The sequence below is a fragment of the Sorex fumeus genome, unplaced genomic scaffold, assembly GCF_029834395.1.
Source record: "Sorex fumeus unplaced genomic scaffold, SorFum_2.1 ptg000048l, whole genome shotgun sequence".
Taxonomy (NCBI): Eukaryota; Metazoa; Chordata; class Mammalia; order Eulipotyphla; family Soricidae; genus Sorex; species Sorex fumeus.
Window position 1 is genome coordinate 13,086,894 of NW_026606105.1, and position 960,607 is coordinate 14,047,500.

At 43.1% G+C, this 960,607-nt stretch overlaps 1 protein-coding gene, 2 non-coding genes and 1 pseudogene across 4 annotated transcripts; 1 reads left to right on the plus strand and 3 right to left on the minus strand.

Annotated features, from left to right (window-relative positions):
* Window positions 1-54,215: 54,215 nt before the first annotated feature.
* On the minus strand, window positions 54,216-904,354 carry EXOC4 (exocyst complex component 4). Of its 2 annotated transcripts, XM_056124006.1 has the most exons (18): window positions 904,249-904,354; window positions 879,629-879,818; window positions 862,634-862,828; window positions 834,463-834,647; window positions 821,143-821,252; window positions 798,226-798,469; window positions 774,580-774,754; window positions 660,563-660,708; window positions 654,777-654,865; window positions 511,663-511,759; window positions 302,670-302,889; window positions 231,173-231,309; window positions 210,024-210,179; window positions 184,254-184,432; window positions 123,932-124,073; window positions 112,562-112,740; window positions 108,181-108,340; window positions 54,216-54,485 (listed from the first exon to the last, which is right to left on the minus strand). In XM_056124006.1, the coding sequence occupies exons 1-18, from the start codon at window positions 904,332-904,334 to the stop codon at window positions 54,248-54,250; spliced, it is 2,928 nt and encodes a 975-aa protein (XP_055979981.1). In that variant the 5' UTR covers window positions 904,335-904,354; the 3' UTR covers window positions 54,216-54,247. The 2 variants fall into 2 exon arrangements, with proteins under 2 accessions (XP_055979981.1, XP_055979982.1); XM_056124007.1 differs by lacking the exons at window positions 54,216-54,485; window positions 108,181-108,340; window positions 112,562-112,740; ... (3 more) ...; window positions 231,173-231,309; window positions 302,670-302,889 and adding an exon at window positions 475,932-476,041.
* LOC130032522 (small nucleolar RNA U3) lies at window positions 362,036-362,253 on the plus strand. The gene has a single exon (XR_008793837.1). It is a non-coding gene; the product is annotated as a small nucleolar RNA U3 (small nucleolar RNA).
* Window positions 674,333-674,436, minus strand: LOC130032537 (small nucleolar RNA U13). The gene has a single exon (XR_008793845.1). It is a non-coding gene; the product is annotated as a small nucleolar RNA U13 (small nucleolar RNA).
* Window positions 904,355-906,455: 2,101 nt separating the features above from the next.
* On the minus strand, window positions 906,456-906,618 carry LOC130032531 (uncharacterized; annotated as a pseudogene).
* Window positions 906,619-960,607: the final 53,989 nt, after the last annotated feature.

The window sequence follows — 960,607 nt, forward strand, 5'->3', positions numbered from 1 at the left end:
GTCTAGTTAGATTTTGTTTTCAGTAACTTAACATTTCTAGCAAAGCCAATTTTGCCAATATCAGTTTATGAAGAAAGATGTCTCAAGGTAGAGTGCATTTCAGACCCACGGAAGAATCCTCTTTTATTTATTTATTTTTTTATTAGTGAAACACCATGAGGTACAGTGGTAGACTTACAAACTTTCCTGCTTGGGTTTCAGTCATACAATGATCAAGTACCCATCCCTCCGCCAGTGCCCATTCTCCACCACCAATGATTCCAGTAGCCCTTCCACCCCCACACCCTCACACCCCGCCTCTGTGGCAGGGCATTCCCTTTTGCTCACTCTTTCCTTTAGGGTGTTGTAGTTTGCAATAGAGGTATGGAGTGGCTATCGTGTTCGGTCTATAGTCTACATTCAGGACGTGTCTTGCATCCCGAGCGAATCCTCCAAACATCCTTTACTTGGTGTTCCCTTCTCTATCTGAGCTGCCTTTTCCCTCAGCATGTGAGGCTGACTTCCAAGCCATGGAGCAGACTTCCTGGTACTTATGTCAACTATTCTTGGGTGTTGGACTTCCATTCTGTTACTTTATATCCCCCAGAAGAATCTTCTTTTAAAAGGTGAAAAGCATACAGGGTCTGAGAGATAGTACTGGGGCTAAGAACATGCCTGGCTTGTAGTCAACCTCAGTTTGGTCCCTAGCATCCAGAGCATCATGAGGTATAGTCCAGAAAGCTCCCAAGCACTTCTGGGGGTTGGGGGGGGGAGGGTGACCTGTACAGCCCCTAGCACTGCAAGGCCTGAGCAGCCCCCCATCCTTGAACTGAACTACCAAACAGCCAAGAATTAACAGGAACAGCTTCCACCTCCTCCCACCCTGCGTTGCTCCCCTCTCCCATTAAAAAAGGGGAAAAAAAATCAGGGTCAGAGAGAGAGCAATGGATTAAGTACAGACTTTTGTTTGGGGAAGGGGGTGTGGAGAGAAGGGAAGCACATCTGGCTATACTCAGGACTTATTCCTGGCTCTGCACTTATGGATCATTCCTGGTAGGCTCAGGGGACCATATGGGATGCTAGAGATCAAAGACGGGTTGACCTTACCCACTGTACTTTTCTCTGATCTCTAAGCACATGCTTTGCAAGCCGAGGTCTTGAATTTGATCCCTGACACTGCATCATCCCCTGACACCATCGAGAATAACCTCCCAAGCACAGAGCCAGTGGTAGTCCCTGAGTAATGCTGGGTGTGGTCCTAAAATTAAACCAAACAAAAACCAAACCAAGCAGGTCCCCTGGGCACTACCAGGAGTGATCCCTGAGCACAGAGCCAGAAGTAAGTCCTGAGCATCGCCTACTGTGTCTCAAATACTAAGGGGGTGGGGAGGAACCTGCAACAAGTCCATTTTATCCCAACTCTTTCTGGAAACTTGTCTAGAGCTTCAAGCAGGTAGCACGTGGCTCTCATCATAACACCACTGAAGAGGAGGCGGTCTCTATTTGGGACAGAAAGCCTGTCCTTTTCAACAGAATATGCTGTTGGAGGGTCAGGAAGGACTCCAAAGTGCACTGAGTGAGGAATGGAACAGCTACCTAGCTGGGAAGACCAGCCAAATCAAGCCTGGCAGTCAATGGAATGATGGGGGTAGCAGTCAGATCAACTATGTCCCTTGCTCTTTCTTTTGCAGAAGGATTAATGGTTCTCCAGGAGCTATGTGACTTGCCAACACTCAACAGAACAAGAGTTGAGACAGCTCACTGCTCATTTTTGCTCTTGCTAGTACATCGAAACGTTCCGTTGGCTGGAGTATAGAGAATCTCTAAATTATTCTTTTTCCTTTAGCATAAACAAAACAAGAATCACTTCTATTTATTCTTGCTTATCCTAAAAAAGTCCCTTCCTAGGTGCTATATATATATATATATCTGCTACAGAAAAATGTGAGTATGTATATACTATATATGTATGATGTATATGTATGTTTATTATATAGTATATAAATTATGTAATGTGGTTATATTGCATATAATGCCGTATGTTATATATTATACTGTGTTATATGTGCATAATACATGAGTATTACAGCTATAGCGATAGATATAATGAGCAGAGGTTCATTATTCCAACCATTCTCTTAATTAGAAACTGCTAGACCCATTTACAGAGGAAAAAAAACAATATTCAAAAGTGCTAAGTGAGCTTCTCAATTTCATAATTCATATCCAAAGCTAAATTCCAAGTCAGGTCTTCCAAGATCCAAAGCCCCTAATTAGAGCTACAGCTATTTGAGTCATTACTTTCCCCAATAGTATGAATCTGTTTCCAGGAAGTGGTCAGGAAGTACAATACCTGACCCTTAGGGGATTCTGAATACAGTAATGATGTGTGTGTGTGGGGGGAGGGGAGCTATATGTATAAAGGTGGGGGGACTGTGTGTAAGGGTATGTGAAAGTATGTGTGTGTGTGTGTGTGTGTGTGTGTGTGTGTGTGTGTGTGTTCACACGCACGCACGCACAGAATGATATGTGAGTAGGGAAGAAGGAATCAAGCCCGTAGATTTCTGGAATTAAGAAAGAGAAGGGAGAGGGCGAAGACAGTTTGCTGTGACAATCTAGAAGATTGTGGTGGGGGAAAGGGGTCTTTCTTGATAACTCAGCTCTTGAGCACACTGGATGGGAGGAGCTAGAGGGCACCTTCCCTGAAAGAACACCCAGGGGGAGCAATTCGAAGGGTTAGAGAGCTTAAGTTTGGAAGTGGGGGCTAACTACTAGTTCCAGTTCCTGGTAGCTTTGCCCCCAGAGTATTATATACTCTTTCCCCTAACTTTTCCACGTGGAACAGAGGTCTTCCCCAATCAGCAGTCAGCACCTTTTCCTACGGAGAATGAAAGGAAAAAGCAAGAATAAAACCTGTGTTCCCCCGCTCCTCTCTGGAAAGAAAGATGGCGGCCGCACGGGAGCCTTGTGGAAAGCAGGTTTGAGCCGGGCTCGGGGGAGCGGCGGGGACCTCATGGGAAGGGGGGCTTTGTGGGCCATCCCCCACGCCCCACCGAGGTCGCCAGCTGCCCCCCACGAGCGGCTCTCCGGCACGGCCACGACTCCAGGGCACAGAAACCAATCTCTTAACTAGCTAACTTTTAATAGAAATTCTTCCAGGCTCAATAAGTAAAATAGCAGAAATTCAAAACCACGCGGCCGCTATCGCGGCCGCGCGACATTTTATTCTTAAACCAAGTTGTAGAAAGCAAATCATTTCACAACGCTGTTTCAGCATGTCTGATTGTGGGGGGGTGGGTCGTAAACTCTAAACAATAATTGTGCATCTTCTATCGAAATAATCTATCTAGTCAAAGTAGATAGAGTATTAACTAGAACTCATCTGCCTCACAAGAATTGGGAGGGTTGGGAGGTGGGGGTCTATTGGGGTTCGGGGTTAAAAATGAGTATTGGTAAAGGGAAATGTGTTCGGTATCTACATGACTGAGACCTAAACCCGAAAGCTCTGTAACTTTTCCCACAGTGATTCAATAAATAAATAAATTATAAAAAAAAAAAACCTGTGTTCCCCCCCACCCCCACCCCCACTGGGGAACAATCACTTCACAGGAGTGTAGATCTTGAGCAAAGCAAACCCTGTGCCTCTGTGCAAATAACAAGAAGGTGACAGCCTGTAGCCTGCATGAAGATCCTCCCCCAGAACCCTATCCTGGCACCCACATCTCCCCGCTTCCCCCCAGAACCTGGCACCCTCATCCTGAACTACAAGCTTCCACACTGGGGGAAGTCAATGTCTGCCGTCTCTATGCCAACCAGTCTACAATTCTGTGTTGTAGAAGCACCAACTGACTCCAACGGGAAAAGTTTAACTTAGACATAATCTGATGCATTGCCTTCATATTTTTTATCACTTTCTTTGAAAAAAGTTATTCTTCAGATAGCATAAGTTGATTTTCTAATAACTGCCTGGTGGGTCTACAGACAGAAGCAAGTAACTACACAAATCATGAGCCATGTGGCTTCATTTCCACTGCCACAAAGACTCAGGAGGGAAAACATTGAAGCCATGAGAGAGCCCCAGGTGCACTGACCCCATATGGTGAAGAAGGTCCTTTAAAATATCAATGGGTTGGGAAAGTCAGCATAACAAGCGAGGAACTGCAGCTGGACTGATAGACACATGGGTAGGGTGTCTATCAGTCTATTAGCCTTGCACACCTGACCCAGGTTCAACCTCCAGCACCCCATATGGTCCCCTGAGCATTCTCAGTAGTGATCCCTGAGAGCAAAACTAGGAGTAATCTCTGAACACAGCCAGGCATGTCCCCCAAACAAAAACAAAAATCAAATGAGGAATTGCTCTTTGCAGATTCATTCAGATCATTCAGAAAATACTCAGATTATGACAACATCACAAATTGGACTTGTAGTATCTGATGAAGCTCATGCAGGATTTGACTGACTTGATACCCATTCCAACAGACAGTAAAGGCATTTTGGGGCAGACTCAACAATAGATATTATGGGTCAGATACTGGTTGTTGAGAACAAAGAAAAATTGCAATCTAGAAAGAGATCATCATAAAAACTCATAGACAGAGGTAGGAACACCAAGCCAATGAAAAACTGTTTGCCAAAGAATTGCAAGCATCCAGTTGTGAATTAAATCTCAACAGAGGACTAGATAAGGATTACTTAAAAATTCTAGCTCAGATTACTTTTAGTAGACAGAAAGGTCGATTTCATTAGGTAAGTCACAACAACTTAAGATCAAAATGATTAAAATGTTAAAAATTATAACCAGAGGGGAGTGCATGAAATCTTTTGGAAGAAAAGATGATGACTTAAGGATATTATGCTAGGACACTCAGAAGAATATCAAAGAAGACAGGAAGTCACATTAAAATCATCTTGAAGGTGGGAGAAAAGCGTTTGAGAGACACAAAGTTTAATAACCAAAGCATCCCACTGGTATTGAATAATAAAAACAGAAGATAGAGCAAATATAAAACAGGTGAATGAACTGTGCAAGAAATCCCACCCAAAACCCCAGGCTTCATTTATTAAAAAATATATTTTGTTTTGTTTTTGACTTGGGGGCCATACTTGATGGTGCCCAGACTTACTTCTGGCTCTGCACTCAGAGCTCACTGCTGGGGCAGTTCAGGGAATCTGATCAGGTGCGGGGATTGAACCCAGGTTAGCCACATACAAGGCAAGCTCACTCCCTGATCCCCTAGACTTCAAAAACAGCAATAGACTCCACCTAGTTAAGAATGAGATTGAGTGAGGTGCTAGGTAGAAATCAGACAGGCTCTGATGGAAAGCACAAGAAATTTTCCTTCATAGAATCACCAAGGGGCTGGAGCGATAGCACAGTGGTAGAGCAGTAGGGCATTTGCTTTGCATGCGGCTGAGCTGGCCGACCCAAGTTCAATTCCTCTTCCCCTCTTGGAGAGCCCAGCAAGCTACCAAGAGTATCTTGCCCGCATGGCAAAGCCTGGTAAGCTACCCGTGACATATTCGATATGCCAAACACAGTAACAACAAGTCGAAGGAGATGTTACTGGGGCCACTCGAGCAAATTGATGAACAGGAGGACAGTGCTATAGTGACAGTGCAGTGCAGAATCACCAATTTGGTCACTTGAAGCCCTACTCTGTAGAGTGCTCCATTTCATGCCACAGTGACACACACATACACAGTTAAAGTGTTGACCTCTTTACTCAAGAAATTTTCCTTTTGGTTGGGCCAGCAAGACAGATTTTTGAAAAGAAGTACAAGCACACAAGGAGAAAGAAGGCAACCCTCCACTGGGTTAATTTGGAATAACAGTTGGTGTATATGCCCAATGGAATACTACTCAGATATATTTTTTTTAACGATGAAATTATGCAAGGCCATCTTGTGGATGGAACTGGAAGGAATCATGCTGAGTGAAGTTAGCCAAGAGGAACGGGACAGACTCAAAATGATCTCTCTCATATGTGGGATATAAAGATGCCAATAAGGGAACAACAAAAGACCCAAAGCAACAGATTCTAAGAACCAGTCTACAGAAGGAAGCTTACCCAGGGTCTTGAGATGAGAGGGGGGAGGGGTTGAGGTGTTAGGGGAATCAGGGAAGAGGGGAAGGGGTCTTGAGACAATAGTGGAGGGAAACATACTCTGATGGGAAGAGGGGCTGCATTGAAAAGTTGTACACACAAAACCCTTCCACTAAGTTTTGCAAAATTATAAACAATGGTGACTAAAGAAAAATTAAATATATAAGAAAGCTGCAGGACTTCAGGAAGGGGCTAAGTCTTGGGCAGGCAAAGATCACTACCTTCCCTTTATCATCCTTTGAAAGGTAGGATCAGTTAAGCAGCAGTCCAGTTCAGTTCCAGTCTATGGAGATGAAACCCACATCAAATCTGTATCCCAAACCAGGGATGCTTGGAGCCTCATCTAAGTGAGGTGGGGGCTGGCTTAGGGCCACAAAGAAGGGAACAGAGTGGAGGAGGTGGGGTTTTTTAGGGAATGAGAAGAGCATAAACGCAGGAAATTCCTGGATGTGTTTGGGATTCTGAGAAGTTATTAGTATAAAAAAAAATACCTGTTCACAGGAAGTTGGGGAACGTATGTGGGTGTGGGTTGAGGGGACAGTGCTGCCTTCCTAGAAGGGAAAGGGCATGGGGGAAGGAGAGAAGAAATTATTTCATGTGTGTGGTGGGAGGTTGCTCAAGAGGGCTGAGGTTAGGCTTTGCATGATGAAAGCCTAGGGTCCATATCCTGAGCACCGACAGGAGTGACTCCTGACACAGTACCAGGGGTAGTGTTGAGTAAAGTCATCTGTGGCCCCATAGCAAAAGAAAAATAAATGAAAATCTCATGTGCAATTGGAAAGGAGAAAAGATGGACCTAGTAAGAGATTCTGACATCCATGAGGAGAATGTAGGATTTTATCACTCATGACTTGACTTATAGTCCTTTACGCTGAGAGAATGTTTTGCCATGAGCTGACCAGCAGGCTGCTTGTTCCTGCAGGAGTGTATATTTTAGGTACTACATGTTCAAAGTATTGCATCTTATGGTCAAACTTTCTCAGCTACTTTTCTCCACGGAGGGTCTCAGCCTTCTCTTGCAAACAGTGCAAGAGGCATATACAATTTATAAACATGTGTTGCCTGCCAAAAGGCTGGTCTTATAGTAACTGTACTGAAGGCCACTGCCACGCTGCTCCTCCTGAGGAACGTGTCTGTGTAGATGCAAGTTTGGAATCAAGTTAACAGCATGTGTGTTTCAGAAAGGAGGACTTGGACTCTCGAGTCAAAGAAATCAAAAGGCACAAAACCGCATTCAACAACTCTAACAGGATTGCTTTAGGCCCAGACCTGGGATCTAATCTAAGCCAGTCCTAAAGGTTACCTCCTGAGGCAACAGAGATGAGTGTGAAACTGGCAGACTTGGTGTGGTGGGTTGCTGTAAGATAACACTGTTTTGTCCTTCCTGCATAGCCTCAGGTAGTTTAGGTTTACTGGGTTGCTCCCATCACAGTGCTCCCATTCCTCTGTGTTTATTTGTAACTTCTTTCTTTGTGCTCTGTTGACTTGTAAATATTGTCTTTCTCTTCTCCTTAAGTCCGTTGCATAGTTTATTCAGAGCAATGTCCTTTTTGTATGGACACAAGAAGATAGTATATGCTATGCTTTTGAAATGTGACTCTCAGTGATATTTTCCTCTTGGGCATCTGTTATTTCACCTAAGCCTCATCTGCCCTTACTTCCTAGTACCCCCAAAATCAGGGTCCTGACTACGATGGACTGGATGGAACCAGGGCAAGTGGTAAGCTATGTGCTACCCTAGCATCGAGATGGGCCTGGCGAAAGTGCCATAATGTTTAACTATAAGTTAAGAGCTTGGTCATGGACAAATGCTGTCATGATCCAAAAGCAACGAAGAGACTAGAACCCTGCTAGGGATAGGAAAGATAAATCTGGCCTGAGCTCTGTAGTCTGAGTATGTGGCAAAATGTTTCCAGGAGAGCTGCCCCACAAGCCTCAATGTTATCTCTTACCCTGTCCATACAAAAATAACTAGTATTAAGAGGTTGATAGTTATTGGACTGAGGAAAGGAGAAAAACATCTTGAGAGGTATTTTACCCTTGGGCAGTCAGGAAGGGCTATGGATACCTCTTAGGTGGTGTTTCCTTTGAACCTGGTGGGCCCTCAGAAAGAGCTTTCTTGATTTTGCTACCTGACTGAGTGCAGTGTCAGCCCAGTGTGCTGGGGATTTGGGGAGACGAGAGTAACGGGGGAGAGATGAGAGAAAGAGCAGGGCAGCATGAAGAAGTGTGGAGAGAATAGCAAGGGACAAAGAGAGATAAGAATGTAGATGAAGAATATAGGAGCAGGCACATGGAGAGAGAGAGAGAGCAAGGCTGCGAGATGGAGCACGGAGAGATGAGTGGGAGAGACAGGAGGAGACGGGAATGAGGGGCAGCGTGAGACTAGAATGGGGGGCTCAGAGAGCCTGGGCAGGTGCGTGGGGAGAATGGAATAAATGGCATCTGATCAATCGGCCCTCGTTTTCTCTACCATCTGCCCCATAACCTGGGCTGCCCCAACTAGGCGAGTGGCCCAGGGCCCCCAGAATGCGGGCGGTGAGGAGGAGAGCCCCTAAAGAATTTTACAGGTTGCAAAGATGGCTGCCAGTTCTTCTCATCTCTCTATGAACAACCCTTGCCTCATGACATGGAGGCCCACTGCATTAAGTGGGGAATCTGTTTCTCCTCTCCTCTAACCTAGCCTTGGCCAACTCACTTATTTTGGCTGACAGAACAGCAGCAAATGTCACACGAGCAGAGACTTGAACATGCATGGGTACTGGGCTCTTGGGAACACTGTGATCACCCTCTGAAGCCCTCCCCAGACGGTTGGATAATGAGAGGTACTGGGTACGCTTCCTTGAGGTCTTGGAAAGCTGCTTCGATAGGCAGATGGAAATAAAGCCAGCTTATATTACCCAATACCTGCTGATTGTTAACAGACCCAAGAATCCTGACAGAGCCGGCCAAACCCAGATGAGATCGCTTAGCTATGTACTGCACTGCCAAAGAATCATGAGGTTGTTAATGCTTACCTTAAGTCACTAATATCTGGAATGGTTGGAAGAGCAGCAAACGTTAATGTCAATATACAGTCTCTAGATAGCCCAGGGTCTCACTCAACAAGTTAGGGACAGAAGTCAGAATGTTTATTTTCTGTCTTTCACTCAAGTGGTTCTTTTCATACTGAACTTTGCTACTGCATTATCTTCCACCATAAACAATTCTTTGATGCTATAAAGTCTGAAAAAGAAGTTGCAAATTTCTCCAATCATGAAAGTATATCAGTCATAGTTCTCCAATAAAATAGGAGAAGAGAGAGACAGAGATTGAGAGAGAGAAAGAGAGAATGTGTGTGAGAAAAAGAGAGGGGAAGTTATGTGTATAGAACTCTCTATAGAATTGCAAAATGGATTAAAGACTTAGATGTTAGACCTGAAACCATAAAACATTGGTGAAAATAGGAAAAACACCCCACAATACTGCCTTCAGTGATGTCTTTGGGGACTCAACTCCAGTAGCAAGGTAAACAAAAGCAAAAATAAATAACTGGGAATATAACAAATTAGAAAGCTTTCTACATAGCAAAAGAAACTGTCAGTAAAATGGAAAAGACAGCTTACTGAATGGGAGAAAATATTTGTGTATCTAACTAGAAGCTAATAGCTAAAGGCATAAAAAAAAGTCTCATAAAAATGCAGCAATAGTAACAAAATAAATTACCCCATCAAAAAATGGGTGAAAGAGATGAATAGATGTGTCTCCAAAGAAAACATACAGATGGCCAACAGGCACATGAAAAATGCTCATATCACTTATTATCAGGGAGCACAAATAAAAACCACAATGAAATATCACCTCACACCTGTGATAATGGCTGATATTGCAAGACCAGAAATAAGCAAGGTTGGAGAAAGAGAGGAAACCTGCATTTTTGACAGGAGCACGAACTGGTCTAGCTTCCTTGGAAATCGTTAGGAAGATCTGCCAAATACCAAAAGAAAAGACTTACCATATGATCCAGCAATATGACTAGTAGGATATCTATTTGAAGAATATAAAACCACTAATCCAAAAGAATATGTGCATATAGTTATTCCTATGCCTATTTCAGCTTTATTGATAAGAGCCAAGATATGTACACAACCCAAGTGCCAACAATGTACGAGTAATGAAGTTGTGATCTATTATAATGCAAGAGAATGCTACTCAGCTGTAAGAAAAGATGAAATCTTGCCATTTGAGGCAACATGTTTGGAGTTGGAGGATGTTATGCTAAGCAAAATAAGCAAAGAAGACAAGTATCAGATGGCCTCATTTGTAGGTGAAATAGAAAGATATAAAGCAGGAGAATAGGCTGACCCAATTAAAAACAAACCCTTGAATCAGACTTCAGAACTGAAGTTTCTAGAGAGAGAGGGAGGGGAATGGGACACAAATGGTAGAGGGGACAGCAGTGTAGGCCTGTTGGCACATTGAAGGTAGGCATGGTATCACAACTTAGCTTTGAAGAGGTGTGACAAAGTACTTCTGAAACATGGTGAAACCTATGCTACCTCAATCATGGTGATGGTACAGCGATTGCTGTTGCAATTATGATGCCCTTAAATTGGCTCACACGATTTTGGAAATAAGACAGCTCCCTAGATCTGTCGATCAGGAAGCCTGGGAGTCCACTGTGTAAATTCTAGTCTAAGAGCAGAAAAGACGCATATTCAGCTTTGTTGGTCACTGCACGAACCACCCTTTGTTGCCATGGATGATTGCATCATGGATGCTGAGTTCAGAGATCACTCTTCATTGTTTCCAGGATCTGGGGTGTTCCTTTGCCTTCCTTAAAATCTGTGATGATGCAAGCCTGTAGGAGTCTGAGATACACATTGAAATAATAACAGTCTATAATACTCAGGGAAAGAGCCATGTGGACACAGTTCTTTGGAATTATTTTCCCTTCTAATGAAACTTTGTATAGGCAAACACAAAAGGCAGTGCTCACTAGAAATGTCATGAGCTGTGTCATGTCATGAGGCCTTTGGGGAGTCACCAGAGACTGGCTATGCACACTTCTGTAGAACAAAACTCAGTAACCACCAGAAGAATGGGTCATAGGCTTGACATTTGGCCCTGCACTGCCCACAGATACCCAGGGGAACAAATCTCTCATTAAATTATTTATCTGCTCTGTAAAGAGTCTTGCAGATGCCACCTGCTCTGCATATGCGGCCCATTTTCATTACAAATAGAGGCCCAGGGCTTTTCCCAAAATTCATTAAATATTAAGGGACCCTCCAGCAGCTCTTTCTCTCTGTCAGGTTTTGATTTTTGTTCTTGACCACATCAAGTTCCTCAGGAGTCCAGCTTGACTGTGAAGTCATTCAGGAAGTGATGGATGGCTGGGAGGAGAGTCTACTGAGTGAAAATCACGTTAGGGGAAATTGGGTTTTAACCCTTTAGGAACTGAGTCGCTTTTGGACTATGGCTTAAAAAAAAAAACCAAGGTAAAGCTTCCTCTGAGTAATTGTTCTCACCCTCCTCTTTCCACCATCTTCCCGTGCCACCATCATGTTGAGCAGGAATGTCCTGGCCAACATCCTCAAGAGCATTAACACTGCTGCAGGGAGAAGCGAATGCCAGGTGCCCATCAGGCTGTGCTCCCAAGTCATGGTCCAGATGCTAAGAGTGTTGATAAAGCCCAGTCACTACACTGAATTTGAAATCACTGGTGATCACAGAGCAGAAAAAGGTGCTGTACTGGAACAATGTTGAACCAGTGTCAAGTCATCAAACCCCGACTGGATAAGCAATGCAAAAGATCTCAAAAAATGGCCACGGAACCATCTACCATCCTGTCAGTTCAGTTCACTGTACTGAAAACCTCAGCTGGCACCATGGATCATGAGAAGGCAGGAGGTAAATACACCAGAGTGAAAATCCTGGGAAAGAATATATATATATATATATATATATATATATATATATATATATATCACTGCACTATAGTACTGTGTCTCCTATTGTTCATCGATTTGCTTGAGCGGGCCCAGTAACGTCTCCATTGTGACACTTCTTGTTACTGTGTTTGGCATATCGAATATGTTACGGGTAGCTTGCCAGGCTTTGTCGTGCGGGAGAGATACTCTCAGTAGCTTGCTGGGCTCTCCGAGAGGGGCAAAGGAATCGAACGCAGGTTGACCCAGCCGGCCGCATGCAAGGCAAACACCCTACCACCACTGTGCTGTTGCTCTAGCCCATATTTCTCTCAGGATGTAATACATGGGTGCAAATAAAATGCCTCAATGGGCGGATAATGTCTCCATCATGAAATTTGTTGTTACTGTGTATGGCATATTGATTACATCATGGGTAGCTTGCCAGGCTTTGCTGTGTAGGCGAGATACTCTCAGTAGCTTGCCGGGCTCTCTGAGAGGGGTGGAGGAATCGAACTCTGGTCAGCCATGTTGGCTGTACGTAGGACAAATGCCCTACCCGCTGTGCTATTGCTCCAGCCCATATTTCTCTCAGGATGTAATACATGGGTGCAAATAAAATGCCTCAATGGGTGGATAAAAACTACGTCCCAGTAGATGGAACATTGACCTTCTTAACCTTTTTGCAGCAGATGGTTTGGGATTTGAGGTCCATTGCGGAGCACTCATCATGCCCTCCAGGTCCAAAACTCACTTCATGGTACAAACCAAAACTCTATCCATTAAGCAATTGCTCCCTTTCCTTCATCCTCACACCCCACTCTTCTTCCTTCTGTTGGAGCACATGGGACATGGGATATCAGTCCTTTTGTGCCTGACTCACTCTATCATGGCTTCAAGGCTTAGCCATGCTGTAGCACGTGCCGGAATTTTCTTCCTTTCAAGGCTGAATATGATACCTTTGGACACACATATCACATCTTATCCAGCTCTCTTTAGGTGGACACTTGAGTTGCTTGTTCCCTTTGGCTCTTGAACAGAAACTGTTATGAATGTCAATGCTCATAGATCACTTACAGGGTCTGCTTCAACTCATTTGAGTATATGCCTAGAAGTGGAACTGTTGGGTTAAGTGCTAATTCTATTTAAAAAACTTTTTTTTTAATTTTTCAGAACTGCCACGGCGGTGCATCTCCCCACCCTTTAAAAAATTACTGAAGTGCCAAGATTTTTAATACTGCTAATTATAATTTTCATGCATCCATATTCCAATACCACACCCATCACCAAGAGTGCCTGCATCCCTCCACCAGTATGCCAAGGTACCCTCACAGCTATATTGCTTCCCATTTAAATTCAGTTCTATAGACAAAATCTCCATTTTTGATATCTATTTGTTGTTCCCTTACTATGTTTCTTTATATCCCACATATGACCGAGCTTTTATTATCTTTATTATTATTTATTGTGGAGGTGATGACACCTATACACATATAGATGAGTGAAGATAAACTCCTGAAATTTCATAAAATTGTAAATTAACAATAAGTCAATAAACTCTTTCCAAAAGCTGTGTTTCTTCCTTTTAAAAACAGGTATATAAATTTAAATAATAGTATAAATAATTCTATGCTAATGCACTTTAAATTTTACATGAAGTGGACAAACCCTCCAAATAGACAATTTAGTAAGAGTGAGGAGAGGAAAACTAAGAAAATTTTAAGGGGAACTCTGAATAGGCCTATAAAAGTATAAAAGTGTGTCTTAGTCTAAAAAGGGAATTTTGGCATTATGATAGAAAATGTTATATTCTAGATAATGCTTAAGTATCTGCATTAATAAGTAAAAGATTATAATAAAAATCTCAATAGATGTAAAAAATTTTTCATTATATTTCCACTTGGTCCCAATCTCCCTGCATTCTAACCATTGCCTATTATTTTCTGGGTTGTTATTGTTACAGTAACTATCCTAATGAGAACGAAGTTGCTTCTCATTGTGATTTTGATTTGCATGTCTCTAAGGATTAGTGATGTCGAACATCTTTTCATGTGCTTAATTGGCTATTTGTATATCTTTTTTGGCAAAAAGTCTATTCAATCCCTTCTTTGACCATGTTTTAATAACCGGCTGCTTGTTTTTGTACTGTTGCGTTAGAGAAATTCCTTATATATTATGAACATTGATCTTTTATCTGATATATGACTTGTAACTATTTCTCCCGTTCCATGAAACTTCTTTGCTCTGTTGAGTATATACTTCAGAGCACAGATATTTTGCCTTTTATTTAGCCCAGTTTATTTTATTTTTATAGCACAGCAGATAGGGCGTTTGCCTTGCATCTGGCCGACCCGGGTTCAATTCAAGGAATTGAACCCGGGTCGTCCCTTTTGGAGAGTCCAGCAAGCTACCAAGAGTATCCCAGCCACATGGCAAAGCCTGGCAAGCTACCCGTGATATATCCAATATGCCAAAAACAGTAACAACAAGTCTCACAATGGAGATGTTACTGGTGCCTGCTCAAGTAAATTGATGAACAACAGGAGGACAGTGCTACAGTGTCATACGTATTTTTAGTTGCCTATATCATATCCCATGCTGGATCCCATGTCATGAGGCTATTCTTCTGTTTCTTTCTGAAATCTGATAGTTCTAGCCCTTAGGATGAGATCTTCGATCCATTCTGAGTTAATTTTATATGTCTATAAGGGCTTAACTTCAGTTTTCTGCTCATGGCCACCCAGTTTTCTCATTCTTATTTGTTGGAAGACAGACTACATTTTTAAATGCTCAAAACTCTAAGAAACAAAGATGGCTTCTAAGTAGAGAGTATATATTGTATAAGATGAGATGAATGCTAAGCAACCGTTACCGAGTACCTGACCAGTATTAATTCGATCATTGTTAAGGCCTAGGCATTGGCTAGCCTCTACTTTCCTCAGGCCCATCTCTCTCTTCCAAACTTAGATTCCTCCAGAGGTTCATGCCTACAGACTCTCTATCATCTGGCTCTCTTGTTTTCTGCCTTTTGATTGATTTTAGCCAGTGGGAGGTAGGGGATGGGATGATCGGTGATAAAATAGTAGTTGTCCCCCTCACCTCTCCTATCTCCCACATGATGCATCTTTTTTCAGGACTCTTCCCATAACTTCAGGTCTTCCCCAGCCTCTGGAACCTTTCTTGCTTTGCTTGAATCTTTCATTTCCGATAGTGGCTAGGTCCTGAACATCCCAACAACCTTGATGAGTTCCTCAGTCCCACTCATACTTCTGCAAACAGTCCCTCTATTAACTTCTCTTCAGAATCCTATCTCAGAAGGCCTGTTATTTCCTGTTGGGCTCCTAGATGACAATAATTATAATTAAACGAGTAGACAGCCATTTGAAAGGAACCGATGAAACTAATTAATCTAGGGAGGTATTTACCATGGTACTTACATCCTGTTGGGAAGTTGAAGATTGAGTGAGAAAAGCCCAAGAGTTCACAGTTCATTCTCTCTCTCTCTCTCTCTCTCTCTCTCTCTCTCTCTCTCTCTCTCTCTTGAGAGGTAATGGGAGAGGAAGGAAAAGAAATTCTGACTTTTTTTGCCCCCTAAGGGCTGAGATTCCCTAGGGAAACTATCTAAAAGACCAACATCCACTGCCTGTAGAAAGATAACTGAGAACCGACTCGTGGTCAGTCTGACCAAACTCCCTAAAGTTGGGCACAAAGTGAAGCCTCATCCATAGGCCACTCAGCCATAAAAAACATTTATAATTTAAGCAGAACAAGTAATCTCAGGGCTGGGTTACATTAAACAATAATTTATATCAGAAGTTAATGAGACAGATGGCACCGATCTGGGATCCCCAAGTATTCTATTTCTTTTCATCTTACTCCAAAGTAATTATGTCTCTCCTTGGCTCATTTTTCTTCCACATATTTGAATCCAACTAATGGACAAAGTCAATCTGCACCCAGGCCTGCCCAGCAGTGGAAACAATCTGTGTCTGGAAAGGACTTCTGTCGCCTTGCTGCCAGGGCTCAGTTAACTCTACTCAGAATTCTGGATCTAAGGGGCAAGTGCTGGGCACATAGGTCATCAGAATTACATGCAGTTCTCCCTATCCGTGCCAGCTGCCACATTGTTGATCCAATGCCTAAGACCATGTTTCTCTTGGAGCATTGTGAGCTATGGGGGGTAAGGGGATGACAATTTAGTGGTTTAGAGCCTCACTTCTAAAACAGTGGGCTGCAACCACACAGAGTCACATAACTGAATGTGGAAGGAAACATTTCTTCTAAAATAAATTTATGGGGGGTCTGGAGAGATAGCACAGTGGGTAGGGCATTTACCTTGCATGTGGCTGACCTGGGTTCGATTCCCAGCATCCCATATGGTCCCCCAAGCACCACCAGGAGTAATTCCTGAGTGCAGAGCCAGGAGTAACCCTCTTCATCGATGGGTATGACCCTAAAAGAAAAAATATTAAAAAAATAAATTTATGATTATCAGTAAATGCTTATTTTGTATACCTGGAAGAAAGATTTTTTTTTTTTTGCTTTGTGGGTCACACCCAACGATGCTCAGGGGTTACCCCTGGCTCTGCACTCAGGAATTACTCCTGGTGATGCTTGAGGGATCATATGGGATGCTGGGGATCGAACCCAGATCTGCTGCATGCAAAGTGAGTGCCCTACCCGCTGTATTATCATTCCATCGTCTGGAACAAAGATTTTTCAGAAAAAAATGGGACCATAATTGGAAAAAAATTATGCATCCCTGATTTAGAGCACTAGTCTTGTGAACATGAGGCTGTGAGTTCTATTCCTCACGTGGCCACAGATGCTGAGCACAGGGCCTCACAGCTCTGCAGTCCATGTCTGAGAGATCTGTAGTCTGTGAGCCCTGCCATAGCAAAGCTTTCTTGCCTGCCTCCTTCCCTCCCTCCCTTCCTGGCCAGGATTGGATCCAAGGTCTCACACGTTCAAGACAACTCTTCAGGCCAGCTACTCCTGAGCTACTTCTCTGGACCTGTTACAAAGGATTTCTGATTCTGTCACAGACCGGTGTGTTTGTGGCACTAAACTGTCACTTAAGCAACAGAGTGCAAGAACACAGAAGAAAAGGAGGGCAAACCCCAGCTAAGCACCACAATTGCCCCTGAAAACTGCAGCCAGCTGGAGAGATAGCCAGTAAGGCGCTTTCCTTGCACGGGGCTGACAAGATTCAATCTCTGGGTACATCTAGGGTCCCACAAGCCCCACCAGGAATGATTTCTGAGCACAGAACCAGGAGTAATCCCTGAGTACTGTCAGAGGTGCCCCTTTACCTCACCTGCCCCCCAAAATGTGGATGTCTCAGAGCCAGGAGTGTGTGTGATCCTGGTCACCACAGCACCAATGAAGAGAAGGGGAGTGGAAATCATAAAAGACAGTATTTGCTTCTGCACCTAAAATATTCCCCAACTACCTCCTAACAGCAACTTTCAGAACTGCAGGCTTACACCTCAGAATAGAATTATCAAGGCCCTGTGTGCCAACGGGTTCATATACACACCCTATATGAAGATGACAATCACAATTTACAAAGACACATGACTAATTCCTGGTCCTGCTTCATCCCAGAAATTGTATGTTAAAATTTGAGAGAAATAAATGACTATAGGTTGTCATTGAAGTTCAAAACAGAGAGTTCTTCCCTTGTACCCCATCAGCTTCTTCACATAACAACTAGGAATCTGGGTGAGAAGATGCCCAAATTTGATTTCTATCTTCCCATCCAACCATTTGTCAGATAAGCTGCCAAGTCTTCTTAGATAAATCTGAAACAATATTTTATATTTTCATTATGCTTGTTTTTAAAAATGGAAGCAAAGAGACAACGTCTTTCCACCCTGGCAATAAGCCTGAACAGGAAGAGAATTAGGTGTCAGAATCTTTAGTTGCAGGCTCATTCTTCAGCTGATGAATTAATAGGAATTTGTGGAAGAGGAGGTTGGATTGTAAAGTTAAAGCTGAATAACAATTAGGCTTTAGTGTCATTAAAATTCCACTTTCAGCTGCCACTAATTTTCTTCTTTGAAAAGACATTGGTTTTCTTGAGTAAAGAGGAAAAAGATCTATATTGTTTTACAACACTGCCCACCAAAGAGGCTGCCACTGGAGCAGAGAGGTCCTCGTTTGAATTACAGGGGGAGGGGGGAGGATGAGCAGAAGAGGGAAAGACTGGAAGAGAATCTAATGCTTGGGGGTGGGGCCTGAGAGAATTTGAAAGGTCCGAGATAGCTCAGATTGGAGTCATTCTGTTCTCAGACGAAGGAAATCAGATGATGGAGATGAAGAAGAAGTAGCATTGGTCAGTTGACTGAACCCTTGTTTTTACATGGTGAGACAGAGAGGCCAGAGTAACAGGATGGGAAAAAAGAAGAAGATGGGGGCTTGGAAAGGGAAGCTGAAGGGTGTCGTGTCAGGTCAAAGGTAAATCCACTGAACATCCACAGTGTGACTATTGGCTTGAAGCTGTCAACATTTTCACTCTTGAGATACTGGTTGGCCTTTAGAACTTTCTTGAAAGGTGAAATTCCAGACCTGCATGCTCACACTTGACCATCATCACCCTCCACTCCATCTCAAAATGCTGCATTACTTATCAGTGTCCCAGGCCTACCCCTATTCCTAATCAGTAATGGTAACTATGGAAAGAGCATACATTTCATTGGGAAGTAAGTACTCCCTGTATTAACTAAAAGCAGAAGATCATAAGCATCTCAATTGTGTGAAGAGAGGGAGAATCTGGGCTCTGTGCTATCTGAGCTACAATTCTAAACTCGCCCTATCTCGGGTGAAGAGACGTGGCAGCAAGAGAGATGTGTGGAAATCCACACCCAGAACCAGACCTCACGACTGCTTGAAAATACTGGACATGGGCCATAGAGACAGCACTGGGGTTAAAGCACTTGTCTTGCAAAGAACTGAACCTAGGTTTGATCCCTGACACCACATATGGTCCCCTGAGTAGCAGTAGGGTGGCTTGAGCTCAGAGCCAGGAATAGCCCCTGAGGACTGTCAGGTGTGACTCTAAAACCACCCCTCAGTCCATAAAACATAATGCTATAGAACATCCTTAAAGCACTGTCTTCTAAATTGTCAGCTCAAGGAAAACTGAGTCCATGTGTTTTTGATCCACTCTACTAGAATAGAGGAACAACTCCTCACCCCGCCCCCAGCCACACACACACACACACACACACCCCTCCAGGCTGCTATGAGAGGCTGAGAGAGGAAAGGAATAAGTCAGCATTCCACTTAATGGAATGTGGGGCACAGACTTCACCCTCCCTGGCCTTCCTCCTGCCTCTTCTGAGCCATTATCCCTTGGAGAGGAAAATGGCCCCTGGCTCTGTGCTCAAGTCACCCTACTGGTACTCAGCCCACAACCTCCTCACAGATCTAAAAGGGGTCACATGTTAGCAAAGGGCTGCCTCTATTTATAATTTACATACCCCAACAGAAGCTTCTGGATTCCTGCAAACTCCTGAGGGAGACAAGATAAATAAGAAATGGGGCCTGGTGTTAACCCCTGGTGTAGAAGGAGAAACCCAACTGTGTACATATTTATAAGGATGATTGGGGCCGAAATGCCGCGTCAAAGATGCTGGGGGCACCTCTCCACGTTGGGTCCTCCTGCTCAGCCCTTCCTGGACCCAGCCTTTCTCACTGTCCACCAGCAGTTCTTGGAGTAGAGGAGAGAGAGAAAGGGCATGCAGGTGGGTGTTCTTCCTTTTAAGTCCCATAATGTTCTAAACTGGAAGGGGCCCCTGCTTCATCAGCACGCAGGAAAAAACACCGCCTTGCACCTATCCTCCCAGTGCTACTTTACTTCATGTGTTATTTCATGTGTTATTAGTTCATGTGTTTCCACTGAACACCAATCTGGGACTGATGTTGGTGGGCCCCACGGGTGGATTATGCGACGAGGGGAGAAGAGAGACCGTCACTTTCTCCTAATCCACCTCTGCTACCCCAGGACCCAGGGTTAATGGGTTCTTGTCTTCCCTCGCAGAAAAGAATTTCAGAAGTAGACAAGCAGTGTAGTAAAAAAAGGATTTCATTTGGAGGTTTTTGAAAGTAGAAGGGAGAGAAAATGAGAGAGAGAGAGAGAGAAAGAGAGAGAGAGAAAGGAGAGAGAGAGAGAGAGAGAGAGAGAGAGAGAGAGAGAGAGAGAGAATGTGGGCTTCTCCAAGGGTGTAGAGAGATCCTAAACACACTCCAGCATTAGATAAGGAAACACGAAAGTCCAAATCTCAAGAGGGGAGATGCAGGCGCCACATGTACTCAGCCATGTGGGTATAAGCAGCACATGGGCTCTGGCAGCATATGAGGCTCTTTCTTTGTTCAAAGTGACTTTTAAAGGGTTTTCCCAACCTGCCCTCAGTTGGTGCTTCTACCTAGGTAAAAGCCTGTTGCTAGGGAGATTGCCAAAGCGGCGGCGGGGGTGGGGGGGAGATAGTCTTTGAAATTCCTTTCCTGGCATTTTGTTTCTGCTGTAGCTTCTGTTGGAGGGGATGGGGTATTCAGCCCTCTCTGCATCTGGATCTGCTGCTGGTGCCTGGTGGAAGTCTTATAAGGCCCTTGTTCCTATTTTCTGCAATGTTGGCTTTTTGAAACGTCAGGGCTATTAATATTATTATTATTTCCCTGGAAATTTGTTGCCATTGGGAGGAGGTCTTTCATAACCTGCCTGCCTACATCAGGATGGCACACCCTGTGTGAATGAAACCCTGCGGTCACTGTCTTTCACGCAGATGGATGTCCCATAAGCTTACCTGGGATATCCGGGCACTAGACGGGGTTCTTTTTTTATTTATACCATTTGTTTTATTTCCCAATACACTACAGATGAGTGAGGTCACCGTATGCTGTGCTTTTCCCTCTGTAAAATCACTTCTTTTATTTTTTTTTAATTTTTTTTTCCCTTTATTGTATTTTTTTTTTAAAGTTGTAGATTTACAATTTTTTGTGCTTTGGTTTCAATTATACAATGATCAGATACCCATCCCTCCACCAGTGCCCATTTTCCACCACCATGGATAATATCCCTCCCACCCCCATCCCCCCATCCCCCCTGTCTCTGTGGCAGGGCAATCCCCTGTGTTCTCTCTCTCCTTTTGGGTGTTGTGGTCTGCAAAAGAGGCATTGAGTGGCAAACATGTTCAGTCCATAGTCTACTTTCGACATGCATCTCCCCTCCTGGGAGGATCCTCCAAACATCCTTTATTTGGTGCTCCCTTCTCTATCTGAACTGCCCTTTCCTCTAGGATATCCGGCTGGCCTCTAAGTTATGGAGTAATCCTCCTGGTGCTGATCTCAGCTATTCTTGGGTATTAATCTCATACTTTGTTACTTTATATCCCCCAGATGAATGCAATCTTTCTATGTCTATCCCTCTCTTTCTGACTCATTTCGCTTAGCATGATACTTTCCATACTGTACCACTTGTATGTAAATTTCATGACTTCATCTTTTCTAAGAGCTACATAGTACTCCATTGTGTAGATGTACCAAAGTTTCTTTAACCAGTCATCTGTTCTTGGGCACTCAGGTTTCTTCCAGTTTCTGGCTATTGTAAAGAGGGCTGCAATGAACAAACAAGTGCAGATGTCACTTCGACTATACATTTTTGCCTCTCTGGGATATATTCCCAGGAGTGGTATTGCTGGGTCAAATGGGAGCTCAATTTCTAATTTTTTGAGAATCGTCCATACTGTTTTCCAGAAGGGCTGAACCAGTGGACATTCCCACCAACAGTGAAGGAGTGTCCCTTTCTCGCCACATCCACGCCAGCATCGGTTGCTTTTGTTCTTTTGAATGTGGGCTAGTCTCTGAGGTGTGAGATGGTATCTCATTGTGGTTTTGATCTGCATCTCCCTGATGATTAATGATGTAGAGCATTTTCTCATGTGCTTTTTTGCCATTCGGATTTCTTCTTTGAGAAAGTTTCTGTTCATTTCATTGCCCCATTTTTGGATGGGGTTGGATGTTTTCTTCTTGTGGAGTTTAACCAGTATTTTGTATATCCTGGATATCAACCCCTTGTCAGATGTGTATTCGGTGAATATCCTTTCCCATTCTGTAGACTGTCTTTGTATTTTGGTCACTGTTTCTTTGGAGGTGCAGAAGCTTCTTAGTTTAAGATAGTCCCATTTATCTATCTCTGTTTTCACTTGCTCGGCCAGTGGCGTGGCATCTTTGAAGATACCATTAGCTTCAATGTCATGGAGGGTTTTGCCAACTTTATCTTCAATGTACCTTATGGTTTCTGGTCTGATGTTGAGGTCTTTAATCCATTTTGATCTTACTTTTGTACATGGTGTTAGGCAGAGTTCTGAGCCTATTTTTTTGCATGTAGCCGTCCAGTGATGCCAACACAATTTATTAAAGAGGCTTTCCTTACTCCACTTCACATTACTTGCACCTTTATCAAAGATTAGATGAGCATATGATTGAGGAGAGATGTCAGTGTATTCAACCCTGTTCCATTGGTCTGCAGTTCTGCCTTTGTTCCAGTACCATGCTGTTTTAATTATTACTGCTTTGTAGTACAGTTTGAAGTTCGGGAGGTTGATTCCTCCCATTTTCTTTTTCCCAAGAATTGCTTTAGCTATTCGTGGGGGCTTATTGTTCCATATAAATTTCAGGAGTGTTTGCTCCATTTCTTTGAAGAATGTCATGGGTATCCTTATAGGGATTGCATTGAATTTATACAATGCTTTTGGTAGTATTGCCATTTTGACAATGTTAAGTCTCCCGACCCATGAGCAGGGGATATCTTTCCATTTCCTCATGTCCTCTTTTATTTCCTGAAGTAGCGTTTTGTAGTTTTCTTTGTACAGGTCCTTTACTTCCTTAGTTAAGCTGATTCCTAGGTACTTGATTTTCTGGGGCACAATTGTGAACGGGATTGTTTTTTTCATGTTCCTTTCTTCTCTCTCACTGTTTGCATATAGGAAAGCCATGGACTTTTGGGTATTGATTTTATAACCTGCAACTTTACTATACGAGTCTATTGTTTCTAGGAGTTTTTTGGTGGAAGTTATTGGGTTCTCTAAGTAGAGTATCATATCATCTGCGAATAGTGAGAGCTTGATTTCTTCCTTTCCTACCTGAATGCCCTTAATATCTTTTTCCTGCCTAATCGCTATTGCAAGTACTTCCAGTACTATATTGAACAGCAGTGGAGAGAGTGGGCATCCCTTAGACGGGGTTCTTGATATGTCTTGTATTCCCTAATATTCACAGCACTAGGAATTGGCATCTGCATTTTACAAAGCAGGAGTTTAGGAGGGTAGAGGACTTGCACAAGAGTCCTAAGCCAGGCCATGCAGCAAGGAGGTGCAACACTGGCCAGTTTTCCGATCTCAAACCTCACGTCCACGTTTTGTGACTCACATCCCACCAAAAAACTTAATCATAACCAAGTAGCATGGAAATGTGTGAGGGAAAAGAGCCGAGGTTCCATTAGCTTCCAAAAGGGAATTAAAAACAGGCTGGGGGCAGCGGAGGTTGGTCCCTGGCAACATTAATGATCCCTTAAGTTCCTTAGATTCCTCAGGTGATCCCTGAGCACTGAGCCAGGGGAAAGCCCTGAGCACAGCTGGGTGTGGCCATCCAGAGCAAACTAAATTTTTTAAAAAATGGTTTATATCCCGATATTTACTGACCTAACATCTATCACCCGCAACCTACCCTCCACCTGACTTCCTCACAAATTCTGTCCTGCCCCAGACCCCTCTACCAGCAGACACTTGCTAACTGAGTCCAGGATGTTCTCCATGCACAGCCTGTCAGCAGGGCTTAGAACACCTCAGCCAATCAGAGGGCCCTGTTTTCTTGCTGGTGACTGGCTCTCAGGGTGTCACTGAGAAATCTTTTGGCCAATAAAACCCTATGCTAGAGGGACTTCTGAGAAATGCTTCCCAGCTCTTTAAACATAAGGTTCAATAAAGTAACAAAATAGGAGACTAACACCCAAGAATAGCCGAGATACGTACCAGGAGGTTTACTCCATGGCTTGGAGGCCAGCCACACATGCTAGGGGAAAAGGCAGCTCAGATAGAGAAGGGAGCACCCAATAAAGGGTGTTGGGAGGATCCTCCCAGAATGGGAGATGCATGCTGAAAGTAGACTATAGACCAGACATGATTGCCTCTCAATGCCTCTTTTGCAAACCACAGCACCCAGAAGGAGAGAGAGAACAAAAGGAAATGCCCTGCTACAGAGGCAGGGTGGATGGGGGAAGGGGGGATGGGAGGGATACTGGGAGCACTGGAAGTGGAGAATGGGCACTGATGGAGGGATAGGTACTCGATCATTGTATAACTGAAACCCAAGTACAAAAATTTGTAAGTCTACAACTGTACCTCATGGTGTTTCACTAATAAAAATTTTAAAAAATAAATAAATAAGGTTCAGAGGCAGAACTGGTAATATTTTACACCGGACTCTCTTGACTTTAAAATGACTGGCCTTCTATCTATCTCACAGTGATTCAATAAAAAAAAATTAAAAAATATTTTTTAAAAAGTTTTGACAAATACCAAAAAAAATTGACTGGGCTTCCATTGGAGGCTGGGGGAGGGGAGAAGGAGAGGAAGGAAGGGGAGAGGAGGGGAGGGGGTCTTTTGGTTTTCTGCCCAAAGATCACCTTTCACTAATTCCCTTGGTATGAAAACCCATCTTGGAGATTTCCAATAGTTTTTGTTTTGCTCTGCTTGTTTTTATCCAGTGTGTTTCATTTGCTTTTGTCTTTGGGTAGAACCTGGAGCATATTAATCCTTTCACATGCATTTCTTTGTCTTAAGAGCTTTCTCCTCGGAAGGCATTGTAATTTCACAGAAGCCATAGGAAACTGGAGCCCGCACATTTCTGCATAAGATCAAACAGGTATCTCGTCAACAACAGGCTGGCTGCCTTGCTCCAGCTCCTGAATGTGATAATGAGATATTCTAGGCCTCTGATTTCTCCTGGGCTCTTCAAGGGTCTGCAAACTGCAGCCCTCCTCCTCCCGCTTCTCCTAATTCAGTCTCTCTTCTCCCAATCTAGCCCCCCTCTCAGGGTCCTTTCCATTCCTCTCTTTCAAATTCTCTATAACCACTGGGCTCTTACGCAACCCTTTTCCTTCACTCTGTGTCTAAAGGGCACCTCAGGTTTTTGTCCTTCAACTCAGTTCTGCCTAAGCTTGTGCGGAGCAGTAAGATATCAGAGAAAGAGAAGGTGAGTTAAATCCCTGCTCTCTGCTGGCATACACGCTACTAAAGGGAATAAGTCAGGATAGAGAAGGGGGCTGCAAGTACAAATCAGGGTCCCACTTTTCATTAACTGAGGCGGACAGGGCAGCTGGGGCTGAGGATGTGAGCGGACAAAAGGGGCAAGTCCAAAGAGGGGAGTTTGCTCCCCCCACCCAGGCTGCAGGAATTGATGTCTGCGGGCCCCAAGGGTGCCTTATAGGGGGTGGGGGGGCTAGATAGTCACTTTCTCCCTATCTGCCTCTGCCACCCGGGACCCAGGGTTACTAGGTTCTTGTCTCGCCTCGCAGAATGGAATTTCAAGAGTAGACAAACAGTGAAGTAAGTAGATTTTATTTGGAGAGTTTTTAAAGGTGTGTGTGTGTGTGTGTGTGTGTGTGTGTGTGTGTGAGAGAGAGAGAGAGAGAGAGAGAGAGAGAGAGAGAGAGAGAGAGAGAGAGTAACATACTCAAGAGAGAACTCGAGCTTCTCCGAGGGTGGAGAGAGAGCCCCTACACACATTCCAGCATTAGACACAAAAGCATGAAAGTGCACATCTCAAGAGGGAAGTTGCGGGTGACACAGGTGCTCAGACACCACATGTGCTCAGCCACGTGGGCACAAGCAGCACATGGGCTCAGGCAGCATATGCACGCCCTTCCTTTGTTCAAGGTGGCTTTTATAGGGTTTCTTCAACCTGCCCCCATGGCGGGGGAGGGGTAGGGCTTCTTCCTAGGTAAAAATCCATTGCTAAGGAGGTTACCAGGGAGGTTAGGAGTGGTGATGGTCTTCTTTGGGCTAAATCACTAAAGTTAGGGTATTCAAGGAATTTTCTTCATGGGGAGGGGTCCAATATCCTCAGGGTCTCAAGGTCTTATTAGGTCTTAGTTCCGGTTTTTCTTGTTTTCTGCAAGGTTGGCTTTTGCCATTGCCTTGGGAGGGAGGGCCTTCCCTATTCTGCCTACATCAGAATGATTGCTATTTGCAAGGTGTATCCTCCACATCTTTCCCTCCTCCCCCTTTCCTTAACTTGCTTCTTGCCTGGTCCGCTGACGCTTTCTGCGTCTTTCTAGTTTTTATTCTCTGTCTCCTGTTCAATTACTTTTAAAAGAAATACTCTTATTTCTTTTAATAAGGAAATGTTATTTCTTTATTGAGCTATCATTATTTCCATTCCCTTCAGCGCCCCTTTCCTTCCATAGTCAAGTGTTGCCTGGGATCTTGCTGGGTATGAAGCAAGGCCAGCCCTGAGAGGGAAGGGCATACTTGGTGCTGTGTGGGGATGGGGCAGGTCCAGTGAACCATGTGTTTGATTTGAACATAAGACACGCCCAAACTATCACATGGCCTGCATTCATGTTGATGTTGGTAGACTCCACGAGTGGCTCATGTGGAGTGGGGAGGAGAAAGATAGTCATTTTCTCCTCATCCGCCTCTGTCACCCGGGACCCAGGGTTACTGGGTTCTTGTTTTGCCTCCCAGAAAGGAATTTCAGGAGTAGACAAGCAGTGAAATTACAGTTTTTATTTGGGGGTTTTGAAGGGAAGGAAGGAGACAAAGTGGGAGAGAGAATGGAGAGTATTATGCTCAAGAGAGAACCTGGGCTTCTCCAAGGGTAGAAAGAGCCCCCTACAGACATCCCAGCATTAGACATGAAAGTACATATCGCAAGAGGGGAGATGTGGGTGACACATGTGCTTGACCACCTGGGAGAAAGTAGCACAAGAGCTCTGGCATCATATGCCCGCCCTCCCTTAGTTCCAGGTGACTTTTATAGGGTTTCTTCAACATTCCCCCATGTGGGGCTTCTACCTAGGTCAAAGTCGGTTGCTAAAGAGGTTGCCTAGGTGGGTTGGGAGTGGTGATGGTCTTTGAGATTCCTTTCCTGGCCTTTTGTTTCTGCCGGAGTTTCTCTGGGTTCATTGCAGGTGCCAGGTGAGGGTCTTATGAGGCCTTGGTTCCTGTTTCCTGGGGTGACGGCCTTCCCTATCTGTCTGTCTGCCCATATCAATGTGACATGGCTGCTTCCAAAGAAAAGAGAGTCCACCAAGCACAACCGTTGTTGTACGTTGCCTCTGTCCTTCTGTTAGTCAGAGCCGAAAGGCTCATTCTTGTTGAAAATCAGGACCTCTTACTGGTAGTACCTGATGTTACTGGTAACATGCGCACCATCAAAGCACTTCTTTTTATCTTCAGTTTCCTCGTTGGAAAAATGAAATGATAAACATATTGCCAAAGCCCCATGGGTGAAGCAAATAATGCAGCACGAAGCACCATTGATGCACAAGAGAGGCACTTCATAAATGCTGTCCTCTACCCACACCCCTCCACAAATTCCTTTCCGTAAAATATAACTTGAGAATCTAGTTTGACCTTAGCACAAAATAATATTTGCAAACTATGTCCCAAACTCAACTACAGGTGCAGGCTTCCAGCAAATATTTAGAGGCATATTCCAGTAGGGCCCCGTTGGTGAGTGGCGCTAAGGCCAGTGGAGACCCAATGGCTCTGAGAGAAAGAAATACCATGACTTTAGAGAGTGCAAACCACCCAGCTTTAGGGTCATCTGTGGAAATAACCCTCCCATTAGAGAGAAGTCTGTCTTTCCCAGGCAGGGTTTTGTGCTAGGAAGCCATCCTCCTCAGAGTGTGCAGTTCTCTTCCCTCCCTGGTTTTTCAGGCTCCCTTCCCATTCCTTAGCTCAGGTCCTCAGCTACTGCCACTCACCTCAGCTCTCAGCCACGTAAATCCTCTTATCAGTCATTAAGTGTGGTCTTTTATTCCTCACTCATGTGTTGTAAGTTTGTCTCTCTGATCACTTTCAAAGAATCCAAAGAAGTGGGAGAAATTTCCTCTGTACCCTGAAATAACCATAAAGTAGGAGGCAATGAAATTGGTCCAAAGAAGTTAGGGGCAGCAAATTCTTCTGGGCAAGGCAGTTGTCCTAGACTTACCACCTTCTTCCCCGCCACACAAAGCTTAAAGGTAAGATGAGGACAGTTTGTTTTTCCCCAGAGTCTAATGCTTATTTTGTTTATGGTAAGGTTTGGAGCCCGACTTAGAGAAAATAGAGAAAATAAATAGCTAAGTGAAGAAGGACCTGCAAATATCTAGAAAGAAGCAATGAACTAAACCATGAAAACAGAACAGAGGAGACTGAAGACAAGAGAAGAAACTGTATGTTGGAAAGGTGGGGAAAAGAACTGCCATCTGGCCAACTGTCTATGGAAAATTATGGAGATTGCTCAGAAAAGTAAGACTAGAATTCCCATTTAAGCCAGTGATTCCACTTATTGGCATCTATTACAAGAGTCCCAAATGATAATTCAAAAAGACATTTGCACTCCTATGTTCATCGCAGAGCTCTGCACAATCGTTGAGATCCGAAAACATCCCAAGTTGCTCAACAATAAAGGTAAAGGCCTTTATTGTTGAGCAACTTGGGATGTTTTCGGATCTCAACGATTACAATATGAGAGAGAATAAAGAAACTGGGATCTATATATATACACAATGGAATACTACTCAACTATGAGGGGGAAAAAATCATGCAATTTGCTGCTACATGAGCAGAACTGATGGGTATAATGCTGAATGATGTCAGTCAAAAGGAGAGGGACAAATACAGAATAATCCTTCTCACCTGGCTGTCCTCACCAGGGCCCCTTGGAGGAGGGTGGGTTGAGTTTCCCTCCCCACCCCCAGCAGGGCCCAGCAGCTGAAGACCTCCAGTTCCAGCCATAGCCATGCTGAGACCACTCTCCACACGTTCAGACGAGCCTCATGCATGAAGGAACCGGTCGAGGAACCCAGGTGTGTGGAACCCAGGACTGGTATCTCCAGGCCTGCTCCGATTGAGACTGGGGCCTCCTCCACCCAGATCCCCCATCTTCCAGTATGTAGGCATTACACACACCAACTGCCTCCGGCGCCGTGTAATCCCATCAACAGCCAATACACAGAGACTATAAAACCCTGCTCCAGGAAGCGTGCGGCCACGACATCTTATCTTCTAGTTCTTACTCTGGAGAACCTGGCAGGCTACCAAAAGTATCCTGCTTACACAGCTGAGTCTGGCAAACTCCCCGTGGAGTATTCAATATGCCATAAACCAGTAACAATGATGGGTCTCATTCTCCTGATCCTGATAGAGCCTCAAATGTGGCACTTTTTAAAATTAAAAAAAAATTTTTTAAAGGGATAGGACAAAGGAGACGTTACTGGGGCCTGCTCGAGGCAATCGATGAACAACAGGATGACAGTGTGACAGTGTGTGTGAATCTTTCTTATATGTGCAACATATAGATACACAATAAGGGAGTAACAAATGGTCAAATCACAGCAGACTTGAGAGTCTTCTACAGAAGGGAATTTCCAAGGAGCTGGTTGGGAAGATGAGGAGAGGAGGTGACGTAGGCCCAAAGGCAGATATGGAAGGCCTCCCCCCTCCCCACAAGGCAACGGAAAAAGCCAGCCTTGCAGAAAACAGAAAAAAAACAGAAACTAAGATATGTGAGGGCCTTAGTTTTTGTTTATCATAAGACCCTCACATATCTTCAGCAACAGACCCAGAGAAGTTTATACAGAAAGGCCAGGAAAGGATTTCAAAGAAGACCAACACAATCCCAGCCCTAACACCTTAAGCAACCTCCTTAGCATCGAACTTTAACCTACGTAGAAGCCCCACATGAGGGCAGGTTGGAGAAACCCTGTAAAAGTCACCTTGAACAAAGGAAGGGCAAGCATATGCTGCCCGAGTGTAGCCCATGTGCTGCTTGCGCACACATGGCCTAACACATGTGTTGCCCGCATCTCCCCTCTTGAGATGTGTACTTTCATGCTTTCATGTCTAATGCTGGGATGTGTGTTGGGCTCTCTCTGCCCTTGGAGAAGCCCGTGTTCTCTCTTGAGCATGTTACTCTCTACTCTTTTCCACTTCCTCTCCCTACTTCCCTCCAAAACCTCCAAATAAAATCTCTTTTACTTCACTGCTTATCTACTTCTGAAATTCCTTTCTGGGAGGCGAGACAAAAACCCAGTAACCCTGGGTCCCGGTGGGAGAGGCGAATGGAGAGATAGTGACCATCTTTCTCCTCCCTGCTTCACACGAGCCACCTGTGGGGCCCACTGACATCAGAAGGATGGATGGGAAAGAACTGGAGATGAGAATGGAGGGAATCTGACACTCTGGTGGTGGGTGTGGTGTTGGAACACTGTCTATCTAAAACTATGTTATGACTTAGTATAACATAGAGAAGGAAAGAAGGAAAAGAGAGAGAAGGAAAAAGTTTTGAGCCTAATGACTAAAAAGGCAGAAATACCACGAATAGAGTTATTCAGGAAGGAGGTCTCTGGGGGAGGAGTTGAGATATTCTTTCATTTTGCATGGACTTTGGGGTTTCTATGGGCACCCCAAGTAGAAGGGTAATGCAGGCAGTTGACCTTGGAAGAAAATGTGAATTTGAAAGAAAATAGGACATCATTCAAATGCTATTCGGGTCTCCTAAAGAGGAATCGAAAGAGCTATGCTTGGAGTATCAGGCTTCACTCAAATGAGAGAAAGAATCCAGAGTTCCGACCTCTGTCGATGGTCAAGAATCAGGGATGCTGTCTCATTTGCCAAGGCGTCAAGAATCAGATTGGTTGGACACGTAATGAGATTTGGAGACAACCGCTGGACTAGAGCCATTACCGAATGGATTCTATGGGACGTCAAAAGATCGCATGGCCACCCACCTACGAGATGGTCAGACTTCTTCGTCAAGACCCTGAACGATTGGTTTGAGGCTCTCTGTGTTCCCAGAATGAGCAAACACCATTGGGCTACACTAGCACGTGACAGGGATGAATTGAGATGTTACTGGAGCCCCCTCGAGCAAATTGATGAGTAACGGGATGTCAAGTGATCAAGTGATCATTCACCTAGACAAGAGAATTGAATATTTGAAGTTGTAAGGTTTGCTTGGATCAAATAACACTGCTCAGGACCAAATGGGCATTAGCTGATGAGATAGCAACACCCCTCAAATCAAAGATCACCCAGCTCCCACCACAGACTCCAACCTAGTAGAAGCCAGTTAATAAAGAACAGTTTCAGGATACAAGAAATAAAGAGAAATGGGAGAAAGGCTAGAGCAATAGTACAGTGTGTAGGGCCTTTGCTTCGCACATGGCTAACCTGGGTTTAATCCTTGGCATTCCAGATGGTCCCCCAAGCACCACCAGGAGTAAGTCAGAAGCACATCCAGCTGTTCCCCCTCACCTCCATTCCCCCCCCCCAACAAACCCCCTGAAGCTAAAACAAAGAGAAATAGGAGAGGGAAAAGGTACTCTGTTAATCCGTTCTGAAGTTATCCTTATCTATTCAGATGTGGGTGTGTGTGTGTGTGTGTGTGTGTGTGTGTGTGTGTGTGTGTGTGTGTATGAGTACCTTTATCAAATAAAAGATCTGACCAGTGACAAAAACGGCTCCAATCTTGCTTTTAGCAAAGTCATCCCTCTCTTCTGAAAGATGACATCATGACTATTCTGTTTGTCAAAGAGAGTCTTTGTCAACCTGGAAAAAAAAACAGGTATGTACTCAAGTGTGACCCCTGAGGATGATCTCCTTACTTTGCTCCCCTGGCCACTATAGGAAATGGAAGTTCTAAGTTTGAGGCACCACCAGGGAGTCAGAGAGCAGAGCTGAGATGATAGCTGGGCTTTCTTTGGAGAGTTAATTAGCTGGCAGCACCGGGCTCTCTGACACAGGCGACTCCAGTCATCAAAGTATTCCTAATTGAAGCAACAGGAAAAAGAGACAAATGGAAAGTGTCCTCTGGGCAGAAGGCCTTGGATGCTTTCAGCACCAGAATAAGAGGAAGTTCTTTCTTTAGAGCCCAGTAAGAAAAGCGCTGGTTATGTTCCACAGTGAAGGGTGGGAGAAGCTACCTGCTTCAGACCCTACTCCACACCACTCCTCCTCTTCTGAAGCCGGAGAAAAGTGGCTCGTATGATCCTAGAGCCAAAGCTCCCTCAGTCAAATCAAAAAGAGTTAAGTTTGAACAGGATGCCTTGTCACCATACTGACTCCCAAAGAAAATGGGAGCTATAAATACTTTAAAATTTTTTTTTCCCTTCTGGGTTATACCCAGCAGTGCTCAGGGCTTTCCCCTGGCTCTGTACTCAGGGATTGAAAGAAACAGTACTGCAGCAACTCCATTTTGGAAAGCCAGACTCCATTTTGTGCCTAAGGGTCATGAGTTTCCAACCTAGTAAGAAAAACAGGTCAGACCCCAAGGGCATGGATGTAGATGCCCAGACATCTGACCACAGAGAACAAGGATGAGTCAACTTAGCAAGTTGTGTTCACAACTGTTTCTACTCTGTACCTCCGCTTGCTCAATCAAGGTGGTGAGAATGCACCTGGCAGGGGACCCCAGACAGGTAGGCAAGTAACCGGGCATGTAAACAGGAGGGCATAGGGCTTAAAAACCTCTCTGCGAGGGCGATCGGGATTCCTAGTCTCTTAGACTTGTGAACCCTCAGCCCTAAGTCTCTAATGCTTGGGGTTCCAAGCCCAGGGAGCGGTCCCAGCTTGTGAGCCCTTGGGGCTGAGTCCCTTGTATGAGTGCTTTGGTGTGTGACGATATTAGGGTCTGTGATCCAAGGAACAAGACAGAGTCAAAAATGCGAGCAAAGTTCTTGATTTGTGCCAAGCACACGTACTGATCGACTAGCATCTTCTGCACAGAGGGCGACCCTGTCTCCCTGCAAGAGTCCCCTTTCATCCCTTTATGTGGGTTCGAACCTTCCTGCCTTGGATTGGCTCCCTCCCAGGACCCTAGGCCATGGTTTTTCTTGATTGGTTTATCCCTTCCTTGCTGCCCTCACCTGCTAACTCGGATTACCCAATTTGACTTCCTTACCCCTTTTTAGGCTATAGCCTGCCGCTTTTCCTTTTGTGGTCCTGCACCTTTATTTATTTTTCTGATTTCCCAGAACTTATGCCAGTGATTGTGTTAGCTAGGTTAAAGATAAACCCGGGTAACCTGTTCAATGTGCCTGCTTAGCATTAAAATGTTATAACGCGGAACTATGGCTAATATGGAGTCCTTACTGTTAGTTCTTCCAGCCTTCCAAATAAAAGGACCTTATAGTGTTGGGTCTGGTGTGGATATCTGCTGTGACTCCATGCTGGGTTTGGTTTTGCTTTATTTCAGGGGTTGCCTGGACATCTGGCAGGGCTCAGGAATTACTCCTGGCTTGGTGCTCAGGATCACACTTAGGCTTTCCACAAGCAGGGCTACGCGCTCCAGCCATGAGCTGTCTCTCTGACTTCATGATTTTTCAGTTTTGTTTGGCTTGGGGATTACACTTGGTGGTGCTTGGGGGCTACTTTTGGCTCTGTGCTTATGAGTGACCTCTGGTTGTGTGTGGGGGTGGGGTGGGGACCCTATGTGGTGCTGGGGATGTGCTGCATGCAAGACAAGTGTCTTCACCCTGTACTATCTCTCTGGAATCTCCAAGCGTTTTTTGTTTTTTTTGTTTTTTGTTTTTTTTGCTTTTTGGGTCACACCCGGCCATGCTCAGGGGTTACTCCTGGCTCATGCACTCAGGAATCACTCCTGGCGGTGCTCGGGGGACCGTATGGGATGCTGGGAATCGAACCTGGGTTGGCTGCATACAAGGCAAATGCCCTACCTGCTGTGCTATCGCTCCAGCCCCTCCAAGCTATTTTTGAAGGCCACATGGATGCTGCACCCAGGATATATCATTTCTGCGCCCATCTTTCCTTGGTGCTGGACACATCCCTGTGTGAGGAGCTGTCCTCAGGAGCAAGTACTGGAGCTCTGAGCTTGGGGGCAGCTTTTTTCTCTCCACCTGCTAGAAGCTGAGTCTCCCCGGGAAGCAGGACGTTGGCTCTGAGCCCTCCCTCTCCGGCTAGGCAGCAGCTCTCCTACCCACAGCAGCTAATCTGCTGCTTAAGATGCAGACTTGATTTCTTTTCACGGTGGCCTGGCCGCATTTGGTGGCTCCGATTAGGAGAGATGGCACCCTGCGTGTGAGAATTGGGTCGGGTCACACTGCTTAATGAAACGACCATGACGAATGTAAGCAGTCCACTCCAAAGGGAGCAGGAGCCGTGCAGCCGTCCTCTTTGGGGCTGGTGATTCTGCCGCTTCCACGTGGAGCACGGTCCTTTTTGATGTCATGGGTCGGGGTTGGGGGTGGGGATTAAGTCCTAATTGTGTGGCTCTGAAAGACCTCCCTGACAAGCCCACTGGCAGTCCCTCATTAGCATTGCAGCAAGCTTTCATTCCAGCCCAAAACTGATGGCTCTTCATCTGCCCCACCCATGGGAGAAAGGATGGCTCAAAGCAGGGACTTGGTGGTAGCAGACATCGGATGCTCCTTCCCCGCTGCTGTCCTGACTGCTAAGTGTGTGTCCTCATACTCAGGAGAGTCTGCTGGACAGTTCTAGGCTTGCATCACTGTTTCCACAGGTTTGACTCCATCGACCCAGACTCACAGCACCAGAATCTGCCAGCCCAGGAGTCATAAATGCACCTGAGAGCAATACCAAACCTAACTTTCACTTCCAGGTAGTTTAACTGGAAGTCAGTCTTCTTCTGGAACTTGGTATGGGGAAGGAGGCCAATGCTTACCTGCAGGAACATTTTCTTTTTTTCCTCAACCTAAACTGGCTTTTTCATACTTTGAACTGGAGCTAAGACAGTGTTGGTGATTCTTTCCAGGTGGGGGGTAGCGGGGGTGGGGAGGGATTTCCATCCCTCTGAGACTGAAGGGACCGAAGGATTCTGCTGAGAGTGGAGCCATATCCATTCCAGATCAGTGGAGTGTGGCGGCCGGCCACTGTTCAGTATACAGAACGCTATAGGGTGGGTTAGTTGGCTCTTGCTATGGGTGGACCAGAAGCTTGTGTCAGCAAAGTTCATGTATGAGCTGAGCTACCTCCTGTCTCCTCTTGGGGTGGCCTCTGGAGAATGCTTACCCACAAGAGTAGGATAAAATAGACTTGTTTTAGGAGAATGCAAGGTCACTACTGCAAGCAACAGATAGCTCTGGTTTTCCCCGTGAAGGAAGGAAGGAGACTTTCTGACAGTCTTCTGGGATTGGCTATAATAATCCCATAATCCCATGATTTTGTTCTCTTCCCCTCTCCACCCATCACCATTCTACTTATAACAGAATATTCTTTAGTTTATCTTATATCATGGTTTTGTTTTTTTTTTTTTTTTTTTTTTTTTTTTTTTTTGCTTTTTGGGTCACACCTGGCGATGCACAGGGGTTACTCCTGGCTCTGCACTCAGGAGTTACTCCTGGCGGTGCTCAGGGGACCATATGGGATGCTTGGAATCGAACCTGGGTCGGCCACGTGCAAGGCAAACGCCCTATCCGCTGTGCTATTGCTCCAGCCCCCTTATATCATGTTTTGACTCTGACCAGAGATACAGAGTTGGGATGCACAGTCTGGACTAGCAGATCTCTCTGCCCAGAATTCCCCACTGGGTTTATATTTTTGGTTTTATTTTTAGGCAATATCTGGCAGTGCTCAGGAATCACTCCTGGCAGATCTGGGGGGACCATAAAGATTTCTGGGGATTGAATCCAGATCTGCTGCATGCAGGGCAAAAACCCTACTTACTTTACTATCTCCCCAGTTCCCTACTGGGTTTTAAGAAGGGAACAGATTGCTAAGTCCCACTTGAGTCCTACTAAGTGAACCTGTCAAACCAGGCAGAGATCTCCTCAGAGAAATCACATGACAACAAATTGTGATGCAACAGGCAAAGGGTTTATTGGCTAGCTTGAGCTAGGGCCCTCATCAGGTTCACTGATACAGTGGCAGCCTTCTCAGAACAAGTGGCCCCAAGTCTTAAAAGTGAGGGGCTTCTATACCATTATATACCAGCTATAGCATTATATAACAGGGGCTTTCTGCAGACCACCCTTTTGGCTGTAGTCTGAGGGACTTTTCACTATTGTGCTTAACTGATTGATTATAAGTCGGAGTTACATAAGGGTTGCATGCCGGGGGAGAGGGGGCTTTCCTACCTGCACCTGATTGGTAGCTTTAGTTGACCTCACAATGGCTATCTCACTTGGGGATAAATCATGACTCCATTCCAGGAATCTGCACTCAATTCCAGGAATTCTGGAACTGAAACCTAGACCCAGCTTCTTCTGGCTTCTTTATGACTCTGTCATGGTGTTGCCTTTGCTTTCTCTATTTTTCAAACCTCTCTAGTGGCTGGGGTAGGGCTTTCTTCTTTGATGTAGAAACACGCATATTTTTCTATGTGGTTTCTGGTCTCTGTTTTTCTATATTTATCTTAGCTTGTTTAATTGTCACAACTCTCCTGATGCTTCAACATGGCTTGTGGTTTGTTTTTTTATTTTGATCTCAGCTTGTTTATGGATCGCTGTCCTCATTCCGAGTTCCTTCACATTCTTCCTGGAAAACAGATGGTCGCAGTAGTGGTGGGTGGCGAATTATAAGCAAATTTGAAAACAGAGGTCAGCCACAAAAAAACCATCTCCCCACAAGGGAAGGAAACAGCAACTGTTGTCGATGGTAAGTGGCATAGATCGTTGGTGGAAATCTTTGCATGACATGGCAGCACTCTGCTTTAGTGTGACCTAGCCCACTGGGTGACTCTCATGGTAGAATGGGCTGGCTTCTCTGGAAGCAAAAGTAGCTTCCCAGTAACAGTTCTCTGTTGTTAAGTCTTCCTTGGGATTATTTTAAAGACTCTGTTTGCAGCTGGACTACCAATGATCCCCCAAATAGGCTCAAACAGTTTGTGTGGAATATACAGCTTCTGAGGATCAGCAGTGCAAGAACTAATTACCTGGATGCTTTTCACTCAGGGTCTATGTGAGATTTTTCACGTAGGTGTCAGCTAGAACAGATCTGCTAGCTCCTTGGAACTTTCTCCTCTCTGCTCACACAGAGTTCCTCCATTGTGACTCATGTGACTGCTGGTAGTTTTCTCCTAGGTGAGGAGTCAGATCAACTGGCAGGATTAATCTCACCTTGGATCAGCCCCTCAGTACTTGACATACGGGCCATGGTAGGCTGATGAGGGCCACGATGCCGTTGCTGTAACATACTAGAGATGTGATCTCTCTCTCTTTCTCTCATGTGTGTGTATGTCCTTTTGGGAGAATGTTTTTATGTCTAGAATATTGGATGAGGAAATGAGGAAACCTACTACAGTAAAAGGGGATGCCTAGATCACCTTTGACCCCAGTGTTTAGAGAGTGAAGTACAGAGAAGGAAAGAAAGAAGGGAAAGAAGAGAATGGAAAGTAATGGGTAAACAGGCAGCCCTGTATATTCCTTGATATTTCTTCAACTGAGGAACTCTAGGAATGGCCCATTACTTTGTGACTTTCAGAGCTGGCCAAAGTGATGCTATGCTAATTTTAGGATTAGTGGTGGAAGAACTGACAGCATGCACTTTTCTGGTGCCCTGCACCTTCATGTGACAGTTCAGATCCCTTGCTGGAGAGGACATATATTGATGTCTCATTTGCCAAGACATCAAAAATCAGATGGGCTGGACACGTAATGAGGTTTACAGACAACCGCTGGACTAGAGCCATTACTGATTGGATTCCACGAGACATCAAAAGATCACGTGGACGCCCACCTATAAGATGGTCAGACTTCTTCGTCAAGACCCTAAATGATCGGTTTGAGGCTCTACATGTTCCTAAAACGAACAGATACTATTGGGCTACACTAGCACGCAACCGGGATGAATGGAGACGTTACTGGCACCTGCTCGAATAAATCGATTAAGTGATAGGTTTTAAGACAAGGGGAGAGAAATGACCAATTGATTTCAGCCTTAAGCTTCCTCTTGTGTTCCACATGGGCTCAGCTCCACGTTGCAAGGAACCAAAGAACAGCCCAGCTGATTCCTGCCCCAATTCTGGATCCACAGGTTATGAGGAAATACACACACACACAACACACACACACATATATGTTTTACATAACATATGTTATATGGGTGCCTGAGCCCATGTGCTGCTTGTGCCCATGTGGCCAAGCACATGTGTTACCTGCATCTCCCCTCTTGAGATGTGTACGTTCATGCTTTCATGTCTAATGCTTGGATGTGTGTAGGGGCTCTCTCCGCCCTTGGAGAAGCCCACGTTCCCCCTTGAGTATGTTTGTTTCTCTCTCTCTCTCTCTCTCTCTCTCTCTCTCTCTCTCTCTCTCTCTCTCCCTCCTCACCTTAAAAACTCCCAAATAAAATCTGTTTCACTTCAAAAATATATATGACATATATGATATACATATTTGTATGTGTGTGTATCCTCATGATTCCGTAGATCCAGAATTGGGGTAGGGATCAGCTGAAATGTATATACATACATATAATCTGTTTTAAGATCCCAGGGTACACAACCAGTACTGTAGTCACTGTCCTGTGATTATGTGTTGAGACACTGGTGCCCAGGAACCAGAGTTAGACCCTGACTTGCCTGCAATTAAATCTAGATGTGACTTTCATTGACTCCTTAGTTCCAGAGCTGAGCTGTCACCTGTGTCAACAGAATGAGGCTCCAAGGTGTCTTCTGGGTGCAGACCCAGCCAGAATGAAATAGGATCTTCTCTTGGACTCTTGGTGGAAAGAAGAGCTTATGCGTAGGACCAACAAATATATATCTGGAAAGGAAATTGCTACACTACAGGAATGCATATTTCCAAGATTTCAATGCACACTGCCAAAATGTGTTGCAGCAAAGTCATGCGAAAAGTTCTACTTCCTTCCACAGTCATTGAGAGTGTCCATTCCCTACCCTTCTGAGACATGGTATGATCAACTAGGGTAGCAATAACAATCCTGATGCCATCCACTTGTATAATCTCAGGGTCCATTTCATACCCATCACACTAGCTATGTGTCTGGAACAAAGTAGGTATGCAATGAATATTTTCCAGTAGAGACTCTGAAGGAAACAATTGCATTCTTCCAGCCCAAGCTATCTCTTTACATCTTTTATAAGATATATCGTAGAGTTGAGTGAACTGCTCTAAAAAAAAATCACCCACTCACTCCTACACCTCCAACCCTGCTTTATTTTATTTTATTATATTTTGCTTTTTTGGGTCACACCCAGCAGTGCACAGGGGTTACTCCTGGCTCTGTACTCAGGAATTACTCCTGGAAGTGCTCAGGAAACCACATGGGATGCTGGGAATTGGACCTGTGGTGCCGTGTGCAAGGTAAAAGCCCTACCCACTGTATTATCTCTCCAGCCCCCCAACCCTGCTTTAAACCTCCCCATCACACTGATGGTCACACCATATGCTTAATTAATGCCACCAAACCTAGGAACCTTTTTCCTGGTCCTTTACCATTTCTTACTTACCTCTTATCCAACTGGTGCTCAGACCCTGAGAATTCTATCCATTTGTCACCTATTCATTCATTCTAAAAAGATATGTAATGTTCAACTATTATGTGCCAGATACTGTCCTGGAAATGGAAGACTCAAAAACTAAAAGTGTCTGCCCTAACAGAATGTATATTTTAGTGAGTGAAGACAAAAACAATCATTCAAGGTTGGAGAGATAGTTCGGTGGGTGTTCACCTTGCATGCAGTTGACTTGGGTTCAATTCCTGGCATCACATATGCTCTCACAGCGTCACCAAGAGTGATCCTTAAGCACCACCAGGTATGGCCTAAAACCAAATGAAAAAAAAATCCATTCAATTAACATATCATGAAAAAGGCGATGAAGAAACATGACGCAGAGAAGGGGGCCAGGGAGGGGGTTGCCCGTTTAAACAGGTGGTCAAAGATTATTACTAGTTTGCCTGCCACCCACCCTCCAATTCATTATTCATCTTCCCCTCAGGGTAAAATTTCTTTCTTCTTCTTTTTTTTTTTTTTTTTTGCTTTTTCGGGTCACACCCGGCGATACACAGGGGTTGCACTCAGGAATTACTCCTGGCGGTGCTCAGGGGACCATATGGGATGCTGGGAATTGAATCCAGGTCGGCAGTATGAAAGGCAGCTGCCCTACACACTATGCTATCGCTCCAGCCCCATCAGGGTGAAATTTCTAAAGTCAAAACCTGATGGATGAGGGGGATGGGGGGGCGGGAGGGATACTGGGATCCATGGTGGTGGGAAACGGGCACTGGTGGAGGGATGGGTATTTGATCATTGTATGATTGAAACCCAAGCACTAAAATTTGTAAGTCTACAACTGTACCTCATGGTGTCTCACTAATAAAACTTAAAAAAAAAACCCTGATCTCACTCTCTGGCTTAAAACTCTTAGTGGTTTCCTCAAACTCCTCAGGGCAAAAATCTGAAACTCATTAAAACCTCCTACAAGCCTGAGTCCTTCTCCACACACTTTCTGACACCCCCAACACCCCCAAGTCCCCAGAAACCCATAGCTACTTTTAGTTCCTTCCCCAAGCAACGTGCTGAACTTTGAAAAGTGGGAACTCTTCTCATTTCATAAAGGAAATAGCAGGGCTATACTTTTGTTGCTGTTTTCTTTTGAATTCAAGATGCATTTTGGAGAACCTGGTTCCTTTGAAAAGAGCCATTTGTTCAGAAAGGGAAAGGTTTTGGGGAGAGGATGCAACTTTCTAATCAGTGAATTGCTAATCATGTAGATGAGCGAGACTTGGAGCTTGAATGAGTCAGGGGTTGCAGCTATACATTATTAATAAGCCATGGGCAGGTATACAGCCCCAGATATTAATAGCACAAGCTGAATGGACGTTAGACCTCGACGTGACAAGGGTACAAAGCAGTGCATCTCCAGAGAGTGAATCAGTCTGCATCAGCAATACGGATTAGGTGGAGGGGACAGAGGACCTCATCGATGAGTTCCTGTGGACACTGGGTCAGGCTGGGTTGTGAGTGGTCAGAGAAGCACCATCTCCTGGGGCCAAGTTCCCCCTTACCTGTGTCCTGCAGGTCTCGTTAGTGGCCCTGGGCCCTAAAGTGGGCTGGAATTGCAGCCTAGGTCCAGCCTTAGCAAATTCAAGGTATGGTTTCCATTAAAATTCCCAAGGTCATGGGCAATGCTCAGTCAGTGCCCAGCTGGGTTCTTGAGGAAGACAATGACCATGAATAGAGGCCCAACTGGGGTAAATAAGAGAACTAGGGTGACATTTGCAGGCAGGGTGTGAGTGAGAAGCAGGGTAGTTCAGGTATGGGTAAGTGCTTCCTTTAAAGACCAGAGTCAGTGTCACCTTCTATGGTGACTGCGGCAAATGTCCAGATATTGCCCTCTGGAGGTGAACAGAGGGCTGGTTCCTCAGCAGGAAGGAGGGCCGGATGATGAGTGAAAAGAGACACCCATGACATGGGGAAGACTTGGTGAATTTTATCACCCCCTCCCTTTTGTTTTGTGTTTTTGTTTTGTGCCACACCTGGGGGTGCTCAGGGTCTATTCCAGACTCAGGAGTGACCCCTGGCTGTTCTTCGGGAAGAGGGTAGAATATTTGGCAGCAGGATTTGAACTGGTACTGACCACATGCATGGTGATTTACCTCCTGTATTATCTCCCCAACCCCAAACATGAAAGCCCACCCCGTTTTTTAAATTTTTGAGTCACACCCAGTGGTGCTGGAGGTTGAATCTGGGCCACACAGATATGCTTGGTCTGCAGAGCTCTCACTCTGTTCAACCCATCTTTTAAAAACTTATTTTATAATAAAGCTGGGGCAATAGCTCAAGAGGCAGAGTACATGTGTGGCATGTGTGAAGTACTGGGTTCAATCTCTGATAATCTCTCTGAGTTGCTGCTAAGTGTGGTGTTGTTAGATAACACTGGGTTGTCTTTGCTGCTCCCACAGGGAGCTTAAGGTTTATTGAGTAACTAATAATCCTGCCCCCCTGTGCCTGGCTGTCCTCACCGGGGCCCCTTGGCAGGGTGGAGCTGGTTGAGTTTCCCTCCCCACCCCGAGCAGAGCTCCGGCAGCCAAAAACCTCCAGAACCAGCCACAACCATGCTGAGACCACTCTTCACATGCATGAAGGTACCAGCAGAGGAACAAAGGCATGCGGGTCCCGGGGCTAAGATCTCCAAGCCTGCTCGGATCGGGGCTGAGCATCCTTCACCCAGATCCTCCATCTTCCAGTAGGCCGGAGTCACACCCACCAACTGGCCCCCTGCGCTGTGTAATCCCATCAACGGCCAAGACCCAGAGACTATAAAGTCCAGCTCCCGGAAGCCGACATGTTACTATCTCATTCTTACTTTGGACAACCTGGCAGGCTACCAAATGTAACCTGCCCACACGGCAGAGTCTGGCAAACTCCCCGTGGCGTATTCAATATGCCCCAAACCAGTAACAATGATGGGTCCCATTCTCCTGACCCTGAAAGAGCCTCGAATGTGGCACTTTATAAAGTCTCAGGGCTAGGACGAAAGAGACGTTACTGGGGCCTGCTCGAGGCAATCGATGAGATGACCAACAGGATGACAGTGATAGTAATCCTATTTTGCTTTTCTTTTCCCTTTATATCATTTGTATGGTTATTGTATGCAATGTCCTTTTTGTATAGACACAGGAAAACAATTGATGCTATGCTATGTAACATGGCAGTTAATTGACTCTAAAATAATATTTACTCCTGGGCATCCATATTTACTTGACTTATGCCTCAGTTGCCCTTAGTTCCTAGCACTCCAAGAGCAGGGTCTTGATGAGGAACTGATGAACAACAGGCAAGCTGTGAGCTACTCTGGCGTCGAAATGGGCCAGGGCAAGTTCCATGATCCTTAACTGTAAGAGCACAGTCATGGACAAACAGTCATGACCCCCAAAAAGAGGTAACTAAATAAGGACCCTGGTGGGATTAGGAATACTAACCTAGCCTGAGGACTGTGGTCTGGAATATATAGTGAGATGGCTTCAGAAAGAATCAAACTTTAAGCTTAATATATCTCTTACTGTGCTCATTCAAAATGATATTTCTAACTAAACATTTCTAAATGACATAAGGGAAAGAGAAATGCAAGAGGGGATTATTAGTTGTGCCTCAGTTGCACTGTTGTGCCTCAGTTGCACAGTTGGACTCAATAAGCCTTAAACTCCCTGCGGGAGCAGCAAAGATAACCCAGTGTTAACCAACATGATGCCTCTTAAAATAAAATTGAAGGGGGTCAGACTGAATGACGCCATCGAGAAGGAGAGGGACAGGTATACACAATGATCTTTCCTATGAGTATGATACGAAGCAGCACAATAAGGGAATAATAAATGACTGTAACTGAAGAACTGGTCTACAGAACGGAGCTTACCAAAGCCAAGAGACTGGAGTGGGGGAGGGTTGAAGAGAGAGTGAACAGGAAACAGATCCTCTGGGTGGGGGATGGGGGGTGTTCCAATGTCCTATGCATGAAACCCTACCATTGATAGCATGATAAAATTATAAAGCATGGTGCCTTGTAGGGTGACATTGCTTTGTCCTTCTTCCACAAGAATCTTAGGTTTATCTGGTAACATCCACCACAGTGCTCCTGAGGCACTTCCATTCTATTGTGTTTATCTGTAAACAGTCTTTCCTATGCTCTCCTCCCCACCCAGTTAATCAGCTTTCCCCCTAATCAGACTCTGTTAATTTGTAAGGTTAGATTCCTCAGAAATCTATGATTTTATATGTATGAGTGCAATATTGCCTTTCTCCTCTCCTTGTGCCTTATGAACAGTTTACTTTAAAGCAATGCCCTTTTCTGTATAGATACAGGAAGAGCATTAACATTATGCTTTGCAATTTAGGATTTGATTGGCTTTGAATATTATTCACTCCCGGGCATCTGCTTTCTTGACTTAAGCCTCAGTTGCCCTTAGTTCCTAACACCCCAAAAGCAGGGTCCTGACGAGGGACTGAATGGACCCAGGGCAAGCGGTGAGCTACCCTGGCATCGAAATGGGCCAGACCAAAGTGCCATGATTCTTAACTATAAGTTAAGAGTTTGATCATAGACAAATACTGTCATGATCCAAAGGTAACAACAAGACTAGGATACTGCTAGGGGTGGGAAAGACTATCTGGCCTGAGCACTGTAGTCTGAGATCGAGATGGCCCTAGGAGAGCAATTCTATAAGTTTAAGATATTTCTTACTGTATCCATACAAAATGATTTATATTATATATGCTTAAATGCTTATATAATATAAGCATATATTATATAATATAAGCATAAGGGGCTAGAGCGATAGCACAGCTGTAAGGCATTTGCCTTACAAGCAGCAAACATAGCCGACCTGAGTTCGATTCCTCCGCCCCTCTCGGAGAGCCCAGCAAGCTACCCAGAGTATCTCGCCCGCACGGCAGAGCCTGGCAAGCTACCCATGACGTATTTGATATGCCAAACACAGTAGCAACAAGTCTCATGATGGAGACGTTACTGGGCCCGCTCGACCAAATCGATGAACAATGTGACCTATATGCTTGTAGGACAAGGAGAGAAGAAACACACCCCTGGGATCCCGCTCTAGGGTGGGTTGTCTTGCTGAGAAAGGATCTGTCCTAGGAGCAGCTTTCCCTGAGGCTAAGATTTCTACCCCTATTGATTGTGACCAAACCTATGTGTAATTATTACCCCAACCCCTCATGCTTTGGGTTTTAACTGTACTGGAAGAGTGGGCTGGGGAATCAGAAGGAAGAAGCAGGGGGTCAGAAGGATGAGAAAGAGGGATCAGAATCCAGACTCCAGAGAAGGAGGATGAAGGGGGATGAAGAAGGAGAATGAAGTAGCATGGGGGAGGAAGAAGCAGAGCAGAGGCAGAAAAGGGAGACTGGTGTAGATGGAGAGAGGATCGGAATAAACTGCAACTAATACCAACCAGCCTGGCCCTCATTTCCTTCCTCCGCCTGACCATCGCCATTGACCTCCCCGGGGTGGAAGAAATGTGAGACTACCGAACGCAGGCGGTGGGAGAGATAGAGCCACCGCCGCTGTGTGCTGTGCCCCCTTTGTGTGAGTTTACACAGTGCCTGAAATCACGATCATGACCATCCTATTGTTCGTCCATTGCCTCGAGCAGGCACCAGTAATGTCTTCTTCGTCCTAGCCCTGAGATTTTAAAAAGTAACATATTCAAGGCTCTTTTAGGGTTAGAAGAATGAGACCCATCATTGTTACTGGTATTTGGCATATTGGGTACGCCACGGGGAGTTTGCCAGACTCTGCCGTGTGGGCAGGTTACATTTGGTAGCTTGCCGGTTTGTCCAAAGTAAGAATGAGATAATAAGATGTTTTGGGGCGGGGAGGGAAACTCAACCCGCCCCTCTCCAAGGGGCCCTGGTGAGGACAGACAGGTGTGGGGGCAGGAGACTCTGCACTGTTCTCTTCCGGGAGCTGGATTTTATAGTCTCTGGATCTTGGCCATTGATGGGATTACACGGCGTGGGGTGGGGGTGGGGGGCAGTTGGAGGGTGTGACCCCTGCCTATTGGAAGATGGAGGATCTGGGTGAAGGATGCTCAGCCCCGATCCGAGCAGGCTTGGAGATCTCAGCCCCGGGACCCACTTGCCTTTGTTCCTTTGCCGGTACCTTCATGCATGTGGAGAGTGGTCTCAGCATGGTTGTGGCTGGTTCTGGAGGTCTTCAGCTGCCAGAGCTGTGCTTGGGGCGGGGAGGGACACTCAACCTGCCCCCTCCAAGGGGTCCCTGGCGAGGACAGCCAGGCGCGGGGGCAGGAGACTCTGCCTGAAATAAAAAATAAAAAAATAAAAACCAATAAAGTGCTGAATGAATGGTCTAAGAGTAAGCCCCAAACTTAACAGCATAATTAAGGGGGGACTTGAACTCCAGCTGAGACTAGAAGACTAGCAGAGACAGTTCAACTCTGCTGATAATGTACCGTGTTTGCCTTGGGGCAAATGTCTGCCCTCTGCCTTGATGGAGGGATTGGAGAGGGGGGTATGGAGGGAATACTTGGATATTCTTACATCCCTCCTGCACTCTGAGAGTCTGGGGCCTGTCAGGGCAGGGCTGGGCCATAATAGTGAACTGCATCTAGGCAGCATGGAAATGAAAATCCAGGGAAATCGTAACTGTTAATAAAACTGTAAAACCTGCGAAGTTCTATAACCACTGTGCAAAGGTTTTAATGTTTGCTTTATTGTACATGAGTGTATTGCAGCACTTTAAGCACCAAGACTCAGTACCTTGTGCTTATTAGGTCTGTAAAACTGGCAAAGGTCTGTCAGGGCTCTGTTTCCTGCTTTGAAAGGCAACGTTGGAGCTTCATCAAAACCAGGAACATTTCCTTCCAATGGGACATCTGAGAAATATAAGCAACATGAAGCTTGTTGCCGATAAGGTAGAAGAAGCAAAAAGGATTTTCTTCTTGTCTTTCCTGCATGTTGGCAAATAGGCCTGAGTTGTCAGAGGATGTAAACTCAATTGTGGGGATCGAGTGGCCCAGAACTGCCCGGTCATAGAATAGCATTGTACCAGGAAGCTTATGGAGGCAAACCTCTGGTCCACGGAGATGATTAGAACTCAGTGAAAATGTTAAGTCTGTGAATTTTAATAACAATTATAATAGATATCACTTCTCTTCATGTATTGGCTCTATATAGAAGCATTCCTATGACTAATTACAAACACTGAATATATAGGCCCAAGCATACAAATCACTAATACTACAGGAGCTAAAATAAAAGCAAGGAGGCATAGAATGAAAATAAAAGGGGATGGGCTGCCATCCCTGCTGCCCTGGTCCCAAGGACAAATGAGGACCAATGAAGCACTTGATCTTGGCAAAGTCCAGCCCGGAGCTTCTACATTTGGTTCCCGTTTCCATCACTGTGTTCACGTAGTTCTCTTTAATGATTACTTAATCCCTCTTTTAAAACTTCTGTAGGCTTTCTGCTTCTTGGTACATCTCCTGTTCTATGGATCAGTCAGGACAGGGAAGGTTATACCACAGTAACGAACAACCCTCTACCTTCAGTGGCTTAATACAAACATTAGGAACTGTGGGTGCAGCTCAAAGACAGAGCTCATGCTTCTGTTTTTATGACACCCCAGGTGGTGCTAAGAGCTTATTCCTGGCACTGGGATGAGGAATCACTCCGGGCAGTGATGGTGGGACTAAATGAGGTGCCAGGGATCAAATTAGGGTCAGCTGCATGCAAGCCAAGCACTTTACCTGCTGTACTCTCTCTAAGACCCTAAGAGTTCACACTTTGCATGGATATTCTTACGTGTAAGAGTTTGAGCTCAGACATCCCTCTCAACCTCCAAAACAAGCAAATATCCATTTCATGCCACATGTACACAAAAGTGGGTGTTTAGATATTGGGTCCAGAGCACCTCAGAGAAAGAGATACTATTTTTATTCATATAATGCTAATTAATTCCACTGTCCTCCCATTGTTCATCAATTTGCTCGAGTGGGCCTAGTAACGTCTCCATTGTGAGACTCGTTGTTACTGTGTTTGGCATATCGAATACTTCATGGGTAGCGTGCCAGGCTTTGCTGTGCGGGCGAGATACTCTTGGTAGCTTGCCAGGCTCTCCAAGAGGGGCAGAGGAATCGCAGAGGAATCGAACCCGGCTAATTAATTATATATACTTATTCTCTACCCCAACTACACACACACACACACACACACACACACTTTATGTCCCAGGCACAGAATACCTATTACATCTTCTACTTTATCCAATCGGGCTGGAGTGATAGCACAGTGGGTAGGGTGTTTGCCTTGTACGTGACCGACCCATGTTCGATTCCTCCATCCCTCTCGGAGAGCCTGGCGAGCTACTGAGAGTATCCCACCTGCATGGCAGAGCCTGGCAAGCTCCCTGTGGTGTATTCGATATGCCAAAAACAGTAACAAGTCTCAGAATGAGACATTACTGGTGCACGCTTGAGCAAATCGATGAACAACTGGAGACAATGCTACATTGCTACTTTATCCAACCACATTGATGGGTAGGAGCTATTCCTGTTCCATTTCACAGATGAGAAAACCAAGGTGTAGGGGGTTGAATAACTTGTGTGAATGTCATAAACCACTAATAAAAGGCTGAGCTTGACATTTTGACCCAGGCTCAGTGGATTATGCGAATTGAGCATTAAACTCCTCTCCTTTCCCTTCAGCCTTTGGTTGGGGTGTGGCTCACGGGTTGGCTTCTGGTTGGTTGGGTTCAATCCCTGGGCTAATATTTTGGGTTTCAAAGGTTCTATAGATATTCTGACTACGAGGCTGGGCTCATGGAGGAAAGGGCTGAGGAGGAGCTTGGGGGGAGTGAAAAAGACAACCCCAAATGCAGTGTTTGGTGTGAGTCCCACCAAGGACAGAGCCAGCCAGGGGAGGTACCAAACTTCCAAAGAAGGTTTCTGGAAGCACTTGAGTTCCTGCCCTTTGTCCACAGGATGAGGGGAGCAGAAGAGAGGAGTTCCAAATATGACCTGACATTGGCATCTTCCTGGGGCCAAGGTCTTACTCTGAGTTTCATATTCCTCTTTCAAGCAGGAGGAATTAGAACACAGAACTCCCAAAACTATTGTGAAGATTCAGTGGGAGAACCCAGTAAAGCATTTAGGCCAGCAGCTGTTGTGTACTGTGAGCTTCACAAATAGATAACCCAACAGCCAATATCACACACGCACAAAAACCAATAGCAAGAAAAAGGCACTCCTGGCTTCTACGGCACATCAAATACTCGCTTTCAGTTAGATCACCAAGGTTGGGATGGGGAGAAGGCTGGTGCCTTTTTTTTTTTTTTCTTCAATGGAGAATGGAGCATTAAGTCAGCAGAAATTATAGACCCTGTTTCTTTTATCTTTTTTTTTTTTTTTTTGCTTTTTGGGTCTCACCCGGCAATGCATAGGGGTTACTCCTGGCAGTGCTTGGGGTACCATATGGGATGTCGGGGATTGAACCTAGGTCAGCCACATGCAAGGCAAACACCCTACCCACTGTGCTGTTGCTCCAGTCCCTTCTTTTTTTTTTTAAAGATTTTTTTTTTTATTGAATCAATGTGAGATACACCTTCACAAAGCTGTTCATGACCAGGTTTCAGTGATACAGTGTTCCAACACCCATCCCTTCCATTTTCCCAGCTCCAGTGTCCCCAGTTTCCCTACCATCACCCCCACCCCCAACCTGCCTCTCTCTCCCTCTATCTCAGTCCCCCTCCCCCCTCCCTCCTCTCTCCCCCTCTCTCTCCCCCTCTCCCTCTCTCTCTCCCTTTCTAACTGAGATGGCTTGTGATGGGAATTCAACTTACCCCTGTTTGTCATTCCTCCGCAGTGGTAGGTGCCTGCATGTGCTGGAAATGAAGCTTGCAGAAGCTCTTACAAGTCACTGTACCTCCTTTGTCCAAGGTTGCCTGCTCCAGGGGTGGCAAGATGTCCTGGCCGTCTTTCTCATTACAATCAGAAGTGTTTGGTGAGAGGCTCCTCCCACCCTCCACCCCTAGCCCTTAGGTGTGTGGTAAAGCAACCCCCTCAAATCACGTGTGTCTCATCACGCTCACACCTCCTTCCATGAGCAGAGATTCTTTGCCTGGGCTCGAGGCCCTGTGCCCTTGGAGAGAAACAAACTCACAGCTTCATTACATTCTGAATAATGAGACCTGACTCGTGACAGCCCAGCCCGGGCAGGCACCGGATGGGTTGTTTGCAGGTGTAGACCTGCGACGGGCCTTTCACGCTCGCTAGCTCTTCAGAGTCGCAGGCAGGCCTGCCACCGCCGCCAAATTAGGGCAAGCACATCCAGCTGGGTGCCCTTAGCACCAAGTTCCCTTTCAGAGACTGCACGGTGTCACATCTGGTCAGAGGCTTAATAATGAGGTTCTTCTTAGAACAACGGTGCCTAATTAAGACCCAGTTGGAACTTTGGCGGAGCCCAGTGATTCTTTGTTTTCCTGTTCTCGGTACCTCATTCCCCTCCCTTCAAATTAGGTCCAATTTGCCAGACCTCTCTGGGCCTGAAGACAATGCCTCTCAGCCCAGAGGCTGCTTCATGGGATGAGCCTGCCGGCAGGACTGGGGCTTAGCATCCTTTGCGTCACCTTCTCTCCACATGGAGGGGCCTTCTTCACTGTGAGATGTTTGGGCCTCAGTGTGCCTGGTGGCAGACACAGTCTGGCATCAAAGCAAGAATACTGAGCTGGAGCTGGAGCTGTAGCACAGTGGGTAGGGCATGTGCCTTGCACGAGGCCAACCTGGGTTCGATTCCGAGTATACCACTGGTCCCCTGAACACCACCAGGAGTAATCCCTGTGCATCACCGAAAAGAAAAAAAACTACTGAGCAGAGGAAAAATCAATGGCTCCATGAATGGTGTACTGGGTGAATATCCAAGCCCTGGGAGACATAATCTGGAACACCCACCTGGGAAGGAAATTTAGAAGATTCCAGACCTCACTCCCAGAGGACATCTTCCTCCTTGGAAGGAGGGTCTGGGGAAATCAAAGGACAACAGGATGTCCCCAGAGAAAAAGGGCTGGCGGGTAAAGTCCATGTCCCCAGGGGACTATTGGCTGTGTTCACCACCACATAAACCACATCATAGTGGCCATCACAGGAAATTAGACCTTTGGGACCAAATGAAGGAAGGCATTGGTGTGAAGACACTTGTTGATATGATTTGTTAGGAAGACTTATCAGGGGTTGGTGGCCCATTCACCTTGGCTGGATTTGGTTTTTCCTTCCCTAGCCCTTAGAAATAAAAGCCAATGCCTGTCAGGCAGGAGGAAATATTCAGGCAAAATGAAAAGTGTCAGTTTTCCAATAAGTGGCTAGGGCTTCAGTGACAGAGACAGAGGGCCATGACTCCAGGTGGAGACCCCCTAAGTATGGATTATTCTCTAGGGCTCAGGCCCTGTGATTTTTTTTTGTTTGTTTTTATTTTATTGAGCTACACCTGGCAGTGCTTAGGGCTTACTTCCGGCTCTGAGTTCAGGGATTACTCTTGACAGGGCTCCCTCTACGGTGCTGGGGATCAATCCTGGGTCAGCCGTGGGCAACACCAGCACCATACCTGCTGTACAATTGCTCTACGTCCCACAGCTGTGATTGAGCAAAATTTGTCTTTTCAAAAACGAGTTTTTCTTTCAGAAGCTGGGCACACAGGCAGCACGAGGACGGTCCTCGCCCAGTTGGCAAAGATGTATGTTAATATAAAAAGGGGAAAGTTTGGGCTGGACAATAAGATGACAAGACCCTGCTGTGAGGTAGGAATAAAAATGCTGTATTAGGATTAAAGACTTGGAGAAGAAAAAAAAAATCCTGTTCTCTTGGGGTAAACAACATAATATCCAGAGTATTGTTTACGCATTAAGAGGTGTCAAGACAGGTGATAACGGAGACCTTCAAAAGTAACACAATGTGATCAAAGCCACTATCAGAAACCCTGAAAACATAACGTGCCTAGGCATACTGAGTCGCACCTTGTCCTTAGTGTTAGAGCCTCATTTGCAAGGAGTTTACTCTGAGGGGTGCTAAGCCAGGCAGGATTTTGTGAAGATTTTCTCATCGCTGGAAAAATTTTTGTATCCACAGAGGAGAGGAAAGCAGAATTTTAAGATTTGGGTTGTGTCGAACATAAAAAGGGGTAACATTTGAAGTACCCCTCGGTTCGTGATAATGAGAGGATGCTCTCTCTGGGGGCAACTACTGCCCTGGGGGCTTGTGTTTGAATGACCAGGCTGGACCCTTAATTTAACAATCCCCTTCCCTCAGGATCAGGGGCCACCTCAGGATGTTTCCTCCTGAGCTTCCCCGGATGCTGAGAGCAGTCTTGTCTGGCCCATGTGGCTTTGCAGAAGGAGGAGAAGGTGGTGCTCTGCTTTGTTCGCAGCGTCCTTTCTGATCATACCTGTTTTGTGTGCCTTTGGGCCGGCAAGTACACATTTAGGCAGTGGTCTTCATGGTTGGACATGTGTTGAGGTCTCAGTAGCTGGCCTGAGACTTTGACTAAATCCCCTGCCCCTGAAAGAAAGAGCCGGTCCTATTTACAGGGGCCCAGGGGCTTGCTTCAGTACTTCACACACATAGGCATCCTGGTTGAGGATGAGGGATATAATAGTTACCATCTACCTGAGGTAATATACCTGCCCTGAAAGCGGGAGATGTAAATCATTAACTAATATCTGTATTGAGCCTGACAAGGAAAATGTGATAACACATGGACTGTCCCCTGAAATAGATGTATAAAAAACCCATGTGAGAGCTAATAAACGGATTGCTGCTTGACCACCAGCTTTCCTCCCTCCGCGTGGTTCTTTCTCAATGGCGGCAGGAGTCCATGGTGTATGGAGGGTCAGGGCAGAGGCAACTCCACTTCCCACTCCCTCTCCTATAGGGAGTAAGTCCAGCGACCAGGGGGGATCATATTCCAGAGTGCTGAGGTCGACTGGCCAGGACCCCAACAGACATGAACTCTTGGCATGAACATCCTGCTGGGATGGACCTGAGTCCAGCTCCCATCCCCTGTCTTCAGGGCGGATAATAATGGCATCTGTTTTGTCTGGAATCTGCCCCCACTGGGCCTCGCAGCATTTGGCATGATAGGCCCAGGGGGAAGGTTAGCCGAATGAAAAATAAGCACACTATAAGACATTTTAGCTTTTCCAAGCATTTTATTTTATTTTTGCTTTTCCCAACAAGACAAAGGTTGTACAAACAGTTGACAAATTCTCAACCACCATAGCATTAAGACATGACAGTGGTGGTCTTGCTATCTAGCTCTCCTTCCCAGGTGTTCTTAAGAGAGGGGGGAGGTCCTTGACACCCCATCCCACATCCTTGTCAGTGCATAGCTTTCTTCCATGACATATCAACTGTGGGTGGCAAGAAGGCATGGAGGCCTGGGGACAGTGCTGGGGCCCAGGAGTGAGGAGGGACCACAACCCCAGGGAGAACTTGAGAAATGGGGCACAAATAGAGGACAATTGTAAAGACTGTGCCCTGGCCTCTCCCTTCAGCCGAGCATGGTGGAGCTACTCTCCAAGGCGAGAAAGACCGTCATCGAATAATCAGTCACTTTCATGTGGGATCCAATGTTCCCTACTCATCCTTTCTTTCCCCTGGAAAGTAAGGAGGGAAGATCTAGAAGAAAGTTGAATCATCCTTCATGCTTCCACTTTTCTTTCACTAACTTGATGGCTTTTGGTCTTGCATGGGAAAAAATGGCAATAAATCAACCAGCGACTTGTGTACAAGTTACTGCATACGAAGTCTGGCAGGGACTGAGATAAAGAATATTACTCTCTGGGTCCAAAGACATCCTGTCTTGTTGAAAGAGTGTAGAAAACAATAAGCCAGCTGAGAAGCCACTGATTTGACTTGGCAATAGAGAGGGAAGTCAAGGCACCTCCCCTTATATCTTGGAAAGAGACAGGGTCAAGAGAGGAAAGAAATCCTCTTGTTTATAGCACTGAACTGTAGTGAGTGGCTGCAGGAACGGAATGAAGCTTAAGCAACCATCTACTTTCCAAAAGATGGTAGAATGAGAAACAAAACATTTTTTTTTTCCTTTTGGCTTTTTGGGTCACACCCGGTGATGCTCAGGGGTTACTCCTGGCTCTGCACTGAGGAATTACTCCTGGCCGTGCTTGGGGGACCACATGGGATGCTGAGGATTGAACTCAGGTTGGCTGCATGCAAGGCAAGCGCCTTACCCACTGTACTATAGCTCCGGTCCAAGAAACCTTTGTCACTTGGGTTTTAATCAACAACCGGATACTTGCCTCGCCATCCACCTAGCGCCCTGGAACTGACTGCGTTACAGTCCGTCAAAACATTCTGAATTCTGACACCTCCCCCCCACCCCCCCACCTCACTCCCCATCAACACTTAAGCACAGAGATAAAGTCAAAATGAAAACTCTTGGCACCTTCACTTTATCCGCAGAGAAAACCAAGCCGGCTCAGAGCAGAGCAAAGAAAGGAGTGTGCTAAGAAAGAGGGTTGCCGTCACTGCCCCGCCCCCACCCACCGGCCCCCAGCATGCCCCTTTACACTGTGGTTATTTTCTTGTCCTTGGTGGCCTGCTTGATGGCGGCCTGCTCGCAGATGATCTCCTTGAGCCGCTGCAGCCTCATGTTCTGGGTGGTCTGGTCCCCCACGCCCGTCTGGCTGCGGTGCAGCAGGGTCAGCGCGTGGATGTACTCCAGCTCCGTGTACTTCACTCCCTGGTCCACCACCAGGTTCAGGAGCTCGTCGGCCGTGTTGTACAGCATCTCATAGTACTGCCTGCAGGGGAGGACAGCACAGTGGTCATCACGGAGTTCTCTCAGTCAGTCAATCCTAATTTACCACACGCTGGACCTGGTTCTGGGCCAGTGGAATATTCTAGAACACCAGAGGGGCCTGGCCCTTGTTTCCCTGGAGCACCTTAAGCTCTCTTTCCTCACGAGCCTGGGTCTAAATAGAGACCCCGGGGGGGAAGCTCCCTTCTTCTGTCTACAATCACTCAGGTTGTCCTTAGGAGAGCCAAGGAGAGAGAAGAGGAGGTCCAGGAACAAGAGGAGGAGAAATAATCACACAGGCAAGACCAATCACTTTTGTCTAAACCACTGGATCAGTCACTGGATGTTCTGTGAGATATATATAGGCTATTTTTTTTTCCCTACCACAAACTAGGAAAATCACAGTGTTGAGCTCCTAGGGTTATTGGAAGAATTAATCAGCTAATGCATTTGGAAGGGTGCCTGACCCAATTCCACATGCTTCATAAACAATGATTATTAGTAATATGATAATGAGGTAGTTATTGTATTATAGTGATTGCGGAAAGTAAGGATGAGCAAGACAAAGCTCTTGCCTCTCAGGGGCTCAAAGACAAGCAGGCAAGGTGGCGAGAAGTGGGTTCTGTTTCTGTGGACGAAGAGAATTTCAAGGTGCGATGCCTGAGTCCTCACTCTTTGGAGAGAGCTGTTACTCCCCATCCTCAGATGACAAAACTGAAGACCAGATAGGTGGGAAGTCTTGGCCCTTGTCGCAGGGAGAACAAGGCCATGCCAGGATGGGATCCAAGTCTCTCACTCCGAGGCAGGGCTCCTGCTCTACTGATTCAAAATATTATTGAAAAGAGAAGAATATGGGGCTGGAGAGATAGTACAATGGGTAGGGCATTTGTCTTGTATGCAGCCGACCTGGGTTCAATCCCCAGCACCACATATGGTCCCCTGAGTACTGCCAGGAGTGATCTCTGAGTACAGTTCCAGGAGAAAGCCCTGAGAACTACTTGGTGTGGAAACAAAACAAAACAAAACAAAACAAAAAACCCCAAAATACAAAAAAACAAAATTAGAAAATAGAAAAAAGTAAGTTTCCATGGGCTGAAAGTGATGCGTGAGAGTTCTGAAGGCCAGCAAGGGAAGGAGAAAGCATGCCAAACTGAGCGGAGAATAAAGGCTCCAGGGCCTATGTCATTCACAAAGGAAAGAACACTGTCAGGCAGGGCTTGCAAAGGAAACTTTAAGGAGGGAGGGCTGGAGCAATACTACAGTGGGGAGCGCATTTGCTTTGCATGGCGCTGACCCAGATTTGATCCCCGGCATCCCATATGGTCCCCCAAGCACCACCAGGAGTAATTTCTGAGTGCAGAGCCAGGAGTAACCCCTGAGTAATCACTAGGTGTGACCCAAAAAGCCAAAAAATTATAAATAAATAAAAGGAAAGTGCAGGAATAAAGGGCAGGGTAGAGTAATAACCCTGTGTGACTGTGCAAGCAGCATAGCTGTGGAGAGTACCGGTACAGGGTGGAGAGGACAGAAGACGGAGATGTGATAACAGGTCAGGGAAGTCAATCAAGAACTGTGGGGTGAGAACTAGGGGCTCTCCCTTCCACCCACCAGGGTCTGTGCGGCGCCATTCCAAGTTGTACATTCCAAGATAGCACAAAGTTGACTTGAGTGTCAGGGAGATAGTACAGGAGGTAAGGCACTCACTTTGCATGTGGCTGACCCCTACCCAAATCCCCGGCACCAGATATGGTCCCAGAGCACCTCCAGGGTCACTCTGGAGCACCCAGCCCGGGAGAGTCCCCAAGTACTGCTGGATGTAGTCCCCAAATGAAACTAACTAAACGAAACAAAAAGTTGGGAAGTTCAGGGTCATTGAATTCTGAGGCCACTGGCCCGGAGTGGTGGAATAAAGAGTCTATAAGAGAAACATGCATTAGAATAAATATTCAGGGCAGAACGATGAATGTTCTGGAAGGTTCAAAGGGGAGAACAATGCAACATACTCTCTCTCTCTCTCTCTCTTAACTTTTATTAGTGAAACACCAAACTTTAGATCTAGCCTAGTATTTGTGAGCAATACGGCCCCAAGGAAGACGCTGGAATAATCAGAGGGTGAGGCAAGGTATTGGTGGTAGTGACAGAGCAATTGTGTGGGTGTGGGTCCCCTCCCGGCCTTGCTGAATGATTTTTTTTTTCCTGAAAAGGGAGCAGAAGGCCAAATAAATTTGGTGATCTCTGATATAGGAGGTATTGACTTAAGACACTGGTGAACTCTAACCTCCAGAGGTGTCTGGGAACCTCATGGAGGCAAATGAAGATTTTTTTTTTTTAAGATTAAGGTTTAGAGGGCTGGAGCGATAGCACAGCAGGCAGGGTGTTTGCCTTGCATGTGGCCGACCTCCTGGGTTTGATTCCAGGCATCCCATATGGTCCCCCGAGCACCTCCAGGAGTAATTCCTGAGTGCAGAGGCAGGAGTAAGCCCTGAGCATTACCAGGTGTCACCCAAAAAGCCAAAAAAAAAAAGAAGATTAAGGTTTAGCCTAAAATTCAGGTGAACAATTTATCTACACTACATTTGTTGCAATTTAAAAAATATTTTTACAAGAGAAATTAACACTGAAAAACACATCCTTCTTCTCCTGAGGCTTCCTTCCTACACCCCAGGGTCTGTTCACTCTGGGGTTCCTTGGGTACTCGGAGGAGTGGAGCTGTCCAACAGGGGAACCACCTTAAAAACATTTAAAAAATATCTCAAGAAGAGCACAACTACAAATTTAGATTTATAACATGGAATAAAAAGGAATTGGGGCCTCGGTTCTTCCAGACCCAGAAGGTATTTGATCGTGGATTGTTCTAGCCTGGTGGCTTTCCAGGTGCGGGGTGCCTAGGGGAGTTTGGGAAAACAGAACCTGAGGCCCTCATCTGCAGAGAGCGCGATACCCAAAGGTTCTGGGACAGGGCAGAGCCTTACACCAGTCTTTCTGGAATAGAAATAGTCACAGGATAATTTCTGTTTCCTCAAGCCAAGAACCTAAGCACGTAAGGAAAGGAGAGATAAACGCAGTAAGTGATGCTTTCCGTGGAGATTCAAGCCAGAGAACGGGGCTTCTTTGATTGAGGATGTTGATATTTTCATCAGCGGTCCTAAAGAAGCAACAGTGGAACCCATCCAGCCCAGATGAAATTGGATTTCTTTTGAAAAATCTGATGAATTGTTTCCAGGGATACAGGCTGCTTTTCTACAGAGGCTACCGTTCCATGCTGGGAGCAAACAACAAAACAAAGATGTCTGGGTTTCTAGCCCCGGATCCTCCTGTGTGACTGTGATAAAGGGCAGGCACTTAAGGCCTTAATGTTTCAATAGCCTCTGCACAGTGAAGACCTTTATAAATCCCAGAGACCACTAGAGTCTTCAAGAGCTTCCGGAGAGCAGTGGCCGAGAACTGCAAAGCTAAGTTATTAAACAAAATTGACAGGTAACTGATGGTGTATTTTCTACATTTAGGGTATATGTGTATGTGTGTGTGTGCATGGGGGCGGGGGGAATTCCCATAACCAGGATGATATATTATGTCATAAAGAAACATAAATATTTAAAGACAGAATGAAATTCATTCATCTTTTAGACTTGTACCCAGTAGCCAAGACTACACGAAAGCAGCATAGCAACAGTCGGAGACGGAAGTGGAGGGAATGGCTGTCACACGGGCCCCCGAGGAGGAGGGAAGAGACCCCCGCCTCCTCCACCCGTCCATACTAAGAGAATGAGTTTCCATGATGAACGCTGACATGCTGAAATGAAACCAGGTAGCCCAGGTGGGGTAAATAATTTATCCACACTTATTGAGACTCCAGGAAAATTAAAGCCAGGTCTTTATCATCATATACTCAAAAGCACTGTCTTCTGGGGCAAGGGGTTTTAATACCAGGTGCCATTTTACTTTGCTGCCTGGACAGGCTAGGGGAATACTATATCCAACTATAAGACACTGGATTTGGACAGGCTAGGGGAATACACACTGGATTTGAACATTTCCCTTTTTTTCCTTTTTTTTTTCAGGTCACACCCAGCATTCTCAGGGGTTGCTCCTGGCTCTGCACTCAGGAATTACTCCTGGCAGTGCTGGGGATACCTTATGGGACGCTAGGTATCGAACCTGGGTTGGTTGCGTGCAAGACAAACACCCTACCCACTGTGCTATCGCTCCAGTCCCTGGATTTGGACATTTTCTGGCTCATGCCAAGGACAGCAAGTTTTTCACAGCCCAGAGTGCTTAGAGGCCAAGTGCTTAACATGGAACAGAGATGCTGTTCTGGAAATCTCTGGCTGGAACATTCGAGGTGCTCCTCCTTTCCCCTCTTCATGTGCCCCAGGTGGTTTTTATCCCTTTGCAAATGTGCCTCTGAAGAGCAGCTCCCAAAGTGTCATGAGAAGCAAGGGAGTGGGTACAGCCATGGGAAGGTGGGGTGTGATGGCACAGAGCTGGGTTACATAGTCTGTGAAAGGGCTGTGCTCACATTCTGCCTCTGCTGGAGCGATAGCACAGCAGGTAAGGTGTTTGCCTTGCATGCGGCCGGCCCGGTTGGCCCAGGTTCGATTCCTCCACCTCTCTCAGAGAGTCCAGCAAGCTACCAAGAGTATCTCGCCTGTATGGCAAAGCCTGGCAAGCTACCCATGACGTATTCGATATGCCAAACACTGTAACAACAAGTCTCACAATGGAGATGTTACTGGGCCCGCTCAGTAAATCAGTGAACAATGAGAGGACAGTGCTGTAGTGCTACAATTGCCCTCAGGATGACTTTATTCATAGACTGTTATTGTGGTTTTTTTGCTTCTTCATTTTGATGTTATTGTTTGTAACTCTTTCTGCCTCATAATTCCATCTGAAAATGTCTACACTAGGGGGGATCTGAAAGCCATTTTGGTAAGTTGGGCAGATTTTTTATTCAAAGTTTAAAAATAGCTTATCTTACATGGATTACCAAACTCCTCCATGTGTCTACAGAATATATGAATATATGGACTAAGCAGAGAGATGGGGCAGAGAAAGGGTGACATATAATTCCATCCCAAATGTAGCCCACTTTAGCATGGATTTTTTGTTCCCCCACCATGTCCTACTATGTAATGTTTTACTAATTTCTTTCTTCATAGTTGAAATATTTAAGACCAAACACAACTGGATTCATCCGTTTCTTCCAACTATAAGACTTTCCCCCTGGCATTAGACTTCCAAAAGCAAGATTTAGTTAAAAGGCAAGTATACCCGTTTAGGACTTTAGCATATTATCAGACTTCACTTTTTAAAAAGTTGCATCAGTCAATCTTCTAATCAGCACCTTGTGATAATACCTATCTCTGCAGACTCTTATTCTTTTGGGGAGGGCCATATCTGGTGATGGTCAAGGGTTACCTACCCTTGACTTTGCATCCAGGAATTACTCCTGGAACTGCTTGGGGGACCATCTGGGATGATAAGACTTGAACCTGGGTCAGCTGCATGCAAGGCAGTGCCCTGAGCACTGCACTATCCCCCTAGCTCCTCTCTTTACACTCCTAATAAACATGCAGTCTGGACACTTTAAAACCTACTTGGTGGTGAACCTCATTGGTGCTACCCTTTATTTCTCATCTTTTGAGCGTCAGTGCCCGTCCTATTTTTCTCAAAGAGCTGTTCATCCTTGTTCATAGAGGAGAAGCCTCTCATCTCTCCTTCTCCAACCCTTCCTCCCTTTGGCATGTCCAGTTTTTATTGCATCCCTGGAAGCGACTGCCAAGAGTTTGTTTTCTCTGTAAATCCCAGGGAACCAACTATTCCCACCCCAAAGCCCCTCATTCCTGTATCTGCAGGTGGTTGATAGAGTTTTGGTTTGGGGGAGAGGAATGCCCCAAAGATAGGGACTGTCCAGGATCAGTGGGGAAAGCTCAGCTAGTTGCCTCCCATTATTTATGATTCATCTGTTTCTTGGTTTTGGTGGTACTGGGAACCAAACCACGAATCACACACATGCAAAGCATGAGATGAACTACTGGTCATGCCCCCATTCCCCATCAATCTCCCTTAGGGTGGGGTTCAGAGCCCAAGATCCCTGAATGAAAAGTGTATTTTCCTGATACATAGTAATGTGTCCTGCTGGCTTAGGGATAATGTCTTGATTTCTAAGAATACTAAGAAGGCTACATTTTAGATATCTTAACATATCCAACCCTTTGAAGGAGGCGCTGTAATCTTCTATATTTCACAGAAGAGCAAACAGAGCCACAGAGAATGTGAGTGGTTGGTTGGAGGCCTCGAAAGGAAAGACTTCCAACGCTGTGCTCACTTTAAAGCCACCATACTACAGAAATATTTGAAACTGAACAGAAGAAGTCCTAATTGCAAAAAAAATGGTGTGTTAAATTCATCTGAGTTGTGCTTTAGGGAATGTGAATTAAAATCCACAGAAGAACTCAACTCTCTGCTTTCTATTGTCATGGAACAAGCCAGCATTGTGGCAATTCAAAATTGATTTATACACTCTACTGCTATCTTTGAATAACACCGGATTTCTTCTGGGAATTAAGGGCTCGAATTCAAATAATGAAGTCATTTGGTAAATCTGGCATTAGGAATCACAGGGATGGTTTTGAGCTCCTTTTACTTGTTTCCTCTCTTTACCTCTCCCTTTCTGCCCCACCAAGCTGGTCTGGAGAAGTGGTCTTTCCATTCAGAAGCTGGCTACCCTTCTCAATTCATCACTTGAGGAAGGGGAAATTGATGGCCTGAAACCTTCTTCAATGTCAAGTTTCAAAGGAAGAAAAATTAAGCCTGGAGGCAGAGAGATAGTACAGCACGTAAGGTCTTGCATGTGGCTGGCCCAGGTTCAATCCTTGGCATCCCATATGGTTCCCCAAGCCCACCAATAATGATCCCTGAATGCAGAGCCAGAAGTAAGCCCTTAGCATGGCTGGCTATGGCCCCAAAACAAGCAAACAAGACTTTACCTGTACCTAACTACTGTGTAACTTACCAAATTCTTTTTGGCCAACAGCAGTGGCATTCTTGAGTACTTTAGTAAAATCTTAGTAGTAGGTGGGTCACTAAGTTGTGTCAGGTGGAATATCTGATTTCAATTTTGTCTGCTCACTCTGTGTGTTAGGGACATGGGAAAGGGAAAGAAAGGTATACTGAAAAATACCCATATATCAGGTAATCATCTCATAATGATGGAGACATAGAACAAAAAGACTTAGAGAAGTAAACACTCAAGATATCACCAAGGGGCTGGAGCAGTAGTACAGTGGGTAGAACACTTGCCTTGCATGCAGCTGACCGGGGTTTGATCCCTAGCACTGCAAATGGTCCCAAGAGGAGGAATTCCTGAGTGCAGAGTGAGCTGTAAGCCCTGAGTACTACTGGGTATTGCCCCCAAATGAAAACAAACAAACAAAATATCAACTAAACTTAAATTCCAGTAAATCCTTTTAAAATTCCCTGTCCTCACGTAGCTGTGTGACCTTTGGCAAATGCTATTAGCTCTGAAGACTTATACTGTCCATAAAGAAAGCAAAGATGTTATAGTAGATGCTATTTAAGCATCATAATTTTTGAATTCTAAAATACTTACTGCACCTGCTAATTGGCCCCTTAAAATTGTGGGCTCCCACTCAAATGAATGGATTTGGATGTGAAATACAGAAACTGGTATATATTTATAGACCGAAAGGGATACTACTAAGCTATAGGAAAAGATGACATCCTGCAATTAATTTCCTGTAACTTGCACAGAACCAGAGGGGATTATGCTGAGTGAAGACTGAGGAACAGGGACACATAGAGAATGATCTCACTCACAGGTGAAATTGAAAGAAACATAATAAGGGAGTAACAAAGACTGATGTAAGAGACCTGTGTTGTGTTTGTTTACAGAACAGATTTTGCAAATCAATTACAAATTTTGCAAAGGGGGTGGGTGCGGTTGGAGTGTCCTAGAGACATCGCTTTGGGGGACACTGACAGTCTATTGGTGGGAGTCATATGGGAACATTGTGTGCATGAAACTCTATTACTAACAAAATTGTATATCAAAGTGTCTAAGTAGAAATGGAAGCAAGGAAATGAAAATACAACAAACAAAAACCCCAGTGGGAGCTGATTCAGCTCTTCCCCCACTGGTTGGCAAGAGGCAGTGGTGACTGATTAGCAAACATTCTGAACATGTATAAACTCAGCTAAAGGTATTTTCCAGACCCCCGCCACCCCTCCCAAACTGGGTGGTAATCCTATGTGTGTCAGAAAAGAAATTGGTTTATTAAAAAACAGAATATAATAGCTCTCATTTTTCTTCCTCATTGAAGTGCTTAGACTTTACTACAGACGTGATGGCTGATTCTAATTTGAAATTGTTGAAGTTACTGCTCTTCCCAAATACAAATGAAAAAAAAAATGAAAGTGGAGAAAAGCTAAACAATTCTTGGAAAGTTAGTGTATGAATTCGATTTTGGTTCTCTCATGGAAGATTTCCGGGGGAAGACTCCTGACAGTGTTCCCAAAGACATGATGTTCGTTCTCATCAGGACACTGGGAAAGGTGGGTCTTTGAAGAAGACCGGTGCGGTGCAGATACTTCCTCAGCTGGGGGCAACGGAAAATGAGTCACTCAAGAGGGTGAGAGATGGGCAGTGACCGCAATTGGGATTGGGCCTCCCTAGACCTCTGTGATGTGTCATTACCCACATTTTTTAAAAAATATACAGTGACAGAGGAGCTGGAGCAATAACACAGTGGATAGGACGTTTGCCTTGCATGCAGCTGACCTGGGTTTGATTCCTCCACCCCTCTCAGAGAGTCTGGCAAGCTACCGAGAGTATCTTTCCCGCAGGACAAAGCCTGGCAAGCTCCCCATGACGTATTCGATATGTCAAAACCAGTAACAACAAGTCTCACAATTTGTTGTGAGATGTTACCGGTGCCCGCTCGAGCAAATCGATGAACAACGGGATGACAGTGCTACAGTGCTACAATGATATAAGACCATGGCCTTTGACAGTGGTATGAATTGTCCTTTTTCTAAGAGAACTAGTGGTCATAGTAGTACCTATGGGCCTAATTCTAATAATCACAGGGTCCTAGCACTGGGGACAGGTATAGCTCTTTGGTCAAGATACTAGATGTTGAAGTCAGCTGTGCTCATACCTCTCAGAGACTTTTATTTTTTTTCTAATCCAAGAGCCAGAGTCTCTTTGGGGGGGAATCAGGGAGGGAGTGGTTTGGGTCACACCTGGCAATGCTCAGGGTTTACTCCTTGCTCTGCACTAAGGAATTCCTGGCAATTCCATTCTTAGGGGAATCATATGGGATGCTGGGGATGAAACCCAGGTCAGCTGTGTGCAAAGCAAGTGCCCTGCTTGCTGTACTAGCTCTCCATTCCCACTTTATTTCTTTTTAGAAAACACAGCTTCTTGCAACAAGAGAATTCCTCTAAGACCTCTCCCTTTGGGAATGATGAACCATTCCCAAACTTCAGTTACCATCACTGAAATGGGAAGAAAATTTCTTTTTATTCCCTTAGCTAGAAATTTTGCTCTGCCTGCCCTGGGGACACTGCACTTATAAACATCCATGGTTGAAATGTTCTCTTCGACAACTTAAGGATTCATATGTCACTCTCTGCTACATCAGATAATTTTTTAAATTAAGTTTTCTACAACAGGGCTAGAGGAGGAACTGCATTTTAAATTCAGTACAATTAAAACTGTGTCTCTTTGGACGGGCACTGCCTTTGGTCAAACCCCAATGTACGAATAATTATTCAGTCCATTAAGAAGTCTGCTCAATTCCTGCTCCCATTTTGAAGGTTTTTAATAAATATTGATCAGGCACATTTCTGTTTGCACTTGCCAAAGCAATTCTGATGGATTCATCTTCTGATGTTATCAAATAATGAAATATGAAAGAGTGAATAGAATTACCCTCTTGTTCTGTGATTATTTTTTATTTAGACCTCTCATTTTACTTTCATAATTATGTTTGTCTCATAGTCCTGTAAATGTTTTTTTGATTATCAAAAGGTGAGTCCAGGTTAAGGAGAGCCATGCTGTGCTGAGTATCACTTTAGAGTCCTTTTAATTTTAAAAAGTAATTTATCTAATATAAAAGGACACAATATTATGCACTTTGGTGGCCTCAAAAGTACATATTGTTTACCAATTAGCCCAGGGCTCTTAAGCTAGGAATCTTCCACACTTCTCGGATTAGCATTCTGGGAAATAACTGCTGAGATAGGATGAATAACCATGACTCAGTGGCCCTATAGTGCTCTCAGTACTAAGGAGTAATCATCAACATTTCCCGAAATGAGTCAAAGAGTGTCTTCAAAGGAAACCCTTGTAATATTACTAATGCCTAAGAAGCTCTCATAAGGCTATAAACATTAAGATAAAGAAAAGTGCAGTCCTTAGCTTCAAGAAAATTCTTTTATCTATCTTGAACAAAAAGTCCAGGTCCAGATCAAAGGTATTTAAGGAATGAAGACAAATGTTTTCATTTAAGAGAAAATGAATCTGAGAGTTGTCAATCTGCCACTATCCATTCTGCTTCCCACTGTTGGTATCAGGGGAAGGAAATGGAACTTGAAGGCCCTGGACCAGGTACAGAAACCCTTGTTTCCAAGTCCCAGACAGAGAAGGGATGGAGAATAGAAAGGGGAGCAGGGCACGTGCTTATGCCTTTATAAGATGCAGGAATCCGGGGAGAAAGGTCTGTGGGGATAGACACAGAGGGGTTGAATTTGATTGGGACTTAATGCCAACAGTGACAAGGGGCTAGACTAATTCAGAAAGCGCCCTCTGGCTCCACTCCTTGGCCCCTGATAATGTTCCTCCTCAGGCTCCTGACACTGTGAAGACAGAAGCTGAATGAGATGGGTGGTCAGTTCCCTGCTGGGGGTGCTTAAGATAGAATAGTTGGGGCTGGAGAGATAGTACAATGGATAGGGTGTTTGCCCTGCACAGGGCTGACCTGGGTTCGATCTCCAGCATCCTGTATGGTCCCCCCGAGCACTGACAGCAGTAATTCCTGAGTATGGAACCTGGAGTAAGCCCTGAGCATTGCTGGGTGAGGTCCAAAAAGAAAAAAAAGAGGGTGAGTCCACAAGTTTTGAGCCCAGAGCCAGAGGACCTTTGGGGTTTTAGTCTGGGAACCTAGCACACATCTCAATACTACTCTGAAGGATTTTGCTACCTTGTTGAGTCAAAAAAAGATTGTTCATCAAGACCCTGAACAAATGGTTTGAGGCTCTTCATGTTCCTAGAGCAAGCAGGTGCCACTGGGCTACACTAGCATGCAATAGGGACAGATGGGGACATTACTGGCGCCCGCTCGAGCAAATCGATGAGTAACCAGGATGTCAAGTGATCAAGTGATCAAAGTACCAAGAAGAGAGAAACGGCTTGTGAAGAAGATTCCCCCCTCCCCTCCCATCCCATTCAACCATTCAACAGATGATCTGAAAACTGTGACTGTCTGCAAATCAGCAGATCCCCAGGGGAGACAGCAGAGGGGGGATTTACTAAACTGTTAGGTTCTTTATGAAAGAGGAAAAAACCCTAAGGAGACTAAAGCTACAAGAGGAGCCATCAGAGAACCAAGAACAAGTGATGCAGGGAGCCTGTCAATTAGAAAAAAATAATAGACTGAATTGGAAGAAGCTAATGGAAATATGTACACTATCCAGCAGGGTTTAATTAAAGACCCCCGGATTCTGCCAAGGCTGACGGATGGCCGGGGAGAGCGTGTGAGTCTGGTGGATGACATGACCACTGTGGCTGATACATATTTCACTGTCAGGGAACCATGCATACGGTGACTCTCAAAAAAAAAAAAAACCCAGCAAAATGAGTTTATTCTGAATGGTGACCCGTGAGAGGACAGAATCCGAAAAACAAACAAAGGATAACGATACAGGCTGAGCAACAAATTCAAAAGAAAAAGCATCTGGTGACCTGCAGGGACACTGGCTTAGCACGGATCCCACTTAATACCTTAATTAATGTGCAGCAACAGTCAGAGGATGGAGGGGTGGAGGGGGGCAGGGCAAAAGTCACTGGGCACTGGGGAGGGGGGCGGGGACCGTCAAGGTGTAGTGCTAGAACGTTGCCTTTCTTCGTGCAGGGGGAAAAAAAACAGAAAAGGACTCGTTAGGGGACATACGACTTTCTGCTGCAAATCAAGGGCAAGAAAATCAGAAAAGAGCATCAAATGGGATTAAAGGAACAGAGGTTGGAGAAAAATATAGGATTAGCAGAGATTTCCTCCAATTTTTGCTCCGCTGTCAGCTTATCAATAGGGAGGTTGCCCTTTGGCAGCCTTATTTACAATTGACTCTTGCCTCAGACTCAAGTTTGTCTTTTTATTGAGCTTACTTTTCTCATTTTGAGCACTCATCTACATAAAATAGATCTATTTTTTTCAGCTGTGTTGGCAGTTATATGGACTATAACTGGGGGTGCTTGGGTATCAAAGCTGGGGGCCCGCACATGCCAGGCCTGTGCCCATTTTACACACACACACACACACACACACACACACACACACACACCACACCACACCACACACACACACACCCCACCCCCCCCCCCACACACACATGACCTGAGGTCACCTGACTGGCTAACAGCAGTTACCGGAATTTGGCTCATGGAACAATAACATTCAGTTGGCACTCAAACCCCAGTTTTGGGACACAGATGCCTCAGGGAACTCTCCTTAAAATCGATAATGCCTACGGTCACATTCATGGCAGCCCTTCCTAAACTACAAAGTGCTTTGTGCAAATGGGACCTGGCAGAAACGGGTTCCTAGTAATCCAGTTTGTGGACCAGATGACGGGGCAGGGGGTGGGATTGGAAACTGATACACACAAGACTACTTCTGGGGGCGGAGGGGAGGCTAACTTAGGGGGTACTGGAGTGAAAAAGGGACCATGTGTCAGGATCTGTTTAGTGAGACCGTGCGCACGCGCACGTGTGTGTGTGTGTGTATGTGTGTGTGTGTGCGTGTGAGACCTTAGCAGACACAGATTTTAGAGAAAGGAGGTAAGTCCATTCGTCCATGAGGAAATGTCAGGAGCTATTCCTGTCACAGCAGAACAGCCTGGACCCCCAGCCTGTGCTTCTCACACGAGCTCAAGAAGGGGCAGAAAAACGCAAGGGCCTTCACTGGGACTGTCCACAGTTGGCCTCAGCCTTTCCACGGCTCTGGGAAGCACATCAAAGGCACTTCCACTGTGATTGAGGGACTCACTGGGCTGTCAGGGTGTAGGTTATGGGCTCCAGGAACAATGACTCTCAAGGTCTAGGGATCCGAGGAGAGAGAGAGAGTGAGGGCTGGCAGCTGAGCGGGTCCCTGGGCACCCGAGCATCCTCTGAGGAGCCCATGACTCTGGGTCCTCTAAGCTGCTCCTATATCTCCAGAGAGGACTCCCTGCATGCTCGGGCCAGCTCCGAACCAAGACAAGCCTTCAACGCTCAGCTGCGAGCGAGCTGCAGTGAGCTGGAATTGCAGACATCACGCAGCAGGGTGTGGAGGAGAAGACAGCAGTGTAGACAAATGAGTCTTCAGCCTGCCCCAGTGGCGGCTGCCCGGGCCTGTCCTGGGCTTCTTCTCTCCACACCCTCTTCTCAACACTGTGACTACTGAAACAGTTCTCGCATGGGCCAGCGCAGGGTCCACATGAGCAGAGGGACACTTCTCTGAAGAGCGATGGATTATGATGCTGAACCTACGAATATTCCAGCCAGTGGCTAGGCTGGGAGTGGTCACCTTGGACCTCCTGGCCGGGAAAGAGCTGTTCCTCCTCCAGGTCCCTACATCACCCCCACAGGGTAGCCGGAGAGGGTCCTGGCCAGGTCGCGGCCACTTCGGGCTTCCCTGGCAGCTGCTGCGTGCTGGCTAGCATTTCTGATGTTTTCAGGGAAATGTTTCCGGCATGGTTGGGAAACCAACACTGCTGCTGAACATATTTTTTTGGGCAGGGGGGGAGGGTTGGCAAGCCATCTTGGGCAGAAAAATGCCAATGGGGTGCTCTGAAACAGCAGGAAGGAGTCCCACAGACGCGCCCCCTGGCAGCCTGGATGGCATGAGTTGACCGGGGCAGGGGGATGGATCTGGTAGAGAGCTCAGCTGTGTGGGTGTGAGGTTGGGAGCGCCGACCCTGGCCCTGCCTCTCTCCCTCCCTTGCCCTGCCCAACTCCTCTAGGGGAGCCCTGGAGAATCTAGTACCAAGGGTGGCTGCAGTAAATTCAATCAACAAGAAGAGGGAATGAAAACGCTGATGTTCTCCTAAAGTAACAAAATAGGAGAATAACACCCAAGAGTGGCCGAGATTAGTACCAGGAGGTTTGCTCCATGGCTTGGAGGCCAGCCACACATTCTAGGGGAAAAGGGAGCTCAGATGGAGAAGGGAGCACCAAATAAAGGGTGTTGGGAGGATCCTCCCAGGATGGGAGAAGCAAGCTGAAAGTAGACCATAGACCGAACATGATTGCCACTCAGTGCCTCTTTTGCAAACAACACCACCTAAGAGGAGAGAGAGAACAAAAGGGAATGCCCTGCCACAGAGGCAGGGTGGGATGGGGAGAATGGGGGGTGGGAGGGATACTGGGATCCGTGGTGGTGGGAAATGGGCACTGGTGGAGGGATGGGTATTTGATCATTGTATAATTGAAACCCAAGCACAAAAATTTGTAAGTCTACAACTGTACCTCATGGTGTCTCACTAATAAAATTAAAAAAAAAATGTTGATGTTCTTCTTCAGTCCCTGGGGCAGGCTGGAGGCAGCAACCCCATCCTTGTGTGCCATGAGGGAGCTGGAGATCACAATCCCGTCTCCATCTGACCAAGCTACAGTCTGTCTCCTATGGCAGGGGGGAGGGGTGGTGGTAGGCTGGAGCAGTGAGCAGAGTTCCGCAGCACAGATGACAGCCAGCAGCCCCTCGGTTCCGCAATGGGGACTGAAGTGAAGGAGGAGCGTGAGAATCATGATGGTCATCTTCTGAAAAAGGGAAGATCAGGCCATGGTGACACCAAGAGACCAAGAAGGGATCTCCTTGGCGAGATCAAGCCTTGGTCATACCATGAATTGACACCGACTTTCCACCTGTATTTCCTGAACTTATAGCCTATTGCTTAACTGGGCTTGGAGCCCCTTGGAGGATTTTCCGCACCCCCTGTCCCCCACGGGAGCTTTCTGACAGGTTAGCCAAGGAAGAATGGATTTACTAAGGTCCAGTATACAGAATCCGCAGGGAAGGAAGCTCTGCGGGAAATTAGGATGGGTCCAGGATAATCAGCATTCAGGGACGCGGGGCATCAAGGAGAGAGGAGGTGGGGGTTTCACACACCAGGACGATGACCTCACCTTTACACTGAGAATCCAAAAGGGGCTGTCCCTTTTTCAGAGGATACACTCACTGATACTGCAAGGGCGAAACTGATGCCATGACAGGTGGCAGAAATGAGAAAAATCAGGTAGGCCTCAGGTTCAGTTCCTGGAATCGAAATAGCTTCAGTTTCCCAGCAAAGAAACAAGGTGTAACTAGTGAACCTGAACCCACCTGGAAAGTTCTGGGCCCAGCCAGTGGGATCAATCGATCAAAATGAAATCAAATTTTCTTTTTGTTAAAGGTAAAGAATGAGTAGCCTATGTAACCATAAACTGTTGCTGGAAACTATTGATTTTTTTTTTTAATTTTAGACTTACAAGTTGTTGTGCTTGGGTTTCAGTTATACAATGATTGAGTACCTATCCCACCAACAGTACCATTCTCCACCCCCACCAATCCCAGTATCCCTCTCACCCCCCCATGCCCCATCCTGTGGCAGGTCACTCCCTTTTGTTCTTTCTCTCCTTTTTGGTGCTGTGGTTTGCAGAAGAGGCACTGGAAACTATTGTTTAACTGCTACCTGACCCCTGTTACCATAGTGCTTGCTTAACTTTAAAACCTAGATAAACTGCTTGCTACTTGGGAGTCGGGGTTGCTGTCAACAGACCACCCTGTGGGTGAGATAGTAGAACCCCATTAACTGGAATAAAAACTCCTACTGCTTTTGCATTATGGTGTTTGTGTCTCTGCCTGTCTCGCCATTTGGACGCCATTGTCCCGGGCACCACAATACACTCGGATGTGGATGGAGACCCTGGACGGTCCTATACCCTTCTAGGTCATGCAAAGAGAGGACCGAGAGTGCTTTTTGGATTAGGAAGTGGGCAAAAGATGGAGACATGACAAGTTTCCTCTTACCCCTGGGGTCTCCCCTGCTCCTCCCTCCAACCAACCTGCATTCCCGCTGACAGCTCTCCTGGGGCCACCATGCCCCCAAACACGTGAGTGCCCCAGTCTAGACGAAGATGGAGCAAAGCCGCTTACTGACCCTATTTGGAAAGACTGATTCAAAGATACCCTCTCCAGGATGCCCTACAAGTTTCCTAGCTGCATTTGGACTGCTTGTGGGTGTGTGTGTGTGCGGGGGGAGAGGGGTGTGGGGGTCAGCGGGAAGCAGGGGGGTGTTTGGGGAAGCCATCATGAAAGACCTCCATGTGTGATCTCCTTCCCCATTCATTTATTTCTTACCTGCATTGTGTTCCTTGGGGTCTGATGTGCTGAATAAAAGCCCGGGGGGTTGCGGTAGGATCACTGAGTGCCCCAGAGACGTGTGGGGGGAGATGCAGCTGTATTCCTGTGCATATTCAACTGACAAAACCGTGGCCTCCTTACAGCAAAAAAAGCTTTATTGTGCTTTGTAATGAAGACACAAAGCACTTAGTTGAAATTACCATCCTTTAAGGGAAGCTGCTTTATTCTCTTTCCCGAAGCTGCAGATACGAGGGGGTTCAAAGTGATTGCCAGAGAATGATTTATTCAAAGCAGTCGGGCCACACGGAGTGGGCGAGCTGAGCTGGGCCCACCTTTTGGGTCAGGGGTCCCGATGCTTCTTTTCTCCCCCCCAACTGGGTTTACGGTGAGCACTCTGATCTCTCTCCAGGTTTATTCTACTTGGGAAAGTGATGTATCGCAAGGTAAATACCATTACCTATTATGCAATCTCAATCAGCGTAGAGAAAAGCCCTCCTCAGTGCACACGCGCTCAGACCGAGGCGGCTGCCCCGCGGGAGGGCCGGAGAGCAGAATTTAAAGCCTTTCAATAAAGATCAGAACTGTTGTTGGACTGCACAAAGATACAGAGTAATTAAAAAGCTCTTCAAAGAATGGGATAAGTCCATTAAATCCAGTTAAATAATTTTTTTCAGAGGTGCCACAAGAAATGCTGCGTGCGGTTTGGTTCTCTGGCAATGAACTGGAGGGGAGGGTGGGCTATCTCATTTTCCAAATGGAACTTTATGGAGTTTTCAATAAGCCCCCTCAGCACTTATCTAAATCTTTAATTAGTTCTATAATATACTGATGATATCAAGCCTAATTAAATTTATATAGATAAGGCGCAATGAAATCCTAACCGAGTGAGCTGGAAAGCATATATTAAATAGTAAATTTAATGGTTCAAGCTGATAACTACAATTTTATATCAAAAAAATTAAATTCAATTTACATGTTGTATTCAAATTGATTTTGAGTGTGCAAATTATTGGAAAAAAATCTCTCGGATATATCGGTAAAATTGCTAATACGGCCTGTTTAAATATCAGTTATTAATGTCTCCTTTTGCAAATAAGCCACGCAATTTGCATGTTTTTACTGCAGATGGTTAAAAAAAAAGCCCGGATCTTATACTATTTTATTATTATGAATACGAAGGGATTTTTCTTTTGGAGTCCTGCATAAATGAAGGAGGCAAAGACAGGACGTCTGGTCTGAGAGTCAGAAATTCAATATAGTAGCAAGGCCAAGATGATACATATCCCTCCTGCTGACTGAAGCAGCTATGTTCCCCTCTGGGGACACCAATCACAGTGGTAAAATCCTCCCTTAGGATCAATTGGAATGGAACCATACAAACATCTGATACCATAGTGACAAGGAGGAGCAGATGTCTACTGATGTGGGGTATCGACATCCATCTGGGGAAGGAAGGGAAATGCCACGTGATGTGTATCCGAGGGTGAAGGTGCGCCACAGCTGTTCACTCTTCTCGGTTCAGTCAAGGAATGTGCTTGGAAATCTCTCAGGAACATCGCCTGAGGGGTCAAGGAGAAATCCCAGCCACCTGGACCACCCGCAGACACTGCTGGATAACAGTGCCATGCTTGGTTTCCTTGGGGCTTATGCCACCCTTGATAAAGAGCATGTCTACATCACTTTATACACAAATGTATGAGGATACTGAAGACATGAAAAATAAAATTATTTTTTGTTTGTTTTGTGTTTTTTTTTTCCTTTTGGGTCACACCCAGCGTTGCTCAGGGGTTACTCTTGGCTAACACTCAGGAATTACTCCTGGCGGTACTGGAGGGACCATATGGGATACCAGGGATCAAACCGGTGCAAGGCTAACACCCTACCTGCTGTACTGTCTCTCCGACTCCCTAAAAATAATACTGAGTCTCTGTAAACCCCAAATGAGGTGTCTAGTTGTAAAGTTCTGGGGTTAGGGAGCATGCCTAGCATCTTGCTAACCTCTGGTCTGATCCTGGGAACCCCAACAGCATCTCTGATTGTCCCCTGAGCACTGTTGGATGTAACCCTGAAGATTCCCCTGAGCATCACCTGGGGTGTCCTGGGCAACGCCTGACACTACAGGGACCCAGGCAGAGCAGACTCAGGCTTGTGTACTGAACCACCAGGCTGGTTGGCCAAGACTTGCCAGGAGGGCCCCTGTGGTGTCAACCGTCAGCTGAGACCTTCACTCAGTGACAGCATTACTCTGTGAGGTCTCCCAAGAAAGAGAGAGAAAAAAAGTCAAGGCAGCATTTACCTGGCCCAATTATTGTTTGCTTGTCCCAAAATGTATCTTTTGTTTTGGGGCCACACAATAGCTGTGCTCAGGGCTTACTCCTGTCTCTTCGTTCAAAGGTCACTCCTGGTGGTGTTCAGAAGACTATGTAGGGTACTGGGATCAAACCTGGATCAGCTGTGTGCAACACAAGTGCCTCACTTGATGTACTGTTTCTCTGGCCCCCAAGTATATCTTTATGACTCTTGGTTTCCATTGGTTGGAAAGCTGTTGATTTCTTTAATTGAAAAAGTTTCAATTTGATTTTATTTCATTTGTATTTGCTTACCAATGCTTTATGATACTACAGACTTCTCAAGAATGCAGTCACACAATTCTATGTGTAAAGTTCACTGTGTCTACCACGGAAGTTCCAGTGCCCTCCCACCAGGTCTAGGAATTATTGTTGCTGTTGTTCTTGACAGTTTTTTTTTTTTGGGGGGGGAGGGTCTGGTTAATTCTATTTTGCATGTGAATGAATTTATCTAGTAATTCCTAGTAACAGTCTTTCACTTCCTTATTTCACTTAACACCTCAAGTTCCATCAATTTTTGTTCCCAAAGCCATAATTCCACCATTTTATTCATCTATTTACTGTTTTTCTGGCCACACCTGGCAGAGCTCAGGGCATACTCCTGAAAGGCTTGGAGGACCATACCTCTGGTCCAGGAGGATGCCCGGGATTGAACCTGGATCAGATGTTGTGCAAGGCAAAGGTCCTACCCACTGTGATACTGTGTCAGTCTCAATTTCACTATTTTAAATAGCAAAGCAGTATTTTACCTTACATATATATTTCAATGGAAAGTTAGCTTTGAAATAATCACAAATTAATCACATATTTGTATATCATATACTCGTATCCTGGAAGCTACTAATAATCCAATAACTTTAGTGAAGAGCAGAGAAACTGAGTATGGAAGTTAATCAATCCAACAAGGGTGATAAAGTAATAGGACAAAGGTCTGTCAGTTAAAGTCATAAGTGATGGGGACTATGTGATCACTGGAACAGAAGGTTCTGGAAGAAATAATGAGATGAACCTGGATCAGGTAAGAAAGGACAAGTATTCAGTGAAGTTTAAATTCAAGACTAGAATGTTTGGTCTGGATAGAATATTTATTTATTTCTTAAAAATAAAGACACTCTGCTGGTGGGAATGCCAATTGGTTCAGCCCTTTTGAAAAACAGTATGGATGTTTCTCAAAAAATTAGAGACTGAGCTCCCATTTGACCCAGCAATACCATTTCTGGGAATATATCCCGGAGATGCAAAAAAGTATAGTAGAAATGACATCTGCACTTGTATGCTCATTGCTGCACTGTTTACATTAGCCAAAGTCTGGAAAAAACCCTAGTGCCCAAGAACAGATGACTGGTTAAAGAAACTTTGGTACATCTACACAATGGAATTACTATGCAGCAGTTAGAAAAGATGAAGTCATGAAATTTTCATATAAATTTGAAATATGCAATTTTCATATAAGTGAAAACAAGGAAAGTATCATGTTAAGTGAAGTGAGTCAGAAAGAGACAGACATAGAAAGATTGCACTCATCTGTGGAATATAAAGTAACAGAATGTGAGACTAATACCCAAGAATAGTAGATATAATTACCAGGAGGTTTGCTCCACGGCATGGAAGCTGACCTCACATGCTGGGGGAAAAGGCAGCTCAGATAGAGAAGGGAACACCAAGTAAAGGGTGTTTGGAGGACCCGCTTGGGATGGGAGATGCGTGCCGAAAGTAGACTATCGACCGGACACAATGGCCACTCAATACCTCTATTGCAAACCACAACACCCAAAAGGAGAGAGAGAACAAAAGAAAATGCCCAGCCACAGAGGCGGGGTGGGAGGGTAGATGAGGTAGGGGTGGTGGGAGGGATACTGGGATCACTGGTGGTGGAGAATGGGCACTGGTGGAGGGATAGGTACTAGATCATTGTATGACTGAAACATGAAAGTTCTTAAGCCTGTAACTGTACCTCACGGTGATTCACTAATAAAAAATTAAACAACAACAACAGAAACCCAAAAAATAAAGACACTCTAAGGACTGAGAGGGGAAAAAAAATCAGTTGAAGGGAAGCACTTGTCACAAAGAATGGTTAAAAGATAGAAAGTGAGAGGCATAGCTCATGGCAAAACAGCCATCAGACAGTCCAGAAAGTCTCTAGGTTTAACTGGAAGATGGAAGCTCTCAGGTAGGACTCATAGAAAGGTGACAGGAGTTTTTTGAAGGTACAAGATACCGTGCAAAATGTTCGAAGGAATAGGGCATGGTAGCAAGGTCCAGATTCGGAGGCTCTTGAGCTTTACTTTTACAGAGTACTTAAAACAAAAGCAAATGGGCTTCATCTGTTGCTAACATTTGAAAACTTGGAAACAGAATTGCCAGGATTAGACGAAGGTGAAAGGAAATAAGGTGCCAAGAATTGTCCAGATTTATTCCAAAATGGAGAATGTGGGAAAATGGGAACTTGATTTTTTTTTTAATAAAAGAAGATCACTGTAAGTATCACTGTCATCCTGTTGTTCATCGATTTCTTTGAGCAAGCACCAGTAACGTATCCATTCGTCCTAGTCCTGAGATTTTAGCTTCTACGACGGAGGCTCTTTCAGGGTCAGGGGAATGAGACCCATCATTGTTACTGGGTTTTGGCATATCGAATACGCCACGGGGAGCCTGCCAGATTCTGCCGTGTGGGCAGGATACTCTCAGTAGCAAAATAAAATATGAGCTCTTTAACAATAAAGTCTGTATTTATTCTAATGCTTTCAGGAATCCTGAATTCTCTTTATGCAGACAATCATATTATCCATGTCAACAATTCCATTTACTCCCTTTCCAGCTGTTTTTCTCTACTTTCTTTCCTTGTCTTGTGTTGTTGTTGTCCAGTGATGGTGGTTTCAGGAGTGTATGGATGCTGTGGGTCACTGGTGCCTGCACAATCTGGTTTCAGTGCTTGTACACACTTTGTGTGGTGCTTGTGCTCTTTGGTCAGCCTGCTTCCCGGGGGGTTGCACAAGCATCTTTAAAAACTGCACTTGTGGCCTGCACTTTACTGAGGACAGCTAAACCAAAAAAAATATTCATGGTTTAGAAGTGGGGGTCAACTCTAGATAGAGGAGTCACTCCAGGGGGAGGGAGACCACATTTAGCAGATGCAGTAAGATTTCATCATAGAGAAAAAGTCGGCATTAGTTCTGACTGCCTGTTCTCATCCCTGAATTTCTGTTTGGAATGTCCCAAACAGAAACAAGAGAGCAAAAACAAGAGTGAACGAGAGAAACGATTTAGAATCTCAGAGCACCTTCAAAACTGTGGCAGGACCATGCAGTGGTCAAAAAATAACATCCATATAAATATACTGTTGGCAGATAATCACAGGGTGTTTATCCCTCCCTTTAAATTTCCTTAAGATCTTCCAGTTAGGATTACTACAGTTGAGATCTGGAAATACAGTTCCTGTAAGTTTCCACAGAATAGTTTCTGGGACTCTCCCTAAATGAGCTGCCCAACACCCCGAAAGGAGGAGGTTCTTCTTGCAGAGAGCAGGTGCGGGGGAACACCTGTGTGTGGTTCTATTTCTGATCTCACACCGCATCACAGACTCATTTCCACACAAACCATCAGAGCATCCCTGTGTGTGAGCAGGCGTGTCCGTCTGTCTCTGTGTCTCACCCTGGATCTGCGCTGCTCTCTCCCACCCACTGCTACTTCTGAGTCAGGATCTCCCCTCAGATTAGAAGGAAACAGGAGTGGGGCGTGTGGATATGAGGCTCCCCCGACCCCCTCCACACACACACACACACACACACACACACACACACACACACACACACACACAGGGAGAAACATGAGCAAAGTCTCAGTGCCTTCCCAAACTGGCAGCCAGGTGATGGGGATAGACGCATATAAGTGCGGAGGCTCCTCAAACATCACGGTTCAAGTTTAAAGTCATTTTCTCATAAGGCTGATGAGAAAAGAAACCATCCGTTCCCTCCTGGGCCACTCTGTGTGGAGTTGACTTATTCCACCCCACTCCCAAACCCCATCTGTGTGTGATTTCTTGGGGGACTCTGACTTGCCACCACATCCCAGGGATGTGCAGGTGACATTTCCTGACCTGTCACATTGTCTCAGTCCAAGTCTCAGGGGGTGTGGGAGGCACTTCGGGATGGAAGGACTTCTTGTCCATGGGGGTCCCACCTTGTACCCTGAACTGCCAGAAAAAGGCCTGGTCATCTACTCCCTCAACCCCCACCCTGCTTCCCACCTCAAACAGGAGGTTGGAAAACGAACAAATGAAGGGAAATGCATCAGATTAGTAGTTTTTTTCTTAGGAGTTATTTATAACTCTGGTGATGTTTGGGTAAGCAGAAGTAGGCTCCAGCAACTGGACTCTTACTGCTGTCAATTAAGGTTGGGCAACATTGTGTTTCACTTGAAATCACAGTTTCCAGGAATCTAGTTGAGTGCAAATTTCCCGTGTTTATATGGGCACAGTGAGTACTTTGTGACTGCTAGGTAAGCAAAGATTCATCTCTCTGCATGCTCAGGGGCCTTCCCTAGGCCTCCATTAGTCAAGAAAAGATCCTGGTTCACACCTGTAGACTAGAGATCTTAAAAGACTCCCTTCCCCCGGCCCCTGCCTGGTGCTGATAGAAATGCATGCAGCTGGGCACTGTTCTGCAGTGGGTGCCACTTTGCAGAATATGGGCCAACCACTATGATCTGGGGAGATGGGAAGGTAAAGAAAAACAAGGTGAAAGGTGCGGAGAGTAAAACAGAAGGCAGAGATGAAAAACTCAGAAGCAAACAATACAATGAACGATTTGCAAGTAATTGTTCCCAAAATTTACCTGCATGATTTCCTTCTGCTCAACACGCTTAAACAATTGAAAAAAAAAGTTACAAAAATCAGAGAGGTGCACGGTCTCTACTACAAACTCATGCCCCACCATGGCTCCAAGAACAGAAAGGCAAATATCACTGCCTCGAGTCTCAACACTGTTGATAATTTCTTGGGTGGAATTATTTTATTCATTTTTTTTCCTTTTTTATCACACCTGGCGATGCTTGGGGGTTACTCCTGGCTTATGCACTCAGGAATTACTCCTGGCGGTGCTCGAGGGATCATATGGGACGCTGGAAATCGAACCTGGGTCAGCCATGTGCAAGGCAAACGCCCTACCCATTGTGCTATCGCTCCAGCCCCCTAATTTTATTCCTTAATGCCGAATCTATCCCGAAATGAATAGTCTTAAATCTATCTCTGTTCACTTGCTCCCCATGGAGAAGAGCTCAAGCTGCTTGAGAAAATCACAAATTTCATGTGTGAAAGTTCAGCCATGCCAATCCAGTGGGGAAGATGAAGACAGAGAGCACCCCCATCTGTCAGCTGCTTCTCCAATCAATACTATAGCTCTGCAGACCCGTCGAGGAACTGCTGTCTGCTCTGCCCCGTGGCCCACTTGTGGGTGGAGGAGGATGAGACCCACTGACTTTGTTTCCCATCTTGACCTCTGCCAGGTGGATGTACGGAAAGATGAGTTTAGGTACCTGTTCTCACTCCCTGTTTTGCACTTTGAAAGGAACTCCCCAGTCTGCCCTCAGCAGCTAAGAAGTGAGGGGCTGAGGATGAGATGTTACTATTAGAATAACCGGAAGCAGAACCCAGTGTGTTTTCAAGGACTCCTGGGAGGGGCCGCTTGTACATGTTTTCAGTGTGTGCGGCAGGAGTCCGATCTGGAGACTGAACTGAGAGCCAAGGCTCCAAAGGCATCCACTGAAGAAATGACAGAGACAGATCATCCACCCAGGGCTGAGAGAGGTCCCAGGGACATAAGGGGAGAAGCTACTTCTCAGCGGTGTCTCGAATGCTCACCGTCGAGTGCCCAGAGCCACAGATGTGCTCCCTCATCTCATTGCCCTCATGCAGGGTGTAGAGCATGAAGAGGACTGCAGCTCCAAGGCTGCATCTTGACGGCTATGTGTTGTCATGTGTGGAGATGAGACACTTCCTCTTCTTTGAGCCTATCCGCCGGGGAACAAAGCTCGAGGAATTCAATTATTATTGAATTATAATCCTAGAACATTTTATCCACCATCTCATGCTTTTTGATGATCTGAGGCTGATTTCTTTTATAATTCAAAGGGACGCAGGGAAGAAATAAAGTTGCCCTGGTCTCCTTCGGGGAGGAAGCGGGGTCCGCTGAAATCCCCATCAATGGCCCTCCCTGGGATCCAGCTCAGGGCAACAGGGGAACCGCTGGCAGCCTTTGATTGCGAAAACTTGGTCCAAACCACTGCTGGCTTTTCCCTCTGGTCTTTATGCTGGCAGCTTTTCATCTTGTTACTATATTCATGTTTCAAATGAGAATCGAATTCCTCTGCTCTTCCCTTTATTGGACTCACTTCTTAATAATGTCCACCAACTACCAAGCACACACAAAGCAGGCAACCAAGCCGCAGCTGCTTCCTTGTACCCTACGAGAGGGAGGGAAAGACTGACCCTGACCCCTGGCTGACACCCTCCTTCTCTTTAGACGAGATGCGGAGATTCACAGTTCCGCTCACTCCATCTGCCACTCTAAGGTGTTAATCAACGGTAGCCATTTTGGGAACAATTAACATTTAAAGGGTCAAGAAACTCAGAGGTTATGAAACTATTGAGGAGGGGTGGAGTGAGGGCGATGTAGAGGGGTGGAGGGTGAGGAGGGGGGCAGGCAGTCTGGATTCCAACCCTGGGATTGTTTCAGTCCCAAAGCAGGGAAGTTTCCAGAGGAGGCAGAAGATTCTCTGTGGAGAATCTGGGTGCTACTGAGAAAGCGACAACTTTTCTGACGAGATGGAGGGTCTCAGAATCTGAGTTAGGTGCAGTCCGAGAAGAAGCACACAGCCAGCTCTCAGGGCTCTGATGTGTTCCAGAAGCCCGAAGAAAGGAAATCATAAATCTAGATCTCAGAGGCGAATGAGGGACTAGGAAACTAGACCCTCCCCTGGGATGCTTCTGAAGGAAGACGGTCACCGGTCTGACTTATATAGAGAACAGGAATGAAAACTGGACTTGAAGGGCTTGGAAATAATTTAGTGAATTAAGAGAGAAAGAGAGGGCGGGGTAACGGTGATACTAAGATCTGGGTTCCTGCTGAGAACGGTCCTTACTCAGGACCTTCTGCCAGATCAACGAGTTGAGCAGAGGCTGGGGGAAGTGGTGTTCCATTTAGGCAGCGGGTAAATGGTTTGGGGGAGAGTTGTGGGATTCAATCTGGGCCAAGCAGACCTTAGAAGGAGGCTGGAGAGCACCCCCCCCCCGACAAAAGTTTCTACTGCCTTCAATATATTATCTTCCATTCCATTTTAGGGGTCTCTTTCCTTGGAATGGCACATTCTTGGGGTGCCTCTTTCTTTTGGGGAGGGTGCCTCTGCCTGGGAGGGTTGTGCGGGGGCAGCAGGTGCCATCAGGAAGGTTTGTTGGGGACTGAGCAGGTGGCATGTAGGCTGGGAGTGTCCCCAAGTGCCTCAACAAGGAGAGCTTTCTCCTGGGGCTTCTCCAACTGTGCCCCCAGCCTGGATTTCCCTTAAATATTTCTTTCTTTCTATTATTATTTTTATTTTTTACATTTTTAAATGAATTCCCATGAGATACAGTTACAGACTTACAAACTTTCGTGATTACGTTTCAGTCATACAATGGTAAAGTACCCATCCCTCCAACAGTGCCCATTCTCCACCACCAATGTTCCCAGTATCCTTTCCGCCAACCCCACCTCTGTGGCAGGCACAGTCCCTTTTACTCTCTCTCTCTCCCTTTGGGATGTTATGGTTTGCGATACAGGTAGTAAGTGGCCATCATGTTTGGTCCATAGTCTACTTTCATCACACATCTCCCATCCCAAGAGAGCCCTCCAAGCATCATCCCTTAAATATTTCTGAGGGTGGTTTCTTCCAGGAATACATTCTGGCTGAAAAGATTCTGAAGGGGGTGAATAAAATAGGGTTATAGGATCTACTTTCAGATCAGCACCATGTTCATCAGCCTCTTTCTTCGCATCTCTGTATCCTGCTCCTGCCTTTTCTTTTCCTTCGAAATGGTGATCAGGAGCCTGAAACTTTCCCCCAGGGTCTCCCGTCCCTTCCGGACTGAGGGGTCCCCTCGCTGATTTTTCCCTGACCTGGTATCCCTTCCTCTTCCCACCTTTCAGAAGCTGGGTGACTTCATTTGTCCACCGGCAAAGCTCCTGCCATTCTTTCTCGGTGGTGAATTTGTTTACTGAAAGTACGTGAGTGGGGTCTGTGCTCCTTTAAATCACGTGATTTAAACCTCGTCTGTGTTGTTAAAAATATGAGACATCGGGCTGGAGAGATACTACGGTGGGGAGGACACTTGCCTTACACCCCTGGCCCTGCATATGTTCCCCTTGAGTTCTACCAAGTTCTCGGAGAGACGGGCAAGCTACCGAGAGTATCCCACCCGCACTGGCAGAGCCTGGCAAGCTCCCCATGGCGTATTCGATCTGCCAAATACAGTAATGACAACAGGTCTCATTCCCCGGACCCTGAAAGAGCCTCCAATTGTTGGGAAAAGACGAGTAAGCAGCAGCTGCTTCTTACTCGTCTTCTCAGGGCTGGGAGGAATAGAGACGTTAGCGGCACCCACTTGAGTAATTCGATGATCAACGGGATGACAGTGATGATGACAGTGATGAGTTCTACCCGAGTGAGCTCTGAACAGTGCCCAGGAGTAAGCCCTTATCCCGTGTCTGTGTGTGTGTGTGTGTGTTGTGTTTATTTGACATGATGCAGGGCATTTGCAAACAATTCAGAGGATGTCCCTGTCCCGCAGTGCACAGCCAGCGAGGGGGAAGCCTTGCTTGTCCAGGTACTGAAGCAGGAGGGGCACCATGAGCGGACGTAGGAGCGGCTTCATGCTCCTTCCCCTCCAGAAACCACCTGAAATCACAGAGCACCAGAGGGTTGGGCTCTCCGTGCACAGGATGCTGAGTCCCCACTGGGACCAAGCAGGTCTCCACTTCCCCTTCACCAGCTCTCGGGGTGGGGTGTGGTGGGGTGGGGTGGGGTGGGAGGGTGGTGGCCCCAAGCAGCAGCAGGAAAGGGGGGTCAGCTGGCACTGTGCCCTGCGTGGGAAACGGCTCCAGGCTGCGGTGGTCTGGAGGGGCGCCAAGCGGTCCCATTAGCAGCAGGACGAGCGTGGCGGGGGCAGGAGCTTGGATGTGACGGGTAATGACAGCGAGAACAGGCTGGCAGCTGGGCCGGTGCCAGAGAGGCAGCCGGGGCACAGTGATGGCAGCCACAGGAGAAAGTGTGGCAGACTCCGGGCGGGGCTAAGGCGCGCTCTCTCCATCTCTCTCCATCTCTCTCTCTCTCTCTCTCTCTCTCTCTCTCTCGCTGTCTCTCTCTCCCTCTCTCTTCCCCCTCTCACTCTCTCTCCCTTCCTCTGTTTCATTCTCTCTCCCCTCCTCTTTCCCTTCTTCTCTCCCTCCCTCTTTCTCCCTCCCTCTCTCTTTCTCCCTCTTTCTCCCTCCCTCCCTCTCTCTGTTTTACTCCTTCCCTCCCTCTCTGTTTCACTCTCTCCCTCCCTCTCTCTGTTTCACTCGTCCTCTCTCACTGTCTCTCTCCCTCCCTCCCTCTTGCCCTCCCCCTTTCTTTCTTCCCTCTCCTCTTCCCTTCTCAATTTCTGTCTTTCTCCTTTCCCCTTCTCCTCAACTTTCACCTCTTCCTCCTCACTCTCTCTCTCTTCCCTGTTTGTGTCTCTTTCTCCTTTCCCCCTTCACCTTTCACCTGTTCTCCCTTCCTTGTCTCTCCTCACCTCCCCCTTCCTCTTTCTCTCTCCCCTTCCATCCTTCCCTTCTCTCCTTCCCTTCTCCTCTCCCCTCCCCTTTCTCTCTCCTTCCCTTCTCCTCTACCTCCTCATCTTTCACCCCTTCCCCTCATTATGTTCCTTCCTCTCCTCTTCCCTTCCCTCCTCTTTCTTTCTCTCTCTCTCTTTACTTTCCAGGGACTGTGGCTCCAAGCAGATTTCAGAATGTCCTTGGTGAGGGTCCCAGGCTGCCCCCAGGTTAGGGTTCCTTGGCCCCAGCCTGTGGCATCATTTCTGAAGCTCAGCGTGTTTGAGCGAGATTCATGTTTCTAGAAAGAAAAGCACTTCCTGAGAGGCGGGGCTCCGTGTGTGTCATCATCAGGGTAATAAAGAGCCACTATTTAAAGTCCCAGAGGGTTTGCTCTATGAGGGAGATCAGCTTGGAGAGTTTTAAATCAAGACTTTGTGACTAAACTCACACTGTCGGCTAATTGAAACAACCTACACAGATAGACTCCGTGGCACAGGGACGCTTACCCAAAGACAAATCTTCCACGCAAATACAAGACGCAAGAATTCCCTCACATGTCTTTAGCGGTTCTGAACTTAATGGATCTGTAATGGGGTCTTAGATTCATTTTCATGGAAGTTTCTTTCTCTTCATTAGTGGAACTACTTTAACTTCGGAAATAGCTATTTTTTTTTTATAGCAGTGCAATGTTCTATAGCTCTTTTCTATAATAAGAAAGTCTTCCAGCTGGGATGGAAGTGGGTGTCGGGTTTTGAACTAGCAAATACCTGTCTCAAGCCTCCCAAGTGGAATAGAGAAAGAGTCTATTTCTAATTATTTGCCCAAAAGATGCTTAAAAATCATCAGGCAGAGAGAAAGCATTCTCTTGCTTTGGAGGCTATTTACCAAGCTTCGTATGAGTCTTTCCTCAACCAGAGAAAGGTTTTTCCCTTGGGAGTGAGAGAGCAAGACAGTGAGTGGGAAGAGAGAGAGGGAAGAGAACCTTCTTCACTGTTCTCAACCATTACTCTTAATATTTTTTCACTTACCAGATTTAGTTAGTTTTTGAGCCACACATGGCTGTGCTTGGAATAAAACCTAGGCTTCCTGTGTGCAAAGTATACACTCAGCCCATTGAGCTCTCTGGCCTCTTACTTGATTTCAAAAAATAATTGAGATAGAAGGTCAGAGAAATCACACAGGGTGAAGAGAGCCAGTTCTAGTTCAGTCTCTGAGCACAGAGCCAGAAGAAAGCCCTGAGCACTGGTATGTTCTGGTAGATACTCAGAACTACCCGTATCCCAATAACTGAGTTATAATTCATGAAGAGAGCAGCTCGGAATGCCTTCAAGAGCGTCGAAGAAATAGCTAAGAGGACGAAGAACCTCTGGCTCTGGGCATATCTCTTCGATTCCACTGTTATTCCTGCATTAACATATGCCTCAGAGTCCGGGCCCTATGAAAACAGGATGAGAACACTATTCGGGTCTCCCAAAGAGGAATCAAAAGAGTTAGGCTTGGAGTATCATGCTTCACTCAAGTGAAAGAAAGAATCCAGAGTTCCGACCTCAGTCGATGATCAAGAATCATGGACGCTGTCTCGTTTGTCAAGGTGTCAAAAATCAGATAGGATTTGATTTGGAGACGATTTGGGGATGACCACTGGACTAGAGCCACTACCAACTGGATTCCATGGGACGTCAAAAGACCGCGTGGCTGCCTACCTACAAGATGGTCAGACTTCTTCGTCAAGACCCTGAAAGATCGGTTTGAGGCTCTTTGTGTTCCTAGAACAAGCAGATGCCATTGGGCTACACTAGCACGTGACAAGGATGAATGGAGACATTACTGGTGCCTGCTCAAGCAAATCGATGAGTCACGAGATGTCAAGTGATCAAGTGATAATCCAGTCATTTAAAATGTACCTTTCAATGGTTGGTCATTAACACAGTTCATTTCAGTACACTTTTATCTCTTCAGAAGAAGTCCTGGACCCTTTGGCTAAGGCTCCCTTGCATGCTTTGCTCCCTGTCCCCCATTCCCACCCCCCTGCCAGGCAACCACTTATCTACTTTCAGTCTCTAGATTTCCCAATTCTGGATAAATAAATGGAATCATATAGCAGGTGGTCTTTTATGATAGACACTTTTCATTTAGTGCAGTGTTCTCAAGGCTCATGCTTATTGCAGTAATGCATCATGACTTCAATTCTTTTACAGCCAAATAATCATCCATGATATGCAAAGAACATATTTATTTCTCCGTTCATCCAATGATAAATACTTGGGTTATTGTCACTTGTTGGATAATATGAATAATGTTGTTATTAACATTTGTGTACACACTTTTACATGGATATCTATTCATTACTCTTGGGATGAACTCGAAGGTGGTTTTTTTTTGACATCCTTTCTTGTCTTAGTCCTTTTTTCCCATCATGCTATGCATATTACAGAGCCTGCTCTGCTGCAGTATGTATAAGCAAATGTTGTCTCTTCATCTTTCTGTTCCAGGGATGGGTAACTCTCACATATAGTCAATGATAATTTAACATGTGAATGAGGGAATGACTCACCACCAATTTGTCATAACCACCTTGAGCAAGTGACTTCTTTAGGAAATGATTCTGATACTGAAACAGTTTAAACAATATGCTCTTGTCCTTGTCCAGGGCTACAATAACTACTAAGGAAACTCTCCATGGTAGATGGTTTGAAAGATGTATTAAGTGGGGAAGGAGTTAGCACAGCATCTTCAAGCGGGTATCAGAAACTGGGAGGTGTGTTTCAAATCACAGAGTGATGCTTCTTTTCAGCTTTCCCATTCCTGTCCCAAAGCATATCATCATGGGAGTTTCTGACGCCAGAACACCAGGAGGGAGCCCTGAACCCTGAGAGAGAGGAAGTGTTCTAAAGGTCCATGTACAGCCGGCCAAGGCTCCTCCTCCAGCAGTGAATTCTCTTCCTGTCAAATGAAGGGTTGGCTGACACTAATCCAAAACCTAAATAAGAGTTTTGGATTTTTTTCTTTTTAGGTTTCAAGTAGGACAATGTGATCTAAGGAATGTGAGTGCCAATTAAGACTCTTCTTATTGAAGTCTGAAGTTTTCTCTGCTCTTCGCTGAGGCTTCCTCCTTCCCTCCCTCTCTGGGGACTGAAAGTCAGTGTATCTGGCTCGTGTCTGGTGCTTCTCTCCTTCTATTCTCAGTGTCTGCAGGAGCGAGAGAGGGACAGAGAAGCTGGGACTTGCTTTCCTTTCCTCTTTGGCACAGTTATGAGCTAAAAGAACTCCAAGTCATACAAGTGTTCAGCTTGCCAGGAGGGTGATAAAAAGAGAACCCATTATTCTGGTCATCTCAGGATCCACTGTGAAAGTGATAAAGTGACAACAAATAAATATATTTATACTTTTACAGACTTACTTTTCTTTAGTGGTAATCACCTGGAATGTTTTATTTTTGTCATGAGCCTTATGAAGTCTTTAAAGCATCCCACATGGGGTTAAAACAATAATCTTGCTTGGAACTAACTAAACCAGAAACTCTACAGTACAAACACGCTCCTAATTTTTTTTGAGGGACAGTTTAGGGAAAGTTATAGCACCCCCATAGATAGATGTTTATATTTTGTAAGTATCTATCTGTGACATTTGGTTCTTGACATAATGACTGATCACATTATCCTTCTTCCCTCTGAATCTCAGCTAGTACAAAGTCCAGATTAGAAAGCTTCTTTTATATTTTCTCTAGTTACTGAAATACATTTTAAATAATGTCCCAGCAACATCTTTCTTTCAATAAAACATTTTAAAAAGTCCGTCTTCTGAATGTAAAATAAATGCAGCACTTTATTGGCTATGCCACTTAATTTTTACCTCGATCTTACTCATTCTACAACTGCTGCTGGGCGACATGCTCTGTCAAGTCTGTCTTCATCCTGCACCTTTCTGACTTCTTCTGCTAACAGATACTCTCCTGTCCTTCTGAACACGTCCTTCCTGGTCCAGCTTGCAATGATCCACAGAGACAATAGGTGTTGGCGTGTGACCTGGACCGCCCAATCAGAATGCTCCTTGACTCTTGGCTACAGCCATGGGCTTCTGATGGACAGCCTGTGACTGAGACTAGCTATCTGGAGTTTAGAAGAGAGGGTTTCTCTTTTTTCCCAGTTTTCCAACTACACATGTGACAGGAGTTTGGGGCAGTGATTCTGCCATGCAAGGAGACAGACAAGGCAATGATGAAGGAAAGCAGACGCACGCAGCAGCAAGAGTTGGAGGGGAGAGACGCGGTCCTGCAGGTATCTTGTGCATCCCTGGACCAAGCCAAGTCTAAAATCAATTACCTCTCAACTAGCCCAATTTCATGATCCAATACACTCCCCTTTCAGCTTAAATTAGTTTAGATTTGGTTTCTTCTTCTTGTAACACAGAGACTCCTGTCAAACACAGAGGATATTTACTTGCCAAGCAGGGAGCAGTGAATCTAAGGACAGATGTTTAGGTGCAATGGTGGCCAATTTCCAAAGATAACCCCTTCTGACCCACACCTCCTGTTGTTCATACCTCAGGGTGGTCACCAGCTACTCTCGGGCTGGGTGAGCCCAGTGACCTGCTTAACCTGAGAGGATGTGCTAGAAGGTCAGCCCTGATGGAGGCTTTAACAATGCCCAACAGTTCTACTTTCCTACTCTGGAAAGTTCACTGCCCTGAGGGAACCAACACATGGAAAAGCTGTGTGGCCTGGAGAGATCTCGGAGGGGCCACACACAGACAGAGAGGAGTAGAGTCAGGCCAGCAGCCCAGAGTCCAGCCGAATGCCACCCCTACCCCCCAACCGCCATCCTACCTGTGACCAGATAAGACAAGTCATTTGCGTCATTCCTGCCCGGATCACCATTAGACTGCAGCCCAGTGAGAGACCCCTGAAGCAGCTCAGCCGAAGAACCGCGCAGCTGAGCTCAGTCAGGAAGACTAACAATGGGTGCTGGTTTAGACCCCCAAGTTCTGGGATAATTCATCACACAGCAATAACAGACCACAGAACCAAAATGTGGAAGTGCTACGAACTGTATTTCCCCAAATATGGGCGACTAAGCCATAGGGCAGGCAAACCAGCCAGTTTTGCTTTCTCTCAGAACAATGAAATTTTCTTGACAAATATTTAAGTATTCTACATCACTGACCTAAGGAGTGGATCAAAGCTTTAATAGTAGACACCCCCAAATGGAAGACTGAGAGTTCCTTGGGAGGACCACCGATGTAAAAGCCCCAACTTGCGTTTGTATGAGATTTTACTATGGACAACTGCAACAGTCAAGCTGCTGAGTTGCAGAGAAAGAATTATTGAAAGGATACAGGCTAACCTCTAGATGGGCTGTGAAAAGTGAAGAATACTCCTGGGAATGAACCCCGCTTGGGGCCAAGTGGGATCTGGCCAGAACTGCCCTGGAATTTCCTGGGGTCTGCATCGCCTCTGTACTGCTGCCACCCGAGGTCACTGGAAGCTGTCATGAGAGCGGCTACGGTTTTGTGAGATTCTCCCATACTACCATACTTGGGGTCCCCAGGGGCTCCCCGATGAGGGGTGTGTGTTGGGAGTGGCGGGAAGGTGGCATCTGGTTGACACCGGCCTCAGAACATAGGCAGGTGAGGCCTCTGAGGCTGGATTTGCCTCGTTGGGTTAGAGGGTGAACTCTGTTTAGGTTAGGATGGAGGACAGGGCTTCTCTTCAAGAGTAGACTGGCTTGAAACCCAGAGAGGGATTAGTGGTGAGGCCAAGGAGACACATCAGCCAGATGTGTTTTTTGGCTTGTTTTTTGCTTCGTGTTTTAAAAATGACTAGATTTTCTACTAGAGAGCGAGAGTGAGTGAGCAAGAGAGAGAGAGAGAGAGACAGAGACAGAGAGACAGAGAGAGAGACAGACACACACATATACACAGAGAAAGAGACAGAGACAGAGAGATACACACAGAGAGAAAGAGAGAGAGGAGAGAGAGATTTGAGATTTGTGTTCTCCTCTCTAAATTCTTAAATGCATTTGGAAAAAAACATCCTAGCAGCTTCCTAAAAGCTCCGGGAGAATCATTTCATCTGTCCCCATGCCACTGCCCTCTGGATGTGCTCGGTAGGTGATTCTGGAACTGCAGCTTGTGCTTGGCAGTGTCCTCCACCGCCACCACCTCCAGGCTGTCTGCCGCAGCCTCCCTCCCGGACCCAGACGCCCTCCAACACAGCTGGCATGCCCCCATGCCTGTCTCGCGGCCTCTGTCAGGCCCATCCATGGCTGTGATCATCCCCAGACAGGCCTCAGGTGCTGCGCTAAAATCCTCTCTCCTAATCTTTCTGGTCTTCTTTTTGTTTATCCCGGCAGGCCTACAAAACAACATCTGTTTCCAATTTCTCTTAGGGAAGATAAAAAATGGTTACCCCTCCTTTAAGCCATTTCAACGAGGAACACCCCGTCATCACTGTTTAATAGACTCCATAAAACACTGAGGCCGTGGTATATCTTCCTGAAATACTAATGCATTCCATTGTCATACGCCATATAGCATAACAGCTAAAATGCAGATAGCCCGTCTTTGAATCATGAACCTGTCATTGACTTGTTTGTGGAGACCTTGGGTTACTTAATCTTTTAGAGACTCGATTTTCCCATTTGTAAAATGAAAATGCTAATGCGTCTAAGCACATTAGATTCTGATGAGGATTAAATAAACAATGTGTATAAGTCCCATAAGTAGAGTGCTGTGTACACAGTCTGTATGCAGTGCATAGAGTAGTTTTTGCCAATAATGTTAGCAATAAGAGATGATACAAAAATTGGCCATTTTTTTGGGTTACTATCTAGTCTTATTTGTGAAAATATGGAAATGTTCTGGAGGAATAAGAAGAGATATCTACATTCCATAAAGGGAAGAAAGGCTAATTAGATGTTTTGGTTTCCACTGAAATCATAAGGAGTCAACAATTTTTCAAAGAGATACTACACTAAATCTCTAGCATATGCACCCATAGTTTTGAAAGAGGGTAGGGCCATTAGGTTTCAGTGAAAAGCAGCATGAACCCAACAACTATCATTTAAAAAGCAATTAAAAAAAAAGCACACAAGCCAATGGTTTTACATTTAGAAGAATGATCAGCAACTAGTTCTTACTGTTCTCCTATTTGGTTCTGAACAGGAATGACAGTTCCACTAAAGAGATAAACAATGGAGAGAGAAAAATGAAATTTCGTGTTCTAAGGGCGAGCTCAATATCGGAGACAAACCACTGATATTAGAACTTATAGTGATCAGGAATGGGCAGGACAGATTAGACAGAACAGGAAAAACAATTTTCCGTATTAATTAAATGAGTTTTAAAAAGAAATGTGAGCATGCATTCAGGAGTGACCTACCCTTAGCGCCAACTGGGATAGTTATGCATGACAGTAAGTCAAGTGGCTAGCTTAGACTCCCCACTACTAAATCTGCCTGGGTGAGAACCTTTTGGAGAGAGAGACAAAGGGAAGCTCCTTCCTCATTGCATATAAGTGAGCTATGAAGCTGTCATTCAAGCAGATGTGTCCAAGTTCCATAAGAAAGGGAATCTATGGAAGGAGGAATAGGTTTTACTGGAAAACAGTATTTTCTTCCCTTTTCTATTTAATAAGAGGGAAAAAGAGCTATGAGAGGCTCTTTGGCTTGGGGTCCCATAATTTAAACATATGCCATTGGTGTGAAGGGACCTCGGTGTGCCCGCGAGCACATTATTTCCCTCTGCACAACAAACAGTAAATATTTAAGGCTCATTAGAGGAACTGGCAAAGAGCTGATGGCCAATAGCTGCAAACCTTAACTAAGGCAATCAGTTCCTTGGCAGACATATGCTTCCCTTGTTCAAATGTTAGTTATGTGTCATTATCATTTCAATACTTAACATCTCCAGAGAACTAGGAAACTGAGAAATGGAATGGGGGAGGGGGATGGAGGCCGTGGGGGGGGGGGGGTGGCAAAGTTTCTGAAAACGGCAAAATAAAAATTCTCCAATGCTACATAATTAAAGTTAACAAAAGAAACAGCTCGACTGCTGCACATGAGGGGCCGAAGAAGCCGAAACTTCCAAGGACTGATTTACCACAGCAAGTAATTACTTGATGTTTTTCACCAACATCTGAAACCTGTTATTATGTTCTCAGTGGAGCACATCAACACAAGACCGGAGCCTGGGGGAGAAACCGGGACCTGGGCTGTAATTAATTGCCGGTCGAATATATCATGAAGTCTTTTATATTGTCAATAAAATGCACGCGCCACGAAGACCCTACACCTCTCTCTCCTGGGTGTGTCCCCAAACACTACAAACTGTTTCATTAGCTTCTTCTGGATGGGTGTGTGTGTGGTGGGGGGGGAGGGGTGGGAGGGAACAGATTACTGAAAGGGGATGGAGCGTTCCTACGAATGCCGGTGGCTAAGTCAGGTCATGGACCCACGTTTGCCACCCTGCCCTGGGCCTCTAGAGAGGGCAGAGTTCTCCTCTCTGACGCCCACCTGCGTGTTTCCTACTCCAACTCCATCTCCGAGTGAGAACAATGAAAGGCGTGCAATTCCTGGGCGGAATCGAAACATGTAGATGCTGGCCAAAGGAAATCATTACTGGGCCACCGAAGCCGATATCTCTAAAGGTTAGAACACGAAGATTAAGAGTGCCTCCAGGAAAAAGTGAAATGGCTGATCTGAATAAAAACCTTTCCATCAGCTGGAAAACCACAGCGAGGCCGAGGAGATGCAGAGAACAGCAGACGTGACATTTATATTTCTGAGTACCTACATGTTTATTTTTTGAATTACTGTTTGGAGCCTTCCCAGACCTTTATAGGTCAGGCACAAGCAGTAGCCAGCTTCGAGCTGCTTGCCGCACTCTCCAGTACTTGGGAGCAAATGCGACAATCACCATCGTGACTCTTGAAAACAAACCGATCCTTCCTTCCTTCCCTCCTTCTTTCTATTCTCCCCTTCTTCCTTCCTTTCATATATACTCGAGTAGCACTGTAGCACTGTCCTCCCATTGTTCATCGATTTGCTCGAGCGGGCACCAGTTAACGTCTCCATTGTGAGATTTGTTATTACTGTTTTTGGCATATCGAATACGCCATGGGGAGCTCGCCAGGGTCTGCTATTGGGGCAGGATACTCTTGGTAGCTTGCCGGGCTCTCCGAGAGGGATGGAGGAATCGAACCTGGGTTGGCTGCGTGCAAGGCAAGTTCCCTACCTGCTGTGCTATTGCTCCAGCCCAAGCAAGTCTAGTTAACAAGGTATTAAAGCGTATCCTACATGTTATGTACATTAGCGATCCTAACAGCTTCCTGAAGTAGATGCTCATTTTCTCCCTTTTAAAGACTTCTCTTATGATCATCTCTTTGGGGACTGTGGGGACAAGGAGGAGATACGGACCTTTGGCCCCCTCTCTGGTCCCACACTGCAGGACTCTGGGGCAAGTCAGAGCTGCAAGAGTCTCTGGAGCTGATCTTGCAGTCCTGCCCTTCTTTTGCAGATGCGGTAACATGAGCCAAGAGTGCTGGAGCTGCTCAGAGTATATATACACTGACCTGACAAGGTGTTGATTTGTGTATTGGCCGCCCACGACCTACAAGAAACAGCATTTAGTTCACTTCCCTAATTTCCACAGGTGGAGCCTGACTCTGCACAATAAAGTGGCAACTACCTTGGGGAATTCGTTTTCATGAAGACTCAACCCCATCTAGGCAAGCTCTTGCAGGTGATTTTAACTTTGACTGGCTGCAGCAGGAGAACAAGAGGAAGGGAAACAAAGGAGATCGAAAATCTGGGAAGAAAAATGGCCTGGGCATTGTTGTATGAGTCTCCGAGTGCTATGCTTGGTTCATATTTCTTTGAGGTCCTTGTCAAAGAAGCATGCAAGTATCTGGGACCCACCATCAACTTCCCAAATCAGAATGTGTAAGGATGACATCAGAGAATCCCTTTCCAAACAAGTTATCTAAAACATCCTGAGACTTGAACTTTGAGGGGTAGCTGAATAAAAAGCTTACTTTTTTTTTGGCTTTTTGGGTCACACAGGTGATGCTCAGGGGTTAGTCCTGGCTCTGCACTCAGGAATCACTCCTGGCAGTACTCAGAGGATCATATGGGATGCCGAGGACCGAACTTGGGTTGGCCATGTGCAAGGCAAATACTCTGCCTGCTGTACTATCGCTCTGGCCTCAAAGAGGTTCTTCTTAAGGGTAAGAGTACAGGTATGTGCCAATATCTGGTCGGTTTCCAGAGGGTGCGAGGGTGGTCCGAGATAGCAAGATGATGACCCCAAGACAGCTACGTGGAAGGTGGGCAGGCAATCCACAAATCACACCAGGCAGCTGGTTGCCCAGCAAGACGTAACCCAGTGCATGCTAGGATGGGGGTGGGGGGCTTGCGGAGCCTGTGCTAATTAAAGTTGATTAAAATGGCTAGAGACCAGAGCTCCACGGAAATCAGGAGGGAAAAACATGCCAGGAGAAAAGAAAATGTTGGAGTGTGAAGGGTCTCATGAAAAATGAAATAGATAACAAAAAACAAAGCGAAGCAGCCCACATTATCAAACCAATGTTCTTAACTCTACATGGCTAGCGCAAGGGCAGATTTGGGGGCTGGACTGGCCTAAGCTTGCAGCCTGACTGACCGCGTGATCTGGAAATGCCCTTAGCCTCTTTAAGCTTTTGTTTTTGTTCATCTAGAAAAATAGTGGTAATAATATCTACATCTAAGATGTTCAGGGAGGATTCAGTGAACACAATCTAGGCAAAGTGTTTCTGGCATTTTATGGCATACAGTGGGTTCAGTTATATAACAGGAGTAGTCACTCTGATATTATAATGGCAATATAGCATCATCATCATCCTCGTCACTGTAAAAAAGTAACTTAGGACTCTAAATAACTGACAACACACCCATTATCATTTAGCTGCTGTCCTAAATTTGGTGAATGCAATGTGGCGTCAAAGGCTGATCTCTTTCTCGGTGACCTATTTGATTTAGCTAAGGATGCACTCTGAAGCTCATATTTAGCAATTGAACTTTGAGCCTAAATTACATTCCTGATTACCCTAGATTGCTACTGCAAAGTGGTAAGGAAAAAATAAGCAAATAAAAACTACACACACCCGGAAACCAGGGATGAGCAAATTACAATCAAGGTAACGAGTCACAAGAACTATAACTGATAATTATTACATATAAAATGTTAAATCATTGTGTTTGTTATGTACCTGAAACTCATGAGGTGCTCTTATGTCAATTATATCTCAATAAAACCGGGAAAAACATACCTGCTTAAGGAAAAGGATTTATGAAACTGAGCTTCCATATGATCTAGTAATTCCATTTCTTGGCATCTACCCCAAGGGCCCTAACAATCTTGCACTCCTGTGTTCATTGTAGCACTGTTCACAGTAGCCCCATTCCAAAATGTGGAAATATCCCATGTGTCCAAGAACAGATGACTAGATAAAGAAAATAAAGTACATGAACACAACGGACTACTACTCGGCTTTGTGAAAAGATGAAATCATGCAACTTGCCGCCATGTGGATGGATCTGGTGAGTATCATGCTGAGTGGAATTAAGCAGGAGAGGGACAGATATAGAATGAGTCTCTTATATATAAATACAAAGAAACACAGTATGGGAATAACAATACCCAAAGGCAAGAGAAACTGAGACCAGTAGGGAGTTTACCACAGCAGGAAGAGGGGAGGTGGGGTGAGGGGGGTGGGAGTAGGTTTGGGCAGTGGTAGGGCGAAGTGACATTGGTGAAAGGTGTGGTGCTGGAATGTTTTATGTCTGAAACGCTACCAAGAGTGGCTTTGTAAACTATGGTGCATAAAATAAAATTTTTAAAAAGAAAAAGACCTTTATAACAAAGTGGAGATAGAACATGCTAATAAGATATTGTAGCACTGTAGCACTGTCCTCCTGTTATTCATCAATTTGCTTGAGTGGGCACCAGTAACGTCTCTATTGTGAAACGTGGTGTTACTGTTTCTGGCATATCGAATATGCCATGAGTAGCTTGCCAGGCTCTGCCTTGCGGGCGGGATACTCTCGGTATCTCCGAGAGGAATGGAGGAATCGAACCCGGGTCGGCCGCGTGCAAGGCAAACGCCCTACCTGCTGTGCTATCGCTCTAATAAGATATTAGAGCAATAAAATATTTAAATGATGGAGACAGGTGAAGAACTTGGCATAGAGTGAACTAGTATTTCCAGTAGACAGAAAACTAAAGGGAAATAACACAGAGAGAATGTTTGTGGGCCAGGCATGGTGAGAAGGCATGGACGGAGGGGGCTTTGGCTGGGGGCTGAGCTAAGGAGGGAGATTTGGCCTTTGACCTGGTTTGTGAGGGGCTGCAGCCCTGTCTTCATGATTACAAAAAGTAACCCCACTTCCTACTTTTTAGGCATTAACATTAAACATTTTTTTTAAATTTAGAAAATAAGAAAGTTCAGTTTCCAGCTGTATTTTTATTTTTGGTTTGTTTTGGTGCACGAATTCTAGTAAATGTAATAAATTCTCTTTCTTGGGCATTAGTCACAGAAGAGACTCGGTGGCTTCACAGCACAACACAATTCTTTCCTGGCAGAAAACTGGTCTCACTGGGTGCATTAATGTAATTTCCTAGCTATGATGACTACAGAGGTAGTGTGGGGGTGTATAAACAGCATGATTTGATGGGAGATTTTGGACAAGTCACTTGTGATTTCTGTTCCTGGGGATCTTTATTGGAAATAATAACACCTGTCAACTATGCTAATCTCGGAACAACTCCAATTCCAGCACCCGTGCTACAAAAGAATGCCTGGTGCTGCCAATAAGATCAAGGCACCCCAAAGTACATGCTGACATTGTATGTATATGAGGTATGCTGACATTTATTAAACATAATCAAAAGAAATCTTAACTTAATCAAAGCCCCACACATCAGAAATGCTTAGGAGAGATCGAACATCAATGACTGCCAGGAAGCACCTTGGAAGTGCTCACAACCTAAGGGTCCTTTATGAGGGATATATAGACCAGCAGGCAGACTCAGCTGCTGTCCAAGTCCCAATTAGCCATTAGAGGTCAATTAATTGTTAGGATGAACGGAGCATGCCTCAAACACAATAAACACAGAGAAAACTCGATGAGTCGAAAGTGTAGTTGGACACAAGGTAGCAAATCAAAGACGAATCAGAAAGATGTGGCATTACTTAAATCCATCAATAAAAGGCTTTCTGACCCCTCATTTCTGAGCCACACCCAGTGGCATTCAGGGATCACTTCTGAAGATGCTGTAGGAGATTATATGTGGTGCCGAGGATTGAACCCAGGACGGCCTCAGATGAGGCTAGTGTGGTATCTGCTAATACTATCTCTCTCATCCTATTTTTAAAGATCTTTCAGAAAACTCACCAAGATTAAGCCACACACATTTCAGAAAACTCACCAAGATTAAGCCACACACATTTCTGTCTCATTGTGTCCTTCTTAACTTTCTTCTACTTCTAGACAGCAAAACTTACACAACCCATCATATTTCTCCATGTATCATGGCCCTCTAGAAAGGCGAAGGGTCAGCTTTGCATGACAGTGATTCAGTTCAAGAGCTAAGAGACTTTGCAGGGGGGCACCGTCACTAAAAGGTTTGGGGAGCAGACTAATCTCTTTCTGAAGAAGCATCACAAATCCCCACGGTTATTACTCTGGAGTTGTCCAACACCTGGTGTAAAGGTGAGGGGAAAGGGGAGCTTGCTACAGAACTAACTGTAAAGACAAGGTAAGACCAAGAGCAGAATAGAGCCGGGAAGGTGGAGGGTGGGAAGATAAAAATGTGAGTTTCTCACCCAAGGACGGTAGATAACAAGGGCCAGGAAGATTGCTCTGTAATTGGAAGCCTGCCTCATGAGCTGTGGGGGAAGGCAGCTGGAATGGAGAAGAGATCACTAAGACAATGATGGTTGGAAGGATAGGTCGGGATGGGAGATGTGTGTAGAAAGTAGATAAAGGACCCAAAGTGATGGCCTCGCAGTATCTGTGTTGCAAACCATAATGCCCCAAAGTAGAGAGAGAGAGTATGGAGGAGATTGTCTGCCATGGAGGCAGGGGGAGGGTGGGAAAGGGGGAGTATACTGGGGAGATTGGTGATGGGGAATGTGCACTGGTGGAGGGATGCATGTTTGATCATTGTAGGACTGAAACTAGAACATAGAAGCTTGTAACTGTATCTCACAGTGATTCAATTAAAAAAAAAATAGCGTTTCTCTCTTTTTTTTTAAAGGTACCTTTAATTAAGACATCCCCCAAGCCAATTTTTATTTGATGGGGCATATGTGGGGAGTTGGGGAGGTAAAGGGAACATTTCCTATTTTCAGCCAAGCCCTCCCCGCCCCCCCCCCCCACACACACACATACAGCCTACTAGCAAGGCTGACATCCCCCTCATCCAAGCAGGATTCTGGCAGTGGTGGAGTGTGTCCAGTAGATGGCAGCATGGCACCGCCAATCCTTCGCTCTACCCGCCACTCTGGTCACTGCACAGAAAACTCAATCTCTGCTAGAGAAAACTGCCCTGCTGTGCTCCCTGGTCCACAGGACTGAGAAACTACATCTCCCACATCTGCACAACACCCTAGCCATACCAGGGCTCACTCCTTGACTCAGCACAGGTCCAAGGGCTCGGCTGTTCCACTTAGTTTTTAGGTTGGCTTTGTCACCCTGTGGGGAAGGCACCTACATCAATGGTCTTCAACCACTGGTCAGTGGACTGGTACGCTGCTGCTGTCCTCGGGTGGAGAAAGGTTGAAAACCGTTGGTCATAGGTGCCAGTCCGGGGCCGGGCATGCTGGACAGAGGCTGGCCAGCAGGTGTCAAAAGGTTGAAAAACACTGGACAGGGCAATTTATCTCAAAAGGAAATCAAAAGTATCATAGAAGCCAGCTAAGCTCAGTAAACAGAAACAATAGTACAAACAGCCCAGTAAACCCTCTGACAAGGACTTTATGGCCCCGCTGGGAGATGGAACAGTTTTCACAAATTTTCTTCTACTGAATTACTTTGGGATCATTCCATTAGCTACTTTGCTGCATTAAGCAATATAAAATAAATTATTTGGAGCCTGCTCAGGGGTCAGGCTTGTAGGGTGGGTGGAAACTGAGGACAGTGGTTCTGTCACACTGCTGTGACAGAGGGATGGTCACATTACTGATTGAAGTAGAGCTGGAATGTTGAATGCCTGAAACAGATGTACTATGAACAACTTTGTAAACCCCGGTGTTTAAATAAAAAAAAATTTATATATATGTGTGTGTGTGTGTATATATATATATGAGTCCAAGTGTGAGTTCAATGGATTTAGCACCAGCTTTGCATGCAGGAGACCTGAAGTGATGAGGGGAATCACCCCCTGGTCCCCTGAACATCTCTGCAAATGACCTCTGAGCACAGAGCTGAGAGTGGGTCCCTGCCTCTCTCTCCCCCTACAACAAAGCTAGTAGTTGGGAAACGGAAATAAATGAGAAGAGGCTTGAACTGCTGGGACAGAAGAATGGTGTGTGCATTTCTGGCCAGCGCAGAGAGCAGGCCTCGTGTGCTGGCTCCCTCTGGAACACAGAGCTCCAACTCTGTTCCTTCTTCCTACAGCAGGGGAATCTCCCCTTCCTGACCCCCTTCTTAGCCACTGTACAAGTGGGCACTCCCTCAGGCACTTCTTCTCCATTCACAGTGTCTAATCCATTGCCAGCGGAAGTTCCGACATTTTCCCAAATTGGCTGCTTCCATCCGGACCTCACTCCCCAGCCTCTGTCTGACCTTTCCAGTCGCCTACTTGACTTTCTACTTGGAGATCCCAGGGGCATCCGACACTGCCCAAGCCATGGACACTCCTTCTGTAAGCCTCACTGCACCCTCTCTTCCTCTTGGCTTGTTTCCCTGGATGGCTAGATGCCCCCAGCTAGAAATCAGGGTGGGAAAGTCACCCCAGAGTTTGTTTTCTTTATCCAGGGGTCTCCATCATTCTCTTGATGCTGCTAGTCTTTCTTCCTTTCTACTTCTCAACTGTCTCCCCTCTATCCCTACCAATACTGACCTAGTTCAGGCCCAGTGCATCTCTCTCTCTCTCTCTCTCTCTCTCTCTCTCTCTGAACAATCACTTTCCAACTGGGTATACGGGCCTATAGTTTTTCTCAAATCTATCTCCTACCGTGCTGCTGCAACGTCTTCTTATAAAACAAAACTGACTAGCTTGCCCTTCCTCTGAAAACCTGGGTCCACCTACAGCATAAGGCCCCAGCGGCATAACCTCATGGCTTCATCAGCAATTATGAATGAATGTGTGATGCATGGATGGGCCTGTGCCAGGCCATGGGGATAAGCCAGAGAAGCAGAGTCCTGGCTTCACGGAACTCGTGTTTCACCCCCTGTTAGGTAAGTAAGGGTCCCATAAGCAAGTATTCTATTTCAGGGGTTAAGGGGCAGATCTTGCATGCAGCTGGCCCAGATTCAATAACCAGCACCACATGGTGCCCTGAGCACCACCAGGTACAGCCCTGGAGTTCCTGAGCAGAGCTAAGGTGGTCCAGGGAACCCCCCGGGCTTCAGGGCCTGAGCGGGGGCACATCCTCAGGACCTTGCATCGATCTGCCAGCTTGGCTGGCCGAGATCTGCTTACTTGGAGACTTGGACCCCTTGAACTCCATTTGGGAGGCCGCTCAAAAGTTATTAGTTATATGCCACGCAATTTATTCTGTTTGTGTGCACTGTTGGTACTCACACGCTCTTTCAGTATATTCACAGGGTTGTGTAACCACTGAGTCTCCTGCCCCCTTGCCAGGCTGTCTTCACTGGGCCCCCTTGAAGTGGGGGTGTTATTTCCCTCCCAGCCCCAAGCAGAGCCCCGGCATCTGAAAACCTCCAGAACCCAGCCACAGCAATCCTCAAGGCCACTCTCCACACGCTCGGACAAGCCTCACCCATGAAGGAACCGGCAGAGGAACCCAGGTATGCGAGACCCGTGGATGAGATCTCCAAGTCTGCTTGGATAGGGACTGGGCCTCCTCCACCCAGATCCCCAGTTTTCCAGTAGCTTGGCAGTCTAACGCCTTTTCTCTGTTCCAGGAACTAATCTAATTTACCACCCTAATACAAATTTTCCGTGTCTTTTTTTTTTTCTCTCTCTCTCTTTGGGTGGTGCTTGGAGGTTACTCCTGGCTCTGTACTCAGGAATTACTCCTGCTGGGGGCCGGGGGACCATATGGGATGCTGGGGATCTAACCCAGGTCGGCTACATGTAAGGCAAATACCCTACCCACTGTGCTATCACTCGAGCCCTGCCATGTCTTCTTATGCCTCCCTTGACTGCGATGATTTTTTCAGGTTTTTGATGACTTTAACAAGCTTGAGGACCACTAGTCAGCCATTTTGTAGGATTCTCCTCTACTGGAACTTGTTGGATTCCGCCCCCCCCCCCCACAATTTTCACCGCCCCCCCATTTCACATGTACATTCATCAATGTGATTTCTGCGTATTAATGTTAACATTAATGACCCGATTGAATGAAACACTATTTACTAGATTTCTCCACTATAAAGTCACTTCCCCTCCCCCATCCCATACTTGACTTTGAAAGACAGTCCCCATGGCAGCTAAGCTTGACAAGCTGGAAGTGGGGATCCCTCTCGCTGGACAGAGCAGCCTCACCATTCATTTGGGACCTGCATGGAGTTTTGTCTCCTTCTCCTCACTTATTCATACATTCAATCACGTATATAGATCCATGGGTGTTTACTTTATACTGTGCTTTGTAACCCAGTACTACTCACTTATTTTGTTGCTCAAATTGTTCCAAATTTGTTCCCTGGAAGCTCTTTCCGTTGATCCCTGTGCCACTTTCACTCATCCCTACCCAAGTGTTATATAGGGTTTTAATTTAATTCATTTGCTTTTTTAGCATTTCCTGCTTTCTGATACTAAGAAATACCCTCTATTCATTTTGTAAATTTCTGGCACTAATTCTAGAATCCACCATTTCTCCCAGGATGCCCAGTCCTCTTGACTTGAAAGTACTAGACCATTAGCTGGGCATTAAGTATGCTGGTCATTGCTAGGCTGCTACTGTTACCCAATCTTTGGGTTTCTTTATTTGTTGAGTTGTAAGGGTCCTTTACAAATTCTGGATATAAGTTCCTTATCCATTACCACATATATGATATAAAAATGTTTTATTCCATTCTATGGATTGTTTTTGTCACCTTGATTAAACTTCTTATTGAGTTAAACAAGTAAGTCCACTGTATTTTACATTTAAACATATATACAGGGGCCAGAGAACTGCACGGGGATAGGGCACTTGCCTGGCATGAGGCCAACCTTGGTTAGATCCCCAGCACCACATATGGTTTCCATAGTACTGCCAGAAGTGATCTCAGTGTGTAGAGTAAGTATTCAGTGCTCAAGGAGTAAGCCCTGAGCACTTCTCAGTGTGGTCCAACAAACAAATAATAACAAATAAACATCTGTATAGAGAATGCATTTCAGGCAAACCTTTTTTCCCTTTGGTCCTTAAATTACGAAATGTTCTTTTTCTCTCAGTGAGAGAATTCTGTTGTGGAGCAGTCATTTCTATGACTGGACACTATTCACAAGAAATTTGGTCCTTGACTGATGAAGTGGACTGTATAGGATAATTTCAAAGGTAATCCAGAGTTCCTGGAAAGGAAAGGTTAGAAACCTCGGAGCTGCGATTGTCCATCATTAAAAATCAAAGTACCCAAGTTAGTAGTATCCTCTTTCAAAGATCAGATCTGTCTTTCAGTGAGGGAAACACAAAGGTTCCTGCATCTCACACTACAGACAGTCTGATAGCCTTCTTCTTGTTGTCTTGGGTGGCTCAGACCCAGCCAGGGAATTGCAGGCTGATGCTTTTCAAGTATGCTTGAAGTTTGTTTCTACGCTAGGCAAGCTGACGAAAGAAATAAAATCTAAGCATTTTAGACCGCTTGTCACAATCATCAGTGGACAATTCTCTGTTTTGGGTTATTCGACCAGTAGCACTTGACACAGAGGAAGACATTCTCCTATGAAAACACTTTCTTCACTCTCTTGGTTTTCTTCCTACTTCACTGGCTATTCCTTTGCTGGTTCTTCACTATTCCAAGATCTATATAATGAAGTACCCAGTTCTTGGAAAGCTTCTTCTTCTCATTTCTCTCTAGTTGTGCTGATAATGAGATCTCACCTCTCAGTTCTTTTGGCTTTAAATCTCATTTATCGACTAATAAGCCCCACATTTCTATTTCCAGTCTAGGACACTTTAATGAGCTCTAGATTTGGTCATCAAGTTCTTTCTTCTGTAGCTCTACCTAGATTCCTATTTGTACCTTAAGCTCAATGTTTTCAACCCCCAGACTCCTTATAGCCCCTCCATGTTCTCTTTGTCCCCTCCCCTGCCCACACACACACTACCACCAATTTTGTCCAATCAATTTGCCTTTCCCATGGTCTGGCTCATTTTCACTGGAGTAAATAAAAATTTTGTACTTTAAAATCAGAGAACAAAATCTTTGGATTCACCGAATCCTTTTCAACTCCTCAATAAATACGGCCAACACGACTTAAAAAAATAAACCTTATGAAGATGGCTTCTCATCCACTTCACTGCAACCACCTTGGTCTGAATCACCATTATCTTTCACCTTGACCACTGCAGCAGTATTCAAACGAATTTTTCTCTTCATACCCTCACCAGCAATGCCCGCTCCCTAATTACCTATTTTCAACAGAGGAGCCAGAGTGATTCTTTTCCAGGCTAAGTCAGATAATGACCCTCTTCTGCTCCAAATATTCTACAGGCTTCCTACTTTACTCAAGGTAAAAGCAACTGTCACTAGGATGGACTGCAAAATCTCAGCTCCTCAGATTAAATCTCATGCTCTTCCTCTTCTTATTTATACAGTTCAGCCACACTGGTCTTTTTTGCTGTTCTTCAGATGCCAAGATTACTCTTCTTTCTGGTCTTGCTCTTCTTGGATCCCTTTTCCTGTATACTCTTCCCACACCAAGATATTTGCATGCTCTGAGCTTTCTCTGCCTTTAGGTCTTTCCTCATATGTTACCATGTCATTGAAGACTCCAACACACACTGTAAAACAATGGGAGACATTCCTATACACTCCCATGCCCTATTTGCCTTAGCATGCCTAGTTTTGCACCACCGTATGTCTCTTCATGTGACATAGTTTACATTTTACTGGTTTGTCTGTTTTGCCTTACAACATCAATTCTAGGAATATCTTCCTAGAATTCCTATAGGGCCTAAAGAAAACAATATACTTAGTAAACACTGGTTGAAATAACAAATGAATAAAAGATGGAGGATGCTTTCTTGTATGTTAGAACATCTCCCCTTACAGTGTCCCATCCCAATTTTGAGCTTTAATTTATCTCCAGCAGATTTAAGATACTCATCTAAAGAAGCACAAAGTGAGAGGAAAAAAATTAAATAGAGATGAGCTCTTGGAAGAAAGCAGAAAATCGAGACTACAGGAGGGACGAAGGAGAAAAGCAGCAACTGCAGCTGGAGAGCTGGATACGAAAGGGAAGATGCAGAGAGTGAAGGAAGAACAAGGAAGAAAATGGGAGGGTGGGGGGAATATGCTGTGGGAGTCATGGCTTCACTGATGCTATGCAGATGCCAGATTCACCTTAGGGACTTCAGTGCCCATTCAAACCTATGCCGCCCCCTACCCCCTTACTGGATTTCTGGGTTGATTCACAGGTTCTGTTTTGACATGACAGCTCAGGGCAAGGTGATCTCTGACAAAAGGACTTAAAAACACACTCATGAAGCCCTACCTTCTTCTAGGTGCTGTGTACTGAGTGATTTCTTGGACCAAATAGTTATCTTCTTTTTTTTTTTTTTTTTTTTTTTTTGCTTTTTGGGTCACACCTGGCATTGCACTGAGCTACTCCTGGCCCATGCAATCAGGAATTACTCCAGGAATTACTCAGGGGACCATATGGAATGCTGGGAATCAAACCCCGGATTGGCCGTGTGCAAGGCAAATGTCCTACCCGCTGTGCTATCACTCCAACCCCAATAGTTATCTTCTTGAGTGTGAAAATTAACAGTGGGACCAAGGAGACCAAAACCAGAGCAGAGATCTTAAACTCAGGGACAGGGGCTCTCTGTAACTCTTGCACAGCTATCCGTTATCTCAAACCTTTGCTAGAGTTACTCAAGATTTATCCTCATATTCAAGATCAAAGGTGTGTATGAAAAGAGATCGACTATTTAACAGTAACACGAGCAGAGGACTCGGCATACGGAGAATCACTGTGGATGCCTTATTTCATCACAGAGAGGGTGCTCTATCTCCCCACTGGCCAGGAAGGCTCTGGAAATGAGAAACTACAAGAGTCTTGCAACTTCTTGTTAAATAAGTTTCCTGACACATGGCAACTTGTGATTAATTACTGTGTTAGAAGATAACATTCCTATAGAGATTTGCTGGAAGTACAGATGCTGTCCATGCTTGATTAGACATTGCTTAAGGAATGCTGAGGCATATTGCTGCAGTCTATTATTTCTGGCTATTTTGGTATCACTGTTATATTTATTTTACATAGCTTCCCATTCGGTAGAATTGATGGAGTTCATTTCCCAAACCTGTTTCTTCAGAAAAACAAGAAACAGGAAAAAAATAAGGCTATAAGGTATGTCTGCATATGCTTGTATGTATGAGAATAAGAAAAAATGAGGGCAAAAGACAGCATGAATAGTAGGGATAAAGTATTCTTTCTGTAACAATTTCTGTTCTGCAAAGGAAGGAGCAGAAGGGAGATAACTCGGTGTCCTTTAAGCCTATTTAAAAATTGACCCGTGGGCTGGAGATGCTTGTATACAACCAATCCTGGCTAGATCCCTGGCATTGTATTTGGTCCCCCCTGAACCACTGGAAGTAACCAGTGGTTCTTGGAGCACAGAGCCAGGAGTAAGCCTTAAATACAACTGGGTGTGGCCAAACCCTAAAAAAATAAAATAAAAACTGACCTATGTCCATAAGTTAAAACTGTCCAGCTATTAGAGATAAGTGAAGGGTTGTCATTATCCAAGCCCTATCCAACACCAAAGAAATGATGCTGATTTGATGTCTATTCATTCATCATTCATTATATGTAATAAATTCTCACTCTGGGCCAGATATTAAGGAGAGAGAAAAGGACCTTGGCCTTTTAGAATTTGTAAGTCCAATACAGAGATGTCTTCTAAACTAGGATTAAAAAAAGAGACTCATTCAAAACTCTGCTTATGCCAGTTGATTTACTTTCATGACCCATCTGATTTAAAAAGTAACAACAGCAATTCATCTCTCCATTGGTCACGATTCAACTCACACCCACATCTTTGGACATCATTCACAAATCCAACTGTAGCAGCCACGACTTGCTTACCATTCAATTATTTCCTAAAAAAATACTTTGTTGGCACATGCCCATCCATGTCAACCACACTATTGCCCATCAACATTTCATTATTCAGATGCCAGTATTTTCAATCTATGTTCAGGATTCATAGAGTCTGCCAAAAACTGTATTAATTTACTTATTTCAGCTAAATAAAAAAATCATTTAAAAAGGGATGATTGAATTTAGGAATTACAGTCCTTGGAGAATTAGTAATGCTTCTCTGTGTCCCTCAGGCCTCCGTGTTCTTTACTTCCCCTTGTCAATGTTATTATGAATAGACTAATTCAATAATGAGATCATTCCCCATAAGAGCAACCAAATCAATGCAGCATCCAGTCACACCTGGTTTCCCTAATCTGAACAAGGGAGGCTTTCCACAAAACTTAGCCTAAAATGGGGATTCTAATGAACACATACACAAATGCAAACGAAGAAAATGTCAGGAAGGTAGACAGAAAAGCAGAGGAACAGCAGTAGGACAAAAGGTAGATTGGAGAAGGTAAGAAATGAAGAAACTTATTTAAGATCTTTAAAACAAAGACCTTAGCACAGAAATCGTAATACTTGTGAAAGTAATGAAATATTTCATCATCCCCTTACAAGTCTTAATAATTGTATTTCCTCATCCAGTTATTCTAACACATGATGTTTTAATAAAACAAAATTAAAAAATTTTTTGGAAAGTCTCAAGAATTGTTTCATATTTTCTTGCATTTCTAAAGGTATTAAATGAAAAAAACACAGAAGTACGAAATATTAGGTAGGAACATCTTGGAATATCAAAGCCAAGTGATTTCTAGCCATGAAGAGATTTATAAAATAATTTTCCAGAGTGTAAACAGCACTAGAACACTGAGATGCATTATGATCATTGATCTTTTTCAAAACTGTTTAAGGTTTCACCAGAACTCTGGAAGTGCCACAGATCAGATGATTTAAATGGAAAGAACGTTAAGTCCACAGGGAGAGAGAATGAAATTCTCAAATTTTAAAAAGTGCATTATAAAGAAAACCTTAACACTGAGATCAGCAAACCTTAAAAGAGAAAGTCAATGAACTATTTACAGAAATCTTCAATAACATGATGAGGTACCATCATCCCCTCTGTGAAAATGAGAGAGAATGGGTTTCAACTCGGAGACAGAAGAGATGAGGAAATAGATTCATGCAAAAATACATCCAACACATGTTAATGAGAGGAAAAGAATGGAAAAAATCCAAATGTCTGAAAACTTGCAAACGATTAAATAAGTCACGCTTCACTTATGCCATGGAATATTTGTTCAGGCTTTACACGTAGTATTTTCAGGGCACAGTAATGGATATGGGAAGGCAATTTTTTAAAAAGAATATTATTGCTAGGAGAAAGTGCAATTAAACACGTATAAGACATTAACCCAGTTTCAATTTTGTAAAATGAGAAGTCATATACAAGCACATGAAAACTCACATACAGACAGAGCACCTGTGTGGAACCAGGAGCTAATGCATCAAATACTGTAGTCCCTGGGCTGGAGCGATAGCACAGCAGGTAGGGTGTTTGCCTTGCATGCAGCCAACATGGCTGACCCGAGTTCGATTCCTCCGTCCCTCTTGGAGAGCCCGGCAAGCTACCTGTGACATCTTTGATATGCCAAAAACAGTAACATCAAGTCTCACAATTTGTTGTGAGATGTTACTGGTGCCCGCTCGATTAAATTGATGAACAATGGGAGGATAGTGCTACTGTAGTCCCTAAGCTTTATGAGCAATGTGCATATGAGTCTTTGCATTTCAGCCCACAGATTTTAGGTAATGAGCATACACTACTTTTTAAAATCAGAAAAGTTACCTATATTTTGTAATATGAACTTAGGCTCATCGGGGGGGGAAATGGCCAACCTAAGGGAAATTAAACACGCATCAGATCTTCTTTACAATCTAAGAACTCCTATCCTTTTAACTCCCCTGATCTTAATTTTTTCTTTTTGGCTTCCCAACCAGTGCTCAGGAAGGTTGGAAGCAACTCTTGGACGTACTTGGCTAACTGGCCCAGTGGTTCAGCACTAGGGCCCAGTGATGCAGTGATGTTCAGGTCCTGTGGTCCTGGGGATCACCAGGCTCCCCCGGCAGTGCTCAAGGGCTTTCAGGCTATGACTTGGATTTTTTTTATTGGATGAACCTTCCTTGTTCAATGAAAAGGAACTAGGATATTCCATACCCTTCCCAGTCCTGCTTAGAGGCCTAACCAAGGTCACATCCAACAATGCTCAGGAGGCCACCGCGCTGTCTGGGACTGAACCAGGATCAGACGCATGAAGCTAAAACATGCATCCTAACCCTTGGAGTAAGTATCTCTCTGGCGTCCCCCAAATCCATTTTCACAAGTGACTTCACAAGCTACGCCCTCTTGACCCATGGCCGGCGAATGAGCCCTTCTGCCCTCCTACCTTGCAAAGTCCAGGTCAGCCTCCCGAGACATGGTGATGTTGGTCAGGTTCTGCTGAAGGACAAAGATGTTTCGGCACATTTTCTTGATGCCCGACTCACTGATACGCCTGAAGTACTGGGCGCCGTTGATGAGGATGCAAGAGATGAGGTGCCCCAGGCCTGGGGGAGCAGCACAGGGCCACAGGGAGAAAAAAGGTGCCGGGTCAGCACTTTTCTGCATACATGTATCACCCAGATTCATCTCTTCTCATCTCCAAAAACGTCAATGACCCAAGAATGCCCTCTGACCACCCCCTCCATCCATGTCCCCCCCAACTGTTTCCAATAAGTATACATGGCCCTCAGGTTTGTTGCTGGCAACAAAACCTACAATATTTATATCACCCGTCACTGGAAAATACCTCTGATGGGACCATACAGGGCTTAGAAGATATACCAAATAGTTTTAAACTATCCAAGAACAGAGGAACTCTTGTCTTTCTCTACAGATACTTTCGGAATGGAAAAGAACACACATAAATATAATGACGAATTTGGCCTACTCCTTTTTCTACCAAGCATATGGGAGTATACTTCTGGCACAAAAGTTGAGTGGGCACCTACATAAAGAAACTGATGAAAACTGGGGTCTATTGCCAGGAATGCTAATACACCTCCACACTGACAAGAGAGTCTGTTTCTAAAGGAGTCACTGGAAGGAACATAATCAGATCTGAAACACAAAGTCAATGAAGACAATGTAGCATCTGCTCCATTCCCACGGGACAAGGACTGAATGTTTCAGGAATTTCACACCTGACTTACTCTCAGAGCCAAAGGATCGTCTTAGAGTCAATGAAATTTGGCAAAAGATAGCTTGGTGTATCAACCAAAGAAGAGGTTCCATTCAGGATACGGTAGGTAATTAAGTTCAGAACTATCTGACAAGCATGTGGATATGTATTATTTTTAAGTTGGACTTTAATTCCAAACACTTGGAATGAGGTTGGCATCTCTTCTTCAATCAGTATTCTAGCAACATTTTCCCTAAGCCTAAACTGACTAGTAACAAGCCATATTCTGATTCTATTACTTTTACCTTCTATAAAGTCAAATCCCCTCTTGGAACTATGGGTCAGATTAGTGCTGAGGACACATCCTCAGGTACATTAACTCCTTCTCTCTTAAAAATGAGAAGTGAGCAGTGAGCATCCCCTTTGTCTAGCTGAGGGCAGAAACTCTCTTTTGCTTCAGCTATGATCACACAATGTGGCTTCCATGAACTCACCAGGGAGTTCCACTACAAATCCCCCTGCATGAGGAATGAAGTCAGAAGCTCTTGGCAGAAATACACACAGGGATTTTATGTTTTTGTTTTAGGTCACACTTCACTGTGCTCAGAGCTTACTCCTGGTTTTGTGTTCAGTGATCAGTCCTGGTGGACTTTGGGGACCATATGGGTTACCAGGGATTGAACCCAGGTTGGCCATGTGCAGCTTTAGAAATAGTACAAACTCCCTACCTATTGTACTATTTCTCTGGCCCCCAACATGGACTTTACATTTAAAATTAGACAATAGGGCCATGGAGATGACTCAAAGGGCTGGAGTTCCTGCTTTGCATGCACGAGGCCCAGGTATGATTTCCCCACTACCACATGGTACTCTGTGCATGACTTGGGTTAATTACCCTTAAACATAAACCCAGGAATAACACACGAGCACCACCAGATGTGTCACCTCAACAAGACAAAAACTATTCAGTGATACAAAATCTTTGTTAGTCCAGTTTTGGCATACCTGCCCTAAACTCATAACTTAAGGTCTCGTTTCACTCTCTCAGGTATAATGTAATCTATTCTATGTGCAAGTAATTGGGTGATGTATTATTTGTTGATAATAGGGATAAGTGCATTAGATAATCTTATAATTGTTATAAAATATAATAATACAATAGTGAATTGTTATGAAACTAGTGATGAAACCAACTAAAAATTGCACTTTATAATTTCAAAGACACTGGTAAATCTAAGCAACTTGTGTGATAAAGTACTCTCTTCATCCACCGAGGGAGACTGGGAACACTGGTGCCTCCCCAGCTCCCCTCTTAGGAAACTCAGTATTTAGGATTTTTAGTTTAGAAAAATATATTGTGAAGAGAAATAAAACCTAGCATTTTAAACCACAACATCTCAAAACTTTCCTTCCTTCCTTCCTTCCTTCCTTCCTTCCTTCCTTCCTTTCTTTCTCTCTCTCCCTCCCTCCCTTCTTTCTTCCCTCACTCCCTCCCATTCCTCCCTCCCCCTCCCTCCTTCCTTCCCTCTCTCCCACTCTTTCTTTCTTTCTTTCTTTCTTTCTTTCTTTCTTTCTTTCTTTCTTTCTTTCTTTCTTTCTTTCTTTCTTTCCCCTTTTTCATTTTTTGGTTTATAGGCCACACCTAGCAGTGCTTAGGGTTTACCCCTGACTCTATACCCAGGGATCACTCCTGGCTGGGTTCAGGGAAACATATGTGGTACTGGGGATCAAACCGGGGTCAGTCATGTTCAAGGCAAAAACCCTGCCCACTATATTTGCTCAGCTCTCAAATTCATGGCTTCTTAGTTTGCATCTATTCTATGTCAGAGGATGACATAGAATAGATTCATCTGTAATTCAAGCACATCTCCTGCTCAGTAGGATTTGCTGTTAAGAAATCTCTGGGCAGAATGAGAAGGATACACTCAGGCAACACTGCAGCTTCAGAGTATGCAGTTCCCCAATTCACAATGCTGGGGAAGGAACCACTAACTAATAACTAACCTTTTCATCACTTACGCTTTCTGGCCAGAGACTTTTTGAGATATTATCCTTCAGAGCACATCTCCACCCTTGGGACATAATTTCCCGGGAAAATAGGATTCTGCTTCTGTCTGAATTTTCTAGAAATGTATTTGTTCAAGACAATTCAAGACAATTACCACAAGGGTTCGGGGATGGTGGAGGGTAGTTAAGATAGAGGAGGGTCCATTATGACAATATAAGTTAAAAATGATCACTCTGGGCAAGAACTGAGTGTTGAAAGTAGGTAAAGGGATATGCATGATAACCTTTCAGCATCCGTATTTCAAACCATAATGCCTAAATTGAGGGAGGGAGGAAGAAGGGAGAGAGAGAGAAAGTGTGTGTATGTGTGTGTGTGTGTGTGAGAGAGAGAGAGAGAGAGAGAGAGAGAGAGAGAGAGAAGAAAAGTGCTTGCCATAGAGGCAGGTGGGGGGTGGGGGTGGTTTTGGAGGGGTGGGAGGGAAACTGGGGACACTGGAGCTAGAAAATTACACTGCTGGAAGAATGGGTGTTGGAACATTATATGACTGAAACCCAATCAAGGACAGCTTTGTAATGTTCTATCTCACAATGATTCAATAAAATTTTTAAAAAAAGACAATTCAAGACAATAACTAGACCTTGATATTTTCCTCCCCATCCTGAGGTTCCATCCATCCTTTGGAAGATGAATCTTCTTAACTAACACTGAAATAATGCTGGGTTTAGTCTGTGAGACACTGCCAATAATATTAGCACCTGGGTCTTCATACGAACAAACTGAACTAGGACAAAATGGAAATAGAATTTGAAGTCCTTAATGGCGCCTGGGAGGAGGAATGAAACATGGAGTCATCTGGCCACCATGGCATGTACTGTGCCTTTCGAGGGTTGTGGTGCCGTTCACATCCTTCTTTGCCTGCCTAGCCCTAGAGGTGTGCAGAAAAAGGCCTTCCTGAAATTGTGCTTACCAGAAGTGTTAGCATTTTTTTTTCTTTTTGGGTCACACCCGGTGTTGCACAGGGGTTACTCCTGGTTCTGCACTTAGGAATGACTCCTGGCGGTGCTCGGGGGACCCTATGGGATGCTGGGAATCGAACCTGAGTTGGCCGCGTGCAAGGCAAATGCCCTACCTGCTGTGCTATTGCTCCAGCCCCAAGTGTCAGCATTTTCTGAGAGAAAACTTCCCCTTCCACCGACAATGTCAGGCCATGAGAAGTGCTTTAGAGTTCTAGTCTCATTGTTGTGTTTCTTTTATGAGCTCCACTTGAGTTAATTCATGACCCTCTCCACACATTCCCCCAACTCTCAGAAGTGGTGTGTCAGGGAGGCAGCGGGGCTGCCATCTGCCTCGTCTTGAACTAACTCTCCTACGAACCTGGAGCAGATGGCAGCCCTATTGCCGTCTACCTAGCCTTACCAGTGAGACGGGGAAGTGCGGCTTCAGTCCCAAAGGGAAAAACCACCCCAACCCAAATCCCCTTCCTTGACTCCTTTTGGTACCTCAACAGGACAGAAAAATCAGGAGAACCTGCATCATCTTCCCTCCCTCCCTCCCTCCCTCCCTCCCTCCCTCTCCGGGAAAGCAAAGACAGGGTCTGACCTTCGAATATGTACTGGAACTTGTGCTGCTGCAGACTGGCACTCATGGCCTCCTCAATGGCGCTGATGTCTTTGTTGAGCTTGACCACCAGGGGATCGTAGTCCATGCTCTCCACGTTGGCGACGATGGCATAGTTGCCCTCCTTTGCAAGAGGGATGAGATAGTGGAAACAGTGAACCCTGGGGAGGAGGGAAGAGAGAGAGAGAAAGAGAGAAGATTTATTAATGATGTTCCTGATGAACATCTGGGTGCACCTGTGGGAGAGAAAAGAGCTGTGGTCCTGAAAGTGCTTCTGTATCCCCCATCCACCCCTGCATTCACCAGAAAGGAGCTGTAGCTCTTCCGGGGGGACCGTGTGCAAGCCAGCTCCTGAAACCAGGACCTGATCCTTTGACGGGGTGGTGAGATGAGCTCTAAGATCCCTCTAGATAAGCTGTAAAGTTCCCCTGAGTAGCAAGATGGGATGCCTAGGACGGAAGTGACCATCACTGGCCACAGATATTGCTGAGTGAAAAGGGGAGGAGAAGGCACAGACCATGGGGGTTGGAGGCCCTGGAAATGAGATTCCTTTGCTTTCAATTCCCATTCACTAGCTGGGTAACTGAAGGCATGCTATTCTTTCTGCCTCAGTTTCCTCATTTGTAAAATGGGGATCATCACAACACTTGCCTCCTAGGGGCTTTGAGAAGTACACCTAGCAAGAGATTTGTACATGGCCCGCCCTGTTTTTTTTTTAAATTAAAAAATAATTGGGCTCAACATGCTGCCAAATCATCCCAGGTATATCTATCTCTGGGATGAAAACTTTGTGGCCTTCTTGGAATGAGGGTGGGAAGATTCCCCTCCCTTAGGGATAGACCCGACAGCCTTCAGACTATACCTGACCTTCTCTGGCATATAAAAGGCCCAGTTTTATAAGTTTTATATATCCTAAAGCATATGCCGCCACGTGACACCTTCTACAAATTTCACAGTACTAATAGCCTAGTAGGAGCACAGCAAATTTGATGGGGAAGGTGCATAGAAGCCCATAAAGCTCAATGAGTTAAAAAAAAAAAAAGACACAGAAGGCTCAATTAATCAGCTCAGGAAATCTTCAGACAATCACTTTTAGAGCACCATTGTGAGATATAGCAATTATCACAAATTGACCTTTATTGACTTATTTTCTGATAATCCCATTTGCCATTTTGTTGCAACAAACAGTATGAAGTCTATTTGTGTCTGCTAAGGAGAAGGTTGCAAAGTGGGTGGGAAACTAGGGACACTGATAGAGGGAAGGTCACACTGGTGGTGGGATTGGTGGTGGAACACTAAATACCTAAAACAATTGTATTATGAACAACTTTGTAAATAACAACTCTGTAAATTAAAAAAAAAATTGGGCCACATCTGGCGGTGCTCAGGGATCACTCCTAGTGATGCTCAGGGAAACATTTACAGTGGTGGGGAATTAACCTGGGGTCAGTCCTCTGTTACCTTAAGTACTATGTTAGCTCTCCAGCCCCCCAGTTCTGTTTTTAAAATTATTATCAACCTATGAATAAAAACATTTGCTAAACACCTACAATTTTGTTAGAGATTCTGCTAGGCCCTGAGAATTTAAGACACACAGATCTTCAAGGGTCCACAGCTGAGGAGGCCAAGCAAGACAAAATGACCAAAAGAGGTCAGTGTTTCAGTCAGAAGCACATGGACATGGGATGCTGTGGTAGAGTTTTAGAGGTTTCAAGAAAGGTTTACAGTAAGGAGACGATGCTTGAATCACACCAGGTGTATCTCTGTGAGCTTGGGGAAGACTGAAGGCCTGTGTCGAAATGGCCTGAGTCCATTTCAACACACACAATCCTTAGGTTCCTTTTTGTAGACAGAACTGCCAAAGGGAGAGAAGGATTAGCGACCCCATGACCTTTGTATTAAGCTATAATGAAAACAAGTTGCAGTTCAAATCAGTCTACCACACACAAAAGCCATTTTTTTTTTTTAAATAATAATCCATTGGCAGGCACTGTTCAAACAGACCATTCTGTAAGCTCACTAAAGCTTCCGCTGTGGGTGATTGGATGATCTTATAGAGGAAGGGTCACTGAGGAGAGACTGGTGATAATTCTGGGTCAGGACTTTGTCCTCCTTATTGGCATCATATAAAAAATACACATATTTCCTGAGAAAAAGGCTGCCAAAGTCTTGGGATGATGCAAACCATCATCTTTCCCTTTATGAGGCAGGCTTATTGAAAAATAATTTACACATAATAAAATTCCTGGCTTTCAGCGAACAAGTTATAAGTTTTGACAAAGAGTGGTATTCCCACCAACATAATCAAGTTATACTAAAGGATCATCTTTCCCAGAATCTCTGTGTACCCTCTGGAAGATTCCCCCCAACCCCACTTCAAGACCCTCCTAACAGATCTCTTTTCATGTCTGTGTACTTAGGGCACTACCAGAATGCTTACAAATGGGATCATGGGGCTGGAGTGATAGCACAGCAGGTAGGTCATTTGCCTTGCATGCGGCCAACCTGGGTTTGATTCCCAGCATCCCATATGGTCCCCCAAACACCGCCAGGAGTAATTCCTGAGTGCATGAGCTAAAAGTAACCCCTGTGCTTCGCTTGGTGTGACTCAAAAAGAAAAAAAAAAGGAAAAAAAGAATGGGATCATGAAGGATTGGGGCTTTCAGGCTGGCCTTCTTGCATTCTGCCTAAAGCATCGGAGATTCATCCACAACAACCAATCACAACCATCCTGTTATTCGTTGATTGCCTCCAGCAGGCCCCAGTAACGTCTCCTTCATCCTAGCCCTGAGACTTTTAAAAAAAGTGCCATATTCAAGGCTATTTCAGAGTTAAGAGAATGAGACCCTTCATTGTTACTGGTATTTGGCATATTGGGTACGCCACGGGGAGTTTGCCAGACTCTGCCGTGTGGGCAGGTTACATTCAGTAGTAGATTCATCCACATTGGGGTTTATTCCTTGTTCATGCTGAGCAGACACTGAAGCAACACAACGAAAACACTCACCATGGACATCTAGGTTGCTTCCAGCTTGGGGTGATCAATTTATTAAGCTGCTTCATGTACCAGTTTCTACCTAAATATAAACTTTCATAGCTCTTTGTTGAATACCTAGAAGACGGACTGGTAGATTCCGTGGGAAGTGGACATTTAATAAGAAGCTGTTGAACTGTTTCCCACAGGACAGGTACCCCTAAGCCCTGCTGTGTTTGCTCTCTCTTAGAGTTCCAGCTTCTCCTCGGTCTCACTGAATATAGTGTCATCAGTTTACAGATATTTTCAGTTTCAATGAGATTATTGACACAAAGTTCTAAGAACATATAAGGTATAAGTAATGACAATTTGATATGTGTAGAGAGAATGAGGATTCCCCCACCTAATTAATGCACACGTTCATCTTATGCTTTGTGTCTGAGGACACCGATGTTCTAATCTTTTTAGCAACATTTAGGGACATGACACTGATATCAGCTAAAGTCACCGACTTTAGCCCTCGCTCCTTATTGATTTCAGAGCTGAAGTGTGAACTCTCTTAACCGCCTCTTTCTATCCCCTTCCCTATTTTTCTATCATTGGAAAGTTTCCGTGAACCGTCTGAAACAGAAGCCACCTAGAAGTGGTACCGCATCTATGTCTGGATTCCTTCCCGTAAGGATGAGAGCCTACTTGTTATCAGTTTTAACAGAAAGTTCAGTCTTTCTGAGATAGACAGTAGCACCTCACTATGGTTCCCATTCGTACTTCTCGTTGACTAGGGATAAGCATATCTTCATGCACTGATTTGCCACCCATGTATCTTTGGATTTGTAACAGCGAACAGATGCCATTTGGGCTACACTAGGACGCGACAGCGAACAGATGCCATTGGGCTACACTAGGACGCGACAGGGACAAATGGAGACGTTAATGGCGCCCGCTTGAGCAAATCGACGACTAACGGGAAGTTAAGTGATTAAGTGATTAAGTGTATCTTTGGATTCACAAATTTTGCCCACTTAAAAAATGGATCATTAACTTTCTTCTTACTAATAAACAGTTCCTCATATAGTATGAAAATATTTCCTTTTTACATACAAATCTGAAGTATTTTCTCCTAGATTTTGGCTTATTTTTCTACGTTAATAATATCTTCCTGGGAATGTTCTTTGTTTTGATAGAATTGAATATATATATCCGGTCTAAATATTTTTGGAGTCTTATTTCAGAAGTATTGCCTAAACAAAGTCACAGAGATATTGATCTTTTTCTGTTTTGTTCTAAATTTTTTGTAGGTTTTGGTTTTACATGTATTTCTTTGTTTCCTAGGAACAGGAGCTTTCTTGTGGTTTGGTGCATGGGGAACCCCAGAGCAGGGATCAAGCCAGTGTCTTCCTGCATACAAAGCACGTGTTCCAGCCCGTAAAGTCCTTTCCCTACCCAGGAATGTGACAGAGTATTGGAATATTTTCATGCAAAGGGAATGTAAGTATCTTGACTATCATTCACTTCCATGACGGGTGATTATCTTAATAGCTGTTAATCAGTTAATGATTAATTTCACCAGTGAAACTCATTGTCACATCTCTGGGCTAATTACCAAAGCCTATAGTTGTTATGAAGATACCAACAGCTAGACTGGGCCTATTCCCCTCTGGATTGTGACCTTTTATGATTTAAAGAAATGAAATAAAGATGTAGGAAGAGATAAAAGTTGATTAGCCCTGAGTGAGACTCATGGCTAGGAAACGAATGGCTTCTGTGCTTGATACTTAAAACTAAGTAGCTCTTAGTGGAAAATAAAATCGAGCCCTTACTACTAAGGTCCTGTTTTCCACAATAAGCTATAGACTTATGGGCTGGAGCAATAGCACAGCAGGTAGGGCATTTGCCTTGCACCTGGGTTTGATTCCTCTGTCCCTCTCGGAGAGCCCGGCAAGCTACCGAGAGTATCCCGCCCGCATAGCAGAGCCTGGCAAGATCCCTGTGGCATATTTGATATGCCAAAAACAGTAACAACAAGTCTCACAATGGAGACGTTACTGGGCCCGCTCAAGCTAATCGATGAACAATGGGAGGACAGTGCTATAGTGCTAAGCTATAGACACCCCACCCTCAGACTTTGAGATGACCATGGATACAGGTTTGAGGGTGTGAGAGAAGGTCATTGCTTAGGAATGATACGTGGTTCCTTTTTACTACACACAGATCTGATGTCAGAGGCATGGGAGGGTTGGGGGAGGTGGGTAGAGGAAGGGCATCTTAGACTCTGGATGCCATATAATAATTCTGGTCTTAGAGAAGCCATGGAAGCCTTCAGATAGTTTCAAGGGGTGAAATACTATAGCCAGTTAAGATCTTAGGCAAGATCCTCACTTGGGGACAGTGTGGAAGGTGGACTGATGGTGGAGCCTGGAAGCAACCAGAAGTAGAGAGACTAGTTAGGAAATGGTTATGAGCAGCAGGAGGTAAGAGCTTACAAGAGCCTAAAGAGATGGTACTGAGGAGAGACAAACACTGGAGGTACTTTAATCTCTTTGTCCAAAGACTTCAAGATGTAAAAGAAATTATAAAGTCACTGGGAAATATCCAATCTGAATTAAGTTACATTTTGCCCCTCCCTCCTCCATCCCCTGCTTTTAATTCTGTCCTACGGTTGTTGTCCTTCATATGATTTTGGTGAAAATGTTGCTGATGACCCAGGTAGGATGTTTGATTTTCAGAACGTGCACATCTTGGTCCAAACTGTGACAGGCAGCTGCTTCGGAATCCGCTGATGGTGAGAGAAATCCCCTGACAGAGATGGTGTTTCTAACAACTTAGCCCAAATGCAACTAAATGTTCTCCCCAAGTTCAGAGTCGCACCATGTTGCTCCTCTTTTGGTGTGACCTTATTATTTGAACTGTGGAAAGCTACTTGATGGATAAATGGGACCTATAATGGCACAGGTGAAATGACATCTAATCAGTTAATCGCCCCATTCTCTGTGGGCGGACCCTTGAATTCCGAACCTACAGCATTTGGGACACTTAAGAGTTTGAACTCTGCCAATGGCCAAGAATAAAAGGGGCCTAGGGATATAAAATGGTTGGGGAAAACAGGGCAAGTCTGGAGCATCAGAAGTTGCCTGGACTTCCAGAAATCATTTTCTATCAAGCTCTTCCTCATTGCCTTTTGGATCTATTCTGTCTGGAGCCTCTTACTAGAGAGGTTTCTTGGGCAGAAAAGTCAGAGACAGTGTCTACATAGCCACAGCCTCACCCCAGTTCCTAGACAACATGCTCCAGTGCTAGTTGTCTTTTACAGCAGGATGTGGACGAAGCAAATGTCAGCCACTGACAATGATGATGACAATGATGGTGAGAACCATCTGAATCGAATGCTCTGGGCATCATCGCTTAGATACAGGAAGTGGACAAATGAATGAAAATAGAAGCTCCAAATTGATGCTTTTTTTTGGAGGATCAACAGGTTTTGTTTGGTGAAGTAGCCCCTACCTGGCCTTGACTTCAAGCCAGCTAATCCTTATGAATCAACCAAGTGTTTACTGAGCCAAATAAATATTTTGGTGCAGCAGGATCTGGGGTGAATGTTGAACAAGGCACCCCAATTCCTGAGTTTGGGGAGCTTAAAAATCTCCTCCAGGGTCTTGACTGCAGGGACATAGAGAGTGGCCTCTGTTCCATGAGGCACACCGTCCTATAGGAGAGGGGTGTGCTGGTAGCTCCTCTTGTCTCTCCACACAAATCTCATGTCAAGAGGCCTGAGGTGGTCCAGGGGAGGCTCATTCGCTTGACAAACAAGCACATTAAGAGCTTTTGTCCTGGGACAAGGTATCATACAGGCAGCCTTTTGATGTAGGCAGGATAGGGAAGGCCCTCTCCCAAGGCAATGTCAGAAGCCAACCTTGCAGAAAATAGGAAAAACAGGAACTAAGATCTGGTAAGACCCTCACCTATCTATAGCAACAGACCCAGAAAAGTTCCTGCAGAAACAAAGGTCAAGGAAAGGAATTTCAAAGAAGACATCACCACTCCTAACCCCCTTAGTAACCTCCATAGCAACAGACTTTGACCTAGATAGAAGCCCCACATGGGGGCAGGTTGGACAAACCCTATAAATACTTGGAACAAAGGAAGGGTGCATAAATACTGCCTGAGCGCTTGGATTACTTGCTCCCACATGGCCGAGCACATGTGTCGCCCAAGCACACGTGTTGCACAAGCACATGTGTCACCTGCATCTCCTTTCTTGAGATGTGTCCTTTCATGCTTTCATGTCTAATGCTGGGATGTGTGTAGGGGCTCTCTCCGCCCTTAGAGAAGTCTGGGTTCTTTCCTGAGCACGATACTCTCCACTGTCTCCGACTTTCTCTTCCTCCTTCCCTTCAAAACCTCCAAATAAAATCTGTTTTACTTCACTGCTTGTCTACTCCTGAAATTCTTTTCTGTGAGGCGAGAGAAGAACCTAGTGACCCTGGGTCCCGCGTGGCAGAGGCAGATCGGGAGAAGGTGACTGTCTTTCTCCTCCCGACTTCACATGAGCCACCCATGGGGCTCACCGACATAATTTTGAACCAGTTATGAGGGTACTTCCTCCTTTACATATCCTGTACTTCAAAGAGACAAAGACAAAATGGAGCCCACGCATAAAAGAGCAGCCTGCATACGGAAACCAAGTCACAGGTGATGGGGAGGAAATGCAATGAAAAAAAAAAATATATATATATATATATATATATTTAATGCTTTTGGTCCGTCATCTATCAGTAAATGTCTCAGGTCTGACAGTAATGTGCCTGGGACTGTAGAATTCGGTCTTTTCCTGTTATTCATTGTTAAAGCGAGCTTTTCCTATTTTTAAAGTCATGTTGAAAGAGCTATAGAAACGGTGTTGCAACACGGAACGGTTACTTGTAAAGTTAATAAATAATGACTAAAACATGTTCAGCGTTATTAAGAATAGTACTGCCAAGATGTGCAAGAATATAAAGGGCAGAACAGAGGTGAGGATTGAAAAGATCTTACTCAAACGTGTTGGAAATATGCTGCCTGGAATTAGGTGCACTCCAAGCGGACGAAGCAGAATGAGGAACACATTGTGCAGTCACACAATCAATAGCAGAAATTCCGGGAGCTGTGATCGTAATTAATTTGCTGTTTCCTTGTTTCTCTGTGCAACCCATGTAACAGAAGCATCGGAAGGACACTGGGTGGGGTTATTCCCCCTCCCCGCTACTTCTACTTCTGTCTACTGCAATTGTCTATTCATAGAAAACACTTGATTTATTCTGCTGTCAGCTTATAAATAAATAGAAAACAAATCTAAAAATTATCACAACATAGCATCAGAAAGCCTAGAGGAAGAGTCTTGATTTCTGGACTGCCGAATGCAAGAAATAGGGGGGAAAAATAATGCCAAGTACAATAGAACCAACTCTGCAATGCTCTATCCCTTATTCCACTCCAGATGCCCCTAAACAATAAAGAAGCAACTCACTGGACTAGATAATGAAGAATGAAAAAAGAAAGTGGTGCCTGAAAGAAGCAACTTCAACAAATCCATTAGCAATTAAGCTTTGCCTGGGCATACCAACTTCAAGTGAAGTCTAAATGAATGAACGAAGCTCCTGTTTATATTTTTAAAACCTACATCCAGTGACCATCACAAATGGAAAGAATCAACGTTAACTATCTTCCCTAATAATACAGAAAAAAAGTGTGATATTATTTGCTTTCAGATCCTAACACTTCTGATTCCAGATTTCAAGAGGATACACTGTCTACTTGACATTTCAAATGAAATGTCTCCAAACTAGAATTCTTGCTTCCTATCCCTCCTTCAACCTTCATCCTCCCTCACTCAGTCTTTCAGCCAATGGTCCCAATCCACACAGATGCTCTGGTCCCAGAGTTGGTGGTTCTCCTGGAGTCTGTCTTTTCTCTCTCTCTCACACTACTGCCTGTCCCTGTGCTCAATCTAATCTCTCAACAAACATGAGTTCGACCTTCAGAATTTCCAATGCCTTCCCTTCAGCCCATCTCTCGTGCTCATAACTGGTCTCAGCTAGTTTATTCTGCTTCCATCCATATTTTCCCCTAGAACTCCTTTTCCATAAAAATATAAGAGATCTCCCATGAATAAATGAATGAATGAATGTATGCTTTTCCTCTGCAAAAGACCCATTGTATGGCTTCTTTCATGCTTAGGATAAAATCTGAACTTGGTATGTTGAAGCCTATCATGTTTCTAGGTTGGAAGCCTGATGTTGGGGCTCTAGCCCGCCCTTCTCCTATCCTTTTGCACCCTTCCTCTGGCTCACCAGGCCACCATTCCATTGTATGCTCTCTGTGCCTCACAACTGTGAGCCCTGGTGTTATCGCTGGACATTCTGAAAGCTGCAAAAACTCTTTCCCGTTATATGCTTGTTCAGATACCTACTTCTTGTTACTTTAACTGAGCACCTCATCTGAAAAAGCAAATAAAAACCCTTAGTTCACCTTCTTTGTGCTGGAGCGATTGCACAGTGGTAGGGCGCTTGCCTTGCACAAAGCTGACCGGGGCCAACCCAGGTTTGATTCCTCTCAGAGAGCCCAGCAAGCTACGAAGAGTATCTCGACTGCATGGCAAAGCCTGGCAAGCTATCTGTGACGTATTCATATGCCAAATACAGTAACAAGTCTCACAATGGAGACATTTCTGGGCCCGCTCGAGCAAATCAATGAACAATGGGAGGACAGTGCTACAGTCCACCTTCTTATCATTTCAACCCTCTCTCTGCTCTGTCCAGTATGATGGCACTAGTCACATGGGGCCTGAAATTTGACAAATTCTAGTGCAGTATATGTATAAAATATGCAACAGGGCTCAATGGTTTAGTATAAAAATGTGAAATGTATCAATCACTTTATGTCAATTGCACACTGAAATGACAATACTCCAGGCAAGGTAGGTTAGATAAAATATACTGGTGTTTTAATTTACCTTTGTTCTTCTACTTTTCCAAACTGTGACTATTTGAGAATTTAAATGATCTATATCACTTGCATTTACAGCTCACCTCATATTTCCATTAGGTAGCACCGCTTGATTCCATTATACTATTTGATTTTCTTCGTTGCATTGATCTGAAATGATCTTTCCTGTTTACTCATTGGCTGCTCTTACCCTGCCCCTCATCAGAATGTTATTTCATAAGAACAGGGAATTTGAATGATTTTTTTATTGCTGTGACCCAATTCTCAGAACACCGCCTGGCATTAAGAAGGCATTCAATAAATATTGAGTGAATGAATGAATGAATGAATGGCTGAAGACTTCCTGGCCTATTATGCTTTCCATTAGCATAAGTGTGATAAGAGAGGCCACCAAAGCTAATGAGAATATTCTACACAGCAGGGGAAGGGATTAGAGTCCAAGAATCTGGTATCTTTGAAGCAATTTTCTTGAATTATTATTTGACTTAATCTCTTCAACTGCTTTTAAGTTCTTGAAGGAAGGGATCACGGTTCTTACATCTGCCTATTTCCTGCTACATTAGCAGATGATCTTAGTAAATACATCAATGGGCATAAAGTCACTATCATTACAAAACTACCACATTTTGAACACTTAATGTGTAATAGGTGACCTTTATTATTATTTCATTTATAAAATTGATGTTAGGAATTATTAGTAAAGCTAATGAACTGGTGTTAGATCAACCAGCAGCTGGCACCTCCATTCAAATTCTGTTTATTTGGATGTAATGCGAATTCTGAATTGTTGCCTTCACAACTGAGCAACTGCTGAAAACACTAAGAGAGAAGAAAGGACACTAAAAAAAACAAAAAGAACACTTTCAGCGTGAAATGAAAGAAAGCATCTCGAAGAACAAGGGTCTGGGGATGCGGCTCAGTGGTACTGCATGCATCTGGCAGGCCTGAAGCTGTGGATCCAATTCCCAGCACCACTCCAGGTTGAATGTGATCCCTGCATCACTGCTATTAGAGACCCCCAGGGCCACCGTGGAGTGCATGATCTCTAACCCACTGCAGCACAGTGCATGACCATTGCTAACATGGGTGTGGCCCTGGCAAACATGGCAATGGTGTCTGACTTCCCAAGAGGTCGGCAACCAAAGTGTGTATGAGCACCATGACTCAAATACGACAGTACTGTCAGCCAGCATGCAAGCATGTCAGCTGCACGCAAGCATGGCAGCATGCTATCCAGTGGGGGAGACCCTTGGTCACTGTTATGCCAACAGTCACCAAGAGAGGGTAGGGGGATGGGGAACAAAACAAAACAACAGTGCCACTCCCCAGAAAGTAACAATTGACTTGTGAACTGCGGCACATTCAAACCAATGTGTCTTTGGCCACACACATCCTACCTGACTTCCAGATGCAGGACCAGCAGGCAGCGGTCAGCCATCTCCTGAAAAGATCTGGCCAGTTCACTCAGCGTCTGCAGGATCTGCTCTGACACTGGAGGGAGGTCCATGCTCATGTGGCCTTCCTGAGCAGGAGACAGCGCTGCAGAGAGGGGAAGAACAAGATACCCGTCAGTTCATCAGATGCCCCAGTTTAGCTGTTCTAAACTGACCAACTGTGTTGTTTTGACCACGTGGGCCAATGTTAGTGTTGCTGGCATCAGACATTCAAGATACGAGAGGCTGCTTCTGTAGTCAACTAAAGATACGGATGCCCCAAATGGAATTGCAGAGTCAAATGTGACCTTAACGGTCATCTGGACCAACTGCAGCCTGTGGCTTCTGTGGATCTCCAAGGGATGCTCAGTGCCCAGCTGCACCTCATCAACATGTTTTTTGTTTTTAAAGATTTCCTGAAAGATTTGATTTGTCTTAACTTACACAACCAGCTCTGCAAACATTTTCACATGTATCAATACTTCAAATATTGAGCCTATCTCTTTAGGTTTTCTTGAAGTCTTCCCTTTTCTTGTCTAAAAGCTCCAGCTCTTCTTAAAAATGTTGGATGAAATAAATTTTCTAGCTTTCCTTATTTGCCAATTAAAATAAAAAATCCAGTTGTCCTAAACGTACCTTCAAATTGGTTGTGTTAGACCTGATACAACCAATACTATGGAATGATCTGAGTTAACAAAGAGAATGAACTTCCTTGTTCTAGAGGCTATGGAATCCCTAAATCTTTTGGGGTTATATTTCACCTTAAGTCACACAGCACTGTCAGTCCACTGGAAGTCTAAAAAGGTCTTTTTGTAAAAATTGCTAAAGACACCTTCTCTATCCCCCAAGTAACAGAGAAAATATTTAGAGAGAAAAAGGACTTGGACATATTTTCTTCGGGAAAATACTAAACAGCAAAAAAGTGAATTACATGTGTTTGTGTCTAAATACCTGCTGTTCTGCCAGTTCTCTGGAACTCCTCAAAGGTCACAGAGTCATTTGGCAACGTCATTCAATTTTTTTTTTAGTTGTCTACAATTACAGGCTTTTGAGTCCTGCCCCTCACTACATTGTTTGGTTTGGTTTTGGGTTACATTCAACAGTGCTGAGGGCTTGCTTCTGGCTCTGCACTTGGGGGTTACTCCTGGCAGTGTCCAGTGGCTTATACGCTGGGGTCAGGGACTGAACGTGATTTGGCCTCAAGCAAGAAAAGGGCCTTAATCCTTGTATTAACTCTCTGACCCCTCCACTCCTACTATTAGTTAACCAAGAGGTAGTTACTTAAACTCTGGTTGCCTCAATTTCTTCTCTAAAATGGAGAGAGCAGTGCCTACGGCGTAATCTGGGGGACAACCAAATGGGTTAAACAACAGCACAGAACACTTGCTCTGCACTAATTTAATAAACTAAAAGCGATTATGATTCTTCAGCACATGGACTGGCTAGGTTAAGAACTGAAGCTTAATTATAGGCAGTCATGAGATATTAAAAAACAAAAATTCCAGACACCTGCGGATGACTCAGTGGCAAAAAGAATGAGGCCCTGAGCTTGGTCTCCAGAGCTGCCCACCTGCGCTGAGTGTAGCTGGTCCCCAGGGCTCTGCTCTTTGGGAGCCCGAGCACTACAGTCCAGTGCGTTAAACATTTTCTCGGTTACCTGGGCTGACAGGGCTGGAGCAATAGCACAGCGGGTAGGGTTTTTGCCTTGCACACAGCCTGACCCGGGTTCGATTCCTCCGCCCCTCCTCGGAGAGCATGGCAAGCTACTGAGAGTATTCCACCCACACAGCAGAGCCTGGCAAGCTCCCGTTGGCGTCAGTGCTACAGGACAGGACAGTGCTACAGTGCTACCTGGGGTGACTGAAGGCAGCTTTAGCAACTTTTACAAAAGGCCCTTTGTAGACTTTTCAGTTGAGTGATAACACTTCCTGAGATAAGGTGAAATGCAACCCCAGGAGGTCCAGGGCTTCCAGATAAGACTCCCATGTCCAGCCCTGTATGTGCGACATCCCGGGTGAAAGGATGGGCCATCCAGTGAGCACCCAGACCAACGTGTGACCCCCGCTCCATTCCCCGAGAGTAGCCCACGCACTTAGATATGCATCCCCGGGAAGCACCACAGTCAAATCTGAGAACCGTGGGTATCACAGCAGCAACAAGAAGGGCAAGGGAAAAGGCAGAATATAATTTCTTCCACCACCAAGCTCGGTTCTCACTTCTCTCTGATCTTTGCTTTTTGGCGGGTATGCTCTTCTCCAGACTCCAGAGCTTGCAAAAGCTCAGAGCTTCCTGGATTTAGGCACATGGGACTCGAGGAGGCATGTGGATCAGCTTGGCAGCGGGGTGGGGGTGGGGGGCAGAAGGAGAGGGGGAGGGCTGGGAATTGTCAACTGCCTGTAGCAGCAACAGTGGCTGGAGTTGGGGGTTTTCAGGGCTGCAGGGATGACTGGGCATCACCCAGAGAAGGTTCTGGAGAGACAGTTCAGACCTACAAAGCCAAGTCTTCCTCTGTGGAGCAAGGTTCCAAGAACATACCAAATGTCACAGCTAACACATAACACAAGAGGACTTTTGTTCCAGAGAGTGTCAGTTTATGGAGGAGGGTGATGGAGCAGTATAATGGGTAAAGCAGGTTCCAGCCTTGGTACTGCCCAAGATGCACATTGACTCGAGGATACGCCAGAGGGGCGTGTCTGTTTCCTCTTTGTGGGATCACTAAGGGCATCTGACTGCTTTCCTGATGCTTCCTTCGACAGTGAGAGCAAGTCTAAGGAACACAGCTCCGATAGGTCTACACAAGCCACTCAAGTTCCTTAGCTGTGAGGTAGGTGACCATAGCAGGATGATTCAGGGATCAGTAAAGAGACCAAAAAACTAACCTCGAGGAAATCAGATTCGGGTGGTCTAAGGCCCATCGCTATACTAATTTCCCAAAGTCTATCAAAGTCATTCTGAACAAATTCCACCAAGGGGGTGGGGGGGAAGAAATTCTGAAGTCTCCCCTTTTTTTTATATTGAAATATACTATTTAATTTTGTGTCATAACTGAGCACTGACAAATGATGCAAGTTTAAAAATATTTTTTTAAGAGCTAGGGATTTGGCTCAAAGTTGCAGCATGCATGGCAGGTGTGGTGCACAGCTCTGAGGCTGACCCCCCCACCCTCCTCCATCCTGTCCCAGCAGCCTGAAGGTGTGATCCTGGTGGCATTCCAACAAAGCCAGATGCCAGATCCCAAGCATGGACCCTCATCAAACACTTACCACCAGCTCGAGTATCAAGGGGGAGGGACTCCCACCCCTGGCAGCTTGTGCTATCTAGGCTCAGTCCCTATATCCTGCACACACACACACACACACACACACACACACACACACACACACACCACCCCTCCACCCCGCTGTATCCCAACCAATCCAAGCACAAGTTAGTGGCCAGATAAGCAGCCAAGGTAAAACTTGGAATGGATGAGGCAAACAGTATTTAGAGTAGCAGCACGTTGTACTTTTCATCGGAGACTGTAATCTATAGCAAAAACATAACATTTTAGTAAAGCAACATGAAAAAGGATGCCCAGAGAGGCCCTTAAAAAAGCTGGCTTGTGAATTACGTAGGGCTCGCTGAAATTTACCAAGTTTCCTTAACAAGAAGGAGCTGCCTGAGCAAAGAAATGCTGAGCAAGGCAAAGACAACATGGAATAATTAACTTGCTCTTAAATGTCAAGTGGAAACCTACAAAAAGGCAACATTGGATGGAATCTGCTGGGGAGGTGGTGGTGGAGACAGACGCTCTCTGGACTTGCACTCACACACACACACACACACACACACACACACACACACACTTGCACAGTCTGGACCATGATCTTGGGGCCACCTCTTCACATACACAGAACCTAGATGCACTGGGTTGTAGAAATTTAAGTAGCTGATCATTTCATTCACATATTTCCTTTCAGAGCTGGGGCCATAAAACAGTGGGCAGAGTACTTGCCCTGAACATGGCTCACCCGTGTTTGATTCCCAGTACCCCTTATGATGCCCTGGGCACACCAGTTGTGATCCCTGAGCACAGACCCCAAACAAAAAATCAAACTAAACACAAGAAACCAACATCTTAGCTTCCACCTTTAAAAAAAAAAGCTGGAGGGCATCCCTAGCAGTGGAAGGGGATTCCGAAGGATAATTTCTAGTGATACCTGGCTGGGCACATGTGGGCTTGAGAAGTGCTGGGGGCTATTAGGGTCATCCCAGTGGTGTGGGGGGACTGCCTGTGCTATTTCTGGCCAGCTTCAGACTACTGTTCGTGTAGGGCTTTTGCTTGTGTTCCACTCCTTTGAGCCATCTCCCCATCATCCTTTGAGTTCTGTCACTGTCACTGTCCTCCCGTTGTTCATCGATTTGCTTGAGCAGGCACCAGTAACATCTCCATTGCAAGACTTGTTGTTACTGTTTTTAGCATATCGAATACATCACAGGTAGCTTGCCAGGCTTTGCCGTGCAGGCTGAATACTCTCGGTAAAAATATTTTAAAATAACGGAGATGAACACTTCAGATCATTCATGATATCCGTGCTCTTCTTCCTTATTTTTTTTTTTGTATCACCATGAGATACAGTGACAAAGCTTTCCTGATCGAGTCTCAGTCATACAGTGATTGAACACCCTTCCTTCCACCGGTGTGCATTTTCCATCACCAATGTTCCCAGTATCCCTCCTGCTATCCCCACTCATCCCACCCTCTGCCTCTATGGCAGACACCTTCCTTCTTACTCTCCCTCTACTTTTGGGCATCATGATTTGCAATACAGATACTGAGAGGCCATCATGTTTGGTCCTTAGTCTACTTTCAGCATGCATCTCCCATCCCGAGTGAGGCCTCCAACCATAATTGACCTAGTGGTCCCTTCTCCTGAGAAGCTAGCCAACTTGGTGGCAGGAGAACTGTGACCATTGGCACTACGTTGATTGTCTACACAGAAAACTGAACTGTGATTTCTGGGGAAGACACTTCTGGTGAGGGTGGAACACACATATTCTAGGTTCTCCCTTACTCTTTCCACACTAGACTCTGGGAGCCACCATACCCACTCCACTTGTAGCTAGAGGTGACTGTGGGTCACTGCTTGGTCACTGTCCCCCTAAACAGTCTGCTGTGGGCACCACGTGGTCTAACCCTGGGCTGATGACCCACTCATCTTTGGTTATGGAAAGAAATGTACAGGTGGTTTCCCTAGATTTTCTTTTCCTGCATTTTTATCTCAAACTAGTCTCTAGTGCCACTGGTGAATCTTCGTCCAAGTGCTCCTCCATCTTGCTCAGCCACTTCCCCCAGCATGGACTGCCCTTCTCTGCCTCAAGCATTTTCTCCCAATATGTGTTGAGTCTTTGCTCTAGAACTTCTGATTCTTATGACATCAAAAGAATTGCTAACACCTGCCACGATCCTACCTTCGATGAACGATTTAATGTGCCACATCTGATTTCTGCCTTCACGCCTCTATTAATAATTATGATGATCAACCCCGATGACCAGTTCTACTGAGAAATTTCTATCTTAATCTTAGAAAAGATCTCTGCTACATTCACTTGAACTGACAACCTCGGTTTTGAAACTCTTCTCCTCGGTGTCTTGGGCATCGTCTTCTGTCAGAGATCCTTCTACTTCTCTGATATTTGTTTTGTAGTTTCCTTCTTGGTTATCTTCCTTTCACCCATCCATAAATGCTGGTATGGCCAGGGTTTTTTTTTTTTTCAAATTTCCTGACTGACCTCTCTAACCATTTCGCATGTTCTTTGAGCAAGCTCATCATTTTTTATGTATTTTAATATTATCTAGCAAATGATGGCTGTTAAATTTTATCTGCTCAACCATAAAGCCCAGAAGTAGAGAGAGAGTATGGGGAATATTGTCTGCCATGGAGGCAGGGGGAAGGTGGGAAAGCGGGGAGGTATACTGAGGATATTGGTGGTGGGGAATGTGCACTGGTGGAGGGATGGGTGTTTGATCATTGTGTGATTGTAACCCAAACATGAAAGCTTGTAACTATCTCATGGTGATTCAGTAAAATAAAAAAAAATATCTGCTCAACGATTTGTAGTTTCTCTTCACTATGTGCAGTCCATAGGCATCTCAAATGCCATGTGTTCAAAACTGAACTCCTGTCTCTTCAGCATCTGCTCTTTAACCAACATTCCTTTCCACCCATGGTCTATCAACTTAGGAGTCTGCTGCAACTGGAAGACAAATCTTGGCATCTCTCCTCTCTTCGCTCCCTTGAACAGTTTTACTTCTCAAGCATTTTGTTTACCTAATTTTCCCTTTTTCCACATCTCCTGCCAATGCCCGGGCTTGGTCTTCATCTCTTTCATGGACTACTTTAATAGTCTTCTAAGTGATATCTTAGCCTCATGTCTAATCCCCAAATTAATCCCGTCTTCCATCTATAATCAACTCAATATGAGCCAGAAGCATTTTTCTGAACCATAAAACTGACGACGTTAATTTACTGTAAAAATGACATCAGTGTTTCCTGTTGCTTATATAATAAATTTGTAGTTCCTTGCAAAGTCCTTCCATGGTGTTTGGTTGCTCTCTAGCACCAGAACTTATCTGGAACTCTCGCCCTCCTTTCTAATTTAACCCCCGCTGTACCCTGGTCCTTTGATTCACCACCCTCTTAAAGCAACTCCCCTAAACAAAGCTCGCTGTTCTGTGAGTCTACAACTCTCATGGTTCTTAATCCTCTTCAAAATCATTCATGTCCTCTTCAGACCCCCCAGTCATTTCTGATTTACCAGATAGACTTGCCAGCTCTCCAGGGCGATTTCCCACCTATATCAATTCTATTAGAGTACTCATCTTATTCCTCAATCACGATCTGTTTAGCAGATTGTATATATGCCAGGTCTATGTTGAATAATATCCACCCCCCACTTTCAAAGCTGGCAGAATAGCTGCAGGCACAACAAAAGCTTAATCAATGGGTTTTTTTTTTTTTTTTTAGTTTATGTTTGTTTCTGAACTACTTCCGCCTCAGCGCTGCTCGGGGGCTGCTCTTGGCAGTGCTTGGGGCGCCATGCACTGTGAGGTGCTGAGCGCAGGGTTCCTCATGCAAAGCCTGTGCTCCAGCCCTCTGCGTCACCTCCCAGTCCCTAAACAGTGCTTTGTAAAGTTAAGCTGAACACACCGGTTAACTGGCTGACAACACACTGCAAACTCAAATAATAACACGCTAATAAAGATGAAGAGAAAGAAAGAGTGATTTGCTTTCTTTTATTGGGGAAAGGAGGTCCACCTGGTGGTATTTGAGGTTTACTCCTGGCTCTGTGCTCAGGGATCACTTCTGACAGGGTTTGGTGACCATGTGTGGTATCTGAGGATCAAACCTGGGTTGGCTGCATGCAAAGGAAGGTTGTCTACTGTACTCTCTCTCTCTCTTTCTCTCTCTCTCTTTCTCTCTCTCTCTCTCTTTCTCTCTCTCTCTCTCTGGTTCACATCTTGCCTTTCTAGTCATGACTTTCTTCTTAGTTTCCTGAACCTAGCTTAAAGACAGAGGAAAGACAGGGAAGTAGCTGGTTTACTGGGCCATCCAGGAATCTTGGTAAAACAAGGTTTAAAGCAATTCTGGTCAGTTCCCACAGATCAAGCTTTTTCTCAATAAAAAGGGCTGGATTTAGAAGTCACTTAAATTTCTTCTTTTTTCTTTTTTAAATTTTATTGAATCACTGTGAGATAGTTACAAGCTTTCATGTTTAGGTTACAATCACACAATGATCCAACACCCATTCCTCCACCAGTGCACATTCCCCACCACCAGTGACCCTAGTATACCTCCCCTTTCCCACCCCCCCCCCCCCGCCTCCATGACAGACAATATTCCCCATACTCTCTCTCTACTTTTGGGCATTATGGTTTGCAATACAGACACTGAGAGGTTATCATGTTTGGTCCCTTACCTACTTTCAGCACACATCTCCCATCCTGACCGATTCTTCCAGTCATCATTTTCTTAGTGATCCCTTCTCTATTCCAGCTGCCTTCTCCCTTCTGCTCATGAGGCAGGCTTTCAGCTATGGAGCAGTCTTCCTGTCCATGTATCTACTATCCTTATGTGTCAGCCTCATGTTATGTTGTTTTATACTCCACAAATGAGTGCAGTCCTTCTGTGTCTGTCCCTCTCTTTATGACTCATTTCACTTAGCATGATACTCTCCGTGACTATACATTTATTAGCAAATTTCATGACTTCATTTTTCCTAACAGCTACATAGTACTCCATTGTGTAGATGTACCAAAGTTTCTTTAACCAGTCATCTGTTCTATGGCACTTGGGTTGTTTCCAGATTTTGGCTATTGTGAACAGTGCTGCAATGAACATATAGGTACAGATGTCATTTCTACTATGCTTTTTGCATCCTTGGGATATATACCCAGAAGAGGTACTGTGGGGTCATATGGAAGCTCAATTTCTAGTTTTTGAAGGACTGTCCATATGGTTTTCCAGAAAGGCTGGACTAGTGGGCATTCCCCCAACAGTGAAAGAGTGTTCCTTTTCCCCCACATTCACACCAGCACTGGCTGCTTTTGTTCTTTTGAATGTGTGACAGTCTCTGTGGTGTGAAATGATATCTCATTGTTGTTTTGATTTGCATTTCCCTGATGGCTAGCGATGTGGAGCAATTTTTCATGCGCCTTTTGGCCATTTGTGTTTCGTTTTTGAGGAAATTTCTGTTCACTTCTTCTCGCCATTTTTTGATGGGGTTGGGGGTTTTCTTTCTTGTACAATTCTACTAGTGTCTTTTATATCCTGGACACTAATCCCTTATCAGATGGGTATTAGGTAAATATTCTTTCTCTTTCTGTGGGCTCTTTCTGTATTTTGGTCACTATTTCTTTTTAAGTGCAGAAGCTTCTTAGTTTGAGAAGTCACTTAAATTTCATGAGTCCACCTTGCGGGGGTCGTGATTTGAGGCCCGTCTTTTCTACTGGCATATAATCTCTGGCATATCAAATCCCCAGCCTCTCCCAAGGAAAGGCAACATTAACTGTCATGGAGAAGCAATCAGCCCAGGGCATTAGGATGTCTCAAGTGGCGACACATCCTAATATTAAGCAGACTGAAATCTGTTTAGGTCTTAAAATTAGTCAAAATTGGACTCATTCAGACCCAGAAGAGCATCTGTTTTCAAGGATGCAGCTGCTCCACTTTCAATGGCAACTTACTGTGACTTCTTTAATTGATTCATAGGAGGCTGTCCCTGCGTGCCTGCAATATTCTCTCAAATTGTTGCAATGTTAGTGGAGACTGATATCAGCTGTCAAGAAAGTGATAAATTGAAAAGGGAAGGATGGTTATCACTGCAGGAAAAGAAAGGTTAACTCGGCAGATTCCAACTTGTTAGAAAGATGGAAAAAGACAATAAAAAATGATCCCATGAGATTTTCTTACTGGAAAACATTTTAAGAGCAAATTTTGGTGCAATCATTATTTCTGACCCCTCTTCCTACTCATACAAAGAAATGACAGACGTGCAAGATGCGCTCTGCTTGAACTTGGGACAAAGATCACTGAATTTCCAACTTGGAGTTTTCCGGTTTGGAGACTGAGCTAACGGCCTCTTGTTAAACCCTAGAGCCATGTGTTAGCAGGTTTTGTTAAAATAAATAAATGAAAGAAAGAAAGAAAGGAAGGAAGAAAAAATTTCCTAAGTCTTTTTATGTCCTAACCTGACTTAAAATTTAAAAAAAAATTTACTTTAAACATTCTCTCCCCACAAAAAGTAACAAAATAGGAGATTAACACCCAAGAATAGCCGAGATAAGTACCAGGGGGTTTACTCCAGGCCAGCCGCACACACTAGGAGAAAAGGAAGCTCAGCTAGAGAAGGGAGCACCAAATAAAGGGTGTTGGGAGGATCCGCCTAGGGTGGGAGATGCATGCTGAAAGTAGACTATAGACGGAACATTATTGCCATTCAATTCCTCTTCTGCAAACCACAGCACCGAAAAGGAGAGAGAGAACGAAAGGGAATGCCCTGCCACAGAGGCAGGGTGAAATGGAAGGGAGGGAGGATGGGAGGGATACTGGGATCAGTGGTGGTGGAGAATGGGCACTGGTGGAGGGATGGGTACTCGATCATTGTATAACTGAAACCCAAGCACAAAAATTTGTAAGTCTACAACTGTACCTTATGGTGTTTCACTAATAAAAATTTTTAAAAAAGCAAAAAACAAAAAACTAACTTCTCTCTTCTCACCCTTTCGTTGTTGATGTCGTGGTTATTACAGTGATGGGGAACACCACTGTAATAATATGCATCTGACTGAGTTGTTGGCGCATTGATGGTGCCATGGGGTCAAGCACTCAGCTAAAACTGCTCGTTGAAATCCACACCATTTCAGCTGTGGTGCCCACACATGTGCTCACGGGGGGTCACAAGTTCCTGGCTATGACCGTTGTGCGTCTCTTAGTTGCATTTCAGCACCTGGGTCACTCCCCTTGTTTGTGGTGCTTCCTTACACTGGCTGGATGCAGCTGGAAGTAACTGGGGCTTCCAGACCTCAGAGCAACCAGGCCCTAGCAGGAGAGTACCAGGACAACTCCTGGAGAATGTGGGACATTAGAAGTGTGAGCCCAGGAGCGTAGGCTTACAAGGAAGGCACCGGAAGTCACTGGGCGACTTTTCTCTATGGTTTCTGCAAGACACCTAGTGGTGCTAGGGAACCACGTGGTGCTGAGGACTGAACCCAAGGAGCTCGGGCCCCTTGAGCTATCTCTACCTCCCACCCCCATGACTGATATCTTAAAAAAAATAATAAAACAGCAATGCTGATTAGGTCTGTGGCAGTAAGAACTCATGTGGCTTACAGATTCAGCAGGGGCTTGGATGGCAGAGCCTGCTATATTCCTTCTCTTGAATGCCTGTGGAATACTATAGTTTGTCATGTGACTATGAAACCTATGCCAGGAAGCAACATACGGTGGGGTGACAGGGGATATGAAACAGGCGGTGTAGCAACAAAATAGGAAACTGTCTGGAAGTACCTTGACTTTGCCTCAGTTGGAACTGGAGGGGGTCATGTGAGACAAAATAAGTCAGAAGGAGAAAGACAAATACTGGATGATCTCACTCCAGTGAGATATAACGAAACAAAGCAAGGGGATTGACAATATCCTGTGAAATGAAAACAACCGCTTTGACTCTCACTGTAGAGCAGAGGTTACTGAGGGGGGGGGGAGTCATAAAGGGCGAGAGGGGTCCAGTGGGCTATAGTGGGGGCATATGCTTTAATGGTGGGTGTGATGTGGCTACAGAATACTCCTGACACTTAGAAACTTTTAGCCTCTTAGAAGCCAAAACTACACCAATTAAGGGGGGTGGGGGGAGAAAGGCCAACAATGTCTGAGAAGTACATGGATTGAGTCCAGATCCCTGGGGTCCCACATGTGCACAAGCCCAGCAGTTCTGTTGTTTGCACCTGGTGGCTCTGTTGTCTCTGATCCCTGGCACCATGGGGGGTTTCCAGTCACACCATAGCCCTTGTGTGTGCAAGCACCACTAGAAGCAGTGGGACCCCTGATGAGCACCATAATGAAAAAGATGTAGGAGCCGCAAGGTTGCAGGTGTGAGTTCTGGGGAGCAAGCAAGTGAGCACCGTCATGACTGACCTCCCTCCCCGTCCATTACGACTTCCCTGAAAAGACTGAAACCCCTGCTTGTGTGCTTCAAGGACGAGTACAACCCTCCAGAAATGCACTGAGATGAAAGAAACGCGAACTGCAAGGCCACGAGAGCTGATGCTTGGCCCAGGGTGTGAGTTAGACAGCATGGGCAGCACCAGAGCATGTGGGTCTCAGCAATGCAGGCAGGACTTCAGAGCCCACGAGACACAAGGGTTCGTCCCCTCCTGGCCTCCGCAGGCACTCAACCCACAGACAGCACTGTCACATCTCCCACACTCACACACTCGAGTGCCAGCTACCTCCATCCTCAGCCTTGCTCATTTTCGCTCTTTCCCCGCCACTAGTTCTACATTTCACTGGTTCCCTTGGGTGAGCTGCAAACCTCTAAAAGCTAACCCTCCCCTCTGTCCCAGAGCTTTGTTACACAGCAGGCACTTAATATGTGTTTGCGAAATAAATTATTTATCTCTGCGTAAAACCAACTGGCTTCTGGAATGGATAGGGGACATTAACATGCCAAAGTATCTGCTACCTCATTTGCATTGGATCTGAATGTTCTTAGGCTAGAGATGTCCTTTTCTCCTTATCGGAGTCAATTAGCCAAATTAAAATTGCATGGCGACTCTTTCTGATGACTCTCTATCCTGAGATACATTTTTTCAACACCTAGGCGTTCTTTGTCAATAGCCCCAGCTTGGTTAAATTTGCTGTTTCCCACCTTCCAAACAATGTCTAACCTTGACTTAAGAACTCTGTCCTGTTTCCATAGAAGGATGGGCCTTATCTAAGAAGTGTGTTATGTAGGCTTTCTTTGCTTTTTATTTTGGAAACCACAGCTCTTCTCTGCCCAAATCACAACTGCTGCTTTATTCAGTCCAGAACTCCTGAGGCACTCAGGGTTAGAAGTAGCCAAGTCAATTGATTTTGGAAACCCAGTGCTGACACAAATGGTTCCTTGCCCTATAGGATTATGATGGTAAAGATGGGGATGTTATTGGGCATTTTGCAGAGGAGAGCCTGTGTCTGCACTCATGTGTATACCAGCTCTGATGCAGAACACTCTTTCTGAATCATAACCCAACCAATGGCAGGGTCTGATGGCTAATCTCTGTGTGGTGAAGAGGACAAGGCTTTTCATCTCTGCCTCCCAAGAAGACCTCTCTCAACTAGGCAAATGGGGAAGTGGGGGTAGATTAAAATAATTAGGGTAGGGTAAAATGAAAGAATTTTATTACCAGGAGTTTGGAAGGGGGTGGAGAATGGAACAACTGGAGGATGACAGGAAGATGTTTTATTTTATATTTGCTTTTCTAGGGTCTTATCACCTTACTGATAATATGATTGAGTAAGGAGTCCAGTGATACCAGCAGCAAAAACTTGACTTTCTCTTAGGTGGTAGTATTTGCTACTTAAACCAGTCCTCTTCAACCACTGGTATGCAAGGATTAAAAGGCGGAAAACAACTTCCCTACCACCCTGATTCTAATTGCTGGTCCATGGACCAATTTGCAGGAGAGGTGCTGGTGAGCAGGTGCAGAAAAGTTGAAGAACTCTCATTTATTGATCATGCATCACACTCTTTCTGTCTGTAAGTCAAAAGTCTTTGGGCTCTATCACTTCTCAGCCTCCTTTGTCACGCCTTCCTCTTTCATTCTCTGTGAAGTCTTAGGTAACCCAAACTATCATGAGCAACTCTGTGAGGCAAAGAACCTAAGCCTGTCCCCTCACTGTCCAGCCCAGTGACTCACATAGTAACATCTGTGAGGATGTTTCATTGAGAGGCAGCAACAACAACAAAAGACCCAAAGCCCCAGTTTCCTGAAGAAATTACATTTCATGGGGGCTGGGGATAGGGTGCTTGCCTAGCACGTAGCTGACTCACATTTGACCCACAGCATTCCGTATGGTATGGTCCCCTGAATCCTGCCAGGAGTGATTCCTGAGTGAAGAGCCAGAAAGTGCCCTGAAGCATCACCGGGTATGACCCAAAAACCAAAAAGCATTTCATCATTTAAGATGTGATTGCTAAGTTTCAAGATACAATTTTAAGAGCAATTTTCATCTTGATGAATCCCCTGTAGGAAATCCATTTTTCCCTGCTGCTTCCTAGAGGGGAATCATTTCATATTCCCTTAAAAAATGTGTGACTTTGGTTCTGGGGCCACACCCAGCTGGGAAACCACAAAGTGCTGGGCTTGAAGCCCAGCCTTATGAAGTTTCTTTTTCAAACCCTTGTCTTTCATTTTTTTTTTATTACCTTTACAACAAGGTTCTATGGTACATATGCACTCTGGTTATAGTGTAACCTGTGTGGTTACAAGAAAAGATGAGATTATGCAATTTACTGCTCTGGGGAAGGATCTGGAAAATCTCATGCTAAGTGAAGTCAGTCAGGAGAGGGACAGATGCAGAATGATCTTCCTCATCTGTGAGACATAAAGACCCGTAGGAAATACCATTGAGCCACGCCTTTGTGAAAAGGCCGAAAGGCAATGGAAACTGAGAACTGGTCTTCAGTAGGAAGTTTACCATGGCAGGGTCAGGAGGTAGGGGAGGCAGATACACTGGGACAATGGTGCATGGAACTAGACACTCTTGTGACAGAATTTTTTGTGCATGAAACCTTATCATTCACAGTATTATATATCAGGGTACCTAAAATAGAATTAACTGGAAAAAAAAAACCAACCCACCTCCTCTCCCCCAAAAGCAGCTCCCAGCCTTCTTTCTCTCATCTTTATGACATTGAACAGGAAGTAGAAGATGTGGACCCTGGCATGGTGCCTACTTCAAAGAGAAGGCCGTTTTTTGGATCTCAAGTGACTCTTCTTCTTTTCTGAAGCATTGTGTGTCACTTGATGTATTTCCTATAACACCAGCTGGGTTGGGAATGGCCTGGGAATAAAAGCTGTCACTCTTCCTGACATCTTTCATGGCCAGAGGTGTTTCCTTACACTCAGCAATATTGCCTATCTATAGAATCCAACCTTTAAGCTAAAGACAAATTTCAAGAATTATATATCCCTGTGTGTTTTGTGTGTGTGTTTGTGTGTGTGTGTGTGTGTGTGTGTGTGTGTTTATTTGGAGGGATGGGGCTGTGTTCATTGTATCTCCACAATCACAATGCCTTCCACCTAATGTCTCCCAAATAATTGATTAGCCTGGAACTTGATTCCATTTCAGGGTAAGAAATGAAAGCTCCAGAAAGTCTGCAAGTGTCTCCCACTCGCTGAAAAATTATTCCAAATATTGACCTGTGAGGAGAAAGCAAAAGGAGACGGCCGTAGGGAGCAAAAGCCATGAGGACCAAAGAAAAACACGAGCCAAGGTCAAAATGAGCTAGTTGTTTTCTGAGGTACCCACAGACTGGGAGATCAATGCTGTGTCCACAGCTTCCACTACCCATTGCTGTTCCCGATACAGAAAATCACCTCCACTTACTCAGGAAACACACTTGATGGTAGCAAACCCAAACAATTCAAACATCGGGCTTCAGACTCCTCCCCTCCCCCCCTCCCCCTACTATGGTGCCCAACAAACAGATGTCTGGGTCTGACACTCAGGGAACCATCCAGAATCTAGCCCTCAGTCTCTCTAGGTCCTGGGGAAAAACATTAAGATTGATTTTTCCCTTATTCAAATAATCCTCCCCGAGGCCTGGCAAAAACCTAATCATCGACAAAAAAGGCATGTGGTGTGGCCAATTCAGGGCTGCCAGATATGAAAGAGAAACGGGGAGGAGCAGGAGAAGCTAATGAAGAGCTGACGGGCCTCGGCTGAAAGGCCCTATTGTGGAACTGTATTAGATTTCCAAGGATTTGGTGTAAGCCTCCTGCGTTTCTGTAACACCCCGATTCAAAAAGCATCGCAGTGTATTCACAAGTGCTTAGCCAGAGAGTCTAGGTAAATAAGATAACTTTCCTCAGAATTTTAGAGGCAAAAATATTAGAATGCAGAGAGATAATATTCATCTGGGTTCAAACGGGCTCTTTTTTTTTTTTTTCCCTGCCCTGCGGTAAGCATTTGCAAATCTTGTCAGCTGTCTCAGGGCTGAGGGCTTATTCACAGGGTAGCTAAATGAGAGACACATTAGGTTTGACAAAAGGCGAACTGGAGCCAAACAGATGCCCCACGCCTCTCAAAATGACACTGCAAACAAGTGTCAATCCCACAAGGAAAACCAGAACTCAAGGAGTTCAAATGATATACAGGATCACTCTTCACTTTACTGCTTTTGGGGGATGGAAGTATGGGGGGAAATAAAGGTGACAAGAGGACACTGGTGGAGAGTCATGGGTGCTCTGGGTGGTGGCAGCTTGCAGTAACGTTGAAGATCAATGCCAGGAACATCAACAATAGTGTAACCAAGTTATCTAAGCTATAATAAAAAATTATGAGAAAAATTCTCACGGCCTTTCCTCCCCCCACCTATGAGTTGCCCGTTTAGGCAGTTATATCCCCAGCATTTTGGGTCTGACTTGAGAAATATTCATTGAAATTAGGTGCAACTCTTCTTTTTTAATCCATGTCTCACTGGAATGTGATGCAATTTCTGGAAGAGTAGGTTAGCAGTGCAAGATACACAGGCCCAAGTTCAAATTTGAATTTTTGCACACTCCATATGGATGACGTCTTTGCCAGCAAATCCCTCACCTGTGAAAGAAAGGTCATTCTGTCTCCTCCTCTGGGTTCTGATGATTAGATGAGAAAACACAAACAGGCCTCAAAGAGTGTAGGATAACAGTGGTTTGTCGTTCCCTGGCCACAGAGGCTTAGGTTTATTGGGTTATACCACTCACAGTGCTCCCAAGGCACTTCCAGTCCTCTGTGTTTATTTGTAACCTCTTCTCTGTGCTCTGCTTCTCCAACCAGTCAATCACCTTTATCCCCAAATCAGACTCTGTTGACTTGTAAGGTCAGATCCTTCTATGGACTCTGGGTTTTGTATCTGTAAGTGAAATATCGCTCTTCTCCTTCCCTTATGTCCTTTTGCATAATTTACTTCAGAGCAATGTCTTTTTTATATGGACACAAGAAGACAGTTAATGCTATGCTCTTGTAACTTGGGAATTAATTGACTCCGAATAATATTCACTCCTGGGCATTTGCTTTCTTGACTTAAGCCTCAGTTGCCCTTAGTTACCAGCACCCCAAAAGTAGGGTCCTGGTGAGGGACTGGATGGACTGAGCTACCCTGACATCGAAAAGGGCTGGGCCAAGTACCATAATACTAAACTACAAGTTCAGAGCATAGTCATGGACAAATTCTGTCATGATCCAAAGATCATGAATTAGGACCCTGCTAGGGTTGGGAAAGACTAATCTGGCCTGAGCACTGCAGTCTGAGATCTATAGTGAGATGTCCCCAGGAGAGCCACCTTACAGGCTTAATATACCTCTCCCTGTGTCCATACAAAATGACTAATATTAAGAAGTAGAATTAAGATGAATGTCTAAATGGTTAAGGAAAGGAGACTAAGAAAAGGAGAAATACCCCTAGGTGGTCTTTCACCCATGAACAGATCTCCTGGTCCCAGGAGATTCTTAGTCTTAGAAGAGCTTCCTTAGGAAGAAAGGGCTTTCATTATATTGATTGTGCTACCTGGGTGTAGTGGCTATCCCAATGCTTGGAGGTTGGGGTGCAAGTTTAAGGCTGCAGAGCAGGGGGAGACTAGCATGGGGGACAGGAGGAGACAGAATAAGGGGCAGTGTGAGACTGGGATGGGGTGCTTAGTGAGATTGGGCGCGTGGGGAGAATGGAATAAAAGGCAACTGATCACCAACCAGCCGGGTGGCCCTGTTCCCTCCTTTATGCATCTGCTGGCGGTGGATGCAAGTCGGGATAGGGAATTGGCTCCTGGCCACCGAACACACATGGTGGGCAAGAGAGACCGCCACCATCGCCACTGCCACTCACTTATTTATTTTGTGATTACACAAAAAAGCATTTGACATGCAAGTGCTGACTCTGTGCTCATTACTGCTACTACTATACTCCTCCTTTGCCGCAGCGAAGGAATGGCAAATGCCCAGTACCCTTCCCAGTGTGGGTCTTAGAACCATGAGACTAAAGCCAGAGAGATTGATCCAAGGGCTGATGTACACACTTTGCATGGGGAGCCTCAAGTTCAATTCCTAGTACCACATTGTCCCCTGAACACCATGCAGGAAGTGCTTCCAGTGAAAACAATGACTAGTTTTATATATTTGATGGCAAAACTCTAATAAACTTGGGGCTGAAGTGATGGTACAGCAGACAGAGCACTTGCCTTATACATGGCAGACTGGGGTTCGAGACCCAGCACCTCCCCCCAGACTCTGCCAGGAGTGATCTCTGAGCACAGAGCAAGGAGAAAGCCCTGGCCTGGCACTCGAAACAACATCTGAAAAATTGCTGTGAATATACAGGGCATTAGGCAGAGTCTTGGGTCCTTCTGATCCAATCTGTGTGGACAACTACACAGACCCACAAGCATCTTCTCTGGATGAAGAGCAAACCCTGCCCACAAGCACCCAGACTAGCACCAAGACTGGCTGTGTGGCCGGAAGTCAGAAATAGAATGAAGCTGCCTGCCCACAAAATGGGATTTTCAGGTGTAGCTCTTGCTAAGAGAATTTTTGCTTGGTTTGGACAGGGGGGTGGGGGGACACTCTCGAGCATGCAGAAGGCCATAGCTGAGGCTCCCCTTCTCTCTGAGAAGGCTGATGTGATGAACTGGAACCCCACACCTATGGGACCGACGCTCTGGGAAGATTCATAATATCCAGCCGTATTTCTGTCTTAATTTATTAGTAACACATGAATGCTGTTCACACCTCATCCCAGACTTGCCATAGAATCCCTGGAATAATTAACAGTTTATATATTACTTCCAAACCCATGTTCCTAAAAACCAGAAAGATCTATCATCTATTATTATTATTATTGTTTTTGTATGCATTAAGGGTAAGCTACTACCGACAGAGGCAATCATTTGTTTATCAGGGGATTTGATGTCAGGATATTGCCTCAAAAGATAACAAATGTCTGTGTCTGAGTCAAAGTACGTGAGTATTAGCATATTAATTATGAACCTAAGTGCCTCAGAGATAGCTCACAGGGCTGAGCATGTGCTCTGCATGCAGGAGGCCTGTGTTTCATCCCCAGCACCGTATGGTCACCCAAGCACTGCCAGGAGCGACCTCTGAGCACAGGGCCAGGAGTAGCTCCCAAGCACCAGTGTGGGTGAACCCTTCCCCAACCCTGCTCTCCAAAGTTATGACACTGATTTCTTTCCTGAGATATTTGTTAGGTATTATCTCTACTTAGGCTCGGAGAGCACTGGTTTAAGGGGCTAGAGAGACAGTACAGTGTCATAGGAATCTCAAAAAGATAAGACCACAGCAGGATTCTAGCAAGGTAGCAATGAGTGGCAACAAGCTCCAGGAGAAAAAGGGAGGAAGGGTGGCAGGTATAAAAGCTGACTCTTCATCTACAAAGGGGAGAGAATGACTTTGTCCTGAGTTGTCATCGCAGTCACCTGAGTCAGATGGCATCTTGGATAGAAAGAGGAAATGGGAGCTGGGTGGGCATGTGGGGGAAGATGCTCAGAAGAGGGTTGGGAGGAGGAATGTCAGCATTTCTCAGTTCCCAGTCAAGAGAGGAGGGATCTCTACAAGGAAGCCTATCTGCAGGGTCTAGTTCTTGATCATGTGATCATGGGTGTTCTCTCAGAGACTCAGAGGGCTAACTCCCAAAGCTTTGAGGCTTTCCAGCGATCAGGACGGCTTCACTCAAAGGGCTTGAATGGCGCTGTTGATGTTCTAAGTCAGCACTGATTTGGTGGCCACAGTTTATTCCCTGATGCCTCTTTGGGGGAGAAGAAAAGCACACAGACATTGACAGGGTGCAGGTATAGCAGTAACGATTATGAGTCATTGGGAATTTTGCACTGAAATGATAGAAATTGTTATTTTCACCTGAACACTCCCAAACTGTGTTGTAAATGATTTCAATATGCACATAAAAATCACTGACAAGTCAGGTCTTCTATTATGGCTTGAAACAGCCTGAATCGAGCTTGTTTGGGAAAGATGTATTTTATATTTACTGCCCCAGGAGCCTCATTACTTTATTTGCCTTCTTGGGAGTATGTTCCCCTTGCTAGTAAGCTGGATTGAATTTACTATAGAAAGTGAGCTGGGAAATAGCCTTGTGTCCCAGGCTGTGGTCAACTCAGCTCCATGTCCAGTTCCTTCCGGAAGCCTAAGGAGCCACATTTCCCAGTGAGAGGTGCTCCCACACAAGGAGAAAAGGGAGAAAAAAAAAGGGCTCACATTATTATCCTTCTGCAAGGCTAACAAGAGGCTCCAGGGAAGGACAAAGCAGGGATTCTGGTGGCTGCTTCCAGAAACTTCCTAAAACAGCTGCTTCCTGACTGCGAGTAGGTAAAATTACAGGTGTATCCCACACTGCCTTGTTCTTACTGCCCATTTTCTTTCTCTGCTTCTTACCCACTATTTCCTAAGCTCTTTGAGCGATTTTCAAAGCTTCCAAACCTTTCCATTGAATTTTCTATTGTTTGAAACTTCTCAAAGACTTTATTTTTTTTGATTGAGCCTTGAGGAAGATATATACCCTTCCACAGGTCACCCGAGGGGTGCTGATCTCCAAGCAGTGGAAATCCACAAATAGCTTCACTTCCACTAAGCTCAACTGCTAATAGACTGCTGTGAACCAGAGGCCTTACTGGTAACAGAAACACCTTAGATATGTGGGGAGACAGATATGATGAACACATTGATAAAGACACTCTTTTGCACGTTCTATGTAATCATTATAGACTGTGCTTACATGTTAGAGGAAAGAAAGTGCTAAAGTCACAAGGAACAGAAAATATATTTATAGCACTGTAGGGCAACACTGGCTTGTCCTTTCTCCCTTGCCACAAAGAGCTTAGGTTAATTGGGTTACACCTATCACTGTGCTCCCGAGTCACTCCCATTCCTTTGATTATCCGTAGCCCCTTTCTTTGTGCCCTGCTTCCGCAACTGGTCAATCACCTATATCCCCTAGTCAAACCCTATTAACTTGTAAGGTCAGATCCTAATAAGGATACTGAACTTGTATTCATAAGTGAGATATTGTCTTTCTCTTCTTATGTCCTTTTACTTCAGAGCAATGTCCTTTTTTGTGTAGACACAGGAAGATAGTTAATGCTATGCTTTTGTAACCTGGGAGTTAGTTGACTCAGAATAATATTCACTTCTGAGCCTCTGTTTTCTCGACGTAAGACTCAGCTGCCCTTACTTCCTAGCACCCCAAAAGCAAGGTCCCAGCGAGAGATTGCATGGACCCAGGGCAAGCTGTGAGCTACCATGGCATCGAAATGGGCCAGGCCTAAGTGCCATAATACTTAACTATAAGTTAAGAGCATGATCATGGACAGATTCTGTCATATCCAAAAAAGTAATAACTAGATTAGAACCCTGCTAGGGTTAGCAAAGACTAATCTGGCCTGAGCACTGTAGTCTGAGATCTATAGTGAGATGTCCCCAGGAGAGCCATCCTATAAACTTAATGTATCTCTTACTGTGTCCATACAAAATGACTAATATTATGAATGTTTAGATGTTTGTTGGACTAAGGAAAGGAGAAACACACCTGTAGATGGTGTTTTGCCCTTAGGCTGAATGAGATTTTGTCCCAGAAGAAGCTTCCTCTGAGGGAAGGACTTTAACTCTGTTGATTGTATGACCACACCTATGTGTAATTTCCCCAACTCCTTATAATTTGGGATATGACTAAGGCTGTTAAGAGTGGTCACGGTTCTCCAGTTGTTCATTGATTTGCTCGAGCGGGCCCAGTAACATCTCCATCATGAGATTTGTTGTTACTGTGTTTGGCATATCGAGTATGTCACGGGTAGCTTGCCAGGCTCTGCCGTGCGGGCGAGATATACTTAAGAGTGGCAAGGGAAAAATTGGGAGAAGGAGAATGAAGTAGAATCAGGGGAAGAATCAAGTAGAATCAGAGAATCCAAGAGAAGTACGAAGGAGCAGGATCCAAGAGGAGGATGAAAGGGATTGGGAAAGAGAATCAGGAAGAGGAATGGAGACAAGATTGGTATAAACTGCAACTGACACCAACCAGCCTGGCCCTCGTTTCCTTCTTCGTCCGCCCATTGCCATCAGCTGCCCCAGGGTGGGGGAAGTGGCCAGAGACCACCGAAAACGCAGATGGTGAGAAAGAGCCGCTGCAGCTGTCGTATTTATTTTTTGAATACACAGAGCACTGCACTGAGTTTATGTCTGTTTGCAAGAAAATTCTGTGTATAAGCGGTCTCGTGCAGCTGAAATTCATGTGCCTCAAGGGTCAACTGCACTCAAGAGATATTTCTGAGTTATGGTAACTCAGATATCTGGGAATATTTGAAGCAGGTAGGTATAGGATTCAGGATCACCTGAATTCCCTGGGTTGGCTGCTCCTTAATGGAGTGTGGAAATTCCCAGGGAGAGATTTCCAGAGAGGCACCTAATCTCCATTCTCTCTCAACCCTTGCACTCTCCCGCTCCCCAGCAGATCTTAATCAGAGAGGCTTCAATCTTAGCATCTGTAAGACTTGGAAGTTCAAGTTCTGCTGAAAGACTTGTTTTGCAAACCAGCTTTGAAAAAGAATTTGGTCATAAGCAAACAACTTCCTATGACATGCAATTCTCCTGGCAACGGCCACACAGGTTTAAAGTGTCAACCACTCAAATTATGGCACAGCTTCTATAGAATAAAGACGAATGGCAGGACAATCTATGGAACTAATGGAAATGGGGCTGGAAAGATAGAACAGTGGCTGAATTCCTAGCATCCCACACACCATATGGGCCCCCAAGTCAGCTAGGAGTGGTCCATGGGTGCAGAGCCAGGAGTAAGCCCTAAGCTCCGCCAGGTGTGGCCCCAAAACAAAAAAAAGCAATATTGGAAATAACATTTACTCAGAACCAGATGACCTGCTTTCTCTTATTTTAATTACATGAACACTACTATCTTCCTTTTGGTATTTACTGAGTACTGACCAAATTATGAAATGTTCTCATTTCAAATCACACATACTTATATTTTGCCTTTGCAAAATATTTATTTTTATTTTTTTTGGAAAATGTATTATAAAATCATTTTTTGTTGTTTAATTTTTCCCAAATGCCAAGAGCTTCTCTACTACTTTCTAAAGAAAGCACCCGTTTTAAAAGACGTAGACCCTCCCGTCCAAGTACAAACTAGACCCAATCCTGCTTAGCTTCCGAGATAAGATGAGATCGGGTGTGTTCAGGGTGATAGATTCTCAGTATCTGTATTGCAAACCATAATGCACAAAAGAGAGAGAGAGAGAGAGAGAGAGAGAGAGAGAGAGAGAGAGAGAGAGAGAGAGAGAGAGAGAGAGAGAGAATGGGGGACATTGTCTGCCATAGAGGCAGGGGGAAGGGATGGAGTGAGGGGATACTGGGAACACTGGTGGTGGAAAACGTGTGCTGGTGGAGGGATGAGTGTTTGGTCATTGTATGACTGAAACTCAAACATGAAACTCTGTTCTGTAACTCTTATCTCATGGTAATTCAATTTTTTAAAAAAAGATGTAGACCCTCAGCAATTTAAAAGTCTCCATGAAGTCACTACCTTTGCACTTGCTTTTACTGATTCTATAAAAGTTCTAGCTTAATACTGAATGTACCATCCCCACAAACTCCATGACTGTGAGCACACAGAGCATGCAGCAGTTGTGGGTGGAACTATTTGGATCACCTGCCTTTTGGGAACAAAATGAAAGGCATGAAATATAAAAAAGAAAATCATCATTTCCCCATAAAGGGCTAGCTTCTTTGGTTCTTAGAGTCACTTGCCAGAATGTTGAACTTAAAAAAATGAATGCTGATATATTTTCACATCTTTTACTGCTGAATAAAATTTTATTTTCAGAGACAGAGCTATGATACTGATACATTTTTGTTTGAGAAGACAAGAGTTAAGCTGAAAAAAAATGTGTGTCTAAGCACACATTTGAGATTTTTGGATAATACATGATTTGTACCCATTAATTATAAAAACAGATGCATGGTACCACGTCTTTTTCATTATAAACCCTGTCTCAGCTCTATAAATGGCTTTAGATAGCTATGTTACATTCTTTTTCCTCTTGTGCACCCATGGTGGGCTCAGGTATTCATCAGTGTATTCTGGGTGCTAACAATCATGTTTGCACTAGGTATCATTATCAAGCTTCAGTGTGGAATATCTAAAGAATTTCTTCCAGTTTCAGTATCTTGAGATAAGGAATATTTGATTTAAGCTGCTATCCTGCCTCATCTTTCATATGATCCACAATTTCTGAAGTTCAGCATTTCCTTAGCACCTTTCAAAGATGCCAGATGCCATCTGACACTTTCCTCATGACTCTTTTATGATTAGTTTTTAATCATCAATTGTCTTTCCCAGCCTTTCATTTAAAAATTTTTTAAAGAAGACAGAAACAAAAGAGAAAAAGAAGGGGTGTGTTTTCAGACTCCCTGAACTTTACTGTGTAGCCAATTCACTCCTTGCTCTTCTGAAGCCTAACAAAGCTGCACTCTAATGTTTTTATTTTTATTTATTTTTTGCTCTTTTTTTGGTCACACCCAGCTATTCACAGGGGTTAGTTACTCCTGGGTCTTTACTCAGGAATCACTCCTGGCAGGGCTGCACTTTTATGTCCTCAACTCTGGAAGGAAGTCACTGGCTAGGATGCCATTCTGGACTATCTCCTCTCCATTACTTCATACTCAATGTTCCTGATGTCTCTTCTAAGCAAGCCTATCAACATTCCTGGGTATTGTCCAACAGCACATGGTGCTGAAAAGTTCAGCTGAAAAGAAACCAAGTTCCAAGTTGGTCTCTACCAACTGTTAATGCAGTGGATATGAATCCATGATCAAGTCACTGCATCACTTTGTGCTTCAGTTTACCAGTATATAAAACCCAAAATAATTACAATTTATTTTCTGAGTTACTTAGAGGATTAAATGAGAGAGAACGGGTGGAGAATAGAATGACCTAACTTTTGATGATCACCTTGATAGGGTGATAATACTTTTAGCTGAAATGACTTGGCATTTTATGATTTACATTGTATGTAATATAATCTCTTGCCCTTCATCAAGAATTGTATTCCCTCTCATTGATTCCAGCTATGGAATCACAGTTGTATTTTCTCCAAATGTCTGAAATGTAACTTACTAAAGATGCAACATCTCGGTATGTGTGGTGTTTGCTTTCTTTGTCCTGTAAACTTCACTATAAAATGTTGATGTTCGTGAAACACTACAATTATCTTTGCTTTCCTAGCTGAATTCTTTCCTTTGTTCAGAATTAAGTACTGAATATTCCATGTCTACACTCTTTCCTTGAGAAGAAAAGTCGATCAAGAGATGCATCAAGAGGTTATTTCTCATTCCATTGTAGCATGTTGATGCTGGTGCTGTAATCTGGGTTATCTAAACTATATTCGAATGTGAGCCACTGGTGGCACACACTGGTGTAACCGAGTTTACATAAATTAGATTTCCTGGTGTCAGTGTTCAGTCTTTTATCATTTCAATCCTGTCAGTGTCACTGGGTCAGGAAAGTATCGCCCATAAATAACAGTGGTTTCCACACTTATTTGACCTACTGGCCCCTTTGTAAAAATGGTATCTCTCAGTAAATGTCTGGAAATCTACCTTTTTAAAGCAAAAAACCAGAAAGCACCCACTAGCACCTGAGGCTACTAATGCCCCTGAATCCTTCTAGCAGCTCCCTCCTCACTGAGTACAATATTGCCCACTTTGGGAAACAATATAAAGAGGTCGATAGCACACTTTTATAACAAGATAACTTGCTTCTTTCTTTTCGTTTTTCTCTTCATTTGAATGTTCTTTCTTACCTTTCTTTAGAGAGATGAAATGCCATGGAATATTTCCTACATTTTACCAATTAGTAAGGATGCTTGCTTAACTGTGGTGCTTTCCTTCTGAGTTTTGTAGAACTCAAAAGACATGCAAAGGAAGCTCTGTAGAGCTATGATTTACTTGGATGGTTTTGATTTACTAGTGGTACTTTTTTGACTTTATCTTTTTTTCCCCCCAGATGAGCTCAGAGTATCAGTAAAGATGTTGAGAACCACTTGCAAAATCATTAGAATAAATCTTGATGAAATTTACATAAGATCCCTTATTTTAATTTTCATTAGCAGTGAAAACTCTTCCTTTATTCGCAAGAACTACTAATGAGTTTAATCACTTGTGGGACATTCAGAAGCTGATTGTCCAGTGTGGGAGTTGCCTCTAAACCTTTTCAGGTCATTATGATTATAATTATAATTTTCACAGCCTTTTCTAATTCTATACCTTGAACCAAAAACAAAATTCCTGTTTTGCACTTTATTGGAACATGAGCCATGAAAGAAATAATGTTCAAGTGAGTCTATTTTTCTAGTTCTACCAGGTCTGCAAGGAGAATAATATCTAAGATGAGATTTATGTAGTTCAGATCAGATATGATTAATACAAATATCTCTATAAGTTAGGGAATATCTATTATTAATCAAAGTCTATAGACTAAGGAGGATTAGAGACAATAAAATTCAAGTAATTTGAATAGTTGCTTTTAACTGCTTATATTTAGAACTATACACCTATAAAGAGTAGGTAAAGGCACATTTTAATGAGCATCATTTAAACATGGGGCTCTGCCAGGTAGAGCTAAGTGCGCACCTAGCACAGGGCTTGGCACAGCCACTGTGTACCCAGTTGTACACAAGATACTTGGAAAGGCTTTTACAGTCTCTGACCCTGGGATGCCTGTTTCTAGTGATGAAAATGCTCTGATGGTTCTTCCTAGCTCTTGAATACCTCTCTACACTCTCCACTGTGGGACAGTTGCCGATTGTCGCTAACTCCCGTGACTGTAACAGATTTCAAAAAATCCGATTCAAGGATTACTCCTTTGGAGCTGGAGCAATGGTACAGTGCATAAGGGACTTGCCTTACACATGGCCAATCCAGGTTTGAACCCCCAACATCCTATGTGGTTCCCTGAGCACACCCAGGAGTAATTAATGAATGCAGAGCTAGGAGTAATCTTTGAACATCACTAGGTATGGCATCACCCCCACCCTTAAGAATTACTATTTAGTTTCCTCCAGAAGAAGTCCGCTTTTACTTGATTTACCACCACCTTTTCAGAAAAAAATATCACTCAGTCTCCTCCTGCAAAGAAATCAACCTTATTACTGAATGAATAAGTATCTACTTTGACAGCTCCGTAAGATAGCACTTCACTGATATCAATTAAATGTATCAATGGACAAATTCTACAGAAAACATAACTTATGAATCATGGCCTCTGCTTGGAGCCATGGTGATTCTGTGTCAGACTGCCTATGTGTCTTTTTTGTGTCCTTGGTAGGGGCTATACATGAAAGAGATCAGGAAGAAAGTGCACCAGCTGGCAAAACTAAGGAACAGAAGAGGATAACCAATGGTCAAAGATCAGAATAGGAAAAGCAATAGCCCTTTTAGTACATCCTCATTCTTTGCAATTCAAAGAACACAAAAAACAAAAAAATCAAACCAATCAAATACCAAACCCTAAAGTACAGAGAAAAATCCCTGTTTCACACTGAGTGCTCAACATTTTTTTTTTAACATAATGAATGTCTTTAAATATAAAGACCTGTCAATAATGGTTACAACATACAACCTACCAAGTATGTTTTCAAACATGCTTTGGATTTAATGAAGCAATGCTGAGAATTGAAGTCTGTTGAGATATCATTATACCTGGGTTCATAAGGTAATAAAAGAAGTGCGATGGATGGCCAAGAGGAAGAATAAAATGCTTTCTAAAGGAAAAAAATTAAGCACTTCAGTTGAACCACTGGTGGCAAAAACTTTCCATCATATAAGAAAATGGAAATCATATCTAGAGCAAACAGTCTCCAATGAGGCGATCAGAGAGTATGTGGCAAGAGAACAGAAAGGATCAAAAACATAAGGATAATGTTTCCTTTCAGTTTCACCTGAAGTCCTATGTCAGAGCTAGCGTGGGTAAGGTGTCTGTCTGCCTTGCATATGGCTAACCCAGGTTCCATAAATGGACACAGACCCAGGACTAAGTTCTGAACACCATTGGGTGTAGCCCCAAACCAAAGCCAAAAATCAAAACAAAACGATGCTGTGCTGCTGAGACAATAGTCCAGAGATCTCCACTGAGTTGACTTCATATTTTCGGGTGTGTTTTCTCTTCTGTCAAAGAGAACCAAAGCTTTGGAATTGGCTCAGAAAGTTTGATCATTGCATAATTGAAACCCAAGCACAAAAATTTGTAAGTCTACAACTGTACCTCATGGTGTCTCACCAATAAAAATTAAAAAAATAATTATAAAAATAAAAATTTAAAAAAAAAAGGTAATGGTCAGCTCTAACTTGCAATGCCTATACTGCAGGGCAGAGAGGTAGAGAAGTCAGAGTTTCTGATGGGCTGTAACAGGAAATCCTAAGGGAAAGAAAAGAAAATCAAGGAAGACAGCTGGCATCACTGCTTCCTTGGCACCCATGGAGAGAAGGTCACCCACACCCCAAAAAGCTCAGCAGGGGGTAGGACCTAACTGGAGTTGAGCTGTGAAACTCTGGTCCCCCTCAGCGTGGGAAACAGGAGTGTGTGTGCCGAGCACGGGCTGCCAACGGTGATAAAGAGCTGGCTAAACACGCTATTAGTTTTTCATTTTGTGAATTAATGTCCTTTATGGCGTGTGTATACTAGCCAGTAATGAATTGTCTCCTTGGAGCTGCCTGGGGTACTCCAGGCTGCCTCTGTGGGAATGCATACATTTTGCATGGAAATGAGCACGTCCGAGGAGGCATCCGTCCTGTCAAAGAAGTTTGTTTTCAATTTGTTTCTGCAAACATGCTACCAGAAAAAAATTCCTCCCTTCCTTCTGCTTGTCTCCCTTCTTTCCTTTCGTCCCTCCTTCTTCATCTCTCTCTTCTCTTTCTGTTTCATAAAAATCAAGGAAAAAAAGAAACAAAACCCTCTTCCCTAGAATATTAGAGGTAGGTATATCTTATTTCTCTAAAGTCTAATATCACCAGTATTTTAAACCTAACATCTCTGAAGCCTTCTATCATAATAAAGACAACCATCTCTAATAACTCTAATAACTCAAGGCTTGCATGTGAACCCAGATGATTACGTTTTTGTTTTCTATGAAACCCTGCAGAATCATGTCTTGGTTCTCAGGGCCTGACAACCACTGTTTCTTACTAGGGATGGAACAGTCAGGGCGAAGTTTCTGCTAGATTTTTTTTTGTCACACCTGGGGATGCACAGGGGTTACTCCTGGCTCTGTACTCAGGAATTACTCCTGGCAGTGCTCAGGGGACCATATGGGTTGCTGGGAATCAAACGCAGGTTGGTTGCGGGCAAAGCAAATGCCCTACCCGCTGTGCTATTGCTCCAGTCCCTCGGCTAGTTTTAACTAGTCTCTTGATGTCTAATATCCATCTAGAAGACAAGTCAGGGAAGAGCTTCCGGCCATGGTTGTTTGTTCTATTGCTCGCAATCTGGAACTAGTTTAAGCCATCACTGATAACACCAAACTAAGTTTAAAGGCCTGAGAGAAAATTGTGCTTGTCTTTTCAACTTAGCTGCCTTTCATTCTTCTTTTTTTTAATTCAATATGAAAAGGGAATTATCAGGGAGATTGCATTATATTCTGACATAAAGAGCTAAATGAGGTGCCAGGAGGTCTTAGTTCTGTACTGGTTCTTTCGCTGATTTTTCTAAGAACGTATTGGATTTATTTTCCTTCCCCAAGATTTATAGAGTCCCTCTTTTCCTAAGAACGTGAAGTTATTCCTCACATACTACCTCACATTAGCCTTGCAGATTTTAATTAAAAAGATTTCACAGGGGCATACATACATAATAAAAACAATCTCATAAAATGTATGACAGGTTGCTATTTCCACACTAACATTCTTAACATTCATCCCTTCAAGATAGGCAAAGTACTATTCCCCTCCCCATAATCTTCACTATTTCCTAGGTAATAATAATAAAAAAGACTCTTTGTTAATTTAACCATCCATCTTCATTCTTGGCTTAGGAAGATAATGGCCCCTCCAGGCCGGAAGACCCCCCCTCCAATAGATGGAACCAGGAATGAGTTTTCGGGTCACCAGTAGGACCTGTGAAAAATCTGGTCCCAGGCACAGAGCAGGCCTGATGAGGTGCATGAAGGGACAATATCCTTTCTTGCTCTGTGTCAATTTCATCCTGATTTCCCTTCCCCGGAGATCTCTCTCTTCCTCCTTTGACACTTCAATTTCATAGATTCCTCTCCAATAATTGAAGTATAAAATTAGTCTTCCCCCAAATCCTGGACTCTCAAGATTGATCCCACGGCTTGATGCCCACAACATCTATTATTGCCACTTTCTTTTCACTTCCTGTCCTGGAAGAAACACTATCCCAAGCAACATTTCTCTTGCCGCTGGGCTGTCTCCAAAGAGAAGTTCTGAAGAGTTCAAATCCCTGCGAGTTCTATTCTATAGTTTATTGATCACACCAGTACTGAGGTGACATGCATGCTTTTGTGACTCTACTGGCATTTATTAAACCCAGTATCATGTGCTCTAAAACTCAAAGGACTTCACAGATTTCTTTCTTCTTTTGTGGGACCAGGGGTGGAACCCACCTGCAAGGCAAGAGATCAACTCCTGAGCTTTCTCTTGCCACTCATTTGGTACGGGGGTGGGAGAGGGCTGAAAAGCCTCAGTGGTATCTCATGTAGGGGAATAAAGATGAGGGCCTGATTACTGGGGATGAGGGCCCAGAAGGCGCCCCTGCTCGAATCTCTGTCCTTGGAATCATCTCGCTGTCTCTGTAATGTTCACCACCCCGGCATCTCCAAAGCCACCCCGCCTTGTACAGCACATGAAAACATATTGAACTCCTCTTTGGATCACAATACATCTGTTCGAGGAGGCTGAATGAGAGATGCCAGGGGAACGTTAACTCGGAATTTCCTAACTCGAGTGCAATTAAAATCTCAGCCATAGTGCGGAATTAATGTAGTCCTCTGCATTTTAAATACATATTTTAATTAAATGACACCCATCTGTAGGATATGAGACTGCATTTTTATTGAGGATTTCAAACGATATAATCTGTTCCTAGGAAGCACAAATGGCTGGGTTCATGTTTCCAGAAACCTCCACAGAATTGTACAGGGCCTGGCATAAGCACATGTGGTGACACTCAATTTTGCTTCCATTTAAATCTGTTTAACTTGCAGGGTGAGTGTTGTGGAAACCACGTGGATGGTGGAAGGGAGGGAGGGAAAGGAACGAGCAGCTTGTAGGCAGAGAAGCAGCCAGAGGCAAGGAGAGGGGCAAGGGCAGCCCCTGGGCCCCAGCTGTGAAAGCCAGCTACGCTGACAAGAAACGGAGGCAAATGCATCATTTCTCATAGCTGTTATTTAGTTATCTTGGCCCCACATATGGGTTTGCTTTTGTGTTTGTTCCTGGTTTTGCCCTAGTTCCACATCAAAGGCTCCAGTATTCAAGAAGACAAAATCCTAGAAGCTGCAGAGGGGTCACCTGTGTTCCAGGCGTGGTGTGGGTCACCTTGCGGTGTGACCTCTGGAGACTCTTGGCTCTGGGCTCTCCTGTCCATAAACTTTGTGAAGGTAACAGAGTCCACTTGGGGCAAAGGAGGTCAGTCCTTGAGTCCCTCAGCACAGGTTTAAATCTGCCCACACCATCGCTCTCTACCCTTTCTTGGTCTCCACTTCTTCCTCCAAGTATGGAGGACAATCCTGGTGTGCCTCAGAGACCCCTCACGCCACAAGAGGTGAGACAGTCCCCGTATTGGCCAGCCTTTGCTGCCTACAGTTGGTACTCACTAAGCACCAGCGATTCCCATCAGCTCTGAGAGCTACATTGGCCTAGGTTTGGGTCTCGGCTCTGTCCCATGAGTTATTCCCTATAAGGTGTTAGGCAAGGGATCCCATCTGTTGAGCCCTTACTTTCCTCCTCTGAAAAATGGAAGCACTAATGTTGTAGTGGCTTCTTATAGCCACTGTGTCCAATTATTTCCAACATTGTGGCTTAAGATCTAGCTTCTTATATGGTGGGCACATCTGGAGTGAAATGACCCTATTTGGAGTGGTGTAATTGAATGTGGGAGCTACAAAAAATTTGTTTTTAAGTAAATTTATGATTTAAATAATAATCATAAAAGCAACGGTAAATCATAAAATTATGTTTATTTACCAATTTTAAATATATTGATTTATATATTGATTTTGGTTTATTAAAGAACTGTGACTTACAGAGTTATTGATGGTTGAGTTTTAGGCATATAATATTTCAATACCAATCCTGCCACCGGTGCAAACTTCGTGTATGTCATAGTTGGGAAAGGATGAAGAGAGAATATGGAAACACTGGTGGAGAGAAATTACATATTTTATATATCTGGGAACACATAAATACTTCTTAAGTGAAAAGGGGTTGTGACCGAACAAGGTTTTAGAAGCTCTGGTTTGAAACAGCACTGATGTATTTGCAGTTCTGGAGGGTGCAAATTTGATATGGACCAGAGGGTGTTAAAACTGAGGTCTCAGTGGTTTTGGGGGTACATCTCCTTTCTTTTCCATTTCTAGCTTCTAAAGACTGCCCGCTTCTTTGGCTCAGGACACCTTCTTCCATGCTTATACCCAGCAATGAACATACAAGTCTTTTCACACTGTCTATCTCTCTGCCACTCTCTCTCTCTCCGTAACATAAGGACCCTTGTAAATCTTAGCCCATCTGGAGAATCCAGGACTTCCTCTCTATCCTGATGTTGTACATCAGAAACATAAAATTCACCCTGAAGCCTTGTTCCGCTGGGCTGAATGCAGTCATAGGTTCATAAAGGCAAAGCCCACATTCCACCATCGAGTAATAGCCTTGACCCACTAATAGCTGGATGTTGTGATGATAAAGAAATAAGTTTTAAGTTCTGATCGTATATCTATAAAATTTACCTATTAAGAGTGAGAATATTACAACAACATAATATGTATCCCTAGTTAATCTGTTGGAAGCAATTTCAGGCAAGTTAAATCTCCTAGCATGATTATTATACTCCTAGGGGGATTAGCCTCAAAAACTCTATCAAACAGCTTGTGCAAAATATCTCAACAGTAATGAATTGTTCATAATATGACTTATGGGGCCATAATGTTATATCTCTATTAAACATGCTTGAATTATTTTTTACCAATTTTTCTTGTGTCTGTATATTTATACAAAATATGTAGGCTTGAAAATTTTTCATTATACCTTAAAAGAAAAAAAACCAAGAACTTAATTGTCAGAGTTCTACCACTTTACATGGAAGTTTTCTATTTGTTTTTGTCTTGGGGACAAACCCAGCAGTGCTCGGGGCTTACTCCTGACTTGGCACTCAGGTATCATTCCTGGTGGGCTCAGGGAATCATATAGGGTGCTGGGAGTCAAATCTGGGTTGAATGTATGCCAGGCAAATGTCCTGTCTGTTGTCCTATTGATCCAGCCCTCTTGCGTAAAAGTATTGCTGATAAAGAGAATCTACTCCTACCTCCTCTGGGCTCGGCATTCTCTGAGCCAAGATATCATTCTGGCTTTGTTATCTCACACTACTCACAAAACTGGAAAGGCATTTTGGTTAAAACAGTCTGTCCAAGGACTAGCAGGCATGGTTTGCATCCAGGTGGTCTGGGATTGATCCCCACATTGTATCTGGAACAGCCCCTGAGCACTTCCTGTATAGTGTGTGTGTGTGTGTGTGTGTGTGTGTGTGTGTGTGTTTGTGTATTGCAGTGTGTATTTAACTGTGTACTGCAGTTAAATCTTCTTCTGCTAGGGATATAAACGAAATGATTGAGGTGCCTTCCTTTCATCCTGGATAATTTTTGTTTCATATTTTGTGTTCATTTCCATTGTCTATGTCCTTGGCTGTCTGCTCCTATTTATGTGGCATTGACTGAGGCTTTATGTCCATGGAGATGGCACCTAAGAACGGTGGTCCTCATTGTAGATGATCTGTTATCAGATTGGTCTGTATTATTAGAGAACCACTGATGTCATTATCTTTGGTTTTGATTTTTTTCCTTTAGGGGTAATCACATTTCTTAAGACCTTGTCTAATCAAGAAGAGTTTTTGGTCTCTTGTCCAGAATTACATACTTGGCTACTAGCAAACTGGAAAACAAGGTGAGTCTAAACAGTCAGCAAATACACTTTGAATTAATTTCTCACATTCAACTATGACAGTCCTACAGTTCAAGAAATCTGTTTTTCATTTTTAGAGGACAAATCTTCAGTGCTCTTTTTTTATTTTGATAGGAGCAATGTTATGGTGACTAAAGTAGGGAAGAAATTCTCAGGTCTTAAAAACAGATTTTCAACAAGTTTTACTGTTTTTATTTTTTTAATCCCATTCCTCATACCTCTTTTCAGAGGAAGTGAGTGATACCATTTCATGTGTGGGGGGGTGGGGAGGGGAGTGGGACAGGGGAAAAGTGGTAGAAAAAGGGGCTTGGGCCACATCCAATGGTTCTTAGGGTTTATTCCTATGACTCAGGGAACATTCCTGGTAGTGCTTGGGGGACCATATGTAATGCTGAAGATTGAACTAGGGTGTGCTCTGTGTAAGAAACTGCCTTAACCCCTGTACTATCTTTCTGGCCCACTCTATACTCATGGATCACACATGGCAGAGCTCAGGAAACTATATGTGGTGCAAAGGATTGAACTCCAGTTGTCTGCATGCAAGTCAAATGCCCTATTCACTGTAGTATCTTTCTGTACCTAAATATTTCTGGTTTTGCTTTAGATGAGATTAATGTTATAGGTATAGATAATGCACTTTCCTTCTATCTTATTTTTACTGTGATTATTTAAGATTCATTCTAAGTGCCAAATAATGTATTCTTATTAAATATGGTTATATTACAATTTGGTTGAACTTGGGTTGTACTTAATTCAAAATGGTTAACAATCCTCAGCGTATAAACATAACAATTTATTGAATATCCTTCTTAAACTCTATGCCAGTCTCTTCCTTGGCAAATTGCAGGTCTACAGAAAACAAAGCAACCTCCTTTATAAGGAACAGGCAGACTTCAGAAGCCATAAATGATCACCATTATCTTTCTAGCCTCCATGTCTTGGGAAGAAATACCCCGAGAACAACATAAAAGATGAAGTTGGCAGCTCATCAATTTTTCACAGTCATTGACTTTGGACCTGAACAACGGAGAGCTAAGTTTGTGAGTAGAGCTCAACACCAATCTCCAATTACTGGTGTAAAACTCAGAAAGGATGCTGATTAAAGTCAAAGTTGTACAGATCAGAATTATGCCTTCTCTGGACCTCTCTCACTCTCTGGAAACCACTGTTTTATGGCAAAAAGTTGGTGGGCTATAAATCAACAAATTATTAGGCTAGTGGTGTGACCTAGAATTGCTTTTTGTTTCCGAGAAAGATTTTGAACCTGCCCTTAGTTCTTCCTTTAGCCCAACTCTAGGTTAGGTTTTTTAAATTGGCTTTCAGCCATGTTTACTGGATCTATGCCACAACATCCCTCCAATAAAACCAAGGTTGCTCTAGCTTATAACATTGGTTATAATCCTTATCACATTATTTTAGGTATAATTTCATGTCAAGCGAATATTATAGATCAAAACTAGGGGATTAGTGGGATTTTAGATAAAATTAGCAATTGGGGGTAGCGGAGTAGTTTTCCTTGAAGAGTTCTGTATCCTTAGATAGAGTCATTTAGATAGAAAGAAATTTGTATTTCTCCCACTAGAATAAACACTGGCTTATTCTATGGTTTATGTATAGAGGTGAAGGCTGATTAGTTTGTTCATTTGTTGGCTAACTGATGCAATTTACATTTTGGTAAATTTAGGTACCAGTTGGTAGAAAAAGGAAGAAGACTAAGTCTGTACTTTGATGGTGCTTCTAGTCTAGTGGAAGAAGCATAAAAAGAAATAGACAAAGGCCAAAAACTACAGTGTGAATTTTTTAGATGTATCTCTTAGGTATTATGAGAATTGACAAAACGGTTACTAATTCAGTCTGGGAAGTTTCAAAAAAATTCCTTCTGATGTTTAAATCGAATTTTAAAGGAGGAATAGGAATGAACCAGGTGCAAGGTCAGGGGGAAAATAGGTAGGAAAAAGGGCATTACAGTTAGAGGAAACAGTATGGATAAAGGTAAGGGGTGAGAAAGGGCATGGCAGGACAACTAAGGGCAGTTAATGCTCAGAAAACCGAAGACCTAGATTCTGAAGATCTTTCTTTATCACTTCAAGGATTTTGGACATCGCTCAGGGGTGAGGAGAAAGCCCAGCAGCAAATTATCTGTCATCTTTGCAAGGAGATGTAGCACTTTGTTATGGTAATTACATCACAAAAGGATGAGGAGAATAGAAATAGTAGGAGGCTATTAAGATAATCCAGATGAGAATGAGAGAAAATGTTAATTGGAACAGTGACAGTAGAGATGAAAAAGAAATGACAGATGTAGAAATATTGAAGAAGTAAAATCAGAAGAACTTCACAACAGAGATCAGAAACAGGCATTTATTATACCTAATTTATAGATGAGAAAATTGAGACTCAGCGATAAAATACACACCCCATAGCCCATAACCAGAAGTGATAATATTTCTATGAAGTAAATGCATTTAAAATTTCTAGTAGTCAATTTCTGAAATATAACACATTCATGAATCGGTCAATGAATTCTTGGGCCCAAACAGGTACTAGAGAAAATATTCAAGGGAAGAAAAGACAAGTCAAGGTAGAAGGTCAAAAAGAACATTTTCCGTAAATAAAATCTACATTTAGCGAAGGATAAAATGGGCACATAATTAAATATATTGCTTTAAATGAGGAAGTTAATGGTCAAAAAAATACTGTGGAAATCTAAAGGTAATGGGTACTGGCTAATCCTAGGAGAAATTCTTAACGGAGATAAATGTATCGCTTGGGAGAACTCTTCCTGTGCTATATAATTGTTACTGCTGGTGCTTGAAATCAGAGGGAGAAAAAAAAAGAGATGGTTGTATCTTTAGAAATAAGAAAAAGGGCTGGTTATTCCTAGACATAGATTTATCAGCCAATTCAGCTAATGTAGGAGCAATAGCCGACCTCATAGTCTCACTGGAAGCACTCTGATAATTGAATTCCGTTTGATGAAACAGTTTCTGAGTACCTGTTCTAGGCAAGGAAGGAGGCCTGGAACCAGCTTTCCTATTGAACTGGCAGTCTTTTTGACATTGTCAACATCTGTATTATCTGTATGTCTGGTAATTCCTACCTTAGTGCTTTGTTTTACACTTGAAGGAATGAAGTATGGATGGACAGAACTCGGCGCAGGCTGACTGGACAGTCAGAGTAGGTTGTTAACTAATTCACCACAAAGAAGTTGCATGTGGTGAGTAGAAAGTCAAGTGACCTCTACCATAGGTAACTGACCCCTTAGGACTTCAAATTAAATTCACAGCTATTTTCATGATTCTTGCTTCCACTCCTTCCAAGTGTATTAACGGATGCATTTCTCAGTTGTTTAGGAGTTCCAAATGACTCTATTAAAGTTGGCAGAAGCTCCACAATAATGAAGCCTTTTTGATTTTTTTCCCTAATACATGTGAAACCTTAACAAGAAACCCTTTGTCAAGGCTAGTATACAAAAGAAATCACGGAAAAAGCCATTCCTGGGGGAGGGGACAGGGGCATAGAATTACCACAGCAGCATGTAAGAATCTTAACTTTTGAATCAAGAGATCATAATAGGTTTTAATTCCTGAGATGTGTCTAAGAAAAATCTCACATTATACTGAATGAAACCTTTGCCACCAGGATTTTTTTTGGAGACTAAAGATTAAAGTTAATAAAAATTGAGCACTTTAAAGATATGGTAATGTTTAATATTAATGCATATTTATTTCTCACTTTGAAAATCGTACTATTTAGGGCACTGAACTCAATATTCCGTTCACTTTCCCAGGGCTATTCAGGACTGACTACTCAGACATATAAGAGTCTATAATTATTCTGCTTTAAAAAATAAAACTATTTATAAGACTGTAAGAACCGTAAGAAAAATCCATACGAACAATCAGCTCAATGAGACATGTTACAAGTCAATCTGTAATGAAAAAGAGAAAAGCTCTGACCTCAAGGAGATACACTTGTGTTAAAAAACTAAATTCAGTTCCTTATAAATCATGAATATAAGGACCCCTTTGAGCATGCCATTGAGAAATGCTAAAAAGAGGCATCATTTTAACTGTGCATTTCAGTCTCTAAATATAGACCTTATAAACCGAAAAAATCAAGCATGTCATCAATTGGAAAATGCAATGTTTTTTCTTATAGGAAATTGCACAGACAACCCATTTTGTAAGTCTTGAGTAGTTATAAATAGCAACACAAAACCATCTTTTCTGGGATTATTGCTTCATAATTTAACAAATGCGTTAGAAGAAAAATGGTCCCACTTCTTTGCAATTCAAGAGGTCAAGTCTTTCCCCTACACCCAGGCTTTGATTCTCCACTGGCTTTATGGCTCGCTTTGACTGACAGCATGAGTCTAGAGTGGGGGTCTGGAGTATGGGGTCCGGATGTAAGCCAGGCCTTTGCTATACCATCTTAAGTCTTTGCCTTCTTGGAGTTGTCCTGAGGCCTCTGTGCTTTGAAGCTGCCCATGATAAAGGACTCCTTGGAGAATGCAGTTGCAGGAGTGAGCTCTGGTGGGACCAGGGAAGCCTGGCTGATTCACTGAATTGTGAGGGAAACTGGGAAGGTATTACACTGTGCCAGCGAAAGGAGATACCAAGTCATGGTATACTCCAGAACTTGGCTGGGTCATGACTCATTGGAGCATCCTTCACTTTATTAGGATTAAAGATGCAGAAGAGCTTCTGTTGGGGAAAAACAATTTTAAAATATCTAATTTTGACAAAGTTAGTGTAATTATTTTAGTGAATATTTTTTTGTTGTTGCTGTTATGGCTGCTATTTTGTAGAAAATGAGGAGAGAAAAAGCTAGGCATCAATCAATGCTTAAAGCTGGAAGGGATGAAAGACAGTGTATGCTACAGAATAGGCTGTTTCTAGAGCTACTTATATTAATGATTCCGTGGGGTTAAACAGGCCTGAGTTTGAAGTAACAGGGGGCAGGGGTGAGGGGTGGATGGGTGGTATTTTCTACCATAAATACACATATTTCAAGCAGGCATTATCAATGCTGGTCAGCAAATTTTTAGGTTCTTTTCTTCCACTTCACACTGTATGAGAATTGTCAATATTATTGCTTATATGCTGCAAAATCCTATCATTTTCAAACCACTTCACTCTTAGGTCTCAATATGTAGGAAGTATCTGGAGGTTGCTAAAGTCTCAATTATACTACATTTTTAGAAAATAATGCACAGTGCTCATCTAATAAAACAACCAAAACCTCGAACCCCCCACCCCCCATCAAAATTAGCAATGCATTTGTTCACTTAACAGTTGCGTTTGGCAATAATACTGTCTATAGCAATGGCATCCTCTAAACTCCCTTAGCAACAGGATGTGGCTCAGTGGTAGGATGCTTGTCCACCTTGCATGTGTGAGGTTCTGTGTTCAATTTCCATTCCCACTTTGCCAAATAAAACATCCCCAAACCAAAATGCAAAGAAAACAAAAATGAGAACTCAAACACCTCTGCTACACAACACAATAGTGACAACAATTTTGAGCCCAGATCATCAGTACATATATACTTACTTTTTTATAAATCACATGCATATACCATGATACTAACATACACTTAAAAGAGAAATATAAATTAATAAAGAATAAACTAAACAGAGAACAAGTACTTTCTGAAATGTGTTTTTTCCCCAATTATGATGGCTTCAAAGAGATGATGGCATTATCTTAAAGCACATATGCACCTTTGGAATAGTTCATGTTAATGGCAGTGAACATGAATCTATATTCCAAATACAATTCTTGACAAGTTCAAGTTATTTCACCAGTTTGCAGTCGTATCTAATTAGATGACTGATGAAGAGCTCAACAAGGAGTGAAAATAGAAAAGTTAGCTCTGCCATTTCCTTAATGCTTTGTCTCACTCATATTTTTAATCTTTAGCTTCCCCTTAAGGCCATTTATCCAGTTTTGGGGGTGAATTTGTAAAGACTAAGGAATGTAACCCATAAATACACTTTACTAGTCCAGTAATATGTAATAAAATACTGACAATACAAGAATGGCAAAGGATTTAGAAAGTGGTGGAATCTTTGGGGTTCCCTAAGAATACCTACCACAGGGCACCTGAGATATGGTCCAAGTGGGGGCTCCCATTAATTTTTTCCTATTACATATCATCAAAAGTTATGCTGTGTGAAAAATGCCAGTTTTTAGAATTGTTAATCAATGACCTCATACTTTCTTCATAAGGGTTGTTCTCATTTGGTGAGGGGAAGAGCATGAGGTTCAAATGGAAAACAATGGATTTATCCAACAAAATAGGAAGCCTGAATTTGCAGCCAATCCTACATTTTCTAGGAGTGAAAGGACAACGCCTCGAGCTTTTCAGAGAAATGTTTTAAGCCCCAACCTAACATTTTAAACAGTGAAATATTGAAAGTTTTCCCTCTAAGATCAGAGCAAGAAAAATTCTCACATTTCCTAGCCAGCTGAAGTCCTAGACAGAGCAATTAAACAAGGGAAAGAAACTGATAGCAGTCAAATCAAAAAGGAGCTAGTAAAATAGTTTGTCACTAGCATGATCTTGTATACAGAAAATCCTTTACACACTCCTGATAGAATATATAGAATCGGTAAACTTCTGCAGAACAAAATCAACATATAAAATTCAGTTTTATTTTTCTACACTAAAAACGAACACTATGCAGAAGAAATAAAACAATCCCATTTCCAATACTGTCAAAAACAATAAAAATACTTTGAAATATTTTTAACTTAGGAAGTGAAAGATTCATAAACTGAAAACAATAATACATTGCTGATAAAAAATCAAAGAAGACACAAATAAATAGAATTAGTATCCTATGCCATGGAACAAAAGACTTACTTTGTTAAAATGTACAAATTACCCAAAGTCATCTAATATAGTCTCAGTCAAAATTTTAGTGGCATTTTCCACAGAAACTTGGGGAAAAAAATCCCTAAACTTCATATGGAACAAGAATTCCAAATAGTTAAAGCAATCTTGAGAAAGAACAAAGCTGTAGGCATCATAATTCTGATTTCAACAACATTAAGAGAATGGAACTGGCCAAAACAAAAAGGTGAACAATGAATAAGACAATACAGAAATAAACCCATGCATCTATGGACAACTAATATTTGACAGAGGAACCAGAAATCAAGAATACTCATTGAGCACAGAAACTGGCACACATAAAAAAGAACAAGAGCAACCAGTGCTGATATGGATGAAGGTAGGAAAGGAAACTTCTTCACTGGTGGTAGGAATGCCAACTGGTCCAGCCTTTTGGGAAAACAATGTGGGTATTCCTTAAGAAGCTAGAAATTGAGCTTCCATATGGTAGGATAACATTGGTTCATCCTTTCTCCCTTGTCTCAGGGAGCTTAAGTTTATTGGGTTACACCCAACCAGTGCTCCTGAGGCACTTCCATTGCTCTGTGTTGGATCCTTTAACTTCTCCTTTGTGCTCTGCTTCCCCTATCTGTTCATCACTTATATCCCCCAATCTGACCCTGTCACTTGTAAAGTCAGAACTCTTCTAACTACTCTGGGTTTTGTATCTGTAAGTGAAATATTGCTTTTCTCTTTCCTTTATGTCCTTTGCGTAGTTTACTTTAGAGCAATATCCTTTTCGTATAGACACAAGAAGACAGTTAATGATATGCTTTCGTTATTTGGGAGTTAACTGACTTCAAATAAGATTTACTTCTGGCATCTGTCATATTTACTCAACTTAAGCCTCAGTAGCCCTTAGTTCCTGTAGGGTAACACTGGTTTGCCCTTTTTGCCGTACCACAGGGAGCTTAGGTTTATTTGGTTGCACCCATTCACAGTGCTCCCAAGGCACTCCCATTCCTCTGTGTTTATCTGTAACCTCTTTCTTTGTGCTCTGCTTCCCCAAGCAGTCAATCACCTTTATCTTTTAATCAGACTCTGTTAACTTGTAAATAATGCTTTTCTCTTCTCCTTAAATCCTTTGCATAGTTAATTCAGAGTAATGTCTTTTTTGTATAGACAAGGGGAGACAGTTAATGCTATGCTTTTGTAATTTGGGACTTGATTGACTTCGAATAATATTCACTCTTGGGCATCTGTTTTCTCTACTTAAGCCTCAGTTGCCCTTACTTCCCAGGACCCCCAAAGCGGGGTCCTGACGAGGGACTAGATGGACCCAGGGCAAGCTGTGAGCTACCCTGGCATAGAAATGAACTACACTGAAGAGCCCTAATACTTAACTATAAATTAAGAGCATGTTCATGGACAAATTCTGTGATGATCCAAAAAGTAACAACTAGATTCGGATCCTGCTAGGATTAGGAAAGATTAATCTGGCGTGAGCACTGTATTCTGGTGTAGGAGAACATTGGTTTGACCTTCCTCCCTGGCCCCTGGGAGCTTGTGTTTTTTGACTGCCCCCCAACCTGTCAATTACCTTTGTCTCCCGATCAGACTCTGATATGTAAATATTGTCTTTCTCTTCTCCTTACTGTCCTTTGCATGGTTAGTTATTTCAGAGCAATTGCTTTTTGTATGGATACAGGAAGACAGTTAAAAGGGCAAGCCTGTGGTTTGGGAGTTAATTGACTCAGATAATATTACCTCCTGGTCTAATATTACATCTGCTCTCTTAACTTAAGCTTCAGTTGCCCTTACTTTCTAGATACCCAAATGCAGGGTCCCGATGAGGGACTGGATTGACCCAAGGCAAGCAATGAGCCAGCTACCCTGGCATTGAAATGTGTCTCGCCAAAGAGCCATAAGGCTTAACTATAAGTTAAGATCTGGATCATAGACAAATTCTGTCATGATCCCAAAAGTGAAAACTAGATTTGAACCTTGCTGGGGTTAGAAATGATTGATTCAGCCTGAGTACTGTAGTCTGATTTTTGATTGCCCCCCAACCTGTCAATTACCTTTGTCTCCTGATCAGACTCTGACTTGTAAATATTGTCTTTCTCTTCTCCTTACTGTCCTTTGCATGGTTAGTTATTTCAGAGCAATTGAGTCTGTAGTGAGATGTCCCCAGGAGAGTCACCGTACAAGCCTAAAAGTGTCTATTACTGTGCCATACTGAATGGTAAATATTAGGAAGTAGAATTAAAGATGTTAATCAAGTTGTTGGTCTAAGGAGAGGAGAAACACACCTTAAGGGCTGTTTTGTTCTCGTGGGCATGGGCTGCAGGTGTTTGGGAAGACTGGAAAAACATTTTGATTGAGCTTCCTTCCCATCAGGAGGCATGGTTGGGGAGGCATGGAGAGAGAAGAAAATGAGCAGATGTGGGGAGAGTGGGAGATGGTGACAGAGGGTCAAATAGATAGGAGGAGTTAGATGGAAGATTGAGACAGAGACAAGAGGACGGAAGTTTGCAGGAGAACAGAGTTAGAGGAGAAATTGCAAGTCAGAGAGAAGGCTGAGAGCTGAGAGTAAGAGTGGCTGGGGAGATTGGGAGTAGTCATGGAGAGAGTTGTAGAGCGAGTTAGAGAGAGAGTTAGAGAGAGCTGGGAGAGACGAGAGATTGAATAAACAGCAACTTATCAGCAACCAGTTTGGCCCTCCTTCTTCCTTCGTCCATCTAAGGCAACAGCCGTCCCGGGTAGGAAAGTGGCTCGAGAGTACCAAATGCGGGTGGAGAGAGAGAGAGAGAGAGAGAGAGAGAGAGAGAGAGCTGCCCAGAGAGCCCGTGAACATCTATTAATGTGTAATCCCCAGCGAAGAAGTTTACACATCTCTGAAGAGGGGTTTTCACAACCTGGGATCTGCAGTGAGATGTCCCCAGGAGAGCCACCCTACAAGATTCACGTATCTCTTACTGTGTGCATACAAAATAACTAATATTAAGAAGTAGAATTAAAATTATCACCAACTAGCCTGACCCTCGTTTCCTCCTTCGTCCACCCATGGCATTGGCCGTCCTGGGTGGGGAAGTGGCGCAAGACCACTGAACGCAGGTGACAAGAGAGAGAGTCGCGGGATTCCTATTTGCTATATGATTATGCAATTCCTACCACCCAAAAGCAGTGACAAAGGGACTTGGATGAACCCAGAGCAAGTGGTGAGCTACCCTGACATTGAAACAGGACAGGCCAAGTGCCATAAAACTTAAGTTATGAGCATGGTTGTGGACAAATTCTGTCATGACCCAAAGAGAAGTGACTGGACAACGAACCTGTTGGGGTTAGGAAGGACTAACCTGACCTGAGGACTATAGTCTGGAATATATAGTGAGATGTCCCCAGGGGAGCCACCCTTTAAGTTTAATATATCTCTTACTGTGTCCATACAAAGTAAGTGGAAAGGTTATTAAGAAGTATATTTAAGGGGGCTGGAGCAATAGTACATTTACACATTGGAATACTATGCAGGTAGCACTGTAGCACTGTCCTTTCATTGTTCATTGATTTGCTTGAGTGGGCCCAGTAATGTCTCCATTGTGAGACTTGTTGTGTTTGGCATATCGAATACGTCATAGGTATCTTGCCAGGCTTTGCCGTGCAGGCAAGATACCATTGGTAGCTTGCCAATGGTATTTTGCCAGGCTCTCCAAGAGGGGCACAGGAATCGAACTCGGGTCGCCTGGGTTGGCCACATGCAGGGCAAACGCCTTACCTGCTGTGCTATCGCTTAGGAAAAATGAAGTCATGAAATTTGCTTATAAATGGACGGATGTGGAGAGTATCTTGCTGAGTGAAATGAGTCTGAAGGAGAGGGACAAACATAGAATGACTGCACTCATTTGTGGGATGTAAAAATACATATAAGAACGGAAGGATAGCAGAAACAAGGGTCATGGGAATTGGTCCACAGTTGGAAGTCTGCTTCAAGTACCTGGGGAAAAGGTAGTTGGGATAGAGAAGCAAATCATAAGGCCCAAAAGAGGAGGAGCAGGAGGAGAGAGAGAGAGAGAGAGAGAGAGAGAGAGAGAGAGAGAGAGAGAGAGAGAGAGAATGTGTGTGTGTGTGTGTGTGAGAGAGAGAGAGAGAGAGAGAGAGAGAGAGAGAGAGAGAGAGAAGAAAAAGTGCCTGCCATAGAGACAGGCTGGGGGGAGTTGGGAGAGAAATGGGACATTGATGGTGGGAAATACACACTGGTGGAGGGATGGGTGTTGGAACACTGTATAACTGAAACCAGATCATGATAGCCTTGTAACTGTGTATCTCACGGCAATTCAATAATAAAAAAAAAAAGAATTCTTACGGGGTAAAAAAAAGTTTCTCCAATAAGTGGTACTGGAAAAACTGAATATTCACATATTGGAATATAGTGGATAGTGGATTCAAATCACACATAAAGTTAAATTCAGAATTGATTAAATAACTTAAAAGGTAAGATTTGAAACAGTAAGTCTGGATGAAAAGAACACAAGGGGAATAGTCCATGATACTGGTTTTGACAATGATTTTTTTTTGGAATATGACACTAAAATCATAAACACTGAAAGCAAAATAAATAAGTGAGACTATATTTTTGTTTGGCAAGAGGAAAATATACCCAAACTGATTGGGAGAAAAAAGTTGCATAGCATTTATCTACTGAGGAACTCATATATAAAATACCAGGAACCCATTTCAACTCAGTAACAATAAGCAAAACAATGATTTGACTTTTCATTTAAAAAGTAAAGGACTTGAATAAAAATTTCTACAGTAACTTCATATACGTTGCCAGGAAGCCCATGAAAAGGTGTTCCACATTACTAATCATCAGAGAATTAAACCCAAAACCACTCTGAGAGACCACCTACAACATGTTAAAACGATTGCTGTAAAAAAGGCCAGTAAAAGCATGCTAGCAAAACTAGGGAGAAAAGGAAATTTGGGGGCATAATTTGTGGAATTGTGGTATGGAAAATTTTGAATTCCATAAAAAATGAAAATTAGAACCTACAGTGTGATTCAGAAATTCTACCATTAGGTATTTAATTAAAGAAATGAAATCACTACCATGTAGGATATCTGCACTTGTATTTTCACTACAGCATCATTCACCTCAATTATGAGAAAACAACCTGTGTCCATTGATAAAGACAATGTAATACACAGTGGGTGTGCATACATACACATTATATATTGTGTACTGTGTACCCACAATTATAAAATATACTTTCTATATTCTGGAATATTATTCAGTCATGAAAGGAGGAAAAAAACAGGCACATGTTAGAAGTGAAAGAAAGGATTCTGAAATAGAACATTTCCATGATGGTTTAGAATGAGAAAATGAGCTTTAAGAAGTAGATAGAATGGAAGAAAAGAACTACCATGTGTCAAGAGATCATTTGTGACAAAATGGATGGACCCTGAAGACATTCAGTGAAATTAATTAGAGAAAGAGGGCTACTAAATGATGTCATTTATATAAAGAGTATTTAAAAAGTGTCAGTTGTGGAGACAGAGTAGACTGGTTACTGTCAGACATGACATGTTGGAAAAATGGAGAGAAGTTGGTCAAAGGGTAAAATCTTCCGGACAAAAGAGGAATGAACTCTGAGGGTGACTATTGTGAATAATGCTAAATTTCACATTTGAAAGCTGATGAGAATAGAGTTTAGATGTAGATAAGCTACAACAAAAAAGAAATGGGAATTGTGGTGCTATTTCCAGTGATATGTGTATCAAACTGCTCACTGTTGAATAAGCATGGAGTTTCAGTTTGGGATGATGAGAAAGTTCTGTGAATGACGATGGTGGAGATGGCTCTGAAATGAATATATTAGACACCAAAAATGGTTGAAATGACAAAAGAAACACAAATTCCATTCTTAGCTTACAATACAATCCTAGTCACATAAGAATTCCAGAGTTCCTTCAGTATTTTATTGCCCTAGAAGACTATTGATCAAGAGATACTACTGGTTGCTGGGATGTCACTGGAGCCTTAGGAGTGGCTACTAAATAAATTTTTCTCCAGCGGGCCCAGTAACATCGTGAGACTTGTTACTGTGTTTGGCATATCGAATCTGTCACGGGGAACTTGCCAGGCTTTGCCGTGCAGGCAAGATACTCTCGGTAGCCTGCCGGGCTCTCCGAGAGGGGCGGAGGAATCAAACTCAGTTTGGTCATGTTGGCTGCATGCAAGGCAAACGCCCTACCTGCTGTGCCATCGCTCCAGCACTAAATAAATAAATAAAAATAAATTTTCATGCTGTTTATTGATTTTCTTGAGCGGGCACCAGTAACGTCTCCATTCATCCCTGTCGCGTGATAGTGTAGCCCAATGGCGTAGTGGGGGCTCTTTCAGGGTCAGAGGAATGAGACCCATTATTGATACTGTTTTTGGCATATCAAATATGCCACGGGGAGCTTGCCAGGCTCTGCTGTGCAGGCCGGATACTTTCGGTAGCTTGCTGGGCTCTTGGAGAGGGCCAGAAATACAGGAGTGGATAGTAAATACTAAACACAGTTAGAGGGGCCAATGGGGGTTGGGGAATAATTAAATTAAAAGCATGAGAAAAGGAAGAAAAAAAGGCAATGCAGGAGCCTGAACATAAAAGATAAATAAGCAAGAGGTACATGGGTTTCTGAGATGCTAAAAGTTCTAGAGTTGGGTAGTCCGACAGTTTTAGTTTGGCCTTTACTAAGACCAGAATGCTTCATTATTACTTTGACATCCAAGTTTATGGAAAAAGTCCATAAAGGAGATGATGTAAGTCCCCAAGGTAAGGAGAGTTCAGAGGTTTAACCCTAAGATCCACTTGTGACTAAAGACAACCTTACCCTGGGTGTGAGTTCAAAGGCCGCAGGGATTATGAAGACTTTTAAATTTAAGTGCACTAAGCCTAATGTTCAGTGCAATATACCCAAGACCCTTTGACAGTGATGTTCAATTATCAAGTGCAACAGCCCAGCTCTCAAGTGAAGGGGAGGAGGAGGGTGCAAAAGCTGAATGCTCTCTTAGGCGTTTTTCTCTGAGTCCCACCTCGAACTAATATTGGCAGCAATATGTGCGGTGGTCTTGAGATGACCAAGAGCGAGAAATGAGCTTGGAAAACAGGACATGGCAAACTACCACACACCATGCCACTGCTAATCCCTGCCTTAATGTGCTGGGGGGAAAAGCTGATGTGGTCCTTACGGCGGTCCTCTGAGGGATGTAGGATACAGGTACCACCACTGGTGCTATCAAGGGCCTTTGTTAAAGGTCAAATCCAAGTTCATCTACTGAGTGATGCTGAAGTGGAGGAGGAGAAAAGCAGTAGGAAGGTCATGCTGATGCCTGCCTGACCACAGTGGCCCCTAGGTGGCTTGGGTCAAGTAATGAAAGTCTGGGCACACTGTGGAAGAACAGAACTTCTTCACACTGGTTTGAGGGAATGGGAGCTGGTGGGAAGAGGTTCTGCTCATGGATGGCATTTGTAGGAGCCCTCTGCCCATCAGTGACCGCACTGGATTCTGGGAGCAATACAGACACAGCAGCATATGCAAAATTCTCCTGTGGGGGCGTTTCTTGAACACCCTTCCAAGATTTCTGTGAAAAGTCAAAGTCTGTTGGCTTGAGCAGAAGTGCTAATTGGGCTTGCAGTACCTTTAAACAAATAATATCACAGAATTCTTTTTGCAGGGGGAGGAAGGGGTTCACGTTTCTTTTAGAAGCAGAGATGACATAAGTACTGAACATCTTTCTCTCTCTCTGGGTGAAGTTTGAGCAAATATTTTTTTCTCTAAAGAGCCAATCCTACAGGACATCCTTAATAATGAGTGCATGGAGACAGACACAGATGTTATCTCTGTTCTATGTCTGCAAAAAAGAATCCAATCTTATAACTGATATTTTGGTGATAAAACCCTCTCTTCATTATCTTTCTCAGTATCCTCAGATGGTTATTTAAAGATGTTCCCCAAACAGTTATTTTAAAAAGCCATCTAAAGATGCTCCCCAAAATCTTGACATCACATTTCTTGAGCAAAATTCTCAAAACTAAGCAGGTGACTCTTATGGGGGCAAAGGGGTGGGCCCAGAGTTTCCAATGAGAAAGAGGGCTCCGATATCCTGATCCTTGGGTCTTGGATTTTCTCATTTTCACCTCCTAGAGATTCCTCATTATAAAGAGAAGGGGCTCTGTTTTTTTTTTTATTTTTCATTAGTGAATCATCCTGGGGTACAGTTATAGACTTACAAACTTTCGTGCTTGCATTTCAGTCATACAATGGTTGGGTACTCAGCCCTCCACCAGTGCCCATTTTCCACCACCAATGGTCCCAGCATCCCTCCCAGCATCCCCATCCTCTGTGGCAGGGCATTCCCTTTTGTTCTCTCTCTCCTTTTGGGTGTTGTGGTTTGCAGCAGAGGTATTTAGTGGCCATCATGTTCATTCTATAGACTACTTTCAGTCCACATTTCCCATCTCAAGTGGGCCCTCCTAGACCCTTTACTTGGTGGTCCTTCCTCTATCTGAATTGCTTTTCCCCCAGCATGCGAGGCTGGCTTCTAACCTGTGGAGTAATCAAGAAGGGGTTTTGTCTGACTGAGAAAACTGCACCCTTTGCTGAGTGTGTCCAGGATAAAATCTGTAGCAAAAGGTTAACACTGACAACTATGCATTAATAAGAGATCTGGACCAAAGCTTAGATACTATGCACCCATCTTTGAAAAAAAAATATTCAGATGGAACCCATAACTAACTGACTCCTCCACCCCCCAGATGGAAAAATCATTAAAATCCTCAATAACAAGCTATATATGGAAGGAAATATTGTTTGAACTGGCATTTCTCTCTCAGATGTCAGGCTAATGACTTCATCAATTTCCTTTCAGGAAGTTTCTCATATAAAGACAGTCTTTATTTACAGAGTCCCACTTACACTGCTTATCACCCCCTTCACGAAAGGTCTCTAATATTGTAATTTCCATAATACCTTGTCTTGCCTTCTTGTGCACATCGTGCTACATAATACCTTCATCCTGGCCATCTGCAAAGTGACTTCGAAGAATGGGCTTCTAAAGAGACCGTGGATATATATATTGAAAAATAATAAAGAATGAAAGAGAACAGAGGAAACCCCCAATTGCAATTAAAATGCAATAGTTCTCCACAGCATGCCCCAATGTGAGTTAATACAGACATTTCAATAACTTTAATCTCGAAGGGGTGATTGTTTAAAAAAAAAAAAGAAAAGGAAATCAAGTTTGCGTTTCTTAAAAGACAAGAGGGAAGAAAATGACTTGTCATATCTGACTGGTTCGGAAATATAAAATCCAATTCTGAAGAAGTAGAGATAAGGGAAGGGCCGCGGAAGTGCCATCAGCTTAGCAAACACTAAATAATGAACAATGCAGAGACTGTCCAGCATGATAAAACACTCTATTAGAGGGACTGTTTTTAAATGAGTGATAATTGTGGCACATCCACAGTGAAAGGTTATTGAATTTTTATCTAGAGCACAAAGCTTTTGACAGACATGCCGAAAAGTCACCTACAAATAGTCCCTGCTTTAGATGAATTGGACCAAAGGAGTTTTCCAGACTGCAACATCTTTTTGACATTTACAGTATTTTGACTTCCTTGAAGCATCTATTCAGATATTCTTGGTTTCTAGAAAGACATGCAGTTGTTGTTGTTATTGTTGTTGTTTTACCCCCTCATCAGTTTTGGAGAACAGTTCTCATTGTTCTTGCTGTCATAAAAACTGGATTAAGCTGTTAGTTAGAAATACATCCAGGGTTGTCAAACCCATCCGGGGTTCAGTGACCAGGTCTCAAAGATTGTAGTAAAATAATTAACTGTGATCAATAAGCAATAGCAGGGTACGAAGAATGGAGATCTATCCCAATTCCATATGAAAACTGGAATTTCTTTCACATTTGTATTCTGGATAATATTAAACATGAATTATGAAGTGAATTTAAGGTAATAAAACTCCCCTAAATAATTGACTGCACAATTTTTGCTCTGCAATATATTCTTGGAGGCAGGAGAGAGAGATCTCAACAAACTGAAGTACACGCTTTACATGCAAGAGGCTTGATTTTGGTCCTCGGATCAGCACTAGGAGGGACTGCTGAGCAACCAGGGACCTAGATAACGCAGGTATAAGGCCTCCAGTTCAAACCCTGGTGATACCACATGCACAGGGGCATTCCTGAAGATACCATCATTTGGGGAAAGAGCAGAACAGTGCTGTCTCTGAGCGCGAACAGAGGCATGCTGATGGTGATCTGAGACATGTGAGTGACAGCTGATGAGGCTGTTTTTTCTAAGCACTGTGGTCTGCATGCCAAGAAGAGTCAGACTGAGTCTAGATTTGGTCACCATCTCATTTTGACCTTGGGCAAACCGCCAAATTTGCATGCTTCATCATCCTGCTTTGTAAAAGGGAGAGCACAGAGGTTGGCTTGTCAAGTATATAGCTTGAGGCGGGGATAAGGGATTAAGAATTAATGCTTACAAAGGTCCTTGAGAGCATAAAACACAATCGACCATGCTGAGTGCCATTACGGTCATCTTGGCTTTCCTTGGGGATGGTTTGCACGCACACATTTGCACATCACGCCCTTTGGCTGTGCTTTCTGGGGGCTGGCAGTCTGCAAAAGGGTCTTTATGAGCTATTGATTAATAAGTAAACTGTCTGAAAATGTCTAAGCATATCCAGTTCATAATGAGGACATTCTTTCTAAATTCAACCCACAGAGCAATGGAGATTTCTCCCTCTTCTTGGTTTTTGCTGTGAGGAACAATTACTTCTCTCCATACCCCACCAACACACACACACACACACACACATACACACACACACACACACACACACACATGCACACACACGCACAAACTGAACATCAACTTCATTTCAAGGGTAAAGACATTAAAGGGCACACAGGTTTTCTAGCAAGGAACTCATTAAGTCATGAACTCGCCATGGTTAGTGGGCTTATCTCTAGTTTTTAAGCACCCAACTCAGAGGGCTGTTCTAGATAAGAGGTTAGATTTAATAGCACAATCAGCGCTTTCAAGTACAGTTCTTCCAGGGCTTTTGTGTAAGAATCCTGTCAGTCTCCTCAGATTTCTAGTTCGAGTGTCTGTGGTTTGCTTATAGCATCTCCTGCTCTAATTCCCCACGTCTGCTCTTTCCCCTGTCAGGTTCCACATTTTCAGTAGATCATCTCAGAGAATTCTCTTTCTTCCCAACTCCTGCTGCCTCCCCTTCTTTTTTCTCAGAGGCTTCCTTCTCTCCTTCTTCTTATTTCCATTTTATAGTTTTATTTGAAGGTACAATCACTGCGAGAAATCCTTCCAGCCATTACACTTGAACATCCATGATATTATCACATTTTAATAAAACATTTCCCTTATGGGTATAAGTGTTGACGTTTTCACAGAACGAGCCAACATAATGCTTTATGGACAGACACTTAGACCTCCATAACGGCATGGAAATGCCCATAGCACTCGCCTTCTGCAGCTTCTCAACAGGGGAAATCATCTCCTTGCCCAGGGAAGCCCGGCTGTGCTCCACCAGTACTGGGCACTGGTCAAGGAGCTCTATGGATGACCAATTGCTGGACAAGAAGAGAATGGGGGCTGGGTACAAGTAGCTGAGTCCTCTCTTCAGATTTTGAAGAACTAAAAGATGTCTGAGATTCAACTCAAGCCATTCTCAGATGGGAATTCACAGGCAGAGGCGAATTTCAGATGTCACCCTATTGATCAGACATATTCCTGAGACCTCAGCTGTGCTTGGGGATTCTCTGAGAGGGAGACTCAGATTTGGCGGAGTCAGGATTTGGCTAGACAGGATCCAGTAGCACCAAATATTCACTGAGTTTGAAAAGCAATCACAGGACTGGAGATGAAAGCCAAGTCTGAAGGGGTGGAGGATGGTGAAGACTTGACAATAGGGTGAGAGAGTTATGAGTAAGAGTTCAGGGATAAGGCTCAGAGTAGGAATCCCAGGACTCCCAAACTGAGTGTCTGCTGAGTCAACCACTGTCAAGAAAGCCAAGTTCAGCCCCTTATTCTATGGTTACAGAAACCCAATCAGTATTTAGCATTGTTTCTATTTTAGAGAGGAGGAGACCTATTTAGCTCAGAAAGGCTAAATAATTCCTTAATGATGATATAATAACTTGTCTGGTTTGCCCAAAGAGTGCTCAACTTCAAAGCCAGTTTTGTAGGCCTCCCTAACTAAGGGAGAAGCGTGGCTGTCTGTGGATTAAAAGAACATAGGTACTGGAAAGGCAAAAAAGAACCATAGTTTAGGAGTCCTGGGATCTCCTTAAGGGATCATCTTAAGGGAATACAGAGTCAAAAATGTTTAAAAGGGGACAGACTCTTGGATATTCACTCTTTTAAAGATCATCAGGCAGACAGATACAGACCCCCTGGGTTGGCCTGCAGAATGCATAAAATTCAACAGTAATAACCCCTAGCATATCAGAGTGGAGAAGAGCCAGAGGGGTCCTGAGATTTCCTTCAAAACTGGAAAAATTACTGGCATTTCTATAGTTAGAGACAGCACAGTTCCAGGACTGTTCCAGGACAGATTCATCTCTGGTGAGTCTCTTGAGCCCAGATTTTGTAGTCCTGTCTCTTATTTTTTCCCCCCATGAAGATGAATTTCCATTTATTGGTGAATAAAGAAGACTACAATTAAGACTGAAAGTGAACTAAACAGCATCATTTGGATCATTTTTCTTATTTATATTTCTAGAAAACACAAGATTAGCTGCAAAAATTTGAAATCTATTTGGACATAATTTTAAATGGTGCTGAGGACTTAGGCAAAGAAGCAGAAGTGATGTCAATTAGGTAATATCAAAACACATTCAGAGTTTGGTAGTGGGTGGCAAACTTGTGAACAGGATAGAATGCTGATGGTGACACAATTCCTACAGGAAATGGAATTAACTAATGACAATGGATCTGGAAAGAAGTAACAATAGAAGGGGTAGAAGGATGAACCCACAGAATGAGAGTCAACCTTAACCACAACACACAAAAAAAATCTCGGCTAATGAGACCAAAATAAATTTAATTATGTCAGAGAAAGTATAACCTTGGGATGCTGATTAGAGGGTGCGAACAAGCAGAGTCAGGTGAAGCCATCGCTAAGAAGGAGCTGGCTGATAACAGTCTACAAATATTTGAAACTTGTAAATATGGAGGTAGGAGAGGAATTACCGCACATGCAGTTTTAATTAAGAATAATCAGATGAAACGACAGGGAAAACTCTTGCTGAGTGATTTGACAAAAGCAAAGCTGAAATAGGGCAAGGTCCCGTGATACCCTGGCTTGGAAAAACTGAATTCTCATTGGTGTCAGAGCAGAAGATCAGATAGCTAGTATGTGTATGTGTGTGTATGTGTGTATGTGTGTGTGTATGTGTGTGTGTGTGTGTGTGTGTGTGTGTGTGTGTGCGTGCATTGGTGGGGTTGCATTTACCAATCAGCCAGAAAAAAAAATAAAAACCCAAACCTCACGATACTGACTCTACACATTTCACCTTCTAGAAAAAGTAGCCAACGTATAAAACCTAGGAGAGGTCACAAAATCATATGCTGGAGGGTTGGAAGTATATGGACACCTAGACTTGTCCATCTTTATTGCCAGTGATACAGCTGGCTTGTGAGCAAACAGTTTCACACTCATTCCAACAGTTTGGCAATTGCAGCTACCTGAGGGATACTGAGGGCCCGGGACATAAGTCAGGGGTAGAGCTGAGTACACAACTAACATATTTGATACCTGAGAGTAAACTTCAGGTACCACAAAACACTCCCAGCATGTATCACAAAACACTCCCAGCAGATACCACAAAACACTCCCAGCACCACAGGTGTGGGATCTGGGGTCCCACTGCCTTGGTGGGTCTGAGCACCAAATCCTCAGGCATGCAATGCCTGGCAGAGCTTGGATGGAGTCACTCCAGTTCCCTCGACCCACCCAGCACTGCCTGAGGTGCTCCTTAACTTTTTGTGCCTTTTAAAAGTACATGGTTTGGAAAGTGGAAGGAGAATTCTCACTCATCATCAGACCTGGAGAACAGATTGGCCAATGAAGAACTGCTTAGTTGGCATGGCCTGGTTGTTGCCCCGAAGCCTGCAATGACCCACAGAAATACACTGTCTGGGGCAACCACATGAACCCCAAATGTCTAAGAATCCAAGATCTGGCAAAACAACTATAGAGCTTTCCAGGAAGGAAAAGGTAGGAAAATTAAAGAAGAAATTGGAGGTGGCGCTCTCTGAACCAGTGGCTCTCAGTCCTGTGGCTATTTATTGAGGTTGCCAGAGGAAGAGGGTTGAAAATCTGACATTCCTGCATTCTCCGTCTCTTCGAAGCACCATTGGGGATACCAGTGCAAGTCAGACTGAGAGTCTGTCCTTCAGGATGGATTGGGAAGGCCTAGGTCATGGTAAAAAGAATGAAATAAAACCTGAGGGGTGGAGGTGGGGGAACAAGTTGGGGGGAGCACTGGTATTTTCCTCCCAGCATTGGTACTGCTGATTCTGTTCATGTGCAGCCAAGTTTAAGGACTTCTACTCAAAAGGGTCATTTCTCAGGAAGCAATTTCATGTGTAAGTGGGTTTTGAGTCAACACTATGCAATAGAATCTAAAGCAAATGGCTCAAAAGACTTGATTTTTATTGACTGATTTCTACTGATACCTGTTTTTACTGGTGTGGAGATCATACTCGGTGGCCTGTGGGAATTTGGGTCACTCTGGGCTGTCTGCTTGGTGACCACTCGTACCATTCCTGGTGATAGTGCTGCCAACTAGTGCTCAAGAGGCCAGCTATTCAACAGAAAGGTCTGAAGTTGTGAAGTGGCTCGGGTCCTGGGGTACTTGGGATTAAACAGGTCCCCCTGGCAGTCCTTAGGATCCTCCAGTGCTGCAACAAGTGATCAACTGAACCATATTTAGATATGTGCCTTAACTGTTGTACTATTTCACACCCCCTGGATATGTACATTGATTATGGCTTGTTCAGCACATATGCCAACTAGGAATTAGCTGAACGACCCAATATAATATCTAAGGCTAGAAAGAAACAGCTCCTTACACACAAAATACTGTAGACTGACACAATGATAATCTATATCAATTGCATAACTGCTTATGGCAGATACCTGTCTCTAAGCTAGTTATAATCCTGTTATAAGCTCAAATACTGTTTATAATAAATGAATTCATCACATTAAGAAAATGCTACCAAATAAAGAAACTGTCAGTCAGTGGAATGCTACTCTGTGACCAAAAAGGATAAAATTAAGTTTTGGGTAACAACATGGATGAATCCTGAGGTAATGATGCTACATGAGATAACCAAGGACATGGAAGCCAAATGCCAGCCGGCTTCACTCATATGTAGGGTTGGAATAACTAAAGTGAACAGACTGCAAGAAACAATATATCTAACTTCCAGACTTGACGCAAACCATGGTGATTACTGGAGGAAAAAGGAGCAGAGGGAAGAAGGGGTGGGTAAAAGGGTATTTTTGATGGCGGGATGGTACTAGAACTTCAGTAGAGGGAGTTGTGAGTAGTATACACAAGAAGAGGTGTGAAGCTAAACCCCTAAAATTCCAAATGATTGTAAAACAATGATAAATCAATTAACAATGATAAATTACAGCAAAGATAATCCTGCGATTCTTGAGCCAATCCCAAGAATACAAACTATGAGATTTATTTCCCTTGGACTTTGAAGGGATGTTTAACTGTGTGGATTCTCATAATAAAAAGGAACTAGGAAAGAACATTTTATTACTCACTGCCCGTGCATGACAGCTCAGTAAGAGGTTCGGTAATGGGAATGGAGTTGGGGAGAGATGGGAAGGTGGGTGTCCAAGAAGTGTGCACTAGGACCCACACACAAAGTTCTTTATTTACACTCCATCCAGGAGGCTATGAATATAACTTAAGTTTCCCTAAGCTTCTAATTCTACTAGATTTTGATTGTTCTTGACTCAAAGATGGATTTTCTTGCCATAACCATTTGATACCCAAAGGTGGGGAAGTAGGGTCTAGGAAAAAATTTTTTTATGTGCATTAAAATATTTCAGAGAGAAACAAATCCACATTTAATTTATGAATAGAGCAGAAGAAAGAGTAAACTTAGACTGGAGCAAAGGGACTTGACTCAAAAAACAATTATCTCCTGAGTGGTAGAGTTGCTTAAAGAACAGAATCTATAATCAAGTCAGTTTTAGAATCTCTAATCCTGGAGATTTTTCACAGATTCCAAGACAGAGAAGACACCCCCTCCCCCAGGAAGCAAGGTAGACCAAAGAAGACTTTGAGCCGCCTCTCAAAAGTTTTAAGTAGTCTGTTTTTATTCCTTAGTGAAAAGATAACATCCAGAAGAAAATCATTAATGTTCAAATGGAAAACACTCAAACAATTTTTATGTGGGTCAGAGTCTGTCGAGAATTTCTTAACCATGATAGATAGTCTCTATGTAGGAATTTTACACAGAACAGGTATTAAAAATGGAAAGCATTACATATTGTGCCTTTACTATTTTATTTATTTTATTTTATTTTTTAAACGGGCTGGAGTGATAGCACAGTGGGTAGGGCATTTGCCTTGCATGCGGCCGACCCAGGTCTGATTCCTCTGCCCCACTCAGAGAGACCAGCAAGCTACCTTGCTGAGAGTATCCTGCCTGCACGGCAAAACCTGGCAAGCTACCTGTGATGTATTCGATACGCCAAAAACAGCAACAACAAGTCTAACGATTTGTTGTGAGATGTTACTGGTGCCCATGCGAGCAAATCGATGAACAACAGGGAGGACAGTGCTACAGTTCTACAGTGCCTTTCCAACAAGATGGATATTGTGATCTTTGGGGTAAAATATGGAGAGAGCTGGATTTTGACTTTCCAATGTACAGCAATCTTAAAACAGGCCTTGAGCCTAAAAGTATACCAACAATGGAAGCAAGGCACGGTGGTAAAGATGGAAGTGAGAGACAGCAGCAAAAGTGACAGATGTGTGGGAGAAAGTCAAAGATGGGCACTTGACTTTGATGTTCACAAGGACACCTTTGGGGGATGTATGTCATGATCCCAGGACCAGAAACAAAACCCCACCCCCCCAAAACTCTCTTTTTATTTGGGATCAAATAATCTGGGACTGCTGGCAGCCAGGGCTGCTGGTGCAGAGACATAGATACCTGGGATGGAAGCAATGCTGAGAACATTCTGCGACAGAAAGAGTAGGTGTATAAGCCTGTCTGTGCTATGATGTACTTCTGGATCCGAAAGGTCTTTGGACCTGCCAATTTTATAAATTGATGCCTTTGTTTCCATTTGATGAGCCTGTAACTTTCACTGGAAAGACCCTTCAAAGAACAGAAGAAAAGGAGCAGGGACATGGAACATGATAGAATGCCAATTGAGAGCAGTGTTTTGGGGGCAGTTGGAATTTACCTGACACCCCCACCCACCAGGATTTACTAAAGAGACACCCATGCCTTGCCTCTAAAACATCCTCTTTAGTATGACATGATGTTCCCGGTGAATGAGAAGCCTCCTGTGAGAATGGAAGGAACATTCTACTATGGAAATGATTTCCTGCAAAGATTCTTCACCCCACATCGCATTCACCACTTGTTAGTTACACTAAAGCCCAACACTTAAAATGGTTGAAGAATAAGAGAAAAAAAACTATCATATTTCCCCCCCTTGATTTGCACCCCGCCTGCTGAGTTTCCATGAGTAACAGAATAATAGCTGACATTTTCTTCATGCAGGCGAGACTCTAGATTTGGAAATGCTTTTGTCAAGGTAATTATTTCTTTTACGTTTCAAAAGAATCACGAAGGGCCATCTCTTTTCCCTTTCTAGAACCACCCTGACATGGAGCAATCAAAGTCACCCATGATCAGAGAATCCCCTGCTTTCCTCCAATTACAAACGCCAACAGGCAGCTCTCCTGGGAGTTAAACCAAGAGGTGCATGTGGGTGAGTCTGGAGTGTGGTTAGCAAAATAAACCAGGAGTGCTTGATGCTGTGTTTGAGCAAAGACAACAGAAGCACTGATTATAGTTCACTTGGGTTTTGCACCGAGTGTCAAAATGCTGACAGTTACTTAAGTCACTCACTGGGTGGAATAATCACCCTGAAGGGAACTGAGGGGGTACAACTGATGTATTGTGAAATGAAACTGAGCACACAAGACAAAGTCTTAATGGGTGTGATAGAAAATCTTTGTTAGCAGAGCAGAGATGACTTAAGACACGAATCAGACATCATCTGTGCTGGGTTTCTCAGAGACAGGAACACAATAGCAATACTGTGCAATTACCAAGTAGAGAATAATTCAGAGAGCATTTTGATTTCTTTGAAAGTGGCTGGCACCAGACTAGCATAAGTGACCCACTTTGCAGCTTGCTTTACAAGTCATATAAGATGGCATATCTTGAGGAGGCCTTCTAAAATGGCACAAGAGAGACCTGCAATGCTGTGCCATTGGAAACAAAATACTACATTAATAAATATTAGACACCCACGGCCCAGCAAACAAGAGGACCCCTTTGTTAAGATTCCAAGCAACGCTAATTAATCAACTCTGCATTAGCAAGTGTCAGTGGAAACCAGGAAGCTTCCCTTCCTTTCTCAGTGCTGTGTATTCTGCAATTAGCAAATGGGAACTGAGCTCGCTTTCTGACTTTTTCTTTGGCATTCTTTTTTTTTAAAATTTTTAAAATATTTTTCACTCATTTTATATCAGTTAAAATGGAAACACAAGCTGTATGTCCTGTTCTAAGCTGAGACACCTTCTATCCTTGTGGAGTCTTGAGAGGAAGATAAAAGCTATTTCTTTCTGCTGGAGCGATAGCACAGCGGGTAGGGCGTTTGCCTTACAAGCGGCCAACACGGCCGACCCGAGTTCGATTCCTCCGCCCCTCTCAGAGAGCCCGGCAAGCTACCGAGAGTATTCGATATGCCAGACACAGTAACAACAAAGTCTCCAATGGAGACGTTACTGGGCCCGCTCGAGCAAATCGACGATCAACAGGAGGGCCTTTACCTTTACCTTTACCTCTTTCTGCTCATGGGACCTTTTGACTCAATCATACAGTGTTATGATTCTAAGTTTAATTTGAGCTACGCTCACATGGGCCACTTCTGGCTTCTGATGTCTCACCAAGGGAAGCGAGCTGACTTCCTTGACAGAATCACCCAGTCTGAAGGGGACAGCACAAGAGCAATGCTCGGTGAACACTCTGACCATGTGGACCTCATCTCCAGAGGTCCATGAACAGAGACCCACACACTTGGAATAAAGAACCTGGTCTGGTCCCTCCATCTCCCTCCCCACCAGGCCTTCCCTCCTAGCTCCTTACTCTGGGATGAAGAAAGACTGGAGAACACTGCCTTTGTTCGACCGGCTAGCCATTCCAGGCTCTCGTGCATGTTGGCCAAGGCTTTGAGGTCGCTCACATCACGGAGGATGTCCTGTGGCGGGATTAATTTATCTCCCAGGTTCCCAATGAGAACTTCTGACTCCTTGCCAAAGGCTGCCCTGGAAAACAAAAAATCAGAAATGTGTCTGACAAAAGAGAGGGTTGGGCTATATTTCTTTTATGTTTCCTATATTTTAAAAATTCTTTCATTTATTTTATCAAATCACTGTGAGATATACAATTACAAAGTTGTTTCAGGTTAGGTTTCAGTCATACAGTGTTTCAACACCCATCCCTTCACCAGTGTATATTTCCCACCACCAATGTCTCCAGTTTTCCTCTCCCCCGCCTCCAACCCTGCCTTTATGGCTGACACCTTTCTTCTCTTCCACTACCTGCCCCCATCTTGCTTTTAAGGCATCATGGTATGCAACATTTTTCTAGAGGCACATCTAACACCATGGTTGCAAGAGTCATGGTTTGACAGCATGTTCTTTTTTCTCTAATTTTTTTGGAGTAAAATTATCATGAACCAACTTCAAATGACTCAAGGAGAGATAGCACAGTGGTAGGGTGTTTGCCTTGCACGAGGCTGGCCTGGCAAACCCGGGTTTGATTCCTCCCCGCCTCTTGGAGAGCCCGGCAAGCTACTGAGAGTATCTTGCCTGCACGGCAAAAAAGCCTGGCAAGCTACCTGTGACGTATTCGATATGCCAAACACAGTAACAACAAGTCACACAATGGTGATGTTACTGGGCCCGCTCGAGCAAATTGATGAACAACGGGAGGAGAGTGCTATACAGTGCTATAAATAATTTTTACATATGATTTTCATAAACTTCTTCATAATAATTGCTTACGTTAGACATTTCAACACCAGTCCCACCACCATTACACCTTCCCACCACCATTATTTTGATGTTTACCACCACCGCCCAAACCTGTCCCATAGGCAGAATGCTAAATAATTTATTTTGTATTGCTTGTTATGAATAGCATGAGATGTCATGCAGCTGTTCATGTCTGTGCACTCCTGGAATTCTAAAATTTTTTGAGTATTTGGGGTCCGGAGGCATCTCTGCGGCATGCTGCTCTCTTCTGAGATTCATGTGTGAATCTCTGAATCATGGCCATTAATGCACTTAAATGGCACCCAGAGGCAGTTCTTGGGCATGATTGCCAGGGAACCAGAAGGGCGGGGAGATGGGAAGAGGTCGCCCATCCCCGATTCTGTGAAGGAGTTTTCAGTCACTGGTCCAACACACCAGGGTTTTTAGCAGATTCATTCTCATACGTGAAGGATAAAAATGTTCTTGGGAGAAGAGGCTGGCATCTTCCACAGGCATCAGGGTGGGCCCGACCTCTCAAAAGAGGGTGCCTAAGGATGGCTCCATGCCTGCAACCTTGGGGGGCTTTTTCCTTGCCTCTTCTCCCACTGTGAAAGTTGACACATACCATCGGGTGTGAAATATGTTCGTGGTTTGATGCTTACTGTCATAAATAAAACAACCCAGTTAACCCAGCAGCTAGAAAATATCTTCACACATTCAAAAGCAAGATGACTCAGCCTCTTCAAGGAAGCAGGCTGGAGCTGAAATATACAACGGGCCTCACTCAGTTATTAACGTGTTCAAAAAATATCTGGGGTGAGACAGAGCAGGGGTACAAAGTTTTGCCTTGCATTTGGCTAATCCCAGATAAAATCCTTGGCACTGTCTATGATTTCCCCAGCACAGCCAGGAGTTACCCCTGAGTGCAGAGCCAGGAGTAAGCCCTGAACACTTCTCAGGGCATCTCCTCAACAGCAACAACAATAATAAATGAAAGGATCTTAAGAAATTTAATCATTTTTACTGGAAAGAGACAACAATATACATCAATGATAGCAACGGGAAAAATAAAACCAGGAGAATTTCACATCCAGAGCAGTAGTTTCCACGGGGGTTGGGGAGCTTGAAAATCAAGTTCTATGGGGTTGAAAAGAATGAAGTGGGAAGGGACACAAAGACCCTATGGCAGTGACATGGAAGAAGAAATGGACTTTCTGAAGGTTAACTGGCCATGCACCCCATGGGGGACAGAGCTGCAACTCATGTCATCAAATCGGCACAGCTCTCTGCCTTCTAGTGAGAGGGGGCTGGGATGATCCAAGATGACTGGGATGTCAGGGAGAAAAACCCAGGGAAGTGGTACACAGGTCGTGAGCAGAGCTAAAGCTGGGGAGGATGGAAGAAGCACTGGAAGTTTCTGTAAGTGCTGAGGCTTTAAGGACCCAATACTCAAGAGGGCTGGATGGATAGCACAGTGAGTAGAGCACTTATCTTACATGTGACTGACTCTGTTTGCTCTCTGGCACCCCATAAGATCCCTAGTGCTCCACCAGGAGTCCAGAGCCTGAGTCCAGAACCTGAACACTGTCAGGTGGGACTCCCAAACTAACCAAACAGATGGAAACACCAAAAAAAAAGCTCACTGCTCAAGGCTTTTCTAAGTGAGCAGCAGCCCAACTACTTACTCAGAGAACAAACTCAATTTAAATTTCAATTAACGATGATTTGTATAACAACTGCTATGGAGGCAGCTGCTGCCTCATTGACACAAAGGCACTGGGGGGTACTCAGCACTGCCGTAAGCACTTGGGTGCTGAGCACTGTTGCAAGCACTCAGGTACTGAGCACTATTGCAAGCACTTAGGGTGTAAAGAAACAACGGCTGTGAGTTCCCAGTGACTGAGAACTGCTCATGCTACCTTGAAGAGGTCTCGACAGATGACTGCCCTTTGGAAGGAAAAGTTACAGCTTAAAGAAGCGACTGAGTCAGGCGAGATACTGAGCACAAGACCCCTCGCGGGTGCAGGAGGCAGCTGCCTTACTACCTTCCCTGAGCACTGTTGGTAGGAGTAAGAGCACTGACCCCGTAGGAAGTAACACAAACTGTGGATACTGGGTGCTTCGACACATCCTTACTGTCAATAACTACAATGTAGAGAGAAGACCACATGACCCTGCAGTTGGCCATTGCTCAGATTTGACTCTGAGCAACTTTCCTGAGCCCTAAACCCTCCCCTCTGAGAATATCTCCTCACATTATCCAGATGATATTCTTAAGTGGGGAACACAACACTGGGAACCATTACTATTCTCAGGCCTGCCAAGACGGCTGGTTTCTTTAGCATACCGGGAATAGAAACCTGCAGTAGAGGAACACTAACACGGAAATAAATGAGATCTCAAGGAACAGTTGGACAAACGGAAAACTTGTTGGAGCAAAATAGCATGGGGTCTCAGAGCCTGTAGAGCGATCAGAACCCACTAGGCCATGCTTTCTTTCTTTCTTTTTCTTCAAATTTTATATATTTTATTTTCACAAAAGTAGTTCACAATAGTTCATTACAGATAATATTCAAACACCAATCCCACCACCGAGCAACTTCCCACCACAATAAGAGGGAAGTGTGTGAAGGTTGTTGTATTTCATTCTGGAGCCATTTTAGTCAGTAGATAAGAGAATACAAGCAAGCAAGTATGTTAAAACCAAACAAATGTTGTTCTACTTTTGAATAAGTAAGTGAGATAGAGTGTAAGAGGTCTCAAGGCGGGACCATGCTTTCTTAATAAGAGGGGCTAGCAGTCTGCCCAACTTCAACATAAAACACCCCCCACTCCCCAATTTCCCAGGTCCTTTTCAGATATGGTCAATGAGCCAGAAATGCACAGTAGGAGCTGGCCTTCTAAGAACGCGTGTCTGAGCTGTCCTGGTCCCCAGGACTGACCCCGTGATGGCAAAGACGGCAGCGGGAGCTTCCCTCCCAACTCCAGGCTTCTTGACCAGCAACGCCAGTGTTGAAAGCAGGGGTGTCAGGGGATCTGAGGACCCCGTGTCCTGCTTGAGACCTGAAGGGGTGATGCTTTTCAAGCTACAGGGGAGAAAATGAAGTCCCATTTGTCTGCGCTCCTGCTCTTTCAAGTTTGCGCTGCTCTGGGCGGCTAACTGTGGTTTCTGACACGATGATCTAATTAGCATAAGGGATACCGTCCTCTGGAGAACTTTCTCCAAGTTTAGTGCTCCGGGAAATCGAGTTACCATGAAAAGCAAAAACACTGTCTCCCCCGCTGATGGCACCCTGGCAGACGGTTATAATATCTTGCCCCTGGCTGCTGCTCAGTCAAGTTGCAAATATTTAGTTTTCTTAATCTGTCCTTCTCTATCAACTCTTCCAGCCCCTTAATCATCTTTGATAGATCGAACACAGCCAAGATGCCTCTGAGCAGTGTGGCTGAAAGGCAACAGGGGACGCAAGCGGCTTTGAAACCCAGGCTGGGGGCCTTTTCCACGCATGGACGTGTCACCTGGGGTACAATGTGACAATCAAGATGAATGAATTTCTGGAGAAGTAAAATCTGCTGGAGTGAGCAGTGGGGAGTGGGGAGTGTGTGTGTGTGTGTGTGTTTGGGGGGTGGGGTGGGGTGGGGAGGTGGTACTCTGAGCGCAGCAGCTGCTTCTGACCTGGACGCATTTCTCCCTCCCCTCAGCTCTGCCTCCCCCCGATGAGTGAATCCGAGACTGAGAAAAACGTCAACTGTCTCCTGTTGAATACACAGCAGACATCTCATTTGACAGGAATCTATAATCACCCACTGAAACCTGGGGCAAGCCCAGAAAGTGTGACTTCGGGGATCCCTGACTGACTGACAGCTAGAACCATTCCACACGAAACATCACTCCACTGAGGTGCTGTGTGTGGCGAAGAACCAGGGCACGGATTTCAGGTGTCACGGGGGCCACAGGGAATGGCTTTGGCTGCTTGACGACAGATTTTCCATGCCCCTGACCCGCCAAACCTTCTCATCTATGAAATAAATAATGGCGGAGATGCACTATGGAAAACTAGGCCCTTATTAGAAATGTCAGAGTAGAACATTTTTTTTTCTCTTTCTTTTTGGGTCATACCTGGCGACGCACAGGGGTTACTCCTGGCTCTGCACTCAGGAATCACCCTTGGCGGTGCTCAGGGGACCATATGGGATGCTGGGAATCAAACCTGGGTCTGGCCGCGTGCAAGGCAAGTGCCCTACCTGCTGTGCTATTGCTCCAGCCCCTAGAACATTTCTTGATGCCAGAGAAAAATGTTTGGTAGAGGATGTTTAGAGCCACACTATACAACTGCATAAAAGAAACCATTATAGAAGTCAATGTATGCCCAGTGTAGTACTAAAGAAAAGAATCATCCTATATTTATGGATACTGAAAAGAGATTGGCCAGCTATTTCTATACTAAAATGCAACTGGAACCTGCTTTTCTCCTAAGAACATAAGAATTCATTAAGAGAGAGAGAGAGAGAGAGAGAGAGAGAGAGAGAGAGAGAGAGAGAGAGAGAGAGAGAGAAACTGTACCACTGTAACACTGTCCTCCCGTTGTTCATTGATTTGCTTGAGCAGGCACCAGTGATGCCTCCATTGTGACTTTGTTGTTACTATGTTTGGCATACCGAATACGTCACAGGTAGCTTACCAGGCTTTGCCGTGCAGGTGAGATATTCTCAGTAGTTTGCTAGGCTCTCTGAGAGGGGCAGAGGAATCAAACCCAGCTCCGCCAGGCTGAATGCGTGCAAGGCAAACGCCCTACCACTGTGCTACTGCTCTAGCCCAAGAGAGAAACAAAGATTAGAATTCCTATTATACACAAAGGACTGGAGCAATAACAGAGTAGGTAGGACATTTGCCTTGCACATGGTGGAATCAGGTCTGATTCCTCCATCCCTCTCTGAGAGCCCGACCAGCTACCGAGAGTATCCTGCCCTCATGGCAGAGCCTGGCAAGCTCCCCGTGGTGTATTTGATATGCCAAAAGTCTCACAATGGAGACATTATTGGTGTCTGCTTCAGCAAATTGATGAACAATGGGATGACAGCGCTACAGTGCTACTATACATGATGAAGCCTTTCCAGTGGACCCCCAGGAAGTATAGTCTGGGAAACTGGAGGAGCTGGAATGCACAGCTACTGAGATCCAGGACTCCAGGTGGGCCCAACAGGGAATTGAGGGTTCGCCGCAGAGGGTCTCCGTGTCTGACAAAGGTCCACCTGCCTCAAGGCTGGAGCTATTTCCTCTCTCTACCTCTGAATGCTTACTGGTTCTTGATTCTCACTTTATTGTGAAAAGTAAATGATTTTAGGAAGATTAGTCCCCATTTTTGAGTGATCTGGGCAGCGGATTCATCCTTCTCTCGGAAAGGGGAAAGAGCAGATGCTCAGGAGTAAGAGATACTTTGTGATGGCTGGAAAATGATGGGACACTCACCCCCTAGATACCAGAACAAGAGCATGTGCATGCAGAGGGGAGGAAGCTGGAGAGAGAAACTATGAGGGAGGGGGAGAGAGAGGAGAGAGGATGAAGGGGGTGGTGGAAGAGAGGAGGAAGGAGGAGAAAGGAGGAGGTAGCTGAGTGCTCAGTACCCACAGGCCCGGCATGTGCACGCGGCAGCTCCGAGCGCTGAGTGAGCCATGAAAGCTGTTATGCTTCATTTTCCCACACCATTATAATCATCTTTTTAAGAACCCGATTTGACAAGAACGCATTTAAGCGAACTTTGCCAAGAGTGTAAAACCTGTTTAACTCGATTTTATCACACAATTATAACCTTTAAAGAGGTCTCTCTGACAAGAATTCATTTAGGAGAATTTTGCCAAGGACACCCCAAATTGTCTCCGCTTCGTCTGGAAACAATTCTCTTATCCACTGAAATCTTGGGAAGGTTATTCCCTGCCCCCCCACCCCCCAGAGCCCCTTCGTGTATCTGACAGACTAAGTACATGCAGGAGGGAAACATCAGCATCTCAAGGCACCGCACTGCTGTTCTGGGTTACATGTACACACAGAAACATGGCTCCCCGGCCTGCCCCATATGCCCAACCCTGGCTTCCTACTGCTCACCGCAGGATGCAAAAAATGCCTGGGATGCTCAAAACATGACAAAAACTCCGTGACTCAGGTCCTCTACAGAGCTGGCAGGGAAAGGGCAGAGCTGGCATCAGGAGAGAAGCAGAACCCCATGGATCGGGTGCACCCAGCAGGCGTGGCTGCTGGCTATGCTGTACATGCTGCTCTGGACATGGAACGACCATCTTGCTGCCTTATTTTCATACCTGCAACAGCGCATGCCCTGACCTCACTCCCATCGTGAGACCTACCCAACCCTTCTGTCCTGCGCATCAATGCCTTGGCCATGACACTCGACCGACAGCAAAGGGAGTGCGGCAGATGGGCTCTCTTGGAATTCCCCCTCTCTTGCTCTTGATCTCATGCCCCCAGAAGGGACTGGCTGATGCAGAAGGTAAAATGGCTCAAGCAGGGGCCAGTGACTAGACTGCTTGGGAGACAAGGCAGACAAGTCCAGAGTTCTCTGACCCCAGATCTTTAAGGGTGCTTGCTGTGTTTTTGTCTCTGATAACAAGGAAATATGGATCTGGGAACTTGGGAATAAGGAGAAGTACCCCATCTCCCATGAAGAAGACCTCTCCTGGAGGCTAGAGTATGGCAAATGATACACCTGGAGAAAGTCATGGGTGGCCCGGGGGTTGGTGTGGGGTCACAGAAGGATTAAAGGGTGAGGAATATTTGTCCTCCTCCTTCCACGCACATTTAGCTCCTTTGTGGCTCTTGATCCAACCACACTCCAACAAATTGTGAGTGCCTTTGAGTTCTGCTAAATGCATTTCCTTTTAGACTTCTGGTGAAAGAGAGGTATTGGTCTCTTGTTGGTTCTACAGGCTATTTTAATGCCTCCTGTCGGACACTCAGATTCTCACGGACCAATTCTTTTCTTAAATTATTTTTTAAAATTATTTATTTTAATAATTTTTAAAATGTTATACAGTAGTCCACAATAAAAAGGTAAAAAGGCCCTCCGGTTGATCGTCGATTTGCTCGAGCGGGCTCAGTAACGTCTCCATTGGAGACTTTGTTGTTACTGTGTCTGGCATATCAAATACTCTCGGTAGCTTGCCGAGCTCTCCGAGAGGGGCAGAGGAATCGAACTCGGGTCGACCATGTTGGCCGCTTGTAAGGCGAACGCCCTACCGCTGTGCTATCGCTCCAGCCCCTGTAGTCCACAATATTTCATTACATTTAATATTCAAACACCAATCCCACCACCACACCTTCCCACCACCATATATTGGGTATTTCCATCCCAAACCCCAATCCCTACCCCAAAGCAGAACTGAAATAATATATTTTGTATTGTTTGTTAGAAAAACCTCTGAAAATGCTACAAAAAAGTATCCTTAAGAGGAAAGAGGGCCATGTCACCAATTCTTTACATTGAAATCCTTCTGAGAGGTTTCTGTTTCCGTGTTGGACCTTGACCTACTATGTGCATCTGTACCCAATGCCACAGGAATTAGGAGAACTGTCTGACACCAGGGTTAACAAGTTGTTTACAGGTAGGGAAGGCGAGGCAAGCGAAAAAGTCACAACCAGCCTGAGTCTACAATCATGAAGGTTATAGAAAGGGTTGGGTTGCCTACCTAGATGCCAGCTGTGTCAGTGAGACATCCCTTTATTACTTCTGTTCCTTATCACTGCTCGATCTTCAACCCTTTCAAAACCTCCTCATTGCATCAAACAAAAACGGCAGTGGTAACATGCCGATGAGCACGTCCATCAGTTTTTCAAACATGATTTAGAAAAATGATCACAACAAAACCCTCCTAACAAGGCAGTCATAAGGTGGTCCTGTTAACTTGATGACAGTATCATTTTTCCCTCCTGGAAACAGCAAACACTCTGTCTATCTTTCCCTGCATTTCATCACTGCCATGACTGCGTGGCTGTTTGTCATGTTGAATCAGTAACTCTGCTCTTTGGAGACCTGCTTCCTTCTTTACCCATCACGTTGGATTTGCTGTTTGCTTTCTTCAACTACCGTTCTTCGCACAGTTGAAAATTAAGTGGCACCCTTGATGGGGCAGAGGCTGCCTCTGAGTGACCACAGCTGTGGATGGAGACAGACTTGGGAAGGTGTCAGAGAGAATCCTGAGGGGGTGGGGGTGGGGGTAGGTTTGGGGGTGGTGTGTACAATCCAGGTGAAGAGGGGAAATATCCGCACCTTGTTTCTTAGGTCCTTTTGGGGACTTAAAACTGGTATTCAGGGGAATTGATGTTTCTATTCAGTTGGAAATATAGGCAGTAAAATAACCAGAGGAACTTTATTAAGGTGTGTTAGAAAGTGGCCCACAGCTCTTCCTGTTGTGCCTATACATCAGTTTCCTAACTGGAACAGATCCAGATACTTAGACTCATTTATTTCTGGGGTGTTGGCACTGGGAAGGGTTTTGGTAGTGAGTGTAAATCAGTGGTCCTTGCTCTGGCGAGTCCTAAAGAGTTAGTAACTAGAGACATTCCCACAACCATCCTGTGACATACTCCACCTGTAAAAATTCTGATGAAATTGGTCTTGGTGGTGTTCAGGAATAGGTATTACCTTAAAAACTGAAATCTTTATTGATATCATTCATATACTATAAAGTTAATTCATTTTGTTAAATAATTGGCAGTTACCTTTGTATAGAGAAAGTTAACTTTGTATAGTCTTTGTATAGCCACAGTTATATAACTTTGTATATAACCACAATTACATAATCATACCATAATTTAATTTGGTACATTTTTATACTCTCAAAAAAGAATCCTTGTACCCACAGGATTCCATACTTATACCTAACTCCCACTGCCCAGAGATTAGGTAACTTTGTCTCTATCTATATGTCCCTTTTGTTGGTTTTCATCTGTGTTTCATCTTCAATCAGAGGGAACTGGATGGACAGACAGACATGCACTTGCGCATGTGCGTGCCCGCACGCGCACACATACACATACACACACACACACAGAGGCACGTGCACATGAGGGAGTGGTTTGGGCCACACCCAGTGTTGCTCAGGGGCTACTCCAGGCTTGCTGTGCTTTTCAGGGAAGACCGAAGATCAAACTCTAAGCTCCCACATGCAATGCTTGAGGTAGGGTCCTGTGAATCATCTTCATGGATCTATATGTTATCTTTTGTAACCAGCTTATTTCTATGCTTCCAAAGTTCATCCAGGTTCAAGCACTTCTTGAACTTCATACTTTATTTCTTTTTATTTTTACTAATATTCCACTGTATGAATATACCAAATATTATTTATGAATTCATTAGTTGATGGACATCTGCAGTTATTCCCATACTTTGGTTATAATGAATAAGAATACAACAAACATTTTAATATGAATCTTTGCATGGATGTCTGTTTTTATTTCCATTAGAATACCCTTGAGTAGAATTACTGAGTCATTTTAACTCTGTCTGTAACATGCGAGGCAATGTCAGACTTTTTTTGAGATGGCCCCATCGTTTTACGTTGCCGTTACTAGTATATGAAAGCTCCAATTTCTTACCTTGCTGCTACTTTGATATATTAGCCCCCAATTCAAATATTTAATTTTTAACTGGGGGGACAAGAGAAATAGTCCTGCTTTAAGTGTGTGCTTGAGTCACACAGGATGCATTGCATATAGTTGGCTCAGGAAAAATGCCGAGAGAGCTATTATTAAGACAAAGGAACCATGAGAGATCTTAGATCATGCTTAACTGAAAGGAAAGGAAAAACCCACAACATCCATTTCTGCCAGAAATTCTGCCATATTCTAAAGTCATGCTCTGGCAGGTGAGTTGTTAGTGCTGATAGAAATAAGTTGCCAGATACAGTGCACAAAGAAAACAGAATTGCTTAATGTAATCACATTCCAGAAATGCTGGAGTCCCTTGCTGTTTCAGAGATTTCCTGGAGATTAAAAGCAGAAACTTACCTCTAACGCTCCCAGGTTGGCCCATTATCTGAACAGAAAAACATATAGGCAGGCCAATAAAAGTGTTTGCAATCAATCATGATCATCTTCAAATGCCTCAATCATTTGGAATGACAGTATGAAGACTGAGTCACCACGAAGCATCCAAACTGATATTAGATAGATAAAAAAGATTCTTTCCAAGGCAAGTAATTGGCAAAATCTTTCAATTCGTTAACTATCATTCTTTCTTGTCACCATAAAGCTTTATTTCTATTTATGACTAAATCTGCGATTAATAATCAATCATCAGAAGGGAATAAAATGAAGAAATGCCAAGTATATGTGAGTGCATGTATGTATTTAAGTATACATATACTCATTTTATAGCACTGTAGCTCTGTCCTCCAGTTGTTCATCGATTTGCTCGAGTGGGCTCAGTAACGCCTCCATTGTGAGACTTGTCACTGTGTTTGGCATATTGAATACATCACGGGTAGCTTGCCAGGCTTTGCCATGTGGGCAAGATACTCTCGGTAGCTTGCTGGGCTCTCTGAGAGGGGCGCAGGAGTCGAACCCGGGTCAGCCGGGTCAGCCGTGTGCAAGGCAAATGCCCTACCTGCTGTGCTATTGCTCTAGCCCTCATTTTATAAGATATACTTATTTTATAATTATGGGAAATATATATGTAAAAAATTCCTGTTCTTTTATGACTCAGTATAAGTCATATGACAAGAAATTCTTTGCATTTTCTCTATAACTTAAAATTTTAGGTTGCTATTTGCCTCTCTTGGAAGTGTAACTCTTATAAACTTAACTTCCTTTATCTCTGATTTTAATTATTAAGGTTTAAATTTTATATAAACAGTGAAGCATTTCACTCTGCTGTTGTCAGCTGTTGTTTTCAGTGAACTGTTATTCGGGAATCCATCATGAGACAAATGAATGTTTGAGACACTGTAGCACTGTCATCCCGTTATTCATTGATTTGCTCAAGCGGGCACTAGTGACATCTCCATTCTTCCCTGTTGTGTGCTAGTGTAGCCCAATGGCATCTGCTTGCTCCAGGAACACAAAGTGAGACTTGTTGTTACTGTTTTTGGCATTTCGAATACACTATGGTAGCTTGCCAGGCTTTGCCATGCGGGTGGGATACTCTTGGTAGCTTGCTGGGCTCTCTGAGATGGATGGAGGAATTGAACCTGGATCACCCACGTGCAAGGCAAATGCCCTACTTGCTGTGCTATCGCTCCAGCCCATGTTTGAGACAATCATCGATTTGCTCAAGCGGGCCCAGTAACGTCTCCATTGGAGACTTTGTTGTTACTGTGTCTGGCATATCGAATACTCTCGGTAGCTTGCTGGGCTCTCCGAGAGGGGCGGAGGAATCAAACTCGGGTCGGCCATGTTGGCTGTGCACAAGGCAAACGCCCTACCCACTGTGCTATCGCTCCAGCCCGGGTAGGGCGTCTGCCTTGCACGCAGCCAACATGGCCGACCCGAGTTCGATTCCTCCGCCCCTCTCGGAAAGCCCGGCAAGCTACCGAGAGTATTCGATATGCCAGACACAGTAACAACAAAGTCTCCAATGGAGACGTTACTGGGCCCGCTTGAGTTTGAGACAATAAATACCATAAATGTCAACATACTTAAACAAGAAGGTGGAGTAGTACATACATTTTTAAAATAACATTTAAAATTCTACAAAATAAAATGTACAAGGTATACTACTATGCTAAATAGGACTCCCAAACCAAATGCCAATATAAATTTTGGAATTTTGATGGGGATTGCACTAAATCTGTATAGTACTTTGGGTAGGAGAGATATTTTGAACAACATGAATGGGAAAAGATATCAATACTTCAGATAAAGGACTAATATCCCAAATCTATAAAGAGCCCATGAAGCCAATAACCCCATCAAAACAGAGAGAAGAGATGACTAGACTCTTCTATGAAGATATAGGGAGGATAAATAAATAGCTGGAAAACTTGCTCATTAAATATCAGTTTAACACAAACAAAATGACAGGGAGGCATCACCACCTCACACCAGTCAGAAAAACCACATGCGAGCAAACAGAAAAACTATAAACAGCTAATGTTGGTGGGCTTGTGGTGAAAAAGGAACCCTCATTCACTGCTGGTGGAAATGTCATCTGGTACAGCCTTTATGACAAACAATATGGGGATTTCTCAAAAAGGTAGAAATGGAGCTCCCATTTGACCCAGCTAACCCATTTCTAGATATCTACCCCCCTCCCCAACACTAAAGCATTGATCCAAAGAGATACATTCACACTTATGCTCTCTATCACTATGTTCAGTAATAACTCGGATATGGAAGCAGCCCAAATGTGGATAGGGTGTTTGCCTTCCTGTCCCCCAAGTCCAACAGGCGTAAGCCCTGAGCATCGCTGAGTGTGTTCCCAAAATAAAAACATGAGTAGAGAGCATTCTGGGAAGATGGGTAGGCAACGGCCATGGAGGAGCAAGAAGCTGAAAAGGTTGAACAGGAAAGTATAATGGATGACTTCACTTGTTTGTAGGATATAAAGAACAAAGCAAGAGAAGAGATGACAGGCAAGGAAAACCATGCCTGAGCCTCGGACTTGTGATCGCCAAGGAGGTGGGTTGGGGTGGGGCTATGAGTGGACAGAAGTGTCCAGCAGACTATTAAGTGAAGGGGGTTACCCACTGTGGCGGTGGGTGTGCTTTGTGGCAATGTACCCCCAAACCACAGACACATTAGCACTGTAGCACTGTAGCACAAGTCCTCCCATTGTTCATTGATTTGCTAGAGTGGGTCCAGTCACATTGTGAAACCTGTTACTGTGTTTGGCATACTGAATACGTTCCATGTAAATCACTGCTACTTCAATAACAGTAACAACAACCAAGACACAGATCTAGAAAAGAAAGGAAGATACGAATTGGCAGTGATACTTCAACAACTGGCAGAGGATCTGGGTCTTGAACAGAAGGCAGAATCAAATAGTTTATTTCCTGCAGAGTTTAGACCTATAACCGATGCCTTTGACTTAGCAATACCCTGCCAGTGTCTCTGCAGGTTACACAAGAGAGATCTTCTACCATGCCAGGGGTCTAAGCCTTCATTCTCTGTCTCATTTTCTGAAAGGCCACATAAGTCTAAATTAGAGGAATTAATTTTTTTCAATTTATTAAGCTTCCAAGTAAATATGAATGAGATTAAATTTCCACCTACATGGGAAAAGACAATTCCATGATGTGAAATAACAAAACACCGTATTAGTGACTTTTTAATGACATGAGCACATAATTATAATTCTCTGATAGCTGTCTAAATAGACTACTAGCATTTAAGATCACATAAAAGTAGAGAAGAAATAAGGGCCTTTTTTCCTCTTCATTTACTGCCAATCTTGTGATGACGAGAGTCATATTATTTTGACAGAGCAACAAAGTGCCTAATTTCATCTTGCTGGACAGTGAGCAATGTGTTTGTAGCCAAGTTTCCAGTTAATTACCTGTCTTTTTTGTTTAATTTGGAGAGTTAAGTCAGCTTCTCATCCAATCTGGCCTGACAGGGTTCTTGACTACGACCATCTTGTTTATGGGAGGGGGGAAAGAAATATTTCAGCATGTCATTGTCTAAATTAATAGATTCATGTTTTTTATTCATCTTTACTTTCATAATTATGTTTTTAAGTCACATTAAGTATACAGACATCATAAAACAAATGTCTCCTTTGCAATGAACATTTTGTTCACGTTAACTAAAGTCTTGTTTTCCTGTGTCAGATCTCATACCTCTTAGTTCAAATTTATCTAATGATTCCTCAATAGCTGTCATTATCTGGGATCTTTTAACAGCTGCTGCTTACATTATTTTGAGAACATTTTACATTTCCAAGCGGGATTTTTCTAAAAAAGTACATATGATCCATTTTATTCATGCTATTTCTACATCTAAATATATAAATAACCCTACTAGATATCTGCCTCTCTGATAACTGCCTAACTGGAGTTGGGTGATGAAATTAAAGACTTAAAATCATCGGTTTTAAATCTAAATTTTACGTTAGGCACCGTGGCTTAGAATGCTGTTATTAGTAGGGTTTCATGCATGAAGCATTTTCCATCACCACCACACCCCCAACTACAGTGTCTGCCTCTCTCCACCACTGTCCCAATGTCACTCATCCGCATTCTGCCCCCCACCAAAGGCAAATCCAAAACCGAGCCAACTTAAACTGGAACCCACGAGCTTGCAAAGGGACTAAGGAGAGAGCTGTGAGGAGAGCGCTAAAGGTATTACCTTCTACTTAAGGTACTAAATTAAGGCCCTCCTTAAATTTATTCTTGTTTGTTTATTTGTTTTGTGGCCATACCCAGTGATGCTCAGGCCTAACTCCTGGCCTTGCACTCAGGAATTCCATTACTCCTGGCAGTGTTCTGGGGACTAAATGGGATGCCACAAATTCAACCCAGGTCGGCCATGTGCAAGGCAAACGCCCTACTCACTGTGCTATTACTCAGGCCCACTGTTTTATTCTTTTACTTAAAGAACAGCTGACTGCCAGAAACTGGAAGAAACCTGAATGCCCAAGAACAGATGACTGGTTAAAGAAACTTTGGTACATCTACACAATGGAGTACTATGTAGCTGTTAGAAAAGATGAAGTCATGAAATTTACATACAAGTGGTACAATATGGAAAGTATCATGCTAAGCGAAATGAGTCAGAAAGAGAGGGATAGACATAGAAAGATTGCATTCATCTGGGGGACATAAAGTAACAAAATATGAGATTAATACCCAAAAATAGCTGAGATCAGCACCAGGAGGATTACTCCATAGCTTAGTGGCCAGTCGGGCATTCTAGAGGAAAGGGCAGCTCAGATAGAGAAGGGAACACCAAATAAAGGGTGTTTGGAGGATCCTCCCAGGAGGGGAGATGCATGTCGAAAGTAGACTATGGACTGAACATGTTTGCCACTCAATGCCTCTTTTGCAGACCACAACACCCAAAAGGAGAGAGAGAACACAGGGGATTGCCCTGCCACAGAGGCAGGGGGGGTGGGGGGATGGGGGTGGGGGGATATTATCCATGGTGGTAGAAAATGGGCACTGGTGGAGGGATGGGTATCTGATCATTGTATAATCGAAACCCAAGCACAAAAAATTGTAAATCTACAACTGTACCTCATGGTGTTTCACTAATAAAAAAAAAAAAAAGTGGAAAAAAACAAAAAACAGCTGACCCTATTCTTAAAGTCAGTTTCATTCATTCCAAATTTACTGAGGTTCTGTGATTGTGTGAGTGTTCCTCAGAATTAAGACAAAAGTGCAAACGTGCCTTTATTCCCTCTTTTCATTAAACGCTTAATATTGAGCTCATGCCAAATACGATCTAGGAGTCACCTTGCCCTTTGAAAACATTTTGCTGTCTTTCAATCACATTGAGCTCCTAATTTTATTTTTAAAAAGTCATTTAAAAAGCTGAAGTATTATTGATGTATAATATTAAATTAGTTTCAACAAAAACCAGTCTTGGTAATCGTATCACTGATTTGATTCTCCTGACCAAATAAAAACTTATCTTCTAAATAATTCAGTAACTATAAATGGCTGCAAATGTCTTTAGTCTTGCCTCCATTTTCAGGGCTACAGCACACTGAGTCTGAAACCTACACATTTTATTTTACATTATTTTATATTTTCATTCCCTTTGTGCTGCCTTCTTTCTCTTTAAAATAATGATTATTATTTTTTTTGTTTTTTTCTTTCATTAGGCCAACAAGTCAGAGGAAAGAGAAGACAATTAGCATTGAAAAACCTACATATCTGGTTTCAATGTTTGCTCCCATTCCTCCCTTAGGTTCTAAATAATTTATCTGGATATCCTATTAAAAACTTTTAATTGAAAGGGACAGAATTCACAACTACATACCACACTAAATATACTATAGTCAACAGCAGTAACCACAAGCAAAAGTTAGAGGAGAAAACCCTATACAATACAATACGTATCTATGATATTAGCACAGAAATGATTAGACTGTCAGTCAGGGTTATGATGATCAATGAGCCTGAAGGAATATTCAGACTCCCCCAATACAAAATCCTGATGTATTTACAGGGTTCTTGATCATAGTGTAGTAATGCTAGACTTAGGTTACCTGGGATCAAATTCTCACTCTGTGACACAGTCACTCTTGGAAAGTTATATAATATCTTTAAATATAATATCTTTAGCACTGTCCTCCCATTATTCATCGATTTGCTCGAACAGGCACCAGTAACATCTCCATTGTGAGACTTCTTGTTACTGTGTTTGGCATATCGAATACGACACAGGTAGCTTGCTAGGCTCTGCTGTGCAGGTGAGATACTCTCGGTAGCTTGCCAGGCTCTCTGAGAAGGGCGGAGAAATCAAACCCGGGGTGGCCCAGTTGGCCAAGTGCAAGGTGAATGCCTTACCTGTTGTGCTATCGCTGTGGCCCTTGTGCTATCGCTCTGGCCCTATAATATCTTTAAAGTTATATAGTATATAATATCAATTTTCCCATCTTGAATGGAAACAGTACCCTGAAAATTCAAAATGCTGCTGTATAAGTTCTTACAGTGACTGTTAAATTCCACCACAAAATCTCTCCAGACACGTAATTCATTTTAGGGGGACCACACCTGGTGGTGCTCAAGGTGCCAAATAGGGTGCCAGGGATCTAGCTTGGGTTGGCCCTTGCAAGGCAAATGCACTACCTTGTACTATCACTCTGGCCCAACGCTGGATTCTTCATCATTCGACTTGAGAAGGCAGAAAGAGACCTCATTCTTCACCATTCATCTTTGACCTTCTGCTTATGTGACAACTGACTAAATATATACCAGACAGCAATACACTGGGCCATCAAGGTCAAGTTCAAAATCAATTTGTAGGTTTTACAGATTCTTGACTTGTGTTATCTGGAAACAAGTCTTGGTACCACCAATGCCATCTAACTACTGAAGGCTTTTCAGACCTGGCTATGAAGAAAGAATACTTATTCTTTGCAATACTGGGGCCCAGAGTAAACAGAGATAACATTTTCAGGGGGCAGTTTTTCTAAAACACATGGCCTCCCAACTCCGACACAACGGTGACCTATGCCCATCATTTCTCCCAGAACCTTACTCCTTCTGTTAATTATATCTGCAAAAAGCAGAAGTACCATTATCAGTGATATTCATTGATCTCAAGGGGATAAATACAAACACAGATATGACAGGTGCAAAAACAATGGACTAGAAAGCCTGCTTTTAGCATCTTTGGGAACAAAAGGATATTTCCTTTTCTATTAAAGTCCAGGCTAGGCCTATTTTTTCTCCTCTAATCATAGTTAAGCTTGGAAATAATACTTTTTTTTAGCTGAAAAATCAGAATAGGAAAGGGCCTCATTCAGCAATGAAGGGAACATAACCTTTGTTCATTGCAAAGGGCACTGGATTCTATATTCATCCAAGCGCCAAATAGCCTCAGAGCTTTAGAAAACTAATTATAGGAGGCAAGTGTGACTTTTTCATTCTCGTTGGCTCATGCCATGCTCTCTGGTACTTTACTGCATTAAATCGAGGCTCTCTGCCAACCTTCCCACACTGGAATATCAATGGAGAGTGTTATCTCTTTCTCACCTTTGTTTTCAACTTCTTAACAGAATAGCGAATGTGACCAATTCAGAGGAAAGAGTCAATCAAGTACAAAATAAGACAGACCCCCCCCACCCCAATTATTTTTTCTTCTGATAAAGCAAGTATGATTTGTTTTCAAACCATGTCTGCATGCAAAAACACAGACAATTCTCTCAGACATAAGGTTCAGCAAAAGAAACCAGATACTATGATTAACATAAAATTCGAGGTCAGAGAAAACTACACTCTTTGGTGATTAGGACAGAATAGTGGTTTCCTAGTGGTTTCCTAGAGTTCTGTATTTTCCTCTTGGAGGTGTGTATATGGGTATAATCACACAGAACATTTCATTAAGGTTCACATAACACAACCTCCGTTCACTGCAAAGGGCACTGGATTCTATATTTAAGATGATAGTTTACATGCAAGTGATATATAACATTATAAAAAGTATATATTTGGATTCAAATTTGAGTCAAAAGAAGATACAATTCAGTGAGTCATAAATTATAGAGAGCAAGGCTCTTAAATCTAAACCTTTCTACTTTAGAAGGCCGAGCTGCCATATACAGTTTCATCTCTTTGCATCAGCACTGTCTTCTGAGGAAGAGGGCTAGAAGTTCTTTGCTTAAACTCTAAGTCAAAGAAAACAGCAAATAAAACTGATTAAAAATCTCTTTGAAAGCATAAAATACAATATCACTAACTAACAAAAGACAAGGAACAAGAGGACCAAGACTTTATTTAAAGTAACCCGAGAAGACAGGGCAATCGGTTATGCTCATTTATGCTCCATAAGTTGCTACTAAACAACCATCAAGGTAACAGACGTGATTAAGTGAATGACCTGAAAGAGAAGGCATGGGCATATGCTTACCAGATCTCTTAAGTGTCTGGCAGCAGGAAAATATGATGGTGAACACAAGACCCAAGGCCCTGTGGTTTGACCTTGCCCGTCAGGTCAGTTTGATGATTTTTTACTTGGAGCTCCAATCAATCGATGCTACAATTATTCTTTCCCTCCTAATAGAAAAAAAAAGCCCGCCCTAACCCCCATCTATTCCTGATACTCCTGTAGGAAGTTGTAGGAAACAGGGATAGAAATTAAATATGAAGCTAATAGTTTATTTGGGATATCAGGGAAAATACTATCGAAGTTTTAGAGGGAAATATCTCTGTGACTGTGACATAAGCAAAGATGTCTCTGTAGGATACAAAATACCCTATCACTGAATAGATTAAAGACAACATTAAGAGAGAAAACAGGCGACTTGAAAGTAAGAGAACATGGCATAATCTAGCTATCACATGGTACTTACACTGAGATAACGGTTTACTACAAATCAGTAAGGAACTTGTATCTGGCTACTGATTAAAAATGTATGACAGATCTAAATGTTTTGAGGAGGATAGTCAAATGGTTCGTAAGTCCATAAAATGAATTAGAAGGCACTAAACTTCGTTTGGTATGAAAAAAACTGCATATAAAACCACAGTGAGGTACCACTACACATCCTACCAGGTGGCCAAACTGAAACTGATGGAATATCAAGTACAGGGGAAAGAGCGAGTGACTGGAACTCCCATACTCTGCTCCTGAAAATATAAGGTCTCACTGAGGACAACTACTTGATATTCAGCGTGTATTGAAAGAGAGCATATGCATATCCTGTGACCCAGCAATTCTATTTCTAGAAAATAACTATTAGAAATTAACATATTTAGTTACCCAGAGGCAGACTATTCATACCAGCAGTACTTGAAATTAGCAGCAATCTAGAAACTATACAGGTGTCCATTAGCAGAATGGATACAAACACGCGTGCGTGTGTGCGTGCGCGCGCGCGCACACACACACACACACACACACACACGTGTGTGTGTGTGAAAGCAAACTGCAATGTACTCACAATGGACTACAATAATGACTACAGAGCATAAAGAACCTAAACACAGTAAACACAAATAAATCTCATAACCATAATATGAAAAAACTGAAACCCATCATTGAGGTCAGTTTTTCCTCCCAGGCCCTGGCCTCTCATTGAGAAGATTTAATTCCATGATTTTATTTATATAGAATCCAGATGAAACAAACCTATGTGGCTGGACGTCAGATGAGAGTAACTTCTGGAGAAACAGGTAGTGACTAATAGTGACTAAAAGAAAGCAGAAAACTAACTGCTTGTTGCTTTTTCCTTATTTATTTATTTATTTATTTATTTTGCAGCTACTGTTCTGCCTTCTGATCCTGCTACTGATTTCATAATAAACAGTGTGAAATAGTCCTAAGCTATATTTCTGACAGGATTCCACGTCAGGCTGTTTTCACTCAGAGTGCCCCAGAGTGGGGTGGGTGAGAGCCCTCCCCGCCCCAGGGGACCCAGCCCTGGCAGTTGACCTCCACTACCCAACCACCAAGTTCCAGGTCACTTTCTGGACCACATGGCTGCAAAAACATCATAAGACACTTCCTCCCATTTTCCACGATTGTCACACCATGTTTGATGGGGTTCAGACATTAGGCAATAAATCATAGAGAAAAATTGTATGTATGTACCTCTCGTAGAGCCTGACAAGCTACCAAGAGTATTCTGCCTGCACGGGCAGAGCTTGGCAAGCTCCCCGTGGCGTATTCAATGTGCCAAAAACGTAACGATTCTCACAATGGAGACATTACTGGTGCCTGCTCAAGCAAAATTGATGAATAATGGGAGGACAGTGCTATCTATCAGTGCAATCACTACAGATTGGGTAGAACAAAGGAAAGGATAAGGGAGGTTTTTGAATTGTCAGTAAAATCCTTTAAAATTTAAATTTATTGCTCCATGACTTGGAGGCCAGCCACACATGCTAGGGGAAAAGGCAGCTCAGATAGAGAATAAATAAATAAAGGGTGTTGGGAGGATCCTCCCAGGGTGGGAGAAGCATGCTGAAAGTAGACTATAGACCTAACATGATTGCCACTCAATGCCTCTTTTGCAAACCACAGCACCCAAAAGGAGAGAGAGAACAAAAGGGTATGCCCTGCCACAGAGGCAGGGGAGGATGGGGGGGATGGGGGGTGTGAGGGATGCTGGGACCCGTGGTGGCGGAGGACGGGCGCTGGTGGAGGGATGGGTACTTGATCATTGTATAACTGAAACCCAAGCACAAAAATTTGTAAGTCTACAACTGTACCTCATGGTGTTTCACTAATAAAAAATAAATAAATAAATAGATAAAATTTAAATTCAAAGAGAAAAAAATAGAAGAAAGAGAGAACATCGAAGAACTGTGGAATAATTACTGGAGATTAAATAAAGGCAATACTTAGTTTAAGTTGTTTTTGGGCCACACCCAACTGTGTGCAGGGATCATTCCTGGCAGTGCTTAGGGGACAACAGGTGGTGCCAGGGACCGAAGTGAGGCCAGCCTTATCACTTCACTATTTCTCTGTCTTCAAATAGAAGAAATATTTGAAGTGATAATGATTAAGAATATTATCAGATCAATAGCAGATACCAAACCACAGATTTAGGAGTATGAGAGAATACCACATATAAATGCATACACATACACAAACACACATATACATCACATATATACACACATATTCTATACTTGTGTATATATTAAAATGGAATAAGTAGAGGGAAAAATCACTTCACGTATATAAGAGCTACATTGCTCTTCTTTCATAGAAGCAAGAAAAGAGGAACAAAATGATAGTGTTAAAAATAAAACCCACCAATCTAGAACCCTGTACTTCAAAAATCTTGCTTCAAAAGTGAAGAAAAATTACGTAATTTCTTTCAGAAAAATAACTAAGAGATTTTACTACCAGTGGCTCTGTCTTATTAAAAACAAAAAGGTTAAAAGTGGGGCTGCAGAGATAAGTGTGCTCCCCCAAACAAAAACAAAATGTTAAAAGAAAAAATCTTCAGGACAAAGGAGAAAATCATAGGTCAGAAACCTTGACATACAATTAAAAAACGAAGAGCATCAGAAAAAAAAATAAATATAAGAAACAGTTCACAGTCTAATTAGTACTATATACTTGCAATAAGAACTGTGACTTATTAGAATATAACAAATATAAAACACTAAGCACCCAATACTAGTAAAAACAAGAATTTTACTTTATCTTATTTTGTTGTTGTTTTTGTGTCACACCTTGCAGTGCTCGAGGGCTCCTCTGTTTTAGTGCTCGGGGATTGTTCTCGGTAGTGTTTGGGGGATCAAACCCAGACTCCATCTGTCATGCATACATATTAGCCCTTTGAGCAATCTCATTGGTCCCTTTTCTCTTATTCATAATTGATTTAGTAAGTAGGTTTGCTCAAAATAATGATAGCCACATTGCATGTAGTAACTATAGGCTATGGATAAGTAAAATGAAAGATAGCAACGTTAGTAGGATGGGAGGGAGGAATTGGAATATTTAGTTATAAAATGTATTTTACATCACGTGTACAGATGTTATTTGTTACTTGAAAGACAACTTGGGTTAATAAATGTGTATGACAAGCTCCAGGCAAACTACTTTTAGAAAGAAAAATAAAAGCATAATTTCTACTTTTAGAAAGAAAAATAAAAGCATAATTTATATGTGCTGAGGAAAATAATGGAAATCATAGAAAATAATACTGGAAAGTAGAAAATCTTTATCTATGAAATAGTGTCATTAACTGGATTGGGGGGTGGTTCAAAACAGAGACGTGGAGAAACATGAAATCACTTCCTGCCACAGGCACAGCAGATCTACAACTACATACGGAGTAATTTACAAAAATGATGGTGTTAAATTGGACTTCTTAAAAAGGAAAAAAAACCCAAAAAAAACCAAAAAACAAACAAACAAAAAAAACCCCTGTTCTATAAAATAGACTAGAAGACAACGCATTTTTGGAGAAACTCTTGAAAAATAGGTAGCAGATCAAGGATAGGTATTCAAAATATTAAAAGAATTCTTCAAACTCAACCATAAGAAAGCACAAGTAATTGAAAAACACCTGCAGACAAACGTGTATAGCAGTACCATTTACAAATGCCAAAATTTGGAAGCAACCAAGATGCCCTTCAATAGTAAATGGATAAACTGTGCTTTGTGCAGGTGATGGAATTTTAGTCAGAGATCGTTAAAAAGGAGCTAGCAAGTCACAAAAGGATGAGGATATTTCACTCTGCAAAAGAGGCTAATCTGAAAAGGATACACGCTACATGACTCTTAATAGACAAGATTCTACAAAAGGGAAAACTATAAAAATAACAGAAATAAGGAATTGTTGCAAAGGGGTTTGAGACGGGAAGGCATGCATAAATGGGAGTGAAAACTTAGAACTGAGAAACTATTATTCCAAATGATACTATAATGGAGTATATATTAGTTACACGTTTATCAAAACTCGTAAACTGTGAATACAGAGTGAGCCCTACTATAAAATGGGACTTCATTTGCTACCACTCTATCAATGTTAGATCATCAATTTAAACAATTGTTCCACACTATTTCAAGATGTAAAACACAAAGAAAATAGGGGAAAGAGTACTAAGGTGGAGACTTAACTTTTCACTGATTTTTTTTTTTGGGCAAGCCTAAATGACTTCTCCCAACAAAAAAAAAATATGTAAAGAAGTAAATTTCATACACTTCATATGGAATAATAAATAATAAATCAATAATAATAATGAATAAATAATAAATTCCATGTCTTCGTAACTAGCTATTCACTTATTATGTTTAGAGAATGTGCATGGCGAGGAAAGAAAAAAAAATACCCCAGAAATCGTGAGGCTTAAGGTTAACTTACAAATAAATTTTTGAGTATCAATATTTTGAGAAAGTTTTGTGGACACTAGAGCAAATTTTACAAGGCTGATAAGAACATGGCTATAAGGCATAGACACACCATGAACCTTGCGAGCAGCCAAACACTGTTACCTACAGCTGCAACTAACGTTCAGAGAAAGAAGGAGCCCATGGGTCCATGGTGAACTAAAATCGAAAGTGAAATGTTGGTGATGACAATTTTTATTTCTTCTTCTCTTTTCACTTTACAGAAAGAAAAAGTGGATTTGTTCTACCCGAAATTTTAATTCATTGGGCTAGAGGGATAGCACAGCAGGTAGGGCGTTTGCCTTGCACGTGGCCAACCTGAGTTCAATTCCTCTGTCCCTCTCGGAGAGCCCGGCAAGCTACCAAGAGTATCCCACCTGCACGGCAGAGCCTGACAAGCTCCCCGTGGCGTATTCGATATGCCAAAAACAGTGTCAACAAGTCTCACAATGGAGACATTACTGGTGCCCACTCAAGCAAATCGATGAACAATGGGAGGACAGTGCTACAGTGCTACAGAGCTTGCACAGGTAAAAGACAATAAAACTAAACCTAATTTGAATTTGATGAAATATTTCTTCCATTGACTCCTCTACTTTACTCAGCTCAAAAACAAAAGAGGTGAAAAGATTTTACCGTGGTAAGTGAACCATGTGAAAATAAGGCGTTTCCACAGATTTGGTTTTATTTGACCCACCAGGGGTCACTCCTGAGCACAGAGCCAGGAACAGCCCCTGGTCACTATGGTGTGGACCAAACCCCCTCCCCCACCCAAAAAACCAACACCCCCCCAATCTACTATCTGATTTGTTTAAATTAATTATACAAATGTAGAAGTCGAGTCATTAGGTTGAAAGAGATCTTTGTCTAAACAATTATAAAGCAATTAGATATATCTGAACAATATGAATTCAGTATATGAATATTATATAGAATAAACATGGACAGCACATTTTTATTTCTAGAAAGTCCAATGAACAGCTCTGAAAAACTCAAGAACATGAGAAAAAACAATGGTAAAATAGTCTGTATGGGCAGGAACTTGATGATATTAAGTATGTTTCCAAGGCATGGTACATATTAAGGCCAGTGTAACTTTGCTGAATGAATAAACGAATGAATGAATGAACCAATTATGAATTTTCCCGTAAGAGGAAGAATGGTCAATAAACGAAAAGATGTTTAACTTAATTTAGCAAGGCTTCAAATATGATCCACATGAACTTCTTCCTTCTAAAGGTTTGAACATAAGGCAAGCATGCATGGGACATGAGGTGGAGGAGGAAAACAATTTACTGGCTTTGGTTCGGTGCTGCGTGATACCTATAAATGGTTAAAAGGCTGCAAAAGAACTCTGGGAACATATTTTTTCTCCTTGTACTTAGTACAACTTGGAACTAGACCTTTTACCTTATGAAATCTTCTTCTTCTTCTCTCTTTGGCCTCAGCTGTTTGGGTTGAGCCATATTGGTCCAATTCGGCAGAGATTTCAAAAGTCTGCTAATATCGTCATCTTTTGCCCAAGAAGCACTGATGACAAGCTTCTCTTCTGATTGGACAATGCTCCTAAACACATCCAAGAGAAAAGATGCCCTTTAGCACATTGCAAATGCCCAGAGTTAGTGATTTTCATTGATCTTTCCCGTAGAACAAAGGATGCCAACTCATATGCTACTATCCAAGAGAGATAGAACAGGGGGTGAGGTGTGTGCTTTGCCATGGCTGACTGAGGTTTGATCCCCAGCACTAGACGGTACCCTGAGCACAACCAGGAGTCACTCCTGAGCACAGAGCCAAGAACAGTCCCTGAACACTGTGGTATGGACCAAACCCCTTTCACCATCCAAAAACCAACATCCCCATCCCTCAATCTACTATCTGATTTTAGGCAATAGTGTTCATTAAGAGGTCATCTTACCAGGTAACAACATTCCTTGTTGTTGAAATTTCTTTCTTCATTGTTGAGCAACTATGAAAGCTGATAATTTCCTTATCAACAGTTCCTTAGGGTCTGGTGAGACCTTTCAAGAAGGACGGTGAACAAGAAATGGGCGAACCATACAAAAATGCTATCAAATGACAACAGAAATGGTAGCTGGGAGGTGTCAAAGGTGTTACAAAAGGTCATTCACTGGTTTCTTGGCTTAAACTATCAATTAATTCCCCTTCAAGATATTCTGTGAACTACAGATACCCCTTATATTCAAGGCAAATCTATCATCACAGAAGAAACTTTCTGACCCCAAAGTCAAAGAGAAAAAGTCTTTGATTATTGCTCTCTCTTGTGAGCTTTGACTAGTGACCTCGAGTTGATAGCCTACGAATCCTTTAATAGGACCTATGGGTTAGCTATTAACACTGTGCGTGCCAGAATGAACCTGTAAATTCATCTTAAATGTTCAATTTCAACTTAATTAAAAAGCTTCTCTTTTGGTTCAACTTGTCTATCACTATAACGAATTTCAGTGGTGAAAAATATGGTCCTCAGCAATTCTCAAAGGCAGAAAAGACATTTAATTATGAAGGAAGTGCTAGTTAGTTGGGTACTACCCCTTTGAGGCTGACTAAGGATTTGCTTCTCTTTTATAGATCCATTGGCTTTCCCTCTCCCAAATATTGTTATTTTTGTATTATGCATTCTATTATTTTTGCTGTCTCCAAGTAATTTTAAAGCAACACTTTTAAGGGGCAGAATATGAGGCGAGATAGCACAGCGGGTAGGGCGTCTGCCTTGCACGCAGCCAACATGGCCGACCCGAGTTCGATTCCTCTGCCCCTCTCAGAGAGCCCGGCAAGCTACCGAGAGTATTCGATATGCCAGACACAGTTACTTATTTATTTATTTATTTATTACATTTCTTTGGCTGTCAAATGCTTGTTGCATTTTCCATCTTTCCTCCAGATACGAGTTTTCTCCTGTGGTCTAGTTTACTGTTGTATAAATTCTGCCTCCATGGGACCTGGTCTCTGAAAAAACACCCTCCTCTACATGCCCTTCCCCTCTCACCTCCACCCCCCGCCCTGCCCCTCTGTGGTTTGACAAGGTTAGTCTACAGTGGACTGCATTTACCTTTTCTGGATTGTGTGGGGTTTACTAGTTCCAAATGTTTTATGTCTTTTTCCTTCCTTATACTCAGCTTAAAAATTTCTCTCCCTAAGTCAGGTTAAGGATGTAGCTCAGCAGTACAGCATTTGCCTTGCATGTATGAGGCCCTGAGATGGACTCTTGGCACCACAAAACCAAATCAACAAAATCCTATTCTCTTCCTATGTGGGTAATGCAACTGAAAATTCTTGCATTTGTCAGTAGTGTCGATTCCAGTTTCTTTCTGGGAACTTTTTTTTCCTACTTCAGTCTGGTGGCTTATTCTCAAAGCCAGAGTCTCCTGGTTCCATTCATGAGTGAACGAGCCCTTTGCACAAGTTCGGCACAGATAACTCTCCCTGTGAAAATAACATCACTCTTTGGGAATCTGAACTCTGGATGGTAGCTTCATATTCCCTTCATCCCCCATCAATTCATAGGAAAGTTCTAATACCAAGGTGATAGTGGTAGGAAGTAGGTTCTTCAGGAAGGTCATGAGGGTTAAATCCTCATGGATGGGATTAGTGCCCTTAGGATAGCGATTCTGGGGTCAACTCCATTCCACTGGATGACAATACAATGAGAAATCTATGACTCCGAAGAGAGCCTCACCTGAGACTTCCAACTTTATGATGTTGGCTTTCCAACCCCCAAAATTCCAAGAAATAAAATTTTGCTGTTTATAAGGCCCAAGTCTGTGAGATTTCTGTATAGCAGTCTGAATGGTCCAAGAATCTCAGTAAGAGGTTGTGAAGCCTTTGTGGGCCGCTCAACTTCAAACTTCAACTTTCTCTTCAACTATAAGACCTTCATGTTTTCACCTGGGCTTTCTATGTGTTATAGGAGAAGGGGAGATAACTCAAATGAGGAAAACCTGCCATGTGCAGGGTCCCTACATCAATTCCAAGCACTACATGGTCCCCAGAGTTTACGCAGATGTAGCCCCAGGAATCCCCAAGTAGTGCTGGAAAGGCCCCACATTTTTTCTCTTTAGTCTTTGGGCCACATCCAGTGATGTCCTGGCTCTGCACTCAGGAATTCCTCCTGGTGATGCACAGAGGACCATAAGGCAGGGCAGGAATTAAATCTGGGTTGACCACATGGAAGACATGTGCCCTACCCACTATAACATTGCTCTGCACCCCCTGCCCCTGCCACCATTTTTTTTAAAAAGAATGGGACTTCCTAATTCAATTACCTCCATTCTTTGGCTCAAGTCAAAGTTTGGTCTTAAATCAATCGCAATATTGATAATTTGTTACATTCAATATTCCAACATCAATCCCCCAACCATTGCACCTTCCCCACGACCATTATTTCCACTTTTCCCAACCACCCCTCAAACCTGTTCCTAGGAGGCCCTTCACAATTTATTTTACATTGCTTGTTAGAAATAATTCGCTGATAATGATCAAAAATATTTCCTTAGAAGAAAACTGTGAAGATTGTTGTATTTCACCATGGAGCCCTTAAGCCCTTCCTGTATTTAATTATTTTTGGTGTTCTACATGACTTAGAACATTATGTCTCATTTTGACATTCTCATCTCATATTCTGATGACTCATAAATCAATACCTTTAGGGCTGCTCTCTCTTCCATTGAGAAAACCAACATATTCAAAAAACTCACCAAGAACTCTAGTAAAAGTGACTAGCAGCGTTTCAGAATAAAATGAGTCGAAAAGAGTTTCTGCTTTATCCACCTCTTTCTCTGCCACTAAACATATAGTATTCTCTACTATGGTCAACAGCCCGATGCGGCATCCAACTTATTATTCAAATTAGAAACTCAGAGTCATCCTAATCACCCATATGCACTACTGCCTGCCAATTCCTCCTCCCTAGTATCTTAGAAATCTGTCATTTCCTGTCCAGATTCACTGCCACTAAACTATATTTAGACCCTCATCATTCCTCACTTGGATCTGGCAGTAACCTTATAACTGGGCTTCTTGCCTGGAGTTTCAAGACCATCAGTTCAGCTCACCATGCCAGTCAGAAGAGTCATTTTTTCCCCCTAAATTAAAAATACAAACCCATTCTTAGAACTCATAATTACCCAGAAGCCCAAGCCCAAACTTAGCCAAGAAAGGGTATCTCCCTTTTCAGCTTCATCTCCTGCTAATGCTTTTCATCCTTTGTCTACGATTGTTCCTAGAAAAACCCAGTCTGTGTTGGCAGAACATACCCACAACGAACATTCTCAGGTTCTTTGAATCAAGAGACTGCTCTGCTTCTGTTTCCTCTCCACCTAGAAAGCCCTTTTCTCGTTCACCTTATTTCCCTCTACTAAGCAAGCATCTCGTCAGTTCTTCCCTCTCATTATTGCCTCAGTACCTTTCTACCAGGGGTGTTTAACCTCTGCCTGCACACTGGGCTCATGGGGGGGGGAGGGGAACTCTGTTGTAATGTTGTACATATACTGTGGTGTTCACACACACACACACACACACACACACACACTTTTTTTTTGGTGCTAATAATGGTACCTGGCAGTACCTGGAATTATACTTGGCATGATGCAATGGTGTCGGAATCAAACTTTCTGCCTTGTAGACAGGAAGCAGAGGCATTACCACAGAGCCACATGCCCAGTTTCCTTAGCTGGGAAAGACATCCAGGACATACCCAAGTCCAAATCAACCAGAATCTCTGGCTGGGGGGAGGGGTGTGATTTGGCAAAAAAATGTTCATGTTTCCCAGGAGATTCTAACATGCAGTCAATGATGAGACACATGACTCACATACATGGCTTTTTTTAAATTGAATCACTGTGAGATACAGTTATAAAACTTTCATGTTTGAGTTTCAGTCACACAATGATCGAACATCCATCCTTCCACCAGTCCACATTCTCCACCACCAATGTCCCCAGTATTACTCCCTGCCCTTTCCAACTCTCCCCCTGCCTCTATGGTAGACAATTTCCCCCACATTCTCTCTATACTTTTGGGCATTATGGTTTGCAATATAGATACTGAGAGGCTATCATGTTTGGTCCTTTATCTACTTTCAGCACACATCTCCCATCTCAAATGATTTTTCCAATAGTTATTGACTTAGTGATCCTTTCTCTATTCCAGCTGCCTTTTCCACCAGCTCATGGGACAGGCTTCCAACTATGAAGCAATATTCCTGGCCCTTATGTCTACTGTCCTTGGGTGTCAGTCTCATATTAATACATGGCTCTTCTTTCTCATTGGACTTAGTCTACATCCTTTCATGCTGCAATTCCATCCTGGATAACAAGTTCAGAGGGTAGAGTTTGTTTCTCATAAATTCTGTGTCCTGACTATAATACTTGGCCACTTGGAAAATCCATAAAAGCTGATCTGGAGAGAAAAGCAAGTCCATTTTGGTTATAGCAGGGTACTTATTAAACTAAAACCATTTCAATGACATTTCTTTACTTCTGCTCTGTATTTAGAGTCTTAGGGGAGTGGTCAAGCTGTTGACATTTTGACCAAATGACACTTCACTCTGCCATCCTCTGGCCACCCCTCTATGAATTCAAATCAGAATAATTTTGTCCTTCTCTGAGCAAAAAAAGTGCAACAAAGTCCCAATTCACAAAACTAATCAGCTTGGGGGGATTAGTGACAAGCCTTCTGCTTCAAGTCCACACATTCCTAGGTTATTTTTAATTGGAAAATCTCAGACTCTATGAAGATTTTGTTGATTCTGATGATCTGTAATAACAGCTCCTTTGAAAAATCAAAGAATAAATGCTCTTCCACATATTCTCCATGATTTCATAATCAGCACTTTTCCCCTATAAAATGAGCTGCACAAACTATGTTCCAGAAATGATTCTGTCTCAGTAGTTGTCTTTGTCCTGTAAGCCAGGCACAGTACTGGCATTTAAGAACAACATTTTTAATACAAGAGAATATTTAGGGACATATGGAAATTATTTTTAAAAACTTAAATTTCAGTGTCCATATGCAAAAAGAACCTGGTGATTCAATCTGCTCCATAAAGATATTAGTCCAAACCCACTTGATCTCAGCAACTAAGTCTTTGATCTCATTGATGCTAGCCTAGATCTACCCAAAGGTAGTTTGGGTCTGTAGGAGTAAGATGGTATTTGTGTGTTTGGGGATGCCACAAGTTTTTATTTCCACAAGGAGTGAAATGAAGGGCTGGAGCAATAGCACAGCAGGTAGGTCGTTTGCGGTTCAATTCCCACCATCCCATATGGTTCCCTGAGAACTGCCAAAAGTAACAAGAGTAATTCCAGAGCGCTTGAGCAGGAGTAACCCCTGTGCAATGCTGGGTGTGACACAAAAAGAAAAAAAAAAAGAATTGAAATGAAACATAACCAGAGCTATGGGATCCTCTGTTAAAGGTACTCACTTATTTATTTATTTATTTATTTTTGCTTTTTGGGTCACACCCGGCGATGCTCAGGGGTTACTCCTGGCTCATGCACTCAGGAATTACTCCTGGCAGTGCTCAGGGAACCATATGGGATGCTGGGAATCGAACCTGGGTCGGCCATGTTGGCTGCGTGCAAGGCAAACGCACTACCCGCTGTGCTATCGCTCCAGCCCGCTTTATTTTTAAAGGTACCCACTTTATTAACAGATACATTTCTTTTGAACCTTGGCCCAATTTAATCAATATCACATTTCTTCCTTTGATAATATCTGGATATTCTCTATTTATTTATATTTTGAAGTGCATAGGGTTTCTCTTGGCTCTGCATTTAGGAATTACTCTTGCTGTTGCTTGGGAAACCATATGGAATGCTGGGGATTGAACCCAGGTCATGTTCGTTCAAGGCTAGTGCTCTACCCACTGTACTATCTTTCCAGCCCAGTGCTGCTTTATTTTTAGAAAGCGATCCAAATAAACTACAATCCTGTTCTCAACAATAAACTATTAGTGAACTTTGGAATGGATACCAACCCCAAAGGCAAATCTCACCTTTAAAACGCTGACTTTGCTGAGTAACATACAATGATACCCTAATGGGAATTTTCCGTTCAAATGATAGTTTCCACCCTGCCCAACCATGTTTATTAGATGATCATTTGATGATAAACCAGATTGCCTGGGCATTCCAAACAGCTTCCATCATTGAGCACTAAACCTCCAATAATTATTCCACAAGAGGAACGGGGTTAATCACCACCACCAGAACCCTAATCTACTAATTAATTCACAGCTCAGTGGGCCACAGGCGGAGCCATCTGTGAAACTATCTGTACCCGTTCCCAGGAGGAGGGGGACACTAGGTCTACCTCTTGGAACAGGTGACAAGACTGCCTGGAGAAAGGGCCACCCTCGAGACACAGCTGAGTGAATTTCATTCAGGAAACATCTGCTGGTGTCGGTTGGCTGTGATGTGCCTTGCTACCTCTCTGGAACAGTTGGGGAGGGCCCCTGTGCCTGTCCCCAGATGCAGCCGGGGTGCTGAGTCTCATTAGGTAAACATCCAGGGGCAGGTGGGGCTAATTGAATTCCATTGCCTGGTGGCAGCCAGGGCACAGCACTCACTTGCCCAGACCTGAAGCTTTCAGATGCACTGAAAATGAGGAGCCAAGCTAGACCCCTGAACTTCGGACGAGACTGGGCCCAGGGAAGCCAATATCACCAGTGTTTGGCTGTGAATGACTGACCCCTCTCTAGGGTCCAATGCAGTGCCCAATAGCACAGGGATGAGTGCAGTAATCTGGTGCAGTGCCCAATAGCTCAGTGATCAGGGCGATGATTATGTTCTATGCTCCTCCTCACGGATAGGATTTTGCTTAGTTTACTCACTTCTGAACCTAGAGCCATAGATTAATGCTGAAGTGCTTAACGAATAACTGCTGAATGAAGCGAGTAGCAGCTTGAATGAATTAATGAATTATAGGCCTGAATGAAGCATGCAACATTAGGGAAGTAACACAAAAAATTTTTTCCTTTGCCATCTTATTAGTGAATATTAGCAATAACAATAATGCATTACTTTAAAGTAAAAACATCACCCAGCAGCAACAATCACTGATAATACTGGCTGACACTGACTTAGCAGTTACCCTGAACTCTGCACACATAAGTTCTGATACCTATGGATCCTGAGAACAATCTCATGTGGGAGGGAGGTAGATACCCCATTATTCCCATCAACAGGCGTGATATGGAGGGATGGACATTAAGGATAGACATTAAGTTGTCATGCCTGTGGCCTAGAGGTGGATAAAGATTCACCTGGATAAAGCCCAGATCAGCTGTTTTTCCATTCATGTCCCTGCCACATCTAATTTCTATGGAACCTTGCTGAACCTCTGTTTTCTCATCTGGAAAGCTGAGGAAAATCTCTTCAAAACTACCTTGGTACAATCAGCTAAAGACTATAAATAGCATGTTAGTCCTCAAGGGCCGGTGTACTGAGTGGTTATAACTGCTGATTGGTAGACCAGTCTGAGACAGGCTCTGGTCTGCAGGTGGAGAAAGGCACGAGAATGTGTCTACTGAGGTCCTGGCCCAGTGATGTTCACTTTAATGTTTCAGATTTCTATTCTATGCCAGGTTGGTATCACTCAGCATCCAGGTGACAGTGGCAGGCTATGCGAACAGGGAGAAATAAAGGGCTGGTGACTTGTTCTGCAATTCTTGGTTAGGAGAGCAGCAGATGTGTGCTGGAAAAGAAAAGTTAGTGCCTTCAGCAATAAGCAGCAGGGAAAGTTCCAGACACCTGCTGAAAGGTGGGGATAATTATGTGGGGGTGTGTGTGAGGAAGACAAAAAGATACTGGAACTTCCTTCTAGAAGCTCAGAGTTAGATGCCCCCTTCTATGTGAGAAAAATCTCACATTTGCTTGGGGCACCTTGGGAGCCGGGCACCACACACATTTCATAAACAGTCTTAAAATTAATCTATATTAAGTAAAAATTAAAATATCAGTTCTAGATAATTCACTGAGGTGGGGCTATGAGGAATGACATAACATAGTTTGAAGAGGCAAACCAGAAGATGGGCTTGCCTGGAGCCTGCCAAGAATGGCCCTGGCAGATGCCCTTGGCTTTTCCGAAGTTCAAAATCATTTAGGTTGGCAAAGGTAGCAAACCAATTTGAGGAGGCGCTCATTCCTCCCTGCCCTTGGGTTCTTGCAATTGAGTTGTCCCTATATATGCTGGTGTCTAGTCCTTGCCATTGAACACAATGGTGCCGGCGAGATTCTCTTAAATAGCTACTTGCTCAAGTCACCGTCCTTGTCAAAACCTATAGTATTTCCCCTCATATGGGAGGTTTTGGTCACTCTTCCCATTCCGACTCAAATTAAAGAGCCCAAGTGAGTCATTTACTTTCCTCTATCTTTCCCCGATTACCATACCCATCCACGCTATCCCGTGGTTTGCCTGTCCTGTTACACCTGTGTGGCAGTTCCCTTATTCACTCATCAAACCTATGCAGGGCTAACAGGACCCCTGGCTCCATGTGAGATCTGGTTCCTGCCATGCGGTGATGGCAGGTTCATTCCTCAGTTGTCCTTTCTTCGTACTGCTGTGAGATCTCATTCCTCTAGGCAAGGGTGAAAGGCAGGAAGTCCCTGGGGCCGGTTTCCTTTCTCGTAAGAACACTGCATTTGGTGGGGTTACCTTAAACTGAGGAGCTTCTGCACCTCAAAAGATACAGTGACCAGAATACAAAGACAATCTACAGAATGGGAAAGGATATTCATCCAGTACCCTTCTGATAAGGGGTTGATATCAAGGATATACAAGTCCCTGGTTGAACTCTACAACCCTAACAGAAAATGGGGAGATGAAATGAACAGAAACTTTCTCAAAGAAGAAATTCAAGTGACCAAAAGGCACATGAAAGAATACTCTTCATCTCTAATCATCAGGGAGATGCAGATCAAAACAACAATGAGATATCATCTCACACCACAGAGACTGGCCTACATCTTAAAGAACAAAGCAACTGGTGTTGGTGCAGTTGTAGGGGAGAAAGGGACTCTCCTTTACTGCTGGTGAGAATGCCGACTGGTTCAGCCCTTTTGGAAAACAGTATGGATACTTCTCAAAAAATTAGAAATTGAGCTCCCATTTGACCCAGCAATACCAATTCTGGGAATATATCCCGGAGTTGCAAAAAAGTATAATAGAAATGACATCTGCACTTATATGTTTATTGCTGCACTGTTTACAATAGCCAGAATCTGGAAAAAACCCGAGTGTCCAAGAACAGATGACTGGTTAAAGGAACTTTGGTACATCTACACAATGGAATATTATGTATTTGTCAGAAAAGATGAAGTCATGAAATTTTCATATAGGTGGAAAAACATGGAAAGTATCATGCTAAGTGAAATGAGTCATAAAGAGAGGGAGAGACAGAAAAGATTGCACTCATTTGTGGAATATAAAGTAACAGAATGGGAGACTAACACCCAAAATTAGTAGAGATAAGTACCAGGAGGATTACCCCACAGCTTAGAAGCCGGCCTCACATGCTGGGGGGAAAGACAGCTCAGATAGAGAAGGGACCACCAAGTAAGGGTGCTAGGAGGGCCCACTTGGGATGGGAGATTCATGCTGAAAGTAGACTACAGATGGAACATGATGGCCACTTAATTGCAAACCACAACACCCAAAAGGAGAGAGAACAAAAGGGAATGCCCTGCCACAGAGGTGGGGTAGGTTGGAGGGGTAGGGTGGGGGTGGTGGGAGGGATACTGAGATCATTGGTGGTGGAAAATGGGCACTGGTGGAGGGATGGGTACTGGATCATTGTATGACTGAAATGCAAGCACGAAATTTTGTTTAGTCTGTAACTATACCTCACGGTGATTCACTAATAAAACATTTAAAATAAAAAGGAAAACAAAAAAGAGCACAGCATTTGGGGCTCATGGCAATCTCTTTTGGCAGAGGGAAAGATGTTCGACTGTGATTCTCTACCAGATCCAACACAACACAGAAAAAGCGCCCCCCTGCTTCCCCAATTGCTCCACAAACCTGTGCTAAATTGGAATAGATAGACACTTTTCAAAACACAGTGATTTCCCATCCTGAAATGGGCTATTTTTAGGATGCATGAGCTCAGGGCAAAGAGGCCGAGGGACAGGGGAGAACTGGGCTTGTAGTAGGCGGCTGAGGACTGGACCAAAGTGAGGAAGAGGGGGAGCAGCTGATTAGTCCTTTGTGCTGAAAGGGGTGTGACTAATTAAGGCAAAGACTCCCAGTCCCCAGCTCCCTTTCAGGAAACCTCTCTTTACCCGAGGGGCAGAACATGACATCATTAGAGAAGTCCTTTGCTCTAGAGCGAGAGGCTTGCACGGAGGCGAGAGGCGTTTGCCCTTGCCTTTGACCTTGTCTCAGATCCCTCAACTCCGGGTGGGGGGGCTTGGGCTGTCCTGATGGACCGGAGAACAAGTGCACGCACAGCAGAGGGCATCTTAAGCTCAGGGATTTGATGGTGTCTGTGAAAGTTATCTGCTGAGAAAGAAGCGACTGCAGTGTCGCCCCGTCTCTCTCCCCCCCCCACCCCCATCCAGTCCATCATTTTGGATCATTTGAATTGTATATGGCTTTCTATTTAAGTCAGTCATGTGCTGGCAGAGAAACTAGAACATTTCCTGTTTTTCCTCTCGCTGTAATCAGGATTTGGCTGTCCAAATTAGGACTGCCCTAATTACTCCACAGCAGGTGCCAATCCGGGGGAGGGCAGTAGATGGGAAGAGAGGAAGTAAGGACACATTGGATCTTTGGATTCATGTGATGAGAAAACATTCCCCCCCCCAGTCTGTGAAACTTGATTAAGTAATAAGCATCAGGCACCATGGGGTTCTCTGTGTGTGTGTGTGTGTGTGTGTGTGTGTGTGTGTGTGTGTACACAAGTGAGTGGTGTGCACTGTTGTAAAACAATCGTAAAAATCATTTTCTATTTATTTCCCCCTTCAAAAACTTTACAGAATTACTGTTCCCAACCTTGAGATGAATCTGTCCTTGGCTTGATACTCTTGGTGATCACGGTATGTCAAGAGGCAGAAGCAATGGCTATATTCCAAGAAGGGGATAAATGGAGACAAGTTTGGCTATTTGGACAAAATGGTACACTACCAATGACAGAGACTCACTTCCTACGTGCCAGACAGACCATGTGAACAGAACTACTCCTCTCCCAACCTACACCAAACCAGTACTCCACTATGCATTACTTCCTACACCTACTTGTTCGGGAAAACCATTGTTTGAGTCATCCAACCTCTCGTCTCCAACATCAGTAATTGTCTCTCTTACCTAAAGAATTTTCCCCACAGACATACTTGGCTTTATTTTTTTCTACTTCAAATAACCCATAAAACATCCATTAGTATTGCCATTACCGGATAAAATTATTGCCATAATTCTCTAACACTACCCTCATCTTTTTGAAGGGAAGGGAACTTGACAATACCCAGCAAGCAGTACTCAGAGCTTACTCTTGGCTCTATGCTTACGGGCCAATCCTGGTGGGGCTGGGGTGACCAAATGTGGTGCTGGGAATTGAACCTGGGTCAGCCAGGTGAATGGCAAGCACCTTACCCACTGTACTCCCTCCCACTACCCTATATTTGTGTTCCCCTTTAAAAAGAAATGGTAAAATATTTGCCTCTATTTCTAATTTCTCTACTCTTGGTTTCTCTTTTAAGTCCATAACAATCTAGCTTTCACACCTTTTAGACCATGGAAACAAACCTTGTAATGATCTCCAGTGACACATTATTAAATTCATCCATCGGTCCCATCAGAATTCAGTATCCCCCAACAGCTCACAAGGTTGGTGGGCCCTCTGTTGCCACTTGGAACATACTTCAAGAGCTTTGCTTCTCTTGCTGAGTTTACTCTCACTGGCATCCCTCCTGTCCCTCAAAAATGTCACACAGGTGATGGATGCAGCTCAGTGTAGAATACCTGCCTTCCAGGTGCGATGCCCAAGGTCAGATCTTAGCATCACCCTCAACAAGTGTCATCTAGATGCTTGCCTGAGAGCCTTTCCCACTGCCACAGAACTCTTTCCAAATAGTTTCTGTAGAGGCTGGAGTGATAGTACAGTGGGTAGGGCTTGTGCCCTGCAAGTTATCAACCTGGCTTTGTTCTCGGGCATCACATATGCCCCCAAAATCCTGCAAGAGTAATCCCTCAGTACCGAGCCATGGGTAATACCTGAGCATTGCTGGGTGTGACCCAAACCCAAAACCCAAATATCAATGAATCAATCAAACAAAAAATCCAAAACAAAATAAAACAACAACAGAAACCAAATAGCTTCTCAACCTCCCAAACTTCTTTAAGCCTTTCCTCAAACCTTAATTGGACAGGGACAATGGGGAACACCCTAATTAAAATTACAGCGTCCTCTGAAAATCTGAAATCTATTTACCTTGTTCATCAGACTTTCTGCCATACTTACTACCATCTGAATTCTTTTGAATATGCTTATGTACTTACATGTTACCTATTTTCTCTTTCCTTCTTCAGTAAGATATAACCCATGCTTCCAAACCCCGACCCCCACCCAACAAAGCAGTATTTTCTCTGTTGGATTTGTATACTACAAACTCTTATGTAAGAACTCATTTGCTGATTGACAGAAATCCTAGAAACCAAGTAAACAAATTGCTTTAAGGTTGGAGTCATCAACTGCATCAACAGTTACTCAAAGACTATTTAGGCAAGTTTAATAAATTTAGTCAATGATTTTGAAGGAATGGCAACAATTCAAAGCAAAGACTCCCAGAAAACCACTGCCGGCTAATTCAGAGGTACCCTGGCAGACTGGAAAATGCCCGAAAACAAATGCTGTGATGCTTACAAAATAAAAAAGGTCAAACCCAGAAATTGACGGTCAAAATTTCCAAACAGATGACTACTGAAAGTCTCTGAACAACTAGGATGTGGAACTCACTAGAAGCTAGGAACTGTATCACAAAGTACAAATGATACAGCTTTTGTCTTTCTGAACTGAATGGAAGAAATGGTAAACTTGGCCAAAGGTCATGTCTCCTTCTTTCCAAGGGGAATCTGTAAACTATACACAAGAGTTTTATAGATGAGGCAGAGCAGGGAGCAGAGGACTTCTAAAACAATGGCCTGGAGAACCTCCATTGTTCACAGCTATCTTATACCTGCCTGCCTTGGGAATGGACCCAAGGGAACTCAGAGGTAAGGCCAGCCAATTAGGGGCCACCAGAAGAAAATGAACAAGCCTTGTGAGTTTTTTTTTTTTAAACAGAGGGCAAGTGATGGACTATGGTTGCAATAAAATGAAGGATAATAAAAATGCTTGTCATCGGGGATTGCCCTGCCACAGAGACAGGGGGGATGGGGGGTTGGGGGTGGGAGGGATATTATCCATGGTGGTGGAAAATGGGCACTGGTGGAGGGATGGGTATCTGATCATTGTATAATTGAAACCAAAGCACAAAAAATTGTAAATCTACAACTTTAAAAAAAAATAAAATAAAATAAAGGGAAAAAAAATTTAAAAAAAAATGCTTGTCATCTCCATCACTGTTCTATCAAACGAGTTGTGAGTCCTTGTGTGTGTTGGCGGGGGTAGGGTGAGGGGAGGGGGTAACTAGTTTGCTATAAATAGCTCTATGGGCCTGAACACTTTAAACAACTCTAGAAGGAAATGACTAGTATCTCCCCCTTTTCTGGATAGTGCAACTAGAGCACAGAATGCTAAGTAACTGTTCAAGGTCATATAAGCAGCAGATGGAGAAAACATTACTCATACAGGCTCTGGTGCTTGCTATGGAGTTAAGTTGCATCGTCAGAAAAACACTTGAACATAAGAAGTTTGAATAATATGTAGGTATCAATCTCAAAGATATCTCAAGAGGCAGGTCCTGCAAATTCTCAATGTGGGCCTATCAAACATATAAAAATTATTCTTCTTAAATTTAGAAAAATTAAAAATGATTTTTGGCCTAGGGGCTGATACTTGGCTGTGATCAGGGATTATTCCTGGGTCTGCATTCAGACAATAACTCCTGGCAGTATGCAAGGGACCATGTATGAGGTTAGGGATCAAACCTGGGTCATGTGTAAAGCAAACACCGTATCCCCTGTACTATCTTTTTGGCTATCTGGCTATAGGATTTTTTTAAAGAAAATATGGTTACAATAGTGTTAAGTTTAAAATATTGATGTGTTGATGAGAAAATTTAGGGCACACCACGAAAATACCCATGTATTTCCTCCCCTTTCACTCTGCCATCGCTGGTTCCATTTCCAATCCCTTCCTCCAGTCCTCAGTTTGTTAATAAATTTTGTATTCCAAGGTCAAGTTGCCAAACATTTTTGAATGGCACACACAAGAAGAAAATATTGCATGTAACATCAACAATGACATGGAATTTGGGGGAATAAACTCTTTTGATGGTTGAATGAGGATTCAAGAAAATCTCAGTAAACTGAAATGTGAGCTAAAACCAATGCTACCTTTAATGGATAAACATGAGATATTGAATGCAGGGGTAAATGGAGACGTTACTGGTGCCCGCTTGGGCAAATAGATGAGTAACAGGATGACAAGTGATCAAGTGATATATAAGCATAAAGGGTAAAGCTACATAAAACTGGGTTTTATATTGTTTATTTTATATGGCTTAGAGATCTCAGCCTGCTGGGATTGGGACTGGGCCTCCTCCACCCAGATTCCCCCATCTTCCAGTAACTAGGCGTTACACCCACCAACTAACCCCAGCACCTTGTAATCCCATTAACGGTCAAGACCAAGAGACTATAAAACCAAGCTCTTGGAAGAGAACAACGCAGAATCTCCTACCCCTGCACCTGGCTGTCCTCACCAGGGCCTCTTGGAGGGGGGTCGGTTGAGTTTCCCTCCCTGCCCCGATCAGAGCCCCAGCAGCTGAAGACCTCTGAAATCCAGCCACAGTCATACTTAAGACCACACTCCACATGCTTGGATAAGTCTCACGCATGAAGGAACCAGCAGAGGAACCCAGGTCTGCAGGACCCAGGACTGAGATTTCCAAACCTGCTCGGATCGGGACTGGGCCTCCTCCACCCAGATCCCCCATCTTCCAGTAGCTAAGCGCTGCACCTACCAACTGCCCCCTGGTGCCGTGTAATCCCATCAACGGCCAAGATCCAGAGACTATAAAACCTAGCTCCCGGAGCTCTTATTGTCTAGTTCTTGCTCTCGAAGAACTCGGCAGGCTACTGAGAGTATCCTGCCAGCGCAGCAGAATCTGGCAAGCTCCCCGTGGCGTATTTGATATGCCAAAACCCAGTAACAGTGATGGGTCTCATTCCCCTGACCCTGAAAGAGCCTCCAATGGGGCACTTGCTAAAATCTCAGGGCTAGGACGAATGGAGACATTACTGGTGCCTGCCCGAGGAAACTGATGAACAATGGGATGAAGTGACAGTGACTGAATACAAGGTAAAAAAAAATATCTCCACAAATATCCACAAAAAAATATCTCCACAAAAAAATATCTCCACAAATGTCCTCCCATTGTTCATCGATTTGCTCTAGTGGGCCCAGTAATATCCTCATTTTGAGACTTGTTGTTACTGTGTTTGGCATATTGAATACGTCACGGGTAGCTTGCCAGGTTTTGCTGTGCAGGCGAGATACTCCCAGTAGCTTGCCGGGCTCTCCGAAAGGGGCGAAGGAATCAAACCCCACTTGGCCAGGCTGGCTGCGAGCAAGGCAGATACCCTACCACTGTGCTATCGCTCTAGCCCCCTCCACAAATACAGCATAGAAAAATCTAATTTCCACTGATATTTCTTTTTCTATTTCCTATTACTATTCAGCCAGTTAATGGTCACAACTGAAAATTTATTATTTATTTATTGTTGTATTGGGTCCCAAATCCCAGGTTTCTTGCAGTTTCAAGTGGTAGACTTGCAACTCTACCACTGAACTACAACCTCGGCTCACATTGATCTTTTCCTTTTGTTGGTACTGGAGGAAGCTACAGCCAGTGATTTTTCAGGGCTTCCTCCTGGCTCTGTGCTCAGGGTCACTTCTAAGGGACTTAGGAGATCATATGCATCATCAGGGGAATCAACCTGGGTCTGACGGCATCAAGGCAAATGCCTTACCTGTTAGACTATCTCTGTAGCCCCTACTGACCTCTTCAGCACCTCTTGATCATCCCTTCCCCTCCATTTTTCCTTCTTCTCCTTGACCTCACTCACTTAATATCTCTCTCCCCTCCATCTCCACACTCCTGACTTTCCAATCTATTACACAAAATGTTTGAAAAAACTATGCCAAAAGCCTGCTACCTGAACCTGTTGCCTCTTCTTTTTTTCTATTTCCCCCACAATCAAATTTAAAAAGGCCAAGTTCCTTGAGCATGGCATTGAAGACCTTTCATTTTTGGCTCAATCTCCCATTCCCAAACCCAAGAATTCACTGTTGGCTCTTCCATAGCCTAGCTCCCTTTCTTCCTTCCTATAACTCCTTCAGTCTAAATCCCATCCAAGTCCTCTGTATCCTTCACAAGGCCTAGTTCATTTCTACCACAAAGACTTTCTTGTTCTTAAGAAATTTCTTCCTCCAAAGCATGTCATCTTTACCTCTCTTACCATATTTTCTGTCATAAAATGATGATGTTATGGATATACATGTCCAATATCTAGTTCCTGGTTTTACTTCCTATCATCTACCAAAAAAGTAGCAGTGTAGCACTGCACTGTCCTCCCACTGTTCATCGATTTGCTCAAGCGGGCATCAGTAACATCTCACAACAAATTGTGAGACTTGTTGTTATTATTTTTTGGCATGTCGAACATGCCATGGGGCTTGCCAGGCTCTACTGTGCATGTGGGATACTCTCAGTAGCTTGTTGGGCTCTCTGAGAGGGGTGGAGAATCGAACCCAGGTCGGCTGTGTAGCAAAGCAAATGCCCTACCCGCTGAGCTATCACTCCAGCCCACACAAGTTACTGTCACTGTCACTGTTCACTGTTCTCACGTTGTTCATCGATTTGCTCAAGAGGGCCCAGTAACATTGTAAGACTTGTTGTTACGGTGTTTGGCATATCAAATACATCATGGGTAGCTTGCCAGGCTTTGCCGTGAGGGCGAGATACTCTTGGTAGCTTGCCGGGCTCTCCAAGAGGGGCGGAGGAATTGCTGGAGCAATAGCCCACACAAGTAAATATAATAAAATAGATTTATATTGCTTTGAGCACTCAATTAAATGGAAATCAAAGTAACAAAGGTAAATTTAAAACAATGTTCTCAGAGTGCACATAATTGTAAAATAATAAATATTTCAATTAGGTTTTAATACCTAAAATATGCTCTTTGAACAAAGTCAGGAAAAACACATGAAATGAATCCAACTGGAAAAGAAGCGAAACTAAACTGTCATTATTTGTGCATGGCACGATAACAAAGAAAATCATAGAATCTATGAAAGAAAGCCGCTACTAATTATAAATGAATAAAATAAAATGGCAGAATAGAAAAATAACATTTCTATTAACAAAGAGTGATTTGAAAAAAGGACAAATACGAAAAGACTCTACCGGAAAATAAAATAAAATATATCATCTGATTTGCATTTGGTAGAACTGACACTAGGTACAACTGGTGTGGAGTTTGGTTTTTAAAAGTTGAAATATAATTTTCTAATATATGTTCTGGTGGTCCATAAATCCCTGTCATAAAGGACACAGGAACTTTCACCATTTTTATTTGAATATACTTTAAAGGCACGCACTTTGAATAAAAATATTCTTTCTACAGTTTAAAATCTCCCTTAGCTTCCTATATAATTTAAGCATGAGTTAAAATGGTTGTGAAACATAGAATTTTGGAATATTATAAATCTTAACACCTTTAAGCCACTATTATAACTAGCACTGTAGCACTGTCCTCCTGTTGTTCCTCATTTGCTTGAGCGGGTACCAGTAACATCTCCATTGTGAGACTTGTTACTGTTTTTGACATATCAAATATGCCACGGGGAGTTTGCCAGGCTCTGCTATGCAGGAGGGATACTCTCAGTAGCTTGCTGGGCTCTCTGAGAGGAACGGAGGAATTGAACCCACTAGGCTGCATGCAAGCAAATGCCCTACCCACTGTGCTATCGCTCCAGCCCAATATTATAAGTATATCCATTTAATCACAATAACATAGTGATTCATTACCATGTTACCACCATTTTACATTAAAAAAATAAATGTATATGAATAAATTTTTCTTCTCGAGCTCTGTATTTTTCACTTTCCTCTGTACCACTTCATTCTTCAACATAATTTGTCCCGGTGGAATATATCTTTATGCCTGAAAGTTTGTATTAGTTTTTCCTTCAATGGCCATTGTATTATTCAGTACAGCTGATGGTACAAAAGATAATTATTGATTACATGTGTGAATTTGTTATCATTTTTATAAATTATAAATGGACCAAATGAGCTAAAGATGAGTGGCAGCACATCTTTCTCTGATAAGGATCTGTTTCTGTGCTCGTGGAAGTAGTACTTAGTACTGGAACGAAAAAGGGTAAGCACTAATCTATGTTGCATTTCCCAGCTGGGTTAATCTTCCCGTAACCCTGCTTCTTGAATCTCTTACTATACAATATAAAAATTTCCAAGTCTAATTCTTCAAGATACTGGCCAGGAAGAGATATGAGAGGTAGGAGTAAGGGGTCTGCTTGCCTTACATGTAGCCAAGGCAGGTTTGATCCCTGGCATAGTATATAGTTCCCAGAGCACTGCCAGGGGTCACTCCTTAGCACAGAGACAGGGCATAGCCCCAAAGTACTGCTGGACATGTCCCCCCTACTCCCGGGTCCCCCACCCCAATAAAACATGCACTGTAATTTGATTTTACTTTTCCTATTCAAGAGGATCTCCTTCCACCTTCAAATAGGAACTCTGATGCTTTGATCAAACTTCCTTCTTTCCTCCTCCTTCTGAATATCAAGTAACTAGCTAGAGCTTCTATTCCACTCCTGAAATGCCTGTTTGTATTCTTGTCACCACCCCAAATCTCATTCAGCTTTCTAGGTCCAGCACATAAATCACCTTCTGTGAAACTTATCCTGACTCCAATCACCTTCTCTCGCTGGTCTTTTATTCCTTCTGCTCTTATCTTCTGCATTGTGCTAGCACCATATGATTTTGTACTGCACTACAGCTATCTATCCTTAATTATATATCACATACACAACGTGTTTTATTACACGTCCTTTACTTCCCTAATGGTTTCAGGTCTTGTCAACCAGACCATAATTTGTTACTATTATTAGCTTTTTGAGAGGAGTGCTATGATCTTTTCTACTAGCCCAGAGAGAGTGTTGAACTCGAGAGAAAAGGAATCAGAAAAGGAAACTAGAGATTTTCAAGTTCATAACAGTGGTTATTAATTTCCATGGATGCTGAAAACAGGACTCTCTGTCCTTTTGTGACCGTAGGAAGGCTATAGATCTAACACCAGGATTAAGACATTTGTAAGCATAGAAAGGAAATCATACCGCAAATTATTCCGAGCGACTAAGGATAGGAAATGGCTTTACTCTAAAGAGCACTGTGGCAGGAGGGGCTGACCAAGACCCAGATCTTCCTGGAGAAGGACAAGTCTGATGATCTAAATTTTCCTAAATAATTATGACTGACATCTTTTCTAAGACAGGCCTTTTTCAAGTTTTTTACAAGTAGTGACTCCTATTGAACAGTTTTTTTTTATGTGACACAGGAATACAAAGCAAATATTTACTGACAGCAAATCATAAATTTCAGAATAAATTTTTCATGACCTCCAGGTTCAGTGATATGATGCCCCCCAGGGGAACTGCAATCCACCTTTTTAACAAGCGAGGCACTTAGTGACCTTGTGGCATTCCAAAACAATGACCCTGTCCCATTATCCCTTTCTTTTTTTTTAAATTTTATTATTATTATTATTATTTATTGAATCACTTTGAGATACAGTTACAAAGCTTTCATGTATGAGTTTCAATCATACAATGATCAAATACCCATCCCTCCACCAGTGCACATTCTCTACCACCAATGTCCCCAGTATACCTCCCCTTTCCCACCCTCCCCCTGCCTCCATGGCAGACAATTTCCCCCATACTCTCTCTCTCTACTTTTGGGCATTATGGTTTGCAATACAGATACTGAGAGGTTATCATGTTTGGTCCTTTATCTTTCAGCACACATCTCCCATCCCGAACTATTCCTCCAACCATCATTGTCATAGTGATCGCCTCTCTATTCCAACTGTCTTCTCCCCCAGCTCATAAGACAGGCTGCCCAGGACAGTAGACACAAGGGCCAGAAATATTGCCCATTATCCCTTTCAATTCCTCTGTTGGTGGGACTAGTCCGGGACAATGTTTATGGCCCAAGTACTCATCACACCTTTGGCAAGGTCAATGGGGGTCCTCTTTCAATCTGGGATAGCCTTAGGCTAAGGAAGCAACATCTACAATGGGAGCCCCTCAGGTTGTTGTAGGGATGCTGCTTAGTAACTCAAATTTGACTTACTTGTAGGCCACAGTGCAGGTATCCGTGTACTCCTGGAGCTTCACGCACACCATGTTGAGGAACTGATCCGAGTAGGCGCTCAGGTCGTGCATCAGGTTCATGAGGTCCTGCACTGTCTTCTCCACGATGATGGTGCTCTAGGAAGGAATAAGGCCCACAAAAATCCATGAGCTCATGTACTCACCAGAAAGGCGTCAGGCATGGAAGGTCATGATCCCTTAAGATACTTTAGTGTTCTTGGAAACACGGGATATTAAAAAAAAAAATTAAAGCAAGAGAGAAGTAAATCTCTTACATGGAGCTGGTCTTCCAAAGACCCAAGAAAGTATTCTTTAGTGTCAGGATGTAGGTCGGGGCTTTTCAAATGGATTTTATGAAATTCTCAGCATCCCTGAGATCTCTGTTTATTTATCTTTTAAGCAAGAAAACACATATTCAGTTGGAGCCAGAGGTATGATTCCCAGGTATGATTCCCAGGTATGATTCTGGCCTTTGAGACAGGTAGTATAAGGGAAAAAATAATGACAGGAAAAATCTTCCGTGATGTGCTTTCAAAGTTTCAAAACCCTCTATCTAATGAAGAACAAAAACTTAACATTTGTATTGTGCCTTATAGCCTATAGAATGTTTTCCCATACACAGCATATGCTATCTCCCTCAAGACTCACATAATAATCATGATCATCATGAATCGTTTATTGGGTTCTCACAAGTGCAAAGTACAGTGCTAGGTCCTCTAAGTGCCTCAGCTCTTCTAATCCTCTGGACGTGCCTTATCTATCAAGTGAATCCTGTCCTCCTCATCACCACGTTTAAGGATGAATTAGGCTGAGGGAAGGAAACAAAGAGATTGCTCTAGGCCTGGCTCTCTTTCCATTATTCTGCCTCTGAACTCGGCTGTCTCTGTTTTATTTTGTCTTTGGCCTACAGTAATGTCATTTTCTCTGGAGACCAATGTATTGGTGTTGTCACTGTTTCTAGAAACACTGTCCAAATAGATTCACACCTATTATAAAACTGAATCAGAGGGGCTGAAGAGATAGCACAGTGGGTAGGGCATTTGCCTTGCACGTGGTCCACCCAGGTTTGATTCCCAGCATCCCACATGGTCCTCTGAGCACCACCGGGAGTAATTCCTGAGTGCAGAGCCAGAACTGACCCCTGTGCAATGCTGGGTGTGACACAAAAGAGCAAAAAATCAACAGCAACAACAAACTGAATCAGAGATCAGAGAAATATGCAAGGGGAAAAATATCAGCCCATCTTACCATGATGGGACCATGCAGGAAGCCAGTGTTTATCCCTGGGAAGGAAATGGAAATGGGTAACCTCCCATATCTCTTTTTTTCCAGCAGCTTGACCATCACCCTCACAAGCTGCCTCCAGTGCCAAATAATCTCATCAATGGCCATGACCCAGAGACCCAACAATTAATCTCTTGGAAGAGAATGAAGGATGATACACCACAGACATGTCTCCATGCCAGGCTGTTTCATTTGGGACAACCTGGAGTGGGGTGGGTGAGTATTCCTCCCCACCCCGATGGAGCCAGCCCTGGCAGCCAAAAACCTCCAGACTCAACTGCCGCCATGCTCACGGCCACTCTCCGCATGCTTGGGCCGACCCTCACCCATGAGTGAATCTATTCCTCCTGGGGTATAAAGCAGAAGGTAACCAATCTTAGGGGGAAAATACATTTATAAAGATTTATGTACATACACACCTACAAAGTTCAACCTTTAACAACATGATACTAATCTCTCATGGAAGGGCTTAATGTCTCCTGGGTGAAACACAACAATCTTCACACACTTGCCTCTAAGAAACCATTTTTGGATCATTTTTAGCGAATTATTTATAACAAGCAATACAAAATAAATTATTTGGTTCTGCTTTGGGGTTAGGATGAAATATGGTGGCAAGAATGTGTAATGGTGATGGGATTGGTGTTCAAATATTAAATGTAATCAAATATTGTGAACAACTCTATAAAAATAAAATTATAAAATAAAGAATAACATGTTGATATTTAACATAAAAGTTGTTTTCGCTACCTGATAAATTCATGAACAGTTTCACTGCCACGAAAAATAAACATGTATTATGTATTAAACGTGTACCTCCACTACCCAGCCGCTGCCACGCTCCAGGATTTTCTGGACGCTCGGGGCGAGACTCATGTATGACTGAAGCCCCACAGAACAAGATAAGCAGAGCTCTGGGACCTTGGACTCCAGGCTCAATGGACCCGGGGATAGAGATCATCTGCTTGCTCCCACCAACCACAGGTGACAAAGGGATTAAAATCAGGAGTCCCACCCTACACTGCCCTATCTGTTTCCACCAACTGTCAGAGACCCAGGGATTGGATTGCGCACAGAAGACCAATCCTACCCCTACCTGTACCAGATAAATACCTCAACAGCAGACCTCCACTACCTCCATCACTCTACTACTCAGCTGCTGCCATGCTCCAGGACGTGAAGTGGCTGCGCGACATATCATAACACAAATTACCCATCTTCCAGAATTGCCACACCATATCTAATAGGGTTCAAATATGGTTTGAACCATGGGAACACCTACAAAGGTGATTAGAAGCCACCCCAAAAGACTCTATCCTTCTCAGAGAGCCTTGCAAGCTACCGAGAGTATCCCGCCTGCACGGCAGAGCCTGGCAAGCTATCCGCTGTGTATTCAATATGCCAAAACCAGTAATTACAATGGGTCTCGTTCCCCTGACCCTGAAGGTGTCACCAATATCACAGCGTTGAGAAGGATGAGGAAGGAGAGGTTGATAAAATCTCAAGGCCGAACTAGGCTGCCAATTAAAATAGTCACATTAAAAAAAAAAAAGAAGCACATGCACTACAATCTAAAGCTTTGGGCTGAGTTCTCTCCACCATTATTAGCTCATGATTCTTCCAATAAGAGCAGCATTGCATTGGAGTAAATATTACACACATGCTTAGGAGCCTGAACCCTTTCGGCTAATAACTGGCTAGTTAAATATGTCTGTGCTTATACAGAATTCCATAAACTATGGAAGACTTAGCCATAAAAATTAACATTGAAGAAATTTCTTTCTGTGGCTGTGACCTAGGAAAGAGCAAAAGGTATATTATTATGTCTACAGATGACGGGTACAGGGTTTGGGCGAATCTTTTTTTATTTTTAAATTAAAAAGAAAAGGTGGGAGTGTAGTGCTTTCTGTCAAGACAACACAGGGTCAGCCTGAATTATGAGTCAGCATGTGCACGTTAATTCGAGAGGGTTTGTTTCCAGAGTTTTCTTTCCCTCTCCTCTCCAGCATCCTTCCCTCCCCACCCCCACCACCTAAATGCACCTCCAGCTCTTCTTCTGCTCCTCCAAGTAAAATAATCAGAAGGAGAAAAGGTGAAAAGGAAGGAGTACTTGCATCCTATAAGGTAAGCCCCACACGAAACCAAATTACAGTCTCTATAGAATGCCCGCAAGTTGGACTTCCTTTTTGGTATTGATTTTAAGATTAAAGCTCTGCAGCTTCTCCCTGATCCATAATCCCGTTCCTCTGTATTTGTGTGTGAGTGACAGGAATTGATTCTGCTGGCCGACATGTCCCCATGCTGCTAGGAAGAATCTAAAATGCTCATCTGGATTCAGAACACAGGACGCCCTTGCAACACGTGGACAGCCGTGAAGGGAGGAGAGTGGGGTTCAGCTATTCTAACAAAGCCCGCTGAAATTCTAAAACACTGCAGGGGAAGAGGCGCACGGGGAGATTATTTGGATTATTGAGAGAGACTGATTCATCTCCTATTGTGCTCCTGGTAATCAACTCCAGGGGCAGCTTTGGGTAGGCCCCTTCCTTTCTTATGGCTCTATTTAGCCTGCTAATAGATCCAAGGGAAATTCTATGGCTCCTCTTCCTCCCTGGCCCTTCACTCAGGTATTCTACTGCTGCACTGGTCTCCACTTAGGGAGTAATGTGATTGGTCGGCAGGTCATCTCAGCTTGTGTGATCTTCTGGACTCTATGGTGAATTTCTCCGAAGCAAGATTGGTGTCTTTTTCCTGTCATTCCTTCTCCCTTCCTCTCCCTCGATTGCCTGTTTATAATTTCTCACAGTTTTCAGGACACTTGGGATAGTAAGAGAAATGGCACAAATGGCATGAACATATTAACAAATAGAGCCATTGGCATGTTGGCCAGGACAGCACATACCAAGGGCTGCTGCAGTTCATGATCTCTGGGTGGAGTCAGTCTGGTCTCTTTCCAGCCCAGGGTTAGAATTAACCAGGATAGTGCCAACTGCATGTATTATGTCCCCTGGGAATGTTGGCTCTGGGGTAAACAGGAAGCACTGGCAGGGAATGATTAGAACACCAAGGTTCAAAGCTAATGCCTGTGCTCAGTCCCTATGAGTTGTTCTGTGATTACATACAATTTTCTAGCTTGTTGGTTGGCTTGCCTTGTCTTGGGACCCTCTGGGTAATCACTGCTAGATTCTGGTCCAGGAAAATGACACAGTAGTTGGTCAAATGATGGAAATTATTATTATTTTTTGGGGATCCCATTTTTTAAAGTATTTCTAAGATTGGTAACTGACAGATAAATGCTGAAAATATCTGATATCTAATAAGGTTCCTTCTGTTTTTATTTATTTGGTCTCCGTGGCCATGCAAATGATTTATTGACTAGTTATTAATTTTGGGATTTGTTGCCGCTGAATATAATGACTTCCGAATAAGTAACCCCCGATTTTGTTCATTATAATTTTTATTAAATGCATCACGAATGATTGCTATTTGTTTGGAAACAAGTCAGTCCTCATTTCTTGCAACTTATTACCCGGTAATAAAGTCTGATAATGACATGAAAAATGAGGAAAGGAAAATAAAATCCCAGGGTAGCTGATAAAAAAAAATAGCATAACAACAACAACAAGTTACTTTGAAAAATAAACACCTGAAATTTATTATTAAAGAGATACACCAGCAATGTGAACTGAAAAAGAGGTGTTATCAGGACTAGCTCGTTGGTTGGGCAATTGTGAAAAATTTAATGAAGAAAGATGACTGGACCTTTGAGCCTCTTGGCAATCTGGGGCTCTTCAGGAAGATACTAATGTGAGTAGCAGAGAAAATGGGCTTCCAGCTTCAGGAATGTGGACATTGCTGCCCTAATTCAAATTGTTACTTCACTGGAGAGCTTTAGGAAACTGTTCAATAGCTAGCATTCCTGTGCCTCAAAATAGGCAAAGCCGGTATCTGATGGCCCTTTTAGCTACTGAAGTAACGGAACATCATTTTTCCTGGTAAGTCTCTTCCACTGGCTGAGGCTGTGCTTGGGGAAGGTGGTTTGGTGTGACTCCCTCTAGTTCTCAGATACACTGGTGAGGGCTTGAGGACCCAATGACATGTGTGGGGCTGCACTCATACAGAAATAATAACAGTAAACGGCTCAGCACCCAGGCCTCTCCTTCCCAGTACAGGCCATTTCCTGTCATGCCATTTTTCAGGCCATTCATCAGGCCTGGGATGCTACAGGCCCTGCCTTCCTCTCGCACCGTCTCTCCACAACTCCATCAAACATGTTAAAATCTCCATCTTAATTCTTCATATTTGCTACCCAAGTGCTATTTGGGGGCTCCTAGGTCTAGCTCTGGTGGTGCTTGGGGGGCACCGCGGGCAAAGAATTGAACTCAGGGACTCCTCTACCACTTGAGCTACTTCTCCACTCCAAAACTCAGCTTTAAACAACATATGACCAATCACTGTATACACGAGTAGACATCCCTTTAAGACCTTATTTGAGAATTCCATCCACAAATGTGCATTCTGTTACTGTGCTTTCCACTTTTGGTGTATTTTTATTTTATTTTATTTTTTAGGACGAAGAGGTAATAGTATTACCACAAGATGCAAACTCTTGCAAAGGATGAGAACCTGTTTAGGAAAGGAGCAGGAAGCTTAACTAATGGATTACTTACAAATATTTATTAAGTAAATGTTTTTTGTGTGCCAAACAATAAGCTTAACAAGTGATACAAACCCTGATAAGACAAGATCCCTAACCCTCCAGTGACCACAGATAATGGCATTAAGAGGCAAGTTCACAAATAAGACCAATGAAGTGCTTTCGGGCTATGCTGGGCACACACATGTGGTCGTGCTGTAGGGGCACAGGGGAGAGAGGGGTCAATGGGCTAGGATGGAAAGGGAGGGTTAGGAAGGAGAGAGAAGTCACAACTGAGCCCACTGAAAGAAGGATGCACAGGGGGACAGAGCCGGAGGCAGAGGGAGCAGCATGAGCGGGAATTGGGGTGGAGTTCAGGGAATTGCAGCGGGTTTTCCATCACTGGAGGGAAATGGGGAGTATGTGAAGTTGAGAGCATGGGCTGTGAGGCCACCAGAAGCTAGATGGCATGGGGGCCCACTGGTGGCACAGGTCACAGAGTACTTGCATATCTTGCATATCCCTCTTTTCCTCTTCTTCTTAAAAAAAAATACAACAAATTAACCTAATATCATTGATTATGAGATGATCCACTCCAGTACAGCAGAATACCTTCAAAGGATTCTACTGCTCAGAAAAAAAAGGGAAGATAAACTTCTGGAAATTTCACTGTGCATGAAAGACAGATACACCGCCAACAGGGAAATACGTTCCAAAGTTCCTGCTTAGCAAACTAAAGAGTCAGGTAGAGTTGATAAACATGCTTATACAAAGAGAACACATGGACACATTTGTTGGGAATCAGAAAAACTCTATCCCTTCAGAACTCATTTGCTACGAAAAACTTGGGAAAATGTGGAATAAAAATTACTAATAGTATTCTTTTTTAGCAGTTAGGTAGAGACTCATTTATGATTAAATAAAACCTGTGCCTAACGGATCCCATAAGCACAGCTGGCTCTTTATGAGGTTTATTTAGGGGGTGGGGATTGTATATTCAAATCAGAACGAAATAGCAGGAGAGGGGAAAGACGTATACAACAGTTGGGCTTAATTAGGCTATGAGATCCCGGGAGACCTCTTTGTTTCTCTAGCTAATATTAGGTAAGAAAATATTTGTTGACTTCCAGGCTTCATGCTAATATAATCCTATGGCTAACTAATACACTCCGCCTAATTCTATGACTAAATGTAGAAAACAGAACCCAGAGAGGGGAAATAGATCGATGACTAGGGCTGTATTAGCCTTCCTGAGAAACAGCCTCACCACATTTGATGGGATTCAAATAGGAGGCAACCAACCTTCGAGGGAAATTTTGTATTAGTTCAGGTCTGCTTTGGGGCAGGGATTGGGATTCGGAATGGAAACACCCAAACTATGGTGGTGGGAAGGTGTGATGATGGTGGGATTGGTGTTTGAGTATGAAATGCAATCAAATATTGCGAACTACTTTATAAAATAAAAGAAATTAAAAGAAAGAGAAAAAAGAAACAGCCTTAACTACATTCCTTCATCAACACCTACACGTACTTCGAAAGCACATGAAACAGATGACACAACCACAACATTTGCAGCTACCCTACTTCTCTGGTATCAAGTACTAAGAACATACCTTAGCGTAAGTATGGTGGTGGGGAGACAGCTGTCTAGTTGTGATGACATTATTTAGCATACGAAGCACGTGATAATTCACATGAAGATGGAAATAACTGTACAAGGCTTCATGGCAGAATTGGAATAAAATAAATGGGGCAACCTAAACTGATCCTAAGGTTTGGGGAGGCCTGATTATGTGGAAAGAAACCCAGGAATTTCAAGAAAGAGATGGTAGAGGAGAAGCAGACTGGTTATTTGGAGTGGTGTTTGTGGCAGCATCATTATCACAGAAGGAGGAAGAGGAGGAGGAGGAGAAGAGGGGGAGGAGGAGGAGGAGGGAGGAAGGGAGGAGGGGGGAGGAGGGGGAAGAGGAGGAGGAGGAGGAGGTGGTGGTCAGAGAGGCCCACTTCATTTTCCTCTTTGTTTCTTTTGCTTTTTGGTTCACACCCGGTGATGCACAGGAGTTACTCCTGGCTCATGCACTCAGGAATTACTCCTGGTGGTGCTCGGGGGACCATATGGGTTACTGGGAATTGAACCCAGGTTGGCCGCGTGCAAGGCAAATGCCTTACCCGCTGTGCTCTTGCTCCAGTCCCTCATTTTCCTCTTGACAGCTGACAGGGTGAGAGTGGGGAGCAGCCTGTGGGAGGTGCTAATGCAGGCTGGGGCTTTCTCCTGTGCTTGGAGGAAGCACACAGTGCATCACTCAGCGAAGCTCAGAATTTCAACTCCAGAGAGCTGACGGCAGTCCTGGAGGAGCTCAGACTAACTCCTGCCCTGAACACCTTGATACAAGCATTGCAATTCATGTTCATCAAACCAATTCAACTGGGCACTCTCGGTGGCACACACTGATGCAATGTATTAAAAAAGGAAAAATAATGCTGCAGCCTCGAAGGGCTGAAGTACACGCTGGCATGCAGGAGGTCCAGCTTTGCTCCCTTTCTTGGCATGGTCCTTCGGGCACTGCCAGGAGAGAACTCCCTGAGTGCCAAAATCAGGAGCAGAATCTAAGTACCATGCTGGGTGCAACCCTGCAAACCAAAAAAATATAAGGGCCAGAGGATAGTTCAGTGGTTAAGGTGCTTGTTTTGCATGTAGCCTACCCTGGTTTGAACTCCAGCATAACATATGGTCTCCTGAGCACTGCCAGGAGTGAACCCTGAGCACCGTTGGCTTTGGGCTCCCCTTACCCCATCAACGAAGAAGTAAATAAAATATGGATCAGTGCAATAGCTCAGTGGTCAGGGGTACCTGCCTCATATACTGAGGGGACCGAATTGGAAACCAGGGACTATGTGATCTCTACTGATTCCCCAGGCATGACCTGGTATGTACTAGGGGCCCTCGCACTGCCAGGTTCAAGCACTGAACCATGCATCTGGCTGAGTATTACCAGGAGATGTGCCCAGATCCCCAGAACACTGCCTGGGAGGCCCTTTTCCTCACCAAAAAGGAAAAAAGAACCTAATACCTATTATACGGCTTGTCAAAGATACACACAGCTAGTTCATGAGACTTCAGAACCAAGAATCCAGGTCTCTGAACTCCCTCCGGCCAAAATGGATGATTAAAGCATCAAACAGAATAAATTATTACAGCTGATTATATGTATTGAAAAGCATGAAAAAAATCAATGCAGAGAGAAAGTTAGAAAAATAAAACCTCATCTGTTACCATTTGATGTGACTATTAAGTCCAATTCTTTTAAAATTGATAGAGAAAGAATTATGCATTTACTGTCACTCGAGTGGAAATGATTTCAGGATTACCAAATCAGGAAAGCTCTATTATCAAGAAGAATACCCACTAAGAAAGGCAGGACAAATAACTGTAAAGAAAAAGCAGAACTGCCAAAGGAAGGCTCACTCCAGGTGACCATGTGCCCTGAATTGTCTCACAGCTGTATATTCCAAACCATTCTCTCCCTGCTCAAATGGCCCAGTATGAGTTTATACTCTATGGTAACGTTAATCACACACACACCCACATTCCTTCCCTTAACCCAACCAATTTAAGATTTATGAAAAAAAAAAACCCTTTCAAAAGGATAAACAACTGGAAAGAGCATCAAATAAAATAACATGAAAAAGAACAATTGTAGATAAACTCACAAGCAAGAGATAGTCAACAGTAACCCATTCTAGTCTCTGTGATTTAGCTGATAAAGCTTAAAATCACCAAGGACCACCGTGGTTTCCTTTCTCTTCTCAGGGCTCTGCCTATAGATGCAAATAATATTTATATTATAATGCCAATGTGAATAATAGGAGGAGCTCATGTCTATAGTCATTGCCTGTGAGGAACTAGTGCCTGGTCATTATACCCTGGGCATACTCACTCAGAACGGAGTCACAGACAGGTTTTTGTGCTTTATAAGCATTAATGCACTGGAATCAGAAGAAGCAGTAGGTACATTAGTACATAGGAGGGTGTTGTTGTTTCCATCGTACCAAGGAGACCAATCAAAGAGGCATCTGAGGCCACAACTAGAAAGTGGGAGTTTCAGCCAGGATTTGAACTCAGACTGCTGGACTCTTCAGCTGTTTCTAGTAAAAACACAGTCACACTGAGTTCATTTCCCCCAGGGCCTGGAGCAGCCCAGGCCAGGTGAGGATGGACTCTGAAGGACCTTAAGAGGACACTTTCAGAAGTGGGTGTAAAGGAAGCCGTGGTGGGAACATTTTGGAGAAGGGAAGGGCAGACACGGAGACATTGATCAGTGCACAAAAGGTGAGCTGTGACTCACTAAGAGGACAGGGTGATGTCCAACGGTAATAGGGCTGGTGCCCTGCTGTCTACTGGGCAGGCCATCTGTAGGGGCCAGGCCTTGAGCACAGGTCACTCAATGTCACAGTCCACAGACCTGCTCCTACTTTTCTGATACTGACCCTGACCTCTTCCTTCACCCAGAACTGACCCCTCAGACCACAGGATCAGACGGGAGGATGGGACACAGCCATGCGGGCACAGGCTAGTAACTGAGCTGGCCTTACATTGGTCTTTTTGAAATCCTATTTCTGCACAGTTTGTCAGAAATCTCCGCCAACAACATCACCACTGCATTTTCCAACAGACTTCTTCCGGAGAACTCAGAGTCCTTTGCAAAATAGCTCAATCAATACCCCAATAGCTTGTGAGAACAGAGAGCAGGCGGCCTCCTCCCTGTGTTTCTCTTTTTTGCTGTTGCTGTTGTTAAGCAAGTCTCACACTTCGAGCAGTTTCCAGGAACAAGGATCACAGTTGGAAAGGGGTTTCTGAAAGACTCCAGAACATTAGGCTGCCCGCTGGGGGGAGTTTAGGGGATGCAGGGCCTGATCTTCCTCACTGGTTCTGCCTTTCACTCCTAGAGAAGGTTTTCTTCAAGGCACAAAGGGTCTGTACCTGTGGAGCCCCTCTCTTGATGGGGTGGTAAGGATTTAAGGCTTTGAGGCGATTGTGTTGTCCTTTCACAGATGACACATTTTAAGGCGATGCCACTGAGTGACAAACAATCAATCAGCAAATTCAGAGCAGAACCTTCCCAAGCCTTCTTCTGGCCAACAAAGGCTGAGTTCCTTCAGCCAGGGAGGTGCCAATGACCCTGGTGGGGGTCAGTTCATTAGGGAAGAATTATGAATATATAAATCAACATGTCAGAGGACGAAGACCTGGGGGAGAGGCAGACCATGCACACGTTCGTTCCACTCCGTGCCGGTTTCCGTGTCTTGGGTGGCTCCCATCAAACAATAATCCATTATGCTGACAACTTTCCCTACTGGTTGTTTCAGCGTCAGCGACTCCTGCACCTCAGAGGTGAGATTGGGAGGTCTCGAAGGAGGAGAAGGAGCAAAGAGTTGTGCTGCCAGGAAAACAGGACATATGGAGTGTGGGGAGGACACGTGGGCATGAGTGGGCACATGCCAGGGAAATATTCGTTCAAAGGTAGACACACAGCTCAGACTCTGTCCTGGGAGAGACGAGAGCATGGCAGAACTAATGGATTTTAGGAAGAGATCTTGCTTGAGACAGAAGTGGCTGCAGTAATCCTAGCCTTCCCGTTCACTCAGGAATAAAGTCGGTTACTTTCTATGGCCCATATCGGCTGAACAGTCGGTGCTGCTGGATAAAAATCAAACGGCAGACGAACGGAAGTTGTGAGCTCTGAACACTGACTGCCTTTGGGACAGAGAAGAAATTTTCTTCCCTTTCTCAGGCAATCCTCTTGAACCCTGGTGGTATCTCTTGCCTGCCCACCAAGTCAATTTGGGTCTTCAATGCACTAATTTACTTTCCCCAAGATGAGGGCAGGAGTCATTCACATTTATCTTGCCTTGATCTTAGTTATCAAAGCCTAGGTAAGGAGAAAGGCTGTGCTGAGATTACACATGATCACAAGGCGTTTAGGTGACGAAACTCAGTGGTACCCACTAAATCTGCCTGAGAGAATCAGAGATTCCCTCATGTTCTACCTAAAGAAGCAGCTTTTCTCCTGAATCTCCTGTTAGTAGTTAAAAATCAAGACATTGGGGCCACAGAGCTAACACAGTGGGCACGTAGATTGCTTGTTGCTGACTTGGGTTTGAACCCTGGCATCCCATATGAACCTGAACACCAGCAGAGTGGTCCCTGAGCACCGAGTCAGAAGTAATCTCAGAACACTGCTGGGCATGGCCCAATGACAGCAACAATAAATTAGAAAACTGAGGCACCAATGGATTTCCTTCTAAACCAGTCTCTCTGGGCTGGAGTGGGGAGGGTACTTGCCTTCCATGCGGCCAGACCGGGTTTGAGCCTCAGCACCCCATATGGTCCTGTGAGCCCCCACCCAACCAGGAGTGATCCCTGAGAAAAGAGACAGAAGCCCTGAGCATCATCAGGTATGGCCCCAAACCAACCAACAAACATAAAACCCCAATCCTTCCACCAAGAAAATGCCTTATGTTGGGAAGGATTCAGCTCATACTTACGGGTTGAATATCATCCAAATTTTAGAATCACCAATAAGGGGAAACAAATGGACCAGCATGTACCTTATCTGATATTTTATTTTACCAAGTTATGCGCCTTAAAATAAAACAGATAAATCACCACCAATACAGTCGCTTTGATAAATGTATGGTTAAGACATGAAGGTTTTTTTTTTCTTTTCTTTTTGGTTTTGTTTTGTCTTGGTTTTGGGGCATGTTCAGCTGTACTCCGGGCTACTCCTGGCTCTGTACTCAAGTATCACTCCTGGAATGGCTCAGGGACCTTATGTATTGCTGGGGAGCAAACCCAGATTGGTTGCGTGCAAGGCCGTACCCGACCTGCTGTGTTATCTCTCTAGCCTCAACGAATGTAATATTTCAACACCCCAAACAGAAGAAAAATATATCAGAAAAAAATAAAAAAGGAAAGTCCTTCCCAACTCTCCAAGTCCCCTTTCTCCACAACTCCCCAGTCTCCCCTTCTCCCCTCCGCCCCCCATACCACAGTCATCACCAGTTAATGACCTTTCTCAGTCCATTTTCAGTAAAAGGTGTCTTGGACCCACAAACCCAGCTGGTGGAATTGCCTTTAAAGATGACAGATCATCAGGGGAGATGTTTTGTATCATTACTATAGCTCATCTTACTGACTACCATGCCTCATGAAACTTAATATGGCACAGGACAATGTTCAGTTGTTGTTTCTGTTTTCAACTTCTGGGGGCTGCTTTTAAGAGAGAAGCAGTCATTCTATCAAAACAGGGATTAGTATTTATTTGAAGTTTTTTTTTTAAATATTAGGCTAAAAATGAGAAGAGAGACAGGCTTGTAGGATATAAAAAGTAGGACAAATTAAGAACACAAAGATTTGGCTGTCAGGATTTTATCTTTCAGTTAGAATTCACATTTTTAAAATGTGAAATTAATACAAACGTCAAATATGCTAAGTGGAATTAAAAAAAATTGTTCAACAGCCCTGTACTGTGGGTGACTTAGGAGGCACTTGGAGAACATGATGAGATGATATAATTTGGAAAGGAAACTCTAATGATTCATGAAATTATCACAGTTCCCATGTAACTGAAACAATAGAGCCAACCACAAAATATAGACAGAGCCTTCAAATCATTTTAATGGCTTCTCTCTCATTTTTTTTCTTTAAAATTCTCTGCTCCTTTTATCATGAAGATTTTCTTAAATGAAAAGTAGCATGTCCCTGCTGCCCATTTTCTTCTTTTATTGTTTCCCTTTTGTTCTAAAAATGAGGGTAAAATTAAGTGCTTAGATCACTGGAGATTTCCAGATGGTCAGAGAAATGAGTATTCGGCCCCTGGGCTCACACTCCCCCCAGATAGGGACCTCTATCTCTCACTTGGTCCTCATTGCTCTTGTTCAATACAAATTTGATTGAGTGTAAGTACCTTCAGTATGTGACAACCAAATTTCTGCCAAGAATGCAGAGTGAAATTGGCTTAACTGCTCTAATCACATGGGAATTTTCTATTATTCAAAACAGCACCCTTTTACTTTTCTAGCATATACATTTGAAATAGAATATTAAACATTTATACTAAATAGATGTTTAGTCTTTGCAGATGATTCTGAAATGCAATTCTTTTTCTTCTTCTCTATTTTTCTGCTTAAAATAAATATTCTCGGCCATAGCCATGCCACCGGACCCTGCGCCAGTCCCCCCCCCCCCACCCCAAGTGGCCCACCTGGTAGCAGAAAACTTCCAGAACCCAACCGAAGTCATGCTCAAGGCCACTCCCCTACATACTTGGACTGAGCCTCATCCACGAGTGAAGTCCAACAAAACCCAGGTATGTAGAACTCTGTGACTGAGAGCTCTGGATTCAACAAGGACTGGAAGTGGAGATGCTCTGCCTGTTTCTCCCTGTCTCTGGTGACCCAGCAGTCATACCTATAAGCCACCTCTGGCTGGCGCCAGATAATCTTGTCATTGGCCACCATCCAGATCACATGTCCTTCTCTCCCTGAAGGGAGCGTAATATGATGCTCACCATAGTAATGCTACTGGACCCCATGCCAGGCTGTTTCACTCGGGGCGCCCCAGAGTGGGACAGGTGATAGACCTTCCCACCACAAGGGACCCAGCCCCACCAGCTGAAACCCTCCAGAACCAACCGCCATCATGCTCAAGGCTGATCCCCACACACTTGGCTGAGCCTCAGACACGAGTGAACATATTCCTGGACCGCAAGGCTGCCATAAGACACACCCTACCAAGAGTACCGCACCACATTTGATGGGGTTCAAATAAGAGGCAACCAATCACAGAGGAAAATATATATATATATGCATATATTTACACACACACATATATATATACATACATTTCATATACATATCTATGAAAGTTCATAAAGCTCAGCCTTTAGCAACATGTTAGTGATATCCTATAGAAGGTCTTAATGGCTCCTACCCAAACAGAACAATCTTCATACTCTTTCCTCTCTGGATACTTTTTTGTAGCATTTTCAGCAGTTTTTTTTCATAACAAACAGTACAGAATATATTACTTCAGTTCTGCTTTGGGCAGGGATTGGAGGTTGAGATGGAAACATCCCAATATGGTGGTGGGAAAGTGTAATGGTGATGGGACTGGCGTTTGAATATTAAATGTTAATCAAATATTGTGAACTACCTTATAAAATAAAAAAATGAAAATATTCTCCTACCTGTCTCTGCTTATTTTGTTAATTCTTTTCTTGGTTCCATAAGCTCTTATTCGTGTGTTACACCTCCCTGGTATTCTTTCATTTATTTTCTTATGATTTTTTTTTCCTAGGGAGCATAATATGGTGAGCATCATATTATTTTATTCATTTATTTTCTTATGATTTTTCCTTTGCTAGGATTCTTTCTCTCTGAACTCTACCACGAGCAAGGGATGGATAATGAATATAAATTTTTTATTGTATTAAATAAATGCCCACTTATTGCTCACAAGGAGTCAGACACTATCAGAAGAATTAACTCACTTAGACCCCCAAAGGACCTTACGAGGGATCCCTATTACTGTCTCTCTCTGTGCAGATGCTGACACAGAGGTACAAATAGCTCTGCGACAATTCAAGGGAACACACCAGTGCTGCGTGGGGGAGAGGAAGGCAAACTCTGGAGCCCTAGCTCTGAAGTGAATGAAGAAGGAAGAAGAAGGAGAAAGAGAGGGACAGTAGAAAACAGGGAGTAAGAAAGAAACCAGTGACTAAATTTTGGGGGGGGGGGGGAAGGAGGAGGTAAGGCAGCCTAGAAGAACACATGGATCCATGGTAGACATCTGGGCTTAATGTGGGTGAGGAGAAAAGAAATGAGGAGTGGGGCTGGAGCGATAGCACAGCGGGTAGGGCATTTGCCTTACACACGGCTAACCCAGGTCCGATTCCCAGCATCCCATAGGGTCCTCCAAGTACTGCCAGGAGTGATTCCTGAGTGCAAAATCATCGTTGGGTGTGACCCCAAAAGCAAAAGCGAAAAAAAAAAAGAGAAATGTGGAGAAAAGAAATAAAAGTGGGTATGATCGCTGCAAGAAGAAAGAGTTTTACCTTCTTGAAGAAAAGTTATAACCTGTGTGGTTCAAGTACACAGGGAAGTGAAACACTGGCAGAATAGCAGAAAGTAGTCGGAGAGGTGATACGGCCATGCTCTGCAGGGGATGAGGGTCCCTATCCATAATGTTCGCTGGTTTCCATTAGGCAACACACCCGCCATGGCCAACTGCAGCCTACCACGTGATGTCCCATCCTCAAACCTTGGGATGAGAAGAGATACAGAGAAGAAACTCAGCGTCTGAGACTCTTTCTGCCACTAGCACAACAGGTGCGGATAACCGCGAGCATTCACAATAGCGAAACACAGCAACACAGAGGAAGTGGTGAGAATGAGTGTTCATTGAAAAAATCATCACAGAACCGACTTTTTAATAATGGCTGAGTTTAATAACTGACTTGCAAAGTTTCTGAAAATTTAATCACCAACTCATGATTAAATTTAGGAACCAGCTTTTAGGAACTAGTTCCTGTATGTGACAGAGCGTGACTGCCAAGCACATCTATTTTGTTAATAAGTGGATGGAGAGAGATCTGGAAACGTAGCTCTCCCAGCCCCCAAGCTCACCACAGCTGGGAAATAGAGAAAGGAAGAGGGACCTAAATGCAAAAAAAAATTTTTTTTAAAGGAAGAAGACAAACATGGCCACTTCCGTTGAATGAATGGGAAGAGGTAGAGTGTGGGCAGGAGAACGGAAGGTCAGTGACTTACTGAGTCTGTTCTACCAGGACATAGGTGAGAAGAACAGAAAACATGGTGAACTCCCTTCTCCCAACCCCTGAGGAGCACCACAGACACCACAGGTGAGTGTCATCATGCATCAGCTTACAGAGACAGGTTTTGCCTCTTTTTTTAATTCTTCTTCTTTTTTTTTCTTTTTGGGTCATACCCGGCAATGCACAGGGGTTACTCTTGGTTCTGCACTCAGGAATTACTCCTGGCAGTGCTCAGGGGAACATATGGGATGCTGAGAATTTAACCCGGGTTGGTGCATGCAAGGCAAACGCCTTACCCACTGTGCTATTGCTCCAGCCCCTATATATTTTTTTCTTTTCTTTGATTCCAGGCTCATGGGAGATAGAGAGAGAGAGAGAACAGAAAACAATTATGAACTGATAAACTTGAAGAGCACAATAATGAACTGCAATGAAAAGAAAAGATCTGTGAGTGATACAAATCCTTTTGTACAGAAACCTAGAGGTGGCACCGAGAAGTGTCTTGTGTGGAAAGCAACAGAATTTGCTCTGATGCAGACAGAAGCAAAAGGCGAGTATCACAGTGAACCAGTGATCTCTAGAGAAAGTCTGTTTGGCCCACCAAGGTCCCCCAGAGTCCTGCGCAGATGCTAGTGCAATCATGTTCTGGAAGGTGGTAGCTGTTATACTCCCCAATAAATACATTCCCATATTATCTGTTTCATGACGCAACTGTCTTTGAAATTCTTGTTACTTGAATACAAAAGGATGCTCATGCGTGCATGAGTGTTCCTATGAAAAACTTTGGATCTTCTTTGTTGCTCAAAATTCTGGGAATGTTCAAAAATTCATGAGCTCACAAAAGAATACACATTTTAAATTTTTGAGATTTAGCTCTTCATGGCACATTGCTTGGTGCTATGCAATATAGAATTTTATGTGTAATGCTTGTCAGATTGGAAGATTAGTGTAGGATCCATCTCATTACTCCAGACTGCCAAATAATGGACTGTTTCGCTAATTGACACCTGAACATATAATTATAACTGGCAACTCTACAAAGCAGAGCACCTTAGGTCAAAAAATCAGCTAGCTTCTAGATCCCGAGTGGCAAGCTGTGGATTGAGTTGGAAGTTAGTTAACACAGTTCTCACTTTTATAATTGCAAAGAGGAAGCCCAGCTGTAAGCCTCAGGTCGGCTTTGGGAAAGCCAATACTGAGAGTGAGGCCCTTTCAGTTTTATTGAATCCTTCCTTTCTGTTCCCTTGGTCCCCCTTACTCAAGCAATATGAACTTCCTGACATGAAATTTTAGCATAAAGGCAGGATTCTTCATTCTTCTTATTGTTGATGTGCTGCGGCTTGGGTAAGAAAAAAAAAAGAAAGAAAGTAAAAAGAATGTGTTGCAAGCAGAGCCTTTCTCAACTTCTTTTTCCAGAAAAATTACTTTCTGAATTGAAAGAAGGTGCTGAGCTATGAAAATGTGACTGCAATGGGGAAAGAAAAGGTATCAGATGCTTACTAAAGCCACGTGCTTCGTATACCTGAATATTTCTCTACACACCTCGGTTTGTAGAGAATACTGTTTCTATCAGATCAAGTTTCTAGACCAAAGTAATAGTCGTTAAGCAGAGGGACCTTAGACTGCCCCCAGGAAGAGCTACCCACAAAGTCCATGCCCTTCCTAGGAGATCACAGGGCAATATGAGTACTGAATTCTCTGACAAGGCCCTGGCATGCAACTGCAATTTGTCTGAAGTTTCTTGATGAAGAGTTTACAGAAAAAAAAAAAAAAGAAAAAGAAAGTTTACAGGCAAACCACCAGAAACCCAGCTTCTCCATGTAGGTTGGGGGCTCTTCACTGGGGCCTCTGATGCTCTTAGAAAGGTTTTCTAGACAAGATCTATTTTGAATTGGACCTTTGGAAAAGGTAAGCAGAAAACCTGAATCTTACTGTCACCACAGGGAAATAGAGAAGAAGGGAAAACAGTGTCCCTGCCCCAGTGGTCTGAGCAGGAGAGAGGGTGGGCCTGGTGAGAACAGGCAGACATAGCGTGAACAAGAAACTCTAACGCAGGAAGATTTATTTGACTTTTGCATAAATAGGGCAGAGTGAACAAATACATTCTCTCTCTGTCTCTCTCTTTTTCTCTCTCTCTCTCATCCTCTCTATCCTCCCCCAAGAAACAAACAATGAGAAGAGAGGCAAATCACCAAAAGCAACACCATTTTGTAAGAGGGGAAGCAAGCAGGTCAGAATGGTAAATACTTCCATGTATTCAAGGAAATGGATTCTTGGGTCCATGGGAAAAGTATCCCAGTCCCTCAGGTCCAGCTGAGGGGAAAAAGGAAGGACTGACCAATAGAAGGAAGTGTTGAAAATCTCTTTTAAGAAGGACTGGAATCCCCAAATCTGCTTCTGACACCTGTGGCTGTCAATCCTTCTACCCTTGTAAAACTCAGAATCCTCTAGAAAGAATCAAACAGAGGGTCATCAGGTTTAAGAAACAGGATGAACAATTCAAGATTGGGGATAAAATAGGGAGGAGTAAGAGACTTGATGTGTATGAAAAGACAAGCATTCCCAACCCCCTTCTATACTTTTCTGTTTGGTTTCTTGGACACCAGCTGTGAAGTTTTTCAGTGTCTAGACAACATATTAGAGAATCTCTCGATGTGGAGTCCGGAACAAGAAGAATAATCTCAAGAGATTGACCCGGGAGATTTCGCAAACCAAATGGCCCAGATGAATCTTCCTGGTACTCTAAGTCCAATGCAAACCAAGAAAGTGTTACCAGAAGAATAAATGAAAGTTGAAGAGCTCAGTTACCTTTCCTCTTGTAAACATAGGAAGGGTATCTATAAACCCAAGTCCACAAAAGAACTATTATCAAAGACAGTGGAAAGCACTTTAATTTACTTATAAAAGAAAACTGTTTTTTTCCCCCCTCTTCTAAGTTCTTGGCAATTACTCGATTACCAAATTGATGAAATAACCTCAAACTCCTGCTGGTTTAAATGGGAAGGGCATTAACACACCCGCTTTAAAGAGCCTTTGGAACCATATAGTTAGTCAGAAAGCACACAGAGTGCACAGCCCAAGTTATAATCTTCCTTTAATTAAGCAAATCAATACACATTTGCCCAGCATTCTCCGAAAAGAAACTGGTCTCTTCATATGCATGTCCAACCCAGAGGTTTCTAAAAATCCATCTCTGGCAGGTTTCAGCCCGTGATTAGAGTTGTCCAGCTTCTCCTATAGGTCAGACCATGGAAAGGGACAAAGGTGATGGTAGGGGGTGAACTGAGAAATGAATTTTCTGTTCTCACTGAAATTGGAGCAGAGGACAGGGGATTGAGAAGGAGAACTTTTCTCCTTCCCTCCTCTCACCTTTGAAAGAGGAAAAAAAAAAAGGCTTGGGTTCTTCTAGGAAAGGAATCACAAATCACAACCATCCTGTTATTCGTCGATTGCCTCGAGCAGGCCCCAGTAACGTCACCTTCATCCTAGCCCTGAGATTTTTAAGAAAGAGCTATATTCAAGGCTCTTTAGGAGAATGAGACTCATCATTGTTACTGGTATTTGGCATATTGGGTACGCCACGGGGAGTTTGCCAGACTCTGCCGTGTGGGCAGCTTACGTTCGGTAGCCTGCCAGTTTGTCCAAAGTAGGAATGAGATAATAAGATGTCAATAAGGAAAGGAATAACTATCCTTTTGCATAAAAACTCCTTTCTCTTCTTTTTTTAAAAAAATTTGAAACACCATGAGATACACAGTGACAAAGTTGTTCATGATTAGGTTTCAGTCATACAATGTTCTAATACCCTGAGTTCACCAGTGTACATTTTCCACCACCAATGTCCCCAGTTTTCCTCTCCTGCCACCCCTCCAGCCTGCCTCTATGTCAGACACTTCTCTCTCTCTCTCTCTCTCTCTCTCTCTCTCTCTCTCTCCTCTCTCTTTACACACACACACACACACACACACACACACACACACACACACACACACCTCCGACCCAATCCTTTAAGGCACTATGGTTTGCAGTACAGGTACTGAAAGGTTATCCTGTTGGTCCCTTTACCTACTTTCAGCGCTCAGTTCTTGTGTCCAGAGTGACCATTTAAACTATCTTTCTCACAGTGGTCCCTTCTCTAGGCTAACTGCCCTCCACCACCACCACTTGTGGCAAGCTTCCAACTGTGGACCATTCCTCCTCACCCTTGTGTTCACTGTCCTTGGGTATTAGTCACATATTATTATCATGATTTTTTTAAATATCCCCAAATAAGCTTAAGAAACTTCTCCCCTGAGACCTAACACCCAGTCCCCAGACCTACCACCCAATCTCTGGGGCGAAAGCTGAGTTGCCCCAGTGGGGAGAGAGGCTAGGAGCTGGGCGGGCTTACAAAGGATAGATGACAGTGATGTGAGCAGTGACAAAGCTGAATTCTCGTCCCATGAGACTTTGTTCTGGTGACGGTATCAGGGAGAAACTGACATACAGATTTATTGAATCCTTACAACAATCCTGCAGAGTATTATTACTGCCATTTGACAACAGAGAAGAACAAAAGAATTACAGAGAAGGTAGGTCACTGTCACTGTCCTCCCGTTGTTCATCGATTTGCTCAAGTGAGCCCAGTAACGTCTCCATTGTGACACTTGTTACTGTGTTTGGTATATCGAATACGTCATGCGGAGCTTGCCAAGCTTTGCCATGTGGGTGAGATACTCTCGGTAGCTTGCCGGGCTCTCCGAGAGGGGCGGAGGAATTGAACTCGGGTCGACCATGTTGGCCGCTTGCAAGGGAAACGCCCTACCCGCTGTGCTAACACTCCAGCCCAGAGAAGATACGTAATGTGGCCTAACCTGCACAGCGGGAAAGTGGCAAAGACAGACTTAATTGGGCAGCCCGACTCCACAATGGAATTGCTTGTGGTGGAGTCCAAGAGTCCAAGAAGTCCTGGCCCAGTGTCCATAGCAGTCAAACCTCCTGCTGGACAGTATTCTAGAGAGCAGCAGGTGGTGTGTGGGTGTCCAGGAGCCCAATGTTAAGTCCACTGCCTAGGACAATGCCCAGCAGTTCAACACGGCACAGACATGCGTGCCCACCTCAACTCAGGGGATTTGTGCATGAGCGGGAGGGACGGATGGGACGCATTCCAGTCGGGCATCCCTGTGTTTCTCTTCATGAGCATGACTCTTGCACACGCCTAAAAACTCAAAACTTTAGGGTACACAGAAATGCTCAGATCCAGAGATGGATCAGGACGAGGCCAACATTGGAGCCGGGGAAGAGGGATAAAAATATTGAAAGAGAACAGTGAAGAATGAAAGCAGTTATGACTGAAGTGTAATCAGGAAAGTTTCTAAGTCTGTAACTGTATCTCATGGTGATTCAGTAAAAAAATAAATAAACACACACACACAGAATGAAAGGAGTTAACAACAACAAAAAAACTGCATTGGAAGGTATCAGCAGAACAGGAAAGCAGCTAGGACCAATCCAGGCGGACAGCCTAGAGGACTCCGACCCTACTTGGTAATGATGCTGTGTGCTCAGGGCCTCTTTGTCCTGCTACCTGGAAGGTCTGTTTGTCTTTCCCTGCTTGGACCACTCCTACTCAACCTGCAATGCCCCAAACCAGCCTTCTCCGGGATGCCTTCCCTGACTAACGTTTCCACTGGGCACTCATTCCTTTGTGCTGTCACTTTGTGCTTCGAACAAACCATGACTATGACTACAGAATGACTTGTTTGCCCCTGCCACTATCTACTCTGCAGTACTGCCAGCACCCTCCCCTGCGAATAAATGAAGGCTAGTTAGTCTTGGGAACCTATAAACCCTAAGTGATCAGAGAGACAGTAGGGGAAGGACTACAGTTTCCATTCAGTCCTGCTAGTGAATTGCTCGGTGATCTTAAGACGTCTCAGAACAGCCAGTCATTTCTTTTGATCTCATATTTATTTACCTGGTTGTTGTCCAAATTTAACAAAAAGCATGCCTATACAACTTATTGTTCAGTAAGTAATAACTGATATTAATCCCATCTTCATAAATGTTAGTTGAAAAAATGTGATGTGAAAATGCTGAGAAGTGAATATACTTTTTAATAGGAAAATAAAAGCATTCACAGTGATTGATCATTTATAGAGATATTGTGAAAGAGCAACTAAAACAAGTGTGCGCATATTTCCATAAAGGAATGAATAAAAATAAGCAAGAAAATGCAAGAGATGGGAAGATAATATGGTACAATTGTATGCTGAGCTTTATCATAATTTAAAAGAACTGTTGGCATACACTGAATTTACATATAATTTTTAAGTAAATTAGATGTAAATTACTTTAGAGGGTTTCATTACAAACTACACATTTTCATCAGTTTCAAAATACATTGCCATTGAATTTCTTTAATCTTCACTTCTACTTATATGAGGTTTGCATTATTTTTTAAAGGGGATGAAAGCAAGAAATTCAGTAAAAAAATAAAAATCTTAGCAATCATGTTAATCTAGATATGGCAAATGGAACAAATCAAGATAAGTTTATTGGGTTAAATTTACCTAGGAAAATATTTATTTATAATGTCAAATGGGCTGGAGTGACAGCACAACAGTTAAGGCATTTGCCTTGCATGTGGCTGACCCAGGTTCGACTCCTCCATCCCTCTTGGAGAGCCCAGCAAGCTACCTAGAGTATCCCGCCTGCATGAATGTACATCCTTCCCTCATGGCAGAGCCTGGCAAGCTCCCCGTGGTGTATTTGATATGCCAAGAACAGTAACAAGCCTCACAATAGAGATGTTACTGGTGCCCACTCGAGCAAATCGATGAACAATGGGAGGACAGTGCAGTGCAGAATGTCAAATAGTGTTCAAATTTCAACAAAATAATCCTTCACAATTTATTTTTTCTCTTATTAAAACACTGTTACCTTGGTTTATTCACTTCAAAATAATGTTTAGGGTCATTGAGACAGCACAGGTATTAAGGCATCTGTTTAGATCTTAGGTAGAGCATATGGGCCTCTGTGCCTTGCCAAGAGTGATCCCTGAGCACAGAGCCAGGAGTAGTCCCTGAGCACTGCTGGGTATGGCTCCTCTCTCCACAAACAAAAACCAATGAAAAGAATCCTAATATATGCTTTTTAAAAACCCAGCAGAACCATATAGTTCATATAATTTCTCTGATGATTTACTCTTCCATTTCTGATGACTTGAATGAAACACGCACACTTTCCAGACATTCAGAGTAGACTCCCAGATCTTCATGCCTCCCATAACAACACTTTAAAAATTTATGATTCATCATTACTAACATCAACATTTTAATTTTTTTTTTTAGCAATAAAGCCAGACCCTGAAAGGTTTCATGGCAAGTAAAGCAGTCCGCATCCTGCAGAAATGGCTTCAAACTGGTATGCTGCCTTAAGATTTCATATCATTTTACTTACAAGGAAAATAATAGCTGGTAGATCACAATGCTTTGAATAAAAAAAAATAGCAAGAGACTCATATTGTTGTCAGTTCCTACAACTGTTATGTTTTGGCTTCTGAAAATAACATGAACCAGAAAATCAAGAAGATATGCTTTTGGAGAATAAAAGGTTTTCGGCAGAGGGCTTGTGGGTAAAAAAAAATGAGCTGATTCCTAGGTTAATTATGACCACTCTGTATGTAACTCAGAAGCTTTCCATTTTGCTGATACTCATCAACTTTTAGCACTTAATTTCCTAATCAATCAAGTGCTCAGAAAAATGCAGAGCACCACTATATCCTCTTCAACCACAAGCCAGGTGTGCAAAAAAAGACTGAATACTTTGATGAATTAAACATCTATATTTCATGATATAGATGTATTTTCCAACTCTTTGTGTGAAAATGACAGCTGTTTTTAAAGCAAAGCCTGGTCCGACTCAATGTGGTTTATCTCAGCGCACCCGGTATTGCATAGTCAGCAATTATTACTAACTTCATGAAATAACCATATGAGCAAAGCGAAAGGAGCTGTTGATATTTCTTTATCTTTTAGGCCCCACCCGGCAATGCTCAGGGTTTATTACTGGCTCTGCACCCAGGAATTACTCCTAGTGGTGCTTAGGGGACCATATGGGTGACTGCGATCAAAATCTGGTGGATCGTGTGCAAGGCAAGCGCCCTACCTGCTGGACTATCGCTCTGGCCCCTAGTATTTCATGAAATGCTAACCACTATTTCAAAATGGGGAAGGAAGAGCGTAACCATCTGGATCCAGAAAGTAAAGGGGGAAACCAGAGGCTGGAGAAAATGAGGACACACCCTACACTGGCCATGGGTAATGAATGGGGCTCAATGAATGGGCCAGGGTTTATAGGCATTAGCTGTCCAAACCTAAGAATCTGATCTGCAGCCTCATTCCAGAAAATACGCCTAGATGTCAGTATGCCACACACAAGAAGAAGCTTATGTTTCTACATCGGATGCACATCATCAACTTAGAGAAACCATGTTTTAATGACAGGAGACCTGTCTGCTGTTTCCTACTTCTCTATGTATATGAACTCGACCTTCCTGTGATCATTCGACCTTAAACACCACCTCCCACCTTTTTAAAAATCAAAGGCCAGAAGAAACAGATCTGACAATAGATTGCACTGCTAGCTGAAAACTGGCAAGTTATGAAATACTGTTTGGAGGCAAAGTTTAGGAGCCAGTTTAAGTACCCAACAGCTCTTACTAGGGTTTCTAAATTAATGGCTCCCTGCCCCTTCCCCAAAAGTTTCTTGATTCAGATGAGAATGTGGAGTAGAATATGCAGAACATGTGAATAGGTTACAAGGTCTGGTTATTAGATCCTGACCTGCCACTTCTCAGTTTTGCATAAACTTAGTCACAGGTTTCCTTGTCCATCTATCTGACTCATTTGTAGAAGATATTATATGTTCTGGACATGTATCTTTGCCAGAGTTTGTAATAAAAATACTTTGATATTGTCTTTTTATATCCTTGAAAGTCATTTTGAATGAACAGAAACGCTTACTCAAACTAAAGTCATTTTTCTTTAATTATTCCTGTTTCTATATTACTATATAGAAATATATATAATATATTATGTAACTATATGTTTCTATATTTCTATATTACTGCTAAATCTTTTTTTTGTTTGTTTTTTGAGTCACACCCAGCGATGCTCAGGGGTTACTCCTGGCTCTGCACTCAGGAATCACTCCTGGCGGTGCTTATGGGACCATATGGAATGCTGGGAATCGAACCTGGGTTGGCCGCGTGCAAGGCAAACGCTCTACCCGCTGTGCTATTGCTCCAGCCCCTGCTAAATCTTTTTATAAAAGATTTTTTTTTTTGCCTAATTCATGATACTCTGTTTTTTTTTTCAAAGATCCTTGTCACCTAGTCCAGTTGGACACCATGCTGGTCCAGTAATAATCATGAAAAGTTTTCTCCTCCCCCTCTCTGCCATGACACTTTTGTCATGTGTTGGTCTGTCTGTGACTCCATATTCTGCATCACTGATTTGCTCTTTATGCAAAAAAAAATTGTGCTGGTCTTCCCCCAACAGTCTCTGTACTTTTAATAGTCATTGATGAGAAAATATTGAGTAAGCCAAACACACCGTGACTTCTGAGATGCTTAAGTTAAATCTATAGACTTAATAATTTAGCTGCTAACATGGCTTTTCTCTATATTGACAAATAATATATGAATGAGTCTTTTTAAAAACCAGAAACTCTGCTAACCATTTCTTTAGAGGTTAATTTTTTTTATCACATAACTTTGCACTAACATAATGTAATATAATGTCACTCCTAACATAAACTTATAAATATCACTATGAAATATATATGTCTATCTAAAAGAAACCTTCTTTACTTGTAGAGATCACTAAAAATTTTTGGAATCCCTATTTACATTCAGCAGCAATGATTAAATTACCTAAAGATCTTTATTCCTGCTGTAACTAGTACTTCATTTAGTCAATCCATCCACCCATTTATCCAAGAACTAAAATACCTCAATTAATAGTGGGTCTAGGAATGAAAGTCTTTCTAACAAGCAGGTCAAAGTAAGAAAAAGCTTTGGTGTATACTTTAGACTTCATCAAAATACATCTGTAAATAACCCCTGACCAGTACTTTATCTTGTGACTTTCATTTCATCTAAACCAGTATTTCCTTAACTATCACTCCAGTCCCTCAGTTGCTTTTTAGATAAGAACAGATTGGGAGTTACAATTTGGAAGAATTAGGGTTATTTTATGAGAAATAAGGTAGCAAAGTGAGTGGTCATTGGTATTATTAGGGATGGGTCAAAGATGGACATCCCCAGCAGAGAAAAGTAAGGAACCAAGAATGTAAAAGCAAGAATGCTCTCAGTATGTCTAGGGAATGAGGACACTTGAGTCTGATCAAGAGGTCTGAATTATTTCTAGCTAAAATATAGAGAAAGACGCATAGATTGATAACATGTGTGTTATTCAGCAATACATTTAAGTAGATCCTGAGATTATGTATGCTAAAGTGCTTTTCACAGGACATCAGTAAGAGAAAATCCTGTCCTGTCCTGTCCTCCCGTTGTTCATCGATTTTCTCGAGTGGGCCCAGTAATGTCTCCATTGTCAGACTTTGTTGTTACTGTGTTTGGCATATCGAATACATCATGGGTGCCAGGCTTTGCCGTGTGGGCGAGATACTCTCAGTAGCTTGCCGGGCTCTCTGAGAGGGGCGGAGGAATCGAACTCGGTCAGCCATGTTGGCTGCGTGCAAGGCAAATGCCCTACCCACTGTGCTATCGCTCCAGCCCAAGAGAAAATAATAAATTAAAAAATTATTTAAAATTTGACCACTGGGAAGAAGAGAGGAAAAGAAAGGGGGGGAGAGAGAGAGAGAGAAAGAGAGAGAGAGGAGACAGAGACAGAGACAGAAAGTTGGTTCTGTTAAGGTCTTACATGTGTTGGCTGTAGAGTAGACGATTCCTTATTTGATCTTCTTACACTCACTAAAGTCTCTCTAAAATATTACTTTCCTTGAGAGAGAACATAAGGGAATGCCCTGCCACAGAGGCAGGATGGGATGGGGGAGATGGGGGCGTGGGAGGGATACTGGGATCATTGGTGGCGAAGAATGGGCACTGGTGGAGGGATGGGTACTCGATCATAGTATAACTGAAACCCAAGCACAAAAACTTGTAAGTCTACAACTGTATCTCATGGTGTTTCACTAATAAAAATTTAAAAAATATATATTACTTTCCTTAGTATAAAACCAAGTCTCACAATTTGTTGTGAGATGTTACTGGTGTCCGCTCAAGCAAATTGATGAACAATGGGAGGACAGTGCTACAGTGCTACAATGCAGTATAAAACCCAAGCTAGTAGACAGTAAGCTATTTGCTTGCAGTCACACAGAAGGTATGCAAGAGGAAAAGATGCGCAGTGAATTTGTTTTGTCCTCCTTCCCTCTCCCAAACTGCCAAACACCTCTCTGGAATTAAAGGCTTCACTGAAAATGGCATTTTCCAGGAACGAGGACCTGTCAGTCTGATGACCTTCCATGCTCTGTTAGGTGGACTGTGGAATATGGAGTAAGGTGATGGACAATGAGGCCCTCAAGAAACAAAGGACGCTGTTCAGCAGTAGCCAGTCGGAGGCCAGATGTTCTGCCAGCAGAGTCACTCTAAGGCATAGCTCGGAATCCCAGATAACGGCTTCCAGTTGGGCTCCTCTCAAGGACAAATGGGCACTGCCTACAGGCTTTGCTGTTTATCAAAAGAAAATATAACCATGGTGCTACTGGCCTTTGGATTTTATCTAAAAAGCCAGTATTGTGTGCACTGAACCCCATGAAATTGCCAATATTTGACCTTGTTTGACCTACAAAACAGGCAATTTCATAATGTAAGGGAAGCCTGTGAGCTAAGTTCTAAGGAATTTTCTAGTTGGCTTCTGGATCTGCTTTCTAGGAGATAAAACTATTGTCACAAATAGTATTTAAAAATGTTTCAGACTCTCCTTCTAACTCCTTTTCTCCCCCCTCTCTCGTCCTTTTCCACCCTTTCTCCCTATTCCTCTTATTCTTCTTTTCCTCTCCCCTTCTCTCTCACACACTCATTTTCTCTCTCACTCTGTCTCATACTTTTTCCCCCCACCCTTTTCATCCCCTTCTTTTCTCTTTCAACTATACATTAGAAAAAAAAAACAGGAAAATAAATGTTTCTGCATACCAAACCATGGGCAATACTGACTCATATTAAACAGTTTTCCTGGTAGATTTCATTCAGCATCTTTATCTTCACAATCCTACATTGAACACGCACACACACGCACACACAAACACACACACAAAACCACACATTCCTTTTATTTTCGAATCTTAACATTCAGAGATGATCCTCTCATATTAGGCCATTTACTCTCTAACAGGAACCTGTAAATACATTCATTTAAAAGAAAAGAAAAACAAAACCTCCAAACAACTGAGCCAACTGTAGGAACTGATCAAGGACAGCTGAAAGCAGCTTTCTAGTCCTGGTCTTCAATATGATTTCCTCCCCGTGCTAATGACTGTAAGCTACTTCCCTGTGAATACACCCATTTAGGTCTCCTAATGGCAGCTGCAAGTAGGAAATTAAAGTCAATGGCAAGCCAGGAGCCGTGGCAGCTCCAGTGTGGGTACCTGGATCCAAGAGACACTCATCCATTAACCAAACAGCAGTGCTTTCCAACCCAGCGGGAACCAGTGGCTTCCCACTGAGAGACAGAAATTAACTTTGCTAGGAGATAATTCATCTTTAGATGGTTGTCATATTCAGAAAAGCTCTCTGGGAGAGGTGGTGGGAAGAGAGGGAGAGAAACTCCTGACAACACAGCCTCGTACCAGGGACCCAGGGGGCACTGAAGATTGATGTTTTGTCTTGCTACCTTGGGGACATGTGCTGGAAAGAGAGTAGGGGCTGGTGGTGCCATTTACCTCTCTCGACTCCCTGCTTTACAAAACCAGGCCTCCATAAATGATGGCTGCAGATGTGACTACAAGGGAACAGGCCGAGGAGGCCAGTGGGATGAGACCGTGGAAGAACCAACTGGTGCCACAGGGTGCAGTGTGGCCAGGTTTGGGGAGGGAAAAAGTGTCAAGTACCCAGAAGGTGCCAAAGATGGCAGCAGACAAAGGGAAAAGACTGTCACAGAATCAGCAATTGGAGTTTGAAAAGCACCCTGGGAATGGCTACAGCAAGATGCCGTTTGATGTTCAAAACAGATGAAGCATAAGACAAGTCAAAGACGGTGGCACTATTTTGATGGGCTTGAAAACATTTTAATATCACAGCATGGACCAACTGCCTACTGGATGTAGGTATGAGACAACCCTGCAGCTTCTGAACTGAACAGAACAACAGGCAACTCAGAACCTGCATTTCTCGGGTAGCTTCGCAAAGCCAAGTCCCTCCCTTCCAGAAGCCCTCAAGATGGGAGAGTAAAATAGTCACAGGAGTGTTTTTGTCATGCTGGAGGTGACATGGAGAAAAAAGAACCCTTATGCGATGCCATGGGGAGCAGTGAGGAAAGGTATCTGGCTTGACTCTATGGAAAACAGTATGAAGGATTCCCAAAACATTAAAAATAGAAATGCCAGGGCTGGAACAATCACATAGTGGGCAGGGTGTTTCCCTTGCACGCCGCCGACCCGGGTTCGATTCCCAGCATCCCATATGATCCCCTGAGCACCACCAGAAGTAATTCCTGAGTGCAGAGCCAGGCAGGTGTGACACAAAAAGAAAAAAAAATGAAAGAAATGCCAGATGATCTTGTAATTGCACTCCAAAGCATCTATTCCCCAACACAAAAATATTAGCAAATACAGTGCAGAGAAAAGACTCTTCCCTCAAGGAACTCATAGTCTTTTTTTCCTTAAATTTTTATTAATGAAACACCATGAGGTACAGTTGTAGACTTACAAATTTTTGTGCTTGGGTTTCAGTTATACAATGATCGAATACCCATCCTTCCACCAGTGCCCATTCTCCACCACCACCAGTTCCCAGTATCCCTCCCACCCCCCTTTCCCCCATCCCACCCTACCACTGTGGCAGGACATTCCCTTTTGTTATCTCTCTCCTTTTGAGTGCTGTGATTTGCAACAGAGACACTGAATGGCAATCTACTCTCATCAGAAACTCATAGTCTTGCGGGTGAAAGAGAACAAGCAGGGACAATAAAAGGTCGGGACAAAAGAGGTGTGTCCCTACTGCCAGTAATCCAGCAGGGTCAGGCAGTGTCTGAGTTCTCCTGCCCCTTTCAATGATGACACTATCTCACATATTGACAACGGCCCTGGGATTTAAATCTGCGTGGAACTGACATCTCAAGGTGCTTTGCAATGCATGATTGTTCTACAATATATGGCTACTGGAAGGGTTCACTCAGTATTATTTCCATTTTAGAGATCGGGAAACTGAGGCTCATGGAAGCTAGGCTGCTTGGGAAAGGTAACAGGGCTGGGGAGGTGGAAGGTCTGGGATCCAGACCTGTGTCCAAGTCCAAAGGCTCTGCTCTGAGGATGTGAGGGTGATCTGGCTGTGCAGTCACCCTAACTGATCACTAATAGAACTGATTCAGCTGATCGGATGCCTCAATCCATGTGCATTAGTAACCAAACTGCCTGAGGACAGCCTTCCTGAGTCAAGGCACTATATTATTTTTTTATTGAATAGCTGTGAGATACAGTTGCAAGCTTTCATATTTGAGTTTCAGTCATACAATGATCAAACACCCATCCCTCCACCAGTGCAAATTCTTCACCATAAATGTCCCCAGTATCCCTCCCCTTTCCAACCCTCCCTCTGCCTCCATAGCAGACAATATTCCTTATATTCTCTCTTTACTTTTGGGCATTATGGTTTGCAATACAGACACTGAGAGGTTATCATGTTTGATCCTTTATCTACTTTCAGCACACATCTCCCATCCCAAATGATTTCTCTAACCATCATTGACTTAGTGATCCCTTCTCTACCCCAGCAGCCTTCTTCCCCAGCTCATGAGGCAGGCTTCCAACGATGGGGCAATATTCCCAGAAAGGCACTATTCTTATGTGGAGGCTTTGTGAGCAGACACGTTCTCCTGACAGATTCCCCCACCCCCTGCTGGGCATCCCCTTAGAAGCTCTCAACGGGCTGCTTTTACAGCCACCCAGGCAGGTTCCTTAGAATGAACCATTGTGAAGGGCAGAGCGATAGTCTAGCAGATAGGGCATTTGCCTTGCATGTGGCCAATTTGATCCCTGGCATCTCATATGGTCCCCCGAGCACCGCCAGGAGTAATTCCTGAGTGCAGAGCCTGGAGTGCTTCCTGACAACCTTCCAAAATTAGTATCTCTGATTACAGTGAGGGAAACTGAGACTCCGGGATGTTCAGGGATAAGAAACACTGATATATCCAACCTACAGCAAAGTTAAAGTCTCACAGTCAGCAACCCAGACTAAATCACTGTTTCCCACCTTCCATGTACTGTGAAAAAGCTGTTCCCCGTCTCTCTCTAAGCTGAAAGGGGAACACAGGGTTAACACACTGCACCCTCTCCCCCCTCTCCCCCCCAAAAGAAAAGCTTTTCAGAATCACCAGTGCTGTGACATCAGCATTCTGGCACTTAGCATGGAGAGAATGAATTTGGAGATCTGAAGGATAAAGACTAAACTCTGACTCCCAGGGCCCTAGAATCAAAGCCGTATGTCTCCAAAGACAGGCGTGCTAATATCCTGAGACCTGAGATAAAGACTCAATCCTGCCTTCCCACTAAGTGGAAGGCATTGAAACATGGTTCTACTACCTTCTTTTCATATTATAGAAGCTACTTTTAGAGAACCTGCAGCAGGTATAGAGGAGTGGTTGGAATCTGTAGGTGGCATTAAGTTGGTTTTCTGGTTGGGACAGATTATTCCAGGAAGGTTACTGGTTTGGGAGTGTGGACAGGAGAATGATAAATTGGTAGAAGCACTCTTGACGAAATGCCTAGGGTAAGTTGCCTCATAAAACCCAACTGTTCACTTCTCCTGGCTGAGTTAGTGGTGCCTTCTGGCTAGGAAGAGGAACCATTTCAACAGCCTAGTCGCAAGAGGGTAGCACTGGGATCTTCAGTTCTGGCAAATGAAGACCTGTGGTCACCAAAACCCACAGGAAGTGGAGATAATAAGAGCGCACAGGTCTCTAGCTGATGGTCTAAATCAAAAGGCTTCTTCCTTCCTTAATTATTGCCAACAGGCAATTTCATTCTTCCTTTCATTTTTTAATTGGGTTCTAGGGAGTAAAGGAAAGGGTGAGTGAGGAAGGAAACGCCCCAAAGAAGAAACGTGCAAAGAGGCCTACTGGAAGGGAGGCATGGAGTGGGAATTACCGGGAGGGCTCAAAAGTTTAAAGTGCCTCAGGGTCCCACACAGCCTCTCCTATATTGCTGATGGCTGCACTCGTGGTTCAAAAAAATAAAATATCTGCTGAGTGGATTATGGGAGTGGATTGAATTCCCGAGACCCCGATTACCTTTCTCTTTGCCAGTTTTTATCAGCCACGATCAGTAAGCCTGTCAGATCTGATGTAAACTTCTTCCCTCTTGCATTCCTTGTAGCTCCAGCGCATATGCGGAGCAGGATTAATTCCCTCCTATTTTTATTTTATTAAAACAACTGAGCACAGGAGGAGATTGCTTGCGCGAGACAAACACTGAGAAAGCTGGATACAAGTGAGGGCCTGCATGCGTGCGTGTGTGTGTAGTGTGCGTGGCGTGTGCATATGTATGGCGCATATGTGTGTGGCATGTGTGTGTGTGTGTGTGGTGTGGCATGTGCGTTGTGTGTGATATGTGCATGCTTGTGGCGTGTACGTGTGTGGCATGTGTGTGGTGTGTGCTTGTGTGGTATGTGTGTGTGGCGTGCGTGTGTGTGTGTGTGTGTGTGTGTGTGTGTGTCGAGGAGTCACCTGCTTCACTGACAGTCCTCTATGTGTCAGGTGTACCCATCTCTCATAGGTCTATCCAGCCCCCCGTGCAGGAAACGGGAGACTGGTGAGGCAGCATCAAGGGAGGCCAGTGTCATAGGCCACTGTTGCTCGGCCATTTTGTGGTCTCTCTACATGATGGCATGGGAGGTGCAAGGAGGTCCTCTAGCACATATATCCCCTCCCCCTGCTACTCTGACTCCTGGCAGTGACCCCCAGGTTCTGGGGAGGGCACTTCCTATGCACCTCTTCTGGGGGTTAATCTCTTCCAGTTCTCGCCGGCAAATACAAACACAGGCAAGGCCTGTGAACTCCGGAGGGTTACAGAAAGCCAGAGTGTGAGTACATCTGGGAAGTGACAACTTGAATGAATGGTTTTTTTTTGGACCTCCAGGGTTGTTGGAAGGGATGCCAAGCACCTGTGATGTTAGGTGCCAATAAAATAGAGGTGACGACTGCTCAATTCATGGATGAGGTCTTGGTCATTGATAAAATGGAGATGACAAAATGGGATGGCACCAGGATCCAGCTAGCTCTGTGAGGCAGGTGACCCAGCTGGTGACGAAGCACATCGTTATCCTTGATGTCAGGCTAAAAGAATAGCAATGTGCCAAAGAAACCCGAGATGAGCCTGATGGCCAAACACACCAAGGAAAATTGCACTTTAACGGGCTCTTTGCTATCACCCGCTAGAATTGTTTGCTGGAATTAGAACATTAGGAGCTAAAAGACAGGTAAATTACTAAATCTAGCTTCCAGTCATGTAACCCATCTCATATATTCTAGACCGTGAAGAAACGAGTAAGAACAAAGCTATCTGACTGTCATTTAAATTTGCTTCTTGTCTTTTTGAGGGATCAAACTCAGGGCCTCATAGATCCAGAGCCAACACGGGTGAGCTACATCCGGGGCCCTGTTTATTGTTCTGTGTTTATCACAAATCATTGATCTCCGGTCACCGTAAGCTCATTTTGTGTGAACACAGCAGGGCATGGGTTTTAAGTAACAGCAGATGCTGCAATTCCTTTGCCTTAGAAATAATGTGTTCCACAAAGATAACTCCAGGGCAGTTTTACTCATTCCCTAATCTCCACCCCAAAGACTAGGAGTGTGGGAAGTGGGGAGGGGGGAGGTGGGGGGAATGCCACGCTTTATGTTTTCTAAATGGGAAAGAATGTATTTTAGGAAGTCCTGATTACATTTCAATCATCTTTTTTGGGGGGGAGTGGGTTATGAGCATCTAGACAAGCAAAATGTTATCTAAGAGCAATCATTCACAAAGAGGTGGTTATGGTAATTTCTTTCCTTTTCTGAAAGGATTAAGATATTGAGTGGTCTATATAATTCAATTATCTTGAGGGCAAGCCTTCTGGTAAAAGGAAGGCATGGAGTACTGTGATCCTGAAATCAAGGATTAGAAGGAATTGGAAAGGCTCTATGGAAAAAGGATGCATAATGGATTCATTTTCATCTAAAGGTACATGCATAACAGACAACAATCCTCAGAGGCAACCAAGTTATTGATATGGTTGAATGAAGAAATACAAAGTTCATTTATTAAATTGAAGAAAAACAGAAGCCAAAGAAAGCCATGAAGGGTGCTATTATTATAGATGACAAAGTCAGGAATCAACAGTATTCTGTGTAAGCAAGACATCAAAATGTAAGGAACTTAAGAGAAAAAAAATAAATTTTTTAACTTAAGATTCTGAAAACATGAGAAAAAAGACCTGAGTATTTTAATTTGTCAAAAATCAATAGCAGATTTTATCATATTCTTAGAAAAATATAATAGCTACACCTCAAAATTCTGGGTTCAATTAATACTTGGGCAATGTACTATCAAATATCAATCATAGTATCAACAGGGCATCAAGTTAACTGGACTTACCCATTTAGAAGTTCACGTTATTTTCCCATTATCTTGTGGGATTCCCCACATATGTCCTCTATTTGTGCTAATACCTAAATTCTTAGCATTGGTTTCCATTCTAGAAATAATACTGCCCTCAGGGGCTGACTCCTGGTTCCTTTGAGCTGTTTTTGTTTGTTTGGTTTCAATTTTTACTTAGGTACCATGATTTTCATGCTGTTAGTGAAGTGTTTCAGGCAAATAATGCTTTAATACCCAAGTGTCAGTGCTTCTCCACCAGTGACTCAAAGATCCCCTCCCATGCCTCCTTGTGACCCCATTGGCAAACTCAATGCTATGGGCTGACTCTCAAAGTCTACTACCATTGGTCACTCGTTATTTCTACTATGTTTCTTTACATTTCCTGTATGAGAGAAATCATTCTGTATCTGTCCCAACCCTTCTGGCTTACTGAACTCAGCATAATACGCCCCAGATCCATCCAGATAGCAGCAAATTGCACGGTTCCATCTTTCCCTATAGTTGAGTATAGAGACCATTGTGTATAGAGACCACGGTTGCATAATGCTGTTACTGCATCTTGGGCACACACTGATGACCAACAGTTACATGAAAAAGTCACTTCATTGGTTCCTTTTTATCATTCAAGAATAGGCCAAAGGCTACTGAGTCCTTCCCTCACCATGCATCTAAAAACCAAAACACTGCTTTAAACACTTCCTACCAGATAACTACTTTCTATCTCACTGCCTAGACAATGGTTTTTTTTTTTTTTGCTTTTTTTTTTTTCCGGTATTACCCGGTGATGATCAGGGGTTATTCCTGGCTTTGCACGCAGGAATTACTCCTGGTGGTGCTCAAGGGACCATATGGGATGCTGGGAACTGAACCCAGGTTGGCCGCATGCAAGGCAAACGCCCTACCCGCTGTGCTATCACTCCAGCCCCGATAATGTTTTTGATGTTATATGACCTGAGACCCATATTTATTACTTATTATCCCTCTTCCATATTTGCTATCTCCTCTTATATTTGGCTTTTCCACTCCTAGGTAAGAACAGACAGCTCATGCAGACCTATGACCAAGTTTCTCCTTTGCCTGCTACATTCCCAGTCTAGAAAACTGCCTGCAACAGAAGAATAGAACAGTGACTCCAGAAGTAATTGATAAACCAAAAGTTAAGCATCTATGCTTCACTGACGATAGCAGACTGAATTTAATTCTAGGTATTGCCTACTTAAGAGACTTTTTCCTTGACTGCACAGAATGAAGAACAGCCAGGATGAAGAAAATTCTAGAAATTTCTTCCGATTGTGAAAAGAAAAAATATTCCTTAAGGAAATTACCAATATTTCATTTTAAAAAAAGAAAGCTAACAGAAAACAAGAGATTCTATAGAAAGCAAACATGTTCTGTCAATATTCCAGATGGCAAAACTAGAGAAGGGGGATTTCAGAGAAATGAATGCTTGCTTCAATTATGAGAACATATCTTATTTTTCAAAAAAAAAAGAAATGAAGGAAGGAAGGAAGGGAGGGAGGAAGAGAGGGAGAAAGGAAGAGTGAAAGTGAGGAAGAAAGAGAAGAAGGGAGGAAATAAAGGAAGGAAATGAGGAGGAAAAAGGGAGAAAAGGTAGGAAGGAAGGGAAGAAGGAAGGAAAGAAGAAAGGGAAGGAAGGAAAGAAGGAAGGAAGGAAAAAAGGAAGAAATGAAGGAAGGGATGAGGAAGGAAGGAGAGAAGGAAGGAAGGAAAGGAGGGAGTAAGGGAGGGAGGGAGGAAAGAAAGAAAGCAGGAAGGAAGGAAGGAAGGAAGGAAGGAAGGGAGGGAGGGAGGAAAGAAGAAGGAGGGCTGGAAGGAAGGATGGCTTGCAGGGGAGGGGGCTTCCTAAGGGAGGGCAAGCCTTCCACTAAGATAAATATTTATTCATTCATTCAACAGATGCTTGAGAGTCATTTGGAAGGAAGGAGATAAAAATGGATTTTGACTAAGGGTAGGAATGTGTGAAAGGAGACCATCCTCTTCCATGTATTTCTCAATTCTAAGCATTATATAATTCTACAAGTCTGTTCACTTACAAACAGATTATTTCCCAAGGATTATTTCATGGAACATCAGGTCCTGATAATCTTTCAATGGGAGATAATATTTAACATATACTGACATCCTCCGATGACGTGCTACTGTCAAAATAATTGCTTAATTTTCCCCAAATCCCTTTTTATCTTCGAATCGGTTCTCACAGAGGGGTGTTTCTCAAAGTGGGCAATACCACTCCAGGACTCCAGGGGGAGCTGGAATGATTCATGGGGAGGACAGCAGTAGACTCAGGTGCATTTGAGGGAGAAGCATTTTGGTTTCCAGAGTGGAGGTATTGAGAAAAATTCTCTGAAAAGTGGATGGGAGGTCAAATAAGCTTGGAGATGTCTGTCATAGATCACTACCATGGAGAACAATTTAGGAAACATTAGTCAATGCTATGGAACAAGTATTTCTCTTTAGAACAGTCTAAGATGTAAAGATGCTTGTGTTTCTAATTATGGCCAATTCTTTAGGTCCTAAATGTGGAAGTCATGAACTGTCCAGAGAAAAAGGTTTAATTGGCTGAAATTTATAAAGACAAGTAATCTACATATCAGAGGAATCGACAACATCTTGTCAGTTTAGAAAAGCACAAAAAGATTAAAAAGGAGTTCTGACACTCTATTGAAAAGCAGTTCCAAAACATATTTATATTATGAACTGTTTCTTTGAACACTATGCCCATACAAAATGAAGATATCCTTGGTTGCAAGATATTGAAAATATTAATATTTCATATGCTGAGTAGTTCAGAGATGAACAATCAAGAAAGTAGTTTGTCAAAGTGAGCCAAAATCAAATGTGATTTGTTTAGTGAAAGAAAAGGAAATCTTTGCCTTAGGTTTCATAGGTTATTAATTTGGAAAGAAAGCGAAAAAAAATAAGAAAAATGACCTGTAAAGATTCATTTGATTAACAAATGACAAAGTACCTACTATGTGCAAGCATTAGTGAGGCACTGGGGAACAAGTAAAAAATCAAGGTGTCATACCTGTTTTTAGGATTCTCACTGCTTAAGGGAATGATATGTACATAAGCTGTTCCATGAAGCACATTTTCAGAAATGTTAGCCAACACATTCATTGGAAGAGTATTTTCTCCTTAGAATAGTTAAGGACAGTAAGGTGTAGGAGCTGCTTCTGTTGACATATAGAACCAATAATTTTGAGGACTTTAGTGATCTTATTATTTTTTAAAAAATTGCACAGAGGGCTAGAGCGTTAGTGCTGGGGCTAAAGTGATTGCCTTGCATGTAGCTGGCCTCAGTTTCTTTGCTGGTACCACATCTGATCACCAAACACCACTGGAAGTAACCTCTGAAACAGGAGCACACCTGAGCACTGAAGGGTGTAACTCAAAAGCCAAAAACTAAACAGACACAAAAAAATCACAGGCTTTATTTAATATGTATCACTACTAACCTCAGCCTTGAGTTTATCTGCATCTATTAGAATGATCTGGTGGAAATTCTGTCAAAGAATTTCACAGTACCGACCACATCTCAGCACTGCCATCAATGTGTCTGGAAATACTGGGAGCATTTCCACCACAGAAACGAGCAAATACCACAAGTCAGGGCTTCGTTTATTAATCTTCCTACTCCCCTTGATCTTTTATTTTTCACTTGAATGGGGATCAAACCCAGGACTTGTCCATGTAAAACACTCAAGCCCTTAACTGAAGGTTCCTCTACCTATCCCCTCACTCAGAGAGCTGGGGCAAAGCGGTAGGGAGGGAGGGAGGAGAACATTATTATTGTAGCACTATTTTCCTGTTGCTCATTGATTTGCTCGAGTGACCCCAGTAACGTCTCCATTGTGAGACTTGTTACTGTGTTTGGCATATCAAATATGTCAAGAGCAGCTTGCCAGGCTCTGCCATGCAAGGTGAAATAGTCTCTGTAGCTTTCCAGGCTCTCCGAGAGGGGCAGAGGAATCAATCTCGGGTCAGTCTTGTTGGCCGCCTGCAAGGCAAATGCCCTACCCACAGTGCAGAACATTAGTAGGTTAATATTTTCAGTCAATAGCACAGCAGTAGGGCATTTGCCTTGCGTGCAGCCAGCCTGGCCAAGCCAGGTTCGATTCCTCCGTCCCTCTTGGAGAGCCTGGCAAGCTACCGAGAGTATTCAATATGCCAAACACAGTAACAAGAAGTCTCACAATGGAGATGTTACTGGGCCTGCTCAAGCAAATTAATGAACAATGGAAGGACAGTGTGACAGTGACAGTGTGAACAAGTATCAAATAACTATCCTATGCATGACACTGGATCGAGAAAATGCCCCGTATGCTTTTAGAGACAGTGCAGTCATTTAGAAAGTTGGTGTTAAGGTGTTAAGGTCATTCCATGATAAATACTTCCACAGCAACCCTCAGGAGTAATATTTGCAAACTAATTTCATTAATGTTAAAAAGACACAAACTGGGCTTGAGAGACAGTACATGAATCAAGGTACTCGTCTTGCATGCTGCTGACCCTGGTTGGATTGCGGGCAGTCTATAGGATTCCCTGAGTACCACTGGGAGTGATTCCTGAGCACAGAACCAGGAGGAAGCCTTTAAAATCACTGGATATGGCTCAACATCAAAAAAGAATTCAACTAGGAAAACTGCATCAAATCCTTTATGTTTGGACTTTAGGCCATGCCCAGTGGTGCTTAGGGCTTACTCAGGGCTTACTCCTGGCTCTGCGCTTGGGAATCACTCAGGGGACTGAGTGATGGGTTACCGGAGGTTGATCCCAGGTTGGCTGTATGCAAGGCAAGTACTCTGCCCCAGTACTATCTCTCTGGTCCCTCAAATCCTTTTCATGCATAAAGCCCATCTGTGGAGGAGAGACCGCTTAGAACACTGATCCTCCTACGGGCTGCTGGGGTAACATAACAGCTAGTACAGCCCTCGCTGCTCTGAGATGATCAACTGGAATCTGGGTTTGCAGGCAGTGGGTGGGGGGGTGGGGTTGCTCCTTCCCTCTGTAATGACAGTTTGCTAGAGCTTTGGATGAGAATCACCAAAAGGCCACACTTTCTGTGCAGCTTACAGAACACAGGGGGTGGGCCTGAGGCTTAAGGGCTTCTGCCCCACCAAACTGGAAGTACTCTGATAGAGCTGTCGATAAATTAGAAGAGGTTCCTACTCTCCTACTCCTCCAGAAAGCTGCACTCGCTTTTGTTCTTAGTATTTACCAGGAAAGAAACCAAAAGGCTCTCGTGACAGAGGACATCACGGTGAATGTGCTTGAGTCATCTATATTATCCATTCAACCTTACAAGGGAGGTGTAAGTCCTACTGCAATATAGTTCACAAACAAATGGATGAGGGATGAAGCCCATGAAGACCACATTATAATGATATGGGAAAATCCAACTCAAAAATGCAGCCATTGGGGCTGGAGAGATAGTACAATGGGTAGGGCATTGGCCTTGCATGCAGCAGCTGACCCAGGATTGGTTCACAGCATCCCATATGGTCCCCTGAGCACTGCCAGGAATAATTCCTGAGTGCAGAGCCAGGAGTAAGCCCTGAGCATCACTGAGTGTGGCCCAAATATACGAAGCAAAACAAAAAACCAAGCAAACAAAAATAATCCAGCCATCTTGCCACTACTGACCCCAGGGCTCATGCCTGGGGACCCCATCCTGCCCGCCTCCTATTTTTGTGAATGAAGTTCTCCTGAGCCACTCTCTGGTGTGCTCATTCACAGCTCTTCTATAGCTGGACCGCTACTATCCCACTACAAAGGCAGAGCTGAGCAGATGAAAGGAGGAGCAAGCAGCTTGCAAGGGCTACAATATTGATATGCTGACACCTTCTTACCATTTATCTTTCTTACAGAAGAAGCTGTTCTTGCACTGTCCAGATTTGCAAGGATGGAGTGATCCTAAAAGTCCGCCAGGGACAGGAAGGGATCCTTCAGGCCAAGCAAGAGTGGAACATTCTTGAAAGGGGGTCTCCAGGCCCAGATCACAGCTGTGGGGTAAAGACACTGCCGTGGCTGTGCTTACGGGAACAAGACAAACTATAGGCTTAAGGTTTCTGTCATCGGCATTTGGAGGATTCCATGAGACTGAAGAACTAAGGGGGAAGCTAGGAAGACATGAAAGATTAAATGAAAGCCTGAGGTAATGAAGCAACAGCTGACAGGGATAGAAATGGAATTCAGGAAATTCTAGTTTCAGCTTGCTTCCTGCATTGTCTGTTCTCAGATTTCCTTTCACTTATCCCTGATTTCTTTGCTTGATGACACAATGTGATGTGATGGTTGACCCTATTTCTCGTGTGTGTGTGTGTGTGTTGTATATGTGTTGTGTGTGTTTGTGTTGTGTTGTGTGTTGTTTGTGCTATGTGTGTATTTTGCGTGTGTCTGATGTGTGTCTCTGTGTGTGTATATGTGTGTGTAGGGGTGGGCAGTGGAGAGGAATAATTACAAATTCAATGCTTAGTAGGTAGGTGAGCGCCTACACTTGATACCCTTTGAAATCCCATAAGACTTACAAGCTTAGCCAGTCCACCAGATATTTCTCTCCTGCTGAAGCACGAGCAATGTTGGGACACCATGCGAGACACACACCAGATTATTGTGACTTGTGTTCATGACACAATTCTACAATGAACCTTTAACCAACACAAAGTATGGAGTTTGGTTTCAACCAAGCTCTGAACTGACTGCAACAAAGATGTGATGTGCTGGGTGGGAGGGAGACAATATGGTTGGGACATGTGGCAGGAGTGACAAGCTGGGGAACTGACATACACTGAGTGCTCCTTCCACTGAGAGGGAGAGAGCCCACTGAGTCCCATGAAAAGGTCCTCTTTCTAAGATGGCCAAATGCTGGACGGAACCCACAGTTGGCCCTGGGGGCAGAGGTCAACTTTCTGATCTCATCTTGTTCTTATCTGTCTCTGCAGGTGGCCCCACTGGGCAGTTGGTACATTTGGATTGAATAAAATGTCCCCTGAGAAGCTCATGTAAAAGATGGTCCAGACAACAGCTCGTGACTGGATCACACCAAAGCACTGAGAACTACAGGCTGTGCTGCTGTGTCTGCCCCTACTTAACAACAACCATAATAAGAGCAACATGCTAGGATAGTGGATGACCCAGATGTGGGTCCTGTGCCTTCCATGTGCCAGACCCCGGGTAGAATCTCTAGCAGACTTTGCAATCACTTCAAAAAACAAACAAACAAACAAAAAACAAGTGAAAAATTGCAGCCCTTGCAACCACCAAACCAGCATCTGCCTACTCAGCTCCCGTAGGCCAATATACCGTCTTTCAGAACAGGCGACGCCTGATGTTTTTCACTCTATTTCGTACAGAGAGAAAACACAACAAGCAATAAAAACCAAACTTCCACGAGGTAGAGGCTACTTACACATGCAAATTTCAATTTCCAGATAAAGGCTTGCATTTTCGGGCTTGAGTCAACAAAACACCCCTTTATAGTAAAAAAAAAAACAAAAACTAGAACAAGACAAAATCTATTGCAATCTCAACAGAAAATCGAGTGAGAAGAGCTGAAATTTTGGGGAGCAGTTTAGATGTGTAGTCAAGATGGGATCTGAAGGGCAGGTTAAGTTGGGTTATATAAATTGAGTGGACAGGGTTGGAGAGGTAGGGCAGGGATTAAGGTAGTGCATGACTGGCTGATTCCAGTTCACTCCAATACCATATAGTGCCCCAAGCATCATCAGGTATATCCCGAGCAGCCCCTTGCATGAAGGGGCAGAGCATCACTGCATCTTTTGGCCCTAGCATTGCATCATGAGCCCGGTTGGCCAAGAATCACTGAGACTGGGCCCTGCGCACCCTAAGAACTGCTTGGGAGGTTCCACTCTGCACAAGTACCCTAAAACGGAGTGTTGCTAAAGAGTTGGAGAGCATGTTTGGCATGCAGGAGTCCCGAGCTGGATCCCCGGCACTGCACAGTACCTCAAGCACCACTGGTATGGCCTATAAACAAAAAATCCAAATCAAAGGAAAAGACTGAGTGTAGGATGACATTGCTTTGCCTTTTCTCCCTTTCTCCACAAGGAACTTAGGTTTATCAGTTACACCCATCACAGTGCTCCTGAGGCACTTCCATTCTATTGTGTTTATCTATAGATTCTTCCCTATGCTCTCCTCCCCAACCAGTTAATCAGCTTTCCCCCTAATCAGACTCTGTTAACTTGTAAGTTTAGATTCCTCAGAAATCTATGATTTTATATGTATGAGTGAAATATTGCCTTTCTCCTCTCCTTATGCCTTATGAAGAGTTTAAAAGGCCCTCCCGTTGATCGTCGATTTGCTCGAGCGGGCCCAGTAACGTCTCCATTGGAGACTTTATTGTTACTGTGTCTGGCATATTGAATACATCACGGGGAGCTTGCCAGGCCCTGCCGTGCAGGCGAGATACTCTCGGTAGCTTGCCAGGCTCTCCGAGAGGGGCGGAGGAATCGAACCCAGGTCGGCCATGTTGGCTGCGTGCAAGGCAAACGCCCTACCGCTGTGCTATCGCTCCAGCCCATGAAGAGTTTATTTTAAAGCAATGCCCTTTTTGTATAGATACAGGAAGACCGTTAACATTATGCTTTGTAATTTAGGATTTGATTGGCTTTGCATATTATTCACTCCCGGGCATCTGCTTTCTTGACTTAAGCTTCAGTTGCCCTTAGTTCCTAACACCTCAAAAGCAGGGTCCTGACGAGGGACTGAATGGACTCAGGGCAAGCAGTGAGCTACCCTGGCATTGAAACGGGCCAGGCCAAAGTGCCACGATTTTTAACTATAAGTTAAGAGTTTGATCATAGACAAATGCTGTCATGATCCAAAAGTAACAAGGAGACTAGGATCCTGCTAGGGGTAGGAATGACTATCTGGCCTGAGCACCGTAATCTGAGATCGAGATGGCTCTAGGAGAGCAATTCTATAAGTTTAAGATATTTCTTGCTGTATCCATACAAAATGATTTATATTATATATGCTTATATCCTTGTTGGACAAGGAGAGGAGAAACACACCATGGTATTCTGCTCTAGGGTGGGTTGTCCTGCTGAGAGAGGATCTGTCCTAGGAGCGGCTTTCCCTGAGGGAAAGAATTCTACCCCTATTGATTGTGACCACACCTATGTGTAATTATTACCCCAACCCCTCATGCTTTGGGATTTAACTGTACTGTAAGAGTGGGCTGGGGGATCAGAAGGAGGAGAAAGGAGATCAGGATCAGAATCCAGATTCCAGAGGAGGAGGATGAAGGGGGATGGAGAAGGAGAATGAAGTAGCATGGGGGAGGAAGAAGCAGGGGAGGCAGAGGCAGAGAAGAGAGACTGGTGTGGATGGAATAAACTGCGACTAAGACTAACCAGCCTGGCCCTCGTTCCTTCCCTTGCCTGCCCATTGGCAACAACCTCCCCGGGGTGGGGGAAGCAGCGTGAATCTACCGAACGCAGGTGGCAGGAGAGATAGGGCCACCGCCGCCGCAGCTGTGCCCCTTTTTTGAGTTTATACAACTGAGGAATCTGGGGAAGCAAGAGTAGATGAAGTAATGCTGGTATGTCCACAGCAGAGAATCAGAAAGCTATGGCCAAGGAGACAGAGGTGGCAGGGAGCAGTAGGTCCTGCATGTCACCCATGAAAGAACATGTGGGAAGCACAGAGGCAGTGAGGAGGCCTGAGGAGGAGGTCACTGCCCACCTAAGAGGGAGTGTGGCTGAAGGATACAGATGGATCTAAGGGATGGTACGGGATGGGCATCGAGCCGTTTCTGTGGTAGGACCATGGTGGAGACGGGGGTTTTCTTCACACTCATATGAAGAAAGCATGCACAGAATCATCATGTTATAGAATAAGCACAGCCTAAATGGGAGGAAACCATAGCAGAAAAAGCCTTTCCACTTGTCGAGATGATATTTCTTATCTCGGCAAATGCCAGTTTTTTAGTTTACAAAATCTAGGCTCGTGGAAAACTGGTTTTTCATCCCCAGTCACACTGTGTGTTATCCTACCACCTAATTTCCCATTTACTTATTCTTTAATTTTAAGATATCTCTTTTTTTAGAAAAAGTGATCCAAATTGATTAAAATAAGTTAATCACTTTTTTGCAGATGACATGATCTGTCACGGTCATGGTCCTCCCGTTGTTCATCGATTTGCTCGAGCGGGCCCAGTAACGTCTCCATTGGAGACTTTGTTGTTACTGTGTCTGGCATATCGAATACGTCACGGGGAGCTTGCCAGGCTCTGTCGTGCGGCCGAGATACTCTCAGTAGCTTGCCGGGCTCTCCGAGAGGGGCGGAGGAATCGAACCCGGGTCAGCCATGTTGGCTGTGTGCAAGGCAAATGCCTTTCCGCTGTGCTATCGCTCCAGCCCAGATGACATGATAATATATATTTATTATATATGTATATATAGCATTAACAGACCACTAAAATTATTAAAAACAAAGAAAACATACAGGCTAGAAAATCAAGGTGCAAAACTTTTCTATATTACTCTATGAATAAACAATGAACATAAAAAGCAAAGAAATCAAGAAAACATCCCCTTTTACAATGGCATCACAGACATTTAAGTGCCTAAGAATAAACTTAAGAAAGAAGGTGAAAGGCTTGTACATTGAAAAGTCTGTCATAGATAAAATAGACAAAAGACATTCTATGGTCTTGGACTTTAGTAATGATAAAAAATAGCATCTAAAGTATTGTACAGTTTCAATGCTTCCCCTTTCAAAATGTCAGCAGCAGTCTTCAAGAAAACAGAATAAACATTACTAAAATTTGTATGTAACCACAAAAGATTCCAAAGATTCATCATAGAGAACAAGAGAAAAAGAAGATAGGAGACATCACGTGTCTTAACTTTAAACTATATTATAAAGCTATAAGAACCAAAACAGTGTGCTATTGGAACAGAAGTAGATACAAAACAATGAAAGAGAATTAAGAGTCCAGGTGTTTACATGTTATACCTCTAAAACTATGAACGTTTATACTTTTGTAAACCAATAAAATAAATTATAGGAAAGACTTTTACAGTAAAACATAAAACATATTTGCAAAGATATGTATGTGATAAAAGTTTATCATCTATATGTTCATCTTAATGAATAATCATGAAGCAAACGCCTACTGGAACCATAGTTTGGCAAATAAATAAAACTTTCCAGTACCTTATATGCTTTCTACCACAATCAAAACTATTTCCCTTCATTCCCAAGGCAGCCTTTATAAATAATCCTTACTTTCATTACGGTTTTTCCACTTAGATATGGATCCCTAGGCTATTTAGTGTAATTTTTCCTGTTCAGAGTGGAATTATGGTTCACATATTCTTTTTTGTCCTTTGTCTTTCATTTATCCAGGCCAGAGAAAATATGCAGCTCATTCATTTTCATTGCTGCATAGAGTTTTATTACAGGCACATATGATAATGTACTAGTCCCCTCAATGTCCCCTAAAATTTCATGCCTCTATATTTCTGTTAATGCCTTATACTTGGAGCATTATGTCTTATACTTGGAGCATTCTCCCACGACGTTTCCTCTGGGCCCAATGTGTCCCATGAAGTATATATCAATCACGATCAATACAATCCTGATTTGTTACGATGTCTGCTGCTCTAAAAGATGAACATGAAAGTAGGACTTGGATCTTCCTCAGGTATGTAACTCTGTATGACAATGACAATAGCATGCTGTGAATTGAGCACACACACATGGTGTACTGCATGCATAACCTACACTGGTAGCTGAACTGCATGCAAACCAGAGAGTGATCATTTTCAAGTGTAAACCTTGATACTTCAAAGAGACAGAGCACATGGGGTCTGCATCAATGACAGGTTAACAAGACGAACCTATTATGTGGGCACGAGGTTCATTGGTTGGAATTTTCATCTTTCCAGAAAACATTCTCTGCACAAAAATGGGTCCGGGTCCTGGTGTCGACCTTTCCCCATTGCAATCCCCAAACTCAGCAATACTCAGAGACGATTACCAGCTTGGTCTTCATTCTGTGTTGACTACCAATTCATATGCTCACTACTCTACTATCAGCAGACAAGTAGGCAAATGCTAAACCACCTTGCCAAGGAAAATACAGTGAAAATGAATTTATTAAGCGCATATATTTTTCACCAGAGCACAATCTTCAAAGCAATATGCTGCACTGTCATTATCTCATTACAGTAATTTCAACACTTGCTCCTGTTAACTTATTAAAAAACATTTTAAATCATTTTCTTCATTGCAGGCACAACAAACTATCTCATTACACAAATATGGATCAGTGCCAAATGATATGGCAAGGCATGTGATAAAGCAAAGCACAGACACAGAGAAGAGTCAGAGTTTACGGGAGCCATGCTCACAGGAATGCCGGATTGCAAAACTCGGGCCTGCCAAGTAGGAAGTGGGTTTTCAAAATGTTTTCACCATTAAGCCACAACACTGCGAACTCACTGAATCTTTCACCTTACTATAAATCTGCTAGAGGGGAAAAGATATCTTGTTATTTGGCTTAAAATTTCTCTTCCAGGGCAAAGGCTATAGATCACTTCTAGAGTATATCCTGGCATGAGTGAGGCAGATTTGATCCCTGGCACTGCAAAATTAAAGTGGTCCTACAAAACATATACTGAGAAGAGAAATCAACACCAGTTTTTCCTCTTCTATTTTTTTTCTTTTTGGGTCATACCCAGTGGTGCACAGAAGTTATTCCTGGCTTTGCACTCAGGAATTACTCATGGCAGTGCTCAGGGGACCATATGGGATGCTGGGAATTGAACCCGGGTCAGCCAAGTGCAAGGCAAATGCCCTACCCACTGTACTATCACTCCAGCCCAACAACAGTTCTTTCTATGTGTGCAGATACCATTATTTTTAAAATTCCCATGTCAAAATGTTCGGATAACTTAGTTTTTTCATTTATTTATTGGTTTTTGGGTCACACCTGGCAATGCTCAGCGGCTACTCCTGGCTCTGCACTCAGGAATTACTCCTGGTGGTCCTCGGGGTGGCGGGGGCGGGGGGGGGAGGACACAGGAGATGCTGGGGATTAAACCTGCGTCACCTGCATACAAGACAAGCACCCTACCTGCTGTACACTCTCTTTGACCCCAGATCAGTTATTTTCTACTTAATTTTTCAAACTAAAAACAAATAAATTTGAAACACAATGTCTAGAAAGGGAGTTGCAAACCATATCTCAAAATCTAGCTTCCCCATTTCTTGTGTGTATGTGGGGAGGTTGGTACTGCAGTAAAGCAATACAATAAAACAACTTTAGTGGAACACAGCCAGGACCAGTCACGGTCCTCCCGCAATTTGCTCGAGTGGGCCCAGTAACGTCTCCATTATGAGACTTGTTGTTACTGTGTTTTGGCATATCAAATACGTCACGAGTAGCTTGCCAGGCTCTGCCGTGAGGGCGAGATACTCTCGGTAGCTTGCCGGGCTCTCCGAGAGGGGCGGAGGAATCGAACTTTGGTCGGCCACGCTGGCCGCTTGTAAGGCAAATGCCCAACCGCTGTGCTATTGCTCCAGCCCCCAGGACCAGTGATTTAACTAATAAAGTTTCAAGTATTCAATGTTCCAACTGCAAACCCACCAGCAGTGCCAGCATCCATCCACCCCACCAACTTCCTAGGGCTCCCTGCTTCTCTCCAACCCCAACTCTTTAGCAAACTCACTTAAAAATTAATTACAGCTTGAGTCTTATGTTTATAATAGTGTTGACTTTTTAAAAATTTTTAAAAATTTTATTGAATCACCATGAGATAGTTACAAGCTTGCATGTTTGGGTTACAATCACACAATGATCAAACACCCATCCCTCCACCAGTGCACATTCCCCACCGCCAATATTCCTGGTATATCCCCCCTTTCCCACCCTCCCCCTGGCTCCATGGCAGACATGATTCCCCATAATCTCTCTCTACTTTTGGGCATTATGGCTTGCAATATAGACCCTGAGAGGTTATCATGTTTAGTCCTTTATCTATTCTCTGCACATATGGTGTTGACTCATTTTATTAAAAAAATATTTTTTTTTTTTGCTTTTTGGGGTCACACACACACTCAGGGGTTACTCCTGGCTCTGCACTCAGGAATCACTCCTTGCAGTACTTGGGGGACCATATGGGGTGTTGGGGATTGAACCCAAGTTGACAGTGTGCAAGGCAAATGCCCTACCCGCTGTACTACCACTCAGGTCGAATAGTGTTGACTCTTTGACCAAAGCCTTTATGTTATTGTCATTCCATCTCCTCACTCCCTACCCCTTGCCCCTACTCCCCTCACCTCCACCCTTCCTTGGCATTCTCATTTCCACAATGACCCATAGTCAAGGACCTGCCATCATCATGTGATACCTTTCATTCCTCGTCTCACTTCTCTCTATACCACAGTTGAGTAAGAACATCTGGTATTTATCTTTCTCCTTCTGACTTACTTCACATAAGATGACACGTGCACCCTTTGCCCCCAGTTTCATCCAAGCTGCAGCAAACTGCATGAATTCATCTTTTCTAACAGCTGCATAGTATTCCATTGTGCATCTATACCACAGCTGCTTCTTCACCTTGGATATGTTGTTGGATACTTGGCCTGCTTTTGCCATGGTGGTCTTTTTATCACAGGGGCAACACTGTATGTGACCCTGCCACTCACGTGACTACCTGGAAATATTCATTGTCTGATCCTTTTGAGAAAAAAAGTTTGATGACCTTTGCAAGTTAAACTAGGGCTCATGGTCCAGCAGGAGAAGCACCACCTGACTGTTTTTTCAAAATGATAGAAAGTCAGGACTCAACCAGATTAAACCAGATCCTGCGTTTTGAAAAGGACACACCCACTCCCCCCCCTTAACATGACTATTAAAATTTTTAGAAGCTCTGGAATGAAGAGCAAAATCCCGTAGGTAACATTTCATAAAGAAGACGGGATTATTACTGGACTCACAATACCTCTTGTTAGACAAGAGAAGAGAGGACTTCTGGCAAAGATTTATTTTTAAAAGAGAAAAAAGAGGAGAGACTATAAATGATGGAAAGCATTAAGCACAGTGGAAGTGAAGCGCTAGGCTGCCATCCATCTAGACCCCTGGAGAAGAAGGGGGCGTGTGAAAGCATCTGTACCCCAGATGCCCAGAATTTTGTTGCTGTTTTTCCCATAAAGGAACCATTACGGCTGGAAGCAGATTTGGGCTCCACTTTCCCTAGTGCAAAAACAACAAGTAAATAAAAAACAAATTTGCTGATTCCAACCAAGTCCATTTGCTTGTCATATTCATTTCCTTTTTAAATACCCCATTTTCCCCGTGTAACAGGAAAATTGTTTTTCCAATAAGGCAAATGGGTTATGATTTGTTCCCTGAAAATAAACACGTTACAAAATCCACTCTCAAGCTCTATTTGATCATGTGTTATTTGTGTTCCATTTGGAGCAGGCTATCTGCTGTCGTTTGAGGTTTACTTGAGCCAACACAATAAGGATCTGACAGGGATGAATATCATTTCCTATTAAAGTCACCAAGCCTGATATGTCATTGTGTTTTTACTCGACATCTTTAACTGCCCTAGGTTCTTGAGTTGGTAAGTTTTGCCATACCCAAATTAGAGACCCTTTTAGAAGGGAAAAAAAAAGAATATTTAAAAAACAGAACAAAAAACCATACACGCAAGAAATATTTTGTGATCTTTCCCTCTAACGAGTGGACAGTAACATATTTATGAAAAACACGTTAGTATCAGAACCTTCTGTGGAAAAAAAAAAAAGCAGACTTAGGAACTAGCAAGAAAGACTCCAGACAACCAATTGGGAGGCAAAGTTATTGCTACTGTGATAACTTCCAGTGGCTCAGAGAAAGTCACCTTCTGACCCTCAAACACACACGAGATTATGGGTGGAAAATAAATTTCTTTAAAGGAATCCTTTAAGAGCTCACGGGCTGGCCCAACTCTGAATTCAGAGGTGACAAGCTGACTTCTATCCTCAGAGATGATCCAGGCCTTTCACCACTCCTTACTCCCTAATGAAATCTGAAGCAAGGTGCTTGCTACCTTCTCATCTTTTTTGGTGTTTCATAAAAAAAAAAAAAAAACAGGGATTGTTACAGCTAAAGGGAAATTCTGAAGAAGGCACCCAACCCTTTGTTTGGTGATGAGAGATACAGATGCAGACAAGGGCCCTGTCCAAAAACACATCCCACATCCTAAATTGGTTGCAGATCACATAGATGCAAACTCTTGGCATGGGTCGTGGTGGTGGGAGTAAGGTGTTTTTTTTTCTTCTTTTCTTTTTTTTTCCATTTACATCCCTGTACTTCTGAATGCTCAGTCCAGTGTCTGGCAAAACACAGTCACATTCAAAACTTATTTGTTCAGCTGAACACACATCCCTGAATTCCAGGCCAGAGCCTGCCCCCATTGTACCAAGCTTGTTCCTGTTTAACAATAGATTAATCTCTCTTTTATCTGCCTGAAGAATCAGAAGTCAGATTTCAAATTATGCTTTTACACAGGTATAATTAAATCTTTAAGAGGTGGGATGGCAAAGAAATTAGAGGCTAGAGCATAACAGACATTTTACAACCTGCAGATGCCAAGAGCAGGAAAGCACCTCCCTCCCTTCCTCCCCCTATCCCCACCTCTCCCACCACAGTATAGCGGCAATTATGTTCCAGGGTGAATAATATAATTATCTAAATGAAACCAGGAACAGAGAAAAGCAAAGCATACAACATAAAAGGATTAGCTGCTTAGGCCTGGCGGTGGGGGCAAGTTCGAGGATGGATCCAGGCTGACAATTTCATAAAGTAGCCATCAATTATTTAAATCATCGTGCCTTTGCAGGCAGCAATCTGGATAGCAAGGAGGGGGAAAAAACACTTGGGAAAATTCTGAAAATCGGAAATTTAGGAGAGCGATGCTTTACCTGGCTTCCGAGTAAAACACGTTTGCCTTTCGAGAAAGGTCCAAAAGGCAAGGCAAAGTCACCTGAAGTGGGAGGAAACTGAAGATGTTATTCTGGGGGGAAGTTCTGTAGAATGAAATATTTTTTTCTCCTGTACTAGTGGAGGGACTGTCATGTCCAATGTAAACACTCAGCACATGAAAGGATACTGGCTATTAAATATCACTGCAAAGGGAGAGGGAAGAGAGGAAGAGAGGGAGAGATGGCGGGAGGGAAGGAAGGAGAAAGAGAGAGACAAAGAGACAGATAGAGAGACAGAGACAGAGGGACAGAGAGACACAGAGAGAGGCAGAGAGAGAGCAGAGAGAAAGAGAGAGAGAACTGGATGAGCATAAGGGGGTCCTGGCTTTTCTCACTGTAAGGTAAAGGTAAAGGTAAAGGCCCTCCCGTTGATCGTCGATTTGCTCGAGCGGGCCCAGTAACGTCTCCATTGGAGACTTTGTTGTTACTGTGTCTGGCATATCGAATACTCTCGGTAGCTTGCCGGGCTCTCCGAGAGGGGCGGAGGAATCGAACTCGGGTCGGCCATGTTGGCCGCTTGTAAGGCGAACGCCCTACCCGCTGTGCTATCGCTCCAGCCCTCTCCCACTGTAACCACCACTTATGGGGAAGTCATTTAAGACACTTCACTGATTGGTGAATGAGTTGAGGAAAATGGCAGCTCTACAACTCTACTGCCTTTCTATCATAGAGCATCTTGAGAAAGTTGGAGAAACTTCACACTGTGGGCTAGCCAAAGAAAACCAGTCTTTTTATTAAGTTATGACTTACAAAAAAATATTTGTCTCATGTAATTGAGTCTGGTCACAGTATTCCTTATCTGCTCGGTTCTATTTCTGTCGCGTAAGTAAACCCAGACATATGTCTATATATCTGGGGCCCTAAAGACGTAAGGAAGTCGAATTAAAATAGGCCTCAAGCTGTCACCGTTACAGCCATCCTCATTCTTTGTGCTTTGCTTTATTATACTTCAAAGATACTGTATTGTTTATAAATCCAAGGTGAGTGGCACCCTGTGTTGGATAAGTCATAAGGATGTCACTTTTGACAGCATGACATCATGTCTCTGCCACCAGGAAGGTATGAATATTATTTTTATAGTAAATACTTAATAAGTCTTAAAATAACGTAAACATCCTTTTTGCCTGCACTGTAGGAAAGTGGGGGAGATTCACACTTAAAGTTTTCGCTTTATTGTGTGTCTGGTACAGACCTTCTAACAGTTTGAAGATATCGCCGACTTTTCATTTGCTAAGATAAAAACAATGGATTCTTTCTACTTAGGTAGAAAGTCCTACAATTGGAATCCACTCACAGTGGAATCTGGAGGCAATTAGATTGGTTTTTCTCTAGTTGAGAAAGACTGAAAATAATATTCAAGCTAATTTCTGGTAATTATTTCCCCAAAACTACTCCATAAAAAGCAGACACTATAAATATATAACTAATCATATAAATATTTAACGAATGCATTTTGATATGAACTACAGCAGGATTAAAATATATATATATATATGTATATATATAGTTACCCGGGGACTAATGATATACATTCACCAATTAATCGGTCACATTATAAAAATTATAACATTATAAATCTCCCAAAGACTTTCTGTGTGTGTGTGTCTCCCACTTAAAGAGAAAGATTTCACTCTCTCTTATTTATGGACCAATGCACCAGTCCATTTCTGATCACTTGTGGCTCACAAATGTATTGTCAGCTTTCTGGGTATTTGAAAAAGTTCTTTTCTGTACTAATAACTGGTTTTTACACCTTCCACCCTGTGAAACCAGTACAGAGAAGGAGGATTTAGTAATCCACTGGGAACTGCCTCCATTCTTCCCTAAAATGGGGGACACTGTGTATATAAGGGCTGGCAAGGATGCCCTCTTATACATTCTATCTCCCAGGCAGTTGGCACAGGCCTCTACTCCCTATTCACCTTCCTGACCAGCCAGGGGTTAAGACTGACTCCAGGGGCTGAGCTGACCCAGCCATGGAGACTCAGAAGGCTGCAGACAGGAAGCTAGAGGCCCCTGGAAGGCCCTGCCCCCCATCTCCAAGTCTGCATCTCTTCTCAGAAGCTTCACACAAATGCCTTTTCTTGAAGGAGAGCTTAGCTGTTGACAAAGCAGGATTTCATTTCCCATGTGGCTAGTTCTTTTGGGCTTGGTTAACTCCTTCTATGAGAAATCCCTGGGGGAGGAACCCCAAATCCCAGAATAAATTTACTTCTTGTCAGCACTGAATGACTTGAAGAGAGAATGTTGTGTGCTCTTTTGTCCTATTAATTTCAAGTTTCCAGGAAGCTAAAAGGCCCTCGGCCTTAAAAAAAAAAATTATTCTCATGGGAAGAGCTTTTTCTTCCCATATTTGAGCAGGAAAAGAAAAATCCTTAAAATTATGACAAAATCCTACCACCCATGGGAATTCCTATCTTTTTTTTTTTTTAACAGATGAAAGACCTTGGAATCAGCTGTCTTGGTCTTTGCAATAACTGTAGCAAAAATCAAGTAAATTTTAAGAGAGAGGTGTACATGTGGATCAAGATGAGGAGATGGATTTGGGAAGGTGAGTGGTATTTTTGGGAAGGGATGCTAGGTAGTTTCTACCGTTCCTAACCATTTGTAGTTAATGCTGTGCTAACACACACACACACACACACACACACACACACACACACACACTGTGTGGCCAAGGACTCCAAACTTGTTGACGGGATGGTACCAAAATCCCTGGACTATCTCTCCAGCCCCCAAATAATTTATTTTATATTATATTTTAGATAACATGGTTACAACAGGGTTAACGTTCATGGTATAACGTCACTGCACCCCCTGCCCTAAAGTGCACAGGACCCTTCACCACGATCCCTATACTCAAACAAGTGAATATGGGTTTTTTTTTAATCGTTAGTGAATCTGTGCTTTTATTTTGCCTTTGTCTTGGGTGGAACAGTTTACTTATTATGTTCATATTTTAAATTAAGGTACTTGTCACCACGAAGCACAAACCCACTTGCCCCCATTATTTCTACACATAACTAAACATGGTATCCAACTGAGAGGAGGGCAGATGAGCATCTAAGAACCCACACATGGATCTTTACAGCAGCTTAACTTGTAATCATCCTAAATGGAAGCAACCAGGATACTCTACACTAATAGCAAATGGATAAACAGTGATGTATCCAGACCATATTCTCCATCCACCCACAGAATGGTAAAGCTGACTATTATATTATGACACATATTAACACTTGGAAAAAAAAACAAAAAAAATGAGAGAGTGAACGTGTAAAACTATCAGTGACTATTAGGGTGTGGAGAGGGATGAGAAGTGGGTGAACAGGTAAATCACAGGGGCTGAGAGAGAGATTGGGCAGAAGAACCATCGAGGATGGTACAGTAATGGTGGAGAGATGATATTGGTTATTTGTCAAAATGAACACAACTCTAAAGCACAATGAAGGAAACTTAACGTGTGTAAATTAAAAGACAAAAACACAATGTAGAGGATGATAAGAGATTCCAGACTGTAACATAAAATATCCCTAAACCACCAAACTGTACTCAAATATATTTAAGTAACCTCTAGAAAGGAATGTCAGGAAGAATGAGCTGACCCAAGGAACTTTGGAGATGAGCTGAGTATGTATAAAACTGAAGGAAGGATGCACCAGGATCAGCAAGTGGAGCTTAGAATGAACCAAATAATGACAAACTAGCATTGGAAAGCTCAGGATGGACTCGTCTTCAAATAGATAGTGAACAGTTACGTATAGACTTCTGCAGAGTTGTGACTATACACAAGAGGTGGTTGCTGCTCATCTTCCATTTCTCCATTAGCTTAAAGGACCCAGAAGTAATGACACCCACGAAGCGACACGCAAAGCGAGAGCCCAGATGCCTGATACTACTCTCCAGTGAAAGGAACTAGAGCACAGTGGATTCTGGGAGGGGGTAGAAAATGAACAGATGGGACTTAGAATATCTGGTTGTGTCACAAAGTAGGGATATCCTAAGGGGGGGAAAAATCATGCAGACAGAAACACGGGACTTAAAGGACTCAAGTGAGAAAGTTCCAGTGGCCACAACTGGAACAACTTTTTTTAAAAAAAATTTTATTGAATCACTGTTACAATCACATAATGATCAAACACCCATCTCTCCACCAGTGCACATTCCCACCACCAATCTCCCCAGCATAACCTCTCCTTCCTCATCCTTCCCCTGCCTCTGTGGCAGACAATATTCCTCATACTCTCTCTCTACTTTTGGGCATTATGGTTTGTAATACAGACACTGAGAAGTCATCATGTTTGGTCCATTATCTACTTTCAGCACACATCTCACATCCCAACCAGTTCTTCCAGCCATCAATTTCTTAGTGATCCTTTCACTATTAGAGCTGGAACAATTTGAGCAAGAAAAGAAATAGCATTGGGTTGGATCACTCAGGACATACAATAAAAACCCAATGGTTGAAGATACACGAACATGGAAAATCTATCCTACAAGCATTTCGGTAATGAGTGGAGACCCACCAGCCTCCCTACCTGGGTCCTCCCCACTCCCTAAAGGTATGCCTGGGGGCTTCCTCCCAGAGAGAAGAGCAAGTGTCTAGCACAGAGCTCTGAGCCTCCAAGTCCTGGCTGGGTGACCCTGCTACCACTGACAGGTGAAGCCCCACTCCATGAGCACTGGCTGGGAGGAGGGCCCACTCACCTCAGCGGTCCTCCTCTGAAAGCCTACAGTCTCGGTCCAATCACAAGAGCCATAGCAGGCAAACCCAGACTGCAGTCAGCCCAGCCCGCAGGCCCCAGGAACTGTCCCGGCTCTTTTTTATTTTTTTCAATTTTTAATTTATCTTTTCAACTGAATCATAGTGAGTCTGAATACACAGTTACAAAGTTGTTTGTGAATGGGTTTCAGTCATATACTATTCCAACACCTGTCCATTTACCAGTGTACATTTCCCAATGCCCCCAGTTTCACTTGTGCACCCCCCGGACCCACCGAATGGCAGGCACTTTCCTCCTCCCCCCCCACCTTGGGTATTATGGTTTGCAATCCCGATACTGAAAGGTTGTCATATATATTCCTTCACCTCCTTTCAACACTCAGTTCTTGTCCAGAGCGATCATTCCCAACTATTGTTATCCTACAGTCCTGGTCCCTTCTCTACTCTAACTACTCTAAGTCGGCCTCTTTTAAGAAAGAGAAATTGCTACTTCCTAAAGGGGCCAGGGAGAAAGAAAGCTATAGGGAATGGGGAACCCCAGAGGAGAACTTGGAAATGAAGGAAGAGAGCGGGTGAAAAAAACAAGGAGATCTGAACAAAGTATGGGCCTCAACTCAGAAAATTTAACATGAATAGCAGCTCATTATAACAATGTACCATGTTCCTTGTGGAGGTTAATAATATGGGGCAATGGCCAGGGGGACAGGGAGGAGGTAACTGGGAACTCCGTTATTGTTGTTGCAACTTTTCTGTCAAGCTGAAGATTTTCCTGAGAGAAAAAGGTCATCTAGGGAGCGAGAAGCCCAAATGTTGACTGCTTCTCCTGCTACTTCGCAAACAACAAGTGTGGCCCTGTGTCTTGGATGGAAGCCAGGGAATACCCTTTAACAAAGCAGTCAGCAATTCCCACTTTAATCATCTGACAAGTGACAGCCTGCTCGGTCGCAGGTTGGGGGGACTCTGCAGGAAAACTCGGAAAGGAGGGAAGAAAAGTGGGTACTGCTATATGTTTTCCAAGTCAGACACTAGAAGCAGCCCAGCCCTGGGCGAACTCAGAAGGACACTCCAGGGACACACCCCGCCATCAAGGTCCCCAGGAGAGCTGTGACCTTGCATTGACCAGTGCAAGAACAAATCCACATCGGCTCCCTCTCCCCACCCCCGGGAAAGCAAAGCACAGGACTGTGCGGCCAAGGGGGGAGGTAAAGGAAGGCTCTCACTTATGTGCAGTTATCTGCAACTGGGCTTCACAGCTATTTGCAAGTGAATACTGGGGGCATTCTGGACTACAAAGATAGGACAGTGCATCATGGGAAAAGCTGTAGTGATGGAGGGAGAAAGCTGATTTACAATTAAAAAAAAAGACTAGAGAGGAAAAGAAAGTAATGCAGGGTCTAAGTGGCTATTTTTTTTTCCTGGTTCCTCACACACACACAAAAAAGACTCTATTTGCAACGTACAGAATCCGGAAAGGACACAATGACATAGATGACCTGTTAATGAGCTAGCAGCAGGTCACCTTTTCCCCAAAGCCAGGCTTTACTGGGCAGAGCTGCTGTGTGTCTGAAAAGCTAATGCTGGAGAGAGATACAGCTTAATCTTCAAGCAGATATGAACATCCTGCATCAGACAGGCTGCTCTTGCAGACGGTGGTGACGGGGGAAAGATCCACGTCCAGTCAGCTGCCTGGGATGGGAGGGGAGGCAAATTCTCATGAAACAGGAGTTCATGAGAATATATTTTTTCATTTTTATCAGTTGATTTATTCTTGGTTTGGGGGCCCTACTCGGTGGTGCCCAGGGGTTACGCCTGGCTCTGTGCTCACTCAGGGATCACATCTGGCGGGCTCAGGGGACTGTATGGGATGCCAGGGATTAAACCCAGGTCAGCTGCATGTAAGGTGAGAGACTTGCCCACTGCCCTGTCTCTTAAAGTCCATGATGAGCATCTTTCTTATCCCAAGAAGACAGGCTGATGGGTTGGTTTTGGCCAATCATGGAGATCTGCCCCAGGGATGACTGGAAATACTGACAATACTGGTGTTCAACTCACTAAGGCAGTGAGCGAGTGGTGAGGTCATGCCCAGAGCTTTAGTCTGGACACAAATGTTCTCAGGAAGCTGTCCTCCCTCTTTTCCCACAGATCACTGTGTCGGCCCTGGCCTTGGCAGACTCTTTGATCTTTCTAATCCTATCTGTCAACTTACCAAAGCCCACTCTCCCTTAAAAGCACCTTCATTTTCTCGGACCCCTTTCTCTAAGCCCTCTCATGACCCCATTCCACTTCCCACTTCAGACAAGTTTAAGAGCTCCAGGAAGAGTTTTGCACTCTGTTAACCTTAGTTGTCCCTTTCCATTCCTTCTTGCGCTCATCAGACTAAGCCCATTGTCTCATGACCACATCTTTCAGCTTTGCTTATGACCTATCCCTTGTCTGGGTCCCTTTAACCTCTACCTTCTCCCTGCTACTGATTGTGTAATGCCTGAATCAAGATCCATATCCTGTCTGATTAACTCTCCAGTGTGCTCAACTCTCACCTTGAAAAGGGTGAAATCTTCTGAACCACTGCATTTAGGGATCAACAGAAACAACCCTTTCTTCCCCGAAGGATTCCAAAGGTACGGGAAACAAAGTTAAAATAAACTAATGGCACTGCATCAAACTAAAAAAGCTTCTACAGAGTGAAGCAGACTATCATAAAAACAAAAAACTCTTTACTGAACGGGAGAAAATATTTGCACACCATATGTTGAACAAAGGGCTGATATCTGAGACATATGAAGAACTCAACAACCGAGAAATCCTCATCAAAAAATCAGGGAAAGCTGATTAGACATAGAAGTCATTAATGGTCAGTCAGAGCATTAAAAAAAACTAATTGTTACTGATTATCAAGGAAGTGCAAATAAAAATGACAATGAGATACAACCTCGGAGATGCAGATCAAAACAACAATAAGATATCATCTCACACCACAGAGACTGGCCCACATCCAAAAGAACAAAAGCAACCAGTGTTGACATGGATGTGGCGAGAAAGGGACCCTCCTTCACTGCTGGTGGGAATGCTGACTGGTTCAGTCCTTTTGGAAAACAGTATGGACAATTCTCAAAAAACTAGAAATTGAGCTCCCATTTGACCCAGCAATAGCACTCCTGGGAATATACCCCAAAGAGACAAAAAGTATAGTCGAAGTGACATCTGCACTTGTTTGTTCATTGCAGCACTGTTTACAATAGCTAGAATCTGGAAAAAACCTGAGTGCCCGAGAACAGATGACTGGTTAAAGAAACTTTGGTACATCTACACAATGGAGTACTATATAGCTGTTAGAAAGGATGAAGTCATGAGATTTACATACAAGTGGTACTACATGGAAAGTATCATGCTAAGCGAAATGACTCAGAAAGAGAGAGACAGACATAGAAAGATTGCATTCATCTGGGGAACATAAAATAACAAAATAGGAGACTAACACCCAAGAATATTTGAGATAAATACCAGGAGGTTTACTTCATGGCTTGGAGGCCAGCTGTACACTCTAGGGGAAAAGGAAACACAGACAGAGAAGGGAGCACCAAATAACGGGTGTTGGGAAGATCCACCCAGGATGGGAGATGCATGCTGAAAGTAGACTATAGGCCGAACATGATTGCCACTCAATTTCTCTTTTACAAACCACAGCGCCCAAGAGGAGAGAGAGAACAAAAGGGAGTGCCCTGCCACAGAGGCAGGGTGGGCTGGGGGGTGGGGGGTGGGAGGGATACTGGGATTAGTGGTGATGGAGTATGGGCACTAGGGGAGGGATGGGTACTCTATCTCGATCATTGTATAACTGAAGCACAAAAATTTGTAAGTCTACAACTGTACCTCATGGTGTTTCACTAATAAAAATTTTTTAAAAAGCTCATTAAAAATGGTGACAGGGTTGTAGAGGAAATAGGAATCCCAGTGAACTGCTGATGGGAATGGAAAGTGGTCTAGTCTCTATGGAAATGGGTACAGGGGTTTCTAAAAAATTTCAAGTGGATCTATTAAATAACCCAACAATCACACTCCTACCTAAAGAACACAAATACATTATTAAATAGATATACATATGAATACATACATATGTATATATACATATGTATACATACATATGTATATGTATGTATACATATACATATATATACATATGTATATATACATGATATATATGATATATACATGATATACATGATATACATATGTATACATACATATGACAAATGAAGTCCTATTTACAATTACCAAGATATGGAAATAGCCTCAGTTATCAAAGACAGACGAACAGATGAAGAAAATGTGGCATATGCCCAAACATATGAAAAAAAATCTTGCCTTTAGATGACAATTGAGATGAAACTAGAGGGGTACATGCAAAGAGAAATAAGTCAAACAGAGGAAGACAAATACTGGGTGATCTCACTCATAGTAGTATATAAGAAGCAAAGCACAGACAAAACCAAGTCTAAACAAACTATGATTCAGACTACAGAGCTCTGGATATCAGAGGGGGAGGAAGAGACTTGGGGTAGGGGAGAGGGAGAGGAGGGCCTAAGGGATGGTTGTGGAGTGATATTGGCACTGTGGTGATGGTCCTGGTAAGGTAACATATGCTTTGAAGAAATTTGAAATGGTCTCCCTTCGTCATGCAAATGAACGCTACCTCAATTTTAAACAAATGGATAAGAATCCTCTCTTCTTATGTTCAGAATTGAGAGGAATTTTCATTCCCTAGCTGAACCGGAAAACTTGAGACCAGGAGGCATATTTTACAATTTCTTCCTTATCTCTGTATTTCCTTGTCCAGTAATTGCACAAAGCAGGCTTTTAATAAATAAATATCTATCATTTACTTTTACTGGAAATTCAGCAGTGGAAATGACTCCACAGTGTCATATCGCTCTTGTTATAGAGGACAGATCAGATTTTTGCTAGTTCATCTTTGAGGGCTGATGCTAAGACAAAGTACATGTAAGCTTGTGAGTCGGACAGGAGCCTTGAAACACATAAAGAAAAACAGTGGCTTTGTTTGAACAGTTCATCTTAAAGGGTCATTTAACTTTCCAGTTGGAAGAGTTTTATTTTTTTCCTTTCTCTTTATTTTCTCACTAAGACATCTCTATGCCAGAACTGTAGCATCCAGACAGGGCAAATTTACTTAGGATAAGAACCTCAAAAATTCCCCCCGACCAGCAATTCCCTACATGCTTCTACTCCTGCCAGTAATCTCACTAGATCAGCAATTCTGTGGCTCCCAAGAATGATAACTATCATTTTCTTGGGCTGTCGAGCCAGCTTTTTCTCTCGTCTCAGTATCTTTTGATGGGATACTCTTCCTCTTCTCTTGCATTTAAGGCAAAGAAATAAATCTGAAGATGCCTTTGTTAGCAAGTAAAGTCAAATACGTTTCCGGCAAAGGCAGCTCTTTAAAGATCTGAGCGACAGAGTGTTAATGCAGTTTGGTCCCTGTCAGCGGATCTGTCATAAGTCATTCCCTTCTCTCCTGCTTATCCACCCTGGAGTGAGCCGAGGCAAGATCAAAACAGACAGCAGCCCATCAATGTCTCCAGGCACTTCCTCCAAATGAGCCCTGTTTCATCGGATACTCTACGTGACAACTGAGATGGCCATCCACGGGCCTACCTTTACTTGGATAGAGAAAGTCAATCAGACTTGGGGATGAAAGCCCCAGGTTTATCCCTATACTGATGACATTCTGAAACAGCCTGCTGCTCCAACAAGTTTCTTAGTACCAAGCAAAGTTGGTAAACGCTGTCACTAGCTGTAATTACTCTCTTGCTCGGCAGTCCCTTGTGACGCCTTGTGGATGAAGCCTTCCAGCTTGCCCAGCTTACACTGACCTCCTAACCCACAGGTAGTAAATGAATTCTTGAAGCACTGCATTGAAACTACAATCTGTCCCAAAACATTATGAGAGATGATGGGTTGCTGAAGAAAATGTTTGGAACTCCAACTGACTTCAAAAAACAAAACGTTGGAATCATTAATGGTTGTTATAGAGTGTGTAGAGTTGGATGCAGATAACTTGATTGCAGACAAAAAGAAAAACAATTCCTCTATTTCTGCTCCTCTAGACTGTCTCCAAAAGTGTAGCAGATCATATTACATAGATTTTAGTTTACACACACACACACACACACACACACACACTCCACATACACATATTCCTTGCTTTGCAGAAAGTTATTTATAGAATCTGATTAATCAGGAATTTCTTGAAAAGCAGTCAACTAGATAAGATTCGATTTTCTTATCACTTGGAGACTGGACTTAAAATTCAGGTCCACTGATCTGACTATTCTGCTGCAATATAGAATTATTAGCTTACTTCACAGTTATTTCCATCAACAGTCAAGAGTATAAGTTCCCAGGTAGCAATGTAGCAGTATTTCTTTTTTTTGGGGGGGGGGGCAGAAGGGGTCACACCTGGTGATGCACAGGGGTTACTCCTGGCTCATGCACTCAGGAATTACTCCTGACAGTGTTTGGGGGACCATATGGTATGCTGGGAATTGAACTTGGGTTGACCATACGAAAGGCAAATGCTCTGCTCGTTGTGCTATCGCTCCAGCCCCTACCAGTCATTACTTCTTATAGGTTAACCAGAAACAAGAACTGATCACTTTCCTGTTCCATGACACTACTTAAAGGAAATTTCTGGTTGGGCACTATTTGAAATTGAACACTCTTAATACTACAGCAAAGCAACTGCTTTCCAAAGGAACATCTTTTTATCTTCCAATTTTCAAAATAATATCCACAAAACTGCCATAGTAAAGGATTTATGAGAATGATTGGGAATTTATTTCTGGGACATCTGAAGAAGAATCCAAATGATCAGGCTTGTTTATATGAGGAAACAAATACAGTCCAAAGCATAAGTTGTAGATCCGGGAAATATGTAGGTGTGCAATATTACTGTGAACTTTTAAAAGCCTTTTAAGATGTCCAAGATATTTTCATGATAAACTATGAACAAAAATATTGTCAGGTTCTCAGACTGGTTATCTGTCCATGTATGCAACAAAACTACTGGGAGAAACTGGGGAAACATTTCATTTCATAGGAAACAGTTTTCATCTCTGTAGGTATGTTCTTAGTACCATTTCCTCTAAAGCTAATGGGTATTCCCACTGGAGTGGTCTTGCTGGTATGTCAATGAATAATAGTAGCGGTTATGAAACAACTCAACATACAGGGCAGCGGCTTAGTGCTACGCAATGCACGATCCCGTTGTACATTTGACCTTGGCCTCATGATGTAGTGTGAGGCACTATCACTCTCATTTTATCATGGAGGGAAATTCAGGGGAGGTAAGCAACTTGATCTTGTCTAAGGCGCCCCATCCCTGTTTGTATGGTTTTCCCAACCACGCCATGATAAATTTTACATGTTTCTTTCCTGAATAGCTATGAATGATCACCATGAAAATTACTGAAATAGTTGAAGTGCCGAAAACCAGGGACAGAATTGACAATACAGAAACAACATAACTTAATAATGCAATTATCAAGTAGAGTAGTGAGTGGAGAAGAAAGATGCAGGCTGAGGGTGCTGATGCTGGCTGTATGCTGGACACAATGGTCAGCTCACAGTAGGCAAATGGTGACGCCCCACCTTGAATCGACTGGGCGAAATCTCCGAGAGGGGAAAGGGCATGAAGCTTTCAGAAATGCCGTGGGGGATTGCAAAGGGTCCGGCAGTTGAGAACTGTCCATCTAGGGCCTCAGCTCACAGCTTGAGTGAGGACACCAGACCATGTGGGCTGTGCAGGCAGACCCTGTCTCTCTTCTAGAACAGATACGGGATAAAGGAGGACACGGACAACAGACGTTGCGTGTCTCAGGAAGGCCTACACTCTCCACTCCCACAGCTTAGGTTTCCCTGCAGCCTCAGCCTGGGAAAACCCCGCTGTCTCCCTTGGTTTCCATGAGCCAGAGAGGAAGGCCAGCACCTCTGGTGTGAGGTAAGAGCCTTGAAAAGTCCACCAATGTGCCACAGGAGGCAGCTTCTGCTGCTGCTGCTGGTGTTGTGATTTCTGGGTTTGTCAGAAACACAGGTTGACTGTGCCTTGGAGAAACGGTTTCACTGCAATGATGAGAGGCCACCGCCCCTCACTTTCAGTTGAGAACAAGGAGTGTGAGGAAAGGCATGTTGCACTTTCCTCATCGGTCAGGAAGTACCACACAGCTGGGTCGACTGAAGAGCTTGAAGCCCCACCTGGGGGGTTCTCACTGGAGTCCCAATTCTACATTGATAAATTCAATAAAGTCAACTTTTAAAAAAATGTTTCAAGGGCCGACTCTTGAATTCTGTGCATCTCATAGCTGACTGGTAATAAAGGCCTAGCAATGAAGTCTGTACACCTCAGGCTCAGAGGAACATTGGTTTGGAGGACCAATGCCAGGGCTGGCTTGGCTGGATCTAAATTGCAGTGCTAATACTTGCTTGCAAAGTAACTGTAGACACCCTATCGTATGTCAATGCTTCACATTTCTTCCCCATAATAAACACTCTATGCTGGGCTAGAGTGAGAATACAAGGGTGTTTGCCTTGTCTGTGGCCAACTGCGGTTTGATCCTCGGCATGCCATATGGTTCCCCAGTCTGCCAGGAGTAATTCTAGAATGCAGAGCCAGGAGTAAGCCTTGGGCATAGCCAGGTGTGGCCTCCCCAAAACAAACAAACAAACCCAAACCAAAACACACTATTCTACTGCCAATAGCCAATACATATAAAATATAAATCAATACACAGAAAGCACAAACAATAGTGCTGGCTCAAGGCAAAGGCTAACAAAGAGTTGGCAGTTCTTGTAGCCGCTTCCTACTTGTAGGAACGTGATCATTACTATCATTATTACTATAAGTATTACTATAAGAACTAGGCTGTGGTCTTATTTTGGGCCAATGCTTGAACAGGTGGTTGCCCCCATGCCCATCAAATGGCACTCATCATCTCCTCCTTCCTATGAATGTCCTTCCTTCTCTCTCTGTGAAATGAAATTACCTAATGAAATTACCCAGAAAAACTGTGACATGACCCATGAAAAGTGTGTCATCATCCCTCTGGAAACATGCGTGTGTACGGTGGCTGTTGTTTTTGAGAGGCGAGAACAGTCCTGGAGTTCTCACAGATACAGAGAAAACCCTTTCCCTGTCCTCACTGGGCAGCCCCAGAGCTGGTGGGTCATGACATGGGATGCTGGTGAGGGTGAGAGACACAGCCCTTCCTCCCACTAGGTGAGCAGCCCAGCAGGACAATGACTTTTGAGGACACATTTCTACTCAACGTTTAGAGCCTGTGACTTTCACTACTTACTGCTCCAGGTCACACTTCACACCCCAATTCTCCCTTAAAATTTTTGCAAATATGTATGTTAAATTTTTGTCTTTGGGTCATACCCAAATGTGCTTGGGGGTGAAGCAGCTCTTCTGGGGGACCAAATCCAGGGCTCCCCCATGCAGAGGCTGAGCTCTAGTCTAGACCCCTTTCAGAACAATTGTTGGAGGTTCTCCACTCAGAGGTTTGAGGGTGCCTTCCTTCCTTCCTTCCTTCCTTCCTTCCTTCCTTCCTTCCTTCCTTCCTTCCTTCCTCCCTCCCCCCTCCCTCCTTCCCTTTTTGTTCCCCCTTTTTGACTAGTTATGACAATCAGCTGTGAACAAAACTCTCACGAAGACAAGGGGACATGTTTAAGGAACACTGAAACTTGTGCTTGGGACATTATGTTAGAAAACAACTCTTAATCGTTATAAAGAGAGTAATTCAAAATATGAGAGGAAAAAGAAATCGCCTCATTTGCTTTCATCAACTCAGTGCCCCAAGACTATTAAACAAATGCACTATGGTATCTCATTTGCATTCTCATAAAATAAAATTTTTATGAAGAGAGGGCAACAAATAACCAAATAAGAAAGCAGGTGTTTGGGCTTGCAAAATAAATTTGAAGACATGCAGCCTGAATGGCCATAGATTTACTCACATATAATTACCCCATTCTGACAAGGTCAAAAAGAGAACAGGGTGGGTTGGAGTGCTCACCCAGCCTCAGTGAGAAGTAATTGATTCGCAGAACAAGAGGCCCAGCACACGGACCCTTGGCTGGTGAGGAGGGTGGGAGGGATGTGACCAACACGAGGTGGACTGCCCAGTGATGTCAAGCATGATCGGCAGTGAGTGGCCATGACAAGGACCAGATAGTAGTCAAACAAGTTATGGACTTAATGTGCCTTTGCTACTCAAGCTGAAAATTACTGAATTTAATGAGCCAGCATCTCCCACCCACAGTCACCTGTAGTTCAGGGCTGTCTTTCTTTCGGGCTCTTTCAGATTTAGTGTGCTAAGTGTGTTCAAGTGGTCTGGTACAGCACAGAGCACAAGTTTCAGAAATACCAACAGGTGATATATAGCGATGGAGCTCACGGCATGGTCAAATGACAAGATGCATGTCGGTCCCTGGCTCTATTTCTCATTGTCCCAATTTGATCCGGCAGTTATATATAACTTTCCGAACTAGTTCACTTTCTTCTATCCACCTATCTATTCGCACTCAAACACGCATTGTTTTCTTTTTAGTTTGTGCGACACACCTAGCACAGTGATACCTAGGGGGTCACTTCCTGTGATGCTCAGAGGACCACTTGGTGCCAGGGAATCAACTCAAGCCTCCCATGTACAAAATAGGCACTCCAGTCCCCTGATCTAGCTCTCTGGACCTGGCATTCATTCAATACACTATTGACTGAGGACCTCCTTGCTGCCCGAGATTGTAATGGAGCTTTTCTAATATTCACGGTCCTCCCGTTGTTCATCGATTTGCTCGAGCGGGCCCAGTAACATCTCCATTGTGAGACTTGTTGTTACTGTGTTTGGCATATTGAATACGTCACATGGGGAAAAATAAATATATCATATTATACATTAATTACAGTTGCTCTTTTAAAGAAGGCAAAAATCTGGGGTTGGAGAGAAGTCCAGCATGAAGGGCACTGGCCTTGCATGGGACTGATTTGGCCTGTGTTAAATCCTTGGCACCTCATATGGTCCCCAAAGTCTTTCAGAATCTCTGAATGCAGAGCCAGGAATAATCCCTGAGCACTGCTGGATGTGGCCCAAAAGCAAAAAAAAGGAAAAAATGTTGACAAAAATCAAAGCTCTAAAATAGTGACTAAGTGGGAGAGCTAATTGGGATACTAACACAACATGAAAGCGAACTCCACTCAGACAATTCAAATGAAGAAAAATTAATGAAGAGAGAGAGAGGTATAGACAGCACTTAACAGGTTGATGTTGGCACTACCATTAGTATTAATAAGGTCACATCCAAGTGAGAGCCACAGGTGGTATACACTGGTTTGGTGTAAAAGAAACAAGTAGGGATATGGCGACATGCACAGAATAGTAAAAACTGGCAGCTGTAATCAAAGGGCGAAGAGGAGAAGCAGAATCACTGGGGTCCAGTGAGAACTGAAGGCACAGATGCGATGGCACCTGGTAGGGCCACTACTCAAGGAGGGAGGCGCTCAGTACAACCAAACTGGAGAAGAGGGAAGTAAGAATCCCTTCCCTGTTCCCTCTTTTTCCTCATGCCTCCAATCTCCTGCTAATGTTTCCGATGAAACAGCAGAGTTGATCCCACATCATTCGGTAAGGGAGCTTCAGTTATAGTCAATACACTTCGGTTTCAGTTCTGAGAATGGATTTGAGAAGGACCCGCATCCTGTAGAAGTGAGACTGAGAGACACAGCAGGGAGACCACAGTGCCAGAGATCCCTCTGGGCCAATTTCAGTGGGGCACCCCAGTTGGAGTAGGTGCACTCTTCCTGCCTACTCCAGATGGAATTCCGGCGACCAAGAGCTTCCACAAGCAAGGTCCAGGTATGCAGGTTCCAGTACTAAAATCTCCAAGCTGCATGGTGGCAGAGGTGCCTGGCTGTCCTTCCTCAGCTCTCCACCTGCTCAGCAGCCTGGCTGTCATGCCCATAAGTTTCCTCCGGGCGCCATCTTAGCATACCAACAGCCCTGGTCCAGAGACTCTCAATTGAATTAAAAAATGGATTAGTGCCCTACAGAGATGTCTCTGGAACCCAACCATTTACAATACAGGATTCCAGAAGCACGCGGCCACTTGGTGGCTGCACGGACTTTCATGATATTCAAAATGAGCAATGGAAAATAAATAATCTAGTATCTGCTCCTGGCAGGCAGGCCTGAATGGTAGTGGGAAAATTTTGGCAAAACATAATGCCCAAGAAGTAGAGAGAGTGTTGGGGAACTTGTCTACCATAGAAACAGGGTAAGGACTGGGATGGAGGGGGGTGATACTGGGGACACTGGTGGTGGAAAATGTGCACTGGTGGAGGGATGGGTGTTTGATCATTGTATGGCTGAAACTCAAACACGAAAGCTTTGTAACTGTATCTCATGGTGACTCAATAAAATTAAAAAAAATTAAAAAAGAAAGAGACTGAACTGAGGCACTCAGAGGAGAAGGTCCAACCATTCAGGGACAGAGATTTCCAGCAGGGACAGACTGAACACAAGCCTTTGTCTTCCTACTGTCTCTCTGCCCCACACTCAGCACAGACCCCTCACCAGGAATAATTTGCTACAGACAAGACTATTATCACCTAGCTGTGATGCTGTTATTCTAGAGCCTAGAGACTCATCCCATTTCTCAATACCATGAAAGCCTTATCCCACAGAAAAATGATGCTCAGAATAAGAATACCTCCTCTAAATGGTTCAGCATTTAAATTCATTGTAATGTACAAAGAAAGGCATCCAATAAAGGCACCCAAATAAAACAGGCAATTAAAGTCACTACAACAATCTTCTAATCATACATTTTTTCTTTGACAAGTTCCAGCTTTCCACGTGTTGAGACATTCCTATATCAGCAACTTACATAAAAATATAGATGGGCCAGAGTGGGTCGGGCATTTGCCTTGTATGTGCCAACCCAGGTCCAGTTCCTGTCACCCTATATGGACCCCAAGCACTCCAAGAGTGATTCCTGAGTACAAAGTCCAGGAATAAGCTTGGAACAAAGCAGGTGTGGCTGAAGAGTCAAACAGAACCAAAATATTGTGCCAAGCATTCTTTTAATGAAGAAACACGGTGAAGATTCAATGACGATGTAATCACATAATCACAGCTGAACTATTCTCAAAGTTTAAATTCTTACTAATTTTCTTTTCATTTTATATTAATCTTCAAGACACTAGCTAAAATATCTAAAATAAATACCTTAGGCATCTTAATCTAATTTACCTCAAGATAAATTACCTTCTTCGGCTTCCCAGAAATAAATTATCTATCTATTTATCTATAGTCAAGATGACATGGTTGATAGTAATAAGACTGGCACTTGAATTAGTCTTACTGTGAAAATCTAAGTGGCTGACTCTCTGTGAGTTAGCCAAGCTATTTTGAGGGAGACTGTCTGGGAATGATACAGATGGATGCCTGTTGTTAACAAGCATAGGCAAATGGACTTCCTGTAAGTCCTCTGTACTCCAGGATGCACTGACCATTGGAAGAAGAATTCCTTTCAAGAGCAACTTCCAGGAGGGAGGGAGTTTCCGGCACATTAAGAAACTCTCTCTGAAGTATGGGGAATATTGTCTGTCATGCATGCAGGCAGGGGGATGAGGTAGGAAAGTGGGGGTATACTGGGGATATTTATGGTGGGGAATGTGCACTGGTGAAGGGATGGGTGTTGGATCATTGTATGACTGTAACTCAAACAAGCTGTAACTATATCTCATAGTGATTCAATAAAATTTTTTAAAAATTAAAAAAAAATAATAAAAACTCTCTCTCTCTCTTCCTCTCTCTCCAATACTCAAAGTTAACTACTTTTTCTGCTTAAAGATCTGCAGGGACTTTTAATTTATCCTACAACTGCCCTAAGTTTCCCCAGTGCCTGCTTCATTTATTTTCTCTTGTTTTGTCCCTGATGGGCATGGAAACAGATGGTAATTCTTTTTCTTTTGTAACGTGTGACTTTTTCCAAGTTGATGAAAACTGCTGGTGACATGCATCAGCTCAATGTCAATGCTTACCTGCAGAAGGGGCCGCTGGACCCCCAACACCTTCATGGTGTCTGCATTGGCGAGGATCTTCAAGGGGTCGGAGGTCTTTGTGACTCCTTCAATCTCCTTGTTGATCTCTGCCAAGACCTGATTGAGGAAGATGTTTTTGATGTAGGCGGTGAGAAACTCTCGAAGAGGACACTGCTTGGCTGGCCCCAGTCCCAGGGCGTGCTCGATCTCCTGAATAAATCTGCAAGACAAATAGGGTACCATGGCCGTTATCCACTGGAGCGCAATGGATAAGCCTGACAAGTACATCTCCCTGAGAGATGTAGGGAAATTCCCAGAATTCTCTATAAGAGCAGTCCACTGTTCTTTATTCATCTCTCTAGTAGCTGATTTTTTGCCTTTTGTTTCCAAGTTCATAGAAATAAGATGAAGTAGAAAACAACATGGATTACAGAGAGAATTAGGCCTTCGCCTGTGCTTAATTCACTAGAAGTTCTGCAGAGAAATCTATAAGCCTGGAAGGAAAGAAGATCAACTTCTCCTCCTCTTTTGTGAACCAAAAGGTCAATGACGGGGAGATCAAACAGGGAGCAACCACAAGAACCCCAGTAGAACCCTGATGAGCAGAGAGCCCAAAAAGTTTAAGGACCCACATGTGCCGCCTTCCTGGTGGAGGATACACAAGCGTTCTTTAATGTCACGGCACCCAGGGAGGTTGTGGCATTCTCAACCTCACTGACAGAACCCAGAAGCCCTGTCAAGACTTTTCGTGCTGGGTTTTGATCTCTCCACAGCCTGATGTTATTGCCTTTTCTCCCCTCATGTACATAATCTCACTCCAACTGGTAAAATCAGCAATCAGTAAAATCTGTCAGACTACTTCTAGGTTGGAATTCTCACTTTAATCAATTCTTGATGTCTAACTTTCACGGAGGCCTTTTATTTCTGTCAACACCAGGAGGGGGGGAAAAAAAGCAGAACTGTTTTTATTAATTCACCGAGAAAATAGGAATGTAAGAAGCAAAGTATGGTAGACTAAAAGCAAGTTCTGATACAAATTTAAAGACACATGCCCAAATAGGATGTTTCTCATTCTGATGTTTTTAAGTATAGGTAGAAAAATAATAAATGTGTGATATGTAAGTTGAGCATTCCAAAATGAAATATTAAAGTAAGTAAAGTAGATATTCAAGTAAGTTCAATCTTACTTGAATGATCACTTTGCTTTAGTAGAGGGTTTAAAGCATAAAGAAATAGAAAGCTTGTAGTTATCAAAACTCAGAGAAGAGTATAGAGATCTTTGCTGCAGTATTTTTTGTAATTCTCTATCTGGGTAGTTTCAGCTTTGTGTGATTCATAATTATAGGCACAAATCTGTTACTACGCTTTAATAATATTAGCTTTCTATCAACACAGTTTAAAGTCTAGTTTCCACAGTTACCAAGTGTGAGAAGGACCCACAAAAGTACCAAATCCAGCTTTTTGATTCAAAAAATCACTCTGTAAATACTACATAGCTGCAAGGAACAATGAAATCATACAATTTGCTCCAACCTGGTTGGAACTGTAGAACATCATGTTAGGTGAAGGAAGCCAGAAGGAAAAACACAGAATGATCTCACTTGTCTGTGATACACAGAATGACTAGATAAGGGAATGCAAGGTATTAAAAGGGGTATACTGTGATTATCCTTGACCCCAGAGTACAGGAAGGAGGATAGGGAAGGAAAGAAATTGTGTGAAGAAGCAAGAAGAGACAGGTGGGAAGTAATGGAAGAGGAGGGTGGTGGCAGGGGTCAAGGGCTTTGGTTACATCAATGGTGCAGAGGAGTAGTATATCTCTTTATCCAAAGCACAGTTACCAACACTGCAAGCCTGAAATCTAAACTATATCAAACTGAAATGTGTGCCTGTCAAGGAGACAGGCTGGGCAGATGAACACTGGTGGAAGGAAGTTGCCCTTGGTGGTGGAATTGGTACTGGAACATTGTATGCAATTACTTTCTTCACATTTATAATGGGCAGTAAAGGTAATTTTTTAATATATATATTTTATTTATTTATTTTTTAATAGTGAGGCACCATGAGGTACAGTTGTAGACTTACACATTTTTGTGCTTGGGTTTCGATTATACAATGATCAAACACCCATCCCTCCACCAGTGCGCATTTCCCACCACTACGGATCCCAGCATCCCCTCCCCCCCCCAGCCCCCATCCCACCCTGCCTCTGTGGCAGGGCATTTCCCTCTCTCTCCTTTTGAGTGCCATGGTCTGCAAAAGAGGCATTGAGTGGCAATCATGCTTGGTCGACAGTCTACCCTCAGCATGCTCTCCCATCGTGGGCGGATCCTCCCAACACCCTTTATTTGGTGTTCCCTTCTCTTTCTGAGCTCCCCCTTCCCCTAACATGTGTGGTTGTCCTCCGGGTCATTGAGTAAAATTCCTGGTACTAATCTCTGCCATACTTGGGTGTTAGTTTCCTATTTTGTTACTTTATGTTCCCCAGATGAATGCAATCTTTCTATGTCTATCCCTTTCTTTCTGAGTCATTTCGCTTAACATGATACTTTCCATGTAGTACCACTTGTATGTAAACTTCATGACTTCGTCTTTTCTAACAGCTACATAGTACTCCATTATGTAAATGTGCCAGAGTTTCTTCAACCAGTCATCTGTTCTCAGGCACTCAGATTTTTTCCAGATTCTGGCTATTGGAATAGAAACTTTGACAAAGGTAATTTTAATGTTTTTGCAAATCTGATTAAGACTGCTTTGCCTGGTGGATTTTTGTAGTGCCACAACGCTATACCACTTGGCACTTGAAATTTTTCTCTTAACAAAGAAAGAGTAGAAGGAAAATAAAATGACAAAAAAGAATTTCTGAGATGCTATAATTGCAAATGATAATCACAGATGATACCTAAAACACTCCAAACAATTTAGAAAAACTATCAAAGGACACAAACGCATTTATTTACTGAGGGTATGGTGGGTACTGGGTTGAAGCCCACAAGTGCTCCATGGTGACCACATACCATGTGTGATACTAGGGATCTGAGCCAGCCTATCTGTACTATCTCTTTCGTCCCCACAAAAAATGGTTTACAGTACAAGAAATTCAAAGGGGGACTTACACATAAGAAAGCAATTTTACACTGAATTTTATTTGTTGTTGGGGTTTTTTTCAGAAGCTTAGGAGGCCTGGAGGCTGTTCCTGGCAATTTTCAGCAGAGCTCAGAGGCAAGTGGTGCCAGGGGTCAAGGCAAGGTCGGCTGTATGCAAAGCAAGTACCCGAACCCCTATTAAGGAGCTCACCCCTTCTTTTTTTGTTATTGTTATCCAATGATGCTCAGGGTTGGCACTTGGCTCTGTGCTCAGGGATCACTCCTGGTGGGGTTCAGGGGGGATGTTGGGATTCATCCCGGGTTGACTGCATACAAGGCCAATGCTTTGCCTGCTGTCTTCTCTCCAGCCCTTTACTCTACATTCTCCCATTCTTAGCATCTTCCATAATGAGAAAAATGCACTCTGCTGAGATGTGTTGTTTGTTCATTTGGGAGTCCCACCTGGTAGTGTTCGGAGCTATGTGTGGCTTAGCGCTTGGGGGTTACTGCTGGTGTTACTGGAGGAACTTGAATGTCCAGGGACAGGACCTGGACTCTCACTTAGTAGCTCTGTCTCTCTGTCTCTCTCTCTCCATATTTGCCATCCTGAAACATCTTTTAAATTTGTATTTTTCCCCCATTGTTGCAATAATGCTGGAGAATGCTCTCTTTGCTGTTATTTGGGGAAAGCTGTTGGGCTAAACTTGAGTTTGTGAGTGGCACTGAACTCATGCACTCACAAGTCTCTGCCCTGCAAGGCGTGGGATCCGGGACCCTGAGATGCTATTTCTACACCCAGACATTGGCTTCATTCCAAAGTCTAAAAAATAAAATGAAACAAAACTTCAGTCTGCTGGCCTAAGTCAGGGTAGGAAGCAATCTCTCCTAGAACACTGATAGGATGGAAAAGTATTACAGATCAGCTAAAGGGCAAGTTGGCACCATTATTCAAAATTACGAATGCATTTCCTTTTGACCCAGAAATCCCACTTCTGGGAAATTCTTCAGACAGTTACATCTGCACAAGATGATGCATGTGCAAAGTAAACAGATCATTGTAGTAGTGATTTTTATGGTGAAGAACTGAAAACTCAAAAACTCTCCGAGTCAGAGGGTGGCTGAATCAACTGGAGTGTCTCTGCAGGCAGGAATTCGAGGCAGCTCTGTAATTGGTGAAGGATAGAGTTCTAATGTGCGAATACATAGAGATCTTTAGGATAGATTGTTAAAGAGAGGAAAAACCAGGTACAGATCAATATGAATTTAGTATAGTTCCTGTATTGATCTCTTGCAAGGATCATGTGTGCACTTGTTTATTTTCGGATACAAACAACAACAAATTCACCCAGAACTAGTAAAAGCGAGTGCCTATTGGAAAAAGGAGGGGTATGGAAGGGAGGCCTGAAGGAGCTGGAACAAGTTTCCAATAATTCCAAAGCATAAAAATAAATTTCACTCTGCGTGGGTTTTTAATCACCTTCTTTAAATCACATTTTTAAATATTTATTTTGCTTTTTGGGTCACACCCAGCGATGCTCAAGTGTTACTCCTGGCTCTGCACTCAGGAATTACTTCTGGCGGTGCTTGAGAGACCATCTGGGATGCCAGGGACCGAACCTGGGTCAGCCGCATTGAAGGCAAATACCCTACCCACTGTACTATTGCTCCAGCTCCTCACATTTTTTTAAAAAACGGTGATGATATTCACTAAACAAAATTAAATTAGAAAATATAACAATTACCCACTCACATTTATACATGTTTCTATCTGTAGGTGGTTCTTTTCTGTATTGTTTTTTGTTTGAAGGCCATATCCAGCATTGCTCAGGAATTTCTGCTGGCTCTGCACCAGGCGTCACTCACAGCAGGGCTGGGGAACCATACAAGGCTCCAGGGGTCAAAGCAAGTTGGCTGTGTGCAAGGCAAGTGCCTTACCTGCTATACCATCTCTCCAGCACCAGAAGGTTCTACTTCATACACTGCTTTCTAATGAGAGAACATTTCAAGTCTGGCGCTTAAATAAATGTTCCTTAGTTTCAGTTCCCTAACCCCATACAATTTCCTTCGTAAATGCATCCTAGGGGATCCTGCATGTCACCAGTTAAACACTCCATTAACCTGAGTATATGCAGGTGTGTAAAGGGCGGAAGGAAGGGGCACCTGGAAGCTCAACACAATGAAAACATAATCAGAGCGCAGGGCCGGGGGTGTGGTTTAGCGCAAAGTGTGCGCCTGCAATGCATAAGACGTGGGGTTGAGCACCTCCAGGAGTAATTCCTGAGTGCATGAACCAGGAGTAACCCCTGTGCAATGCCGGGTGTGACCCAAAAAGCGGAAAAAAAAAAAGGAGGGGGGGGGGCAAATGGCAAATGCAGGCAAGTGAGGTCTGGAGATAGTTCAAGTGGAGAAGCATGTGCTAAGCATGTGTGTGGCTTTGGTTCGATTCCTGGCCTCACATGACTCCTGGAGCACCATTGGATTCGGTCCTGGTAGATCACAAGTAAGACTCTGTGCAAGCATCGGGCGCAGCCTAGGTCAGATAATCTCGGGGTATGCCCCCTCAAGCTCCTTCAGCACTGCTGAGGGGGGCCCTATTTAAAATTACACAGGAAGGTAAGTGGACATGAGCAGCCAGGAGTAGCAGCAATGAGGCTGCTGAACTGTGGGGTCAGCAGGGAGGGGAAAAGCACCGTGCAGAGCTGAGAGGACGACACTGGAAGAAAAGAGAAGGGAAGAAGGGAGAGGAAAAATAGAAGGAATACAAGTAGGGAGTTAACCACGCCCATAGTCTCAAGGTCTTCAAAGCACTTGGGTCCATGTGACCTTTCCAGGCTCCCACTCCACCTCAGAATGCCCCTCCCAAGCACATCTGCCTTTCCTTAATCCTGTCCTGAAGGGAAAAATACACACCGTAATTTTCTCCAGAAGAGGAAATAAGCCCAAGCTCTTTTTACTGGATGATTTTTTACTAGTCCCAGTATCCATCACTTGAATTCCAATATATTCTTCACATTGGGACTTAGAAAATGAGACTCCTGAGCAGAAATACTTTATTTTCACATTTTCAAAATCCCATTCACTAGGAGGAAATTCTTTAAGTATCAGCCAGGCTTCTACTCATGGTGCCAAGTACCAGAATGCCTCAATGAGCCCCCACATTGCTTATTTTCAGTCCCTGCATTTGATCCCTAACAGATCAGCCTGCTGGGAGCAGCACGGAGGGAGCGGTACCCAGCACTCTGGGCTGAGTGATGCTTCCCAATACAGATCATTTCCTCCCGACAGCCCCCACATCTGTTGCTGAAGGCCCATTCCAGCTGCCACTGGCATCTCCAACTCCAGCCAATCCATTCGACAAGTCTCCCAATCTGCTTGGGAGCAGGGACGGTCCTGGCTAGACACGAAGCCTACAACGTGAGTGAGTGGAAGAGACAAATTTGAGGTGCCCTTCCCCGTCTCCTTTCACGCCAGCCCCAGCCAGGAAGTGATTCCTATAAATGGGTGAACTGTCTTTTTTTTTTTCTTTTTGGGTCACACCCGGCGATGCACAGGGGTTACTCCTGACTTTTGCACTCAGGAATTAGTCCTGGCAGTGCTCAAGGGACCATATGGGATGCTGGGAATCGAACTCGGGTCAGCTGTGTGCAAGGCAAACACCCTACTCGATGTGCTATTGCTCCAGCCGGAAGAAGAACTCTGCTGGAATTTAACATCCAGGAGGGGAGCCAGGTTTACATTCGCTGCAGAAAAAAAGTCTTTGGGAAATTGGGTGGTCAAAAGCAGAGGGAGCTGTTCTGTGGCGAAATGTGAGCACAGACTTCAGGAAGCAGAGCCCTGAGCTCCCCTTCACCACCCTTTTGAATTCTGACTTTTGAATTCTGCAAATGAGTATGATGACATGCAGACTTCTTTCCATGCTCTGATCTCTTTGATTTCTTCTTTCACGATTTCAGCAAGGAGGCTGACACATCGTGACGGCCAAGTGAATGGCGGTTTATGCTGTGTGTAATTACTACCATCTGAACCCTAACGAGGCCGGAGAGGAAAGGGTGACAAGAGCGGACACTTTTTGCTCCACCCCGCTCTTTGACTTCCCCGTGCAATTGTCCAGAGGCAGCAGTTCAGATCACCAGGTCAACACATTGTCTTGTGCGGTGGCAGATGGAATGACAAGGCCCCGTGTTCTCACAGAGCCTCAGTGCCCCTGGTACTTGATGCCTGGCAAGTAGCATGCTCCCAGGGAATAGCTGGTTCAGTGTGGAGGAATCACCGGGTCTTTCCATTTCAACTCAGAGTTCCTAAAACTAGGCTCCAACCTACCTGACCATTAAATGCTCTTTTCTTGAGAACTCAGATGACAACTAAAGACTTAGGAAAAAGAAAAGACAGAAAAAGCATCACTCCATCCCTCCACCACCCCAATGTTAATATTCGTCTCTTATGAAATATTCTTAAGTCCTCAAGATCCTGCCCACATTCACCTATTGTTTTCTTTCTGCAACATGTTTGTTCACACCCTGTGTTATTCTGCTCTTTGACAGAATATTCTAGGTATTATCATGCTATATTATCATGCTAATGCGCGTGGCATCATAAGAACAAATATCTATAGGGGAACCTGACCACAGCTTCCTGGCTTGACTGTAGATAACCCCACATCTTCACCTTGCCTCTGTTGTGATTATTATTATTATTATTGTTATTATTTTTTTTTCTTTTTGGGTCACACCCAGTGATGCACAGGGGTTACTCCTGGTTCATGCACTCAGGAATTACTCCTGGCAGTGCTCGGGGGACCATATGGGATGCTGGGAATAGAACCCAGGTCGGCCGCATGCAAGGCAAACGCCCTACCCGTTGTGCTATCGCTCCAGCCCCATGTTGGGATTATTTCTACAAGTGAAAATCCTGGGAGGAGTTTCTCATCATTAGGTTCAGGGGCGAATCTCTCTTTTAGTCCACTCTTCTCCCTGACTCCTACAGTATCTTGCAGGGCTCCTTTCGCATAATAAGTACCATTACAATGATCTGCTGAAGGGTGATAGGCGAGGGAGCGCCAGGGTACAGAGGAACTTCTGCAACAGGAAGTCCAGGCTTTCCAACAGTGCAGCTGATCAGCAGGATGAACGTAAGAAAGCAGTGAATTTTAACAATGGGGAGAGTCTCATTAGGCGAGAAAATGCTTCCAAGTGAAGAAGGCAGATGGAAACCTGTCAGAAGGCCATTATCTAATTTTAAGTTCTCACACGAGGGATTGTCCAGCTTCGAGCATGATTGGGAGGGAGACACAAAGTACCGATCCATCTAGGTATCTGAACACAAGACACACTGAGAACTAAACAAAGAGACCTACCGCATGCAGGATGCGGAGAATCTAATTACAGAATCTTGAGGAACCGTATTCAGATCATCTTTCTGAACCTAAGGTGGTACAGTAGGATAACCCGCATCCTCCCCCCCCCACTTCCCCCCCTCCAAAAAAAAAGAACAGGTTTCTATTCTCATTGCATATCTAAATACTCTCATTGACTATCTAAAACCTGGATCTTATTAATTCAATTCTAATGACGCGTTGAAAATATTTAACAGATCCTGTCCCTTGATAGGGGAGGTGCTGTATCATAAAATCTGTACCCAGGTACTCTCTATATTTTTAACCTATTGTTTCTTGGTGTAGGTATGTACCCTCCAGTATGGATAAATATGAGCACATACTGCCTATATCTGACCCAGTACTCTCAAAAATTTTATCATGATTTGATTTCTATCCAAGGAAACTATAAACTAATTAAACTTTCCCTCAAGCTTCCCAGGCGTCATGCTTAGCTCAGTCTACTTATCACAAATTTCATTGTAAAGCTCCATTTCTTCCATTTCATCTCAGCCAATAATTATGGCAGCTTCCAGCTGGAAATATCCTTGAACACAGAGGGGCCTATATTAAATTTCAGAAGTATTTTATCATCGCAATGAGAGCAGTGACATTTATTCATTTGAATAAAAGGCAGTTGCTCTGAGTATGTAAGTAGTCCTTATATTCACATCCTTGTTTTGTCAAGTCTACCGTCAACAGTGGTCATGAGGGACACAAGGATGTCTGGTCCCTCCTGGTAGTATGTAGAGAAGAACATGGCATTGCTTCTCTGATATTCTTGCCAAAAGCGTAGGAAGGGAATTCAATCATGGGAAAACATCATTTCCCCCAGCAAGCCAAAGTAAATAAATCAAAGGTGCAAATTTCAGAAAATTAAAATTCATACTTAAAATCTATCTTTTGGAGCACAAGAAGTTCCATCCAGGTATCTCTCATGGCTCCTGTGTCACTGGTTTTTGTTCCTGATGTAAATAATGTATAAATTCTTATGGAATGTGCACCATATATACCATTTATAATTTTTTTGCGCCTCCCTTGGTCCTACATTCTGGGATGCTGGACATTCTCGGTTCCAGCGGGAGGCCAGCCACACATGCTAGGGGAAAAGGGAGCTCAGATAGAGAAGGGAACACCAAATAAAGGATGTTGGGAGGATCCTCCCAGGATGGGAGAAGCATGCTGAAAGTAGACTATGGACCAAACATGATTGCCACTCAATGCCTCTTTTGCAAACCACAACACCCCAAAGGAGAGAGAGAATAGAGGGAAATGCCCTGCCACAGAGGCAGGGTGGGATGGGAGGAACAGGGGGTGGGAGGGATACTGGGATCCATGGTGGTGGGAAGTGGGCACTGGTGGAGGCATGGGTATTTGATTATTGTATAATTGAAACCCAAGCACAAAATTTGTAAATCTATAACTGTACCTCATGGTGTTTCACTAATAAAAAAAAAGAAAATAAAGAAATAGGTGTCTTCTTTCTAACCTCCCACATTATCTGCAGTATCTGCAGGAAATGCTGATCATTTCATAACTTCACTTTCTAATTACCCAGAAGCTCCCATCTCTCACCACACAGGAGATTTAAAGACATTCGAAGCAAAATGGAACCATCTTCCTCCCTTCACCGCAGTCCAAATTTTCTATGTGAACATTTGCCTGAAAGGGAGAAGGCATGCTGAAACTCTGCTTAAGTTATCAAGCACATTCCAAAGTATTCCTTCTGGCATGCTCCTCACTGGGAAGTTATCTGTCACATTTAATATCTGTAAGTTTGATAATGTTGATAATGTTGCGTGACACAGATATTTATAATGTAAATGCTAAGAACTTAATCAACCTCAACAGTGACATATTATTTATGATAAGGGATGAGAATGAATTACTTGTACTTAAAAAGTTGAAATTCTGGGCCTGGAGAGATGGTTCAGTGGTTAAAGCACATGTCTAATATGGGGTTGACCCTTGTTTGATCCCAGGCATTACATGGTTCTCAGGACCTTGTACTGAATGTGAGTTCCTGGGTCTCCTGTGTACCTTTAAGGATCTCTTCCACCCAAATTTGCCACCTGGGGGAGTCTGGTTGGCTCTGAGACCACATCCAGCGGACTATCCCAGGGTCAACGATGATCAAGAGACAGTTCTCAGTGGTGTTGACACCCATGTGGTGCCAGCGATCCAACCAAGACCTCCCACATGGAACTCCATCTCCCTAACCCCTATAAGTTGGTATTTTGCTTTTGAATGCTGGTATTTTAATTTTATACACAGAGTGCCAACCACAGAAGTAGTAACACCCTATTCACAAGAATGATAAGTTATTTTAAGTTATTCATAAGTTTTTTTCTCCTTAGAAGATGAAATGTAACCCCCCATCCCCCTTTGGTCAATACAAATAACAACACACAAATAAAAATACAGAACTATCTGTCAGAAGAGGCCAGGAAGCGCTAAGCACAGAATCCTATGTATCCACTGTTCTGTGCTTCCCACCAAGGGAAATGGTGGACTTTCAGAGAGAACACAGTAAACTCAAAATCCTCTCCATGTTTGGTCTACATTAAAAAAAAATCAATCTACAACCCACCATCAAGTCCGTTCTCAGATATGTGCCCATGCTTATATAAAGAGCTATGAGCTGGATTCAGGTCAACGGGCCTTTCGAATTAGATCCAAGCAAAGTGTCACTAAAGGTCAGAAGCAACTTAATGTGCAGAGCCAGGTGGCTCAGCAGGCAGGGCCCTTTAAGACAGATCTCTTACTTACTCAATTACTCTCAGCCATGACATTTAAGGTACAGAACAAACCGAAAACAACTTAGACCAAGAAGGAAAGCAGCCACAGAGGAATTGATTGGAGACATATTCAACTTGGATTATCTGACTCGAAGAAAAAGATCATTTAGAAATGATTTACAAGGGACTCATTCAGAAACAGCAGCAACAGGCAAATTTAGGACTATAAATCAGTGGAACATGAAAACCGAAGAAAAATCCATAAAGGTTAATGCACTTTGGAGCACATTTGCCTCTTAATTCATGGCAGTAAGTCACTGGCACATCAGCGAGAGCCGCCCCCAACAGACCGTAATTGTTCATACCGAGTGTAACTACTTTCTGTGCCTTTTGTATATAAAGATTTTCTGGGGATAAAAAGTGCAAAATAAGCTCATCATTGCAGAGCCCAATCATGTTCTCAGCCCATATCCCTAGGAGACAATTTGCTGAACTAATGAAATAAAAAGGGATCCGGGTGCTCTTATTTGCAATGAGGAAAATTCACGCCTTGGACTAGATGAGCAAAGGAGGTAAAAATCGTTCAGTCAATGGGGCAAAGAATATGATCTACAAAATTTGAAGTCTGCAGGCTTATAAACAAATTTAACTTTTAAAAATCTTAGCGTGAGTATACTGGGAGTGATTTGTGACTACATCTAAGTGTTCCCTCCAGACGGAAAAGCACTTTAGGTAAAATGAAGTAAGCCTCTTAGAAATGACAGCTGTTTAGATTGTTTAAGCATATAATTTGGAAGTTGAAGTGACTTCAAACTCCAGCCCTTAATATTAAGCAATCTTTTTCTTTTACCAAAAGAAATACAAATAAATAAAATGAAGACTTCTGATATAAAACTCATAGACACATAATGATAATCTTGCTTTTTTTCTGGAATTCAGTTCTCCTCTTTTCCATTTCTCTTATTGATAGTAAAATAACTCCTCCCTTCCTTAAATGGTTTTTAAAAACATACAACAAGAAAGATTTTTTAAAAACTTTTCATTTTTTAACTGAAAGAAATTGAGGTGATTTCAATATGGTTAATAATGGTTCCCCGTGTACATCATTTTCCCCCCATGTACATCATTTTAATGCCACACCCATTATCAGAGTATCAGGTCAAGAAAATCAGAACACCCCAATTAAAAACTTATTATAAATTGTCTACCCTATTGTCTGGAGTCTTAGGTACCATATATATAATATTTATGTATATTTATATATGACATACAGGTACTAAACCTATTACTAGCTAGACACCTACATATACAATATATGTACTATATATTGACTTTATTTGGGATGTTCCACAGCCACATTTTGGGGAGTGTGGGGGAGTCTACCTGGTGGTGCCAGGGAAGGTCAAGTGCCCTACTTGCTGTACTAACTTCCTGGCCTTCCATTTGCTTTGGGGATGTTCCCCAGACACAGAAACCTAGAAGAATTACCCATTGCTACATCCGGATCAGCTGTATCAATCATAGTGACATTTACTGTGCTCTTGCCATGTACCGGCTGGAGAGCTTCACTCAGCTTGTGTTAGGTGATTCTCACAGTCATTCTAGGAGGTCTACACATTCATTAAATGAATCTTACATGTGATGAAAACTGAGCAAGTCAAAGAATTACACTAACAACAGCTGGCAGTTAAATTTTCTTCTGCACCCCAGCCTGGCTTTGAGTGCTGGCTAGGTTCTGCCTCACGTATTCCTTACAGTGCTTTGAAATGGAGTACTTTGCTAATTGTCTCTTTGAATACAAAACAAAGGCACAGGAGGGCTAAGGAACATTCCAAAGGTCATATAGGTAGATGGAATGGGCCCAAATTTGATTTGATGCAATTCAGCTACAGGAACAAGTCTATTTTCACCACTATTCTATACAATTTACTCTCTGACATCACTGCAGTAAAAAGTTTCCCTCTGGGGTTAGGGGCTTGAGAGCAGCTAGTACAGAGAAAACCATCAACAGAAGTCCTCAAAGACAACCCTATGATATGTGCAGATGTAGCAGAGTCCTATTTGTGTCAAGAGGAGCATAGCTTTCCGAAGTACTGACAGTTGAATATATAAAAGGCCCAATTATTTCTCTTGAAATATATCTTATCTCAAACTCTAACTTCTTTATTATTATTATTATTTATTTTTCCTTCTTACATTTTTATTAGTGAAACACCATGAGGTACAGTTGCAGACTTAAAAATTTTTGTGCTTGGGTTTCAGTTATACAATGATTGAATACCCATCCCTCCACCAGTGCCCATTCTCCACCACCACCAGTCCCAGTATCCCTCCCTCCCCCCATCCCCCCAAACCCCCCCTACCTCTGTGGCAGGGCATTCCCTTTTGTTATCTTTTTCATTTTGTCAAACTCTAATTTCTTGCCCTAAATTCTTGATCTGCACTGTTAATCTCCCTTTAGGCACTTTTAATGGAAAGTCCTCTTGATTTCATTGTTTTTTTTTTTTAAATCTGGCCATTTTCTATACTTTTTATTTTTTTTTAACTTTTATTTTTATTTATTTATTTTTAAAATTTTTATTAGTGAGACACCATGAGGTACAGTTGTAGACTTACAAATTTTTGTGCTTGGGTTTCAGTTATACAATGATCAAATACCCAACCCTCCACCAGTGCCCATTTCCCACCACCATGGATCCCAGTATCCCGCCCACCACCCATCCCCACCATCCCACACCCCCTGCCTCTGTGAGAGTAGGCCTTGGGGCCCACCTGGTAGTGCTTAGAGCTTACTCCTGAGTCTAGGTTTGGGGATTACTCTCCACAGTGCAGTGCTGCTCGTGAAAGAAGCTCCTAAACTTGGAGGACATTTTCTTTATGGTACAGAAATGCTCAGACATTCGTTTATTTGTTCCCTTTCTACTTAAGCGGTATTTATGGAGTTCCTACCTCATCCCATGCATAGTATGAGGGGCAAAGTTTCCACTGTAAAACAGCCCTGCCCCGGGGGTTAATCATGCACATGACAGATGATATAATGAATGATGTCACTTCAATTTGTTCCATACTGACACCTCGGCAGCTATCCCTGGGTCCCTACTTTATAACATCCAGCACTACAATTTACACTTTTATTCAATGAGATGGTATAGATGAATGAGCAGAAGTTAATATAAGGCAATTGCTTTCTCCGGCCTCCTGAAAACATTCTCCTGTTTGTTCCATCTTTAATGCATCTTGCTTCAATGGTTCTAAAATACAGCTATCGCATTCATTTCATTAACACATGGAATATAGGGCAACCTGTGATTTCCCAAACCTGACTATTCGGCAGATCTTTGCTGGTCCATCTGCCTACATTCAGTCCCTATGCCTTCATTCCCTCAAAGGTCACTGTCCTAGAGCCAGGAATGCCACTATTTTATTTTCTCCAGGAGGCTTTTCCTTTGAAGCTGAATGCCCTTTACCTTGGGGACAAAAATCACCCTCTACCCACAGGACATTCCTGCTGTAGTAGTTCTTATCCATGTTAGTCTGCATTCTGAGGAAAGGGCGTGTGTTTTGATCACTGCAGGCAGTGTTAGAAACTAGTTGATATTAAGAGATAACTGGTGTTAACATATTTCTACTTCTGTTCATCAAAAATTTGTGCTTTCTATGTATTCTTTGACGTTTTCTGTTTATTTCAAGTCCATCCTAGCATTTCTGAAATCACTGTAACATAAGTCAAAACCAGACATCTGTAAAACAATTATTATTATTATTATTATTATTTTGGAACCATAACTGGGCCTGCTCGAGCAAATCGATGAACAATGGGAGGACAGTGCAGTGCTATTATTTTGGTAGCTTTTCTTCAAAGACCAAATCCAAATGAAACCACTAAAAGTTTTTATTTATTTATATAGTTTTGGGGGCCACACCAGGGAGTGCTAGGGCCTTACTCCTGTCTCTGTGCTCAGGGGTCATCCTGAGCTCGGGGGACCATATGGGGTGCCAGCGATCAAACACAGGTTTGGTCATGTGCAAGACAAATGCCTATATCCATTGTACTATATCTCTGGCTCCCAATCACTCAAAGTTTTTAAAATTTCTAAGTTCTTTAAACAAATGTACTATTACAGCATGAGTCATTTTCTGCCATTGTTTTGCCAAAATTTAGCTCCTTCAGAGCAACAACTGTGTTCAGTCCATCTTTGAATGACTCTTGAAGTACTTATCACTATAAAATACAGTGGATCCACTTAATACTTAAGTTTTAATACTGGAAATATAGTACAGTGGGTAAGGACCTTGCCTTACATGCATTTAACCTGGCTGGGTTTGATCCAAGGTACTGCATATGGTCCCCTGAGCCCACCAGGGATGATTCCTGAGCATAGTTAGGTGAGGCCCTAAAACCAGAACAAACATATTTTAAGAAATTATAGTATTTTTGTTTCTGTCAAAACCGACTGTTGCTTTAAATGACAGTGACCTTTTTTTATGTTCTGAATTTGGGCCCACACCTGGCAATATTCAAGGGTTACTCCTGGTTCTGCACTTAGGAATCACTCCTGACTTAGGGGATCATATGGGATGCTGGGGATCAAACCCGGTAAGCTGTTTGCAGGATAAGTGTCCTACATGCTGTAATATCTCTCCAGCCCTAACAATGATTTTTAAAGGAGTTCAAGCACATATTATTTATTTAAGGCTATGTTTCAGGGATTAAACATTATTTGCCAAACAAGGTTTTGAAAAATGCATTAGGAAAAGAAAAAGGAAAGAAGTGAAGACAAGAGAGATGCACAAAATGCCAAGTGTATCAGAATATGATATTTTTACTTAAACTCGTATCAAACCAAAGCAAAATGGTCACATTCCTGGGATCATGGAATTTGATGGATCTGACCTCACTCCTTAAGTAGAATGAAAGACAACGAAGACAGGGAGTATTTCATGTGTCAAGAATATAAACTGTGAGGGGCTGGAGTGTTAGCACAGTGGGTAGGGCATTTGCCTTGCACGCAGCCAACCCGGGTTCAATTCCCAGTATCCCATATGGTTCCCTGAGCACCACCAGGAGTAATTCCTGAGTGCAGAGCCAGGAGTAACCCCTGAGCATTGCCGGGTGTGACCCAAAAAGAAAAAAAAAAGAAGAAGAACATAACCTGTGGGCTTGCTAGGCTAAACTGCAGTGTGTATCTGTTGCGAGGGACAGGAGGTAACTGGGTTTTCTATCCCATTCTAATGGCATACGGTCTGTTGCAGTTAATAAATGACAGCACTGACAAACGCAGTTTGAATGACACCCAAATGAGCCTCCTTGGGCTAAACTATGTTTCTGGAATTATACTTAGTTCTGGTTCTATTCTTTATTGTCTATATTTATGTTTATTGTCACCAAATTTACTGCCAACCTGAACACAAAGTGCTCGAAGAAGTAGCTGGTGATCCCCAAGTCAGTAGCAATAATACCGGCGAGCCACGGCATCCTTAGCTTCTCCAGTTTTGTACTTTGTATTTCTCTTATTCACATTCTTAATTAGCTCCGTTAAGCCTTGATAATCTTCTCATATTACTGTTCATCCTTTCTCTGCTTCCCATACTCATGCCTTCCCAGGACAATATTTATCATGATCTTCTGAAAATATCCACAAAGGGTTTTGTGTGTTTCCATTCCCACCCCTTACCCCCCGCCCCTGCCCGATGATTTCAAGTTCTCAGATTTACCTCCTAACAGAGCCCTTCTGAGTGGGGATGAAGGATCTGTTATCCAGCCATTTACTGCCAGGTCATACTCTCAAGGCCTCAACACTTACAAGATTGTTTGGAACCACCTTGTAATACTGAATGGGGACCAAGCTAATATTCAGTGTGTACGTAGGTGTTTCAGTAGAAATCTGCTATTATTATTATTGTTCTACCTCCCTTCCTGGGCCTCAGAGAGTCATTTCCTCCTTTATAGTGTAATAAATAGTTTCACTTATAGACAGGAATTGAAGACCATCTATAGATTACCATTCTATTTTCCTTACAGTTCTCTATCCTCATGTAAGGAAGACTAAATCAGAGTTAAAAATTCTGCCCAGCAATCTGAAATGCCACGAAGCATAGATGATCATATCTATCTACATGTGGAATAATACTGAAAAAAAATCTCTTGTTTAACTGATTACTTAGACTTATATCCCTATCAACTGCATAGGCACTGAAAAGATGGAATATATACTCAATGTTTCCAAAGAAAAACTAGTCTCTATGAAAGACTTTCAATCACAATATTATCAATTCCTGCAGAACTGATAGTTCTCTGTATTATGTTGATGACAAATACTTAAAACACATAGAAGATAAAACAGCTGTCCAAAAGCTAGTATCTGCAATCAGGTTACTGTACTCAGTGAGTTATACTTATGGCAGATTGCTGCCACTAATTGTAGCTGAATATGCAAGAGACAGAAAAAGCTTACAGAAGTAGTTGGCATGTTAAAAAAAATAATCAATGCAAACTCTGGCTTCATTTGAGAAATAGTTCCTGTTTTCAAAGCAAAGGAAAAAACACGAGGAATATATGTTCTGTCATAGCACAAACTATGAAGTACATCTTAATGGAAAAAATTATTTGAGAAAACAAATTTGTCTCACATGAAACTTTTAAAAAGGTTCTAGTTCATCATACTGACATACAGTTTCCTCGAACATGGTTATTTTCTATTATGATAGTGTACATAAAAATGTTCATTTTTATGAGGTCAACAATAAAAAAAAAACAGGAAAAACAGGTCTAATATCCTTAGCCTTTTAGATTTCCACTCAACATTGACATATTCAAAAGGTAACTATGTGCGGTTCCATTTTTTAATACCTTTACATGTCATTTCCCACATGCATATTTTGTTTTGACAGCTACACAACAAGCTCCTCTTAAACAAGAGATGTCATGATACTTTTTTTTGTTTTAAGAAGAACAAAGCATGATTTTTACCGTTGGTTTCTAAAAAATTCTTAGTAATGATCACTTATGCAGAAATCTCAGAATCACTACGAAACACGAAGCTGTACCCACCCCACCCACCAAATATCAAATTACTTCATCCAGCATGTATGACACCCTGTGAATGCCATGTCAAAGTGGAGGCACGATGATCTCTCCCATAATTTCCATACTTAAACTTACTCTCCTTTGAGGAGTGTTTTGATAATGAACCATTTCCACATTACATAGGTAAAACAATTGTGAGGCAGAACTGACAAATTACACTGCAAAGGGACACAGTCCTCCAAAGTATGAAAAGGATCTTGAACCTAGTTCAGGATTCTAGTTGGTTCACCCTGTCTTAAGAATGGTGAAGCTCATGCCTGGCACCAGTGTTTAGAAAGGAGAAGGATGGAGGAAGGAAGGAAGGAAGGAAGGAAGGAAGGAAGGAAGGAAGGAAGGAAGGAAGGAAGGAAGGAAGGAAGGAAGGGGGAGGGAAGGAGGGAGAGAGAGAAAGAAAGTGAAAGGAAGGAAAGAAGGAAGGAAGGAAGAAAGAAAGAAAGAAAGAAAGAAAGAAAGAAAGAAAGAAAGAAAGAAAATAAGCAAGCAATGAGGGAAGAAGAGATATGGAAGTAATGGGAGGAAAGGCATCAGGTCTTCAGTTATACTGGTAATATGGGCAAGGAGTGTAGCCATATTTACATACCCAAAACACAGACTCAACCAAATGGAAAACAGGGAATTTAAGCTGCAATCATGGAGACTTTGTAATGTGGGAAGGAATGTGGGAACACTGATGGAGGAAAGTTGACACTGGCGGTGGAACTGATGTTGAAGCATTATATGCCTAAAACTCAACTATCAATAACTTTGTAAAGCATATATCTTTAATTAAGAAAAAAAAAAAGAGCAGTAAAGCTCAGGGACTGGAGTGGTAGTACATCAGGTAGGGCATCTGCCTTACATCCAGCATCCCATAGAACACCCCTCCCCCGACCCTAGACCACCAGAATATATTCCCAGAGTGCAGAGCCAGTAGTAACTCTTGAACATTGCTGGGTGTGGCCCAAAAAAATGGCAAAACCCACAGACATATACATTCACTAGATAACATAGTCACAAACTCCATGAGTCTAGAAAATTTCCCAAAGTACTCATTTCCAAAGATGGGTAGGGATATTTTTCATTAAGTTAAAAAACAAAAAAGTAAAAGGCAGATGCCACTGAAATTGTGGGAGAAATAAATGGGCAAAGTGTAATGGGTACTTGTGTGATTATTTCATAGGAAAGGTTCCCAGAATGTGTTATCAGGATGGGAGCCCAATGCCATATCCAGGCCCAAGAGGCTATGAGAAATCTGGAATTTTCTGAGTCACCACAGTGGTAGTCCCAGCCCCCCAATCTGCATCTCTTTGCCTTTTAGTTCAATGTCCTATTCTTCAGTGACAAGACTGAAAGAGTAATTAGACTATGTGGGTTTCTCTTTAACATGGTTGGCCATTCCTCCTAACAGCACAATTACCCTGCTAATGAGATTAAATTTGGTTTAACTAGAGGATTATTTCACAGCAGAGCCCCCGCTGACTCCGGTTCCCAAAGGATCCATCCTTCTGGAGATGCACCCATCCCACATCCATTTGCCTTAATGAAAGCCAGACATGAGAATCAGGCCTGCACAGTTGCAGAAAAACACAAGGGCTTTTGTTTATATTGAAAAAGAGCCTCATTTAGTCAATCTGAATCTTCCTAATACCCAGTGAAATATTTATTAATGAGTATCAGCACAGCAAGCTAGAAAGCCTTATTTGCAGTAATTTAAACCATAAATAATTGAGGGTAAATTTCATTGCTTAAGTCATGGTTTCAGGGGAAAAAAATCCTCAATAGCATGCTGAATAAAGGGAGGCTATTAGAGGCAAAATGTATTAAAAGTTGAGGATGGTAGACATTTTGTCTACCCTTAGACTACATGGATTGTGTCCATGGGATAATTCAGAATTCATTATCCTGTTGTAGGTTGCCGTGGTAGACCTGATTGCATGAGACACTGCAATTGTTATTTTTAAAATTTTGGTAGGGCAGGGTTATAGGAATATGTTTGTGCTAACTATCAGAGGTATGGGAATGGGAAGGAATGGGAGTGAAGATAGATGGTCGGCAATTACACCACCTCCGCTTTGCTGATGACATTGTTTTAATAACACCAAACATCAGCCAAGCGGCACAAATGCTGGCCGACTTTGACCGTGAGTGTGGAAAGGTAGGACTACAGCTGAATCTTACGAAGACAATGTTTATGAGAAACAGCCTCGTTCCTGATGCCCCATTCGCTCTCAACGGAACGACCATCTCCGAATGCAACAGCTATGTGTACCTAGGTCGAGAAGTCAATATGACAAATGACCTGGCATCTGAGCTGCGCAGGAGGAAGAGAGCAGCTTGGAACGCCTTCAAGAACGTCGAAGAAATAGCTAAGAGGATGAAGAACCTCCAGCTCCGGGCACATCTCTTTGATTCCACTGTTCTTCCTGCATTAACATATGCCTCAGAGACCTGGGCCCTACGCAAACAGGATGAGAATGCTATTCAGGTCTCCCAAAGAAGAATAGAAAGAGCTATGCTTGGAATATCATGTTTCACTCAAATAAGAGAAAAAATCCAGAGTTCCGACATCCGTCAACGATCAAGAATCAGGGACGCTGTCTCATTTGCCAAGGTGTCGAAAATCAGATGGGCTGGTCACGTAATGAGATTTAAAGACGACCGCTGGACTAGAGCTGTTACTGACTGGATTCCACGGGATGTCAAAAGACCACGTGGCCGCCCACCTACCAGATGGTCAGACTTCTTCGTCAAGATCATGAACGATCGGTTTGAGGCTCTTCATGATCCCGGAGCAAACAGATGCCATTGGGCTACACTAGCATGCGACAGGGACAAATGGAGACGTTACTGGCGCCCGCTCGAGCAAATTGACGACTAACGGGAAGTTAAGTGATTAAGTGATTAAGTGATCAGAGGTAGGATTAAAAAACCCATTCTAAATAGATCTGGGTACCCACTTATATATTAACTTACCACTTATTTATTCACTCACCATATACCAAATGCTTTTATAATGCCAGGCACTACTAGAAGATAGAAATGAAAAATGGGCAAAGTAGAAAATCTGCTCATAGAGGAGCTCAGGGTAAAGCAATGCCCATGTCACACCCACAATTGACATTCAATTTAAAATTAAAGCTTCAGGCCAGACCAGGAGAGAGAGAGAGAGAGAGAGAGAGAGAGAGAGAGAGAGAGAGAGAGACTAAAACAGGTAAGACTGAAAGGGGAAAGGGGTGATTGCATCACTCCTAGGAAGTATCACAGTGAGCTCTGTGTGTGTGTGTGTGTGTGTGTGTGTGTGTGTGTGTGTGTATGAATGGCAAATGCTTTTTTGTGTAATCTTTATTTAATATACAAGTATACACATTTGTATGCATATACATGTGCATATGTTTTAATTTGCTCACGACTAAACATTATTAGTGTCTTAGTTTGAAGATATGAATCCAAAGTAAAATAAACTTAAGAATTACATGCTAGAGAGGCTAACAGCACTAATGAATGGATTTTTTTTTTCTTATTTTCTTACAACTCTAGCTACCTTTTTGACTCTAGGTTCTCTGAAGGCAGGAGTTTGGTAAGGTTTTTTGGATTTTTTGAGTTTTTGTTTTGGGGGAGGAGTTGTTTGGCCCACATATGGTGATGCTCAGGGCTCTTTTCTTAAGTCTTGGTGGGGCTCAGGGACCATATAGGGTGTCAGGGATTGAACCCAAATCAGTTCATGGCAAGTAAATTTCCCTACTTGCTATACTATTGCTCTGCCCCTTAGACCAGTCTTATAGCATTCTCAACACCTAGCAGAGTATGTTGGCAGATCAGTGCCAAGTGGTAAGGCAAGCCAGCTCTAAAACTAACCCTGGTAGAATCAGCTAAGGCAAGACCATGTTTAGCTGAGCCTGTGCAAGGGAAAAAAAAAAATATATATATATATATATATATATATATATATATTCAACTCATGTGGGCCAGTGTTTATGATTGTTTTATGCTTATTTCTTTTCCACTCATGACAATCAGAGTTAATTTTATTTGTGCAATTAATCCATAGTTCAGACTCCCAACCTTTTGAAAGTATTTAGAAATTACAAATAACATTGATGCTAAGATCAATTATGCTTCTTATTCCTTGAATGTAAATGTGATGGGGAAGGGTGTGGGAAGGAGGCCTATTGATAATGCATAAGGAACAACTATAACATATTCAACAGAGAAAAGAATGTAAGCATGAAGGAATCCTAATAAAAGTCTAATCTACAGTCAATATATGATCATTTCCAAGAGAGCCCAGGCCTCTCTTCTCAGAGGTCCTCTTGGAAATTAGCACAGGAGTAAACAGTAGGGCCACAAATGCAATAATCTGTGCAAAGAAAGGCACCTTCCCATTCTCCATCTGCCCCTGCTCATCTGCACTGATCATGTCACATGGCTCAGTGTCCGCCATGCAGGTGGTGGCTCTTAGAAAGTAGACAGTGGAATGATTCTTATCATGCGAAGAGACGGGTTTGATAATACTCTGACCCACAGAGCCAACTCATTTTACTCCCAAGGTAATTTATGTAACTGGAAACCGGAAAAAAAAAGGAACAAAAATATGAAATGGTCATGACATTTTTCTATCACACTCTCTTACATGAGAAGCCACGGATACCTGCCATCCTGCAGGGCTGTTGGAGAAAACAGCAGAGACCTGCATGTTAGGTCCCCACAATGGGGAAAATGCTGTACTTCGAAGTCAACCCTGGCAGGACTTTGGTCATCTCAGCCTTGAAGCAGTGGGCCGGGGTTGTTTATAAAATGTTTCCATGCATAGGTTTCTTTTTGAACAGGAACGTTTGGACTTTCAAAATAAACAGAAATAGGAAGGGGAATCTTTGTCATCAGAGGGCTGAAAACACTGTGCGGTAATATGACTTAACTAATATGATGACAGCTTAACAGTAGCTCATGAGAAAAATACAGGGGGGCCATGCAAACAAAACAACACCATTTTTATTCCTGGAGATATAATCTCCCGTTCAGCATCTCATAAAGAGAACCAAAGGGATTATTATTATTATTTTTTGCATTGGCTATTTATTATCTCTAACTCGGATATCCCAATAGCATTCTGTATCACTGTATCATTGTTAACCCATTTTTCTTTTTTTTAATTTTAATTTTTATTAGTGAGACACCATGAGGTACAGTTGTAGACTTACAAATTTTTGTGCTTGAATTTCAGTTAAACAATGATAGAGTACCCATCCCTCCACTAGTGCCCATTCTCCACCACCACCGATCCCAGTATCCCTCCCACCCCCCATCCCCCCATCCCACGTTGCCTCTGTGGCAGGGCATTAAAAGGGATTATTTTTAGGTCTAATATAGCAAAGGGAGATTTCCTTCTTTTTTAGTCAAGTGATTCCTTGACTTGGGGTGGTTTTGGATCACCGTATGTAGCATTAAGTATTTAAAACCAGGTTTCTGGCAAGCAAGGCAAGCACCTTAACCCCTGTATTATCTCTCGTGCCCAAATAATTCCTTAGGAGAGGTCACTGCAGAAGGAAACACTAATTTTTAACTAAATCATTTAAGAATAATCTTCCCAAATTATAAACAATAGAGTCTTGCATAGAACCTGTATAATCTCATATGATTTTAAGGGAACCTAAAAAAAGGGGGAAGAGAGAATCTCCTGCCCCCATGCCAGGCTGTCTTCACTGGGGCCCCTAAGAGGAGGGGGCGAGCCGAGTCTCCCTCCACGCCCCAAGCAGAACCCTGGCAGCCGAAAACCTCCAGAACCCAACCACAGCCATGCTCAAGGCCACTCTCTACATGCTCGGAGGAGCCTCACCTACGAAGGAACCGGCAGAGGAACCCAGGTATGCAGGACCCGTGGTTGAGATCTCCAAGCATGCTTAGATCGGGACTGGGCCTCCTCCACCCAGATCCCCAGTTTTCCAGTAGCTTGACAGTCACACCTGCAAACTGCCCCTGGTGCCATGTAATCTCATCAACGGCCAAGATCCAGAGATTATAAAACAAAGTTCCCAGAAGAGAGTGATGTAGTATTTCCTGGACCTCTTATACCCTAGCCCGCTGATAAACCTAAAGCAGCACACATGTGTTTGGTTTTAACATACTTGTTTGTATTCTCTTATATACGGACATAAATAGTCCCAGAGTGAAATCAACAACCTTCACACACTTCCCTCTTATTGTGATGGGAAGACGCTTGCTGGTTGGGTGGGTGTTTGAATATTATCTGTAATGAACTATTGTGAACTACTTTATGAAAATAAAATGTATAAAAATCGCAAAAATAAGGGAGAAAAACGATCATAATGTTTTAAAATTTCTTCTACATTTTCAAGTCACTTTCAAATTCATTACTTAATTCAATGCTACCAACATCTTTTAAATGTTACCATGTGACCCTGGAATTGTATTCTTAGGAGATACTGCACTGGACTATAAATATAAATTTTAAAAAGGGGAGAATACAGGATGAGTAGATATAAAGTATATTTGAAAAAGCCAGAGCTGATTCACTTTTTGAGTTTTAATCTGTTTCTCTGAATGTGCATTGTTACCGTTAAGTTACTTTAGTGAGACCAAGGCAAGTGAAAAGCAGTAACATAATCAAGCTCCGGCTTTAGAATGTTCTATAACTATGGTTCATACCTTCTTCTCCAAGGTTATTATAACTTTCTCTGGACTCTCCTTCACATTCCTACTAAGGTAAATATCCATAATACGTTTTACCTGCAGGTTAATCCACATTAAAGATCTCTTTCATGATGACATTCCATTACCCAAAATCTTAAAGGACTTTAATCACAAAACTCTAAAAATCCCTCTGGTTCAGAAATATAACCACACAGAGATGGATAATTATGACAAGGAAGCAACGAACAACTATCTCCTCAATTAACAGTACTAGGAAAACTGAACAGGCGTAGGCAAAGGAAGGAAACCAGGCTACAATATTCAAAGCACTTTATCTAAAAATGAATTCAAAATGGATTAAAGACGTAGATATAAGATTTAAAGTTATAAAATACACAGAAGAAAATGTAAATGACACAATCATTCACATTAGACATTGTGATGTGTGTGGGAGTAAATTCTAAGAACAAGGGTAACAAAGGAAAAACAAACAAATGAAACTACAGCATGATACATCTAACGTTGTATCATGCACATCAGATGTTTAACAAAGGGTAAATACCCAAAATATACTAAGAACTCATACAACTCGACAATATAAAACAATTAAATTAGAAAATGGGCAGAGGAGCACCTCTCTGAAAAAGACATACAGATGGTCAAGAGGGGTGTGAGAAGAGGCTTATTAAATCTTATTATTAGAGAAATGCAAATCAAAATCACAATGTGCTGTCACCTCATAGCCATGAGAATGAATCATCCCAAAGACCCAAAAACAGGTGTTGCTGAGGAGGGGGAGAAAAGGGAACAAATTGGTATAGTCATTATGGGAAGTTGGAGTACCTTAAAGAATACAAGGAGAAATTCCATACAACCCAGCTGTCCACTTCTGGGTATCTGCCTTAAAAATAAAAAAAAAAATCACTAAATTCTAATACAAAGATATATATGGACTCCTGGGTTTACTGCAGCATTATTCACAACAGCTAAGAACTGAAAACAACCTAAGATTCCATTAGCTGATGAACACACACACACACTCACACACATACACACACACACACACTTACACACACACACACACACACACACACACACACACACCATACAGATGCACAATGAAATACCAAAAGAATGAAGGCCTGCAATTTACAATGATATGGCTGAACCCAGAGGGCCTGGAACTTAGTGAAACAAGACATATTTACTAAAATATTGCTGACTCTTTTTTTTTCTGTGAATGTTTACTGAAATTTTAAGATTTCACTCATATATTGCATACAGAGAAATCAAACTAACAGGTATATCCAATAAAATTAAATCAAACAATTGGATCAGAAGACCAATTTGTGGTGGCCAAAATGAAAAGGGGTGGTCCAACCAGGACAAAGGGGAATAAGGAATGAAGAAACAAAATTGGATTCTCACTGCTGAGTTGCAAGTGGCATTCTCCCAGGTCAATCTTCAAAGACGCCCACCTGGAACTCAAAGATAATGCTCTATGTAGGGAAGGAGGGATGATGGGAGGGTGGAAGGGCAGGCAGGCTGGGTGAAATTTCTCTCTTTGATTTCCAAGGCCCTCCTAGGATCCACACCATTACATGCCCACATCTCGGTGGGGTGCTCACTTGTTTATTTAAGAGGCTTGAAAAATCCTTCCTATTCTGGACCTTTCCCTTGATGTTTCCTAATCATTCATAACGTACACCACTTCAGGGAGTGGGGGAAGAGGGGGAGAGAAGAGAAGAGATGGGGGTGAGTAGGGGTTAGAAAGATGTGAGGGAAAGAGAGAAAGAGAGAGAGAAAGAAGGGAGTGAGGAGAGAGAGCGCATGTACCAGGAATTATTAGGTCTGCCACCGGATCCAGGAAAGCAGGAGAGAGAACAGAGTTGGATTCTTACTCAGTCTTGGCCCCCGGTTTCCTTCCTGGATGTGGACACCTAGACACTCTCAGCAATATGGTGTCATCCGGTACTTTAAAATATGTACTTTTTATGCAATATAATGACTATTCTTCACAAGGCAAAGACTGTTTTTTGAGCTTAACCAAAGTGGGAGAAAAAAATTGACCCGGATCAAAATCTTGCTATACTGTATTCAGCAAGTTGAGAGAGAGGAGTTTCTCTCTACCTTGCAAAGGAGATAATCATATGCGATCCAATTTTCACCTGAGGGACAAGGAGGACCCATTAACTCCCACAAATGACTGGAACTCTACCTGAAGTCTACCTGTCTTTCAGAAGCTCAGCTTCAGGCCTATTGTCTGCAGTCTACATTCATCTCTCTCTCTTCCGCAGCTTTCAAAAGTCTAAGGAATGCAATTATGTGTTTAGAGCGCATCTTTCATTGTTCTCTACGCTTTCTCTGTAATTCTCTCTTCCCTGTATATTTTTATTTCTCTCAGTCCAGAGACTGTGCATTTATTTTTTTTCTACTCTATTTCCCAAGATTCCAGACACAAGGTGCCACTCTTTGTAAGAACTACACCATATGATCTTTGGTTTTACAGGCAATGCAGAAGAGATCACAGGATTTGGACAGGCTTGAAAGAGCATCCTAGCTCCTTGAGATACCAGACAACAGGACTACTCTTAATTTTCAAAATGGGGTAACCACTCCTCCCTCAAAAAATTATCATACAGTTAGCAGTGATATGTATCTATCTCATCAAGACCCTGTATTCACCTAATGTATATAGAAGCCAAGTGCTGAAACATCTCAGCATTCACTACCAGGTAGGTAAATACTTCTAACAATCAGTTCCTTTATCCTTGTCAATATCCCAACCAAATAAATAATAAGGATTTGTTGAGTGCCGGCTCCCACCGAGAAGTATGAATTCCCTTGAAATGTTTAATGACTGTTTTTCCAATAACGAAGATCTCTAGAGCTCCTTTGGAACTGACGGGCAGTGTCTTATGTCCTCAAGTTGTTGAAGAGATTGTACCAAACTTTCATACATGAGATTAGTATTTCTTAATGTGCAAATAAGAAACGTTGGGGAATGTTTCTTATTTGCACATTATTTGCTTCTTCCATCAGATCCCTCCCAGCCACAGTTGTCTAGAAAAGAAGAAAGGGCCAGAGGCCATTTCGGATCTGATTCCTTAGTCACCCACTAAGTTCCCTGACCTCCACAGTGTCAGACCCTATGATCAGACTGAGGAAAATGTTCACACACCACAGCTTTTGCTCATGTCACCTTCATTCAAAGTCTCATTCAGATGACAGCTTAATGATCACTCCTAAAAAGTAAGAAAAGAATGCAGTCTGATGACATCACTTGGACAGAAAATCTTAAAGTTTTGGGTTTTTTTTTTTTGAATTATCACCAGTGGCACATTCTTGCATGTTCAAATCCTGCAGCTCTCAATCTGGTCCCCTGTAAAAAGTAACATATGCTCACAATAAATCTTTAAAATGGCTCTATTAATAGAGTGGCAGCAGTGACAGTTTTATAAATGGGACCCGTCTTTATGCAAACTGTGTTTTATTAGATTGCAGTATAATGATTTGTAATAAGAACACAGAGATGAATTCTGAAGAGAAGGAACTCCAAACGTTTCTAAGCCGATCAGGGGTTTCAAAGCCCGTGGATTCCGTGTGGCAGACTGTATTCCGGGAACAACAGACATCATCAGATTAGTTTTGCTACAGTTGTATGCTTCTCTGCCTGCTTTTTCCAATCAGATAATAACAGTCTAATAGCTGGCTTTGTGTCTGTCAATCCAATTACTTCCTATTTGGGATGTGCTGACACTCCATTAAATCGGCAGACAGATGGAAGAGTCTTTCATTACCTTCTGAAGGAATAATTAGCTTCCTAGGCACATAGCTGAGAAAGGAGCCCATGAAGTCAGGTGTTTTCCAAAGAAATCCAAAGACACTAAAAATAATGTGGTTAACCTAATGTTAAAGCAATACCATGACTGAAATACTTCATGAAGCCACACAGTTTAGCCTTCAGTCAACTTTCTGAGTCACCTTGGCAGGGTGTGTGGCCACTTGGCCAAACATCCACCTGGGTCTTCTCCCCTACAAGCCTGATTCCTGGAAATACGTCCCGCTGGTCTGGAATCCCAATAATTTGATCTAAGAAGAGTTCCTGAGAGTTTGACACTCACATAAATAACCTGCAATGGAGAAAGCTATGTCAAATTCCACAGAGAAGTTGGGCTAGAGGTCTGAGTGTCATTTGCAGATTAAGATACAATAAGAAGAATTTGAATGAAGTCACTGCTAAACATTTCCACAGGATGCTTACAGCAGAAGAAATTTCTTAAAAAAAAAAGAAACAGAAAGGAGTATATCTTCCATATTCCCCAGTCTTTCTGCTATAATTACAGCACAGTTGTTCTAGAAGCTCTCTGTAAGTTAAGGATTGTTCATGACCCTGATACGATTTTTTTTAAAGCGTTATAGTTGTTGAAAAAGGAAGTTGCTGCCACGTTCATACATCTTGACTTTGCTTATGATAAATGCTGCCTGGTTCCAGAGACACACCCCTAACCCTTCTACTCCTCTGCCCACTTCAATGGCTCAGTCACAGATGTCGCTGCTTTGTGGGCAAATCGAATCATTGCATGGCATTTTCACACTTTGGACAGGTGAGAACTTCAAAATGAAAAGGCATGTTACTATGGACCCAGAGGACCTCCTGGCAAGAACGGGTCCTGGCTATCAGAAGACTGACTTCAGCCTGGCTTCAGTGTCTGTGACCATTTCCTAAGCCTGTGTGTACTTGTTATCCCAGTGGACTAGCTGATTCTTGGTCTCCAGCCCCACATCCCATGGTTTTAAGGTCTGCTGGCCTTCACAGCTATCTCTGAGGTCTGGAGAATCGCTATTCTCTCATAGTGAACCATCATCTCTGTGGGCCATGAGACAATTAGCTCCCAGTTTCAGGGAAAGGGATGAACAGACTAAAACAGCACTCAAAGCAAGGACACTTGATTGTGCTAAGGTGGATGATGTGGTGCGCTCTAATGAGGTTATATTTATTTCATGGATGTGGTTGAAGAAACTGGCAGGTCCATTAACCACAGTTGTATTTTTCCTAAGTGTCTTCATTTATTTATTCATTTATTTATTGGTGGTAACAGCTATATTCCATAATAGTTATATATGAACTTGCTCGTGTGAGACATGATTTTTAATTTTTTTTTTTTGCGAGTTTCTCTGATGATACAGTCTTTTTTCAAATGAATAGTCATGGAAGCACTTGCAATCAATGGTTGCTTGGAAAACTAGTGAGTAGACTGGGAGATGCTGACAGAGTGGACCCGAGAGAGCTGCCACGAAAGACGAGTGCTCAGCAGGAACTGGTGGTGACACATTTAGGGTCACCAACAGCAGTTTGGACGTGTCCAAGGAGACATGCATAATGATGGAGGGAGCACTTGGAATGAAAGAAGTGGGACCTGAATGAGCTGGTTGAAAGTAAGGCCTTTCAGGTTCTAGATGCTGAAAGATCCTTGTCACTAATGTTCCAACTCAAGAAAAGGGGTGTTGGATTTTTAAGTTGAACACACAACCGAGAATGAAGAATTCCAACACGGAAAGGAGGAGAGTCTGTTTCCAGGTTCATGGAGGAGGAGGCATGTCTGATCACCGCCCTTAGCCCAGTCTAAGAAGGCGGAAGGCCACGGTGTCTTTATGACGTCCACCAAGTTCTCACCTAATGTTCCCTGCAAGGTTCTCAGAAACAGCGACTTGAAGCAAAATTAAAGTCGACTTAACGAAACACCAGCAGCTCATCTGGGAGGATGAAAATTCCTTTCTGATTACTGAAGTCAGCTGAAGGTAAGATGGTATCTGGGAAGAGGTTTACCTCTACCAACCAAATAGGAGCCTCCTGAAGGGTTCAAAATTGATTTTTAAATGCTGAGAGCAGAGGGTGGGTGTAGGGTAGGGGGAACTACCAGTCACTCAGTAGCGAACTGAGCGAGTTGTGAAGAGAGTTGGGAGAATTAAAAAGAAAATGAGCACCCATGTTCAACATCCTCACATCTCCCTTGTCAGCCCCATATAAGGAGACAAAAGGAGAAAAAAATAGGTGACAGAGGCTGGCAGTGCCTTGGGAGTATCTGTGTCAGAGGCTGAGTTCGAAGGCAAGAGGCAGGTGTCCTCCTAAGACACTAGATACACGGGCCAGGAAGATTGCTCCATAACTGGAAGCCTGCCTCATGAACAAAGGGGAGAAGGCAGCTGGAATAGAGAAAGGATCACTAAGAAAATGATGGCTCGAGGAACTGGCTGGGATGGGAGATGTGTGCAGAAAGTAGATAAAGGACCAAACATGATAACCTCTCAGTGTCTGTAATTGCCAACCATAATGGCCAAAAGTAGAGAGAGAGAGTATGGTGAATATTGTCTCCCATGGAGACCGGGGAGGGGGTGGGTAGGAAAAGAGGGGCATACTGGGGAGATTGGTGGTGGGGAATGTGCACTGGTGGAGGGATGGGTGTTTGATCATTGCGTGATTGTAACCCAAACATGAAAGCTTGTAACTATCTCATGGTGATTCAATAAAAATTAAAAAAAAAAGAGGCAGGTGTCCTGCCTCCGAGCTCTCGTCAGGTGAGGAGAAGTGAGAGCAGACATAGCCATGAACACGATTTGCTAAGGTGAAAATGTTCCTTTCTCAAGCTGCTTCTTCAGAGATTTGAGGCGCCACTTTCCTGAAACGTTTTCATCTGCAAATTAAACCGAGGGTGCATGCATTCCTAATAACACAGAATTTTCACAGGTGAAGAAGAAAATGGGTTAGGGAAGGAGACTTCCTGTAAACGAAGGCTGAGTTCACCTTCTTCCCTGAGTCTTGTTTCAAAGACACATCCACAGAGGCATGAGGCAGCTGGTGATTCCGTCCACATTTCAACGTGCCTTCAAATCCACCCAGACTATTGCAAGTTGACGACTATGTTTGAAAAAATTATAAATGCTTATTATTTCCATACTTATTTATATATATTTTCAGAGCATTAAACTGTCTTCGTTTTACAGTACTGTTTCCATTTGGGAATAAAAAGGCATATTCCACAATAGCTCCACTTACGGCTTCACCCTAACACAGTAACACAGTAATTTAGACATTTGCTCCCGTGAATAATTTTCTTCTATATCAGCTTTCTTATTTTCCACTTTTCAAAAAATGAAAATGTCTTAGTTGTAAATAAGGCGATCATTTCCCAACATCTTGTGAAAAGTGCCTTTCGGGATGTGTTAAATGAGCATACTTCAATCTTCTTACCCCTGGGCACGGGCACCTGTCCTGCTCATTGGGCAACTGACCAGCAGTTCTGTGGCAGGAGGTAGAACCATGGGTTCAGCCTCTCTACGCCTGCACCCTGGAACAAGCCCATTTCAGGAGGCTGAAGACTGCCGTCTTCGATGATGAAACAAGATGGGCTGTTTCACTCCGATTTGAAGAGAAGCTGATGGAAAGCCCTCCAGAGGGAACCCAGAGCCATGGCCAGGGCAAAAGGAAGGGCTCTGGGAATCCTCACCAGGGCAATAACTAGGGCTGAGGAGTGGCCAGATGCTGGGCAAACATCTGCTTGGATCTGAGCATCTACTATTGTTCCAGGGTGCAGCACTGCCACCAGATTCTAAGACGGAGTTGTACCTCACTTCCTCCAACTCCCTAAGCCCCAATTTCCCCGAAAGAAATGTACAAGTAATAATGCTCAAGTCAGTTTCCTCATGGTGTTTCTGATACATGAGAAGGGAAGACTGAAGGGGAAAATTCTTTATCACTTTAGCATTATTATTAGTCTGGGCGGGGGGCTATATCTGATGGTATTCAAGATTAACTCCTGGATCTGTGCTCAGGACTAACTTCTGTTGGAGCTCGGGGGACCAATCTGAGGTACCAGGGACTGAACCCAGACTATGGCTACGTGCAGGGCTAGCACCTCCCTTGCCACACGATCTCTCCAGCACCACGCAGAGGACAGTTTTAGTCACACCCACAGATGCCCGATTTCTAAAGCTCAGGTAACCCTGCTCAGCTGGGAGCAAGTCCATGCACTTCTCTAGACCCTCAGGAACAACAACTGTTCACGCCTAGAGAGGCAGGGATGTGAATCAGCTCACACTGAGGTTCTGTTTCAAAAGATATATATTTTTTTAAAAAAGCCTATCTACCTGAATTTAATCAACGATTTCTTCTTTCAAAACTTAATCTAAGATGGTATCACTTTCTACGCAGCCCCCACAGGGTACCACTTCCCCTTGCCAAGCTGCAAAAAAAGGCAGACCCAGTTTCCATGCCTTGAAGGGGGAGAGTATCAGCTGGCCCGAGTTAGAACAGAGAGAAACCTCTTGGTGAATCTGCAGCCGTTGCATGAGTGCCTCCAGCCTCACGAACACTCTGAAAATAACTTGTGAGGCTTCTCACCAACTTCACAGACTTCTAGGAGCCGGGGATCCCGGGCTGCCAGCAACTGAATGAGAACAGCTGTCAAGTTCTGTCTCAAGATCTCACCACTCGAAGCACAGAAATGAGAATCCCCTAGTTCACAGTCAGTCCTCTGACCACTCCAACGATTAAAAAACAAAACAAGAAAATACCTCCTCACCCTGACTGCCCCGTCTACACAAATGTTCTCTTTCACTAAGGCCTAATTTGCCCACAACTAAACTGGATATGTACACTGATAATTCGGTTGATGCAATGAACATCTTCCTCTATGCTCCAGAGACTTGGGTTTAAATGCTTTTTTTTTTTAAATTACTATTTTCTACATTGAGTTTACTGCTTGCAATGGCTACTGGGACATAGGCCTGAGAGTGAATGTTCAGAAGATTTGACAAGCAGGTTGCACGGAGCTCCCAGGAACGTGTGAAGCCAACCGCTTACCTGCGGATCTCAATCTGGAATGGTTTATTTTGTGAGGCTGAAGCGAATTCCAGGTTACACTCCTCCTTCCTTTATTGCCAGCTAGTTGGGAATCTTAAATACGAGAGTGGCCCAGCTCTAGTAATGGGGGACACATTACGTGGAAAATTTAACCAATCACTGATTTCAAAGGAAATATACATGGCCCCCAACAAAATAAAAATGGCCAGCAGCAAGGCCAATGTGAACTTATGAGAGAAGCAAGAGCTTCGACATATTTTCCAACACTTGGCGTTAAGTAACATCATTTGGGGGTGTTACCCGCAATCGTCCCCCACAGTTCCAGGAAATCTAATCATGCTTTTGCATCACTTCTTCAGGCTCTTTCGAGCTTAACAACATATAAGTGCCCCCAATGGGATGGACAGAGGCTCATTAGAAGCCCAGAGCTTTGGGACTGTTAAGCAAACTCCAGTAAAGGCATCACTCAGCCTTTTCCAGAGAAAATCAATTCATCAAATTCCTCTCCTGTCTATATTCTACTGTATGTTTTATTGCTCTTTAAAAAAAATTTGTTTCCTCCACCTGGGGTATCCATAGTTCACTCAGCAACCCCTGATTCATTGACTGAACGGGGGACTCTGAAGGAGGCTGACTCTCATTTCTGTTGCGAAGATCAGGGCATGTGAATGGCATGCTCATTATTTACCAGGTTGGAGGCAGATCCGGACTCCCTTAGGAGCCGCCTCACACTAATGGCAACAGGCTTGCTACAGAAGAATATATATTTCTTCTAATTATGCCGGGAATGGCCGGAAGCTCTTGCTGTTCAGAGAAAGTGGCAAGTCCTTGGGCAATTTAAATTAGATGATCAGTATGCTGACAATGTCTAAGATGGCGGGTCAACAATGAAATCAGTAAAATATGGTGTGATGGTCAAAATGCACAACTGAAATACGTAAAGTTTTTCACTACTTCTAAGAACAGTATAGTCCTAGAAGCTGAGAAGGGAAGAACAGTTTCCTCCATTGTCACTCATCAACAGACACCAAAACAACCTCTTCCCGTTGACATGAAGAGCCTAATACGAGTTAGGAAGGCAACAGTTATCAAAATGGTACATAATCACATAACCAACTCAAAAGCCAAACTAAGTTAATGGGGGTAGGGAGTTCTATACTTTGACTAACGCTATAATTTGGTAAACACTGTGCCTATAGAACCAGGATGTTCATAACCTCTGTTGGTGTCATCACTCTCTATGATGTGTGGTAGAATTGCCCAGCTACATTTCTCCAAATGCATTTCATTGTTGAGATCCATGTAACTGTAAGGTGGATAAGAAAAGTAGTGAGAGCCCCAGAGAATAGTCAATTGCAGGTGATACCTTATAAGGATGGGGGTGGGAACCAGGTAGACAGAACAGTGACATTTGATGGTATGCAGGTAGAGCACACATAGTTTGAGAAAGAACTGTTGCGGATGACTTAATCATCCAGACTATCTAAATGGTTATCAAAAAAGGAGAGGTACAAAGCGAGGGCAGAGCTCTGGTTTGAAGAAATAAAAGAATAAAGCTGATTTTCTTGGATAACAAGACAACTGTAGGACCAGGATTTGGGAGAGGGAGATGAGTTTGTTTTTAGACAACTTTAGTTGGAGATGTGGATTGGACATCTTATTGAGACATCAAGGGGGAGCAATTGGATATTCAAGTCAACTGTTGGGAGGAGAGAATGGTAGTGGAGATAAAAACAAAAAAAAGAATATTAAGGAACAGCAGGGGCTGGAGTGATAGCACAGCAGGTAGGGCATTTGTCTTGCATAGGGCTGACCCGGGTTCAATTCCCAGCATCCCATATGGTCCCCTGAGCATTGCCAGGGGTAATTCCTGAGTGCAGAGCCAAGAGTGACCCCTGTGCATTGTCAGTTGTGACCCAAAAAGAAAAAAAAAAGAAAAGAAACAGCAGAGAGAAAGAGTGGGAACCACGGACCAATCCAATACATTATATGTAAGAATTTCATTTCCTTTCCTCTAGAAACTCCCAATGGATGTGCCATACTCTAAGGGTTCTACTATGATGGTCAGAAAAAGAAGAAGAATCTAGGCTATAAACTACTCCATATATGACCTTGAAGAAGTTACTTAAGCTTTCTGAGTACCCGTTTCTTTTTTAACAAAAACAACACCATCGATATGATGTGGAGATTAAATGGCACAAGCTCATAAAAAGTGCTCAATAGAGCTCCTGACAGAAAATGCCCAATAAATGTTACTTCTCATTATTATTGTTATTTATGAATTCTTCCTTCAGAAACGTCTAAAGCATTTTCCATCTATATACCAGTCCTTTGGGATTTATTTACAACCCTGAGATATAATGGTAACTACTTCTGCATTTATGTCTTATTTGCTGTCAAGTAAAGTGTAGGCTCTTTGAATTCAGAAACTGGCTTAACTTTTCTTCTATTCTCCACAAACCCAAGGAAACACTGAGCACAAAAGATGCTGAAGATATGCGCATATATATACGTGTGTTATATATATATATATATAAAACGTGTTATATATACGTGTTATATATACGTGTGTGCATGTTATCTATATTCACATACTAATTAATCAATTATTTTACAATTTCATAGGGTAGCAAAAAGAATATGGGTCTTTTGAGCTTTCCTCTCTGTTTGTCTGGATCCTTAAAGGAGAAAATTCAATCTGCAACAAACTGCATTCCTTGGAGAGACATAAACCATTAGTCTCTGATAGTCAGGATGATTAAGTCATCCCCACTGGATCCTGCCCGGCCTTCTGTTGGAGGAGAGAGAAGAGACAAACAACGGATTGAAGATCAGCAAAATGCAAAGCAACGCAGCAGTGAGCACACCTGCTATGCAGCCTTAAGCCTGAAGAAACGCACTTTGCTTTCGAGATCAAGTGTTCCAAACTTCTCAAGTACTGAATATGCTCATGGAGTGCTCATTAAGCTTCCGCAAGGACTGTGAATCCAGGAAGCTCTCCGGCACCTGCTCTTTATCAATGGGCTAAAATAAAGCCTCAAAGACCTTTATTAACTTTGGTTCCAAAAACATACACCCCTTTGGGATGACCCATTATGATGCAGAAGCACAGGGGATGGAAGAAATTCAATAGAGAAAAATCTCTCATTTCTACATATGAAACAAAGAAAATGGTTACTGAGAAAGCTAAAACTTGATCAGCTGTTTGAGTTGTTGTTTTTTGTGTATCTACTGCCTCACAAACAATAACTGGAAAAACATTAATATATAAATATTAATTGATTTATGCATAACACTTGTGGCACCCAAACATGTGATTTTTTTTTCCTTCCCAAACCAAGTTCCCCAGATGCCCACCGTATGATCAACCCTTCCACTCAAATAAATTCTGACTGAGAGTTAGACTAGACCTGAGAGACATGGCTCAATTCCACTATTCCACTAGAATCCTCCACCTCAGAAACGGATCACATGTTTCAATCTCTTCTTCTGACTGGCTAGAAATCAAGGGTTTTAAATAGAAATTCCATCCTCAAGTGTGATTAGAGTGTGATTACAGAACTAGAACTCAGGGAAGGGATGTATTATTACCAAGGCATTAGAAAGAATGTTTGAAAGGCGCAAATGAACAGACAGATGAAGATGGAGTGAGATCCACCAGAAGGGCCCTGAGCACAGCACTATGTCTCAGGGGACTTTGGGGTCTGCCACCCTTCCGGACCATGGATGTGCGCACCAGCCTGGGAATCTTCCAAATCCTGATGCTCAGGGAATATTATGAAGTCTTCATTATGCAGACATGTTTGAGTAAGTCACCGGCTGTTGGCCATGAACTCAATATTTATTCTCTCTCCCTTCCCAGGAGACGGCACTGAAACATCTTGCTCTTTCTGTGACCACCTCCCACACACCCCCTGAAGCTAACTGGGGTACTCAGTCAACCTGATGACTTATCAGCATGCAAACACATCTAAGATAACTCAGAGATTCTAAAGGTTTTAGGACCTGTGAGTCAGGAATCGTGGATGGAAAGTGAATACATATGTCTTATTATACCCCAACAAGCAAGAATATTCTAATTCAAAGAACTGTCTCAAGGGCCTGAGAGACACTATAGTGAGTAGGGTATTTGACTTGTGGTGCTTGCCTTGCATGCAGCCAACCTGGGTTCAATCCCAGGCAACCCACATGGTCCCCAGAGGATCGTTAGGAGTGATTCTAAAAAGCAAGAGATAACCCCTGAGCATCACCACCGCTGTGGCCCCCAAAATAAAATTAACAAATAAATAAAATTTTAATTGTCTCCTAAACCAAACAAACACAGAAGACAAATTTAAGCTCGTGTGCCACAGTGGTTGCATGCTGAAGTCCATCAACAGAAGTTGTTTACTCACCCCTCTTGTTATGAGGCAGTATGGAAGGCTAACTAAGGGAGGTGATATGATAGATGGCAATTTAATTGAGTGAAGTTATCTGGTCCTATGGGACAGAACTCAAGGCATTAATCTCACTCAAACTGGGCTCCACTTATCTACCATATTCTCTTCTGGGGTCATGAAGCTGTTAATATCTGCCAGAAGTACCACAGCTGTTCTGTGTTAAAACCAGCAAACAGTTAACTGCTTTTGGGAAAAGTTAAAAAAAATAGCCTTCTTTTTTTTTAAAAGTTAGTCTGAGTGCAGCTGTGATTCTTGAACAGCTTGTTCTGAACCACATGGCCTTCCAGCCCCCAATCTTCCCACTATGTTCCATGCTCAACTGGCTTTCAACAGCTTTCCCGAAGCAACTCTTCAGCATACTAAACTTGGGATTCTTTAACACCAACTAACACTTTTCTCTCCTTAATGGGATAATTTAGCCTTCTGACTTTCACAGCAGAAGCATTTAAGGCTTGGTGATGTCATTTAATTACCGACTCTGAAGAAATCCACATGCATCGTTCTATATAGCCTGCGCTGTCAAGCTCGGTGAGGAAGGCCACCAAAGAGATGCTATGAACAAGAAGAACGGATACCATGGAGGAAGGCAGAAGAGGGAAAAGAAAGTCATGGTCACAGCCTGTGCTCCATCACGGGAATACTGATACCCCAGGGTCTTCATATATCACTTGGCTCACTGGACTCAGCAAGGCAAAGACTGAGGGTTCAAATGAGAAGTCAAACGAACAACTGGGTCAATATACCTATGGAATAATTATTGAGGTGTATTATCTCAATTAGAGGGAGCAAATTAAGATATCAAAGGTACATTTTTCTGTCTTCTTAATGGTCTCTTGAAATCTTAATCACTAGAGTTCAATAACTACTGAGCACCATTATAAGTACTTGCACTTGACCTTTAGGCTAGTAAGAGAGAAAGATTAAGGGTGAAAATAGAAGCAGAGAAAAGCCCCTGTGTTAATCAAATGAGAATGTGCTTTAAGGGAAAAAATTACACAGTACAATAGAAAACTTTACGGATTGTTGGGGTTGGTTGGGAATGTGGATGAATGGTTGTGAACATGTCTTGCATGTCTGAGGTTCTGGATTCAATTTCTGACAGCATACAAGCAAACTGTTAATAATACTGCCACTAAAAATAGAATGACATATAAAGTAGATGCTTTAAACTATTGATCACCACTTTTTTAAGAACATAAGGATATGGTGGGAAATGGGCACTGGGGGAGGGATGGGTATTTGATCATTGTATAATTGAAACCCAAGCAAAAAAAATTTGTAAGTCTACAACTGTACCTCATGGTGTTTAATAAAAATTTAAAAAAAGAACATAAGGATGGGGGTGTGAAGATTTTATCACATTCAAAAGTTGCCCATAGAAAGCAAATCAAAATAAATAAGAAATAAGCATCTATTTCATCTACTGAATAAAACTTTCACTTGATACTTGGTGCTATCAACTGAGAATCTGAAAAACTAAATTGCATAGAGGAGTTTAGTTAAATTTGAATATGCTACAGCTCCAAACCTGTATGATCTCCTTCCAATATTAAGGAGATGTATCAGAGGAATTATTCTAAACAAAGGGAGAAAGACCCAAGCTATTGTTATTGTCTTACCAAAATTGGAACACTTTTTCTTCCACATAAATTAGTGTTTAAAATTTCCTATGACTGATGATAATATACTCTATCTCTACACACAGATTACTGAATACACTGTTTATTGCAATAGTAAAATGCAAGTGTCCAAGAGTACAAGCATGGGTGAGTAATTTGGTGAATTAGAAGAGTATTCTGGCCTTCTGCCACGAAGGATCAAGTGAAACTCATTGTTCATATATTTATACCTTAGGTGAACTGTCAACAGGATGATATTCAAGGCATGGTTTGATAGATGTTATACATAGCACTGCTTCCTACGTATGCATCCAAGGCCACAGGGACATGTGATTATGATCCACTCTTCCAGAAATGACAGTCCTGGTCTCTAGGTTTCTCTAAGCACACACAGCATTGGCAGAGGACTCCAAAGCCTATATTTCAATTAAGGGGTATGAAGACAATGGATGCTATATGACTCGACTATTGGGAGGGGCTTTTAAAAATTAAAAGTTTTTAGAGCACAAACAATGGTTATGTCCATGGGATATGTGTAACAGAAGGTTTATTTTGTTGTTGTTGTTTGTCTTTTAAGTTTTGGGTCACACCTAGCTATGCTGAGGGCTTACTCCTGGTGGTTCTCAAGGAACCATATGTGATATCAGGGATCAAATCTAGGTTGGCCTTATGCAAGGCAAACACCTTAAGCTCCTTAATATCTCACAAAAATCACTTAATAAGGGGCTGGAGCAATAGCACAGCAGTTTGGGTGGTCTTGCACACAGCCCATCAGGGTTCGATTCCCAGCATCCCATATAGTCCCGTGAGCACTGCCAGGAGTAATTCCTGAGTGCATAAGTCAGGAGTAACCCCTGTGCATCTCCAGGTGTGACTCAAAAAGAAAAAAAAAAAAATCACTTAATAAAACATCAAGATCATTTATTTAAAAAGAATTCAGGTAAAGGCAAAAGAGATAGTACAGTGGGTAAGGCACTTGCCTTGCATGTAGTCCACCCTGGTTCAATCCCTGCCCCTGCCCTGCTCCCTTCCTCCATATAGCTCCGAGACCATCACCATGAATGATCCCTGAGTGCAGAGTCAGAAGTAAGCCCTGAACACTGCTGGGTATCAAACCAAAAAAATCACACTCTCCTAAAGTTAAAATTGATGTTCATTTAAACAAGAAGTCAACTGAAGTTAAGATGTCCAAAGCTACTCTGTGAATGAAAACAGCAGAGAAGAATTCACACTGATTTAGAGACTGTCCTGACACTTGGGGGTTTCTACCCTGACACTCTGCATTCCAGTGGCTGGAGCTAGGAACCAGGGCTGAATCCACCAGTGCATGGCCTTGAAAACAGATGTCAATATGCAGAGAATTATCTGGTCTCTCTATGTAACCCACATAGCACATTCACACACTCAGCTTTCAATACCATGCTCCTTGCCTCATATTCAGAGTATAACAGGAGTAGAACCACATATCCTATGCATATATTTATATATGTACAAATACGTATAACTGTAATATACCTGTGCCTGGGTCCTGGGCATATTTAATCAATGGCTTCTGGCATTCACTGAACCAGATTTTTTATCTACAAAAGAAAGTTTCAGGGGAGCCATTAAAGTGTGACTTGCTCCAGGCTTGACTTCCACGGGGGCTGCTGCTGCAAATGCTCCCAGGTTGGGATCATTTTTCTGTCCTGATTTGAAACTGATCCTTTGACAGTTTTCAGCCTGTCTCATCTGAGTCTCATCTGTTCAAACAGAGGGCTGCAAAAGAGACTCCTTGCCTGGTGAGATCAAATAAGCAGGGAGGATCAGATAATTTCTAATTGAATTTTGCATCACTTTGATTAATGTTAATGCCCTTAAGGTCCCAAGATGGGCACAGTTGTATGATTTGAAGCAATCCAACAATTTTATAAAAAACCACAGGAGGATATCTGCTTATTTGTAAGCCTAGAGGTCTAGGTATCTAACTAACTACTTGGAATCCCAGAATTATTTCATGCCCTTTGAGGTTACATTTATTTTTTTAAACCTACCTATATATGAATATAACGTTTCCTAATGTGTCAGTCTGACAAATAACTAGTGATGTCTAGATTGATGGTTTCCTCCCAGCTAAATAAGTTAACAAGTTGTTCTCAACAAAAACAGAAAGAGACTTTGAACATAGACAAGTACTGCAACTCTTGGGAGGCTTTTGGTACCCACCCAACTTGGGTGATAAATTAAGCTGAAGATTCAGATAGGGTAGGATTACAAAGGAACTATATGCATATATAGACAGGAGGAAATGATTAAAACTAAAAGAGACTAATTCTGAAACAACAAAAATACCTTTGTGTGTTGTTGAACACTAAATGCAAGTATTTTCATGTTTTAGCTGACTAAGTTAGAAAGGTGCCTAAAGGCTAAAATATTTGTAGGTCATTATACAATCTGGAGCTGAGATTCTGATCCCCTATTTCTTTAATTATGATGAGCAAATACTGAACCCCATAGGGAGACTCAAACAGGCAAAGAAGGTCCCATGCAAGGCCAGTCCTCTGGAGTCATCAATTGAGGGCATGAGACTTTGACTGTCTGGACCAAAAAACCCAACAAACATAAAAAGAAGTAAAAAATTTACAACGAGAAAGGTATTCTTTGATATTGCAATTATCACTATTTTTGACAAAGAAATCAATCCAGAGAAACAAGTGGTTAAGATGAAAAAAGCACCACTAGTAAGCGACAAAATCAGACCCAAACCTCTGGTCTACCAGCTATTCATTTACACTGTGACCAGCTATCTTGGTTTTCAGACCCTATATACCGAGTGTGTTTTCCCAGTGAATCTAGGAACCCCAAGAAGTCTGTCTTGATCAAGAGTCAGATAATGGCTGCTCCCCTGCTCCAAGAAACCAACAAATGAACCAGGGAACCAAGCAGCCTTCAATGGTCATCCATTTCCAAAGCTTTCTTCCTAGGCACTTGAATTCTACATTGGGAAGCTATTTTTCTTAATTTTTACTTCATAACTTAGTTTCTATTATATATAAAAATAAAATAGGACAGGAGTTGGCATTTTCTTTTAGAGATAGAGCATTGGCAGAGGAAAAGGCAGCTTGTTTGCCTGTAGTCAGTGCCGTTGGCTCACTCGCCAGGGCTCATACTTCCCAAGATCAGCAAGAGATCATCTGGCCAGCTCTGTAAGATCCTATGTGGGGTAATCATAAAGCAAGGAAGGTGACGAGCAGAGGAGTGGGAGAGATAGGACAGTGGGTAAGATGCTTGCCTTGCATTCTGCTGACCCCAGTTCTATCCCTGGCAGTACACATGGCCCCCAGAGCTGAGCCAACAGTGATCTCCATGCACAGAACTAGGGGTATGCTCTGAGCCCTACCAGGTGTGGCCCCCAAACCAAAACCAAAGACAAAACAAAACACCAAGTATACAAGTGGAGTGATGAAAAATAACTACTTAGCATTTTAACAGGCAACAATGAATGATTAGTTTAAAAATACTGACACAGTTTCATGGTCTGATAGCAGTCACAGAGAAGCTACACTCAAGAGTTTCTTCCAGAACTCTTGCTGTGGGGAACAGTGGACTGCCAGCCAAAGGGGCCATCCCATTAGGTACCCTTGCTGTTCCTGCCAAGTTATCTTTTTGAAGCAAATGATGCAGCTGGGCAGGCCTCTCTGTCAATGTGGGCATCTCTATGTACCTCAGGATGCTTTCTGAAGTACTACGTAGGAAGGTAACAGAGTTTGAGAACTGGTCTATCAATCTGAACTCCTGTGGCAGGGAATGCAGGTGGGAAGGATATACTGGGGAGGGCATAGGGTTGATCACTTCATGCACAAAACCTTATTGAGAACAGTATTATAAATCATGGTGTCTAAAATTAATTTTTTTAAAAGGTAAGTTCAAACCAGTCTGCACAGGAAGGAATCTGTTTAATGGCAACCTCTTATAACCAGCTTCTGAGCACCCTTATCCCATGATTCCAAGGCTGCTAGCCTCACTCATGCTTCCTTATCTATGTTTACAAAAATAAACCAACAACAAAACCTTTCTTGGAGTTGGCCACACTGTCAAATCCAATGCCAATGGTGTGCTTTATTCCTGGCTTAAAAAGTCATTACAAGAAGATGAAATTATTTCAACTATGAAGACAATGAAGGGTTTTTGGGATACTGTCAATGTGAAGGCAATGATCAATGTTAAGGCATTCAGGTAAAGGTAAAGGCCCTCCCGTTGATCGTCGATTTGCTCGAGCGGGCCCAGTAACGTCTCCATTGGAGACTTTGTTGTTACTGTGTTTGGCATATCAAATACTCTCGGTAGCTTGCCGGGCTCTCCGAGAGGGGCGGAGGAATCGAACTTGGGTCGGCCATGTTGGCCGCTTGTAAGGCGAATGCCCTACCGCTGTGCTATCACTCCAGCCATTCAGGGCATTCAGGCTACCATGTAATGACTGGAAATAAAAATATAATTATTTCAAAAAAATTGTTAGGAAACATTAATTGTATGATAATACCATTGTTCACAAAAGTCATCACTCCCATATCTATCCTCTTCCAGGACATATGACCAGCTTCCCAATACATCATAGGATAAGACTCCTGACCATATATTAGGAAAGCAAGAGCTGAAATTTCCCAAATGATCCAAAAGGTCTAGAGAGTGCTTAAAAAGTGTCATGGAACATTTTCTAAGACACTTGTTTCTCTTTGGTACATTTACACAATGGAGTACTATGTAGCTGTTAGAAAAGAGGAAATCATGAAATTTACATACAAGTGGTACTACATGGAAAGTATCATGTTAAGCGAAATGACTCAGAAAGAAAGGGATAGACACAGAAATATTGCATTCATCTGGGGAACATAAAGTAACAAAATAGGAGACTAACACCCAAGAATGGCCGAGATTAGTACCAGGAATTTTACTCCATGGCTTGGAGGCCAACCACACATGCTAGGGGAAAAGGGAGCTCAGATAGAGAAGGGAACACCAAATAAAGGGTGTTGGGAGGATCCTCCCAGGATGGGAGAAGCAGACTACTGAAAGTAGACTATAGACCAAACATGATTGTCACCCATTGCATCTTTTGCAAACCACAACACCCAATAAGAGAGAGAGAGAACAAAAGGGAATGCCTTTCCACAGAGGCAGGGTGGGATGGGGGGAATGGGGGGTGGGAGGGATACTGGGATCCATGGTGGTGGGAAATGGGCACTGGTGGAGGGTTGGGTATTTGATCATTGTATAATTGAAACCCATGCACAAAAATTTGTAAGTCTGCAACTGTACCTCATGATGTCTCACTATTAAAAATTTTTTAAAAAAGATACTTGTTTCTTATTCTACCCCCCAACTCCCCTCAGCTTTTTTATGATAACATAAATGCACACTTTTCACCTAGCACTACAGCAAGAATAATAGCAGTTTTGAAAAGGCCATTAAAAAAAAACAACCAACCTCCTCATTTTTATAGATGGGGGTTGGGGAGGACAAAATGCTTAGTATTTAAACCTCTCACTTACATATAATGAAGATGGAAGCAGGTATAAATTTTACAGTATCTAAAATCAAAATCCCATGGCCTACCAAAACAAAAATTACCTTTCTAGTACAACTTTGCAAAGTAAATTTATGCTCCAGAGGTGATTCCGCATGCAAGATACCACATGAATTATATTCCTAGAGATGAATCAATAGATTCTGTCTGACTGCTTCATCATCCCTCCATTATATCAAATCTTCTAAGGCAGCAAGAAAGAGCACAAGGATATTTGAGGGTTGCTTATTTGAAGATTCAGGAGGCCAAACCCTATCATACCTATTACGGAATATTGTGTGGCCATAAAATCTTAATTGACACTGTAACAATTTACTTAAAAGTCTCTGATGAAGTCCAGGTGAGGCTAAATTAGAAGGAAAACATTATTAGAGAATTAAATTAAAGGGAAAAACACGATATGGCAGAGGGCACATTAGGGATTAATAAGGAATTAGACAACGCTGTCATTGCTTGGGTATGATTTCCGTTAGGTAACAGGATTTAAAAAAAAACAGCTTGAAAACTAGTTAGAATTTGATCATTCTCCAAATGAGTAACAGTGGGAAGACAAAAAGTGGCACCCCCCATCCCAGACTCTACCTATGCATTAGAAATAGCAGACATTAATATATATATTAATTATATATATATATATATATATATATAGAGAGAGAGAGAGAGAGAGAGAAGAGAGAGTGGATTTGAACCCACAACTGGTGGGGATTGGGGTCACTCAGGGTAGTACTCCACATGCCATGTGATGTTGGGGATTCAGACAATGTCCGTTGCATGCAAGGCAAGTGCCTTAACCCCACACTATCTCTCGGGCCCTCTAGGAGATACAGGGAGATAATATCTCAGATCAAGTCCCGCTGAAAGTTATTAAGGGGACTGTGAAATAACTTGGTTTACCTTTTTCTATCATAATTGACCTCCTCAAATTAGAATCAGGGGGCCCTGTACTGAACTGCAGGCCTGTTTGTCTGAGTTTCACAGGGTGTGGTCTCTGTGACCCCTGAACACCACATGGGGGATACAAATCAAAAGAGTTATTCATCATGTATGAAAGTTAGACCCCCAAGTAGTCATCCTTTCTCTTCTATCTCTTGATTATAATTTCATAGAGAATTCTTTGATCATAGTAACTTACTATGATGGGAAAAAAACAATTTGTTCTATAACCTTAGCAAACTAAATACAAAATTTCAACAATAAAAAAAAGTTATGAAATAATGACTGAAAATATAAATTAAGTAATTTTCTTAGGCCTCAGTGCCTTTGTATTTAGGGCAAAAAGAAAATTCTTGTTTTTTTTTTTGGTGGGGTGGAGGGTTGGGGGAGGGGGGCTGTTTTCACTTTAGTTCTGTTCCGGAAGGCTAATGAGGCCTTCTTGTTATAGGACAGTTTTGGTTCAGATTACCAATATGGAGTGAACTACAGACGGGCATTCTTAGACAGAAAGCAATCAGGAGAACAGCTGTAGAGCAGGGAAAAAATTCAGAGCCCAAACTTGCAATAAAGAAAATCATATTTTGTGGAGAGCACCCATTTGAAACCCCAAAGCAATTGGTTTCTGAATTTATTCCAGATGATTTGACATCTGAATAGGCTTGCGCTGAGCCAAATGTTAGCTCTTGAACATTTGATAACTCTTAAAAAATAATATGTTGATGATTTAAGAGGACGCAAATCAAATATGAATTGCCTTATTCACGAATGACACACAATCTTAAAAAATTAGAGACAAGAGTGAACGAATCCTGTCCGTGCTCACAATGGACCCCAATTCATCATTCACTTTCTGCAGCCCTTCACTCACAAAGAGGTCAATTAGCCTTCTTTGGTGGTCCCATTTTCCACATAAAGCAACTGGGCTTGGGGGCAACACGTGCCAAATGTCTGGAACAAGAGACAAGATGTTCAATTAACTCCTGAAAGATGATTGAATAAATTAATAGAGGACTGAGACTAATGTACAAATCATGTCTGTTCAGCCAGCATTGGCTAGGGACAGGAAGAGGGATAGCTGGTAAGGGGCTGCCACTGTGTCTCTTGCTGGAGTAACAACATAAAGAACCACCACCCGTACTCCTAGCATCAGGGTAGAATTAGAAAATAGACTCATAACAATAAATAAGAGCACAACAAAAGAGACCAGAAAACTCAATTTCCTCAAGTGGTCAAGCTATATTTCTGAGTCAAATACTTGCAATTTGAAGTCCCCACTTTCTTCAGCTTTTGATCCTTGCTAAAACTAGAGTTTTACCCTATTTTGCCTTATTTCTTTTATTAAAGAACATCTGTTTTCTAAAGGATAGCTATAAAGGACCAAAGAACCTCATATCCACTAATACAATAAGCCAAAAAGAGATAGATGCATTTCCTTGAAGAGAATGGTGATGTTTTTCGTTTTCTAGCAGAGACTTTTTCTATACCTCCTTAGAAATGTATCCTTTGAGTTTGCTGAAATTTAGTTCTTTGTAGACACTAGAGTATCTTCAGATGACTTAAAAGGTGTTTCCAGTTACTTGGCCATTTTCAATGAAAATTACTCCAGCACCCCCTGGAAATCTACTTTTCTTAAAAGAAAGTCAACCAACAGAAAGTTTCCCTCACCTCTACCCCAAGCAATGGCACCCAAGACTACTACCATTCTCCTGGACCATCCCAGTGTCCCCCCAGGAGTTGGTATGATCCATCTTGGGAAATCCTGGTCTACTGCATGGTTTATCTGCACTTGAAGTCTGCTCTCTCCTGTCTATTGATGCTCTCTGAGCAGTCAACAGAAATGGAAAGAACAAGCTAATGGAATGAAGGCTGCCGGACAGGAGCTGTGAGCAGGGGAATACTCTATTGCCCTGGGAAACTGGATGACTTACCTGTGCCACAGTGTTTTTTGTTTGTTTTGTTTCTGAGCTATACCTAGCAGTGCTCAGGGCTTACTCCTTTGTACTCAGAGGTCACTTTTGGCAGGGCTGAGGACCATATGGGGTTGGGCCAGGGATCATATCTGGCTGGGTCAGCTATGTGCAAGACAAGCACCCTACCCTATGTATTGTCGCTCCAGCCCAATGCCACAGTCCTCGCTACTGTAAACAGAAGACAACTTTATGAAATGTGACCAGCTAAAAGACAAAAGCAACAGACAGCTATGGAGTATGCACAGATGAAGAAAGCCGTGTCCTTGCAGACCTCCCGGTGCAACTGTCATATTGTCTACTCTATGAAGTGGCTTGACACGGGGCTGAGAGTTATTTCTAGGGCAGTCAATGATAGGGGATCAATAATGCACCTTCTGATATAAAGAGAAGCCCGATACCTTGCGCATTTCCTCCACGTCAGTTTCTACTCCTTCCCCACCACCCACAAAGGAGAGGGTTCTTGCAGTCTAAAAAGATGAAGAAACTTTGGCATATGCCATTACATAGTGAAACATTTAGGGAGGGAAATTCCTCACTTCTGAGACAACAAAAATTTTTCTTTTTAAATCGTGCAAAATGTTGTCCGACTTTTTGAAAAACTGGACTTTGCCAAGAGGTAGATTCTTCTAAAATCCACAGACTTGGAGCCCCAAAGTCATGGCAGTGTTTTTTTTTAAAAAAAAACTTTTAAAATGATTGTTTAGGTAATGGGGTTCCAATAGATTCGAGTTTCCGGCACTGATGTACAGAGTTATTGCATTATACCCCCCCTCCTCCGCCAGATGCCAATGACCTTCCCCCTACTCCTATGTCCACTCCAGTCCAACATCCCTTCCCCCTCTCTGACACTCCCCCTTTTTTTGGTAGCTGACACCTGTGGTTTGGGTTGTACACTGTTACTTCCCTCAGCACCAACCATGAACTTGAGACCCTCCACTTACATTCATGTGTTAATTCCCAGCAGCCTATTTGTTCCCATTCTTTGTTTTCTGAGAATACAGACACTCTCAAGCCTGTTCAGTATCTAAGGTGTATTATAGACTGTTATTGTCCACACCTTTGATTTGTTTTCTTGTATACTGCAGATGCATGAGATCATCGCATGTAAGTCCTTCTGCCTCTAGCTTACTTTGCTCTGCATGATGCCTTCCAATTCGATCCAACGCATGGCACTGTTATGTCTACTGCCGTATGTCCAGGTCGTGACTGGAGGTACCAGGCTTTCATCAGATGGAACATGTTTTCATCATTAATTATTCAACTAATAAGGGTGGGGTGTGGAGAAGATAAGAATCTTCAGGGGGAAAATAATCATAAACTTTGAATCGACATTATGAATTATCCATAAGCCTCAATGATTTTTGAAATTGGTCCAGCGATGAGCTCCACACTGTCCACTTAATTCATCTGAAAACACCGGCTTCACTAAACCCAATGGAAGTATATAAACTTGGAGCTAATACCCATAGTAAAGGACCTTAAACTGTAATACACACACAGAATAAGAAGTTAAACTTGAACAATGTGGAAATTTAAAAGGACTTTTTTGTGGGGAGTATGAAGCCAAATGGTTGGGAAAATGGTGCAGGGCTTAAGGGCTCAGTCTAGTATGTATCTGATGCCAGTCCGATCCCCTGAGCATCAGTGGAGATCTAGTGCCACCCCACACTCCACCCCACCCCCACATCACATAGCCTGTGCACTGAACCATCAGCCTGGTCGGTCAAAAATTGCTAGATTGGCCTTTGAGCCCCCCCTGAGCACTGCTTGGAGGTTCCACTTCACCCCAAAAACAAGTGAAATGAAGTTTTTTCATGCTCAAAAGCAAGATCAGTATGTGCTGATTATCAACACATAACTTGAGTGAAGCTGGGATGGCATATGAATAATAGTAATAACTTCAACTGGAGCTAACACTTAATAAATGCTTACTATGTGCTGGGCTCGAAGCTAACTTTATGTGTATATATATAATCTCATTATCGTTGATTGCCTTCTTTTTTCAACATCTTCATTCAAAGTACTCAACTTCCCACGGAAACATCTTTAAACCTTAACAAACACGCGGAGTCCACAGCTGGGAAGGAGGCTGCATTCATTTAGGAAGCAACCATAATAGTAACACATATGGAACTGGCTAAGCATATACTTTCTGCTCATGCCTGAGAATAATTCAAACCATCAGCGTGGCTCTTCAGGGAGGTTAACTGTCTGCAATCCTGCAGCCTGGTCCACTCTACCCTGGCTGTGTAGTTCACTGGGTAGAGCAATCTTTCCCAAAGTTCCACTAGGAGAGGCGTGGGGGGGGGGGGCAATGGGATGGTGAAAATGGAGTTGGTGGTGATGGTGGTAATAACACCTCTGGTGAAATTGGGGGATATTTGTTTGTTGGCTTAGAGAAGGTAGAATTCCAGAGGGGAGAACTGAATAATTTTTTTTTCTGAAAAGGGGACAGTAGACCAAAAATAAGCTTGGGGACTTCTGGGATAAAGAATCCTAAGACAAAGTAGAAACTTATTTATCTGCATTCATCAGGCACGGAGCATGTCATTCAGTGTCACCTCCAAGCACTACATTTTGAAAGCACCTGTCTCGGGTCTTTTGCGGGTCTGAGGTAAGGAAGAGGGGCTTAAAACGTCAGTCTTGGCTTTTTAGGATGGTGGGTTTGGAGAATCCAAACAAACGTTAAAGGTCTTTTCTACTCACAGCAAATAACAGCCTTGGCCAAGTAATTGCCAGCTATAGAATCCACTCCATCATGGGCCAGAGCAATAGCACAGTGGGTAGGGCATGCAGCCTACTCGCGTTCAATCCCCTACCTCCCATATGGTCCCCCCAGCACCGCAAGGAGTAATTCCTGAGTGCAGAGCCAGGCGAAACCCCTGAGCTTTTGCCAGGTGTGGCACAAGCCCAACCCTCCAAAGAATCCACTCCATCAGAGGATTATGTAATCATTGGTACTGGGAGAATTTGGTGGGCCAATAACTCTGTGTTTATATGACTTATATATAAGGATAAGGGAAAGAGAGCCAGGACCTACAAGAATGCCAGTTTACTGCTGGCATTTAAAGCTCCAAAATGAGAACCTGCAGATACTACCTAGTGGGCTGGGAGAACTTAGCGGGCTGGAGCACATGTGGGCCTGCAGGAACCACTGGTTCAATCCCAGAGCACTGTCAGGTGCAAGAAGGATTCAGAGATGTCAGCAGCAGTGGGACAGGATGTTGGGCATGTTTTGGGAACTGCAGCTGCCAGTTAGGGGAACTAAACACCCAGAAGTTCTGCATGACTATCCAGGGAGCTTTATCCAAAAGCAAAAACAATTCAAGTAAAACCTGAGAAAGAGTGAAATGACCCGGCCCTACTCCTAAGCTGCTGGACTCACTTTGTTTCGTTTTTCTAGAAGAAGGTGGACAGGGTAAAAGCAGGAACCTGGACTTCGGAGATACTCTTTGGAGAATCCTCTCCTGCCATGTTTGAAATCCACAAAGTGACTTCAGTTCTGAGGGGGTTAAGCCTGGAAAGACGAGATCTGCATCTGTCACTTGTGTGGACGTGTCTTTAATGCCAGGAAACGGGGGCCCCCAGCTCACTACAGAGTGAGGTTCCCTACTGGGAAGACACGAAGCCACAGTACACCCTATCATGGGCATTTTGAAAACCCGTGGCCCACTGAGGTGGGAGAGAGGACAGGTGAGGAAGTGCGAGGGCAGCAATCAGAGGTGAGCACTGCTTGGGGAGCCCACAGGTGCCAGCACCGAGGCTCCCACTCAGGCACACAGAGGCCCACCAGTGTGGGTGATTACCTGTCCCAATACCTGCTCTCCCTGGCACCAAATTGAGCTCAGCCAATTCTGATCACATGCACCAAGCCACCCCCATCGTAATATGGCACGCCCACGTAGTAAAATATCCAGAGCCAAATCGTCAGGAGGAGGAAGTCTCATCTCAGACACTGGATCACCTCTTACCAAGAAGAGACACTTTCAAATGTGAAACTGCAACAAAAGCTCTTTCAGAACGAAAAGAGTTTGGGGCTGGAGAGATAGTACAGGGGACAAAGCACTTGGCTTGCACGTGGCTAGCCCAGGTGAGACCCCTGGCATTGCAGAGGGTTCCCCGAGAACCACCAGGAGTGATCCCTGAGACCAGGGTCAGGAGTAAGCCTTGAACACCACCCTAAACACCTCCCCTCACTCCTCCCCTGCAAAAGACAAAGCAGAAGAAAGAAATGAGATGAGAAGAGTCCTCAAATGAAATCTGAAGTCCCTGAAAATCTGAAGTCCCTGAAAATCATAATCTCTGATTTTGTTTTATTTGGGGGCCACACCTGATGATGCCCAGGGCTTACTCCTGGCTCTGCTCTCAGGGATCATGGCTGGCTGTGCTTAGGGCACCCAAGGGGATGTCAGGAATTGAATCTGAGACAGCTGCCTGCCAGGCAAACATTATACCCACTGTACTTTCATCACTCTGGACGCATAACTGCTTTTGATGTGTCACAAGTAGGGGTTCCAGCCTAGCTTCTCCTACAGAGCACTTTGTTGGCGCGTGCTTAAGATGCCCAGCAAAAGGAGGCACTGAGAATCTAAGTGATCCAAATTTCATGTTTACAGATACAGATATACACATGGAGAGGCAGCAAACTGTAAATCGGCTTTCTAGATCACATGCACAGATACACATACACAGGAGAGTAAATCATCTTAACAAGTGCCTGGCAAACTCTGCTTGGATAAATAAGGAGGGAGGAGTCTCTGGTGAGAGAGTCTGCGTGTGTTCCACTGCGAAAGTTGCCAGCCTCCGTGGCATCTTCCACAAGTCCAGGTGACAGCGGCTGCTCTGTGTGAGATGTGCTGAAATGGGATGTGGGCTGCGGTAACACCTCTGTCTGCGGAAGGCACACCCGGCGAAGTCTGGAACGCAGAGCACATACTAAGCAGGGGGCACCACTATGCAGAATGGCTGTATAATTGTTGAACTTGTGCCTCATATATTCAGAGTTAATTTTGGCAACTGATTTCAGTTACGAGAAGGGGGGTGGGGGAGGAAGGGGGGGTGACTTCTCCTGTCCTTCAACTTCCCAGAAATGTATTAGGGATGACAGCCTATGATTGCTGCAGACAGCATCTAATTAACTGTCATTATAAAACACATGTCAGAGCCTGGGGCCCAGGAGGGATCTGATGTCTAATTTCTCTCCAGAATAATAAGAGTCTCCTTTGAAACAAGCTGGTGAATGAATTTTGTTGTCTTATTAATCAACCGATTCCAACCTGACCCTCTCTTTCCCTCCCCTACCTTAAGTCTTTCCTGCCGTATCTGCTGCCCAGAAACACCGTGGAATGCATATTTTAGACAAGGGATGGATTTAAAACAGGTTCTTGTCAGCTTCTGCTTAGGCAATCTGAATAAAAGAGCTACTGTGGAAATATGATATGGAAATGGAAGCTGTTTGTAAAAACTATTAACTTGATAATGAAACAATTATTCCTAAACAACCATGAAAATTACTTACAAGCCTTATTTTCTCTCATTTTGCCATACCACGGATTGTGATTCTATTTTCATTCCTATTAATTAGAACAAAGAATTTAATCCTTTTCTCCCATTATGGCAAAACAAGCATCATTATTAGGGAGCTATCTCGTTTCCAATTAATTTTATTTAGGAATGAGTTGCACAGACAGAATCATTACTGACGTCTTCTAACGAAGGGGGTGAAGAGAAAATACAGTCAGCATTACCGCAGAAAGCAAGTAAATTTCTCAGTCCACCTTTCCTAGTCACAAGATTACTTATCAGCTCCCCAAATGCATCCATGACATTCTGCAACTAATCAAGAAACATCAGCATGTGAGGGACAGCAAGAAAAAGGACTGCTGGCCAATAGAAACTGGTTACGTCCTGAGAGACACATAGCTATAGTAACTCTCCCCCCCCCCACCCCCCACCCCGCATCCAACACTTACAATGCACATTCAAAACCATGGAGAAATTCTGGGGCTTGGAGGTCAAATTCTGGACCTGTCTTATCTTAATTAATGGATAATGGCCGAAACAGTGTTTTTCAAACTGCATTATAACCAGCTTAACCTGTCAATATAGTGACAGCAAACAAATGGGACAAAAATAATGTATTGTAGGTAATAATGTATGTGTGTGTGTGTACATGTGTGTATATATACAGGGAGTAAGACAAAGAAATAAGACAACAAATATTCATCAAATTCATTAAGACCCCAAAGTCAGGCGAGTGTATCAGCAATCTGATGTTGCCTTGGGGCTTCCTGATACCCCAAAATTGCCATGAGCCCTTGGCCAGACCCCAACAACTTAGGAACAAGTTTACCTAGAAATTAAACCGCCAAAAGTTAGGTATGAGCTAGTCACACCCACAAACCACCTCCGGCTCATCTATACAAGCTCACTCAGAGTTGGGATGGACTACCTCCCCCATGTCCCAATACACACGAAAGAACTGGCAATCACCCCTATGAACCAACTCCAGTGCCATCCTGTAATCTCTACTATTAGCCTTGCCTCAGAGACCCCTAAATAAATCTAGAAAGAGATCAAAAGCTGCAGTTAAGCTCAGACCCATACAAGGCTGAACAGTCCTGAGTAAACTGGAGGGGGCGGGTTGGCCTGTGCCTGCCCAAGCAGAATCCCCAACAGCCACTTGCTTCCACAATCCAAAATTGCTGCCATACCCCAAGGCTGGAGCGATAGCACAGCGGGTAGGGCGTCTGCCTTACAAGTGGCCAACATGGCCGACCCGAGTTCGATTCCTCCGCCCCTCTCGGAGAGCCCGGCAAGCTACCGAGAGTATTTGATATGCCAGACACAGTAACAACAATGGAGACGTTACTGGGCCCGCTCGAGCAAATCGACGATCAACGGGAGGGCCTTTACCTTTACCTTTACCCCAAGTCTGACTCCACCATCTCAGGATGGACCTCACCAAGATATAATCTGCTGAAAATTTTGTAATGTGGATCTTAGCACACCAACAGACCTGGCCCAGAGACACAGTAGCAAGTCCCGGAAGACACCACAGTGCCAGAGATCTCTCCGGGCCCTATACCGAGCCAATATCACAGGGACACCCCAGATGGAGCAGGTGCAGTCTCCTTGCCTACTCCAGATGGAATCCTGGTGACCAAGAGCTTCCACAAGCAAGGCCCAAGTATGCAAGTTCCAGGACTACATCTCCAGGCCTCATGGTGGCAGAGGATCTGGGCTGTCCCTCCCCGAGTCCCTGCCCACCCAGAAGACTGGCCATCATTTCCACAATCAGCCTCCAGCACCATCTTAGCACACCAACAGCCCTAGCCCAGAGACAGCAGCAAGTCCCAGATGACACAAGCGCTGGAGATCTCTCCAGGCCCTATACTGAGCCAATATCACCAGGACAACCCAGATGGAGCAGGTGTAGTCTCCCTGCCTACTCCAGATGGAATCCTGGTGGCCAAGAGGTTCCACAAGCAAGCCCCAGGTATGCAAGTTCCAGGACTACATCTCTAGTCCTCATGGCGGCAGAGGACCTTGGATGTCCCTCCCCGGGTCACCACCTGCCCAGAAGACTGGCTATCACGCCCACAATCTGCCTGTGAATGCCATCTTAGCGCACTAATAGCCCTGGCCCAGAGGCTCCCAACTGAATCCCAAAAATGGATTAGCGCCATACAGAGATGTCTCTGGAATCCAACCATTTACAGTCTGGAAATTTACATTTACAATCACAACCGTGTGAGCACTCGTGATATTCGAAATAAATTATGGAAAATATGTTATCTAGTGTCTGCCCCCAGCAGGTAGGCTTGAATGGTGGTGGGAAAATTCGAGTAAAATTAATGCCCCAAATTAGAGACAGAGTATTGGGGAAATTGTCTGCCACCGAGGCAGGGTGAGGACTGTGATGTGTATGTATGTGAGGGGGGTGACGCTTAGGACATTGGTGGTGGAAAAGGTGCACTGCTGGAGGGATGGGTGTTTCATCATTGTATGGCTGAATCTCAAACATGAAAGCTTTGTAACTCTATCTCACAGTGATACAATAAAATAAAAAAGTAATGTGGAGTTCATGCCGAATTCAATCAGCTTAATCAATGGCTGAACAAATAACAGTATTCCTACATTATTTGAAAAAAAAGAAGCCAAAGTCAAGTGAACTGGTATATAATACTCTTAAGTAGTGTTATGGGCACATCAGGCTCCACTCACTAAGTATTCCTCCCAACTTTCTGCCATGGGGACACAGTAGGGGGAGGATTTTAACACCAAACATCTCAAGATAGACTCAGGATTTCTGGCAAAGTCAGTTTTAGCTTCTGACTGACATGGAGGATGCTGGTGAATGTTGAAAAGTCACTGGTATGTGAATTACTGAAATGTAAAGTAAGCCATATTTGTCTAGGTGATCATAGCAGATAATTATGTTCTATTTTTAAAATGCAAAATGATCTTGACTACCTAGTTGGAAGCAGTCAGCTAATCGTGGTGTAGTTTAGAGTCAACGACTTCCCATAATCTATTTATACACCAGATATTTACATCTGCCCAAGAGAGTACTAATAAATAACTACTATATGAAAATCTAAGGGCTGGAGCAATAGCACAGTGGGTAGGGCGTTTGCCTTGCATGCAGCCGACACAGCCGACCTAAGTTCGATTCCTCCGCCCCTCTTGGAGAGCCTGGCAAGCTCCCGAGAATATCTCGCCCGCATGGAAAAGCCTGGCAAGCTCCCATGACATATTCGATATGCCAAACACAGTAACAAGTGTCACAATGAAGACGTTACTGGGCCCGCTCGAGCAAATAGATGAACAACGGGAGAACAGTGACAGTGACAGTGACAGTCCATACTTCCATCCAGTGAAGTGCAGAGATAAGTTAGTACAGAGGTCAAGGCACTTGCCTTGTATGCAGCTGAGCCCAGTTTGATCCCTGGCATCATCCATATTCTGCAGAGCACACCAGGAGTGATCCCTGAGCACAGAGCCAGAAGTAAGTCCCAAGCACCACTGGATGTAGCCCCAAAGCCAAGCCAAGCCCCATCCAGACCAAAACGTTCTTCCACCTACCTACGTAGCATTGACTCACTATTAACTATGCAGCGGACAACTGCACTAGAATTAAGCAGCTACACTTTTCATTCTCAGAAACTTAACTGTCATGAGAGAACACCAGCCTGCAAGCAAATGGAAGTGATTCTGTGACATAAACATACATGTGTACCATGGAAGAGGAAGGAAGGAGCAATTCGTTCTCAGGAAAGGCTAATCAGAAGATAGCTGGTACATACGTTGGACAGTGGTTGTGGGAAGAGTACAGAAAACAATTGGGCATAAAGCCAAACACAGAGTCAGAGTAGAACAACAAGACTACAGGTGGGTGGCGGTGGGGAGGGCAGGTCGTCTCACATTCTTCACTGTCAAGAGTTCAGAGCAGGGAGCTTCACTCTTACTACACATGTAAACTGGTGAGTACAGGAGAATCATTTCTGCAGACTGTTAATTAAGGCATAAATAAAAACACTGTACAGAATAAGAGCCCAGACCCGGGTTCTTCATGGCATCACTGCATAGGCCGGGCGCACTCTGTTAAGTAAGCAGAGACTTTCTGGTGGAGAGACAGGCAGGCAGGAGATGACTGTGCAGCCCGACTGCTCTGGGCACTGGGTGCGAAAACTCTCTGGTCTAGGGCTCACTTCTTAGATTGTGGACCCTAATCCCACATGGGTCTGTCTAAAAAGGTCTGTTTTACGCATTTGCTTTATGATGTGTTATCATTGAGTGTCTCGTTCCTGTGTGCAGTTTATATTTCTGTATACCTGGAATCATGTAAAACTTTCCCAGGCAAAAAAAATGGAAAAAAGTTGAAGTCTTAGTGTCAGGGCTGAAGAGATAGTACAGGGGTTAAGGTTCTCGCCTCTCACTCAATGACCCTGATTAGATGCCTGTTACCAGAGATGGTCCCCTGAGCACATCCGAGTGGCCCCCAAAAAACAACAACAAAGAAGTACTGGGCTTGAATGGTGTTTCTCAACCATTTTCCATCTTTCCAACCTTTCTTCCTTCCTGTATCATCCCTAACCAATCAGACACCATGGGCTCCCATTTATGCACTTTTCATGGGGGCTCACAGGGTGCCACATGGTGCCCAGCTGAGAAACTCTGGTTTAGACTCTGCCCTGAAACTGAGGAAGGGATGTAGGCAAGGTAATGAAGAAGTTGGCTGGGTGTTTCTGTCCCTCTCCAGGTGCAAGGGATTATCGAATGAGGGACAGATGCGAAGGAAGATAAACATTAGATGGTTTTCCCTCAGTGTGCACTGTTAGGACAGAGAGCTGATGAACAGACAAAGGCAAACAAAAATCAAAATAAACACTGACAACAAACAGGAGGAGGAAGTTGGGGGCTGTGGGGAAAAGAATGGAGGGACCCAGGACAGGTGATGAGTATTAAGATTTTGAAGGGGAATGGGGAATAATAGAAATTTTAAAAAATCATATTAAAGATTCCTCTGGGGATAAAGACCACAGTGAAGAAAGTGACTGAGGAGACAAAAGAAGATGGCACCAAGGGTTGCTCACATAGGAGGTGTGACCCCCACCTCCCCAGGGTCCACACAGTCCCCTGGGCACCATGAGCAGCTGCTTCCGGAGGAGAGACGGGAGATGTTCACGATCAGCCTATCAGTTGAGTTGATCTCAAAATAAGTCTCTCTTTCAGCACCCATTTAGTATCTTCGTGTTGCTTTCTCTCTAGACTTATCAAAAAACCTTCCCCGGGCTGGAGCAATAGCACAGAGGATAGGGCGTTTGCCTTGCATGCTGCCGACCCAGGTTCGATCCCCAGCATCCCATATGGTCCCCTGAGCACCAACACGGGTAATTCCTGAGTGCAGAACCAGGAGTAACCCCTGTGCATCGCCAGGTGTGACCCCAAAAGCAAAACAAACAAACAAACAAAACAAAACAACAAAAACCAAAAAAACCTTCCCCTAAGACACTTTAGAAACTTATGTATATTATATATATATATAAATATATATACATATATATGAAGACTATCCTTTGAGGGATCATTTCTATGGTTACTAGAAAAGTTTCTCTGATCATGTAGAGCTCCGGAACCCACAAGGAGGAGCCAGAGCATCCTCTCCTGAGCATGAAGCCAGTTCTAGGTGCTGCTTTTGCAACTTTTTTTTTAAATCATTGAGGATCATTCTTTTCTTCCCTTCCTTTGGAAGAGGGAGAAGGAGAGGAAGCAGTTTGAGTGATTCTGGTGAAACAAACAAAAATAAAAAACCAACCCATATATATATATGTATATAATAAATGTCTCTAGATTTCTCTTCATCTACTTTTATGCTGTGACCCAGTCAACTTTACTGGAGAATATTTATTTTAAATATCCACCATATCTCTGAGTAAAGTACAGTAAAAGCTACACATAAATAGATTTCGAGTTAGACAGCAAGGTAGCAACAAGGGGGTAAAGGCAACACAATGGGAGATAGAACTGATCTATACAATAGAGAGAGTGTGTGTGTGTGTGTGTGTGTGTGTGTGTGTGTGTCTGTGTGAGGGTGGGAGGGGTGAAAGGGAGGGACACTCGGTTCTTTGGTAAAGGGAGATAGGCACACTGGTGAGGGGTGTGTTTTGGGATTATGTGCACAGGAAATCACCACTAACTGTATTGCAATCAGAGAATCTCAATTAAAAAGAAAAAGACACCCATACATAAGATACCTACTTTCCAGATGGAGGGGAATTTGAACTGGAGATGTGGGTGCTCTTTCTCATCCTTGACATCCAACCCAAATATCACTCCTCTAATTTCTTACCTGGCCCTTTCTGAATTGCCACCGCGATTTATTACGATGTCTTAATGTTTATGGTCACACTTTCCCCTTTGACTCAGTCTGTTTCCTATAGAATTATTAACTCCTTAAGGAAGCACTGGAAGGGTACAGACTTTATTTATTTCTTTTTGGATCACACCCAGCGATGCACAGGAGTTACTCCTAGTTCATGCACTCAGGAATTACTCCTGGCAGTGCTCGGGGGACCAAATGGGATGCTGGGAATCGAACCTAGGTCGGCTGCATGCAAGGCAAACGCCCTACCTGCTGTACTATTGCTCCAGCCCCAGGGTACAGACTTTTTAGAGAGATAAAACAGAAGGGGAATCTCAGTTCTACCCTAGTAGCTATATGTTTTCAGGTGAGTAATTTCTCTGTCCCCAAATATATCACCTATGAAATAATTAACTATCTTAAAGGGTTTTTTTTTGGGGGGGGGAACAACTGTCTACTAGAGAGATGACTGCTTTTCTCTCCTCCCTTGAAAGAGTGCTTGGGTCCACACCTCTCATATCACTGGGGAGAAGCAATTCACATTAAAGATAGACAATATCTACTGAAGGCTGAATGGGGAAAGGATTGAATGAGCATCCAAAGGAAAATAAAACAAGCACTAACTCAATCGGGCAGAGTCCTGATGCAGTCAGAGGCTTGTGGGAGGAAGATCACTTGACATGCAGAATCCCAAGTGCCTGTCAGAGGCAGACACAGGGATGGGTCTCAGGCTTTGTGAGCAGACGTCCTACTGGGAGGACGCACTCCTGGGAGGAATCAAACACATTGCTGAGAACAATCATAGCCCTGACAGCTTACGGAGTCTCCCCCCCATCTCTGTAGAAGACTGGACTGAATAGTCAGTTTCTTCGGATACTGAGGGCCATTCAGGACACTTTCACCTGTCAAAGATGTGAATCCTTCAGGATTTTCCTTCAGGAATTAATCACTGTAGGTGTAAAGCATCTTGTTTACAAGTTGCTGGGAGAAGATGCCTTTGGGCTAATATTGTTAGCAATAAAAACATGCTATAAGACATAATTTTCTATAAGAGTCAGACAAAAAAAAAAAGAACTTCAAAGGGAACTGCTTCCCATAATGACTTCTCTGTATCATGACACTCTATCCCATAAAAGTAAAAGTTACTGAGAAAAAAAATAAGTTTCCTATTTTTAAGCTCTAAACTGGTGAGTCTGTTGCTTTTTCAGTTTGGACACTGTTCAAGACTCTTCCCTTCTACCCTCAACCCCCCAACCCTTGCTGCCAAATAATAAAGTCGCAACTGGCTGTATTCACACTAGAAAATTGCTCGGGTCATAGTTGAATATAATTCACAAACACACAGAATTCTATTAAAGATACAATTTTTAAAAGATTAAAAGGCAAATTCTACTTGATCTTTTACTCAGAGATTATTTTTGGCCTTAAACCTACACCGAGATTAGTATTCCTCTTGGTAAACTCAACTCTAAATTCAGTTCTTTAATTAAAGCTTGTCAATGGCACCTAAAGGAATTCTATGGCAACACCAAACCAAAATTGACTCAAGAAGTCTCGAATTTCCTTGTAGAAACATTCCATGGGATTCTCTAATCCGTGCTGCTGGCACCAGTGTCCGAGAAGCCCCATGTCATAGGACAGGTGTTCTCTTCTGTTTACATACGAAAAGAACAGAAAACTATGGGCTATAGTTATGCTCAAAATACGGTCAACTCCCAACACAAAACTCCAACCAGCCATGGGCATGTCTAGGTTATACTCAAAGCAGAAATAAGTCTTCCCCTCTTTCCAAGTGTTTACATTGATCTTTCCCTGTTTACCTTCTCTTTGCCGTTGTTCTTCCACATCATTGGCTTTGGTACCTGCTGGGGAGTTTGCAACCTCTGGGTCCAGTGCTGGCATACTCCAATAGGGTGCTGGTATGTGTGTGTGTGTGTGTGTGTGTGTGAGGGGTCACACACAAAATGCATGTCATGATCACATATGCTGTGGATGCAGAGCTTGCTGGGGCTGACACACATCCTTGCAAGGGGCTGGAGCCGCCTCTGGGTATGATTTTAGCTGTGCTGCTTTCACACACCTGGCGATGTCTTGCAGACCGTGCATTCTGTTAAGGCAGTGTATTTCTCCCAGCTGGCAGAAATACACACACTATGCAAGGCACATGTGGGCAGCACCAGATATCAATCTCAGGGCCTTCTATTTGCAAGGCAGGAGCATTGTCTAGTTGAGATGTCCGCCAGCTCTTCTAGTTACTTAGTTTTTTAAAGAGCAGTCTCCACTAGCAGTCAGTATACATTTGCTCACCTTAATCTGTCATTCAGAGCACACTTGCTTGGAAGATGAGCACTTGAGGTTGCTCATCCTAAGTCCCCCCACAACATCTCACACTATGGTCTCACCTTTCCTTCTCAGAAAGGAGTCACGTTGCTGTTCTTCCCTTTACTGCCCCATCTGCCTTTCCCTCCTTCACTAACTGAACCCCTTTATCTTTGCTCCTTTCTTCCAGCATGAGTTGCTGTTTTTCTTTCTCACATTCTATATCCATTCTTGGTAATATCATTTACAGTGGTAGTTTCAAATCATTGGCCACAGCAAAGATGATTCGTGAGCTCTGCACACCTCGGCATTTACCAGTCTGCCGAGTCTCTCCACAGCACAATGGAAAGGAAGTTCAAATTCAAACAACAACACCATCACCAGCTTGCCCCCAGGCCCAGGCCCATGGCCCATCGATTCCAATCCAGGTCCTCACTGATGGCATTCTCATGTGTGCAGTTGCTAAGAGATAAGAAACAGTGACAAAGACAATGTGTGACCTGGCACTGGGGTGTCTTTTCTTCTTCTCTCAAGCCCATCTCTATCTTTCAGTTCAGACTTAACTGAGGTCACTACCTCAGAACAAGCCTTTATCTTAGGAGCTTCCAGAGTTGTTTCCACTGCTGAGGACTTTCCATGCCCTTGGAGTTGGGCCACTGAGAAACACACTGCCTACTCCTTAGCCCACCTAAGACTCTCCCTAGCCAAGTGCACAGATGCCTCTTTGGCTCCATCTTCCAGGGGGGCCCTGGCCAGGAGCTAGAGGACTCTTGGTCCTTGCTTGTGGTTGCAGCCCTACTTGGATGGCCTGGGTCATTGGGCAAATTCTATTTTCCATTTCCCCCAAAGGCTTTCTTTTGTGATTCTTCCACTCCATGGGGCCAAGTGATACGTTCTTCCCCTGGCCTCCACACAATTGCTCACTGAATAGGCCCACCACTTCTTGCTCTAAATTCTTAAGAACGAGTGTGTTTCCAAATCAAAGGAAGCTAAGAATTGGGAAAAATTATGCGGGCCATTGAACAACTCCAGCAAGATTCTGGGTGGGTGTTGCCTTCAACAGTCTGTAGCTCTGCTTCTTCTCCAGGTAACCACAAAAGACAAATACAGCTGCCCCTCCACTCGGGTGAGACTGAGGATCCAGTGAGACTCACAGTGAAGAGCACCTCACATCTCTGCCCCAATGCGAGCTTTTTTGGATATGAGAATTGTGAAGTCTTTGGAAGTCTAGTATCAGCAGAAATACACCTGGTGAATAAATACTAGGTGTGTACTGACTCCCTAACTCCAGCATTTACAAACAAAGCTTTTTAGGACTGGAATGAGCACAATCTTAAGAGATCAAACTTTGTTGACTGCATGTGGAAAGTCTTCTCAGAACACTGAAGGAACAAACAAGTGCAGTTCGGAGTAGGATTGGGAAGTGTGAATTCTATCAGCTGGCAGGCTTGAGTGTGGATTTCAGCTCTGCTGGCTGTAGAAAACCAGCCAGTGGCTTGGCTTCTAGGAGCCTGAATTTTCTCATCAATGAGTTGGATCCCATGCCAGCATTATTGTTCTGACAGAACTACTGTAAAGATAAACATGCTAGAAGCTTAGAATGTGCTGAAGGATTAGAAAATGAGCTTTACTCATTGTTACGATGATGCAGGGGGTCCAAAAACATTGATGCCACCTTAACTAAAATGTTCACCTCGAGGTGACATTCTACATGGAGAGAAGATGAATCGTGTTGATTTTACTATCAAGTTTCAGCTGCCCGATGTCTGTCTTGGCGCAGGAGACATATTAAAAACAGAGAAGAAGATATTAGGGAAACAAAAGTACTTGTTCTGACTGCAACTGAGCAGAATCATTCAGGAAAAAGGGGTGTGGAGAGAGATAGCCTCAGAGTTGGGGTGTCCCCATGGAGACTAGTAATAGTGCCTTCAAACCCAGATGCTAATTCAGAGCAAAAGTGGGCTCCTTTGGATATTAAACATTCAAGACAAAGGGAATGAGGGAAAAGCTCAAACCTATCTCTGATTTGCTTTGTTATCTAGGATATATTTCATTTAGAAATTTTTTCCTCATTAGAAAATAACCTAAAGTTTTTCTCAAGTTTCCCCTTAACTAATGATAACTACTCTGCTTAGATGTTAATAAAAAGAAATCATTTGTGCTTCTCTGTGTTATACAGCTCAAGGCAGGATGTGTGACGACAGACCTCAAAAGTGGAATAAAAACCAGACGCAACTCCAGGACAGAAAGATGGGATGGATCAAAAAGGGATCTGTTCAAAGTCTCTGACAAAAAAATGGTACATTAATTGGGAACGGCCTTTTCCCTCCTGAAGCCCCCACATCTGGGTAGCTGGCAGGCGAACCTGCAATCAGACACCCCCAAAGTTGGCTCTCTTGGCAAAGCAGGTCAAATTTGCGAGGCTAAAGCCAAACCAACTTATTTGACAACTAAGTGTTGGGCCAAGGCGAGCCTCTCTCTATTGCCTCCTGACAATGTTTCCTTTTAACCCCTCTGCGAAACATGAAATGTGGGGTTTAGTGGGGTTCCCTTCAGCTCAGGGATGAGCACAGTGCTTTGAGAGTGGCCAGACCACTTTCCAGGCTGTGGCAGGTGAAGCCCTCTGCGCTCTTCATTCTCCCAGACAACACCCTCCCCGGCATCTGCACTGACCCGATTCTCTGGTCAGGCTGAAAGGTGAACATAAATAATATGGCCGGTAGTAGCAGAGCCTTTTGCTTGGGTTTCCATCATCTGTTCTTTGAATTTTTACTATCTACTTACAACAACACTATTTCTAATTACCCACTTACCTTTTTCTCTTTTTCTATTGTAACTGATGGAACATGGTTACACAAGTGGTTATGTTTATGCCTGTGGTATACACAGCTCCTGTCCTTCCACCACCATCCAAGGGGCTCAAGATTTTCCATCTTGTCAACATTCCTTACTAGATTAAGGCTCTTTCAGAGGGGGAGGGGGGACCCAGTCGCCCTTTTATCCCTCTTGCCTGGAGTTCAATGCCTGCCAAATGGCGGTGGGTCAGACAGCTCTACTGAACGTCTCTCCTAAATCTGCACTTTTTCTAAATTTTATTAGGGCACTACCATGAGTAAGACAAGGACACATTTTAGATGATGAGGAGTCCCTCTCAAAACACATTTCCCATGGGCCAATTGAAGTTTCTTATCTCACTCTGGTGACAGAGTGAAACTGAAGGGTGAGTTATGACTAGTCTTAGGAATCAGGGGGTAACGTGGGTACTGTCACTGCTGTTCTCTGTACAGCAGAGTCAGCAGAGATAGCAGTTCATACACCCCAGGGAGCCTGCTGAAAACAGTTGTTTCCAATTGCCATTAGGGGATAAACAAACACTCAGTTTGGTAATAATATTCTTTCACAGTAGTACTTACTTCTTGATTGACTAAAAATGGGTAGTGGTCAGAATGATTGCCAACCAAGTAAGTAAATCACCTGGCAACTGGCTCTTTCTTGTTCCTTCTCTCTTATTTCCAATTTCGTAGGACACTTAGAAACATCAGTGTAATACACTTCTTTTGCTTCTTACCCAGGGCTTCCACAGACTCCTCCTCACTCCTGGCTCCATTTTAACAGATTTCCTCTGCTTCTGAAAGTTCAGTCTCCAACTCCTATCATCATTCAAGGGAATGTTCCTTGATGAGCCTAGGGATACCCTCCTCTCCATCCCTCTGGGTATATGTCCTATCTATGCCACACTTCTAACACTGCAACTTTTGCAGACTTAGAATCTTCAGAGTTGGAAAATACTGTCTACTTGACTGGGCACTCATTGGGGTGAAGAACTGTGCCTTGATTGATTGTCATTTCCAGCACTGGTTGGCATCCTAGCAGACAGTGCATACCTATAGAATATCAGAGCAGATAAGATCTGTCCCTTCATAGCAGATAAGACCTGTCCCTGAATAGTGACCCAATAGGGAGTGTCTGGAAACATTTTATAAGCACCAGGTATCTGGCATAGAGTCTCCCTCCCCCCACCCGCCCCAAGAATTGTAGCCTATGCTTAACGAGTCATTTCTAACTGCAGCATCTAGCCTTAATTGGGATTGGGCCAGGGCAAAGCAGATTTGGAAAGGTGATAGGTCAGTAATGCTAAACTTTATGTGATTAGACCATCCTCTTAAGCCGAGACCCTCTATAAAATATGTGTGTATTTAGTAACAAAGTGAATAGCCATTGGCTGTTTTCTGGAGTGCCCATCATCCTTTGCCTCACATTTACCCGGACCCGGTGCACAACATGTCCAGGCACGTTGGGGAAAAACTGTTTCCCAACACATACCCACTAATGAGAATGAATGGGTGGTGAACCGTTCAGTAGTTTCTATTTTATGTATCACAGAGCAATGTGATTTTATAGGGTATGACTTAGGAAAGCCCGCAAGAACCTTGTACTTCATGAAAAATAACTGCACCATCATCTGTTTTGCATAAACTTCATGGTCCCATTTAAAACTTCTGTTAAAAATAAGATTTCTCACAGTCAAAAGTGTATGAGAAGCACTGATATTAGTAGCCCACTCTCATTAGCATATTGCTCTTAAAATTGCCTAGAAAGAAATGACAGCACAGACTTAGTTGTGTATATAGCTAAGGCATCATAAATAGGTGGATAAACTATCAATTTTACTTTTCTATTTTTTTGGATTTTTTTTTTGTGAGGGGTTTCACATTTGGCAATGTCCAGGGGTTACTCCTGGCTCTGCACTCAGGAATCACTCCTGGTGCTGCTTGGGGGACTATATGGGATGCCGGGGATCAAACCCAGTTGGCCAGATGCAAAGCAAATGCCCTACCCACTGTACTATCTTTCTGGCCTTTTTCTTATTTATTAACTTATAATTTGAACCGCAACCAACTGTGCTCCAGGCCTACTCCTTGCTCTGTGTTCAACGGTGACTCCTGGGGGGGGGGGGGGGGGAGGTGCTTGGGGAATCATGAGGTTCCATTAGCCACATGGAAGACATGTACTTTATCTGCTAGCTCTCAGACCTTCAAGCATCAATTTTCACTCAAATCTCTTATGAACTACCATAAGTTCATCTCTTACAAACTATCATAAGTTAAACATTACCAATGTCTTATTATTTGATGTATTTTTAGGGCTAACACTGACAGTTATATTTTATAAATTAGGACCCTGACTTTCAGAAAAGTAACAATTTACTAAAAGAAGTATGTTTTAAGCTTTTTTCTAACTGGAGCTGAAGTTCAAATTCTTGAGATAGAAAAAAGAAAGTTTTTAGGACCAGAGAGAGAGCATAGCTGATGGGGCACTTGCTCTGCATACAGCTGACCCAGGTTCTATGCCTGGTACCTCAGATAATCCCCCTAGCAGTACCAGGAGTGAACTCTGAGCTCAGAACAAGGAATGAGGCCTGTGCATAACCAGGTGTGTGCCAAAACCCAAAATAAATTCTTAATAAAAGTTTTAGCTATGAGTTAGGAAGTGTGCAAAAGAAGGAACTATGCAGTATTTTAAGTTGTCATTTTAGAAGGTAAATGGGTTTTCTGGTGTTTTTTTGATTGTTTGTTTGTTCTTGGGTTTTTTTTTTTTTTTTGGTTCGGGGATTGGGTCACACCCAGAATTTCTTGGGAACTATTCCTGGCTCTATACTCAGGAATAGCTTCTGGTGCTGCATTGGGACCACGTGGTATTGCAGACTGGTCCGGATGGATCCCACATACAGCAAGCACCTCAACCCCCATCTAGAGAGAAATGAATTTGAAATCCAAAGAAGGAACACCGAAGACTCAAGAGAGCCCCACATATAACACGGGAAGTGGGAGAAGCACAGTGTCAAGGGTCAGAAAAAAGGTGGGAGGAAGAATGAATCTATTGAGGCAGAAGAAGTTTGGGGCTAAGCGAATACAGAGAACAAATGGACAAAACCAAACCAAACCAGATCCATCAAATATCTTAACTCTAAAATGTCTGTAGCCCAAGAAAGGCTCTAATTGATCCTGAATGATTACAATGACAGCGGGTATTTATGCACATGTCAGAGAATAAGGCAGAAAGTGAACTTGTACTTGTTGGTTCTTTGAGAAACACACTGAAGATTTAACTCCCTTTCTCTTCTGGAGCAGATGATGACAGTGGTTCAGAGGAGGCAAGAAAGGTTTTCCTTGACTACTTAATCATTTAGTAAATCAATCAGATGATGGTTTGGCAATGTAAACCATTTTTAGTTGAAAACTTTCTAATGCCCAATTACATTATTCAAAGAACTGATGTTCAAAGAACTCGGTTTAGTCTGCCCAAATTCCATTGAGGCATGTATTTTTCAACTATTATCCTAATGAAATGTCACTACTATTATTTTAGGAAACATATTACATTGAAATTTAATTTAAATAGAAAGCGGGTTGCTTCCCTTTAAAGAATTACACTGTTTCCTGTGTTAAGCAAATAATAATTAACACAAGTACATACAGTTATAATTAGCAGGGAATTTAATTAAACAAATATGCCAACATAACCAGATGCATGACAAAGTAATTGTAATATGCCTTGCCAATGTATTCTTTCCCACTTCATAGTTCTTACATAGTAATTATAAAGCTATCTCTTTTTGTATAAGCACAGAAGTTCTAAATATGAGCCCCCTAAAAGCTGCATTCAAAGTAAAGCGAGCGAATTAAAAGAAATCTTCCTGAAGGAAGGGGGAACTATGGCAAATGAAATCCTCCCACAGACACCAGGGGTCTATTATGTTGATTCTTTAGCTCTGTCTGAAATCGGCCAAATTATCACTTACATATAGTTATAAGGATGGGGGAGAGAGAGAGAGAGAGAGAGAGAGAGATACATGATCTCCTACTAGTAAGTATTCCCTGCTTCAAAAATAAAAACAAACTCACAACACACTGCCAGGAAATTATAGGTTACTTTTGAGTCTCAAAAGAAATTTCTGAGTGTACAGAAATGACTTACAGAAAGGAGAACAACTCTGATTCACAGGTTCAGATTCAGGAACTTATGCATATTGAACACCAAGAAAGAAAAAAGGTGGGTTCGTTTGACAGTTTCTCAATTTCCCCTTCTTTCTTCTTGGCAGTATTCAGGGCTTACTCCTGGCTCTGTGCTCAGGGATCACTGCTGGGGTGCTTAGGAGACCATCTGCAGTACAGGGGATCAGCAGTGTGCAAGCAAGCACCTTAACTATATACTATCTCTCTGGAGCTGACAATTTTCTTATAAAAATGGCAATGAATTTTAGGGTAATTAATGCAAAAGATATATTTTTTAATTAGATCATTTCCAAAATAAGTCCAAGTACAAACTTTGACATCAGAATGCTATGTTAAGATCTCTTAAACTGGGGGCTGGAGCAATAGCACAGTGGGTTGGGCATTTGCCTTGCACGTGGCCAACCCGGGTTCGATTCCAGGCGTCCCATATGGTCCTCTGAGCACCACCAGGAGTAATTCCTGAGTGCATGAGCCATTGCCGAGTGTGACCCAAAAATAAAAGAAATAATAAAAAAAATCTCTTAAACTGTATTTCTTCTATATCTACAAAAATTTGATTCTCTGAATAATTAAGAAATAAATTGTTTGCCCAGGAAAAGCAATACAACATATAAAGAGACATATGCCCCATTTCCCTAATAATTAACCTTGGTATTCAAAATAAGTTATTTTAAGAATATTCCATATTTAATGGGGCTGGAGAAATAGTCCAGCAGGTAAGGCGCTTGACTTGCACACAACCAACCAGGGATCTATCTCTCGGCATCCCAAAGGGTCCCCTGAGGACCACCAGGAGTGATTCCTGTGCAGAGTCAGGGGTAGCCTCCGAACATCACTGGGTGTGGCCCCAAAACCAAAAGGAAGGAAGGTAGGAAGGAAGGAGATATTATATATTTCTCATGCAAAAATATTCTGTTCATCTTAAAAATTGTTCATCTAAAAAATTGTTACCTAACACAGCTCACATGTAAACCACTGACAAAGTCAGTCAAAACGCAGGCAGGTCACACCTATATTTATTTGGGATTATGTCTATTTAAATATTGTTTGAGGAGGCAGAGTAACAGTACAGCGGGTAGGGTGCTTGCTTTGCACACAGATGACCCATGTTCCATGCCAGTCACAGCACACAGTCACCCGATTCCCACCAGGAGTGTGCTCTGATTGCATACCTAGGAGTAAGCCCTGAGCAATATCAAAAAGAAAATATTGTTTGAAATGGCAGTGAGGGTGCAGTTTGGAATGATGATTATGATTTAAAACAACTAGCTAAGTAAAAAATGTAAACTCCCTTAGGAGCAAAACATGCTCATATTAGAGAAGGCAAAAAAAAAAATAAATTCAAAAGCAATATACCATAAAGACAACATCAGTAATATAACAAGTTCCAATGACCTCTATGTAGGACGATGGAGTTTATAAATTTTCCACATTTTACCTCACCCAGTGGCCTCTGCAACCAGTGACTTTCCCCTCGCCACTGGTATCTCTATGTATAATGCAGCAATGGAGAGCAGGATGTGTGTGTGTGTGTGTGTGTGTGTGTGTGTGTGTGTGTGTATGTGTAATCCTCACACTCTTCAGATTAGCAAAAGGCTGATCGATACTGCACCAAGATCCCCACTGAGTTAGCTAACGGCAAAAATAACTGACCAAGTTACCGAGCACAATTGAAGTTATTTTGTCACCATTTCAAATATTACCCCTAAGAAACATTAAATAGCAACAGGGCCTAAAGCAAACAGAATGAGCCTTTCCTGTAAGACAAGCAGGCAGGTCTGGGTGGACCTGAGGAAGCTTTGGGCAGAGAGCTTCTAGCGTGAGTCCAGAGGAAGCCTGCTCAGGAAGAAGCAGCTGTCCACTCGAACCCCTGCACTACTGGCCTCCTCCTGGCGGGACCAGCAGCCGTCCCCATGCTCAAAGGCAGCCAAAGACGGCTGCCACAAGGAGAGAGGAGAGTTTCCACATGATTAGAAGAGAGGAGAGGGTTTCATCTTCTGACCGGCTAACATCCTCCTGAGAAGACATCTCTTTTATTCTCCTGACTGACTCAACATACTCTTAAGAAGTTATCTCTTTTTTTTTTTTTTTTTTTTTTGCTTTTTCAGACCACGCCTGCGAAGATATCTCTTCTTTTTTTTCCTTTTTTTGGACCACACCAGGGTTTATTCCTGGCTCTGCAATCAGTGATCACTCTTGGAAGGGATTGGGGATCATATGGGGTGCCAGGGATTGAGTCCAGGTAGGCTGCATGTAAGGCAAGTGCCCTACCCACTGTTCTATCTAACATTTTTAAGGGTAAGAAGAGTATCCAAAGGATAGTCATTCTTTAAATTGAGACCTTTCATAACCATTTTTGAAAAGATATGCCAATCCTAGCAAACTCAGCACCCCTATTTATGTTTAATATTTAAGAACGTCAGTGAAATTGTGGGAGGCAGAAAGAACTGCAGGCAGGTGAAATAAATGGACATTACTTATTGAGTTGAATCAGCTGTGTATGCCTGACACCTCGCAACTTCATTTATCTCAAATTTACTAATTATTTTGGGTAAATGACAATGTCCTCTTCAGAGGCACTTGCAAGGGAGCCCAATATTGTCATTTTAATAACACTATCAAAGATGAGGTTAAAGTTCACCAGCTTAAGAAATTTTACTGAGCCACAAGAGTTAAACTTTCTTAGGGCTTTATTATTTTTTGAAAATAGTTGCTTGATTTGCTCGAGTAAGTAAAGGCCCTCCCGTTGATCATCGATTTGCTCGAGTGGGCCCAGTAACATCTCCATTGGAGACTTTGTTGTTACTGTGTTTGGCATATCAAATACGTCACGGGGAGCTTGCCAGGCTCTGCCGTGCGGGCGAGACACTCTCGGTAGCTTGCCGGGCTCTCCGAGAGGGGCGGAGGAATCGAACTCGGGTCGGCCATGTTGGCTGCGTGCAAGGCAAGCGCCCTACCACTGTGCTGAAAATAGTTACAAAAATCAAAAGACTAAGAAGCTTCCAAGTACCATATCATGATAATGTGGCCATTTCCAGGACTGTGGGCACTAAAGCAGAAATATCCAGTAGAATTCTATGGGAAATTCTGCTATTGGAAAACTCCATTTTCTCCACACTCCTTTCCCCAAATTCTATATTTAATAAAAAGAGTATGATCTTGCTTTCTTGAATCTCTCCTTCCTTTGTGAAGAATGTTAAACAGCAAGGAATCCTTTAAGACCGTGACACTGGTTGTTATCGTTTATTAAGTGCTATTTCAGAATTTGTATACTTACTCATTTAATCTTCCCAACAACCCCATGAAGGCATTTCACAGCTGAGCAAAAGAGGACATCAAGACAGTAAGTAACTGCCTGCAATCTTATCAGTGAGCAAAGGGAGCCAAGACTTCAATTTTCCTGATTTCCTGATTTCAAAAGTATGCTCTACACCACTTCCCACAACCAATAAACCAACCAAAATAATGACATTCTCCGCCCCCACCCCCTAACCCAGGTGAGTTGCTGTACAGTGTAGGGATATGGAAAGGAGAGGCGTGGCCTCAAGTTCTCAGATCAGATTTCTTTTAACATAATAAACACTGGATGCAAACAATTATTGTTGGTGACTTAAAAACAGAAGAACATTTATCCTCAGTGCAAGTCTTCCTTTAAGTCAACTTAGGTTGACTTACCATTCATAAGAGATTCTGTGTGATCCCCCAGTTGTATAAATACCACCTGTAAACTTGTTAGAAATGCATATTTCTTTGGTTCATGTGAACATGCTGGTTGTGGGTCAAATGAGGTATCTTTACAAACTGGCATTCAAAAAAGAATTATGGCTAAGAGTCTCATGCTCTACTGACTGAGCTAACTGGGCGCTTAAAAAAAATAATTATTTTAAATGTCCTTCCACACTATGAAAATGATATGTCAACCCAAAATGATGAATTCAAAGAAAAGAATTACCACTGTCAATGTTTTGCTATACTTTCCTGTCATTTTTCCTGCTCGTAAGTAGCATTTTACATAATTAAGATTATAATGTACATACTACTCTGATATAATTTCTTTCACCTTTTTTTTTCATTCCAGGCACTTTTCAGTATCAGGAAATACACCTGGCAAACATTTTAGTTAACATGTAAAACTACAGTACATGAATGTAGCATGATTAATTTATTCCTCTATTTGTAACTTATTTGTTTCCAAATTTCTACTATCATAAAATAGGTTGTGATTAAGATATTTTGCAAAAATACTTACTCACATATTAGTATATTACCCTGGTATAAAAATCTATAGGTAAAAAAAGAAACAGTTTAAAAGAGTTTTATCCATACAGGTTACTCAATATTCCAATCAAGGCTGATATCATTTGACAAAGGGAATGACTTAATTTCAGTTTTTAGTTTCTAACAATGCTGTACTTGTTCATGTAGTAAAAAATATTTATGACATTTTTGCACATATATGATCTCATTCATTAATTTTTACTATGTACGCTAAGTCATATGAATTCTCCCTTTTTCAGTTAAAATTAGGTGAAAGAAAACATTTCATACTACTCAAATTTAATAGCTTAATTTGCAGGGGTGGAAATTATGTCACTTACAGAGTGATAAGATTTTCCACCTACTGAGGACACAAGACATATGAACAGAAACAGAGAATAAAAAAAATTATCATTAGTCTCAGCATCACCCAGGGTTCTACTCCAATCTCTCCTTCCTCCTACAACCAATTACCCAAGAAAGTCATACACATTAAATAGTATTTTTAAAAAGAAGCAGATGGAAAGACCAGACATGGAAAAGCTAACCTCAAGAGTGGTGAAAAAGCACCCCAAGACATCTTCTTGTACCTTCTCCTCATTCATTTTTACAAACTCACTTCCCTTAAGTTTCGTGTGAGAAGGTCTCAGTGAAACCCAATAGGACTTGTACATCTGGTCAATATACTGTATACTCCTTAAGAATACACAGATCATTTTTCAAGGTGAAAGTACTCGCTTACTATCAGCTATTAATACTAATAGCCTAGTCATTAATAATTACTAAAAGCAAGTTGCTCTTAAATATATAAAATTACTAAAAGCACGTTGCATATTTATATATAGTGGTTATGGCTGAACCAATATGGAGAAGTCACATCAAGCAACTGTCAAAGGCAACTGCACATTGAAAAGTCAATTGAAGACCAGCCAAACAATATGGTGAACTTGGGAAGAGCAGTGAACTATATTTCTCACAATCTAAGTCCGGCCCCAGCTGTCTCTGAAGTCAGCTAGGGGATCTTCATTGAACCAATAGCCCATTTTATGCATAGGGTCACTTTGTAAAAAGAGAGATCCATTGAGCTCTGAAGTCTCTTCCCAGTTCTAACTTCTCTAAAGATGCTGGCAGCTGGGTGATACTGTATAGGCTGTCTCTTTCCTTTAAGTCTGGCAACAGTACATTCTATCAAGGGAGACACAGCAAATCTTTCAGAATAGGCTCTTAAGCACCCTTAAACTCTCACATATGCTAAAAAAATAAAAGGCTTTTATGAGTTTCATGAGTCTGTTTCCGATGATTTAAAAGAAATAGTGTTATCCACGCTAATTAAATCATTTCATCTGTGTGGCTCTATGCAATCGTTGGGATTGCTCCAAAAATGCTCCTTTGGGTACCTTCTGCTGACACTGTTGTGTTCGAAATTTTAGAGGTAAACATCAACAGAAAAATGCTAATCTTCCTTTAAGACTTCTTAATTAGGGAAGGTTGAAGCCCCAGTAGATTTCTTGTTAATACTAAATTCTTAATTTATCGGTTTGCTTGCTCTCTCACTTACGGCTGGTAGTATAATACATGTGGATCTGGGAGCAGGGTTGTGAATGAGTTCCCTTGTTTTTATCATCAGATTGTAAAGCTTGGTATTTCAGGCCAAAGCCTGACAGAAAGTCTAAGAGATTATACATACATTTATATAATTATGTATGCATACATAACTTCTGTTTATATGTTTATCTGAGATAATATACTTTAAAAAATTCCTTCTGTGATTAATTCTGTTGTGTCAAGTATTTCTTGCATTAGGCAGACGTTTCTTTGGTCTCAGAAATATTTCTGTCAAACAGAACTTTCTCAGAGAGGAATATAGAATGATTGTAACTCATTTGTGGAATATATATACATATATATACATATATACATATATATACACACACATATATATAAATAACATAGTATGAGATTAATATCCAAGGGTGGCAGAAACAAGGGAACAAGGGCCAGGAGGACTGGTCCACTGTTGGAAGCTTGCTGCAAGTAGATGGGGGTGGTTAGGACAAAGAAGGAACCACCATGACAATGATAGTTGGAAATGATCACTCTGGACAGGTACTGAATGTTGAGAGTAGGTAAAACGATATACATAATCTGCCACTCTCTGTACCGCAAATCATAATGCCCATATGGACAAAGAGGAGAAAGCGAGAGACAGAGAGAGACAGAGACAGAGAGACAGAGACAGACACAGGCACAGAGAGACAGAGAGGGCACATGACCCTGTGACAGAAGTAGGCTGGGGTGGCGGTGGGAGATGGCGGTGGTGGCAGGAGGGAAACTGGGAACACTGGTGGTGGGAAATGTACGCTAATGAAGGGATGGTACTGGCACATCCTATCTGACTGAAACCCAGTCATGAGCAATTTTGTAACTGTGTGCCTCCCAGTAATTAAATAACAACAACAACAATAATAAAGAACAAGCAGAACTTTCTCTTAAATTTTCTTTTAAATCCGACTGGTAGAATCTTACAATTAGACATGCTGGTATGCCTTAAACCATTTTTTATTTATTTTAGGAAGGTTGTTTTGTAGTGTAACGGAAATAGTGTTGGCTTTGCTAATTAGCAGAAGAGAAGACACACCCCCACGACCCCTACATCTCCCACATTCCCCCCACATCCCAAATCCAAGTAAGGCCGGGAATGAGGTCACACCAGGCCCAGCTGGGCACAGGGGAGATTGCTGGGTGAGGGGCAATCCTGCAGGGAGAGGCAGAGGACTGGGAACTCGTTACAAAAGCCATCAAATACCGACTAGAATGGAGCTGGGCTTCCCTTATTTGTCACCTCCCAGTCCCTCGTCCCCTTGGACTGGAACAAACAATATTGAATATGCAGATGGTGAATATCCTTTCATTTCCCATCTTATCATGAAAATAATCTTCTGAAAAAGGTTTCCAGACTGGTTAAGAGTATGACACATACTCAAAACTAGCTACAGTGCAGATACTCTACACCCCCAAATGCTATTCTTAACAACAACAACAAAAAATGCCTCCCCGGGAGAGGACAGGGACCTTGGAACATCTCTGCTCTTCAAACCGGCTGGACTCTGTCCTCTTCGCCATGTCCAGGTGCTCTGTGACAAGCCGCCTGCCACAGAATGGAGCTCCGCAACAGGACGTACCATAGCAAGAGGAAAGCCCAGGCCATCCCGGGTTAGGGCCTACAGGAGCACGGGCTCCTCCCAACATCCCCATGGCCTGGTGGACTGACAGGGACTTGAACTGGCCACGACTGATTCTAAACTGCATGTTCTGTTCCCTCCACATCCCATGTCTTCTCTTATGCTGCGGGCTTACTCTCTGCCACGGTGGAAAGCAGGTCATGTCCCAGGATCCACTCACTGAACGTTTGTTCTACTTTTGTCCATCCGAGGGGCTGGCCACACTTCGTCCTCCTGCCCTACCATCAGAAGTTCCCCTTAGCTAGACCCTCCTTTCAGTTTCCAATCTTGGAGAAACCAGTTAAAAAAAAAACATTCTCAAAGTACCCGATGACAGCATGTTGCTTAGACAGCCATGGTAGAGACCAGAGCGGGTGACTCTGAAATGCTATTACCTGGGACTTGGAGTGGAATTCCTAAGTTCAACTTACAGAACTGTGTAGCCATGAAAAACTTTTGGAGTCCTATTAAGCCCAAACTTCTTCATCTGTAACCTAAGGAAGGATACTGAATGGCTGCCTTTAAATGGACAACGGTTAAAGTCATTTTATGTCTGTGCTTAGCTAGGGATTTAGTAAATACCCAAGTGTTTTAGATATGATTTTGATTATTAATGTGACATCATCATCTTCTCAATATTAGCCAAAGCCATGTGAATTTTAAACAAAGACATTGATTTGCTCGAGCGGGCCCAGTAACATCTCCATCGTGAGACTTGTTGTTACTGTGTTTGGCATATCGAATATGTCACGGGGAGCTTGCCAGGCTCTGCCACAAAGACATTGACACAAAATAAAGAATATTGTGGTCATACAAATTCAGGGAGTAGTGGGTTAAATAAAACAAAACAGGTTTTTTGTTTGCTTTTTTTGTTTGTTTGTTTTTTTAAACCTCAGGACCTAGTGTACTCATTATCCTAAGAAGAAATGAAGTGGCAAGAATAGAGTTAGTTGTAACATTTTCCAGTCTTATAATTATTTGATTATGGAATTCTTTCTCTGCTTAAAACCTAACATCTTACAAAGCAATGGAATTCTACAGCATACAATTTAAGGAAAAGTACCTTAACTCAAAGATTTGAATAGAATCATTTCAGGCACTGATATAAACTTGAGACAAGAGAGTTTTGGCACAAGAAGCAATCCCTAAATTCCACAGAATTTCATCACATGGAAACATTCTGCTCTACCTCTCTGCTGCTGGTCACTCTCATTCCTCATCTCCATTCTCAGCAGTGCCTTAGTACTTTAGCGTTTATTCCTGAAAGCACTAAAACTGCCAAACCATGTTAATTCTTGATGTTCCCTTTTGAACAACATGATCTTAATATTCTTTAAAACTTAGACTGAAAGGGCAAAATCTATCTCGATTCAATCAAATGACAATATATCTTGGACTTCTAAAATTTAACGACTAACTAAAAAAATCCTTTTGAATATCTGGAGGAAAAAGTAATGCTATAACATAACATACACAGGACTCTATGTTTATATATAAACACACATAATGCATCTCTCTCAAACAGCAGGCATGGATATCTACATACATCCTTTTCAGTGTCATACAGCACTGAATAACATTAAAGCTGTATACATGCTTCTGTATTCCTTATTAAAGTAAACAAAGTGGGAGTGGGAAAGATAGAACACCTATTCATCCCCAACACGTCCACGATGTTGATGTCTTATACTGTTTACTACAGAAACCCTCTCGTGTACAGCTGGTTGCCTAGAGTGTGGGCCTCTGCCTAGAACTGAGTCCTGGACCTTTTGTCTTTTCTTTCTAGAGCCTTGAATATCTTCGGCATTTGATTAATATGCATTCCGTAAGAAGCTTCTACATTGGTTTAATTATTTTATATTACCCTCATGACTGCCCACCTGGGTCACAATCACTAGCGAAACCATTAGAAATGATTCCTAAATGGTTCAGCTGCCTGGCCTACACCACAATGAATACAAGTGTGCATTTCCTTTTTAATTTTTTTTTTAGATTTGTGGGGTGTTGAGAGAGGGAGAGAAAGAGAGAGAGGAAGAGAGAGGGGGAGAGAAAAGGGGAGAAAGGGAGAGAGAGAGGGGGAGAGAGAGAGGGAGAGAGAGAGAGAAGGAGAGAAAAGGGGAGAAAGGGGGAGAAAGGGGGAATGTTGCCCAACCAAGTAGACAAATAAAATTCACCATCAACAAATCCCTGCCTCAGAGGGAGAGAGAGAGAGAGGAGGAGAGAGGGAGAGAGAGAGAGGGAGAGAGAATGAGTGCATAACTAAAGGATCTAGAGAACCAAGCAGTGCTGGAATAATACATGGGGCTCCCATCCAAAGTAAGTGCTCCAGCTGCCTGAGCTATCTCCCCAGTCAGATTCATGGTTTTGTGTGAGTTGAATAACCCCACGTACTCAATAACAGGGGCTGGAGCAATAGCAAAGCGGGTAGGGCTTTTGCCTTGTACGAAGTCGACCCTGCTGACCCGGGTTGGTTCCTCCGCCCCTCTCGGAGAGCCTGGCAAGCTACTGAGAGTATCCCACCCACACGGCAAAGCCTGGGACATATTCAATATGCCAAATGCAGTAACAAGTCTCACAATGGAGACGTTACTGGGCTCGCTCGAGCAAATCAATGAACAATGGGAGGACAGCGCTACAGTGCTACCCAATAACAGAAGAGTACACAAAAATGGTGTGGTATGTATATAAAATAGTATGTGATCATGTACATCAAACAGAATACTATTCACAAAACCTTGACCTTTGCGACAACATGGTTGGAACATGCTAAAAAACAAATATTAAATGTTCTCATTCCTTTATGGTGCACAAACAAAGTCCAACCAAAAACAAATGCTTAGACTGAAAACAGAATGGAGGTCGCTGAAGATGTGAGGAACAGGCTGGTGGCAGAAGCGGGGGATCCAGTGACTCTCCAAGGTGGTGGGTAGTTGACACTGAGGTGACGGGTATGATGGAGTAACATTGTAGCCCTAAAACATAAACTTGTATAGTCTCATAAACCAATGTTACCACTGTCTAAACTTTTGAAAAGCTAGAAAGAGTGAATTCCTCTGACTGAACCAAAAATAAAAGCAAGATAGCTCTCTAATTTTTTCTGGATAAGGAAATAGCTCCTAGAGCCAAACCACCTGAGTTTCAATTCCTGTTTCACTACTTTGTGTGTCAAGTTAGATAAACTTACTTAAATGTTTTAAAGAACCCAGTCTCCTCAAAATCTGCTTGAGGATGGGGAGGATAATAATAGCACCAAATTCAAGTTTTCCAGAGAAGCAGAACAGGATGTAACATATCTACGTCTATATCTATCTGCATCTATATCCGTATCTATTTAAGCATCTCTATCTACATATCTAGCTATGTATCACTATCTAGAGTGCGATTTAACTTTGATAGATTTCAAGGAACTGACTCAACCAATGATGTAGTCTGCCAAGTCTCATATCTGCAAGGTGGGCCAGCAGGCTGAAGACTCAGATGGTATATTTCAAGCCTAAGAGCTGTTTTCCACAGATTGCCTTCCACCTGGGGAAGGAAGGTCATTTCTCTCTCTCTCTCTCTCTCTCTCTCTCTCTCTCTCTCTCTCTCTCTCTCTCTCTCTCTCTCTCTCTCTCTCCCTCTCTGCATTCACTGACTGAACAAGACACACCAACACTATGAGGGCAATCATCTACCTTACTCCTGTCAGTTTCAATGTTAACCTCATGTGACACCTCTCTAACCCAACTTCTAGTAACTTCTAGAATCAAGTTTGAACACATCTCTGGGAATGTTGCCCAACCAAGTAGACAAATAAAATTCACCATCAACAAATCCCTGCCTCAGATGACTTTTGGGAGAACAGTTAGTAAATATCAAAACCACTTTAGAATAGTGTTTTTATCCACCATGGATAGCATTAAGTATTTGGAAGGACTTATTAGATTTATAAGAACTTATTAGAAAGCAAACTATTTTTGCTTGTTTGTTTTGTTCGCTTTTGTGGGGTGAAACTCAAACAAAGGGCTAAAGCATAGATCTGCAAATATACTGTCTTTATCAGGCAGTGTTTCTGGAATGGAAATTTAAGAGGGATTCTAAAAGGAGTTATATGAACTTTTTATTCTAAATAGCACTGCATCATAGCACTGTCCTCCTGTTGTTCATCGATTTGCCGGAGAGGGCCCAGTAATGTCTCCATTGTGAGACTTGTTACTGTACAGTTATAAAGAAATCCTGTATAGTATTTAACCTGCCCCTTCATTTTTATTGCAGTACTGTGATTCACAATATTGTTAATGATAATTTTACACATGCGCTGTTCCAACACTATAACCATCACAAATGCCAGATTTCCTCCACCAGGGTCCCCAAGGCCCCCATCCCATGCTTAATCACAGTTCGATACACTTTGTGATTACAAAACATTGAAGTCTCTCTTAGAAGAATTCAATCAAGTCATTTTGACTAAAGTCTTGAAAAGAACTTCCTAAAGAGCTGCCCACTCTTGCCTATTCTTACCCTGAACATTTCTAAAGCTGAATCATCATCCCCATGACATTCCCTTCAGAAATGTGAACGGTGGGTAGGGTGCTATAGGACAGCTGGTCAGGCAGCCAACCCAAGTTCAATCTCCTGTGGCCCACATCACTGCCGGGAGTGATTCCCAGAGCACTGAACTCCCCTGAACATGGCGGGGAGTGAACCCCAAAGAAATGAAAATCACACTCACATCTTTGAGACACTTCATATTTTTTCCTCCAAACTACTTTTCCCTCACCTTCTTTAAGTCAGCAGAAAAATCCTGGTCAATTTAACTAGCACGATAAAATGCAACTCCTGGCCAATAAATTCCATTCAATATGACATCATACTCCCCATTATAATCACATTCGTAAATGGATTAATTATCTTGTCATGCAAGAGTGTCCTGGAAATAAGAATGACCTCATCTGCACTGACAGAATGTTGATCTCTGCTTATCCTCTTACATACAGAAAACAAATTTCCAACCAATTTCACAGATTTTTATTCCCATTAATGCTCAATACAGTTTATCCTTTAATATGTGTATTTAAAAAGAAATGTAACGGTGATCTTGTCCATTTTCCTCCCATCATAGAAGGCTGAGACTACTATTTCCATAGACATAGTAATATGGTATTTCCATAGATACAGTACAAAAATGTCAGCACCAGGGGCAAGTGACAATTCTCCAAAACCAAATATTCAGATGACAAAATTTTAACTCCCTTTGGTCAATACACCTACTTCGGCAAGGTTATGGACCACACCTATCAGTGCTCAAGGGCTATCCTGATTCTGTAGGCAGGAGGGACTCCTGGCACTGCTGAAGAAACTGCATACGCAGTGCTGGTTTGGGACAAGGGTCAGCCGCATGCAAGGCAAGTGCCTGACCTACTATATACTTTCTAGCATGCTAATCAATATTTTAATGGAACTCCAATGTGTTTTATTCAAGATTTTTCAGAATTCCTTCTAATCTTCTGCTTTCTTGGTAGCAAAATGTTAGAGAAAAATAAACCATATCATTTCTCACACCTCCCAGATATAAAATACTTTTAAAAAATGAGTTATTTTCATAAGTTTTTCTTTCCTGTACTTAGAGCAAGATATTCTTGGTCCCCAGATGGTCTTACAAGAAACATTTATGTGTTTGTACATAGGGGCAGTTTTAAATTGAGAGGATTTGAATCTTTATTCCCACTCTTGTGGGAATGTGATTTAAAAAATGTGAAGAACTTGAGAGATAGCAGAGCAGCAAACACACTTCCTTTGTATGCAGCAGACCCAGGTTCACTCTCTGGCATCCCACATGGGCCCCTGAGCCATGCTTAGAGTGATCCCTGAGTGCAGAGTCAGGAGCAAGCCCTGAGCACTGCAGGATGTGGGTCAACATCTTCACTTCCTCCCTCCTCCCTGCCCCCCCCCCGACAAAATAGTGAAGAATTATTACTGCTATAGAGGTTTATTCTATTAAGAGTGAGAAGGCCAAAGACTGTGTAGTATATAGAGGACTTTGAAGATAACTAATAGCCTTGTGGCACAGGTGGAATAAAAGAGAGGTTAAACGAATTTGGAAAAACTTTGTTTTTAAGTAGCACTATAGCACTGTCCTCCTGTTGTTCATCGATTAGCTTGAACGGGCACCAGTAACGCCTCCATTGTGAGACTTGTTGTTACTGTTTTTGGCATTTCAAATACGCCAAGGAGAGTTTGCCAGGCTTTGCCGTGTGGGTGGGATACTCTCAGTAGCTTGCCAGGCTCTCCAAAAGGGGCGGAGGAATCGAATCCAGGTCGGTTGCATGCAAGGCACACGCCCTACCCGCTGTGCTATCGCTCCAGCACCCCCCACCCACTGTAATATTAAAAATTACATAAACTTTATCTCCCATAAGAATACCACAGACCATATTTGAAATTAAGAAACCATTTGCTGTGGCAATCTGTACCATTATCAAAACAAAAGGAAAGTGGCAACTGAGGTTTCCATACCTAAACATTGCCACCTGCCACCTATAAGTACTTAACAAAAACAAGCAGGAAGTGATATTAGGGTGGTAACCATGGATGGTTTATTTTCTCAATGGACTAATGCTGATAAAAGGATAATTACATATTTAATGATAATCAATTAATGATAATTATAATAAACTAATTTATGATAATTATAAAAATAAATGGGAATATGTGAGAAAATCAGAATACAAATTAGCACATATAATTTTCTAAGAATATATATTCATGAGGAAGATAACTAGAAGGCATGGAACTAAAAATGACTGCTATGTTGGAACAAAATGTCATTTTGTTTTCTTTCATTTAAATATAATTTTATTTTAGGCACTGTGGTTTATGATACTGTTAATGGTAGGATTTCATGCATCAAACATCCCAGCACCAAACTCTCCCTCAGGAGGCTGGAGAGATAGCACAGCGGGTAAGGGTGTTTGCCTTGCAAGCGGCTGACCAGGGTTCAATTCCCAGCATCCCATATGGTCCCCTGAGCACCGCCAGGAGTAACTCTTGAGTGCAGAGCCAGGAGTAACCCCTTGAATCGCCAGGTGTGACCCCCCCCTAAAAAAGGGCAAACTCTCCCCCAGATTGCTTCTCTGCACCAAGTCCCAGTGCCTCCACTGTCCTCTGTCTCCCATCCCCTGACCCCTGGCCCCCTCCCCAAGTATGCTTCCTACTGAAGATCAGTTTCCAGAAACTGAAATTTTGTGTTCTGTTTCCTTTACCCATATCTTTCATATCTTTCATTTGGTTTACAAAGAGTTAGTATGATATGCATGAACGAAACCTGGGTTCACTTCCTGGCCCCCTGAGCACCACTGGGAATGACCCCAAAACAACAACAAAAATTACCAAATTACAGTCAACCTTATATAATTTTACCACCATTAGTACTGAACTTAAGGTAAATCTGACATTAAATTTAAGGTAAAATTTAGAGTACAGTGAAGTCAGACATTAAAGTGCCATGTATGCATTTGTGATATACCAGTGCAACTAATATAATCAATTAGTTCTGTACATTCATGTAGCAAAGCATTTTATCGCAGTAAAGAATTAAGCAGACTGTGGTAGTAGTGTTTTCATTTTAATCTCCCTTCCTCTGATCATTTCTTAAACAGGAATTTCCCCAAGGTGCCATCCAGTTCTCACTTAACAAACATTCTCGTCTATTTCACATATTATCATGGCTTCAACTACAGTCTGAAAACTACCAATAAACTCCCTAGCATATGCACACAGATATATAGATCCTTTTGGGTTCCTGTTAAATATTCCAACTAACCAATGTACTTTTATTGGATAATAAAATGTACTTTTATTTTATGAAGACCAAATGCCACCAGTTCAAATCTAAACTTAACAACTCCCCAGGAGAAATGATTCCAATTCTCCTGATCCCCCCCTTTGGAAAGACGCTGATATATACCCAGCTGCTCAAGGCAGTCATCAACCTTTCCTTCAAGGCGGTTGTCTTGGTCTTCACCGTTTCCTTTACCTCCAACAGTTTGTCCAAGACTTTTTAATTCTTCTGACAAGACCCCTTCACTGAACACTCTTATGGTTACCAAATTATTGAACTCTTCTCACTTCCACTAGCTCACCTTGATTCGTATTATTCTTGCCAAATCAGTCTGGGCATTCGAGGTGTGAGAGTTAGGTGAGTTAGTATTTGTAAAGAGCAGAAGGGGTTATCTAGCTCATTGGAAGAACTCATTTAAAAAATTTTTTTGGGGGGTTGACCACACTTAATGGTGCTCAGGGCTTCTGATTCTATTCTCAGGGATCATTCTGGTGGCCTTGAGAACCATATACAGTGCTGGGGATCATACTGGGGTCAGCATGCATACAAAGCAAGCTCCATGTCCCCTGGACTATTTATCCAGCCCTAAAAGAACTCTTGTGGTCCCTTTTCCTCTTTCCTCAAACCTCACATCTGATCAAATCATTCCTTTTACTCAAAACAGCTTTGATGATCCTCCACCCACGAACACAAATGTAATCAAGCCTGTATGTGACAGACCCTCAGGTTCCCATCTCAGGACCCTTCCTCTACCTCTTCGTCATGCGTCCATACATCCACCCAGCACTATGGGCTCAGGAGTCACTTGTACTTCCATATATGTGCAAATATTTCTAACTTTACGTGAGTCCCGTATCAAATTTTCAGAGTACTTTTCCTCTTGGAGAAGTCTGCTGCCCTTTAAGAAGTAACAAAAATAGTTGTTCTGCCTTTGCTAACACCCTTCTGTTGAAATTCCAGCATCCAAATGGGATGGAGAGAATGGAGCCATCATGGAGGAGATCAACAGTGCACGAAAGATGCCCCAGGGAGTTCCCTGCCCATTCTTCAATGTAAAGGACAATGAAAGAGAGACCTCCCTGATCACAGGTGTGGGTGCTCTGACTCCAGACTTCTAGCTTCCAGAACTGTGATCAATCAAGCTGTGGTGCTTGTCAGCCCCTACGCTGGGGTGTTCTGCAAAGCAAACTCCTGAACAGGAGAAGACAATGGTGTGACAGTTCGAGAGCCTTTCTGGACTTGCTGAGTTCACTTCAGCCTCCCACTCTCTTTGTAGCATTACTGTACCTTGCTGTACCTTGCTGTACCTGTGAGAGAGCTTATAGCTCACTTCTAGAGCTTCTGCTTGGTTAGGTGCAAGCTAAACTCATCCCTGAACGTCTGCTAATATATTCATGTATTTAAAAGATCTCATCATGTGTTAATTACTATCTATTCTGGTGAGCGTGCTAATGGCACAAGGCTGAGTGAGCTTCAGACCGTGCCTAGGGGAGATCACAGCACGGAAGTTAAGAAGGAGATTAAAGAAATACAAAGATCCAATGAGAAGTGCAGTCTAGGGTGTGAGAGAGAACAGCCTTTTTAGCTTCTTGGTAAGTTTCCTAGAGGTGCAAGTTGTACGGTACAGAGTACAAAAAAGACCCATAGGAAAGAGATCAAGTCTTTGTTCTTGGAAAAAAGATAATCAACAGGGTGGAGGAAAGCATGTTTTGTGTTTGTGGGACTGGGGTTCAGCGTGGGGGCGGAGGAGTGGGAGGGAGGCAGGGAGAAAGGAAGCACACAGTGGGCCTTTAGCAAAACCCATGGCCAGACACGAATGATAACGTGGCAAAGGGTCTGACAGATATGAGTTGCAGGGCACTGGGAAACGAAGACTCTGAAGAAAGATTTGCCAACTCTGCGAAGGGCAGTCAAGCGTAGTCTTATTTTTTTCCCTCAACCTCCTTGAAAACAACCATTAGGGTAACATTTATTTGCTGTCACAAAATGGGTCATATTTTATTTGCTATCATAAAATAGTTGATGACCTCTTTGCCCCCCTGCGCCTGTCAAAAATAAATCAAACAACTCCAGTGGTGATAGTTTCTGCTACCGACTGAACCTGAGTGTGCCCCGGAAGTTCCCTTGTTGAATCCCAGTCCTTATGTGAGTGGTGGTAGCAGGCAGGCCATGTGATACAGAGCCTCATCAATGGGATTCCTGCCCTCAGCAAAGAGGCCCCAGAGAGTCCCCTCAAAACCTCCCCCATGAGAGGACACTGACCTCTGAACAGATAGGGGCCTTGAACTCCCCTACTTTCCAGAATGGAGGCAAAGAAATCACCATTGTTTGAGCCTCTGATCTATGGTAGTTAGTTATAGCAGCTTGAACAAATTAAGATAGCTTTTTATTCTTTCTCCCTTGTAGTGCTCCTATGTTAACTCCTCCTCCTCTTCCTCCTCCCCTAGTCTCCCTCATCCTCCTCCTGCTCCTTATCCATTGTAGAGAGCGCCCAGAGGCTGGAGAGCTATTACAGCAGGTAGAGCACTTGCCTATGTGCAGCTCACCTCAGTTCAATTCCTGGCACTACATATGTGCCACCGAGCACAGAGTACCACTTAGTGTGACCCCCAAACTCAGAAGTATAAATGTAGGGGCCTCCCCAGAAGTGCTGCATGGGAGCGCTGGAAGCTACACGCGGTGGTACTCACAGTTTGGTGCCCACATTGGGACTCAGCAGTGCAGCCACTGGGGCAACACCCAATGAACCTCCTTTTTTGAAACGGTGATCACATTTGTAACTACTCATTTGTTCTCATGCTCCCTACTAGTCCATAGACGTTATGGGAGACTCAGAAAGTGGGGACACAGACCCTGTCCCTAATGACATCTCCAGTGATGACCCAGTGCTCAGCACCCATTCTGAATGAGTGCCACGAATGTACAAACCTAGGCAGGATCAAAGGAAAAATCATTTCCGGAAGATGGGAACCCTTCGTCCCATTCTCTGATGAGATGGTCTGAGGCACTCAACAATGGGCTGAGCAGACCAACCTCAGAGAGAGAACAAACTTCAGCTAGAAAAAAAATCGTCCTGACGCTATGATCAGGTTCCTTCCATTTCATCATACAGCTACTCTTAGGGAGGAGGTTGTGAGAATAAGTCACCAGAAACCAAATTCGGGCACACTGAAAGTTAGTGTGTTCCCAGGAAAAGGCCAGTCAACTAGAAGAAGAGAGCTGAGTTGTTGGTCTTCAAATAAATTAGAAATTGAAGGGGAATGTTAGTTATCGAGGAGTTATGCTAAATAGAAGGAGTGGTATAAAACAGGACAGTTACAAGGGCACTTGAAACTAGGCCAGGGAAAAATTAGATAAATATTTCATCCTTGTGTGGAAGAGACCATCTAAAAACCAACAGGATCCAAAGTTTTAAATAAAGTAAAAAAAAAAAAATAAAGTCAGAGTGATAGAACAGGGGTTGAGGTGCTTGCCTTTCATGAGCCTGATTCAAGTTTGATTCTTCTGCTAGGTCCCCCAACTCCCAGCAGAAGAGACCCTTGAGTACAGAGCCAAGAGTATACACTGCCAGGTGTGACCCACCCCCGTAAAATAACAAACAAACCCCCCAAAAGCCACTCACCCCAAACAACTAAATAACTATGGTTTCAACGAAAATAAAGGACAAAGAACATGCCAACCAAGATGCAGTTATATATGGAATTACTTGCTCGCTTACATCATCCACCTAACTTTTGATTTCCTGCTTGAATTCAGTCCATGAAAACCAATTATGCTCGAATGAAATGGAAACCAAGCAGTTTCTTAGAAGATGGAACGCCCTCTTACATGCTGACAAATCAAATTTGAGTAGAGCCAAAGCAGCAAGGAAATTTCAAGCTATTTTGGGCGATGTGTTTTCTCAGGTCTTTCCCTTGCTAACCCTTCCCACCCTGGATATTTGACTAATTGGAACTCAAGATTTCCAGCAGAAGTCTTGAGCTGTAATTTGGTACATCTGCTTCAAAATGTGACTGGAATCTCAAATGCTTTCATTGCAACACTTGGGGATGGGGAAACTGTGCAATTGCAAATAACTGCCAGAGAAATGGCAATAAAGATCACTCTGTTGGGAAAGAAGAAAACGGGACCCAACCTACTGCAGGCAATTAACGGTACCTTTGTGACCGAGATGTGAACTGGCCTTACAGATACTTGAATGGTCTTTGACAAAGCAGGAAACTTTAAAGGATTCAGTAAACCTGTTCAGGGGGAAAGTCCTTTATGCGGGATTATTTTTCTCCATGTCACTACACATGTGTGGGTGTCATACAAATAACTGATACTGATGTGGTCTGAATCTTATACTTCAGGAATTCATGTGCTCCAAATGTGAATTTTTTTGGAAAAAAGTTCAAAACAAGTCCATGATCTCTTCGTGTCCAACACTACCTTGACTATTTGTGTGTGTTTCTCCAGGTACCGAAATTCCAGGGCCTCACACAAGTATATTTATATATGTGTTTATGTATATACACATGTACATATATATATAGATACACATTTATATGGAATATCTTAATTTCAGCAGAAACCAGTGATCTAGCAATCCTGCTCTGAAATCTTCATCTAGAGAAAAGTATATAAAACCAAAGTAATTTAGGGTCATAGGGGAGGGGGTCTTCTACACAGTGGTGGTAATGAGGTAACTGTGTATACTGAGACCATAAATGTCAATGGAACTGTGGGGAAACCACTATAACTATAAAACATATAAGCAAGTAAACAAATTTTCATAATGACTTAAGGAAAGAAGGTAGATTCAACAGTCATCTGGGGAAACTTTCAGGCCAATGATCCTTCAACATACATTTAAGGTCTCAGTACACTTGAAGTACAAATTCACTTTCATCATTCATAAGAATAATGGTTGGATCATTAAAAAAATCATTTTTCTAATGACTGAAAAATCATTAGAAAAACAGAATCAAGAATTTGAGGGCGAAAGAAGACAAAGGGAAGCAGATGCAGCAGAGAGCCATAAGTCCATGTAAGCTGAATCACTGGTAATATTAATATATGCCTCCTTTCTCCAATAGCTAATGGCTAGAGAATCAGAAGATTATTCTCTATAGCTATCTTTCATTTCATCTAAAGTTCTCACAACTGTTTAGTATTCATGGCACCAAAATCCACTGGCAAAGAAAAAGCAACCCAACCTTCAGGAAGGCCACAGAAGGGCAAAAAATATGTTCAACAAGCGGCCAGATATCTAGGACTCTCTGTCTTTCACTCAGTGGCAAGGGACTGTGAAAGGAACAGCAATTTAGTATGGGGAATCAAAGGACCATTGATGCCAAGTTAAAATACTCATTCATACTGGCCACTGCTCATGGCTTGCACTATAAAACTTTAGACACACAACAGTATCCCTTTGAAACCTGACCAGATCAGAGTTACTCATGGCATGGACTTAACAAAACTCCATGACACCATATTGTTAGAGTTCCTTGGTCTTTGACTGGCCAGGCCACCTCCTCTCAGGGCTAGAGGACAAGGATAAAATCCTAAAGGGGGTATCTCCTTATTATCTCCCTCCTGTGGACTCCTCTGAAGAGATGCATAGGGATCCCTGAAGAAAAGTAGAGATAGTAGAAACCCCTGATTTTAATTCCCAAGGAATGAAGTCCCTGAAACTTGCTGCTATAATAAATCACCACTAGTAAGAGGAGGTTAGGAGTGTTTCACTCATACCTACAAAAGCAGACAAAGTGACCAAGGTCATTGCTCTGGCTCCTAAGCATACACTGTCACATTGCCCATTCGCTGGCAGCAAGCCCCTGAAACTTGGGACCCTCGTGCAGGAACTGGTGGTCTCAGCATGACTCAGGCTTTAGTGTAAAGAAGGCTGCCAGTCAGTAAGCTGGCTGTGAATCAGTATTTGGCAGGGGTGAGAATTTTTGTTTTTAAATGATTATCGAAAAGTTTTAATTATGCCAGGTATAATTTCTAGGAAATTATTATATAACATGTTTACTCCTCTAAAATGCTCACTTAAAATGTTAAGAAGGTACATCTTATGCTGTGTTCAATTTTTGAAAACATTTTTTTTAAATTGAATCACTGTGAGATGAGTGTTGGGGTGTGGATTTTTAAGTGCTCACCTTTCGCTAACTGCTAAGGATGCTGTATCCTGCTTAGGCCATGAAACAGAACAATGCGATTTAGAACAAGAACTCACTTCCTGGGGCTGGAGAGGTAGTACAGGAGGTTCAATCCCTGGCATCCTATATGGTACCCTGAGCATCTCCAGGAGTAGATCCTGAATGCAGAGCTGCAAGTAAGCCCTGAGTATCTTTAGGTTTGTCATCCTGGCCCCACCCTCTGCTAAAAAAAATCAAAACAAAACAAAACAAAAAACATTTTCCTTCTCAGAACTTGAATTTGAAATTTAAGGGTCAGTGTATCCAGATGACCAAATGGCTTACCCCAATCACAGATTCAGAATCTCTCGTGCTCGCTGGTTCATTCTGTGGCCAGAAGTGGAGTGTCTGACACCTGTGTGAGCGGCTCAGGAGGCAGAAACTACACTGACATGTGAATATCTTTGGCCCCATTCCTGCTTCTCATCAAAGTCTCCTTTCTACACCCTTATAATAAATTTTAGCCTGGAGGATAAACGATGCCAAGTTCTAAGAGTCATTCTAGTGACTCCAAAGCATGGAAGAAAACTGGGGGAAACCTCCCTCCCCAGGAAGACTCTAAAATCACTTCCCGCTCTCAGGCACAGGATGGTTCCTCACCAGGGCCCATTTACTGGCAGGCTTCCCATGCCCTCTCTTGAAATTTGTCATAAGCTTCATAAAGTGTCTTAATAAAGAAGGCTCTGTAGATTTCTAGGATCTGAGGCTTGATTTCGACACGCTATCATTTTAAGTAATTCTCCCAAGCCAACAGCAGCTTCAGTTTCCTTATCTAATCCGAAGCATTAATCCTGGTGGTAGAAATCTGAGGTTTGGGACAAAGATGTTAGTTTAACAGGTGGGCAGTCAGAGAATTGTTTGGTGCAAGAGAAGCGCTGCAGTGCCCAAGGTCATGCCACACCAGCAATGCCAAGTGCCAAGATGTGTAAGCAGGGTTGGTCTAACACAAAGGGCAGGTTCAATGTGCTTGCCCAGGGGTTGAGAAAATCTACTGATGTCCTACCCAGCTTGTCCATACAGATGCTTCTTTCACAGTGTGAGAACGGGTGGGGGGCGGGGTACAGAAAGTGCACGAATGTTCTAAATCTGAGAAGAGTCCATTTTCCTTCTGGATATTGATGTTGCAATTCAGGAGGGGGTGAGGCTGATAGGAAGGAATATTCACCCGGTTGCTGGTTCTTCTTGCTGAATCAGGAAGATTTTAGTTACGACTTTAGAAAAGGAAGAGTTATGTAGCATTGGTGGTGGGGATTACTGGGAGAGGAACCCGGGAGAGATAAAATGATATATGCAAGCTCAGTCTAACTTGGGCAAAACAGCTCAAATCATCTTTATTATTAAGCAGTATCCTCTTACATACAAGGGCCCCCAGAGGAAAATTATCACATTTCACCACAAACATTTCAGTGTTGGTAAATTTCAAAACCTATCCATACATTATCATTTGATCTTCAGAGCATACCCATTTCTTTAAATATTTCTGGCACAAATTACATTGATAATGATGCTATTAATCCTCATGGGTTTCATATTACATGTTAAAAATGCCAAAATGTGGGATGGAGCAATAGTACAGCAGGTAGGATACTCTATATACATATGGTCCCCTGAACCCTACCATGAGAGATCCCTGAGAAAAGAAGTAAGACCTGAGCACTGCTAGCCTGAAAACAAAAGATGCCAAATATATTTCACTTAATAAAAAAATAGCAGCAACATCAACAACTACCACTATTGCCGTAAGAGTAGCATTATGTTAAACACGGATTTCTTCTACAAAGTTTACCCAGGGTCTTGCGTATCACAGACTGTCATTCCCACAAGAGCCTTAGAAAACTATAACAAAATAGAACTTTAAAGAAAAATACTTGTGGGGACAGAGTGATAGTACAGCAGATAAGGTACTTGCTTTGTGGCCAACCCAGGTTGAATCCCCAGAGCCCCATATAGTTCTCTAAGCCCAGCCAGAAGTAAACCCAAGTGAAAACCAATAGATGTCCATATGTAGCAAAAACAGTTACTTAAAAAAAACTGAATCATAAGCAATTTGGACTTGACTTAAGGACTCAGAGAAAAGCAGTTTCATTCAGAGCAACAATGCTACTATGAGATGCATTACTATTGCATCTCATTGATGTCCTTTCCAACAAAGACTTAAAGATGTAGATGCTTTCTTCTAAGTGCTCCATGGAATGACTCATGTACTTTCTCTCAAGACATTCCTGAGTCCCTATACCCCCAAGTATGAGGAAAATGGGCTCTATGACTTTCCTTGGAACTCCTGACTTGCATCAACTTACTTGTTTTTCTCTTAGTCTTTCCCTGCCTCTCCCCAACCCCATTAAAATTCACTGTATTATAAATGCCTTAATTATTATAATAATAGCAAAGATGGCAGGGCATTGGCCTTGCACACAGCCGACCCGGGTTCGATTCCTCCACCCCTCTTGGAGAGTCCGGCAAGCTACCGAGAGTATCCCACCTGCACCGCAAAGCCTGGCAAGCTACCCCTGGCATATTTGATATGCAACAATAACAATGTCTCACAATGGAGACATTACTGCTGCCCGCTCAAGCAAATAAATGAACAACAGGAGGACAGTGATACTATGCTAACAACTGCAAATACAAGGTATTTTGCTAACTCATTTTATCTTTACATCAAAATTGTAGGATAAGTTCTAATACCTTATTTTATAGTTTAAAAATTAAATAGTTGTAAAGTTATTTAAAGAGGGCCTCTTCAACTCTGTCCAACTGTTGCCAAAGAAATTTTATATTCCCCAGTTTATAGGTAGCACTGTCCTCCCATTGTTCATCAATTTGCTCAAGTGGGCCCAGTAACGTCTCCATTGTGAGACTTGTTGTTACTGTGTTTGGCATATCAAATACGTCACGGGTAGCTTGCCAGGCTTTGCTCTGTGGATGAGATACTCTTGGTAGCTTGCAAGGCTCTCTGAGAGGGGCGGAGGAATCGAACCTGGGTCAGCTGGGTCGGCAGAGTGCAAGGCAAACGCCTTACCCACTGTGCTATCACTCCAGCCACAGTTTATAGGTATATGAGATAAATTACTCAGTAATGAAATAATTAAGGTAAAGGTAAAGGCCCTCCCCTTGATCGTCGATTTGCTCGAGCGGGCCCAGTAACGTCTCCATTGGAGACTTTGTTGTTACTGTGTCTGGCATATCGAATACTCTCGGTAGCTTGCCGGGCTCTCCGAGAGGGGCGGAGGAATCGAACTCGGGTCGGCCATGTTGGCCGCTTGTAAGGCGAACGCCCTACCCGATAATTATGGAGAATAAATCGAAAAGAAGTTGGTTAAAAAATAAAATTTAAAATATTTTACGATAAACCCCATACACCTTACATTTGGTTACATGCCACCTCATTCAAGAAGTTGGAATTGAAAACATAGGTAAAGTTTAAAATACAGAAAAATATCACAAAGGTTAAAAAAAAAGAATAAAAAAAGGTTTATCTTGGAAAAACTAAATAAAAATGAGCCATGAGAAAGAAAAAAAATAAGCTTTCAGAAATTATCCCACTGGCAAGTTTCAGACCACAGGTATTTCAGAAGAGGTCATTGATTTAGAAGAGCATTGCAAAATAAAGAAGCAAGTATTTGTTAAATACTGCTTACACCATGGAAGCATCTGTTAGAACCATCAAAAGCTTTTAACATCATCATCATCATCATCATCATCATCGGCCAAAAAAAAAAAGGCAAAGAATTCAGCCCCTGGGTGTGCCCAGGTGTACTTTTACTTCCAATTCTTCAGCAGTTAATCCAAAGGGCACAAAGAGTCTTCTGAAAGCCTCATCACATACTGAAAAAAAAAAAATGGCAGGCTGGATCAACAGCCACAAATGTACAAATGTGGGTACGAAAAAGAACAAGGAACAAGAGTTCTCCCCAAAGCTCCAATTATTTCTCCCTATGCCATTCCCAAGCCTTTGGTCTACCCATCTCATTCAGTGTTTTCAATTTGTTCCCACCCTCTTGCCTGCCCTAGTAGCACCACTGGCCACTAGATTGGCATTCACTGAGGAAAGCACATGCTTCCCCCCCCTACATGCCCTCTGAGCCCAGAGTCTTTTCTCGTTTTTGTTTGTTTGCTTTTTGGACCACACTCATCAGTGCACTTGGACTCATGTGGTACCAGGGATTGGGCCCTGGGTCTCCTGAATACAAACACATGCTCAACCAGCAGAGGCATCTCTTCAAAGTCGCCCCCCCTCTCCCTTCATTTCCTTCTGCTAATTCCCAAACAAGGGGAAGCACCAGACACGACATCGGAAGAGTCCATAGCTTCTGTTTCACAATGAGACCTCGTAGGATTGCACTCTTGCTGCGTCACTCATGACTGACCAACAGGTGGAGGTGGGGCAGGGCGCTGAAAGGTTACTACACCCTATTCCGGCTGGCCCTGCGGGATCCTCATGGCTCAGCTCTTGCTTTGACTTCGTGCTGTGAATACTAATACCAATCTAAAAACACTTTGGATGTTAGATATTCTCAGAGACAGGGATCAGTTCTGCCTAACTCCATCGTTATATTTGTTCTACTCTATTGCCAGTATTTTTTCTGTCTAATTTATAAACCAAGCTTTGTCTTTAGTATTTACATATAGAAACACACAGAGCACTTCTAGAATGGCAATTCTTAGTGTCAGGGGCCCCTTGAAGGGTATCCCCAGAGGTGAAAAGCAGCTAACATACCTAGAAAAACTTCTGTTAGGCTTTGGCCATAGCAGGTGCTCAATAAATGCCTGTGTATTATAGTTGCAATCCTTTCCCCATCTAGATTTTCTCTTTTCTACTTTTTTTTTCTTCTAGGAAATATGTACCTGGCAGATGCTTAACAGCTACATATCAGCAGTAAATGAAATGACGTTGGGACATAATTTGGTTGTAAAGTTTATAACGTGCTTGGAGCTGACAGAAACGGTGCCAGTGAAGATTGTAAATGGGCATAAAACATGAAATATCTCTCACCAGCCCATCTTTTCTCCTTACATTTCTCTCTTAGAAATTAGGGATCGTTTGGCTAGTTTCCTTCCACGAAGAGACTGACACGCCCACCCCCTCATCCCAGTCCAGATCGGGGCGGCTCTGGGACTCTGATGTGTATAATTTCCTACATCTGGGCACAAACATGTCAAAGCCACTCAAAGTCCCAGATGAACGAGCTCATTCATCTCAGGAGGAGAGCTGGCCCGTTAAGGCCTGATAGATGGACAAGATGATCCCTGTCAACGGAAGAATAATGACCCTGGTAAGACCAGAAATGGCCTCTGAGCTCTTACACGCTTCGACAGACGGCATCTAGTTTTCCCTAAAATATCACGATTCTGGGAAGAATCCGCGCGTCGTCTTCTTTGCCCGAAAGCTCCGCTTCCCACTCGGTCCCTGTGCTTCTGAGTGGGCAGCTGCCAGGGGTGCCCAAACCGACGACGATGGCATGGAACAGGTACCCACAAAGGCACAGCTGCTAATGGGCACATTGAAATCAACGCCTATTCTTCCCCTGCCACCACTCAGGGCCCCCTTTACTGCGCGAAGACAAATACGGCTTAATTTTATTTCCTGCCTGGCTTTGTGTGATTCTGACATGTCCTCAGTCAAACACGACCCAGTCCTTCAATCAGGCCCTATTTTTCTAGAGATGGGAAAACAAGAGGAAGCTAAAGTAATTATTGAAAACTCATAAGCAGCAGCTTTAGCCTAATTACCTTGACTTTCCTTTTTAATTTTTCTATCGATTGTCTCTTGTTAATAGACAACTATTGACGGAGCTGGTGGAGCCTGGTCCGACTATGATAAGAGCAGATGCTGCTGGGAAGCGCAATGTAATTAGGAGACCCAATAGGCTACTCGAGCCTGCGGAAGACAGCCCAGACACGGGGCTGGGGACCCTCTTAAGAATCACCAGGCAGCTCCAAGATGCAGAATTTTTCTTGAGAGTCTTTGTAGTCTGTTGTGCCTTTGCCACCAGGGGGCAGCTGGGAAAAAGGAAAACAACCTTTTTTCCCTCTTTGTTCCTCTTTGGAAGATAAAATAGCGTTTCCCCTACTTACAGCATGGAGTCCATCAAGATTACCCAGCCAGCCCAGAGGGATGTTTCAACCTCTTGACCTGTAAGTGTCCCTGTGAAATGCTGCTGTGTTGATAAGTTTTGACGTGAAAATATCTCAGCTACATGGGATGTTGTTTCCCTGAATTGTCTTATTTTGTTTGGGGGCCACCCCTGGGAGTTCTCAGGGCTTACTCCTGGCTCTGTCCTTAGGATCACTCCTCCTGGCGGGGCTCAGGAGAACAGCTGTGGTGCTGGGGATCTAACCTACGCAAGCCTCATGCAAGGTCAGTGTTCTACCCAGTGCACTCTAACTTCAGCCTTAGCCTGACTAGCACAGTGGGTAGGGCGTCTGCCTTGCACGCAGCCAACATGGCCGACCCGAGTTCGATTCCTCCGCCCCTCTCGGAGAGCCCGGCAAGCTACCGAGAGTATTCGATATGCCAGACACAGTAACAACAAAGTCTCTAATGGAGACGTTACTGGGCCCACTCGAGCTCGACTTTTTAAAATTTTTTAAAAATTCTTTTATTATTGAAGCACTGTGAAGCACTGTCTTTCCATTGTTCATCGATTTTCTCAAGCGGGCCCAGTAATGTCTCCATTGTGAGACTTGTTACTGTGTTTGGCATATAATACATCACGGGTAGCTTGCCAGGCTTTGCCGTGTGGGTGAGATACTCTCGGTAGCTTGCGGGCTCTCCGAGAGGGGCAGAGGAATCGAACCTGGCTTAGCCAGGCCAGGCCACACACAAGGCAAATGCCCAACCACTGTGCTATCGCATTATTATTATTATTATTGCACAGCGGTAGGGCATTTGCCTTGCACACAGCCAACATGGCCGACCCGAGTTCGATTCCTCCGCCCCTCTTGGAGAGCCCGGCAAGCTACCGAGAGTATCTCGCCCGCACGGCAGAGCCTGGCAAGCTCCCCGTGACGTATTCGATATGCCAAACACAGTAACAACAAAGTCTCCAATGGAGACGTTATTGGGCCCGCTCGAGCAAATCGATGATCAACGGGAGGGCCTTTACTTACTTTTCTTTTATTATTATTATTATTATTATTATTATTATTTTGCTTTTTGGGTCACACCCAGTGATGCTCAGGGGTTATTCCTGGCTCTCCACTCAGGAATTACTCCTGGAGGTCTTGGGGGCCTATGTGGGATATCGGGGACTGAACCCAGGTCAGCCGCGTGCAAGGCAAATGCCCTACCTGCTGTACTATCGCTCCAGTCCCTTAGCCTGAATTTTAATGTGTCAAGGAAAAACGCTGTGATGCTCTCTGAATGCCTTTGTTAGAAAGTTTTCTTACTGTATAAAAGTAGGTTGAAATGGAGGAAAGATCACACTGGTGGTGCTGGAACACTAAATGCTTGAAATAACCTTTTAATGAACAACTTTTAAAATCACCGTGTTTTTAATTAAAAATTAATTTAAAAATTGGTTTAAATATAAACCTCATACTGAAATTTTAAATGATCATATTTAGATTATTATAACACAATGATTTCTCAAGTATTTTATTCAAACTTTTTAATTTCTGCGACATTGAAGTTTTTTTAAAAAATGCATTAATAAAAAAATGCATTAATAATATAACAGTGGTTGAAAGACTTAACTGATATCAAGGTTGATTCCTTAGAAGCAAATTCGATTTAGTAAAATTGTATGAAAATTCATTTTTGAGAAACCAGAAAAACCCTGGTTAGCAAGACTATTGTGATACACTCTATTTTAGTTTACTCTATAAAGCAGTTCTAAGAGAAAACCAAAGGGTGAAAGTCAGCAGAGATACATAACAAAGAGAATTCTTAAACAATGTCATGATCACAAATCATAGTCTTACTCCAGCAGGAAAGACACATTCTGTAGGATTGTCGATAGTCATAAAAACCTCATCCACTGGTACAAAACCCATGAAACATGGAAGAAAGTTGTAGAAGGAAGCCAAAGGAAGTGAATAAAAGAATCAATAGGTCAAATGTCATTGCTCCCAGGTGCTCTGAACGCAAGTAGTTTAAGTTTATTCCTTCTAATTCCTTTGCAAAAGCAAAAGCACACAACCACATGGACTTGGAAGAGAGCTAAGAAAAGAGCAAATATATTACCATTAAAGGAGCGCCTCAGTCCCTGAGAGCATCCTGGGAATCACCTCATCATAAATATATCATCAATCCAATCAAGCAAATGGCAAACGGTCCATTGGAAGGTACTGAGAGCCAAAACTTCAATGACATCTGTACAATAGTACCCAATGGCACCAGAGAGTCTCACAGATATTTATATATCAATATAGGTCTCAAACAAGCTTTCCTAAAATACTAGCTTAGGTAAAGACAAGGTTCAGAAATGAAAGTGGAAAACACTTTTGGGATTTTTAATGAGCTAATTCCCAAGAATGATACTGAGAAACACACATAACTGGATGAAGACCCTTAGACAATGTTTCAGTGGTTCTGGTTCAAGACATGATTTGGAATTGCCTACTATGTTCCAGACGGTGGATTCCAAAGGCACTTATCACCTAATCTTTCTCCAAAGCCCACTGTCTACTGGAGAGAAATACTCAATTATGATACTGAGTGACAGGAACAGTAATTGTTACAGGAAAACAAATAGTTCAATTAATCAAAAAAATGGAAGAGACAGACTTTTTTCTTTTTTCAAAGGCTAACACTACCATCCATTGATTGATTGATTTTTTTCTTTTGGGTCACATCCAGTGAAGCTCAGGGGTTACTCCTGGCTCTGCACTCAGGAACTACTCCTGGCTGTGCTCGGGGGGCCATATGGAATGTTGGGGATTGAACCCAGGTTGGCCATGTGCAAGGTGAATGCCCAATCTGCTGTAGTATCACTCCAGCCCCTCACTGATTTATTTTTATGCCTCCCCACCCAATTTAATCCTGAATTAAATCACAATGTAAGGCATGCGTTCTTACCACCACAAGCCATATGTACGTACGAGCCCTCATTTTCTCTTATCGCAATACTAATGCTATATCACTAAAACATCTTTGAAATGATGTTGAGTAATGCAGGAGGACTGGAGCAGAGAGCATGGTTTGGGGGTGGGGGCGGGAAGCTGGCACCTGTCAGCTCAGACTCTAAGTGGGGAGTGACACAGTAGCCCTACTCTGGGATCAACAGTCTCCAAAGACCAGGGTGGGACAGACACAGCTGAAAGTGAGGCAATGCAGAGACCAAGAGCAGGCAGGCAGTGATGAAAGCATGCAGACAGCACTTGAAGCACAGCACTTGGGTACCACCCTGCATGGGGAGCAATGGGGAGAGCCTTGGATTTATGGGTGACCGGGACTGAACTTGGAGCTCCCCGATGTACAAGGCATGTGATGGCTTCTATGGAGGTTATCCATCTGCAAGGGGGATGAGGAACGTCTTGCATTAATTTTGAAAGGTCCAATTTGCAAGATTAAACCACAAGGACAATGTGACCCATGAATTCCAAAGGCATGAGTTCCAAAGAATTCCCAAGGCTGGGGCACTATACTATTAGTCAAACCTTGGAGTCTTCCCATTTTTTCTACTCTTTTATCATTAAACGTTCTTTTATCATTGAAGACTGGGAGTGACACAGCAGCCCTACTCTGGGATGACCAGTTTCCAAAGACCAGGATGGGTGCAAAATGGCTGTGAGGGTTCTAGGTAACATACATTTGACACTGTTGACAGAAACAAATGAGACTATTTCTTTGAACTGTCTTTTAATCAGAAAAAAAATCACTCCCAAAGGCCTCAATAGACTTTCTCAACGATGCTGTGAAAATAATGTTTAACCAGAGGCCACATTTGGATAAGGTCAAATCCTTGTGATAAATTCCTTATTACTTTCTTTTGTTAGACATGTTAGACTTTCTACTATCAATCATTAAATTCACAATAACTTCTATTGAATTCTTTACTATATGTACATTTTTATATTTTATGCACACATTCCTATATAGACTTTTTAAAATAATTGAACAGCATTTAATAGCGCAACTAATTTTTTGGAATATTATGCCAAAGCATATTATCCACAAAGATCTTTATACAGAAATGACTAGTTTTCTCAAGTTCCCTCAATTGACAGATATGTGAATCATTAAGAAATGGTTCGTTAAAGCCCAAGGAAGGCCAGAGATTATTACATATCTGAGAAAGATTTTGATTGGAAAATGTTCAAAACTACTTTTCATAATTAAAAGCTAACCTCCAATCATCTCCAAAATTTTGCTTGCAAAACTCCTTATTCTTCAGTTATACTAGGAAACTGATGTTGCAATATTTAACTTTTAACACATTAGAGAAATAGTAAAATGAAAATAGCATAGTTTTATGTAGAAATATATAAATTTCTTCATAAAGGAGTAACATGTCATCTACTGTGCAAAAAATGCGTAATAATAGGAGTCTTCTAATAATAATTACAGTTGACATTTATGTATAAGTTCAATAATAAAATTTCACTAAAGTATAAGCCTGTTTTATGAGTCCTGCTGTAATATTCTACTGGGGAAACTGTGTGATCACCTCCTCATACTGACAAGAGAACCAAGTCAAGAGACAATAAGACTTTTCTAGGACCACTTAACAGGAAAGTGGTAGGTGGAAGTGACAACCAAGCTAATTGTCATGCTACAGTTAATTAAATTGATACAAAAAGTTTAGAAATAGGACTGGGAATATCATGTAGTGGTGCCACAACTTTGATCCTTAGCATCACACGTACGCAAAAAGTTTGTAAATATTGCTCTACACACTCAATGTGAAATGCCTTTTCCTTATCTCAAGCCTTTATCCCCACTTAGTAAACAAACTTTCTAGAGGAATGATCGATCACTTCACACTCACCAGATGTAAGCTTCATCGGGGAACTTCAAGATAATTCAGCATGAGCTGCAGACACAGTGCGACCCTTCCACATCAACAGGGATGGGTTCTAAGACTTCCCTGGGTACCAGAGACCATACGTATGGCCCCGTCAACCATGGGGTTTGCCCTAACATACATGGTCCAAAAAAACTCTCTAGTGTAATGTAAGCACAGTCAGGGAGGAACAATATAGCTGCTGAGATCGGACAATTAGAAAAATAAATTCAGCCTTGAAACTTGTTACACTATGGGGATCTCTCCCCCAACCCTGTCGTCCTCAATTTCTTTCTGTGCATAAAATCTTCAGGCTCACTTGACCTGGGGAAACTGAAGCTGCAGGATAAGGGAGTCTTCTAAGGGGAATAACCAGAGTCCTGCTTTCTAGGAATCAGTAGTCCGGGGTAGATAGGTGCCATTGAGTACAAGGCATTAAGAGACTTGTACTCAATGGCACCTATCTACCCCGGACTACTGATTCCTAGAAAACGGGACTCTAACCATTCCCTCTAGAAGACTCTCCTATTCTGCAGCTTCAGTCTCTTGATGCCTGGGCTGGAGCTATAGCATAGAGGTAGGGCATTTGCCTTGCACGTGGCTGATCTGGGTTTGATTCCTCTGTCCCTCTCAGAGAACCCAGCAAGCTACTGAGAGTATTCCCGCCCACATGGCAGAGCCTGGCAAGCTCCTCGTGGCATATTTGATATGCCAAAAACAGTAACAACAAGTCTCATAATGTAGACATTACTGGTGCCCACATGAGCAAATTGATGAAAAATGGGAGGACAGTGCTACAGTGCTCTCAATGCCAGCTGCCACCCATTTTTGTCAGTACCCTTCAAACTGGGCTGGAGCGATAGCACAGCGGTAGGGGTTTGCCTTGCACACAGCCAATATGGCCGACCCGAGTTCGATTCCTCTGCCCCTCTCGGAGAGCCCGGCAAGCTACTGAGAGTATCTCGCCCGCACGGCAGAGTCTGGCAAGCTACCCGGGATGTATCTGATATGCCAAACACAGAAACAAGTGTCACAATGGAGATGTTACTGGGCCCGCTCGAGCAAACCGATGAACAACGGGAGGACCGTGACCGTGACTGTGACCCTTCAAACTGATGAAAGGTATATGGTGGGAGACCCCTGTGGAACTCCTTTTTCCTAGTGCTACTGCACAATCTCTTAACTATAGATGGGACTTTGCAGGCAGCAGAGTCTTGATTTAACTTGAGTAATTTCAATACTCGATTTTTTTTTTTGGTATGTGTGGGGGTAGATAAGGAGATGGTGTCTGGAGATTCCCTAGTGGTGCTCCAAGGTCCAAGGTCCCCACCAGTGATTCTCAGCAAACCTGGTTCAGCACAAGAGCCAGAAGATACAAGGCAGCTTGGGTCCTACAATTCTAGGGATACCCAGTCCCCCCACCAGTGTTGGGGTCCTCCTTTGCTGCACCCAGAGATGCTTGAGGGACTGCATGGTGGTACTGGGAATTCAACCTGGGTTAGGTACATATTAGGCAGGTGCTCTAGCCATTAGACTATCATCAAACCCCTCAGCTGGTTTTTTACTCAGATAATGTAAGACTGACAATAAACACAATAATGTCTGACAATAGCATAAAAACTCATACATCAAACTGATTAACAAAAGGAACCTAACACAAGAGTTAAAGGTCATTTCACATAGAAGTCTCCAAAAAGTTCTCTGCAATGGTAGATGTACAGATCTTATTGTTGTGGGTTGACTTGTTGCGTTTCTGCTTTGTTTTGCTTTGTTTTGGGCAGTGCTAAGGATCAAACATGCAACTTTACTTATGTACAGAATGTGCTCTAGATGTTATTGTTATTCTAACAAATAACACAGTAATAAAGATGGCAAAGTGGTGGTGGTGGTGTGAGGGGAGCAGGGGGAGGAGGGCTGTGATTTCATGGTAGGGATTTGATCACATTTAGCTCTGGGCTCAGCTATCATGTCTGGCAGTGTTCAGGAGACCTCTCGGGATGCCTGGGAGGGAATTCGGGTCAGTCACCTCTTGCCTTCCAGAGTCTTGCCCGCAATACTATCTCTCCAAGTCCTTAAAAATAATTTTTTGGCTGTTGTTTGTTTTTTTGGCCATACCTGGAGTGCTCAGTGAAGCGATAAATATTTAAAAGCTTGTTTATTGTGAAGAAGCCAAGGTAGGCTGATACTAGGAAGCTGAATGTGGGCCCTTCACATGTCTTTGCCTGCCTGTTCAATGTTAGATGATGGTGAGTTGCCTGGAAAGGCTCAGGCCTTCAATCACCCACACAACTGTATAATCAATGTGACACCATCTAGCTTGGACTACACTTTGTGGTCTCAGGTTCGGTTTCTGCTTCCATCTGAACCAGCTAATTCTACTGTCTTCCACAGTGAGACTGTCCACATCCAAAGAAGAAAACTAGTCTAAGTCTCTCTGCCCCTCTCCCCAGCACCCCCCGCCTCCCCACCCCATGGTCCACATCTCAATTTTTCAGCAATGATTCCAAAGCAATGGAAGTACAGGGAAACCTGGAGCTGGGCAGGGAACCTACGGGCCTGCTGGTTCCCTGGGGTCCTTCCCACAGCATCCCTGAAGATGTCAGTGACACTAGCTTCCAAGGAGAAAACATGAAGAGTTGAGACAAGTGCTCATAACGGCTAATTTGTAAAAAGATCTGAAGTCTCGCTCTATGAAAATGATGGTTCCCGATCACCAAAAGTCTGTCTGGATTATCCATGCAGAGCAGGTTCCTGGGACTGGAATAACTGAACTGCTACAGACACTCTGGTCCTGTGAGCTCATCTTTCAAGGGGGCCTTGTGGCAGAAGAGTCATTCCTTCATCCACCGCACTCAGTTAGGGGGGTAATTCTTCATTCTGCTTAGAGATTATCCTTGGCTTTGAAAATCTGACACTGCATCTAGAGTTTCACAGCAACACAAAACCACAAAGGTTTAGTGATGCTGAACATTTAGTTTTTCTAGCTTTCATATGTCTACCAGCACTAGAACAGAGTCACAAACATCTCCGACTGACAGTGCCCTTTGCTACTGCTGAGAAATATTCATTTCTCTCAAAAGAGCAGGATGGACGACTGGCTTTCTTAACTGACGGGCAAGTCCAGAAAGTATGTGAAGTTAAGATAATCCAAAAGCATATTGGCCCAACTTTCTAGAAGATTCAGCTTGTTACCAAACTGTAAGACCAATATGATATTGTTTCATAAAAGAGGACAAAGCTGGGAAGGAAGACAAGATTTCAACTTTACAGAAACAGACTGCTATCAGCGGTCTCTAATAAAAACCAGGAAGAATCCTCTAAGAAATCTTCACTTATACAGTCCCAGCGCTACCTGCGACACAAAAGTGCCAGGTGGCCCCATTGGTCACAACCATCTTCCACTGCACCACACTCTGAAAAAGTGACCGATGTCCATAAAGGTGGAAATCATCAGCTACCCAACTCATACACTTCCTAAGGAAGTCAAGTAACATGAAAAGGATCCAAACAGCTAGAAACTTTCATGACAAAAATCTTCCTTTTTAAGGGATTAAAAAAGTAACCAAAATTTCCTATGGCAACAGGAATGTTTACACATTAAAAAGAATGTTAGGGAATAAACTTAAGGTTAAAAGAATAAAAAACAGCTCGGCTTAGACAAAGTAAACAGTCCTAGGGAAAGGGGCTAGGGATGGGGGAATGAACTGTCAGTCAGGAGGGAACTATTATTAAGTGTCTGATAGGATTTCATGAAAATTGTTTGTATTCAATTATTCTCAATAAGCTGTCATAGAAGATTTTAAAGAATAGCAAAAGATTGGAACTATGCCTGAAAATTAATATAACAGCACTGTGTAAGACACTGTAAAGACCAGCTAGTAGGCTATTGTAATTGTTCATCTGCCACCAGAATAAGATTAATGATGTGGAAATATTGAAAAATAGCAAAGTAAAGAGCAATTCCTAGGATGGAATCTAGAGTATTTAGATAATAACTGGGAGTGTCAGAAAAGAAGACAAAATTGAGGATAAATATGATGCTTATGACACAGCTAGCTGAAAAGACAGACATGAGGAAGAACAAAAAGCCCAATTCCACCAAGATGATCAGTTCTTTGGATCTGACTGCTAACGGTGTCGGTAAAGTATTCTGGGTTCAGGGAGAGAAGAAGGGCATTACTATACAAGTGGGGGGTTAGAGCAAGAAAACCTGATCACTGCACATTTCGATGATGTAGACCAAAAGACTGACCTAGGTTAACAGTTAGGGTTGAAAGAATAGGAAAGATAGAAGGTGAAAATAACATATGGAGGCAGTCAGCTCAGCAGGCTAACAATGCCCACCTTGCAAGCTTAAAGCCAGGGAAGAGCCAAGTGCCAACTGGGGACCCCAGCACCACAACAGCGCCCTGCAACTAGAGCGTGTGAACCCACAACTAAAGTGTCTGGGCTTCAGCAAGCACCTTAACGAAGAGATACCCGAGTCCCCATGCTGGGACTACAAATCCCGCTGACATGTGTGGGCACCACTGCCACCCAGACAAACACACTGCAACCTGACTGCGTGCCAAGCTTCACCACTAAATAAGGAGGAAGTCCTGGCATCACGCATGCATGCACCCCAACTAGAGAGGGCAACCCCTGTCCTGCACTGTGGCCAAGCGTGCGAGAACCGCATCTGAGTGTGTGTGAAGGAGGGGTGGGGGCTAGTCAGGGTGACAGGCCAGTACAAGAAAGAGATGGCAAGGACAAGTCAGAAGAGACAAACAGGCAGAAAAGCAAGACACAGACACTTGGACACTCACCCCATCACGAATGTCCATGAGTCTTAGGTCCAGGTTTTCACTCACTTTCAAAGAACAAATAAGGCCAGAGGGTATATACTGGGGAAAAAATGTGTGGCATTTCACAGTTAGGTGGTTATTATTATTATCTTTAGGACCACTGGCTCCCAAAGCTGGCAGTACATCAGAATCTTCTGAAAAGACTTTTAAAATCATTGATGGGAGAGCTATCACTAAGCAAGTCATTTTTAGGATGTACCCAAATATTTATAGTTTTTAATTGCTAATTTTATTAGTTTTTTAAAAAAGTTTTGTGTGTGTGTATGTGTGTGTGTGTGTGTGTGTGTGTGTGTGTGTGTGTATGCCATAGTCATCAATACTCAGGACTTACTCGTGGCTCTATGCTCAAGGATCACTTCTGGTGGGGCTTGGGGACGGACTCTATGAAGAGTCCGTCTGGGGATCAAACCCAAGTCAGTTGTGGGCAAGGCAATGTTCCTTACCCTGCAGTATCTCTTCATAACCCTGAAGTATCTCTTCAGTCCTCTATTTGTAGTTTTCAGGGTTTTTTTTTGTTTGTTTGTTTTTTGGTTTTTTTTTTTTTTTTTTTTTTTGATTTCAGGCTACAATGCTCAAAGGTGACTCCTGGCTCTAAACTGAGGAATTTACTCCTGGCCAAAAAAAACATGCATCACAACTAAGGTTTCTTAGATCCCTAAAACCAACAGGAAATTAAAACAGACACACCCCTGTCCCCCAATAAAAGGAATATAACACAATCAGATCATGAAAGCTTGCAACCCAAGACTCAGGGTTTTATTTTAAAAGTGAAGATTTGTCATGAGATAAATACCTTTCAAAAATCCCAAGTTATGACCTGCTAGACCCCATTTAAATAAAATGGAAAACCAATTAGGCCCCATCGCCATCTCCCTGCTTAATGTGATAATGACTACACAGGCAGCATTTAAAATTCTCTCTAGTACTTGAGATGTTCCCATCAATAATTTGAGCTTTTAAATGTCACCAACACCATCACTCTCACTGAGGGTTGCTGATGGCAGCTGGCCCAATGGCCCAGTGCCGCTCTCTTGTGGGGAACACACAGCACACCTGTACAAACTTTCCTGGCCCAAGGCGCTATTGTCTGCTGCTTGGTAAATGGTTTGTATAAAAATCCATATATTGAGTTAAGCAGAAATGAAATAAAGTCTGAGCCGTGACAGAATGTCAATTGTGGAGCTTGTAAAATAGCCCTTTTAAAAAGTTGTTAACTTCGGCACTCTTTTTGACTTGAAGAATTTTGTTTAAATATCATATTCCTCTGTCATTGGGCACATTAAAAAAAAAAACAACTGGGGTAAAGGACTTATTTGGTGAAAAAAAGAAAAAAACCCTTTTATAGAGAAGAAACTACTATGACAATGACACTTGAAAACGATCACTGTGGGCAAGAACTGAATGCTGTAAGGAGGTAAAAAGATATACATAATAACCTTTCAGTACTTGTACTGCAAACAATAATACCCAAAAGGAAAGAGGGAAGAGGGGGATGTCTGCCATTGAGGTAGTGGGGTGGTGGGTAGGAGGAAAAACTGGGAACACTGGTGGTGGGAAATGTACACTGGTGAAAGGACGGGTGTTGGAACATTGCATGACTGAAACCCAATCATGGACAACTCTGTAACTGTGTATCTCATGGTGATTCAATTAAAAAAAAATCCTTTTACAGAAAAAAATCTTCTTAGACTGTACATGAATTACAACTTTCACTTTACCATTTTTTAAAATTAGTATCTGCCATTTTTTAAAATTAGTATCTGTTTTTGTTATGTTTCTGGGCCACACCCTGCAGTGCTCAGGGACTTGGGGAACAAGGTGCTGGGGATTAAACCTGGGTTAGTCACGTGCCACAGAGAGCCATACTCTCTACAATTTACATTTTAAATTAAATCCACACGAACACATTTAGAATCAAAGCGCCCACACTCAGAAGACACAGCACATAAACAGTCACAACCTCTACCTTACTTAGAGGACATCAAGTTCGTTTCATTGTGTAGGGGTCATAAGAAATTACAAGTGCAGGCCACAGTCTCAACAGACCACTACAGGGTATTCATGGAAAAAGGAGGCATTCTGCAAGCTCAAAAGGTAGGTCCCAGTGACTTAATAAATAAAAATTACTTTTACTTATTTAGTGATTTTAAAAAAATGGCACAATTTTATCAAACATCAAGAAAAAAACTCAATGCAACAAGTTACTATTCTGAGAAAAAAATCACTAAGAGGAATCCAGGCAGGTGCACGGCATAATAAAAATATCTGATATTTGAACTGTGAGTTGACTTTTCGAATACTTGGACATATACCCCTTTGTTTCTTTCCCAATGCACAGTGAGGGAGGCAAAGCAAGAGTTATTAAGCCCACTCCATAGTGGAGCAGGGGAGTTAAGTTAAGCAACTCTCTGGTGAAGTGCTGGAGGCAGGATTCAAACTGAGTTCTCCTCCTGCTAAATTCCATGCTCCTCCACCTTACCAGCAAATGTTTTCTCGGATGACAAATGACTCTATCTTGTTGTCTTCCTCTGCTGTTCTGCAAATCGTGTAGTTCTTGGAATGTAGTGCATCATATCACAGTAATAAAAAGTCTTTAGTTAGTATCTACTTAGAGTCCGAGATTAAAAGATATTCCTTGGTTGCCGGGCATGAAACAAATCAACAGCAAAACAAGTACTTGTTGGGGGGGGGGGGGTGCGATGGGATGCTATTGATTTGGTAGCAGAATTTCAGCTTGGGAAGAAGAAAAAGTTCTGATGGGTCTGATGGAGGAGCAGTGATGGCTGACCCAGAGTGCAAATGCACTTAGTATCACTGGACCCTCAATAACAGCTAACAGGGCAAACTCATGTATCTGTACCCTATCCCTACGACAAAAACCAGCAAAGCATGTCTTCAAGTCACACTGAAACTCTTGAAGTAGTGCTGTACACAAGATAAGTTACTGAAGAATAATTCTGGTTATTGCTATGTGAAACCTGCTATTCTTCCTTTAAGGGTAGTTCATATCTTAAGTAAAATCTGAAACAAGAGAAAACAAAATCTCATGTCCCATTTGAACAACTAGATTCACTTTGGCATGATGACCAAGTGGGTCTCTCAAGTCAAAGGACTCTAAGAGACTTAAGTGGAATACTGACTCTCACTGCAGACTCCTATCATTCGCAGCACTTTCCCTGAAATCATGAAAGCTCCCTATACTGAGTGTATCTGTCATGTGACTAAGTCTTTTATTGAAGCAAATGGAACGGGGGAACAAGTGTGCTCCATTCTAAATCATTGGCTACCAGTACCAGTATTTTTTTTGACTCGTCTTCCAAAAAGCCTTGGATTGTAAACTCCATGAGCACAGGGAATTGTCTGATACCTGTGCTGTACATTCAGGGTGTAGTAAATAACAGAGGGAGGGAAAGGGAGGGAGTAAGGAAGGAGAGGGGGAAGATGGATGGCTTTATAAACACTCCCAAACAGGCAGCTGGGAGAAAACTTGGGATCTGCCTCATCTGAAATAGCTGGTAGTTCACCAAGTCGACTTGATTCTATCAAAAGGCTATTTTTCTCAAGGGCCAAGCTTAGCCAATATGCCAGGCCCATCAATAACATCTTAGTCATCTATCATCCATTGGAGAGAAAGAATGGGAATTCTGAGCATTTTGGTAAAGGGTCATCATATGCAATTAATCCTAAGGCTGAGCTTGGAGATCCTGCTTGTTAACCTTCAGGATTTCCCCCTGGAAGCTCCCAGGCCACTTTGAGAACATAACTATATTAAATCTAAATCCATTTAACAAGATTCCCATTATTGTCACTAGTAATTATTCTCCGATATCTAATCATCTCATTTGCAATACATCATAGTGTATGATCAGACAGAAGGTCACTAAGAAGCTGCTTATCTGCCTTTGAGATCCATAGGGTGCTTAAAAAATTATTTCCACATTTATTTATTTTGGGGGGGAGGTGACTTTCTAAAGAGAGCTCAAGGAGCTTGGGGGTCAATACTGGATCCATAAGATGCAGTACTGCCTGAATCCTGCAGTGCTAGGAACCATTCAGAAGGGTAAGGAGGAAGTGAAAGGTTTAAAAATGAAAACTGAAGGGCTGGAGAGATTGGAGGTTAAGATGCATACATTGTATGTACCACACCCTGGTACATCCTAGTACCACATGACTTCCTGAGCATCACCACGTAAAGCCTTGGAGGCCCTCCTAGGATGCAAGGTGCTAGGAAGAACCAGGGTGGGGTACATACAATACATGCATCTCAACCCCAAACTCTCCAAACCTTAATTATTATTAATATTCTTTCTTCTTCTCCCTTCTCCTCCTCCTCCTCTTCCTCCCTTTTGTTGTTGTTGCTGTTGTTGGGCTACACTCAGCTGTGCTCAGGGCTAAGTCCTGGCTTTGCATTAGGAATTAATCTTGTTGGTGCAGAGGGTACCATATGGGATACCAGGGGTTGAGCCAGGGTCAGCTGAGTACAAAGCAAATGCTCTTCCTACTGTATTATCACTGTAGCCCCCAATTTTAATTTCTAATCTTTTCCTGTGTGGTGGTGATTAGAAATAGTTACAATAGTCAAGTAACAGGAAATCAAGTCTACATCATTATTATCTTTGATTTAGGAACCTGAGAAAAGCAATCATCATAGCCAAAGATTATTCATGGAATATTGCAATATTCCATTTCAAAGGGCCAAGTACTTTTTTTTTTTTTTTTTTGCTTTTTGGGACACACCCAGCAATGCACAGGGTTCACTCCTGGCTTTGCACTCAGGAATTACCCCTGGCAGTGCTCAGGAGACCAGATGGGATGCTGGGAATAGAACCCAGGCTGGTTATGTGCAAGGCAAACGTCCTATCCACTGTGCTATTGCTCCAGCCTGGGCCAAGTACTTTATAACTTACTTTGGGAGGTTTCCAGATTTAAGATTTAATTTACCTCACTCTTTGGAACAAGAGAGCAAGCTCAGCCGGAACCTGGAAAAGGAAGCTGCCTTCATCTTCTTGTAAAAAAGAAGAGTGTCTGTCTCCTGAGCCCCACCAAGCATTTGGGAGAATCAAGACTACTGACTGTTTCGATTCCTTTTATTAAAAAAAAGGACATCAATCTAATTAGAAAATGAATAAAGAATATTTTATCCCTCAAAATCTAACTATAAATAAATGAACATCAGAAACCTTGGGAAAACTCTTATTATGTCTTTAGAAAAATTCCTGTCAGTCAGCCCCACACTGGCCGAACCAGAAAATGCCATTCCAGTTGGAATCAGAATGAATCCTCTTCTTTTCATATGGAGTGAAGTGACAATACTCCTTTTCTTTATAAGTTAAATAAGCATTTACCTGGCAGCATCTTTTATATGTCTCTTCTTTCCCTCATTCCCTCAAATAGCACTTTTTACAATTTGCAAAGTAAGTTGAATCCAAAGTTATTAACGAGTGATAAATAAACAAACAGCAGTGCTTTAACAAACACTGTATTCTCTAATATATAACATTTTTAATAATCTGGGAAATGAAGTTTAATCGAGTTAGTCATTAATTTCTTCCTCATTTCTTCTCAGCGCTTGTTCTGAAAGTGAAGTTTACAGTAAAATCTTCTTGGTATTTGTTACTAGCAACTTTTCTTGAAATAAACTCTAAAAAATATATATTAAAATAGAAAATTCATCAACACCAGCATTACTGAGAACCTATAGGGTTTATAGAACAGTGCTACGCTATTAAATTCCAAATAGCTGAAGGAATATTCTTGTGGAATAAGACTGCACTACTTTAAGAACCCAAAGACCAAATGCAGGTTGGGGGAAGGAGGGAGGGAGAGAGAGAGAGGGAGGGAGGGAGGGAGGGAGGGAGAGAGAGAGAGAGAGAGAGAGAAAGAGAGAGAGAGAGAGAGAGAGGAGCGCACATAGGAGTTAAGTAAGGAACATGCCTGCATGTGGCTGACCAATTCAAGTTCAATGCCTGGCACAACATGTTCCCCCCGTGGCACCATATGCAACCCCGGAGACTTCCAAACATCACAGGATAACCATGGGGTGAGCATCGCTGGGGTAGCCTATGTTAACCCAGCACAGTTCCCATCTGAGCAACCCCCCAATAAGAACTCATAGACTAGAACTGGAATAGACAGGTAAGGCTACAAGGAAACAGTGTTTGGCAATAACAGAAAGGTTGCTAGTAGGAAGTTTCACCTAATGATGAAATACTCTTCGTAAGTGGGGAGTTTTGTGTGAAAAAGGGTCTGAATATTGGAATGGACAAAACTCTAGATAAGGAGATACTGCAGGAAAGAGCACGGTCAGAAGGTGGTTGAATAAAAAGACCCTAAAAGGCCTTAGAGACAAACAATTAACAGTCCAATTGAGGAAGGCTGGTACCATTACATATATATACCAACTATGTTGTTCTTATAGATTCTATCTGATTGGTCATTATCCACACAATCTGATTCATCATTCTCTAGGTAATTTGATAGTTCTTCAGTTAGCAATTTGATTGTTCTTTTGTAGTACACTGGAGTTTACACAGGGAGTAACCAAATTGACAACATATACACTGGGAGTAACCATTTACCTTATTTACACAGAGAATACCCAATCAGACAACAGAAATAGCTAAGTGGGGGGTTGGGGTGGGGGAATACAGAGAGAGAATATAAACACAAGTCATGAGTTGCCAAGAGTCGCTGGGGTTGCTATACTGAACATAAGGCTGCTGTTGGAACCAAAAATAGTCAAAACCATAAACAAACAGCTGGGGGTCCCTGTGGTTGTTTTAGCTGCTGTCCCCAAGAAACCAGAAGATAGTTGTTGGCAGTTACAAAATGATCTGATCATCCTTTGATGATTGTTAGCTATATGTAGTTTAAAAGCCCAGAAGGAGTTTATAAAATAGGAAAAAAAACCCTACCTGATAAAGGGACCCATAGTTGCAATTACAAATAGCTCGAAGACAATGAAATCAGCAAAGTTTGCAGTTATATCAGGATCAATTATCAGCTTAAATCTGACAATGGAAGGAACTTTCTGGTGGATTCAGTGTTAAACACACACACACACACACACAACACACACACACACACATTCAGTGACTCTTAATGTTATCTACATTTGGAAATAAAATACAGTCTTCAATAGACACTACTGTCAACATCAATGACAATTCTTGATAAAAATTTCCCCAAGACTGATTATTTTTGAAAAAATCCTTCTGAGACAACTCCCTAGCCAACAGTTACTGGACGCGAGGGGTGGGGGGCTGCGTCTTCCTGTTCAACATTCAGGAAAACACCGAACAGTGGTTGAGCCTCTCCTACAACTTTCCCTTTCTTGACCTACTGCACCATCATAAATTTTTAACATAACTGTTTCAAGGTCTAATGAAAAAGTTATTAAGTATTGACTTTAGCTGCAACTCCTCAGTGAAGCTCTGTTGATTAACAGGAAAAGTGGCATCTGGAGGCCAAGGAGAATCAGATATTCATGTACTATTATCAAGTTAATAAACCATCTGGTGGCAATGATTTAGAAGAACTTCCACCAGGATTGCAAAGGGAGAAAGAAATTCACCTGTAATTAACTTAAGACACAACAGTTACTACTTAATCCTTTTCATGTAAATAATTTAAGAGGCCCTATTTGCAAGAGCAAGTGACATGCTAAGAGATCAAAACAAAAGTCTTTTTGCACTTGAACTTGTACAAACCTTAACTGTCTTTTTTTGCAGATGGAAAACTGGAGCTTCCGAAAATCTCCAGTAGTTAGCACAAGTAACAAGCCAGAAGTGGCAGAGTTGATATTAAAAAATCAAATCTGATTTAATCTGATTCTCACTGCTCATTAAATTCTCCAATTCTGGAGCCATGTTTCTGCTCCTGGGAAACTAAAGTCACACTGAGAATTGAAACAACCAGGATCAAATGTGGAATAGGAGACATTAGTGGAGTGTGATAAGGGTTTAAAAATGGGTGAGAAAAAAAAGGAGAAATGGGGACATCGGGGCCCTGAATTGAGCCCTAATTAACAGCTACAATTTTAACAGGCAAAGTGACAGGGAGAGCTTCCTAACATAAAAGTATCTGGTCAGAATGACTAAAGAAATGGAATACTGCAGGGCTGGCTGGTGATGCATGAAGAGAGGCTGTGGCCTGGCTCCGAGTCACGTCTAAAGAGAAATTCTAGATCATGCACATGGGCTTTCTCTTATAGGTAACTGTGAACCACTGAGGCTGGGAACAGTGGTTCAACAAGTCAACTGGAGTCTTAACCTGTAAACAGCTCTACAAGTGCAGATGTGCCAACCAGGTGCCAGGGGCATGCGGTAAATATTGCTGAGTTTCTCTTTGACCCAAGTTTACTCGGTCCCCAGGATGGGTATCACTTTCTGGGTTAATGTAGCCCTCCCTGGTAGGATTCTTTGCTATGGCTTCCTTATCTGTATTTGTCGAGTGGATGGAGCAGACCAAGAGGTGCCCAGAAGACCACGGGTATTAGAGATCAAATGTGCGAACCGTGAGCCATCTCTGCCCAGCTCTTCTGTATCTGTTTTAACTGTATAGAAGAAGCCAGGAGTCAGTCTTGTGATATTTTCTCTTAAAACTCTCACTCTAAGAAAATGCATTCATACCCATGGTTTTAATATTGTTAATTTGATTACTCTGAACTATCTCTCACCTCAACTCTAGACCCTACTTGCAACTTCCTATGGTGGATTCCCAATGATATGCAAAGGCCTGGATGTTCACTAGGTAGCATTTTCCAAAAAACAAAAACAAAACTTGCAAGCCCTTGGTCTGGTGATTAAAATCACTCCTCTTGGTCTTCTGGCTTCTGTACCCCTGTCCCCTATATTCTATGAACCACACAGCATCTAGTGAGAACACAAAAGGGGCTGTCCCATAGGCAGGCCACTAGAACAGAGCTGTCATTCAAATTAAAGTTGCAATGCACAGAAAAATCCAGCTCCCAGTGGTTGTGAGCTCTATTTCAAGTGCTCAGAAGTCACACAGAAGGACTGCAGTTTCCCTGATTGGACTTCGACATGTTAGACCATTTCCTTGAGCAGGTGAAGTTCCTTGTTCAGCACTGTTTGAAGACCAAGGTCATTTCTCTCCACTTCTCCAAACCTGGTAACATACCTTGTTATTCAATGTCAAAATCTTGGCTAGGGTCGACTAGAAGACCATCCCTGATCCCTCGTCCCCAGCATTTCTCTTTCTCCTCTCCTGTCCCACCCCCCAACACATGGCCATCCAATCACAAAGGCCACTTGGAGGATCCTCTGGATGCCAGGCAGGCACTCGTCTCAGCCACATGCTGTTCCCTCTTTTTAAGCATTTGTCCCTCAACACTTGTCTTCACCCAATCTGGCCTCTCCCAAAGAGCACTTTCACTAAAACCCCTTTCCTGACAAGCTGGCTACGTCATTTGGTCTCCAATAGCACTTGCCGCCACTGATTTAGTGGCTGTATTTTATGCACCCAAATGACATTATGTTACATTCCTAATACTTTCCCCACACTGGGAGGCAGCCCAAAACAGCAATCTTCCCTGTATTTCTCTAGGATCCATCACCAGTATTCAGAAGAAAGTAGAAAGTAGGTGCTCAGGAAGTATCTGCTGAGTGAGTGAATAACAACACCTTGAGAATGAGGCTACAGGGCTCCCTTAAGAATTCTTCATCACTTTCTGAGTAGCCTATAGACCGAGCATGATTGCCACTCAATGCGTCTTTTGCAAACCACAGCACTCAAAAGGAGAGAGATAACAAAAGGGAATACCCTGCCACAGAGGTAGGGTGGGATGGGGGGATGGAGAGTGGGAGGGATATTGGGATCAGTGGTGGTGGAAAATGGGCACTGGTGGAGGGATGGGTATTCGATCATTGTAAAACTGAAACCCAAGTACAAAAATTTCTTTTTTTTTTCAGTTTATTTATTTTATTTTTTTTTCTTTTTCTTTTTTTTCTTCTTTCACTTCCCTCTATGGAAAGTTTTTTTTTCTTTTTTTATTAGTGAAAAACCGTGAGGTACAGTTATAGGCTTACAAATCCAAGTACAAAAATTTCTAAGTCTACAACTGTGCCTCATGGTGTTTCACGAATAAAAATTAAAAAAAAAAAAGAATTCTTCATCACTTTCTAAGAAGTCATGGACTCAACTTCCAGAAGGAGGTTTAGAAGCTGGTCTTTTTCCACCTTCCCCCAGCTTGATTTGCCACACCCACTGCTCTTCTGTCTAGTAACAGATACACAGGAAGGAAGGTTCGATGATGATTGCCACTCCATGCCTCTTTTGCAAACCACAGCACTCAAAAGGAGATATCAAAAGGGAATGCCCTGCCACAGAGGTAGGGTGGGATGGGGGGATGGGGAGTGGGAGGGATACTGGGATCAGTGGTGGTGGAGATCCAGTCCTCCAAATACAGTCCTCCATCTCCAGCTCGTCCACAAACCAGGCTAGAAAACTGGGGAGCAGCTGCTTGAGGAACGCAGATAGGAAACCGGACACTAGTGGATCTCCGCGCTGGTCCCTGAGCATAGTGGGCCTTGGTCAAGAGTGTGAACCTGGGACTCAGCCCAAGAATAGGATTTTCTACCACAACCTAGCCTGGCATGACGAGTAATGACAAGTAGATCCTTTGTCCCTCCAAGTCAGGGCGGCACTCTTCTTTAGAGAACAGAAATGAGGTCTCATTAGCTGCTCAATATTCCTTACTGAATAAGGCCAGAGAGATAGCAGGTCGCATGCTTGCCTTATATGCAGATTTCCAGTACCATCAAAGATCTCGCAGCACTGCCAGAAGTGATCCTTGAGTGCAGAGCCTAGAATAAGCCCTGACTGGAGCAACAGCACAGCGGGTAGGGTGTTTGCCTTGCACGCAGCCGACCCAGGTTTGATTCCCAGCATCCCATATGGTCCCCTGAGCACCGCCAGGAGTAGGAATTCCTGAGTACTTGAGCCAGGAGTAACCTCTGTGCAATGTTGGGTGTGACCCAAAAAGGAAAAAAAGAAAAGATTAAGCCCTGAGTACCCATGGGTGTGGCCCAAATACACACAAACACACACACACACACACACACACACACACACACACACACACACAGGCACACAGAGGTATTGCCATATTCTTGCTTAGAGGGAGACACTCTCCACCTTCTCTCATGTATCCTGGACCCTACATCCAAAGTCATGCAGGACTTAAAGGAAGCAAGTATCAGGAAGCGAAACAAAAGGTACTACAGATGTTGAAGGTTGAACAGACTGTGACAAGGCCAGATGGTGGCAGCTGTTGGGCCACCAACTCTGATAGAGATCACCTGACCACCTGACTTCTTTTCCTTTTTTTTCCCCTTTAGAGCCCTAAGTACTTTTTGCTAAGAACCCCAAACCTGGTCTTTTAATGAGCAACAGACGAGAAGCAAAGATACATTCTCTCATCTGACAGCTTTCATCCAGCAAATTTGCAATGTTTGAATTCCAAAGCAGGTAAATAATTTAGGATTACTACTGTAAGTGGAGAAGGTACATTTCACTTCTAAATAACACTCAGAAAGAAAGGGATTTTTATTCTCTGGGGCATATGAATCAAAGCAGATCTCTGGATGATCTGTGACCTAGGAAAAGGTTAAGAGCAGCTTAAATAATAAATGCAGAAGCCGAATTCAGACTGACAAATTTATTTTTCCTGCTGCCACTGCAGCCATAAGGCAATAATCCAATCTGAGAAGCCGAAGGTATGTGGTAAGGGCAGAGCTCAGAGCCTGCTTGTTTAAAAATGCAACCATTTAGGGCAGTTTGGAGTAGTGATATTAGACACCACTTTGCATTTTGAATGGCTAGAAAATTTTACATTGATTTTCACAGAAATAACTTAAATGAACAGTCTCGTCAAAATTAATGGATTATTTTCCCTTTCCCCGTGACCTTTAAAAAGCCTAGAATTCAAGCTGAAGTACCTAACAGTGATCATTTCTGCTTACTGGGCCAATTCTATTATACTAGAAACCTAAAGTTTCAATAACATTTCCAAATTGACTACTGAGACATGTCACTGCCCAAAGCAGTTCAACAATGGCCAACTTCCCCTTCCCTGTGAAAAAGAGGGAACATTTCTTCTTTAATATTCTGTCAACTCCCCCAATCTTGATTTTTCTCAAGGAGAAAGAAATGAACTACTTGTCTCCAAGGAAGGGGCTTCCAATTTCGCCCTAAACCTCAGATAAATGCAAAAGCAACAACAATTTAATAAACTCAGGTAGAGTTGTTGAGTCTGTGTAGCTGGATAAACTGGTTAGCTCCAGTTTTATGTCTTAAACTCTCAAAATCAAGAGGCATCATCAATAGATTCCCAGCATTTCACTGGGAGGGAAAAAAAGGGTTCTGCGCCTCTCACTCCCTTAATGGATAAGTGTTTAGGCCCTGGTTAGCATAAATTCTCACATTTGCCTTTTAGATGTCTTCAGCGCTAACCTCCCCTGCATGTCAGAACTCACAAGTGGTTGCAATTGCACCAGACAGATAGTGAAATTCACCTGTGTCCCCGACTTCAGAATTGGTACATTCAGATTTAACTCTGTCAGGCACTGGAAAGACACCGGATTTTATTTCCAGTGTGAGCTAACCAATTTCTTTGCACCATTTCACGGATACTTGGCAGAAGGAGAAAATAAAAATTCCTGGATCTGAGACAAAGGACCTTTTATTCAGCTCCCCACTAGGACGGTGGTAGAAGTAGAGGGAAGTGATCTAGTTGATACAATAAGTCACATTATTATTTATTTATTTGGTGTGGGAGCCATACCCGGCAGTGCTCAGGGCTTACACCTGGCTCTACGCTTGGGGATCACTCCTGGCGGGCTTGGGGACCCATATGGAGTGCCGGGGGTCATACCTGCATAGGCCACAAGCAAGGCAAGCACCCTACCTGCTGTACTATGGCTCTGGGTCATTTTAGATCTCACCTATGTGAGGTAGCCTAAGAGATGGTGACAATGGCGAGGGAGAAGGTTGAGAAAGTCAGGCCCAGGGCAGGTTATTTCCCTTCTGACCACAGCCCAGGCAGATCGAGCCTCTCCAGAGCCCTCCCCTGTGCCTAAGCACACACGAGGGACACAGCCTTCACTGTCTCCTGTGTGACTAGAAAACAAAGGCAGAGCAAAAGGGGGAAAGAACACAGACATCCACATCATGGAACGGTCTCTGGAGCACCAGAGGCAGAGTAGAACACCTCTGGATATGGGGCAGCGTGGACACCGTGGGGCAAGGTCAATGATGGATAGACCAGCAGAGGACACAGGATAAACCCAGAACTTCCTTCACAGGTGGTTACTAACTGTAACATGCCAGGTAGCTGGAGTTTGGCGTGCTCATTCTCACACACAATTCTCAAAACCCACATTCTCTGGGGCCAGCCCGTTTCCTTACTTGAGTGGAGAAGGACGATCATTTTCTCGAACCTGTTTCATTTGTTTGTTTTGCATGCTGAGGGCCAAGCTTGGGCCTTACCCAGGCCAGGCAGACACTCTGCCACTAAACTGCATCCATGCCCCGCATTGCTTTTCTGAGAACCCTGGCTCAACGTGTCACATGCTAAGGGCTGGGTGACACGAGTTACAGTGAGGAAACTCTGGTTCCTTCCTGTTGGCTGTAACAAGGCCCTGCCTGGTCTTCAGACCCAGATAGGAGACAATGCCCGACACATAAGCCTATCATTTGCTTAGATGGGATACAGGGTTTCTTCGTCTTCTTTTTTTTGGGACTCTTTGCCATTAAATCATCCTTGAGAACACAATTCACATCACTCAGGGATTGTCCCTCTTCTTAGCAAACACGAAGAAGCTCACAGGAGCTATGGGAAAACGGTCTCCCAGCAAACACCTTGTCTGCCTGCACACCTGTCCCGTAGTCATTTGAGCAGGGCACGCCTGGTTGGTAGGAAAGCTATGGAAAATATCTGGGCTTTAGATTCACAACAAACGTTCAGAAATGCACAGGCCTCTTCTACCCCCCACCACCCTTCTATGAGGTCTAACTGCATTTTTAGTTCTCTAAATCTAACAGTGGCCAATGCAGAATGTTGCCGAAAGAGGACATCTGCTCTGGCAGCAGGAATGAAACCACCTGACTTGAGACCACACCACCACTGGCCCCTACACCACACTGCCTCTGCGGTCAAGGAGATTCTATCTCATTAATGGTTCCAATTATCGGGTTTGATTCCCAGCACAGAAATACAGATCTCTCCCAAGATACAACACGGACCCCCCAATAGGTTAATACTCAGAAAGTAGACTTGATGGCATTTCGAAGTATTTTTCTTTATAATAAGCCCCTCAGAGTACAGGAAATAGTAAACTGCACGGTGAAGGCTTGGCTGATAAATGTGCAAAATGCAGATACTTTTCCACATCTTGATGCAGAAACAGAAATGAAGCTCCATGTTTTCCCATCTTTATCCCCTCAACCCAAGGCCGGTCTATTCATTTAGTGGCAAGAAGGAGGCTGCCTCAGAATTTCTGGTTCTCCATTTTCCCTTAATTGGATGAAAACAGTGAATGCCAGGGAAAATCCACCCGAAGCCAAAAAAATCGAGCAAAACAACCATGCTCATATTAAACATCGCTGAGCTGCGTATTGACTTTTAGAAATTGAAAGGTTCCCATTTAAAGCTAAGAAGATCCATTTTAGTTCCAAATGTTTCTTGAAATATCAGATGAAGTTAAGCCCTGAATAACTCGGCACTGTTGAAGGTGGGGGGGAGGGCTTCACAAGGAACCTGGGGAGCCCCTCCTCTCTGCATCCTGGCTGGTTGGAGGTTCGTGTTCTGCATCTCCAAGTCCTCCACGGCCTGCATGTCTGACAGGCAAATGAAGTGGCCGGGCTGCCAAATGCATCCTCAACAAATTTACGGAAATGCTGTTCTGACTCTCTTCAAAGTTTTCTTTCTCTCCACTTCACAGGAAGCCTCCCAGACAGGGGTGTAAGATCTATTGCACTGTCACACATTTCTAGTGAAACACCTTGGGACAGGTTCCAAAGCAACCATTTCTTTGTCTTTTATATGAATCAGGAAAAAAAAATCCCATGTCTACTCTACCTCAGATAAATAAATCTACCCGTTGCCTGGCTAGTGCAGTGAAGTAGTCATTTCTTTACTAGTGTCTGTGCCTTGAAATTTCACTGCTGGTTTCACAATGGCTTGCAGGTGTCATCCAGGAAGCAAGATCAATCTATCTGACTGTGTATGATGGAAGTATTTTGTGTTAAACTTAGTCTATTGTGTTCATTAGCACAATAAGTGTTACACCATGCTCTTACAAATGAGAGAACTAAGACATGGCAAGATCTTATGTGAGGGACCAACAGCCAAAATATAACCCTGGACTCTCAAAATCCCCTACTTAAACCGATATGGAGGACATAGTTATTCAAGAAACAATGAAAGACTATTTTAAAAACCGAGGGCATAGTGAGACAACAGATGCACAGTTCCAGTCTCAAGAGACAACAATTCAGAGTCTGTAAAAACTGGAGATGCCTTAGACAGTAATCCCAGTGTGAGTAAGGGCCATTATTTCTGAATTCCTTTGCAACCCAATTACTGATTGACTGCTACATTCATTAATGCATCTGTCTTTTTTTTTCTTTTTGGGTCACACCCGGCGATGCACAGGGGTTACTCCTGGCTCTGCACTCGGAAATTATTCCTGGTGGTGCACAGGGGACCATATGGAATGCTGGGAATCAAACCCTGATTGACTGCATGCAAGGCAAACACCCTACCCACTGTGCTATCACTCCAGCCCCAGCATCTGTCATTCCTTAAGACCTGATTAGTTCCATTCTGCATGTATGTTCTGGGGTAGGGGAAGGGTTGGAAAGTATCTATACACACATGTACATACAGACACATACATACACACATAAACACACACACACACACACACCAATTAGTTGCAATGTTTGCCAGCAGTCACTCTCCTTTTGTGGTACTTACACAGACCTAGCTGTGGTGAGGCAGGATATCAGTTGGTGGTACCAAGGACTACAAATAGCTGAGTTTTGAGAATGGCATCTGGCACAGATGAGATGCCAGGGATAGGAGGAATTCATGAGCACACACTAGCTAGACAGGGGCTCTAACTGCTGCATCATTCTTTTGGGGCCTGGGGCCCAAACACGTAATAACCACTGTGGAGCAATAACATGACCCGCTATAGATCCTCGGTGTTCCCTAAATCAGCAGCCAGTGGGGGAGGAAGAACACTTTCTCCTAGCAGACAGGAGGCTCTGCCTGGGTGAGCTGCCCCTCAACATTGGTGGCATCCTTCAGAGAAGGGCGCTGGGAAATGCCCACAAGTCTGTAGGAGAAGCTTAGGCACTAGGCAGCTGATCGTGAAGAGTCCTTCTTCAGACAGCGGCAACCCCAAACTGAACTCTTGGTCCTAAGGAAGCCAAGTGCCCCAAAGCAAGGATGCTCTTCCCCCCTTGCTCCACACCAGGGACTCAAACCACTTGCAGGCTCAGCAGATCAAAAGCCCTGGATGTCTCCTTAAAGGAGGATGAAACTTGCATGAATTCTTTTGTCTCACTGTCTTTGCCTTCTAAGTTGTCCTCTTCCCCTGAGAAACAAATTCCTCAACCCATGCTGGATCAGATTGCACAATCAGTCTCTTTGGTGGGGGGAACACTTGGAGTGCAATAAAAATCATGGGGTGCAGAAGATTGAACCCAGGATTCCACAAGCAAAGCACACGCTCCAGTCCACTGAGCCATCTCTCTGACCCTGAGCAGGAAGTCTTGAATTTGGCCCATGATAAATGATGATTCAGATGGAATCCACCGGACATAACTACCACCTGAAGTGCCTGCTGGCATGAAGCTGACCCACATTTTTAAGGCAGGCCTGGAGTCCCATTTCTTTTGTGAAGAATGTTCTGATTATATTTAGTGAAGGAGAATTCTTGAGTCTCTAAGTCATTGCGGAAGTTATCCTTTGGCCTCTGAACAAAAAGCACTAATGATATTCAGCATCATTACTTGCACATGTGGGCAGAACAGCCTTATTTTAGTGGGACCTTGAGGAATGACCCAGACTCGAAAGGAGCAAACTTCAATAACCGAAGGAGAACACGTACTACCTTTTTACTTATAAATTAATGCTCGTAATTGAAAAGGAGATGATTTCTATCATCTGTAAAATTATAAAGCTCACGGAATGATCAAAAGTTCTTCCACCAGTTATTAACCTTGAATTAAACACAAAATGACAATTTTACTGATTTTCCTTCTTGGCAGTAGCCACCTCAAGGCCCGGGGAAGAACAGAGAATCTGTCATATGTTCTAAGAGTTCATCTTTCTTCATCTAGACTTTTTCTTATTCTTATTCTTTAAAAGTCAAACCCAAATCTGTGGGAAGCAGCAAAGAGAAATTCTTACAAGCATGACTTTTTCAATTAAAAAAACTTAAAAGAATGGGGAAAAAAAAAACAACCCTTGTTTCTCTGATTACATCTCTGCCTAAGGAACACAGAGCCGACATGAATTATTGCCAACTGAAGAAAAGACTTTGCATGATTTTCTAAAGTTCATGTAAAATAAACGTCAATTGCACAAACATTCGACAAGAAATTGGGGGGTATTTCTGTTTTTGTATTTTATGACAAGAACAACTGAACATTAAAAATTATTTTTGGGGTTGGGCCTTAGCTTCTGCACACATGCCTGTGTGAGGTCACCATTGCCTCCATAGCACTGCCCAAACAGATTTTATATATATATATATATATATATATATATACAATATAACATATAGGAATATATACAGTACCCATCCAAGATCATATAGCACTGTAGCACTGTCCTCCCACTGTTCATCCATTTGCTCGAGCGGGCACCAGTAACATCTCACAACAAATTGTGAGATTTGTTGTTACATTTTTGACATATTGAATACACCACAGATAGCTTGCCAGGCTTTGCCGTGCAGGCGAGATACTCTCAGTAGCTTGCCAGGCTCTCCGAAAGGGGCGGAGGAATAGAACTCGGGTTGGCCATGTTGGCCGCTTGCAAGGCAAATGCCCTACTGCTGTGCTATTGCTCCAGCCCACAAGATCATATACCAGATGTATAATCTTGATATATACATATGTGTTGAGACACACATATATGAGGATCATCACACAAATGCATGCACTGCAGCACTGTAGCACTGTCCTCCCATTGTTCATCCATTTGCTCAAGAGGGCACCAGTAACGGTCTCCATTGTGAGGCTTGTTACTGTTTTTGGCATATTGAATACGTCACGGGTAGCTCACCAGGCTTTGCCGTGCAGGCGGGATACTCTCAGCTTGCTGGGCTCTCCAAGAGGGGCAGAGGAATCAAACCTGGGTCGGCTGCGTGCAAGGCAAACGTCCTGCCCGCTGTGCTATCATATCATTCCAGCCCAACTCACAAATACATTAAAAAAAAAAAAAAAGACACAGGGAAAGGTAAACTGCTAAGTCATAAGAACAAGACTAAGTTATCAAAACAGGGAAGAATTGAGAACTATGTGAGAACTAAAGGCAAGTGGACCATGGAAATCGAGGCAATCAATGCAAGGTAATGGCAGTAAGGGGCTAGCGTCATAAGGTAATCTTAATCACCTGCCTTAACCACAAAGACCATAGAACCCCCTACCCTTGAAGGTGGGTGTGAAGGTAGCCACGTCCAAGGAGGTCCATGCAAGCTCTGTGAATCCCATAAGATGGGAGGGACCAAGTGCCCATATTCCAATGTCTTCATTTCCTGTCACTTTCATTGTAGCCCATTTTGTTCTATAATCCTTTTAATCCTTTATTTTCCCTAATATTTCCCCTTTAATCTAATCTAAATTCTCAGAGAAACATACTGCATATATCTAATTGGCTCACAGCTATGTCTCCAAAGATGAGCACAAGACTTAAAGGTTCTTATTAAAAATTTGAGGGTGACGAACCTAATGACTGAAAGAGAACTCCTTGAAAAAGTAACTTTCAAAGCAAGAATAATTCATAATTCTAAGAATGCTCATTTTTTAGCTGGTAGGTGGATGAAGATAGCCTACATTCTTTTGCCACATTTCACTCAAGTTTTATTTTTTTAGGCAACTGCCTAAGAAAGTAGAGATCAGATGATTATTATCTTTCGTGATGATTATCTACATCATATGAGGCTTGTTTTTATCAACCCTTTCCCCTCTCCTGAATCTCAGTACACAGCTGTTCTAATCTGCTTTAAAAATAGCCGAGGTGATATTCACATCATGATAGAAAATTAACTGTTTTAAAATGAGTAATGCCATCGCATTTAGTGTATTCACATACCCCTACCATGTTGTACTACCACCATCTCTAGTTATAAAACATTCCATCACTTGTAAGTCTTTCCCATTAAGTCATATATCCTTATTTTCCCTCCTCTGGGTCTTGGTAACCACCAACCTAAGCTCTCTGTAAGAATTCATCAATTGCATGAATTTCCTACCAAGAGAACCTCAGAATATATAGCCTTAGGGGTCTGGTTTCTTTCATTAAATACAATGTTTGGGTGGCTCATCAATGTTGTAGCATGTGATTACATTTCCCTCCTTTATATGACCAAAACCTGCTCACTGTATAGATATATCATTAATATCATTACCCATCCATGGATGGACATTGGGGCTGTTTCTACTTTCTGGCTACCATGGACAGTGATGCTATGAAAATGTTTATCCATGTACTTGTTTGAATCCCTCACTTCAATTCGTGGGGCTATGTATAAGCATGGGGTTATTTGTACCTTTTTTATTTTAGCCCAACAGATTTCCAACTCTGCTTACTCATTTTGCTTTCCTTCCAGCAGTGGAGAAGGGCTATGTTCCTCCAAACCTTTCCAGCACACTTCTTTTTTCCTTTCTTTTTTGGGTATAGCTGTCCTCACAAGTAAGGATTCACAATGGTGCTTGAATCCTTTCAATGCTATAGTGAAAGCTTCCATTTATGCTGGGTCCTTCTAAGTGTCCTTGAAGCTCATCACAGCAACTTTAAACTTTGGTGCTTGGGCTGGAGTGATAGCACAGCAGGTAGGGTGTTTGCCTTGCACACAGACAACCAGGGTTTGATTCCCAGCATCCCATATGGTCCCCTGAGCACCACCAGGAGTAATTCCTGAGTGCATGAGCCAGAAGTAACCCCTGTGCATCACTGGGTGTGACCCAAATAAAAGCAAAATAAATAAATAAAATAAAATAAATAAATAAACTTCAGTGGTTATGCACGGCATCTTGTATTCTAGTTAACTTGATTGTGAGCGAGGCAGCAACCAAATGAAAATATGTATGAATGATTAAAAACACTCAGAGGAGACAGAAAGATAATTACAGTGGATAGGGTGCTCGCCTTGCATGTCACCAACCTGAGTTTGATCCCTAGTACCCCATAAACATCCCCAGAGTCCCGACAGGAATGATCCATGAGCACAAAACCAGGAGTAAGCCCTGAGCATAGCTGGGTGTGGCCCAAAGCCAAATAAACAACAACAAAAATTAAATCAAAACACAGGAAGGAGAGGGGTAGTGAGAATGAACAAAAAAATGATAGAAACCAAAGGTACCCAATAAAATGAACCCTGCCTCCTAAGAAGGGTATAGCTTCTAATTTGCTAGAAAAAGACCCAGTTCTAGGGTATGATAAAAAATAATTAATATTTTATTCTGTTCTTCACTGACTCAGCTCTCTTATGGATACCCAAACAAGCATAGCATTAGAAATACCCAAAGGATATTCGAAAGGCACTGAGTACAGGCAACCACACTGTGGGCTAAAAGCCTCTGAGCTCCTCAAAATGTCGGGGGGTCTTATCAGTATCTAGCTGGGTCCATTTTTCCCTATAAACATCCACGAATTGCTTAATACCATGTACTTTCATGAGACACTCTAAAAGTGATCGTGTGTATCTTATCAGTGGGTTTCAGTGTGTGAATCCTTCCACAAAAATCCATGAAATGCTCTACTTTTGAGTTTCACTAAATCCATTTCTTGCTCATTTCAGCCCGAGCATTGTAATCTGGCTCTACAGGTAGCGAATTGAAATGTTTAGTGGCCCATTGCAGACAGATTGAATCTGAAAGGAATACGGCAATAAGAAAGAAGCAAAGCATCAATATCATACGGTAAAGCTCTTGCCGGCGACAGTGATGATGTAGGGTGAATGACTGAGCATTTGTTAAACTTCTACCATTGTGAAAGTAACCTATTATTTTCCTGGTTGTGCACTGAACTGCCTCAATCACCAATGGAACAAGTCAGTGAAAAATGATTTTTTTTTCTATTGCTGCTGTTTTGTGGAGACAGTGCGCCATACCAGCCCTCCCCCAAACCCCCCAACTCTGTTTTCTCTCCAGAGTGCTTGATGGATCTCTCTTCCACAATTATTTGGCTAAATGTTTGATACGCTAGTCATGATGAATTTTCCTCTCTTCTTTCAGGTTTTTTGGTTGTTAATATTCAACCTCGTGATTTGATTTCAAGTCTAACAAGAGATGGCTTTCGGATTTGGAAAGAGAAATGAAAACACGCATAGGGGGCTGGAGAGACAACATAGGAGGTGAAGCCCCTTGACTATGCTGCTGCCTGGTTCATTTCAGAATACCATAGAGGTCCCCTGAGCACTGCCTAGGCTCACTCTTGAGCACAGAGCCAAGAACAGACCCTGAGTACCACCAGGTGTCACCCAAAATCCAAACACACACACACACCCTCCCCACACCACACACACACTGTAGCAATAACATCAAAACAAAGCAAAAACTAATTAGGAGGAGTTGCCTTGAATGCACTTGCTCTGACTGCATGGTAAAAATGGTTAAGTTTTAGGATAGATGTCAAAGCAATTTTTTATTTACTTTTAGGCAGGGGTCCGGGAAGTTGAGCCACACCCAGCTGTGCTCAGGGTTTCCTTCTGACTCTGTGCTCAGGATAACTCTGGGTGGGCCACAGAGGGACAGAAGGAGTTCTGAGGTTGGCCACGTGCAAGGTAAACACCATCTCCACTGCATTTTCTCCTATCCTTCACATGGTAGCATTTCCTATCTGCTATTACCAAGTCACATCCTAACTAGTGTGCATGACCAAACCACATCCTTGTGGGCTGGCGTTCCCACACAACATGCGTCCCAACAGTTGCACGGATCCAGCCCTGGAAGCCATAGGGAAGAGACAGAAAAAGACCCTAGCAGATGGGGACCGAGGAGATGTGGGGAGTCAGTGTCACCATGAACTGTCCTGCTTATGTTGTGCTTTTCGCCTAGTGCTATGGCCTCAATGCTTTGGATACCCCCTAATTCCAGGGCTGATGTTTGGATAACCCCCTAGATACAACAGTAGTTGGAGAGGGGAACTATAAAAGTGCCTCAAGGCTTGTGGGCAGGGCCCTGATAGATGGGAATCACTTCCTTAAATTAAGTCGCATGAAAGATGACCTCATTCTTGGTCCCATGAGCATCCAGCAGGAAAGTGGCCATCTGCAGAACACAGAGCCTTGAGCAGGGCCTTCCTAGATATTGATCTGCCGACCCCGTAAGCTTGGATGTCCAACCCCCAGAGCACAGTGAGAAATAACACTAGGTTGTTCACAGCACCCAAGTTTCTAGTACTTTTGGTATGGCACCCTGAACTGAGACACTAAATATTCTCTTCTAAGTAACAGACTACTATTGCATGCTAACAGGCTACTATTGTATATTATAGAAAAATGCATATAATATATAAAGTATATGCTATAATATATATCATTTGGAAGCTACACCCAGATGTTCCCAGGATTTTCTCCTGGTTCTGTGCTCAGGGATCACTCCTGATGGGGCTCAAGGGACCACACGGGGTTGTACCACATGTAAGGCAAGTGCTCTCCGCTGTACTATATTTCTCCAGACCCTTGCATGCAGTATTTGCTTTTTTAAAAAAAATAAAACTCTCAAAGTTATTTTTTAATTATGTAAATGATAGCATAGTGGGTAGGGCATTTTCCTTACACACGGCCAACCTGGATTCTATTCCTTCGCCCTCTCAGAGAGCCCAGCAAGCTACTGAGAGTATTTTGCCCACATGGCAAAGGCTGGCAAGCTACCCATGATGTATTTGATATGCCAAAAACAGTAACAAGTCTCACAATGGAGACGTTACTGGTGCCTGCTTGAGAAAATTGATGAACAACAGGAGGACAGTGCAGTGCAGTGCAGTACATAACGGAGTCTCTAAAAGTAAGTGCTTTTGTACAGCATGATAGTTCTTCTGTAATAATAATAATAATAATAATAATAATAATATCGCAGGGCCAGAAAGACAGTACAGTGGGCAAGGTACCTGCCTTGCATGCGGTTGACCTGAGTTTAATCCCTGGCACTATCTAGCCCTAAGGCCTGTGCTGGACATGGCTCAAGTGCCCACACCACCAGTGTGATTCCCTACTAAGAAAATATATTCTTATTATATTTAATGACCTTAGAGACGAAGGTTCTATGACTGTCTCTTTTTTACTGAGGAAGAAACTAAGAAAATGAGAGATTTATACATGTGCCTAAGATTTCATAGCTAGTAAAAAAATTTCTTCCTTACTACACTGAATCCTCACACTATACTTTCCTAGAGATATTTATTATAAAAACAAATGCATCTGTTATATACAAATTTGCCATTCAGAATGAATCACTGATAGCAATAATAAATTATTATGATCAGAAATTCTTAAAGCATAACGATAACTAATCTTGTAGGGGGGACTAATGTTTGGCTGACTAGATATATCTGAGCTGTTGTACTGAATGAGTATACTTGAAACCTTCACATAAGATGTACCTTAAAGGGGGCAGGACCTGGTCAGAGGCCACCGCTTGTCATCAGTCAGTCTGTGGAGCCTTTCACTGGGGTGGACCAGGAATGCATGGAACCATCTTGCCTCCCTTTTATGATTTATTTTTCAACTGATGTGATCTCCTGAATTCGATTCCTTCACAAAATCTGTGTCATAGCACCCCTGCCAATATCAACCTTGGCAGACGCTGCCTGATTATAATTGGCTGTCCTTTGCTATTCCCTGCACTACACTATTCAAGAGGCAAATGCTTATCAGAATCACCATACTGAAATGGTGCCCATTAAGAATCTTCCTGTGGCTATGGAGGGGGAGAGGCCTTTTGTGCTGCCGGATCAGACTAAACATATCAGATGTAATTTCTTCTGAAGCTATCACCAAGCCCAGTACTACAAAGTAACCACTCTAAGATTTAAAAAAGAAGAAGAGTGAATGAATGAAGAGCAAGCTAACATGTTCTAACATGACTGAACACTGACATCTGGCATGACATTCTTGTAAAAGACTGGGCCCAGGGGGGTGGGAGATGATACAGCAGCAACACTCTGGGGGGACGCGATGGGACAGAACAAGGCTTAATGGCCATTCCTGTTGCTTCCTGGCTGTCTCATTTGGAACAACTAAGACTCAATTCCTCATCTTCAAACTGGAAAGAATGCTAATGACATAGGTGGCGGTGGGACTTCCGAGAGAATTTATGTCACGGGTCTAGCAAAGAGTCTGGAAAAAAAAAGAAAGAAAGAAAAGAAAAAAAGAAACTTATCATCTGGCAGGGCTTAAGCTCCATTATGGTATTATGGTGAAGATTCCTGTCAGTTCTCCAGGACAGAATAAATCTTGCATACACATTTAATGGGAATAAATCTTGCATACACATTTAATATTCTCCTAAAATAGCCTTGAATATAATCTCAGGGCTAGGATGAAAGAGACGTTACTGGGGCCTGCTCGAGGCAATCGACGAATAACAGGATGATGAAATGAAATGAAATGAACACATTTAATGTGCATGCATATGAATAAACATGCTGACTGACCCCCACCCCATTAACAATGCTGATTGACCTTCATTCCTGTTTTCTGATGATGTAAAAAGAGACTGTTTTATTGGGACTAGCCAAATTACTGAAACCTTTCAATCAGCATGGCCCTTCACCAGGGGACAGCTGATGAGTTTATACTTTCCTGAACACAATGAGCAAATACCTAAGGAGAGTTTGTCATAAGGGTTTCGGATTCTTCACTTAAGCTATGAATCTTCCCTTCTGCGATAATTCCGTATTCCAGCTTTTTGTCTGGTCCTCATTATAATGATTCGACCCAAATCAAGAGAGTTGGGGTCTAAACAGAGATGGCACAGTGGGTAGGGCACTCGCCTTGCACATACATGGTTAACCTGGGTTCTAGTCCTAGTTTTTTCAGTACGTCCATATTTTTTCAAAAGAGCTGAACCAGGTACCACTCCAGCCAGCAGTGGATGAATGTCCATCTCCCCCCACATCCAAACCAATACTGGTTGCTTTTATTCTGTGTCCTATGTGCCAGTTTCACTGGTGTCAGGTGACATCTCTTTGTCATTTTGATTCACTTTACCCTGATAATCAGTGAAGCAGAGCATTTTTTCCATACATCTTTGGCCAACTATATAGTTGGCCAACTATATGTTTGGCCAACTATTTTGGGAAACCTATATTCATCTCTTACCCCCCTTTTTAAATTTATATTTTCCTGTTCAGTTTTACAAATGTTTTATATGTACTGGATATTAGCTCTTTGCCAGGTAAGTAGTGGGCACACATTTTCTCCCATCTATGGCGGGCTTTTTCATTCAGGGTATTGTTTCCTTTGCAGTGCAGAAGCTTCTTATGCAACCCCATTAGTTTATCTTTGCTTCCATTTGTTTGGCCAATGGCAAATCCCAGTAGGCGGTATAAATTCCCATATTAAAAAACAAACAAACAAACAAACAATGAGTAACCCAACCTACTTCAGGCAATAAAACAAACTCAGCAAAAGGAATGCATGTGGACTGCCTATTGTTGTATGTACTCTACAGTCTGACATACATATCATGACTGGGCTCGATTAGCAAAACAATGACTAAAGGATTAAATTCACAAATTCCAAGGTTGAATTTTTGACTATATGTCTCCCCCAATCTCCCCTTTACTACTGAATAAATGGAAATAATTTCCTGCAAATTTGGAATTTGTCAAAACTCATAGAATAAATCAGAAACAAATGCAGGGAAAGAATGCATAAACAATATCTTTCAATTCCTTCTGTTCACATTCAAAGTCAAGATGACTTTGATCAAAAGAACTGAATCAACATCATACAAAATCATTTGCTGCCGCTTCTTTAAATTGTATCATTTGGGAGAAAAACAGTCTCTCAAAAGAAGATAAGAGCAATTTTAAAGAGAAGGTTCTGTTAAAATATAACTTTGGAAAATACTACATGTATATCAATTTATTTGACACTATGTGCATTTAGCATATTATAGTTCAGAACAGTCCTAAAGTAAAAAAAAAATCACAAAGCTATTCAATACTGTTTAACAGAAGGTTTGTATTGGTTTTTATGGGGTAGACGGCAGTCATTCCCCTAACCCAATTCCATCTTCCTCTTACTGACAATGATTTCACCTTATATTGCTTAGAGCACTGGTATATGGGTGAGTTAAATTGACAAATGATAGTTTATTAAATATGCATATATACATACATATAGATATACAGAGAGAAAGAGGCTTGAAAGACAAAAGAATACACTATCAGACTAAATCTAAAGAATACTTTATAATCTTTATGGCTTTAAGGTAAAGAATTCGGCTAACCTAGACTTCAGTTTTTTTAAAAATAAGCATATCTCTTACCACTATTCAATATATAATTGCTCTGATCTCCTTCTATGGCAAATGATGATCATTATTCATTACACCAAAATCAACCATGGAGTGACTATGTGATGCTTTAGACTTGAGAGAGTTATTGGAAATGGTTGTTACACATAGGAACCCACGTCCAGTTTACAAGACACACAGAGGATGCTAACAAAGAAATAAGCACTTTTTACCTTAAAGTATCAGAGAAAGCTACAGAGAGGAGGGGACCTGAGGAATATTAGTTTGCGAAGAGGGCAAAAGGTGAAAGGCACTGCAACTGAGTGAGAAATTGAAGAACATAAATTTTTTAAAAGGCCAAATAAAAGTACATCCTTTCGAAAATGCACTTCACACTAGTCTCTTTAGCAAGTGCTTTAATTATACCCCTGAAAATAATGCTGTTCGAATATGGCTCAGTGGCCAGGGATATGGTTCATGACTGAAGTGAGGCCCTGGGTTTGACCCCGCACTGCCAAAAAAAATAATGAAAAGAAAATATTGACATTATATTCATCAGAGTGGCTCTAAAAAGAAGTAAATAGGGATACTAAGCAAAAGAAAAATTTTAAGAGCAACTTAAGATTAGAGCTGATTATTTTTATTATATATATATTTATTTTTAAAAAAGTTTTTTGGGAGGGCAGGTCAGTCAAACCCAGCGGTGCTCAGGACTTACTCCTATCTCTGTCTCTTGGGGTCTATGGATCAAATCCAGATCAGTCCCAGGTAAGGCAAGTGTGCTGCCCATTGGCCTCAGAGCTGAGTTTTATAAGAAGTCATAGAAACATGCAGTTGCAGAAGCAAAACCCAACTTTTAGTGACTAATTAATCTAATGGCCTAATGTTAATTTCCATGTTTACAGACAGAAAAGACATAGAGATAGATTAACCATCAACTTCGAAAACTTCGATGTTCTGGAGTGAGAATGCTAGTCCTCCATGCAGGACGTTTGCCTTGCACAGGCTCAACCCTGGTTTGATCCTCAACACCACAGATGGTCCCCCGAACCTGCCAGGAGCAAGCCCAAAGAACCTCGGGCTGTGGCCTCAAGAAACCACCCAAATGAAAGCAAAAACAAAACAATCCAAAAATCACCTTTGCTGTGCTATGCGAAATTCTGAGTGTGAGGCCTCAAAAATCTCCACGCCCCAAAGCTGCCACCCAGTTCAAAGAAGCTACTCCAGCTTCTTGATAAAAACATTGAATGCCCTGAACAAACACGATGACCTCTTAGTGCCTGTACTGCAAACCGTAATGCACAAAATGAGAGAGAGGGAGAAAAAGAAGAAAGGTACCTGCCATAGAGGCAGGCAAGGGTATCAGGGGTATGGGGTAGTAGGAGGGTGGTGGGAGGCAAAGTGGGGACATTGGTGGTGGGAAATGTACACTAGGAGAGGGATAGGTGTTGGAACATCGCACGAGCGAAACTCAATAACGAATAGCTCTGTGACTCTGTGATGGTCTATCTCATGGTGATTTGATAATAATAATATAATAATAATCACCGTCATGGTCCTCCTGTTATTCATCAATTTGCTCGAGCAGGCCCAGTAACATCTCCATCATGAGACTTGTTACTGTGTTTGGCATATTGAATACATCACAGGTAGCTTGCCAGGCTTTGTCGTGTGGGCGAGATACTCTCGGTAGCTTGCCGGGCTCTCGGAAAGGGGTGGAGGAATTGAACCCAGCTGGCTGCGTACAAGACAAACGCCCTACTGCTGTGCTAATGCTCCAGCCATAATAATAATAATAATAATAATAATAATAATAATAATAATAATAAAAGAACAACAAGAAAACAACAAAGACCAACATACTTGAGACAAAAGAGAAAAAATCCAAGATACTCTGAGTAACAGGAGCACTGAGTGCGGTGGAAATAAGTAAAGCAAGGTTCAGACTAATAGCTTCAACTTGAAAGTGAACCAACCATTAAAACCTCACAGAGATTTAAAAAGTGTTGTGTGTGTCTGTGTGAGTGTGTAGAAGGACCAATTTTATGGAAGGTTCTTGTCCCTACTCAGTCAAGTTGAAAGGGAAGGGGAAGGAAGGCAAGGAAGCTCCCAGATGACGAGAGGGCTCTCCTAAAGAAGGAATCCAGAGAAAGCAGAAGCCTTTCCCCTTTTATCCCTTGTTACCAAAGATGTAAGGATTGAGTATTTCTTTTAGTACGTTAAAACAGAGGATGCTGAGATGACTATCATTTGGGATCAGGATCCAGCAGGTTACCCTGATAACCAGGCATCATGGAGGCCAACCTCCTGACGTTCCACAGTGGCAATTCTCTTCTTTAGGGACATACCCCTAATCTTGCCCTGCCTCTTCCCCTTTTGTGCTATCACAGATACATAGGGAAGGGTTAAAATAAAATGAAAAGTCCCAGATGATCATGGAAAAAGAACAAGTCTACCAAGTCACACAGCTCCAATACCCAGCCACATCCCTTCCTAAACTAAGTGACCTTGTATAAATTTGTCTCCGTAGGCCTGTTCTAGGAAAATAGCATCTACTTAGGTGGATCATGAAGATGTGTTCTATACGTATAACAGAATACTACACAGCAGTGACAAATGCTGAAATCATGCAATTCACTGCAACATGAATGGAACTGGAAGACAAACACAGGATGATCTTACTGTTATGTGGTTTAGAGAATAACTGGACAACAAAATGCAGTGTTTTAAAGGAGGAGAACGCATAGATCACCCTTGTCCACAGGTTATAGGGAGGAGGAGGACAGAGAAGAAAAGAAATCTAGAAGGGAAGAAGAAATGGACGAGAAGAAACGGGGAGCAGAGGCCAGGGGGATCAAAGTATACCACTGGTGTAAAGGAGTGATATACTAAACACCCAAACCACAGAGGAACAACACCAAAAACAAGAGATCCAAACTTCAACCACCAAACTTAAAGCAGGTGACCTGTGTTCAACCCATGTGATCCCCTGGATATCACCAGTAGCAGCCCCCAAACCTAATACCAAAAACAAACTGTGCCTGAGTGAAGAGTCACGAATAAGACTTAAACATTGCAGATGTGGCCCCCACCCCTCTTCCCTCCCTCAAAATGCGCATGTCAAGGTGACAGGCTGGGGGGCAGGGGGCAACCTGGGAACCCCAGTGGAGGAAGATGACACTGGTGGTGGGACTCATGCTGGAACATCTAAAACTCAACTATGAATCACGGTGTAAATCATGCTGCCTTAATGAAATTTTTAAAGGTGAAAAAATGGATTTAAAAAAATTTTAAAGAGAAAATAGCAGCTACTTTACAAATAACTGGAAAAGTTCAAAGATGATTTTTTTTTACAGAGTTTCCTTTTCTTCAGCTTTAAGAAAGTAACTTCAGCTCTACTTTATTTCCATGGTTCTTTTTAAAATGAATAACAATAAGAACGAAGATCAAGATACTAGGAACAAAGATAATGGTGTAGATAAAGATAAGGAAGAAGACTAACCATGCTAGAAAAAGGACCACCTCTTTATACTTCACCCCAGAGGTAACATTGGGGTTACCCTGTACACTCTTCTAAAGAACAGCTTCCTAGGGACCAGAATTTATCCTACATGAGAATGAGAATGGCCAGGGATGGAGCCCAAGGTTCAGTCTGTAATTAAAGGTCCCTCTCTCTTCTCCACTCTAAGCAATTCTGCTGCACCTATTTCCAGACTAGTGCCCAGAACTAATTTCCTAAAGCAGATAACAACAGAAAAATGGAGTTAGCATTCAATAAACGTTTATTCAATGAATACACTGTAGATCGCTGACTGCCACTTGTAGTATCATTTAAAAAGAAAAATTCACAACGCTAACAATGTCCCAAGCTGAGGATATGGGCAAATCAGACTTTCATCTTCAGAGTCTAATCAGGGAGGCTGATATATAAACCAACAAATTAGAGTACAATTGTGATAAATGCACCAATAGGTAGACAGCAGAAAGGAGAGAGAGAGAGAGTAATGTGCTAGACCAAAGCAGCTAATTTTAAAAAAATCAATAAAGTGTATTACTTCAATGTTGACAACAGAAATCCTGAAAGATTATCGGAAAGAGAAACCAGAATTTCGGGACAGTATCAGTCTCTTTTGCATTTACAATGCCATGCTTCAAAGCATGCCAGCCATGGCCAGGAGCATGCTTTGATTCTTAACCAGGGAAGAAACAGATGATCTCTGAAAAGTGGACACAGGTCTCATCATCTCTTATTTCTTCATATGTGACCATATTAATTGAAGCAATTCCTGAAAACAGCCCCCTTTCAGAATCACATATGAATCTGTACCCTTTTTTTTGGGGGGGGGGGCTTGCTTGTCCTGGTACTGGATTGTGGTCCCTTCGATGCAATTGTTCAGATAAGCATAAATGTGACACCCCTAGAATCTCACTCCAAAGTTCCACAAAGTTGATACAGTGGAGTGGATGGGTGGGGTACCAGGTGAACTGGTTGATTTCACTGGTCATTTTAAATCTTGACCCTCCTCTTCCAAAATATCATTCAAAATAGACACAGATGGCTGGGGGTGGGTGGGAGACAGAAGAGAGATGTAAGGAAGCCAAGAATCAGGCAATTCTCTCTCTGACCCCTTGCCTACGCCCACACATACAGCAAGATATTGGAGATCTCATTCACATGCTTATCACCGTGGCCAGAAAGTAAGGAAAGCCAAGGGGAGAGGGAACCACTGGGACGCAGTCCTAGGGAGGCCCAGGACAGGTGACAGAGCAACAAGCTCCAGCAAGGGGACCCAGGTGACAGCTGTGGATCCCAGATCAGGAATGCACACATTGGCTGGAGAATGGCGTAGGGCCTAGACTGGGCACTGGACATGGGAGAAGGCAGACAGCAAGGGATAGAATGTCTGTCCTTGTTGTACTCTGGACAACTCGGGGGCATCTAGCAATAGAACAAAAGGCCTTGTACGTGGTAAAAGGAGAGGTATGGACACTGGGGAGTGCATCTAAAATATACAATAAATTTTACCTTCTCAAACATCTGAGTTTTGTACACACATCTTTCATGCAATTCCTTTTTTGTTTGTTTGTTTTTCTTTTGTTTTGGGGCCATACCTGGCAATGCTCAGTGTTAACTCCTGGCTCTGCACTCAGGAATCACTCCTGGTGGTGCTGGGGGGGGGGGGGGGGACCATATGGGATGCCAGAGATTGAACCTGTTCTGCTACATGCAAGGCAAGTGCCTTGCCCACTGTACTATCTCTCTAGCCCCTTTCAGCAATTCTTAAGAACCCACAAACTCAGGAATAAATCCACATGTGCGCTAACAACCCCTTGAAGGGCACCACAGATAACGAAGACCAGAAAAGTTAGTGCCACTGTCCCACTCACAGTGATCAACACAGACTTATTAAGCTGTTAATGACTCGGCGAAGCCCTCGCCTTTAAATAATCTCTCAAGAACGGAAAATGAGTTGTAAAGGAGATGCCCCTCTGGAGGCCAGGATGTTAACTCTAGCTTATCGGCAAAGTTTACTTTATCTAAAATAAATAGACCACATCTCCAACTGCTTCTCTAGGTAAATATCATTAGACCGGAGACAGACAATTGCAGTGTGATAAGGGTACAACTCTATCCCTCTGTTTGCCAGGAGGGGGTATGTGGAAATCAGAACCTCATTCTTGAAATGAGCACGGCACTCTCCCCTTCCAACTGAAACACCCTTCAGGAAGAATAGCAAGAGTTTGGACAGATGCAATTTGGAGGCCCAGCTCCAGGACTGGGTGCACAGATATGGGGGTAGGGGTGGGGGAGGGGGGGAGGGAGCGAGCTGCCATTCCTTTTTTCAAAACTTTATTTAAAATATTTTTTTTATTGAATCGCTATGAGATAGCTACAAAGCTTTCATGTTTGAGTTTCAGTCATACAATGATAGAACAACCATCCCTCCACGAGTGCACATTTTCCACCACCAATATTCCCAGTATCCCCCCCCCCTTGTCCTCCCCCTTCCCCTGCCTCTATGGAACTGCTGTTTCTTAACCAGTTCCTGGGAATGCAGTTAGCGCTGGGTCAGGGCTCCCTTGCACCAGTGACTCCCACTCCCTCTTCAGCCTTGAACATTCATGCAGATGGGCCACATTCCATTGCAACTTTGCTAAGAATCATCTTTCGTCTGCAGGTCCTGTCTAGCTCTACTTACCCTGCATCCCCTCTCCAGAAAGCAAGCCCCTTTTTGGAGTCCTTCTCTTCTAGGCAACACCTGAGACTTGACTTACAGAGTTGCTGGTATCTACCTGGTGACTGAACACAGGTGGCATTTTACACGCTTTTATTGGTAATCAGGGTGTGATTTTACTCATACAGAGTGAGATCAGTCAGAGGGAGAGGGACAGACATAGAATGATTTGTACTCATGTGCAGGTTATAAAAAAAATACAAAGAATGAGAATAATATCTAAAGACAATAGAAACAAAGGCCAGGAGAACTGGTCTATGATACGAAGTTTGCCACAGGCATGGGAACTGTGGGGAGAGGAGTTAAGACAGTTGGGACAGCAAAGGGACCACTAATGACAATGACAGTTGGGAAGGATCACTCTAGACAAGAACTGGGTACTGAAAGGAGATAAAGTGATAAGTGCTATGCATGATAACCTTTCAGTGATAGTATTTCAAACCACAGTGCCTTAAAAAAAAAGTGTACGTGTGCGTGAGTGTGTGTGTGTGAAGAGAGAGAGAGAGAGAGAGAGAGAGAGAGAGAGAGAGAGAGAGAGAGAGAGTGGTGTCTGCCATAGAAGCAGGCTAGGAGGTAGAAAATGGAACATTGATTTGTGTACTGGTGAAGGAATGGGTTTTGGAACACTGTATGGCTGAAACTCTTATCACGAACAACTTTCTAAACTCTTTTTTTTTTTTTTTTTGCTTTTTGGGTCATACTCAGCGACACTCAGGGGTTACTCCTGGCTCATGCACTCAGGAATTGCTCCTGGCAGCGCTCGGAGGACCATATGGGATGCTGGGAATCGAACCTGTGTTGGCCATGTTGGCTGCGTGCAAGGCAAAGCCGTACCCACTGTGCTATCACTCCAGCCCCTCTAAACTCTTATCACGAACAACTTTCTAACTATGTATCTTACAGTGAATCAGTCAAAAAATAAAATAGGCTATCCTCAAGTTTATAAGAAGAAGAGCATAGACTCCATGACAAGTTAGTTCCTAGTCTGGGGAAGTGACAGCTCGCATTACAAACTCCAAAGGCATAGTTCTGTTAACAGTGTACTTTGCAATTGCGCTTGAGGGTATGCCAGGAAACTCTAGTTTGTAGCTGAACTCTATAGAATAAAGATATCCTTGAGGATTATTCCTGATTTGATTGCTTTCTTTTTTTTTTCCTTTCCTAATTGGGTTCACTGCTGTCAGTGGAACTACAACTGATTCAGGAAAAGTTGGGGGCATAACTACTTGCAGACATATTTTATAGTCTCCTTATCTGTCAGGAGGTAAGAAGCAAATCTTCCTAAGGACGCTGTGGACCTAGCCTCCCGTTAGTCACCACAGCTACTCCTGTTTGTCTCCTGTGTAAGATGATGTGAGCACACAGATGCTGAGGCTTCGCTGCCACAGGAGGATGCACCAAGAAGGCACCAGTGGGCAGCGTCTTCCCCATGTGACTGTGTCCTAAGAGCCAGAACGATAGTACAATGGGGAGGGCACTTACTTGCCTTGCATGCAGTTGAGCCAGATTCGATTCCTGGCACTCCAAACAGTCCTCTGCCAGACTCCTGAGCACAGAGCCAGGAGTAAACCCTGAGCACAGAGCCAGGAAACCCTGAGCACAGTCGAGTATAGTCCCCCAAACAAAAATAAACAAAAAGAAACTCCCTGTCCTTTCAACATAGTGGCGCTCCAGCCTCTTTTCAATTTCTCTCCTCTGCTAAATTCTTCCATACTTCAGGACTTTAAATTCTCTGCATCAATATCATCTTCTCAGGGTTACTTTGACTGGCTATACTGAAAATTGGCCACTCATTATTTCTTCTCTATCTCCCAACTCCCTGATGATTTCCTTAAGCTACTATGTTGTAATTTGTAATGTCCTGTTTTTTTGTTCATTTACTTTTTATCCTGTTTCTTTGCACTTAATTTCCCACTACATACCCAGCACAACTGATATATTTTTTGGCTTTCAAACGATAATTAGCAAACATTCATTACTAGTATTCTAATTATTCTGTTCTATCAATTGACTCAATGACTAAAGACACTATCTGTTACCCTTCCAAGTACTGTGTCCGAGACAATCTTTAGATCTCTAGATGATATTCCACTTTCAGAAATAGCTATCTTCTGGACAAATTGTACATGCTTCCACTCTGACTATAAAAAGAATCACTCTGAGGCCACATGACTGGTCATTTTTCAGGTTAGGGCCTCATCCTCCATGTTCCAAAAGCTCCCCTGGTGGTGTTTTGGGGATTCTGAAAGTCTAAGGATGAAACCCTTAATGCAGCACATGGACACAGGACCACTGAGCCCACCTCTGGGCCTCACATGGGTGGTTTGTAGGTGTCTGACTTCAATGACTATTGGGAAACTCAGAGGCACATTCCAGACCCACCTGTGACCAGAGGATGAAGCCCACAATTGGCCCTGTTGAACTTCTGGAGGCATGGTTTTATTTTATGTTTCTCTTGTAATTAACTTAAGCTTGACTGTATAATTCAAATTACTCTGAGTGCTAGAAGTCAGTGTTCTCTTTGAGCGAGATGACACATGTTAATCTCAGTACAGGCAGCCAAGACCCTCAAATGTTGAAGAGGCAGAGCCAGCACAACACCTGCCCCCAAATTACCCCTGAGTGAAAAGAGGAAGAAAGCAAGGTGATGAGGTGTTGAGGAATCGGCACTAGAGAGGGAAATTTGGGAACAACTTTTAACCCAATGTTGTGGCTTAGACTTCCAGGAATAAAGAGCTGTCCAGAGAGGATCTCTAAGGGCCTCTAAAATGTGTCAGGGGAATTTTCTTTCTTTCTTTCTTTCTTTCTTTCTTTCTTTCTTTCTTTCTTTCTTTCTTTCTTCTTTCTTTTCCTCTCTTTCTCTCTTTCAGGCCAAACTGGCCGTGCTCAGGCCTTACTCCTTACTCTGCACTCAGGGATCACACCTGGCAGGGTTCAGGGAAACAAATGGGGTGCTGGCGTGGAACCAGGATGGGTCACTTGCACGGCAAATGGCCTACTAGCTGTATTACCACTCTGTCTCTTGTCAGGGAAGTTTTTTAAAGTGAGCTCTGTCCTCTTCAGGAACAGAGGATGGGTGTTATCTTTAGCCCAGCTCCCGGGCTGTAAGGTGTACATGATGTTGCTTCATATATGTGCTGGAGGAGGAGTAGCAAGGTGGGAGTAGAGGAACACGGGAGGAGCTGGGCGCACGCTGGGGAAGGAAGAATCCTGGAGTCTGAGGCCCTCAGTGCAGCCATGGACCAGATGATGATTGGATGGAGTGGATGTGCTGGCTCTTTTATCCGAAGAAGAATACAATGTCAAGCCTGCTATTTCCAAACCACTTGGGCAACCACAACCACTTTGGGCAACAACAACAGAAGAACCAAATGAAAGAAATTATATGATACATGACTGCATCATAAAGAATATGGACAAGGGGCTGGAGTAATAGCACAGCAGGTAGGGGCGTTTGCCTTGCACTCGGATGAGCCGGGTTCGATTCCCAGTAACCCATATGGTCCCTTGAGCACCGCCAGGAGTAATTTCTGAGTGTAAAGCCAAGAATAACCCCTGAGCATTGCTAGGTGTGACCCAAAAAGCAAGAAAAAAAAAAGGACAAATGGGCATCTCAACAATGGGGTGGATAGAAGGGATCCTGTGAACGTGTCACAGGTAGAAGAGGTGCAAGTGACTGATTCCAGAACACTGGCCATTCTCTGCTTCCCCAAAGTCGTGCGAGTGTGACTGAAACGTTCAAGCAATCATGCAGGCCTGAGGGGAGCATCTTCTGACAAAGGCAAATGGGGCTTAGACCATGGGCTATGCCTTCAGAAATGTTTGAAATGACAGGCAAGTGAGGTCACATTTGAAGGGTTTTATTGTACATCAGACACAGTACATTTTTACTGAGAGGAAAAGACAATTTACTTAGTTTTTTTAAAAACTATATTCAGTCCATAATTTTGGGAGTGTCAGAACTCCTCATTCCACTTAGATGAGAAAATACTAGTGATAGATAAATTGGGCAAAATTTCTTTCTTCTTTTTAAAATCAGACCCGAAGGAACAATGACAATGCTGTCACCCATCCACAGGGGTTCCAGGGAACAGCAGGAAGGGGCTGTTTTAGTGCTGGCACTTTTTGGGGTACATATTTTCATTTTGTGGGTGGTATTATTCTATTTAAACAGACAATGCAAAATCCTCTTTACTTCATCAGATTTAGTAATAAAAAAATGCAGGCAACTTGGTATTTTTAAATGACCCATTTTAAAATTAAAAACCAAATAAAAAATGTTTAACTTAGGGATCGTATAATTTCCCCCCTTTTAAGTACATCAAGTTCGCAAGTAGTATAAATCATAAACTTCACATCCTTTATAAACTGACCTGAGTGTATTTAAACTCACAGAATATTTTTTTTCTGGCACTTTAAAGAAATTTTGAGTTAATTCATCTTAAGTTAATAAATTAGCATATAGGATGAATATTTTCTCTTTCATTTGTAAAACACTGTTTCATAGTTTTCATGCAGTCCTGCCAACAGAGGAATGAATATAACTTCCAGCAACTTATTTCCCGTGCTTGAACCATTTAAATTTCCTCTACGAGTGCTACGAAGCATCAACTGTTAAATGCTTGTTAAAGTAAAGATGTCAACTTATTGGGTTAACAACACATGTTGTATTGGCAGAATAATATATCTTTAAAAATTCAAATGATTTTGTGACTTTCTAAATGATCTAGGACAGATTGCTAAAGAGAGATAAATGAATGAGTGCCATTGAGATCATTTGCTCAATATGCCTGGGTGTGTTTCTCTACTTACTCATTTTGGTTTTGGCGCCACACCTGGTGGTGCTCACACACGATGCCTGTTAGTGCCCGAAGGATCAAAGGAAGTGCCGTGGACTGAACTCAGGTCTCCTACATGCAAAGCCTGTGCTCTAGCCCACTGAGTTTGCTAAATTTTAAAAGAAAGATTTCCATTTCATTTTAGATCCTTATATTTTGCACACTTCCTGTGCCAGTCACCTTATTCTGCAGCTTCTTATACGCAGACGTCATTGGCAAGATGTGAGGTTTCATTCAAGACTGTCCCCTCAGGAGTGGGCCATAGTCCAAAGAGTTGAAGCACATACCTGATCTGCACAAGGCCGGGCTTCAAATTCCTGTCACCCCATGCATGAGGTCACTAGCACTGGTGATCCCTGAGTAGCACCCAGGAGACGTCTATTCCCTTTCCCCGCAAACCAGAGAAAGCCTTAAATCTCATGAGTGCCCCAAAATTTAGTTCAAGAGACTCTGTGCCTCTGAGACCATAAAGCAACTCACAGGCACAGGGTTTTAAAGCAGAATTTTCCTGGAAATTGGCTTTCACACACTCTCCTTATTTAATCACCAATCAAACAGTAATCATCGCAATATTTTTCTGATATGATTTGAAAGCCACAGGTATATGTTGTAAGCAAGGAAGAAGCTACCCCTTTCTTGAGTTGCTAGGCTCCTGACAATTTAATATATATGTTAGCTACTGAACCCTCAGATAGGAACCAACGCTGCGTATAGGATCAGCATGCGGGGGAGTTAAATTAACAAGTCAGATGTAGAGTGAGGTGCAAACTTGCTGCTGATCAATTATGCCCCAAGCAGAGCAATCAGGGAGTGCTGCTATCTTTGAAAGGAAGCCTGGTGACCTGAAAGAATGAGAAACAACACTCCCAGTGATTCTACCCCTTCAGTCTGTCTGATAACACTAACGAAATGTGTCAGCTGGAATGAGCTGTGTAATACGAACACACAGGGAACACAGGCAAGGCAAAGGGAGGCCCCGCAAGCAAGACTGAATTCGAGAAAGAGCAGAGATGGCATGCAACAGTCCACAGAGGTCAGGAAGTGCAGGTTGCAAAGGACTGACTTTCAAAGAACCCTCCCTGATCCACTCCCCCTCTTCATAGGGAGACAAAGTTCTTGCTAGATTGGAACTCCAGAGAATTCAAAGAAAAGCATTTCCTGGTAGTTAAGGTAGAGAGGACAAAAATCAATCAATCAATCAATCAATCAATAAATAAAGTCATATCAAAATGGATTCAAGACCTCAATACAGATCTGGATTCTTAAGTTACATGGAGGAAAACAGAAGCCGAACCCCCCCCATGACACTGAAGCCAAAGGCATCTCCAGAGATGAAGCACCACTGACCAAGCCAAAGATGAGCATACGGGACTATATTAAACTACATTGTCTTCTGTACCTCAATCATATTTTAACATGATCAGGGGGTTAAAAAAAAAAACCCTATTTTCATTTCACAGATGAGACTTCAAAAAGTATAAGGAGTTTGCATACACCTAACTGTGGAATTAAGACCTTCATTAAAAACTGAAAAATTAGGGAACCTGAGCAATAGTATGGTGAAGAAGCCATTTGCCTTACATGTGGCTGACTGGGTTTGATCCCCGGCATTCAATATGGTCCCCCAAGCACCATCAGGAGTTAATTCCTGAGTGCAGAGCCAGGAGTAACCTCTGAGCATTGCTGGGTGTGACCCAAAAAGCCAAAAACAAAAAAACAAAAAAAAAGAAAGAAAACCTGAAAATTTTTATTATGCTGAACCTACACCTGGCTTAAACTCTTTGTTTTATTCCTGAATTGGTCTGAGCACACATGGATGAATCAGATCACTTATTTTACATTAAGGATGCCTGCAAGTAAAGTATTAGAGCAACTGAGACTTTCTAATAAGGCATTTTTTTCTATTAATTCTTAAAACATAGGTTAATCTGATGAAACATAAAAAGTGCAGGGGAGAAAAAAGGGGAAAAAAGATATCACCAGGGACAAATATGTTTACTTAATGTTATGTTACTTTCTAGTGACATATTATAGACTTGACACCACAGCATGCCAATAACTTCACATTCACTTAAGACATATTCTGGGGTTGGAGAGGAGACAGGGAGGCAGATACTTGCCTTAGATGAAACCAACCTGAATTTGATCCCCAGCACCACCACATATGGTCCCCTGAGCCCCACCAGAAGTGATTCCTGACCCGTCAGGAGTAAGCCATGAATACTGCTGGGTATGGCCCAGAAACCAAAATCAACAAGACCCACATTCCTTTTTCCTCCTTGAGCACATCATTAGGATATGCTAATATTAAAAAGTTTTACAATAGTCACTGTTCTCAGGACTTCCTATATATGGTCTTAGCCTTCCTACTATGTCTTGATGGTTAAGTCTTTTGCAGTAAATTATGGCTAATGATGAGGTTTGATTCTGCACATATTAAGATGAATGCATGCTGGTTTAGCTCGAAAGCAAGCAAACAGAAATGAAACCCATATCGTCTTTAGTAGACATGGCTGAGTAAGTGCTTTGAAAAAAAAAAAGTAATAAAAAGTAAGTCAAAAAGCACATCTGCCTATTTTCAACTCTCTTGGACTGCCATTCACACCACGTAAGGCCAGGAATCCTCTCAGACACATGTGGCCTGGAGAACAGTGTCTGCAGGTGACCCAATTCCCTCTATGACCGTAAGGTGTGTGGGGGGGGGGGGGGGAGGGGGACTGGCTGACAGAGGAAATTGTGACCCCCAAGAAGCAAAATGACTTACATGTGGTCAGCCAATAAACAGGCTCCTAGATCCAAAATTCTGCCTGGGCTAACTGTCTGGGTCTGGCAGACCTCACTGCCTTTTCCATTTCAAAATGAAATAAAAACTTCTCAAGTCTTTTAGAAAGGCTTCTCTAAACTGCAGTGGGGAAGACCAAGGCCACATATGAGCAATCTGGAATGTCAACGATGGCCCCAGGGAAAGGAAACTTGCTTTGCTACTGCCAGTTTGGAATTATTACAAGAATAAATAAGGGTCTGATTTTGTCATAAATATCGTCTTTTCTCACTACGGATAGAGAGTTCATACATTCCAAAATTTAAATACATATTTTTTTTAAAAAAATGTCCAAATCACAGCAAGTCCCCATCATTAATGAAGCTGCCCAGTGCTGAACTGCCCTTTATCTGCTTTATTTACATGAGAAACACGGCACAAAGAGATTTTGTGCTATCCCTGTCTCATTTCTCTAAGCTACAGCCATTGATTCTTGGTAAGTTTATTTATTCAAAACAACAGCACAAACAATTCTTTATTCTTGGGTCAGCAGCCTACTGAATTAACATCAATCATCAAAGGAGACTGGGCTGAAAGGAAGATGGAAGCCCATTTTCTCAGAGATTGATTTTTTTTTTTTGTAAAGCCAAAACACACAGGCATAAGCAGGAGGCTATTTACCACCAGAAATGTTCAACTCGAAAGTCAGGCCCAAATCCCGGCAAGGCACAGTTCTGACCAGCTTCTTTGAAATCCAGAATTCTGTAATGTGATCCCTTAAACATTTGTTTTTGGATGGCTTGTGTGCATTTTGACTATTTGGCTATATAATGTCCACCTGACGCACTTAAAACAACAAGAGGGAGGTCCCAAAGGAGAGAGAAGTAAATCAATATTGGTGTTTATTATAATGATTTTCTAATGGCTTTCTCCATTCTCTTTGCTTACTTTGATGTATTTAAAGCAGGAAAAGTTCATCAAAGACTTCTGTGATTAGACACAGAAAGGTACTTAAACAACTACCTTTGGCATGTTTTATAGGAGATTTGCTCCAGAGATTCTGGCAAAATTAGTCTTTGAAGACCTAGATTTGTTTCTTGCATGGAATACAGAGCAATGATTTCTCCTTGCAAGGCAGGGGTGGAGAGTTCCTGCCTAAAATGAAGTCAGAAGGGTCAGTATTTCTGAGCTTGCAGGAGTAATTGGTTTATAGCCACTGTACATTCTGTCGTGCCAGGGGAATGTGTTTCCTTGCTAGGGCTTTTGAGGAGATTAATGTAAGGTAAGGAATGCATTAGACCAAGCCTGCATAAACCACTGGCCTCCAAATTCAGTAGAATGGGATATATTTTTTATTTCAGGTATTTTTAAATGCTTACCATCTTGTTAAGTCAACTTTAGGAGAAACTGTGAGACTTTCAGTCTCAAATATAAGTAAATGAAGGAAGACTGGAAGAAAAAAATCAAGGCCTGTATGCCTGAGTTGGTTGGCAGAGAGAACCTGTGTTATCACCATTTTCCTTCAAATTGAGACAAAATTTGCTTCAGTTAAGAATCTGATATCAAAGACATCAATCACTCTCTTGTCTGAGAACAAGGCAGGGGGGTTCAATTGTTCTCCAGATGTAAATAGAATATCCTTTGCCTGTAACTCTCAGGGGTTATGCTGGAGAGGAAAAGGTTGCTCCTTAGAAGAATGAATGTAAGTTTATTAAACAAACATCAATTAAAGAAATGGGAAAGACTTTCATTTAGTTCTGTATCATAAAAATAAAAAACAACACAGCTGAACAAAGAGATATGAATGTTAGCCAATCTAAACCTTCATTGCCACTTTGATTATATACAACAGAAAATGAATGGACTGTCTATATTTTCAGGTATCGTCATTTTCAAGGAACCCTTCGCCTTCAACAGTCTACAAATGGTTGTGCAATGAGAGAAGGCAAAATCTGAGCGAGAATAAAAGGCTACTACTTCTGCCACAACTGAAGGATGGCAGGATTAAAAGAAGACAAAGCACTGTAGTTAATACAATGTTGAACCTGTCTGATAGGAAGGAGGACTGGTTCAAGGGAACAGAAATGTTCCCCAAGGACAGTCCTTGGCAAGGTCCAGAGGCTGTAGAGTTGCTTCTCAAACACTGAGCCCCAGGTCACGCTCTAAGTGCCTGTGTAATGGACATTGGGCACATACAGGAGAAAGCTCAGAGGACTTTATTTATTATTTCTTTCATTCTAAGATAATCTCTATTTTTTAAGACTTCTCTTTTAACGTTTTTATTGAATCACTCAGATCTCTTTGACAGCCATATCTACCTGCCCACATACCAAATTCCACAGGATGGATATGTCCAATGTTCTCCCTTCTGAAATCCAACACGCCATTTCGTCGGTAAAGAAACGAACAGCACCCGACCCAGACAAGGTCAGACCTGAACACCTGAAGAACCTACAGTCATTACTCATCAATACGCTGGCTCGGCTCTTCACATGCTACCTGTCTGAATGCAAGTTTCCATCCCAATGGAAAACCAGTAGGACTGTCCTACTGTACAAGAAGGGAGATATCCACGACATTGGCAACTATCGCCCGATCTGCCTACTGTCGGTCATCTACAAGCTGTTCACTCGAATCATCCTGAATAGGATTGGCAGAACACTAGATGCGAGCAAGATGGGTTCCGAAAAGGATTCAGCACAATCGACCATATCCACATGATAACCAAGCTCATTGAGGTTTCTCAGGAATTCAAGATGCCACTCTGTCTAACGTTCATTGATTTAAAGAAGGCCTTTGATTCTGTTGAGACGGAAGCAGTCATCAAAGACCTAGACAATCAGGGCATTCATACTCCATACATCAGGATCCTCCATGAGCTGTATTATGGATTCACTACCAGGATTTCACCATTCTACAAAGAAGTGATCATCAATGTTAAGAGAGGGGTTCATCAGGGTGATACCATTTCACCGAAACTCTTCAGTGCCACCCTCGAGAACATCACGCAATGACTGGAATGGGATGGAATGGGAGTGAAGATAGATGGTCGGCAACTATACCACCTCCACTTGGCTGATGACATCGTTCTAATAACACCAAACATTACCCTAGCAGCACAAATGCTGACCAAATTTGACCATGAGTATGGAAAGGTCAGACTACAGCTGAATCTAACAAAGACAATGTTTATGAGAAACGGCCTCGTTCCTAACGCCCCATTCGCTCTCAACGGAACAACCATTGCCGAATGCAACAGTTATGTGTACCTAGGTAGAGAAGTCAACATGACGAATGACCTAGCACCTGACTTGTGCAGGAGGAAGAGGGCGGCTTGCAATGCCTTCAAGAGCATCGAGGAAATGGCTAAGAAGAACTCTGACTCTGGGCACATCTCTTCGATTCCACTGTTCTTCCTGCATTAACATACACCTCGGAGACCTGGACCCTGTGAAAACAGGATGAGAATGCTACTCAGGTCTCCCAAAGAGGATCGAAAGAGCTATGCTTGGAGTATAACCTTTCACTCAAATGAGAGAGAGAATCTGAAGTTTCGACCTCCATCAAAGGTCAAGAATCAGGGACGCTGTCTCGTTTGCCAAGGCGTCGAAAATCAGATAGGCTGGTCACGTAATGAGATTTGGAGATGACCACTGGACTAGAGCCATTACCAACTGAATTCCGTGGGATGTCAAAAGACCATGTCGCTGCCCACCTACAAGATGGTCAGACTTCTTTGTCAAGACCCTGGATGATCGGTTTGAGGCTCTTTGTGTTCTTAGAACTCACAGACACCAATGGGCTACACTAGCACGCAGCAGGGACGAATGGAGACATTGCTGGCACCTGCTCGAGTAAATCGATGAATAACTGGAAGTCAAGCGATCAAGTAAAGTGATTGAATCACTGAGATAGACCCTTGCATTGTCATGCTGGTTTCTCCTCTATCTTATCAGAGGCCTTTAAGTACCTGCAGCCAAGACGGGGGAGGGCAGTAGGGAAGGAGCTGAGGGGAGGGCAAATGGGTCTCTCTGCACACAGTATGAGAAAGAATTTAGTCCCAAATTAGCTCTGAAATTGCTTGGTGGGAAATAAGAAAAGCAGCATAATTTGGCACCAGAAGCTGTAAGACTTTAAAAAACAGTAACAAACCAAACACTTGGTAATATCCTAAGAAAGTCAGTTCCAAACATTTTCCAAATGGCACACTGACTTTCAGCAACATGGTTCCGGAACCTGCAGAAGAGCAACTGCTGATAGAGAAGCCCCATATCCATGGGGTCGCTGGGGAGAACACTGGCTGCTTTTCCAGAAACACCGACGAAAACATTCCAAGGCGAAGGGCAGAATTAATCAGACAGGGGAGGGGCCCGGAATTATGTTAACAAAATGAAGATCCTGAGACTGCCTTGAACCTCTACACAAAAATGACATTAAAGTATGAGGAAAATATTAACAAACACGTCTCTCAGTGAAAGGATTCTCTGATATCTGGCAGGCAAGAGGAGAGAAGTGGGTGTTCTCATGAGTTGATGCCAGAGACACAACGTGGGAATTTCGAGGAGACCAACAGGAGAACGAGATCAAGTAGGAGAATAAATTTATGACCTGCCACAAAACCAGAATCATTTAAAAATAAACATAACCTTGAGAAATCACTCCTTTAATAAAGGGGTCAGCATGAGGGAAACAGCTGGAAGTAGATTGCATTAAATTATTTCCCTGTGAGTGAACACATAGTGTAATAAACTGTGAAGAGTGTAATTCTGCACTTACATTGTGTTTTGCAAGCAAAGTGGGAAATTGAGAATTACTGAACCTTGCTTAAGTTCTTAGCCAAATGAGCATTTCAATTAGTTAACTAAGATTTCCCCATGTTTCAGAAGTCTGTGGAATAAAGCAGTTTGACTATGGTACTGCAAAACAACCCAGCATTCCTGTTAGATATGAGATTAAATCCAGCAAAGTAAGACTAGTTGCATTTGTAACACTCAGCAATGTTACTTAGGAAGGCCTTCTAGGTTAACCTTTATACACATAACACACACATATAAGTATGCATGTGCACATATACATGCATATATATGTATATAAACAACTATACTAAAATATAATTTACATAAAATTTACCCTGTTTTCTTTAAGTTACTCTTAGCTTGAGAAAATACTGGTTAAAAAATAAAGAGAGCTTTACTAAATACAGACAATAAAAGTTTAAGAGAGCAATTATACTTATGCCTTTATGGAATATATAAGACATTAAATATCACAAATTCATGAAATGAAGTACACTCTCTAAAATAGATCAAAGAAGAAAAGTTTAAATATAGAAATCTACAATAAAAATATAGCAAAGCATTCTCTTTTGCTGTTACCTAACAGAAAAAGAAAAACTTGATGGCTTTCTTGGATGACTTTGGAGAGAGGGTAAAATGATAGTTTCCATAGATTTTTTTTTCTTTCAGGACTAAGAAAGAAATTAAAGTTCCATGTATACAAGGCATGTGCTTTACTGTTGAGTCGCAGTCCAGTCCTGTCAAGGTGCTTAACATAGCTGTATGCAAGCAATGTGTTGAAGACACTGTTAAAGAATGAAGGGATTTAAGTTATTATTCAATGCAGAATTATCAAAGTGGTAAACCAAAGAAGAAAACCAGAGTGCTGAAACAGTTGGTGTGAGAAATTTCTTTTGACACAGACTTTGAAAACTTAGATAACAATGGAAAATATAGGAATTTCCTATGAGATTGAGTTCAATTCAGGAGGAACAGTATAAAAATTAGCAGAGTACCTGAAGAACATGAAGGCAAATCTGATGAAGAAGCAACAGTTAAAGAAATCAATGATAAGAATTTCTCTAGAGTTGAGGAATTCAGGCACCAAGGTCCCAGTGAAAAGATACTCAACTAGGAAAACTCAAAGACACACTACACTCGAAACGACCAAAGTCAAAGAGACAGAATGCTGACAACAGCAAGATTAAAAAAAGGGGGGGAGGGGAAGCCCATAAGATTCATAGCAGATCTATCACATGGGACTCTCTGAGCCAAAAAGAACAGAGGGATATAGCACAAAAATTCAGTGAGATGAATATCTCACCAAGAACACTCAATCCAACTAGATTATCATTCATATTTGAAGGCACAATACAGAGCTTCCGGGATGGGCAACAGCATAGTAAATGCATAGCATAGCCTTGAAACCAATCTTACAAGAGCTTCTTTACAAGAACATTAAATGATCCTCTTTGAAAGACAAGAAGGACTCAGCATTTGGCATTGAGCATGGCATTCACTTACAGTGCTTATGATTGCCCTGTACTAGATAAAAAAGATTCGTTTACTTTGAACTTGCTAGGGATTTTATTCAATTAATATGTCATTTATTCAATGACAAATTAACATTTTATTTCATATTGAATGTTTCGCGTCTGATCAGGTGTTTTTCTTTAAACCATAGAGATGTTTATCCCTTGTTAGGGATTATATATATATATATATATATATATATATATTCAATGACAAATTAACATTTCATTTCATATTGAATGTTTTGTGTCTGATCAGGTGTTTTTGCTTTAATCCATAGAGATGTTTATTACAATATTTTATTATGAATGCAGACCTTAATCTCAAAAGCCAAAAAATTCAATAGAGAATCTATATAGAAACTTTGTAATCTATAAAATCTTCCTTTGGATAAAACACACTTTTAAACTTTTATTGGTCTATTTGTATTTCCTCCTTACATTTTTCTTCTCTTTCCTCTAACTTTTAAATTTGTAGCATTTATCTCTTTACTGTAAATTTTAAAGTGGATTAGCAATGAATTTTATTTATAATAATTTTACTATTAATATTAATAATACTATTATTTTTTTAAAACTTTATCAATTTACCATTGTTGCACAATTTTGTTGAATTCCGGAAGAATAGCTATATTCATTTAGTCATATGAGAAAGATTATATATAAAGAGAGAGAAAGAGAGAGAGAGAAATCTATTATATATGGATAAATGGACAGAGTGATAGCACAGTGGGTAGGGCGTTTGCCTTGCATGCAGTCGACCCAGGTTCAATTCCTCCATCTGTCTCGGAGAGCCCAGCAAGCTACCAAGGGTATCCCACCTGCACAGCAGAGCCTGGCAAGTTCCCAATGGTGTATTCAATATGCCAAGAACAGTAACAACAAGTCTCACAATGGATATGTTACTGGTGCCCGCTCAAGCAAACTGATGAATAACGGGAGAACAGGGCTACAGTGCTATGGATAAACGGGAAATACAGTAAGGGAATTACAAATGATCAAGGTCATTGGAACTGAGGATTTCACTGTGAAACTAAGCTTATGAGGGGTCAGAGGAGGTGAGTGCCCCAGAAGGCAATGGTGGAGGGAGGTGGGTTCTCTGTTCCTGGTGTTGCAATAATGAATGCAGGAAAACCATGATCAACACTATTGTAAACCTGGTACTTCCATCAAAAACTATTTAAAAATGTTTTTAAAAAGGAAATAAAGAAAGGGAGCAAGAAAGGATGCAGGGATACCTGACATTTTTGGTTCTGCTTTTCAAAATTAGATGATCTGGCCCCAGAGGGATTATGGTTTAAATCATTAGTCTTCAGCCAACAGTGTGTGGATCAGAGCCCATCAGCAAGTGTAGAAAGGCTGAAAACATAGTAACTTCAAGTCAGCAGAGTGATATGAAGACAGGATCTGGTCCTCAGATGGGAAGAGGGTGTAGAACACTGCGCTATAGAAACTCCCAGGATGGAAGAAGGGTTCCCCGTGGCGTAAACACCCAATCTGCTCAAGACGCTCTCTCTCACATGACTCAGCAAGCACCCCAGGCCTGAAAATCAATAAGGCTTTATATCATGGAACAAATATCTGAGGAAGGAAAATAAATGTAAAGATAGCACAAAAGTAACTTGAAGAATTTTGAAATATAATCAGACCTATATTGGTACACACACATTTGAATGTATTCTTTTTGGGGCTTCAGCCTTGAAAGAGACAAGTGACCGATGGCCACTCTGTGGTTTGGACTTGTAAGTATTTATGGATGAATGACGGTTAGGATCATCTGGGGAAACTCTAAAATGAAAATAAATTTGCAATAAAAGGAATTGTGAAGCAATGGAACCCATCCCCCCCAAAGGGGTGGGGGACTTTCTGTGGATGAAGATAACGGGGCACATACTCACCTAACATTCAGTTAGAATAAGAAAGGAGGGGTTATCCTGTCTTATGGAAGCAATCTCACTTGAATTGCCATTCAGAGTTGATATAGTCTTCTTAAACGTTGCTAATATGACTGTGTCTTTTCTCTCTCCCAGTCTCATTACATTCAGATGCCAGGGCTAAGCAGAATGTAAAGCATTGTAATTCTGCCTTTATTAGATTCAGGTATATAAATGGCATCCCAGTGAGCATGGTGAATTTTGATCATTATTTCTCCACTCAAGTTGTGTTCGTCTTCCTGCTGAGAGGATGATCACTGAGTTTTACCCCAAGCTCAAGGGACCTATTATTTATTATATTACATTTTGCGGTGTGGAGTAAATAAATAGCATTAAAGTGCTAAACTCATTCACAGAGACAAACTGTATTCATAAAGTGGAGAAATTCTTTAAATCAAGGCTACGCTGCTAATAGGCTCTTCATAAAAATGCAAGGACCATTCATTGCAATATGGCAGCAATAAAGGGAAGCAGCTGAGTTAACACACAGAAATATTAGAAGGCAAACACTAGAGGCAAGGCAGAATAAATGGCATATAGCCACATTGTGAGGTTAAATACACAAAGTTTGCTGAGTAATGTGGCATTTTCATGTAACGCAATGGTAAAAATTCACACCCTAAGAATAATATAATTATCCAATCAAAGGATTGAAAATAGCATATACATAAATGCACAAAGAATGAAGCAACTCTGACACTCGCCTTAGCTGTGCCTTAATTACCCTGTGCTTTGTCTTAATCGGCTTGTCTATCTATTACAAGCCCATTTGGCGAGAAACATGTGTGCTTTCGTCTTTGGTATTACGGATAATCCTCTCGTCGTTTTCATCACTGATTTTAGGGTTTCATGCAACTGCTTTTGGTATAAGTTTTTGACGGCAAAAGATTTTCTAGCTACCAGTCCTTTGGGAATTTCCTTCCCCATCCCTCATGTGACTTTTAATCGTGGAAGGCAAGCTACATTTTTAACTTGGCAGATTTAAACTCAGTGGAGCTTGAGAGTGACACCAATTCCAGGCCCCCCTTGAATTTCCGAAGAAAACATTGCTCTGGATCGGAAGGGTCGGGCCCCATACTGTCCCTGCATCTGTTCCTCTTCCCACAGTGCTCTAGCAATGCTTCCAGCATGGCTGGGAGAACTTACACAACAGGAATTACAATGAATTTTAAGTGTCATTAAGTGTGTTCACTCACACAAAGCGAAGGAAAGGAGGGAAAAGGAATAATCACAGTTGCTACCCAAAATCATGCTTCCAAAGCTGAGCAGGAAACCATAAGTGAACGTAGAAGGAAGGAGAAAAGGAAGTTTGCTGTCTCTCTGTTTCTGAGATTTTTCTCCCCACAAACTGGAGTTGAAGGCCACTGTGCATTGAGGTGACAAAAAGAAGCAAAGGCAGAGTTCCAGGAGGAACGGAGAAATTCTAATGAGTGCCACACTTCAAGAACAAGACAAAGCAACCATGTGTGTGATTAAACCAGATACATGGGAACAGTTGAAGTTTTTCCAAATAGAGAAATCATTGGAGACAAGAACTAGAAAAGAAGCACTGGTGGAGGGGAGTTGACACTGGTGGAGGGATTGGTGCTGTATTCTAACACTCAACTATCAGTAGCGTTGTAAACCAGGGCTCTTTAATAAAAACAAACAAACAAATGAAAATAACAAAAAAGGAAGATGCAAACTCAAGAGAAAAGACAGAGAAAGAATGCCGAGGGTTGCAATACCACTCCTGGAGATATATTCCAGAGAGGCAAAAAAGTATAGTCGAAGTGACATCTGCACTTGTTTGTTCATTGCAGCACTCTTGAAAATAGCCGGAATCTGAAAAAAATCTGAGTGCCCAAGAACAGATGACTGGTTAAAGAAACTTTGGTACATCTACACAATGGAGTACTATGTAGTTGTTAGAAAAGATGAAGTCATGAAATTTACATACAAGTGGTACGACATGGAAAGTATCATGCTAAGCGAAATGAGTCAGAAAGAGAGGGACAGATATACAAAGACTGCACTCATCTGGGGAACATAAAAGTAACAAAATAGGAGACTAACACCCCAAAATAGCCGAGATTAGTACCAGAAGGTTTACTCCATGGCTTGGAGGCCAGCCACACATGCTAGGGGAAAAGGCAGCTCAGATAGAGAAGGGAACGCCAAATAAAGGTGTTGGGAGGATCCTCCTCTCAGGATAGGAGAAGCATGCTGAAAGTAGACTATAGACCAAACATGATTGCCACTCAAATGCCTCTTTTGCAAACCACAGCACCCAAAAGGCAAGAGAAACCAAAAGGGAATGCCCTGCCACAGAAGCAAGGAGGGATGGAGGGGATGGGGGGTGGGAGGGATACTGGGATCCGTGGTGGTGGAAAATGGGCACTGGTGGAGGGATGGATATTTGATCATTGTAAAATCAAAACCCAAGCACAAAAATTTGTAAGTCTACAACTGTACCCCATGGTGTTTCACTAATAAAAATTAAAAAAAAAAAAGAATGCTGAGGGTTAACACTCAAACTCCAGAGGAAGCACGAGAGAGAGAGAGAGAGAGAGAGAGAGAGAGAGAGAGAGAGAGAGAGAGAGAGAGAAGCTGAGTAAAGGGGGAAAGGAAGTTAGACTGAGGTACATATAATTCACATTGGCACTCCAGAAATTTGGTACAAAACCAAGAACCTCTTCACAGCCGTAGCCAAGAAATGTTTCATTGGATCCAGAAGTTGACAAAGGCCAAGAGTAAAGCAAACTTTCAGCCTCACTATCCAGGAGTTCCATGAAAGATCCCTTTAATGACTATACACCAGAAAGGCAAAAAGGTAAGGGAGAGAGGACAAGTCAGGCCAGGTGAGTGATGAGCTCTGTCACTTCACTCTCTGAGAATCTGAGGTGCTGATGCTTCTCTACACTGGCTTCCCCAAACCCCGGTCCATTGAGAACTGAGCAGGAGAGCTAAATGGTGGTGTGGCCACAGTGGAGGAGCAGCATTAAGTCCAGTTTGGGATTTTATAGGGGGTGGGTATCTCTGACATCAGGGCATTAAGAGAACACATTTCCTGAAAATAATTTAGTAAAATCCAGCAGTGATTTACTGCCCTTTTAGTGGTTTCCATTTTTAAAAATAATTATAGAGTAACAAGTATTTGCTAGGTTGGGAGAGAGGTAGACTCCACAGCCCTTTAAGTGACGAACTACATAATGAGAGGGATGCACGGTTCAAAGAAACATCAGACACAGCCTTAAAAAACACTTTACACCTCCGTTTAGTTTCTTGGAAACCATATTCCCTTGGTCTTTCCCTCTAAACCCCTTTCACTTCTTTTTGAGCCACTCTGGATGGATGCTTTGTCGTTTCTAACCTCTACACTGGAGGCCTTAGCATTCGGATGTTTTTTCCATCTTTACCTATGTGCCCACCTCAGTGAATTCTATCCATCTCCTGCATAATACTGGAATGCTGGTGGCTTTCATAATTGTATCTGTCTTTTTATGTGGACCGATATAATGAGGCCATTCAGATGGAAATCTTTACATTTTCATTTAAAGTAATGAACAGTAAAACATTCAATCAATTCCACAGTAGCACTATCCACATTTTGAGAGCTGAATATCTAAGTGGCTCAAGTGGATGGTGAAGTTATATAAAATGTTTCTGCTAGGGCCCAAAGGATCTTCAAGTCTAGTGCCCATGTCCAAACCTTAGATCCGTGCCTTCAATGAGACCTTCGACATATTACACTTGGTTATCAAATAGAAATCTTGTATTTTTAGCATCTCCAAAACTGAATGTATGATCGTTCCACTGAACTCTTCCTCTTCATTCTCCATGCAGCCTACTTCCTTTGTTCCCTTTTCTCTCAAACCCGTACTCAGCTCTGTGGCGAGTGTTTTGCTGTACTGAAAATGTGGCCAGCTCTCATTCAGCTGGTACCCACGTTGCTCAGTCATTGTTGCTGCCCTACATCATTGCAAGGATTTTGTTCTTGCTCATATTGCAATGTTTATGCTTTCTTGGGCCACACAGGACTGGTTCAGGGGACACGCCTCCTGGTGGTGCTCAGAAAACCATGTTATATTGGGAACTGAATCCAGGACTCCTGGACCTAAGCCTGTGCTCCAGTCCTTTGAGACTTCTCCACAGCCCTTACCCTGCTAATATCTCTCCCCTAGGAGCAAGTTCTCCATAAGGCAAATCAAGTAAAACTTGGAAGAAAAAAATCAGGAACTAGAGAGACAGTATAGGGGTTAAGGCACATAAGACAGTATAGGGGTTAAGGTGGCTGACCCTAGTTCCATTCCCGGCACTGCACAGGGTCCCTCCATCAGAGCCAGTACTCACCGCAGAAACCAGAACCGAAAATAGTCCCTGAGCTCTGAAAGGTATAGCACCCATTCCCACAAAAAAGAAAGCTAAATCAGACGATAGATAATACTTAAAAACTCAAAACTCCAGGGGCTGGAGAGACAGATTGGGGTTAAGATTTGTGACTGACTCTGTTAGATCCCAGTACCCTATACTGTCTGCCCAAGCACTGAGGGGACATAACAGGTTGAGTTCCAAAATGTTCAGCTCATGCATGCACGTATGTACACACACACACACACACACACACACACACACACACACACACACACAGACGCACACACACACCATTATTCCAGACTCCCCAACAGTATCTTCCTTTCCGGGGTTCTGGTCACCTTACTATCTTGTGCCCATCACCACACAAGGTATGTGGCCTCCCCTCTGCCACCCTTCCTTCCTTGTTCCTTGGCTTCTGAACTCAGCACTTGCTCTGTCTGAAAGTTGTCTGTCCATCTCTCACATGGCTGCTCTCATTATATCTGCTCCTGTCTTGGCTGGGACACTCTCTCCAGAAGTCCTCCATGTGCTGCCTTATTTTCCATTAAAGTATTTACAGTAAGTGAGCTACTTCATTCACTTGTTGTCTGACTCTCCCATTAAAATCTAAGCGTTCTGAAAGCAGAGTTTGCTATTGTTAAAAAAAAAGGGGGGGGGGGCTTATCATTGGAGTCGGATACTGATTAGTATCTGCTATAATATAAACCAATAACTCCATCATTGTGGTATACTTCAAAGAGAGGAAAGTCTAAGAATTTGCCCCACATTCATCAAAACCATCCTCTAAGACCCAACCTCAATCAACGAATACTCTTTACAAATACGGAGAGAGTCCGGAAAGTCTTCCAGTAATAAGGGGCGTGTGAGGAAGCACGAATGGGAATCTAGGAAGAAGGGAATTCTGCTTTCTCCTGCTCCCAAGAGGGTCTTGCATGCTGTACCTCATCCTTAGGAGGTTCTACAAACACCCACAAAGCCAGACTGTATTGTTTTATTTCTCTGCCAGCTTGTTAGCAACAGGCCCGGAGCACACAGTCAGAAATGGAATCAAACTGAAACAAAGCAAACATTTGCGGGGCCTGTGGTAACTGCCAGGACCTTTCCCATAAATCATCTGAGCTGACACAGAGAACAGTGCTGCCAGCAAGTTATTATTTGCCCCATTTCACAGGTGAAGAAACAAGTTGAGATGATTAAGGAACTTGCCCAAAGTCACAAATCTGGGAAGGCTGGAATTTTCACCTACATGTGACTCCAAAAAAACTCCGAGGCCTGTGACCAGTTAGCACAATGCCTGAGGGCATCATTCTGCTTAGCAACGCACACACCAGCCTCCAAAGCATGCATGACGGACACAGAGAAACCACTCACGCCAGTTCCTAGTGGTTTTAACGTTTGTCGGGAATCGGCGCTGCTGAAAGCTGAGATAACTGCCAGAAACCGAGCCAAATTTCATTCGAAGCTTATCTTAAAAATAAAACAAGGGGGCTAGAGAGACAATACAGCAGGTAGGGCTCTTGCCTCGAATGTGGCCAACCAGAGTTCAATCCCAAGCACCACATATGGCCCCTGAGTTCCACCAGGAGTGATCCCTGAGCACAGAGTCAAGAACACATCCGAAGCACTGGCAGGTATGGCCCATCCCAAACCAAAAATAAATAAAAACAGTGAAACGTAAAACCAGCTTCCAAAGCAGCCCCTTCCCCCCAAATCTCACTGCTACAAAATTTAATTTTTTATCAGAAAGTAAATAGCCAGATGACATGAAATGTTTTGATATAAAAATGTACTAAAAACTGGGGCTGGAGCGATAGCACAGTGGGTAGGGCGTTTGCCTTGCACACGGCCAACCTGGGTTCAATTCCCAACATCCCATATGCCTGAGCACTGCCAGGAATAATTCCTGAGTGCAAAGCCAGGAGTAACCCCTGAGCATCGCCGGGTGTGACCCAAAAAGCAAAAAAATAAAATAAAATAAAATAAAAAAATAAAAAGTACTAAAAAAAAAAGATGTTCCTTAGATATTCCTCAGACATGGAATCTCCTGGTGACCTTAAAAGAAGTTTCAGTGAACTCAAAGGATTCTCAAGCTATTCTCTGAGTTCTGGAGGATTTTGCTTTGTCAGCTCACCCTCATGGCCCTCTTTCCAACCAGCCTCTTACCCCAATGACACACATTATATTGTAGATAAATTTCTACCTATGTGTGTGCTCTTAGGGGTGGGAATGCGGAGGATTGAATTCTGGACCTCAACCACCGAAGGCATGTGTTCTATTTCCTAGCTTAGATTCCCAGTTCTCAAATTCTAGCTTTTAAAGATACATATTTCTACAATATTCTTTTGCATTCAACAAAGGTCATGTAATGAACAAGCTTCTACATTCTATGTGATGTGATGATGCTTATTTGCTTCCTTAGATCTAAACGTCCATGCTAGCTAGTACATTTTCTGGTCACTGTCACTGAGTCACATGTTCTGATGTATCAGTGAGGTGGTGAACTCCCTTTCAACCCTCTGCTCCATATGCACACAGGCCCCCCATCTTAGCCAAGTGCTTAGCACTGCTTCTCTTCTCGCCTGCTGCTAACTTTCTCCCCATGATGGTACTGCCCAACACTGTGAGGTGAGAGCAGGCCTTGTCACCAGGCAGCTTCTCTGTCAACACACCCTTTTTGGGGGATGCCATCAAACTACCTCTGCCCTACCCAACTCTATTCCCTCCCACTCCACAGTTTCTGCAACTAGAGACACCACTCACTCTGACATTTCTGGTCAAGGTCTCCTGGATTCTGGGGGAGGAATCTGTGCAAGTGAAATGGAGAAAGAGGTGAAGAAAAGAGAAAAGGCTGATTGGCCCTTTGCAGAAAAAAAGGAGGGGTACTTCCAATATGCCTCAGTAGCTAGCAGGGGAAAGTAGGAAGAGTACATACAGTACAGAGACCCTATCTTTCCCTCCCCCTCCAAAAAAGGGAAGTGATTCTCTAGCACCTAACAAGAGGGGTCCCTTACAGTCCCTTCCCATGCCAAATCCCATCATTACTTCTACTTCAGCTGCCTCACAATAGAACTGGCATAACCCCTACGCTTTCTACTGCTGACTTCCAGAAATTGCCCCTTATTACTTAGTTTTCTAAAGAAAGCAATCACAGGTCCTTGGGCTTGGCAAACAGCAAGGCCCGCTGAAGACGATGTTCTACTCCCTAATGTCAGACTGGATGACATGAGCTCTGGCTTCATCTCACTAGCACAGGCCAACACTGAATCTGAACGTCTACGGCTCATTCCCAGTCTTAGTAAGAAAGCTGCTTCCAGAATCTCAATTCAAACACTAAATCAATTCCCAGCATATATGCTTGCATTTTAGTTACATTTGAGAACGTTTCAGTAAGAACTAGAGATATGTTCTGGAGGAGACTGTTTTTTGCAGAGGTCTGCATGAAATAAGATGATTTCTCTAAGAATTACATTCTGAGTTCCAAACAACTGGCTTACAAATGAACCAAGTATATGGACCACAATCTATTTACACATATAAAACTTTATGGTTATGATGCTTCTGGGTATCCAGTTATAGAAAAGCTTCAGAAAAAATAGGTGTTTTGGCAGATGACCATAAACATGACCTCAAGATGCCCACAGACTCTCACACAATGCATGAATACATTTTTATTTGACTTATATGCATTTATGGAATACATTTGTGAGAAAAGCAAGGCTTTTCTTATAATTTATTTAACCTTCTTACATTTAATGGTTTTTATTCCCCTGCTTGTATTTATTATACTTCCTTTGTGAAAAAAAAAAAACACCTCATTCAGAATATGACCTAAAGAGGAGTTCTGCAATGCATCAGAAGTAATGAGGGACTCACTCTACTTGACTGTGGACTCCCCAAGTGCCTAAAACAGTACATGGATATTTGGGAAAAAGCCCCTAAAACATGATGGGCTGCAAAGGAAGAGAGGGGAGAGAGGGGAAAGAAAGGAGAGAGGAGAAAGAGTGGAGGGGAGAGAGAGACAGAGAGAGAAAGAGAGAGACAGGGAGAGACAGAGACAGAGGGGGGGAACTGCCAAAGAAGCAGGTTAGGGGCGGGAGTGGGGTGGGGCGGGATACTGGGGACATTGGTGGTGGGAACTGTACCGTGGTATAGGGTGTTGATCATAAACAGCTTTGTAACTGTATCTCACAGTGACTCAACAACAACAACAAAGAACACAATGGGCTGAATGATGAGGAAATGATGGTGAAAAAAATAGCTTATAAATTCATGTATTTTGTGGGAAAATAGTAAAAATCATTTGATGGTAAAGCCTATCTTATGGTAGAGGCTAGTTAATTAGGAGTCTATACCAATGGGTTAGGGGTTGGATACTGAAGTTCTATGGGGGTTAGATGTTGGAATTCTAAGGATCTGAAGGAGAATGTTTCTTCGAATATCACTGGAGTTCAAGCACCATGTAATGAAGAGTCAAGCAACTTGGCTGTCTTTTCAAAGTGCCTCCGACTGCTTCAACTATCCGACATAAGTCATGGACGCTTTCTACACTGGTTTCAATTTCCTCTCAAGTTGACTCGCAGATTCAGATGATTTCTAGCCTGAGTTAGACTAGTCACTAATCTCTTACAGTGTGCCTCCAATGCATAAAAATGCATGTTATGGATTAAGTGTGAGTGGTGAGTAACTGTGCCTTACCTGCACAGGTCACTACCCCATTGGCGGGAGGAAAGGACAGCTTTAAAGAGTGACTAGATGGAGGTGGAGCGATAGTACAGCAGGTAGGGTGTTTGCCTTGCACACGGTCAACCAGGGTTCGATTCCCAGCATCCCATATGGTTCCCCGAGCACTGTCAGAAGTAATTCCTGAGTGCAGAGCCAAGAGTAACCTCTGTGCATCGCCGGGTGTGACCCAAAAAGCAATAAATGAATGAATAAATATATAAATAAATATAAAGAGTGACTAGACAGAAGGTCTCGTGGGAAAGCTGGCTTATTTGGGCACTGTTACTGCTTATGCTGTAGGGTAAAGGGACAGTGAGGAACGGCCATGTCATTTGTGGGCTAAACAACACAAGTTCCGAGCTCTTGTTCACTTCTGCCCAGAAAAAGAGGAGCAGATGCCAGCTGCACCTGGAAGTACCCAGTAAACAGTGGAAAGGCTCTGAGTCCCACAAGTACAGAAAATTGTTTTAACATCAAGGACACATAAAAGATACAATTACACAACTAGTTATAGTTGTGGTATTTATACATAATAGTTTTTAGTACTTTGATAGTTCTTACGAGAACTTACTCAAAGAGTTCATTAGAACAAAAAAGCTTCTCAGTTTACACACCGGATCTGTGACAAATAGGGTTCAGGCATTTTGCAAAACTGGGTGACTCCACCTGCAAACACCTAGAACCTGGAAATAGGACTCCTCCTCTGAGGAGTTTGTGAAATAATCAAGTCCATGTTAAATTTGGAACAGCTGGAGGAAAAAGGAGAATGCAGTAAGAAAATGCATGTGGAAAAGCATAATGTTCAACCACAAAACAGCAGCATTTCCCAGGAGTACCAAAGAGGCTTTTAAAGCCACTATGTTCCATGGATTATTTTTCCCGACACAATAAGGGAAGAATCCAGTCACAAAGTCTACTACACAGATGAGGTTTGCCTAAGGATGCCGCCCCGTCCTCGAGCACAATGAACATGAACAGTCAATGTGTCCAGCAACTTCCATAACCAATTCACCCCACCCCCTTAGGTTCTCGGGGCCTCAATTTCTCAGCCTACAAGATAAACAAATATTTACTGTAACATAAAACAGGTCTCTGCCTACAGTGAGAAGAGAAGAGGCTGAATTTACATTTCAGAAGCACTTTGGCAAAGGTCTCCTGAAGGAACGGTGTGCAGAGCATCAACCCCCTCACAACTGCTGGGGCCCTGAACATATCAGAAAGACAGAGCACCAACTCCCTGAGTTTCTAGGTTTCCTGCCCCAGGAGAGGTATATTTTTTAGAAAGCTACCCAGTTCTCAGTTTCTTAAGAGTACACAGGAAGATGAACACTGCTAAGGCATTTTAACTCAGGCTAAGTTTGCACTGATTTGTATTCATCAAGATTCCCTGTATGAATCGATTCCCTCTGTTAATTGCTGGCAAACACCTTGGACCACAAAGTACGGCTAACTGCAACGCTTTCCTAAAGAAGAGCTAAGTTCTAATAAAGCAGTTAAAAAAAAAAAAGGAAAAAGGTTCAGAACCAGGAATCCAGTAGAGCGGCGGAGAGAGCAAATCCCCCTTGGATTGGGGTCTGGAGCACGGAGGCTGGGCAATCCATCCATCAGATGGCACATTCCTTGAGAGCATGGATGGTAGCGATCACTCTTCCATCCCTGGCGACTGGCACAGAGTCTGGAATACATTAGGAACTGAGCAAAGGGGGAGGAGGAGGAAGGGGGGAGGTGGGCACTGGCAAAAGGATGCATAAATTCCCAGCCCTTGGTGTTTGATCTAGCAATAATCCAAACCTAACCAGCTACAGAGAGGGGAACAGTAAGGATCCAGCTGTTTGTAAACTGCTACAAGGAACCCGGGAAAGGTCTCCATTCATATCAGCCCTACACGTACTCTGAAAACAGAAGAGGGGATTGAAAGTAGAATCTGTATATTCTAGAAGAATGTCCACGAGCTTAATAGATGGTGTGGCTATCCATCTAGGCACTGGTCACCCCAATCCATTCTGGAGAAAAATCATTGCCTCCAACATAATACACTAAAACAAATTTATAAATGTTAATAAAATTTTTAAAAGGTCAGGTCACCGTTTCCTGTAACGTATGTCAGTGGGAACCCGATACATCTCAGGAGCAGGTCACTGGCGGGACAGCCATGACATTAAAGGATGGAGAAAATGGAATTTCTTCTCTTTTAAAATTAGTTAACCATCTCATCTGTCTGTCTCCCTCTTGGCTCTGATGGCTACGGAGCAAGCACTGTAACCAGGGAAATTTATTGAAACATCCCACTAAATCAACATGGCAGGGCACTCCACTTCACATGGGGGCTACAGAAGAGTCTATGTGTGGGGAAACTTAAGGGAGAAAATGAGCCACCCCCAAATAAGAATTTTTTTAAGTACATGGGATCCTAGCACTTGCAAATTTACTAATCAGGCAGCAAAACTAGGGTCTCAGGATGTGCCTGTGACCCTTTCTTCTTAGGCTAAATTTAAAGAAAACTCCCTTACTTAAGAACTGAGCCGGGAAATGACAAACAAAAGTGAGGTTTCTGACTGGATTAGCAGAAATGACTTTGGAAGAAAGTAATAAAACCGAATTTATAGAAAACAGTCCAACCAGGATTGTACTTAGTAACAAATGAAAATGCTATTTTTTGGGTTGATCACCCATGGAGGTTTAGGGGTGGGAAGGAAATGTGTTGTCAAATAACTCTGTGGATATGGGCGAAATTTGCCCTAAATGGCTGAGAAGCCAACACTGAAGACACAGACCATGCAAGTCACACTGGCATTCCGAACACATTTCCTTCCTTCCTTCCTTCCTTTTTTTTTTTTAAGTTCTAGGTCAGATCATTCAATGTTTCATTCGATAGATAATTCAAGCTTTTAGCAATTATTTAGTTCTATAATTAAAGGGAGTCTTCAAGATCAACTGGCCTCACATCCACATTGGCATTCACAATTTACATATTTACAGTAGTTCACCCACCACGTCTGTACACATGGATGTGAGCCTCGCCAAAGACCATGTGCAAAGGAGAAAGTTCACAGATTGACCCAGAGCTGCATAGTTGATAGATGGGCAGGAGTCAGAAAGGAAAAGAGAGAAACAGAAAAGCATTCAAGTGCTTAACTTAAAATAGGAATGGGACTATCAAGGGGTCCAGACCCATAGTTCAGTGGGGAGAGCACTTGATTTACATGCTGACAACCTGGGTTTGATCCTGGGTACCCAATCCTCTGAGCACTGCCAGGTGTGGCCCAAAATCAAACACCAAAATGAATGGGACTGTTTAGCTAATTTTTTTTTAAGAAAGAAAGGGGGGGAAGTGACTCTCATAGAGTCAGGCTGGGGGAAGGGAGTGGTGGGAGGGGAACGGGGTGATTGGTGTGGGAAATGGACACTGGTGGAGAGATGGGGGTTGGATCATGAACAGCTTTATAACTGTGTGTCTCAGAGTGACTCAATAAATAAATAAAGATATAGCATAGAAAAATCTTTTAAAAATATCACATGACTGATTCCATGTTGCTTTTATGTTGAATGTATACTTTTATAGATTGATAGTTGGTTCATATTTAAAGAAAACTTTAGAAAATTTCAAAGTTTTCAGATCTGAGAGATACACATTAACTGAACATAAGAATAAGAGTTTATAAGATTCTTTCCTCTTTGTTCTTATAAAATTAAGTGAGTTTTTAAAAACTTTTTAATGAATCACCATGAGATACAATTACAGACTTAAAAAATTTCGTGATTACGTTTCAGTCATACACTGATCGAGTACCCATCCCTTCACCAGTGCCCATTCTCCACCACCAATGTTCCCTGAAGTAATATTTTTGGTTAAAGTATATTACTAAAATTTAAAAACAAATCACTCAGCATAGCTCACTGTGACCTCTCATGGTGCTTTGACCTCTCACAGAGCTTTGGACTCACTTGATCTTTCATAGTCTCATTTGATCTTTCAGAGTACTTTGAATAAGTTGTCCAAAGGTAGTACTAATAGGTACTGAAAATACTCAGTATCACCATTTGGACAACAACATTCAGGGGGCTGCTCTTGAGAAGAAGCGGCAGTGCCCCTCCAGTTCATTCATTCGGCCCCATCACCATGCCAGGGTGTGCAGGCTCCTTTGGCGGGCAAGACTGTATGAGTGGTGGGAAATGTACCTGGTGAAGGGATGGGTGTTGGAACATTATATAACCGAAACCCAATAATGAAGAACCTCATAACTGTGTATCTCACTGTGATCCAATAAAAATATTTTTTTAAAGATACATGTGCTTGTTTGTTCATTGCAACACTGTTTACAATAGCCAGAATCTGGAAAAAACCTGAGTGCCCGAGAACAGATGGCTGGTTTAAGAAACTTTGGTACACCTACACAATGGAGAGCTATGTAGCTGTTAGAAAAGATGAAGTCATGAAATTTACATACAAGTGGCACTACATGGAAAGTATCATTCTAAGCAAAATGAGTCAGACTGTCGACCAAACATGATTTCTACTCAATACCTCTTTTGCAAACCACAGTACCCAAAAGGAGAGAGAGAACAAAAGGGAATGCCCTGCCACAGAGGCAGGGTGGGAAGGGGGAAATGGGGGGGGGGTGGTGGGAGGGATACTGGGATCCGTGGTGGTGGAGAATGGGCACTGGTGGAGGGATGGGTATTTGATCATTGTATAATTGAAACCCAAGCACAAAAATTTGTAAGTCTACAACTGTACCTCATGGTGTTTCACTAATAAAAATTTTTTAAAAATGCATGTGAGGATGAGGGTGGGTGGGAGGGATACTGGGATCATTGGTGGTGGAGAATGGGCACTGGTGGAGGGATGGGTGCTCGATCATTGTATAACTGAAACCCAAGCACAAAAATCTGTAAGTCCACAACTATACCTCATGGTGTTTCACTAATAAAATTTTTTTTAAAAATTTAAAAAATAATAAAATATAAATGAATAAATAAATAAATACGATGCATGTGCTTTCAAGAAAAGAGGTGATGAGGAGATAACTGGGAGATGTGCTGAGCCTGGCCTGCGGGCCATTCCTTTGCATCTGCGGATGCAGTTCTGTTTTGCTTTTTCATTACCATGATCAAAAGGGAAAACTCCCCACCTCACACGACCAGCAGCCTACGGAGAGCCATTCTGTCACAGGCCATTAGTGCTCATCATTACACGGCTTAATGCAGTTGTCTGTTCCCTTCAGTGCACTCTGCATAGATTTATCTTCGGCTAATGCAGCAGAGGCCCGGGGAACTGGCAAAGGTCTCTGGGCGTGTTGGCCTTGATGGGGTGGCATCTGAAAGCAGGCTGGGCCAAAGGGACCCTGAAGAAGTCAAGATGGTTCTGCAGGCTCCCCCTTGCACACTGGCACTAAGAGCCATGCTTTCTGGAAGAGGAGGATCCGGCCCCTAGAGACACCTTTGTTCACTGGTGGGAAACTGTGATCTTGGGGCTGGCGCTCAGAACGCAAAAGGAAAAGTTTTCTTTCAGACACAAAGGCATGGCGCACCCTGACTCCAGTGCTGAGAGAGGGACCCTGAAACTTCACTCAATGGGTCAGCAAAGGTTGACTGACAAGCCAGCCAATATCCACCAGTGACAGGAAACCAACAAAGAACCAAATGGACAAGCCCTATCACTTACATCCTTAGTGGAAGGAGATGGGCAAGACTAAGTCAGGTAAAATGGATAAGCATGAAATTTACATACAAGTGGTACTACATGGAAAGTATCATTCTAAGCAAGATGAGTCAGACTATCGACCGAACATGATTTCTACTCAATACCTCTTTTGCAAACCACAGTACCCAAAGGGGAGAGCAGGGGAGAGCTCTGGGTGCTACGAACAAATATTTTATTTATTTATTTATTTATTTATTTTGTGAACAAACATTTCTGCATGCAGAAACCCGGGGTTCTTTCCTGGTATTGCGCAGTCCACTGAGAACTGCCAGGAGTGACGCCTGAGGATCAAGCCCAGGATACCCTGGACACAACCAGAAGTGCCCCTCCAAACTAAAAAAAATGTAGCACTGTAGCACTGTCCTCCCGTTGTTCATTGATTTACTCGAGTGAGCACCAGTAACATCTCAGAACAAATTGTGAGACTTGTTATTACTGTTTTTGGCATATTGAATACGTCACGGGGAGCTTGCCAAGCTTTGCCGTGCAGGTGAGATATTCTCAGTAGTTTGCCGGGCTCTCAGAGAGGGGCAGAGGAACTGAACTCAGGTCGGCCATGTGCAAGGCAAACGCCCGATCCGCTGTGCTATCGCTCTAGCCCAAACTAAAAAAAACATAATAACAAAAAGATGGAAGGTCTGTAGGGGTGATAAGGGTGATGGAGGGGGATGGGGCGGTGAGGCGTTGGATCATTTTTTTTTCTACCAGGAGATAGGGAAAGCTTTAGTTCAACTTTGAGAGTAGAGTAACAAAGGAGACTTAAAGAAACACACACACAAAAGCAGGCAGGCTCCCCCCTGACCTCCTCTGTCGGGGATGACACTCTCCCCTCAGCTATTTCATCGTTCTCAAGCATCCTTCCCATCACAAAACACATCAGGGCTACCTCTTGGGTCTGATGCACTGGGAGTTCAAATCCCAAGCTCCCCAAGCTCTGCCATACAATCTCCAAGATCTCAATACTCTCTCCTCACACCCTTGACTTTTCACCTCCAAGGACTGTGCAGAGACTCACGACTGGCCAAGGACAGTTGATGGGACAGAGCGAGGGTTCACACAGTGATCAAAAGGCAGCTGCCTCCCCACAGGCCCTGGGTGCATTTCCACAGGCTGCCACACTCTATCATCCTTTCCATCCTTTCTATTCACCATTGCCCTCCACGGTGATGAGGGCTTGGCTGTAACCAAGAGAACGACACTAGCATTGGCTGCCCCGGAGAGGAATCAGGAAAAGAAGAAGAGAAGGTTAAAAAAAATTTTTTTTTAAATTAGAAAATGAAAGGAAAGGCACATGTGCTGCCCAAGCACATGTGTCATGGCATCTCCCCTCTTGAGATGTGGACTTTCACGCTTTCTTCTCTAGTGCTGGGGTGTGTGGAGGGGCTCTCTCCACCTTTGGAAAAGATCCCGTTCTCTCTTGAGCACACTACTCTCTCAATTTCTTTCCCACCGTTCCCTTCCTAAACACCTCCAAATAAAATGTTTTTCTTCAAATAAATAAATAAAAGGGAAGTTTTCAAAGGCACACAAAGATTTTACGTTTTTCTGACTGGATGCACTGTAGTGCATTCATTAGGTTTGTTCCGTGAGGAAATAGTTTCTTTTCCAAGGCTTCAAGAAGGAAGAGAAAGAGCTCAGTGGGGAGTTTGCTTCATATGTACAAGTGCAGGTTACAGAGATTCACTGGGGTCCAAGACAAAAACCACCCCAAAGACATGACCAAGCCACACCCTGAGCCTAAGCAGTCTCTTATAGGGGGAGGTAGAGAGAGATGGAAAAATTGTATGACTGAAACCTGATCATGAACAGCTTTGCAACTGTGTATCTCTCTGTGATTTAATTTAAAAAAAAAAAAACTACTAATCCACTTAACTAACCATGTTTTTTGATTCTACAAACAATAATCTCTACCGATATCATCTGCCAAGACCTTTCTGTGTGCAGGTACAATTCTAAGGAATTTGTGGAGGGCAGCTCATCTTCCCCTCATAATCCCATTAAACTGCAATATATGAGTCCCATTTTACAGATGAGCAGACTGAGTTGTACCAGAGGTTCCGAGACTAAAGAGGAGGGACTGGTGGGACTTTAAAGCCTGCCTTTTAAGAGTAATTCTACCTTCAGAGCTACAGAAACTCTCTTACAGTCCTCAGAGTGCTAAGAAACTTCAGGTACATCTCAAAGTTCCTATTAAAGTGCGTCCCTTCACACAAGATGAGCATTTATAAATTGACTCACACGGGCATAGAAACAGTTCTGGAAGGCCACAGATTTCCAGTGCAGGAGTCACTTTTCTTCCCTTTCTTCCCTCTCTCCTCCCTCTCCCTGCCCCTCCCTTGCGATTCTAGCACTGGGCGATTCTAGCAAGGTCCAGGGTTTACTCTTGGCTCTGTTTTCAAGGATCACTCCTGGCAGTGCTCAGGGGACCACACGGTGCCACAATTGAAATGGTGGGGCTGGGAGCATACAAAGCAAGTGTCTTAACCTTTATCCAATCTCTCTGGCCCCTAATGGATTCATTATATTAAAAAAAATTCCATCTATTAGAAATCTAATTTTAGGAGTCCTCAAAAGGAAAATTAAAATGCACGATCACCATGAAGAAATTCATTTCTTCCAATGACTGTCGTTTTCTTTTCCAACTAGGTTTCTTAATGATAATGAAATGTCCTTGCCTCCTAATTCACTCATGCCTGCTGCTACTTGATTTTCGGTGCCTCGGAATTCTCTGTTGTGCAGGCCTTTTGCCATGTACCATGCAAGTAAGCAGACCTCATCTACCATCCTCACCTATCTGGTGAGGTTTCTGTTTGGGTCACTTCAAATTCAGCAGGATTTCGAAATGGAAATAAGTTGTCTGAAGCTTGAGATAGAAATGAGCTCATGAAGTTGGGGTTCTTTGTTTTAATGTGTGAAAAGGCAGGAAAATGGAGCTATTCAGGAAATAGGATTCAGCTTTAAGTATTTGCTGAGCTTTGGAGAGTTCACAAGGAATGTGGAGATATCTGCAGAGCTGAAGACCTGAGCCAAAGAGAGAGAGAGGGAGAGAGAGAGAGAGAGAGAGAGAGAGAGAGAGAGTAAGACCAGAGAAGGTATTTATGTTGTTAACCTGTCAGAGTAAAGTAAAAGTTCTAAAAAGGAAAGTTCTTGGGTTTCAGTTATACAATGCATTGTATAACTGAAACCCAAGCACAAAAATTTGTAAGTCTATAATTGTACCTCATGGTGTTTCACTAATAAAAAAAATGATACACAGCAGATCATTGCGTATGGGAAGGAATAAGGTAGTCATGCAGATCCCCTCCAAAAATACTCCTGAGATACAATTTTACAAAATTAAAGTGTTGTCTCTTGGTAACAGAGCAAATCAACTGTTTTGGACAAACACACAGAAACTTGTATTTTCTTATGGTAAAGTACAGAAGCTTTCCTTTGGCCTTGAGAGAGAAAGGTCTGGGAGCGGAGTTAAAGTTTGAGATTTCCAGTGAATTCAGTGTGATGAAGAATCTGGAAAATTATTATCTACTTATGATGTAAAGCATAATTATGGTTAATATTAATAATGCTCTTCCTCTCTGAAGTTTCATTAGAAAACACTGAGCTATCAAAATGAACATGAAAATATTACAAAATGCTCCATTAGACGTGCAAATATTTTACTTCAGCTATCAAAATACTCAGACATTTTGAGTGCTCAAAATATTATCCTTTATTTTTTATGACTAATGTTACTCTCTTCCTCAATTTTACTGCAGTTAGAAAAGGACAAAACTACAAGCAGTACCACTGCCATGGCTTGACTGAAATTCTTAAATTTTCTTCATGGAGATTTGTCCTTTTTAATTCTTTCATCTAGAAAAAAGTGGGGGTTAAAATATTAGCCCAACAAAAGTCTACTTTCGTTTGTAGCCACAACAGTGGTTCTTAGGGATTTTTTCCTGGGCCTGCACTGAGGGATCACTCATAGCAGGGCTTGGAGGACCTTACTGGGTGCCGGGGATCGAACCCGGGTTGGCCGCATGCAAGGCTAGTGCCTTGCCTGTTGTACTCTTGCTCCCTCACCCTCCCACCCACCCACAGTCAACTATTAAACAACTGCTAGCCTGGGAGATTTCAGGGCACATAAAAGGGATTTCTATTTAACATCCGTTAAAGTACAAGTTACTGTCACTGTCCTCCCGTTGTTCATTGATTTGTTCGAGCAGGCCCAGTAACATCTCCATTGTGAGACGTGTATTGTGTTTGGCATATCGAATACGTCACGGGGAGCTTGCCAGCCTCTGCCTTGTGGGAGAGATACTCTTGATAGCCTGCAGGGCTCTCTGAGAGGTGTGGAGGAACCGAACTCAGGTTGGCCGGGTCGGCCGCGTGCAAGGCAAATGCCCTACCGCAAAAATACCTCTTTGCAGAAAAGAGAAACACAACTTCCTGACATACTATTTTTCATCAACTGCGCTCTGACTGCCAGGTCAGGAGGTCACTGAAATGCTTGGGCCCGGGCTGTTTCCTTCTCAGGAGCCTCCGTTCTCCACTTCTCTCATAGGAAAGGTCTCTTGGAAGCTTCTCCGTTTTATGGCCTCCTGCCTCTCCCGCTCTTGGATCTGCGTTCCTCTTCTTTCTTCCTTCAAAGTTTTCCTTTGTCACTCTCAACTTCTTTCTCTGGTTGTGTGGCATCCACACAACTATATTCTTAGGTGATTTTTCCCCCCCTTAAAAAACTGCTACACCTAGGAAAGCATCACAGTCTCTGCACGTTAAAAACAAATTAAATGGTATATTTCTCCAGAAATAAATGAACTAGAAGAAGCAAACTGCATTTTGCCTAAATATAGTCTTTAGTTTATTTGGGATAATTTACAGAAAAAGAAAAAAAATCTTCCCACTCCCCCACATTCCTTCATTAAGAAAGTGCTAAGTATTCCACAGGCTATGTGCGAAAGCAATAATTAATTTATTTTCATGTAAAAATTTCAAAAGATACTTTTTTGTTTGTTTTTGCTTTTTTGTTTTGGGATATACCAGAGGTATTCAGGGTTTACTGGTGGCTCTGTGCTCAGGGCCTACTCTTGGCAGTATTCAGGGAACCAAATATGGCACAGAGATTGGACAGGGATCAGCAGTGCATTAGTCAAGACCCTTAGTGCTGTCCTATCTGTTTCCCCAAACAGAATTCTTATATTATAAGTGCTCATGTTGTAGCTAAAAGCTGCATTTACTGTGGATGCCAGTAATAAAGCATTAATATCATAGTCAATGACAAGGGAAAAGGAAATAAACCAGTTTTTCTGTTGACTGACCTATCTACTAGTACCCAAGTATGATAGTCTTTTGAGTAGCAGGATGAGGTCCTTGTGAGCAATTCTGATACTGAATAAAAGGCCTGAAAGTAGTATTTAAAATCACCCCAGTCAACAAACAAGCAGTCCATCTACACCCTATGGTTTGAAGCTACGATAAGACACTAATTCGTACTACAATTGGTGCAAAGTGCATTTTTATTTCTTTTATTATAATAACAAAATAGTTTTTCAGACTAAATGAATCATGATGTTTTTTCCAAAGCTATTCAATTTTTCTTTTCTCTTCCAGGGAAAGTATGTAGGACTTACTCAGAGAGCCTCTGTGATCAGTCGTAATAATTATATTGGTAAAGAAACTCCCTCGGGGCCACGGAGAGAACTTAGAGGGCTAACGCATATCCTCTGGGTCCAAATGTGAAGCCCTGAGTTTGAGGCCTACACGGCATTTTACCAGCTGGCCCCTCTCCTCACCCACTGAGCACTGAGCTAAGAGGAAGGCCCCCTGGTCCCTCCACACCCTCACCCCCCCAAATATCCTTTCTCCTTTTCCCAGCTCTTGGGAGACACACAAAATATTCACTCTAGAAATGAAACTGCACCATTTTGGTACTAAGACAGCTTTTGTTTATTAGCTAAAAATGAACTTTTCTTAATTTTGCAGCACACACTAATCTAGATGAGAACGTTTCCTAGTTCTTCTACCTCTTTATTATTCTACTCCAGTTATTTTACAGAGTAGAGTCAATCTGCCCAAACAGAGAATTTCCACCAGGGTAGGTTATTGATTATATGTTATTATACAATCATAATAATCATTAAAAAATAATGATGAATGCTAGTCCCAATATGAGCTTCAACACAGCATGAGAAGTTAGCCAGAATTACTTGTATATAAAAAAAATCTTAATATAAGCTTCCCTTTCCTGTGCCAAAGTACAATTACTAGGGTAAGGCACCTTGAAATGGCCACTCCGTTTGCTTGAAGTGGCACTAATTAAGGTTTATTGTTTAGATCTTACAGGAATACACAGACAGGAAGGCAGACCACATAAAGTTTTGGAGCTCTCTAGAAGAAAACACCAATTTGAAGACCCACAATGAGGCAAAATAGCACTCAAAGACACACTTTTTATTCCAGAAAGAAAATAAGCAATCTCAACTTGCTGCCAGTGGGAGGAACAGCTGAGTCTAAGGCTCCATTTCACCAATTAAATTCTGGCCGCATTTTAATATCAGAGCTCATACTTCCCTTCACAACGCCAGGAAGACACCGCCGTGCCAATGTTCTCAGTGAAAGCATACAGTATTTAGACAAGCCGAAATTCCTTGGTAATGTTTCCACATAATCATTTCACACATGGCTGCTAATCATACCATATGAGGAAAATCTTGAAGAGAACATATATGCGGCCATAAAATTGAGTCACCAAACTGATAAATAATGAGGAAATCGTCAAAAAAAGAATACGTTCTAAGCTGGCTTTGCCATATCATTAAAGTCTGTTTGGGGAGAGACTGGGATAAGTTTCAAAAGGGGTAGAAATTTCAAAAGGGTAGAAATCTGGAAGGCAACCAATTCTTAGAAACATAAACACTTTCTGGCTTGCCTAAAATGTGGAACCAAAATGATTTTCCCTCATGTATTTATATAATATTTAATGGGGTCTCGCTCATCACCCGTCTCCTCCTCCGTTCTCGGAGTAAAAGATTTTTAAAATGATTTATTCGTATAGTTACCCCCACCAAGCCCACGGCCCTCTTAAGCCACTAATGGGTCATGACAGAGAGAGGCTGGGGCACCACCAGAGCTTCCCAGGAGGGAGGAGGGACCTGATCCAACAAACCCCTTTGTCTCCTCTTGTTCAAAAGGAACAGCACAGAAGGTGGTGACTGAAGGTGTTAGGGAGGTTTACAGAGAGGAAAGCCAAGAGACATGGCGTCCGGACATGGGCGTCACCCTCTCCTTCTTCAGAAGCACAGTGAGCATGGGAGAACTCGGAATTATAAATAACTGTGAGTGGTTGGGGGTGAGTGGGGAGGGAGTAGTAATGTTTCACACATGGCAGAATCTGGCAGAGTCTATGCTATGGAGCCAGCTCATGAAACGCTTAGTTCTCAAATTAATTCCAGTTGGCTGGGATATGAACCCTGTCACATATATTGAAAACGAGATGAAACATAACTGAACGAAATGATAAAGAGAAATGAAAGTGTGCTGGAAAAGTAATCACGAAGCTTCAGGCTTGTTTAATGATTTCGTCAATACTTGGAGGAGAGAGGATTCCACGGGATCCGTGGAAACCTCGAGGGGATTGATTTTGCTAACATTAGGCAGGATTATACAAAGGGTCTGCAATTGCAGCACTTTTGGGGAAATTACTGTTTTAAAATAAGAAGTTCGAGAAAACACTGAGCTACGTATTTAAAGCATCAAATGATTTTTTTTTTATCTAGACGAGGTATTCTGAGACTTATCACAATACCAAAATAAATAAATAAATAAAAATCCACATATGATTCATTGTAATTCACCCTAGAGAAAAATCCTTCACTTCTCTCCTTTTCTGATATTTAAGGCACTAGATGGAAAGGCGCAGTAGATTAAGAGAAATGAATACAACAAATTAAAGATGCTCACTGCTTTCCTTTCGCAAATTGTTTATGGTATAGTTTCCCTGCATTTTCAGTGTTTAAACTGCTTCTCAAAGAAAAAGTATGCAATCAGCTGTCTCTCATTTTTTTATATAGGAAAGCAAACATACTAAATGAACAACTGATTTTTAAAAAATGTACATTCCTGAAGAGATAGAGCAGGTTTAAGGCATTGCCTTGCATGAGGTCGACCACAATTGCATATCATCCCCCCCCCCCCCCCAACACCTCAGGAGCGAACTTTGAGCACAGAGCCAGGAGTGAGCCCTGAGCACCAAAGGGTGTGGCCACCCTTTCCCTTCCCAAAATGGATGAAGTTTCTGATGAAAACTATTAAACGTTTGCTCAGACTTTAGAAATGCATCGACAGATGTGTGTTATTCCTCAACTCAGAGTAAGGTTTATCAAGAAAGCGCTGACAAATGGTCCACTTAAATCAGAATTGTTTTCCTCTCCCCTCTTGGCTCCTACTATATCATCCTGTTTTAATATAAGGAACAGAAATGTATTGTATGTTGGCAGACTTGTGTGATTGAAGCCAATTCATAATAGTACCATCATAAAACACTTGGAAATATTACGTTTGTCCTAAGTCACGGGGAAAAAAATTGAAAATAATAAATATTCAAAAGAACTCATCCTGGCAGACATCATTTGGCAAATCACGCCCAAAAACCTGGGGACAATTAAAATTACAGGCTCCGCAGAAGATAATGACAGGTTAAAGACATTTCTGGCCCAAGGAGACCGTGCAAAGTTCTGGAGGACAAACCCTGTATTCATGAGGCCCCTAGTTTGATCCCCAGTACCAAGTGGTCCTTCCATAAACTACTGGGCCAAAGAGCAAAACCTTTCAGAATCTTGGTATTGAAAAATCTGGCCCAGGTGACCTCTCCCCAGAGCACTATTTGAGAATCACCCTCCCCTAACAAAAGCATTCCTGTGGGCAGCACTGGGTTTCTCAAAAGTTTTCATTTGACTTTATACCAAAATCAAACGTAGGGAATATGGAAGTGAGGAACAGGGAAATCATCGTGCTTGAAAAGTAGCCAAGTATTCATTAATCCACGTAAAGAGATATCACTAATCTTATCATAAAAATATCTTTTAATAAATTATGTCATGAATGAGCTTCAAGATTTCCCGGGGGAGGGGGGGACGGACTGGAGTGATAGCACAGTAGGTAGGGCATTTGCCTTGCAGGCGGCTGACCTAGGTTCAATTCCCAGAATCCCATATGGTCCCCTGAGCACCGCCAGGAGTGATTCCTGAGTACAAAGCGAGGAGTAACCCCTGTCCATTGCCGGGTGTGACCCAAAAAGCAAAAAAAAAAAAAAAAAGATTTCCCTTAGGTAAAAGAGAGAGGCAAAAGGAAATACCCTGCCACAGAGGCGGGGTGGGGGTGGAGTGGGGTTGGTGTGGGGTGCAGGAGGGTTACTGGGTTCATTGGTGGTGGAGAATGGGCACTGGTGGAGGGATGGGTATTCAATCATTGTATAAATGAAACCCAAGCACGAAAGTTTGTAAGTCTACAAGTGTACCTCATGGTGTTTCACTAATAAATATTAAATTTGAAAAAGAAAATTTCCCTTAGGTAAATTTACTTCTAAAAGTCCTTAAGTTATACAAAAAATTATGTCTGAATTCACCAGTCTGATTAACAAACGTTCTTCTAAATCAACCCAACTACCTTTAGATATCAGTTTCTTCGACTGAAGCAACATTATAAGAAGGACTCAGTTCTTATCCAGGACCCTCTCCCCCGCCATGAGAAAGCTCTCTGAGATTCTAAACTTGACCTGAGATGTCTCTGAGATCCAGAACGGTCTAAAGGGTTTACTGCCCTCTTCGCTTTTTAAATAGTTCAGCCTATCTGATCCACTGGGAGGGGGGGTGACATTTATGAATGGCTTTTCAGGAGTCCAAGGGACTGTTAGAATCTAGGCAGATGCAGGAGCTGAAGGGCCCATAATTATTAGGGTTCTAAAAGAAGCTCATACTTAGAGTACAGAGCAGGAGGGAAGACTCTGGGGCACTTCTGCTGATGCTTGAGTCCTGGGCCCTTCATGTGGAATAGTGTGACCTTGGTCAAGTCCTTCAACTCCCTCTGCCCTTGGGCTTCTCAGCTACAAAATGGGGATAACGATAGTACCGCCCAGTGACGTGGAGTTGCTGTGCCGATGGAATGACACAAAAGAACACTACACATTTATAAGGGAGCTGGGGACAATGCTAGGTTTCATGAAGTTTGTTTTACTTAGTTTATTTACTTTGGTTTTGGGGTGACACCCAGCGGTGCTCAGGATGTACTCCCTAATCAGTGCTCAGGATCATTCCTGGTGGAGTTCAGAGGTGCATCTGGGGTGCCATACGCTTAGCCCTCCTTAAGGTGTTTTATTATCAATAAGGTGAGCTGATGGCAACTTCTGCCACACATGGGCAGAATGCAGGCAGGAGTCAGGCTCAGAATGCGCACTCAGACCTCATACTCACCTGCACTCCCCTAAGACTTTTAGAATTCAGTGGTTCACTTCCACATTCTTCTGTAGTACTTCAAGATATGAGAAACTCAAACGGTTGGCTTTTTATTCCAAGCTTCACACAGGAATCAGTATTGATGTCTCAGAAATTCAGCATTTGCAAGGCATTAAACTTGGTGGCATGAGGCAAGCAGGACTGCAGGCCTCAGCCACTTCCTCGTGGCTGTGGGGATCCCTGGCCTGACTTCCTGTGAGAAGCAGAGACTCCGTTGACCCTTAAAGAACCACGTGTGTTACCTCATGCTTTCTCTGGAGTCCCACAATCACGTGCACTCGGGAAGAGGCTGCCCTCAGGGACGATAGAAAACTAGGCTTCTGGGAATATGCTAGCACTGTAGCACTGCCCGCCTGTTGTTCATCAATTTGTTCGAGCGGGCACCAGTAACGTCTCCATTGTGAGACTTGTTGTTACTGTGTTTGGCATATCGAATACGCTACAGGGAGCTTGCCAGGCTCTGCAGTGTGGGAGGGATACTCTGGGTAGCTTGCCAGGCAGTCTGAGAGGGACAGAGGAATCGGAACTGAGTACAAGGCTAACGCCCTATCTGCTGTGCTATTGCTCTGGCCCTGGAAATATGCTAATATAATTTAATTAAAGAGGAGGGCTCCCTGCATCCACTGTTTCCTTGCCTTTGCGAAGAACCTGCCTACCAGCAGCTTTGTCCCAACCAAACGCAATGGGTTGCTAAGTCTATTTTCAAGGACAAATGATTTCCTTCTTGGTTTGTTATTCCTCAGCCACCCAAGGATATATTACTGGGAAAAAAACTGGCAGGGGAATGATGCCTCAGTTGATTTCATCCAACTGCCAGGCCTATTCACATGTGAATGAACCTCTGGAGTGGGTTTATGAGGGAATTTAAAAGACAGAGAAGCAACTGAAAGGAACCGGAAGGACCAGAAACATTAAGGTTCTTAGGGAAAACTTCCTCTTAACTTTTTAGAGGGAGGGAAGGAGTGGGGGGTGGGGGTGGGGGAGAGAGACAGAGACAGAGAGACAGAGAGAGAAAGGTAGTGCTTGAGATAAAACTAATATTGGGAAGGAAAAAACCTCTAGTTCCCAGTAGTGCCACCTGCATCAATTCCTCTGAGACTTCAAAATCTCAGGAGACGCATTCTTTCTCTTCCCAGTTCAAACTATGAACAAAACCTTCCTGCCAGAGCACCCAGGCCCATAAAAACTGTGTCTAACATTTAAATCTGTAAGGTTTTTTTTTTCCCTTCTGGAGAGAGAAAAAATGGGGGGGGGGGGGATGAAATGAAATTTTGACAGCTCTTGTGATGTTCAGTAAAGTGGAAGATGTTTGCAAACTTCCCACCTGAGTGACTTGTTGTAGCACCTTCTCTGACAGCGACATTAAACACGTGTCTCACGGCAGAGAGGTAGATCGGATACCGTCGCCTGGGCGTGTGGAGGCGTGGGGAGGAGGAGCCCCCACCGCTGTCGTGGGAAATTTACTGGCCTACCTTAGGGAGTTCTAGAGACTCTCATTTTTAATCAGACACAGCCTGTCAGCAAACAATAAAGCATGAAAGACAGCAAAATAAGTGACTATAAGTGACTCTCTCTCTCTCTCTCTCTCTCTCTCTCTCTCTCTCTTGGCTTCCTCCTCCTCTCTACCATGACTGAAGGAAGGATCAGTTCTCCTTAAATAACGGGACCACAAAATCATGGCTATAAGTTCATCTTTGTGATTTATCTCTGTGGATACCCCCTCGCAGCCCCCTGAAGGAAAAGCGAACACTCCTCTGTTTTAGGGGGCAAAGACCTGCAACACACAGGGGCACACATTCCTGAACCGAATAACATGTGGTCTCTGAACATCCGTCCTGTCCTGGGTAGGAGGGAGGGGTGGCCTGGGGAAGTTCCACACTCCAGTCTCAGGGAGTGTTGTTGCGTGTCATGAATCCACACAACAAATATTTCCTGAGAGTCTAGTTTGTGCCAGACATCACCAAATGGTACCTCTCTGTAGAGGCTACTAGGTCTGTACAGGCAGAGAGGCAAAGGGAGGAGGAAGCGTTGACGGAAAAGGCCAGAATCGATGCCACTGGGGCTGAAGAGAGAGACAGGGGAGGTGATCGCCATGCAAGTGTAAGACCTCAGCTTTGATCCCTTCTACCACATATTCCTACCAAGAATGATGCCTGAGTGCAGAGCAATGAGTAATTCCTGAGCACTGTGAGTAGGGGAGGGGAGGGGAGAAATGGAAAGGGAAGGGGAGGAAAGAGAGATGGGGATGAACACACAGGCATAGACAGGCAGGCATGGCTGACACTGAGGTCTAGGAAAAAGCAAAGAGGTTAGGATTGGCGGATAGATTTCTGGAACCGTCTAGGAAAGTGATAGAAATGAGGCTGGAAGGAGAGCTTCAGAAAACCCTGTTTCTCACCCACTCCCTTCAATAAAGGGAAAGACTCGTGTCCCGGACCTGAGAGACATCTCAGAGGGCTGGTGGTCCAGATGCCTGAGTCCCCTGGTGGGACGTTCTGTGTCTCCGGCCAGGGCTATAGCCCATGCAGAAGCATGCCACACGGCTTGGGACGCTACAGGCTGAGAGGGAACCAGAGGCTCAAGGCTTCCAGCTGTTTCCCAGGAGGAACATGCTTGGGAGAACACTACTAACCTTTATTGAAATGTTAGCTGTTAATTGCTAGTGTCAAGATTACCTTAGGCATGAGAGATCATGGCCTTCTATGCCGGTGGCTTCATTTGGGCATTTATTTTAACAATTATAAAATAAATGTGTGTTGCGATCAGTTCACCAAATGTAAGATAGCATAATGAGAAGAAATCCCCTTTTCTAGACATACATGGACATTTGTCTAAATGTGTCTTCAAATAATTAATCTAAACCCGGGCATACTGTATGTCTGTTTTGTAACAAACATTTTCCTAAATATATTGGATGTGGCCTTCTATGTTAATATAAATGTGCCAACGTTTATATTATATCATTTTCCATGGCTGGACAGTGCAGCATGCATGGAACATCATTTATGTAATCAATCTCCTCTCAAGAAACCAGCGTATGAACAGAAAGTTTAGCTAAATACACTCTTCAAACTGTCCATTTCCTTGTCTTTTCATCACTCAATTCACCCTGCTTCCCAATCATTCCCCAATGTAATTCTTTCAGTGTGTTTCCTTGATGGAGCTTCTGTATTTGATTTTGACATTTTCCTGAAATGCCTCTGTATTTATCCTCTGATTCAGTGCTGTGTAGTTAGCAACATTAATTGCACAGTTGTTCTATGACAACTTATACACCCTCATCTCTGCTACAAACGTCATTAGTCTGTCTCTGTAACGGTATTTCTCCTAGAGTCTCGTACAATTTTAGCCTTCCTGGGTATACCTTCCCATCCTCCATCGGGATTCTCCAGCCAAGATCTTAAATTTGATGTGAATGCAACCTGATTTCTGTTGTCTGGTAGCATTTTGTTTTTAGGTATTGCTGATGTGTGTACTTTGGCCATGCTGGGATGTGAACCCTGGGACTCACATGTGGAAGGCAAATGTCTTCCTGCCGAGTTACGTCCCAGGTCCCACAGTTACTTTTCTCACCCCTTTTCTACTTTCTTCCTGCACATCACCAGTGATTGCAGATATGACTGCATATTCCTGAATCAGAAGTTCTGTTCCTACTTGCACATTATCTGAGGGCCTATTAACCTCAAAATAAAACTGTCTTCTCTGGGTCATTCTTAAGACATGTTATGGTCTATCATGAAAATATGTCCCACACTCAAAATTTTAAAATGGAGACAGAGTGGCTTAGTAGCGTCTGCAGGGCTAGACGAAAGTAAGCTCAGATGGAGGCACATAAATAAAATGATACATAACCTGAACCTTGAAGGATATACTATCTGCTAGATAATGGAGAGTAAAAGGCTGGTGTGAGTGGGTGGCTTTAGGACAAAAATAAAAAAATATATACATGTATTTATAATGTATTTACATATATATATCGGCAATAACATGACAGCTCTAGAAAAAAAGAAAATGCTCAGTGGCAATCTAAAATATGAACACCACAGGGGCTGGAGCAATAGTACAGTGGGCAGGGGGTTTTCCTTGTACACGGCAGACCTGGGTTTGATCCTCGGCATCCCATATGGTCCCCCCAGCAACACCACTAGGAGTAATTCCTGAGTGCAGAGCCAGGAGCAACCCCTGAGCATCACTGTGTGTGACCCAAAAAACAACAACAACAACAAAAAAAACCGCTAAGAATAAGGCCAGGTAACTCTTCTATACTCAACAAACAAACAAACCAACAAAAAAAAAAAAAAAAAAAAAAAAAAGAAAAAGGAATTTCCAAATCATTCACAGGCAGACAATAGGAAATCCCAGAGAAGGAGAGAAACACATCAGCACTGTATCACAGACCTAGAGTAATGGAGGCAGAGAAAAACATGTCAACTGAGATGGGAAAGAAAGTGGGCTTTGAGGACTATATAAAGTAGATCAAAAAAATGAGTAAGACCAGAGGTGTGGGGGATGAAGGGAATAACAGGTTCCCAGATAGACACAGAATTCTGTGGGTTTGATTAAAGGAGGACTGTGTCCTCTACCGGAATCGGGAAGAGAAGCACCAAAGAGACCCCAGCTAGGGAGCAGGGATGCTGGGAATCCCACCAGCAGAATGGAAGCTGGGATGGAAAAATTTGGCTAAGGACGTTCATTACTAGTCTGATTTCCTGATGTCTGGAGAGTTCCACTATGGAGATGACATTTTGAAAGGGATTGTTAAAAAGCCTGGGCTAATGGCAGCAAATGCAGAAATGAATTGCAGACAGACATGGGAAGACACCTGCTGAGGGAGCAGGTGGAGAGAACGGAGCGGGAGAGACACCTGGGAAGGAACAGTCCTGACCTGGAGTCAGGGAGCAGGGGTGGTGGTGGTGACACACCTGGATGGCAGGAAGGAAGGACCACCTGTGTCAAATGCTGCGGGAGGCAGGGAAGAGAAGACTGAAAACAACCTTTCAGACTTGGCAATTAAGTGAGGAGAAGCCAGAGCGTATAATGTGAACAGGGGTGGGGGCGGCGGACAGGGAACTGAAGAAGGCAGAACAGGAGGGGAAACTTGAATGCAAAATGTAAGTGGTGACAGTCAGGGTGAAGACAAGAGGGATTATGCGTCTAGTATATATACACGCCTAGTGGGGCAGGGCTCAGCATGTATTTTGGCTCTATTGGCTACCAGGGAAGAAGCCAATAGAAAGGAGCCGCAAAACACAGAAAAGGCGGATTCTAACAGCAGCAACAGAGAAGGTGCAGAGGAAAAAGGGAAATGGTCTTAAGACCAGAGGAGAAACTGCTTCTCCAGCTGCTTCGACTGGTATAGAAGGAAAACAGAAGAAATTCAGCACTGAAAGAACATTAGACTTGGTTGTTACTGATTTTCTTTTTTTCCCCTCCAACTGCAAGAACTGCAGACAAAAAGCCATGAAGGCATAGGCAATACCTGGCATTTAGTAAGAGTTTATTTGAGTCAAAAATGGACATGGTGGGGGGGAGGATTAACAAATGACTGAAAAACAAATAATGGCTAAAGATAGAACATTGGTAGGGCGGTTGTTTGCCTTGCATGTGGCCGACCTGGGTTCAATCCCCGGCATCCCATATGCTCCCCTGAGCACTGCCAGCTGTGTCTTAAAAAGCCAAAAAAAAAAAAAAGATATATACACACATATATGTATGTGTGTGTATATATATAACTAAAGATTTGTTAATATTCAATATAAGTAAGGCACATTTGGGAATTTCTTTGACAAAGGAAAATCAATATGTCCATCAAAAATTATTTTAGGGGCAGGATAGAATATTTACTATATGTCAAGTTTATCTCTTTTTTTGTGAAATAAATAGATTTTATTTGGAGAGTTTTTTAAGGTGTATGTGTGTGAGGGGAGAGAGAGAGAGAGAGAGAGAGAGAGAGAGAGAAACACACTCAAGAGAGAACACGGGCTTCTCCAAGGGCGGAGAGAGTCCCTACACACATCCTATTATTAGACACAAAAGCATGAGAGTACACAGCTCAAGAGCGGAGATGTGGGCAACACATGTGCTCAGGCACCACATATGCTCGGCCACAAGGGTGCCAGTAGCACATGGGCTTGGCCAGCATATGCACCTGCCAAGTTTATCTTACACTTTTAAAAATGGCCTGCTCACTGTTCTAGGCTCTTTCTTCTCCTTTGCTCTTCCTTTCCACTTACTGCCTGTTCTGGCCAGAATCGCCTGACTGACAGTTAGCACTTAACTCCTACAGTGGTTAAGAGTCTCTCGCTTTCCTGTGATATACCTGAACCTAATTGTCTCTGGGTTTATCCCACATGTCACATGCCTCTCCCTCTGAAAACTGGCTTCTTCCAAAGACTAGATAGCCTGGGAATGTCTGCCTAAGAATACTGACTTAAAAGTTACCCAGGACACTCAGGTGTTTTCCAGATTCTGGCTATTGTAAAGAGTGCTGCAATGAACAAACAAGTGCAGATGTCACTTCGACTATACTTTTTTGCCTCTCTGAAAGTAGACTATAGACCAAACATGATTGCCACTCATTGCCTCTTTTGCAAACCACAACACTCAATAGGAGAGAGAGAACAAAAGGGAATGCCCTGTCACAGAGGCAAGGTGGGATGGGGGGATGGGAGGTGGGAGGGATACTAGGATCCATGGTGGTGGGAAATGGGCACTGGTGGAGGGATGGGTATTTGATCATTGTATAATTGAAGCCCAAGCACAAAAATTTGTAAGTCTGCAACTGTACCTCATGGTGTCTCACTTTTGAAAATTAAAAAAAAATGTTGCCCAGGGCCTTCATTTTATTGTTTCTGTTTTGAGGCTACTCTTGGTGGTGCTCAGGGCTAACTTGTGGCTTTGGAGTAAGTAACCCCACTTACTTGTAGTGGAGTTCAGGGGACCACATGGGGTATCAGGGATCGAATCTGGGTCAACGGCAGGCGAGGCAAACGTCCGACCCACTGCACTACCACTGGGGCTCGTATTACTATATTCCTTTTTAAAAAGATGGCTCTTAATCCTGTGGTTACACACACACACACACACACACACACACACACACACACACACACACACACACGTTTTTCTTTTCTTTTGCTTTCCTTGCTGTTGATACCCTTTCTCAAAGGAAAACTAGCAACCTATTTTAGTTCCAGTGATCTTTCCGCCCACTGATTGATTCATAAACTGCAGAGTCTGGGCCATAGTGAGTCAATTAATTTTAGCTTCCCAGGTGGTGTTTTCTTCTAAGGTCATAGCACACAGTCCAAATTCATCATCTTGATGATCTTGTTTCTGTTGCATGGGGGGCACCCAGCTCCTCATCCAGCAAGACCATGCCCAGCCTCCTTGGGTCTCTCTGCACAGTCTGAATAATGAACGCCCTGAGGCCACAGGCTAGGAAGTCAAAACACCTCTAACAAAGATGAAGAAGTTCATATTGTGAGCATGCTTTAAGTTCATGAGATTTTACAAAGTTCTTACAGCCACGCAAATAGTAGTTTTGCCACTGCACAGTTCAGGGACATAGATCATTGTCACCTACAATGACCTAAAGCACCAAACGCGGCTGCTACCACAGTTGTCGCATGATGCTGTACAAGGAAACGAGACACGAGGAGCATATGTAGCCTGACTCCATTTACATGAACTTCATTCAGGCACAGGTGAACCCGTCAATTAGGACAGAAATCAGAGCACTGGGTGCTTCTTAGGGATGGGTACTGACTATCACCGTAAAGAAATATGGGACAGTGAAGATCAACAGCTACATTCTGTATCTGGGTCTGAATTAGAGTCACACCTGCATTTGGAAAAATTCATACAAATACATGAATTTATATGAGTGAGTGTGTAAAGAACATGCCAATGTGTGTGGCACATTTCAATAAAGATAAAATTTAGCTTTTTAAATATTTACAAAGTGTAACTTCACAGGCTCCAATTAAGACACTACTTATTTTACTCTAGTAAAATACTGGATAACCTAGAAAGTTTTTGGCATTGCACATTTCCCTTCCCACCATGTGTGGCATACCAAGCAGCGGGTTTTCAAACAACGGTTTTCAGCTGCCAGTGTGTGGCCTGGGGCTGGTCTACAGATATAAATAAAACCAAAATGCTTTAATATAACAAGAATAATCACCAATAAGTTGAATTTTTATAAGTAATGAGAATTACTTGAAGACATAAAAAAAATAAAACCCCTACAGTATGAATTTCAATTGCCCCCAAAAAGGGAGACAGATTCAGCTTTGCCAAATTCAAAACCACAGCTCTTACCCAACCACCATCCCAAATGAAAAAAATAAAAAAGAAATGAAGGTAATTAAAAACTAAAACTTCCTTAATGATCCTTTCACCTCTATAATCTGTGTGTGTGTGTGTGTGTGTGTTTGTGTTTGTGTGCGCGTGTGCACGGGCGTGCACGTGCTTGTAAAAACCTAGGAAGCCTACATCTTTTATAAAATTCTGGCTTGAGAGATAAGTACCAGGAGGTTCACTCCATGGCTTGAAGGCCATGCCGCACATGCTGAGGGAGAAGGCAGCTCAGAAAGAGAGGGGAGCACCAAGTAAAGGGTGTTGGGAGGACCCTCCCAAGATGAGAGACGCATGCCAAAAATGGACTATAGACTGAACATGATAGCCACTCAATGCCTCTTTAGCAAACCATAGCACCCAAAAGGAGAGAGAGAGAACAAAAGGGAATGCCCTGCCACAGAGGCAGGGGGGCTCGGGGGGGATGGCAGGGCAGGAGGGATACTGGGATCAGTGGTGGTGGAAAATTGGCACTGATGGAGGGATAGGTACTCGATCATTGTATAACTGAAACCCAAACACACAAATTTGTAAGTCTACAACTGTACCTCATGGTGTTTCACTAATAAAAATTAAAAGAAAAATAAAATTCTGGCTTGGGCCAGAGAGATAGTACAGCAGGCAGGGCTCTTACCTTTTGTGCCTCCAATACCACATAGTTCTCTGAGCCCCACCAGGGGTGATCCTTGAGCACACAAACAGGAGTAAGTCACAGTCTGGATGTAGCCCAAAACTCATAAGTAAATATATACACAAAAACCTGGCTGTATTTGATTCTTTCCTTGAAGTAAAGAATTTTGAGGGCCAGAGAGAAGGACGGAGGATGAGTTCAATCCCTAGCACTGCATACGGATGCACTGAGCACCACCAGGTGTGGCACCAAAACAAAACATCAACAACTACAAAAAGACTAGCCTCCTTGCCTGTTAAATAATGAAGCTCTTAACATATTGTTCTGGGGCTGGAGCTATAACACAGCAGGTAGGGCGTTTGCCTTGCATGCAGCCAACCTGAGTTCGATCCCCGGCATCCTATATGGTCCCCCAAACACCAGCAGGAGTAATTCCTGAGTGCAGAGCCAGGAGTAACCTCTGTGCATCATTGGGTGTGACCCAGAAAGCAAAACAAACAAACAAACAAACAAAAAATGTTCTTTGAGGTTTCTTTGCTTTAACTACTAAAGAAAAAAAAAGTTCTTCTAGATAATGAAATTAAAATATTTTATCTATGATATGTGACCTGTAATATATATAACACACATACTGTGGTCATACATATATATACATATAAACACACACATTTATATATAAATATTTCACCTGTGATATATATACATAGCAAAACAGCTATGGAGTGGTGATATTAATGACTTAGTATTCTAAGGACACAGATAAAAAAGACGAAGGAAGGTTCCTTTAAATTTTGTAGAAGACCTTGTAACAGAATACACAAAATGAAAATGAAAAGAAGATGGGGAGGGAGGGAGGAGGAGTGGGAGAGGGGAAGAGAAAGGGAGAGAGGGAGAGAGGGAGAGAGAGGGAGGGAGGGAAAAAGAAAGGGAGGGAGGGAGGGAAGCCGAGAAATCAGGGATAGGAGAAAAAAAGGGGAAACTACGAGATACACAGGGTACGTGTGTGTGTGTGCGTGTGTGCGTGTGTGCGTGTGTGTGTGTGTGTGTGTGTGTGTGTGTGTGTGTGTGTGTGTGTGGGCAAGGAGAGAGAATGTCCAGGGGAAAGGCAAGATAAGTTTTCCCAATGATACAGAGAAATTATGTATAGCCAACCCTTAAAGGAATATGTTATTAAAGGAAGAGACTGTTTTTCTATGTCATTTTGAAACCAAATTATATTATCAATTTAGGTTTGAAAATCAGATGTAAATAGGCCTGTGCTTGGCCATAAACATATTTCAGTGAATGCTGAATAAGCATATTCGGGCTCACCCAGCCCAACATCATCATGATCAGAATGCATTAAAAGCAACACACAAATTATGTAAATAGTTTGCGTGACAAGATTCTTTCAACTGTCATTCACATGTAAGCTTCCAAAAACTATGATGGACCAATATGATTTCACTGACAGTGATGAAAGACATGAAAGACCTTACCACTATCATAACAATTTAAACCCAGGTCAGAATCCTAGCTACAGTGGCGACAATTTTAGATCCATTTAAAAAAAAATACCATTTTCACTCCACGATAGCCTCTACATGTCAGAAAGGCGCCACTCTGTTCCTTTTGAAATAAATCATTGAAAGTGTTAATTTAATCTCGTATGTACCAAACACCAGAAAAGGGCAAAACATAGACAAGCATGAGAAGAACAGAAGGACGAAGCAAAGAGGCCAGGAGAGCCTCACTGCAGAGGATGCAGTCCCCTCCCAGACCCCTCCTAGTTTGGAAAAAAGGCAAAGTGGAAATAAGGAAGAAGTCAACTGCACCTCCCAGAGCCCTGCTAATGTCAGTCATCAGCATGAAATGAAATGACATCATTAAAAAGTCACCAAGGGAAAAAAGAAACTCTTATCCTCTACTGGCGGTTGCTGGTTTAAACCATATATAAAACAATCTGGAGGTTTCCCAGAAATCCAAGAACGAAGCTGTCATAGGACCCAACAATTCCACTTCTTGATATCTACCCCTCGGACACAAAAACATTCATTACGAAGGACATATAACCCACCACAATTCACTGCAGCACTCAGCACACTAGCTAGAATATGAAATCAAGCTGGGTGTCCAAGGAGAGAACACTGGATAATACATGTATGTAAGGTATACAAACACAATGGAATACTATGCAGCCAGCTGCAAGAAGGAATTGAATCAAGCAATTCACTGCAACTCGGATCTAACTGGAGATTATCATGTCAGTTGAAGAGAGCGGGAAAACAGATGAATACCGAATGACTTCACTCATCTGTAATATGTAGAAGAATATCAGGAGAAGGGAATGCATGGTTGTAGATTACCCCTGGCCCTTGGTTATAGAGATGAAAAGGTCGGGGATGGAAAGAAACTGAGGGAGGGATAGGGTGGTGGTGGGGGGGGGGGGGGAATAAGAAGAGATGGACGGGAGGTAACAGGGACAGGGGCAGGTACTCTGAGCTCATGGGTGGGGTAGAAATGTGGCTTAGGCGTGTACATGAACCCATGTGGTATGTGTACAAATACACATCTATGAACTACAGAGTCACAATACCGCAGGAAGGAGTGCAGTATTCAATTTTAACCGAATTTGAAAATGTGGCCACCAAGGAGACTTGACTGGAGGGTGGGAAGGAACCTGGGGACACTGGGGGACAGAAATTGACACTAGTGGTGGCACTGGTGCTGGAACATTTATACTCCGGAAACTTGACTATGAGTAACTATGTAAATCATGGCGTCTTAAGACTTAATTTAAATAAATAAATAAATAAATTTTAAGTCGACAAGGGAGCAAGGCATCGTTCCAGCATGCTGAAGATACCTAGTGACTTAGAAAGACTTTGAATCCGGGTTTAAAGAACAAGGACACCACACTTGAGCATTGCAAAATCAGCTTCTAAGCTTCTCCCAGGAAGGGCGTCTCCCAAGGAAAGTTTTCCTGTTTTTAGACTGAGGTGGGTCATTAGAAAATTTGCATCCTGTAGAGTCAAAGACCTCTTTGAAATGCCAACTGGCTCCATCCAAACCAGGTTTCATTTTCAATGAAAACCCAGACTGGCTGAGGTCTTTTCAATGGTAGACTCTTACATTATTGCAAACTGGATGTTTCAGCTTCCGTTTTTCACAAACATTTCTGGTTCTCCTAAGGAATACCCTGTTTCACTCTTCGGAGCAACTGGTGGGGAGGGCCCAGCTCTGTGGCCTCACATTGGCTCTCCAGCTCACCCGGGACTGTCACAGGACAGTTCATGGTAAGCAGGAGTCAGTCATCAATCACACAACATGCCTGAAAACTATAGAAGTGAAATATATATATATATAAAATTAATCTTCAGAAGTTTGTCTGAAGAGCAAAGTTATTTAACCAGGAAAATAGAAATTGCACAGTCGTTCCGCGGAGTGTAGGTCTGCGATCTAAATGGACCACCACTAATTTATTCACAGGCTTACACCAGGCCAGGCAGTTTGAAAATACAGCAATGTCTCTCCAAATTTTGAGGATGGGGAAAAAAGCATCAAGTTTCATAAAAATGCAACAGGGCAGCCACATTACCTCCCATGCATGAATAATGTATGAGGCCCAATGTGATTTGCTAGACTGTCTAATCACCAGCATCTTTCAAAATGTCTCCGTAAGCTTTAGCTCATTAAGAACCAGCATCTATCTGGATAAAACCATCCCATACCTGAGAACTTCCTGAATAGCATTCTGCCAAATACCAATGCACACATCAAACTGACACGAGAGGGACAAGTTCTATGCATTTCTTCGAGATAAAAAATACTGCACAAAGACATTCGGAAGAATTATTTCAGCTTGCAACCTTCACATTTACTCGCAAAAGGCACTCTTACTTCTCCTGCTCCCCTTACAATGCAAAACCACACACACACGTCACAAGGTGTATATAAGAGATGGATACAAGTACAGAGATAGCTAGTATCAAGAAACGATACAGAGGCTATTGTACGTTTTTTTAAATAAAAGTGAGAAAACTAACATAAACAGGGCAAAAGGCTAAAGAAGAAAGCTTTTAAAGAGCTTCTTGGATGAAAGGTTTATACTTTGGAAGGGATTACTGTGAGTCATGAAAAAATGATAAGGCAAAAGTGACTTTATGCAACAATAACCTTTTATGTAGTGATAAAAAAGAAAAGGTGAAAGAGAAAGCTTCTAAATAAATAACTATTGAAAACAAAATGTGAGACTCAATTATAGAAAAAGGAGTTTTAGGACCATCACGATAAAAAAGAGTAAACTTCTAAAGTCACCTTTATCTGTCACATACATTTTATCACATAATAAACTTAGTTACTTACATTCTATTTTCAGTTACTTATGTATTTTTTACTTATTTATGACACAGATACAAAGATGTATTTAAAATACTACCATGCCATTTTTAGGTATGAAGAAAGACTGGTATATTTCAGCATCTCATCGCCAAAGAAAAATTAATTTTCCTTGGTATTTTTACACAGACTGGATAAAAAAAAATTTATGTTAAGTCAACAAGTACTGGATAAGCATTTTTTATAAGTTCTTTAAGCAATTATGAGACTGATAGCACAGTGGTTAAGGCATTTGCCTTACATGCAGCCAACCCGGGTTCGATTCCTCCGTCCCTCTCGGGGAGCCCAGGAAGCTACCAAGAGTATCCTGCCCACATGGCAGAGCCTGGCAAGCTACCCGTGACGTATTCCATATGCCAAAAATAGTAATAACAAGTCTCACAATGGAGATGTTACTGGTGCCCGCTCGAGCAAATCGATGAACAATGGGAGAACAGTGCTACCGTGCTACAGTGCTTTAAGCAATTTTTTCCTGGGTTCGCCATTCTGACAGAATCTGTATAAGCCACCTCTCTTCGTGGATGCCATAATAAGAATGCATCTGGGGGTGGAGGTTGGGGAGGGGACTCATGAATGGCATAGATCCAGGAAGTCATGGGAAAAGAGACAGAGTTTTGTTTGTTTCTGTTTGGGGGCCACCCCCGGTGATGCCCAGGGGTTACTCTTGGCTCTGCACTCAAAAACTACTGCAGGCAGTGTTCCGGGAAGCATATGGAATGCTCGGAATTGAACCTGGGTCAACCTTGTGCAAGGCAAACATCTTACCTGCTGTAGTATCTCTCCAGCTCCAAGACTTGGGAGTTTTGAAGACCTAAGTTGGTCTTATCAAATGCATTCATTTATGAGCAAGAGTTAGTGCCAGAAAAATTTGAAAAGGCCTTTTGACCAAGGTCAAAGGGTCTAACTAAGACATGTAATTTAGACTAACACATATAACTCACACCTAGTGCAGTGATTACCCCAGAACTACTTTCAGTTAAGGAAAAGAAGCTGTTAGGTTTGATGGCAAAACTTATTACTACAAACAACAACAGCAGTAACAACAAAAACCGGGCCTTCCACAAAACATACTGTTTCTTTTGCTCACTATCTTTGACTAAAACTGTGAACAGGGGCCCTTTTAAATATTTTCCTTTATAGGAAAGAGGATATCATTGTAAGGAGATGAAAGGGATAAAGATAGGAGTGCTAATGTCTCTGCCTTTAAAAACAGGGTTTTCAAGGCAGGGGAGGGGTGTGATGGGGTGGGGGGGATACTGGAGACATTGGTGGTGGAGTATGTGCACTGGTGGAGGGATGGGTGTTTGATCATTGCATGAATGAAACTCAACATGAAAGTTTTGTAACTGTATGTCATGGCGATTCAATAAAAAAAAGAAAAAACTGATAGTACCAAGACCAAATAAATAAATAAATAAATAAATAAAAAACAGAGTTTGGGGAATATCCCAAATCCAGTAAGATAAAACAAAACAAAACAAAACAAAATAAAAATCCCATCTTTTCCTAAAAGCCTTTTTTTTCAAAATAAATGTCTTTACTTTTTCTTTTTTAATTTTATTTTAATGAATCACCATGAGTAAAGTACAGACTTACAAACTTTCATGATTATATTTCAGTCATACAATGTTCAAGCACCCATCCCTCCACCAGTGCCCATTCTCCACCACCAATGTTCCCAGTATCCCTCCCAACCCCTGCCTCTGTGGCAGGCACATTCTCTCTCTCTCTCTCTCTCTCTCTCTCTCTCTCTCTCTCTCTCTCTCTCTCTCTCTCTCTCTCTCTCTCTCTCTCTCTCCTTTTGGGTGCTATTATGGTTTGCAACACAGGCGCTAAGCAGCCATCACGTTTGGTCCATGGTCTACTTTCAGCACGCATCCACCATCCCCAGTGAGTCCTCCCTCCAACCATTATTTCCTTATTTCATTCTATCCCAGCTGCCTCTAAAAGCCATTCTCTGAGGCTCTCCGAAGTCCGCGGTTTCACATCTGGCGCTCACAGATAACATGATGCCCACTTATGTTATTTCAACAAAGAACGTCTACAGTTTTACCTTGGCCACCCTGCCTGTCACCCACAGGCCCCTGCAGGACTGGCTCATGCTCCTGGCGTCACCATTGCCTCTCCAGAACAGCACTGTGGCGGGAATTCTCACAGCACATTACCCTGCATCCTTGGGAACTGCGCTTTTAAGTCTTTAAACAAAAGGACAACACTGAAAGCCTGTAATTGTCAGAATGTCATTTCATAGGAAGAGCCAGGATTCTAAGTACACAACTGAACTAAAGGACGCTTCAAGAAAACCTATTATATTTGTCTTCTTTCCTATTTTCTTACAATTTCCTCTGCTCTGGTCATTCTTCCCCACAGATTCCCGAAAACCTCATTTTCAAGTCCAATCATGTAATCTGTTTGTGGAGGATCTTCTTAGTTTAACCTATTTGAAATAGTGCCTTCTCCATTCCATTCATAGCCCAGCCTGTCATTATCAAATATTTTCTTCTTTTTAGTTGACTGGTGTACCAAGGTATTTGCCTTACACAGGGCTGACCCATATAGTTGATCCTATATAGTCCAAGAGCACTACCAGGAATGCAAAACCAGGAATAACCTCTGATCACCGCTAATATGGCATATAAACAACAATAAAAGAAATATTAAGATACTGTGGTTAATAATACTATTAACAATAGTTTCTCGTGCACATAATTCCAACCATTTGGCATCTATCCCCCAAATACAAAACATTAATTCAAAAGAATATGCAAACCACACCTATATTCATTGCCACACTTAGTTACAATGGCCAAGATATGGAAAAAATCCAAATGCCCAACTGCAGATAACTGGATCAAGAAGCTGTGGTCTACTATGCAGTTGTAAGGGGGGTGGGGGAATGGAATACAACACAGCTCTAAAAAATCATGCAATTTGTAACAACATGGATGGAACTAGAGGATATCACACTGAGTGGCTAGTCAAAAAAAGGGAATAGACACAGAATGATGTCCCACTATCTAACAAATCTGTCGTTCATTGTAAAACGATCCCTGACTGGTCTTGCTTCCCTCTGTCAGAGTTCCCTTTTTCAGGTAGGTCTTCCACAAGTCTGAATTCCACAAGGACAGACTGGCCCAAAGTATATGCTCCATAAAACATGTCCATTTGATTCATGTGCGGATTTTCATTATGTTCTGTCACACAAAATCAGTTTAGGCTTTTGATATTCCGGTCATCATATAGAAAACATAAACTATACAAGTTAGTCATCCAATGTTAATCACTTATCACTTAACTTCCCGTTAGTCATCGATTTGCTCGAGCGGGCGCCAGTAACGTCTCCATTTGTCCCTGTCGCGTGCTAGTGTAGCCCAATGGCATCTCTTCGCTCCGGGAACATGGAGGGCCTCAAACCGATCGTTCATGACCTTGACAAAGAAGTCTGACCATCTGGTAGGTGGGCGGCCACGCGGTCTCTTGACATCCCGTGGAATCCAATCAGTAACAGCTCTAGTCCAACGGTCGTCTTTAAATCTCATTACGTGACCAGCCCATCTGATTTTCGACACCTTGGCAAATGAGACAGCGTCCCTGATCCTTGATCGTCGACGGATGTCAGAACTCCGGATTCGTTCTCTCATTTGAGTGAAACGTGATATTCCAAGCATAGCTCTTTCTATTCTTCTTTGGGAGACCTGAATGGCGTTCTCATCTTGTTTGCGTACGGCCCAGGTCTCTGAGGCATATGTTAATGCAGGAAGAACAGTGGAATCAAAGAGATGTGCCCGGAGCCGGAGGTTCTTCGTCCTCTTAGCTATTTCTTCGACGTTCTTGAAGGCGTTCCAAGCCGCTCTCTTCCTCCTGCGCAGCTCGGGTGCCAGGTCATTTGTCATGTTGACCTCTCGACCTAGGTACACATAGCTGTTGCATTCGGAGATGGTCGTTCCATTGAGAGCGAAAGGGGCGTCAGGAACAAGGCTGTTTCTCATAAACATTGTCTTCGTAAGATTCAGCTGTAGTCCTACCTTTCCACACTCACGGTCAAAGTCGGCCAGCATTTGTGCCGCTTGGCTGATGTTTGGTGTTATTAAAACAATGTCATCAGCAAAGCGGAGGTGGTGTAGTTGCCGACCATCTATCTTCACTCCCATTCCTTCCCATTCCAGTCGTCGCATGATGTTCTCGAGGGTGGCACTGAAGAGTTTTGGTGAAATGGTATCACCCTGCCGCACCCCTCTCTTGACATCAACGATCACTTCTTTGTAGAATGGTGAGATCCTGGTAGTGAATCCGCAATACAGCTCACGGAGGATCCTGATGTATTGGGCTTGAATGCCCTGATTGGCTAGGGCTTCAATGACCGCTTCCGTCTCAACAGAATCAAAGGCCTTCTTTAAATCAATGAACGTTAAGCAGAGCGGCATCTTGAACTCCCGAGAAACCTCAATGAGTTTGGTTATCGTGTGGATATGGTCGATGGTGCTGAATCCTTTGCAGAACCCTGCTTGCTCACATGGTTGTCCTTCATCTAGTGTTCTGCCAATCCTATTCAGGATGACTCGAGTGAACAACTTGTAGATGACAGACAATAGGCAGATCGGGCGATAGTTGCCAATGTCATGGATGTCTCCCTTCTTGAACAGTAGTACGGTCCTGCTGGTTTTCCATTGAGATGGAACCTTGCATTCAGACAGGTAGCGAGTGAAGAGCCGAGCCAGTGTATTGATGAGTACTGACGGCAGGTTCTTCAGGTGTTCAGGTCTGACCTTGTCTGGGCCGGGTGCTGTTTGCTTCTTTACTGACGAGATGGCGTGTCGGATTTCGGAAGGGAGAACGTTGGGAACGACATACCCATCCTGTGGAATTTGGTATGTCGGCAAGTGGACATGGCTATCGAAGAGATTTGAGACCTTTCAACTGGTCTCATCCAATGTTAATTGGGAATATTACTTTTAGAAAAAGGTACTATCATGCTAATGGCATGATATTTTATATATATATATAAATATTTTGATCTTTTGATTACTCTGCATTTGAATTGGGTTACATGCAGATCTGCTTGCAAGAGCAACTCACTGTCTAAGACACTAACCTACTCATCAATGACTAATGTCTTCTTCATTTCTATTAATATCTAGGGAGTCTTTAATAGTTGTTAAATTTGAATTAAGTGCAGTTGGTGAAGACAGTGAATGAAGACTCACAATTCACAACAGATATACACACAGATATGTTTCACCGTGTTCACCAGCAAATGCATCACTGACATTTTTGTCACTTTGTGTGTGCATGGGTGGGTGAGGATGTTGTGTTGGTATTGGGTAGACTTGGCAATGCCCAGGGGTTATCCCAGGCTCTGCACTCAGGAAATACTCCTTGTGGTGCTCAGGGGACCATATGGGATTCGAAGGGTTGGACCCGAACTGGCCATGAGCAGAGCAAGCGTAAGCGCTCTACCATTGTACTATTTCTCTGGCCCCAATTTTTGCCACTTTTGAAAGCACATCTTTATCCACTGTATCTCCAGTCTCCTCACTCTGCTAACTCATCCTAAGAGCACAAACACCTTCAAACATCTCCTAAGACACACAATTCAAGGACAAAAAGTGTTAGGAGACCTAGAGAGTTAAAGGCCTTTTCTAAAAGAAATTCAGCAAATAAGCAAAAGACATAAGACACTATCATTTGGCCTTTGCCATTTTAATTTTTTTAATTTATTTTTTTTTCAAAAAGTAATGGTTTAGTTTATTTTTTGAAGATTGATTATATTTATTTATTTTTATTTTTTGGGCTGGAGCGATAGCACAGCGGGTAGGGCGTTCGCCTTACAAGCGGCCAACATGGCCGACCCGAGTTCGATTCTTCCACCCCTCTCGGAGAGCTCGGCAAGCTACCGAGAGTATTCGATATGCCAGACACAGTAACAACAAAGTCTCCAATGGAGACGTTACTAGGCCTGCTTGAGCAAATCGACGATCAATGGGAGGGCCTTTACCTTACCTTTTACCTTTATTTTTTAATTTTTATTTTTATTAGTGAGACACCACGAGATACAGTTGTAGACTTACAAATTTTGTGCTTGGGTTTCAATTATACAATGATCTAATACCCATCCCTCCACCAGTACCCATTTCCCACCACCACGGATCCCAGTATCCCTCCCACCCCCCCATCCCCCCATCCCACCCTGCCTCTGTGGCAGGGCATTCCCTTTTGTTCTCTCTCTCCTTTTGGGTGCTGTGGTTTGCAAAAGAGGCAATGGGTGGCAATCATGTTTGGTCTACAGTCTACTTTCAGCATCCTTCTCCCATCCTGGGAGGATCCTCCCAACACCCTTTATTTGGTGCTCCCTTCTCTATCTGAGCTCGCTTTTCTCCTAGCATGTGTGGCTGGGGACTTCGCCATTTTTAAATGACACGTTCCTAGAGTCCCTAAGTATTCTGAAAACACATTTCTGAATCACAAAATCAAAAAAACTTAAAGATAAAACATTTGTTTTAAAGGTAGAGAGAAATATACACACCAGACAACTCTTTCCTTTTAGATTCTGATACTAGGACACAGTGACTTGGTTAATACCAAAAACAAACCCGTAGACATTTTTACTCAATCCAATTTCAATAGTTTCTTCACTCTGTTCTGTACTCCTTGACACAAAAGCCAGAGAGCCAGTGCTAAAAGCACAAGTAAGTAAATCACTCACAAATGTCCCCGTTGTTGGTTAACTTCAACTAGACAATCATAATTTAAGTGAGGGCAGGGAGACAGGGCCCGACTGATTAAAGAGAGGCCTGGTTTCCTCACAAGAAGTGCCAGAGGCCATGCAAGGCAAACCACCCCAGGCTGACCCAGTGAGAAGGCTCTTTTGAACACATCTCTTTTGGACACATCTAGTCCATATTCCTAAACTGGTGAGTTCTAAAGACTCAGGATTTTTGCGTACCAGGCACTGAGGGGGTTGGTTCATGCCACAGCCATTCTTGGAAGGTTCCGGATTGCAAACTGGAAGTCTGCCCCAGGGAGACAAGGTCAACACATTGGAGACTTGGGCTTATTAGAAACCCATCCCCACCCTGAATTTGCTTACCAATCCCACATAGATGCATACACTCAAACACTGTCTGGATATTGACGGTAATACTCCAGCATTTACTTTCTGAGATTTTTTTTTTGAGGGGGGGGTAGGAGGACTTTCATTTTAGGACCACACCTGGCAGTGCTCAAGGCTTACTCCTGGCTCTGTACAGAGGGACCACACGTGGCTTAGGTGTGTGCAAGGCAGGTGCCTTGACCACTGAATTACCTCTCCAACCCCTTGCTTTTGTTTTTAGACAGAATCAGGGGTGTTCAGGGCTTCCCTCTGGCTTCCGTGTTGAGGGATCATTCCCTGCAGTGTTCAAGAGACCATATTCAGTACTGAGGGTTTACTCAGGGCCAAAGGCTCCTTACCAGCTACGCACTCTGTCCAGCACAGGCACTTACATTTTGATTTTATTTGTCTTAAACTTGAGCGATAGCACAGCAGTAGGGCATTTGCCTTGCGCGCAGCCAGCCTGGCCGAGCCAGGTTCGATTCCTCCGCCCCTCTCAGAGAGCCTGGCAAGCTACCGAGTGTATTCAATATGCCAAACACAGCAACAAGAAGTCTCACAATGGAGATGTTACTGGGCCCGCTCGAGCAAATCGATGAACAACGGGAGGACAGTGTTGAGGTAATAAAGTTTTATGTCATCCAGGAATAACTGTTGTCCTCCCCATTTATTACTGTATAAACTGCATCAACAAATGCAAGCATATGGTCTAATTTTAAGATTTTGGAGAATTTGGAATAAGGGAAAAATGAACAGAAAAGCTGTGAAATGTAAATCTGCACCCTCCCCCATTCTGAATCCCCATAAAAGTTAGCCACAAAGCAATTTCTAAACTCTTGAAGTGATGACATCCCGTATTAATTGTAATAAAAGAAAGTGTTACTGTGTGTCAAACTGTGGTTTATAATGGAATAAAATGCACTTCGTTGGGGCAAAGATTTATTTTTATTTAAATCATGGCTAATGGTTACCACGATGCAATTATTCAAAAATAAAAAAAAAATTCTATCAAAAATTCTAGATGCACGTCAGACCTCGACATGAAAAGAAAAATATGTCATTCACATTTCAACATTAACACATCTTCCTTCTGTCACCCCAAATCAAGACCTTTAAGAGAAATTCCATTTATCAGAATGAAATCAATCCATCATTCCCCTTGAAAGCTTCCAGGGAAAGCAGAAAACAGCAAATGCATGGATGGAGTGAGGTGAGGGGAAGCACAAGCCACACATTGAAGCTGGGGAATGTTTGTTTGGGTGAAAGTATTTTAGAATCTACCCAGATATGGCTAGAAGACATTTATTTCTATTTATTTCTAAATATTTTTGTTTCTTGAGACTCAAAGGCAGAAAAATGGATTGGATAAGCTCTTACCGTCAAACTCTTACATTAAGGGCTAGATTGTACACAAGTCTTGTTAGGCTAAGAGGAAAGCAAGCAATACTCTATACCCTCATCTTTCTTACAAAAAAAGAAGAAAACAGTTCTCTCTGAGAAACAATTTTCTGGTTCCTTAACCAGCAAAAGAAAACAGTAAGGAAAAACAAAGCATTAAACAAGTCAAGGGGTCAACAGAGTTCATGGGTCACAAACAAAGTGAAAGTCAATATAATTTGTCACCAACACGCTGGCAGAATTTCAAGAGGTGAAGAGGTGGCAATCCTGAGAAGGGGACACAATGCAGTGGGCGAGCTTACTGGAGCTGAGTACCACACACAGTCATTTAGGAGCTGACAGTGGAAATGAAGGCCGGGGACATGGCAAATAGTACAGTGGGGCCCCACTGTGTGGTATCACCAAAAGATGGCTCAGAACTTTCAACGGAAAAAAACTTCAGCATGCGAGGCGGGCACAGCCAGCTGAATACAAATTATACAGGGAACATTTTCCAAAAGGGAAGTGCAGAACTGTCACCTGCAAAGTTCATGAAGAGAGGATAGAAACGAAGCTAGCCACAGGGACAAAGGGAAATGAAGGAACCAAGATTTCTCCACTACTCTGGGGTTTAAGTCCAATTAGAGATGGTGTAAATATATATATATATATATATATATATATATATATATATATATACATATATATATATATATATATATACACAGCGGGTAGGGCGTTCGCCTTACAAGCGGCCAACATGGCCGACCCGAGTTCGATTCCTCCGCCCCTCTCGGAGAGCCCGGCAAGCTACCGAGAGTATTCGATATGCCAGACACAGTAACAACGAAGTCTCCAATGGAGACGTTACTGGGCCCGCTCGAGCAAATCGACGATCAACGGGAGGGCCTTTATTAGTGAGACCATATATATACACACATATATATACATAATGTTTAATTTATGGTTGACCTGTGATGAAGTTCTTTCAGGACTTACTTTCTGGAAAACGAGAATGTGAGCTCTAAGTTGTTACCCTAAGTTATTACTAATCAAATTCATTAGAAACAGTTTGGAAAACTGGGGTGGGAATATAACTTGAGCCACTCAATAAGAAACACAATGGAGAGAAATGGATAGTATGACAGGACAGCAGGGAAGGTGTTTGCCTTGCCTGCAGCTGCTTCTGATTCAATCCCTGGTGATGCGCATGGTCCTCTGAGCCACGCTAGGAGTGAAGGCAGAGCACAGAGCCAGAAGTAAGCCCTGAGCGCATCCCAGGGGAGGAAGTGAGGAAGAGAGGTGCCAGGGGGGTGTGGCTGAAATGGTAGAAAACATGCCTACCATGTGTGAGGCACGTGTTCCGTCACTGGCACTGTCCCCAGTCCCAGCAGCTGTGGCCTGGAATTATTCCACCCAACCCAGAGCTGCTGCATGAAGCCCCTATTTTTAGAAACAGCAAGGCATCAGAGGGGAAGTTACCCGATTAGAACAGAAGCATTTGCTCAATAATGACAAGTTGGTTTCCAGAAAGGCCGTACCGATTTACATACAAGGTGTAGGAAGCCCCTGATCTATATTTTCTCCAATAATCAGTGTTTTTGAGTCTGTAAATGTCTGCTACAAAGTGAGAACCTACAGGCAAAGATAATCTTATTGTTGTTGTTGATGTCGCTCCCCAGGATCCGGCATGGAATCGGAGTCCAATAAATAATTCAGGAGTAACACCGAAGTGAAAGAAACCGAGATTTTGAACCGAAATGACCGTTGCTTTTCATTTTATATTTCAGATCCTGTGCTTTCCCAGACCATCTTTCCATTCTTCTCACCATCTCTCCCACTAAACTAAACTGGTCTGTAAACAATAAAATACCGAGTTTCACTTAATTGGGGGAAAAAAAGAGCCATGAGAATTCCATAGGATGGAAAGTACGAAATTCATAAGTGGTACCAGTAAAATATGAAATATACTAGTGAGATACCACAAGTGAATCTTCTCATAACCAACAGGAAATCATCAAACTTGAGCAAAAAATAATAAATCCAATATTCAGCAAATGACGAACCGTAAAAACTAAAACATTACTAAAAAATCTTAGTCATTTACAGTTTCATAAACCGTTACAAGTTTTCAACTGAGATTTTATAATGAGTTTCAGAGGCAAGGGTGCCATTTAAAACACAGAATAATTTAAATGCTGTAATGATTACCTGCTTGGGCAAGAAATAAACTTACCTTGCGGACCACATAATATTTTTGCAACTTCTATTAAGAGATACACAAAGAACGGCAAAGTCCTTATATCATGCAACAAAATATTTTTCAGTTCTAATCAATAATACATTAAAATTCGGAATGAACCGAAACAACTGCGTAAACCAGTTCTATCAAGCTTTGAAAGAATTCCCGAGTTAAACCACATAAGTACAATACCAAAATATAACTATCAAGATTACAATGCACTAAATTCTACCAATGTTTTAACAGAAAAACATTTTATTACATGTTAAATATTTTTTCTTCCATACTGATAACTTCATGTTAAAAATAAAGTTTAGCAAAAATTCTCTGAGGAAAGAAGCAAACAAGCCTTGCAATGGGTTTAATTCTCTACTTAGGGACAAATAAAGCATATTTCATTTATCAGCATAACAGCAGTAAAAACTATGGTTGAAATGTAGGCTAGAAAGTGTCTATAATGATTAAGTTATTTTCCCATTTTCCTAACAATTAGCAACCCTAAGTAGAAATCAATGGTAATTGGGGGAGACAATAAGTATTAAACTACTTACTTAAGTCAATTGATATAAATGCCCATTGTTATTTAATCTAGAAATTCTATATGCTGTAACTCACATGTATGTGCATGTCATCAACTAAACTTGAGAGAAAAATAAACTTACTCCCTTAATTCCATGTTTCTTAAATTACATAAATGTACTTGCTACACTTCAGTTATAAAAAGATTTTTGTTTTTACCGACCTCATAACATTGCTTTACAAAGCTCTCATTTTTACGTTGCAGGGAAGTCAGAGGTTTGGATTTTAATTTATATTTCTGTTTGTGCACTCAAAACATATCAGGTAACATATTCCACAACAATCTTAAAAAGTGGTCACCTTAATCAGCGACTTGAACTTAGAAAGTCTTTGTTAAATGAGAAAGTAACAACTGTTGGTGTTCTGGGTAAAGCCTGTATAGCATTATCAACAACCAATTCAGTTTCTTTTGCTGAAATGTGATGATTCCAAATGCCTTAAATATTAGTGGAAAGATGTGAGGCCTCTCTCATTGAATGAACCCAGGAGTCTCAGATCCAACACATGAAAATAAACCCCATACACTCGATGGGTTCATTATAGAAAAAACAAATCCACGCAATTCACACTCTATCAGAGATCTGTGGCCTTTGAAGTTCCTCTGTTTGTTGTGGACAAAACACCCCTAACGTAAAATGTACCATCTGGACTTTAGTTTTGGAGTACACAGTGCTGATGACAAGGGCTGATGACAGGCCCGTGGCTTTGCTGTCAGGCTGATCTCTGAAGAGTCCCTGTAACAAAGCTATCACTGTAGTTGCTAATATGGGGGCGGTCTTGTGGAAGTCCTGCCCTAACCACAGCACCCACTCTGTGCTCACACCTCAACAGGAGAGGCTGGGCTCTGTGAACTGGAGTGGCATATCTCTGATACAGAGACTCCGCAGGAGATACCAGCCTCAAAAAGCTCGTACCAACACAGACCATGAGGCTGACCCTCCTGGTTTCCCCCACTCATTTGGAAACTCTCCACCTGGCCTCAGGTGGAGATTTCACTGGCGACTAAAACCTGTGTATAGGTCACAGAACAATTCCACAGGACCTAAGCTTCTGGCAGGGCACCACCCCTAAAGCGTAGTTCGGGCTGGTGGGGCAGCGATCATACTCTTCCTATGCATCCAAGAAAGATCTTGCTTTATTTGGTGCTCCCTTCTCTATCTAAGCTGCCTTTTCCCCTAGCATGTGTGGCTGGCCTCGTAGCCATGGAGTAAACCTCCTGGCACCTATCTCGGCTATTCTTGGATGTTAGTCTCCTTTTTTATTACTTTATGTTACCCAGATGAATACAATCTTTCTATGTCTGTCCCTTTCTTAGACTATAGACCGAATATGATTGCCACTCAATGCCTCTTTTGCAAACCACAGCAACCCAAAAGGAGAGAGAGAACAAAAGGGAATGCCCTGCCACAGAGGCAGGGTGGGAGGGGGATGGGGGGCGGGAAGGATGCTGGGATCAGGGGTGGTGGAGAATGGGCACTGGTGGAGGGATGGGTACTTGATCATTGTATAACTGAAACCCAAGCACAAAAATGTGTAAGTCTACAACTGTACCTCATGGTGTTTCACTAATAAAAATTTTTTAAAAAAGAAAAAGAAAAAGGAAGATCTTTCCCAGTCCAAGTGAGAGCGGGGGACTTCTCCAGATGGGTCTTGTGACTGCCTCCTGTGCCAGAGACTAAGACATCAAAGACCACAGTAGCCACTATTTCCGTGCCCATTTCTTTTCCAATTTCCACTTGAAAATGGCCAGACCTACCGAGGGGCCTGTAACACTGTACATCAGATCTGTTCAGAAATCTGCCATTTCTCAAAAGAGAGCTAAGTCATTAGAGTAAATTAAGGAGCAAGATCACAGATCTGCATTTTCTTGTTTTTACAGTAAAGGCCTGGTCATGACGATTTTAGGCTTTGGGAGCTATGTGGGCTTTCTGCAAATATTCAACTCTGCAATTAAGAATGCGAAAGAATTTGGGCCAGTCTCTGAGGTGTGAGATGGTATCTCATTGTGGTTTTGATCTGCATCTCCCTGATGATTAATGATGTAGAGCATTTTCTCATGTGCTTTTTTGCCATTCGGATTTCTTCTTTGAGAAAGTTTCTGTTCATTTCATTGCCCCATTTTTGGATGGGGTTGGATGTTTTCTTCTTGTGGAGTTTAACCAGTATTCCTCAGAGACGGGCCCAAATTCAAAAGAACAAAAGCAACCGATGCTGGCGTGGATGTGGCGAGAAAGGGACACTCCTTCACTGTTGGTGGGAATGTCCACTGGTTCAGCCCTTCTGGAAAACAGTATGAACGATTCTCAAAAAATTAGAAATTGAGCTCCCATTTGACCCAGCAATACCACTCCTGGGAATATATCCCAGAGAGGCAAAAATGTATAGTCGAAGTGACATCTGCACTTGTTTGTTCATTGCAGCCCTCTTTACAATAGCCAGAAACTGGAAGAAACCTGAATGCCCAAGAACAGATGACTGGTTAAAGAAACTTTGGTACATCTACACAATGGAGTACTATGTAGCTCTTAGAAAAGATGAAGTCATGAAATTTACATACAAGTGGTACAATATGGAAAGTATCATGCTAAGCGAAATGAGTCAGAAAGAGAGGGATAGACATAGAAAGATTGCATTCATCTGGGGGATATAAAGTAACAAAGTATGAGATTAATACTCAAGAATAGCTGAGATCAGCACCAGGAGGATTACTCCATAACTTAGAGGCCAGCCGGGTATCCTAGAGGAAAGGGCTATTCAGATAGAGAAGGGAGCACCAAATAAAGGATGTTTGGAGGATCCTCCCAGGAGGGGAGATGCATGTCGAAAGTAGACTATGGACTGAACATGTTTGCCACTCAATGCCTCTTTTGCAGACCACAACACCCAAAAGGAGAGAGAGAACACAGGGGATTGCCCTGCCACAGAGACGGGGGGATGGGGGGATGGGGGTGGGAGGGATATTATCCATGGTGGTGGAAAATGGGCACTGGTGGAGGGATGGGTATCTGATCATTGTATAATTGAAACCAAAGCACAAAAAATTGTAAATCTACAACTTTAAAAAAAAATAAAATAAAATAAAGGGGAAAAAAAAAAAAAAAGAATGCGAAAGAAGCTCTGGAGTGCACATCAATGGAGGAAGTGGCCTATGTGCCAGCAAAACTTTATTTAAAAAGACAAATGGCAGACTAGATTTGCCCTGTGAGACACCAAACCTTTCCATCCCTGAAACAAAGAAAGGAGAGGTGGACCAGGGACTAGTAATGAGAAAGAGAGAAAAATCATATAAAAGTGGTTCTAGAATATCCCCCCTGAGAACAAATATTTAGTGAAGTTAACATTATTTCTTCTATTGACTAACCTTGATAGTGAAGTCTGAGAAAATGGAACAAGCTTTTTATGACTCGTTTCAATACTGACTAACCTACTGGCACTCAGCACATCAGCATAAAATAATGAAAATATTGATTTTCCGTAAGTACATCGTACAATCTGACTTACCTTAGTAATGGATGAAATATAACGGTAATATTTCTGGCTCCAGGTTTGCAGACAAACTTTGTTCCTCCACCTTCCATTAAGTTGTCATCTGGGCCCCCTTTCAGAAAAAAAAAAAAAGGGAAAAAAACAGAGATTTAGCTTATAGCAACTTTCACAGAAGACACTCACTCTGTCCCCAGGAGAACCATCTTCAAAGACAATTGCCTTGGATTTCAACCATACTATTTTAAGTGACTTAATTCAGTCTTCGTAAACTGTGGATCAGTATTTTCACTCTAGAGCAAGAGAAACCCCATTTTTTTTCCATGAAAAGACCTTGGCATTGGAATAAAAAAGCATTAGTGTGTGTTGGGGGAGAGGATTAATAAAGAGCAGACTTGAGGGGGCATACTGACTGCGCTGGAGGGTCAGTGACAGTTTGGTGGTGGGGAACAGTAATTTTATATCGATACCTAAAACTACAAAGCCACGCGGGTTCCGGGGCCGAGACCCCCAAGCCTACTCGAATTGGAGTCGAGCATCTTCCACCCAGATCCTCCAAATTCCAGTAGGCGGGGGTCACACCCACCACCTGGCCCCCTGGCGCCGTGTAATCCCATCAGCGGCCAAGACTCAGAGACTATAAAATACAGATCCCGGACGAGAACAGTGCAGTCTTCTGCCCCCGCGCCTGGGTGTTCCTTCCCGGGGCCCCTTGGAGAGGAGCGGGTTGAGCTTTCCTCCCCGCTCCGACCAGGGCTCCGGCAGCCAAAGACCTCCAGGACCAGCCACCACCATGCTGAGACCACTCTCCGCACACATAAAGGTACTGGCAGAGGGACAAAGCCACGCGGGTTCCGGGGCCGAGACCTCCAAGTCTACTCGAATTGGAGTCGAGCATCTTCCACCCAGATCCTCCAAATTCCAGTAGGCGGGGGTCACACCCACCACCTGGCCCCCTGGCGCCGTGTAATCCCATCAGCGGTCAAGACTCAGAGACTATAAAATACAGATCCCGGAACCGCGCAGCCACAAACGCGGCCGCTCGACATCTTATCAGAACTTTTTTTATGACATCTTATTGTCTCATTCCTACTTTGGACAAACTTGCAGGCTATCGAATGTAGCCTGCCCACAGGGCAGAGTCTGGCAAATTCCCCGTGGCGTACCAAATATGCCAAATACCAGTAATAATGATGGGTCTCATTCTCCTAAATAGCCTTGAATATAATCTCAGGGCTAGGATGAAAGAGACGTTACTGGGGCCTGCTCGAGGCAATCGACCTAAAACTACCGTAGCACTGTTCTCCCATTGTTCATTGAGTTCCTCGAGTGGGCACCAGTAACGTCTCCATTGTGAGACTTGTTGTTACTGTTTTTGGCATATCAAATATGGCACGGGGAGCTTGCCAGGCTCTGCTGTGCAGGAAAACTACTGTAACTACCTAATATGTGTGTGTGTGTGTGTATTTTAATAATCAAAAGCACACTTGAGAAACAATGCAAGGATATCACTGATAAGATCATAAAAATGTTTCTCTGTTCACCAGGTCAAAGAGGTACAAAGAGACATGGAAGTTTCAGGGGAAGGAAGAATTATCATTCAGGTTGCACAGGGCTGGCTGGGAAGGTTGATACGAGATCCACAGAACCTAAACAAATGAATTTCATCAAATCTCAGATCCAAGCTAATTATAAGTTACACTATGGTTTCATAAAAACTAAATGGGGGAAGGGACAGCTAATTAAACTATACAATGCTTCCTGATGACTCAAAGTCTTTATTTTCCTTATCAAAAAAGTTTCCTATATTTGATGGTGGCACAATTTATAAATAGACCGGAAGCTTTTTAAATAAAAGTTTGCAATAGGGCTCTCATAAACATTTCACAAACAGAAGAAAAATAAATTTAGGTATTTTTAAAACTACGTAACAGGCCGGGTTCAGCTTTTCAGAAGGACTCAGGGCTGTCAAGTTTGTATTTAATATACTGTGTCATTAAGTGCTTTCTTAGAGGAGAGTGTTTCAATCCAGTCTGCGAATACCTATCTCTATGGTTTAACGCTCTGCTCTTGGTGCTCTCGGATGGCTTAGAGAGAACCTCCTATAACAAAAAGACACCCACTTCTCCCTCATGTGGTGAGTAAATAGTTATTGATTGGAAAACTGAAGCATCACGGGATAAGGAATAACCACTCAGCTTGTATAGACACACGTGAAAAAAACTCATGATTGTCTTCCACTGATGGCCGTTAAGACGACACCGAGTTAAGACCTGAGGTTTAGAGTTTAGAAAAGGAGAAAACGAGGAACAAGACATTGGGAGCAATGCATCACCCCCAGCCCCCCCCCTCCCCCTCACCAAACACACTATCTCTAGCAAACTCAGTTCAGGTCTGTCTGTTATAGCCCCAACTTTCCCACACTCCTGGTAAAATTGAGAGTCAAAAGCCAGAATGCCTGGCCAACCAGCCCAGATTCCACTTTGAAGCCAGAAGGCATAGAGCTAGGAGGCGTCAATTTCATAAGTTTACAAGCAGGTCCTTCCTGACAGAGAAGGATGAAGTCTAAACCCACAGTGAGTGGGTGAGCTGTTCTTTCCTGACCAATTAGTAAGCTCATCTGGCCCACAAACTAGGCTACAACACCCCAGCTTCTGTCCATCTAAAAGTAGCATTTCACCATTCGTCCATTTGACTTTGTTCTGAACGGTTCCAGAACTCTGACAGAAAGAAGGGTGGGTTTCCCTGACACACTAACCATTTCCATTCTCCTTCTTTTTTTCTAAGCCAAACATTTTCTTTCTCATTAGAGTGTTTTGCATGATACTAAACACAACTGAATCTCACATGATTTATTATCTCTCTTAATGGTCTCTGAGGGATCTTGGAAATTGACTGATAAAAACATGTGAAGCTTCAGAAATCCATACCATGGATCAGCAAGGCTTCCCAGAGGCGTCTGAGTGCAGACAAATCCCTCTTGGGTCAGCTGTTGACACCACTGATCAGAGCATGTTTTTTCTTAAGAAAGACAGAATACATAATGTACATGTAGCTCCTGATGCAAAATCAGAGGCTGTTTTCTTTTTCTCACTTGAAAGAAAAACCCATCTTGTATGATTATATTCAGATCAGCAACATTAGAGGTTTTGCTAAGTTAAAAGGAAACCAAAAGGAGAACATTAAATGACCACAAACACTACGGTTCCTTTAAAAAAATTCTCAATAGGTCATAAGGCATGCTTACAAACATAAAAATTATATCAGAATATATCCATACAATATATACACATCAGAAAATACACATTCTTTCTCAACACTTCCGTTTCGAAAGCATAAAATGAACTGAATCGCCAAAGAAATGTGTATGTGTTTAAATACTTTGCTGTAAAATAAGTTTATACACAAAGAGAACAAAGTCATCTATGCAAACTTAACATATTTTTTAAGGGCATGAAAGTGTTCATGTACATACATGATCTCCAATGATGTCAAAAATTCTGACGTTTAGGGGCTGGAGTGATAGTACAGTGGGTAGGGTAGCACGCGGCTGACCCGGGTTCGATTTCCAGGATTCCATATGGTCCCCTGAGCACTGCCAGGAGTAATTCCTGAGTGCAGAGCCAGGGGTAACCCCTGAGCATAGCTGGATGTGACCCAAAAAACAACAAAAAAACCCTACAACAACAAAAAATTCTGAAGCTTAATGATCTCAGCAATTGAACTGTTAACTGCAGACTGCTTGATGTGGTTCCAACCAAAGCAGCACCTCTGCATACTGCAGACTCGGTCACTGCTCACCTCTGTGCCTGCACATACAGAACACACAATGCTTTCCCACATCTAGAGTCCTCGGACCATTCCCTTTGGCACCAGGAAAAGTCCCCAGACTGTCAAATGTTCCGTTCCAATGTCCACAACCTCAACAGTGACATTATATGAAATAATGCATAGAACTACTTCTGTTTGTAATGAGTTTGTGATGTTTTTTTCCACCCTGCAGAAATGAAGCTTCCATTTTGGACAGATAGTATAAGGGGTTAAGTCACTTGCCTTGGAGACATTCTACTCTTGTTTGAATCCTTGGCACTACATAGGCAGTCCCTGAGCACAGAGCCAGGAGTAAACCTTAAGCACCTCCAGGTGAGACTCAAACACCAAAATAAAAATAAATAAATAAATAAATAAATATAAAGTAGCTTCCTGGAAGATGGTTTAAAAAGAATACCTCCAATGCATGAAGCAAGGGGAAAAAAATGCAGACCTATCGTACTAGAATTTTATTAGAATTAGAAAGATTATTTGTGAAAGTCTTATATAAGCTGTTAAAAGCCTAAAAAACATAAATAATTCACTCTGTATCCCCCAAACCCCCAAAAGGCAGCAGGTAGGCTTAATGGACATCTGTTGATGAACAGTCACGTAGCATACCCAGATAATGAAAGATGAGACAAAGTAGCCTCGTGCCACAAGGCCAAGAGTGTGGTTCAGCAGCCACTGGAAATGTCAGTGAGAACCCGATCCAGTCATGAACTAAAGGAGGGATGACAGGATGTCTGGCTTTTCACATCTTTTGAGTCCCTGTGAGAAAGTTATTGATTTCACAGAACAGGGTCAGACGAGATAAAAAGAAGAGTTTGGGGGGTCTGGAGCGATAGCACAGCGGGTAGGGCATTTGCCTTGCACGTGGGCAACCCGGGTTCGATTCCCAGCATCCCATATGGTCCCCTGAGCACCGCCAGGAGTGATTCCTGAGTGCAAAGCCAGGAGTAACCCCTGTGCATTGCCGGGTGTGACCCAAAAAGCCAAAAAAAAAATAAATAAAAAAAAAAATTTAAAAAAAAAAAAAAAAAAAAAAGAAGAGTTTGGGCAGAACTATGACAAACGCAACTCCCTCCTCCTCCTCCTCTACACACACTTGACGTCCAGTCAAAATCTCCAGTTATAGAAACCTCCTCCCCCCACCCCTTACCAAGCCCCGGCATTGCCCCAGCCCCCTAAATACTGAATGCCAGCTGCAATGCACTGGTGGTGGTTTCTTTCTTTGAGGACCAGAATTCCAAGTCCAGCTTACTAAAACTACCATTAAACTTGTCACTGGCTCACTGATAAGCATCCTTAATATAAGACAAGTCATTTGAACAGCGGAAAGTTACTCTAAAATCTAAGGATAGTTGCTCAAGTGTTTTCTTACATTCACAGAAATTTTATTACAATCTTTATTAAAGCAGATACTTAAGTAATTCCTGGAATACATTTTCTGACATAAGGTCAATATTTCCTTTCTTAAGATAAAACACACTTTTATACTTCAGTAGGCCTGTTCAGATCGCCCCTTAAACTTTTCTTAGTCACTCTTACTAACTGTACATTTGTAGGATTTATATCAGGTAAATCTTAAAATGTATTAGTACAAAATAATTCATTTTATATTTTATTTATATTAACTTGTTATTGTTTTAATTATAATTATTATTTATAAAATGATTTTAATTTAAAAATTTTTAAAAAATAAAATAAGGCTTTAAAACAGTGGTCAAAGATGTGGCCAAAGACAAGTGATCTGTGAGTGTCCACCCACAAGCTATTTATTCTAGCACCTCAGCACCCTGGATGAAAGACAAAACTCATCTCTCCATATGTATCCCCCTCTACCCTTGACCCCCTCCCCCCATACAATACACACACATAAGTCAAGTAATTTGGGAGCCACCAACATGAGACCCCTCAGAAGTAGACAGTTCAGTCTGGAGAAGAGGACAGGAAAGGCCGGAGCACCCCGTCATCCCTTCATTCATTATCCTCATGAGCTAATCATGGTGTCAGGGGCTGGGTGATGGGCACCCGGGAAATCCCTGAATGGTGATGGAATGGTGACGGAATGGTGACGGAATTTTTTTTTGACAAAAAAAATAACAGACGAGAATGTGAGAAGTCAAAGAGACACAGCATAGGAAGGAGTGGGAGAAAGGAAGTCTCAGTGATGGTTCCTGTCTCAATGATGAAAACAAAGGTTGGACAGACTCTCCACGACAATTGTCAAGAAGCATCAAGTGACTTGATAACCCCAGGATGACAGCATCTTAGATCCCCTAGGCTACCCCTCCTCCCAGAATTCATTGGCTGATAAGTAATCAGCACCATTATATATCATTCCTTGATTCTTCCCAATGAGAATCTGATGACATTTAGAATGAGAACAATCAATAAGATAGAAATATGCCACTAATGCCTCATAATGGAAACAAACATTGTGATTTGGTGGTAGCACAGTAGAAAGAATAAAAAGGAAGGATGCCAGACCCCAGATTTGCTACTCCCTATTAGTATTAAGTGCTATAAAAGCTAACTTCTCTGAGTCTCAGCTTTCTAACTCCCCCAAGATTAAAAAAAATTGTTTATCAAATAAAGATTTGCTGTAAGTGCTGTTGAAGGCTGAGGTTTAAGTAAGATAACATACTCGAGGGGCATTCAGTACAGTGTTTGACACCTCATACATCTCAAACAGTTTTCCCTTTTCCGTTTAGGATTACCAAACAGTCAGGGACGAAGATCTAATATGATTCACACACACACGCACGCGCGCGCGCACACACACACACACACACACGGATCAAATGCAAAAAAGTTGTATTTGTCACTTTAGGCAACACTGTCTTAGTCAATATCATTAATAAAACCAATTAAATCATGTCTGACTTATTAGGGGACATCATTACTGCAATAAAAGATTTAGAAAATTGCTGAGAACACTTACAACATGGTAGAATGAAATGAGTCCTTGTCTGTTCTTATTTTATTTTCAATTAAAATGAACACTATTAAATATGTGCAGATGCTTCAATTACAACTGCCTTGTGCCAAGGACCCAAACAGGAAAGACTTTGGTGGTCACTTTTGAGCCATGGAATGTAATAAGTCCCATTTGACAGTTCAGCTTTCTAGATTTAAAGTTGTCTTCCACTTAGAAAAGAACCATGGAAAAGGCAAATTTCTTTGCAGAAGTTTGCACATCATAAACATTTTCTAAGGATTCAAGGCATATAATCCAATAAATATTTACCGATTGCATCAGTTAAGAGGGTTGTTAATTGTCTCTAATAGTCAACTGAATTGTCGCTGAATTCAGAGCTGTCACCTTGCCAAAGGAATCCTTTTAGAATCTGATAACCCTCTTTAACAAGATCTCTTATTAAAGTACAAGTTATCACTATAAGTCCATGCTCTTGCTAAATCACTAAACTTGTAACATGGTCCCTTTATGAGCATGATGTGTGGTGCTAGATTAAGAACAAAATCAAAGTAAAAATCTTCTCCTTGCCCTCAAATCACTCCTGTTATAGCCAGATCAAACATATCAGGGTGGTTAAGAGGTTATCCTCCCAGGGCAAACTGATAGTGGACCTGGAAAGAATTTTAGTCCAGGCTACAAGAACCTTCAGAGAACTGTCTTTTGGATTCAACTCTAACCTACCATACACGTATATATACTATGATTCTGTTCCTATACATAGCCTGTTTGCTTACAACAGTTTCTGTACATAATAAGCCTTTAGTAAATATTTGCTGAATGAATATCTGAACAAAGAAATGGATTGAAAATGATAAAAATGTCTCTTTTAGGCATGAGTTCTAAGCACAAACCATACAGGAAAATAAACAGTTGTGTTTTCCATAAAAATAGGATTTTTAATATTTTCTACAAGACAGTTGTGTTTTCTGTAAAATCAAATTTATAAATTCTACAAAATCCTATGAATAGAATTCAAGTTTCAAGAAAGTTCTAAAAAGAAAATTGAGATATTACTTATGAAGACAATCTCTCACAATGGAAAATAAAAAAGTTATTTTCAATGTAAGACAAGTAAATGATGCTTTTATTGTATTGTCTCACTACATTTTGGTCCTCAGTGCTCTAAAATTTGTATTATAGATAACTAAGATGATTATGAAGGTAGTCAGAATAGATAGGAAGCTAGGAGAGCTGAAGAGAATTCATATTTACTATGTATAACCTGCTGGAATCTGGATACTGGTCTGAACACTTTACATAAGATATCTCACCCAATCCTCATCACAGTCCTTAAATATCATCATGGAGGTTGGTGGTAGTAAGAAAAGCCAAAATGTCTTGTTCCAGATCACACACATGGTAGGTCAGTATTCAACTGTCAGTCTGTCTTCTTCATGAATAGTATTTTCCCCAACTACATATACAAATAGCATTATTCTTAGCACCATTTTATATATTCATGGGATTCAAAAATGGAACAAACGATGTCCATCAGAATTTCTCATCAAGGGAACATCTGGTCCCATGAGAACACCTATAATTTTTCTAGGAGGCCCCAGGTAAAAATCATATTAATGCAGAGAAGCAGAGAAGGCACAGAATGAGATGGGGGGTGGGGGGCGGGCAGCATTCACAGGTTCACAGAAAGCAAACAAGGTGAAGTGGCACAGATGGACAAAGGTTAAGAAACACTGATGTAGATGATGAATAATACGGCAAATTCTAAAACAAGAAGCACTGAACTTTGATTTCATGGTGGTCTGACTCATAGAATGCAGTTGCATAGAACCAACACTATAACAATAGCCGTTGATCATTCAAGTCAATTCACCACAAGCCACTTTGACCAAAACATGTAGGTGCAACTAAAATACACACAACATTCTATGGATAAGACCCATCATATCAGTAGACAATGATCTGGTAAAAACATACGGACCAAGGTCAAAAAGACCCATTTCCTCTAATATCACGCACAGGACATGAATTAGAATTCTCTCTCCCACTACATGACTCACCAGGAGCAAAAACAACAGTCTTAAGGACTACTGCAAATAGAAAGGACTGGTGAGGCCTTCTTGAAGATTTAGGAATCCAAGACCAGAGAGGGTTGTGATGTTCAGAGAAGGATCTCTGTGGAGCCTACCAGTATTAATACCTGAAAAATGGCCAGTTAAACTGTCTACCAACCAGCCTGGGGCCCTGTTTCTCTGTCTGTCTTGGCTAACATTCACAAAGTACATGTTTGCCCAGATTCCAAACACCCCCAACTCAACAGGAACCTGGCATGCCTCATGGAAAAAGCAAGTGATGCTGGTTGGTACTCTGGTTCTTAAAACGATGATGAAGTGGGGGTGACAGATATGCTTCAGGACACCCTTCCACCCTCCCTTAAGCACTGGCTGTCACTGCTCAGTGAATCCAACATTTCTGCGCTCTGAGCAGCCACAACAGGTGGGAGGCTGACACATGCTATTCCTGCAGAGCAAAGCCGAGTCTCTCCCTAGTCTATGTTCGTCTGTCCTAATGATTCAAAATCAAACCAACGAACACCCAGAAACACTCTCCTGGGCTTTTTATCCCTATGCCATCATCAATGAAAATGGGATTCTTTCTGGGGAATGGGGTCATAAAGAAGCAGCTAGGAATTTGAATTTCCTGAAACCTACATTTCTGCTTTGGTACTTTGGTGGGGAAACAGGGCGAAATGTGGAGAGTGATGAACTGAACTGGTCTTTGAACAGAATTAGAAAAGCAAACAAACAAAACAAAAACAAAACAAAACAAAAAAACCCTACTGATGACAAGATAATCCTGGTGGAGGGTCCAGGGAGGTGAAAATATCTGAAATTTATAGCAGCAGCCTAGCATTAGATTATTCTGGGGCAGAAATGAAAGTGGAGAAGAGAGAGTTTGATGGCTGGAGTTAAGGATAGAATCCAGCTGGCTGTGACAGAAAGCAGGGGGACATGAGTTGACGTTTCCATAGAAAGTTTGGACAATCATCCATGGATGGGTCATGGATTGAGAAGACTTTGGAAAGCTCTTGGCATAAGTCAATGGAGGAAGCTGATATGTGGCGGGTCAAGGCCAATGAGAGAGGCTTTTAAAGAAATGGGATGTTGGAGTTTAAGAGAAATTTCGAGTAACTGCCTTAACACTTTGCCTGGGATCACATACATAGGACACCCTTGATTGAATTAGAGATAGGGTGAGAGGTAGGGGCATAGGGTACTGAGTTGCATGTTGGGTAAATAATTAGTCTGAAGCAATATTTGGGCCTGGGGGTAAAACCAAGGCATGAAAGAAATAAAGACATTCCCAGGATCTCAGCCCAGAAGGAAAAAGAAAAATACTTCATTTTAAAGTATATTCCATATGTGCACTATATCCTATAGCTGCTGGATATTTCCTACTAAACAAGAGCTAGGAAGCAAATGGCTCAAGTGAACATTAGATTTTATTTAGGGCCAAAGAGAATACAAAGATTAAGGCCTCTGACCCAATATACCCAGCTCCGATTTGATCCCCAGCACCTGAAGGGCCACAGAGCAACACTAGGAGTAACTTGTGAGCTCAGAATCAGGAGCAGCCCCTGTCAATCACCAGAATGGCCCAATTCCCCACTGTCTCCCCCACAGAAAAAAAAAAGAATTTTGGTTAAAGACAAGATATTTATTTTTTAAAAAAAACTGCATATTATATTGCAAGAACTGAATACATTTTAGCATCTAAACTTCTAAGTAACAAGCAAATTTTCTACAAATCTATTATTTGGAGGTGGTTTTTTCATTTAAAAAACAAACAAAGGGGGCTGGAGCGATAGCACAGCGGGTAGGGCGTTTGCCTTGCACGCGGCTGACCTGGGTTCGATTCCCAGCATCCCATATGGTCCACCAAGCACCGCCAGGAGTAATTCCTGAGTGAAGAGCCAGGAATAACCCCTGTGCATGGCTGGGTGTGACCCAAAAAGCAAAATAAATAAATAAATAACAAAGAAAAAGAGGAATAAAAGGAAAATGGTTCCTAATTATTCCCCAACAGTAAAATGAAAGTCTTGGACATGATAACCTCTCAGTATCTGAACTGCAAACAAGAGAGAGAGAGAGAGGAGGGGGGAGGTGAGGGGAGGTGAGGGGAGGGGAGGGGAGGAGAGGGGAGAGGACAGGAGGGGAGGAGAGGGGAGAGGAGAGGAGGGGAGGGGAGGGGAGGGGAGAGGAGAGGAGAGGAGAGGAGAGGAGAGGAGAGGAGAGGAGAGGAGAGGAGAGGAGAGGAGAGGAGGGGAGGGGAGGGGAGGGGAGAGGAGAGGAGAGGAGAGGAGAGGAGAGGAGAGGAGAGGAGAGGAGAGGAGAGGAGAGGAGAGGAGAGGAGAGGAGAGGAGAGGAGAGGAGAAGAGGAGAGCGAAAGTGGGAAAGTGTCTGCCACAGACAGGTTGAGAGGAGGTGATGGCAGGAGGGAAACTGGGGACATTGGTGGTGGGAAATATGCACTGGTGGAGGAATGGTGTTGGAACACTGTATAACTGAAACCTGACTATGAACAGCTTTGTAACTGTGCATTGCACCGTGATTCAATAATAGAATACAATAAAATAATAAAAGTAGTTTTGGAGAATGGGATGATTCTCCAGAAAAGAAAACAAAAAGAAGAAGAAAAAGAAGAATGAAGACAAAAGTAAGGTTACCAAAAGTTCAAGGTGAGGGGAGCATCCTAAGTGCAATGTGCTTCTAGAAGTCTACCAGCAGCCTATGTCAAAGCAAGCGCTGTTAGTAACAGTACAGATTGTTTCTACGATGGACTCTGAAATGGCACACGCTACGAAAAGCAAAATGCAAGAAATGAGCTAATTACCAAAGGATCCACAGTCATTGCGGCATAGTTTTAAGTAGTTGATCAATAAGATGCAGAGGAACTTTAATTGGCCATCTTTGAGAAACACTGCTATCTTCATGACATTATTCTGCAATTCACTTTATTTTACGGCTACATAAGGAGATTTATCGATCCTTTCTTCTCCTCCCAATCTTTAACTGATTTCTTAGTTTTAATTATCATGAATCACTGAAGTATGTTTGGGTGGCAAACCCATCGCAGAGAATTCCATTGTGTAAGCTGGAGCCATCTGTTTTACTTCTCCTGAATGGCTTCTTTCATTTAGTATCATAGTTTCAAAGTTCACCAATGCAGTATGATAAATCAGGAATTTCTTACTTTTAAGAGCCAAATCATATTCTATGGCAGATAGGCAACACAGGTAGTTTAGTTGATGAACATTTCCTCCCAGGTTATAATGAATAAAATAACTAAGAATATTCACATGCATGTTTCTGTTTCTCTTCACTATACATAGACGGATTGAGTCTGAACTGTTAGAGTCTCTGGCAAATAAAAAAGGTCTACAATTATACATAACCGTCAGACTGTTTTCCAAAGAGGCTGCACACTAATGCTCATTGTTGGTTTTTCTTCTAAATAACTCATTAATTAAAAGATTATATGGGGTACGGGGCAAAGGAGAATGATGGGTATACACACATCAAGTCTTTTAATCTCCAGAAAATCCTTTTTTACCAATCCCAGAAATCCCTCTCTCCGGTCGAGGTGGCCAGCTCTGTTCCCAAGGCTCAGCGAGGAGGCACTGAAGGCTGATGACTCGTGAGGTCTTGATACAACTGGGAAATCATGCCGTGAGACTGGGGGTTCATCAACTATGATTCCAACTGACAAGGATTCTTTCCTCATTCAAGTTTCAGATTACAGAAGATTCCACAGTATGGCCATTAGTTCTTGTTAAAATAAAGCAGGAATACTAGGACAGATGACAGAATGCAGTGACATTTTCTAATCACATGAGTCTATCTCAGTGCTGACCTAACATGGCTGTAGACGAGGACTTGCCAGCTGAGTGGTGGATTTATGCGGTGGATAAGCATCAAGCTGAAAACAGATTGAGCCCATCAATCTTATTTTGCCTGAGAAACAGTTTCCAATGGAGCCGAGGTCACTAGAAATGCTTTGTGCATAAATATACTAGTTCATACAGAAGAAATGGTCTTGTTAAGTGCTGTTGTCTTCACACTCGGACATGCTTAGATCTATATACTCCCAATGGTTGGAAAGGAATTATTTTAAAGGGGTTGATATGATAGACACTAGATATAATAACCTAAAATAATCATGAGGAATAGGAGATAAAGGGCTCTGTAAATACAAATTTAGAGTCACAATACAGTGGCAAAACATGGTAGCATTTAGCTTACTGACAAAGATAATCAGTGCTGGCATCCAAAACGAAACAGCATTATTTCATGGCTCATTGGAAGCATCTGGATTATTGAGGCACAGGTGGCCTTAAATAATTTTACCAGCAAACCCATAGTTATGATTTAGGTTTAATCAGCATCCGTCAACTTTCCAGTCGCTCTATGTAATATCACAGAATTAAAACTGGTCTTCCAAATCAGCAAAACATGAGCCATGGCATGAACAACACCCAAAATTAAAGCTGGTGAAGCATTTTTTCCCTGTTTCTGGATAAATATAGCAGAACAAAAGGCTGTGCATAACCTTTATTTGGCAAATAATTGTCGGGATGTGGGAGGGGGGGGGGGGAAATCAGTGCTTTACATTTCATTCAAAATGACCATTCCATGCAGCACTCTGACGTCCAACACAGGTTTCACTCCAATTGGTACTAGATGGAATACAATAAAAGGAAGCACAGCCCTCTCATTTCTCTACAATTGAAATAATGACAATTACCTCTGGAAGAAAGATAAGCCTATCATGTTTCATTCTCCACTAACAGATAGCAAGTTCAATATCCACCATTCATAATCAAAAAAAATTGTTGCAATGTTTCCAATCATATCTTTTCACACTATCTCACATATCCATATCTTATTTTTGAAAGTTTTCATTCCATCTGATCCTCCACGATTGCTATAAAGCATATAACCTAAGCACTAACTGTTTATATAATACTTGATGCCAGCATTCTAGTTCTGGATAGTTTGTTGTGTACTTGGTATATTATATTACAATGGATGAATTCAAGATGTGGTAACATGATGTTCACCACACAATGGTATATGGGAACCTTTAAAAAAAATTACTTGGGGACCAGAAGTGATAGTAGAGCAGGTTGGGCATTTGCCATGCAAACAGCTAATCCAGGTTCCATCCCCTGAATCCACATATAGTCCTGTGAGCCCACCAGCAGTGATCCCTGAGCTCAAAGTCAGGAGTAAGCCCTGAGCACCGCCAGGTGTGGCTGAAAGAGCAAAGCAAATAAATAAAATAAATTGCTTGAATGCAGAGAAACAGGGAACCAGTCGCAGTCATTCGCATAAAAAAAAACTATCAATATCAATCTGCTATTCTGAATAGACATTACAATAAGAAAAGAGAACGATATAAAAAGTGGGAGTGAAGGTCATTAAATAAAATAATACCGTGAGATGAGCTTATATCACAGGTATGTTAAATGTGATATGGCAAGGTCCTTGGCCGATCTTATTCTTTGTCTTACCTGTGCTGAGTCTGGCTCCTGAATCCTTTTTTTCCTGTATGTTTCAAGTATTCTCTGTGTCTGTGTGTGTGTGTGTGTGTGTGTGTGTGTGTGTGAGAGAGAGAGAGAGAGAGTGAGAGAGAGAGAGAGAGTGCATACAAATGCATAGTTTTTGTAGGCTTATCACTCGATCACTTGACATCCCATTACTCATCAATTTGCTTGAGGGGGCGCCAGTAATGTCTCCATTCATCCCTATCACATTGTAGCCCAATGGTGTCTGCTAGCTCCAGGAACACAAAGAGCCTCAAACCAAATGTTCAGGATTTTGATGGAGAAGTATGACCATCTCGTAGGGGGGTGGCCATGCGATCTTTTGACATCCAGTCGGTAACAGCTCCAGTCCAACGGTTGTCTCCAAATCGCATTATGTGTCCAGCCCTTCTGATTTTTGACGCCTTAGCAAACGAGACAGTGTCCCTGCTCACCAGTCGATCGTATTTCTCATCAATGTTGTCAATGACGGCATCTTCCCATGCTGCTGCAATAGTGCCAAAGAGCTCCCAGTTGGTGGTTGTTCTGGGAGTTCTCTTCTTAAACTTTGTAGCCTTTTCTCCTGTCTCCGTAAAGTAGAATTTAGCATGAAGGAGACAGTGGTCCAATCCCGTTTGGAATCCCGTTTGAAATCACCGACAATGATCTTGTAGAAGGTGCGGTCTTCTTTATAGAACTTCTCCTGTTCCATGTAGAACTTCTCAATTTCTTCTTCATCATAATTGGATGTTGGCGTGTAGACAATGAAGATAGAAACTGCTGGCAGTGAGCCACATCCATTCAAGTGTAACCGTCCAATTCGGGTTGTTAGACATTCAAATGAATCAATGCTCATGGCCAAGTTCGTGTTGATAAGGACACCAATACCACCAATGCCTCTTTTGTCACATGTTCCGAGGAAGAGTTCTTCTCCAGTGTCAAAAATGGCACGATGTGGTTCTCATCTTGGTCAGATCAACAATGTCATCCTTGATCTTTCACACTTGCACCATCGGGTCCTCGATGGATGCATCTGATGCCAGCATACATGCATTGAAAGTACAGACAATCATTTTAGTCCTTCTTCATTTTGGCAGCTTAGTTCGGCCTTGAGATTTTATCAGTCTCTCCTTCCTCATCCTTCTTAACACTGCCATACTGGTTGCTCTTTCAAGGTCAGGGGAATGAGCCTCATTGTATTTACTGTTTTTGGCATATTGAATATGCCACGAATAGCTTGCCCGGCTCTGCCGTGTGGGCAGAATACTCTCGGTAGCTTGCCAGGCTCTCTGAGAGGGATAGAGGTTTTTAGGGGGGTCTCTAATTGCCCTTGCAGGTGTTCCCATGCTTCTAACCACATTTGAGCCCCGTCAAATATGGTGCGGTAATCTTGGAAGATGGGTATTAAGTGTCTTACGATGTGTCCAGAAAGCGGCCTGGAGCGTTGTGGTCGCTGGGTAGTGGAGGTAGTGGAGGTCGGCCTATGAGGTACTTATCTGGTACCGGTAGGGAGGGGCTTCTGGGTGTGATCCTTGGGTCTCCAGAGATTGGTGGAAGCAGGCAGGGCAGGGTAGGGTGGGGCTTCTGTGTTTAATTCCTGGGTCACCAGAGATTGGAGGGAGCAGGCAGAGGATCTCTGTTTCCAGGTCCATCGAGCCTGGAGTCCAAGGTCATAAAGTTCCGCTTACCTGGTTCTATGGGGCTTCACTCATGTGTGAGTCTTGGCCTGAGCATCCAGAAAGCATCCTGGAGCGTGGTGGCAACTTGTGATATGCAGCCCCTATTGGCATGACACCACCACTTTGCCTCTGGTTCACTAGTTTTTCTGTTTTGTTTTGTTTTTAATAGGTAGGTGGGTGAGTGGCTCCTTCTACATTTAATTTTTAGCCTTAGATTTCTTGATCTGTTGAGCTGTAGGCTTATATTCTTTAGAAATTTATATGTACCAATTTTTTTGAGGTTTGGTTTGACAAGTAGCCTTGTTTGACAGAAACCATCAGCAACAGTCTCTCTGAATCTCTCTAAGAAAACCAAAAAGAGTTTCAAACTAACTTCTCACTTTGAATCTGTCTCTAGAAAACATATATATTCCAACCTAAGTACATGTTTCACCCCAAAACTGGGTTATAAATTATCGACTGCCCTTCAACCTCAAGATACTCAATTTCACTTAATCCTTAAAGGGCACTAATGGAAAAGGGGTGGGGGAGGGGTAAATTAAAGGGTGCTGTTTCTAGACAATTTTCTTTTATTCCGTCTGGAGTTTTGGAATACTTTAACTGGACAGGTCCTGACTTTGGTGCTGCTTCTCTCAAGGAGCCTGGCAAATGCCCTCGGAGGGAAAACCAGCTTTGCACTAGAGTTCTTCAGTGTATCTACATTCCTCCCATTCTTCTTTTACTTCTTTCTAATAATCCTAACTTCCTTGTCAGCTCATTAAAGCAATTTAACACAGTTTCCAGTGCTTTGATGCAACATTTTAAATTTGTCATGGGAGAACCAATGAAGTTGCAACTCATAAAGCTAAAAGAACTTCACACACACACACATAGACACACACACAGACACACACACACACACACACACTACTCTTTACAGGAAAGTAACTTCCACAGGATTCAATTATTCCTATGCAAATATCTTTGACTTTTATTCAAACAGCCCTCTTACTTTTCCTTTGTTTTTAATCAATTCCCTTAGCTCAACAAAGATCACCAATATAAATAATCAAGAAACAGGACAGAGGGGAATCTATCTACTGCTTTAAATATTATATTAACCAGATATAGTAAAACCTAACAAAATGCAATGAAGAACAATTTTACATAGTTGACCGTAAGACTAGATATTAGAAGAAAGAAATTCTCTTTATAACACTAAGCTCAAATTTACAGAGCAGTGTCTTGACTTATAAAGTAATAAAATCCATCTAAGTTTTCAATTTCTTACCAATGACATAAAGAAGATGAAACAGCTAGTATAGTGTAGAGAAACACACCCAGCACTTAACTTTTATTCTCAAGATTATAAAATTCACCATATACAATCCATCCATTAGCTCTGTTTACATGTTTAAATACTATATAATATAATAGCACCTTTAACAAGTATAAATTGATGCCAATTATTGTAATCCTGGTGATATTATGTGCAATACTTTTAATGAGATTTTAAATGAGAATGAACTGTACTTTTGCTTGAGGGTATTAGTTATGCTTCAGGAAAAAATAATTAGGATCATTTTGGGCTGACATTTTTACAACATCTAATTATGATTATCCCATGTTCTCTTTCTTTTGTGGGAAGCATCTTGGATCCTGACTTCATCATCATAAGAATTCCCCAATGCCAAGAAACAAAATAGAAAAAGTTCCTGTATGTTTGTGGGCATTTTTTTTTCTTTTTTTTATTAGTGAAAAACCATGAGGTACAGTTATAGGCTTACAAATTTTGTGCTTGGGTTTCAGTTATACAATGATCAAGTGCCCATCCCTCCACCAGTGCCCGTCATCCATCCCCACGGGTCCCAGCATCCTTTTTATCTATTTTTTTTTAATTATTCCAGCCCAATGAGGTCTCCAAACGTTCGGCAAACCACGGTAATCAATAGTTCTTGAAGAGACAATCTTTGAGAAAATAAATTAGGAAAACACAATTCTTTTTATCTAATTCAACTTATAATGAGTAACTTGGCATCACCAAGCCATGGGAGGGTTCACAAGGATGAAAACATAATTAGCAGACAGAATCATGAACTCAGAAGTTTATGTTACAAATGAGGTACAAAAACCCCACAGTAACCAAAAGTTACATACATATATATATATATATGTATATATATATATATAACACAAATGAATAAAAACTATCACGCTTGAGTTTGGAAATCAACCTATACATGTAGAATAAAATTGCAGGGAGATGTGAAATTACAGTTGTTTGGCAGAGAAAATATGGCATTGCTCCTCTAAAACTCAGCCTGATATTCGGAACAGAAGAAATGAAATGACAAAGATAAGACATAATACAGAACCTCTAATATTGGTATTCAATAAATACTCCATTTGTCTGATCAAAAATACTGACTCAATCGCATAACAAAAGAGTTACTTATCAACATTTTCTAAGGACAGCATACAAAATTACTGCTGCAGCCCTTCCTGGAAAAGTGTATTCCTTTTATATTTCCTTAAAGATTGGTGAATCTGCTTTGTAAATGACATTTTTTTTAAGTCTAAAATAGAGACAAGGCTTTTATCAAAATAAAGTGCACAAAAGAATGACTAGCCAATTTCGCTCGGGAGGAAGCAGAGAATGGCAGAGATTTCTATCAAAGGCTCTGAAGCGATGAGGCACAGCACCTTGAGCCTAAGATGAATAGTGTGGGCACACAGCTTTCCCATACATGCCCCCTGTCTTATCAAGCACCACTCCAGTAACCAAGAACTAAGGAGACACTAGAGGAAGACAGAAGGCAATTAAATTCAAATACATCCATGAGGTGTTTATTAAATACCAACCATGGACAGGGCCTGACTGGGCAGCAGTAAGTTCAGGCCTTTGGTTATTCGTGTCTGAGATGTCGAAGTCACTCATGCTCCTTATCCAATCTATCCAGCAAATCCCCCAAACCACCAAGAATCCCAGTCATTTCCACCGGCTATACTGACATCACTTTCCAAGCGAACAACCATCTCTCTCCCTGATCCCATCCCTTCCCCCCTGCCAAGGGTTTTCAATGTACTGACAAGTCATCCTGCTGTGGCATAAGATGAATACAGTTACTCCTCTCTCTAGCACGTTCCAAATGCCTCTGACTCATGTGAGGCGAATGGCATACCTTTTACAGTGACCCCAAAACTCGATGCCATCTTTTAATTTTCTGGGCCCCTCTCCTCCTTTCCTCTGTTTTACTCTGCTCCAGTCACAAAGAGTCCCCATGCTCCCCTGTAAACACACCACACCACTACTGTTGCTCTCTTCTTCCCGTTACCATTCATCCCTCAGATCCCTATGACTTTCTCTTACGGCCTTTAATTTGCTACACAACTACTTCCTTTCCAGCGAGTCCTTCTAAAGCGGCATTTAAGTGAGAATAAAACAAAAAATAAATCAATGTATTTAAATATTAAATTCAGTTAGTAGAAAGCCTGAAGGGCAGATTCTCGTTTTCTCATCCTCAGTGAGTGGGTTCTTGGAAACGCAACTTACGGGGGGAGGGGGGGGAATTCATATATAAAAATAATCTAACAATAAAGTTTTGTTCGGTGTGGTAAGGAATTGTTTTTCCTCATCAGTTTTATAACTAAACAATATTGTATCAAAGAACACTCAGAAAACTCATGCATTTCTATACCAGAAGCTATTGCAAGGGTATAAAACCCCAAATTTCAAAAACGTGACTGTAATGATAGAACTTTGATGATGGTGATGGTGAAGAAGGCCTGCTAGAGTGTCATGTTTGCAAGAGTACCTAACCAACACAGCAGCATGAAAAGTAGAAGGCGGAGAAACCCTATAGCCAGCTGTTTCCTCCTAACAATCAATCCCTAACAAACAATTAAGTGTGAGTGTTTTCCCACCTTGTTCGGCCTTTTCAAAGAGTGGAACTACTCAACACCGCTTAACTTGGCAGCAGCACACCAAACATTGACTTGTCAATTGTCAGAAAACCTGCTCCTCCCCAGCCCCCCCAACCCCCCCCCCCCCGCCGCCCTCCATGCTAGATGCTGGCAAATGAGAGTGACTGAGCCCCTCTGCTGCATACAGGGCTGGTTGTGTTCTAACGAGACACGGACACACTGATCACACGATGCATATGCAACTGTCAGCCTTCTTCTGCGTCGGGAGACTGGAATGGGTTATCTAGGCAGAGACGAGGAAGGAGCGACAATATTTGCAACAGTCGCCCTAGCATCTCTTAGGGGCTCATTTACTTCAAGGCCAAAGTAAAGGCATTCAAAGCCAATGTACATATATGTGTACATATGTACTTAATATTCTTAACAAAAGGAAATACTTAGGCAAAGAATCTCTCGAGGAGGGAGAAACACCTTCACAGAGGCCAAAGGGTGAGATGTTTTGTAAAGAGTAGGAAAAGAGGTGTCCTTGAGAAAGGGAAATAATGGGGGACCAGGAGTCAGGAGGCTCAGGGGGCTCACCGAGGATGTGGAAAAGGGGTATAGCTATCTATCTAAATACTGAAAACATGAGAGTGAAACTGTAACCACCAAACTTTGAAAGGTGTCCATCAAGGTGATAGGCAGGGAAGGCGGAACCATGGGGACCCTGGTGGAAGGAAGTTGACACTGCTGGTGGGATTACTGGTGGAACATTATATGCCTAAGACTCAAGAATGAAAATCACAGTACTTTAATTAGATTTTAAAAAATCATTTTAAGTGGGGAGAGGGAGGTTGTGTCCCTTTCCCCACTTAAAATGAAGTGGAAGAAGAGGAAGAGCTTATGTAAGGCCCCAAGGAAATAAGACGCTCCAGATGTTGGAGGCATGGAGCGGAGCTGAGCATGAGTAAGCTCAGGGAAAGCAGAGCAAACGCAGAGGCACTGGCAAATACTGAGCATACAAGGTCTGGCAGGTGAGACTAAGGAAAAAGTTTCTTTTTATCTTAAGTTTAATGGGAAACCGGCAAGTACTTCGATCGGGAGAGTGTCTGTACAATGTGAACCTAAGGAAGAAGGATTTTTTTTCAGGTTTTTGAAAAATTCAGAAAAATCTCTAGCAACAATCTTATCTTTAATTTTATTTCCCCACCACCACCTTCTTTAAAAAATTCACAAGAGCCCCAAAATTTCATTTGATATAAATATCTGAGTCAAAAATCTTAAAGTTTGACATAAGTATGGGAACACTCTTTATATAAACTTAATCTGAGAGTTTTAATCTTTTTCTCTTGGATCCCATCTAATAAAAAATGACTTTCATCACCAGAACTTAATCAGTGAACCCTAAATGAAGATATCTCCCACAGGACTCGGCATGGTGGTATTAAACAATTGTTGGAATTGTGAGTGTCTGAGAAATGAGCCTTAGCATTTAAAGAAGCGTATTCAGATATGCAGGGCGATGATGAGAGGGCATGTGGGAATTGCTTTAAAATACCTCCAAAAAGAATGAAAATGAAAACAGGTGAGGAAGGTAAAATTTGGAGAACTACTGAACACGGATTATGAGTATGTATAAAGGGATGGGTGTATGCCCACCCCGCATATATGTCTACAGATGTATTTAATATTCTTAACAGCAACAACAAAAATACTGAGGCAAAACAGAAAGCAGAACATGCCCGTCACTGTAAATCATCAGAAGTCTTAGGCTTAAAAGGAGATGCATGGTGGTGACACTCAAAGGTCTGAAAAAGAATGAGAGGAAGAGAGGAACTAAACAGATGGTGAAGGCTACCCCAGGTCAGTATATATTGGTTGTGAGTCTCTTATCACTGAAATAGTTTTGTGTTTGAACGCAGAACTGTTTGGCCAAAGTAATTGCATGAATCCTGTATTTTAATTTTTCATTGCCTTTCATTTGTACTGTGCCACAAGACACATCTGATGCCCTCGCCGTCTCCCTCCCCCTCTCTCTCTTTCTCTTCCCTGCCCCCCCCCCCAAAGCAGTGCCTCCTGACTACATTTGCTCTTCTGCCTACAGCTCTGATGCAGCACTGAAACACTGAGAAGCCACAAAGTAAAATGACCACAAACTTACACATGGACACCCAGCAAATGATGAGCCCATCAACCATTAAGAAATGCAAAGGGAGGGGCTGGAGCAATAGCACAGCGGGTAGGGCACTTGCCTTGCACATGGCCAACCTGGGTTCAATTCCCAGCATCCCAAATGGTCCCCCGAGCACTGCCAGAAGTAAATCCTGAGTGCATGAGCCAGGAATAACCCCTGTGCATCGCCAGGTGTGACCCAAAAAGGAAAGAAAGAAAGAAGAAGGAAGGAAGGAAGGAAGGAAGGAAGGAAGGAAGGAAGGAAGGAAGGAAGGAAGGCAGGCAGGCAAAGGGAGGGGCTGGAACAATGGTATTGCAGGGAAAGTGCTTGCCTTACATGCAGCCAACCCCGAGTTTGATACCCAGATTGTTCCCTGATCCTTGCCAGGAGTGATTCCTGAGTGCAAAATCTGGAGTAACCCCTGAGCGTTGCCACGTGTGCCCCCCAAAACAAAACAAAATTAATAAATAAGAAATACCAAAGGAGATGGTGACTAGACTCACCTCTCTGTTTTGTCTAAAGGGAAAATACATTTTTGTTCTCAGTTTTCATTTATCAAACAAACAAAAAAGGTTCAAACTCAGATGATTGTGTTCTGGTTAAAACCCAGATCTGGTTTTAAAATAAACTCCCAGAAAATGTCTATGACATTTCAAAACCTTCAAGTTGAAGCAGATCCTACTGAAAATTCATTCTCCTCCCCACCCGCCAAAAATAAATAAATAACATAAAACTCAGAGGAAAATTTCCTTACTCCAGTTAACGCTTTAAAAAGTCAATAATCTGACATACTTAAATTTACCTAATGATAACAATCTTCGCTTGCTACTTTCCCCCACATCTCTATTGGCAAATATTAACTTTGAATTTTACAGTCATGCCATTTTCTTTCCTAGAAGCTATTTTTATTCCTCACTTATATGGAGCTTTATGAAATGGTCCATTATCTACCAGTCTGTGAACAAAAGATCCGACCAATAAGCCTCCATTTCAAGCATAAAGCAGGTTCACAAGAACAGATGCAAATTTGTCCATTGTAACCATTTACATTTCTCCTGTTAAAGCTTCTTAGGAGGAGTCTATAAAGCGTGCATAGCCTTCTGATCTTCTCCAAGCACAATAGAGGAGGAAATATTAGAACGATCACAGAATGCGGGAGGTAGAACAATTTTCCCTCTGAGCTCTTGCAGGCATCAGCCCATGGAAATCTTGAAGGCTCCTCCTGGCGCAGTAGGATTATTTATTTACTAAGTTTCTGAGTTTGATGCCATGAAATGGATTGAAATATTGTTATGCAGATGATGCTTAAGTACAATGTCCTTCGAATGCTGCCGAATCTATTTTTACTCCCAGGACTATCTTGTCTAAGATCCAACACCATATGCATTGAAATAAGTTCTTCTTCAATGTTTCAAAACCTGGTTTATTAGTCATTCACATTCCATCTGCCTCCGAAAACTGTAATATGCCTCTACTTTCACTGGCTGCACGAGAGGCGGAGGTTCTATTTGCCTTCTCTTTAGCGCTTCATCAGGAAGCTGACACATGTGCTAAGTTCTCTGTTCAACTGTACAAACCGCTTCAAATTTATGCATTTAAGGAAAAAAAAATAAAGATGTGGCTGTACAGCAGGAACTTGACTAATATATTTATGATCTTTCATATTCAACAATGCTTTAAAAAAAAACCTTTAAACACGGTCCTTGCTATTGCAAAAAAAAAAAAGTCAACAACAACAACAACAAAATGCCACTGAGGGCTGGCTGAGAGATGATGCTTATTCGAATTTAGAAAACAAAACGTTTTTATTATTAGCAAGTATGCCCCGCACAATCCCTAACTCAGGAAAATATGGAACCATTTTAGGATCTATAACAAACCATCACAAGCAACAATAACAGACGGAAGTGATGGGGTAGGGGGGGTGCAGAAATTCTTCAAGAAAAGAGAAAGAAAACGGTCTAGACGAGGCAAGAAAGTCTGAAGACGATGGAACACATCTCAGTATGCACAGTACAGGCAAGGGTCAGGCAGCAACAGCTCAGTGGTTAGGGGCTGTGATTCTAACTGTGCTTGGAACATGAAGGGAGTACAAGGGCTGTGCAGAGACCAGCAAATTGTAGACAGAGAAGAGCAGCCCTGAGGTGATGGTGGTTAAGCGGGAAAGCAAAGTAAATAAAGGGTGTGAGGATTCAACAGGGACCTTGCCATAGAGGGTTGGGGGTCAGCGGAAATCCCAGGAGCAAATGAGGTTTTCGGGTGGAAGCCAAGCTCTGAAAATAACATGACAGCTCTGTATGTGGCCGACCCAGGTTTAATCCCTGGCATCCCATTTGGCTCCCCAAGCATCACCAGGAGTAATTCTTGAATGCAGAGCCAGGAGTAACCCATGAGCATCGCTGGGTGTGACCCAAAACGCCAAAAAGAAAAAAAAAAACGTTTCTCATTGGCTCCAGCAGCAGCCACCCTTTAAAGCAACCCCATCAACCCCTTCTTAAAATAGTTTTTTGTTTTGTTGGGGGCCACAGCCAGCAGTACTCAAGGCTTACTCCTGGCTCTGCACTCGGATCACTTTTGGGGGAATCAGGGAACCGTATGAGGCACTTGCATTTCAGGACTGAGATTCTTTTGATTCTTATCCTTACATACTTCTTAAGGCTTCTTTTTCTTCTTACTCAGTCTCTGAAGCCTCCAGACCTTCCACTGTCCAAGTGCCTCAAGGCACAAACCTTGAAACCTTCCTCAGCTCTTACCACCTAACAACTTTCTCTGAACCTAGGAACATTAAATATCTCTTTTCTCTGCTTAAATGTCTGTTAATCATCCCTTATCTGTGAATGCTTTCTGCAGTCACCTTAGGAGCAGAGCTTCAGGGACTTGGTTCAACTACCCTAACTCACTCTCTCTGCTGAATTACCCAAGGCAGGACTTCCATCTCAGTATCCAAAACCCAACCTATCTCCTCCTCCAAGTAAAAAAAAAAGGAATAAGACACTACCTCATGCCACAATGTGAATGAACCTTTAAAAAACACTTTTGTGAGTGAGAGAAATCAGAAGATCAATCTGTCTAGTTTCATTGATACTGAATATCCAGAACCGACAGTCATTGTGACTAGACTCAGACTCACTGTCCCCCAGGATCAGGGTAAAGAGGGACCAAGAGTGACCACTAATGGGCAGGGTGACAGGAACGAGCTGGAATTAGATGGCGGCTGCACATCTGCAAATGATACAGATCACGGCACTGAACACTGTAAAATGAGAATATTACATCTTGTGGGTTTTATCTCAGTAAAAATCTTTAAAGTGAAACAGAAAGAATTAGAGCGCAGAAATTTTGCTATGTTTGCCCTTGTATCATAAGTACTTATGACAACACCTGATGGGAACACTAAGAAAGTATGTGTTCAATGGTATGAAATGATGAATTAGTCTATAAAATTCATATAGATGTGCATACCTAGTGCTATTCTGCTGTTCTCTCTCCTTCATCCATCAATATCTAATAATGTACAAGAGAGGGGCAGAGGTAAGAACAACACAATACCATTGCTCTAGCTTGCAATTAGCCTGAAAAAAAATCAATGCATGAAAAAAAGTTAAAAAGAAGTATCAAGTGTCAGTTCTCTAAGTGCAGAATCGTCTCAGCTTAAGCAAATTTAAACTATTCTGGCATTTGCGTAACTGCATTTGATTTTTAAAATTATATCTTTGTAGACCACCAAAGAGAATTTTTAAATCAACGCAGAGATAATACAAAGCTACTTTGTGAATAGCAACAGGGAGAAGAAATAAACTGCCTAAGCTATAGGGCCCTACCATAAAGGGATTTATAACTTGCAAAGCTGAAAAATAAGAAGTCAGGGCCCAAAAGTTTCAAATGTCGGCAAGTAAAAAAATAAAATCGTGCATGGGACCAAATAGAGATGACAGTATGCTAAGCACTTGCCTTGCATGTGGGTTTGATCCCCAGCACCCCATATGTTCCCGAGTCCACCAGAAGTGATCTCGGGGCCTAGAACCGGGAAGACAACCTGAGCATCCCTGGGTGTACATCCCCCCCCCAAAGCAAAACTAAAAATTTTATAGGAATTTTACACTGTACAAATAAGCTGCACATCAAATAATCTGACATATTAAAAAAAAATTGAATCTGTCTCCCCTTACCACCAATGTGGAAAAGTAGATAAAATAATTGTATTCCCACCACTCCTTCCAGGTGACTAGAATGCCAGTTTCCTTAAATGCTATGAAACCATCTGCCTCAACGCTTATCTGTTGTTCGTGTGTGTGTGTGTGTGTCCATGTGCCTGTGTCTAGCACACACAAGGAAAGTGTGACTTCACTTACCATGTACAAGCAGAGCAATCTCCGCTAACGGCCTGGGCACCCCACATGTGCTGCTGACGGGACCGCTCCGGTCAGTGCCCAGAGAACACCTGTCGTGCAGGAGGTCCAGTGCAGGCCCCAGGGTCTGATTGCTAGATTTCCCCTCTGCCATATCCTATTCCTCAACCGGCATGTCCGTAATCTCTTTTAGATGGGTTTCTCTCCCTTCTCATCAGGGCAACCTTGTTTTGTCTGAAATTCAATCGCCGGTGAATTAGACATTAGGAAACATTCCCAGTCCCGCTTTGCAGTCACACCAGAAACCCTAGACCCCATGTTAATTTTGTTATGGCTTTTGGTTCTCGCATTTCAATGCAAAAATCACTTCCCCCGGGAGAATGCCACTGATATTGGCAAGAAGGCACGGGGAGGGGGCGGGGGGCTGCCACACAGCTCAATCGCCAATAACAACCAGAGAAACTCAACCCCCGGCAGACATGAGTAATCACGGGAAAACAGCCAGGACTTTAATCACAATTCTTTCAAAACCAGCCAGGGATTTCGAAATGTTGTTATTCTAGGATATGACCCTAATACAGTGCTTAATCAAAGTCACCGCCAGGATGGGAATAACCCGCAGACTTTTCATGAAAACCAATCCTACAGAAGCCAGCGTTTCGGCGTCACGCTGGACCCCGTTTAGCAGACCTCGTCGGAGTGCAGGGAGAAACACCTTCTACAGACGCCACTTGGGCTACGGTGCCCCAGGGAACCTGTGGGCTGGGAGCCGTGTTTGGGTACCAAACCACACCCTTGGGCGGATGCACAAGACTCTGCTACTGAAACAGGTGATCAGTCCTGCAGTTGAGATTGTACCAACAGCAGCGGTAGAGGAACGTGGACCTGTGTAATTGGGGAGCAGCTGGGCAGGCAGGTGCAGGAACTGGCTGGAGCTGACCCTAACCCCAGAGGGGGTCTGGAGGTTTCCTTCAAAATAGAAATGGGGGGAAGGCATTACTGGTGCCAAGCTTCTGCTGGCGAAAGATACGGGGCCCAGATGTTCAGGAAGCCATGAGGCTTACTTGCCTCAGGCACCACTGGCTCTATTTTGAGGTCATGTCCAGACTCAGTGACCGAGGCCAGACTCAGGATTCCTAAGTCTGGCAGCGGGCACAACTGCTCCAGCAGCTAAAAGGCACACAGAGCCGGTACTCAATCATCAAGGAAGTGAGGAGCAAAGCAGTTACCTGCCAGTTCCTCTGTCAATCTGACCCCACAATGAAATTCTTTCTGCTCCTAACCGGAAGAGAAAAGGTGAAAGAAGAGGCAGAGAGGGAAAGAGAGAGCAGAGTGGCTGAAAATTCAAGCACCTGGGAATGGGGCCGTGATGGTGGAATGTGTATGACACGATTCAGTGATTAATTGCCCACTCAAATCGAAGCCATCAAGTGAACTCTTAATTATCTAAAACCATAAATGTCCATGTGCATGGTTAAATGCAAATAATAGGCATGCATATGATCTCCAACATGGATGCACACGCAGGTGTGCATCATATGCACTTATCCTGACACATTTCCATAATCTCCTTTATAGCTCGAGAACATCCTACTAGCACAAGAGGAGAAATTCCAATAAATAGAAATCAATGGAAACGGAGAAGACCGTACAGAGATGAAGGCTCTTGCTATGGTCATCCCTGCTTCATTTTCTGGCACCATCTGATTACCCGAGCACAGAGCGAGGAGTGGTTTCTAAGCATGGTGAGGTGTGGAATAATCCATGCCCTGCCAATCACAAAAAAATTTGAAAAAAAATTAATAGGATGATTTCTCAATGTTTCACACTAATGACACCCTGCAAAAAGATAGCTCTATTGAACATTTCAATTACTTAAGAAAAACTCATCTGAGATCATATTTTAGAAACTGTCACTGTTCCCCCGTTGTTCATCGATTTGCTCTAGCAGGCCCAGTAACGTCTCCATTGTGACGATTGTTACTGAGTTTGGCATATCGATTACATCATGGGTAGCTTGCCAGGCTTTGCGGGCAAGAAAAAATACCTATTGACGAGAGAAAGGAATGTGCCAAGTCAACAAAGTCTTGAGGTCTCCTTCTCAGTCACATGTCCATGCACTGCTCCCACCCAACAAGTTTCGGGGGATTATTCCACCCTAGATTATTCACAGCAAGAATAAACACAGAGGGAAAGCATTTAATTGTGCACTTTCTTGGCACTAGGGACATGTCGTTGATGCTTCTGCAGAAGCAATGAAAATAGGTTTTGCCACAAATGACTGCATCAATCTGACCAGAAAAGAGATGTAAATTTTAAGAAAATGTGCCAACAATGTTTTCAGCCAGAACCCTTCCCCAATGCGAGAGAAAAGTGTGTTCCTCAGTAGAAATGACATCTGTACCAGTATGTTCATTGCACCACTGTTCACAATAGCCAAAATCTGGAAACAACCCAAGTGCCCTAGAACAGCTGACTGGTTAAAGAAACTTTGGTACATCTACACAATGGAATACTATGCAGCTGTTAGGAGATGAAGTCATGAACTTTGCTTATAAATGGAAAGACATGGAGAGTATCATGCTAAGTGAAATGAGCCAGAAAGAAAGCCATAGAAGGACTGCACTCATTTGTGGAGTATAAAATAACATAACACGAGGCTGAGACCTAAGGACAGTAGATACACGGGCAAGGAAGACTGCTCCATAGCTGGAAGCCTGCCTCATGAGTGAAGGGAGAAGGCAACTGGAATAGAGAAGGGATCACTAAGAAAATGATGGCCTGAGGAACCGGTCAGAATGGGAGATGTGTGCAGAAAGTAGATAAAGGACCAAACATCATGAACTCTCAGGGTCTGTATTGCAAACCATAATGCCCCAAATTAGAGAAAGCGTATGAATATATTGTCTGCCATAGAGGCAGGGGGAGCATAGGAAAGGGGGGTTCACTGGGGATATTGGTGGTGGGGAATGTGCACTGGTGGAGGGATGGGCATTTGATCATTGTGTGATTGTAACCTAAACATGAAAGCTTGAAATTATCTCACAGTGATTTAATAAAATTAAAAAAAAAGAAAGAAAGAAAAGTGCATTCCTATTGACCCCTATGCAGTGAGGGTGGCGTGAGGGTGGCGGGGCGGGGGGGTGGAGGAGGAATACTACTTATAATCTTCTTGGGGCCAGGGAAACGGCTTCAAGGGCTGCAGACAGCACGTGTGGGAGCCCTGGGTTCAATCTGCTGCACTTGGAGAGTCCCCTCAAGCCTGCAAGTGTGCCCCAAAGCCCATCCCCCAGGAGACCAGAAGTGACCCCGGAGCAGTATACAGTGTGGCTCAGACACAAAGCAAAGATTCTTAACCGTCTTCTGCATCCGTTTTTACTCTTGATCCCCAAATTAGGAATTCTTGGAACATCACACACAACTCATATGTAAATGTAAATATGGAAATATTTTCTAACCAGTTTTCTAATTATCTGCCTCTGTGGAAAACTTACCACGTTGATTCCCTCCATTAGCGCAAATAACAGCGCAGAATCTGTGCCGAGATGATGGGGTGCGTGGGAAACCTCACCACGGCCTTTCACTGGGGAAGAAGCGGGCCCTGCACGGATCATAACACAGCAACCAAACGGCCTTTTGTAAGGCTACCCTCACCTGAGCCTCAAAGTGTGCCTGAAATAACTGATCAAAAATAATAATAATAAAGCACTGAAATAGCAAGCCAGCTGCATCAGATCTCAGCAGAGAGGGTTCGCATCTGAAGATCAATGAAAATACTAGCCAATGCAATGAATGAGCATCCAAACCTCTCAGTCCAGGGATCTGTCTGTTCTCAATACTGTTCTAGAAATACCTGGGAGTGTGATATCCTGGGGAAATAATACCAAGTCAGACATGACTTTGCCGTAGAATGAGAATCATACAACTTCTCCCCACTCTGTCATCAGAGACCAAAATACATTTAAAAAAGAAAAGGAAAAAAAAGAAAAACAGGAAATATCCGGCATAGAATTCAAGAGAAAGATTTAGCCTCTATTTATCCACCTCAGAAACAAACCAGTGTTCAGAAAGCATGATAGTAGATATGGAAGATAGTGTCCCGAAGATAGTGGCCAGTGGGATATGTGCTCTTTGGGGACAATGATATACCAAGTTCAGTGAAGGGTACAATGACAATGACACGGAATGGTTGTCTCAGTCAAACAACAACCGGGAGCAAAACTTACTGGAGATAGAGGTAGCATTATAGGGAAACCTGGAGGAAAGATCATGAATATATATGTGTGTGTGTGTGTGTGTGTAGCTTTTGGGGACACACACAAAAATGCTCAGGGGTTACTCATGATTCTGCACTGCACTCAGGAATTACTCCTGGTGGTGCTTGGGAGAGCACACAGGATGTTGAGGATTGAACCCCGGTCGGCCGTGTACAAGGCAAATGCCCTACCCACTGTACAATCTCTCTGGCCCAGACCCAATATATTTTTAAGCACGTAGTCACATGAAAGAAATTCTGTTAAAATTTAAAAGATTAAAAAAATCTCTGTTCCTACAAGGAAACAAGAAGAATATAAAACAAAAATAAATAAATCTAAGGGAACTGTAAAAACAAGAATAAATAAAATGTGAAGTCAAAACAAAAATACCGAAAATTAGAGTGGGGATTAATGAAACCAAACTAGAGGAGGATAGGGAGATAGTATAGGAGTTAAGCTTGCATGTGAGCAAGCCACTGAAATCCCAAATACCACATATAGTGACTTCAGCACAATTACGAGTAATCCCTGAGCACAGAACCAGGAGTGACCCAGAAATAAACAATTACAACAAAAACATATATGAAGAGAAATTAACACCACCAAAGAAACCAAGGATTGGCTTTTCTAATGAATAAACAAAACTGATAAACCATTAGCTAGACTCATTTGAAAAACAAAAAAATAGAGAAAAAATACTCATAAACACAATAAGAAATAAAAGTGGATAAATTGTAATGTTTACCACAAAAACACAGAGGCCCATAAAAGGCCATTACAAACTTTGTGCTACTAACTTGAAGCGCTTAGTCAAAAAGGCAAAATTCTAAGAATCTGTGAGGCATTTTCCCATTCCACACCCATCACTCTCAACCACACTACACTATTTCCCTGTCCTTCTAGACTCAATGTTCACTTGTTTATTGTCTGTCTGTATGCCCAATGGAGGGTGAGCTTGAAGAGAGCTAGGATTTTATCCATCACGGACTGCAGTACCCCAGGGCACAGAGTCATGCCCAGCACATAACAGATGCTCAATAAATAATTGCCGAAGGGCAGGGAATACTCAGGTGTTAGAGCCCAAACCGTAAAATACATGGAAGAAGATAAAGATAATAACCTACAGAACACTAAGCGGAACAGGCACTTCACCAAAGAAACACACAAATGGGAGAATAACAGGCATGTGTAAAAATGCTTGCTGTAATGCTTGCTGTCACTAACAGGGAAATAGAAACCTAAACCATCAGGAGAGAACCACTCGCACCTATCAAAAAGACCAGAAGAAAAAGGGGCCATAGGGTAATGGCTGAGCACATGCTTTGTATGGTTGAGGTCTGATTCCTAGCACCAGTTCTACCATCACCACAACAAAAGACCCAAACCACTGGTACTGGCAGTGACTTGGAGGAAAAGGAACCCTCCCCCACTGTTGGTGGGGATGTAAACTTATCCAGCTGTTTGAAAATCAGTATAGCTGAGTTTCAATTTATATATATTAACAATTTCACTCCTACGCCACAGAATATGGGGGAAAAACATCCCACTAATCTGAAAAGATCCCTGCACTTCTATTATTTTCACTGAGCTCTACTTACAATGGGCTGGAGCAATAGCACAGCGGGTAGGGCGTTTGCCTTGCATGTGGCCGACTAGGGTTTGATTCCCCTGCCTCTCTCGGAGAACCCAGCAAGCTACCAAGAGTATCTTGCCCTCACAGCAAAGCCTGGCAATCTACCCATGATGTATTCAATATGCCAAAACTGTAAAAACAAGTCTCACAATGGAGACATTACTGGGCCCGCTCAAGCAAATCAATGAACAACAGGAAGACAGTGATAGTGACAGTGACTACTTACAGTGACAGTTAAGATATGGACATAATCAAGTAGTGATGGACTGAAGAGATAAGGGTATTTTGGTATAAATAAGAAATCCAGTACTACTCATCTATCTGTATGAACAGATGAGTCCTTGCCTTTTGCACCAACAAGGATGGACCTGGAGAAGCTACATGCTAAAAAAGCCAAAAGCACAAACAAATACCTGAACAATCCACAGTGAGGTATGCTGTACAAAATCAAAGCAAGGAAAAGGCAAAGTCAAACAAAGCCAACACTTCGATTTAGAGCAAAAAGTTGAGGCCACCAGAGGAAGAATCGGAAGGACATAGAGAAGGGCAATGGATAGTAATGAAGGGATACTGGTCCTTGCAGCAGGCATGGCATTGTGATATCCATTTAGAGGTGTGACAATATACTCCAAAACTCTATACAGCCCTGTCAGTCAACATGGTCTCAATTAAAAGTAAATAAATAGCATGTTCCTCAGCTGCAATATTCACATTGCAAGAGTTTTAAAGGTTTCAAAAGTTCCAGGGCTACCATGCTGGATGGCATGGCCAGATACTTGAGTACTATGGTCTCCAAGATGCTAGGCAGAATTACACCAGAACCAGCATAGCCTTCCAAAGGCCAGTTGAAGACAACGAGCAAACATAAAGCAATCAATCATTTGTTCACTAAGATCATTCAGGAGGCAAGAATAGAAAGGTATGGCCACCAAGAAAATTGGCTATAACCAATAACCATTCTCCCATACAAATAGCTCCCCTGATATTCACTTGTGAATCTTGGCACGGAAATGACATTTCTGATCCTCCCTCAAAGTTAGCCGTTGCTGTGTGATGAAGTTTCGTTCAATGGGATACAAATGGAAGTTTGACATGGTAGTTCCTTAAAATCCTTCTTCAAAGAACAGATGCTCCAACAAGCCCAAAGCTCTCTTGCATTTGTCACTTTTACCAGCAAGTGGTTGCAATGGGCACCATCACGGAGCATAGTTCCGTGAGGAAATGAGCTGGGAATCATGCCAAAATCAGGACTGCGAAGATTCTGCCAGGCCCTTGAGGGACAAGGCCATCCTAACTGAACTATGTACTTGCAGACTCTAAGTGAGGGAGAAAACCATCAACTAGGCCACTATTATCTGAGTCCTCTGCTTCTCACACAGCAGAGTCAATCCCATCTTGTCATAGAGATCACAGGATGGGTGCTTCGTTTCCATTTCCATGCTACACATTTCCAGGCTTAAGCCTGATGACAAGGTCAGGTGAAGGGATAGTCCACGCATACTTAAGAGGACAAAGGCAAATGCAAATGTGGTCCTCTGCCCGAATCCACATCATCTATACTGTCTTCTTCTCAAAGGAACATTCACTTTGTTCTGGATGCAGCATGCCCCATGGGAGGCTGAGCCCGTATCTCATGAAAGATAGAGGGAAGCATAGGTCAGCAATTCAGGTCATTGAGATGTGAGACCCCCTGGCCAAGGCCCCATCATTTCACACCAAAATTCAAAGACAAGGTGGGCCTCTGAGACCTCTAGATGTCTTGTCAAAGAATGATACTTCTAGAAGTTGTAGTACTCAGGATGCTGGGGCGATCTTGGAGAGGCAATATGAACTTCAAGTCCACTCTGGCAAAAGGGAAGAACTACGAAACATCAATGAGATAGAGGAGACCCATCCTCTTAGAGAAATTTCTTGCTGTTCTAGCCACGAAAACCTTAAAGTTAAGGGGGAGACAGGCATGTCTAATAACCAAAGGCATATGGAGTAATACAAGAGATCAGCAAGACAGAATAGGGGTTAAGATGCTTACCTGACATAAAGCTGACTCCCCTACTCCAAATCTCTGGAAAAGCACAAGATCCACAGAGCACCACCAGGAGGGAATCCCTGAACATGGTCATGAAAAGCCCCTGACTACCACTAGGGGTAGCCCAATACTACTGTCTTAAGACAGGGAGGGTAAGGAGGGAAGGAAGGAAGAGACGGAGGGAGAAAGGGAAGAATGGATGGGCGGACTGAAAAGAAATTATGTAAGAGTTTCTTCTCAGAAGCAATTCATTTTTCTCCAAGTTCCAGAAAGGGTAAACCAAAAAGCAACAAGCGATTATAACCCAAACAACAAAACTAAGTTATAAGAATAGAGTGCTCTGTTACATAAAGAATGGGATTTAATAGCAAAAACTCAGATTTTTAAGTAGTTCTATAAATCCACTTTGCAAAGATAAGCAACCCAACATATATTTCCTATATCTTTAACACAAAATTATTAATATTGTCTATTCCCCCCCCCCACAAATGAGGCTACATTATTAGAATATATTAAAAAGCAGTCACAGCTTTCAGAGCATTTCAGAACACCAACACACAATTTCATTTTTTGTGATTGTACAATAGAATAACCAAATAGCTTTTTCCCTGTTGCACGTAAGGGAGAAGAAAGCAGTCCTGATTAGGTTAAGGGCTGTGGTCCTGTCCACAGTGAATGTCTGCACGGTAGAGGAAAAGCAGTAAATGATGGGGAGGAGAGATGTCTCCACGCAGAAAACAAAACAGTACCATGAGAGCAGGGCTGGAGCCTGGGAAAGGGGGGTAGGGCTAGAGCAGCAGCCAGGCCACCTAGAAGCCACACCCACAGCTGGGACAAAGATAATACCGAAGGGTAAGGTGCTCAGGAGACCTGCGGAGAACAGACTGATGGGGAGACGGTCAGTGAAGTCATAGTCTGCGTCTTTCCTACAGAAAGCTGAAGTATCAGGAGGCTTGCTGGAAAGGCAGAGGGAGCTGACAGAAGGAATTCTTGTTGCTCAAGGGTAAATACGAGAATCAGAAGTGAATTTCAAAAGCAGCCACAAACTATCCACTTAAACTTGGAGAAATTCCTTAAGTCTCACTGACAATTGTCTCCCAGTATCAGTAAAATGGGAATACTGGTATTCTATCCCAGAAGGTGATGGCAAAGAATGAGATCAAACATATACGGTATTTAACCCACTATGTTGCATGAGAGTTAAAACATGTTGGTTTTTCAATACATGGAAACAAAACAAGTCAAAAGATATAGAGTCTGCTCTGGAAAAGGAGATGGTAGTTTAACGAAGCATACGGAACAGGCATTCCTGAGTCTTAAGACAAGCAAGGCAAAAACAGACAGCTAATTACAGAAACTCAAGAACTCAGAAAAGGAGCAAAGAGCATGGGAGAGGAGGAGAGGGTAGGTCTAGGAGTAGAATAACTGCAAGTCAGAAGCTTTGTCCATTCTGCCCAGAGGTGTCTGCAGGTTTGGCACAAACTGTTGACTGCAGGCATCTGACCTTCTGCTGTACCAGGGCCCCCTGGAATGAGCCCTTACCCCATGGGCACTTGCACAGGGCACTGCGCTGCCATCCCAATCAGCCCTCAGCAAGCACACAAATGCTTTCTCCTTCTCTTCCATCCAGCTCCCTGGTGCTCACACCAGCAGGCCGGCCTCCATAGCTCTTCCCACACTCTCTTTCCTCCCAGCTCTGGGGTTCAACCTCATCCTTTACTTCCCGCTCAAACGGCTCTTGCTCCAAGGAGTTGGACCTCCTGGTCTTCAGCTTGCTGTGACTTCTCCATCATGGCTACTTGTATTTTGGGACATTCACTGTAACCAACAAAACAAGCCTCAGGATGGCAGGATCTTGGCAAAACGCCAGACCTACAAGCAGCATCTAGAACAAATTAAATCTTCCCTGGAAGAAATGAAAGGGGGAGGGTTGTGGGGGTGATATCTTCTAATCCATCTCTCACGAGTGAGTTTCATTTTATTCTATGTAAGATTTTACCCAGTGCTTCTCTGATCTGCAAGAATCATGCTCTCTTCCCTGTTTGAAGGAAAGCACCTTTTATCCTGCAACTAACTGGTTCCCTTTTCTGGTGTTGAGCAACTCTTAGATTCTAGAATTCCTCTCAGAGCTTTGTCTCTTATAACTAGAATGAGCTTAGGTCTCTGTGGTACAAGGAGATTCTCTTAACCACAATATCTCAAGTTGATCTGGTGGAAGAATATCTCTTACATTTTATCGAATGAAGAATTAATTTTTAAAAACTCTTATTTTAGGGCTGGCGCGACAGCACAGCAGGTAAGGCATTTGCCTTGCACATGGCCTACCTGGGTTCAATTCCTTCGCCCTTCTCGGAGAGCCAGGTAAGCTACCGAGAGTATCCCACCCGCACAGCAGAGCCTGGCAAGCTCCCCATAACGTATTCAATATGCCAAAAACAGTAACAAAAAGTCACACAATGGAGACCTTACTGGTGCCCGCTCGAGCAAACCGATGGAACAACGGGAGGACAGTGCTATAGTGCTTATTTTAGGCATCACACCCTCCCCCACTGTCCCAGTATCTCTCCACTTTCCCAGCCCATCTCTCCCTCCCATGACTCTCCAGAGTTAAGTTTCCTACTCAAAACCCGTTCTCACATTCTGTTGCCTTTAGGTATTTTTTAAAAAATTTTTATTAGTGAAACACCATGAGGTACAGTTGTAGTCTTAAAGATTTTTGTGCTGCTAGGGGAAAAGGGAGCTCAGATAGAGAAGGGAGCACCAAATAAAAGGTGTTAGGAGGATCCTCCCAGGATGGGAGAAGCATGGTGAAAGTAGACTATAGACCAAACATGATTGCCACTCAATGCCTCTCTTGCAAACCACAGGACCCAAAAGGAGAGAAAGAGAGAACAAGGGGGAATGCCCTGCTACAGTGGCAGAGTGGGATGGGGGGGACGGGGGGTGGGAGGGATACTGGGACCTGTGGTGGTGGAGGATGGGCACCAATGGAGGGATGGGTACTTGATCATTGTATAACTGAAACCTAAGCACAAAAATTTGTAAGTCTACAACTGTACCTCATGGTGTCTCACTAATAAAAAAAAAAAGATTTTTGTGCTCGAGTTTCAGTTATACAATGATCGAGTACCCATCCGTCCACCAGTGCGCCTTTGGGCATTTTGTCATTTCTTAGCATGTTTCTTTATACCTCGAATATGAGGACTTCACTCTGTGTATGCCCCCATCTCCTTCTGACTAGCTTCACTCACTCAGCATGGCACTCTCCAGATTCATCCACGGAGCAGCTAATTATTGTAGGACTTCTTAAGCTTTTTCCACTCGTGTGCCCTTTCACCCAAGAAAGTTTTGTATGACACAGGAACAGGTCTATAAAATTGGTCTACAAATCATAAAGAGATTGAGATTGGAGGGATAGCCTGATGGGTAGGGCTCCTGCCTTGGAAGTAGCCAACCTGGATTTGATCCCCAGCACCCTGTAAGGGTCCTCAGGCCCCTCCAGGAGTGATCCCTGAGTACAGTGGAGTAAGCCCTGAGCCCTGCCAGGTAAGTTCCCCAAACAACAACAAAAAAATCATTAAAAGTTCTATTTTAAATTTTTAATATTTCTCACATTGAGCAATTTGCTCCAGCGGGCCCAGTAACGTCTCCATTGGAGACTTTGTTGTTACTGTGTTGGGCTGGAGCGATAGCACAGCGGGTAGGGCGTTCGCCTTACAAGTGGCCAACATGGCCGACCCGAGTTCGATTCCTCCGCCCCTCTCGGAGAGCCCGGCAAGCTACCGAGAGTATTCGATATGCCAGACACAGTAACAACAAAGTCTCCAATGGAGACGTTACTGGGCCCGCTCGAGCAAATCGATGATCAACGGGAGGGCCTTTACCTTTACCTTTTAATATTTCTCACAAACCCCACATTCTCTTAGCAACCCCATATTTTAGGAAGTCAGGGCCTCAACCCACAGTTTAAGAAGCTAAGGCCTAATGAAAAGCTGGGCATCACAGGAATTTTTATGACAGTACATCTTTTAAAGTGTTAAATTCTATGTCTTTCTGTAATCCTATAAAATATAGACTGATAGGACACTAAAATACATTCCTTCTGATATAAATTTTAATGCAAATAAAACATGACATGGATTTCTACTTGTTTAATGAATTATTTTGTATGTTGTTTTTATTGATGCATGCTTTACTATATCTGTTTAAATGTGCTGTGCTCAACTATTACAGAAATACACTATATTACATGAATTTGGGAGAATTGGGGCTTGAGGTTCTAGCCACTAGATATAGCAAAGAAAAGGGCTATGTTTCCCTTAGATGTATGGAAAATAGTACTGAAAAATCTGAAATCAGGAGGGATTTCTATAATTCAAGAACTCCCATCCATAAAGATCTCATGATTATTTACTCTATAGATCTAACGACTGACCTTCATCCATCCAGACTCCCAAAGATGAACTGATTCCTATTTTATAATTACATACACATTAGTAATTCAGGGAGCAAAATGGCCTGTGGCTTAAAGATTTGTGGCTGGATTATCTCGGGCTCTGGAGGTGATGCCTGCTGGGGAAGGATTATCGGAGTTAATTTCAGATAGTGAACTGGAGAAACCCAGACTAATGAAGAAATGTCAGCGTCCACAACCAGAACATAAACCAGTGCCTCCAATCTTGCCTTGACAAATCTCTCCTTGCCTCCATGTCATTCTTCCTTTTCACTCGGAAAAAAAAAAAAGGCACAACAAGAGCACTGCCTTTGTGAGCTACAACAGAGAAGCTGGGATTGTTCACAGTACCTTTACTCTCAGGTATTTCACAACAAAGAATTCATGAGACGACTGAAATCAAAAACTTTTCTCATTTTCTAAAGATTGAATCCCTCTAATATCCATCAATCTAGTAAGCAGATGGATTTTTGTCGTTGTCGTTTGAATCACAGTGAGATAGAGCGTTACAAAGTTCCTCATGATTGGGTTTCAGTCATATAATGTTCCAACACCCATCCCCCCACCAGTGTAATTTCCCAGCTCCAATGTTCCAAGTTGTCCTCCCTCCCCAACTCCCTCTCACCCCAGTCTGTCTCTATGGTAGGCACACTCTCCTCTCCTCTCCCCGTTCCTCTACTCTCTCTCTCTCTCTCTCTCTCTGTCTCTCTCTCTCTTTCTCTCTCTCTCTCTCCTCTCTGTCCGTCTGTCTCTCTCGCTCTCTTCTCTCCTCCCTCTTGTTTTGGGTATTATGGTTTGCAATATAGCTGCTAAAAGGTTATTGTGTATATCCCTTTACCTACTTTCAATACTCAGTTCTTGTCCAGAGTGATCATTTCCAACTACTGTGGTCATACTGAACATACTGAACATACTGAGCTCTGTCTTATATCTTATCCAACCCTCTGACCCCCCCTGCACACTTGTGGTAATTTCCAACCATTGACCTGTCCCCCTGGGCCCTGTTTTCCCTGGCCTTGGATATTTGTCTCAAACAGATCTTTTGTTCTGTTTTGTGTGGGAGTCACACCTGACAGTGCTCAGGGGCTGCTCTTGGCATAGTACTGGGGTACAACATGGTGTTGGGGATTGAACCCAGAGCTCCTGCCTGCAAATTAAGTGCTGCAGCCCACTGACCATCTTCCCCACTGGATGAATCTCTTAAGGAGGCATGAAGCAATTCCAAGCACAAACTCCTGCATGTGATATCCTGGCCAAGAAGGCAAGCACTCCACAGGCTTCCTGGGGAAGCAAACAACTCAAGGCTGGATCCTGGCCAACTTTAGTTTAACCAAAGAATAATCCCAGCATGTGACTCTTAGCATCTGGATGGGAAAAACAATCCAAATACTGGGTAGCCCCAACAGACTCAAATTATACTCTCAAGATCACAACACACATCACTGCCCCCTTGCATCCGTATCTTTATCTGCCTTGTTGCCAAGGCATGGGTAGCATGAGAATGCACGAATTCTCAAGCCCACACTCAAAACCAAATACTGCCTCTTCACATCCAATGAGCGGCCCAATGAGTCCAAGCATGTGTAGACCTACGGGAACTCACTTCTGCAAACAGCCCATTAAACTCCTTTAACAGGGTCATATCAGCAACTTCGTTCAGGAAGGTGTAATGTTTTGAAGAAACTTATATAGGAGTGCAGGAGTAAGGAGCTTGCCTTGCATGCAGCAAACCCTCATTCAGTCCCCTGGACACTGCCAGGGGTCACTTCTGGGACCAGAAGCAGGAGTTGCCCGTGAGTACCACCAGATGTGGTGACACACCCCCCTCCCCAAGTTTATATGGTGTGGAAAATGAAGACAGCATTGAAATAATATCTAAAATATGCATCAATATCTTTAAATTAATTAAAATAAAAACACATTAAAATAGCTGGAGAAAAGGGATCAAAAAGTGTTAGGTCTTCTTATCCAGGTATAAAAAAATTAGAAGATAATAAACAAAATAATGGGCAATCTTTATCAACCACTTTAATATTTACTTGATTAACAGCAAATCAATTATCATTCTCCTAAACTGAAAACCATAAATACACACACCAGATCTGTGAAATGGTATTGTGTTTGTTTTTCCAATGCTATTCAATATTTGAAAAGGTAGATGCGGGGAGGGGGGCAGGTGGGGGAGGAGGGAGAAAAGGAAATCATTCATTTTGTGTACATGGTATTTAATTTCTTCCCTGGATTGAGTTGAGGGCCCGGGTCTCATGAATCTAAATGCTGCCACTTGGTCCAATTCCTAATGATTGGTCTATTACTCTATAGTTGGATTTATTTGAACAATTAAATGGCTTGTCCAAAACAGAGAGCATTCCTGCCTTCCAGGAGATAAAATACACAAATCCCCCAAGGGGATGAAAACAAGGAAAGAATACAAAGAAGTGTGTGTAACAATGGAAAAAAATGTCAGAAAACAGAAAATGTCAAATTCCCAGGGGGGCTGGGTTTGGGGGAAGGTGGGGGAAGATACCCAAACTTTGGTTTAAGCTAAGGCACCTGAAATTATAGTCACAGGCTCCCCTAAGGGAAACAACTGCTCCAGCTAATCAAAGTGTAGTGTGTGGTGAATTTCCTTTGTACAAAGTTCAAAGCAAAAGCAACATCAACAAGCAGAGCTGTCCAGCTACCGTGGGCAGTAAATTTAAGTCTTCTCAGGAGAACTTCTCTTGGGGGGGTGGGGGGGAGCGGTGGAGAGGAATGGAACCAGATACAAGAGCTCTCTGATCTGACTTATTCCTTCTGATACCCATTTCCTGCCTGGCACACTGGAAGCTAGAGAAATCTGGAGGGCAGATGTAACAGTTCACCTTATAGTCAGGCCATCATCCTATTTTTGCTGATGGGCTAAAACAATAATGTCACCTTTGGGGCTGGAGCGATAGCACAGCAGGTAGGGCGTTTGCCATGCATGCAGCGGACCCGGGTTCGATTCCCAGCATCCCATATGGTCCCTTGAGCACCGCCAGGGATAATTCCTGAGTGCAGAGCCAGGAGTAACCACTGTGCATCACCAGGTGTGACCCAGGAAAATAAATAAATAAATGAATGAATGAATGAAACAATAATGTCACCTTGTGGGCATTTACTTCCTGCCTTCTGTTCATTCTGACATGGAAACATCTTACAAAAAGATCCAAGTCTTGGAAGGAAATCCGAGGTGCACTCCCTATCGTGCCCATGATGTGGGAGCCAGTTTCTGAGTACTGGAGCTACACTTAGTCCTCGGTTCTGGAGATTTCCCCTCTGAGATCCAGTGTCCATTATGAAACTCAAAAGGTGGGGCCATCGTCATTCAAGGGTCCCCTGGAACAACTCAGAAAGCCCAAATGCAGCTTCTTCCCAAAGGCACTGAGACTTGGACTTGGTTGAGAAAAGAGTGGAGAAAGGAAACCTACTAAGGAAAGGCAGGAATGAAATTCCGGAAGGATCAAATACTGCAATCTGACCCAGCATTTTTAGGACTGAGCTTTGACACCAAGAATACTTTCTAGCAGGATTTTTCTTTTCACCAAACAGAGGTACTTATTTTCCTGTCATCTGAAAACTTACTTGGAATCTTGATATGCTGCATAGAAAACAAAGTATGACAGAAAATTCTGGAGACAAGAAGACAGGTTAAGAGAAAACTGTAACATACTGAAAACGAAGGCTCGAGGAGAAAATAAAAAGAAACCACAGACTGAAAAAAAGCATTTGAGGAAAGAAGCTAAAGACACTGGCTTAAGCAGGTTAAGCAAAGGGAATTTCCGGCCAGGGCCCACAATGTGGGATTCCAACTATATGAAGAATGCTTGCTCGGGATGAGAGATGTGTGCTGAAAGCAGACAAAGGCCCAGACATGATGGCCTCTCAGTATCTGTGTTGCAAATCATAATGCTCAACAGTAGAGAATAAGAAGGAAAGTGCCTGCCAAAGAGGCAGGGGGTGGGGCGGAGTGGGGGTGGTGGGAGGGATAATGGGGACATTGGTGGTGGAAAATGTACACTGGTGGAGGGATGGGTGTCCGAGCATTGTGTGACTGAAACTCAATCATAAAATCTTTGTAACTGTATCTCATAGAGATTCAATTTAAAAAAAATTTTTTTTTAAAAAAATGCTCTGAGATTTCAAGGGAGAAAAATTTGAGGAAAGATGCTTCATCTGATGGGAGGGACTATAATCTTGCCCCACATCCCCACATTCCATATGCAAGTGGAGGGCCCAAGTGTTCTGGTCCCTGATTATTTCCTCCTCTTGCTCTCTTCCTGAATGAATGAATCCTCATTGGTTCCCAAAGTGGGTGGCCCCACCTGAAGGAACACAGGAAGTAGTCTCAGCTGCAACCAGTGGGGTGTGTTCTGTTTGCTTAAGAAAGGCAGATGTCTATGGGCAACAGGCCCAATTAACTGGAGAACCTGTGATGTAAGGTCGTGGTTTGAACTGCCACCTAAATACTAGGCAACCCTACACAGCCATGGCCCTGACCCAACCATCCAATCGCAGCCAATCAGCTCCTACAGATCTGATTCAATTACTTCAACTATTCCCACTCTTCCCTCAAGACCAGTCCCTCCACCACCCACCTACCCTTAGGAATGGTTTCATTCCTCTCCCCTGTCCCTTACACTTCTCTTTTCCCCATACAATCAGAGAGAGAGAGAGAGAGAGAGAGAGAGAGAGACACACACACACAGAGAGAGAGAGAGAGAGAGAGAGAGAGAGAGAGAGAGAGAGAGAGTGATAGAGGAGTTTCAATTTTTGTTTACATGTTTTGGCAACATTTGAATCCCCATAACTGGGGGGTTTCATAATTACTGCAAGTCAACAGAATTCCACCGAGAATGACAACTGTTTGTTGCAGAGTAGGGAAACTGGAACCCATTTTAACTTTTTCTGTCAATGGAAAACCATACGGCAATTTCTCAAATGTGAAAAATGGAACACTTGTGTGACCTGGTAATTCTACTTTGGGATATATACTGAAAGAATCAAAAGAAGTATCTCAGAGCTGGCTGGTCACAAACATGTGTATGTGCTCACAGCAGCATCACTCACAGTACTGATGTATTATTTACACAGCACAATGCAGGAACCAACTCAAGAATCCATCAGATGGATGAATGAAACAAAACATGGTATCCAATACAAGAGAATAGTATATACCCATAAAGAGGTAGGTAGTTCTGACAACTGCTACAACATGAAGAAGCCCTGAAGTCATCAAGCTAAATGAAATAAACCAGTCCCACCAAGACCAACTCTATATGATTCCACTTCTATTAGGTCACGAGATGTCAAATTCACAGAGAGACAGAAAGAAGATTGTTGGTTGCCCTGGTGGTCACCAGGGCCCAAGGCAAGAGGTAATGGGGTATTATTGTTCAGAAGGCCTAACATAACTTCTGTTGGAGAAGGTGAACATTTTCTGAAAAGGGGTAGTAGTGAAATACTTGAGTTTTGGTAGTCTGAGTAATGCCAAGATGGTAAATTTTGTGTTTGTTCTTTTTTTAAATTGAAGTATTGTGATCTTGCCCACACGGCAAAGCCTGGCAAGCTCCCTGTGACGTATTCGATATGCCAAAAACAATAACAAGTCTCAATTCAGACAATTCACAATTTGCTGTGAGATGTTACTGGTGCCCACTCAAGCAAATCAATAAAAACGGGAGGACAGTGCTCAGTGCTACAGAAGTACTGTGAGATACACACAATTATTCATGATTGGGTTTCAGTCATATAATGTTCCAACACCCGTCCCTCCACCAGTACATTTCCCACCACCAATGTCCCCAGTTTCCCTCTCTCCCAACCCCTAGCACCTGCCTCCATGATAGGAAATTTTCTTCTCCTTTCTTTCTTTCCTTTTTCACTTCTCCTTCTTCTTCTTTCCTCCTCCTTCTCTCTCTGTATATATATATATATATATATATATATATATATATAATATTTTATTTTACCACAATTAAAAAAATGAAGAAAATCAGGTCTGAGTATGTATTTCAGTAGTAGAACAATTTGCCTGGGATATGTGAGATCTCAGGTTTGATCCCTGTTCCCACAGACATACACAAAGTATAAAATAATAAAACTATATGTGTATATTCAATGAAACATCTACAGGAACCCCCACAAAAAATGAAAATAAAAGGTAGAGGTTAATAAAGAGTTTTTAAAACTAAAAGATAGCCATACTATATTCAAATCTTACTCTATACTGACAGATAGCCCATTTCTGATAAAAGAAAATAATGCATTATGTTAACAAATCATTTACTCACATCAGGTGTCATGGCTTTAAGTCAGAAACAATAAAATGAATATATTATGGTGGCTCTTAAGGTATCACTTCAGTGTTAATCAAATTTAAATGAAACTCTTTATGGGTGGCTAGAGACCCAAAACTGAAATATCAGTATACCATTAATATTTTAATTAAACCATGAATATTCATAGTCATTTATTTCTTTAAAGAACAAGATAAGATAACTAAATTATTCTCAAATGCAAATTCCTACCCAGACAAAACATCTTACCTTCATCTACATCACAAAAACACCAGTGCATTTTAGGCCCATTCATTATTTATGTAATCCTCTGTTTTTTCAGGTTAACAAGAGCTACAGAACACCAGCAACCCTGCTCAGACTGGGGCAGAATGGCTGTGGTGTGCCAAAGTCATGGTCCCCGCACCCTTCTCATCATTCCAAAGTCAGTTTCACTCCACCCCAACACCTGTTCCTCACTAGAAGCCCAGGAGAAACAGGAGGATTTGAGTTTTGGGTTCTTCTTTCGGCACCCTGGGACCAGTCAGCCCTAACTCTGCAAACAAAGTTGAGAACACTGACAGCTCTGCTTCATAAACCGACCCCTGATTGCTTCAGCTTTCAATTATAAATAAATGTATGCAAATTGACTGACAGTTCCCCAAAGTAAAGCGACACATTGCAGTGCAGCGGTGCAAACCACCTCCTTCCTTTAACACCCAAAGCGCATCACCACCCAGGAGAATCAGGCTATTGTTTCCAGGGCACCGGGCTGAGGAGGACAATGGATGAAACTCCTGAGTCTCTCTTAATTCTGGCTGATTTTGACGTACGAAAATATTATCTGAGCATCCTGGAAAAGAAAAGGCTGGATTGCGAGTTGCACAACTGACTGGCAAACTGCACCCAGCGTTCTCTAGCCCCTGGCAAAGCAAAAAGATTCCTTTGCACCTAAATACTTGTGGAAGGCCAGGGAAGGAAGGAAGGCAACCCCAAGGGTAACTGGAGGAGAAGGGAAACTCAAGGGAGAAAAATGGATTCTGGAGAACACCACAGGCATCCGTTTCTTTCAGCCCCATGAAGAAATCCAAAAGACGAATGGTACAAGCCCCACCATTTAAGACAATAATATAAAAACAATTTCAAATGTATGCTGAGTTGGAAAATATTTGCATCTACCTAGGTCGGTAAAGAAACAAACACCTGTACAATTCAGAAATCGTTATCTTCTCCACCATACTGATTTGTCTCTGATTATAAATACATGTTTGCATAATATGGAGTCTTCCTGAAGTCTTCTGATGCTAACGTTAAAATCAAACAGATGGTTCCATCTTAGTCTCTCCCCCTTTCAAATTTCTAAATCATTTTGGAGGTGGAGTCAGAAAAATTATGTAAGATGAAACAATACTACCAGTTATAGTTGTTCAGCCAATATACACATCTTTGGGGTTTTTCACATGGAAACCTGAAAGAACTTTTAGCGGTTTCGTTGACACTTTAATGGAGTCTTTAAACATGAACGTAAGTACTCTCAATCACTTCTACACTGAAGATTACATTCTCTTCAATTTTTTTTTTCCTTTTAGTATACTCTGCCATGCTCAGGGCTCACTCCAGACTGTGCAGAGGAGACTTTAGGTGGTGGCCAGGATTGAACTCTGATTGGTTGCAAGGCAAGTGCCTTACCTGATGTGTTATCTCCTCTTGACTTTCACAGACAACTCATGGAGAACATGATAGGAGACCCTTGTTTAGAAGCTGAAGAACTGAATTGGCATGAGTAGAGAGATTGGGGACTCTTCCCAGATTCTAGGACATAATCTGTTACAAGGTCTTTAACAGGAGATTTAACTTTTGTTTTTAGTGGTGGTAGTCGGGAGCACCTAGTCATGTTCAGGTTCACTCCTGGCAGAACTTGGGAGATCACATGCAGTGGCACCAGGGATTAAAGCTGGATCACCCATCACACGCAAAGCAAGCTACTTACCTGCTACACGATCTCTCTGGCTTTCAGATTCAACTTTTCATTTGATTCAGTTATTTCATTTATAAAGAAAATTAGAATTTACCCAAGAGCTCCTCCTTCAAATATGTTTATAATACTCACTGGAACAGTTTCTAGGGAACAACTTTGTCTTAGAAATGACTGCTCATGATGACTTAAGAGTGGGGTTTGAGAGTGTAATGATTATGGCCCTGAAGATGATCCAGAAATTTACGGCATTGCATCATTAAGGTGCTTGATTCTTTCATAAATTATTATTAGAGTGAAAAAAAAAACCCAGATACAAACTCATACCTCCACTGATGACATCTGTTCATTTCCTAAAGGCTGAATACATTAAATTGAGTGACTGTTTAAAGGCAAATGAAGGTAATGCGTTGTACTTTGCCAAGCTCAAACATTATTCAAACATCAAGGAAGGTGTGGTCCCAACAAGATATATGTAATTATATATGCAATCGTTTCTTTATGATTATGTTGATCTTTAAAAATTACTCACTGGGAAATAGACTGCCACAACAAAGCCTCTATGCTTATAAGCAGCTATTAAGACATTTAAAATGAACAAATACACGTACAACTCTGAGAGGAGCTTTGTGTTTTGTTTTTCTGCTTCGGGGGCCACACTTAACAGTGCTCAACACTTACTCCTGGCTCTGTATGCAGGGATCACTCCTGGAAGTGCTCAGGGGACCATTTGAGGTGTCGGGGATCAAACCCACACTAGCTATGTGCAGGAAAGCATCATATCCACTGCACTATTTCTCTGGTACCCCCTGAGCATTTATTTTTCTGTCCCATGCATTCACAAATAAAATCACAAGCTGTGGTGCTGGAGTGATAGCACAGTGGGTAGGGCATTTGCCTTGCACACAGCCAACCTGGGTTCGATTCCCAGCATCCCATATGGTCCCCTGAGCATTGCCAGGAGTAATTCCTGAGTCCAGAGCCAGGAGTAACCCCTGTACATTGCCAGGTGTGACCCAAAAAAGAAAAAAAAAATCCACAAGCTGAGAATAACAGAATGGGAAAGTCAAAATAATAAAAGCGCAAATGAAGGTAATTCAATCTCAGCAACTTGCTCTGAAAGCTGAGATAAATGTGCATTACTATCATGACACACATGCACATACACACACATACACAAAAGGTTATTACAACAAGGTTATTGTACAATGGTAATAGAGTGTGAAAAATGCTGAATTAATAACTATCACACCTATGGATGTTTTAGAGATGATCCTCAGTGAAGTTAACAGATCTTAAAGGCTTCCATAAAGATTTCTCATCGTGGAAGGGCCTTCTGGGTGTGAAGACCTCGTAGCTACTTTTCTAGCAGACTTCTGCCTTTCTCCACACTGATCAATAGCATTAACTGACAGGCCTTCGCAGAATCTCTGAGATCACCTCTCGTATTTTCTGGGAGGTGAATATTGCCCCTCTTAGGAATCTATCTTGTGGACCTGCGTGATAGTACAGTGGGTGAGGCATTTGCCTTGCACATCTTGGGCTGGTTGTGTAAGCCGGTAAGAGAGCAGGAGAGGGAAGGGACGCTTAAGGCTTGACTATCCACACTTCACTTCGTTCAAATGTCCAATAGGTCTCATGGTTTGCCATGATGCCCTCTGCTGTGATGCCCACTTGCCAACTTGGGTTCAATCCCCAGTACCCTATTAGACCCCCTGAGCCTGACAGGAGTGATGACTGAGCATAGAGATGAGAGTAAACCCTGAGCTCTGCAAGTTGTGCCCCCCTCTTCCCCAACAAACAAAAAGTATCTATCTTGGTGCTGGAGTTACTTATGGTGCATGCCTTGTACTTGGCTGGCCAAGGTTCCATCCCTGGCATCCCATATGACTCCCAAACACTGCCAGTAGTGACCCCTGAGTGTAGGTCAGGAGTAAGCTCTTACCAGAGCCGCCTATGGCCCCCAAACATCTTTAGGGCCTAAGATAAGTGAACAGGCAGAGTGCTTGCCTTACACACAGTCAACCCAGGTTTGATCCTCAGCATAGGAGCAGATCACCAGGACTAATCTCTGAATTCAGAGTCACAAGTAAACCCTGAGCAGAGGGGGTTGTAGCCAAAAAAAAAAAAAAGTCTATTTAGAGATGATCTAGAACTATTGGGATCCCCTCCTTTGCTATTTTGATTTTGCTGGCTGTTATTAAATTGGCCACTGAAAGAAGAATGTTTTAAATAATTCAAGTGTTTAACAAATGAATACCCTCCATAAATGGGTCAAATGGGTTGTGTTTTTTAAAGAGACATACTCTATATTCAATAATGGTAATTTGCCTGGGATGAAGACAAGGGCTTAAAATTAAAAAGAGACGCCAACCAATCCCTTTCCTTTAGGTGTGATCTGCCAATTATCTCAACCAACACAGATCCTAATATTATCATTCTAGGCCATATGTGTAATTCTCAGGCCAAAAATAAATCTTTTAACAAGTCTGTAAGAACTGTTGGCACCCATTCATACCAGCCTGCACTAACATCTTGTGTATCATCTTTTTTTCTTTCTTCATTTTTTTTTTCCCGTATACATCGAGAGGGGAGTGGAACAGGTGAGAGATATAGTCTACCCATCAGTGTAATTTAGTTACACTTTCCGAAGAGACTTAAGAGATCCAAGCATTCTTTTCAAATGTGCTAATAGGTAATAACAAAAGTGCTGGCAGGGCTCCGCACTCCGGGCCTGAGTGAGGATGCGGAGGTCCAGAACACATGCAATATTCTCTCGGCCCATCTGTCAAAAACAGGCACTGAACAGAACGAGCAATTACCACGGCCCCTCTCAGATACGATCTGTCAACCACGTCTAGTTCTCTTGCCAAGAGAAATCAGAACTGAGGAATGCAGAAGCAGGCTGGCTGTATGGGGCCAAGGCGAGGTTTATTTAAGATGAACCTGGAAGTGAACAAAGGGGAAAATCCGCGGGGCTGCCACAACTATTCATCAGAATTGTTTTCAATTATACACCCATGGCCCTATCGGGAGCATGGACAGAGAGGGCAGCTCGGGGGCATGACCCCACACTGCTCTGCCGTGCTTACTACCAAGTTAATAACTCAGCACTGTCCTTGATTTTTCATACTGTGTGTCATCAAAGCACTGTCATTCGCGAGACTGTGTGCTAGTGACGGTCTCAGGCATGCGCCATCCGACCACCGACCACCATCCCACCCCGACCACCACCGTGCTCACTTATATCTACCAATGTGCTCACTGCTATTTTACAGTCAAGAAAGTAACTGATTTCTTAATTGATTTCTGATTTACTGATTCCTCATCTCCTACTCATTTCCCAAACTGGTCCTTTCCAGAAAGTAAACATTCTAGAAGATATATCCCCCCTCTACAGTAGTTTCTCATATTCCTCTCACTGGACAAGGAAAGCAATATAGTCCTAAAACTACGAAAACTGTTTCATAATTGATCATTCATTTTTTAAACATCTCAAGCAGCATCATGTGTGTTACGGACCCATAATATTAAGGGGAAAGGAGGTGCTTTTAAAATCAGTGCTCTATGAGAAAGTTTCTGTTCATTTCATTGCCCCATTTTTGGATGGGGTTGGATGTTTTCTTCTTGTGGAGTTTAACCAGTATTTTGTATATCCTGGATATCAACCCCTTGTCAGATGTGTATTCGGTGAATATCCTTTCCCATTCTGTAGACTGTCTTTGTATTTTGGTCACTGTTTCTTTGGAGGTGCAGAAGCTTCTTAGTTTAAGATAGTCCCATTTATCTATCTCTGTTTTCACTTGCTCGGCCAGTGGCGTGGCAAAAAGCACATGAGAAAATGCTCTACATCATTAATCATCAGGGAGATGCAGATCAAAACCACAATGAGATACCATCTCACACCTCAGAGACTGGCCCAAATTCAAAAGAACAAAAGCAACCGATGCTGGCGTGGATGTGGCGAGAAAGGGACACTCCTTCACTGTTGGTGGGAATGTCCACTGGTTCAGCCCTTCTGGAAAACAGTATGGACGATTCTCAAAAAATTAGAAATTGAGCTCCCATTTGACCCAGCAATACCACTCCTGGGAATATATCCCAGAGAGGCAAAAATGTATAGTCGAAGTGACATCTGCACTTGTTTGTTCATTGCAGCCCTCTTTACAATAGCCAGAAACTGGAAGAAACCTGAATGCCCAAGAACAGATGACTGGTTAAAGAAACTTTGGTACATCTACACAATGGAGTACTATGTAGCTCTTAGAAAAGATGAAGTCATGAAATTTACATACAAGTGGTACAATATGGAAAGTATCATGCTAAGCGAAATGAGTCAGAAAGAGAGGGATAGACATAGAAAGATTGCATTCATCTGGGGGATATAAAGTAACAAAGTATGAGATTAATACCCAAGAATAGCTGAGATCAGCACCAGGAGGTTTACTCCATAACTTAGAGGCCAGCCGGGTATCCTAGAGGAAAGGGCAGTTCAGATAGAGAAGGGAGCACCAAATAAAGGATGTTTGGAGGATCCTCCCAGGAGGGGAGATGCATGTCAAAAGTAGACTATGGACTGAACATGTTTGCCACTCAATGCCTCTTTTGCAGACCACAACACCCAAAAGGAGAGAGAGAACACAGGGGATTGCCCTGCCACAGAGACAGGGGGGATGGGGGGATGGGGGTGGGAGGGATATTATCCATGGTGGTGGAAAATGGGCACTGGTGGAGGGATGGGTATCTGATCATTGTATAATTGAAACCAAAGCACAAAAAATTGTAAATCTACAACTTTAAAAAAAATAAAATAAAATAAAGGGGGAAAAAAAAAATAAAAAAAAAAAATAAAAAAAAAAATAAAATCAGTGCTCTAGAGAAAAACATCTCCTGATCCACTTTATGTTCATGTTTTTGATAACGTGCCCAGAGGAACACCTTCCACAGAATGAGACTGAATTCAACAGTGGTGACATCAGTGGCAGAAGAACTCCTTGGGGGTGAGGGGATGATGACTCCAGTGAGTGGCAGTTGTGTGAGTTGGAAGCCACTGAGAAAAGGCAGAATGAAGTTAGAAATGACAATATTTACTCACAGACTTGGGAAGATACAAGATATGTGATGCAAAAGAGATTCAAAAATTCAAACTGTGATTCAAAGGTAACTGAGGTTTAAACTAGGGTTCAAAGATACATGTGATTGAGGCCACGGAGATAGCTCATAGGGGTAGGGTGCTTGCTTTGCATGCGAGACCTCCCAGATTCAATACCCAGAACCTTATTCATGATCCTCCAATTGTGCTAGGTGTGATGTCTAAGCACTAAGCCATGAATAGTCCTTGAGCATCTCCAGCCATCCCCCAAAACCAAACCAAACCAAATCAAACCAAACCAAAATTACATATAATGGAGGCACAGTCACTTCACAGGGTGCAGTGGATTGTGGGGGTGAGGGGTGGTGGTAGTGGTGGTGGTAGTTACTTTGAAACTATTTTGGGGGGGTCACACTTGGCAGTGCTTAGTACTTTGGAACCAACTGCTAAGTATTGGGTAACTTAGTACTTAGTATTTATTCCAGGCTCTATGTCAGGGATCACTCCTAGTAGCGCCTGGGGAACCATATGGAGTGCCAGGAATCAAACCAAGATCAGTCACATGCTAGGCAAATGCCCTACCTGCTGTACTATCTCTTTGGCCCCTTAAACTATTTTATTTGTTTATTTATTTATTTTGCTTTGTGGGTCACACCCAGCAATGCTCAGGCATTACTCCTCACTCTGGACTCAGGAATTACTTCTGGCAATGCTGGGGGGACCATATGGGATGTCAGGGATCAAACTCAAGAGCCGGCGACATGCAAGGCAAACGCCCTACTCACTGTACTATCACTCCAGCCCCTTAAACTATTTTAAGCTAAGAATTAAATCCTCTCTTCCAACAAGCATAAATGCATGATCATCCATAGAATTTGCAAGTGCTACAAAGGAACATACAGTTATGCTAAGTTTCAAGAATTCTATCCGTTTTAAAATACTAATCTTCTAAAAGTGTTTCTGCAGACCTGTCATCATGAGTAAAGGTAATCCTTTAACTATCAGAACCAAAGAGCATCCCTGCAGTTGAAACACTGTCAGATGAACGAGGGCAGAAGAGTCGGAAACAAAGTGATAATAGAGGAAAATGAGAGGAAAAGCTGGGTAGCTGCATGTGACAACTGAACAATCCGTCTAGCAGACAGGGGAACATGGACACAGGTAGGCAACAACAAGGGACCAACCTTAGATTTTGTCATTCTCACAGGCAGGCATGCAAGACTTGGCCACATCCAGGCAGCCATCAGTGGGAGCAGGGGGGACCACTCATTCGGCAACTGACTGGCATACACACAAAGGTCCTGGACTTTCATTCTCCCTGAGAAAAATGCCCACCTCACTTGGTATTGAACTCAGTACAATGCAGCCATGTTTTTATTTAGTGTCTCTTAGGAAAGAGAAACAAAATGTTTATTAAGAAGGAAAGCATGCAGGTTTCATACAATCTGGTGGAGAAGTTGATCAGCTAGACTGGCTAAACTTCTTTCTAAGTATATTTAATATCTATAAACCTATATAAATATACACACTTATACAAATACAAACCTGTTTATTTATATAAAGACTTAGAGGAATATACAGACGTGGAGACTTATATAAATATACAGGTGTATATTATATAGATGTGTATATATTAAATATATTTTATATTACACATCTGTGTATTTATATAAATATATACCTATATAAATGGGTATATTTATATAGGTTTGTACATATTAAACATGTGTATAGAGATTTTACAACCACGATGTTTAAGTAATTTATATAGAGCATAATAGGAAGAGTCATTTAACTAGGTCTGTGCATAAGTATATTTATCCATTGTAAGCTAAATATCTATGTATGTAAGTAATTCATAATATACAGATATACTTTCATAGATATATCTACATAATGTACATGTGCATAATTATTCTTTCATATAATGTAGATGTGTATAAATATCTAACACATAAGTGTGAGTATGTACACGTACACACACACACACACACACACACACACACAGACTCCACTCAAAAACCAGAGTTGTTACTTTCAACTGCCATACACTATTTATTTCTAGTAGACATTGGTTATAAATAATAACGTGTAATCACCCAAACTATTCACAAGAATAGAAACTTATGGTTTGAAGAGATGAAACAGCAGGCAGGGTGCTTGCCTTGCACCTGGAACCCCATATGGTACCCTGAGCTCCATCAAACTGATCCCTGAGCCCAGAACCAGGAGGAAACCCTGGCCATGGCCAGATGTGGCCAAAACAAAAAGAAAAAATAGTAAATTAGAATTCTTACCTTATAAACAATATTAAGAAGTACTCTAAGAACACAATGCTTCATATATGCTTACTCATAACAGGAAATAACTCTAATATGCAATCAGTGGTGTCTGAAATTTTGATAATGCTAACGATCTCCTCTCTGCCTCAGTGGGTAGAGCCCCTAACATCTTTCTTTGTAATTAACACAGGAATGGACCAATTCACAGCTACAAATCAAACACTAGCTAGATAGACTTGGAGAGTATCATGCTGAGTGAAATGGGTCCTGAGAGGGAAGCTATAGAATGACTGCATTTATTTGTGGGATATTTAAAAAAAAAAAGACACTAATACCAAATGCCACGGAAAATGGGCCAGGAATACTGGTCAGTGGTTCCTTAATGGTGGGAGATGGGTGGCAGTTAAGATAGAGGAGGGTCCATCATGACAATACTAGTTGGAAATGATCACTCTGGACAATAAGATATTATTAATAATATTATAACACTTTAGTAATAGTAAATTACTGTTATTATTGCTATTAATTATTATTTAGTATAATAATATTGTCACTGCCACTGTCCTCCCGTTGTTCATTGATTTGCTCAAGCGGGCCCAGTAACGTCTCTATTTTGAGACTTCTTGTTACTGTGTTTGGAATATCGAGTACGTCACGGGTAGCTTGCCAGGCTTAGCCGTGCGGGCAAGATACTCTCAGCAGCTTGCCAGGCTCTCCGAGAGGGGCAGAGGAATTGAACCCGGGTTGGTCAGGTTGGCCACGTGCAAGGCAAATGCCCTACCGCTGTGCTATCGCTCCAGCCTGTATAATAATATTACAGTATTATAATACTTGTAATATTATTACAAGTCTTGAATGCAGGTAAAAGGATAAATATGATAATCTTTCAGCATCTGTACCACAAACCATAATGCCTAAAATGAGAGAGAAAAGAGAGTGAGAGAAGAGAGGTGCCTGCCATAGAGGCAGGCTGGGGAGGAGGAGGTGGGGGGAAGGTGAGGGGGGAGATTGGCTTGAAGGATTGGGAGGGAAACTGGAGATACCAGTGCTGGGAAATTACATTGGTGGAGGGATGGGTGTTGAAATACTGTATCACTGAAACACAATCATGAACAACTTTGTAATGCTCTATCTCATTCAATAAAATAGCACTGTAGCAATGTCCTCCCATTGTTCACTGATTTGCTCAAGCGGGCACCAGTAACATCTCCATTGTGAGACTTGTTGTTACTGTTTTTGGCATTTCAAATACACCATGGGTACCTTGCCAGGCTCTGCCATGCAGGCGGGATACTCTTGGTAGCTTGCTAGGCTCTCAGAGAGGGACAGAGGAATCGAACCCAGGTTGCCCGCATGCAAGGCAAACGTCCTACAGGCTGTGCTATCGCTTCAGCTCCCATAAAATACATAAAATAAATTATTTTATTGATTGAATAAAATAAATAAAAGTAACATATACAAAAAAACATATACACCCCTCCCCATAATTTCAAATCTACAACAATCAAGCTTAAAAATGTGCCTGTCGGAGCGGCAGCCTAGGGGTGTGAAAGAGAACCAGGGAACACTGGTGAAGGGTACTTGACACTGTTGGTGGGATTGGTGCTAGGATATTGTATGTCTAAAACTCAATTATTGTAATATTGTAAACCATAACTCTTTAATAAAGTAAAAAGTAAAGTAAAGGCCCTCCCGTTGATCATCGATTTGCTCGAGCGGGCCCAGTAACGTCTCCATTGGAGACTTTGTTGTTACTGTGTCTGGCATATCGAATACTCTCGGTAGCTTGCCGGGCTCTCCAATTCTTTAATAAGATTTTAAAATAATAAACAAATAATTTTTAAAAATCTGGGCTGTAAAGAGTTGGCTCCAAGTCCACAGAATTCTGTGTACTTTGGGGCACATTACTCAAAGCTTTCTGTGTTCCTGATGCATGGGGATTTCTGTACTGTAAAGGCATCAACAGTATCTCGAGGATGGAGGATGACAAGCAATCAAAGCACTATCCTCTCTGAATATCTGCTACTGGAACGGGTCCTTTCTCTACTCTCTGAGTAGCTTCATGACTTAAATTGGACTCATGCCTTGCCCCCCACCCCCACCCCAACTGAGTTTTTATTTTTCTTCATTGATAACTAATCAATTCAACTCTCCAGACCTAAATTTTCATGCTCAGTTAAAATAGGGTGCTCTTCCAGCCCTCATTTTTATGTAAAGTTTTGAGTATGGTATACATTGCAGAATAGTTCTTGTTGGTATGGATTTTTTGATGTTGTTGTTGTTGTTTATTGTTGTTCTGTTTAGGAACTACACCCAGTGATACTTAAGGCTTTTTCCTGGCTCTGTGCTCAGTGATGACTCCTGCTGGTCCTCAGGGGAACCTATGTGATGCCAGAGAGAGATCCCAGTCCTACTGTCTACAAAGCAAGTATCCTGCCCTACCTTTTGAAACTAATCAGATAACTCCAAAGTCAGTATAATAACTACTTTCAAAGATCTACCTGATCATGTGCTGACATAGATAGAGAAGAGCACACTCTTAGTTTAGAATTGGCAGTATTTCAAATTACCTCTACATAGCACATATGTTATCATAGGTCATATTCGTAAACATCGTCAAGTATGGATAATGCATCCAGCATACAGAAATAGCTTTACTGAAATTTTCAAACACTCCTCATTTTTATAAAAGCAGTGCAACTCTTTATAATTGAACATTTTCAGGTAGTTAAGAGTGCTGACTTAAATGCCTTTAAAAGTCTGTATAGATTATATTCAGATATCACTATTCTTGGGATTATTGATCAGTAATCAAAAACCTGCTATTTCAGCACAGTGACATTTAGAAACAATCCCAAATGGTTCTCCCAAATCCCATCCACATTATAAATCAATAATATATTTTCCTTTCAGTTTATTATTTTATTTTACCAAACTGACTGCTTTATACCAAAAGGAATTCTTTTCATGTACTGTTTGTACTCCCTTTATTTGACCATAACCTTTCAAATGCTAGAGATCTTTCATCACATCATCACAACACATACACACACACACACACACACACACACACACACACTATCAATTCTTTTTGTTTATGTTGTTCAAAGCAAAACGATTATCCAAGCACCTTGGTTGTTTATTATTCTTGATTTATTGCTCTTTTCATATTGAGTAAGCTTTTACAAGTTTTGTCCTAAACTTATTGATTTTTTCAGTTCCAGTCTTCCTTTACAGGTAGGTTCATGCTTTAGACTGTTCAATTACTCACTGTAATGATTCAGATTTACTGTTTGCATTGCTGCAAATCTAAAAGAGAAATTTAGCATTCTAGACAAGAATTAGGCTGAACTTACTTAGGTAAAACCAAAAGAAAATAGACTAGAATGTTGTAGTAAAGCATCTCTGAGCACAGAGCAGTAGAACCATCCAAATAACTGGTTTCTCAAATACCTACTAGCATGTATATTAGTCATTAAGGACCAGAGAGAATTCAGGGACAAGGCACTGGCTGAGTCCAGTGCCATCCCTGGCACCAAATAAGATTTCCCAAGTATCAGGGAGTAATCAGGGAGTACTGTGATAACAGCTCGGAGCACTGTCATGTATGGCCCCAGTACAAACAAAAAATTATACATTCACATCTATCATTCATAAATAACACATTAGATTCTCTCCACCCATAATACTCTAATTTAATTCTATCCAATGCTTAAGTTTAGAAAGAAAATCTCCATTATTGTCATTCTCTGTGAATCCTAATATTACATTAGCCTTCCATCTAAAGATTATTGTTCTTATCAAAATTCCCACGCTCGCTGGATCCCTTCTGCAGAGGAAATCTGCTTGGAAGGGCCATCAAAGGGGTTGACCTATTCACTTTTTTAACACCAGGACCCAGAGCTACACAGGCACCCACCTAATCATTTATACTGGCCCTTTACTGTTTGTTTTTTCAAGCTGAATATTCCCCAGAATTATAAGTTACTCAAATTTATACAGAGTTTGAAAACAATTCTAAATTCCACCGTGGAGGAGCAAAGGTCACTGCAGTGCTCACTCAATAAGATAATTATCGAGAAACATGAAGAAGTCAATACTCTCATTAGCATCTCTAATCAGCTTCAAATTGAGTGGTTTGAACATATTAGTTATCAGAGACTTACTTCTTTCAAGTGTGGGTTCAAAGGTGGCTCACTTTGGTGATATGACTTACTTATTTATTCATTTATTGGTTTGGGGCCACATCCAGTGGTGCTCAGGAGTTACTCCCGGCTCTGCTCTCAGGAATTACTCCTGGTGATACTCAGGAGACCATATGGGATGTTGGGGATTGAATCCACATCGGCCAAAGGCAAAGTAACTGCCTCAACTCACTTTACTATCTCTTCAGTCCCTTAACCTGGTTATTAACCAGCACATATATCACCGATCAGAAAGATCGAGCTGAATTTACCTGCCTCAGCAATATTGCCCTATGCCTCCAAGAAGAGACAACTGTTTCACTTTCCACACCAGGAAACTCCCGAGAGGAGATGTAGATGACAACCACATCTTACCCACAGTGGGTAACACCAACATATCACAGCTTCGGGAGGAAATCTGGACTCTACCAAGGAGGGTCCAAGTGCCCGTTGCATCCAAGGTTGCACTCCTTTTCTTGGGACTTTGGCAACACATTTCCTGGTGCTTGTGGGGCTACTCCAGGCTCTGTGCCCAATGGTTTGCTCCAGGTGGTGGTGGGGGTGAGGAGAACCATGCAGTGCTGGTGATTAAAACCTAAGTCATCATGTGCAAAGCCCGTGCTGGGCTCCAAGACCCTTCATCTCTCTGGTCTGGGGACACTCACTGAAATTTGCAGGTTCTTGTCTAAAGATACCAGACCTACTGAACCCAAATCTTTGAGTAGGGGGATAAGGAAATGGTTGAAGCAAAGACCCCTGGGGAGATCATGACAAGTGCAAACCACCCAGGCAGAGGAGCGACATGAGATGAAATGAAGCTAAAAAGCTACACAGAAACCTGATTATCAATCACAGGTATGGGACTAAATCTGCATTATACAACTCTGGAAGAAACAAACTCTTCTTCTGTCCTCACTCTCCTAAATGATAAAATTCATATGACTGAGCTGGATGATCATTAATAGCTAAACCTGTGAGACCCCAGATACCTAATCCCCAGCCAAGGGAGACCTGGAAACCTTTATGTCCAACAGTATTAGAAGTCTGCAAAGGTTCTCAAAACACAAGGTCATCGACATTCACAGAGAGCCATCTATTATACATTATGTATTGACACGATAAACTTAACTTCTGTGTTACAAGTCTGAACTGTCAAATATTTCCAGTTAATCCTTCCCTGCCAGTCCATAATTCAATTCTGCAGCAACGCCATCGCGGTACAGGAGAAGTCTGGCTACTGTTTGATTGGTTTTCTGCATTTTTGCCCTGATGTTAGAAAAATGAGCAGAGAACAGAAGAGTGTGCATTCGTGAGAGCACACAGGTCTCAAGAAGATATTCTAGTAGAGAAGAGAGATGGAACATGAGCTGGGCCCAAGTCCAGGCTCTTTACTGGCCCCACGGGTTCCTAGGAAAACTAGGGATTTGATTCAAAAGGCAAAGGAAGGCAGACTGTGCCTCAGGAAATGTAGAAGAGTGGGCCTCCCAGATTGAATGCTTAAAAAAACGGATGCCACATTATAATTTTCAGCTAGGAAAAAATTAGAGATCTCATAAAACTAACTTGAGAGAGCTGATTTTTCAAGATGAAGGTGGAGGGATATTTTTATTTATTTTTTTATAATTTATTTTTTATTAGTGAAACACCACGAGGTACAGTTATAGACTTACAAATTTTTGTGCTTGGGTTTCAGTTATACAATGATCAAGTACCCATCCCTCCACCAGTGCCCATCTTCCACCACCACAGGTCCCAGCATCCCTCCCACCCCCCATCTCCCCCCATCCCACCCAGCCTCTGTGGCAGAGCATTCCCTTTTGTTCTCTCTCTCTCTCCTTTTGGGTTCTGTGGTTTGCAAGAGAGGCATTGAGTGGCAATCATGTTTGGTCTATAGTCTACTTTCAGCATGCATCTCCCATCCTGAGAGGATCCTCCCAACACACTTTATTTGGTGCTCCCTTCTCTATCTGAGCTTCCTTTTCCCCTAGCAGGTGTGGCTGGTCTCTAAATCATGGAGCAAAATTCCTGGTACTAGTCTCGTCCACTCCTGGTGTTAGTCTCCCATTATGTTACTTTATGTTCCCCAGATGAATGCAATCTTTCTGTGTCTATCCTGCTCTTTCTGACTCATTTCGCTTACCATAATACTTTCCATGTAGTACCACTTGTATGTAAATTTCATGACTTCAGCTTTTCTGACAGCTACATAGTACACCATTGTGTAAATGTACCGAAGTTTCTTTAACCAGTCATCTGTTCTTGGGCACTCAAGTTTGTTCCAGATTCTGGTTATTGTAAAGAGTGCTGCAATTTTTGATACAACTGTTGGCTCTCTGGGACAGAGAGAATCTGTGTGTTCATCCATTAGAAGTATATTTGAGGGGCTGGAGTGATAGTACAGCAGGTAAGGTGTTTGCCTTTCGGCTGAGAAGCCAGGTTTGATCCCCAGCATCCCATACGGTCCTCTAAACACAACTAGGAAGTAATTCCTGAGTGCAGAGCCAGGAGTAAGCCCTGAGCATCGCCAGGTATGCACTGCCCCTTCCCCAAAAAAAGTATGTTTGAAATATAATCCATATCCATTTGTGGGTTCCCCCCACATAATTCTGGCATTTCCTCTCTCTCTATTCTCTTAATACTGGATCGATGGCTGTTCACCTCACAATGACTGAATCCTACTCTACTTAAAAAAACAATTTGTTCCTTTTTCCTCTTAAACACAACAACCTGCTGGTACCTGACATCAAATTCCATTCACTTTTCTCAGGGTTAAAAGCTCACTTGTACATTTCATCTTACTTTCAAAACTGAAGCTCTTCTCTTCTCCCATTTGGCCCCGGAACATTCTCGTCATCTCTGCTAAACCCCTTCATCCCAGGCTTGGAAGGAGGGAAACAAACCGCTCATATTCCACAAGTGTCACACAACCTCCCATATGGTTAAATTTACCCTTGATCCCCTCACAATTTAGTCTGTCCCCTTTCTAATTCTCTCTCTCTCTCTCTCTCTCTCTCTCTCTCTTCTCCCCCCCGTTAACACACAAACTTAAAAATATTAATTTTACTTGTAACTTGTTCAGAGGAAATCCAAGATGATGAGATTAATAAACTATTATTTTTATATGACTATCACCTCCACCTTCATCTTGAAAATCAGCTCTCTAAAATTAGTTTTATGCGATCTCTAATTTTTTTCTAGCTAAAAATTAAAATGTGGCATCCGGTTTGTAAACATGAATCATGCCATCAGGTAATCTACTACTACTATACAAAACATTCTTACAACTTTCTTTTTTTTTTTTTGCTTTTTGGGTCATACCCAGCGATGCTCGGGGTTACTCCTGGCTCATGCACTCAGGAATTACTGCTGGCAGTGCTCGGGGGACCATATGGGATGCTGAGAATCGAACCTGGGTTGGCCATGTTGGCTGCATGCAAGGCAAACGCTCTATCCACTGTGCTATCACTCCAGCCCCAAAACACTCTTACTACTTCTTAATGGGAAAGACCATACACATTCTTCTAAACCAATCTTTCAAGTAGGTCTCAGGAAACTAAACTGATCAGTTTAATACTGATCACTCCAATTATTATAGTGGGTAGGGTGTTTGCCTTGCAAGCGGCCAGCATGGCCGACCCAAGTTCGAGTCCTCCACCCCTCTCAGAGAGTCCGGCAAGCTACCGAGAGTATCTCGCCCACACGCCAAAGCTAGGCAAGCTACCCGTGACGTATTCTATATGCCAAAAAACAATAACAACAAGTCTCACAATGAAGACGTTACTGGGCCCACTCGAGCAAATCGATGAACAATGGGAGGACAGTGACAGTGACCTACTTCTTTCCTGGTGAGTGAACTACTCTTCCTTTGCTTCCTCGAACATCTCTACCAGTGTACTTACCATGTACTTACCTGTAATTTGTTTTGGGGGAATCCAACTCACCTCACCCACCTGAAAGCTTACCTTTCAGAGGGCATCTAGCAAAGCTGCTTTGCACAAAAAAATGGTTCTTAATGAAAACAGGTGGAACTGATGAAGTCACAAATGACATAACAGAAATCAAACCATTTCCTCATACTTTTTATCCAGATCTTTTCCAAATGGTTGAGAAGATTAACAAGAAAAACCAAAACTGTCAAAGTAGTAGAAGAAATCATGAGCAAGTTCGTTACTTGGAAGGAATTTATGAATCATAGTTATTCAATATTCAGGTTGCTCCATCGCTGGAGCGATAGCACAGTGGGTAGGGCGTTTGCCTTACAAGCGGCCAAGATGGCCGACCCGAGTTCGATTCCTCCGCCCCTCTCGGAGAGCCCGGCAAGCTACCGAGAGTATCCGATATGCCAGACACAGTAACAACAAAGTCTCCAATGGAGACGTTACTGGGCCCGCTCGAGCAAATCGATGATCAACGGGAGGGCCTTTACTTTAGGGCCTTTTATTCAATATTCATGATGTCCTGAGCACTATTTTAAATATTTTTTTTTGTGGAATTCTCTTTTGTTAAGTTCACCATGAAGTAAATGCCCACCAAACTCATCAAGTTTCCCAGAGGACCTGTGAGCCTTGCTGAAAGCCTGGGAATAAATTGGATTTTCTTTTGACTCTACTTAGGTTATGGTTCCCCCGAACCCCCGTTCACTTTGCCATGATTCTTTTTATTTTTCATGATTATTAATGGGAAAGATCCTTCCCGAGATCTTTCCACTAACTGGGATTCTAATTCAATCTGAAATGGCACAAAGGCCAACCCAGCACGACTCGGTAAATCAGTAAATCAATAAGTTCAAGATTTCTATGAAATTCCCCATTTACCAAGTTAGGCCCTGCATGGTCTAGAGTTGTCTGGGTGAAGTTTCGGTTCTCAGAACCTCCTAAACATGATGCCTAAGCTAGAACTGGACTAGCAGCTACCTTAGTTCACACGCCTCAACCTGTCACAACCAGTGGCAAAGCCCTACTTACATTGTAGTGCTTCAAAAGTAGAATCAATATGTTTCTTCTCTGTCCTCACACTCTAAGGTAAAAGCCTTACACTGTAGCAATCTTTACAAATATTAAATAAATAGTGAAAATCTCACTTTGCCTCCTACTGACCGCTCAAAATCCAGCATTTGACTGTTAGCCTTCAGAACAGATCATTTCAGGTTGGTTAAGTAAGGTACAGTTAGAAGTATGCCATTAGGTGATGATAATGTCTTTATAATATCCCTTTTCTTACCTAACAGGAACAGAAGAAAAAAAAAAGGGGGGGGACAGGGAAAGATGGAAACCAACCTTGACCCACACTGAGTAGGCAAAATGAAAGAATTTCTATAAACTAAAGGACCTTTTTTGAATCACACCCAAGCCAACAACAACAAAAACTCAGCACTTTCCTTCTTCCTGCCTCTAGAGCCCCAATGCTATAGAATCAAAGCCCAAAGAGTAACTCAGAAGAAGAAAAGTTCTTGACATAGAGTCAGGTGGGGGGATGGGGTTGGGGTGGAAGTGCTGGGAGGGAAACTGGGGACATTGGTGGTGGGAAATGTACTCTGGTGGAAGGATGGGTGTTGGAACATTGGATGACTGAAACCCAATCATGAAAGCTTTAACTGCATCTCACGGTGATTCGATTTAAAAAAAAAAAAAAATTTTTTTTTAAAGTAACTCAACTCCAGGATGCAGATGGATGTTGTGGCTGAGGTCACAACAAAGGAGTCTCAATGGGAAACTGAATCCTGGCAGATGTGAGAACCAGCAAGACCAAAGCATGAGCAAGTTGAAACACCCAGTATTAAGTTCCCATTCTGCAAGACTCTCTAGTCTAGATGTCTTCTCCTTTCCCCCCCAGCCACACTCCCAAAACGTATGCCGCCTAGTTTCACGCGCTCTATTTCCATGAAAACACAGGCAGATGATATGGGTCTTGCCCAGACACCTCCCACGTCCTCCTGACGGGCTGCAGTTGGCGCCCAGTCAATACAACTGCGAACAGGTGTCAGGGGGAGCTGGTCTGGAAGCTCTTAAAAATAACCAGGCCCTTCTTTCCCCCACCACGTGGCAAACCCATCTGATCCCAGCGCTGGCCGGAGGGAGCAGAAGTGAGATGTGAAACAAAAGAGGAACTTCGACAAATAGAACTGGACGGCTCACAACCACCGACAGCTGCACAGCAGTTAAACCAACCCCCCCTGTCTACAGATGTTCCTGGGGGGTGTTCCTGGGGGGTAGGGGAACCGGAGGGAGAACATGGTGATGTGCCCAACTTCAGAAGCATACACTTCTTGAGATCTTCACTGAGTATATTAAGAATTTTTTTTAAATGAGTTTTCCTCCTTTCCAACAGTTTAGTCAGCTTCAGCCTGCAAATGGCGGTTAAAAATGCCACCAAGGCCGGTGGGGCACAGTCTCCCGTGCAAATCAAAGAGATGAACTAGAACACCCCAGAGCTGCAGCGCTGCCCACTGGATCATCTTTCTTGGCCCAAGATAGACATTTGGAAGGGTGGGGGTGGGGGGAAGGTGCTGAAATGACTAAAATGATTTCATTCTCTTGTCAAGACTTTATGAGTCCCCAGGCTGTCGGACCAGACTTGATATTCCTAATGAGTCTATTATTAAAATTAGTTAGGCAAGTATTCCATTCAGAGGGTGGCAAGAATACAATAATAATAATAATAATAATAATAATGATAAAGAAAAAAGTGATGACTCAGGACTAAAAATTAAATGCTATTAAGGGGCATGCAGATGGAAATGGGTGTGGTAAGATCCTTTCCTTGTATACTCTGGACGTCTAAATGCTTCCCTGACAATACATGAACTGCATAAAACACCCAGGGTATCATTAGACATGACAAGGACTCAATGCCCTCCTGCTTTCAATTTGCCGCCTTACTACAAAACAAGAATATTTCAGCTGCGCTTATCTGAAACTAATTGCAATTTTCCAGCTCTTCGCATGCTTATGAAAACAGCTCGGGGTACGATGAAGCCGAGATTTTTTTTTTCCTAGGTAAGGAAGAGCTGTCTTCCATAGCTGCAGGGGGAAGGAGACCCAGAATGGCACAACCTCCACACGGGACGGAAAGAAACCCAAGAAGCACAAGTGCTAGGCTGAGATGGGGTGATGCAGAAGAACACGAAATCAGGGCCAGGAACTGGTGAGTCTCCTTCAGACATCGGGAGACTTCTGCCAGGAGAGACTTCCAGTGAGACGGTGACTGCCTTCTTTTCTGAGCAGAAAAGGCCCAGTCCTGGGGAGCTATAAGAGCAAGATGGCAGAGCCAGCCAAGGGTGCAACCTCCTAGAAAACTACTTCCTCACAGGAGAAATGGTCGGCAACAGGAGAGCTGCCAGTTCCCCTCAGAAATGGCCATGGCAATCCAGGCTTAAGTCAAGTAAAGGACTAGAAACTAGAAAACAAGTAGAAATGATTGGGGTGTCCCCAGGAATGTGCCCTGCTATGTATAGATGGCTGGCAGGTAGCGAGAGTGACTTCTTAAAATTCTTCACAGGAAACAAGGAGTACATTGTGGGGGGTTAGGACACATTAAGGGAGAGCTAGAGGAACTTCATTTCCTATGGTACCAAACTGAGAGGTATAATTTATTTATCAAAGTGGCTCGCACCTTAATTTGCGAAGACTGAGTGCGTTGACTGTCTACCTAAGGCCAATGCCACCACCCCATTCCCTATAATAGAGACTCCAGTGCCAGATGCTTGTTTCTGTTATCTGCTCAGAAGAAAAGCCAAGTAACCAGGCAGAAACCAAGTAACCTGAAAATCTTATTTTCTGTCAACAAGACAGCAATCTGACACACTCTCCTTCTTATTCATCTACCTCCAGATCAATCCTGGAACAATCACTATAGCAGCTACTTGTGTAAAGATGAGAAAAGCCCAAAGAATGGCTCGGCCTCAGCTCTGACTCCATTTGGGTCCTAAAAACAGTGAGCCCGCATCAGACTTCTTATGGGAAAAAAATAATTATAAATTCCTGGTGACGTCATTTCCTGTCACTTTCAAGTGGAAGTATTCTACCTAGGACAGAGTGCCATGTTGAACCCTCATAGCCTCTGTGGCAGATGCCTCTCCTTGTGAACTTCAACACAAACCACAACTCAGGAGTGCTGGGATTATATGAAATCTTTCCTTTCCCTTTAACTCATGTGTTTAGTCCAAATTATAAGTGCATTCCGCCTTGCTTAGTTGAAGGGGAATTAGGAAATGAAAAATCGTTCGACATAAGCCATGTGAGACAATTTAACATCAGACTAAAACAAAAAGACAATGGTGTGGTGGAGTATACCATAATTCCATAAAATAAGTCACAGAATAAGAAACCAATTCTCAGCTTACAACTCTGCAAGTTTAATATATTCCCATCAAAGGAAAAATGATGGGATGTGTAATGGAACTTGACATGCTGACTCTAAATTTCATCTGGAAGAATAAATGCCAGCCAATAATACTTTTAAAAAGAAAATGATCAGTCTAGGGAGTAGCTCAAAGGGGCTGGAAGCCGCGCCTGGCATCACTGAGCCTGCTCACTGGATCCTGGTAGCAGAGGATCCTGGGGCACCATGGGGAATCCCTGACGGCACCCAGCCCCAGTGAATGGCTAGCCTGAGTGTCACTGGGAGTGGTCCTTGGAACCCCATAACTGCTGGGGACATTTTACTGAAGGAAAAAGGGGGCGGGGGGGGGCGCAAATCAGTGTAAGGTGTTTGTTCTAGTTTTCCAAAGACAACGACATAAAGTAAACAACAAAGTGGCCATCTCCAGAGAGCACAGGACAGAATGGGGAGCCATGCATGTGCTTCCCCTTATCCCCAGGCTGTGCTCCAGGTGGCCTGGATTGCTGACCTGACTCCCTGCAGGGCACAATGGAAGGCAGATGACCAAAACTGGTGTTCTGGACTAGAAGGCCAAGGAATTGGTCACTTGTTGGGTGGAATTAAAATTCAGGAAACATTTAAAAAAAAGACATTTTTCAAGGAAAAACAAAGAAAGCTGCAAATGGAGATGAGGAATGTTGAGGGGGGGAGGAGGAGGAGGGAAAAAGGGAGGGAGGGAGGGAGGGAGGGAGGGAGGGAGGGAGGGAGGGAGGGAGGGAGGGAGGGAGGAAAGGAGGGAAGGAGGGAGGGACAGAAAGAGAGAGAGAGAGAATGAAAACTGACAGCAGGTGAGTTCCAAGCCAGGGAGGCTAGGCTCTGCCCCATTTCCGGTCTGTGGTCCCCAGGACACACCCAGGCCTTCCTGGTAACCATTTCTCTGCTGCTTCTCACCTGAAATCAAGATGGTGACAAGCCTCAACCTAAGTGCTCCTGCATGCTTCAGCTCACGAAAACAGACAGAACAGTCAGAGCTGGTAGCCACAAACTTACCTAGGAAGAAAACTAAGTTCAATTTCACATTCAAATGAAATCTGCATGGATGAAGAATCTGGATGGAATGAGGAGACTATGAACCACAGAACTGCGAAACTAGAAACAAAGATGCTTTTAGAAAAATAATGGGATGGAGATGTTTTACTTGAACAAAAATAATAACCAAGAAACCACATGGGAAAAAAATATTAATGACCTAACAATTTAAAATTCTGCAGAATTCTGAATACTATTAAAAGTTTTTTTTAAAGCATGTAATAAAAGTGGGAGGAAATGACTTTGTGATACTTAAAGAGAAAGGATATCTATAATATAGACTCATCAATAAGAAGCAGAGAAAAATAATGTACAAGAACAAAAAACTGAGGGACTGGAAGGAAGCTCAAAGGGCGGGGCACATGCCTGGTCTGCACATGGCTCTTTGACCCTGGGAACTGCAAGTACATCCCAGCACCTCCAAGAGTGCTCCTGAGGACCCTCTCCCCGCCCCAGCACCTCGAAGCAACATGGACCTTCAAGGCAGAGCAGAGAAACCACCACACCCATCATCACTGGACAGACTATCACTGGAAGCACATCCTGGGACACCATTGGGGCATACCCCCCAAACTGCCAATGATAAAAAGACAGAGGCCATCTGCAAATTAAAAAAAATAATAATAACACCAGTCAACTAAACGCAAATCAAATTTGGATGTGATTGGCTTAACTGCTTTTTCTTTTTAATTTCTTCTCTTGTACCCTTTACTTTTAAAATAGAGGTCAGGGAGATGACTCAGAGGCCTGGAGCATGCGCTGAAGCTATGTGTTTCATTCATGCCTTGCACTGCATGGTCTCCTGTGAGTTCAAAATGTGAGCAACACATTTGGTAGCCAAGAGCTGCATCCCCTGGACTCCCCAGCAGAGGGAAAAAGAGACGAGCAGACTCACAGATAGATGGTAAAAATGGCCCGTTTAATGCAGCGCTGCTAGCATACTTATAGCACCTCTGAAGGAGTTTGAGGTATAGAACTGCATGTAAGTGAGACTGATCAAATTTACAGAGGTAAAATGTTTTGAAGGAGAATACTCTTGGGGGAGATTAATTCAAGGAGAGGTTCTGTCTCTGGGGGACACCTATATTGCTTTTCTCTTTCCCTTTAATTATACAGATTAAACAAGCTCCCTTTAATTGTACATATTAAACAATTACGTTTACTTCTTATTAACGCTTGCAGTTATTTGGATAAATGCAGTAAGAGATACAGGTTTCAGAACTAAGTTCTCTGGGGTCCAAGGGCAAGTAAGGCTTTTACCGTAAATCCCAGACTAGTCGTCAGCCTGGTTCAGCTTGTCCTTCCCCATGGGGGTTCTCTCTCTTAAGTCATAACAGCTTGCATCAAGACCGTGCTTTTATACTTTCTGAACTGTCCCATTTCGATGCTATGGTAGCTGTGCTGCCTGCCCCGGGTCCATGCATGTCCCATGGTGGGGCCCCTTTATGGGAACTATGGCAACCCAAGCCTAAGTCAAGTAATTATGATGGATGCCCAGGAGTAGATATATTTCAGAGTCAATCAACTCCCAAATATTAGGGGCATAGCATTAATGGTCTTTCAGTGTTTAAGCAAAGAACACTGCTCTATAGCAAAATATGAAAAGATTATACGGGGAATAGGAAAGCAAGTACCTCACTACAAATACAAAGTTCAGAAATATCAGAAGGTTTGACTTATAAGTAACCAACCTGGACTTGGGGAATTGTGACAATGAGAGGTAACGCACAAAGGAAAGGTTAAAGATAAATTCCAAAAAGCTCATAAAAGCAGTGTAAGCTGCTTTGGGGGATGAAAAGGGGCAATTCATTGATGAAGCCTGAAACACTTAGAATTATCAGTCCCCTAAGCAAAGCTGGAAGAGATCCCCAAGCATGACGCTGGAAGGAGCTAGCACCCACCCTCCCAGCACTGCTGGGAGTGACCCCAAACCAACCCACTAATTAATTTATATTTTTGGATTTTGGTCTACACCCAGTGCTCAGGGCTTATTCCTGGTTCTGTACTTAGGGATCACCTCTGGCAGAGCTCAGAGGACCCCATGTGTTCTGGGGATTGAACACAGGTCAACCACATGCAAAGCAGGCAATCTACCTGCTGTACTATCACTCCAGTTCCCCAGTAATAAAATATTTTGGACTCTCCAAACTGCCCTCCAGGAGCCTGAGTCAAGCAACGGTCACCAGCAGAGACTAAGAGTTCCTGTCGCCTTATCCCTACGAGCACTGCTTCCAGTCTTTTTCATATAGACCTTCCTCACTGAGACTAGTGCTCATTGTCGTTTTCATTTGCATTTCCCTCATCACCAGTGACGAATAACTTTCTCTTTTCATAAGCCTGTTGGCAATAGTTACATCTTCTTTGAGGAAGTATTTGTTCATCTCCACTCAGTTTTTGATGGAGTTCTTTGATTTTCAGTTTTGCTGTTGAGCTCTACGTGTTACAGTGATCTTACATATTGCCTTCTGATATACGATATGCAATCAGTGAGATTCTTTAAAAAAAATTTAGACCTCAACTCTGTTTTAATTTTTATTTATTTTTGGCTTTTAGGTGATACCCAGGGAGGATTATTCCTTGCTCTTTGGTGAAGGGTAACTCCTGGCAGCACTCAGAAGACCATATTCGGGGCGAGGTATTGAGACAGGATTGCATGCAAGGCAAGCACCTTACGCCTCAAACTATTTCTCTGGACCCCATCTAAAGGTTTACGATTTTTTTTAAATAATTTTCTTTCACCTCGCAAAAGCATTTGTTTTGTGTTACCCATTTCATTGTTTTTTGCTTTTGTTTTCTTTGCCAGTGGGATCATATAGAGCTTCCATAAGACTCTGTACAGCTCCCATAAGAACACCGAAACATTAATCCAAACTGATATCACACACACACAACTACATGCATGGTAGCATTGTTTACAATAGCCAAGATCTGTAAAAAAAAAAAAAATCAAGTTCTCAGCAATAGTTGAGAAGATAAGGAAACGATGGCCTAGATCTAGCACAGTGGAATACTACTCAGCCATAAGAAAAGATGAAATCTCGCAGTATGCTGCAACTTGTCTGAAACTGGAAGATGCCATGCTAAATGAGGTAAGTCAGAGAGAAGACACATAGCAGATGATCTCTCTGATACCTAGAGTATAAAGAAACAAAGCAAGAGGTTGGGTGAGAGAGATGGTACAGTGGGCAGGGCACTTGCCTGGCACACTGCCAGCCTGGGTTCGATCTCTGGCATCACATATGATCCCCTGAGCCCTGCCAAGAGTGATCCCTGAACAGAGAGCCAGGGGTAAGTCTCGAGCACTGACAGGTATGACCCTAAGGAAAGGAAGGAAGGAAGAAAGGAAGGGAGGGAGGGAGGGAGGGAGCTAAGGAGAGGAGGGGAACCCTGGAATATGGTGGATAGGACATGACAGGTGCCCATGATTGTAAGTTAGTACTGGAAGTATAAATAATCCCGGCACTATTGTGAAAGTAAATAATAACTCTATTTTAAAAAAACATAGTCTTCACATACCCCAAATAAAATAAATAGTAAAGAGAACTAATAAATTCAGATCTATGGTACTCTTAGAGGTACCATAGCTAGAATTTCCTTCCTTTGCCTGGTATGCCCCTCCCAGGGCGGAGGGGATCATTATCAGTAGCAGTCCCCAAGGGAGCTAAAGAAAGTTTATCAAGTGATTTGAAAAAAGCACCACAGTCTCAGTATTCATTAAACAATGTATATTTTCAGTGGGCATAAACAGAGTCTATGGGAACTATCAGGAAAACAAGAAAAAGGTAGGAATGCCTTTAAAAAAAATCAGAAAGGAATAGGAAAGAGACTAAGGACTCTAACATTGGTTGGCACGTGTGAAAAATACTGTTCTAACATTAAAGAGAGGCAGACATTAAATTAGTTTACATTTTTCTATTAAATTAGTGCACGTTTCCTCCCCCACCTCCCAAATAATGCCTCAGGCACTGAATGAACTTATAATAATCATTCACACATTTAATTGGAGAATTGATTCATTTGAAGTTATACCTACAATATGAATATGAAACTGTTGTATAAAATGCAGAAACTCTTCTAACTTTGTTATATCTAACCTACAAAGCCATAATTTTTAGATTTCCTTTTAAACATTTCTTGGGGTATATCTACATAATATGTTACGGACCCAAAATGTTAGTTTGTTTCTAAAGGTGGGAGAAACAATATAGCAGGTAAAGTGCTTGTTTCCATACAGCAGACCTGGGCTCAATCCCATATATGGTCCCAGAGCACTGCCTGGAGCGATTACTGAGCAGAGAGGCAGGAGCAAGTCCTGAATACTGCCTAGTGCAGTCCAGAATTTTCCACCTTTGCCTCTCCATCTTAAAAAAAAAAATGTTTCTGCTAAATGATTTTTTAAAGAAGAAACAGAACCAAAATGCCAGCCAACATCTCATGAAGCATCTCACCATGGGAATTTTCACAGGCATATTTCTACTTTGATCGAGGAATGAAAAGCAGATGACGTAACAAACACATGACATAGGTCAGGAACGATGTGTGAGGGGAAACACTCGTCATAATTATTCCCGTGCTCGGGCTTTTTAAGCACAGTGAAGAATGGGTTCTTGGAGGGTGTGGGCTGTGAGTATCAGGCCAATTTTCCTTATTCAGTGTTCCACAAGTATGAATCAAATAACTTGTAGACATTCCAAATAAGCTTTGATTTTTAACATCCAATCATTAACCTGGAGCTCTCATAACCTTCCAAAGCCTTGAAGATGGTTGACACCAATTCACTGGAAAGAATCAATATGCAAACAAACTGTTTGGGGTTCCTTGGGAAGGAGGAAAGCAAGCTGGGTGACAACATTCTACAGAGCTGGTATTGAACCAAACCTGCATTATTTATGTTCAGCTGTGTCTGGTCAAACACCCCACTAAACACTCAAGGTCACATGCTCTGTTTTGAAGAGCAGAGTGACCAGCGCTGAGGTGAGAGGTACTAAGAAAATCCGTAGGAGGGTCCCCCTCAGCCCACCTACTCATATACCCTCTGTCACTGCTCCAAGACGGGAAAGGTCTGAAGAGAAAGAACCCTGGCCAGGGGACTTGATCTCTCCCAGGTCACCATGAGACCTCTTTGGTGCTGTGGCTTCTTGCTTCTTGAGGTCTGGGGGTTCCCCTAAGACCAAGTCCTTGGTTTCTCTGCTCTGAGGTCCATCCCTTCATTCAGCATTGCCCCAACGATCCCCACACAACAATATTCCATCCATGTCTCCCCTCCTTTCAGTCTCCCTCTGATTTCCAGCCCCTAATGATGAAACTTGCGGGCCTCCAGCACCTAAGCGGACCTGCTCATCTGACACCATGAAACCCAACCTTCTCAGAGCTCTACTTCTGCCTCTTTGAAAATCCTACATGGGGTATTTAAAAAAAAAAAGTATGAGATCTATATCCAAGGCCAGGGAAAACGGGGGCCAGGATGGAGGGACTTAGGATAGAGAAGGGACCAGCGTGACAATGATGGTTGGAAATGATCATTTTGAACAGGAACGGAGAGTTTAAAGTAGGTAAAGGTACTAATAACTTTTCAGTACCTGTATTACAAACCATAAGGCCCCAAAGGGTGATGAAGAGAAGGAGCGAGAGAGAGAGAGAGAGAGAGAGAGAGAGAGAGAGAGAGAATCTGCTGTGGTGAGGGGAAGGGAGAGAAACTGAGGACACTGGTAGTGGAAAATGTACATGGGTGAAGGACGGGTGTTGGACCATTATAAGATGGAAACCAAATCACAAACAACTTTGTAACTGTGTATCCCAATGTGACTCAATTAAAAAATTAATTTTAAAAAAATCCCACTTAGCAGCATCTAGGAAAGGTAAGGCTGGAACCTGACGGTCACTTTCAGAGCAGTGGGGATATGGCGGTGGTGCCATGATTGAAGACAGAGCTAAACAATGCTGGATGCTGAAAGTAAGCTCATCTTCAGCAGAATGAGATGGAAAGAGGAGGACAAGAAATTTCCTTTCAGAATAAGAAGAATTCACTCTAGATATGTATGGAAATTCCACCGACGATAAGAATCAGGGACAGGAAACAGCCAGAAGGGACTATTTGTACTGAAATACAAGCCATTAACTTGAGCCAAGCTAACAGCAAAGGCCTGTCGTGGCAACTGCTGGCTGTGGATAATTAGTTTAGAACCTATTTTAACATGAATATTTTATCACGCAGCACAAAACTCGTTATGGAGAAGAATTAGGGGGCCAGGACGTCTGAAGGCTCCGGAGAGGCAATCTGTCAGGTCCCAATAAAGAACCTTGCAGGAGAGAGCGGGTCCAGTGATTCAGCAGGACTGGATTTCATTACAGCCACACTCATCTGTTCAGGACCTATCTGGTGACAAGCTAAAGAGTACAGGTAGCATGCGTCACTGCAACAACTTAACTATGGGCAACAACTGACAGGAGAAATGAAGTTAGTGAAAAGTCACCTCGTGCAATTACAGTGTTCTCACTGATGACCAACTCCATTTTCCAGCAGGAAATGAAAAAATAAAAAATAAAATAAAAAAGATGTCTGGCTTATTCTGTTGAAAAGCATAACTATTCCATGTGTTCAGATAGATATGGGGAAAATGTCAAGATTTTAAAAATTAAATGTGCATTTGGCACACGATGCAGGATTCAAAGAGCTACATTAGCTTCAAGAAGAGGTGCAGGGGCGGAGAGTACAGGGGTCAAGGCACTTGCCTGGCATGCAGTCCCTCCCCACCTCACCCCTCGCCACCGGTTGGATCCCTGGTACCACAAATGGTTCCCAGGAGAGATCCCTGAGCACAGAACAAGAAGTAAGCCCTGAATACAACCAGGTGTGCCTTCTCCCAACCCCAGCACCCAAACCAAAAAAGCACAGTTGCACATTGAGTGTGGAAGAGCCAGCAACCATGGCTATGCTATGAGTCTGTGGCACATTCTCTACTGAATGCTAAGGATCCCCCTGGAAGGTAAGTACCGCTGCTGTTTTCATTCTGCAGGTGACTCAACAGAGGGATGCTGAAGTCAGGACACGTGACACCATGCAGCTAAAGTGGCAAAGCCGCAGGGTAAGCCGGGTGGTCTGACTCTACGTCTGGGCTATGTGACTATACTCACCACACAATGTAACCCCCAAGGCTTCTGCACACAAATTTTGATTCTTTCAGGAATGAGGTTTATGTCTAAATTTTATTTTACAAACAAACAAAATAAAACAGGGTCACATAGGTGGTCACCAAAAATAATTACTACCGTAAGGAAAAATTACTGCAAAAAAGAGAATAAAGTTGGAGCATAAAATACAGTTTACTCTTGAGGAAAAAAAAATGTCTAAGGTTTTGCTTGGGAAAACGGTTACTCATTGCTAATGTGCTATTCTCTCCGTAACCTTTGTAACCACCCATCCCCGTGACCAGCACAGGGAAAAAGGTATTTTAATTATTGCTAGTTTTACAATTTATATGCCTTAATCAATATACAAAACAGCCAAGTCTAGCATTGCCCCGTGGGCTGGTACAGACTCAATACATATTTGTTCATTGTTATTTAGATAAATAACTTGCCCTGGCCCTTCGGTGTTACAGGAATTAATCCATACCCTCGGGACATAGCAGGCTAGATTCAATTTTTCCAATAACTTCTAATCCACTGCATTCCCAAATATATTCCATTCCTAGCTGCCTTTGAGCTTTTGAAGCATTTTGTGACATACTGTTGGACCTTCAGGGAGCTAGAAAATGAAGACTTTCATGACCCATCTCACTAATCCCTCACACAATTGACCGCATGTAAATCACAGGGCGAAAGGTCATAAAATATTAGTAAGACATGACTCCCTGCCTAGATGTCCACAGTGAGTTGCGGAGAAAAAGAGAGAAAACAATAACTATAATAGAATGCCTTCCGGGTGCATCTGTATAAGGAGTGGCCTAGGAAAGAAGGGGTTAGGTGTGTGTGGGGGGGTGAGGGGGATGGGGGCTGCCTGGTGATGACAAATGTCACCATGAAAGGTCTCCGGCAGTACAGGCTGCCGTGAAAGAGCAGCTTCATGCCCTGTGACTAAGCTGAACTGAGCACAGCCCCCAAACCTAGAACCTCACAGGAGCCTTTAAATGATTCTGACTCGCTGCAACGTTATCACAGGAAGCAAAGTCTATTTGGTCAGCATTTTACAGCACAGGTCAGGCGGGTGGGGGAAACGTATTGATCTACTTCCCAGATTCTGGCTCCATAAGCGTTATTCCTCATAAAGGATTCTAGAGAACAGTATTAAATTATGGAGACCCAAAATGTTCCACATCATCATTTTATGGATGCACCCCCTGCGACTAGGTCAGGGCTGCATTCCCAAGAGCATTACCTCCCAGTATGGGCCCAAGAATGATTCAATAAAAAGAAAAGCAGATATGCAGAATTCTAAATTTCCCTAAGAGATAAACCACAAAAATTTTTCAATTTGTACAAATTGAATTTCATATTTCAGCAAGCTCTCCTAAGGAACCCTCTAAACAGCAGACTTCCTAAGAAAGTTAGATTATAGGATTGGTTTTTGATTTTATTAAATCATAATACAGATCTACATAAAATCCTTATCGAATTTTAAAAAATTTTAAAAAAGCACCCAACATTGGTCATGGGTGGGTCAAACAGCATCTGGCACAAAAGTGGAAACTGAAGAAAATCAGCTGGGCATCCGGCCTCCCAGGTCTGTCACCAGGGAAGGGGTTCCTGCTCCCCACACAATCTTCCACTTGCAAAATAAAGAGAAACCGGGGTCTGGACAAGGGCGGGGAATAATTAAAGGTAGAAAATCTGATTTGACACAGAACTTGAAAAACTGATCAGACTAACCTAGCAGCGACAAAATGAGGTGTGGAAAAAAGAAGAAAGAAATGAAGAAGGAAGAAATGAGGAAGGAAGAAGGAAGAAATGAGGAAGGAAGAAGAAAGGACTCCAGGCTGCAAGCTAAGGCACACACCAAGCTGGGGAAAGAGCCGAAAATGCAGGGAATAGAGCTGGGGGCCAGCAGTGGAATTAGAAATGGATCAGAGCCCTAGCAAACACAGACACAGTACAGAAGGGTGGGGGGATAAGTGACATGTTTGGAATATTATGTCACACCACTCAGGTTCATGAAAGTCAGAGGTAACAAGGGGCTAAATTGGAGTAACAAGAATGAAAATATATCTAAAGATATGAAATTCTACAGTGGGTAGGGCGTTTGCCTTGCACACAGCCAACATGGCTGACCCAAGTTCAATTCCTCCACCCCTCTCAAAGAGCCCGGCAAGCTACCGAGAGTATCTCGCCCACAAGGCAAAGCCCGGCAAGCTCCCCGTGACGGACTCGATATGCCAAACACAGTAACAAGTTTCACAATGTTACTGGGCCCGCTCAAGCAAATAGATGAACAACGGGAGGACAGTGACAGTGACATTGACATGATTTTCTAGAGCATTTTCTGTCTTCTTATTTGATCCTTATAATGACTGTGTACAATGAGGAAGCAAGTTAATACTGTCCCTTTTCTACCAATGAAGAACCAAAGTCTGAGACAATGAAGTCTTCCCAGGAATCACTTACCCACCGGCAGAAGGCCAGATTAATATCCACGGTCAGTTGATGCCAATCCAATGACTGATATTCAACAATACAAAAAGTTCCACAGAATAGACATGAGAAAAAGGTAAGCTCAGCAACTTTTTATTTGCTATCTCATCAAAAAAACATGTTCTTAAAAGATCTGATAGCATTCTTTGAAGAATCAAGTAACGAGGATAGACTTCAGTGTAGCCTGTTTTCAGAAACATTGAACTGGGAAAAAAATGATGATTATCCTGAAAACATTTTCACCTGATATGCCCCATGCTATGAAAATGGTCACAGAGAACATCAAGAGAATGGATTAAAATTGACTGTGTTGACCAATCTTAGATCACTGGTCCTCTTACCGTTGGAGGAACCCTCTCCTCCCCACCCACATCCCCATCTCTGAGAAAAGCAACAGCAGGAACTAGGCAATCTGCCATGTTCCTTCCTAACAGTGGCTCTGGTTAAAAGGGAGTGATGCCTAATAGAGTTAGCTTTTGAAGTAACTTGAAATATCAATATATATGCTTCAATTTCCCTAACGTGGGTATTAGTAAAATGTCTCCGGTTAAAAGTCTCAAATGTTTGCTAAACTGTAAACAAGAAGTACTTTTTGAGTTTGATCATGACAACATTAACACAAATACAGCTTCACTGATTTCTGCCCTGTTGATTAACTAGCCACTTTGAAGAGAAGCTAAAAATTTAATATGCAACGTGAAAGAAACAATGCTAGCTGACACATAAACCAATAACAGTGTCTGGAGTTTAGAGAGGCATTTTTATGAGATCTGAAGACCATGGTTCAATGGAGTCATGTTTTGGTGCTTGGAGATTCTTTTTTTTTTTTAATTTCAGAAATCAAAGGTTCTTAGTAATATAAAACAACTGCAATATCATGCACTCAGAATGTTATCAATTCTATTATACTTTATGCTCAATCAAAATGCCAACTGCCATCCACAATACCAGAATTCCTGAACCATGAAAACATATTTAAATTCATTATTGTTATTATTACTGTTCAAGATGTCCAAGGCGGGCTAACTCTATCTTCTCATAAAAATCTCAATAAAATAAAAATAATTTCCTTCTCCATACCTCAAGTCACAGATAGACTGCTCCCTGCTGTTAACAAGGTGGCAGAGATGCCATTGCTCTAGCACTAAAGCACTCATTTCAGGAAGCCTACTTTTGGTAATTACTATTGTTAACAGTAACTCATCCCAAACTTCAGCATTTTGAACTGCGGCATATTATTTCCACTTCCATATTTAGTTTGCTTACCTCTTGGACAAATTTAAATGAATGAAAATCAGCTAGATTACAGGTGGTAAAAAAAAAACGCAAAGGAAACACCATATGGTGATCCATATGCTTTGGCACTCGGTCAGCATGTGACAGAATCCTGGAATCTAACTGCAGTACAAGCGACACCCCTGCTACCTCCCCTGCCTGTCTGGGAGTTCTAGAACATTCTCACAGGAAGCCGCGTACCCACAAACCCCGGACCACCTCCCACCTACACGAGATCAAAGTGCATGGCAGCTGCTGTTCCCCTTCCAAATAGATAAATAAATAAACAGAGAAAGTTCAAAGCAAGGGAAGTTATCAAACCTATGCTCCTGGATCAGAAAAAATTAAAAAATGACATGCTGAAACACTTTCAGAAGAAACCCCTTGGAAAGGGATGGAGGAGCTCCAGTCAGACTGTTGGTGGCAGCTTCACACCCGGGGAGCTGCTGCCTGAAAAACGCCAGGCAGGTGTTCTAGAGGGTAACCGCGTACCTGCCTTCAGGTAAGGTCCAGGTTCCTCCCACTCAAGTGTTTGCATTCACTTTGGCTTGGAGAAACAAACCAGCTTTTCCAAAGATAAAGTAAAAACAAGTATTTCCTGGGGCCTGAGCGATAGTACCTCAGGGAGGGACTTTGCCTTGCAGGCAGCCAACCCGGGTTCAACCCCCGGCATCCCATATGGCCCCCTGAGCACTGCCAGGAGTAATTCCTGAGTGCAGAGCCAGGAGTAACCCTTGAGCACACACAGCTGGGTGTGACACAAAAAAGCATAAATAAGTTGATACACCATTTCCCTGTATAAGGCTGTTTTGTGTCCTGTGGTGTAAGGGCAACCAGAAAAAATTACAGACCAAGCTTCACACTATTCACTCCAAAGTGAGGAGGAACCACCTCTCTGATGCAGTGAGGTAGAAGAAGACAGCATGAGTCTTCGATGCAGTCTCCTGAAGGGCAGAGCTCATGCATGCTCAGACCACAGACACAGTCATTAATTCTTCAAGGAAGGTGGATTTCTACTTTTAAGACCTTTTGCTGACTGAGTCAGGGCCCAACTAGATTATTTAGAATAATCTCCCAGGGGAAAAGCCAACTGATTCAAGACCTTAAGTGAACTTACCCGTGACACCTATATTCCAGCCACAACAACTGGCTAAGCAGGGATTAGCCAAATGAGCACAGAAACAATGACATCACAGGGAACAATTTGGAAACAGACACCGTGGCCTTATTTACAATACTTGGAGACAAGGGACAAGACCCAGGCAGTTGTATCTCAGCTAAGTTGAAAAGCTTCCTGTATTTTTAACTTGCACTCATTAAAAAAAAATTAATAAATGCAAAGAGTCATACAATGTGGTAATAGGGTGGTAATAAAGCAATGAAAAACAGGCCACTGGTCAGAAACAAAAGTTGTATGTCATGAAATGTTAGATTGACTCAGAGATGCAGGCCCTATAGTCTCAAAGGAGGAGGTATATCCCATTATTCCTTAACTCAATGTAGAAAATAAAATGCTATTGTAAATCATGATCTTCTATATATTAAAACCAGTCTAAGCACCCAAGAATAGTAGAGAGAAGTACCAGGGGGTTTTCTCCATGGCTAGGAAGCTGGCCTCACATGCTGGAGGAATAGGCAGCTCAGATAGAGAAGGGAACACCAAGTAAAGTGTGGTTGGAGGACCTGCTTGGGATGGGAGATGCATGCTGAAAGTAGACTATAGATTGAGCACGATGGCCACTCAATACCTCTATTGCAAACCACAATACCCAAAAGGAGAGACAGAACAAAAGGGAATGCTCTGCCACAGAGGCAGAGTGGGGTGAGGGTGAGGTGAGGGTTGGGTGGGGGGGTGGGTGGGAGGGGTATTAGGATCATCGGTGTGGAGAATGGGCACTGGTGGAGGGATGGGTACTTGAGCATTGATTGTATGACTGAAACACAAGCATGGAAGTTTGTAAGTCTGTAACTGTACCTCAAGGTGATTCACTAATAAAGAATTCAAAATAAATAAATAAATAAAAAGCCAGTCTGAACTAGGCCTGATATTGAACACATCTGAATGGAGGGCACGGGGCTGAGAAAAACACTGGGGCTCAAGGTAAAGACTGTGATTTTGGGGAGCAACAGCCGACATTCCACTAGATGCTTGCAACAAGAGTCACACACCAGGAATATAAGGTCCCTGGCCTCTGAGGGCTTATTTGGAATCCTATTCCTATCAGAGAAGGGCAAGCTGCTCGCTTCATTAAGGAGTAGCTGATGAAAGTGACAAGAGTATCCTAACCAAAAAAAAAAAAAATCTCCATGACTTCAAAGACCAAAGCATTCTTCCTGAAAGTTTTGATTCATAAAAAAATAGTTGGTTGAGAATAAAATTCACTGGGATCTTTACCACTATAGTTAGTGGAACATATAAGGCACACACATTCCAAAATTAAAACTGCCAGAGCACACACACACAAATGACAGAGAAACATGAATTTTAACAAAAGTGTACCATATGGTCCTTTCAAAGTCATGACAGTAGGCAGAAAAGGTTACAAGACTGTTACCGAAAGGAAATCCAGGATGAAAACTGTGTGGCATGGTTCAACAAAGCATCTGCCACAATTTCTCATGCTGTCCTTGATTAAAATATATGCACAACCATATGCAGAAGAACAACGCACTCGGAGGAACTGGTTCAGTATTACACCAAAGGAGATTTTTAGAGAATGTTCCTGAGTGCCCAGAAACAATTTTTCCCTTTGCTATTATCTTAAGCCAGTCTTCTTTTCCTTAAATAACATGCATGAAATATACTGCCAAAACACTTAGCAAATATAAGTGTGACAGGAGAAAGACAATAAAGACAGAATGAGGGTCCCAAAAGATCATGAGGATTTAGAACTACACATTCAAACTAACAGGAAATCAAGTGAAAAAGTTCTGTATTCCAGCAGAAAAATCAACTCCAAAAGAATATGAATGGTTTCTGAAATAGCAAACATCCCTGAAGGGCAGAAAGGGGGCCAGAGCTGGGGGCTGGAAGGGAACTTTCTAGAATGAGGGACATGCTATCTTGTATCCACTGTGCTGATGGCTACATGTCTGTGTACAGGTGTCAAAACTCACTGGACAGTGACCTAAGTGTACAAATTTCACTGTTCATAAATGATATCATTGCTCGAGCGGGCCCAGTAACGTCTCCATTGGAGACTTTGTTGTTACTGTGTCTGGCATATCGAATACTCTCGGTAGCTTGCCGGGCTCTCCGAGAGGGGCGGAGGAATCGAACTCGGGTCGGCCATGTTGGCCGCTTGTAAGGCGAACGCCCTACCCGCTGTGCTATCGCTTATGGACCCAATTATTAAAAATAATCAAATGAACAGATGTGACCTGAACACAGCACCAAAGTGAAGCCCTCAACATAAGCTGTGAATCAGGCTGCTTGTAAAACATAGTACTGTAGCGCTGCCCTCCCGTTGTTCATTGATTTGATCAAGCGAGCACCAGTAACATGTTGGGCTCTCTGAGAGGGATGCAGGAATCGAACGCGGGTAAAACATAGCTAGAGTAAATGTGATGCAAGTATCAGGAGTAACGTCAATGCTATGGTCCAACTCTGCCCTCCGGACAAGTCAAATAATATATAAGGGAAAATATCCATTCTTAAGGCAATTTAAGCGAAACTAAAAAGCCAAGATGCAAGGGGCTGAAGCGATAGCACAGTGGGTAGGGTGTTGCCTCGAACGTGGCCGACCCGGCCAACCCGGGTGCAATTCCTCTGCCCCTCTCGGAGAGCCCGGCAAGCTACCAAGAGTATATCGCCCATACGGCAAAACCTGGAAAGCTCCCTGTGGCATATTCGATATGCCAAAAACAGTAACAAGTCTCACAATGGAGACGTTACTGGGCCCGCTCGAGCAAAACAATGAACAAGGGGAGGACAGTACTATAGAGCTACAGATGTCCTTTATACTTTTTACACATTTAATTCTCAGAGCAAATCACTGCATGCATTTTACAAGTCCATCTTTAGAAAAGAGAAAGCAGAGACATAGGGAATCTTGCAACTTGTTTAATATCTCAAAACTGGCTCTAGGATTCATCCTCAGATTTGACTCCAAAGCCCACAATGTGTCCACTAAACATCAATGTGCTTCCCAGAGGTAAGATTTAGTTATCTGGAAAATTAACTTCTGAAATACACTTCATTTCTTAATGATACGAACAAATGAGGCATATTATTTTTTTTTCCTCTCCATAAAGCAAGAGTCTTGACCTAAAGTAGAGAAAGAAAGAAATCTCATTCATGAGTATTTGGCAGAGAAATAACTACTATGCAAGCAAAAAAAAAAGTTTAACCTTCATTTTCCCTTGTAAATTATTAAGCGTCAAGCATATATACAGATTTCTTGATTTGTAAATGTTCAAGGTGAAAGGAAATTAAAAATAATAATAATAATAATCAGAACAAAGGGTAAAAAGTTATTCTCCTACTCATTCAAACCTTATCTTCTTATTATTTCATGTACAAAACTGAAGCATGCTGACCAATAAAAAGAAGGAAGGAAATCTACAAATGAGAGGTAACAAGCTTCTTTTTTTTCACCAACAGCCAATCAACCCAGCAGACATCAATATCCTGTTGCTTTAGAAAGAGAACATACAAGGTTACTATTCTAATTCCCTTGATTTGGACAAACTTCACATTTGACAAAAATACCAGCAACCAAACTTATAAGCATGGTTCTGGAGATCAGGAAAGAGGCACAAGAAAAAACTACCAGGGCTGTGGCTCTGAAATTTCAGCTATAATGCTGGAAAGGAAAAAAGAAAAAAAAAAGACATTAGATGCTGTGAGGTGACCTGATTTAATTTGTTAGAGGAGTTGACATAAAAATGGGTTCCAAAAATCCTTGATCCTGGACTGAAGAAGAAAAGACAATTTCAAAACAAAGATAAGAGAATCACATAGAGAGGGAAAGGTAAATCAGTTTCCTACTGGGAAAACAAATGAATGGCGGAAGTTACCATAAAACTCACTCTACCAGCAGGAATTGTACTAGATTTCAATTTAACTTGATCTTTAAATGATTAGGGGGCTAAAAGGCAGGCAGATAAAACAATGACGACATTGTCCTGGACATGCTGTGATTATCAAGATTTAAAAATTTATTTCAGATCTGATAAAAATAAATGAAAGCATGCATACCTGGTAAAAATCTATCTTAAACATTCATTTTGCAGTCTCTCCAGGGATAATTGTTAAGCTAGGTTGCAAGGCACATGAAATTGAGGCATCTTTTGTTCTGCTCAGGAAATACATGCTGAGTTCTTAACACTTTCATTTTCCCCAAGCACCATTATCTGGTGCTAAAAAGGCAGGCAAAAAATATATGTATATAATAATAATAATAATCAAAATATAGCCCCTGGCCTTTACTATTTAACTTTGTTCAGAAAGGTATAATTCAAAACTTTCTAAGTAATACCATTTGGTGGAGAAATAAGATAAACCTAATTTCATTTGCAGGCTAACTAAAGACGGAGGGTCCATTTATCATTTTTAAAATGCTAGCCAGCAGATGAGATTAGTCCCTGTCACTCACAGCACTGTCAAGATGACTCAATATGATTGCAAAGTCGATTTTTTTATAGCCATATTTGAGCACATAATAAATGCTCCCTCCGAGACTTCAGTTTGAGGATCTCAAAGACTTTGACTGCTATCGGGAAAAAGACGACAAGCACACTTCGAGCAGTAGGCTCGTTTTATAATCTTATACTACTCTTTCTAAAGAAGATCCGCAAGAAGCCACTGAAATTATTAAAGCGCAGATAAAAGCAGCCGAGAAAGCAAGCTTAAAGGAACGGAGATTAATGTGGCTGAAGAAAAGACTGCAAAGGGATAACCTAATAATAGTTATTAAATATATGAAAGCTTATTGCATGAAGGATGGGTGAAGCTGTTCAAGTGAGCAATTCAAGCAAAAATGGAATTAAGGAATGAGGGAAAATGAAGAAAGGAACGGGCCTCCTAATAACCAAGAGACGCTGGAAGGTTCAAAATACTTCCTTGAAGGTCAGCACGAGGGAGTAACAGCTTGGGTGGAGTCAATAGAATCAATTAAATTATATCTGGATAGAAGGTAATCTGATGTGATTCCAAAGGAAAACTGAATTAAACGGAAATAATACATTAAATAGAAACAAATAATAATCTGCCTTAGGGGGAAATCTTAGGCCATAAATCTAATGGCGGAATATTCAATTTACATACAAAGTGAATTTTGGAAGCAGTATACAAAATCTGATGGCTTTCTTCAATCATTACAGAAAGGAGCTAAGCCCCAAGAACATAAACTAGAAACCAAATGAGGAGAGACAAAAAGCAAAAAATTATCTTGATAACTATGTTCATCTTAAGGGTCTCAAGTGGCATTATTTCATAGTCTAAAAAACACTTAGTAGTGTTAATATGTATAACCTCTACATTTTAATATTAGATCCATCAATATGTTGGAAAAGAACCAGACTTTTTCTAATTACACAGAAGGAAAGTAAAACTGATAACCAATAATTATATATATATATATATATGAATATATAGGATGCTAGCCAGCAGATGAGATTAGTCCATATATACATACACACATATATGTAAAAGGTAAAGGTAAAGGCCCTCCCGTTGATCGTCGATTTGCTCGAGCGGGCCCAGTAACGTCTCCATTGGAGACTTTGTTGTTACTGTGTCTGGCATATCGAATACTCTCGGTAGCTTGCCGGGCTCGTATATAAAGGTAAAGGTAAAGGCCCTCCCGTTGATCGTCGATTTGCTCGAGCGGGCCCAGTAACGTCTCCATTGGAGACTTTGTTGTTACTGTGTCTGGCATATCGAATACTCTCGGTAGCTTGCCGGGCTCGTATATATATATATATATATATATATATATATATTATATCATTGGGAAAGACGAGTAAGGAGAATCTGCTAAAATCTCAGGGCTGGCTCTTTTGCAAATCACAGCACCCAATAGGAGAGAGAGATCAAAAGGGAATGTCCTGCCACAGAGGCAGGGTGGGATGGGGGAGATGGGGTTGGGGAGGGCTACTGGGATCATTGGTGGTGGAGAATGGGCATTGGTGGAGAGATGGGTACTCAATCACTGTATAACTGAAACCCAAGCACAAAAATTTGTAAGTCTACAACTGTACCTCATGGTGTTTAACTAATAAAAATTTTTAAAAATAAAAAATAAATAAAAAATAAAATCTCAGGGCTGGGACAAATGGAGACGTTACTGGCGCCCGCTTGAGTAAATCAATGAACAACAGAATGACAGTAATATACACAGACATATACGTATATATCTATCTTTTTTTTTTTAATCTTTGTGAGACCATGAATCAAATCCAGGGCTTCACACATACAAGACAAGTGCTGCATCACTGCCCTAGATCCCCAGCTCTCAACATCATGTTTTATGTCAGTTCCAAAAGTGTACCTGTGAGATGTACTAGGAAATGAATCAGACTAATATAAAAGGTTGGAACCTCAAAGTAAAGTATCCCAGGAATCAAACATGCGGCATCACCAGAAGAGAAGCAATCGCTGTTATCCTTTTCGCCCTCACAGACAAGATGTGAAGGAGTGCCTCACCAAAAATGGGCTTCATAAACATTGATTTCCTAAAACTCTCTGATCTCTTTACTTAGTCATGCTGCTTAATCGTACATCCACCAAGCAGAGGCTACAAAACATGGAGGCCCCTTGCATTTCTTTACAACGATGTCTGGATGGGTGATTCACGTATCTAAATGGAATTATTCATTGGAACCATGCAGCACATTCCCAAGCGCTTGAGGATAACAACTTTCCCAATTTATCACCAACAATAATAGTCTATGGTATAAAGAATGGAGGAAGTAACAGTAATGGCCATTCGAACATGGAAAATTAATTCAAGAGCCCTTTGAGCATAAAATCCCAAGAGATGGCAAACCTCTCTTATGCTTTCTGTGTAATGCACAGCTTCTCATAGTGTGGGTAGAAATCTTTTTTCTGGTCATAAATAATGACCATCTATAATCAACTTAATGAAACATAATTTTTTTACATACAGATAAATATTCAGAAAATGAGCCATGGTTTTTCTCGTTGTTACCTTTGAAATCTTTCATGTTCCTAAGATTATAAAATACAATAGTACTGTCAGAAAAATAAAAGAGAAATAGTTTTAATTCATTTGTAAAAAAATATATCCTACATATCAAGGATTTCTGAGTATCAAAATAATGAACAAATACATCTCTGCAATTAAGTTTCTACTTTAAAATGGGACGCTAATAGCTTTGCAAGTGAAACGGGCAAAGTCTATCAGGTCAACGTATTCTTCTGTAACATGGTAATTGCTAGCAGGAATCTTTTGGAATAAGAGACCCACGACCTTTGAATTAGGATGAAATAGCAGTTTTACCAGAAATATACATCCATACTTATACACAATGAGTTATGAATTAGAAAATGAAAGCCCAGATTTGAAAATTATGTGCGGAAATTTGAAAGTAAGTAAAAAGGCAACAAAGTGATTTAACAAATGGTTATAAAAATGAAGCCAAGCATAGAAAACTTATTAATGTTCTTTGAATAGTTTTCAGAGGTAATAAGGACCATGATGGGTAATCAGTTAGAGTTACACTGGTTTTTAATGCTCCTTTTTCCTGGGCACCTAGTACCATATGTTCCTAAGAAATTTCCATTAGTAGCTCATTGACAAATGAGCCAGAAACAGTATTCTAGGGCTGAAGTTTGAAGAGAAAAGAAATCCAATGGCAACATTTAGATGGAGTGTGGTTTGCCACAGATTACATAATGAGAAAAAGTGGCCATCAGGAATAAAATTGCAGCTCCTGTAAGCAATTGCATTAGTGTAGCAGGTGTTACATACGTGATAACAAGTAATGGCAATAGTAATAACAAAAATGCTTTATGTTTATCTAATGCCTTCCTTCCAAAGTACTCAAAACCACCAACAGGAAATAGCTAACAGCGCCTCCTGGGCTGGGGAAGTTGCTGGTGGTAATTTTGCTTGAATATCTGAATTATAGAATGGCTTATTGAAGAATCAAAGAGCAAGAAGGAATTCTGAGATTCTGAGATTCCACAGGGAACTCATTATATTTAAAGCAGATGTGCCCTGACAGTGTGTCCTGGAGATTTTCTTGGAGAAAGTCTACAAATTCTCACACCTAGGGATTCATAAACTTCACAGGGCAATGAGCTTCATCCAGAAAGCCAGCTAAGTCTCCAGGTTAGATTCCTAATGGGGTCAGAGGTGCCTCTCCTGCTTATTATTCCATATTATCATTTCTTTTCCCATATCAAAATACCAGGAAGTAACACACAAAAGAAAAATGATACAAATTACTAAATCATGACAGCCCGCACACATATTATGGTTAGTATTTAGAGACTATGTGTTTGGGGACAAATGTCCTTCCCTATCTTTGATGGGCACTGAAGGTGACCTGTCTTCACTTAAGCATCAAGGTCTAGAACGCACTGGAGATCCAAGACTCTGCAGTGAAACTTTCCACGGGAACCTACTTCCGCGGGTCGTCATGCGAGTTTATAGTTCAGATATTGGCAACTATGCAAAAAATGGAAAAGGACAGTCAGAATGTAAGATTAAAAACAAAGAGGAATACAAGGGAGCAGGCCACCTCTATCAGAATCCAACTGAGGACATTAAAAGAAAAAAGAAATCCTGCTTGATCTAAGCCTCACAGTGAGACCAAGATGCTAATCAATTTCCACACGTTAGGCCACTCCACCATAACTGTACACCCCCATCCTTTGTTACTGTAAGACTGAAGTCTGAGAGTGGTGCATATGGGGTGTGTGCGTGCGTGTGTGTGTGTGTGTGTGTGTGTGTGTGTGTGTGTAAAATACAGGTATAAGGTAAGTCCATAAAGGATCAAAGAAAACAACTGAGTAAATAATTCCAAAATAGAGGATGATAAATTAGTATGCTTTATACTAAAACCAAGTCTCCTGTGGCCAAACATCTGGGAAGAAATGAAGGTCCTCCCATAATCCCATTCTGAAAATTACAAACATGGGATTCTGAGAGTTCACACTCTGTGAGAAAAGGCACCAATTTTCCAGCTCATCTTGTGCCATGATGGACAAAGGAAGTGAATTTAGACTTTTTAAATTTCCATGTTTGCGTCTTAGGTCTGCTACTAATTATATGAATTTCAACAAATTGCCTAAACTCTGAACTCAGTTGTCTCATCTATTAAAATAAAAATACTCTTAAGGTCTCACATATGTCAATCACAATAAGGCATATCAAAAATCAGGAAAGTGCTGATATAATTGTATATACAGAAAAACACCAAAAGGACAGTAGGTACCAGTGGAAACTTGGGCATTTCGGTGGTGGTAAGATGCTGTGATTTTCAATATCATCAAAACCATAAACATTAGCACAAATTGTAAAGATGTGACCTAAGCCAAAAATAATTTTTTTTTAAGTACAAATAAAAGTAGGAAAGAAAAAGTCTGGGTCCTTAAGGACATCATGGATCAAAGCCGCCATACCCCAGGGCTAATCCGCCAGACTGTTTGTCATGTGAAAGGGAAATAAAATTCCATCTTGTTTGCCCTACTGTTAAGGCTCTATTACCCACAACCAAACTCACCCCAGGAGTCAGAATGAAGAAATTTGGCAGGGTAGATACCATCATTTTGTGAGGGGTATTTTAAACTTGGTGTGATGGGAGGGAGCAAGAAAGATAAAACAGGTAAGTCAGGGGAACACAGTTATGATGAGAAAGAGTAAATGTGGACAGTACCCAGTAACAACATGCTGAAACAGGAAGGCTGATCAGAAACAACATTGATGAGCCAATTTGTACAACACTAACGATCAGAGCATGGGTTCAAAGCCGCCTTCAAAGTGGAAAAGTACGATCTGAGAATCAATAACCTCTGGGACTCCTGTTTTAATGGTGAGTTCTCCCCCTTATATCTGAATCCAAATTGATGAAAACTAAGAATTTATGATTAACATGTATCTTGGGTGATCACTATGCTCAATAAAGTTGGAAAACAACTGGGAACAAAAAGAAATCAATTACACCGTGGGGTCTGCAAACAAAGAGGGAAAAGAGATGAGGAGACAGAAAGAAGGGTGTAGTTCTTGCTGTCAAGAAAGACATGTTTTTAGAATTGTTTCATATGCTCAGGCCAAGATACTACATCACGTCTGACCCCATCCCATCTACAAATGATTACTCCTCTCTAAAACTTGTTGGGTTTTGGCCTACTCGTAAAAGACTACAAAACGTGTCAAAAGATCAAAGGACACATGGAAAGGAAATAACCCACACCCAGGGCACAATGCTGTGGCAGAAAGTAGCCCATTCACTTCAGAGCTTTGTAGTCGCTGTCCCCAAAGAGAGAATATTTTCAATGAAGCAGTTCTTCAGTGGGATATGAGCGATTCAATGAGCCCATAGGTAAATATGCTATTTGCTTTCCAACTTGAAATCACCAGAGAAGCCATCTTCGAAGTCTCTTTATTTCCTTCCTTTGTTTGATTTGGCCTGATTGACTTTGAACATTGATGCGGCACTCTTTCTCTCTGTGTGTATGTGTGTGTGCACACAAGTGTATATACACGTTAATGCAATTCAATACTGCTAAGTTAAACTGCAGAGAAAACATTTCTCAGCCCTTGATTAAGGTCTGCATTAAACCATCAGACCCCATCACAAGCCTTGCTGATGAGTAGCTATTTGGACACACACAGAGCTGTGATTTCCATCCACTTTACTAATCAGCAAGTTCAGATTCGCTGCTAATGTGACATTGATGAACAGGGATGATGCTAATGTGACAGTGATGAACAGAGATGACAGCTCAGGGTTGATTAAAATTAGCAAAGGTTCTTCAACCCAGGACAAGATGGAGGGAAGGGCTTAGAAAACAACACAGCCAAACACACATTCGTGAAAGGGAAAGGAAACACCAAAAACATATGCTTACTGATTATTCGTACGTGTGAGCAAGCATTTCCTGCAATGTGGCAAGACTGAAAATACACGCAATCCTTCATCAAAATGCTACACTAAGTCAAAGATGGCAATAAAAACACAAATACACAGAAGAAAGTGCTGAGCACAACAAAATGTCCAGAGGTAGAGGTTCTGGCTTTATTATGTAAACATGGGGCTTGCCAGCCACCCAAACCTAGTGCTATGCTCAGGGCTGAAATAAAACCATCTAAGCCAGCTAATTTAGGAAAAGCATGCTAACTGAGGAAGATGCCACGTGGATTTCTCCCATTTGTCATTCTCAAAGACACAGAGTTGTTTTCTCCCATGTGGCCTCCCCTTGTGAAATTTCCTCCTCTCACCAGGGACTACCACGCCACTGGGGCCGTTCTCGGTACATGCAGAAACACCAAAGAATCACTGGCTTCATTGTGCAAGAGTGAAAACACAGTCCTTGCTAAACTTTGAAGTGGGTAACTAACCTACGTCTTATTTTTTAACACAGTCTCCTTAGGCAGCCAGCAATGTTTCGAGCTGCATAGCACAGCCTACAGACAGAACAAAACAGAAGCAAAGAGTGGATGCGGAGGGAGCACCATCCGCCATGGCAGTGCCCCAGCTTCTGACAGTGAAAAGCTGAACATAAATAACCCCCGCTGGGCAGGTCACCCTCCGGGACAGAGCTGAACTGGAGGTGGAGGTCTTTTTTCTTTCTGCTGGTAACAGTCCATTAATACATTCCTGCCACTGCTAAATTCTCAAGAAAGTCAGCAGAGTCTCATGTGGACGATGCTGAATTTAATTCCTCGAGACAGATGGACTCAAAACCACAGAGTCATTCCACAAGGGTTAGCATCCTCGATCTGCAACAGCCCGGCAAAGGCCCTCATGGGCGCACTCCAGATCAAGGAGTGTTTCAGCACATTCGTAGAGGTGGCTGGGCAGAGAACAAGAAAAACATACTTTAAGCTAAAAAACAGTAGTCTCATCATGTTAGCAAATTTGAATTGGGGTGTCATGTCATATCAATATCTTGCTGGCTTCTGAGACAAATCTACTAGTAAACACTAAACAGAGACTTCCGCGGAATCCAAACATCAACAGATAAATCGGTTGCATTTATAAGCATTTCTGAAAAGAGGGTTAACAAAGAAGATCCAGGAAAGAGATACAGGGCTTAGAGCTTCTGTAATCAGATACTGAAAATCAATCAACACAGGCAAATCTTCAATTACTGTACTCCCTGGGGCAAACATTGACAGGGAAGTTTTCTGGGTCATACTCCATCCCTGTAATTTTCACCCTGAAATCTTAGAGAACAGACTATTTGCAGACACAACCTGAAAATAGTTTTTTTTAAAAGTCCAACCATTTATATAGTAACATGCTCCTGGTTTAGTGTTGGCTTTCTCATGCATAATATCACCATCTAAATTATCCTTTATTAGAATTGCTTCTCAAAAGTAAATTTTCTGAAATTATCTGAATTACCCTGTCGCTTCTAAATAAGTCAATTACAGACACCTCCAAACAAATTAATATTGGAGTAAATAACTGTGTATGTGTGTGTGTGTGTGTGTGTGTGTGTGTGTGTGTTTCCATGCATGCGCGCACTGCTTCTGCTAGTATTCAAAATCAAACATAGACTCCATCTCAAAGAGGGATGTGGTAAGACTAGAGAAGAGCCCAACAGTCTGAACTTTGTACTTGGCATGCAGGGGCCATGGGGGGTCAATCCCCCCAGTACTGCATGCTCCCCAAAGCACCGTTAGTAGAACCCCCATTCCCTCCCACCACCAAGCACTGCCAAATATGGTCCAGAAATAAATAAGAATCCTAATGAGAAAAGTTGTGGACAGTTTATGACTTAACCAGAACCCTAATGAGAAAAGTTGTAGACAATTTATGACTTAACCACACCGGAGTCCTCTTTTGTTCTCAAAGAGATGGGTATCAAAAGCTGGCTCCATTCGGCACCAGCATTAAGGAAGATCAACTGCTGATCTCGGCACCATCCATTGGTCAGAGCAGTTTCTCTGTGCCACTCTACTTTCCGTGGGAGGACACGAATGATAGCAGCTTCCCAAGACGGTTTGCTGTGATGGAACAGATCCGAAATCTTCCATTTGGAACTGCCCCTCCCGTTCCTTTTAGAAAATATGGAATTATGATGTGGTGAGTGCTAAGGGGTACAGCTAAAGAGTCAAGCGCAGGCTAAAGGAGAAAGACAAATTTCTGAGCATTTCTGGAAGTCTGCCCCCCTCCCTCCAATCAGAAATAACACTGACACCTGGAGGTCTAACATTGTGTCTATTCTACAAAACTAGTTATTTAAACCTCTTCCACAGAATGGGTTTTCTTAAAGACAGGTGAAACAATCACATGACTAAAATTCTGGTTCTCTGGAAAGAAAAAGCATAACAGAATTTTGAAAGCCCCTCCAAGAAGGAGTGATGTTCCCCATTACACTCTCATTTTCACACTGAAAGAACACTTGCCTCAGAATCTCCTGCCCCCGCGCCAGGCTTTCTTCACCAGGGCCCCTCAGAGGGGGGCGGGTTGAGTTTCCCTCCCCACTCCAAGCAGAACCCCGGTAGTCGAAAACATCCAGAACCCAGCTGCAGTCGTGCTCAAGGCCACTCTCCACAAGCTTGGACAAGCTTCACGCATGAAGGAATTGGCAGAGGAACCCAGGTATACAGGACCTGTGGCTGAGATCTCCAAGCCTGCTCAGATGGAGACTGGGACCCCTCTACCCAGATCCCCAGTTTTCCAGTAGTTTGGCAGTCACACCAAAAAACTGCCTCCAGTGCCATGTCATCTCATCAACGACCAAGGTGCAGAGACTATAAAACAAAGCTCCCCAAAGAGAGCAATGTAGTATTTCCTGGAGCACGCGGCCACATTTGTGGCCACACAACCTCTTATACTCTAACCCACTGATGTACCTAAAGTAGCACACATTAGTTTGATTTTAACTACTTGTATTCCCATATATACAGGCCATAATGGCCCCAGAATGAAATACAACAACCGAGACACACTTCTCTCTTATTGTGGTGGGAAGATATTCGCTTGTGTGGTGGGTCTTTGAATATTATCTGTCATGAACTATTGTGAACTACTTTATAAAAATAAAATGTATAAAAATCGCAAAAAAAAAAAAACAACAAACACTTGCCATGATGCTTTTCTTGCCAAGGATGAGAACTGTTCCCTGACCCTGGTAAGGAAAGACCTGGTAGGCTTGGGACTACATATAGACAACTCTTTCTTAGTTCATTCCGTTGCACTCTTGTCTCCCCTCCAGTTTTTGTAGACTTAAGAAAAAAAAAAGTCACAGGGTCTAAGTTCAGCTAATAAATCCAGACTTAAAAGCCAAGTAGTCAACCCTGGCGATCTACAACACAGGACATAAAATGGTTTCCATTATTAAAATTAATTACAGGAGTACGGGTAGTCTCCAACACGGATGGGGCACTGCCATAAAGCACATATGGCAGAGTGTGAGATCCAGGAACTCATTTAGAAAGAACATAGAAGTACAATTATGGTCATTAAAAAAAAAACACAAGTATGTTCACACAGACAACAGCAGCTCTCTCTCTTCAAGGGCATCACAAATACCGTATTATAAACTTCAAGTAAAATCTTGCCTTCAGTGGCAGTTCTGTTTTCTCCTTTCCCTACAGTTTGGTGTTGCAAGATAGAACAGGAAGGAGGTATTTGTAAGGCTACACATACACTGAGAGGTGTCCGTTGGCCCATTCAAATGTGTGATGATTTCAGTCTCTGCTAGGTACCACTTCCCTCACCGTGACATGTCAGAAATGTCACAGATCTCGGATTTAAACTACAGAGTGGGGAACATCTCGCTGCTCCATTCAATGTCAAGCATGGGGATCTGCCAAAGCCAAGACATCATTCTCTCCTTTTCTTGGCTTCAAGATATGGAAAGCGCCCTCGGTGCATGCCTCTCCCTTTACCACTGACGGAGCAGAAGGGAGCAAAAGTTCTCACCTTTCTCTGTCTAACACTGCTCTAACTTTTCTTTTTAACTCATACATACTCCAAGATCCTTCCAACATGCCCAACTACAGCATCAGAGAATCACATTGTCAATTTCTCGAGTTGATTTAAAAACAAACTAACAAACAAATAAAAATAAAAAAACCAAGTGAATTTACACATACTTTAATCTCTTTTCAATAGATGAGTACTTGAGAAAAAAACACATACCTTAAGTTACTTAATATTTCTCTTCTGCAGGCAAGAGTATCCAGGGGTTAATATGACTTACTGTTTTAAAAAAAATCATTCTTTGGGTTACATCTCTTTCTCTTGGCTATGAGAGAAAGGGAGAGAGAAAGAGAGAGAGAGAGAGAGAGAGAGAGAGAGAGAGAGAGAGAAAGAGAGAGAACGCTCAACACACCCACTTAGAGAGCTGCAACTTTTTGTTTGTTTGCTTGGGGGCCATACTTGGTTGTGCTCCTCCTGGCTCTGTGGTGAGGGACTACTCCTGGCCAGTTCAGGAGGCTCTATGGGTGCCAGGGATCAAATCCAGATGAGCCACATACAAAGCAAATGTCCGACCCACTGCACTATCACTCCGGCTTCCAAGAGCTGCAGTGTGGCAGGAATTGAGAACATGGGGAATCTAACAGCAGCTTTCACCGTAACTGTGTACATTCCTGTAGGCTACGTGACCTTGGGAATATTATTTAACTACCCTAGGCCTCATGCTCCACATCTATGTCATACTTCCTGGAGGAACAAATGACACTGTAAGTGGCTGGCATATGTCTACAACCAATGGATCGATTGACATGTTTCTCCAAATACAAAGAAAGCTCCAGATTGTCATTCCTGGCCATCGCTATTCATTTTGTTTGAAAAAAAAAAAAAGAACAGTCAAATTAAAAAAGTGAGACTGACCTAGATAAGAATCTGAAATATTCAAATAAAAATGCAACTTTTACACGATTTCTCTAATTGCCTTTTTTGTTCTGAATGAGACAGTTATGCCTCATAAGCTGAGAGTGAGACCATGTGAAAAACGAACATGGACATTTGAATTTATACGTAATTCACACCAAAGATTCAAAGATGACAGCGTCAGAAAGACACAAGTCTAACACTCTGTCCCTGTATGACTAATTGAGTTCTTTGATCTTTCAGATAGATGAGTGTCTAAACTACAAACCTACAAAAACTACAGGTGGTAATATTTATACCTAAAGATTATGCTAAGATGAAGTGCCCTAATAAATTAAGTGATAGTACTACAGCTGGCACAAAATAAGGCCTCAAATGTTAGTTCCCTCATGGACTCCATAAGAAACATGTTGAATTGAAATCGCATCCTTCTCAAAGTTGTGTTCTATCCCCACGAGAGCAGAGATATCTGCATGACAGGGATGGATTGATGGAAATCTGTTCTTAATACTCCTCCAGTTACATAAGCAAATGATATGTACTAATTACACGGGGGAGGGCGGGGGTAGGTTTTGAAATGAAAGTCACAACAGACACAGTCAACATAATAAAAAGCCAAAGAAGAGAGGGAAGAGGGGAACAGCTGGTATAAAATGTGCACATCATTCAAAAAGGCAATGGGCCAATAGAGTTTTTCAATAAAAGCAAAGTGAACACTAGGTGGTAACGAAATAGATACTTTAGATCTGAGGAAGCAAAACATATTCACTCCTCTTAGGATGCCAGGGGAGGCTTGGATAGCATCTCCTTTCTTAATGAGCTCTACTCCATTCCCAGCTGTTCAGAACAATGACAGAGTTCGCTGCACCAGAGACTCCATACACAAAAACGCCACAGTCTCTAGTGCCAGAGGTGCAGGGCAAATGCTAAATCATACATCTGGTGGTGTTTGGATAAATAAAGAGATTAAAAACCCCTGCCTATCAGTGATCTTTCTTCTCAAATAACTGTCAAACTTAGACATTTTCAAATCCTTTCTTTTGTTCGGACAAATGTGAGCACTACTGCAAATACACACACACACACACACACACACACACACACACACACACACACACCAACTTTATTTTTCAGAGCAGTTTTAGGTTTACACTTAAATAGTACAGAGATATGCCCATATAACCTCTCATGTTGAGCTCATTAGAAAGAGTAAATGGTCATCCAGAAACTGAATGAGCAGAAAAATAAAATAACCAAAGCAACATGTGGGAGGTCCGATTCGCTGACCTGTGTCTGAACCAAGCGATGTTGCCTACAACTGAATATCATGACCAACCACAAAGGAAGAAAAACATATCTATAGATTTATACTGGACCTATACAGCACATCTCAAAAGGCTAACTCAAAATTGATTGCATTTGTAGCAGTCAGAATTTCCTTAACACTTCACATTAACACTTCCTTAGCTCAAGGTGCCCTAAGAACAAAAGAAAGCATTTCATGATGGTTCTACCTCCAATCTAGAGAACTCTGAATGCTCCTGAGAACAATCCTCGGCACCTCCCTCCCATTTATCAGCTTCTTCAACCCATGAAAAGACTCCCCTTTGGTTTAATTAAGATGAGGTGCTCTGTTGAGTCATAATGACACTTTAAGCAAAAGATCACTGGGTGAGCCATCACTGCCCCTAGGAAACAATTAAGTGGACTCTCCAGCACAGGATTTCAGAGTGTGCTCCCTAACTTGTTAGCAATACAAATTCTTAGGTTCCCCTTGGCCTACTAATGAATTAGAAAATGGGAGGGGGAGGGAGGAAGGGGGCAGGAGAAGAGCTGGGGAATAAGTCAGAAATCTGTGTTCTAACAAGCCCCTGAGGTGATCCTGGCATTAATCAAGTTTGAGAATGACTGGTTTCATCAATAATATGCGATCATAAAAGATAGGAGGAGAAACATAACCAGGAAATATGGAATCACTACTTTTCCCCCCCTTGGTTAAGAACAGGCAAAATTTTTCATGATTTCTAAAACAATGATGCATTTCACCTAGGAATTTTGATGACTATCTTATAGTTGCCTAGCATAGGCAATAGACCTACAGTAAAAACAAGCTTCAACTGCTGCTACTTTTCAAATTGGTTCCAAATAACATTTCTCCATGTATCATGAAATGAACCCATACCTTTTAGCTATACACAATTTTCCTCCAATACAACATGAAAATTAGTCCAGTAAAAATCTAAATTTCTCTTCAGTGGCATTTCAACCTTTGAAAATTCTGCTCTACCACTCTGCCTGAATATTTTTATTTCTTTATCATCAGCTTATGGTGCAATACCAGTAACAGGCCATCTGAAGACCTGAGGTTCAGGTGAGTTAGCTCAGAGTATCGACTTCTATGTTTAAGGCCTTAGGTAACCTAAATAAAAGGCCTAACCAGCACTTACCTTATATGCATTAGGAGCAGAAGAAACAATACAGGGGATAAGATGCTTCCTTAACATGCTGCCAAACACACACCATAGTTCAGTGCTCTATACTGCACACGATTCCCCAAATACCACCTGTGGTTCCTCCTGAGCACAGAGCCAAGAATAGCCCCTAAGCACCACAAGATGTGACCCACCACGCTAAATACACACACCCACACCCACACACACACACACACACACAAACACTATTTAATTAATATCAACAATAGCTTATGTAAGAAAAAAAACAACTTCATGGAGGCAGAACTCTTTTAGTGTCCCTATAATTACATTCCCCCTTCTACTGTTACCTACACCTATTTGATTACTTCCTTTCCAGTGGAACTGGTTGCAATTTACAGCTGATTCTTCCTAATATGTCCGATGAGGTGAAATGACTTATAAACAGATGCGCGATACTAGTCATGATACATTTGTTTACTGAAGGAACTTCAATGCTAGGCTACTTTCCTCTTCAGGAACCAAATGTAGAATTAATGGGGCAAGTTTGGGGAACTTCAGATGATATAAAATTATTCTACTAATCAAACCTGGTATTTCTTCTTAATCTAGTGAATAGCTGTTTTATTTCAAATTCATTATCACAATCAAATTCCTAATCTGACATCAACTCAGATGATGGAGAGGTGGTCAACATTTATAAATGAGCTGAACTTATTTGAGAAAACTGGAGGGGGTTGGGAGGGCTATTTCTGTCTGTTTCATGCTTTGGTCTATACTATCTCCCAAAGAACTAAGATTTTCTCAATTATTGGGGGAACAAAATTGTATTGGACTCTCAAGGAAAGAGCCAGTTATGCAGGGAAGGAAAATAATTCGCCAAGCACATGTCTTGTCTGGCAGAAGACCCCAAAAACACTGAAGCCTAAACAGTGTTCTGGGCCTCACATGCTAATATTTAAGAAAGCGAGCACATCAGCAAGAGGCAGCCCCTCACTCAAGAATACCAACTCGGGAATCATATTAAATAGACAAGCAGAAATCCCTGTAGAAAATATTTTTTTTTCTTTTTGGGTGACACCCGGAGATGCACAGGGGTTACTCCTGGCTCATGCACTCAGGAATTACTCCTGGCAGTAGAAAATGAAGTTTTAATGTGGACTCCATGGACAGACTTCAAAAAGTCCATGATCTTATATGCAGGGGGAGAAAAATGTACTGACCACTGACTAAACTATGGCATTTCCTTCCACTTTTAATAAGCAATAACTGCAACACTAACAGCATATGAAAAATTTTGTTACCAGTAGAAGTGTAACTATATATCTGAAACACAGAACCAGTGTTGCCTCCTGGCACAAAATGGATGCCTGATCTGCTGCCTCCCCCACACTCACATTATGGGCAACTTCTTGATATCAACAATACGGCCTCAGTTTTGGGAAATATCCCAGCTTGTAAATGTTTATCTAGAGCATATCCTCGGTTTAGCACGTCCTCTGTGGTTATGTCTAAGCCTGATGTGGCAGCCACTACCTTGAGACACACGTAAAGGTTACGAGGGCTGGGGGGCTATCAGCCGACTGAGAGTGTGTGACTCATCCCACGCCCCTGCTTGCCCCTTCCCCTTTCCTGCCTGACTTGGAGGGGGGATAAATACTGTGGTATGAAACAATAAACAGAGATCCTTCACCATCTCCTGCATGACGGAGCCCTGTGTGTCTCAAGTGTTGCTTTCACCCTGACGGCCTTCCTATGACACAGCCGGACGCGGCAAACCAGCAAATTTGAAAGTATGAGATCCAAATTACAAAAACCAAACTTTAAAAGATTCCTGGCAAAGAGCAAAGTGGAAGAGGGGAGAGAAACTGGGGACATTGGTGAAGGGAAGATGACGCTGGTGATAAAATTGTAGCACTGTAGTACTGTCCTCCTGTTGCTCATCAATTTGCTCAAGTGGGCCCAGTAACGTCTCCATCATGAGACCTGTTGTTACTGTGTTTGGCATATCGAATACAACATGGGTAGCTTGCCAGGCTTTGCTGTGCAGGCGAGATAGTCTCAGTAGCTTACTGGACTCTCCGAGAGGGGCAAAGGAATCAAACTCAGGTCGGCTGGGTTGGCCGCGTGCAAGGCAAACACCCTACTGCTGTGCTATTGCTACAGCCCTGGTGATAAAACTAGTATTGGAAAATTATATGCCTGAAACTCAAACATGAATAATTTTGTAAACAACAGTGCTTCAATTAAAAAGAAACCAATTATATCTTCACATCTTATTACACTTGTTGCAAGTATCTAAGACATGTGCTCATAACTGCTTTGACATTATACTATTATTGAACTTGCCACTAGATGTTTGCTTTCCACAGCCATTTCAACGTTATTTCCCTTTGAGCTACTATGCATTTAATATTAAGCTGTGAATTCAAAAGGGTTTATGATTCCAAATAGATTAACAACTCTATTTTATGTATTTATTTTTTTAAAAAATCTTATTTATTTACTTATTGTGGATTTTTGCGTACCACCAGGAGATGCTCGGGGTTATTCCTGGCTCTACACTTAGGAATTACTTCTGGTGATACTCAGTGGACCATATGGAATGCCAGGGATTAAACCCAGATCAGCCACAAGCAAGGCAAATGCCCTTCCCGCAGTACTATTGCCCCAGCCCCCAACAACTCTCTTTATTTTTTTTTATTTTTTTATTTTTTTTTTATTAGTGAAACACCATGAGGTACAGTTATAGGCTTACAAATTTTGTGCTTGGGTTTCAGTTATACAATGATCAAGTGCCCATCCCTCCACCAGTGCCCGTTATCCATCACCACGGGTCCCAGGATTCCCCCCCCCCCATCCCCCCTGTCCCATCCTGCCTCTGTGGCAGGGTATTCCCCCTTGTTCTCTCTCTCTTCTTTTGGGTACTGTGTTTTGCAAGAGAGGCATTGAGTGGCAATCATGTTTGGTCTATAGACTACTTTTAACATGCTTCTCCCACCCTGGGAGGGTCCTCACAACACCCTTCATTTGGTGCTCTCTTCTCTATCTGAGCTTCCTTTTCACCTAGAACGTGTGGCTGGCCTTCCATTCATGGAGCAAAATTCCTGGTACTAATCTCAGCCATTCCTGGGTGTTACTCTCCCTTTTTGTTGCTTTATGTTCCCCAGATGAATGCAATCTTTCTGTGTCTATCCCGCTCTTTCTGACTCATTTCGCTTAACATGATACTTTCCATGTAGTACCACTTGTATGTAAATTTCATAACTTCATCTATTCTAACAGCTACATAGTACTCCATTGTGTAAATGTACCAAAGTTTCTTTAACCAGTCATCTGTTCTCGGGCACTCAGGTTTTTTCCAGATTCTGGCTATTGTAAAGAGTGCTGCAATGAACAAACAATTGCAGATGTCACTTCGACTATACCTTTTTGCCTCTCTGGGATATATTCCCAGGAGTGCTATAGCTGGGTCAAATGGCAGATCAAATTCTAATTTTTTGAGAGTCGTCCATACTGTTTTCCAAAAGGGTTGGACCAGCCAGCATTCCCACCAGCAGTGAAGGAGTGTCCCTTTCTCGCCACATCCACGCCAGCATTGAAAGCAACAACTCTCTTTAAAAAGAAGTAGGAAGATGAGGAAAAGAGAAGGCTACCAAGTAGTGCAAGCATAAAACCCGCCACAGAGTCTATTCCCAGGAAAATAGCTTCAATTTGTTCTCTTCCAAAATCCACAAAAAAGTTAGGAAGCAACATGTGTTTAATATTTTCACATGGAAACTATACCCCAAACTTAAAAAAGATTAGCTGGGGCTGGAGCGATAGTACAGCAGGTAGGATGTTTGCCTTGAATGTGGCTGACCCGGGTTCAATCCCTGGCATTCCATATGGCCCCCAATGAGATCAATCTGTGTTCGATCCCTGGCATCCTATATAGTCCCCTGGGCACCTCGAGCACTGCCAGGAGTGATCCCTAAGCACAGAAATAGGAGTAAGGCCTGAGCACTGCTATATGCCCATCTTCCCTTCCTCGAAAAGTAAAAATATTGCGCTGGCTTCTTCTGTCTCAAAGGAGTAAGTTCTAGCAACCAGGTAAACAAAAGTGTCAACTAGCTAACCAATTATTTACCACTTTGTAAGATTCTAAACATTTTTCTCACAAGCTTGTTTCTTTTAAAACACATGAGAGGTAGTTACTATCAAGTAATCAGTAACCAAGAAGCTGTGGCTTATTATACTTATCCATTAGAATTTTAATTGAGGAAAAATAATTATTGCTAAGAAGCCGCTAGGCTAGACCTATTTCCTTCTGACGTTAGGCTACAGCAAATACAAGACGGAGAATTAAACTCTAGTAGGCAACTTGACTTGGTTCAGGGATGAAAATGTTACAGGTAGCCTCAAAGAAGATAGTTTCCAAATCAGTTTCCAAAATGGGTTAAGAGCAATCTAGTTGGCTATCCCTCTCATAGAGCTATCCCTTTCATAGGGCAGTATCACCGATCCTTGGATAGATACCATTTCCAAGGTATCTTGGAAGATAAAGGAAAAACTTGAAATCACAGGAAAGCCAGGATCCTACAGAGATACTTTATAGAGAGACCTACACTCTTCATTTCAAATACTTTGCAGCTAAAAAAAGGAAACAACTCACAGTCCTTTGAGCAAAGAATTTTCCATTTTCTATTCTATGATGTGCAATAAGCCATTTGGATTTTATTTAAATCTACACATTGTGCATGGTAGCACAGGATCAGAGTTCATTATTTTTGCATGTGACTGGCCAGTTTTTTCAGCATCATTTGTTGAAGAGGAATTCTTGTTTCACTTTGTATGTTCTGCTCCTTTATAGAAGACTAACTTTCCATATGCCTGAGGCCCTATCTATGGACTTTCAATTACATTCCACTGGTCCAAGAGTCTAGTATTATGCCAGCACCACGGTCATGGTCATGGTCCTCCCGTTGTTCATCGATTTGCTCGAGCGGGCCCAGTAACGTCTCCATCGTGAGACTTGTTACAGCACCAAATGTTTAAATTACTACAGCTTTATAGTATAATTCAAAATTGGGTAAGCAGCCTCCCATCTTCTTTTATCTAATATAGCTTTGCATATTTGGGGGTTTTAATATTTGATATAAATTTCAATAGCATTTGACCCATGATTTTTAAAAATGCCATGGGTATACTTAGTGGGGCTGCACTGAGTTTCTACTGTGCAATCAAGAATGCATTTTGACATTATTAATCCTTCCATCCATAAACAGGAGACATGTTTCAATTTTCTAGTGACCTCTTCTATACTATATTTATAATTTTCTTTGTATAAATTTTTCACCTCTTTCATTAAGCAGATTCCCAGGCACCAAAAGAAAAACTGTGAATGGCATTTATGTTTTCATTTCCCTCTCTTCTAATGTATTGTTTGCACATAGGAAAGCCATGGATTTCTGTGCACTGATTTTGTAACCTGCAACTTTATTGTACAGGTCTACTGTTTCTAGGATCTTTTAAGATTTTTGTGGAGTCTTAGGGATTTTCTTGGTATATCATGCTATCGGCATCGAGTGAGAGTTTAACCCTCTCTTTTTTGATCTGGATGCACTTTTTTTGATCTGGATGCACTTTCTTGCCTAAGAGCTATGACAAAAACTTCCAATAATATGTACAGATGAAAGTGGACAACATTCTTTTATAAAGGAAAGACTGTCAGCTTTTCATCATTGAGTATGATGTTTGCTATGGGCTTAAGGTAAATGGTTTTAAGTATGTAGAGGAAAGTTCCTTCTACCTCCCATTTTACTGAATGTTTTAAATCATGAATGAAAGTCAAATAAAATGGATTAAAGAGCTCAATATCAGATATGAAATCCATAAATTATATTGAGGAAAACATTGAGGTAGAAGATTTCATGACACTGAAGCCATATCAAACTAAGAAGCTTCTGCACCACAAAGGGAAAAAAAATGGCCAGGGGCCAGAGTGATAATACTTCAGGTAGGGTAGTTGTCTAGCCCATAGCTGGGTCAATTCCTGGCACACAGTAAGATCTCCTGAGCCCAACAGGAGTGATCTATGAGTACAGAGTCAGAAGTATGCCCTGAGCACTGCCAGGTGTAACAAAAATAAAAAGAAAGAAAGAAAAGAAAAAAAAGAAAACTCACTCCCCAAAACTCATTATGTTCATAATAAAAGACACCTCATAGACTTTAGAACTGTAGCACTGTCCTGTTGTTCATCAATTTACTTGAGCGGGGGCCAGTAATGTTCCCATTGTGAGACTTCTTGTTACTGTTTTTGGCATATCAAATATACCATAGGGAACTTGCCAGGTTCTGCCATGCAGGCGGGATACTCTTGATAGCTTGCCGGTCTCTCCGAGAGGGACAGAGGTATCGAACCTGCTTTGGCTGTGTACAAGGCAAATGCCCTTCCCGCTGTGCTATCTCTCCAGACCTCACGGACTGGCAAAGAATATTTGCCCATCACCCATCAGATAAAAGGTTGATATCCATAATTGTGAAGAGCTCAAACAAACAACAACAGCAAAAAAAAAAAGTCAGAAAATTTGGGACGAGAGGAACATAAACTTCCTCAAAGAATACAAGCAGATTGCCAAAAGCTATATGAAGAAAATGCTCTGTATCATTTATCATTAGGGAAATGAAAATCAAAGCAATGGGGTATCATCTCATACCAGTAAGACCGGCACACACTACAAGGATTGAAAGCAACCAGTGTTGAATGAGGATGTGGAGGAAAAGGGGACCCTTACTCACTACTGGTGAGAATGTCAACTGGTCCAACATTTTAGAAAAACAATATGGGCAAATCCTAAAAAATATAGGATTTGAGCTTCCACATGACTCAGCAATTCCACTTCTGGGAATATTGACCAACAGTCTAAAATTCAATTTAGAAAAGACATCTGTATTCCTATGTTCACTGCCCTGCAGCACTATACACAAAAGCCAGTATCTGGAAACTACCTAGGTGTTCAAAATCAGATGACTGGATTTAAAAAATAAACAACAACAACAACAACAACAAAGACTGTGGTGCATATACACAGTAGAATATAGGAAAAAATAAAATCATGACACTGCCACGTGGATGGAGCTGGCTAATGTCACACTGAGTGAAGTCAGTCAGAAGGAGAAGGACAAACACAGAATGATCTCTCTCATATATAGGCTATGAAGAAACAGAATAGGGGGTAGCAAATAGCACGGTAGCACTGTCTTTTCGTTGTTCATCGATTTGCTCGAGCGGGCCCAATAACATCTCCATTGTGAGACTTGTTGTTACTGTGTTTTGCACATCGAATATGTCACGTGGATCTTAAGGGGTAGCAAACACCCAAGGTAATTTGTTAACCTAAAAATGAGAACTTCACTTCAATAAGAAGCTTAACACAAGGCTGGGGAGGGTGGGTGAGGGGCCGTGGGACAATGGTGGAGGTAAACAGACACCTGGGTGGAGGGTGTGGTTCTGGACTCATTCCCGTGTATGAAATCCCAATAATAACAGTTTTTAAACACAATGCCCAAAAGAAAAAATTTTGTTACATCTACACAACTATGATTCTCCTGAAAGCAAAATTACTGGCACTATAATTGTGCCCAATAAGCCCCAACTATAAACTTTATTTTCAAGTATGACTTTCATCACTCCCACCTCCAGTGCAGTATATATGATAATACATTATTTGTTATTCAGAAGAGAAAGAGTTCTATACAAAATGAATGACTTCAATTGCCTTATAAATAAAACATGGTTAAGTGTCTTGGCAAAATAAATTAAAGGAGCATTTGTATTTGATCACTCCATCATATTACTGTCTTTATCTACAAGCGGAAGAAGCAGTTGCTATGTATTTCCTGAAATTCATTATGTGTAAAGTCTATAATAGAGAAAAATCACTAAGTTATGGCTGGAACCAAAACAAACCGCACACATTATGCACCTCAGAGAGACCCAAAATGAATTAATGTCACAGAAATCAGAAAAGATAATGATGGCTCACACCTGTGGTTTGGGATTTGTTTGTTTCCAAAGAGCTTTTGCGAGCTTACCTATTTCAAAATTAATCTATAACACATTACTGCAGAGTGATATTTTACCCTACTTTCATTTTTTAAAATCTACTAAAATGGCTGAAGAGAAAACATATGGTTTGATCAAAAACCTTTGTTGATTTAGATTTGATGAATAACTAAGAGATAAACTACCTGCATCCATTTTTAAGGATCACTGAACTTGTACATATTACAAGCACATTCTTAAAGCTACATATAGAACAGAACTGGAACAAACCAAAATAATAAATGCAGTGCAGTTTGCTTTGGTAGTATAGTTCTAGGTTATCTTTAATATTTTTGTGTGTTTTTTCCCCATTATTGTTTAAATTACCTGGGAGCAACATAAATTTTCAAAACTACAAAAATAAGGAACACGTTGTTTAAAAGAAAGCACTTTTAAATAGAAGTGGGAAATGCCATTTTCTGTGAGAAAAATCACTAAAGAAAATGCCTTAATTTTCCCACTTACTATGGCAGAGTGATTTACCACCATAAAATTTTTATTACAACCATTGTGAAAGATTAGGTGAAGCAAAAATCACTCCATTCCTAAAGGTCTTTAATTTTTAGCTAGTATTTCCCATAGCATAAAAGAACTCTCCGAGAAGAACATTAAAATAATGATAGTTCACTTATGCAATAAAAGTTAAAACCTGATTCACATGAATGTCAATGGGCACAGTTACAAACACTGTCATCTCTACTAGCAAATATTAAACTGTCTCAGTTTACCATCCAGACCATGTGATGGGCACATATTCTGAAGGGTCAACATTCCACATTCAGCCTTTTCTTTCCTTAATCATCAACAGTAATCATCCTGCATCTGAAGCTTTATTTTCCAACACAGGAGAGCTACTGGAAGCATGCACTTGGTTGGTTTTTATGGGTAAGTGAGGAAACACATTAAATGGAAGTCAAAAACACCTCTCTCTCTCTCTCTCTCTCTCTCTCTCTCTCTGTCTGTCTCTCTCTCTCTCTCTCTGTGTGATAGGGCAAGAAAAAGAAAGGGTGAGAGATGTAAGGGGGAACAGACAGAAAGAAATACAGGGGGAACAAAGGAGGAACAGAAAAAGACACAGGAAAAGAAAGGAGAGAGGTGGAATAAGATAGGAGGAATCAAAGTACAACTTCAGGAACTGAGAGAATTAACAAGGGCAGTAGAAAGACTTCTCATAATTAATTTATCAAAGCTAATCACTTGTCTTATTTGCATTTATAATGTGACTCCAACAGCCACTCAATTGTCTAATGGAATATATATTCACCTTTTAAAATATTTTGTGCTGTCTTTATGTGGGGGGAGGGAGAGATACTGCAGGCATAGTGCTGGGGTGGCAGGATGGGGTGGGGCTCAGGGGACCATGAAGTGCTGGTGGCTGAATCTGGGGACCCGATGTGTGTGTGTATCTGTTTTTGGTTTTGTTTGACTTTTGGCTTTTGGACCACACCTGGTGCTGCCTGGGGCTGGCTCCTGGCTCTGTGCTGAGAGATCAGCTCCAGGGACCATAGGTAGCACCGATCAAATCCAAGTCAGCTGTGGGCAAGACAAGCACCTTACCTGCTGCACTATCTCTCTAGCCCAAAGGATCCTGAAGGCTCAAGTCATCTCTCCAGCCCTGGACCAAACGTCTTGACTAAGTATATACAACTTAATTGAGCTGTTTCTCCCCATACTTCGTATTGGCTTCATCAAATGACTTTTGTCCCTGCATATCACTTCTGTCCCTGCATATCAAATTTATATGAAGAAGTCTATATAAATTTCCCTCTGGCTTGGTATTCTTGATCCTTCTTTTTAAACCTGCCAATCCACTTCCATCATACTAAGAGGTTACCCAATCTCTGCCATGGGCTAGATTTGGCTTATCCCCCTGAAACAATGAGTAAGGAGCCCTGCTAAGAGAGATAGATACAAAAATAGTAACGGAAGGCTACATACTAAAGTCAATTAAGAGACACACAGAGGAATCATGGGTAAATAATAAGTTTTAAATATTTAAATTATGAAACTTTATACAATTTTACATAGTGGTGCTACACAACTTACCCTTGCGGCCAGAGCAATAGTATAGTGAGTAGGGGTTTGCCCTGCAAAAGCTCAACCCGGATTCAATCCCTAGCACCCCATATGGTCCCCAAGCACCACCAGAAGTGATCCCTGCTGAGCAGGGTCCAGTGTGGCAAAAAAAAAGGGAAAAAAAAGTCCAAAAATTAACAATAATAACAAAAATAAATAAAATATTATCCTTTGAATTCTTTTTCTATTTGGTAAGCTCAAACACTTGGAATATACTGGTTACATTTATTCATTTAACCATCTGCATTTAATTCTGTCTGATAATATGACAGATTTTTTCCTAACTATTCTAGCACCAATTATTGGCTACATTCATTTTGTAGTAAATTGTTATATCCAGAACTTTTCTTTATAAACTGTGATGCCACTGTTATTCCCGATGGGAGAAAGAGCTTCTTCACAATGAGAACGTCAACCTGAAAACCACTTCCTCATGCACAGGCTGGTGGATCTGACTTCCTACAAAACCGTGATTTCTCGGAACTGCCCACAATTCTAGTCTGGAGACTAATTAGGTTGCCATCAACTCTTTTACACTTTGCTATGAAGAAGTCTATATAAATTTCCCTCTGACTTGGTATTCTTGATCCTTCTCTTTAATTACTTTAAATGTTCCCAAGGTTTAAAAAAATAACATCTGTTTTTATATATTACACATGTATTTGAGATTCTACTGAACATTTTATACTTTGATTTTCATATATAAGCATTTCTTTGGATTTTGGATACTCAAATACTTAAATTAACATCTAATACTTTCTAAATTTAGATAAAAGGGTTTACCTACAATTTCTCTATTGTGGGACATTTAAGTAATTATTAAGGGGCTGGAGCGATAGCACAGCAGGTAGGGCTTTCGCCTTACACGCAGCCAACATGGCCGACCCGAGTTCGATTCCTCCGCCCCTCTCGGAGAGCCAGGCAAGCTACCGAGAGTATTCGATATGCCAGACACAGTAAGAACAAAGTCTCCAATGGAGACGTTACTGGGCCCGCTCGAGCAAATCAACGATCAACGGGAGGGCCTTTACCTTTACCTTTACCTTTTAGCAGTTACAATGAATGCTTTTCATTGCAGCAAAACATACCTATCATATGATTTACATATATTTCTTTTCTTTTTTTTTTTTTTGATTTGGGATCACAGCTGACTGTGCTAATGGACTATCACTCCAGTCCTGGTTTGCCATTTTATCAGTTAAGTGTAGGGGGGCATGGCATTAAAACATTCACCATGTTTTGCTAACTATTATCATCAGCTCAAGAATTTTTTTATTCCAATATAACTTTTAACCCATAACCAATAATTCCCTATTCCTCCCTTCTCCCAAGCCCTCACAATCCCCATTCTCCTATTTTGGTGAATCTGTCTATTCTGAGCACGACATGGAAGAAGAGTCATATAGTATTTGTCCTTCTGTGACTGCCTTACTGTGGACTTGGCTACCAATGGCATTAAGACTTTACCCAGGCTGGAGTGGAAGTCATAAATCCCTCTCTCCATTGAATATTGATACCACACTGAGTATATCCATTCATTCATTCATCCGTAAACACTTAATATTGCTATAACTTAGGTGAAATTTTTCTGTAGGAGACTGTATTTTCTTTCAGTTTTTTAGGGGCAACTTATCTATTTTTAACCTACACAGTTTTCTGCTTTTCATATTATTTTCTTAGGAGAAAAAGGTTGAAGTACCCTAGGAAAATGAGAAGGAAATAGGAGGGCATGCATAATTCTTAAGAGCTTTAATATAAAAGATTATTGGGTTGTGTGTGTGTGTGTGTGTGTGTGTATGTGTGTGTGTGCGTTGTGAAGCAAGATCGTTTTTATTAAGCAAATTTTGCTTTAAGAGATTTGAGAAAGAAGGGAACTATGTGTTCAAGAGAGAATACAGGCTTCTCCATCATGGGAAAAAGCAAGCAAAGAAACAGAGAGAGAAGGCAATGCATGTTCAAGGGAGAACACAGGCTTAAAGAGCAAACCTATCCACTGCATTTTTAAAGGCAAAAATTCTTCTAATTCTGCCCACCACATTTTACTAAGACTTTACAACACCTCCCATCAAGAAACAGAGTCTGGTGCGCTCACACTCTGAATTTGGCTTCAGATATGCGGTATTACCAAATGATAAGGTAAGCCTTAACTTTGAAGTGCTTGGGCTTGGGCGCTTGCTAGCATGTGACTGAGCCCTCGCAGTCTCTTGAAATCTGAGACCTAGTCTTGTGAGCTGAATCACATAGCTGAGATGAATCAAATAGTTGAATACAATTTCTTATGTCACTAAGTTTGGAGAAGTCTATTTATTATGCAGTAAAAGCTGACTGACGTAGCATATTGTCAAACTTATTTCTTTTCTTCACTGCAAATAACTGGGAGGTAAGAGTCCAAGGTTTATGAAGAATGGGAAAATTAAAAAAAATATTTATCTATATTACTATTCTCAATTTCTCAGTAGAAAAATATTAATTACAGGAAATACCTTTTTCCTTAACTTTTAGTACTATCCTGCAAACTGGCTATACTCCTCTTTTCTGAAATATCTGCAGATGCTATAACTATTTCTGCTTCCCAGTGCTAATTTCTATTAACCTTATTCCTTGCATTCTGTCAAAAACAAGTTTTTCAACTCTCTGCATGCCATTTTTTACCAAAAAAAAATTGTCACTTGATATGCATGGCAATTCTATCATTTCACAAAATTCTCATTTAATCTCTCACATAAAAATATGAGAAGGTAACGTAACTAGATACATACATTGGAATAAAAGTGTAATTTAAGTGAGCAAATGTGTTAGCAGTAGTTGATGAATAAAGTACGTCATAACTGAACAAAATCATACATCAGAACTGAGGATAAAAATCTTACCTTGAAGAAAATAACCAGAAGCAAAAATATCCAATATGAATGTTTTCTATAATGAAGGATTAGAATTATATTTTTAAAAATGAATACCTAGTTTGACAATTAACATTGGTTTGCCATAACTAACCCACCATTCCACTCCTGGGTATGCACATTAGCAAATTTCAAAATATCCACATAGGACCTTGCACATGAATATTCAGAGTAGCACTATTCACAGGAGCCAAGAGGTGAAAGTAACCCAAATACCCATCAACTGATAAATTAACTAATGAAATGCCACAAAGGAGTATTATTTAGCAATGAAGTAGTAATATAGGCTATACTATTTTTTTAAAGTGAAAACTTTATGTTAAGTAAAAGATGCTAGTAACAAAATAGCAAACATTGTCTGGTTCCATTTATAAAAACTATCCAGAAAGGGAAAATCTATAGAGACATAATATAGACTAATGCCTGTCTAGAACTAGGAGAGAAAGGGGAAAATATGAAACAAGGACAGAATTTCCTTAAGGGCAGTGGTTAAAATGTACTAATATTGATTGTGGTAATGATTGTAAAATTTCAACCATTCTAATATGCATTGAATTATACACTTTGAACAGGATAGTAATTTTATGTGAATTATATCACAAAACTGCATTGTAAAAAGATTTTTTTAAAAAAAGGCAAAATAATAAAAGCTCTCTGAACTTATTACATACTCTATGGCTAAGATTATCATAAAACATGTAATTGACTATAATTTTTATATTGATGAATCAAAATTATTCCAATATTTTATTTTTTAAATTTTATTTTAATAAAATTGTTCACAAGAATTTATTACATTTAATATTCAAACACCAATTCCATCACCATTACACCTACCCACCACCATATTTTGAATGTTTCCACCCCAACCCCCACACCCTGTCCCCAAAGCAGGACCTAAATAATTTATTTTGTATTGCTTGTTATGAATAATCTGCTAAAAATTATCCAAAAATTTTTCCATAAAGGAAAGTGTGTGAAGATTGTTGTATCTGACCCTGGGGCCAGTAAGTCCTTGTATAAAAGATTACCAACATATAAAATATCATGGCTGTGCATTTCAAGAATTCTAAAATTTTAAATACAGTTAAACAGATGAGGGTAGTTTAATTGTTTTTTTTAACTGGATGGTGACTTTGGGGTCCAGAGGCATCTCTGTGCCGTATCGTTCTGTGTTGATCTCTTCCAAGAATTTTATTTGTGAGTCTCTGGATCATGGTCATTAATGAGCTTCGGTAGCACCAGAGGCAGTTCCTGGGCATGACTGCCAGGCACATAGAGACTGGAGGGTGGTCACCCATTCCCGGTTCAGTGTAAGTCTGGAGATTTCAGTAACAAGACTTGCATACCTGGGTTTTGAAGCAGATTCATTTACAGATGAGGCTATACAAACCTGTGGAGAGGGACTGTGAGCATGGCGGTGCTTGAGTTCTGGCAGTTCCAATATTTTAGACACTGTCATTGAGTAATAATTTAACTCCAAAATGTATTGATGACATGTCAATTAACATCAAAGGAAATTTTTCCATAAGGACTAATAAAATCATAGTTACTAACAACAAGGACCTTCAATGACATATTTTCATTATTTTGATGATGAGAAATTGGGAGAAGATATGGTGTTGGTAGGTTCTTAAGAAGTTGGTTCCTTTATAGAGTCTATTTTTGCTACTGTAAAAACTTGGATTGCTGAAAAACAATTACCAATGGAAAGTTCTGGATCCCATACTACTAGAAGAATAACCTTCACAGTCAGGTGATAAAAAGGCTTTACAGTCTACTTTAAGGGAAGTGTGTTCTAAAGTTCTTACAATATTCTGTATGATGCAATGATGCAAAAATATTAACTGCTGCAGAACACATTAGCCGAGCTCTTTATCTCGCCTTCCAGTGCAATAATTTAAAAAAACCAACCATAATATCACCCCCAAAATAAACATCTAGTAATCAAATTCTCTTGTAGAGATATGCACAAAAGAAACAAAAAACTCTACATTTAATTTTTCATGAATATAATAAAAACTAGAATTTATCAAACTGAACCTCTCATTAATAAAAAGTATAAGTAATAGAGGCAATGAGAAAGGTCAAAATTTTCATAGTTTGCCTCAGAGAAAAATGTCCTTATAAACAGAGAACATCATTTATATAGAGTAATGAAAGTAAATTGTTGAATAGAAAAATAATACATTCTTTCCTGCAGGACTCAGATTTTTCTCACTCTGTTGACTAGTTGTAGCACCCTCCTGAGTTGAACCCTCAAAAGTTTCATCACTACCAAAGCAACTCAAACTGTAAACCTGTAAGCAAGAGAGGTGGTTCAAAGGGCTTTAATATATGCTTTGTATGCAGAATCTCCAGGTGTGATCCCCTTCATTACATGGTCCCCCCAACACTGTTGGGTGTAGTTAAAAAAATACAGCAAACTTAAAACATTTTTGCTATAGATTTTTTTTAAAAGAGTACTTTCATGCTTCTCTATTTAAGAACTTGGCTATGTCCTGTTGCCTCCACAAACTATATCACTGTGTCTAGACTAGGTGACTCCACATCCCACACATATGGGGGTTTTGTCTAGCAGAGATGCACAAGCTTGTCAATGATTCTACAACATCCATTCCATATTAGACATTATATGAAGGGAAAAACCAACTACCTCTGTAAATAGAGATATATGGGAAAGTTCTCATGAGTTGAATCAAGATTACATGAAAGTAATGAAATGTTACCAATACCACTAGTATCTGTCAATTGCCTAGAACAATGTCTAGATACAACAATGTATATTACATTATCACATACCAAAAAAAAAAGCACAAACAAGCAAGATATGAAGGTCTGAGCTAACCACAAGCATGTTAGAATAGAAATCAACAATCAATGGAAGATCCATTTTTACCTACTTGCTGGGCAACAACTTGGAGAGAAGACATCTAGAAATGTCCTGAATTAAGCTTATTATCAATAACTTAGAGAAAACAAAAATTTCCCAGGGAACAAGATGTTACAAAAGTTCATAAGCCTTTCTGCTCACCAAGAATATATATATATATATATATATATATATATATATACTTTTACTTTACACAAAGTAACCCATGTTTGATTGGATGGTCATTCGTATATCTTACTAGAGAATTCCAGGGGTATAGCTTCACAGTTCTCTAGGATTTCCTATACCCATCATCTAAATTCTAATTTCATTTCACTATCAAAAATACCTCTTGAGGGACTGGACAAACAGTAGAGTGGGTAAGGTGCTTGTCTTGCATATGCCTATTGAATTCTATTCCTAGCACCCCATGTAGTCCGGAGACCTGCCAGGAGTGATCCCTGAGCACAGATCCAGGAGTAAGCTCAGAGCACTGCCAGGCAGAGTCCTGAAAACAACAACAAAAATACCCCTCTACTATGACTTCCATTCTCGTATTTACCCTTTTCCTCCAGTAACCCATAGCCTCACTGAATCAAACAGTGTTGAGTAACTTCTATCCAAATTCTAATTCTAAAGAAAAGAATAAGAAGCAAAAGAGGTATGCTGATAACAGAGAGGGAAGAGGCAGGAAATAGAGAGACCTGAAGAGACTTGACATTACCTAAAGAGGAAGAAATATAAGTTGAATCACAGTTAAAAACAGATCCAAGAATATTAAAGACTCCTGGATGACCAGAATCCTCCAAATACACACCCACACACCCACACCCACACACACACACACACACACACACCCCAGTCACACACAAACACACACACACACACACACACTCCTAACTTTAGCACCATCTAATATTTGAAGTTCATAAGAATTACCCAAAGTTATTGATTTATTGTTTACTTGTTTTATTTTAACAAGACAAAAAAAATACATAAATAGCACAAAGCTTTTTCTAGAAAGTAAGTAAAACTTTAAAGGTAAAAATAGCTTCAAGCATGGGGTGAGATTTTCCACTTGATTTATCTTCAGTTCTAATAGCCTCTTGGCTAAATATGCATTTGCAATGCAGAATGCTGCAATCGTTCTTACCTGCCAAAAAATACGAACCAAAATGTCACAACTCTTACACTGCCAGGTAGACCAAAATACCATCACTACCAGCTGCGGCTGCAGTGCTCAGTGCCACCCTGTCCATTTGGTACTGAACAAGCTACAGTGGCAGAGCTAGCTAGTCCTTTGCAGACTGTGGTCCTATTATCACCACCCATGATGCCTTACTGAAAATCACTACAACTGTGCAATTTGTCCTAATGTACATTGTTGATTTTTTTGAAGTTTTGGGGTAACACCTGGTAATACTCAGGAGTTATTCCTCGCTCTATGCTCAGGAATCACTCTTGGCAACTTCAGGGGACCTCAGGGATCAAATGTAGATCAGCCACATGCAAGGCAAATGCCCTACCAGCTATACTATGGCACTGGCCCTTAATTATGCTTTAAAAAAAAAAACTCTACTGCTTTTCTTCCCCCCATGTTTAGATTCCAGAATAAATGGTTTGGTAGAGTATTTCATATCATCCTCACAACAACTCCATGGAGAATTCTGTGCCAATAATTTTTTTTTAGAAATATGGAAATCACATCTTGTAGAGATGTGCAGATAGGCAACTTGCCAGAGATCAGAAGGCCATGATTAAATTAGCACACTAAGATTTAAAAGCCAGTATGTGAAAATCTTGCATGTAATTTTTTAGGCAACATTAATCAGGAGTTCAAGTGTAGAAACAACCCAAATGCCCAACATTAATGAATGGATAAACCAAAGGTGGTCATCTCTGTAGTTGAATGAAAGACTGCTATAGGTTATGGCATGAGTGCAGCTCCAGAAAGAGCAGGCATAAGAATCATGTAATTGTACGATTCCTGTTATAGGACTTGTCCCAAGAGGCAAATCCATAGAGACAGGAAGTAGATTGGTAACTCTGTGTGGTTGGGGTAGGTTATCACTGCAAATGACCCCAAAGGACCATACTGAGACGACAAAACAATGTTCTGACTGGATATTGGTAATGTTTGCACAACTCAACAAAATCCCAGATGTATTTACCCAACTCACTGAAAGTCACTGAACTACATATTTAGAAGAGGTGAATTTTGCAGTGTATTAATTATGTCCCAATAAAGCTGTTCACAATAAGACAGGTGCATCTAAACTCCAAAACATACTACTTTCCTAAGATAAAATTAAAAAGAGAGAAACTGTAACATGGCAGATATCCAGTCACACATGCAGAATAATTTTTAATGAAAGCACTGGGTCTGCAGTAAAAGCATCACCCACTGATCCAAGACGAATCCTTTAAAAAGAGAGGGAATGCCACCTCCAATATCAACAGTGAGGTTTGCTAACGTGCTTAAGCAAGGCAGAGGCTTCTTTCTCGCGTTCTTCTGAAGGTCGACTCCTGTCCAGCTGGGACTGGTCTAACAATGTTAGTTAGTCCTTGGCCGATCACAAGACAGCCTCAGGGTGGAGGAGTGTGCAAACTCAGCCTTCAAGGCGAAACTCCAGGCAGGGAGCAAGAGGAAGGGTGCACCTGCCTGCTGAGCTCAGCCTCTTAAGAAGCATCCCAAGGAACCCAGTCAACCAGTTCGAGCTGCCTTTCAGTGGTGACACCTGACATGGGAATGGAAGGATTTAAGCTGCGAAGGTGGTTTAGGAGATGATTATAAAAAGGAGGGGGGAAATTTGCCAGGGAAATGGGACAGGGCAGTGGTAGAACACCTGGCACCAGAAGGTTAGGCCTTGAGTGGAATTCCCACGTGCCAACAAACAAGGCAGGACCGGGGCTGTAAACCCTGGAAATGCAAAAGTGCTTCACTGGTCATCTTGAGCACAGCCTAATCAGATGGGCGATGATCCCACTCACACATTGAGTCGAGGTGTGTGTGCCCCTCTGAGTATCACAGCCAGGATACTCTCTTGCAAACCACAGAACCCAAAAGGAAAGAGAGAGAGAGAGAGAGAACAAAAGGGAATGCCCTGCCACAGAGGCAGGGTGGGATGGGGAGGATGGGGGGTGGGAGGGATGCTGGGACCTGTGGTGGTGGAGGATGGGCGCTGGTGGAGGGCTGGGTACTTGATCATTGTATAACTGAAACCCAAGCACAAAAATTTGTAAGTCTGTAACTGTATCTCATGGTGTTTCACTAATTAAAAAAATAATAATAATAATAACCAAAGTGGGGGAAGCAAAAGCAACCAAAAGAAAGCCTAGTTTACCCCTACCCCCCCCCCACACACACACATACACAAAGAACACTAATTCACAACTCAATACCTAGCCAGAGGCTGACAACTTCTAACTAGTACCATTATTTTCAAGAATGAGACATGCCAGCACATCTAACCTAATGGCTTCCTTTTCAAAATCAGAGTCGGAAATCTGTATTGGGATAATAAGAGTTTGCAAGACAGCCCTTCATTCTTTTCCTGATCTTCTCTCAGCTCCTGTTGTGTAATTCAAGCAAAATAAATAAATAAATAAATCCCAAATAAAAGAGACTTGTACCGACACCCAATTATAGTGTGTGGCAATTGTTAATTTGTTACTATAGCTACAGGATTTATGTCATTTGATGGGAAGAGTTCTTTTCAAATTGCTCAAGGCCCAGGGGAAAAGGTGTAAGGTTGATGATCTCTTAATGCACATGCATAATTCTATTAGGTTTGATGTTCTCCAGGGAAAGAAGATGATTCCAAGAGCTAGAGTGGAAAGGAGGCAACAAAAGTGACTGGGGCACTTGGGCTGTTTCCAGATTCCGGCTATTGTGCATAGTGCGGCCATGAATATAGGGGTGAAGATGACTTTTCTACATTGTGTTTTTGGGCCCCTAGGGTATACTCCCAGCAGCAATATTGCTGGATCCATATGGAAGTTCAATTTCTAGTTTTTTGAAGAACATTCATATTATTTTCCAAAAACGCTGGATCCCAGTGGACATGTCTATCAACAGTGAATGTATGGTACACTTTCAGTAATAGTATTGTAAACCTCTATACCTACAAGGAAAAAATGGCAAAGAGAAAGACAGAGGGAGAAAGAGAGAAGGAGAGAGAGAAAGAGAGGAGTATGTGGGTAGTGTGGGAACACTGGTAACAGGAAATGTATAGTGATGAAGGGATGTGTGTTGGCATGGTTGAAACTCAATCATGACAATTTTATAACTATCTCCTGATTCAATTTTTTTAATGTTAAAAAAAATAAAAGTAACTGGTCAGAGCTGGAAGGGCTACCAGCATAGGCAGCAATATTCTGCATTTTAATCTGAGGTTTAGTCGTTCTCATAAAGTATCGCCTAGTCCTGCAGCAGCATCGAAGAATATGACAGTAATGCCAAATCTCAAACTCTGTCCCACCTAGCTAATGAAACTGAACTCAGGAAATGGGGTCTGGAATAGATATCCAAGTGAACTCTCCCAGAATTCTCCAGTTCCCTGCAGTGAGAAAACAAGGGCTCATGGACATGCCCCCATATCAAACTTCTTTAACAATACGAACTTCAAGTTTTTAAGAACTAATGTCACACAATACAATCTATTTGGTACCCGGTGACCGGTGACCATAAGCAAAGTATCTGATTGGTTGGTTTCATATCTAAAGGGTGCCCTGGCTTATCCCTTAGGTAATAATAACTCACTCTATGGAAGAGAAATATCCACCAGTCAGTCTTGCCTATTGCTTCCACCTAAAGCTCAGCTATGGTTACCACCCAGGTGACATTTTCTTCCTTTCTTAAACAAACATTTTTTTTTAAACTGAATAAACAGCACACTGTAGCATTACACAGGTTTCATAAAGATATAAGCATAAATCAGCATCTCAATATGCTATAGTTAGCTTGCCACTAAAAGTCTCATTCCAACCCTCCCCAGACAATGCTAAGGATCCTTTAGGAGAGCCATGAGGAACAAGACGGAGAATACAGAAGAGAATGCAGGTTAGAGCGTGGGTTGTAAGCGAGCTCCGCCTATTCACACGAGGCACGTGTACTGACTCCGGAGCGCGCACTGCACAGACTGAGACTCTCGTTTCTGGCTCTGCTGTGGTAAGACCGACAGCAAGATCCTGAACATATGCTCTTCTCTTCAAAGCGGGAGAGAAGCCGCCCACCACGCTTTGCTCTCTCCGGGGGGACAGGATGATGATCCGTCTATGAGACAAACACATTTTAAATGTGAAAAACCCAGAGTCAACTCATTACCAATTTATGAGAGGGTTGTCAAAACAATTAAAAGATTTAAACCTTGAAATCTTCACGTTATAGAAGAAAAAAAATGTAGGTAGATGTGGAAGTTGTACAGGTATTCAAACTAAAGGAGGGTGCTAATTACTACCAATTTAATTCCTTTAAGCTGGGAAACAAGTTTGGTGAAGTCTGTGCAAAACATTTTTTTTTATTTAGATTTTTATTAGTGAAACACCATGAGGTACAGTTGTAGATTTACAATTTTTTGTGCTTGGGTTTCAGTTATAGAATGATCGAATACCCATCCCTCCACCAGTATCCCTCCCATTCCTGAAGTCTGCAAAACTTTGACTACAGGAAAACATCAATATCTTCTTACTTCTTAAAAATTACTTCTAGGGGCTGGGGAGATAGTACAGTGAATAAAGTTTTGGTCTTCCACCAGTCAACCTGGGGGCTTGATCCTGGGTTTGATTCCTACATGTGAAAGCGTGTAAAACTGGTAAAACTCAGTGGAAAATCATTTGGCAGTGTATCCGTTTTTGAATGAGCTTATCCTTTTACCTCAGAATTCTTCTTTTAGACACCTATTTGAAAGGAATATGTACAATATTCAAAAAATTGCTTGCTGAGGTAATTCTGAATTTGTGGCTATGTAATATGTGTATAAAATGCATAGAAGAGGAACTAGGAAAATGAACTAATTTCTTTATAGAAAGCTGAGAAGTTTAAATGATTACTTTTTAAAAAAAAATACAACCAAAAAGTTGTGAGTATAACTAAAAATAAAAAAACAGAAGTACACAGAAATTTGAAATGAAAAAAAATATTTACACTGAATCTCAACATTTAAAAAAAATAATCCCTAGTTCTACAGGGAGAACTAGGAATGTTAACTGGTGTTTCATAAGCCCTTTCAGGCCACTAAATGCTCTAAAGAACAAACAAGGTTGAGAAGCATGAGCCCATACATACTACCTGTTGCTCGCTATTTTTACAGAGAATGTGCTGAATGGTCTGATGTCACTGCAATCTGTCCAAATTTTACTCTCATACATAGATACCTGCCTTACTAGAACACTTCCATGGCAATTTGTCTTCATTTTAAATCAGCCTCAATATTAACGTATATTTCTAAGATATAACCTGTCATACAGTAGCCAAATAAAATAAAGAAAACCCATGTAAGTCTCCTGGCTGGCTCGGTGGGACCAGTGACTCTTCACAGAGCCAGAACGATAGTTCAGAGGGTAGGGCATTTGCCCTTGCACATGGCCAACCCAGATCCAATCCCTGACATCACCTCTGAGCACCCACAACTGTAATTCCTGAATGTAGAGCAAGGGCACCACCAGGTGTAGCAAAAATAAATAAATAAATAAATAAATAAAAATAAAATAAAATAAAATAAAAATTTTAAAAAAATGTAAATCAATATGGAGAAAGATGTGTTTTTTTTTCCCCCTTTATTTTATTTTATTTTTTTTAAAGTTGTAGATTTACAATTTTTTGTGCTTTGGTTTCAATTATACAATGATCAGATACCCATCCCTCCACCAGTGCCCATTTTCCACCACCATGGATAATATCCCTCCCACCCCCATCCCCCCATCCCCCCGTCTCTGTGGCAGGGCAATCCCCTGTGTTCTCTCTCTCCTTTTGGGTGTTGTGGTCTGCAAAAGAGGCATTGAGTGGCAAACATGTTCAGTCCATAGTCTACTTTCGACATGCATCTCCCCTCCTGGGAGGATCCTCCAAACATCCTTTATTTGGTGCTCCCTTCTCTATCTGAATAGCCCTTTCCTCTAGGATACCCGGCTGGCCTCTAAGTTATGGAGTAATCCTCCTGGTGCTGATCTCAGCTATTCTTGGGTATTAATCTCATACTTCGTTACTTTATATCCCCCAGACGAATGCAATCTTTCTATGTCTATCCCTCTCTTTCTGACTCATTTCGCTTAGCATGATACTTTCCATATTGTACCACTTGTATGTAAATTTCATGACTTCATCTTTTCTAAGAGCTACATAGTACTCCATTGTGTAGATGTACCAAAGTTTCTTTAACCAGTCATCTGTTCTTGGGCATTCAGGTTTCTTCCAGTTCCTGGCTATTGTAAAGAGGGCTGCAATGAACAAACAAGTGCAGATGTCACTTCGACTATACATTTTTGCCTCTCTGGGATATATTCCCAGGAGTGGTATTGCTGGGTCAAATGGGAGCTCAATTTCTAATTTTTTGAGAATCGTCCATACTGTTTTCCAGAAGGGCTGAACCAGTGGACATTCCCACCAACAGTGAAGGAGTGTCCCTTTCTCGCCACATCCACGCCAGCATCGGTTGCTTTTGTTCTTTTGAATTTGGGCCAGTCTCTGAGGTGTGAGATGGTATCTCATTGTGGTTTTGATCTGCATCTCCCTGATGATTAATGATGTAGAGCATTTTCTCATGTGCTTTTTTGCCATTCGGATTTCTTCTTTGAGAAAGTTTCTGTTCATTTCATTGCCCCATTTTTGGATGGGGTTGGATGTTTTCTTCTTGTGGAGTTTAACCAGTATTTTGTATATCCTGGATATCAACCCCTTGTCAGATGTGTATTCGGTGAATATCCTTTCCCATTCTGTAGACTGTCTTTGTATTTTGGTCACTGTTTCTTTGGAGGTGCAGAAGTTTCTTAGTTTAAGATAGTCCCATTTATCTATCTCTGTTTTCACTTGCTCGGCCAGTGGCGTGGCAGAAAGATGTGTTTTTTTTTAAGCTGTTTTTTTGGTTTGATTTTGTTTTACTTTTGGTTTCTGGTTTGGGAGCCACAACAGGGAGTCTTTTGGGCTTTCTCCTGAAACAGTGCTCAATCACTCCTGGCAGGAAACTGTCAGGGGACCTAGGATCAAATCTGGGACAGTCCTGTGCCAGGCAAGTGCTCTACCCACTGTAGTACCTCACTGGTCCCCTGAAGAAAGTATTTTTGAAAATATTTCTTCAGTGTGCCTCACTTTCCAGTTGAGGAAGACCATCTGAAAGTCTTTCTCCATTCATTGCACACACAAATATGGGATTGTTTAATCACCCCGTACAGAATGCTGCTGACGGACAACAGCTACACAGTCAGGGAGCAGTGGTTAGTGGCAATTAAGTTGAATACAACCACAAAATCATAGCAATTAAGACTCCCAAAGAGGAATGTGGGAAGCCATCCAAGCTACTAATCATTTATAACGTTTTTTACATTATTTAAGGGAATCCAGCTACAGAACATCAAGCTTTGTTATTATGCTACCAAGCTTTTGTTATTATACTCTCAAGCAATTAGAGAAAAATCTAAAAACACTAATGTGACTTGTAATAGTATTAAATTCTTAGAGAAATGAGAATGAGCTTGGGATCCTCTGAGAATTTGGGGAGAGACTGCAATTACCTGGGCCTCAAAGAAGATGCAGAGAAATTTTTGGTATGACAGTTAGAAAATGTTCCTGACAGTTGCATTTCATCAGAACACGACTATTTCCATTAAAGATGTGATGCCACTGTTTAGACAAAAACTGTTTTCCACTTACCATTACCACCTCGGTTGGAAAACTTATATAATTAATTCCAACTCTAATCAGCTGTAACTTGTAGTGAAGAGCGGACTATTAGACCATTAAAATAATCCCAAAATTTTTTTGTATGTTGGGCTCAGACACAAATATAGCCACCAAAATGAATAGAAGAACAGTAGGTTCAAAAGGAAACTGTCACTATTGATGAAGGTAATCGCTAGGACCCTGTCCATATGTGATTCTTAAGAAGATGGTGCAAGCTGTTATGCTTGTATAAACATCAGTTGTCCACTAGTTTGATCATCTCTCTAACTTATCCAAGCTATTCCTCAATCCTCAGGAAAACTCTCTATTCCTCAATTTAACCTTTACCTCAAATTTAGTATCAATCTTTTCTCTGTATTTTCCCCACTTTAAAAGCAAGCAACTCCAAAGTTACTACTATCTTAAATAGAAAACCAAAGTCTTTCAATGTATTTCAATTCCTAACCTCAGGTACTCCCTCCCACCATCCCCCCTCCCCCCGCTACCTCACCCACCCAAACCCTCCCAGTCCACTGATTTGAATGCCAGATGTGAATTTTGCATCTCCAAATTCATAAAAATCTACTTTTCTCAATTAGATTGACCAGGATCCTAAAAAACATGGCTTCATAGTTCCTACGCTATTTCTTCTGGATAGAAGACCCTTGTCAAAGCACCTATTTCAATAGGAAGAAACACTAGTTTCAAATATCCTGTGACAATATAAATTTTCCCAGTCAACATTTCAAAAATAAATACCGATTTTAGAGTTAAAATATCTGTATCTAAGCAAATATGTAACCTCTATATTTATATGAATGTGTAAAAAAAAAGTCAATGACTAGTAAAGATTCAATATATCACACTGAAGTTAAAGCTGTTTTTTTTTTTTCTGAATATCACCAGCTAAGATATTTAAATTGTCTTCTCCCAAATTCATCATCCCCCACTATCGATACTGAGCACACAGCAAACCAAACAAAGAAGAAATGTTGCCAGTAGAACAGCTGATACTCTCAGTCCACCACTGGGAATCCCAGAACTTAATAAGGTTATCACCAATTGTGAGCTTCTTAAAGCCAATCAAGCTCCTTTAATTAATTGATCTATATCAAACTACAGTTTTCAAAATCCTGAAAAAGAAAAGAAAAAAAAATAACAAGGAAGAACAATCTGGTTTATCTTTTCCACTAAACAATAATCCTTGTTTTCTTTAAAAATGATTTGTATTTAATTACTGTGACTCCCCTCATTAATTGTGATATTTAGTGCACATCTACAATAAAAGGATATCACTATTAAAGCTATTTTCTTGTCTTCTAGAGATAATGGGTTTTCAAAGTTGGGAACTGCATTCTTATATGTTCTTGTAAATATGTATGTTTATACATGCACACACATATACCACATCCGATACTATCATTTTACAAACCAAATGAAAATCGGGGTCCTTCTTCCTTCCTCACCCACAGCCTGCATATGGTGTCAGGGTTCAAAAACTCACCTTAAGCCCACTCATGCATCCCCACCCCAACACAGACACACATTGCTTATGCTAATTCATTTTCTTGGACTCTCAAGTTATAGGCCTGAAGATGTAGAAACATTTTTCAACAAAGACATCTATAAGAAAGGTAACACTAAACATTATTTCAGCCAACATTTCTTCTTTCAGCAACCTGAAAAAGCATATAATAATCACCAACATCCAAAAAACATGAAGGTCAGCATTGAGGCTGGCAGCTACAAATCCGACAAGATCAACCCTTCAGCCTCTGGCTGGCAGCTCTTCTTTCCCCGCTTCCCAAGATTAAATTCTAGCCAATTTTCACCCAGCCAATGATAGATACTCTTCGCCAACAAAGGATGGGGGATTAAGCAAGACTGACAAATACAGCTGAGAATCCAGAGTAGGAATGCAAGAATAATAGGGCAGATCAATGAATAACGCTCCTAAATTAGAGATGTTTTTAGAAAGAAAAATGCAATGACAGAAACCATCGATTCCATAGGTGCCCTATGACCTCTTCCATTCATGGCGGGCAGAGTACAGAAGTGGCATTAAAGTCTTCAGTTTTTAAAAAGATAATTCCCAACATTCTAACAGAAGCATGCTAACCTTTATGAAAATAGGGAAATCAAGGCCTGGAGAACATGAGAGAAGCCAGATCAATACAAGGCCAATTAACCAATCTTCAAACCTACCACCTTTCACCCCAGGCCTAGGTTCTACCTTAGTTCTGGATGCCAACGATTCCCTTCCCCAGAGCTTCTGATAGACAGTGCACCATCATGCATGCCCAAACCAGGTTGGGGGGTGCATAAGGATTGACAAGGTCCCTTAAGACTCAGGATGCTTAGAACCTATGGCAAGAAGAAAGGAAAGGATTTTTACCCTGGCAAGAGCAAGCACACACAAAAGAGCCATGGCTTTCCTACTTCTCAATTGTGATTAGAAGTCTAAATTAGGAAGAGGAAAGGTAAAACATATTTTCCAGAACAAATGCATTTTCATTATACTGTGTCTCCTTGGGGAGCACCAATTATACTGATGACAGAATACACTTTGTTTTACAGGAGGCTCTGGGTTGCCTTGTTTCTTATCTCAAGCACCTAAGAGCCTCAAAGGTCACTTGTCATTAAGCGGCAATCTATGTCTTGAGATAACTCACTACCTAAACTATGTCTCAAGTGATTTCACGTAATTAAAAACACCAATAAAAACGGGCTCCCCAAATAGGAACCCGCCATTTAGAAAAGATGCTCCCTTTTCTAATGAAATAAATGTTGGCTTCTCTCCAAAGCCTATAAATGCTTTAAATATTTGCTCAGCCACTGAAGAGCTAAAAGAAATTTATTGGAGCAATAATTGAATAATAAGCAATAATGCAGAAACAAAAAAAAATTGCCGTGCTTCTTAAACATATTCCAATCAACATTTACAGCAGATACTTTGCATAGCAAGTAAGCCACCAAAGAGCCAGTCAGCTCCAATTCTTGCATTTTTCCTTTTTTTTTTTCCTTTTTGTTGTTGTTGTTACTGCTGTTGTTCTTCTCTAAATTTTCCGTGAGTTAGTAGCAAACTCAGAATTAAAATCAAAAGAAGTTGTTTTGGCTTTTTTTATTTTTAAGATATAATTTCACACTCCCCCACTCCTGCTTTGCTGTCAAGTGTCCGACCCTGGTTTGATAATCTCATTTCCTGAGAATCAAAAAGCTGGAAATTTAAGCTTCCTAGAGTGTTAATTGCGGCCCTGCTCCATTGCTAATCAAAAAATTGGATGTTTTGCATGAAAATGCTTCTCTAATTAATTCTCAGTCATAAATCACCCTGGTTTTAATAACCCCTCCTTGATTGGATAGCCTTTGAAGAGACAGTGCAGCTAATCCGCTAAACTAGGGGGGGCGGAGGGAAAAACGCATGCAGAGGAAATAATAAGTGGGCTTACAAGGTATGAACTGGATGATTGCATTAATACTGTCAAACCAAAAAAGTGAGTCCTTTTCCCGGACTTGCATGCCTTACCCTGCGCACCCCAGGAAAATAAACCATGAAATGAGGCATCAAGAACAAAGGCGACTGTCAGGGAGGTCAGGCATCCATGAGTCAAATCTTTTCACCCTCCTTCCATAAAACAGCCATCCCGATCATTTTTTAAAAAGAGGTGCCCCATGACATTTCTTTTCCTAGAAACTGGAGATGCAGCAATGTCCACTTGTCACACTGTCTATTTTAATAAGACAGAGCTTTGCTTTCCCCTTCCCTCTGCTTCTGACTGACAATATATTATCATACAGCTCTCTAAGAGGTGCTGAACTGAATTTTCATTATCCAAAATGTCAAGATTCGTTTTTGTCACCAGAGAACACAGCTGGTCTACACCGGCAGCCCTTTGATTAATTCAAATGGAACAAGTCACCTATACATAACTTCATTTTCCCTAGAACAGGTCTCGCATTCTGCAAGTTTTAATTTACAGCTTGTCAGTTTAAGATACCATTTGCTGCCATGGTTGCACTCAAAGAAAAATAGAAAGTCTTAATTAGCAGCACTTTGCATTAGTCCAGTGATTACTAATAAGGCAACAATGGGGATTTATTAGCTTCAAAGCAAGGACTTGTTTCGAGTCAACTCACTACCATTTCATAGCCCTTGGACGAGGGCTAGTGCGGCAGAGATATACAGTAACAGGTGTATTTAGGAAGCACCATTTTTTAGCACATCCATGAATATATACGTGGCTTTCCAGTTGATTTATAAAATAATTTTCTCTGTACTTAAACACTTCAGAGAGGTAGATTGTTTAAAAGCTATTCCAAGAGAAATGACAGAATAACAGGTTAAGACTACAAGAGTAAAAGGATTTGAGATTTATTCTAACTTGAGTATGTAATGTTCAAATCTACAACTGCATTAAAGGCTTCTAAATCAGGAAGATATCACATTAAAAGTACACAGGCCAACAATGAGACACCACTAAACACCTTTTACAATGTCTGAAATTTAAAAGGTAAATAATACCAAGAGCTGACATAAACCGCTGGTGAGAATATAACATAATCACCTCACTTTAGAAAACCCATCAGTTCAGAAACATTAAATTCTGAGCATGAACGGCTTTGTAACTGTATGTCTCAGTGACTCAATTTAAAAGGAAAAAAAAGTTAAATATACAACTAGCTTATAACCCAAATCCCTAAGAACAGAAAATATATAAGCCACATTAAAATTTCTCCATTAATACTTAGAGTTATTTACAATAACCCAAAACTGGAAGCAACCCAAATATACAACTGAAAAGATAAGCAATATGGTAAAATAAGCAATGGGGTACCATAGTTAGAGTGGTATATCCATACAATACACAATTATTTAAAAATTATTTACCTATTTTTTCTTTTGCTTTTTGGATCACACTCAGCGATGGTCAGGGGTTGCTCCTGACTCTGCAGGACTTGGGGAACCATATGGGATGCCAGGGGATGAAACCCGGGTTGGCCTCATGCAAGGCAAACGTCCTACCTACTGTACTATTGCTCCAGCCCCTTACCAAATATTTTTTTCAAAGAACTATTGATGGTAGGAAATATACACCAGTGAAGGGCCAGGACCTGGAACATGTATGACTGAACCCCAATCATGAACAACTTTATAACTGTGTATCTCATGGTGATTCAATTAAAGTAAATAAATAAAGAACTACTGACTTACACAACAATGTGGATGAAGCTTTAATCACTGTGCTGAATGGGAGGGGTCAGTCACGAAACCATACACTGATTATTCCATTTTGATTTTTAAAAAATAAGAAAATGCAAGCTAGTCTGTGACAGAAAATCATTTCCATAGCTAACTAGGGCTAAGAGTGGAAGAGACTCTCACTTTTAAAAGGGCAGAAGGAAACTCTTGGGTGATAAAAATGTTCTCAATCTTTATTGCGATGTTTTTAAAACTGTACACATCTATGAAAACTCATCAAATTACGCATTGTAAATGAACGCAGCTTATTGTACACCAATCATCTCACTCACCATTTCACATGCCAGCTGTTTGCAAACCCTTTACAACAAAAATCTATTACATTAATTGCCCCACTTTATCATTTATCAATTATATGAGTTTGGCCAAAATACTTAACCTCTATGATTCATGATCTTCTTAGCACTGACATATAAAATTCTGGGATTTCAACAGAAATTATGTCTGCTTTCAAAAGTGTCAACTCAGCAATTTCATCCTCTTATCTAAATATTATCTAAATTCTAAAATTTGATTTATTTTCACATGTACTTCTGATATATTCATAATTGCCCCCTAGTACTCTTAACAGAATTGGAAAATGCTCAATATTTGGAACATAAACTAAGGTTCTTGATAGTTTTCTGTTTGGTTAATGTGTACAACAGAACATCTTTTAAGTTGAAAATACATATATGTATAGATACAAACATGTATATGTAATATATTGAGCAATTACTGTCTATTAGTCGCTGGACTAGAGGCTTGGTATATAAGCAAAACCAATTCACATAGTCTCCGCTTATAAGGAATTGAAATAAAAAAGCTCTTTTTTTTCTTCTTTTTGGGTCACACACAGCGATGCACCGGGGTTACTCCTGGCTCAGGCACTCAGGAATTACTCCTGGTGGTGCTCAGGGGACCATATGGGATGTTGGGAATCGAATCCGGGTCAGCTGCGTACAAGGGAAACGCCCTACTCACTGTACTATTGCTCCAGCCCAATAAAAAGCAATTTAAACAAAAAACAAAATCTTGAAAAATTCATGCATACTATGTGTACAGGTAATGGGAACTAACTAATCATTCTTCAGGAAATTTAAAAAAGCAAGTTTGCACAAATATATTCTCCAAGAATATAATGGTAAAGAGGACAGATAATACTTTATGAACATTTTTTTTAATGCTGACCAACAGATGAGTGATGTGCTATAAAGGACTGAACACAGGAGCATGTGCAAGTCTTTACACTCCAGCCCTTTGAGCTAGTTCCTTAGCCCTGGTGTTCAAATTTAAAAATCTCTAAGTCAACAGAGCTCCACAATGGAATTGGGCACAGGATGGAAAAACAGGTTTGGTGGGGGTGGGGTGGGGTGGGGGGGGGTGGGAGGGAGCAGGGAGAAGGGGAGAGAGTGACTTTGAGGTGGACCAGAGTGACACAAGGCAGCCCTGAGAGGTCACAGAAACTGCAATTCTTTATTACAGGTTACCAGGAGAATATTTTTATTACACACATAAATTATACATAGTTTTTCAACTGCTAATCTACACGACAAAGTCCTCAGACTCACAGAAAAACTACCAGCCCTCCATTCTTTCTCGAAGTCTCTCTCAGCTTCCAAACCTAAAGTCAGAGAAAAGTGGAGGATGGGAAGCAACTATAAGACTGAGTAAATTTGGAGTAAGAAGAAAAAATACGTTTTTTTTCCCCCGCTTCCTTATAATTTGAGAACTCTCTTAACAATGTAGTCTAAGGAATGTTGAAAGTCTCCAAGGAAGAACTTTGAGGAGGATCATGTAATATTCCACAGAGGTAAAACAAATTATCACAGTTGAGCAGATTAAAATAATGCCAGCTTAACACCTCACAATTTCTCGGGGTGATATGTATTGGCACCTGTTGAATTGGGTTCTGTGTTCAAAGTCTCACTAGGGTGAAATCAAAATGTCAGGTAGGACCTCAATTACTATCTGAAGTTGGGGGGGTCCTCCTCCAAGTTCACGAGACTATGGGCAGAATACTGTCATACACCAAGTTTTGCTTCGAAGAGTTTATCTCTGCTTTGGGCCCTGGCAATAAGCTCTACCATGAACTGAACCCAGGTCGTTATATAAGCAAGGAAGTGCTCTACCCACTGAGTCATATCCCTTGCCCCATCGCTGATCTTGTTTTCAAGGACCATCTTTCCACTTAGTGCCATTTACAATTCTAATTTCAGATCTCTCTTAGCTCCACTGTAAGAATAAGAGTTGTTCGAATAAGCACATCACGAGTTAGGATGATAACTTTTTCTTCTTGTGTTTTATTTTCCCAAGTAGCACAGAAGTGATTTCAAACAAAAAGCTCTTAGGAGGAAGGTATAATGACAGTATACAAAACATTGCCAAAAGATCAGATGTAGTGAATGCATACAGAGAAGGAATCTCCTGTCTATCTTAAGAACGTGTTTGCCATAAAATAATGATTTGAAAGTACTATGTAGCAGAATCCAGAGTTAGATACTAAGATCAAAATAATTCTGAAGCAGCATGGTATTATTGCCATGGACACTTATGTCTGAAGTAGATGCATGCTGGAAGGGCAGATCACCTGGGAGTCACTAAGTGCTGCCTTCTGGGTTAGAGACAGATGTGAATGTCTCTCAGAAGGTCACAGTCTAGGCCACTTAACAACACAAAACTGAACAATTCACTGAGGTAAACACATTTTCTCACCATTCTCTTTAACAGCAAGGGCTTTTGTCAAAGAAGAAAGCAACTAAAAGAAATAAAATATAACCAAGATTTTCTGTGGAACTATACTGAGGGATTCTACTTGAATGTACTTGTCTATTAGTGTACTTATTCATTCATTTGAAAAACGCATATCCTCTTTTGGGTGAACCATGTTGGATGGGGGGAGGGGGGAGGCTAGTGTTAGAAAGAGTTAACATATATTGGGTATTTAATGTGCAATATTTATTTATTTATTCTTTTAATGTAGGAGTGGGACTGGAGCGATAGCACAGCGGTAGGGCGTTTGCCTTGCACGCAGCCAACATGGCTGACCCGAGTTTGATTCCTCCGTCCCTCTCGGAGAGCCCGGCAAGCTACCGAGAGTATCTCGCCCGCACGGCAGAGCCTGGCAAGCTACCCGTGATGTATTTGATATGCCAAACACAGTAAAAACAAAGTCTCCAATGGAGACGTTACTGGGTCCACTCGAGCAAAATCGATGAGCAACGGGAGGACAGTGACAGTGACCTAATGTAGGAGTACTGCTATTAATTCAGCTACTGAGTAGCTGATTGAATTGGGCATGAACTCCACCTTACTTTTTTTTTTAATTTTTGTAATTTTATTTATTGAATCACCATGAGAGCAGAAAGCAAACAAAGCTTTTGGGTTTAAGTCTCGCCCATACAATGAAACACCCGTACCTTCACCAGTGCCTAATGGGCACTATTTAAACATTTTATAAAGTTCATCCTGGCAATGGTCTCTGAGGCAAGTCTGTTATATTTAACACTGACAATGAAACTGATACACAACGTAGCTGATTTGATCAAAGTAACACAGGTTAGGAAGTCTGACTTGGGAAATCACATTCTCAACTTCAGATGTGTAAGAGCAGGGATTGGAAAACTGACGAGATTCAAAACCTAGTCACAAACCTCATTCAACTTCTCATTACAGCTGAAAAAACCAATTGAGTGACTCATACAAAATGACAGAACAATGTATTTTAAAAAAGAAAGAAAGGAAAATGGACAAAAGATTCACATTTAAGCCATAATACAGATCACTTGATCACTTGATCCCTCGTTATTCATCGATTTACTCTAGCGGGTGCCAGTAATGTCTCCATTCATCTCTGTTGTGTACTAGCGTAGCCCAATGGCATCTGTTACATATACACATATATATAATTTTATTTAGGTAACATGATTTCAATGTGTTTACATTTATGGTTTTGATGTACAGCCACTGTACCACACCACCCACCACCACCAAAGTGCCCAAGATCCTCCATCAACAAAAAACACATTTTAATAGTAACAAAGGCACAGGATACATCTTGGAATAAAGATGAAAGAATTCATATTCTTCATCAAATACATGAGTGCTGAAATCAAGATCAGCGCAAAGCCTAGAAAGGAAGAAGTAATAACTGCAATATGAATTGCTGGGTTTGGGGAGGAGGCAAGAACCCTCTCAACCGAACTCTCTGGACGTAGATGGAGAACTAGGGAAGGGGAATCCAAACTGGTAAAGAGGGAGCTAGATAATTGATTTGCTAGATGGACTTCACTGGATCAGATTCAATTTAAAAACTGGAAAAGCTCAGTGGTAGGGCATTTGCCTTGCACACAGCCAGCCGGTCGAGCCAGGTTCAATTCCTCTGCCCCTCTCGGAGAGCCTGGCAAGCTACTGAGAGTATTCAATATGCCAAACACAGTAACAATTTTGTTTTTCAACCACAACAAAATACCCAAAGGTCCCATGGAGCCCTCACACTTCTCTCACCATTCATACAGTGAACATCCATTCCCTGGCTAACTCATCTTTCCAACGCCCATGTGAAGCTCTCTCCTCTGAACATCCTCTACAATAACCCACAGAAACTGCACTGTTCTCTCCCCCAAGCTCCTCTAAATATTGATGATGCACATTCAGACTCTGACTTTTGAGCTATATATCTATGTCTTCCAAAGAGCCAAAACCTCTGTGTGCGGATGTCCCAGGAATAGAACCTAGAATACAACTGTTCGAGAAATTTGACTGTTAAGATGCCAACGGACACTTACATTAATCTGAAGAAGGCAGCAATGTAAGTGTCGCTAACTCACTATACCAATGAGTAATCGAGGGCTCAGAAAGGTCAAGTGACTCGCCCAGTGAGAGCAGGATGAGTTAGAGGTACTCAGTCCGCTGAGCCATGCTGCTTCCCAAGCTCCTGAGAGCACAAACCGCAGCACCAACATTCCACGTATGAACATCACTAACCAACTGAACAGGGATATGTAAATTAGCTAACTGGTGCTGAAATCAGACATTAATGTGCAAACAAACAGGGACTTCTTTGAGCTAAGTGGGCATGAATATGCAAATGAACTGGCTGCAATTCAGTAGATGTCATCACAATTCTAGGAAAGAACATCCTATATTATGACTATTACAATATTCATGTAGCATTCATACACACTACCATATATTACTATAATATGAGCTGTTCAAGTTGAAAACTGTGGCAAAGCCAAAAGTAACTGGATGCAAATTTTCCTCCCCACCACAACTGCAGGCTGCAAAGCAGATCTGAGCACACAGAACTCTAGAATCTCCATGCCGAACCAAGCCGCCCTGTGCAGTTCAGAATGAAGAAAGTGCTGGGGAATCAGGAGAGACCAGGACTTTTCTCTGGCCTTTGAAATGTTCTCCAGCCGTCCCCAGCATGTCCCATCTGACATCATGGACTGTAAGAGTGGCATTTCAAAATCCACTCTGAAAATCCAGCCAGTGAGTTAGCATTTGCTCAAATATAATAACGACCTGGAGCAACAGCACAGCGGTAGGGCGTTCGCCTTACAAGCGGCCAACATGGCCGACCCAAGTTCGATTCCTCCGCCCCTCTCGGAGAGCCCGGCAAGCTACCGAGAGTATTCGATATGCCAGACACAGTAACAACAAAGTCTCCAATGGAGACGTTACTGGGCCTGCTCGAGCAAATCGACAATCAACGGGAGGGCCTTTACCTTTTTTACCTTTACCTTTACCTTAATTTTCCTATCACCACCCATACACCATGGGTTCGGACGTCTTCCTCATCTCTGAATTGTTAGGATAAACACGAGCCAAACCTCCTCACCATGGGCTGGGTGGCCTGTCTAACATCGATGCTTCCTAAAACAGTTGAGATAAACATACACAAATGGACTCACTCCACAGGAAGTAGTCCACGATTCATATTAAGCAACTCATGTTACTGGAGAAAGGCCTATGCCTTCACTCAGCCATGCCGTGCCCACTGTATGTGCATCTGGGCATACATACATCATTCAACAATGAAACAGAAAATGCTGGAAAGCATAGGAAACAGCAGAATTGCTGTGACCCTAATTACTATTCGGTTCTACCACACAGAATGGGGAATGGGAAGGGTACAAGAAAGTCATAGAAGCCCTCCCTGACCCCCAAGTTGTCTTCGCATGAACAACGGGCGAAAACACCCATCCTTCTAGATCTGGAAAGCTTCTGTTCACCCTATACCAGCAGCTTGGTCCTTCAATACTTATGAAAGTCTTCCCGCCTTTCCTAGCACTCATGCACACATCTCAGTTCTGCAGAAACCCAGCTCCACCAGAATACATGGTAACAATTCTGGGATCCCTGGTTCGCACATGGAATTCACTAGGGTGTGAGGAGGTTGCATGTCATAGAGGAAAATACCAGCACTCCCAGACTGAGTCGCTTCCTCTCAGAGGCGGAGGTCAGGGGAGGGGATGTGACCCTGGTCACCAGAGATGGACACTCCACAGTCTCAGAAAGCCACCCAGGACCTTCTCTCACTGCTCTTTCATCCCCAGTCTACTACTGCCTGGCCTACCTGGACCACGGAGGCCCATTACACTCACCTTCCTATGCACCCTGTGCTCCATGAACCTTCCCTTCAGATATAAAACCCGAAAAGGGACCCTCTCTTGGTAACAATGAAAGGACTTGTCCAGGTTGGAGGCAAGGAAAAACTCTGAAATGTTTCTGTTTTGAGTGGCCATGTGTCCAGCTAAAATTCAAGGACTCAGAAACAGCTAAGCAAAAAAGAAAATTTTCATTAAAAAAAATTTTTTTAATCTTTTTAGAGCTAGGAGAGAGCATACATTGGGGTACCTGTGACACCGTCTCTGTGACACATTCAGGCTATTTTTTTTTATTGTTTTGACCTTCAAAAGCAAACATGTGGTCTCGTTCGCCACTTTCTCCTAAAGAAAGGTGCAGGGTAAAGAAGCATAATGCATCTGGACACATCCAACAATGAAACAATACGTGCTGGAAAACATAGGAATCAGCAGAATCGCTGAGATCTAATTTCTCTAGGCTCTGCCATGAGAATGGGAATGGGAAAGAGGAAGGGTGCATGAAAGTGGTAGTAGCCCTCCCAGACCCCCAAATTCTCTCCTCTCCTCATAAACGATGGAGGGACAGACACCCTGAGCTGTGTCCTGGTATAGCCATCTTCGATAGGAGCTGGAGCTTCCCTAAGCCATCTCTTGGCCTGTGGCTTAGGCTTTTAGGTGGGAAATTAGGCTACACACACACACACACACACACACACACAAGAAAACACACACACACGTGGTTTCATCACTGAAGACTTATGTTATAGGTCCTTTCTAAAAATTCGTTTGTCATATTTTTGACTGTTGGCAAAACATATGCTATCTAAGAGTATCTGTGACATGTGCACCATTTTAAGCATAATAAAAGAACAACTGCATTTCCATCCCTCACTTTAAACAGTACCATTAACTTCAGAGCCCCAGGTGCTTCCCTCTGATAAGCTCACTCTCTCTACTCCCCAAAAGGGCTTTCTTTCCTGAACTGCCCATTGATGCCCTTGACCTGGCTTTCTTCACATTTTAACCACCAAATGATATATGCCTACAGGACAGACTGGTCAAGTCTAACCTGCACTCAAAAGAGATTAAACCATAAACACACACTCACGAACTTATGTCATTACTTGGAAGAGTAAAATCAAGTTAATAAACTGCATCATGCATTCATTTTCATTGATATGCGGTATTAAACTATCTAACCATACCCAATTTATAAATACATTCTACAATGATAATCTGGACTGTTTCCAGTTTTGCTATTAAAAACCATTATGTTCTCCAAATATTCTTGCCAATAGAGTTTTGCCTTTCGCAGCTAAGTTCTCAATCTATTAAAAATTTATTTTCCTGAATGAATGAGGTTCAAATTCAAAGGGTTTTTTTTCCCTCTTTATGAATAATCTATTTTCTCACTATCTACCAATGACTAGTTTACCCCCACCCCTAGCTAATGTGTAATGTCATTCCTCTCCCAGACCAAGTTTCCCTTGATGGGAGCAGATTCTGGAAGTCTCTATCTTTGTAATGGTGCCCCTGGTGTCCCTCAGAGGAAGGCAAAGGAGCAGATGTGTGTGTGAGTGTGTGTGTGTGTGTGTGTGTGTGCGCGCGCGCGTGTGTGTGTGTGTGTGTGTGTGCATGGCGGGGAAGGGGGGGGGAGAGATGGAAGGGAGTTATCTCTAAACAAGGGGCTCTCTCTTGAGCCTCCAACCTTAAGTTAGTCAACCCATCTCCACATCTGCTTTCCACACTGAGCTGTAAATAAGTAAACGAAAGAGATCCTTGGGCTGAAAAGTAAATGGGAAAAGTACCAGACGATGAGTGTAAAGTACTCTAGGGTTAAGGAGTGCCAAAGGATCAGGTCCTGCCAGGCATACACTCCACACTGAGCCACACCCCGAGCCCTATAGCACTTTTCACCATGAGAACCTACTGTTTTATTCCCTAGGCATCACACTTAGGGAACTTAGCATTACTTTCTTTTGAATTTTAAAACTAGCCACCCATTGCCTCTTTTGCAAAACCCAACACCCAATAGGAGAGAGAGAACAAAAGGGAATGCCCTGCGACAGAGGCAGGGTGGGGTTGGGGGCTGGGGGGTGGGAGGGATACTGGGATCTGTGGTGGTAGGAAATGGGCACTGGTGGAGGGATGGGTATTTGATCGTTGTATAATTGAAACCCAAGCACAAAAATTTGTAAGTCTACAACTGTACCTCATGGTGTCTCACTAATAAAAGTTAAAAAAAAAAAAACTAGATCACATAAGATTACTATTGGCTTTCGTGATGGATACAAACATCATTTTGGAAACAGAAAATTACTTTATGGATTATGTCTTACTGGAACATGTTAAGCTTGTTATATAAGTGCTCACGTCAGTTTCTAATAATTATTTTTCTCACAATGTGCCATGTTTGGTCTTCTCTGAGTAAAGCGCAAGTCGGGGTCAGAGCAACAGTGTAACAAGGAGGGCGCTTGCCTTACTTAGAGCTGACCGGGGTTCGAGCCTCACCTTCCCATATGGTCCCCTGAGTACCACCAGAAGGAATTCCAGAGCATCGCCAGGTATGGCCCCCAAACAAAAAAATAATAGATATATAAAAAATAAAGGTCACTCAGCATGAGTTATATCATATAAACAATCAGAAATAATTTTTATGGCCCTAAAGTAAAAGCTAACATTTTTACATCATGTAGAAATTTTGAGAGGAGAGCTAGTTCAACAAGGAGAGAGCCTATGCTTTGCACCCCGCAGCCCCAAGTTCAAGTACCAGATGGTCCTCGGAGCAGTGCGCTGGGAGAAAGGACAGACTCTGGGACGCACCAGCTGTGGCCCCCAAATCAAAACAAAACATAATGAGAACCCAATAAAATATGAGCTTGCTAACAGCTAATGTTTTTCTGTTACATGATGTTAGAGGTTTATGTTATTTTTTTAAAAAGTTTGCTTCAAAAAACCTTTCCAAATCTAATATAAAGAGGAACAAAAGTAATCAGTTTTAAAACTTAAATATAATCCTGTAGTGACTATATTATGAACTACTTTGTCAATTAGGGTGTTTAAATAAACTGAAAACAAGATGAAATAAAACAAAACTATTCTCACCTACTTGTATTCCCCCTTCTCCCTATCTGATGACTGCATGAATAAGTAGAACTAAATTTTTTAAGAGGCTGTGAGTCACCATTTGCATGATGATCGGGACCCTTTCTCAGGAGATGCTCAGGCTTGAGTGTAGTGTGAAGTTATGCATCAGAGAGGGACCAGGTGCCCAGACCAACCAGTATCTACCGCCTCAAGCCTACCAGCCTCTTCCACATGGCTCAGTTACCACTGGCATGTTCTCAAGGAAGAGATGAAGCTGAGCAAAATGGAACAATTCAGAAAAATGAACCCATTTAAAGTGAATTCAGTCCACAAAACAAGAACACCAATGAAGACAAAGATATGGTGCATTCTAACAATCTTGGCAAAAGAATATCCTCATTACCTAAATGATTTTAAATAATGCATTAGCCTGTTCATGACCGAAGGAAAGCAAATTTATTATTCAGTTGCAGTTAAAGAAAAGATAAAGAAATTAGCATGCACAAAAATTCTATTAGGATGTAATCATAAGGCAAAGCTTACACTCAAAAGTAGGTTCAATCTTCTTTAAAAGCAGAAACTTAAGCATATTGAAAGAAGAGGAAGCAACTTTGAAACATTATTCTAGAACCTTAAACAGAAGACATAACTATAAAAGATTAAGGTTATTTAAAAATAATTATATGTACTTGAAAGAAGGAAAAATATATACCGTTTTATATCCTCTGCATATCATAACAAAATTATTAACAAGTCATTATGCAAACTTTAAATGGTTATAAAAAATTTTAAACAGTTTTCAGGGTATAAGTGATTTTTGCATTTAAAACTATAAAACAAATATGTGGCAGGAGTATGAAACTGCTCTATGTAAACCAAATAAACAAGCTCAGTGAGATATTAAATAATGCAGCTCACTACTGTCAACATGTCCCCCAAAATGTGTGCACAAACAGAATCCTACTTTTACTGAGCCATTACAGAAAAGCTTACTATTGAACAGATTTGCTATAAATTCTTCATAAAAAGGATAATCAACTCAACTGTTAATCTACTTCAAACACTGCTTTACCTTAAGGCAAGTCACCTCCAAGAACATTAATTACATACACGATCATTAAGTATTCACAACCCCAGTGACCAACAACCCATTAGAGAGAAACGTTCAGAAAGCTCAGGTCAGGTCAATGTAAGCGCCTAGTGTCTCTGGTGCCAATCCTTCCATATTTACTATGTAAAGCAAATTCTCTTAGAGAAGTCAATTCTCAAGTGGTTGGAGCTTTACAGAATATTTTAATGTCAGAGCTATGGAAATGCCACTCATTAAACTAATGGGAATAAAAATAGCACTCTAACGGTAATATTATTGAGTATAAACAGAAGTACAATGTAGCCCCAAGACAGAAAAAGAAACTGTAATGGAAACTGAATATACATTTCTGCTTGGATCAATGACAACATACTCTCACCCATTCATGAGTGAGAATGAGTAAAAAAATGAGCAAAGACAAATCACAGGATGGCTGCTCTCCTGTGAGTGCTTCTCAAACAAGAAGACCTGAGCATCAGAGACAATACTCAGGACAGGAGTCTTTCTCACCAATTCTTTAAGAGCCTGGTTCAAGTCCAACATTCGTGCAGGCACCTGGAATGCACCTGGAATGAATGAAGCCTGCAAATCTTGACCTTCCAGGGGAAGTGTAGGAAATTACCGAGTTAATAAAATATGTGCACATGAACAATAATGCTGAGGAAAGCTCAGAAAGTCATTCATTAGTTATCTTATTCTTCGGAGGAGCGATAGCACGTTAGGGCGTTTGCCTTGCACGCAGCCAACATGGCCGACCTGAGTTCGATTCCTCCACCCCGCTTGGAGAGCCTGGCAAGCTACCGAGAGTATCTTGCCCGCACGGCAGAGCCTGGCAAGCTCCCCGTGGCGTATTCAATATGCCTAACACAGTAACAACAAAGTCTCCAATGGAGACGTTACTGGGCCCGCTCAAGCAAATCGATGAACAACAGGAGGGTCTTTACCTTTACCTTTACCTTATTCTTCAGAGGTAACACATATCAAACTTGAGAAGTGACGGTCAAGCAAAGCGTTAGAAGCAACACCGCCCCCAGCTTCCAGGGCGAATTAGATAAGCAGTACAACAAAGGCAGAGAGTGGTTCAAAACCATAGGAACTCTATAGTTAATGTAGGCAGAGATGCAAGTTAGATTTCTACCTGTTTATCACCACATACTTGGAAAGACCATCCCACTTCCTTGGCCCAAATGCCAACAGCTGACTAAGGAATGAACCATCTATACCAGAACAAGAGCCCAGTGAGATGGGTGGATAATACCAAAGACATCTCATGTTTTCGTCTTGTTCAGTTGGGTTGGGTTTGGGGCCACATGCAGCTCAGGGTTTATTCCTGGCTCTGTGCTCAGGGATCACTCCTGGCAGACACAGGGATCTGGGAATCTAACCCAGAACTGTGGCATGCAAGGCAAGCACCCTACCCACTGGACTACCTCTCTGGCCCCAAGACATATCGGTTTTTATTCTCTTATATTTCTCTTGCGTGTTCTTAGGCTGAGTAATATTTTTAATTGCATGTCAAAATATTGTGTAGGCAGCTTAAGTTCACTTTTTTTTTTAAAGAGAACTTTAATGGTCTTTCTGGTGAAATTTCTTTACTTCTTCCCTGCCCCAGAAGTTGATCTTCTGAAGCCAACCAACCATTGGGGAAACCAAGACTGCAGCTATATAGAATTAAGAGACAAAAGTTCTCTGCCAGCCTCTTCAGATTGACTCAATGATCAATTATTCCTTTACAAGGTTAAGCAGAAATGAAGTTTTCACTTGGTCCTTGGATTATCAGATGAAAAGGCTGAAAAGGGAAGACCCTTTTTCATAAAAAAAAAAAAGTAGCTGTAGTTTCCTTCCTTCCTTCCACTGAAAGGTTAAAATCCTTCATCAGAGAAAAGAATAAAACAAAATTAGAGAAATGAATGAAGTAAAATTCCCCGAATGAAAATTTTGGAAGAAAAACAATGGTACTGCATTTTCAAATGAAACATACCAAACTTTTACTTAAAGAAAAAAAAAAAAAGATCAGTTGACCTATTCTCTCACCAAACATGCGGTGCAAGTATTTTTCATACTTTCAGCATCTTTAATGATCATGAATGTCATAATATGTTTGCTAACTACTTCCCTCCCTTGTAACCAAAACAAATCTTCCTATTTTGCTGGGCATGTCTAAGTAAAATAAACTACTGCTTAAACATTTCAATTAACTTTCCAAAGGAAGAGAAAGTTCCTAGTGAGACTGCAGTGATTCTTCAATTATCCATTCTCACAGAATAAAATTATTCTGCAACTTAGTGGGATTTTTAAACATTTTTCTATTAAATATGGCAGTGTTGTCCTAGGCCAGGCAGTTCAAGGGTACCATTTCTACTTAGTAAGCTGGATATAACTGCAAAGAGGAAGAGTTTATGTATGTGCAGCTTCTTCCTCACCTTAAATTTCAAGATGGTAACCTATGAATCCGATAAAGGCTATGAGCCGCCCCCAAACCTGCTGGGGCGCTTTTCACCTTTCAAAGGTCATCTCTCTGTCCTGTGGCCAATTTCCATTCTCCTCACTTGTTCTATCACTAAGGAAACCAAGATTTAGGGAAAATTTGTTGTATAGGCCCAATGACAGATACAGCTAAGGGAATAGCATTGCCCGCATGGAATTTATAGTTTATTGCAGAGGCAAAATAAGTTTTAATCCACAATATGGTATAAAGGGTGCAGATAAAGGGAATCTTATGTAAGTGAGCAGACAGCTGAGGCCACAACCCCACAAAGGGCTGAGAGTGAGCAGAGTGAGTATACATGATGTTGTGTAAGTGTGCATGAATGTGTATGTATGTGTGTTTGCATGCATATGCACGTGAGTGTGTACATGTGTACGTATGTGTGTGTGTGAATGTGTGTAAGCAAGGACAAGAAGGGGGACCAGCAGGGAGGTTTCATCAATATTCATCAAAAATATCTCCTATCCATCACTGAGAAAACAAACCGTCTTTCTAAAACAATGTAAACAAAAACACTCCCTCCCTTTAACTCCTCTAGAGATCTTCTGTAAATCATCTTAAGTTTTGTTTTTGTTTCTGTGCCACACCTGTCTGTGCTCAGGGGTTACTCCAGGTGGGCTCAGCGGATCATATGAGGATGCAAGGGATCGAACCTGGGTCACGCACAAGCAAGGCAAGCACCCCCCACCCTGTACTACCACTCTGGCCCTGCAAATCACCTTGGCTATCAGCATTTACCTCCTGATATAGTTGCTAATACCTCAAGCCTTAGTTTCACAACCTGACCTCAGGTCTTGACCTTTACTCCCTGAACCCAACTTCCATCCCTTTCAAATGGTTCCAAAACTCTTTTTTTTATTTGACTTCATTTACCAGGAACACCATCTTTTGTCACAAAAAAATGAATACCTGGGCTTGATATTTTTCAGTTTAATGACATTTGCTTAGAATTCAGTTTCTAAATATTGTCTTATCCAGACTACAGTTCTTTCACAACCAAGTATCAGGTGTCCTGTGTATCAAAGTCATGCTGGTTAGAACAGAGAGCTCTAAGTAACCCTTCCCTTAACATAATCACAGAGGCTAAATCCGCCCTTTTGCAAACATCAGGGATTCCTGCCACTTTCCAGAAGGCACTGAAAACTGGGAAGCATGACAGGAGCGGGTGACAGAGGATGCCCTGCCCTTAGGCTCCACCTGGACTCGAGCCTGCCATCTCGAAGCAAGAAGAGACCCGCCTCGTCTCTTCTGGCCATGAGTTCCGGCTTGCACAGCAGTGGATCTAGAGACTCCCTGGCCACTGGCATGGCCTCAGCAGCTCGGTGGCAGATGGGGGACTGTGAGAGGAGAAAGAGAATACCCAGTCTGTTGCTGTTATCGAAGAACTGTGCGAATGCAGATCACAAATTTACATACTCCAAACACTTCGGATCTTTCCAGAGCAACAGTTTCCTCCTGCGGAGAAGTTTGGTCACTCACCTTGAAGTTCTCCACTCCGGCTGTACAGTTCCCTCCGCTGCTCCCGCAAGTAGGCGCTCATGCTGATGGCATGCGACGAGGACTCAAACCTACCGTGAGACACAGAGGACAGCCATCAGGGGGGTACCCAGCTCTGGACTCCAGAGACGGGTAGAGTCTAGTTCCAGTGATGCTCCCTGATGCTCTGATCACAGGTCATGCTGGTGGATCTATAACTGTCCCAGGGCCAGCCACCCTGACCTCCAGGTACGAATATCCCTGGCCGAACTGCTCGGCCACAGCCTCAGGAACTTCCCCTCCTGTTCTGGATCAGTGAGGACCAGCCTGATGTGTCCGAGCTTGTGGCTCCAGGCTACCATGATCCTTTGCCAAACACAGAATGTTTTCTAAAGTTAATCTGCCTGTGCAACTCTGCGGCCCCAAGGCCATCCACGACTGCCAGGTGGCAGTCATATGTACTGGCCTCTCCGAGCAGACAACCTGCCTGTCTCACTCGTCTGGTGCAAGGGCCAGAGAGCAGGGTCAGTACAAAGCGGGTGCTGGACTAGGGGGAGTCAGCACACAGGGCGTGAAGGGTTAGGGGCTAAGACAAAGAACACAGGAAGGTGAGGGGAGCAGCACAGAGAACGTGCTAGACACGCTGTGAAACAATGGCACAAAGGAAGCCCGGGGTCTTTAATATCTCCTCCAAAGCCCCCATAAGCCCCCTGAGTTTTTACCTGCCCCCTTCCACCTCAACGCCCATAAAAGCACCAAGCTCAATGCGCTGGTTTTTAACAATCCAGAAAAAAGGTTCCAGAGGCCACATGGTAAAGAACGGGAGGAAAGAAGCTAAAGGGATGGCTCTCCTCTTAAAACATGAAAACAAACAAACAAAACCACTGTCTTAGGAGAAACCTGCAGGCTTTCTGGGGAGAAAACAAACAGGAAAAATGCTGGGGAGGAGGCAAGGAGCAAATCCTTTGACGTGCGGAGAAATTCCTTTTCAAGCCTGAGCTTTTCAAATCCAAACAGCAAGCAAAGGACAGGAGAAATCCTCCCAGGAAGGACTGGTAGTAAGCAGTCAGCAGCTCCAAGATGAAAGAACAGCAGGGAGAAGGCTTCAGTGTCCGGGAGGCGGGGCGGGGAAGAAGCACCATCATGTTCTGAATGACACCTCCTCTAGCCCACCTGTGACAGGAAGGATCCCAAGAGGACTTTCAGTCTGAGGGCATCACATGGGCCACTTGATCCTCTTCCTGTATCCTGCCAGGAACTAAGAGGCCACTAATAGCCAGGAGGTTGGGGAAACGTTGCAGTATGCTTCAAATGTACCACCTGCCCGTCCCGTGCAAAATAAAAGGAGCTGCGGCCCTCACAGTGGCAGCACGCTGAGGGCAACTGATTAGAAATAGAAAAGGGAAAATAGAAATAGAAAAGGAAGCTCAGATAGAGAAGGGAGCACCAAATAAAGGGTGTTGGGAGGATCCTCCCAGGGTGGGAGAAGCATGCTGGGAGAAGTAGACTATAGACCAAACATGATTGCCACGCAATGCCTCTCTCGCAAACCACAGGACCCAAAAGGAGAAAGAGAGAGAGAGAGAGAGAGAGAGAGAGAGAGAGAGAGAGAGAGAGAGAGAGAGAGAGAGAACAAAAGGGAATGCCCCTGCCACAGAGGCAGGGTGGGACGAGGCGGGGGGATGGGGGGTGGGAGGGATGCTGGGACCCGTGGTGGTGGAGGATGGGCGCTGGTGGAGGGATGGGTACTTGATCACTGTATAACTGAAATCCAAGCACAAAAAGCTGTAGCCTATAACTGTACCTCTTGTAAGTCTATAACTGTACCTCATGGTGTTTCACTAATAAAATAAATAAATAAATAAATAAATAAGAAAGAAAAGGGGAAAAAAACCAACAAACTCGAGCAAAGAATCTTAAGGCACCCATTATTGAGGAGTGAGAGCTTCGACACATGTTAGCCCTGGCTTCGGGCAATTAACAAGACCAATAAAGTCCCTCATGGATGTGTTAATAAAACAAGAGTCCAGGCTCACCGAAACGGTAATCCTTTATAACCTGATATCTAGTTTTTGCCACTTGGAGAATGCTTTTGATGTCTGCAACAAGTCACAGACTGCTCTCACTTTACAGTAAGAGCCCCGCCCCAGTCAGACTCCCCTCCTTTTACAGCCAAAGAGGCAGAGGCACCCTAAGAAGCAACACCTGCTCCATCTCACTCAGTTCATTAACAGGAGAACCAGGTCAAGAAAAGGGCAAATCGGGGCTGGAGCGATAACACAGCGGGTAGGGCGTTTGCCTTGCACGTGGCCGACCCGGGTTTGATTCCCAGCGTCCTATATGGTCCCCCGAGCACCACCAGGAGTAATTCCTGAGTGCAGAGCCAGGAGTAACCCCTGTGCATCGCCAGGTGTGACCCAAAAAGAAAAAAAAAGGGGTAAATCGGAGCAGCAGGCCCAAGTTGAAAAGTGGGTCCCTGGATTTTTCCTACCATGCAATAATGAAGGTGTGTCATTCGTTAAGTGTCCACATTCATTTCCAACAATTTCCGTATTTTCTCCAGTGCCACAATGTCGGGATTCAATAAGTGCTGGGAAAACGTGTATGTGGTGTGAGGCGGAAAGTTGGGATGGTGGCGAGCGTGGAATCGATTTGCTTTCTGCAATACATCTGGATTTAGAATGCAGTTACTGCAATACATCTGAATTTAGAATGCAGTTACTGCAATACGTCTGGATTTAGAATGCAGTTACTGCAATACGTCTGGATTTAGAATGCAGTTACTGCAATACGTCTGGATTTAGAATGCAGTTACTGCAATACGTCTGGATTTAGAATGCAGTCAGGGGTGGGGTGGGGGTGCAGAAGGCTCTGGCCAGGCAGTCCTAGTCTCTGCTGTTCCTTGCCTCCTCTCTCCCCTCTCTTTGCACTCAGCCCCGTGGCTCAGGGAGAACAGCACCTAGTCTATATACCCAAGTTGAACCTGGACTGGTCAGAGACCATCACATCAGTCAGCTTTCCCTTGTGACAGACTGGCTTAGGCACAGACCCCAACCTGAGACCCCCAGGAAAGCTCACAAGGTAGCCTCTTCACCAGCAGAGAGTGACATGGGAATAATCAATAACTAATTATTAACTTTTAGAAGAGGGTGGAGTCACTTTGGAAAGCAGTTTGGCAGCGCCTAGCAAATCGTGGTCTTACCCTATGATTCAGTAAAAAAAACTTCTAGGAATTTATCCAAATGAGCTACATCTAGACAAAACCTCCACCTGAATATTTATAACAGCTTCATTCATAACTGCTAGCCATTGGAACGAATCAAGATGTATTCTGAGAGTTAAGGTAAAGGAAAAGGTAAAGGCCCTCCCATTGATCGTCGATTTGCTCGAGCGGGCCCAGTAACATCTCCATTGGAGACTTTGTTGTTACTGTGTTTGGCATATCGAATACTCTCGGTAGCTTGCCGGGCTCTCCGAGGAGGAATCGAACTCGGGTCGGCCATGTTGGCCGCTTGTAAGGCGAACGCCCTACCGCTGTGCTATAAAAAACTAGTTCTGGTACATCCTCACCATGGAATACTACTGGGGGAGGGAGGGTGTAAAGAAAGATTCAAAGAAAGCTCAGAAAGTCATGGAGGAAACTTCTACACATGCTGCTGAGTGAAAGAACTGAAAGGACTCTAGATACCGTGACTCCCAGTAAAAGGCATTCTGGAAAAAGCAAGTCATAGAGACAATCAAATGATCAGGGACTGCCAGACGTTTGCGGTAAAGCAAAGAAGGTGGAATGAAAAATGAGAACGTTTAGGGCCATGAGACCATTATCACAATACTATAGAGGCGAGCAGATGGTAATCCAAAACCCACAGCACTGAGCAACTCGGAGAGTGAATCCTCCTGTGATTACTGGGTTTTAGTTAATAATGGTGACTCAAGATTAGTTTAGCACCACATAATGGAAGATTTCAATAACAAGGGAAACTTTAGAAGGGGGGAGTTAGGCAAGGCTGTGCTGTTCTGAAAGACTAAAACTATGACTAAAACCAGAATCTGGATGGGAGAGACAGGCCAGGAGGTAGGATGCTTGCTGGTAGCTGATACCCTTCGATATTGGTACGGATGTTGGTTCCCAAAGCACTGCCAATGATCACTCCTGAGCAAAGAGCCAGGATAGCTTTGGGGTTTTTGTTTTCATTTTGTTTTTTGTTTTTGTTTGTTTGCTTTGGGGGGGGGGGGGGAAGTTACACCCAGCGATGCTCAGGAGTTACTCCTGGCTCTGCACTCAGGAATTATTCCTGCCTGTGCTAGAAGGACCATATGGGATACTGGGGATTGAACCTGGGTTGACCATGTGCAAGGTAAACAAATACCCTACCCACTGTGCTATCACTCCAGCACCCAGTAATAGCTCTTGAGCATAGCTGAGTGTAAACCAAAAGCAAATAATAAACCTAACAAAAAACAAATAAAATCTACTAACTGAAAATAAAAATAATATTCACCTTAGTGCTGTGAGAGAAAAACTTTGCACAGCTGAATTTACTTCTTTTGAAGCTCTGTGTTACACGCAGACTTAAATGCCTTAACTGTTTATTGAGTGCCCTGCAGCCATCACACACACTGAACACAATGGGTCTTATTCCAGTGAGGGCACAGCAAACCTCTTCTGTAGACCACAAGATAAAGGAACTGTGGAAACCACTGAATGATTATGAACTGCAGGAGCCCGTGATAAAAAAAAAAAAATCTCAGAAGCAGATCAATGAAAGACACCAGAGCTTCAACTACTCAAAACAAATGAAGTCAAAATAGTGCCATGATCCATCCGTAGCTACTTTATATGCTGAACTTCTCAGGTATAACTTCTACAATCACTTTTAAATCTTCAAAAGAACACAAAGATCTGGCTAAGATTTTAGGCTTCTTCTACCGGAAGATACAGGAATTTACGTTAAGTCCCTTAATCTGTCTGTGTCTCACTTTCTTAATATGTGAAAGAGGGTGAAACTGACAGCTTCACTTATGAGTGTGTTGTAGTAGGTAAATGAGATCACCCACAGAGATGGCTTAATGTCTCGCAAGTGTTAAGTATTAGCAACTAGTGCTGCTACTAAAATTTGACAGGATCTGAATTGACTATGTTTGAGATTGGTTTGAGAGGGTCCTCTACCTCAGTCAGTTTCCGGTACTTAAAAAGTACTCCATTACTCATAATTACTGTTATTGTTATCAATTTTAATAATAACATTAATATGGTTAGAAGCAACCAAGTGGCATACACTGAGGGCATTGTGGCCTGCCAGGGTTAATGAAGACAGTAATTAGTAAAAGAAGAATTTCCAGATTGTTTCTTTATTAAATCAAATAAAATCCAGTATGATCCAGCCAGGGAGATTTCATAACTTTATTAACAAAGGTTATTTCATGACACTTGGGGCATTTTCAAAGACTGCAGTATTTCATTTCCTTTCATTTATAAAATTCCCCAGGAACAACTGGAAATTTTCATTCTCCTTCATTTTTACATAAAACTCACCAGAAACCAAATTCTGGAAAATTTTACTCAAAGTTGTAGGTAGTCCAGTTAAGTTCCAAAACAGTCATCTCTGCTTATATAAAACAGAAGTATATAAAATTGGATATATCTATAATATACATATGTCCGATGTATATTAGACACACATGTACATAATCTCCATATCATTCGGCTTTCAATGAAGCAAAAGGCCATTCAACTTGGATCAAACATTTCTCCACACCCTCTGTCTCAACAATAGGAAGACACTTACTTGAAAAGAGAATTTTTGGGCCGTTGAGGTTTCTTCTTGGCAAAAAAGGCTGCAAATTCTCGTCCAGTGCTGGCGTAACTTAGCTGAGTTGATGGTTCAGAGGCGGTACGAGTATTTTTCATGTCCAAGTACTCGGTCAACAGCATCTGTGCAATCACATAAAGAGTTTAATGCACACACTGGTGATGTGCTCATAAGAACAGCAAGTGGAAAACAAAAAATCTAACTCTAAAAACTTTTTCCTGACGTTCAGACATGGATTGTCCCAGTTGTTGTTCATACTCTAGCTGCAGATCTGAAGAAAGGTTCCTTTATAGAGAGAAAGTCATCTGTTCTACTACTTCTGAAACTAAGAGCATTTGAACATGGGAGCAAACACATTTTCAAACACACTAGCAGAGCGCCTGTGTGGAAGGGGTATAGAAGGGTGGCAGGGGGTGGTATCCCAGGCCACCCCAGAGATACAGACCTATCTTCCACATATCCGACCCAGGTTTGATCTCTGGTACCCCATATGGTCCCCTGAATCCACCAGGAGTAATTCTGAGCTCAAGGTCAGGAGTAAGACTTGAACACTACCCGGTGTGGTCCCAAAACAGAACAAAAGAAGTCCCCATTACAGGGGAAAAAATGCAGACCCAGAACAGAATAGAAATCACAGCAGTTCCTGGGAGTCGCCATTGGATTACTTCATGTGCAACAATTCAGTTCTATTCTACTCACTACACTGGGTACTTTAAGATAATCAAGTGGTCTGTTAGGTGTACTAAGCAACTCTATCCATGACTAAACAAAAGCTTTTCAGAGACTTTCTGCACTTTTGGTTGCTGCATGTATGTGGTACTCTCACACAGTAATGAAAGCCTGAACACTACATGAAGCATCAGCCTCAAACCCCACTTATGCAGTCCCTGGAACATGATGTCACCTGATATTTCCAAGTCACTGTGTTTCTATCATAAGCATTTGCACATTCCTGTGTACTGACCAGACATAAAACACTCTTAAAGTCTTAAAGCTTGATCCTGTTCCTGCCCCAGGTCAATGGAACAGGTTTACAACTGCATTTTAGAGGAAAAACAAGCTCAGAAGCACAGGTATTAACTAGTTCACACAGCTAGCGGTCCATAAGGTAGGACTGCACAGGAAATCTCTGTACCTCATTCTCATTTCTACTGGGAACCTTAAGCAGCTCAAAAATCAAAAATACCAAAAACTTAATTGAAAATGAAATGTCTCCTAACTACAGGGTAACAATCTATGGTTTCCACCCAGCTCGAGTTGGCACCAAAGCCTGTGTCTTTCCATGATGTCCCTCCTCTCAGAAAGAACATATAAACTGCCAATGACAGTGGCCGTGGGTGGCCAGTAAATGAAGTTTATTTATTTCACTTTGGGCACAATAAAGATTTCACTAGGATAGAATAAAACATGTTAATAGACTGGTCAATTCTCTTTAATTTATTTATGAGGCCTCTGGAGTATTAGTCAGCCTGCTTATGAAGTAATATAATGACAAACGCACTATCTCTACTAATATATCACCCAAACTGCCCAATAGTCAGGAAGAATATTGAACTGCGCCTCTACTTCAGTAACAAGTCAATGGTGGGGACTCAATTATTTGCAGATTTGGCCCTGATGCTAATAAAGTTTGTAGGCATCTGTGGTCAAAAGGCTAGTAAAATGGAACAGACTCTCAAATTGCTATACAAATAAAGATATCTACAAATCACTGGTTTCACTCACAAATTACTCCTCCTGCTCCCCAACCCTTTCCTCCGTGGAGGTGGTGTTTATGATGGGGGGTGGGGGGGGGGGCTTAGCTGTGATGCTCAGACACCTGACCATAGCGCTCACACATCTGAAGCTGCTGCTCATACATTTGGCTATGGTGCTCCACAGGAGACACACATCAGGTGTCAGTGCTCCCACCTTTAATCAGGGTGCTCCCCGGGGGCTGGACTCCTTTCCCGACCGTGTATACACACGCGTTCGCCAGTTGTGTTCACACTCAGGCTAGCTGAAGAGCGGGGGAAGCAGGGGTAGATTCTTGGCTGAAGTACTCCCACACATTTGACCAGCCACATTTGCTAAAAATCACTTGCAGTGTGTGGGGTCCTAACCAGCAAGCAGCACAGCCAGGATGGGGCTCAGGACTTGTGGGGGCATCAAGGATCAAACTCACAAACTCAGGCTTGCCTGGTGGGCACTTTGGCCATTGCTTCAGTTTCAGGCCCTCTTCCATGGATTAATGCCAAAATGACACATTTCTACCCAAAATAGGAAGACAGTCGCGCCCAGATGGTTCGTGAAGAAGTTGCAGGATTAGGGGGTCAGCACACAGGGCATGATAAATTAGGGGTTAAGTACACACACACCTCACCACGACCAACGTGCCCAACACCCTCCAATGATGCCCATATCTTGCTTCTAGTCCACCTCCTCATTCCCCCCACTGCTTACTAATCTGGTTGGGACTCCATGACCAGATTTTTTTGCCACTGCTCATTAATCCCTTCTTTTGTCACTCTATATTGCATATGAGTAAGATCATCTAGTATTAGACCCTTCTCCATTTCCCTTATTTCAGTTATCGTGAAGACTCCAAGTTCCACCCAAGTTGCAGGGAACTCCTTTGCTTCTGGCTGCTTTGTGTTATTGTTGTGTATATACACCAACCCTCCCTCGGCTTAGGCCAGATGTTTGTCTGTCTTTTGTACTAAGAAATATTTGGCACAAATTCTGCAACACCTATGCAGCGAAACGTGAGTTTGCCACTTCCTGTCCATTCTGACCATCAGCAACTCATGCAGTTTTTCCTCATCTAATTTTCTGCCTCTCCTTGCTTACTTGTCTAGCCCTTCCCATACAACATCAAGAGTGATCTTCCTAAGGCCTGCTGTCACTGTCACACGCTACTCATCTCATGATCCACCACCCCCACTTCACAATACAGATTTTCCATCCTATCTAATTCTTTCCAACAAGAACTCAACACTCCCATCAATTCAACTACTTGGGGCTTTCTTTATGTGTGTGTGTGTGTGTGTGTGTGTGTGTGTGTGTATGTGTGTGTGTGTGTATTATATATATAATTATTTTAATGAATCATCGTGAGATACATTTACAAACTTACAGACTTTCATGATTGTGTTTCAGTCAAACAATGTTCAAGTACCCATCTCTCCACCAGTGCCCATTCTCCACCCCCACTGTTTCCAGTATCCTTCCCCCTACCCCCACCCCTTCCCACTCCCTGTCTCTGTGCCAGGCACATTCCCTCTTACGCTCTGTCGATTTGGGTGTTAATGGTTTACAATCCAGGTACCAAGCAGCCATCATGTTTGGTCCATAGTCTACTTTCAACATGCATCTACTATCCCGAGTGATCCCTCCAACCATCATTTAGTTAGTGCTCTACTTGAGGCCTTCTTGACCAAGCCTGGCCCACTCATTTCTAAAATGCCTAATCTCAAGTATTCTTTCTTTCAACTGATGCCTAAAAAAACTTTCAAAAACCATTTCCGTGTTTTTTCTTCAATTAGTGCAATTCAGGTCACCAGGCCAGCAGTCCCTTTTCTCAGTAATTAAAAGTATCTGTTTCATATTGCATCCAGCATGAATTTAAATTGAAAAACTGAAGCACACTATTATCATTTAGGATGAAAGATGAAAAGACAGCAGGTCATTTCCCCATTTTTTTACTATTATAAAGTTGTTCACAATAATTTATTACACTCAATATTTCAACATCAAGTCCACCACCTTTATACCTTCCCATCATCATTATTTCAAATTTTCACACCACCACCCCAGTTTGTCCCAAAATCAGATGCTAAATAATTTATTTTGTATTCCTTGTAAGAAATAATCCGCTGAAATTGATCCAAAAAAGTTTCTGTGGTAAAAGCAAAGAAATACAATGTTTTAAAGAACAATACAAGTTGGGGCCATCAAGAGGTTTAACATATTGCCTATAGTTACTTGGGGCTAAACAGAGAATTTTTAAGGAAAAAAATAAAGGCTTATAATTTATGTATCTCCTATCTTCAGCTTCCTCATTTATCAAAAAAATGATAAATGAAGCGATTTCTGGAGCTGGAGCCGATAGCACAGCGGGTAGGGCGTTCGCCTTGCACGCAGCCAACATGGCCAACCAGAGTTCGATTCCTCCGCCCCTCTCAGAGAGTCCGGCAAGCTACCGAGAGTATTCGATATGCCAGACACAGTAACAACAAAGTCTCCAATGGAGACGTTACTGGGCCCGCTCGAGCAAATCGATGATCAACGGGAGGGTCTTTACTTACTTTTTACTTAAAATACCCAAACGTTATTTAACATTTAATGCAATAAACACCTTTCAGTAATTGCCCAAATGGCAAAATCTTATATAAATACTGTTGCCCAGCCTTACTGATGAATCTAGTGTCCCTGCTAGTTCTTTGGGACTTACTTACCCACTCCTCCCACACCAGGGGCAAGCCAAACCTAATCATCCCATCGGATTCTTTCTCCCCAGAATGGGTTAGTAGAATATAATTCTCTGCTGATCTGTGTAAATGACAAACCATAAATTTTTTGAGGAAACCATCTTTCACCAGGTGGAGGGAAAATCAAAGCAAGTCCATTAGTATGGATTAAAAAAAAAAAAATCAGGAGCAACAACAGCCAGCAGACTAAAGAGGATTTAGGAGAGCAAAGTGATGGGCTACGTGGTGAATCCTTCTTTATGGGCCTCTCATGCACATGGGCCAAAGCAACCATAGCCTGTACCACTGTCCAGCCCTCTCACCTGTGAGCTGTGAGTTCTGAAAGGGGGTGACACAGCGGAACAAAGAGGAGGAGACCGTAGAAACCTAGAAGTGAGATTTAAAAGGTTGTGATGCAAGTTTTCTATAGCTTTATAAACCTCCCATTTGCTTCCTTAAAAATCTTAAATTTTGTGGGGGGGGGGGTGGGGGGGCGGAGCTGGAGAGATAGCACAAGGGATTGGGTGCTTGTCTTGTGCCCAGTCAACTTGGCTTTGATCATAAGAATTGAGGTGGTCCCTGGAGCCCCGACAGGAGTGATCCCTGAGTGCAGAGCCAGGAGTAAGCCCCAAGCACTACCTGGGGTGGCCCCCAATGAAATTTTAAACTGTCTATCTTTCAGTTTCATATAATATTATAATATCATTATATGACGGTGCACCATTATATCCTTATAGAATTTAAAGGAAACACCCAGTATTTTCATTGTAAAACTTAATAGGTTTTTGTTCTTGACTAAGAGTTCAATGCACAAATGAATATGCACAAGTATGCATCAAGACATTTGGCACAAATACTGCTTTTGCAGAACACTGGCATTATATAAAGGGGTAGTGGTGTTTTGGATACATTTCAACCTGTGCAACTAAGAAATCAATTCTCCTGACTCCTCACTTCAAATGTTTAATAATTTAGAGCAAGGATATACTGCATTTGTTACCACTGATGAATCAAAAAAACTACACTGTTTTCTATAAAAAGGGAACGAAGCGAAAAAAAAAATCACCTAAAATCCTGTATGAGGTAATATCAACCACCTCTTGAATAATGACTTAAATGAGCCTAGATAATACTATCATTTTCAATATATTGGGCTTTTAAAATGCAGAGGCTCTGGAATTTGCATTTCAGGATCAGTGAAGCAGTTTGGCTGGGTTCCTACTCATACTGATAATAATAAAAACTGAACCAGATATACAGTTTTAATAAATCAGAATCTGAAGGTACAGAGAAGGGAACAAATTAGGCAGAAACTGAGCTGTGTGATCCCTGCAAATGAGAGCGAGCCATGGTAGAACCCAAGCACAAACCAGCATGTTACTGGATGGAAGAGACAGAAATGGGACACTGTTGTTCAGGGTTTGAGAAGAGAAATTCATAGAAGGAACAAGAGCAGAGTCACCATATTATACCTCTGAAACTGTCACCTCAATCCCAGAAAAGACAACAAAAGAACCTGGAACAATATTTTTAAGATTAGGATCACCATTTAAAAGCACTAAGAATATTCAGATTCCCAACCAAGGTGACCAGGGCATGGAATCTGAATGGCAAAGAACAAAAGAGAAAGTTATTTTTTCAATATTGCTGTCTAATTACCCCATTGTATAAGAACAAAAATATTCTGCAGTAAGGAAACCAAAAGAAAAATAAACAGTCATTTTGAAAATGGGATGGCTGCCTGCTTAATTATACTCATTACCAATGGCAACTGTATAATTAAAACCACTATTAGTGTGGTAGAGGGAATTGTTCCTAGCTTCCCTGCTCACAGTACAAGGGACCAAAAAAAAAAAAAATCCCAGAGTGCATGTGGATTTCTCATCCTGTCTCAAATACCTGACCAGCAAGCAAAGACTCAAGCACCTGGTCTTTTACCTTGACCTCCTCCATCCAAACACAAGATCACTTTCCGTAGCTTCTAAAGGAAAGGGTGTTCTTATTTTAAATTAGACGTACTTAATATGTGATGTATGGATGATACTGTGTTGAGTATAAAAAACAAAACTCAAAAACGAATTCTTCCCTAAATTTAACTTTCGGCAATGAACTCAACAGTAGCATACACACATGGTGATTTTTTTTATAGTCATAATTTTTAAATTGTAATAAATCACGGTGAGATACTTACAGACTTATAAACTTTCTTAATTATGTTTCAAACAAACAATGATCGAGTATCCATCCCTCCCCCAGTGCCCATTCTCCACCACCAATGTTTCCAATGTCCCTCCCACCACCCCCACCCTCTCCCACCCCCTGCCTCTCTGGCAGACACATTCCCTCATTCTCTCTCTCTGTCTCTCTCCTTTTGGGTGTTACGGTTTGCAATGTAGGTACTAAGCAGTCATCGTGTTTGGTTCATAGTCTACTTTCAGCACACATCCACCATATCTCACAACACATGGTGATTTTTGTTCTGATTTTTATATACTTGGGGCAGGGGCAGGGATTGAGCCAGATCCAATGGTGCTCTAGGGTTAATCTGGGCTCAAGAGCAGGAGCGACCCCTGGCAGTGCTCCAGGGACCATATGTGGTGTCGGGTCATGAACTGGAGCCAGCTACATGCAAGCAAGGCATGTTATACCTGGCATTCTCTCTCCTGCCTGACTTGCGGAATTTTGATAATGTGCACCAGAAACAGAGATGATTTTAATGGCCTAATAGAGTGCGACTTTTGTGCTAAAAACGTAAACTTATTGGCAAGGTTAGGATGGCAGCGCCAACAGTGCCAAGAGTCTGCAAACGTGACGGAGCATGTGAAAGCTCCCAGAAACACCATCGGTTTTGTGACTGAGACCTTTATGTTAGTTTCTAACATTCATTAGCATTTCCTCAACGCAGTTTGATATTAATCTCTGAAAAGAGAGAAAAATAAATCCTTCCCTAACGGCAAAACAAGTCAATTACAGCCTGCAAGAACAAATTTTTAAGGTGCATTAAAAGCTCAAGTCAATCCATCTTCTCAGTGTCTTTGTTCCCGTAATAGAGACACATGGAGTGGCAAGCTGACAAGGGAAAAATGGGAACAAGACCAGGAACCTTCGGTGAGCACTGACAAAAGGACCAGAGAGCAGCAGGAGAGCCAGCTCAACGGGCAGGGCCTTGCCATTGCGCTCAGAAGAGCTGGGTTACATCCCCAGAATCCCAGAGTCCCTGAACATCACCAGGAGTGAACCCTAAGCATATAGTAGGACCCCTCCCTCAACAACCTCCTCACATAGCCAGGCAGCACAAGAGATAAAAACAAAAGCACAATTTTGCTCCTAACTAGAACAATTTTTTAAAAAAGAAAGAACAAAAAAAGGTTTCAATATCATGAGATCATGGCACTAGATGACATTCTTAAAAGAACAAAAACATCATCTAAAATGTATAACAGGGGGTTGGAGCAATAGTACAGCAGGTAGGGCATTTGCCTTGCATGCGGCCGACCCGGGTTCGATTCCCAGCATCCCACATGGTCTCCTGAGCACCGCCAGGAGTAATCCCTGAGCATCGCTGGGTGAGACCCAAAAAGCAAATAATAATAATAATAATAATAATAATAATAATAATAATATAAATAAAATGTATAACAGGACAAATATTTATATATCATGGCTGGAACACAGCAAAGAGAAGTGCCTAAGTCAGTGCAGGATAAATTCAGGACCTCTGTAGTAGTTAGGAAGTACTTCAGGTCACTTCAAAAATAAAGGCCAAGAAGTCAAGGAAGGCGGGACACAGAGGGACTTCCCAGATCCTTTAACACCAGGCTCAGGAAATGAAGTCAAAGTCAAATACCATATAAATGTTTGGAAAAGCTCAACGCAGACAAATATACTTAAAATCACTTTATGTATTAACCAGCACATAAAATAACAGACCATAAAAAAATGGAAATTGGGAGGAAATAAAGGAGGATGTTATCAAAGAAGAGGGAAAAGGAAAGAAACCTAGTGTGGGGCCGAGAGAGGATACGGTCCAGGGAGTAAGGTGTCTGCCTTGTTCCCAGTCAACCTCAGTTCAATCCCCAGCACTACCTGGAGCACTTTCTGGAGCACCAGCTTATGCCGCAGATGTGGCACCAAAACAAAACTATTTCCCCCCACCAAAAAAAATAATAATTTTAAAAATTATACGTATATACACCATTGTGATAGATCCAGGGGGAAAAAAGGCTTTGAAGACTTATAAGTAATGAGACTGTACATTCAATGTATTTGAAATGAGGTTGCGGGAGGATCCTCCCAGGATGGGAGAAGCATGCTGAAAGTAGACTATAGACCAAACATGATTGCCACTCAATGCCTCTTTTGCAAACCTCAGCACCCAAAAGGAGAGAGAGAAAACAAAAGGGAATGCCCTGCCACAGAGGTGGGATGGGATGGGATGGGGGGGGATGAGGGGGTGGGAGGGTTACTGGGATCATTGGTGGTGGAGAATGGGCACTGATGGAGGGATGGGTACTCGATCATTGTGTAACTGAAACCCAAGCACAAAAATTTGTAAGTTCACAACTGTACCTCATGGTGTTTCACTAATAAAAATTTTTTAAAAAATGAGGTTGTACATCCAATGTATTTGAAAGACAGTGTACAGGGAAAAGAAGAATAAAATTTGACTAGTTATTCTACGAAGGAAACAATAGATGCTAAAAAATTGTACATCTGAGGGACAACGCAATTGTGAACAATAATTATGAATAATAATCAGTAATACAGGGAGAGTGGATATAATAGGGACGATAAATTTAGTTTGGAATTCGCTCCCTTGTGGAACCTATGAATATTCATATTTATGTGTACCCTCAAATATGTAATTGTGCAAAGGGAAATAATGTTGATGAGATTCCCTTGATTTATATATTAATTAACTTGCATTGGGACTGTTAAATGTATGTATATCAGCTGGAAAGACACTAAAGGACACAGGTCTCTAGAACCTTTGTCATCTGGTTTCAAATTCATAACACTTTTAAAGCTTTTGTGTTATGATTCACTAACCCCGTGTTATGATTCACTAACCCAAAAATCCACCAATGGTGGTACACACTTCAGTATATTTTTAATTTGTTTGCTTTTGTGGTGCTAGGGACCAACCCAGGGTCTTCCAGGTATAAAATGTGCATTCTAACCCCACGCCAGGCCCCCAGTTCAACAATGTTTACATAAATATACACCGTATACAACCATTACCCACAATCACTTTAGAAGACTCCACAAAGTTCTCTCATGATAATCGCTCCTGGCTTCTCACAGAGTTGTTATCAGGCAGAGAAAATTTATTTTTCACCTCAGTTTAAAATTCTCTGTATGTAGGATAACAATGGTTGTCCTTTCTCCCTTGCTACAGAGAGCTTAAGTTTTTCAGGTGATACCCATCACAGTGGTCCTGAAGTACCTCCATTCCTCTGTATGTATTGCTATGTAGCTCTAAATATTGATAGGACAACATTGGCATGTGCTGTTTCCCTTGCCACAAGGAACTCAGGTTTATCACAGTGCTCCTGAGGCACTTCCATTCCATTGTGTTTATCTCTAAACTCTTCCCTATGCTCTCCTCCCCAACCAGTTAATCAGCTATCCCCCCTAATCAAACTCTGTTAACTTGTGAGACTCCTCAGAAATCTATGATTTTATGTATATGAGTGAAATATTGTCTTTCTCCTCTCCTTCTGTCTTTTGAATAGTTTACTTTAAAGCAATGTCCTTTTTGTATAGATACAGGAAGACAGATAATATTATGTTTTTGTAAATTGAGATTTAATTGGCTTCAAATATTATTCACTCCCGGGCATCTGCTTTCTTGACTTAAGCCTCAGTTGTCCTTAGTTCCTAGCACCCCAAAATCAGGGTCCCAATGAGGGACTGAGTGGACCCAGAGCAAGCTGTGAGCTACCCTGGCATCAAAATGGGCCAGGCCAAAGTGCCACAATTCTTAACTGTAAGTTAAGAGCTTGATCATGGACAAATGCTGTCATGATCCAAAAGTAATGACGAGACCCGAGACCAGGACCCTGCTAGGGATAGGAAAGACTAAATCTGGCCTGAGCACTGTAGTCTGAGATCGAGATGGCCCCAGGAACGCAATTCTATAAGCTTAATGTATCTCTTACTGTGTCCATAAAAAATGAATTAATAATATAAATGCTTATATGTTTGTTGGACAAGGAGAGGAGAAACACACCCATAGGATTCCACTCTAGGGTGGGTCGACCCGCTAAATGAGAATCTGTGCTAGAAGAGGCTTTCCTGAGGGAAAGAACTTTAATCCTATTGATTGTGACCACACCTACGTGTAAACCCCAGCCCCTTATGGTTTTGGGATTTAACTAGACTTACAGTTTAGGAGGAAGAAGCAGGAAGAGAATTAGAGAAGAATGGAGATGGGAATGGAATAAACTGCAACTGACACCAACCATCCTCACCCTTGTTCCTTCCTTAGCCTGCCTATCACCATCGACCTCCCCGGGGTGGGGGAAACGGTTCGAGACTATGGACCGCGGGTCACTGCTGCTATCTTTTTGTGTTTACACACTGTATATATTTTCTAGCTAACAATGGGTGACAAATGGCTGCATATATCTCTTGAGATGATTACATGAGTTTAGTTCTTTATTGTGTTAATATCATGTATTTTGTTGGCTGATTTTCTTTTTTTCCATAAATCCCACTTAATCAAGTGGCATGACTTAGTCTATACATCGATGGATTCAATTTGCTAAGACTTCAATCAAGATCATTACTCACTGTCTTGATATTTATAAGGCCTATTGACAGTTCCTGTGTTCTTTTTTGTTTTTGTGGTATTGGGTTTTGTTGGTGTTTTATTTTTTTTCTTTTTGGGGGCGGGAGAGGCATGGTTTTTGGTTTGAAGCCATAGATCCTAGCTACATATCTGGGATTTATTCAGATAGTGCTAAAGGGCAGTGAGGCTTCCTGCAACCCCTTTATGGAACTCTCTCTCTGACCCTCTTTTGTGGTTTGGATTTTTATTTTCTTCCAGGGTAATAGTGTCTTTTGGGTGTGCTAGAGAAAAAAAACAATGTTTCCACATCAAAGATTAGTGTTATTCCTTCTTTCAACATTTGATTGAACAGTTATGTGACTTAGCTATGTGTAGAAGAAAAAAAATTGCAATGCTCTTTATTAGCACTGAGAGATGTAAAATTACTTGCAAATTTCTCTCAACACTAATATTTACCTTCCATTTATATTCGGTTGCATGATGGTACAAAACAGTAACAAAAATCAGGCTGAGAACCTTGGTTTGACTGGAATTCTTATCCCCTTCTGCCTGGCACACCTATCAGCTCCCAACTCAAAAATCCTTAACCTCAAGAGCCTCCCTAATCTGATAAAAGACCGTTACATTACGTGGCCTCCTCGCCTATGTGTGCCTCCCAGACTTGCATATTTATCTATTGAGATCAAATTGACATGTGAAATATATTAATTTCAGGTATACGGAGTGTCCCTCAGGTTCAAGCCATCCACATTAGTATGTTTGCTTTCTTCGGATAAAAAGTCAGAGTGGAAGTGTTGAAACATGCAGTCTACTTGAAGAAATGGCCCTAGTCTTTTCCACAGTGGCTGCACTAACTAATATTCCCACAAGAGATCACAAAGTTCCCACTTCTCTCCATCTGTACTGAAAGTAGACACTGGTTATTTCTCATCCTGTTGACAACAGTCATTCTAATAGATGCGAGGTGACATCTCATTGTAGTTTTGATCTGCACTTCCCAGACAATTAGGGATGCTGAGAACCTTCTCATCCGCAAGTAAAATACTACTCTATGACTCGCTATGTTTTCCTCATCTACAGAATAGAACGGGGACAAAACTACTTACGGTCAGGAATCAACAAGTGAACACTATAAATCACCAAGAATACTGCCTGGATCACTTCAAGCACTTTACAAGTGCTATTAAATAAAATTATTTCTGTCCTCAGGATCCCATTCCTATCTTTCCTCCTCCTCTTTCTCTCCACAATTGCAATTCCAATCATTCAACTCAGGCTCTGCTGATATCCGTACTCTAAACTTTTAGAATGTTTTCTTCCAATGATGTAACTATCATACATCTTAATTCACTTTTTAAAATTAGTTTGGGAGCGGGGGGTGGAGCGATAGCACAGCAGGTAGGGCATTTGCCTTGTACGCGGCTGACTGGGTTTTGATTCCCAGCATCCCCGAGCACCCCCAGGAGTAATCCCTGAGTGCAGAGTCAGGAGCAACCCCTGTGCATCACCAGATGTGACCCAAAAAGCAATAATAATAATAATAATAATAATAATAATAAGTAAAAAATAAATTAATAAAATTAATTTGGGGGGTGTCTTCCCAGAGGGACCACCCGAGGTAAATCTGGCAGTGCTCAGGAGAACACGCAGTGCTAAGGACCAAAAGTCTAGGACATCCCAGGTATATGCTCCGACCCTCTGAACATCTCCCTGGGCCCCATCAGCACATTCTGAACACTATTTTTCCTTCTGCTCTTTCTCTATTCTGAGACATCTTGACATTAAGATTACCAAACTGCCTTCTCCCGTCATAACTTCTTCCAAGCTGATGTGCTGCTCTTGCCTTCAAGGGTATTCGCTCTTTACCTCCAGGTCACATCAAAGAGGTGAAGACAGCATTGCAGAGAGAAAGGGTGTCCTTAGGTATGGAGTCAACAAATCAGCTGACCAAGAAAATCTTATCATAGCCTCACTTCAGAAAGAGAGGGAACAAAAGAAGGATGGTACTCAGAATCCCTCTCTCTTCCATAATATTAGTAAATTTCTGATCCTTTAGAATCAAAACCTAAGTCCTGACTCTACTCAGGCTTGTCCTAAGTCCTGACTCTACTCAGGCTTGTTTCCAAATTACCTGCCACCATTTTATTCCACTGAGGTGGTGGTGGTGCTGCGCGTGTGTGGTGGGGGGGTGGAGGGAGGGGAGTCCCAAGTTCTGGGCTTCTGGGACCAGGGGCCCAACCAAGCTGGTGTTTCAGTGCCTACAATCTGCTGCCGGAGTCCAGAGTTACTGGGGTGGGGGGGCACTAAAACCATACTGTGTATGGAGTTCTCAAGGGTCACATTCGGGGATGCTCAGGAGGGCAAGTGGTCCACAGGATAGCCAGAACGCAGGTTGGCTGCATGCAAGGCAACAGTCCTGTCCGCCGGACCATTTCCCTGAACCAGACCACAAATTTTATACCCCACATCTCATATTCATTTCCTCTCCTAAATATTTTAAGTTCACATCAGATGGGTAATGTGCCAAATGTGTAACAAGTTTTAAGGGAGGCATATGCCATACAAATGTGTGAACCCCCAATCATCATGCTTATGAACCAGAAAAGGATCCTACGTATTTTTAATCCTACACTCTTCGGGCTAGACTTAATCCTCATCTTCTTTCACAGAGATCACTGCGACAGTCTCCCAGCTGGTGAGCCTAAACTACACTTCCCATGATAACTCCCCCTACAGCCAGGTGCCAGACTCAGACCATTAATGCAGAGTTCAGTATCACCCTCTCTGTTCAAACCCCTCAATGTCTACTTCCTTCTGTACAAGGAAGCTTTGCCTCTACATTGTCCTAGGGCAACTTCCAATGCCCCAATTAATCTCTGCAGCCTCAGCTCAATCAACTGTTCAACAAGATTCTCTCCTGTTCCCTATTTTAAGTCCCCAAGTTTATGTGATGTCTGACCTTATCCCTTTGTTTTCTTCCCATTTCTAACAAGCTATCCCATCAGCTAACCATGTGAGAATGAAACCTAAAAGGTATATTTAGGAGCAACCTGATGGATGGACACAATATGCCATTTCTTTAGACGTCACTGATCCACTATCACCTGCCAGGATGCGATGTCAGAGCCATGGATAAGGAGGGAGATGGAGCAAAAGGGAGGCGTTAACATGTCTGAACTGTTATCTTCTTGTGGAGGTGGTACGCGTGTCTCCTTCTAAAGCCCTTTCAGGGTGGTCTTTTGTCACTTACCTGTAGTTTCATGGGAACTATGAGCTGTCTTTGTTTTCACAGTCGACAGAAATGTGCAGTGTATGCTGGTGTTAAGACAGACCTTTCTTTACCTCTTTTCTATCTAGAGATCAATATCCCTCCAGTGGACTGACACCCAAATTAAGACTGTCAGACAACTGGAGAGTCTATCTCCCAGAGTCCGGCTCTTTTTCTGGTTTTCACATCCTTATCGTACTCATTTTAGATCAACAACATTCATGAATAATTCATCTTATTGGGATAAAGAACACATACATGAAAACTGTCAAAAGAAAACCTTCTGATTAATCTAGGTCCTGTTTATCATTACATGCCTATGCGTCTGTTTGGGTACACACACACACACACACACACACACACACACGCACACACACAGACACTCCAAAAAAAATATGAGTGAGCATACTATATAAAAAGTCATGTTCCCTGTCTTCTGAGTGGTTACCCTGCATCTTAATTCCTAACTATGACGCCTGTCTCTCATTAAAACCCACACAGTAATTTGTATCTCTCAGGGATTTTCATCATGTAGTTATCTGCCTTCTCTCCTGCCTCTCAGTACAGGCCATGCCTTTCTTTGAATTCTGTTAATATCCAGTCCAGTGTCTTGAACAAAGAGTCAGTGCCCCCTAGTAGATTACCTAAATTGAAAGTAAGACGTTCTAAAGGGCAGCTGTTTATTGATATTTTACATTCACAGATGAACTCCTTGGAGGAGAACTACAACACCCATGGTGAAACTTCAGGCTTTTTTGAGTCCATTAATTTACTCACATCACAGGAGTACCATTTATTAAATTTCTGCTCCAATGAGATAAGTGCTACCCTAATGACCTGAAAGAGTTAATGCATCTTGGAAAAGACCCAAATTGCTCTCTGGAGACAGTTTATTCAATTAAGTGGCTATGACCCAGAATTTTCAATTAGTTCACTTACTAAAGACTCCTTTATATTGGTTATCTGTAATCTGCGAACACCGGCCCACCTATGAAAAACCAAGTGGGCTTAAGAGTATGCAAAATGGAATTTCAGGAATAACAAACAAATTCAGCTTCAAGTCACATGATTTTTTTTTCCACCTACTGAGCTACAGGAACAATTTTAAGTATACTCCCAGCAGGAATTGAGAGTAAGATTATAAAGGTTAAAGATAACAGACGTATTGAGAATAAAAACAAAGCACAAAGGTACAGACAGACAGAGTAGTTCCTTCCTTAAGGAATTTATTTATAAAGAAGAGCTCAACTGAGTCCATCAAAGGCTTTTCAGAAGCTGGTTTCAGGGTATCTAAATCACATCCTACACTCTTGTGTAAGAATACGCATACGGAAAATTCATTAAGGCATACATTGTTGTGAATCCCTGCATTTTATCCCCTATCAAGAGCACCTTATCACAATTCCACATGCCTAAATTTTAACCTTTCTCCAAGAACCAATTCAGTTCCCACACCTAAAGAAAACCTCTAATTGATCGATCCAACTAAAGTCATCCTTTAAATTCCTATAGGATTTTCATATGATTACCTGGACTTATCGCTAATTATACCCAGCTGTAGAGTTCACCTCTCTGGCATTTATCTCAAACTCCAACATGGCTGGATAAAAAAAGCATTTAATCTAATACTTCCCTGTAATACCACAAATTCATGTTATATCCAAATACCTCAACAAAAATACTTTATCACTGAGGGAGAAACTACTGTCACTCATTCTAGACTTGTTCACGTCTGCGTCCATAGGACTTTATAAATTAGGTAAATTCTTCTATCCAGAGCTCGGTTCATAATATGTATATTCCTAGAGTAAGATATAAAAACTGGTTAAAAACACTTGTTGACAGATTGTTTTGTTCTTAAAAAAAAATAGAGCAAGCTTATTTTATCAGTTTTGTCAGAAAAGAATTTCAAAATATACAATAGTTCTATAATTACTATATGCTATTTCTACTAAAATATTACATATTAATTCAAAACAAGGAAATCATGGGGTCGTAGAGATAGTACAAAGGGTAAAGGCACTTCCCTGGCCAGTGGCAGACCCAGGCTGCACCCCACAGCGTCCCATATAGTCCCCAAGCACCACCAGCAGTAATTCTTGAGCATCAAAAGCTGAGTCCCCCACACCTCCACCCAAAATCCAAGGAATTCATTTATTCATTTATCTTCCACACTTGAAGTCAGTCTATAATTTAAAAGACTAACCAAATGAACACCATTGCTGGGATATAAGAAAATGTACATTAAATACAAAAACTCCAGAAACTGGAATAGTTCACTGATTCATTTTTGGCATCAAATTTAACTATTTTAGATCAATTTTCCAAGTTAAATTTTCCCCAAGTACCTATTTGTTTTATATTTATGTTTTATGTAAAAGCAATATACGTTTAAAAAATTTCCAACCAGCATGTGCAAGATTCAAGCATTCTTTGATAGTGCTATTCTAGACCATGGATGTGCTTTTGCTGATACTTCATTTTATTATCTTTGTAAACGCCTTAAAAACTAATAAACAGATGGTCCTGCACTAAGAGAGCACCTCAAAAATTCATCAAATTCACTTGTCAGAAAACCCAACTCTATCACCACGTAACAGAACCACCCCCCCCCCCACCCCAAGTGGCAGCATGTGGTCCCGTTGGATCCTCTAGACTGTGAAGCACCCGTTTCCCATCATCACCTCATATCTCACTGTGCAAGTCATGCTGTAGTTGCCTGCTCCAATACATGTAACTGCTCCCTTCTGGCCCCCACTGACCTATGGTCCAAAGGGTTGAAGGGAAAAAAATAGCTCATGCTTGAATCATTTTTTTCCCCCAACTCTACATGTTTGAGCTGTCATTTTCAAAAGGATAACCACGACCAGGAGGAGCCACGCAGTGTGATCTTTCTCCTGACTCCACTGCATGTGAGAATAAACATCTGAAAACATGACTTCAGAAAGCCAGTGGGAGGGGGAGAAGGAACTTAACTTCTGTTAGTTATGGTAACTGCCTCGGCCTCCAACTAATTACTTGGGTCCCTATTCTAACCATTCCATAACAAGCTCATACTACCCTACCGGCAAGTCACGAGAAGAAAAGGATCACCTGGCTATTTAAATACCAGTCGTGTTAAAGTAGACGTGATACAGTACAATGCATGTAGCTCGTGTTCCTGGCTAATTGCTTACGACACCCTGCTCTGGAGAAGACAGCCACAGTCACCAGGCCTGAGACATCTCTAAATGCCAGCTCTTAATAACAAACTCCAAAAAAGAGGTCTTAATTGCATTTGCCAGGAGCTCATGAACTTTAAAAGTTGTTAATCAGATTTCCATGTAAATGGAATGACAATTAAAGGTTAAGTACAGGTTTCGGAAATTTCCGAAGTTGAGAATATATTGCCCTTCGCCGGCGTGAAGCCGGGGGAGGGTCGGCCGAGAAGCCCCAACTATCAGCCTTGACAGGAACTAAACATCTTAATTAAACATGCAGAAGTAGTACCACGCTGATTTTTTTTACGGGAAGTTCTAGTTTCAAATGTCAAAGTTAATCATGCACTTAACTGAAAATGTGCCATGCTTCCCCCTGCCAGAGGAGCCTGCCTCAGTGCTCTTATCGGTGACTGCATCTGTGAGAGGTCCCCCCCACCCAGGTTTGCCCCATGCACCTCTCAGCCCTCAGCGGCACCTCCCAGACCAGGAAGCGGGAGAAGCCTCCAGAAAGGCCCCACCAGAGATCATAACCACGGCCCGTCGGAGGAGGCACATGTTTTCAATCAGGTCTCCTTCAAATTTATGTGGCTCCCGAGAAACCAGAGGGGCTCCCTCCATCAATTCGCTGCACCTGTGTCCCTGGAGTGACATGTTGACAAATGAACATGACATCTCCTCAAACTCCAATAAGAATTTATGATTCTTCGAAAGAATATATTTGATCAATTACACTGTCACCGCCGCTGAAAGCAAAGCCCTGTCTTTGGCGCGCACGTCACAAACGCTGCCAGCGCTCTCGTATCCCGAGCAAGGATAAATGACAGATCCCGAATCCCGGCGTCAGATCCCCCTTCCCGCTCAAACGCTCAGAACAGATTCCCCCAGTTTAAAAGCAGTGAGGTCCATAAAGCACTGAGTAAAAAAGTGACTGACGGGGGCCAGAGAGAGAGTACAGGGGGGAAAGGCACTTGCCATGCAAGCAGTCAACCCAGGTTCAATCCTCAGTGGCCCACTGTGGCCCACCAAGCTCCACCAGAAGTGAGCGCAGAGCCAGGAGTAAGTCCTGAGAATTGACGGGTGTGGCCCAATCCCCGCCCCAAACTTCATCATCCCAACCCACCCCACAACACACACACACACAGAAAAAAGTGACTAGTAAAAATGGCTCTAAGCAGGGGCTGGAGAGATAGCACAGCAGGTAGGGCGTTTGCCTTGCACGCGGCTGACCCAGGTTCGATTCCCAGCATCCCAGATGGTTCCCTGAGCACCGCCAGGAGTAACTCCCGAGTGCAGAGCCAGGAGTAACGTCTGTGCATTGCCGAGTATGACCAAAAAGCAAAAAGCGAAAAAAAAAAAAATGGCTAAGCAGGTTCTATGGACCAAACAGAGGCAGAGCTCCAAGTCAGAAAATAACCTGTCACAATATCCAGTCAGCAAAAAATAAACGATGATTCCTTAAACCAGGAACACACTTGGGGAAGAAAGTCCTCCTGCCAATCCTACTAATGTGGGGTCCTGGTCTCTGGTTCTACTCCTAACTCTCCTCTCCTTTGCACCTTCTAAAGAAAACTGAGAAAAAAAAAAAAACTCAACGGGGGCTACATGCAAAGTTCCTACCGCCCAATCAAAAAGAAAAACATGGGTTCTTCATAGAATTGTTAAGAGCTACCGCTACTGGCAATGGTAAAATTGCTTCGAGTAATGGTGCCCCCGTGAATAAATCTTGACACCGACCAAACCAGTTTGTGGGTTTTAGAGAAACCCAGAAGGAAGAAAGCAATACCGTGGCGTGGTTAGCCACCACAGCCTGGAGAAGAGGAAGCCACAGGGGGAAGCAGCACAAGTGGTTCCTTTGATTCAGCCACTGGTGAGCTAGGAAGACCTTCTGGCAGCTTCTGAGATTGCCAGGGAAGGATGGGCACCTCGAGGGGAAGTGCCAAGCGTGAGAGAGAACAGCTCCTCTTTCTGAGCTCGCCTTTCTGAGTTTTCTTTCACATTGATTCACACCCTTGGGTAGCAAGAGGGGTTTACATAAGTGCCCCAAGAAAATGGTCCAAGGGGTAGGAGGAAGATGTGCCTGCTGAGAGGCCTGGCGCACCTCCTCCTCCCCACCTGCCCACCTATGACCAACAACTCAGGCAGGGGTTGACCCAGCAGGACAGGACAAGGCTCCTCTGTGAGTCATAATTCCTCAAGAGAGGTCATCTTCGGCTCCTTTTCATTTCCCCACACACTAACACAACAGACTTAGGCTTGCGCTCTCGCTCTCGCTCTCTCCCTCCCCCTCCCCTCGCCCTTTCCCTTCCCTTTTCTCTCTCCCCTACCCCTATCCCTCCTCCTCCTCTCCCCCCAACAACTCTGTATTTATGCAGATGAAACCCACTAGCCTGACCTCTGACCTCACTAGTATCCTGCTTCAAAAAGTAGGTTTATCCAGTAAGAAGATCACAAGAGGCTGGTGAGAGAGGTAAAGCAGACTACTTTTATGAATTGGGTCTTTCGAAGTCACTTCCTGGCAACCACCAATAGCAGGATGCATCCGATCACAGACCTCTAATCACTCACTCTCCAACCCCAGGCTCATTCGGTTACCTGGGCCTTCCCTTGGAGTCCCACTAATTTAAGGATCCATCCCTTTCCCTCGGCTATAACCAATCCATCCGCCATTCAAGGCATCAGCTTTTGGCTATCAGTTCTACCCACTCAGCAAAGTTTAGGAAAGACAAGGTATGGTGTTGGGAACTGCACACACGAAGATGTGTAAGTGTTGGGTTCCCTGCCAGTGCTCTTCCTGAACCGCCTGGGCATGCCATTCTGTTGTGTAAACCTCTGGGGGTTGTCCTTGAGGCAAGAGGGCTTAGGGGCCACTGCTCCAGTGATGGGAACAGACACCACCAAAAGGGGTGCCATCTCCCCATAATTTATAAGAGCTGCAGATCTGCTAAGCATTTGTCCTTTCATAAGTCCACGCAGATCAGGCTTGACATTGGGCCCTCCTTTCTCCCTCACAGAGAGCTTATGTCAACTGAGTTATACCGACAACACAACAGTCCTCCTGGGGCCCAATTCCACAGGGACACTCCCAGTCCTCCCTGTTTAAGCTGAATTTCTCCTTTGTGTACTACTTGCCCTATCTGTAAATCCAGGTCACCCCACCCTTGCAGAGAGTAGTTTCTCTTTCCCTATACTACCCCTGTTTGATTTTAATAAAAACGTTGCCGGCTATCAGTCTGTGACCCATTCTTCTGTCCATCAGTCAGAGCAACGACTATGGGTACTGAATGCACCAGAGGAGCAGGTCAACCCATGAGATGGCAGTGACACAAACATTCATCTATACACTCGCCATGTTCACTGATGGGTATTCACATCTTTGACTAACACTTGGTTTCTATTTAGGCATATACACATATATATGTATATATATGTGTATATATATGTATATATATATATATTCCCTGCACATGAAAATCAAGCTTAAAACTAGTCCGAATAAGAAATCAAAAGTAAACATTAAGAAGCAGCATTAGAGAAGAGATATTAGCCACTGATTTCACTCATCTCTGCTGCCCATATCCTAACTGGCTGCTGTCATTTCTTTTATTCATTCAGACAGAATTTATAAGTAAGCGTCCGGGGGCTGGAGCGATAGTACAACAGGTAGGGCACTTGCTTTGCATGCAGCAGGCAATCTGGGTTTGATCCCTAGCATCCCATATGGTACTTGATCCCCGCCAGGAGTGATCCCTGAGCATAGAGCCAGGAGTAAGCCCTGAGCACAGCTAGGTGTAACTTGAAAAAAAAAAAGGAGTAGAATATTTACAAGTGTGTTCTTTGTGTGAGGCTCTAACCTGAGACCCTTCAATTGCCACCTAGCTCCTATAAGCAGTGACCCAGTTCTCCAAATCATCTATCAGGTACATTAACCTGCTCTCTCCAGCATTTGATTCTGTGCTGGCCACAGCTGCAGTGCAGCAACCTGAGAGCTGGGAACGAAACATTTACCTTCAAGAGGAAAATAACGATCTGCCCCATTCAAAGCAGTTTGTGGCACTCAATCCAGATGTTTCCCTCAAATATAAGACACTGATGAAACAGAACAGAATCTAGTTTGCTGATCCTACCCAATCTACCAGAGCAGCTCCGTCTGAAATTCCCTCCCTTCCTGAGAGTGTGCAATTATATGATCACAAGATTGTAAATTATGATGTAGCCGACATAAAGGTAATAGAGCTTATCATTCCCAGCAGTAAAATACTTTGGCAAAGTGAAGACACAATAATTAGGGTCTATTTTGGTGGTGTATACCTCTTCTTTCTTTGGGGCCCATGGCACCATTTCTTCTACGTTCACAGCCAAATATTGCTGACCCTCTAGAATCACCCACAAGATTACAGAGGTTCCAGGATGTCAGTTACCATAACGTGTAAGCAGGAATCTGAATCATTCAATGAAAATGCATATGCTGCAATGGAGTTGCTTTCATTCCCTTTGCATTTGCTTTTCACTAAATAACACGGCTTCACCTTTAAATCACAACTTCTCCAGTTAAGGGGAGACTACACATAGTGATAGCACAGCGGGAAGGATGTTTACTTTGCATGTGGCCAACCCAGGTTTAATTCCTCCATCCCTCTTGGAGAGCCCGGCAAGCTACCAAGAGTATCCCACCCACACGTCAGAGCCTAGCAAACTCCCCATGGAGTACTTGATATGCCAAACACAGTAACAACAAGTCTCACAATGGAGATGTTACTGGTGCCCGTTCAAGCAAACTGATGAACAACAGGAGGACAGTGCTACAGTGATACAGTGCTACATATAGGTGAATGCAGAACAAAGCATGCATAGCAACCAAAATCGCTCGGGAAGGCTACAGACTCATCACCCAATTTCTTATCATTTTTACATTCAAAATATGAAGTTGCCATAGTCAATAATTCACAGATTAACAATTAGCATGGTTAAATCATACAAGTTCATTATCAGAGCTATGCTGCTTACGGTAAATGAAATTTTGTTACTTTTCTACGTAGAACATTACTAGGATCCTAGATAAATTATTCCATTGGTTTCCGTCAGGATTACTTTAAGTTAAAATCTATAAATCCATAGAATAATACCAATTAGGTATGTATTATACATGCAGTTTTATAGCTTTAATCAGCATTTTTCCCATCTGGACAATCACTTGCTCAGCCTTATCTATCAATATGTTGTGGCTACATCACCAAGGTTCATTTATATCCAGCACCTGAATTTTCAAATTCACGGACTCTGAAGAGCTTTCAAGAAAATCTAGATTTTTCCATACCAAAAAAAATTCTCCAGCCATCAGATTTTAAAAAATAAAGACTATCATGCTATTCTGGGGCCTTGTTATAGGTGAGCTATAAGTTAGCAAATTAATACTTCTATTAAATAATAATCGCATGTTGCCATTTTGGAAATAAATTCCATACTTAGTACAGAACTTCACAAAGAAGCAAAATAAATCCTTTCATAGAATGAAGGCAGTGTCAGAAAAATAATTAAGAAATATAATACAAAACATTTTAAAAAGGGGTTGTTCATAGAAAAAAATCCCTTTAAAAAATATCTACTAATCTATTGAAAACTGAATATTTAAAATACTTCCAGTCCAGGTATGTGTGAATAGGGGTAAAAATGTAATAGTAGCCTGTCTCTAGCTTTTGTTAAGATTGACATTCAAAAGCAGCCTGAACCACACAATTTAGAATTTAATCACATATTGTCTTGGAATGTCAATGCTGTTAAAAAATAATATTAGTTTGATCCCAAGTAGGGAGCAATGTAAGAACAAGTACTCTGTCTTACACTTTTTCTTTATCTCCTATATTATCTGTCGAGATTGTGTAATACGCCTGACATGAATAAAGCATTTTTTCCTATAAAGAAAACCATCCCGCTTTCAAAATAAAGTTGCGCATTTAGCCTATAACTCTTAAACGTGGCAAACTATAAGGGAAATTTCCCAAAGCAAAGACTATTGTTCGCTTCAACTGCTTATTTAACTAAGGAACAATACCTTTGGGGTAAAAATAAATAAATAAATAAATAAAAGTCCTCTTCAGTACATGTTTTAAAATATGTTTACAATGTATGTTTACAATGAATTTTCCTTTAAAACATTTTGTTCGAACTGATGTTGGCAGAAAAGTGGTGAAAAGGGGAACTGCTGGTGGATACGTCACCTGGTTCATCTTCTGTGGAAAACAGTATTAGGACTTCTCAATAAAGTAAGAACACAAGGTGGAGAGAGAGTTCGGCAAGTAAGGCACTTGCCTTCCATTTAACTGATCAGGGAACATGCCCAGAACTGCATGTGGTTCCCCCAAACCCCACCAGGAATAATCCCTGAAAACAGTCTCAAAACAAACAAACAAAAAAGAACAGAGTATCCACATGAGCTCAGCAGATAGGATCTTGGCATCTACTCTAAAGAACAGTCACTCGAAAAGATAGTGCACACCTATCAGGACCTGAGATGACATCAACATCCAAAACAACCAATGAACAGATTTGGAAGGGAAGTGTGGTACAGGGTTAAGGACGTGGCTCAGCAGAACAGCATTTGCCTTAGAGGAATCAAGTCCTGTATTCTTGCCACGGCACTGCCAAAAAGAAGACCCCCCACTCCTCACCCTGCCCCCCCAAAAAATCTGTGGTGGTATTACACAGAATGGAATACTATGTCATCTGACATCTTGGATGAAACTGGACAAGATCACGTTAAAGAACAAAAATCAGAAGAGCAGGACAAATACCGAATGACCTCACTCCTCTGTGGTATACAGAATCCAAATAAGGCAACAGACAGATCTAATGTCGACAAACCCTCACTCAGCCTTGGAATAGAAAACTGAGATTACACGCAGAGGGAAGGAAGAGGGAGGGGACGAGGAGGCAGCAAACTGGCACTAACATAAGGAGAGTCGGAGGTTTGGGGCATTTTGGTGGTGATGACTCTGCAGTAAATTTGCACACCAAAATGTTAGCACTACAGTAACTACAGTCTCTAAACTATCATTTTTATTTTTTATTTATTTTTTTTTCTTTTTGGGTCACACCTAGCGATGCACAGGGGCTACTCCTGGCTCTACACTCAGGAGTTACTCCTGGCGGTGCTCAAGGGATCATATGGGATGCTGGGAATCAAACCTGGGTTGGCCGCGTGCAACTCGCTGTGCTATCTCTCCAGCCCCTAAACTATCATTTTTTAAAAATTTGCCTTTCTTTGAGTATTTGGAACGGGGGAGGGGGAATAAGAAAGTTTCTCTAAATATTTCATAAATAAGTAGCCCAAAAGTTAATCACTGCGAACTGACTTTCTAAATAAATTAAAATACTTTTTTTCCATCTTAAGCGGCTAAAGACTTCTATGCCGCTGGTATGTACAGTGAGTAAGGTGCTAGCCCTGCAAACAGTCAACCCAGGCTCCATCTCTGACAACATATATGGCCCCCTGAGCACTGTCAAAGTGATCTCTGAGCACAGAACCATAAATAAGCCCCAGGCACAACTGAGTGTGACCCAACTATAAGAAACAATACACAGGATAAAAAAAAAAAATCCTCTGCATAGATAACCAAGCTGAAAAATGGAGAAAAGTATCTTTTGAGGATACTTTGATAGCAATATAAAGCAAATGGGGTCCCCAACAGCAGCTAGGGCTCAGACTTTCACAACTCTCAATCAACACCCGAAGATTTTGCCACAGAACGTGCTACCGTCTGGTCACCCACCCAATGTTATTCAAATCACCGAGCCTTATTGTAGGGAAGAGAAATATAGCTCTGCTTTCATAGAAAATGATTTCTACAACCCTGCTGTATTATTTATAATCCACAGTGACTTTTATATTCTCACACTCCACCACAGATCTCTCTTCGTGATTTATGTTCCGTCCTTTTAAAGCCTCGTTCATATTTATGGTTTATTCTCCTCCAAGAAAAGGCAACAGAATCCATGCCACATCTATGTGTCAGGATAAACGTACAGACCGACAGAGGGCGGGCCGAGGCCGACTGCACACAATGGAAAAAAGATTGATGAGCCACTGATGAGGCCATTATGACCCACTTTGACCTGTGATAGAACATGACTCGAAGCCCACGTGGGAAGCACTCACCTCACGTGACAGAGCTGCAAAGCCACTGATTTCAAATGTGCAAATTCGGCTCACTCGCTCAGAGCAAACACGGGACAAGGAGCCTGCATCTATGACATGTGCTGCCTCCTCCGTCAGTCCTGCCAGAACATGCTTCCACAGAGGACACTGGTCAAGTTATGAGGAACTGCCAAATGCCCATGACAGTGGGGAACCAAAGCAATCGAATTAAAAATAAAACCCCACAACCATGGGAACACAGGAAGCTCTGGCTATTTTGCACTCAAGAGATGGAACGGAGCTAAGGCCAGACCTGAGGCCAGGGGGTAGATGTGCCCACGGAAGCCCTCAAAATGGCCTGATCCGAGGTTCTGTATATCTCAGAATCAAGGAAAAGAGGCACTTATCAGACTACTCTATAGGGGTCATTTCTAACCTAAAGCTCTGGTATTTTCCTTTAATTTAGAGGCAGTGGGGTGGTGTGGGGAGTTTTGGACACACTCCACAATGCAGTAGGGGGTGAGGGAGTTGGCAAATCTCAACTCTGGGTTTGATGAATGCTGTGGGGACTGTATGGTGCCAGGAATCAACCAGGCAAGGCAAGTGCCTTAACCGTGTCCTATCTCTCCAAGCCTCCTATTTAATTTATTTTTATTTTTTTCCTATTTAATTTTTTTAACATAGCTTTTAATATTACTTTTTTTTTTCAAAAATTGCCTCTAGTTGATATTATACACATGTCTTTCAAGGGGAAGGCAGATGTTCAACAAATCAGAGTATCCAACTAATTATCAGAGAAAAAAAAGATTTGAAAGCAACATAAAAAAAGGTGAATATACCAGCATTTTTGAATCGTACATTTAAGAACTATTATGATGGCACACCCTAAGTTATATGATTTTGATCACCCACAATTTGGGGAGGAAAAAACAAAACAAAGTACCAAGTCTCTCTGGAATCATCCTTGTACACTATGTCTTCTCAACTTCAAAATCAGTTCCCTCTTTCCATGACAGCCTGAGCTACGGGTCAGACAGGTCACCCACCAATCCATGAGTTGTAAGCTATGCTAGAACCCTTCACAGAGAAACAGAAGAAAGGAAGGTCTATTGCTTGCTGGAGAGATTTGCACCATCTCAACTCCCCAACTAAACCCCTGTAAGTCTTTTTTTCTTACTTAGGTTTTTAAATAAAATATGCCTGAGAATGAGGAAGAGTAAAACACAAAAATAAGAAAAGTGAGACATTATGAAGATTTGAGTCTAGAAAATAAATGAAATAAAATTTCCTTTGGTCAAAAATGACAAGCCAAAAAAAAAGTTTGCCTAATATTAAAATATAAAATAATAAATAATACAAATCACCTGAATACATAGCTAGTCCATAATAAACATATATTTAAAATTCCACTTAAGGCTAAGAAAAATAAGATTGAAAAGGATCTTGGCAAAGACAGAAATAGGAAATCAATATGTTGAAATAAGAAACAAACATCAGACTTTCAACTTAAAATGATAAACGGCTCTTCGGCTAATAATAACCCACACAATCTCTCCAACAAACTTGCTTAAATGCCAATGAGTATAAAAGAACACAAAAGAGACAACTTACAATGCCAGAACTGAACCCACACAATTACTGCCATCAACTTCCAGGTTGGTGGAAAAGGGTTAAAACTTACTTGTTTAATTCCCCACCGCACCCCCACCACCTCACCTAAACTGAATGGTTTAACTATTACCCAGTGGAAGGAAAGGGAGACAGTTGACCTGACAGTAAATTCCTCTACCCTACTCCAAACCACACTGGCCATCCACTCACTACTTCCCACCACACACAAATATTTATCGTACATCCACTAGAAAGAGCACTTCAAATCAAACAATTTACTGGAAAGTAGGAAGAGGACTGGCAATAGGACGCTGACAAATAGAAATCCTCTTTTGTAAAACACTGTAGATAAAGACAAAAATAATCATGGAAGATGCATTTCTGTTTATTTTAATATGTCACCTATTCTGTGCATCAGAAATTCGAGAAATAATGGAGGTTGAAGATTTCATCTCCAGGAAATAGATTTGCATTCCATGAAAACAAGGACTGGGCTGGCAGATGTACATGAAATTGATTTCTAGCAGTGAAAGTCATAAAATGATTTTATTACCACCAAAATGTTTAAATAATAGCCTAAGAGACAGTCTTCACATTATAATAGTCTACAAATATTGGGTCTAGGGTGATATCCTCTAGTATGTGAATGAATGAAAAGACAAGAATGAGCAGAAAAGTCAAGAAAGTGAGGCAGAGATAAATCTCAAGTGGAAAAATTTAAAATAAGAACTGCAAGGAAAATAAATATTCTGGGGCCAAAGACAAAATCACAATAAAAGTAGTGAGTATTAATAGAAGCATTTAACCTTCATCAAGCAAATACACAACAAGTACACACAATTTAGGAAACATTCCCGAAAATAGACTCCATTTGTTCTCAACAGAATGACCATCTCCGAATGCAACAGTTATGTGTACCTAGGTCAACATGACGAATGACCTGGCACCTGAGTTGCGCGGGAGAGAGTGCGGCTTGGAACGCCTTCAAGAGCGTCGAAGAAATAGCTAAGAGGAGGAAAAACCTCCGGCTCTGGGCACATCTCTTCAATTCCACTGTTCTTCCTGCATTAACATATTCCTCAGAGACCTGGGCCCTGTGCAAACAGGATGAGAATGCTATTTGGGTCTCCCAAAGAGGAATTGAAAGAATTATGCTTGGAGTATCACGTTTCACTCAAATGAGAGAAAGAATTCGGAGTTCCGATCTCCATCAACGATCAAGAATCAGGGACACTGTCTCATTTGCCAAGGCATTGAAAATCAGATGGGATGGACACATAATGAGATTTGGAGATGACCGCTGGACTAGAGCTGTTACCGACTGGATTCCAGAGGACATCAAAAGACCGCGTGGCCGCCCACCTACCAGATGGTCAGACTTCTTCGTCAAGACCCTGAACGATCGGTTTGAGGCTCTTCATGTTCCTAGAACGAACAGACGCCATTGGGCTACACTAGCACGCGACAGGGACAAATAGAGATGTTACTGGCGCCTGCTTGAGCAAATCGATGATTTACAGGAAGTCAAGTGATCAAGTGATCCCAAATATAAGTGAAAAAAAAATATAATAACAAAGATGAGAAAGGTTGAGAAGAGATGATAGATATAAAGATTTGAGACTGTTTTCATAGGCCAGGGACACAATCCGGCAAGTACCTTCAGCACGACTGACTTGGGTTCAATACCAGGTACTATGTTGAGTCTCCCAAACACTATCAGAAGTAATCCCTGAGCATAGTGTCAGGAGTAAATTCTAAGCACACTTGAGAGTTGAGAGAGAGAGAGAGAGAGAGAGAGAGAGAGAGAGAGAAAGAGAGAGAGAGAGAGAGACTGATTTTCAAAGCAGGATTTCAATCCAAGAATTATAGGAAAACCTTTAAAAAGAAGTGTGTATATTTCTTAATAAATAAATATATTTGAGGAATAAAACCATGCTGGCATAGAGGAACAATAAAATGACCCTGACTGAAACAGATCTAACTTGTTAAATGAATAAAGGAAACAAAATAAGGAACTTAGAAAAAGAACAATAACCATGAGAGATTCTTTCATATTTAACCCAACACTGTACAACAGAAGAATGTGAAGCAATATCTGAGGATTTTTAAGAAAAAAGGATGTCCCCCATATTTTTCCACACATTCACAGAAAGCTCAAAAAGAGTAATTGGAAACAGTTGAACAAACCAGAAATGGATGTTCCTGGGTGCAGCATTAGTTACTTCTTCATGTTGCAGCAACAAATGACCCCTGAGCAGGTGACTTCCAACAACAGAAATCACACCCTTAAGGAGCCAGAGATTAGCAGTGTGTGCCCATGCACCACTTTTATTTCTGCCTCTGTCATCACGGGGCGCACCCCTGTGCCTTTTTTCCCCTTTTCCTTTATCCAAATTCTCTGCCTCTTGTAAGGTTGCCACCGCTAGTTCGGGATTCCCATCCCCAAATACGGTACAATCTCATCTATAGCTGGGGACCTCTGCATAGACCCTACTGCCAAATCAGGTCTTCTTCACAGGTATGAGTGGTTAGAATCTCAAAACAGCTTTTAGGGGTGCACAGCTCCACCCACCAAGGAGAAGGGCAGTTATAAGACATGCTAGGCTACTAAGAATGGGAGGAAATTGCCAAGTCATGACATAAAAGAATGGATGGATTTTCTGAGCCTCCATGTCACTACTCCACCAGGCTGAATAGATCAGGCAGTACACTATGCAGCCCAAGATCCAAACACAGCTGGGGACCACTTCCCTAACCTGGACCTTGCACAACCTGCACTTCTTCCTCTGCCCTTGACCTAGAAATACTTACTGTGTCCCAGAATGATGATACTTTAGACACTGAAGACAATGGCACTGCTATTTTTAAAACTACTTACCAATGATGACAATGTTCTTTTAGATATATTTGGGACAATGATCAAGAACTACTAAGGCAAAAAGTTTACTTTTTCCACTATGCTTTATTTTATACAAAGCAATGCCATTAATGGCTACTTTTTAATTTTATTTATTTGCTTAGAAACTTGAGAAATTATCCTCATGCTTCTGAAACTCAAACTGACTGACCTGTGTCACCTTTCTTCTTCCAACTAACTCCTCTTTCATCTATGTCCTGCAATGGGCCCACATTGGGCATGCTTAGAAACAATAAAGGTACATGATCAACTATACTGTGGATGGGGGGTGGGGGGGGATCAGAAGTAAATAAAAGTGGAAAATTATCCTTGGGAGAGAAGACTTTAAATGATTTTTAAATTTTCTACTTTATCTGTTTTCTCTATTTTCTAAACACTGTCTAGTTCGTATAAACATTGTTCTGCACCTGTAACCCATTTGTAAACAGAATAAAATGGCTTAAGTAAGTGTACAGTATTCTGACTCGCAACGGAAGAGCAGCTTTCTCATTTTAATGAAGAAAAATATCTCGAAAAGAATTCACTAAAACGTATTCTACAAACATGTTCTTGGTGCAAGAAACCCATTAACTTGCTTCTAATTTTTGTAGAGCTTTTTTTTTTTTTTCAATTTTCTGTATGAAGCACCCCTTATTCTTATTGCAGGAAGTAATAATGAAATAAGAGGGACCAGAGAGATAACAAAAGAATTCCAATCGCCTGGTCCAGTATACAACTGGGGTGACCCTGGTGGTCCCAGCACCCCAAGCCACGAGCAGCACCGCCTGCTTTCAACTGTCTCAACCAGAACTGTCCAGTTGGCCAAGTCTCTCTGGGAGTGGCCCCGGGTACCCTGAGCATTGTTTGGGAGCACCCTGCCTAAAATGAGAGGAAATATTAGATTTTGCATGAAGAATAGTGAACCAACTCTCCTTTCTCACCTCTGAGATCTATTTATCCTGGCTGGGGAAATAAGCAAACAGAAGTGTCAGGTGAGTTGGAAACCACCTGTCCTAGACAGGATCAGTTCTCCGCATCTCTCCTTGTGGGCTCTCCTCTAGTGGGTGAAGCCAAAATACTCATATAATGAAACTCTTACTTCACTTGGCCGATACCCTTACAAGTGGAAACAAGAGCTGCTGCCCAAGCAAATAGAAAAGGATGTTTCCCTTTAATTTGTGACACCAGGCTAAAAACCCATAGCAAAATCTACCCGAACGTTCCTACATCTCCCAAGGGTAAAACTTCTGGGCTAAAGAAGACAGGTGGGCCAACAAAGGGTCAAAATATCTCTAGAAAGTTCTACCATAAATGGAGGCTGGATTCCATGATCACAACTACAAGTTCATACCGAATGGCTTGTGAGTGCATCTTCCAAATGGTGTCCTGTATTAAGAATGCTTTCGTCTCTACATCTGAAGGATGTGAAAACACTAATTCAAAAGGGTATGCGCATGCATGGGTCCACTCCTGCATAATTCCCAGGAGCCCAAACACAAAGCAACCTCAATGCGCAGGCCCTAATAGCACGGCTGGGCTCTAGATACTCAATGAAATGCTAAGCTGGCTCCTTTCACATCAAACAGATCAATCTACAGGTGATTGTCCCAAGTGGAAATAAAAAAGAAAGTAAAACAGAATCCGACAATTTCACTTTTACCTAGAATAGGAATAACAAAAGTCAATAACTTGGTTATGACCCAACTCTGTAATTTGGTGCAAGCTAGATGGTGGATATCAGAAGGAATGGGGGTGGGGGTGGCAGGTGGGGTCAGGGGACAGTGGGGTCCTTTTGGAAGCGGTGTGGCACTGAAGCTTTGGTGGTGGGAGGGAAGGACAAGGAAGCACCTGAAAGTTTAGTGTGAAGCTAAGCCCCTGGAATCCCACGATGCTGTAAACCAGTGACATCAAGGGTAATTTATCCCCTGTACAAAGCAGGGGTGGTCCCAGTGCTCTGGGTCCCACCTGGGTTCAGAGGTCCAGCCCGCGGCTGCAAAAATCATCAATTTTGACACGTTCATAAAATAAAAGAATGAAATGTTTTGAAGTCTGAGATGAACAAAAACAAACTCGTTCATAAAATAAAACAGACTGAAATGTTTTAAAGTCTGAGATGAACAAAAACAAACTCCAGGCTCCAATTTGATCTGAATTAAAAAAAAAAAAAACGGGGGGCGGGGGTGGTGGTGGAAATGACTGTCTAACTGCAGAGTTCTCGAGGTGAGCAGACTGACCCTCTCTGGCCGGCCTTGGGTGGCTCGCTCTGGTCAGCAAGCTGTGGCCAGCTGGCACCACTATCTGAGAGACAGCACCAGGAGAAGCAGCCTCCTTCGAGCACAGGCAAAGCCAGCTGGAACCATTCAAGCCCCCAACACATCGTCAGGGCAAATCCCGGGGCACAAAAACACGGAACAGAAAAGTGACAAAAACAGCCCACCTCAATCCTAGAGAGTGCAGAAAGTTTGCTTGACAGGAGAGGAGAGTTTTTTTTTTAATTTTTTTTATTTTATAAAGTAGTTCACAATATTTGATTACATTTAATATTCAAACACCAATCCCACTGTCATTATACCTTCCTACCACATTTCAGGTGTTTCCATCCCGAACTCCAATGCTTGCCCGAAAGCAGAACCGAAATAACATATTTCCCTCTAAGGTTGGTTGCCTCCTACTTTGAACCCCATCAAATGTGGTGCAGTACTCTTGGAGTATGGGTACGGTATGTCCTATGAAGTGTCCAGGGGAAGATTCACTCGTGGATGAGGCTCAGCCCGAGCATGTAGAGAAAAGCCTTGAGCATGGCAGTTGGTTGAGTTCTGGAAGTTTTCAGCTGACAGGTCTGGGTCCCTTGGGTGGGGGTGGGGGGCGGGGGGGTCTCACCCGCACCTGAGAGGAGAGTCTTAAGAACAGTGTGAGTCTCACTGATTGGAGGCCAGGAGGGAGAAAGCCACAGTCAAAGGCACATTGACCTTTCACGCGGTTGACGCAGGGTTCAATTCCCAGTATTGCAGATGGTCCCCTGAGCCCGCCAGGAGTGATCCCTGAGCACAAGGCAAGAGTGAGCCCTGAGGACCACCAGATGTGACCCCAAAACAAAACAAAACTCACAGTCATAGGGCAGAAGTTGCATAATGAACTAAAGGCTCCGCAGGAGGCTGCCGGCAGAAAAGCACCTTCCTTACTGAAGGCAACACGAGGGCCTGGTGGGGATGGGCAGCTCTGTGTTAAGGAGATGGGCTGCTCATTTGTGAAATATCACTATCACTGTCCTCCCGTTGTTCATCGATTTTCTTGAGCGGGCCCAGTAACGTCTCCATCGTGAGACTTTGTTGTTACTGTGTTTGGCATATCGAATTTGTCACGAGGAGCTTGCCAGGCTTTGCCGTGCGAGTGAGATACTCTCGGTAGCTTGCCGGGCTCTCTGAGAGGGGCGGAGGAATCGAACTCGGATCGGACATGTTGGCTGCGTGCAAGGAAAACGTCCTACCGCTGTGCTATCGCTCCAGCCCCAGCCCATTTGTGGAATATAAAATAACATAATAGGAGACCGACACCCAAGGAGAGTAGACACAAGGGCCAGGAACATTGCTCCATAGTTGGAAGCCTGTCCCATGAGCTGGGGGAGAAGGCAGCTGGGATAGAGAAGGGATCACTAAGTCAATGATGGTTGGAGGGATCCATCGGGATGGGAGATGTGTGCTGGACGTAGATAAAGGACCAAATGTGATGGCCTCTTATATCTGTACTGCAAACCATAATGCCCCAAAGTAGAGAGAGAGAGTATAGGGGAAATTGTCTGCCATAGAGGCAGGGGGAGGGTTGGGAAAGGGGTCGGGGCTATAATGAGGACACTGGTGGTAGAGTATGAGCACTGATGGAAGGATGAGTGTTTGATCACTATGTGACTGAAACTCAAACATGAAAGTTTTGTAACTGTAGCTCACAGTGATTCACTAAAAAAAAAAAAAAAAAAAAAAAGGAGCCGTGCCCAATATGCTTGTGCACGCCAGTTTCCAGTCAGGCAGCCTGGCTGAGGCAGCAGCTCACAATCCCCCAGCAAATTCCAACTTCCTAGAAAATGTAAAGGAACAAGCAAACCCACTGTGTCCTTCCAGACCTGTGGAGTGGGGCCTGGACACTATTTTGGGCTGGGTTTGGTTTGTTTGTTTGTTTGTTTGTGGCAGGAAGATGGGTTGAGGCCACACCCAGCAGTGCTCAGAGGGACTCCAGGCACTCCTCAGAGGACCATATGCAGTTCTTGGGGATGAAACCAGGGTTGGCCACATGCAAGGCCAACCCTAACGCCTGCGATATCTCCCCGATGCTTGCAGGGGGTGCAGAAGGGCTCCCACACAGAAACAAGCTGTGTTGTAGGACAGGCCCTGGCCAGGTTCTCTGGTGAGATTGGCACAAAGCACTTCCTCAGGCAACCCGTCATGTCACACCACTAGGGGCCACGCCCACAGTGCACAGGGCTCTCTGCACTCAAAGACCTTGCCTGCCGTGCTCTCGGGACCGTCAGGGGTGCCAGGGATAGCACCCAGGTCGGCGGCATGCAAGGCAAGCGCCCTGCCCACCCTTAGAGCCCCCTACACTACTTGACTGGGAGGGAGATGGGCAACCTCTCCTGACCTCACCAGGGATCCGCAGCTTCAGTGGTGAGGTCGCCGAGAGCACTCTACATGCATTCTGGCAGTGCTTTTCAAACACAATATTTATAGAGAGCAAGATTTCAGGGACTCTTAATAAATCTGAAGATCAGAGACCTATGACTGCCTATGCACACTTCACTATACTCTATCATGAGCCGGCAGAGGTTTGGATCTGTCGGTAGAGGTGTAGAAAGTGCTGAGAAGCACTGCCTTTCAGAAGCAAGATCACGGCGGGAGGAACTAAGCAGGCCTGTGCACGGGCGGTTCTGAAACACACAACAGCACCTCTGCATACACAAAGTCGGACCCCATTCCCAAAGCCTGCCTGCACGAGAAGCAGCTGTTCTCCTTGCAGTCAGAACTGTACGTGCATTTCATGTCTCTGCAAACAACATGATTCACAGGAGTCCATCCACAAGAAGGGTCTGGAGTCTGAGGTGGTTTATTTTTTTTAAATCTGAGTCCATAACTTTGAAACAGAATCTCTCTACGAAGACCCTCAGTCTATCTACCCCGACCTCTCCCGTGGCACCATAGGGGCAGAGCCCAGCCGTCAGAGCAATATCTCACAGCCCACGGGCATCACAAACTTCAGGGAGCCCGAAGCCAGCGCACCCACCCCCCACCCCACTCCCATCACATAACCCACCCTTTCGGAGGTGGTCTCCTTCCCATTCCTCTGGCCTCAACTCAGCAGCAGCACCTCCTCAGAGAACTTGATCACCCCAGCTTGTGCCAACACCTCAGCAATAAATCATCCCCTGCAGGGCTGCCACCTTAATTTTATTTTTTTCACAGGAACTACCAAAAAGGGAATGCCTTTATGTATGCGGGAATGCATGGATGTTTGAACATCTATGTGTAGGGATGCATGCCCGCCATGTGTGTCCGTATGGATGCATGCATGCTTACATTCATTGCCTCCACCTCTCCACTAGCATGTACGCTACATGGAGAAAGGGATACTGTTTCCAATCCTGTGGCCTCAGCAGGTACCACTTATGTGGCAAAAAGTCAGATCTCCATAAATATTATTCTTCCAACTAACCGTGTGTGTGTGTGTGTGTGTGTGTCCTCAAACAGACATATGGAGCGAGTGGGATTCTGAAAGACACAATGGAAAAGAACACTATCCCAGGGATAGTGAGGCTCTTCTGAAGATGTGTACCTTTTCCACACCTGAGATCCCACATATAACCCATCAGAGTGAGCTGCTCACTCTGATGGGCAAAATTCCTTTCGGCTCCTTTGGCAGCTTTCAACTTTGATCCTTCCTTTTCCTGGTCTCTGTGGTCCACTGATGAGCTCTCTCTGGAAGCTCCCTGACCCCTTTCGACTACAAGTTCCTTTGCTCAACCAGCTGGACTCTTGTATTTTGAGTTTTCCTAAACACAAACACGACTGGACTGTTGGCCAATCATGGTCATCGAGGGAGTGGTGCCCCCACCCTGATGCCAATGCAGACCAAGTCCAAGCCAACAGGAGTGGCTTCCCAACTCCGTCTACGGCTCCCCAGCTGCCCTCCAGGAGGGGACAGGACCAAGTCCCACACACTGCACTGTGCCCGATAGGGTTTCTAGAGGCTGCGTGCTTGCTCCTGCCAGTATTCCCGGGAAATCCATCCTCATGCTTCTGGCACCACTGACAGGCACATACCAGAAGGCACCTCCACCACCACTTCATACCTCAGTCCTGGAGAAATCCTTGGAAGAAATTTATGGACAAAACAGCTATGGTGGCTTGTGATGCCATGCTGATGGGCCAATGAACGGTCTTGTGATGCCTTCCAACTTGTCTTTCATGGGTCTACGCTTCTCACCACCCATGGAGACGGGCACTCGGGGCTAGAGGCTAACTCTTCCTCACTGTTCAACAGTACACACCCGCTCAAACTTCCTGTTGAACTGCCTGCACCTGAAACCCAAATGGGTCTAAAGCAGATTCATTTTATTACAAAGAGCAGCTCCACTCTTTCACTTACCCCAAACTGCATGTGAGGTCAACTTGGGCTTAATCCTTCTCTCAAGGTGCAGTCAGTCACTCCAGTGCTTCTTCCTTGGACTCAGTTTTCTCGCACTTCCTCTATCATTCACCTGCTACATCAGCTTGCTCTCCCTCAACTCTAATCAATCCCCTCCTTCCTTAGGTTCCTGAACGTACAGAAAGTCTCAGATACCACACGGTGCAGGTTCCTCTGGAGTTTCTTCCCCAACCCCGCCAGAGTGAGAAATCCTTCCTGCTCTCCACAGCACGCCATCACACTTGGTTGCATCACTAAGCCCATATAGCATGCCTACTGTGGAGCCCTCTTGGAATGATTCCTCTGCAACTTTAAATCTCCAAAGGAGATTGAGATTCGGGAAAGGCTTTGCTAAGAAAAGAAGTTCTCCTGGCACGTACTCTCAAACGACTATCCCTTCCTCTTATCCTCTACGTGTCCTTACTCTGTCTTCCCTCAAAGTAGACTTTCAAAAAAGGTCTTTATTGGCTTTGAGTCTTCTCTTTCAAGAGTAAACCTTCTCCACAAACACCCTTCGTATGACATCTGCCTGCTCTACCCTTTTGCAGGTTCTGCTTCTCCACATCATCTTGATAAACCCATCTAAAAGTACTACCCAACTCACTGAGGGCACGTTTTCTTTCACTATCGCAGCACCTAGCACCCACTCCATATATTTGACATTGACTGTTTTATAGCGGCCAAACTTACAATTTCTGGAATATAAAATCCCACCCAAAATCTCCCAGCAGCACCAAAATACCCCTGCTCAGTCCATGAACACTGGCTGACCGAACGTAGCAAGAGAAGGCAAGTTTATGACTCAAAATTCTTGGAAAGGAAGAAGGAACCAAATTGTCAGCCAGGGAAAAGGAGGCAGATGAGAATAACACAAAAGTACTAGTTGATTCTAATACTTTCCACCCTTTAGCACGCTGTGCAGGAACATTAAGACTCTTTAAAAGCATGAAGAGAATTAAGACCGCCTTTGCCCTTTGCAGGAGCTATGATAAGACTTTGATAAACTTACGTGGCAGCTGACCTCTCTCCTGAAAGGTCCTAGTCTGAAGAAGGTTCTGGTGTATGTCCTTGTGGATGTGGGAGAGGGCTACCAGTAGTGATTATTTTTCAATCCAATCATTAGACTTCTTGAAACGCATTTCAATCAAAGCATTTCATTAAAAGGGAAAAGGCAAAGAGGCTGTCTGTCACTCATGAGAAGTACTGTGTTAACCTGACTCAGCTCTTTTGTTTTTGAGGGATCTGAACTGAGTGACAGATGGACAAAACGGCTCACGAAATTAGAGTCACATCAATCCCTTCAACATTCCAAATGTCATGGCACATTGGCACATTCCAGCATTCCTGAGTCAGAGCCAGGGGGAGCAGGGCAGGGTCACTGGCCCCAGAGATGATGGCCTCCCTCTGCATCTTGGCATCTTTTGTGTCATCTTGGCACTTTGTCTCTTACTGAATCCTGACTCACTCATGAATATCAGACTAGCGATACATCTCTTTTAGTGCCAGGTAACCATGTGTTTGTGCTTTCAAAGGAAGCTCTGTCTGGTATAATTATTCCTTATAATACAAACATACACGCACAGGTGGTATTTCAATGACTACTACACATCATTGCACATCTGAACAGAAAGGGATCTTTGGTTTCTTTGAAACGGGGGAGGGGATTTGTCCACACCTGGTGGTGCTCAGGGCTTACTCCATGCTTAAGAGTTATTCCGAGCCGAACTCAGGAGTCCACATGGGATGTTGAGGATCAATTTCGGGATCAGCTACACTCAAGGCAACTGCTTTATAGACTGCACTATCTCTCTGGTCCTGGAAGAAATCTTTTTGTTTGGGGGCCATACCCAGAGATAAGTAAGCTCAGGGCTTACTCCTGGCTCTGAGCTCAGGGATCACTCCAGGCAGGGATTCGGGGATCATATGATGTGCCAAGATCAAACCAAGGTCAGCAGCCTGCAAGACAAGCACCCTACTATCTCTCTGGCCCAGGAAGGAATCTTTTACTTGATGACATAATAGAAACTGAGAAAGCAGGCTTCATTCTGAACTGACGGGAAGGCCTCAAAAACCTCTGAAACCACAATGACAGTACAGCAGGCAGGGCATCTGCCTTGCATGTGGCTGACCCGGGTTCAATCCCTTGCATCCAATATGGTCCCAGCAGAGAGTCAGAAGTAAGCCCTGAGCACTGCTGGGTGTGCCCTCTCCACCAAAATAAAAAGACTAACTGAAAAAACACTGAGAATCTAATGCCATCCCTATTAGTCTAAAATAAAGAGTACAGAAACACACAAGTAAGTACACGCATGCATGTGCACACACACACACACACACACACACACACACACACACACACACACACGCCTCATCAATCCTGGTCATTGCTCTTAGGTTCTAGATGCCCCTTCGCAAAACATACTGCAGAGCTGACTGGCTGTTACATGTAAACAGCAGGAAATCAAAGATGGTTTTCAGACTGGGGAGACGTGAAGAAAATTATTCAACTAGCACGCAGTGTGGACGTGGTTCCTCAGCCTACAGGCATGAATGCCTCAGTAAACATGCATCTGGGCAAAGCACCCTGATCCCAAGCTAATCCAGCTTTCTGACTGGATTTTTCCAACTCCCTTGAGGCCTGACATAGGGCAAGCCTTGCCTTGGCACCATAGGACCTTCCTGGGGTGGCATTATGGGGCAACTCTGCCAGCTCTGTGCTAGTGGGCGCCACAGAGCTACCAGAAGTACCTGTGGCCTCTTCAGAGCCCAAGCAGACATGGGCAGACCATCCAGTAACTTGTGGATCCTGCCTCCTGAGGCAGTGCTTCAATTGCGAGCTTCAATAGAAAGATAAAGTCCAGATTGTGTGGAGGCTGTTGAATCCCAAGTGATAATAGACCCCCACCCCCCGAAGAGGCTCCCAGCCCCAAGCTGTCCTGCCACAGCCTCTGCCCCCAATAAGCTTGATCTGAGAACGAGTTCTAGCTCCGTCAGCTTCTATTTCTTAAAAACCCAAGAACTGGGGAGGTTTGCAACAAGACAAATACTTGTAAGATCAGGAACCAAGTCCAAGATGCTCATCAAGATATTCTGGAGCCCAATACAGCACTGTGCAGCCAACTGGCCTTTTCCAAGGTGCTTCACAAATCCATGTTCTGAAATGAAAAAATTCTGCGGTTCTAAGATGAAGGTGGGTCTCAGGTTAGCAAGTGAACAGCCAGCCGCCTTAGCCCACAGGACCATGGCCAAGAAACCCCTCAATCAAGTCTCTTGGATGAGTGTCTAAAACCGAAGCTCTCGGGGTCAGAGGGATTGCACAGCAGGTGGGGCACATGCCTTACACAGGGCCAACCTGGGTTCGATTCCCGGCACTGCATAGGTTTCCCCTGAGCACTGCCAGGACAGACCCCAGACCACTTCTGGGTGTGGAGGGAAGGGAAGAGAAGGAGGGATAAGAGGAGGAGGAGAGGCGTAGGCAGGGAGGCAGGGGAAGAAGGGAATGGAGTAGAGGGAAGGAGGAGCAGTGGCAGGAACAGCTATAAAAGCTCATCATGGGGCAAAGGAATTCAACTTCTGGGTTTGGAGCTCAGGAATTAGGACTGTCAGCAAGTGTTCTGCTGGGATTCTCACAGCCACTCAAACTGGGGCTGGAGCGAGAGCACAATGGGTAGGGCAATAGGGGCAAGAGGAAAGTTAGTAATAAACAAGTAGAAGAACCCCTTAATACAAAATGCAAAGACATTAAAGAGTCAGGAACTCAGCGGGGCCCAGGGGCGAGGACTCATCCCATCAGTGTGCAAGAGGCCAAGGGGACCATACAAGGCATCATTAGGATAATTAAATAATTAACACATCCAGGATTAAAATTCCTCTTGGGAAAAATGATAATGAACAAGAAACACCTAATGTAGTTTCACAAATGACTCTTCAAATATCTTCAGACAAAGGGCGGAAGTAAAATACAGGGGGAAAAGTGAAAAGGATCTTGTTACAGTCAGCGAAAACTCAGAGAAGAGTCAGAGGGAGCAAATTAATTCACGCGACTCTTGTGAGTCAGATGCAAGAAGACGGGCCCTGAGAATTATCAAGGGGTGGAGGAAAGACGAGGAAAAGAGAAATGCTGCTAAAAACAGAGTGGGGAATGGAATTAATGAAGACTAAACTCGCTCAGAAACTGAACTAATTCCTTTTAATTTGTCTTTGACAAGAAAAATGAAGAAGACGTATTTGTATAATTAGAGAGAATGAAGACTTTGCAAAAATAGTGACTGACGAAAAGCAGATGGGGAACACTTGACAGTCGGAGCCACCAATCAGGAGGCCCGGAGGGTGGGGAGGGAAGCCTCTTCGGGGAATTCATAAGCATTCGAGGCGTCATTTACCCTCCTTACAGCAATGCCACCAGGAGGACGGAGAAACGAGATCTGGAGAGGCGGCTTGCAAACCATAATGCCCAAAACTAGAGAGAGAGTATGGGGAATATTGTCTGCCATGGAGGCAGGGTGGGTAAGAGGGGTGTATACTGGGGATACTGGTGGTGGGGAATGTGTACTGGTGGAGGGATGGGTGTCTGGTCATTGTGGGGTTGTGACCCAAACATGAAAGCTTGTAACTATCTCACAGTGATTCAATAAAATTTAAAAAAAAATAAATAAGTAACAAAACATCCTATCTGTCTGGAAATAGTTCCAAAAGACAGATAATGGAAAATAGTAGTGGGAAAACGCAGGGCATTTTTCCTCGCTCTCCAAACTGAGAGCACTGAACATGTGAAAAGACGAGTTACAAGGGGAGAAGACCAGACTGTTCCCTTGCTTTCAAAGAGCAAATTCTACCAACACGGAGCTTATGGTCCGTTTTTATGGCCTCATGGATGGAATGTAATAACGAAGGGTGAAACACTTAAAGAGCTAGTGGCTAATTAGATCGCAGACCATAATCACAATAAAAGCCAACTAACTCTAATAACATAAATACAGATTTGAGAAACTATAAAAGCATAACAAAGTATAATATATACTATAAATTGGATAGTCACAGTCTATTTTTTCATTTGCGAAGAAAATCTTCTAATATTTGGAGAATGTGTAAGTTAAAAGAAACCAAACAGAATTTGCCATGATCATTAAATTCTATGATTTAATGTGATCCATTTTAATGCATATTCCTCACATACACATACATTTCAACCCAAACCATCATCCCCAATCAAATACTCAAACATATTTCTATCAATTGACTCTCAATTTGGAAGCAGGGCAGACAGGCAAATTTACATAAAGGCATAGACTTTCAGGAAACTAACAGGAAAAGGTTTCAAGTTATTATAAACACGAGCAAAAAATAATAATCAACACTGCACTCCCTGTATTACGTAATGAAACCACATGCTGATGGAATTCAGCTGGAAGCCAATGAGTTCACATGTAGAGAAGATCTATGACACAGAGGAGATTTCTCTAAGTCTGGCACATGGTCCACGGGAAAAAAAGGACCGTGGTAGAAGACCATATCCTGAGACACAAATTAACATTTTGGTGCTATAATGTCTTCTCTCACGAAATTAAAAAGTTCCAGATACCGGGGCATTTTCCCCAGAAGTAGGTATTTTTAAAGACAAAAAACTAAGAGGCAAAAACAGAACCTAGAATTTTACTCAAGGAAAAACCCCATTGGCTTCAGTGTCCACAGACTCAGGTTTTACTTAACTGCTTCTGCATTGAATTCAACACAACCCAAAATCTTACATGCTATGGCGAAAAGCTTACACCCGAACCAATGGCTTCTGGAAACTAACAAATTCCTGGACCACGGAGCATCTTCCTCAGAGGCAGGTGTCATAGATAGTTTAAGTCTCTGTTGGGAGAATGTGTTGAGAGACGTGTCTGGGTGTCGTCAGAGTGCAGCTGTTAGCTACTACGACCCAATATACCAGGCAACCTGAACCTCTGAGGCCCTAAGTTACAGGACAGGGGGAGAAGAGCCCTGAGTTTCATCCTCAAACAAATGGGCTTTATGGAATTTTATGGGGCAAAATTCACCATTCACAGCCCAGGGGCCAATGCCAGAAGGTCGCCTTCTGTTCTCTTACGCACATGTAAGTTACACCATCTAGGCTGAGAATGGAGAAAACAAGAGGAGGCTGTGGTGTCTGTGACATCATACAAGACTAGTACAAATGCCACCAGAGATGCCACAGGGGAATATGACAGAAGCGGTCAATAGCAGACACACGGGACAGAGAGAATTAGAGGTCTAGGGCTGGGTCACAGTGGGGGACACACTGTAATGCTCCCCTACAGAAAGAAAGTGAGGTTTGACGCAGCACAAGGATGCGTGTTGCTGAGTTCAAAGGAAGCACCGGTTTATAGGTGTGAAGGGCTGGCACTCCCACTACCGCGAGAAGTTTGAGCATGTGCAATATTGGCTGGCACAAAGACCTGAAGAGGGTTAGAATACACTCCCCCAAAAGAGGTTTGGTTGGCATACAATCTGTTTAGTCGTAGCACTGTAGCACTGTCCTCCCATTGTTCATCGATTCTCTTGAGCGGGCCCAGTAACATTTCCATCGTGGGACTTGTTACTGTGTTTGGCATATCGAATATGTCACGGGTAGCTTTCCAGGCTTTGCCATGCAGGTGAGATACTCTCGGTAGCTTGCTGGGCTCTCCGAGAGGGGCGGAGGAATCAAACCCAGATCAGTCGAGTCGGCTGCATGCAAGGCAAACACCCTACCTGCTGTGCTATCGGGCATGTAAAAAACAGCCAACGCCAGGAAAACAGCCAATGCCAGGAAAACAGCCTAATCATCTTTTTCTTAATAGCAAAAGATGGAATCATCTGTGAAAGATGCCCTCTACCAGATGAAAAGAAAGGCTTTATCATGGAGGAAGGAGGAGGAAGAGAAAGACGGAGAGGAACCTATACAGAGAGGCCTTGTTCGAATCCTCTGCATCACTTGGCCTCCTCAAAGTTGAGAGGGGAGGGCGCACATCTACTCAGCTCTTACTCCAGGAGGTGTCCGGGCGACCAGATGAGGTGCAGGGAACCAAACCAGGGTCGGCAACATGGAAGGCAAGTGCCTTAGCCACTCTACTATCTCTCTAGCCAAAGAGCCGAGTTCAGTCACTTCCTCAATTGTCCGGGTAAGTTCAACCTAATACAAAACGGTAAGTTTCCAGGACTTTGGGTCCATACATGAGTTTGAAGGTTCTGAGAGCACAGGAAATTTATATCAAGTTAATCACATGCTTTTCTCTTGTTAATTTTTCTCCATTTTTAATTGTCAGACCCCTGTGAGGGGCCCAAAGTAGGTGAAAATGCCTTTTCATCCCCTACAGAGATGAAAAATTTCAAAATGAGAAATATACTTTATAAACGCCCCTATTTTATTAAATGTGAAAATAATATAATCTTTGGTGTTTAACTGGGGTGAGATTGTTTTGTAAAATATTAAACTAAGCTGAAAATCAGAATCCTGAACCATGCTAAATAAATTGGGCATTACCAATCTTAAAAAAAAAAAAAAAAAAGGAAAGAAAAGGGGGGAAAAAGGCGGCAAGATCCTTAAGAGCTTACTTACAATAAAGCAATCAGTGGCTATCAGAACAAAGATAGCCATTTAAGAAGGGGGGAAAAAAGCAGCTAGGATAAAGCTTTAATTATGAAAACAAAGAGCCATATGGATTTGTCTGTTATGACAAGCGCAATTGTGAGGTCTGTGAAGAGGCCCCTCATTTCAGTCCTGGCACACAAGCTTTTAAAAATGGTTAAACAAGCTCAAAGTGTCTTTGAAGCTACATCAATGGTGCATGAGGTTTTCGAGTTTTTTTTTTTTTTCCCCTGCGCTGAATTAAAAGTGAACAAATGTTGCAGGCAGTTCCTCTGGGTTCCTTAATCCACAACCACCACGACCACCACCAGCAGCCACCAAAAATAAGAGGAAAACAAAGGGGGTAAAAAAGTGTAAGAAATAAAAGTAATCCCTGCCATCACTTACAATCTAGAGGGTTTGCAAAGTGACATCGTGGGGGAGCTTTGAAGTTTACAATAATAGAAAGAGAAATGTACCATGGATACCAGAGGGGGGAGCTCAGAGCAAAGGGAAAGATCATGTATAGAGTGGGCAAGAAAGGAAATTCAGAAAACCTTCTGAGCTTTTCACACAATAGCCTTTTTTTCTCAGGGTCTTTTTTTTTTCTCCCCGGACTTTTGAAGAAGAGCTTCCCATATGCTTTGAAATAAACAGTCTTCCCCTACCCTTATTTTCCTAGGTAAAGAGAAAATAAATAAAAGTATGATAGAAAGTAAGGAGTTTAAGCCATGGGCAAGTAACCTTTGTTTTAAGGAAGTATATATGCACACACGGTGTTTCTCTTCTCTCTCTCTCTCTCTCTCTCTCTCTCTCTCTCTCTCTCTCTCTCTCTCTCTCCCTCTCTCTCATCAGTTTTGTTTGCAACTGCTCCTACACAGTAGGGTTGGCAACTAATGATGCTGGAGGCACAGCAACTGCATTAGCCCAAGACAATCATTATTTTAAAGAGGTGTTTGGCCTCCTCCCGATTCCTTTATGTTCACTTCTAAAGACAAAATGGAATTTTAATAGGCTCTCTCCATAATTAAAGAGCCTATCTTTGTATACTCACTGCCCTTTTCCAGACTAAGAAAACATCCACTTTACCCCACAAGAGAGCAGCCCGAGGCCAGTACAGTGAGCAGGCGAGAGGAGCTTGAGTCATCCAGCACCCTTCCTTCAGGAGGGGGCTGGGAGCATTCCTCCCAACCAGGGTCTCAATTCCAGATGGTCCGGCCAGTGACCACAAACATAGACTGGCTACAGTGGGTGCAATCAAATAATCAAACAAGGAAAGCTTTCACTCTACAAGGAAAGCTTAAAGGTCTGCCCAAAGGAAACACTCTGGAGAAATCATCCATTCCTGGGCACCTTTCAGCAACTGCCACAACCACAGGAGTAACAAAGCACCTGGACAAGTCAGACACACACACACACACACACACACACACACACACCAGTTCCTTCTGCCCCCATGTCTCTCTGCTGCTGGAGGATCCCACTCAAGGCCGTGTCCAATCGCACAAGCGCATTCTCAGTTTTCGCTCTGGGCAGGTCTGCGAACATTCCATTGGTGAGCAGGGGCTGATCACATGTCCATCCGGAATCAATGTAGGGAGGGGCGAGCTGCTCTCGGTGAGGCAGAGGAGGGGGTGCAGAAGATAAGGAGAGAATATTTGCTGAATTCTTCAGGTGTAGGCTGCTAGAGCTGTGTGTGTGTGTGTGTGTGTGTGTGTGTGTGTGTGTGTGTGTGTGTGTTTTCCTTAACCCACATCTGATATTCTGCTGTTAATGGGATACACAGGTCTCATCATCAGTACCCATTTGGGGGAAAGGAAATGGGGTTTTATATAATAGTCATTTAGAAGAGCATTAAAAAAAATACTTAAATGGGGGGGGGTAGGCTTTAAAACTGACATGATAGAGGCTGCAGAAATAGTTCAAAGGGCCTAGCGCCTACTTTCACAAGAGAGTCCTGCTTCTGATCTCTGGCTCCTCACGGTCCCCCAAACGCCCCGAGAACCAGCCCTCCCCTGCACCGTATCACTGGGGATAGCCCAGACCTCCCCAAATGGAGACTATATTGTGTTTCAAGGTATAAATGGACACATCAGGAGCTTTATTAGTAGTAAACCGCCTACATTGACACCAGCCATCTTCAATGCAGTGTTAGCTCCCATCGGAACAGTCGGTTAGGCAGCCCCATCACAAAGAAGACAGAAGGTAGAAAAAAGACACGCCAAGATTTCCAGCTTGGATAATGAAAGCAACGGTGGTGGCACTGGCAGAGGCTGGGAGAGAGCAGAGAGCACTTGGCAAACAGACTGACAGCTGCTTTTAACAAATCTTCACAGGAAATAACATTTTAAGATCATTTTGAAGGCTCTGAATATCCACATGATTTTGAAGAGTCAACTTTTCAACAAGATCATCAGTTCAACCCTACTGAAAAAATAACGTGGGATGCAGAAAAACGTGTGTGTGTGTGCGTGCGTGCACACACACACACATGCATGAGTTATGTTTTCTGTGTGTAACATGCATATGTACAACAATTCAGCTTCCTCTAGCAACTACTGGCTAGAATATAAAACATGCCTATTACATGCTTACTAAGTGATCCATGCAGTAGCTCCCCAAATACAAAACTGTGTTATCATAAATTTCAATTGCTTATGTCTTACATCTTACAAATGAACAAAGTGAGGACTGGTGATGTTCTGATTTAAACACTACTACAAACTCAAGAGTCATAACTTGAACATAAGTCTTCTAAATAAAAGATTTCCACTCCCCCCACCTCACCATCCCCTCTAATCCCCAGACTGGCCTTTATTTCTTACCCTAATGAAAAAGGATTCTTTCATATTTTCCAGCTCTCAATTCCCAACACTACATGGACAGAGTAGACCAGAAATGCAATTATGATCTTAATAGCCCGGTGGTCCTCCTAGGATATGCCCCACAGATTTGGGCAAATAGGACCTGAATTCAAGAACCTCTTAAATCTGTTACTTTAATAACTGGTACCAATCAGCCGGTGAAAAGTTAGGGAAAAAAGGAAAGGAAACCCCAATAGCTTCAAGAAATATCTTAATATTCTATTTCCTGGAATGAGTTTTAACTAAAGAAATTGAACTATTTCCCATAAAGTCTAATAAAATAAAGCCTTTTTGAAGAGGAAGTGAAATTCATACTCGTTGCATTGAAAGGCTCAAGATTTCTCCCCACAATCTCAATCTGTGGCACCGTGAGTCTCAACTTCATTACGGGTCCAGTCTATAAACCTATCCTTCATGGCACACAACTCCACTTAACATGCAAATACGGCTCCAGGAATGGTCTCAGATACGGGGTAATCTATGCTTACTTTTGCTATGCTACATTTAATTTATCCGTATATTACCCTGGAAGAGCAGAGGAGGGAGCAAAGACTGATAAAATAAAGGTTTCCTCCATCCACCAGGGTGATGAGGAAAGAAAAGAATACTAGTAAATAAATAGAAAATCTGCATTCACTTGTCTCACTGTCAGATAATTAGCTGTGAATTTTTTAAGACTCGGGACTCACAGGGGAGGGCACAAATTTATTGTCTTCCACAATCTAATAATCTTGGTAGCTATGAAAGTTATCTATTTATTGATGGGCAACTGTAATTCATCTTCCCTAGGTAAAATGCAGTTATTTAAATGTGCTTCTCCTTTTATGAATGCTGGCCTCAGCAGTAAACATGTAAATGACTTCACGGGAACAAAAACACTCATTAAATGTCAATAAACCCCCAAAGGAAAGCTCTGAGACTGACAGGAATGGCCAGCAGTGGACTATCCAGCTTCGGCTCTAAGGAGCGAACACTTAAGAGGCCTGAGCAACCCTGACAAGTCGGGAACTAGTTTCTCCTTACAATGTGGTTCACACGCCTGGTGTGACCTCTAGGAAGTCATCCCCTTCTCTGAGCTTCTTCTTCCTCTCATTAAAAAGGTGAGAAGTCTGATGAGATTTATTTATTCACAAACTGTGGGTCCCCTTTTTCCTAGCACTGATAGACTAAATACAGTAGTTTGGGGGGAGGGGGAAGAGGACAGGCCACTGACCCCTGGGAACCTACATGGTGGGAAGATGGATCCTTTAGAAGAGCTCCGGTTGTAACATGTGACAAACCTTTCAAAGTTTCAGGTAATAACTCATTCCAGCAAGCAACAGTGCACAAATAAAGTAAGAAACAAAGGACAGACTTATTTTTTAACTATATGTCAGTTACATTTCAAATAATATACCCAAATGGTGGGGCGAGAAATGGTGCGGCCAATTTCAAGAGCAAGTCAGCAAGCTCCAGAGTTCCGTGGAGATTTCTTCCAGGATAAAACTCCATTCCTAGGTGGATGGGTCTCAATATTTTTATTTTAACTACCTTCATGTCAAAACACGGACATGTATTCTCCTAAAGCATTAACCATAACAGAAAGTACAAATACCTGGATGCCCATCAGCCGATAAATGACTAAGTCAAATGTCCTTACAGTGGAATATTGTTCGGCAATAAAAGCGAGTAAAGTAGTGATACCTACTAAAACACAGAGGAAGCCAGAGAGATGGTGCTGGGGTTAAAGTGCTCTCTTGCATGCAGCCAATCCCAGTTCAATGCCCGGCATCACTCTGGTCTCCCAAGCACCCCCCCAGGATAATCCCTAAGCAGAGCCAAAAGGAAGCCCTCAGTACTGCTGGGTGTGGTCCAAAAATCAAGCACTGTAGCACTGTCATCCTGTTGTTCATCAATTTGCTTGAGCGGGCACCAGTAATGCCTCCATTTGTCCCTGTTGCATGCTAGTGTAGCCCAATGGCATCTGCTAACTCCAGGAACACGAAGTGAGACTTGTTGTTACTCTTTTTTGGCATATCAAATATGCCACGGGGAGCTTGCCAGACTCTGCTCTGTGAGTGGGATACTCTCGGTAGCCTGCCAGGTTCTCAGAGAGGGACGGAGGAATTGAACCCGGGTCAGCCGTGTGCAAGGCAAACGCCCTACCCACTGGCTATCGCTCCAGTCCCCCATATTTTTTTTTCTTTTCACACCTATCAATGCACAGGGGTTACTCCTGACTCATGCACTCAGAAATTACTCCTGGCGGTGCTCGGGGAACCATATGGGATGCTGGGAATCAAACCCGGGTTGGCCGCGTGCAGGCAAATGCCCTACCTGCTGTGCTATCATTCTAGCCCCCCAAAATGAAATGCCTTTTGCCTTTTACAATGCCTTTTGAATTCACACAGAAAACAAAAGGCATTGTAAAGAAATCGTGTAAATATTCAGAGAGTGACTTCAAAGCAAATTTTATACTTAGCATATTATTTTAGGTCCAGGGCAACCATCATGAAGACTGATTAAGGAAAACCCACCCTCTATCAATTCATTCTTTAATATTCTATTAAAGGGCTTCACGTTCCCAGGGCCATGTACCTACTAAAGCAAGTCACTCCAAATTTCAATTTGGGGCTGCAGCGATAGTACGGCAGGTTGGGTGTTTGCCCTGCACGCTACCAAAAATCAAAAGAAAAAAATGTTGATATATGGAATAAATCACCTGCTTTTGGTTCAATGACTTGGTATTTAGGCAAAAGGAATGGTGGCCCTTAGGAAATGGGGAAACTAGCTCATCATATCATGGCTCTCTTTAAAAGATCAAAAGGATCTCGTGCTCACTCGACTGCCCCACACTATCCCAGAAGAACCGTTGTTTGTGACCCATGAGCCACAACAAAGTGTGCAATGGCTACTGAAACAAACTTAGCGTGGCAATATACCAAGGAAATCTGTGAGCCCCAGTCCTAACAGCAAAGACCATCAATTAAAACGGGGTAAAAGTTTGTGACTGAGAAATCTAGGTTCAATGGAACCGGGAACGGGGGATTCTGTGCCTGTATCCCCCTGTCTCTGGCAACTAAGCAGTCATGACCATAAGCCACCCCTGGTTGATGTCAGATAATCTCATCGGCCACTATCCAGAGCCGCATGTCCTTCTCTCCCAGAAGTGAGCATAACATGACACTTGCTATAACCATGCCACCAGACCCCCCCCTCCCAACCCCCCCCCCCCCCCGCCAGGTTGTTGCATACAGGGAGCCTCAGTCAGACGGGGGAGGTTGAAATCCCAGGGACCCAGCTCCCGCAGTCAAAAAAAACTCCACAACTCAACTACCAACATGCTCACCACTGCTCTCCACATACTCAGGCCAAGCCTCACCCACAAGTGAACCTATTCCTATCTGCATGGCCACATTTATGGCCATGCAAGACACTTCATACCACACACCCTACCCATACTCCAAGAGTACTGCACATTTGATGAGGTTCAAAGTAGAAGACAACCAATCTTGGAGGAAATTATTTTTTACAGATATATATGTGTCAATATACATATATATTATGTATGTGCGTATATATGTATATATATAATATATATACACACAAAAAAAAGGCTCAATCTTAAACAACATGTTAGGAATCTCTTATAGAAGGGTTGAATGGCCCCTCAGTGAAATACAACAATCTTCACACTCTTTCCTCTAAGGAAACATTTTTGTGGCATTATCAGTGATTTTTCCTAACAAACAATACAAAATATATTATTTTGGTTCTGCTTTGGGGCAGGCATTGGGGTTCTGGATGGAAACATCCGAAATATGGTGGTGGGAAGATATAATGGTGGTGGGATTAGTATGTGAATATCAAATGTAATCAAATATTTTGAACAGCCCGTAGCGATAGCACAGCGGTAGGGCGTTTGCCTTGCATGCAGCCAACATGGCCGACCCGAGATCGATTCCTCCGACCCTCTCGGAGAGCCCGGCAAGCTACCAAGAGTATCTCGCCCGCTCGGCAGCGCTTGGCAAGCTCCCCGTGACGTATTCAATATGCCAAACACAGTAACAACAAACTCTCCAATGGAGACGTTACTGGGCCCGCTCAAGCAAATCGATGATCAACGGGAGGGCCTTTACTTTACTTTTTACTTTATAAAATAAAAAAAATGTTAAAAAGAAGGGGTATGGGGATGGAGCGATAGAACAGCGAGTAGGGCGTTTGCCTTGCACATGGCTAATGGGGGTTCAATTCCTCCGTCCCTCACGGAGAGTCCAGCAAACTACTGAGAGTATCCCGCCCACATGGCAGAGCTTGGCAAGCTCCCCGTGGCATATTCAATATGCCAAAAACAGTAACAAGTATCACAATGGAGACATTACTGGTGCCCGCTTGAGCAAATCGATGAACAATGGGAGGATAGTGCTACGGTGCATATGAAATAAAATCCGTGGATGGACCTTTAAAAAGTTACGCCAAGTGAAAGAAGCTTATCGCAAAAGCTCATGCCATTATATTACTTCATTTATGTGAAATGTCCAAATACATCCCTGGAGAATTAAAGTACACTAGTGGTTGCTGAAGGTTTGGGGGTGGGGGAGGGGAGGAAGGAGAGTGACTGAAAATGGGGAGGAACTGCTAAAGTTCAGATTCTTTGGGGGTTATGAATATGCTGAGACATTAGTAGTGACAAATGCACGACCTTGAGTACACATTTAAAAACCTCAAGTTGTGTACTACAAAGGACTGATTTTTTAAAATGTTAAGCATTATGGGTTATGGTACTGTTAACAATAAGGTCTCACGCATACAATATTCCAACTCCACACCCCCCAGCAGAGTGTCCCCCTCAACTTACCCATCTCCAGGGCCACCCTCCCCCGCCCCCGCAATGACTCATTTCCGCAGACCAGTTCTCATTTCTGGTTCGATTTCCTTTGGCCATTGGTTATTCCCTTACTATATCTCTTTACATGCCTCATATGTGAGTGCTCACTCTGTATTCGTCCCCCTCCTAGCTTCACTCAGCATGATACTCTCTAGATCCGACTTCATCTTTCCTTATAGCCAAGTATTCTCTTGTGTACATATACCAAATGTGAAGTTTATGGTGTGTGAATTATCTCTCAACTTTCAAAATCATGAAATATTAAAAACAAAAGCCACATGAAAAATGATGGCTCTAATCTGAACCGAAATGGCACTTAGCAGATCTTATGAAATGGCATCTTCACACAGAAAGCTAAAGGCATTTAGAGAAATAGTGTAAATATTCAGATAATGGCTTCAAAGCAAATTTTGTACTTGGCATATTATTTTAGGCCCAGGGTAAGTATCATGAAGACTGATTAAGGAAAACCCAGCTTCTATCAATCCATCCTATAATGTTCTATTATAAGGCTTCATATTCCTAGGGCCATGTACCTACACAAGTTCTATTGTATTCCTTACCCCTTCCCTGCCTCTGAAATCTTTCCTAGGCCCCTATTATCTCTACCATCTCCTTAGAATCAGCTCTTGACTCAGCAGATGAGGACAATAGGATATACATGTTTGCTTAGCAATTATTTATTAGGGAACTTTTGATCCATTGAAAGAGAGATGACAAAACAAAGAATGAAGAAATGATTATATTTATTGTGACCAATTTTATGGACAATTCTTTAATCTCTGGTGTAACTCAGTTAAAAAAAAAATAAACAATAAGCCCCAATACTTAGCACACTGATGAGAAATGTAGAATGATTTTAAAAAATGCATAAGGAACCCGGAGAATACATTAAACAAGTCTTTCAACCACAACGATTCAAATGTTCCCCACTTAATAAATACTATATGACCCATTTTTAAAAAAACATGGACTGTGTGCATCCCCAGACAAACCTAGAGCACCTCAAGAAATTTTCTGAAGAACTGCAAGAGAGCCTGCATGTAAATATAATGTCAGCATCGAGTATTACCATTACTCGAGGCCACATATGCCAGTTTAGGACATACGTCAATGGCAGTTGCAATAATAATACAACACTTGGATATCGATGAAGAACTATGCCAGGAATAAAAGAGGTGTTAGCAAATCTCTCATGGGAAATCCAGGAAGGAAAAAACTTCTGGGAGCTCAGAAAGGTTGGCCCCAGCTGAAACCTGACCTCGGGGCAGGAAATTCACACGGGACTCCCCAAGACTACAGACAGGAAAGTTGTTTTCCCTACACACCAGGGGGGAGAGAATTGGAAAATCTTAAATCAGGACATTCTCTATGCTGAGGTTTAATAATCCGTCAACAGACAAATCACTGTCAAGTGAGATCCAGCAATCCCGAGAGCTGCATTTTAAGCTTCCATTAGGCTGGAGCACTTTTACCACGATCCTATCAGTCAGAAGTTGAGAAGTTAAATACCCTATTTCTCAAACTCTTGAAAGCAGCACAGACGAAAGCAAATAATTTGCAAACACATGGTAGTTATGTCTCTCATCCATTTCTGTAAAAAGGAAAATTGGTTCTCTCCTCAAAATTCTACCAGTGGGTTCGTTTTCTTTTTTGTTAATCAGAAAAATTAAAAGACAGTATAACTTCTCTATCTGGGAATCTCAATTATAAAAAGAACAGTGAACAGTGAGTATTCAAATTTGGGGCAGGAGAGGAGAGACACATCACCCCCATCTTACAGAAACAACATATAAAGATTTACAAGTGGACTTCTGAACTCTCGACTCTGAACAGGGCAACTGACAAAAAAAGGACTGACTAACAGAGTTCCAAAAAGCAAGATGTTCATTCACAGAGTTCAGTGGTTCTAAGTTTCTGTGTCACCTCCACGGTCTTCTGAACCCCAACGAACATGTAAGCTCTAAATGGCAAAATGAGGTCAGAGAGCAACTGATGCAAACCAAACCCATCAAACAAAATGCTATTTTCTTTTATCATTAGATGTCAGAAGTCTAATTCTACCCAAAAATTTAAGCAAAAGTCCATTTCCATTCTACTTCCTGTTTTACACACAATCTGTGATTACGCCTGGTGATTGGCAAGTCATAAGACATGAAAATGTCAGGGTAGTTGCTGAAAATGCACAAAGTGAACAAAATGTCTGCAAATCGATGTATCCTGAGCAAACAAATAAAACAAAAACCTAGTGGAAATGTGTATTCAAATGATAAGTCCAATCCAGGAAGCTAGACATAAAAGCAATTACTTCTTATCCCAACAAAATGTTCCCTAGGATCAAAGAGATAACAGGGCTGGTAGGGCACTTGCTTTACATGCAGTCAACCTAGGTTTGATCCCCAGCATTACATGCTCTTCCCTGAGCACCACCAGGTGTGATACAAAATCCAACACATAGACAAGAATGTTCTCAATCTTATGTGACATCTGACACATCGCCCAAGTAACAACCACGAACACAGATTCTCTGGAGAGAGCAAAACTCATTAGGGATAGGCACATTCAGGTACATCCGGCATCATTACAGGATACAAAGGTTTCTCAGGAACGTCTGGCAGCCTGATCACTCATCAGTGGGAAAAGCCGAGACTCTCTGCCATGGATCACAGGGTCAATAGAAACTATTCAATTCCCCGTGTTGCCTTGAGAGAAGCAAAGTCTGAAGTGCACTGAGAACTGACATCAAAAGATATACATGAAGAAGATTAACAAAAAAGTCAATCCGGACTGAAGCACAGGGACACTGATCACTCCATTCAATAACGAGGACCTCTGCTTTACACAGTGATGAAGAGGCTGGCCATTTGTTTAAGGCAGATAAAAACATCTCCATAAAATTAACAGCTCTATCGTCACCATATACACAAACATACTCTTCAAAAATTTCCCTCTGGGAAGGCAATGATAGCAAAACAAAGAAATGGTTTTTCACAACCGCAGTAAAGTATTTCTGAGAGAAAGGCAAAAAGAACCAAAATATTTGTCACTTTCCACAGGAAAATTAGCAGAAAATTGGGCCATGTAAATAAACTTACCATAAATATCCAAACAGATACTATTATTATCCCACACGTCATGAGCAACAGTTACTTGCATGCAATTAATTTGCTTATTTCTGGGGCCTCAGACAATGTAATACGCTTATCAGCTTGGTTTCTAAACAATAAGTGTTTAACTCTTCCTGGTATATTTATAAGAAAATATTTATCTTGCTCTTTCCTTGACAGATTCAGAGCCATCTGCAGGCATAACACACTCTGCGCAGCTTCTGTGGCGATCCCAGCCGTGGGATCCCCCACTGGGGCCTGATGCCACCAACTCAATGATACCAATGAACTCAATGATACCAGGACAAACCGGATGGCCAGTGAGACACGGTGACTGGGGCTAGACCTGTGCCCAAGGCACCGTCACCAAGAAAGGGAAACAGGTCAGAGAAGAGGGATGCTAACTGGGCCACAACCCCAACTTCTCTCCCCGTCACCCCTGCACCCTTCCCAGCTGCTCGGCTGCCCATCTTGAAAGCTCCTCCCCCACAGACCCATCCCTGCTGTCCACGGAACACACATCCTTCCATCCAGGGTACCCCGATATGGGTTTTCCCCTCTCCAGGAGTGTTCGTCCCCACAGAGGTAGTTGGCTGTTAGGAGAACCACTACTTCAAGGCATGCACACTGGACTGGACAAATGGCATTCTAGAAGCTTTGTCCCAAAGAATTCTGGAGTCATCATTTGTGGAGCCATGAGTTAAAGATGATCGATATGGGGCTGGAGCAATAGGGCAACGGGTAGGATGTTTGCCTTGCACGCAGCTGATCCGGGTTCGATTCCTATCATCCCAAATGGTCCCCTGAGCTCCGCCAGGTGTAATTCCTGAGTGCAGAGTCAGGTGTAACCCCTGTGCATTGCTGGGTGTGACCCAAAAAGAAAAAAAAAATGATCAATGTTCCCCATTTGCCAATGTTCCCTCTTTTTCTCCTCATCTTTCCTTGTGTTTAGGGTTATCTTCAAACAGATCTTTGGAAATAAGAGTCAAAGGGATCCCAATCTGAATGGATTATTTATCCAACCTTATTTATCATGCTAAACCACACGTCACATATGCAGTATCCTAAAAGCGTAAAAAATGAGTTTACTTAAAAATATTTCTGAATTAATAATACTGATAGAGTGCAGGGTTATGTGGATAAATAATAAATATCCACCGGTTGATTCAGTAATTACTCAGTGCCCGCTACATCTAAGGACAGTGCCAAGAACGAGGTACACAGAGACAATAAGGTCATTAATCATATGGGTTTCTCTCTCTCTCTCTCTCTCTCTCTCTCTCTCTCTCTCTCTCTCTGGATGGGGAATCAAGGGGATTGGTTTTGTGCACCAGCTATTGGTACTCAGTGGCTATTTTTGGCTTTGTCCTCAGGAGTAACTCCTGGGGATACCCAAGGGACCATATGTGGTACCAGGGATTTGAACCTGGGCAGGATGGCCATATGTAAGACTTGGTTCTCTTTCTTAATGGGCTTAAAACCCAGCTGGGAAGAAACTGACAAAGATGCATGGATGCTCAAGCACCTGTGAGTGCAACCAGCCGTGAACAAGCCATGATTACCTTGAAGAAAGTAGGATGGAGCACTATGAAGAGAAATTTTCAGTGGCTTGGCTAAAGGAAGAAAAGTTGGCGGGACAGAGTTTCTAAATCAGCATTCCTTTTACTTGCACTTTTACTCCTCTGTTTTATAACGTCTCTAGAACAGCTCTGGAATCAAACTCTGAAAGAATTCTTACTTTGAAGAAAATTATCGAGCTCATCATCTTGATACTCCATTAATTCCATTACTTTCCCTAAATGATACTTTGAAAATAAGACTAATTATTTTCTTAAATCTCTCTTTAAGCCATCAGCATTTCTCACAATTTCTTTATGAGCTAAAATTCCACATACTTCTATAAAACTACTTCAAGGTCCAAAGAAATCGCAAAGGGGTTAAGGCACTTATTCACCTTACCTCCTTGCCAACCTGGGTTCCAATTCCATGGATGGTTCGTCAAACACTACCAGGGGTCACTTCTGAGACATAAAACCAGGTGTAGCCCTCAAGCACTGCCAGGGAAGGCCCCCAAATATTTTTAATTAAAATTAAAAATAAAATGTTATCATCACACACAAAAGATGAAAATTCCTAGTCTTCAAAATTGCTTTGTAAATGGCAGGAGTTTCCCCATCAATGTCCATTTCAATGAATGCTGAATGTCATTCTGAACTGGGTCAAACTGAAGAGCTGTGTGAGGCATAAAATATGCAACCTACAGAACCTCCATGCTAAGACGTGGTACTAAAATCAGCCCTATGCAATTTGACTCTAATTTCTCTCGTGCATTCCATCTAATTAAAGGACCCATTTTCCAACGCTGTATAAGGCATATAAACACCCATTTCATTGTATGAGGCAAGTCACGGGAAACACAGAACTCTTCTGTTAAGTGCTCTTTATAGTATGTAATAAGTAGATCGTTATGCGGGACTTTTTATATGCAATGCAGACCAAAAGGAACACAAAACTTTCTAGATCAAGATCAACCTTAGAAAATGGAAACATTTGAATCCCCCTCAGCTAAATGTGACTTAGCCCTCTTAGGAGAATTAATAAACTTGAAGGAGGAGGTTATTCTTAAAAATATGTCTGTTCTAGTTGCCCCCCATGAGCGGCTCTCCAGCACGGCCACAGCACCAGAAGCACAAGGACTTAATGCAAAACCCAGCAGCTTGGAGCAGAAAAGTGAAAGGACTATGCATTGATCCAGGCCATCAAGTCTGCCGGAGGGGAAAGGGTGTGGCCCCATTCGCCTTCTCCTCTCTGGAAAGAAAGATGGCGGCCGCATGGGAGCCTTGTGGACAGCAGGTATGGGCCGGGGGTGTGGAGGCGACTGGAACCTCATGGGAAGGGGGGCGTTCCAGTCCGTCGTTCACGCCCTACTGAGGTCACCAGTTGCCCCCCACGAGTGGCTCTCCAGCCCGGCCACAGCCCCAGAAGCACAAGGACTTAATGCAGAACCCAGCAGCTTGGAGCAGAAAAGTGAAAGGACTATGCGTTGATCCAGGCAATCATGTCTGCCCAGAGGGGAAAGGGTGTTGCTCCCTTCTGCCCTCCTCCCTCTGGAAAGAAAGATGGCGGCCACATGGGAGCCTTGTGGACAGCAGGTATGAGACGGGGGTGTGGGGGCGACTAAAACCGCATGGGTCGGGGAGCGTTACGGTCCATCCTTCACGCCCTACCGAGGTCACCAGTCGCCCCCCACGAGCGGCTCTCCAGCACAGCCACAGCCCCAGAAGCACAAGGACTTAATGCAGAACCCGGCAGCTTGGAGCAGAAAAGTGAACGGACTATGCGTTGATCCAGCCCATCAAGTCTGCCGGAGGGGAAAGGGTGTTGCCCCATTCGCCCTCTCCTCTCTGGAAAGAAAGATGGCGGCCACATGGGAGCCTTGTGGACAGCAGGTATGAGCCGGGAGTGTGGGGGCGACTAAAACCTCATGGGAAGGGGGGCGTTTCGCTCCGCCCTTCACGCCCTACCGAGGCCACCAGTTGCCCCCCACGAGCGGCTCTCCAGCACGGCCACGACTCCAGAACACAGAAACCAATTTCTTAACTATCTGACTTTCAGTAGAAATACTTCCAGGGTCAATAGGTAAAATAGCAGAAATCCAAAACCAACATTTAATTCTTGAACCCAGCTGTAGAAAGCAAATCACTTCACAATGCTTTTTCAGCATGTCTGATTTGGGGGGGGGGGGTAAATTCTAAATAATAGTGGTGAATATTTTATTGAAACAATGAATCTAATCAAAGCAGATAGAGTGTTAACTAGAATTCATCTGCCTCACAGGGACGGGGAGGGGTGGGGGGTGGGGTTTTATTGGGGTTCTTCATGGTAAAAAATAAGTATTGGTAAAGGGAAATGTTTTTGATATTTGCATGACTGAGACCTAAACCTGAAAGCTTTGTAACCTTTCCTACAGTGATTCAATAAATAAAAAAAAAAAAATATGTCTGTTCTGAGCATCCATTTGGTTCGGTTTTGCCCATATCAAGGTAACAGCTATCATCTACTTTAGTAAAGAATGGGACACGTGGTCTCATTGTGTGACCTGCCTGCACTGCTCAGGGGCAGAAAAAAACAACAGGTCCCACACCACCAGTTATGGGCAAAAATACTGGGCTGTCTGTAAAAGTTAATTTTTTGTATGAAAGACTATGGAGCGAAGGTAAAAAACACCTTCTATCTCACTTATTTTCTTCTCTGGCTAGAATTCCAGAGTCCTTTGTATGACCACCTCCCCTCGATGATCATACGTCTTCATCTCACCTCTAATGGACTCTGAGAAAAATTTTTCAGTAACTATTCAATAAATGAAGAAACCAAATTGACTGTGAAAAGAAATAAACTAAAAAGATACAAATGATGGAGGGGAGATGAAGAGTTGGGGGAGGCGGGAGTCTTTTTTTTTTTCAAAGTTAGCAATATAGCACTGTCCTCCCATTGCTCATCAATTTGCTCGAGCGGGCACCAGTAACATCTCCATTGTGAGACTTGTTGTTACTGTTCTTGGCAGTAACCAACTCCTCATGGAGTGAATTCAAGGAGTGTTTTGCTGCAGAAGACAGAGGACTTCCAACTCGAAGCACGATTTAATCAGTAGGTGTGCAGGCAAAAGAAGACAGAGTTGGAGAAGTGATTTCAAGGGGTGGTTTCAGGGGCCGGAGTGATAGTACAGCAGGCAGGGTGTTTTATCTTGTATATGACCTACCTGGGTTCCATCCCCAGAATCCCATATGGTACCCTGACCACCACCAGAAGTGATTCCTGAGTGCAGAGTCAGAAATAACCCCCAAGCATTGTCGGGTGTGACCCAAAAAGCTCCCTTCCCCCTCAAGCACCCTAAACCCTAAAGGGGTGGTTTCAACACGATGTGTGAGAGTTTGCGGGGAAGTGGATTACCAGTGCAGGGGCAGAGATTCTGACATCTGATCAGTAGGAAAGGGATAAAACCAAGGAAGATCAAAGATTCATGGTACCAAGCAAGCAGACTAAGGATTTATTTCCGTAAACACAAATACGAAATGCTCCACTTCCACCAAAGTGGCCTTCACCCTGGAATGGATTAAATACATACCACATGGGAATCAGCAGTAGAGATAGTTACACAGTATCTAATGTTTTGATGAGAAGGAAATTTAGAGGCAAGGTCAAAATCTGGAGGAAGTAAGGCTAGGAAGGCTGCCATCCAAGGTCCAGCAATATCCCATTCCCAGATGGGATTACCTGCCAGCCAGGAGTGTACATTTGTGACTTAAGGAGAGTGTGGTTGATCTGTCAGCTGGAAAAGTCAGTCCAGAGGGAAATCTGTGTGTGTGTATCTGTGTGTGTGTGTGTGTGTGTGTGTGTGTGTGTGTGTGCGCGCGCGCTGTGACATGAGTATGTGACCTGTTTAAAGTAGGGGTCTCACCACCCAGGTGCCAACCCAGACCTACCTCAGTTTACTTCCTGTGGCTACCATATGTACAGCAGAAGCCAACACCTTTCTCATCCCCCAGCAGACTTTGCCCCGCACTGCAGTTAAGGCAGGGAGAACGTTTGCTTCCAAACTCTTCATAACCAGCCCAGCCAGCCCATGTCCCCGCTGCTCCTGATCTCGTCGCTTGGGAGAGCTTTCCTCTGGGATCCGGCTTCTTCCCGTTTCCTCCTGGCTCTTCCTGATCCTAGCTGCATTTGCCTTTGAGCACTTACCTCTAAGTTAATTTAATCACTTAATCACTTAACTTCCCGTTAGTCGTCGATTTGCTCGAGCGGGCGCCAGTAACGTCTCCATTTGTCCCTGTCGCGTGCTAGTGTAGCCCAATGGCATCTCTTCGCTCCGGGAACATGGAGGGCCTCAAACCGATCGTTCATGATCTTGACAAAGAAGTCTGACCATCTGGTAGGTGGGCGGCCACGCGGTCTCTTGACATCCCGTGGAATCCAATCAGTAACAGCTCTAGTCCAACGGTCGTCTTTAAATCTCATTACGTGACCAGCCCATCTGATTTTCGACACCTTGGCATATGAGACAGCGTCCCTGATCCTTGATCGTCGACGGATGTCAGAACTCCGGATTCGTTCTCTCATTTGAGTGAAACGTGATATTCCAAGCATAGCTCTTTCTATTCTTCTTTGGGAGACCTGAATGGCGTTCTCATCTTGTTTGCGTAGGGCCCAGGTCTCTGAGGCATATGTTAATGCAGGAAGAACAGTGGAATCAAAGAGATGTGCCCGGAGCCGGAGGTTCTTCGTCCTCTTAGCTATTTCTTCGACGTTCTTGAAGGCGTTCCAAGCCGCTCTCTTCCTCCTGCGCAGCTCGGGTGCCAGGTCATTTCTCATGTTGACCTCTCGACCTAGGTACACATAGCTGTTGCATTCGGAGATGGTCGTTCCATTGAGAGCGAAAGGGGCGTCAGGAACAAGGCTGTTTCTCATAAACATTGTCTTCGTAAGATTCAGCTGTAGTCCTACCTTTCCACACTCACGGTCAAAGTCGGCCAGCATTTGTGCTGCTTGGCTGATGTTTGGTGTTATTAAAACAATGTCATCAGCAAAGCGGAGGTGGTGTAGTTGCCGACCATCTATCTTCACTCCCATTCCTTCCCATTCCAGTCGTCGCATGATGTTCTCGAGGGTGGCACTGAAGAGTTTTGGTGAAATGGTATCACCCTGCCGCACCCCTCTCTTGACATCAACGATCACTTCTTTGTAGAATGGTGAGATCCTGGTAGTGAATCCGCAATACAGCTCACGGAGGATCCTGATGTATTGGGCTTGAATGCCCTGATTGGCTAGGGCTTCAATGACCGCTTCCGTCTCAACAGAATCAAAGGCCTTCTTTAAATCAATGAACGTTAAGCAGAGCGGCATCTTGAACTCCCGAGAAACCTCAATGAGCTTGGTTACCGTGTGGATATGGTCGATGGTGCTGAATCCTTTGCGGAACCCGGCTTGCTTGCATGGTTGTCCTTCATCTAGTGTTCTGCCAATCCTATTCAGGATGACTCGAGTGAACAGCTTGTAGATGACAGACAATAGGCAGATCGGGCGAAGTTAATTTAATAATCCCCTGTTTTTCATGCTGACACTATTTTTGGTATTTTCTGTTACTTTTAAGCAGAGAGCTGAAATGAAGGCCTATATATATATATATACACACACACACACACACACACACATATATATATATATATATATATATAGTACTTATATATATATATAGTACTTAGGGCTGGAGCGATAGCACAACGGGTAGGGCGTTCGCCTTACAAGCGGCCAACATGGCCGACCCGAGTTCGATTCCTCCGCCCCTCTCGGAGAGCCCGGCAAGCTACCGAGAGTATTCGATATGCCAGACACAGTAACAACAAAGTCTCCAATGCAGACGTTACTGGGCCCGCTCGAGCAAATCGACGATCAACGGGAGGGCCTTTACCTTTACCTTTTTTACTTAGGCTGGAGCAATAGCACAGCAGTTAGGGCATTTGCCTTGCACGCGGCTGACCCGGGTTTGATTCCTCCATCCCTCTTGAAGAGCCTGGCAAGCTACTGAGAGTATCCTGCCCGCACAGCAGAGCCTGGCAAGCTCCCCGTGGCATATTCGAAATACCATGAGGTACAGTTATAGACTTACAAATTTTTGTGCTTGGGTTTCAGTTATAAAATGATCAAGTACCCATCCCTCCACCAGTGCCCATCCTCCACCACCACGGGTCCCAGCATCCCTCCCACCCCCCGTCCCCCCATCCCACCCTGCCTCTGTGGCAGGGCATTCCCTTTTGTTCTCCCTCCTTTTGGGTCCTGTGAGAGGCATTGAGTGGCAATCATGTTTGGTCTATAGTCTACTTTCAGCATGCTTCTCCCAATCCTGGGAGGATCCTCCCAACACCCTTTATTTGGTGCTCCCTTCTCTATCTACGCTTCCTTTTCCCCTAGCACATGTGGCTGGCCTCCAAGTCATGGAGAAAAATTCCTGGTACTAATCTCAGCCACTCCAGGCATCAGCGCTTTAGCACATCCTGAAATCTGCCAAAGGGCGAACAGCAAAATAGCTGATCCACCAACTATAATGCTCATCCAGACCAAGATTATATTCATCAACATTGCGTTTGTCAAAAACATCTTCTGACAACAGAGTTCTGACAGGAACCCTCAGAGGTAATTAAGAGCAAAGAGTATCTTTAATAATTCAAAGGAGGGTAAGGAAAATCGTAGGACCCTAGATGCGAGGGTTGCTTACAGAACCTCCAGAAGCGCCTGAATGGTTAGAAGTAGTTTTACCAAGATGCTACTGTGGTTCTTAAAAGATTGGGGACCCACCTGAAGTAAATCAACGTATTAATCCATCTTTGCTTGCCCGCAGTTTCTCAAACTATGTACGTGTCGGACATCCTACTACACATGAGTGGTTTCTAACACATTGTTTTCCATGAATATTAACTTTAAGTCAATAGTATCTGAGCAAGACAATGAAAAAGAAAGAGATTGACTGTGCTCCAGGAATGAACTCACAACCACAGCAAGAAGAAAGAACTGGCCAAACTTAAGAGCCAATCTATAATTTTTGATTCCTTTCATGGTCAAATGAAACAAGAGAAACCACAGTAACAAATACTGAATTTCTGAGCTCTGATCTACCACATTCAAAATAAAATAAAAACCTCTTGCATTGAGGATCCACAAGATCACAGAGAGCCAGCATACATTAAGCACTTAGCCAAGAAACAGATAAATATCTGAATTCTAATTAGCTGCCTCTTGTCCTGGGCTTTATAATAGGTTTGATTGCATTCTCTTTCTGAAAAGATTAAGACTGAAACACCAATTTATTATGTTCTTTCTATTAATAAGTGTATTTAAAAAAGAGAAGTCAGGAAACCATTATCTACAATTTTTTTTAGCAAAAACTAAGTATTATTCTTTTGATATATGAGGGTGAGAGGAGTTGATATTAGTACTATGACTTAAACTCTAAAATTCATCTTCTGATTAATGCCCATCAAAAGGATGCAAAATCTAAAAATGAATCTTGATATTAGTAAAAAATGTGTTTGCTATGCACAAATCACAAATAAATTTCAAACTCCTTGGTTTTTATGTCACAGATGCTAATTTTAAACAAAAGTGAAAAATATCCAGAGCCCATTTCCATAGCATCCCACATCCATAGCCCATATCCAAAAATATCCATAGTCAGTGATGAGATGAACCAAGTGAGGATCCCTACAGGTAAGAAATGTAGCAGATGACACCACATTGTTAGTGTCGGGAGAAGAGAGGGAGGAAAAGGTTGTAACTATGGATATCCACCCCACTATATTAGATCTTTTCTTTTTTTCTTTTTCAGGGGAAGTCACACCAAGTTTTCCTCAAGGCTTACAACTGGTCAGGACTCAGGGATCACTGCTAGCTGTGCCTGGGGGTCTATATGAAATGTGGCAATTGAACCCTAGTCCAAAGGGAATTAAGTGCCTTACCCCTGTACAATCAATCACTTTGGCCTCCATATTAGATCTTTGACTCCTTCTTGGTTTTAACTACCATCCAATATTACTTGAACTTATTTTAGACTATATTTTTCTGTCCTTAACAACCTAGATTTTTCTGATCATTAAATCATTAAAGCTAACGTGTTAAAAAAAAAAGTCTTTTAATAAAAGAGAAAATTCCATACGATTCTATGATAACACTCCTAGACTTCTATCCAAAGAATACAAACACATTTTAATTCAAAAGGCTATTTGCACCCCTATATTCTTAGCAACACTATTCACAAAAATCAAAACAAGGAATGCACCTAAATGATCAATGACAGATGACTGGATGAAGAAGCTATGATCTCTGTATATATAAAGCGATCAAATTGTCACTTAAGTAAGACAAAAATCATGCCTTTTGTGACAAAATGGACATTACCTGAATTTGATTATGCTAAGTGAAATAAGAAGTGGAAGATAATTATTAGATGGTTTCATTCAGATATGTGCAATATAAATCACTATCGCAAATAAATGGACCTAAAAGTATAACAAAAGTAAATCCTCAATTGAGTAAAAGCCATGGTGGTTACCAAAGAGAGGGAAAGAGATAAGTGCCGGAAATGGCACTGGACCTTTGGTGGGAGGAGAGGGAAGAATAAGACATAAATTAAAGTGGGGTGCTAAACCACCCCCATTTCATAACACTGTAAACCAATGACAATGACAACGAAAAAATTAAATTCCCTTATAGAAAATAATCAGCACAAAAGATTTTCATTTAACAAGCAATCTGACTTTCTGTCTCCACACACCAGCCTTTTTTTGGAGTCTGTCCCTGACAGCCATCTCCATCTCTCTCCAAACAAGGCACCCGATGTGGAGATCTTTCATTGTTGATCCATTCTCTCACTCAGCAACAGGGTCTTACTTTGACTCTTAGGTTGAGTCTGTCCTCTGATAGATAAAACAAAATTAAAAGAATGACTTCATGCTATGGGAACTGTTCAAACACTTCAAAGGAAATCATCACATCGCCAGTGAATCTTTTGTGGGAAGTCCTGTAAGTTCCTTCCCTTGTATTACACATTGCGCAAGCCTTTGTTCAATTCTATCTTCCAAGGTGTTAAAAATCAGATTCACACAGACCTCATCATTCATACCGCTGAAATTCAAGTGAGATTTCCATGTTGCTAAACAATGCATTTAGCCACCAGCCAGTTCTTTTTTTTATTACCACAAAGATTCCAAATTTCCTTCATTCCCTTTACTGCCCCGTCTGCTACCTTGATCAGCACTGGACTTCATTTCCACGCTGACCATCACTTTGGCCCTCTTTCTCTACCACCATCACACTCCTCCCTCTTTAAAAACTTAACTCTACTAACCTTTCTAAGTGCTATGGAACGGTTTTCCTCAATTATCTTTTCTCACATGTCTGAAAGGGGAGTGGGGGAAAGGGCGAACTAACAGTCAGTGATCACATGTAAGGTATGTTTCATTCATTCTGTTACACACTATTCCCATTTTGGGTGGTAAGTTTTGGTTTTTGACTGTTTTTGAGCCATACCCAGCTGTATCCAGGGCTTACTGCCAGCTCTTTGCTCAGGGATCACTCCTGGTGGTGACTATATGGGGTGACGGAGATCGAACCCAAATAGGATTTATGCAAAACAAGAGATTTATCCGCTTCTTCTATCTCTCTGGCCCCCAGTTGTTACCCACTATTTCAAATTAGTTCATCCTTTATCAGTCCATCTTAATGGTTTCCCATAAGGTCTCCCCATGCTAAATAGTCTTTCCCTTTAAAATTAAAATATACTATTCATGTTCTACTCTATGCAAAGTACTGTGGTTGGCAGTTATACAATGATGAATAAATAACCCATCATTCCTTCACTCAAAGGAGCTAAGGAGTTGAAAAGGAAATGACCATCTATGCAAATAACATTGGTAATGCGGGAGGAAGGAGAGGAGATATAAAATAGAGAAGCGGCCAATCTCAGATTCTATGTCAGAGTGTGTTGCTGTGGTGTGACTTATTAAATCCAACCTGCTCACCTGAATGATGGTTAAGTCCCGTGTGAGTTCATGTACAAGAGGAAACAGAAGACATTAGCTGTGTCTTTCCTGTGAGCTGTGATGCTACTGCCCCATTTCTGTCCTTCAATTCACAGTCAAACTTTTTCATGTGTTTTATGGTGTTTTCTCACATACCTGATATTGCTGATCTCCTACAATCTAAGCTTGAACTTGTTTTCTTTTGCTTCTAAAACCGAAGTCATCCCAGAGGACATCAAAAGCTGTTACCAAGTCACATGTGACTTTAAATTTTTTAAGTAAGTAAAACCACTTTCTTTCCCTCTTTGCACCATTTGACATTGCTGACGACCCTTATCTTGTATCTGTTCTATTAGATGACATGTATCTAGATATTTAGATCACGTTTCTCCATCCCCCTAATTCTCTTCTCTCACTGAGAAATGGATTCCTCTAAGACCATGGTTTTCAGTAGGAAACACGCCACTTGAGGGGGTTGGGGACAGGGCAGGGAGGGGAGAATGTCTATGGTGGAGGGAAACATTCAACCGGGAGAAGGTGGAGATAACATGTTATGTATGGAACCCTACCACCAACAGCACTGTAAATCACACTGCAAAAACATATTTAAAAACAAACCAAAAAAGGCCTCTCATAGAAAGAGACTGATGAGTGGGAAGCCAATAGGGGGCTTTGGTGGAGACAAGTGGACACTGGTGAAGGGATTGGTGTTGAAATACTGTATGCCTGAAATCAAATCATGAATAACTTTGTAATTTCACAGAGACTAATTTAAAAGAAAAAAAATGTTTCTGAGATTTCTTTCCTTTTTAAATTATTCCCCAGACAAATGTTTCACTCACCAGCTGAACTACCATTCTGAGGTATATACTTATAGTGATATATAGCTAATAAATAGATAAAATAGTTATGAGTAGAAAAAAATTGGGGGGGGGGCATAGCCAATGGTGCTCAGGAATCACTTCTGGTGGTACTTGGAGGGTCATATGCAGTGGCAAGGATAAAATCAAGGTCAAATTGTTTATTTATTTTTTTTTGGTCAAATGTTTTAACACCTGTTTTTTTATCCTGTGTTTTTTACCCCTATGTTTTAAACAATATGTCCTCATGGATATTGAGTTCTACAGACATGCACACACGTGCCTGCAATGCGTCCGTGCGCACACACTTACACACACACACACAAACAGAAAACAACACAACTGCTATACATCTACCACCCAACGTAAGGAACGCCAATGTATTGCCTTGTGTTACATCCCCCCCATGCTTGAAAACTACAATGATACAAATAGATCTAAAGATCCATTTTTGCATTTCTTGCTAATGTTCTGTATGCTTTAAAAAATGCATGTAGTCAATCTACATATGGGAAAAATAATTTTTTTAAAGATGTTCGACATCATTAGCCAACAATGAAATGAAAATAAAGACCACAGTCAGGGATTGCCTCACACCCACTAGAATCTACACAGAGGGACAGCAGACTAGGGGTGCCTCGGTCTGAAAAGGATGCAAGACTTGAGGCAAGGGAATAAACAGTTTCTGTGGGTGGAAATGGAAAGTTCTGAAATCGAGAATGGTGATGGCAATGTTATCACAGGCAGGCTCTTGTCTCCAAACACTGAAAACTGGAGGCAAAACACAATATAAAAATGGTCAGACATAAGCAGAGAGAGAGAGAGAGAGACAGAGAGGGAGAGAGAGAGAGAGAGAAAGAGGATGCTCAGAGGAAAGGGTGCGAGCCCATGGCATTGGAAGGGTGTCCCGAAACAGGAAAAATCCTATGAAAAGTGGTTATTTCTCAATTTTATGCCCTTGAAACCAGGAAGGCGAGGGGGAAGACTTAGTTTTGTCCTAAGCCCAGGGCCTGCAGGACGTTGAAACAGAGACAGGCAGGATATTTAAGATGCCTATCACGCTAGCCACTGTTCCGGTCTTTCCATTCATTTTTATTCTCAGGGCAAAATTTTTAAAAAATTTTTTTTTCTGCATTTCACCCTCTTTTTCCCTGCCCATGGTTATTCCCTTTATCAAAAGCACAACTGTGAAAGCACAAAAAAGCATTAAATTGGAGACTTTAAATTGATGACTTGTATGATATAAGAATTATATCTCAATAAGGCGAGCTTGTGTAGACATACAGAGAAAGGGAGATTGGTGTGTGAGGTGGGACAGAGCAAGAATACTTATATAAGTATGATAACAATTAAAAGCATCTGTAATCATATTAACACACATACATTCTATGCGCATAGAATTCATGCATTTGGTAGTATGTATCTGAAATTTATCTATATGGATATATGCACCATTAGTTTAACAGCTCCAGTGGGTGGGGCCAGGAAGGGGCTAATTGCACTGTATTTATCAATTCCTCTATATTTTCTTCCCGCACATTTCCTTGTATCGTGTGCAAGACAACTGTTGAGGCAAATCCCTAAGAGCAGAGGAGCTGAAGAATATAATATGCACATTTTCAACTGCACCAGATTCTTGCATATTTCTGCATCAACTATTCCAGCCATTTATTCTCCCAAGTCATATGCAAGAGTTCCTGTTTCTTCTTGTCCTTGCCAACACCCGGTGTTCTCCGGCACACTAGGACTTTGCCAATCAATAGTTATAAAATGGAATCTCACTGGGGTTTTATTTCAATTTTCTGGTTAATAATGTGATTCAGCGTCTTTCATAACTGGCCAATTTTCTTTCTTTGTGGCTTGCCTAGTCACATCTTTTTCCCGTTTTTTAATTGAACGCTTTTCCTTGTTCTAAGTGATTCACGTAACTTCTTCCAAACTCGGGACTCTAACCTTTGGCCACTTAGGAGGGCTGCAGTACTGTTCTTCCAATCTATGATCTTTTGTGCTTTACTTTTTCTTTTATCTTATTATTTTTTAATATCTTTCGACATAGTGAAGATTTCTATACTAATGTATTCAAACAGAAAGTCGTCAACTGCGAAGACATTCTGGAGCCATAGGGTGCAACTGATAAGTTTCAAAGAAGTGTCTTTCCCTTCAGGGCTTGTGATTTGTGCCTTGTTTAAAGAACTGCTCCCTACCACAGTATCGTGGAAATACAAATGTGTGTGAGTTCTTTGTTGTGAGTGTCAGAGCTTTGCTTTCCATCTTCAGACCTTAATCCATAAGAAATTAAAAATTTTATATGGTATAAGAGAGGTAGAGAGGTGGCTATTTATAATCAATATTTTTTAATTTAGAAAATACATAATAAACATTCCTAGAGCTAGTGGCTATTTTCAGATTCAAGCTTAGCCCCAGCAATTAGTAATTAATTCGCAACTTTCACAGCTGTATTACTTATTTTGTAATCACCAATGATTTTTCAGACAAAAATCAAAACAATAGTGAAAGGCTGAAAATTAAGAAAAGAGATCATCTTAAATATCACTACACAAGGGCCAGAGATATAATAATGGGATGGGGGGGCAGGGAGGCCCACTTGTCCTGCATGCAGAAAACATGGGTTCAATTTCCAGCACCAAAGATGGGCTTATAATCCTCTGAGTACCACCAGGAGTGATTCCTGAGAGATAGCACAGCAGGTAAAGTACTTGCTTTGCATGTGGCAGATCCAAATTCTCAACCCCTGAGCACAGAAGCAGGAGTAAGTCCTGAGCACAGCCAGATTCTGCTCAACAAAACAAAATGTTTAAACAAATTTAAAAAAAAAACAATTTTTTAAGGATATACAACAGAAAATTAAATATAAAAAAAAACAGACAGAAATACAGTATAACATCCTTGCATGGGATCTACACTATCCTTAAAAGCTCAGTTGTAAATAAACGGGACGCCACTATTACCATATAAATACTAAACTTTGTGATAATTTTGCAGAAGCCATGGAAAGAATGCTCTTAATGGGGGAAAATACAGAATAAAATCTGTAATGTCCTGAGTGTGTAGTTTCATGCATCTCTATTGTTCTGATTACTCAAGTGTGTCTACATGTAATAGAGGAATAAATACCTCCTAGATCTGTGAGGGTCAATGTATGTCAAAGGTGGATTTTCAAATAAAGATGACTCAAGGACTAGTCATCAGAGAGAATATGTGCTACGAAGAGTATCTTGCCCGCATGGCAAAGCCTGGCAAGCTACCCGTGACGTATTCAATATGCCAAACACAGTAACAAGTGTCGCAATGGAGATGTTACTGGGCCCTCTCAAGCAAATCGATAAACAACAGGAGGATGGTGACAGTGACAGTCAAGTCTCTTAGAACAGGAAGCCATCAACTGCCAAGACATTCTGGAGCCACAGGGTACATACGATTAAGAGGGGCCTTCTAATACCCAAAGATCTGGGGTTACAAGTCATCACTGTACAAGTCAACCTGTCAGAAGAAGAGCTGACACAATGCAGAGCATCTGTACATGCCACTCAGCAGTGCACAGCACAATGTGCAAGCCCTCTCAAGGCTACCCTCAAGTTAGCTTAACTTGGGACTGTGTCGCCACAGCTGACACAACAGAGAATCCTGCCACCAGCACTGAGTGCCCCGGACCCATCAGAAACACAATTCTGTCTGCTGATAAATTTGGTATGGAGACAGCCTGGGCCCGAGAGTCACAGCAAAGATGGCTAAGCAAAGGCCCCTAATCACCTGGAGTTCAAGTCTCAAAAACTGAAAAGATCTACCATCTGCAGTCCATGAAGCTAAGCATTATTTTAAAGGAATTAGTCATCACCAATGGAAACTCTGAAGGTTGGATGAGAAGCTAGACAGAACAGAGAGACAAGGTAGGAGTGACCAGCATGTCCACTGGCAAAGAGCCATGAATGGCATGAATTATTCTGGCCTATCGCGTGTCCCATGGGTACAGAAAGGTAGGAGAAGAGAGGAATGCAGCATAATGGGGGGAAACTTGACTGTTATACAAAAAAAGGTATGAAAGGCAAGGGGTGGAGAGACAGAATAGCAGGCAGGCCGTTCCCCTTGCACACAGTCAACCTGGGTTTGATCCTGGAACCCACTATGGTCCCCTTAGTACCATGTGATCCCTGAGAAGAACCAGGAATAAGCATTGAGCAACACCAGATGAAGAAGGAAGGAAGGGAGGGAGGAAGGTAAAGCTAGAAAGGTTCAAGAGAAAGCTTTGTGTGCAGAAGATGTATGTGGGTGCTGTGTGTCTGTGTATTGTATATCCATGCACATATGTACATCAACAGTGATGAAAATGTGATTTATACATCATTTCAAAGGAATATGCATCACCTAGCACCAGATACAGGCCTGACATCCCATTTAATCCCCTCAATAGCTGTACTTATCTACATTAATTCCTCACTTTACAGACCAGAAAGCTAAGGCTTAAAAAAGCTAAATAATTTCCCAAGGTCACACAAATGTAGCTGGCAAAGCTGCATTTCTATCCCCCTATTCCACTAGTACCTAATAACTCACTCCATGTGCTCTCTCATAATGTTTACTTCTTCCCTGAGAACGGTCCCTGATGCCAGACCAAACATGACCAATGCTTTCAGTCTGTTCCTCCCATACCCAAATCATCTCAACAGGTCCTTATTATCAATAAGAACATACCCAAATTCTCTCCTCCCAACTTCCAATCTGGGATCCTGGGATCCACCCAAACTGATTCTGAGACATAGCTTAGCATGCAGGGTGTTTGTTAAGAACTTCCTGGGTCAACTTGGGTTTGTGAGGGTCTAGCTGGGTGTCACCTACATCCTCCTTTCACAAAAGTAAAGGGGGCAGAAGAGACTAGCAAGAAAGGCCAAGCTACAGACAACCCAACAACACCATCAAGTGATGCTACGGAGAGCTCTGGTACTACAGTCACACTCCGAGTCTGAGTAAGACAGCCAGTGCTCATACTTCCTCACTGGTCAATGGTGAGCCAGTCCAAGAAGAGGCATCAACAGTAATGTGGTTTGAGGAAGCTCCGGTGGTCTGCAGTGGACCTGACACCTGGAGTCCAGGGCACCAAGATCCCCAGTTTAATCTACAATGCAAAAATAAACAATCCCCTATTAAGCCCTTCCAAGGGCCTCCAATGAAGTCCTAACTCATCAAGGTTGGCCCACTATATCCAAGAGAAAACTGCTAATTCTTGATAAAAACAAATTACCTACATACTGTCCCGGGCCCAGCCATGTAATAATAAACCGGAAGTTAAACCTAAATCTGAGGCCACTGCAATTTCGAGACAGATGGTCAATGAAATGCCGAAGTGATGGCACGAAAGAGGACTCAAGCAAGCAATGACCACATAAATCCCAACTGCAGCGACATTTTCTTAAGGGCAACCCTGCAATCTACCTAGATCCCAACAAATGACGACTGCTAAATGGAGCGAATTAAGAACGCTCCCTGATAACTCCTTTGGATTTACGCACAAAGCAAAATGACAAGGACTTTGGTTTTGAAACATCCAAATTACCAGTTTCAGCCTCACCTTCACTGGAGCTTGCAAATCAGAAGGAAATTCAACGAGCTGTGCAAAAGGGAAAAATCACTGAACTCCAAAGAGAGCATCATTCTGAAATGGGCCTTCAGTAGATGGAGCTCTCCCCTCTAGCTGGTGCGGAACCCGAGCCGGGGAATCTGAACAAGGGGAAGCACAGTCATGGGAAGAAAGGCTCTGAACATTTGCACTGATTAAAATGCCAATCACCCTTCTCCTAAGAGCACTGGCATTAACCTTGGTGTACGAGGAGCATTTCAACCCCAAATAATGTTATTACTAAACATGAACGGAGCACCAACAATGCCTTCAGCATACAGCACTTGCAAGTGGTTTGCCGAAAAACCAGCGTTTGGGGGACAGCAGAATTGACTGTAAAACCACTTTTACATCTCATTTTCACGGGGGGTGGGAGGGGCAAAGAGAGGGGAAGAAAAACCCCTCGAAGTTTATCAGTCCTCTTCAATTTTAATATTATTCAGGAGTTTACGAAGAAACATTCTTTATGACTGACACTATTCTCTAATGCTTGCTGAGGTCACACTAATTCGGTTTATAACCAGTCTTTTTTTTTTTTAATTAACTGAAAAAGGTATGTGCTTTTTTTTTTCTTTTTGGTTCACACCTAGTGATGCACAGAGGTTACTCCTGGCTCTGCACTCAGAAATCACCCCGGCAGTGCTCAGGGGACCATATGGGATGCTGGGAATTGAACCCGGGTTGGTCGTGTGCAAAGCAAACGCCCTACCCGCTGTGCTACTGCTCCAGCCCCGAAAAGGTATGTGCTTTTAACTGTGTTGCCAGAACGCAGGGAGTGGCTCGGATGCACCTGCTGGTGCCTGACTGACCATACGATGCTGGTGACCTAATTATGGGATCCTGCACGAAAAGTGTACCGAGTGCCCTTGAGCCATACCCCAGATTTCGGCTTTACTTGCCAACTTGGAATTAATATACATCTGTCAACTTGCAAATCTCGGCCACCTGTAAAATCCTTTATGTTTTTAGGTGGGAAAAAGAATGAGGCATTAACCCTGGAAGAATAACATGCCCAGAAATCCTGCAGAGCACAGATATTACTATAAAACTTAAAGTTGGATGGCTCATGGCAGAGTAAGCCGAACTTGGACCTGACAGTGAAGTAAGAGTCCCTCAAAGCAATCCAAATAAACAAGCTGAGAGGCATTTAATATTAAATGATCCACTTTAAAGTTTGGGGTCCTACCTCTTGCTTTCAAAGGTCACACTTGAAGACAGACTGCATTATCAAAACATTTTTCAGAAATGAAAATTTAAAAAAGTGCCTTGTTAGGATGATTCAACTACAGGTCAAGTATCTCAATATAAACAACACTGCCCTGGATTCCAAATAAACCAGCATGCTACACTTGGCACGGGGACTTCAATTTCCCTGGGTCTGCAGACGTTTGTGATCACAGAGATAAGTCGCTTATAATTCGGATCGAGAGATACCTCCCTTGACCAGGGTAACATTCACCTGACTTCATCAAGGGATTTGTTAAAACAACTTTCTTGTAAATATAAATATTTGCAAAATGGAACATATAAAGACCAAAACATGTTTTTATTTTTACTGATGTTAAAACCCAGGAACACTAAATTTATAGATACACAATCAGGTAAGATCTACTTAGAATTCTCCAAGTGTAAAGAAGTACTAAATGTACCTGGAGAGGTCAGGAAAGTCTAGGAAATGGAAAATGTCTTTATAATGCATAAATGACTAAGAATATTTCTATTTAGTAGAATTCTCAAGTTTGTCTAATGATATTCAACCATTAAAAGTACTACAGTAGGTATTATCTTAAGGTTGATCATTACTAATTGGTATGATTTTAAAGAGCTTTTTTTTAAGGTGAGATCTCATTCAAAGAGAATGTTATTACCATAAATTCACATGAAAAAAGTTATCATCCCTAGACATCCCCTCAAATAATCCACCAAATCAAACCAAATAAAGTCCCACTTACTGATAGCTACAAAAACCTACAAAAGCAATTTTCAATGAAAACCTATAATCCATAGATGGTTAAATGGTACTTCAATTTTCTTCTATTCAGGGATCACCTTTATTTAATACAATATTAGTGGCTCTTTCCTTTGTTTCCCAAATTTACTGATGTAAGGGGCTGGAGCGATAGCACAGCAGTAGGGCGTTTGCCTTGCGCACAGCCAGCCCGGCCAAGCCGGGTTCGATTCCTCCGCCCCCTCAGAGAGCCCGGCAAGGTACCGAGAGTATCTCACCCCCACGGCAAAGCCTGGCAAGTTACCTGTGATGTATTCAATATGCCAAACACAGTAACAAGTCTCAAAATGGAGACATTACTGGGCCCACTCAAGCAAATTGATGAACAACGGGAGGACAGTGACAGTGACTGATGTAAGACGATGCCTGTTATTTTACAAAAATGGATTTGAGTTTACACCATTTGCCTGAGTTCCTCTTGATACCAAAATTAGAAATCATTAAAATAGCTGACCATATCGTAATACAAAAATGGATACAACAGATATATTTATACGTATATGTGTATACACATATGAATATACACATGGTCCTGTATAATTTATCTTCTATACTCAAAAGACAGAACAAAGTTAATGGTCCAAAGACAGCTAGCTGCTGTCATCCTTAGCCTCTTGTCCCATCAAATGTAGCTGCAGTGCTAAGCATCAGTAAATAGGGAGAGAGAAGCTCATCGAGCACAAGATCAGAGCGGGCCTGTGGGTGGGTGGACAAAGGTTGAAAACCATTGCTTTGGTGACTACTGCCAGTCAGCAGATGACGCAAAAAGCTATGAACTCTAATGCAAGTGACTACTGACCCTTCTAGAGATTTTAACCAACAAATTTTACTGTGGATCTGAGATGTACGTGTTCTCTCCCCCTCTCCTACCATCCTTCTCCTCCTCATCCGCCCTTCTCCCTCTTCGTCTCCCTCTTCTCACCAACTCTAGGGCTACACCATTCTGTGCTCAAGGAGCACTCCTGGCTGGCTCGAAGGACCAGATGGGGTGCCAGGGACTGAACCCAGGTCCACCGCATGCAAGGCAAGCGCCCTGCCCTCTGTACTATCTCTCCCGCACCCGAGTGTGCTTAGCTAAACAGAACACAAGGCAAGAGGCAGACGCCTGTGGTGGCCCAGCTGGAATACAGGCACAGCCCCGTGCAAGGAAGAAAACTCACACACACACTGATGTGCACGGCTCGGTCTTCAGCACCTTCTGATAACCCGGTGCACGGCTCTGATTTCTCGAATATGCTGCCTTCTTCTCTAACAGAGTATGTCCTCCTCTCCCTTTGCCGATGTCCCGTGAGACAGAGGCCTGATAAGAAGACCGCATCACCCCGACATACCTGCGCCACACGTTATGATGACTCCCCACAGGCTCACTGTGTGGCGCTCAGGCATGAAGAGTCACTTTGAAAGCATGCTCGCAGGCCAGAGCGATAGCACATAGGGGAGGGTGTTTGCCTTGCAAGCAGCCAACCTGGGTTCAATGTGACCTATATGGTCCCCTGAGCATTGCCAGCTGTGACCCAAAAAACAAAACAAATAAATAAATAATTTTAAAAAATGGGAAAAAAAAACCCATGCTCGCTGTGTACTGCCTCAGCAGGACGGGCCGTCTGGAGGTCAAGAAACCAAAAGAGTAAAATGGCAATAAACGGACAACCCAGGTAAAAAAAAGTATATGCTATTTCTGGTCCCTTAAGAACACCAAACACCAACGCTAGTTATCAGGAAGAAAGAACCAAGAAGAAAGTTTACAATGTAAACTTTAACAATCAGTTGCCCTGTCAGTCCAGCATCTTCCAGTTCTTTCCCTCACATCCTGCTCCGAGAGTCACGTGAGTCGGACTGGCCCAGAGCTCTGAGGTGCAAAGTCTTCCCTCCGCTCAGCAGGCCAGAAGTAACATTCTGCAGAAAACCAGATCCCCGGGGTAATTAAAATATATAGAAAAGAAAGGCGGAATTCATTGAATGCCCACAGCCCGACAAATGTCAATGTCGGGATGGGGCTGGCTGTGAATACATTCCAGGGGAAGGAAAGTTAGGCAGGGGTCAGGAGGAGGAGAAAAGGAAGTCAGGCCCATTGCTCTAAGTTACTGATCTCTTAAAGGCAATAATGGAAATGCTCAGGGGGGAAACAACAGCAACTAAAGCAAATCCACTGCTTTGGCCATTCCTGAAATGAAGAGACAGTAAAGAAGTGCACCTCCAGCATCAGTCCCCAGAGCTGGCGACCTCCTGTTGCAGGGCTATGTCTCAGACCCGCCAACACAGCACAGCAGGGCTGCCATGGGAAGTGGAGGCATCCCATCACCTCGGCAGCTGCGCTGCGCTCTTGCGGGGCGCAGAATTCAATGAGAAAAGAAACCTAATGCGATCAAATTTCTAGAAATTTGAGACCATCCAACTGGTTGTGTTGCAGTACGAAAACAAAATCCTGATAGAGTAGCAACAAAGCTTGATCATTCCCTCCTTGTATGTCAGCTAAACACTTATGAACTTGCGAGTTTACTGTAGAATCCCTAGTGAGCAATGCAGAGGCAAAGTCTCCGAATAAGAATGATGTTGATTTATCTCCATACTAGCCTGCCGGGAGGTATAACTGATTTTGATTACACTTCTCTTTGTATGCAGTCACTACGGTTAGCTCCTGCAAGAAGAAACTGTTTGTATACGGTGGGGAGCACTGCCACGGGTGATTCAGAAAGCTCTTGTGGTCTTAGAGACCAAGTGTGCAGTACAGAGGAACCACTGAGACCTGTTCAAATATCTTCACCTAGTACCACAACCGCAGAACCCAAAATCCTCATACAGTGGGGTGAAAAGAGTGTGAGAAGCAAATGCATCATTCCAGTGGAACATGTAGACTCTCATATCTGATTTAGGTTCACATCCAAGGTTTACTTTTTGACCCCTCTAAAGTGAAACATGAACTAAGCATTAAAAGGTAAAAGGTAAAAGTAAAGGCCCTCCCGTTGATCATTGATTTGCTCGAGCGGGCCCAGTAACGTCTCCATTGGAGACTTGGTTGTTACTGTGTCTGGCATATCGAATACGTCACAGGGAGCTTGCCAGGCTCTGCCGTGCGGGTGAGATACTCTCGGTAGCTTGCGGGGCTCTCCGAGAGGGGCGGAGGAATCGAACTCGGGTCGGCCATGTTGGCTGCGTGCAAGGCAAACGCCCTACCGCTGTGCTATCGCTCCAGCCCAAGAAGCATTAAAAATGTACATGAAATGAGACCATGCCAGAACCCAGGAGAAATCCTATGGAAGGAATAGCTGCTACCATCATCTGCCTGAACATCATCTTCCTTACCACTGCCAACACTCACATGGCCATTATCCCCACCAAGAACTCAACCGACACCCTACCAAGCACCACATTGTTATCAGCCATCAGCGTCCTCATCAACACCAATACCTTTCACCACCAACACCAATACTTTAATAATCTTGATGATGACAACGATGGTCTTACCGCCATCAACCCTATTGTACGGATATAAATAAGTCAGGTTTGCGTTTAATTTTCTGGCAGACCTCAGATTGTGACCATATTTAGTCTCAAAGAAAATGAACGAGTGGAGGCTGGAGCAATAAAACAGCAGGTAGGGCGTTTGCCTCACACGCAGCCGACCCAGGTTCAATTCTCAGCATCCCATATGGTCCCCTGAGCACCGCCAGGGGTAATTCCTGAGTGCAGAGCCAGGAGTAACCCCTGAGCATCGCCAGGTGTGACCCAAAAAGAAAAAAAAAAGAAAAGAAAATGAATGACTGGTCTGGCTTTTGCATAGATAGAAATAAAGAAATAAAGAAATAAATTAGATGATACCAAGTGTTTGGAAACACAGATATTCAACAGCAACCAGTTACTACTTAAATTCTACTAAACACTTCTTCTGGTTTGATTTTAAATGTCTTTGAGCAAGTGGGACCAAAGAAAAACATGGTCTTTGGGGGGCTATGGGTGTGGCTCAAGTGGCAGAGCACAGGTCTGTATATCAAACCACAGGTTCAATCCCCAGCCCCGCGAGGCACCCTGAGCACCACCAGGCGTGGCCCCAACAGCTAAGAAAGAATGAAAGAAACAGCCTGTGCACTGTTAATTCTGGTGTTTAGATGCAGCACTGTGTCTAAATTAATCCAACTCTTATAATCCCCAGCCTTTCTTTCAGCTTTCTGGAATTCTTCGTCCTACACACATCTTGTCTTATTCCAGCTTTCATAGCTTAGTTTTCAAATCTTACGTATTCTAAGGTAAAGGTAAAGGCCCTCCCGTTGATCGTCGATTTGCTCGAGCGGGCTGGAGCCATAGCACAGAGGGTAGGGCATTTGCCTTATAAGTGGCCAACATGGCTGACCCGAGTTCGATTCCTCCGCCCCTCTCGGAGAGCCCAACAAGCTACCAAGAGTATCTTGCCCGCACAGCAAAGCCTGGCAAGCTACGCGTGATGTATTTGATATGCCAAACACAGTAACAATTGTCACAATGGAGATGTTACTGGGCCCACTCGAGCAAATCGATGAACAAGGGAGGACAGTGACAGTGACAGTGACATATTCTAGGACGGGGAAGGGGGTGTGATGCAGCAGTGCGTGCTTTGCATGTATGAAGCCCTGGGCTTGATCCCCAGTACCCTCCCTCTCCCCACCCCACCCCCACCCCCACAAAATAAACAGCTCAAACACTACATATTTAAACCAGGCTTTGGCTTTTACTGTAAATCTCTTAAAGATCATTCTGACACCTGGTAAGATAGACTTTATTCAAGGCTATTGTAATAGGAGAGAAAGAAAGGTCTCAGCTCCAAATTCGGAGGAAACAGCTGGGGCTTACAGCAGACAAATAGAGACCAGTCAACAGGAAAGCATTAAAGGAAGCACCCAGGGAAGGAGATACCTTACTAAACGCAGTCCAAGAGTGTGTCCTCTCAGAGATGGGAGGGAAAAAGAACCTGGAGCACACATTAAAGGTGGAGGGATTCTCCCCAAAACAATTCTACAGGATTCTTGCTAAATTGAATTCCACAAGACAGACCCAAGGTCCAACATCAAGCTGACTAGAGGGACTGAGGTGACTGTGAGGAGCTGAGGTGAAGTTTGGTCAAGGACTGTTTCTGTCCAGTCCAGAAAGTGAGCGGGCCTGGAAGCCAGGTGAGAGCAGCCGTCCTCAGAAAGCCCTTCAAGTACGAGGCAGCGCTGGGCGCCTGCCTCTCACTCTCTCAGAGATGCCGACTCCACTTCATATTCCCACCGCGTAGCACAATTCATAAGCCGTGCTTACCTTCGCTGTTAGCGATTGATATCGTCAGTGGAAATGATGACTGCTTAAATGAAGACTCAGAACAAGCAGATATAAAATAGTTTAAACGAAAGTGATCTATGAGACTTGAATTTTACATGCTAGAATTCCAGTAATATATTTTGTTCTGTACGAGGAACTTTAGAGAGCTATAAGAATGTCACCCTTTATATTTTAGCAATGTGACAAAGGAATAACAAGAGATGAAATTTCCAAAAGCACACACCTTCTTCCCCTTTCACGGTGAATTTTTTTTTTAAAGCCCAGAGAACACAAAGGGTAAAATGAGGTCTTTAATGTTTTAAAGCAGCAACGGCTTAATAGGTAATATAACAAAACACATATTAGGCTGCATTAGCCTGCAGAGTTACACAAGCTATAAATACCCAAAAAAGGTGGTGGTAGGGAGGGGGGGAATTAAGATTTATTAAAATAATGATCTTAAAAAATCTATTAGGACTCTGAGTTTTTTCCACAGTAGTCCCTGAAGGTAGTTTGGAATAGTACAAAATAATATATATGATGGAATTTGGAATCAGTCTTACCTGGGTCCAAGGCCAATTTTCTGCCAGTGGAGAGGCACATAATTCAATGTAAATTACACGCAGCCTCAGTTTCTTCAACTATGGTATACAAGTAAAAAGTGATAAGGTAACTGAAGGAGCCCGACAAGCACAAAATCGTTGGATCACTAATTCATCAAGACCAAAGCCAACTCACAGAAGGCATGTCTGTAGAGTGCGAATGTGTTTATTGCGCAATTATCTATCTTCTGGGGGCAAACCACCATCTAACAGTGCCCTGCCCACAGTATTCAGGCATTTAGACATTTGCTAAGTGAGGTGAATAGGATGAAGGAAGGGTTCCATCAGGGAATGGATGAACTTAACTGTGCTCTCTTCTGATAACTCTAAATCACATTCCACTGCCATTTTAGGATGGCACTGCTGCCCCACCCAAATGGAAGGCAAAAAAAAACTCACATTCAGGAAACAAGAAACAAGAGTGTCAGTATTTGCTGGCATGCTTACACTGTTTGTGCCATGATCTGAACAGAGAAAGGGCAAAAAGAAAAAGTGATTTCCCAGTTGGCACAACCAACAGGTGGTGCTGTCTCAACGGACCACTTCTTACGAGTTTCAAGGTTACTACTCCAGATTTTTCCTGTCCTCCTCCATGCATGTAATCATGAACCACACACCAATAACAAGTTACAAGCTTTGTCTGATTGACATTTGCTATATATACATAAGAAATTTACGACTACGCCAATGCCAATGTTGTATTATTTTAATATAAAGTTTCTACAGCCCTGAAGTCATTGCAAATTCTCCCTCAGACAAAATAAACACACAATACCTAACCTTCAACCTTTCTCTACGTCAGTCTGTCATTCAATAAATATTCCTTCTGCCAGGCACAAAGAATGCAGGCCTGAGCTCTTACAGCAAGGTCTGTGAGGAAATGGACATCCACACGTATCTGAGGTTGGAGGGCCGGAGAGACAGTACAATGAATAGGGCGCTTGCCTTGCATGTGGCCCAACCAGGTTCAATCCCTGTACCCCATATGACCTCCTGAGCCCACCAGGAGTGAGCCCTGAGCAGACAGCCAAGCTCTAAGTACTGCCAGGTATAACCCCAACTCTCCTCCCCCACAGCCCCCAAAATAGAAAGACTGATATTGGTCTCTGGCCTAATACCAGAGACCAAAATTAACTTAAATGGTCATCTACATGTAAAAGATTAAAGTTGCCTAATACTACAGACCAAATTTAACTAAAACTAAAGATCAAAAAAAATAAAAATAGTAAAGGGTTAAAGTACTTGTCTTGTGTACAACTGGCCCCCACTTGATCTCTGGCTGAGCACTGCCTAGTGTGGCATAGCATACACACACACACATACACACACACACACACACACACACACACACACACACACCCCAATGTTTGGCCACTGAGGGATTCGTCCTTTACAAGGATGATCCAGCATGTTGCAATGTGACCGGTAAATGTGAACCAGGCTACAACATCAGGTGAAAGGTGGAGAAGCAGGAGAAGAAGAGGAACTGGTGCCAAGGAAGACAACAGAGAGAGGAAGAAAAAGGGGTGGTTGCAGAAATGTGAAAGGATAAGAACTGCAAGCTGCAGTCACTGCTCTGGGCCATCTGTGGTGGGGAGCACCTGGAATGGAATTATTCAGAACCCACGAAGGTGGAAAATACAGTAGGTCTGCACCGAACACTGAGCTCAATCAAGAATGTTGCCAGTCCTGTACAGAGCCATCACTAAACAAGGTCGAATGTGCTTCTGCTGACACTGACCACCCAGAGAGAAAGGTCAGCTCTGGAATCCTCCGTCACCTGTGATAGCCAGTTTTGGTCCATCTACCAGAGCAGGGCACTGTAGCACTGTCCACAGTCCTCCCTTTGTTCATCGATTTGCTCAAACAGGCACCAGTAACATCTCCATTGTGAGACTTGTTGTTACTGTTTTTGGCATATCGAATATACCACAGGGAGCTTGCCAGGCTCTGCCGTGCAGGCGGGATACTCTTAGTACCTTGCGGGGCTCTCCAAGAGGGGCGGAAGAATCGAACCAGGATTGGCCGTATGCAAGGCAAACACCCTACCTGCTGTGCTATCGCAGCAGTCCAGCAGAGCAGGGCAAGCACAGAAATTATGGAGAAAGGGAGAATGGAGAGGCGAGAACCGAGAAAACAGTTTGCAGATTCCAAACAGTACCCCAGTCCCTCAGAAAGAGAAAGGATTAACACCAGTGAGCGTGCACTGTGGCAGGGGGGAGGGAAGGGAGACACTGGGTTATCTCCCAGTACTTCAAGAAATACAAAAAATACTACAGGGGCCTGAAATCTGAACTCGAGATCCAAGACCCACTGACATCTCTGGAGAGCCGATTAGAAATGCAGAGTACCTACCTCCATCCCAGAAATCGTAACAAAGTCAATTAAAAAAAATAACAGTTGGCATCAAGAACAGGTGATTCCCTGCATGATACAGATTGAGGAGCACTGAATTAAGGGGCCTGTCCACAACCCACCACCCTAAGACTAAAATAAAAGCCACCACATCACCCACCATGCACTTGGCCCAGACACTTATAATGGAAGGAGGAGCTCAGTGGCCCTGAATGACGCACTCTGCAAAGCGAGGTAAGCTGCTACTTATTGGCAACCAGTATGAGCCAAAAGGCACCTTCAGGATTTCCCATAGTCAGTGGGCCAGAATGTTTAAGTGCAAATCATATAATTATGATTTGTTGCTTCATAGCACTTTGAGAGGAAAAACATCATGTCTCCTATCCATGTATTCCAACCCATCCCGGTTTTCTAGTTTCTCAAAGGACTCTGCATAAGCCCTGAATGATATGCTAGGAGGGGAGGTGGGGGGGAGGGGGGAACTATTTCATTAGCTAACTTTCAGGTGAAAAGGTGTGAGTGCAGTTCTTGACTGTGGAAGCACAGTCGATGTGTTTTGGATACTGAGATGCCTTAAAAGGGGTAATTAATATTCACATTCCAAAACAAACACCACCGCTATTAAAAATAATCTATTCAGGAATAGATTAAAAGGCTTGAAAATGAAATAGGCTACCATTTAGGGGGGAAAAAAACAGTCAGGGACCAAAATCAAAGCACGTGTACTATTTGGTGTCTTTAGTTTGGGGTTCTTTGTTTTGTCAATCTCCAACGCAAGATGCAGACTGCGAGTCTGTGTTCCACGGAAAGAAAAAAAGCACCAAGTTTTAAATCACATTTTTAAGAAAACAAAACTCACTGAAATTGAACAGTAGGCAAACAGGAGAACGAGGCAAACAGACACTTCCCAGACTCTGTACCAATGGCAGTCCCCAACTCAGCCACCACGGCAGGAGGCTCAGTAACCTCCTGTGCCCTCTGGCCTCTCTCTGCAGATAAAGGGCAAGGAAAGCAGAACTCACGGGCACATGGGGGGCTGGGGGATGGAATTCAACATCACTACAACTTTTCCAATTAGCTAATATGTAAAAGATAAAGTTTAGTCTTTCATTCCTTCCTGGACACACTGGTTAAGAGCTTCAGGATGGGGGTCGGAGCAATAGTACAGTGGGGAGGGCGTCTGCCTTGCAACGAGGACAGTCCAAGGTCAATCCCGAGCATCCCCTAGGGTCCCCTGTGCACTGCCGGGATTAATTCCTGAGTGATAAGCCAAGAGTGACCTCTAAGCATCACCAGGTGTGACCCAATACCCCAAAAACCAAAAGGAACTTGAGAATATGACGTCAACTAAGGCCACACTGCTCCCCGCACCACCATCCGTGGCCATGCAGGTGCTTTCCTCAGTCCCCCTGCATCTGGTGGTAGTGTTTCCTCCCTGCGTTAGTATCTTCTTCCTTATCTATCACAACTCATTTTCCAGACTGGCCATTCGCTTACCAACCTTGATTCCTCACCAAACTGTCTTTATCATCTGGCTGTCTAGTTTATTAACCGACCGGTTAACCCAAGACAGAGAAGCAAGTCCTCTGGAGGGTGATGTGCAGAAAGGAGGGCCCGAGAGACACCACAAGGGCTGGGAGGGATGAGCAGAGGCTGGGAGAAAGGTCATGAGGAATTTACTCAGAGATCTGTCTTTTGTCTTTAAAATGATGAAGTAAAAAAAAAAAAAGCAAGAAACTTGGAATCTGAAGTGACAATCTAATATTATTTGCATGCTGTTATTTAAAAAAAAAGTTAAAGGCAAGCAAAAACTTGAGAGAGCATTGTAAAATCACAAACTTCAGTCAATAGGGTGACCCCCAAAATTGGTAACATGTAACCATCAGGAAGTCACTTACTAGAAGGCTGCCAACCAATTGACCAGTGCCAAGGAAGCAGAAGGGCCGAGTGAGCAAGCCATCAAGCCCGGGGTAGGTGGCAGCTCAGGCAAGCTCAGATGCTTTACGTTTGAGTCTCTGCAGCACTATCCAGCCGATCTAAGTCTGAACTCTCTGGGTGCAGGATCAAAAAGTGACTGGATCTACAAGGTTTTAGGATGAGACTAAGCCAAGGTTTCATCACTTCTTATCTGATCAACTGCTGTGGTCACCTATTGCTTCACCTGCCTCAATCCCCTCCACCTCCCACCGGCCTAATCTGAAGTCTTCTGGGCCACTCAACTGTGTCTACATAGCTCAAGGATCGTGAGAGTGGACTCAATATGCTGATAAAAGCCCGAGACAGAATGTCTAACACAGCAACGTTGCTTAATTATCAGCTCCCTAAGAATTCTTACACTAGCTAGCATGCTCCTGCCTCAAATCTGGGCCCTCATTACTTCTGCAGTTTGAATGGTGAGCACAACCTTGCAGGTTCCCTCTACTCCCGACAGATTTGGCGAGTCACCAGAACACATCACATACACAGTCTATTTTTCTTGCTTGGAATCTAGGCCACTCCCATCTCCTCATTGAGCCTTCTCCACTCACCCCTACTCTGGCCTCCAAGCTCTCCAAGGAGATCAGCAGCTCTGAGCCCAGTACCATGGCAAGCTTTTCTAAGCACAAAAACACAAAAAATCCAACTCCACTTCTCACCAAGTTTAGTCGTGTGTCGAGACCAATCCTGAGGTGGGCAGTTTGCAACTGTTGAGTATTAGATGGCACTTTAGGCTTTCTTGGAATGGGCACAAGGAGATTCCAGAACAGAAGGGACATCTCAGTCAGAAAACTCATCCTGCCCCTAATGCCACGATGCTGAGCTTAACACCTCCAGTCTATGGACTGGCACCTCACACCCAGGAGAACTTCAGGAAGTGAGCAGAGAGCACTTGAGAGCCTGGGAGCAAGTCGTTTCCTGACTGGGTATAATTAAGCAGGTATACTCGGCTATGAAAGCAAATGAAAGTAGGTGATCGCTCTTCTGATGATGGGTAGAGTAGTAGAAGAGGGGAAGAAGGTGGGAGAGGAGGGAAGGAAAACGGCTCAGACATGCAACCTGTACAGGGGAAATCAATTCCCCTGTGTTGGCATGGATGCCATCTCAGGAATTCCAGGCAACTAGCCGTCCTCAAAGGTATTTAACAACGTTTTTCCTCTGGTGCTTTAAAAGCTATTAATCACTTTCACCCTTTTAACAAGGTGTAGGCTGGTGGAAACAAAAACCAAAACAATACAAAATGTCAACATTTCAGAGGCTAATATCAACATAATTTATAGAAATGCCAGGAGGACCAGCTCATTTACACGAATAAAGCACATTGGAAATGCAAATGGTACACAAATTCTAAATGATGGTGATAATGATGACTGAAGTATCGGGATTTTAACCTTTATCAATGTAATTTTTTTTTAAAGAAGTCATTTAATACCACTTTACATTCTCTAATCTACTTAGAGATATTAATGAAGCCACAGGCCATCAACTATTCCCAAATGGAGAAAACAAAAGTCAAGTCACTGCTTACACTGCAGGGAATCAAAGGTAGTGAAATTCTCCTTCCAAACTCAGGTAAGAATGTGAAACTTAAGGAAACAAACAAGGAAGATGCCAAAAACACTCAACTTTGTTCTGCTTTTAGTGGTTTCGGTAAACACGGTTTTTAAAAAGGAGATTTTTGAGAACATCAGGTAAAGGAATATCATTAAGAGGAAAATCTGTGTTTTGAAGTAGGTACCAAGAAGTGGGATTACTGGGTCAAATGGAAGAAATTCTATATGACCCAGTAATCCTAGATTCCATACCCATTCTGGTTATTAAAAAAAATTAAAAACAATTAATTCAAAGATATATATACACTCCAATACTTCCTGTAGAACTGTTTACAATAATCTGGAAGTAACCTAAATAATAATCTGGAAATAACCTAAAAGCCCACTGACGAATGAATGGATAAAAAATAAAAAAGATATGATGTGTATATACCATTAAATACTTTTCAGATATAAAACTGGAAAGATGAAATCCTACCATTTGCAGTAACGTGGACGGAATCAGAGGGTAGATGGAATTAGTGAAATACACTGAAAAATGACAATCATATGATTTTACTTGCATGTGGCATACAAACAAGAAAGCAAACAAATGAACTCAATCAAATGAAAGTGAAATTCTGGAATATAAGACCAGTTAGTGTTTACCACATGAAAGGTGGAAAAGTGAGCAAATAAGGTCAAAAGGAGACAAATACAGAATAAAGGACATAATGAGTTCCAAATATAATACAAAAACTGATTTTTTATAATTCACACCTAAAACTTGTAAAATATTATAATGCAATGTTACTGCAATAAGAGCAAACAAAATTAGAAAACAAAATCAAAAGTAAAATGAAAATATGGCCCTACCAAGAAACGGAATCCACACTAATAGCTCCACACAACTGAATAAAGCGAGTGCAGAGAGTGAGCATGAAATGAATGAAAACGTTTTTATGAACATGCACAAAACCACCCAGATTCTGGATTGGCAGCATCTGTCTGTAATACCAGAAGGACAAAACCAAACTAGCAAAATGTACAGTTAATACATAAAATGGGAGAATGTTGTACAACCTTATCCTTCCTCCTGAGTAAAAACAGCACCAAGCACCTAGAGAAAACACGCTTAGGTACTGAACACATACATTAGACTATGTCACTGCTACAGGAAGAGACAGCTCAAGTCATGTGAAATAAATTTTGACAAAGACTGCATCCTATCATGGAACCTTAAGATATTAAGGACTTCTCACAGTGGGAGGCAGTATAAAGGCCCAGGAAACCATGGGGTCTGGCTCTGGGACCTTATGGAATAGACACAGGTGCTTCTTGTCAGCTGCCTGCAGTCAGTCTGCCTGTACCACATGGCCCATGAAGGATGCCATGAATATCCCAGTGGTCCTTCCCCCAAAAAAGGTTCCCCACCTCTGCATTTCTTAAGGTTCTATATGTGGGAGGTGGGAGTTCTTGCCTGGAAGTCCATCTCCCTGGTACAGAAGTAATGAGAACAATTTTCTTTCTTTTCAGATTAAAACAAGCATGTTAAACTAAATACATGACTAAGATACCATAATAAAGGGAATTAGGTAGTCATAAAGGCTTACATAAAATTTTATAACAATGGGGAGATAATATTGTAATTGTCAAGAATATAACTGGGATCACACAAAGTGGTATGAATCTCTGTCTCACCACTTAACTGCCAGGGGAAGTTATTTAACCTCTTCAAATCTGATTTTTGTCACTCAGTTAAGAATAGTGCCATCATCATTGTGGGAAATAAATGGGGAACTATATGCAAAATACAGTTTTTTATTTGTTAGTAAGAGAATACGTTTAGAGAGAAGACTAAAATCTTCTAATGTATCTAACTTGGAGGAATAGGAGCAATAGCCAAGTACAAGTGCTCAGAGGTAACGGGTGATGAATTATAAATGTGAAGGAAACCCAACAATACACACAAGGCAGACCTGAACATAATCACAAAGGACAGCTTAAGAAAAAAAAACGGTATAATATAATCAATATAATAGGAAAAATCAAAATCTTTAGAAAATTGTTGAGTGCCAACTATAAAACGCCATTACTTCACAAACAAAAATGATGAAAAAAAAATCACTCTCAATACCAAAAAGCTAAGAGATCAGCTGAAGAAATTACAATTTTGAGTGGCTTGGGGGATGGGGAGGAAAGGAGAGGGGAGCAGACACAAACACAGCTGGTATCACGGACGTAAAGAATATATACAGTTACAGGCCGAAGCAAGAGTGATGGAGCAGGGCACTTGGCTTGCACGTGGCTGACCCGGGTTCAATCCTGAGTACCCCAAAAGGCATCCCAAGCCCACCAGGAGTGCTTCCCTGAGCACAGAGCCAGGAGGATGCCCTGAGTACAGCTGGATATAGCTCAAAAAACAAAACTCAAGAAATAAAAAGTAAAGAATATGGTTACATTAGTCCTGAATGGGATAGGAGTCAGACTGCTTCCAAGGCTGTTAAGCATCAAAGCTTGAAATGAAAGAGAACTCATGATAACTGGGGGCAAAGAATCAATTCCCAGGTCCAGGAGCTACTTGAGCTCTGAGACTGGATCCCTGAACACAGGGGACTGCAACATCTGGGCTCATGACCTGCTCCCCCAACCCACACTCCACCCCCCACCCCTCCGCTGTAACATGATGGTTGGCCAAGATTCAGTTTTCCACCAACCACTATGAATGGAAGCAAATGGTGGTGCACTCATCCATTGAGAGTAGGCAACGACCTTGAAAAGGTGATCATGCCTCCATGCTAGGGTTCCCAGGGTGAAAGCAGAAAGCACAAGTGGCAAGAAGTAGAGTCATCTTGGGGGGCTGGGGGAGCGTCACAGGAAATGAAGTCTTCTGGGAGGGGAGGAGGGAGGTCCTGTCCCTAAAGTCAAGTTGGGGCTCTCGGGAGGAGGAAGTCTGCTCAGCCATCGAGCAGCTGCCTGAGGAAGAGCACGAGGGCAGGGCTGGGCTGGCGCTGGCCCCCATGTTTCCAGCCTGGCTCAAACTTGGCACATCACTCGCCTGCCACCAGTCCGAGAGAAGCCGAGCAGAGGCCCTTCGACCATCTTCCAAAGTTGTAGCTGCCACCGCAGATCTGGGGCCTACAGTCATGCCTGGTGCTAAGATTTACCCTCAGAAAATTACACGCTACACAAAAGAATGAAGCTCGCCCAGAAGAGAGAGAAAAGGCTAACAAGAAAACGTCAAACAATCATTTGTTATGAGCAAAGGCCAAGAGAAGAAACCAAAAAAAAAAAGAGAGAGAGAGAGGGGCAGCTTCTGAGTTGGGAGTTACCATTACCGGGTCCCAAAAGAGAAAGTTCTGGTTGTCCCTCACCAAGCCCGGGGCATCACCCTCTTGCATAAAATGTCAGTGCAGGTTTATTCGGCACAAACCCCAAGTGATTCGCGTCAAGTTAAATCCCCACAGAAATGTAAGCAGAACAAACAGATGGCCTTTTCCTTCCTCGGTCCTCTGTGTGTGGATCATTTTTTTTTTCCACTTGAGCAGTAAAACTCACTGCCTCCGGAGTCACATGGGGCTTAAATACAAATAATTTCAGTGCACTGGTAGCCACGGTTCTGGGGTCCTATTGACTTGTTCCTTTAATATTGTGAACTGTTCATACCCCATCACATCCCAGTAGGCCATGGATGAGAAAAGAGTCGATAGAAAATCAGGAGCTTTGTAGATGTGAAAGTGAGGCATTTCCCGACTCTCTGGGTTTTTAAAGAAAGGAACCGCCACTGTTCGCCACTTTCCCGTCTCAAAGGTCGCCTGATGAATGACCCCAGAAAATGAGTAACAGTTCTCCCCAAATATTGGAGTGGTATTTATGTGTTCACAGAGAGCTATTATGTGATTATTTCAGATTAAAAAATACAAACTATCTTTTAAGTGAGTGCTTTATTTAGTTTGGGGCCATTCACCTGGCTGTGCACAGGGCTTACTCCTGGTTCAGTGCTCAGGGATCAATCCTGGTGGACTCAGGGTGTCCTATAGGGTTCCAGGGATGGAACCGTACCCACTATACTACCTCTCCAGCCAACAGTGAGCATCTTTAAATGACTTTGCTTCACTTCAGGAGTTTCACCTTCACTCATCCACAAATGATTTTTTCATCTTCTTCACTAGCTACCAGGTAAAGGAAAAGGCAAAAGTCCCACTATTTGATCAGCAGCAACATTATAAATAATAGGCGATTATGGGACGCTTACAAATCGGAAAGATTCAAACTGAGGCTTCCCCCTGATAATTTACTGCCATAAACTAATTCTGTTACTGCTATTATACTCACCAATTATAGTAGTTCGCTTTTCCCACGTTTTTCCCCCTTGGAACTTTGCTGGTCTTTAAAAAGGACACAATCAGGCACTTTGGGTATGACTTTTTTTTCTTCTATGCTAGATTTGTAACATACTCTTGAAGCTTGAAATTAAAATTTCTTTCTGCTACCAATTTAGTCCCTTCCCATTTGGCAAACATCTCTTTTTGATTCTTGCATCTCTAATGGAGCTGAAAATTAATATAACTTTTTTGTTTGGTTCTTCGATTATGCAAAAGAATCATCAATGATGCTAGCATGGCTGTTTCACTTGTAGACCAAAACCTGAAGGGAGCACTGACATTACTGGAGCAGCTCAAGGCCCCACCTGCTAACAGCATACCTCCCTCCAACTCTACTCTGAAGAAACCCCTTCAGCCACATTCTTTTTTTTTTTATTTTATTTTTATAAAGTAGTTCACAATATTTGATTACATTTAATATTCAAACACCAATCCCACCATCATTACACCTTCCCACCACCATATTTCAGATGCTTCCATCCTGAATCCCAACCCCTGCCCCAAAGCGGAATGGAAATAAGTTATTTTCTATTGTTTGTTATGAATAAGCTGCAGAAAATGGTCCAAAAATGTTTCCTTAGAGGAAAGTGTGTGAAGATTGTTGTATTTCACCCAGGGGCCATTAAGCCCTTCTCTACTAATATGTTGTTAACAGTTGAGCCTAGTGTGCTTTTATGTAGGTGTGTACATATATCTGTAAAAATACATTTCCCTCTAAGATCGGTTGTTTTCTACCTTAAACCCCATCAAATATAGTGCGCTACTCACAGAATACTAGTGGTGTGAGGTATGAGATGTCACGGCCATGCAGTCCAGGAATAGGTTCACTCATGCGTGAGACTCGGCCTGAGCATGTGGAAAGTGACCATGAGCATGGCAGTGGTTGAGTTCTAGAGGTTTTTGGCTGCTAGGGCTGGCTCCTTGGGGTGGGGAGGGGAACTCACCCTGCCCCCTCCAAGTTGCCCCGAAATGAAACAGCCTGGCACGTGGTCGAGCCTTCAGCCACATTCTTGGACCCAGCTGCTCTTCTGCTGAAACCATACCCTGATTAAACAGCATTTCTTTTTTTATTCCTTTTTTTGGGGGGGGAGGGAGGACATACCCAGAAATGATCATGCCTGGCTCCACACTCAGGAATTAATCCGTAGCAGTGCTCAGGGGTCCATATGGGATGACAGGGAATGAAAGTGGATTGGTCACATGCAAAACAAGCACTCTGCCCACTGGACTATTTATTACTCTGGCCCTAATAACATTTCCTTAGAAGTATGACAAAACAATAACAGAAACTCTGATTCAAAAGGACTGAACACTTAAGATAATAACATACAAAACTTATCACTGTAAGTGGGTTTCATGTGTAGTAAGATACGAAGAAAACTTTTGAATAAGGATAAGGAAATCAAAATGAAAACTCTAAATGTACAATCTCCTCCCCCGCCCCCCAAAGACCTTTTATTTCAATTTAAATGGCTGCTAAATTTTTCATCAATCTTCCTAACCTACTATCATACATAAAATAAAATAACGCTTAAAATAATGATTTATCTAGCAACAATATTTTGATAGTCTCAATTATTAATGTTTTTTCTTGCCAACATTATTTTATGCCACTTATGTAGACTAAGCTAATCTGTCAGGTCAACAGAAATTCTGCGAATAACTGAACTACCATCTATTCTAAGAGAAGGAAATTTGAACTGGCTTCTTAAGAAATGGACAAACTTGGAGAAGAGCAATAATATATAACTGGTAGAGCATTTGCCTTGCACGTGGTCAACCAGGATCCAATCCCCGAAACCCCATATGGTTCCGCAAGCACCACCAGGAGTAACTTCTGAGCACACAACCAGCAACCAGGAGTAACCCCTGAGTGTAGCCATAAAAATAAATAAATAACTGGGCAAATCTTCACTATTTCATGATTTCTCGCTGCATGAGAAATATCTTATGCACAAAGAATTTAAAATTTAATCTTTAAGCTACCTGTCAGGAGGTATCATACTACTCATTCAAGAAACATTAAGATTCATACTACACATAAGGGGCTGGAGCGATAGCACAGCTGGTAGGGCATTTGCCTTACACGCAGCCAACATGGCTGACCCGAGTTCGATTCCTCCGCCCCTCTCGAGAGCCCGGCAAGCTACCGAGAGTATCTCGCCCGCACGGGCAGAGCCTGGCAAGCCACCCGTGATGTATTCGATATGCCAAACACAGTAACAACAAAATCTCACAATAGAGACGTTACTGGGCCCGCTCGAGCAAATCGAAGAACAACGGGAGGACAGTGACAGTGACTACACATAAGACATTATGCCAAACTCTGGGGTGAAGGGGGTACCACAAAGAATAAAATTTTTTTTCCGGGGTGAAGGGGGTACCGCAAAGAATTAAATTTTTTTTTCTCCAAAGTGTTGAAAAAGTCACAGGCCAGAGAGATAGGACAGTCAGTTAGATGTTTCACTTGCACACAGCTGACCCAGGTTTGATCCCCAAAAACCCCTTATTGCCCACCAGGAATGATCCCTGAGCACAGAGCCAGGAATAAGTCCTAAGCACCACTGGCTGTGGCCCAAAGAACAAAATTAAACAAACAATAAAGAGAACAGTTGAAAAATCAATTAGTGACTGAAAGTGTGCAATTTAAAGACAGATAAGAAATGGTACTCTGGAGGAGTTTCATCTGATGGAAAAGGAAAAGGTAGATTTGACAGAGGAAGACAAATATAGCTCACAGATACTTCGAATGAATAGTACAATGCCAAAAAGGAGGAGTCCTTGAAAGGAAGCAATCAATGAGGGCTTCAAAGAGACGAGGTAAGTCAGGACATTGGAGAAGGGATTAAGGGATGGCATGAGGGCAAAGTAAATGAGAAAGATGCGTAGCATGAATGAAAGTCCGGAGTAAGAAAGGACAGCATTGTATTTGGAAGACACAGAAACTGATTTCATCCAAACACGGCCTTTCTGTAGGGAAGGAGAAATAAAAATTTTAAAAAATAAATAAATAAAAAATGAAAAGCAAGGAAAAGCAGACTTAGTCTAAATTGTGGAAGTATGTGAATGTCAAGTTAAGAAAACAATCGTACCCAAATAACTATTACAGGAAAATACAGACCACATGTCATGTGCCTGATATACAGAGTTGTTGCTTTTTCAGATTTCTTTGATTCTAGAAGGGGACTACTCTAAGGAAAAGGACACAAGACCAGGGATGTACCTCAAGGGGCTGAGCATGGACCTTTGTGTGCAAAACCCTGGCTGCCATGCCAAGGCCCCCAAACAGCCCCATACACTGCCTACAGCGTGGCGGTGGGGGGGGGGGGGGGGGCAAGCTTGATGCTGGCTTGATGGGACTTCCACCCCAAAAGAGTACAGCTTTAATCAGGAGTCCCTCCCTCCAGAGATCTGAAAGGATCACGTTTCTGCAGGACACACAGAACATATGGTCATCTGGGCCTCAAAACTCTTTTCCCTGACCCTGAAGTCCGTGAGGCTGGTAGGGTGGGAGAACACGGTTGGTCAAGTCCTCCAGCTCATCTTCCCCAAGGAGGCGAGGGAAGCCAGCGTGCAGGGCTGCTGGGCCAGTCGGAATCTGACTCTGACCCAACAGCGTGCCAACTCACCCCATCTAGTACCTGCAGGACAGGTCCTCGGGGCTTCTACCATCAGGGGCCAGCTAATCCTATCAAATCATGGGAAGCGCTTGGCTGAGCCCCAGGGCTAGCATGCCCTTGAGCAGGTGTCAATCAAGAAAACACATCCATACAACTGGACCTGGGCACACAGAAACAAGAGATATTTCCCTCTGATCACAATGGGCCAACAGACACCAGCCAGGGACCTGACAGAGAAGAAAGGCAAGAAACCGCTTCCAAGGGATATTCCTGTCCATTTCCCTTCTGATCCTCATTCAATCCTGTCAGGCTCAAATATCCAGATGATTCAAGCCCGGTTTCCCTGGGGGACCGGCCTCTGGGCCAATCGCCATCACTACAAGAAGGAAGTGGCCTTAACGTGCTAAGGTTTACATTCTGCATTTCCTCCTTTCTTTCTCTCAGCTATCTTACACAAGGGTGAGAAGCAATTCCATCATTACAGGGCCTGATGTTTCTTTTCCACATATCAAGTCTCCCCCACCTTGCTCCTCTGTGGAACATTTGCAATTTTTTCCCCCATCGGGAGGCCCTGGCTGATACTGGTTATCATTGGTTATTACTGTGAACCAATCGCTAGGGGTTATCATTTCATATCCCATTTCCCAGGAGAGAAGGCTCTGCCATCCTCGTCTCTTCCTTTACAAAACAAGAGTAGTCGGCAGGACACACAACCCGTTCGATCTTCCTGTGTAGCCCCTTTTTCTGATCTGCTCCTGGGATCTGCTCCAGGTTTGAGGCCGTCTTCGGAAGTGTTTGGTCTCAGGACAATCGGTGCCAATGAGAAACCAGCAACCACTAGACTGTGACAACCGCTTCCCCACGGTCCTGGCCCCACGACTGAGGATATCACCTGTCTGCTTCTGGGCCTACTCCTCAACTCCTTTGTTTTTGTCCAAACGGCATGGACATCCACCTCATCTGAGCAATTCCCTGTGGCAAGGGCTCTGCACGGTCTCCTCCAACATGCCAAGTGTTGGGTGTCCATGGTCCAACCCTCAAGGCCGCCTCCTGCCCTGGGGAAATGAGGATGCTAGGCCCAGGCTCGGGAGGAAATTGTCATGCTGTGCTGTGCAGCCCAGAATAGAGCTCTGGCTTGGGCGTGGCCATATCACGTAGCTAGCACACAGCTATGGTGCCAGCGCTCTCGGCCCCAATAGACTGATCTCCCATCATCTGCTGGGGACTGGGCAGCTGTGGTCCTCCTCTTCCATATGGAATCACAGCATTGTTCACACTCTATTCTCAGAGGCATGCAGAATTTGAGGGTGCTAACCCTTTGGCTAATACCAACCAATACTTCGGCCTCTAAGTGACTAAAAAAACAAAAACAACTTTGCTATATAATCATACCAGGGAGAAAAAATAAAATTAAATTATTTGGCAGGCCAGCAAATGAGAAAGTACAAGGCTTACAGCACTTGGTCCTCACATGGCTGACCCCGGTTCAATTCTAGGTACCACATATGGTCACATGGTCCCCACCTCAACCCCTCACCAGGCACTGTGAGGGTGACACCCCTAAGCACAGAGCAAGAAGGAAACCTGAACACTGCTGGATGTGACTCATAGATGCCACCCCCCTCAAATAAAGGAAATCATTTTGAAGCTAATTCACCTGGGAAGAGTTGGTCATCATTATCAACAGAAATTTTCCACAAAAACAGCAAAATATTCCCACCACCCTAACAGTCATAGTCTACTTAAAACGGGTGGGTAAGGCGAATACCATTCAAGAGTTAAGTGAGATCTCTGAATAATACGTATTTTCCCAGGGGTCCTTGAAGTTAGGAAACACTTTACTATGGCTCAGGACAATTTCTCTGACTGCCACAAGCCACATTCCCTGTCCTGGAGGAAACCAAAGAAAACGAAAGCCAGTATCAGAAAACGTGGAGGTAGGTTACCACAGCCACTAAGAGACCAACAAAGACCAAGCCGCCTCCACGCCCAGATCTCAATTCTATGTCTGGTTCCACGTGCTCACTGTCCTGCTCCCACGCTTCCTGCCCTGTTCAGAGATGGGCTTCCTTCTCCCCAAATACTTCCCAGTCCTGCTACCATCTAGGAAGCTGTCAGCTTCTCCCAGGCACCATCCTGGACCTGAATGGTATCAGGGTCCTTGTCCCAGAAAGATTGCCATACCCAAATATATATATATATATATATATATATATATATATAGTGTGTGTGTGTGTTGTGTGTGTGTGGGGGGGGGGGTTAAAGGAACATGGACACAAAAAAGGCAACAGTAGTACCCCTGAAAGAATGCTACCTCTCCAGCGACAATACACTCTGCTACCTGTGGTAACTGGTTCTGCTAGTGCACCCTAAGGGAGGCAAGCCCTGCTTCACACTTGACACTCATGAGTAATTCCCCCCCCTCCCCATTTTGGGTTTTGCTGTCACTGTTGCTTTGGGGGCTATTTCCGGAGGTGCTCAGGGGTTACTCTGCACTTGGCCTGGAGGTTATTTGGTGAAGTATGGGAGATCAACCTGGGGTCGCTGCATGCAAGGCTGCTACCTACCCCCCTGTGCAGTGACTCAGGTCCTCTCAAGGGCTTGTGATGGGTATGTGGATGCAGCATCAACTGCCACCCGTGGGCAGAGAGATGCTCCCTCGATCTGTCTCTCTAGACCGAATCTCTCCCCGACGGCCTGTGTTCTATCACCAGCTCCCTGTAACACAACTCGCAGGGATACTCTGCAAAGACCTCAAATTTCACAGGCCCAAAGCACTGTCTGCCTACTCCTGATTCTCAGCTGCCAGGACTCAAACCGCCCCATCACTATGGCTCTCCCTTCCTCAGAGTCGGTGTGAAAAGGTTTTGAGAGTTCATTCATCTCTGAAGCCTCCCTAATCTCTGTCCTCTTTCCTTTACCCTATATGGCAAAGCAAAAGCCTTGGAGCAATTGCATCGCATTTATCAAAAGTTTTGGCATTTTAGAAACGGAAAAAAAAGGTAAATCTCCATTCCGTGCCTGCGATTTGATACCTGAAATTCCCAATTTTCATCATCTGAATGCAGATAAACATGGGGAGGTATAAATACACTTCCGTACATACATTTAGTAATATACCAAGAGACAAATTCCTCAAAGCAAAGCCTTCATTTAAGAAAAAATATGCGAATTAAAATCATTTCAACTAAATGAATCAACGAAAAGTATATCACAGATTCCCTTAAGTAAAATGCCAAAGCAACAAAGTATAATCCAAAGTAGGCTTATAAATCATTGACTTTTTTTTTTAAGAGAGTGGGAAACAAAATGTAAATGCAAATTCTGGAAAGAAAAACGTAATTCAAAAAAAATTTTTTTTTTAAATTCTGCTCAGAGCGAACATATGAGAACACAATCAGAAACATTATGCTGCATAGATAAAGAACATTGTTTCTCATTTCAGAGAACTTGCAGGCACTGATCAGAGAATCAGTGCAGCACTGGGAGAATAATCCATTAATGGAATCTAGATCTAAGCCATAATGGAAAAAAATAATGGCTGCAGAACAGGACAGGATATAAATGATACAGACCCTGACAACATAAAATCTGTTGTGGGGGGTCAGGGAGAGAGCTCAGCGGTCAGGGGCCCAGGCTCCTGCATGCACAGGGACTCAAATTCCAATCCCGGCAACGTGTGATGGTCCTCCTCTCCCAAGCAGTGGGAGTTCCTGGTACCTCAGGGGTCTGTGCCATTCAGCAACCTGGGCCCAAGCACTGACCCGCACAGCCTGGTTGGCAGACTCCTGCCAGCTATCACTCAAGTGCCTCCTGAGTTCGGCTTAGGAGACCCAACCATCAGCCACTGAAATAAGAGAAATCTATAGTGAATCAAAACCAGTATGCGGGACTGTGAAACGGCACTAAGTGAAAACAGTTCATTCTATCATTTTGCGTAAGTTGCTCAACATAGCTTAGGCACCTAAAGGCATCTGAATAGTAATAATAAGAAATCCATAACGAGGTATCTAGAGGTGCTAAGAGCATCATAAATCGTGAATCTGATTATCAAGCCAAACCCTTAGTGACGTTAATTTTTCAATTCTGAGAGATTTTTAAGAAATGTTGTGTGATAAAGAAATATGAACATCATAAAAAAAAAAGAAAAGAAAAGAAATTTAGGGCCAGCGGAGATCTGCATTTGACTTGCGGGTGACAAAAATATGATTTAAAGCTCTTATCTCATTTCTTCATCTCTGAAAAGGGAACAACATGACAAATGGTAACAGAAAGGTTAGAGGGAGTAAAAAGATATGTAGGAAATCATTTCAGGCTTGAATCTCAAGTACCAGACAAAGTGTAATGTCTGCGAGAGTTTTCATACATGCATGGGAAGAGAGCAGTTCTGAGAATGACCCCTATCTTCCAAGATGCATCTGGACGAGGCTTTGTGTTCATCTGAGCTAGCTGGTAAAAGACACTGAGGTCCTCTGGGAGGGCAGCTGGGGAGTCAGGGGACATGCCTCATAGGCACTGGACCCTGCTCCATTCAGCACTGCGTTGACCCAGACCAACACCAGATATAGCCCTAGAAGCTCCCTAGCACTGTCAGCCATGATTCCAGAGAGCCCCACGCAACACCAAGGTGACGAGGAGGTCCCACGCATGGCTGGTTCGAGCCCTGGAGGCTGCTGAGCCCACATAATCCAGGTGACCCCTACAGCAGGGCCAGAACAACACCACATTCTCATGCCCTTGCATGCAACAGTCCTGCCTTGCTGACCAAGAATCACCAACAGTGGTGCCCGGGGCCCTCTGAGCACTTCCTGGAGGCTGTACCCCCTGCAAAAAAAATGAGTAAAAATCATAAATATTCTCTAACCAATTAAGAGCAGTAATTAAGAATGAGACATTGGCCTTGACCTTCTAAAAGAATCTTCTGCTGGTGTCTAATCTAGCAGAGCAAAGCAAAGTTGTAGCCCCCACAAATTCTTAGCCTTTTTTCCCACTGAATGAAGCCTGTGCTGTGTGTCTCCACCTGAATCCAGGCCACCGTTCTGACCAAGAAAAGGACAGTATGTGAGACGCCTTGTAATGTCTAAGGCCGGGCCTTGGTCGAGCGTGGACTCGGCCTTTGCCTTGCAGAGTGCTCCCCTTTAAGAAGCCAGCTGCCATGGACGAATCCCACTGGCCCAAGGCCGCTCGCTGCCTAGTCTTTCTGGATCCTCTCATCACCAAATGAGAGCTACCAGCCAAAGCCACGGAATGCAGGACACACCCAGCTGAGCTTCCGCTAAGTTTTGGAACAGCTCAGGACTCAGAGATGGAGGACCAAACCAAGAGAACTATCACCATATTACAGAACTTAGACACACATGCACACTCTGTCCCCAATCAGAATTTTTTCAGGGGGCCTCCCGTTGATCGTCGATTTGCTCGAGCGGGCCCAGTAACGTCTCCATTGGAGACTTTGTTGTTACTGTGTCTGGCATATCGAATACTCTCGGTAGCTTGCCGGGCTCTCCGAGAGGGGCGGAGGAATCGAACTCGCGTCAGCCATGTTGGCCGCTTGTAAGGCGAACGCCCTACCCGCTGTGCTATCAGAATAAGTTTAGGAAAAAAGAAAGTATTGCCCAATCAGGAAAATGAAATTACTGTTGCTCCAAAATCATCTTCTGGAGGCAGACACAAGCAATGGCAGTGGATGGTCATGCCAGTTACTTTAATTTCACTCAAATCACCGAACATGCTCATTCACATCATCCCATTTTACCTACAGCCATTAATCCCCATCGCTCAATTATGGCTTCTTGGTTCCTCGCTCTGCCCTTGCCCTGGCTCTGGTACACGACACCTTAACAAGCACAAAGCTCTCTGACAAACACCCGAGCTTGCTCAGACATGCCTGAAAAGCCACAGAGCCTGAGAGGACTTTGACCTTGAATCGTCTGTCCTCTGACACAAAAGCAGAGCTGAGCTTTGGCAGTGGAAACTGCCAAAAGTGGAGACTGAAGCGACACTGGTCAATAGGAAGGACGCCACTGTCTTGGATTCAGTGTTTCTCAATCTTTCTCATACCAGTCCCTTCCCCACTGGTTTCTATCCCGTGGCCTACCAAGTGTCCCACTACTCTCCTGCTGGAACCTCCCATGGTCATGTGACTTTCATCTGTGTCCCATGTGGTACACTCTGGGGACTCAGGAAGGGCCATCAGGTTCCCAGTTGAGAAATGCCTCTCTGAAGCAAATCAGGTCCAAGCAAATACATGCAAGCAGACACATCCAGGGTCACCAGAATTTAAAATGAAGCCAACTTTCACCCAGCCCTAACTATCCCAGGGTGTCTACCAGCAAAACGCCATTTATGAAAGTGTGAACTGCGTATTCAAATGTACATGACATGAGTTTCACTGGCCATAAAAACACCCTCTCCTGAACTCTGACATGTACACTTGCCCTATCGGCAATGGGAGCTGGAAAGAGTTCCATGGCTACCTATGAGTATCTGCTTTACGCATTAGTAATGACCATAAAGCAAAAAACAGGGTACTCTTGGTGCCATAAAACTAATTCTAGCACCAGTGACAGGACAACAGAAAAGGTGCTTGCCTTGCTTGAGATCAGACCCTGGTTCGATCCCTGGCACCACAAATAGTCCCAGAAGTATCACCAGGAGTGATCCCTGAACACAGATCCATGAGTAAGTCTATACACAGTCAGGTGAGGTCCAAACAACCCTCCACACACCTTCACCCCACAGCCACACACACACACACACACACATACACACACACACACACACACACACACTTCAATTCAGAGGACGTTTTTTATGTACATTTCAAATGCTTATTCTGTACACCCAGCAGAATTTGGCCATCTGAACTTAAGACAGAGAGAAATTCCCAAAAGCAAGAACCTTTTTGCAATCTCTCTCTCGATGGCCTGGCCGAAATCATGACTTCAATATGTCAGCCAAAGTAGAGATTATCAGAAAGCTTTAAAGGCTGGGAAATAAAGAAAACCTACTTCTGCAGGAATAATCTCGCACATTATCCAGTCTGGAACAAGAGAGAGGAAAGCAAGACCTACTTTAAAGCCTGGGGTCCTCCACTAACCAATATATCAAATGACACACAGCCTCAGAACAACCATGCTTCAGTCCTGGATTCAGAATAGAAGTTGCAACTGTCTGCTCAGTAAAACCCCCTCAAGGTCATGATGGGGATGGACAGCACCTGTGGATCACTTTATCTGACAGCAAGTTTTTCCAGCACTCACTGCGGGAGGCTCATCTCATGCCTATTCAAATGGCCATGTGGCCACTCACAGAACAAAAACGCGTTGACACTCTGCCTCTCTTCATGTCCAGATGAAGAAACCAAGGCGCTGCATAGTGCACTGCCTAGACCCGGGGGGCCTTCAGAGGTGTAGGATCTAAGCATACACCCGGTCCCTCACCGCCACCACCAGCTAGAGACCATGGCTTGAGCACATGCCATGGAGCCAGGCTGGGACCAGCCACGGCAAAGGGGGTGGTTCTGTCTGACAATGAGATGTCCAAAACTGAGGGGTTTCTTCCAGAATCTTCATACTCGGGGACTCTCAGGCCACGTGCACCTCTCCTGTCCCTGGCTCTGAAGAATTCCCCAACCAATGGAGAATGGCAGGTGCTTTCGAATGCAGCGCCCGCTCAAAGACCCGAAAATGCACAGCCAACGAACAGCATGACAGGCATGTCACCGAGCAGGTGACATTTTGGAAGGCACTGCTGTTGCTCGGAAGGGCAGAAACACGCGTTTCTATTATCACAGTTTCAAAAGGAGTGTAAAACTGAAAAGGGATCACGACAATGTGTGGTCACAGGGCAGCCAGGGGAAGGAAAGTCTTGACACCCTGCTAGTGTGCCAGCTAGAGAATTGTCCCCTCCCGAGGCTGTCCCCAGGCATAAACACGCCGAGACCAATGAGCCATCCAACACAGGCTGGAGTCAGCCTGCCAGGGAGAGGCTTATGCCCAAAGGCGAAAAGCAGCTTAAGTCTGCAAAACCAAAAATTTGCTTTCTTAGGGCTGGAGAGATGGTACAATGGGTATTGCCTTTGCCTTGTAGGCGTCCAACCTGGGCTCAATCCCTGACACCACATATGGTCCCCCAAGGCGGCAGCAGTTATCCCTACACATATGCCAGGAGGAGTAAGCTCTGAGCGCCACTGAGAGTAGAAAACATAATAATAATAATAATAATGGCAGAGTCTGGCAAACTCCCCGTGGTGTACCCAATATGCCAAATACCAGTAACAATGATGGGTCTCATTCTCCTAACCCTGGAAGAGCCTTTAATATGGCACTTTTTAAAAAATATCAGGGCTAGGACAAAGGAGACGTTACTGGGGCCTGCTCGAGGCAATCGACGAACAACAGGATGGCCGTGATCGTGATAATAATAAAATAATAATAATAACAACAATAACAACAACATAATTTCCCAAGAAGAAACTGCACTGTAGCACTGTCCTCCCATTGTTCTATTTACTCGAGCAGGCCCAGTAACATCTCCATTGTGAGACTCGTTGCTACTGTGTTTGGCATATTGAATATGTCACGGGTAGCTTGCCAGGCTTTGCCGTGCAGGCGAGATACTCTTGGTAGCTTGCCGGGCTCTCTGAGAAGGGTAGAGGAATTGAACCCAGCTCGGCCAGGCCGGCTGCATGCAAGGCAAACGCCCTACCGCTGTGCTATTGCCCCACCCAACATTTTTAAAAATTCTTTCATTGAATCACCATGAGACACCCAGTTACGAAGCTGTTCTTGATTGAGTTTCAGTCATACAATGATCTAACACCCGTCCCTTCACCAGTGTACATTTGTACCACCAATGTGTCCAACTTCCCTCCTGACCCTCTATGGTAGCTCTCTCTCTCTCTCTCTCTCTCTCTCTCTCTCTCTCATTTTTTTCCTTTTGGGCATTATAGTTTGCAATACAGATACTGAAAGGTTATCATGGATATCCCTTTACCGACTTTCAATACTCACTTCTTGTCCAGAGTGATCACTTCAAACTATTATTGTCATACTGGTCCCTTCTCTATCCTAACCACTCTTCACCCCACATACACACTTGTGGCAAGCTTCCAAGAAGAAACATTTTTGATTCAAAACGCAACACTGAAACTTAAACTGGGAAAACTGGGAATTCCACCCATCAAAGACTACGACCACTCCTTCGTTCAATCTGAAACTGGCCTGCCCGCTGGCATCCTCTCTTGCTCTTCTTAGTCATTTCATTCTGCAGGATTGATTTTTCACCTAACGAGCATTTTTAAGTTTATACCAACCACATAAGCCAATATGTATAACTCAACAGGCCCTAAGCACAAAAGCCTTCATGAAGAAACTGGGAAAATACTACAAAGTGGGGGAAACCATGCAGGAGCTCCAGCCCCAAATGGGCCACGAGTAGCCCCTGACTACCAAAACATTTACAAAATCTTCCCTCTTTTCTTTGAATTCCTTTACCATAACACACTCAGGGCCACAAGTAATCCTTGACTACCAAAAGACTTAGAAAATTTTATCTCTTTTCTCTGTATTCCTTTATGTCTGGGTAACCAAACCCCTAAAAAACAATTAGAAAACTCTCTATGGAAACATTAGCCAAAATCTTCTTTTCCAAACTGTCCAGAATGTCATATATTTAATATTTCTGAGCCCAGAGTACTGCATCTGTACAGTACACCTACCACATCACCCACACTCAACGTAGCAAGAGAGAGAAACACTTGCCGAAGAAACACTTCACCGAAGTCTATAATCGTTTTACTCACCACACCCCTGCAACAACTACCACACACTGGGGTCCAATAGCCTAATACTAAACCATCATTAAAATACTTGTCATATTGGAAACCTCATGGTCTTCCAGATTTCCTAAAATAACTCCCAAAAGATTTACAAAATCTTGTCTCTCATCTTTGTATACCTTTACCATAACCCAAGAAGGCCTATCTTGCTTATTTTCCTATTAGAAAATATCTCCAGTAATGCAATGAAGTTTCTATGAACCTAGCAAACAGTTTCTCTGCTTTGGTCTTGAGCTCTTTACACGGCAGCATTAATTTTACTATGTAATCCGACTTCACCTCATCACACCCCAATCAAAATTCCCCATGGTCCTCTAATTACCTAAAGCAAAGGTCCACAAACATCAGCATACATATGCATTACCCAAAGGGCTTGTTAAAGCAGCCTGTAGAGCCCCATCCCTAGAGCTTTGGATTTGCTAAGGAACACTGATGCAGGTGGGGCCAGGAAATATTCTTTGAGAGCCACTGGCCTAAAGCAACAGCATCCAATTACAGGGTCAGAAACAAACACATCAAATCACCTTCGGAGTCAAAACAAAACAAAGCAAACCACAGAATCCTTATCTATAACAATTCTTATTCAACAGGTCTGAGACAGGGCTAAGAATCAATCCATAGGTGAACCTAACAGTACCCAGCTTCTAAAACTAACAAGTAGTTGGAGGATAAATCACACACCCCTCAGATGATACAAAAAGCCTCTAAAACCTGGAACCAAATCTGCCCTTCCCAATTTATCGTTCAGTCCACAAAAAATATACCTTCACCTATAGCGAAGCCATTCTTCTTACTGATCTCATCGTACTCATACATACATACACATCATCCACCAACTTGAAGTGGGCACACCCTTTCCACTCTACCGTCTATGAATGGTCCAAAAATCAGCTCACCATAAATCTTTCTTGATCCACTCGACATGTCTCAGAATGATTATATGATGCATTGTGTCCCATCTACTGTTCCCACACACTAGTTCATGCGTGTGTGTATGTCCCCCAAGTCAAAGCAGTATAGATGGCTGAAGAGTAAGAACACTTGATCCTAACCCAAAATTCTCAGAGGGTGTTTTAGACAGAGTAAACTAAACACTTTGAAAGCTGTCTAACAATATTTACTGTGAGCCAGCAATCTAATATATTTATATAAATGTACTAAAAATGCTTTTCTTCACATCTGAATTAATAATAAAAGATCAGAATAATTAGGCAGAGAGTAATGATCTGGAAACAGGAGCTGAGCTTCCAGTTGGATTGTGGTGGCGTCTTAGTTGACGGTCACAATGAGCTACGAGGTGCTTCAGGGCTGCCTTGAGGAGTCAACATGATGCGGAAGACATCAAGAGGAAACTCAAGACCAGATGCCCCTTTTGACAGCCTCTTCCCCAATCAGAAGCGGACCTGGAATTGCCAGAGGAACTACCTTAACTTCTTTTTTTTTTTTTATCCATTTTATGGGTGGTTTTTTTTGGATATTTTATTTTATTTTTTTTAATTTTTTTTCTTTTTTTATTAGTGAAAAACCATGAGGTACAGTTATAGGCTTACAACTTTTGTGCTTGGGTTTCAGTTATACAATGATCAAGTGCCCATCACTCCACCAGTGCCCGTCATCCATCCCCACGGCATGATTGCCACTCAAAGCCTCTATTGCAAAACACAGTACCCAAAAGAAGAGAGAGAGAACAAGGGGGAATACCCTGCCACAGAGGCAGGATGGGACGGGGAGGGGGGGGGGATGAGGGGTGGGGGGTGGGGGGAGGAACTACCTTAACTTCTTACCACCACAGAAAGGTAGTGAGCACCAAAGCAGGCAAAGCCTCTGTGTGCAAATGTTAGTGACATATGTACAAGTTCATCTCCCCCTTGTCCTGACTCCTGACCTACTTTGACCACCAGACAGAAGGCACGTTTCTGGGAAGTATCTGAACTGGCTCTACCACTTCTGTCCTCTATCCTTTCCCCCAGAATGCTGAAGAGGGACCACAGCACCTGAGCATTCCTGCCCCGGGGATCCTGAATCAGGACTTGCTAGTCAACGGAAAAACTTAACTCATTAGAAACTTAACTAATAACTGAAAAACCACCCCACACCACCCCCCAAAAAGAAAGAAACAGAAGCTGATGGCAGAAAGCAGGAGGAGAAGAAAACGGAAACACAGGGGAAAGGGAAATAAATAGTATTGTCATAGTTTCCCAATTAAACATGACAACACGAAGTGAAACGTTTCTTTGACATACCCCCTCACTTTCTATGACTAGATCAGTTGAGGTCTTATGGGTTTTTTGTTTGTTTGCTTGCTTGTTTGTTTGTTTGTTTTTGCTTTTTGGGTCACACCCAGCGATTCACAGGAGTTACTCCTCGCTCGTGCACTCAGGAATTACTCCTGGAGGTGCTCAGGGGACCATAAGGGATGCTGGGAATCGAACCCAGGTAGGCCGCATGCAAGGCAAACACCCTACTCGCTGTGCTATCGCTCCAGCCCCGAAGTCTTATGTTTCTTAGGTATCAAACACTTTAAGCTGATGACAGATGTACACATCAACATGAAAGATGAACTAAGCATTGTCACTGGGTGACAAGTCACTGAGATAACACAACTGATTCCTCTGTAGTGTCTTAAACATTTTGCAGCTGAGGGGAGGATTGATAATTGATACTAAGTTTCTTAAAAGAGTGATTAAAATGTTCTAATATTGTATCATAACAATAATTCCACAACTTCACAACTACATTAAAATCATTGAAATCTATATTGCTAATGTAAGAATCTTATACCATGCAAATTACACTTCAATAATGCTGTTTAAACAAATTAATAATTCATGGCATAATATAAAGATAAGACCGCAAACCACTCACGTGAAGTCAAATGTGTGAAATGACTATCTCTTACGTGTTTTATAATCCAGAAACATTTTTTAATAATGTTTACATTTTAGTTGCTAATATTGGATGGAATTCACAGTTCATTAATTATAAACATTTTTGAGATGATGGGTTTTGTTTCAAAAGTATAGAAATCATATACATTTGATAAATCCCAAAGCATGATCTTATTATTTTGTTTATAGCCATTATCAAGGATATGACAAAGAGGATCTTTACAAACTTACAATTGGTTTTGACTTTATAACATAAATCTAAGTTGATAAAGTATCAAGAGATCATAGATCCAGAAAAATAGCTCAGAGAGCTGAAGAGCATATGTTGTATACGGAAGCTCCAGGTTGAATTCCCACCACCACATGATTCCTCAAGCACCATTGGGAGTGGCCCCCAACCTCACCAAACTTTGAACCAGGAGAGGCCTCCAAGATATGGCCTCCCCAAGAAGCACCAGAGATCATAAAATTTCTGGCACTACTTTCTTTTATCTTGAAACACTTTCCAGAACATTTCTGAAGTACTGATGTTTCAGCTTTATCTGAATTTGCTTCTGTCACCTTGTTACAATGGATATTTTCAGTAGCTATAATATTCTAGATTGACAATTTTCCAGCACTTTTTGGATGGACTTCAGTGATTTTTAACTTGCGATGTGAGTAGAAATCTTATCACTGCTTTCTGGTAAGCAACATGTCTCTCCAATCTCTGGCTGTACTTATGAATTTTTTTCTTTTGGTTTTCAGAAACTTGATGATATACCAAGATATTGGTCTTCTTTAGGCTACATTTTATGCTTTAAAAAAATTGGTTGCATCACTTGGATCTATGGATTTTTATTTATTTCAACATCTAGAATATTTTTGTCAGAATTTCTTCCAAAAATTTTCTGTCCCAACTTCTCTCACCTTCTGGACCTACAATTGCACAAACATTAGAAGGCATGGGGTAGTCCCACAGAACATTATGTTTTTCTTCTGTATTCTTTTCAGTACAGTATCTTTAGAAAAATTAAGTTACTCAAAATATTGTTATTCAGTCTTGTCAGATCATAGAAACGTTTCCCAAGCAACTTCATAAGAATCCTGAATTACTATCAAGAAGGAACACTAAGGAAATAAAATTGCAGAGGTGAAGGAGAAAAAAAGTTTAAAGTTACATCAATTATATATAATTATTTTCCATGCTTTTCTACCTATTTTCATCCTGTGTTTCATTTTCAAAGACTTACAAGTGATTTATCTGCAAGTTCTGTGGCCCTCTCTTCTACAATACATGAAAATTGTATTATCTGCTGAAAATCCATCTGCTGAGTTTTTTATTTCAGACATATTTGTCAACTTTTTTAAATCCTCTTTATGAGTAATTTTTCTGCTTTGTCGCAAGTACAGAATTATACTATGAGTGTTGTTACTGATAATCTAAATCAGATATTTTTCCACTCACAAGTCCCTTTCACCAGAGAAATTTTTGCACAATCCTGAGTGTGTATATAATGTAGGTGTATGAATCAATAATTTATTGATAATAAGTCATAATGAAATGTGGGGCTTTTTTTTTTTTTGGCTTTTTTGTGTCACACCTGACAATGCTCAGAGGTTATTCCTGGCTCTGTATTCAGGAATTAATCCTTACGGTCCTCAGGGGACCTATGGGATGCTGGGGATCAAACCCAGGTCAGCTGCATGCAAGGCAAATGCCCTACCCTCTGTACTATCACTCCGTCCCCAAGAAATATATTCTAAAATAAAGTTTTAAAGTTACACAATGCTCTATGGGTGTTGGTCCAGGCTATGCCACTTTTGCTTCACTGTGCAAGAGTGAATTTACAGGTCAGGCTACTGCTGCAGAGACTTGCTCGAGGCCTTTGTTATGGGAGATCAAGAGCAGGTCTATATAGCTAAAAGCACGTCACGGTCTTCCGGAACTCACACCTGAAAGCACAGAGTACCCAATGGTTCTCCCCGCACGAGGGGGACTTGAACACCACACTTCTGAGCATCTGGAATTTTCTGGAATCTCCAGTCAGTTCACAGTCCCACAGCTGCTGTCTTCTGCCAAGCCCTGTATACTCCATTTCTTGTCTTCCCAAAGGTCAATGATGCTCTTCACATTTCTGAACTACTGTCTCCAGGGGAGTCCTTCTTTTTCCATATGCCACACCAAAAATTTCAGCTGCTTCCATATCCCTGAACACCAGTCTCCGCTTCCCCTGTTTAGAGTCTTGCATTATCAGTTTAGACTTCAATTCCCCAGTGCCATCGTTTGGAAACAGTTCCCAAAGAGGAAGTTAGGATGAACGTGGACTAACTTTTGTATTCTCTGCTCTCTCTCTCTCTCTCTGTCTTAAGTCATTCAGCTTTCAATGCACTGTGTCACTTCATCATGGCAGAATCAGAAGTCCCTGATTCTAACTATTTTGAAATACCTCTAACTCTATTATCTTAGTTCATCCTTTAAAAAAAATGTGTGACCGCTGGTGAGCATCCTTGCACTTCTCCATAACTGGGGTTCCTGCCCAACCTGAGGGACCCCGTTGGGGCCTGGGGTCGGGGAGCCCGGGAGATCCTTGCGTGGTCTGCTCTCTGCCCTGTACCCCGGAGCTTGGGCCGCTCAGGCTCTGTGGGGTCGCGGGGTGCTAGGGACCGGCCACGTCTTTTCTCCCTTCCTCATGGTCTAACATCCCCACCAGGACCCCAGGTTGCTATGGGAACGCCAAGCCACAGGTCGGACTTCTGGTCCCACTCCTAGTGTGAGCTGAGACCGTTCACTAGCACTCGCCCTCGCCTTTGCTCTTCACGTCAGACTTGCAGTCAGATACGGACCCCCTTCCACCGCAGCTGTTTGGGATTTGGTTGTTTTTATGACACTTTCATTCCCAGTCACTGTTTGGAAGTGATTGAGTTTGGAAGGCAACCTTTCTTTCGAACATCAGCTCTGCCTTGGGAAGTAAGACACTAAGACGCTGAGCCCGTGCCAAAGCGTGTCCTGAGATGCCAGGAAACGGATCTACAAAACCAGAGCATGGTCTATCAAAATGAAGGGGGTGAATGGGCCACAGATCTTGCCTCTCATACACCTTTCAATAATGAGCAAGATTTAAGTATTTAAATTAATGAGATGAGTGAGGATTTTTTTATCTGGTGTTGCAGCTTTGGATTTGATTGCACGTGATGAAGAAAAATTTAACAAAGAGCATCAATTCATGCAGGAAGAAAATATAGATATTCAGAACACACATGTGCTAGGAGATAAGTCCTGGGAAACTTCAATCAATTCCAGTCTGTTGAGGAAATCAGTTAGCACATCAGACATGGACACTGAGGATGCCAGTTTTTCACATCTATCTATAGGAGAGTACTTTGCTCAAAGATCTGAAGCTCTTGGTTGTCTTGATGGTGGACACAATGTGAACAGACCATCATTTGGTTATGTCATTGCATCACCAGAGATGAAACAGCCTGAGACTTTAATAAGAAAATTGGATCTCTCTGGAAGTGAGTTGGAAAACAAAATTATTCTGCTTCGCCAAGAGCCAGTCGCAGACTTGAAGACCTCTCCCAAGCATGGTGTGCACATCTCAGAGGATGAACTGGACGTCTTCAGACCTTCTGCCTTACCACTGAGTCATTCTTCTCCAATTAAGGTTTCTGGAACAAGTTTGCCAGGGTCAAAATCTCCTAAGGACAGCAAACCTTTGCCTGGGAAAGGCTTTGAAAGCTGGGATTCCGAGTGATATTGGAATTTGAACAATAAAGACACAAGAAAACATGGTTCTTCATTTTCTGCAAGCCTTCCCTGCTAATCTACAATGACGATTTTCAAACTTTTACACCTGCAAACCAAGCAAAAAGGAATCTTCTGCAGTCTGATAATGAAGAAATAAATGATTACTACTTGAGTTTAAACTTTAGTTTTCTAATTTTTTACAGAATGGAAATCATGTGTGTAAATAAAAATAACTTTTTCACCCTTTAAAAAAAAAAATGTGTGACCTCAAAAGAATCTATCTCTACCACAGATTAGCAAACCAAGATGCAAAGTGATAGGTTACCACTTTCTAAAACATAAAAATATTTTGTTCAATATACAAATGCCTCACATATCTACCTAGATAATATAATAGACATGGCTGCTAAATAAATAAATAAATAAATAAATAAAAGCCCTCAGGAACTGAAACTGCAACCTCTTATTTTTTCCTTCTGAACCATTCATCAATAAAGCATTGTAGTCCCAAAATGTATCTCATGAATAACCAAAAATCAAACATATAATTCTGTATGTTTATGCTCTCAAACATGCCTGTACTCTCAAAAATGACAAGGTACAATCGTAATTTTTTCCCTATACAAAGACTATTTGCTAGGAAAGAAATTTCATTCCAACAACTATATTCTTCAATTCTCCACAAATACTTAATTTTTTCATCAATTGGTATTCCCTAACTTCTATTTAGCTATGGCAAATTTACTTCAGCAAACTCTTAATCTTACTTCTAATTTCATCGGAACAAATCAAATATATTTTCCTGACACATGGAGAGAAAGCATAATAAAAATCTCTAAATACCATCTCTGCAATATAATCACAGTGATACATTTAAACTTACAAATTTTGTTTCACAGTCACGGTCACAGTCCTTCTGTTGTTCATCAATTTGCTCGAGCGGGCCCAGTAACGTCTCCATTGGAGATTTTGTTGTTACTGTGTTTGGCATATCGAATGCATCACGGGTAGCTTGCCAGGGCTAGCTACCGTGCGGGCGAGATACTCTCGGTAGCTTGCCGGGCTCTCCAAGAGGGGTGGAGGAATCGAACTTGGGTCGGCCATGTTGGCTGTGTGCAAGGCAAACCGCCCTACCACTGTGCTATCGCTCCAGCCCAAATTTTGTTTCATCTCTCAAAATAGGGCCCTGATTTGCCACTGACTCTAAAATATTCAAAAGTTAACCAAAGGAAAATGGTGATACAATTAGGCTACAGACAAATGTATAAATATAGTACACAGCACTGTAGCACTGTCCTCCCGTTGTTCATCGATTTGCTCGGGCGGGCACCAGTAACGTCTCCATTGTGAGACTTGTTGTTACTGTTTTTGGCATATGAAATATGACACGGGCAGCTTGCCAGGCTCTGCCGTGTAGGTGAATACTCTCTGTAGCTTGCCGGGCTCTCCGAGAGGGATGGAGGAATCAAACCCTGGTTGGCTGCGTGCAAGGCAAACACCCTACCCACTGTGCTATTGCTCCAGCCCAGTGCTACAATATAGTACACAGGAATGTGTAAATACTGAAGGGCTTACTGATGAGTGAAATTAACATAACAGAAAGCCTAAATGTACATCCTTGACTACTACCAGCTGAAACTCTATCCCCCCCCTTTTTTTAACCTTTTTTGGTTTGTTTGTTTATGGGCCACACCCAGCAGTGCTCAGGGATTATTTCTTGCTCTGCACTAATGGATGACTCCTGGCAGTGCTCTGGGGACCATACAGAATGCCGGGGATTGAACCTGGGTCGGTGCTTGTACTATCACTCTGGTCCTTTGTCCTTGTAAAACCTGGAAAAGGTCTGTCTGTTTAAAGACCTTTAGAAGGGGCTGGGGTACGGGGGTGGGTATAGAGACAGTGAATGATGTGGTAGAGTGATTCCCTGGCAGGTATAGGAAACTAGATTCGAACCCCGGCAGGTACAGGAAAATAGGTTCGAACCCCAGCAGTGCGTGGACCACAGCATTACTGAACCCGAGAGTGCCAAGAATGGTCCTAAAGGGGGAAATATAAAAAAGAAGAAGAAGAAGAAGAATGAAAAAGACAGCTTTCAAGGAAAGGTCTCCGAAACGTTAATTAAAGAGCAGGGCATCACAGGCAGTGCCTTCCATGGAAACCTTCTTCTCTTGTCCTGTTTGCAAGTAAAGGCATCACCTGGGCAGAGGCAGGCTTGTGCTGTTCTTGTTGTCCCCTGTCACTCTGAACGCAGGGGGCCCCCTCAGCAGAAGGACTTACCTGCAGAACATCTTGGATCTTCACCCACACATCTGCCATGTCGTACAACTTGACGTCCTCCTGCTGAGTCGGGGCAGCCGCCACGGCGGCCTGCAGGTACCCCAGGACCACAGAGTGGGCCGCGGCCACAGCGTTGAATTTGTCGAACAGCAGCTCCAGCAGTTCTAGAAGCAACCTGGCGAAGGAAGGAAGCAGACAGATAATCAGGGACGGAGAAAAGGCACAGGCCAAGATGGGCCGCCACAGCCCGCAAGGAAAGCTGCAAAGCCAGGTGGAAGCAGCACCTGGTGCTGATGGAGATTTCAACAGAGCCGAAGTGAAACAGTCCCAGGACCAAAGCAACTTCTAAACGCCTGCATGAGCCTCGGTTTCCTCTTCGCCGGGACGAAACGCTGCGATAACTGAAGGGTTTCTATCAAGACCAAAGGCCAAGATTCGAGCCCAGCAGGAGGCTCGGTAAACATCTGTTTGCCTTTTCCCATGTTTCAGTAACCACAGTTTCAGTGGCTACCCTGTCTGGATTCGCACAGACGGGCTCTCCGAGGAATCCGGGCAATTTTTTGAGACAACAGTTCAGATGTTACGGAGAATAAGCGATTCCCTAGCAAATAAATTGGACACTTGGCTAAGGACACGAATCCTTTCGGTTGTGTAAAGCGGTCCTGGACTCCCATGCAAATGTACGGCCTGAGTTTGCTGGGGGGAAAAAAATACACACCTGCCAGCAATCTGACTTTCCCCGTGGGGAGCAGCTTAGGCCCCCGCATTATCTCATCTTTCATAGCGAGAGATGCTGGCCACATATCATTACATCCATTTTATATACTCAAGGACAGAAAATGAGGTTGCGAGGCAGCTGGGCCTAGAAAACAAAAGTGGATTTCCATGTCAGCCCACGTAGCCCCTTACCTCTCACTATGGGCTGGAGCAAGAGCACAGCGGGTAGGTCTGCCCTGCACACAGTCGACCCGGTTTCGACTCCTCCGTCCCTCTCAGAGAACCCAGCAAGCGACCGAGAGTATCCCGCCTGCACGGCAGAGCCTGACAAGCTCCCTGTGGCGTATTCAATGTGCCAAACAGTAATAACAAGTCTCACAATGGAGAGGTTACTGGTGCCCGCAAGAGCAAATCGATGAACAACATCGGGAGGACAGTACTACAGCGCTACCTTTCGTGCTACCTCTCGCTACAGCGCTGGAATGGAGATGCACGTAGGGGGACAGGACAGAGCTCCGTGTCCTGAAGGCAGAGTCATTCCTCCATCACTGGGCCGTACAGCCTTCGGTGAATGGTACCCAGGCAGAGAAAGTGCTCTTTCCTCCTCGGATGTACCCCACTCTGAAGAACCATGATTTATCCCGTTCTGAGGGAACTTGCCGCACGTGGCTCACGTCTGTGACGTGATGCCAGGGGGATGCACGTTTATTTATATTCAGACGCGGTGCCTGCTCCCTCCCTCATTCACCTGTCCGTGGAGGCCCTGCGTCTTACATCTCTATGAAGATCCCTTCAAACGGTGATGAGCAAATATTTGCTGAGTGAATTTAATAAATGCACTGGGAACAAGTGCAGAGAAACTGTTGAACGGGACCTCGCCTGTGGATGGTTTGGCTCGGGTTATAGCCCCCCCCAAAGAGACTTATAAACTGGAGAGCCGGTTTATAAGTCTCTTTAGGAGAAAAGGGAGAACAAAAGAGCTTGGTGGTGGTGTCAGTTAACAAGATTTCATGACCATAAATAAAGGGGCCATAACTAACATCTCATCAAAAGCTATACCATATTCTCTACTCCTACGGCTTCTTTACCGCCCAATTATTATAATGAATGTGCCAATGTGACAGCCAATAACTACCTTATGATAAAACCCTAATATCTACTTGACATTTTAATTTAGATGAGACAATCAATAAAAATTTATGCAGTTCCCTGTCTAGATATATAATCCGGGATTGATGAAGAGCATTTGTAAACAGGGGCCATCCTCTCCCCCCCCCTTTTTTTTTATTTCCTTTGGTCTTCTAAAGGTCAATTCACATATTTAGATTCACAAATACCTCAAACAGTTCCTTCTCAGCTGTGTTATTAGAGAATCTCTCAAATGCCAGCAGAGAGGAGCCGAAGTGGTTAATTCCACGTGAGGAAGGCACTTGTTTAAAATTGCTATCAGGGCGACACAATGGAAAAACACCCGATCGAGGGAAGGTTCTACTTTTCAAATAAAGATTTATGCTGAGTTGGTAAGCTCTGGCTCCCCAATATCAATCCACAGGCCATAATGTGTTTTTTCAGTGGTAGGTAGAAAAATAAAAATAGGTCCATTTATTGACTTTTCCAAAAGGTGAATTTATTTAACCTGGGTTTCTTGGGGTTGGGGAGGGGCAGGTTTCTGCTGTGGTTTGGCTTGGTATGGGGGTGGGTGTTGGGGGGTACTCTCTTGAGAGGAAAATCTCATGGAGTTTTCATTCTGATAGCAAGAACAGTGCCAAGTGTCCTCACTTGACAAAATTAAAACTTTAACATCACTATATGTGATAACCTACTATTGTCTGGTCTCCAGACCTCCAGAACCAGCCACAACCATGCTGAGACCACTCTCCACAAGCATGAAGGAACCGGCAGAGGAACACAGGAATGCAGGTCACAGGGCTCAGATCTCCAAGCCTGCTCAGATCAGGGCTGAGCATCCTCCACCCAGATCCTCCATCTTCCAGTAGGCAGGGGTCACACCCACCAACTGCTCCCCCGACCCCCGGCACCGTGTAATCCCATCAACGGCCAAGACCCAGAGACTATAAAACCCAGCTTCCATAAGCGATATCTTATTATCTCATTCTTACTCTGGACAACCTGGCAGGCTACCGAATGTAACCTGCCCACATGGCAGAGTCTGGCAAACTCCCCGTGGTGTACCCAATATGCCAAATACCAGTAACAATGATGGGTCTCATTCTCCTAACCCTGAAAGAGCCTTGAATGTGGCACTTTTTAAAATCTCAGGGCTAGGTTAAAGGAGACTTTACTGGGAGACTTTACTGGTGCCTGCTCGAGGCAATCAAAGAACAACAGGATGATCCTGACCGTCATCGTGATCGTGTCTGGTCTCAGATTGAACCAGGAAATTCAAAATTTTTGAAATTCACCCGTGTCCAAATTCCCAAAGGCAGAGAGAGCTGCAGACGCAGGCCTGAAACCAGGCAACGAGACAGTGAGACTGGGGAAGATGGGCCCTCGGGCACAGGGTTCGGGCCTCTCCAGGCCCAAGCTCAGGCAACTCAACCCCGGGGGGGGGGGGGGGGGGGCAGTGCTCTAGCTGAGGAATCAACAGGGGGAAATGGGGAAGGAATGAGATTCGCAGCATCTGATAATACCGAATTTCTTGGTGGACCAAGAAACTGCAATCTCTTGGGTTTTTTTTTTTTAAATGTTAATTAAAGAGCCATGATTTACAAAATTATTGATACGTGAGTTTGGGCCATAGAATATTTCAACACTAATCAACTTCCCTCCTGTGTCAACTTCCTCCATCCATGTCAACTTCCCCCACCAGTGTTCCCATACTCCATCCTCCCTTGTCCCTACCAGGCCCACCTGCCACAGGCACTGGGGCTTGTCTCTCCGGCCCAGGAAGTGTAAGGAATTCTTAAAGCTCCGAATTAAGACAAGTGAGTTTTTTAAAAGAGTAAAGGATTTGAATATACACTTTGCTAGAGGAGACATATGAATGGTCAATAAGCCAACTTAAGGTGCTCAAGATCATTCCCGATCAGAAAACTGCCAATCAAAACCACAGTCGGATACCGCTTCACCTACCTGCATGTGTGTCATGAAAAGGCCGTGCAGGGCTGGGGAAAGGGCTTGGGAGAGAAGCTACTTGCCTAGCAGGTGGCTGCAGCAGCAGCAGCAGCAGCAGTGACCCTGGTTCCAACCCCGATGCAGCCTCTGGTCCCAAAGCACCAGCAGGGATCAGTCCTGAGCACTGCCAGGAGTAGCTCCAAAACCCAAAGAAGTAAATAAGGCCAAAGGCAGGATGACACAGTGTTGGCAAGGATACAGAGTAATGTTCTAACAGTGCTGGTGAAAATATAAAATGGCTCAGATGTTTTGAAAAACTGGTTGGAGGGAGGATGGAGAAAGAGTCCAGTGGGCAGGTCACTTGCCTTGCACGTGGTTATCCCTGGGACAGGTTCGATCCCTGGCACCCCATCAAGTCCCCTGAGCCCCACCAGGAATGATCCCAAGCAGAGAGCTGGGAGTCCTAATCACTATAGGGTGTGGTCCAAAAAACCCATGGGGGGTGGAGGGGGCACTCTTTTCTGAAATTATTTTAGTATGGAATGCTGACAGACTCTGTTCTACTTAGTTCTACAATGTTCTGTGCAGTGCTTCCCTCAAGGGTCTGCACAGGCCCATGAGCCATGAGCACAGAACTTGAAGCGAGCCCTAAGTACCACTGGGAAAACAAAAAAACTGAATGAAAGGGGGGGGGGGGGGGAAACAGGGTGATTACTCCAAACACTAGCAGCACTGCTCATCCTTGTCAGAAAGTTTGAAAAGAATCCCAATGTTCATCAACCGAAGAGTGGACAAACCAAATATGGTCCATTCCCATGGGGGAATATTACTTGGCTACAAAAAAGGATGGCTATGGAACTTGCCATAACATGGAGGAACCCTGATGACACACCGTTTTACTGTCGGACTCCATATGGAGGCTACATGCAGACCAGGCAATGTTAGTGACGTGAAACGTGTGGTTCCTCAAGAAGTAAGCACTAAAGCATCTGAAATCTACCTGGGGCCATGGGTCAAAGCCTGTTCAGGTTCACTGAGCAGGAGCAGCAGTGCCTGAGCCACTCTGAAGGGGGAACTCACAAAAGAGGAACAGTTCTTGCGGCAGAACTACTCTGAAAAAAAGACCATCATGTGCGGCTCAGAGTGGGTGGAGCGAGTGCCAGCACCTCCTGGCAGTGGAAAGAAAATACACACAACTGTGAAGCAAGAAGCCTGGCCAGCAGGGGCGGGCACTGTGCAGGCTGGCACCTTGGAGTCCACCGTGTGGGCCTACTCTTGGGGGAAGGGGGCTTCCCTCTTGGGGCCCCTCGCTTGGTCAAGTTTGCTGCTCACATGTAGAACACAGAGGACGAAAACCATCTGCACTCTTTCCCTGCTCCCACGAGGCCACACCCTTTAATAATGGGGAGAATCCAGTTCTTCCAAAGTGCTGCCACTAGGAACAACCAAGAATTTGGCACCGTTATTCCAGGGGCCACACACAAGCACAGGGAGACTCCAAAGAGGAGGTGGACAGCGCTAGAGGAGGTAGCAGGGAGCAGCCAAGGACGGGGGGGTGGGGGGGGTGTTGAGGAACCCCCTGGTTGGGGCTTCCGCCTGAGCAATGCTGACTACAACGGTTACCGTTCCCAAGAGACAGGGAGAAAGAAAGACAGAGGGACAGAGGGGGAACAGAGACAGAGACAGAGACAGAGACAGAGACACAGAGAGAGGGAGAGAGACAGAGAGGGGGGAAGAGAGAGAGAAACAGAGAAAGGGAGAGCCAGAGAAATAGAGTGAGAGAGAGAGAAGAGAGAGGAGAAAGAGAGGGAGAGAGAGAAAAGAAGGAAGAGAGAAAGAAACAGAGAAAGGGAAAGAGAGAAACAGAGAGGGAAAGGGCGAGAAACAGAAGAAAAGAAAGGGGGAGAGAGAGAAGAGAGAAACAGAGGGGAATGAGAGAGGAGAGAGAAAAGAAAAGAGAGAAGGGAAAGGGAAAGAGAGCACTAAAGTGAAGGGGAAATTCTGGAGGAACCAACATACGGGGCTGAGATGAGAATTTTCTCTGTTAAAGGTATGTCCTCAGGAGCTTGGATATGCAAATCGGAAGCTCAGGAGAGAGACTGATCCCGAACATTTTCTTTTTTTTTTTTTTTTTTTTTAATTTATTTATTGAATCACTGTGGGAAAGGTTACAAAGCTTTCAGGTTTATGTCTCAGTCATGCAAATATCAAACACATTTCCCTTTACCAATACTTATTTTTTCCCATGAAGAACCCCAATAAAACCCCACCCCCCACCCCTCCCCGTCCCTGTGAGGCAGATGAATTCTAGTTAACACTCTATCCGCTTTGATTAGATTGTTTCAATAAAAGATTCACCACTATTATTTAGAGTTTACCCCCCCCCCCAAATCAGACATGCTGAAAAAGCATTGTGAAGTGATTTGCTTTCTACGGCTGGGTTCAAGAATTAAATGTTGGTTTTGGATTTCTGCTCTTTTACCTATTGACCCTGGAAGTATTTCTACTGAAAGTCATGGGAGCCTTGTGGACAGCAGGTATGAGCCGGGAGTGTGGGGGCGACTAAAACCTCATGGGAAGGGGGGCGTTTCGGTCCGCCCTTCACGCCCTACTGAGGCCACCGGTTGCCCCCCGCGAGCGGCTCTCCAGCACGGCCAGGACTCCAGAACACAGAAACCAATTTCTTAACGATCCCGAACATTTTCAAAGTGATAAATACTTGAGAGGATGAGCTCGCAGAACGGGGAAGGCAGGCAGGGCAGAGGAGAGCCAGGCACCGGGAATAGACGCTCTAGAAGGCAGGAGGGGCTGGGAAGAAAGCAAACCGGGAAGCAGGGTTTCAGCCGGGAAGAAACAGGCTGCCCAGAAGGGAACACCAAATGAAAGGTGTTTGGAGGATCCTCCCAGGAGGGGAAATACATGTTGAAAGTAGACTATGGACTGAACATGATTGCCACTCAATGCCTCTTTTGCAGACCACAACACCCAAAAGGAGAGAGAGAACAAAGGGGAATGCCCTGCCACAGAGGCAGGGTGGGAGGGGGGGTGGGGGGAAATGGGCACTGGTGGAGGGATGGGTATTTGATCATTGTATGACCGAAACTCAGGCACAAAGATTTGTAAATCTACAACTGTACCTCATGGTGCTTCACTAATAAAAAAAAATATATATATATATATATATGTATATATATATATATATATAAAAGAAACAGGCTGCCCGCAGGCCCAAAGGCCTTCCACATGGAAGGCCCACAGGCTCCGGCAAGGAAGAGGAACCAAAACCAAGCACAGCCTTGGCTCGGCCGCATGCACACTTCTTCGGGGAGAGGGAGAGCAAGAAGATGCTCTGGGGACAGACGCAGAAGGAGAGCGGAAATCCCTTCCCTCCCGACACCTCCCAGGGACCCACAGTTGAGTCAGTGACCGATGCTGGCAAGAGTCACCCACACCCGCGGGCTGTCCACGCCATACTAGACAGAAAGAAGCAGGGTCCGCCTTCAGCTGTAGACAAGGCGGGAAGGAGTGAAAACCATCAACCCCGTGGTGAAAACCCCTCTGGATACAACTCCCCGCAGCACACATGCACCCGCCTGCAGATGAGAAAATAAAAGGAAATAGGAACATCAAGTGGCAGTTAGCCCCTGGGCTTTAATCTGGTCTGGTTTTCAACCACAGACTGAAAAGCAACAAAAGCAGGCAGTAGTTCACTAAGTAGGTGATCACTTAAAGTGAACTCAGAAAGGGCCTCCAATGGGGGGATGGTACAGCAGGTAGGGCACCCGCCTTGCTGGGGATCCATCCCCGTACCACATATGGTCCCTAAGTGATCCTGGAGCACAGAGCCGGGAGTAAGTCTTGAGCACCGCTGGGTGAGGCCACCCCCCCCCCAAAAAAAAATACACTAGAAAGAACCTGAGATTCCAATTAACTGCCACTCTCACACTCTCACCCTTAATAAAGGAAAAGCCAACCTTGAAATACATCTTCCGGACACCCATGAACATGGGCAACCTGACTTAACCCGATATCGTGGTGCCCAATCGCTCAGAACTCAGAACCTGGCCCTGAAAGGCCTCACAGACAGGCTTGACAAACCCCAGCCCGGATCACAGCTCCTAGTTGAAGAGCAAGCAACAGGACGGCCTCTATGCCAGGAGTCAAGGGACATTTGCCCAGGGACAACTTCCCTCACCCCCAAGAGTGCTTGTAGGATCCAAAGGCCAGATTGGGTACCAGGACCAGAAACGAAGCCAACGTGGGGGAACCCCTCACCACACACACACACACACACACACACACACACACACACACACACACTCCTCCAGGTGTAAGGTCCCTAGGGACCCTGAGAAAAATTCCAGAGCTAAACTCTGCTAATTAGTAACTCTCCCTTACCTGCCCCCTCCTAGTAGAGCCTTAGCTGTGAAGCCCTTCCTTATTGGGCTGTAAATTCTGAAACCACTTGTTGACTCTTCCCTGCTGGGATGTGGAAACCATTTGTTGGCCCTTCCTTATCTGTTATCTCTGTTAAGAACTTTCGCCTTATCACCTCCACCAGAATGCAGGAGCCATGAGCTGAGAATCAAAGGGAGCCAGGTGATAACCAAATGTCCAGGTTACCAGATGCCCACTAGCCACAATGCCTATGTATGTAAATGCTGATCTTTGAATCTATAGGCTAAGGAGTGATGTACTTTTAAATGGATTGGTTAAGGAAGTATATGTTGTTACAAACCTATTGGCTATGAAATGCGCGGGCTTTGCTGTACCGGCCATTGAAGGCCTATATAAGATCCCCTTTGAAGAAGTTCGGGGTCTTACCTCACCTATCTGACCTGCGTGTCTGTGCAGGTGCCTTGACCCTGGCTAGCCAGTCTTAACGATAAACCTTGCTTGCTGTTTGCAGTCTCTGGAGTCTCTTTGTCGTTAAAGGGAGATCATGATCTGTGCCCTAACACAGGTACCTTGAACAGCAACTGGAGTGAGAGCTAAGGGAATGGGGGGGGGGGGGGGGGGGGAACAACCCAGTCCAGATGTTCCAGCAACCCAGCTGTGCTGAGCAGCATTCTAGTGCAACTCCCTCCTTAAGGTGCTGGTTGTTTCAGCCACTTCAAGTGAAGGCAGCCGAATTCAAGAACGCTGCTCCACCTCCTCTCTCTCCCCTTGCTCCACTTCTTCTACCTCCCTCCCCCATACTCTCTCCCCTTCCCCCCTCCCTCTGTCTCTCCTTCCCTCCTCTTCTTCCCCCTCCCTCCTCTTCTTCCCCCTCCCTCCCCTCCCCCCCTCCTCCTCTTCTCCTCCCCCTCTTTCCTCTCTTTCCACCCCCCCCCACCCTGGCCTCCCTCTCCTCCTCAGTGGAAAAGTTCATTCCTCCAACAAAGACAGACCATGCACCCAGGTTCTCCTGGGCAGGGGAGTGAAGAGTAGGTTCCACTTTTGTGCCCCTCAATGACCACAACCCTGCGCAGATGCACTGGATGGAGAAAACTGTCAGGCTGGGGAGGCCTAAGATCCGGAGATCCTGAGTCCAGGAAGGAGCTAGTGAAGGCAGCAGGCACAGTCCTCTGTGTGTGTGTGTGTGTGTGTGTGTGTGTGTGTGTGTATTCTGAGGCAAAGGAAGGAGTCTGTGAAAGCAACAGGCACAGAGTGTGTGTGTGTGTGTGTGTGTGTGTGTGTGTGTGTGTATTCTGAGGCAAAGGAAGGAGTCTGTGAAAGCAACAGGCACAGAGTGTGTGTGTGTGTGTGTGTGTGTGTGTGTGTGTGTGTGTGTATTCTGAGGCAAAGGAAGGAGCCTGTGAAAGCAACAGGCACAGTCCAGTGTGTGTGTGTGCTTGTGTGTGTGTATGAGTTCGTGTGTTGGGGGGGTGCTGCCCTGGGGTCCCCAGAGAAGGACTGGCAGTTTCAGTTGTCACAGGAGAAGACTTCCCTCAGTCAGGCTGAGATAAACGGAAAACTTATTTCCCTGACTAATATTTATTTAGTTAGTTCTAATAAATATTTATTTCCTAATACTCATTTTCCAAACTGTTCCTTGCCGTGCAGTGAGCACACACACTCTCCAGGGTGCTGCTCATGCACCTGGGTCCAAATGTCAAGGTGAAGCAGCAACTCTTTGACTTGCCTCACTCTGTGCCTCACTCAGGCTAACCCCTGACAGTGCTTGGGGGGTTCTACTCTGCCTTCAATACAAATCTTTTGAAAGCTCACTAAGCCTGGGAGAGGGCTCCTGGGGCAGGCTGTGCACCCAGAAGCCTTAGGTTCAACCCTCGGCACAACACCCCACCCCCAGTACTGGGAGAAACAGCCCCTGACCCTTTCCCAGAGGAGAGCAACATAGAATGTCCAGACCCCCCCACCAGACTGTCTTCACCAGGGCAATGCAGCGGGGAGGCAGGCTGAGTTTCCCTCCCCGCCCCCCCCCCAACAGACCCCCAGCAGCAGCTGAAAACCTCTAGAACCCAACCGCTGCCGCATTCATGGCCCCTCTCCACATGCTCGAACAAGCCTCTCTCACGAGGGAATCTGCAGAAAAACCCAGATATGCGGGACCAGTGACTGAGATCTCCAAGCTCACTCAGAACGGGAATGGACCTCCTCCCCCATCTTCCAAGTTTATCAGTAGCTTGGCAGTCACTGTCACTGTCTCTGTCCTCCCGTTGTTCATCAATTTGCTCGAACGGGCCCAGGAATGTCTCCACTGTGAGACTTGTTACTGTGTTTGGCATATCGAATACATCACAGGTAGCTTACCAGGCTTTTGCCATGTGGGCGAGATACTCTTGGTAACTTGCCAGGCTCTCCGAAAGGGGTGAAGAAATCGAGCCCAGGTCGCCCAGGTGCAAGGCAAATGCCCTGCCCACTGTGCTATTGCTCCAGCCCACCTTGGCAGTAACACCCACAAACTGCCCTTGGCACCATATAATCTCATCATGATCCAGAGACTCAGAAATAAAGCTCCCAGAAGAGAGCGACATAGGCCTCACCCGTGAGTGAATCTGATGTATAATCGTAGTCTAAATTTTGGAATTCCTGGGCCTCTCGTAACTCTAGACCACTGATATACCAAGCTTTAGGGGGGACACAATTTGGGATTTGGGGTGGAAACATTTGAAATATGGTGGTGAGAAGGTGCAATGGTGGTGGGATTGGTGTTTGAATATTAGCTGTAATGAATAACTGTGAACAACTTTATAAAAATAAAATTTAGAAAATTAAAAAAAAAAAAAACCTATGGGGAGATTCCAGGTAGAAAGTGGGAGTGGGTGGAGGACCGGTCAGAGGGGCATTTGGGGTGGTGGGATATCCTGGGAAGTACCAGCAGTGGGTGTGGTGAGCAAACCCCTGAAATGCCCTAAGGTTGTTAACCAATGATAAAATAAATAAATGTCCAAACAGAGGGCCTGCTCCCACCCACTTCTTCCTAGCTGCCTGCCAGAACAGGAACCCCTCTGCCTTGCTTAAGTGTGAAAAGAGAAAGGGAAAAGGAGGCAGAGGAGGCAGAAGATGAAAATATTAAGAAACAGTCCCGGTTGCACAGACAAACATGTCTCTACCTGCTACCTCCCCATACTTCCAGAAGGCCCAACAGCCACGCCCATGAACCACCACCACCACCAACACAGCCACGTGAGCTCATCTACCAGCCCTGTTCCAGAGAGAGACTCAGAAATAAATCTCGAAAAAAATTTCTCAGATACCCATTCCCGCCTGAAACCTCCAGGGTGATCTCAGAGGCAGGAGGGCAGGTCAGTCCACACCCAAACAGAGCCCAGGCAGCCACTCTCACACCCCAAAGTCACTGCCATGCCTCCAGCTGAACCCCACCACCTCAGGATAAAAACTCTAGGCCTCCTAGGAGTCAAGATGGGCAATCTCTGCCCACATTCCCATACCCAGCAACCACACATAATTAATTAGTTAGCTGCCCAGTTAACTGCCCCATTAAATATGCTGGATTTTTCTGGAGCCTCTGGCCACGAATGCATGCTCCAAACTCTACCGGCACCCCAACAAGAGCATACCTGATTAGGTGGGATATATAACCAGAAGCCAAGCAATGTCAACCAACAGAAATTTTAACATAGAAGGCTTAACTTGCAACAACAGCTTCAGAAACCCTCAGACAAGAACTTCATGTCCCCATGGTGAGCTACAACAACTTCCACAATTTTTCTCCGAAAGAAGTAATGTTTTGATCCTTGTGTGAGCCACTTAATGGCAACAGGTTAATATAAAGTGAATGACTGTGGGCCTGTTAACGGGACAGGCTGGAGTGGTAGTAGAGGCAACAGTGGAGGGAAGGTGACAGGGAGGGTGGGATTGGTGTTGGAATGCTGAATGTCTGTAACAAATCATAAACAACTCCGTATACCACGGTGTTTAAAAAAGTGAGAAGAGAAAAAAAAAGTGTCTCTTACTAGTGCCTGTGGTATAAAGCTGTATCATCAAGCTGAGACAAACGCTCAATATTTAAGGTGAGATACAACTGTCTAAATCTAAATTTAACACCCAGGGAACCTTGCATTAGTCATTTGGCTGGAAAGCCAGTATTTGCAGCCAAGAAGCTGCCTTACTTGGTCACAAAGCGAACACATACACACACACACACACACACACACACACACACACACACACACACACAAGCGCATGTGTATAGACATACGCAGCAAAAGACCAGTTCTGTTCTCATCTCATCTGCTGAGACCTTAATAATATCAAGGCTCAGCGTTTTCCCACTGACGGACAACAGCAATAAACACAGAATATTTATTTCCCCACCACTGTGCTCCAAAAGATAAGAAATACTGGACTCTGAGAGTAGGCACTGCACATGAAAAACCGGGAGGAATTGATCATCAATTATTTCCTATCGAGTCTGTCCTAGTTTCACCTGCCTCTATCTCGCACACACATTTCCTTCATAAGCGTGGCAGAGATAGTCTTTCTCATTTCAAACAGGCCATGATGCCCATTTAATCTTCAAGGTTATCTAACACCTACTTTTAAGGGGTAAAGATAAGTTTCTCCACTTATTAATAATCATCTTCATGCTAAAGGAAGTTACTATTTGGGGACTGCTGACTACTTCGCCATCTGCACCATGAAAAGAACTGAAAAAAAAATTATTAGCAATCTAGAAATGGTGACAGTAAAAGGACGCTCACCGGGGTCCTGGCTCCTTCCTCGGTTCTCCCCCCTTTTATTCCCTCCACCCTGGGCTCAGCTCCTCAATTTCAGGTAGATGACCTCAAGTGAACTTCTAATTCTGGCATGAGGGAAGTCAGAGACTAAAATTAGAAAATAAACCCAGGGCCCTTTCTTTTTAACGAAAAGTTATAAATATCATGCTTCCTAAAGTCTTTCCCAGAATAGCCGCTCCAATCAAACGTGCGCACAAAACTGGCCAGTCACATGCAAAAAAAGAAAACTGGAGCCCACCTTACGTGCACATGAAACTGATTCAAAGCAGAACCGACCCCCCAGCCCCACGAAGGAAAACGGGACCAAGTTCCCTGTCAAGTAGTATGGACTTGGTGACAAAAGCAAAGGCAACAGTAGCACAAACAAACAAACAAGGAAGACCATGTCAATCTAAAAGGCCTCTGCACAGCAGAGGAAAACCAATGAAAAGGCAGCCCACAGGATGAGAGAAAAGATAAGGTTCTGAGAGCCAACACACTCTAATAACTCACCCGACACAAGAACACTGATTAGAAGACAAAGAGAGGAGGGCATAGAGGAAGAGCCGGGGCAGTAGAAAGCCAGCCCTGCAAGACCCTGGTCATCAGTTCGAGTCTCCAGCATCCCCCATGGGCCCAGCAGGATCCCAGTAGCTCCACTGAGGATACCTGGTCACCTAACTGTCTGTGACTCCCAGGACTGCAAGCAATTATTTCCCATGTCACAGCCAGGGGTGTGCAAGGCAGGGGGATCTCTGGCAAGCAAGTATGTGAGCACCACAGTGAACAATGGCCGCAGGTCAGTCTGTACCTATGAGGAAAGTGCACCAGCAGCCTGATGGCACCTTCCGACATCCAGATGCCCCAAAATTGCTGCTATGCCTTTGGCCAGACCCCAAAAACTTGGGGCAAAATTTACCAAGAAAGTAAATGGCCAAAAGTTAGGTATGTGGGAGACACACCCAAAAACCACCTCTGGGTCGGCTATATAATTAATTAGAGGCAAGGCCTTTCTGGTTCCTGATAGAACTGCTTAACAGCCATGATCCCAGAGACTCAGAGACAAATCTCGGAACCCAGCGGTTTTTGGCAGAGATATGTCCAGAACCCGCAATGGGTTACCGGCGCCGGAAACCACGGGGCGGGGGGAAAGGGTGTTGTCCCTCCACCTGCTCCTCCTTGGCAGTTTGGTTGCCACCATCTTCCAGAGGCCATTGGGCAGTCAAGTTTGGGCCTGCAGTGACAAGACATATGGGGCCTCACAGGATGGGGGTGGAGCCAGCCCTTTACTTCCCACCCCAATGAGACCCCCAAGTTGCCACCAATGAAAAGTCTCTCTGGTTCCTGATCAAGCTGATTAACAGCCATGATCCAAGAGACTCAGGAATAAATCTTGGAACCCAGCAGATTTTGGCAGAAATTCCTCCAGATTTAATTGTTAGAATTTCGGAATTCCAAAATCGCACAGCCACTACTGCGAATGCATGACATTATATGTTATTCATAACCAGCAACAGAAAACAAATTGTCTACTGCTGCCTTTTCAGCAGATCTGAGTGTTGGGGTAAAATCCGAAATAATAATGGTGGGTCTGATGTTGAAATATTGAATGTAATCAAAGTAGAGAGAGAGTAATGTGGAAATCATCTGCCCCACAGGTAGGGGGACGGTGTGGAATGGGGGATATACTGGGTTTTTGGTGGTGAAAAATGGGCACTGGTGAAGGGACAAATGTTTCATTGTATGACTTGTATGACTGAGACTTAAACCTGAAAGCTTTGTAACTGCTCTCACCGTGATTCAATAAATAAAATTATAAAAAATGAAAAAAAAAAAGTAAGGTGGAGGTGGAGTTCATGCCCAATTCAATCAGCCTAATCAATGGCTGAATAAACAGCAATACTACTATAGTACCACATTAAAAAAAAAATAGTGCTGGGTGAGCTCCAGCACACAGCACAACTGAGAGAGTAGGAGCACCCAACCCAGGTGAGCAACTACCCACAAGCAAAATAGCATATGAGAAAGCCATTGGGCCATGGGTGCACCCATACCCCAGCAAGAACTACAACAAAGCATGGGTGGGCACCACAACCAAAGGTGTGCAGCCCCAATGATTAGAATAAACAACAACAACATCAACAGTGGATGAAGCAGTCAGACAACCAAATGAGGCAGCAGTGGAGGTAAATACCCAGACTCAAAGGAAAGAGACAGAAAGGCAGAAATCAGAGACAGGAGAGATATGGGTCAATGAACTAAATGTCGAGATATAGTGAATAAGTTCAGGGAGTCTAATGTACATCTTGGTGGTTACAAGGTATGTGGCATCCACCTGATAACTGCTCAGTTGATTTGAAATATGAGGAGAGGAGAAGGGATGAGGGGAGGGGAGAGGAGTGGCACAGAAGGGAGGGGAGGGGAGTATCAAACTGATTCAAGACAGTTGAGGGTAGATTTGCCCCATTACAAAATGGCATTCTGCTACAGTGGAACATTATAAATATTATTCAAAAATCCATTACCCTAAGGTAACACAACTTTAGGTGCATAGCTTACAAGAATATACTTATAGGGATATAGCTATAAAAAAAAAGTAAGAACAGATACTGGTATAGAGTAAGATGCTGGAACATTATATGTATATCACACTGTCATTAAAAGCACTGTATAACATGGTGCCTAAATAAAAAATGGGTAAAATATATGTGTATTCTGGGAACTATCTGAACATACTATACACACTTGTGTAGTGTTGGTGGGATGGATGACAGTTTTTAGTCAGCATTATGGTTTTTTAAATGTCGTTTAAACCATAAAACACATTCGGTGTCAACTTGAACACAAAGGGCTTTTTATACTCACACCAACAAGGGCAGAGGCAACGGTTAAGACCTAAGGTGGTCCCCACTCTCTGTCAAATCGAGATGGGGCCTTAACACAGCAGGAAGGCTGACACCTCAAAAACGGTATCAATAACCCGTGACACCCATTTTATCCATTAGTCCCACGGTTGCTTCAGATGGTGACTTGAACCTTCTGGACCTAGAGAAACCAAAAGTAGATATTTTCCATTCTGACAAGTATCAACAGCAATGTTCGAAACATAATGCTGACTAAGAACTGCTGTCCATCCCACCAACACTCTTTTTCCAGAAAGACTGTAGCCCAAGGACAAGATTACAGTTAGAAGGACAGATCTTCAACTTCAAGTCCGTGAGCGAGCTGCGAACATTACAGGCGTTACGAAGCTGCATCACATGATGAAATCGTTATCAGTTCATTTCTTTCTACCAGGAAGTAGAGAGAGATCTGGGACCACCACTGCTTTCCGTGGTAATGAATTGTGTATTTTAGTTAACAACTGGTGCAATAAGTCCCACATGTAAAGAATTAGCTCCTCTCATTTGTTCTAAAAATATTCCGGGAAAGCTGCGGGGGATATATATCCGAGTTGAGGCACAGAAGAATTCCTCCTGTAAGGTCCCTGTTCATCCTGCTCCTACCCTTCAGTGTTTAATAGTTGGGTGTATTTAAAGCATGTTCTCACTGATACGTGTAATCAAAAGTAGAGATTTAATCAAATGGAATCATAATCACTGAAGTTAAATTTACTTGCTTCCCGCTTGCTTTGATTCGAATTAACAACTCATCTAAATTGCATGGAGGCCCTTCCCGATTCCAAGCTTGTCCGGGTGCCGCATGCCAAGCCTGGCAATGGCTACGAGAAGCCACAAGGACAAATGTGTGACCTTGCCCCAAAGCTGCTACCAGTGACTTTCCTGTGCCCACCCGAGTCGCTCAGACCAATTCCACACAGTCCTACATTTCCCAAGTGCAGAGACAAAGCACTTTGTTCATCGCCAAGAAAAGTGATGAAAACGAAGATAAGCTCTTGACACTCGCCACAGGACCAGTGAGATCATGAGAGTTCACTCAGTGTCCTCAGAAACTCAAGACTTATCTGAAACATGAACAATCAGTTTCATGACAGAAACAAACAAACAAAAAAAAAACACTGTCCTCCCGTTGTTCATCGATTTGCTCGAGTGGGCCCAGTAATGTCTCCATTTTGAGACTTGTTGTTACTGTGTTTAGCATATCAAATATGTCACGGGTAGCTTGCCAGGCTTTGCCATGCAGGCAAGATACTCTCGGTAGCTTGCCGGGCTCTCCGAGAGGAGCGGAGGAATCGAACCCGGCTCGGTTGGGTTGGCTGTGTGCAAGGCAAACGCCCTACCACTGTGCTATCGCTCAGAAATAAAAAGGACAATTAAAAGCCGTATGGCAACGTCTTCAGCCAGAGGTGTTAATAATGATATAAATTTTATTGTATCTGTTATGATTAAAACATGATGTAAAGATTAAGAACCAGGCATACTAGAAGAAAATTCAGGGCATTTAATTAACAACTAAACCTACATTTGACACAAAATCAAGATTCTATAAAAGCAAGCATTAATATCAACTCACAGAAACTAAAACAATGGAACACAGAGTGAGACATCATTACACCAAAAGAGAAAGAAATGAGGCAGGGATAAGGCTAGGCGGAGGACTGCAAAATCAACCCAAACAGCAGATCATCTTCAATAAAGAGTTCCTGCAAACCAACAAAAAAGACAAAAGTACTCGAAAAATACAGTCCCCTCAAAAAGAAATTTTTCAAAGAAACATGAACATATATGACTGAAAATTTAAAACACTGAAAAAAAAATAATCCCAGGATTCTGATCCGTCCTGTACATATCACATGCTTAGGGGTCCTTTGACAGCTAATTTCTTTTTATCTGGATGGTTAACCACTCTTAGCTCTGATTACTTTGAAGCAATGCCTCGAAGATATAAGCAATATCACGAAAATAAACTATCTTTACAGACATAAAAAGATGCCTAACTGCGGTCAGAAGAAGAAAAATTCTAATTAAACCCTGCTCACCGATATCAGTTTTCACCTTTCAGATTGGCAAAGATTAAAAAAAAAAACACTTGATAATATGATCTGTTGGCAAGGAAATATAGAAACTCTCAAACACCAATGATGACATTAAAAAAATGCTATCATCTTTAAGAAAAGCACATTTGGCAATGATTTTCAAACTCACATAAATCACAGGGCCAGCAAAAACTTTAAAAACAGCTTAGTGAGAAGCTGGCAGCTTTCCCTCTCTTGTCTCATGGGCTGATGTGAAGCTAACAGCACAGGCAGACCAACAACTGCCACTGCAACCCAACAGACAGAGCTTCCTAACTGCAACTAATATAAAAAAATAAAAGTTATCTTAATTTACAATTATAGAACAGAGGGCAGGGAAATAGCTCAAAGGGCTGGAGTACATGCCTGGCATGTGAAGGGACCTATTTTGAGCCCCTACACGACACGCCCTCCCAAGCATCACTGGATGGAGCCCTGGAGACCCCAACACTCCTGTAGAATCCCCCAAGATGCCTGGAGAGAGAGAGAGAGAGAGAGAGAGAGAGAGAGAGAGAGAGAGAGAGAAAGTCGTTCCTGATTCTCACATCTCCACACCAAACCAGGTGGCCACAGTCCCATGTTCTCATAGGCGAACTGCCTTTTCCACAACAGCACCAGTCACAGTTTCTAAAATTAGACCAGTCTAAGATTCACAGTTCAATGCCTTCCTCCTCCTCTACATCTTCAAAATAAATAAAAAGAGGGGCAGCATTGGATTGTGTTTGACATTTCAGCCCAAATATGTTCCATGAAGAAGAATTTATTATATCAACAAATATTCATCATGGGCCAGGTGGGGACCATGCTAAATTTGGAAATATGGCTCTAAACAATGCAAAGAGATTCTCTCCTGAGTCTTCTATCCTAAAGTAGTCAAAACAAACAAATAAAACCAAGCACATGCAAATACAAACACTCCCCCACACACACATACATCCACAGGGTGGCACACAAACATACCTCCACACATAGCCTTAAACATACTCACACTTCATAAAAATAAATTTAATAGGCATGATCCAGGTGGTCTACAAAGAACTATTATTTTCCACGCTGACATTCCCAGTAGGTATTTTCACTACCCAGTACTTTTATCTGATGAAAAGAACTGGAGACACAATGTAAATTAATTTTTTTAAATAAATTCCACTTAAACCCAAACACAGTCTTAAAGTCTATTTCTTTCCAATATTTCTCATGGATCTTCCTTCAGTCTCACCATCAGCAGAGAATGTGCGATGTTCCCTGCCTTGGCGATCAGACAAGTCGTCTTCCTGCTTCCTTGGTTCACAAACAAACAAGTCAAAGACCATAAAAAAATGGCTTTACTCCAAAAGAGAAAACGGTCTCACCAGCTGCCAGCACTTCAGCTCATTCAATCCTTGGTCACCGCCAAAGTCACTGAAGGGGAGCAGGAGGGTAGCACTTTGCCCAGCACCGAACTGGCGACCTCCTGATTCACCAAGACAGTTTTCCCATAGCTGCAGCGCTGCCTCTCACCTGCCATCCTCCTCTTCCTTCAGTCTTCTCTAAGCATGTCACCCCTTGGAGAAGACCCATTCCTCATGCTTTCCTGTACTGTTAGTGAACTTCTCGCTCCTTTGAAGCCGAGGCAGGGGGGACGTAGTCCCCAGCTCAATCACAGGAAAGAATGACTGGGCAGTGATTGTGAAAAACAATGGCCCTGGTCTGCACAAACTGCAGGCCCCAGCAGCCGTCAGGAATGGACGACACAGGCTGTCTTTCCAGGGCACAGGGTGGTTCTGTGAGATTAGCACAACACATCTTCCCCTAATGGTTATCGGGCTGGCAGCAACGGGTGTTGAATATTTTCCTTCAATAGGAAGCAGTGGCTTGCAGACACTAGACTATGAATGAACGAAAGAAAAATATTTCTCCTATAAATAGACAAGAGATAGCTTGAGGTCAAAAACAAAATAACAAGTGGGTCACCAAAGTGATGTTTTTTTTTTAAACTGGCGGTGAAAACACCCGGCTCTGGAGGAAGTGACGAGAATCCGCAATACTTGTTCCTTCTACTTTCCGAGCAGAAGAGCACACGACACTGATTCTACTTACGTAAAGACAAATGAAAACCGGCCTGCAATGCATCACGAGCAAAATCTATTTAATAAGAGGAAGCTGAGCAGCGACCCTTCTAGGGAAGGCTGCAGTACCAGAATCCTCCCTTTAAATGCTACTAATCTGCACGAGGTCTTTTTCTGTGGTGGTATGGAGAGACGACCGTATGTGGGGGCAGAGGCAATGCATCATTCTTGACCTATGTTTCAACTTTACCATGAATTCCTTGAATAATCACGGTGATGATGGTGCAGTGATAATGGTATTGTGATCTTACTTCTCTCCGAAATAAACATCCCCTAAACCTTCCCGCCTCCCAGTAAAGTCAATACATAGAGAGCAACAAGCAAGCTTCAAGGAATAATCAGTTCTCCTCTAAAATTCTGAGCCTCCAGAAGCAGCGATCATGTTCAATGAAACTTCCAGGGAAGTCTTGAGTAACACTGTTAATGCGCTTGATGATAGCAAAAAAAAAAAAAAGCCCCTAAGAGATGAGCTAAAATTCTGCAGTCATTCGGTAACCCAAGCCAATAATTTCATCTTTGGTCTTCAAAAGGAATGGTTCACCCCCACACACAGGTTTCCTCTATACTATTTCGTCTCACGATAACAAGTCCCGGCCGAAATATTAAGGTGTGTACAGTTTGTTAAAGCGGATTCACAGTAGCGTGTGCACTTCCTCATCCCCAACATGAGCACAGGCCAAAAATGAAGCTTAAAAAGATGGGAAAGAATCCGTGCAGTGGGCTCATTCCTCCAAGAGAAACACTCATTGCCTTCCGGGGCGGCACACAGGCTACAGTTCTACTGTGAGTGATACCATCTCGACACCCCAATTCGGGAAGGGGCCCCAAGGATGCCAGTGGAAGAGGGCCACATCCTTTGAGAGACATACTGCTTTTAAGGGTGGCATAATGAAATCTGCAGCCAGGTTATTGATCCACGCGTGCCCTTTCGCTTTATTTCCAATACATGCCACAGACATGTGATTTCCCTGTGAAAGTGCAGTGGATTCATCCTGAGACCGGCAGTAACAGTGCAAAGAGCAAACCAGAACTTTGGAGTGTTCATTAGTGAGGAGTCAAGAGGTCCTTGAGGAAATTCGGGCATTGGCAAAGAAAAGAGAAAAAAAAATTTAGAACCGTCCGCCAGCTTCTTCAGTCACAAGGCGGGCGATCAAAGAACATGAAGCTGAGGAAGGAACGAGCAGGAACAAGCACGTCTTCACGGGCTCACGCACGAACACACCAGTTCTCGCCTCTGCTGGTCTACTGAGCACTGACTCTAAGAACCCTCTTCCCAAGACGGCACCCCTATAGGGCAGGTATTATTTCTTTCATATTAGAAAACTGGCAGTCAGGGACAAGTCCCCTTGACCCTGACTAAAGCCTATGCTTGGACCAGAGAGCTGACTCAGTGGTAGAGCACGTGCCAGGGTTCAATCCCGGGCACCACAAATACATAATTGAAACCATAAACGCCAGCTCATCATAACACACACCCTGCGGTATTTGGCGCCAAGGCAGGAGGGGAAGCTCCATCATTCTTTTTCAATAACGTAAGGAAATTGATGTTTGAAGAGCTTAAAGGCATAATCAATGCTTTCTGGATACATAAAACTTTTATGCCCTAATGTACAGTTTGGCAAATATGCTCTCCCAATGTCTGATGATCACAAAATGATGAGGACCAATTCAGTTCTCCCTATCTTAGGAAAGAAGACTTGGGATATTCGAATTAAATAGTTATCGGAAATCCTGAGACTGGTTGACCTACTGGCAGATCTCAAAAAAATTAAAGAGAAAAAAATAAATGGACAGAGGAAGACCATGGACTTCCACCAACTCCAAGAGCGACTTGAGCAGCAACTTCTTATGCAACCTGGACCAAAACACCCTCTTGGCCCCAGCTGCCCTGATTTTCAACAGTGGATTCTAGACACTGGAACAACCATACAGGAGTTCCGGTTCTTTCCTTGCATGAACCCTAGTTTGGGCCCCAGCATGGCATGGTTCCTTAAGCATCAAAGGGAAAAGCCCAGGAGGCCCGTGAACAATACCAGGGTGGCCTGGTAAAGGAACTGAGCAGCCTCACATCCTGGTGCTGACCCACAGGACACAGGGAGCAGAGAATAGTCAGAAGGGGCCTCACAAATGGTCACTAAAATAAATTGTTAGAAAAGATCACGCTGGACAAGGAATGAGTGTTAAAAGTAGGTAAAGGGAATATATACAATATTCTTTCAGTATCTGTATTGCAAACCATAATGGCCAAATGGAGAGAGGGAGGAAGGGAGAGAGAGAGAGAGAGAGAGAGAGAGAGAGAGAGAGAGAGAGAAGAAAAGCACCTGCTACAGAGGCAGGCAGGGGGTGGGGGATGAGGGTGATGGGAGGGAAACTTGGGACACTGGTGCTGGGAAATGTATACTGGTGGAGGGATAGGTGTTGGAACACTGTATGACTGAAACCCAATCATGAACAACGTTATAAAGGTCTATCTCACAGTAATTCAATAAAAATAATCTAGAAAGAAAGGAAAGGAAAGGAGGGAGGGAGGGAGGGAGGGAGGGAGGGAGGGAGGGAGGGAGGGAGGGAGGCTGGAGCAATAACACAGCGGGTAGGGTGTTTGCCTTGCATGCGGCCAACTCAGGTTCAATTCCCAACATCCCATATAGTCCCCTGAGCACCACCAGGGGTAATTTCTGAGTGCAGAGCCAGGAGAAACCCCTGTGTGTATCGCCGGGTATGACCCAAAAAGCAAAAAAGAATAAAAGAAAAGAGAGAGAGAGAGAGAGAGAGAGAGAGAGAAAGATAGAAAGAAAGAAAGAAAGAAAGAAAGAAAGAAAGAAAGAAAGAGAAAGAAAGAAGGAAGGAGAGAGAAAGTATTGAATTATATTCAGTAATTTTATTTTGGTATGTATATATCACTGTTTTGAAACATAACTGCTTGTTAGTTTAATTTGTTATATATATTACATACATGTTATTTTGCAGTATTTTAATACAGGAAAAAAGGTGCAATTATGCAATCAAGTAGTTAAGACTAAATATTTTTGACCAAAAAAAGTCATTAAAATGAAATATGGGTGCTAATTGTTGCCACTATTTTAACCATGTTGTCACAATTACAATAATTAGACTAGTAAACAAATAAAATGTGAATACTAGAAAGTAGCTCTCTGGTTTATAGTGAGAATTAAATGGAAAAAAAAAACGGGCATAAATTACCTAGAATACTTAATATTCAGTAACGATTCAATATCATTGCTCTGTTTTTCCATCTGACTATGGACAGCTGCTTTATAACTTCTTCGGTACATCAGAAATCAGAAATTCCCGTTGTTTCCACAAATCCATCTATAAGGGCTATGGTGCCCCAAGTTCGAGAAGTATCAGCAACAACTCCTCAGCATGAAGATAGGAGTAGACCCCAAACACCACTGGTTGTGCCTCCAAAACCAAAATAAGTAAATTGCTAGAACCTCCAAACAAGTAAATATTTAAAAAAAAAAAAAAAAAATCATTAGCAACAAATAATGGCATGTACTCACCATTCCCCCCCCAAGAGCACCCTGCAATGAACTGCATCAAGGAGCACAGACTCCAGCCCACTCACCGTGGCTGGTTCTCTGATGTGAGGTTCTCTCCCCTCTGGTAGCCGCTGTCTGCCACCTGGGTGGTCGACCGCTTCACAATCTGCTTCAGCTCCTGCTCAAGGCGCTCCTTGATGGCCTTCACGGTCTCCGGGATCTTCTTCAGCTTGGCCAGCCCCTTGGTGAGGATGCCCATGAAGAGGGTGCTATTCTCCTCAGGATCCAGTTCCGACTCCTCCTTGATGTCCTGCAGGTTTATCTCCCTCGCTATTTAGAATAAAAAAAAAGAGACAGATTTCATTACAAAATTCAAAGGTGGGATGGGTCGAAGAAGTAGGATAACTGCTTGAATGATGCTTGCGTGGAACCAGAGAATATTGCTCGAGTAAATTTGCAGTTAGTTGATATTCACACAGTAACCATCTAAGAACCATACAGGAACAGCTAAAGCCCACAAACCGGGTCCCTCTATTTGTAAAAATAACAAGAAAAAGCAATAAAAAGCAATAAAAATCCTAAGAAGCAAACTCCACCAGATGTTTTTCATAAACTACCACATCAACAGTGATCGAGTTGGTTTTGGAATTAAGGATTCACTGTTATGAAAATGTCATTCTGTGTGCTGTAGAAAATTTCTAAAGAGCTAGATCCCAGCTTCAAGTTTGATGAACATCAGGAGAGGTAAGCAGCTGGAAAACAAAAATCATAAATATTCACAGAAAAGAAAAGATAAGCTAGAGCTCTTACAAATATTGAAAGGGACAAACAAAAATAAAGGGAAAACAGTGTGTAAAGTGAGGGAACACTCTTAGGAAAAGAGTAATAGATACATTTTGTAAATACTGTGAAAACACCTTCTAGGCCAGGGAAACTGCTCACAGGGCTGGAGCATGTACTTGGTATGCAGGAGGCCCGAGTTCCAAAATTGACTCCCAAAGCATAAAAAAAAAAAATTATTTTATTTTCAAGCCACTGTTTTAGGATGCTTAATCTGAACCCCAGACCAGATAGTTTAGGTTTTCTTTGGGTCTTTTATTTTCCCTTCCCGGTCACACCCAGCAATGCTCAGAGGTTACTCCTGGCTCTGCACTCCTGGCAGGCTCAGGAAACCCTTCGATAAGGTGCCGGAAATCAATCCCAAGTCGGTCTCCTACAAGGCCTGTGCCCAACCCACTGGACTAGCTCTCTGGCCCCGACACCATACAGTTTGGATGAAAGTTGTAGTCTGATGATCTGCAGAGACTTTGACTTAAAGTTACTTCTGAGAAAATTTCCATAGTTCAGCAAAACCTCTCCAGGACATCATATATATGTTTGCTTTTGGTATAAAGGAAGCCAATGTTCAAAATGTGTGTGTGTGTGTATACACATTTTGAACACTGGTTTATATATATATATATATATATATGTATATATATATATATATATGGGTGGGTCACACACAGCGATGCTCAGGAGTTCTGCTGGCTCTGTACTCAAGAATCACTCCTGGCAGTGCTCAGAGGATAATAAGTGATGCCAGGAACTGAACCTGGGTCGACCGAATAGAAGGTTAGCACCCTCCCCACTGTACTATCATGCCGATCCCAGTAGATCATATTTTTAAAAGAATCTGATTCTTTTTATAAGTCATGTCTGTCCCCTCAAAATGTCGTGCATATATACATGTGTGTATACACATACGTATATATGTGTATGAGAGAGAGAGAGAGAGAGAGAGAGAGAGAGAGAGAGAGACTACCATACAAACTTCAGCAGTTTATTGTCACCAGAGGAACTACAGATTAGGGGGCCAGAGAGAGAGCTCAAAAGGCTCTGTGCTTTTGCATAGTCTGCATGCAGAAATCATAGGTTCGGTACCAACACCACTCACTGGTTCCTTGAGCAGCACCACTGGAAGTGATCCATCAAGCACAGAATTGGGAATAACCCCAGAATGTGACAGGATGTGATCCAAAAACAAACAAAAGAAGTTTTTTAAAAGAACAGGTTAAAGCGAATTCTTCCAAACACTTAAAGAAGACCTGTTGCCAGTTCTCCTCAAGGTTTTCCAGGAAATTGAAAAAACAGAAACTTTCCCAAACAGTTTCTATGAGGCACATACCTCCTTAATATCGAAAGCAAACAAAGACGCCACTAACAAAGAAAATTACAGGCCAGTATCTCTGATGAACACGGACACGAAGATCCTCAGCAAAATATTGCTCGAGCGGGCCCAGTAACGTCTGCAAATAGAATCCAACAATTCATCAAGAAGATCATACACCATGACCAAAGTGGGATTGATCCCGGGGATGCAAGGATGGTTTAATATTCAGAAATCAATCAACGTAAATCTATCATATCAACAAAAGTACAGATAAAAACCATATGATCATATCAATAGATGCAGAGAAAGCATTTGACAAGATCCAGCACCTGCTTATGATGAAAACTCTCACCAAAATGGGCTTAGAAGGAACTTTCCTCAAGACAGTCAAAGCCATCTAGGACAAACCTAAGGCAAGCATTATCCTCAATGGGAAAAAACTAAGGGCCTTCCTTCTAAGGTCAGGGACAAGACAAAGATGCTCACTCTCTCCACTTTTGTTCAATATAGTACTGGATGTACTTGCAATGGCAAATAGGCAAGAAAAAGATATTAAAGGCATCCAGATATGAAAGGAAGAAATCAAGCTCTCACTATTCGCAGATGATATGATACTGTATCTAGAGAATCCTAAAGCCTTTACCAAGAAACTTCTAGAAACAATAGACTTGTAAAGTCAAGTCGCACGCTACAAAATCAATACCCAAAAATCCATGGCCCTCCTATATGCAAATAATGAGACAGAGGAAAGAGACATGAAAAAAGCAATCCCGTCCATAATCGTGCCCCAGAAAATCAAGTACCTCGGAATCAACCTAACTAAGGAGGTAAAGGACACCTAAAAAAAAAACCTACAAAATGCTACTCCACAAAATAAAAGAGGACATGAGGAAATGGAAACATATCCCCTGCTCATGGATAGGAAGAATTAATATTGTCAAAATGGTAATACTCCCCACGGCACTATACAGATTCAATGCTATCCCTATAAGGATACCTATGAAATTCTTCAAAGAAATGGATCAAGCACTCCTAAATTTCATTTAGAACAACAAACGCTCACGAATAGCTAAAGCAATTTTGGGGGGAAAAAAGATGATGGGAGGCATCACCCTCCCCAACCTCAAACTCTACTACAAAGCAGTAACAGCATGGTTCTGGAACAAAGGCAGAGCCGCAGACCAATGGCACAGGGTGGAATATCCCTACACACAACCACAAATGTATGAACATCTAATCTTTGATAAGGGAACAAGAAATGTGAAGTGGAGCAAGAAAAGCCTCTTTAACAAATGGTGCTGGCATAATTGGACAATCACATGCAAAAATATGGGCTTAGACCTTGACTTAACACCATGCACAAAAGTCAGATAAAAATGGATTAAAGACCTCAGCATCAGACTAGAATCCATAAGGGTACACTGAAGACAAGGTTGGCAAAACTCTCTATGATATTGAGGCTAACGGTACCTTCAAGATGGCATGCAACTAAACAAACAAGTGAAAACAGAGATAAACCAATGGGACTATATTAAACTAATAAGTTTCTGCACCGCAAAAGATACAGTGACCAAAATACAAAGACAGTCTACAAAATGGGAAAGGATATTCGCCCAATACCCATCCAATAAGGGGTTGATATCAAGGGTATACAAAGCACTGGTTGAACTTCACAAGAAGAAAACATCCAACCCCATCAAAAGATGGGTGATGAAATAAACAGAAACTTTGTCAAAGAAGAAATCCGAATGGCTAAAAGGCACATGAGAAAATGTTCTACATCACTAATCATCAGGGAGATGCAGATCAAAACAACAATGAGATATCATTTCACACCACAGAGACTGGCCCACATCCAAAAGAACAAAAGCAACTGATTTTGGCGTGTATATGGAGAGAAAGGGACTCTCCTTCACTGCTAGTGGGAATGCTGACTGGTTCAGCCCTTTTGGAAAATAGTGTGGACGATTCTCCAAAAATTAGAAATTGAGCTCCCATTTCACCCAGCAATACCACTCCTGGGAATATATTCCAGAGAGGCAAAAAAAAAGTATGGCCTAAATGACACCTGCACTTGTATGTTCATTGCTGCACTGTTCACAATAGCCAAGATCTGAAAAAAACCTGAGCGCCTGAGAACAGATGATTGGTTAAAGAAACTTTGGTACATCTATACAATGCAGCTGTTAGAACTGATGAAGTCATGAAATTTGCAAACAAGTGGTTCTACATGGAAAAAGTATCATGCTAAGTGAAATGAGTCACAAAGAGAGGGACAGACATACAAAGACTGCACTTATCTGGGGAACATAAAATAACAGAATGGGAGACGAACACCCAAGAATAGTTGAGATAAGTACCAGGAGGTCTGCTCCATGGCTTGGAAGCTGGTAGCACATGCTGGGGGAAAAGGCAGCTCAGACAGAGAAGGGAATACCAAGTAAAGGGTGTCTGGAGAACTCACTCTGGACGAGAGACGCATGCTGAAAGTAGACAATAGACTGAACACAATGGTCACTCAATACCTCTATTGCAAAACACAGCACCCTAAAGGAAAGAGAGAGCAAACGGGAATGCCCTGCCACAGATGTGGGGGCAGGGGAGGGCTACGGGTTTCATTGGTGGTGGAGAATAAGCACTTGGTGGAGGGATGGGTACTTGATCGTTGTATAACTGAAACCCAAGCACGAAAAAGTTTGTAAGTCTACAACTGTACCTCATGGTGTTTCACTTAAAAAAAAAAAAAAGTTAAAGACTTCTAGCCTAAAACTGAATCTCTCATTTATGAAAGATCAGATGAACACCAAAGCACAAAGGATGATCAGTTTAAAGATGCATCTTAACAACCAACAGCTTCCCCATCCTTCCCTCGTTGCTACTCCTCAAAGCAGCTGAAATGTTTTATTTAATGGGAGATTCTAAATGAGTATGGACATTCTTCCAAGTAGACAAATTCAACTACAGTAGTTGTTAGCACCACTGGAAGGTACTGAAATCTATTTATTTAGGTAAGATGAAAGTGTTTCCTGGCACAGAATTATTGTAATGTCCATTATAATACAGCTCCTTGACTCTCCTCTAAAATGACAGGTAAGCAAGTCATCATCTTTGCTGTTTGACTACCAATTCATAAAACACATTGAACTACAAACTAAAGGCACAAAGTCACTGTCACTTTCCTCCCATTGTTCATCGATTTGCTTGAGTGGGCCCAGTAACGTTGTGAGACTTGGTACTGTGTTTGGGATATTGGATACGTCACAGGTAGCTTGCCAGGCTTTGCCTTGCAGGCAAGATACTCTCAGTAGCTTGCCAGGCTCTCCAAGAGGGGTAGAGGAATGGAACTCAGGTTGGTCATGTCGTGACATCACGATATAATTATCTCCACAACTCTGTTCTGCTTTTATCTTAGACCCTGCAGACCCTGAAACCCATAGGAATGAGAAATACAAGAACAACCATGTTATTACGCCTTCCTTTGCAATGTAAAGGAGTTTAGGTAATACGTATTGCCATTTAAAAATGTGAAGGTAAACCTAGAGCAGAACCAAGAAGCCATCAACTTCTAGAGATACAATCATTCTGCAGGGTGAGGAAAAAAAAGTCATATTTCCAAATGTGACATTCCAAGGACAGACATTGTTTTAAACAATAAGCAAGAGGTCACAGGCCACAGAATTACTCCATCCTGCAAAACCAAGCCCAACAGGAAGAAGAGTCAAGTAGTAAGCTACTGAGAACACAATTCAGCAAGTTAGAGAGGAAAATTAAGCAAAACTAAATTTCAGGTGTGGGTAAGAGAAAATAGAAATGGGTAATAGAAATTTCGCCAGGATAAAAAGAGTTCCACTAAAAAGCCACAAGTTAGGAATGTGTTCACGTGCACCAGGGCTAGCTGAACGTCATAGCTGCCACAAGAATAATTGTTGATGAGGTCAGTGCAGTTTAAATCAATGGGCCCCGAGATGATGTGGCATAGCGTTCTTTATGCGCACACTAATATGATGGATTGCCTATTAAAGAAATAACAAGTAAGCAAGGTGTGAGTAATAAAATGCCACAGCCCTGAATGGCACATTTGTCTGGAACCTTATCTTTCTGTTTGTCTTCTGAAATCTCCTAGAGCATAAACACTGAACAGATCCAATATTAATTAATTTATATTATCTATTTCACTTACATCAGCTGAAAATTGAAAGGCAATTTAGGAGGATAATATAATCAACTATAAAGACTAGTCTAATAATCATGAAAACTGTGTGAGGGTCAGACAGAATTATTGGGCTTTATGGGAAAAGCATTTTACAAAAAAAATAATTTAACTGAAGTTCAACAGGACTCACACCACAATGAGCACAAAATGCACAAAATGCCAAACTGCTAATCCCCAAATCATTACTTTGCGTGTTATAACATATCATCTATATGATATATTATATCTATATGATATGTTACATAGAGCATCTAATATATATATAACATATATATATAGCATATCAACATATGCTATATATTTGTTATGTATAGCATATACTCAGTTTGTAGGTTTTGGAACACTTCAAAATTAGAAATCCTGGGGCTGGAGCAATAGTACAGTGGGTAGGATGTTTGCCTTGCACATGGCCAACTGGGTTCAATCTCAGCATCCAATGTGGTGCTCAGAGCCCACCAGGAAGTGATCCCTGAATGCAGAGCCAGGAGTCAGCCTGAGCACTGCCAGCTGTGGGGGGAAAAAAAAAGAAATATTTTATTCCCTTTCCCAAATCATAATTATTTGCATTATTTGCTCAAAGGATCTTATCAAGTATGGATTTCTTGAATCTGATTTTGAAGATTCTCGCCAACTAAGAGCGAAATATTAGAAGACTTTCATGTCCTTTGAGCAATTATTTCTATTAATACTTTATTGGCTCAAAAAGATATTAAATATTACAAAGAGAGAGAAAGAGAGAGAGAGATATCTATAGGTATAGGTATATAAGCCTGGGTGAGTATAAATAATGTCTGGATAAGGTTAAGAATGAAAGAAAGGTTTAACTAAAATCCTCTTTTTTTCACCAACTAAGATACTTAGAACTCATGAAAGGATTACCTAGATGGTATCTAAGGACCTTTCAAGTCTACAATTCCATGATTCTATTAACCATTAAATCTATCCACCTCTGGTTACAGAGACTATATAACTAATTATATACACCTATAGAACAGATAATTCATTTTAAAAGAAAACAAAGTGAATATTCCACATACGCAGCAAAAATATTCTATTCAAGAAAATTAATTTTAATAATAATCTTACCACCTGGTGAGTAAAGAAAGAAATCTAAACAAGTGCATGTTATTTTCTTTGCTCTGTATCACGGCATGAAAAGAGCAATACCACATGCCATACCTTTACGTATGTTGTCCATCTGAAGAAAATAATGATTTTCAAAATAAATTTTTTGTTGAATAAAGCGTATCATCTGTCACTTGTCTATTCATGTTGATCACAATATAAGAGGTAACTGTAGTGTTTACTATTAAAAACTTTGGGGGTGGACCAATAATACAGCAGGTAAGGCCAATCGTGGTTCAATTCCCAGCACACATAGGGTTCCCTGAGCACCACTAGGAGTGATTCCTGAGCACAGAGCCAGGAATAATTCCTGAATATTACCAGATGTGGCCCAAAAGCCCCCCCTAATAAATTAATAAATAAATAAACTTCCGGTAGATGACATTTCTTAAACTGGGCACAGAAAATAAAGTAAGTAAATTTCATAAATAGAGGTAGGTATAGATAGACCATTCCATCTTATGAATGGGTCTTAATTTACAGACTGCATTCAACCATACTACCCCCCACAGAATAGAATTTCTGCCTCGATTTAACATTTAAAAAAAAAAAAAGAAGAAGACCTCAAAAAATAACCAAGACTAATTTAATTAGACGACAAAAGTATCAAGATGACATACCTGCAATGCTGACCCATGCCTGGACAGAAGCCAGATATAGAAAATAAGCAGTTGGCCACTTACACGTGACCACAACACAGCACTGTAAATTCGTACTTCAAGTTGCTCAAAACACAACTATACGCATTACATGTATAAATGTAAGTAAAATGTAAATTAAGCTATTCAAGAAGAAAAAAAGGGCTGGGCTCAAACGTGAGAATAGCATCTGCCATAAAGAAATGCAAATAATAAGCAGTGGGTGGAGACACACAGGGAGGCAGGATTTGGCCTTCATGGGGTCAATGAGCTTTAAAATCCAAACAAGAAAAGCCTCCACCCCAGGGAGCAAACACAAGACCACGTGAAGCTTGAGACCTCAGCTATTCTATTCAGCTCCTGGCCTCACCAGGCACTATCCTGCATGATCCCAGAGGAAGTAACTGGTCATCCGCCTCTCTTAAATACATTTAGCCAATAAAAAAAATTAACTTCAAACCTCTTTTATTCTAATTACGGAGCCCATTACTGAGCCCACGGGCACAGATGGAGGAAGACGGGGCTGGGGCACTGGGGGGGCCTCTGGAGGATGGAATCTTGATTGGGGTCTTTTGGATAGTTTAACTAACTGCCCCTGGAGTGCGGATCCCCGATGAAGGTACTTCAAAAATGTTAACTAAGCGCTCCTAAGGTACAGATTAAATTATCTGAAAGAAAACCACGCCCTGCTCCTGAGAGGAAAGAACCGGAGGCAGTTCTCAACCAGGGCAGGGTGCTGTCTATCATTCATATGAACCCAGGAGTTTTCACAGCCTCTGCAAAGGGGCGTTTCCGCCGAGATGGGTAGCCCAACCCTACACACCTAGCATGGGGGAGAAGGGCACTGGTCCTGCCATAAGTGAAAGTGGGCAAGGGGGGGAGATGACGTTTCATGGGCTGGCGGAAAGGTTAAAATGGACGGGTCCCTGCTGAAAACAAAGAGCTCTACGCTTGAAACAGCTGCTCTTGGAACAGCATCTTAGCCTTATCTCCTTGACAAAAAAAAAAAAAAAGGAAGCTGCACCTTTGAAGGTCAAAGTGGAGAAAAGGCTACCAGAACTGCCACAGGGATAAGAGAAGGGGCAGGAGGGCAGGAGGAAGCAGGTGATGAATACCAACAACCACTAAACTGTGGGTGGCCGCGGTCCCCAGGTACCTTATTAGGTACTTGTGGGGGAATGCCAACTGCCCAGGGAGGAAGCGAGATTCCACAGAAGGTGGGGTCCAGGCAAGCTGAGGTCTGAGCACGTCTCCACCACACAATGGGTGCTCTCCCCCACATCATCGGGTCCTGCTGGGCCACCATGGCTTCACCTGTAAAGTGGCAGCAGAATTCACGGTACCTATGACACACGGTCATTCACCATCAAATCACAAATTTAGGTCTCCGTGAAGTTCAAGAATGCACTTCCCACGGGGCCGGAGTGACAGTACAGCAGGTAGGACATTTGCTTTGCACATGCCTGACACAGGTTGGATCCCATATAATCCATCAAGCACCGCCTGGAGTAATTCCTGAGTGCAAAGCCAGGAGTAACCCCTGAGCATTGCTGGGTGTGACCCAAAAAGAAAAAAAAAAGGATACACTTCCTAAATTCCTGGGCTTCAGGATACCCAGACTGTGGAAGAAAGAAGCTGAGAATTCCTGTCTCTCTGTCTCTGAATATATCTGCGCCTCCCCTAAACCCCCGCCCCAGCACACACACACACATACACACACACAATGTAAGACAAGGAGAATTAACAAAAAAGATAAAGAGAATTACAAATCATGCCTGGGGAAAACTTGAGGAAAGAAATCTGCCCCAAATTCAAACTAACTGTCAATAGGACCCACGTACTCCAGCTCTGCCACGAGCTTGGCTGCAGCGCAGAGCCACGGGAAAGTGGGATGAGACGGCCGGGGCGGCGGCCACACGCTCAGGACTGATCTAAGACCACCACTAGAAAGAAAGACAACGTCTTACCCAAAGTTCCCAAACACTGAAAACTATGCAAAGGGCTCTGAGTGTGGACTAGAGGGAAGGGACTTCAAAGCAGACACAATCTGAAACAGCCGTGTTGGAGACACAATGCTTCTGGGGGAGAAACAAGACCAAAAATAAAAAATTTTTTTAAAAAAATTTTTTTAAAAAGGAACAGAGAACTGCCCTGGGCTATTAGATGGTGAAGGGAGAAAGAAGCAAGAAAGTAACATTCAGGATCCCACAAGAGAAGCAAAGTTCAGAAAACAATCTTCCTTCGCCACCAAAGCAGAAAAGAGCTCCATGGAGGCTCCTAGATTTAGCTCTGCCGACAGAAGAGGGAGCCAAGGAGCTGGCAATGCTGTGGAACACACCGATCCCCAAAAGGTGAGCAAGGGAAAATGAACAGTCACAAAGAGGTATAAAAGGGTGCGGGAGGAGAGACGGACCGGTACTCAGAGTTTTCTCCTGGCTCTGCACCCAGGAATTACTCCCAGCAGGCTTCAAGGGAAAGTATTTGGTGCCGAAGCTCAAACCTGGGTCAGCTGTGTGCAAGACAAGCACCCTACCCTCTAAATGACAGCTCTGACCCCTCGAATCATATACATAATTATATAGTTAAAGGTAAAGGCCCTCCCATTGATCGTCGATTTGCTCGAGCGGGCCCAGTAACGTCTCCATTGGAGACTTTGTTGTTACTGTGTCTGGCATATCGAATACTCTCGGTAGCTTGCCGGGCTCTCCGAGAGGGGCGGAGGAATCGAACTCAGCTCGGCCATGTTGGCCGCTTGTAAGGCGAATGCCCTACCGCTGTGCTATCGCTCCATATATTGGAAAAGACCATATGCATTGGTCTTAAGAATGCACTTAAAGTAATAAAACAAAAATGCCAATCACTGAGCTAAAATACATGACCTTAGTTTCTAAGTAAAAAGTAACACAAAGTGGGCTAGAGGGACAGTACAATGGATAGGGCATTTGTCTTGTACTTAACAAAGCCAAAGTATTCTGTATGGTCTCTCAAGCACCACCAGGAGTAACTTCTGAGTGTAGAGCCAGGTATAGGCACCGCCAGTTGTGACCCAGAAACAAAATAAAGCAAACACACACCAACACACACATACACATATACAACACACACACACACACACACACACACACACACACACACACAAAGTAAAGTTTAAAAACAGAAAATGAAGTAGAGAACAAGATAATGGACATATCTAAAATCCTGGTTCTAACACAATAGGCATACCCTAGGAACATCAGATTGTTCCAGAGTTCCATAACCTGTGCCAGTGGATCTGAAGGAAAACTTTCTAATTCTCTTTATGAAGCCAATATTAAAATCAAATCTAATAATAAAATACTAAGGGGGGAGATAGATGTAACTCGGGAAATATACTTGCCTTGCATATGTGAGGGTTCAGATTCCCTGATTCAATTCCTGGCTTGAAAAAAAAAATAAGACTAGAGGCCAAATTTACTGATAAACATCCAGGCAGAATACCTAAATGAGGGCCATGGAGACAGTACAGGTGTTAAGGCTCTTGCATTGCATGCAGCCAATCCTAATCCAAATTCCCACATACAGTGTCAGGGGAATCCCTAATACCGAAAATAACTACAACAAAAAAATCCTAAATAAATGATAGTAAACAATTCAAAACCATGTTGAGTAAATAACACAGCAGGATCAAGATGGAATTTTTTTTCTAGGAATGAAACATCTGTCCAATATTTTAAAATGCACCGATATGACATGTTAATACAGTTAAAGCTAAAATAGAAAAACAGATAAATGATGAGAATATTCATGAAAATATATTTTAAAAAATTGACCTAAAACATAAGAAAACTTGTTTACCAACTCATAATCAGAGAAATGACCATTTCTGTGTTAACAATACTGTGGTACCATTTTCGCTTCTCAACTTAGTGAAAATGAATTTTCACTACATCTTAGTACATCCTATTGCTGAGGATGTGGTTAAAACAAGCCCTTCCATACTCTGGTAGCAGAAACACAGGCTGATATGACTCTTACAGAAGAATTTAGTAACACCTGAAAACAAACAAACTACATATGGGCTTGCTCTTTGATTAAGTTATTTCTCTTCTAGACATTTCCCCTAGTGACACAGCTCCAAAAACATGAAAATACATATGCAGATTATATACATATGCAGACCATAAAGGTCATTCCTACTCTGGACAAACTGGCAGGTTACCGAAAGTAGCCTGCCCAAACGGCAGAGTCTGGCAAACTCCCCGTGGCGTACCCAATATGCCAAATACCAGTAACAATGATGGGTCTCATTCTCCTAAAGAGCCTTGAATATAGATCTCAGGGCTAGGATGAAGGAGACGTTACTGGGGCCTGCTCGAGGCAATCGACGAATAACAGGATGATTTGTGATTTGTGATTTGTGAAATGGGTGATACCATTTCACCGAAACTCTTCAGTGCCACCCTCGAGAACATCATGCGACGACTGGAATGGGAAGGAATGGGAGTGAAGATAGATGGTCGGCAACTACACCACCTCCGCTTTGCTGATGACATTGTTTTAATAACACCAAACATCAGCCAAGCGGCACAAATGCTGGCCGACTTTGACCGTGAGTGTGGAGAGGTAGGACTACAGCTGAATCTTACGAAGACAATGTTTATGAGAAACAGCCTTGTTCCTGACGCCCCATTTGCTCTCAATGGAACGACCATCTCCGAATGCAACAGCTATGTGTACCTAGGTCGAGAGGTCAACATGACAAATGGCCTGGCACCCGAGCTGTGCAGGAGGAAGAGAGCGGCTTGGAACGCCTTCAAGAACGTCGAAGAAATAGCTAAGAGGGCGAAGAACCTCCGGCTCCGGGCACATCTCTTTGATTCCACTGTTCTTCCTGCATTAACATTTGCCTCAGAGACCTGGGCCCTACGCAAACAAGATGAGAACGCTATTCAGGTCTCCCAAAGAAGAATAGAAAGAGCTATGCTTGGAATATCACGTTTCACTCAAATGAGAGAACGAATCCGGAGTTCTGTCATCCGTCGACGATCAAGGATCAGGGACGCTGTCTCATTTGCCAAGGTGTCGAAAATCAGATGGGCTGGTCACGTAATGAGATTTAAAGACGACCGTTGGACTAGAGCTGTTACTGATTGGATTCCATGGGATGTCAAGAGACCGCGTGGCCGCCCACCTTTCAGACTTCTTCGTCAAGATCATGAACGATCGGTTTGAGGCCCTTCATGTTCCCAGAGCGAACAGATGCCATTGGGCTACACTAGCACGTGACAGGGACAAATGGAGACGTTACTGGCGCCCGCCCGAGCAATCGACGACTAACGGGAAATTAAGTGATTTAAGTGATTTGTGAAAGGGGGAGCAAATATCTCTAAGAACTAATATGGGGTGATTTCCAGGAAGGTAAAAGCAACAAAGTATAAAAAAGTATCTCTAGTGTTCAACCTTTCCCTGATTAAAGGTATATGAAAGCATACATAAACCTACCTGCTCCTTTGTGTAAAAATACAGAAAAGGCAAAGCGGAAACTGCAGAGAACAAATGAAATTGAACAGGAAGAATCAAACAGTGGGAATGCAGAAAGATTTGGGGGTGAGGTAGGGGAGGGGGAAGGTGGGATGCAACACATCTGCCTGCCTTTCTAACTCGAAGAATATAATATAATATTGCTGAAATGACCTGGGATCTGGGTGGGATGACAAAGGAAACACAAATAGTAACAATGACTCCAGCTGTGGAAGAAATATACAACATAACCACTCTGAGAGTCTTAGGACAGAAATGATCTCCCTGAAGTAACCTGTCATATTCTTCTGACTTCACAATAGAAGATCTTAGAGTTACAAACAGAACACCACGCCAATTTTGTCCTAAAGTTAATAATCTATCACAGAAACAGGACCTGTTTAACGTGGGTTGGAAACTCCAAGATTATAATTTCTGTTTACTGGGATTAACTATGCAAGTAAGTAAAATCGAAAGAAATGTACACAGGATCTTATTTCTTAGCTTTGTCAACCAACAGGAATTGTTTGTTGTGACATACAGTAACACCCGGAATGACATCTCCACAACACTGAGTATAGCGAGAATGCTAACTTGGCTGCTAAATACCACTGATTGATAAAAGAAATCAGAGTTCCTTAGGAACCATGGCAAATTCCAAGGCTGAGGCAGGGGCTTGAAAGGTCTCGTGGTGACAGATTCTAAAGGACATCAGAAATATTGTGCTGGCACGTGACCATCGTAAAGAAACAACCAATGGCCAAATCTGAAACAAGGCAAGCAAACAATGCTGGTGGGTGGTTACAATCCACGGAATGAGATTAATATCCATGAGTCCTTGCCAATAGGAAAAATTAATGAATAAATAAATGCAGAAGGAAAACAGTTCTTCATTGGAATTCTTCACTAGCAGAATCCCAATGATTACATGATGAACAACAGGAAAATCACAGTTTGGCAAACACCTAGTAATCGCCGTGGGCAAGAATATAGCTGCGATTATGCAACGCACATTAAAGAAAGAAAAATGGGTGGTTGAGGTGTTTTTTTTTTTAATATCTCCATAACACAGTAGGTGCTAAAAAAGAAAAATGCGATCTATAGCTTTCAGTTAACAGAAGGGCAGACGATTTGTCAAAAACAAAAAGCAAATATCATACTTAATGGCGACACCTGAGAATCACTTCCTGGAAGGCTTAACCCACTACCACCTCCCGATTAGACCGCAGATTTCAGCTCAGGAAAAGTTTATAAAAGCAAAGAAAAGGACAACTAACAACTAAGGACCATGCTGTCTCTGTTTCTTAAAATTCAATTCAAGGGCTGACGTTATGATTGCTTAGATACTAAATTCAGGAAAACATACACATTTTTCAGATACTCTAATATGCTATTAAAACTACTTAAAATAATTCAGCAGAACTGCGAGGTACCAGACATAGAGGGGAAAAAAAGTTTCCAAAAGTATAATCAAATAGATTATACAATTTAAGCAAATTATACAGTTAAAAGTACTAAGTTAAACAGTGAATAAGTAAAAATCATGATGGCTTTAAATTATTCAAAAAATTACGTTTGCACATATATAAACAAATATCATACATAAGGATACAGTTAAGTATATAAACTATATGAACTTTCCCGTATCTAATGAATATATGATGGATACACATATAATATACATTTATATACAAACAGTATTAAGTACTAAGACATTCCGGAAAAATATACGGTACAATTTGAAAACAGCAATCATATCTGGAGTACAAGAGAGAGTAAAGGAATTCAAAAATTCATGTATTCATGAATTGCATCTATAATGTTTCTCTGAGGTTTATTTTCGGGGGCAGCAGAGGGGGTCGACTATTTTCCTCAGGTATAGCCTTAGCTCGTTGTTAGAAGGTGGTTTCTAGAAGGACTCAGAACACCATGTCATGTCAAGGATCAAACCCAGACCTCCCATTTGCAAAGCCTGCAAAGGAGCCCCTCCAACTCTCTCTGGCTCTGCAACGCTCATTTTTTCAAAAATGGGTAAGAAGTGAATATGGAAAGATACTATCATTTATTAATCTAGTGGGAAGTACATGGTGATGGTTATATTGATCTGAGATGAATAATGTAATATTCATATTTTATAATACATATTTATAATGAATATATTTTAGATCAGTAAAAAAAAATCTGGTCTTGCTTCATTTAGAAAAATGTGAACTATTAATTCTATCTTACCTCCTTTGTATTGATCTCCTAGCTCTATTTATGATCAGGAACAGAAATAAGCAAAGATTTCTGACTGCTCTATAAAGAACAAATACAGGGATACTTCAGGAACAAGTGACTTAAAATGCCAAGTGAGGCCCTGACCCATACAAAGAAGAAACTCAAAAGGTGTCATTCTTTTGGAGAATCAGATCTGCACTATTCTTTTTTTTTTTTAATTTGTTAATGAATCACCATTGAGGTACAGTTTCAGACTTACAAACTTTCATGCTTATATTTCAGTTATACAATGATTAAGTACCCATCCTCCACCAGTGCCCATTCTCTACCACCAATGTTTCCAGTATCCCTCCCACCCACCCCCATCCTCCCCACCCCACCTCTGTGGCAGGTACATTCCCTTCTACTCTCTCTCTCTCTCCTTTAGGGTATTGTAGTATGCAATACAGGCATGAAATGGCCATCATGTTCAGTCTACAGTCTACTTTCAGCACACATCTCCCATCCCGAACGAGCCCTCCAAGCATCCTTTACTTGGTGCTCCCTTCTCTAACTGAGCTGCCTTTTCCCCATGCATGCAAGGCTGGCTTCCAAGCTGTGGAGCAATCCTCCTGGTCCTTATCTCTACTATCCTTAGATGATAGTCTCCCAATCTGTTACTTTATATTCCGCAAATGAGTATAGTCCTTCTATGTCTGTCCCTCTCTTTCTGACTCATTTCACTTAGCATGATACTCTCCATATCCATCCACTTATATGCAAATTTCATGACTTCATCTTTCCTAACAGCTGCATAGTATTCCAATGTGTAGATGTACCAAAGTTTCTTTAGCCAGTCATCTGTTCTCGGGCACTCGGATTTTTTCCAGATTTTGGCTATTGTAAATAGTGTTGCAATGAACATATCTGCACTATTCTTACAGAAAAAAAAAAATTTCAGATCGTTTTACTATTCCAGACATGTAAGTGCCAAGAAGAGGCACCTTACCTCATTTTATGTTGTGATTAATAGTTCTGATCCCGAAGCACAGAATTTTTCAAATATCAGACCCAGGGATGGAGAGATGATCTAGCAGGTAAGGTGCCTACCTTGTATGTGGCTGCCTCGATTCAATCCCCGGCAGCACACATGGTTCCCCAAACCAGAGGCATCATTCCCTAGTACTGAGTCAGGACCAGCCCTGAACACCAATGTGGCCCCAATACCCCTCCTCCTTCCCAAGGCAATACAGGCAAAAGTAAATGAATATAAGACTCAAAGTTCCTTTATATAACAATCTCAGAACAGGACTTTATAAAAAGAGAGTCAAAAAGGCAGCAGTGAAAGGAAAAAAATATATATTTATGCTGCATTAAGATGCCGTTGCTTAACCTATGCTGGTACCAAAAATATGTGAGGAGTCTGGTTTCATTATAGTTGTAGTCTTAGCGATCCCAGCAGGAGTGCGGAGAAAATGAGTAAAGAAGACACAAATGAAAAGCCTCTGTACCCTGGGAGTCATTGCTCACATCGAAATGTTCCCCAGGCAGTTTCCAAATCAAAGGACAGACCGGGAATCCAAAAGCTTAAATCAACATTTTACAACAATTATTGGATTTTTCTCCATATTTCTACCATCCTTCGACCTAAGTTAAGTTGAATCACTACATCTAAATTAGATGTAAGTTTCTCTGTACATAAGTAAATAGTATGAGCGATGAGAATAATAGAAGAAAGGACTGAAAAGTACCTCCCTTACCTATTTGGAGTGGGAACTTCAAGACACCAGGGTCCAACATTAACCATCTTGTTCAACCTGAACCAATCACTCAACCTCCCTGAATTGACTTTTCTGGGATTCTTTTATTTTTTTTTAATTTATAAATGGACTTTTTAAATATTAACTGAGAATACAGTAGTTTTTTACATATTTATTGCTTGAGTTTCCTCTGACATAAACAATTCTTTATATTTTTGCCTATTTCTCAGTAAGTTTATTTTGTTGATTTATGTGGAGTTCTTTGTACATTCTAGAGGCCTCTTTGGGGAAAAGGCCAATCTTTCCACATATACAGAGTCATCCATAAATTGTCCATTATTTAACCAGTTCTTTATTATACCAGTTCTCTTTTTCATTATTAATATGTAAGAATGTTAAGTAGATGCTAATCATTTTTCTGTTAATGGGTTGCTTGCATCAATCTGCTTTGATTTTGCCATTTATAATTAAATGGTTTGTTTTAATTAGATAATGCACACACATAACTATATATATTTTATCATTTAAATATTTGATGAGACATATACAACAGATATGATAATCATAATGATAATATTATTAGCAGTAGCCCTAAGTAACTCATAGTATCATAGGATTATTATATCAGTTGAATGCTACAATGCACTTTGCAAATTCTAACATGTAAACTGGTTAAAAAGTCTCTCATAAAAAGCCACTCATGACTCTACCTCTAAATAAGACATTTGAAAAATGACTCATTTGCAAGCAATCAAAATTCTCATTTAATTAATAATAATCTGAAAGTTCTCAGAATCACCTCTAACCTTAATTTATGGCACCCCTATGGGAGATCTGGTCTACCCAGAGGTTCCCTATTGGAACTTCATCTATAAAAATGTCAGTTCTAATAGATTATACCCTCAATCCTCCTATTTCCCAAGGTGAGGGGCGCTTTGAGAGCCCGTGCTTAAATTCTCTGGAGAAATGAATATTTCTTTGTAGGCTGATTCACAAATAAGATCGTCAGGGCATACTATTCATTAATGAGAAGAGGACAGAACTTTTACCCTTTATTACAAGAAATCTCCTCAGCACCAGACTTTTTATATGTGTATTTTATGTATTTCTAAATGTACTTAGTAACATTTTATGCAGTTCTCTACACAGTTTTCACCTTCCTCATTTTAATGAAATGACCACATTAATATGGTCCTGAAGGACCAGAACTGCAATGACTTAAGACTCTACAGATAACTTCAAGAACGTCAAATTTTCACATATGAATTAGATAACTTCAGCTGGGTTGAAAAGCAGCTGTGCAGAGCGTAAGCAGGGCAATGCCTCCCCAAAGATATCCGTGTCCTGGAGGCCTCTGTGAAAGCTCCCTTCTGTGGTCAAGGAGACTTGACAGAGAGGACTAAGTCCTGAATTATCTAAGAGGATGGCGCTTTAGCACCTGGGTCCCAGAGAGCAGAAGGAGGAGGCCGAAGAGTGGGTCAGAACCACCAGCACTGGTTGTGAAGGTGGAGGGAGGCGGCAGTTAGCCAAAGGCAGCAAAGGTTCCAGAAGTAGGAAAGGCAAGGAGATGGATTCTTCTTCCGAGTCTCCAGAAAGACCACATCCCCAGAAGTTCAGGTCAGCCCGAGGAGACGCCAAGCACACTAGGAACCGCCCAGCCCAGAAGACTCTCTGCACGCTGTCACGCAGGACAGCAGGGACAGAAAACAAACACAAAGCCCAGTTCAGTTATCTTCAGGAAAACCAGCTAATTAGAATAGTATGCGCCAGAACCCAGTGGCTGACCTGAAATCATAACTCTCCTACTTGTGAGCTGTATGTCTTCAACCAATGCTTAGTGATGGATGCCTCGATTTCCTCCCCTGTCAAAGGAGGCCAATGGCATTTTCCTCTGAGACTGTTCCAAGATGAGTCTGGTGGTGTATTTGTTGGTCAAGCTCTTATCCCACATGGACACACACGACCCACACACGACCCCGCCCACACGGGTGTCACTTCTATACTGTCTGACATGTAATAGGCACGAAATACATTAGGTTCTGCAGCTACTGACTTCATTCAAGAACATTTTTTAACTATCTGCGTGTTCAGTCACCCACGGAGAGCGCCTGAGATCAACAGTCTCAAAAACCATAGGGGAAGCACCTTCCGGAATGGCGGCAGCAGCAGCAGGGAACAACCCCGAGTCTCTGTCACAGTTGGGTCATGGAGGAAGAGAGGCCAAGGTCAGAGGGTCACCGTGCGGGGCGCTCTGTGACAAATGCAGATCACAGGCCCTGACGGAGGAAGTGCCCATCAAACAGGAAAAGCATCTTATGAAAATGAATAGATGGAGCAGAACTCGTTTGTACTAAAAATCTGCCAGAACTGGCATTTTGGAGCTTATTGGATACTGATCAGGCACTTTTGTAAACCTATCATCTCTTTATAAACAATTAAAACTTTTATTTCGCCTGGCCATTGACTTGGCACCGTTTAAGTAAATTGATGTAACCGGCAAAGCAATGATTGATTTGCACTGCGAAACACAAAGATGTAAGTAACAATGGGTAATTCCCGTGGAAGATAGATACAAATCAAAAGTATAAATATTTTCTGTACCATAATCCCAAACTCTGCAACAGACCAAGTCAAAACCTAAAAGTAAATAAATAGATAAGTAAATAAATGAAAAGCAACAGTGACTCAGAAAAAGGGAAAAAAAATAAATCTTCAATCTTTTAACTCCTGGAAAAGGCTTGGGCACAAACCTTTGTCAAGTGTCATAATAAAAGTAAGTGCTAAGGAGACTAACAGCAAAAAAAAAAAAAATCTATTATAAAATAATTCCTCCACTCCCCACAGTAAAACCAATAAACTTCAAGACTCCAAGCCTAAATAACCTTAACTTTTAATTAAATATTTTAAAAGGTAATTAAATATGCCCCAGCAACAATATTGTTAGGCACTCAAAAGAAACACTTTCAATTAGTTACACAAAATATATTGATTGGATCCACAGCATTTTCTTTTTTTTTTTTTCACCTTTTCATTAATTCAAGACTATAGGACCAGCAAGAACCACTAAAACTCTTTTCCTCAGAAAGTCAACAACAATCAACCTTACTATTTTTCTAAAAGACCTGGACAGTTTTGGCTGTCCCACAAAGGCACTCCAGCCCTCCACCCACTGCTCCCAAGCCCAGAGTCGGCAGGGACGTTCTCTAAGCTGGGCCAAACCGAGTGACCTCTGGCTAAGCACTATAGCATTGTCCTCCCGTTGTTCATCGATTTGCTCGAGCGGGCCCAGTAACATCTCCATTTTGCGACTTGCTGTTACTGTGTTTGGCATATTGAATACGTCACGGGTAGCTTGCCAGGCTTTGCCATGTGGGTGAGATACTCTCGGCAGCTTGCCGGGCTCATGCAAAGGGGTGGAGGAATCAAACCCGGCTTGGCTGGGCTGGCTGCGTGCAAGGCAAATGCCCTACCTGCTGTGCTATCACTCCAGTCCCGGCTAAGCAACCTCCAACTAAATCTTTGCATCCAGATTCAAAGCAGTCCACAAAGCCACGCGATTGTGGCTGGGTCCTCCAAGTGTCTTTTGTGTGCGTGTGTGCATTTTTGTGTGCACGCCCATGTGCACGCACCTGCCTCCACATACACAAACAAATCTGGAGGAGAGGCCATGACGCTATAAGGAAGGAGGACACAGGAGGGCGGTTATACATACACAGAAAAGCTCTCAAGGTCCAGGTATGGAACACGACTCATAAAATAGCTAGGGGAAAGCTACAGGGGAAGGCCGGAGCGGGGGGATCGCTCCCATGCCTGGCACACACGCAGCCCCAAGTTCAACCCCTGGCACTGATATGGGCAGGCAGGCAGCTAGGGAAGGCCCCCTCCCCAGGTGATGGCAGTAAATTTCCTGGGAAGTAATTGCCCTTAAGTTGTGAAGGCCAACCTTGTAGAAAACAGGAACTAAGGCCTGATAAGACCCTCATCTGGTGCCTAAAACTGACCCAGAGATGATTCAGTAGAAACAGAAGTCCAGGAAAGGAATTTCAAAGAAGACCATCACAACTCCCAACCCTTGGTAACCACCTTAGCAAGGAATTATTACCTAGATTGAAGTCCCATAGGGGGGCAGGTTCGAGAAACCCTACAAAAGCCAACTTGAACAAAGGAAGGATGCACATATGCTGTCTGAGCCCATGTGCTGCTTGTGTCCATGTGGCTGAGCATATGTGGTGCTGAGCACATGTGTCACTCACATCTCCCCTCAAGATGTGTCCTTTCATGCTTTCATGTCTAATGCTGGGATATGTGTAAGGTTTCTCTCCGCCCTTGGAAAAAGCCCAGTTTCTCTCTTGAACACTCTCCACTCTCTCCCATTTTCTCTTCCTCTTCCCCTTCAAAAACCTCTGAATAAAATCTGTTCTACTTTGCTACTTGTCCACTTCTGACATTCTTTTCTGCAAGGCGAGATAAGAACCCAGTAAGCCTGGGTTTCTACTGTCCTTAGGTATTAGTCTCCTCTTAGGTTACTTTATATTCCACACATGGAAGTCCTTCTATGTCTGTCCCTCGCTTTCTGACTCATTTCACTTAGCATGACACTCTCCATGTTGATCCACTTACATGCAAATTTCATGATTTCATCTTTCCTAACAGCCGCATAGTATTCCGCTGTGTAGATATAACAAAGTTTCTTTAACCAGTCAACTGTTCTCAGGCACTCGGGTTTTTTCCAGACTCTGGGGTGGTGGGAGGGACACTGGGAACATGGGTGCTGGAGAATGGGCACTGGTGGAGGGACGGGTACGCGAACATTGTTTGACTGAAACACAATCGTGAAATTGTGTAAGTCTGTAATGGTATTTCACGGTGATTCATTAAATTTAAAAATGGATAAATAAATAAAGGTACAGGTACCTTCGGGAGCCGCCCCAGGGCCACAGCCATGTAAACTATTCCAGCCTCAGATCCTAAGGAGTGTGTTAGCTTGTAAACAATGGTATACCTGTTCAGAGCCAGGAGGAAGAGGCTAAATAAAAAGGCCAGGCAACCCCTAAGTAAGGGCTGCTCAGGCCACCCCACTCCGTGGACAGTCACTGCATCTGTCTCATTCTCTGTGACCGACAAGGCTGAACAGAGGTGAAGGTACCAGTGCTCTCGTGTGGAGCACTGGAACACATGCCTCGGGACCACCAGCAACCCCACAGGTATCCCAGACCCTTGTCTCAGGAACTGCAGCATCTCAGAAAGTTCAGGGGCTGAAAACTCATCTCTCCTGGGTGGCTCTGGGAACACTCAGTGCTATGGCCTCAGGCCCCTCCATGGCCTGGTTGGCCAGAAATTGTCAGGAGGGAACTCTGGGCCCCCTGGGCACTGCTTATAGGCAAAGCGAGGCAAAGAGACGACATGAAAGAACTTACCACTTGAGCTTCCGGAAGTAGAGAACTGAGACCCATCCAGGAATGTTCGAGATGTGGGCAGGTTTGTAACGTCAATCAGAGGCATAGGCGACACATCTTTCACAAGGGAACTGGAAGAGAAAGGGGGAAAAAAAATATCACTCACACTTTTCCCCAAAACTTCCTCAGACGGAACCAAACCCATCCCCTGGTATCTTCTGCCACCAGCCTGCTTCCTGGTGGGACTTCAACTACCTCCTGGGGTGTTTCCAGGGAGGCAGCCCGGGTCTCGGCCCCAGACAATGGCATAAAGATGTTCACCAAGGGCTTGAGTTTTTGCAGTTTTTATAGGTTTTCTTTCTGCTGATAGGCTTAAGAAAAGAAAAACAAAATACATGTCTCTGTGGGGCTATGGGCGTGACCTGCTTAGACTCAAATAATGTCATGGGATCACAATAGCCTCCTGGGGTCTGTGTTTTGGGAAATTTAGCAGTGTGGCAATGACCGAATGAAAAGAGACCGTGATAACAAAGTTTAAAAGCAGTTAAGTCTAGTTTAACATGTGGGGTTTGTGTTTTAAGTGCTTTTTGAAGAAAACTAACTTTGGTTTGGCAGCTACTCCCAGCGGTGCTCAGGGCTTACTCTTGGCTCTGTGCTCTGGGCACACTCCTGGTAAGACTCGGGGACCATAAGGGGGCACCAGAAATTGAACCTGGGTTGGCTGCATGCAAGGCAAGTGCCCTGCCCACTGGGTGATACTCTCTAGACCCTTTTCTAGGTACTTTTTAATTTTCCATTTGTTTTTTTTTTCCACATATTTTGGGCCCTCACGACATTTGGCTTTTCTCCGGGACTTTGAGCATCCACTTTGTAGAGTTTGATCCCTCTGACCGCGGTCTGCACCAACGGCTCTGCTGATAGTTCCCGGAAGCTCTGCTGCCTGTGATCCCTGGAACCTCAGTCCATACTGCCACTGGGGTGAGCAAGTACTGCGGCTGAGGGGATAGTGCTGGGGAGCACCACAACCAAGAAGGCAATGAGCAACACGGCCAGGAAGTGTGAGCCCACCCCCCACCAGCAAGAACCACAGCCCACACCTGTAAGAGCCCCACCACTGAAGAAGACTGACCCCTGCCAGTGCTCAGCACAGGTGCTAGCACTTCAATGAGTCGTGCAATGTCTTGTTTGATTGATTCCCTTGCTACACCCAGCGATGCTCAGGGTTCTGCATTCAGGAATTACTCCTGGCAATGCTGGGGGACCACATGGATTGCTGAGGAAGCAACCCAGGTGAGCTGCCTACAATGCAAACACCCTACCCTCTGTGTTATCACTCTGGCCCGAGATGTGCCATGTCTTGAGGGCACCACAGCTACGGGTGCATGTGAACCCCATCACTGCAACTACCAACACCAGCATGAACACAAGGAGGGAGATGGGGGGGGGGGGTCATAAATTTCAGGATGCTGAGAACCTAGATTACAATAAGAGATCATTTATGAATCTCCACCAGGTTGACTCCGGTATTTGATCACCCATTTCATCTTTTCCAAAGACACACGGTCCCTCATCCCAGTGATTAACGTTAGAGTCTCTGAAATAAGCGCTTTAATTCCACCTGACACAAAGACTAAAAACAAATTAGATTTTTTAGTTAGCCGCCCTTCATGGGTAGCTGGTAAGAGAAAACAGTAGAGACAAGCAGCACCTAAGCCCTCCACCCATCAGCAGCACCTCTGATACAAAAGGCTCCTGCTGATGCCACAGGCTGGAGTTTCTTCCTGCCCCCTGCAGCCCAGGGTAAAGGCAGGAGCAGCTAAATCCCAGGGAGCCCCACTCAGTGTGAGCTGGAAAGGGAATCACAGTGATGAGGCTCTTTTAGACAGAACTGCCCCGGGTCTGCAAGGCTGTGTCTGATTGCGGGTCCTATTGGAACCAAATCGAGGTATGCATCTGAATACTGATGTTTGTTGGGTTTGCTTTTAAGTCGCACCCAGCAGTGCTCAGGGCTTACTGGTTCTGAGCTCGGGGATCACTTCTGGTGGCTTGAGAGACCATACGGGATGCCGCAGATTGAACCTGGGTTGGCCATGTGCAAGGTAAGTGTCCTACCTGCTATACTATCTCCCCAGCTCAATGAACACTGATTAAAAAAAAAATTTTTTTAATGTCATTTCAGAAAACGGTGTTAATAAATATTATGTTACATCTAGCTTAGCAGTAAAGTGCTGTGAGGACTTGAGCTTGTGAATAATGGTGCACAGAGGGCTAATGGTGTGGCCAGCCTTCTCCTAGACCCGAAGGATAACTGCTAGTTATTAACTTCCACCTTTCTTCTTACATGCAAAAGGAATCCGATGTGGTCCCGGCAGTGCTTACCCAAGTTGCGTTTCTCAGGCAACAAAAAAGGGATTTGAGTAGGAAAAGTTTAAAAATCCCAAACCTACCCTACCTAAAATAAATAATGCCTGGACCGGAGCTACAGGTCATGGGTATGGGTGCCCTTCTTACACGCAGCCAACCCAGGTTCAATCCCAGCACTGCACATGGTGCCTCCATTACCACTAGCAGTAGCGCCTGAGCACTGCTGGGTCCAACTCAATCTTTACCCACTCCCCATAAGAAATAAAAAAAAACAATAATAAAAAAAATCCAACTATGGGCTGGAGCGATAGCACAGCAGGTAGGGCGTTTGCCTTGCATGCGGTCAACCCAGATTCGATTCCCAGCATTCCATATGGTCCCCTGAGCACCGCCAGGAGTAACTCCCGAGTGCAGAGCCAAGAGTAACCCCTGAGCATCGCCGGGTGTGAACCAAAAAAAAAAAAAAAAAATCCAACTAGCCTTTAAATCCATGGCTCTACCACAATCGTGTTAATCAACTAGACGAAACAGTTCTGCACTCTTCTTTAATACACTGACCAGGCTCAGCTTCTCATTTTTGCCCTTTCAAAGCACTTTGTGCTGGCTTTTTATCCAGAGCAGGTTCTCCACTCCCCCCGGGGCCTCAGACCTGAAGGCTCCAGCAGAGGAGGGTCGTGACTGTGGCTGGTGGTGCTACTCTGAGCAACAAAGAGTAGATGTCCTGTTTCAAGACAGGGGAAAAGAGATCGCGCATCTGATAGCTGTGTCCACAGCAAACGCGGACAAGTAAGGTGTTCTTCAAGCGCCGGCAGACGTGGGACCGGTGGGTAGGAAGCTGAGGTCTAAGGGGGAACCCAGCCCGCCCAGTCCATGAGTGAGACCATAACAGGGGACACAAACGCACAGCACCCACATCTGTCTCTGTGAATAGATGCTCCTCAAAATATGGACACGAGTGGGTGCTTGCCTGACACCCAGCCAACTGTGTTTGATCCCCAATAGTCTTTTTATTAAAATTTTTTTACTTTTAAAGTAGTTCACAATATTTGATTACATTTAATAGTCAAACACCAATCCCACCACCATTATACCTTCCCACATTTTGGATGTTTTCATCCTGAACCCCAACCCCTGCCCCAAAACACAACCAAAATAATTTATTTTGTATTGCTTGTTATGAATAAAATGCTGAAAATGCTTCAAAAAAGTTTCCTTAGAGAAAATTGTGTAAAGATTGTTGTATTTCAGCCAGGGGCCATTAAGCCCTTCTAAGATTGGTTGCCTTCTGCTTTAAACCCCATCAAATGTAGTGCGCTACTCCTAGAATATGAGTGGTGTCACGGCCGCATGGTCCAGGAATAGGTTCACTTGTGGATGAGGCTTGGCCTGAGTGTATGGAGAGCAACCGAGCAACCGTGAGCATGGCAGGGTTGAGTTCTGGAGGTTTACAGTTGCTGGGGCTGGCTTCTTGGGGGCAGGGAGGGGACTCACCCCAGCCCCACTCCGGGATGCCCAGAATAAAACAGCCTGGAGCGGGTCCGGCCGCATGGTTACGGGAAATCATTTTGTGCTCTCTTCCGAGAGATTTACAGTAGTCTCTGGATCATGGCCGTTGATGAGATTATCTGGCACCAGCCAGAGGTGGCTTGTAGGTGTGATCGCCAAGCTGCCAGAAATAGGGGAAGATGGGTGAAGGTCATCCATTCCCAATTCCTTTGAACCTGGAGTTTTCAGTCACAAGTTCCACGTACCTGGTTTTTTTGTGGATTTACTGGTGGGTGAGGCTTGATGCGAGCGTGCAGAGAATGGATGCCCAACACCACTTGGTCCCCAAAGTCAGCCAGGAGTGACCCCAGGAGTAACCCCTAAGAATACCTGGGTGTGGTCCCCAAGATAAACAAACAGACGTGCTTAAATAAAAAGCTCCCGTTATTCTCTAGCTGCAGCACAAGATACATTTCAGCTGAATCCAGGACGACAGACAGAAGGCTTGCCATTTCACCTCTGAGGAGCAGAACCTGCCGACTTCATTCCCGGGGCCGAAAGGGTGACTTAAACGTGACAATAACCATTTCAAAAGTCAAGCCGCTGCAAAGCCATTTTCATGGACTCATCCCTCTTGCTAAAATCCCCCCTTGGGCTTCAATTTTCTCCTTGGTGAACACTAACCCAAAGGCAAGTGACTCTGAAAGAACGTCCAGCCTTTTTTCCCTCTTTTATGGAAGGCCTCCATCGTCCGAGTTCAGGAGCGAAGGGGCAACCCCACTCCTGATGTTAGTGCAGATGTGAGCCCCCAAGGGAAGGGGGCCATGCTGCTGGCAGATGGGCTGTTTCAAAGGAACAGACTCGGTTTTGGTTTCAGGGGAAGGCAGAGATCTGCAGCTACAGTTCAACAGAAATACGGGTGTTTGCGGTGTTGACCACTGCCCTCCGAGTCCTAACTCTTTCACGGGAACTATTTTTGGAAACGAAATAATAAAATCAACATTAAGGGTGGAAGAAATAGGACAGGGTTTAAAGCCCGTGCTCTTCATGTGGCCAAGCCAAGATCCCTGGCACCACACAGAGTCCCCTGCAGCCCTGGAGGACCCCAAAGTCCACCAGAGCAATCTGTGTGCCCTAAGACTAGCAAGGTCCAAGCAGCATCACATCCTCAGTCCCTGCAGTAGCTGGCTGGTCTGAGAATGGCCAAGAGAGCCTTGGGCCTCCTTAGCACCATTTAGCTGATCTTCCCCCACCAAAATATATATATATATATATATATATTTATATATATATAATATCTTATATTTTATATCTTTATATTTTAAACATATTTAAAATATCTTAATATCATGGAAAATATCTCAATCTTATATAAGATATATATCATTTATATGTGATATAGTATATTCAAATTAGATTGCAGATATCAAGTTTCTCACACGTAAACTCTGGGATGCTTTATTTTGAAATAAATGATTTTTTTTTAAAACTCTCTTTTTTACTTTCATGGGGCCACACTAGCAGTGCTCAGGGGTTAGTCCTGGCTCTGCATACAGGAATCACTCCTGGTGGTGCTGAGGAAACCATATGGGATACCGGGTGTTCAAACCTGGGTTGGCCGCATGCCAAAGCAAATGCCCAACCTGCTACCTGCTGTACTATCTGACCCTCTTTCCTTTTGAAAAACATGTAGTCAGCAAGTTTTGTTTCAAACCCACTGAAAATCATGCATGGCTATTGCAAAAGACAGCTGATATTATATAATGCACCACACCGCCCCACCAAAAAGAGAACACTAAATGCCTATCACCTTGCCAGTGAGGCTGAGAGGCTGATCCCCAGCACTGCCCACGTGCTGATTGGGGTCCCCAGGGCCCAGTCACACTTGCCACCACCAGCATACCACAACCAAGTATACGTTGCCCGCTCATCCCCAACCCATCCTCACAGCACCAACAGGAAAGGAAGGAAAGAGACACGGGAAAAGTGCGGGGTGGCTGGATGCCTGGGAGTCCACAGCACATGAAGGAGGACAAGGACACTGCAGGGCAGCTCCTGCCACACCAACGGCCCTCCCAGCACCTCCTCAGCGACATTCTGGCCAAAACCGTCTGCCCAACAAGCCAGGACCTACTTTGAGATGCTCTGGCTTCAGCAGTGTAAGTTGTGCTGGACCAAAGAGAAATGTATTGTTAAAAAGAAAGAAGTGACCTTGGCCTTAGATGACAAATTCTGAGAGTCCCAAGGAGGGTGAAGAAAGGAAGAGGAGGAGGACGAGAAGTGACTCAGTGGCATAAGGACAGTGGAGGGTGGGAGGGTGCAAGGAACCTTAGACATCAAATGTTAATACTATCATAACCGTTGGCTAAACTACAATTTTTTGGGGTAGGACATTTGCCTTGTGCACAACCGGCCCAGCCGAGCCAGGTTCGATTCCTCCGCCCCTCTCAGTTTCACCTGCATGGCAAAGCCTGGCAAGCTATCCATGACGTATTCAATATGCCAAACACAGTAACAACAAGTCTCACGATGGAGACGTTACTGGACCCACTCAAGCAAATCGATGAACAATGGGAGGACCGTGACATTTAAATAAAGAAGGGTTTGGAGACCAGAGCAATAGTACAGGAGGTACAGCCGTGCCTTGCATGGCCCCAACCCTCCCCACACACGGTTCAATTCTAGGCACCCCCATATGTAGCCCCACCCACAACCCCCCACCCATTCATTGTCAGGAATGATCTCTTAGCACTGTGGCATGTGCCCCAAAATAATTTTTTAAAGGTGGAGTGCGGGGGATGGGGGGGGTTAAGTTTGGGTCTGGGGAGACCGCTTAAAGGCCTGGGACATAGGCTTCACATACATGTACCCTGAGTTCAATCCCTGGCATCAGATTTCCAAGCACTGCTAGGTACGGGGCGGGGGCAGGCTGAGCACTTCCCCAAGAGCAGCTCTCCGAGCACCACCAAGTGTGTCCCCTCCCACCAAAAGAATAAGGGTTAGAAGTTCCAATAGCTTATTAAACATCTGCCTTTAAACTAGAACTTATTTCTCTGTCTTCACTTAGTAACGGCCGTGTTCAACGAACGTCCAAAATTTACAGCAGCAGCTCACTTGAATGGCTTCATTGTCAGCCGAGAACTTGACAGAGGTGAGCTGAACTTTAAATTGTAAATCTAGTGACTGATGCATTCACCTTCCTAACCCCGCAGCTGGCACACTGCCTGTCAGAGAACAAATGCTCACGAAAGCTTGCGCAATCACACTGAGCTGAGAAACCTCTGTCAAAGATAACTCGCTCTCAGTTAGGAAATTCGCCTGAATAATGAAACAGGAATGGCGCGGATTGTAATTCTCCATAGTTCTAAGACCTGGCTGAACACACAGACAGAATAATGAATAATTGAGAAGGAATAAAAGTTTAAAAAAAAAAAGCCACGGTCTCAAATGATAGATCAAGAATGAAGATATAATATACAGTAAAGTGAGGCGAAACCTATGCAAAAAAAAAAAAAAAAAAGGAGGGAAAAGACAGGAAAAGATCCAAAAGGTAACAAGAATATCCCTGGGGGATGTGACCTGTGAGAGACCCTGGGGTCCATCCCCAACACTTCCAGGTGTGATCCCCAGAGCACCTCAACCCCAACACAACAAATATGAAGACACGCACACAGGAAAAATATAAACGCCTAATACAAAATTACAAGGCAATATTACAAGGTAGTCAAGGACAAGCTTTTTTACATAACCAGAAAAACCAATGAGGTTAAATGTCCCTCCTCTACAAGTCAGAGAATGTCCCAGCAAACCAGGTCAGAATAGCATTATCCCAAGGAGGGGCATAATTCATGGTGTTAATGACTTTTTTGAAAAGAAACTTTTTGATGCCAGTGCCTTGCCTCATTTGGTTAAAGCTTCTGCCTGGTTAAAAACTGGTTACCTGACTATATAGGTATTATAAGGTTGTTTTTTTTTTCTAATATAAAGTGAAGAATAATGTACAATCTTTACTTAAAAGGCACTCAAAAAATCTTATAAAAAGAAGCCTATCTTTCAGTAAAAGAAGTCTATCCATCCCTGCCCCCCCCACACACACACATACAGACACACACACATACAGACACACATACATACACACACACACTTGCTTGGATGTGCACAGCACAGCTACTTACACATCACAAAAATGTGCATGTTCTTTTATCAACCATTTTTCAATCATTATGTAAAGAATTTTAAATCCTATGCCTTTCTTTCAACGGCTAATGTTTTCCTTTTCATTTGATACTGCCTTTAAAGCATTTTCCTTGCATGTGTGAGGTCTGAGGTTCAATTCATGGAACCACCACACACACACACACACACACACATACACACACAAACACACAGACATAATAAGCCTCATAAGTGCCCTTCTCGACTTCTTGTAACAACTCCTACACATTAATTCTTCTACACAAACTAAAACGTTTTTATTTACGATTGTACTGTTAGTAAAGTAACACAGGATGGTTTTAAAGCAGATGCGTTTGACATATAACTTTCCTACACCGGCACCCCCACCACCGCTGAAGTGCAGGGGACCCTCCGCCACTGTCCTATGTCACCTGAACCCTGACACACCCCTCCCCGTGCCACCACCCACAATGTGGGTAACCTCCGTTCTGTGGTCAGCGTCCAGGGCTTTGTTTCATTGGCCACTGTCCCTTCCTTTGCTTTGTTTCCCTACAATCCGTACAGGACAAGCCCTGAGATGAACCACATCTGTCCTTCTCCTTCTAACTGACGTCACTAACATACTACCACCTGCTCTAGTTCCGTCCGAGTCAGAGGTTCTCAAACTTTATAGACCTACTACCCTTTGTCTAGGAGACAAATAGACAAACAAAAAGACCACAGTGTCCCCCTGAAAATCTACTTTTTTACCCAAAGAGAAAATAGGCTGCAAGTGTGCCTGAGGCTGCAATGGCTCACCCATCCCTGATCATCCAACACCCCCCGGGGGTGGCCAATCCTGGCACCGTGGGAAGCTCTGATCCACGAGGGAACAGAAGGCGGATTTCCCCTCTTCATATTGCTACCAGCAGAGAGGTACTCCACTGCATATATATTTCTTTATCTATTCACATGTCATAGCGTATTTGAGTCTAATGGTTTCAAAAACCATATTTAACTGGGACCGACACCTTTAGGAACCCAAATCATGAAACATGTGCCCATTTATTTATTTTTCATATCCTCCATGTCCCATTCTTTAGGAGGGCCATCCCAATAGTGCCTTGGGCTCACCCAGCAGTGCTCGGGGGCCACCAGGGCTATACCAAGCCAGCATTATCTGGGTATCAAATTCACAGAGCGAGCAATTGCTCCACCACCTCAGCTATCTCCCTGACTTCCCCCCACCCACCTACAACTTTTTTTTTTCATGCACCTTTCTTCTGTCAATTGGACTAGCTGTCTTATTCCTATCTCCAAAATGCCTGTTCTTTCTGCATGTGCCATTCGTGTGATATTTTTTTCCCTCCTACAGTAGAAATAAATGTGTGGCTACATTTGTTCTGCTGGTAGCAAAGATCAGAAAGGTCTTAGTCTTAGGAAAGATGCTCCATTTTCTGGTTCAAAGAAAGGAAACAGTGTCCAATGTCCTGCTAGGAAAAGTTGAGGCCAGCAGGCATGCCAAAGGCTCAATTCACAGGATGCTTCCAGCACTCAGTCTCAAGGAGTTGAAGGAAAGAGGCAGGGATACTCACATGCCTCTTACAAGAAAGTTAGGCACCCAGAGACTGCAGACCAGCTGCAGGGAAGACACTTCCACCACCCCCTTCCCAGGGCTGCCAGTGAGTGGACGGACCCCGCTGCTGCAGTCACTAACATACTATCATCCCCGTCCCCCCAACCTAAGTGCAGGGACTGGTGACCCAGACTTCTTTCCCTTCGATTCCAGGAACTAGCAACTTCCTAATCAATTCCAGTCCTAACACACACAACGGTGTAACCAAGAAAGGGCACTAACACCTCTTCCATTGTAACCAGGGTATCTATTAATTTGCTTCTGCTTTCTCTGGTGACTTTCCATGCAGAAATTGTTAAATGCAAAAATCCATGTTGGTAAACAAAATCAAGAGAATTAAATACACTGTCTCTAACAAAACACAAACTTTGGGCTCGTTTTAAGCACGAATTTGACATTTCTTTCTATTTCCTGCCATCCAGATTTCTCCATCTCTACTGACAAGCACCATGTAAACACAAATCTGGGTTCCCTCTACAGAGTATCTCTTGACCGTAGTTCATTTTTTCCAATGTAGCTTTAAGCTTATGATTTTAATCTTGTATGTGTATGTAAGTTATTTATATATGAATCCATATATGAAATGCCAAGTAATTCCTACAGTTGTTTTAAACCACAGCTTTGCTGTTCTCAAGTTCCTGGATTTGGTGCATAGCTTAGAGTTCCCCTTTAAGTCTTTTCCTCCCAAAAGAGTGCAACTGACTTATTTTGTTGTTGCTGTTACTGACTCTGGCCACCTCGGGCCTGTCTGTGTTCACTGGGTTGGCTGAGACATCTCTGGGTGAGCAAACAATTCTCTCTGTCAAAGCAGTCAGCCTAATTTTCTTTGAGTTTATAGAATTTGATGTGAAATTCATAATAGTTCCTGTTCAGTGCATCCTTTCTACCTTGAAGCCCTCTGATTTGCAGCACGAGGTCCCTTCATTGACCAAAACCTTCCTAAGTCTCTTCAGTTCACTGCCCCATCACGCTGACATCACCTCTGTTCCTCTCTCTACTCCTTGGCTAGGGCTACAGTCACAGAACCACTCAGTGGATGATTTAACCAGCAGACCTGTATTCATTTATGGTTCTGGTGACTGGCTGCCCAAAGTTGGGGGCCAACAGGCTTGCTGAAGGCTGTGTCCATACACAGTCATCTAACTGGGCAGTGGTCACAGAGGATCAGGGCCCATCATACAAGCATCCTGTAAATGACCTACCTCGCACTGAGCCTATCTGTAAATACAGCCACATGCTGAGAAACCAAGAAGTAGCACCTGACCTTCAGGGGGGCCCCAATCCAGCCCATACTTTATCCTTCTTGGCCATTCTTGAAAACACCTACAGTTACCGCCTTGACGTTCATTCTCGGGCTTCTGTTTCTTTCTTTTACCACCTTGGTGTTTTCTCCCTTTACAACCAGAAAAGCCTACCAGTTCTCTGGTCCCAGTCTTCGCCCTACGCCTCTGGACAAGACTCCAACTTTCTTGCTCTGATTTTCTCTCACTTCGCTCATGCTGGAGTTGAGTCCTTTTGTTGTTCTCCCTACTCCATTCTAAGGGCATCCCGTTGTCACTTCGCAGAAGCTACCTACTTGCGGCATCTGAGACAAGTTCAATAATCTGAATCTTGGTGCTGACAGGCAGGGAAGATGAGCTGGTATGGGTCCCGCTCCCCATCTGTCTCATCCTCCTACTGAAACCAACCCCATGATGGTAAGGGAGGAGCTGGCATAGCCACAATCGCTAACACATTTCACAACTCTCCCAGTGCCCCGAATACTAACGACCAACAAAATCAGAGGGCAAAGGGCAGGAAATACACTTCTCCCAAAAAGGAGGAGGCCAAGGAAGGAATATTTTTGGATAATCCAATCAGCTATATTACCTTGAACCTTTTTTTTTCTTTTTTTGGTAAGGGGTTGGGGGTTGGGCCATTCAGCTGTGCTCAGGACTTACTCTTGGCTCTGTGCTCAGGGATCATTCTAGAAGCACTTGGAGGACTCCATGTGGTACTGGGAATCAAACCGGGGTCTGCTGCATACTAAGCCCGAACTCTCTCTCCAGCCTGCATCTACAATCTTTTTGTTTAGCTTTGTTAGTTTTTGAGCCACACCTGGTAGTGCTCAGGGCTCATTCCTGGGCTTTGAGCTCAGGGATCACTCCTGTGGGGCATCAGAGACCATATGGGGTACTGGGGATTGAACCCGGGTCAGCTGTGTGCAAGGCAAGTGCGCTACCCACTGCACTATCTCTCTGGTCCTACAACTTGAACCTATTAAGAAACAAGCTAGCTTAAATCTCCATCTCCTAAATTTGACTCTGTAACATTGTTTTCTCAGAAAAATGTTCTTCTCTTAAGCCTCTAGGTAATACTCATCTCCCTTATGCTATGGAATGTTTTTACAGGAATAAACCTCTTATCTAAAGAAATCTATTCAGACGTTCACCACTAAATACTGTGGACAGAATTTCCCTGGCACTATCCCCACCTACCCACCACTTCTCTCTCTGAACAAATTAGACCCAGTCTCAGAAGGGGAGTGTCAGGCATATAAAGCTGAACCCAAGGTGAATATGCAACAGCTACGTCCAGGCTCATTTGAAAAGAGAAGCAGAAAAAAATCTCTCTCCATCAGCGTCTCTGTGTCATGCATATGGGTGACAGTTTATGCTTGAGCAGGGCAGGGCTCCCAGTATTCTCCTGTCTTGGGCTGGATGAGAAAGCATGGACACATGTGTTTCAGTACATGGTGTGGAGGTGTCCTCTGGAGCTGTTTGAAAGGAGCAATGGAGGAACATGTCCCGTGCTGTCTAATATCCAATGCTGTATGATCTAAAGATTAAGACTTATTCTTGACCCGAGTCCATACTGCCTAATGAACATCATAATTCTACTTGGACCTGAAGTCTAGAGCACATTACCACCAGCCCAGTGGTTAAAGAAACGTGTTCTCCCGGAGCCTTTCCTGAATGAGTCCAGAGAGAGGAATGTCTGTAGAACACAACAACAGTCTTGTAATATCAGTTCATACATTCCTTTTTGTTTGTTGGGTTTGGGGGTTTCTTGGTTTTTGCTTTTTGGGCCACGGCTGGCAATGCTCAGGGGTTATTCTTGGCTCTGCACTGAGTAATCTCCTTGGGGGACCATATGGGATGCCGGGGACAGAACCTGGACTGGTCACATGCAAGGCAAATAACCTACTAACACTCCAAAACATTCCTACTTCTTAACTGAGCTGATGGCATTGCCCAATTTTCCTTTTGGATTGGGGGCCCCTCAGGGTTGCAGAAGGCCACCTACGCCTAGTAGCACCTGGGAGGCCACTCCGTGTCTGGGGTCAAACCTCAGACCCTGTGTATGCCGAGTGTGTGCACCAGCCCTTTAAGCTCTCTTTTGGCCCCTTGCTATTCAACTTATGGATTTTTCTCTTTGAGAAATACTTGGGTATCTTCTATCCAGCACATTCAAGGCTCAGAGTAAATATTTCTGCGTGTTCCCGTTAAAGGACCATGACAGAGACTTAACAGAAGGAATGAACCAACTCTGAGTGCCAGCCCTTCAGAACACGCAGCATTGGCTATCTTAATCCTGACTTCAGTGACAGCTTGTTATGAAGAACAGCCACATCCGTGTGATAATAACTGGGAAACCTAAAACATCCTTTAAGAACACCATGGGGCAGGAAAATCCGGTCATCACAAGCCTCCCTAACCAACCTCATTCTCCCTTTCTCCTTGTTGCGCTGCACCACACGGCTGGTGGACTTGATGTACAGGTGCCGATGCAGCTCGTCTATGAGCACCAGGTGGAGGTTCATCTTCTTGCTGTGAAGCTCCAGCCGCAGGTCGCTCAGTCCTTCCACCTGGAGCAAGGGGCCCTCCAAAGACTCGACCGCTGACACCTGAACAGGGAGGAAGAAGAAGAAAACCGATAAAGCACCAGTGAAACCAGCTAGCTGCCAGACAGAAGACAGTTGCCTCACACAGTGTCTTTCAGCCATCTTCCACCGCTGGACCCAAAGCAAGGCGGCACTGCGGGAGGCCAGCAGTGTGCCGTCTCTGTACCCAGGGTGGCATCTGTCCACAGACGGGCTGGAAAGGCACGTGAGAGGCCGTGTGCCAAAACCGGCTGCCCATCCCTCAGTCTCTGGAGCCAGCTGGGTGCAGCAGCTGAGTCCTGCCTTGAGGCACGAGACATCTCTGCCACACGGGGCTGCGAAAGGCCACCCTGACCCAAGCCGACATGGCATCAATGAAAGGACCCCGTCATTCGTGGTCTTCACAAGAACTCCGTGACTCGTGGTTCCGACCCCCTCGGAGTCACGGCCTTCCCAACAACAAAGCCTAAAAGCACCCTGGCAGCATCTGTAATGATTCTCAGAGTGATGAGGAGGGAGAAGACAGTGGACACACACGTGTGTCTTGACACACAGTCCCTGCTCTCGCTCCTCCCTGCGTGTCTTTGATGCGGACTGCTCCCAAGCACACCAGCCCAGCATCAGCACCCTGTGGCCCAATCGTATGAGGCAGAAAAGTGGACGGACCAGGGGAAAGAGGCCCCCCTGCTGGGAACTGCATTTGGAGAGATCCTGAGACACAAAGAAAGGGCCAGAAGAGGGAATGAAGGTGTAGTCTACGGGTGGATGCCTAGAAGTGTAGATGAGGAGCTCGGGAAACTCCAACTGCCTCTGAAATGTCTTTCTTTCTCAGCCAAGGAAAAAGAAAAAGGGTCAGCAAGTGTGATAGGGTCCGAATCATCACAAACATGAGAGGGCATCTCTCTTTTTTCTTCTCTGTAGAAAAACCCTATATATATATTCATTAAAGAACTTCAAGTAGGGGGAGCTAAAGCTATCCTTGAAAAGACAGAAACTACAAAGAATGAAATACTTTAATAATAATAGTGATGATGATGGGCTGGAGCGATAGCACAGCAGGTAGTGTATTTGCCTTGCACGCAGCCAACATGGCCGACCCGAGTTCGATTCCTCCGCCCCTCTTGGAGAGCACAGCAAGCTACTGAGAGTATCTCACCCGCACGATAAAGCCTGGCAGGCTACCTGTGACATATTCGATATGCCAAACACAGTAACAACAAAGTCTCACAACAGAGACGTTACTGGGCCCGCTCGAGCAAATCAACGAACAACAGGAGGACTGGGACAGTGACAGTGACAGTGACAATAGTGATGATGATACCAGGAATAATGACACAGTAGGACTGCTGACAAACTGGATTCCAAGGGAAAAGAGCTCCCTGAAAGGGTGAACTCACTTGATTCCCCACTCAGGTTCTAAATATGTGTGTACAGATGAAGACAATAGCTAGGGATACTTTGGTGCAAAAATACCTAATGTAGTTGTTAATATAAACATGTCCGTCCTTAACAACAACAACAACAAGAAAACAGGGGGGAGAGGGAAGGGGGAGAGAAGCATCTACAAATGAACAATGTGAGCAATGGGCCACCCAGGATGAAAGCATCGCTCACAAACCAACACCAGTCCACAGTTGGGAGAGAGACAGAGAGAGAGAGAGACAGAGAGAGAGAGATTTGCACTACAGGCACAAACTGGGCTGAGATGTGGCAGGACATGCAATGGCAGAGAGACCTCCACTGTGCTGTGCTATAATCAAACATCAGCAGCAAATAAGTTCCTGTGAGTTAACCAAGAGAGAATCAAGAAATGGCAGAGTGACAAGCCCTGGGCCAGTGCTGCCCCCTGAATCCCACCAGTTCATTTTCACGCTGACTTGCAGCTGCCCTGTGGCAGCAGCCCCTGGGCTTCGCACGAGCTGCCAGCCACTCCAAGTGGAAAGGCAGACTCACGAAATGACCAGAATGTCCCCAAGGAGGACAAACAACAACACATTCATTTACACTTATGCTCTAAAATGGATTTTAACTCGGGTCTCTAGCCGAGAAAAGAAGATGCATTAACCTTTCGTGACATCAAGATCCAGAAAATGAAAAATAATTTGGTAAACCAGTGGCCCATCATGTAGCTTATCCCTTAAGGTAATTAAATCCAGTCGAGATGTTTAAGCTTAAAAACCACCCACTGCACATCCACACTCGATTTGTTTGCAGGAATCTGCATGAAGATTTTTAACCCGAACAGTTCATGCTCCAAATGAAAAATTCTATGGCAACGTTGTCTTTCAGCATTTTCACACATAAATGTTTTCAAACATCAATGAAGCACTTAGCACGGGGCCTGGCACATAGCGAGTGCTCAAAGAAATTGTTTTTCAGAGCATCTATTTATTCTGTGAATAATGAACGCTTCGTGGGCACTTGCAATATGATTTTATGAAGTATTTTCGGTAAAGTGCTGCTTCCTTTATGGAACCCCAGAACTGTACACTTCCAAGTCTCAAAATATGAGCTCAATGACCATGTGTACACTGCAAGGAATCTTGGAACTTCATGGATCTAAAACCCTGACAACAAAGAGAAGAGAGAAGAGTCTCTGCTTTTTTTAATGAAACTACAGTGCTTTGTTTTCTGGCTTGCACTTATTCAAAGTCTAAAAGGCAATTATTATGAGAGCTAGGCAAGGTCACTGCCTTCCCCTAGACTAACCTTACTAAGTGGTACTCAAACCAATTTGAAGAAAATAGTTGTCAGTGCACATTTGATCTCTACTTGTCTCTTTGAAACATGACATTCAACTTTGTTGCGTGTGAAAGAGTGAGAGTGAGAGAGAGAAAGAAAGAGAGAGATTCATTTTATCTGATTTTAAGTGTTTTACAGTGCCACATTTAGCTAACATTCAACCCAAAAGAGCATCGCTTATGGTCAATTCAGTGATCCTAGAGGTCCATCTTTAAAGTACTTGCTAACATTTACACTTTACTTAAAGAAAAATCACTAAATATTCATCTACATTTAGAAGAACAGAGAACTGACTCCCAAAAGAGTACAACTAGAGGTATCTTGCATTTAATGGAGTAAAAGGAGCCATTTCAAACTGTACTGTACCATGACGGGGAGAGAGAGAGACAGTATAGTGGGTAGGGCACTTGCTTTGCATATGGCCGACCAGAGTTCAATCCCTGGCATTCCAAATGACAACCCCAGCACTGCCCCAGCACTGCCAGGAGTAATTTCTGAATGTAGAGCTGGGAGCAACCCCTTAGCATTGCTGGATATGGTCCCAAAATCAAAACCGAAAGAAATGTATTACACCATTTTCCAGATTTAGTGAATACAGGGCACTTTAGAACTAACACCCAAAGAAAAAGCAGTAGGATTGTTATTAGAGTAATGGAGATAGCAACAAAAGTCTCCCAGAGGAGCCGCTATGAAAAATGATCAAAACTGAGAGGAAAAGTGTGACCCACAATATCGCATGACATCAACAAGCCTTACTCAAATTTACAAGACCAAGCAGACAGGAATGGAACTGTTCCAATACCATGCATTCATACTGCAAACAGTGTCGCCCAAATTCCCAAGGATGCTCCACTTTGAAAAGGTAGATCACTATGCAATATGCTAGCTAAACGTATTTGGAATTTTTTTTTCTTACACATATGCTAAAAATAAATTTTTCATGGAGGGAAAAGATATTAGCCAAGAACTTTGCTCACAAAACTATCTATTATTATCTAACAGAACATTAGTGTCCTACTCAACACGGTTGGAAACTACTCACACAGATTTAAATATATATATATATATACATATATATGTTTTGAGTTCAAAAATAAATATTTCCTTTAGGATTATGAAAATAGGCAAACATTGACAAAATGTTTTACCACATGACACTGAACAGAAGCACTGTTTTGATACTTAAAAACCTATCTACTTAACAAAAAAAAAAAAAAACGGAATTCTGAAAAATGTTTCCAGAACTCAAAAAGATACACACGGTACAGTTAAGTGTACATAATCAAGAAGTATCTCATATTTTTTAAAAAATTTGCCTTGGACTAAGAAATAAGTACAAGAAATCTTTGTAATTAGGAACTGTATCCTGCATGATCTTTCCCAGCGTCTATTTCTCTATTCATTTTACCTTGAAAAGTACTAACGCACAGGGCAGTTTTTAAATTATCGTATTCAAATACAAAGATGGAGTTTTGTGCTATAGTCAGAGGTGCTCAGGGTTTACTCCTGGTTCTGTGCTCAAGGGACCAGATGTGGGTATCGGGGAAATGAATCAGGGTCAGCCCCACGCAAGGCAAATGCCTTGATATCTCTCAAACCCCGGAGTTTTGCAAAACTGTAGCACTGTAGCACTGTCCTCCCGTTGTTCATCAATTTGCTCGAGAGGGCCCAGTAACATCTCCATTGTGAGAATTGTTGTTACTGTGTTCGACATATCAAATACCTCACAAGTAGCTTGCCAGGCTTTGCCTTGTGGGCGAGATACTCTTGGTAGCTTGCCGAGCTCTCTGAGAGGGGAGGAGAAACCAAACCTGGGCCAACCAGGTCGGCCGCGTGCAAGGCAAACACCCTATCCGCTGTGCTATCGCTCCAGCCCTAGAAAAGATGAAGTCATGAAATTTGCTTATAACTGCATGGACATGGAGAGTATCATGCTAAGTGAAAATGAGTCAGAAAGAGAGGGACAGACATAGAATGACTGCACTCATTTGTGGAATATATAATAACACAATATGAGACTAACGCCCAAGGACAGTGGAGATAAGGGTCAGCAGGATCGCTCCACGGTTTGGAAGCCTGCCTCATGAGTTGGGGGAGAAGGCAATTGGGATGGAGAAGGGACCACTAAGTCAACAGTGGTTGGAGGGATCACACGGGATGGGAGATGTGTGCTGAAATTAGACTAAGGACCAAACATGATGGTCTCTCAATATCTGTATTGCAAACCATAATGCCCAAAAGTAGAGAGACTAAGAAGGAAAACAACATAAACAAATAGGGGTGTCTTAGAGAGTCGCTAAAGTCAGATGTTCTTAACAGCTGCCTCTGTAAAGAAATACTGATGATAGACTACCAATGGTTTTAACTTCCTAGCTGGGAGAGATAGTCTACCCAAGGGGAAATGCCATTAGTAACTGTTTCCACATAGAACCAGGGTTCCAGCCAAAATAGAAAAACAAACAAACAAAAAATCAGAAAAAAAAAAAAGAGTAAATCCCAAACCCAACTTAATACTAGACCATCTGTTAGCTAATAAAAATGCTTACTTTGGCAACAGTCTTCCCTAAAGAAAGCGAATGTGTTGCCACACTGTTAAGTCCAAAATAAACAGTTCCTTCAGGACTCTGAGATTCACAAGGCTCCCAGATGTTTTCGCAGAATTTCCAATAGGTCAATGCATCTCCCTCAAGGATCTTTGCAGTTGGACATCACAGCCGTTTCCGCAAATGGGAGCTTGGCCCCACATGTAGAAACAGTGGAAAGATAAATTTAGGCCACTAGAGAGAACGGGCGCCTTCTCACATCGTCCTGTACGTATCAAAGAAGACAACAAGGCAAAGGAACAAAACTATCAAGTTTCAACTAACTGGGACCAGGAAAAAGTGTTTGTGTGTATGTGGGGAGGGGGGAGGGGGAGGAGTTTCAGCTAAACAAGAACACCAAAACTCCCTGGCCATACATGACACAGGAGCACGCCTACCAGTTGAGGCAAGGCATGTCACTTCGCCATGACAGCCTTGCTGTCACCCTGCCCCTGAAGAGCAGTGGGGCTATAAGCAATATCCGGGACATCAGAGTCCCAACCCAAGGCACCCACCACCTAGAAGTTTCTATATTCAGTCTCAGAGAGTCCCACGTGGGCACACGAAGTCTGTCTGAATATAGTGTCATTGCTAACCATCTAAATACAAGCAGTGCAGAAATTTTTTTTTTTTTTTTTTTTTTTTTTTTGGTGGGGAGAGAGGGGGAAGTCAAGAATCCTTTATCAGGACCAGAGTGATACTAGACCAGGTAAGGGTGCTTATCTTGCACGTGACCCACTACTGTTCAATCCCCAGCATCCCATCTGGTTCGGAAGGCCACCACAAGTGATTTCTGAATGCAGAGTCAAGAGTAACCTCTGAACATCTACAGGTGCATAGTCCAAACACACACACACACGTACACACTAAGAATCCTAGATCAATAGCTCACTAAATGCTACAATTTACAGTGTTGTGCTTCCCAAAGGAGAAATTTTATTCTTTGCCAGTCAAGAACTGCTAAAATAAAATAATGCATCATTGTTTCTTTTTAAAATTTGAACACAGGAAACTACTATTTTTATAAAGCAAAAAATGATCACTTAATGTCATCATTTGACTATCAGACTGAAACTGTATCATCAATCCAATAGTGACAGAAGCAGGTCTGGCCACTCGGAAGCATCTAGAATGTTCACAAGTGCTATGAAGGTCTTCAGAGAACCCTATGTGTCTTACTGCACAAGGGGAACTCTGAAGAATTTTAAGAGTTGGATATAATACACTATATGGACAACATCTGTCTCTGTCTCTGTCTCTTCTCTGCCTCTCTCTGCCTCTCTCTGCCTCTCTGTCTGTCTGTCTCTCTCTCTCTCTCTCTCTCTCTCTCTGACAAACACATATCTCTCAGTTATTGTTATTTATGAATGTGATGACATCATCCATCTACCTGTGTGACCAGCCGCTCCCGGGACACACACACAGCACGGCCTGGTCAGCGGCGCCTTCCTGCACACTGAACAGTGAGGGGTGGGGGCACATACAAGCAGAATTTTTTTTTTAATCATTCCAAATGCATTCAAGATTTTTGAGAAACCTTCGGGGATCTATAAGAAAACCAGTATCCCTGACGCCAGTGTAACTGGAGAGGAAGATGCCTCGGGCCCCCCATAGGCTCGGCTTGGCCAGAGACTCGGGCCTCCGGGTTATTGACGGATCCCACCTCCAGCAAGTCCCAGGAAAGTCACTTCACAGGGCAAGGCCAAGTGCCTGGAGCGAGAACACTCCCTTCCACCCCCACCCCACCCCCATCTCCTCCTCCACCTAGAGCTAATCAAGAGAGATTGGATCAGGCCATCAAAAATGCCCATTCTTAAAGTCAGTTTGCTAACAAAATATTGATCAGCCCCACTGAGGTGCCCTTCTCCCTCAGGAAGCCGGGTCCCCATACTGCAGACTCAGCACGCGCTCCCCATTAAAGACAGGAAGCTGTCCACCCCTCCATCCTCCCTGCAGCACGACTGCCAGGGCTCCTGCATGTTTTTATTTAATAAACCTTCATCAGCTCCAATGAAGGTTGTTATTAGTTGAGCTAACAGCCAAATGATAATGCTCCAGAGAGATATCAGTGCTTGTTGGTGCATTAACAAAGAGAGGAGAAGGGCCGAGGTCAAGCACGTGTCAATGTAAATGAGGCGATATTAGGGCCTAACAGCTTAATGCAATAGACTGCCTGGGAGATAATGGAATTTACAGGATAAAGCAAATGAGATGAAGTTATTGATAAGTGGGGTGGAGGGGCTGTGAGAGAGAGTGCCATCAAAGGAGAGGACTTTCACTTGTGAGACTACTTCTTTAAAGCATCTTCAAAACTATTTCAGAAAATAAAACTCGGATCAAATGCGACTTTAAGCTTCCTTGAAGAACTCATGGTGTTGCGGCTATGGAAAAGAAGTAATTGTAAACGCAGACCATTTTATCTAGCAATTCTTAAACTCTGTGATCCCCACGCCTGCATTTGTTGTTGTTTTTTTATACACATCAGTTCCCATAGTTTATTAAAGAGCCATCTCTCCCTCTCTTTCTCTCTACCTCCCTCTCTCTCTTCCTTCTCCCCAATCTCTCTCTCTCTCTCTCTCTCTCTCTCTCTCTCTCTCTCACACACACACACACACACACTCCACTTATTATTTGGGTTGGAGGGAAGGGCCACACCTGGCAGTGCTCAGGAAATAATTTACAGTACTGGGGATCCAATCAGGCTCAGTTACTTGCAAGACAACTGCCTTAACCCTTATACTATCTCTGCACCCTCTTTAGAGGCAGTCAGGAACCAGTTTTTCCAGAACACTCTATAAGCACAAGCCTCCAGAATGAGGCATCTGGAAAAGGAAAGAGAAGAATTTTCTATTGTAAGAGACTCACCCCAACTTCACAGGTTAAAAAAATAATAATAAAGATAGGTATGAGGGGGCCTGAGCAGTAGTACAGTGGGTAGGGCGTTTACCTTGTATATGGTTCCATCCTTCATATGGGGTCCTTCCCCCCAGCCCCCCCACCCCCAAGGCACCATCAGGACTGAGCTCTGAGCACAGAGCCGGGGTGAGCCCTGAGCATTGCAGGGTTTTGCCCTAAAACAACAACAAAACTAGGTACAAGAAATGTAATTTTTCTTGACTTTTACTTTCTTCCAAATTACAAAACTAATTAATATATGCCTATGCAAGAAACACACACACACACACACACACACACACACACACACACACACACACACCAATAAAAGGCTACCCATATTTTCACTATTCAAATAAAATGTATGGTATTTTAGTTAGCCTGACTCCTTCCAATCATTCTTCCACTCAAAGTTCTTACAAACCTACTATTACTTTACATAAGCTTACTTGGCAATCCATAAGGAACAGCTGACTATCATTAAATACATGATATTTAATGTTTCTATATTAGTCCATAAAATGAATAATCTACAAATGCACCAATTCACTGTATCTAGAGAACTGTTGATTCTTTTTTACTTTCATAGATCTTAACTTCGATAATTATCCTTGTCAACATATTTTTAAACACATAATTAAAATTCACGTTGGGGGGTTTATAGGAGGGTGGGCCCACAACCTGCATTGTTCATTATGAGCTCAGAGATCACTCCTGGTTGTGTTCAGAGGACCATATACAGTGCTGGGATTCAAACCAGGGTCAGTTACATGCCAAAAAATAAAAAAATAAAAATAAAACCCTGACTGCTGTACTATCTCTCTGGCCGTTTTGTTTTTATGATTTGTATTTAATTGGGTGCTTGAGGGAAGGCAGGTAGAGCATCACAGGTGTGGACCAGGTCCAAACAGTGCTCAGGAGCCACTTGTTCAGGGGGCTGGAAGGGCAGAGAGCAGTGCTTGGGGTTTACTCCTGGTTCTTTGCTCTAGGTTCACTCCTGGCAGTGCTCAAGGGACCACATGCAGCACCAGGTATCGAAGTATCTGGGGCCAGTTATACACAGAGCAAAGTTATACACCTGTACAGTCTGTGTGACCAATGAAAATTCTTAATTCTTTCCTTAACATGACATATCAGAACTAGAAGTCCAATTCTGATTTTCTGGACATACTTAATGCCTCCCATATAAAATAGTAATTTAAAAGTCATACTGGTTTCAAATGGACTTTGAGAGAACTGTTCACACTTTCTTGATAAAATTTAACTATACCTACCACCTTGTGAGAAAGATAAGAATTGTAACGGCTTATAGAAAAGCATAGGAATGGGGTGGGGGAGAACCTCCTTTATTCCCAATATCATGATCACTAAAATCCTCAGTTTCTATCAGTGCTCCCTAATGAGAGCCCTGAAAGTCAAGGTTTCCACTCTGAAATATGAGAGAAGAGCCCACCAGGAAAGAGATTCTAATTTAACAAGGGGACTGAAGTCCTGTGGCTTTCTCATTGTATTTGTTATCCTGGGACCCAAAAAGTTACAGGACTCTCCTCTAAAGAGTTGGCAAAAGAGGTCAGTGTGGCTCAGTTAAGGCTCACACTTATATCCAAACAATTTCAGTCCCTCCGCCAAGAGCCCCAAATCTATTAGCAACGCTCAACACTCACACAGCCCCTCACTAACTCGAACTATCAAGATCTCACTGAGAGAAACAGGCAACCACAAGGAATTAGAACGGGGCAGGAGCTCAGAGGAAACAGACTTCTTTACCAAGCTCCTAGATCCTGCCACGTTAAGGGAAGACTTATTGGGCGGTGTCCTCGGGGCCTCATCCTGGTGAGAGAAGAGCCTCCACAGCCAACAGTTCACACAAACGGAGGGTCAACAAGTGGCCGCAGACTGACCCCAAATCCCAAAAATTTGTGTAGGGGGAGGGGAGGTGGTGGGGCGGGAGAGAAAGTGATTTATTTGAATCAGCTCCTAGAAATAGTAAATTGTTGCATTATGGGTGAGAGCCTGAATCAAGGGTCAAAGATAGAGTCCAGAATAAGATGCTTGCCTTGCACATGGCCTTTGTTTGGGGGGATTTTTTTTTCTTGTTTTGGAGACAAACCACCTATGATCAGGGCTTACTCCTGGTTCTGTGTGAGTTCAAGCATCCATGTGTTTGGTCACTGAGAAGCGTTCAGGCCAACTGTGACAGACGGAACAAAGGAACGGGGCCATAGGACGGTTCATAATCAGTGACCATTTTTCAAAGTCATACAGAGTTATACAGAAATCGTGAAGGGGTGAGCGTACACATAGGAGTGATTGAACATTATCATAACAATAATCATATTTAAATTCCTTTCAGGGAAAGTTCTTCTAGGAGATTAACTCAAGGACAAAATCTCATCTAGGCACTCAACACTCAAGATACTCACTGGGAGACTCACTCATGGGTGAGATTCCATTCAAGGGTGTATTGCTTTCTCCCTTCCTTAACTAATCCTCCTGTTGTTCATTGATTTGCTTGCATGAGCCCAGTAACATCTCCACTGTGAGACTTGTTGTTACTGTGTTTGGCATATCGAATATGCCACGGGGAACTTGCCAGGCTTTGCCGTGCAGGCGAGATACTCTCAGTAGCTTGCCAGGCTCTTAGAGGGGGTGGAGGAATTGAACCCGGGGTGGCCCAGTCATCCATGTTCTAGGCAAACACCCTATCAATGGCTATCACTCCAACCCTTCCTTAACTAGTAATCCATTTAAACAATCATATTAAATTTACTTCTAGTATTTCTAGTCATTTTGTATGAACACAGTAAGAGATGTATTAAGCTGAAAGGGTGGCTCTTCCTGGGGACATCTCACTATGTATCCCACATACAGTCCTCAGGCCAGGTTAGCCTTTCCGAACCCCAGCAGGGTCCTTATTCAGTTACTTCATTTTGGGAAAGGACAGTTTGCCCCAGGACCATGTTCTTCACTTACTATACTTCTGATGGCGCTTAACCTGTCCCGTTTCAATGCCAGGGTAGCTTATGGTTTGCCCTGGGTCCATTCCTGTCCCTCGCCAGGACCTCTCTTTTGGGGTGTTAGGAACTAAGGGTAACTGAGCCTTAACTCAAGTAAATATAACGGATGCTCAGGAGTAAATACTATTCAGAGTCAGTTAACTCCCAAGTTACAAACGCATAGCATTAACTGTCTTCCTGTGTCTATACAAAAAGGACATTGCTCTAAAATAAACTATGCAAAGGACATAAAGGAAAGAGAAAAGCAATATTTCACCTGCATGTACAAAATCCAGAGCCCTCAAAAGATCTGACCTACAGGTTACAACGTCTGATTTGGAGATATTTGTGATTAACAGATAGGGCAAGAACACAAAGGAGAGATTAAAGATAAACATAGAGGATTAGGAGTGCCTGACAGAATTGGGTATGCCTCGATAGCACTGTGATGGGTGCAATTCAATAAACTTAAACTTCCTTCAGGAGAAGAAAGGACAATCCAATGTTATTCAATAACTCTGCACTCAGGAATCACTCCTGGAGAAGCTTGTGGGACAATTTGGAGTCACCAGGATTGAACCTGGGTCAGCTGCATGCAAGACAAGCACCTTACTGGATATACTATGACTCTGGCCCCAACAGACACTGATTTGATTCCTAGCATTGAATATGGCTCCCTATGAAACAATAGAAGTGATCCCTGAGTATAGAGCTAGGAGTTCCTGAGCATCACTGGATCTGAGCACCCAAAATAAAGTAGAACAACAGTATCCAGCTTCTAAATCTATTTTGTTTGACCTTTACCAAGCTGGTTGTAGCAACCACATGTCAATTAATTTGTGTCCCAATTTCAATCCACTATATCCCTGAAACAAGAGAGATCAAAAGCTACTGCGAAGATACAGGAACCAGAGCACAAGATCACAGCTCTGAAGAGTTCCAAGCCAGACTACACTAAGGAGCCATTAAACAAAACTCACATGGAATATCTAATCAGTTTACAGAATCAGGACAAGAGTCCCATTTCTAGGGGCCAGAGAGTACAGCAGGAGGGGCAATTGCCTTACACAGAGCCAACCCAAATTCAACCCAGCACACATTCTAGTTGGAGACTAGAGTCCCTGGAAACTCACTCACCAGGAGTGGTCCCTGGCTGCAGAGCCAGGAGTAAGCCCTGAGCACCACCAGGTGTGGCCCAAAAACAACACAAACAAGCAAAATTAAAAGTTACATCATTTTCACCAACTCTATATCAACATTGAAGCAACAGCACAGCAGGTAGGGTGTATGCCTTGCACATGGCCAACTGGTTCGATTCCTCCATCCCTCTCGGAGAGCCCGGCAAGCTACTGAGAGTATCCCGCCCACACGGCAGAGCTTGGAAAGCTCCCCATGGAGTATTAGATATGCCAGAACCAGTAACAACAAGTCTCACAAGGGAGACGTTACTGGTGCCCGCTCAAGAAAATCAATGAACAATGGGAGGACAGTGCTATGGTGTTACAGTGCTATCTCAACACTGTGCATGACAACAGGGCAGCCAAAAATACATGGACGTGAATGTCATTAGCACCATCACTGTCTAAGGCTCTAAGGCAAATACTTGCTCTCTAATTAAGAGTTGGGGTGCATAGTTGGAAGCCTGTCACATGAGCTAGAAGAGAAGGCAGCTGGAATAGAGAAGGGATCACAGAGTCAATGATGGTTGGAGGGATGGCTCGGGATGGGAGATGTGTGCTGAAAGAAGATAAAGGACCAAACATGATAGCCTCTCAGTATCTGTATTGCAAACCATAATGCCCAAAAGTAGAGAAAGAGTATGGGGGAAATTGTCTGCCATAGAGGCAGGGGGAAGGTTGAGAAGTTGGGGGGGATACTAGGGATATTGGTGGTGGAAAATGTACACAGATGGAGGGATGGGTGCTCAATCATTGTATGACTGAAACTCAAACATGAAATCTTTATAATTGTATCTCATGGTGATTCAATAAAACTAAAAAAAAAAAGAGTTGGGTTGTATAAATTCAAGGATGAATTGTTTGGTTCTATTTGCACAGCACATGCTGTACCCTATGCCAATGGCCTGCATTTTTTTTAAATCACCCAGGAAACAAAAAATTGCTGAAGTTAAGGTCCCACCCATGAAGATTTCAATTCAACTCCACCTGGAGCATGACTTGGACAACAAAATTCTCGAAAGAAGTACTAAAGTTTTGAAATCACTCCCTATCTATTGTCACAGGTGCCAAATGAAAGTTGCTGAACTTGCTGTGATTTAGTGCAATAAAGTTAGCATTTCCATTTTCTGGAGAAAAGCAGTAAATGGACAGCAGATAAGAGATTAATTTTTAAAGCCATCAAAATTTATGGGGGAAGAAATGACCAGAAACCTATACGAAAAAGACAGGCAGATGTCCAAAGGCATATGGAAAAAAATACTCTGCATGACTTATCACCACAGAAATGCAAACAAAAATAACAATGTGCATTTTTATGGATAAAATGCCACTGACCAAGCAAGTGGAAGTATAGATAAACCAATGGGACAATATTAAACTGAGAAGCTTCTGCAGCTCACATGAAATGATGACTAGAATACAAAGACAGCCCACAGACTGCGAGAAATTATTTGCCCCCTCCCCCGCCACTCATCCAACAAGGGTGAATATCCAAGATACATAAAGCACTGGTAGAACTCTACAAAAAAAAAAACAAACCACCCAACCCTATCAAAAAATAAGGAGAAAAGATGAACAGAGATGAACAGATCTTCAAAAAAATACAAATGGCAAAAAAAGCACATAAAAAAACACTCTATATCACTAGTCATCAGGAAAACGCAAATCAAAGCAACCATGAGATATTATCCCATACTGCAGACTAGCACTCATCAAAAAGAACCACCATGACCAGTACTGGTGGGGATGTGGGTGAAGAGAGACTCTCATTCACTGCTCATGGGAATGTCCACTTATATAGCCTTACTGGAAGACACTATCGATATTCCTCAAAAAACTAGGAATTGAGGTTCCATATGACCCAGCAATTCCACTCTGGGAACAAACTCCAAAGGCCCAAAAGCACAAATTAGAACAGACATATGCGCTGGTATGTTAAGTGAAGTACCATATACATAGCCACAATATGGAAACAACCCAAATACCCATGAACAGATGACTGGATAAATCAACTATGGTACATGTACACAATGGAATACTACACAGCCTTAAGAAAAGATAAAGTCATACAATTTGCTGCAGGATTTTATATAATATAAAGTACTGGTGGAACTCTATAAGAAAAAAGAAAAAATACCCAACCCTTCTTGAACTGGCAGAGGAGCCCAGGCATGCAGGACCCGGGGCTGATATCCCCAAGTCTACTCAGATCGAGACTGGGCCTCCTCCACCCAGATCCCCCATCTTCCAGTAGGTAGGTGTTACACCCACCAACTGCCCCCAGCACCGTGTTATCCCATCAACAGCCAAGACCCAGGGACTATAAAACCCAGCTCCCAGATACACGCGGCTGCATTTGTGGCCGCACAACCTCTTATTATCTAGTTCTTACTCTTGGAGAACCCGGCAGGCTACCGAGAGTATCCTGCCCACACGGCAGAGTCTGACAAACACCCCATGGCATATTCAATATGCCAAAATCCAGTAACAATGATGGGTCTCATTCCCCTGGCCCTGAAAGAGCCTCAAATGTGGCACTATTTAAAATTTCAGGGCTAGGATGAAGGAGACGTTACCAGTGCCTGTTTGAGGAAATCGATGAACAACAGGATGACAGTGATACAGTGATACAGTGATACCCAACCCTTTTATAAAATGGGGAGAAGAGATGATCTGGAGAGAATCAGATTGAGTGAAATAGGCTGACGGAAAGAAACAGACTCAGATGATCTCTCCCATACTGGGATATAAAGAACCTCACAGGGGAATATCAAATGCCCAATGGCAATAGAAACAAAGAGAAGGAGAATTGGTCTTCAGGAGGAAGCATGACACTGGGGCAGGGGTGAAGAGGATAAGTTCAGAAAGGAAACACTAGGACAATGGGGGGAGAAGAAAAGTTCCTGTCACAGAGGTAGGTTAGGGGTGGGAGGGAAACTGAGGACACTGGTGAAGGGTAGTGGGCACTGGTGAAGGGAATGGTGTTCCAACAATCTACACCTGAAACTCAATCATAAGCATCTTTGTAACTTTGTAATTCATGGTGATTCAATTTTTTACAAAAAAAAAAAAACCGACATCATCACTGAGATATCATCTCACACCAGTGAGACTGGCACACATCACAAAGAACAAAACAACTAGCATTGGCAATGATGTAGGGGAAAAGGGACCCTCAGTCACTGCTGGTGGGAATGTTGACTGCTCCAACCTTTTTTAGAAAACAATACGGAAACTTCTCTAAACACTAGGAAGAGGGCTACCACATGACCCAGCAGAACCGTTCCCAAAGATCCAAAAACTCAATTTAGAAAAGCCATCTGTACTCCAATGTTCACTGCAGCACTATACAGCCCAAATCTGGAAGCCACCCAGTGCCCGAGATCCGCTGTCCAGATCAAATAACTGTGCTACATACGCCACAGTGGAAAATGCTACTCTACCATCACAATGAAATCTGCTGGCTCATGGATGGCACTGGAGAGCGGGATGGAAAGGTGGAACGCTGCTTGCGTTTAGTAGGTCACTTTAAGTCCCACCCATTGAGCAGGGAGCCAATCAAAACAGACCAAGGGGATGACTGGGGGGTGGGAAATAACAGCGGATAAAAGGAAGCCTCCAGCACACCCAGGCAAATGGCCAATCACAGGCAGGGCTCGTAGGCCTTGACAGATGGCAGCATGAAAGCAGGGCTGGCTGGCCCGTATAGGCAGCAGACGCAAGCAGGGCTCAAACCCTGGTGACAGATACCGAGCAGACAGTGACAGACACTGTGCACGGGAGTCTCACCCCCACACACCGTGGTGGGAGACCTGGAAAACCAGGACAGGTGGGGTATAGCATCAAAAATAGCATGGGGGTCTCACCAGCTGGCACATGTCCAAGGGACAGCTGGAGTAGGGGTCAGGATCTTTCCCACGACAGGATTTCAGAGTGGGGAAAGCATGCACTGGACAGAGAGCGGCACATGGACCAGAGCAGGGCATGGAGGTGACCAGGCCATTGTGCATGTGAGGAATGGGACGTATGAAGCCATACACAGGCCCCGGACAGCATCGGGACAGGACCAGTGATGCCGTACGCGGGTGTAAAGGAGAAGCCTGGACATCTGGGCAGGGGCCAGACCCGTCTATTTGAACTGCACAGTACACTGCAACCTCCACTCAAAACTTTCCGCGTTTTGGACGTGAATCCACTTTTGTGCGAACCGTGTCACACTGGGAGAAGCCAGTCGCAAGGAGAGGGACAGACACAAAATGATCACCCTCATTGGCAGGATATGAGCAGGGGAATAACACACAAAGACAACCAAAACTGAGGACTTGTGTCCAGTAGGAAGCTTATCACAGGAGCAGGGAGGGTGTGTGTGTGTGTGCGTGTGTGTGTGTGTGTGTGTGTGTGGTGGTGTGTGTATGGGGGGGGGGAACATGGGGACAAGTGGACATCAGGATGGAGAGGGTGCTGATGGAATAGTACCTGGGTGAAACTCTGCTAATAACAGTTTGTAAACCACCATGCCCCAAATTAGAAAATAAAAGAAACTAAAGGACTATTTTGTGTGTTCAAAGGAAAATAAAGGCTTCATGACCTTTAAAAAAAAATCATAAAAATAAACAGGAAGCACCTGCACCTCAGTGGCTAGACCACTCCCTCCAAAAGCAGGGACTAGAGCAATAGAGCAGGGATAGGGCATGCCTTGTATACAGTTAATCGCTGTTCCCTCCCCATCACCCCATAGGGTCCCCCAGTACTGCCAGGGGTGATCCCTGAGTACAACCCCAGAAGCCCTTAGCAAAACCAAAACCAAACAAATGTGTATCTAGAGGCTAGGAAGGAGGCTAAGCAGTAGAGAACTTGCCTTGCAGGTGGGTGTGAAGCCCTGGAGTCAATCCTTGGCACCACATACATGCAAAAATGAAAAGATAAAATAAAAGCATTGAGAAGTATGCAATAACACCTGCAAAAAGTATGGAATTTTTTTCCCTCGAAGAAAAAAAATATGTTGCCACACTAAGCCTACTTAACTTTGGACAAAAAAAAAAAGTCAAGGTTACTCAAAGAATCACTTTGTTTTCAGCTTTCACTAAATCTTTCTGAAATGAGGATCAGACACAAGTGCTTGAGGCAGTAAGGGTCCCAAATGCAGTGAGAAGCACTCTCACTGACCTCCCTTCTGAAACAGCAAAGCTGCCTACTCCATTCCACCTCCAGGATCCTGGATCCCCCCCCACCCCCTCTTTCTTACTGTACTGATCACAGGTCCCTTGTTCATCATCTTTTCTCCCTCTTTGTCTATAAGCTCTTTTGAGGCCAAGGTCACCTTCACAGTACACACAGCAGCAACAGAAGCAAGGATGGGCCACCAGGACATCTGCCTTGCATGTGGCCAGCCCAGGTTCAATCTCCGGCATCCCCTGAGCACTGCCAGGAGTGATTCCTGAGTACAGAGCCAGAAGTAACCCCTGAGTACTGCTGGGTGTGGCCCCAAAGCAAAGCAAAATGGAAAGCAAGCAAGGAAGGTACCGACACACTCACTTGTGTGTCTATCAAAACTGGGGGAGAGCAGGTGTCGGGAGAGACAGTACAGAGCACGGGGCACTTGCCTTGCACACGGCTGACCCTGGTTCACTCCCCGGCACCACATACAGCCCTCTGAGCCCCACCAGGAGTGATCCCTGAGTGCAGAGCCAAGAGTAATCCCTGAGCACAACTGGGTGTGGCCAAAGTTCCCCCACAAAAAAAAAAAAAAAAAGGAAAGAAAAGAAAAGAAAAAGAAAAAAAACTGAAAGGGGATTCTTTGCTCAAAATTTTTTAGTATGGAATATTGACGTGGGCCTTTACAATCAATGTTCTGCACAGGAACAAATGGGTTTTAATAGTGATTAGTTCACTATTGATCATTGATACATATATATAGCCCTGCTGTGGAGAAATCTATATGAAAGATTGAAATATATTTACAGAGTCATTGAGCCACTTTCAAGTTAAATTCAATAAGTTCACAAGAAACTTGCAGCTCCTGGTATTTATAGAGTTGACACCGTAATACCATTCCCAGGGTTGTGATGAGGAGGAGAGAAAATCACAAAAGTCCTGTGAATTATAAGAAACATTTGAGCCAAACAAAGGGGATGTTCATTTTCGGTCCCTTTTTTTTTTTTCACATACACATTGATTATTAAACAAAACAGCCGATATACAATCACCATTTGCCTACCTATAAGAGCAAAGCTGACTCTCTCACTGTTCCTGGTCCTGCAAGCCTCCCACTGACAGAAAAGATTGCTTAATATCCAGTAGCCTACCACTCAAGTCACCAATGTGTAGATGCCTCCCCTCCCCCAACCCCATGACTAGCTTCTATTCAATTATGCTGCTTAGGAGAGGAACACACCCCATTGCAGAAGTGTAATTCTGCAACAAACCGATCCATGCCCAATCACACTGTCCATCCCAAGGCAGCCAAGGATGCTATGAACAGGTCCCTGATGCGGGCTGAAGGGAACTGAGGGCAGAATCTGAAACTGTCCACGATCCGTCCACCAGATACAAAAAAGGAACGGTGCCAGATTGTTCTCACTTGTAAGAGTGGGCCGGCTGGGGACTGGAGTGATAGTACAGGGGGCTGGAATGATAGTATAGCGGGTAGGGTGTTTGCCTTGCACACAGCCGACCAGGGGTTCGATTCCCAGCATCCCATATGGTCCCCTGAGCACCGCCAGGAGTAATTCCTGAGCTCAGAGCCAGGAGTAACCCCTGTGCATCGCCGGGTGTGACCCAAAAAAGCAAAAAAATTAAAATAAAAATAAAAGAGTTTGCCGGCCTCGTCTTTTGGAAGGAAAAATAAAATAAAATCCTAGCTCGGCAGGAATCCCTTTGACTGTTATGAAACATGTACTCTCAAGGAGGGAGATGGGGGCCTGAGTGGCATCACACAGGGCCAAGGAGAATGGAATCAAAAACACTTGTGCTGGGAATGTGGCGCCATGGTAGGGCACATGCCTGGCATGTGTGAGGTTGTAGGTTCAATCCCCAGCAGGACAAAAATGGTTAACCTGAGCAGCCCCACTGGCTGGCCCCACTTCACCTCCTCTCAGCTCAATACAAGTCCAGCTGGATGAGTTTTTCAGGCTGTAACACAGCAACGATATCCTTCCCTACAGTAGTAAGAAGAATGACTGTAAACGCTATCTCCAAGCACTGGCTACACTAATTCAACAAAGACAGAATAATACCTCATTTCTTCCCTCCAAGGACCCTTGGGAGCATGTCCTTTTCTCCACTCCCAACTTTCAGCCACCTCAAAGCCAATGATCAGCCCCGAGTGCACTAGTTAGGACAAGTGAGGACTCAACACAGACCCATCTGACCCACACCCAAACCCACTGGCACTAACAGCCTTGAATGCTGATGAGCTTACAAACTGCAAGGACTGCCAAAGCACTTCAATTACAGCATAGGAGAAAACTACGTATTTAACTAGCTACCTTAGAGGGAGGAGAGTTCAGTGGTTAGAATACAGGGCTAGAATGTGTATCTGACCCAGATTCGATCCCAGTACATGGTTCCCCAGGCACTGCCAGGTGTAGCCCTGGGGTAGCCCATGTACCACAGGGTGGCCTGGTGATCTGGGTGTCCCCAGCACCACAGGGTGCTGAGCCCCTCCTCCTCAGGTCTTTGTACTCAACAGCCAGGCAAATTGGCTAAAAATTGCAGGTCCTCTTGAGCACTGCATGGGAACCTCCCAGGTCCCCAAAATAAAAACAGAAAAACAAGTAAATACGGAGCTGCCTGACTCGCTAAATCCACATCTTCTCCATGTTTAAGTGAAACAGTTCCTCCACTCCCTCTCTCAACAAAGCACTCTGAGATCCGTGGGAAGAAGGCAGCTACATAAATACGTTATTATTACAATTACCCTAACAATCCTTACATCTGACTACACAGATATGGATTTTGCTTTAAAAGGCATGGAAATAGAAAAAAAAAATTTTTAAAAAAAAGACAAAATGACTAAGAGACACTCAAAATCTCTACCATCTCAGAAAGACTTCAAAATGAAAAAAAAAAATTTATTTTAGTCACAAGCCTTGTGACTGTCAGCTAAAGTGCTTCAAAACTACTCACAGTGGCTTGGTTTCCACTGATTGAATGCAATTATGAATTGACTTCTAGGGGTGGATGAATCAGAACTCATGTAAGTGGTTTTCAAAGCTCATCTGTGCCATTTTAGTTTCAGGTAGACTTTCACAAAAATTTTCCTTTAAAAAAAAAAATAGTTCATGGAAATACTATCATGAAATACCTTCCCAGTTAGTGCATGCCACGGGGAAGTAGCTGCTATTCTTGTATTAATCATTCTTCCCAGAATTAATCAGTCATCGTACATTAGAACCAGCAGCTGGAGTGTTTTGAGTGATAATGAAACCTGTAACAAGGCATCTTCAGCCGTCTTTTTGAGACAATAAGGGAATTAAAATTTCAATTTAAATGCAGAGGTTTGAAACACGCTTCACTGGCAAAATTACTTCAATTAATGTGAGTGGAATACAAAGGACAGACTGCAGAAATGTGATGCAGCAACCAGAAATTATGTCATTAATGTGCTTGCATCCGCTGCACACAATGACTGCAAAGGTCTCATTTAAACCATACGTATCACAAAGCTACAGGCTACAATATTAATCAAGGCGCTGGTTGCAACGTGACGGATACGGGGCTCTGGTTGGACCCCTTCGAGCTCCTCAGCAGCCAACAGCAGCCGTTCGCCGTGGTGAAGGAAACAAAAGGACAGGCCTGTGTGCAGACATTCCGTGTCCTGACAATTTAATTATTTCACGTGATGTTCAGGTTATCATATCTAAAGAAGAAATAAGGAGCCCATCTGAGGCACCCAACTCTGAAGCTATCAGGCCGGTCTTGGGGTGAAACAGCAATCGCAAGAGATGATGTATGTTACGAGGGAGCCGCCTGGGTAGGGATGATGAGATGACTTAGACAACTGCACCCAGCCCCTGACGGAAACACACGATCTTCCCATAGCCACGCCCAAGAGAAGCAGCGGGGGCTAAAGACCCGAAGGTCTGGGCCTCACTTTTCCAGGATGTCGTTTAGTGAAAACTGAGTTCATTTCTAGTAACACAGAACAAAGGGAAAACATAGCGTGATTTTTTTCACCGGAACTTCAATGAGAGCACAGCAGAGAGGACTTGACTCCTCATCCTTAAATATGAAAGGACAGAGTAGGCGTGATTTTTCAACCCACTGAGCATACCTTAACGTTTACATCCACGGAATCTTCGTTATGTCAACACCCCAGATCCTGCAAAGGAACGTCCTCATCTGTAAGATGGATTATCAGAAATCTCTCTGAGGGATGCTGCAAGAACTAAACACGCTAACAAGCATACTTGAAATGGCACCAATGTTCATTCGTGGGTGGGCACTTGGGTTGTTTCCATATCTTGGCTACCGTCCTAAGTGCTGGAATGAGTGTGCTACTGGAATTGTGCGTATGAGAAACCAGTACTAACAGCATTGTAAATCATAGAATGACTGTAGCACTGTAGCACTGTCCTCCCGTTGTTCATCGATTTGCTCGAGCGGGCCCAGTAACGTCTCCATTGGAGACTTTGTTGTTACTGTTTTTGGCATATCGAATACGCCAAAGGGAGCTTGCCAGGCTCTGCTGTGTGGGCGGGATACTCTCGGTAGCTTGCTGGACTCTCCGAGAGGGATGGAGGAAATGAACCCGGGTTGGCCACGTACAAGGCAAACACCCTACCTGCTGTGCTATGGCTCCAGCCTCACAGAATGACAATTTTTAAAAAATGGCACCAACACAAGGCAACACTCAGTATATATTAGACATTATGAGACTGGTTTAGTGATTCATCAGTGTGTGTGTGTGTGTGTGTGTGTGTGTGTGTGTGTGTGTGTGTGAGAATGGGGAAACTTTCCTTTAGACAACTTTGATGAAGAGCTTTATCGTGTCTCTCTAGGTCCTGAGTCACCTGAAGAGTATTGGAACTGAACATTCACTCTTAAATATGCCTCCTGAAATACTGAAGTTTTGGTTGTGGCATGTTTGTTCTCCTATACAAGTCAGGGACACACTAAGATGGCGTTTCCACTGAAGACCATGACACAGCACCTGTGCTTTCTCTGTACTCAGGGCAATTCCTCTCCTAGCCCACACAGAGGGTTGAAATGAACCCAAAGGGTACCTGGTTCCCTTCTGGCTACAACTAATTTCATGTGTCCCAACTACGGTCCATTCCACTGCATAGCTGCCCTTTGCGTGGGCCAGTCCACAGTGGACTCAGGGCTTACCCTCTGCCTTCTGCTCAAGCTTCTTGTTAGACGCTTGATTAGAGGGCAGGTTGATTTGGGAATGATTTTTTTTTTCCAATTAAAACCCAGGCGTTATTGTTGTAGAGGTAGGCTGGTGTGGTGAGAACTGTTGTGGGGAGCAGAGACTGGGAGAGGTAGCCGTCCCGAAGCTCTGTGGACTACAAGGCTCTTGATTTGTCCAACATCCCAGTATTTGGGATGGATCTGCCCCAGGAGTCATCTGGGTTAATGGTTCATTTAAATACTGCCCCCCCCCCCAAAATATAGAAACCAGCGAATCTTTCCACTGCAGGGGGTGGGGGGGGGGAATTAGTCCGATGGAGGATTTGCCTATTTCTCTGTTTTAGAAGCAGGAAACCCATTTCCAGGGTCTCCCTGCGGCCAATGGTCTATGGATTCCAACTGTAGGAGGTACACAGTGCTGAGCACCGTGTTGGACATGAGGCAAAACAGAATAGCTCAGGGAGAATCCTGCACACAAACCACAGCAAGTCTGTCACAACCAGCACATGCCACTTGCAAAAACAAAAGAAAAGTATCTGCTCAAGGATTTGATTCTGTTGGGGGTGGTGGGGGTGGTGTCAAGCGATGCTCAGAGGGGGTCCAGGGTTCCTCATGGTTATACTCAGCCAATCAGGCTGATAGCTGAGTGTGATGCTGCTCTAGCTTGGTGGTGCTGGAGAGCACTGGAGCCCTAGGAAGTGCTCCGGAGCCTCCAGAGTGACATTCAGTGATGCTTGGGAGGCCATGTGGTACCAAGGATCAAACCCTGATCAGGTGCACGCTAATCCCTAACCAGCTCCCCAATGCTTCAAGTATTCTAATCACAAGAAAAATTACATTATTTAAAAGGGAGAGAGAAACATCCAACTATGTGGGACTTTCAGGGACTTGAAGAAATACCAGCTAGGTGTAAAAGGAAACTTTTCAAGGTAGATGGGATTGGGTTTGGTTCAGGGACTATAACGTCAATTTAAAACAAAAACCCTATTATTTCGCAATATGCCTGCAACAAATGGCTAGAAAATTAAATCAAAAACTACATTTTTAGAGACTTGAGAAATAGTACAGTGGGTAAGGTGTTCAGACCCAGGTTCAAACCCTGGGAGCCCATGTGGTCCCCTGAGCCTGTCAGAAGTGATCCCTGAACACAACCAGGTGTGACCCCCCAAAACAAAACAAACTAAAAACTACAGGGTTTTTGTTGTTGTTGTTGCTTGTTTTGGGGTTTTTTTTTTTTTTGGCTTTTTTGGGGTCACACCCAGCGATGCACAGGAGTTACTCCTGGTTCATGCACTCAGGAATTACTCCTGGCAGTGCTCAGGGGACGATATGGGATGCTGGGAATCGAACCCGGGTCAGCCGCATGCAAGGCAAATGCTATACCAGCTGTGCTACTGGTCCAGCCCCTAAAAACTACAGTTTTAAAAAACAAAATAGTGACAACCAGAAATATATTTAACAAAATAAAATTCATCTAGTACCTCTACAGAATATATTACTATCACCACAAAGTTCTTCACTTATATATATATATATATATATACACACACACACACACATATAAAGACATCAATAAAAGGGACACAGCCTGTTCACCTAAACATTCAGGATCCCAAGGATGAAGTGCTCATAAATTTAATCAAAACCTCATCACAGTTTTGATGGAACTTAACAAGTTGATACTGAAATACGTCTGGAGAAGCAAAGGGCGAAGACTGGTTGAGAAGCAAGTGCGGAGTTTTTTCACCTGCTAAAAGTAAAAAGGCCCTCCCGTTGATCATCGATTTGCTCGAGCGGGCCCAGTAACGTCTCAATTGGAGACTTTGTTGTTACTGTGTCTGGCATATCGAATACGTCACGGGGCTATCAAGATATATTACAAAGTGACAGTGATTGAAAGAACAAGGCTTTGGTGCAGATACAAAGGAGAACAACTCACCAAAATAAAGAGCTCAGAAACAGACCAGTCATGCATTTATGAAAAGTGTTAGGTGAGCAAGATGGCATCGTGCAAGCAGCAGGAAACTGGTTCAAAAATGATCTGAGACAAGTAGATGGGTAAATAGCAAGATTAAAACTGGAGATTAAAATTGGACTCCAAGTTTATACCACATATAAAGATTCTCAGTGGATAAATCACAGAAGCAGTTAGCATTCTTACTCTGGAAATGAATTCTTTAAGATTGAAATAACAAAAGAAAAGCACTGTGAAATTATTGGTTTACCATTTTAAGGCTTTATAACAAAAAAAAAAAATTTCCTATCAACAAAGTAAAAAGATAAACCATAAACTGAGAAAAGGTACTTACAATACACTAACGAAAGACTAATATTCGGAATATGTCACTGTCACTGTCCTCCCGTTGTTCATCGATTTGCTCGAGCGGGCCCAGTAAGGTCTCCATCGAGAGACTTTCTTGTTACTGTGTTTGGCATATCGAATACATCACGGGGAGCTTACCAGGCTTTGCCGTGCGGGCGAGATACTCTCGGTAGCTTGCCGGGCTCTCCAAGAGGGGCGAAGGAATCGAATTCCGATCTGCCATGTTGGCTGCGTGCAAGGCAAATGCCCTACCTGCTGTGCTATCAACCACAAATAGAAGAAACGTCTAGAAAATGCATCTCATCATCGAAGGTGTCCATTCTTTCCCCACCACCCCTTCCCAACTACACAATTCATTAGGTGAACACAGCACCTAGGCTGGCAGAATAAAGGTGAGACTCCATATTAGGGGGTAGGGGGATGCCAAGGGCAGGATACAGGAGGCATGCAGTCTCCATGGATCCACATCCCTGCTCACCACTGCCAGATTCTTCAGCTGAAATGAAGAATCTCACCACACAAGATTCTTCGTGACTCTTCCACCTGAAACACAGAGACTAGAGCCTGCTCCCCTACTCTCCGCAGTTCCAAACCCGCCCACGCGTGAATGGAAAACGTCTACGATGAAGAATGCATGAGGAATGAACATACAGGTAACATGATGAATAATGCAGTGGTTAAACCTAAGTTAGAGCTGAACTGCTTGCAACCCAGAATTTCAAGTTGCATTTAATGAGATCTTCAAGAAAAAATAACCTATTTTTTTTAAATATGTGGCACTAGTTAAATGCTGGTCTTCTGAAAGAAATCATGATTCAGAGATGCGCATATGCTGCACAAATATATATGTATATATATATATGTATATATGTGTGTGTGTGTGTGTGTCTATTTGAATTATTGGGTCTTGATAACTTGACAACTTAGCATGTGCATAAATTCTTTTTGTTTGATGGTTTGGGGGCTCCACCTGGCTGTACTCTGGGTTTTCTCCTGGCAAGGTGCCCAGGGGATCACTCCTGGCCTCAGGGAACAACATGGAATGCCAGGGATTGAACCCAGAGTGGTTTGTCAGTCAGTGGGTCAACGACTCGATCAGTGGCATTAAAAGCAGAAGTCCTACCCGCTGCACTATCGCTCTGGCCCCCCATGTGCAGACATTCTTAATGCTGAAACAAACAAATGCTGAAAGATGACAAACTTATTTATGTTGAACACCCATACTGTCATTAAGGAAGATGTCACTATGAATGACACATTGAAAATAGCCAGCTCTTCTGCTAATTTTAAGCAAAAACCATTACTAAGCTCCTTCCCTTAGATCACTGTGGGAAACATCTGACCCACTGGCCATAGAAGACCCATAAGATCATAAGGTCTGGCTCTGATACACATGTCTGCCAGCACTGTATAGCCTGGAATGATGCTATAAACATTCCAATGGCCTTGGCAGAAAAATGGTACCACATCTCCTGCTCTAGAGAAATGGACTCTTGGCCTAACCATGCCTGCCTACGTACATGACGGCACTTCATGACACACCTCATCTCCTTATTTCCAAGTTTCCTGAAAAGCTTCCCAGCAAAATCTTCTTGAAGTTATGAATGAATTAGAACCACGTCAGGTCTTATCCTCTTTCCTGAGCCCCCACAAGTCCTCTCCAGGTTTGTTGCCTGTGTTACAGCCAATCCCATTTGGCGAGACAAAGTCAAGAGGCCTCCTTAGCTATTATGGAAAGGAAAATGCATAGGTAAGTCCCTGAGAGCTTCTGTAGTCAACTCTGAGTAAGACTGAAAGGGGGGATGTATGTGTAGAAGGGAGAGGGGCAGCTAGAGCCATCCCCTCTGTCTCAGAGCACCCAGCCCCAGCTTTAGCGAGCAAGAGGCCAATTTTCTCTCTTTTTTTTTCTTTTTGGGTCACTCCCGGCAATGCTCGGGAGTTACTCCTGGCAGTGCTTGAGGGACCATATGGGATGCTGGGAATTGAACCTAGGTCGGCTGTGTGCAAGGCAAACGCCCTACCCGCTGTGCTATAGCTCCAGCCTGAATTTTCTCTTTTTTTAAAATCCCTTGACACAGAGTCACCCACTACAACCTTGTTTGCATTTTCATTCCTATTTCCAAAGGCAGCAGGACACGATGGGCAAGGAAAGAAGCTGACCGGATACTTCTCCTTCCTTCCAGAGCCACCCCGCCCCAATCACTGTCTTTCTTATCAGCATGAAGGAGAAAATAAAGCGCTGCTACAAAAATTCCTCCGGAGAGTTTGTGGAATATCAAGTCTATCATCTCCCAAAAGTTCTCTCTCAGGCAGACTGTATTCTTTGAAAGAGAATTCATTAACCATTCTTCCTTGGGAGCTTAGCAAACACGTCAAAGACAGCTTAAAGGGCAGCAAGTACATGTTCTGCATAAGGGGAGGCTGGGGTTCCATCCCTGACACCTCATGGCCCCACCAACCCTCCAACACTGCCGGGCATGGCCCAAAAGAAATGAGAAACCAAAGCCACCTCTCATTACCTTCACCTCTCAATACAACTTGAATACTGGTTTGTTACCACTATACTTCTTGACTTTTTTGGGGGTGGGTGGGGCTTGGTTATTTTCTGACGATACTCAGGGGCTATTCCTGGCTCTGCACTCAGGAATTACTCCTGATGGTGCTCAGGAGACCTACAGGATGCTGGGGATAGAAGCCGGGTTAGCCACGTGCAAGGCAAATGCCCTAACCACTGTGCTATCACTCTGGCCCCTAGATTACTTGCCTTCCTACCAAAGGCAGACAATACTTAAATACTGTCATCCGTTTTAAACGCAGAATTTGGGCATCAGCCCAGAGTCCACCAGCAAGGGGTTCAGAGACCCAGAGAGACCACGAGTGGCAGAGACATGAACTCGGGCACGCCGAGGGCAAGGGCAAGGGGAGGCGGCACTCTTACCAGCATGTCGGTGGCGCTGAGGTAGTGCTTGCTGGCCATGCACTGCTCCAGCTTCTGGGGCACCTGCTTGATGTTCTCGATTTCATCCAGCAGGTTCAGGACGTGCTTGTGCTCGATCCCTTCGATCCACAGCTTCCGGAGCTCGTCCCGCTTGCAGTGCAGGAGCATCTTGCATGAGAGCAGGTTCTCCTTCACCTGCAGGGAGACAGATTCCACCCTGGGTCAGGGCGCAGACACCCCAGCCTCCACCCCCTCACGCAAGCTCAGAGCTCTCCACCGCTGGCGCCCCTGCACTCGGGTCCCTGGCCAGTCTGTCTGCTCGCAAAACCCGCACCCTGCTCCCGACAAGCTCCCCTAGGGGCCGCACCGCCTCCTGGAGCAACATCTTCCCCCGTCCCTCGCCCCCTCAAATGAGAGATTGACCCCCTCACCCGACCTCTGAGTGGATCTGAAAACAAAATGACACAGGGGAGAGATCACCACAGAAATACAAAGGAGCAGACAGCAGGCGATGTGTCGCCAAGGAACCGACTGACTTGGGAATCCACACGACAGCTCCCTGGCGGCCTGCCTTCGTCTGTCCTGAGTGGGGGACTGGTCATTTGGGCGATCCAGCTAGAACCGGAACATCAACTAAGGCTTCCAACCAAGGGGCAGGGCATTCATCCTGACAGACTAAAATGGAAAGTCCGGCCATTTTCAAGAAAACAGCACATTCAAAGATACCCTTGATCATGGTGTATGATCTTTTTAATGAGTTGTTGAATTCTATTTGCTAGTATTTTGTTGAGAATCTTCGCATCCGTATCCATCAGGGCAGCACTCTTCACAATAGCCAGAATCCGGAAAAAAACTGAGTGCCCGAAAACAGATGGCTGGTTAAAGAAACTTTGGTACACAATGGAGTACTATGTAACTGTTAGAAAAATTTCATGAAGTCATGAAGTTTACATACAAGTGGTACTACATACTTTACATGATACATGGAAAGTATCATGCTAAGCAAAATGAGTAAGAAAGAGAGGAATAGACATAGAAAGATTGCATTCATCTGGGGAACAAAAAGTAACAAAATAGGAGACTAACACCCAAGAGTGGCCAAGATTAGTATCTGGAGGTTTGCTCCATGGCTTGGAGGCCAGCCACACATGCTAGGGGAAAAGGGAGCTCAGATAGAGAAGGGAGCACCAAATAAAGGGTGTCGGGAGGATCCTCCCAGGATGGGAGAAGCAGGCTGAAGGTAGACTATAGACCAAACATGATTGCCACTCAATGCCTCTTTTGCAAACCACAACACCAAAAGGAGAGAACAAAAGGGAATGCCTTGCCACAGAGGCAGGGTGGGATGGGGGGTGGGAGGGATACTGGGACTCGTGGTGGTGGAAAATGGGCACTGGTGGAGGGATGGGTATTTGATCATTGTGTAGTTGAAACCCAAGTGCAGAGATTTGTAGGTCTACAACTGTACCTCACTAATAAAAATTTTTAAAAAAAAGATACCCTTGAAATAAAAGGCTTGAGGATGGGCCAATGATTATTTCTGCCTTGCAGTTTGAAATTCGAACACTGACTTAGGCGGTCTGCAGTGTTCTCGCAGACCTGCATACAGCGGTGGCCTGATGCTGGTGTGCCTTGACAAAACAAGAGGCAGGAAGAGAGGAACAGACAGGGAGCGAGCATCGGGGATGTTGGAAGCACATTTCCAGTCTCTGCCCAAATGCAAACTAGTTGATGCTTACAGCATGGAGATAGAAACAGCACTGCAACTTCTCACAACCCACCAGTCATTTTCAAGGAATTTTGACAAAGCGTAACATGTATTTTTATTTGCATGCGAATTTGATGTGTGCACACAGTTTTGTTTTGCGGCGAATCGGCCTGAATATGTCTCAGGTGTGACATCTGATGAGGCGCTTCAGCAACACAGGGTGCCTGAAAAATCCAGGCTGCCCTTCATATGAACATCCCCAAAGATGCTGGAACCCTGTATGTCACTGGCCATTTAAAATCTAAATTAACCAGCCATGATCCGGAGACTCATCAATAAATCTCGAAAGAGATCAACAAGCTGCGGAGAGGCTTCCGGAGCCCATGCCAGGCTGAGTGTCCAGCCAGGGCACCCCAGTGCAGGGTGGGTGAGCCCACCACCCACCTAAACAGAGCCCCGGCAGCTGAAAACCTCCACACTCCACCATCACTGCCACACTCACGGCCAGCCTCCACCGACCCGGGACAAGTTTCATCCAGGAATGAATCTGATGAAAAACTCAGGTATGTGGGTTTTGTGACCGAAATTTCCAGGCTCTCATGGAGTTAGGGATGGGCAACCTCCCCCAACTTCCCTGTTCTTCGGTAGCCTGGCAGTCACACCTGTGGCAGTCACACACCATGGCCTCTGGCTACATCTAAGCTCATTAACTTCCCCTGATCCAGGGACTCACAAATAAATCTCAAAAGAGATCAACAAGCGGCAGAGATGCTTCAGACTCCAAAATCACCATCCAGTTAAAACTTTAACTCCAGCTCTATTGCCCCATTCAAAAATTTGGAATTCCTGGGGCTGGAGCGATAGCACAGCGGGTAGGGCGTTTGCCTTGCATGCAGCCAACATGGCCGACACAGGTTCGATTCCCAGCATCCCATATGGTCCCCCGAGCACCGCCAGGAGTGATTCCTGAGTGCACGAGCCAGGAGTAACCCCTGAGCATCGCCAGGTGTGACCCCAAAAGCAAAAAAAAAAAAATTGGAATTCCTGGACTTCTCAAATTCTACACCACTGATATACTAGGAGTAGCACACCACTTGGATGGGATGGAAAGGAAAACATAACCAATCTCGATTAAGAAAACATTAACACACAAGGCTTAACCTGTAATAATACATTAGCAATCTCTTATACAAGGGCTTATTGGCTCCGGATGAGATACAACAATCTTCACACACTTTCTTCCAAGGAAACCTTTTCTGATCATTTTCAGCAAATTATTCATAACTGTAGCACTGTAGCACTGTCTTCCCATTGCTCATCGATTTGCTCGGGCGGGCACCAGTAACGTCTCCATTGTGAGACTTGTTGTTACTGTTTCTGGCATACTGAATATGTCACGGGGAGCTTGCCTAAATTACAGGCCGGAGAGATAGGATGGGGTAAAAGAATATGCAGTTTGATCCCTGGTACCTCACTGTCCCCCTACCCTGCTCCAAGGCAATAGAACCCTGGTGATCCCTGAGTACTGCCCCCTCTGGCCTTTGCGATCAATCACCCAGCCCATTGGCTGAGCCTCCCAGAAGCTTCCTACAAGTGAACCTCCAGGTCCTCTGAACACCACTTGGGAAGCATTCTCCTCCTCCCCCACCTCCCCACCACCCCAACCTAAATACTTCCATAAAATCTGGCCTGGTGGCTCAGACACAGAAACTTACTTCTGGTGATTACAGAACGAAGTTTTAACATTTTCCCAACAAAAATGGAAAGACAGGGCTGGAGCGATAGCACAGCGGGTAGGGCGTTTGCCTTGCACGCAGCCAACATGGCCGACACAGGTTCGATTCCCAGCATTCCATATGGTCCCCCGAGCACCGCCAGGAGTAATTACTGAGTGCATGAGCCAGGAGTAACCCCTGAGCATCGCCGGGTGTGACCCAAAAAAAAAAAAAAAAAAAAAAAAATGGAAAGACAAAAAGACAGAATACTAGGGCTGAAAGAGTCTTAAGAGAGGGTCTTTATTCTGACAACAATAGGGAATCCCTAACTCTTCCCTTTATGGAACTCTCCAATGGAAAGGAGAGTACTTGAATAAGGGGATTCTGTCCTCTCTCCTGATAGCCTGAATGGAATGATGATTTCAGGGCTTAATGGCAGGAGAGAGAGAGTATAAAGTCTGAATGTTGGAGATGGTCCTAATGTACCTTCTCCTTCCTGAAAGCCCACCAAAGTGAATGCAAAAGAGAGGTTTCTGACTTTAAATTGCCTAGGAAAGAAAACAGAGAAAGTGCAGGGCAATTAATAGACTTTGTGAGCGGGAAAGAAGATGAGCACTGGGCAAATAAATCATGGAGCAGAGCAATCGGAAAGTCTTAGCCAGGAATGGGGTTTGCTACACTTGGGAAGGAGGCACCTCGCATCCTGAAGTTCCAACTAGAGAGTTACAACTTCCTAAAAGGAGTGTGTGGGGGATCTTATAGAGTCTCATCAAATTACACAGTGGATCATTTCTTTCCTCCAGCGCTAATCAAAAAGGGTCACGGGGAACTGACTCACGAGTGTCAACAACAGCTAAAGGTGGAGCCGGCCAGTGTGAGGTCTGGAGAGAAAGCAAGAGGAAAAAGTCAAGGTGGAATCCTGGGACGGGGCAAGAACCTCAGTCCTACAGGAGGCTGCTCTACATCCTCTGGCCTCAGGTTGACGCCGGCAACGCTGAACTTGACTGTTAGTCTAAGCGAGAAAATGGGAGTTTTCCTCTGGGGAAAGGAACAAAATGAAGAAAACAGAAGATGAGGTTCACCCGGCACAGCCCAACCATCCCTAGACGAGACCCATAACTAGCTGAGCTCCCAAGAAGCTTTGAAGCACTTTTTATTTTCTTTTATTGAATCACTGTGAATTACAAAGTTACAAGATATTTATGACTGAGTCATAGGCGTACATTATTCCAACACCAACCCCCTTCACCAGTGCCCATTACCCTCCAAAACCCCCAGGAACCAAAAGCACAAATCAGAAAAGACATCTGCACTCCTGTGTTCACTGAAGCACTATATACAACAGTCAAAATAAGGAAATAACCCAAATGCCCACAGATGAGTGGATAAAGAAAGTATGGTACTAGCTGGAAGCCTGCTTCATGAGCAAAGGGGAGAAGGCAGCTGGAATAGAGAAGGGATCACTAAGAAAATGATGGCTGGAGGAATCGGTCGGGATAGAAAATGTGTGCAGAAAGTAGATAAAGGACCAAATATGATAACCTCTCAGTGTCTGTATTGCAAACCATAATGCCCAAAGGTAGAGTGAGAGTATGGGGAATATTGTCTGTCATGGAGGCAGGGTGAGGGTGGGAAAGGGGGGTATACTGGGGACAGTGGTGGTGGGGAATGTGCACTGGTGGAGGGATGGGTGTTTGATCACTGTGTGATTGTAACACAAGCATGAAAGCTTGTAACTTTCTCACGGTGATTCAATAAAATTTAAAAAATAAATAAATAACATATAGTTCTTGCCACCTCTGCTAATGATATTTATCAAATTATTCCATCTAAAAATCTATTTTGAAGATCACTTGTTTGTGTAATAAAGTTTTACAGAAGTTTAAAAAAAAATAAAAGAAAGTCTGGTACATATACACAGAGGACTACTACTCAACTGTAAGAAAATAATAAAGTCATGTAACTTGCTGCAACGTGGGTGGAGAGCATTGTGTTGAGGGAAATCAGCCAGAGGGAGAGGAACAGACTCAGAATATTTCTCATATGTGGGATATAAAGAAACCTTGTAGGGGACTATCAAGTGCCCAATGGCAAGAGAAACAAAGAGCAGGAGGACTGGTCTTCAGTAGGAAGCTTGGCACTAGGGCAGGGGTGAGCGGGATAAGTTTGGGAAGGAGACACTATGACAATGGGTGCACTTCTTGCCCACAAGGACGCTGGGTAGATGGGAAAGCCTGTCACAGCTTAACAGTGGGCAGCCAAAACTGGAGTGAAGCAGGGAACAAACTAGCAGAAAACAGACTTGAAATTTAAAAAAAAAGAAAAAAAAAAACAACTCCTACATAAAAAACTAAGAGGAGGTACTATATCAATGAAACAAGAACAGGATAGTTTTTTTGTGTGTTTTCGTGTGGTGGCCACATCTGGTTGTGCTCAGGGCTTACTTCTGCCTCTGTGCTCAGGTATCACTCCTGGCAGAGCTCCAGGTACCATATAGAGAGCCAGGGACTGAACCAAGGCCGGCCACATGCAGGTTAAGCACCCTGCCTGCTGGACTATCTGTAGCCCCATGATGCAATTTTCTTTTTAATTCGGTAGAGTCACAGAGAGAGAGAGAGAGAGAGAGAGAGAGAGAGAGAGAGAACAGTGGGTAAGGAGCCTGTCCTGTACATGGCTGGCTCAGGTTTAATTGGCAGCATCACATATGCTCTTCTGAGCACAGAGAAGTGCTCACTTGTAGGGGGCAGTGGCCCCTGAGCACAGAGCCAGGAGGAAGCACTAAGCACTTCAGGTGTGCCACCCCACCCAAAAAGAAATCTCAACAAAGGGCTAAGGAGATAGTTCAAAGGAGAAAAAATATATATGTATGTCTTCAAAACCCTAAGAGAAATTATTTCCCAGAAAAACTATCAAATTGTCCACAGAGGCTCTGAGTTTGATCCCCAGCACCATAAAATCTCTCAGGTCCTTCTGGGGTAGCCCTGGCGGCCTTAGAGCATGTTCGGGTGGTAGACCCCAAACCACAATGGGGTGACTCTGGAGCCCCCACACTGTGAAACCAGGCACTGAATCACCCAGTACAAAAGAAGATAGCCATAAGGAACTTTCCAAATGAGAGAGAGAGAGAATTATTTTTTTAAAGATTTTTTTTTTAATGAGGGGATTGATCCACGAGAACCAATACATTCCAGATAGGCACTCCAGGGGAGGAAATACAGGGGAAATGAAGTAGAAGAAAATACCAATAAGATAGAACTACACAGACAACAACATAGAAAATTTCTGACTGAAAAGTCGCACCAATTGTTCAAGGCAGTAGAGAGAAAAGAGACCCAAACCGGGGCACATTATATTGACACACAAGAGCAAAAGGGAGACAATCACCAAATCTTTCAAAGGGAAAATCAGAAAGACGAGACCCCATACAAAGGATTCAGAATGCATCTGATTTTGCTCAACGGCAGCACTAAAAGCTACAAGACAAAGAAAAAAGATATATGTATGTCTTCAAAACCCTAAGAGAAATATTTCCCAGGAAAACTATCAATCAAGTGTGAGGAAAGAATAAAGACATTTCAGACGTCCCCACGCTTAAAACATCAACTGTCTATGCACCAGTATCTCAGCAAGCTAGCGAAGAAAGCGCCCCATTTCTCATAAGAGGAAAACAGAGAAGACACACAGACTTAGAACGAAAACCCAATGAGAAGGAAAGCGGGAAGATCATTCAATCATTTGACTGCATGGAAAACAACAAAATCGCACAAGCCAAAATAATGCAGATGGCACAGACATGAACCACTTACTGAGTTCTCATCAAGGAAGCACTGCCTCTACGTAACCCCAAAGCTGGCGACAACTAGAGAGATTTCAAAAGCAGCATGGGGGGAGGAGAGGTGGAAGTTCATCTAGAACGTTGGCAGCAACAGAAGGAAGGATGAAGGAAAACCAGCAGCAGACACATCACTGCTTCCGCGTACAGAAAGTTATCACCTGAAAGAATAAATCCTGCTGTCCTGGAGCGCTGGAACGGGGGTGAGGGTAAGAGGAGGCAGGGAAGTGCTGGCTTCTGAGGTTTCATCTCTCAAGGCCATGCCAAGTTCTCTGGAGCGGAGAGGGGAGGCGCTTGCTCTCTGGTGGAAGGAGGAAGAAGGCTACTTCGCCCTCCATTTTCAATCGTGGAGAAAATCGTTTGGGATTTGTGCCTATAGTCTACTCAGTTCCCCTTGGTCTTCATTCTCAGCTGTTTCCTCTCTGTCTGGGGGTCTTCATGAAGAGAATGTATGCGATTGGAGGGGGGAGTCTGGAAAGGGGGCATTGCTGAAGCCACAGCACAGCAGGTAGGGCATTTGCCTCGTGAGCGACAGACTCGGGTTCGATCCTGGCCAAGAGATGGTCCCCTGAGCACTTCCAGGAGAAATTCCTGAGTGAGTGCAGAGACAGGAGCAACTCCTGAGCAACTGCCTGGTGGGGCCCAAAAAACAGAGAGGGGAGGGGAGAATGGGTCTGGGTTGGGGGACGGGGTAAGAGTGGGGAGCACAAACTTAGTGCCAGAAGCTTGGCAAAAATGCCTCTGATCAGGGAGAGCCGAGCGTGGCATTTCATAGCGGGAAATACACTGTCATTGGCACAGTCTCCACTCGGGCGCACTATGTGAGGAAGAATGAGAAGGTGGCCTAGTTCTTGGGAAAGGCGGAGGTTCCATGTGAAGGGGTGTGTGTGTGTGTGTGTGTGTGTGTGTGTGTGTGTGTGTGTGTGTGTGTGTTGGGGGGGTGGCATCCGGTGTATGGGGAATGAATGAAATCAACTCCCCAAACTGAGTTACCCCAGGTGCAGACCTCAGCTACAGAAACTTCTCATACTAAATTGCCCTGAGGCTTCCCGTTTTTTGATGAGAAAGTCTCGGTTATGAAGAAATGTGATTTTGAACCTGGGGGGATGGGGAGGAGGCGTCGCAGTCAGCAATTCAAGAGGAGAAATGAAGCACCTGACGAACGCCGGGGCTGCGCCCTGAGAGTCACCACAGGGGTAGCTCTACAAGGGACAGAAAAAAGAGAGAAAAGAGAGAAGAGAGAGAGAGAGAGAGAGAGAGAGAGAGAGAGAGAGAGAGAGAGAGAGCTCTGGGCTCCGGAATCAGGGCAGCACCAATAGACCTCACACCCCTGCGACATGGGTGCCCCCCAATCCAGAGAGGGTCACTGTCACAGCAAGGGTCGATTAGGGCTGTTAGAAGACAGTGGGAAATTGGAAAAGGCCTCGGCGGGGTGACTGAAACAGGAAGGAAGGTGAGGGACAGAAATCCAGAGAGAGTTCCCTGGAGTAGAGCAGAGGCAGGAGACTGCCAAGAGGCGAGAGGGAGGCAAGCCCCTCAGTGGGGCTGAACACACATTCAGGGAGCACCATATTATGCCAACATGCTTTGAACTATATTCTGAAAACACCGCATCCTATTGCATCACATTACAGGGCCTTCAACTGCAGAGGGCTGGGGGTGGGGGGTGGAGGGTGGGGGGTGAGGGAAATGGTTCAAGAGGTTGGAGTGCATGCTTTGTGCAGGGGAAGCCCTGGGTTCCATCCCCAGCAACCCCGACTCCCCAGAGCCCCACCCAAACACAGCCAAACAGTGTTCTAAGCCTCTGTGAACTAACAACCTCAAAATGCAATGGGCAAGTAGCAAATCACACCTGGGCGTTTTACTCCGGAAGGCCTACTTCTACTTTGGGAACCGTGGGGGGCTATATTTTCATTCTGTTCCATTTCAATCACAGGGACACTCACCAGGGGGGAACTGCAGTGGTACCCTGCTCCTTCTTGCCCTCAATGCATGAAGCTGTGCTGCCCCGACTGGCTGGGAAGACCCAGCCCGTGCGCCCTCCAACACCAGCTTCCCGTGCCTTCCCGCGAGCCCTCGCTCACCACCCCCCACTCAGCTGCAGCAAGCAGTGCTCTTCCCACAGACAGGGATGATAAGGAGAAGAGAGAACAAAGCTCGGGACCCAACCAGGTGAGGTTATGGGGAACAAAACGGGAGCTGACACAATCGGGGGAAGAAGGGACGCTGCAGCCCTGCCCTGGGAAGGCCGGGGTTGCCGGCCAGGGGTGGTATTTGTGAGGGGAGGAGAAGCTAGAGATATCCATCCAGGTGGATGGACATCAGCTGGTGCAGGTGCCCATGACTTAGAAGTAGGATGCAGCAGAGCACTGAACTCAGACCCAACAATGAAGGAATATGCCTTTTTTTTTTTTTTTTTAGGTTTGGGGTCATCCACAGCAATGCTCAGGGCTCACTCCTGGCTCCGTGCACAGGGATCTCTCCTAATGGGCTGTCAGGGATCGGTCCAGGGTTGGTCACTTTCAAGGCTGGAGCCTTACCTGGGGGAAATGCCTTTCACTGCACTAGGACTGCTGGGGAGCCCAAGAGATGGAGAAGCACCTCACTACAAGGGGGGCATGAGAAACGTCTCCTGACATTCCTTCCCCAGAAGCCAATGACTCTACAGGGACACTGCATGAAAGCAAACGTCAGTCTTCAGCTGGAAAAGCACAAAATCTGGAGACAGTATGCTCACTTCGTAAGAAACAGACCTGACACAGAATGACTGCACTAATTTGTGGAATATAAAATAACATAATATGAGACTGACACCCAAGGGGAGTAGACACAAAGGTCAGGAATATTGCCCCATGGTTGGAAGCCTGCCTGATGAGCTGGGGGAGAAGGCTGCTGGAATAGAGAAGGGATCACTAAGACAATCATGGTTGGAGGAACCGGTCGGGATAAGAGATGTGTGATGAAAGTAGATAAAGGATCAAATGTGACAACCTCTCAGTATCTATATTGCAAACCATAATGCCCAAAAGGAGAGAGAGAGTATGGGGAAAATTGTCTGCCATGGAAGCAGGGGGAGGGTTGGACAGGGGAGGGTACACTGGGGACATTGATGGTCGAGGATGTGCACTGGTGGAGGGATGGATGGGTGTTCGATCGTTGTATGACTGAAACTCAAACATGAAAGCTTGTAACTGTATCTCACAGTGATTCAATCAAAAACAAAAAAGAAAGAAGAAAGGAAGAGAGAGAGAAAGAGAGAAAGAGAGAAAGGAAGAAAGGGAGAAAGGAAGAAAGGAAGAAAGGAAGGGAAGAAAGGAAGAAGGAAGGAAGGAAGGAAGGAGGGAGGGAGGGAGGGAGGGAGGGAGGAAGGAAGGAAGGAAGGAAGGAAGGAAGGTGAAAGAAAGAAAGAAAGAAAGAAAGAAAGAAAGAAAGAAGAGAAAGAAAGAAAGAAAGAAAGAAAGAAAGAAAGAGGAGGAAGGAAGGAAGGAAGGAAGGAAGGAAGGAAGGAAGGAAGGAAGGAAGAAGGAAAAGAAAGAAAGAGGGAAAAGAAAGAAAGAAAGAAAGAAAGAAAGAAAGAAAGAAAGAAAGAAAGAAAGAAAGAAAGGAAGGAAGGAAGGAAGGAAGGAAGGAAGAAAGAAAGAGAGAGAGAGAGAAAGATCTTAAACCAGGTCTCTGAGATCTTCTCTCAAATCAAGTGTCCAACCCACTTCATTTTAGGGGCCTCCCAGGCAGTCCTCAGGGGACCCAGGGCCACTGCTCACAGTGACACTCACTCAGCCAGGCTAGAAGGTTCAACACAGGAGCCTGGCAATATGGCACCACCCAGGCTGAGGGGTGCTGGCGCCCACCAGGGTCACGTGCACAGCCAAGCTCGAGGGGACCAGGCAGTGCCAGGATTCCAACTCATGTCCCCTCCTACACGGAACACTCTCTCCCCTGTCACTCCAGTCTGCTCCCCTCCCCACCCCCTAGCCATACAGGCACTTAGAAAAGTACCCAGAAAGGATAAACCTCAGAAATACCACCAAAAATACTCTCCCAGCCAGACGCCCGGCTTCTCGCCACAGAATGTTTTTAATTACCCTCACTCTGACTTCCCATGTTTCCGGTTTAAAAACGCTCATCCTAAGGTCACCAAGTCCCAGAGTTTTCTCTCCTTTCCGAGGGCCATTTTTCCCTTTGAAGTTGCAGAAGCTGGCTCCAGTACACAAATACAAATACGGGGTCAACTTAATGGAAAAAAATCATTCCTGGCTATCGGAGCTGCATTAATGCACTCCCGTCCACGGCCTAGTTTTCAAATTACGGTATCTCATTATTGCCCACTCTTTTTTAGCATGTCCATTTCTAGACTTTTCCCCCTCCCCGCCTTCTCATGTAAGCAGCTAGGATTTTTCATCTTATATTTGTGCGGTAAACAACATCCCACGGAAAGCAGGCTCGTCTACTGTGACCTTTTTTTTTATACATATATATTAATTAAGGCTATTCATTCTAATTCTACCTTTCAAGGTAATTAGAATTACCTTTCTATACTTCCATATATAAAAGCCACAAAATTAATTTAATGAATGTTTACGTACTAACTTCACTTGAATAATCACATACAGTTACTTCCAATTAGAGGCAAGAAAAATGAGTGGAGCGTCGGGCCTCGCACCAACTGGGGAGCCAAAAATGGGGTGAAATTTGCATTTCAGTGTTTGCACACACATCACAATAGAGACAACAATCTGTTTCTCCTTCCGTCTTTGCGCTCCAGAGATAAGCACGGGGCTTAAAATGCTGATCTTTAAAGAAATCTGATGGCATCGCCTCCACCCAACGCAGCACAGAACAGACACTCGGGTTCAAACACCCTGAGCATCACCTGAAGGACCCAAGTCCTCAACTTCTGTCCACTCGTGTTCGCCCATATTTCGCTGATGCTTGCAGAATAGTCGTGAGTATGGCGGACCCAGGGAGATGCCACAATCCTGTCACTTTCCAAAGCAATAACTTCTCATTCTGGCCAATTTGATCACGCATTTGAGAGTAACAAGGTTATCCAAGCATTTTGGTTTCTGTCCACATTAACTCGACCTAATCACTAAACATAGGTATTTTCATTTTTCAAAGCTAGGGGGAAAAAATCTTTTTTTTTTTAAATTCCAAATGGACGTGACTAATGCAATGAAGTCTGGCCCATCCGGGAGGAGAATCCAATCCATCTGTCAACTCCTGTTATTCCCCCAAGGACAGAGATTCTAACATTACGATGTAAGTCCATATATCAAACGAATATCAAATGGAAAGTGTCAACAGTTCTGTGATCTTGAGCTTTAGATGGTGACAATGCATGAATATGAACATCTTCATCTGCCTGGTCCCCACGAAAAAGCAATTTATTTCTCAAGATAGCAGCCAGAGTGGTGCTTCTCCAAGGGTAGCCAGGCCGTGTCCGCCCTTTGCTCAAAACTTTACAATGGACAATGGCGGCTCACTCTCTCCCTCCCACCCCCTTCTGTCTCTGTCTCTGTTTGTTTCTGTCTCTCTCTGTCTCTGTCTATCTCTGTCTGTTCTCTATCTCTCTCTCTGTCACACATACACATACACACACACACACACACACACACACACACACACACCAGCACTCTCATCACTCTCCCCACTCTCCTTTCTGCTATAGTCCCCATGGCCCCCAAAGTGACTCCCTACAGATTCCTCCCAGGATTCTGACTCTGAATCTTTTCCCATCTGCTCCTCCTTCCCCCCGCTCCCCCGGACAGGTGCACTTTCTGCCCCTCATGTCCTCCATCCAGCTCTCGGCTCAAAGGTGACCCCGACTTGTCTCTCCTGACCCATCTGCTTCAACTCCCCACTGTCCCGGCTCCGATCTATGGGTGAGGGGAGCCTCTGAACCTCATCACTCTTCCCATCTCTTCTCACCATCTGTTTTACCATATTTTACTTATTAATTCCGAGTCTCACTCCAGGACCGGGATTTGTGTTTGATCACAGTTCCTAAATCCCAGAGCCTGAAACAACACTCAGCCCTACACAGACATGTCCGAGGCGCGCGTTAAATGCATGCCAGTGTGTCTGGCTTTTCTGCATCCTCCCTCAGGGAAGTGAACGCCATGAGGGTTAGGGGTCAGTGTCTAAATCAGAACCAGGCACGGAGCTTAGAGCCTTCCACAAACTGGACCGGAGACTTGCTCTTTACACTCTCTTGGCAAAGAGCGGAGAACATTGCAACTCACATCCACACACCACTCCGTATCTTGCTTGGCTCCGAAATAAGGCTGCCGAGTGATTATTGAATCATCCCCATATTCCCTTTAAAAATAGACACACCTATATTTTGTATATAAGCCAAAGAGCAATTACAAACCAAAAATGACAGGGAAAGATTAGTGAGGAAACATCAGTGTTTCCTTGGTGATAAGAAATGGACTTCCACAACACAAAATTGTCAAATTATCCAGCGAAAAACAAATTCACTTTTCCCCTCCCCCAACATTTTTCTTCTCCCATTTATCAATTTTTAAAGGCTTTTTTGAAAAGAGCTTTAGCCCTTTCTCTTCCCAACATCGAAAGTAATTCATAACACAGAATTATGTGACATTTGCTTTTCTTGGCAAATGTCTGATAGAATGTAAAATTTACCAGGGGCTGGGGGCGGGGGGGGGGGGAAGGGCGGAGGAGGACATTGATTTCTTTTTGTTTAAAACTCTACAAACACTTAAAAATGAGGAGCATGAAACAGACTTTGGCCGGTAAAACAAATGTGAAGTGATGAAGATAAGACTCGGTTCATCAGTAGCAGGAGATGTTCTCTGCTTGGACTCAGAAACAGGGAGGGGAGGCAGAGAGCCCCACTGGGCTACTTTCCTTGAGATCAGGACCAAGTCCTCTCTGCCCAGACGACTCATCAGAAAACACAAACGGCAAAAAGGTTCTTCACCCTACCTGTGACCACCCAGAGCCTTGGGGGCGGCAGCTCTGTATGGGCACGTACTGGCTGACCCCTTTTGAGCATGGTGTGCCAGGTCAAAAAGGACTATCGTTCACTTCAAATCAACAATGAGTCCGACACAGCTTTACACGCTTTCATGGATAAGTCCAGAGGATAAACTGGGCAGCTGGAAAGGCCAAGAGTGATAGTGTTCCCTTGGGGGGGGGGGGGGGGGTGAAATGCCTAGTGCACATTCACATATAAAGAAAACACATGGGAAAGGTTGAAAGCGCCCCAACTGAATGCCCTGCCACAGAGGTAGGGTGGGATGAGAGGAAGGGGGGGTGGGAGGGATACTGGGACTGGTAGTGGTGGAGAATGGGCACTGGTGGAGGGACGGGTATTCGATCATTGTATAACTGAAACCCAAGTACAAAAATTTATAAGTCTACAACTGTACCTCATGGTGTTTCACTAATAACAATTTAAGGAAAATAAAAAAAAGGAAAAGAAAGCACCTCAATTCTGGAGCTACAGTCTCAGAAGCTGAGACTTCCATCAGCATGGTTTATTTGGGGGGTGGGTTCGGGGGAAGAGTGATCTGGTGGTGCTTCGGGGACCATGGAATGAGCACAGGCAAAGCACATGGTCCTGGCCCTTTGAAGCCACCTCCCTGGCCCATCGGCAGTGTTCTTAGAACCATGTCTGTGCCTACCCAAAACACAGCCGTATGGTGGAGAAGACAGAAAGGAAAGAGGCAGCACAGCTATTACTGGGCAGGGGGAGGGCCAGGCAGGAACTCCCCCATCCTAACCCATGGGACAGCACAGGGCAGCCCTGCCAACCCTGAATACAGTCCACAGTCCAGGGAGGTACCGGGGCCATGGTCACCAACTGTTAGATTTGGCACAATGAGGCGTTGCCAAATAATTCATTTCAGGTGAGAAAAGTTCTGGATTCGGGGCTGGAGCAATAGCACAGCGGGTAAGGCGTTTGCCTTGCATGTGGCTGACCCAGGTTCAATTCCCAGCATCCCATATGGTGCCCCAAGCACTGCCAGGAGTAATTCCTGAGTGCATGAGCCAGGAGTAACCCGGTGCATCATTGGGTGTGACCCAAAAAGGAAAGTTCTGGATTTGACACCTAACACTAAAACATAGACACTTACAAAAGTTTGGGAAGGCACAGGAGGACAGGGAAAGAAATGCTGATTCTAAAAAAACTATCTGAGCAACCAGTGCTGGCTTGGATGTGGGGAAAAAAGGACATTCTTTCACTGTTGGTGGGAATGCCCACTAGTCCAGCCTTTCTGGAAAACAATATCGACAGTCCTTCAAAAATTAGAAACTAAGCTTCCATATGACCCCGTAATACCACTTCTCGGAATATATCCCAAGGATGCAAAAAAGCACAGTAGAAATGACATCTGTACCTATATGTTCATTGCAGCACTGTTCACAATAGCCAAAATCTGGAAACAACCCAAGTGCCCTAGAATAGATGACTGGTTAAAGAAACTTTAGTACATCTGTATCATGTCCTCCCGTTGTTCATCGATTTGCTTGAACAAACCCAGTAACATCTCCATTGGAGACTTTGTTGTTACTATGTTTGGCATATTGAATACATCACGGGTAGCTTGCCAGGCTCTGCTGGACGGGCAAGATACTCTTGGTAGCTTGCCGGGCTCTCCGAGAGGGGCGGAGGAATCGAACTCGGGTCGGCCATGTTGGCTACGTGCAAGGCAAACGCCCTACTGCTGTGCTATCACTCCAGCCCTAGTACATCTACACAGTGAAATACTATGCACCTGTCAGGAGAGATGAAGTAATAAACTTTGCTTATAAATGGATAGACATGGAGAGTATCATGGTAAGTGAAATGAGTCAGAAAGAGAGTGACAGACATAGAAGGACTGAACTCATTTGTGGAGTATAAAGCAACGTAACATGAGGCTAACACCTAAGGATAGTAGATACACGGGACAGGTAGATTGCTCCATAGCTGGAAGCCTGCCTCATGAGCAAAGGGGAGAAGGCAGCTGGAATAGAGAAGGGATCACTAAGAAAAAGATGGCTAGAGGAATTGGTGGGATGGGAGATGTGTGCAGAAAGTAGATAAAGGACCAAACATGATAACCTCTCAGTGTCTGTATTGCAAACCATAATGCCCAAAAGTAGAGAGAAATTATGGGGAATATTGTCTGCCATAGAGGTAAGGGGAGAGTGGGAAAGGGGGAGTATACCAGGGATACTGGTGGTGGGGAATGTGCACTGGTGGAGGGGTGGGTGTTTGATCGCTTTGTGATTGTAACCCAAACATGAAAGCCTTTAACTATCTCACGGTGATTCAATAAATTTTAAAAAAAAAAAAAAAACCTATCTGAAAACCAGCAGTGAGGACTTCTGAGTCCTGAAGTCCAGAGGTGCAGTTTCTAAAATTAAACCTGAACTGGCCAGAAGCATTCCTGGTGAGGAACGAACACTCAAGTCAGGTAGCAGACAGGACTGTTATTTGTCTAGAAATAAGTACGAAAAGGAGGGATCCTTCAGACAGACGTACAGGGACCAGGGAGGGTGTGGGTCGGCCTTGCACACAAGCCAAACCCAGTTCGATTCCTGACACCTGGTGCCACAGACAGTTTCCAAGGCATGGGCAGGAAAGATCCCTGAGTGCAGAGCCAGGAACAGGCCCTGAGTACGACCAGGCGGGGCCCCAAATAACAGCCCACCCTAGCACCACCGAGGATCCCGTGGTGAGTGGGGCCAGGCAGCGCTCCGCGCGCACGGAGCAGAGGCATCACCTGCTTGATCTTGTTCCGCGAGTTGGTGATGCGCTCGGTGATGCTCTGGTACGTGCGGATGGCCGTGGTCAGTTCGGTGTAGTGCTGGACGATCAGTTCATCCAGGTCCCGGTCACACTTCTCGTAGGCTTCTTCAAGGCGCCCCTTCTCATTTTCTCGGTCTTCCACATCATCGCTGGTGGACAGGGTCCTGGGGAAGACAGGAGATTCAGCCGGGTCCGACAGAAGAGCAAAACCAGGTGGGAGAAGGGCGGGGGGGTAGAGCTCAGGGGCAGAGCATGAGCCCGTGTGGAGTGGAGGTCCAACACCACAAATTAGTCAAAGCGCAAAGGAGCACAACAAGGGGAATATGCAACGAGTTACGAGCACGAAATGCAAGAAAATCGGCCTTCACAGCAAATTCCAATAGCCCATCTACAGTAGATTTGCTTGGTGCCCAAGCGAAGAAGCTGCTCCCTTTGCTTCTTTCCTGGATATCAGGACCAATTTTTATCAGATAACAGGCAGGCATGAATTTTACAAGAGTCTGGGCACGTCTGGATTAGGCTCAATGAATCCTAGTAATTTCTAGTGATTTCCCCCACCCACGCTCCTTCCTTAAGAAAAGCGACACAGCTAAGGACCCTTAGGACTCGCATTCCTGCGAGGTTAATAGAAAACAGATCCCTTTGTCCGACTCTGGATGCTGCTGTGAAAAGCTGAGCTAGTACTACTACTCCAAGACTCCAGCCAGCAGACAACGACAGAGGGTCCCCCAGAGAAAAGAGCCCGTTAGCTGCCTTACACCTCTCCTTTGAGGACAAAATGATGACCCACTGTTTCGTTCTCCTTCCACTGGTTTTCGTGCAGAGAAGGCTGAGCACGCACTCACCAGTACAGTTACTCACATCCTGAGGACTCGCTGCTTCAGAGCTCAGGGGAATGACCTGAATCTGAATCTGGTACAGCGCCCTCCCCTACCCCGCCCCTGCCCCCAAGCAGCCTGGAAACCAGGTCATATTCATTCTAAAATCTCTTACAACAGCACTAATGTTAGCTTGACGACAGGACAGGGCCCAGAGTCTACTATTTTTCCAACTGCACTAACAAGATTGATAGGGATCAACAATAACCAGGGAATGAGATGGATACCCTTATTAAAAATCTTTCAATAACTTAGTTTGATACATGGGCCACAGATCTTTGCTTCCTCTATTATCTTCCTCGGATAATTTTTTTTTTAATTTAGTGTTATAATCAGTGACAAAGAAACCTTTTCCTCTTATCTGCCGGCTGCCGTAATTTAGAGTTTCATTAAATTCCCACGGATTTGTCAGCTTACGCATGCAGCCCCGTTTATTTCATTTATCTTTTTTAATTTGGGCAGGGGAGGGGGGGGGCGGTCTCGGGCGCTCCGTGATGGATGCAATCAATTATAAGTTCATCATTAGAGCCCCTTTCAGAGGCAACACATCAGCAAATCCATCACAGAGGGGCAGCCAGAAACTTGCAAGCAAAATACCGTCCACACCCGTCTACTTCAAACTGTCACGGAGGCAAAAGATCTCAATTCATGAGCCACATTAACGTATAAAAATTCTTTAACAATTTAGGGGGAGAGTCAGCAAGGCAGTGTTCGACTTCAAGCTCACCTCCAAAACAGGATTTTGTGAACTTACGTGTAAAAGCTTCTCGAAGAGCCCCGGCAAGCTACCGAGAGCATCCCGCCCGCATGGCAGAGCCTGGCAAGCGCCCTGTGGCGTATTTGATATGCCAAAAACAGTAACAATAACGGGTCTCATTCCCCTGACCCTGAATGAGCCTCCAATACAGCAGAGTTGGGAAGGACGAGTCAGGAGAGGCTGCCAAAATCTCAGGGCTGGGACAAATGGAGACAAAACTGGTGCCCACTCGAGCAAGTCGGTGAACAGCAGGATGACAGTGCTACAGTGATACGTGTAAAATATGGCAAGAGAGTGGTGGACAGAAGCAGCAAGGAAAGAGGTAAAGTCTCTCAGGGCTGTGGGGTTTACTTGAGAAAGCAAACCACGAGAGAGCAGAGACTTGAAGAGACTGAGCACGCAGGAACTGGGCATCTTCCTGTGTCAACCCGGGATCCAAGTTTATCAGGAGACAGAAGAGCCCGCCCAGGGACTTGCCTCAGAGAGTCAACGCGAGCGTGGAACTAGGGGGTGGGAGTGGTTTGAAAACTGGAGCTAGACTCCGGGCAATGCCTGGGCCCCCGAGCTGCTCAGTGGGCCTTCCTGCTGCTTCGGTGATACATCACTTTGCTCTTTAAAACTGAGGCCTTCCAGGCTGTTCCGCCAAAGCAGAGCAGTCAGAAAATGCCTCCGATTTGTCAACTGTCCCAAAGGGAAGGGCACCGAGATGCTTAACTATTGTTTCCCCTTGTCACAGCCCACAGCCACTGATTCGCAGAGCTGCCCAGATTCGGGACCTGGTCCGCCATCTCTGAAAGGCTGTGCACACAGCCCTCTCCAGCACCCTGTGCAGAAGGAGCAGGCCACGCAGTTCTTGTAGGCATTTACCAAGAGAATCACTTTTAAGGAAAATGTCAGCCCTACCACCCCCCCACCCCCCGCCAGAGGCTACTTCTCAGCGCTGGTTGGCACTGGGGTACATTGGAGACACTTAGGAGTTAGTTAGAAGAGAGCAAGTATTGGGGCTGGAGCGATAGCACAGCATGCAGGGCATTTGCCTTGCATGCAGCCGACCTGGGTTCGATTCCCAGCATCCCATATGGTCCCCCGAGCACCGCCAGGAGTAATTCCTGAGTGCATGAGCCAGGAGTAACCCCTGAGCATTGCCAGGTGTGACCCAAAAAAGAGAGCAAGCACTGCTAAATGGATGATCGGGACACACAAACTGGGTCTATGGGGTGTTCGGCTCCTATTTCCATCCTTGGTGAAAATATTTGGGTAAGCAAAAACAGCCTTTGTCAGGTTTGTCCCATATCTGAAACTCATCCTTTTGATGTAAACTTGAATTAAAACTTTTCTGCTTCAAGTTTTGCCTCTACACCCACATCCCACCGGCACAGCCATGTAATACAAACATCCTACTAGGAGCACGCCGCCTTGGACGGGAATGTAACCTAGAAGCCAATTAATCTGGATGAGCTGAAACATTAACAAGGAAGGCTTATCTTGCAGCAACAGCTTAGTAAACCCTCAGCCCAGGACGATATGTCTCCACAGTGAGATAAAACAATTTTCACAAATTTTCTTTCACTGAAGTATTTTTTTTTTTCATCATCCCATTAGCCATGACACCCAGTCCCAGCTGAGACCCCGGGAGCAATCACAGTAGGGGGTCAGTTGGGTCAAGTTCCCACCCTACCAAAGCCCCCAGCAGCTATACTCACACCCCAACAGCTGCCCCCAGACTCCACCGCCTCACAACGGAGCTCCAGAGATACGTACCTGCCAAAAAATTTTCAGGTGCACTGGAGGCTTTTCATTTGTTTGTTTTGGCTGAAAACTTTGAGCCTACTCAGAGTTGGGGCAGACGACCTCCCCCCACCTCCCTGTACTTCAGAAAGCCCCAGCAGCCACCCACATGCCACCACTGCCAACCCGTAAACTCCTCTATCAGCCCTGTTCCCGGGACTCGTAAATAAATCGCAAAAGAGATCCACGGGACAGAGAACTTTCTGGGATACCCAGTCCCAGCTGAGACCTCCGGGCATGACATTGATAGAGGTTCGGGCCAAGTTCCTGTCCTACCAAGGCAGCTGCACTGACACCCCAACAGTCGCCACCATGCAATCCGCCCAATTCTGGATTTTCTGGCACACGCCACTGCACTAATGCATTCATGATGGTGTGACATCTCCCAGCTGCGTCATACAAACATCCTACAAGGGGCACCCCGCACGGGATAGGAACGTAACCTAGCAGCCAATTAATCTGGATGAGCAGAAACATTAACACAGAAGGCTCACCTTGTAGCAAGAGCTTAGGAAACCCTCAGACCAGGACTTCATGTCTCCACAGTGAGATGAAACAATTTTCACAAATTTCCTTTTATTGTTTTTTCCATCATCCCATCAGCCATTTTGGTGGTAACAAGCAATATAAAATAATGTTATTATGGGCCCACGATTGGGGGGGTAGGCTTGAGGGGTGTTGCTTGGGGAAATGGAGACAATGGTGGAGGTGAGGTGACTATGGCAGTGGGATGGGTGTTGGAATACTGAATGCCTGGAACAAATCATCCTGAACTGTTTTGGAAACCACAGTGCTTAAATAAAGTGGGGGAAAGATGTTTTGCCTTTAATCAAAAGCACTTATGTTACAGAACTGTGACAAGATGAGACCATAAAATTTGGAGCGTTTAGGGAGTGGGGGATGGAGAGGGTTGTTATATGTTTTTGGTTTTTGTTTTGTTTTGTTTTCCTTTGCTTTGCTTTTTGGGTCACATCCAGTGACGCACAGGGGTTACTCCTGGCTCTGTACTCAGGAATTACTCCTGGCGGTGCTCGGGGGACCATATGGGATGCTGGGAATCGAACCTGGGTCGGCCGTGTGCAAGGCAAATGCCCTACCAGCTGTGCTATTGCTCCAGCCCCTGGTATATGTTTTTGGTTTTCGGCCACATATGGCAGGGCTTACAGTATACTCTGTGATCAGAGCTCACTCCTGGTAGGGCTCTGGGGACCATATATTGTGACCGGGATTAAACCCAGATTGGCCACATGCAAGGTAAGCACCTTACCTGCTGTACTACCTCAGTGACCCACAAATTAAAAAAAAATTTTTTTTAAATAAAGTATTTTGCGTAACTAGAGAAAAGGCTGAAATCCTAATAAAAATTAAAATAAGCAACACAATAACAGTGGCCACTAAGAGGGGAGGTATTACTAGCTACGTTACATGCTTTTTCGGAGCAAGTTCTCACGCGTGGAAAGCAAACTCAGCAAATGTCAGTATGGGCTTATCTTGCCTTGAGCCCATTTCCGGACCTGAACTGCTGGTGGGGTGGCAGGGAACATAACGGCCAGGTCAGGACCGTGTCCCGTCTTCGGAGTCCCTCCGCCAGGAAGAGTTTGCTCACTCACAAAGCAATTCACCGCAGTTCTGAGCAGCTCTGCTCCTTACAAAGCCTTTCATTAAAACAGAACTAAATCAGCCTCTTTATATTCTCTACCCAGTGACCCAGGCTCCATGGTTTCAGGAAGATAAAGTATATCTATTCCCTTTTCTATGAAATTTCTCGATGAACGGTAAAGGACTCTCAATAGTTTCTTCTCAGGTTAAAAAAAAAAAAAAAACTCCCATGTTTCCACCTATTACTTCGACTATGTGGTGTTCATGCGGCCCACCAGCCATGCTACATCCTCTGGCGACCCCCCCAAAACCAACCAACACTCACAGAGAACTCAGTCTGCGAGAGGCATTAACGGAATGCCTTACTCCTGATAAGGACCCTCCCATGAGTACTTGTTTTGGGGCCACACCCAGCAGTGCTTAGAACAGATTAAAAAGGTCATGAAACATATAAATGGATTTTAATAAATGTACTTGTAATAATTTTTAAAAATAAGTTCTCAAGGGGCAGAGGAATCGAACCCGAATCAGCAGAGTTGGCTGCATGCAAGGTGAACGCCCTACCCATTGTGCTATCGGGCATGTAAAAACAGCCAACACTAGGAAAACAGCCAATGCCAGGAAAACAGCCTAATCATCTTTTTCTTAATAGCAAAAGATGGAATCATCTGTGAAAGATGCCCTCTACCAGATGAAAAGAAAGGCTTTATCATGGAGAAAGGAGGAGGAGAAAGACGGAGAGGAACCTATACAGAGAGGCCTCGTTCAAATCCTCCGCATCACTTGGCCTCCTCAAAACGGGGAGGACGCACATCTACTTAGGTCTTACTCCGGGAGGTGTCCGGGGGACCAGATGAGGTGCTGGGAATCAAACCAGGGTCGGCAACATGCAAGGCAAGTGCCTTAGCCACTCTGCTATCTCTCCAGCCCGAGAGTTGAGTTCAGTCATTTCCTCAATTGTCTGGGTAAAAAATAAATAAAATAAAAAAATTAAAATATGTAGTGCTGGGTCATCTGTGTGCAAAGCAAGGGACCTACCCACTGTACGGTTACTCCAGCTCACTAGCCCTCCTTCCACAGATTGAACTATTTCCCAGGCACGGAGCCTCTGCATAAGAGTGACTCCTCACCCCTGGCCCATCTGGCTCCTCAAAGGTTCCTTCTCAAAATGGAGTCATCAGGGGCCAGAAAGATGGTCCAGGGGACAAGGCACTTGTCTTGCATGCAGCAGACCCTGGTTTGAATCCTCAGCAGCACAGAAGGCTCCCGAGCACTGCCAAGGGTCACTCCTAAGCAGAGCCAAGAAAAAGCAAGGCGCATGGTCAAATATGGACCAAAACAGGAAAACAAACAAAAAAAAAAGTAATCATCAGAACTGAAGAGTCCTAATGTGGCGCCACCAGTAGGGAAAAAGATGAAGCTTCTCTTCCATAATAGGACCTAGAATCCAGCCTCAAATTACAGGCATTCTTATAAACATGGAATCCAAAAACTTATCCAAGGGAAAGTCCTTTGGACAATACTCCTCGCCTTCTTGGGGGAAAGGCAAAATTAAAACTAAATGCAAAAAAAAAAAGTACCTGTAGTCTACATTCAGTAGCACTGTCCTCACTTGGCCGACTCGGGTTCGATTTCTCCGCCCCTCTCAGAGAGCCCGGCAAGCTTTGGCAAGCTACCGAGAGTATCTCGCCCGCACAGCAAAGCCTGGCAAGCTCCCCGTGACGTATTCAATATGCCAAAAACAGTAATAACAAGTCTCACAAATTGTGAGACGTTACTGGTGCCTGCTCGAGCAAATCGATGAACAATGGGAGGACAGTGCTACAGTGATACATTCTGGGAGCAAAAAGGTAAAAGTGAGACTGGGAATGTAAGTTATTTACTGTGCATTCTACGAAAGGAAGTGCCTGGTTATTTTTCACGCATGATCTAACGCAGTCTGGTGGAAGAGTAACACCACCCTTTGTACAGAGGAGAACTGAGAAGAACAGTTAGGTAGAGTAACTCGCACTCTTGTGTACAACTAACTGCATCAAAACTGGAATTATATCCCAGCCGACTGGAACTACAAACCCCAGGCCCTTTCCACTATGAAATCCTACTTTCCCCTTTTCAACTCCAGGCTCCTGGACAGCAAGGGAGCCAAACTGTAGCTCCTCTGAAAGAGAAGAGCGGGGAGCTAGATGAGAAACAGAAGAATACGACATAGCTTTTCCTTGCAGTAACAGTCTTCAATCTGGACAAGGTCTGAAAAGCATGAGTGAAGAGATGGACAGAGGACACCAGGTTTGAGGTAGCCACACCAAGGTGCATTCAAGTCACTGTCTTGATTTTTCAAATTTTTTTTTTCCCATTCCGTCTCAAAATCTCATCTGTAGCACTGTCCTTCCGTTGTTCATCGATTTGCTTGAGCGGGCACCAGTAACGTCTCCATTGTGAGAGTTGTTGTTACTGTTTTTGGCATATCGAATACACCACGGGGAGCTTACCAGGCTCTGCCGTGCAGGTGGATTACTCTCGGTAGCTTGCCAGGCTCTCCGAGAGGGGCAGAGGAATCGAACCAGGGTAGGCCACGTGCAAAGCAAATGCCCTACCCGCTGTGCTCCAGCCCAAAATCTCATCATGATACATAAACTACTCCAAGTTCACAGAGGAACTCCCTCCCCCCCCCCCCAAAAAAAAAAACCATAAACGAGATTCCACTTTAAGGCTGGACACAGAAGGATTCCTGGATCACGGAGAATTTTTCCCTAAGACAGCTCTGGCATTTTGCATGATGAATTATATCGCCAACCATGACTAATTAATCTCAGGAAAGAATTTATTTATCTAAAGGCTAAAAAGAAGCACAATGCACGTGCTACACCACTGTTAAGATGATCTCCCGGAGACATCCAGGTTGCCTTCGTTCTGGTGAACTCTGACCCCTCAGCTCTCAAGCAAACCCCATAAACTAGCATCAAAACCTGGAGTTAATAACCGCGATTCTGAAAAACTACATTTGTCTGTTTCCTTTTTCCCATGCCAGCTTCTGGATTTCAGTGTAGCCGCTCAAGTGTTTTGAAAGGAAAATAACTAGTCACCATCAACTGGCTCCTTTGAGGAAGCAATTTTGCTTTCACTTTGGCCTTAATAGAGTAATGGAGTTCGGACAGGAGAAAGTACACAAAAGTCAATATGACTCTTAAAAAAGAAAAAAAAAAAGACAATAGGAAGCTCAAGAAGAAGAAAAGGCACACCTGTGAAAATAAGGTTAGTCACCCAAAGGAAACCTATCACTCAAGAGGAGCAAGAATTTCATTCGAGACAGAGCAAAAGGCAAAAAAAATACAAGCACGAATCTTAAAGAGGCCCATCAGGTGCGCTCCAGATAAGTGTCTTACGATGCCTGTCAAGCATGTACAGTGGGGAGCTGACCCTGACCAAGTCACTCAGCTTCTAAGTCTCATTCCTCATCAAACAGGCGAGATCGTGAGAGCACCTGCCTCGCCAGGCTGTCTGGAGAACCGGGGCTGCCTGTGCGCTCGCTGGGTGGGAAACAGCAAGTGCACCCCAAAGTGAAGGCTGGTCCAATTTGAGAAACAAAATAACTCATCTGTGAACCATAGGGCTGGAGCGATAGCACAGCGGTAGGGCGTTTGCCTTGCTGCCAACATGGCCGACCCGAGTTCAATTCCTCCGCCCCTCTCGGAGAGCCTGGCAAGCTACCGAGAGTATCTCGCCCCCATGGCAGAGCCTGGCAAGCTACCCGTGATGTATTCAATATGCCAAACACAGTAACAACGAAGTCTCCAATGGATACGTTACTGGACCCGCTCGAGCAAATCGATGAACAACGGGAGGACAGTGTGACTGTGAACCATAGCTTTGCCAGTCCAAATTCTCCCCCTTCACCCCTCCTCACCCCCCAACACACACACACACACACACACACACACACACACACACACACACACACCTTCACAAGTTTCCAAGGCTATTAATTTGCAAACTGAGATTCAGCCCTTTTGCTATCTTCTGGAGACACCTGGTCCACAACTTGCTTAGGAATGGCCCAATAATGAGCAAACAGGCAGATGTGAGGATGTCAGGGAGGCCAGTTTCTGGCTTAGGAGACAACTGTGACTCGACTGGAAGTCATCTCACACAAAGTAACATCTCTTCAAAAACTCCCCAGGAGAAGAAGAGAAAGACCCTTATAGTGGCCCTATTTAACCCATCCGTGCATTCAACAAAGAATTATTAAGCGTCCAGGATGTGGCAGCCAGTGTTCCAAACAGCCAGCAATGCTGTCAAAACAAAACTAATCTCTCCCTCCTGCAGCTGACAGTCCAGTGGAGAAAGGGAAGTAAAGGAAATTAAAAAAAAAAAAATCAAATAACCCCATCCAAAAATAAGGACAGGAGATGAACAGAAGGATCTCTCCTGCAGCCAATGAGTCCGTGAAAGAAATCATCATCTTCACTGATGATCAGGGAAATACAAATCAAAATGACCGTAAGATACCACCTCACCCCAGGATCAAAAGCATATTTTTCTTAGACCCAAAAGATCTGAAGCAACCAGAATTGGTGGGGATGTGAAGAAAAAGGAACCTTCCTTCACCGTTGGTAAGAATGTCGTCTGGTTTAGCCTCTACAGAAAAATAGTACAGACGCTTCTCAAAAAAATAAGAAGTAGAATTACCATATGTTCCAGTCTTCTATTCCTAGTAGCTAGCAAAAAACCACCTACTTCAAAAATATGCATACCTATACCATAACACCCAAAATCTGGAAGGACAAGTCCTTGCTGACCACAGCTGAGAAAGCTCTGGCACCTTCGACCAGGGGTCTGGAAAGAGGCATAACAGTTCTGGGGCCCCTGATAGCAGCCACAAGTCTAGCAAAACTCTCTGTACATGCAGAGAGAGTCAGAGACCACTGACAGAGACAGCTCGGCCTGCCTCAAGAGGAACGTACTTGAGTGCCCAGGGACCATCCCTGGCTCTCCCACCGGGAGCCAGTCATCAGGCTAGGGGCAGCCCAGCTGCCAGGATTCCACACGGCAGATGCCCCCCACTCGGACTCGGGGTATCTCGGGCACTGAGCACTGGGGCTGGTTCCGGGCAGCTGCATGAATCGGAAACTGAGGGAGCTAACTTGGGCGAACCCTGAGTCATGTGTGTGAAGCATGTTGAATTAGCCAAGTGCCATGGATGGTACATGAGAAGGCCCAGAGGCGGCCCTGTGAGCAGCAACCTGCACCCTCCACCACCGGACACAAGTTACTTCAGGTCTCGTTCTCATTCTCACCCGCCTACAACCTGAGCTGAGCTGCTTCTGGACAAGGGTGCAGATAACTCAGATGAGTTTGAGAAGCAGCTAGAGGAATGCAGGACAAAATGAGAGACAGGAAGTTGTGAGACACAAAGGGCCGGGGATGTGGCGCTGGTGACAGAGCCCCTGCCTGGACGAATCCCTGGCACCACTACCCACCCCCCATGCCTAGAGTATACCCAGCAATGGTGCCACGGGGTGTGGGGCCTGCACTGCAGCATGACCTGATCTGAGTCTTCACTTCTTCCTTCTTTCCCTCTCCCTCCCTCCCTTCCCTTTCATTTTCCTCCCTCTTCCCTTTCCCTTCCCTTCTTTTTCCTTCTCTTCCCTCTTTTCTCTGACTCTCTGTCTCTCTCTCCTCTCTCTCTCTGTCTCTCTCTCTCCTACCCCTCCCTCATGCAGATCATCCACAATCCTGCAGGCGTGTGACCTCTAGTCCACCTCAACCAAGTGTGTGTGAGCTCCACAGTGACCCCCAGCGAACCAGATATGCAACTGTGGCAACCATACGCGTCCACCCCAGTCACGGCAAGAAGAGAAGGCAAGGTAAAACAAGTACCCAAGGTCAGATGGGCAAATAGAGATGGGAAGCTTGTGAGCCAGGTGTAGCCAAACTTACCTGATCTACTGCCACCTTTGGGGGAAGTGTGGGGAAGAAGACAGACCCCAACGAAAATCCACCGCGTTTAATGTGTTAAGAGACATTAACACCAGTGGCATCACTGCCATTTGTGGTCATTAAACCACATTCAAAGGTGAGCCACTGGCAGTACACGCTAGCGTCGACACGGGAAGTGAACACACAGAAAGCATGCCCCAACCTGCACCTATGAGCCCCGCCAGGATCCTTCCAGCATCCCTCCAGGGGCCCAGAATCACCCTCTCCGGGGAATCACTGACAGAAGCTTCCTACAGGTTCCAGGTGGCTAGGCAGGAAGGGAACACCTCCCCTTCTGTAATCCTCATCAAAAAATGACACATCCCAGACCCGCGGGGGGAGCGGATTTTACACGAGTCCTCCTAAATTCTAAACCAAGCCTTTCCCCTAAATCAATAAGGACGACACCAAACAATACAGTGCACCGTGTCCTCGACAACCTTGTGAAAAATAAAATAATCAATCCCACATGGCCACGGCATCTCCGTTTCATGGAGAACCTAACATTAACATGCAACACAGACCCGGGCATTCTGCAAGGCGCTCGACAGAGACCGCGCCGGAAGCTTCCCAGAGATCCATTTTCATCTAAAGATAGAAATTTAGGGAATTTACTGGACTAAATGGATCCGATCATGTTTTATTCATGCCCTCCTCTCCCGACTGCCTTTTGATAGCTCCAAATGGCCTGAGCGCGGGCCTTTGAAGAGGGCCCTGTACAAGCAGTCGGGATTAGAGGGTGAGTAGAGGACTGTTAAATACCATAAGCCAACAACGCGTGCGGCAATGTCGACAACAACCCGTGAAAAATTCAGAGCCTGAGCATGGCTCTTGCCTGAGCCGCGGGATTACCTGTGGCAAAGACAGAGCCCCTCACTCTGGGAGCACTTGGGGTGTATTAACAAAGTGCCCAGCCGATCAGCCTGGAGGCCCCCTCCTGCCCGTTTGGAGGCCTGAATTCCCAGCGTGACTCGGTCAATGAGAGTCAGAGGGAGGTCGTAGGGTGGGGACTCTCAAGCTCCCAGGATGGTGCTTCTGCTGCTTGGGCCACCCCCTCCTGGGCTATGTCACACCATCCGTCAGCTCAGGCCCTAATACGCCACCTTCTCAAACCTGGGCTGAGGAAACTCTCTGGACGGATGTTATCAGTCAACCCCCCTCCTTTGCCGGGAAGCAACAGCAGATCTCTTGGAAACTTCACAAGAAGAATTAGCCGCCTCGGCCTGATTCAGCCTCAGATAACTAAACTAATTAACCTGCTCGGAGAAATATTTAACGTAATGCACCTGAATTCGGGTGACACCTGCAGAATAATTAGCATTGAGTCGCGCTGTCTGAAAACAGTTAACAGGCTTAATTGTCGACTAAGGGTCTTCCTCGCTGGCATCCGGTGACCTCTCCTCCGGGAATAATAAAGATTAACAAAACAATTAATGGAAACCCCTTCAAGCCACTCAGAAAAACTAATTACAAGCATGGTTCCAGGTCTCTAAAATAAGTAAATAAATAAATAAACAAATCACTCCTCGGGAAGCCGTCTCTGCCGAGAATCGCATCGTGGGGGCTGAAGATGACTCGGCAGCTGCTAGCACCTGCCCACCAAACACAAGTCCAAACCAGGCCCCCTGCCCGCACCCATCGAAGTGACCTGCACAGCCCCCACAGACTGGAGTCTCTGGTCGGGGAAAGAGGGAGAAAGATCTGATCTCCACGGTGACCTGCAAGTACCCCCAATGGACCTGGGAGCGGACCAAGGGGGTGCCCTACACTTTTAACTTATCAAGAGCCACAGCCGCTCAATCCGAGGGACTCTCTCTCGTGGATTAAGGCTAATGCTTCACCTGGACGATGAGGAGCACACCAGGCGAGGAGTGGCCGTCATGTACACCACAGTCCTGTGTTTTTAGACCCACGAGAGATGCTCAAGGGTTAACCAGTGTCAGAACCTCAGTTCAAGTGAGAAGGGGGAAAAAAATTAACTATTAGCTTATTGATCTTGCTAGAACATAGCATTCCTTTTTTGCTATTGATTTCAACACTAGAATCTAGAGCTGACATGATGCTTCAAGTGTGAATCCTATTTTCTGTCCAAGACGCTTTTAACCACCAGACAATCTGAGGTGATACTATTAGCTCTATTTAACCCGTACTTCAGGACGTGAGCGGCAGACTTCCTTTTCAAAGTACAGAACAGCCAACCTGAGAAATGCTTTACAGCCACATCCATCTATTATGTCAGCAGGGGAACCATAGTCAATGCCAAGAAGAATGAATATACAAATTGAAGAGGAGGAAAAGAGATTGCTGAGAATATAAATACTAACCTAACAAGTTGAGAAGTAGCTCTTCAAAGACTATTATCCTAAGCAGAACACTCGGTATATACTGGAGATGAATGCTTCTGATGAATTACCAAAATAAGAGTACCTCTGAATTCTGAGTTGAACCCCACCCCCACCCCACCCCCACACACAGAAAGCATACATTAAAGAAATGTTCAGCATGAGTATCACTATATAATCACGTAAGATACAGCTTCATTGAAAGCATCACCAAATCTACATTATGCTTTTAAAGAGGGTTTTATTCTGTTCAATTATACACTGTGATTGCTTGTTTCTTAATTATGCCTTATTAGAGCCCGCCAAATAAAAGATAATCCCATCCCAACTGATAGCAATTCAAGATGACAAGTCCCTCTGAAAAAGTTTTCTGATGCATAAAAACAACATCCCCTAATTCAGGACAAAGAGATTCATTTAATACCATGTGACAGTAAACAATTTCTGCTTTAAAGTCAATTGAAAATTCACCGTGTCTTGCTGCAGACAGCATTTAGGGCCAATTACTATACCCAACACATGCAGATTTCCAATTAACTCTGTTACATAAAATACTTCTGGGGACCAAGAGCTATGAATCTTGTAGGCAACAGAGAAAGCCAATGTCTAAAGTTAAGTAAAATCACCTCTTGCAAGAGCATTAACCTAAGCCCCGAGTTGGTAAAATCAACTTCAAAAACTTGTACTACCCTAACAACTATTTCTGTCACTTGTGTTTTAAGTCCCGTGATCTCTCACTCTAGAATGGTGTTCTTCAACCTTTCTACACCTGCTAGTGGCAGAGTCCGCGGTCCAGTGGTTGAAGACCAGAGTTCTAAAGCACTGCCATGAAGATACCATGTGATGTCACAGGGCTCCCAGACTCCTCCAGAGTGGAACAGCCTTACTAGTCCCACACACAAAGGCCTTTGCTCACTGGAAGGGCATACGTTATATCTGACGCAGAGTTTCTGGTGAATTCCTCATACATTGTAGGATAACACTCTTTTGTCCTTCCTCAGGTAGCTTAGGTTTGTCAGGTCACACCCATCTAAGAACACTGAACTTGTATTGTAAGCAATGTCCTTTCTGTGTGGACACAGGAAGACAGTTAATATTATGCTCTGTAACTTGGGAGTTGATTGACTCCGAATAATATTTACTCCTGGGCATCTGATTTCTTGATTCAGTTGCCCTTAGTTCCTAGCACCCCAAAAGCAGGGTCCCGACGAGGGGCTGAATGGACCCAGGGCAAGCAGTGAGCTACCCTGGCATCGAAATGGGCCAGGCCAAAGAGCCACGATACTCAACTATAAGTTGAGGGCATGATCATGGACAAATGCTGTCATGATCCAAAAGTAAGTAACGACGAGACTAGGACCCTGCTGGAGCTAGGAAGATTAACCTGGCCTGAGGACTGCGAAATGTATAGTGAGATGTTCTCAGGAAGAACCAAACTAAATTTATATCTCTTACTGTGCTCATACAGAATGACATTGCTAGAAATATTAGAAGTAGATTTATTACAACTATTTAAGTAGATTACTAACTGAAGGAAGAATACACCCTTGTTGGGATCCCACCCTTGGGTGGATCTCCTAGTAATCTGAAGTAATCTCTGTAGATGAGATTTTATCCTTGAGTTAATCTCCTGGAGGAGTGGTCTTACCTCTCTTTGTTGATTCGTCAGTATCCAACCCACCTTTATGTCACCGCCTTATGTGACTGCTATATAAACTAAGACGTAAGCTCGGAAAAGGGGTCAGAAGTGAGAAAGCTCGGGCTCCAGAGATCCAGAGTCAGAGCCAGAAGGAGAGAGCTTCCAAGACTGGGGCCCAGGAGAGAAGGAGGCAGAGAAAGACAGGAGTGAAGAGGATTGGAATAAACCACTATTGATATAGACCGGCCTGGCCCCCGTTTTTCTTCCGTCTGCCCTTGGCCAACAGCCGTTCTGATCCAGGCCACACACAGTGGCTCAAGAGCACCGAACGCAGGCAGTGAAACAGTGCCGTCCAGTGAGCCCGTGAACATACAACCTTCGGCGTGATAAGATTTTACAATACATGATGTTTTCTATATTACTAATAGGCTGTTTTAGAAATTCTGGGTCAATTGGGAACCGGAGCAATAGTATAACAGGAGCCGGAGCAAGAGCACAGCGGGTAGGGCATTTGCTTTGCATGCAGCCAACCTGGGTTCCATCCCCGGCATCCCATATGGTCCCCCCCCAAGCACCGCCAGGAGTAATTCATGAGTGCAAAGGCCAGGAGTAACCCCTGAGCATCGCTGGGTGTGACCCAAAAAGCAAAAAGAAAAGAAAAAAGAAAGAAAAGAAATTCTGGATCACACAAACTGAACATGCTTCTCTAACTATCGATCAACGCCCTGGAAACATAACCATGTCAACACGCCAGGTGCTTCAGGAGGAAGGGGAAAAGGTAGACAAGGCATGAAGAATAAACACAGTCAGCTTACCTGAAATGTACTCCTCTACAGAACCTTGTCACTCCTACATGGGTTTACATATATACACCCATCTAAGAACACACACACACACACACACACACACGATGCCCTGATGGAAATTTTAAGACAGAAGTCAAGCCAGGTCATATAAACACAGCTTCGACTGTTACCAAACAGTCCAATCTTCTTTCCTCTATAACCCCTCTAATTCTCTTCCACAACTTTTTGGGTTTTTTGTTTGTTTGTTTTTGCGGAGGGGGGAGGCAGAGTCTCCTGGACCAGGGGTTCTGGGGGTCCCTAGATCCACAATTGGGGGAAGGCCACTATTCGATGCTAGGGATCAAGCCCTCAGCGTCTGTGTGCCAGGCATACACTCCAGACGTTTCAGCCATCTCCCCGACCCACAATTACTTTGAAGCAAATTCCAAAGATGAAATTTTTACTGGTATAGAGTTCTGTATATAAGCCTTAAAAACCATTCTCTTAAAAAAAAAAATAGTACTACTATCTCAGATCTAAAAGTTCACAGTGTTAATAGGCTTCTTTTGTTTTATTTCCTCAACTAAACTAAGTTCTCAGGGCTACTCAAAGTTTAAGGTGCATCTGAATCCCCCTGGGAATCCAGTAGACAGGTAGATGTGGCAGGGATGTGTTTGAGAATCTGCACTTCCTACAGGCTCTCATGGTATTTTGTGTAACAAGACACTTCCCTTTATACTCAGTATGAACTTCTAAAAGGGAAAACGTCCTTTGAAGTACGTGCCACTGTCTTTTGCAGTATTTAAATACATTTAAAATAGATGAAAGTCAGAAAAGATTTTCCTAAGAATTTTACAATATGTAAATCTCGTACTGTTTCAAATGTTTCACAAAAATGTATCTCATAACTTGCTGCATGGTGAATTTCCATATTCTTAAGGTGAAATTTTCGGCTACTATAGAGTCAAGATTAAAATTTGTTTCCTGGCTTGAAAGCAGTAAAAATATAAGAAGCAACCAAAGTATAAGACACTAGAGAGAATACATACACACACACACACACACACACACACACACACACACACACACTTTCCCCAACTAAAAACACACAAGGACAGACCACAAGCAGTCAACTGCTAACAAACAGTAAAATATAGCAATAACCAATAATCTATTTTGCCTATAAAAAGCCTATTTCCCAGTGTCATTAGAGCACAGACCAATAATAAACAATATTATCATGGGCATTAAATAAAACAGGCTTGTAGTTTTAAAAGATAAGGACAGGAGGGCTGGAAAATTAGTATAGCCTGTAGGGCATATGCATTGCATGCGGCCAAACAGGTTCCATCCCAGCATCCCATAAGGTCACCCTAAGGAGAGAGCCAGGAGTGAGCCCTGAGCATCTCTGGTCTGGGCATGGCCCAATAAAACACAAAAAAAATAAAATAAAATAAAAAATATGGACACAAACCAATGCCTAATAATTGCCAAAGCATTTCTAACAGGTCTGGAGGAAGAGTTCCTGAAGAAAGGTTTTATATGAAGTAAGTAATTTATTGCCTAATGCATGGTAAGATGCTGCAAAATCAAAAACCCCAAGCGTGATGAACTATCTGAGTCACTTTCAGCCCACAACACACCTGATCACCTATGTATCCCCTCTTGTATATACAACTATGACTGATGAAAATATCTGAAGATTTTTTTTTTAATATGAAGCATTAATGGGCTTTCCACTTCTGGTCTAGATGGAATTAACGGGACTGGATTTATCATCCCTATCTGAAATTGCTAACAATGTCTCAGACCCTTTGGGCATTAAGATGCTCAGAGTCTACAAGGCAGGGTAATGGAGAAACAGTAGCTAACCCAGCACATACTCCAGAGGTTCAGAGAAGGTCTTGTCAGAGATTTCCGCTGAGAACAGATCAAGCCATGTACGGCAGAAAACTATCTCAAGCCTAGAAGAAACCACCTATCTAGATTATCAGGAAGAATTCATTGAACTTAGAGCCAGAGAGAGGGTCCTCAAGTAATCAGCCAGCACTGGCTGAAATAAACACTCAAAAGAATGTTGCCAATAGAAACAAGGGCCAGGAGGACTGGTCCATGATTAGAAGACTGCCTTAAGTGCCGGGAGAAATGGGAGCTGGGATAGAGAGGGACCACGACGACAAAGATAGTTGGAAATGATCACTCTGGATAAGAACTGCATGCTGAAAGTAGGTAAAGGAACAAACATGATAACCTCTGAGTATCTGTATTGTAAACCCCAAAGTGAGCGGGGGAGGGGGGAGTGCCTGCCATAGAGATAGGGAGGGGTGGAGGTAGGGGGTGGGAGGGAAAATAGGGACTCTGGTGGTGGAAAATGTGCACTGGTAGAGGGATGAGTGTTGGAACATTGTATAACTGAAACCAACCATGAACAGCTTCATAACTGTGTATCTGTGTATATCACAGTGATCCGATTAAAAAAAAAAAAAAAAGAATTTTGCCCTAGCAGAGACAAAAGTAGTCCTAGCTAAGAAAACATCAAACAAACACTGTCCTCCCGTTGTTCATCGATTTGCTCGAGCGGGCCCAGTAACATCTCCATTGTAACAATTGTTACTGTGTTTGGCATATCAAATACGTCATGGGTAGCTTGCCAGGCTTTGCCGTGCGGGTGAGATACTCTCTGTAGCTTGCTGGGCTCTCCGAGAGGGGCAGAGGAATCGAACTCGGGTCGACCAGGTCGGCTGTGTGCAAGGCAAACGCCCTACCTGCTGTGCTATGGCTCCAGCATAGATAGGAGCAAATCTAGCTTCCTTCTCTGGCTCTCAAATTCCCAAATAATTTCCTTTACTCAGCTACACAGGTTTCTTGGTTAAAAGGAGAATATTCTGACAACTGGAATCAACTGCTGAGCCAACACAGCAATGATGTTTCTGGTGGAAAATTAACATTCTATCTGGGCCTATCTATCTATCTGGGCCTATCTATCCTAGCTGGCAAAACATGAAAATCAATGTTTCTAGGAAGAAAAGCTGTCAATCCTGAAAAAGGAAGAAATGAAGTGCCTACTCTGCCTAACTGAGCTGGGCACCTTTTGTGAACTCCAATTTTTTTTTTAATGAAATAAAAATCCTATTATTATGATCCTGTTTTACAAACAAGATAGGAGAAAGGGTGGTTTGGGATAACTGGCCCAGCATGATGGATGAGGAGGAGGGAGGGGGGAAGACGGGGGAGAAGGGGGGGGAGGAAGAGGAGATGGAGGAGGAAGAGGAGGAGGAGGAGAAGGAGGAGGAAGATGGTGATTATTAGAAACTGGCCCGACATTATTGGGTAATAGAGGAAAAGGAGGAAGGAGGCGGAGGAGGAGGATGAGGACCAGGACAAGGAAGACAATGAGGCAGATGAGGTCAAGGAGGATGTGGAGAATGAGGAGGACGAGGAATCTTGTCTCCAGGTCTCCAGTGCTGATTTCACTAAAGGCTGCAAACGAGTGCCAAGAGCTCCCCAGGGTTCATGAAGAGTCGAAAACCTCCAAGCCATTCGGCGCCTGGCTCCAGCAAGGGAAGCAGGCCCTTCGGAACGAGCTCCTCTCCCGACCCGCAGTGCTGGACGCCTCCAGCCAAGCTGACCCTGTCTTCAACCCAGAGCGGCCCCAACCCTACGGGAATCTGGCCCGCGAGAAAGGAGTTTCTGTGTTCCTGAAAATCCAATTTCAGTGAAGACACGAGAGGTGATGACACCTGAAAACCTGTCTGAGCGCTGGACCCCAAGCTTCCATCAAAACTGACTCCTCAGGTATCCTTCTATACTGCCTCTGCAGGTCACCTTACCCCGGAAAACCCACTACTCAAAAGCTGAAGCACATCACCTGAGAAGGAATAGCATCGACACAGTTCTGCATCAGAAACCTGTGATAGGCAGGCAGTAGAGAGGCATCTCCCCCAAACACCATCGCATGCACGTTCCATTCTACCACGGCTGCCCAGCTCCCAACGCACCCCCTAAAGAACAGAACGGGAGTGAAAATCCACCAGCACTATGACAGTGGTAGGGAAAAGGTGTTAGTTCCCTTCTAAAGGCCCAACCGCCAGGCTTCACGCCCGAAGCTGGCACAGTGGCGGCCTCCACCTGGCTCCAACCCAAGCCATGTCTGTCCCATCAAAGTCGCTGGGAAACCCCAGAAAAGCCTGCTTCGAGACGCCTGACAGCTCAGAACTCGTTTTATTTGGGCATCCTTAAGTGGGTTAAACGTTAAATTCATGATTCTCAAAGATGTTTAAATACCCAGCCCATAGACAGACCAGCATGACCCTAATAATGCAAATATTTCTTTCCATTCATTATTTTGATATTTTTTTTAAAGCTTGCAAGGGATGCGCCCCCACTAACAAAATCATTGTTTTAACTATTTGGTCACTATCACTATTACTATCACCCCGTTGTTCTTCAATTCGCTCGAGCAGGCCCAGTAATGGATCCATTCATCCCTGTCACGTGCAAGTGTAGCCCGATGACATATTGGGGACTTCTTCAGGGTCAGGGGAGAAGACCTCCGGGACCCAGCCAAAGCCATGCTGAGACCACTGTCCACACGCTTGGACGAGGAACCGGAAGAGGAACCCAGGTGTGCACGACCCGGGGCTGAGATCTCCAAGCCTGCTCAGTTCGGGACTGGGCCTCCTCCACCCAGCTCCCTCACCTTCCAGTGGCTAGACAGTTACACCCACCAACTGCCGTGTAACCCCATCAACGGCCATGCAGAGACTATAAAACCAAGCTCCCGAAAGCATTCGCAGCCGCACAACCTGTTATTCTCCAGTTCAAACTCTCAGAGAACCCGGCAGCCTACTGAGAGTATCATACCCGCCTATATGCCTGACTAGGAACACCTGTAAAGGTGATTAGAGGCTGCCCCAAAAAGCCTCCATCTGTCTCGGAGAGCTCGGCAAGCTACCGAGAGTATCCCACCGCATGGCAGAGCTTGACAAGCTACCCGTGGTGTACTCGATATGTCAAAAACAGTAACAGTAACTATTTAGTACCCCTGGAAAAAGTGATAAGGTGTGGCTAGTGGCCAAGTTCCCAGTTATTCTGTCCCTACCCAAACCCTTATCCCCCTGAGAAGATGACTCTAACAGAGGATGGCACTGTGGCTCAAATGATGGATTCTACCTGGCAAGCTCAAGGCCCTGAGTTCCACGCCTGGAATTCCATGCCTCCCCTTCCCCAAAATTGTCCGGTGTGATTCTGGTGGACCCTGACCATCAAACCCTCCAGTCTGTGTCACTAGAAGTGTGCCTGGACCCTATGTTTTGTTTGTCTTTTTAAATGATTGGCACCATATGCACATACATATTGAATTCACACACTTCACATTTATACAAATACATAAGATATCAGCATTCAGCTGTTTACATGTATGGACTGGAACCTGTCCCACATATTGACCCACAGACCAAGACTTAGAACCTAGATGGATTTAAACCTGTCTACACTCGCACGCTGCTCTTTGAGGGATACTGTAATAGACACAGAGACATACTGTTGTTTGTTAGATTTCTTTTTAAACCTATGTGAGCAAAAGCACTAAGAATTTTTAACTGTCACTATTTAAAAAAGAAAAACAATTGCTCAGTGATATCAAAAAAGATCAGTAAAACTAAACTAATCAAAGTTTTCAAAGGACAGTGGACTCTACTGGCAACAAGTCCTTTATTTTATTGTGATGAAATGATAGATCCAAGGGAGCATGAAAGAGAACTGGCACTTATCAGACACATCTTCAGGAATGTTCAGATTTCATAAACATCAACCTAAAATAGTTTTTTTCCCTTTTGAGGCTCGTTGCCAGAGCAACCGGGAAAGCTACTGTCTTATAGAAAGAATTTGAAAAGAGGTGAAGGATAAGAGGAGGTAATCAAAGTTTCATAGCAGAAATTAAGAATCGGGAATACATTGTTGCAGGCAGGGTAACACAAAGAATACAAATTGAAGCTCTAGACAAAGCCCCAACTTCTGTTTGACAGTACAATTTACTAACAAGAAATGTACATTCTCTTTCTTTTTTTCCTCCAGCTCTCATTTTCCTCTCATTGAAATGACATAAAACACTGTATTCTTTAAAGTGTCCATAGTAATGATCTGACATGTGCGTACATTCTGAAAATAAGAACCGCAGTAGGATGAGTTATCATCCATGTGATAAGAACTCTGAAGATCTACTCTCTTAGCGATGCGTTCTCCGCTCTATTCTTCCTTGAATGACTCTCTCCAACTCTCCCCCATTCCAAACAACAATTTAACAGTACAAACTGCCTTCCATTCTAAAACTGCTGTGGAGAGAATGTAAACCACCTGGTGCATTCAAAAGTATATCAAGGGGCTGGAGCAATAGCAGAGCAGGTAGGGCTTTTGCCTTGCTCACAGTCGACCTAGGTTCGATTCCCAGCATCCCATATGGTCCCCCGAGCACTGCCAGGAGTAATTCCTGAGTTCATGAACCAGGAGTAACTCCTGTGCATCGCCGGGTGTGACCCAAAAAGCAAAAAAAAAGTATATCAAGGGGGCAAGGAGAGTTAACACGCTCACTTGAACGCTGTGACTCAAAGAAATGTGTGACTCAAAAAAAAAACTATAGACAATACTCGAGCATTGACGCTACTTTTTCCCTCCCTGTTACCTAGTATGGTACCAGGGCCAGGTGGCAAGGTGGAGTCAAATAAAAATTAAAATGCTACCTGGGATGGGAAAGAAAAATGAAAACCAATAATTTAAAAAAAGTCCAAGTGAAACTGCAGAGGCCTTAAACCATGGTAACAATGTGAAGGCACTGCAGGTCGGCGCAGAGAAGGATGTGGATCCCTTATCATAGACACCAGCAAGCAGCAGGAAGACAAAGAGAAAGTGCCAAAAGCAAATCATGTTTCTCAATTAGTTAAAAAGAAAAAGAAAAACCTAGTTTGGTTTTATGATGCTTTCTTTTAAACGCAGAATAGACAGAGTAAATGTAATCAATATTTAAATATACAGTTGTTTTTATTTTTAAAAAAAAGTCAAGCTTGTAGAATTCTAGATACACCATTGAGATAGTACATAGTGGCGAAAATCAAGACCTTATGGTCTATATATTTTATACCCCAATAAACAGAATCACTTTTCTGTTCCTCAATGCCAGCTACTATACGACAAAAAGGCACCAAAATACAAGGAGAAAAAAAAGTTAGTAAGTTCAAAAAGAATCCAAATAGCCTCACAGGGGGAGTTTCAACACCACAAGAAACTCAACTAGCTTCCATTCACATAAGAATTCCCACTGCAACAGACCAAGTTCCTCCCTAGCCCCTACCAACTCTACCAAGTACTTCCAAAGAACTGGCATCTGAAGCCCAACAAAAACTGGTGTCCTAATGACTTCATATGCACAATCTGATATTAGAAGACACTAAAGAATGCCCATGGGTGGGTCTCTATCAGTCCAGAAGTGGTAGGCTATTAAATTTAATTTATTTATTTATTCTAGGTGCTTTTTACCAACCAGCTACCACTGGGCCTAGCTTTTTTAAAAAAGCCATCTCGGCCTCTGCCAGAGACAGGACAGCCGGTAAGGTTTTTGCTTTGCATCCACTACTGGGGCCACAACCGCGGTTCAATCCTGGACACGGTATAAAGTCCCTAGCACGGCCGGGGGTCGCTCCTGAGCACAGTGCCAGGAACAGCCCCTGAGTAGGGACTCTGTGACTCCAAAAGTAAAAAAAAAAAAAAAAAAAAATCCAGGCACTCCAAGAACTTGGTTGAGCATAGGCATTGGCAGGGTGGGGGTGAAAGGAGGTGAGAAACATTTTATTTTATAAACCATCACTTCAGTACTGAAATTCTAAATGCCAACCATGTAAAAATGTGTCATAAGGAGCATTTTATTTAGGTTGCCTTTGGTCACTCTCCACATCATCCCTAATGCCGGAAGAGGTTCTCCTGCCCTCAATTAATTCATCTTTTTCTAAGAGCCCCTAGAAGGGCCCACGACTCCAACCATACAGAGGGGGAGTACCTACTGCCTAGCATAAATTGGATTATGTCTTGTTTTATGTGCGGGGTTGGGCCATATCCAGCACCGCTCAGGGATCACTCCTGGCATCCATCATATGCGGTGCAAGGCATCAAAGTTGGGTCAGCTTCGTGTGAAGCGAGCACTCTCCCCGTGGTACTCTCTGGCCCTGTTTTTTGTTATTTTTTTTTTAATTGCAGTTTGTTCATTTTTGTAAAGCAGTGGACTGGGCTCAGAAGGCAGGACCACAGTGGACAAGGAATCCTGCGCCTTCAAACGCACAGCCCTCCTACTAACTCACGAGGGCTCCACTTCTGGGGCTCCCGGCCTTTTGCGCAGGTGGTGGGAGGGGTCCTGCGTGTGACAGCACCGGCAGCCACTCACACCAGGAGTCCGGCAGGTTCCAAGCCCGCAGGCAGCCCCACCGGGATGGGCAGGCGGCGCGGCTCAAGCAAGCAGGAAGCGTGGGGCGAATGAATGGGCACACCTCCACCTGCCCTGCTGGGCCAAGGCCCCCACGCGGCCGGCTCTCTGGGGTCGGCGTGGACCCCATGCAAGGCGCAGAGCCCCGGAGAAAGGACAGGCGGGGAGGCGGGGCTCCTCCCGCGAGCCCAGCTCGGGAATAAGAAGGGAAACTCCAGGGGGCAAAAAGGCAGGGGCCAGGGGCAGGCAAAGGGCACCGGGGAAGGGCTCGCAGGGTGGAACCCAGCTACCCCCTCTCCCTGCCAAAGCAGGCGTCAGCCCCGCGGCCCGCTGTCCCCTGGCCCTGCCTCGTGCCTCCCTCACCTGATCACAGAGATGAGCAGCCCCGAGGGGTCTTTGCTTTTGCTGACAGTGCTCCTGTATTTCCCACCAGCTGCTTCGGCCGCCATCTTGGCACGGGGCGGGGCGAGGCGCTGGGCTCGCGGAACCACAGCGAACGCGCGCATTGGCATTGACCTCGCGCGCCGGGAGGAACGCGCCAATCGGAAGCGAGAGATCCGGCGGCACGGAACTAGATTACCCAATCGCTGAAGGAAGGAGGCGGGAATTGACCTGGCAGGTGTTTTTAGGGCCCGGGAGCGCGCTGAGCACCCTGGGAATTGTAGTTTTCCTTCCTTCCGCGGTTCCCGGTGCCAACTTCCGAAGTTTGCTAAATGAGTGTCTTCCTTTATAGGTAGTGTGATCTTGGATATTGGCGGGGCCGGGAGGTATTTTTCCTTGGTTTTTTTTTCCTGATGTTATGATAGTATTTTTTTTTAACTGATATTTATGTGATGAGCCCAAAGGTTATACGGGCGTGCAGGGAGGCGATGTATCCAAAGGGGTGGGGAGCTAAGGGGTGTGGTCTGTGCTTCAAGTCTGTAAGCATTTTTTTTTTTACTCTAAAACATTAGTGGATAGAAAAAAATGTCCGCCCGTTGTTCATCGATTTGCTCGAGAGGGCCCAGTAACATATTGAAAAATTAAAAGACAGTGGAATCTTTTTCATTATGATTCGTTGAAACTTTTTTGTTCGTTTTTGGGCTACAGCCAATTGTGCTCAGGACTTACTCCTGGCTCTGGGCTGAGGGATTACTCTGCATTGGCTCCAGGACCCTAGAGGGTGCCTGGGAACCCAGGTCTCCTGCGTGGAAGGCAGGCGACCTACCCGCTGTACTATCCCTCCGGCCCTGAAACTGTTTTCATACTCACTTAGTAAGTCTATTGTTTTTAAGTGTCACTATATTCCCCACCATACCCTGGAAGAAAAAAAAGTACCAGTGTAGGAACACACAAATGGATATTGACCAAGAAAAATCTGAAATGAAATAATAATTTTAAATAAGTTAAATCTGACTGGATAGGATTGCATACTCTCTTTCTTCCCTAACTAAATCATAGATAGATAGCAGTAATGCACATTTGTGTTTTGTTAGCATTTTTAACAGATGTTTTTGTATTTTCTGCATTTGGCTATAGATAGAAATAAATTTAGAAAAAAATTCTAAAAAGCATGAATGAAAAATGTATTAATCTAAAATAAGAATATAAGTACTGAGAAAGAAACTGTAATCTGCTGAATAGGAGTAAACAGGAAAAACTTCAGATTTAGATTCAGACTTAAGAACTTCAGAACTTCAAATTTAGAGGTCCTGGATTTGTGAAGCAGGAATAGAACACATCAACTACTTTTATTAAGCAGATAGGAAGCTGATAGTTCACATTGGTCTTTAAAACCAGTTAAGATTCACATACTTGTGTGGGTGCGTGCATATATGTATATGTTAGGATATTTATATGTGAACTTTTTTATGTACTTGTTTAAAAGTGTTCCTAACCTTTATCCCAGTGACTCTAGTTCTAAGACATTTACTCCCAATTTTAGGACAATAAAGAAGTATTCAGTAGATGCTGTAGCACTGCTCTGTAGCACTGTCCTCCCATTGTTCATTGATTTGCTCCAGTGGGCCTTGTAACGTCTCCATTGTGATACTTGTTGTTACTGTGTTTGGCGTATCGAATACGTCATGGGTAGCTTGCCAGGCTTTGCCGTGAGGCGAGATACTCTCGGTAGCTTGCTGGGCTCTCGGAGAGGGGAGGAGGAATCGAACTTGGGTCTGCCAGGTTGGCCGCGTGCAAGGCAGATGCCCTACCCGCTATCGCTCCAGGTTATAACATATAGTCAATGGAAAACATAACTTTTATGCTTTTAATGAAAATAATTTTGTAATATAAATACAAGAATCAGGCTATGAAGCTAAAAATCATCTAGAGAGATAGAGGTATTGTGTTTAACAGCTAAGAATATAGGCAACGAGGGTGGGGGAATCATATGATTATCCAAACCCCTTTACATGATGAATCACAAGACTAAGAAATGGAGGGCATTTTTTTAAAAAATAAAATATTTTTTCAATAAAGAGGTAAGCACTTATTTCTTGAAGTTCTAAATTCTATTTCTTTTACGTTACACAATCCCTCTATAGAATATAGGAGACTGATGCCATTGCCAAGCAGAAATTTTCTTCATTAGTGTCCGCACACCAGTCAAGAATGGCAGCATAACTGGATGTCATTTCTGTCAGAACTTAAGACTAACATGCAGGTATATTGATCTCACATGCCAATGACTCAAAAAATAAATATTCTTTAATTGCCTCTTGTAGAAGCGAACTGGTGAATAGATGGCAAATGGGTGGGACCATTTTTGATGAAAAGAAGTGGACACTGGTGAAAGGAGCTGTGTTGAAACAGTGCATGTGGGGCCAGGAGGACTGGTAAATAGTTGGGAATTACCACAAGGGTGTGTGTGGCGGGGGTGGGGGTGGAGGGTACTTAAGATACAGGAGTGTCCATTATGGCAATCACTGTCACTGTCCTCCCGTTGTTCATAGATTTGCTTGAGCGGGCCCAGTAATGCCTCCATTTTGACACTTGTTACTGTGTTTGGCATATCGAATACGTCACGGGGAGCTTGCCAGGCTCTGCCGTGTGGGCAAAATACTCTCAGTAGCTTGCCAGGCTCTCCGAGAGGGGCGGAGGAATCGAACTCGGGTGGGCCATGTTGGCTGCATGCAAGGCAAATGCCCTACCCGCTGTGCTATCGCTCCAGCCCATTATGGCAATACTAGTTGGAAATGATCACTCTGCACAAGAACTGAATATTGAAAGTAGGTAAAGGGATATACACGATAACCTTTTGTTACCTGTATTGCAAACCATAATAGCTAAAATGAGAGGGAGGGAGAGAGAGAAAGAGAGAGAAAAAGAGAGAAAGAGAGAGAGAGAAAAAGAGAGAAAGAGAGAGAGAGAGAGAGAGAGAAGAGAGCTGCCTGCCATAGAGGCAGGTGGGGGTGGGGGTGGGTGACTTGAAAGGGTGGGAGGGAAAATGGGGGCACTGATGCTGGGAAATTACACTAGTGGAGAGATGGGTGTTGGAACATTGTATGACTGAAATGCAACCAAGAACAGCTTCGTAGTGCTCTATCTCACAGTGATTCAATAAAAAAATAAAAACAGAAAAAGAAACCGTGTGAAACCCAATCATGAGGTTTCATGGTGACTAAATGGAAATATAATAATACAAATAAAGATATTGTTTAGAAACTCACAGCTAACATCACACTCAATGGTGAAAGATAGAAAGCTTTGCAGCTATGATCAGGCACAAGACAAAGATGCCCACTCTTGCCCCTTTAGTTCAACAATGTACTAAGAATTCTAGCTGGGGCAATTAAACAAGAAAAAGAAAAAAGAAGCATTTAAATTGGGGTACAGGTAGATAGCCCAAGGGTTGTAGCTTTGCCATGCAGGACACCCAGGTTCCATTCCTGACACCACCCGATGCCCTGAGCACTGTGGGTATGGCAATAAATAAATAAATAAATAGATAGATAGATAGCAAGCTCCTAGCTCCCCTCCCCCCCCAAAAAATGTCTTCTGCTTGGAAAGGAAGAAGTAAAACAATCTCTATGTGCCTAGTTGTAGACAAGATCTTCTACACAATAAAATTATATAGAAGAAGCTATATAATAAAAATGAATTCTCTATAATAAAAAAGAAGGTCTCTGTGGTAGGTCTATTAATAGGGTACCTGCCTGGCATGGACAGTCCCTGAAATGGATCTGCAGCCCCATACGCCTCCCCACAGCCCTACTCTGTGGTTCTGCCAGTGCCCCAAACACCGCCAGGAGTGGCCCCACAACAATAAGAGACAAACCGGACCAGAGCAAACTAATTCAGCAAGGCTTCAGTAGAGGAAAATCACAACAACATCAGGGGAAGTCCCACGCAGCTTTGCTATTTGGAACCCTCCCTCCTGCATGACAGACTGTATGTACAAAATCTCCCTACCTTCCCCCCCCCCCACCACACACACATACACACACACACACACACACACAGCCAGATGTGTTTGAGCCCTTCAAGTGTGTGGTGCAGAAACTGTGCAACTCTGGGAAAGCACCTCGACCGAAAAACACAAACAAAAAGTGTGCAAGCTTTGGATCAGACTCGCAGCCTCCAGCCAGCACCACAACCATAGTCACAGGAGGGGTTGTGTGTCAAGAGATTACTCACTGAGTGGGGTAGAAAAAAATATATGCAGGTGTGGGGGGACATATAGGGGTTTTGTGTCTAGAATATTAAAAAAGAAGTCACGTATGAGTTGACTTTGGTTTGTTTGACCAGCTTGGAGCCCCGCCTGATCTGCCTTTCTTGGCAGGGCAGTGGGGTTCAGGGGAAAGGCAACCCCCTCGCCCGACCCTCCAGGTTGCAGTGTCTAGGAGGTACCACCTCCAGTGCCCCAACCTCCCCACGGCCCCCTTCTCCCCCCTCCCCCGCGCATCTGCAAACGGATCTCTAGGATGGGGTGCAGCTCCGCACTACCTGGGATATGGGGAATGTAGCGCGCCGGCACCGACCCATCTCCCGGCTCGGACTGGATCTCGGCCTTCTCCACCTGCCCCCTCGTGCAGGGAGAGTTTCGCAGGCTCACCCACCCCCATGCCCAATGACACCGTGAACTGACCATTCCCACACTGGCGCTAGGCCACTTTCTCCTGGGTTTTCACAATCTCCAGCCCCTTTTTCCAATCTTATTTTCAACAAGCAAAAGACTAAAGTTCTAATTAAGAGCTGGACAATCTGTGATTGTAGAACTGAGATTACCAAGCAGGAAGGAACTGGCTGAGTAGAAGTGCCAAAAAAAAAAAAAAAAAAGCAGTGGTGGAGGGCCTTGGGCAGTTTGAAGGTACTAAAAGTGCAGTAATTGGGTCCAGCACAGCCAAAATAAATAAATAAATAAATACTATTGTAACCATATCATCTAAATTACGTTTTATTTATCTTAATGAATAAAGGACTGGAGCGATAGCACAGCGGGTATGGCGTTTGTCTTGCACACGGCTGACCCGGGTTTGATTCCTCCATCCCTCTGGGTAAGCCCGGCAAGCTAAAGAGTATCCCGCCTGCACAGCAGAGCCTGGCAAGCTACCCGTGAAGTATTCAATATGCCAAAAACAGTAACAACAAGTCTCACAATGGAGACATTAACTGGTGCCCGCTCATGCAAATCGATGAACAACAGGACGACAGTGCTACAATGCTAATGAATAAAATCCTTTAATGAATACAATCCTATACAATTTATGATACCATAAGTACATTTTTTAATGCAGTGAAAATAACTGGGCAATGTGTATGAATATACATTTCTCCAGAGATCACATATAGATGATCAACAAGCATGTGAAAAGATTCTCAACAAAATTATTCGTTAGAGAAATGCAAGTCAAAAACTATGAAATTTCCACTTTACACATAAAACTGGTCAAAACAAGTAGGGCGGTTGGAGCATTAGTACAGCACCGATGCTGGGTTCAATCTCCAGCATCCCATATGGCCCTGAGCACTACCAGAAATAATTCCTGGGCGCAGAACCAAGAATAACCCAAAGAGGAAAAAAAAAATCCCAAGTAGGGCTGGAGAGAGATAGTACAGGGCGCTTGCCTTGCCTTGCATGTGGCTGCCCAGGGTTTGCTCCTTGACACCGCAGAAGGCCCCTGAGCACTGTCAAAGGTTATTGCTGAGCACAGAGGCAGGAGTGAACCCTGAACACAGCTGAGTGTGGCCAAAATACAAAGACCACGACAAGACAAAAGTGTACATTCCTATATGCAAATCCACAATATACAAAACGTGGAAACAATCTAAATATTCATCAACTTAGATGCAGTGTATGATTGATCGTGGTATTAACAAAAAGTGAAGCCTCCATGAAACGCAGTATGGTTGAACATCAAAAGTAATGAAATCCTGATGCACACTACAGTGATGAAACTTGAAACATTGTACTCAGTGAAAGAATACAGACTGCAAAAGACCGTGCAGTGTATCTTTTCATTTATGTGAAATATCCAGAATAGGCAGATTCCTACAGAAAGAAAGCAAAGTAGTGATTTCCTAGGAGGAGGTAGGAAAGGAGAACAGTTGCTTCATAGATATGGGTTTGCCTTTTGATAACATGAGACTATTCTGGAACTTGATTAGTGACAATGGTTGCAAGCTGTGTGAGTGTGTTAAATAAAGGCCATTGAATGATACATTTTTAATTATTTTTAATTATTCCATGTTTTCTTTGTTTAAATAAATGTTTAAGGGAGGATAATATTGTTTTAAATATTATTATATATTTCAAGTATATATAGTCGTTCAACATATTTATATATATTATATTATGACCATTACCAAACTGGACATAGTAAAGGGGTGAAGGTGCTTGCCTTGCATGCAACTTACCCGAGTTTGATCCCCGGCACCCCATAGGGTCCCCCGAGCACCACTAGAAGTAATTTCTGAGTGCCAAGCCAGGAGTAACCCCTAACCACTGAGTATTGCCAGGTGTGGCCCAAAAACTAAAACAAAACAAACACTAAACGAGCATTCATGAAAATGATCAATTTTATGTGTAATTTACAGTGGGGGGAGGAGAGGGAAGGAGAGAGAGAGAGAGATAGAGAGAGAGAGAGAGAGAGAGAGAGAGAGAGAGAGAGAGAATGCAGGTAGAATAGAAGGTTTGCCAAAATTCAAACTGTTTATTTCCTAGCTAGTTTACAAATGCCTAAATCTGTCTGTGCCTCAGTTTTCTTATCTGTAAAATAAGTAATACTAGGACCTCCTCTCAGAGTCACTGTGTGGCATGTGAGCTATGCATAATGAGCCTTTGGTAGGTAGCATCTATCATTACTGAGGATACCACTAACTTTGTTTCAGAGTCCCCTGGGGATGCCTGAGGATAATATGGCTATTGAAAAACATGCCTAGTATGTACTTCACCAAGATTCAATTCTCAGCATGACACAGTACCCAGAGCATGATCAAGTGCAGTTATGGAGTCTCCCAGCACCACCCTGCAGGGTCCAAGCATCATAGCCTCTTTGGGCCTTTGCATTGAGCCAAAGGCCTGGTTGGCCAGAATCTCCAGAGGTGTCCCTGGAACTCCTGAGTACCGCATGGGAGGTACCAAAACTAAAAAACAAAAACATAAAAGAAAGTAAAATACCCCTCAGCTGGTGTTATGAAGTAGTTATGAAGTCTATGAAAATGAACTGCTTTTCTTCTTTTTCATCTTCCAAATCTTTCTATGAATAAGTGCTGCCTTTCTCAACAGAAATAACCAAGAGAAAATTTTGAACAAGCAAGAATTGGGATCAGCATCAAAAGCGTGGGCTACTTTCATCTCAAACCGGAACTGCAATTATGTGATAATTAAATCAACACACCCCCAATTAAGCCTCTATTCAATAAACTGTTTTTCTGCTTCTCTGTTACACTTCCTCCATATCCCACCTCAGGAAGCCTTCCTTAGTACCTTTTGTCTGCAGGTAGGGAACTCCCACATTGCTTCTCCTTAGGGGTCCTTCTAAACCAACTCCAAATCTTCTCTGCACCGAAAACATCAAAGAGGACATAAAATCAGGGAAGGGTTAATGGTCTATGTGCTTATAAACCCTTCAGTGACGACTGTAACAAGAGCCAGCTCAAGTTTATGAACATCTAAGGAATTCATTAGAGACACTTCTGAGGGCCAGTGGCTGATAGTATGTGTGTGTGTGGGGGGGGGGGGGGGGGAGTAGGAATAAAAGAAAAAAAGGAAGTAGAAATAACCATAAACCATAGCATCTAGTCACTCAATTCCCAAGGAGTAAAAGCCAAACAGCTACAGAGGTTTGGATGGGTACTAAAGCTAATAAAACTAGGATAGCTGTTCAAGACTTCATGTAATTGGTGGGTTATAATTAAACTGAAAATCCACCTACACCCAAAAAAATGAGCTCAAAAATAAAACAAAGACTAGGTGCACTCCTAAAGAGGAAGAGAAAGACCTACTCCTCAGGTTAAGGTGCAAGATGAAAACCTGTCTTATGTGTTCAGAGAATAACTCGACCAGAATCAAGAATCCATGAAGAAGTGATATCATAGGTGAAGAGAGGCAGAAAGATAGACACAAAGGACCTTGAATCCCATGGTCAGACATTGAATTTGTTTGCGCCATGTGGGTGAAAATCTCTATATGTTCTGGTCTTGTTTTATGGTGTCTATTATATTGCAAACCAGGGCAGACTGTTTCTTATTATTACATTTGTAAATATACCCAGAGGCTCTTAAAGCCACAGGAACATCCAATTAAATTAAAATGCTTTGACCTCTTTGGATGAGAGGCTCTATATAAATCCAAGGTATTGATATTCTTATTATTGTGGATAAATGAAATGTGTGCGTGAATCTAGCTCAGCAGCAGAATGGCTTCCTTGAGATTCATAAAAAAAAAATGTAATGCACTAACCCTGGATGTCTTCAGGACACCCAGCACACACTCAGGAGGGATTTTTGAAAGAGATGTTCATAATATCAGACACACGAATGGAACTCTGGGAAAGAAGCTATTTTACAGTCCCACCAACATGTGTGCTTATAAAAGTCAATTTACCTAACACATATAAAACTGGACTTTAGGTATTTGCTGTGTAAATCAAGTCGCAGCAGATAAATTACACACTAAAGGAAAAAATCGGTGATACACACATCCTAGAAGAAGAAACGATTTATTTAGGATTTGGATTTTGTATCAACTTTTTAAAAAATAACTTTGGTTCAAATAAATCTTACATCAATACAAACTTGGTTTAAGATAGACACGTATTGTGTCTATCTTAAAGGGAGAATTCTATAACTGGATCAGAACAGACTGTTCCTCTTTAGCTAATTTTGTGTCCCATAGACTCAGTCTTGGTTGAAAGAAAGGAAAACCACAGTTTCTTTTGTTTGTTGTATGTGAATTTCAGGAGTGTTTATAGGAGGATGACTGTCCACTGTCCACTGTCCTCCCGTTGTTCATCGATTTGCTCGAGTGGGCCCAATAACGTCTCCATTTTTTTTGAGACTTGTTGTTACTGTGTTTGGCATATTGAATATGACACGGGTAGCTTGCCAGGCTCTGCCGTGCGGGTGAAATTCTCTCAGTAGCTTGCCGGGTTCTCCGAGAGGGGCAGAGGAATCAAACCCGGCTCAGCCAGGCTGGCTGCATGCAAGGCAAATGCACTACTGCTGTGCTATCGCTCCAGCCCAGGAGGATGACCAAGACCTTAATTTTTTTTATAATATCTTGGGGGGCGGGGATCAGGTGTAAGCCCTGAGCACTACCAGATGTGGCCCAACTTTCCCAAACCACTCCTGGTAGGAGAGATATGGGGTGTTGGGAATCAAACTTGGATTGGCTACATGCAAACCATGCACCTATATTATCTCTCCAGGCCTGCATATTTAATAATTAAAGACAAATCTGCTCAGGGAAACGCTGGTGGTAGAAGGGTTCAGTAATTTTGTATATCAATACCATAAACAGTAATACTCTTGTAACAACCTAAATGAAGAAGAAGGAAGGGAAGAGGAGGTGGAGGAGGGGGAGAAGGAAGAGGAGGAGGAGGAGGAGGAGGAGGAGGAGGAGGAGGAGGAGGAGGAGGAGGATGAACAGTAAATATCAAATACTACTTAACAAAGAGGAGAGTCCTTTGTTTCTGTGGAATTCAAGCCTGGGTGGTCTTCAGATTTGCTCCAGGTTCCATGCATAGGATCCACACACCAATCCTTCTGGCCAACCCACCTATATTTCCAGTCAACACCTGCAACTGAAACCACTTTTCATAGCCACTCCATCCTCCATTGATTCTTCCCCTGTGTTTCCCATTTCAATAAGTGACTCAAGCATCAGAGTGGAAACAGAGTCGGAGGAAGTAATGGCAAACCATGTGCCTGATGAGAGTCCAGTATAAGGGGCTGGAGCAATGGTGTGGCAGGCAAAGTGCTTGCCATGCATGTGGCTGACCCAATTTTGATCCCAGCTCCCCATAAGCTCCCTGGAGCCTCACCAGTAGTGATCCCTAAGCACAAAACCAGGAGGAAGGACAAGCACTACTGTGTACTCCCCAGCCCCACCCCACCCCACAAATCCAGTTTAGAAAATATATGGAATTTTTTATAACTCAGAAACCCAAAAAAGGCAAATAATCTAATTTCTAAGGAACAAAGGATCTGAATAAAATATGTCTTCAGAAGACATATCTAAATCCAGCAAAACCTGTAATAACAGGTGCTAATCAGGGCTGGAGCGATAGCACAGCGGTAGGGCATTTGCCTTGTGCACAGCCAGCCTGACTGAGCCAGGTTCGATTCCTCCACCCCTCTTGGAGAGCCTGGCAAGCTACTGAGAGTATTCAATATGCCAAACACAGTAACAAGAAGTCTCACAATGGAGACGTTACTGGGCCCGCTCGAGCAAATAGATGAACAACGGGAGGACAGTGGACAGTGGACAGTAATGCAAAAAAAATTTAAGACAAAACCACAATGAAATATTATTGCATGCATACTACGATGGCTGTGAAGCCCTAGCCAATCAGGGCATTCAAGCCCAATACATCAGGATCCTCCGTGAACTGTATTGCGGATTCACTACCAGGATCTCACCATTCTACAAAGAAGTGATCGTTGATGTCAAGAGAGGGGTGCGGCAGGGTGATACCATTTCACCAAAACTCTTCAGTGCCATCCTCGAGAACATCATGCGACGACTGGAATGGGAAGGAATGGGAGTGAAGATAGATGGTCGGCAACTACACCACCTCCGCTTTGCTGGTGACATTGTTTTAATAACACCAAACATCAGCCAAGCGGCACAAATGCTGGCCGACTTTGACCGTGAGTGTGGAAAGGTAGGACTACAGCTGAATCTTACGAAGACAATGTTTATGAGAAACAGCCTTGTTCCTGACGCCCCATTTGCTCTCAATGGAACGACCATCTCCGAATGCAACAGCTATGTGTACCTAGGTCGAGAGGTCAACATGACAAATGACCTGGCACCCGAGCTGTGCAGGAGGAAGAGAGCGACTTGGAACGCCTTCAAGAACGTCGAAGAAATAGCTAAGAGAACGAAGAACCTCCGGCTCCGGGCACACCTCTTTGATTCCACTGTTCTTCCTGCATTAACATATGCCTCAGAGACCTGGGCCCTACGCAAACAGGATGAGAACACTATTCAGGTCTCCCAAAGAAGAATAGAAAGAGCTATGCTTGGAATATCACGTTTCACTCAAATGAGAGAACGAATCCGGAGTTCTGACATCCGTCGACGATCAAGAATCAGGGACGCTGTCTCATTTGCCAAGCTGTCGAAAATTAGATGGGCTGGTCACGTAATGAGATTTAAAGACGACTGCTGGACTAAAGCTGTTACCAACTGAATTCCACGGGATGTCAAAAGACCGCGTGGCCACCCACCTACCAGATGGTCAGACTTCTTCGTGAAGATCATGAACGATCGGTTTGAGGCCCTTCATGTTCACGGAGCGAAGAGATGCCATTGGGCTACACTAGCACGCGACAGGGACAAATGGAGACGTTACTGGTGCCCGCTCGAGCAAATTGACGACCAACGGGAAGTTAAGTGATTAAGTGATAAGTGACTACGATGGCTATAATTTTTAAAAACACATAACAATAGCAATATTTGGTAGGGATGTGGAGAAATGACACCTTGGGACATTACTGCTGTAACTATAAAATAATATAACAACTGTGGAAATGAGTTCATTAGTTGCTCAACAATTGAATACAGTGGGCACTTAGATAGTTCATGGTAGAACACATGCTGTGTGCTTGATCCTGAGTTTGATCCATACTGCTACAAGCCCCCACACCCCAGCATTTCCAGGTATCATCCGGAGGACTCCTAAGCAATGCCAGACATATCCCTATAAAAAAAATTAAGGAGTCAGAGAAATACTACAGGGGTTAAGGTACTTCTCTTTCGTGTAGCTAACCTTAGTTTAATCTGTGGCACTGCCAGATATGACCCAACCTCCATCCACAAAAAGAAAAAAAATCTAAGCATAGACCCTCCATAGTACCCAATAATTCTGCTCTGAGGTAAAAATACCAAAAAAACAAAAGTGACAACAAAGGTTTAAATAAAGACAGGTATACAAGTATTCATAGCAGCACTACTCATAATAGTTAATTGATGGAAGCCCAAAATCTCCATCAATGGATAGACAGATAAACAGATTGAAATATTTGGCCTTGATAAGGAATGAAGTACTGATAGATGCTTCAACATGATCAAGTATCGAGAACATTATGTAAGTGAAAGAAGCCTGACCCCAGAGATCACATGTTATATAAGATTCCTTTTATAGTAAATATCCAAAAGAAGCAAATCCAAAGAGAAAACTCAGTAATTGCCTTGGGCCAGAGAAAGACGGATTCATGAGTATAAGGTATTCTTTTTGTGTTGTGAAAAATATTCTGGACATAAAAAATGTTGCATGTCCCTGTCCATTGTGAGTGCATTAAATACCATAGAATTGTACATCTTAACATGTTTGAAAATTAAAATACTAGAGATAGAAAGAGGGAGTTACAGTTAGGTTTCCTTTTCTTTTTTCTTTTTTGGGGGTGTTCTTCCAAGAAATTCTCTGGAGACCTGGTTGGGGCGTGACTTTCCTGGACATAATCATTCAACTGGGCTGATGGGTCGATGCTCAGGCCCCATTGGGAACAATTAAGATTGAACAAAGATTGAACAATTAGATTAGAATAAGACTGACATCCTACTCATGAGCACCAGCATCACTGCAATGGTGCTCTTACTGAAATGCTATTTATCATTGGACTGGAGCGATAGTACAGTGGGTAGGGCGTTTGCCTTGCACGAGGTCGACAAAGCTGACCTGAGTTCGATTCCTCCACCTCTCTCTGAGAGCCTGGTAAGCTACCGAGAATATCTCGTCTGCACAGTAAAGCCTGGCAAGCTACCCGTGACGTGCTGGATATGCCAAACACAGTAACAACAAGTCTCACAATCGAGACGTTACTGGGCCCACTCGAGCAAATAGATGAACAATGGGAGGACAGTGCTACAGTGCTATTTATCATTGTGAATAAATGTTGCCTAATAGGCCACAATGTACTCGATGTATTGCCTCCTACCTTTGTGCCTGTCATAGTCACACTATAGCACTAGTAGCTAAAATCCTGGTTCCATGCATAACTTCAGTTCCAAGAGTGAATAATCTATTCTAAGGGGTCTGGATCTGCGTCATACCATTCCTGACTAGTGCTAAGAATGGAATTAAGAACAAAATCTCAGGGAAATACAAATAAAAACAACAACGGCATATCTCTTCATACCTGTGAGATTAGCATACGTTTAAAAAGAACAAAAACAACCAGTGCTGGAGTTGATGTAGGGAAAAAAAAATAAACCCTCATCCTCTATTGGTTAATATGTAGATTCTTTCAACAATAAATGCACTTCTCAGAGAACTAAGAATTGACTTTCCATGGGACCCAGAAATTCCACTTCTTGACATCTACCCCAAGGACTCAAAAACACTATTTCAAACGAATTATTAGTTCTCTTATGCTTATTGCAGCACTGTTCAGGGTAGCCAAGAACTGGAGTGAATTCAGGTATCCAAGAATAGAGGAGTGGATAAAGAAATTGTGGTATGTATAAACAATGGAATAACTACTATAAGGAAAAATGAAATTTGCTGGCATGTGGATGGATCTAGAGGGTTTCATGCTGAGTGAATTCAGACAAAAGGAAAAGGGACAGGCACAGAAACATTGTAAGGGTGTAAGGGAATAAGAAATAGGAGAAGACAACAGAACAATATACTCCAAGGATGTGGGGGTGGATAAGAGGGAACACTGGGACACTGGTGAAGGGAAGCCGACACTCTGGTAGTGTATGTGGACATTGTAATATTGTATGTCTGAAACTATCATTAGCAATATTATAAACCAGGGTGCCTCAATAAAAATTGTGGTCGAGGGGCTGGAGAGATAGCACAGTGAGTAGAGCGTTTGCCTTGCATGTGGGCGACCCAGGGTCAATTCCCAGCATCCCATATGGTCCCCCAAGCACAACCAGGAGTGATTCCTGAGTGCAAAGCCAGGAATGCGCCATGAGCATCACTGGATGTGACCCAAAAAGAAAATAAATTGTGGTAGAAGGGCTAGTGAGATAGTACAGTAAGTGGGGCTAACCTGGGTTCAAGCCCAGGTTCAATCATAATGTCCCCTGAACACAGTCCTGAGCCCAGAGCCAAAAGTAACTACTGAGCATCACGGGGTATGGCCTCCCTGCAAAACAAACAAATAAAAAACCTCAAAATACAAAATTGTGGCGATGGGGGGGGGGGGGGTGGAGTGGGGGAGAGTAAGATTCATTCTGGATTAAAAGATTGGAAGCCTTTACAAGACATTCCTGATTACTCCATGCCTACTTCAATTTTTACCATCTGTTAACTGAGATTGTTGTTAAAAATAGAATTTCTGATGATTTATCAAGCCGCTCAATAGTTTTAAGATTGAACAGCTTTTATTATTTAAGTCTGTCACCCTGTTACTTATTCCCATAAATCTCTACATTTTACTTTTTCATTATCCTCACATTAATCAAGATATATCAAATGTTACTTAATGTCCCCAAGGAAGAGCACATTTTTCCATGATGCTTTTTGCTAAAGAATCCAGCTTTTAGTACTCAGGTGAAAACAATATTTATTAATTTACAAAAGTTGGCACTGAACAGGAAACCAGGTGGCAAGGAATGTTTCTCAAGAATTGTATATACGTATGGCTGAGGCTTTATTTACTTAATATTTTTGAAATTTTGCAAATCTGTAACGTTAAACAAATGTCCTCTCTTTTGTGTTTATTGCAAACAAGTATTTTTGAAAGTGGTGCTTCTGAGCAATGTTTACATCATCAGAACTTGTGAGAGTTTGAGCAGTCATGTGCTTAAAATTTGTTTTGAAGTTTGAGATTGCATGAAAGTGAATAAAATGTGTTTAAGAAACTTGAGCAGTATACATCATCATTGTCATGAAACACTAGGAGAGATTTTTGTTGATGACAATGAGACACAGATACATCGTACTGAAGAGAGATGATGCCAAGAAATGAAAGAAGGAAGTGACGTAAAATTTCTAACTAGAGGCTCATGGTTAGTAAATAAGTTTCTCCTTAGTAGGAGACTGTTGTGAGACCTGGGAAATACAAGATATTAATTAAAAGACTGATAACAAAGTAAGTCAGAGTGGGAATATTGGATCTGTTAAAGTGTCCCAGATAATAAAAGTTATGCTGAGTAAAAATTGTAGTAATCTATTAATTTTTTGAACTGAGAATACATTTACTTGGTTCAGCATTGAGAAAATATACCCCTACACCTCAGTCACCCAATTCCTTCCCAAGAGCCAACCAAGAATATGTTACCAGTCTTTTGTATTCTTACAAGGATGTACAATGTATGTGTTAGTAGAATATATACTATATATATACTGAATTTATATGTATATAAATTATATATAAATATATGAAAATATTTTAAATATATAAAAAAAATATGGGCTGGAGCGATAGCACAGTGGTTAGGGTGGTTGCCTTGCATGCAGCCAACCGGGTTCACTTCCTCTGTCCCTCTCGGATAAAAGCTACCAAGAGTATCCCACCCACACAACATAGCCTGGCAAGCTCCCCGCGGCATATTTGATATGCCAAAAACAGTAACAACAAATCTCACAGTGGAGATGTTACTGGTGCCCACTGGAGCTAATCGATGAACAACAAGAGGACAATGCTACACCGTGCTATATAAAATACATATATTTTATATTCTGCTTTATAGATATAAATTCAGTATATGCGTTTGTAGGATAACATTGGTTTGTTGATTGCTCCCCCAACCTGTCAATTACCTTTGCCTCCTAATCAGACTCTGCTGGCTTGTAAATATCGTTTTTCTCTTCTCCTTAATGTCCTTTGCATGGTTAGTTACTTCAGAGCAATTACTTTTTGTATGAACACAGGAAGACAGTTAAAAAGATAAGTTTGAAACTTGGAAGTTAATTGACTCTAGATAATATTATCTTTCAGACATCTGCTCTTTAGACTGAGGCCTCAGCTGCCCTTACTTCCTAGATTCCCCAAAGCAGGGTCTTGATGAGGGACTGGATGGACCCAGGGCAAGTGGCAAGCTACCCTGGCATTGGAAATAGGACTGGCCAAAGTGCTGTGATGCTTAACTATAAGTTAAGAGCATGGTCATGGACAAATTCTGTCATGATCCAAAAAAGTATTAACTAGATTCAGACCCTGCTAGGGTTAGGAATGATTAATACGGCCTGAGCACTGTAGTCTGAGGATGTGGTGAGATGTGCCCGGGAGAGTCGTCCTACAAGCCTAATTGTGTCTATTATTGTGTCCATACAAAATGGCAAATATTAAGAAGTAGAATTAAGATGTTAATTAAGTTACTGGCCTAAGGAGAGGAGAAACACACCTTAAGTGCTGTTTTGCCCTGGTGGGTTGCAGATGTCCAAGAAGGTTTGAAAAACATGTTGATTGCACTTTGGGGGGAGGGAGGAAGGTGTGGTTTTGGGAGGCATGGTTAAAGAAGAGGTAGTTGAAGTGGTGGCGGCTGCCAGGGTCTCCGAGGTGAGTGCAGGGAGTTGAAAGACAGAGTGGAGGAGAGAGTAAGAAGAGTTACAGAGTTCAGAAAGAAGAGACAGAGGACTGCTGCGGGAGATTGAAAAGGGGAGAGTTGCCACTTGCCTCAGCATTGGAGTGAGTGCGACATAGAGTGTGACCTTGGGGATTGAAGATGTTGTGGAGCGAGTTAGAGAGAGGGTTGGAGAGAGCTGTAGGAGAGTTGGAGAGAGTTGTGAAAGTTGTGAAGAGAGTTTGGGAGAGCTATGGGAGTTGGAATAAATGGCAACTGTTCATCAACCAGCTTGGTCTTTGTTCCTCCTTTGTCTGCCCAAGGCAGCAGTCGTCCCAGGTGGGGAAGTGGCTCAAGAGCACTGAACACAGGCAGTGAGAGAGATCTGCCCGGAGAATTCTCAAACATCTAGCATAACCCAGGCAAAAGGAGTTTACCCGGCCTGCATAAGCAGCTTACATAGCTCAGTTGAAGGTGTTTACACATACGTTCACACAAAGTCAGCAATATATATTATAGGATTCACTATTGTTGTCATCATTAGAAAAGTGATTAAAAGTAATATGCAAGATAAAAATAATATGCACGCTCCAGGCCGTTTTTCGGACACATCATAAGACACTTTCTACCCATTTCCATAATTACCACACCACGTTTGATGGGGTTCAGACAGTAGGCAACAAATCATAGAGAGATCATTTATCACTTAATCACTTAACTTCCCGTTAGTCATCGATTTGCTCGAGCGGGCGCCAGTAACGTCTCCATTTGTCCCTGTCGCGTGCTAGTGTAGCCCAATGGCATCTCTTCGCTCCGGGAACATGAAGGGCCTCAAACCGATCGTTCATGATCTTGACGAAGAAGTCTGACCATCTGGTAGGTGGGCGGCCACGCGGTCTTTTGACATCCCGTGGAATCCAGTCAGTAACAGCTCTAGTCCAACGGTCGTCTTTAAATCTCATTACGTGACCAGCCCATCTGATTTTTGACACCTTGGCAAATGAGACAGCGTCAGAACTCCGGATTCTTTCTCTCACTTGAGTGAAACGTGATATTCCAAGCATAGCTCTTTCTATTCTTCTTTGGGAGACCTGAATAGCGTTCTCATCTTGTTTGTGTAGGGCCCAGGTCTCTGAGGCATATGTTAATGCAGGAAGAACAGTGGAATCAAAGAGATGTGCCCGGAACCGGAGGTTCTTCGTCCTCTTAGCTATTTCTTCGACGTTCTTGAAGGCGTTCCAAGTTGCTCTCTTCCTCCTGCACAGCTCGGGTGCCAGGTCATTTGTCATGTTGACCTCTCGACCTAGGTACACATAGCTGTTGCATTCGGAGATGGTCGTTCCATTGAGAGCAAATGGGGCGTCAGGAACAAGGCTGTTTCTCATAAACATTGTCTTCGTAAGATTCAGCTGTCGTCCTACCTTTCCACACTCACGGTCAAAGTCGGCCAGCATTTGTGCCGCTTGGCTGATGTTTGGTGTTATTAAAACAATGTCATCAGCAAAGCGGAGGTGGTGTAGTTGCCGACCATCTATCTTCACTCCCATTCCTTCCCATTCCAGTCGTCGCATGATGTTCTCGAGGATGGCACTGAAGAGTTTCGGTGAAATGGTATCACCCTGCCGCACCCCTCTCTTGACATCAACGATCACTTCTTTGTAGAATGGTGAGATCCTGGTAGTGAATCCGCAATACAGTTCACGGAGGATCCTAATGTATTGGGCTTGAATGCCCTGATTGGCTAGGGCTTCAATGACCGCTTCCATCTCAACAGAATCAAAGGCCTTCTTTAAATTCTGCTCCTGGCTCTGTGCTCTGGTTTTTTTCCCAGTAGTGATTGGAAGTAGTGACACTACTTCCACTACCCAGCCGTCGCCACACTCCAGGATGCTTTCCGGACCCGCGTGGCAGCTCCGGCTGAGACCCACGCACGACTGAAGACCCACAGAACAAGATAAGCGGAACTCTCTGAGACCTTGGACTCCAGGCTCGGCGGACCCAGGGACAGAGCTTCTCTGCTTGCTCCCACCACCACAGGTGACAAAGGGATTCTAATCAGGAGCCCCACCCTACCCTGCCCTGTCTGCTTCCATCAACCACCCAGGGATCGAATTGTGCACAGGAGACCCACCCTACCCAGATAAATACCCCACTGGCAGACTTCCACTCTCAACACTACTTCCACTACCCAGCCGTCGCCACACTCCAGGACGCTTTCCGGACCCGCGCAGCCGCTTGCGACCGCGCAACACATCATAAGACATTAAATACCCATCTTCCGGAATTGTCGTACCATATTTGATAGGGTTCAAATATGGTAACACCTACAAGGGTGATTAGAGGTCGCCCCAAAAGCCTCTATCCCTCTCAGAAAGACTGGCAAGCTACCGAGAGTATTCCGCCTGCACGGAAGAGCCTGGCAAGCTATCCGTTGTGTATTCGATATGCCAAAACCAGTAACTACAACTGGTCTCATTCACCTGACCCTGACGGCTTCATATATATATATATGTATATATATATATATATATATATATATATATATATATATATGCCTCTCGATAGCCCAGTAAGCTACTGAAAGTATCCTCCCTGCCCGGGCAGAGCCTAGCAAGCTCCCCGTGGCATATTTGATATGCCAAAACCAGTAACTATAACAGATCTCATTCCCCTGACCCTGAAAGAGCCTCCAATCGTTGGGAAAGACAAGTAAGGAGAGGCTGCTAAAATCTCAGGGCTGGGACAAATAGAGATGTTACTGGTGCCCGCTCGAGTAAATCAAAGAACAACAGGATGACAGTGATACAGTGATGCAAGATAAAACCAAATAAAATATAAAACAAACATAATATCCTTGTTACCAACACTCTTCCCTGAGTGTTGCTAGTCTGTCCCTCTCATATACAGAGTAACCAGCATCTTGATTTTATTTTGCTTATTGTATATAGAGGGAATTATATACTCTGCAGTCTTTTGTGTCTGCCTTTACTCATCACATTTTATTTTTTGATTCCTTTTTTGCTGTTTTGTATAGCTGAAGATGGGTTCTTTTTAATGCTCTAGGGTATTCTACAGCATACGAGGTACTGTTTATGCAATGTACTGCTGTTGGGCAAAAGCTTGTCAAACTTGGGGATAGTTTAAATATTCGTGCTGTGAATCTCTTCTACCCGCCCCTTCTTATCTCTGTAACCAACATTTGTGGTTTTTTTCTTTTTAATTTTAATATTTTTATTGAACCACCATGAAGTAGAGCATTTCAAAGCTGTTCATGATTGAGTTTCAGTCATACAATGTGTAATCAGTATTTATTGGGGAAATAAACACACACAAAAGTCTTAATGTGTCGCCACTTCTATACACACACACACACACACACACAATATTTTTCTGGTATGCGGGCCCCACTTTGCATTGTTCAAGAATTACTCTTGGCTCTATGCACAGGGATCACTCCTGGTGGTACTATGAGGACCAAATATGGTGCTGAGGATCAAACTAGGTTTGGCCAAGTGAAAAGCAAATCCCTTAACCCCTATACCATCTCTCTGATGCACACAATGGAATTTTATAAGGGTTTTTATGAAATATTATCTATAAAGGTAAATTAATTTTGGAGCAGAGCTCTGGCAGCTGAAGACCTCCAGAACCAGCCACAACCATGCTGAGACCACTCTCCACACGCATGAAGGTACCGGCAGAGGAACAAAGGCATGCGGATCCCTGGGCTGAGATCGCCAAGCCTGCTCGGATCGGATTGGGGCTAAGCATCCTCCACCCAGATCCTCCATCTTCCAGTAGGAAGGGGTCATACCCACCAACTGGCCCCCTGGAGCCGTGTAATCCCATCAACGGCCAAGACCCAGAGACTATAAAACCGAGCTCCCAGAAGCGACATCTTATTGTCTCATTCTTACTTTGGACAACCTGGCAGGCTACCAAATGTAACCTGCCCACATGGCAGAGTCTGGCAAACTCCCCGTGGTGTACCCAATATGCCAAATACCAGTAACAATGATGAGTCTCATTCTCCTAACCCTGAAAGAGCCTTTAATATGGCACTTTTTAAAATCTCAGGGCTAGGACAAAGGAGACATTACTGGTGCCTGCTCGAGGCAATCAACGAACAACAGGATGATTGTGATCATGAATTTTGGAGAGTTAAATTATCCCAGCTCTCAGAGGATGTATCATGGATTCACCACCAGGATCTTACCATTCTACAAGGAAGTGATCATCGACATAAAGAGAGGGGGTTTGGCAAGGAGATACCATTTCACCGAAAATCTTCAGTGCCACCCCTGAGAACATCATGTGACGACTGGAATGGGAAGAAATGGGAGTGACGATAGGCAGTTGGCAACTACACCACCTCCGCTTCGCTGATGACATTGTTCTAATAATACCAAACATTAGCCAAGCGGCACAAATGCTGGCCGTCTTCAACCATGAGTGTGGAAAGGTTGGATTGCAGCTGAATCTCACCAAAACAATGTTCATGAAAATCAAACTAGTCCCTGATGTTCCATTTGCTCTCAACAGAATGAACATCTCCGAATGCAGCAGCTGTGTTTACCTGGGTCAAGAACTCAACATGAAATATGACTTGTGCAGGAGGAAGAGAGTGGCATGGAACACCTTCAAGAGTATTGAAGAAGTTGTTAAGAGGACGAAGAGCCTCCAGCTCCAGGTACATGTTTTTGACTCCATGGTTCTTCGTGCACTAACATACACCTCAGAGACCTGGGCCCTACGAAAACAGGACAAGAATGCTATTCGGGTATCCCAAAGAGGAATCAAAAGAGCTATGCTTGGAATATCACATTTTGCTCATGTGAGAGAAGGAATCCTCCATCGACAATCAAGAATCAGGGACGCTGTCTCATTTGCCAAGGCATCAAAAATCAGATGGGCTGAGCATGTAATGTGATTTAGAGATGACCGCTGGACTAGATCTGTTACCAACTGGATTCCACGGGATGTCAAAAGGACACGCGACCGCCCACCTACAAGATGGTCAGACTTCTGCCTCATAACCCTGAACAAACGGTTTTAAGGCTCTTCGTGTTCCTGGAGCGAGCAGATACCATTGGGCTACACTAGCACACGACAGGGACAGAGGGAGATGTTACTGGCGCCCGCTCAAGCAACTCGAAGATCAACAGGATAACAAGTGATACAAGTGATAAAAATTATCCCAGATAGAGATGGGGAAATAGTTTATAGGGATAGAAAGGATTCTTCGCATGTGGAGGCCCAGAGTTCATTTCCTGGCCCTGAGTTGTATTGTGAAAACTTCTTGGGAGATATCCTCCCCATATATGTGTATATATATTTATACCAAGTAGACAGTCATTTTCACCATCCAGCTACACCAATTCAACATGATAATCTCTGTTCTATAGATATGCACTGGAACACTGTTTATACATTAAAAACATAAAATGCTTAAATACCCCAAATCAAAATAGTTAAATAAACATTTATTTGTCTAATGACTTTTTATTTTGCTATTTAAACTTTTTTTTTAATAGTAAATTATGTAGGGCTGGAGTGGTAGCACAGTGGGTAGAGCGTTTGCCTTGCACGCAGCCAACCTGGCCGGCCTGAGTTCGATTCCTCCGCCCCTCTGGGAGAGCCCAGCAAGCTACCAAAGAGTATCTCACCTGCACGGCAATGCCTGGCAAGCTACCTGTGATGTATTCGATATGCCAAACATAGTAACAACAAGTCTCACAATGGAGACCTTACTGGGCCCGCTTGAGCAAATCGATGAACAACCGGAGGACAGTGCTACAGTGCTGCTTACAGTACATTATGTACCGTTCCAGGAAGATATCTATTGTTAATTGCTTAGAGCAAGCAAAGAGATCATATACATTATTTATAAATGGCATCTTATCAAATAATAGGTTCGTTATAGTTATCTCTGAACAGTGGGGAGATCATTTTATCTATTTTGTTTTTTCATATACATTTTCTCTACAGTCAGCTATTTTCTTTTTTAAAAAACTATTTTCTTTATAAATTAATTTTTGTGATGGCCTATGGCTCATTCACTAGGACAAGGAAGGACCTCTGGGGATTCAGGGAGTTCTACTCTCCCCCCACACAAACCTCTTCCCTCTAAGACCTGTTGACCCTTCTCTCTCTCTCTTTAACTACTTCCTTTGGGTCTTGCGCTTTGATTTGTATTTCCTGTCCTCACACAGTGTGTCTTTTCTTTCTGGTTTTGATTAGTATCTGTCTAGTCACTGAGCACCTGGTTGTATGAGAGAAATTTGGTCCTCATGAGGAGGGACCCAGACCACTAATTTAAGAAGAATCATTGGTCCTTTTTATGAATTAAGTTTTTCTCCTAGGATGCCTTCCAATCTCTGATGTTAGAGGGCATTAGTCATTTAAAAATAAAATAAGGGGCTGAAACAATAGTACAGAAGGTAGGGCGTTTGCCTTGCACATGGTCAACCTGGGTTTGATTCCCAGCATTCCATATGGTACCCTGAGCACAGTCAGGAGTAATTCCTGAGTGTAAAGCCAGGAGTAATCCCTGTGCATTGCTGGGTGTGACCCAAAAGGCAAAAATTAAAAGTAAATAAATAAAAATAAAATAAAAAAAAACAAACAAAAAGAACACAACTGTGTACATGGTTGAAGATCCTCTTAGAATAGCTAAAGGTAGGAGCCAGAAAGAAAGAAGATACAAGAAGTTGCTTTGGATGCAATGGATTCTGGTTCTATTCCACAATTGGTTTCCAGAGCACCATTAAGAGTAATCCCTGAGCACAGAACTAGGACTAAGCCCTGAGCAGTGCCAGGAGCACTCTCTTCTCTCTAAAAAAGAGTTGAAAATAAACCATAAACATAGATTAATATACACTGCAAGAGGAAGTGTGATTTTTGCGTAATGAACTTCTTGAGATAGCAATACTTGAATTCTTTCTGGAATGGCTAATTTTACTAATTAACTGTCTGATACAAGTTGTTTTGTTTTTAAAATTACTGACAAGCCAATTAAGGACACATATAAGAATTAAATAAATGTTTAAATACAAATCTAAATGCTTTCATATTTTGAATATTTGTTTCATTCCCCACAAAAAACACATGGAGTTTAATATTACCTACAATATAGCTTATATATATGAAAATGTAAACAACACAGGAGAGGGTTCTACTCGAGACAGTATGAAAATTTTCAGATATAAAATTATGCGGCTAATTCTATTTTAATGTTCCTCATGATTTTATATATTAAGAGAAGATTATAAACTGTGTATTTGTCAGAAATGATTTCTGTTTTTGTTATTGCTCCCAAAAGGCTGCTTAGGTTTGAATTAATTTCAGTGAATGGGTGAAGATTTTTTCAATGTGCTAAAGGAAATGTTGGATTTAAATCACTGGTGATTAGTTGGATGACTGTGGTGACTTTTACCATTCTCTCTAGTGTATTTTTTTCTTAACATCAAGTCTTTTTGAGATATTCAGCCTTAGTCTTATTATATATTAAAGTTGTGTGAATGATGTATTAATTCAACAAATACAGAGACCCTGCTTTGTGGAAGGTACTTGCGGTATAAAAATGAAGATAGCAAGATTTTTGGCATTCAAGTTTACAAATGAACATTGTATAATAATCTCTGAGCGGCCCGGGGAGGCCCAGGCAGCTCTCCCCCAGCCGGGGCAGCCTGGGTCATGAGGCAGAAATGAGAGCCAAGCCGGTTGATTGATCAGATGCCGTTTATTCCATTCTCCCCAGGTGCCTGCCCCAGTCTTTCTGAGCCCCCCATTCTAGTCTCACACTGCCGCTCTTTCCCGTCTCCTCCTGTCTCTCCCGCTCATCTCTTCATGCTCCATCTCGTAGTCTGGGCTCTCTCTCTCCACACACCTGCTCCTGTATCCTTCTTCTACATCCTTCTCTCTCTGTCCCTCTTGCCAGTCTCTCCACACTCCATCTTGCCGCTCAGCCCTTTCTCTCATCCCTCCAGCAATCTGGTCTCTCCACCCCCCCTAACCTCCCCAAACACCCCCCCCCCCACACACACACACACACTCTGGTCTAACACTGCACCCAATCAGGTAGTCAAATCAACATAAGAAAGCCCTTCCTGACTGCTAGGCTCAAGGGCAGAAACATCACCTAGGGGTATTCCAAAGCCTTTCCTGACTGCCCAAGGGCAAAATACCTTTATTTATTTATTTTTTGAGCACAAAGAGTGTGATTTTTTTTTATTAGTGAAACACCATGAGGTATAGTTGTAGACTTACAAACTTTCATGCTTGGGTTTCAGTTATACAATGATCGGGTTTCAGTTATACAATGATCGAGTACCCATCCCTCCACCAGTGCCCATTCTCCACCACCAATTACCCAGTAGCCCTCCCACCCCCACCCCCATCCCATCCCCCCATCTGACCCGCCTCTGTGGCAGGGCACACCCTTTTGCTCTCTCTTTCCTTTAGGGTGTTGTGATTTGCAATATAAGTATTGAGTGGCCATTGTGTTCAGTCTATAGTCTGCTGAAAGCAAAATACCTCTTAAGGTGTTTTTCTCCTTTCCTTAGTCCAATAACTCTATCAACATCTTAATACTAATAATTTTTGTATGAACACAGTAAGAGATACATTGAGGCTTGTAGGGCAGCTCTCCTGGGAATATCTTGCCACAGACTCAGACTACAGAGCTCAAGCCAGATTAATCATTCCTAACCCTAGCAGGGTCCGAATCTAGTTATTACTTTTTGGATCATGACAGCATTTGTCCATGACCAGGCTCTTATAGTTAAGCATTAGGCACTTTGGCCAAGCCCATCTCAATGCCAGGGTAGCACATAGCTTACTGCTTGCCCTTGTTCCATCCAGTGCCTCATCGAGACCCTGCTTTTGGGGGTGCTAGAAAGTAAGGGCAGCTGAGGCTTAGGTAGAGAGAACAGATTCCTAGAAGGAAAATATCACTGAGTCACGTTACAAAAGCATAGCATATACTGTCTTCTTGTGTCCATACAAAGAGGACATTGCTCTGAATAAACTATGCAAAGGACTTAGGGAGAAGAGAAAAACAATATTTACAAGTCAACAGAGCACAAAGAAAGAAGTTGCAAACAAACACAGAGGAATGGGAGCACTATGATGGGAGCAACCCTATAAACCTACAGTACCTGAGGGCTATGCAGGAAAGACAAGACAATGCTATCCTACGGAACATGACTAACGGGAACAAACAAAGCATTTCTAACATGTCTGTTCTCTGTCATAACTCCTACCATCCAAGATAAAGGGAGCCATGAGGCTAAGATGTCTGTCACATGGATGCTTACGGAGCTTCTGACCTTGGCCTTAAAGGGGAGCAGAACTTAAACAAGTGCTAGGGAGTTGCATCTGAGCTGAGATAGTTTGGACTCGGAAACATTTTAGGTTGATCAAGGTAAGTAGGAAAAAGGACAGTAGAAGAATACCTGGTGTATTGGAGGCAGGGCTAGAGAGCAAGACTTGTTCAGGATGGGAGATGAGTGCTGAAAGTAAATAAAGGAGCAAACATGATGGACCCTCAGTATCTGTTGTATTGCAAACCATACTGCCCATAAGTAGAGAGAGAGTAAGTAAAGTAAAGTAAAGTAAAGTCAAGTAAAGGCCCTCCCGTTGATCATCGATTTGCTCGGGCGGGCCCAGTAACGTCTCCATTGGAGACTTTGTTGTTACTGTGTTTGGCATATCGAATACGTCACAGGGAGCTTGCCAGGCTCTGCCGTGCGGGCGAGATACTGCGACATCTGTCACCCCATTGATCGCCAGGGTTGATTCGGCTGATCTGGCTGGCTAGGCGGGTGTCCCCTTCCTCCCTCACGGCTCCATGTGCGTTCCTCCCGAAGCTGCTGCGCGCTCGGTGGAAGAGGATGGCCTTCCCCGAATAGAGACAGACCGGTCTTCGGTCGAGGGTATACGAGTAGCTGCGCTCCCCTGCTAGAACCTCCAAACAAGCTCTCGAGAGAGAGTAAAAGGGAAATTGTCTGCCATAGAGATGGAGGAAGGGTAGAATGGGGTGGGGGGTGAGGTATACTGGAGACATTGGTAGTGGAAGATGTGCACTGGTGAAGGATTGGGAGATTGATCATTGTATAACTGAAACTCAAACATGAAAGTTTTGTATATATAGCTCACAGTGAGGTTGGAGTGATAGCACAGCGGGTAGGGCATTTGCCTTGCACGCAGACGACCTGGCCAACCCAGGTTCGATTCCTCTGCCCCTCTCGGAGAGCCCGGCAAGCTACTGAGAGTATCTCACCCACATGGCAAAGCCTAGCAAGCTCCCTGTGAGGTATTCGATATGCCAAACACAGTAACAACAAGTCTCACAATGGAGACATTACTGGGCCCGCTCGAGCAAATTGATGAACAACAGGAGGACAGTGACAGTAACAGCTTATGGTGATTCAACTTAAAAAAAAAAAGACTCATGGGAATTGATACAGAAAAAGTTTGGAGCTATTTTTCTAATCAGCAGTGTAAAAATTTTTAAGTTTGTTATGAGCAAGGGGGATTCTGGGAGACCTTTATTTTATTGTGTTGTTTGTGTGTGTGTGTGTGTGTGTGTTGCCAGAGATAGAACTGACGGCCTCATGCAAGGCAAGTGCTCTATTGCTGAGCCACATACTCAGCCCTAAAATGGGGTGGGGGCTGGAGGGCCACACCAGCAGCTCTTTGAGGCTATTTCTTGGTTCAGGTTGAGGGCTGGGGTGGAGTAGGTCCTAGTTGTGTACCGGGTATCAAACCCAGGGTTTCTGTATACAAAGCATGTGCTCTAGCCCACTGAGCCATCTCCCGGATCCCTGCAAGATGTTTAAAGCAGGAAATAAAGGACCAGAAACCTGTTTCAGAATGACTCAGGAAGTGTGGTGGGCAGAGGGGAGCCCTCCCTTGTGAAAGAGAAAGGGGCAGTAGGTGGGAGCTACTGAAGAACCGGCAGGAGAGATGATGAGGAGCTGATCAATGCCGGAGTGAGAATGCAATGCTAGGACCAACTCAAGAAACTTTGTGCAGGTCAGATTGATAGATCTTGGTGACAAATTGAAAGATGATTTAAGGACCCTGGGGGCTTGGGGAGATAGCACTGGGCCCAGGGGCTTATGCCTTGCATGCTATGATTCCTGGCATGGCATGCTCCTCTGAGCACCACCAAGACTTGACATACGTAAATATTTCAAGATACATACATATGTTTATAGTATGCATATACACCAAACATCAGCCAAGCGGCACAAATGCTAACCGACTTCGACCGTGAGTGTGGAAAGGTCGGATTAAAACTGAATCTCACAAAGACAATGTTCATGAGAAACAGTCTTTTTCCTGATGTTCCTTTCACTCTCAACGGAACCACCATCTCCGAATGCAACAGTTATATATACCTAGGTCGAGAAATCAACATGATGAATGACCTGGCACCTGAGTTGTGCAGGAGGAAGAGAGCGGTTTGGAATGCCTTTAAGAGCGTTGAAGAAAAAGCTAAGAGGACAAAGAACCTCCAGCTCCGAGCACATCTCTTCGATTCCACTGTTCTTCCTGCATTAACATATGCCTCAGAAACCTGGGCCCTACAAAAACAGGATAAGAACGCTATTCAGGTCTCTCAAAGAGGAATTGAAAGAGCTATGCTTGGAGTATCACGCTTCACTCAAATGAGATATAGAATCCAGAGTTCAGATCTCCGTCAGCACTCAAGAATCAGGGACGCTGTCTCATTTGCCAAGGCATCAAAAATCAGATGGGCTGGACACGTAATGAGGTTTAAAGATGACCGCTGGACTAGAGCCATTACTGACTGGATTCCACGGGATGTCAAAAGATCGCGTGGACGCCCACCTACAAGATGGTCAGACTTCTTCGTCAAGACCCTGAATGATTGGTTTGAGGCTCTGCATGTTCCTAGAACGAGCAGATGCCATTGGGCTACGCTAGCACGCAACCGGGATGAATGGAGACGCTACTGGCACCCGCTCGAGTAAATCGATGAGTAACGGGGTATCAAGTGATCAAGTAATAGTATGCATGCAGATACACTGAGCTATGTTCCATGTTCTAAGCCATGTTCTACACTTGATGTCTCTTTATTTTGTAATATTTCTTTTCTTTTTTTTGGGGGGGGTCGGACCCTGTGATACTCTGGTCTTATTCCTGGATCTATGCTCAGGGTTCATTCCTGGTTCTGTGCTCAGGGGTCATTCCTGGAACAGAATTCCTGCTCTGGGGACCGTATGAAGTGCTAAGGAGTAAGAGCATACAAAAAAGCTACCCCTGTTCTATCTTTGGGGCCCTTGGTCATCTATAGTATTTCAATGGAGAAACAATTATTCCAAATTAGAGAAACTTTGAGAAAGATGGTAAATGAATGACTTTGAACTTCCACATTCATTCTAATTTTTTGAATAGAAGAATAAAATACAACCCATGAACCTTAATGGGATCCTAGACTTACAGAATCACTAACAATAATCATACAAGACATTTTTTTGCAGCATTTATGGAATCTTAAAAAAGGTCAAAATCCCCCCCCCCCCCCTTAGCTGGCAATGATAGTATTGTGGTTACACAAGAAAATTGAGATTTTTTAAAATGTTTCTTTAATATTCATGGGTGGAAAATAATGATTTCTTTATCTTATTTCCAGTTGGTTTAGGAAAAAATATATAAGATAAACAGATATAGGGGCCAGAGTGATGGTGATAGAGTATTTGTCCTGCACAAACCCCTTGCATCCCATATGGTTCTCTGAACACCTCTAAGAGTGATCCCTGAATGAAGAGCCAGGCATAAACCCTGAGCACCAACAGGTGTAACTACAAATGAGGCCAAAAATTAGTAATTGGTAAATTAAGTACATATTATTGTTCTCTCTCTTTCTCTCTCTTTCTCTCTCTTCTCTCTTTCTCTCTCTCTCTCTCCCTCTCTCGCCCCTTTCCCTTATTTAGCCTTACCCAGCTGTGCTCAGGGTTTACTCCTGGCTCCATGCTCAGGGATCACTTCTAGTGCTTCTCAGAGAACCATACATAGAGACAGGGATCAAACTGGGACCAGCCATAAAGATCGAACCATACAAGGGTAGTATCTAACCTGCTGTACTATCTCTCCAGCCTCATCAATGTTCTTTTCTTTCAACTTCCCTATAGGTTTGAAGACATTAAGTGATAAGAAGTGGAGGGAATATAATAGGTGCATACTTGGAGAGCATGTTTATTGCTGAGGCAAAGAGATAGCTCAATGGGCTGACTAGGGGCATACTTTGCCTGCAGAAAGCCTGGACTTGATCCAGTCTGGACTGGACAATGCACAGTCCCCTAAGTATCACCAAAACTGATCCATGAGACAAACCCCCTAAGTCCAACTGGGTGTGGACTCCCCCCCAATTTTTTAAATAAAGAATCTTGATTGAATATTTACTATAGCCATGAGCTGGTTATGAAGGAAAATGAGGGAAATGTGAAAGAAAAGTGTATTTTGTGTCTCCAGTACAGTACATGATGACACTCTGAGGTTCCAGCCTGGTTTCAGAAAGGACACATTCAACGAACCACACCACACCTTCAGTTCATGGCACAAGGTTACCCAGAAAGTGTCATGCATAGCCTCAAGCAGATTTTTTTTTTGTTTTACACTGCATGCCAGAAGTAGTGCTTCCAGAAATAGTGGATGAAACAGCCCTGGAGTCTCTCTCCCCCAAACAGGAAGTACGGATTGTGCCAAAGCAACCACAGAAGCCAAAGAGTCAAAGCAAAAGCGCAGAGTCAAATAAAAACAAATCCATAGATTGACTCTGGGATGGGGTTTATGGGAGCAGGCGGAGAGATGGGAGGAGGGTGAATTCAATGGTGCTGGTGGATGGATAGCAGACTTTTGGGGGGTGGCTGTGTGGGGTGGGGTGCATATCTGTGCAGGTGTGAAACTGTGTGTCTGAAATGCGGAGTGTTGTAAACTAGTGTTAATTTAAGGAAACCAAACCAGAGGCTGTAAGGACAGCCAGCAGCTGCTGTCAGTGAGCAAAATGAGAGAGAATGTCAAACCTTGGAGCCACTTTCCTTAACGAGTGGCAACTAGCAAGTTGTTGATAGAAAACATAGTAGATCCCACAGAAAATATATAACACAGAGCTATTCCTTAGAGGAAATGCATGGCAGGCAACTGCACTAGCATTTATAGCAAGAACAACATGGGGGGGAGGAGAGAAAGAAAGAGAGAGAGAGAACGAGAGAGTGACTGAGCAAGTGAGAGAGAGAGGGAGCGAAGAGAGAGAGAGAGAGAGAGAGAGAGAGAGAGAGAGAGAGAGAGAGAGAGAAGAGGTAAGATAATTGCTCTGTATGCATCTGACCAGAGTTCAATCCTGGCACCCCATATGGTCTCCAGAGCACCACCAGGAATGATCCCTGGGAACAGAGTCAGGAGTAGGCCTGAGCACAGTTGGGTGTAATCAATAAAATTAAAAAAAAGAGAAGGAACAACATGGTCAAGAAGACAATGAACAAGAATAACCCTCAGAAAAACTACAGTAGGTAGAGCAATATCTACTTGCCTTACACAGTGTCGACTGGGGTTCAATCCTTAGCACCCCACGCCCCATATGGTCCTCAGAGCTAGGTGTGATCACTGAGCACAAAGCCAGGTGTAAGCCTTGAGCATCTCCAGACGTGAGAAAGTAACAGTCCGCCTCAACCAGTCTTTGCTGCTATTTCCATCAAGTTCTGAGATAACAAATTAATCCATGTATTGCCATATTTTCCCAAGGAGAATCATTGTATTCCATAGTGTCGTGTTAGTCTTCCACCATTCTGAGGGAGTAAGTACAGGCTGAGCTACCCTTGGGAGAGTCTACTGTCAGCGGTCTAGTTATGTCTAGGATGTTTGGAATTAACACAAAGGATGACGGGGTTGAAGGGAAGGGGGGCTCAGAGGAATAAAACTGAGCATGAAGGAGCAGAGAACAAACCTAGGGGGGTAAGAGGCAGTGAAAACCCTGACAGATGATGGTGGGTTGTGCAAAGAAGAATAAAAGAGCTTCCTGTAAGCATTATGAGTGATTTGAGGACGACAGCATGGATGTATATCCACCCACCAACATGTTCATGCACACAAATAAACATGGCACACAAACACAAAGCAGATGCACAAACCCACAGACACACAATGCACACAGACACATCGAGAAAACATATAGGCCTATAATACACATTTAGAATTAGAATGATTAGAATGTCCTCCCATTGTTTGTCGATTTGCTCAAGCGGGCCCAGTAACATCTCCATTGTGAGACTTGTTGTTACTGTGTTTGGCATATTGAATAAGTCACGGGTAGCTTGCTAGATTTTGCCATGCAGGTTGGATACTCTCTGTAGCTTGCTGGGCTCTCCAAGAGAGGCAGAGGAATCAAACCTGGGTCGAACACCCTACCACTGTGCTATTGCTCCAGCCCTATAATACACATATGCACACATATATACAAACATGACATGCACACAGACACATACATATAAATACACAGACATACCCACACACCACACAGACATACACAGAAACACACTCATGCAAATATACACAAACAGAAACATGAACACACACACACAACTACACACACACATGCTTGGTTTTTATAAAAAAAAAATCTGTGGGCCATGAAATCTCTTCTACCAGCAAACAGTATTGTTCTGTCTCCAATAGGAAGTGCTCCCTCCCTGTCTGACCTCTCTTTACAGCCTTCACCTTCACCTTCCATACCCTCCCATAGCATGGAAATAAGAATCTAAACATCAGCCTGCAGCCAATTCCAAAAGGTCTGTAAGGCATATCATATTGGTTTTGTATCAAATTTATTGCTGAATTTCACTGGCGTCTCCTAATCTGGTTTATTGCTGATTTTAATCTTGTTTGTTTTAGGCATCCAAGTCCCACTGAAAAAAATATCTAATATACTCTTTGTAGCTGGAGACTATATAAATAAAATGCATCCTATAATAATCACTCTATATCATCCACATTATGCGGCACCCATAGGTGGCCTGAATTTTTAATTATTTCCCTCCCGAACTCTAAATTAATACAATGAATTTAGAAACTCCTCCGCCTCTCATCAGAGCAAGTAATTGGATTCTCCATTATGGTAACAAAGCATTTTCGGTTCCTAAGTGTGCATTCCCACAGGACTTGCTCAGGGAGGGACGCGTGCAGTAGCGGCCCTGAAAGGACATGGTATACAGATGTACACGTGATATTTTTTCCCTTAGATCTGAAACCACTTTAATTCTAACACATCTTCCTCCTCGCTTGTGGCAAAAGGTCTTTAGGGAGCTACATAACTGGGACAAAAGCAAGCCCGAGACAGGGCATGATGGCATCAGAGGTAGAACACTTTCCTTCCATGTGGAAGACCCTGTGTTCAACCCCCATCACCTCAAAAACAACAACAATAACAAAAGGAGGAGTGATGGTTTAGCTCAGTGATCTGCCATGACTAGTGCACAACTGACCACCCTGATGGAGGTGTGTGCAAGCACCACAACTCAGGGAGGGCAGCCCACAGTGCACACTGCAACCAAGCATGCATACGTCTGCTAGCTCATTGCAGCAACAGTGTGGTCAGAGGCGAGTTGGGCAGCAGAACAAGGGAAGCAGTGGGTTTTCTGCAGTGCCCTCCTCTTTCAGGAGGCAGAATAGAAGATCAGGCATGCAGTCAAACAGGATAGAAATAAATATTTCTTATTTCTTTTTGGTGGGGTGGGGGCTTTCGAAATCATGCCCAGAGGGCCCGGGGCCACTGCTAGTGATTCCCACCCCACCCGACTGGGAGTTCAGTGCAAGGGCTGGAGGATGCTTGGGAGCCCACATGATGCTAAGGTGGAAACAGGGTCAGCTGCCTACATGTCTTGCTGCTTAACCCCGGTACTATCCACCTGGCCCCAGTATTTCTGCTCTTATTTCATTCTCCTCTCCCTCTCCGCCCTCCTCCTCAAACATCCGCTAAGTGGATCCAGGTGAGGTGTTAGAAGCTTCAAGACAGGCTTCACATCATTGCCACTTGCCTTCTGCCTGTACTTTGTATCAGAACTGGGTATTTCAGGAGTGTGGAGTAACCAGACAGGAAGTGACGTGGGCTCCCCGACCTGGGGCGGTTCGCCAGTAGCACAGATGGGGAGATGTGCAAGACGGTCCTACTTTTGCCCAGATATGCTAAGGTGGTGGGGTCAGTCGGACAGCTCCATTCCAGATGAGCATCAGCAACCATCTCATCCCTGCAGGTATGTGTGAGACAGATGAGTTTCCTAAATGCAGCTTTGATGTGAGTGAAGTAGCTGAAGGCTGAGCACATGGAGAGGAGACAGTCTGGGCTCCTGGAGTTGTAAACAACAGAACCTCTTCCTGGGCTGGTGATGGTCTCAGGTGAGCTCTGTGGTGGCCATAACAGGGTTCAATTACTCAGTGTTGTTGTGAAGAGTAAAGGCAGTAGGAGCTATCCCAGGGGCTGGGGGAGGAGCTCAGCGGTAGAGCAGATGCTTTGCATGTGTGAGGTCCTAGCTTCAACCCCAGCAGCACCAAACAGACAAAAACCATTAGAATAGTATCTGGTGGGTGGTAAGTCCCTGTGATGGAGCACATGCTAATTATCCCTTTGCAGAGGCTTAAAAGATGGGTTTACTCAAGTGAATGGGGAGAAACAAATTCTCCTCTCTGTCCATAGCATCTCAGGCTAGGCCTAAGAATTAAGTGGACGTAAAACAGATTAAGCAGAGAAAGGCATAGAGATTTGCTTTCAGTTGTCCATATCCATGGTAGCCTCCATGAGAAAATGGGCTCAAAAAAGTGACCAGAACAAAAAGAAACTTAAGCCTATACACCGTTGAGACAAAGAAACCATAAATGTGCGTGGAGATGACATGACAGAAGAGCCTGGGTTAGGGACAGTGCTGTGGTCTGACTATGATCTGTGATTGTGAGTTGGTGGGCCCCCATAGGTGACTTATGTGAGGCAGAGAGGAGAGAGATGGTCACTTTCTCCCAATTGCCTCTGCCACCCTGGGACCGACTGGGAAGATTGATTTCATTTTCATTTCATCATCCTGTTATTCCTCGATTGCCTCGAGCAGGCCCCAGTAACGTCTCTTTCATCCTAGCCCTGAGATTATATTCAAGGCTCTTTAGGAGAATGAGACCCATCATTGTTACTGGTATTTGGCATACTTGGTAAGCCAAGGGGAGTTTGCCAGACTCTGCCGTGTGGGCAGGCTACATTCGATAGCCTGCAAGTTTGTCCAAAGTAGGAATGAGATAATAAGATGTCATAAAAAGATGTCCTGATAAGACATCACGTGGCCTGTTCGGGGGGGGGGGGGTGGTGGTGGGGGAGGAAAGCTCAACCCGCTCCCCTTCAAGGGGCCTCGGCGAGGAACAGCCAGGCGCAGGGGCAGGAGACTGACTGCACTGTTCTCGTCCGGGATCTGGATTTTATAGTCTCTGAGTCTTGGCCATTGATGGGATTACATGGCGCCAGGGGGCCAGGTGGTGGGTGTGACCCCCGCCTACTGGAATTTGGAGGATCTGGGTGGAAGATGCTCAACTCCAATCCGAGTAGGCTTGGAGATCTCGGCCCCGGAACCCGCGTGGCTTTGTCCCTCTGCCAGTACCTTCATGTGTGCGGAGAGTGGTCTCAGCATGGTGGTGGCTGGTCCTGGAGGTCTTCGGCTGCCGGAGCCCTGGTCAGGGGGGGTGGGGGGGAGGAAAGCTCAACCCGCTCCCCTCCAAGGGGCCACGGCGAGGAACAGCCAGGCGCGGGGGCAGAAGAATGCACTTGGAAGATTAGGACTGATAAAGTCTGCAGTGAGCCCCTGCACAGCACAGGCCAGAACCTCCACCCCCATCAGCCCCACCAGGTGACCATCAAGCCACGCCTGACGTCCGCTTGGTCTTCTAGGTATGGGAGTTGATCCCCACCACCCGATTTCTTGCGAGTCACAGACTCAGAGTTGGGGCGAAGGTTTGCTCTTTGCAAGAAAGGAAAGGTCAGTCCTAGGCCTTCCCCAGGGTTTCCAGGTTCTTGTCTTCCTGGCAGAAAGAAATTTCAGGAGAAGACGAGCAGTGAAGTAAAAACAGATTTTACTTGGGGGGATTTGGGGAGGGAAAGGAGGGAGAGAAAGTGAGAGAGAGAGAGAGAGAGAGAGAGAGAGAGAGAGAGAGAGAGAGTAACATGCTCAAGGAGAACGAGGGCTCCTCCAAAGGCAGAGTGAGCCCTTACACACATCCCAGCATTAGCTATGGAAGCATGAAAGGACACATCTCAAGAGCGGAGATGCGAGTGACACAGGTGTTCAGCCACATGGGCACAAACAGCCCATGGACTCGGGTGGCATATGCATGTTCTTCCTCTGATGTTCAAGGTGACTTTTATAGGGTTTCTCCAACCTGCTCCCACCTGGGGCTTCTACCTAGGTAAATATTCGTTGCTAGGGAGATTGCCAAGGGGGTTGATTTGGGAGTGGTTGATGGCCTTGGTTCCTGTGTTTGCACCTTGGCCCTGTTGATTTTATCACTTCCTAGGAATTCCATTGCCATGGGCAATGCCCAGTCTACTTGCTTTGTATCGATTGTATCTGTGCAAATGCTCAATAATACCAGAGAGACAGCTTTGGAGCTTGGGTCTTTTGGGAGAGGGACTACTGTCCCATGAGTGAGTGACTTATGTCTCATAAGTGAGATTTGTGTTCTTTGGAAGGGACTCCAGAGCTGGGAAGCTAATATAATGGTTAGGATTTCCTTGCATATGGTCCCCCAAGCATTTCTGGGAGGCCCAAGTACTGCCCATGTCACCCAGGTGATCCCTAGAAGCACAGGGTCCAGAAATAGCACTGTGCCCTCGGGCCTTCACACTGATTCACTAGATGGTGGGCCCCAGGTTTCCTGAACGCTGCTTGAGAGTTCTCCCCAAGAAAAAGGAGGTAAAAGTTGGACCCCAGAGAGCTTCCTCATCTTTTCTGCCTTGTAAGGCTATAACAAAGTCTCATTGTTTTAGCAGGTTCTTGAGAAAACCAGATTTTATAAGAAAGGCCACAGATTGGGGGGTGGGTGTTGGTGGGGAGGCCTAAGGGATGATTTTGGAGGCTGGCTCAAGTTTGGTAACAAAGGATCTTTGTGTAGGGTTTCTGACGGAGCCAGCCAGGCCCCCTGATCTTGGAGATTCAGCTCCCACAACTGTGAGAAATGCATGCCTGTTGTTTATAGCCCACAGACTGTGGGTTTTAAGGGAAAAAAATATGGCAACTGACTATGTCTAAGACAGGCGGTCTTTGTGGGGAGTGTCAAAAAATAGAGGTGGGGGCTAGTTGGCAGATGACTGGGAAAGGTACCTCTTGGTCAGTTTGTACAGTTTCACTTCAGGGGCAACACCCAGTGTCTGGTGATGTGAGGAACAACAATATGCAGTTCCTTGAGAAGAGTGTGTGGCCTGTTTTCAGGTCAAAAGGAACAACCAGAGAGCATACCAACACTCGCTCCTTCTCAGGGACTTTGTGCTCTATATGATCATGATGACAAAGCAGGAGGATATGGGATGGCACATCCTACCCCTCTGCAGTAGGCTGAGAAGCAGCCAATTTTATGACAAGGGTGGAAGACCTAGGGCCCAGGGAGATCGCTCAATGGGCTGAGTGTATTCTTTGCCTGTGGGGACCTCAGGTTTTACTCCTGGCCCTGCATGGCCCCTCCACAGTGCGTGGAATGGCCCTCAATTTTTCCTAACCAGTTTTTATTAAAGTACTGGGATTTACAGTCCTTTTTAATGTGCTTTTTAATGCATATGTCCTTACCACACCACATCCTTCACCAAGGTGCCTGCTTCCCACCAACTGTGTCCCAATTTGTTTTAAAAAGTTCCTGGGGCCAGGAGACAGTAGAGAGAATGCCTAGCATTTTAGGATGCATGTCTAGCTGGGTTCAATTCCCAGAACCACATAGTCCAGCACTGCTGCGGCAGCCAAGTCACCCCTAACACCACAGGATCTGAGCAGCCCCTCATTTTTAGGGCTGTGCATTAAATTGTTAGCATGGCAGGCTGGAAACCTACTGGATCCCCCCTTCCCAGGACCCCTGAGCATGCCTGGGAGTCTTTGAGCATCTATTCATTTTCCCTATAACCCATAGGGGTTAAAGATGACTCATAAGTCCTGTCCCTCCCCCTGGAAAGATGCTCTGAAAACAAACAAAAATAAGGACTCAAGGGAGAAGGTTGCTGAGCACCTGGTTCAACTCTTCCTTCTAAACCCCCGACCAGTCTTGACTGCCTGGCAGCTAATCCCTCTCCTAGCTTCCCCCTGGCTCCACTTCGCAGCCTGGATGCTTTCCCCACCTGAGCTCTTAACTACCAACCACATTGATCTGAGCTCTGGGCCCTCTGTTCACAGAGCTGCTGCTACAAAAGTCTATTTCAGCTAGAAATCATTCCTTTCAAGGCACCGTTCAAAGGCGGCTGTGGAGGGGTGGGTGTATGTGATATTTACTCACTCTGAGCACAAGAATCCTTGACAGAAAATGCCATGAAAGTCCATTGCACTTCTCTTTCTATTCCTGAGATACTCAAAGGGTCTAACTTAAAAAAAATTTTTGTTGTTGTTGTTGTTGTTAGTTGAAAGAGCCACACCTGGCATTGCTTGGTTGGTGGGGGTGGAGCAGGGGATCATGAGGGCCACTCCCTCCCCCACTCCTCGCAGCGAATGGGAGGCCATGTGGTGTCGGGGATGGAATCCAGAGTCTCATACATGCACGGTGTGTGCTCTGCCACTTGAATTATCTTCTCCATCCTCCCCAAGAGGTTTTTATAACAAAAGGTATGTGCACACCACAGTGTGACGTTTATATATAGTAGTTCACATTTGGTTTCCAGCATAAATCTCACGATTATTGGCATAGAGCAAGTTCTTGGAATAATGATATTTCATTACAATATTTTGTTGTTACTGTGTTTGGCATATCGAATACATCACGGGTGGCTTGCCAGGTAACAACAAAATCTCCAATGGAGATGTTACTGGGCCCACTCGAGCAAATCGATGAACAACGGGAGGGCCTTTACCTTTACCTTATTACAATATTGGTGGGAAAACCAAAATACACTGTATTACAGGCAGGGACCATTGTCTGTGGAGTTCATGGTGTCTCCAGGTCTGCTTGGATTTCCTCTGGGATTTTACTCTCCTCCCACAACCCCCAAAATTATGCATGTGAGTTTCATTGGTTTGCCTCAGTTATCCCAGTTGAAGTGGAGGTGGATGGGGCAATGTGCTCTGCAGTGGAAGGGGGTCCTGTCCCAAATTAAGAATCCCCCCACCTCCGGGAAGCTCAGACCTCCTGCTCTGTGGCACTGGAGCAGGAATGATGGGGAATGAAAGCGTGGATCAAAGCATGTGGAAGTTGACTATTGGAAATGTCTGGGTATATGTTTAGAAATCAGCGGGGGGTGGGGTGAGGGGAAGGGAGGTGGCATGGAGGCTGTTCTAGAAACCAGATATATGCTGTAAGAACTTAACTCTTGTTGCTATTAATGAGCTTATACCAAATGAGTTTGTTATACTCCCCTTTCTCTTCAAATCAGTTTCACTGATGACATTCAGTGAGGGCCTTGCTGTGTGGTGTCCCAGTCTCTCATGCCCAATCCTTTGACAGTAAATGTAATGGTTGATGCACTCCACACAGGGGGAGAATCTATTGGGGTACAGAAAAATATGAGCCTGAAACATTTTTTTCTGCACCTCATCCTTTACCTCGACAAGCAGGCAGGCACACCAATGTCCAGCATAGAATTGCCAGAACATCAGGCTGATAATCACATCTTCCAAGGAAACTCATTCTAACTTGGGACTTAAAGTCAATCCTTAAGCACCCTGAGCACTGGGACGTTCTTTCCATAATGCTCACCATGCTTTCTTTCTTGATCTGGGTGAGAGTCAGAGAGGTGTGTGTGTGGGGGGTGGGGATGGGGGGGGGAGGTGTCGTTCATTTTGTGAGAATGCACGCAGCAGCACAACCTGGAACTGTGTACTTTTCTCTATGGGTGTTAGACTTCAATTAAAAAGCTCATTAAAGTATTAATGAAAATTGAATATGTTAAATATGTGGACTATTTGAAGTTTTAAAGGAACCTTAATTAACAATGCGAAAGGGGTTAAACCTGAGTCAGACCGCTTACGTTATTGTTCTATGTTTGCTAATTCTATGATACCGGATAATGAGACTTAGAAACTGAGCTTAGAAACTTTAAGGAAAATATTATTCAACTGTAAAAAGGAAAGAAGTAGTGATACATTCCAGTGTGGACAGATTTCCAATATTATGCTAAGACAAAAAGTCAGCTGTTGGGTGACTTATATAAACCCATATACTTAAAGTGTTCAGAATCTACAGAGCCATTGAAACAGGTCACACATTGACAGATGTCAGAACTTGGGAACAGGAAGAAAATATTTTATGGAGAAAGATTTTTTTCTTTTTAATTCGGAGAGCCCGGCAAGCTACCGAGAGTATTCGATATGCCAGACACAGTAACAACAAAAGTCTCCAATGGAGACGTTACTGGGCCCGCTCGAGCAAATCGACGATCAACGGGAGGGCCTTTACCTTTACCTTAATTTGGGAAAGGTAGGAACTTTTGGAATTAGATAGAAAAGGAATCAAAACACCATCATGAAGGTCCTAGTTACCACATTGCTCACTTAAAATGGCTAATTCGTGAGAATGTCATCTCAATAAAAAGACAAGAGAGATTAGAGTATTCTAGCTTAAAATACTACAGGTTCGAAAGCAACATTTAACATTCTGAATGGAGATACCCAGAGTGATAGTTCAGTGGGTAGAGTGCTAGTTCTTGCATTCAGCTAACCCAGGTTTGATCACTGGCTTCCCATTTGGTCTTCTGAGTAGCAACAGGAGAAATTCCTGAGTGAATTCCTGCAGAACGAGGAGTGACTTCTGAACATCATCAGGGATGACCACCTCCTCCCCCCCCAAAAAAATACCTGAATGGTATTTGTTTTTATGTACCAAGACCCCTGTCAAGGGCACCCAAAGCCATTATGCTTTCTTTTGACTTTGAATGTGGGGGGCTACTGGTGGCATCAGGTTCATGGCCAGCTGTCAGAAGAGGAAGAGTCATCTATGCAAGAGTTGCTAATTGTCCTTGTAAGCTCAGTATAATTTACTCTCTAGCACAGGGGAGAATTGGATAGGGCACACAAAAAGTTAATGGATGTAATCTGAGGATTCGTGTGGTCTTGGTCCCTGCCATTTTGTAAACCTGAATTCGATCTATTTGAGCTGTCCTGTCTCAAATTAATTCCCAGAAAGGAGGTCTTATACATTTCCCCCCTTAGTATTGTCCTTATGAAATATCAAGAAATATTTTAATACCCTAAACATTAAAATTCAAATCTTATACCCCAACAGTAGGATTTGAGAGGTGAATCTTGACATTGGTCAAGGCTTCATAGGTAAGGGGTATCACTGGGGCATATGGGAGTTCTTTTCCTATTTTTTTGAGAGACCCCCATATAACATCCCATAGAGGCTAAAACATATGACAGTCCCACCAACTGGATGAGGTTTCCTTCCTTACCACACCCTGTCAACACTGGCTGATTCCAAACTTTTTTGATATATGCCATTCTCACTGGTGTGAGACGATATCTCAATTTTGTTTTGATTTAGAATTCCCTGATTATGAGTGATGATGAACTTTTTTTTTGTCAAATATCTATTAGCCATCCATATGTCTTCTTTAGGAAAGTATCTACTTAAGAACACATTTTAAAATCAGAAGTGTGTGTTAGGGCCAGAGTGATACTACAGCAGGTAAGGTACTTGCCTTGTATGTAGTCAACTTCGGTTCAGTCCCAAAACAACATATGGTCCCCAAGACCCATGAGGAGTGATCCCTGAGCACAGAGCCAGAAATCATCCCTGAAGAGCTAGGTTTAGGGAAGGAAGGAAAGGTGGGAGGAAGGAGTAGGAGGGAGGAAGGAGTAAGTGCCATACATGGCTTGGAATATAGATAGACTAAAACAATATTTATTATTTCCTCCCAATTTAACCGGTATTTCTATAATTAATTATTACATGGTACTGTAGCACTGTACTGTCCTTCTGTTGCTGATAAATTTGCTCAAGCGGGCACCAGTAATGTCTCACAACAAATTGTCAGAGTTGTTGTTACTGCTTTTTGGTATATTAATATACCACGGGTAGCTTGCCAGGCTTTGCCATGCGGTCGAGATACTCTCGGTAGCTTGCTGGGCTCCCGGAGAGGGGCGGAGGAGTCGAACCCGCGACTGCCATGGTGGCTGCATGCAAGGCAAAAGCCCTACCTGCTGTGCTATTGCTTCAGCCCTGCACTGCACTGTAGCACTGTCCTCCCGTTGTTCATCGATTTGCTCGAGCGGGCCTAGTAATGTCTCCATTGTGAGACTTGTTGTTACTGTGCTTGGCATATTGAATACTTCACAGGTAGCTTGCCAGGCTTTGCCGTGCAGGCGAGATACTCTTGGTAGCTTGCCAGGCTCTCCTAGAGGGGCAGAGAAATTGAACCCGGCTCAGCTGGGCTGGCACGTGCAAGGCAAACGCCCTACCGCTGTGCTATTGCTCCAGCCCTATAGAAGAAGGAGAAGGGGAAGGGGAAGGGGAAGGGGAAGGGGAAGGGGAAGGGGAAGGAGAAGGAGAAGAAGAAATGCCGTTCTTCACTTTGCCCTAAGACATAAAAAGTGAAATAATGATCTGAAACCCGCGTGGCTTTGTCCCTCTGCCAGTACCTTCATGTGTGCGGAGAGTGGTCTCAGCATGGTGGTGGCTGGGTTCCGGGTTCTGGCCACGCGGGTTCCGGGGCCGAGACCTCCAAGTCTACTCGATTTGGAGTCGAGCATCTTCCACCCAGATCCTCCAAATTCCAGTAGGCGGGGGTCACACCCACCACCTGGCCCCCGGCGCCGTGTAATCCCATCAGCGGCCAAGACTCAGAGACTATAAAATCCAGATCCCGGACGAGAGCAGTGCAGTCTCTGCCCCCGCGCCTGGGTGTTCCTTCCCGGAGTCCCTTGGAGGGGAGCGGGTTGAGCTTTCCTCCCCGCCCCGACCAGGGCTACGGCAGCCGAAGACCTCCAGGACCAGCCACCACCATGCTGAGACCACTCTCCGCACACATGAAGGTACTGGCAGAGGGACAAAGCCACGCGGGTTCCGGGGCCGAGACCTCCAAGTCTACTCGATTTGGAGTCGAGCATCTTCCACCCAGATCCTCCAAATTCCAGTAGGCGGGGGTCACACCCACCACCTGGCCCCCTGGCGCCGTGTAATCCCATCAGCGGCCAAGACTCAGAGACTATAAAATCCAGATCCCGGAACCGCGCGGCCGCGACATCTTATTATCTCATTCCTACTTTGGACAAACTCGCAGGCTATCGAATGTAGCCTGCCCACAGGGCAGAGTCTGGCAAACTCCCCGTGGCCTACCAAATATGCCAAATACCAGTAACAATGATGGGTCTCATTCTCCTAAAGAGCCGTGAATATAATCTCAGGGCTAGGATGAAAGAGACGTTACTGGGGCCTGCTCGAGGCAATCGACGATTAACAGGATGATGAAATGAAAATGAAAATGATCTGAAAAATTTGGAAGTGTCCTGATTCCTGTCTCTTTCCTGGTCCTCCAATACCCGCTGTCTTTTCTACTTTACAACCAAACTGATTTCTAATTAACCTCTCCCATCTTTGGTATTAGCAACCAGCCTCATGGTTTGTGTCTTTAGTGAAAATGTCTCCTTCTCCCTGCTTTTCCACTCTGCCCCCTGAGTTTTAATTTCGTTCGGCTGTCTCCTTAGAACAAGCACGAAGTAAATGAGAAGTGTCAATACAGTTCACCCTGGACCAGATGGGGTGGGAGGGATGAAATAGGAAGAAAACATCTGCTTTGCCTTTCCACTCCTGCCAGGTGACACAGGACCTTCTGGGTCAGTGTGTATTTCCCTCTCACACCAGACCTGTGTCCTTCAACTATAAACAGAAATAATCCTCACCCAGGGCTGCAAGTGGCTCCAAAGAGAAAAGTTTTAAAAGTTCTTTGGGGACTGGAGTGATAGCACAGCGGGTAGGGCGTTTGCCTTGCATGCGGCCCGACCCGGGTTCGATCCCCAGCATCCCATATGGTCCCCTGAGGACGGCCAGGAGTAGTTCCTGAGTGCATGAACCAGGAGTAACTCCTGAGCATCACCGGGTGTGACCCAAAAAGCAAAAAAAAAAAAGTTCTTTGGAACACATCTAAGGTTAAGGTGATGGGAGTTTTCTTGTGATTTTCCCCCCCATCAAATATAGACTTCAATCACATAGCTGTATATAGATTCAGGTCCCAGACAAATAGCACAGTGCTTTGGAGCACCTGCCTTGCAAGAATATACATGCTCATAAGTTCGAATCCCCAGCATCCCACATGTGCCAAGTCTTGGGAGCTCTACTGCTTGATACTGGCAGCTTGGCCATTTGCTCACTGCATATGGTTTCACCAGCAATTTCTAGCTGCACTGCAGCCAAGTGTGTGAGAGCACAGCAAATAGGGTTGTGGCCCCCAGCAAGCGTTTCCACCAAGAAGAATTGAAGCACCATACTTAGGACATGCTACCTCTGGTGAGCACAGGTATGATCCCCAGTAAGCAGCATAGCCGTAACCTGTGGGCTTCAACTAAGAATGCAGTTCCAGCGAGCACACGTGCAGGCATTGCGGCTAAAGGGACTTGGACCTCCGTGGACATCGCAACCAGCTCCAAATGTGTAATTGCACAGCTAGGCATGTGGTGTGTGTGTGTGTGTGTGTGTGTGTGTGTGTCCCTGGTCATCAAGATGGCAACACCAATGAAGAGAAGCGGGGGAGGTGTGGGGGGAGCAAAAAACTAAAGCAAAAATAAGACATTTTTTCATAGAGTTTTTTCAGTGGTGCACCCTCATCCCTAAACTAGTCAAAACTGATGACAGCAGGGTCTGGTAGGGCACCTGCCTTATAGTTAGGAGGCCAAGGGTCTACCCTGGGCACTGCCACTTGTGATCGCCAGCACCACAATCCAGTGTGTGATTCTCAGAGCATGGCAGCCTATTGCACAAACCCTGGTCAAAGCAATAATAAAGGGAGGGAAGGTGTGTGTGTGTGTGTGTGTGTGTGTGTGTGTGTGTGTGTATAATGTATATTTGTGTATGTATACACAAATATATTTCATATGTGTCTATATATGTATATGTATATATATATGCGCATACATTTAGACACACACATCAATCAATGTTAGGCCCTCCCATTGTTCATCGAGTTGCTCGAGTGGGCCCAGTAACGTTTCCATTGGAGACTTTGTTGTTACTGTGTTTGGCATATCGAATACGTCACGGGGAGCTTGCCGGGCTCTGCCGTGTGGGCGAGATACTCTCGGTAGCTTGCCAGGCTCTCTGAGAGGGGCGGAGGAATCGAACTAAGGTCGGCCATGTTGGCTGCATGCAAGACAAACGCCCTACCGTGTGCTATCGCTTTGGTTTTTGGATCACACCTGGAAGTGTTCAGGGCTTACCTCTGGCTCTGTGGTCAGGGATCTCTCCTGGAAGTACTTGAAGAATCACTTGCTATTCCAGGGATCCAATTGGGGTTGACCATATTCAAGGCAACCAACTGATCTCCTGTATGATCGCTCCAGCCTAGATATGTGTATATATATATTTATAAGTATAAATATATAAATATATTGAGATTTGGGACCCCACGTGGTGATGCTTAAGGGTCACTGATGACTCGCACTCAGAAATTGCTCCTGGAAGACTCAGGGGACCATAGGGGGTACTGAGGATTGTGCCTCACCACAGGCAAGGCAAGCACCCTATTCACTGGACTATCTCTCCAGCCCCTTAACTTATGGATATATGATCTTAAAAGATGTTGTAAGTAGTAATAACTAAGTGCAGCTAAGAGGACCAGCTCCAGCAGAGACTCCAGACCCCTAATTTTCCCCAGGGTGAGCCCTTGCATGGGACAGCGGGTGATGGCTGGGGCAGAGACAGCCTTGTGTTAAAGCCACACCAGAGTCTCCATGAAGTGACAACGCTTGTGATATCTGAAAGGAGATGTTCTGCAGCTAAACACCAGGAAACATCTATCAAAACACAAAGGAAGTGACAAATAACCTTATAATATGCAGGGAAAATATGCATTTGAATGATCATCTTCAGAAGCGTTTTTTGAGAGGGTGGGGCAGCTGTAGAGGCAATGGGTGGTGACTGCTTTATTCTTCTTGTAAGCTTTCCCGGAAAAGGCAACTTCAGGGGTTCAGAGGGGTTGGTAAATCCTGCACACACACAGCTTCTCTCTTTATTTTACTGGCTTTTTCTTTGACTTTTACCCTCAGCAAAGCAACACAATGCAAACTGCTGTACCCATCACCACTGTTGGGTCTCCCTGCTGTGATTTTGGGGGTTTTGTTTTTAAAGCATCCCTTTCTGTTCTGTGGAGATCATGGGGAGAGTACAGCTTTGTGAATGAAACTTGTAGCAATCTCTCCCCTCTTTGAAAAGGGCAGAAGCTTCCTAATAAGGGAATGGAAAATAGATACACAATGGTCCATAGATTGGGTAAAATGTTCCATTGATATGTGAGAATGCTATACATATATATATATATGTATATATATATATATAGTGCTGCAGTGCTATATATATATATAGCACTGCAGCACTGTCCTCCCATTCATCGATTTGCTCAAGTGGACCCAGTAACATCTCCATCGTGAGACTTGTTGTTACTGTGTTTGGCATATCATTAGGTAGCTTGCCAGACTTGGCTGTGCGAGCGAGGAACTCCTGTGCGGACGAGGAACTCTCCGTAGCTTGCCGGGCTCTCCAAGAGGGGCAGAGGAATCGAACTTGAGTCAGCCAAGTGGGCCGCATGCAAGGCAAATGCCCTACCCGCTGTGCTATTGCTCCAGCCTATATATATATATATATATATATATATATATATATATATATAACTTAAATCTGTTTCTATTTAAAAATTAAGTGAGTTGGCTCAAAGGGTAAGTATGTTCTTTGCATGTGGGAGGCCCATATTTGATTCCCCTGGAAATTTATGGCCCCCAAACACCACTGGGGGTGATCCTGAGCACAGAGTCAGGAGCAGTCCCTAAACACACCCAAGTGTAGTCCCCAAACAATAATGATAATAAACAAAGAGTTAAACTTTGGTCTTCTATATATAACTTAATACTGCTGCTCTCCCTTGGTATACTGCTTAGTTACCAAATCCAAGGTTAGATGCTTCTATTTTTTTTTTTGGGGGGGGGGTGGGGGAAGCACTCAGCAGTGCTCAAGACTTACTCCTGCTTCTGCACTCAGGGATCATTCTGGCAGGTTAAGAGGGCCATATGATCCCAGTGATCAAACATTGTTGACTGGGTGCAAGGTATGAACCCTACCCTCTGTACCATTGTTCCAGCATCTTGGGTAGGTTCCTCTAAGGCCAACACTGCAGTGACAAGGGTTGGGAATTCTGTGCATAAGAAATAATTTTTAATAGGATTATTAACTGCAGGATCTCAGTCAATAAAAAAGTTTTAAATTAAAAAAATTTTAAAAGTCAGGGGTTGGTGTCAAGAACAGGTTTGTTTTGGTGTCCACACCTGAGAAGAGAGTGGACTTAATAGCTCAAAAGCATCTAACTCTCAGATGGGAGCTTGGGGTTTCTAAAGGGCTGGTGGAGAAAGGAGGCAAAAGCAGTGAGGGGTGGTGGGTCATTAAAGTCCTGAGACTCTGTATTCTGATTCATACACTAGGGCACATGACCCTCATCTTTGTAAAACTTAACCAGGGTGCAACATTGACCTTTCATGGTCTCTGTGCTGTTGTGGGAGATAAGATACCTGCTATTCTCCTCTTATCTATGGTTGGTGTGTAGCTTCACATTAAACACAATTTCTGGGAGCAGTTCTTAGTGTGAAGATGCAATGCAAAGTCCAAGTGGGAATTGAGAGTTTATAAGCCATGTGACACAGAGAACAATATGGAGTCTCGAATGCTCACTCACACACTCAGTCGTTTGTCATCAGTGGTATGCCAAGTGTCCTGGGGAGAATGGGAAATCTACAAGAGTTGATATTGACCATGACCTCCATTCCATTTACTCTACTTCACAGAACTGTGAAATGCTGCAATTTGCATGTATACAGTTGCACGGTTTTACAGACTCGGTGTTTAGTTTTAATCTACAAATTGAAGAAGCTGCTTTAAAATATTCCTGCAGAGAGACTATGAATTGAATTGAATTTTAATAATGCAAGCACAAAGGAACCCCAAGAATATGGCAGAACCAACACTTTATCTAGTCATGGCATGAGCTCGCTTCCGGGCAGGTTGCCGGTGAAAATAGTGGTGGTTTAATAGAGCTGACATATTTATCCCAGTTTAGAAAAATGTGTTTCCATTAAAAATAAGTTTTGTATCACAAGGAAATGGAACAAAATCTATTTAAAATATTTAATTTTGTCCTTAATAGGTTTATAATCGTGTTAGTAGAGTAGAAGGTGTATATAATATAAAACTACCAATATTTTGCAACTATGAGTTCAAAAATAGTTCATATGGGTCTGTGCAACCACAAAAGTTTGCAGCCCCCTGAAAATCAGGGCTTGCAAGAACTGGCACATACAAGTTTATGAGAACTGGTGGTTAAAATTTCAGCAGTTTTGCCAGCTATCTGTTTAACATGACTATTATCAAAGTTTTAATTCTGTCAACTTATATAAACAAAGACAAGGTAAAATATACTAAGAAATGGTCCATTTCCTTTTTTTTTTTTTTGGTATGTATGTTTTTGCACCACATCTGGCAGAGTTCAGTTTTAATCCTGGCTCTGTGTTCAGGGTCACTTCTGGTAGTGCTTGGAGGACCATATGGGGTGCCCGGGATTCAACTTGAGGAGGCCGCCTGCAAGGCAAGCACCCTACCCACTGTACTATCTCTCCACCCACCACTTCCTTCTCAGTTTACTTCTATTGACTACCAATGATCTTGAGATTATTATTAACATTTGCCTTTCTGCCTATGTCACCTGGATGGTGGTATAATAGCTGTCTTTGTAGCACAATAAAATACCCTCACATCCAGCAGCTGAAAATAACCATTGTTTGCTAGCTCACGTTCTAAGTCTGAAATCTGCAGGTTGCTTAGTGGAGAAGTTCTGGGTCCAGGTTTTTCATGAGGCGGCATTCAGAAAGGTCATCAGAACTGCAAAGTCTCATAGACTGAGGAGCTGGAGGAGAATTCAGATTTATTTCCAAGAGTAATCACTCACTTAGCTGAAAGCCATTGTTCCTCCCTACAGGGGCTTCTCCAGCAGGGAACTGCTAGTGTCAAAGTCATGGGGGAAGAGAAAAAGTGAGAACAGAGAGAAATCTTCTGTGTAGAACCTACAAAATAACATCCTACCCTTTATGCCATGTTTTACTCTCATATTAAACCAACACTAACCATCATGTGGGAGAAGAACAGTGAACTATTTTGAGGCTGATGAGTACGGGTGGGACTCTTATAGAATGAGGGGTTCCTATAGAGCGCGTCCCTACTCTACACTCATTGGCATCACAGAGAACCCTTGGCATTGGCTATAGTAGTTTATACACCTCTGAAATTAGTCAATGCTACAAGCAAAGGGTTTTGTGGGGAGTTGTTTCTTCATGCATTCTTTTGTTTGCTTTTCCTGGAGAGTTGGGTGTAAATCTGCGATGAATGCATCCTGGTCTAGACACCCTACCTTGCCCATGCTGTGGGCACGGTTCTATCTAGGTATAGTATGAAGGCAGGAATAATTACATGGAAGTTACTTGAGATGAGATTGAGGTTACAGAACCCAAATAGAAACAGCCAAATGAGATGGGGCAGTAATAGGTGAGATTAAGTGAGGAAGGACAGAGTAGCCTACAGCCTGCTATAGAATATGGCAAATGTCAAGATAAGAAGACTTGCCAGATGTGTACCAGATACAATAGGGTATAGCTACAGGTATACAGGTATACAGGTATAGCAAATACATCAGGGTATAGCTACCAGAGGGGACTGGCCAACTGTATATGAATTTTTACCATGAGCTCCTATCCATATCCGAACCTGAGACTGACAACAGTGATTTAAGAGAGGAAAGCAAAAATTTGAAGCAATGTTTCAAGACACAGGAGAGAAGGCTGGTTGAAGAATCAGAAACAATGGTCTTCTGGAGAATTAAAGGTTCTTACACAGAAGAGTGAGCAGGATAATGACACTAATGACCAGAGCTGAGTCCCTTTGATACAAGGAGATCTGTTTCAATATCTAGTCAGTAGTAGATAATGAATGTGGGCTTGTTTCACTATCAATATACCCATTTAAAATTTCATTTACTAAGTGGTTGCTTAAGTCCTATTATGTGCCATAGCTGAGCTCCTGAGATTGGAGATTAGAGTAGGAGGTAAAATATTTCACTTTAGAGTCTCTTGGTGACATTGTGAATTCTTGGGTCTAGTTTATAATATTTTAAAGAGTCTCAAAATTTTTCTAATAATGAGTATGGATGTTAGAAATTAAGATTTTATTGCAGTAAAATATATATAACATAAAGGTTACCACTTTAGCTGCTTAAAGAGTACAATTAAGTACATTTATAATGTGCGACTAACAGCTCTAGACATTTTCAAAACTTTTTTTTTATCATTCTAGAGACTTGTACCATTTAAACAAAAACTCTCAAGGGTTATTAAAACTTTCTCTATTTCGGACTGCTTTGATCTTCCTTACTTTTAATTCCTTCAAGGTCTAGACATTAGTCATTGAATATTAACTTGTTAAATTATTAGCTAGTATTAATACAACCAACATGGATTAAAATATTTTAAATCCAAATAAAACAGGACTTTAAACTCTTGTTCTATGATTACAGATACATTAAAACATAATTTGAAGATCAATAAAAGGATGGTTAATCAATTTAATTGCAGAATTGGGGAACAACTAATACAACTGGCCCAGCAACAAAAAACAGATCAACTGAAAAATAAACTGAACAAAAGAATAGGTTGGTTGAAATAAGAGCCCTAGCTCTATTTTTTAGCACTTGACCACCCAACTATTCAAAAAATCCAATTGCTCTATTCTGATTCACATATGTGTCACCAAGTAGTAATAAAAACTATTTATAGAGATGCATTGTCAATAGAAACGTTCTAGAGAGTTCTCTCCATCACTTTCTGGACTTGACAGCTAGACATATATTCAATCTTACCAAAGAGCTGGGACTGGGAGGGCAAGTAAGCAGATCAGGAAGATGCAAAATTATATTTCTGAGCAGAATTTGTCCTTGGTACTTCTTTACCTTTGACTCTCTTGCTCAAAACAGTCCCTAAAACCAGTTGTGCAATGCAAAATCATTTACTCGGAGGAGTTGGTAGACCTTAAGAGAGTACAGAAATAACACAGGGGTGGGAAGACTCTCCATGAAAAGGTACTTTATCAAGTTAATTTGCTCCTGGGTGGGTGGCTGAGGATTAAACACACAAGAGGCTCTGGGAAAGCGTACAAAACACAAAGCTGAGACCTCTTACCCAAGGCTGAAAGTGGAGGGAAACCAACTTGCTTTCTATTGTTCCAAGTTCTGAGCTGAGAATACCTGTAATAAAAGAAAGACTAACAAGAGAAAAGCAGTGTATAAGTTTATTCACACCTCATGCATTTATGGGTGCTAGCCAGGATTTAAATAGTTTCTCCAAGGTGGCTTAAAATGAGGATTTAAGAAGATTCTAATAGGGTGAGAGGAGGGTCAGTGTTGTTTGGGAAAGATGAATGGCTCTAGAAGAATAGATGAGGGGTGGGTACTATGATAGCTTGTGACAAAGTGAGTGCTGGTGGGGTGTCCCCTCTAGCCTGCTGTGTTGGGATGAGTCCATCTTCCTTGGTTGCTGAGATTCCCAGAGAGAGGTTTTATGTATTGATGATATGAGCTCCATTGGAATGATTTAACTTTAAGGAGTGAAGAGGAATCCAAATCCGGAGTAAACCTTTGTCTTCATGTGCTATTTTTCAAGTGCCTACAACTGAAAATAATCAATATACCAAAGGGGCCTATTTTGGGGTGACATTGTCCTGAACTCCTACCAAAACATTTCACGTGGCAGATTCTGCTCTTGGTAGTATTTATAGACCAACTACTAACAGGCATTGTTTGAAGGCTGTTACCAAGGGTCTCTAAAAAATAGTCGTGTAAAAATGGGCTGGGGATATAAGTCAGTGTTACAGCATTTGTCTTGCATATGTGAGGCTCTAGTTTTATCCTTGTTTCCACAAGACAGACAAAAAACCAAAAATAACATAAAACACAAGGTTATATTTGAATTCACTTAAGAAGTTGGAGCAGCAGACCAAAAACCTTCAGGAAGAGCAGTTAGATTTTTATTTTTCAAATAAAAAACTTTATTCAAGAATTTCCCTCGATCAATGGGAAGCATTTTCAGCATGCGAATGAGAGAGTATTTTCAGCCTAGGAATGTTATCTGCTTACGATTTTAGCTAAGATTATTCTGGCGGATGTGTGAAGAATAAATTACAGGAGAGCAATAGTTGACACAGAGAAACCAATTAGAAGCTATTTTAAATGAGTAACTGGGGTGAGAGAAGGGAGAACACGAGCAAAGATGATGACTGGGGAGACCAAGAAAAGTGGCATGTTTGGTGCAGGGAATTAGCAACAGAACACTTAGCTTGACTGTGAGAGGCCTGTGGTTTGATCCCTAGATCTGTAAAAGAAAAAAAAAATTCAAGGTATATTCTGAGAGTAGAATAAACAGACTTTCACTGTTACACATGGTTACGTAACAAGTTACTTACTCTTGTCTGCAAAGAGTGAGCAAAACAAGAATCTCTATGGTGACTCTTAAGTTTGAACTTGAACAACAAAGCAACCGATTGTGCTGTTCCTTATTCTGGGGAAGCAGTCAAGGTTGCCTCCACTTGGAGATAGATATCAGGAAATCCAGGGGCCTGAGAGATAGTACAGTGGGTAGGGGGCTTGCCTTGCATGTGGCTGATCTGGGGTCAATCCCCAGCACTTCATATAGTCCCCCGAACCTGCCAGGAGTGATCTCTGAGTGCAGAGCTTGGAGGGAGCCCTCAGCACTGCCAGGTGTGCCTCTTTCCCCACAAAACAACAACAATGAAAATCAGGATCTTTACTTCCTGCTGGAGTAGGTAGCACAGCAGGTAGGGTGTTTTCCTTGCACGGGGTGACGTGGTCCACCCAGGTTCGATTTCTCTGCCCCTCTCGGAGAGCCCAAGAGTATCAACAGTTTTGTAAATGACAGTGCCTAAATTATAAATCTAAAAAAAATTGACAAACTTTAAAAAAAATCAAACAAAAATATCCTGTAGTATCTAACAATAGGGCTTGAGAAATAATACATAGGGTAGGGTGCTAACTTTGCTTGAAGCCAACCAAGGTTTGAGCTCTAGCACCACGTTTGGTTCTCTGAGCAGAGTCAGGAGCAGGCCCTGACCACGTGTAGGATGCACACACACCAAACAAACAAAATGCTCAATACTGAAAAAATAAGAATTGGCTTGAGAGATGAAGTTAAACCTTAAGAACGTTAATTCAGGAATAAAATCCAGCAACGTTTATTTCTTTGGCTCACTGTGAGATATACAGTTACAAAGTTGTTCATGATTGGGTTTTAGTCATACAGATACAACACCCTTTCCTTCACCAGTGTACATTTCCTACCACCAATATCCTCAGTTTCCCTCCCACCACCCTCTCCCCCCAGCCTGCTTCTGTTGCAAGCACTTTCCTTCTCTCTCTCTCTCTCTCTCTCTCTCGTGCACTCTCTCACTTGCACTCTCTCACGTGCTCTCTCTCTCGCTCTCTCTCTCACTCACTCTCTTCTTTTTTCTTTTGGGCATTATACCAGTCATCCCATTTAAAGCCAAGATAGCAAACCTCCAGTTTTAAAAATAGTCAATATAAAATAAGAGTTGCTCTGGTACTGAACCAGATAAGTGCTCCAGTCCCACACCCCCTTTTTCTCTATCTGCCCAACAGACATGCACGTCGGGGGCCATTGGTGGGTTTCCTTGCCCTCTAGCTCCTTGCTGAGTCTCATTTGGGGGTGCTTCCCTTCACCTCTAGATGATGCGAGGGAGGAAGAATAATGAGAAGGATGATGAGGTGTTTTGGTTGCCTCTTGGCAGGACCATCTCAGACAAAAGTAACTGCTATGCCCTTGGATAGCTTTCTCCCCTTCCTCATCTCTGCTGGATCTCTGTAACTTTCTTTTTTCTCAGCATGGAGTTATGGGGAATCACAGCTATGATACTGATCTCTTGTTTTTGATGTCCCTTGTGGTTCTCCTGCAGTCAACCCATACCTTTGCAAGTGGTTCGTTAATTGATCATTTCTCAGATCTTGCTAACTGTGGTTTTGTTACTAACAAAACCAGTTAACCTCCTGAGTGGGTTCTTGAATTTTGCATGTAAAATGAGCAAACAAAACTCCAGGTGATTATGAAGTTATAGGTATTTATCGAAAAGCTTTTTGAAGGTGGTTTTGGATTCTCTTAATTTTGAGGTCCCAGCCTCACACTGTTCCTTGCTGGTTCATCTTTGGTTTCCATGTATATTATCCTTAGTCCATACTGGTCTCTTGCTGGTTTTTATTCTGTTTTTCAGCCACACATGTTTTTCAGCTTAGGGCTTCCACCAGCTCTTTCTGGTAATGTTTATCCCCAAGTCACATTATCTGACACTGGAAAACTGGGGAGTAAGGGAAAATGATGGCAAAGTTGGGAAAGCTGAGCATTGAAGCACTGGGCTCTTTGAGAACCAGGCTGTGGTTGAGGGATAAGAAGCACAGGAAGAGTGCTTAAAAGGCTCTTCATACCTTGCAACAGGCAGGTTCATACCTTGACTTCAAACTCAGGACTGTTACTCTTAAGCACTCCTGTAGGAGAGAAGAGATCAATTATCTGGAGAAATGAAGCCAGAGAGGGTTCTCGTGGCAACTCAAAGAGGAACTAAAAGTACAGGTAAATGTTGGGACATGTTTGACAATGTATATATATATATATATATATATATATATATATATTAGTAGCGACAGCTGGCATTTTTTCCTGTGATTGCTTAGGAAAATGTAACCGTAGGTCCAAAGACTACTAAGCAAATGAAAATATGAATATATATTTAACTCCAGGTAAAACAAAAATTGGCACAAGAAAATAAATGGAATGATGGCACATCTGTTGGTTCAGCAGTGAACAATATTTATATCACCCTTATACTGAAAACAGATTGAACAGGATACTGTGTTGGGAAGGAGAAGCATCTATTAACTTAAAATGCACATATCTTATGATGCCGCGCTGCCACTTAAAAATAATTTATCTTGGATACTTTCACAGACTCAATGATATGTATGATAATGCTGTTTGAAACAGCAGAAGGTAGTAAAGAAGCTAAAGGACACGAGAAGAGTTAACTCCATGGTATTCCATATAGGGGAACACTTTTTCACCATCAGAAAGAATGTGTTAGTGTTATATGAACTGATACAGTAAATAAATGTCAGGTGGCATGAGCAAGTGAAAAATGCAAGCTCCAGAGAGAGAAACTGGGACCATTGGTGGTGGGAAATGTACACTGGGGAAGGGATGGATGTTGGAACATTATATGACTGAAACCTGATAATGAACAACTTTGGGTATATCACTGTGATTCAATAAAAAAATAAAAATAAAAACAAAGCAAACTCCAGAGTAGTGGGCAGACTTATATAGGTGTACATGCCTAGTGTTGCCTCTTGACTCCAACAGCTATGAACAATTTGTGTGTGTGTGTGGGGGGGGGGGGCGGGAGGAGGCAGGTGACCAGGCCAGGGCGATTGGGTTGGGCCCAGGCAGTATGAGTTTTGTCATGAAAACTTCTGGTAGCTTTGCATATGTGAGGTCCTGGATTCCTTGGGTGAGACCCCAGTATCCATCCCCCACCCCTCAAAAAAACTAAAAAGAAAAAAATCCATTAAAGAAAAAACATGCACCTGAGACTAGTAGACTTTTTAAAAGTGTGTGTGTGTGTGTGTGTGTGTGTGTGTGTGTCTTGTTCCCCAACTCAACACTTCAGGGTCTTTCTCTGTCATTTTGGAAGGACACAGAGTGGTGAGAAAAATCTTTCTCCAGGCAAACAGTCCCAGATGCCAGCTATTAAGGCTGTGCTTGACTTGCAGCTCTCAGCCTATGAACAAGTCTACCCAGTCCACCTCGTGCTGGGCTGTTACATTTCTGTTCTTTATGCTGGTGATTTCACTATATCAAATGAGTACCCTCCTCTTCTTCCAATGTATAACCGTCTCTATAGTATGGGTTCTGTAGAAGTGAACTTTTCCAGGTCAAAGAAAATGCAAATTAAAAAGGGGAAAGGTATCTCCTATTTTTGTTTCCAAAATTTATCTTCTCAACCTCAGTGTACAGAAACATTTATTTACCTTTCCTAATGCTTGTCAAAATTGGATCTGAT

Bases quoted from the DNA above. Each gene is read 5' to 3' on its own strand.
- EXOC4 (XM_056124006.1), bottom strand. From the start codon at position 904,334: ATGGCGGCCGAAGCAGCTGGTGGGAAATACAGGAGCACTGTCAGCAAA. The intron at 210,180-231,172 runs GTAAGTCAAATT...GGATGTGTTTAG, and splicing joins ACCTGCACTGTGGCCTACAA to GAGCATTGTCCAATCAGAAG. The intron at 124,074-184,253 runs GTAAGGAGCTAG...CCCTCTCTGCAG, and splicing joins CAGTCTTTCTTCATCCCAGA to CGCTGTCTCCTGCTCAGGAA.